The sequence below is a fragment of the Mastigoproctus giganteus genome, chromosome 8 (genome assembly GCF_048544385.1).
Source record: "Mastigoproctus giganteus isolate SK-2022 chromosome 8, ASM4854438v1, whole genome shotgun sequence".
NCBI classification, from domain to species: Eukaryota; Metazoa; Arthropoda; class Arachnida; order Uropygi; family Thelyphonidae; genus Mastigoproctus; species Mastigoproctus giganteus.
Window position 1 is genome coordinate 81,808,933 of NC_143582.1, and position 1,147,376 is coordinate 82,956,308.

Sequence of the window (1,147,376 nt, forward strand, 5' to 3'; positions counted from 1 at the left end):
GTCAGTGTGGTACCACATAGTTGATACATTACGCTGGGATTACTGCTTCCCATATGTAATACTTTACATTTGTCAATGTTAAACTTCATTTTCCACCTCTCAGACCATCTGATCAACTTTTCTAGATCCTATTGCAGCAGTGTACTGTCATTAGTGTCATTAACAACCCTGCCAATCTTCATATCGTCTGCAAAACTTGGACATTAAGCTTGATATACCATCATCAATATCATTTATAAATACAGAAAACAACAATGGACCCAACACTAAACCTTGAGGGACTCCACTAATAACATTAGTCCACGAAGAGCAGTGTCCATTGATTACCACTCTCTGTCTTCTCCCCCTCAACCATCCCTTTATCCATGGCAGGGCGTCTCCGTAGCCAGGTGGGAAGGAGCAGCAGTGCACAGCACACGCTTCTTGATTAGACCGGGGTTCGAGCCCGTCACCACCAAATACGGAGGATGCGGAAAGGTCAAGGAATGACCACCGCATATCCCGGAGCAATATGGCCTTAGTTGCTAATGCTCCTTAAAAAAAAAATCAAACAAACAAACAAACAACAATCCATGGCAGCAATTTCCCTCCAATGCCACACTACTCCAATTTGTTCAGCAGTCTTCCATGTGCAACAGTATCAAAGGTTTTTCTAAGATCCAAATATATGATATCAAAGTTATTCTTTGCATTCAGTTCCTTTGTGACTACATCATAGTATCCGATCAAATTAGTCAGACAAAACTTCCCCTTAACAAACCCATGCTGTGTCAGAGCTATAACTGAAGTCTTATCTAGATGACCCTGCAATGCTTCTTTAACCAGTGCCTCCATTAATTTCCCCTGGGAAAGAAGTTAAACTAACAGGTCTGTAATTACCTGTGTCTCCCTTTGATCCTCCTTTGTGGATTGGGGTTACATTTGCACATCTCCAGTCTATGGGTACCTCCCCTGAGTCCAAAGAAGCTCTCATAATTATGGCTAGGGGTTTGCTTACTTCCTTTGCTGCCTCCTTTAATATAACTGGATAGATCCCATCCACCCCGGGTGCCTTTTTTATGTATATCCTCAACAATTTCTCCTCCACTTTACTGTCGGTTATTACAAGATTATCTAGCTTATTGCCAGAGTTGAATACACCCCTGACATTCCCCTCCCTGAATAACTCCTCATGTGTGAATGTCGATGCAGAATAATCACTTAGTTTGTTAGCTACCTGAGCAGGATCATCAACAGTTGAACCATAAGTAAAGAACTCTTTGCTGTTTGTATCCTTTGCCAAAGATTTCTTGTAATCTGCCTTCGCCTGCCTAACCTCCTTTTAGGAGGCTAGGCAGGCGAAGGATCTGACATCCATTTAGGCCTAAATCTTGAACAATATTTCTTTGTTGGTATGAATAGCCTAGTTGCTTCCAAGAGTAATTCTTTGAATGCTTCCCATTTTGAATTTACTGTTGGTAGCATCATCAGTTGGTTCCACCATATAGAATTTAAATACTTTCTCAGACAACCATAGTCACCTATACAAATGTACAAAAGCAAAAACCCTTCCCTTTACCCTTGATGGTAGTTACCTCTTTGAGTAAATCCCACTTCAGCACACTGTGATCACTTCCACCTAGTGGTTCCTTTATCTGCAGATTCTTAATGCATGAAGAATCGCTACTGATAATCAGATCAAGAGTATTACTCCCTCTAGTTGCCTCCTGAATATGCTGCTGTAGAAAACAATCATCCAATAAATCAACAAAAGCCTTGCTAGTGTGTGAGTGACCAACCCACAAATTCCAGTCAATATCTGGGAAATTGAAATCCTCCATTTTAAGACACTCTAATTTACTGGCCCACTCTATTTCTCTGCACAATTTCGCATTATACTCACAGATTCATTAGGCCTATAACACACACCTACTCTCATTTTTCCTTTCCCAGTGCTTATGTCACACCAAACAGACTCAACATTGCATTGTCCAACCACATCAATTGGATGCAGTTCCTTTTATTTTATGTGTTTCTTAACTAATAGCATAACCCCTCCTCCCTTCCTGTCCTGTCTATCCTTTCTGTACACATTGTACTCCCCAAATTCCAGTTGTGCACTGCTTATGTCTGTGTGACACCATGTCTCTGATTCTGATATCCCAACAGTATCTGCCTTTGATGTCTTGACTAGCACTTCAAGCTCATCGAATTTATTAACTATGCTCCTAGCATTGGTGTACATGCACCTGTTTCTACTCTTAGTTACCCTAACACAGCCCATGTATTTACTTGTTCCACTATGACTCCCAGCAGTCCTGGAAATCCCTATTGCCTTGCTTTCCAGACTGCTGCTCAATTGCATTTCAATAGAAGTAGTGCAAGAATCACTTTTACCTCTGCCAGCAGCTACTGTTAATCTATTATTCCGTGTATCCTCCCAAGCTAGCAGTTTTCCGACCCACCTAACTCTGCCTCGATAGCATCAGCAAATATTCTTGCATCCTTTCTATAGCTCACATGAAAATTGAACTGCTATGTAATAAGGAATGAAGTGAATTGTAAGTGAGGAATCATTGACAGGTAGGTTTATTGTCCAACCTTAGAGTAAAATTATTGTCAAAAATGAAATCAGAATTAAAAAAAAAAAAAAAAAATTGACAAGGAAGGGTGAAAATAATCTAAAAAAAAAAAAGGTAAAAAGTTAAGTTGTAGTTCACAAAAAGGAAACTATATTTAATGTAGTCCCTACTACATTCAACACACTTCCTCTAATGCTGCAGATTCCCAGACAGGAAAATTTTGTGACAAGGTGTGACATCTTCTTAGTGTATCCTTTAGTGGCCAAAAATGGGATAATCATGTGGACTGAATGTAATAAATATGGAAGATGGCATAATCCCTTAAGCTCATCTCCCGAACTCATCGAACTCATTCACTGTAGAACAGGCAGTGTGAGGATAAGCATTATGTTGTAGGCACACACACCTGATGAGAGCAAACCAAAATGTTTTTTTTTTTTTTTTTTTTTTTTTTTTTTATCAAATTTGTGGTTTTAATTGGTTCAGAAGTATATCACAGTATTTTCCACTCATCACTATTTCTCCTCTCGGAGCAATATGGCCTTAGTTGCTTGCTAATGCTCCTAAAAACCAAATAACAAACAAACATTTCTCCTCTTTCTAGATAATGTTCCAGAATATCCTTTACAATTCTAGAATACAATGGCTGTTGCTTTGGTACGGAATTCCTTTGGTACGTAATCAATGGACACTGTTCATCGTGGACTGATGTTATTAGTGGAGTCCCTCAGGGCTCAGTGTTGGGTCCATTATTGTTTTCTGTATTTATAAATGATATTGATGATGGTATATCGGGCTTAATGTCCAAGTTTGCAGACGATACAAAGGTTGGCAGGGTTGTCAAGGACACTACTGACACTATGCTGCTGCAACAGGATCTGGAAAGGTTGAGCAGATGGGCTGAGAGGTGGCAAATGAAGTTTAACATTGACAAATGTAAAGTACTACACATGGGAAACAGCAACCCCAGAGCAACGTATCAACTCTGTGGTACTACACTGACAGTGGTAGAGAATGAAAGGGACTTGGGGGTGGTTGTGCAGGCAGATATGAAGTTCTCTGAGCAGTGCAGACGGGCTGCAAGAGTAGCTCATGGAGTATTGTCAATGATATACAGGAATTTTTCCAGCAGGGATAAGGAGGTGATTATTACATTGTATAAGGCGATGGTCAGGCCACACCTAGAGTACTGTATACAGGTCTGGAGGCCTCATTTCAAAAAGGATGTAGAGCTGCTGGAACGAGTACAGAGAAGGGCAACAAGATTAGTGAATGGAACAAAGGGGTGCTCTTACGAAGAAAGGCTTAAGTTTTGCAAATTACAGTGTCTGGAGACTAGGCACCAGCGAGGTGATCTGATAGAGGTGTATAAAGCCTTGAATGGTTTAAGCATGCTCAATGCTGATGGGATTCTTCCTCTAGCTCAGAAAAATCACCTGAGAGGGCATAAATTCAAATTGAGGAAAGACAGATGTAGGATAGACGTGCGGAAATTTGCCTTTGGCCAGCGGGTGGTTGGTTGGTGGAACAGACTTCCATCCCTTGTGGTGGAGGTTGATAGCCTAAATAAGTTTAAGGCTCAGCTGGACAGGTATTTTGAACGAACAGAGGGGTGAAGTGGAAGTGGGGTTTTTTTTTTGGCTGATGCTGCATAAGCTTGCTTTCTTGCATCAAATGCCTCTACTAATGCTAATATAATGCAGACGTGTCAAAACACATGGCCCACAATTACTCCCTTCAGTCAGAGTGAAGCCTGTATGAGTCCACTCTGAACTTACATGTTTACTGTGTAACAGTGCACGATTCATTCCTGGTCTTGGGGATTTCCTTCTACCTTTGACTCTCTCTTTCCCTGGTTAACTCGGAAATTTTTTTTAGCTGGTGCAGCATAAGCCTCAGACTTCCTTGCACTGTATGGCTAGTAATAATAATAATAATGTATGGGATATCTATGCCTTGTCTTTCCAGTGCCCGAAACATTTTCTTCTGCTGTATGGAGCCAAATGCCTTTTCATAATCTACAAATACCAGACATAATGGTGTTTTATATTCATGTGCTTTCTCCATTAGCTGTGATATTATGTTAAGGTGATCCATGGTTGAGAATCCTGTCCTAAAGCCAGCTTGCTCTTTTATTTGATTCTCATCAAGTATTCTTTCTAATCTGTTAGTGAACAACTTGTGAACAACTTGTAGATGTGGGATGACAAGCTAATTGGTCTATAATTTCCAATTTCTGATTTGTCTCGTTTCATATGCAGCAAAATTATGATTGCATTATTCCACTCCTTAGGGATCACACCTTTCCTAATGAATTTTGTGAAGAGTCTTGCCAGTTTGTGTGTCATGTCTCTTCCTCCCAATTTTAACAACTCTACATTAACATCATCTTTACCTGAGGATTTTCCTTGATTCATGTTCTATCTCATAAGGAAGGATATTGGGTATGTCATATGTGTTGCAAATTTGTGATCAATATTCCCCACTGCTGGCATCATTCCCTTGTTCCTTATATAATACTTTATAGTAGTTTTCTGCTATTTGAAACATGCCTTCTCTGCTAGTTATAAGTACACCATCACTATTCTTCAGGTTCAGTATCATTTGTCTTTCTGTATTATTGCTTATGACTGCTGATTTAAGTTCTTTATTTTCCCTTAATGCTTGTTCTACTTTTCTTGTGTTAAATCATCTTCATATATCCTCTCTAAATCTCTTTCTAATGGCTTTGCATAACTCAGTATACTCAATTTTGTCCTTATCGGTGTTTATCTTGCTCTTCATTTCATCATGACAAGTGTTTCTTGACTAAGTTTTTCTTCTTTGGATTTCTTTTTTACTATAGGTTTCTTGGGCTTTATCACTTTCAGAAATTTATAGTATTCCTCATCAATATCTTGGTCCTGAATAGTCTGCAGAAGCTCAAACTTGTTCTTAAGTTCCAGTACATACTGCTTTTTCTCCTCTTCTGTTTTCTCAAAGACCTTTGTATTATTTACTCGAGTCAGTTTTTTCCTTTCTTTTCTTGCATCTGTATGAAGTGTGCATCTTACCATTCTGTGATTACTTCTGATATTTACATTTTTCAGGATGGTAACATTGTCCACAATATATCTTCTGTTAGTGAGGATGAAGTCAATTTCATTAGTTGTTAATCGAGTTGGGCTTTTCCATGTCCACTTTCTGTTCACCGTTTTCTTGATAAAAGTGTTCATTATTGACATTCCTTGTGATTCTGTAAATTCCACGTCTTTCATTTCTTTCATTAATTCCATTTTTTTTTTTTTTTTTTTTTACCTCTTAGAAATCCTTAGTAGTAATCTTGACATCCTTGGTGATGTACTTTTGAATTCCAAAATATTGTTTTTTATATCTATATGGACCAAAAAGGCCAACTGCACCTTCGCTCCTCTCACTGTTTCCATTAGTGTACAGCAGATTTCCACCTGATAAACTTATAAGAAATTCATTTCACTTATCACTTATAAGTGATTTCACTCAAGGTGTGGCCTGACCATTGCCTTATACAAAGGTATAATCATTTCCATGTCTCTACTAGAAAAATTCCTATATATCATTGACAAAACTCCATGACCTGCTCTGAGCAGTGCAGATGGGCTGCCAGAGCAGGTCATGGAGTTTTGTCAATGATATACAAAGTATAGGAATTTTTCTAGTGGAGACATGGAGGTGATTATACCTTTGTATAAGGCAATGGTCAGGCCACACCTTGAATACTGTGTACTAGTCTAGAGGCCTCATTTTAGGAAGGATGTAGAGTTGTTAGAACAAGTACAGAGAAGGGCAACAAGCTTAGTGAGAGGAATAAAAGGTTTCTCTTACCAAGGAGAGGCTTAAATTCTGTTAGTTGCACCATCTGGAGACTAGGCACCTGCAAGGTGATCTGATTGAGGTGTACAAGGCATAGATTCAAATTGAGGAAAGACAGTTGTAGAATAGATGTGCAGAAGTTTGCTAGAGGGTAGTTGATTGCTGGAAGAGACTTCCATCTGTTGTTGTGGAAGTTCATAGCTTAAATGAATTTAAGGCTGAATTAGACAAACATTTGGTGGTGACCAGATGGGTGAAATGGGAAGGGGTTTTTTTTTTTTTTTTTTGGTTGCTGCTCTATAAGCTTGCTTTCTTGCATAATATGCCTCAACTAATGCTAATGCTAATTTCTTCTTCTTGTTTCAGCCAAACTGATGATATTCCAATTCATATTTTGTAATTCCTTTTCCAGTTCTAATATCCTCTCTTCACCAATGAGCAATCTTACATTGTAACAGGCCAAGTTCAGTTTCCGTGCATGACAGTGGTCGTACCCAGAGATTCTTAGCATCCTCTGATCAACTTGCTTCCGTAAGAGGTAGAGTGAAAGCCGCTGGGGACTGGGCCATTTGTTTTGTCGTGTTGTCATAAAGTGCTGGAGGGTTTGGTCTTTTTCTTTTCCCACTGACCAAGCGTCTTGAGGAGAATCACTCTACACCTTTGTTTCCACCAAATTGACATAAAAGGCTTACCAACGAGAAGGTGTGCGTCAGTGGGTTTTAGGGAGGCAGGCCAACCAGAATTTTAAATCTTCTAAAATAGAAAGAAATTGGATCCATCAGCATTTTCAACTGAGTGTCTGATATCACACACAATACCTGTTCCCCTCTAAGCCCCCGATGAAGGTATATCAGGCTTAATATCTAAGTTTGTAGATGATACGAAGGTTGGCAGGGTTGTTAATGACAGTACTCTACTGCAACAGGATTTAGAAAAGTTGGGCAGATGGGCTGAAAGGTGGTAACTGCAGTTTAACATTGACAAATGCAAAGTTCTGCCTATGGGTAGCAGTGACCCCCAGAGTAATGTACCAACCGTGTGGTACTACACTCAGGGTAGTGGTGAATGTAAAAGACCTGGGGGTAATTGTGCAGTCAGATATGAAATTTTCTGAGCAGTGCAGACAGGCTGCCAAAGCAGCTCATGGGTCTTGTCAATGATATACAGGAATTTTGCTAGCCATGATAAGGAGGTGATTATCCCCTTGTATAAGGCAATGGTCAGACAACACCTTGAGTACTGCATACAGGTCTGGAGGCCTCATTTTAGGAAAAATGCTGAAATGAGTACAGAGAATGGCAATGAGATTGGTGAGGGGAATAAAGGGTTGCCCTTTTTCAAGAAAGGCTTAAGTTCTACAAATTGCAGCATCTGGAGACTAGGCACCTGCCAGGTGAGCTGATTGAAGTGTATAAGGCCTTGAATGATTTGAGCAAGCTTAATGCTAATGGGATTCTTCCTCTTGATGAGAGGACATAAATTCAAATTGCAAAAAGAAAATTTTTAGAATAGATACGTGGAAATTTGCCTTCAGCCAATGGGTGGTTGGTTGATTGCTGGAACAAACTTCCATCGGTCAGTCATTGTGGAAGTTGATAGGTTAAATTAATTCAAGGAAGAACTATGCAGACTTGTGGAGTGAATGGATGGGTGAAATGGGAAGGGTTTTTTTTTTGGCTGATTCTGTATAAGGTTACTTTCTTGCATTTTACACCTCTACTAATTCTAATGCTAATACGACTGTGAGCAAGAGATTCTTGGCAGCTGTGCTAATGTACAACGTGCTAAGGTTTCTTTTGAAATGAAAGAACTGAAGGAAGAGTCTGTGGCGTGTGATCTCAACTGTTTGTTCCGATCCAGTTGCAGAATCATTTCCTGTCAATTGCATGGAGAAATTGTTATTCCAATTTAGCTGTGCAGCTTTCATAATGGAGGAGAAGCAAATAAGACGAATTACAAATGTCAAAAAACTGAAAATTATACAAAAAGCGGACCTGTATTCCTCACATGAAGCATGTGGATATTGTGCAGATGCTGAACATTCCTCTCTCTGCACCACTCAATACAGTAATATCCAAATGGGAGAAAATCGAAACCTTGCTCAAAGATGGAGTCAGTGGCAAAAGAAAATGCATGCAGAGCTTGAGAATGTGTTTCTGAAGTGAATCACAGAGGCATGTGCAGGAACAAACAATTGGATAGAATCATTGTTCAGTCAAAGATCAATGCTTCTATCCAATTTAAGCATTGTTCAGTCAAAGAAAGCTGATTTAGTCCAAAAGCTAGAGCTAGATAATCTTAAGGCATTGAATATCTGGATAGAAAGATTTAAATAAGACTTGATCCTGTGCCATATGTATGTAGTGAAGGTGCTAGCGTGATTATAGAGGTGGTGGATATGTGGAAAAACAAAAGCCATCCATCTTTGAAGAATATCACCCTGAAAGTGTTTCCAGTGCAGACAAAACAGGAAAAAATTGAATAAGGAATGGCTTACCATCCTATTATGCTGAAATAAAAGTGGAATGAGGAAGCTTGCACCATTGGTGATAGGGAAAGCAAAACATCTGCAATGTTTTAAGAATGTGCATCTCCCCCCCCCCCTTTTTTCACTTATCACTCAAACACTATGGCATGACTGATATCACCCATTTTTGAATCTTTTTTTTTTTATGAGCATTAGATGCCAAAATGGGGTCAAAAAATAGAAAATTTTACTCTTTATAGATCAATGTACCAGAGGGATAGGCATCTCATATCTGTGCTACATAAAGGCGGTTTTGCTCCAGCCAATTGTACAAGTAACCTTCAACCCACAATCAAAGCATTATTCAGTATGTGAATCAAAATTTGCTTTTGTACGCATACCATGCAGAATAAAAGTTTGATATTAGATGTGATGCACTTCATAAAATATGCATGAGATTCTGTTAAAACACCATATGGAACTTTCAACAAAGCAGGCTTTTTTCATATGATTCCCATTGACTCTCTAGTATCAGATAAAGAAGTGATAAAATCAGATAAATGGTAGCAAATTTCTGGGCACACTGTTAGTATTGACAATTACGTTGAGTGTGACAACAGCATCATTGTCTCCGAGCTTTCATTGCTATCAAAAATGGAGTGGCACCAAGCAGAAAGATGCACCACCAACGATAACAAGAATGGCAATGCAGAACAAGAGCTTGTACCAGTTTTCCAGTGCTGTCAGAAGGTATAGAAGCAATGGACACTGTGCATTATATTTGCCTTTTTTACCTTGATGACATCATTAATTATTTGTCAAAAAATGGACATGGTTATTTATTATAAGAACAATAATAAGAAGAAACTCTAGATATGTTTTTTAAAAAATGTTTGTTAAATAAATCTTGTCCATGTTTTTTTAACTCTCACAAGAATTTTCATTAGTGCGTTTTGCTGCTTATGATAAAGCTTTTTTTCCAGGCCCCTGAAAAATGCTAACAAGATTCTACTGTACATATGTACATCCATCATACCTAAAACATCTATCATACCTACTTGTGAAAGGAATAACTAGGTTTTCCAAGAGAAAAATGAATCTTCACAAAGGTATCCCATCTTGTTGACTCTTCATTCCTGTTGTGATCATTACTTCCATAAGAAGTGTTGGATCTTAACTTCAAAGTGCATTTATGAGTTAAGAAGATCAAAGGACCAACACGTATATGGACTTTCTTCCATTTACTATCTAGGAATTTAGGATTCATTATCCAATTTGTGCAACTAAACACATTGGTCGAACATTAATGTCATCTTGTGGAATTGATGCTGTAGTGTGAATTATTGCTGTTGTGTGTGTAAGAAGATGGGTGGTGTTCTTAATAAATTGCCTTATTATATGCGCGCGTGCACACACACACACTGAAAGTATCTATCAGAAATATTCTGATTTTTACATTCATTGTTTTGTATTTCAGGGTGCTATTGGAATTGATGGACCTAAAGGAGAACCTGTGAGTTTTCTTTACTAATTTTTTTCATTATCCTTTAAATTAAACTTTGTACAATTTTGCTTTGTAATTTTGAGTGAAATAAACTGACACTATTAATTTTAAAAAAAAAAGTGAATTTTTGGTATTTCATGGAATTTAAAAACTGCACAATCTGAATATATAATTTAGAGTAGTTTGTGTCAGTCTGAAGTGATTCCTTTCTACTTCAGATTCTCTCTCTCTCTCTCTCTCTCTCTCTCTCTCTCTCTCTCTCTCTCAGGGTAACTCAGGAATTTTTTTTTTTTTTTGTTTTTTTTTGGGGTTGCAGCATAAGCCTCAGGTTTCAGTGCACCATATAGCTAATAATAATAATAATAATGGCAGATGAGATATGGCTTCATCATTTAAACCTAGAGAGTAAGCAACAGACCTCTGTTTGGAAGTCTATATCATTGCCAACACTGAAAAAAAAGCAAAAGTTGTGAATTCTGTAAGAAAGGTTATGATCGTCTCTTTTTTAGACATTCAAGGAATGGTTTACCAGCATGTTGTGTCACATCATACGACTTTTACAGGACCTTACCACAGAACTGTACTGCACACTTTGCAGGATCGCAAACGACCACAACTGCATACAGGTGGGTGGATGTTGCATCATGATAACGTGAGACTTCACATTGTTTATACTGTCATCAATTTTTAATAACAACCTGTGCCATCCATTTGCCACCAAGGATTAACAGCCCCCAAACAGACCTTGATGATCTTATTTTGCAGTCGCCTTCTCCCATCTTGCTTACTTCCTGGGGATTTCAATGTACATGAAACTCTGTGGGGGTAGTGATAGCATTAATAGAAAGGGACATATTATTAAAGAGCATATGCTCCCTAACAGTGACCTCCCCCCTTCTAATTGTTGTAATTAACACCTTCTTCCACTTGCCTACCCATATGTTGTCTGTCATTGATCTTTCTATTTGCTCCCCTTCTCTACTTCCTTCAGTTACTTCGGTGGTGGAGGAGAACCTGTATGGATGTGGTCACTTAATGTAATAACTATCCTCCTTAGTGAAGAACTGTGTCTTCCTTTCAGGTTATTTCAGTGGAAGATTTTTCTGTCACCATCAAAGTCAAATTAAATAGGGATCTGTTTTACACAATCTATTACCAAGTCAACCAGCATTAAGGTGGTCTGGAAAATGAAGGGAAAACACACATCCCGCCCTTTATCAGTCCTACTGGGAAGGAGCAACAGTGCGTAGCATGCGCTTCTTGATTAGACCGAGGTTCGAGCTCGTCACCACCAAATACGGAGGATGCGGAAAGGTCAGGGAATGACCACCGCATATCCCGGAGCAATATGGCCTTAGTTGCTAATGCTCCTAAAAACCAAACAACTTATCAGTCCTAGAGTATAATAGATGTACTATCACAGAGTCAACTGCAGTAGCCAATGCACAAAGAGATGCATATCGAAACATCTCTGCAATATCATCTTAATCCCTAGAGTTGCCAGGCGCCTCCGTAGCCAGGTGGGAAGGAGCAGCGGTGCGTAGTACACGCTTCTTGATTAGACCGGGATTCGAGCCCGTCACCACCAAATACGGAGGATGCGGAAAGGTCAAGGAATGACCACCGCATTTCCCGGAGCAATATGGCCTTAGTTGCTAATGCTCCTAAAAACCAAATAAAACAAACAACAACTAGAGTTGCTGGCCCTGAAACAAAAAAATGAAAAGCAGGCACTTATTTTCACATCAAATGGTCTTTATCCTTGCAATGGGCCATTTATTATGTAAGAGCTAAAAAGAGCTTTAACTCATGCTAAAGAAAGTGCAGTTTGGCCAGATGGCATCTGTTATGAAATGATTAAGCAACATTTACCAAAATCTGTGGATTGCCTGCTCTTTCTGTGTAACAGAATTTTTCTCAAAGAGCAGTTTCTGGACCAACCTGCAGAAGGCAATCATTCTTGCCTTTGCTAAGCCAGGAATCAAACCTAAAATTCCTATTAACTGTTTGCCTATTGTCTGTTTGTTCAAAATCCTAGAGAAAATGGTCATTGCTTGTTTTATGTGGTACTTAGCATCAAATGATTTCTTTTCCAGCATGCAATGTGGCTTCCTAAAAAATGGATTCACTGTGAATTGTTTAATTTGACTGGAAATATATGAGATGCTTTCCAAAAACAGGAACACTTGTCCTTATTTTTCCATATTGGAAAAGTGTTTGACACAAATTACAGACTTGTTATTTCAAAAGACCTTAAAAACATCTAAAACCAAGGCTATAGCCTTGGTTTTAGATGACACCCCAATTTTATTAACAACTTTTCATCCTATCAATTTTTCCAAGTTCTTACAGGATCTACTATCTCCCATTACTTTTAATAAGAGGAGGGAGTACCACAAAGATCAGTTTTATATTTTATGCTTTCTTGCCATCAAGGTGATTCCATCACAGAACGACTTCTTCCACATATAAACAGCATCCTCTATGGTGATGATTAGCATATTTTTTCAGTGCAACATGAGAATTATTGAACAACACCTACATATTAATCACCTTAATTCCTGAGCACTGGCTGATGGATTCAGGTTCTCACTGCAAAAGACCGTTTGTACATATTATTTTATTATTATTATTATTAGCCATATGGTGCAAGGAAGCCTGAGGCTTATGCTGCACCAGCCAAAAAAACATTTTTCTGAATTACTCCGAGAGAGAGAGAGAGAGAGAGAGAGAGAGAGAGAGAGAGAGAGAGAGAGAGAGAGAGAGAGAGAGAGAGAGAGAGAAGTAGAAGGGAATCACCAAGAAAAAGAAGAATGATGATATCCAGCTTAGGACCCTAGGTGTGTCAAGCTCATACTCACCAGATGTGAGCCACTGGGGTTAAATTTTTGTCTTAAGCAAAGCATAATGTTCATCATCCAGAACTTGAATTGACACTCAGACAGAATGCTTTTTGAATAGTACCAGACACAAAATTCTTGGTGCTTGTTTTTAATCAAATGCTAACTTTCCTTCAACATGTATGTCAGCTGCTCACAAAGTGTACTGGGGGCTTGAATATCATTCATGCTCTCTATCTCATGGGCTGCAAACCAGTGCATTTTACTAGGTATATGAGGTGCAAGTCAAAATTTTCTGCTCTGGGGTAATAAAAATAATTTATACTTATGTTAGTTAATGTTGGCATTGTTTCCTTCAAAATACTTTCCCATAAGAGTTTATATATCGATCCCAGCAGTTCTCTTTTGAAGTATCTCTAGAACTCCTGTTTCTTGGTGCTGTTTACACTTTCTGCAGTTCAGCTTGAATCTCTGTAATGTCTTTGAACCTTTGTCCATTTAATTGGATTTTCATTTTGGAGAACAGAAAGAAGTCGTAGGGACTGGTTGGGAGAATAGTGCTATGGGGGAATTGCCATTTTGTTCTTGGCTAAAAACTGCTGAAGCCATGTGGACAGGTGCATTGTCTTGATGCAGAAGCTGGCATGAATGCATCATTTGCCTGAATATTTTCTTCTCACATCCTCCCTGAATGATGTTGAACTGATGATTTATGATTTGGCTTGGTGGAAGGAACTCCTAATTAACAATTCCTTCCTTATCAAGGAAAACCATCAATATATTCCTGAAGTTTGATCTGACCTGCTTTGCCTGTTTTTGGACATGGAGATGATGGACTTTTCGAATCAGAGGATTGCTGCTTTGCTTCTGGGTCATAACCATAAACCTAGCTTTCATCCCCTGCTATGACCTTGAAAAGAAAGTTTCTGTACTTTCTGGCTTGTGCTTGCAGGTCCCTGCACCCAGAAAGCCTGGTTATGTTTGGTTCATCGCTTAGTGAATAGGGCACAAATTTTTCAGCAATATGCCTCATGCTTAAATTTTCAGTTAAATGGCATTGACATGTTCTGTTATGATAAGCCTAGAATGTCACAAATATTGTTAATTGTATGCCATCTGCCCTCATGGATGACTTGATGCACTTTTTTAATGTTTTCATCAATCCAATTTGATAATGGGTGACCAAAGCATTCAAAATCCTCAACCAAAGTTTGGCCACCTTGGAAATGCAAAGACCTCAGAAGTAGTTTGTGTTCTACCCATAATGTTATCACCAAATGCTTATTTAAGTATTTGCAATTTTCCAAAGCTGTTTTCCCAAGTTTATAAAAAAATTTGATGTAAATTTGCTGTTCCTTAACGTTTGCCACCTTAACTGGCTACAAAAATTGCAAAACACACTTAGCAGAAACACACTTAAACACCAATTGCACATAAGTACAATATCCTGTTGATATATGATGAAACTCATACTAACTCACAATGAATTAGTTCAGCGATATCTGACGCTTCACTACTATATTATATGTAGTTAGTGCTCCACACAACTATTCTGGAAACTTTTGGCTTGCATCTCATATATCATGCACTTGTGGATCAAGTTAGATTATGGGTTTCCATTATATGTATCTGCCAGAAACAGTATACTACAAGGGCTGGATCCCATCCACCATCAGGCTATCCATATTGGCTACTGAAGCATTTCAAACATCTTCTGTGCAGAGCTACATGGAAGCAAATGGACCATTGTTATTGTTTTGACAAAAACAGTTGTCTCTGCAGTATGCTTTTAAATTGAAATTCTTTCCAGATCATCCTATGTGGATATCCACTTTTGAACCATAATGGGAAAACGATGCTTGTCAGACTGCTAATCATCTTTTCAGTATGTGTCCAAATACTACTCCATGATTTACATATTATAATAGAAAAGATTGCCAAAACACCAAAGCAAACCCTTCCACCTTAGCATTCTCTTGTTCCAGCATCAGCACAGAGAACTGAGCATTCTGACTTTTTACCAGTTTACACAGATGGCACGAAGTTGGAATTATGTATAGGAACCGCTACTCTCTTTCCAGATGCTACTATATCTGAGCAGATTTTCCCTGACTGCAGCATATACACAGCAGACCTACACTACAGATTAGCATTGGGTCAATTAAGAACTTGCCAATCAGTATATATAATTAACCAGTGGTTTATTGTATATTGTTTCTTTGAGCATATTATAGGCTTTATTAGCATTGAGATACAATTCTCATACAGTCTCATACAGTTTTTCTAGCAGGGATAAGGAGGTGATTATTCCCTTGTATAAGGCAATGGTCAGGCCACACCTAGAGTACTGTATACAGATTTGGAGGCCTCATTTCGAGAAGGATGTAGAGCTGCTGGAACGAGTACAGAGAAGGGCAACAAGATTAGTGAATGGAACAAAGGGTTGCTCTTACGAAGAAGGCTTAAGTTTTGCAAATTACAGTGTCTGGAGACTAGGCACCAGCGAGGTGATCTGATAGAGGTGTATAAAGCCTTGAATAGTTTGAGCATGCTCAATGCTGATGGAATTCTTCCTCTCGCTCAGAATAATCACCTGAGAGGGCATAAATTCAAATTGAGGAAAGACAGAGGTAGGATAGATGTGCAGAAATTTGCCTTTAGCCAGCGGGTGGTTGGTTGGTGGAACAGACTTCCATCCCTTGTCATGGAAGTTGATAGCCTAAATAAGTTTAAGGCTCAGCTGGACAGGTATTTCGAACAAACGGAGGGGTGAAGTGGAAGTGTTTTTTTTTTTTTTTTGTTTTTTTTTGGCTGATGCTGCATAAGCTTGCTTTCTTGCATCAAATGCCTCTGCTAATGCTAATGTTATCAGCAGTTCAGCTGATGATTCAAATGTGAATTTGAAGTAGATGATTCTAAATGAGAATTTAATGTCTTCTATTGGATTCTAATCATATTGGAATTAAGATAGATCATTTGGCTGATACTGTAGCAAATCAGCAGCTCTAATGGATAATCTTGGCTTGGAAGGCCCATATACAGATTAAAGACAAATAATACACAACAAGATATGCTCTCAGTGGCAAGATTCAGGGAATGGACAGACAACAAATAAATTATGTCTGATAAAGCCCAGTTCTCCCCAGGACCTATCAAATGGGCACACCACCCGGTGAATTTAACTGATCGCCTGGCTAAAATTTAAGCGATTCTCGCAGTACCGTATGGTACTGTTCACTGATCATGATCAGTATTAATTTGAACATACTATGCAATTGAGGTCACTGTGACAGGAGCATATAATGTTAAATTAGGCAATTAATTTTTGCTCTGGATCATTTATAAATAACAGAAAATTTTATAATATTGCAAAGTATTACACTTCCTCACCCAGTTACTTTATAATGCCATCCAGCTGGCAAAATTTTCTGGAGAGAACACTGAAGCCTGTAATTAAAATGTGCAATCTAGTCTGCACAGGAATTGTAAAGAGGATGTTGTTCTTACCCCCACTCAACATAGGACACAATCACCTTGCATGCTTTTTTTCTGCTGAGGCCCATGTCCCTCCTGCATGCAAGTTGTGGTTTACTGGTGCACAAAATGTATGTTTTACTACTTTTACCCATCTGACCAGGACTTATACATTCAGTCAGATTTTATCAGAAAATAACCCCAAGTCAGATGTTTTTAATTTTTACAGATTATTAATATTTACAAATATATATAAAATTGAACATTTATTTTTAGTCTGTGTGCTGTCATTTACTTTATTTTATAATTGTTTATGATTTTTAATATGGTAAAAATTAAGTCAAAAATGAAGGCCACAGTGTGCCACAACTATGTGGTGCACTATAGCCTCAGTTGCTTTTGTGCCAGCTAAACAAAAATTAATTGACCAACCTGGTAGATGTACTCTGGTTTTATGCCATCTGTCTTACTTACAGAATGTATTCTCTCTCTCTCTCTCTCTCTCTCTCTCTCTCTCTCTCTCTCTCTCTCTCACAAGTGAGTCCCAATTAAAAGGATCTGCTTCCTGTGGAACCAAAGCTTTCTGCACTGGTTGATCTATTGCTGGAGGCTGGATTTAGAAGCATTTCACCTGATGTAACATCAATGACTGAGTCTCTGATGAGGCCCTCAAATAAAATTTGATGTTGGACATGATGATTCTCCACAGCATGATACAAGAACAAAATGGAAATTCCGAAAAGCTAACTGTGTGAAATATACATCTCTGATTGTGTCAGATGAATGGACTGTTATTTCCCAATTCATAGACAGTGCTGTAGCATACACAACAAGTCAAATGCTAATGGCGGCACAAGCTGCAATCCAGCAAAAATTCGTGAGACAATACAAATATTTGGTGGAATTATGAATGCAGCACAGAAAAAAAAAAAAGGAGAGAGAGAGATAAAGCTTGGAACCTTTTTTACACATGCCCACACTCTTATAAACTATAAAAAAAAACAAGCAATATAGCCCACCATATTCAATTTAAAAGCAAAAAAAAAAAAGGATTCTGGAAGCTTTTTTGCCTCCACTCTCAATAGAAATACAGACAGTTACATAATTGGAATAAAATAAAAGTCAAAGGGATATTACACCTGATCTAATGCAAATGCTCTTTGGGAAAACTTTTGGAACGTTATCAGCAACATCCTCTTATGTGCAACATTTGCAACAGAAAAATTTAAACTAAACTTTACTTCTGCTAGCAAAGCCTATTAACAAGCCTTTCACCAAGAATTGTAGAAAGCACTAGCAAAGAAGAAATGAAGTGATGTAGGCCCAGATGGCATATACCCTCAAAATCTCACATCTTATTGGCACTGTAAAACAGCATGTTCATGGAAATTATTATTATCCAATTTCAAGGTCACACCCAATAGTACTTGCCTTTACCAAACCAGGTAAAGATCATACCAATCCAGTGCACTACTGGCTGATTTATCTTAATAGTTGTATATGGTTATGATTGTATATGGTTATGCATATAGTTGTATATGGTTATGCATATTCTGTATGCATATTCTGTATGCATATGCATACAGAATATGCATATGCATATGGTTGAGCTGGAAAGGTTGAGCAGATGGGCTGAGAGGTGGCAAATGAAGTTTAACATTGACAAATGTAAAGTACTACACATGGGAAACAGCAACCCCAGAGCAACGTATCAACTCTGTGGTACTACACTGACAGTGGTAGGGAATGAAAGGGACTTGGGGGTGGTTGTGCAGGCAGATATGAAGTTCCCCGAGCAGTGCAGACGGGCTGCAAGAGTAGTTCATGGAGTATTGTCAATGATATACAGGAATTTTTCCAGCAGGGATAAGGAGGTGATTATTCCCTTGTATAAGGCAATGGTCAGGCCACACCTAGAGTACTGTATACAGGTCTGGAGGCCTCATTTCAAGAAGGATGTAGAGCTGCTGGAACAAGTACAGAGAAGGGCAACAAGATTAGTGAATGGAACAAAGGGGTGCTCTTACGAAGAAAGACTTAAGTTTTGCAAATTACAGTGTCTGGAGACTAGGCACCAGCGAGGTGATCTGATAGAGGTGTATAAAGCCTTGAATGGTTTGAGCATGCTCAATGCTGATGGGATTCTTCCTCTAGCTCAGAATAATCACCTGAGAGGGCATAAATTCAAATTGAGGAAAGACATGTAGGATAGACGTGCGGAAATTTGCCTTTAGCCAGCGGGTGGTTGGTTGGTGGAACAGACTTCCATCCCTTGTAGTGGAGGTTGATAGCCTAAATAAGTTTAAGGCTCAGCTGGACAGGTATTTTGAACGAACAGAGGGGTGAAGTGGGTTTTTTTTTTTTTTTTTTTTTTTGGCTGATGCTGCATAAGCTTGCTTTCTTGCATAAAATGCCTCTACTAATGCTAATAAGCTTGCTTTCTTGCATCAAATGCCTCTACTAATGCTAATATGAAAAACATTGGAAAAAATGGTTAACAACAGACAATTGTCTGTTGTTAACCCTGTGCTTAACAATTGGCACAGCATTTGTTAAGCATACATCAATATGGCTTTTGTAATGTCAGAACATCCTTGGATCTTATGATAAAAGCAAAATGAAAACCTCCATACTGCCTTCCTTTGGAATAACACTTAGTTATGATCTGCCTCAACATTGGACACAAAAGCAGTTATGGCATACTACAAGATCTTTATGGCTGTGCTCTAAGAGCCATCTTCCTTAGTGCAATTTTGTTTGCAATCAAGATCAATTCCATAACTTAAAATATACCAGACACAATTGAAACATATCTGTATGTAGATGACCTTGCCATATCATGCCATTCACAGAATATGCATATCATTGAATGACAGCTGCAAAGAGCAGTAAACAAAATAGAAATATGGATCAAGAACAATGATTACAGAATATCAAAAGGGAAAACAACTACAGTCTTCTTCTGCAGTGCAAAATCCTCTCTGAGCCTGAGATAAGTTAAGAAAACCAGCTTATCTCTCTTACACTTGACTTGCTTTGCCTTAGGACCCTAGAGAACATTACCTATACAGAGCTTATATGCAGAAGCCTGTGGACAACTTCCCCTTCATCTCTGGGGACAAATGCTCTTAATAACTTGTGCTGCAGAACTTAAAAGTCTTCCTAAACACCCTACCTGATAATATCTTTTCAGTCCACAATGGGATAATCTGTATAGAAATAAACCTACGATGAATACACCAGCTGGAATAAGATTACAAAATATGCAAAAGATCTGAATGGAGTTTGGGTCCTGATAGTGAAATTCCAAGAAACCACTGTAAAGGCCACTATGGCAAACATATTCACTGTTCTTTGATAACTACTTCAGCAGTGTGTGTGGGGGGGGGGGGGTAGAAAACAATCTTTCTGACCTAAACAGATGCTTGCAACCTATTCATCATAGTACTCCCATTACTAATGGCTATGCACAGATGGCTGAAAAACAGATACTAGGATGATGCAATAGTCTTTCCTAATATTGCAATCTCTAAAATGCCCCCAATTGAATACAGTTGTTACAATACTGAGTTAACAGCTATACTTATTGCATTGAATGTCATTAAGAAGCTATCTCTCCCAAACTCTGTCTTGTACACTGACTCTCTAAGTAGAATAAAAAATATTCTTAAATGTGAGCTTTCAGTCACTCATCCAATAATAGTGTATCAAATTCAAATACAGCTGATATGACTTACAGAAAGAAAACAAAAAATTATATTTTGTTAGATTCCTGGGCATACATGCACCCCAGGTAATAAAGTAATGACCAAGTTGTGAAAAACTCAACAAATGTAATTTCTTCAACTCATCAAGTTCCAGATACCAATTATAAAACTGTAACAAAGCAAGAATGTAAAAATCAGTGGTAACAAGTTTGGTAGAATCAACCTAATAACAAATTTTTCCCCATAAGACATGAATTTAAGCTATAGAATTAAAGATTTTGAACTAATAGACATGAAATTATTCTCATAGGAATATGCATTGGTCACACCCAATAAACACATCTATGTCTGCTCACAGACAATGGTTCTCTAGTGTGTCTTAATTGTAGCTCTCAGATTATAGTCAAACACTTACTTTTAGACTGCCTCATACATCAGATGGCACAATGAGTACCTTTTCCTTAACACAAATCACAGATGAAAATTGAAACATGGATGAGCTCTTTACATTCCTCAAATTTCTGGTCTCTACAATCACATATAATAAACCCAAAACTTAAAAATAAACCTTATCAGCTTTAAAATCATATGTTAGGTGAAATATGGCCACAGTTGTTGTGCCGATGAATTCTCACACAAACAACAAACCCTTGATCCACTTGAGGATCTTCCATTAATCTCAATGCCCAGCCCGTAGAGTAGCCTCTTGTGGGGAACCGAATCAAATGTTTCCCTGAAATCTAGGGATACAATATGAAAATTGTATCCTGCATCTATATGCTCTATGACTTGATCATAGTAATTATCCAAATTTTTCAGGGAAGACTTTCACATTAGGATTTCATTCTTCTTAAGATGTACTTGTATTTATATGCATCCACAATTATTGATTACATTTTACTGCCCACCACAGAAGTCAAATTATTTTGTTTCTAGTTACTAATCCTACCAGGCACAAACATCTTAGTCCCTTATGGATAGAAGAAATGTTTGCACTGCAAAAGGAAACATGCCAGTGTCTTAGTTTCATTCTTAATGGTTTTCTGCATTCTTTAATATAGCTGGCTGCACCACCCCAGGAGCCTTACCTTCTCTCTCACCCTCAGTTCATTTTTCTGATAAATGCTTCTCAGAGATCATTAATCACTTATTATACAGCAGTCCAGCTCTCCTTCTCTGTTTCGCTAAACCAGTTTAAATGTGGTCTCAATTGTGAAAATGGCTGCAAAGTACCTGTTCAATTCATTTGCAATTCTTGCTGGATTATCTGTGATTTCACCATTTTTTTACCTGTATTTTTGCCCTTTTTTTTCTTTCTTTTTTTTTTTCATTTACATATATGATGAACTTTTTATTCCTTTTCTTAGCTCTTTTTGCTTTCTTATCCTGATTTGTAGCATTTTTACAAATTTGCTTGTAGTTCTCATGTGTGACACTGTTACAGGATAATATGCAACTATCCCATTCTCCTTCTTTAAAAGCATAAGATCTGTCAGCTCTGTTGCCATCTATAGTGACATCCGTTTTTTTATTATACATTACCACTTGAACAAATATCTTTTTGTCTTTCAGGATAAATGTTTCAACATTTCCAAGCAGCATTTATATCTAACGACCTAAAATTGCAACTCCAGTTGATAGATCCTAGTAAGCCCCCTCAACATACTGTAGACCCCTACCCTCATTAAAATTGAAATCCTTTCCCTCGCCTGCCACCAACCAAAATTTCCATGGATGATAGCCATTTAATTATGTTTTCATCATATGCTAATGGCTCTTGCACTGTTATAATACTTAGACCCTCAATGAGAGAAAAGTCAAAGATATTTGTGTGCCATTGTAATTTTATAGAAATTACCAATAATCTAAATCATCAAACTTTGGGAAGTGAAAACTTGTAGTAATTGAGTTACTTGAGCCTGTTGGGTATCCTCCCCTTAGGCCATTGTTAAAAAATTTTCCAGTCAGTTTACAATTTTCTGATTTTAATTGGTGCTGTTTTGGATGTGCTTGCTGCTTGGCATTATGTTAGTGTTGTCACTATGGCAATTCCTACCAACAGCATAAGTTAGGAATATTTACTTTTTATCTTTTGTTCCTCTGTGTGGGAATATCTCTTTTGGTTTTTGTTCAAAAATTTCCAAGTAATATATGGACTTATAATTTTAGCCAGAACTATTTTTCACCCAAAAGTCAGTTGTGCTTTGCATGTTATTAATACAAGTACATTTCACAACAGCAAATTTTAACCATTAGCTCAAGATCACACAAAAATGATTTTTTTCCCTTTTCACTGAAAATGAGTCAAGAAATTGTTCTTTGCCACTAAAATGTGTGAACAGTAAAAACAAAATTCTGACATGTAAAATTGATGGATAGGTCAGAATATAAATGGAAGCCAGAGTAGGTCCACTGACTACTTATCAGGAACCAAAATTGAAATTTTTCCATTTATATTTATTTACTCATTGATCAAATTATGTTAAATTGGGATATATCTTTTTTATAGGTGAATCTGATATAAGCATGCTAAATAAATTGCATATGTTTAATATATATTATACCAACACATCAAAAATTTACATACAAAAATTTAGTGGTTTTGTAATTAATTTAAGATACTTATATTTCTTTGTTTTTTTTCCTAGGGAGAAAAAGGAGATAAAGGAGATAAGGTGTGCTGCATATTATATTTTAATCTGCATATTATATTAAATTTAAAAAAATCCTATAGTAAATGACTAATGAAACTTGTCTTTTGAACTTTCCAAAATGACAAAATTGATTTGGAATATGGTGAAATGAAACAATCAGTATAAAGTTATTATACACTACTTGACAAAATTAACAGAATGAAATATTTTTTCATGAATATTATTGTGAACAGTGTCGCTGAAGGCGAATATTGAGTAGCCAATAGAAATCAACCTACCACCTTACAGAGCCACACAGTATGGAAATTATGGATTTTAACTTCCCAGATATTGACTGGAACTTGTGGGTTGATCACTCACACACTAGTCAGACTTTTGTGGATTTATTGGATGATTGTTTTCTGCAGCAGCATGTTCGAGAGGCAACCAGAGAAAGTAATACTCTTGATCTGGTTATCAGCAGTGATCATTCGTGTATTAAGAATTTGCAGATAAAGGAACCACTAGGTGGCAGTGATCACAGTGTGCTGAAGTGGGATTTACTCAAAGAGGTAACTACCGTCAGGGGTAAAGGAAAGGGTTTTTGCTTCCATAAAGGGGAGTACAGTGGTCTCAGACAGTTTTTAAATTCTGTACAGTGGGATCGACTGACGATGTTACAAACAGTAAATTCTAAGTGGGAAGCATTCAAGGAATTAATCGTGGAAGCTACTAGACTTTTCATACCGATGAAGAAATATTGTTCAAGGTTTAGGCCTAAATGGTTATCAAATGAACTAATGAGACTCGTGACAGAGAAGAAAAATGCATGGGATGCATATAAATTATCAGGCGACGCAGAAGCCTGTAGCAGATATAAGCTAGTCTGTAATCAGGTCACAAAGGAGGTTCGGCAGGCAAAGGCGGATTACGAGAAATCTTTGGCAAAAGATGCTAAGAAAAACAGCAAGGATTTCTTTACTTATATAAACTCTAAAAGGAAGGGGCTGAATATGATTGGTCCACTTGACATCGATGGTTCGACTGTTGATGATCCTGCTCAGATAGCAAACAAACTGAATGAGTATTTTGCATCTACATTCACACGTGAGGAATCATTACAGTTTGAAAATGGAAGAAGGTTATCAAATTGTAGCAGTGTGCTTAATGATTTTGTAATAACTGAGAGCAAAGTGGAGGAGAAATTGTTGAAGTTAAACATAAGAAAGGCACCTGGGGCGGATGGAATCTATCCAGTTATATTAAAGGAGGCGGCAAAGCAACTAAGCAAACCCTTAGCCATAATTATGAGAGCATCCTTGGATTCAGGGGAGGTTCCCACGGACTGGAGATGTGCAAATGTATCCCCAATTCACAAAGGAGGTTCGAAGGGTGACACGAATAATTACAGACCAGTTAGTTTAACTTCTGTTCCGGGTAAAATAATGGAGTCACTGGTTACAGATGCATTGCAGGATCATCTAGACAAGACTGCAGCAATAATTCAGACACAGCATGGGTTTGTTAAGGGAAAGTCTTGTCTGACAAATTTGATTGGTTATTATGATGTAGTCACAAAGGAACTGGATGCAAAAAATAATTTTGATATCATATACTTAGATTTCAGGAAAGCTTTTGACACTGTTGCGCATGGAAGACTACTGTACAAATTGGAGCAGAATGGTATTAAGGGTAAGTTGCTACAATGGATAAAAGGATGGTTAAGTGGGAGAAGACAGAGGGTGGTAATCAATGGGTGCTGCTCTTCGTGGACTAATGTTATTAGTGGAGTCCCGCAGGGTTCGGTGTTGGGTCCACTGTTGTTTTGTATATTCATCAATGATATTGATGAAGGTATATCAGGCTTAATGTCGAAGTTTGCAGATGACACGAAGGTTGGCAGGGTTGTTAATGACAGTAATGGCAGTGTGCTACTGCAACAGGATCTAGATAATTTGGGCAGATAGGCTAAGAAGTGGCAACTGAAGTTTAACCTTGACAAATGCAAAGTACTGCATATGGGTAGAACTAACCCCAGAGAAATATACCAACTGTGTGGTACTACACTTAAGGTGGTAGAAAATGAAAAAGACCTGGGAGTAATTGTGCAGTCAGATATGAAGTTTTCTGAGCAATGTAGACAGGCTGCTAGGGCAGGTCATGGGGTTTTGTCAATGATATATAGGAATTTTGCTAGCAGGGAAAAGGAGGTGATTGTCCCTCTGTATAAGGCAATGGTCAGGCCACGCCTTGAGTACTGCGTACAGGTCTGGAGGCCTCATTTTAGGAAGGATGTAGATTTGCTTGGGCGTGTACAGAGAAGAGCAACACGATTGGTGAGGGGAATGAAGGGATCCTCTTACCAAGAGAGGCTTAAGTTCTGCAAATTGCAGTGGCTGGAGACTAGGCACTGCGCGGTGATCTGATTGAGGTCTATAAGGCCTTGAATGGGTTGAGCACGCTGAATTCTGATGGGATCCTCCCACTTGTTCAGAATACGAACCTACGGGGACATAAGTTCAAATTAAGAAAGGATAGATGTAGAATAGATGTGCGGAAATTTGCCTTTAGCCAGCGGGTGGTTAATTGCTGGAACAAACTTCCATCTGTCGTTGTGGAAGTTGATAGGTTAAATAAATTTAAGGAGGAACTGGACAGGCAATTGGAGGGTATGGTGTGATTTTTTTTTTTTTTTTTTATTGGCTGATGCTGCATAAGCTCCTACACTTGCTTTCTTGCATCAAGTGCCACTACTACTACTACTACTACTACTACTATTCATGGGTTGCGACCACCTCACTTCATTCCTTTTTTTGGCTTGCTCAATCATCAAACTTTGGGAAGTGAAAACTTGTAGTAACTGCATCTCCATTACTGAGGATGGCAAGTCATCATCATTTAGATGATTCTGTAAGATGGTGGGCAGTTGCAGGCAAAGGTGGCATGTTGGCTTAATGTGCCACGCAGTGTCATCTTGGAACTATGGGAGCAGTTTCTGGTGAGAGGAACCATCACAAGAAGAGCTGGAAGGTCACCCGAGGGCTATGTCAACCGGAACAAACTGCTGTCTGGCCCGACAGCAAAGGTAAAACATTTCCAACTGAACCACGTTAAGAAGGTGCCATTCAAGTGGACTCTATGCAAGGAAGCCAGTGGTTTATGTCACATTAACCCCAAACCACCACAGAGATTGTCAAAACTGGTGCCATAAACATGTGACTTGGAGCTATGACAAATGGGTTCTGGTCTCTGATGAGTGCCATTTTAGCCTACAAACAGATTCTAGATGTTATTTCATCTAGAGACAACAAAGAATGTGGTACCATCCCTCCAACATCAGAGAAAGAGATGCTTAAAGTTAAAAATGATCAACGGCCGCACCCCCTCTTCATGTTTTTGATAGGGGTACCATAACTGTGCAGAGGTACTGAGAACAAGAGCCTCAAACCCCATGTGTAACTTTTTAGGTGTGTGGTTGGTCAAGATTTTCTTTTCATGCACAACAACTCCACTGTACATAGAGATCAAGTGGTGGAAGAATATCTTGAAGCTGAAAATATCCGACTGCCATGGCCAGCACGATCACCAGACTTAAATCTGATCGAACATGTGCAGTATTCTCCCCAGAAAATTATACCAGCTGGGTATAATTTTCTGGGGAGAAAATTATACCCAGCATTATGACTTAGCCAGGTGGGGAAGTGTAATACTTTAATACTTCGCAATATTATAAAATTTTCTGTTATTTATAAATGTGACTTAAGCAATCCAGAGCGAAAATTGATTGCATAATTTAACATTATATGCTCCTGTCACATTGACCTTTATTGCATAGTATGTTCAAATTAATATTGATCGAGATCGGTGAGCAGACCAGGTACCATGAGAATTGCTTAAATTTTAGCTGGACAGTCAGTTAAATTCACCGGGCAGTGCGCCCATTCAATAGGTCCTGGGGAGAACACTGATGTGTGGGGTACTCTTGAGTGTCGCATTGCATGCCAGCAGCCAACTCCTTGGTCACTTCATGAAGTAAGGTCTGTGCTGGTGGAAGAATGGGATTTGTTGCCATAAAATTTTATATATCAAGCATAGCTCACTGCCAGACCTGTTTAGCCAATGGAGGGGATCATACTTCGAATATGTGGGTTGCACAGTTTGGAAATTAGGCACCTTAAAGGAGACTTGATTGAGGCATTTAAGGCTCTGAGAGGGAAAAATAAAATGAATGAGGATGAAATTTTCGTGGTTATAAATGATTCTAGATCTAGGGGCCATAAATTCAAGTTATGAGGGAGTTGTTTAGACTGAATTGCTGGAAATTTTATTTTAGCCAGCAAGATATAAATTACTGGAATAAGTTACCTACTTGGATGGTTGAGGCTTGACAGTTTGGGGAAATTCAAATGTCAGCTAGATAGTTACCTACAGGAGGAGGGAAATGCATAGGTTGTCCGTATCCTTTTATTTTATTTATTAATTATTTATTTAATTTAATTTTATTATTATTATTATTATTTAATTATTTTTTTTTTTTAGCTGGTGCAACATAAGCCTTAGGCTTCCCTGCACCATATGGCCATTTCTAATACTAATATGTTATACTGATGTAATGTGATCATATTTTTGAGCATCTTGTATCAACTTCTGTAATGTGACCTTTTGGAAATTCTTATACAACTCCTTTAAATGTCCCTGATAACTGTCCAAAGTTTCTTGCTGTTTTCTCATTTCAGTGGTATTACACTGAAATGGTACACCCCCCATATCAAATTTTGTTCAGCAGTATATGTTATAAACCATGCATCACTTTGCAACAGGAGATAGCCTTATGGTTTATAGTTGTTTTTTTTATTACACTAGTACATGATATTTTCTGACTGAAAGCTATGAGCACATTTTTATTCCCTGATTTATGGAATTACCAAAAACTACTAACAGTAGGTATATATTTTCAAAAGTAGTATTATAACATTTGCCATAGTGCACCCATTTGATATAGAATATATCACAGATTGCATTTTCTCATTTTCTAGTCGTGAAAGAAATGCTGTAGGTCAGTTTATCATTAATATGAGTTATTGTTATTATTAATGTGAAATTGTTTTCAGTCAATCTCATGTTGTCAGTGTGACAATGATCCTGATTCCTTCTGCTACACTTGCAAAAATTTTACATCATGAAACCAGCAACAAAAAACAGACTTTTACAAGAAAGCATATTGTATTTATTTTGGTTTGAATTGGTGATCAAGGAAAATCATGGTCTACTGCAGTGTTTCTCAATCTTTTTACTCTCGAGGCACATTTTCCAAAGAAGAAAAATTTCGCGGCACACCTACGTAGTCATAGAAGAAGAAATTTCTAAATTAAATAAATAGAACAAAAAATAATATTAACATTTTTTTTATTTATACTTATATTATATTTGTGTTATGCAAACAATTCTTACAACCAAAATAAAATATTCAGACAATGATGTTAAAATAAAAACGACGCTAGTTTTTTTTAAAGATTTCGCGGCACACTTGGAAAATTTTGCGGCACACCCTTTGAGAAACACTGGTCTACTGCATTATGTGTGTCATATGTGTTGAAAATATGAAACAGTAGGTTAATGGAAGATAAAAATTCCATGTATTTCCAGCATCTGTAGTTAGGTGTGAACCCAGAGAGACAACATATCACATCATTGTTTTTGTATATGCAGTATTACAGAATACAGCACCAAAAGCAAAGCTGCAATACAATATTCAAATCTTCTGTCAGTTATTTGTCATGTTCCACACAGTTAAGATGTACCATTTCCACCTAAACTTGAGAACTTTGATATTTCCAACACAGACTCTGATTTTGATTGTTCCTCAAGTAAGTATTGTGAATTTGAAAGGTACTGGTGAGATTAGCAGTTTACACAAGTTGAACTGAATGGTCTGATAAAGGACATGGATCTGCCAAAGAATTCAGCACAGCTTTTAAGCTCCAAGTTGAGGAAAAAGAATCTGTTCACACTTGGCATTTGATTTGTTTAGTATATGTACAGAGAAAAATAGTCCACACTCCAAGGAGTGATTTCTGATGCTGTGTCCATCAGTGCAGCTTCTTCACTGGCAGCTTTATGATGAATTTGAAATGGCTATTTTGAGTATTCTTATGGTATATTTGGCACTATGAATGCATTCTGCAAGGTGCAACTGGAAATCGGTAAAAATATGCACAGATATTATGACAGCTGTAATTGGTAATGCAGCAAAATCTTCCAAAATGGTTGACAGCAAAAGATTGGAAGTTAGTGTCTGCATACACCACGCATTTCTTATGCAACAAGAGCTTGCTAAACACAATACTGTTGTTATCACATCCACCTGACTTCTTACCATGTGATTTTATCTTTTTCTAAAAATGAAATGAACACTTATGGAGCTGGCACTACTGCAGCAAACATGAGGTCACTGATGCAACTTGAGGTGATCACTGCACTTTCCAACCCATACAGTTCCAGAACTGACACCTATAATCACTTTGAGAGTGGCTCTGTCTGAGTTTAATTATGTTTAATAGGTAAGTCAAGGAATTTTTTTGGACTGTACTAATGTTTCAGAAAGAAGTGGTGGCATGATTAGCAGTCAAGAGCATTTTAAAAAACTTGTTAGTTATTTATAAATCAAAGATGCACAAGAAGACTGACAATAATATGCTTACTAGTTTCAAAAAGCTAGGTTGTAACTTGAATATTTTCCACAGAAACTGTTTGCATTGAATGAAGAGCAGTTTGAAAGATTTCACCAGTGTATCACAACTATTGGAAAAAAAAAGATGCAACAGTATCATGATTCTAGAAAAAAAGACACCAGGAAATTAAAAGATACCTAAATGGAATAAAGAAAAGGTGACAGAGTAGTGTTGATAATCAAAAAGGGATTCATGCAATGAGCATGTATTGACACATAGCACAAAATTGTTTGAGATAAGTTCGAGTTCATATGCGTGTAAACAAAGCTGTGTTGATCTTTATTTTTTATTTTTTTATTTTTTATTAATAACAAGATACACAACAGGTAACCATTAACAGTGTATCTGAGATCAGAACAATAAACATAATAACAATAATATGAAATCCAACAGGAAGATAAACATTGATATAGATTCAAACATTAAAATCATATGTACAAAAGAGAATTGCATTAAGTTAAGTTACCGGTAAAACAAGTAATAATTAATCAGTTAGAGAATAGAAAATTAATAAAACACATAATACTAATAAACTACAATAATTAGATCAGAGCTAGTCACTTTGCAGTTTAAGAGAAGAGGCAAACTTGCGGATGGAGTTCATCAGTGATTGGAAGTTGTCAAAGAAGTCAATGAGAGAGTCATTTGCTGATTTGCCGATTCTGTTCAGTGGACTGAACTTCATAAAGTCCGTGGTGGCAGAGTCAAGGCGAAACGGTGTAAGGGTCCTGATTTGTCTACAAGGAGCATTGAAGTTGATTTTGCTAAGGATATCAGATGCTTCATAAGGTCCAATGATTGCTTTGGCTAGAAGGGTGATGTCAGCAGTAACTCTTCTGGTGCACAGAGGCCTCAGATGAAAGTAATCACACAGCGATTCATAATATACTGAGTGATAGAATAGAGGATTGCGGTATGTAAGGTAACGGACAAAATGTTTTTGGATTGCTTAAATTTTGTTAGTTAAAGTCTGTGTGAGGATTCCAGATGGGTGAACTGAATTTGAGGATTGGCAGAACAATAGTTTTATAAAGGATAACTGCATATTCGTAGTTTTCAAACTTGTATGTGTTCCGTTTGATGAATCCCAGTGTTTTGAATGCTTTGCTGGTGATTTTAAGGACATGAGCATCGAATTTAGCACTGCTGGAGAAGAGAATCTCCAAGTCGTTAACTTGGTCACACCTTTTGATGATCACAGAGTTAATACTGTACTCCGTATTTATTAGTTGTGGAGATCTGCCAGATGAGAAAGAGATTACTTTGCACTTCAAGGGGTTAGCAGACAAGCCATTCAGAGATAGCCACAGAGAGAATTTATTGAGAGCACATTGAAGCTGTTGAGAATCGGTAATCTTCTTCACTGCTGAGTAGATCTTAAGATCATCTGCATAGAGAGCAACTTGAACATTGGAGGTGTAGATGAAAGAAGGAAGATCATTTACAAAAACAATGAAGAGAAGAGGACCTAAGTGGGAGCCTTGTGGTATTCCACTTAGTGGTATAAAACAGTCTGGGTTCACTTGATTGATGATAACGCTCATCAATCAAGTGTAATATGGCTGCGTAGCAATGAGAGCAAAGGGTCACGGATACCATATAGCTTAAGTTTTTCCAGAAGTTGTTCGTGCAGGACTTTATCAAATGCCTTAGATATGTCTGTGTAGACTGCATCAACTTGAAGGTGGTTATCAAGAGCTTCAGAGGTGTATTGCCAGAAAGGAAGTAAATTTGTGACTACTGACTTGCCACTGCAGAAACCATGTTGATTCTGATCAATGAAAGGCCTGAAGACTTCGAAGAGATGTTTGTGTACTGCGTCGAAGAGTTTAGCCAGGCTGTTTTACAAGGTTATGGGTCTGTAATCAGTTACAGACCCATAACAGGTATATATCAGGCTTAATGTCGAAGTTTGCAGATGATACAAAGGTTGGCAGGGTTGTTATTGACAGTAATGGCAGTGTGCTACTGCAATAGGATCTAGATAATTTGAGCAGATGGGCTAAGAAGTGGCAACTGAAGTTTAACCTTGACAAATGCAAAGTACTGCATATGGGTAGAAGTAACCCCAGAGAAATATACCAACTGTGTGGTACTACACTTAAGGTGGTAGAAAATGAAAAAGACCTAGGAGTAATTGTGCAGTCAGATATGAAGTTTTCTGAGCAATGCAGACAGACTGCCAAAGCAGGTCATAGGGTTTTGTCGATGATATATAGGAATTTTGCTAGCAGGGAGAAGGAGGTGATTGTCCCTCTGTGTAAGGCAATGGTCAGGCCACGCCTTGAGTACTGCGTACAGGTCTGGAGGCCTCATTTTAGGAAGGATGTAGATTTACTTGAGCGTGTACAGAGAAGGGCAACAAGATTGGTGAGGGGAATGAAGGGATCCTCTTACCAAGAGAGGCTTAAGTTCTGCAAATTGCAGTGGCTGGAGACTAGGCACCTGCGCGGTGATCTGATTGAGGTATATAAGGCCTTGAATGGGTTGAGCACGCTGAATTCTGATGGGATCCTTCCACTTGTTCAGATTACGAACCTAAGGGGACATAAATTCAAATTAAGAAAAGACAGATGTAGAATAGATGTGCGGAAATTTGTCTTTAGCCAGCGGGTGGTTAATTGCTGGAACAAACTTCCATCTGTCATTGTGGAAGTTGACAGGTTAAATAAATTTAAGGAGGAACTGGACATGCATTTGGAGGGAATGGTGTGATTTTTTTATTTTATTTATTTATTATTATTATTATGTTTGTTTTTTTTGGCTGATGCTTCATAAGCTCATACAGTTGCTTTCTTGCATCACATGCCACTACTACTACTACTACATCATTTTTATCACCTTTTTTGAAAATAGGAACTATATTGACCTGCTTAAAATGCTTAGGATACTTCCCCAGCCTGAGAGACAAGTTGAAGATCTGCAGTATGAGGGGTTTTAAGGTAGTGACAGTCATTTTCCAAAATAAGCCTGGAATGTCATCTTGGCCTCTAGTATAGTCATTTCTCATGCTTTTTAATGCTGAATTTAAATCTTCATCAGTGATAAAGAGGTTAATGAGGATATCATCTTTAACAGATGTGAAGTCAGGAAATGAGGCAGGTCTCAATGTATCATTTGTTTGAATTCTGGAAAAATGTTTGGCCAACTCTTGAGCAATACTGAATTCTGCTAAATCAAATCAAATATTGAAGTCATTTTCTTAATATTCTGTGTCAATAACTGTCTAGTGAAAGTTTGAAATACTTATATATTTTGGAATAAGTAGCATTATCGTATTACATTTTTTTATTTTTCATTTGGTAAAAGTGGGTAGTTTGAATAAATTTAAGGAAGATCTAGACAGTCTATTAGAATGGATGGACAGGTGATATAGGAAATGTTTTTGTTTTTTTAGCTGATTCTGTATAAGCTTCTTTCTTGCATTATTTATAACTACTAATACTAATATTAATATTTTTTTGTGGTCTGTGGCATCTAACTCAAATATAAAAGTGATCTGTGGTTTCCACTTTAAGAAAAAAGGTTGTGAAGCACTGCTGTATAGAATCTATTCCATGCTGTGGAGTTACTGGAATTTGCTTACTGTCATTGTGAGGGATCAGTCTCATCACTGGATCCAGATTTGGATAAACAACCTTTGCTGAGAATTCATATTACAAATGTAACAACCACAATTGTGGTCTTTTGGCTCCTTCCATGTCACAAGTCAAATGGCATTGACTTTTTTTTTCATTTTGTTCATTTAGTCATATAATCCATTGAAACAAGTGGTACAAATATAATTTGGTGCTCATACTTTATTCTGGTCACCTAGAGGATGTCCAAAGTATAAGTGGTAAATTTTCCAAATATCAATCATGATTGTATGCTGTTGTGATTTAGTTGGAAAAACTGTATAAACATCAGAATTTGTTTTGGTGATTTTTATACTTTCGAAGAGTGACAATTAATGTTTTAGTAATTCATCAGATCTAACTTAAAACAGTGATAATAAGATAATTATGAAATAATGAGGATGTAGATGTATTCAAATATCTACATCTTGTTTTTCAATAATTGAAATAAATAAGGCCTCCGTAGCTGAGTGTTTTGAAGTGGGAGTGCAATAGCACACACTCTTTGATTAGACTGGGGTTTGAGGAGGATGGAGGAGGCCTCCATCCTACAACAGTCGACACTGAAAGAATCCATATTGGTGATCATTGATCAGATGGACAGTTTCTAGATAGTTTAGGAATTGTTGATTAATGGATTTCTCCATTATTTTGAAAGAGTAGAAGTAAGTGCAATGGGATGGTAATTGGATAGGAGGGTGCCTTTTTTAGGAACTGGCTGGATATGAGCAAATTTCCAAGCAGGAAGAAAAACACCAGTGCAAAAAGGTGACACAGAATAGGAGTAAGCTCAGGAGCACAGGTTTTGAAAACAAGTGGAGAAATACCATAAGAACATAGTGATCTCTTGACATCAAAATTGTTAAAAATTCTTCTGACATCATTCCCACCCACCAACAACAGACCAACAAGCCTTGAAACGGTGCCATCTGGGTGGTAGTGCCCACTGAGAATAAGTGACAATAGTCTTCTCTATTAGAGAGACATTTCTTATTCGAGATAGTGCCATACATAATAATTCATTGTGAAGGAGGATCAAAATATAAGATACACTAAAATGATGCCTTTACACTACAAAAGTAGTTTTTGTTTAAGAGCTATCTATGGTGTAGTTACACTAATACTTAATAAACAGCAAAAATATACCCAGCTCTTTGACATAACATGGCCTTGACAATGCCCTCCCGCATACACATTACTTATATGCCCTCCAGTCACTGTCTGGCCCATTAGATGCTGCCAGATTATACACTAGCTGATCCAGAGGCCTCCTAGGAAGTTACCAGTATGTTTGGTCCGGTGGACTATCTATCAGCAGCCAGCCTGCAAACACCATTTTACAGCTGTACCCACAAAATATAAGGAATCTTCAAAATATAAGGAACATTAGTTATGATGGGCATCATGAATACATCATGATGCCCATCATAACCTCAAAAGACACCAATCATACTTCATGATGGAGAGTATGTATGTATGTATGTATGATTGACATTTTGGTGAATGTTAAAAGTGAACTAATACTTGTATACAGTTCACTTTTAACATTCATTTAATAATTCTCCAAGATTTGCAGAAAAATTCTCACATTAACTCAGTGTTTCTTAGTTCTGTTTCACTTGTAAAAGACATGCCAGCTGCCAACTTTGGCATTAATAATAATTACAATGTTGTACTTAAATATTCTTTTAGTGCCATGACAGGTATATCAAGAAATGGAAATTGGTGAAATAATGAGCACTTCAACCTGTGTGGAATGTAATCTGCCTTTAATTTCTTAAAGAATTACAGATTATTCTCAGACTTTTTTTGGTATTTCCTATACTACTTCTTCATTGAATCTCCTTACAATCATTGAAGAAGTGGTAAATTATGGCAACTTCATTTACATAAAGTTGTTAATTTGATTACACATTTTTTATTTGTTAATATTTAGCCTCTAGTTTTCATATGTGTAAAAAGAACATGAATCTGTTAATAAATAGCTATTAGTAAACATCTGCTAAAGACTAATTTTAGCATTTTAAATAATTTTTTAAATCAGTTAATAATTTAGTTAATAAGATTAACATTTAATAAAATTAAACTTACATAAATAGATAGTCATGAACACTTACATTCCTGTAATGCTTTTCTTATGACACCACCAGCTTCACATACCAAGACAATGATGTTTGCAATTAATTATATTGGTAACTCCCGGGGGCTCACATCTGGTGAGTATGGGCTTGGCAAACCCAGGGTCCTGAGCTGGATATCATCATTCTTCTCTTTCTTGGTGATTCCTTTCTACTTCTCTTTCTCTCTCTCAGGGTAACTCGGGGAATTTTTTTTTTTTTTTTGTCTGGTACAGCATAAGCCTCAGGCTTCCTTGTACCATATGGCTAATAATAATAATAATAATAATAATAATAATAACTCTGTAGGATGCTTCCTACTGTTTTACCAGTAGGTTCAGTCAAGTATACTATCTAGTGCCAGCCTGAAAACACTGTTTTAGAGCTGTACCCTCAAAATGTAAGGATGATTGATTCTCATCACGCCGACCGGGCTAGCCGAGTGGGTAAAGTACCTGCCCGGCAACCCAAAGGTCGCGGGTTCGATTCCCGCCTCGGGCTTGGATCAAAGTACTGCAAAAACCTTGGGAGGTGCAATATGGCCACAGAAGCCGATGCGCCAACAACTACCAAATCAAAAAAAAAAAAAAAAAAAGATTCTCATCACAATGCCCATCATAACCTCAAAATACTTCAATCATGCTGCATAACTGAAGAGAAAAGAATTATTTTCTACCTATTGTAGTTCCTATTTCTTCCAGAGCATTTTACAATATCTGTAGAATCATTGTTGTTTTATAATAATATGATGTGTATGTTTACAGTATCTGTGATGTGTGTTAACCATATTGTGGATATTGTAAAACAGTAATATTTGAATATTTATTATATGGAGCTATTCTTGCTGAAAATGGATATTCTATAAATAATAATAAAAAAATTCCATTAGCTTGTGTTTTTTTGTAATTCTCTCAATATTTTACAAATATATTTTAATCTGAAATTGTCTCACTTACAGGGTGAAAGTGGCTTTGATCTCTTCACAACTACAAAGGTACTATTATAATTTTTTTTCTGTTAACTTCTTTTGTCTTAGTTTGCTTTATTTGGTGCGTGTGTGTGTGTGTTTATTATATATTTAGTTATATAAATACATAATGTACATACATATGTGTGTGTGTATGTAAAATACATTGGATCCTTGTATTTTGTTTTTGGTTTCCTGCAGTGAGGATACCAAGTAACTTTTATCTGTAACTCCTACTGTATGGGTGACATCAGATTTCAGTAGTCTGAGGCTGTGGATTAACAGTAGTTGCTTTGTTTTGGAGGCCACTTTGGAGCCCTAGAGCAAGTCAGTCACTGAACCTCAGTAAATCTGGCCAGATGGGATATTTCATGATGGTTGATTAATTATATTCATACTAGTTAAAAAGTGCATAAGTTATGAGAAAAAGCCTAAAGAATGCTGTAGCATAATCAAGATTTGAAATGTGGGTGGAGCATCGAAATCCAAGTGCTGTTAAAACATGTATAAATAATGAGTGCATAAGGAGTTCTGTAGCATAATCAGGATTTGAAAGGCAGGTGGTGTATCAAAATTGGTGACAGCTCCTACAACTTGTGGATTTTCATGCTTTTCTTCCTCACATGAAAAAGTACAGAGGCATTATTTTCATTCAGTTTCATCTAATGTTTTAGACTTTATCTAAAAAATTTGTTGGAAACTATTAAAATATATAAAAAAAAACTTACATTAAAGAATTTTTAACAACTTGCCAGTATATTTAATATAGCAGATTTGGAGGGGGTGGTTAGGGGTTTACTTCCAAAATTATTTTCTCTTGTATTAACTTTGTCATGCTCTTTGTTTATATTAGCATTAGCATTAGCATTAGTAGAGGCATACGATGCAAGAAAGCAAGCTTATTCAGCATCAGCCCAAAAAAAAAAAAAAAAAAAAACCCTCTCCCATTTCACCCCTCCGTTCGTTCGAAATACCTGTCCAGTTGAGCTTTAAATTTGTTTAGGCTATCAACTTCAACAACAAGTGATGGAAGTCGGTTCCACCAACCAACCACCCGCTGGCCAAAGGCAAATTTCCGCACATCTATCCGACATCCGTCCTTCCTCAATTTGAATTTATGCCCTCTGAGGTGATTATTCTGAGAAAGATGAAGAATCCCATTGGCATTGAGCATGCTCAAACCATTCAAGGCCTTATACACCTCTATCAGATCACCTCGCCGGTGCCTAGTCTCCAGACTCTGTAATTTGCAAAACTTAAGCCTTTCTTCGTAAGAGCAACCCTTTGTTCCATTTACTAATCTTGTTGCCCTTCTCTGTACCCGTTCCAGCAGCTCTACATCCTTCTTGAAATGAGGCCTCCAGACCTGTATACAGTACTCAAGATGTGGCCTAACCATTGCCTTATACAAGGGAATAATCACCTCCTTATCCCTGCTAGAAAAATTCCTGTATATCATTGACAAGACACCATGAGCTACTCTTGCAGCTCGTCTGCACTGCTCAGAGAACTTCATATCTCCCTGCACAATTACCCCCAGGTCCTTTTCATTCTCCACCACTGTCAGTGTGGTACCGCAGAGTTGGTACGTTGCTCTGGGGTTACTGTTTCCCATATGCAGTACTTTACATTTGTCAATGTTAAACTTCATTTGCCACCTCTCAGCCCATCTGTTCAACCTTTCCAGATCCTGTTGCAGCAGCATAGCGTCAGTAGTGTCCTTGACGACCCTGCCAACCTTTGTATCATCTGCAAACTTGGACATTAAACTTGATATCCCATCATCAATAGAAAACAACAACGGACCCAACACTGAACCTTGAGGAACTGACCTGAAACTTGAGGAATATAGGCTACATAGCTACAGCTCCCATACCTTTCAACAAAAGTGTTATCTTTGATTTCTCCATTGAAAATTCCAGAAATCTCCATGGATGAGGAATCATGTTATCACTGCTGAGGGAGAGTGCTGCTTTGTCTTTCTCATTTTTATGATTTTATTTTCTTCTGATTCTTAGGATACCTTTGATGTTCAGAATTGCACCTTTATAAGTATATCCCTAATTTTAGCATTAATTTGGTGCATTAGTTTTGTGGTATATTTAGCTATTTAGCATTCCTTTTTCTATAATAGTCTTGGAGGCATTAATAAATTTCTCTTTATGATAAAGTTACTTTTGATATGGACACCATGCTCTGTCACATTTTCCTTTGTACCTACCCTCCCACCCCGATTTGTATGTGTCTTCTTCTGCACTCCTTCCTTATTAGTTTGAATGCCCATTCTTGTTTTCCTCATTGTGCTTTAACTTATTCTGTCTTTTGATTTGCTTTAATTACTTTATTATAATTGCTCTATTTATTTTATGTTAATTGTTTATTAAAATTTAATTTATTCACATGGTAGTGGCCATGGTGAAGGTTATGATTTTAAGTCTAGTTTGTTATTTACTTCTGTATTCAGATTGTATAGGAACGTCTGTTGACATTAGTAGTCAACAACTAAAATACAATCCTTTTTGGAGTTTAAAAGCATTGATGTCCTCTTGAAGAGGTGGTGCTTCCAAATTTCCTGTCTTCCTCTTATTTTATTTATTTATTATGAAAATATGATTCTCCCCCTTGTCTTTCTCTTATTTTTACGATTTATTTTGATTATTAGGGCATCTTGGTACCCAGGGAAGGGAATCACATATTGTTAGGTATAACCCTAATAAAAGCATTAATTTGCTTTATTAGTTTAATGTTATATATATATATATATATATATATATATATATATAGCAGTATTCTCCCCAGAAAATTTTGCCAGCTGGGTGGCATTATGAAGTAGCCAGGTGGGGAAGTGTAATATTTCGCAATATTATAAAATTTTCTGTAATTTATAAATGTGACTTTAGTGATATAATATTTTGCAATATTATAAAATTTTCTGTAATTTATAAATGTGACTTTAGTGATATAATATTTTGCAATATAAAATTTTCTTTTATTTATAAATGTGACTTAAGCGATCCAGAGCAAAAATTAATTGCATAATTTAAAATTATATGCTCTTGTTGCATTGACCTTGATCGCATAATATGTTTGAATTAATATTGATCGAGATCAGCGAGCAGACCATACAGCACCGTGAGAGTCGCTTAAATTTTAGCTGGGCGGTCAGTTAAATTCACCGGGTGGTGCACCCATTCGATAGGTCCTGGGGAGAACACTGTATAGTGTTCCTTTATCTATAAATAGTGTCTCAGTTTAAAGTTTTAAATAAATTAAATAAATAAAACATTTATCTAAAATATAACATTTTAAATTAATGTTTTATTTAAAATGCACAGCATAATGTAATACTTAGTCATCTCCTGTTGAATTGCCTCCAAAATATGAAATTGATGCGTTATCAGGAATGGTATGTATTTTAAAATATATCCGTACTCGCTGTGTGTACTGCAGTACTGGGGAATTTCTTGGAGGAGTATGTTCACAATATGAGATCAGCATGTTCATAGCAAACTTACTCTCTGTTGCAATCAAAATAATGCCAAAGAAAAGCTTATCTTGGCCAATTTTCCACCTGTCTCCTATAATATTCCGACATATTAAAGTAGTCATATTAATAGAATTTAACATTTTATAAATTTGAATCTGCTCTTTTCAATGAAAAAACCTTCCACAAGATGGTGGTGTGGATTTTTATGGACACATGCAGGATGGACTGACAGTTTGTTTTTTTTTTTTTTTCTTTTTTTTTCTCAGGTACAACTTCATAAGGGAAGTGGATGATAAAACTTTAAATTGAATAAAATAAAATCAAAGCATTGATTAGCTGTGATTCCCTTTTATAGTAAAAATTGAAATTAAGTTTGCTTATTCTATAATTGTGTTTAAAATCATTATGTAAGACCAAAAGCTACGCTAATTCCCAATGATGTTTGGGGGACTGATGCCTAGACATAGGGGCCTGGAATGCATTAGCACCTAGCATCCCTGGCCCATTATAAAAAGTTGTAGTTATTTAATATCAGAAAAGCTGTATTTTTAAAAAATTCACCCAAGGGGCATAAGAAACATTAAACAGTTTTTCTATTAATTTGATTCTAGATCTATCCTTATGAAAGAGAATATTATTATAAAGAAAGGGTAAATAGTTTCAGTTTGTAGTGTTTGGCTTTCAGCAATCTGTAATCTGCAATCTTTCAGCAATCTGTTGCAAAATACTTCAGTCTCATATTGTGCAGGCATTCAAACCAACAGTTGCCGAGGTATTGCACTATACATTTAAAATAAAAAGCATCATTCTATAGGAAGAGATATATTGCTATTTATTTGAAAAATAGACCATTATTCAGTAAGGCAATGACATCAGTTTGTAAGTAATGGCTGTGGACAAACCAAGTTTATTGAGAAATGTGTCAATTGTGGAGACTCTTGACCATGATTTGAAGGTAACCCATCGTGAAACAGGTGGGTATATGGGATGTGTTGGGGTAACTAATAATAAAGATCGGTACATGTATACTTGCATGTATACCAATGCTAGAAGTATAGTAAATAAATTTGATGAATTTGAAGTGTTGGTCAAGACATCAAAGGCGGATATTGTTGGAATAGCAGAGACGTGGTGTCACACAGAACTGGAATTTGGGGAGTACAATGTGTACAGAAAGGATAAACAGGATAGGAAGGGAGGAAGTGTTAAAAAAAGAAGGTATACTGCTACCAAAGAAGGTATACTGCTCAACTGGAGCAGTATGCCTTCTTTGTATAGCAGTGCTTTTTTAGGAAAATATGTTTATTTTATTGATTATATAACAGAGCTAAGTATGTAAAACATTTATTAAATTTAAATAAATGTTCAGCATTTCAAAATTATCATCAGATGATTTTTCTCATATGTCTTGAAATAATGCTCCAACAGTGCAAATATTCTACACAGCAGCCCTGAATTGCTCAACACCAAAACCTTGAGGGATTCCACTGCTATGGATAAAGGGATGGTTAAGAGGGAGAAGACAGACAGTTATTATCAAAGGACTCTTCATGCACTAATGTTATCAGTGGAATCCCTCAGGATTTGGTGCTGGGTCCATTGTTGTATTTATTAATGATATTTATTAATGATATTGGTTAAATTCTCTGTATTTATTAATGATATTGGTGAAGGTATAGCAGGCTTAATGTCTAAGTTAGCACAGGATATGAAGGATGGCAAGGTGATTAATGTCAGTACGCTACTGCAATAAGATTATAAAAATTAGGCAGTTGGGTTGAGAAATGGCAGTTGAGGTTTAACGTTGACAAATGCAAAGTATGGGTAGCAGTAATCCCACATTAACATACCAACTATGTGGTACTGAGCGTATTGGAAAATGAAAAAGATCTGGGAGTAATTGTGCAGTCAGATATAAAAATTCTGTGAGCAATGCAGAAAGGCTACCAGGACAGCTCATGGGGTTTTGTCAATGATGCACAGGAATTTTGCAACAGGGATAACAAGGTGATTACTCCATTGTATAAGGTAGTGATCACACCACATCTTGAGTACATAGGTGTACATAAGTCTCGAGTATATAGGTCTGAAGGCCTCATTTTTGGGATGTAGAGTTGCTGGAATAGGTGCAGAGAAGGGCAGTGAGATTGGTGAGAGGAACAAAGGGGTGCTGTTACCTAGAAAGGATTCAATTCTGAAAATTAGCATTAGCATTAGCAAAGGCACATGATGCAAGAAAGCAAGCTTAAATAGCATCAGCCAAAAAAAAAAAAAAAAAAAACCACCTCATTTCACCCATCCACTCCCTCCAAATGTTTGTCTAGTTCTGAATCTATATAAGCTATCAACTTCTACAAAGACAGATGGAAGTTTGTTCCAGCAGTAAACCACCCGCTGGCTAAAGGCAAACTTCTGCATATCTATCCTACAACTGTCTTTCCTCAGTTTGAATTTATGCCCTCTCAAGTGATTATTCTGAGCAATCCCATCAGCATTGAGCATGCTCAAACCATTCAAGGCTTTATACACCTCAATCAGATCAACTTGCAAGTGCCTAGTCTTCAGACACTACTTTGCAAAGCATAAGCCTTTCTTCATAAGAGCAACTCTTTTATTCCATTCACTAAACTTGTTGCCTTCTCTGTACTCGTTCCAGCAGCTCCTACATCCTTCTTAAGATGAGGCATCCAGACCTGAATACAGTACTCAAGGTGTGGCCTGACCACTGCCATATACAAGGGGATAATCAACTCCTTATCCCTACTAGAAAAATTTTTCTATATATCATTGAGAAGACTCTATGAGCTACCCTTGCGGACCATCTTCACTGCACAGAAAACTTCATATCTGCCTGCACAATCACCCCTAGGTCCTTTTCATTCCTACCACTGTCAGTGTAGTACCACACAATTGAATGTTATTCTGGGATTACTGCTTACCATATGCAGTACTTTACATTTGTCAATGTTAAGTAAATTGAAGCCACTGGAGACTATGCGGAGATCTTATTGAGGTTTAACGCTATGAATAGCTTGAGAAGACACATAGGATTCTTCCTCTTGCTCAGACTGCACATGAGGGAACATAAATTCAAATTGAGGAAGGATGGTTGCAGATTACCCCAGGGGCTCATATCTGGTGAGTATGGGCTTGGCACACCCAAGGTCCTGAGTTGGATATCATCATTCTTCTCCTTATTGGAGATTCCTGTCTGCTTCTTGTTCTCTCTCTCTCTCTCTCTCACACACACACACACACACACACACACACACACACACACACACACACACACACACACACACACACACACACACACACACACACACACACACACACACACACACACACACACACACACACACAGGGTAACTCAGAAATTTGTTTTTGGCTGGTGCAGTAAAAACCTCAGGCTTCCTTGCAACATATGGATAATAATAATAGATATGCAGAACTCTGCCTTCAGCCAACAGACATATGATTGCTGGAACAAGCTTTCTTTTGTTCTTGTGGAAGTGGATAGTTTGAATAAATTCAGATAAGAACTAGACAAACCATTAGAGTAGATAGTTAGTGAAATCGAATGTATATATATTTTTTGGCTGATGCATTAGCATTAGTAGTGGCATATGATGCAAGAAAGCAAGCTTATACAGCATCAGCCAAAAAAAAAAAAAAAAACTCGTCCCATTTTATCTATCCATTTGCTCCAAACTTTTGTCCAGTTCTTCCTTGAACCTATTTAAGCTATCAACTTCCACAACGATAGATGGCAGTTTGTTCCAGCAATCAATCACCCGCTGGATAAAAGCAAATTTCTGCACGTCTATTTTGCAACAGTCTTTCATCAATTTGAATTTATGCCCCTCAAGTGGATATTATGAGAAAGAGGAAGAATCCCATCAACATTGAGCTTCTCAAACAATTCAAGGTGCCTAGTCTCCAGAACCGCAATTTACAGAATTTAAGCCTTTCTTGGTAAGAGCTCCCCTTTGTTCCCCTCACTAATCTCTTTGACCTTCTCTGTACTCGTTCCAGCAGCCCTACATCCTTCCTAAAATAAGGCCTCAAGACCTTACGTTAGCATTACTAGAGGCATACGATGCAAGACAGAAAGCGTCTGCAGCATCAGCCAAAAAAAAAAAAAAAAAAACGCTCCCATTTCACCCCTGCGTTCATTCCAAATACCTGTCCAGCTCAGCCTTAAATTTATTTAGGATATCAACTTCCACAACAGAAGATGGAAGTCTGTTCCACCAATCAGCTACCTGCTGGCTAAAGGCAAATTTCCGCACATCTATCCCCTCGACGTGGGCACCTGTACGTGGTGAGGGGACCTCCCAGTGATGCTGCTGGGTTTCCAGATTAGCATCACTGGGATCTAACGCCCATACCTTGGTTCCAGGGTTACATCTTTGGAATCCGGCGTGTGCAGCCGTGCGCCGCGACCCGTGGAATGTGGAAAGGGGGATACTGGTGGTTGAGGGGCCCAGCCTTACACCACTTTGGCTCCTGCTTTGACAAGACGGGTGGTCCCGGACCGGCCCGACTGGGATAAATCGGCGGCTGGTTCTTACTGCTAGGGTCAACTGCGTTCCAATAAGTCTCCCTCCCTTTGGTCCTGGGACGGAATAAAGACTTATTGGTAACGTGGGTATGGTGTTCTATGTGAACTCGGCGTCCCATTCGTGTACGCAGTACCTGCTAGTTCACGAGTGGGCGTCCCCTCGTAGGGCTCCGTGGTGGGTGAGGTACTTAGGCATCAGACACTTTTTCTTTACTCTCATGAGTAATTTAAATCCTTCTTCTTCTTCTGGGGCCCCAACAAGGCCCCTACCTAACCGATCAGATGAGAATGACACCAATTCTGCCAAAAGAGCCAGAACTGAGGATAAACCACATCTATAACACCGCTTTTCCTCATACTCCATTCTACCGGAGATCAGTCAATTGGGAAGATGTCACCCTTCTTCATCCAGAAAGGATTAGAAGGGTTGGCAGGATCACCAAAATCAGTAAAACGGCTGCGTTCTGGCGATCTTTTACTCAAAGCTTTAAATACAAAGCAAGCAGAAAGAATATAAAACGTGACATCCATAGGGGGAATACCAATCAATGTAACACCCCACAAAACTTTGAACTCTTCACGCGGTGTCATTTCAGAGTGGGATCTTCTTCATGTCTCTGAAGAAGAGATCTGCTCTGAACTAAAAGACCAAGGAGTGACAGCTGTCAAGAGAATATCAATGCGGAAGGAAGGGAATCTCGTCCCTACCCGAGTTCTCATCCTAACATTTAACACCCCACGGCCTCCTAGTTCCATCAAGGCAGGGTATTTAAACTGCCCAGTGAGGATCTATATTCCAAACCCACTGAGGTGTTTTAAATGCCAAAAATACGGCCACTCACAAACGACTTGTCGTGGTAACCCTGCCTGTGCTCGATGTGGTGCGAAAGACCACGAGAGCAAGCACTGAGGAAATGAAAATGTGAGTAAGAGTGTGTTACACTGCCCTAATGATTGTTACGAGAATAACAAACAACTATACAGAGAAATAGTGGGCCAGTAAATTAGAATGTTTTATAATGGGTCATTTTAATTTTTCAAATATTGACTAGAACTCATTGGTTGGTTGCTCACAAGCTAGCAAGACTTTTGTGGATTTATTGAATGACTCTTTTCAACAGTTACATGTTAGAGAGGCAACAAGACAGAGCAGTATTCTTATTATCAGCAGTGGTTCTATGCATTAAAAATCTGCAGGTAACAGATCCACTGGATCACAGTGATCATGGTGTACTAATATAGGATTTATATAAAGATTATAAAAAAGACTCACATTGGTAAAAAATAACAGATTTTTCTCTTGTAAGGGTGAATACAGTGGTCTCAGACAGTTTAAATTCTATGCAGTAAGGCCAACTGATGATGTTACTAACAGCAAATTCTAAATTGAAAGAATTTAGATAAGTCCAACATATTTAACTCCAACAGAGAGCTAAATGATTTTGTTATAACTGAGAGCAGAGTTGAAGAGAAATTGTTGAAGTTAAACATAAGAAAGGCACCTGGAATGGATAGGATTTATCCAGTTAAATTAAGAAGGCAGTGAAGAAAGTAAGAAAACCCTTAGCCAGAATTATTTGAGCATCTTGGATTCAGGGAAGGTCTCTGCAGACTGGAGATGTGGAATATATCCCCAATTCACAAAGTGGGGAGGAATCAGAGGGTTACATGAATAATTACAGACCTGTAGTTTAATTTATGTTCCAGGGAAAATAATGGAGTCACTGGTTAAAGAAGCATTGCAGGATCATTTGGACAAGACTGCAGTTATAATTGAGACATAGCATGGGTTTGTTAAGGGGAAGTCTTGTCTGACCAGTAATCAGTGGTCACAAAAGAAATGGATGCAAAAAATAATTTTGGTATTATATACTTGGACATGACGTAGCCGAGTGGTCAGGAGCGAGAGTGCATAGCACGCATTCCTTGAGAAGACCGGGGTTCAAACCCATGGCTGCTAAATATGATTAACATTTGTATTGCTTGATTTATTGTAAACTCCACTGACCTGGTGGTTGTGCCGGAGTATAAACAGAAAATTTATTTATTTATCAGACATCAGGAAAGTTTTTGATGCTGTTGCGAATGGAAGACTACTCCATAAATTTGAGTATTATGGCATCGAGGGCAAGTTACTGCTATGGATAAAGGGATGGTTGGGTGGAGGAAGATGGAAAGTGGTAATGAATGGACACTGCTGTTCATGGACTAATGTTATTATTGGAGTTCCCCAGGGTTTGGTGTTGGGCCCATTGTCGTTTGCTGTATTTATAAATGATATTGATGAAAGCATATCAGGCTTAATGTCAAAGTTTAGAGATGATACAAAGGTTGACAGGGTGGTTAATGATAGCATGCTGCTGCAACAGGTTCTAGAAATGATAATCAGATGGGCTGAGCAATCGCAACTGAAGTTTATCATTGTAAAATGCTAAGTACTTACTTCATACGGGTAGCAGTAACCCCCAGATTAATGTGCCAACTATGTGTTACTGCACTCAGGGTAGTGCAAAATGAGAAAGACCTCAGAGTAATTGTGCAGTCAGATGTGAAGTTCTCTGAGCAGTGCAGACAGGCTGCTTGGACAGCTCATGAGGTTTTATCAGTGATGTACAGGAATTGTGCTAGCTGGGATAAGGTGATGATTATATCATTGTATAAGGCAATGGACAGGCCACATCTTGAATACTGCATACAGGTCTGGAGGCCTCATTTTAGGAAGGATGTAGAGCTGCTGGAATGAGTACAGAGATGGGCACTGAGATTGGTGAGGAGAACCAAGGGGTGCTCTTACCTAGAAAGGTTTCAGTTCTGCAAATTACAGCATCTGGAGGCTAGGCACCAGAAAGTGATTTGATTGAGGTGTTTAATGCTTTGAATAGATTGAGCAAGCTCAATGCTGGTGGGATTCTTCCTCTTGCTCAGATTACATACACGAAGGGGCAAAAATTCAAATTGAGGAAGGATGGTTGCAGAATACATGCGGAAGTTTGCTTTTAGCTTGTGGGTGGTTGTAGTGGTTGATTTATGAAACCAACATCTATCAAGTGTTGTGGAAGTTGATATTTTAAATTCAAAGAACTAGACAAACTATTGGAGAGAATGAATAGGTGAAATGAGAAGTGTTTTTTTTGGCTGATGTTGTCTAAGCTTGCTTTCTTGCATCATAGAAGAAATACTGTTCCAGGCTTACACCTTAGATAAACTAATGGGACTTGTGGTATAGAAAAAAAAATGCATGGGATGCATATAAATTATCAGGTGATATAGAAGCCTGCAGTAGATATAAACTGGTCTGTAATCAAGTCACAAAAGAGGTTGGGCAAGCTCCGGCGGATTACTAGAAGTCTCTGGCAAAGAAGAGCAGCAAAAAAAAAAAAAAAAACCCAGGGGCTCACATTTGGTGAGTGTGGGCTGGCACACCCAGGGTCCTGAGCTGGATATCATCATTTTTCTCTTTGTTGGTGATTTCCTTCTACTTTTGACCCTTTTTTTTTGGCTGGTGCAGCATAAACCTCAGGCTTCCTTGCACCATATAGCTAATAATAATAATAATAAAAAGACTTCTTTACTTACATTATCAGTAATTACATTGGTCCATTTGATTGCAGTGGTTTATCTCTTGATGATCCTGTTCAGTTTGATGACAAACTGAATAGGTATTTTGCATCTACATTCACACATGAGGAAATTTTTATGTCAGGGTATGCCTGACATAAAAATTTGATTGTCAGAAAATTTGATAGAACTCTATCAAACTCTAGCAGAAAGCTATATGATTTTGTGATAACTGAGAGAAAGGTAGAAGAGAAATTAGCATTAGTAGAGGTATATGATGCAAGAAAGCATGCTTATACAGCATCAGCCAAAAAAAGAAAAAAAAAAAAACTTCCCATTTAGCCCATCCATTCACTCCAAATGTTCTGCCTTGAATTTATTGAAGCTGTCAACTTCTATGATGACAGATGGAAGTTTGTTCCAGCAATCAACCACCCCCTGGCTAAAGACAAATTTCCGCACATCTACAACTCTCTTTCCTCAATTGATTTTATGTCCCCTCAGGTGATTAATCTGGGCAAGAGGAAGAAGAAGCCCATCAGCATTGAGCATACTCAAAACCATTCAAGGCCTTATACACCTCGATCAAACCCACCTTGTAGGTGTGTAGTCTCTAGATGTTGTAATTTACAACACTTAAGCCTTTCTTTGTAAGAGCAACCCTTTGTTTCATTGCCTTTCTCTATACTCATTCGAGGAGCTCTGCATCCTTCCTAAAATGAGGCCTCCAGACCTGTACACAGTACTCAAGGAGTGGCCTGACCATTGCCTTAAACAAGGGGATAATCACCTCCTTATCCCTGCTAAAAAACTTTCTGTATGTCATTGACAAGACACCATGAACTACTCTTGCAGACCATCTGCACTGCTCAGAAAACTTCATATCTGACTGCACAATTACCCTCAATTCCTTTTCATTTTCTACCACTCTGAGTGTAGCACTACACAGTTGAAAAAATCGTTGAAAATAAACATAAAAATGGCACTTGGAATGGATGCTAAAAAAAACTTCGTATCTGACTGCACAATTACCGCTGTTTCCTTTTCATTCTCTACCACTCTGAGTGTAGTACCACACAGTTGAAAAAATTGTTGAAAATAAACATAAAAATCCCACCTGGGATGGATGCGATCCATCTAATTATGTTAAGGGAGGCAGCAAATAAGGTAAGTAAACCCTTAGCCATAGTTATGAGAGCATTTGTGGATTTGAATGAGGTTCCTATGAACTGAAGATGTGCAAATGTATCCTCAATTCATAAATGAGGATCAAAAGGTGACGTGTAATTGCAACCTGTTTGCTTAGCTTCTGTTCAAGGGAAAATAATGGAGTCTCAGGTTAAAGAAGGAAGAACCATCTAGACAGGAAAGCAATTATACAGCAGTCACAGCATGAATTTGTTAAGGGGAGATCTTGTTATGTTATGTTATTTGGTTTTTAGGAGCATTAGCAACTAAGACCATATTGCTCCTGGAATATGCGCTGGTCATTCCCTGACCTTTCCGCATCCTCCGTATTTGGTGGTGACGGGCGTGAACCCTGGTCTAATCAAGAAGCGTGTGTTACGCACTGCTGCTCCTTCCCACCTGGCTACGGAGGCGCCCTAGGGGGAGATCTTGTCTGAACAATTTTATTGGATACTGTGATTTAGTAAAAAAGGTAATAGATTTAAAAATATAATCTTGATATTATTGCTGTTACTGCTATGGATAAAGGGATGGATGAGTGGTTATTAATACAAAGAATGGTTATTAATGGACACTGTCCTTTGTGATTTAATGTGATTTCATGTTATTTTTTCTAGAACTTGGGCTTAATGTTTTAGTTTCCAGATGATACAAAGTTTGGCAGGATGGTTAATAATAGTAATCAAGACAAGCTGCTGCAACAAGTTCTAGAAAAAATTAAGCAGATGGGTTGAGAAATGGCAGTTGAAGTTTAACATTGGAAAATGCAAGGTATTGCATATTGTATGTGTAATCCCTGATTATAGTGCCACTAACATGAGTGGTACTATACTCAGTTTAGTGGAAAATGAAAAAGACCTGGGGTAATTGTGCTGTCACATGTGAAAGTTTCTCTGAGCAGTGCAGACAGGCTGCAATGACCGCTCATTGGGTTTTGTCAATGATATACAGGAACTTTTCTAGCAGGGATTATGTGAGGCTGCATCTTTAGTAGTGCATACAGGTATGGAGGCTTCATTTTAGGAAGGATGGAGATATGCTGGAATGGTTTCAGAAAAGAGGAATGAGAGTGTGTAAAGCGAACAACAGTGGCCTTACCAAGAAAGGCTTCATTTATACAAATTTCAGTGTCTGAGGTAATCTGATTAAGCTGTTGAAGACCTTGAATAGATGAGGAATTCCAATGCTGATGGAATTCATCCTCTTGCTCAGATTACTTGCACGCGTAGGCATAAATTCTGATTGAGTATGGTTGGTTGCGGGATAGCATATATAGAGGGGGGGGGGTATTAAAAAAGTTCGTACCCTGACCTAGATAAAACATCAGTAGGAAGATGCCGTTTTTAACACTGTGTCTATGTATTCAGTAACTAACATGTGAAATTTCATTCCCGTAGGTGATGGTACACCAGAGGTGGAACCCAGAATCTGAGGAAGGACACTATGGTTGACAAAGTGGAGTGTCGAGCAATGATCAAGTTTCTGCATTTGCAGGGCAAGAAAGCTCAGGAAATTGATGAAGAAATGAAAACAGTATATGGGCAGAATTGTCCATCCTATGACACTGCAAAAAAAGTGGAAACAGGAGGTCCAGTGCTGTCATGCAAGTGTCTTTGATGAGCCAAGAGAAGGAAGGCCATCAACCAACGTCCACAGACAGTGAGATGGTTGCAAAGGTCGAGCAGCTAGTGCTGAGTTACAGATGTGTGACAATTCATTTCATCGCAAATGCAGTGGGAATTAGTTTTGGGTCTGCCCACAGCATTTTACATGACCATCTGCACATGTCTAAGGTCTCTGCACGATGGGTTCCAAGATTGCTGACACCTTTGCAGAAGCAATGTCAAATGCAGTGTTCTTGTCAACTGTTGGATTTGTGTAATGTGGATGTTGAGAACTTTGTTGATTGTTTGGTGACAAATGACAAATTCTGGGTGTACAATGGAGAAATTATTGCTTGGATGGCGCTTTGATTCATCTCAGGAAGTCATCAATAAAGTGGAATCGTGGTTTCAGGCAAAAAGGGCGGACTTCTATGATCAAGGCATTAAACAAATGATCCACAGATGGGAGAAATGTGTTATATACATGGAGAGTACATCAAAAATGATTAATTTCCTATAAAGTTTCACCTTTCTAGGGCTATTATTTCTAGGTAAGGGTACAAACTTTTTGATACCCCATCCTATATATGTGGAAGATTGACTTCAGCCAGCAGTTAGTTGGTTGATTGTTGAAATGAACTTTCATCTGTTGTTTTGGAAGTGGGCAGCTTGAATAAATTCAGGGAAGAACTTGACAAATTAATTTTTGAACAAAGGAAATCAGTCTCAATCTTCCTTTAACAAAGGGAATCAGTCTTATCCTGTAAAGCAAATGATTAGAGTCCTTAGGGCTGAAATGAACTGAACCTATTCTCAAACTTTAAATGGATGAGAAGTCCAATTTGCTTGATGCGAAATGCAGATGAAAGGATGTGAGTGCCCAGTGGGCCACTTTTGGTAAGCAGAACTGGCTCTTTGGGATGAACCAAAAGCCAGGTTATGGCACCCAATGGGAGATGCTCATGAGACACCCATGAGAGGTGTTGGTTGCTATAGACAGCTGGACAGTGTCCATGGATGTTGGAATCTGCTAAGGAGAGTGTAACAACTCACCTGCTGAAGCAACTAGCCTTGAAAATGGATGGTGTCCAGTGTCAAGCCCGTACCTGTCCACTGCCGCAGATAAGCCTGACTCTTATGTGGCAGTGAGTAGGAGGGTCACAGTGGCACTTTATATATAATAATGCACTTCTCATAATTTCACATATCACTGGTGACTGAGAGCTTCTCAGCCAGTGTCATCCCTAACTTCATATGAACTTCCCTTCCTCCACCATTTCTTCTGGTTGGTAATAAGAAAGCCAATGATAGATATGGACATTCTTGCATTCCAGTGGTTCTAGAGAAATCTGAACTGGCTTCAACATTTAGAGCATAATGAAATGTGATCCTATTTCAGTAATAACTCACTTATATGAAAGAAACACGATGGCAAAAATCTGTACAAGACAAAAATTGGATTTTTTATAGTAATGCAGGATTTGTTATGCAATAAGGAGCACATTTAAGAGAGTAAAACCATCCGAGAAATGTGTCATTCACTAGCTAATTTGAAAACTCCTGAAAAATTACCAGTCAAACCAATTTATTTGATTTGTCACATAATCCAACAGCCTTCCTTCAAAATTAAAAGCTTACTCTCAAAATGATTTTAAAAGATGTAACTTTGAAATTTAAGGAGTGTTGTGGTCTTACCCCATGACCTGATAGACTTTTACTGCAGAGGGTAAGCAGGAAATTTGCTCTTCAGTCCAGATATGGTTTAGCCATTTCAGGACTCCACTAAACAGTATGGGGGCATTGTACCAAGTGAATGAGAATGACCAAATGCCTAGAATTGCTTAATGATGAAAGTTTAGACCATCAACTCAACTTACACACCATTGGAGCTTAGTGGCACTATAATTCAGCAATACCTCACTTAGCACAGCTTCAAACAGCATAGGTTTCACTATAACACGGTTTTCAATTAAGTTTAAGTCAAAAATTTACTGTACATATTAAAACTCATTCAATAGCCTAGACAGGTACTATATGCTGCATTGTCGTAGGTATAGTACCTGGCTACAACAATGCAGCATATATGTATAGTACCTGTCTAGGCTATTGAATAAGTTTTAATATGTACAGTAAATTTTCAACTTAAACTTAATTTCAGTACAGACTGCAATTAAAGCAGTCTGTTGCACATTGCAGTACAGACTTGCATCATGCAACAGTGTTCAGTATTCTTAATTCCATCCCGACGAGTCAATATGATAGTTTTTCAAACTTTTCATTTCAAAATTTATTTTTTACCCCTTTAAATATGATCGAAAATATATCTGCATCTTGTGCTAGAAATCACTGCCAACAACATGCATTCTGTTTGGCAGCATGTTTTGCCCCATTTGGCAAATGATTTCACTGGTTTTGAATCGCAAGTACGGATAATTTCCGAAGACATTGTGAAGGTCGGAAAAGACTTAGAATTCCAAACTTTGGACACTGCCAATGTATGTGACTGCATTGACTCACATGCGACTTAGATGATGCAACTCTCCTTGAAATTGATGAGCAATCTGCATATGCAGAAAAGGAAAACAATTCTGAAGTGGATAACACTGAAGTTCCACCAAAACAATTTTCAACAGAAGAACTAGAGAAAGTTTTTTGGGGGGGTTGACATGGCCTGCGAGGTGATTAAGAATGGAGATCTGAATGTTGAATGTAGCATCAAGATACAGCAAATTTTACAAGATGGGATTCGATGCTACAAAGACTTGTTTGACGAGAAAAAGAAGAGAAGACTTCACCAGACGTCTTATTGAAATACCTAAATAAACAACTGCTTTTTAAAGTTTTTTTCTCATCTCTCATGATGTTACCTTTTCATTAATAAAATTTTTGCATTATTTTTTTAAATTTCAAATCCTTTTAATTGGCTAACACGTGCAAATTGTTTATAGATTTATTATAATTTGTTTGTAGACTGTTTCTCTGGTATGCATTCAATTAAAAACCATTATAATTATATCTCAATCAGCACAGTTTCACATAACATGGAACAGTTTCGGTACCAATTATCTGTGCTATGCGGGGTATTGCTATATACAAAATCTGATAATAATAATTAAAATAAATACAAGAAAAAATATACTAATTTAAAGCATAAATTCTTAAAATTTTAAAATAGAATATAAAATTTGTTTATTTTATATGCTATAAAAGAATTTATGGTAATTTATTTTTAATTTAATTAGTTAATTTTTTTATCACATTTTGCATGGTTTCGTGTTGTGTAAATATGGTTTCATACTGTTCAAGTGAATAATAAAGTTGAAGTTGAATGAGTTCTTGACTGAATTTTAATTTGTTAAAACTCTGTAAAACCTGGAAGGGTACAATCCATAATCTTTAAAATTTGGCACATTTTACATAAAAATAATCTTTTTACAATCCAGAAATATTAAGAAAGCCATCCAGCACATGTGATCGGTGATCACACTTGTTGAAAAAAATCCATAGAGCAAAGATAACATTTCTATCTTTCAGAGCTATTGCTTATTTAGTCAACTTTGTAACTTATATGAACATGCAAATTTTCTGTGGCTTTGTTTACTGCCATTTCAAAATTTATTTTTTACCCCTTTAAATATGATCGAAAATATATCTGCATCTTGTGCTAGAAATCACTGCCAACAACATGCATTCTGTTTGGCAGCATGTTTTGCCCCATTTGGCAAATGATTTCACTGGTTTTGAATCGCAAGTACGGATAATTTCCGAAGACATTGTGAAGGTCGGAAAAGACTTAGAATTCCAAACTTTGGACACTGCCAATGTATGTGACTGCATTGACTCACATGCGACTTAGATGATGCAACTCTCCTTGAAATTGATGAGCAATCTGCATATGCAGAAAAGGAAAACAATTCTGAAGTGGATAACTTGTTTTAAATAAAAGAGAGTTCAGTTTAACAAATTTAGCTGTTATTTATATTTTTAACTGCAAACACTATGTTATTGGTCACACAATGCTTGCGTGACCAATGATCAATTTGGTGTAACTTTGGAACAGCTGAGAGTGTAAAGAGATAGATATTGTCTAGTGTGGTAGAGCTGGAAAAAATGTATGTTTGATTAAATGTTTGGTTACTCTCTTCTGTGAACATTGGCTTACTGAATGCACAAATGATAGATTAATTCCTCACAACCAAGTTTCAGCTGCATGACTAGTTATAATGGAATGCAAAAATGAAACTTAGCATTCCTTGTTATTGTGTGTTAGAAATGAATTTCTCCATAATACATTGTTAAAATCAAAATGTTGTATCAATTTTTAAGCAACAAAATGAAAGGCCTTGCACTTGGGTAATAGCAACTCCAAAATAACATATACTCGTGATAGAGTTGAATTAAAAAAAGGTTGTGTAAGAAAGGGAATTTGAAGTTATGGTATAGACCAGGGGTCCCAAAGTGGTCAATATTGACCCCCCCATGGGTTGGATGGGTGTCTATTAAATGTTTTTACTCTTATTCATAAATTTCAGGCCAAGTCCAGAAGAAGAAATAGCCAAGGTTTTAATACTAAAATACAAATATATAAAATATCTATAGCTTATGTTGAGAAAATTCAGTCATTTCTGTACAACCCAAAATTATTATTTTTTTTTATTTAAATTAATTTTTTTATTTATTTATTTACTGATCTAATATAGTTCCCTCAGAACTTTACCATTACCTTGTTTTCTATTTTATTGTTATGCTGTGAATACTAAATTGAGAGATAATCTTAATCAAACCCAATTACTTTCTTTCAGGGTTTTTACATCTGCACTTACTTTAAATTTAAATTAAGCTACAACTCCTACAAGTACAATGGCTGCCACTGTATCTAAGAAAAAATGGCAACATTATTCACAAGAATATTTGAAATTTGTATTTGTCCTCTCGATTTACAATGAAACAATGCCCATGTGCCTCTTATGTGAAAAGACTTTTAGTAATGATGCTATGAAACCTTCGAAGATGAACGAACACATTGAACGGATTCATCCTGATGAGAAAAATAAAGATCTGAAATTATTTAAGGCCTGAAGGAAAAATTCAGAAATCGGCTAAATTGAAATACATTTTTCAAAGCATCTGCTCATGCTGATAATGAAGGAGGACTGAAGGCATCATTCAATATCTCTCTTATTATAGCAAAGATAGGAAAAGCATATACCATTGGCAAGGAGATTGTAATACCAACAATTAAAGAGGTGATTGAAATGATTATGAATACAAATTCCTATCCTGTTTTAAAATTCCTGCCATTAAGTGTGAATGCAGTGCAACAACACATTGATGAGATGGCCAGTGATGTGGAGAAAGCCTTGGTTTCCTTGTTTTCCGAGCATCAAAATAGCAAATTCTCCATCCAACTTGATGAGTCAACTTTCGGCAGTTCATATATTCTAATGGCTTATGTGAAATATTATAGCCAAAGCCAAAAATGTATTGTTGACGAGTTTTTATTTGCCAGGTATATCAAGTTGATGGAAAGTTGATGGAAAAGGTGTGACAATTTTATAATGTTTGGAAAAGTACTTTAAGAAAAACAATGTTTCCCTCAGCAATATAACTGCAGTGGCTACCGATGGTGCACTGGCAATGGTCTGCCATTACAGAGGATTTGCTACCCTTCTTAAAGAAAAGATTCTGGAAGTACGCACTGTTCATTATGTGTTGAACAGACACCATCTTGTAGCAAAGAAACTCAATGCTAAGCTGCATGATGCTCTTAAAGTATGTATCAGATCAATTAATAAAATCAGAGCGCATCCACTTAATTCACATTAAGTGGATTTGTTTGCCATGTTAAGTGAAAAAAAATTATGAAACTTCGAACCAATTACTTTTGCATACCAAAGTAAGGTGGCTGTCAAGAGGTGATAGTTTGCAAAGACTTGTCGATTTGTATGACTCAACTGTAGAGCTTTTTACGAGCATAGATCCATCACTATGTGATGAGCTTAAAAAGTGTAAGAACTAACTGTTCTAATTGGCTGACTGGATGACATTAATGATGTTCTGAAGTACAGAACCCACTGTAAGGTAAAGATGTTACCATAATTCAAGCGCACACAATTCTATTAGGGTTCCAAGTCAAGATAGGCCTATATAGATCTTCCTTGGCACACAGAGATTTTCGGTATTTCTCAAACTTAAAACAATTGGAAGGAAGAGGTAAAAAACTTTCAGATGATCATTTGGAAATATACATAGAGCATCTTGAAAAATTAAGGAAAGACTTTAAAACATTATTTAAGGACTTGTCGGATTAAGGTAGGGCTAGCAGGCCCCTTGCCTGGTGTACCAAATTTTACAAATCATAAAAAAAAAAAAAAAAAAAACGAAAGAAAATCCTTGGTAAAGGGACACCAAAAAATCTTTCTGCCCTTGGAGTAAAAGTACCTTAGTCTAGCCCTGACCTGGAGAAAATGAATGTACCTGATTGGATCATTATGCCATTTGATATAAATATCAAAAATGGAGTTAAATCAGGTTATTTAAACAATGAATTCATTGATATGTATGTTGACATAGAAGCTAAAGCTTTATTTAATAATAAAAGTATCAGTGTTGATTGGAAGAATATAAACATAACAACAAAATATCCCAAACTTTCTACAGCTGTTGAGCCATTTTTACTTGCATTTCTGAGCACTTACATGGTCGAAGCGGGTTTTAGTCAATAAATGGCGTTTTAACAAAAGAGTGGAACTAACTAAACTTGGACGAGTGTCGATTTAACTCACTTAAATTAAAATTAAAACTCACAAACCTCAAAACCAATATTAAAGAGTTTATTAAAACTCATTACCCACATCCTTCACATTAATGATGTTCAATAAATATATTTATTGTGATATATAAAATTCAATAAAGAATATGTTAATTTATTTTTAATATGTTTAGTCCTATGTGTAAAGTACTACACATGGGAAACAGCAACCCCAGAGCAACGTATCAACTCTGTGGTACTACACTGACAGTGGTAGAGAATGAAAGGGACTTGGGGGTGGTTGTGCAGGCATATATGAAGTTCTCTGAGCAGTGCAGATGGGCTGCAAGAGTAGCTCATGGAGTATTGTCAATGATATACAGGAATTTTTCCAGCAGGGATAAGGAGGTGATTATTCCATTGTATAAGGCAATGGTCAGGCCACACCTAGAGTACTGTATACAGGTCTGGAGGCCTCACTTCAAGAAGGATGTAGAGCTGCTGGAACGAGTACAGAGAAGGGCAACAAGATTAGTGAATGGAACAAAGGGGTGTTCTTACGAAGAAAGGCTTAAGTTTTGCAAATTACAGTGTCTGGAGACTAGGCACCAGCGAGGTGATCTGATAGAGGTGTATAAAGCCTTGAATGGTTTAAGCATGCTCAATGCTGATGGGATTCTTCCTCTAGCTCAGAAAAATCACCTGAGAGGGCATAAATTCAAATTGAGGAAGGACAGATGTAGGATGGACGTGCAGAGGTTTGCCTTTGGCCAGCGGGTGGTTAGTTGGTGGAACGGACTTCCGTCCCTTGTGGTGGAGGTTGATAGCCTAAATAAGTTTAAGGCTCAGCTGGACAGGTATTTTGAACGAACAGAGGGGTGAAGTGGAAGTGGGTTTTTTTTTTTTTTTTTTTTTGGCTGATGCTGCATAAGCTTGCTTTCTTGCATCAAATGCCTCTACTAATGCTAATGTTTTATTTTTAGAGGAATTCAGAAAAAAACTAGATAAATTTCAAAAAAATGAAGTATTCAGAAAAAAAAAACAGACTTCAAAAGTAAATTTTGAAATTAAAATAAGTAAAAAATATTTGAATAATTTTAATTTTAATTTTAAATGATATATAATCAAATCAGACCCCATTTAGAGCTTCATTAAATGTTTCCCACATTTTTCGATAAATTTAAGTTAAATTCAGAAACAGTCCTTAAAATATTGTTGTTATTTTTATAACAAAAGACAGGAAGTTTACTGGAACAAACTTCCATCTGCTGTTGGACAAGTTGATAGCTTAAATAGATTCAAGGCAGAATTAGACAAACATTTGGAGCAAGCGGATGGGTGAAATGAGGATGGTGGTGTTTTTTTGTTTTTTTTTTGTTTTTTTTTGGCTGATGCTGTATAAGCTTTCTTTCTTGCATCATATGCCTTTACTAATGCTAATGTTAATGCTAATTGGAAGGAAGAGGTAAGAAACTTTCAGATGATCATTTGGAGATATATATAGAGCATCTTGAAAAATTAAGGAAACACTTTAAAATATGTTTCAAGGACCTGCCGGATTAAGATATGGGCAAGCAGGCTTCTTACTCAGTGTACTAAATTTTACAAATCATAAAAAAAAAAAAAAAAAAATTCCTTAGTAAAGGGATGGATGGGATCTGTCCAGTTACATTAAAGGAGGCAGCAAAAGAAGTAAGCAAACCCTTAGCCATAATTATAAGAGCTTCCTTGGACTCAGGGAGATACCCATGGACTAGAGATGTGCAAATGTGACCCCAATTCACAGAGGGCGACACAAGTAATTACAGACCTGTTAGTTTAACTTCTCTTCGAGGGAAGTTAATGGAGGCACTGGTTAAAGAAGCACTGCAGGATCATCTAGACAATATTTCAGTTATGGCTTGGACACAGCATGGGTTTGTTAAGGGGAAGTCTTGTCTGACCAATTTGATTGGATACTATGATGTGGTCACAAAGGAACTGGATGCAAAGAATAATTTTGATATCATATATTTGGATCTTAGAAAGTCTTTTGATACTGTTGCACATGGAAGGTTTCCACACAAATTGGAGCAGTGTGGCATTGAAGACAAATTGCTACTGTGGGTAAAGGGATGGTTAAGTGGGAGAAGACAGAGAGTGGTAATCAATGGACACTGCCCTTCATGAATTAATGTTATTAGTGGAGTCCCCCAGGTTTCGGTGTTGGGTCCATTACCCATTTCTGTATTTATTAATGATATTGATGATAGTATATCAGGCTTAATGTCTAAGTTTGCAGACGACGAAGGTTGGCAGGGTAGTTAACGACACTAATGAGACTATGCTGCTGCAGCAGGATATAGAAAAGTTGAGCAGATAGGCTGAGAGCCCACAACTGAAGTTTAACGATGACAAATGTAAAGTACTGCATATGTGAAGCAGTAACCCCAGAGTAACTTATCAACTGTGTGGTACTACACTGACAGTGGTAGAGAATGAAAAGGACCTGGGGATAATTGTGCAGGCAGATATGAAATTTTCTGAGCAGTGCACACGGTCTCATGGTGTCTTGGCAATGGTGTACAGGAAATTTTATAGCAGGGATGAGGAGGTGATTATCCTCTTGTATAAGGCAATGGTGAGGCCACACCTTGAGTACTGTATACAGGTCGAGGCCTTATTTTAAAAAGGATGTAGAGCTACTGGAAAGGGTACAGAGAAGGGTAACTAGATTAGTGAATGGAACAAAGGGTGGCTCTTACGAAGAAAGGCTTAAGTTTTGCAAATTTCAGTGTCTGGAGACCAAGAACCTATGAGATGATCTGATTGAGGTGTATAAAGCTTTAAATGGTTTGAGCATGCTCAATGCTGATGGGATTCGTTGTAGATGTTGATAGCGTAAGTAGATTCAAGGTAGAACTAGACAAACATTTGGATTGAATGGATGGGTGAAATGAGGTGTTCTTTTTTTTTTTTTTTTTTGGCTGGTAATGTATAAGCTTTCTTTCTTAAATCATATGCCTTTACTAAAGCTAATTGAAAGGAAGCGGTCAAAAACTTTTGAAACAGAAAAAAAAAAAAAAAAAACAGAAACCTCTGGCAGATATAAGCTAGTCTGTAATCAAATCACAAAGGAGGTTAGGCAAGTGAAGTCTGATTACGAGAGATCCTTGGCAAAAGATGCAAAGAGTTCTTTACTTATGTAAACTCTAGAAGGAAGGGGATGAATCAGATTGGTCCACTTGATATTGAAGGTTTGACTGTTGATGATCCTGCTCTAGTAGCTAACAAACTGAATGAGTATTTTGCATCTACATTTACACATGAGAAGTTATTCAGGGAGAGGAATGCCAGAGGTGTATTAAACTCTTACAGGGAGCTAAATGATTGTGTAATAACTGAGAGCAAATTGGAGGAGAAATTGTTGAAGATAAACATAAGAAAGGCACCTGTGGGTTCATGGGATCTGTCCAATTATATTGAAGGAGGCAGCGAGGGAAGTAACCAAACCCTTAGCCTTAATTATGAGAGAATTCTTATATTCAGGGAAGGTCCCCATGGATTGGAAATGGGCAAATGTATCCCCAATTCAAGGGGGTTCAAAGGGTAATGCAAATAATTATAGACCTGTTAGTTTAACTTCCGTTCTGGGAAAAATAATTGAGTCACTGGTTAAACAAGTGATGCAGGATCACCTAGACAAGAGTGCAGTAATAGTTCAGACACAGCATGGGTTTGTTAAGGGGAAGTCTTGTCTGACCAATTTGATTGGGTACTATGACATGGTCAAAGAAGAACTGGATGCAAAAAAATAATTTTGATTTCGTATACTTGGATTTCAGGAAAGCTTTTGATACTGTTACACATGGAAGACTGTTGTACAAATTGGAGTGGTATGGCATTAAGACCAAGTTGCTGCAATGGATAAAGGGATGGTTGAGTGGGAGATCACAGAGATGGTAATAAATGGACACTGTTCTATGTGGACTAATGTTATTAGTGGAGTCCTCCGGGGTTTAGCGTTGGGCCAATTGTTGTTTTGTGTATTTATTAATGATATTGATGAAGGTATATCAGGCTTAATGTCCAAGTTTTGCAGATGATATAAAGGTTGGCAGGGTTGTTAATAATAATAAAGACAGTATGCTACTGCAACAGGATCTAGAAAAGTTAAGTAAATGGGCTGAGAAGTGGCAACTGAAGTTTCATATTGACAAACGCTGAGTACTGCATATGGGTACAGTAACCCAAGAGAGACATACCAACTGTGTGGTACTACACTCGGAGGTGGAGAATGAAAAAGACCTGGGGTAATTTTGAAGTTGGATATGAAGTTGTCTGAGCAGTGCAGATGGGCTGCCAGAGCATATCATGAAGTTTTGTCAATGATATATAGGAATTTTGCTAGCAGAGACAAGGAGCTGATTATACCTTTGTAATATGCAATGGTCAGGCCACACCTTAAATACTGTGTACAGGTCTGGAGGCATCATTTTAGGAAGGATGTAGAGTTGCTAGAATGAGCACAGACAACAAGATTGGTGAGAGGAACAAAGGGGTTCTCTTACCAGGAAAGGCTTAAATTCTTAAGTTGCATCATCTGGAGACTAGGCACCTGCAAGGTGATCTGATTGAGATGTACAAGGCCTTGAATGGTTTGAGCAGGCTCAATGCTGATGGGATACTTCCGTTAGGGAATTTGGTAATATCACGCCTGATCTTAACAAACGCCTTCTCAACAATTTGTTGAAATATGAAAAAAAAATAGTTTTCCTTGTTTCAACCCCTGTTTGAAATCCAAATTGAGTATTTCCAATTAGCTTATCCACTTTTGCACAAATTCACTTGTTATTATTTTTATTAGAGTTTTGCTAACACAGTTCATTAAAGCCTATTGTTCTGTGTTTTGCATTTTTTTTGGTAACAAGACTATTGTTTGCAAAAATATTTTTTGAATCTTATTATCCAATATAGTATCAGAATTATGAATTTTTTTTTTAAATATCCCATTTTCCACTACCTCTTGCTTTGTTTTTTGCAAAAAATCTGTACCAGTGCACCCATTGCCTTTTTTTTTTTATTCATTTATTTATTTTTGGGATGTGCTTGCCAGAGAGTTAACTGTATTTATTTAGCTTTTAAATTAGGTATAATTTTGTATTTTTTTTGTTTTTTTTTTGCAGTATTAATTGCTCATCAGTTATATCATGGAATGGGATACTGTGATTATTTAATTAGTATAAGTTATGGTTATGCTTTATATCAACCTTGATCTAAGTAGTATCTTCCTCCTATACGGAGTTGGGCATGCCCTGTTCATGAAGCAAGGAAATCTATATCAGTGCCAGATTGACACTGTATAAAATGATCCACAAATAAATGTTAGTAGATCAATATTTTTATCTTCTGTTGCAGTAAAGGATCTATTATCAGGTAGATACAAGACAAAAATATTAAACTTTTTATAAGGCAAAAGCTAATGTAGTAATAATTGATATGCTAAATTTAAATGATTTCTTAATTAAATTGTGAGCATGAAACATAATTCACTTGAAATAGGTAAAGTCATTTAATAATTGTTGTAAATGCATAACATTTCGGAAATTTCATATCAGAAATGTTATGCAGGAAGTTGCAAAAATTCTTTAATGAATAATTTGTTTTAATTATCTCAAATCTCTTAATATAGAAACTACTTAATAATGTATAATAAAAATGAGTACAAAATTTGTCCTTTTCTTAATTACAACTTTTTAATAATAAGAAACATTTTCAGGGAGTAAAGAGGTCAATTACTAGGCTGCATGGTGGAACTCTAGGGTTTGCTGAAGTCATTGCTATTAAGGTCAGTTTTGGGGTAACGTTTGCTGTGGTACTTCTGTGTGCCTTTCTTGTGAACTGTCAGAACTGACCCTAATGTTATTTGAGTTTTCTCCTGTCTTAGTTTATTTCAGTTATTTTTAGTTTTATTTACATTGTGTACTTTTGTGCTGTCAAAAATGCATGTATGTGAAATAACCATTTGTTTGTTAACAAGTGCATGAATATATTTTGAATGTAAATAACTGTGCATATAGTTTAATTTTCTTTCAAAATTTTCTCAGTTATTCACATAAACCTTCAGCCACTTATTGAATGTAATTTGAGTAATGCAAAATTGGAGTTAAAAAAAAAAATATATATATATATATATATATATATTTTTTTTTTTAACAATAAACACACTAAACACATAAAGTAAAAAAAAAAGTGAGGGAGCTAGAAAGTGATAGAAGGGGGATAAAAGGTAATAAAAAAGTATAATAAGCGATAAATAATTAAAAAATGACGAAATAAATAATTACAAAATTGACAAAATAGGGATATTGCTACCCAACTTACAAACCGGCCTCTCGTCAGGTGTCACTGGCCAGGGTTAGCAAAATAGCAACATGTCTTCATTTCTGATGTAAGCTACAAGGTAAAGGGTAAAAAGCATAAGCATAAATGAAATGAGAATAAGACTTTAATTTTACTGAAATAAATGAAAATAAAATTTTTGTGAGCAAAAAAAAAAAAAAAAAAATTACAAAGGTTAAAAAAGGGGATATTTTGAAAATGACTTGTGAACTTCACTGTTGACACTATGAAAAACTAGAATTGACAACAGAAATTTCTAGAAACGTATAAGTTATTAGTCTAATCTAAGTAAAGGTAAAGAGATTTGAAAACATAGTAAAAAGCAAGTAGTCTTGGCAAAAATAACTTACATTGTAGAGACGTGTGAGGTGACAATATCACTTTGTACAAGACAAAATGAAATCAGAACTGAAAAGCATGTGCCAATGAGATACACATGTGAAGTTATATGAATGTGACACCTATTGATAAATTTTTTTTTAAAACTCTAAATAATTAGAAACTTAAAAAAAAAATGCATACATTGCATAGAGACATCATACTGAATGTAGTCATAAACCATTAAATGTATGCTATATACATTTAATAATGTACAAGCCTAGAGTGAAAATGTGAAATAAGATTATGATAAAGTCAGATCTAAACAAATGAATAGGAAACAAGCTAATTATATTATAATCTTTTAAATCTTTTAGTTCTAATTTATCTCAATCAATGTCAAATAAAATAAAGCCTGATGTCACGTACCTTATTATACTAAACAACAAATTTTAGGTCATATCTTGTTACGGGCATGAAAGTAAGTTTACTTTATAGATTTTGGGGTGCTAAACATGGAAATAGTGCTTAAAATTGCAGATTGGCTCTTGTTTTTAAAAAAAGTAGATTTTTATATTTTTCTTAAAATTATCTAAAATTTTTCTAAAAATCTACTTTTTTAAAATTATTATTTTAAAGTAGATTCTTCTTTAAAAATAAAGAAGGTATTTTTTATTTATATGAAAGTAAGATGTAGCTACGAACATACCTGTATGAAACGTGGGACCATTTCGCCTTTCACTTGTATTCAGCTTCGGGAGCATGCCTTTTCACCATCCAACAATAATCGGCGAACAGCACAGCGGCACTCCATTTGCTTTTTTATCATTGGTCCATCACTCCGAAGTCTTGATGGAGGTGCTTATCGTGTTCACTGCTGACGGTACCACAGTTTGGCAGGAAGAAATCCAGGTGTGAGTGCAAGAAATGCATCTTCAGTGATATGGTGCACCCCAGTTTTTTGTATGAAGTAATGAGATCTTCCACAAGCTGCCTATATTTGCCAGCTTTAACATTTCCTAGAAAACCAGTTGAAACATTTGAAAGGCTTTCCATGCTGATTTCTCGCTGTCACTAAGGATAAATCGAACTGTTTGTCCTTTATGAAATTTTTCATGAGCCCCAGTTTGATGTGAAGTGGTGGAAGCAAAACTTTACTTAGATCTACCAGAGGTTCAAATGCTTCTCTTCTTGTAGCACATATCCTTGGCACTACTAGCCTACTCACAGAAAAAGCAAGAATACTTAGCGTAACCCTTTTGTACTCCTAATACAATGGAGATTACCTTTAAATCATCACATACCTGCCGCATATACTTCTGATGGTGTGCATCTAAGAGGATGTTCTCCATGTTTGTGTATTGTTTTTTTTTTTTTTTTTTTTTGGATGGCATATGAAAGCAGTTAAGGCTAACCTTAGAAGCTTCTATAAAAATATATTCAGAAACATGCCTCATGTTCATTGTTGCCATTAGACCATGAACAGCCTTATAAACAGTGAGTTCACCTTCTGTTTGATAGAATTTATCATAGTCTTTATTGCAAGTATGAAATATTGTCATATCTTTCAGAGAATGATGTAGAAAATTCCACTGTTGTACCATTGAGGCCAAAAGCTCTGCCTGATTCTTTGGCAGTTCGATATCCCTGATAAGGTCATTAAGCTCACTTTCTGTGATCTTCTGTGATTCAGAAGGATAAAGGTTTGTACAAAATGGTGGATTCCTTGACTTAGATTACCGCTGCACTTCGTGTGTATCAAGTTGATGTTCATCAGTATCTTCATCAGAGTGTACACTAAAACAGTCAGGTGGTGCAGGAACAGGGAGTACTTCAATATGAGACATGGGACAAATTGCAGAGGGTATATTTGGGTACGTCACTGTCCACTTTTTCTTCATTGTCATCCCTTTTCTAATAGGAGACACCATACAGAAGTAACAATCTGTGACGTGATTTGTTGACTCCCTCTATATCATCGGCACTGTGAAAGACACAAATTGTCCCTTTCAATTCACCCACATGTTGAGTTTTGATGAACAGGTAGTGTAGCATATGTGTGGAGCCCAGTTCTAGTTCTGGTCACCTACTTTTCAAGCAAAGTACAAGAAGTAGGCGTTTTTTATGGCTCGAGTTAGGGAACTAACTTTCTTGAAGCTAATGGCACTTCTCCCCCTACGAAAAAGAAGTCACCCGGACTATTCACACAGTTACGGGACATATTAATCTTACATGACACAAATACTATGCAAAAAGTAGGAATCTCACAAAGAACAACATTTAACTGAGAACAAATCACCCAGTATCTATTTGAGGATTGTGCAAGGCTCATGTGGTAGAATTTTTTTCAGCATGGCCTGTGCTTGTTAACAGGAGAGAGACTGCTTCTACAATAATGGGATACACTTAAATAGAAAAGGATGCAAGAATATTTGCTGATGCTATCAAGGCAGGGTCAGAAAATTGCTAGCTTTGGGGGGGGGGGGGATACACAGAATAAAAGATTAACAGTGGCTGCAGGCAGAGGGAAAAATGATTCTTGCACTGCTTCTATTAGAATGAGCAGCAGCCTGGAAAGCAGGGTGCTGGGCATTTCCAGGACTGCTAGGAGTCATTGTGAAACAAGTAAATACATGGGCTATGCTAGGATAACTAAGAGTAGGAACAGGTGCATGTGTACTTACATGAACACCAATGCTGGAAGTATAGTTAATAAATTTGATGAGTTTGAAGTGCTTGTCAAGCCATCAAAGGCATTTATATCAGAGACATGGTGTCACACAGATATTAGCAGTGAAGAATAAGAATTTGGGGAGGACAATGTGTATAGAAAGGATAGACAGGACAGGACAGGAAGTGGGGTTATGCTGTTAGTTAAGAAACACATAAAATCTAAGGAAGTGCATCCATGTTGCTGGTGGACAATGCAATGTTGATGCAGATGCTGGTGGAGAATGCAATATTGAGTCAGTGTGGTGTCACATAAGCACTGGGAAAAGTAAAATGAGAATAGGTGTGTGTTATAGGCCTAATAAATCTGATGAGTATAATGAGCAATTGAGCAGAGAAATAGAGTGGGCCAGTAAATCAGAATGTCTTATAATAGGGGATTTAACTTTCCAGATATTGAATGAGATGTGGGTTGGTCACTTGCACACTAGCAAGACTTTTGTGGACTGTTTTCTACAGCAACATGTTCGAGAGGCAACCAGAGGGAGTAATACTCTTGATCTGATTATCAGCAGTGATTATTCATGCAGATAAAGGAACCACTGGGTGACAGCGATCACAGTGTACTGATGTGAAATTTACTTGAAGTTGTAACTACCATCAAGGGTAAAGGGAAATGTTTTTGCTTTCATAATTGTTGTTGTTATTTGGTTTTTAGGATCATTAGCAACTAAGGATATATTGCTATGGGGATATGCGATGGTCATTCCCTGACCTTTCCGCATCCTCGTATTTGGTGGTTATGGGCTCGAAGCGTGTGCTACGCACTGATACTACTGCACATCTGGCTATGGAGGTGCCGCTTTCATAATGGTGACTACAGTGCTCTCAGACAGTTTTTAAATTCTATACAGTGGGATCAACTGATGATGTTACCAATGGTGAATTCTAAATAGGAAGCCCTCAGGGACTTAATCTTGGAGGCTACTAAGCTTTTCATACCAACCAAGAAATACTGTTCCAGATTTAGGCCTAAATGGATGTCAGATGCATTAATGAGGCTTTTGGTAGAGAAATAAAATGCATGGGATGCATATAAATTATCAGGCAACACACAAGCCTATGGCAGATATAAGCTAGTCTGTGATCAAGTTACAAAGGAGGTTAGGCAGGCGAAGGCAGATTACAAGAAATCTTTGGAAAAGGATGCTAAGAAAAACAGCAAGGGGTTCTTTACTTATGTAAACTCTAGAAGGAAAGCGACAAATCAGATTGGTCCATTTAACATGGATGGTTTGACTATTGATGATCATGCTCGGGTAACTGATAAACTGAATGAGTATTCTGCATCTACATTCACAGATGAGGAGTTATTCAAGGAAAGGAATGCCAGAAGTTTATCACACTCTAACAGGGAGCTAAGTGATTTTGTAATAACTGAGAGCAAAGTGGAAGAGATATTATTGAAGTTAAACATAAGAAACAAACCTGGGGTGGATGGGACTATACAGTTATATTAAAGGAGGCAGCAAAATAAATAAGCACACCCTTAGCCATAATTATGAGAACATCCATGGACTCAGGGGAGGTCCTCATTGACTGGAGGTGCACAAATGTATCCCCAATTTACAAAAGGCATTCAAAAGGTGACACAAGTAACTGTAGACCTGTTAGTTTAACTTGTGTTCTGGGGGAAAATAATGAAGTCACTGGTTAAAGAGGTCTGAGCCTGTGCCCACCAAATACAGAGGATGTGGAAAGGTCAGGGAATGACCACCGCATATCCCCGGAGCAATATGGCCTTAGTTGCTAATGCTCCTAATAATAAACAAAACAAACAAACAAACTGGTTAAAGAAGCATTGTAAGACCATCTAGACAAGACTGCAGTAAAGTTAAGACACAGCATGGGTTTGTTAAAGGGAGGTTTTGTGTGACCATTCTGATTGGATACTATGATGTGGTCACAAAGGAACTGAATGCAAAAAATAATTTTGATATCATATACTTGGATTTCAGAAAAGCTTTTGATACTATTGCACATGGAAGACTGCTGTGTAAATTGGAATTAAGGGCAAGTTGCTACGATGGATAAAGGGATGGTTGGGTTGAGATGACAGAGAGTGGTAATCAATGGACACTGCTCTTCGTGGACTAATGTTATTAGTGGATTCCCCCAGGGTTCGGTGCTGGGGCCATTTTTGTTTTGTGTATTCATCAATTATTTTGATGAAGGTATATCAGGCTTAATGTCCAAGTTTGCAGATGATGCTAAGGTTGGCAGGGTTGTTAGTCACAGTAAAGATAGTATGCTACTGCAACAAGATCTAGGAAAGTTAGATAGATTGACTGAGAAGCAGCAACTGAAGTTTAATATTGACAAATGCAAAATACTGCATATGGATAGCAGTAACCCAAGAGAAATGTGCCAACTATGTGGTACTACACTCAGGGATCTGGAGAGTGAAAAAGATCTGTGGGTAATTGTGCAGTCAGATATGTATTTCTCTGAGCAATGTAGATGGGCTGCCAGGGCAGGTCATGGAGTCTTGTCAATGATATATAGGAATTTTGCTAACACAGACAAGGAAGTGATTATCCCGTTGTACATGGCAGTGGTCATACCACACTTGAATACTGTGTACAGGTCTGGACGCCTCATTTTAGGAATGATGTACAGTTGCTATAATGAGTACAAAAGTGGGCAACAAGATTGGTGAGGGGAACAAAGGGGATGCTCTTACCAAGTTAGGCTTAAATTCTGTTAATTGCAGCACCTGGAGAATAGGCACGTGTGAGGTGATCTGATTGAAGTGTATAAGACCTTTAACGGGTTGAGCAAGCTGAATGCTGATATGATTCTTCCTCTTGCTCAGATTAAGAACATGAGGGGGCATAGATTCAAATTGAGGAAAGAGAATTTTAGAATAGATGTGCAGAAATTTGCCTTTATGCTTTAACAAACTTCCATCTCTTGTTGTGGAAGTTGATAGCTTAAATAAATTTAAGGCTATGCTGGACAACCATTTGGAGTGAATACATGGGTGAAATGAGAGGTTTTTTTTTTTTTTTTTTTTTGGCTGATGCTGCATAACCTTGCTTTCTTGCATTGTGTACCTCAACTAATGCTAATTATTGTAACAGAGATGAATATGCATTTGTGGCAGCAATAACTTATGACATGGTGCAGAGCGAGGCGACAGTTGCTGATTACATGATAAGAGCGTGTTGGTACTGAAACTGTGCTGTTGCAATGTGTTTTGCCGAGAGCTGTAGTTGATAATGTAGAGTAACTCGCTAATATGAGACCCCAACTGTAATTCAAAAACAAGGGCCAATCAACAAATTTTAATGTGATTTTCGTGTTCGGCAGCATAAAATTAATGAAGGCTGGGTGTTGACTATTATTATCGGCTGTTGACCTGATTAGACTCTTTACACTGCAGAAATTCAAGTTTCTTATTTGATAACTACGATTTATTATATAAACAGCATGTCGAGATCAGTGTATGAAAATACAGTAGCTCTGTTCAAATAATAATAATAATAAAAAAAAAAAAAAGCTTGCATATAAAACAAACTGCATCTGTAGAAATCAAGTACCTAGATAAACAAACAAGAGAAAGTCATTCTCTGATACAGAGAGAGAGAGAGAGAGAGAGAGAGAGAGAGAGAGAGAGAGAGAGAGAGAGAGAGAGAGAGAGAGAGAGAGAGAGAGAGCCCTAAAGAAAATAACTTCACACCTCAATCCTATATACATAGGACTGTGAGGTATGATAGGACTCTTCTTAATCACTGGAGAAATCCACCTCATTTTTCACATTGTCACTCCCCACTTATATTGAAGCATAGTTTCACAGGCATTTAATATGATTGGCATTCAAATGCTTTGTCTTGGGAACTCTTAATTCTAAAATATGTATTAGGGGAAGGTACTAACCTAATCGAATATTCTTACTCTAGCTAAAGAATAAGGCACTTTTAAATCCATCGAGCATTAAACTTAAGTGCTAGTGCTGAATACACTGAAGAGCAAAGTATGGCAAGCGATCCTTTTTACTAAACTTTCCAAGTAGCACAGTAACAGTATAATATTGCATGTACGTTATACATAAAATACATAAATATTATGATAATAGTATAGTAGTAATAATATTTGCCATATAATGCAAGGAAGCCACAGGCTTTTGCTGCACTGGCAAAAAAAAAAAAAACAATATGTATGATTAATATTAATGCTAAATTTAGATGCTGGATTTTGAAGCTTATATTTGATACTTAATAACATGTAGATGAATATGGCCAAATTAAACATATAAAATTGAAAATATTTCATCCTTATCTATTTTACTTTTCCAAGGTGGCAGTTTGTGGTGGTTCAGAAATTTAGCATAAATTTAAGATGTAATTTTGATGTCAAAAATTCTTATACTCAAGAGTGAAATGGTGTAGATCAGATTTTGATAAATTCAGGAAATTACTACATCCATAAAATGTTGACTAATTTATCTATCCTAGAAATGCTGTATGAACTACAGGCCATTTATATTTTTTAATGTATAATATTTTTTTTCACATGTTATAACCAGATTATGTGTAGTATAATGCCATTTCAATTATTAGTTATTTCAGTATTTACTGAATGAATTGTACCTAATTAGATAAATGCTGTAATGTGCCGGTGAAAACTGTGGGTTTTATTCACAAGCTTTTTATTTTTGAATTCAAAAGCAACATTGGAATATGGTACCATTGCAATTATTGGTACAACATCTTGACTCTGCCTGTATTCAGATTCTTTTCTGCTCATTTTGAGAGATTCCAACAATGAAATCTCAAGGTGTACAACCTGCTGAGAATTATGCTTTTGGATTTTATGTTATGTATGTATATATATTTTTTTTTTGTTTTTAAGTCAGATGAATTTATTTTCTTACATTTTGGACCTTTTTTTGATAAATTTTTTAAATCCACATATTTAAAAACAATTACACACTAACTTAAATTGGTTGATTTATTATCAGTATTGATTTAATATAATGAGCTCAGCACCACTAGACTATAAATTATAACATTTTAGAAATTCAGGAAACCTGAATGACAATTGAGTTTTGATACTCTTCTCATGTGTATACAGCATAGTTTGGGAAATTTTATTTTGTTTTGTTTTATATTTAATGAATTTAGGCATTAGTTTATGTTTATTTTTTAATAATTATTGGGCTGGGTTTTTTTTTTTAAGTGTGACAAGGAATACAAGTATGATAATACTATTTCAGTTATAAATGAATTGCTGATTGTTTAGCATGCTGTCTACATCAGTACATAATAGTAAACCAATTATAGTCCAATAGTAGTAGTAGTAGTACTCCTTTTGCATTATTCAATATATATAACTATATGATTTGGAGATCTGATTATAGAAAAGAAAAACTTTCATCTTAATTGAAAGTTCATTAAATTAATACTGGATGATGTGTGACTGATTTTAATTTTTTTCTTGTGAATTTTTAATTTTTTTTATTGCAACTATTTTTATTTTTGCATGCATGTTTTGCAGAGTCATTTTTATGTGTTTTGTTTCATGTCAAGTCAGTGTTTGTGTAGCAGTCTGTTCCTTGTTTAGGGTCTTGCAAGTTTAGGTGTAACCCTTTCCCCAGGTGACTTACTTCTCTTGAAAGTAAGTGTAAATTAAAATTGGCTAGAAAGTAATTTTGATTGCTATTACAAACCTCCAACTGATCTGCCTGAGATCTCTCAGCTTTTTAATCATTGTTATATTTTTTTTTATATTCTTTGTCAAAGGCAAAGAATATAAAAATATAACAAAACCAAATCATCAAGATAAGATTCTAAAACAGTGTGCCATTGATTGTGAAGGATGAGATGAGTTTACTGCAGAGGTCTCATGTATGTTAGATGGATGTCTAATTTTCTACATATAAATATATATGTATAGATAAATAGATAGATAAAGAAATATACATTTAAAATATATGTATACATAGAAATATATATATACAAAATATTTATATACATTTATATACATGAATAATTTGGTGTGTGTGAGAGAGAGAGACAGAGATGGAGTGCCAGTGAGAGAGAGGTGGGGAAGATCCTAACTGTAAAGGCTATTAAAGCAAAAACTAAGTAAAATAAATATAATGAAGTATAAAAAAAATGGTACTTTATTGCTTTCAAGTAATCTGTTAGCTTGGAAAGTAAAAAATGGGAGTGAAAAAGGAAGTATAAATATAAGCTTTTTTTTTTTTTTGGGGGGGGTAAACCAGGTTCATAATGGTTGGGTAAACCCTGTCACTAGGGCTCTGAAAAGAAAAGAGGATTAAGTCAAATCAAAAAGCATGCCAAACTGGAATGTATGTATGTTATTAAGGGGGCCCAGAAAAATAAAAATACAAATAAAATAATAATAACAAGATAAAAAAATAAAATTTGCATTATGTATGTATGTTATTAAGGGGCCAGGGAAAAATCCTTTAAAAAATAAAAATAGAAATAAAATAATAATAACAAGATAAAAAATAAAATTTACATAAATCAGTAAACCACTATAATTTTAAATATACTTTATACAATATTATCAAAACTAAAGAGGCAACTGAAATGTGGATATGACATACCATAACATTGCCATGTTTCGAACTGTAGAATTTCACTTATCTACATACTGTTGGTAGAATGTGAATGTGGATGCAAATAATAACCATGTATAAAGCAAATTTTATTGTTTAAGTCCAAAACTAAGCAATAATAAATACAATTATAAAGTAGAATATAGGCCATGAGCATAAGACAGCGGCAACAATTCTATGCTATCATCATATTAAAGTAAAAGAGCATGTGTGATTAGATTGAGTTGCTTGATATCTCTACATGATATCTGTATTGAAATATCATGTTTTTATGATTGTTTATCAATAATGATAAAAATATTTATCATTCTTTAAAACATAATAACCAAATGTAGATAGAGCATTTGTGAGACTCTATCCAATCATATATACTGTACTCTTTTTCTGTAATACAGTTATAACACAGTCATTGTCTCATAAAAATTAAATTGAATATGATGCTATCATCATATTAAAGTAAAAGAGCATGTGTGATTAGATTGAGTTGCTTGATATCTCTACATGATATCTGTATTGAAATATCATGTTTTTATGATTGTTTATCAATAATGATAAAAATATTTATCATTCTTTAAAACATAATAACCAAATGTAGATAGAGCATTTGTGAGACTCTATCCAATCATATATACTGTACTCTTTTTCTGTAATACAGTTATAACACAGTCATTGTCTCATAAAAATTAAATTGAATTTTTAATTCTATTTATAATATTAAATTGAATTTATAATTTATTACACAGTTTTGGACTTATACATATTGCATTTCTATAAAAATTTTGCTCAGAGTATGTATAAAAGTGGAACACTACTGTCTGAAATATGGAAACTTTATGATAAGCCATATCCATACCTCAGTAGTTATCCCTTCAGTTTCGATACTGTATAAATTAGATTTAAAATTATAGTGGTTTATCTGATATGTTTAGGTACATTTTATTTTTTATCTTGTTAGAATTATTTTTATTTCTTATTTTATTTATTTTTAATGTAAAAAAAATATCTCAGGTTCCTCTTCTCACAATACATACTTACACATATATATTTTGTTTTACCATACCTTTTTCTTTGACCTAACCCTCTTTCTCTTCTTTGAGAACATTACTAAAGTGACAGGTGTTATAAACCAAGTTATCTAAAGGAAAAAATGATGGTATTTGAAGCTTTTTAATTCTTTTTTCTCCATTTTCCAAACTATTAGTTACTAGGATGAGGAAAGTACTATGTTTAATATTTTACTGTGTTTATTTCTCCTCGTTTTAGCTTTAATAACCTATGAAGGTTATTAAAGCTAAAATTAGGAGAAATAAACACAGTAAAATATAAACCACCACACCAGACCCTACTTACTTGAATACCACTGCCTATTATGTCTTTGCTCTTTCTTTATTATAATATGCAGATAGTATTTCTTCATAACTTTAAATCCCCTATTTGTTATTGTTTTTAATAACTTTATTATTCTTAAATTTTCAGTGACCTCACTTTGATTCATTAATACCTGTATTTGATTTATGAATAAATATATATATGTATAATTATATAATATCGGTGTAGATACACCATAGTTTACCCATAAATTTGAACTACGTATGTAGTGCAAAAGGCATTATTTTAATTGTATCTCATATTGTGGGTGCCTTCACAATGAGATAGTTGGTATTGCTCTACTTCAAATAAATAATGCTTCTTTAGTAGAGATGACTAAGGTTATTTATTTTCAGTGGATACCACCACCTAGATGATCATTTCAAAACTAGCTGGATTCATCATCATCATCAGTGAGTGGGCAGATACCCTGGTAATGCAACATGCCATCACAGTTGCAAAGTTATTTCCACAATATGAGAGATGCCAAATGGTGTATGAATAATAATGTATTAGAAGATGAAATGCACAAGGCATAATTTCTTATGGGTTTAGATAATTAATTATATAATATCGGTGTAGATACACCATAGTTTACATATAAATTTTAACTACGTATGAGTGTAAAAGGCATCGTTTTAATTGTTTCTCATATTGTGGGTGCCTTCACAATGAGATAGCTGGTATTGCACTACCTAAAATAAATAATGCTTCTCTAGTAGAGAAGACTACTGTTATTTATTTTCAGTGGATACCACCACCCAGACGATCGTTTAAAAGCTTGTTGGCTTCATCATCAGTGAGTGGGCAGGTACCCTGGTAATGCAACATGCCATCACAGTTGCAAAGTTATTTCCACAATATGAGAGAGAGAAGTCAACTGTGATGGCATGTTGCATTACCAGGGTACCTGCCCACTCACTGATGATGAAGCCAACAAGCTTCGAAATGTCTAGGTGGTGGTATCCACTGAAAATAAACAACAGTAGTCTTCTCTGCTAGAGAAGCATTATTTATTTGAAGTAGTGCAATATCAGCTATCTCATTGTGAAGGCACCCACAATATGAGATACAATTAAAATGATGCCTTTTACACTACACTGCATATGTAGTTCAAATTTATTGGTAAACTATGGTGTATCTACACTGATATTATATAGTTAATTACCTAAACCCATATGCCTTGTGCATTTTGTCTTCTAATATATATATATATAATATAACTTTTTATAAGAATTTAATGATATAAAATATTATTAATTAATTAATTAATGGTTTATGGACCAGGGACACTACTAAATTTAAGCAGAAATAATCCAATGACCATAATCGATACATAGGTGGAGAGTATAAAGGTAGGTAGATAGTATTTCTTAATACTTAAGAAATAGTTAATTCCATGTTTTAGATGATAATAGTAAGTAATTTCTAATTACTTACTATTATCATCTTTCTCTTCTTTGTTCACTGTAATTACATTTTCAGTTATGTTAGCACTTGGACATTATTTACCTACCTTTATACTCTCCACCTATATATATATATATATATATATATATATATATATATATATAATATTATATAAAAGCTACAAATGAATTATTAGATTTCAGATGAATTTCAGTGAGAAATTGTGTTATATGTGAGAAGACTGGGGTCTCACCGAGCCACTTTTCCACTGTATTTATTTTTATCTACATATGTACTCACTATTTCTAAAGTAACTTCTGAAAATATTATATTAAAAATATTTTAAAATATTTAAAAATATTAAAAACCAACTAAAAATACAATTCCATTGTATTTTTAGTTGGTTTTGTTAGGATGGATGTGACTTTTTTATACATATGAAGCTTACACGGAATCTAATTGCTACCATTTCAGCAATTAGAGAGCTTCTAACTTAGGAGCGGGTCAAGTGTAATCACACTCACATAATAATATTTATGAAAATGTATTGGTGCCCTCTGTTGTTGAAACAAAACAACTTATTAGGCTTAAGACAGCTGGGATCACAGGCAGATTCAGGGTAGGGCACAGGGCACATGCACCCCGCTCTGTCATTTTTTGGAGAATATACACCAATCGTTTAAATTCCCTTTAGCTACAAGAAAAAATAATTTTTTTCATTGTTAACATAGGGTTTTATCTATTTTTGCATTGTGGCTCAGCTATTTTCAACTGACTGCAGTTGGCAACACTTATGCTGATTGATCGCCATTCTAGTTCGAGGCGGCACGCAGTTTGGTTGTGCATAATGTTTACTTCAAAGTAATTCAGAGCCTGTGTCCACTAGTCACATTATGTTTGAGTTTTCTTATTTGTTTTGTTCTGTGCATTATTTTATGCCTTGTTTGTGCCCCTCCTGTCATTTTTTTCTGGATCCGCCACCGGCTGGGATAGTCAAACTTCTAGCATCATAGTACTATATATATTCTGGCATATAAGTCAACCTTTGAAGTCTTAAAAAAATAACATTTAAAATTTTAAGGTTGGCTTTTATGCCAGGTATAAAATCTGAAGCATGAATTAAAGGCATATGCTTAGTGTTAGAAAGACATAAATTAATACAAGTATATTTACAGTTTATTACATATTATACAGTAAATATATTTTTTTACACAAACATACATTGTTCTTCATGTTTTAAGCCCAAATAATTTAGCTGATCTTCAGATGAAAACAATTCTTGGAATTCATCAGTTATGTTTTTGGGCTTACTTTTCAAGGTCTTGAAAAGTAATGTTACTTAACTTTTCAAGACCTTAATTAAAAAAAAAACTGTCAGTTTTTTTTAACAAATGCTCTTCAATGTTGTGGCATTGTTTGCAGAGAAACTATATACCACAGTACTAAACTGATAACAAAGAATTATTCATCTGCATAATCAAAGCTTCCCATTCCACATAAAATATCAGTAAGATCAATGTCACATCATCACTTATGCCTGTAACTTTTACATATGATACGAGCATACCATGTTGTGAGAAGGACATAATATGGTTTTTCACCATGAATTATTTAACCCTTCAGAGGTCACAGTTCCATTAAGAAAGTGGTGGGCCACAATATATCTGTCAGATACATCACCAAATTTTTTATTAGCTTTTGCATTTTTCAAGTAGTTTCACACGGAATTTAAAGTTTTAATTATATTTTACTATTTTATTAATGTCTCTGTTAACATATTTTTAGAAATTGAATAAAAAAAAGAAAAACTTAAAGTAATTTCAGTTAATTTCAAATCTGAGCATACATTTAAACAAAAGAGAAAATCATGTATTATTATAATATAAAAACAAAAAAGAAATTCCAGTTCAAAAACAAAATCTTGTAAATAATATAGGAAAACATTTGCAATAATCACTGTCAATGTTTTGCAGCCTTTGAAATCAGTACAACGTACAATTATTGCATGTTCTAGGCAAAAAAAAAAAAAAAAAACCCACATTACAACACTTACAGGAAAACTTAAAAAAAACAAGTTTTTTTTTGAAGAGTTTGTCTGACAGGTGTAATTGCCTTGTATGAATTCTATGCATTTATTAGTATATACTAATACCAGATTCAATATTTCATCGTCAATAAAACAGTTCTGTGCATAATACTCTGCTTCTTTTTTTCCCTCTTGTCAGCCTTCTTTTCTCACTAATGTCAATTGGGACAATATATATTTTGTGGTTGTCCTCTTACCTTCTTAGAAATAGATCTGACTTTTTCTCTCTTTTCCAACAAAAAAAAATTATCTTTGCGATTGGCAGTATCTTCACTGCTATAAGCAACTTATTCTGTTTCAGAGTTGTCAGAACGTGTTCAAACAAATTCCTCATCATCAAAATCATATGCTTCACTGTCATTATCTGAATCATCTGTCTCTAAAAAAAAAACTAAGAAAATATCGCCCATGTGTCTCACAGATATACTGCAATCTCTAAAGGGTTTATATGTGAATAATGCTAATTAAATTACATATTTAGTTTAAGTGAATTTTGTTGTGTAAAAAGTATTCAATAAAGTATATTAAACTCCACACACTAGAACTACTTAATAATTGGTTACATTCATTACTGAATCCTGTTATCAGGACTTAATCAGGGAAATTTATTGGCTCATCCTAACTTTGCAAGGTAGAAGAAATAACGATTTTTACACAATAAAATTCACTTAAAGTAATCATGTGGTTTAATTAATGTTATTAATATTTAATTAATTCATTAGTGTACTATATTCTCTTACTGCTTTTCCTACAGTTTATTGTGCAGTGTAATAAAATGTCACAATATAAACTTTTAAAAGAAAGAGCAGAAATAATTGAATTAAAAAGTAGATACTGGTTTTTAATGCAAATTTTATGCAATATTGCAGCACACCAGATTTAAAAGATGACTGTTAAAAAAAAAAAAAAAAGAGTCAACTTATGTGACAAATATGATTGTGCAGAAGTTAGAAGTCAACTTATATGTCAAGTTGACTTATGCTCGAATATATAGTAATGTGTATGGTAACAGTTTATAGTGGTTATATACTTAAATTATGTATTATTCTTGAATTCCCTAGAAAGAGAAAATGAGTCTAGCTCTCTCACTAACTTCTATTATGACAGGTTAGCATTAGCATTAGAAGAGGTATATGATGCAAGAGAGCAAGCTTATGCAGCATCGACCAAAAAAAAAAAAAATAAATAACCCTCTCATGTCACCCTTCCATTCTTTCCAAATGCCTGTCCAGCTCAGCCTTAAATTTATTTAGGCTATCAATTTCCACAACAAAAGATGGAAGGAAGTCTGTTCCACCAATCAACAGAGGCGCCTCCATAGCCAGGTGGGAAGGAGCAGCAGTGCGTAGCACACGCTTCTTGATTAGACCGGGGTTCGAGCCCGTCACCACCAAATACGGAGGATGCGGGAAGGTCAAGGAATGACCACCGCATTTCTCGGAGCAATATGGCCTTAGTTGCTAATGCTCCTAAAAAAAAAAAAAAAAAAAAAAAAAAAAAAAAACCAAACCAAAAACCAAACCACCAATCAACTATCCACAGGCTAAAGGCAAATTTCTGCACATCTATTCTACAACTGTCTTTACTCAGTTTGAATCTGTGCCCCCTCAGGTTCTTAATATATAATCAGGTTCTTAAAAAGACTAAGAATCCCTATTAGCATTCAGCTTGCTCAACCCATTCAAGGCCTTAAACACCTCAATCAGATCACCTCGCAGGTGCCTACTCTCCAGGTGCTGCAATTTGCAGACGTAAGCCTTTCTTCGTAAGAGCACTCCTTTGTTCCCCTCACCAATCTTGTTTCCCTTCTTTGTACTCATTCTAGCAACTCTACATCCTTCCTAAAATGAGGCCTCCAGACCTGTACACAGTACTCAAGGTGTGGCCTGACCATTGCCTTATACAATGGGATAATCACCTCCCTGTCCCTGCTAGCAAAATTCCTATATATCATTGACAAGACTCCATGACCTGCCCTGGCACTCCATGACCTGTCTGCACTGCTCAGCGAACTTCATATTTGACTGCACAATTACCCCCAGTCTTTTTCACTTTCCACTTCCATGAATGTAGTACCACACAGTTAGTATGTTTCTCTCCGGTTATTGCCACCCATATGCAGTACAGTAAACCCCCACTATTCGCGGTATCTGTATTCGCGTATTCGCGGTCCCTGATTTAATATAAAATGAAATCTAAAAAAATGTGAATTTTAAAGCACCGTGAACATTTTCCGCCATAAAAAAACACGGGCGTGGCTAAAATTATCTTTCTCGGTTAAAACAGCGCTCAGTGGGTGGGGGAGAGGGGTGACAAAATCGCAAGCGTGGATGTTTCTCGCTAATCCTTGTTCAGTATGTGTTATGTGCTTGTCATGGAAGGTTTCGTCGTTTGCTTTTAATTTATATGCTTATAAATTGAATAAATTTATCAATTTATAAATTGATATGCTTACAAAAGTGATAAATCTACTTTTTGCAGTATAAAACAGACTTTTTCGAGTGTGTTAACGGAAGAAAGTGACTTTATTGTGGACAAGTTCTAACTCGTACAAAAATATGGCTACGAATAACAAGGGAAATGTGAAAAGATCAAAGAAGGTGATGACATTACCGAATAAAACTGAGTTATTTGATAAAATTTCTAATGGTGAAAGTGTCTCCTCAGTGGCAAAACATTATAAAATCAGTGAGTCAACGGTACAATCAAACAAGAAATCGGAAGAAAAAAATTCGCCGTAGTGTCCGTGAAAACGTGCTAATTGCTTCACAAATTTGCTCTGTAACTCGTGATGTTAAATTAGAAAAAATAGAAAAAGCTTTAAATCTGTGGATAGAAGACCGAACTCAAAATAAAATTCCGTAAAGTTCACTCATAATTCCTGAAAAGGCAAAATTTCTTTATCAACACTTTAGCGAAACTGGTGATAGCACTGGCGGGATAAGTTTTTTAGCTTGCAAAGGCGCTGGTTTGAAAGATTTGTTTGAAATTTCTAATAAATATTATATTTAATATTAAATTGTTTCTTATTTTCATTTCGACCATATGCTTGCATTTCACTATGTACTGTCTAGGTACATATAATACATACATAGATAAAATTTTAGACTAGTTTTTCTTATATATTTCATACTTTGGAATGGAACCCCTTTATTACTATGGGAGCCATAACTTAGTATTCGCGGCATTTCTCAGGAACGTAACCCTCGCGAATAGCGGGGGTTTACTGTACTTTGCATTTGTCAATGTTAAACTTCAGTTGTCACTTCTCAGCCCATTTGCCCAACTTATCTAGATCCAGTTGGAGTAGCATACTGTCTTTACTGTCGTTAATAACCCTGCCAACCTTTGTATCATCTGCAAACTTGGACATTAAACCTGATATACCTTCATCAATATCATTGATAAATATACAAAACAACAATGGTGCCAACACCGAACTCTGGGGGAACTCCACTAATAACATTTGTCCACAAAGAGCAGTGTCCATTGATTTCCACTCTCTGTCGTCTCCCACTCAACCACCCCCTTTATCTATTGTAGTGACTTACCCTTAATGCCATACCTCTCCAATTTGTATAGGTTCACTAGAATTGGAGAGGAGGGATGTTCTACAGTTTAGTGGATGAAGTATTGTGATCAGAGTGAGTAAAGCCAGATCAAATAAATTTGGGGGAGTGAAAGGATCAATATTTGTGGCTACATCTTTTGACTACCAATAATGCATTTGGTGTACTATTATGTGGTGTTTCTCGTTCCAGTATTTCAATATTTCTTGAGGTACCATTTATAAAGAAGAAGAAGGCTATTCCATCACAAAAACAAAGTTTAGACAGTGTCAGGAGTCCATTAACTGACAGTAAAAAAGTAACACAAACTTCCTGTTGATTGTTACGGGTTGCAACAGTTTCAATTTGTAATGAAATGGATGGACTTTCCACTAAAACTCTGTGTACCATTTTTTAAATATTCAGCGCATAACTATTGTGATACTAGGTATTAAAAGAAGAACGATGCAAGTATTCAAAGCTTACATAGCATTCTCTCTCAAAAAAAATTATTTATCTAGTTACATATTCTTTTTATCCATAAAAGAGTTAGCAAAAGCTTAAGATGCCAAAGTTCATGACAAGAAATATGCGTTTAGTCAAAGCTTAATAAAGAGATGGCACTCACCTCAATAATCCGTTGTGGTTATATGAATCATAAAACAGTAGTGTGAGAAATCATTGGTTAAACTAAAAATGGTGTTCCGGATCTACAACACATGCCAAGCGTTTGAACACATAAGCCTTATCATATTATCCCGGAGTGATTTACTAGCTTCCTTTGATGTAGTGTCCCTATACACTAATGTAGACCTCGATTTCACTTTACAGGCCCTACGCAACCTTTTAACTTTGGATAATACCTTTGTGAATCGGACTTCTCTCAACATTGACAGCATTAGCATTAGTAGAGGCATTTGATGCAAGAAAGCAAGCTTATGCAGCATTAGCCAAAAAAAAAAATAAAATAAAATAAATAAATAAAATAAAAAAATAAAAAATAAATAAAAAAAAGATAACCACTTCCACTTCACCCCTCTGTTCATTCGAAATACCTGTCCAGCTGAGCCTTAAACTTATTTAGGCTATCAACTTCCACGACAAAGGATGGAAGTCTATTCCACCAACCAACCACCCGCTGGCTAAAGGCAAATTTCCTCACGTCTATCCTACATCTGTCTTTTCTCAATTTGAATTTATGCCCTCTCAGGTGATTATTCTGAGCAAGAGGAAGAATCCCATCAGCATTGAGAATGCTCAAACCATTCAACGCTTTATACACATCTATCAGATCACCTCGCTGGTGCCTAGTCTCCAGACGCTGTAATTTGCAAAACTTAAGCCTTTCTTCGTAAGAGCACCCCTTTGTTCCATTCACTAATCTTGTTGCCCTTCTCTGTACTCGTTCCAGCAGCTCTACATCCTTCTTGAAATGAGGTCTCCAGACCTGTATACAGTACTCTAGGTGTGGCCTGACCATTGCCTTATACAAGGGAATAATCACCTCCTTATCCCTGCTAGAAAAATTCCTATATATCATTGACAATACACCATGAGCTACTCTTGCAGCCCGCCTGCACTGCTCAGAGAACTTCATATCTGCCTGCACAACCACCCCCGGTCCCTTTCATTCTCTACCACTGTCAGTGTAGTACCACAGAGTTGATACGTTGCTCTGGGGTTGCTGTTTCCCATGTGTAGTACTTTACATTTGTCAATGTTAAACTTCATTTGCCACCTCTCAGCCCATCTGCTCAACCTTTCGAGATCCTGTTGCAGCAGCATAGTGTCAGTAGTGTCCTTGACAACCCTGCCTACCTTTGTATCGTCTGCAAACTTCGACATTAAGCTTGATATACCATCATCAATATCATTTATAAATACAGAAAACAATAATGGACCCAACACTGTACCCTGAGGGACTCCACTAATAACATTAGTCCACGACGAGCAGTGCCCATTGATTACCACTCTCTGTCTTCTCCCCCTCAGCCACCCCTTTATCCACAGCAGCAATTTGCCTCCAATGTCACACTGCTCCAATTTGTGCAGCAGTCTTCCATGTGCAACAGTATCAAAAGCCTTTCTAAGATCCAAGTATTTAATATCAAAGTTATTCCCTGCATCTAGTTCCTTTGTGACTGCATAGTATCCAATCAAATTGGTCAGGCAAGACTTCCCCTTAACAAAACCATGCTGTGTCCGAGCTATAACTGAAGTCTTGTCTAAATGATCCTGCAGTGCTTCTTTAAGTAGTGCCTCCATTAATTTTCCTGGAACAGAAGTTAAACTCACAGGTCTATAATTACTTGTGTCAGCCTTTTATCCTCCTTTTATCTTATGCACAAGATAAAGTAGGACAAGTTACTCTATGTTATGATGGAATACCATTTAACATTTTACCTTTTGAAATAGAAAAAAAAAAATTTAATTATACAGTAAAGTTTACCTCATAAGTTTTTGTCACAGAATTAGATGAGCCTAGGAACATTATCAAATTTTGGAACTTCTAGGCATTAATCTACATGATATATACATTTAATTCCCTCATTGTGCTGTTTCTACTGCAAGTACTTTCCAGTTATAATAATTTCTCTTTACTAAATAATTATTGTGTTTATTTAGGTCTTTTTTTTAATGTGTAGATAATACTTGAACTTTACACCAGGTTATATTTCTAGGTGACAAAAGTTGAAACTGATTTTCCCATAGATACAAATGAAGTAATAGGAGATTATATTCCTGACCAAGGGTTCAGTTAATGAAGGTGAACTGACTGGGTGATGTATGTTTTTCAGTATGTTGATGCTGAACTGGGCCAGCATATAATATCTGTGTAATCACCAACCAAACAGAAGGTGGGGAAAAGACCTGATAATATTTGCTCACTGGTTGCCATAGTGTAGAGGCTCTGGTCAGGAAATTGTTTGCTTATTTATTGCTATAGTGTGGGGCTACACCACTCATTTCAGATATTTTTGGGTTGCAGGGTTATCAAAACACTACATTCTTTCCTTGCCCACTGGAGTGCTTTGTAGCTTTCCCTAAAGAGATGAGGCAACGGTGGTTGAATCTCTCCTACATTTTCCCAAGTACATTTTTTGCCATTCTTTCTTTATATATACATTCTGTTTCCACTCAATTATGTTATTTATTTTCTAAATTCACTTCAGTTTCTGAGAGCTTTAGTAGAGACAAAAGTAAAGAATACATTTCATCTCACTGGTTTTCCTGAATTTTTTCACTTTTGAAAATTCTTTTCCAGTCCATTATATAATTTATTTAGGATAAATTTGTGTCTGAAAGGAAACTTACTGTCTCACTAACATTTTTTAGTTTGTCTTCTTTTTTCCATTCACTTCATTCACTTTTTATAAGGGTGGATTTTATTTATCTCCCTAAAATTTTTTTTTAAATTTTTCAGGTTATCCTTTCCATTTGATCTTAACTACAAGAATATTAAACATATCTTATTCCCAACCTGACAAAGAGCTCTTATGGTTTATTATGATGTTATGGTTTATGGTTTATTATGATGTTTATTATGATATTACCCTCAGGGACTCACATCTGGTGAGTATGGGCTTGGCACACCCAGGGTCCTGAGCTGGATATCATCATTCTTCTCCTTCTTGGTGATTCCTTTCTATTCTCTCTCTCTCTCTCTCTCTCTCTCTCTCTCTCTCTCTCTCTCTCTCTCTCTCTCTCTCTCTCTCTCTCAGGGTAATAGGGAAATTTTTTTTTTTGACTGGTGCAGCATAAGCCTCAGACTTCCTTACACCATATGGCTAATAATAATAAAAATAATAATGTAAGGTGGGACAAACTGCTGGAAACGTAAATTTAAACCCTTTTTAAAAATCTTTTTTGTGTATTAACAATCCTGTAGTTTGATTTAGAAAAAAAAAAAAAAAAAAAAGATTTTTATGTTTCATTTTTTTGTTTCTTATTTTCGACTGTACTAGTTTTGTGAAATATAATAAAACGTTGTGTTAAGAAATGTACACATTGTATTACATTTTAGATATATCTTTAGTTATCAAATAATGTACCTCAGGAGTTAAAAACGTCTGTACTGTACTTAAGAAGTGTTTACCAAAACTTTACCACATGATTCCCCCACCCACCTCCATTTGCCAACAAACCATATACTAAAAATTTGATCTCAATCTGAATTTTCCTTCTCAAGCAATATATGAACATTTGGAACTATTATATAGATTGGCTGTGGAATCAGAATTGATCTGGGTTTGGGTATGGAATCTGAATTGATTCTGATTTTGTTTTCTTAGTCCCTTCCCAGGCACTAACAAAACATTATCTGAAAATTTAGTGTTGATCATATTTTTCCTTACTTATGTATGGAGATAAAATCTTGGGATAATTTGACAGTTCTTTCTAAAAGACCCAAATATATAATTTTATGAAAATGCATCTATTAAGCTAGGCAAAGTCTTTGTGCAGGCACTGAAGAGCCACTTCACTCCTCAAGACATGTTCCATTTGATGATATGACTTTTGTGCAAGACATAGTTTCCAAACGGGCGCCTCCGTAGCCAGGTGGGAAGGAGCAGCAGTGCGTAGCACACGCTTCTTGATTAGACCGGGGTTCGAGCCCGTCACCACCAAATACGGAGGATGCGAAAAGGTCATTCAGGGAATGACCACCGCATATCACGGAGCAATATGGCCTTAGTTGCTAATGCTCCTAAAAACCAAATAACAAACAAACAAACAGTTTCCAAACAGTGCCTTTCTGTGTGCAGCTTTCAGTGAAGACCAGTCAGAATTTTATGTATCCGTCAGAATCTTATCAGTCAGAATTTTATGCATCCTTTACCTGCCAGCTCTGATCCAAACCTCATCTTCAAATAAACATTTAATTTTCGACTATAAGGTTATTTGAAGCATCCTGTCTATAGAGATTTCCCTTTCCATATCAGGCACTCTGTCTTGGGATTGTGAGCATTCCAACTGATATGCTCGAGGCAATTGTAAATAACAGTTTCCTAACTAAGTCACTTACTTGAAAATGAGGGAAGACAATAAAAAACTCATTTTTAATACTGTTCCATTACTTTCATATATTGTTATTAAATTATTAATAAATATTGCAGTTTCAATCCCATTTTGCTCTGTTGTTTTGAATTAATTTTTCTTCTCTTAATACAAAAAATTATTCCTTAGTAGCATCTTTTAGGTAAAGATTTTTTAAAGTGATGCTTTCCTCACTTTAAGAATGTAACCAAACTATACAAAAATTCTTTTTATTCTGCTGTATGAATTGTTAATTTATAGCAACGTTATAAATGTCATTATGCTACTAATGTCCTCATTAATTTTAATATATACTTTAGGGTGAGCCAGGTGAACAAGGTCCTCCTGGTCCTCCAGGGCCACCTGGTCCAACTGGACTTCCAGGATTTGATGGACGAGTTGGTCTTCCCGGAGAGCCAGTATGAAAATTTACATATTCTTTTTTTAATTTCTTTAATTCTTAATCTGTCAGAAGACATGTGATTGGCCTATCCAGTTTACCTGTTTACTGTTTGGCCCATCCAGTTTACAAAATGTTTACTAACTAAACATGAAATGAATAACCATGTTGAGACTTTAAGGGGAAAGTGTTACCTTTCATTAGATACTTTTAAATACCATATGGAGAGGGGGAGGATGTTGAGAAGTAAATGATAGAAGTGTTTGAGGCATCATCAGTATTATCATATTGCAAGAAACATTACTATTTATTAAAAGCTGATTTCAGTAAGGCTTGGGATTTCATATTTTCAAATTCTGACCAATTTATGGCTAATATTTGTTTTAATTATTGATTTTGAGCTATTTTTTGTTTCAAGGTAGAAGATAGGGGTTCTTTGGTAATGATATTGCAGCTGTATAGCGATGGAGAATGTGACTGGCATAGCCATAGTCTTTGTTTATTGCACCCTTTTCAAAATAACAGATTTGTGTCTTTGTACCCCCTTCCTTATCTAGAAAGGGTAACCAAAATCTGACCTATTAATAATAGCAACTATTGTGATAAATGAATGTATTCTGAAAATGAATGCTTATGAATGTATTTCTAAATATGACTGTGATTCTAAAGAAAGAAAGTTAGGTTACCCCCTCCACTTCAGGAGGGGTTCAAGCTCCCATGGGATTCAAGTGGAGATAACCTTATCTTTTCTGGTTACCTCCACGTTTTGATATATTGATTGACAGGTCAGGAGGTAACCTGACCTGTCAATCAATATATCGTTCTCGACTTTGCTCCAGACCAATAACACCTACCGTCTGTTTACCGAGTGAGCAGTGCTAGACTGCCATATCGGGAAACTAATTTTCTGCGTAAGTTATCCGACTTTTCTCGTTGTTCTCGTGTTGGCTTTCTTTACCTTCGCCAAAAAAAAAATAATAATAAAAAATATACAAATAAAAACAGATAAGTATATTAAATAAGTTATCAACAACCTTGGTGTCATTAACAAGGGTCAACCATCAAGGTTGCATGAAAAGACAAAAATATAAAGGATTAAAAAAATTAGTGAATTTAGATTGAATTTAATGAATTATGAGGTTAAAGCCAAAAGTGAACATATGTGGGGAGGATACAAATAGTAGGCATGTGATTTACAGTTGGCTCTTACAGCTGATTTACAAGTTGAGAGTCAACTGAAAATCACGTGCACTCTACTTGTATCCTTCCCCATATACATCTCCTTTTGGTTTTAACCTTATAATTGATTAAATTCATTCTAAATTTACTAATTTTTTAATCCTTTGTTTTACCTTTATTTCTTGGCTTTGCATCAGAAACAGAGACTATATTATCATCTTTTTGTGCAATCTTGGTGTTAATTCTTGGTAATGATCCCAAGGTTGTGTGTTATACAACAATATACTATCTGTCTTTATTTGTATACAATGATTTTTTTGCTCTTCTTCTTTGGTGTCTCTTCACCCTATTACTTATATTTCTTGTCTTTTTTATATATATATATATATATATATAGATATATACGTCAAATCCAATATTTGTCACATTTTTTTTCGGCAAAAATATACCCCGATATTCGTCACGAAAAGTCACCCATCACATGGTCGTCTTAGCCTCATGCAATCGCCCACGTAGTTGGCCAGGTCGTGCAATAGCCCAACAGTCTGCCTTGTGTGATCATTCAGTGTGTATCACCTGTTATTTTCTCTTTGAATTTTTTTTTTTTTAATTTTGCAATTTTTTGCAGTTATCTTTGTAAAAAGAAGTGACTATGGCCCCAAAAAAGTGTAGTGAAGAAAAACAAGCAAAAAGGAAAGCTATGAGAATCACAATTGAGTTGAAAAAAGAAATCATTGCTAAGTTTGAAAGTGGAACATGTGTTTCCAACTTAGCATTAGAGTTTAACATGCCGAGAATTACGGTAAGCAGCATAATTAAAAATAAAGAAGCAATTAAAGCAGTTGATGTGGCAAAAAGTGCAAAAATTCTTGCTGCTAAAAGATTACAAATGTATGAAGACATGGAAAATATTTTATTAGTATGGGTTACTGAAAAGCAAATGGCTGGTGACAGTATTTCAGAATCTATCATCGGTGAAAAAGCAAAGCAGTTATATGATGACCTACAACAAAAGAACCCAGGAACCAGTGGTGATTTCATGGAAAGTAGGGGCTGGTTCAAAAAATTTAAAAGGCGAACGGACATTCGTAGTGTAGTTAGGCATGGAGAGGCTTCAAGCACGAATGCAGAAGATGCTAAAAAGTTTGTTGAAGATTTCAAAAACTATGTAGACACTGAGGGATTTATCCCTCAACAAGTTTTTAATTCTGATGAAATGGGCCTATTCTGGAAAAAAATGCCTAGAAGAACCTACATTACAAAAGAGGAAACAAAAACCAAAAACAAAAGAGGAAACTGTAAAAAACAAAAGAGGAAACTGTCTTTCATTGGTTTGCCTGGATACAAACCAGTGAAAGACAGATTAACACTCTTGCTGTGTGGTAACGCTAGTGAGGACTGCAAAATTAAACCATTGCTCGTTTATCATTCAGAAAATCCAAGAGTTTTTCAGAAGAATAATATCATAAAAAGTACACTAAATGTGATGTGGAGGGCTAACAGTAAGGCTTGGGTAACAAGATGGTTTTTCCTAGAGTGGATTCATGAAGTGTTTGCCCCAAGTGTGAAAGCTTATCTAGAAAGTTATAATCTACCTGTAAAGGCCCTCTTAGTTTTGGACAGTGCTCCTGCTCATCCCCCTGGCTTGGAAGACGATTTGGCAGGGGAATACAGCTTTATTCACATTAAATATTTACTACCAAACACAACTCCTCTAATCCAACCCATGGATCAGCAGGTCATATGCCTGTTTTAAAAAAACTTTATACAAAAGCCCTGTTTCAAAGGTGTTTTTAATGTGATGTCAGAGACAGAACTTACATTGAAAGAATTTTGGAAAAATCACTTCAATATCCTCCATTATTTGAGGATAATTGATAAGACATGGGGGGGGGGGAATTGTCTTCCAGGACAATGAACTCGGCCTGTAGGAAATTTTGACCAGAGTGTGTGTCAGAAAGATACTTTGAAGGTTTTGGGTCAGAGCCTGTTGTTGATGAAACTGTGTCTCTGGGTAGGTCCATGGGATTGGAGGATGTAGAGGAATTTGGTGGAAGACCATAGAAGGGAGCTCACCACAGAAGAACTGTTGGACCTTCATAAAGAACATGAAGCTGAAGCAGTGGAGGAAATTTCATCAGAGGAGGAAGGGTCCCAACTGCTGACATTAGGGAAATTCTGTCCAGTTGTGCTAAAACGCAGAGTATGATCGAGAAGTGGCACATGAACATTACTGTAGTTAATCAAAATATAAATTCATTCAATGATAATGTGATTGGCTACTTTTGGAAAATTTAAAAAAAAACAGACAGAAGCAGACAACACTGGACAAGTTTTTTGCTAAATTGAGTGCTAGTGAATCGTCAGGAAAGGGACAAAAAAGACATCGATCACCAGTATTGGAGTTACAGTACCTATTGTTTTAATGGAAGATGACTTCCTTTTAAACAATACATAATTTCTTTCCTCCTCTTCAGCTTCTGCCATCATCGCTCCTTAGTAAAGGTAAAGTTCTGGTTAAATTTTTATTTATTTATGTATCAGATTCGGGGCTGGGAACGGATTATTCCAATTTTAGTTAATTTGTATGGAAAAAATTGATTCTATATTTGTCCGATTCAGTATTCGTCCGTCCCTCAGGAATGGATTAATGATGAATATAGAGGTTCCACTGTGTATATATATATGTGTATATATATATATATATATATATATGTGTGTGTGTGTATGGATGTGTATGTATGTATTATATTATATGTATTCCAGAAAAGGTTAATTGGATGAATGAATCTGCTCCCATGTGGCCAGTCAGTGTAAAACTTTTCATTTTTTTAAAATGATGTTTTATTTTTACAGTACATGTAATATTGTTAATGAAGAAAAAAGTCTTAATAATATCATTAACAATTTCTTTCTTATGTTATGAAAGGCTTCAGTGCTTCAAATTGCAGTGCCTGGAGAGTATGCACCTGCATGGTAGTAGTAGTAATAATGGTAAATGATGCAAGTAAGCAAGCTTATAAAGCATCAGCCAAAAAAAAGCACATTTCAACCAATTCACATCCTCCAGGAATCTGCCCAGCTCCTCCCTAACTGAAGTAATCTGACTGGTGATCTAACTGAGGTATTTTAAGTCTTTGAACGAATTTGAACAAGCACAATGCTTTCTTCTTCCTCTTGCTCAGACTAACATGTGAGGGATATAAACTCATTATTATTATTATCGGCCATATGGTGCAAGGAAGCTGAGGCTTATGCTGCACCAGCCAAAGAAAATTCCCGAGTTAGCTTGAGAGAGAGAGAGAGAGAGAAGTAGAAAGGAATCATCAAGGAAGAGAAGAATGATGATATCCAGCTCAGGACACTGGGTGTGCCAAGTCCATACTCACCAGATGTGAGTCCCTGGGGTGAAACTGAAATTGAGGAAGGACAACTGTAAAACAGATGTGCAGAAGTTTGCTTTTAGCTAGCAAGTGGTTGATTGCTGGAACAAATAAGTTCAAGGAAGAACTAGAAAAACTATTGAAGGGAATGGATAGGTGAAATGGGAAGGGCTTTTTTTTGACTGGTGCTGAATAAGTTTGCTTTCCTGCATAGATATCATTGCCCACTGACAGGTTAAAAATTACTCATTATAAATTAATTTCACAATATATATATATATACAGGGTGATTCACTACCAGTGCAAAAAACTTGCAGGAGGTGTAGGGGGCACGAAGACGAATCAGAATCACATAGCATTGCAGGGTCCGAAATGCCTTCGTCATGCGGTAGAGGACATTGAACGGGAGGTCGCATGAACAGCGATCCCGCTGGAAGTCAGCATTTCCGAACCATTTCTGTTGAAGAAACCAAGTAGCAAAAGTCCTCCGGAGTGGATAATCCGCAGGCTCCAATGATTGGACGTGTTGCAGATGGTATGAACTCATTTGGTTTGTTGACAGTATCCTCCATACAGTGGATTGGGAAATACCCAATCGTTGGCCTATCGCTCGAGTACTCGTACTTGGATTGCCTTCTGCAAGACATAGGGCATCCTCGTCGTTCGCTCTCAATTCATGGTACCTCTCGTGAAACAACCAGTCTCGTGTAACTTTCTGTGCACACGTGCAAAAATCGTATGATGAGGAGCACGCCTGTGTGGGAAACGTTCCTGGTACAAGCGCAGAGCGGCATGCCCATTACAGTCCACAGCTCCATACGCGAGGTGCATGTCGGCCAGTTCAACGTTTGAATACTCGTCCATCCTACTGCCTTGGGAACCGGTTCGCAAATGCTGACTTCCAGCGGGATCGCTGTTCACGCAACCTCCCGTTCAACGTTCTCTACCGCACGACGAAGGCATTTCGGACCCTTCAATGCTATATGATTCCAATTCGTCTTTGTGCCCCCTACACCTCCTGCAAGTTTGTTGCACTGGTAGTGAATCACCCTTTATATATATATATATTTAAAAATGCATTCATAAATATTTATTTTAAAATTTTTATGCTATTTATAAATCTATTTTTAAAATGAGTTGATTATGAAGAGTTATAGCTTAAGCCTTAAGGGCTTCTAGTTATAAAGTTTTTAATAATTATTTAGTAACTTCTTTGAAGATAACTCACTCTTTTATCCAGAGCAGAATAAAGAGGTGTTATCTTTAGAAAAATCCCTAAATAATTATTAATGAGTTTGCTTTAATTATCCGTTATTTAAAAAAAAAGTTTAATGAAAGAAGGATATGTACAAATAAAATTAAAACAAATTTCTGAAAAAAAAATCTATTTCTTTGGTAACAGTTTAGAGCTGGTAGTGTCTATATCCTTAATAATATACAGGGTGTCTCAAAAATATTGGTACAAATGTTTAGGGGAGGTAGGTAACATCTAAAGGAATGTGAATCGCATAGGAACCCATAAACGGAAACGTCACCATAAGTCGGTACACGGCACTGTTCATCAGTTCGCGAGAGGAAAAATTTCTGGTTTACTCATTCAAGCAGTAGTCGCCGCATGAAGAGTATGCATCGATATATGAACTGTGAGCTGGCAGACATGCACCTAGTGTATGGATTAGCAGAGGGCAATAGACGAGCCGCTCAATGAAAGAACGCTTCCCAGACAGACATGTACCGGACCACCATTTGTTTGTACGTGTGCATCAAAATTTGTGCGATTATGGGTCATTTAGAGGTAACAGGAGTAGTGCAGGCAGACAACATTCGATGCGAAATCCCGCCATGGAAGAAAGTGTGTTGAATGCCGTCCAGAATAATCCTACTACCAGCACATGTGTATTGATCCTACTACCAGCACATGAGCAACGGCACACGTGCCGTTGCCTCTGCCTTAGGAGTGTCTCGCTACAGTGTACAGCATGTCTGGCACAACGATTCCTTCACTCCTTTCATCTCCAAAGGGTTCAGTTACTGCTCCCTCAAGATCATCCTGCACATGTGGCTTTTGCGCAGTGGTTTCTCAAAGAAAATGTTCAAGACTTGAATTTTCCAGCCTATGTTTTGTTCACGGATGAGGCTTATTTCACTCGGGAAGGCTTATTCAATCAGCACAATGCTCATGTGTGGGCTCATGACAACCCACACGGTGTGCGCCCCCATGCGGCACAACATTGCTTCGCAATAAATGTGTGGGCAGGTATGGTCGGTGACTGCTTAGTCGGCCCATACCTGTTACTATCCCGGAAGAACTCTGCTAAATATTGGATCTTTCTTGAACAAGTTCTACCAGGGTTACTTGACGATGTTCCAGCAAATGTGAGACGCAGCATTTGGTTTCAACATGATGGGGCGCCTGCCCATTATGGAAAGTGTGTTCATGACCATTTGAACAGGCATTTTGGGCATCGATGGATTGGCCGTGGTGGACCCGTTGCCTGGCCCCCACGCTCTCCTGATTTATCGAGCCTTGATTTCTTTCTGTGGGGGGCCCCTCAAATCTATCGTGTATGAATCACCTGTGGAAACGGAAATGGATCTCGTGGCGAGACTCGTCTGCACTGCTGCTACTGTCAAAGAAACTCCAGGTGTGTTCGACCATGTCCGCCAATCCATGCTGCGTCGGTGTCACGTGTGCATCGCATCTCATGGTGGAACCTTCGCGCATCTGTTGTAATATCATGAAATTCATCCATCTCGTACTCCATTGTTAATATTATGTCAGATAAATATTTGCCACTAATTACTGTCTTGTGTCATTTCTGCTTCTTGTGCCTCTGCTACTACTTTCCCATGACGTTTCCGGTTATGGGTTCCTATGCGATTCACATTCCTTTAGATGTTACCTACCTCCCCTAAACGTTTGTACCAATATTTTTGAGACACCCTGTATAATAAAGTGAGGAAGAGACTTGGTTTTTGTTACAGTTATTTACTAATATAAGATGTTCTACTTAAAACTAGTTCCAAACAAACATTATGGTTTTGAATATGCTCTAAAAATTATTACTTAGTTGCTGTCTAAACTGCAGTTATTATCCAAAAAATATTTAGGGAATGGATCAACAGCTTATACAAAGCCTTTATGGAGCTTTTAGTTAGAGTTCAAATAGGAAGCTCTATTTTCGAAAATGTTAAAGTGCTGTTTTGTTAAATAATTAGATTATTTCTTAATCAGAAAGTATTCATAGGAATTATTAATATTAAAACAGACTTGTTCATTTTGTATAATATGTAATTTAACTATTGCATGCATATTCAATACTGTGCCTCATAAAAAGGCATTGAGCAACTAGATGTGTGGTGAATAAAGGTTCAGTATGCAAGAAATCAGTTTGTCCTTTAGACAAGAGGTTGTCTGTATTTTTTCAGTTTTGTATCAATAAATCAAGAAAGTGCAGAGGTTTATGAACTGCTGTAGCATAGACATGTAAAGCACAAGAGGATTAGGGTTTAAGTTTTAAAATAAATGTTAATAAAAATAAAAAGTTAATTGAAGGTAACTTTTTATTTATGTTGCTTACATATACAATAACTGAAACTTTAATGCAGTGGAGAAGCATGTTTCATTGACATAACTTTGTTGCATTGGTGTAACTTGGTAAATTTTAAGAATAATTCAGGCTAATTTTAAATTTGGTTTCTGTATTTGTTTTTAATGACAAGCATGGCTGAAAATTCAGTTTCACACTAATATGGAGGTTGAGATTCATAGTGGTGTAAGTCAGTCTATTCTGATTTTTGAGAACAAGGTGTTTTGTGTTTGCATTCATAAAAAACTCAAAAAATTTAATTTAATGAATTATGATACACCTGGAGGTTAAAAAACTTTAAAAAATTTACATGAGCTTGACAATTTTTGTTAATATTCAATTTTTTGGTCAGTGGTGTTTATATAATTGACTTACACCATTATGTTTCTAAGTGGTTTACCTATTTCAAAATGTTAAATTACTGTAAGACGATGACTGTGTTATCAAAACTATGATTTCATACAGAAGAGATTATATTTTTTCCCTGTAAAAAGTACACTATAACAAAAATTTTAAAAAAAACCTGAGCAATTGGCATATTGGGAATTTTTTGTCAAAATAGTTAAGATTGTCTTAGTTGTTGCAGAATGATCATAAAAAAGCTAAGATAAACATAATAAATTTAATTATAATGTCAAAGATGGTTGCAAAATTATAGTTGCTTTTTGTTGATGTTCTCATTTTTTTTGAAAAAGCAATTAAAAAATCATCATCACTAATTTGATAATCATAAAAAACTGTCACCACAAACAAACTACTGTTTATACTTCTTCTTCTTCCTCGTAGTTAAATAAGGGTAAATAATAAATAACCTAGATTATCAACTTTTTTTTGAGCTTCTAATACCTTTTAAAGGAGGGATGTATTTGAGAAGGTATAGTATGTCTCTTTTCTTTAGACAGTTCAGCACTCTAGGACCATCATACAACTTTTCTTGTTCAGTACTTTTCAAGCTCTTAGGTCGACCCTCCTTATTGGGTTTGACATTCAGTTCCCTGAAAGGGATGTCTTCATCCAATGTACACTTGTAGAAAATCATGAATGGCTTTTCCTTTTTTATAATGGAGCCACTGTATCTTTTTCACATTTTTTTTACATAACCAGTTTACATTTTCACCTTCGACATTCTTCTTCCATTTTGTTAATGCCTTTTTCAAGAGCTTCTGTTTTCAAAAAGTCATCTTGTTGCATCTTTACAACCTTAAACCTATTGTGTCTTCTGGCAGACTTCATAGTATCATACCATCCATCCGGAACATAGATAATCTTGTTTTTTACAACTTGCTCAATCAGCCCAAAGTCTGAGTCATTTGGAAGGTAAGAGTGGCCAGAAACCACAAATTGCAGTCTATGACTTCAAGTAGTGTCTTGAATCAGTTTCATTAACGATAAGAATACCCTGATGTTCTGATTTTGGCCAGTGAATATGTCGCTGTATATCATCACATGCTTTTTTTTTTTTTTTGTTCAACTTAATATTCTTAGTCAGGCAAGAAGAAATCTCTTGTGAACTTCTGGATGCAATGGTCTCATCCCAAACATACATGTAGCCGAGGTAGGTTATTTGTGACATCATGCAAACCTAAATTATAGCAGTACATATTGTGCCTATAATAGGCCTTAGAAACAGTTAATTTTGGGAATGGCAGGGCTTTTTGTAAATCTATTGTGATTGTATAGATGTCAGAATTTCCTCGGGCCTTTTCGCCTTCAGCCCTTTAGTTGATTTCTTGCTTTCTCTGCTTTTGCCAAATGCAAAATATGTTTCCCCTTCAAATCACTTGTCCTTTCTTTGTCCTTTTCTACATCAGTCAACTGTTTATACTTGCCACCACAGGCCTTGCAAGTGTCCTTTTGAGGAACATGCAAATGTAAATTAAATTCTGTGTTGAAGACATGTCTATAGTAATACTCTTTAAGAGCTTCATTCTCTCTCTGCTCACACCATTCACAATAAAGTACTAATTCAAATCAAAAGGGACTATGAAGCCCAATAAGTTCTATTATTATAATAATCTTAAATTATAGGTGAAAACCTCATACCTTTTTAGTAAGACTGTTAATCTCTCAACACTCAATCGCAAATGATTATAATATGAACTTACCCCCTGTGCATAGTCATAAATAACTTGATTTTAACTTGATTTATTTATGACTATGCACGTTCATATTATAATCATTCGCAATTGAGTGTTGAGAGATTAACAGTCCTACTAAAAAGGTATGAGGTTTTCACCTATAATTTAAGATTACAATAAAGTACATACATTTTTCTTACGTTCAAGTCAGGGCTAAAGAATTTCTAGTTCAGATTATCTTTTCGAGTGTAATGACTGAAATGCTGGGAAAATATTAATGTGATCCTTAAGTAACTGTTTTTGTTTGTTAGTTATCTTTTGTGCTGCTACATGTTTACCCCTTAAATCATTTCCTGCAGACTTCTCCTTCCTTACTTTTTCTAACGCTCTTGTCACCCTTCCATCAGATACAACAAAAGTGGCTAGAAAGATTTTCTTTCTGAATGTAAGACAGATTTGTACATTGCTTTCCTCCCTAACTGCCATTCTAAGGCCTCCTTTGCTTTATAGGTTCATGATGTGTAAGACTGCATAAATATGCATTCTGTTGAGAAAAACCAGCCATGGTTATAAAATTATCACATTGCTTTCTCCTTTCCTCTTCTGTTAAGGATCCTGCACATCTGTTTTTTTACAACCAAAATCTAAGTTTTCAAACTGCTTACACTCAACTTGTGTTCTTTTTGAGTTCACATATGCCTGACCTGAATTGCGAAGTCTTCTGGCTACAGCTCTTTTTGATTCTTCCTTTTACGTTTTCTAGGTCTGAAGGAAATTTCCTGGCATGCTCCTTCTACTTGGTTGGCCTCTTGATGTGCTCCATTTCTCAAGATTTCAACTTAAAAGACAACTTAAAATCCTCCATTTATTGAGATTTCAACTTAAAAGACATCTTGCTACGTGAAAACATGAAATACGAAATATGAAATATGAAAAGACATCTAGGTCTGAAGGAAGTTTCCTGGCATGCTTCTACTTGGTTGGCCCCTTGATTTCTCAAGATTTCAACTTAAAATCCTCCATTTATTGAGATTTCAATTTAAAAGACATTTTGCTACATGAAAACATGAAATACAAAATATGAAATATGAAAAGACATCTCGCAACAACAATACAAACTTGAAACATAACCTCCATCATACAAGCTATTTAGGAACAGAATTGTGTAAGTCAGACTTATTTCACTATGATTCTAAACCTTTGGTTCATATTGTTAACCTATTCAAAATATAAGTTCTGATATCTCTTGGTTAGAACTGCAACTTTGACTTACTTTGCTATGAGACTAAATAATGGACACCTAGAGAAGGTGGGAAATATGAACTTGAAGCTCATATTTATAAAATTACTGATTTACACCACTATGATTCTCAACACCCCATATGATATACTAAAAGGCAATAAAATTTTACAAACTTTTTCTGAAATAAATCAATATTCAATAGTTCTTTTTAATTAAAAAGCACATATGCTTTCTTGAACTTGCTCTGAAGTTTCTCATTGCATGAAAGTTCTATCAAGTTATATCCCTTTGATTTTTGTATATCAACATGTTAGAGTATTATTAAGTCAATTATTAATTATAATTGTCTACCTACATCTGAACTTGTACTATTTGAATCATATTAGAAAAAAAAATAATAAATTTAAAATTATTTAAAATTCAAATTTTTATTCTGTTTCATTTTTATGATTTTAAAAGATTATATATCATAAGTGGTGCATACCACTCTTTGGTAACACCTTCTTTAGACAATATTACTGCAGTTTAGTTGTGTATACATCATAATATTATGAAAAATATCTGGAGATTTCTGCATAGATATTTTCGTCCTTTCTAGAGACCATATTAACAATTTGGATATTACAAATTACAGTGGCATATCAGTTATTACTATTTGATTTGGTAACTTTACCAAATCAAATAGTAATAACTGATATGCCACTGTAATTTGTATAATTTACTATAATTTACTATAATTTAGTGCAAATGGAATTTTATAATGATTTCTTTCCATCCTGGGTTGGATGGTCTGGTGGTTAGTGTCACAAGCCTGTGGGTTTGAGCCCATATGCTGCCACAAAAATGTTCAGCCTATTGCGACTTTGGTGCTATTAATTGAATTATTAATAGCAGCTGAGAATTCATTCAGCACCATTAATAATTCAATATGTATTCAGTTGCAATGAACTGTAAACTCTTTTGGCCTTGGCCACCTAGAGAATAAACAGAAATTTATATTACTTTTATGATAAATGAATTCTGATTTTATCTAAATGGGTATGAGGATCTATGTGGATTATATGCACTGATGAAAAGATTGAGTGTAGCTTGCAGTTTTGGAACGTGACATCATTGAGCCGGCTTTTCCTAGCTATCATAAATCATTAAAATTATATGAATTAACATTTTAATCATTTTATTCAACAGTTTGAAATATGAAATAAATCTAGTTTTGAACTATTAACATTAGCTGTAAGGTAACAGACATGGTTATCAATATATTATCAAAGAGCTTCAATAGCTGATGAGAAAAAATATTAGCTAGGTGGTGAAATTTAGCATTTATTACATAGTAATTCTCTTACCATAAAATAAATTGTACGGTAAGAGAATAAGCAAACCATATCCACAATCAGCATTGAAATAAGATGTGAATTTGTTTGTCTGCATAATAACATTTAAAGAAAGAGAGAAAGATACTGAAAATACAATATAATTTTATAAAATATGTATCCAAAGGATATTCAGGAATTACAGTTGTACATATTATTCTACAATGAGATCTTGGAAATCACTTATAATATACACAAAACTTGCTAAAACTACCTTATCTCCTCTGCAGTTAATATTTTTAACACTTGAGGGTCAGGCTGTGGTTTAGTGAATTGCAAGTGTGGTCATGATGAATTTGTAAACTCTTCTGGCCTCGGCTGTCTGGAGAATAAACAGTTATTTATTGATTTTGAAGGTGTGCAAAACAAAATGTAATAATTATAATTAAACATATTTTATTGCATTGGATGGAATTTAGAATAAGTAACATACACATACACCTATATTAGGAATTTACACAACTATACATATATAAGTTACACACCTATATTAGGGATTCAAGAAAAGGGTGAACAGAAAGTGGACATGGAAGAGCCCAGATGGATTAACAACTAAGGAAATCGACTTCATCCTCACTAACAGAAGATATATCATGAATGATGTTACCGTCCTGAACAAGGTAAATGTTGGAAGTGATCACAGAATGGTAAGATGCACATTTGATATAGATGTAAGAAAAGAAAGGAAAAAACTGACTCGAGTAAATAATATGAAGGTCTTTGAGATAATAGAAGAGGAAAAAAAGCAGTATGTACTGGAACTTAAGAACAGGTTTGAGCTTCTGCAGACGACTCAGTACCAAGATATCGATGAGGAATATTACAACTTTCTGAAAGTGATAAAGCCCAAGAAACCTATAGGTAAAAAAGAAATCCAAAGAAGAAAAAATTAGTCAAGAAACACTGATCATGATGAACTGAAGACGACACGACGGTCATGATGAACTGAAGACGACAAAAGAACAAGAGCAAGATAAACACTAACAAGGAGAAAATTGAGTATAATGAGTTATGCAAAGCCATTAGAAAGAGACTCAGAGAGTACATTGAAGATTTAACACAAGAAAAGTAGAACAAGCATTAAGGGAAAACAATGGTCTTATATCAGCATCCATTAGCAGTAATATAGAAAGACAAATTATTCTGAAACTGAAGAATAGTGATGGTGTACTTATAAATAGCAGAGAAGGCATAATTCAAATAGCAGAAGACTACCATAGAGAATTATACAAGGAGCAAGGGAATGATGCCAGCAGTGGGGAAGATGGATTGCAAATTAGTAACACATACAACATACCCGATATCCTTCGTGATGAGGTAGAACATGCGTTGAAGAAATGAAAAGGTGTGATGCCTAAGGAGTGGAATAATGCAACCATAGTTTTGCTGCATAAGAAAGGAGATAAATCAGACATTGGAAATTATAGACCAATTAGCTTGTTATTCCACATCTACAAGTTGTTCACAAGGGTTATTACTAACAGATTACAAAGAATACTTGATGAGAATCAACCAAAAGAGCAAGCTGGCTTTAGGACAGGATTCTCAACTATGGATCACCTTCACGTAATGTCACAGCTTGTTATTGGATAACAACTATTTTCTTCATTAAGATTTAACGCAATTTCAGTTTCTTTAAATTTGCTTGCCATCTCTTAACTGCTGTAATTTCGAAGATGTTCTCTCCAGAAACCTCTGAAAGGTACAGTTCATACCAACCAGAGATTTATGTTCTCTGAAGGACTGTACTACAAACACACTATTTTTATGTAAACTAGTCACCATCAGCCATTATCAATCCACTACAGAATGAAGGCCTCTCCACAACTTTCCAGTTCCTTCTGTTTTGTGCAATGGTCATCCATTTACTACCCACAAACTCATGAATTTCATCTGTCCATCTCCGTCGTTGTCTTCCAGGTTTTCTTCTAGCTCCTCTTGGGTACCATTCTGTTATCCTCTTAGTCTATCTGTCATCATGTCTTTGAGCTATATGTCCTGACCATTTTAGTTTGGTTTTGATAAGAATGTCCTTTACTTGAGTTTGCTGCCTAATCCATGTGTTTCTCTTCTTATCTAACCGACTTATTCCCAATATAATTTGTTCCATTCTTCACTGTGTCGGTCTCAGCTTCTATTCCATTCTTTTGGTGAGTGCCAAAATTTCACTTCCATAAGTCATGGTGGGTAGTATACATTGGTTCATTATTTTACGTTTCAGACAGATTGGGATATTGCTCCTCAGTATGTGACTATATTTCCTGAATGATGTCTATCCGAAATTTATTCTTCTCTTAACTTCCATCCATTTATCATTATTACAGCTGATGACTTGTCCCAGATAAGTATATGACTCCACCTTTTCAATTACTGCTCCTTCAATCATTATATCCCTTTCTATGGCATACTTGCATACATCGTTACTTTTGTTAATGATGTAATGGCATACATCATTACTTTTGTTTTAGCTATATTCATCTTTAGTCCAAAGCCAGCTTTTGCTGGCTTTGGACTAAAGCCCTGGCAGTTGACAAGGTAAGAATTGCCATCAGAAATAGTCCCCAAGGATTTATTGGCAATTCTGCAGTATAAAAAATAACAAAAGAGCAATTCAGGGGAGCCAACTTTTACCGTTTTCCCTATAAATTAAAACCATTCAAACATTAAGTGACAAAGAAAGACAAATGGGATTTTGTGAAACAATATCTGAAATGTGTTAATGGTACTTTGTTTTTGGATGTTATGATTATAAATGTGGAGCACATCATCCAATGTTTAAATTCTGCAGAGGACAGAGACTATAAGAACACTATGATATGATGCTGCATTTGCCCACATATAAACATTTGGTGGGAAATTTTTCTTATCAAAGATTACTGCACTTCATTGAGAGTATTACTTATCTGAGGTGGGGGGAAAGCTGTTACGGTGAGCTCAAGTATATATTTAAACAAGTTACAAACATTTGTTTGGCCAGAAATTGTATGATAAAACTTCCAAAAAGGAATATAATTTCAACAGGATTATGCTAGAGCACATACACTAACATATGCATGGAATAGTTACGCAGCTTTCCTGGTTGTGTCAATAATTGGTGTGGAGATCTTCCCTGGCCACTCAAATTAATTCCTGTTTTTTTTGCTGTGTGTGTGTGTGTGTGTGTGTGTGTGTGTGTGTGTGTGTGTGTGTGTGTGTGTGTGTGTGTGTGTGTGTGTGTGTGTGTGACCTTTTCTTGTGGGATTTTCTTGAGTTGAAAAGCACTTTTAAAAAAAGGCCCTGCTCACATACTGATCCCAAACATAACCTGAAACATTCAACAAATTTTGTCATACCATGGAAAGTTTAGTTGGTGTGGACACCTTAGAAAAGGCTTTGTAAAACTGTTCTCCATTTTTGAAAGCTTTCAGGAAAAAGTGGTGGTAATTCATTTGACATGACCATCTTAAGAAAAAGATAGTCTGAAATTTGTGCTCCTAGATGACTTCTCTTTTATTTGTATACCTCCAATTGTTGCAAATATATCAAGTAAAAATGTAATACTTTCTGTGCCCCTATTTCCACTGTTTATTTTTCAAATGATCAAATTAAACAGTAATTAAAACTTCGGTTATCAAATACTCTAGGACCAAATTTAATTCTGTATTTAATCATTAAATTTTCTTGTGTCTACTCCAGATTTTGTCCATTTGGAGTAGTCTTTTCTGTTTACTCCATTGACCAACAGTTTTTTATTTATACCTGATTGCCTTAGAATATATATCCTGTCTAAAATTTTAATAATTCTTCAAACACAGTGCTGTCACTTGGTAGTATAGTTTTCATGAAATTAATAAATTTTGTGTCTATAGTGGGCTATTGCTGGAGTTGACTGAGCAAAAATGTCCATGATCAAAGTAAACATGAGCAATGTGTTACTTGCTGTCAGCATACAGTCATCTCTTTGCAGAATCCTCTGAAAAATCTCCCTTCACTTGTCATTTTGGTATGAATTTCCTGTCAGTAATTAAATTTCATTAGATTGGTGCATAAATATGACAGTATAATTCCTTTGAAGGAATGATATTCTAGTGTAATGTGTGCATAAACTGATGTCTAATATAACATCATTATTTTTTTATAAATTTTAGTAAATTCCAATAAAGGAAAAAAAAATTACCATATTACCATGTTTAGTAATGTTATTACCAATTAAATTTATATAACAAAAATTAAATTTTTAGGGTCCACCAGGTGACTCTGGTCCTCCAGGTGCCCCAGGACCTGTAGTAAGTTATTTCATTTTTTGATAACCTCATTATTTAAATAAATTTTGTAGAGTTCTTTATGAAACAAAATATAAAAAGCCTATGAAATATTTTTTTTTTACTGTTCCTCTTTTTAACTAAGCTGTGTAATATTTGAGTGGGATCCCAGAGGTAAAAACAAATGTCTCATTTCCCTGAAAATTTGTATACCTTGAAATATGTTGCAATTGCAACTGCAATTGCAAGATATTTCAAGTTAATATTCTTGAAATTTTTAATATTTTTGAAATACAAATTGAAATTTAATATTTAAATTTCAATTCGTATTTTTTTGGCTTTTTGTTACTCTTTAAATGGAATCAATCTCAAAATCCACATGGGCATTCTTTTTAATTTCTACTACAGTCGATTCCGGTTAATTGGGACACATCGGGACTAGTGCATTTTGGCCCGATTAAGCGGCTGCCCCAATTATCCGAAGTTTCACGTATATAGTTAAAAATACAATGTACCCCCCCCCCCCCCTTTTACAATTGGTTCACTGTACAATCAGATCACGTTACGATGGAGTCACCATAGTAAAGTACCATTCACTACATGATGTGTAGTAAGCGGCGGTCATTGTGATCACGTTTGTGAATTGAATTTTAATTCTATTAAACAGTGATTCTAATTAGCAAAAATGGGAGGAATATTATCCACAGGCTATAAAAGTAAAGATATATTAAGCGCAAATTTGCCCCTTATTACCTTACCAATTAAAAAATTAAATGATACCCTAAAATCGGAAGAATATACTGATAATCGGAATAATTAATACGTACTGTAATATGTACATACTAACTAGTTGACATTTCTGCTCACTGACATTTGTGGGTGGGGGAGTTAAAATTTAAAACAGTAACAAGATAAACAATCAATAACAAAGGACACGGCACACACAAATTGCAAGTAACACGATAAGCGCAAGTCAGAATGGAGTAACGAGTTACAAAGCTTTAAAAAGGAAAGAAGCGAAGATCTGAAAATTAATTTTTTTATATGATTGAAGATTCCATGGAAGTGTAAACACATTTCACCATAATAACCCACAGAATTCCAGCTGTCGGTATTATCGCAAATTCAGTAAGATCGAGTTTACTAACCGTTTATGATATATTTCACTAATAGAAAAGCCCAATAAACAGGTGACCGCTAATTGTTTTTATTGTTTTATGGTTGTGACCTCCAGAAATCGGACCGAACAACATGGTTCGGTCCGATTTCTGGAGGTCACAACCAGATGTGAGACAATCGTAGGGTGATCACCAGTGCTGCGGTCTCCTGCCCCGATTAAACGGCATGTTGTCCCGATTAAGCGAAGTAAACCCTGGCTATTTTCTCGATTGGGTTCTGTTTTTTTAAGATTAGCCCCAAATAAACGGCTGCCCTGATTAACCGGTGACCCAAATAACCGGAATCCTCTGTACTTGAGAAACTGGATGTCACCATTGAAAAACCAATCAGCAAAAGACAAATGATGGCCATCCTAACTGCAATGTAAGAAACACTACCCAAAGAAATTGTTTCCAAATAAACTGCTAAAAGTACGGATAATCTTAACCTCCTATTTGATGCCTGTAAAGTGAATTCAAGTTTACGCCTATTTAAATCGAAATTAAAAAACCTTTTCTGCTGCTGTTTTTTTCATAACAAAACTACATACATCATTAACTTAATGATGTATGTAGTTAATTTAAAAGTTAAAAACTTTTAACTCCACTGACTTATAATAAGCTTCTCAGAAAAAATAACTGGTCACATTATGATTAGTAATCATAATGTAAGATCGAGTTTTATGATTAGTAATCATAATGTGACCAGTTATTCTTTCTGAGAAGCTTATTATAAGTCAGTGGAGTTAAATTTTTTTTACTTTTTTAAATTAAAGTAGGATTAACACTAATTAAACTAATCAAATTTATTTGATTATTGAAATTTTATTGAAAAAAAAAAAAAGAGGTACATTTAACTCTTAGAAAGCCAAAACTCCCATATGATGCAACCATGTAACAATTGGTGACTTTTCTGGATTCTATCTTGAATACTTTCATCAGGCAGGAAAGAAACATTTTGAAAGCTTCTGTATTGAATGCTCTCATCAGGCAGGAAAGAAACATTTTGAAAGCTTCTGTATTGAATGCTCTCATCAGGCAGCCAGGAAAGAATAAAAGCTAGAACTACATGCACAGAACCACTTTTGTGGTTTTAGTTTTCCTGAGCAGCACTCCAAATGGAATCCATAAAACTACACAATAAGTAATTGTATCATTCAGTGTTTTTGGGTGTGTTATTAATAGTAAACTGTAGTTTTAAAAAAATTGTAATAAACTGTAATAGAAAATTATTAATAGTAGGTGTATTAATAGTAAACTGTATCTCCTTTTTCTACAATAAAATGAACTTTTAATAATTTTAATAAAAAAAAGGATCCATTTACATTACACTATGTTAGAATGGAATTTGGAATTTAATATAAACTAAACTGGTATTTATACAGCTAAATTTTGAAGTGCTGTTCACTTCCTCATCAATAACAGATAAATAACAACTGAACTAAAATAGTTACTTATAATGCTGGCTGCACTGTAACTAACAACCAAAATGGTAGAACTAGAATGTATGGTCTTGTGAAGGAGGAGTATAGATTGGCAAAGAGCTTTGGTGTGTGTGTGTGTGTGTGTGTGTGTGTGTGTGTGGGAGGAGAGGGATTTGGTTATAATTGGTTTGTCCAACTGTAAGCTTTTGTAAATAACGCTCTTGTTTATGGCATTTAAGAAATAAGTTAAAAGTTTACACCAATTTAATTAATTTTGAAGGGGCCAAACTAAAAAGCAGTGTTGGGTCCATACTTTTTAAAATTAAATTACTGAAGAATTACAATCAAGATTGCTCCTCCAAAAGAACAAGTTGCCCAGAGGTTCCCAAATTTTATAACTTGTGCCTCCTCCAAAACAAGTGCAAATAAACAGATTTCATATAAAGTTTAGCTGTAAGTATAAACATGTTTATAAATTAATATCTATTTTAATACAATTAATCTTCAAAAATTGAAATAAAACACTCTTCATACCTGTATTAGGGTTGTCCATATTTCATTAAAAAAGTGCATCATGAAAACCAAGTGTTAACACTGTGGGGGGGGCGAAAACCTCTGATATAGCCTATTTAAACAAATTAAGGATTGTAGTTTGGCCCTGAGTACTATCTAGTAATTCAAGCAGTATTGAAATGATAAATAGTACCATCGTATATATTATGGTCAGTTGTTGTTTTTAGTTTTATATACACCGACCGGGCTAGCCGGGTGGGTAAAGTGCCTGCCTGGCAACCCAAAGGTCGCGGGTTCGATTCCCACCTTGGGCTTGGATCAAAGTACTGCAAAAACCGTGGGAGGTGCATTATGGCCACAGAAGCCTATGCGCCAACAACTACCAAAAAAAAAGTTTTATATACAGGGTAAGACAAAAGGAGTAAGTCAGGTCACCGAACAGCTATACGCTGTTCGGTGACCTGCATATCCAGGAATCGTTCCAGCCACTTGGTATGCAGTCTTGCTGTGTAAGTTGTCATATCGGTCTCCAGCTTCGTTATTTCATAGTATGCTTGCATGATGTACGTATTCATTTTGATGCTCCACTTCATGAGTTGTTGTTTTCTTCCTTGGTGGAAAAATTGGGTGGTCACTAGTGCAGTTGCGCAGGAAGCACTTCTAGTTGGTGGGGCTTCTAGTTGGTGGGGCAAGATCACCCACAAGAGAAGGGTGATCTTGCCCTTCTCTTGTGGTAGCTATATGGGGGACAGCACCCCTTGCTCCACTGTCTTCCTTGGGAGACTGTCTCCAACTTTTTGAACCAAACCTTCTGCCTAAGGCCTTAACGCGAGTGACTTTATCCTGCGCCACACTCGATTCAGCATGATTAATTTTTCTCTGCGACATCATCCATCTATGGAGGTGGACCTGTTTAGCTTCGGCTTATGTCAAGTGGTAGTTCTCTATTGAGTGATGCCAGATGGCGCTACAATCTGCCTCAGTCGCCACTCCGACCTTGAGGTAGGTAGGTCCCTTGGAGCAGCTTTCATGATGTTTATCTTATTAATTTTTTTATTACTATTAATTTATTTATTATTATTATTATTCAATTTTATTACTATTATTATACCGGTCTCTCAGCGTGATGGAGCTGCGTTCGGTTCCGCCCAGGCGGTACTAGAACCCAGATCCATCAGGCTGGTAGTCCGGTGTTGTAACCACTGGGCCATCGTGCCCCTAATAATATTATTATTATTATTATTATTGCTCTCTTATATTATTTCTCCCTGATTGGGGGTTCCACCTCATGACGGGTATTGCTACCAAGTACAGGGTGCTTGCTGTTATGTCTGGAGTTACTGTTGGTCGAGGAACTCACTGACTATCCTACAGGTGGTCAGGGTTGCTACTTTCTGGAGTTCCTTGTAGGTGTTCGCTGGGAGACCTATTGCTGCTAGGCTGTTATGTAGGGTCTTTGGCACCACACCCGTGGTTGACAAGGTGATCATCGGGATGGTCGTTGCATAGGCACTGGGTGCCAAACGATAGTGACTGAGCAATTTCTCTTTGTGCTTTCACTGCGACTTTTTGATAGGTGAATTCTATGGTCTCTTTTACGTTCCTCTCATTGAGAAATCCTTTTATTTAGTAGCTCTTGTATGAAAAGTACTGGTAGAGAGCAAGAAAGGAAAGTAACCTTTCTTTATTTTTCATATCTAATAGACTAACTCCTACTAATTTCGCTTGGTCACTCCAGGCACTGCTCTTGTCTCCCCGTGGTGGGACCGGTAACCTTGGGAGGCGCCTCCGTAGCCAGGTGGGAAGGAGCATCAGTGCATAGCACATGCTTCTTGATTAGTCCGGGGTTCGAGCCCGTCACCACCAAATATGGAGGATGCGGAAAGGTCAGGGAATGACCACCGCATATCCCGGAGCAATATGGCCTTAGTTGCTAATGCTCCTAAAAACCAAAAAACAAAAAAAAAAAAAAAACAAACCGGTAACCTTGGGAGAAAAGTTCATCTGCCGGGGCTAAAAGGAGCCAAGATGGGACAAAATATGTTTCCTTCTTTAGAACCGACAAGCAGTCGGCGAGACACAGAACATGAGCATGGCTTTTCACAAGCAAAGAGGTTAAAAACCATTTCCTGCATTTTTAATAATGCATTCATTATCAGAAAAGCCTCTTAGTAAGCTATCCCCCTTTCTAATCTAAAAACACTTGGAAAGTATTGCAGGGTCTCCCAAGACGGTTAAAACACTGCAATCAGGGGACTTACTAGTATAAACTGTCAACCACAGGCATTCTGAAAAAACTCTTAAAAGTGACAAACTTTGCTAAAATTCCAGTAAAGGTAGCTCCCCATGCAACCCTAAATACATCTATGGGTGTTATATCTAGTCGGGACCTTTTGAATGTGACAGAAGAAGAAATTAAAGAAGAGCTTCAGGAACAAAACGTAATTGCTGTCAAAAGAATTATGACTAAAAGGGACAACATACTCACACCCACCAGAAATATCATTCTCACCTTTAACAGTCCAAATATACCCTCATCAGTAAAAGCAGGTTATCTAAATTGTCGCATTCGTTCTTATATTCCTAATCCATTGAGATGCCATAAATCCCAAAAGTATGGCCACTCTCGAACGACATGCAGAGGGAACCCAGCTTGTCCCAACTGTGGATCTTCCGATCACAGTAAAAATGACTGTTCGGTGAAAGAAATGACCTGTCCTAATTGCAAAGGTAACCATTCTGCTTACTCTAAAACATGTGAGAAGTGGAAAATGGAGAAAAAAATTGTAAAATATAAAGTCAAAAACAAAATTAGTTATCAGGAAGCAAGAAAATTAACTGCACCCAGTATACCTAACCGTACCTATGCCAGTATTGCAAAAAAATATCAAACAATAGCCATGCAAATGGATGTTACTGTTCCATCCAACGTATCACTCTCTGACTGGGCTCGAGCTGTCCTTTCTCAGCAGCAGTCCAATATACTGAAGCACTCAGACCAAGCAAGTAATACGCCTCTTACGATTCCAGCAAAATCTCCTCATCCACCAGTGATTGCTACTACTCCAAATAATCCTAGTTCAACTTCAAAACAGATTATTCAGGACACATCGGTGGATCCAGAGTACGCGTCCAAACAGGAAGATCCGATTCTGGAAATATTTGTAGAAGAAGAAGATATGGACACAGGTCGCCCCACCTTTCCAAAAAGAGATAAACCAAAGCCAGAATGCCACAAGACAGCCACGTCAGGTACAGCTTCTTCTAAACTCAAATAATGCCTTATATTTTACAGTGGAATTGTAGAGGCTTTCAAGGCAGCACGACGACATTCAGTACTTAATTAGACACTACTCTCCAGTGGGTTTCTGTCTGCAGGAAACCTATTTAACTGCTCAAATTTCTGTTTCTATAAAAAACTACTCAATCTATCGAAGAGATCGAAAAACATCCGACTGCTCTTGGTGGTGTAGCTATCCCTGCTAGCCAAATCATTCTCCAAACCCAAATTGAAGCCGTTGCTGTGCATCTGATTACTCAGATTGTGTTTGCACTAGTCTCAGTCTATCTCTCACCAAATTATACTCTACTCTCCTACTCTTATAAAGATATCAAAGAACTTTTATTACAGCTACCCTTCCCTATCTGCTTTCTAGGGGATTTCAATGGCCACCACCCTTTATGGGGATCCTCTAAATTAGATAGACAGGGCCGACTGATTGAAACTCTACTAGATAAACAAAACCTTACCATTCTTAATAGTGGTACACACACACCCACATACAGTTACCTACTGGACAGACTTCTGCAATTGACCTCTCAATTTGTTCTTTGATACTGTTTCCAGTCATTCAGTGGTACGCTATGGATGATCCAATGGGCAGTGACCACTTTCCAATTGTCTGTAACCTGCTCACTACACAACCACCATTAGACCAACCCTGCAGGAAATGGAAATTTTCTAAAGCCAAATGGGCCAAATTTCAATCAGCAATCACTCTAAACAAAGAAACTATTCAGCTACAGCCTATAGATAAAGTAACTGATTATATCACATCCCGTCTTTTAGTTGCAGCGAAATACTCAATTCCATTATCAAACCCCCTCAATCTGATTACACTTCAACTACTGGTGGAATGAAGAGTGCACGAAAGCAAAGAAGGAAAAAAAATAAAGCATTCAATTTATTCTGTCGATTTCCAACGACAGCTAATTTAATTAGCTACAAGAAGCTAAGGGAAAAAGCACGGTTCATTCACAGGCAAGCCAAGAAAGATTCTTGGACTCGGTTTGCATGTACTATCAACAGAAATACCGACTCCAGATTAATATGGAAGAAAATTGGACAGCTTTCTGGGAAGTTTCCAATCATCCCTTCCCCAATTCTTTCATACAGTGGGCAAGAACTCTCTGATCCTCTAGATATAGCAAATGCCTTGAGCAAAACCTCTGCCCAAGTCTCAGCTGCATCAAACTACACTCCGAAATTCCAAAAAATTAAGACCACCACCGAACAGAGACCCATCAACTTTAGAACCTCACTATCACTTCCGTATAATCAGCCTCTTGAATATTGTGAACTTTTACAAGCCATCAGAACAACACGAAACAGTGCAGCTGGGCCAGATGGCATATATTATGTCATGCTGCAGCATCTCAGTGAGAAAAACTTACAATTGCTGCTAGTCTTCTTTAACCAGATCTTCCTGGAAAATATTTATCCAACCTCTTGGTACCATGCTACAGTTTTGGCCTTTTTGAAACCTGGAAAAGATCCCTCCAGTCCTAATAGTTACAGGCCAATCTCTCTGTCAAGTTGCCTTGGTAAAATTCTTGAAAAAATGATCCACAGTCGACTAACCTGGATCATTGAAACTCAACATCTACTGAGTAATTGTCAACACGGCTTTTGTAAAAATAGGGCCTCTCTAGATCTGATGGTCAAGGCCGAATCTGAAATTCGCAACTGTAGCCAGGCGGGAAGGAGCAGCAGTGCGTAGCACACGCTTCTTGATTAGACCGGGGTTCGAGCCCGTCACCACCAAATATGGAGGATGCGAAAAGGTCAGGGAATGACCACCGCATATTCTCGGAGCAATATGGCCTTAGTTGCTAATGCTCCTAAAAACCAAATAAAAAACAACAAACAAACATTGATATCGAAAATGCATTTGATACTACCTGGCAGTATGGCATTCTCAGTGACCTACATAATCTTGGTCTATGAGGCAACCTGCCTATATTTATTAGGAACTTCCTCCAGAGCCGCTCTTTCCAGGTTCGATACCAAAACTCCTTTTCTTCTACATTCTCGCAGGAAGAAGGAATACCACAGGGGTCGGTATTGAGTGCAACCCTATTTGCCCTTAGAATTGATTCCATTTCAAAAGAACTTGCAAATACTAGAAGCCTATCTTTATGCTGCCAATCTCTCCATTTCTTGCCGTTCTCAGAGCATGAGATCTATTGAACGGCAGTTGCAAATGTCCCTCAATAAAATTCAAAAATGAGCCGAGTTCAATGGATATTGGCTTTCCCATCAGAAAACAGTTGCGATCCACTTTTGCAATCAATGTAAATTACATATAGACCCCGAACTTCGGATCTCAAATTCCACCATCCCGATTGCCAAAAATATTACATTCTTGGGATTGATACTGGACAGCAAGTTAAACTTCTTTGAGCACATTAAAGTAATACGTATTACCTGTCTGAAAAAGCTGAACATGCTAAGAGCTCTATCTGCGCAGTCTTGGGGAGCAGATCATACAGCTTTGCTGCTCTTATATAGAGCACTGATTAGATCTCGTTTGGATTATGGTGCCCCAGTTTATGATTCTGCCGAAAGAGTGTATTGCGCTGGCTCGATCCTATACAACACAATGCACTGAGGATTGCTCTTGGTGCTTATAGGACATCTCCAACCTATAGTCTATATATTGAAGCCCATGAGCCCCCCTCTGTACCCAGCAGAAAAATGTTACTACTTAAATATGCAGTCAGAATACAAAACTGTTCTCTGCACCCTATTCAATCATATCTTTTTAATCTACCATTTCACAATCTCTATAGAAATAAACCAAATAAAATATGACCAGCAGGCCTATGGCTCCTTGAAATATCACAAAATTGGAATGTTCCTCTCCACAGTAGGCAGCAGATAAAGAATTATTCTCACCCATCATGGACTCCCTTTCCTCAACCAGCCTGCGATAATTATTTTCTCCAATGGGGAAAGAATCGTCTACTGACTCTGAATGTGCAACAACTCCATGCCAGCCATATTCAAAACTATTTTGACTTCTTACTGATATATACTGATGGTACCAAATCTCATTCAACTGTTGAAGCAGCAGCAGTGTTTCCCTCTGCTATTATATCATCTTCTCTTCCACTTGAGTACAGCAGCTTTTCAGCGAAATTATATGCAATACAATTAGCTCTAGAAAATTCGACTCTTCACACATCTGCAAAATATTTGGTTTACACTGACTCTCTCAGCTCAAATAGAGCAATGCAGAATCTCTCTCATAAGGATCATCCTGTTTTAAATCAAATCAAGAATTTGCTGTTGAAAATTGAAGATTGTCAGCAACAAGTGAACTTTTGCTGGATTCCAGCACATTCAGGCATTAAAGGGAACAAGCTGGCTGATATTTCTGCTAAAAATCCATCAACCTTAAACTTAACCTCTGTCTTTATTCCAGTTTCTGATTATAATATAATTCAAACAGCATACCATGCACAGTGGACAGAGCTGTGGCATAAACAAACAAATAACAAACTCTTCCAGTTGAAAACAGGGCCCAAAATTTTGGCACTCATGCTTTCAGATAGTTCGGCAATAAGAAGTGGTACTCGCACGGATTAGAATTGGACATACACATCTAACTCACCTCCATCTACTCACAGGCGATGATCCTCCTCAGTTTTCACAATGCTCTGAGCATCTAATAGTCAAACATATTTTGATTGATTGTCCACATTATCAACAACATCGAACTTCAATATTTCATTCTCTGGCTAATCTCTGAGAATGGATATTATTAAATAATATCATTGGTAAAAATGCAAATATTAATGAACTTTTCTGTTATTCGAAACAAATAGGAATATATGAACGACTATGATTAGTTTCTGACATAAAATGAGATTGAACTGTCTTCACATTAATTATTTATTTATTTTTATTTTTTCAACATTATTATGAATAGGTGCAATTAGTAAATTAATAAGAGGAGTTTACCTCAATATAGTATGTGGAACACTTCCGTATGATACCCTCCAGAAATTAAAACGGAAAAAACGAAAAAATCGACAACTTACCGGTACATTAAAGTAAAATATAAATAATTAAATAATTAAAGTAAAATATAAATAATTAAATAATTAAAGTAAAATATAAATAATTAAATAATCAATTTAACACAATTCAAAAAAATTAAAATTCAAATTAACGCAATTAAAACCATCTAACGAAAATATTCAAAACGATTTTCCTTCCTTAAACTTTCATTAAAGTTTCTAAAGTCATTAAACTTTCTAAATTTCACGCTTACCCGTGACTCGAACAAAATACAATTTAGCATCTATCGAAAACCCACAAACACCGGTATGCTTCTTCATTATAATAGCTACCACCCGTTCACCTACAAAAGGTCGATTATCTTTAATCAATTTCTAAATGCCTATAAATATTCAACGACGGATTCTGCTTTGGACTCAGAAATACAAATATTAACTAGCAGATTCTTGAACAGGGGTTATCCCATTAACACAATAAATCGAATTAGGGTACAAGCTAAGGATAGGATAAAAAATACTACACCAATCAACAATAGTAATATCAAAAAATACTTTATTTCTGTCCCATATGTTGAACAGTGGCACAAACAACTTAACAGATTCTTTAAAGATACCGAATTTAAAATTATAGCTAGGCCTATACGGAAGTTACACACTATACTGAACAATCGCTCGGTTCTTTCCGCGTTCGCAACACAAATTAATGATCTAGTATACAACATTTCTTGCGGTGATTGCGACTCGTCTTACCAGGGTTCGACGCGGTTTTCTCTTAATATTCGTGTAAATCAACACGAAGCCTCAGTTCGTGCTTCTCGTTCAGCAGCGTCAGAATTAGCCTTTCATGCCATTAACGAAAAACATACTTTTTTATTTAACGAGGCCAAAATACTTAACGTTCAACGTAATTATACGTGACTATTAATTGCAGAAACCGTTGAAATTAAATTACACGAGAATTCTGTTAATGTTCGGCGGCCATATTTGATCTCCGATGCGTGGACCTTTACGCGCATGCGCGAAGACATATAATCACTATTTAAGTTGCAGGTTTAGCCTGATCCGGTAATTTTCATTCCTGTGATCACGACAGTCGGTCGAAAAGCATTGTCAGCTTCAAGGAAGGGAGGAAGGAAAATCGTTTTGAATATTTTCGTTAGATGGTTTTAATTGCGTTAATTTGAATTTTAATTTTTTTGAATTGTGTTAAATTGATTATTTAATTATTTATATTTTACTTTAATTATTTAATTATTTATATTTTACTTTAATTATTTAATTATTTATATTTTACTTTAATGTACCGGTAAGTTGTCGATTTTTTCGTTTTTTCCGTTTTAATTTCTGGAGGGTATCATACGGAAGTGTTCCACGTACTATATTGAGGTAAACTCCTCTTATTAATTTACTAATATTATTATCAACATAGAACATATTGAGTATTACAGCTCTGATTCATACTATCGAATAGGTGCAATATAGCCACAGCAGCTTGTGCACCATTAAACACCCATACCACACACACACACTTGTTGCATATGCCACATCTCTCTGATCTCCTGTCTTAGGTTTACGTACTTCCTGATTTTTTTCCCCATGGGTTTCTGCAGGTTGCCAGTGTTGGGTACCGCTATGTCAGTCAGAGAGGTAGTCTTTTATTTCTTGTCCACAAGGGTTATGTTGTGCGGGATTGTCCTATCCATTATTATGACGCGGTCCCATTACAGGGTTGGGGTCTCTAGTACTGACTGGGGTTCGTACTTGTAGTACGGTACACTTTCTTCAACCAACTGGTATTTCCTTGCTAGCTTCTGGTGTATTATCCTGGCTACCTGGTCGTGTGTATGAGTATATTCAGTCTGGGTAATCGTAACACCAGTGTCTTAACCTGATCACCTTGCATCCTGCAGTGATGTGTTGGATCGTTTCGGAGGTCAGGTGGCATCGTCGACATGTGTCATTGAACACTCCAGGCTCCTTGGCGATGTATTTTCTATAGTTCCTGATGTTGATTATCTGGTCTTGGATGGCGAGCATGAATCCTTCAGTCTCAGGGAAGAGTGTCCCGCTCGTGAGCCATGGCGAGTCATAGATTGTCTTCTCTGTCCATCTTTCTATCTTCGTTTGTACCTCCTGGTTGGGGGGGGATTCCTCACAGGTTCAGTGAGGTATACTGTTTGTCTATCTTGCTTATGGCCTGGTGGAGTGCTGCTATGTGTTTCTGGAAGTAATCCTTGAGGTTAACTATCATTTTCTGTTGCTCTATCAGGTCTATTATGCCTCTTCCTCCTTCTTCCTGGGCAATTGTCAGTCTCTCCACGGCAGATTTCGGGTGGTGTTGGCAGCTCTTGGTCATCATTGTCCTTGTCTTTCTCATGATATCCTCAAGCTCGGTGTTAGTCCAATCTATGACCCCGAAGGAGTATGTTAGCACTGGGACTACATAGGTGTTTATGGCTTTAATTGTGTTAAAGTTAACACTGTGTTATTAGTATTATTATTAAATGATTTTAATAATAATTCAACCATTGCATATAAATTCTTGATTGGTATTTCTTATTGGCAGCATCCAGACTATACTTACTTAACCTGTCCATAGATTATCTGTGTGCATAGGTGAAGTCTGTATAACATAGTTTATATAACATCATTATGTAACAGTACTCGATTTTGTATTCTCCTCCTTCCCAATTTGAACAATTCCTAATTTTTTTGTTTCTTAAATGTTAAAAAAAATTTTGTATTATTTCAGGGACCTATGGGAAAAGATGGTCTTCCTGGTCCTAAAGTAAGAAAGTACCAGTTTTATACATCTTGGTTAATGCTATATAATACCCACATATTTAATAATTTAAAATTGTTGACATGTCCTTAATTTGAATTTTTTTATGAAGGTCAAAATTCATTTATCATAAATATCTGAGGACTGATATTTAAGATAAATAAAATGGAGAGACATTAAGGGTAACTGTGATCAATAATTAATTTCAACAACATTGAGGAAATGATTGGTGAAGAAGTTCTATATTACAGTGCAAATGATATTGCGGTCTCTGTATCAAATCTCTTTTTATTACTGTTATTTTGTTCATTAATATTAAGAAATTCAATAAATCTCAAAGAATGGGCATTTATTGGAAGAAACTGTATAATTAATTATTCAGTTTTGTAGTAAGGTTTAAATTATGAAGTCTGCAGACCTTAATTAAAATATTTAAAATTTTTACTACAGTTATTTGATGTCTCATAGAATTAACACATATCACATTCTTTTTGCAGTTGTTTCTATCATATTATTTTAATATAAATTTTTATTTCATCTTAATTTTTATTATTTTTGACACAAACTGCCATATGGTTTTAGTGGGCACACTAAAATTTCCAGCAGTCTTAGCATGGCTGCCAAGGAGTGAGGAGCTATTTTCAGCAAATAACATGGTCGGATAACTGAATCTTGAAACATTTTTATCAATTTTAGCGTAATTTGTGCTTCAGTAGGTTATAACTCATTGGTAGTAGTAGTGGGTAACTTGACAGCTGACCCCCCCCCCACAAAATTAATGTGCCCATATTAACTGTTAATCAATGATTAAAAATCTTTAAAAAATTTTTTCTGCCTTCCTAAATATAGTCACACTTTTACTGCAGTGGTTTCTGAAGTGATGTTTTTTGGTTTTCATACAGAAACCACATACAATAAACTAACAGGCTACCTGCTGCTGTCTTTGCAGCTTTTTGGCATTTTTTTTGCTTTGGGGGTAGCATGAAATCAGACAAGTGTCAACATTTTTTTTTTTTTTAAGTTTCAGGTTATTTGTTTTTTTTCTCCCACTAGTTTAATAAACATCTGCATTTTTATCCTAGTCGTTTTTAAAACATGTGTTATTGTTTTCACAGAGTAAAGATGGCAACACAAAAATTGGTATTTTCTTCACATGCTGTGAAGCACATGAAATTTGAATAAATATTGAAATGAACCTGAAAACAGAAGTAACTAATAGTACCAAATATATATATATATATATATATATATATATATATATGTTTTTTAAATTTTTTAATAATATTTATATCATAATAAGCAGAATCATGAAAAATGAAAGAGAATAAGAGATTCATTTTTCTATTTTATGTCTAAAATTTTTTTTGCAAGTTTCAGCAGAATATATATATATTTTTTAAATAAAAGGCGTAAACATATAGCATGTTTTTAAAATGTACTTTTTTGATTAAAACTTAAAATACAGTAATTACTGAAATCCATTAAGAGATAAAATATTGGTATTTTTTAATCAGAATTCAAAACCCATAATTTTTCAAAAATTAAAAAGAAAGTAAGAAAGTTGAGTATCACTCAGGTGATCCACCACTGTTTTTGCTACATTTTGGGTGCCAATGCTATGGATCATCACTCTTTTTCTCAAATTGTGTGTAATTTTAATAATACAGTATTCTCCACAATTTCAGTCTCTCCTATATGCCAAAATTAATTTTCATCTAGAGTGTTTAGGAAATAGATATTCTCAAGGAATTCACAAAATGAGAGAAAAGTTCATAAATTTAACAATAATGTAAATTTATTTACATACATGCTGTATTCATATTTATAAAAGTACATTGTGTCAGAAAAATTTTCTGAATGCTTACAAGCCAAAATTGGAGAATGTCACTGGAATATGTATCCAGAAGCTGATGAAACTAAATCATATAATGCATATGTAAATGTGAAGGATATATTACTGCAAAGAATAAAATAAATAATGACAAGTTTTTCATTTTGCAATTTCATTTTACGACGTGTTTAAATTTTATTTTTAATAATAATCCTGCTCTAATGTTTGGCTAAAGTCAATATATATATATTAAATTAGTAATAAAGTTAATATTTTAAACATTAATATTTTTTTATGAAAAACATTAATGTTTAAAAGCATTTATGTATATAGCTGAAAGCAAAGATGGAGATGAGGTTTTTGAGAGCATCCTTCTGGATATCAGCACTCTGTTCAACAAAATTCAGCAGTTTCCTTCTAATATTCACTTACATATACAGTAATCATAACAGCTAAATATTCTTAACATAAGCTCAATGGGTTAGTAAGTCATTAAAAAACAAAAGGCCTTGAATTGAACTTTCAATTCAATTTCAGTTTATGTTTTAAAGTCCCAAAGCTATCGAAATTTCTCTATTTCCATATTTTTGGAGTGGTCTAGGGTCTGAAGGAATAGTCTGGTACTTCATGACATATTCCACATAATAAGTCTTGTATGAGTTTATTACAGGTGTAGTAAATTCACCTGTGTCCTGTGATTAAATCTGATATGCTATAATTTTCTGACTATCCATAGTTCATAAATTACAGTTAACTGATGTTGTGGTCCACCCTGCTGACAGATATACAATATGTAAGGATACAGTATTCTCACATTTTATGGTCTAAACAGTATCTTGTGAACCTACCCAGTTTTTAAACCACACACACACACACACACACACACACACACACACACACACACACACACACACACACACACACACACACACACACACACACACACACACACAGAGCCTCATTTCATTTGGTATTGCAAGAATATTAGCATTAGTAGTGGCATCAATTAAAGGCAAATTTGTGCACCTGTTATTTTCTCAATTTGAATTTATACCTCCCTCAAATGCATAATCTGAGCAAGAGGAAGAATCTCATCAGCACCGAGCTTGTTCAAAACTTATGGAATGGAATGTTCTATGTGATTTCTATCAACTGTCAACCAGTATTAGAATTTTAAACAATATTCTAATACTGTTTAAAACAATATTGGAATACTGTTTTTTTGTCTACACTAAACTCACAACAAAACAGTCATAAATCAATCCAAACTTGACTTTGAACAGGCTAAGAGTAGAAAACTTAATTCTTGACTAAATATTAATTGAACATTCTGGTCTTTTGTCATAACTAATGGCCAGAACTTCTGTCCATCTGTACTCCCACTTTTGTTACAACCTGGTTGGTTCTATTGCATCCTCAACTAAACTGTATTGACAATCAAGGTAGACCACCTGCGACTATACGCGTTACACTCCACTCGGTGCTTAAAGTAATTGACCAACAGGTTGGTTACAATATGGAGGATGTAAACAACATGGATGATGTTAGAAAGAATTGTGAACAGTCTTGATGCCAAGAAAGTTCCAAATCCTGATGGCATTTCATCAACTGTCAACTTGTGAATGATCTCAAACCCTTTCATCTGATCAATGATCACCAGTATGAATAACATCAGTTCATTCTACTGGTGATATATTAGCTTATACTGTTCCTCTTGGGAATAATTAAGTGGAAAAGTTTAGTGAAATGAAGCAGTTGCTCTTGGCATTTCTAAGGCCTTTGTGTTTGCTATGAAGGTCTTCTAAAGAAGCTCCCATCTTATAGATTGGCAAATGTTTTTTTGCAAATGAGTTTCCAGTTTTCTATCTGACTATTTACTCCAAGTGATGGTAGACAGTGCTGTACCTTCTTACATCTCGACTCATGCCGGTGTTCACTAAGGTTCAGTTCTTTCTCCCACTCTTTTTCTCTTGTATATTAATGAACTTCTTCTTCCAACTATAAATCCTAACAATAGAAGGTGGAATGTGGTGTGCTGATAATACACAACATTCAGTTTGAGAAACCTTATTCTGGACAAACAGCTTCAACTTCTTGAATATCCCACCAATTCCTTAAACACCAGTCTGTAATAATTCTCATGTGGGGTAAATAAAACTTAACTTCAGTCTTTCTAAAACTCAGTCCTGTCTTATTTCTCACAAAAAATCTTGCTGCTCCTGTGCTCAGCTTCAATTAAGCTCAGATTTTTAGACAAGCTTACATATCTATTGGGGTTTTGGCATAAACACATCATAAATATTCCTTCCTTTGCATCAAAAAACTGGGTTTTCTTTTTTATTCTTGGCATTACTTTTCTTTTAAAAATTTACTCACTGTTACAGATCTCAAGTCCACCCTACCATAGAATATTATTTCCATATCTTGGGTGGTGATCTCCCAAACCTCTCACAAGTTTCTTAACTCCATTCAAAAGAGGGCCATCAGGTTAATTAATGACTTGTATTATCTTACTATGTCTTTTCACTTTCTATTTCATAGATGTTCAGATTTTTCTGCATGCCTTTTTTCAGTAGATACATGGGCACTGTTCTTCTGAATTGGTATCTGTAATTCCCTCACTCTCTTTGAAACAAATATAAACACATTCTGCAGCCAGTCAGCATTGATATCCATCTAGTTCATTGTCCAACTCTGAAATCACAGAACCTACATTTTACTTTTTCTCTTCATTATTTAACCCTTCTCCATGTGTATTTTCCAAACACTACTACAATCTACAGAAGTTCCAGTGTGATGTCAACAGTATTCCTGCATTTCCAGGGGGGGGGGATGAATACAAGCAAAGTTCTGATTTGTCACATTGTGACCATGTGACATAATGTGGCAAATCAGAAGTTTATTATTACATTATAAAAATGTTAATGCACACCTGCATGTAGATGATTATCAAATGAAATTTATTTGGAAACTTTGATCAAGTTCCATGGGGTTTTCATCAGCTATTAATAGTGATGACCATATGGCCCTTATTTTTATCTGCTTGGTTTTTTCCCCCCTTCTGTTTCTTGGTTACTGGTGGTACCACTCTTCTGTGTGGCAGGGCTATAAACTTGGGTGGATGTGTCAGCTACTCTCCCAGGGCTAAAGTAGGTATTATGAAGACTGAGGTATACTCATCATTAAAGCCAGCAGGCTCGAAACTTGATAACTCTTTCACAGAACATAACTCAGAAACACCTCCAAAGGCATTTTCAGCAAATGGGACTTCCTGTCACAGAGGAAGAACTACCCCGAGAGCTTAAAGTGAAGCAAGCACGAAGAATTATGGTTAAAAAAGATGGTAACCTCATTCCAACTTGATCTCTTATTTTGACATTCATTATGCCAATCCTCCCATCCACAGTCAAAGCTGGTTACTTAAACTGCAAGATTACACCTTACATCCCAAATCAGGGATGCAGGTTCGTTTAGGAGTAGTTCATCTGGTAGTGCTCAAAATATGGCCACTCCCAGATGAACAACTGAGGAGATTGTCTACCTTATTTATGGATCAAGGGAATATATTCAAGTTGATTGTATAGCTTCAGTTCCAACTTGCCCTAATTGTAAAGGAAATTGTGCTGTTTTTTCAAAAGAATATGAGTTATGGAAAACAAGAAAAAAAATTCAGAAATATAAAGTTGAGCATAAAGTCACATTTCCAGAAACAAGAAAACAGGAACAGTTTGTCCATTCTGCTGGATTCTATTCTGATGTATCCAGAAATAAAAAGTGGACCTTGCTGCAAAACAATCTCATGACATAACCCCATAATCTTTTCAAGCCTTTTACAGACTACAAAAACTTACTCATGAAGCATGCAGAAACCACTGGTCCAAACTATGGCAAGCTCAGGTTAATAACAAACTTCTAGAGATTAAAAATGAACTGTGAAAAGATTGGAATCAAGCTACAGGTGCAACAGATAAGAAGAGACAGTACTATATATTAGTCATTCCAACCTCTCATCTATGCTTACTTATGGGAGAAATCCCTCCTCAGTGCTCGTACTCTCAGATGCAGCTAACGACTAAACATGTTCTAATTAACTGCATTTGTTATTCCACTGTCCATAAAAATACATTCAGTTCCCTATCTAACTGTCCAGAAACCATTAAATCTGAAATATATTTTTGGAAATTGTGCTAATCTTGATGAATTATTCTGATTCTTGAAATGCATCCATCTATAAAACCATATCTAATTATCTTTTTGAAGAACATCCTTAAAAGAATAATGCACAGGCACAGTTTGGCCCTGGAGGCCCTTATGCCAGTAAACCTCAAACAACAACAACAACAATAACAAAATAATATTGGTGAACTGATCAAAAGTTTCCACTTGTGGGAGGTTGTAATTTTAAAATCTTGTGAGTTGTGTTTTTTTTTTTTTCATTTTCCAATGTGAAAATGAAACAACACAACTGAAAAAAAAAAAAAAAAAAAAAAAACGCAACTACACTATATGTAATTTAAATAATTTAATAAATTAACAAATTTATTTGTTAATTTATTAAACTATTTAACAAATTTAATAAATTAAAAAATTTATTAAAACAATATGTTTTGGAAAACTGTATCTCCTTCTAAAATTAAAAAAAATTATAACGCCTTAATAATAATGTAACAGTGGCATACATCTGTTTCATTATTATCTAGATGGAGAGAGAGAACCTGGGAGACTGCTCTGGTTGTGCTGTGTTGGCTGCTTGGTGAGTAGTCTTGTCTGCTGTTGTTGTTGTTTACTGGTGTCATTCTTGTTCAGGAGGCTTCTTCATATATTCCTGCTAAGGGATCTGGGGTTAGCGTCTATAATAACTGCAGGAGTTCTGGGCTTTCTTCTCTGGAATACGGTTGGTGATGGTCACCCCTATCAATATCCCTGTTGATTGGTTTTATGAAGTTTACCTGAATGTGGGAAACTTCCATAAAGTCCAGTCACGGATAACTCTGTGCTCTTGGTTGTTAAGCCTATGGTTTTCTGTGATGGAGAGGTGGTCTGTGTTGCTTTGTTGCATGTTCTCTCATCTCTTGAGATGATCAGGGGTCAGAAGAATGTGGAGAAGTTGTTTCAGCTTTTTTTTTTTATGAAAACCCAAAACATGAGAGGTATTAGAACCAATAGTACTTAGTACCGTGCTTGGGTATTGGAGGTTGAGAAGATGAAAGAGCATATTTGTTGACATTAGACTTGAACTTCTGTAGACTGCAATTTACAGAAAATACATACGAAGGAAAGTTTGTCCAGAAACGGCAGTGGAATGAATAAACGAGGAAGATGAAAAGTTGGTTCTGTGAGTTTGAAGTTGGATAGTAAATGGGTGTTGGCTGGTGGCGGCATGTGTTCAGACTGTTTTTAAAGAGAGAGCAGGAATAATAGAAGTCAATTCAGAAGAACAGTGCCCATGGAAGTATTTGTAGAAAAGGCATGCAGCAGAAACAGTACGTCTATGAGACAGCAAGTGGAGAGACTGTTAGAGAGGAGTCATTAATTAACCTAACTGCCCTCTTCTGAATGGAATCTTCAAGCCTGAGAGAGAGGTTTTGGGGACACTGCCCCAGATGTGGGAACAATATTCCATGGTAGGGCGGATTTGCAATTAATACAGAATGAGCAGCTGTTTGGAAGAAAAGTAACACCAAGAGTGAAAGAGAAAACCAAGTTTTTTAGATGCAGAGGAAACAATATTTGTAATGTGCCTGTGCCAAGAGAGATTAGAAGTCTGGGTAATCCCCAAAAGACATATGTCATTTTGCCTAGAAATCGGAGTGTCACCAAAGATAAGCATAGGAACAGAAGAATTCTTTTTGCGAGATATAAGGCAACACTGAGTTCAGCCTGTTTTGAGGTCGAGGGTTTCCTGTGCGGACGTGCCTTTCTGCCGCTCTTGGAATAGAGAAGTTTTTTCTGATTTATTTTCTGCTTTATTAGTTTAAATTGACATATTAACTTATTTCTAGAGTAGCTTTATATTCCTATTTACGGTACTTAAAGTTAAAATAACTTAGATAGAGATTTTGTAGGTATTACTTAGTATCGGAAAGGGTATCAAATCCACGTGTTTACCGTTCATAAACGGCCGCCATTGCTACGTGAAAATTAATCAGTAAAATCTATTAATCTTGTCGAACTTAATTGGCAATTAAATTGTAATTTTAACTATACATATAACCACTTAGGTTACGGAACATAAATAATTAGTAAAAATAAATAATTAATACATAACTTGATACAGAAGTTATATAAAGGGATTTCGTAGATAACACTCGTTACTGAAGCGCGATACAGCATATCCGGAATTCGATAGCATTAGCTTTGTATAGTATAGTGCATAATATAATATTGTCAATTAATCAGTACATCTATTAATCTTGTTAAACTTCATTGTCAATTAAATTGTACTTTTAACTATATATATATAACGACTTAGAGTACAAACGTAACAAATAATTAATACATACTTGATACGGAAGTTATATAAAGGGAACTCGTAGATAACACTCGATACCGAAAAATAAATATAGCGTTATAACTGTGTTAAGATACAAGTTTAAGGTTTTAATTTTGTTCTGAAATTGTAATTTTATTGACATTTAAATCGAAATCATGACTCTGACCAGAGCAGCAAAGCAAAAGGCTCAAGCTAATGGGAGTGCTGTGACTCAGGGGAGAACTGAGGGGGGCGGTTGCCCCCTGAATCACGGCCTTTTAAGATGCACTGTTTGCTTGATGTTTGCGGAGCAATCGGGTACGGGACATGATACTGCCATGGGGGATGTCTTTGTGTGTGCACGATGCAAGGAGTGCAAGGAAATTAGGCGACAACTCGGCGTTGTTATGGGCCTATATGAGACCTTGAAGGACAGGGTGGATGCCCTCGAAGGAAATAAATTGAGGGCCCATCAAGCTCTCAGCTGCCCACATCAACACCAGAGCTTGGACTTGGTCATCTTGCAACACAGAGGCAGCCCCCAAGGCAGAATGCGCTGGTCCAACAGGAACTAGTAGTTGTTGGTGACTCAATTGTCAGGGAAACGGGGAACATGCTTTGTAAAAAGGATAGGTGGAACAGGACCAGGGTATGTCTGCCAGGGGCAAAGGTTGATGACGTTGTAGAGCAGATATCATCTTTTAAGGGCACAAAAGGTGATATAGTTGTACACGTTGGCACTAATGATATTAAGAGTAGGAGACCAGCGGAATTACTTAACAAGTACAGGTCACTGTTGAAAAAAAGCCGTGAAGTAGGGTTGAATTTGAAAGTGTCTGCAATTCTGCCCAGACACGATAGGAGGGAGTATATGATGAGAGCCTTGTCGATCAATTCGGCCCTGGAAAGATTGTGCAAGGCTGAAGGGGTAGAATTTTTTTCAGCCTGGACTGTACTTGTTAACAGGAGAGATTGCTTCTACAGGGATGGGATACACTTAAATAGAAAGGGTGCAAGAATATTTGCTGATGCTATCGAGGCAGTGTTAGGTGGGTCGGAAAACTGCTAGCTTGGGGGGAGACAAAGACTAATGGGTTAACAGTAGCCACGGGCAGAGGTGAAAGAGATTCTTGCACTGCTTCTATTGGAATGAGCAGAAGCCTGAAAAACAAGATGCAGGATATTTCAGAGACTGCTGGAAGTCATTGCGGTACAAGTAAACACATGGGTTGTGTTAGGGTAGCTAAGAATAGAAACAGGTGCATGTATACTTGCGTGTACACTAATGCTAGGAGTTTAGTAAATAAATTTGATGAATTTGAGGTATTACTCAAAACATCAAAGGCAGATATTGTTGGGATATCAGAGACGTGGTGTCACACAGATATAAGGAATGCAGAACTGGAATTTGGGGAGTACAACTTCTACAGAAAGGATAGACAGGATAGGAAGGGAGGAGGGGTTATGCTATTAGTTAAAAAACACATAAAATCCAAGGAAGTGAAGCCAGTTGACATCGCTGGACAGTGCAGTGTTGAGTCAGTTTGGTGTGACATAAGCATAGGTAAATCAAAATTGAGAGTAGGAGTGTGCTATAGGCCTAATGACTCTGATGAGTATAATAAGATACTGTACAGGGAAATAGAATGGGCCAGTAAATCAGAGAGTCTTATAATGGGGGATTTTAATTTCCCAGATATTGACTGGAATTTGTGGGTTGGTCACTCACACACTAGCAAGGCTTTTGTGGATTTATTGGATGATTGTTTTCTACACCAGCATGTTCGGGAGGCAACTAGAGGGAGTAATACTCTTGATCTGATTATCAGTAGTGATTCTTCATGCATTAGGAATCTGCAGATAAATGAACCACTGGGTGGCAGTGATCAGTGTGCTGAAGTGGGATTTACTCAAGGAGGTAACTACCATCAGAGGTAAAGGGAAGGGTTTTTGCTTTCGTAAAGGCGACTATGCTGGTCTGAGACAGTATTTAAATTCTATACAGTGGGACCAACTGATGATGTTACCAACAGCAAATTCAAAATGGGAAGCATTCAAGGAACTAATCTTGGAAGCTACCAGGCTTTACATACCAACCAAGAAATATTGTTCAAGGTTCAGGCCTAAATGGTTGTCAGATGAACTAATGAGACATATGGCAGAGAAGAAAAATGCATGGGATACATACAAATTAATGGGTGACGTGGAAGCCTATGATAGATATAAGTTGGTCTGTAACCAAGTCACAAAGGAGATTAGGCAGGCAAAGGCAGATTATGAGAAATCCTTGGCAAAGGATGCAAAGAAAAACAGAAAAGAGTTCTTTACCTATTTAAACTCAAGAAGGAAAGGGATGAATCAGATTGGTCCACTGGATGTTGATGGTTCAACAGTTGAGGATCCAGCTCAGGTGGCTAACAATCTAAACGAGTATTTTGCATCTACATTCACACATGAGGAGTTATTCAGGAAGGGGAATGTTGTAGGTGAAGTAAACATTGGCAGTGAGCTAGATGATTTTCTAATAACTGAGAGGAAAGTGGAGGAGAAATTGTTGAGGATAAACATAAAAAAGGCACCCGGGGTGGATGGGATCTATCCAGTTATATTAAAGGAGGCAGCAAAGGAAGTAAGCAAACCCCTAGCCATAATTATGAGAGCTTCTTTGGACTCAGGGGAGGTACCCATGGACTGGAGATGTGCAAATGTAACCCCAATTCACAAAGGAGGATCAAAGGCTGACACAAGTAATTATAGACCTGTTAGTTTAACTTCGGTTCCAGGAAAATTAATGGAGGCACTGGTTAAAGAAGCACTGCAGGATCATCTGGACAAGAATTCAGTTATAGCTCAGACACAGCATGGGTTTGTTAAGGGCAGGTCTTGTCTGACCAATTTGATTGGATACTATGATGTAATCACAAAAGAACTGGATGCAGGGAATAACTTTGATATTATATATTTGGATCTTAGAAAGGATTTTGATACTGTTGCGCATGGAAGACTGCTGCACAAATTGGAGAAGTGTGGCATTCGAGGCAAATTGCTGCTATGGATAAAGGGATGGTTGAGTGGCAGAAGACAGAGAGTGGTAATCAATGGACACTGCTCAACGTGGACTAATGTTATTAGTGGAGTTCCTCAGGGTTCAGTGTTGGGTCCATTGTTGTTTTCTGTATTTATAAATGATATTGATGATGGTGTATCAGGCTTAATGTCCAAGTTTGCAGACGATACAAAGGTTGGCAGGGTTGTTAAGGACACTACTGATACTATGCTGCTGCAACAGGATCTGGAAAGGTTGAACAGATGGGCTGAGAGGTGGCAAATGAAGTTTAACATTGACAAATGTAAAGTACTACATATGGGAAACAGTAACCCCAGATCAACGTATCAACTCTGTGGTACTACGCTGCCAGTGGTAGAGAATGAAAAGGACCTGGGGGTAATTGTGCAGGCAGATATGAAGTTCTCTGAGCAGTGCAGACGAGCTGCAAGAGTAGCTCATGGTGTCTTGTCAATGATATACAGGAACCTTTCTAGCAGGGACAGGGATGTGATTATTCCCTTGTATAAGGCATTGGTCAGGCCACACCTTGAGTACTGTATACAGGTCTGGAGGCCTCATTTCAAGAAGGATGTAGAGCTGCTGGAACGAGTACAGAGAAGGGCAACAAGATTAGTGAATGGAACAAAGGGTTGCTCTTACGAAGAAAGGCTTAAGTTTTGCAAATTACAGAGCCTGGAGACTAGGCATCGCCGAGGTGATCTGATAGAGGTGTACAAGGCTTTGAATGGCTTGAGCATGCTCAATGCCGATGGGATTCTTCCTCTTGCTCAGAATAATCACCTGAGAGGGCATAAATTCAAATTGAGGAAGGACGGATGTCGGATAGATGTGCGGAAATTCGCCTTTAGCCAGCGGGCAGTTGGTTTGTGGAATAGACTTCCATCGCTTGTTGTTGAAGTTGATAGCCTAAACGAATTTAAGGCTCAGCTGGACAGGTATTTCGAACGAATTGAGGGGTGAAATGGGAGTAGTGGTTGTTTTTTTTTTTTTTTTTTTTTGGCTGATGCTGAATAAGCTTGCTTTCTTGCATCATATGCCTCTACTAATGCTAATGCTGTTCAAAATATAGTTTGGGCTGATTAATAACTGCTTTACAATTGTTGCGAGCTTTGGTATAGGCAGAAAATGAAACTGAAGAATTGGAAACAAGCCAATTACAATATGCAACGTTCTTCTCTTGAACAGCCTTAGCATATATATTGGAAAACCAAGGATTAGATAAAGGAAGAGATTTTAAAGTGGAGTGTGGAATAAAGGATTCCATTCCTACAAGAATAATTCCACTGACATGATCTGAGCTAAACATTGACATCAGAAGTTTTGAAACAGTAATCGGACCAAGGAAAAGAAGAAAAGAAGTCTCGCAGGTCATGTTATTTTGCATTCTTGTAATGCCAAACAGCAAGAGGTTGGGAATAGCCATGAGATAAAGGCTCCATTGGAGAAGAGACAATGACCAAGTTGTGATCTGAGGTGCTTAAAGGACCACTCACTTCAACCTTGTACTTAGAAGGGTTGTTTGTGAGAAAAAGATCAACCGTGTTGGCTGTATGGTTAGGATTGTCCGGTATTCTTGTAGGCAAATGAACAATCTGTACAAGGTCATTAGTAATTGCAAAAGCTTCAGCATCTCGACCAGCTGGGTCGGTGTGACTAGAAAACGGAAGCCAGCTGGAGTTGTGAACATTAAAACCACCAAGAAAAATTACCTCTCTGTTAAGAAAGTTGGACTGGAGAAAGTCAAGTTGCAAAGAGAGGAAGTCAAAGAGCTCCAAGTGATTAGTGGAATTGGGAGAATGGTAGAGACGACAGATGAATTTGACACCATGAGGTAGAGAGATTTTAAGCCAGAGAAGATCGAAGAGAGGAGATTCCAAATTACCAAGTCTCTGACAGGGAATATCAGAATGGACATATGCACAAGTACCACATTTGAGGCAAAAGGAATCATACAGTGAATAATTTGGGCATCTGAGATGGGCAGTAGTTGAATCAACCGATAACTGAGATTCTGTCAGAAAAAGTACATGGGGTTTGGCAGATTGCAAGTGGAAATGGACATCGTTGAGATTAGAATTGAGACCATGTATATTTGTGAAATGAACTAGGAAGTGTTCAGGAGGTATAGATCTTTTTGCAGATAAGCTTATTCTATTAGTTTAACAATTCATGGTGTATTCAATAGTAAGAAAAAGTGTGGGGGGGGACATGCTGTATGAAGTAATGAAATCTTTGGATATGGCGTACACATGGTAAGAATATATCCAGATCCTTGAAATAATACGGCCTCAACAATGCCCCCCCCATACACTCCACTCGGACCCCCTCTAGTCACTATCATGGCAGAGTAGAGGTAGCAAGATTATACACTAGCTGATCTGGAAGCCTCCTAAAGAGTTACCAATAGGTTCGGCCCAGTGTACTAACTAGCGGCCGGCCTGCACACACCATTTTAGAGCTGTACTCTCAAAATGTAAGGAAGATTGGATCTCGCCTTTATGTTTATCATAGCCTCAAAAGTTATCAGTCATACTGCATGATGGAAGAGTTGGGGAAGGGTTGACCAGAACTTAGCTCTGGAGACTAAACATGAGTTCCACCACTTCAAGCCTCCAATAAGCAAAGTGGTGGTATTGCACCAGTTGATGAGAGTCATCCACCACCTAGTATTGCCTAGTAACACAGAGGGGCTGCATTCCTCCATGTGGTGTGGGTGTGACACCTCGACCTCTGCTTATGTTGACACCTGGGTGGTCACCCACAATGTGCTTGTGCATGAAGGTTATACCCAGGATTACTAACAGTGCCACCGTCATGAAGGTGGCACTGTTAGTAATGCAGAGGATTTGGCTGTCACAGACTGTCCGGACTTCGCCGAAATTGGATCCACTTGACTTGAATGTCACCCAAATATCAGTTCCCTCAGCGTTTTAGACTCCCAGGTAGCAATTACAGCTTGTCTGGCCTATCTGGCACAACCTCAAGGACCTTATTGTGCTGTTTAATTATTTTAATAATGGTGTTTCCACTATTAGTGTTGACCAGCTTTTCTGGGTATAAATTATTCTTCAGAATAGACCTTGGTGTATTAAATTCTTTACCCAGAATGTCAGGAGCAGTGGTGTATTTGGGCTGGAATGACGTTCCGGTACTTTTTTCTAAATGTCATAATAGAAAATCATTAAATTTATACACATAATGTTATGAAACAATGACATAATCAAAGGGGAAGGAGAAATAATTTCTATTTTATCCATTGCTACTAAAAATATATATTAATAGTAATCTTTAAAATTAATAGATTTCTTTAAAAATTTATTTTAAAAAAATATATAAATTTCGCAATGAAGCTTGAATGTTCCTTACTAAAAACTACACGGTTCACCATTAGAATTATGGAATCCAAATTTTTATGTCCGAACTTTGTTGTGGTTTCATCGTTTTACTGTTGACCAACAAACAAAAAGGGCAGTCACACAAGAATATGTAATCGATCCTGTATGGGAATTTCTATGATTTTTCTGAACAGTATTTTTTATATTATTTTTCAGTTTTTGTTTGCATTTTTTTCTTTTCTGATTTTTATAATTTTTGTCTTTGTTTTTTACTTTTGAAATTTTTATTTAATAGTTATAAATAAATACTGAACAAATATTCTAATCTTTGACTTATTTATTTTTGCAAATGAAAAAAAGCATAGGTAACTATTTGTAGTTAATCGACGAGTGTTCCGGTCAGGAAAGCATATTCTAAGTGTCCTGAGGATTAATCTTTTAATAATACCTGTATGTACATCTGGTAAATAAAGCACAACCAATTCAGTCAGATCAGCACAGCCAATCTGATTGCACTGACATTATATTTTGTTTTTTGTAAATTAAGATGCTGAATTTGTTGTTACTGATGTTAATTTTGACTTCAAGAAAGGTTTCCTTCATGATGTCCATTTCCATGGAGAATTGAATGTTAATATCAGTGGTATTTATATGATTATAGAAAACAGTGAGAGCCCTTCACTGTGGTCCCACACCACAAAAAATATCATCTACAAACTGGACCCAAAATTTGTAGGAAGGGAGATGAAGCAATTGCTGCCAGTTCAGGATTGGCCTGTAAGTGTTATTTAGTAGGGGAAGGCGGTCTTCCATGGTGAAACTTCTTTTCTGGGTGAATTATTGGTGACCAATTTTAAAATAAGCTTTGCCTGGTGAGTTTCAAGACTTCTTTAATTTCTTCATAATTAAGGTCCATTAGCAGTAACAGATAATTTTTTGTTAATTAGAGTATTTATGGCTTCAGGCAGAAAAATGTTGGGAAACATGGATTTGAATGTGAAAGGTGACTAACATAGCCACGTTGGCCCCAGGTGCCAAGCATTATAGTGATAAAGTGATTTCTCAAAGCTACAATTCTTGTTCAGTTTTAAAAATTTTTATTTTGTTCATATTAACTAAGAATAAACTTAGTCCTATGAACTGTAAGTAACATTCAGAAAGGGAAACCACCATTTATTTTTTAATTTACACTAACACTCTAACTTTTATACTTCTTGGTCATTTATTGGCACTGCTCTTGTCTCTCCCAGGGCTGAAAGGATCAAAGATGGAGAATAACATGTTTTCACCTTTAGAGCCATTGGGCTCAAGACCCAAGACAACTGACATTGAGAATGACTTTTCTCAATCTAAGAGGTTGAAAACAATCCCTGAAGATGAGATTCCAACCTTCCCAGTTTTTCACTCCCTATCAGAGCAGCCTCTGAGTAAATTATCTCCCTTTCTTGTGAAAAAATGAATTAAGTCTGCTGCAGGTTCAACAAAAACAGAAAGGTGACTCCAATTTAGCAGTCAACTAAACTGGAGTCGCCTTTCTGTTAAGTAAAATTGGATTCAGTTTCTGCAAAAGATGGTTATCTTTTGCAGAAACCAAATAAAAATTACTCCCCTTGTTGCCCTCAACTTCTCAAAGGGAGAACAGGATTTATTAACTGTATCAGAGGAAGAGTCATCCAAGCAAAAAGAATCATGACCCAAAAAGATGATAGTCTTTTTCCAAGGAGCATTGTTCTCACATTTAATTCTCCAAACTTGCCAACATCTGTCAAATCGATCACCACTGATTGTCTGACTTTATATCCCAAACCCCAAACCCAAATCTTTTAATAATAAAAGATTACACATTTTATTATTAAAATCCAAATCTTTTAATAATAAAAGATTATGCATTTTAAAATAAGGTTTATTTTTGATGGAAATGTGCTCAGTCTTCTTTAGTGCATGGGTTATCTGATGTCTGGGGCTGGTTGATGTTGGCGTGTTCCGGTGCTTGGAGGGTTCACATATGGGAAGTATGAACATATCGAGGTATTTTAGGTTATTTATTTAATTAAATTTAGTGTTTTTAATTTAATGTAATTTTAATTTATCTGATTTTATCCCAAAAATTGAAAAAAGAAGACCTCCTATTTGGATATTGAGGTAACTCTCATATTTATTATTATTCTGCTTAATTGGAGATTTCAGTGCTCATCGTCCACTTTGGGTATCTGCAACCATTGGCAAGAGAGAGAGAGAGAGAGAGAGAGAGAGAGAGGTAAGGTGATAAAATCCTGCTTGATGCTTTTCGGCTGACACTGTTGACTGGTGAATCTACCTATATACAATTTTTGTACAGGATCCACGACTGCCATAGTCTATTCTCCTATCATATATATTAATGTGGAGTGGTTAGTTCTTGATGAGCCACTAAACAGTGACCACCCACCAATTCTCTGCAAGCTCCAAACACTGATAAACTCACCTCCCATGCAGCACACTACTTGAAAATTTCACAGCAGAATGAATATGCCACTTGTGTTCAGTATGATGATGATATAGTCCAATTTCTGCCCATAGATAATCTCACCAAACATTATTACGAACTAGATTTTACAAGATAATGCCTCTTCAATATCAAAATCTTTGCCAGGAAAAAGAAACAGCAACTATTGATGGCATCACAAATGTATGTACACTAACCATAAAAAAGAAAAAAAAAAAAAAAAGGGTTGTGAAAATCTACCTACAACTAGTGATCTCATCAATTTTAAAAGATTCAACATGAAGTTCTGCCAAATACAAAGGAAAGCAAAATAAGAGCCTGAATCAGTTTTGCTTCAACTATTAATAAGGATGTGGATATCTAGAGAAAAATTCAGGCACACGACATCAAATATGTGCAGTAATAAGCCCTGATACTAAACTGGAATGGGTATGAGCTGTTCTCACTGGCAGAAATAACAAATGCTTTAGCTGCCTCATTTGCCGGTACATCAGCAGTATCTGCTTATATAAGCCAATCTTTAAACAAATTAAGACGTGCCGAAAAATATTAAATCAGTTTCTATAGTGTGGTTATGATTCTGTACATCACATTAACAATGATGCAATTAAAAAACAAGATCTGAGATAGTATCTCAAATGTTTTTGCTTTCATCTGAATGATTGCTATTACAGCTTTTATAAACATTGAAACACATAGAACAAAATAAAAATAAAAAAAAGTCACCCAGAGATCCAATACGTCACATGTTGAGTAATAAAGTAATATGGGCCCTTCAGTCTTTTACAAATGAAATGCTTTTAAAACCTCTGATACTGGCACACTATTGCTTCTACTGAAAAAGTGCCATAAAAAACAACCAAAGTCAGGCAGTATAATCTAACTGGGCTGTTTAATTTGTTAAAGAAGATGTAGTTATATAATATTTTTTGACAAATCTGTTTTCTGCTTGTCTGTGCCTTATTTCATTGACTAAAATGGTAACAGCTATATCTTGGCTATAGCAGCCTCTAATAATGACATTAAATACTTGTCAGACTGCTAGTAGTCATTTCTACTCATTTATACAATTCAATAAAAAAACAAAAAAGTGTTAATAGTAATTCACCTCAAAACTATTACTAAGCAAAGCACAGAATTCTCCAGTAAGCACATTGACTATTGCTGACTGTCTACATTTTGAAAGACATTGGAAAACACACACATGCATGCACACACAAAGGTGCATGTGTGTGTGCATTTCAATGTCTGTCTTTCGAAGTTGGTGAAATATAGTTGTGTGGTTAGTCATTGTTTCAGCGGGCAAAAGTCTGCTTTACAAAAAATTATTTTTAGATAAGTATTTTGGTACCTTTTGTTTGGATGTTTTATAATTGGTGCTAACACAGCTAAGGCCATAAACCAATAGCATATAATGTCTGTAAATTGCATTTATTGCGTTAGTAGTTAGTCTTACTTTCCTGTATAAAAAACTAGTTTTCAGGAAGGAAAACCATGCGACTACTAACTTTGCCATTGTAGAAAAAAAAAATTACATAAAAATACCACTGAATAGGCAGGATATGAACTCAGGCCTTTTCTACATAGTGTGAAAGAGTTATCATAACCACCATAAAAAGATATGCCTCTTGAACATATGCAGTATTCATCTATGAATATATCTCAATGTTCTTAATTTCAATATGATGATGTTAACACTCTTTTATAACACGTTTACCTCCAATTATACTTTCAGTGACATTGTATTAATTTTTTAATGAAGTCCTAAAAAAACTAAACAAACTAAATATAAGAAACCTTTAAGAGTACCTTCCAAAGTTTTTTGCTATTTCCTAATCATTTACACTATATTACACATTGCCATCCCATCACATTTTGAATATAGAAATACAAACTGAATAATACTGATACCCTTCCCTTTCTGTTTGCTGTGGACACAAATGTTTCTTGTTCTTGTACTTTCTCATTTTGTTACTTTCTCTTATTGCAGTAATTATGTCTAGGTCTCTTTCAGTTAATCAGAATATAATAAAACATCAATTAATTAAAAGCATTTAGATTTGGTTTTAAATTATATTTTTGTAGGGAGAGAAGGGTGACAAAGGATTTATAGGAGCACCTGGATTACCTGGTCGGCATGGAGATCAAGGATCACCAGGGCTTCCTGGTCTAACAGGTTTAAGAGGAGAACCTGTGAGCAAATATTTGAATTATAATAATATTTCTTTTCATTATAGGACCTGGTGTTTGAAAGATATGAGGATATTTATTTGCAGTTGAAATAAAGCAGTTATTCTTCAGAGTTGTAAATAACAGAGATAATATAATATAATTGAAGAAATAGAAGCGCTTCTTCCTGTATTGATTAATATGTACCTTTATTTCTTACTGGCAGAGTGATACAAGAATGTGAAATGTCTGAATGTCTGTTTGAAATGTCTGTTTGACTATTCTCGTTGAAGAAATAAAGCTAGGATTTTAGGAGACACTTCAATTTCTTCATTTGTAATTTCAAATTACCTGTGCATCATGCTACTTAAAGAACTAAATGACTGGATATTATTATTATTTATTGTGAAGGCCAAATTATAATATAAACTTTAATCGAGTACAATACTGAAGTCACGTATAGGGTTAAACATATGGTTATTATATGTCATTTATTATTAAAAATGTTAGATTATATTAATGCATTAAAGTTTTTATAGAGTAAACAGGAAAGTGCTGTTAGTGATAAATGGTAGGGGACTTATTAACCTATTAACTATTTACCTATTAACCTATTAACCTATTTGCAATTTTTGTTCAGTGAAAGTGGTGTTTTTTTATTTGTTTCCTTTCTCTTGCTAATTCTTAGAATATAATGATGAGAAGAAAGCCTTCTCTAATTCCTTGTTCATTGTTTTATTTTTTATCACATCTACTTAAAATTTATTTAAATGGATGTTTGTGTGACTCACTCTTTGGTTAAATTCTCAGTGAGTAAACAATGAAATTTCCTAAGATGTTATTTATTTCTTAGTATGAACTTAAGAATTTTTTAGTCTTGATGAGGTTATCTTTATTGTCTGTAATACCTGTATAATGAAGATATGAAAAATAATATAATCCATACATAGATAGATAGGTAGATATGAAGCATCTTTACTGATGTTATTCATGTTAACCTGCTGAAGGGGTTTGAATTTGATTTTGGTTTTATTGGCGCAAAAACAACTAAGGTTATACTGCGCCAGGAAACCTGAAGGGGTTAACATGACCATGTAACACTGGTTATAAGGGGATATGAAGTTGTATTGATTACCTGAGAGAAAGAAAAGGCGATATCAACAGACAAAGATGATCATGTGACTTGGAACAAAAAGAAAATTTTAAATCTCTTAGTTTAAAATTTCTCCTTTTTGTGTAATATTTGCAAAAAAACTGCAAAACTGCAGAAACAAGACTACAAGGATAGACCAAATTGCTGTCATTCATTTAATTTAATTTCCTATCAGTTCGTTTTTTTTCTTCCCTGTGTTGTATAACTCTGGAGGAAACTGCAAACAATATAGAAAAAGATGGATATGCAGCAAAACAGACAGATGAACAATTGCAAAATTTTACTGTTTCATTTATCGAGTGCTTTGTGAAAAAAAAAAAAAAAAAAAACCAATTAAAATGAAAGATATAAAAAATAAACTGATATTTCAGTTTATAAACATTTACCCTTAAACCATATTTTATGTCTCATGTTTGTATGCTTTTTCACGTTTGGTATTTCTTATTTGTTTTGAAGATTGTGTTTATATTGTTTATATTTTTTGGGAGTGGAAATTTGGTTATTTCTTATCACTTTGTATATGGTTAAATATACAAGATGTGACAAAAAAAGTTCTTGGTCTAGTGCTGTTGCAGTCTTGTTCGATAAATTTGAAAATAAATGCAAGTGGTATGTTGTAGTTCAAACTTCTTCCAACAGATGGTGGTACAGAGATTGTCCAGTAGGCTGACAGATTGCAAGTAACAAACAGTTTTGTTAGTAGCAATTATGTTCAATGTCACAATTTGCAATGGAGAAATGAACAAATATCAAATTTTGCTTTAAACTGGGAAAATCAGCAAAAAAATCTATGAAATGTTAAAAACTGTTTATGATGTTGAATGCTAAGTCATACTGGTTGTTTAAATGATTTAATTAGCTCAAAAACAGGTGTGAGGATGTTCATGACAATGACCCAAGAAGTTGGCATCCATCAACCTATCAAAATGAGGAAATAGTTGCAAAACTTCAAGAAATTGTAGTAATAGCTTATTATTTTGCCCTCAGAATGATGGCTGATTAGTTGAATATGAATAAGGTGGTCATCAAATTCTTCATGATGATTTTGGTAAAAGGATGGTCCGAGCAAAATTTGTGCCATACAGCCTCGTGGATGGGCAGACACAGTGAAAGACATCATTGTACAAAGAGTTCATCCAGACAGTCCTAATTAGCTCAACTATATTGTCACTGGAGATGAGTGTTGCATATTTTAGTACGGCTTGCAGACAAAGTTAGTTGAGGTTGACAGTTTGAATAAATTGAAAGGTCAACTGGATAATGTTTACTTAAGAGAGGAAGGGAGCAAATAATTTGTATTTTGTTATCTACTTGTATTTTTTTCTGCCAATTCAGCAAAATACCTGGCTTCCTTGCACTATATGGCTGTTACTACTACTACTCTTACTATAAAGCATCACAGCATGCAGTGAACTTCAAAATCATCACAAAGCCCCAAGATGTTTTCTTTGCAAAGTCCAGAATCAAGATAGTGCTGATCATTTTTTCAAAAAAAAGAGAGTATTGGTAGTAGCAAGATAGCAAGTTATACAGAACCATCCAAAAAGCGAGGAAGAATTCCATCAACATAGAGTTTGCTTAAGCCATTCAGAGAATTAAACACCTCTGTCACATCACCTTGCTGAAACTCTTCTTGGCAAAAACAGCCCTTTTCCCCTCACCAATCTCATTGCCCTTCTCTGTACATTCCAGGAGCTCAGCATCCTTCCTAAAACGATGACTCCAGACCTATATGCAATATTCAAGATGTGGCCTGATCATTGCATTATATAATGGGATAATCCCTTAGCATTAGTTGAGGCATATGATGCAAGAAAGAAAGCTTATACAGCATCAGCCCCCCCCCCCCCCAAAAATCCCTTCTCATTTCACCCATCCGGTAACTCCAAATGTTTGTGTAGTTCAGTCTTAAATTTATTTAAGCTACCAACTTCCACAACAACAGATGGAAGTCTGTTCCAGAAATAAACTACCCGGTGGCTAAAGGCCAACTTCTGTACATCTATTTTACAACTGGCTTTCCTCAATTTGAATCGATGTTGCCTCAGGTTCTTAGTCTGAGCAAATGGAAGTATCCCATCAGCAGTGAGCCTGTTCAAACCATTCAAGGCCTTATACACCTCAATCAGATCACCTCACAGGTGCCTAGTCTCCAAATGCTGCAACTTGCAGCACTTAAGCCTTTCTTTGTAAGCACACCCCTTTGTTCCACTCACCAATCTTGTTGCTCTTCTCTGTACTAGTTCTAGCAACTCAACATCTTTCCTAAAATGAGACTTCCAGACCTGTATACAGTACTCAAGTTGTGCCCTGACCACTGCCCTATACAAAGGGATAATCGCCTCCGTGTCTCTGCTAGCAAAATTCCTATATATCATTGACAAAACTCCATGACCTGCTCTGGCAGCCCATCTGCTCTGCGCAGAGAACTTCATATCTGACTGCACAATTACCCCCTGGTCTTTTTCATTCTCTACCACCCTGAGTGTAGTACCACAAAATTGATACGTTACTCTGGGCTTACTGCTACCAATATACAGTACTTTTCATTTGTTAATGTTAAACTTCAGTTGCCACCTTGCAGCCCATCTGCTCAACTTTTTTAGATCCTGTTGCAGTAGTGTACTTTCCTTAGTGTCATTAAAAACCCTGCCAACCTTCATATTGTCTGCAAACTTGGACATTAAGCCTGATATACCTTCATCAACATCACTCATAAATACAGAAAACCACAATGGGCCCAGTCTCCAGACCCCTTTGGGGAAACCACTAAAACATTAGTCCACGAAGAGCAGTGTCCATTGATAAACATTCTCTGCTTTCTCTCACTCAACCATCCTTTTATCCATAACAGCAACTTTCCCTTACTGAAATCCAAGTATATGATACACAAAATTATTTTTTTGCATCCAGTTCCTTTTTTATATCATTGTAATATCCAATCAAGTTGGTGATACAAGACTTTCCCCTTAACACTCCCATGCTGTGTCTGAACTATAACTGCAGTCTTGTCTAGATGATCCTGTAGTGCTTCTTTAACCAGTGCCTCCATTAATTTCCTCGGGAGAGAAGTTAAACCAATAGGTCTGTAATTACCTATGTAATTTTTTGAGCCCATTTGTGAATTGGGGTCACATTTTCACATTTCCAGTCCATGGGGATCTAGTCTGAGTCCAAGGAGTCCTTATAATTATAGCTAAAGGTTTGCTTACTTCCTTTGCTGCCTCCTTTAATATACCTGGATAGATCCCATCCACCTCAGGTGCCTTTCTTATGTTTAACTTCAGCAATTTCTCCTCTACTTTGCTCTCAGTTATTACAAAATCATTTAGCTCCCTGTCAGAGTTTGATAAACCTCTGGCATTCGCATCCCTGACTAACTCCTCATCTGAGAATGTAGATGCAAAATACTCATTCAGTTTGTCAGCTACCTGAGCTAGGTTCTCAACAGTTGAACCATCGATGTCGAGTAGACCAATCTGATTCATCCCCTTCCTTCTAAAATTTACATAAGTAAAGAATTCTTTGCTGTTTTTCTTTGCATCATTTGACAAAGATTTCTCATAATCTGCCTTCGCCTGCCTAACCTCCTCTCTGACTTGATTACACCCCAGCTTATATCTACCACAGGCGTCTGTGTCTCCTGATAATTTATATGCATCCCATGCATTTTTCTTCTCTACCATGAGTCTGAATAGGTCATCTGACATCCATTTAGGCCTAAACCTTGAACAGTATTTCTTATTGGTATGGAAAGCCTAGTAGCTTCCAAGATAAAAGCAAAAACTCTTTCCTCCACCCCTGACAGTAGTTACATCTTTGAGTAAATCCTATCTCATCAAACTGTGATCACTGCCACCTGGTGGTTCCTTTATCTGCAGATTCTTAATGCATGAAGAACCACTTCTGATAATCAGATCAAGAGTATTATTCCCTCTGGTCGCCTCTTGATATCTGGGAAGTTTAAATCCCCAATTATAAGGCAATCTAATTTACTGGCCCACTATTTCTCTGCACAATTGTACATTGTACCCATCAGAGTCATTAGGCCTATAACACACTCCTACTCTCAATTTCACTTTCCCAGTGCTTATGTCACACTGAACTGACTCAACATTGCACTGTCCACCCATGTCAGCTGGATGCACTTCCCTAGATTTTATGTTTCTTAACTAACAGTATAACCCCCTTCTCCTGTCCTATCCTGTCTATCCTTCATATACAAATTGTATATCCTCAAATTCAAATACTGCATTCCTTATATCTGTGTGATACCACGTTTCTGATATTACAACAATATCCACCTTTGATGTTTTGACCAGCACCTCAAATTCATCAAATTTATTTATTACACACAAGAATACATGCACCTATTGTTATTCTTAGGCGCCTCCTTAGCCAGGTGGGAAGGAGCAGCAGTGCATAGCACACGCTTCTTGATTAGACCGGGGTTCGAGCCCGTCACCACCAAATATGGAGAATGCGGAAAGGTCAGGGAATGACCACCGCATATCCCGGAGCAATATGGCCTTAGTTGCTAATGCTCCTAAAAACAAAAAAAATAACAAATAACAAATATTGTTATTCTTAGCTACTCTAACACAGCCCATGTATTTACTTGTTCCACAATGACTCCCAACAGTCTCTGAAATCCCCAGCAACTTGTTTTCCAAGCTGCTGCTCATTCCAATATATAAGGAGTGCAAGAATCACTTTCACCTCTGCCAGCAGCTACTGTTCAACCTATCACACGATGTATCTCTCCAAGCTAGCAGTTTTCTGACCCACTAAACACTGCCTCGATAAAATCAGCAAATATCCTTGCACCCTTTTTATTTAAGTGTATCTGATACCTGTAGAAGTAGTCTCTCCTGTTAACAAGCACAGACCAAGCTATGAAAAATTCTACCCCATGAACCTTGCACAGTCTCTTCATTTGACAAGACTCTCATTTTATGCTCCCTCTGGGCAGAAATGCAAACACTTTCAAATTCAGCCCTAACTAGCAGTTTTTTTTTTTCAACATTGACTTGTACTTGTTAACTAATCCTGTTAAGTAACTCTTAATGTCATTAGTGCCAGTGTGGACAACAATATCACCTTTTGTACCCTTAAAAGATGATATTTGCTCTGTGTCATCAACTTTTTCTCCTGGCAGACATACCCTGGTCCTGTTCCACCCATCCTTTTTGCGCAATGTATTCTCCATTTACATGACAATAGAGTCACTGACAACATCTAGTTCCTGTGGGACCAGCGCATTCTGCCTCGGGGATTGCCGCTGTGCTGCCTGGTGATCAAGTGCAAGCTCTGACATTGATGAGGGCAGCGGAGAGCTTGATGGGTCCACCCACTTTAAGTCCTTCAATGGCATCCATCCTATTCTTCAAGCTGTCATAAAGGCCAATAACAATGCTGAGTTGGCACTTGATTTCCTCACAATCCTTACATCGAGCACACACAAAGACAATACCTTGCCAAGATATCATGTGCCATTGGCACATGATATCTTGGCAACATCATGTGCCTGATAGCTCCACAAACATCAAAGAAGCAATACATTTTAAAAGACTGTGATTCAGAGTACAACCCCCCCCTCAGTTCTCCCGAGCCACAGCACTCCCACTACCTTGAGCCCTTTGCTTTGCTGCTCAGGTCTGCGGCATGATTTTGATTCAGTTAAAATACAATTAAAAATATTATGCTAAAGCTATGTAAAACTTGATACTGAAATATACAAAGGGTACTAGGAAAGTTTTGCAATATGACGCAACAATGAATCACAGGAAGCTGCTTGTTGCTGCATGTTGAGACATGTTCATACGTGCATAGTAGCCGCCGCGCCAAGTCGATGGGCTCAGTTATTCATTAGTAGTGAGAGGATAAAGTGTTTGCGATGGCATCGTGGTCACGAAATGAGATAAGGACAGTTTTGCGGTATAATTTTGTGCGTGGTTTAACCATAGACCAGTGCTTAGAAGAAATGACTCTTGCACTAGATGATGATTGTCCACATCGTACAACGATATTCAGGTGGTATAGAGAATTCCAAAGGGGAAATTTCACTCTGGAGGATTCTGAGAGGCCGGGAAGGCCACGAACGTCCGTTACGGAGGAAAACGTTACTGCTGTGAGGAAAATGCTTGACAAAAACGCTTGACGAAAACAGGCGAGTGACCTACCAACAGATAGAGGATACTTTGGGCCTAAATGCACCAGCAATTCGTTCGATTCTGCAAGATCATTTGCATGTGAAGAAACTTTGTTCTCTCTGGGTGCCACATCAACTGACTGAAGAGCAGATGACACGACGTGTGACTTGGTGCCGGGAGATGTTAAAAAAGTTTGATAAGGGACAATCTCGGTATGTGAACAACATCGTGACAGGTGACGAGACTTGGCTGTACTATTACGATCTGCCAACCAAGGCTCAAAACAAAGTTTGGGTCTTCGATGATGACAACACACCCGTAATTGTCAGAAAATCCCGATCTGTAAAGAAGAAAATGATAGCTGTATTTTTCAAATCGAGTGGAATTGTGGAACGTGTCGTTTTGGACACGCAGAAGACAGTCACAGCTAAGTGGTATACTGAACAATGCCTGCCTAAAGTCATTGGATCTATGAAGAACCTGCGGCCAAAGTCAAGAATGGACACCTGGTACCTCCATCACGAAAATGCTCCAGCTCACCGCGCCAAAGCCTGCACCGAATATTTGACCACGACAGGACTGAAACTTCTCGAGCACCCTCCCTACAGTCCAGACCTTGCTCCCTGCGACTTTGCACTGTTCCCGCATGTGAAAATGAAGCTAAAAGGGAGGCGGTTTTCCAGTGATGAGGACCTTCTACGGGCTTGGGACAACGAGTGTGCTTTACTCCCTAGTGAAACTTGGCAGAACTGGTTTAAAGATTGGTTTCGGAGGATGGAGAGGTGTATTGAATGTAGAGGAAATTACTTTGAAAAAATTAAATAAACAAAGCTGTATTGCAAAACTTTCCTAGTACCCTTTGTATATATATATATTTCAGTATCAAGTTTTACCTGCTACCTAGTTAAAATTTACGTTTGTAAAATCAAAGCAATTATATTTGTTAAGCTAAAATTTTATGCTTGTAAAATCTAAGTATTTATAATAACAATGAAAATTAATAAGGTTAATAAATGTAATTGATTATACTGCCTGCTATCGAGGCAGTGTTAGGTGGGTCGGAAAACTGCTAGCCTGGGGTGGTATACAAGGACTAAGAGATTAACAGTAGCCACTAGCAAAGGTGAAAGTGATTCTTGCACTGCTTCTATTGGAATGAGCAGCAGCCCTGAAAACAATATGCAGGGTATTTCAGAGACTGCTGGGAGTCATTGTGGTACAAGTAAACACATGGGTTGTGTTAGGGTAGCTAAGAATAGGAACAGGTGCATGTATACTTGCAGTACACCAATGCTAGGAGTTTGGTAAATAAATTTGATGAATTTGAGGTATTGCTCAAAACATCAAAGGCAGATATTGTTGGGATATCAGAGACATAGTGTCACAAAGGTATAAGGAATGCAGAACTGGAATTTGGGGAGTACAATGTGTACAGGAAGGATAGACAGGATAGGAAGGAAGGAGGGGTTATGCTGTTAGTTAAGAAACACATAAAATAAAAGGAAGTGAAGCCAGTCAACATCACTGGACAATGCAGTGTCGAGTCAGTTTGGTGTGACATAAGCATTGGGAGATCAAAATTGAGAGTAGAAGTGTGCTATAGGCGTAATAACTCTGATGAGTATAATAAGAAACTGTACAGGGAAATAGAGTGAGCCAGTAAATCAGAGAGTCTTATAATGGGAGATTTTAATTTCCCAGATATTGACTGGAATTTGGGGGCTGGTCACTCACACACTAGAAAGGCTTTTGTGGATTTATTCGATGATTGTTTTCTACATCAGCATGTTCGGGAGACAACTAGAGGGAGTAATATTCTTGATCTGATTATCAGTAGTAATTCTTCATGCATTAAGAATCTGTAGATAAAGGAACCACTAGGTGGCAGTGATCACAGTGTGCTGAAGTAGGATTTACTCAAAGAGGTAACTACCATCAGGGGTGAAGGGAAGGGTTTTTGTTTTCGTAATGGCAACTACGGTGGTCTGAGACAGTATTTAAATTCTATACGGTGGGACCAACTGATGCTGTTACCAACAGCAAATTCAAAATGGGAAGCATTCAAACAATTTATCTTGGAAGCCACTAGGCTTTACATACCAACTAAGAAATATTGTTCAAGGTTTAGGCCTAAATGGATGTCAGATGAACTAATGAGACATATGGCAGAGAAGAAAAATGCATGGGATACATATATATTAATGGGTGATATGGAAGCCTATGATAGATATAAGCTAGTCTATAACCAAGTCACAAAGGAGATTAGGCAGGCAAAGGCAGATTATGAGAAATCTTTAGCAAAGGATGCAAAGAAAAAATACAATGAGTTCTTTACCTATGTAAACTCTAGAAGGAAAGGGATAAAGCAGATTGGTCCACTGAATATTAATAGTTCAACTGTTGATGATCCTGCTCAGGTGGCTAACAAACTAAATGAGTATTTTGTATCTACATTCACCCATGAGGAGTTATTCAGGGAGGGGAATGCCAGAGGTGAGTTAAACTCTGGCATGAGCTGGATGATTTTGTAATAACTGAGAGGAAAGTGGAGGAGAAATTGTTGAAGATAAACATAAAAAAGGCACCCGGGATGGTAGTAGTAGTAGTGGCATGTGATGCAAGAAAGCAACTGTTATGAGCTTATGCAGGATCAACCAGGAAAAAAAAAAAAAAAAAAAAATTACAAAATAATCTCCACTAAATATTTGTCCAGTTCCTCCTTAAATTTATTTAACCTATCAAATTCCACAACGACAGATGGAAGTTTTTCCCAACAATTAACCACCCACTGGCTAAAGGAAAATTTCCATACATCTATTCTACATCTGTCCTTCCTGAATTTCAGTTTATGCCCCCGTAAGTTCGTAATCTGAGCAAGTGAAGAATCCCATCAGAATTCAGCATTGTCAACCAATTCAAGGCCTTATGCACCTCAATCAGATCACCTCGCAGGTGCCTAGTCTCCAGCTCCTGCAATTTGCAGAACTTAAGCCTCTCCTGGTAAGTGGATCCCTTCATTCCCCTCACCAATCTTGTTGCCTTTCTCTGTACACACTCAAGCAAATCTACATACTTCCTAAAATGAGGACTCCAGACCTGCACGCACTACTCAAGGCATGGCCTGACCATTGCCTTATACAGAGGAACAATCACCTCCTTTTCCCTGCTAACAAAATTCCTGTATATCATTGACAACACCCCATGACCTGCCCCCCTGACAACCTGTCTGCATTGCTTAGAAAACTTCATCAGACTGCACAATTACTCCCAGATCTTTTTCATTTTCTACCTCCTTAAGTATAGTACCACACAGTTGGTACGTTTCTCTGGGGTTACTTCTGCCCATATGCAGTGCTTTGCATTTTTCAATGTTAAACTTCAGTTGCCACTTCTCAGCCCATCTGCCCAAATTTTCTAGATCCTGTCGAAGTAACACACTGCCATTACTGCCATTAACAACCCAGCCAACCTTTGTATCATCTGCAAACTTCGATACTAAGCCTGATATACTTTCATCAATATCATTGATAAATATACAAAACAACAGTGGACCCAACACCGAACCCTGTGGGACTCCACTAATAACATTAGCCCATGAAGAGCAGCACTCATTGATTGCCACCCTCTGTTTTCTCCCACTCAACCATCCTTTTATCCTTTGTAGCAACTTACCCTAATTACCATTCTGCTCCAATTTGTACAGTAGTCTTCCATGTGCAACAGTCTCAAAAGCTTTTCTGAAATCCAAGTATATGATATCAAAATTATTTTTTGCATCCTGTTCCTTTGTCACCACATCATAATAACCAATAAAATTTGTCAGACAAGACTTTCCCTTAACAAACCCATGCTGTGTCCGAATTATTGCTGCAGTCTTGTCTAGATGATCCTGCAATGCATCTTTAACTAGTGATTCCATTATTTTACCCGGAACAGAAGTTTAAACTAACTGGTCTGTAATTACTCGTGTCAACATTCGATCCTCATTTGTGAATTGGGGACACATTTGCACATCTCCAGTCCGTAGGGACCTCCCCTGAGTCTAAGGATGCTCTCATAATTATGGCTACGGGTTTGCTTACTTCCTTTGCCGCCTCCTTTAAAATAACTGGATAGATCCCATCCACCCCAGGTGCCTTTGTTATGTTTAACTTCAACGATTTATCCTCCAATTTGTTCTCAGTTATTACAAAATCATTAAGCACAAGGTTATCATTACAATTTGATAACCTTGTGGCATTTTCAAACCTTAATAACTCCTCATGTGTGAATGTAGATGCAAAATACTCATTCAGTTTGTTTGCTATCTGAGCAGGATCATCAACAACAGTCGAACCATCGATATCAAGTGGACCAATCAGATTTATCCCCTCCCTTTTAGAGTTTGTATAAGTAAAGAAATCCTTGCTGTTTTTCTTAGCATCCTTTGCCAAAGATTTCTCGTAATCTGCCTTCACCTGCCTAACCTCCTTTGTGACTTGATTACAGACTAGCTTATATATATCATAGGCTTCTGTGTCACCTGATAATTTATATGCATCCCATTCATTTTTCTTCTCTGCCACGAGTCTCATTAGTTCATTTTACAACCATTTAGGCCTAAACCTTGAACAATATTTCTTAATAGGTATGAAACGTTTAGTAGCTAACACTATTAATTCCTTGAATACTTCCCACTTAGAATTCGCTGTTGGTAACATCATCCATTGGTCCCACTGAACAGAATTTAAAAACTGTCTGAGACCACTATAGTCACCTTTACAGAAGCAAAAACCCCTTCCTTTACCCCTGATGACAATTATATCTTTAAGTAAATCACACATCAGTACACTATGATCATTGCCACCTAATGGTTCCTTTATCTGCAAATTCTTAACACATGAATGATCACTGCTGATAACCAGATTAAGAGTATTGCCCTCTCTGGTTGCCTCTCGAACGTGCTGCTGCAGAAAACAATCATCCAATAAATCCACAAAAGTCTTACTAGTGTGCGAGTGACGAATCCATAAGTTCCAGTCTATATCTAGGAAGTTAAAACACCCCATTATAAGATATTCTGATTTACTAGCCCACTCTATTTCTCTGTACAATTGTTCATTGTACTCATTCGAGTCATTAGGCCTATAACACACTCCTACTCTTATTTTGGCTTTCACAGTGCTTATGTCACACCAAACTGACTCAACAGTGCACTGTTCATCTATATCAACTGGATGCACTTCTTTTGATTTATGTTTTTTTTAATTAACAGCATTACACCTCCTCCCTTTCTATCCTGTCTATCCTTTCTGTACACATTGTACTCCCCAAATTCCAGTTCTGCATTCCTTATATCTGTGTGACACCACGTCTCTGCTATCCCAAGAATATCCGCCTTTGATGTCTTGACCAACACTTCATGGTTAATGGGATGGGATCTATCCAGTTATATTAAAGGAGGCAGCAAAGGAAGTAAGCAAACCCTTAGCCATAATTATGAGAGCTTCTTTGGACTCAGAGGATGTACCCATGAACTGGAGATGTGCAAATGTGACCCCAATTCACAAAGGATAATCAAAAGGGCGACACAAATAATTATAGACCTGTTAGTTTAACTTCTGCTCCAGGAAAATTAATGGAAGCACTGCAGGATCATCTAGACAAGACTTAAATTATAGCTCAGACACAGCATGGTTTTATTAAGGGAAAGTCTTGCCTGACCAATTTGATTGGATACTATGATATGGTCACAAAGCAACTGGATGCGGAAATAACTTTGATATCATATATTTGGACATTAGAAAGGCTTTTGATACTGTTGCTCATGGAAGACTGCTGAACAAATTGTAGAAGTGTGGCATTGGAGGCAAATTGCTGCTATGGATAAACAAATGGTTGAGTAGGAGAAGACAGAGAGTGGTAATCAATGGACTGCTCATTGTGGACTAATGTTATTAATTGTTATTAATGGAGTCACTCAGGGTTCAGTGTTGGGTCCATTGTTGTTTTCTGTATTTATAAATGATATTGATGATGATATATCAAGCTTAATGTCCAAGTTTGCAGACGATACGAAGGTTGGCAGGGTTGTTAAGGGCACTAATGACAGTACGTTGCTGCAACAGGATCTATAAAAGTTGAGCAGATGGGCTGAGAGGTGGCAAATGAAGTTTAATATTGACAAATGTAAAGTACTACATATGGGAAGCATTAACCCCAGAGTGACGTATCATCTCTGTGGTACTACACTGACAGTGATAGAGAATGAAAATGATCTGGGGGTAATTGTGCAGGCAGATATGAAGTTTTCTGAGCAGTGCAATCGGTCTGCAAGAGTAGCTCATAGCGTCTTTTCAATGATATACAGGAATTTTTCTAGCAGGGAAAAGGAGGTGGTTGTATAAGGCAATGGTCAGGCCACACCCTGAGTACTGTATACAAGTGTTCTGGAGGCCTCATTTTAAGAAGGATGTAGAGCTGTTGGAACAAGTACAGAGAAGGGCAACAAGATTAGTGAATGGAACAAAGGGTTGCTCTTACGAAGAAAGGCTTAAATTTTGCAAATTACAGTGTATGGAGACTAGGCACCTGCGAGGTAATCTGATTGAGGTGTATAAAGCCTTGAATGGTTTGAGCATGCTCAATGCTGATGGGATTTTTCCACTTGCTCAGATTACGAATCTAAGGGGGCATAAATTCAAACTGAGGAAAGACAGATGTAGGATAAATGTGCGGAAGTTTGCCTTTATCCAGCGGGTAGTTGGTTGGTGGAACAGACTTCCATCCTTTGTTGTGGAAGTGGATAGCCTAAATAAATTTAAGGCTGAGCTGGACAGGTATTTGAAACAAACAGAGGGGTGAAATGGGAGTGGTTTTTTTTTTTTTTTTTTTTTGGCTGATGCTGCATAAGCTTGCTTTCTTGTATCATATGCCTCTACTAATGCTAATGCTGTACTGTGTGCTATGCTATACTGTACTGCACTACACTGCACTGCAGCAATAATTCAGACACAAAACGTGTTTGTTAAGGGAAAGTCTTGTCTGCAAAATTTAATTGGATACTATGATGTGGTTACAAAGCAACTGGATGCATAAAAATAATTTCAATATCATATACTTCGATTTCAGGAAAGCTTTTGACACTGTGAATGGAAGGCTACTGTACAAATTGGAGCAGAATTGTATTAAGGGTAAGTAGCTACAATGGATAAAAGAGTGGTTGAGTGGGAGAAAACAGAGGATGGTAATCAGTGGATGCTGCTCTTCATGAACTAATGTTATTAGTGGACTACTACAGGTTTTGTGTTGGACCCAATTTTGTTTTGTATATTTATCAGTGATATTGATGAAAGTGTATCAGGCTTAACGTCAAAGTTTTCAGATGATACAAAGGTTGGCAGGGTTATTATGACGTTATAATGACAGTGTGCTACTGCAACAGAATCTAGAAAATTTGGGCAGATGGGCTGAGAAGTGGCAACTGAAGTTTAACATTGACAAATGCAAAGCACTGCATATGGGTAGTAGTAACCCCAGAGGACCGTACCAACTGTGTGGTACTATACTTAAGGAGGTAGAAAATGAAAAAGAACTGGAAGTAATTGTGCAGTCTGATATGACGTTTTCGGAGCAATGCAGTCAGGCTGCAAGAGGAGGTAATTGAATTTTGTGAATGATATACAGAAATTTTGCTAGCAGGGTAAAGGAGGTGATTGTCCCTTTGTATAAAGCATTGGTCAGGCCACGCCTTGAGTATTGTGTACAGGTCTGGAGGCCTCATTTTAGGAAGGATGTAGATTTGCTTGAGCGTATACAGAGAAAGGCAACAAGATTGGTGAGGGGAATGAAGGGATCCGCTTACCAAGAGATTCTTAAGTTCTGCAAATTGCAGCAGAATTTAAGAATCTCTTGATAAGGCCTTGAATTGGCTGACAATGCTGAATTCTGATGGAATTCTTCCACTTGCTCAGATTACGAACTAAGGGGGCATAAATTCAAAATGAGGAGAGACCGTTGTAGAATATATGTGCAGAAATTTGCCTTTAGCCAGCGGGTGGTTAATTGCTGGAACAAACCTCCATCTGTCATTGTGGAAGTGGGTAGGTTAAATAAATTCAAGGAGGAACTGGATAAACATTTAGAGGGAATGATTGAGTAAACGTGTTCTTTCTTTTTTTTTTTTTTGCTGATGCTACATAAGCTCATACGCTTGCTTTCTTGCATCACATGCCACGATTACCTATTCCGCTATATAGTTTTACATTATGTCTTAGCTATAAGTTACGCTATAACTAACTATAACTAAGGATATAACTAACTTAACATAGTGTTAAGTTAGTTATATCTTAAGCCAAATACAAAAGACATATGCCCAAAAAGTAATTAAAACCTTCAAAATATTTATTTATTATAATTAAAACCCTACACAAAATTCTTCTGCTCTATTGGCTACGCTACAATATTCCCATCAAAACACTGATACGATATGAGTAGAAAGTTGTAACTTACAAAAATCACTAGCTAAATTTAAAGAAAAGCTAATGAATGCGACTAAACCTATTTAATCTATTCGTAAAACACAAATTAATATTTTAACTAATCAAAAATATGAATAAATTTCAAAGAAAACTTATCTGCTTGCAGCAGCTCCAGAAGTGCACGTCTTTGCCATATAGTCTCGTTCCCAGAGACCATATATTTGCTTACTTCCTTTGCTGCCTCCCTTAATGTAATTGGATAGATTCCATCCACCCCAGGTGCCTTTCTTATATTTAACCACAATTTCTCTTCCACTTTCAATGCAAAGATGCTCTCATAATTATGGCTAAGTTTTTGTTTATTTCCTTTGCTGTCTCCCTTAATGTAATTGGATAGATCCCATCCATCCCAGGTGTCTTTCTTATATTTAACCACAACAATTTCTCTTCCACTTTCCTTCCAGTTATTACAAAATAATTTAGTGCTCTGTTTGTTTGATAAAATTCAGTCATCCCCTTTCCTAAAGAATTCTTGATGTGTGAATGTTGATGCAAAATACTCATTCAATTTATCAGCTACTTAAGCAGCATCATAAATAGTTCAACCATTGATATCAAGTGGACCAATATGATTCATCTCCTTCTTTCTAATGTGTAAGAATTTACTGTTTTTCTTTAGCATTAACATTAGCATTAGAATGCTAATTAAAATTGAGAGTAGGAGTGTGCTATAGGCCTAATGACTCTGATGAGTATAATAAGATACTGTACAGGGAAATAGAATGGGCCAGTAAATCAGAGAGTCTTATAATGGGGGATTTTAATTTCCCAGATATTGATTGGAATTTGTGGGTTGGTCACTCACACACTAGCAAGGCTTTTGTGGATTTATTGGATGATTGTTTTCTACACCAGCATGTTCGGGAGGCAACTAGAGGGAGTAATACTCTTGATCTGATTATCAGTAGTGATTCTTCATGCATTAGGAATCTGCAGATAAATGAACCACTGGGTGGCAGTGATCACAGTGTGCTGAAGTGGGATTTACTCAAGGAGGTAACTACCATCAGAGGTAAAGGGAAGGGTTTTTGCTTTCGTAAAGGCGACTATGATGGTCTGAGACAGTATTTAAATTCTATACAGTGGGACCAACTGATGATGTTACCAACAGCAAATTCAAAATGGGAAGCATTCAAGGAACTAATCTTGGAAGCTACCAGGCTTTACATACCAACCAAGAAATATTGTTCAAGGTTCAGGCCTAAATGGTTGTCAGATGAACTAATGAGACATATGGCAGAGAAGAAAAATGCATGCGATACATACAAATTAATGGGTGACGTGGAAGCCTATGATAGATATAAGTTGGTCTGTAACCAAGTCACAAAGGAGATTAGGCAGGCAAAGGCAGATTATGAGAAATCCTTGGCAAAGGATGCAAAGAAAAACAGAAAAGAGTTCTTTACCTATTTAAACTCAAGAAGGAAAGGGATGAATCAGATTGGTCCACTGGATGTTGATGGTTCAACAGTTGAGGATCCAGCTCAGGTGGCTAACAATCTAAACGAGTATTTTGCATCTACATTCACACATGAGGAGTTATTCAGGAAGGGGAATGTCGTAGGTGAAGTAAACATTGGCAGTGAGCTAGATGATTTTCTAATAACTGAGAGGAAAGTGGAGGAGAAATTGTTGAGGATAAACATAAAAAAGGCACCCGGGGTGGATGGGATCTATCCAGTTATATTAAAGGAGGCAGCAAAGGAAGTAAGCAAACCCCTAGCCATAATTATGAGAGCTTCTTTGGACTCAGGGGAGGTACCCATGGACTGGAGATGTGCAAATGTAACCCCAATTCACAAAGGAGGATCAAAGGCTGACACAAGTAATTATAGACCTGTTAGTTTAACTTCGGTTCCAGGAAAATTAATGGAGGCACTGGTTAAAGAAGCACTGCAGGATCATCTGGACAAGAATTCAGTTATAGCTCAGACACAGCATGGGTTTGTTAAGGGCAGGTCTTGTCTGACCAATTTGATTGGATACTATGATGTAATCACAAAAGAACTGGATGCAGGGAATAACTTTGATATTATATATTTGGATCTTAGAAAGGCTTTTGATACTGTTGCGCATGGAAGACTGCTGCACAAATTGGAGAAGTGTGGCATTCGAGGCAAATTGCTGCTATGGATAAAGGGATGGTTGAGTGGCAGAAGACAGAGAGTGGTAATCAATGGACACTGCTCAACGTGGACTAATGTTATTAGTGGAGTTCCTCAGGGTTCAGTGTTGGGTCTATTGTTGTTTTCTGTATTTATAAATGATATTGATGATGGTGTATCAGGCTTAATGTTCAAGTTTGCAGACGATACAAAGGTTGGCAGGGTTGTTAAGGACACTACTGATACTATGCTGCTGCAACAGGATCTGGAAAGGTTGAGCAGATGGGCTGATAGGTGGCAAATGAAGTTTAACATTGACAAATGTAAAGTACTACATATGGGAAACAGTAACCCCAGATCAACGTATCAACTCTGTGGTACTACGCTGACAGTGGTAGAGAATGAAAAGGACCTGGGGGTAATTGTGCGGGCAGATATGAAGTTCTCTGAGCAGTGCAGACGAGCTGCAAGAGTAGCTCATGGTGTCTTGTCAATGATATACAGGAACTTTTCTAGCAGGGACAGGGATGTGATTATTCCCTTGTATAAGGCATTGGTCAGGCCACACCTTGAGTACTGTATACAGGTCTGGAGGCCTCATTTCAAGAAGGCTGCTGGAACGAGTACAGAGAAGGGCAACAAGATTAGTGAATGGAACAAAGGGTTGCTCTTACGAAGAAAGGCTTAAGTTTTGCAAATTACAGAGCCTGGAGACTAGGCATCGCCGAGGTGATCTGATAGAGGTGTACAAGGCTTTGAATGGCTTGAGCATGCTCAATGCCGATGGGATTCTTCCTCTTGCTCAGAATAATCACCTGAGAGGGCATAAATTCAAATTGAGGAAGGACGGATGTCGGATAGATGTGCGGAAATTCGCCTTTAGCCAGCGGGCAGTTGGTTTGTGGAATAGACTTCCATCGCTTGTTGTTGAAGTTGATAGCCTAAACAAATTTAAGGCTCAGCTGGACAGGTATTTCGAACGAATTGAGGGGTGAAATGGGAGTAGTGGTTGTGTTTTTTTTTTTTTTTTTTTTTTTTTTGGCTGATGCTGAATAAGCTTGCTTTCTTGCATCATATGCCTCTACTAATGCTAATGCTAATTAGTTGACGCATATGATGCAAGAAGGCAAGCTTATATAGCATCAGCAAAAAAAAAAAAAAAATCCTTCCCATTTCACCCATCTGTTCACTCTGAATGTTTGTCTACTTCAGCCTTAAATTTATTTAAGCTATCAACTTCTACAACAACAGATGAAAGTTTGTTCCAGCAATCAACTACCCACTGGCTAAAGGCAAACTTCTGCACATTTATTCTACAACTGTCTTTCCTCAATTTGAATTTATGCCGTCAGTTTCTTAATCTGAGCAGGTGGAAGTATCCCATCAGCATTGGCCTGCTTAAATCATTCAATGCCTTATACATCTCAATCAGATCAACTTGCAGGTGCCTAGTCTGCAGATGCTGAAACTTGCAGAACTTAAGCCTCTCTTGGTAAGAGCACCCCTTTGTTCCTCTCACCAATCTTGTTGGCAATCTTCCTTCTCATGCCTGACATCATTTTTGACTTGATTACAGTCTAGTTTATATCTACCATAGGCTTCTGTGTTGCCTGATAGTTTATATCCATCCCATTAATTTTTCTTCACTGCCACAAAGCTCATCAGTTTAACTAGCATCCATTTAGACCTATACCCTTAAGAGTATTTCTTAGTTGGTATGAAAAGACTAGTAGTTTCTATGAGTAATTCCTTGAACGCTTCACATTTAGAATTTGCCAATGGCAATATTAGTTGTTCCAACTGTATAGAATTTAAAAACTATTTGAGACCACTCTAGTCACCTTTTCGAAAGCAAAAGCCCTACCCTTGATAGTAGTTACATCTATAAGTAAATCCCAGATCAGTACACTGTGATCACTGCCACCTAGTGGTCCTTTTATCTGCAAATTCTTAATGCATGGATAATCAATGCTGATCAAGAGTATTACTCCCTCTCGATGCCTCTCTAACATACTGCTGTAGAAAACAGTCATCCAGTAAATCCACAAAAGTCTTGCTAAGCTGTGAGTGGTCAACATACGAGTTCTAGTCAGTATCTGGAAAGTTAAAAGAACCCATTAAAAGACATTCTGATTTACTGACCCACTCTATTTCTTTGAACAGTTGTTTGTTGTACTGATCAGAGACATTAGATCTGTGAGACACTCCATTCTCATTTTTGCTTTCTCAGTGTTTACATCTCACCAAAGTGATGCAACATTGCACTCGCCACTCATGTCAACTAGATGCGCTGCCTTAGATTTTATGTGCATCTTAACTAAGGGCATAAATCACCCCCTTCTATCCTATGGGCTGAGAGGTGGCAACTGAAGTTTGACATTGACAAATGTAAAGTACTGCATATGGGAAGCAGTAACCCCAGATTAATGTATTAACTGCGTGGTACTACACTGACAGCGGTAGAGAATGAAAATGACCTAGGGGTAATTGTGCAGGCAGATATGAAGTATTCTGAGCAGTGCAGACAGTCTGCAAGAGTAACTCATGGTATCTTGTCAATGACATACAGGAATTTTTCTAGCAGGGAAAAGGATGTGATTATCCCCTTGTATAAGGCAATGGTCAGGCCACACCTTGAGTACTATATACAGGTCTGGAGGCCACATTTTAGGAAGGATGTAGAGTTGCTGGAACGAGTACAGAAAAGGGCAACAAGATTAGTGAATGAAACAAATGGTTGCTCTTACAAAGAAAGGCTTAAGTTTTGGAAATTACAGTGTCTGGAGACTAGGCACCTGCAAGGTGATCTGATTGAGGTGTATAAGGCCTTGAATGGTTTGAGCATGCTCAATGCTGATGGGATTCTTCCTCTTGTCCAGATTAATTACTTGAGGAGACAAAAATTGAAATTGAGGAAAGGCAGTTGTAGAATAAATGTGTTAAATTTGCCTTTAGCCAGCGGGTGGTTGATTGCTGGAACAAACTTCCATCTGTCGTTGCAAAAGTTGACAGCTTAAATAAATTCAAGTCAGAACTAGACAAACACTTGAAGTGAATGGAAGGGCAAAATGGGAAGGCTTTTTTTTTTTTTTTTTGGCTGATGCTGTATAAGCTTGCTTTCTTGCATCATATGCCTCTACTAATGCTGATGTTCAAGGAATACTGGTAATCAAACTCCATGATGTATGTATCTTGTTAATTTATTCTAATCATGACTAACAGTTACTACCAAACTGTGCGTGAGATAAACAATTACAAAATGTAAAAGAAGTGTTTTTCTCTAATAATTACAGCTACCTTGAGTCCCAAGTACTGATTATTGGCACATTATAAAGTTGTACCTTATAAGCAGCAATGGATATGGCAAAACCAAACCTTCAGCAAGCTATTTCAAATTAACCAAGTCCTTCCCTAGAAATCAAGTATTCACCAAGTCCTTCCCTAGAAATCAAGTATTCAGTCAAATAAGCCCAAAGATGTAATCCTTTGTTTGACTACAAATTGGACAGACTTACTTGACTCAGTCTCATTTACTCAAATCAGGAAGTTTGCCACGGTATGCCATAGAACTGCTAAATATATCTCAGTCGCTGTCCAGCATATACTCTTGACTGCTCACCTTTCACAAGAGTGCCAAATAATTATATATAATTATATAGCTCTCACGATGCACACCTTACAGTTCATTTTTGGCGATGGACACAATGTAGCTAATATATCCCCTTCCATGATTGATAAACCACAATCCAATATAATGTTAACCATACTGAGAAGAAATTCTTAGTGACTGATTGCACAGATACTGCCAAGAATTTATTTGACTGTAACAGGCATCGATATTTGTACCACACAATTTGTGCAATATAGCCCCAGCATCTCTTGCACCATTAATTTCCTTCCCTACCAGTAAAAGTCCTGTACATCATAGATAAAACACTGTATTGTGTTGTAGCAGCATTCTCTCCTGCAGTATGAACTTCATTTCAGATTCCCATTTACTCCACCTGAGCCTTTTTCGGTGTCAAATGCTTTAAATTTTAATAAAAACAATCAGTATTAAGTAATAAAAAAATAATTTGTAATTACTCCTACCTAACTGTGTAGAACCTTACAATTCCCAGCATTGTATTGTAACTGCCATTTTTCAAGACAGCTAAATAATTTATTGAAGTTTAAGCAGTATACCTTGGTTGTTGTTTCATTGTCATTGAAAAATATAAGAAATAACAAAGGTCTCAGTCCTGAACTCTGTGGAATGTTACATGAGATCCTGGTTCACTCAAAGCAGTAGCTACTTATAATTACCCTTTGTCTCCTGTCACTCAACTAACCTCTTAACCACTGTAGCTCCTTTTCACCAATCACACTTTTTGTTATGATTTATTCAAAAGGCATTTATGTGAGATAGTATCAAAAGACATATTAAAAGACTTTGCTTTCACTTCTTTTCTGATAACCCCATGATTGCTTATCAGATTAATTAAGCATAATTTCTCTTTAAGAAACTCATATTGTAGGTCTTATATAATGCTGATTCTAAAAATTATCCTTACTGTATTCTTAATATTGGATTCCATAATTTTCCTTGCCAAAGAAGTTAAACATATGGGTCTTTAATTATCCATTTCATCTTTTGAACCAACTGTTGATATGAGAGACATTTTCACATCTCCCTTCAAGCTTGAAGGAATGCGGACATGTGAATATTGTTCCAGAAAATGTATTTAGCTGATCAGCTATTTATTTAGAATCACCAGTGATACAACCAAAAATATCTGGTAGGAACTAATATGGTACAGTCCTCTCCTTACACTGTTCACCATTCCAAAAAAAAAAAAAAAAAAATCTTTATTATTACTCTTTGTGAGTACCTCTTCAAAGTCATCTGCATATTATTACTCTTCGCCAGTAACTTTTCACAGTATAAGTTAATCTGTCATAAAATTACTTTTTACATGTCATAGTTTTCAGTGTCTTTTAATAATTTATATTCATTCTCTACAACTATCTTTTCTGTTACTGACTTCATCTGCTCAGTGGGCATCCACTTGGCCTGTTAAATTTTATGATATTTTGTATAGTATGGTTCAAAGCAATACCAGAGTTTTCCATCATATCCATCCCTAGTCCTGAGGGGGCGGGGGGGGTAGACCATTTGTCATTGTGAGAACTCTGCCAGGGTCAACCCAGCCCTTTTCAAGGCAAGGTGGGCTTGCCGAGATTAAATAAACAAAAGTCAGTGCCATTCAATAGATACACACAGTCTTTCCATTTCATTTATTCCCCATCAACCCACATGCTTTTCTTCGTGCCAGAAAGCATTCTACATTTAATGATCTACCATTGACAGGCTGCCCCAGCTTGCCTAGGCTTGACTGGGAGGGCCAGCCCATGAAGGAAAAAAAAGAGGGGGGGGGGAAAGCGTTGTGGAAGAAGGTTCTTGATGGGGGTCAGCCAGCAGCTCTATGGGTTGGTTGCTGGAAGATAAAGGTACAGACTAGAGATAGCTCATAGTTTGGAGAGTGAGGAGTAAAGGATTACCAAAATGTCCACGGAAAAGGAGAAAGGGACACTTGAGAGAGGAGTAAACTGGCAAATAGTTTTCAGGAAACTTGTGTTTCAGGAAAGTTGTTGGAACCTTGTGTTCAAGGTGCTTCAGTTCCAGCAGAATTTCATACTGGTTGCAGAGAACCTCAGTATCAACAGATGTTCCACCCCTTAGGAGGAAGGCAGAAAAAAGGTGTCTCTCTCTCTCTCGGTAATCTCTCACAGAGGCACAAGGCACCCCTGTGACAGCAGAGTGAAGAAGACCCTACCCCAGACTAGAGGATTAGCATAATATTTTGTATATCCAAATCATATATTAAAAAAATATATAATCTTATTAACAGACTTTAATGCACAAGTATATGATTAAACATTACTTTTTCTGAGACTTTGTTTAATGCTTCCATCCATGAGATCTACAATAAAGCATTACAGTTACTATTGTACATTTTTCCATATCACAAACTATTTATTAATATTCAGATCAACTTATCGATAACATTGTGTTTCAAAATTGAGTGAAGTATAAATTCTGTCAATAGAGGGACAGTACTAACTGCAAACAGCAAAAACAGAAAAAAAAACATAATATAGAATTTATTCGTTTTTCTTGTATTGTCCATTGGTATTCTTGCTAAGATATACATTCAGTAACTTGTTTATTATCCTCTAAATAAATTAGCAGGCTTGCATTCAAATGTCAAGTCCTTAACAATATGGTATATCTGCACACCAGTCATGTGATGGTACATACATCATGAGCGAAAACAATTTTGACCCTCCCTGTCTGCATGAGTGGATGCACGCCACAACACCTAGGGGGTGACATCACGAACCAGCATAACATATATAATGACAGCATGGGTAGGGCCTGTCAGTTTGTCAGTACAAAACCCATGAAATGAGGAAAGGGTAGGACATGCTGGAAATTGAATGAGAATGATTTGCAGCACTAGGAGGTAGACCAATATCTCAGAAACTGCAGGCATTGTTGGCTGTTCAAGGGCCGCCTTAGTGAAAGTGTGGTGGCAATGGTGCAAAGAGGGACACATAACCATCCAACAGGCCAGGGGGGGGGCAAGAATTCACGAGAGGCGCCTCCATAGCCAGGTGGGAAGGAGCAGCAGTGCGTAGCACATGTTTCTTGATTAGACCGGGGTTCGAGCCCGTCACCACCAAATATGGAGGATGCGGAAAGGTCAGGAAATGACCACCGCATATCCCGGAGCAATATGGCCTTAGTTGCTAATGCTCCTAAAAACCAAATAACAACAACAACAACAGGCCAGGACAGGGAGACTACTACTGGTTGACAGTTGAAGTGAATGGCAGTTGGCACATGCTGTCTGGGACAACAAATGACTCACGATCTCTCAATTAATGAAAAACTACAACTAGTGTGCACAGAGAAACATTTCTAAGCACACCTTCCAGCAGACACTTTGTGTATAGGCTTACCTGGTAGGAGACCTGTTCATTTGCATCTGTTGACCAACCATCATCAACATCTCTGCCTGCAGTAGGCACAACGGCACTGTTCTTGGACAATGGACAACTGGAAAAGAGTCATCTAGTCTGATGAATCAAGGTTCTAGCTCCATCATACTGATGGACAGATGCATATTTGATGGCAAGCAGGTAAACTGCTGTAACCAGATTGTATGGTTGGATGAAAACAGGCCATCAGTGGTAGTACCATGGTTTGGAGGATGTTTTCTTGTACATCATTTGATCTCCCAACCTCATTTCCAGATCCTACCTCAGCAGACCTTGCCAGATCTTACCTTGTTTTGCCCTACATGGTGACTGTGTAACCAGATGGCACTAGACACAAAAACAACAACAGTGCCCTCATGTCACAAGACCTGCATTGTGTAGGAATGGCCCAAGGATCATGCCCAAGCATTTCGTGTACTCATTGACCACCAAATTCTCCCAACATCAATCACATCAGACATTTTTGGAATGAAGTGGAACACAGCATTCTCCAGTCAATACTAGTGCCTCCCTCCATTGTGAAACTCTGGGACATCCTTTTGTTCAGCTGAGTACACCACTGGTCTCGTGGAGTTGATGCCACAAGCGATGCCTCCAAGCAATTATCGCGGCAAACGACGGCCCAACATGTTATTAGGTAGGTGGTCATAATGTTTTGGCTCATGAGTGTATGTAGTTCATCCCAAAATTTGGGGTCCTCACATTTTTACACACACACACTTGATTTTGACCCCTTAATTATTACTGAACATCAGATATCTCAAGAAAATCTGTTTATTTTGAAAAAAATTTTATACCTAAATTCTGTGTATATGTGACATCCACATACCATACCTGTTGTCCGGAATTCTGGCCAAATTAATAAGAAGTTTCATACTTTACCTTGTATTTCTGCATAAGGTAGATATAATGCTGAATTTAGGAAGCCTGGTGGGACAGTACTGTGTCCTGGGGCACATGACCAAACGTTATTATTGTTCCCGGATCTGCAGCTAATTTTAGGCTCTCAAGACACTGCAACTCAGTACATTCAGTCTTGGGCAGACAGGCACATGTCCACCCACTATAATAGTTGTTTCTGCTGGTAATATAATAGCTTCTTAGCTCATTCCAACTTGACTTATATTTTATAGTTGCTTATATTTACTTAAATATGTATACGTTTATTTAGTATAATTTTCTTTATTTTTCATCCTCTGTTTATTTATTGGTTTATGGTTTGCCCAATATACATGGAAATTGGGTAACTCCTGCAGAAGAATACCAGCAGTCTATTTTGGTAATGTTTCTTCACTTTTGTTGTACAGTTATTTCCACATTTGATGATTTGAAATGCCTCTTATCTTTGTATCATAATTCAATACAAAGGAGTTCTCAGTGAGAGCAAGTGGAAGTTCAAAGGCTTCTGTATATAAGCAATGAACAGGTGATGTCCAGTAAGCTCCTAATGAAATTCTTATGACAGTATGATAAATTGAATCAAACTATCAGAGAAAATTCTGCCTAGTTGAAGTATAAATTAAAGTTTATCTGATTAGATGAAACTGATCTGTTTAGAGCTCAGTACAAATGCAGAAGGGTGTAATGAATCCACCACCATTGACACTAATGACAGTAGTGTACTGTCATTAACTACCCTGCTGATCTTTGTATCATCTGCAGACTTAGACATTAAGCCTGATATACCATCATCGATATCATTAATAAATACAGAAAACGACAATGGACCCAACACTGAATCCCGGGGAACTCCACTAATAACATTAGTCCACGATGAGCAGTGTCTATTGATTACCACTCTCTGTCTTCTCCTACTCAACCATTCCTTTATCCATAGCAGCAATTTGCCTCCAATGCCACACTGCTCCAATTTGTGCAGCATTCTTCCATGTGCAACAGTATCAAAGGCTTTTCTAAGATTCAAATATATGATATCAAAGTTATTCTTTGCATCCAGTTCCTTTGTGACCGTAATATAGTATCCAATCAAATTAGTCAGAAAAGACTTCCCCTTAACAAACCCATGCTGCGTCTGAGCTATAACTGAAGTCTTGTCTAGATGATCCTGCACTGCTTCTTTAACCAGTGCCTCATTAATTTCCCTGGAACCGAAGTTAAACTGAGAGGTCTGTAATTACTCTTCACCATTTGATCCTGCTTTATGAATTGGGGTCACATTTGCAGATCTCCCCTGAGTCCAAGGAAACTCTCATAATTATGGCTAAGGGTTTGCTTACTTCATCTGCTGCTTCCTTTAATAAAACTGGAGAGATCCCAACCACCCGAGGTGCCTTTCTTCTGTTTATCTTCAACAATTTCTCCTCCACTTTGCTCTCAGTTGTTACAAAATCATCTAGCTCACTGCCAGAGTTTTAGGACCCCTCGGCATTCCCCTCCCTGAATATTTCCTCATGTGTAAATGTAGATGCAAAATACTCATTTAGTTTGTTAGCTACCTAAGTAGGATCATCAACAGTTAAACCATCGATATCAAGTGAACCAATCTGATTCATCCCATTCTTTCTAGAGTTTACATAAGTAAAGAACTCTTTGCTGTTTTTCTTTGCATCCTTTGCCAAAGATTTCTCATAATCTGCCTGTGCCTGCCTAACCTGCTTTGTGACTTGGTTACAGACCAGCTTATATCTATCATGGGCTTGCATGTCAAGGAAAGACTTGGCACACCCATCACTAGCAAAGGCAAATCCTCTATACCTTTAAAAATCTGAGACACTGCTAGGACATCTGTTTCACAGCTGTTGACTTCTCCTCAGTTAAACAGATGTCCTATCAGTGTCTCAGATTTTTAAAGGTATAGAGGATTTGCCTTTTCTAGTGATGGTATGTAACTTAAAAGGATGTTAGCAACTGCAGAAAGAACTGTGGATAATGGTATTTGTCTCTAAGTTTGGAGTTTGCTGACGAGGCTAGTGGGAGCCAGACATGTTCAAAGCTGCTAAGTGAACTTTTTTATTTATTGATTTGAAATTATTGTTTTTGTATAACTTTTGATTTAAATTTAGTAGTATAGTTTTTTCGTGATTTGCTGATTAAATTGGTGCATTTATTTTTTACTCTGCCTTGTAATTGCATAGAAAACCACAGTCAATTTCTGCCGGTATTGTATCGATCGTAGCATTCAAATCTGCCGCCATTGTTTTTGTATGTATTCAGCAAATACTGGTAGTTTCTATGTAACTTGTTAACGGATGACCTCTACAATAGAAATACTCTTAACCAACTTGCCATGGATATCAGACTATGTTTTAAAGCATAGTCTGATACCATGGCATTAGACCATAATGTTGTTGTTAAATGAAATTATGGATGATGAAAAAAATCATACATACTGTAACAGAAACAGATAGATCTAAATATGAAGAAGAAGAAATTATTAGCCTTGCCACTGAAATTGAATATCTACAGTATAAATACACAGTATGTAATTCTAAAAGTAGTGAGTAAAAATTCAAAAACCGAATTTAACAAAACAGTGTTGCCAACAACTACAAACTAAATTTTAAAAAGTTTTAAGTGGCAGCCAAAATGCTTATATTTTGGCTTGCCCCTACATTTAAAAAGAAATAAGATAAGCTTAATTTAGGATTCTATTTAGGTTAGATTTATTTTAATTAATTAGCTACTTTTAGTATCATTAATACAGAACTATTTTATATCAACTTTCCACTTGATGTTAATTGACATTTTTCACCATACGTCATAGGGAATTCCTGGTCATAATGGCACAGATGGTCTCCCAGGTAAGGATGGAATACCTGGGGAACAAGGGAGTGCAGGCATTCCTGTAAGTCACAAAAATATTTTGTTTTAAGTGGGGTCTTGTGCATTGTGTCGTATCTTCTGTCCAGGTGTGTGCATTTTGTGTAGATGTTTAATACCTGATTAAAAGTTTATGTATTTCTTTTTCCTTATGTAGAAGTAAATATTTATGTTCAGAAAAAAATATAACAGATAAATATTTTAAAGACTGAAATGGCTTCAATTTTCAAATACTTATTATCTATCTATACATTAAAAGAGTTTTCCTCCTAGTGATATTTATTCAGGCCAATGGGAAAAGAGGGCGGGGCAATTACATCACTTATTTGAGCCAATGGGATAAGAGGGCGGGACAATTACATCACTACAAATGCTCAGGTAAATAATTACATTGGTCATTTCCTGATTAGATTTCGATCAGTGCATTATAATGTTAGTATAATATTATTATACAGATAGCAAAACTATACAAATATTTACAAAAAACTGAACTATTTACAAAATACTAAACTATACAATCATACCTCTACTATATCGGGATGATAGGTGCCTTCATCAGCTGACATTAATATACAAAAAAAGCATTACAATGGAACATCAAATGATGCCAGGCATGGTCATGTTTTAGACAGTGAAGCATGTGCACGAGATTGATGAACGTTAAATGGAAGGAACACACTGAACAAACTACAGCCTTACAGGTAGAAAGCAAAGTCAAGAAAGAAAAGCACCTTTCCTTTTTATTTTATTTTTCCCTAACCCAACTAACCTAACACTCTTTGACCACTTGTGGTATTACTCCTGCCTCCCCATAGTGTAACCAGTAACCTGAGTAGAAAAATCAACCCTCGGGGCTGAAAGGAGTATAAAATTGACTTCACAACTTTTCCACCAGTAGACTAGCATGCTCTAATTTGGAAACGAACAGCAAAGACCATGAAACTTCTCAACCAAAAGCATGAAAAGGACTCTATTTCACAAGATGTTCCATCCTTCTTGATAATTCATTCACTGGAAACTCAACCTCTAAGCAAACTTTCACTATTGCTTGTACTAAGGCAATTGCTGATTATCTGAAAATGGTTAAAGGACTCTAATGTGGGATATCTTCTGATATAAACATCAATAAGCTCATACACCAACCATTAATTGAAATAACTCTTTACTGTGACTAAAATTTACAAATTAAAATAACATATTTACAATAAAATTTAATGTATAAAATAAAATAAAACTGCTATGATACACTATATAAGAATTAAAACTGTGATAAAATAAAATTACCTAAAATAAACTGGATTAAAAGTGATAAAACCTGTAGCTTTCGGAAGCATTAGCTTCCTTCCTCAACAGTAAAAAATCTTCTGGCAACACTTCCTTATATAACAGGCTCACGGTATTTCACCACGTGGTTCCATCGGCGCATGCCGGTGGAACCACGTGGTGAAATACTGGAAGCGGAAATAGCTCGGGAGTGCGGAAAGCAAAACCGTTCATCCGTACTTAGGACAATAGTTTAAAATAGGGGATGCAAACGCATACCCCTGTCCCTATTCATGGTATTGTTGTCGGATGAACAGATTCGCAGGCTCTCGAACCATTTACATCCCAGAATCCATGCGCTCGATCCACAATAACTGCATCCTCTGGGGAGATTTGATGCTGCCTCTCCCAATAATGCTCGGCCACAGCAGACTTATTATAATCAGCGGTTTTTATACCATTTAAATGCTCCCCCAGACGATCCTTTAACTGCCATTTTGTTTCACCCACATAGCATTCCCCACAATCTGGGCATTTTATCCTGTAAACAACTCCACTACTAAAGTCCTTTGCAATTGGATCTTTTATACATATGGATTTGTACCAAATCCATATGTATAAAAACCGCTGATTACAATAAGTCTGCTGTGGCCGAGCATTATTGGGAGAGGCAGCATCAAATCTCCCCAGAGGATGCAGTTATTGTGGATCGAGCGCATGGATTCTGGGACCATAAATGGCTCGAGAGCCTGCGAATCTGTTCATTCGACAACAATACCATGAATAGGGACAGGGGTATGCGTTTGCATCCCCTATTTGGAACTATTGTCCTAAGTACGGATGAACGGGTTTGCTTTCCGCACTCCCGAGCTATTTCTGCTTTCAGTTCTGACCATGCGCCGATAGAACCACGTGGTGAAATATCGTGAGCCTGTTATATATAAGGAAGTGTTGCCAGAAGATTTATTACTGTTGAGGAAGGAAGCTGATGCTTCCGAAAGCTACAGGTTTTATCGCTTTTAATCCAGTTTATTTTAGGTAATTCTATTTTATCACAATGATTTATTACAGTTTTAATTCTTATATAGTGTATCATAGCAGTTTTATTTTATTTCATACATTAAATTTTATCGTAAATATGTTATTTTAATTTGTAAATTTTAGTCACAGTAAAGAGTTATTTCAATTAATGGTTGGTGTATGAGCTTATTTATCATCAAGACGTGAATTTACCTCAGAGGCCTTTTCCAGGAGAAATATCAAATTCAGACAATCAGAACAGTCATTAAAACCGACAAGTTTTTCTGGACTTCCTGTTTACAGTCACTCCTCACACTATCCTAAACACTTCTAAAGTTGCAATGGCAAGTAGGATTTGTTAACCATCTCAGAGGAAGAAATAGTACAAAAGCTGAGAGACAAACAAGTCGTACAGACAAAATGCATTATGACCAAAAAAGATGGCAGCTCTTACATGGAGCATCATACTCACTTTCAGCACTCCAGTTCTATCAAGATAGAACTTGAGGATATTTGTTATGCCAAGTCTGTCCATATGTACCAAATCCAATAAGGTGTTATGAATGTCAAAAATATAGCCATTTGCAAGCAACATGTTGAGGTGATGTAATCTGCCCTTGCTGTGGATCCAAAGAACATAATCAAACAGATTAATTGCTACTTCCCTTGTCTGTCTAAATGGTAAAGGAAATCATTCGGCCTTCTCTAAGATGTGTGAATTATGGAAATTTGGTAAAAGTAAAAAAAATCCAAAAATTCAAAGTGGAAAACAAAGTAACATATCCTGAAGCAAGAAAATAAATCATGTCAACTATTCCTGCACACTCACACTGTCAAATTCTAGAGGTACTGACAACTGCTACAGAACAACTTCTTACTAAACAGATGTCTTAGTTACTCCAAATGTTTCTATTGTTACATGGGCCAGATCAATACTCTCTTCCACCAAGCTAGTGATTTCCTCAAACACAGTTCATGAGAAAACAAACAACCTGATAACTATAGCACCTGAAAAAGAGTCAGCATCACATGAACCAACTAAAATCAAGCACACTGCCACTGACAAGAAACAATCACATTCCACCAATATGGACAAAGATGATCAAACAGATCAAAATATTACAGTACTGATGATCCATACAGAAGATGACATAGATGATGGCTGCCCTCTTCTCAAAAAAACTAAGAACAAACAAACAAAAACAGGACTGATTTATATGGTAACTTCCTCTAAAAACCGTCAGATCAAGCAACAACCATCCAAAACGAAGTAATGCAGAAATTTATACAATGGAATTGTTGAGGATTGCGCAGCATACAGAGACAAACTGGAAGATTTAATAGAACAGTTTGACCCTGTACGAGTATGCCTTCAAGAAACTTAACCAAATCCCTAAATATCTCTTAACCAAACCCCCCAAATAGATACCCCCAAGTAACTATAAATGGTAATTCTCTTCAGAATTACCATTTATAGATATGACAAAAGTATAGAGTTACCATCTAGCGGAGGAATTGCTATTTTGATTTGATATAACATCCCTCCCAGACCTGTACCTCTTCAGACCACCATAAAAGTAGTTGGCAGTATGCATTGTTATTGGGATCACTTTAACCTTGGCTCCTGTATACATTCCACCAAATTTTCAATATCCATGTACTGATCTTGACCATTTAGTAGCTCAACTTAGACCTTATACTTTATATCTTTGGAGATATAAATGGAGATCATCATCCATCATGAGGATCCTTTATATGGATACCAGGAGTTACTTAATAGAGTCTCTTTACTTGATGATTACTAACTTATGCTGATAGACACAGGGTCACACGCCCACATCCATTTCTTAACAGGTACTACCTCTTCTCTGCACATCTCATTGTGCTCCCCCTCTTTCTGTCAGAGTACAGAGTGGTCAGTGCTGAGTGATCCACACAACAGTGATCACTTCCCTATTATCTGTAAAATCGAAAGGCAATTAACCTCTCGTCTCAGGTCACATTATCCAGAACTTTTCTAAAGCAAATTAGAATAATTACAAAAAACTCGTCCAATTTGATAAGCAGATAATTCTATACAAATCTGTTGAAGATATTATGGTGCACATCACTGACCAAATATTAGCAGCTTCTACTGCATCATCATCAGCCATTTTCAATCCACTGCATGATGAAGGCCTCTCCAGCAACTTTCCAGTTCCTTCTGTTTTGTGCAAAGGCCATCCATTTACTACCCACAAACTCATGAATTTCATCTGTCCATCTCCGTCGTTGTCTTCCAAGTTTTCTTCTAGTTCCTCTTGGGTACCATTCTGTTATTCTCTCAGTCCATCTGTCATCATGTCTTTGAGCTATGTATCCTGCCCAAGACCATTTTAATTCTTTAGTTTTGATAAGAATGTCCTTTACTTGAGTTTGCTGCCTAATGCATGCATTTCTCTTCTTATCTAACAGTCTGATTCCGAATATAATTCGTTCCATTCTTTGCTGCGTAGTTCTCAGCTTCTCTTCCATTCTTTTGGTCAGTGCCCAAGTTTCACTTCCATGTCATGGTGGGTAGTGTACATTGGTTCATTATTTTACGTTTCAGACAAATTGGGATATTGCTCCTCACTATGTGACCATATTTCATGAATGCTATCCATCTAAAATTTATTCTTCTCTTGACTTCCAGCCTATTATCATTATTACAGCTAATAACTTGTCCTAGATAAGTATATGACTCCATCTTTTCAATTACTGCTCCTTCAATCATTATATCCCTTTCTATGGCATACTTATTCATTATTACTTTTGTTTTAGCCATATTCATCTTTAGTCCAAAATCCTTACTAACTCTGCATAACTGATTAAGATTTTTCTCTAGTTCTTTGGGATCGTGGCTTATGATCACAATGTTATCTGCAAATCGTAAATGGGTTAGGTACTCTCCATTCACATTGACTCCTTTCTGCGACCAGTCTAATCTTCTGAACACTTCCTCGAGGGCAGCAGTAAACAGCTTCGGAGATATTGTCTCTCCTTGTTGAACTCCTTTCTCAATTTTAAATTTTCTACTGTCTTTATCTAGTCTAATAAAGGAGGACGCATTCTCATATATTTTCTTCAAAATCATAATATATGGGGTATCTAAGCCTTGTCTTTCCAGTATCCGAAACATTGCCTTATGCTGTATGGAGTCAAATGCCTTTTCATAATCCACAAATGCCAGGCATAATGGTGTTTTATATTCATTTGCTTTCTCCATTAGCTGTGATATTACATGAAGGTGATCCATATTTGAGAATCCTGTCCTAAAGTAAGTTTGCTCTTTTGGTTGATTCTCATCAAGTATTCTTTGTAATCTGTTAGTAATGACCCTTGTGAACAACTTGCAGTTGTGGGATAACAAGCTAATTTGTCTATAATTTCCAATTTCTGATTTATTTCCTTTCTTATGCAGCAAAACTGATTCCATTATTCCATTCTTTAGGCATCACACCTTTTCTAATGCATTTTGTGAAGAGTCTTGCCAGTTTTTGTGCTATGTCTCTTCCTCCCAATTTTAACAACTCTACAATAACGTCATCTTCCCCCGGGGCTTTCTGATTCTTCATTTTCTTCAATGCATGTTCTACCTTATCAGGAAGGATATCGGGTATATCGTAGGTGTTACTAATTTGGGATCCATCTTCCCCACTGCTGGCATCATTCCCTCACTCCTTGTATAATTCTCTATAGTAGTCTTCTGCTATTTGAATTATGCCTTCTGTGCTATTTATAAGTACACCATCACTATTCTTCAGTTTCAGTATCATTTGTCTTTCTTTATTACTGCTTAATGGCTGCTGATATAAGACCTTTGTTTTCCCTTAATGCTTGTTCTACTTTTCTTGTGTTAAATCTTCTATGTTCTCTCTGAGTCTCCTTCTAATGTCTTTGCAAAACTCGGTATACTCAATTTTCTCCTTGTTAGTGTTTATCTTGCCCTTCATTTGTCGTCTTCGGTTTATCATGACAAGTGTTTCTTGACAATTTTTTTCTTCTTTGGATTTCTTTTTACCTATAGGTTTCTTGTGCTTTATCACTTTCAGAAAGTTGTAATTATCCTCATCGATATTTGGTTCTGAGCTGTGAGTCAGTTTTTTCCTTTCTTTTCTTACATCTATGTCAAGTTTGCACTTCCCTTTCTGTGATCAGTTCCAACATTTACCTTGTTCAGGATGGTAACATCATTCACAATATATCTTCTGTTAGTGAGGATGAAGTCGATTTCGTTAGTTGTTAATCCATTTGGGCTCTTCCATGTCCACTTTCCGTTCATCCTCTTCTTGAAAAAAGTGTTCATTACTGACAATTCTCGAGATTCTGCAAATTCCACAAGTCTTTCACCTCTTTCATTGCTTTCACCAATTCCAAAATTTCCTATAGTTCCTCTTTCTGCTCTGTTTTGTCTCTTTCCAACCTTAGCATTGAAGTCCCCCATAATGATAGTGTAGTGGGTTTTCTTCTCATCTAGAAGATTCTGAATTTCGGTGTATATTTCTTCAACCTCTTCATCATCATGGCTGGATGTTGTTGCATAAATCATTATAACCTTTAGCTTGTACCTCTTATAAATCCTGAGTCTTGACACCCTTGCAGATATACTTTTGAAAACCAAAATGTTGTTTTTTATATCTTTATGGAGCAGAAAGCCAACTCAACTTTTGTTCCTTTCACTGTTTCCATTGGTGTACAGCAGATTTCCACTTGATAAACTTATAAGTGATTCATTTCTTCTTCTTGTTTCAGCAAAACCAATGATATTCCAATTCACATTTTCTAATTCCTTTTCCAGCTCTAATATCCTGTCTTCACCGATGAGTGATCTTGCGTTGTAACAGGCCAAGTTCAGTTTCCGTGCATGGCAACCTGGTCGTACCCAGAGAGTACTCTGGGTACGACCAGGTTGCTTCCACTCTGGGTACGACCAGAGTGGAAGCAGTACTCTGCTTCCACTCTGATCCTCTCGCTTCCTTAAGAGGGGGAATGAAAGCCACTGAGTACTGAGGGCCATTTGTTTCGTTGTGCTGTCATGTGTGCTGGAGGGTTTGGTCTTTTCCTCTTCACGCTGACCAGGCGTCTTGAAGAGAACCACTCTACACATTTGTTGCCACCTAAGTGACATGACAGGGCTTACCATCAAGAAGGTATACATGAGTGGATTTTAGGGAGGCAAGCCAACCGGACTTCTCCTAAATCTTCTGATATAGAAAGATATTGGATCCATCAGTGTTTTAGACTGTCTGATACACACAGAATGCCTGTTCTCCTCTAAGCCCCTGCAGATGCTACTGCAGTGATACCAAAATCGCAAACTAACGGACGATGAGTCTGCAACCCTTGGTGAAATAGAGATTGCTTCTTTGCCAAATCACAAGGATGCAATCTAAAAAATGTTAAACCTTGGAATCAATTCCGCAAATGCCTCAATACAGATAACCTCATCAATTACAAGGGACTCAAAACTGAAGCATGACAAGTGACTAGGAATGCCAAACAAGATTCTTGAAAAAAATTTGCTTCTACTATTACCAAAGACCCAGATCCATGGCTATTCTAGAAATTAATACAAGCTTTGAATGGCAAATATCAGAGGACTCTGTCACCAATTCTTCATTGGAGAAATAATAATCAATCTTCCCTCTGCTGAAATAGCAGATGCCCTAGCCAATTCTTTCTCTGAAATAACAGCTTCTACTAGATATAACTCATATTTTCAGATTATTAAAACTCATGTGGAATGGCATAAGATCAGTTTTGCTACCACCACTTCTTATCCATATAACAAACCTTTTACAGAAGAACTCAAGGAATTCTTATGTAATTCCTCTAGCAGAGCTGCATGACTAGATGTTACACCTAAATGAAAAAATGCCTATAACTCCATACTGCTTTTAGAATTAGCATTAGCATTAGTAGAGGCATATGATGCAAGAAAGCAAGCTTATGCAGCATCAGCCAAAAAAAAGAAAAAAAAACAAAAAAAAAAACACTTCCACTTCACCCCTCCGTTCGTTCGAAATACCTGTCCAGCTGAGCCTTAAATTTATTTAGGCTATCAACTTCCACAACAAGGAATGGAAGTCTGTTCCACCAACCAACTACCCGCTGGCTAAAGGAAAATTTCCGCACATCTATCCTACATCTGCCTTTCCTCAATTTGAATTTATACCCTCTCAGGTGATTATTCTGAGCGAAAGGAAGAATCCCAGCATTGAGCACGTTCAAACCATTCAAGGCCTTATACACCTCTATCAGATCACCTCGCCGGTGCCTAGTTTCCAGACACTAATTTTCAAAACTTAAGCCTTTCTTCGTAAGAGCAACCCTTTGTTCCATTCACTAATCTTGTTGCCCTTCTCTGTACTCATTCCAGCAGCTTTACATCCTTCTTGAAATGAGGCCTCCAGACTTGTATAAAGTACTCAAGGTGTGGCCTGACCATTGCCTTATACAAGGGAATAATCACCTCCTTTTCCCTGCTAGAAAATTCCTGTATATCATTGACAAGATACCATGAGCTACTCTTGCAGCCTGTCTGCTCTGCTCAGAGAACTTCATATCTGCCTGCACAATTACCCCAGGTCCTTTTCATTCTCTACCACTGTCAGTGTAGTACCACAGAGTTGATATGTTGCTCTGGGGTTGCTGTTTCCCATATGTAGTACTTTACATTTGTCAATGTTGAACTTCATTTGCCACCTCTCAGCCCATCTGCTCAACCTTTCCAGATCTTGTTGCAGCAGCATAGCATCAGTAGAGTCCTTAACAACCCTGCCAACCTTTGTATCATCTGCAAACTTGGACATTAAGCTTGATATACCATCATCAATATTATTTATAAATACAGAAAACAATAATGGATCCACACTGAACCCTGAGGGACTCCACTAATAACATTAGTCCGTGATGAGCAGTGTCCATTGACCTTTTCTACCATTGGATCTTTAGGGAAAATGACTATCCATTGTTTTCATGTTCACTTGTTTTAGCCTTTTCAAAGCCAGGAAAAGACCACTCTTTGCCAATTAACTATATGCTAATCTTGCTTACTAGCTGCTTAGGCAAGACCCTAAAAAAATGGTACATTGGATGTACCAATTGGAGGTTCACATGGATTTTAGACTCACAAAACATCATGTGTGTTCATCAGTGCATTTTCAGAAAGAACAGACCCACTTTAGATGTCCACATCAGAACTGGGGCTAACATTCAAAATGCTTTTGTAAAGAAACAACATCTGATTAAGCTATCTCCAGATATTGTCAAAGGCTTTGATATCACGTGGAGTTATGGCATACTTCAAGACTTGTGCAATATAGTCTTAAGAGGATACTTGCCCCAGCTGGTTCCAAACTTCATCCATTATAGGACTTTTCAGGTTCATTATCAGGGCTCATTTTTCTCTCTGCACTACCTGCAGAAGCGACTTGTTCCAGTAATCAATGACTTGCTGGCTAAAGCAAAACTTCCTACAATCTAGTCTGAATCTTTTCCCCTGTAATTTGAATTTATAGCACATAGTACTAGAGCTCTTTATAACAATGAAAATTCCACCTTCATTCATTTTAACCCCCTTGGAGCCTTATAAACCTCATCAGGTAATCTCTGAAGTGCGTTGCCAACTCTGTAAGCCACATAATCGGAGTCTTTCCTCATACAGTTGCCCTTTTGCCAATCTCACCATGTGAGTTTCCTGTTTTTGGATCCTTTCAAGAAGCTCAGTAAATTTTTACAGATAAGGTCTCCATACTTGGACACTGTATTCCAATTGTGGTCTTACAATTGTTTTATACATTGGAATTATGACCTCCCTATCGCTAGATAATGTTTGCTGAATCATCACTGGGACACCATGTGCTTTAGTGGCTGCCTGTTTACACTGCTCAGAAAACTTCCTATCTGCCTGTATTATAACTCCCAGATCCCTTTCTGCCTCTACTGTTTTTAATTCAACCACACTAGGCACATGATTTAGTCTAGGAGTTGCTATTTCCCAAGTGTAAGACCTTGCATTTTGTTGGATTAAAATTTAGCCCACCATTTTCTGACCATTCTTGAATCCTGTTCAAGTCATCCCGAAAGAGTGCTGCTTGGGTCTACCAATCTTAATCATCTACAAATTCTGACATCAAGCCCCCTATCCCATCGTCAATGTCATTTATGAATATCAGAAACAACCAAGAATCGATACTTGGGCGACTCCACTTCTAAGTTTACACCCAAGTTATTGCCACCCAGCAATCCACTTTGGCATTTTTCCAGTAATCCCAACATGTTCCAGCTTATACAATAACCTCTCATGAGGGACTGAGTCAAATGCTTTGCTAAAATTCAAATAAACAATGTCGAAATTGTTCCCTCCATCCATCTTATGAGTAACTGTGTCAAAACAGCTTAATAAGTTAGTTAAACATGAATTTTCCTTAATAAAACCATATTGTGTGTTGTTATTCATAATGCCATATCCATCGAAATGTACCTGGATTGCACTCTTAATCATTGCTTTTAAGATTTTCCCTAATTCTAAGAGCGAAGGTGGTTCTAAGAGTGAAGTTTACCAACTTCGCTGTTAGAACCACCTTCATGTAATGGATACGTTGGTACTTCTCCAGTCCAAAGAAATCCCTCCCGAGTCCAAAGATGCCCTCATAATTAACTTCAGTAGTTCAGTACACTCCCTGGTAGCCTCCCTTTGGGAGCCTTACTTGCCATCATGCTCAAACTTTTTTTCTAATAAATAGTCATCTGCAATTTTGAAATCCCTAATTTCATATGACACAGCCTCACTTGCATAGCCTCTTCATCATTAAGGGTCTTTCTTTAGTAAAGACAGATGCAAAGTACCTGTACAATTGATCTGCAACATCTCCTGGGTTGTCTAATGTTTCCCACACCCATCAGACTAGGGTCAGATCTGATTTGCTTTTTTCTTTCTTGTATTCTTTTTGGAATTTTTTATGTATGTAAAATACATAAAAAATTCTGTCTCCATGTATTTCTTTGCTCTCTTAGCCAGTGCTTTCTCATATGCAGTCTTGGCCTCTCTAACGTTATATGTAGTACTATTATAAATCAACTTGTAACTGTTATAGGATTCAATACTTTTTCATCTCTTTGTAACTGTCCCATGCTGTTTTTTTCTGCTCTGTTAGACCAGCCAGTCCTGCATTCATCCATTTCGGCACCATCCTCATGCACTATTTTCTTAATGTTATGTTTCATTCATGGCTTCTGTGATTTTTGCTTTAAAGGGATTCCATGATCAAATATATTCTCCCTCACTCTGCAATCTGCCCATTTAATAAATGCCATATAGTGCCTTAAACTATAACAGGTCCCCCTTCTGAAATTAAAACCCATGCTTTTACCTTTAACTACTGCAACACCTTTCTTCATCCTCCAACTAATGACTGCATGATCACTACTTGCCAGTGGTTCCTGTACTTATGATATAAGTCCCATGATATCATCTGGTTTTTGAATATGGTGCAGTCAAAAATATTCTCACCCCCAGTATTTTTTCTAACATGCTGGTACAAATAATAATCATCTAGTTTATTTAAAAAAAATTTTTCCCCATGGTGAGTTTCTCTCCCACATATTCCAATCAATCAATCTAGGGCAGATTGAAGTTACTCATAATAAGACATTCATGCCTTCTTTCCTATTCCATTTGCATGTAGAGAGATTCTTGTCATACTCTTCACAATCTTGTGGTTTATAGTTTATCCACTCTCTTTAAACCTTTGCTTTCAGCTAATTCACGCTACACAGATTGTATGCTTCCAGGTGTAACTTCTGGCTGATCAAAAGCTCTTTTCACACTCAGTCATGCTTTGGACTGAGTGCGTGGTTCCCTGTCTTTCCTAAATAAGTTATATGTATTATATAAATATAGATTACTCCACTCTCTTTATACCTTTGCTTCCAGCTAATTTACACTACACCGATTCTATTCTCTCAGGTGTAACTTCTGACTCATCAAAAGCTCTTTTTGCGCTCAGTCATGCTTTTGACTGAGTGCGTAGTTCTCTGACTTTCTTAAACAAGTTATATGTATCATAGTAGAACTCATCATTTGCAATTTCTGGATGACACCATGTTTCTGTTAGCCCTACTATGTCAGCATTAATTATTCCAATCAGGAGTTCAAACTTTACCATTTTATTACTCACACTCCTTACATTACTGTAGACACAGTTAAGACTAAATATTTTTCAATAATATACTACCCTGATTAATAGATTAACAGTAGCCGCTGGCAGAGATTAAAGTGATTCATGCACTGTTTCTACTGGAATGAGCAGCAGCCTGTAAAACAAGGTGGGGGGTTTCAGAGACTGCTGGGAGTCATCCCAGAACAAGTAAATACATGGGCTGTGTTAGGGTAGCTAAGAATAGTAACAGGTGCATGTATACTTGTGTGTACACCATTGCTAGGAGTTTGGTAAATAAATTTGATGAATTTGAGGTGTTAGTCAAAACATCAAAGGCAGACATTGTTGGAATATCAGAAATGTGGTGTCACACATATATAAGGAATGCAGAATTGGTATTTGGGGAGTACAATGTGTACAGGAAGGATAGACTGGATAGGAAGGGAGGAGGAGAATGCCATTAGTTAAGAAACACATAAAAATCTAAGGAAGTCGATCCAGATGACATGGGTGGACAGTCCAATATCGAGTCAGTTTAGTGGGCCATAAGCACTGGGAAAGCAAAATTGAGAGTAGAAGTGTGTTATAGGCTTAATGACTGTTGAGTATAATGAACAACTGTACAGAGAAATAGAGTGGTCCAGTAAATTAGATTGTCTTATAATGGGAGATTTTAATTTCCCAGATATTGACTGGAACTTGTGGGTTTGTCACTCGCACACTGGCAAGGCTTTTGTGGATTTATTGGATGATTGTTTTCTACAGCAGCAGCATGTTTGGGAGGCAACTAGAGGGAGTAATACTCTTGATCTGATTATCACTAGTTATTCTTCATGCATTAAGAATCTGCGGATAAAGGAACCACTAGGTGGCAGTGATCACAGCGTGCTGATGTGAGATTTACTCAAAGAGATAACTACCATTGGGAGTCATCATTGTCAAACTAATAGAGCAAGCTTATCTGCGAAAAGATCTAAACCTCCCAAACACTTCCCAAATCTTTTCACAAATATACATGGTCTCAATTCTAATCTCAACGATGTCCATTTCCACTTGCAATCTGCCAAACCCCATGTACTTTTTCTGACAGAATCTCAGTTGTCGGTTGATTCAACTACTGCCCATCTCAGATGCCCAAATTATTCGCTGTATGATTCCTTTTGCCTCAAATGTAGTACTTGTGCATATGTCCGTTCTGATATTCCCTGTCAGAGACTTGGTAATTTGGAATCTCCTCTCTTCGATCTTCTCTGGCTTAAAATCTCTCTACCTCATGGTGTCAAATTCATCTGTTATCTCTACCCTTCTCCCAACTCCACTAATCACTTGGAGCTCTTTGACTTCCTCTCTTTGCAACTTGACTTTCTCCAGTCTAACTTTCCTAACAGTGAGGTAATTTTTCTTGGTGATTTTAATGTTCACAACTCCAGCTGGCTTCCGTTTTCTAGTCACACCGACCCAGCTGGTCGAGATGCTGAGGCTTTTGCAATTACTAATGACCTTTGCACAGATTGTTCATTTACCTACAACAATACCGGACAATCGTAATCATACAGCCAACATGCTTGATCTTTTTCTCACAAACAACCCTTCTAAGTACACGGTCGAAGTGAGAGGTCCTTTAGGCACTTCAGATCACAACTTGGTGATTGTCTCTTCTCCAATGGAGCCTTTATCTCACGGCTATTCCCAACTTTGTGTTGTTTGGCATTACAAGAATGCAAAATGGGATGACCCTGTGAGATTTCTTTTCCTTGATCGGGTTACTGTTTCAAAACTTCTGATGTCAATGTTTAGCTCAGATCATGTCAGTGGAATTATTCTTGTAGGAATGGAATCCTTTATTCCCACACTGCACTTTAAAAGCTGATCCTTTAAATAAACCTTGGTTTTCCAATAAATGTGCTAAGGCTTTTCAAGAGAAGAATGTTGCATATCATAATTGGTTTGTTTCTAATTCTCCAGTTTCATTTTCTACCTACACCAAAGATCGCAACAATTTTAAAGCAGTTATTAATCAGTCCGAACTAGATTTTGAACATGCTAAGCATAGAAAACTTGCTTCTTTCCCTAATGGTAGACGAGCAGTCTGGTCTCTTGCCAAAGCTATTGGCCACAACTTTTGCCCATCTCTGCTCCCACCTCTGTCCAAACCAGATGGTTCTGTTGTCACTTCAGCCAACGATAAAGCTGACCTGCTAGCATCCCATTTTTCTTCCAACTCATGTATTAATGATCTTGGTAAAACACCTCCCACCATTCCCAACACGCTCCATTCAATGCCTCCTATGGTTTTCCGTCAAAAGGATGTCAGAAGGATTATGACGAATCTTGATGCTAAGAAAGCTCCAGGTCCTGATGGTACTTTTTCACTTGTCCTCAAAACCTGTGCTCCTGAACGTACTCCTATTCTTTGCCGCCTTTTTTCACTTTCTTATTCCAAAGGTATCTTTCCTTCTGCTTGAAAATTTGCTTATAGCCAGCAGTTCCTAAAAACTGTGAGAAATCCCTCCCATCCAATTATCGTCCCATTACAATTACTTCTACTCTTTCTAAAGCAATGAAGAAATAAATTAACCACCAACTCCTAAACTACCTAGAAATCTTCTATCTGATCAATGATCGCCAGTATGGATTCCGTCAGTGTCAATCCACTGGTGATATTCTGGTTTACGTTACCCATTTATGGACTAATTCAATGGAAAGGTTCGGTGAAACACAAGTAGTTGCTCTTGACATCTCAAAGGCTTTCGATTGTGTTTGGTATACAGGTGTTCTAAACAAACTTCCATCTTATGGTTTGCCAACTGTTTTTGTAATTGGTTATCCAGTTTTCTCTCACTCTCTCTCTCTCTCTCTCTCTCTCTCTCTCTCTCTCTCTCTCTCTCTCTGATCGCTCATTGAGGGTGATGGTAGATGGCTCTCTGTCTTCTAACTTCTCCACTAATGCCTGTGCCCCCCCAAAGTTCTGTTCTTTCCCCCACTCTTTTCCTCTTGTATATTAATGACCTTCTTCCATTGACTGGAAATCCTATCCATAGTTTTGCTGATGATAGCACATTGCATTCCTCTTTCCATTTGAAAAATCTTGCCCTGCTCAATCAGCTTAAACTTCTTGAAAATCTGTTACCAATTCCTTAACTACTGATCTTCAGGTAATTCTCCAGTGGAGCAAAGAAAACTTAGCTGATTTCAATCCTTCTAAAACTCAGTCATGTCTTATCACTCGCAAAAAGGATTGTTTTGCTCCTATGCTTTTCTTTGGTGACACTCTGATTTCTAGGCAAAATGACATATGTCTTTTGGGGATTACCCTGACTTATAATCTCTCTCTTGGCACAAACACATTACAAATATTGCTTCCTCTGCATCTAAAAAACTTGGTTTACTCTTTTGCTCTCGGCATTACTTTTCTTCCAAACAGCTGCTCACTCTGTATAAATTGCAGATCTGCCCTACCATGGAAAATTGTTCCGACAACTGGGGTGGTGCCCCCAAAACCTCTCTTCGGCTTCTTGATTCCATTCAGAAGAGGGCAGTTAGGTTAATCAATGATTCATCTCTAACAGAGTCTCTCCACTCGCTGTCTCATAGATGTACTGTTTCTGCTGCATGCCTCTTCTACAGATATTTCCATGGACACTGTTCTTCTGAATTGGCTTCTTTAATTCCCGCTCTCTCTTTCAAAACAGTCTGAACATGTGCAGCCACCAGCCAACATCCACTTACTGTCCAACTTCAAACTCACAGAACCAACTTTTTATCTTCCTCGTTTATTCATTCAACTGCTGTTTTCTGGAACAACCTTCCTTCATACGTATTTCCTGAAAATTACAGTCTACAGAAGTTCAAGTCCAATATCAACAAATATCTTCTTCCGTATTCTCAACCTCCAACCCAAGCATGGTACTAAGTACTATAGGTTCTAATACCTCTCATGTTTGGGGTTTACATAAAAAAAAAAAAAAAAAAAAAAAAAGAGTAAAGAGAAGGGTTTTTTGCTTTCATAAAGATGACTTCGGTGGTCTGAGAGTTTTAAAATTCTGTACAATGGGACCAACTGATGATGTTACCAACAGCAAATTCTAAATGGGAAGCATTCAAAGAATTAATCTTGGAAGTTATTGGGCTTTTCGTACCAGCTAAGAAATATTGTTCAAGGTTTAGACCGAAATGGATGTCAGATGAAATAATTAGACATGTGGCAGAGAAGAAAAATGCATGGGATATATATAAATTAACCGGCGACAGTGAAGCCTATGGTAGATATAAGCTGGTCTGTTATCAAGTCACAAAGGAGGTTAGGCGGGCAAAGGCAGATTACAAGAAATCTCTGGCAAAGAATGCAAAGAAAAACAGCAAAGAGTTCTTCACTTATGTAAACCCTAGAAGGAAGAGGATGAATCAAATAGGTCCACTTGATATCAAAGGCTCAACTGCTGACGATGCTGCTCAGATAGCTAGCAAACTACGGACACCTGGGATGGATGGGATCTATCCAGTTATATTAAAGGAAGCAGCAAACGAAGTAAGCAAACCCTTAGCCATAATTGTGAGAGCTTCCTTGGACTCAGGGGAGGTACCCATGGACCGGACCCGAGATGTGCAAATATGACCCCGATTCATAAAGCAGGATCAAAGGGTGAAAAGTAATTACAGACCTTGTTAGTTTAACGTCTGTTCTGGAAAAAATAATGGCGGCACTGGTTAAAGAAGCACTGCAGGATCAGCTAGAGAAGACTTCAGTTATAGTTCAGACACAGCATGGGTTTGTTAATGGGAAGTCTTGTCTGACCAACTTGATTGGATACTATGATATGGTCACAAAGGAAATGGATGCAAAGAATAATTTTGATAGCATATACTTAAATCTTCGGAAGGTTTTTGATACTGTTGCACATGGAAGACTGCTGCTCAAATTGGAGTAGTGTGGCTTTGGAGGCAAATTACTGCTATAGATAAAGAGATGATTGAGTGGGAAAAGACAGAGAGTGGTAATCAATGGACACTGCTCTTCATGGATTAATATTATTAGTGGAGTCCTCCAGGGTTCGGTGTTGGGTCCATTGTTGTTTTCTGTATTTATTAATGATATTGATGATGGTATATCAGGCTTAATGTCTAAGTTTGCAGATGATACAAAGGTCATCAGCGTTGTTAATGGTACTAATGACAGTACACTACTGCAACAGGATCTAGAAATGTTGAGATGGGCTGAGAGGTGGCAACTGAAGTTTAACATTGACAAATGTAAATTACTGCATATGGATACCAATAACCCCGGCGTAATGACATATCAACTGTCGTTACCCTCCTCGCAACGTTAATGCTGACCGTTCGCAAAATTACTGCTTCCCTCTCTAGTAAAGTCTCTGCTTCACCTGCTAACAATGTTACTGCTGACCTCGCTTGCAATGTTAATGTTACCTCTGCTAAAAGTGTACTGCTTTCTTATTTTTCTGATCGCTCAGTCACTACTTGGCACTGCTCCTGCCTCCACATGGTGGGGCCTATAACCTGGGAGAAGGAAGTCCCTCTGCCAGGGCTAAAAGGAGCAGCAATGAATTGCAATGAATTCATTGTTGCTCCTAGAGCCACCACTAGAGCCAACAGTTTCTCATCATACTGACACCCGTAAAAGGCAGCACAATATAAGTCTTTCAAAAAAATGAGAATGGATTCTAACAAATCAGAACCATCAGCTTTTCATATAATGCATTCATTATCAACTCAGCTGGTAAGCAGACCCTCACCCTTTGTTATCCAGAGATGTCTCGAAAATTTAACAGGTACACCAAAAATGGTAAAACGATTCCTGTTAGGAGATCTTTTAATTGAAACTACATAAGTAAGGCATCCTGAATTATTATTAAAAATGTTCTCTGTAAGCAGAAGCGCTTCTTGATTAGACTGGAGTTCGAGCCAGTGACCACCAAAAGTCACACCACATAGCACGTTGAACTCCTCAAAAGGAGTGATAAGTGAGTGGGATCTATTGAATGTCACTGAAGAGGAGGTAGTTCTGGAATTACAAGAACAAAAAGTAACACAAGCAAGGCGAATTATGATCTGGAAGGATGATAAACTTGTTACAACATGAAATATCATTTTGACTCTTAGTACACCTAATTTTCCAACTTCAGTTAAGGCAGGGTATTCGCACTGCCGAGTCCATTCATGTATTTTGAATCTCTTAAGATGTTTCAAATGCTAAAAATTCAGTCATTCTAAAACAACATTAAAAAAATCATGCTCAAGCAGAGTGTACAGCAAAGTCTCCAGAGTGTCTGAATTGCATGAGGGACCACCCAGCTAATGACGCCTCCATAGCCAGGTGGGCAGGAGTAGCAGTGCGTAGCACACACTTCTAGATTAGACCCGGGGTTCAAGCCCACCAAATACGGAGGATGCGGAAAGGTCAGGGAATGGCCACCACATATCCCCGGAGCAATATGGCCTTAGTTGCTAATGCTCCTAAAAACCAAATAACAAACAAACAAACAAAACCCAGCTTATTCGAAATCATGTGACCTGTGGAAAATGGAAAAAAAAAAAGTTTACAAAAGTATAAGATGGAAAATAAAGTATCATACCAAGAAGCAAGAAGGTAAGTCAAGGTAACTTTGCCAAAATGCAGCTATGCTCCTGCAACCCAAAATTGTCAGGCTGTCGCAACCCAAATGGAGGTGTCAATCCCGCCTAACATATCCATTGCAGAATGGGCACTATCTGTACTGTTGACAAATCAGCCTACTAAGAAACCTGTTTCAGTTGATAATACAAACAATACCCCAATCTCATTTCCATCTAAAATTAGATCAAGTGATAAAGTACAAAATAAACCGCAAAGGCAACACACCACTGAATCTTTACAATCAAATTCAAGGAACGTAGTCAACAAAGATGTAAATGCACAAGAAGAAACAATCCTTAATCTTCATGCAGAAGAAGACATGGAGACTAGATGTTCAGCTATTGGAACTGATAATGGAGAAGAGAGTATAGATTACAGACACCCTTCTTTTCCCAGAAAAATAAGACCAAATATGATCGTCAAAAGTAAACTGCTCCCTCTCATAAGAAACAGACAGACTCAACTTCCTACTCTAAAGCCAAATAATGCAGCACATTGTACAATGGAATTGCAGAGGTTTATGCAGTAGTACAGATGATATCTACGATTTGATCTCACGATATAATCCTGTAGCCTTTGCTTGCAAGAGACTAACTTAAATCTACAGATAACTTATTTGGTTAAAAATTACACTGCCTACAGAAAGATAGAAATTCGTCAAGTTCCACACACAGAGGTGTTGCAACTTCAGTGGATTGTAAAATACCAGTTAGAAACATTCCACTTCAGACCCACTTAGAAGCTATTGCAGTACTTATAGCAGTGGGACAAACAATAACTCTAGTCTCATTATACCTTCTACCTAACAATATCTACACATTAAAGGAACTAGAAGACCCTATAAAACAAATACCATCACCTTTTTGTCTTCTTGGTGATTTCAATGCAAATCATCCACTATGGGGGGGGGGGTCTGCCCACATGGACAATAGAGGAAACTTGATAGAAAATATACTAGACCAGCTAAGCCTAACATTGCTGAACAATGGTAATAGCACTTACATTCACCTCCCCACGGGATTGATATCAGCAATTAACTTATCTATTTGTTCCCCTCAATTATTTCCCATTATAGATTGGACAGTTTTAAATGATCTGCACAATAGTGATCATTTCCCAATTATATGCAGAATTCAAACAATGCAGACACCTTGCCCTGATCATTGGGTATTATGGAAATCCTCCAAAGCAGATTGGAAAAAGTATTCTGTCTCCATCTCCTTTGATAGCCAATTGATACAACTAGAGTCCATTGACGATGTCACTGCGCACATTACTAAGCAAATACTAGTAGCAGCTTCCAAGGCAATGCCACAGTCTTCTGCTTTCAAAGACAGAAACTTTAAACACTGGTGGAATGATGCTTTTACCATAGCAAAAAAAAGGAAAGAAATAAAGCCTGGAATCTGCTCCATAAGTTTCCAACCACCAACAACCTAATTCAGTTTAAGAGGCTTGAGGAAAAAGCACGACAAATTAGAAGAAAGGCTAAAAAAGATTCATGGATACAGTTCTGCTCCTCTATCACAAAGGATACTAGCAGTAAAATTATTTGGAAAAAAATTTGACAACTAAATATTCACTTGTTTCTGCTCCAGCCTTAACCAAGGATAGACAAGAAATATCTTCACTGCAAGAAATAGCTAACATGCTTGCAGAGACTTTCTCTGAAATGTCTGTCACAACAGCTTATGATGCTTCCTTTCTACAAATCAAAGCCATAGCAGGAAGATACAAGATAAATTTCCAAACCACCCAGTCTCTTGCCTACAATCACCTTTTCACTTATTTGAACTCCAAGCAGCATTAAATAGATCATATAATAACGCTGCTGGAATCTTTTATGTAAAGCTAAAACATCTAAACAGTGCAGCTTTGAATTTACTAATAACATTCTTTAACCAGATCTTTCTTAAGGGTACATATCCCTCTTCCTGGCATCACTGCGTTTTAGCCTTTCCCAAACTAGGAAAGGATCAATCACTTCCACAAAATTACTGACCAGTCTCCCTTACCAGTTGTTTAGGTAAAACTGTAGAAAGGATGATACACCTACCTGGGTTCTTGAAACTGAAAAGCTGCTAAGCAATGGTCAGTTTGTTTTCTGACAAAATAGACCCACTTTGGATCTTGTAGTGAAAGCAGAAACTAATATCCATATTGTTTACGTGACAAATGAACATCTTGTAATGGTAAGTTTGGATATTGAAAAGTCTTTTGACATAACCTGGAGGTATGGCATATTGCAAGAACTTTATTCCCTAGGGTTGCAAGGACATTTACCCAAATTCATTCAAATTTTCTTCAACATAGAGCCTTTCAGGTATCTGTACCCAAGAAGATGGTGTCCCACAAGGGTCAATACTTAGTGCTACTCTTTTTTTACTTAGGCTGAACACCGTAACCCAAAACATTCCCAGTACTGTAGAATTATATATGTATGCCAATGATCTAACTATATCTTTCAGTTCAAAAATATTCATACTATTGAAAGACAGCTGCAACTCTCCATAATATGGATATTGTATGTCAGAACAAAAAACAGTTGCAATTCACTTCTGTAAAAAACACAAGCTGCATCCAGAACTGGATCTTTGGCTAAAGAACCACCTGATCCCTTTCATCAGTAATCTTAGTTTCCTAGGTTTACTGTTGGACACCAAACTTAACTTTGTTTCTCACATAACATACCTCTGAACTTTTTGTTTAAAGAAACTTAATATTCTTTGGTCCATTTCTGCTATGGCATGGGGTGCTAATAGATATACTCTTTTACATTTGTATCGTGCTCTTATCAGGTCTCGTTTAGATTATGGAGCTGTTGTCTATGACAGCTAAGAAAAGTGCACTAACCAGACTGAACATCATCCAACACATTGCCCTTCGTACTGCACTAGGAGCCTTTAGAACATCCCCTATCCAGAGTCTGTATGTAGAGGCATATGAACCTCCACTTCACCTTAGAAGGAAAATTCTGCTCATCAATTATGCTGCAAAAATTCAGTCATCCAACCCATCCTATTTGACCCTTACTTCTCAACCCTGAATGGACCACATTCTACAATAGCAAATGTGGTGAAAACAGATGCACTGGTATTCGGCTAAAATAATTGATTCACACCTGGAACAAAAATTTGACAATATGTTTCAAGAGACTGATGTACCTGATTCATCCTGGTCTCTAAATCTCCTCACTGTGATACCTATTTTCTGCAATGAGGAAATAAATCCATGGCAAATGTAAGTTTTAAACAGCTACATAAAGGCCCTCAACAATGCTCAAAGCTGTCTAATATATATACAGATGGTTCGAAAACAGACTTTGCTGTTGGTGCAGCGGCTGTCTTTTTTTCTTTGACAGTTTCTATATCACTATCAGTTGAATGTAGCAGTTACACTGCAAAATTATACACAATAAAATTAGCCCTAAAGAATATTAACACTTTCCACAATACTAGCAGTGTAATATACACAGATTTTGTGAGTGCAGTGTCTGCACTGGACAATAAATTTTCAATATCGCACCCCATCATAAAACAAATATTTTCCTGTTTAAGCCACCTACGAAGTAAGAATCATGCAGTGGAATTTTGCTGGATCCCAGGGCATTCTAGTATCAGGTAATGAGGGAGCAGACCGGGAAGCCAAACATCCAAACAGTACAATACCATCACCAAGTACCATATATAGATTAATTATTTGAAGCACATAAAAAAAAATCTGTACATTTCAGTGTCTGAAACCTGGAAGTCACAAGTGAACAACAAATTGCTCGAAATCAAAGAGGAACCAACATTATGGAAATCTAGCTTCAGGCAAAACAGACAGGAAGAGGTTGTTCTAGCAAGATTACGCATGGGGCATTCACATCCAAACAATATATATCTTCTCAAGGAGGATGACTCACATCAATGCACGCATTGTACATTACCACTTATAGTCAAGCATATGTACTCTTAGATTGTACACACTATTCCCATTTCAGAAAAAATACTTTCCTTTCACTGTCAAGACTGAAAGAGCCTTTATCGCTCGCCCATATTATTGGAAACAATGTGGTTAATCGGGGCAGCTGTTTATTTGGGGCAAATCTTAAAAAAGAGAACCCTATCGAGAAAATAGCCAGGGTTTACTTTGCTTAATTGGGTCAACATTCCATTTAACTAGTTACCATGGCAGACTAAACCAAATGGGTGATTCTGACTTAGTCATAGGCATCTCCACTGCTAAGATTTGGGCGAGTCTAAAACATGAGGTGAAGATTCTGTTCTCTTGCTCAGTGAGGACACACTCTGTGGCTGTATGTGACCACATGGTGCACAATTCCTGTTGACACTGTAAATTCTGAAGTAGCATATTCAGCAGTGCATAATTTTTCTAAATTTGAAATTTTTCTTGGACTAGTTTAGAGTACTGCTTGATGTTGTTAATGATAAAGAAATAAATGAAGCAATAGATGTTTTGCAGCATCAATTCTGTCAGTTTCAGTGTGAGAACCTGTCAAATGCTATCATGAAAGAAAAATTGATGTAGGGTGGTCCTTGTTTTGGGGAACTGACAAGTGCACCAGAAAGCTTAAAATATAACAAATTATCTCAAGTATTGCTTGAGATAATTTGTTATATTTCAAGTTCCTCATAGCAGATGTGTGAGAGAATATTCAGCCAGGCTAGAAAAAGATAAACAGAGTTTAGATCTTTCCTTTTTGGTGGTATTTTGGAAATTCTCCTGAGAGTCAAGTCTAGAGAATAGAATATTGTCAGAAATAAAATTTTGACTCAACATTTCTGAATAGAGCAAAGTCTGCAGTGGTATCTTTCTCAGAGCAATTAAATTCAGTTGATGTATAATAGTAGTAATAGTAGTGGTATGTGATGCAAGAAAGCAAGCGAATGAGCTTATGCAGCATCAGCCAAAAAAAAAAAAAAAAATTACAAAACAATCCCCTCTAAATATTTGTCCAGTTCCTCCTTAAATTTATTTAACCTATCAACTTCCACAATGACAGATGGAAGTTTGTTCCAACAATTAACCACCTGCTGGCTAAAGGCAAATTTCCACACATATTCTACATCTGTCCTTCCTCAATTTTAATTTATGCCCCCTTAGGTTTGTAATCTGAACAAGTGGAAGAATCCCATCAGAATTCAGCATGCTCAACCCATTCAAAGCCTTATACACCTCAATCAGATCACCTCACAGGTGCCTAGTCTCCAGCTGCTGCAATTTGCAGAATTTAAGCCTCTCCTGGTAAAAGGATCCCTTCATTCCCCTCACCAATCTTGTTGCCCTTCTCTGTACACGCTCAAGCAAATCTACATCCTTCCTAAAATGAGGCCTCCAGACCTGCATGCAGTACTCAAGGCATGGCCTGACCATTGCCTTATGCAGAGGGACAATCACCTCCTTTTCCCTGCTAACAAAATTCCTATATATCATTGACAAAACCCCATGACCTGCCCTGGCAGCCAGCATTGCTCAAAAAAACTTCATATCTGACTGCACAATTACTCCCAGGTCTTTTTCATTTTCTACCACCTTAAGTTGGTACACACAGTTGGTACGTTTCTCTGGGGTTACTTCTACCCATATGCAGTACTTTGCATTTTTCAATGTTAAACTTCAGTTGCCACTTCTCAGCCCATCTGCCCAAATCTAGATCCTGTTGCAGTAACACACTGCCATTACTGTCATTTACAACTCTGACAACTTTTGTATCATCTGCAAACTTCGATACTAAGCCTGATATACCTTCATCAATATCATTGATAAATATACAAAACAACAGTGGACCCAACACAACCCTGTGGGACTCCACTAATAACATTAGTCCACGAAGAACAGCACCCATTGATTATCACGCTTGTCTTCTCCCACTCAACCATCCTTTTATCCATTCTGCTCCAATTTGTACAGTAGTCTTCCATGCGCAACAGTGTCAAAAGCTTTCCTGAAATCCAAGTATATGATATCAGAATTATTTTTTGCATCCAGTTCCTTTGTAACCACATCATAATAACCAATCAAATTTGTCAGACAAGACTTTCCTGTAACAAACCCACGCAGTGTCTGAATTATTGCTGCAGTCTTGTCCAGATGATCCTGCAATGCATCTTTAACCAGTGACTCCATAATTTTACCTGGAACAGAAGTTAAACTAACTGGTCTGTAATTATTCGTGTCGCCCTTCGATCCCTCTTTGTGAATTGGGGACACTTTTGCACATCTCCAGTCTGTGGGGACCTCCCCTGAGTCCAAGGATGCTCTCATAATTATGGCTAAGGGTTTGCTTACTTCCTTTGCCACCTCCTTTAATATAACTGGATAGATCTCATCCACCCCAGGTGACTTTCTTATGTTTAATTTCAACAATTTCTCCTCCACTTTGTTCTCAGTTATTACAAAATCATTAAGCACAAGGTTATCATTACAATTTGATAACCTTGTGGCATTTTCAAACCTTAATAACTCCTCCTGTGTGAATGTAGATGCAAAATACTCATTCAGTTTGTTTGCTATCTGAGCAGGATCATCAGCAGTTGAACCATCGATATCAAGTGGACCAATCAGATTTATCCCCTTCCTTTTAGAGTTTATATATAAGTAAAGAAATCCTTGCTGTTTTTCTTAGCATCCTTTGCCAAAGATTTCTCGTAATCTGCCTTCGCCTGCCTAACCTAATACCCAATCAGAAATCTGCAGACCAAGAAATATTAGTAATCTAATGTTTAAAAGAATGCTATGCTGGTAATAATTCTATGACTAGAAACAGCCAGATTCATCATCCTCTGCTAAAATCAAATAACCATAGTATAATTCAAAAACTGTTGAGGATTCAATTCTGTATTGGTGACTTGTATGATCTCATTAGCTCTTATAGTCATAGAAGAATTTGTTTAAAGGAAAGTTACCTAACTAATTTTCAGTAGATTGAAATTTCTTTTGCTCCATTGGAAAACCATATGGAGATTGACATTTAAACTATTGGTGGTGGATATTTAAGAAGTTGAAGCTGTTTGTGCAGGGAAAGGTTTCTTAAACTCGAAATTGAAATGTATTAGTATTGGTAATATGATGCATAAAGCAAACCTTATATGGCACTAACCAAAAAAAAAAAAACTATTTTTTCCATCCCTTCCAATAATTTGTCCAACCCTTCCTTAAATTTACCCACCATCACAACTCTAGATGGGAGGTTATTCCAACAATGGCTCCTCTTTGCAAAAACATAGTGTGCTATCATCAGCAAAACAATGGTTAGTATTTCAAGAACTGACTCAAAATAATTAATATACAGCAGAAAAAAAAGTGATACAAAGAACCAAAACTCAGAGAATGCCAGTATTCTTGGAGAAGTTGTCTGCCATCACCTACATTTTGCAGTCATAGAGAAAATTGGCAACTCAGTTGCAAAAAACTGACTGAGCCTAAAGTTTGGAACTTTGGAGATTGTTCAGAAGCTCTATGTTCCAAAATATTTTAGGGCAGAATCAGTAATTTCTCTCTCTCTCACACACACACACACACACATACACACCAACTCCCATGTAGTATATAAACTTGATAAAATATCAAATTTGCATTTTTTTTTTTTTTTGTTTATTTGTACCAAACCACTCATTACACAGCAGTCTGTATGTGTTTAGTGATTAAATTATAAACCCTCTTTTCAACCTTAGATATGTAAATATGATTAGGTGCTCTGTAACAATAATTTACTTTGTGTTCATATTATTCAACAGACATCTGTTAATGGTAATTATGCACACTATTTGAATTCTTTAACATTCATCTCACTCTCTCTCTTGCACACACACACACACACACACACACACACACACACACACACACACACACACACACACACACACACACACACACCCCTTTGCATTTTATTTTAAATTTGCTATGAACACATTTCATACTGGTGATTTTGTCCAGATTGCATATACTTAACAAAAGCACTTCTAGTATACCGAAATAATCTGCAATTTGATTTTGCTGCCATTGCAGTCTTGTTACATTCTGTATTCTTTCTTACTCACAAAACTGTTATAATATTTCTCTGATATGGGGAAATCCTAAAATATGTTTCATTTTAGTGCTTGTGTCTGCAATGCTGCACAGAGACATGACAGGAGGGATTTTCAAGGCTTTGGGGGGGAATTTTTCTCAGAGAGGCAGGCCTTAGTTGGTGAATAGAATTTATTTGTAAATATGGTATTCACTTAAACACAAGAAGTGCAAAATTTTTTGCTAATGCCATTGAGCATTCAAGGAAAACTGATAATTTGGGGGGGGGGGTCTGTACAAGATTAGCTCAATTTAGTAGCATGGGACAAAATTATGTTTGCACTTTCTCTGAGAGCACATTATGCAACCATTAATGACCTTGAACACTGAAAATAAAAGTGTAATAGAGGCAGAGCTTTTCAGACCTCAGAGAAACACACTTTTAGGTGTCTATAAGGAGTATATATCAGGGTTGTCAAAAGAAATAAAAAAAACTGAATTTTTCTACAATAATGCTAAAGTACTGTAACCATATTAAATGAACTTGATTGAAATTTTCTGCAGATCAATTTTGTTGATGTGGTTGGGCATATGGAGGTGGTGCCACTCCATGATAACAGATGAATAATTTCATTTTGGTGAATACTGTGTGTTAACGAGAGATAGGGAAGGACAGAAGGGTTCAAGGTGATGCTTCTGGTCAAAAAAATCCTGAAAGTAACAAGAAACTTCCCTGAGTCAGAATTGGGTAATGCAGATGTTGAGTCAGTTTGGTGTTAAATGACTTGCAGTAAAGGGAAGATGATGATATTAGAGATTATAGGCCATATGACTGAGAAGTATGACAGAAATTCATTTAAGCAAATTGAATGGACTAGCAAGTATGAATGTCTCATTATGGATGATTTGAGCTTACCCCTTGTAGACTAGAATTCATGGACCAGAAATACACTGTCTGTATGGTTACAGGTTTTTGAACATGAGTGTAGAAGGGGCTCTAATATTATAGATCTAGTTTTCACTAAGGAGCCTAACTGTATCAAAATATTGACAGCAGTGAAACCAATAGCAAGTAATGACTACAATCCATAAAATGGATTGTATCTAAAGAAACTTATAATCAAGTTAAAGATAAGTTTTTCAAGAGAAAGTACTATAATGGAATGAGATATTTCTTGGAATCAATTAACTGGATTGACCACTGTGTGGTGTCAGATACAAATATGCTATGGGATTTATCAAAAGGTTTATCCACTGGTATGAATGGTACATTTAGCCACAAATGTATTCGTACCATTTGTCTGTCTGTCTGCAAAATAATCACAGTGTTACCGTGCTGCCCACACCATGCTCTAAAGATGACCTGGGGCATGTGCAAATTTAAAATTAGTAAGTTGCCCGTAACACATGGGTTTTCTAAAGACCAGCATAATGGACCAAAATATCTAAAAAAATGGAAGAGTATTATCCACCTCCATTTCCATGGTAAATGAGGTGTATGTAGACAAGGAATTAAGAAATTAGAGGAGCAGCATCTCTAACCTCCGAGGAATAAATGCAAATTCTTTGTCGATCTACCCTCACTAGATTCTGACAGGAACAGGAAAATTCCTAAATATGCCTTCCTCTAAAGCGTCCATAATAATATTAGCTATGGGGGCTACTAACCAGGACACCCATAGCAGTGCTTTGAATTTGTTTGGATAGGGAATCATCCAACGTGATCAAATGTTCGAGATATGGCAAATATCATCAAGGTCCTGTCTCTTGGTGTGGAATCCCTGTCCAACAGCCATCTGGCAAATGCAGTTGCTAGCTGTATTGGAATAGATGTGAACAGGGAAACCACGTTGAAGGAAACCATGACCTCAACTCACCATGACTCACTCCAAAACATTAAAATCTGTAATGATATGCAGGAAATGAGCATTGCTACCAATTGTGTACTCTGTATTACCAATAAGCACTGATAAGAGACCAGCTATATATTTGGAGAGTTCATATGACCAGGTACCACAATAGGCAATTTTATGGCTTACCGAAAGTGCACAAACCAGGTATTCCGTAGCAATAGGTTGCTATGGAATACCTGGTTTGTGCATTTTCGGTAAGCCATAAAATTTTTAGAAGCTAGCAACCCGTTGCATGAAGTCTCCACTATATGGACTTAATTATTTACTTATCTCTATACCAAGAGTATACCAGCTTATTCACTTTGGATTTTATACACGTAAGTATTTTAAGTCTTCAATAGGCTCATAAGCCTGCAGTCACATAACAAGGCCCACTGAACATGGTCTACTCTATTTAGCACAACAGTACAATTTCCTTTATCTGCTGGTAAGGCCACAATATCCTGATCTTTACACAGAGAATTATGGTCACTCTGCTAGTACGATGCAAGTAGAAGCCACTGGTGCCTTCTGACTTCAGTTTTGTAGTATTGGGTTTAGTTCCCACTCTAATGGACAATGCACTCATTTTTACTACTTATATTCCCTATTATTCAGATATTTCTGCACTTATTGCCAGGGTGGTGCACCATTACATACTGATTGTGTGCAACTCCCTGGTAGGAGATTACAGTCAGTGTTGTACAAAGTCAAATTTGCTGTTCCATTGTTACAGCATACAAATGCAGTATATTGCATTACTTGCCCGGATTGTTGGGTTTCTTATAAGGAGAGTCAAAATATAGATTATGTGATCATTTTTCTGAACATGAGGGGGCTATTCGCTGGTCTCATTTTGACGATACATGGGCTCAAATGATCTTATGGTCTGATGAGGCACATTTCACTCTTTGTGGGGCCGTAAATGCACAAAATTGCCGAATATTCTCATCCATCTGCTTTGCATGAAAGACTACTACAAAGTCCATATGTTACAGTATGGTGTGGATTTTTTCCAGCCATTTTTCTTTGAAGAGTGTACACCTCATGCCCCCCTCCCCATAAGGTAACTAGTGCATGGTACCGCACTTAAATCTGTAATGTTCTAAGAGTTCACATTATTTCTGCTCTGCAAGAAAGGCAATGCTTGGAGACCATAGTGTTCATGCAAGATGGTGCCCCTCCCCACAGTGGTCAACAAGTGAAGGAACTGCTCCCTTCAACATTTGGAAATGATCACATCATTTCTAGAGAATTTCTGCAGTTTTGGCCAGCCCGATCAGCTGATCTCGATCCCTATGATTTTTGGCTATGGGGATACTAGAAAGACAGAGTTTACCGTGGTGGCATACAGACGCTTGTCGATTTGAAAGCAAGCATTGAAAACAGCATGCCAACATCCCCAATAAGATGCTACATGAAACTGTGTCGCACGCAGTCCTCTATCTAATCCTAAGTTAAGTATTCCATCTCATGTTTACAGTGCCAATTTCTCCCCTGGTGGCAGAAATTTGAACTAATTTATTTTCTTCTACAAATCGCTACCCCCATACCCTAAATGACATACCCACCGATTTTCATAACCCTGTCTCTAACCGTTTTGACACTAGAGTCTCCTGAATAGGGAAACTTATTTTATTTTTATTTATTCATCTATTGCAGTAAACTCAATTTAACTTTCGTTGGTTGAAGCAATATTTATTTTAATATGATTATCCCTGGTGTTCAAGGCCTCTTTTCTAATTTTGTATCTGCTTGTCTATCCTATCAAAATTGTCTGGCTTCTATCTAACAGAACATCCATATGTAACCTATGGATCACGGTCTTGTCTGCAACTTCAAGGCCTACCATACATCTTTAAATAACTAGTTAAGGCAACTGATAAAGATGATAAGCACATGGTAAAATAATTTTGGAACACTTTTAAATCTTAAATTGCATCAATAATATCAAAGTAATATGAGAGAAAATCACTGGCACATCTATGAACAGTATGTTGCAAAAACTGTGGCCAAAGGTATATGGAGTTTGAAGAGTTAGTCTCGTGCTGGGTTGGCATAATTTAAAATATCCCTATTTAGAGTGTCTGTAGCATATTATAATGGAATAAGTATGGAGTGTAAGGCATAAGATGCTTATAGATGAGGATACAATAACAAGAAGAGCATAATGACTCTCATGCTACCAGAATTTGATTGTGAAAATTCACTGTCAAATGGAAGCAATGCAGCAGGAGAATCTCAGGATTACAGGTGTTGCAGGCAGTATAAAAGAGGTGTGATGAAAGCATGTGGTGCCAGAGGAATGATTGTATCCTTTGTAGAAATTGGAAGTTTGGGAGTGAAGCCATTAAGAGGTTGCAAACTTTTTAATGAAATTGAGAACATTGCTACTGCATTTAGGGAAAGATGAGTGGACAGTTGTGTACTGGTATCAGTACCAGAAGGTAGAACCCGTGCATGTGCAGCAGCAAGATGACTGGATATTCAATGCACAGCAGTATGAAAGGGAGTGCACAAGGTTTTATTTCTACTCATGTAAACTCCACTGAAGCAACAGTTGCAAGTGGGTGAACTCAACTTCTTGGCACAAATGGAGGTAGACACTAAATGGCTAGGAATATCCTTTTGGCAGGGTGGTGGCATTTTTTCATTTGAATGAGGGCGTACCCAAAATTGCAGAATTTGGGCTACAGAGCTTCCGTGTAATATAGGGTGGTTCATGAGACTGTACATAAAGATGTATAGTCAAAGCATAAAGATGGGTGCCTCTGTAGCCAGGTGGGCAGGAGCAGCAGTGACTTAGAGTTTATATGAGTAGAACTAAAACCTTATGCACTCCCTTTCATACTGCTGTGCATCGAATATCCAGTCATCTTGCTGCTGCACGTGCACTGGTTCTACCTTCTGGTACTGATACCAGTACACAACTGTCCACTCATCTTTTCCTAAATGCAGTAGCACTCACTTCTTGCTTAGACCGGGGTTCGAGCCCATGACCACCAAATACGGAGGATGCGGAAAGGTCAGGGAATGACTGGAGCAATATGGCCTTAGTTGCTAATGCTCCAAAAAAAAAATACATAAAGATGATCTGTACAAGGATTGCTGCAACATCAGTTTACCATTTAGAGGATAATCAGCTACCCATTTCCCACGGTGTAGCCATCTCTACTGGCTGACCTTTCTCCTTGTGATTTTGGGCTCTGGGGGCTGCCTGTTCATCATGAACGACATTCCCAACTTAGCAGCCCTGAAAGGTAGCATCACACAGCATATTACCCCCAAGTTTTGCCTGCTGTTGACTATGCCATTACTCAGTGTGAATTTCTGAAAGACCAGAGTGACAACTTTATCACGCTGCATACTGTAAGTGTTGATTCCCTTATTGACACTAGGAATGGAACATACCATACCATTAATATTGTGTTCATGTACTTGACATCATGTTGTTGCTATTGTTGTAAGGTATTAAGTGCATCACAGACTTTTACCAAATTGCATTCTGTCTGTACATGTGCGTGTTCGTTGGTTAATTTGCTTGTTGTTGGCAAACTGTATTCCTTCTGCCTGAGATTAGTTGACTACAGCCCCAATTGGAGAAAACTTTAGAAATTTCCACATTCTATGATGGAACTTAAATTCAGACCTCTCTAAAGAGCAACAAGTGGCAAAACCACTATATTGTCTTGGAAGACTTGATATTACTCATGCCTCATGTTATGTGTTGCTGATAATGCCGTTACATGAAATGTCAAGCAATAAAGTGATAGTGTTTCTGTACTTGTGTTAGGCATATTCTTCATTTGCAGTATGCATATAGATCATGTAAAATCTTAATTGTTAACAGCCGAATTTCTACTGTTGACAGTTTTTGGAATTAATTTTGTTTTTCGTGTAGTTTTTTTATCCACATCTGAAAAAATACCTGCTAAATTTTGTTGGATGTCCTCCATTAGTTCATGCTCCAGACAGCTCTAAATAGGAATATTTTAATTGTGACTATCTAGTATTAGCAGGGGCATCATCCACTAACAGTAATCTGCAACCTGCTTGGCACACTGATGGCATTGAAGTTCAGTGCGTCTTTATCACTACATTTTTAAATGATGCTATCACTAGATTTTCAAGACACTGGAACTCTTTATCTAAGAATTGTGACTGGGACTGCAGCTTGAAGTTAAGAAAGCTGTTCTTAACAATATAATTTGCTATAAATAAATGCTTTGAGAGTGAATGAGAGAGAGAGAGAGAGAGAGAGAGAGAGAGAGAGAGAGAGAGAGAGAGAGAGAGACACTCTAGATACATTGTTTAAGCACCAGCCTAAATACTGATAGCTGTGTATCCTCCTAAAAAGAAGGATGCACAGCTATCAGTATCAACACCACATAATTCACAGCTTGGCATAATTCATCTTTCAAGTGAGGTGTAATAGGTAACCAAGGCTAAATTTCATTTTGTCTGTTTATTTATCAGTTTGTATTGCACTGCAGAGAATTTTTTAGTTTAAGTAAAAGTTGAATTAATTTGATACTGCAGTTAATTAATATATTAATTGCACAGATTGGGGTTTATTCCTTAATTAGTTGCTTATATGTACTTGTAACCAGATTAAGTCTTTGCACAGCACTCATAGATAAGAAATAACTCTTATAACCATCCTTCATACAATTTATGTTTCAGTGGCTCTCTAGAAAGTTGATTTGCTGAAAGCTCTTTCTTCCAGGAACACATCGTAAGCATTCAACAGGGTATCAGCACACTTAGATTTGTATCAACTGCATTGAAAAGTATGATACTAAAAATGTACTAATAATGTGTTCATTTTTCTCCCTAGGTGCAGGTGATATTTATATGGAGTACATAAATAAATATAAATGCAGCTTCCATTCACTTATTTTTAATATTATAAGATTATTTAATTTTGTTGAGTATTCTTATTACTCTATTCATGCATCACATTTAAGACTATGCTTGTGTGTGAGTTTTTATTTTTTGTGTATAGTTTTAATTGAGAAAGAATATAAAAGAAAGAGATAATTAAATGACTCATATTTATTATAGGGTGAAAAGGGAGAAAAGGGTGAACGAGGTTTGACAACTACCTTAGATGGCAATGCTTTTCCAACAGGATTTATTGAAGGGCCTCCCGGACCTCCAGGACCTCCTGGTCCTGCTGGACCCCCTGGTAGAAAAGTGAGATATTAACTGTCTTCTGAAAAAATCTTTTTCTCTCTCTCTCTCTCTCTCTCTCTCTCTCTGTCATTTATTCTAATTTTAGCATTTCGTTTTCATTGTAACTGTTATCGCAACCATTTAAGCTTCATCTGTATATAATCCAAGAGTAAACTTAATTTTAATAAAATGGGTCAGGCTCAGTCTTGCAGTACTTTTAAACAGCATTGTTTCCTACAAAGCATATTGCTGTTTACTTGTATTGGATACCATTACTCTATTGGCTATTTCAGTGATTGTTGTCCCTTAATCGACAGATAACTAGACACCATTGGTGCAGGACTTGACAACTCAGCAGTGACATATTTCTACAATAATTCCCAAACATGCTGTCTGAGTAATGACAAGCATTCAGTTCGCAAAATGTTAGCATGTATTTTGTAGTACAGGTCGGCCATCACTAATCTGGCCACCGATAATCCGGTTCCACCGCTAATTCGGACATAATTTCAAATTTCCTGAGTCAGCATGCCAACCTGCCGCTACTGTTTTGGTGGTGTTGGTTGCAGCATCAGCTGTTGGTGCGAACTCATAAACACTGGCAAGCCATTCCCACTTGTTTTTCTGCATTTATTATTATAACCAGCTCACATTTAGCCCTAGCCATGGTTCCAATGCATAAAGGAAATGCCTCTCGTGGTGTAAACCGCAAACACCGTACATTGTCCATAACAGATAAAGCTGAACTTCTGAAAAAATTTGACAGCAGTGTGTGAGAAGTTTAATTCTGCTTAATTGTAAATTCCAGCAATTTCTCTCAGTTCCTCTATTTTAGTAATTTTCTTATAGCCATTCCTTTTTTTTTTTTTTTTTTTTACAACACACTTGTACAAACTTGCAGAAAAACACAACATAATATGACGGATAAGACAACACGCTAATGAACTCATTTTCACAAAATCTCTAACAATACTGACAAACTTATTGCGATGTTTGAGAGTTTATTTTATTGCAATTAATTTTATTGCAGTGCTTGCTGCACATGCAATAAAGCCGTAAGTATGCCGTAAGCATCACATGTATGTGGCTGACACGGCTTCTCAAAAATAAAGTAATCTACTGGACCACATATATGCGACATAAAAAAAAAAAAAAAAAACTTTTTTTCTTTTTTGATATTTTAAGTGAAAAAACGGCAACACTGACATTACAATGTTTATTTTAGAATTACTAATCAAATTATTTGCTAAATATTTTTTGGCTGCTCTGGAATTTTTTTCTTAAACTAGCTTGGCAGTCAACGTGTTAAAGGTAGGATGAGGTAGTTAGCTGTTGGGTAAACTGTATATGCTAAAATAACCACCAGTGATCCGGCAAACTCACTGCTCTGGCACCCCATGGTTCCCAACTCTGCCGGATTAGTGATGGTCGACCTGTAGCACAATTTAGCTTGCTCTGTCCTGGTTGAGCAAAAATTAGACTTTTCCCACTGTGTGTACCTGTTTGTGTTCTTATGAATGACTAAGGTTTTAATCTAAATTTTCTTAAGCCCCTTATAATAAATTAAAAATAAATATGGGTTGACTATGGTATTACAATAACATTAGTACTGCTGTTAAAATGTCAAAATGATACAAAGAAGTGAAGCTTATGTAGTAATGTCATCCAATAAAAAATTAACCAGTTTTATATTTTAAATATTTATTTAATCCTGCTTGAAATATTTCTGTTCTCTGACATAATAAGACTATGTGATACCTTGTTCCAATAGCAGATTTCTCTTTGACTAAAGGCAAATTTTAGTCAAGCAAGAAAGATAAAATATTATGTCCCCATCATGAAAATTGCTTAAATGTATGTGGTTAACTTTAAAGAAGTAGACAATACTTTGTTTAGTTTTTTCCATCAATTTATTCAAACTGCCCACTTCCACAATAACAAATGGAAGTTTGTTCCTGTAATCAATTGCCCACTGGCTGAAGGAAAACTTCCTCACATCTATCCTGCTACCATTCTTCCTCAATTTGAATTTATGGCATCCCCTCCCCACCAAATGTAGTCTGAGAAAGAGAAAGAATGCCATCAGCATTGAATGCCATCACAATCCATTCAAGCCTTAAACTCCTCAATCAAATCATCTAACAGGTGCCAGGTCTCCAGATGCTCTATTATGCAGAATTGAAGCCTTTCTTGGTAAGACTGCCCTTTTGTTCCCTTCACCAAACTCATTGCCCTTATCTGCACCTGTTCCAGTAGATTTACATTCTTCCTAAAATGAAGCCCTCAGACCTGTATGCAGCATTCAACATGAGCCTAACCATTGCCTCATACAATGGGTTAATCACCTCCTTATCCCTCCTATCAAATTTCCTGAAGATCATTGACAAAACCCCGAGAACTGTTCTGATTCTGCACTGCTCATAGAACATCATATCTGATGGGAAAATCACCCCCTGGTGTTTTACATTTTCCACTACCCTGAATGTAGTACCACACAGTTGGGATTTAATCTGGGAATGCTACTACCCATATGCAGTATCTTGCATTTGTCAATGTTAAACGTCAGCTGCCATTCATCCCATCTTCCTAATTTTTTTTAGATCTTGTTGCATTTGCTTAATTTAATTACTGTCATTAACCACCCTGCCATCCTTTGTATCATCTTCAAACTTAGACATTGTCTGATACACCTTCATCAGTATCATTAATAAATGAAACCACAGTGGGCACAGCACTGAACTCTGGGTGACTCCACTAATGACATTAGTCCACAAAGAGCAGTGTCCATTAATAACCATTCTCTCTCTCTCTCTTCTCCAACTCAACTATCCCTTTATTCATAGCAGTAACTTTTCCTTAATGTGACACTGCTCCAAATTGTACAGCAGTCTTTTATGGGCAAAAGTATCAAAATCTTTTCTGAAATAAAAGTATATGATATCAAAATCTTTTCTGAAATAAAAGTATATGATATCAAAATTACTTTTTGCATCCAGTTCCTTTGTTAGTACATTATTATATCAGTTGTTGTTGTTGTTGTTTGGTTTTTAGGAGCATTAGCAACTAAGGCCATATTGCTCCGGGATATGCGGTGGTCAGTCCCTGACCTTTCCGCATCTTCCGTATTTGGTGGTGACGGACTCGAACCCCGGTCTAATCAAGAAGCGTGTGCTATGCACTGCTGCTCCTTCCCACCTGGCTACGGAGGCGCCATTTTATATCAGGTCAGACAAGGTTGTCCCCTTAACAAATCCATGATGTGACTGCAGTATACTTGCATTCCTGTGTATATGGTCCTACATTACTTCTTTAACCAGAGACTCCATTATTTTCCTTGAAATGGAATCTAAGTTAACAGGTCTGTAATTACTCGTGTCACACTTTTATCCCCCTTTGTGAATTGGTGATACTTTTGCTCATCTCCAGTCCATAGGGACCTCTCCTGCATCAAAAGATGCTCTCATAATTATGGCTAAGGTTTTCTTACCACCTTGCTCCCTCTCTTAATATAATTGAATAGTAGTAGTAGTAGTAGTAGTAGTAGTGGCATGTGATGCAAGAAAGCATGTGTATGAGCTTATGCAGCATCAGCCAAAAAAAAAAAAAAAAAAATCACACCATTCCCTCCAAATGCCTGTCCAGTTCCTCCTTAAATTTATTCACCTATCAACATCCACAACGACAGATGGAAGTTTGTTCCAGCAATTAACCACCCACTGGCTAAAGGCAAATTTCCGCACATCTATTCTACATCTGTCATTTCTTAATTTGAATTTATGCACCCTTAGGTTCGTAATCTGAACAAGTGGAAGGATCCCATCAGAATTCAGCGTGCTCAACCCATTCAAGGCCTTATACACCTCAATCAGATCACCGCGCAGGTGCCTAGTCTCCAGTCACTGCAATTTGTAGAACTTAAGCCTCTCTTGGTAAGAGGATCCCTTCATTCCCCTCACCAATCTTACCTTGCCCTTCTCTGTACACGCTCAAGTAAATCTACATCCTTCCTAAAATGAGGCCTCCAGACCTGTACGCAGTACTCAAGGCATGGCCCTTTTTTTTTTTTTTTTTTTTTTTTTGATTTGGTAGTTGTTGGCGCATCGGCTTCTGTGGCCATATTGCACCTCCCAAGGTTTTTGCAGTACTTTGATCCAAGCCCGAAGCGGGAATCGAACCCGCGACCTTTGGGTTGCCGGGCAGGTACTTTACCCACTCGGCTAAGGCATGGCCTGACCATTGCCTTATACAGAGGGACAATCACCTCCTTCTCCCTGCTAGCAAAATTCCTATATATCATTGACAAAACCCCCATGACCTGCCCTGGCAGCCTGTCTGCATTTCTCAGAAAACTTCATATCTGCCCGCACAATTACTCCCAGGTCGTTTTCATTTTCTACCACCTTAAGTGTAGTACCACACAGTTGGTACGTTTCTCTGGGGTTACTTCTACCCATATGCAGTACTTTGCATTTGTCAAGGTTAAACTTCAGTTGCCACTTCTAGCCCATCTGCCCAAATTATCTAGATCCTGTTGCAGTAGCAAACTGCCATTACTGTCATTAACAACCCTGCCAACCTTTGTATCATCTGCAAACTTTGGGTGGTTGGTTGGTGGAACAGACTTCCATCCCTTGTCGTGGAGGTTGATAGCCTGAATAAGTTTAAGGCTCAGCTGGACAGGTGTTTCGAACGAACAGGGGGTGAAGTGGAAGTAGTTATTTTTTATTTATTTATTATTTTTTTTTTTTTGGCTGATGCTGCATAAGCTTGCTTTCTTGCATCAAATGCCTCTACTAATGCTAATGCTAACTTCGACATTAAGCCTTATATACCTTCATCAATATCTTTGATAAATATACAAAACAACAGTGGACCCAACACTGAACCCTGTGGTACTCCACTAATAACATTAGTCCACGAAGAGCAGCACCCATTGATTACCACCCTCTGTCTTCTCCCACTTAGCCATCCTTTTATCTATTGTAGCAACTTACCCTTAATACCATTCTGCTCCAATTTGTACAATAGTCATCCATGCGCAACAGTGTCAAAAGCTTTTCTGAAATCCAAATATATGATATCAAAATTATTTTTTGCATCCAGTTCCTTTGTAACCACATAACCAATAAAATTTGTCAGACAAGACTTTCCCTTAATAAACCCATGCTGTGTCTGAATTATTGCTGCAGTCTTGTCTAGATGATCCTGCAATGCATCTTTAACCAGTGACTCCATTATTTTACCCAGAACAGAAGTTAAACTAAACTAACTGGTCTGTAATTACTTGTGTCACCCTTCGATCCCCCTTTGTGAATTGGGGATACATTTGCACATCTCCAGTCCGTGGGAACCTCCCCTGAGTCCAAGGATGCTCTCATAATTATGGCTAAGGGTTTTCTTAGTTGCTTTGCTGCCTCCTTTAATATAACTGGATAGATCCCATCCACCCCAGGTGCTTTTCTTATGTTTACCTTCAACAATTTCTCCTCCACCTTCCTCTCAGTTATTACAAAATCATTAAGTATCCTGCTACAATTTGATAACCTTCTGCCATTTTCAAACCTTAATAATTCCTTATGTGTGAATGTAGATGCAAAATACTCATTCAGTTTGTTTGCTATCTGAGCAGGATCATAAGGTCAAACCATCGATGTCAAGTGGACCAATCTGATTCATCCCCTTTCTTCTACAGTTTACATAAGTAAAGTCTTTGCTATTTTTCTTTGCCAAAGATTTCTCACAATCAGCCTTTGCTTGACTGACCTCCTTTGTTATTTGATTCCATCCACCCCCAGAATTGCCTTTTTTATGTTGAACTTTAACAATTCCTCTTCCAATTTTCTATGCAAACTTCTATGACACCATTGGGCGTCATAGAAGTTTGAATTTGTCAATGTTAAACTTCATTTGCCACCTTTCAGCCCATCTGTGCAACTTTTCTAGATCCTGCTGCAATAGCATCTGTCATTGACCTCCATAGCCCAGTTGTCGGCAGTGGGAGTGCAGTAGCACATGCTCTTTGAGTAGACTGGGGTTCAAGCTCCTGAATGCTAAATACTGTCGATCTGCCAACCCACTGGACCAGCATGGCAGATTATGGTTCATTTCCCTCAACATAAATTGTTGAGGGAAATTGTTGAGGCTTCCATCCTGTAGTGAACTGATAATGACTGCTGCTTACCCCTTTTTTACTGTCACTAACAATTCTGCCAACCTTTGTATCATCTGCAAACTTGGGCATTAAGCCTAATATACCTCAATGTCATTGATAAATATAGAAAATAACAATGGGCCCAACACAGAACCCTGGGAAACTCCAATAATAACATTAATCCATGATTACCACTCTCAGTCTTCTCCCACCCAACCATCCCTTTATCCATAGCGGCAACTTGACCTTAAAACTATGCTGCTCCAATTTGTATGGTAGTCTTCCCTGCAGCAGCAGTGCCATACCTAGGTATGGGCGGAGTGGTCAGTCGCCCGGGACCAGGAAATGTAGGGGGCCCAAATTCTGATGATATATATATTTTTTTTTTAATATAAAAAAAATAGTTGTTTCTTAATATAATACTTTTATTATACAAAAAAAATTCCATATTGGCTTATTTATATTGCAGTAATTTTTTTTTTATAATCAGATATTAAAAGAAATAAATTTTTGCCTATTTCTATTATTTAACATGAAAGATAAACGTAATGGCATACAAGCAAGAATTTTATAAGAAAGTAGAAAGCTTTTTATGATCTGTGTGTTGTGCATAATTTAAATTTAGTTGTATCTAATGCAGCACATTCTTCAACAAAAACAGAATATTTTTTGGAACATTACAAAGGTTATAGTAGAGTAGATAGGATATTTTAAAAAGGCACTTCAAAATTACTGTGAAATCTCTATCAGTAACAAGATGAAGGAAAGATAAAAGTTGTTGAAGCAGTATGATATCAGCTACAGGATATTCCAAACTGCATTAAATGAAGTCAAGAAACAGATGCAAAATTACAGTCTAAAATACAAGGTTTATTAACAGAAATTACTTCTTTTAAATTTATTATAAGTGTAGTGGTTTGATGTAAAATATTGAGTATTATAAATAAAGTAAGTAAAGCCATGCAAAGAAGTAAAATTAATATGAACACTGAAATTATATTGATAAAGGTGCTCTTAGTGAACTAAATGAATGTAGAACATCAGGATTTAAATTGTGTATGGATAAACATTGCAACTGATGATATATATATATTTTTTTTAATATAAAAAAAATAGTTGTTTCTTAATATAATACTTTTATTACCATCGGTGTTACCAGACTTGCGAGTTTACCTATGAAACTTCATCAGATGAACACTCTATTGATCCAACCAAAAGGTTTGAAACGGAATTTTTTAATATAATTATCGATATAGCTATTGTTAGCTTACAAGAAAGATTTGATCAGATGAATGAAATATCCTCGGCTTTTCATCTTATTCTAAAATCATGAATTTATTTGAAAGTGCAATAGAAACGAAATGCCAACACTTTGAAGGAATTCTCATTGGTGAAGACAGGAGCAGCGACACCGATGCCAAAGTTTTACGTCAAGAAATCCAATCTTTTCAGCATGTTTTAAAAGAAAAAAAAAAAGTTGGTTTGCTTAGAATTATTTACATTTATTGAAAAACAAAACTTTGTTGAAATATATATATCCCATAAGTCGTTGTGAACCATTTCTCTTTAGATATTATTAACATTGCCAATTACAGTTGCTTCTGGAGAGAGAGAAGTTTTCAAGGCTCAAAATGATTAAAATGTATTCACGAGCAACAATTAGCCAAGAAAGAATTAATGGATTGACCATTATGCCAATAGAACAAGATGTACTAAAAGATGTAAAAACATCAGATGTTATAAACAAATTTATATCAAGTAAATATCATAAGGTAATGATGTGAAAACTTTTAAGTTTATATAAATAATGTATTTAATCATTAAAGTTTATATAAATAATGTATTTAATCATTAAAGTTTAAATAAATAATAATGATTTGAATAATTTTTGGTTGTTTCCTTTATTTCTCAATTTTACGAATTCCACCTTTAATTTTTGTGAGGGGGGGGGGCCCCTACAGGAATATTACGCCCAAGGTCGACAGAAGTACAGGTATGGCACTGTGCAGCAGTAGCAAACGTCCTATTCTGAAGACTGTGGTGTTACGTGTTTAGTAGGGATACCTTGTTTGCATTAGTGTAGTCTCTAAAGTGCCGTTGCACTGCCTTTTTTTCAATTGCACTTTCCTTCTTGTCTCCCTTTTTTGATAATTGTTATTTCTTTATTTTTATTCTTCTTCCTCCTCCTTTTTTCTGTTTCATTTGTTTTTCATCTCACTCTCTGTTTCTTTCGTTTTTCCCCACTCACTTCTGTTATTCTTAATTTTCATCTGCCTTTTCTTCTTACAACACCTCTGTTCTTGTCATGGTTAAAGTTATTACAGGTAAAGGACACAGATGATTGTTGAATGCTCCCTAATTTATGTATCACTTATGTGAGTGCAATTTCCTTCTTTTTTTATTTATTTTTTATTTTTTAGTCTTACTTTATGGTCTGCGTATATTAATTTATTTTTAATAAATAGTTTTAGTCAGTGCACATAGCAATGTTTTTATGATGCTGTATGTGCTTCTGTGTAGTTCACCTTTTTTCAGATTCATCCAAATTGTTTTTGCCTTTTATTCTTGTAATGTGAAAGTTCCATCATGTAAATATTTATTCACATATTTTTTCCCATCCTGATTTTAAAGGTATAAAAATTCTTTATAAAAGGACAAATATGCAGTTGAATAAAGTAAAAGTAACCATAAATTTCTATAAGAAGAATAAGCCTATGAAAGTATTCTTATTTTATGTTTATTAATGGCAGGTTTATCATAACCAATAGTCAGAATATAGGGACAGAATTGGCACACTTCAAATCCACATGATAAAGCAATATATGATAATGTTTAATAAGCTCTGCCTTGTTTTATAGAAACCTTTTTTTTTTTGGTCATCCTGTAGTATAAACAGAAAATTTATTTATTTATTACTCTTATTTATGAAGTTTTACTTTTGATTACTAACATTATATTATAAAGTAACCCCTAAAACATTAAACAGACTAATGTTTTTATAAAATATGCATTTATGTTTAGGGTGATACCGGCATACCAGGACCACCAGGGGATCATGGTGATAAAGGAGATAAAGGAGAGCGAGGAAGGAGAGGCAAGAGGGTAAGAGGAATTTTCAGTGTTTTGCCAGTTAAATTTTGGTGCTACGTATATTAACATTGGTATTTATATACACAAATGATGCAAGGAGGAAAGTTATACAACATCATCCAAAAAAAAAAAAAATACAATAAAATATAAAACTAAATAAAAAAAAATTTCCCACATTACCTGTCCATTCCCTCTAATAATTTTGCTAATTCCTCCTTAAAGTTATTCAAAAAAACCACTTACTTTTACAACACCAGATTTTCACCCTCTGGCTGAAAGCAAATTTATTAATGTTTATCCTGCAACCATCCTTCCTCAACTTAAATTTATGTCCCCCTCTCATGCGTGTTTTCTGAGCGAGAGTAAGGATGCCATCAATATTTAGCTAACTCAGTCCATTCAGATCCTTAAATATCTCAAAAGGATCTCTTAGCAAGTACCTTGCTTCCAACACCATATCCTATAATGAGACTTTTAGACCTGTATAGGGTACCAAAGATGTGACCATACCATTGCCTTATACAGTGGAATAGTTACCTCCTTATACCTGCTGGAAAATTTTTTTTTATATTATTGAAAAATCCACTATGAGCTTTCCTAGCAGCCCATCTACACTGCTCAGAGAACTTCACAAATGATGTATCACTGCATGGTTACCCTCAGGTCTTTTTTCATTTTCACAGTTGGTATGTTAGTCTGGATTTACTGCCACCCATATTCATTTGCATTTGCCAGTGTTAAACTTCAATTGCCACCTCTCAGAAATTGTCATTAACCATCCTACCAGCCTTTGTATTACCTGCAAACTTATGCATTAAGCCTGATATGCCTTCATCAGTAAGGAAACATTCTACCATTAATGGCAGAATGTTTCCTTTACATGGGGTTAGTCATCATTTATTACTGTTACTGTTTGATTACCATATGACTTGCAGTGTGTCTATGAACGTTTTATCTGTGTCTTGGACTTGAAGTTAATAATAAATAAATAAGTACCATTAATAACTATTGAAAGCAACAGTGGGCCTAGCATTGAACCTAAGGGACTTATTCATAATATTAGTCCAAGAAGGGCAGTGCCTCGATAACCACTCTCTGTCCTCTCCCACTCAACCATCCTTTTATCCAAAGAATTATCTCACCTCTCATGCCACACTGCTCGAATTTATGCAGCATTCTTTCATGTGGAACAGTATCAAAAAATTGTCTGAAATCTAAGTATATGATGTCAAACTTATTTTTTGCATCTAGTTCCTTTGTAACTACATTTTATAACCGATCTGATTGGTTAGACAAGATCGTTCATTAACAAATACATACTGTGGTGCTATATTACTATTTTTGTCTTCATGGTTGGGCATTACTTCTTTAACCCTTGATTCCATTATTTTCCCACTAACAATAGTGAAGCTTACAGGTCTGTAATTATTCGCCTTCACCCTTTGATTCTCCCCTTGTGACGGGAGACATTTGTACATCAATACACAGCAACCGCCCCTGAATCTAAGGGGAGTTCCATTATCGTTATCTCATAATATGGGAAATCAAACATCCTTCTCCTGAATAACAGATAACCAAGTAGAATAGAAATTTTGAAATGTTGACTGAAAATACAGCACCTGTTTCTTTTTTGATGACCCTATTAACAGCATTATCAAACAGTCCCAGCTGAAATACTAACAGCTGTAACTGCTGCCATTCTATAATATCAACTAATAAATTGACAGTACATAAATTCTTTGTGAAATGAAAACTGCAACCATTAATGCCCTACTACCATCAATCTTATTAATGACTTACAAATGACTTAAAGTAAAAGCACACTATATCAAGAGGAAAGCTAAATATGACTCCTGGATTTTCCATCCTCAATTAATATTGATGGAAAGCTAAAAAAAGCTCCTGGATTAAATTGTCTTCTTCAATTAATAAAAATATTGATGTCAAAATGATATGAAGAAAAATAAAACAGTTAAATAGTAAAGTTCCTCTTATATTACCTGCCTTTTACCATATACCCTCTTTACATTACCTGAATTGCATGTATCTATAACTACCTCAAAGTGCAATGCAACTGGCCCTGATTGAAGTTTACTTATATAACGCTCCCACATCTCAATCAGAAATCATTATCCTCACTACTAACTGTTTTTAATTTGATCTCCTTAGAACATACATTTTCCATTTCTGTGATTCATTCTTATGTACCAGCAACCCCCAAAAACAAAAAAAGATCATTCTGTTCCTCATATGTATAGACCAATTTCTCTTACCAGATGTCTGAGCAAAAATTAAAAAATGCATATGGTCACTATTCTTCGTGGATTAATATTATCAGTGGGGGCCCACAGGGCTCACACTTAAATTCCTTACTATTTTAATAGCTATAAATGATACTGATGTATGTAGGAATTTCAGATTTATTTTCTACGAGTCCGTTGTCTTTCAAGTTTGCTGATGCTACTGAAAGAAAACAAAAATCAATTATTTGGATCAGGTGAAATATAACAGCTGAGGTATAACACTGGAAAATTCAAGGTACTGCATTTCAGTAGCACTAATCCCAGAATAGTATTGGTATCAGCACATCTATCCTGCAACTATTCTTTTTATAAATTTGTGTCCCCTTGTGGGTTTCTTCTGTTAAAGAGTAAAAGATGCCTGAAAAAAGTGTGGATGGCATCAGAATTTAACTCATTCAACCCATTTAAAGTCTTAAATCAGATCTGCCTGCAGGTGTCTAGTTTCCAAATGCTGCAGTTTACAGAACTCGGGTCTTTTCTCATTAAGAGTACCCTTTTGTCTTCCTAATGTTCTTCTTTCTATTGTTGCTCTTCTCTGCACTCATTCCAACAGATCAACATCCTTCCTAAAATGAGGCTTCTAAACCTATATGCAGTACTCAAGGTATGGCATACCCATTGCCTTCTAGAACAGGACAATCTTCACTTTGTTGTTGCTGGCAAAATTCTTGTATATCATTGACAAAATCCCATGAGCTGCCTTAGAAGCCTGTCTGCACTACTCAGAGAACTCATGTCAGACTGTACAATGCCCCTAGGCAGGGCTTTTTTTTTTTGTAAAATATAAACTTCTGGAATTCCAAGGAAGTCCCCCAAGGAAGGGGTAGGTGGGAAGGGCCCCAGTCAATTTTTTTTGAAAATCATGGTGCCAATGTCCTTAGTAATAATAAATAATGTGCATTTTAAGATAAATACTTTTTTAAATTTGAATATATGATTTTTTTTTCTTTTTTAAACTCATGTGATACCATTCCAGCAGAAAAAAAAGCCCTGCCCTGAGTATTTCTCCATTAACATCCATTTGGTATGCTATTCTGGAATTATTGCTACCAAAGTGTCAATTGCCATTTTTCAGCCAATTTGCCAAATTTATCCCTGATTACTGTCAATAGTCAACCTATTCACTTTGTATTGCCGACCGGGCTAGCCAGGTAGGTAAAGTGCCTACCTGGCAACCCAAAGGTTGCGGGTTCGATTCCCGCCTCGGGCTTGGATCACAGTAAAATGCAAAAACTTGGGGAGGTGCATTATGGCCATAGAAGCTGATGCGCCAACAACTAACAAGGAAAAAAAAAACTTTGTATGTTCAGCAGACATAGACATTAAACTTGATATGCTTTCATTAATATACTTTATGAAAAAGGAAAACATTAAGGAGGCCGATACTGAACCCTTGTGAACTTCCCTAACAGCCTTAATCGATGAAGAGTTGTTAATAATAACTGCTCTTGGTCTTCTGCCACTCATCCATCCCTTTATCCATAGCAGCAATTTGTCCCTAATGGCACACTGTTCCAATTTTTTACAGTTATTTCATGTAGAACAGTATCAAAAAACCATACTGAAATCTACATAATACTTAGCATTTAGGTGGCATCAGACTCAAAGTAGTTGATAATGACAAAGACCAGGGTAATTACACAGTCTGAGATGAAGTTCTCTGAGCAGTGTAAACAAGCTCAGAGGTGCATTCCTAGATTGGTTAAGGGTAAAAAGGAGGACACAAAGTAGTTACATACACCTGCAAAAATGAAGCAAATCCTTAGCATACAGTAGTGACATTCTATTCGAGCTATGTGGATCACAGATTTATACCATTATGATTGAGAAACCCTCATTTTGGTAACTCATATTTATGTGTTATTTTGGATTCTTATTTCTGCATTAAGTTCTTGCTTTCCTAAAGAAATATACTCAGTTTTTAAATACTTGTATACAGGTAACTCTCGTATAACACTGTAGTTTGGTTCCTACAAAATCTCATGTAATGCGAAACCATGTTATACAGAACTAAGAACCAGTACAAAAGTGTGGGGGGGAGGGGGGTTATGTTCCAAAAGCTAACAAAAATACACTATTTTTTTTATAACTATCGTAAACTTAATATTTATTTTTATTTTTTAACTATTATTTTTATAATAGTAGTAACTTAAATAGTAATAACTGAACAAACATCTTACCTTACAAACTGTAATACAAACTCAGATAATGTACGTTCATTTAATTTTCTTCCTCTTCATTGCTGCTAAGCACAATTTCTTCTGCAGCATCTAGATTTCGTGTACCTTCTGCTCGCTTTAAAAATCACGATCTGCATGCTTCGAAGTCACAATTTTTTATTGTTTCAAATAGGCACGAGTTCGATAGCACAGAACCTAACCCAGGGATCTCCCAACAAAATACAGCAGACTCCACTTTAAAGATATAAAGCACAAATTTAACTTTATTACCTTACCAATTAACAAAGTTTCAATTAGCAAAATAAAAATAAATTTACACTTACATACATAGTTTAATTAATATGTACTGTAATATGTACATACTAACTAATTGCTATTTGTATATTTCTGTTCACTGACTTTTTTTTTTTTTGTGGTTTTAAAATTTAAAACAGTAAAAATGATAAGCAATTAATAACAAAGAACCTGACATGTACAAGTTGCAATAAACATGATATGCATTAGTGAGATACAGAGTAATGAGCTTCTGAAAATTTATTTGTTTTTTATATGATTGAATATTTCAAGGAAGGGGAAACACATTTCACCATAATAATGTGAAAACCACAGAATTCCAGCTATTGGTAGTATAGCAAATACAAGAAAATCGAGTTTACTACCCGTTTATAATTGATTACACTAACAGAAAAGACCAATAAACCAGAAACTGCGAATTGTTTTTATTTTTTTATGGTAGTAACCTCCAGAAATGTGCTTTAGAAAAATATCACAAAGGCGATAATGACTAGCGAGTCAACAGCAGGGATTCAAAAAAAGGAATGGAAATGTTGAAAATTACATCTAATATAATAGAAGGATTTCCTGCAATTCTCGAACCGTGTTAGAGTGAAACCGTGTTATATAAGCACCATGTTGTACAAGGATTTCCACAATTTATCTATCGTGTTAGAGCAAAACCGTGTTGTAGAAGTACCATATTATCGGGAGTTGCCTGTGTATACTTCTTTAACCTTTTCAGTAGTATGCAGATTTATGGTTTTCGTGTCTGTGCTCAAAGTATAGACATTGAAACAATGAAGTTACTTACATTTTGAAGGTTATGTCAAACATCATTCCTTTATCGTATGAATTTTCTTGAAATTTTGTTAGTACATGCTGCTGCTGTCTCTTATCTGTATTTCCAACTAATTGTAGACACAGTTTATAATAGGTGGCAGACATTAAAATAGCTTCGGCAGTCGGAAAAAGACTGCTTCTGTTGATTTCATTTATCCAATCTGGGCATGCAAATGCTTAAATTTAAGAATTTTTATGGAATTCTGATTGATAAATATCCGTAATTTGATAAAACCAAATCAAGCAATATGTAAATAGATGTAGAGGATATTGTGGAATCAAAAAAATAATGAGATATTCACAGAATATTTTAAATTCTGATTTGATTTTGAACAATAATTTTGCTGTAGTGTGTGCAGTAATGTCTAAACAAGAACATATTGATGTTTTAAAGCATTAAAACATCAGTATCTTCATATAAGACATTGAAGTCAAGGTCATCACTAGATACTGTCTAATTTAAGAGACAAGAGGTTGATTGGATACTTGGAATTTTATGTTAATTTTAATTTTAAACAAAAGACAATCATATAAATGTATAACAAAATAATGTGTAGAATAGATTCTGATCCCATTTTGATCTTGGTCTATAATATAAATATATTATATGCATTCACCCTCATTTTCCCCCTACTTCATTAATTTGTCTACTTCTTAAATAGATTGTGTATGCCGGTAGCCTTGAGTTCATTTTTATGGTGGTAGGACTATGTAAGGTTTTTATGTTTAAAAAATTTCAAAATTCCACAAAGAAAAATTACCCAAGCACTTCTGGCAAAATCACTGCAAAGGGTTATCTGCTACCACTTGTTTTATGGTTTTGCCAAACCTATTTCACTATGCAAGAGATGGTGTCAGAAAGTATTGTCACATCTTTCATACTAGTAAAGTAGATTTTGCAAAGCATTACAGAGTGGGAGTAGATAAAACACCTGTACTGATTTCAGTAGCAGTTAGAATATGTTGTAGTGTATATTAGAAGCAGTTAGACTTCTGAATATCAGTTAGAATATGTTACAATGTCTCAAAGTGGTTCTTTTATAAGGTGCCATATCAGTCTATTCAAATTGACTGTATGCTACTCCATCCTATATCACATTCCAAAGTTAAGCAAACTCAGGGATGAAATAATGAGGATGATATAACAGTCAAGAATTATCCACTATGATAAAACTACTTCAAAGATTGCCATTCTCTATTGGCAATCTTTGAAGTGATTTATTTCATTTGGTTCTGTGGTAGAGATTCAACTGACATGTTCATTGGCATTTTGTTGGATGTGTCAGTTGCGTCTCTACCACAGAACCAAACATAACAAACCACATCAAGGATTCAGAGTCCATTTCACATTATTCATAGCAAAGAGTTCTATGCCGAACTCTGTTCAGATTAGTAAGTCAAATATCGAATTTAGGAATATTTAAAGAATTCTGCCTATTAACTGTACTATCTTAACACTTGAGTCTAGTTTTTGTTGTGTTGTTGTTATTTGGTTTTTAGGAGCATTAGCAACTAAGGCCATATTGCTCCAGGGATATGCGGTGGTCATTCCCTGACCTTTCTGCATCCTCCGTATTTGGTGGCTTATGGGCTCGAACCCCGGTCTAATCAAGAAGCATGTGCTACACACTGCTGCTCCTGCCCACCTGGCTATGGAGGCACCTACTTGAGTCTAGAGGAAAAGAGATGGAAGAATGTAGGCTGCTTCTTGTTGTTTTGACTAAGAATATTGGTTGTATTGCCTAGAACTGCCATCACCATGGCTTACATTAATATCTAGAACAGTTACATATTACTCACACTCTGACATTTTTATTCAAATGGATCCTGCAAGATATTGCGGAATTACTTAGCAAGTACAGGTCACTGTTGAAAAAAAGCCGTGAATTAGGGTTGAATTTGAAAGTGTCTGCAATTCTGCCCAGACACGATAGGAGGGAGTATATGATGAGAGCCTTGTCGATCAATTCGTCCCTGCAGGGATTGTGCAAGGCTCAAGGGGTAGAATTTTTTTCAGCCTGGACTGTACTTGTTAACAGGAGAGATTGCTTCTACAGGGATGGGATACACTTAAATAGAAAGGGTGCAAGAATTTTTGCTGATGCTGTTGAGGCAGTGTTAGGTGGGTCGGAAAACTGCTAGTTGGGGGGGATACAAGGACTAATAGATTAACAGTAGCCACTGGCAGAGGTGGAAGTGATTCTTGCACTGCTTCTATTGAAATGAGCAGAAGCCTGAAAAACAAGATGCAGGATATTTCAGACACTGCTGGGAGTCATTGCGGTACAAGTAAACACATAGGTTGTGTTAGGGTAGCTAAGAATAGAAACAGGTGTATGTATACCTGCGTGTACACCAATGCTAGGAGTTTGGTAAATAAATTTGATGAATTTGAGGTATTGCTCAAAACATCAAAGGCAGATATTGTTGGGATATCAGAGACGTGGTGTCACACAGATATAAGTAATGCGGAACTGGAATTTGGGGAATACAATGTGTATAGAAAGGATAGACAGGACAGGAGGGGAGGAGGGGTTATGCTATTAATTAAGAAACACATAAAGTCCAAGGAAGTGAAGCCAGTCGACATCGATGGACAGGGCAGTGTCGAGTCAGTTTGGTGTGACATAAGCATAGGGAAATCAAAATTGAGAGTAGGAGTGTGCTATAGGAATATGACTCTGATGAGTATAATAAGATATTGTACAGGGAAATAGAGTGGGCCAGTAAATCAGAGAGTCTTATAATGGGGGATTTTAATTTCCCAGATATTGACTGGTATTTGTGGGTTGGTCACTCGCACACTAGCAAGGCTTTTGTGGATTTATTGGATGATTGTTTTCTACATCAGCATGTTCGTGAGGCAACAAGAGGGAGCAATACTCTTGATCTGATTATCAGTAGTGATTCTTCATGCATTAAGAATCTGCAGATAAATGAACCACTAGGTGGCAGTGAACACAGTGTGTTGAAGTGGGATTTACTCAAGGAGGTAACTACCATCAGAGGTAAAGGGAAGGGTTTTTGTTTTCATAAAGGCGACTATGATGGTCTGAGACAGTATTTAAATTCTATACAGTAGGACCAACTGATGATGTTACCAACAGCAAACTCAAAATGGGAAGCATTCAAGGAACTAATCGTGGAGGCTACCAGGCTTTACATACCAACTAAGAAATATTGTTCAAGGTTTAGGCCTAAATGGTTGTCAGATGAACTAATGAGACATGTGGCAGAGAAGAAAAATGCATGGGATACATACAAATTAATGGGTGACATGGAAGCCTATGATAGATATAAGTTGGTCTGTAACCAAGTCACAAAGGAGATTAGGCAGGCAAAGGCAGACTACGAAAAATCCTTGGCAAAGGATGCAAAGAAAAACAGAAAAGAGTTCTTTACATATTTAAACTCAAGAAGGAAAGGGATGAATCAGATTGGTCCACTGGATATTGATGGTTCAACAGTTGAGGATCCAGCTCAGGTGGCTAACAATCTAAACGAGTATTTTGCATCTACATTCACGCATGAGGAGTTATTCAGGAAGGAGAATGATGTAGGTAAAGTAAACATTGGCAGTGAGCTGGATGATTTTGTAATAACTGAGAGGAAAGTGGAGGAGAAATTGTTGAGGATAAACATAAAAAAGGCACCTGGGGTGGATGGGATCTATCCAGTTATATTAAAGGAGGCAGCAAAGGAAGTAAGCAAACCCCTAGCCATAATTATGAGAGCTTCTTTGGACTCGGGGGAGGTACCCATAGACTGGAGATGTGCAAATGTAACCCCAATTCACAAAGGAGGATCAAAGGCTGACACAAGTAATTATAGACCTGTTAGTTTAACTTCTGTTCCAGGTAAATTAATGGAGGTACTGGTTAAAGAAGCACTGCAGGATCATCTAGACAAGAATTCAGTGATAGCTCAGACGCAGCATGGTTTTGTTAAGGGCAGGTCTTGCCTGACCAATTTGATTGGATACTATGATGTAGTCACAAAAGAACTGGATGCAGGGAAAAACTTTGATATTATATATTTGGATCTTAGAAAGGCTTTTGATACTGTTGCACATGGAAGACTGTTGCACAAATTGGAGCAGTGTGACATTGGAGGCAAATTGCTGCTATGGATAAGGGGATGGTTGAGTGGCAGAAGACAGAGAGTGGTAATCAATGGACACTGCTCAACGTGGACTAATGTTATTAGTGGAGTTGTTCAGGGTTCAGTGTTGGGTCCGTTGTTGTTTTCGGTGTTTATGAATGATATTGATGATGGGATATCAAGTTTAATGTCCAAGTTTGCAGATGATATAAAGGTTGGCAGGGTTGTTAAGGACACTACTGACGCTATGCTGCTGCAACAGGATCTGGAAAGGTTGAACAGATGGGCTGAGAGGTGGCAAATGAAGTTTAACATTGACAAATGTAAAGTACTACATATGGGAAACAGTAACCCCAGAGCAACGTATCAACTCTGCGGTACTACACTGACAGTGGTGGAGAATGAAAAGGACCTGGGGATAATTGTGCAGGCAGATATGAAGTTCTCTGAGCAGTGCAGACGAGCTACAAGAGTAGCTCATGGTGTCTTGTCAATGATATACAGGAATTTTTCTAGCAGGGATAAGGAGGTGATTATGTATAAGGCAATGGTTAGGCCACATCTTGAGTACTGTATACAGGTCTGGAGGCCTCATTTCAAGAAGGATGTAGAGCTGCTGGAACGGGTACAGAGAAGGGCAACAAGATTAGTGAATGGAAGAAAGGCTTAAGTTTTGCAAATTACAGAGTCTGGGGACTAGGCACCGGCGAGGTGATCTGATAGAGGTGTATAAGGCTTTGAATGGTTTGAGCATGCTCAATGCCGATGGGATTCTTCATCTTGCTCAGAATAATCAGCTCAGAGGGCATAAATTCAAATTGAGGAAGGACGGATGTCGGATAGATGTGCAGAAATTTGCCTTTGGCCAGCAGGTGTTTGGTTGGTGGAACCGACTTCCATCACTTGTTGTTGAAGTTGATAGCCTAAACAAATTTAAAGCTCAACTGGACAGGTATTTCGAACGAACGGAGGGGTGAAATGGGAGTGGTGTGTGTTTTGCTGTACAGGTAGTTGTATGCTTATGAATTAACAAAGAAATTGATACAGGGGATCCTCGTTATCCGAGGATAATTGGTTCCAGAAAATTCCACTTGAAACGAATCTACTTAAAATGGGGACCAATTTTTGGAATGTTTATTATTTAAATAAAACTAAATGCAACTAGGCATAATATTTTACGAGTTTAAGATTTGATATCTATATAATATCAGTGTAGATACACCATAGAGAACTCTTAAAGAAAAACTATGATGGTAGTGTGAAAAGCATCATTTCATCTGTATCTCATAATGTGCTCCCTTCACAACGAGTTTTCCAAGTATTGCACTGCCTCAAATAAGTAATGCTTCACTAATAGAGAAGACTATTGTTACTTATTCTTGGTGGGGCCACCACCAAGCACCTTCAAAGTTAGTTGGCTTTTCGTCGGTGGGTGGGCAAGTACCCTGGTATTGCAAGTTAAGCATTACTTATTCTAGGTAGTGCAATACATGGGAAACTCGTGAAGGATGAGTAGATATGGGCATCTACACCAATATTATATAGTAATATTTATTATGTATCATGTCATAGTATTTAGTTATGACTTTAACTTTGCGCTTAACATTTGTTGCATGATCATGAAGAAGAAGATCGTTGTCACAAAAAATATTCAAGTATTTGAAGCTACTAGGCTTTACATACCAACTAAGAAATATTGTTCAAGGTTTAGGCCAAAATGGATGTCAGATGAACTAATGAGGCATATGGCAGAGAAGAAAAATGCATGGGATACTTACAAATTAACACATGACACAGAAGCCTATGATAGATACAAGTTGATATGCAACCAAGTTACAAAGGAGGTTAGGCAGGCGAAGGCAGATTACGAGAAATCCTTGGCAAGGGATGCAAAGAAAAACAGCAAAGAGTTCTTTACTTATGTAAACTCTAGAAGGAAGGGGATGAATCAGATTGGTCCACTTGATATTGATGGGTCAACTGTTGATGATCCTGCTCAGGTAGCTAACAAACTAAATGAATATTTTGCATCGACATTCACACATGAGGAGTTATTCAGCAAGGGGAATGCCAGAGGTGTATTCAACTCTAGCAGTAAGCTACAGAATCTTGAAATAACTGGGAGTAAAGTGGAGGAGAAACTGTTGAAGATAAACACAAGAAAAGCACCCGGGGTGGATGGGATCTATCCAGTTATATTAAAGGAGGCAGCAAAGGAAGTAAGCAAACCCTTAGCCATAATTATGAGAGCTTCCTTGGACTCAGGGGAGGTACCCATAGACTGGAAATGTGCAAATGTGACCCCAATTCACAAAGGAGGATCAAAGGCTGACACAAGTAATTATAGACCTGTGAGCTTAACTTCTGTTCCGGGAAAATTAATGGAGGCACTGGTTAAAGAAGCACTGCTGGATCATTTAGACAAGACTTCAGTTATAGCTCAGACACAGCATGGTTTTGTTAAGGGGAAGTCTTGCCTGACCAACTTGATTGGATACTATGATGCAGTCACAAAAGAACTGGATGCAGGGAATAACTTTGATATTATATACTTGGATCTTAGAAAGGCTTTTGATACTGTTGCACATGGAAGACTGCTACACAAATTGGAGCAGTGTGACATTGGAGGCAAATTGCTGCTATGGATAAAGGGGTGGTTGAGGGGGAGAAGACAGAGAGTGGTAATCAATGGACACTGCTCATCGTGGACTAATGTTATTAGTGGAGTCCCTCAGGGCTCAGTGTTGGGTCCATTATTGTTTTCTGTATTTATAAATGATATTGATGATGGTATATCAAGCTTAATGTCCAAGTTTTCAGATGATACAAAGGTTGGCAGGGTTGTCAAGGACACTACTGACACTATGCTGCTGCAACAGGATCTGGAAAGGTTGAGCAGATGGGCTGAGAGGTGGCAAATGAAGTTTAACATTGACAAATGTAAAGTACTACATATGGGAAAAAGCAACCCCAGAGCAACGTATCAACTCTGTGGTACTACACTGACAGTGGTAGAGAATGAAAGGGACTTGGGGGTGATTGTGCAGGCAGATATGAAGTTCTCTGAGCAGTGCAGATGGGCTGCAAGAGTAGCTCATGGAGTATTGTCAATGATATACAGGAATTTTTCCAGCAGGGATAAGGAGGTGATTATTCCATTGTATAAGGCAATGGTCAGGCCACACCTAGAGTACTGTATACAGGTCTGGAGGCCTCATTTCAAGAAGGATGTAGAGCTGCTGGAACGAGTACAGAGAAGGGCAACAAGATTAGTGAATGGAACAAAGGGGTGCTCTTACGAAGAAAGGCTTAAGTTTTGCAAATTACAGTGTCTGGAGACTAGGCACCAGCGAGGTGATCTGATAGAGGTGTATAAAGCCTTGAATGGTTTAAGCATGCTCAGTGCTGATGGGATTCTTCCTCTAGCTCAGAAAAATCACCTGAGAGGGCATAAATTCAAATTGAGGAAAGACAGATGTAGGATAGACGTGCGGAAATTTGCCTTTAGCCAGCGGGTGGTTGGTTGGTGGAACAGACTGCCATCCCTTGTGGTGGAGGTTGATAGCCTAAATAAGTTTAAGGCTCAGCTGGACAGGTATTTTGAACGAACAGAGGGGTGAAGTGGAAGTGGGTTTTTTTTTTTTGGCTGATGCTGCATAAGCTTGCTTTCTTGCATCAAATGCCTCTACTAATGCTAATGCTAATGCTAAAGTGCTTGGTCAATTTTCTCAAAAAAGAAAAAGCTTTAATTCTTGAATTTTCAAATCTTCATAACTGCTGGGACTTGGATACTGAATACTCAGATACTGAGGACCGCCTGTATATGAAAATAGGATCACTGGATAATTAACAACAGGTAAACTAAAACTAACTACTTATGACACACAACCAGTTGTATCAACAAGCTCAAGCAGATCATTCAGAATATAACAAGAGGTATGAGCATGATAGACTCCATGGCAGTATATCCTCGTTTGTAGTCATCTGCTTTAGCAGAACAGTTTTATAGACCTAACCAGAATCTAAACACCTAACAGTCCTCACAAGATTCTTATGGCACATCTTTGGGGTAAGTGAGAAACACGGAATTGCAAAAACATTCCTATTTGATTATTAGTAGTGGCAAATGATGCAAGAAAGCATGCATATAAAGTATCAGCAAAAAAAAAAAAAAAAAAAACCCCTTCCCACATCACCTGTCTAACCCTCCAATAATTTGTCTAGTTCTTTCTTGAATTTATTCAAATGCCCGCTTCCACAACAGTAGATGGAAGTTTATTCCAAAAATCAACAACCCGCTGGCTGAAGACAAACTTCTGCATGCCTATCTTACAACCATCCGTCCTCAATTTGAATGTATGCCCCCTCACATGAGTACTCTGAGCAAGAGCATTAGCATTAGTAGAGGCATACGATGCAAAAAGTAAGCTTATGCAGCATCAGCCAGGAAAAAAAAAAAAACCCTCCCATTTCACCCCTCCATTCGTTCCAAATGCCTGTCCAGCTCAGCCTTAAATTTATTTAGGCTATTAGCTTCCACAACAAAAGATGGAAGCCTGTTCCACCAATCAACTACCTGCTTGTAGTTGATTGGTGGAATCTATTCTACAACTATCTTTCCTCAGTTTGAAACTGTGTCCCATCAGGTTCTTAGTCTGAGCAAGAGGAAGAATCCCATCCCATCAGCATTCAGTTTGCTTAACCCAATCAAAGCCTTATACATCTCAATCAGGTCACCTCGCAGGTGCCTACTCTCCAGGAACTGCAATTTGCAGAACCAAAGCCTTTCTTGGTAAGAGCACCCCTTTGTTCCCCTCACCAATCTTGTTGCCCTTCTTTGTACTCGTTCTAGCAACTCTACATCCTTCCTAAAATGAGGCCTCCAGACCTGTACATAGAACTCTAGGTGTGGCCTGACCATTGCCTTGTATAATGGGATAATCACCTCCCTGCCCCTGCTAGCAAAATTCCTATATATCATTGACAAAACTCCATGACCTGCCCTGGCAGCCTGTCTGCACTGCTCAGCGAACTTCATATTTGACTGCACAATTACCCCCAGGTCTTTTTCACTTTCCACTTCCCTGAGTGTAGTACCACACAGTTGGTACATTTCTCTTAGGTTATTGCTACCCACATGCAGTAATTTGCATTTGTCAATGTTAAACTTCATTTGCCGCTTCTCAGCCCATTTTCCCAACTTATCTAGATCCAGTTGGAGTATCATGCTGTCTTTACTGTCATTAACAACCCTTCCAACCTTTGTATCATCTGCAGACTTGAACATTAAACCTGATATACCTTCATTAATATCATTGATAAATATACAAAACAACAATGGGGTCAACACCAAACCCTTGGGAACTCCACTAATAACATTTTTCCACAAAGAGCAGTGTCCATTGATTTCCACTCTGTCTCTCCCACTCAACCATCCCTTTATCTATTGTAGTAACTTACCCTTAATGCCATACCTATCCAATTTGCTAGCAGGGAAAAGGAAGTGATTATCCCTCTGTATAAGGCAATGGTCAGGCCACGGCTTGAGTACTGCATACAGGTCTGGAGGCCACATTTTAGGAAGGATGTAGATTTACTTGAGCGTGTACAGAGAAGGGCAACAAGATTGGTGAGGGGAATGAAGGGATCCTCTTACCAAGAGAGGCTTAAGTTCTGCAAATTGCAGTGGCTGGAGACTAGGCACCTGCGTGGTGATCTGATTGAGGTATATAAGGCCTTGAATGGGTTGAGCACGCTGAATTCTGATGGGATCCTTCCACTTGTTCAGATTATGAATCTAAGGGGGCATAAATTCAAATTAAGAAAAGACAGATGTAGAATAGACGTGCGGAAATTTTCCTTTAGCCAGCGGGTGGTTAATTGCTGGAACAAACTTCCATCTGTCATTGTGGAAGTTGATAGGTTGAATAAATTTAAGGAGGAACTGGACAGGCATTTGGAGGGAATGGTGTGATTTTTTTTTTTTTTTTTTTTTTTTTTTTTTTGGCTGATACTGCATAAGCTCATACATTTGCTTTCTTGCTTCACATGCCACTACTACTACTACAGTCTTCCATGTGCAACAGTATCAAAAGCCTTCCTGAAATCCAAGTATATGATATCAAAATTATTTTTGGCATTCAGTTCCTTTGTGATCACATCATAGTATCCGATCAAATTGGTCAGACAAGACTTCCTCCTAACAAACCCATGCTGTGTCTTGACTATTACTGCAGTCGTGTTTAGATGATCCTGCAATGCTTCTTTAACAAGTGATTCCATTATTCTCAGAACATAAGTTAAACTAACAGGTCTGTAGTTACTTTTGTCACCTTTGGAACTCCAGCCCTTCATGAATTGGTGATATATTTGCACACCTCCAGTCCATGGGGACCTCCCCTGAGTGCAAGGAGGTGCTAATAATTATGGCTAAGGGTTTGCTTACTTCCTTTGCTGCCTCCTTTAATATAACTGGACAGATCACGTCCACCCCAGGTGCCTTCCTTAGTCACCTGGGGTGTGCCTTCAACAATTTCTCCTCCACTTTGCTCTCAGTTATTACAAAATCAGTTAGCTCCCTGTTAGCGTTTGATAAACTTCTGGCACTCCCCACATTGAATAACTCCTCATGTGTGAATGTACATGCAAAATACTCATTCAGTTTATCAGCTACCTGAGCTTGATCATCAATAGTCAACCCCTCTATGTTAAGTGGTCCAATCTGATTCATCCCTTTCCTTCTAGAGTTTACATAAGTAAAGAACTCTTTGCTGTTTTTCTTTGCATCCTTTGCCAAAGATTTCTCATAATCTGCCTTCGCCTGCCTAACCACCTTTGTGACTTGATTACAAACTAGTTTATACCTGCTGTAGGCTTTTGTGTCACCTGATACGTTATATGCATCCCATACATTCTTCTTCTCTGCCAAGAGCCTCATTAATTCATCTGACATCCATTTAGGCCTAAACCTTGAACAGTGTTTCTTAGTTGGAATTCTAAAACTAAGTTCCTGAAGGCTTCCCATTTAGAATTCAACATTCGTAACATCATCAGTTAATCCCACTGTACAGAATTTAAAAACTGTCTGAGACCTCTGTTGTCACCTTTACGAAAGCAAAAGCCATTCCCTTTAGCCTTGATGGTAGTTACATCTTTAAGTAATTCCCACATCAGTACATTGTGATCACTGTCTCCTAGTGGTTCCTTTATCTGCAAATTCTGCAAAAAGGAAAAGTGCCTTCAAAATTGAGCTCTTGCTCAATCCATTCAAAGGCTTAAACACCCCGTTCAAATCGCCTCACAGATTCCAAATCTCCAGATGCTGGAATTTGCAGAACTAAATCCTGTCTTGGTAAGACCACCCTTCTGTTCCCTTCACGAATCTCATTGCATTTCTCTGTGCCCGCTCCAGCAGATTTACATCACACACCTAAAATGAGACCTCAAGACTTTTATGCAGTATTCAAGATGTGGCCTAACCATTCCTTGTACAATAAAATAATAACCTCATTATCCCTACTAGTAAATTTCCTTTATACGATTGACAAAACCCCATGAGCTGTCCAGGTAGCTGGCCCATACTGCTCAGAGAACTTCATATCTGATTGCGTAATTATCCCCCAAGTCTTTTTCATTTTCCACCACACTGTATGTGCTTGTTAACAGGAGAGACTGCTTCTACAGGAATGGGATACACTTAAATAGAAAGAATGTAAGAATATTTGCTGATACTATCGAGGAAGGTGTAAGTGGGTCAGAAAACTGCTAGCTGGGGTACACAAACTAATAGATTAAAAATAGCTGCAGTTCTGGGTTTCAGGAACATCGGCGATTAAGGCTATGTTGCACCATGTATATTGTCTGTAAACTGCATGTATTCTGAGATCAATTTTCCGTCTGCTGGACAAAAAATCCAAGTTTCCTGAAGGAAAAACTATGCTACCCTCACCTGAAACCGACTAACTCAGTCACATTGTGAAAAAGACTCATAAAAATTCCTTCTGTCATCAATGGGATTCAAACTCAGGTCTTTTCCACCCAGTGTGGGGAGGATGGCAATCCTACCAACTATGCTACCCACAAGGGCTAATAGCTGCAGACTGAGATGAAAGTGATTCTTGCACTGCTTTTATTGGAAAGCAACAGCCAGGAAAGCAACCTACTGGGAATATCACAGCCTGCCAAGGACATCTTGGAATAAGGAAACACATGGGCTGTGTTAGAGTAACTAAGAGTAAGAACAGGTGCATCTATTCTTGCAGTACACATGCATGTACACCAATCCTAGGAGCATAGTAAATAAATTTGATGAATCTGAAATGCTGATCAATCATCAAATGCAGTTATTGATATACAGATATAAGGGATGCAGAATTTGAATATGGGGAGTACCATGTATATAGAAAGGACAGACAGGACAAGAGTGGGAGTGGGGTTGTGCTCTTAATTAAGAAGCATGTAAAATCTAACACAGTGCATCCAGTTGACATGGGTGGCCAATGCAAGTTGAGTCAACTTGGTGTGTCATAAGCTCTGGAAAAAACAAAAATGATAGTAGGAGTCTGTTATAGGCATAATAGCTGTTATAACTACAACGAACAACCACAGAGAGAAATCGAGTGGGCAAGTAAATCAGAATATCTTAAAATGGGGGAATTTAACTTTCCAGATATTGACTGCAAATTGTGGGTTGGGCACCCAAACACTAGCAAGACTTTTTTTGTTGATTTAATGGATGATTGTTTCTACAACATGTTAGAGAGGCAACAAGAGGGATCAATATTCTTGTTCTGATTATCAGCAGTGATTCTTCATGCATTAATAATCTGCAGATAGAAGTACTACTAAGTGGCAGTAATCACATTGATTGATGTGGGATTTATGTAAAGATGTAACTACTATCAAGGGAAGAATTTTAGCTTTTGTAAAGAAGACTACAGTGGTCTCAGACAGTATTTAAATTCTATACAATGGGATCAACTAGTGATGTTATCAACATCAAATTCTAAATGGAATGCCAGGCGCCTCCGTAGCCAGGTGGGAAGGAGCAGCGGTGCGTAGCACACGCTTCTTGATTAGACCGGGATTCGAGCCCGTCACCACCAAATACGGAGGATGCAGAAAGGTCAGGGAATGACCACCGCATATCCCCGGAGCAATATGGCCTTAGTTGCTAATGCTCCAAAAACCAAGTAACAAACAAACATAACAAACTCAACATTGCACTGGCCACCCATATTGACTGGATGCACTGCCTTAGATTTGATATGCTTACTAACTAAGAGTAACTCTCTCTCCTGTCCTGGTTGTCCTTTCTGTACACATTGTATCCCCTCCCATATTAAAATTCTGAATTCCTGAAGTCTGAGTTATACTATGTCTCTGATATCCCTACAATGTCTGCATTTAATGACTTAATGAATACTTCAGTATTTTATTTCCTGTGCGCCTAGCATTAGCATACATGCAATTATTCATGCATGTGTTCTTACTCTTAGTTATTCTAACACAGACCGTGTATTTACTTGTTCCATGATGCCCCACAGCAGGATCCTCAACACTTTGCTTTCCAGGATGCTGCTCCGACATTTCATGTGATAACTAGATTTAGTGTAGAAGTATAGTGTTAGGCATTTATAGAATGCTGTTCAGAAATTAGATGATATTGCTCTGATTGACTTCCTTTCAGATGTGTATTTTAGAAATTTCCAAATGCGTGTACATTTGAGCAGAATAAGTTCAAGTTGTCATCTGTTTTTTCTTGCGGAGTAAGGGAAGCAATAATTTGAAATTATGGCTGTGCGTGTGGTGAAACAGCAGTGTCTGCAAAATTTTTGTGCATGTCAGTTGTTTAATTGGAAGGAAGGAACAACTTTCAGGATGAAGAACCCCCATGGTTACCCTTGAGCGTGAGTTACTGCTGTTAATGTTGCTTATACTGAATACATTAGTAAAGAGAATCTACAGGCATTGAGAAGTGCCTTAAGATAAATAACCTTGTCTTCTTGAGGATGGAGCCACTATCTGCGGGATAAAACATGACCACACACTATGCAACATTTTGTGGTCATTACACATGTTGGAACAGACTGCTTGGTACATTTTTCTGCATCTTTTACTTAGTCCTGATTTGGCATCTTCTGATGTCCATCTTCTCAACTTAAATAACATTTTGTGAAAATATTTCCTTAAAAATAATTAAGCTACATCAGCAGTGTGACAGTGGTGTTACTAGCGTCACTGCACATATTCCTGGGACAGGATTTGGAAAATCTTTTCAAACAGTAGGATAAATGTTTGAGTGTTCATGTAATTATATGAAAAATACACTTCATGTCTCTTTGTATTTGCACATCATTTCTTTTTATCTTACTAACTTTTGAAAATGAAATATTGGAGACCTTACTTTCCAATTTGCCCTCTATACATTTTATTAAATTTAATTAATAATTTATTATCATTGATATCTCAAAAATAATTATGGTGGAACTTCGATTTTTCAATCCCTGATTTTGTAAGTGATGGTTTTATGTAACCTTCATTGGTCCCAGAGGACATATTTTGATTGGTCTCAATTTTCTTTAAAATTAATATTGTCAGGCAATATTAAATTTTCCTTGAAATTACATATATAATTTACTACCTATATCCTTAATTTTTGCTTTCGGTTGTTGCCATGTTTTATCATCGCTGAAGTAACAATGATGATGGTAAATCACTTTGATTTTCAGCACTAGACAGCTACATGGACAGTTTTCTACCAATGGCATTTTATCAAGAGTCACTGTAATTTAGTGAGAGGTGCTCCACTAAAAATAAGGTAGGAATTGATCCACCATTCTTGAAATTAATTAGATATTGGAACATATTACATTTTGTACTACATTATAGTGCTTTTGAAATAAATAAATTTTCTTTTTATTTTCTGGGACAATCGCACTGGATCAGAGGAGTTTACAACCAGACTAAATTGACTTACAAGAATTTTACCTTATTTTATGGAATCATATTGATTTGAACAAATAATATGTGTAACTCTGAACTTGAACAGTTTCTACTTAGCTATGCTCAAGGCCTTGAATCATTCAAGTAATAAGATAAGTGTGGTATTGACATATCACATTTATAGTAAGTATATGATCAGTGGCTGTTCAAAGAATTTCTGTTTCATCCATATCACCCACAGTTCATACGATGACTGAGGTTAATCATAGTGTTTGCTTTCTCTGTGCAGTCATGCTGATTACCTGGAGTTTCATGGAGTTTGAGTGTTGACTCTTTTCATTATCATAAAGAAAAATTATATTTTCAGTTCATCGCTGCTTCAAATTTAATAAATTTCAATGGTGTAGGTCAACTTTAAAAATAAAAATTATTAATGGCTGCATGGGTTTTTTTTTTTTTTGAAACAGAATTATTATTTCCTGAATTTTATGTCCTGTTATTTTGAGCCCTTCACAAATATAAAATCGAAGTTTCCCATATATCCCATTCCCAAAATGAATGGTGAATTTCAGTATTACAACATGCCACTGTAATGAGTGGAATCCAACCTGTGAAATGATCTTGTGATGCAAAACTCTTGCATACAGTGGTATGATGTCTTTATAATATCGTACCATTTTTTTGCCACAGTTTTTTACCACAAGGTCATTCAAATTCTAGTGACATGATTTCCCTGCTCTATCTCCCTACTTCTAATAAAGTTTATTTCTTTAAATTCTAAATGCTTACTATGCAAACTCAGATTTTATTGAATTGTACATTTTCTCTCATGATATATTTGAAACAGAATTATGAGTAGTGTTTTCAATGTTTTGTTCACATTGTGCATACTACTGTTATTGTGGCAAGTAGTAATCCTGAAACCTTCAGCCATTCTGAGAACAGAAATATATAATTGTTTTCATAGCATCAGTGATAATAGATTATTGGCTAATTTTAATATTATGTATATTGTGCCCTTACCACTTAGTTCCAGTGCAAACATTATTTTCTAGATTGTTTATATTAGGACTGTTTTGTGGAAGTTGAATAAAATATGTGATGCCTGTTACAGTAGCTTTTGTCCAGTAAAATTGGTTTAAAATGTTCTCAGAGGAATCATGACTATCATTAAGGTGAAGGTGAGCTTATGTGATATCAATTTCCTGAAAAATAACCACATAACATTTTATCGAAAATAAAATAGCAAATAACATTTGATTGAAAATAAATAACAAATAACATTTGATTGAAATTTATCAGTATCTAAATAATTTTAAAGATGTAGTGTATGTACATGGAGTGATTTTTAACCTTTTTGTGAGTGTGTACATAATCTACATTTGTCATATGTGGGCTCTTGGTAAGAAAGACACCTCAAACAATTAAATGTATGAATTGTCTTGAAATTTTCCAGTGTGTTCTGCCATCTCTTATGTGTCTCCAAGCAGTTGTAGACAATTCATAAGTAGATGGCAGCACAAAAATAGCTTTGAAATTTCAAGGAAGAAGTCACACCTGTTAGTCTCAGTTGTATGATTTGTGCTTAAAAAAGAGGAGAAATCTGCTGGAATTTGCATTCAGAATTTGTGGAAATTTAATCAAGTAATACATAAACAGATGAGAGAATATTATTGCATCAAAAAATATAATAAATAAATAAATAAGTTTTTTTTAACACATAACCTGGCATTCCAGTGATTTTCTTTTCCTCACATGTGCAATCACTAATGGGGTAAAAAGTTACACCATTTATAACCCTAAAAATTGGCAAGAAATAATTCAAAATTGTTCACTTTTTGATGCTACATTTATTTTCAACCTTTTCTGAACACAGCTGTGAACAGAAAATATTGAAAATAAATGTGAAATATCCATTTTATTATATAAAAAGCAAATATTTTAAATTATATTTTGAAAATAAAATTCTTCTTAGCACTCTGACATGTTTTTTACCCTCTGCAACTTTAATATTATCCCATTATTATCTTTGACTGAGAGCAAGTGAAATGTCAATCAAAGGACCTGTGTATTTCAACAATTTGATGCTAGCCAGATTTTCCATCACACAAATTGAGAAAGCATACTGACTGGATGTGTTGATATTAAGTGTTAAGAGCACGTGCTCCAATAATTGGATGCAAATGGTGCATGCTAACTTTAAATTCATGATTTTTAGCATTTGCATATAACTAGGCTTAATGTAGTTCTGCATTTTTACTTCTGTGATAACTAACAAATATTTCTGGAATTTTTTTGGCATAATCAAAGACAGTGCTTTCATTGGAAGGTATTGAGAATTTCAGCTGTTTAGACTAAGTAGAAGGAGAGTAGGACATTACCTGAAAGTCATGTGTGGTCTTGAAGGCCTATCACATAATGCTCAGGATTAATAATTAAAAGAAAAAAAATTCTGCATGGTTTTTGACACCCTTTTCACTCCTACTTTTAGTATTCAAGTTGAAATAAGAATACATTAATATTTAAATTCTTTATTAGCATTAGCATTAGCAGAGGCATATGATGCAAGAAAGCAAGCTTATTCAGCATCAGCCAAAAAAAAACAAAAAAAAAAAAAAAAAAAACCCACTCCCATTTCACCCCTCCGTTCGTTCGAAATACCTGTCCAGTTGAGCTTTAAATTTGTTTAGGCTATCAACTTCAACAACCAGTGATGGAAGTCGGTTCCACCAACCAACCACCCGCTGGCCAAAGGCAAATTTCCGCACATCTATCCGACATCCGTCCTTCCTCAATTTGAATTTATGCCCTCTGAGGTGATTATTCTGAGAAAGATGAAGAGTCCCATTGGCATTGAGCATGCTCAAACCATTCAAAGCCTTATACACCTCTATCAGATCACCTCGCCGGTGCCTAGTCTCCAGACTCTGTAATTTGCAAAACTTAAGCCTTTCTTCGTAAGAGCAACCCTTTGTTCCATTTACTAATCTTGTTGCCCTTCTCTGTACCCGTTCCAGCAGCTCTACATCCTTCTTGAAATGAGGCCTCCAGACCTGTATACAGTACTCAAGATGTGGCCTTACCATTGCCTTATACAAGGGAATAATCACCTCCTTATCCCTGCTAGAAAAATTCCTGTATATCATTGACAAGACACCATGAGCTACTCTTGCAGCTCGTCTGCACTGCTCAGAGAACTTCATATCTGCCTGCACAATTACCCCCAGGTCCTTTTCATTCTCCACCACTGTCAGTGTAGTACCGCAGAGTTGATACGTTGCTCTGGGGTTACTGTTTCCCATATGCAGCACTTTACATTTGTCGATGTTAAACCTCATTTGCCACCTCTCAGCCCATCTGTTCAACCTGTCCAGATCCTGTTGCAGCAGCATAGCGTCAGTATTGCCCTTAACGACCCTGCCAACCTTTGTATCATCTGCAAACTTGGACATTAAACTTGATATCCCATCATCAATATCATTCATAAACACCGAAAACAACAACGGACCCAACACTGAACCTTGAGGAACTCCACTAATAACATTAGTCCACGTTGAGCAGTGTCCATTGATTACCACTCTCTGTCTTCTGCCACTCAACCATCCCCTTATCCATAGCAGCAATTTGCCTCCAATGCCACACTGCTCCAATTTGTGCAGCAGTCTTCCATGTGCAACAGTATCAAAAGCCTTTCTAAGATCCAAATATATAATATCAAAGTACAGTTTGATATTATGTACAGTTTATTCAAAATTTCAAAATTTCACAAGTAATCTGACCACCATAGGACTCTCATTATCTGAAACATACACATTGGGAAACCAAGTCATGAAAGGGTTTAATGAAATACATTCTTTGGGAATGTATTTGAAGAACAAATCTTAGACAGAATCTAATTAGTATTATGTGTTGGAAACCATCATACAAAGTGAGTTACAGGCAACAGTAGTTACAGGTTGTGACTACTGTTGCCAGTTCTTTTCCCCATCAGAAAGATGTTCCACTCTTAAAAGAAGAAATATTAAAAGAATATGATGATAAGTAACTGACTCTTGGGCTGTGCATGTCAGTCTGGCAGGGAAAAGGGCATGTGTGAAAAAATATATATATAGTTGCAACTACTACACATATTCTGGGAGGTAAGTTGTTGGGAACTCTGTTTTAACTCTGTAATTTTTGGAAGCCAAGATATAAGCAATCATGTATTAAACAGACTGTTTAAAGACAGTCAATTTCTTTTTCTAAATCTGTGTACACTGAAAGATGGAATGCCAAATTTTGAAGGTGATTAGAAATATTTTTGTTTTTCAATCAGTTTTATTTCATTAAAAGTTTTATTATTGAAAAGAATAAAACAAAATGATATTTTAATTTGTGGGTCTGCTATAAAGCTAAGAATCAAAAGGGATTCACGGCTGAAAAAGGTGTATGACATTGGGCTAAAGGAAGGTCAAGAGATCTAACTGGCCAAGAATAAGGACCTCGTAGACCATCCAGTGCTTCAGATAAATGATTCAGCAAATCGGAAGCCTGCCAAAAAATGTGGTGGAGCTTTAATGTGATAGAAATATATACACCATCATGTCAATAAAGGGACATCCTCCAAAAGTCCCAGCAGCTCATTTTCCAAAAAAATTTGCTGGGTTTCTTTCCCCACTGAGGCAATTGTTGAACACATCAGGATTAGCAAGTACTTAACAAGAAAAGTTACTTACTGCTCTTAACCTGTCTCTTCAAGCTGTTATACTTGTTGCAAATGGTGTGGACATAAACACTCTTTACTTGGCACCCACAAAAAATTGTTTTCAGAACTGCAGATTGTATGTATTGATGCTAGCCAGACTTTTTTATATTCATATTATTTTGAACTTTATGATTAAAGTTATATTGTTGCATCCGAATATAACACTAAATTACCCAGTTTTCCACAGATATTGGTGTATATCAATAAACTCTGTGTATTAGGAACAATATGGTTGGGAAATCAGCATTAGTATTTCCTCAGCGGCAGTACCTGTTGCATTTCCATTAAAAACCATAAATGAAGTAGACGTCAGCACACACTCTTCATTTGAAAACTTAGCCAACAACTTTTTGGTAAAGCTACACATGGTCAAACCAATAATACATGACCAAACACTGTTTACAATCTTGAAGAATGTTTGCAAGAATTAGACTGCGTAACTAAAACAACACATGCACAGCTTTATATAGTTCAACTCATAGAAAATACATGACACATGAAATGGCTAATACATAAATTGCAGATGTTAACATTGCTGCAATCAGTGAAATTCATGAGCACATAAAGCCAGATTTACATGGTATGTAGAGTCAATTGCTGTTGTTGAGTTAGACAACAAAATCATTTGTTCATTGCTATAACATTATGGCCTTTGGAAGTAGTGATTCCAGTGGCTCTTCTTCAGCTCTAAGCTTGTAGATTTGAAGTTGAGATTTTCACAGAGCAATACACATTGTTGGCTACCCAAAGAAGATCTTTCGCAGAGTGGTTGACAGTTTGCATGCCAGCAGAGCCTGGCCTGGCAAGGTTTGTCAGCAGAATGCTAGGCTTAGCGCTACCACATAGAGCAAAGCGATTAGGATCAGAGGTTTGAGGATGAGCATTCCTTTATATTCCCAAACATTTCTTACATTATTTCACTGTAAACTTACAGAGATATAAGCAGCATCAGGGCTGCGCACTTCGATATATTTAAATTTTAACAACAATCCTGTAGCCATGTGAAAACTGAAAAAATTAATGCAATGAGACGGCTAATAAAAAAAGGCAGCCATAACAAACTAACACCCTCTGGTATTATCTATAATAGATTAAAAAGTTTAGAAATATCCAAGGATATACTTTCAAAAACTGGTCTTCCCCCCCCCCATCCCTTAACTTCAGAACCATCTTAATCTCCTTCCATAATATATCCCTCTACCCAAAATCCACCAGGTTCCATGCAACAACCTCCCATTGGCTGCACCAATTCAATCGCAACCTATATAAACAGTCAACCCACTCCTTCCACCCAGTCTGCCCCAACTGGACCAAGAGACTCCACACCTATATCATGTTAACAGGTAAGCCCAACTGATTTTGAAAGTAATTCTACGGATTTTTAACTTTATTTATTAATTTATGAGTTAATGAAATTACAAGCAAAGGTGTAATAATTATACAACAATTGAATTGTACATGTAAAGGACTGTGGCATAATTAGAATACACTGTATTAAATAATCAGCAAATAATTCATTGAAAACTTGTAAGATCACCCCCCAAACAATGTTCTATCCTCCATAGGCCTGAAGACGGGAAACATTGAGTTCATGAAACGTAGCTGTAAATAGTTTAAGTGTTAATACCAGATTGGCATTAAGGTGGTTCAGTTCCTTTAAAATTTCGATAATAAATTACTTAATCAACCAAGTGATATAATAGTGTAGTGTCTATCGATTCATTAACATAATAATGAACAATCACAGGGACTGAGTAATATTTCTATTTTTTACCATTCATAACTCTTTTGCCATTTTTTAAAATTCAAGTGCCTATAGCTCTATAACTATTCCAAATTGGATGTCCGTTTATATGAATGTTTATTCTTGTTTTGGCATGCAGAACTGTACTTTGATTTAGAAACATGCACACACTGGCCAAAAAAATATGAACCATCATATTAAGACAATCACAAACAGAAGAAATATGAATAAATGCAAATAGATGCAAAGAAAACTGTAACATAGGGTAATGGCCTTTTGCCTCGTTGAGCATAAAGACTGCACAGTCTGTTTGCAGTCATCTAAAGCCAGAATGGACAAATTGTTTTATCATACTTTGAAAAAAGTCTTTTTGTGGGTGCACATTTAGCAGGAGCCACAATTCAAGAAATGGTTTCTCAAAACATAACTGGTTTCTCAAAAGCATATCCACCTCAAAGGTTTTTAATGAATAGAAAGTAAGTGGTTTTTCCACATCTCAAAGGGATAAATGTGGCAGAAAAACAATACTTCAAGATTGAAGCCATCATTTTCTGGGGACAACTCTACAGAAAAATAGGACATATGGTGTGCAAGAAATAACATCTGAATTCAACCAAGTCGAACTGCCCTATTTCAACCCATACCATATGTAGGGAATTGAAGAAATTGGGTATTAGCAGTTGTCTGCTTATTCCACTTGCAGTGGCACTGAGGACATTGTAATTGGACAGCAGAACAATGGAAGAAAGTCATGTGATCAGACAAATCATGATACACTTTGTTTTGCACTGATGGTAGGCAGAGAGTGTGATGAGCACCTCACAAAGCAATGGGCCCTGCTTGCCTTGTTAAGACAACCCAAGCATCTGGAAGTGGTACATGGTATGGGAAATATTTTAATGGAATGGATTGTTGATACTGGTTAGAAGATTGAATGTCAGGGAGTGCCCAAATTTCATATCAGATCTGCTGCACCCTGCATGTTACACTTTTATCCCACACATGGTGGCCACCTTAATGGATGACAGTGTAACACCACATCATGCCAGAATTGCATAAGAATGGTTCAGAGAACATGACACAACTTTCCACCATCTTCCCTGAAACATTCTCAATAGAATTGAGATCAAGTGAATGTGAGGACATGCTGTGGACAACTATTCAGCAAAGAAGTCATCTTCCTTCAACTTTGACAGCAAGTGTGCAGCACAGCATGGATTCTATAAGATGTTTTAGTGCATTTTGGTCTAATTGTAATCATTCTTCATAGCTGCAACAAAGTTGAAGGAAGATGACTTCCTTTAACTTTGTTGCAGCTATGAAGAATGATTACAATTAGACCAAAATGCACTAAAACATCTTTTAGAATCCATGCTCTGTTGCACACTTGCTGTTATTCAAAACAAAGGTGGCCCAATGTGATTCCAAATAAAGGTTCATATATTTTTTGGCCCATGTGTATATATATGAAGTGCAAGAAAAAAGTTTCTGGACTGGCTGCATGGAGTGCTAACTACATGTGACAAATTTCGTGCCAGTAGGACATTGTGCTTTTGTACAAATGTGCCTTGTGATTTTTGCAACCAAGTAAGATGTTAAAGAACAGTGAATTTGCATCTAATTTTGTCATAAAATACCTTTGAAGACTCACAAAATGCTTAAAAACCTTGAAAAACACCTTTGGAGACACAGAATGCTTAGACAAGCATTTGAGTGATGCTATGGATAGAACACAAACATTTCTATTGTATTCACATTTCTAAGGCAGCCAAACTTCAGTTGAGGATTTTTTCAATGTAGGTTGTGATCCACTGTCAAGTCAGACTGATGAAATGTCAAAAAAAGTGCAAGTTATCCACAAGGACTGAAGTCGTATGATTAATGATATTTGGGACATTCTAGGCCTATAATGTGGTATATGCTGATGCATTTTCACTGAAAATTTAAATATGAGGCAGATTGCTGCAAAATTTGTGCCCCACTGCTGAGTGATGAGCAGAAAAAGAACTGACTTTCTGTGTGCAGGGATCTGCAAGCATAGGCCAGAAAGAAGGCAAAGATAGAGACTTAGTTTCCAAGGTCTCAACAGAAGATGAAAGCTTTGTTTGTGGTTATGACCCAGAAACAAAGAGCAGCAGTACTCCTAGTGGAAAAGCCCATCTCCACATCCAAAAAAAAGCAAGGCAGTTCCAATCAAATATCAAGAGCATATTAATTATTTTCTTTGGTAGTGAGGGAATTGTTTATCAGGAATTCCTTCTGCCAGGCTGTGTAAATGACCAATTCGACATCAGGGCCCTAAGGCATATGAAGGAGTATGTCAAGAGAAAATGCCTAGACAAATAGCCAACTCAGGCTTCTGCATCAGAACAATGTGCCAACCTGAGAATAGGGAGGGTACAAGGATTTTGTTCTTGGCTAAAATTGCCAAGAACAAAATCCCCATACCCTTCCTGTTCTCCTGACTTGGCCACATTTGACTCTGTTCCCCAAGATGAAAATCCAATTAAAGATTTGTAGACATTATGAAGATTCAGGATGAATCAAAAAATGTTGGACAACATCATGAAACAGGAGTTTCGGAGATACTTACACAGTGGGAGAAGTGCTGGGATTGATGTATAAACTCTGGAGGGGATTGCTTTCAAAGCGACAGTGCCAACATGTAATTGTATTGTTTCAGTCCAGAAGCTTTTGTGTGTGTGTGTGTGTGTGTGTGTGTGTGTGTGTGTGTGTGTGTGTGTGTGTGTGTGTGTGTGTGTGTGTGTGTGTGTGTGTGCGTGTGTTTGTTAGTTCTTGGTGCATTGGCTTCTGTGGCCATGATGCACCTCCCAAAGTTTTTGCATTTTACTCTGATCCAAGCGTGAGGCGGAATACGAACCCGTGACCTTTGGGTTGCCAGGCTGGCACTTTACCCACCTGGCTAGCCCGGTGTGTGTGTGATCATATTTTGCTATAAATGGTAAATAGTTAAATCGTATTGCATGTAATTTATGGACTAAAGCTCCTGTTAAAGCAATTAAACCTCATAACCATAAAGAATATACAGTTGTAATATTCACTGAGTTGGCTTTGCATTAGCAAACCATCCCCATTGTGTAGCAATGGGCTGGTCTGTGATGATGGTGAATGCTGGTAAATTTCCAATTATATATTCAGGAATGGCTGATATAAAATTATACTTCACATTTGTGCTGATCGGTTTTTGGGTGTTAGCAAGGAAGAATAGGTCGGCTTCAGTATGATTCTGACTTTGAATGATTGTAGGGAGCACCACAAGCAGATGCTGATATCTTAACAACAGCCAACATGGTTAAGTGTTCCCATTCTGTGGTATCACAAGTTTGCCATGGCTGGCTCAACAGCATTCAAGTCAGTGTTAGGCGGATTGGAAAACTGCTAGTTTGGGGGGAATATACAGACTAATAGATTAACAGTAGCCGCTGGCAGAGGTAAAAGTGATTCTTGCACTGCTTCTATTTGAATGAGCAGCAGCCTGTAGAACAAGGTGCGGGGAATTTCAGAGGCTGCTGGAAGTCATTGTGGAACAAGTAAATACATGGACTGTGTTAGGGTAGCTAAGAATAATAACAACAGGTGCATTGGTGTATACTTCGTGTACACCAATGCTAGGATTTTAGTAAATAAATTTGATGAATTTAAGGTGTTGGTCTAAACATCAAAGGCAGATATTGTTGGGATATCAGAGATGTGGTGCCACACAGATATAAGGAATGAAGAATTGGAATTTAGGGAATACATAAGGTATAAGGTATGTTCGTGTCAGACGGCACCTGGGATTTCTCCCATCGCCGCGTGTGTTTCGCTGTATCGAGGACAGTACACTGTCAAGCTTACAGTACACTGCCCATTGTTTATCCAGCTTATTGGCCACCAGGCCCCTAGTGGGGCCCGACGTTGCCCATACCCTGCCATGTGGAGGCTAGCTGGGTGTATCCAGTATCACAAATTGCTCTGGCAGGTCCTGCCACATAGTTTCCTGGGATTTCAGTGGCTAGGACCTATAAAAAAAAAAAAAAAATTATGCGTTTGACATTAATGCTTGATGGGATTGCTGTTAGGAAATCGCTGGTTGGGGTTGAACACTAAAGAGATGTGTTAAAGGCCAAATAGGTCAGGCAAAATTTTGATGATATTAAATTTAGACATGTGAGGCTATATGCTAGATAAAAGCTAATAGTGTTAGTTGTTTTAGAGATTTACACAAAATAGTAGAATTTAGGCGTTGATTATAATTTGGCAGCATTGTTAAGGTATACTCGGTCAATTTAGTGAGAGAGGGGGGGAGACTGAAGACTGGGGGAAAACAGATAGAAGAATAGGGATGATAGAGTAGGCATCCCTAAAGAGGTCAGTGGAGACGAGCCCCACAAGGCGAAGTATGGGGGGGTGTAGGCAGGGAGGAGAGGAGACAGAGATCCGTCTCCTCCCTCCCTTGCCTGGGGATGGGGTTTTAAAGGGAACCGGGTTAGAGTACCCAGTTCAGATCGCCAATGGCGTGTTGGCAGCAAAGGCGCAGAAAAATGTCTTCGTCGGTGCCATATCCAAGGAGTGTCGAATCCGGTATGAAGGTCTAGCTGCCCATCCCGCTCCGGGGGGGGATATGTTAGCTGGCAGTGGGGAACCCACCAGGCGAGGGGGTGGGAGACACACACATTTACTTCATTCATAATCTGTATTGTCACTCTACTTGCATTTTTTTTTTTAATACTTTTTTCTTATTTTATAATTTTTTTTCCAATATTTTTTAATTTATATATACAGGCATACCTCGAATAACGAATAGGATGCGTTCCACGAAATTACTTCGTTAAGCGAAACTTCGTTTTCAGAGGTAAAAATACTATGGCCGGAATAGGGATACGTTCCTACGTAAAGAAAATGAAAAGCTTTTTTTTCGAACAAAGAAAAGTTTTATTAAATAAACAGTCAACCTACATACAAAGTGAAATCACATTTTAAAATATGAGTCTAAAGTTGATTGCTTATGCTTTTTTTTTCTCTTTCGTTTAACAATTGCCTATAGGAGTTATTGCATTTAACACTGATCGCTTAACAATAAAACTTCTTCCTAAATCAGGATCATTTTCACTAAAAAAATTTAAAACGTTTTCAATGTCATTTAAGCACATTTTTAAATCTTTGGTTAACACTTTTTCGGCAGGAACTTCTTTAACTTCGTCTTCATTATCTTTGTCTTCGTTGCTAACAAGGTTTTCTAAATCTTCCACTGAAAAACCATCATCTTCTGCATTCAATAAATTTCTAACATCCTCTTCATCGACATTTTCGAAACCTATTGATTGAGCCATCTGGATAACTTCATTTCTAATTTCTTGGATGTTATTTTCTTCTTCTAGTACAACTTCTGGCCATATTTTGCGCCAAACTCCATTTAAGCATTTCTTAGCGACTTCTTTCCAAGAACTATCAATGTTTTTATGGTGTAGTTTTTCCAAAAAGTTTTGACTGTCATTTCCTCTTTATCCTCTAGTTCAGTTAAATTGCTTAATGTTCGACGCAGATAATAAGCTTTAAATGATGCTATTATTCCCTGATCCAATGGTTGAATCAGGGAAGTTGTGTTTGCTGGAAGAAACAACTTTGACAGGAATGCATGTGTCTAACGTGTTAAGATCAGTAGGATGTCCCGGAGCATTGTCTAACAACAAAAGAGCTTTTTCTTCAAAGTTGTTTTTTTGACAATACCGTTTGACTTCAGGACAAAAGTGGTTTACAAACCAATCAGTAAATAACTCCTTGGTAACCCACGCTTTTCTATTTGCTTTCCATATTACAGGTAAATTCATTTTTATGTTACCTTTTAACGCCCTCTGATTTTCTGAATGGTAAACTAATAACAATTTTAATTTATAATCGCCAGAGGCATTTGATCCAAAGAGTAACGTTAAACGGTCTTTGGCTGCTTTGAACCCAGCAGCTGATTTTTCTTCAATAGAAATGAAGCTTTTTGTTGGTAGCCGTTTCCAGAACAAACCGCTTTCATCAACACTGAACACCAAATTTGGTGGAAAATTTTCACGTTCAATTATTTCCTTTAGTTTTTCTGGAAACTTATTTGCAGCTTCTGTTAATTTTACACTATGAATCCTGGCCCATTTTTTAAATTTCTCGAACCAACCACGAGAAGCCCCAAAGTTTCCGTAATTTCTTCAGTTTGTTTAGATTTCAGGTGATTAAACTGGAATATTTTTTTATGTTAAATGGGGCTTGAAATTGCGGACTTCGTTATATCGAAGCTTCGTTATCAGAGGTAACGTTAACCGAGGTATACCTGTATATATATTTTTTATTTATTTATTTTTTTTTCTAATACTTTTTTCTTATTTTATAATTTTTTTCCAAGTTTTTTATATATATATATATATATATATATATATATATATATATATTTTTTTTTTTTATTTATTTATTATTATTTTTTTTTTCTCTCAACTCATTCATCTTTTTCTCACACACCAGGAGGGGATGCAATGATGTGTAGTGTAAATTTAAATACTAATTAAAACTAGGGTTAGTGTACTTAACTGTAGCATTTATGGTTTGTGTTCTTTTTCTCACATGCTTACACTTTTATTCATTCTTCTAGTGGCGCTTCCATAGCCAGGTGGGCAGGAGGAGCAGTGCGTAGTACACACTTCTTGATTAGACCGGGGTTCGAACCCGTCACCACCAAATACAGAGGATGTGGAAAGGTCAAGGAATGACCACCGCATATCCCGGAGCAATATTGCCTTAGTTGCTAATGCTCCTAAAAACAAAATAACAAACAATAAACAAACATTCTTTTAGCTCTCATCTCATTTATTCGACTCTTACTTTCTTCCCTGCACTGCATTCTCTGAGCACCTCAACTTACTGTTATTCTTCAGTTGTGGTGCAGACCTAGCCGCAGGTTTTTTTTTTTTTTTTTTTTGCAGGCCAGGGGAGAATGCAGTGATAGTGTTTATTTGGTTAGTAAATGTTTGTTAGTACAGTATATGTAACATAATGTAAGTTATTTTTAACTTTGTATTCTTTCGGCCAATTACATTTGCTCTTCCACTCATTCCCATTCACTCTCTCTCTTTCCCTCATGCTAGGTCACTCTTTCTTTCACCAAAACTGCCATTTATTCCCTTTTACCATAATTCCTAGTTCACTCAGTGCCCAGCCTATTTATTTAATCTTTCATTTTCATTCATTCATTCTATCTTTCATTTTCATTCATTCTTTCTACATTGCATCCCCTTGCTACTAGCTTACTGATATTTTTCAGTTAATATGCTTCCCTGGCTGCCTGTACATCTCCCTCCCCTACATGGTTACTTATTTGGTGGCCCAGGTTCATGTCAGGTTTCTGTCAGGGTAAAGAATACTACTAGCCTAACAGTTTTTAAGTCATGGTGGGAAACTTGGGCAATTTTACTATTGATTATTGTTTAATTTCTGGGGGGGGGGGCTGAATTGCCATTCTTTGGATTGCTCTGTGCATTTCGAATACTTTCTGTGTGAAAGATGTAAAGGCTTTATAATTTTGCTCTTCTATGATGAACATATGTTCTACTCCCCTGGGAAGGGGACCAATCTGTGCTATTAGCTCTGTTCTGGGGATGTCATGTATTATACATTCATATAGAATGTGTGCCCAGTCTTCACTTTTGCCACAGGTGCAGTTTGGGTCATCGGCCTAAGGAGGTTAGTTTCGCCTTTAGGGAGCTGTGACCTGTCAATATAAATGCTGTAAAAAGTCCAGGGGCATACCACTTAGGTGGTTTTGGGCTAACTATTGACACCTGTGGCAGAAACCATTTGGTAACCAGACCTCTGGTTTCCTGCTTCCACTTTGTCTGCCATAGCTCGTGGAGCTTTGTGGCTGCTATTCTTTTTCTTTCATCATTGAAGGTGTTGGTTGTATCAAGGGCTATCCCCCAGAAATTCTCTGGGTATGCCCTTTTTAAATCTATAATGTAAGCCTCTTTTTGGCTACTTCCAGGTAAAGTGGGAGAGTTCCGGCCAGCAACTGTAGTGCAGGTGTGCTTACTGTGCGACATGCTCTGGTAATAGTGAGTAGTATTGTCCTTTGTATTGATTCTAATTTATTCCTATTTCTTACTATGGCTGAGCGGATGAACCACGCACTGGCACCATAGGTGATAACAGGTAGGAACATTGCACGGTATATGACCGCCAGGGTCTTTCTTTTGAGCCCCCAGTCTGCTCGACTGATCCTGGCAATCATACCTGCATAATTTCTCACTTTCTTCGCCATGTAGATCAAATTGGGGTAAAAAGTTAGTTTTGAATCAAAGACCACTCCAAGATATTTTAGTTCTGTTACCATTTTTATAGTAGTTGTGTTAATTTTGATTTGTGAACGTCTTCTTATGTCCAAATTGCCTTTTAGAAGTATTTGTTTGGTTTTTTCAGGCGATATTTTGAGCATGTGCATTTGTGCGCACTCCTGCACCTCCAAGAATTCGGCATTTGCTCTTTGCTCTACAACCACTCGTGAGTTACCTTTTACAAGGAAAATCATGTCATCTGCAAATGCCAGGCTTTCCACGGGGCCCAGATCCAAGGCCAGAAATTCGTCCAGAACAATGTTCCAAAAGAAAGGGCCAAGGATTGAGCCCTACGGACAGCCTTTATTCACAGGGCGTGTCAATTCCTGGAGCATTGTGCGTATTGAGACACTTCTGTCTGTAAGGTAGCTGTTTATTACCTTATAGAGGTTTTGTGTGGCATTTGCCTGGCGAAGTCTCCTAAGGACACTAGGCCACCAGAGTGAGTCAAATGCCCCAGCAAAGTCAATGGAGATTGTGAGCATATATTTCTCCTCGGTGTTTTTAACTGTTGTCAGTAGGTGGTGCATGGCATCCTCCGTGGAATTGCCCTGCTTAAAACCGTACTGATTGTAGGAATGCAGACCTGCTTCTGTGTAATATTGAGTTAATTTGCTATATATTAGTCTTTCATATATTTTCCCTAGTACAGGGAGTAGGGCTATTGGTCTATATGATTTGGGATCAGTAGGGAATTTTTCAGGGTTTTTGAGAATTAATCTTAACATAGCTTGTTTCCATATTTTTGGGAATATACCTTCTGTCATACAGTTATTATATAGTGCTATTAATTTATCTGGTGCTACTTCTGCTAATTTTTTGATAATCTCAACCTCTAAGAGGTCAAAACCTGGGCATTTATTGTTTTTGGTTTTAGATAGTGCTATTTCTAAGTCTTGTATGGTGAACAGAGGTTCAATATTGGCATTGTCATATTCAGTGTTTTCTTTTATAACGTTTAGCTGGGTGGGGGAATGATTCCCAGTTTCAGTCTGAATGATACTGTCTAGGATGTTATTTACAGAATTTAGGGAGTATAATGTGTATCAAAAGGATTGACAGGATAGGAAATGAAGAGGGGTTATGCTATTAGTTAAGAAACACATAAAATCTATGGAAGTGCAGCCAGTGGACAGGGTGGACAGTGCAGTGTTGAGTCAGTTTGGTGTGGCAAGCACTGAGAAAGGAAAATTGAGAGTAGGAGTGTGTTATAGAACTAATGACTCTGTTGAGTATAATGAACAACTGTACAGAGAAATAGAGTGGGCCAGTAAATCAGATTGTCTTATAATGGCGATTTTAATTTCCAAGATATTGACAGGAACGTGTGGGTTGGTCAATCGCACACTAGCAAGTCTTTTGTGGATTTATTAGATGATTGCTTTCTACAGCAACATGTTCAGGAGGCAACCAGAGGGACGAATATTCTTCATTTGATTATCGATAGTGATTCTTCATGCATTAAGAATCTGCAGAAAAAGGAACCACTAGGTGGCAGTGATCACAGTGTGCTGATGAGGGATCTACTCAAAGAGGTAATTACCATCAGAGGTAAAGGGAAGGGTTTTTGCTTTCATAAAGGTGGCTATGGTGGTCTGAGACAGTTTTTAAATTCTATACAGTGGGACAAACTAATGATGTTACCAACAGCAAATTCTAAATGGGAAGCATTCAAATAATTAATCTTGGAAGATATTGTGCTTTTCAAACCAACTAAGAAATATTGTTCAAGATTTAGACCTGAATGGATGTGAGATGAACTTATGAAACATGTGGTAGAGAAGTCAAATGCATGGGATATATATATATTAACATGTGACACAGAAGTCCATGGTAAATATAATCTTGTCTGTAATGAAGTTACAAAGGAGGTTAGGCAGGCAAAGGGAGATTTAGGAGAAATCTTTGGCAAAGGAAAACAGCAAAGAGTTCTTTACTTATGAAACTCTAGAAGGAAGGGAATGAATCTGATTGGTCCACTTGATATTGATGGTTCAAATGTTGATGATCCTGCTCAGGTAGCTATCAAACTGAATGAGTACTTATTCAGGGAGGGAAATGTTGCTAGTGATGTATTAAACTCTGTAGTGAACTAAATGATTTTGAATTAGTGAATGGACAATGGGTTGCTCTTAGGAAGAAAGGCTTAAATTTTGCAAATTACAGTGTATGGAGACTAGGCACCTGTGAGGTGATCTGATTGAAGTGTATAGGGCCATCAATAGTGTGTGAGGAAAGTGGAGGGCAAATTGTTGAAGTTCAACATAAGAAAGGCACCTGGGGTGGATGGGATCTATCTTGTTATAGTAAAGGATGAAGCAGAGGAACTAAGCAAACCCTTAGCCATAATTATGAGAGTATCCTTGGACTCACGGAAGGTTCCCACGGACTGGAGATGTGCAACTGTGACCCTAATTCACAAAGGAGGACAAAGAGTGACACAAGTAATTACAGACCGCTTAGTTTAACTGCTGTTCTGGGAAAAATAATGGAGGCACTGGTTAAAGAAGCGCTGCAGGATCATCAAGACAAGACTTCAGTTATAGTCCGGACACAGCATGTGTTTGTTTAGGGGAAGTCTTGTCTGACCAATTTGATTGGATACTATGATGTGGTCACAAAGGAACTGAATGCAAAAAGTAATTTTGATATCATATACTTGGATCTTAGGAAAGCTTTTGATACTGTTGCACATGGAAGACTGCTGCACAAATTGGAGCAGTGTGGCATTGGAGGAAAATTGCTGCTACGGATAAAGGGATGTTTGAGTGGGGGAAGACAGAGAGTGGTAATCAATGGACACTGCTCTTTGCGAACTAATGTTATTAGGGAGTACCCCAGGGTTCAGCATTGGGACCATTGTTGTTTTTGGTATTTGTCAATGATATTGATGAAGGTATATCAGGCTTAATGTCTAAGTTTGCAGATGATACGAAGTTTGGCAGGGTTGTTAATGACACTGATGATAGTATGCTACTGCAACAGGATCTAGAAAAGTTAAGCAGATGGACTGATAGGTGGCAACTGAAGCTTAACATTCACAAATGTAAAGTACTGCATATGGGTAGCAGTAAACCCAGAGTAACATATAACAGAACAGGGTGATAGAGATTGAAAAGGATCTGGGGGTAATTGTGCAGTCAGATATAAAGTTTTCTGAGCAGTGCAGTTGGTTTGCAAGTGTAGCTCATGGTGTCTTGTCAGTAATATGCAGGAATAAGGAGATGATTATCCCCTTGTATAAGGCAATGGTACTATACAGTATACCTTGAGTACTGTATACCACTCTGGAGGTATCATTTTAGGATGTAGAGCTGCTGGAATGAGTACAGAGAAGGGCAACAAGATTAGTAATTGGAACAAAGGGGTGCTCTTATGAAGAAAGGTTTAAGTTTTGCAAATTACAGTCTCTGGAGACTAGGCTTCCACAAGGTGATCCATTTGAGGTGCATAAGGCCTTGAATGGTTTGACCAAGCTCAATGTTGATGGGATTCTTTCTCTTGCCCAGATTAATTGCCTGAGGGGACATAAATTGAAATTGATGAAAGACAGTTGTAGAATAGATGTGCGGAAATTTGCCTTTCGTCAGCAGGTGGTTGATTGCTGGGAAAAAACTTCCATCTGTCTTTGTAAAATACTGATATATGAGTATTCCACCATATTTGGAATACTCACATATGGTTTACACCTGCAGTGAGAATTGTGTCTCATCTTGTACCACAGCACAGCAGCAACATTGGAATAGTAAGACTAATATCCACATGGACTATGTTCCTGACTTTAACTCTTTTAGGCTATGGGCTCCATGAGACATGAGAAATTGCACTTTGTATGGGCATGTTAGCACCAACACTGGATTGCCAACATATGTTAATCTGTCACCTGGTCTCATGAATTCCGTTTCCAACTCTGTCATGCTAACAAATGTCAGCATTACAGATCAACACATTTACAATGACAAATGTAAAGCACTGCATATGGTTAGCAGTAACCCCAGAGTAACGTATCAACTGTGTGGTATTACACAGAGGGTGGTAGAGAATGAGAAGGACCTGTTGGTAATTGTGCAGTCAGATATGAAGTTTTCTTAGCAGTGCAGACAGTCTGTAAGAGTAGCTCATGGTATATTGTCAATGATGTACAGGAATTTTTCTAGCAGGGAAAAGGATGTGATTATCCCCTTGTATAAGGCAATGGTCAGGCCACACCTTGAGTACTGTATACAGGACTGGAAGCCACACTTTAGGAAGGATGTATAGCTACAGGAACAAGTACAGAGAAGGGTAACAAGATTAGTGAATGGACAAAGAGTTGCTCTTACGAAGAAAGGCTTAAATTTTGCAAATTACAGTGTATAGAGACTAGGCATCTGTGAGGTGATCTGATTGAAGTGTATAAGGCCTTGAATAGTTTGAGCATGCTCAGTGCTGATGGGTTTCTTCCCCTTGCCCAGATTAATTGTCTAAGGGGACATAAATTCAAATTGATGAAAGACAGTTGTAGAATAGATGTGTGGAAATTTGCCTTTCGTCAGCAGGTGGTGGAAATTTGTCTTTAGCCAGCGGGTGGTTGATTGCTGGAACAAACTTCCATCTGTCGTTGCAGAAGTTGACAGCTGAAATAAATTCAAAGCACAACTAGACAAACATTTGAAGAAAATGGGAAGGGTTTTTTTTTTTTTTTTCGTTGGCTGATGCTGTATAAGCTTGCTTCTTGCATCATATGCTTCTACTAATGCTAATTCACTTATCTGTATTTGTAGATTGCAACATGAGTCTATGGCACCTGGATGCACTGTGGGTATTCAGCAAGCTGGAGGAAATTGTGTTATGGTTATGGTTTAGAGAAGGTTTCAGTTGTATAACTTGAGTCCTCTGATTACTGTTGATCACTGGCTTGATGGAAATGCTTGCCTTTCTGTTATCACCGACCAAGTACAACCCTTCATGATGACAGTGTATCCAGACAACTCAGGTGTCTATCAAGAAGACAATGCTACCATGCTACAAAGCCCAGCAGGCTGCTAACTGGTTCCAGAAACATGGCAGTTCATGTTCTCCATCGCTGCCCAACCCACTGATCTCAACCTAATCGACCATGTTTGGGGTCTGTCAAACAAGTACACTTGGTAGTACAACCATCCACCTGACAATGGGCAGGCTTTTCTGGGCATATTTTGCAGTACATGGGTAGTATTACCACAGGACACCCCAGAACACATTATGGAGTTCATTAAAAGATGTGTGTGGACTGTATTATGACAGTGGCCTTATGAGGTACTTATGAGGCCTTATGAGGTACTAGGTAAGTGTTGCTAATGCAAAACCAACTCAAAGTACATAATCCGATAAATATGTATAAAAATTATCTTTCCCGGTCAAAATAGTGTTCAGTGGGTGTGGGGGAGAGAGGGGTGACAAAATTGTGAGCGTGGATGTTTCTCGCTAATCCTTGTTCAGTATGTGTTATGCGCTTGTTATGGAAGGTTTCGTAGTTTGCTTTTAATTTATATGCTTATAAATTGAATAAATTTATCAATTTATAAATTGATATGCTTACAAAAGTGATAAATCTACCGTTTTGCAGTGTAAAACAGACTTTTTCGAGTGTGTTAACGGAAGAAAGTGACTTTATTGTGGACAAGTTCTTTCTAACCCGTACAAAAATATGGCTACGAATAACAAGGGAAATGTGAAAAGATCAAAGAAGGTGATGACATTAGCGAATAAAATTGAATTATTAGATAAAATTTCTAATGGTGAAAGTGTCTCCTCAGTGGAAAAATATTATAAAATCAATTAGTCAACGGTACGATCAATCAAGAAATCGGAAGAAAAAATCCGCCGTAGTGTCCATGAAAACGCACTAATTACTTCAAAAATTTGCTCTGTAACTCATGATGTTAAATTAGAAAAAATGGAAAAGGCTTTAAATCTGTGGATAAAAGACCGAACTCAAAATAAAATTCCCTCTTAAGTTCACTCATCATTCGAGAAAAGGCAAAACTCCTTTAGCGAAACTGGTGATAGCACTGGCGGGATACGTTTTTTAGCCAGCGAAGGCATTGGTTTGAAAGATTTGTCTGAAATTTATAATAAATATTACATTTAATATTAAATTGTTTCTTATTTTCATTTCAATGCCATATGCTTGCATTTCACTATGCACTGTCTATGTACATAGTCATATTGTGAAGGTGCATATAATACATACATAGACAAAATTTTAGACTAGTTTTTCTTATATATTTCATACTTTGGAACGGAACCCCTTTATTACTATGTGAGCCATAACTCAGTATTCGCGTTTTCGGTATTCGCAGCATTTCTCAGGAATGTACCCCCCCTCCCCGCTATTTGCGGGGATTTACTGTACATATCTGTTGAATTAGCATTACCATTAGTAGGGGCATACGATGCAAGAAAACAAGTGTATATAGCATCAGCCAAAAAAAACACTTCCTATTTCACCCATCCATTCACTCCAAATATTTGTCTAGTTCTGCCTTGAATTTATTTAAGTTGCTGACCTCCACTACAACAGATCGAAGTTTGTTCCAACTATCAATAATCCATTGGCTAAAGGCGAATTTCTGCACCTCTGTTCTACAATTGTCTTTCCTCAATTTGACTTTTAGCCCCCTCAGGTGAGTAATCTGAGCAAGAGGAAGAATCCCATTAGCATTCAGCTTGCTCAATCCACTCAGTCCTTGCTCAATTAGATCACCTCACTGGTGCCTAATCTCCACAAGCTGCAATTTGCAGAACTTAATCCTGTCTTCATGAGTGCACCTCTTTGTTCCCTTCACCAGTCTTGTTGCCCTTCTCTGTACTCGTTCTGACAGCTCTACATCTTTCTTAAAATGAGGCCTCCAGACCTGTACAAGGTGTGGCCTTACCATTGCCTTATACAAGAGGACAATCACCTCCTTATCCTTGCTAGCAAAATTCCTGTATATAATTGACAAGACATCATGAGCTACTCTTTTTGCAGCCTTTTTTGCACTGCTCAGAAAACTTCATATATGACTGCACAATTATCCCCTGGTCCTTTTCATTCTCTACCACTGTCAGTGTAGTACCACACACTGACAGTGGTAGAAACAGTTGATAAGTTAGTCTTGGGTTACTGCTTCCCATATGCAGTACTTTACATTTGTAAATATTAAACTTTAGTTGCCACCTCTCAGCCCATCTGCTCAATTTTTCCAGATCCTGTTGTTTGTAGTGTACTATCGTTACTGTCATTAACAACCTTGCCAACCTTCATATCATCTGCAAAATTAGACATTAAGCCTGATACACCTTCATCAATATCATTGGTAAATACTTAAAACAACAATGGGCCCCACACTGAACCCTGGGGGACTCCACTAATAACATTAGTCTATTAAGAGCAGTGTCCATTGATTACCACTCTCTGTCTTCTCCCACTCAGCCATCGTTTTATACATTGTAGCAATTGCCCTTAATGCCATACTGCTCCAATTTGTGCAGTGGTCTTTCATGCGCCACAGTATCGAAAGCTTTCCTAAAATCCAAGTATATGATATCAAAATAATTCTTTGCATCCAATTCCGTTGTGACCACATCATAAAATATCCAATCAAATTTGTCAGACAAGACTTCCCCTTAACAAACCCAAGCTATGTCTGAACTATAACTGCAGTCTTGTCTAGATGATCCTGCCTTGCTTCCTTAACTCACTCCAATATTTTCCCTGAAACAGAAGCTCTACTAACATGTCAGTAATTACTTGTGTCCCCCTTTGACCCCCTTTTGTGAGTTGGGAACACATTTGCACATCTCCAGTCCATGAGGACCTCCCCTGAGTCCAAGGAAGCTTCATAATTATGGCTAAGGATTTGCTTACTTCCTTTGCTGCCTCCTTTAATATAACTGGATAGATCCCATCCGCCCCCAGGTGCTTTCCTGATGTTTAACTTCAACAATATCTCCAACACTTTGCTCTCAGTTATTACAAAATCACTTAGCTTCCTGTTATAGAGTTTGATAAACTTCAGGCATTCACCTCCTTGAATAACTCCTCATGTGTGAATGTAGATGCAATATACTCATTCAGTTTATCAGCTGCCTGAGCTCGAACAGCAGTATTCAAACCATCTATGTTAAGTGGACCAATCTGATTCATCCCCCTTCCTTCTAGAGTTTAGTTATAGTAAAGAACTCTCTGCTGTTTTTCTTTGCATCCTTTTCAAAAGATTTCTCGTAATGCATTTGCCTGCCTAACCTCCTTTGTGACTTGATTACAGATTAGTTTATATCTGCCATAGGCTTCTGTGTTGCCTGATAATTTATATACATTCAATGAATTTTTCTGCTCTGCCACAAACTGCATTAATTCATCTGATATCCATTTAGGCCTAAATCTTGAATAGTATTTCTTAGTTGATATGAAAAGCCTAGTACCCTTCAAGATTAAGTCCCTGAAGGTTTCCCATTTAGAATTCAATGTTGGTAACATCATCAGTTGATCCCACTGTATAGAATATAAAAACTCTCTGAGACCTGTGTAGTCACCTTTACGCTAACAAAAACTCTTACCCCTGCTGGTAGTTACATCTTTAAGTAAATCCCACATCAATACACTGTGATCACTACCACCTAGTTCCTTTATCTTCAGATTCTTAATGCATGAAGAAACCCTGCTGATAATCAGATCAAGATTATTACCCCCTCTGGTTGCCTCTCAAACATGTTGCTGTTGAAAACAGTCATCCAATAGAATTTACAGAGTGTACAAAAAAAAAAAATAATAAATAATGATTATATACATATATACACATGGTATATTGTTGTATACTGCTCAATTTTAGTGACTTTTTTTTTCAGTGACTAATTTAAGGGTCAACCACCAAAATCGATCGAAAGACAACATACAGTTTCTCTCTCTTTCTATATTCATGCAATAATAATAATAATAATAATAATGTATATAAAGATTTTCAATTAATTACCAAATTAAAAACCAAATAAATGTTTCATTATTAATACTCTATTGGCTTGCTGTTGACCCAACAGAGAACCAGATTCAGGAGAAAACAGAAAGATTAAATAAAAATAATCAGAAAGAAGTCACTAAAATCAAGTATTATATAATAATATACTATATGTGAATATGTGTATATAACCATCTTTTTTGTATGTTCTCCGTACACAACACAACGATATACTTATTCAACTATATATACATATCCTGTTATAATAGCATTAGCAGGCCATATGATGCAAGAAAGCAAGCTTATATAGGCATCAGCCAAAAAAAAAATAAAAAATACCCTTCCCATTTCACCCATCCTTTCACTCCAAATGTTTGTCTAGTTCTGCCTTGAACTTATTTAAGTTGCTAACTTCTACTACAAGAGATGGAAGTTTGTTCCAACTATCAACCACCCTCTGGCTAAAGACAAATATCTGCACATCTACTCTACAATTGTCTTTCCTCAATTTGAATTTTTGCCCCCTTTGATCTCATTAGCATTGAGCTTGTTCAACCCATTCAAGGCCTTATACACCTCAATTAGATCACCTCGCAGGTGTCTCCAGAAGCTGCAATTTGCAGAACTTAAGCCTTTCTTGGTAACATTAATCTTTTGTACCAGTCACCAATCTCATTTCCCTTCTCTGTACTTATTACAGCAGCTCAACATACATCCTTCCTAAAATGATGCCTCCAAACCTGTATACAGTACTCAAAGTGCAGCCTGACCGTTATCTTATATAAGGGGACAATCACCCCCTTATACCTGCTAGCAAAGTTCCTGTATATGTATTATGACTGTATGTATGTTTATATTAGTATTAATAGTGGCAAATGATGCACAAAATGCTAGCTTATACAGCATCAGCAAAAAAAAAAACTTCCCATTTCACCTATCCTTCTCCTCTAATAGTTTGTCTACTTCTTTCTTGAATTCATTTAAGCTGTCCACTTCCGCAACAACAGATGGATGTTTGTTCCAATAATCAACCACCTGCTGGCTAAAGGCAGACATCTGCACATTTATTCTGCAACCATCCACTCTTCCTTCCTTCATTTAGGAATTTATGCCTCCTCAGGTGTGTAGTCTGAACAAGAGGAAGAATCCCATCAGCATCAATCTTCTTCAATCCATTCAAAGCCTTAAAACCTCACTCAAGTCACCTTGCAGGTGCCTAGTCTCCAGACACTCAGTTTTCAGAATTGAAGCCTTTCTAGGTAAGAGCCCCCCCTTTGTCCCCTTCACCAATCTCATTGGTCTTCTCTGTACCTGTACCAGCAGCTCTATATCCCTAAAATGAGGCCTTCAGACCTGTATGTAGTACTCAAGACCATTATCTTATATAAGGGGACAATCACCCCCTTATACCTGCTAGCAAAGTTCCTGTATATGTATTATGACTGTATGTATGTTTATATTGTTATTATTATTAGCCATATGGTGCAAGGAAGCCTGAGGCTTATGCGGCACCAGTCAGAAAAAATCCCGAGTTACCCTGAGAGAGAGAGAGAGAGAGAGAGAGAGAGAGAGAGAAGTAGAAGGGAATCACCAAGAAAAAGAAGAATGATGATATCTAGCTCAGGACCCTGGGTGTGCCAAGCCCATACTCACCAGATGTGAGCCTCTGGGGGTTCTCACATCTACCAGTATTAATATTAGTATTAATATATCATTGTATAAGACAACAATTGTCTTATACAATGGGATAATCACCTCCTTATCCCTGATAGCAAAATTCCTGTATATCATTAACAAAACACCATGAGCTGTCCTGCACTGCTCAGAGAACTTTTATATCTGACTGCTCAACCATCTGCAAGTGTTTTCCATTTTCCACTCCCTGAGTGTAGTATCACACAGTTGGTATGTTACTCTGGGATTACTGCTACCCGTGTGTGTGTGTGTGTGTGTGTGTGTGTGTGTGTGTGTGTACCCAAACACACACACACACACACACATTGGTTGTTGTCTACAAACCTCCTTTACAAAATTAAATATTATTTTGTGAATAGGGTACATGATGCTAACTTTAAACCCTTCCAGGTGTTATAGAGGATATTTTCAAGTTTTAAATGTGGGCACCTTTATTTACTCTGCTGATGTCTCAACAGTTTTTTACCAAATTTGACACAACATATTTCTGTCAGTGTGGCCTTTTCTTCATTTATGAAGAAACTGGCCACAAAATTTAAACAGCATATTTATATGCTGTTTAAATGGGAGAACATACACCTGGTCTTTCATAAATCTCCATGGAGTAAAATCTAAAGGGGTCGGACCAGAAGATTGTGGGAGCTACAAAATTGGACCCGTCTCCTCTTCCAGTTCCCTTCCCAGAAACACTGTGTATAAGTTTGCATGAACATTTTTGTGAAAATGTGGCTAAGCTCCATTCTTCTTGGAAAATCAAGTCACCATGCAAGTTAAGGTGTGAGGAAATTCTGTGACAGCAGCTTCTCCAAGAAGATAGATCCATACACTTTGCAATAGCTCATTATGCAAAAGGCTGTACTGTCACTGTTATTCCAAATTTTTCTGTGCCACATTTTCTCACATTTTACTTGCGACATAAGCTGAAATATTTCTGAACAAAACCAAGAGGATTTCTATCCTCTTGGTTTTTTGTTGCAGCTTCTATATGATCTCCAACTTATATGGTTTCATCCTCAGATCATGGTGTGACATTACCTGCTGTTGACCTTGACATGTTAAGCTCACATCTGGCCTGTTATTTAGATTTCCCTAGGTGTCACATAAAACTTCCTCGAACCAGTACCACTGTGCCTCATTACTTTTGTTTAGCTGTCTCCTCGATCAGGATGATTGCACAAACAGGTATCCTTTATGAATTTTACCATACTCTTGCAGATATGTTGGCCTACTCAGTGGCTTATTTTTAAACTATGTTCAGTATTTAGAGATAACGGTGGTTGCAGAGTGAAACTCATTGAACCAAAGTATGCACTGCACTGGTCAGTGAATAAAAAGTGGTTTCAGATTTGTAACCTGTGCCCTATTCACTCACATAATGACATTTTAGTTTGGTAAGGAGGCTTGTGGACACCCTGCGTATGTGTGTGCTTGCAAGCCTGCATGTAGGGAAGCAGGATGTGTAATGAGGAAGTGTGCTAAACATACAGTTACATTTGTAGAGCTAGAAAAAGGATAAACAATGGAAATAATAAGAATTTTCAAAATAATAGAACAAACATTTGCAAAAAATATCTAAACCTCATAAACACTTCCTCTTACATTTCACAAATATATATGGTCTCAGTTCTGATCTCAATGATGTCCATTTCCACTTACAGTCTGCCAAACTCTGTGTACTTTTTCTGACAGAATTCCAGTTATCAATTCATTTAACCACTGCTCATCTCAGTTGTCCAAATTATTCACTTTTCACTTTCACTTTTCACTTTCACATTCTCTTAATCATTCCTTTTGCTTCAAAGGTAGTACTTGTACATCTGTTTGCTCTAATGTTCCTTGTTGAATACTTAGTAATTTTGAATCTGATATTTTCAATCATCTCTGACAAAATTTCACTAACCTATTCTGTAAAATTCCTCTGCTGCCTCTATCATTCTCCAAACTCCAATAATCATTTGGAACACTTCATCTTCTTTCTCTGAAACTTAATTTTCTCTAGTCCAACTTTCATAACTGCTAGGATCAATTTCCTTGGTGATTTTAACATTCTCAACTCCACCTGGGCAGGATACCGAGGCTTTTGCAGTTGCTAATGACCCCACACAAATTATTTATTTACATACCATAATACCAGCCAATCCTAACCATAAACCCCCAAAATCTTGACTTTTTTCTCACAAACTACCCTTCAAAATAAATGGTTGAGGAGAGTGGTCCTCTAGGTACTTCAGATCACAACTTGATGATTGGCTCTTCTCCAGTGGAGCCTTTACCTTGTGGCCAGTCTCATCCCTGTATTATTTGACATTACAAGAATGCAAAATGGGATGATCTGCAAGATTTATATTCTTCTATTCCGTGGTTGGGTTACTCTTAAATCTTCTGATGTCAGTGTTTTCTCAGATTGCATCACTGAAATTATTCTTTTAGGTGGAAGTTAATTTAAACTTCCACCTAAAAATCTTGTTCTTTATTTAAACCTTGGTTTCCAATAAACATTCAAATGCTGTTCAAGATAAGAATGTTGCATATCACTAATAGAGGCTTTAAATGGTGAAACATTTGTATCCAAATTTCCAGTTTCACATTCTGTATACACTTAAGCTTGCAACAATTGTAAAACAGTTATTAATGAATGCAAACTAGATTGCGAACAGGCTAAGAGCAGACGACTTGTTTGTTGTCAAAATGGTAGTCAACATTCTAGTCGACTACCATTAAATATAAAGTTCATTTACTAGCATCCTACTTTTCTTCTAACCCTTGTATTATCAGTCCTGGTAAACCACCTCCTGCTATTCCCAGGCTTCAATCAAAGGGAAGTCAGAAGAATTCTGAGCAATTTCGATGCCAAGAAAAATCTAGGTCCTGATAGCATCTCTCCACTTATTCCAAAAATATATGCTCCTGCTTGCTGCTGTTCTTTGTCACCTTTTCACACTCTCTTATTCCAGTGTTTATCCTTTTGCTTGGAAATTTGGGTGACAAATCCCTCCAATCCAGTTAATCATCCCATTGCACTTATTTCTACTCTTTCCAAAGTAATGGAAAAAATCCATAAACTGCTAACTCCTAAACTGTCTTTAAATATTCTGTATGATCAGCAAACAACAGTATACATGTTGAGAGCCTTATCAATCACAAATTATCAGTCCTCTGGGCTCTACCCAGATTCTAGAAGGATTCTACCCCATGTGCAAGGCTCATGGGGTAGAATTTTTCCCAGCATGGTCTGTGCAGGTTAACAGGAGCAACTGTTTTTACAGAAATGATATACACTTAAATAGAATGGGTGCAACAATATTTGCTGATGCTGTTGAGGCAGTGTTGGATGGGTCAGAAAACTAATAGCTTGTTTTGATACAAAGACTAATAGATTCACTTCTGACTGCAGCTCTAATTAAAGTGATTCTTGCACTGCTTCTATTGGAACATGTAGCAGCCATGAAAGCAAGGTGTCCTGGATATACACTTAAATAGAATGGGTGCAACAATATTTGCTGATGCTGTTGAGGCAGTGTTGGATGGGTCAGAAAACTAATAGCTTGTTTTGATACAAATGTTGCTGTGGGTCATCATGGAACAAATAAATATATATGGACTATGTTAGTGTAACTAAGAGTAATAACAATTGCATGTATACTTCCATGTACACTAATGCTAGGAGCAACATAAATAAATTTTATGAATTTGAACTACTGATTAAGTCATTAAATGCCGACAGTGTAGGGATATCAGCGACATCAGATATAAGGAATACAGAAGAATTTGAATATGGAAAGTGCAATGTGTACAGAAAGAACAAGCAGGACAGGAGGAGGAAGAAGGAAGGAGTTATGGTCTCCTGAATAATTTTTATTGTTTGAGAAGTCTTTTGCTGACAAAATGAATAGGTATATTGCATTTACTTTCACACATGAGGAATTCTCTAGAGTATGCCAGAAATTTAACAAACTCTAATAGGGAGCTAAATGATTTTGCGATAACTGAGAGAAAGTGTAGGAGAAATTCTTGAGGTTAAACATAAGAAAGGTACCTGTGTTGTATGGGATCTATCCAATTATATTAAGGGAGGCAGTGAAGGAAATAAGCAAACCTGATAATTATATGAGCATCTTTTAATTGGAGAAATCTCTATGGATTAGAGATGTGTGAATGTGTCCCCAATTATCAAAAGGTGACATAACTAATTACAGACTGTTTAACCTAACTTCTCTTCCAGTGAAAATTATAGGGTAACTAGTTAAAGAACTAATGTGGGATCATCTTGACAGGAATGCAGTTATACTGCAGTCTCAGATTGGATTTGTTAAGGGGCATTCTTATCTAACCAATCTGACTGAATACTAGGATGCAGTAACAAAGGAATTGGATGCAAAAAATAATTCTGTTATCCTATACGTGGATATCAGGAAAGTTTTTATTGTTGCACATGAAAGACTGCTTTATAAATTGGAGCAGTATGGCATTAAGAGCTAGTTACTGCTCTGGATAAAGGATAGTTGAGTGGGAGAAGACAGAGAGTGGTTATTAATAGACAACACTGCTCTTTGTGGACTAATGTTATTAGTGGAATCCCCCAGAATTTGGTGCCAGGATTTTTTTTTTTTTTCTATATTTATTAATGGTATTGATGAAGGTTATATCAGGTTTAATGTCTAAGTTCGCAGATGATACAAAGGTTGGCAGGATAGTTAGTTTAGGTAAATCATGCGGCTAAGGTAAAGAAAGTCTGCACGAGAAGTATGCAAAAGTTCGATGAAATTTGGCAGTAAAAGTACTTTGCCATAACGACATTTGTATTGTCGCTCGCTCAGTAAACAGATGGTGGATGTTATCGGTCTGGAGTAGAAGTTGAATCCCACGGGAGCTGGAAACCCTCCCAAAGTGGAGGGGGAGTAACCCGACCTTTTTTCTTTAGAATCACTAATCGAATTAACTAACTGAATCATGAACAGAGTCATATTGGAAGTTCTGGCGTCGTAAAAAATGTTCTTACGTAGTTTCACCGGTAAACTTTTTAGAAGTTTGCCATGCTTCTCATATGGGCTTCCTTTGCCTTTTTTTTTTTTTTAATAAACAATTTATCCACTAGTCCACCAGTGATTCTAAAGAAAAAAGGTCAGGTTACCCCCTCCACTTCGGGAGGGTTTCAATCTCCCATGGGATTCAATTTCTACTCCTGACCGATAACACCCACTATATGTTTACTGAGCGAGCAACAATACAAATGCCGTTACAGCAAAGTACTTTTACCGGTAAATTTCATTGAACTTTTGCGTGCTTCTCGTGTAGGCTTTCTTTACCTTCACCGCAACCATATCAAGAAGAATTAAACAGATGAATTGAGAAATGGCAGTTAATGTTTAACATTGAAAAATGCAAAGTACTGAATTTGGTCCCATAATCCCAGATTAAAATGCCTACTGTGTGGTACTCAGAGTAAACAAAAATGAAAAAGACCTGGGGCTAATTGTGCAGTCAGGTATGAAGTATGCTGAGTAGTACAGACAAGGCTGTCAAGGACAGCCCATGGCATTTTGTCAGTGATATACAGAAACTTTGCTAGTAGGGATAACAAGGTGATTATCCCATTGCACAAGGAAATGGTTAGACCACATCTTGAGTACTACATACAGGTCTGGAATCTTCTTTTTGGAAAGATAGAGAAGGATTGAATGGACACAGAGAAAGGCAGTGAGATTGGTAAATGAAACAAAAAAAGTATTCTTACCAAGAAAGGCTTCATTCTGGAAATTGTACTGTCTGGACCCTAGGCACCAACAATGAGATCTGGTGGAGATGTTTACAGCCTTGAATGGATTGAGTAAGCTGAATGCTTGTGGACTTCTTCCTTTTGCTCAGATTATACACACAAGGGAACATAAATTCAAATCGAATAAGAATGGTTTCAGGATCTATTTGCATAAGTTTGATTTCAACTTGCGGGTGGTTGATTGTTGGCACAAACTTCCATCTGACTATAATTTAAAGTAAAATTAAAAATACTGTTGCACCACATGATAGAGTTTTAAATGTTTATTAAGTGAATGATGTCAATTTACACTTAATACTTTTATGACATTTTGAGATTCAACTGAACCTCATCATCAATCCTGAATTCTGGAGAGGGACACTCGAAGTAGACTGCTAGACTGGGATGAGCAGTGTGTACTTCAAGTGCTCTCTCTCTCACATATTAACCCCATTATGTCTCCCTCTTCCCCCTTTAACACAAAACTTCCATGTTGTTGTGGAAGTGGGTAGTTGATTAATTCAAGGAATCAAGGAAGAACTAGACAAATTACTGAATTGGATGGGGGTGATGTGGGAAAGGCACATCCCACATGAAAAATATTATATTTAGAAAAGTGACTATTTCTTTTTGCCTGTGGCCTGAAGAAATAGTTTTATATGCATCATAGCTTGAATGAATGATTCAAGGTAAAATTCTTCCAGTGAAGCTCTTACAAGCATTTAAATGTGTCAGTCATCCAAAGAGAAAGGCTAATCTTCTGACATATCACCCTCATAAATTGTTATTTGTTGAATAATTAAGTGTTTTGAGGATATAGGAAATATTGCTAGTCTCTCTAAAAGCCAATTACAACATTCAGCTTTAGAACAATCCTGATAGGAGAGTTGAATATGGATAGTTTCCACAGATATGCTGATATAGAGAAATTTGTTTTCTGATATATCAATTTTCAAGATCACTGGACATGTTAACTAATATTGTTGTTTTCTGGGTTATTGAAAACCCTAATATCCAAAATGAGAGGGAATTATATTGTTTGGGAGAGAATTTGGTCTGGCAGAATTATCGGACTTTTTTTTTTTTTTTTAAAGAAATGCCATTTCCATATTGCTATTTATCAATGTATCAATTTATCAATTCAGGGAATTAATCTTGGAAGCTACTAGGCTTTTCATACAAACTAAGAAATATTGTTCAAGATTTAGGCCTAAATGGATGTCAAATGAACTAATGAGGCTCGTGGCAGAGAAGAAAAATATGTGGGATGCATATAAATTAGCAGGTAACACAGAAGTATATGGCAGATATAAGCTAGTCTCTAATCAAGTTACAAAGGAGGTTAGGCAAGCAGAGGCTGGTTATGGGAAATCCTTAGCAAAGGATGCAAAGAAAAACAACAAAGACTTCTTTACTTATGTAAACTCTAGAAGGGGATGAATCAGATTGGTCCACTTGATGTTGGTGGTTCGACTGTTGATGATCCTGTTCAGGATCATCATCAGAATCATCCTGCTCAGATTGCTGACAAAACTGATAAGCATTTTGCATCTACAAAGGAAGGAGAGAACAGAAGTCTACTAAACTGTAACAGGGAGCTAAATGATTTTGTAATAACAGAGAGCAGAGTGGAGGAGAAATTGTTAAAGTTAAATATAAAAAAGGCTCCCGGAGCAGATGGAATCTATCCAGGAGGCAGTGAGAGAAGTAAGAAAACCCATAGCCATAATTATGAGAGCATCCTTAGATTCAGGGGAGGTTGCCATGTACTGGAAATGTGCAAATGTATCCCCAATTCAAAAAGGGGGTTCAAAGGGTGACGCAAATAATTATGTTCTGGGTAAAAATAATGAGAGTCACTGGTTAAAGAAGTGATGCAGGATCACCTAGACAAGACTGCAGTAATAGTTCAGACACAGCATGGATTTCTTAAAGGGAAATCTTGTGTGACAAATTTGATTGGATACTACGATGTGGTCAGGCACTTCGGTAGCCAGGTGGAAAGGAGCAGCAGTGCGTAGCACATGCTTCTTGATTAGACCGGGGTCCAAGCCCATCACCACCAGATACGGAAAGGTCAGGGAATGACCACCGCATATTCACGGAGCAATATGGCCTTAGTTGCTAATGCTCCTAAAAACCAAATAACAAACAAACAACTATGATGTGGTCACAAAGGAACTGGATTCACAGAATAATTTTGATATCATATACTTGGATTTCAGGAAAGCTTTTGATACTGTTGCACATGGAAGACTGCTGTATAAATTGGAGCGGTATGGCATTAAGGGCAAGTTGCTGCAATGGATAAAATGATGGTTGAGTGGGAGAAGGCAGAGAGTGATCATCAATGGACACTGCTCTTCGTGGACTAATGTTATTAGTAGAGTCCCCCAGAGTTCGGTGCTGGGCCCATTGTTTTGTGTATTTATTAATGATATCGATGAAGGTATATCAGGCTTAATGTCCAAGTTTTCAGATAATACCAAATTTGGTAGGGTTGTTAATGATAGTAAAGACAGTATACTACTGCAACAGAATCTAGAAAAGTTAGGTAGATGGGCTGAGAAGTGACAACTGAAGTTTAATATTGACAAATGTAAAGTACTGCATATGGGTAGCAGTAACCCAAGATAAATGTACCAACTGTGTGGTACTACATCAGGGAGGTGGAGAAGGAAAAATACCTGGGGATAATTGTGCAGTTGGATATGAAGTTCTCTGAGCAGTGCAGACAGGCTGCCACAGCAGGTCATGGAGTTTTGTCAATGATATATAGGGATTTTGCTAGCAGAGACAAGGAGCTGATTATACGTTTGTATAAAGCAATGGTCAGGCCACACCTTGAGTACTGTGTACAGGTCTGGAGGCCTCGTTTTAGGAAGAATGTAGAGGTGCTGAATGAGTACAGAGAAGGGCAACAAGATTGTTGAGAGGAATAAAGGGGGTTCTCTTACCAGGAGAGGCTTAAATTCTGTAAGTTGTAACATCTGAAGACTAGGCACCTGTGAGGTGATCTGATTGAGGTGTACAAGGCCTTGAATGGTTTGAGTAGACTCTATGCTAGTGGGATACTTCCACTTGCTCAGATTAAGAACCTGAGGGAACATAGATTCAAATTGAGGAAAGGCAGTTTTAGATTTGATGTGTGGAAATTTACAGCTGGTAGCTGATTGCTGGAATAGACTTCCATCTGTTGTTATGGAAATAGATAATTTAAATAAATTTAAGGCTGAACTAGACAAACATTTGGAGTGACCAGATAGTTGAAATGGGAAGGGTTTTTTTTTTTTTTTTTGTTTGGCTGATGCTCTATAAGCTTGTTTTCTTGCATTATATGCCTCCACTAATGCTAATGTTAGAAGGCTTTTATTATCATAAAATTGAATGACATGATCTCTTTTTCATATAGGATAGTGCTCCTGTACACTCTTTATTTAGATCATTTTGTCCATAATTTTTTTTTTCTATATGTTTGACTATTCTTGATGTATTCAGTAGTAAAGAAAAAGGTGGGGGAACACGTTTGAGGTAATGAAAATTTGGATATACACACACACACACAGCAGGAATATATCCAGCTCCTTGAAATAACATGGCCTCAGCAATTTCCCCCACCCCATCACACTACTTAGACTTATATCAATCAATATCTAGCAGAGTAGAGACAGCAAGATTATACACTACCTAATCCAAATACTTCCTAGAGACCTACCAATAGGTTTGATCTGGTGGACTGTCTAGTACCTGCCTGAAAATACCATTTCAGGGCTGTATATATACTCTTGAAATGTAAGGAAGGTTGGAACTTGCTATGATGCCTATTATAACCTCAAAAGACATCAATCATACTGCATGATGGAAGAGAGTCATCAGTTTTAAGCACAGATTTTTTTCTATTGGGATATTTAAAACACCATGACTATCCAGGAAGTCCTTATACTATAAAGAACCTAAAACAATGATAAATTAGCATTAGTAGAGGCATATGATGCAAGAAAACAAGCTTATGCAGCAAGCATCAGCCAAAAAAAAAAAAAAAAAACCGAACCGCTCCCATTTCACCCCTCCATTCGTTCCAAATACCTGTCCATCTCAGCTTTAAATTTATTTAAGCTATCAACTTCCACAACAAAAGATGGAAGACTGTTCAACCTAGCAACTACCCACTGGCAAGGCAAACTTCCGCACATCTATCCTACAACTGTCTTTCCTCAATTTCAATTTATGCCCTCTCAGGTGATTATTCTGAGCAGGAGGAAGAATCCCATCAGCATTGAGCATGCTCAAACCATTCAAGGCTTTATACACCTCAATCAGATCACCTTGCAGGTGCCTAGTCTCCAGACTGTGATCTGCAAAATTTAAGCCATTCTTCAAAAGAGCAACCCTTCATTCCATTCACTAATCTTGTTGCCCTTCTCTGTACTCGTTCCAACAGCTCTACATCCTTCTTAAAATGAGGCCTCCAGACCTGTATACAGTACAGTACTCCAGGTGTGGCCTGACCATTGCCTTATACAAGGGGATAATCACCTCCTTATCCCTGCTAGAAAAATTGCTATATATCATTGACAAGATACCATGAGCTACTCTTGCAGACTGTCTGCACTGCTCAGAAGTCTTCATATCTGCCTGCACAATTACCCTCAAGTCCTTTTCATTCTCTACCACTGTCAGTGTAATACCACAGAGTTGATACATTACTCTGGGGTTAACGCTTCCCACATGTAGTACTTTACATTTGTCAATGTTAAACTTCATTTTCCACCTCTCAGTCCATCTGCTCAACTTTTCTAGATCCTGTTGCAGCAGCGTACTGTCATTAGTGTCCTAAACAACCCTATCAACCTTCGTATCATCTGCAAACTTGGACATTAAGCTTGATATACCATCATCAATATCATTTATAAATACAGAAAACAACAATGGACCCAACACTGAACTCTGAGGGACTCCACTAATAACACTAGTCCAAGATGAGCAGTGTCCATTGATTACCACTCTGTCTTCTCCCACTCAACCATCCCTTTATCCATAGCAGCAATTTGCCTCCAATGCCACACTGCTCCAATTTGTGAAACAGTATCAAAAGCCTTTCTAAGATCCAAATATATGATATCAAAATTATTCCCTGATCCAGTTCCTTTGTGACCACATCATAGTATCCAATCAAATTGGTCAGGCAAGACTTTCCCTTAACAAAAACCTGCAGTGTCCGAGCTATAACTGTTGTTATTTGGGTTTTTAGGAGCATTAGCAACTAAGGCCATATTGCTCCGGGAATATGCGATGGTCATTCCCTGACCTTTTCGTGTCCTCTGTATTTGGTGGTCACGGGCTCGAACCCCGGTCTAATCAAGAAGCGTGTGCTACGCACTGCTGCTTCTGCCCACCTGGCTATGGAGGCACCCAGCTATAACTGAAGTCTTGTCCAGATGGTCCTGCAGTACTTCTTTAACCAGCACTTCCATTAATTTTCCTGGAACAGAAGGTAAACTAATAGGTATATAATTACTTGTGTCGCCCTTTTGCATTTGCACGTCTCCAGTCCATGGGTAGCTTCCCTGAGTCCAAGGAAGCTCTCATAATTATGGGTAGGGGTTTGCTTACTTCCTTTGCTGCCTCCTTTAATATAACTGGATAGATCCAATTCACCCCGGGTGCATTTTTCATGTTTATCTTGAACAATATCTCCTCCACTTTCCTCTGTTATTACAAAATCATCTAGGTCACTGCCAGAGTTTAATTCACCTCTGGCATTCCCCTCCCTGAATAACTCTTCATGTGTGAATGTAGTTGCAAAATACACATTTAGTTTGTTAGCCACCTGAACAGAATCATCAACAGTTGAACCATCAATATCCAGTGGACCAATCTGATTCATCCCTTTCCTTCTAGAGTTTCCATAGATAAAAAACTCTTTGCTGTTTTTCTTTGCATCCTTTGCCAAAGATTTCTCATAATCTGCCTTTGCCTGCCTAATCTACTTTGTGACTTGGTTACAGACCAGCTTATATCTATCATAGGCTTCCATGTCACCCATTAATTTATATGTATCCCATGCATTTTTCTTCTCTGCCATATGTCTCATTAGTTCATCTGACATCCATTTAGGCCTAAACCTTGAACAATATTTCTTTGTTGGTATGTAAAGCCTATTAGATTCCAAGATAAATTCTTTGAATGCCTCCCATTTTGAATTTGCTTTTGGTAACATCATCAGTTGGTCCCACCGTATAGAATTTAAATACTGTCTCAGACCACTGTAATTCCCTTTATGAAAGCAAAAACCCTTCCCTTTATCCCTGATGGTAGTTACCTCTTTGACTAAATCCCACTTCTGCACACTGTGATCACTGCCACCTAGTGGTTCCTTTATTTGCAGATTCTTAATGCTTGAAGAATCACTACTGATAATCAGATCAAGAGTATTACTCCCTCTAGTTCCCAAACATGCTGATCTAGAAAATAATCATCCAATAAATCCACAAAAGCCTTGCTAATGTGTGAGTGACCAACCCACAAATTCCAGTCAGTATCCGGGGAAATTAATATCCCCCATTATAAGACTCTCTGGCCCACTCTGTTTCCCTGTACAGTTTCGTATTATATTCATTAGTCATTAGGCCTATAAAACACTTCTGCTCTCAACGTTGATCTCCCAATGGTTATGTCACACCAAACTGACTCGACACTGCACTGTCCAGCAATGTCGACTGGCTGCACTTCCTTGGATTTTATGTGTTTCTTAACTAATAGCATAACCCCTCCTCCCTTCCTGTCCTTCTGTACACATTGTACTCCACAAATTCCAGTTCTGCATTCCTTATATCTGTGTGACACCACGTCTCTGATATCCCAACAATATCTGCTTTTGATGTTTTGAGCAATACCTCAAATTCATCAAATTTATTTACCGAACTCCTAGCATTGGTGTATGCACAAGTATACATGCACCTGTTCCTATTCTTAGCTACCCTAACACAACCCATGTGTTTACTTGTACTGCAATGATTCCCAGCAGAGTCTGAAATACCCTGCATCTTGTTTTCCAGGCTGCTGCTCATTCCAATAGAATGAGCCCACTGTAAGAATCACTTTGACATATGCCAACGCCTACTGTTAATCTATTAGTCCTTGTATCCCCCCTAAGCTAGCAGTTTTCCGACCCACCTAACACTGCCTCGATAGCATCAGCAAATATTCTTACACCCTTTCTATTAACAGGAGAGACTGTAGAAACAGTCTCTCCTGTTAACAAGTACAAACGAGGCTGAAAAAAATTCTACCCCCTTGAGCCTTGCACAATCTTTCCAGGGCCAAATTGATCGACAAGGCTCTCATCATATACTCGCTCCTATCGTGTCTGGGCCGAATTGCAGATTTTGCCCAGATTGCAGATTCTTCATTTTTGCCAATGAAGAATTTGCAAAAATTAGTTGTGTTATGTTCAAAAGGTTGCAAAAATATGCTGAAAATTCTGCTTTCATACATTGGGCAATAAGGACACCATTTTGAATTTTAACACAACCTCTCTCTATGGACATAAACATATTGTTTGAGTTGTCAAATAATAAAGATTTGTTTTCTATTATAAGGTGGCTATTCTTTTAAAGAGAACTTAATATAAAATTGTACCTTGACTTTTGCCTCGCCCTTTATTCAAGGCAATATACCCAAGGATAGGAATACTACGAGTGCATACCTTGCAACTCCTGCAGTTCAGTCAAAGGTTTTCTGATTATTGTTTGTGTAATCCAGTTGTTGAAAAGTTTAGTTTACTTTTGGTTTTCTGTCAAGTTTATAGGTAGAGCTAAGAGCTAAGGCTTTCATAAATAATTTGTTGCATATAATACAGTGTCTTTTTTCTAATATGATCATGTTATAAAGCAATATATTTTTATAATTACTGTTCATTAAATTTAGCTCAGATTTAATTAAAATTTTCTGAAACTGAAATTGAGTTTGAATATTCCATTTTAAACTTGTAAAAATTTTATATATATGTGTATATATATATACATTTTTTATTTATTTCTCTTGGATTTCTGTATTTTTTATATTGAAAAAATGTCTGACAAATTCCTAGTAAAATTAACATCCTATTCTTTTTTCTTTTCCTTAATAAGGTGATCATGCTATGATTGTGAACATATATTTGTATTTTTATCTGAATAAAAAATTAATACATACTTTAATCCATTCAACAATATAAATATTTGAAACCCCTAAATTTGAGGTCCTGCATAGACATACACAAACATATGTAATTTATGCTCAAGGTTTTTTGTAACTTATTTTAGTCCTAAAGCTTCAGGAGTTTAAAAAGGGAGAGAAGATTGTTTACTTACCGTTTATGAAAAGTAGTGTAAAAACATTACTTGAAAGAAGTTATTTAACATTACTTGAGAAAAGTTATTTACTTTTCCTTTATCTTAAATATCACATGTTTTGGGGGAAAAAAAAATAATAATAAAAATAAAAATACACCCCAGGCATGTTAAATTTAAAAAAAAAAAATTATTAGTTGTTATGTTTCTGTATCTTGTTCTCCTCCTCTTTTCAGATTCATTTCAAAAGAGTCATTATTTATTTGTTGCACTTTTCTGATACACAGGGTGGGCATTAATTACTATTACTATTAATATTACTATTAATACTATTTTTACTTGATATTATTTATTAAATTGACATATGACTCACCCTATATATAAGTAGTAAGTTCTACTTTATTTTACTTATATATAGACTTGAGAATCAATAACAAGTAAATAAAATGACAAAATATGTGTACCAGAAGAGTAAAAATATTTAACAGAGAGAATTATTTGAAAACACATTTTATTTGTAAGAAATATGAATTCACATTCAGAAATATGAGTGGTAGATACTTATTATTATTTTTCACATATTAATAGATCAGTTTTTCTTTTAATGTTTAACTCTTTTCTCCCACATTAATATGGCAATTCAACTTTAGTGCAGTCAGAAATATGTGGGTACTGCAGGGGTGATAAAAAAGCATAGCTATTCAGAAATGTTGAAAATATACTAAAAGAGTGTGATATTGAATTCTTTTGCTCCATTTTTTTTAAACTTCCATTGGAATTTAGATCTCTATAATGACCACTCTTATACCATATGAATATTAAGATAGTTTAGCTATAAACTAAATCACTATACATTAAGGTAACATTTCAGGAACCTTGCCAAAACCCATCCTCAAACCATACATAAGCTGTTGCCAGTCTCCCGCTTGCCAAATGTCTCAATTCTGACTACACATTTTGAGACATTCAGCAAGCAGGAGACTGACAACAGCCTATATATGGTCTGGGGACTGGTTCCTGTAAGATTCCCAAAACAGTACCTTAATGTATAGTGATTTAGTTAATAGCTAAATAGACTATCTAAATATTCACATGGTATAAGAGTGGTCATTATAGAAATCTAGATTCCATGGCGAACCACCACAACATCCTTCTCCAACTATATTAAACTTCCATTTTTTTCCCTTCAAGTAAATGCACAGTTTCATTTATGATCTTCCAATAAAATTTTTCTTTGGTTGTAAACCAGTACATTTTATAATTGAGGACTTTGGAAATTTGGACTTTATTTACACTGAATTTTTTGATGAAGAATTCAGTACAACAAACTACAAAAAGTTAATAATAAGGTACGTCAATCATATTCTACAAATATTTTTGTTACAGTGAAACTTTAATTAATGAAGGCCCACTTGGTGTTATTTATGATTTCTTATAGTGAGAAGTTAGTGAGAGAAGATTAGTATCTTTTTTATTCTTTGTCAGCAGAATGACACCTGGTCATAAAAAAAAAATGAAAAAAGTTGAAAATAAATTGAAAAAAATTTAAAAATTCCTGGAATCAATAACTTGGTATTTCAAAACTGTCATGCAGCATAAAATTGCATTGAAATTAATTTAAAATAATATAATTTAATTTTAAAAAATTTATAAACATAGGAATTCAGTTGGCGAGACATAATAGGTGGGGCTTAATTGTAGTCTTGGTATATAAAGATGTAAGTTTTAAAAAGAAAATTAGTTGTCGACATTTTTCAGTCTGCTTGGGTTAAATTAATGTGAAATTTGTATATATATATTAATTTATTTAAAAATTGTGGCATTTACACATCTCATAAAGATAGCCAGTGATGGATATTTGTATGTATTTGATAAAGTTGCTGCAGATATGATAACTAACTTTTGGTAATGCAAGAAAAAGGATATATTTAAAGCATAGATTCATGTTAGAAATGGTAAAATAGTTAAGTAAATCAATACATTCACATGACACCTCAATATCAAGTGTAGAAACAGAAAGTACAATTAGAAAAATAAAATTGCAGGCTACAGAAACTGTAGAAGGAACATTGCAGATTATCAATTCACATTTAGGTAATTGTTAGAAGCTTGCCAAGGAGCCCCATGCTTAATTGCAGCGCACTGAGAAAATTGGTGAGAAGGAAAAGAAACATACTAGCAAAATATTCTTCTTCTGTTTGGAAGGCAAAAAAAATGCATTTTTACTAAAAAAATTGAAAAAATTATATGTTGATGGAACTTTCAAAATTTCACTGCCTTTGTTATTATGGCAGAAATGCATGGAGGTGGTTGATTTGAGGACAACTACATAGAGACAAGACAGAGACGAGGTAATGGTAGACATTCACCACTATTTCCACATGAAATGCGGAATTTATATTGAAACAATGATAACCGAACTAACAATCATGCAGAAGCGATACACAGAAGACTGTAGTGCGAGCTAGGATTAGAACATCCTAATATCTGGAAGTTTATTTGTGGATTACATAAAGTTCAAAGGGGATGAGACTTTTACTGCAAGCAATAATCGCAATAAGAACCTTGAAATTGACAAAATACAAAGAAGCAGATACAAGAATACAAGCCGTCATTAGAAATTTAAATAATCGAAATTATGTTGAATATTTCAGAGGCATTGCCCATAACTTTGAACTGTTAAAACAAATTTGCGGTGTACCCCTTTTTTAATTTTGTTTTAATGAAATTTTATACAAAAGTTAAAATTAATAAATATTTTGCTACCATTTAAAAACACTACTTTATTTGCTTTTATTTTGACCTTTATCTATGAGTTTCAGAAAATGTACTTGCTGCTGAGTTTATTTAAACCTACATCTTTATATACCTTGACTAAAATTTTTATATAAATAAATCTGCAGCGATTGTTAGTCCACTGCCAGATGGAGGCCTCATCAACAAGTCATGTTGAGGAATGGACCATAATCTGCCACGCTTGGTAAAGTATGGGTTTGCAGATCAACCATATTTAGCAGTCAGGGGCTTGAACCCCTGTCCATTTAAAGAGCATATGTTATTTAAAGCACATGCTCTTTAAATTGCATTGCCACTCCTGACCATTGTACTTAGCATCAAGTTGGGTGGTGCTGAATTGAGTCTACGTTGAGATGGTCATGCCCAAATGGCTGCGCTAAGTGGCCCGTGCCGAGTTGCCCCATTCCAGTTACACTTGCTACTCACAAAAATATTGACCATGATAAAAGACATGATAAGACAAAATTATATCTCTTGATAATTGTACAAAGATATGAGGTGAATGATGAAAACTGAATACTTTGCACTTTATCATATACCATTAAATTCTGTAAAACGTTTTCTCAGACAGCATTTTCTGTAACTTTTCATATGCACAGTCATATAATCTGTAGAAATGGATTCATCTCTACAGATTATAATTGTTGTAATTGTGACACTTATCATTGATATCTGTTTTCTGTGGCTTACTTTTTTAAATTTTATTTTCTATCATCATTAATAAATATAGAACACAATAATTGGTGGGCCCAGCATTGAACCCTGCATGATTCCACTAATAACATTAGTTCATGAAGAGCAGTGTCCATTAATAACCACTCTCTGTCTTATCCCACTCAACCATCCCTTTATCCAGAGTGGTAACTCTGGATAAAGGAATGGTTCAGCGGGAGAAGAGTGGGAGTACTACCTTAATGCCACACTGCTCCAATTTCTACAGCAGTCTTTTATGTGAAACATATCAAAAGCTCTCCTGAAATCCAAGTATGTGATTTCAAAATTATTTTTGCTTTCTTTGTTACTGCATCATAATATCCAATCACATTGGTCAGACAAGATATCCCCTTATCAAATCCGCCTACACAAGAAATGCAGTTATACTGCAGCATAATTGCATTTCCTGTCTAGACATTCCTGCATTACTTGTGTAACCAGAAACTCCATTATTTTCCCTGGAACAGAAGTTAAGCTAAGTTAGAAGTTAAGCTGGTCTGTAATTATTTAAGTCACTGATTCCCCTTAGTGAATTGGGGATACATTTGCACATCTCCATTCTGTAGGAATCTCTCCTGAATCTAAAGATGCTATTATAATTATGACTAATGGTTTGCTTACCTCCTTTGCTTCCTCTCTTAATATAATTGGATGGATCCCATCCAACCCTTTTTTATGTTAGGAGGACACCTATTTTTCAGATTTCTCTGCCACTTTTCTCTGTTATCACAAAATCAATTAGCCACCTATTACATTTTGATGAACTTCTAGCATTCCTCTCTCCAAAGAACTCTTCATGCATGAATAAAATACAAAATACTATTCAGATTTTCAGCAACCAGAGCAGGATCATTAACAGTTAAACCATTGACATCAAGTGGACCAATGAGATTCAACTCCTACCCTCTACTGTTAATATAAGTAAAGAGGTCTTTGCTGCTATTCTTGGCATTCTTTGCCAGACTCTTTTCGTAATCTGTCTTAGGTTGCCTCTCCTCCTTTGCGACTTGTTTACAGACTAGTTTAGTCCATAGTCTTCTCTAATAATTCATATAATTTATATGCATCCTATGCATTTTTCTTCTCTCTCATAAGTCTCATCAGTTCATCTGACATCCATTTAGGTCTAAGCATGCAATGGTATTTCTTAGTCGGTATGAATACCATAGTAGCTTCTATGATTACTTCTCTGAATGCATTTAGAATTTAGAACCCACTTAGAATTTACTGTTGGTAACATCATCAGACACTTCTGCTGTGTAGAATTTAAAAACTGTCTGCAATCACTGTAGTCACCCTTACGATAGCAAAAGCCCTTCCCTTTACTCTTGACATTAGTTATGTCTTTAAGTAATTCCCACACCAGCACACTGTAAACACTGCTTCCTTTACCTGTAGGTTCTTAATGCATGAAGAATTGCTACTGTTAATCAGATCAAGTGTATTCCTTTCTCTTGTTGCTTCACCAGCATGCTGTTGTAAAAAACAGTCATCCAATAAATCCACAAAAGTCTTGCTTGTTTGCGAGTAACCAATCCACAAGTTCCAATCATTATCCAGAAAGTTAAAATCCCCCATTATAAGACATCCTGATGTAATGGCACATTCTATTTCTCTGTTTAGTTATTTGTTATGCTCATCACAGTCCTTATGCCTATGACACACTCCTACTTTCATTTTTGCTTTCTCAGTGATTGCACCAGACTGACTTAACATTGCACTGGCTGCCCATGTAGAATGCATTCACTGCTTAGATTTAATATACTTCTTAACTAAGGGCATAACCCCCCCCCTGCTGTCCTGTCTGTCCATTCTGAGTTGGGCAGTTGTGAGCTTGATAGGCCCACCACATTTTAATTCCTTTGACAGCCTGCATCCTGTTCTTCAAGCTCTCATAAACACCCATCAAAACGCTGAGTTTTTCTAAGTTCCTCGTATTCTTTGCACACCGAATGCAAAAAACCATATCCCCTTACTCTTGGCTCCATCATGTCCCATTCCAGATAATCTGCAAACATTGCACAAGTAGCACATTTCGTTATGCCATGATTCATATGCGAATCACCCTCTTCAGTTCTCCCTGCTACTTTAAGTTAATAAAGTCTCTATTCAGGTGCCTAGTTTTCTGAGATCATAATTTGCAGATTCCCAGTCTTTCTAAGCATATCCTTTTTGTGCCCTCAACTAACCTTGTTACTCTTCCCTACATCCTTAACCAAAGGTCTATGTCCTTCCTAAAATTTATTTTTTGCAGTCCTTTATGCAGTATTCCATATATGACCTAACTAATGGGATAATTACCTCCTTTTTTCTCTTCTGGCAAAGTTCTTGTGTATCATTGACAGAACCCCATGAGTTGTTCCAAGAGTTTGCTTACACCCCTCATGGAATTTCGTTTTAGGTTACACAAATACTCCTAAATATTTTGTGCACTCCACTACTTTGAGATTGGTGTCACCCAAATGATATGTTATCTGGTATATTACTGCTGCCTAAATGCAATATCTTGCATTTATCACTGTTAAACCTCTGTTGCCATTTCCCAGCCAATCAGTTTCGTTTATCTAGGTCCTCTTGGATGAGCATTCTCTGATCATTACCATTGCATCTACCTTTGTATCATCAGCAAACTTAGACATCAAACCTGAAATATCTACATCAGTATTATTAATAAATATTAAAAACAATAAGGCTCAACACCAACACCTGTGGAAACTCATTCATCACATTAATCCATGAAGAGCAGTAAGCATTTATAACCACTCTTGAACTTTTACCATCTTACTTCCTCTTAACGATCCTTTTATCCATTGGAGAAGCTTGCCATATTGCTCCAATTTTTACAACAATGATATATGTGTTACAGTATCAAAGACTTTATTGGAATTGAAGTACAGGTAGAAAATCTGAAATCTGGATATTTTTAAGATTCATGGACTTTTGTGTTTGTGTGCGTGTGAAAAACTGGGCCATTTCTGTTTTATGCAAAACGTGTACTAGACAAGTGTTGACAAATTGGTTCACCAAATAATTAAATTATATTATAATAAATTTAAACAATATTTAACTTAAGTTAAATATTGTTTAACTTTATTATAATATAATTTAACTCTTGTTTATTGTTTTCTATGGTAAGCTGAAAAAGTAAGTCGGTCTTTTAGACCATATTGCACCTATTAGTGTTAGCGTGTTGTGTAAATGAATTAGCCATTTTCTCCTTGCTCATGTATGCAGAATTTTCTCTGTTTTCTCTTTTAGTCCATTATCTCTAAAATGGAAGAAAACGTTCTTTTGATGTTTTAGATGAAGGTGAAGAAGAAGTCATTAATGATATTGACAGTAGTGAAGATGTAGGAGAGTCAGATCGCCAAACTTTGACAGATTATGATACCGATACAAGTGATGATGATGACATTCCGACAACTGTAGAAACTACATACTGGTTTATGGGGAAGGATGGAACAAAGTGGAATAAAGCTGTTCCGGGCATAATATTAGAACAGAGCAGCGTGTGCTATGCACTGCTGCTCCTGTCCAAATGGCTACGGAGGTGCCTGATTGAAGGAGCAGTAATTGAAAAGGTGGATTCATATATATACTTATCTGAGACAAGTCAATAGCTGTAATAATGATGAATGGCTGGAAGTCAAGAGAAGAATAAATTTTGGATGGATACTGTTCAGGAAATATAGTCACATACTGAGAAGCGCAATATCCTAATTTGTCTGAAATGTAAAATAATGAACCAATGTATACTCCCCACCTTGATTTATTAAGTGAAACTTGGGCACTTACCAAAAAAATGGAAGAGAAGCAGAGAACTACACAGCAAAGAATGGAATGAATTATATTAGGAATCAGACTGTCAGATAAGAAGAGAAACACATGGATTAGGCAGCAAACTCAAGTAAAGGACATTCTTATCAAAACTAAAGAACTAAAATGGTCTTGGGTAGGATGCATAGCTCAAAGATATGATGACAGATGAACTAAGAGAATAACAGAATGGTACTCAAGAGGAGCTAGAAGAAAAACTGGAAGACAACGATGGAGATGGACAGATGAAATTCACAAGTTAGTGGGTAGTAAATGGATGGCCATTGCACAAAACAGAAGGAACTGGAAAGTTTCTGGAGAGGCATTCATCCTGCAGTGGTTTGAAAATGGCTGATGATGATTAGCGAGTTACTCTACATTATCAACTACAGCTCTCGGCAAAATGGATGGCAACACCACAGTTTCAGTACCACCATTCTCTTATCATGTGATTGGCAACGGTTGCCAATCACATGATAAGAAAATAGTTGTTGCCTCAAATGCATCTTCAACTCTGTTGCAGTAATCCTCAAATATGGCTTAGTACTGGGTAATTTGTTCTCACTTAATGGTTGTTCTCTTTGAGATTCCTACTTTTTGTGCAGTATATGTGTCATGTAAGATTAATATGCCTGTAATTGCCTGAATAGTCTGGATGACTTCTGTGGCATATGTGGAGTAGTCATGTTAGCTCCAAGAAAATGTCCCTTAACTCAACCCAGATAAAAGGCATATTTCTTGTACTTTGAGTGTAAAGTACACATATACAAAGGACACTGGGCTCCACAGATATCTGCACTACCTCTTGACCAAAACTCAATGCATGGGTGAATCGAAAGGGACATTTTACCCCTTTTGCAGTGCCCATGATATGTAGGGAGCCAAAAAATCAAGTCACAGACTATTACCTCTGTATAATGCCTCCTATTAGAAAAGGGAGAAAAGGGATGACAATGAATAAAAAGTGGATTGGATAGTGACGTACGCAAATATACCATCTGCAATTTGTCTCGTGCCTGACAGTGAAGTAATACCAATTTCTGAACCACCTGACCATTTTTCTGTAAACTCTGTTGAAGATGAAGACACTGATGAACATCAACTTGACATACACAAAGAAGTAGAGTGGCCGTCTACATCAAGGGATCCACCATTTTGTCCAAACCTTTATCCTTCTGAACCACATAAGATCACAGAAGGTGAGCTTAATGATTCAATAAGGCAGAGCTTTTGGCCCCGAGGCTACAACAATTGAATCTTCTAGATCATTCTGTGAAAGTGACAACAAGATGTTGTCACTTTCACAGAATGATCAGAATGAGTTATGTGAAAGTGACAACATCTTGTTGTCACTTTCACATAACTCACCATTTGTAAGGATGTTTTTAGCATTAGCATTAGCATTAGTAGAGGCATTTGATGCAAGAAAGCAAGCTTATGCAGCATCAGCCAAAAAAAAAAAAAAAAAAAGTAACATAAATAAATAAAAATAACCACTTCCACTTCACCCCTCTGTTCGTTCGAAATACCTGTCCAGCTGAGCCTTAAACTTATTTAGGCTATCAACTTCCACGACAAGGGATGGAAGTCTGTTCCACCCACCAACCACCCGCTGGCTAAAGGCAAATTTCCGCACATCTATCCTACATCTGTCTTTCCTCAATTTGAATTTATGCCCTCTCAGGTGATTTTTCTGAGCTAGAGGAAGAATCCCATCAGCATTGAGCATGCTCAAACCATTCAAGGCTTTGTACACCTCTATCAGATCACCCCGCTGGTGCCTAGTTTCCAGACACTGTAATTTGCAAAACTTAAGCCTTTCTTCGTAAGAGAACCCCTTTGTCCCATTCACCAATCTAGTTGCCCTTCTCTGTACTCGTTCCAGCAGCTCTACATCCTTCCTGAAATGAGGCCTCCAGGCCTGTATACAGTACTCTAGGTGTGGCCTGACCATTGCCTTATACAAGGGAATAATCACCTCCTTATCCCTGCTAGAAAAATTCCTATATATCATTGACAATACACCATGAGCTACTCTTGCAGCTCGTCTGCACTGCTCAGAGAACTTCATATCTGCCTGCACCACCACCCCCAGGTCCCTTTCATTCTCTACCACTGTCAGTGTAGTACCACAGAGTTGATACATTGCTCTGGGGTTGCTGTTTCCCATATGTAGTACTTTACATTTGTCAATGTTAAACTTCATTTGCCACCTCGAAGCCCATCTGCTCAACCTTTCCAAATCCTGTTGCAGCAGCATAGTGTCAGTAGTGTCCTTGACAACCCTGCCAACCTTTGTATCGTCTGCAAACTTGGACATTAAGCCTGATATACCATCATCAATATCATTTATAAATACAGAAAACAATAAAGGCCCCAATACTGAACCCTGAGGGACTCCACTAATAACATTAGTCCACGATGAGCAGTGTCCATTGATTACCACTCTCTGTCTTCTCCCCCTCAACCACCCCTTTATCCATAGCAGCAACTTGCCTCTAATGCCACACTGCTCCAATTTGTGCAGCAGTCTTCCATGTGCAACAGTATCAAAAGCCTTTCTAAGATCCAAGTATATAATATCAAAGTTATTCCCTGCATCCAGTTCTTTTGTGACTGCATCATAGTATCCAATCAAATTGGTCAGGCAAGACTTCCCCTTAACAAAACCATGCTGTGTCCTAGTTATAACTGAAGTCTTGTCTAGATGATCCTGCAGTGCTTCTTTCACCAGTGCCTCCATTAATTTTCCGGGAACAGAAGTTAAACTCACAGGTCTATAATTACTTGTGTCAGCCTTTGATCTCCCTTTGTGAATTGGGGTCACATTTGCACATCTCCCGTCAATGGGTACCTCCCCTGAGTCCAAGGAAGCTCTCAAAATTATGGCTAAGGGTTTGCTTACCTCCTTTGCTGCCTCCTTTAATATAACTGGATAGATCCCATCCACCCCAGGTGCCTTTCTTGTGTTTATCTTCAACAATTTCTCCTCCACTTTGCTCTCAGTTATTACAAGATTCTCTAGCTTACTGCTAGAGTTGAATACACCTCTGGCATTCCCCTCGCTGAATAACTCCTCATGTGTGAATGTCGATGCAAAATATTCATTTTGTTTGTTAGCTACCCGAGCAGGGTCATCAACAGTTGACCCATCGATCTCAAGTGGACCAATCTGATTCATCCCCTTCCTTCTAGAGTTTACATAAGTAAAGAACTCTTTGCTGTTTTTCTTCGCATCCCTTGCCAAGGATCTCTCGTAATCTGCCTTCGCCTGCCTAACCTCCTCTGTAACTTGGTTACAGATCAACTTGTATCTATCATAGGCGTCCGTGTCACGTGTTAATTTGTATGTATCCCATGCATTTTTCTTCTCTGCCATATGCCTCATTAGTTCATCTGACAACCATTTAGGCCTAAACCTTGAACAATATTTCTTAGTTGGTATGTAAAACCTAGTAGCTTCCACGATAAGTTCTTTGAATGCTTCCCATTTTGAATTTGCTGTTGGTAACATCATCAGTTGGTCCCACTGTATAGAATTTAAATACTGTCTCAGTCCATTGTAGTCGCCTTTACAAAGCAATACCCCTTCCCTTTACCCCTAATGGTAGTTACCTCTTTGAGTAACTCCCACTTCAGCACACTGTGATCACTGCCACCAAGTGGTTCATTTATCTGCAGATTCTTAATGCATGAAGAATCACTACTGATAATCAAATCAAGAGTATTACTCCCTCTAGTTGCCTCCCGAACATGCTGATGTAGAAAACAATCATCCAATAAATCCACAAAAGCCTTGCTACTGTGTGAGTGACCAGCCCCCAAATTCCAGTCAATATCTGGGAAATTAAAATCCCCCATTATAAGACTCTCTGATTTACTGGCCCACTCTATTTCTCCGAACAGTTTCTTATTATACTCATCAGAGTCATTAGGCCTATAGCACACTCCTACTCTCAATTTTGATCTCCCAATGCTTATGTCACACCAAACTGACTCGACACTGCACTGTCCAGCGATGTCGACTGGCTTCACTTCCTTGGATTTTATGTGTTTTTTAACTAATAGCATAACCCCTCCTCCCTTCCTATCCTGTCTATCCTTTCTGTAGACATTGTACTTCCCAAATTCCAGTTCTGCATTTCTTATATCTGTGTGACACCACGTCTCTGAAATCCCCACAATATCTGCCTTTGATGTTTTGAGCAACACCTCAAATTCATCAAATTTATTTACTAAACTCCTAGCATTGGTGTACACACAAGTATACATGCACCTGTTCTTTTTCTTAGCTACCCTAACACAACCCATGTGTTTACTTGTACCCCAATGATTCCCAGCAGTCTCTGAAATATCCTGCATCTTATTTTCCAGGCTGCGGCTCATTCCAATAGAAGCAGTGCAAGAATCACTTTCACCTCTGCCAGTGGCTACTGTTAATCTATTAGTCCTTGTATCCCCCCAATCTAGCAGTTTTCCGACCCACCTAACATTGCCTCGACAGCATCAGCAAACATTCTTGCACCCTTTCTATTTAAGTGTATCCCATCCCTGTAGAAGCAGTCTCTCCTGTTAACAAGTACAGACCAGGCTGAAAAAAATTCTACCCCTTGAGCCCTGCACAATCTTTCCAGGGCCGAATTGATTGACAGGGCTCTCATCATATACTCCCTCCTATCGTGTCTGGGCAGAATTGCAGACACTTTCAATTTCAACCCTAATTCACGGTTTTTTTTCATCAGTGACCTGTACTTGTCAAGTAATTCCGCCGGTCTCCTACTCTTAATGTCATTAGTGCCAACGTGTACAACTGTATCACCTTTTGTGCCCTTAAAGGATGATATCCGCTCTACAACGTCATCAACTTTTGCCCCTGGCAGACATACCCTGGTCCTATTCCACCTATCCTTTTTACAAAGCATGTTTCCCGTTTCCCTGACAGTAGAGTCACCAACAACTACTAGTTCCTTTGGGACCAGCGCATTCTGCCTTGGGGGTTGCCGCTGTGTTCCGCGATGACCAAGTGCAAGCTCTGGCATTGGTGTGGGCAGCTGAGAGCTTGATGGGCCCCTCACTTGTAATCCTTCGAGGGCATCCACCCTATCCTTCAAGCTCTCATATAGGCCCATAACAATGCTGAGTTGTCGCCTTATCTCCTTACACTCCTTGCATCGCACACACACAAAGACATCCCCCATGGCAGTATCATGTCCCATACTTGACTGCTCCGCAAACATCAAGCAAATAGTGCATCTTACAAGGCTGTGATTCAGAGGACAACTGCCCCCCTCAGTTCTCCCCTGGGCCACAGCATTCCCATTAGCTTGAGCCCTTTGCTTTGCTGCTCTGGTTTGAGTCATGATTTATATTTACTTTCAATAAAATTTCAATTTCTGTACAAAATTAAATCCTAAACTTGTATCCAAACACAGTTATAACGCTATATTTATGTTTCAGTAACGAGTGTTATCTACGGAATATTTACATTTCAGTAACGAGTGTTATCTACGAAATATTTACGTTTCAGTAACGAGTGTTATCTGCGAAATCCCTTTATATAACTTTCGTATCAAGTTATGTATTAATTATTTGTTTTTACTAATTATTTATGTTACGTAACCTAAGTGGTTATATGTATAATTAATTATGTTAAATATAATTAATTATATTACGTTTGTAATCTAAGTCGTTATATGTATTTATTTAAACGTACAATTTAACTGCTAACGAAGTTCAACTAACGCTATCTAGTACGGTATATCGTATCACAAAGGCGGGAAAATTACGAACGGTTAGCGGAGTTGAAACACGTGGAAACCTTTACCGATACTTTTATGCAATTACAAGGCCGAGTAAAGAATAAATACACCAAATTAATCAGAAAATCACAAAATAATGTTATACTACTAAATTTAAATCAAAAGTTTTAGAAAAACAATAATTTCAAATCAATAAATAAGAAAAATCCACTTAGCGGCTTTGAAAACGACCGTCTCTAGTAGCCAATGTTGATGGTCTAATGGCAGTAATGTACATGAGGCACATTCCCAGAGAATAGCTACAGTTTATAGATGCTTATAAGGTTAGTCTTAAGGCTGTTATTACACAATGGAAATATGCTGCCTTCAATACCTGCTGCTTATGCCGTTCACAAAAAAGAAACATGATGAAATACTCGCAGGTGTACACTATCAGAAGTATGAGTGATGGATATGTGGTGCTTTAAAGGTATTCTCCATTTTATTAGGACTGCAAAAGGGTTACACTAAGTATTGTTGATTTCTCTGTGAGTGGGATAGTCGTGCCAAGGATATGCACTAAGAGAAGAGGTGTTGGCCTCATCGAAAATCATTAACACGTGGAATGGAGAACACAGCATTTGAACCTCTGGTAGATCCAAATAAAGTTTTGCTTCCACCACTCCATATAAAACTGGGGCTCATGAAAAATTTCATGAAGGCTTCACATACTTGCAAGAGAAATTCCCAAGACTTAGTACTTTTAATTATTTATTTATTTATTTATTGTACTAGACAGTCCCAGCCAGCTTTCCTGCCACCCCGTCACTATATACATACTGTACAAATAATTGCAGATGGGCTGAGAAGTGGCAATTGAAGTTTAACCTTGACAAATGCAAAGTACTGCATATGGGTAGAAGTAACCCCAGAGAAACATACCAACTGTGTGGTACTACACTTAAGGTGATAGAAAATGAAAAAGACCTGGGAGTAATTGTGCAGTCAGATATGAAGTTTTCTGAGCAATGCAGATAGGCTGCCAGGGCAGGTCATGGGGTTTTGTCAATGATATGTAGGAATTTTGCTAGCAGGGAAAAGGAGATGATTGTCCCTCTGTATAAGGCAATGATCAGGCCACACCTTGAGTACTGTGTACAGGTCTGGAAGCCTCATTTTAGGAAGGATGTAGATTTGCTTGAGTGTGTACCGAGAAGGGCAACAAGATTGGTGAGGGGAACAAAGGGATCCTCTTACAAGAGAGGCTTAAGTTCTGCAAATTGCAGTGCTTGGAGACTAGGCACCTGCGCAGTGATCTGATTGAGGTGTATAAGGCCTTGAATGGGTTGAGCACAATGAATTCTGATGGGATTCTTCCACTTGTTCAAATTATGAACCTAAGGGGGCATAAATTCAAATTAAGGAAAGACAGATATAGAATAGATGTGCAGAAATTTGCCTTTAGCCAGTGGGTGGTTAATTGCTGGAACAAACTTCCATCTGTTGTTGTGATTGATAGGTTAAATAAATTTAAGGACAAACTGGTCAAACATATAGAGGGAACGATTGTGTGAAATTTTTTTTTTTTTTGGTTGGTGCTGCATAAGCTCATACACTTGCTTTCTTGCATCACATGCCACTACTTCAATTTCTCCATTATAACATATTGAAGTTCTGCACTTCATCTGCGTGCTCCATTATAGGGTATCAAAACCCTATTCATATCATGTGAGTTTGTATCTCTGCCAAAAAATAGCTAGTAAGAGTCCTTGCACTAGCCCTCTTCCATTGCGTTTGCTGCAACCGAAGAGACATTCTACATGTATCCATTGCAATCATGAAAAATTGGAATGTGCCATGGAAGTATCCAGTGCAGAGCAGAGAAATGCAGGGATCATCTTATTCCACATTGCTCTCACACGAGAACACCACTTCACTGTGAGAAATAGGTGCATTTGTGTATTTTCACAGGGTAAGCTACCCACCATTAATTGAAATGGTACCCCACATCCTATGCTTACCCTGACTGTAAAAACTCTGTTCCAATGTCCTGTGGACTATTTCATCTATCAACCCAACCACATTTTACACAGGTTGTTTTATCAGGATGTTCCTGCTGCATTTGCAGCAGGACTTGTCATCTCTTGAAAACTTAGTACACAGATGGTTAAGGCAGCCATTTTCATTGGTCCACAAATAAGGCACTTTTCAAAGACAAACAGTTTGAATGTGTCCTTAATGATAGTAAGGAAAGCTTTTCGAAATGTTTCAACTGGTTTTCTACAAAATGTCAAAGCCAGCAACTGCAGGCATCCTGTGGAAGATCTCATTACTTCTTACTAAAAACTGGGGTACAACATATCATTGAAGATGCATTTCTTGCACTCACACTTGGATTTCTTCCCACCAAACCATGTGGTGCCGTCAACGACAAACATGGTGAGTGCTTCCATCAAGACATCAGTGATGGAACAAAGATATAAAAGCAAATGGAGTGCCACCACGTTAACCAATTATTATTGGATGGTGAAAAGGTATGCTCCCGAAGCTGAATACAAGCAAAAAGCGAAAAGATCCTGTGTTTGATATAGGTACGTGTGTAGCTACATCTTATTGCCATATAAATCAAACATACCTTGTATAAATATAAAAAACTACTTTTTTCGAAAACAAGAGCCAATCTGCTATTTTAAGCACTATTTCCATGTTTAGCACTCCAAAATCTATAAAGCAAACTTACTTTCATGTCTGTAACAAGACCCAAAATTTGTTGTTCATTCTAATCTACCAGTTGAGCAATCAGTGCAAAGAAATTCATTGCATCTATTTGAAGGAGTTAGCTCTGAATTGAATGAAAGAACATCAAGTAGAACAATCAAAAATAAAAACACTTTCGACACCATTGGGAAGCAAGATAAAGAAATTATATGGGGAACCAGAAGAAAAACAAAAGCATTCAGCAGATGTACAAGGAAGATGTGCTTATTGTTCAGCAAAAAAAAAAAAAAAAAAAAAAAATCCAAAAAAGAAAACAAATATATGCAAAGTGTTCTGCATATATCTGTAAAGAGCAGTTTCACAATATGCATAGGATGCTCTGGCAAAATTCATAAAATAGAATAAAATTATGATTGTTATCTTTCTTATACTCTCAATATTCAATAATGTCATTACTGTATTATTAGCCTTTGTTTTCTTCTCAGCAAATAAAGTAATCTGAAACAGCAGCTTATGGACTGACATAGCCTGCTGGTGCTACAAATTTAAGCACTTGCAGTCTCTGGTTAAAGGATTAAATCTCTTCAGCAGAAGAAATATGAATTCGTGTTAATGCTAATACAAAAAATTTAGTAGAAAGGAAAGAGCAATGATTAGATCAGAAATGAACATCTGAATTTGGAAACCAAACTGTCAGTCTCATCTTCTTCAGGACTTATTGGTCCCTCAGCAGATGGTGGTCTTTAGTGAACAGCTCAGACAAAACAGTTGTAAAGAAATTGTTTGATGTTATGCTGCCATTTCTGTGTAGCATTGGTATGATTAAGTTTAACTTAAAACAATGTGATCCGTGTGCTTTGGCCATCATTGCTACCTGATGAGGAACCTGAGACTACTAAATCCTGAAACAGGCCCTCATACCATTGTCTTAACATTTAAATAAATGACACATTTTTGGCAGTGCAATTTGCTTGAAATTAGTGTAATGCTATGATAACTCATTATGTAGAGAAAGTTATTCTGCTGTGAGCACTATAACCATTTCATTAACTAGGCAGTTTAAGTTTTGCTGGCCACAAAGTGTACAGTGGATTTTACCTTCATATGTTTTATCATAATAGGTCTCCTAATTTCGGTATCTATTTTAATTTATATTTAATTTCAATAAGGCTAAATACACAACTAGCTCTTTTATAATTTTGAAGTTAAAACTGAAAACTAAAACATCTACTGTACACCATACCATACAATACTGTACTGTGTATATAATAACCATTGTTAATTTACTTTTCAACTAACATTGGTTGAACTGACATTTGTTAAATTTTTTTACTCCAAAAAAAAAAAAAAAAAAAAAATTTTTTTCTTCTCTTATAAACCATTACTTTAGCAGCATTCCCTGCCTGCAGACATTATCAGGATTGTCTGCTAATCAGTGGATTTTGTACCATTATTCTTATAGAGCATTGGCCAACAAAAAACAAAAAAAGTGTATCTATGGAGGAAACGGTGCAGATTCTAAATAAAATTGATCCACTGATTTCCAAATATACCAAAATTATATCTCTATCATGTGTCCATTGAAAGATATTCTGAAATTTTGGTAACTTAATGAAAATCAATTTCAAATATCATACAGTAATACGTATATATTAAAAATGTATTATTTTAGAATACTTTAATCAAACATATAATGGAACTGCTCTTTGTCAGTCTTTAAAACTTTGTCTCTTTCACTCTCTAATACTTTCTCTTTCACTCTCTAATACTTGATGTCTTCAGTAAATTGAATGAATAAGCATTATTTATTTTCTATTAATTCTGAACTTGTGTAAATTTAATAGTTTTCTCACTTTTTGCCAGTATATCAGATTCATATTGTTTATTGTTTTTCAGTTACTCCTCATTTTTAAACCTTTTGTGAGTATACATGTATATATAGTCAACTCATAACACTCCTGCCTTTACTACTTTTTTCATCTGTTCTCATGAACAATCAAGTGAAGTGGGGATCCCACTTATAATGCTTTCCTGCTTATAATGCTCTTTGAAGCCTTTAAAAGTACTGTAATGGGAGTTTACTGTATGCATTTTTTCATGTGCGGGCTCTGTGCATATTACAAACTTATATACATATGATTTTCAACTGTAGGCTTCATATAGAAAGCATATGTGTATACATATAATGTATCTTTATGTCTGAGTTGTCTAGATTTATTGAGATCTTGCCGTATCTTATCTGTGTTTGCAACTAATTGTGGAAAATTCATAGTAGATGGCAGTAAGAAAATTGCTTTGAAGGTTGGAAGAAAAGCTCACACTTGTTAGCTCTAGTAGTCTTATTTGGTCTTACAGAAGCAGAAATTGAATATCTCCTTGGGAATTCTGATCTGGCAGTTGATTAAATTGAATCAAGTAATGTTGAAATAGATGTAGATAATAATACTTCATCAAAAAAATGAGTTTTTTTTTTTTTTTTTGTTTCTTTTGTGATTTTTGCCATGATTTTTTAAAATTCTTATTTGACTTTTGACTATAACTTTTTTTCTAAGTGAAGTCAAATTCATAAAAAATTAATATTTAACAGCATTTATGTACAGTGTTAATTTTTTTTTTATAAAACTTAAAAACTCCCCAAAGAAATACTCTGCAGAACCTGCCACCATTGGAAACCTAGCCGCCACATGTTTGAAAAACTAACTGCTGCAAGTCAGCATTCATTGCAGGAACTCACACCCACTAGCCCATTCTGAGCTGTCATGTGCAAAAGGGTCAGTCACTTTTGTGATTAACACTTTCACAACTAATCTTATAAACCCTGTTTCTGCTTTTCTAATAAAATAGAAAAAGTCCTTCCCATCTCCCTAAGTTAATTTTACTTCTCTTGGCCACAAAAGATTTTCCAGAAATATGGGTAAATTATTATAAAAACTGTCAAACTGTCTATCCTTATTGTATGCTGCCGCTGTGTGATGTTTAGTAACTAACTCATATCATTTGGATCTTATTCATAGCCATGCAGCAATCCAAAGAGTATTTAACACATTAAAATATGCCCAATTGCTCGTTTTAAATATTCTTTTATAGTCAAACAAAATCTCTGTTTAATTTCGATCAAGTTGAATCTGTAATCAAACCATACATAATCAAAAAACTCAAAAAAAAAAAATATATATATATATATATATATATATATAACACCAGAATAAAATGACATCACAATCATAATTTTAGTTCATAGTATTTAGAAAATACTTATTTTACTACTTCTCTATCCCTTGACTTATACATATTTCACCATTAAAACTGATTTTAACTAATTAACACTAATTTTAGCTTTTATAATTTACTGTTTATATATTTTTGTGTTCATTGATGACATTATTCTGTAACATTTTGTAATTATATTTTATTCTTTTAATTGCAATTTTTATTCCTTATGATAACTTTTATTGTTATACTGTGTAATATAAGTTTTAAACTGCACATTGTTATTGGGCAACAGCCATTGTCAAGGCCATGTTATGTCAGGGATGTGGGTATATTCTGTGTACCATATCCAAAAATTTCATTACTTCATACAGCATGTCCCACCCACTTTTTCTTACTATTAAATACACCATGAATTGTCAAACTAAAAGAGCAAGCTTATCTGCGAAAAGATCTAAACCTCCCAAACACTTACTAATCCATTTCACAAATATACATGGTCTCAGTTCTAATCTCACTGATGTCCATTTCCACTTGCAGTCTGCCAAACCCCATGTACTGTTTCTGATAGAATCTCAGTTATCGGTTGATTCAACTACTGCTCATCTCAGAAGCCCAAATTATTCGCTGTATGATTCCTTTCGTCTCAAAGGTGGTACTTGTGCATGTGTCAGTTCTGATATTCCCTGTCAGAGACTTGGCAATTTGGAATCTCCTCTCTTTGATCTTCTCTGGCATAAAATCTCTCAACCTCATCGTGTCAAATTCATCTGTTGTCTCTACCGTTCTCCCAACTCCACTAATCACTTGGAGCTCTTTGACTTCCTCTCTTTGCAACTTGACTTTCTCCAGTCCAACTTTCCTAACTGCAAGGTAATTTTTCTTGGTGATTTTAATGTTCACAACTCCAGCTGGCTTCCGTTTTCTAGTCACACCGACCCAGCTGGTCGAGATGCTGAGGCTTTTGCAATTACTAATGACCTTGCACAGATTGTTCATTTACCTACAAGAATACCAGACAATCCTAATCATACAGCCAACATGCTTGATCTTTTTCTCACAAACAACCCTTCTAAGTACATGGTCTTCAGATCACAACTTGGTGATTATCTCTTCTCCAATGGAGCCTTTATCTCATGCATATTCCCAACCTCGTGTTGTTTAGCATTACAAAAAATGCGATGGCCTGCGAGATTTCTTTTCTTCTTTTCCTTGGTCGGATTACTGTTTCAAAACTTCTGATGTCAACATTTGCTCAGATCGTATCAGTGAAATTATTCTTGCAGGAATGGAATCCTTTATCCCACACTCCACTTTAAAATCTCGTCCTTTATCTAATCCTTGGTTTTCCAATAAATGTGCTAAGGCCATTCAAGAGAAGAACGTGGCATATCGTAATTGGCTTGTTTCTAATTCTTCAGTTTCATTATCTGCCTACACCAAAGCTCGCAACAATTGTAAAGCAGTTATTAATCAGTCCAAACTAGAGTTTGAACAGGCTAAGAGTAGAAAACTTACTTCTTGCCCTAATGGTAGCCGAGCATGCTGGTCTCTTGCCAAAGCTATTGGCCCACAACTTTTGCTCATCTCTGCTCCCACCTCTGTCAAAACCAGTTGATTCTGTTGTCACTTCAGCCAAGGATAAAGCTGACCTGCTAGCATCCCATTTTTCTTCCAACTCATATATTAATGATCTTGGTAAAACACCTCCCACTATTCCCAACACGCTCCATTCAATGATTCCTGTGGTCTTCCGTCAAAAGGATGTCAGAAGGATTTTGACAAATCTTGATGCTAAGAAAGCTCCAGGTTCCGATGGTATTTCTCCACTTGTTCTCAAAACCTGTGCTCCAGAACTTACTCCTATTCTTTTGCCGCCTTTTTTCACTTTATTATTCCAAAGGTGTTTTTCCTTCTGCTTGGAAATTTGCCCATATCTAACCAGTTCCTAAAAAGGGTGACAAATCCCTCCCATCCAATTATCGTCACATTGCAATTACTTCTACTCTTTCTAAAGTAATGGAGAAATCAATTAACCACCAACTCTTAAACTACCTAGAAACCTTCCGTCTGATCAACGATTGCCAGTATGGATTCCGTCAGTGTCGATCCACTGGTGATGTTCTGGCTTATGTTACCCATTTATGGACTTATTCAATGGAAAGGTTCGGTGAAATACAAGTAGTTGCTCTTGACATCTCAAAGGCTTTCGATCGTGTTTGGCATAAAGGTCTTCTAAACAAGCTTCCATCTTATGGTTTGCCAACTGTTTTTAGTAATTGGTTATCCAGTTTTCTCTCTGATCGCTCACTGAGGGTGATGATAGATGGCTCTCTGTCTTCTAACTTCTCCACTAATGCCGGTGTCCCCCAAGGTTCAGTTCTTTCCCCCACTCTTTTCCTCTTGTATATTAATGACCTTCTTCCATTGACTGGAAATCCTATCCATAGTTTTGCCGATGATAGCACATTGCATTCCACTTTCCATTTTGAGAAATGGAAAGTGGAGTGCACGATGCCAAGGGTTATACAAATTATAACCCTTGGCATCGTGCTTGCCCTGTTCAATCAGCTTCAACTTCTTGAAAATCTACTACCAATTCCTTAAATGCCGATCTTCGGGTAATTCTCCAGAGGGGCAAAGACAACTTAGTTGATTTCAATCCTTCTAAAACTCAGTCTTGTCTTATATCTCGCAAAAAGGATTTTTCTGCTCCTATACTTATCTTTAGTGACACTCCGATTTCTAGGCAAAATGATATATCTCTTTTGGGGATTACCCTGACTTCTAATCTCTCTTGGCACAAGCACATTATAAATATTGCTTCCTCTGCATCTAAAAAACTTGGTTTTCTCTTTCGCTCTCAGCATTACTTTTCTTCCAAACAGCTGCTCACTCTGTATAAATCGCAAATCCACCCTGGCATGGAATATTGTTCCCACATCTGTGTTGGTGCCCCCAGAACCTCTCTCAGGCTTCTTGATTCCATTCAGAAGAGGCAGTTAGGTTAATTAATGATTCATCTCCAACAGAGTCTCTCCACTCACTATCTCATAGACGTACTGTTTCTGCTGCATGCCTTTTCTACAGATACTTCCATGAGCACCGTTCTTCTGAATTGGCTTCTATAATTCCCGCTCTCTCTTTCAAAACAGTCCGAACACGTGCCGCCACCAGCCAACATCCATTTACTGTTCAACTTCCAACTCACAGAACCAACCTTTCATCTTCCTCGTTCGTTCATTCAACTACTGTTTTCTGGAACAACCTTCCTTCATACGTATTTCCTGAAAATTACAGTCTACAGAAGTTCAAGTCCAATGTTAACAAATATCTTCTTTCACCTTCTCAACCTCCAACCTAAGCACGGTACTAAGTACTATAGGTTCTTATACCTCTTGGTTTTCATTAAAAAAAAAAAAAAAAAAAACACACATCATCAACCTTTGCCCCTGGCAGACATATCCTGGTCCTGGTTCATCCATCCTTTTTGCACAATATGTTCCCTGTTTCCCTGACAGTAGAGTCACCTACAACAACTAGTTCCTTTGGGACCAGCACATTTTGCCTTGGGGGTTGCCGCTGTGTTGCATGATGTTCAAGTGCATGCTCTGGCAATGATGGGCCCCTCAATTTAAATCCTTCGAGGGGAGCATCCACCCTGTCCTTCAAGCTCTCATATAAGTCCATAACAATGCTGAGTTGGTGCCTGATTTCCTCACACTCCTTACATTGCGCGCACGCGCACACACAAATCAAGCAGTGCATTTCAATAGACTGTGATTCTGAGGACAACCGTTCCCCTCAGTTCTCCCTTGAGTCTCAGCACTTCCACTAGTTTGAGCCTTTTGCTTTGCTGCTCTGGTCTGAGTGTTGATGATTTTTATTGAAGTTCATATAAAATTCCAATACAAAATATAACCCTAAACCTATATCCCAATGCAGTTATAACACTATATATATATATGTATTTTGGTAGTGAATATTATCTCCAAGTTACGTTATATGAATTTCTTATCCCCTGTCAACTTATATGTATTAATTTATGATGTTACGTTTGTAATAACTAGGTCGCTATATTTATTTAGTTAAAAAAGTACAATTCAATTGACAATGAAATTTAATAAGTTTAATAAATTTTACTGATTAATTGATACTACTATACTCGCTATCTAGTTTTCTGTTAAACCTTATGCTATCTAGTTTTCTGTTAAACCTTACGTCAGGACATGTTGTCAGATAACAATGGCTGCAAGTTACGAACAGTTAATCTACGGACACAAGGTATTATTTACTTTCCAAAGCATGCTATCTAAATTCAAAATAAACCACCGAGCTTGACTAGGTCTATAAGCTACTTATAGAAAATGATTTAATCTAACAATTAAGTCAATAAAGCGGCTTAGTATAATTAAAAACTTTGCATTTGCGGGAGCTGCAAAACCTGTCCACACGTGGATTTGATATCCTTATCAATACTGCGTAATAACTTTCAAAATCTCTATCTAAATTCAATTTAAACTAAAGTATTGTTACTAGGAATATAAAGCAACTCAAAAAAATATTAATATGCCAATTTAAGTCAATAAAAAAGCAAAAACTTCTCTATTTGCTGGAGCCTGTTTACATGTACTCTTGCACCCACTCAGTTGTAGATAACTTCTTTTTTATTTGTGTGTTGAATGAGACAAACTACATACACTACTTGATGATCACTTAGTTTAGATACATCTTTCATTTACAGACTAGCATGCATTCTCCATCTGAGGCCATCTCTTGTTTGATGAGAAACTTATATTCTTCAAACAACTGTCGCAGCAGTTCCCCAGTTTTAAGGTGCCTCTGTAGCCAGGTGGGCAGGAGCAGCAGTGCATAGCACACGCTTCTTGATCAGACTGGGGTTCGTGCCCATGACCACCAAATACGGAGGATGCAGAAAGGTCAAGAAATGACCACCGCATATCCCTGGAGCAATATGGCCTTAGTTGCTAATACTCCTAAAAACCAAATAACAACAACAACATTCCCAGTTTTAAACAAATGATCGATTTGCACTTTGGTGATGCCATCTCTTTAAAGATGTCAGCAACTTAGTTAATTCATGGATAATGTCTCTCTCCCCCACAAATTCCAAATGCAAAACTATTACTCATGTCTCTAGCTCAAGGCATATTTCATTTACCCTATTCAAGTTTTCTAAAGAAAGTAGAAAAATACATCCTTTCTTCACTATTCTCACAAAATGAATATTGGACAAATTCCTGTTCTCCATTATGAAAGAACAGAAAGATCAATGAAAATTATCTAATTCATTTTTTTAACAGAATTTCCATGCTTGGCAATGTTACTGTCATATGAATCTTTTTTTATGACATTTCTGGTGCAGTTTATAAGGTCTTTATGTTAGTCTTATCTGGGCCAATGTTATCTTTTTTAAACATATGACAACAAGGTATACTTCTCTGATACATCATTGGGTGGTCTCCAAAATGGCATACTTTCTCCTCTTTTTTTTTACTGCTAGTTTCAATTTTTTTTTTTTTTTTTTTTTTTTTCAAAATCATGGGAGCTTGTCATTTGCAGATGATATTGCTCAACCACAAGAGTGACACAAAGGGTTTTATAGGACAGTAAATTACAAAAAAGGGGAATATTTTCATCAAGAAAAGTATCACAAATAAAACTCTAATAATGAATGAATGGTTTTAGATTATTTCTTCCACAATCTAGTTTGTCCGTGATTAAAAATTTGTAGTAAGTTCAGTTCATTAATGACTCAGCTTGCTTTTCTCTTATTAAAGTATTTGAGAGCATAAATTCAAAACTGAAATGTATGTGACACCTACTACATGGCTGTATTTCATTCATGTAAACCCCTTCTTGCCTTGGCTTATATATTTATGTAACTTTTCATATTTACAAATAAACTAATGTTATTATTATTTCTGGAGTCACTGTGGAATTGCATTCTCATTTGATAGATTTCTGTGTAATGTAAAGATTCTGTTTAATACAGGGGTGTTCATTTTAAAAGTAAACCCTATAACAATCAAAGGAAAATAATTTATTTTCAGAATAATTAACAAATAATAATCTATAAACAAGAATAGAGGAGTCCTCCCTTGTTAAGAATACTATTATTAGCATTGTTAGCAATTCATCCTCTTATTCATGTGGTGAGTGATGTAACAAAGAGTTTGCGTTGATACACTCTTGTATTTTCAACACTCACTTTGAGCTGCTGAATGCTTCATGTATTTCTCTCATAAGTTGTCTGCTTTAATAACCCAATAAAAAGTCTGTAGATGTTAAACTAAGGGACCTAGGTGGCCAAAGTCCTTGTGATATGATTCGATTCCCAAAAAAAATTAAACATTTCAGTGGTTAAACGTGTGGTATGGTAGGTTGCCCCTCCTATTGAAGCCAGATGTCTTTTTCTTTTTTTCTTTTTCCTTTATTAATGTAGTAAATGGCACTACAATTCCTTGTTAAACATGATAGGTGACAATATGTTCAGAAAATATGGGCCGAACTATCCTTCAACAAATTTGAAGGATAGTTGAGTATTTTTCAACAAAGTTTTGTTGATATTTACTGTAAACTTTGTTTCCAAGTAAGATTCCACTAAACAACATATTGCTCAACGGTATGTGGCATGATGTTTATTCGCCAGTGATAACTTATGTGATTTTAAACACGGATTACGACAAATCGAACACTTGAAATGTAAAACTATTACCACCTCCAGTTACATAACATCCTCCATTAGCTTACTCGGTAGTGTTATACTTAATACAATGTGGGTTTACTTTTAAAATAAACACCCTGCATAAGGATCCTACATACTCTTCCATAGCCAAACAATATTAGGTTGTTTTTTTTTTTCTTTCTCCATAATCTTTGTGTCCACTCAGTTTTATCTTAAATTTGAGTTTCAGGTTTGTGATAATCATGATTCCATTTCCTGGGCACAAATAGATTTCTTGCTATTTTTATTTTTTTTAGTTAATGGAACTCTAAGTGCTTTAAAGTTAAAATATCCTCTTCAAGAAAGAAATAGTTACTTTTGTTTTTTTATTCTTTAGAAATCACATATTCCATATTGTTGCTATGAATAGATAAAAAGAAAAAACTACATTCCCTTTTCAAAGGGATGTAGTTTTATTTTCAGTTAGAATATGGAAGAAAGATTCCTTTGCACTATTGTTTAGAAGGATCAATTTATGCTTTAGTTTAAAATGTAAATGATTGGGTGCAGAAATCCAATGGCTGGAATGGTCAGAAGGCTTCAGAAGACAAATACAAACTGTATGTACATCTAAAGCATTTACACGAAAAATTAATTAAAAAAAAATAAATAAAAAAAAAATTCCTAAGTCAAATATCATTAACTAACAAAATCAACTTAAACTCCCACTGCAGCCAACAAAGCATGATGAAGTGAAACATTCTCTCTCTTCAAAACAAATTTGCTTACATATTTTTGGCAAGCCAATCTTCAGAAATTATTTAAATTATAGAACCATTGAAATGGTGGGACTTCTCTGGAGAATAATCAGCTAATTCTAAGTCTGGTTTGTCATACTTAAGTTAAAGGTTTTTTATTATTATTATTATTATTCCTAATTATTCACTGTTCAGTCCTTTCACTTCAAAGGTGATACTTATGCATGTATCTGCTCTGATATTCCCTGTTAGAGTTAGTAATTTGGAATCTTGTCTTTTCAATCTTCTCTGGCTTAAAATTTCACTACCCCATTCAATCTTCCAAACCTGCCAATGCACCATTAAAAACTAAATCAATCAGTCAATCCCATTCAATCAAATTTATCTACTGCCTCTATCCTCCTCCCAACTCCAGTTATCACTTGGAATTCTTTTACTTCCTTTCTCTGATACTCAGTTTTATCCAGTCCAGATTTCCTAACAAGGAGGTCAGTTTCTCTGGTGATTTTAACATTCACAACTCCAGCTGACTTTGGTTTTCTAGTCAAACAACCCAGCTAGTGGGATGCTACTAATGAACTTTCACAGATGGTTCATTTACCTACCAAAATTCCAGACAATCCTGACCAAACTTGACCTGTTTCTTAAACGTAACCCTTTAAAGTGCATGGTTGAGGGGAGTAATCTTCTAAGCACCTCCGATCACAACTTGGTGATGGTTTCTTCTCCAATGGAGATTTTACCTTATAGCCATTCTCAGTGTTCTTTGGCATTACAAGAATGCAAAATGGAATGATCTATAAGATTTTCATTCTTTTCCATGGTTGGATTACTGATGCCAATGTTTGTTCATATTACGTCCATGAAATTATTCTTATAGGGATGAAATTGTTTATTCCACACTCCACCTAAAATCTTATCTTTTATCTCAACCTTGGTTTTTCCAATAAATGGGCTAAGGCTATTCAAGACAAGAATGTTGCATATTGTAATTGGCTCACATTTAAATCTCCATTTTTTGCCTACACTAAAGCTCACAGCAGTTGCAAAGCAATTATTAATCAATCCAGACTAGATTTTTAACAATCTAAGAGTAGAAAACTTGCCTCTATTTTTTATAAAATAATTTAGAAATCCATTAACATAAATTATCTCAAAAGCTTCCATCTGATCAATGATTGACTGTTTGGATTTCAAGAGTGCTGATTCACAGATGATATCTTGGCTTATATTACCCATCTGTGGACAAATTCAATGGAAAATTTGAGTGAAACTCAGGCATTTCCTCTTGACATTTCTAAGGCTTTTAAATGTGTTTGGCATAAAGGTCTTCTAAACAAACTTCCATCTTATCTATTTCTGACTGTTTTTTTGCAATTGGATATCTAGTTTTCTCTCGGACCACTTTCTGCAGGTGCTGATAAATGCCTATGTCTTCTAACTTTTCTACTAATTCTGGTGTTCCCCAAAATTTGGTTCTTTCTCCTGCTCTTTTCTCTACTTCTATATTAATGACTTCCTTCCACTGACTGGAAATCCTAACCATATTTTTGTAGATGATAGCACATTACATTCCACCTTCCTTGACATGTCCAGACAAATCCTAATGTGTGTAGAAGTATGAAATTGCCTCCATCGACTGTGAGTACCATAATGAAAAATGCAGATAAAATAAAACAGTCAGTGCTATATGCTACAACAGTAAGTGTGATACAAGTGAGTTATAGCAGAAGTAAACTTTTAGAAAAAATGGAGAAATTACTGTCATTGTGGGTGGATGACTTAAATCAAAAAACATTCTCTTGACTCAAGCTATTATTACTGATAAGGCAAAGTTAGTTTTTGAAGATCTTAAGAAAAAATGAGGGCAGTGATGACAACATTTTTAGGTAGCAACAGATGGTTCATAAAATTTAAATCTCAAAGTGCCGCTGTGTGAAATTAAGTTCCCAGGCGGCAGATGCTGAGGCAACTGCAGAGTTTCAAGCCATTGTAAAAGAGGGTAATTATCCTCCTCATCTCATTTTTAATGTTGACGAGACTGGACTTTATTAGAAGAAACTGCCATCGTGATCCTTCATTGCCCATGGAGAGTAGTCTGCATCAGGTTTCAAGGCTGCAAAGGACAGGCTAATGCTTCTGCTTGGTTTAAATGTCTCTGACACTGTAAAGATAAAACCAATATTGGTGTACCATTCATAGACATCATGTGCTTTCAAGGGCCTAAACAAAGCCATGTTGCCAATCTACTGGAAATGGAATAGGAGGGCTCGGGTGACACAAGAAATCTTCTTGGATTGGTACACAAACTATTTTTGCCCTACAGTTCTCTATTTTTGTCAGGAGAATGAATTACCACCCAAGACTCTTCTTCTCTTGGACAATACTGCTGGCCATCCTGCAAACCTTACTGAAATCGGAACATCTCCGGACTTCAATGTTGTTTATGTACCACCAAACCACTTCAGTTTTGCAACCAATTGACTAGGGGCTAATAGCAACCTTTTAAAGTCTATTACTTCTGGCAGACTTTCATGGAAAAATGGACAGGTCAGGCAAAACTATCAATGATTATTGATACTCATTCAACATTTTGAAGGGCATTAATAACATTAATGTAGCTTGGGATCAAGCGTCAGTGAACTGTTTGAATGCAGTGTGGTGCAAACTTCTTCCACAATTTATGAATGACTTTACAGAATTAGAGCTAGTGGAGAACATTACTGAAGACATTAGCAGGCTGGGACAAGATGGGATTGGACAAAGTTACAGCTGATAATATAACAGAGCTGTTGGATAGCCATGAACAGCAGCTTTCCAATGAATACGTGGAAGAATTGGCTAAAGAACTAAGCCAACAGAAGGAGGAAGAGAAAGAAAATGATGAAGAGCCTCCTCCAAAATCTATGAATACAAGAAATCTACAGCGCATCCTTTCAGCATTGCAGACCTCACTGATGAACTCTGTGAGATTGACCACAACTAGGAGCAAAGTGCGAAAGTGAAAAGGAGCATAATTGTATCCATTATCCCTTATTCTGAGAATCTCAAAGAAAGAAAGAGTAAATCTCAACAGTCAATTTGAAGAAAGCATGCAATACTGCATGCTTTCTTCAAAAAAAGAGAAGATCCTCAACCAGGGATTTCATCAGAGAAGTAAAGTCCTTACAGTGGCACTTATAAAAACTTTCAGTCTGGGCTTTAAACATATCAAAGTAAATGTAAAATTTTTTTATTTAATTAAATTTCGTTTGGTTATATTATACTGTATTACATTTAATTGATTTATTTTCTTAAAAATACTGTTTTTACATTCATAGCATTCATTTCAGAGCTTTAAATATAATAATATTATATTACTTATGTCAATTTTGAGAGGGGCCTGGAACATAACTCATTGACTTACATAATATAATTCAATTTATTTTACATCTGATTTTTTTGCAACAGTTCCTTTAGGAATGGAACCCTATTGTAAACTGAGAGCTAGCTGTATTCAGTAGAGGGCAGTCACACTCAAAATGTCTCCACTTTCTGCCTCATAGACAGAAAGTGGATAATGTGGTGTTTTCTGTGGGTATTGTTTTTCTGAATCAACTCAGTTAGCATTCTTTTACTGTCCAACTTCAAACTCACAGAAAAAACTCACTTTTCTTCTTCATTTATCCCTTCCATTTCTGTTTTCTGGAGCAACCTTCCTTCATATGTATTTCCTGAAATTATAATTTACAGAAATCCAAATCTGATGTCAGCAAGTACGTTCTGTGTTTTCAGCCTTCAACTCACACATGGTACTAAGTGATATAGGTTCTAATATCTTTTGTGTTTGGTGGTTTCCATTAAAAAAAATAATAATTATGGCTGTGTGTTTACTTACCTCTTTTTCTGCATTCTTTTAATATGATTGGATAGATCCATCAGCTGGATGCCTTATTTACTTTTAGTTTCAGCAATTTCTCTTTTACTTTCTTCTCAGTTACCACAAAATCATATAGCCTCAGTTATATGATTTTGTGGATAACTGCATCCCTACAATTTTCTTTACAGGTAAAATGTAAATACAAAATATTTATTTGATTTTACAGCAACCCGAACAGGATCATCAATAGTTATGTCATTCATCTAGTAGGCCAGTGTAGTTAATTCCTTTCCTTTTATGTTAACATAAGCAGAGAATTCTTTGCTACTTTTCTTTTCATTGTTAACCAAAGACTTCTTTTAATCTGCCTTAGCTTAATCCCCTTAGTGGCTTCATTGCAGATTAGTTCGTGCTTACTCTAGGTTTCTGTGTACCCTGCTAATTTATAAACCGCCCTGCCATTATTCTCTGCCATTACTCTCATCAGTTAACATTAGCATTAGTAGATGCACATGATGCAAGAAAACACACCTATACAGCATCAGCCAAAAAAAAAAAAAAAAAACTACCCATTTCACAAAACCATTCACTCCAAAAGACTGTTTAGTTCTTCCTTGAATCAATCTTCCTTGGATCAACTTCCACAACAAGAGAGGAAGTTTGTTCCAGCAATCAAAGACTTCTTTTAATCTGCCTTAGCTTAATCCCCTTAGTCACTTCATTGCAGATTAGTTCATGCTTACTCTAGGTTTCTGTGTACCCTGCTAATTTATAAACCGCCCTGCCATTATTCTCTGCCATTACTCTCATCAGTTAACATTAGCATTAGTAGACGCATATGATGCAAGAAAACACACCTATACAGCATCAGCCAAAAAAAAAAAAAAAAAACTACCCATTTCACCCAACCATTCACTCCAAAAGACTGTCTAGTTCTTCCTTGAATCAATCTTCCTTGGATCAACTTCCACAACAAGAGAGGAAGTTTGTTCCAGCAATCAACCGCCCACTGGCTAAAAGCACATTTCCGCACATCTCTTTTGCAACTGTCTTTCCTCAGTTTGCATTTATGTTCCCTCAGGTGCATAATCTGAACAAGAGGAAGAAGGCCATCAGCATTGAGCTTGCTCAAGCCATTCAAGGCCTTATATACCTCAATCAGATCTCCTCGTAGGTGCCTAATCTCCAGATGCTGCAATTTACAGAACTTAAGCCTTTCTTGGGGATCTCCCCTGAATAAAGAGATGCTCTCATAACAATGGCTTAGTGTTTGATGCTTCTTTTAATATAAATGGATAGATCCCATCCACCCCAGTGCCTTTCTTATGTTTAACTTCAACAATTTATCCTCCACTTTGCTCTCAGTTATTACAAAATCCTTTAGCTCCCTGTTAGAGATTGATAAATGTCTAGCATACCCCTCCATAAATAACTCCTCATGCGTTAATGTAGATGCAAAATGCTCATTCAGTTTTTCAGCTACCTGAGTAGGATCGTCAACGGTCGAACCATCAGCATCAAGTGGACCAATCTGATTCAATGCCTTCCTTCTTGAGTTGATATAAGTAAAGAAGTCTTTGCTGTTTTTCTTTGATTCATTTGTCAAATATTTCTCGTAATCTGCCTTCACTTACCTAACCTCCTTTGTGACTTTATTACAGACTAGCTGTAATCTACCATAGGTTTCTGTGTCGTCTGACAATTTATATGCATCCAATGCATTTTTCTTCTCTGCCACAAGTCTCATTAGTTCATCTGACATCCATTTAGGCCCAAAGAAGCACTGCAGGATCATCTAGACAGGAAGACAGGACTTCAGTTATAGCTTGGACACAGCATGGTTTTGTTAAGGGAAATTCTTGCCTGCCCAATTTGATTGGATACTATGATGTGGTCACAAAGGAACTGGATGCAGGGAATAACTTTGATATCATATATTTGGATCTTAGAAAGACTTTTGATACCGTTGCACATGGAAGACTGCTGAACAAATTGGAGCATTGTGGTATTGGAAGCAAATTGCTGCTATGGATAAAGGGACGGTTGAATGGGAGAAGACAGAGAGTGGTAATCAATGGACACTACTCTTCTGGACTAATGTTATTAGTGGAGTCCTTCAGGGTTCATGTTGGGTCAGTTGTTGTTTTCTGTATTTATAAATGATATTGATGATGGTATATCAAGCTTAATGTCCAAGTTTGCAGACGATACGAAGGTTGGCATGGTTCTTAAGGACACTAATGACAGTACGCTGCTGCAACAGAATCTAGAAAAGTTGAGCAGATTGGCTGAGAGGTGGCAAATGAAGTTTAACATTGACAAATGTAAAGTACTACATATGGGAAGCAGTAACCCCAGAGTAACGTATCAACTCTGTGGTACTACACTGACAGTGGTAGAGAACGAAAAGGACCTCAGGGTAATTGTGCAGGCAGATATGAAGTTTTCTGAGCAGTGCAGATGGTCTGCAAGAGTAGCTCATGGTGTCTTGTCAATGATATAGAGGAATTTTTCTAGCAGGGATAAGGAGCTGATTATACCCTTGTATAAGGCAAAGGTCAGCCCACACCTTTAGTACTGTATACAGGTCTGTAGGCCTCATTTTAAGAAGGATGTAGAGCTGTTGGAACGAGTACAGAGAAGGGCAATAAGATTAGTGAATGGAACAAAGTGTTGCTCTTACAAAGAAAGGCTTAAATTTTGCAAATTACAGTGTCTGGAGACTAGGCACCTCCAAGGTGATCTAATTGAGGTGTATAAAGCCTTGAATGGTTTGAGCATGCTCAATGCTGATGGGATTCTTCCTCTTGCTCAGAATAATCACCTGAGAGGGCATAAATTCAAATTGAGGAAAGACAGATGTAGGATAGATGCGTGCAAGTTTGCATTTAGCCAGTGGGTAATTGGTTGGTGGAACAGACTTCCATCCTTTGTTGTGGAAATTGACAGCTTAAATAAATTTAAGGCTGAGCTGGACAGGTATTTGGAACTAATGGAGGGGTGAAATGGGAGCATTTTTTTTTTTTTTTTTTTTTGGCTCATGCTGCATAAGCTTGCTTTCTTGCATCATATGCCTCTACTAATGCTAATGCTAAACCTTGAACAATATTTCTTAGTTGGCCTAGTAGCGTCCAAGATTAATTTCTTGAATGCTTCCCATATAGAATTTGTTATTGGTAATGTCATCAGTTGATTCCACTGTATGGAATTTTTCACTGTTTTCCAAAAAACGATATGCAAAATAATATTTCCAACCAAAAAAGGTCATGTGAGAATTTGCATCAAAATCTAAAGATGTCCTATGTTATGTTATATGGCATTTCTTCCTGACCCCCTAACAGAAGCAGCTGTGATGGGTGGTGGGCGGGGGGGAGTTATTTATGCAGACAATAAGGGCTCTTCACTGTTACCTCATGTTTTAGATTTCCAGTGGCTTTGTGCCAGGACACTGCTTCTAAAAATGCAAACATTCTTCAAATAGGCCTTTGGGGTTGGGTATATTCATACTATGATTTTTTAGTGTTTCTCACCAACCATTGAAGTAAAAGACAAAACATTGCCAATTGTCATTGATGATGAGGCCCTTTGATTGGTTCATTTTGCTCAGGGGATTGCAGAAACAATATTACTCTGTTTTAAAATATTGTTGCAGTGGAAATTTCTTCCATAGCCCTTCCCATATATGCACTGCTCGATCTGAGACCACATTACCATGCATTATGTCTATCAGGTGTCTTTTGATATGTTAAACAAGGTTCTAATTGCTCTTATATCCATCTATCAAGCATCTCCAGCATCTGATTTTGTATAACAAGAACTTCCTATGTAGAGAGGTTTATAGTCTATTAAAAGCATCTTTAGTCTATTATCTTGACAGGCATATAGCTATACAGAAATCACAGCATGGATTTGTTAAGGGGAGATCTTTTCTGACAAATCTGATGCTACTAAGGTGCGGTAAAAAAAGAACTAGATGCAAAAAATAATTTTGACATGATATACTTAGATTTCAGTAAGGCTTTTACCACTGTTTCATATGAAAGACTGCTATATAAATTGGAACAGTGTGACATTGGGAGAAAATTACTGCTGTGAACAAAGGGATGGTCAAGTGGTAGAAGACAGAGGGTGATTATAAATGGATATTGCTTCTCTTGGACTAATGTTGTCAATTGAGTTCCTCATACTTCTGTGCCGAGCCCCTTACTGATTTTAATATTTATTAATGATATTGATGAAGGCATATCAAAACTTATTGTCTAAGTTTTGAGATGATACAAAGTTTGTATCATCTCAATTTTGGCAGGGTGGTTAATGACAGGAATCAAAGCATACTAATCCTGTAACCCAGAAAAATTAGGCAGATGGGCTGAGAAGTGGCAATTGAGGTTTAACATTAATAAATACAAGGTACTGCATATGAGCAGCAGTAATCCTAGAATAACATACCAATTGGGCAGTATCACATTCATCATGTGGAGAATGAAAGGGCTCTAGGGACGTATGTCTTACAAGGAGTTCACAGTTCTCAGAGCATTAAAGACAATCTAATAGGAGAGCTCATAGAGCTCTCCTATTAGATTGTCTGTTAGCTTCCTGTCTATGATATACAGAAATTTTGCTAGCAGTGACAAATGTGATTTATCCCACTGTGTACATCAATGGTCCAGCCATATCTTTAGTACTGCATACAGTTCTGTAAGCTTTATTTTTAGAAGGATGTGAATCTGTTGGAACAGGTGTAGAGAAGAGCAACAAGAGTAGCGAAGGACACAAAAAGAATTCTTACCTTGAAAGATTTCGGTTCTGCAAATTGTAGGCACCTGCAAGGATACCTGATTGAAGTGTTTAAAGCTTTAAATGGATTGAGTAAACTAAATGCTGATAGCATTCTGACTCTTTCTCAGACATGTAAATAAGAGTGCATAATGTGATATAAACTTAAATGGAAATTGATGGTTATATAAAAATTGGCTTTGATTCAGACAGTAATTGACTGTTGGAACAAATTTCCATCTGGTATTGTGGAGGAGGTGATAGTCTGAATAAATTTAAAGAGAATAAGAATGGATTTTATTTCTGTTTGTTGATGCTGTATAAGTTTGCCTCCATGCATTGCTTGCCATTACTAATACTAATACTAAAATTTTTTAACCTCTCAATCAGCCTTTCTAAGAAGAACATCTACAGATTGCTTACAAAATTGTTCCTTTTATGCATGATTTCTTCTTGGACCACGTCAGTATTCCCTTTGGTTACTTCATATAAAGATTCTGGAGTTATCTATAATACAATATTGAATATTTCTCAATGCTGCCATCACCTTACAAAAAAATTTACCAAAACCACCAGGTTTTTGGCACACATACCTTTTTATATTTTACGTAAGCCCTTCTTGTCATTAGATTGACTGTATCAGGGCAGGGCAAGTTGCTGTATATATTCTTGGAAATAAACTGATTGATTGATTGATTTACATCCATTATGTATGACATCTTATAATTCGTAATAGAATTTTATATAATGCATTTCATTGCCATGTCCAAATCATGTTTACAAGCAGATGATTTTAGTCGATGGAACAGCAGCTAATTTTTCCAAGTATTTTGATAGCTAACATCACAAAAACTAAATTTGGTTCGAACATGCTACTAAATATGTAGTGGTAATTAATGAAGCTGAATTTTTATTTTCTTGTTATAGAGAATTAGTCTGTTTTTTGTTGTATCTGAACTGCAAGAGGCAGTCTTGGAATTTGCACATGGAACTACTAGTTGATTTCTTTAATTCATTTTGTACCATGTTCGCAAAACCTAGGAATAGTGTAGCATTATTATACTCTTATCTGTTAGTTTGTGTCATAATTTTAAATGAAATTTATGGTAGAATCATGACTTAAACAAAAACAACAAAGCAAAAAAAGCTCAAAGTAGTGGGAATGCTTAGAAGAGGACAGAACTGTTCTGCATATGGTACTGTTCTGCATATGGTACAAAGAATTACATTTGTTGTGCTACTTGTTGCTTTTTTTTTGCACAGTTATTTGTAAGAGCACACCATTTAGAGCTTCTAAATGATGTATTTCTGGGTTCATGATATGAACAGACAGTGTGATGAGATTAAGTGCCAATCAACATTTGGGCAGGCTTATATGGGGCATTGAGGAACAGGGTTGATACTCTCAAAGAAATTTAAAAGAGGGACCCCATCAACCATTCCACCACCCAGCACAATGCTGGAGATTATAGTCATGCATCACACAATACAACAGAATTTCGCACAGCAGAAAATGCTGGTCCCACAGGAAGTAGCTATTGTTGGTGACTCTTGTCAGGAAAATGGGAAATATATTTTGTAAAAATGATTGGTGGAATAAGAAGACCAGGGTGCTACCAGTGACAAAAGTTGATGACATTGTAGAGTAGTTATATTTTAAGGGTACAAAAGTTGATGACATTGCAGTGTAGTTATCTTTTAAGGGAACAATGGTAATATTGTTGTACACATTGGTAATAATGATATTAAGAGTAGAAGGTCAAGGAGTTGCTTAACAATGTTGTAAAAACAATCAAAAGAAAGGATTCAGTTTGAAAGTGTCTGTAATACTGACTGGACATAACAGCAAAGAGAATATGATGACTGTCAGTTCAGCCCCTGAAGAGACTGTGCAAGGCTTATGATAGAATTTTTCTCAGAATAGTCTGTGCCTTGTTGACAAGAGAGACTGTTTTATTCACTTACAGTAAATAGGAGTGCATGAATATTCACTAATACTATTGATACAGTTTTAAATGGGTTTGAAAATTGCTTATGCACAGACTAATAGATTAACAGCAGCTGCAGGTGGAGGTCAAAATTATTCTTGTACCGCTTCTTTCGGGGCATGTAACAATGCTGTACTCACTACCTTGGACTTTTTAATCCTTAACACCTGGAATGCAAGGTGTTGAGGATTACAGGGCCTACCGAAGGTTCTCATGGAACAAGTATATACATGGGCTGTGTTAGGGTTACTTAGTAGCCCTAACACAGCCCATGTTAGAGTAAAAACAGCAAAGTGTATTCTTACATGTATATTAATATTAAGAATATAGCAAACTTCATTAATTTGAAGTACTAGTTAAGTCATCAAATGTGAACATTGTAGAGATATTGGAGATATGGTACCACTCAAATAGGATGCAGAATTTGAATGAGGCGAGTGCACTGTATACAAAAAGGCATTTTTTAAATTTATTTATTATACTAGGCAATCCACCAGTACAAAATGGGTAAACAGGACAGGACAGAAGGGAATGGGGAATTTATGCTCTTGGTTAAGAAGCCCAGCCCATAGGATTTAATGAAGTGCACCTATTTCACATGAGTGGACAGTGGAATGTTGAGAGTAGTAGTAGTGGCATGTGATGCAAGAAAGCAAGTGTATGAGCTTATGCAGTATCAGCCAAAAAAAAAAAAAAAATTTACAAAGCAATTCCCTCTAAATGTTTGTCCAGTTCCTCCTTAAATTTATTTACCCTATCAACTTCTACGACAGATGGAAGTTTGTTGCAGCAATTAACCACCCGCTGGCTAAAGGCAAATTTCCACACATCTATTCTACATCTGTCTTTCCTCAATTTGAATTTATGCCCCCTTAGGTTCATAATTTGAACAAGAGGAAGAATCCCATCAGAATTCAGTGTGCTCAACCCATTCAAGGCCTTATACACAATCAGATCACTGCACAGGTGCCTAGTCTCTAGCCGCTGCAATTTGCAGGACTTAAGCCTCTCTTGGTAAGAGGATCCCTTCATTCCCCTCACCAATCTTGTTGCCTTTCTCTGCACACGCTCAAGCAAATCTACATCCTTCCTAAAATGAGGCCTCCAGACCTGTACGCAGTACTCAAGACATGGCCTAACCATTGCCTTATACAGAAGGACAATCGCCTCCTTTTCCTTGCTAGCAAAATTCCTGTATATCATTGACAAAACCCCATGACCTGCCCTGGCAGCGTGTCTGCATTGCTCAGAAAACTTCATATCTGACTGCACAATTACTCCCAACTCTTTTTCATTTTCTACCACCTTAAGTGTAGTACCACACAGTTGGTACGTTTCTCTGGGGTTACTTCTACCCATATGCAGTACTTTGCATTTGTTAGTGTTAAACTTCAGTTGCCACTTCTCAGCCCAACTGCCCAAATTTTCTAGATCCTGTTGCAGTAGCACACTGCCATTACTGTCAATAACAACCCTGCCAACCTTTGTATCATCTGCAAACTAAGCCTGATATACCTTCATCAATATCATTGATAAATATACAAAACAACAGTGGACCCAACACCGGACCCTGTAGGACTCCGCTAATAACATTAGTCCACAAAGAGCAGCACCCATTGACTCAACCACTCAACCATCCTTTTATCCACTGTGATTGGTATAACAAACAGCTGTAGAACAAATAATGTAATTTGAATGTCTAATTACATTATTTGTCTCAGAATGTCTTATAATGTAAATTATAAGACATTCTGAGGTAAATGGTAAATCAGAATGTCTTATAATGGGAGATTTAATTTTTCAGATTGTACTGATACTTAAAAATGTAACTAGGTAAAGGGAAGGGATTTTTCTTTCATAAAAGGTGATTAAAATTATCTTAGACAGTTTATAAATTCTTTTCAATGGGACCAGTTGATGTTGCTTACCAACTGCATGTATTAAAATTTGCTTTCAGCCAGTGGGTAGTTGATCATTGGAGCAAACTTCCATCCTGTGTTGTGGAAATGGTTAGTTTGAATAAATTTAAGGAAGAATTAGACCAATGCAGAGATGATGTGGGAAGTTTTTCTCTCCCCTCCTGCTTTTGGCTGATGCTATATAAGTTTGCTTCCTTGCATCATTTTCCTCTTCTAATACAACTGTATTTTCATTGTCAAAGCATTTTGAGAATAGTTAGGCATGTAGCAGGAAATAAATTGTAAAGTGCACTCATAACTATTTGTCATTAAGTTATTTTAAATGAGGGCTTTATTCTGGGTTAGATGATTATTCTCAAGCACTGATAGAATGTGTTTGTGAGCTTTTGAATAGAGCAATGAATGGATTAGTGGAACTTTGAATACTTTATGCCAGATGTTTGCCACTTGGTAAAACTGTTCAGCTAATACCACTATGGTTTTTTGCAATTTTTATGTTTAAACAGATGCAGGACACAATGATTGGTTCACTATCAGCTCTGTGGTTGCAAACATTGTTATGGAGGATTTTTAGTGAATTCCTTGTTAGTATTCATGTATGCCTAGTGGATTCTATTTTTGCTGTCTCGCAGTGAAGATGAGTTGTGAATGCTTTTAATTCTTTGTTGTCCTGCATTTATTTTATCCTCTGTGATGGTTGTGGATGATGCCCTACCATTTTTGGATGTGCTGATATAGAAATGGCCTGTGCAATAATATCTGTTTACAGGAAACCAATATACATCAGTTTACATATGATTTTTTGACCTATCTGTCAGCACAAAAGGATAGTACATCTAGGGGATTTTGTGGTACAGGGTGTAGTTCCATTGTCTTGCTTTTGGAGGAGAGGCAAGTTGAAATAACACAAGGACAACAACCCCAAATGTAGCTGCCCTCCAATTTCATTAGATAAATTTAATAGAGAATGGGGAAGTCAGAACCAATAATGGGAATTTTCCCTATTCTTATTCTTATTATTACTAGCCATATAAGGCAAGGAAGCCTGAGGCTTATGCTGCACCAGCTAAAATAAATTTCCGAGTTACCCTGTGTGTGTGTGAGAGAGAGAGAGAGAGAGAGAGAGAGAGAGAGAGAGTCAGAAGTAGAAGGGAATCGCTAAGAAAGGTAAGAATGATGATATCCAGCTCAGGACCCTGGGTGTGCCAAGCCCATACTCACCAGATGTGAGCCCTTCTAGTTACTAAACCATACATTCCCTCAGCATGAATTGTTGAGGAGGCTTCCATCTGCAGTGGGTTGATAATGGCTGCACTTTTTTTTACATTCCTACCTATCCCTGCATTATTGAACAGATTTCTAAAATTTTCAGAAAACTAAATGTATGCTGTATGCAGATTCCACAGTGCTGCCAAAAATTAAAGCTGTTATTTCAGAATTTTTAAGGAGTGGATTTATGTTTATGTGGTTCAGTACCTGTATTTTGAAGCATGTTGTGATGTTGAGACAGAATAGTAGATCACCTTGAAAGGCATTGTACTGCTAAGGATAGGAAGCTAATAATTGGAGAACTGCTCAGAGAGCAAAACATTGACTCTATTCTAAAGATGAAATGATTATAGACAGCGCACATCAATTTTTGCAGCTCTAGATACTGAGCATGCTTTAAATGTGGTACACATTAGCATTAGTAGAGGCATGTGATCCAAGAAAACAAGCTTATATAGCATCAGCGAAAAAAAAACACCTTCCACTTTCACCCATCCATTCACTCCAAATGCTTGTTTTGTTCTGCCTTGAACTTGTTTAAGTTCCTGACCTCCACCACAACAGATGGAAGTTTGTTCAAACTATCAACCACTTGCTGGCTAAAAGCAAAATTCTGTACATCTATTCTACACTAAGCTGTTCTTGGTAACAGAAACCCTTTGTTCCATTCACCAATCTTGTTGACCTTCTCTGTACTCATTCCAACAGCTCTACATCCTTCCTAAAATGAGGTCTGCAGACCTATATGCAGTACTCAAGCTGTGATTTGATCATTGTCATTGTCTTATCCCTGCTAGCAAAATTCCTGTATATCACTTACAAGTCCCCATTAGCTGCTCTGGCAGCCTGTCTGCACTGCTCACATATTTATTCTGATTGTGGTACACATTCATCCATTCTTTAACTTTGTTAGTATTAGAAGCGGCAACACCAGGTGTGAGGTTGTTTCAATAATTAACTGTCTGCTGGCTCAAGACAAATTTCTGCAATAATCTGTCCTCAATTTGAATTTCTGTCCCCTCATGTGCATTATCTGAACAAGAGAAAAACTCCATCCACATAGAGCTTACTCAATCTGTTCAAAACCTTAAACACCTCAATCAAATCTCCTCACAGGTGCATAGTCTCCAGATACTGCAATTTGAAGAGCTGAAGTATTTTTTGGTCAGAGTACCTTTTGTTCCCTTTAATCATCTCATTGTTCTTCTTTGCTTCTATTCCAGTGGATTCACATCCTTCCTGTAATGAGATTTCTAGACTTATATGCACTACTCAAGATTTAGCCTAACCATTGCCTTATACAGTGACGTAATCACCTCCTTATCACTTCTGGCAAAATTCCTGTATATCATTGACCCCAAAACCCCATGAGCTGCCCTAGCAGCCCTTATGAACCACTTAGAGAACTTCATATCTGACTGCACCATTACCCCAAAGTCTTTTTCATTCTCCACTACCCTGAGCTACAACACAATTGATATGTTAATCTGGGATTAGCATTAGTAGAGACATAAAAACCCCTTCCCATTTCACCCATTCATTCGCTCCAAATATTTGTATAGTTCTGCCTTGAACATATTTAAGTTGCTCTCCATTATAACCGATGGAAGTTTGTTTCAACTATCAACCAACGCTTGGCTAAAGGCGAATTTCTGCACATCTATTCTACAATTGTCTTTCCTTAATTTGAATTTATATCCCCTCATGTTTGTAATCTGAGCAAGAGAAAGAATCCCATTAGCATTGATTTTGCTCAATCCATTCAAGGCCTTATAAACCTCAAAAATAGTACCTCGCAGGTGTCAAGTCTCCAGACACTGTAATTTGCAAAATTTAAGCCTTTCTTCGTAAGAACAACCCATTGTTCCTTTCACTAATCTTGTTGCCTTTCTCTGTACTTGTTCGAGCAGCTCTACATCCTTCCTAAAATGAGGCCTCCAGACCTGTATAGAGTACTCAAGGTGTGGCCTGCCCATTACCTTATACAAGGGATATATAATCACCTTATCCCTGCTAAAAAAATTCCTGTGTATCATTGACAAGACACCATGAGCTACTCTTGCTGACCATCTGCACTGCTCAGAAAACTTCATATCTGATTGCACAATTATCCCTGGGTCCTTTTCATTCTCTACCACCCTGAGTGTAGTACCACACGGTTGATACATTACTCTGGGGTTACTGCTACCCATATGCAGTACTTTACATTTGCCAATGTTAAACTTCAGCTGCCACCTCTCAACCCATCTGCTCAACTTTTCCAGATCCTGTTGCAGTAGCGTACTATCATTACTGTCATTAACAACCTGCCAACCTTCATATCATCTGCAAACTTAGACATTAACCCTGATATACCTTCATCAATATCATTGATAAATACCAAAAACAACAATGGGCCTAACACCGAACCCTGGGGAACTCCACTAATAACATTAGTCCTTGAAGAACAGTGTCCATTGATAACTACTCTCTGTCTTCTCCCACTCAACCATCCTTTAATCCATTGCAGCAACTAGCCCTTAATGCCATACTGCTCCAATTTGTACAGTAGTCTGTGGTGTTACTGCTGTCCATGTGCAGTACCTTGCACTTGTCAATGTTAAACTTCAACTGCTATTTCTCAACCCATCGACCCAGTTTTCTTAGATCTTGTTGCTGTAGCTCACACTGATGACTGTTGTTGACCACCCTGCCAATCTTTGTATTATCTGCAAACTTAGACATTAAGCCTGATATGCCTTCAACAGTAACATTGATAAATATTGAAAATCACAATGGGTCCACTACTGAACCCTGGGGAACTCCACTAATAACAATATTCTATAAAGAGCCGAGCCCATTGATAACCACTCTCTGTCTTATTCCACCTAACCATCCCTTTATCCATAGCAGTAACTTGCCCTTAAAGCCACATTGCCCCAGTTTTTTTGTACAGCAATCTTGTATTTGCAACAGTATCAAAAGCCTTCCTGAAATCAAAGTTAAACAATGTCAAAATTATTTTTTGCATCCAGTTCCTTGGTCACTGCATTGTTGTAACCTATCAGATTGGTTAGACAATTATACTAAAATTGTCTAACCAACTAAAATTGGTTAGGCAATTTTAGTATAATTGCATGCCTTTCCAAATGGTCCTGCATTACTTCTTTAAGCAGTGATTCCATTATTTTCCCTGGAACAGACGTTAAATTAACAGGTCTGTAATTGCACATGTCGCCTTTTATTCCCCTCTTTATGAATTTTGTATTATATACTTCTCTGGGCCATAGGGACCCCCCCCCCTTCAAATCCAAGGATGCTCTTGTAATTATGGCTAAGGGTTTGTTTGCCTGCAATGCTTACCCACACAGATGTCTATTTTATGTCTCTCCTTGACAATTTCTCCTCCACTTTCTTTTCAGTTAACACAAAATCATTTAGCTCTCGTCAGAGTTTGATAAACTTCTGGCATCACTTTCCTTAAAGAATTTCTCATTTGTGAATGTAGAGGTGGCATACCTATTCAGTTTGTCCACAACCTGATTAGGGTCATCAACAGTTAACCCATAGACATCAAGTGGCCCAATGTGATTCAACCCCTTCCTTCTACTGTTAATATAAGCATAGAAGTCTTTGCTGTTTTTCTTTGACAGAGACTTTTCTTAATCTGCCTTAGCTTGCCTAACCTCCTTTGTGACTTGATTACTGACTAATTTATATCTACCATAACCTTCTGTATCACTGATAATTTATATGCATCCCATGCACTTTTCTTCTCTGCCACATGTCTCAATAGTTCATATGACATCAATTTAGGTCTAGGCCTTGAACAATTTCTTTGTTGGTCTGAAAAGCCCCCCCATTTAGAATTTGCTGTTGGTAACATCATCAGTGTTCCCACTGTGCACAATTTAAACAGTCTGAGACCTCTGTAATCACCCCAGGCACCTCCTTAGCCAGGTGGGAAGGAGCAGCAGTGCGTAGCACACGCTTCTTGATTAGACCGGGGTTCGAGCCTGTCACCACCAAATATGGAGGATGCGGAAAGGTCAGGGAATGACCACCGCATATCCCGGAGCAATATGGCTTTAGCTGCTAATGCTCCTAAAAACCAAATAACAAACAAACAAACTGTAATCACCCTTATGAAAGCAAAAGCCTTTCCCTTTAACGTTGACAGTAGTTATATCTTTAATTAAATTCCACATTAATACATTGTGATCGCTGACACCCAGTGGGTCTTTTATCAGCAGATTCTTAATGCATCAAAAATCACTGCTGATAAACAAGATCAAGAGTACTGCTTCCTCTTTATGCCCATCTAATATGCTGCTGTAGAAAACAGTCATCCAAGAAATCCACAAAACTCTTGCTAGTATGTGTGACCAACCCATGAATTCCAGTCAACATATGGAAAGTTAAAATCCTCCATTATGACCAATTCTGATTTGCTGGCCCACTCTAATTCCCTGTATAGCTGTTTGGTATACTCATCACAGTCACTAGGCCTGTAACACACACCTACTCAATTTTGTTTCCCCTGTGCTTACATCACACCAAACTGACTCAATGTTGCAGTCTTTACCCAAGTCAACTGGATGCACTGCCTTAGAGTTGATATTCTTCTTAAATAAGAGCATACCCCCAGGGGCTCACATCTGGTGAGTATGGGCTTGGCACACCCAGGGTCCTGAGCTCGATATCACCATTCTTCTCTTTCATGGTGATTCCCTTTTATTTCGCTCTCTCTCTCTCAGGGATAACTCAGAATTTTTTTTTTTTTTTTTTGGCTGGTGCAGCAAAAGCCTCAGGCTTCCTTGCACCATAACCCCTCCACCTCTTCTTCCTGTATATATTGTACACCCCAACTTCTAATTCAGCATCAGTTATGTCTGAATGACATCACATCTTCACTATTCCTACAATGCTTGCATTCAAAGACTTAATCAGTACTTCAAATTCATCAACTTTATTTACAATGCTCCTAGCAGTAGTGTATGTGTATGTATACATGCACATGTTCTTACTTTTAATTTCTTCAACACAGCCCATGTATTCATTTGTTCTATTATGACCCACAGCAGGTCTTGAAATCTCAGACACCTTGCTTTCCAGGCTGCTGCATGTACCGATAGTAGCAATTCAAGTAACACTTTCACCTCTGCCTTCAGGTCTAGTTAAACTATTAGTCTGTGTATTCCCCCTATCTAGCAGTTTTCTGCTAGATAGGGGGAATCTATCACTGTCTCCATAGCAACAAATATTCTTGCACTCCTATTCAAATGTAACCTATTCCTGCAAAAACAGTCTCTCCTGTTAATGCAGATCACATTAAGAAAAATTCTACCTCGTGAGCCTTGTATAATCTTTGCAGTGCCAAATTGATTGATAATGTTCTGAACATATATTCCCTCCTATTTTGTCGTGGCAGAATTGCAGACACTTTCAAATTCAGTCCTAACTTGAAACTTTTTGCCAACATTGCCCTGTACTTGTTAAGCAAGTCCTCAGGTCTCTTACTCTTAATGTTATTAGTGCTAGCATCTATAACAATATCACCTTAAAAGGTCATATCTGCTCTACAATATCATCTATTTTTGCCCCTGGCAGACATACCATGGTCCTATTGCACCTATCCTTTCCATATCCATATGGTACAACATATGTACCATTTCCCTGACAATAGAGTCCCCAACAATAACTAGCTCCTGTGGGACTAGCACATTCTGCCTTGAAGAATGCCGCTGTGTTGTCTGATTCACAAGAGTGATCTCTTACATTGAGTTTGGCATCTGAGAGCTTGATGGGCCCTCCATTTTAATTCCTTTGAGGCCATCTATCCTACTCTTCAAACTCTCATAAATGCCCATCAGAACGCTGAGTTGTTGCCTAAGTATTGCATCTTTAAGTAAATCCCACATCAGTACACACTAATTGCTGCCACTGGGGTCTTTTATCTGCAGATTCTTAATGCATGAAGAATTGCTACTGATAATATGATCGCAAGTTTGCTTTCTCTGGTTTCCTCTCTAACATACTAGCATAGGAAACAGTCATCCAGTAAATCCACAAAATCCTTGCTACTGTGTGAATGGCCAATTCACAAGTTCCAGTCTATATTCCTATTAGAAGGCATTCTGATTTACTGGCCCAATATATATATCTGTATAGTTGCTTGTTATTCTTCATGTGGGATAGACACTGGTACCATTATAGTATTCAACACCTACTAACCAGAAAAAGGCATGCAACTTTGTGGTATACATATGTCATGCCAGTATCAACTTGATATCTAGCTCCAGCAGAGGCAGGTCATCTTGAGGGTGCAAGGGGTGCACTCCACCCGGGTACCAACATTCAATGGGCACTGATGAAAACTTGAAACTTACATGCACATATGAAGAAAAATTTTAAATATGTCATATTTTTCTGAACATGAAACTGAACTTTTGTTGATGTGTGCATAATGCTTGTCCACTCTAAAATTTACTATATAAATTAACCCTTCAATACTTGTGTGAGATCCAGGTGGACTCCAGCTTTTTTACATGGCTGTACTTTGGTCAAAAAATTTCCAGAAACACTGTTCACAGTAACTTTCTAGAAAATTGAGTAGGACTCATTCGTTTATTCTATTTACGAATGGAATTTCGAGGAGGAGCTAATCCACTTAGGAAGATGACGCAGCTTGCTCTTGCCCTGGGTTTATATAAGACAAGCTAAGTTATGAGACTTCTATATAAACATAATTCATATTCTGTATTATGTATAAACATAATTCTGTATGTATAACCTTTACTTCATTGTTTCTTTTCTAATTAATTTTTAATTTATTCTTTTTATTAGTTGTGATTATGTTAATTTTGTTGTCAATAATTATAATTGTATTACTTTTGTTATTAATTATCATTATATGAATAAAAGTACAACAAAATATATAAATATTTTTGAGGGGGCACCAAAATGCAATTGGCACCTGGGTGGCATATTCCCTAGGAATGCCCCTGAGCTCCAGAGTGATTTTTTAAATTCACAGTGATAAAAAAAACTGTTTTATGTTTTTAGTCATTATTGTTATTATTTCTGTTGTGCATTATATAATTTTTGTGGATTCTATTTAATGTTATAATGAGTATTGATTTTTTTCATTAATTTGCCATTTTGGCAAAGAATAAAAAAGATTTTAATGGATTTGATTCTGCAAACAGAACATTTCTCTTGCTATAAAAGGAGTCAGTTATGTTTTCTCAGAATTTAATTTAAAGACCCTGAAGCTACATTCCATGTTTTTTCTGTGTATTTCTTGAAAGTTCTGGTAAAAGTTTTGCTAAATTCCAGAATGTATTTGATGATAATATGTGAATCAGTGGTTTGAGCTTGTTCCTCATTTTGGTGGGAAGGGAGTTCTTGTATTGCCTTGTCTAATATCTGCAAATCATAAGTGATATAAGATATTTTGATTCTGTTTTTTGTCTTATTCCTGTTTTCATTTTATTTATATTTATTTTGATAGCAGTGAAGCTGAGCATGTAGACAGATTCCTCTATTGAGATATTTTTCCTGTTGGAACCAATAAATTCAACTTGGCTCTTCTTTATTTTTTCCTTCATATTTTAAATGTCTAACATTAACTGTTAAATGGTATTAATGGCTATGTCTTTGGAACAACAGCTGTAGTTTAAATAGTGATTCTTGATAAAATATCATTATTAGTAAACTGTGCATGTTGTACCAAAATTAAAAGCACTTTGCATTGCCATTTTTAGTCTAGTGATGAAAAAACATGGAAAATGAATGGTAGATTAAAGACACAGAAAATAATCTCAATGATAAACTTTATATTTTTCTTATTTTATAGTAATTATGTTTTTTAGTAAGTAGTAAATATTATTTATCCAGCATTTTTATTATCTGGCATCTGCATAAAATAATTGACAGTAGCTTCAAGCAGGTCTTTAAACATAATAGAAAATTAGTAAACTATTCCTCAGGGAGCGTTTTTATTTATTTTTTTTTTTAGTGTAATGCTAAAATGTTTTTTTGACTATATTTCTTTCTTTGAAACGTAAATTACAGTAGCTTGTATTTTAATAAAGATGAATGTGTAGGTATATCATTGTTTTATTAATGTTTTTTATTACTGAAAATAAATAATGCTGAATTCTTTTTTTTTTTATTTATTGACATTTTATTTTCTTTGCTTGAGTTACGTGTTCCTCCTTTGTTTGTGTTTTCTAACATGGGTTTCCAGATAACAGAGCCCTGACTTCAATTCTCTTTGTTTGTCCCTTTTAATTTTTTCATGTAAGTATCTTTTTTTTTTGTTTTTGTTTATTTTGTTTATTTGTTTATTAAAGATGTCATAGTATTTTAATCTGTGCTGTTAATTAAACAACTATAGATACTCCATATTAAATATTATACTCAGATTATAAATTTCTAAATATCAATTTAATATAAAATTAATTCCATACAGCTATCAAAATTAGATTTTTTTAACATATCATTGTGTAATATGTTTCTAACAGTAATTATAGAAATTTATTAACAAAAATATAATAATATACAAAGAATTTTAGCAAATAAATTAAGAAATCAGTATAGAATGAATTTTTCATTTTTAACTGTAAGTAATAATAGTCTGAACAGAAAAGAAAAAAAAGGAAATGATTTATTTTAAAAAAATAAAAAATTTGCAAAAATCCTTAAAATATCTGCAATATATATGTTGAAATAAGCATGATTCCACTTTTTATTGCTAACTGAGATGACCAGTAGCTCAGTTGCCACCAGCTTTTTATATAGACAGTTATTAACATAAGTCAGATGCAAATGTCTCGCAGAAAAACGAACAAGTGACTTTATAATTAATTCCTTGTCATGGATTATTCATTTAATTGGCTAAGATATCATTTAAGGTTTCTTGCATATATTTAATGTCTACAATATAAATATATACAGCAGAAATATGATCAACCTCAAATACTTTACTGGGACATAAAAATGTATTCAGCTTACTTGTTATTAAAAGTTGTGCCACAACGTCATTGTAGTGCTTCTGTTTAATTGGATAAATAAGTATACAATAAAGTGATACTCATATAAATTATCTGGTAATATTAAGATATAAATTATCTGATACTCATAAAAATTAAAAAACAAACAAACAACTATAGCAGTGCAGCAGTACATGCATTTGAATTGGTCAAGATTCAGTCCACTAAATATAGTGACTGATAATATTCTTGTCAAATAATTAATCATAAATTCCTTTGATCTATTTATGCCACAATATAAAATGACATCAAATAAAACAACCTCAAAAAAAAAAAAAATAAAACAACCTTATTATGGACCTTAGATAAAATTTTGTCCAATCCCATGCAACTCTGCTGGATAACAGCCCAGAAGGGCTGTTAACCAGCAGAGTAGTGGACAGGTGGGACACTACTAACAGTTACCTCCACTCATTTAGTATTAGTATTTGGCTACATTATGCAAGTAAGCAAAGGTCGTACAACACCAGCCAAAAAAAAGATTTCAAAATGCCCATTTAATTGTCCATTCCTGCCAATAATTTACCCAAAGATACTTTGAATTTAGTCAAACTACTCTCTTCCTCAACACTAGGTGAAAGTTTATTACAACAGTCAAATATTCTTTGGCTAAATGCAAATTTCTGTACCCTGTTCTAAAACCATGTTCTTTTTTCAATTTGGATTTATATCCCACTGTGTGTGCCATCTGAAAAATAGGAAAGGTGCTATCAATTTAGTTTACTGGAGAGCAAGTAATCGGGAAAATATCACCCTTCTTCATCCTGAAAAGATTAGAAAAGTTGGCATGATTAATGAAATCTCTGAAAAGGTTGTGTTCTGGAGACTTTGTAATGGAAACATCATGTCCAAAACATGCCCAGCAAACTCTGAAAGTTACATTGATAGGGGAATACCTGTCATCATAACTCCCCCATAAAACTCAGTAGTCTTTGTGTGGTATAATATCAAAGAGGGGTCTGCTCTGCATTGAAAGAACAAGGTGTTACAACTCTGAAGTGAAAGTCAATGAAAGGACGGGAATCTCATTGAGTTCTCATCTTTACATTCAACACCCCCATTGCCTCCAAGTTCCATCAAGGCAGGTTACTTAAACTGCCTAGTAAGAACTTATATTTGAAATACTCTGAGGTGGTGTTTTAAATGCAAAAAGTACAGCAACTCACAAACAGCCTGTCATGGTAACCCTGACTGTGCTCAATGCAGTGTCCAAGACTAAACGAACAAGGAATGTTCGGCCCCAAAGCCAATTTGTACAGATTGCCAAGGAGAGAACTCTACATACTCTCTAGCATGCCGGTGGTGGAAGGAAAAGAAAGAAACCAAAAGCAATCTAAATGCATCCAAACAGTAAAATAGTGGCAGGCCCTATTTTACTGGAAAATATACTGTAGGGATGCAAATGGAGATCACAGTCATTTACTCACATCATGCATGCTACTTGCTAAGCTCAGAGAAACTCATACAGAAGGACTAATCAGCTGCCACTTCTATATCTTTACTTCCTAATGCTCCACCAGTAACAAAAAGTGATAGAGATAAAATTAAAAAACCTGAAGTACCTGTTATAGCACAGAAAAACATAGAGATTGAGGCAAAGGAGCCACCAGATAATTCATTCTTGGAACTCTTTGCTGAGGAAGAAATGTGTACAGAACAGCATCCATACTTCCCCAAAAAAAGATAAATCGAAGACTGAGAAAAGTAAGCCCTTAGCATTTTGGAAGCCAACCAGTGGATCTGCCAAGTCAAAATAATGGCTAAATTCCTACAGTGGAATTGTCATGGATTCTGGAGAAATACTGATGACATCAGGGCCCTACAAAAGCATGCTCCAGTTTGCTATTGCTTGCAGGAGACATTTGAAGGCAAATAAAAACCCTTCTTTTTATAATACTACTATCATACAAAAGGACAGAACTGGGGATGGAGGCACCTCCATAGCCAGGTGGGCAGGAGCAGCAGTGCGTAGCACACACTTCTTGATTAGACCGGGGTTCGAGCCCGTGACCACAGAGGATGCGGAAAGGTCAGGGAATGACCACTGCATATTCCTGGAACAATATGGCCTTAGTTACTAATGTTCCTAAAAACCAAATAACAACAACTGGGGATGGATCTACCCATGGAGGAGTTGCTATCCTTGTGGGCAGCCAAACCACATTTCAACCTGTTTTGCTTTCCACCAACACTTAGAAGCGGTAGCAGTTCACCTTATGATAAGCATTAAATTAGCAGTCTGTTCGATTTATTTGCCATTTGTATCTGTGGTAAGGTGTTTGACCTACCCATGGAGGAGTTGCTATCCTTGTGGGCAACCAAACCCCATTTTAACCTGTGCTGCTTTCCACCAACCTAGAAGCGTTCGGAATTCACCTTATGATAAGCTTTATATTAACAGTATTTTTGATTTATTTGCTGTCTCCAAGACAGAACTTGATGGTCTCCCTGTACAGCTGCCCATCACAGTCTCACTCCTCAACAATTTCACTTGACATAACACCCTGTGGGGGGGGGGGGGTATGATGGAAACCAATCCATCTCTTTCCATCAAAATTCCACCAATTTTGATGGAAAGAGATGTATCATAGAGCATTTGCTTACTAACAAATGACCTCTCTCATCTAAACATGGAAACTAACACCTTTTTACCATAAGTCTGCCCTTACGTCCTCTGCTATTATCTTTCTGCATGCCCCCCCTGCTCTCCTTCCTTCACTAACTCGGGAGGTGGAGGCGACCCTTTATGGAAGTGATCACTATACTGTAATAACTACCCTTCTTACGGGGAGACAGTGCCTTCCTTTTAGTTGCAGCAGTGGATTGATCAAGCTAACTGGAATGCCATTCGGCATCCATCTGTCAAAGTAAGGAGGCTATCAGTGAGGATTTGTAATTGCAGATGCATGGACAATGCTTCTGTGATGTATCTGCAATTACAAATCCGAAAGCATCTACTTAGCTTATACTAACTGCAGTTAAATACACCAACCCTATATGACCAAAACTTTAAGTTAAATTAAAATAAAATAAAATAAAACAGGTAAAATTTTGATGTAAAAATAAAAATGCTCTGAGTTAAAAGCAATAAAAATATACAGTAGATAATAAATAAAATACATAAGATTAAAAATATACAAGAAATATTAAAAAATTAAAAGTGATAAAATAACACTGTAGCTTTCAAAGGCAGCCACCTCCTTTATCAACAGTGGAACTTTAATGTCATAGCACATCCTTAAATAAAATCAGCAGGATCACGGCTCACAGCACGTGTTGCTGTACGATCAAGGGAATTATCCTTCGCATGTGCAGGGAGACCAGAAATGGCTCTGGAGCATGCTAGGCAGAACCATTCATCCTATCCAAGAATTAGTCCCAAAGAGGAGGTGAATATGGGTTCCCTGTCTCTATCATTGGTATTATGTTCTAAAGAACAGATACACTTGAGCCATTTCCATTGTCAGTAACTATGTGAATGATCAATGATGACAACATTGCCTGGAGAAATTTGATGGTTCTCCTCCCAGAAGTGCCCAGCCACAAGAAATTTCCCATAATCAGTTGTCTCTTTTGCTCTGGTATGTTCCCCCATAAAATCTTTAATCCACTCGCCACAATTCGGACATTTTCTCTTGTACATAATTTCACTTATACTCTCTACAGATACAGAATCTTTTACCTTTGATATGACTGTGTGCAGTTTCTATCCTGGTTGTTGTACACAGTGTGTCTGTAATATTCTCGAGATCTGTTCTTTTAAGCCTAGATAGTAGGGAAAGTATGTGGTAGCAGTTGGCAAGGATGCTGCTTTCCACTATGTTTAACTTCCCAAATCTGTTTGCCAAAATCTTCTGGGAATAGCCACACTTTTGGTGATATGTCTATCCCCAAATATGTCTCCTCCAGTCTATCCTCAGAGGTGCTGCAGTGGGACCCAGCCCTCTCCAGTAGGGAGAGGGCTGGGTCCCACTGCAGCATTACATTACATGATTTTTATGAATGTTCACTTGTGCCATGCTGTAATAATATTGTGCCTGGCACAAATGAGTTTCCTATGCACCTTTTGTTTTTGCTCAAGATCTGCAGATTTACTCATAAAATAAATCAGGTCAATGCTGAAAAAAATTCGTGAGCTAAGATTAAATTTGAAAGTGTTTGCAATTCTGCGCAGACACGATAGGAGGGAGTATATGATGAGAGCCTTGTCAATCAATTCTACCCTGGAGGGATTGTGCAAGGCTCATGGGGTAGGATGTTTTTCAGCATGGTCTGTGCTTGTTAATAGGAGAGACTGCTTATACAGGGATGGGATACAAATGGAAGGGGTGCAAGAGTGTTTGCTGATGCCACTGAGGCATCATTAGGTAGGTCGGAAAACTGCTATCTTGGGGGGGGGATTCACAGGCTAAAAGGTTAATAGTATTATTCTTATATTTTACTATGCAATGCACAGCAGAACAGAAATAAAAATAACAAGATGCAGTTAAAATAGGTTTAATGTCAAAATATGTACAGTAAACAGTAATACAAAAGACCTTTTTGGGCAGTACGTTGTCCTTCATCAGTTTTTTAACAGTTAATCTAAAAGTCTAGAAATACAGAACCTATTGTGCATGCAATGCCAGTGATGTATGGTGAACTGCATGTAGCAGCAGTTAGCTGTTAGAAGGCAAAGCTTGTGGCTGTGACGATGGTAACGTTGTGATTGCCAACATTTGTCAGTCATAAGGATGGTTGCTTTAGTAATAGGATGGACACAACAACCTCTGTTTCTGTTAAAGGAAGTATTAGAGCATGAGATGTGCAGTGATTCCAACTAGGCACGACACCGGTGATGGTGGGACCGATCAATAACCATGACATTGTGGTGTGGGTCAATGTTGTGTTGGGTTGACCAGAAGTGCTCAGTAATGGCCGAGTGTTCTATGGCTCTTTTGTGTTCTGAAACATGATTGCTGAGTCTTCTGCCAGTTTCCCCATGTTTGAGGACAACAGTCTATCACATGCCAATGTGTGCTGGCCAATTTACCAACTACTGGTCAGCACGCTGATGCAACTGATATTCAGGTGACATTCAAGTCAAGTGGACATAATTTCGACGAAGTCCGGACAGTCTATGACAGCCAAATCCTCTGCTTGTACCTTCGCGATGGTGAGACTGTTAGTAATCCTGGGTATAAGCTCCATGCACAAGCACAATGTGGGTGACCACCTAGGTATGAACCAACATAGCAATAGTATTAGTAATGGCCGCATGGTGCAAGAAAGCCTATGGCTTATGCTGCACCAGCCAAAAAATAAATAAATAAATAAAACAATGATAAAATAAAAAAATAAATAAATAATAATAATTAATAAAAGAAAAGGAAATTAAACCTATCATCCTATGCACTTCCCTCACCCAAAGGTACTATCCAGATGACCTTTGAATTTCCCCAAACTGTCAGCCTCTACCACACATGTAGGCAACCTATTCCAGTAATTTACAACTTGTTGGCAAAAATAAAACTTCCTGCAGTCCAATCTAAACATTTCCCCCCCGTAACTTGAATTTATGTCCCCTAGTTCTAGCATCACATCATTTATAATCTTGAAAATTTCGCCCTCATTCATTTTACTGATGTGTCTCAGAGCCTTAAACACCTCAATCAAATCTCCTCTAAGGTGTCTAGTTTCCAAACTCTGCAACCCACATATTCAAAGTCTTTCTTCATAAGGATACCCTTTTGCCGATCTCACCAGGCGAGTTACCCGTCTTTGCACCCTTTCAAGAAGCTCGATGTCTTTCTTTAGGTGCGGTCTCCATGCTTGAACACAGTATTCCAAGTGTGGTCTAACAAAAGCCTTATATAATGGAATTATCACATCCCTATCTCTACTTGCAAAAGTTCAATAGATCATTGATAGGACACCATGGGCCTTCCTTGCAACCTGTTTAAAATGCTCAGAGAATTTCATGCCTGACCATATCGTAACACCAAGTCCCTTTCCTCCAGTACTGGGTTTAGTTGAACTCCACCAAGTGAATAAGTTATTTTGGGATTACTGTTTCCCAGGTGTAATACCTTACACTTTGTTGGATTAAGGCATAGCTGCCATTTTTCTGACCATTCCTGAAGTCTATCTAGGTCTCTCTGAAGAAGCTCAGCTCGACAGTGATCATTAACTACTCTGCAAATTTAGACATCACGCCCTCTATCCCTTCATCAATGTCATTTATGAAAATTAAAAACAACAGTGGTCCTAATACTGATCCTTGGGGAACCCCACTTCTTACATAAATCCAATCTGAGCAATAGCCATTTATCACAACACTCTGCCTCCTACCCTGAAGCCATCCTGCTATCGATCTAAGGATTTTCCCAGTGATTCCAACCCATTCCAGCTTATAAAGCAACCGCTCATGTGGGACTGAGTCAAAAGCTTTGCTGAAATCTAAATAAACAATGTCGAAATTATTCCCTAAATCCAGCTCATGAGTGACCCTTTCAAAATAGCGAACCAGATTTGTTAAACATGATTTTCCCTTTACAAAACTATGCTGAGTATCCTTGAGAATTTCAATTCGATCCAAATGATCCTGAATTTCACCCTTGATCATTTCCTCCATGATTTTCCCTACCACTGAAGTCAGACTGACAGGTTGATAATGACAGGTCAGACTGACATGTTGATAGTCTCACTTCACTCTTAGAGCCACCCTTATGTATGAGAGATAAATTGGCACTTTTCCAATCCAAGGGGATCTCCCCAGAGTCTAGTGATGCTCGCATAATTAGACTCAATGGTTCAATGCACTCACTTGCCCCCTCCCTTAAGATTATAGGGTATATTCCATCAACTCCAGGAGCCTTACTGGCCTGTAGGCTCAAAGGTTTTTTCATTAAATAATCTTGCGAAATTTCAATATCATTAATTACATATTTTTCAACTTCGCTCCCACAATTTCCCATTGCCACAAAAGGTTTTTCATTTGTAAATATCGATGCAAAATAACTGTTGAGTTCATCTGCAACAGCAGCTGGTGTATTTAATACTGTCCCCTTTCCCTTACGTAAAAATCCGATCTGGTTTGTCCTTCTCTTCTTGGCATTTATATATGTGAAGAATTCCTTATCCCCCCTCTTTGCTCCATTTGCTAGTGATTTCTCATGAACTGCCTTTGCCTGTCGAACCTTTTCTGTGGCTCTATTACAGATCATCTTTTAGCTGTTATAGGCTTCAGTACTTTTTATTGCTCTGTAACCTTTTTTCTGCTCAAGTAATGTGGCAACTTCACTATTCATCCAACTTGGAACCCTCCTCGTGGAGTATGTTTTTAATGATAAATACACATTCAAGGCATCTGTGATTAATGTTTTAAAAGCATACCACAGTTCAATTGTATTCATTCTCTGTGCGATATCTACCCAGTTAATAGAGGCCATGTAGTACCTTAAGACATCGTAATTTTCTTTTCTGAAATTAAAACCCATTCCTTTGCCTTTTACTTCTGCTTCCACTCTCATCATCATCCACCGTAGAACTCCGTGATCACTTCCTGCTACTGGTTCCTCTACTGTCAGCCCTGTTATGTCATCTGATTCATGGGTGATGATGAGGTCTAGGATATTCTTTTCTCTAGTACTTTCCCTAACATTCTGATACAAATAACAGTCATCTAGGTGATTTAAAAATTTTGTTCCCCGTGTCGAGTTTCCTTCCCATTTACTCCAATCAATTAGAGGCAAATTGAAATCACCCATAATAAGACATTGACACTTACTTGCCAATTCCATTTGCATGTAGAGGCTTTCGCCATAATCTTCACAATCACCTGGTCTGTAGATTACTCCTGCTCGCATTATACCTTTGTTTCCAACTATCTCACACCATACAGATTCTATACTAGCATGTGAAACATCTGAATCCGGGAAAGCTATCATTGCACTCAGGCTGCTTTTGACAAGAAGCATTACCCCACCACCCCTTCTATCTTGATTCCCTCTGATGAGATATTCTGATGTGCTATAGCCACTCTGTTTGTCTGTATAGTTGTTCATTATATTTATCACATCATTTGGCTTATAACAGACTCCTGCTCTCATCTTTGCTTTTCCAGAGTTCATGTCACACCCAGTTCCAGCTTAACCATTACACAAAACATTCAAGTGTGTGGGCCCGTGGTTGACTGATCCTTGGCACAAAGTTGGTGTTAGTCATGTGTAACATGTGCAGCCACACTAGGTCTAGTACAATCAAATTTGTCCCTGTTATGTAGTGGAAATACAGGCATATAATGAGTTACATACAGACAGCACGGGTTAAATTTGTATTTCATTACAGTACCGTGTTTTGTTTTGTTTTTCTGATCAGAATACAAATGGATGAACGCTTTAGCAATATTGTTTACAATATCGATACCACTGGGTCAGCTTACTGTTCATATAAGAACTGTTGGATTGAGAAACTTTTCATTGCAAACTATCAATGACTTAAAAGTTTCCAACTAGTGAACAGGAAGAGACAGTTCTTTGCTCTTCAGAAAAACTCTATGTTAAATCAATTACAAACATCAAAAATAGATTTCTTTATTGTAAAAAAAGTTTAACGTTTACTTATTTCAAACTGATTGCAGCTTGCTAAGTGATTTTATGGCTCTGAAATAAAATTTTCACTTAGCCAATAAGTAAAGAATAAAATAGCTGTGCATCTGTATTTTCTTCATTATATGATGCAGTAAAAAGCAAAAGCTTAGAGGGAAAATTTAAAGTGATATGAAAAATTAGGAGGAAAAAAAAAAAAGTTGCTGTTTGCTGTGAGTTTCATTTGGCTACATCAGTGGCTCATAATTTGGATTGAATTCATTGGGAAGACATGATAAAAATGAAGGGGAAATCTCCAGTTTTTTTTGGGTTTTTTTGTTTGAATAATTACTGTAAATTACAGAATATTTTTATTAATTTAATTTTTGCAACAAAATTTGCATTGTTGCACATATATTTGTAAATTATGATAATATTTGGATTGCTTCTATGGGAAAAATTTTCCCAAGTGCTGTACAACGGATTTTAACAAACTTCTGTGACAACCCTTCTTACATTGGGGACTTCATATATATTTTTATTTCCATTATATAACACAGTTGCACTTAATGAATTTTTGTGCTTATGGAATTGATAAAATAGGGAACCAAATGGCAAGCCTCCATAGATTGTTTCACATTTGCAAAATTTCAAAAGAGGCAAAAATTCATAAATCTATATGTATATCATTTTCTAGATCTAGATGTATATTTGTCTAAATTATTTTTAAAAAATTCATAACATTGATGTTAATTTCAAAACTGTATTTAAATAAAACTGCACTGTGACCAGGAATATGGGATACCAGATCTGTAGACTGCCAAAAGATCTGAAACAGTTTATTTTTTTAATGCAGCAGAAATGTTACACCTAGAGTTTCCAGGTTTCCCTCCTCAGAAAAACTGGACAGCTATCAGTTGCACATGTCTACAGCTTCTAACTTGGTTTATTCACAACTTTCAGTTTCATGCATCAATTACTTCAGATTAAATTGTGTTGCTAGATAGCTTCCATAAAATTGGCTGACACCCACAAATAAAGTTTGGCACAAAGAAAAGATCTCATTGGAAGCTTAAAACATAATTGAACTAACTTGAAACTTTATTAAAATAATAATCTACAACTTATAATTTAAATTTGATTGTGCAGCATTTATCAAATTTTTTTATATAGAGAAAACATCTTTCACATCCAAATAATTGAGAGCCAGCCGGGCTAGCCAAGTGGGTAAAGTACCTGCCCGGCAACCCAAAGGTCGCGGGTTCGATTCCCGCCTCGGGTTTGGATCAAAGTACTGCAAAAACCTTGGGAGGTGCAATATGGCCACAGAAGCCGATGCGCCAACAACTACCAAATCAAAAAAAAAAAAATCAAAAATCCAAATAATTGAGAGGTATATTAAAAAATTTAGTACATAAAGCAACAATGGTTGCAAAATTTATAGAAACAAATTGAGCAAATAACCAGATTTACATGTCGATTTATTTACCAAACAGTAAGGCAAAATACTGGATTGTCCAGGTTAAAATCAAACATCTGGCAAACCCTAGTTACACCCACATATTAAATCAAAGCAGGTTGCCTTCATGTCTGTACTGGGCATTAGGAAAATCCTTAAAGAAGAGTTAGGAATTATTGGAAGCTGTATTGAATTTACATGGGAATGCTTAGATCCCACCCCCACCCCGGATGTATTTATATAAAAACATTATGAAGTTGTTTATGGAATATAAACAGCTTTATATTATAATCAGTTTTATATTATTTTTTCCCATTCCTCAAAGTGGCAAAAGATCTGTCACTGATTAGAAAAGTTTCTTTTTACTGTTTTCAGATAGAGAGAGACAGAGACTTCAGTTGGATTTAAAGATGAAAAAGTTAAATTCTTATACAACAAAAAACTGTAGAGTATAAAAATAGTACATGTGATGTTTAAAGAGCACATCTGGTTAGCCCTAAGTGCAACCCAAAACCATAAACTTCTTTGGATTCAAATCCCACCAATGAATGATGAGTAACTTTTATGGACTTATTTTTCACACTGTGACTGAATTAGTTGATCTTTTGTGATGGTAGATAGGTTTTGTTTTCTGCACAATCAGGTATTTTCATAAATTCCATGAAACCATTAATTATACCATATACACATGCCATGTTATGGTCCTATATGAGAGCTTGAAGGACAGGGTCGAAGGATCTAAATTGAGGGGCCCATCAAGCTCTCGGCTTCCCACGTCAACACCAGAGCTTGCACTTGATCATTAAGAAACACAGCGGCAAATCCCAAGGCAGAATGTGCTGGTCCTACAGGAACTAGTAGTTGTTGGTGACTCTATTATCAGGGAAACAGGGAACATGATATGTAAAAAGGATAGTTGGAACAGGACCAGGGTATGTCTACCAAGGGCAAAGGTTGATGACGTTGTAGAGCAGATATCATCTTTTAAGGACACAAACGGTGATATTGTGTAAACATTGGCACTAATGATATTAAGAGTAGGAGACCGGCAAAATTACTTAACAAGTACAGGTCACTGTTGAAAAAAAAAGCCATGAATTAGGGTTGAATTTGAAAGTGTCTGCAATTCTGCCCAGACACAATAGAAAGGAGTATATGATGAGCGCCGTGTTGATCAATTCGTCCCTGGATAGATTGTGCAAGGCTCAAGGGGTAGAATTTTTTTCAGCCTGGTCTGTACTTGTTAACAGGAGACACTGCTTCTACAGAGATGGGATAGACTTAAATAGAAAAGGTGCAAGAATATTTGCTGATGCTATCGAGGCAGTGTTAGGTGGGTTGGAAAACTGCTAGCTTGGGGGGTACAAGGACTAATAGATTAACAGTAACCACTGGCAGAGGTGAAAGTGATTCTTGCACTGCTTCTATTGGAATGAGCAGCAGCCTGGAAAACAAGATTTCAGAGACGGCTGGGAGTCATTGCAGTACAAGTAAACACATGGGTTGTGTTAGGGTAGCTAAGAATAGGAACAGGTGCATGTATACTTGCGTGTACACCAATGCTAGGAATTTGGTAAATAATTTTGATGAATTTGAGGTATTGCTCAAAAAATCAAAGGCAAATATTGTTGGGATATCAGAGACATGGTGTCACACAGATATAAGGAATGCAGAACTGGAATTTAGGGAGTACAATGTGTACTAGAAGGATAGACTGGATAGGAAAGGAGGAGAGGTTATGCTATTAGTTAAGAAACAAATAAGTACGAGGAAGTGAAGCCAGTCGACATCACTGGACTGTTCAGTGTCGAGTCAGTTTGGTGTGACATAAGCATTTGGAGTTCAAAATTGAGAGTAGGAGTGTGTTATAGGCCTAATGACTCTGATGAGTATAATAAGAAACTGTACAGGGAAATAGAGTGGGCCAGTAAATCAGAGAGTCTTATAATGGGGGATTTTAATTTCCCAGATATTGACTGGAATTTGTGGGATGGTCACTCACACACTAGCAAGGCGTTTGTGGATTTATTCGATGATTGTTTTCTACATCAGCATGTTCGCGAGGCAACTAGAGGGAGTAATACTCTTGATCTGATTATCAGTAGTCATTCTTCATGCATTAAAAATCTGCAGATAAAGGAACCACAAGGTGGCAGTGATCACAATGTGCTTTACTCAAAGAGGTAACTACCATCAGGAGTAAATGGAAGGGTTTTTGTTTTCGTAAAGGTGACTACGGTGGTCTGAGACAGTATTTAAATTCTATAGGGTGGGACCAACTGATGATGTTACCAACAGCAAATTCAAAATAGGAAGCATTCAAAGAATTTATCTTGGAAGCTACTAGGCTTTACATACCAACTAAGAAATATTGTTCAAGGTTTAGGCCAAAATGGATGTCAGATGAACGAATGAGACATATGGCAGAGAAGAAAAATGCATGGGATACATATAAATTAATGGGTGACATGGAAGCCTCTGATAGATATAAGCTGGTCTGTAAGCAAGTCACAAAGGAGATTAGGCAGGCAAAGGCAGATTATGAGAAATCCTTGCCAAAGGATGCAAAGAAAAACAACAAAGATATAAAATCTAGAAGGAAAGGGATGAATCAGATTGATCCACTGGATATTGATGGTTCAACTGTTGATGATCCTGCTCAGGTGGCTAACAAACTAAATGAGTATTTTGAATCTACATTAACCCATGAGGAACCGACCGGGCCAGCCGGGTGGGTAATGTGCCTGCCTGGCAACCCAAAGGTCAAAGGTTTGAATCCTGCCTCGGGCTTGGATCAGAGTAGAAAATGCAAAAAACCTTGGGAGGTGCAATATTGCCACAGAAGCCGATGTGCCAACAACTAACAAAAAAAAAAAAAAAAAAACCCACAAGGAGTTAGTTATTCAGGGAGGGGAATGCCAGAGGTGAGTTTCACTTTGGCAGTGAGCTAGGTGATTTTGTAATAACTCAAAGGAAAGTGGAGGAGAAATTGTTTAAGATAAACATAAAAAAGGCACATGGGTGGACGGGATCTATCCAGTTATATTAAAGGAGGCAGCAAAGGAAGTAAGCAAACCCTTAGTCATAATTATGAGAGCTTCTTTGGACTCAGGGGAGGTAATCATGGACTGGAGATGTGCAAATGTGACCCCAATTCACAAAGGAGGATCAAAGGGCAATACAAGTAATTATATATGAGGCGCCTCCGTAGCCAGGTGGGAAGGAGCAGCAGTGCATAGCACATGCTTCTTGATTAGACCGGGGTTCGAGCCCGTCGCCACCAAATATGGAGGATGCGGAAAGGTCAGGGAATGACCACCGCATATCCCGGAGCAATATGGCCTTAGTTGCTAATGCTCCTAAAAACCAAAAACAACAACAAGTAATTATAGACCTGTTAGTTTAACATCTGTTCCAGGAAAATTAATGGAAGCACTGGTTAAAGAAGCATTGCAGGATCATCTAGACAAGGCTTCAGTTATAGCTCGGACACAGCATGGTTTTGTTAAGGGAAAGTCTTGCATGACCAATTTGATTGGATACTATTATGTGGTCACAAAGGAACTGGATGCAGGGAATAACTTTGATATCATATATTTGGATCTTAGAAAGACTTTTGATACTGTTGCACTTGGACGACTGCTGAACAAATTGGAGCAGTGTGGCATTGGAGGCAAATTGCTGCTATGGATAAAGGGATAGTTGAAAGAAAGAAGACGGAGAGTGGGAATCAATGGACACTGCTCATTATGGTCTAATGTTATTAGTAGAGTCCCTCAGGGTTCAGTGTTGGGTTAATTGTTGTTTTCTGTATTTATAAATGATATTGATGATGGTATATCAAGCTTAATGTCCAAGTTTGCAGATGATGCAAAGGTTGGCAGGGTTGTCAAGGACACTACTGACACTATGCTGCTGCAGCAGGATCTGGAAAGGTTGGGCAGATGGGCTGAGAGGTGGCAAATGAAGTTTAACTTTGACAAATGTAAAGTACTACATATGGGATGCAGTAACCCCAGAGTGACGTATCAACTCTGTGGTACTACACTGACAGTGGTAGAAAACGAAAAAGACCTGGGGGTAATTGTGGAGGCAGATATGAAGTTTTCTGAGAAGTGCAGGTGGTCTGCAAAAGTAGCTTATAGTGTCTCGGCAATGATATACAGGAATTTTTCTAGCAGGACTAAGGAGGTGATTATCCCCTTGTATAAGGCAATGGTCAGGCCACATCTTGAGTACTGTATACAGGTCTGGAGGCCTCATTTTAAGAAGGATGTAGAGTTGTTAGAAAGAGTACAGAGAAGGGCAACAAGATTAGTGAATGGAACAAAGGGTTGCTCTTATGAAGAAAGGCTTAAATTTTGTAAATTAGTGTCTGGAGACTAGGCACCTGCAAGGTGATCTGATTGAGGTGTATAAAGCCTTGAATGGTTTGAGCATGCTCAATGCTGATGGGACTCTTCTTCTTGCTCAGAATAATCACCTGAGAGGGCATAAATTCAAATTGAGGAAAGACAGATGTGTGGAAGTTTCCCTTTAGCCAGCGGGTAGTTGGTTGGTAGAACAGACTTCCATCCTTTGTTGTGGAAGTTGACAGCCTAAATAAATTCAATGCCGAGCTAGACAGGTATTTGGAACGAACGGAGGGGTGAAATGGGAGGGGTTTTTTTTTTTTTTTTTGGCTGATGCTGCATAAGTTTGCTTACTTGCATCATATGTCTCTACTAATGCTAATATGTGATACCATACATTTCCTAGCAGATAATGACGTTAAGAATAATGCAGAACATCCTGAAACAGAACCAAGTAACCCAAATACATACCCTAAAACAGTGAAATACTCTTTATTCCATTGATTGTATTGTGAATAACTAAATCTTAGAATTTATATTATCACTGGAAAAAACTGCTTCACCAAAATGATGATGGAGATTTCAAAAAAGAAAGCTGAACTCATGCACTTTACTAAACCAAACCATGAGCAAGCAAAAATGAAAATGGCTTATTTATTCCGCAAGTGGTAAAGTATTCCATTTATATTGTAAGCTTTATGGAACTTAAATATTCTTTTAGGTGCATGGTGCACTGGCATATCAAGAACTGTAAATTAGTGAAATTGGTGAAATAATTTTGGTGACGGATTGTAGATTGTACTCCATTCAGGTTTAAGTGTCCATTATTTTTATTTCACTAATTTCCAAGCTTTGGAAAACCAAGAAATCATAGAGATGCTTTGTTTGTAGGATATAATGACTGGAGTAATGCTTAGCATTTTTTAAGACATAAAAGAACTTCTGACCATATTACTGCAGGAACTGTATTCTTCAATTGATGGACAAGTCAATATCAATTGAATAAACATTTAAAGAAAAAACTTGATGATGAGAAAAATTATTTGCAGAGAGCTCTTCTAAAGATAATTTATATCATTAAATTATTAAATTCCTTCCTGAAAATATCTTTCACTTTCACAGAAATGCAGAAAACATTGAAGATGTTTTTAGCCACAATGCATCATCTACTTGGAAAATTTTCAAGAACTTGGAAATTGGAAATGCATCTACTTGGAAAATTTGGAACAGCATGTTAAAATGATGGCAAACTGTGTGAAAAGTAAAGTTTCTTATTTAACAAAAACTGAAGAAATGATATAAATATATTAATATAAAAATATCAGAAAAATATCATGTATAATAAAAAAATAATAAATATTTCTCAATTATTGTTAACTCAATGCCTGATTATTCACATGAAGACTAACTCTGCTTGGTAACCATAATGATATATACTAAACTGAAGCCAGAGAACCAGCATTATCATTTTTAGGATTTATTGCTTCAGAAGAAAGGCACACTATAAAATATTTAGCTGAAACTATTTCAAAAGAACTAAAAGAAAAAGATATTGAATTATCAGACTGTGAGAAAGACCTGTGATGATGCTATGAGTAGAACACAAATTTTTCAATAGTATTAGTGTTTCCAATGAGATTAAACTTCAGTTGAGGACTTGAGTCATCCCTCATCAAGTCAGGCTGAGGAAAATGTTTGAAAAGTGCATCAAATCATCCATGAGGACAAATAACATTTGTATCCACAGCCATTTCTATTTTTAATATTTGTGTAGGAGCTGGGAGGGGTAACCTTCTGAAATCTAAGTTATCTTCATATTAGTGTCATAGATGTGGTTATAAACTTTGAAAAGTTTATTACATATAGTTCAGGTTGTGCCAAGCTGTTTTATGAAAAAAATTTGGCATCAGGAATTATCTGAACAGATTAGTGCATGTAATGAACTTCTAAAAATATTGTGCTTTAAAAAATAGTAGTTATAAAATGTTCACTCTAAAAAATGTTTGTTAGCTTGATTTCATTATTTGATGCATTGTATAGTAACAGAAGAGACAAAATTGTACAGAGACAACATCCTTAACTTTGTATCAACTTAAAACGAGTCATCTGCAGATGACATGTAGTTAGAATGATCCTCTTGAGTTCATTTCTAATTACAGGAATCAAAAGACAGACTACTTGTGAACCAAAGAGAACACGATAGTTCAGAAACTGAAGAACAAAACATACATTAATATAGATTGTCAAGAACAACAATATGCTATACAAAAATTTTATGTAAAGAAGAGGATTCTGCAGATATAAAGCAGGACAAAGTATAAATGTAGCATTACATTGTTAGAAAAAAAAAAAAAAAACAGTTATAACTAAATAAAAAAGATGTAAAATTATAATAGTCCTAACTAGCATAATAAGGTAACAGTGACATAAAATCAGATATTATCTAACGGTCAAGAAAATCTGATCACAAGCTTTGATCTACAATTCCCCTTTTACCATTAAAATGGATGTTAAATTTTATAATATAAGTATTATCATGGGGTGGAAAATCCACCTTATGCTAAAATGTAACATTTTATTTTTATTTTATATGTTTTTTTTTTTTTTTTTTCCTTCTTTAGTTTCTTAATCTAACAAGGTATGAGTGCCCAATATTCGATATGACTGCTTGTGCAGTCATATCAAAATCTCACCCAGAAGTTTACATTAGTGAAACATGATGATATAATTATGATAAAAATTTCAATAGTAGAAGTTATAAGTTGTTAAAAATTTCAAAATTATAAGTTTTAACATATATAAATAACATACACAATGTCAATAGTATGAGAGTTGTAGTGTGTATAAACATCAATAACATGATTCAAAAAATTAAAAATTTTTATAAATTCATGGTTGTAATTATAGAAATTACTTATATATTGAAGACAGAATAGTAAGAGACTTACTATGAAGCAACTGCGGTTGTTTCTTGCTTTCTAGTCCTATTTTGTTGTTTTACCTTTTCTTAGATTACTAAATGTCTTGTCTTTGTTACTTTTTTTTTTTTTTTTGGTCATGTAGTTTGTGTTTTCACTGAAAGTTTATATATATATTATTCAGCATATTCTATTAATATGCATATTTTTCAACAAGATTTTGAAATGACCCTTTGGGTTGTTATCTTATAAGTGGTCAAATATGCTTATTTGCACATCACTTTTTATAAGTCTACTATGCTATCATTTGTCAATATCTCAAAATGAAAATTTTTTTTTTCTGGTTTTTAATGCTATGATTTTCATATATTGCCTGTGTTCGTAGTTGTAGAAATGTTTGTTTTTTATAAACACTTCAAAATTGTATTTTTTTTATTTTCCCTCACTTTTTTAAAACAACACCATCTTAAAGGAAGCAAGCAACACACACACACACACACACACACACACACACACACACACACAAATTTTAATTTTCTCAGTTACCACAGGGTGAAATGGGCATCACTGCTGAAAATATTCAGCTTTATAATCTATCCAGAGGATATTTTCTATGTCTCTGTCTACATTTGAAGAAAATAATAGGGCTTATTGACTGTTGACTCATCTTTTGGAATTTGTACTGAGGAGCACAGCAAAATCATAAAATTTCTTTTTATGTAAAATACACTTTTAGATTGTTTGGTTAGCATGGGGTTGAAGTCAACTGCCCCTGCCAACCCCAGTGGGTTAAAAGGATATGACAATGTTGGGTGTATTCAATTGGAATTATTTACTTGTTGCTTCATGTAGGTAATAGTGATGTGATTTCTTTATCGTAAGATAGTACTAAAGATTTTGTAAGAATTATGATGGGTGGGGGAAAAGATGATGAGAATTCTGTAGCAGGAGCCATTCACTCTGTATTTGCATGCAGGTTAGTACATGAAGAGAAAGTAAGTTACTCTGCAGTGATATTTGATAAATACAGTTTTATTTCCTGGAATATATGTTATGCAAACAATAGTAAGAACTATCAAATGACATGCATGCACAAACAATTCATAGGAGTGAAACATGTGACCCATACATTTCATACACTGTAAAGTTATGAAGTAATGAAAGGTTATAGTAGGTTTCCCCTTGGTATAGACGAAGTTGCAACAGATGGCATTATTTAAGGTGTCTTCAAAATGCTAACACCTGTTGTGTTCGCATTTTATAATTTCATGCAGCTTCCTAGATTAAATAGGCAGGTTCTAGATGTGCCAGTATGTACAAAGATGGAGTAAAGCATAGCAGAGTCAGGATGAAACAAGAAAAAAGGAGCTTGAAAATGTTAGAAGATCAGTGTGTATGCACAGGCAAAACTTGTATTGTACCTATTTTACCTAAATAATTTTGTACTGATATACTACTGGTGAATGAATTTATTACCATTGTTTGATAGACTTTGGTGCTCCCAAGATTTTATGCTAAAGAGGCAATATTGCATTTTTTGTGTCATCTCTGATTATGTGGTTTATCTGTGATCTGTGACTTGAACTTTTTAGGTTAAGATGGAGAAATTAAATAAAATTGCTAGTTGATCCAAACCAATCAAAAAATTTTGGTGGTGGGAAGTGGGGGTTAACATTATCGAATAACCTTACTTGCATACTTCCTTAGGAAAGTTTTGCTAGGTCCATCAAATACAGTAAATGAACATGCTTTACCAAAGTTTGAAATAGAAAAAAATAACCATCTATGGATTTGTTCATCACCACTGGTATACAGTTCTAAGTTCATTATTTAAAGCACTCTTTTTATCACTTTCCTAAAACATTACCTTTAAAATAAAGCAAGCAGCGCAACACACATGGTCATATAGCACCCCTCCCTCATGTACATGCAATCTTCTCTAACAAAATTTAACAGGAAAATTAAACTTTGCTAGTAGAAAAGTTTAATTTTCCCTGTTTCCTGTAGGAAGCAGTGAGCATCACTGATGTAAACAATCTGTTGCACTGCAGGAAGTATAAAAAGTTACGCAAGTAGTAGCATGGGGTGATATCTGTCCAGAGGGAATTCTGACTGTGGCTCTGGCCACATTTATTGAAGTTAAAATTCCAAAAGACAGGTCAATAGTAATAAAATGTAATTTATTACTATTTATTGACCTATCTTTTGGAATTTCATCCATGTTGTACTAAATAATACAGTAGGATTGAATTGGTAAATTTCTTTTTATATGAAATAGTTTTTTAGGTTGTTGAGCTGGCAAAGGATGTTGTTGACTCTACACCAACATGAGTGGATTACAGGATGTAGTGTTTATGAATGCATTTATATTGAAGTTATTTGCTTTCCATATCATTTCGGCAATAGCAGCATGATTTTTTTGTAATAAGATAGTACTGAAAACTTAATAAGAATTAGGTTGGAGGTGGGGGGGATATAGGAATTCTGTTATAGATGAATTCCATGCATGCAGAAATTAATATAGTAAGAGAAGAAACTTTACTCTGCACTGACACTTGGTGAACCCAATTTTACTCCTGTGGAATATGACATAAAACAATAGTAAGAACTACTAATTACAGTTTCTCTGTATTTACATAGGCTGATTCTGGATGTGCCACAAAGGTGAAATAGAGTAGAGCATAGGACAGTCAGGGCAAAAACAATGAGGAAAGCAACTTGAAAATCTGGTTTGAAGGTCTGATGATGCATAAGCAGAATTCATATGTGAGATCATTCCTATGTGATTATTTAAAGAATTACTACTGCTTAATGAATTTATTGTCAATGTTTATAATACCATCATAAACATTGTAAATGAATTGACAAATCTTAGTTTGCCCAAGATTTTACACTAAAAAGTTTATATTACAAATTCTGCATTAATCTGTGATTTTTATGCGGCAAATCTCAAGGTTGAGATGGAGAAATGAAACAGAATGTGCCAGTTAACCCAAACAAATAAAAACTGTTGGAATAGGGTTACAGTATTAAATAATCTTACTTGCATACTTCCTTGTGAAAATGTTGTTAGTCCACCAAATGCAATAATAAACAAAAATGATTTACTAAAAATTTGTCATAGAAAAAAAAACCATTACGGTGGGTTCCCTGAGTTGATATATCGCCCTGAGTTCATTCCTTGAAGTGAAGAGAAAAATAAAAAATTTATTATATATAATTTCTATATTTCACTGACAACTTTACCAAGTTTTTTATGCTAAATTGTACCCCAATATCTTTACAGAGAATATCTCTTTCTCCTTCTTACTCAGTACTTAGTGTTGGAGTGTGTGGAAATCTAGTTATCGATTCTTTTTTAGATTGTTTCTTGATCTTTGCCAGATAATATAAATAAAATCTTAAAAAAAAATTCCTCCTGGAAAGATGAAATCTTGTTCTTGTGAGAAATTAAGAATTTCCTTAATTAAATACACGAAGATACACAATATAAATAGTCTGTCGTGATGCTAATTACTATATGTGTTCTTTTGGAACTCTTCCTTTTCCCCCTTTCCCCACTTTCCTTGGAACCAAGTGAATGGCATGGTCAAATTTAAATTTATGATATAAGTTTTCTTCATTGAATAAAAATAAAAGTTCAGTTTATAGATAACAGTATAGATTTAAAAAATCATATTTGTACACAAGTTTTTAAATGTTGTTCTTAACTTATGAGCTAAATCTTTAGGGTAAACCTGGTAAAACAGCAGCACAGGGATTGCCAGGAGAGCCAGGTACTAAAGGTGACAGGGGGCCACCTGGTGATAAAGGAGAAAAAGGAGAAAAGGGTGATATTGGCTTGCCTGGAGTTCAGGTTAATAAATTTTTCTCAGTACAACTACAGAATTTAATTTTATCAGTCTTTATGTGATATCTTCTACGCAGTCGAGGTACTGGTTTTTCTTGCATATGTTTTTTTCCTTCATTGTTTCGAACTGGCATGGTCTGGTTATTACTTGTATTTATGTATTTAATTTTTTAAATTATTATCATCATTTGAACTGATAAACAGTATCACATCTAACGTGATTAATAAGAACAGAAAATCATGCTTTTCAAGTAATGCATTACTGAAATCCTTCCTTTTAATGTCTGTATATTCTTACCTTCTGTTATTCTGTTCATATTTGTTATTTCAGTATCATATTCTTAGTTTGCCATTTAGCATAAACTACAGTTTCCCATATTATTTCCAAATATTCATCAGTGATTTATGATGCCCAACAATCATTTGTTAGCTCCCCAGCATATATATATATATATATATATCATTTGATGTTTATCATATATATAAATAAATTCAATTTAAAATAGGACTTAAGCCAATTTGCATTAATATAGGATTGCACTTAAGAATGGATTGAATTTCTCAAAATGGGCTTTGATTTATCAGTTTTCAATGCAGTGAGTTGCTCTGATGTTACATTGCAAATAAACACAAAGTTCCTATGAGAAGTTTAATTTTTATTTATTTGTAATGAAGTGCTATCCAGATAACTATTTCTGTGTTGAGTGTTGTCTGATCAATGGTTGTTAAGGCACCTCTTCAAAGCATCATCTGACAGCTCAGTGATTACAAGATAAGAGGTGCCATGTGATTTTAAATATCAGATAAATAAGCAACCTGAGAAATTAAAGTTACTGCAAGAATTTCATTTTCTCTTTTACACTAAATCCTGCATTACTGTGAATGGCTCAAGTATTGCAGCAAACGGCTTAAATAAGCATAAATGCTGCCTTAAATTGGATTTGTCTGTTCTTGCTTTAATTGGAAGTAAATTGGAAATAACATCAGTTATTTGAAGCTTGCATTTCAGATCACTTTATTTCAATTATTATTATCATCACTACTTATCATTACAAACAAACATCACTTTCCACCAGATGGAAGTGCTATTTATTTGAAATGATGAGTGGTTATTTATTTTGTTGTACCTATCAAGAATGACTTGTGATGACAATACAGCAAAGAGCAAAGCCTGCTTCAAGGACTTGGTCCTTTTTTCTCACTTGACTTTGATGTAGATAGCATAAACTGTGCATTAATCTATTTAGTGTCATATTTTTCCTCTCCTGGTGACAGCTGTATGCTAGGTATTTTTTTCTCTGAATGAAGCCTAATTCTTTACACTGCATTTTTAAAAAACTTCAGAGACTGTATTATTTATGAAGTAATAATATTATTTTATCCCAGAGATAGTCATGAAAATAAGAATTTTAAATATATACTAAAGGATAATATTTTGTTAAAAATAAAAAAATAAACAGAAACCAACATCATGATGAATTTTATAATTAGCATTAGAAGAGGCATATGATGCAAGAAAGCAAGCTTATACAGCATCAGCCAAAAATAAAACCTTCCCATTTCACCCATCCACTCACTTCAAAATTGTGTCCAGTTCTTTGAATTTATTTAAGCTGTCAACATCTACAATGACAGGTGGAAGTTTGTTCTAGCAATCAACCACCTGCTGGCTAAAGCGCAAATTTCTGCATATCTATTCTACAACTGTTGTTCCTCAATTTGAATTTATGTACCCTCAGGCAACTAATCTGGAGCAAGAGGAAAAAACCTATCAGCATTGAGCTTGCTCAAATAATTGAAGGCCTTATACACCTCACTCAGATCACCTCACAGGTGCTTAGTCTCCAGACACTGCAATTTGCAGAACTTAAATCTTTCTTTGTAAGAGCAACCCTTTGTTCCATTCACCAATCTCATTGCACTTCTCTGTACTTGTTCGAGCAGCTGTATACAGTACTCAAGGTGTGGCCATAATAATGAATTGCTCTTTCAAGAAGCATAATACTGCTTGACTGTCTGATAAAAATGTCCCAAATCTCTGCTGATGAAGAATCTATACCTGTTCTTTGCTAGATGTCTGTTTCACCCTGCTTTCACCAAGCCATAATATAATTTAATGCCTCTTTTAACAGTCTGGTTATTATTTTGAAATATAGCTTCCATCTACAAATTGTTTGTGAAATTTAAATAAAAAGTGCATGCATCAGTTTTTCTGTCCCATTATTGAGAATAGAAAAAAGATATAATTAGTTTTGCTCAGCAATTGGAATAGGTATTACCATCCATTAGCCAAAAAAAAAAAAAAAAATTACTACTGTTAAAATTAGTGTGGAATCAAACAGCCAGGCTGTTATACCAGTTGTACTCAGGAAAGGCATTGAATGGTTTATAACCACAGAGTAGTTATAAAACAAATTCCACAATCTCAGGAAGCATCACTGGCGTAATGAAAACTGTCTAGATCAAAATTATATTGCAGTTTAGTTTAAATCCTGCTATCGGATGCAATTGGTAGAGATAATCAGTGGGGCCTATAATGCAATCACTTCAGCTACATTGTCTCTGATGGACAACAATTCAGTAAGTTATTGAAGGATTGCTGTGCTCAAAGCTGCAGTTCTCCAGTTTCAGTCATCCAAATTCCCATAATCAATGAAGCCACTCTAATGAGATGGTAAAAAAAAAGTTAGCAAGCATAATTTTTTTGACCCGAAGTGTAATGAGAGCTTTCCAAAATACCATCTTCAAAGGGTAAGAAGAGACATTCCACAGTTTTTATTTATCTCTGTGGAGATTCCATTGCATTATTTAATGGGGAAGGGATGGAGGGTGAAAAAGGAACAGGAAAAGGAAAGTAGGAGATCCCCTTCTCCTCCTGTAAACAAACAAGTGAGAGGCAGAAGTATGTGAGAAAATAATTGAGAAAACATTAGAAGTGAGAAAAGCATATAGTATTAGATGAAAACATTAAAGTTTTTCACTCATAAATCCAAGTGTATGACCACCCATTCCTCTGGTTGAGGAAGGCAAGTGATAATAATTTATTTATACCAGGACCTCAACTGGAGGATGGGCAATTATGTGCCTAGATTTCTGACTGACAAATTTTAACCTTTTCCTCTAATACTATATACTTTCCTTACTTCTAATGTTTTTCAATCCCTAACTTTAGCTTATATTAAGGAGAAGGGGGTCTCTCCTACTTTCCTTTTTCTGTTCCTATTGTGCCTTCCTCTCCCTTATGAAATAATGCAATATAACCTTCCATAGAAATAAATAAAATTGTGAAATGTCTCTGCTTAAGCTCTGAGGATGGTATTCTGAAAAGTTGTCATCAAGCTTAGGATCAGCCTACATCTGCTTTTTTATCATCTCAGTAGAATGGCTTCATTGATTATGGAGGTTTTGAGGATTGAAATTATGAGTTCCTGGTCATGATTTTTGTACATAATATGTTTTAAATCTGTATCAAATGAAATATTTTATGGGTTTCTGTTTTTAAGTGATGGATGTTATTACTAAGTGATGGATGTTAATCTCAAGGATAGAAGTAATTTCCCACATCAAGATTTGGAACTTTTCGCCACTCTGAGGTACAAACTTAGCTGAGATGCATTTCATCTCAGCTAAGTTTGCGCCTCATAGTGGTTAGTTCTTGCATTTCAGGGCTTCTGCTGATGACCCACACTTTGTTCCATCATTACTAGTAATAAATCATGGGTGTATAGCTATGCCCTAGAAACAAAGACCCTGTCCTCTCAGTGGGAGACTTGGTCTTTTCCAAGGCCAAAATAAAAAGCAAGACAATCTCGATTAAATGTGAAAATCAGCCTTATTGTATTTTTTGACTTGCAGGGCATTGTTCATAATAAATTTATCCTAGATAGTCAACTGGAAATACTGTTTTGTAGTATTCTTGTGAGCCAGATATACAACAAAACATTTCTGTGGTAATTTTGCATTACTGTTCAGAGAAAATAGTTGGAAAAGTTGGTTTCACAAAATTTGTGCTTGCATCATGACAATGCCCCTACACATTCAGCACTTTCCACTTGAATTTCTTGTAAAGCACTCCATTACTAAGCACAGCAGATTACTAAGCATTAAGAAGCACTGCAGGATCATATAGACAAGACTTCAGTTATAGCTTGGAAACAGCATGGTTTTGTTAAGGGGAAGTCTTGCCTGACCAACTTGATTGGATATTATGATGTAGTCACAAAAGAACTGGATACAGGGAATAACTCTGATATTATATACTTGGATCTTAGAAAGGCTTTTGATACTGTTGTACATGGAAGACTGCTGCACAAATTGGAGCAGTGTGGCATTGGAGGCAAATTGCTGCTATGGATAAAGGGGTGGTTGAGGGGGTGAAGACAGAGAAGTGGTAATCAATGGACACTGCTCATCGTGGACTAATGTTATTAGTGGAGTCCCCCAGGGTTCAGTGTCGGGTCCATTATTTTTTTCTGTATTTATAATGGTATATCAAGCTTAATGTCCAAGTTTGAAGATGATACAAAGGTTGGCAGGGTTGTCAAGGACACTACTGACACTATGCTGCTGCAACAGGATCTGGAAAGGTTGAGTAGATGGGCTGAGAGGTGGCAAATGAAGTTTAACATTGACAAATGTAAAGTACTACATATGGGAAATAGCAACCCCAGAGCAACGTATCAACTCTGTGGTACTACACTGACAGTGGTAGAGAATGAAAAGGACCTGGGGTAATTGTGCAGGCAGATATGAAGTTCTCTGAGCAGTGCAGATGGGCTGCAAGAGTAGCTCATGGTGTCTTGTCAATGATATACAGGACTTTTTCTAGCAGGGATAAGGAGGTGTTATTCCCTTGTATAAGGCAATGGTCAGGCTACACCTTGAGTATTGTATACAGGTCTGGAGGCCTCATTTCAAGAAGGATGTAGAGCTGCTGGAACGAGTATTGAGAAGGGCAACAAGATTAGTGAATGGAACAAAGGGGTACTCTTACGAAGAAAGGCTTAAGTTTTGCAAATTACAGTGTCTGGAGACTAGGCACCAGCGAGGTGATCTGATAGAGGTGTATAAAGCCTTGAATGGTTTGAGCATGCTCAATGCTGATGGGATTCTTCCTCTTGCTCAGAATAATCACCTGAGAGGGCATAAATTCAAATTGAGGAAAGACAGATGTAGGACAGACGTGCGGAAATTTGCCTTTAGCCTGCGGGTAGTTGGTTGGTGGAATAGACTTCCATCCCTTGTCGTGGAAGTTGATAGCCTAAATAAATTTAAGGCTCAGCTGGACTGGTATTTCGAACGAATGGAGAGGTGAAGTGGAAGTGGGGTGTTTTTTTTTTGGCTGATGCAGCATAAGCTTGCTTTCTTGCATCATATGCCTCTACTAATGCTAATGCCCCTACGCATTCAGCACTTTCCGTTTGAATGTCTTGTAAAGAAATCCATTACTGTGGTCCTTCATCTGTTATACCCCTGGATTTAGCTCTCTGTTTCCCCCCCCCCCACAAAGTTAAAGGTCTTCAGATTTCCAATGACTAAGGAAATTATCAAAAATAATTTTCAACATAGGAACTATTAACAATTTCAGAAGCCTATTGGAAATGCATAAAGAAGTTGTAGAAGCATTGGAATTGGTACATACAATTCAAGGATACTACTTCAAAGGAGATCCATCCAAATAGCTGGTAGGCTTCATCATTTCCCAAATATTAGTTCAGTCCCCAAACTTTTTGATCACACCATGGCAGTCAAAAAACTGCATCACCTTAAAAAAAAAGAGTAACATTTGTAGTGAAATGTATAAGATATTGCTTGATTATGTTCATTGCAAAGCAAAGGTATTGTGTCAGATAATGCTTCTATTGCATCAGACAGTAATTGCAAGGTATTGCATCAGCCATTTCTTTATATACGGCATTGGAAGGGTATATGCTCATTAGTATCCTGTTTTGTGGAGGTGTATGCATGGCTCCATATGTTTAGTTGACACCAATAAAAAAAAGTGTAGCTGTTGCTCTGTCCCAGAAAGTACTGATAAAATAGGCTGCCAACAGTTATCAGTATCCCAGATGCTGAAATTGAAGCAAGAAACCAGTGATGTGAAGCGAAGTCCTGGATCAGGCCGTAAGAGAGTGACTGCGCCTTCCCAAGATTGATATTTGAAATGGCTATGCCTTCGTAATCACCATGTTAGTGACTTTGAGATGGCCTGTGGTGTTAAAAAAAGTGCATGAACTGTCCAAAGACGGCTTTCGGAATGTGGTCTGCATTCCTATCGGCCCAAGGAGAAGCCTTTTTTGACCCAACAGATGAGGAAGAAGCAACTTGCTTGGGCTAAAATGCATGTTTTGTGGACAAAAGAGCAATGGGACACCGTCATCTTTTCTGACAAATCCAAATTCAACCTGCATGGCTCAGATGGGAAGCAATATGTCAGAAGACGAAAATCGAAGGCATACCATCGTTGTTATTTGGTTTTTAGGAGCATTAGCAACTAAGGCCATATTGCTCCGGGGATATGCGGTGGTCATTCCCTGACCTTTCCGCATCCTCCGTATTTGGTGGCTTATGGGCTCGAACCCCGGTCTAATCAAGAAGCATGTGCTACGCACTGCTGCTCCTTCCCACCTGGCAACGGAGGCGCTGGCATACCATCCTGACTCAATAACACTGACTGTAAAGTTCCCCGCCAGTCAGATGGTCTGGGGATGCATAAGCAAAGGAGTGGGGCGAATTAAGTTTATTAATGGAATAGTGAATGCAAAAACCTACACTTCTATATTGGAGGGATGCCTAAAACCCTTTATTAGGGATAACCACACAGATGTCCAAAAACACAGATGTTCAACAGGACTCAGCACCTTGCCACACAGAAAAATTGGTAAGTTTTATGCTATTTTGATTTAATGAAGAGTTTGAATTCTTGCTTCACAAGGCTTAAAACATACTCACACCAATGTTTTCTCCCCTTAAGGTGCAGTAATACCTCAGAAATGCTGACATTACAGTGTTGGACTATCCCAGCAACAGTTCAGGTTTGAACCCTATTGAAAATTTCTGGTACATAATGCTGTTTAAATTGCTCAAAAGAAGCCAACAAGTAAGGTTCGGCTGCAGGAGAGCATTGTAAGGATGTGATACCATGAAATTGGGCAACCGTATATCCAGAAGTTTATTAACTCTATGCCAGATCATTGCAAGGCTGTAATCGGGAAGATATTTTTGGCAATCAGGTATATCAGGTGGTCTTTTTATTGGATTTCATTCATAGATATATATCCCATCTAACAAATGCATTTCGAACATTTCTGCAACCTGCAATGCAGCGCAAAACACATTATTTGCAAAATTCACAAATGATGCAGGTTTTTTATGTCCACCACTGTATATCAGCTGATTTATCAAGATGGAGTAAGATAATTTCACATTGCTACCTGTTCATAACTAGCAAATTTCTGAGATGTTTGAAGTCATGTGATTTTACTGCTCAAGATAACTTGAGTTGGTTAGTAACTAGAGAGATGCTGACACCACTAGGGATACTTAAAACAGTTGAAGGGAATATAGAGTAAATGAAGGAAAATATTAATGTTTTAATACTATCTTTTTTTGTTTAATTTTATCTGTAAATTATACATGATTGGTTATTTTTTATCACATGCCATGTGATTTTAGCTGTATAAGGTTATCACATAATTGATAACCTTGAGAATATAAAAAATGTAAAAGGCGTATGAGCTGAAGCTTTGAGACAAAAGGGATGCCTTGTTAAAATAAGTTAAAACTTGACCAAGAGCATACTACACCTAAAAAGCACAAAAACTTTTATTATTTATAGCTATGATTACTCATATGCAAGACTGTAGTACATACATCTAAAGAAAAAAACATTCTAATACAAATTGCAGTTCTGCATCCTGAACTCTAACATAAATAAAATCATAAAATTAAAGAACAATCTAAAGTAACATCTCTAGCTTTACAAATGAACATCTTCCTGGGGATGTTCATTTGTAAAAATCCACTTCTTCAGGGGAGCATCAGTTCTTGTGAATTGCAAAGGATTGTATTTCAGCTATTGACTGAAACTGTCAGTGGATGTCCTTATGCTAATCAGATACAGAATAAAAAAATAAAGAACAAATTGAACATGGCACTTCCCCCTCTATAGTTTATAATGAACAAACAAAATGCAAATGCCCATATTGGACATTAGCTTTTTGTTTGTTATGTTTGTGTTTGGAAATGTAATTAACCTTATACCAAATGATAATAAATAAGATTAGCATAATTAATTAATCAGTTATAATGAAGTTAATTAAAGTAAACCAAATGATATAATAAATTAAAACATAATGAAGAAAAAGAATATGATCCTTTGGAATTCACAAGTACTGGTGTTCCATTGAAGAAGTGGTACTTATCCTTCGGTGGGTGTGATGGTACATCTCCTTGAGTGAGAAGTGGCATTGCACTGTTAGAGGTGGGCGTAACTTTGGTTCTTTAATTATGTGATTTAATTTAATTTGAATGTTGGGTTCTTTAATTATATATTTTATTTTAATTTAAATGTTATCTTGGACATTGGATAGTAGAATCAGATCTTGCCAAGTATAACTTTTACATTAGTATATTATACTAGATTTGTTTTTTAATAATATTTCTTTCTTTACAGTAATCTTGGAGACCTAACCATGTTTGTTTTTTTTGTTAATCATCTACATTTCTATTGTGAGCATGAGAAGTGTACAGGTCATTATGTCTAGTTGTTAAACAAAAGGATGAATCTCATGTTGTGATTTGAGAGCCTGCCTATTTGTGCTTTTGAGAGAAATGGGGGACAATTCCTTTATATTCTGTGTTAGCATTAGCATCAGTTGAGGCATATGAGGCAAGAAAGCAAGCTTATACAGCATCAGCCAAAAAAAAAAAAAAAAACCCTTCCCATTTCACCCATCCGGTCACTCCAAATGTTTGTCTAGTTCAGCCTTAAATTTATTTAAGCTCTCAACTTCCACAACAGCAAATGGAAATCTGTTCTAGCAATCAACTACCCGCTGGCTAAAGGCAAACTTCAACACATCTATTCTACAACTGTCTTTCCTCAATTTGAATTATGCCCCTCAGGTTCTTAATCTGAGCAAGTGGAAGTATCCCATCAGCATTCAGCCTGCTTAAACCATTCAAGGCCTTATACACTTCAGTCAGATCACCTCGCAGGAACCTAGGCTCCAGTTTCTGCAACTTGCAAAACTTAAGCCTTTCTTTGTAAGTGCACCCCTTTGTTCCTCTCACCAATCTTGTGGCACTTCTCTGTACTCATTGGTTGATCTGCCAACCCACACCGGACCAGCATGGTCCACTACATTCTAGCAATTCTACATCCTTCCTAAAATTAGGCCTCCAGAACTGTATACAGTACTGCACAATTACCCCAGATCTTTTTCATTCTCCCTGAGTGTAGTACCACACAGTTGGTACATTTCTCTTATATTACTACTACCCATATGGAGCACTTTGCATTAGTCAACGTTAAACTTCAGTTGGCACTTCTTAGCCCATGTGCCTAACTTTTCTAGATCCTGTTGCATAGCATACTGTCTTTACTGTCATTAACAACACTGCCAACCTTTGTATCATCTGCAAACTTGGACATTAAGCCTGATATACTCTCATCAATATATACACAAATAACTAATAAATAAATACACAAAACAACAATGGGCCCTGCACTGAACCCTGGAGGACTCCGCTAGTAACATTAGTCCATGTAGAGCAGTGTCCATTTATTACCACTCCCTGCCATCTCCCACTCAACCATCCCTTTATCCATTGCAGCAATTTGCCCTTAATGCCATACTGTTTGTACAATAGTCTTCCATGTGCCACAGTATCAAAAGCTTTCCTGAAATCCAAGTATATAATATCAAAATTATTTTTTACATCCTGTTCTTTGTGACCACATCGTAGTATCCAATGAAATTGGTCAGACGACTTCCCCTTTACAAATCCATGTTTTGTCTGAACTATTATTGTAGTCTTGTCTAGGTGATCCTGTATCACCTCTTTAACCAGTGGCTCCATAATTTTCCCCCAGAAGAAAAGTTAAACTAAACAGGTCTATAATTATTTGTGTCACTCTTTGAGCACCCTTTGTGAACTGGGGATACATTTGCACATTCCAGTCCATGAGGATCTCCCCTGACTCTAAGGATGCTCTCATAATTATGGCTAAGGGTCACTTCCCTTGCAGCCTCCTTAATTATAACTGGATAGATTCCATCTGCTCCAGGTGCCTTTTTTATGTTTAACTTCAACAATTTTTCCTCCACTTTGCTCTCAGTTATTACAAAATCACTTATCTCAATGTTAGAGTTTGAAAAACCTCTGACATTCCCTTCCTTGAATAACTCCTCATGTGTGAATTTAGATGCAAAATACTCATTCAGTTTATCAGATACTTCAGCAGGATCATCAATAGTCGAACTATATATGTTAATTGGATATAGACTTTACATAAGTAAAGAAATCTTTGCTGTTTTTCTTTGCATCCATTGCCAAAGATTTCTCATAATCTGCCTTTGCCTGCCTAACCTCCTTTGTGACTTGATTACAGACTAGCTTTTATCTGCCATAGACTTTTGTGTCGCCTGATAATTTATATGCATCCTATTCATTTTTCTTTTCTGCCACGAGCCTCATTAATTTATCCAATATCCATTTAGGCCTGAACCTTAAATGGTATTTCTTACTTGGAATGAAAAGCCTCATAGCCTCCAAAATTAAGTCCCTGAAGTCTTCCCATTTAGAATTCAATGTTGGTAACATCATCAGTTGAACCCACTGTACAAAATTTAAAAATTGTCTGAGACCCCTGTAGTCACCTTTACAAAAGCAAAAGCCCTTCCCTTTAACTTGATGGTGGTTACATATTTAAATAAATCCCACATCAGTACACTGTGATCACTGTCACCTAGTGGTTCCTTTAGCTGCAAATTCTTAATGCATGAATAATCACTGCTGATAATCAGATCAAGGGCATTACTCCTTCTGGTTGCCTCTCGAACATGTTGCTGTAGAAAACAGTCCTCCAATAAATCCACAAAATTCTTGCTAGTGTGTGACTGACCAACCCGCAAGTTCCAGTCAAAATCTGGAAAGTTAAAATCCCCCATTACAAGACATTCTGATTTACTGGCCCATTCTATTTCTCTGCACAACTATTCATTGTACTCATCAGAGTCATTAGGCCTATAAACACACTACTACTCTCATTTTCACTTTCCCAGTGTTCATGTCACACCAAACAGACTCAACATTTCGCCGTCCACCCGTGTCAACTGGATGCACTTCCTTAGATTTTATGTGATTCTTAACTAACAGCATAACCCTTCTTCCGTTCCTACCCTGTCTGTCCTTTCTGTACAACTTGTACTCCCCAGATTCTAATTCTGCCCTGCTTATATCTGTGTGACACCATGTCTCTGATATCCCAACAATATCTGCCTTTTTTGTCTTGTTCAGCATTTCACATTCATCAATTTTATTTACTATACTTCTAGCATTAGTGTACATGCAAGTATACCTGCACTTGTTCTTACACTTAGTTACCCTAACACAACCCATGTATTTACTTGTTCCATGATGACTCCCAGCAGCTCTTGACGTCCCCAGCAACTTGCTGTCTAGGCTGCTGCTCATTACAATAAAAGCAGTGCAAGAATCACTTTCGCGTCTACCTGCGACTACAGTTAATCTTTTAGTCTGTGTATCCCCCCCCCCCAATCTAGCAGTTTTCCAACCCACCTAACACTGCCTCGATAGCACCAGCAATTATTCTTGCATGCTTTCTATTTAAATGTATCCCATCACTGTAGAAACAGTCTCTCCTGTTAGCAAGCACAGACCATGCTGAAAAAAATTCTACCCCACGAGCCTTGCACAATCTCTCCAGGGGCAAATTGATTTGCAAGGCTCTCATCATATCTCCCTCCTATCGTTGTTGTTGTTATTTGGTTTTTAGGAGCATTAGCAACTAAGGCCATATTGGTCCGGGTATATGTGGTGGTCATTCTCTGACCTTTCCGCATCCTCCGTATTTGATGGTCACCGGCTTGAACCCTGGCCTAATCAAGAAGTGTGCACTATGCACTGATCCTACCCACCTGGCTCGGAGGCATCCCGCTCCTATTGTGTCTGGGCAGAATTGCAGAGACTTTCAAATTTAACCCTAACTCGCGACTTTTTTTTTCAAGCATTGACCTGTACTTAAGTAAATCTGCGGTTATCTTACTCTTAAGATCATTAGTGCCAACATGTACAACAATTCTCTTTTTGTGCCCTTAAAGGAGGATATCTGTCCTCAGCGTTAACTTTTGCCCCTGGCAGATGTACCCTGGTCCTGTTCCACCTATCCTTTTTGCATAATATATTCCCCATCTCCCTGACAATAGAATCGCCGATAATAACTAGTTCTTATGGGACTAGTGCATTCTACCTTGGAGATTGCCTCTGTGTTGCCTGATGCACAGGAGTGAGCTCTGGAATTGAGTTGCGCAGCTGAGATCTAGATTGGCCCCCTCATATTAATTTTTTGGAGGGCATTTACCCTACACCTCAAACTCTCATAGAAGCCCATCAGAACGCTGAGTTGCTGCCTAATTTCTTCCCAGTCTCTGCACCTAGCACTCACAAAGACATCCTCCTTGGCTTGATCATGTGCTATTCTACACAGGTCTGGAAACATTTCACATTTTGCGCATTGTTTTAGACTAATATGCATTGGAGAATCATCCCCCTTTGATTTTCCCTCAAGCCATAGCACTCTAGCTATTCTGTGAATGCTGCTTTATTGCTCTAGCTTGGGTCATGATTCCATTAAGTATAATTTAATTAACAATGAACTTTAATAAGATTACTTAATTTTACTGATTAATTGATAATACTATAGTAATCTGACAGATTTCTAATACAGTGCTACCTTTTTTGCTATCTAGTTTTAGTTAACCTTACGCTATTCCGTAACATATAACAATGGCAGCAAGTTACAAACATAAAATCTACAGACACTAAGTATTAACTTTCAAAATCGCTATCTAGTTTCAAAAATAAACCACAGATTGACAGATTGGCTAGAACTAAAAAGCTACTATATATAGATACAGTAGTGCTTAAAAAAATTGCATCACCTCATTTTTAGGTTGGTTGGCCTTATACTGGCAGCTAATCTTTTATAAATAGCTGAAAAGACATAAGTAAGTACTAACAATACACGCACAAAATTATTAATTGCAGAAAAATTTACTTTTACAAACACTGCTATTGGCTGAGAGGAAGGACAACGTGGTCTGGTCGGAGACAATTTTAATCCCACCCCGCTGTAAAGTGAATAAGTAGGCACCGGTTAACATGATCACTGGTTAGTGGAACCAGCCACTTTAATTTCAAAAAACCAATTCAAATCATTTAAAATGCACTACACTTTCATCGTTATCATATGTTCGGTTATAAGAATCAATTTTGAATGCCTTCATGATATCTTTTGAAAGCACATTTCTGGAGGTCACTACCATAAAACAATTTGCATTTTCCAGTTTATTGGGCTTTTCTGTTAGTGCAATCTATTATAAATGGGTAGTAAACTTGATCTTATTGCATTTGCGATAATACCAGTAGCTGGAATTCTATGGGATTTTATGTGATTATGGTAAAATGTGTTTTCCCTTCTTCTTCAGTCATATAAAAAAATTAAAAAAATTTCAGAATCTTCTCTTCATTCCAGCTTTTTAAGCTTCATAATCTTATTACTCTGTATCTCACTTGTGCATATCATGTTAGCTGCAATTTGTGCATATCATGTTAGCTGCAATTTGTGCATATCATGTTAGCTGCAATTTGTGCATGCCGTGTTCCTTGTTTTTAATCATTGCTTATCTTTTTTACTGTTTTAAATTTTACAATCTAAAAAAAAAAGTCAGTGAACAGACATATCAATTAGTTAGTATGTACATATTACAGTATTAATTAAGCTATTTACGTAAGAATAAATTTATTTTTATTTTGCTAACCTGTAGATAATATTCCTCCTATTTTCACTTATTAGAATTGCCATTCAATAGAATTAAAATTCAATTCGTGGACATGACCCCAATAACTGGCACTTACCACATATAGTATAGTGAATGATATTTTATTATGGGAAATTCATCATAAAGTGATTTGATTGTGTAGTGAACCAATCAAAGTGGGAGTCCACTGTATTTCATTGCCCCATCCTTTGCTTTGATGACTGCCCCACATTGTCGAGGCATCAACTGGATAATGTTCTAAATGTATTCCTGGAAAATCTCATCGTACCAAACATGGATTAATGTCTCTTGCAACTCCCTAAGTGTTTTTGGTTTCTTTTGCATTACTGAAACACCTATTTTGTTCCAACAATTTTCAACTGGATTGAGATAACATGGCTCTTCCCAAGCCATGTTATTGTGCGAATTGATTTATCCTTCAATCATTTTTGCACCAGTGGATAGTAAAGACTGTGAAATAAATTTCATTTATTTAAGGAAGAGTGCAACATTTCATATTTTAAGATTTTTTCTAATTTTATGAAGTAGAATTTATGGTTTTGGCTCCATGACATGGAGCAGAATCGTCCTGAAAAATGAAATGCAGTTGGCCATATCTCTATAGTGTTCCCTACTTGTAGGAAGTAATTTTGTCTCAAGAATGTCCCTGTACACCACAGCATTTTCTGTACCCTTCACAAATTCAAGATGGCAACTCCTCTCCTCTGTATCAGATACAGCCCCATATCATTTGAGATGCAGAATGTTTCACTGTTGAGATGATACAGTCAAGATGAAATTCTTCTCCTCTTCATCGTTTAACAGTCTGCTGGCTGTCCAAATCATCCAAGTTGAATTTTGATTCATCAGAATAAATAACACATTTCCACTGATCCTCAGACCCACTAGCATTATCTTTTGCCCATTTTAGATGCTGGGCTTTCATTTTTGCATTAAAAATGGCTTTTTTTCTTGGGAAACAACATACTAATCACGATGAGAAAAGTCAGTCTACATACTGTAGCAGTTCTTGCCTTTACTCCTGTGCTATGCAAGAAAGCACGCTTATACAGCATCAGCCAAAAAGCAAAAAAAAAACCATTTCACCCATCTATTTGTTCCAAAAGTTTGTTTAGTTCTTTATTGAAGTTATTTAAGCTATCAACTTCCACAATGACAGATGGAAGTTTGTTCCAGCAATAAACCACCCCTGGCTAAAGGCAAATTTTGCACATCTATTTTGAAACTGGCTTTCCTCAATTTGAATTTATGTCCCATCAGGCACGTAATCTGAGCAAGAGGAAGAATCCCATCAGCTTGTTCAAAACCATTCAATCAGATCGCCTCACAGGTGACTAATCTCCAGACACTGTAATTTGCACAACTTAAGCCTTTCTTGGTAAGAGCAACCCTTTGTTCCTCTCACCAATCTCACTGTCCTTCTCTGAACTCGTACCAACAACTCTACATCCTTCCTAAAATCAGGCCTCTGTATCTGTATGCAGCACTCAAATTGTGACCTGAACATCACCTTGTACAAAGGAATCTGTTCTGAGATTTTGCCCTGCCCTTTGAGGTCTGTCCTCTGCTGCAGAAGCTATTTGTGGATATCCACATCCTTTCTTTCTGTTTCGGTTGCTAGTGTCTAATAATTTTCATAATAAATGTGCCACTGTTGACAGATTACAGTGAATCCTTTTAGCTATTTGTCCCTCTGCATTCAACACAGCAGTCGTACTTTTCCTACATGATATTAATTGTGAAAACTTAGCCATTGCAATAGCACAGATTACCGAGATCATGGCATTAGATGCTGTCGTGCTCTGTTCTGTGTGTGCAAATTGTGTATGTATAGAGTGTTCAAAATGTTGCGGGGTTCTGTACAGAGCATGTGTCCCTGGGGTCAAATTTAGACTACTCTGTCCATGTAGTATGTATTCATTGTCTTGTGGCTCCATTTATATAAAATACAAAAATATATCGAAAAACAAATAACAAAGATGAAGTAATGAAGAGTATAGACCATAATTTCAAATGTAGGTAGCGGAATTGTGAAAATATTGAAGAATTTATAGAGAAGAATATATAAGCAGTTCCAGGTGGCATGAGCATGGCCTAGACAATGCTTAGGATAATAATAAAAGAATAATAGTATTAAGAAGCTAAGTAATCATGGAGGGTGGAGTGTAACAGTACAAAAAGGAAGGTAACATTGATTATGGATCAGGGACACTGCATTAGCAAAACGTACCCTACAGCCGTAATGTGTATATATATATCGTATGTAGAAAGTGTGAAGAAGATTTTTGTTTAAACCTATTGAATCTATGGTATACACCAGAAGTGAACTCGACTAAATGGATAAGAAATGTAGCGATATATGGTAGAATGAGGCGACCAGGTAAGATATGAAAAAGAAAGAGACAGATAGTTGGCAAGAAAATAAAAATAAGAAATGAAAAGGCGATCAAAATAAGATTACATTGCAGTGTTTTTCACAATTTCAGCGTCTTCATCAGAGGCTATCCACCGAAATTATGAGAAAGACAGCAATGTTCTTGCTTCTGTTTCCGACACATTCTGTATGCTATGGTGCACTTGTGCTGTAGACACGTGTTGAGAACAAAATTTTAAAATTTTGAAATTTTGTGGCAAGAATAAGGTCTAATAAATTGTGCCAATAAATGTAATTATATTACGTAGGGCATACAGATCATGGATGACCTTACAGAGGTGTTAATACACTGTTAGGCCAATTGATGGATACAGGTTTTCTAAGCTGTAAGGCACCACAGAGGCCTAGTGTATTGTATACACTATTTAAAAACTTGATGTATATGGGATTTTTGTCATCAATTATTGTTGATTATGCTGTCTATGTTGATGTCCCATAGTTTTTTATGCTTCACGATGTTGAGGACTTTACAGAAGTGGTAGCGAAGATATGCTGTAGGAAAAAGGTTGTTTGTCAGTTTTTTGTATAGCATCTTGATGTTATTGATGGTTATTTCCTTATTGCTCCAGATGGTTGCTATTCTGATGATTTGTGCTAGTATAACGTTGGCATGCATTCCTCTAGATATATTGGAATGCCACTGTGGGGATGACTGTATTAAAATTAAATGCATCACATTTGTTGTACGGGTTGATGGTAGCTTTGATGGTAGTTTATTACTGTAATTTCAAGATCCAGAAAATAGGCTGTAGTATCATTGTTGTTTGTTTTTTCCAGTTTGAGTTCGATGGGGTATAAGTGTCCATATTCTTTGATGAAGTCTGGGCAGTTAATAACTATGAGGTCATCTATATAGGCCTCCGTAGCCGAGTGGGCAGGAGCGGGAGTGCAGTAGCACACGCTCTTTGAGTAGACCGGGGTTCAAGCCCCTGCCTGCTGAATACGGTCGATCTGCCAACCCGCACTGGACCAGCGTGGCAGATTATGGTCCATTTCCCTCAGCATGAATTGTTGAGGAGGCTTCCACCCTGCAGTGGGTTGATAATGGCTGCACTTTACTTTTTTTTTTTACATCTATATATCTGTAGAAGTTAAGGTCCTGTGGAAATGAGTTTTCAGACCAATATAGATAATATAGGTTAGCTATTATGCATGAAGCAGGACTTCCCATAGGTGTTCCGTTAGTTTATAGATATACTGTCTTTCCGTCGCATACAAAGTTATTGGAGACACATAAGTTCACTAGGTTGTTCCAGTAATTGGTATTGCAGGTTATATTCTCTCTATATTTTTCATCTATATCTTTGAGTGCTGTTTTTAGCTTGGTTTTGTTAATACTTGTAAATAAGCTTGGAAGTCAAAAGTTTGTATGCTGGAAATATTGTTATTCTGTAAGGATTTTAATACTGGTAGGTTGTTGCCTATAATTCTGCTATTTTGTATAACGTTTAACAAGGGTTGCCGTTCAAGAGTTTTGCCCGGTTTGTGTACATAACTATTCTTGCAGGACGTTATAAATCTGAATCCTATGGGTTTTTTTATGGAATTTTGGAATGAAGCATATATGCGGCAGACTGTAATTGTTAATGTTCAGTTTTAATTTTTTTGTTAAAGGCTATAAGTTTCTTTGTAATAATAATATTGCAGGAACTGGTTATAGGTTTGTATGTGTTGCTGGAGTAAGTTCAGTTCTCAAAGTGTGTGCATAAAATGTTTTGCAAATAAAGGCATAGTTATTTGATGCTTTATCTACTGGTGTATTGATGAAGTCTTTATGTATCTCTAGCAGTTTTAGTTTAGCTAGGTTATAGTAGCTGAATTTGTACTGGCTATATCTATTTGAACTTAGTGATGTAAATTTAGGTTTTAATAGCATGAATGTATTGCTAATCCACATATGGTATGCCTCTATTGGTGTGTTATGTTTATGTGCTAGTCCAGTGGTTTTCAACTGGGGTGCTGCAGCACCTAAGGGTGCCGCAACAACATTCAAGGGGTGCCACGTAATTTGGGTTTAAGTTACTTAAACTTATTATTATTTTTTAATTTATATGTTTATTTCATTATAAAAAGGTGTACAGTTTCTTTTTAATTTTGTGGTGATCTATAATTGTGTTTACTTAGTACCTCTATATAAAGAATAAAATTATATACTGTATATATAAAATTTGTATTATGAAATGTAATTTTTATAATTATATTATTGTAATAACTATCATATAACATATATTTTTTTAATTTTATATATATATATATATATATATATATATATATATATACAGAGAGAGAATCGGATCTAATGGGCAGAAAATTGAGTAGGGTGCAACAAAATAAAATAAATTACTTAGGGGTGCTATTATTAAAAAAAGGTTAAAAACCACTGTGCTAGTCAAAAGCAGTAGTTTAATAAGTCTTGATACAGCTGCTTCTTGAAAGTAGTTAGATTTATTTTGTTACATGGTCTGAATTTAAATCTTTGGGCTAGTATATATCTGAGTGTTGGGTCTGCAACGATACTTAAATTTCCTGTGATGATGTCCCGGTCAGGATCAATATATTGTTGCATATTATTATGTTTGCAGATGCAGTCATTAATGTCTGTGTTATTGGATATTAAATTGATTGCTAAGTATTTGTAGTTGCAGACTAGTATCCCAAATGGTTTCTTATATTTATATCTAACTTTTATGTTGATGTTTTGCCTATTGTTAGGGAGCAAATCATTATGATGATTGCGTCCTAAAAAAAACTATAAAATAAAATAAAAAAACTATGGGACATCAACATAGACAGCATAATAAACTCATAATCAGCACATAAACTTCAAAATTTTGGTCGCCTTTTCATTTCTTATTTTTATTTTTAATTTCTTGTCAACTATCTGTCTTTCTTTTTCATATCTTACATGGTCGCCTCATCCTACCATATATCGCTACATTCCTTATCCATTTAGTCGAGTTCACGTCTGGTGTATACCATAGATTCAATAGGTTTAAACAAAAATCTTCTTCTTCACACTTTCTACATACGATATATATATATATATATATATATATTATATTATTAAACAACAGGGATTACCTTTATTTTAGATATAGGAAGCTTATTTTCCAACCAACTCTCCTGGTCCAATGCACTAATAATTCTTTGGGAAGGTGATATCAATTTTCCCAAAGAATTATTAGCCTTCCCAAAGAATTTTTTGGGAAGGCTAATAATTCTTTTTTAGTAATTTGTTTAACAAAGGATGTTAAACAAATTAGCGAGCTCATTAAGCCATGGGAATTATTTATTTTGGCTCACTAATTTGTGCCTTTATGCACTGGAGATGGTTGGGTGGGGGGGGGGGGAATCCCTCATGCGTGTGGTACCAACTAATGGGTATGTTATTTTGGAAGACTGCAATTTACCAAACTCAAGTCTTCCTTGGTAAGGCTACCCTTTTTGTTGCTCTCCTTTGTACTTGTTACAACAGATCTACACTCTTCCTAAAATCAGGCTTTCAGACTTGTATGTGATATTCAAGATGTGGCACAACCATTACCATTTACAACAGGATAATCATCTTACTGTTGCTGCTGGCAGAATGCTTTTATATTATTGATAAACTTCAAAAGCTGTCCTAGACTGTCCCAGCCTATCTACACTCCTCAGAAAACTTCATGTTGGACTGGACATGAAGTTCGCCGAGACATTTTTTTGTTCTCCAACAAATGGGTGTACTACACCATGAATGTAGTACACCCAATTGATATTATTAAGGTATAAGTGCCGACCGGGCTAGCCGGGTGGGTAAAGCGCCTGCCTGGCAACCCAAAGGTCGCGGGTTCGAATCCCGCCTCGGGCTTGGATCAAAGTACTGCAAAAAACCTTGGGAGGTGCACTATGGCCACAGAAGCCGATGCGCCAATAACTACCAAAAAAAAAAAAAAAAAAAAAAAAAAAAAGGTATAAGTACAATTCTAGTACAATGTTAAATCTCAGTTGCCACTTTTAAGCCCAGATGCCTACTTTTTCTAGAGCTTTTGCCATAGTATACCTTGGTTCCTCTCATTGATCACTTGCCAACCTTTCTATCATTAGAAAACTTCAACATTAAACTTGATATGCTTTCATCAATATCATTAATAAATATCGAAAAGAGTAAAGCTCTCAGCACTAAACTTATAGAATTCCAATAAAAAACATTAGTCCATTAATCGATTGCAGTAACTTGCCCCTAATTCCACACTGCCCTAGTTTGTGCAGCATTCTTTCATGTGGAATACTATCAAAAACTTCACTGAAGGCTAAGTATATGATGTCAGAATTACTTTTTGCAACAGTTCCTTTGAATCTATGTCATAGTAGCTGATCAGGTTGATCAGACACTCTCCCATTGATAAATTCATGCTTTAACTATTGTAGAACTGCACTGCTGTAATCATTATCCTGCATTACTTCTTTAAAGGGCTGTAATTACTTACTCGCCCTTTGATTCCCCTCCATGAATAGGAGAGACATTTACACATCTCCAATCTGTTGGAACCTCCTCTGAATCCAAGTCTGCTCATGGTTATGGCTAAAGGTTTTGCTTACATCCCTTACTGCATAATTGTATAGATTCTATCCGACACTGTGTCGGTTAGGTGAATTATTTACACTTAGTTTCAACAATATCTTTTCACTTTCTTCTCAATTATCACAAAATCATTTAGTTCCCAGTCAGAAATAGGTAGAGTTCTGGTATCTGCATCCCTAAATGTGAATGTAGATGCAAAATATTTATCCAGTTTGTTAGCAACCTGAATTACAGGATTATCAGTAGATATGCCATTCATATCTAGTAGACCGATGTGGTTCATCTCTTTCCTTCTAGTGTTAATATAGGCAATAAATTATTTTCTACTTTTCTTCATATTTTTACTCAAGGACATCTTGTAATAATAAATAAAATTTTCTGTTTATACTCTAGGACAACCACATAAGGTCAGAGGAGTTCAAAAGATAGAGAGCGAATACAGGAGCCTCAGTGTATTTAGTACTCATCGGTACTTGTATTATGGTCACCTCAAACACAAATACTTCTGTGTACTCTCGCTTGACCACTTGGCTGCAACAGCAAGTTAAGCAAGCTAAACTGCCTTAGCTTGCCTCAGTCCACTATTCCCCACCCTTAATGACTTGATAGCAGACAAGTTTATACTTACAGTAGCTGTGTCACCTGATATTTTATAATTGCCCCATCATTTTTCTTCTCTGGCACTGCTCTCCTCAGTTTATCTAACACCATTTAAGTCTAAACCTTGAAAAATATCTCTTAGCTTGTATGAAACGCTTAGTAGTTTGTACAATTACTTCCTTGAACACCTTTCATTTAGAATTTGCAGTTGTTAACAACATCAAGTGACCTACTGAAAATAATTTAAAAATTGTCTAAGACCACTGTATTTGCCTTTACAAAAGTGAAATCCCCTTCCTTTACACTTGACAGTAGTTTTGTCTTTAAATAAATCCAACATCAATACACTATGATCACTGCCACCTAGTGTTTCCTTTACCCAAAGATTCTTAATACAGAAGAGTCACTGCTGACAATCAGGTCAAGAGTATTACAGAAACTGCCCAACTTATGTAAGGGTTGCGTTCCACGGAATGCTATGTAAGTTGAATTTTACTTTGTTAAGTTGGAATTTCTCCCATGCTTGTGTAGCACTCACAACTGTGCTCACTGAATTGATTGAATCAAAAAAGAAATGTTCAACGAACATGTAAACAGAATTATTTACTGTATTTATTCCATTTTTTTATCTCATGCGCAGGAAAAATTACAAAAGCATGCAATTTAAAAAAATTTCAAAATTATAAAATTACAAAAAAAAGAGGAGGCAGGCATCAGTAAGTTTTACCTCTCGACAATCGTTACCAGAATCTTCAGCTGATAAGTCTGCTGCTGAGGAGGTTGAGGGCTGTAGAGATTTCGAAAGGGTCGACCGCTCAACCTTATGAAAGAACATATTAATGGAAGGCTTGAGGGTGGCTTTTTTCTTTTCAATGTAGATTTCTTTGTAGCAAGCAAGCATATCATTCAACCCTCTATTAACTTTTAAGAATTGTTCGCTGTCAGGATTCATCTTCTTAAGCCTTGCCATTGCCATCTCTCTGATGATGAAGCGTTTCAGATCCTCGTTTGGTTCATCTTGTGCTTCGTCAACATTTTCTTCTTTCACTATTGCTGCCTGCAAGTCAATAAGTTCTTCATTAAATAATTCCTTCTGTTCTTCCTCTATTAACTCCTCCATGTCTTTGGCTACAACCACCAACTGAAGTAGCTCTGCAACCTTTACAGTCTTATCTGTAACCTCTTCATATGATTCATCTTTTTCAAATCCTTCGAAGCCTTTTATGTGACATGGGCATATTTTCTTCCATGCACCATTTAAACAACTTTTAATAATTTCTGCCCAGGCTTTTATTAATGTTTAAGATGGCACGGTAAATATTGTAAGATTTCTAAAACTCTCTTAATATAAAATTTTTCTCATTGTCTACAGACAATGCCTGAGCAAATGTGCGTAAATAGTACGCTTTTAAATTCGTAATAACACCCTGATCCATAGGTTGGATGAGTGAAGTCGTGTTTGGCAGTAGAAATATGACTCTCATGTTCCAATTGAAATCATCTAGATGCATAGGGTGTCCAGGACCATTATCTAATAGAAGCAAAATCTTGAAAGGAATGTTGTTCTTTTTACAATATTTTTCAACCTCGCGAATGAAGCAACATTTAAACCAATCCTCAAAGAAAGATATTGTTATCCATGCTCTATGGTTCAATCGGAAATTCACAGGTAGGGTGGCTTTATTGATGTCCTTAAATGCACAAGGATTTCGAGAATGGTACACAAACAGTGGATTTAATCTGCAATCTCCTGCTGCATTAGCCCCAAGCAAGAGTGTGGCCCTATCTTTTGAAGCCTTGAAACCTGGCATTGTCTTTTCCTCTTTGGCAATGTATGTTCAATCCGGCATATTTTTCCAGTACAGAGCAGTTTTGTCAATGTAAAAATTTTCTGTGATGAATAGCCGCCTTCATCAATCATTTTTTCCAACACATCACAAAATTTCTCTGCAACTGCAGAATCGGCACTGGTGACTTTACTGCATAATTTAACATTGTGGCAACCAGCGTGCTGTTTGAACATATTAAACCACCTGTTGCTTGCCACGAACTTGGTTTGGGGTTTGCGTACTTAGCATTAGTAGAGACATACAATGCAAGAAAGCAAGCTTATGCAGCATCAGCCAAAAAAAAAAAAATTCTCCCATTTCACCCCTCCGTTCGTTCCAAATACCTGTCCAGCTCAGCCTTAAATTAATTTAGGCTATCAACTTCCACAACAAAATATGGACGTCTGCTCCACGAATCAACTATCCACTGGCTAAAGGCAAATTTCTGCACATCTGTTCTATAACTGTCTTTCCTAAATTTGAATTTATGCTCCCTCAGTTTCTTAATCTGAGCAAGAAGAAGAATCTCATCAGCATTCAGCTTGCTCAACCCATTCAAGCCTTATACACCTCAATCAAATCACCTTTCAGATGTCTACTCTCCAGGTACTGCAATTTGCAGAACTTAAGCCTTTCTTTGTAAGAGCAATTCTTTGTTCCATTCACTAATCTTGTTGCTCTTCTCTTGTTGCCCCTCGTTCCAGCAGCTATACACTCTTCCTAAAATGAGGCCTCCAGACCTGTACAAAGGTGTACTGGTACAGGTCTGGACCTTTGCCTTGTATAACAGGATAATCACCTCCCTGTCCCTGTTAGCAAAATTCCTATATATCATTGACAAGACTCCATGACCTGCCCTGGCAGCCCGTCTGCACTACTCAGTGAACTTCATATTTGACTTCACAGTTACTCCCAGGTCTTTTTGCTTTCCACTTCCCTCAGTCTAGTACCACACAGTTGGTACATTTCTCCTGGGTTATTGCTACCCATATGCAGTAGCAGTACTTCACATTTGTCATGTTGAACTTCAGTTGCCACTTCTCAGTCCATTTCCTAAATTATATAGATCCAGTTGGAGTAGCATACTGTCTTTACTGTCGTTAACAACCCAGCCAACCTTTGTATCATCTGCAAACTTGGACATTAAACCTGATATACCTTCAACAATATCATTGATAAATATACAAAATAACAATGGGCCAAACACAGAACCCCGGGGAACTCCACTAATAACATTTCTCCACAAAGAGCATGTCCATTGATTACCACCCTCTGTCGTCTCTCACTCAACCATCCCTTAATGCCATACCTCTCCAATTTGTACAGCAGTCTTCCATGTCCAGCAGTATCAAAACCTTTCCTGAAATCTAAGTATATGATATCAAAACTAATTTTGGCATTTAGCTCCTTCGTGACCACATCATAATATCCAATCAAATTGGTCAGACAAGACCTCCCTTTAACAAACTCATGCTGTGTCTTAACTATTACTGCAGTCTTGTCTAGATGATCCTGCAATGCTTCTTTAACCAGTAACTCCGTTATTTTTCCCAGAACACAAGTTAACATGTCATGGCAACTAGAGGGAGTAATACTCTTGATTTGATTATCAGCAGTGATTCTTCATGCATTAAGAATCTGCAGATAAATGAACCACTAGGTGGCAGTGATCACAGTGTGCTGAAGTGGGATTTACTCAAAGAGGTAACTACCATTAGGGGTAAAGGGAAGGGTTATTGCTTCCGTAAAGGCGACTACGATCGACTGAGACAGTATTTAAATTCTATACAGTGGGACCAACTGATGATGTTACCAACAGCAAATTCAAAATGGGAAGCATTCAAAGAACTTATCTTGGAAGCTACTAGGCTTTACATACCAACTAAGAAATATTGTTCAAGGTTTAGGCCAAAATGGATGTCAGATGAACTAATGAGGCATATGGCAGAGAAGAAAAATGCATGGGATACTTACAAATTAACACATGACACAGAAGCCTATGATAGATACAAGTTGATATGGAACCAAGTTACAAAGGAGGTTAGGCAGGCAAAGGCAGATTACGAGAAATCCTTGGCAAGAGATGCAAAGAAAAAACAGCAAAGAGTTCTTTACTTATGTTAACTCTAGAAGTAAGGGGATGAATCAGATTGGTCCACTTGATATTGATGGGTCAACTGTTGCAGATCCTGCTCAGGTAGCTAACAAACTAAATGAATATTTTGCATCGACATTCACACATGAGGAGTTATTCAGCAAGGGGAATGCCAGAGGTGTATTCAAGGCTACAGAACAGTAAGCTACAGAATCTTGAAATAACTGGGAGTAAAGTGGAGGAGAAACTGTTGAAGATAAACACAAGAAAGGCACCCGGGGTGGATGGGATCTATCCAGTTATATTAAAGGAGGCAGCAAAGGAAGTAAGCAAACACTTAGCCAAAATTATGAGAGCTTCCTTGAACTCGGGGAGGTACCCATAGACTGGAAATGTGACCCCAATTCACAAAGGAGGATCAAAGGCTGACACAAGTAATTATAGACCTGTGAGCTTAACTTCTGTTCCAGGAAAATTAATGGAGGCACTGGTTAAAGAAGCACTGCAGGATCATTTAGACAAGACTTCAGTTATAGCTCAGACACAGCATGGTTTTGTTAAGGGGAAGTCTTGCCTGACCAACTTGATTGGATATTATGATGCAGTCACAAAAGAACTGGATGCAGGGAATAACTTTGATATTATATACTTGGATCTTAGAAAGGCTTTTGATACTGTTGCACATGGAAGACTGCTACACAAATTGGAGAGTGTGACATTGGAGGCAAATTGCTGCTATGGATAAAGGGGTGGTTGAGGGGGAGAAGACAGAGAGTGGTAATCAATGGACACTGCTCATCGTGGACTAATGTTATTAGTGGAGTCCCTCAGGGCTCAGTGTTGGGTCCATTATTGTTTTCTGTATTTATAAATGATATTGATGATGGTATATCAAGCTTAATGTCCAAGTTTGCAGATGATACAAAGGTTAGCAGGGTTGTCAAGGACACTACTGACACTATGCTGCTGCAACAGGATCTGGAAAGGTTGAGCAGATGGGCTGAGAGGTGGCAAATGAAGTTTAACATTGACAAATGTAAAGTACTACACATGGGAAACAGCAACCCCAGAGCAACGTATCAACTCTGTGGTACTACACTGACAGTGGTAGAGAATGAAAGGGACTTGGGGGTTTTTGTGCGGGCAGATATGAAGTTCTCTGAGCAGTGCAGACGGGCTGCAAGAGGAGCTCATGGAGTATTGTCAATGATATACAGGAATTTTTCCAGCAGGGATAAGGAGGTGATTATTCCATGGTATAAGACTAGGCACCAGCGAGGTGATCTGATAGAGGTGTATAAAGCCTTGAATGGTTTAAGCATGCTCAATGCTGATGGGATTCTTCCTCTAGCTCAGAAAAATCAACTGAGAGGGCATAAATTCAAATTGAGGAAAGACAGATGTAGGATAGACGTGAGGAAATTTGCCTTTAGCCAGCGGGTGGTTGGTTGGTGGAACAGACTTCCATCCCTTGTGGTGGAGGTTGATAGCCTAAATAAGTTTAAGGCTCAGCTGGACAGGTATTTGGAACGAACAGAGGAGTGAAGTGGAAGTGGGGTTTTTTTTTTTTTTTTGGCTGATGCTGTATAAGCTTGCCTTCTTGCATCAAATGCCTCTACTAATGCTAATGCTAATGTCTATAGTTACTTATGTCACCTATCAACCACCCTTTGTGAATTGGTGATACATTTGCACACCTCCAGTCCATGGGGACCTCCCCTGAGTCCAAGAAAGCTCTCATAATTATGGCTAAGGGTTTGCTTACTTCCTTTGCTGCTTCCTTTAATATGATTCGATAGAATTCGTCCGCCCTGAGTGCCTTCCTTGTGTTTAACTTCAACAATTTCTCCTCCACTTTGCTCTCAGTTAATGCAAAATCACTTAGCTTCATGTTAGAGTTTGATCAACTTCTATTCCCTTCATTGAATAACTCCTCATGCGTGAATGTAGATGCAAAATATTCATTCAGTTTGATCATCAATAGTCAACCCACCTACATTAAGTGGTCCAATCTGATTCATCCCATTCCTTCTAGAGTTTAATAGTTAAAGAACTCGTTTCTGTTTTTCTTTGCTTCCTTTGCCAAAGATCTCTCGTAATCTGCCTTCTTAGTTGGAATGAAAAGCCTCGTAGCCTCCAAAATTAAGTCCCTGAAGGCTTCCCATTTAGAATTTAACGTTGGTAACATAACATCATCAGTTGATCCCACTGTACAAAATTTGTAAACTGTCTGACACCCCTGTAGTCACCTTTATGAATGCAAAAGCCCTTCCCTTTAACCTTGATCATAGTTACATCTTTAAGAAATTCCCACATCAGTACATTATGATCACTGTCACCCAGTGGTTCCTTTATCTGCAAATTCTTAATGCATGAATAATCACTGCTGATCATCAGATCAAGAGTATTACTCCCTCTGGTTGCCCCTCGAACATGAATCTGTAGAAAACAGTCATCCAATAAATCCAAAAAAGTCTTGCTAGTGTGCGAGTGACCAACTCACAAGTTCCAGTCAACATCTGGAAAATTAAAATCCCCCATTATAAGACATTCTGATTTACTGGCCCACTCTTATTTCTTTCCACAATTGCTCATTATATTCATCAAATTCATTAGGCCTATAACACACACCCACTTATCCTTAATATCTTCATTAAGAGTAGGAGACCAGCGGAATTACTTAACAAGTACAGGTCATTGTTGAAAAAAAGCCGTGAAGTAGGGTTGAATTTGAAAGTGTCTGCAATTCTGCCTAGACACGATAGGAGGGAGTATATGATGAGAGCCTTGTCGATCAATTCGGCCCTGGAAAGATTGTACAAGGCTCAAGGGGTAGAATTTTTTTCAGAATGGAATGTACTTGTTAACAGGAGAGATTGCTTCTACAGGGATGGGATACACTTAAATAGAAAGGGTGCAAGAATATTTGCTGATGCTGTCGAGGCAGTGTTAGGTGGGTCGGAAAACTGCTAGCTTGGGGGGAGACCAAGACTAATGGATTAACAGTAGCCACTGTCAGAGGTGAAAGAGATTCTTGCACTGCTTCTATTGGAATGAGCAGAAGCCTGAAAAACAAGATGCAGGATATTTCAGAGACTGCTGGAAGTCATTGCGGTACAAGTAAACACATGGGTTGTGTTAGGGTAGCTAAGAATAGAAACAGGTGCATGTATACTTGCATGTACACCAATGCTAGGAGTTTAGTAAATAAATTTGATGAATTTGAGGTATTGCTCAAAACATCAAAGGCAGATATTGTTGGGATATCAGAGACGTGGGATATCAGAGATTTATAAATGATATTGTCACACAGATATAAGGAATGCAGAACTGGAATTTGGGGAGTACAATGTGTATAGAAAGGATAGACAGGACAGGAGGGGAGGAGGGGTTATGCTATTAGTAAAAAAACACATAAAATCCAAGGAAGTCAAGCCAGTCGACATTGATGGACAGGGCAGTGTCGAGTCAGTTTGGTGTGACATAAGCATAGGTAAATCAAAATTGAGAGTAGGAGTGTGCTATAGGCCTGATGACTCTGATGAGTATAATAAGATACTGTACAGGGAAATAGAATGGGCCAGTAAATCAGAGAGTCTTATAATGGGGGATTTTAATTTCCCAGATATTGACTGGAATTTGTGGGTTGGTCACTCACACACTAGCAAGGCTTTTGTGGATTTATTGGATGATTGTTTTCTACACCAGCATGTTCGGGAGGCAACTAGAGGGAGTAATACTCTTGATCTGATTATCAGTAGTGATTCTTCATGCATTAGGAATCTGCAGATAAAGGAACCACTGGGTGGCAGTGATCACAGTGTGCTGAAGTGGGATTTACTCAAGGAGGTAACTACCATCAGAGGTAAAGGGAAGGGTTTTTGCTTTCGTAAAGGTGACTATGATGGTCTGAGACAGTATTTAAATTCTATACAGTGGGACCAACTGATGATGTTACCAACAGCAAATTCAAAATGGGAAGCATTCAAGGAACTAATCTTGGAAGCTACCAGGCTTTACATACCAACCAAGAAATATTGTTCAAGGTTCAGGCCTAAATGGTTGTCAGATGAACTAATGAGACATATGGCAGAGAAGAAAAATGCATGGGATACATACAAATTAATGGGTGACATGGAAGCCTATGATAGATATAAATTGGTCTGTAACCAAGTCACAAAGGAGATTAGGCAGGCAAAGGCAGATTATGAGAAATACTTGGCAAAGAATGCAAAGAAAAACAGAAAAGAGTTCTTTACCTATTTAAACTCATGAAGGAAAGGGATGAATCAGATTGGTCCACTGGATGTTGATGGTTCAACAGTTGAGGATCCAGCTCAGGTGGCTAACAATCTAAACGAGTATTTTGCATCTACATTCACACATGAGGAGTTATTCAGGAAGGGGAATGTCGTAGGTGAAGTAAACATTTGCAGTGAGCTAGATGATTTTCTAATAACTGAGAGGAAAGTGGAGGAGAAATTGTTGAGGATAAACATAAAAAAGGCACCCGGGGTGGATGGGATCTATCCAGTTATATTAAAGGAGGCAGCAAAGGAAGTAAGCAAACCCCTAGCCATAATTATGAGAGCTTCTTTGGACTCAGGGGAGGTACCCATGGACTGGAGATGTGCAAATGTAACCCCAATTCACAAAGGAGTATCAAAGGCTGACACAAGTAATTATAGACCTGTTAGTTTAACTTCTGTTCCAGGAAAATTAATGGAGGCACTGGTTAAAGAAGCACTGCAGGATCATCTGGACAAGAATTCAGTTATAGCTCAGACACAGCATGGTTTTGTTAAGGGCAGGTCTTGTCTGACCAATTTGATTGGATACTATGATGTAGTCACAAAAGAACTGGATGCAGGGAATAACTTTGATATTATATATTTGGATCTTAGAAAGGCTTTTGATACTGTTGCGCATGGAAGACTGCTGCACAAATTGGAGAAGTGTGGCATTGGAGGCAAATTGCTGCTATGGATAAAGGGATGGTTGAGTGGCAGAAGACAGAGAGTGGTAATCAATGGACACTGCTCAACATGGACTAATGTTATTAGTGGAGTTCCTCAGGGTTCAGTGTTGGGTCCATTGTTGTTTTCTGTATTTATAAATGATATTGATGATGGTGTATCAGGCTTAATGTCCAAGTTTGCAGACGATACCAAGGTTGGCAGGGTTGTTAAGGACACTACTGATACTATGCTGCTGCAACAGGATCTGGAAAGGTTGAGCAGATGGGCTGAGAGGTGGCAAATGAAGTTTAACATTGACAAATGTAAAGTACTACATATGGGAAACAGTAACCCCAGATCAACGTATCAACTCTGTGGTACTACGCTGACAGTGGTAGAGAATGAAAAGGACCTGGGGATAATTGTGCAGGCAGATATGAAGTTCTCAGAGCAGTGCAGACGAGCTGCAAGAGTAGCTCATGGTGTCTTGTCAATGATATACAGGAATTTTTCTAGTAGGGACAGGGATGTGATTATTCCCTTGTATAAGGCATTGGTCAGGCCACACCTTGAGTACTGTATACAGGTCTGGAGGCCTCATTTCAAGAAGGATGTAGAGCTGCTGGAACGAGTACAGAGAAGGGCAACATGATTAGTGAATGGAACAAAGGGTTCCTCTTACGAAGAAAGGCTTAAGTTTTGCAAATTACAGAGCCTGGAGACTAGGCATCGGCGAGGTGATCTGATAGAGGTGTATGAAGCTTTGAATGGCTTGAGCATGCTCAATGCTGATGGGATTCTTCCTCTTGCTCAGAATAATCACCTGAGAGGGCATAAATTCAAATTGAGGAAGGACGGATGTCGGATAGATGTGCGGAAATTTGCCTTTAGCCAGCGGGCAGTTGGTTTGTGGAATAGACTCCCATCGCTTGTTGTTGAAGTTGATAGCCTAAACAAATTTAAGGCTCAGCTGGACAGGTATTTCGAACGAACGGAGGGGTGAAATGGGAGTAGTGGTTGTTTTTTTTTTTTTTTTTTTTTTTTTTTTTTTTTTTTTTTGGCTGATGCTGAATAAGCTTGCTTTCTTGCATCATATGCCTCTACTAATGCTAATGCTAAATACTTCTTGCTTTTGCTTGAATGGTCATTAGACTCAGGGGAACTCACTTCTGAATCTTATTTTCTATCCATATTATTAATAGCTTTCCATCTTAGATATAGCACCTGAACACTGTTTTGTGATCAGTGTTGATTTTAAGTGCATTGATCCTTTGACATGTTCTTTTATATGCACACTGTCCTTTAAAATAGTATGCACTGCTGAAGCAGCGAGATCTAATTCCCTTGCAATAGATAACAAACTTTGTTCTGCTTCGTACTTCTTAATCATTTTCATCTTAATTTCTAAATCAATTTTGTTCTGTTTCCTGGCACTGCCACCATTAGCACTTTCTGTTGTTCGCTTTTCCTTCATCATTGTAATACATAAATAGGAATGAAGAGAAGTTTCTGAAATTTTGTTTTTTATATGATTGAAGATTTCAGTGAAGGGGAACATATTTCACCATAATAAGGGAAAAACCCACACAATTGCAGTTATCACAAATGCAATAAGATTGAGTTTACTACCTGTTTATAATTAGATGCACTAACAGTAAAGCCCAGGCGCCTCTGTAGCCAGGTGGGCAGGAGTAGCAGTGCGTAGCACACGCTCTTTGATTAGACCGGGGTTCGAGCCCGTGACCACCAAATACAGAGGATGCAGAAAGGTCAGGGAATGACCACCGCATATCCCTGGGGCAGTATGTCCTTAGTTGCTAATGCTCCTAAAAAAAAAAAAAAACAAATAACAAATAAACAGAAAAGCCCAATAAACTGGAAAGAGCAAATTGTTTTTATTGTTTTATGGTCATGACCTCCAGATACGTGCTTTAGAAAAATATCGCAAAGGCATTCAAAATTGATTCTTATAATGGGAACATATGATAACGATGAAATGGTAGTGCAATTTCCATTATAAAAATTATCGTTTAGAGAGATAAATAGGTTAGTAATATAGTGATATTTTCAACTTCCAAGGACTTCGAACAAATTACAAAAAAAAAAAAAAAAAACACAATGTGTTATTGTGTTCACATTACAATATTTTCACAATACCTCCATTTATCCCTACAGTTGCAAAATACGTTTCCATATTTTTTTTAGTTTGCACTGGCTGGTAAAATGTACGTACAGTCGAATTTGTAAGTTGAGTATTTCGTAAATTGGGGAGTTTCTCTACTTTCTTTCTATTTGCTCCTCTAACATGCTGATGTAGAAGGTAATCAAAGAGTTAATCCAAAAGAGTCTTGCTGCTGTATGAGTGACCCACCCACAAGTTTCGGTAAAGTTCAGTTAAATTTTCTGCTACAGTGTGAGTTAGCTACCCACAAGTTCCATTCAGTATCTGGAAGGTTAAAATTTATTCCCCCCCATTACAAGAGATGATGCAGAATGGCTTCTTTTTTCCTTGTAAGGGTTACTTCCAATTCCATTCAGTGTTTTCTCAGATTGTGTAAGTGAAATTATTCTTGTAGTGGTGAAATACATATTGTTTTCCATTCTGAACTATTGTCCTTTATTTGAAAACAAGGCTTTCCAATAAATGTGCTAAGGATATTCAAGATCAAAATGATGACTATTGTAATTGTCTTGTAATCAAATCTACAGCTTTATTTTCTGCCTGTGCTTAAGGTTGTAACGATTATAAAACTGTTATTAATTAATCAAAACTCAGTTTTGAATGGGTTAAGAATACAAATCTTGCTTGCACTTTCTTTCTTTCTTTCTATGCAAATGATAGTGAAGCATTCTGGTCTCTTTTCTAAGCTGCAGTGTCTGCTCATCTATCCTTATATTTCTGTTACAACCTAATCGTTCTATTGCATCCGTAGCCAAAGGTAAATTGACTTACTAGCATCCTAACTCTTGTATTGGCAGTCTTGGTAAATCACCCTCTACCACTCCAACCATAAGCCAACCTGGCTAGCCGGGTGGGTAAATAAGAAAGTGCAAAAAAAAAAAAAGCAACACAGAACATGATCAAGCTCAGGAGTACAGATTTTGAGAATGAGGGGAGGTATGTGATCGGGATCAGGAGGTTTCTTGGCATGAAGCCCAAGGCGGGATTCGAACCCATGAGCTTTGGGTTGCCAGAGAGGCACTTATTATTATAATAATAATAATAATAATAAGTGCCTCTCTGGCAACCCAAAGCTCATGGGTTCGAATCCCGCCTTGGGCTTGGATCAGAGTAGAAAATGCAAAAACCTTGGGAGGTGCAATATGGCCACAGAAGCCGATGCGCCAACAAACAAAAAAAAACCCATCCCCATTACACTTCCAACAGAAGAATGTTAGATTCTTGGGCTTCATGCCAAGAAACCTCCTGATCCCGATCACATACCTCCCCTCATTCTCAAAATCTGTACTCCTGAGCTTGATCATGTTCTGTGTTGCTTTTTTTTTTGCACTTTCTTATTCCACTGATATGTTTCTTTCTGCTTTGAAATTTGCCCACATCCAGTCAGTTCCTAAAACTGATGAAAATTCTTACCCACTCCAATTATCTTTCCATTGCATTTACCTGTAATCTTTCCAAAGTAATAGAGAAATCTATTCAGCTGCTAACCCTTAAACTGTCTTGAAATCCTCCATCTGATCAATGTTTGTTAGTATGGATCCTGTCAGTGTCAATCCACTGATATGTTGACTTATGTTTCTCATCTTTGGAGAGATTCAGTGGAAAAGTTTCCCCAGACTTTTCCACTTAAAATTTTTAGTTAACATCTTAACTTAATTATTCAAACTTAAAAGTGCAAAAATCAAATGCTAACTGTAAATAAAAAAAAAAAAAAACTATAATTTCATGTATTTCAATTCCTTTAATAGCATATCTAACTGTAAAATGGAGCTTACTTAGAACCTTTGTACCTCAATGAGATCACCTTGCAGCGGCCTAGTTTTCAGATATTCATGAAACTTTCATGAAAGTAAAGAAATTCAATGACACACCTCAGGGACCCAGCATTCTGTTATAAGCAGAACATTGGTTTGATTTCCAATCTACAGAAAAAAAATATCATTCATATAAAAGGAAAAGAGCAACTACTCCAGCATTTGTTAAGAAGTCTGAAGATAGTGAGCCATCACACATAATGAGCAGTGAAAAGAAAATTTAGCTACCTAAGTGCAAAAATCAAATGTTAACTCTAAATGAAAAAAAGAAAACTATCATTTCACGTATTTCAATTCTTTTAATAGCATATCTAACTATAAATTGGGAGCTTACCTAGAACATATTTGCTCCAAACCTGACAGATATATTTGAAATAGCTCAAACATTGTTTATTTGTTGTTTGTTATTTGGTTTTTTTTTTTGAGCATTAGCAACTAAGGCCATATTGCTCCTGGGATATGTGGTAGTCATTCCCTGACCTTTCCGCATCCTCCATATTTGGTCACGGGCTGGAACCGCGGTCTAATCAAGAAGCACGTGCTCCGCACTACTGCTCCTGCCCACCTGGCTATGGAGGTGCCTCAAACATTGTCCTCAACATGAATGCACCTTGGGAATATTTTAAGAATATTAGGAATCCTGCTGTTCTGGTAGACTGGGATATAAAGGGGTATTGGCAGGGTTAACTAATCCCCCTCTCCTCAGTGGAAAAGGATTCATTGACTCTGAAATCTATTATTTAATTATATAGGTTTAATTTCATGGTATACATTTATTTTATAGAGTTTTATATTTTATTTTGTTAAAATCTTAAATTTTTTCTTTTCTTTTGTGTTGATAAAATTTATGAACATAAATTTGTTATGAGAATACAAATTCTGTAGCATCAAATGAATTTCTTATCCTCATCAATGGAAAGAAGCAAAATTCATGATCATGGCATTTCTTAATTGTATTTAGTTGAAGAAGCAAGAGAATAATCCTTACTTAGGCTTTTAAGACAATATTTCTTAGGCTTTTCATGCCAAATAAGAAATATTGTTCAAGATTTAGGCCTAAATGGATGTCAGATGAACTAATTAGACATGTGACAGAGAAGAAAAATGCATGGGATACATATAAAATAACAGGCAACACAGAAGCCTATAATAGATATAAGCTGGTCTGCAACCACGTCACAAAGGAGATTAGGCAAGCAAAGGCATATTACAAGAAATCTTTGGCAAAGGATGCAAAGAAAAACAGCAAATAGTTCTTTACCTATGTAAACTCTAGAAGGAAGGAGGATGAATCAGATTGGTTCACTTGATATTGATGGTTCAACCGTTGATGATCCTGCTCAGGTAGCTAACAAACTAAATGAATATTTTGCATCTTACACATGAGGAGTTATTCAGGGAGGGGAATACCAGGGTTGTATTAAACTATGGCAGTAAGCTAGATAATCATGTAATAACTGAGAGTCAAGTGGAGGAGAAACTGTTGAAGATAAACGTAAGAAAGGCACCTGGGGTAGATGGAATCTATCCATTTATATTAAAGGAAGCGGCAAAGGAAGTAAGCAAACCCTTAGCCATAATTATGAGAGCTTCCCTGGACTTGGGGGAGGTACCCATGGACTGGAGATATGCAAATGTGACCCCAGTCCACAAAGGAGGATCAAAGGAAGACACAGGTAATTACACACATGTTAGTTTAACTTCTGTTCCAGGGAAATTAATGGAGGCACTGGTTAAAGAAGCATTGCAGGATTATCTAGCAAGACTTCAGTTATAGCTCAGACACAGCATGGATTTGTTAAGGTGAAGTCTTGTCTGACCAATTTGATTGGATACTACGATGTAGTCACAAAGGAGCTGGATGCAAAGAATAATTTTGATATCATATATCTGAATCTTAGAAAGACCTCTGATACTGTTGCACATGGAAGATTGCTGCTACGGATAAAGGGATGGTTGAGTGGGAGAAGACAGAGAGTGGTAATCAATGGACTCTGCTCTTCATGGACTAATGTTATTAGTGGAGTCCCGCAGGGTTCAGTGTTGGGTCCATTGTTGTTTTCTGTATTTATAAATGACATTGATGATGGTATATCAGGCTTAATGTCCAAGTTTGCAGACGATATGAAGGTTGGTTGTTAATGACACTAATGACAGTGTGCTGCTGCAGCAGGATCTAGAAAAGTTGAGCAGATGAGCTGAGAGGTGGCAAATGAAGTTTAACATTGACAAATGTAAAGTACTACATATGGGAAGCGTTAACCCCAGAGTAATGTATCAACTCTGTGGTACTAAAGTGACAGTGGTAGAGAATGAAAAGGACCTGGGTGTAATTGTGCAGGCAGATATGAAGTTTTCTGAGTAGGGCAGACAATCTGCAAGAGTAGCTCATGGCGTCTTGTCATTGATATACAGGAATTTTTCCCTGCTAGAAAAATTCCTGTTAAAAAAAGAGAAGTTCTGAGCTAGTGTTAGTTGGCATTTGGTAGATCTTAGTGGGGTTAAAAATTACGAGAGAGAATATAAAGGTGACAAAAAAAAAAAAAAAAAGAGTACATATTTTGACCAATTTTTCTTTGGATGCTGGTATATCAGTTTATTTTCTTGAAAAAAGTTTTTTGAAGTAGAACAATGAATTTGTAAAGAGGTGAAAGTAAGAATATGCCCTTTACTTCATCGAGGATCATCAGCCATCCATAAGGATGTGCACCGTATTTCAGCCAATAGCTATAGCAAGTGAACACAAATATCATCTACTACTCTGAAAAGAGACAAGTTTTCTATTTTTGGACTTATTAAAATTCATCTTCTGTTTATTAATAACTTGTCTCAACTGTTATGAGCATTAGTACATCACTGTACTAATGTTTGTAACAGAGGCCTTGTCACTTGTTTGGAGAGGGCTGAGTTCATATCCCATTGGAGACTGGAGGAATCTGTCCAGGTCCCTTAAGTCAAGGTAGTTAGCTAGTCTCAGGCAAAGGGGGGAGATTTTGTCTTCTGTGCACACACAGCATCTGAACACACACCTGTAGAATCATTACATATGATAAGCCATAAAATTTGATACATTATGCGCAAAGTAGTCAGTGCACCAGTTTCTAAAGTGCAAGCAATAATGCCAGCCGGGCTAGCCATGTGAGTAAAGTGCCTGCCTGGCAACCCAAAGGTCGCGGGTTCGAATCCTGCCTCGGGCTCGGATCAGAGTAGAAAATGCAAAAACCATGGGAGATGCATTATGGCCACAGAAGCCGATGTGCAAACAACTAACAAAAAAAAAAAAAAAAAAAGGCAAGCAATAACAGCACTCACATAACACTACACTGTGTATAAATAAATGTTTTTTGTAATCACAAAAATTACCCACAAAGCTTGCTGAGAGAACCTTGTCTCATATTGCAACATATGGTTTAGAGTTGCTGGATTGAAGAATTGAAATGCTGAAAGATAAATGACTGAGTATACTTAAAATACGTATGAAAAGAGCAAAGAAGGATGTCATCTGTTGAAGGTTCTCTATCTTGTCAGGAACCAAGAGGTAAAGACATCTGAAACAACCAAGTGAATTAGCATTTGAGTCACCTCTGGATAAAATTTTCTCTTTCCTTCTAGTTTTAACAAAAGCAAGGAATTATTTGTTACTTTTCTTTGCATTTTTAGCCAAAAACTTATCATAATCTACCTTAGCCTGCCATCCCCTTTAGTAACTTGATTGTAGATTGGTTTATATTGATTGTGGCTTCTGTATCCTCCAATGACTGGCTAACATGAATTTTACCTTCAATTTTTATGCATAGGTTTTGAAATAATTCTTATCACACACCATGCCACAATTTCTGCTTATAGAGGTTTTTGTGTTTACTCATAATACATATATCTTACTACAGTTTAAGGAAGTAGACATGGCACTAATCTGTCATATTACCTGAAAATAATAATGTTTGATCTGCTCATAGATGGCAGTATGTTGGGGAGGGTTAACGTGTTCAACTTTGTCTCCACCCACCTCTCTCTTTCAGTAATGGAAAGTCATTTGCAGGGTGAGTACATGTACAGTTTTTCTATTTATCCATTGCATATTTTTTGTTTCTTCTGTGTTTTGCTTAGAATTATATTGTTTAAATGTTTAAGCAGAAGCAAAGGAAGTGTTCCAAGCACCCCGACAATTTCTGCTTCATGTTTAAATGGTTTACAAAAACTCAGAGGAAGAAAATCTATAGTCTTACTAAACATGCATATTCTTTGTACTTTAGTTGGTGATCAGGACAAAGCTTGGGCTCCATATGTACTGTATTACCTACACCACAAATCTGAGGATGTGGCTAACTGGGAAAAATAAAAGTGTGCCTTTTGCCATTCCTATGGTGTGGTGAGAACTGTGCAACTACATTGATGATTACTATTTCTGCATGACAAAAATATCAATGCTGCCCAGAAAAAGCAAGCACAGCATCATATATCCTAACATATCATCTGCAACAATGCCTGTTCCACAGTGAAGACATAGCAGATCCTCTCCAAGGTCATGAGATAAAGGAAAGAGTGATGAATATAGTGAGGTTTCTTTCATTGTAGACTTTGCAGGACTGTCCACTTCAACAGATTTGGGTTACCAACCAGAAATTTATAATGTACCTTATTTAATTAAGAAAAGAAGAGTTGAATGACTTTGTTCATGATTTAAACTTATCAAAAGAGCAAGCAAAACTTCTTGGTACTATGGTACAACAGTGAAAATTACTTGAAGCAGGAAATAAAATTACAGTATAGAGGGAGGCTTATTATAATTCAGTGTTTTCAGAATTTTTCATTATGGAAGCTGGTACATGTTTTTGTAAAGATATTAGTGATCTTCTGAATTAATTGGTCATTGAACACTGTTCTAATGAATGCATATATTTATTGATGCCTCAAAATTAAGTTTAAAAGTAGTTTTTCTGCAAAATAGAAATGCATTCCATCAGTTCCTCTATGTCATGCTGTTGGCTTGAAAGAAACATATGAAACTATGTCCCAGATCCTGAGGAAATAAATTGTCATGACTCTATTTGGAATGTCTGCAGTGACCTTAAGGTAATTGGATTATACACTCATCTACAGTTGTTTCGTAAAATACTTTATATGATTGTGGTGCAGTCTTGTAACAGAAAAACATTACTGTGCAGCAGAAGAGGAAAAAAGAGCAAGAGAGGAGGGGAAGAGGGAGGAATTTCATCATGGAGAAGTAATATATGTTCTGTTGGTTGAACCAAGAAAGGTTATTCTTCCACCTGTGCATATAAAGTTTGGATTAATGAAAAATTTTGCTAAGGCATTTGTTAAGAAAAACTCTGAGTGATGAACATTTCTAAGGAAACAGAATGTATGTAGTATATCTATTATTGTATTGTATTTGAAATGGTCATTCATTAAGTTATTAAAATTTCAATATATCTTTCAATGGAGACATGACAGACATAAATTTGGTATTTTTGGAATCAACTGATTCCAAAAATACCAAATTAAAAAGATCAATTTCCTTTAGAATCTGAACTATTATTATTATTATTATTAATTATTATTTATTTTATTTATTGTTTTATATTTTTTGGTGTGCAGTTTATAATCATCCCATTTATTTTTATTCTCTGCTACTAGTCTCATCAGTTCATCCAACATCCATATAGGTCTAAACCTTGAACATTATCTCTTAATTGATATAAAAATTTAGTAGCTTCTGCAATTACTTTCCTAAATATGCTAAATGGTAACATCCCATTTAGCATTTGCAATTGTTAACATCAATTAGTCCCACTGAAAAGAATTTATGAAACTGTGAAATCAAAATTTCTTCCCTTTTCCCTTGAGTGACAGTCTTTAAATAAATCCCACAATCAGTATACTGCGATCACTGCCACCTTGTGGTCCTTTTGCATGAAGAGTCACTGCTGATAATCAAATAAAGAGTACTGCTTTTTCATGTTGCCTCTAACATATTTATGCAGAAAGCAGTCATCCAGGAAATCGAGAAATGTTTTACTACTGTGAGCTACCAGCTCACAAGTTCCCACTCTAATTTGTCTGTATAGTTATTCATTATACTTATCACAGTTATTTTGCTTATTATATACTCCCAGTCTCATTTTTGTTTTCCCAGTGCTTATGTCATAACAGAGTAACTCAACACTGCATTGTTAAAACTGCAGCCATTATCAATCCGCTGCAGGATGGAATTCTCCTCAATGATTCATATTGAGGGAAATGGACCATAATCTGCCATGCTGGTGCAGTGTGGGTTGGCAGATCAACTGTATTTAGCAGTCAGGGGCTTGAATCCCAGTCTACTCAAAGAGCATGTGCTACTGTACTCCCGCTACTGACCACTCGATTCAGCAGGCCTCCATGTCGATTTGGAGTGCTGCCTTATATGTGCTTCTTAACAAAGAATAACCCCTCTTGCCCTATCTGTCCTTTCTGTTCCATTCTACTCAACATATTCAGTATATTCACTGCATTACAATATCTCATATTTGTAAAATTTACTTACTATGCCCCTAACGTTAGTGTACAAGAAAGTATGTATGTGCCTGTTTTTACTCTTACTTTGTACTATGAAGATCCTGAGTGGCCTTGTAATCCCCTACACTTACTTTTCCAGGCTGCGGCATTTTCTGGTGGAAGTACTGCAAGAATCAGTTTCACCTCTGCTTATGATTGAGGTGAAAATGATCCATTAATCTGTGTATCTCTCCCCCCACTCTAGCAGTTTTCTGACACTGTCTCATTAGCATCAGCAAATATCCTTGTACCCCTTCTATTTATGTTCATATCATCCCTATAAAAGCACTCTCCTGTTAACAAGCACAGGCCACACTGAGAAAAATTCTACCCCAGGAGCTTTGTGCAGTCCCTCCAGGGACAAACTGATTGACAAGGCTCTCAGCATGTACTCCCCTTATCATGCCTGGGCAAAATTCCAGGCATGACCTTCAAATTTAGTACTAACTCACAGGTTTTCTCAACGAGTTCTTTGATTGTCTATGCTTAATATCATTAGCACCAACATGTACACAATATTACCTTTTGTGCTTGCTATCATTAAAATTTTCATCTGCAGACATATCCTGGTCTTATTCCACCTATCTTTTTGTATATCATATATCTCCATTTCCCTGCCAGTATAGTCAACAGTAGCTACTTCTTGTGAGAACAGAATCTATCCTTGTGATACACTGCCTAATATATGAGTGCACACTCTAGTGATGATTTGGGCAGCTGAGTGCTTGTTGAGTTCTCTGTTTTAATTCCTTTGCAGGCATCAATCCTTTTCTTCAGGCTCTCAAATTTGTCCTCTCAAACCAGAATTTTTACTTAATCTTCTCATACTCTGCATCCAAATTACGTAAAGGCGTCTCCTTTGGCTCTGCAAACATCCCATATGCAGTAAAAACAATAGGACCCATATTTGTGAAACAACCATTCCTCCCCAAACCACGACATACTCGCTGTTCTGAGCTGTTTGTTTTGCTGCCCTAGCCTAAAACATGATTTTAGTTTAAATTTATATTAAAAATTAGCAATGTATCTCAATACTCTTGCCATAATTCTGAGAAATATGTTAAGTAAAATAATGAAAAACTATTCCCATTTACTACAGCAGTGTGTACATACTACACTAACGTTTTTTTTGTGTTACTTTCTAAATTTACATTATAAAATTTATAGTTTACAGACTTTGCATCTTGGATAATCATGTTTTAGTCTTAAGCTGTTTGAGAGCTGAGAGCAATATACAGGGTAGGCATATGTCAGTTTATTATTATTATTATTTTATTATTATTACTAGCCATATAGTGCAAGGAAGCCTGAGGCTTATGCTGCACCAGCTAAAAAAAATTTCCGAGTTAATCTGAAAGAGAGAGAGGGAGGGAGGGAGAGTAGAAGGGAATTACCAAGAAAGAGAAGAATGATGATATCCAGCTCAGGACCTTGGATGTGCCAAGCCCATACTCACCAGATGTGAGCCCTGGGGTTAATCAAGAAATAATATGCATGGTTTAAATACTGAAGTAAATTTCATGCCTATATTACTGTATTAATAGTAATATATATATGTAATGTTAATTATGACATTTATATATACTATTCAAATTGTTTTGGGAACTTTTCTCCCTAATAAATTGCGGCCTTTCTCAGTAAACTGATATTTGCCCCACCTTATATATTGCCATGAACTCTGAAAAAAAAACTTGTATAATCATCTGGTGTATGTACACTGAGTTGGTTTTGCATTAGCACTGCCATTTAATACAGTCTGTACATGTCTTGGCATGGACTCCACAAGGTGTTGCTCTGGTAGTGCTACCCATGCATTTCACAATGTGTTCAGTAATGGCTGCACTTTATCAGGTAGATAGTCATAACATCAATGCCCTTTTCCAGTTGTTACCCATGCATTTCACAATGTAATGGCTGCACTTTATCAGGTAGATAGTCATAACATCAATGCCCTTTTCCAGTAGGTCCCAAACATGCTCAATTGGACTAAGTTAAGGTGACTTGGGTGGAGCAGAGGATGGAGAATTTGCTGTCACGTTTCTGACACCAGTTAGCGAATTGGCAGGCTTTATGGCATAGCATGTTTTCTTGTTGATAGATGCCACAGTTGTCTGCACACACCATCATCACAAAGCAGTGTACTTGGTTACTGATGATAGAGAGGTAAGCATTCCCACAGATCCGTTGATTAATGATCAGAAGACCAGTGCATCTCATAAAACTGCCACCTCTAGCCTGCCAATCACCAACATTTCATCCATATGGTGTGGCCCCATTTTGCTTTCTGCAAATGTGAATACATCCATCAGCATAATAGAGTTGCATATGGGATTTGCAAGATTCATTACTCCAGGTGACAGAGTTCCATAATTAAATAGTCCAGTGTTGATACTGAAGTGCCCATTCACAGTGCAGTTCTAGATTCTGTTTCAGTAGCATACTGTTTTTACTGTCATTAACAACCCTGCCAACCTTTGTATCATATGCAAACTTCGACATTAAGCTTGATATAACTTCATCAACCCTAGGGGACTTCACTAATAACATTAGTCCACGTAGATCAGTGTCCATTTAATACCACTCTCTGTCATCTCCCACTCAACCATCCCTTTATTCATTGTAGCAACTTACCCTTAATGCCATACCACTCCAATTTGTACAGCAATCTTCCATGTCCAACAGTATCAAAACCTTTCCTAAAATCTAAGTATATAATATCAAAATTATTATTTGCATCCAGTTCCTTTGTGATCACATTGTAGTATCCAATCAAATTGGTCAGACAATACCTCCCCTTAACAAACCCATGCTGTGTCCGAACTATTACTGCAGTCTTACCTAAATGATTCTTTTTTTTTTTATGTGAACCCCAAACACGAGAGGTATTAGAACCTATAGTACTTAGTACCGTGCTTGGGTTAAATACATCCATCAGCATAGTCGACAGCAAGTGTCGATTCTGCGACACTTCTTTAAACAGTGACTCCATTTTCCCATGAACAGAAGTTAAACTAACAGGTCTGTAATTACTTATCACCATTTTATCCCCCCTTTGTGAAGTGGAGATATATTTGCACATCTCCAGTCTGTGGGGACCTCTCCTGAGTCCAGTGATGATCTCATAATTATGGCTAATGGTTTGCTTACTTCCCTTGCTGTCTCCTTCATATAATTGGATAGATTTCATCCACCCCAGGCGCCTTTCTTATGTTTAACTTCAACAATTTCTCCTCCACTTTGCTCTCAGTTATTACAAAATCATTTAGCTCCCTGTTAAAGTTTAATATACTTCTGTCCTCCTCTTCCTTACAGAATTCCTCATGTGTGAATGTAGATGCAAAATACTCATTCAGCTTGTCAGCCATCTGAGCAGGATCATCAGTAGTTGAACCATCAATATCAAGTGGACCAAACTGATTCATCCCCTTTCTTCTAGAGTTTACATAAGTAAAGAAGTCTTTACATCCTTTACCAAGGATTTCTCGTAATCAACCTTCACTTGTCTAACTTCCTTTGTGACTTGATTACAGACTAGTTTATATCTGCCATAGGCTTCTGTGTCACCTGATAATTTATATGAATTCCATGCATTTTTCTTTTCTGCCACAAGCCTCATTCAATCATCTGACATCCATTTAGGTCTAAATCTGAAACAGTATGAAAAGCCTAGTAGCTTCCAAGTTTAATTCCTTGAAGGTTGTCCATTTAGAATTTGCTGTTTTTAACATTATCAGTTGATCCCACTGTATAGAATTTAAAAACTGTCTGAGACCATTGTAGCCACCTTTACAAAAGCAAAATCCCTTCCCTTTAGCCTTGATAGTAGTTACATCAGTGTTTCCCAACCTTTTTTTTACCATGCCCCACCTAAGTCTTTCTAAAATTCTGATGCCCCCTATGTAACGTTGGGAAACACCGATATACATATTTTTTATATTCAAAAATTGAATTATTTCCTAAATGAAGCCTAATTACAACTTGTTCAGGACACAAAACTTAGGTTTTAGGAAGAAATCATTAGGAAATTATTAAGAAAAAAACAGTAAGTAAATTTTCAAAACATATAATGGACAACTAAAATTCAAGTACAAAATAATTTATATGAAAGATTTTTTTATAATATTTTAATTTTTAGTAATTATTATTTAATTGTTTAATAATTTCAACATTCCATGTGAAGTCACTTCTAGATGAGTGCACTAAATTTAGTGAGACCCTTGTGCTTGATGCTTGCCGCAGAGAGATTTTATATTGGGCTCCAATTTAGTCAGCTTCAGTCTCAAGTCTCCCCGTTTTGTGATATCCAGTCGATTTCTTTTCTTTAGGAACAAATCATTTATGGCACTAAATCCACATTCAGCTAAATATGAAGATGGAAACGGTAACAATAGCTCTCTTGCAAAGTTGGTTGAATTTGGGTATTTAATTTCTGTTTCATCACAAAGCCATGCCATCGCTCCTTTTATATTGAATAAAGTTTTAACTGACTCATCATTTTGCATTTCTGAGAGTTCTTCTTGGTACTGCATTGATACATCAGACAAATCCACTAACATTGGTTGCATCATCCAGGTTGGAAAATCAATTTGTTTTAAATCAGAAAACCTTTCTTTTAAATCAGCGGACAGAATTTTCAGATGATCGACAATAACAAGTACAGCGGTATCAGTCACTTGACATTTTTGCAGCCAACGAAACTGTTCAAAATTTTTGTTACAAATATATTTTTGACATAATTCAATAAATGTAATGAAACCAAATATCTTCGCTTTTGCATCGACGAGAGTTTTATTTGTTCCTTGAAGTTGTTTATTTAATATATTTAGTTTTTCAAAGATATCGGCTAAATAACTCACAAATGCTTTACCATCGACCGTGGCGTCTCCGTAGCCAGGTGGGAAGGAGCAGCAGTGCGTACCACACGCTTCTTGATTAGACCGGGGTTCGAGCCCGTCACCACCAAATATGGAGGATGCGGAAAGGTCAAGGAATGACCACCGCATATTCCGGAGCAATATGGCCTTAGTTGCTAATGCTCCTAAAAAAAAAAAAACCAAAAAAAAAAAAAAAACCATCGACCGTTAACAGATGCTTCATTTCAGGTTTGTCACTTAAAAAGTCACTAATAGTATCAAATAGTTCCATGAATCTTTTCAAGCAGTTCCCTTTCGAGAGCCACCTTACTTCAGTGTGAAGTAAAAGTCTCACATGGTCTCCATTTTGTTCTTCACAAAAAGCTTGAAGAGACGCTCACATTTGGCATTAGCTTTAATAGCATTGACACATTTTATAACTGATTTTAGTACTTCATGAAGAACAGGCGAAATATTTTTAGCTACCAAGTTTTCCCTATGAATAACACAATGCACAAGAAGCATTTCTGGATTCTCATCTTTCATCAATTTTAAGCAGCCATTTTTCTTGCCCATCATATTAGGAGCACCATCTGAAGCGCAAGATGTTATATTTTTCATTGGTATATTATTGTCATCTAAGTAATTTTTTAGCTTATTATATATATCTTTGGAGGTAGTGGTGCTCTCTAATGATTTACAGAATAACATTTCTTCAGCAAAATTACCTTTATCAATATATCTCACATAAGTTATCAGTACGGCTTCACTGTCTCTCAAAGTTGATTCATCCATTTGCACTGAGAATTTTCTTGTTTTCAGCTTTCCAACAAGTTGTATTTCAATATCTTCACTCATTTCATCTATTCTTCTGCTAACAGTATTGTTATTGAGTGGCATAGCTTTCACGTCTTTGTCATCTTTTTCCAGAACTGTTTTAAGAAATGCTGATATTGATGGTTTGATTAAATTCTCTCCTATAGTATGATTTTTCCCAGATTTAGCAATGAGTAAAGAAATTTCATAACTAGCCTCAAGAGTACGATTGACAGTTGCAGTATGAGCAATAAACAGAGACTTTAATGTTGCTCTTTTTTCAAAATTCTTCTTTAAAGTTTGAAAGTAATCTAAATCTGAATTTACATGAGCATTATGTTTCGCCTTCAAATGCGCCTCAAGACGACCTCACTTCATTGATTCGTTGGTCAAGCATTGTTGGCATAAAAGACAAAAAGGTGACCTTTGATCGTGGATAGCGGGTATGAAACCAAATTTTAAGTATTCCTCTGAATACTGACGAACTTTTTTTTTACTTGCACTACTCATTTTACTGCGCAACTGAAAGAAATAAATATAAGATAAATCAAAAACTAAAAATAAACTATGCATTAAAGTTAATTTAATTTTATTTTAATATATCAAAATTAATTATTAGTACGCTTTTTGAATGAATAAATCACACGAATTACTGAATTCGGGCTATTAAATCTGTGGTCTCTGTGAACAAGCAGATAAGTCTAATTTGTCAAAAATGAGATAAGTGCACTATAATAAAGTATTTATTATTTACTATTATGTGACACGCAGCTATCTTCGTTATTGTAGTTTTAGCGTGAGTAATAAATATTTGTATATTCGAATATATGCGTGTTTATATGAGAGTGTGAAGTTTATTTTTCCTCTCCTGCAAATTCGAGTTTTTGGACTTATTTGCTTATTTACTGAGACCACAGAAATACATATATGACAAATACATACCATTGTATATCACGGTTCTTCATTAATAATAATTCTGTGCGTGGACAAAGTAATTTTTATTTTAATCTGAGATCGTCAAACCTATCCAAATGTACAGTCACGATGCCCAAACGAGCGTTTGTATGAAAGGAATTACCTATTTCATATAACATGCTGAGTTTGCGGTAGGCTACAGTAGACAATCACTTTGCTTGCACATTGCATATGCCATAAGCAATCGTCCAATACAGTATGTACTATTCCTTCACTAGGCATAGTAAGCAATACTCTCCGAGCAAACTGTAGTTGATATTACTCCAAACTTTCAAGTGCAACTCTATAGAAAGTACAACATTTAACGAATGCTTATTTAAAATTGAGATACCAACAATTCTTCTTTTGTACAAGTTAAATCATAGTAGGCGGTTGTTTTAAACTCTAGACGAGCAATTTTTGAATTGCCCCCCTGAACAATCAAATTGCCCCCATGTGGGGCGTGGGACCCACGTTGGGAAACACTGAGTTACATCTTTAAGTAAATCCTACATCAGTACACTGTGGTCACTATCACCTAGTGGTTTCATTATCTGCAAATTCTTAATGCATGAATAATCACTGCTGATAATCAGATCAAGAGTATTACTCCCTCTGGTTACCCCTCAAACATATTGCTGTAGAAAACAATCCTCCAATAAATCCACAAAAGTCTTGCTGACGTGCGAGTAACCAATTCACAAGTTCCAGTCAATATCTGGAAAGTTAAAATCCCCCATTACAAGACATTCTGATTTCCTCGCCCACTCTATTTCTCTGCACAATTGTTTATTGTACTCATCAGAGTCATTAGGCCTATAGCACACTCCTACTTTCATTTTTCCCTTTACTAGTGCTTATGTCACACCAAACTGACTCAACATTGCACTGTCCATCAATGTCAACTGGATGCACTTCCTTAGATTTTATGTTTTTCTTAACTGGCAGCATAACCCCTCCTCCCTTTTTATCTTGTCTATCCTTTCTGTACACATTGTACTCCCCAAATTCCAATTCTGCACTGCTTATTTCTATACAGAATACAGAAAGAAGGCAAACCTGAAGATATAAGCTTGTTTAGAAGACATTTATGCCAATGAAAGTCAAGAGCAACTGCTTGAGTTCCACCATATTTTTCCTTTGAATTTGTCCATTGATGAGTAACATAAGACAGGATATCATTAGTGGATTGACACTAATGGAATACATCTTAGCAATCACTGATCATATGGAAAGTTTTGAGGTTGATAGATTGATAGATTTCTCCTGCTTGGAAAAGAGTTGAGGTAAATGCAGTAGAACAATAATTGGAAGGAAGGGGTTTGTCACCCTTTTAAAGAATTTACTGGATATGAACAAATTTCCATACAGAAGGAAACACACCGTTATAATAAGATAACATAAAAAGGCAACACAGAATGGAGAGTAAGCTTGGGATCCATGTTTCAAGAACTATAAGACACAAGTTTTAAGAACTGTAAAAACTGAAGGACATTTGGAGAAATGTTATCAGTTTTGGATGACTTCTCCTGAAGAGTAAAAGTATGATGCTAATATTGGGACACTTCTTCTGCAACACAAGAGGAAAAGTATGATGCTAACATAATAAGTCATCTTTATCTTAAGATAAATATAGTCTAGAACCATCAGAATATATCAGAAAAGGAAGTATTGATTGACAGAATTTGCAGCAAATAGGTTTGGCCAGATATCAGAACACTCAACTGCCATTTGAAAAAGAAACTAACTTCCTATTCTCTGCCTATTCAAAATTGAGTTTGGATTAATTAATAACTATCTTACAACTGTTACCAGTATAATGTAGGCAGAGAATTTATTGGAAATCAAAGATTTAGATAAAGTACAAGTTATGTACAAGGTATGAGGTACAAAATATGAGGAATAAAGGTTTTCATCCCCCAAAAAAATTATTTCACTGTCATGATTTGAGCAAACAATAGGATCAAAAAATTTTATACTAGTAGTATCCAAAGATTTAAAAGTGGTTCAATCATTTCTCATTCTCATGATGCTAAACAACAAATGGCTGAGAATAACGGCCTTTGGAGAGAAGTGCCACTGCAGAAGAGACTGTCAGTAATCTGTGATCTGAGGAGGCATAACCATTTATTTTTACTTTAAAGGGTAACTGGTAAGAAAAAGTTCAAGAATAGTAGGCATATGGTTAGGATTGTCCAATATTTTACTTTGTAAATGAACAAGTTGTGTAAGGTCATTAGTATTAGAAAAAGCCTCTGCACCTCTACGAGATGAATCTGTTCAAATAGAAAATTGAAGTCAGCTGGAGTTCTGGGACATTAAAGAATTCAAGGAAAATTACTTCACTGTTAGGAGGTTAATAATGTTAGGTGGGTCGGAAAACTGCTAGCTTGGGGAGGGATACGCAGACTAAAAGGTTAACAGTGGCCGCAGGCAGAGGCAAAAGTAATTCTTGCACTGCTTCTATTAGAATGAGCAGCAGCCTGGAAAGCAAGGCAATAGAGATTTCCAGGACTGTTGGGAGTCATAGTGGGACAAATAAATACCTGGGCAGTGTTAGGGTAACTAAGATTAGAAACAGGTGAGTGTATACTTGCATGTACACCAATGTTAGGAGTATAGTTAATAAATTTGATGATCGTGAAGTGCTAGTGAGGACATCAAAGACAGATATTGTTGGGATATCAGAGACATGGTGTCTCACAGGCATAAGAAGTGCAGAATTGGAATTTCAGGAGTACAATGTGTACAGAAAGGATAGACAGGACAGGACAGGACAGGACAGGAAGAGAGGAGTGGTTATTCTGTTAGTTAAGAAACACATAAAATCTAAGAAAGTGCATCCAATTAATGTTGGTGGACAATGCAATGTTCAGTCTGTTAGGTGTGACATAAGCACTGGGAAAGGTAAAATGAGAGTACGTGTGTGTGTTATAGGCCTAATGAATCTGATGAGTATAATGAGCAATTCAGAAGAGAAATAGAATGGGCCAGTAAATCAGAATGTCTTATGATGGGGGAATTTAACTTTCCAGATACTGACTGGAACTTGTGGGTTGATCACTTGCACACTAGCAAGGCTTTTTTTGGATTTATTGGATGATTGTTTTCTACAGCTGCATGTTTGAGAGGCAGCCAGAGGGAGTAATACTCTTGATCTGATTATCAACAGTGATTATTCATGCATTAAGAACTTGATCACAATGTACTGATGTGGGAATTACTTAAAGTTATAAATACTATCAAGGCTAAAGGGAAGGGCTTTTGCTTTCGTAAAGATGACTACAGCGGTTCCAGACAGTTTTTAAATTCTGTACAGTGGGATCAACTGATGATGTTACCAACGTTGAATTCTAAATGGGTAGCCTTCAGGGACTTAATTTTGGAGGCTACGAGGCTTTTCATTCCAACTAAGAAATACTGTTCAAGGTTCAGGCCTCAATTGATGATTTATAAATTAATGAGGCTCGTGGTAGAAAAGAAAAATGTATGGAAATCATATAAAGTATCAGGTTACACAGAAGCCTCTGGCAGATATAACCTAGTCTGTAATCAAGTTACAAAGGAGGTTAGGCAGTCGAAGGCAGATTACAAGAAATCCTTGGCAAAGGATACAAAAAAAACAGCAAAGAGTTCTTTACTTTTGTAAACTCTAGAAGGAAAGGGATGAATCAGATTAGGCCCCTTAACATAGATGGGTTCACTATTGATGATCATGCTCAGGTAGCTGAAATGAGGGTAGTGCCAGAAGTTTATCAAACTCTAACATGGAGCTAAGTGATTTTGTAATAACTGAGAGCAAAGTGGAGGAGAAATTGTTGAAGGTAAACATAAAAAAGGCACATGGGGTGGATGGGATCTATCCAGGTATATTAAAGGAGGTAGCAAAGGAAGTAAACAGACCCTTAGCCATAATTATGAGAGCTTCCTTGGACTCAGGGGAGGTCCCCAAGGACTGGAGTTGTGCAAATGTATAACCAATTCACAAAGGGGGTTGAAACGGTGACACAAGTAACTACAGACATATTAGTTTAACTTGTGTTCTGGGGAAAATAATGGAGTAACTGGTTAAAGAGGTGTAACAGAATCACCTAGACAAGACAGCAGTAATAGTTAAAACACAGCATGAGTTTGTTAAGGGGAAGTCTAGTCTGACCAATTTTATTGGATACTACGATGTGGTCACAAAGGAACTAGATGCAAAAAATAATTTTAATATCATATACTTGGATTTCAGGAAAGCTTTTGATACTGTTTCCCATGGAAGACTGCTGTACAAATTCAAGAGGTATGGCATTAAGAATAAGTGGCTACAATGGATAAAGGGATGGTTGAGAGGGAGACGACAGAGAGTGTTAATCAATGGATACGGCTCTTCGTGGAAATATGTTATTTGTAGAGTTCCCCAGGGTTTGGTGTTCGGCCCATTGTTGTTTTGCATATTTATAAATGATATTGATGAAGGTATATCAGGTTTAATGTCCAAGTTTGCAGATGATACAAAGGTTGGCACGGTTGTTAATGACAGTAAAGACAGTAAGCTACTCCAACTGAATCTAGATAAGTTGGGAAATGGGCTGAAAAGTGGCAACTGAAGTTTAACATTGACAAATCCAAATTACTACATATGGGTAGTAATAACCAAAGAGAAACATACCAACTGTGTGGTACTACACTCAGGGAAGTGGAAAGTGAAAAAAACCTGGTGGTAATCGTGCAGTCAAATATAAAGTTCGCTGAGTAGTGCAGAGGAGCTGCCAGGGCAGGTCATGGAGCCTTATCAATGATATATAGGAATTTTGCTAACAGGGACAGATAGGTGATTATCCCGTTATACATGGTTTTGTTAAGGGAAAGTCTTGCCTGACCAATTTGATTAGATGCTATGATGCAGTCACAAAAGAACTGGATGCAGGGAATAACTTTGATGTTATATATTTGGATCTTAGAAAGGCTTTTGATACTGTTGCACATGGAAGACTGCTGCACAAATTGGAGCTGTGTGGCATTGGAGGCAAATTGCTGCTATGAATAAAGGGATGGTTGAGGGGGAGAAGACAGAGAGTGGTAATCGATGGACACTGCTCATCGTGGACTAATGTTATTAGTGGAGTCCCTCAGGGTTCAGAATTGGGTCTATTGTTATTTTCTGTATTTATAAATGATATTGATGATGGTATATCATGCTTAATGTCCAAGTTTGCAGACGATACAAAAGTTGGCAGGGTTGTTAAGGATACTACTGACGCTATGCTGCTGCAACAGGATCTGGAAAGGCTGAGAGGTGGCAAATGAAGTTTAACATTGACAAATTTAAAGTACTACATATGGGAAACAGCAACCCCAGAGCAACGTATCAACTCTGTGGTAGTACACTGACAGTGGTAGAGAATGAAATGGACCTGGGGGTAATTGTGCAGGCAGATATGAAATTCTCTGAGCAGTGCAGACGGGCTGCAAGAGTAGTGGATGGTGTCTTGTTAATGTTATACAGGAATTTTTCTAGCAGGGATATGGAGGTGATTATTCCCTTTTATAAGGCAATTGTCAGACCACACCTTGAGTACTGTATACAGGTCTGGAGGCCTCATTTCAAGAAGGATGTAGAGCTGCTGGAACGAGTACAGAGAAGGGCAATAAGATTAGTGAATGGAACAAGGGTTGTTTTTACGAAGAAAGGCTTATGTTTTGCAAATTACAGTGTCTGGCGACTAGGCACCAGCGAGGTGATCTTATAGAAGTGTATAAAGCCTTGAATGGTTTTGGCATGCTCAATACTGATGGGATTCTTTCTATTGCTCAGAATAATCACCTGAGAGGGCATAAATTCAAATTGAGGAAAGAGAGATGTAGGATAGATGTGCGGAAATTTGCCTTTAGCCAGCGGGTAGTTGGTTTAGTGGATCAGACTTCCATCCCTTGTTGTGGAAGTTGATAGCCCAAATAAATTTAAGTCTCAGCTGGACAGGTATTTTGAACGAATGGAGGAGTGAAATGGGAGTGTTTTTGTGGCTGATGCTGCATAAGCTTGCTTTCTTGCATCATATGCCTCTACTAATGCTAATACTAATACAGGCAATGGTCAGGCCACATCTAGAGTACTGTGTACAGGTCTGGAGGGCTCATTTTAGGAAGAATGTACAGTTGCTAGAACGAGTACAAAAAAGGGCAACAAGATTGGTGAGGGGAACAAATGGGTGCTCTTACCAAGAAAGGCTTAAATTCTACAAATTGCACCTCCTGGAGAGTGGGCATCTGCGACGTGATCTGATTGAGATGTATAAAGCTTTGAATGGGTTGAGCAAGCTGAATGCTGATGGGATTCTTCCTTTTGCTCAGATTAAGAATCTGAGGGGGCACAGATTCAAACTGAGGAAAGACAGTTGTAGAATAGATGTGTGGAAATTTGCCTTTAGCTAGCAGATAGTTGATTGGTGGAACAGATTTCCATCTTTTGTTGTGGAAGTTGATAGCCTAAATACAGTAAACCCCCGCTATTCGCGGGGGTTACATTCCTGAGAAATGTCGCGAATACCGAAAACGCGAATACTGAGTTATGGCTCCCATAGTAATAAAGGGGTTCCGTTCCCAAGTATGTAATATATAAGAAAAACTAGTCTAAAATTTTGTCTATGTATATATTATACGTACCTTCATAATATGACTATGTACATAGACAGTACATAGTGAAATGCAAGCATATGGCATCAAAATGAAAATAAGAAACAATTTAATAATAAATATAATATTCATTAGAAATTTCAAACAAATCTTTCAAACCAGCGCCTTTGCTAGCTAAAAAACTTATCCCGCCAGTGCTATCACCAGTTTCGCTAAAGTGTTGATAAAGGAGTTTTGCTTTTTCACGAATGATGAGTGAAGTTAACGGAATTTTATTTTGAGTTCAGTCTTCTATCCACAGATTTAAAGCCTTTTCCATTTTTTCTAATTTAACATCACGGGTTACAGAGCAAATTTTTGAAGCAATTAGCACGTTTTCACGGACGCTACGGCGGATTTTTTCTTCCAATTTTTTGATTGATCGTACCGTTGACTCATTGATGTTATAATGTTTTGCCACTGAGGAGACACTTTCACCATTAGAATTGTCTAATAACTCAATTTTATTCGCTAATGTCATCACCTTTGATCTTTTCACATTTCCCTTGTTATTCGTAATCATATTTTTGTACGGGTTAGAAAGAACTTGTCCACAATAAAGTCACTTTCTTCCGTTAACACACTCGAAAAAGTCTGTTTTAACTGCAAAACGGTAGATTTATCACTTTTGTAAGCATATCAATTTATAAATTGATAAATTTATTCAATTTATAAGCATATAAATTAAAAGCAATAACGACGAAACCTTCCATGACAAGTGCATAACACATACTGAACAAGGATTAGCGAGAAACATCCACGCTTTTGTCACCCCTCTCCTCCCACCCACTGAGTGCTGTTTTGACCGGGAAAGATAATTTTAGGCAGGCCCATGTTTTTTATGTGGAAAAATATTCACGGCGCTTTAAATTTCACATTTTTGTAGGTTTAATTTTATATTAAATCAGCGATCGCGAATATGCGAAACCGCGAATACAGATACCGCGAATAGCAGGGGTTTACTGTAAATGTAAGGCTGAGCTGGACAGGCATTTGGAACAAATCGAGGGGTGAAATGGGAGGGGACATTTTTTTTTTTTTTTTTTTTTTGTTTTTCTTTCTTGCATTGTATGCCTCGACTAATGCTAATTTCAATGGAGTTAATCTTTAAAGAAAGAAATCAGAAAAGTTCTAAGTTATTTGTAGAGTCTTGAGGACAATAGAGGCAGCAGATGAGTTTGACAGAATTGGGTGGAGAAATTTTATGCCAGGAACAACAAACAGAAGAGAATCCAGACCAAGAAGTTTGTCAAAGAATGTTAGAGCAAATGCATGCACAAATAAATAAATTTCTGCTTATACTCTGAACATCCAAAGCCAGATAAGTTTATGAATTCATTGTAGCTGTTTTTATTGCAGCCAATTAACATGGTGATCCATGTTCTAACAATTGTCCATGCACTCTTTATGGCAGCATACAAGTTCAGTCTTGTAATATGCAATTTATATTCATGAATGTTACCATTGGACTGCAGCAGTACCACCTTTAAACCAAAAGAATCACAGAGCAAATAATTAGGGCAAATGAGATGAATGGTGTTTGAGTATTTTTTTTTTTTTTTTTTTTTGTTAGTTGTTGGCACATCGGCTTCTGTGGCCATAATGCACCTCCCAAGGTTTTTGCACTACTCTGATCCAAGCCCGGGGCGGGATTCGAATCCCGCGACCTTTGGTTTGCCAGACAGGTACCTTTCCCACCCAGCTTGCCCGGTTGGCTGTTAGGTTCTATGTGGAAATGGACATCATTGTGATTTTAACCGATCATATATATTTATGAAATGAATATGGAAGTGTTTTTGGAGATTTAGATTTTTACTGATAACTTTGTTCTTTTATTCCTATTCATTATGCATGAGGAAGATCAAGTAAAAGTTTGGGGGGGGGGTTGATTAATGAATTCACACACACAGCAAGAATATACCCATCTCCTTGACATAACATGGCTTTCGCAGTGACCCCTGCATTCACAGCTGGCAGGGTAGCCAGCACAGCCCCAATGAATTTTCTGGTCCCGTTCAGTGATTTCAAAATGCATATGTAAGGAACGATGGACATTTCAGTGACAAATGCATATACATAACAAACTCCTTGAAATTAAACCTGTACCGCAATTATGGGCCTCCAATTTCGCACAAACAGACAAGAAGAGGTAGTCTTCGCGAAAGCCCGAATAGGCCACACTCATTTGACCGATCTATTCCTGTTATCAGCCTCCACAGCATTCGCACTGCCACGGGCCACTCACAATAAAACACATACTACTGGAAAGCACCTTGTATAACAACTCTCGTCTAATTTTATTCACTTCTCTCTCAAACTTACAGGAATTGTCACTAAGCCGTATCGTAGGCAAAAAATTCAAACCTTACAGAATTTTTCTTCTTTCTGAAATGAATAGTTTTATATAACCGTTTCTAACTGCTTCCATAGAATCCAATAAAACTAGTATTAAATATTATAATAGGTGCAATATGGCCTTAGTAGCTTTTGCACAAGAAAAATACAAACACAACAACAACAAAAACTGGCAGGGTAGCGGCATCAAGATATGTGCTAGCTCAGTGATGACAAACCTTTTCCAGTCTATATGCCAAAAATAAGCCAAAGCAAATATACAACAATTTTTTACTTACCACAGGAAAAAAAAAACTGATTGATAAGTAAAAATAGTCTTTTTATTATAAAATAAAAAGAATATTTTTAGCCTTTTTATTTTACAATACCTGAAAGTTTCTAAACAGAACATTATTGCCGCATAATTTTTTTCACACAATTATATTATGGTTTTTACCTCTAGATACGGTTGACTATAAAAAAAAAAAAAAAACCTATCTTTAAAAAAAATACTATTTTAATAGTATACTAGGGGACTCCGTCCCCTGCTTCCTTTGCTCACCAATCCCCGCATTCATGTTGTCAAACAACAAAGTCTTTAAAGTGTCTGGATAGATATCTGCCAATGGCAAAACATACCTTCCCTCTGTGACAACGTGAATGTGCGGCTCTTCTGAGTTCACCATGAAAAGATAATCCACCGCAATGTTGACATTCATGTACCATATCACTTAAATCGCAATACAGCAGGCCCCCGTTATAATGCGGTTCACTATACGCTGATTCACTATAACGCTGTTATTATATTATAACCCGTGTCTGACTATAACGCTGTCACAGATCACTATAACGCTCTTTTACAGATTACATTTTTGACATATTTAACGAAATCGTTTCATTTGATGGAGTCGATAGCTTGAAAATGAATAGCAAAACAGCATTAAAACGTTTCCCATGCCGACTTGAGAAATTTTCCCACGCTCAGTGAAATTTTCTCGCACGCTAATTTAATTTCAGTACAGTGGCTTGTTACGTAGTTCCTAGATCAACATTTTAAAAAATGACGAAGTATATTGCTTGTAATATTTGCGTTATATGCATTTATCCGAAGTCTAGTCATCACTCAGTACCGTATTAGACAACGTGCGAAACGGACAGTTTACTCGAACATTGTATCATAATTAATGCAACCAACGCAGTTACATTTTCGAAGAATGAAAAACAGAATGAAAAATCAACAACGTCTGAGCACAGTATGAAGACTATAAATGTAAGAAAAAGACTGAATTTGAAAATTAGACGTTTTGAAGCGAATTGATTCCAGTCAACGACAAGCGGATGTGTGCCATAATTTAGGACTTCCAACTTTAACTGTAAGAACAATTATAAAAAAATAAAGAATTAATTTTTGCAGCGGGAAAGGTAGCTGTTCCACTGCAAGCAACTAGAACTAGGCCGGCTATTAGGATTGAAATGGAAAGACTAATTTTAATGAAGATAATGTCCAATGCAGAATTCAGTTAAGTTAAATATTGAGAGAGAGAGAGAGAGAGAGAGAGAGAGAGATCGAGATCGATCTGAAGAAAACTCGCCTAAAAAAAATGTGGAACCATTTAAAACTGGTAAGGGCTGGTAGAATAGATTTAGAATGCAGATCAAGGAGCCGAAACTTTCAAAAAAGAACTTGTTAAAATTATTGAAGAGGGGTATTATGTGTTATACTTCTCAACAAGTTCTTAACATAGATGAAGCAGGACTTTTGTGGAAACGAATGCCTAAAAGAAGTTTCATATTGAAAGAAGAAAAAACATGCCAAGTTTCAAAGCGGCGAAGGATCAGTTGACGTTATTGTTGGGTGGTAACGCTGCGGGCCATTTAAAATTAATACCCCTTTTAGTTTATTTGGAAGAGGGCCAAAGTTCAACTCAAAATCCACACATTTTTCATGATTAAATTCATCCATTAAATTAAATCAATTAAATTCATGATTTTAATTGGAATTTTAAGTTTACTTTTGATACGCAAGTAGTTACCACATAATTATACGTATGTAATGCAGAATATTTTATATGTGCAAATATTTGAATATTAAATATTTTGACCGACATTTGTGCATCTTTTCATTACCGTTTATTATTGATTAGGAAATATCCTATGGCACCGACCGCAGCTCACAAATACATATGTTACCTTATGGGAAAGCGGCGCTCGCTTAGCGCGGATTCACTTAGCGTTCTGTTTTTCCGGAACGAATGATCAGCGTTAAGCGGGGGTCACCTGTATGATACTTCAGTGGTTTCTTCGTTATCAGGATCTTGTGAGGATCTTACGTTAATCTCAGTTGTTTAGCAATTCGCTGAGTTTCGGCCTGTTCTTCGTCCATATTAGCTACCTCATAGGCCTCATTTCAAGAAGGATGTAGAACTGCTGGAACAAGTACAGAGAAGGGCAACAAGATTAGTGAATGGACCAAAGGGTTGCTCTTACGAAGAAAGGCTTAAGTTTTGCAAATTACAGTGTCTGGAGACTAGGCACCGGCGAGGTGATCTGATAGAGGTGTATAAAGCCTTGAATGGTTTGAGTATGCTCAATGCCGATGGGATTCTTCCTCTTTCTTAGAATAATCACCTGAGAGGGCATAAATTCAAATTGAGGAAAGACAGATGTAGGATAGATGTGCGGAAATTTGCTTTAGCCAGCGGGTGGTTGGTGGAACAGACTTCCATCCCTTGTTGTTGAAGTTGATAGCCTAAATAAATTTAAGGCTCAGCTGGACAGGTATTTCAAACGAATGGATGGGTGAAATGGAAGTGGATTTTTTTTTTTTTTTTTTGGCTGATGCTGCATAAGCTTGCTTTCTTGCATCATATGCCAATACTAATGCTAATACCTGCTTCTTGTCGCGTTGATTTTCCACTTGCTCCGTCGTTATTGAATTTATTCTCTGATTAGTTTATAACCTTTTGGCATGTTTCTCTCAATGTTTCTGTGCAGACTCTTGACGGTGTCATTTTCTCACTGAATTGGTGATTGCCAACCTAGGTCACGGCATTGTGTTAATTACTATGTTGACAAATCAAACGTCATGGATTCCAGACACCTGTCAAAATACACTGATCGATATCTAATCAGGAAATTACCTATGTAATTATTTACCTGTGCATTTGTAGTGACGTAATTGCCCACCCGCTTATACCACGTGACCCACATCCCTCTTATCCCATTGGCTACCCCGCCACGCAGCATTCACAAGGTCAAATAAATATCGCCAGAAGGAAAACTTTTTTAATATATAGAAAGAAAGTATTTGCATTCAGTAGTATACCAGTATAGCTTCCTATGCATGCCATTCATTTGGCAACATTGCACTAGCTGATGCCTCCTAAAGCATTACCAATATGTTTGGTCTAGTGTACTGATTAGCAGCTGTGCTGGAAAAAAAAAATAAATAAATAAAAAAAACATTTGAAAGCTATACCATCAAAGGATCTTGTGTCATCAATGTGACCCATATTGCAGGGCAGAAGAGATGAGGAGATGCAAAGCATTATTCTTCTAAACTAAAAGAGATATCATAACCATTCTTTCTTAAAATTTAACTTATAACAGAGTTACAATTCAGCATAGGCTCCAGGTACATGTGCAACAGATTTTCTTAAGATATTGTCTGGTATAATTCTCTCTTCATGTTTGTGAATGATTCTTGGTTTTGATTTGAAACTTATTCTTTGTTCCACAAACATCAAGCAAGCCATCACTTTGGCCCGTGACAACCTATCAACTGTCTGTCCACTATAGCTACGCCAAAGTGGCCTGGCCTGATCAGTAATGCAAAATGTTCTGAAGTCCCACTCTGCATGAAAAAATTCCCAAATTATTCTTGTGCACACATTTTAAGCCACAAAATTTTTGTTCATCTCTTTTTGGACCATGCCTAAACATTGCTCATACACCAGTCACACTGTCTTCTGATTGTGATGATGATTGTTTCCCAGATCACTTGAAATCTTTACAGCATTTAATCGTTTTTAAATATAGAACTGCATTTCTGCCATGCAAAAGTTCTCCACCATCTTTGCACTCGAACAAATTATCATACTTCATATCTTGAAGCTGTTTTGGCTGGTTCTTCTGTGCTTCATTTTCCAGTCATTATTCACTATTATTCCTGAAAACAGAAATGATAATGATTAGACTTACAAGTATTGAAAGAATGGTTCCATTTTCTCTTTTAATTTGGTAGCAAAGATGCTTTAAAAATAGGATATGATCTATCAGACACTCTTTTAGATACAGATGTGTGTGTATACAGGATGTCAGTTTACTAATTTGTACAATTTAAATCTCAAAGTCAATTTCATGCCCATGCTACTTTATTAAATATTATATTTACATGATGTTATTTATGACACTGAAATGAGTTGTTCAAACTTTATCTTTTTGATAAATCGATGTATAGTCCATCCTGCATAATATCCCCTGGCATCTCACTGCGACAAAACTGCCATTGTGAAATGCAAAGGGCTAATGTACAGGAACTTATCTACTAAGTTCTTGTATTCTGTCCTTGTACACAATAAAGATCATTTATATAAACAAGGCATATATTTAGAAATTAATTAGAACTTGAAGGATCAACTGTTTATTTAACTAGAGAAGTTCAAGTTGCTCACATTTTTAATTACATGAAATTGAAATACATTTTTTTCCCCCTATATTTAGATTTCTCTGAGTAATTTGGTACTGTATTGACTGATATTTTCACAAATGGAAATGATGTTTTGAAATGATATTTAAATTAATTAATTAATATTTTGAATGATATTTAAAATTTCATTTCAAAATATCAGAGTTACTAGTGCATAATTTCGGTTTTATATTATATAATTTTGATGTGATATTCAGATTTAAGGTGATAATTTCTTGGACTAGTGGTTTCACTCTGTATTTTTATCACCATTTTTGATATTAACATACTGGAAATTGTTGAAAATTTTTTTATTATACTTTTCTTGACCTTCTGGCATAGGCCTCATTATCTGTCAGTGACAGCTTATAGTATAAGATAGTGGTGATTGTAACTTGCTTTTAATTTTTGAAACTATCTAGTTTAAAAAAAATTTCCTATAACTATATTATTATTATTAAGTAATGATTTTTATAATTATAGGTAATAATGATTATTATTAGAGGTAATGGTTTTTAAATTTAAAAATAAATTATATTCATAATTCTGCACTTGTGTCATCCATGGAAAGCACAAACATGACATATCCAATAAAGTATTCAGTGAACTATAAAGTTGCAAATTCCCTGCAACCAACCAAGCTATATCACCCTGATAACATCCGTGCCTAGACTCCAGCATGTATATGGAAGTACTGTTGAATATAAGTTACCACACTTGCAAACCTGCAATCTGGCCACAATCCATTATTATCTATGTTTATGGTTAGAAGAAATGGGGAAAAAAAAAAAAACTTTTCCCTAAGTTATTCTTAATAAAGTTATTATCCCTGATATAATATACTAACACTTATATAATACTAATATCTCTCTCTCTCTCTCTCTCTCTCTCTCTCTCTCTCTCTCTGTGTGTGAAAAAGACATTACTGTAATGGATTTTTAATGCTGAAATATGAAAAACAGTACATTTTAATGACATCTCTTATACCCTGTATATATATCTGTATTGATCAGAATATCCTTTGCTACATGTAATCATTTTATATTTCCTTTAATTAGCATTCTAAATTTGTGATTCTTTTCCTTATAGGGTGATAAAGGTCCAGAAGGACCATCAGGTCAAGATGGCATTAATGGAGTCTCAGGCCCTCAAGGAGCACCTGGTTTACCAGTATGTTCAGCTTTCTTTCCCATTTCACCCCTCTTATACATTTATTGAATAATTTCATTAAATCTATTTAAAATTATAGCTATTAGTTTAGATTATAATGTTATAATTAGTTTAGATTATAATGTTGTCACTTCAATAAATAATGTGATTAATAGATAAGGCTTAATGGATAATTAATAGATAACACTGGTCTGTATAGATTTTGAAGTTTCCAAAATCCATGGTATTTTGGGGTATAATTTTATTGCTTATTCCAAAGACACGAACCATTTTTATCTATCATATACAAATAGTATGAACTGGATACCTTGATGCACATTCCATGTATATATGATATGCATACTACTTCCTTTGTGACTGACAGGTATAGACATGTCAAGACCAGTCAAGTTCTGCCTAGTACTATCTGCTTCTAATGTTATTTTCATATTCTGTATCTTTGACAATAGCAACTCGTGGCTACTCGAACAATCCAAATATATTTTATTACATTTGTGGTAATTATCTTGTGGTGAAATAAAGGCAAGCTTATAACATCATTTGTGAAAAATGTATATACCTCATATTTTAGAATTACATAACCATGATAACAGTTGGCTCTCCTCATAAAGTGTTTCTTTCATACATGTGTGGAGGGTTATTGTTGAAATGTGGTAAAAATAAAGCCATGACATTTGTCATTTCCATGGTGTGAAGGAGAACCTTGGGATCATATCAATGACTGCTACTTTTGTTTCATAAATGTAGCAGGTTATAATGTGAAGAATGAGGAAAACATTGTGTATGCCAACATTACTTCATCTCCGTGGTGTACTGGCAGCTCCACATTCTGTCAGATCTTGAATGTGACATTAGTGATCCAGAAAATGATATAAACTGTTGTGATGAAGAAATTCACAAATCTGAACCACAGCTGCTTACACAAGGTAAACGGTACAATCTCATGAGAGATTTAAATTTACGAAAAAGGTCTGCTGAGCTTTTAGGGTCAAGACTAAAATCCAAGAATCTGCTGGCTCCAGGAAGTCTCCTCGTGGTATAGACATTGTGAAAAAGAATTTGTTCATCTTTTTCCCAAAGAAGGGTTTAATGATATACTGCAACAGCATTCTTGCAACAGAATGGATGCCATTTATTGACTTATCAAAGCAAAGCACCAAAGAAGTTTTTAATAATGGAAAGAAGTGTGCTTCCATTCCTGTATCCCACTTAGCACATTTAAAAGAAAACTACAAAAATTTTAAGCTTCTTTTGAAAATAATTGATTACAAGGCTCGTGGGTGGCTAATGTGTGGAGATTTTAAATTTATTGGTCTATTACTCAGTGAACAACCTGGCTTCACAAAAATGCCCTGTTTTCTGTGCGAGTGGGGTGTACAAAGATATTAGGAAGGAAAGTACCCATGGAACGAAAAAAGTCTCTAACACCTGCTTCAAAGAACTTAAAGATGAGCCACTAGTAAATCAAAACAAAATACTTTTACCTCTTCTGCATATAAGATAGGTTTAATAAAACAGTTTGTCCAGGCCCTGAATAAAGAAGGAAATTGTTTAAAGTATGTTTGCACTAAATTACCATCACTTACATATGAAAAGATCAAAGCAAGAATTTTTTTTTTCTACCCCAAATCTGCAAGCTGCCTTATTCTGTATTTGAAGAATCCATGAACAAAACTGAAAGAGACACTTGGACTGGTTTCAAAAATACAGTATGCAATTTTCTGATAAAAAATAAACATCCAGATTATGAGAAGATCATGAATGACATTTTGGAGAAATTCAAAAAACTAGACTGCAATATGTATGTTAAGGTACACTCCTTGCACTGTCATCTCTACTATTTCCCAGAAAATTTAGATAGTTTAAGTGACGAACAGGGACAAAGATTCTGCCAAGATATATAAATGAAATGTTAAAAAAAAAGTAAAAAAGGGGGGATATAACCTTAATGTCAATATGATGGCCAAGTACTGCTGGATGCTAAAAGAAAGAACAGCCACCAAAACTAGCTGCCTGTGGAAGTCAAAAAGGTGCAAGCTTAACCCAATATAGTGTGTAAGAAATTCATTTTGTGGTCATTATGCTTGACAGGAGAGCATAACCTCTGATATTTCTGTTTTAATGTGTATTTTTATCAGTATTTTTATATAAATAACCTATTTGTAAAATCTGTAAAAAATACAAAACACATAAGAAGCACTTCCAACAATATTTTCATTTTTTATTTGTAAAAAATTCTGGCATGCTAGAGCAAACTGCAGGTAACTTTTGAAATTTCCATTAAAAATGTAATTTAGATCTTATCAACAGTAAAACATTAATAATTAACTAAATAATTAATAGCTATTAATCAGCTGTTAATAGATAAGCATTAATTAAACATTAATTAAAGTGAATAATATACCTTGTTTTCCTAATTTCATAAATTAGTAAATTGTAGATTGCTTTGCCATTCTAAATATTTTGTGGCCAGCAAGCTTTCAACTTCCCTCAAAAGAAAATAAATAGGATATCAGAATTCTCAGTTTACTAAATTATTTCATAGGCCTATATTTTTTGTTATTTTAAAATAACAAAGTTTATTAAAATAAATTAAAGTTTAATTTATTTTAATAATATCAAAAAAGGCAAAATCTTAATGTTAATCATCCTAGTATAATAATCAAATAGGTTCATACTTTTCTGAAACTGAAAGCATACTAGATGATGCTTTATGGTCTAACATGACACAAAGCCACTTTAACATTAGCTTAAGTAGAGTCATATGATGCAAGAAAGCAAGCTTATGCAAGCCCACTTCACCCCTCCGTTCATTCCAAATACCTGTCCAGCTCAGCTTTAAATTTATTTAGGCTATCAACTTCAACATCAAAGGATGGAAGTCTGTTCCACCAACAAACTACCCGCTGACTAAAGGCAAACTTCCGCACATCTATCCTACATCTGTCTTTCCTCAGTTTCAATTTATGCCCTCTCAGGTGATTATTCTGAGCAAGTAATTCTGTACTTACATACAGCATCAGCTATTTTTCAGTTTAAATCTGTCTCCTTATATAACTGTTGATGACCCTGCTCAGGTAGTTAACAAACTAAATGAATATTTTGCATCTACATTCACACATGAGGAGTTATTCAGGGAGGGGAATGCCAGAGGTGTATTAAACTCTGGCAGTAAATTAGATAATCTTGTAATTACTGAGAGTAGAGTGGAGGAGAAATTGTTGAAGATAAACATAAGAAAGGCACCTGGGGTGGATGGAATCTATCCAGTTATATTAAAGGAAGCAGCAAAGGAAGTAAGCAAACCCTTAACCATAATTATGAGAGCTTCCTTGGACTCAGGGAAGGTACCCATGGACTGGAGATGTGCAAATGTGACTCCAATCCACAAAGGAGGATAAAAAGGGAGACACAGGTAATTACAGACCTGTTAGTTTAACTTCTGTTCCAGGGAAATTAATGGAGGCACTGGTTAAAGAAGCATTGCAGGATCATCTAGACAAGACTTCAGTTATAGCTCGGACACAGCATGGGTTTGTTAAGGGGAAGTCTTGTCTGACCAATTTGATTGGATACTGTGATGTAGTCACAAAGAATAATTTTGATATCATATATTTGGATCTTAGAAAGGCTTTTGATACTGTTGTACATGGAAGACTGCTGCACAAATTGGAGCAGTGTGGCATTGGAGGCAAATTGCTGCTATGGATAAAGGGATGGTTGAGTGGGAGAAGACAGAGAGTGGTAATCAATAGACACTGCTCTTCGTGGACTAAAGTTATTAGTGGAGTCCCCCAGGGTTCAGTGTTGGGTCTATTGTTGTTTTCAGTATTCATTAATGATATTTATGTTGGTATATCAGGCTTAATGTCCAAGTTTGCAGACGATACAAAGGTTGGCATTGTTGTTAATGACACAAATGATGGTACGCTGCTGAAACGGGATCTAGAAAAGTTGAACAGATGGGCTGAGAGGTGGCAACTGAAGTTTAACATTGACAAATGTAAAGTACTGCATATGGGAAGCAGTAACCCCAGAGTAACGTATCAAATTTGTGGTACTACACTGACATAGTGGGCATAGTATTAGGGTCAGGTGCCGCCTGTGGTTCCCACATCTGTGCCATATGTTCTCTGTGAAGGAATACAGTACTACTGTAAATGCCAGAAAAGTATTGCGTGTTGTATATGACATTGCGTTAGGTTCTGTTGCGTGTCCTGGCATTTGGCCGCAGGGCCACTGGTGGGACTCCATGTTGCCTGCACACCACTAGGAGGTAGCCAAGCTGCCCATTATTCTCTGGCTTGTCATCGCCAGAGCTTCCTGAATGGAATAAAAAAAAGGTAGAGTCGGGGAAGTACAGAGTATATGCAAGAAAGGAGCGAATAGCTAGAAATATGGAGGATGTAGGCGAAGGCATCCTCCAGGTTATCAATGGAGCAATAAGCACCATCAGGTGAAAGGGGAACCCAGGAAGGAGGATAAATAAGACACAGCAAGAGAGCTGCGTGTAAGTTGCCACTTAGGAATCAGGTGACCCGTATCCTACCCAGGTTAAGATTAGTTTGCCAGTTAGGTAAGGATTCAGATGTTTGGGTTGTTCCTATTTTGTGTTGGCAATAGGGTGCTCCATCTTGTGAAGAGGGCTTGTGCAAACTTGGTAAAGTCATAGTAGTAGTTCTCTTCTGTGATGAATAAGTGTTCATTTCCTTGAGGGTTATCTTGTATATGAGTAAACAGGATGCTGCGGAGGTCCTCATAGCATTGACAGGTATATACTAGATGGTTCCAGTCTTCTATTTCACCACATGCACATTCGGGGTTGTCAATGATTCCTATGGATGTTAGTTTATGATTTATTGATCTGTTTCCGGTAATGAGGTAGGTGGTATAAAGACCAGGAGAGAACCAATTTGAAGACTTGAGAGATACGGCATTCACATAAGGTATAAATTTCTTAGTGATTAGGCCCTTGTCAGTAGCAGTCCATTTCTCCTGCCAAGTCTGACATAGTAGGATGGCAATTTGTTTCTTTTCCTGAATGATTATTGATGGAGTGTCCAAGGATATTTGCTGATATACCCCTGGATAGACAGTAGTGGAGGCCCCTTCGAATAACCTCCACATCAAGTGGAAGGATGCCCATAAGAACCTGAAGGACTGGGTTGCTAGCTGTGCAGCCTGCCCTTGTAATAGTAAGAAGGATGGTGCGCTGGATGGTTCCCAGTTTACGTTTGTTGTTGTAAAGAGTTGCCCTGCGAAACCAGTCCCAGATCCATACGTTATGAAGGGAAGGAAGATTGATTTGTACAGAACCTTAAGGGTGTGTCAATTCAATCCCCAATCATGACGACTCACCCGTGCAATGAGAGCAGTGTAGTTTCTCACTTTTGCATGGAGGTGTGCAAGATGCGGAGAGAAAGTGAGCCTAGGGTCAAAGTACCTGGGGGTAATTGTGTAGGCAGATATGAAGTTTTCTGAGCAGTGTAGATGGTCTGCAAGAGTAGCTCATGGTGTCTTGCCAATGATATACAGGAATTTTTCTAGCAGGGATAAGGAGATGATTATCCCCTTGTATAAGTCAATTGTCAGGCCACACCTTGAGTACTGTGTACTGGTCTGGAGGCCTTATTTTAAGAAGGATGTAGAACTGTTGGAACGAGTGCAGAGAAGGGCAGCAAGATTAGTGAATGGAAGAAAGGCTTAAGTTTTACAAATTACAGTGTCTGGAGACTAGGCACCTGCGAAGTGATCTGATTGAGGTGTATAATGCTTTGAATGGTTTGAGCATGCTCGATGCTGATGGGATTCTTCCTCTTGCTCAGAATAATCACCTGAGAGGGCATAAATTCAAATTGAGGAAAGACAGTTGTAGGATAGATGTGTTTGCCTTTAGCCAGCAGGTGGTTGATTGCTGGACCAAACTTCCATCTGTCGTTGTAGAAGTTGATAGCTTAAACAGATTCAAGGCAGAACTAGACAAACATTTGGATCAAGTGGATGAGTGAAATGAGAAGGCGTGTGTGTGTGTGTGTTTTTTTTTTTTTGGCTGATGCTATATAAGCTTGCTTTCTTGCATCATGTGCCCTTGCTAATGCTAATATCATCTGAGAAAGAGTCAAGTTGTTGCCAATATTTAGTTTACTTACCCTTTTAATGCCTTATATTTTAATATATATTAAACCAATTAGGTCCCTATGTAGATACCTAGTTTGTTTCAGGAGATTGCAATTTACAGACTTTCTTGGTAATAAAATCTTTTTTAATTACCCTGACCAATGTTTTTGCTTTTTCCTACACCCTATCCAATAATTCCTTATTTCGAAAAGTTGCAGGATATTATTGATCTGATAAGATTTTGTAGTATTAGTATGTGGTGTGTATTTTTTATTCTATGCCCATATCCTTTTGTCAATGTCAATTAAAAAAAAATCAGAAATAGGAGTCATCATGGTCAATTTCACTGAAGGATACCACTTTTAACCCTAACCTATTCTGAACAGTAACCATTAATTATATCCCTTTGTCATCTGTCATATGGCTATTCCATTATCCATATAAGTCTCTTGCTTGTGATTTCCACGTGTTCCAGCTGATGAAGAAATCTCTTATGCGATACCAAGCGAGATGTTTTGCTAAAGTCCAAATAAACAATGTTAGAATTATTTCCTGCATCCATCTCTTGAATGATACTGTCAGTTTATCAGGTTAATTAAGTTTATCTGGTTAGTTAACTTTATTACAAAAATTGTTACCCACTTCCCTGGAAATAAAGGCTCCCAATAAAACAAAATTCATTTGAACAGAGCAGTCTGCACTTGTCTGTTAAAGCTGAAATCTGAGTTGCACAACCTAGCAAGTCACTAAATATTTAAGTCATTGAGGTGTCCTCCTCAGTTTTATTTCAATCTACTAATTTTTTTAACAACTTAGTTTCTTCCAACAGTGTACAAAGTTTTAGCTTAAGATCAGAAAAAATCATCATTTGAACTAAGGTTACCTAAAAGGGTGACCTTGAAATACATGCTGCACTGTATATTAGCAGTGAACTTGTAACTTGGCTACAGTCATTTCCAACTGAGACATGCAATCCTGTGTTGTAGCATTCTAACTCAATATTTAACAATTAACCATCATTAAAGTAAAAAATTATAAAAATACTTTAGCTAAACTTTGCTCTGTAATATTATATTAGCATTAGTAGAGGCATTTGATGCAAGAAAGCAAGCTTATGCAGCATCGGCCAAAAAAAAAAAAACATGATTACTTCTCAACATAATCTCATTTCAGGTACACACCCTTCTGCCAACAGATAGCTTCACAAGTCCTTAGTGCAACTTTGCTTCTTGTTGACTGTGTCACATCTTCACATCATCTCCATCTTCTCCATCATCTGAAAGAAGGGATATCTTCTCAGATAGTCTTTCAGTTTTGGGAAGGAGAGGAAAGTCAAATAGAGCTAAGTCTGGGCTGTATGATAACTGGTCTAAGATTGTGAATTTTTCCATTTGATTTGTGTGCTTGTGTGAGAGATCTTATATTGTCATGTGGAAGGAAAGGTTACTACATATCAGGATAAGCTCTACAGATAGTTGTGTAATTTTTATAACATTCCCATGTAGTGTCCAAGGTTAGTAGTGGCACTAAGAGGCATGAATTTGATAATTTCATCAATGCAATTTCACTAAACGTTGTTGGTTGGTTGGATATAAGCCTTTTGCAGTATATATATACAAGAAACATACCTGACAAATACAATATCTATGACAATAAAACATTATGCCATCTATAGAAAATATAGCAACCTTTCTAATATAGCACACACAGAGGAGAAGCTCTTAGTGAATTCTGTAATTCCCTTTAGACTTATCCCAGTATGAACATCTTTAGAGGCAATTGCAGTTCACATCACCGTTGGTATAACAATGACATTAATTTTGCTGTATCTGTCACCAAACCACACAAACACCCATGCTGATTCAGATGGCATAGTAAGGCAAATACCTACTCCCTTTTGTATCACCTACTGTGGAGTTGTCAACATTTTTACCTCAGAGAACAGATAATGTAAACATTTTGATAAATATTATCTAACAGTTTTAAATTTTGGAATTGGTGAAAGAAATGTAAGAGGTGAAAGACTTGTGAAATTTGCAGAATCTCAAGGATTGTCAGTAATGAACACTTTTTTCAAGAAAAGGGTGAACAGAAAGTGGACATGCAAGAGTCCAAATGGATTAACTACTAATGAAATCGACTTCATCCTCACTAACAGAAGATATATTGTGAATGATGTTACTGTCCTGAATAAGGTAAATGTTGGAAGTGATCACAGAATGGTAAGATGTACACTTGATATAGATGTAGGAAAGGAAAGGAAAAAACTGACCCGAGTAAATAATACAAAGGTCTTTGAGATAACAGAAGAGGAGAAAAAGCAGTATGTACTGGAACTTAAGAACAAGTATGAGCTTCTGCAGACTGCTGAGGACCAAGATATCGACGAGGAATATTACAACTTTTTGAAAGTGATAAAGCCCAAGAAACCTATAGGGAAAAAGAAATCCAAAGAAGAAAAAATTAGTCAAGAAATACTTGTCATGATGAACCGAAGACGACAAATGAAAAGCAAGAAAAACACTGACAGGGAGAAAATTGAGTATACTGAGTTATGCAAAGCCATTAGAAAGAGACTCAGAGAGGACATAAGAAGATTTAACACAAGAAAAGTAGAACAAGCATTAAGGGAAAACAAAGGAATTAAATCAGCAGCCATGAGCAGTAATACAGAAAGACAAATGATACTGAAACTGAAGAATAGCGATGGTGTACTTATAAACAGCAGAGAAGGCATAATTCGAATAGCAGAAGACTACTATAGAGAATTATACAAGGAGCAGGGGAATGATGCCAGCAGTGGGGAAGATGGATTGCAAAGTAACAACACATACGACATACCCAATATTCTTCCTGATGAGGTAGAACATGCATTGAAGAAAATGAAGAATCAGAAAGCCCCGGGGGAAGATGAAGTTACTGTAGAGTTGTTAAAATTGGGAGGAAGAGACATAACACAAAAACTGGCAAGGCTCTTCACAAAGTGCATTAGAAAAGGTGTGACACCTAAGGAGTGGAATAATGCAATCATAGTTTTGCTGCATAAGAAAGGAGATAAATCAGAAATTGGAAATTATAGACCAATTAGCTTGCTATCCCACATCTACAAGTTGTTCACAAGGGTCATTACTAACAGATTAGACAGAATACTTGATGAGAATCAACCGAAAGAGCAAGCTGGCTTTAGGACAGGATTCTCAACTATGGATCACCTTCATGTAATATCACAGCTAATGGAGAAAGCAAATGAATATAAAACACCATTATGCCTGGCATTTGTAGATTATAAAAAGGTATTTGACTCCATACAGCATAAGGCAATGGTTCGGGCACTGGAAAGACAAGGCATTGATACCCCATATATTATGATTTTGAAGAAAATATATGAGAGTGCTACCTCCTTTGTTAGACTAGACAAAGACAGTAGGAAATTTAAAATTGAGAAAGGAGTTCGACAAGGAGACACAATATCTCCGAAGCTGTTTACTGCTGCCCTTGAGGAAGCTTTCAGAAGATTAGACTGGTCGCAGAAAGGAGTCAAGGTGAACGGAGAGTACCTAAACCATTTACGATTTGCAGATGACATTGTGGTCATTAGCCACGATCCCAACGAATTAGAGGAAAATCTTAATCAGTTATGCACAGCTAGTAAGGATTTTGGACTAAAGATGAATATGGCTAAAACAAAAGTAATGATGAACAAGTATGCCACAGAAAGGGAAATAAAGATTGAAGGAGCAGTAATTGAAAAGGTGGAGTCATATACTTATCTGGGACAAGTCATTAGCTGTAATAATGATAAATGGCTGGAAGTCAAGAGAAGAATAAATTTTGGATGGATAGCATTCAGGAAATATAGTCACATACTGAAGAGCAATATCCCAGTTTGTCTGAAACGTAAAATAATGAACCAATGTATACTCCCCACCATGACTTATGGAAGTGAAACTTGGGCACTCACCAAAAGAATGGAAGAGAAGCTGAGAACTACACAGCGAAGAATGGAACGAATTATATTGGGAATCAGACTGTAGATAAGAAGAGAAACACATGGATTAGGCAACAAACTCAAGGACATTCTTATCAAAACTAAAGAACTAAAATGGTCCTGGGCAGGACACATAGCTCGAAGACATGATGACAGATGGACTAAGAAAATAACAGAATGGTATCCAAGAGGAGCTAGAAGAAAACCTGGAAGACAAAGGGGGAGATGGATAGATGAAATTCATGAGTTTGTGGGTAGTAAATGGATGGCCAGTGCTCAAAACAGAAGGAACTGGAAAGTTGCTGGAGAGGCCTTCATCCTGCAGTGGATTGAAAATGGCTGATGATGATGATGATGATGAACAGTTTTAAACACTGTTAATCACACATACATGCATTTACAATATTGATCAAGTTCTGTTATTGAACTTTCAGTATGTTCTCCAACAATATTTCCTCTGATAGACTGGACAGTTACTGACAACCCTTGTAGTAGTGACTACCTCCCAATCAATTGTGTGACATAAGCATTGAGAGTAGGAGTGTATTATAAGCCTAATGACTCTGATGAGTATAATAAGAAACCGTACAAGGAAATAGTGGGCCAGTAAATCTGAGAGTCTTATAATCGGGGATTTTAATTTCCCAGATATTGACTGGAATTTGTGGGTTGGTCATTCACACACTAGCAAGGCTTTTGTGGATTTATTGGAGGATTGTATTCTACATCAGCATGTTCGGGAGGCAACTAGAGGGAGTAATACTCTTGATCTGATTATCAGTAGTGATTCTTCATGCATTAAGAATCTGCAGATAAAGGAACCACTAGGTGGCAGTGATCACAGTGTGCTGAAGTAGGATTTACTCAAAGAGGTAACTACCATCAGGGGTAAAGGGCAGGGTTATTGCTTTCATAAAGGTGACTATGGTGGTCTGAGACAGTATTAAAATTCTATATGGTGGGACCAACTGATGATGTTACCAACAGCAAATTCAAAATGGGAAGCATTCAAAGAATTTATCTTGAAAGCTACTAGGCTTTACATACCAATTAAGAAATATTGTTCAAGGTTTAGGCCTAAATGGATGTCAGATGAACTAATGAGACACATGACAGAGAAAAAAAATGCATGGGATACAAAAAAATTAATGGGCGACACAGAAGCCTATGATAGATATAAGCTGGTCTGTAACCAAGTCACAAAGGAGGTTAGGCAGGCAAAGGCAGATTATGAGAAATCTTTGGCAAAGGCTGCAAAGAAAAACAGCAAAGAGTTCTTTACCTATGTAAACTCTAGAAGGAAAGGGATGAATCAGATTGGTCCACTGGATATTGATGGTTCAACTGTTAATGATTCTGCTCAGTTGGCTAACAAACTAAATGAGTATTTTCCATCTACATTTACACATGAGGAGTTATTCAAGGGGAATGCCAGAGGTGAGTTAAACTCTGGCAGTCAGCTAGATGATTTTGTAATAATTGAGAGGAAAGTAGAGGAGAAATTGTTGAAGATAAACATAAAAAAGGCACCCAGGGCGGATGGGATCTATCCAGTTATATTAAAGGAGGCAGCAAAGGAAGTAAGCAAACCCTTAGCCATAACTTTGAGAGCTTCTTTGGACTTAGGGGAGGTACCCATGGACTGGAGATGTACAAATGTGACCCCAATTCACAAAGGAGGATCAAAGGGCGACACAAGTAATTATAGATCTGTTAGTTTAACTTCTGTTCCAGGAAAATTAATGGAGGCACTGGTTAAAGGAGTACTGCAGGATCATCTAAACTTCAGTTATAGCTCGGACATGGCATGGTTTTGTTAAGGGAAAGTCTTGCCTGACCAATTTGATTGGATACTATGACGTGGTCACAAAGGAACTGGATGCAGGGAATAACTTTAATATCATATATTTGGATCTTAGAAAGGCTTTTGATACTGTTGCACATGGAACACTGCTGAAAAAATTGGAGCAGTGTAGTATTGGAGGCAAATTGCTGCTATGGATAAATGGATGGTTGAGTGGGAAAAGACAGAGAGTGGTAATCAATGGACACTGCTCATCCTGGACTAATGTTATTAGTGGAGTACCTCAGGGTTTAGTGTTGGGTCCATTGTTGTTTTCTGTATATATATAAATGATATTGATGATGGTATATCAAGCTTAATGTCCAAGTTTTCAGGCGATACAAAGTTTGCCATGGATAAGGAGGTGATTATTCCCTTTTGTAAGGCAATGGTTAAGCCACACATTGAGTACTGTATACAGGTCTGGAGGTCTCATTTTAAGAAGGATGTAGAGCTGTTGGAACGAGTACAGAGAAGGGCATCGAGATTAGTGAATGGAATGCTCTTTAAAGAAAGGCTTAAGTTCTGCAAATTACAGTGTCTGGAGACTAGGCACCTGCGATGCGATCTCATTGAGGTGTATAGAGGCTTGGGCATACTAAATGCTGATGGGATTCTTCCTCTTGCTCAGAATAATCACCTGAGAGGGCATAAATTCAAATTGAGGGAAGACAGATGTAGGATATATGTGTGGAAGTTTGCCTTTAGCCAGCGGGTAGTTGGTTGGTGGAACAGACTTTCATCCTCTGTTGTGGAAGTTGATAGCCTAAATAAATTTAAGGCTGAGCTATTTGGAACGAACAGAGGGGTGAAATGGGAGCGGTTTTTTTTTTTTTTTTTTTTTTGGCTGATGCTGCATAAGCTTGCTTTCTTGCATCATATGCCTATTCTAATGCTATTCATCAGTATTTTCTGCAACCTATGTGATCGATTCTGCAGTAAGTTATGTTATGCAAATAATAATGACAGCAGTTGAATCTGCTATCCCAAAATCATCATTTAGATATATTATAATATATCTCAAAAATGTTGATTTTATAATCATCCAACCACAGGTAACTTCCTGCAGTTTAAGAGAGCAAGGACTAAAGCTTGGCATATAAGATGAGCAGAGGCGGATTTAACGGCGGGCGCACCGGGCTTAGCCCTGGGCCCGACTTCTGAAGGGCCCATGCAAAACCCCAACAAATTAGTTTAACATATTAGTTCAACTAATAGTTGAACTAGTTCAACTATTTGTTCAAAACTTTGTGATTATTATTATGCTATTATTAATTATATTATACATATATTATATTAAAATTTTATTGGAAATAAAACATTAATAGTACATAATATTTTTTTATCTATTTAAAAAAATGGTTAACATGTATTTTTATTTTCCCCGTCTCTCTCTTTTTTTTAAGGGTCCCAATATTTTCTTCTGCGCCCGGGGCCTCAACCGACCTTAAACCGCTCCTGAAGATGAGTGAGTTAAAAATAAGTTTGGGTACATAATGCTACCACCATAAAAAGATCCACAGATACTGCTACAATCTGGAAAAAACCAAATGAATTAATAATAAATAAATACTCACTCACAACTTCTCCGATTCTATTTTTGAAAGAGAAGGATATTTCTGATTCTGTTGAAATTGCTAATGCATTAGGCTCTTCATTTGAAACACTTTCAGCTGTTGCCTGAGCCAGATTTGTGCATAAGCTAGACAAGCTACAGCTTAGGGTCTCACATTACAAGGGGTTCCCGTGTCAGAATAGAAAAAATAATAAAAAATAAATAATGAACATCGGTATACAAAAAATGAAAATTATTGTTGTTATTATGGACTTTTTGCTTTTCTTCTTTTACTTGTGAAAAACTATTTATTGCAATATACTTTTGGTTGTATTTACAATGCATACCTATTTTTGGAATCAATAAATTATTAATGTGCCAATGGTAATCGTCACATCGGAGATTGTTTACTTACTTATAGGCGAATGAGAGACACATCTAAACATTTCGGTTTCATGATCCAAAACTGATCATTGCATTGGGAGGAAACCTTCTTGTAATTAGCGTTTATCCCATGGTGTTCAGAGAGTGGAATAAACAATGACCAGGCAGAGTAGGAGACCAAGCATCTACTTTGGTCCCTCCAAAGCATGTAGTTTCATGGTTCAATTTGTGGTTTTAAGGTTCATTTGCCATTTTCACAACAACATTCTACCCTTGTCTATTGCTTTGTTTCTATACAGCCAACAGGAAATGGACTTGGTCGCTGGCCATGTCTAATACATTTTATAACCCTTTTATGTGGATCTGTTCTGTTTTTGTTTGTGGTATGAAAATTTGTTGCAGTTACTTGAAGAACTTGGAAAACTTGGGAAATAGCTTGAGAAAACAAAAAAATTCAGCCAATCACAGAGATCGTCATTTGCTTTATTGGCAGAGAAAAAAAGTTCTCCAGCTGTTATCCAGATTCATGTACTATTCTGTGATTCTAAATTTTCAAGTGTGCTGATTCTACAAGTTTCTCTGAGGATTAAAAAAATTTACCCATTACCACCATTCCTTTCTAACTTGTGATATAAAGGTTGAAGACATAAGTAAATTTATTATTTGTTTTCATTAGTGTACATGATGGACCATTCACAAATTATGAATGATCCATTATGTTGGCAATCACATTGTCCAGTTTTAATACTAATATACGTTACTCATTGCTGTAGATTTATTTACTTTTTTTTTTTTTTTTTTTTTTTTTACTATTCTTTAAATTTTGTCTGTGTGGGCAGCACTGTCCTCCCCATGCCTGGTGGAAAAGGTCTGGGTTTGAATCCTGTCAATCATATGAAGAACTTTTATGGGCTTTTTTTCAATCTGTGGCTGAGTTAGTTGGTCTGAGGCACAGATAGCAAGGTTTTCCCCCCTGGATACTGGGGTTTTTCATACAGAAATGCAGGCAAATCAACCACATGCAATTTACAGACATAATACACGAATAGTTGAATTAATATTCTGGATGACCCTAATAAATAGTTTTTTTATTCTTTGTATTTTGTTACAATTTGACAGAACAATTTTTAATTTTATTACTCTGATGTCAGTAATTTTTTTTCTTGAAAATTTGTCGCTGGATCATTTACAGATCAGAGAAAGATATTATAATATGAATTTCCACCAATCATTGAGAACTACAACTTCCTTTCATTGAAATTCCATTTTCTGCACTCTAACTCTCCTAATATAGAGGGTCATTTTGTGCTGGTTCAATTTTCGAATTACTGGAGTATCCTACCCAAAACGTAGATGCAGTAACTTAAGTCATTTCCACATACAAACCACTGTTCCGAATAGGTTTATTATTATTATTATTATTATTGTTGTTGCTCTTATACTATTTCTCCCTTACTGGGGAATCCAATCCATGACATGTACTGCTACCAAGTACACAGGGTGGTTGTAATGTCTGGTGTTACTGTTGGTTGAGGAATTCTCTGACTGTCCTACAGGTGTTCAAGATTGCAACTTTCTGGAGTTCCTTGTAGGTGTTCTCTGGGAGACCTATTGCTGCTAGGCTACTGTGTAGGGTCTTTGGCACCATACTGGTGGTTGTCATGATGATCGGGATGGTCGTTACTTCTTGCATAATGCCACATCTCCTTGACCTCATGTCTCAGGTTATTATTATTATTATTATTATTAGCCATATAGTGCAAAGAAGCCTGAGGCTTATGCTGCACCAGCCAAAAAAAATTTCTGAGTCACCCTAAGAGAGAGAGAGAGAGAGAGAGAGAGAGAGAAGTAGAAGGGAATCACCAATAAAGAGAAGAATGATGATATCCAGCTCAGGACCCTGGGTGTGCCAAGCCCATACTCACCAGATATGATCCCCTGGAGTTAACAGAGTGTTAACGAAAACTTTTCCTTTTTTGTTTGTGTTGATTCAATTATTTTAAGTAGGTAACTCTTTTTTTTTTTTTTTTGCTTGTGAATTTTCATATTAAACTATAGTGAAATGAGGAAAAAATAGATTCAACACTCTTCTGATCTATGGAGCAAAGATGCTAAATATAAGAACTGGCTCTGCAAATTAATTATTTAAGATGGTGATTATTTAAAACATTTCAGTAAATATTGTAAATGCACACTGACAGCCAAATTAAGTGATACTGAAAGGTATCTCGCACTATGGTGTGAGATGCCTTTCGCACTATAATAAAGGCATCTCACATTATACAAACAAAGCACGAGAAAGCCAAAGAGACCTATAGTTTTCAGCATTAGAATGTATTGCTGTTCAAGAAAAGTGGCAATATAGAAGGTGCAAACGGAGAAAGTAGCATTGCATTTTTCATAGCTGTGCATTAAGGGTAGTTAATCATTTAAGTGAGCTGTCCATTAAGGGTAGTTGATCATTTAAGTGAGTAAAAGTTTTTACTAATTCGTCTGTCGCCTTATAATTTCTGTTTAGAATGGGAGAAAAAAAAAAATGCAGTTCAGAAGTTGTCTTCTTTCTTCACCGGGAGCAACATGAGCTCTTCTATTACTACACCAATGGATACAACAGCATCAAAATGATCATCTTTTATGCCCAGCTACAGATATAGATGTAAAAAACCAAACAAATAAACCTAAAAACCAAACCAAATAATTGATATTATTGTTATTATTACCAATGTCAAAAATTTCTGTTATTTTTTAACAGTTAATAAAAATGTATGTATTATTACTATGTATTAAAAATGTATGTATTTCAACTAAGAAATACTGCTCTAGGTTCAGGCCCAAATGGATGTTAGATGAACTAATGAGACTCATAGCAGAGAAGAAAAATGCATGGAATGCACATAAATTGTCAGGCGACACAGAAGCCTGTGGTAGGTACAAGCAAAGGTTAGGCAAGCAAAGGAGGCAAGCAAAGGAGGTTAGGCAAGCAAAGGAGGTTAGGCAAGCAAAGGTAGATTATGAAAAATAATCTGCCTTTGGATGGCAAAGGATGCAAAGAAAAACAGAAAAGACTTCTTTACTTATATAAACTCTAAAAGGAAAGGGGATGAATCAGATTGGTCCACTTGATATCAGTGGTTTGACTGTAGATGATCATTCTCAGATAGCTGCCAAACTAAATGAGTATTTTCTAATTCTCATATAGTAATACCGTCACTAATCTGGCAGAGTTGGGACCTGTGGGGTGCCAAATTAGTGAGTTTGCGGGATCACTGGTGGTTATTTTAGCACGTACAGTTTACCCAACACCTATAACACATTGACTGCCAAGCTAGTTTAAGAAAAAAATTCCCCAGGGCCCAAAAAATATTTAGCAAATAATTTGATTAGTAATTCTAAAATAAATATTGTAATGTCAGTGTTGTTGTTTTAATATAAAAAAAAAAAAAAAAAAAGTCTTTTTTTTTTTTTTTTTTTATGTCGCATATATGTGGTCGACGTGGCCCAGTAGGTTACTTTATTTCTTGAGAAGTCGTGTTGGCCACATACATGTGACGCTATTACGGCATACATATGAAGGTTGTTTGTGATTAGTTTATTGCATGCGTGGCAAGCGCTGCAATAAAACTAATTGCGATAAAATAAACTCTCAAACGTCGCAATAAGTTTGTCAGTATTGTTAGATTTTGTGAAAACAAGTTCCTTAGCATGCTGTATTATCCATCATATTGTGCTGTGTTTTTCTGCAGGTTTGTACAAGTGTGTTGTAAAAAAAATCTAAAAAGGATTAGCTGAAAGAAATTGCTGGAATTTACAATTAAGCAGAGTTAAACTTCTCAATGACACACCGACATCGAGTTTTTCAGAAGTTCAACTTCATCTGTTATGGACAATGTATGGTGTTTGTGCTTTACACCGAGAGGCACTTCCTTTATGCATTGGAACCATGGCAGGGGCTAAATGTGAGCAGGTTATAATAATAAATGCAGAAAAACAAGTGGGAATGGCTTGTCAGTGTTTACGAGTTCGTGCCAACAGCTGATGCTGAAACCAACACCACCACCAAAACAATAGTGGCAGGTCAGTGCGCCGACCCGGGAAATTTGAAATTATGTCCAAATTGGCGGTGGAACTGGATTAGTGATGGTTAACCTGTACATTCACATGAGGAGTTATTCAAGGAGGAGAGGGCCAGATGTTTATCAAACTCTAACAGGGAGTTAAATGATTTTGTAATAACTGAAAGCAAAGTGGAGGAGAAATTGTTGAAGTTAAACATAAGGCACCTGGGGTGGATGGGATCTATCCAGTTATATTAAAGGAGGCAGCAAAGGAAGCAAGCAAACCATTAGCCTTAATTATGAGCATCCTTGGACTCGGGGGGAAGTCCCCACGGACTGGAGATATGCAAATGTATCTACAATTCACAAAGGAGGATCAAAGGGTGACACAAGTAATTAGAGACCTGTTAGTTCCAGGGGGAGTAATGGAATCACTGGTTAAAGAAGCATTGCAGGATCATTTAGACAAGACTGCTGCAATAATTCGGACACAGCATGGGTTTGTTAAGGGGAGGTATTGTCTGACCAATTTGATTGGATGATGTGGTCACAAAGGAACTGGATGCAAAAAATAATTTTGATATTATATACTTGGATTTCAGGAAAGCTTTTAATACTGTTGCACATGAAGACTACTGTACAAATTTGAGCAGTATGGCATTAAGGGCAAGTTGCTACAGTGGATAAAAGGATGGTTGAGTGGGAGAAGACAGAGAGTGGTGGTGGTCAATGGGTACTGCTCTACATGATATTAGTAGTGTAATATTAGTAGTATTAGTAGACTAATGATATTAGTGGTGTCCCTCAGGTTCAGTGTGGAGCATATTGTTGTTTTGTATATTTATCAGTGATATTGATGAAGGTATATAAAGCTTAATTTCAAAGTTTGCAGATGATACAAAGGTTGGCAGGGTTGTTAATAACAATGACAGTATGTTGACAGTAATAATGACAGTATGTTGTTGCAACAAGATCTGGAAAAGTTGGGTAGATGGGCTGGGAAGTAGCAACTGAAGTTGATAAATGTCAAGTACCGCATATGGGTAGCAGTAACTCCAGAGAAATATACCAATTACATGGTGTTACACTCAGGGTAGAGGAGAATGAAACAGACCTGGGGATAATTGTGTAGGCAGAGTATGTCATGGGGTCTTGTCAATGATATACAGGAATTTTATGAGCAGGGATAAGGAGGTGATTATCCCCTTGTATAAGGCAATGGTCAGAACTCACCTTGAGTACTGTGTACAGGTCCAGAAGCCTCATTTTTGTAAGGATGTAGAGTTGCTAAAATGAGTACAGAGAAGGGCAACAAGACTGGTGAAGGGAACAAAGGGGTGCTCTTATGAAGAAAGGCTTAAGTTCTACAAATTGCAGCTTCTGGAGACTAGGCAACTGCGAGGCGATTTGATTGAGATGTATAAAGCCTTGAATGGATTGAGCATGCTTAATGCTTAGGCGCCTCCGTAGCCAGGTGGGCAGGAGCAGCAGCACGTAGCACACGCTTCTTGATTAGACCGGGGTTCGAGCCCGTGCCCACCAAATACGGAGGATGCAGAAAGGTCAGGAAATGACCACCGCATATCTCGGGAGCAATATGGACTTAGTTGCTAATGCTCCTAAAAACCAAAATAACAACAACAACAGCTTAATGCTGATGGGATTCTTCATCTTGCTCAGATTACAAACCTGAGGGGGCATAGATTCAAACTGAGGAAGGACAGTTGTGGGATAGATGTGCGGAAGTTTGCCTTTACCCGCTGGCTAAAGGCAAACTTCCATCTGTCATTGTGGAAGTTGATAGCTTAAATAAATCCAAGGCAGGACTAGACAAACATTTTGGAATGAATGGATCAGTGAAATGGGAAAGGTTTTTTTTTTTTTTTTTTGGCTAATGCTGTATGAGCGTGCTTTCTTTCATTGTGTGCCTTTACTAATGATAATGCTATGTATGTAGCATTTTATATGCACCCTTTGATGAGCATGGAACGCTATAAAATAAACCTAAAATTTCACAGGGAAATAGACCACAGAACACAAGCAATTCACACACATAACATTTACAGAATAATATGGTCTAAGCTGCTGATGTAACTAAAACCCCACAACAACAACCATCATATTCTTGTGGACTACCTAGCCCATGAATGCACAGGCTGGGCAACTTGTAGTAAACAGAATTCCCTGCACAGGAATGTCTCGGGAATCTCTCACCATTTCATCATTCCTAGATAATAAAACTTAAGCTGCAATATTACTTTCCTTTGTAAAAAGAATTGCCATATACAACCACATATATGAGAGCCATTCATTAAATAATAGTTATATGTTTTTTTTTTTTTCATAACATACATTTATTAATCATCCATATTTTGATTGTCCTTTTCAAAGTAGTTCCCATTTGATGAAATGCACTTAGGCCAGCATTTCTACCATTCTTCAAAAAAAGGTGGTGGAAGCCATTTTTTGACATGCATCTGAGAATCACCTCCGATGTCTTGACAACTTCTTCTGATCACTGGTGGCGCCTCCGTAGCCGGGTGGGAAGGAGCAGCAGTACGTAGCACACGCTTCTTGATTAGACCGGGGTTCTAGCCCGTCACCACCAAATACGGAGGATGCGGAAAGGTCAGGGAATGTCCACCACATATCCCGGAGCAATATGGCCTTAGTTACTAATGCTCCTAAAAACCAACTAACAAACAAACCCTTCTGATCACTGGAAACATTTCCCTTGCAGTTTCTCACTTCACTTTGGAAATAAAATAAAATAAAAAAATTGCAAGGTCATGTCTGTAGGGCAGATGCGGAATGTATTCGACCTATTTGTACTCAATGAGAATACACAATATCCAGACCACCTGCCTGGATATTGTCACCTTGTATGTTGGGTCCATGGACTCATGTCACTTGCACCACACACACAAAGGCATTGTTGGTATTGTGCCAGGTATTTGGACTCATTTACGATCATCCAGTGTCTAACTAGCATGTTTTGACACCAGAGTATTTGCCATTGATAATGATCAGCAATGAAGAGATGTGCCTGGTCATCTGCTTTGGAACCCCATATGTCTAAGTGTGCAGTGCATCATCATGTACAATATTGTTATTGCAATTCCCATATTGTATTGCAATGTCAACTATCGCACAATGACCTGCCAATGAGCCCTTACAACATGCTGCACCCTTCATCCTTCTCTCACCGTGAACACTACTATGCCTGTAAACAATCTACCTGTAAACCCTACTATGCATTTTGAAAAAAATTCGCTGATTTATTTTTCATAAAACTGTGTTTCTGAATCATTTTCTAATTCTGATTTCAAAAATAACTTCTGTTTGTTTGTTTCATCATGGGTTTATTCAAAATCACAAAAGAAGAATGGGGAGTCTGCTGACGAGGCTACTAGAGACGGTCGTGTTCCAAGCCGCTAAGTGGATTTTTCTTATTTATTGATTTGAAATTATTGTTTTTCTAAAACTTTTGATTTAAATTTAGTAGTATAACATTATTTTGTGATTTTCTGATTAACTTGGTGTATTTATTCTTTACTCGGCCTTGTAATTGCATAAAAGTATCGGTAAAGGTTTCCACGTGTTTCAACTCCGCTAGCGTTCGTAATTTTCCCGCCATTGTGATACGATAGTTGTATGCCGCACTAGATAGCGTTAGTTGAACTTCGTTAGCAGTTAAATTGTACGTTTAAATAAATACATATAACGACTAACGACTTAGATTACAAACGTAATATAATTAATTATATTTAACATAATTAATAACATAACATAATTAATTATAATTAATTAATAAATTAATAGAATCATGACTCAGACCAGAGCAGCAAAGCAAAAGGCTCAAGCTAATGGAAGCGCTGTGGCTCAGAGCAGAACTGAGGGGGGCAGTTGTCCTCTGACTCACAGCCTTATAAAATGCACTGTTTGCTTGATGTTTGCAGAGCAATCGGGTACGGGACATGATACTGCCAAGGGGGATGTCTTTGTGTGTGCGCGATGCAAGGAGTGTATCGATATCAGGCAACAACTCGGCGTTCTTGTGGGCCTATATGAGAGCTTGAAGGACAGGGTGGATGCCCTCGAAGAAACTAAATTGAGGGGCCCATCAAGCTCTCAGCTGCCCACATCAACGCCAGAGCTTGCACTTGGGCATCGCGTGACACAGAGACAACCCCCAAGGCAGAATGCGCTGGTCCCGAAGGAACTAGTAGTTGTTGGTGACTCTATTGTCAGGGAAACGGGGAACATGCTTTGTAAAAAAGATAGGTGGAACAGGACCAGGGTATGTCTGCCAGGGGCAAAGGTTGATGACGTTGTAGAGCGAATATCATCTTTTAAGGGCACAAAAGGTGATATAGTTGTACACGTTGGCACTAATAATATTAAGAGTAGGAGACCAGCAGAATTACTTAACAAGTACAGGTCACTGTTGAACAAAAGCCGAGAATTAGGGTTGAATTTGAAAGTGTCTGCAATTCTGCCCAGACACGATAGGAGGGAGTATATGATGAGAGCCTTGTCGATCAATTCGGCCCTGGAAAGATTGTGCAAGGCTCAAGGGGTAGAATTTTTTTCAGCCTGGACTGTACTTGTTAACAGGAGAGATTGCTTCTACAGGGATGGGATACACTTAAATAGAAAGGGTGCAAGAATATTTGCTGATGCTATCGAGGCAGTGTTAGGTGGGTCGGAAAACTGCTAGCTTGGGGGGAGACAAAGACCAATAGATTGACAGTAGCCACTGGCAGAGGTGAAAGAGATTCTTGCACTGCTTCTATTAGAATGAGCAGAAGCCTGAAAAACAAGATGCATGGTATTTCAGAGACTGCTGGGAGCCATTGCGGTACAAATAAACACATGGGTTGTGTTAGGGTAGCTAAGAATAGAAACAGGTGCAGGTATACTTGCGTGTACACCAATGCTAGGAGTTTAGTAAATAAATTTGATGAATTTGAGGTATTGCTCAAAACATCAAAGGCAGATATTGTTGGGATATCAGAGACGTGGTGTCACACAGATATAAGGGATGCAGAACTGCAATTTGGGGAGTACAACGTCTACAGAAAGGATAGACAGGATAGGAAGGGGGGAGGGGTTATGCTATTAGTTAAGAAACACATAAAAACCAAGGAAGTGAAGCCAGTCGACATCTCTGGACAGTGCAGTGTTGAGTCAGTTTGGTGTGACATAAGCATTGGGAGATCAAAATTGAGAGTAGGAGTGTGCTATAGGCCTAATGACTCTGATGAGTATAATAAGGAACTGTACAGGGAAATAGAGTGGGCCAGTAAATCAGAGAGTCTTATAATGGGAGATTTTAATTTCCCAGATATTGACTGGAATTTGGGGGCTGGTTACTCACACACTAGCAGGGCTTTTGTGGATTTATTGGATGATTGTTTTCTACATCAGCATGTTCAGGAGGCAACTAGAGGGAGTAATACTCTTGATTTGATTATCAGCAGTGATTCTTCATGCATTAAGAATCTGCAGATAAATGAACCACTAGGTGGCAGTGATCACAGTGTGCTGAAGTGGGATTTACTGAAAGAGGTAACTACCATTAGGGGTAAAGGGAAGGGTTATTGCTTCCGTAAAGGCGACTACGATGGACTGAGACAGTATTTAAATTCTATACAGTGGGACCAACTGATGATGTTACCAACAGCAAATTCAAAATGGGAAGCATTCAAAGAACATATCTTGGAAGCTACTAGGCTTTACATACCAACTAAGAAATATTGTTCAAGGTTTAGGCCAAAATGGATGTCAGATGAACTAATGAGGCATATGGCAGAGAAGAAAAATGCATGGGATACTTACAAATTAACACATGACACAGAAGCCTATGATAGATACAAGTTGATATGCAACCAAGTTACAAAGGAGGTTAGGAAGGCGAAGGCAGATTACGAGAAATCCTTGGCAAGGGATGCAAAGAAAAACAGCAAAGAGTTCTTTACTTATGTAAACTCTAGAAGGAAGGGGATGAATCAGATTGGTCCACTTGATATTGATGGGTCAACTGTTGGTGATCCTGCTCAGGTAGCTAACAAACTAAATGAATATTTTGCATCGACATTCACACATGAGGAGTTATTCAGCAAGGGGAATGCCAGAGGTGTATTCAACTCTAGCAGTAAGCTAGAGAATCTTGAAATAACTGGGAGTAAAGTGGAGGAGAAACTGTTGAAGATAAACACAAGAAAGGCACCCGGGGTGGATGGGATCTATCCAGTTATATTAAAGGAGGCAGCAAAGGAAGTAAGCAAACCCTTAGCCATAATTATGAGAGCTTCCTTGGACTCAGGGGAGGTACCCATAGACTGGAAATGTGCAAATGTGACCCCAATTCACAAAGGAGGATCAAAGGCTGACACAAGTAACTATAGACCTGTGAGCTTAACTTCTGTTCCAGGAAAATTAATGGAGGCACTGGTTAAAGAAGCACTGCAGGATCATTTAGACAAGACTTCAGTTATAGCTCAGACACAGCATGGTTTTGTTAAGGGGAAGTCTTGCCTGACCAACTTGTTTGGATATTATGATGCAGTCACAAAAGAACTGGATGCAGGGAATAACTTTGATATTATATACTTGGATCTTAGAAAGGCTTTTGATACTGTTGCACATGGAAGACTGCTACACAAATTGGAGCAGTGTGACATTGGAGGCAAATTGCTGCTATGGATAAAGGGGTGGTTGAGGGGGAGAAGACAGAGAGTGGTAATCAATGGACACTGCTCATCGTGGACTAATGTTATTAGTGGAGTCCCTCAGGGCTCAGTGTTGGGTCCATTATTGTTTTCTGTATTTATAAATGATATTGATGATGGTATATCAAGCTTAATGTCCAAGTTTGCAGATGATACAAAGGTTGGCAGGGTTGTCAAGGACACTACTGACACTACACTGCTGCAACAGGATCTGGAAAGGTTGAGCAGATGGGCTGAGAGGTGGCAAATGAAGTTTAACATTGACAAATGTAAAGTACTACACATGGGAAACAGCAACCCCAGGGCAACGTATCAACTCTGTGGTACTACACTGACAGTGGTAGAGAATGAAAGGGACTTGGGGGTGATTGTGCAGGCAGATATGAAGTTCTCTGAGCAGTGCAGACGGGCTGCAAGAGTAGCTCATGGAGTATTGTCAATGATATACAGGAATTTTTCCAGCAGGGATAAGGAGGTGATTATTCCATTGTATAAGGCAATGGTCAGGCCACACCTAGAGTACTGTATACAGGTCTGGAGGCCTCATTTCAAGAAGGATGTAGAGCTGCTGGAACGAGTACAGAGAAGGGCAACAAGATTAGTGAATGGAACAAAGGGGTGCTCTTACGAGGAAAGGCTTAAGTTTTGCAAATTACAGTGTCTGGAGACTAGGCACCAGCGAGGTGATCTGATAGAGGTGTATAAAGCCTTGAATGGTTTAAGCATGCTCAATGCTGATGGGATTCTTCCTCTAGCTCAGAAAAATCACCTGAGAGGGCATAAATTCAAATTGAGGAAAGACAGATGTAGGATAGACGTGAGGAAATTTGCCTTTAGCCAGCGGGTGGTTGGTTGGTGGAACAGACTGCCATCCCTTGTGGTGGAGGTTGATAGCCTAAATAAGTTTAAGGCTCAGCTGGACAGGTATTTTGAACGAACAGAGGTGTGAAGTGGAAGTGGGTTTTTTTTTTTTTTTTTTTGGCTGATGCTGCATAAGCTTGCTTTCTTGCATCAAATGCCTCTACTAATGCTAATGCTAAGAAAATTTGATTCTTCACAAAATGTTTATTAATTTTGGCAGAATTTTGCACTGAAATTATTAAAAATGTTACTTTTACCAATCTTTTATATTTAAATACATGTTTAAAACACTAGTAAAGGGGCAATGTGGTAAAAAGTCTGCTAACCGCTCACCCCTCATTTTAAAAACTGATCTGTGATGGGTCAAATTTTTATTTCTTTGATTTCCTTGCAGATCCTTCTACTTTACAGCCTTAATTCCAGCAATAGCCAGTCATCATGTTGATATTCCACCTCCCCTGTTACCTCATCTCCACATCTTTAATGTCCTGGTGAAACCTCTTGCTCTGTTCTTCACTAATACTTCTTAGATTTTCTGGGAAGTAGTTGATGTGGGAATGTAAAAAATGTACCTTGACACTCATGTTTCAGCCCAGCTTTTTGATGTTTGCCAAAATATTTTCAACTATATTCTTGTAGTCTGGATCCTTGTTTCCTAAGACGTTCCAAAGTTCCAACAACAGACCTGAAGCTAATCCATGCTTGTTTTTCGCTTTTATTCATAGTTCCCTCAAAATCTTGGTCCCTCATCAGTTTGTGAATTTGAGATCCAACAAGAATACCTTGTTTTAACTTCTCTTGGGCGAATGATGGGAATTTAGTACAAAGGCAGTTGGAGCAGCAACCTTCTTGAGGTAAAGCTTTCACAAACTGTTTCTTCAAACCCAGTTTGATGTGCAAGGGTGGAATAAGGACAGTTTTGGGATCTACCAATGGTTTATGAACTATGTTCTTTGATTAGGCAATAAACTATCCCTCTTTGGCCAGACCTTAACATCGCAGTGCTTACTCCTTGCCCGAGTGTCCCACTCACACAAAAAGCAAAGCATTTTTGTGTAGCCAGATTGCTGTCCAAGTAGCCTGCCTATCACTTTAAAGTTAGCACAGACCACCCAACCATGTTCTTCATACTTATATTTGTCAACAACAACTTCAAGTTCTCATATGTTTCAAATACACAGAGTGAGCTACTGACATTGATCCTTATTAATTTCCACTGTAATAGTAATTAATAGTATTAATGGAGGCATGTGATGCAAGAAATCAAGCATATGAGCTTATGTAACATCAGCCAAAAAAAAAGAAAAAAATGCCAATTTCACACATCCATTCCCTCTAAAAATTTGTACAGTTCCACCTTGAATTTATGTAAGCTGTCAACTTCAAATAGCGACAGATGGAAGTTTGTTCCAGCAATTAACCACCTGCTGGCTAAAGGCAAATTTCTGCACATCTATTCTACAACTGTCTTTTCCCAATTTGAATTTATGCCCCCTCAGGTTCGTAATCTGAGAAAGCAGAAGAATCCCATCAGAATTCAGCATGCTCAACCCATTCAAGGCCTTATACACCTCACTCATCTCACCTCACAAGTGCCTAGTCTCCAGCCGCTGACTCTAGAGCAACACACCTTTAAGACTCCTCTTTGATGAGTCAATAAAAAAAGTCTCTGCTGTGTAGAATTGTGAATAATTCCTAAATAGTTCATTCTGCAAAAAGTCATAGAATCATCCTCAGAAAATTAAGGAACTAGTTCTCGTGCTCTGTGTTTGTACCATTAGAAAAATGTCCCATATGCTAGAAGATTGTTTAACTTCAGTCTATAACCAAGGAGTTCTGCAGATTCTTTTGATAAATTTTTAAATGTCTTACCAGACCATTTAGTTCATACTGTGAAAACAGTTCAGAGCTGGACTCAATGTCTCCAGGCATGTAGACTTCAGTTTCATCTTTAGAAGCTTTGCTTTCAGCACTCTTTGCTGCTGCATTCTCCAATATAAGAGGAGGGCATGGAATTGGCAAGTTATCTACTTGCCAATTCCATGCCCTCTGGAATGGGATTGGTCTAATGGCAGATAAATATTAGGATACACAATGCCCTTCTTACTCTTTGTATTGTATCCCTCTACATTAACTAACAAAAGTAATAACAGTGATCACAGTGGTTTGTAGGCTCCTGCCAAATCTTGGAAATTTTAAATGATAGCCTTCTTTTTATAATTTTTCTACAATCTCAATGGTTCAACACAGATTTGACAAACTTTATGTGGAGCTGATTGTTTATTTTGGTCACCGAGTTTCACTCCAAAATAAGCACAATACACATTTTTTACAAAGTCTGTAATATCTTGTCTCTGCTTGAGGACTACATAACTTCCACAAATATAACAAAATAAGTTTGGATTGTTCAAACACTTGTGTGAAGAGATTTCACTCACTTTTCAGCACAAGTTTGACATAATATCCCCAAAAATAAACTGAACTCACACTGATAACATTGCTGTGCGGAGATCTCATGATCAAAAAACAAGTGACTGAAGGGAGGGTTGCCAACATGTGAAGATTTAATGTACAAATTTACTCCTAACTTAATACATTCAATAATACAACTCATGACATCAACTTAAGTGAGTTGTGAAAAAAAGGTACTTGATAGAAAAAAATGAATAGCATTTCTGAATTCAGGGTAAAAAAACTGAGTTAAAAACATCTATTAATTTATAAAAATTGTAAACCATGCAGAGTTCTGTCAGTGGAAGGTTGTTTGACCTGTCCAACACCATTCTTTTTACACCTTAACCACAGTGGGGTGAGCAACCAAGACTTGCCATTTCCAATATGGAAGCACCCAATGCACGAGCTCCCATAATCATGCCCTTTTGAAACTGTGATATCTTCACTACAGCCCATAACTATTACTTTCTCACTCTGACTTGCACAACCAGATCCTAATTACTGTTGTTCAGCGGTAATTAGCATCTGGAAGTTACGAAGCTGTTCAGTTTTTTATGCTGCGAGTTATTGGGCATGGTCTGTTATGGATGGGATGGTCATAATTCAGTGATCACTGAGTGTATAATTGTGAAAAAATGACAGCATTATTGTGCATTATTTATTGACCATATCTTATATATAAAATAAGAAATTATATAAATTGCTCTATTATTCTGAGAAAAATTGCATATAGCTTCTTTTTTTAATGAAAATTATTAATTTGTATTGGAAAGTGTATATTTTCATTATTATATTTTACATTAATATTCATAATTATTGACTACTCTGCCAGTAATTAGATGCAGTTGACTCTTGATTATCCAAGGGTTGATTAACCAAGGTCTCTGTGGGTTGGAGGTCCAAATCAGTTTAAGTCAAATAACAAAAATAAATATGTGGAATCCATTACAGCTGTTGTTTATTATATGTTGTTTTGTTTGTTTGTTTGTTGTTTGTTATTTGGTTTTTAGGAGCATTAGCAACTAAGGCCATATTGCTCCGGGATATGCAGTGGTCATTCCCTGACCTTTCCGCATCTTCCGTATTTGGTGGTGACGGGCTCGAACCTCAGTCTAATCAAGAAGCCTGTGCTACACACTGCTGCTCCTTCCCACCTGGCTGCGGAGGTGCCTTGTGTTTATTATACCAGGTGGTTATAAAATAAGTTTCCCTATTCAGGAGAATCTAGTGTCAAAATGGTTAGGGTTAGCATTGTGAAAATCGGTGGGTATGTCATTTAGGGTATGGGGAAGCAATTTATAAAAGAAAAAAAAAAATTAGTTAAAAGTTCTGCCACCAGGGGGGAAAACAGCACTGCACATATGTAAAAGTTGTCATTTACTTCAAGACGCACTGCTTACACAAATGACATCCTCTTAGATAAAAGCAGAAAGGCCAATGCCACTGTCAATAACCATTATGGCTCTTACAAAAAAGGAATGTGCTCTTTTAGTAAAACTGTTCTACCAGAATAATAGTAACGCTAATGCAGCACTACGTGAATATCGGAAACTTAAAGGTTTGTGTAAAGGACCTTTGATGTTAGTGGGGCTTCAAAAACTAATAAAGAAATTTGAAGCGACCGGGGAATTAGGTATAATTCCAGGCAGGGGACAACCACGTATCAGAATGGAGGTAGTGGATGAAGTGGCAGTTGCAATGGTCAGAATGTGAAACACTACCAGTCAGTAGTGCCAGAGTTCTGTCAAGTGACTTGAACCTTCCTTGGTCTATTGTACGTAAAGTGCTTCAAATAATTTTACCCTGGTTCCTGTACAAGATTCACGTAGTGCAAGAACTAAAGTCTTATAATCAGCAACAATGAATAGACTTTGCTCTACGATTTTTGGCTCGTATGGAACTTGATGATACATGGGCTCGAATGATCTTGTGGTCTGATGAGGCACATTTCACTCTTCATGGGGCTGTAAATGCATAAAACTGCCAAATATGGGGAACTTCTTGTCCATCTGCTGTGCATGAAAGACCGCTACAAAGTCCATACATTACAGTATGGTGTGGATTCGCAGCAGAGTTTATAATTAGACCATTTTACTTTGAAGAGTCTACACCTCATGGCCCCATAAGGTGTACGGTAACTAGTGCACAGTACTGCTCTCTTCTAAGAGATCACATTATTCACACTCTGCAAGAAAGGAAATGCTTGGAGACCATAGTGTTCATGCAAGATGGTACCCCTCTTCACGTTGGTCGACAAGTGAAGGAACTGCTCCATTCAACATTCGGAAATGATCGCATTGTTTCTAGAGACTTTTCACAGTTCTGGCCAGCCTGATCACAGATCTCAATCCCTGTGATTTCTGGCTATGGGGATACCTGAAAGACAGTTTACAGTGTCTATATACAGATGCTTGTCGATTTGAAAGCAAGCATTAAACAACATGTAGCCAACATCCCCAATTAGATGCTACACGAAACTGTGTCGCACGTAGTCCGTTTTCAGGATGTCATCTCAAGTGAAAGAAAGCACATAGAACAATATCTGTAGATTTCTTAAGTACTGATATTAAAATCTAATCCTAAGTTAAGTGTTCCATCGCATGTTTACAGTGCCAGTTTCTCCCCTGATGGCAGAAATTCGAACTAATTGTTTTTTTTCTTCTACAAATCACTTCCCCATACCCTATATGACATACTCACTGATTTTCACAGTGCTATCTCTAACTGTTTTGACGCTAGGATCTCCTGAATAGGGAAACTTATTTTATAACCACCCAGTACATGTAATATTTCTATAGACTTGAATACAGTCTTGAATTTCTCAGAAACATCTATGCTTTCTGCCTAGTAGTCTCAGGGTATTAGCTTTACAACTGCTGTGACTAATTTTATCATTATCCTTAGAGTGGGGTGTTTTTTGCATCTATTTGCATCCATTGCATTAAAAACAAAAATGGTTTTTCTATTTTCTATAACAAAAATTTCAAGTTATGAACAAACATGAAAAAAGTTGGTCAAATGTTATTTTAATGAATCTCTACTTGACCATGTGTAAAAACATGGAGTTGCCACTTTTGCAACTAATTTAGGTAGTACCATTTACAGAAAGGCAAATCAAGTGAAAAAAGTTCTCTTTTTTTCTCATTTTTCAAAAAAAAAAATGTATATATTAAATTTTAGGTTGTTTGTTTGTTATTTGGTTTTTAGGAGCATTAGCAACTAAGGCCATATTGCTCCGGGAAATGCGGTGGTCATTCCTTGACCTTTCCGCATCCTCCGTATTTGGTGGTGACGGGCTCGAACCCCGGTCTAATCAAGAAGCGTGTGCTACGTACTGCTGCTCCTTCCCACCTGGCTACGGAGGTGCCTAAATTTTATGTCAAATCTCACAGTTTTCATAATGAATGTAGTATTTATGTAAATAAATTTATATAGTTGTCATAATTATGAGTTTTTCTCTCATTTTGGGGATTATCCTGGGTTTAATTTATCTGAGCAACTGTATTTTTCAACTGTCTTTGAATAATCGGGAGTTTATTGTAATTATTAACAGAATGATTAGTATATTCAGTAAACATTTTGCTAGACCAATACTCTAATAATTACAATAATACCACTCAAAATGAGTGTCAAAATTGTCTCCTACAAAATGTAAAAATGTAACAGGGTTCATGTTTTTTCATGAACTGTTTGCATACATTCATATTTCTTAATCATACATAGTTTTATGAAACATTATTAAATAGTATGAACCAGGGCTGTGATGCTCAATACGTTCTACGTTGATATCAATATTTGTAAAATAATAAGAAGAGTTTACCTCAATATAGTACACAGAACACTTCCGTATATTAGCATTATAAAACCCTTTAGACAGGCGATACAATTTGGGATTAAGAACTACGATACATTATTTAATAACCTTAAGGACTGTAAACTTGGCGACAATGACAATTTATTCTCACTAGATGTTACCTCATTATATACGAATGTAAACGTTGAATACAGATTAGATATTATTTGGGATATATTAAATAATAACTGATACTGATTAATTATATGAAACTTCCTATTAAGGAAATTTTTCACTTAATTAAGCTGTTAATTGAGGCCAACTATATCACCTTTCGGGACAAAGTGTACAAACAAATTTTTGGTTTGCCAATGGGATTGAGCCTGAGTGGCTTAATATCAGAGATCTGTCTCTCATCGATTGAGCATATACATTTGACACCTTTTCAACCCGTATCACATATTATGGGAGGTATTTAGACGATGTTCTAGTTATTACTGATAGTAGTAGTACTATCCAAGACATTTTACATTCGTTTAATAATATTCATTCTAGACTCAAATTTACAGTGGAAAGGGAGGACGGATACAAAGTCATTAAATTTTCTAAATTTCACGCTTACTCGGGACTCGCATAAAATCCAATTTAATATCTATCGAAAACCTACAAACACCGGTATGCTTCTACATTATAACAGCTATCACCCGTTCACCTACAAAAGATCAATTATCTTTAATCAATTTCTAAATGCCCTATAAATATTCAACAATGGAATCTGCTTTGGACTCAGAAATACAAATATTAATCAGCAGATTCTTAAACAGGGGTTATTCCCTTGCTACAATAAACCAAATTAGGGTACAAGCTAAGGATAGGATACAAAATACTACCCAACCAACAATAGTGATATCAAAAAATACTTTATTTCTGTCCTATATGTTGAACAGTGGCACAAACAGCTTAACAGATTCTTTAAAGATACCGAATTTAAAATTGTGGCGTGGCCAGGCCAATACGGAAATTAAACACTATATGAACAATCGCTCAGTCTTTTCCTCGTTTGCAACACAAATTAATGACCTGGTATACAACATTTCTTGCGGTGATTGCGACTTGTCTTACCAGGGTTCGACTCGTTTTCCTTCGAATATTCATGTTAATCAGCATCGGCCTCAATTAATGAAAAACATACTTTTTTATTTAATGAGGCCAAAATACTTAGTGTTCAATGTAATTATACATGACTATTAATTGCCGAAACCGTAGAAATTAAATTATACGAAAATTCTGTTAATGTTCGTTGGCCATATCTGATCTCTGATTCGTGGGCTTTCGCACGCATGCGCAAAGACGAATAATCCCTATTTAAGTTTCATGCTCAACCATATTCGGTAATTTTCATTCCTGTGATCACGACATATGGTCAAAAAGCATTGTCAGCTTCAGGAAACAAAAATTGTTTTGTAATTTTTTCGTTAAAATTCTTCCTTTAATTAATTTTGTTATTTTAATTGCATTAAATTGATTTTTAATTGTGTTAAATTGAGTTTTATTGGGTTAAATTGATTTTTAATTATTTTTTAATTATTTATTACTCTAATGTAAGTTTTTTTTATTTTTTCGTTTTAATTTCTGGAGAGTAATATATGGAAGTGTTCTACGTGCTATATTGAGGTAAACTTCTCTTATTATTTTACAAATATGAAAGGTTGTTAAATAACGAAACTTATATAATAATAATGCTTTATTAAAAGTAATTATTTCCTATCTGTAGGGACAACCTGGTCCAAAAGGTGACAGAGGTAATCCTGGAGATTTGGGACCTCCTGGTCTTATGGGCCCTCCAGGGCTTCCAGGGCCCCCAGTATGTTTACTTTTTAAATTTATATAAAGAAACTTATAATGTTTAAAAAGACCTTTAATCTGATTATAAATAATAGTGAATATATTTATGCTTTTTGATGAGGTAGGAGAAAAGCAAATGTCTAAAATGTTTAATTTTATAATAATAACAACTCAGAGTTGCCATAGAGACTACATATTGAAGTATGCAATTTGAAGTTTGACATTTATTTTTTACATTCTGATTATTCTTCTCCTATATCAGTATTGGCAAACTTTTTCTGACATATATTCTGAAATGAGCTGAACCAAAAATATAACACTTTTGGTGTGCCATAGGGAAAAAAAAAAATCTGTTTGAAATTAGTAAATAGTCTTTATTGATATTATAAAAAAACCAAAATTGTGTGAAAGTTTCTAATGAGAATTTGACTGCTATATAATTTTGGGCACAATTGTTTCTAATGAGAACTTGGTGTTGCATAGTATTGTGCACAGTTCCACTTGTGGTTTTCACTGTTAAATGTGTCCAATAAACCATAAAACAAACTTATCTTAGCGGGGGAAGAAAATATATATTTTTGGATAAATTTATTTATGACCTACCATGCCAATATCTTTTTTCATATGCATGTCACTCATGACACATGTAGGTTTGCCATCACTGTCCTTTTGGTTCTACATCAAACACAAAACTAAAACACTCAGATAAGAATGCCACATTCAAACTCCTGTACAACCAAAATACCACAGGACTAAAACACCATAGCTGAACTGATACAGAGAAAATGCCGAGCATAATACACCACCATGCAATAAATGTTGTGATGAAAAGGTCAGGATATATAAATTTCTGAAAAGACTAAGGACAGCGTTTACAATCAAAGTATGACAATAGAATTAGGAAAAAAATGAGCAGAAATCATTTTATTTCATTTAGAGGAAATAGACAAAACATTATCTAGGAAACATGTTATAGATTATAAATTAAGAATGATTAAATATTGAATAAAATAAGTCAAAATATATATAAAGTAATCAAGGGTTACAAAACATACATTAAAAATAAATGCAGCTGTGAATTTACAGATATGCTTCTCCCTTATTACTTATCATCTATTTATAGATACACATACTTTGTTTAAAATTTTAACATATATGAGCAAGCAAGTAAAGCCTTTTTAAATTTGATTATTGTGTTTGTCTGAATTAAATGAAAAGTATTTAGAATAGAAAAATGTCATTGATGTTACACAGAAAACAAATCAGAAAGGAAGTAATCTATTCCTCAAGTTTTATTTTTTGAGGAAAACTTGATTAAAAAAAACAGTTCACCCACCATTATGTTTTCAGTTTTTTCCTGTAGTTGGGAACTATGTGCAGTTCCACATAAATACTTGATGTTTCTTTCACTATATTTCTCTAACCTATTCTGACTTATTTGACATGTATCGATGTTTCAGCTCTAGAAACAAGCAGTTTCATCTTCAATTCATTCATACTTTACTCCTTCAAGGGAATGATGATCTTTCAAATAGATGTATGGCGAGAACTTATCAATAAGTTAATGTTCTGTGCTATTCCTTTTCTGGATTATTGCTTCTTAAAGTCCTTCAATGATGTGGTGTGGACATTCCAACAATTAGAATATCTATCAGGAAAGGAGTGACTATTGTTACCCCACTTTAGGTTGACTTTTCAATCAATCTACGTATCTTCAAGTCAGTCAATAATGATTCTCTCTCTCTCTCTCTCTGTATATATATATATATATATAAAATGTGATGTAAAAGTTAGGCAAAAGTAATAAAAATAAATAAATACGGATATGAAGCTATCATTAGAGGCAGCAAATGCACATCCTCCACATGAAGCCTAATTATATCTGATAATTAAAATAAATATGATATTTAAAATAAAAAACATCAGCCAGTAGTACGGCAAAAATGCAGAGCGAAACGAAACACAAAATAATATAAAATAAACAAACAGGGAAGGGAAAGTAGAGATAATAAAACAAAAAGGTAGTCGATAATCCCCTGTATAATTTAGTCATTAAACCCAATTAATAACAACGATGTAAATTTAGAATAATGCCAATTATATATAATTTAGCGGTACCCCCCTCGAAGGTACCAGTTCCAAAAGACGTGAAATATCACCAAAAAGGGGTTAAAGAAACTACAAAAACTAAAATATCAAAATAATAGACTGACCATTATTGGCCTCGTGGTCCTCTGTCGATATGGGGCATAATAGTCAGTCTATTATTTTGATATTTTAGTTTTTGTAGTTTCTTTAACCCCTTTTTGGTGATATTTCACGTCTTTTGGAACTGGTACCTTCGAGGGGGGTACCGCTAAATTATATATAATTGGCATTATTCTAAATTTACATCGTTGTTATTAATTGGGTTTAATGACTAAATTATACAGGGGATTATCGACTACCTTTTTGTTTTATTATTTCTACTTTCCCTTCCCTGTTTGTTTATTTTATATTATTTTGTGTTTCTTTTCGCTCTGCATTTTGCCGTACTACTGGCTGATGTTTTTTATTTTAAATATCATATTTATTTTAATTATCAGATATATATATATATATATATATATGTAGCCAGTAGAGTGGCAGACCAGTGAAAAGAAAAAGATTTTGACAAATAAAACAACAATAAATACAAGATAATGAGGAATAAAGTACTGTTGGAGAAACAATCCTAATAAATTTAGAAAAGAGTTTCAATTAAAACAAATTTAGTGGTGCCCACTTAGCAAGGCACCAGTTTCTGAATTATGTGATATATCACTATATGCAGTCGTAAACTGCCAACAATGCAAACAGATAGGTAGAAAAAACGGAAAATAATATCGAATTGGATAGAAAAGACTGACTATTATGCCCCATCTCTTATATCGATATCAGATATATAAGTATCTGATATAGATATAAGATATATAAGTTTTGCAACGGCAAAACTTATATAGTCAGTCTTATAATAGTTAGTCTTTAAAAAAAAAAACTGAAATTTATAATAGTCAGTCTTTTCTATCCAATTTGATATTATTTTCCGTTTTTTCTACCTATCTGTTTGTGCTGTTGGCAGTTTACGATTGCATATAGTGATATTTCATGTAATTCAGAAACTGGTGCCTTGCTAAGTGGGTGCCACTAAATTGCTTTTAATTGAAACTCTTTTCTAAATTTATTAGGATTGTTTCTCCAACAGTACTCTATTCCTCATTATCTTGTATTTATTGTTGTTTTATTTTTCAAAATCTTTTTCTCTTCACTGGTCTGCCACTCTACAGACTTGCATTGCTTTTACCTTACATTTTATAGTTAAATACACGTGACATGTTGTGGTTTTTGCATGTTTGCTGCCACTGATGTTTACTCTACTATATTCTTTTTATTTTACATATTTGCATTTCATTCTGCTGTCTGTTCTCTGATTCAATTGGATTTAATTTGAATTTTATATATATATATATATATATATATATATATATAGAGAGAGAGAGAGAGAGAGAGAGAATTGTGTGTGTGTGTGTACACAACACAGAGTTTCCAAAGTGCGATAAAGCATGCACTTTTTGGGGGCCCACTGTTTTATTTCATTTTTTTCATCATTTCAATTTTATTTCTGTCTTTGAGATTAAATTTATTGAAGTATATATTAATTCATAAAAAATGTATGCACATTGCTAAAGTTTATGTCAGATCTGCTTATTTGCACTTGTTCTGGAAGGGAAGGATGCAAAATTTATGAAATATTTCAAGGGGAAGCAAAGTATAAAAGTTTCAGAACCTCTGATATATAAAACTCTGTGTCTAATAGCATCTCAAAAGAATAAATAACATATACCTCTGAAACAAAAATCATTGCAGATCCCTTATATGAAGAGAGAAATCAGGCTTCACTAAATTCTCATACCTAGCCTGAATTTCAAGGTTTTCTTGTATCTTTCGGCATATACATTGAGACAAATGGAAGAATCATCCTCTATTAACATTGCCAGGAAATAAATCCTTAAATGCATTAACAGGTGATCTCTCAAAACCTGTCATGATAGACAATAGTGAAAGACCCCAGTTCTATATTTTTGATTGCCTGGAATAGCCTGCTGTAGTTTTCTTGGGTTTTATTCAGCAATAAAATAAATACAAATGGAATCACATTATGATACTTTATACAATGAGTATGGTGTATATTTGGACAGATAGGAATGGAGTGAATTTGAAAGTCCCATCCACATTCTACTTTTCTAAAATTTAAGGTTCTTGTTTAAAAAATAAGTATCACATCTGCAGAAAAAAACAATTATCAAATAGTAAAAAATTGTAATTTTTATACATTTTATTGCATGTAGAAGGAAATTACCATTACTGTTATTATTAATTTCAGTTTATTTCTGTTTGTAAACACACATTTATAGCATTTAACTATAGGAGATTAACATAATAGACAATTATGTATGTGAATAAAAGACATTATTTTATGTACCAGTTAAAATGATTTTATGTGTGATTTCTAAATCCGACAGAATTATAGATTTAAGAAGCTCATTTTGATTTACCCCTATTGCTCTCTGAAAAATCTCCTTGGTGTCATAATTTAAATTTGTGCATCAGGCAACAAAGCAGCAATCCCTAAAGCAGAACGTACTGGTTCCACAGGATGCAGTTATTGTCAAGGCAACAGGAAATATATTGTGTAAAAAGGTTAGGTTGATTAGGACCAAAATATATCTGCCAGAGGCAAAAGTACGTGATGTTATATAGCAGACATCATCTTTTCATGACACAAAAGGTGATATTTTTGCACACGTTTGCACTAATAATATTAAGAGTAGGAGACCTGAGGACTTACTTAACAATTAAAGTACAATATTGGGAAAAGTTTTGGGTTAGGATTAAATATGAAAATACTTGCAATTCTGCCCAGACATAATAGGATGGAATACATGTTGAGAGACTTTTCAATTAATTTGGCTTTGGAGAGACTCAGGGCTCATGAGGTAGAATTTTCTCAGTGTGCTTGTTAACAGGAGAAACTGTTCTTACAAGGATGGGATATGCTTAAATAGAAAGAGTGCAAAAATATTTGCTTATGGTGTCAAGTGTGTCAGAAAACTGATAGCTTGGAGGGATACACAGACTAATAGATTATCTGGAGCTGCAGGCAGTTGCAAAAGTGATATTTCACTGCTTCTGCTAGAACATGAAACAGCCTAAAAAGTAAGGTATTAGGGATTTCAAGCCCTGCTGGGGGCCATCATGGAATAAGTAAATACATAGGCAATGTTAGGGTAACTAAGAGTAAGAACAGGTGCATGTATACTTGCATGTACACTGATGCCAGAAGCATAGTAAATAAATTTGATGAATTTGAAGTACTGATTGTCATCATATGTGGACATTGTAGGGATATTGGATGGTATCACTCAGACATAAGGATGCAGAATTTGAATATGGGGATTATGATATGAACAGACAGGAGAGGGAGTATTCTCTTGGTCAAGAAGCACATTAAATCTAAGGCAGTGCATGCAATTGTTGTGGATGACCAGGGCTCTGTTGAGTCAGTTTGGTATGACATAAGTGCTGGGAAAATGAAATTGTGAGTAGAAATATGTTATTGGCCTAATGGCTTATTAGTATAACTAACAACTATACAGGTCCATTAAATCAGATTGTCTTGTAATGGGGATTTCAACTTTCCAGATGTTGAGTGGAACTTGCAGACTGGTCACTCAAACACTAGCAAGACTTTTTTGGATTTACTGAATGACTGTTTTCTACAGCAGCATGTTCAAGAGGCAATAAGAGGAAGCAATACTCTTGATCTCATTATTAGCAGTGATTCTTTGTGCATTAAAAATCGCGCCTCCGTAGCCAGGTGGGAAGGAGCAGCGGTGCGTAGCACACGCTTCTTGATTAGACCGGGGTTCGAGCCCGTCACCACCAAATACGGAAGATGCGGAAAGGTCAGGAAATGACCACCGCATCTCCCGGAGCAATATGGCCTTAGTTGCTAATGCTCCTAAAAACCAAATAACAAGCATTAAAAATCTGTAGGTAAAAGACCACTGGGTGGCAGTTATAACACTATTGATGTTGGATTTACTTAAGGATGTAACAACTGCCAAAGGCAGGGGAAAGTGCTTTTGCTTTCGTAAAGGTGATTACAGCAGTCTCAGACAGTTTCTAATTCTGTAATGTGTGACAAATTGATGAAGTTACCAACAGCAGATTCTAAATTGGAAGTATTCAGAGATGTTATTATAGAAGCAGCTAAGCTTTTTGTACCAAGTAAGAAATAGAGTTCAAGTCAAGGACTTAAATGGATGTCGGATAAACTGATGAGACTTGTAGCAGTGAACAAAACTGCATAGGATGCATATAAATTATCAGGTGATACAGATGCCTTCAGTAGATATAAACTAGTCTGTAATCAAGTTAAAAAGGAGGTTAGGAAAGCTAAGGCAGATTATTAGAAGTCACTAGCAAAGAATGCAAAAAAAAAGCAACAAAAATTTCTTGTCTCCCATAGTATATTTACAGTAGAAGGAAGGGGTTTGAATCACATTGTCCACTTGATATAGATGGTTTAACTGTTGATGGTTTTCTCAAGTTGCTGACAAACTGAATAGGTATTTTACATCTACATTCACACATGAGAAGTTTTTTAGAGAGTTTAATCCAAGAAGTTCATCAAATTCTAATAGCGAGCTAAATGATTTTGTGATAACTGAAAGGAAAGTAAAAGAGAAATTGTTGAAGCTTCACATAAAAAGGCGCCTGGGGTGGATGGGATCTATCCAATTATATTAAGGGAGGCAGCAAAGAAGTTAAGCAAACCCTTAGCTATAATTCAATCAAGTCATAAAGGAGGTTAGGCAATCGAAGGCAGGTTACAAGAAATCTTTGGCAAAGGATGCAAAGGAAAACAGAAAAGATAATTATATAAACTCTAAAATGAAGGGGATGAATCAGATTGGTTTGCTTGATATTGACAGTTTGACTGTAGATGATCCTGCTGCTCAACTAGCTGCCAAACTGAATGAGTATTTTGCATCTACATTCACACATGAGGTCTGTAGGGAAGTTGATTGGATTGCAGGAGAGATTGATTCTACAGGGATGGGATACACTTAAATAGAAAGGGTGCAAGAATATTTGCTGATGCTATCGAGGCAGTATTAGGTGGGTCGGAAAACTGCTAGCTTGGGGGCAGACAAAGACGAATAGATTAACAGTAGCCACTGGCAGAGGTGAAAGAGATTTTTGCACTGCTTCTATTGGAATGAGCAGAAGCCTGAAAAACAAGATTCAGGATATTTCAGAGACTGCTGGAAGTCATTGCGGTACAAGTAAAGACATGGGTTGTGTAAGGGTAGCTAAGAATAGAAACATGTGCAGGTATACTTGTGTGTACACCAATGCTAGGAGTTTGGTAAATAAATTTGATGAATTTGAGGTATTGCTCAAAACATCAAAGGCAGATATTGTTGGGATATCAGAGACGTGGTGTCGCACAGATATAAGAAATGCAGAACTGGAATTTGGGGAGTACAACGTCTACAGAAAGGATAGACTGGATAGGAAGGGAGGAGGGGTTATGATATTAGTTAAGAAATACATAAAATCCAAGGAAGTGAAGCCAGTGGACATCGCTGGACAGTGCAGTGTCGAGTCAGTTTGGTGTGACATAAGCATTGGGAGATCAAAATTGAGAGTAGGAGTGTGCTATAGGCCTAATGACTCTGATGAGTATAATAAGAAACTGTACAGGGAAATAGAGTGGGCCAGTAAATCAGAGAGTCTTATAATGGGAGATTTTAATTTCCCAGATATTGACTGGAATTTGGGGGGCTGGTCACTCACACACTAGCAAGGCTTTTGTGGATTTATTGGATGATTGTTTTCTACATCAGCATGTTCAGGAGGCAACTAGAGGGAGGAATACTCTTGATTTGATTATCAGCAGTGATTCTTCATGCATTAAGAATCTGCAGATAAATGAACCACTAGGTGACAGTGATCACAGTGTGCTGAAGTGGGATTTACTCAATGAGGTAACTACCATTAGGGGTAAAGGGAAGGGTTATTGCTTTCATAAAGGTGACTACAATGGACTGAGACAGTATTTAAATTCTATACAGTGGGACCAACTGATGATGTTACCAACAGCAAATGCAAAATGGGAAGCATTCAAAGAATTTATCTTGGAAGCTACTAGGCTTTACATACCAATTAAGAAATATTGTTCAAGGTTTAGGCCTAAATGGATGTCAGATGAACTGATGAGGCATATGGCAGAGAAGAAACATGCATGGGATACATACAAATTAACACATGACACAGAAGCCTATGATAGATACAAGTTGATCTGTAATCAAGTTACAAAGGAGGTTAGGCAGGCGAAGGCAGATTACGAGAAATATTGGGCAAGGGATGCAAAGAAAAACAGCAAAGAGTTCTTTACTTATGTAAACTCTAGAAGGAAGGGGATGAATCAGATTGGTCCACTTGAGATCGATGGGTCAACTGTTGATGATCCTGCTCAGGTAGCTAACAAACTAAATGAATATTTTGCATCGACATTCACACATGAGGAGTTATTTAGCGAGGGGAAAGCCAGAGGTGTATTCAACTCTAGCAGTAAGCTAGAGAATCTTGTAATAACTGAGAGTAAAGTGGAGGAGAAATTGTTGAAGATAAACACAAGAAAGGCACCTGGGGTGGATGGGATCTATCCAGTTATATTAAAGGAGGCAGCAAAGGAAGTAAGCAAACCCTTAGCCATAATTATGAGAGCTTCCTTGGACTCAGGGGAGGTACCCACAGACTGGAGATGTGCAAATGTGACCCCAATTCACAAAGGAGGATCAAAGGCTGACACAAGCAATTATAGACCTGTAAGTTTAACTTCTGTTCCAGGAAAATTAATGGAGGCACTAGTTAAAGAAGCACTGCAGGATCATTGAGACAAGACTTCAGTTATAGCTCGGACACAGCATGGTTTTGTTAAGGGGAAGTCTTGTCTGACCAATCTGATTGGATACTATGATGCAGTCACAAAGAAACTGGATGCAGGGAATAACTTTGATATTATATACTTGGATCTTAGAAAGGCTTTTGATACTGTTGGACATGGAAGACTGCTGCACAAATTGGAGCAGTGTGACATTGGAGGCAAATTGCTGCTGTGGATAAAGGGGTGGCTGAGAGGGAGAAGACAGAGAGTGGTAATCAATAGACACTGCTCGTCGTGGACTAATGTTATTAGTGGAGTCCGTCAGGGCTCAGTGTTGGGTCCATTATTGTTTTCTGTATTCATAAATGATATTGATGATGGTATATCAAGCTTAATGTCCAAGTTTGCAGACGATACAAAGGTAGGCAGGGTTGTCAAGGACACTACTGACACTATGCTGCTGCAACAGGATCTGGAAAGGTTGAGCAGATGGGCTGAGAGGTGGCAAATGAAGTTTAACATTGACAAATGTAAAGTAGTATACATGGGAAACAGCAACCCCAGAGCAACGTATCAACTCTATGGTACTACACTGACAGTGGTAGAGAATGAAAGAGACCTGGGGGTGGTTGTGCAGGCAGATATGAAGTTCTCTGAGCAGTGCAGATGGGCTGCAAGAGTAGCTCATGGTGTATTGTCAATGATATATAGGAATTTTTCTAGCAGGGATAAGGAGGTGATTATTCCCTTGTATAAGGCAATGGTCAGGCCACACCTAGAGTACTGTATACAGGTCTGGAGGCCTCATTTCAAGAAGGATGTAGAGCTGCTGGAACGAGTACAGAGAAGGGCAACAAGATTAGTGAATGGAACAAAGGGGTGCTCTTATGAAGAAAGGCTTAAGTTTTGCAAATTACAGTGTCTGGAGACTAGGCACCAGCGAGGTGATCTGATAGAGGTGTATAAAGCATTGAATGGTTTGAGCATGCTCAATGCTGATGGGATTCTTCCTCTCACTCAGAATAATCACCTGAGAGGGCATAAATTCAAATTGAGGAAAGACAGATGTAGGATAGACGTGCGGAAATTTGCCTTTAGCCAGCGAGTGGTTGGTTGGTGGAACAGACTTCCATCCCTTGTCGTGGAAGTTGATAGCCTAAATAAGTTTAAGGCTCAGCTGGACAAGGTATTTTGAACGAACAGAGGGGTGAAGTGGAAGTGTTTTTTTTTTTTTGTTTTTTTTTGGCTGATGTTGCATAAGCTTGCTTTCTTGCATCAAATGCCTCTTCTAATGCTAATGCTAAGTGGAGGCCAGAAGCTTATCAAACTCTGGCAGGCAACTAAATGGTTTTATAATAACTGAGAGCAAAGTGGAGGAGAAAAGTTGAAATTGAACATAAGAAAGATACCTGGGGTGAATGGGATCTATCCAGTTATATTAAAGGAAGAAAGCAAACCCTTAGCCATAATTATGAAAGCATCCTTGGACTCGGGAAGTCCTCATAGACTGGAGATGTGCAAATGTGTCCCCAATTCACAAAGGGGGATCAAAGGGTGACACAGTTAATTATAGACCTGCAAGTCTAACTTCTGTTCCAGGGAAAATAATGGAGTCACTGATTAAGAAAGCGATGCAGAATCACCTAGACAAGGCTGCAGTTAGAGTTCAGACACGGCATGGATTTGTTAAGGAGAAGTCTTGTCTGACAAATCTTATTGGATACTATGATGGGATCACAAAGGAACTGGATGTAAAGAATAATTTTGATATCATATACTTTGATTATAGGAAAGCTTTTGATGCTTCCACATGGAAGACTACTGTACAAATTGGAACAATATGGCATTAAGGGCAAGTTGCTACAATGGATAAAAGGATGGTTGAGTCGAAGAAGACAGAGAATGGTTATCAATGGACACTGCTCTTTGTGGACTAATGTTATTAGTGGAGTCCACCAAGGTTTGGTTTTGGGCCCATTGTTGTTTTCGATATTTATCAGTTATATTGATGAAGGTATATCAGGGTTCATGTCTAAGTTTCCAGATGATACAAAGGTTGGCAGGGTTGTTAATGACAGTAATGATAGTATGCTATTGCAACAGGATATGGGAAAGTTGAGGAGATGGGTTGAGAGGCAATGGTCACCTTGAATACTACATACAGGTCTGGACACCTTCTTTTAGGAAAGATGTTGAATTGCTAGAACGAGTACACAGAAGGGCAACTAACGGTGAGGGGAAAGAAGGGCTGCTCTTACGAAGGAATTCTTAAGTTCTGCAATTTGCAGTGTCTGAAGACTAGGTTAGTTAGTTAGTTAGTTATTTGGTTTTTAGGAGCATTAGCAACTAAGGCCATACTGCTCCGGGATATGCAGTGGTCATTTCCTGACCTTTCCCCATCCTCCGTATTTGGTGGTGACGGGCTCGAACCCCGGTCTAATCAAGAAGCGTGTGCTACGCACTGCTGCTCCTTCCCACCTGGCTACGGAGGCGCCCTTGAAGACTAGGCACCTTTGAGGTGATCTAATTGAGGTGTACAAGGCCTTGAATGGAATTAGCAGGCTCAGTGCTGTTGGGATTCTTCCTCTTGCTCAGATTACAAAACTGGGGGGGGGCATAAACTGAAATTGAGGAAAGCAGTTGTTGAATAGATGTGCAAAAATTTGCCTCTAGCCAGTGGGTAGTTGATTGCTGGTATAAACTTCCATCTGTCGTTGTGGAAGTTGATAGCTTAAATAGATTCAAGGCAGAACTTGACAAACATTTGGAGTGAGTGGATGGGTGAAATAAGGGGGTTTTTTTTTTGTTTTTTTTTTTTGGCTGATACTATATAAGCTTGCTTTCTTGCATCATGTGCCTATGCTAATGCTGAATCTGATGAGCATAATGAGCAGTTGTGCAGAGAAATAGAGTCTGGCAGTAAATTAGAGTGTCTTATAATGGGGGATTTTAATTTCCCTGATATTGACTTGAATTTGTGGGTTGGTCACCTATCGAATGGGCACACCACCTGTGAATTTACCTGATTGCCCAGCTAAAATTTAAGTAATTCTTGCAGTACTGTATGGTACTGCTCACTGATCTCGATCAATATTAATTCGAACATACTATGCGATCGAGGTCATTGCGACAGGAGCATATAATGTTAAATTATGCAATTCATTTTTGCAATGGATCGCTTAAGTCACATTTATATATAACAGAAAATTTTATAATTCTGCAAAGTATTACACTTCCCCACCAGGCTACTTCATAATGCCACCCAGCTGACAAAATTTTCTGGGGAGAACACTGAATATTGACCGTAAAAGTGCTCTCTGATATGAGTTGGGAAAGTAGGATCGACTATAAAAGTATTCAGATATAATTTGGAAGTAACCTGGATGCATTTTATGTTCTAGTTAATGATACATCTAGAAATAGTTATACAAGAAATTTAGCTATATCTTTATTATTAAAAATAAAATCATACAAGTTTATATGTTCCATAGTGATTTGATATAATATTTTGACAAAAAATAATGGTTTTGGACCATCATTTTTAGGTTACAGAAATAAATATTTTTATTTAATATAAAATTTAGTTATTTCAGAATGTTAATTTTTCTTTTATACAATTAAATTATATTATATAGCGTTGCAATTTCAGGAAAGAATTTGATACTGTTGCACATAGGGGCCGCATCGCGGTCCCTATGTTTCAGTAGGGGCTGCAACATGGTCTCTATTCGAAAATTTAGATCTTGATCCTGCTGATGTCACTTCAGCAAAAAGACAAAAAAACCTGAAACCATATCATGTCCAACACCCTGTTTCCTGTTTATGCACTCTACAAGTGAGAAACCTTTATTCTTTATCCAGATGGGTTTGGCGCCTCCGTAGCCAGGTGGGAAGGAGCAGCAGTGCGTAGCATACGCTTCTTGATTTAGACCGGGGTTCGAGCCCGTCACCATCAAATACGGATGATGCGGAAAGGTCAGGGAATGACCACCGCATATCCTCGGAGCAATATGGCCTTAGTTGCTAATGCTCCTAAAAACCAAATAACAAACAAACAAACCAGATGGGTTTGGAAAGGTTGGCAGGCAATCCGAAATCAGTAAAACGATTTCGGTCGGGAGACATTCTTGTAGAGACCAGAAGTGACAGACACTCAGAAAAGCTCCTCCAAGCCACATCTATGTGGGGAATGCCTATCACAGTTAGCCCCCATAAGACACTTAATTCATCCCATGGTGTTATTGCCAATGGGATCTGATGGATGTGACAGAAGAGGAAATCTTTTCTGAATTGCAACCCCAAGGAATGACTGCTGCGAAACAAATATTCATGCGTAGGGATGGGAAACTCATACCTACGAGAAACATCATCCTAACTTTCAATTCACCTACTTCTCCTAATGAGATCAAAGCTGGATATATTAACTGTCCAGTGCATTCATATATACCAAATCCCTTAGAGTGCTTTAAGTGCCAAAAATACAGACACTCACAGATGGCTTGTCATGGTACCTTTGCATGCACTTGATGTGGTGCAAAGGACCATGGCGCCTCCATAGCCAGGTGGGAAGGAGCATCATTGCGTAGCACACGCTTCTTGATTAGAGCGGGGTTTGATCCCGTCACCACCGAATACGGAGGATGCGGAAAGGTCAGGGAATGACCACTGCATATCCCCGGAGCAATATGGCCTTAGTTGCTAATGCTCCTAAAAACCAAATAACAAATAACAAACAGCAAAGGACCACGAAACAACATCATGTTCAGCTGAAAAACCATCATGCATTAACTGCCAAGGAGAGCACCCTGCATACTCATGAGTATGCCAGAGGTGGAAAGAAGAAAAAGAAATTCAATGACTTTCTTTGAATTAGGCAGAGCTGAACATATCTGAACAACGACATCCTTAGGCAGAGCTGAACATATCTTATCAGGAGGCAAGAAAAATGGTGAAACCTATAAATGTTAACAAACCCACCTATGCACAGAAAGTGGCAAGGAGATGTTCCATTGGAACTCAAACAGAAATGACTATACCACCAAAAGAGTTTCATTCACTCACCTGCCACTCCCATATCGGTACCTCTTAATGCTCCACCAGTAAAAAAAAGGAGAGAATAAGAAGCCTGAAGGAGAAAAGAATAAGAAACCTCAGGTATCTCCCAGTGACCAAGAAAACATGGATGTCAAGGAGAAGGAGGTACAAGATGATTCAGTCTTGGAACTCTTTGCACAGGAGGAAATGGACATGGGACAGCATTCATACTTCCCCAAAAAAGAGAAATCCAAAACTGACAAAAGTAAGCCCTCAGCACCTCAGAAGCCACCTGATGCACCCACCAAGCCAAAATAATGGCTAAATTCCTACAATGGAACTGTCGTGGATTCCGGCAAAACAATGATGACATCAAGGCCCTCCTGCAAAAGCCTGAACCAGTTTGCTTTTGCTTGCAGGAGACATACTTGAAGACAAACAAAAACCCTTCCTTTCGTAATACTACCATCATTTGAAGGGACAGAACTGGGGATGGACCTGCTCATGGGGGTGTTGCTATTATTCTGGGCAACCACACCCCATTTCAACATATTCCACTTTCCACCAACATAGAAATGGTAGTAGTTCGCTTTGTGGTAGGGTTTTTACTAACAGTTTGATCGATCTATTTGCCACCTGGAGCTGACATCTCTCAGAAAGACCTTGATGATCTCATTGTGCAGCTGGCTTCTCCTATCTTACTCTTGAGCGATTTTAATGGACATAACACCTTATGGGGTAGTGCTGACATTAATGGAAGGGGACGTGTCATAGAGCATATGCTCAGTGACAGTGACCTTTCCCTTCTTAATGTTGGAACTAATACCTTTTTCCACATGCCTACCGTACGTTCTCTGCCATTGATCTTACTATATGCTGCCCCTCTCTCCTTCCTTCACTCACTTGGGAAGTAGAGGAGAACCTCTACGGAAGCGATCACTTCCCCGTGATAACCAGCCTAATTAATGGAAGACCATGTCTACCTTTTAGGTTACCGCAGTGGAAGGTTGATCAGGCTGAGCGGAATGCCTTTCAACATCTAGTAGAATTTGACATCAGTACAGTCAGCCAGGGGACTATCAATGATGCAGTGGCATGTATCACAGAAAGAATTGTCCATGCAGCTGCAACTACAATTCCGAAAACATCCACCCAGTTTCCACAGTTTCCAAAACCATGTGGAAAAAAAGCAAAAAAGGCACAAAACAAAGCTTGGGGGATATTTCGACGATATCTCACCACAGCCAATCTCTTAGTCTTCAAAAGCTTGCTATATTCGTCGTCAGAGCCAAAAAGCATCATGGATCCACTTTACATCTACTATTACTCAATCAACCAGCACTAAAGCTATCTGGGACAAAATCCAGAAAATGATGGGGAAATATACATCTCACCCTTCATCGGTCCTGGAACATAATCAGCTATTGCAGATCAAACTGCAATAGCTGATGCCCTTGGAAAGACAAGTGCTGCTGAAACTGATCTCATCCATTACAAAATGATCAAACACATACCAACTAAATCCATGGACCATTTGCTCTTTCTATACAATAGGATCTTTTTAGAAGGGCAATTTCTGGATTCTTGACATAGGGCAATCGTGCTTGCCTTTCCTAAGCCAGGAAAAGATCCAAAAATCCCAACAAACTATCGTCCTATCTTTCTGACTAGCTGTCAGTGCAAAATCCTGGAGAAAAAAAACCTTCCAAATACCATCTTATATGGTATTTGGAAGTAAATGGGCTCCTCTCCAGAGTACAGTGTGGCTTCCAAAGGAATAGGTCCAATTTGGACCATTTAATCAGGATCGAAACTTCTATTCGAGATGCCTTCTTAAAACGAGAACATGTGGTGTCAGTGTTCTTCGATATGGAAAAAGTGTATGACACAACTTGGAGATTTGAAATTTTAAAAGACCTCTATAGCATCGGCCTTAGAGGTCATCTCCCAGTTTTTATCAAAAACTTTTTAACCCACCATAAAGTTCATGTAGGATCCACCGTATCTCAGCCTTTCAGCCAAGAAGAGGGAATACCTTAAGGATCTGTATGTTGATGATTTTAGCATATTCTGACAGTCTTGCAACATGAGGGTAATCGAGAGACAACTGCAACATGCCAGTCGACCACCTGAGCTCATGGGCAGTGAATAATGGCTTTAGGTTCCTTTCACAAAAGACCGTTTCTGTGCACTTTTGCCACAAGCGTAATCTTCATTGTGAACCTGAACAGAGACTAAAGCAAAATGCTCTTCCAGTAGTACCCAAGACTAGATTTTTGGGGCTTGAACTTTGACCAATGCACTTTATTACACCTGTATCGCACACTCGTGCAATCCAAGTTAGACTACGGGTCCCAGGTATATGCATCTGCTAGACTCAGCACACTTCGATGGTTGGACCCCATCCACCATCAGGTGATTCATATTGCCACTGGAGCATTTTGCACATCTCCAGTCCAAAGTCTCTATGTCAAAGCATATCAGCCATCACTATCGCTTTGTAGGAAACATTGTCTTTACAGTACGCTTTAAAACTAAAATCCCTGCCGGGCCATCCCACGTGGCCATCCGTTTTTGAGCCATGAGGGAAAATCTCTATAACGCCTGTCAGACTGCAAACCGTCACTTTGGTATTCGTGTACAGGAGCTACTCAGAGAGCTCAGTATAACCATAGAGAATGTTGCCATATCCACAAGGCAACCACCTCCACCGTGACATGCTCGAACACCACTGTGCAATTTCTCTATTAACAAGTGGGGAAAGGCCAACAATTCGAACTCTTTATACCAAAAACTATGTGCTGCCCACCAAGCCAAATACTCCAACTTCTTGCCTGTCTTCACTGATGACTCGAAGTCAGAGTTATCTGTTGGGTCTGCCGCCATCTTCCCAAATAACACTATATCTGAAAAGATACCTGACAAATGTCGCACATACTCAGCAGAGTTGTATGCATTTGAATTAGCCTTGGGCCACATAAAATCCCACAACTACCAAAGGTGTATGGTATACACAGACTCTTTAAGTATACTACAGGCTTTATCAGGGATGAAATATAATCCTCATTCTTTCCTCACTGGGATCAAGGGTAATGAACTGGCTGACGCTGCAGCCAGATCACCACAACTGCAAAATAACTTAGCCTATTAGTCCCCTATACAGACTACAGGCAATTAATATGTAAAATGCCCGGCAACCCAAAGGTCGCGGGTTCGATTCCCGCCTCGGGCTTGGATCAAAGTACTGCAAAAACCTTGGGAGGTGCAATATGGCCACAGAAGCCGATGCGCCAAGAACTACCAAATCAAAAAAAAAAAAAAAAAAAAAAAAAAAAAAAAAAATATGTAAAAGATTACTCTTCCAGTGGCAACAATCGTGGCATAGGCAGCTCAAGAACAAACTCTATCAGATAAAGCCTGTAATAAAACCATGGCAGTCGAGTCAGCATGCTGAGAGGAAGTTGTTCTAGCTCGCCTCCGCATAGGACACAGTCATCTTATTCATTCATTCCTGCTGAGGACAGATGACACTCCTATGGGTGAGCAATGTGACATCTTTTTCTCAGTAAGACATATTTTATCCGAGTACCCACTTTACAGGCACGAACATCATCCATATTTTATTGCTTTTAGCCATCAGACAGAGCCTTATATGCTCAGTCAGATTTTATCTGACAATGCAAGTTCATCAGCTGCTTTTATTTATTTAAAATGTTTAAATATTTTTACATGTATTTAAAAGTTACCGTCTTTATAAACATTTTACATATCTTTATTTCTGTACATCTTGACGTAGTGACCTAATTTTTTAGGTTGTTGAAATAAAAATCTTCTCTTTTATATGACCTGGTTCTGACACATTATAGCCTTTGTCGCTGATGCATTAATAAAACCCAAAACTTCAGTTATAGCTTGGACACAAGCATGGGTTTGTTAAGGGGAAGTCTTATGTGACCAATTGTATATTACGATGTAGTTTGTTTGGATACTACGATGTACTCACAAAAGAACTGGATGCAAAGAATAATTTTGATATCATATATTTGGATCTTAGAAAGGCTTTTGATACTGTTGCACATGGAAGACTGCTGCACAAATTGGAGTAGTTTGGCATTGGAGGCAAATTGCTGCTATGGATAAAGGGACAGTTGAGTGGGAGAAGACACTGCTCTTTGTGGACTAATGTTATTAGTGGAGTCCCTCAAGGTTCAGTGTTGGGTCCATTGTTGTTTTCTGTATTCATTAATGATATTGACGATGGTATATCAGGCTTAATGTCCAAGTTTGCAGATAATACGAAGGTCAGCAGGGTTGTTAATGATACTAATGACAGTATGCTTCTGCAACAGGATCTAGAAAAGTTGAGCAGATGGGCTTAGAGGTGGCAACTGAAGTTTAACGTTGACAAATGTAAAGTACCATATGGGAAGCATTACCCCAGAATAACGTATCAACTGTGTGGTACTACACTGACAGTGGTAGAGAGTGAAAAGGACTTGAGGTAATTGTGCAGGCAGATATGAAGTTATCTGAGCAGTGCAGACGGTCTGCAAGAATAGCTCAAGGTATCTTGTCAATGATATACAGGAATTTTTCCAGCAGAGATAAGGAGGTGATTATCCCCTTGTATAACGCATTGGTCAGGCCAAACCTTGAGTGCTGTATTCAGGTCTGGAGGCCTCATTTTAAGAAGGATGTAGCTCTTCGAACAAGTACAGAGAAGGGCAACAAGATTAGTGAACGGAACAAAGGGTTGCTCTTATGAAGAAAGGCTTAAGTTTTGCAAATTACAGTGTCTGGAGACTAGGCACCTGCGAGGTGATCTCACTGCGGTGTATAACGCCTTGAATGGTTTGAGCATGCTCAGTGCTCATGGGATTCTTCTTCCTCTTGCTCAGAATAATCACCTGAGTGGGCATTAATTCAAATTGAGGAAAGACAGTTGTAGGATAGATGTATGGAAGTTTGCCTTTAGCCAGCGGGTGGTTGATTGCTGGAACAAACTTCCATCTGTCGTAGAAGTTGATAGCTTAAACAGATTCAAGAAGGTAGAACTAGACAAACATTTGGAGTGAGTGGATGGGTGAAATGAGGAGGTGTGTGTGTGTGTGTGTGTGTGTGTGTGTGTGTGTGTGTGTGTGTGTGTGTGTGTGTGTGTGTGTGTGTGTGTGTGTGTGTGTGTGTGTGTGTGTTGGTTGATGCTATATAAGCTTGCTTTCTTGCATCGTTGGTTGTTCTTGCTAATGCTAGAACAACCAACCAACCAAATTGATTACTTCTCTTGCTGCCTCCATCATTATAACTGGATAGATTCCATCTGCCCCAGGTGCTTTTTTATGTTTAACTTCAACAATTTCTCCCCACTTTGCTCTCAGTTATTACAAAATCACTTAGTTCCCTGTTAGAGTTTGATAAACTTCTGGCATTCCCCTCCTTGAATAACTCCTCACGTGTGAATGTAGATGCAAAATACTCTAAAAGGAAGGGGATGAATCTGATTGGTCCACTTGATATCGATGGTTCGACTGTTGATGATCCTGTTCAGATAGCAAACAAACTGAATGAGTCACATGAGGAGTTATTAAGGTTTGAAAATGACAGAAGGTTATCAAATTGTAGGAGGGTGCTTAATGATTTTGTAATAACTGAGAGCAAAGTGGAGGGGAAATTGTTGAAGATAAACATAAGAAAAGCACCTGGAGTGGATGGGATCTATCCAGTTATACAAAGGGTACTAGGAAAGTTTTGCAATATGACGCAACAATGAATCACTGGAAGCTGCTTGTTGCTGCATGTTGAGACATGTTCATACGTGCATAGTAGCCGCCGCGCCAAGTCGATGGGCTCAGTTATTCATTAGTAGTGAGAGTGTAAAGTGCTTGCTATGGCATCGTGGTCACGAAATGAGATAAGGACAGTTTTGCGGTATAATTTCGTGCGTGGTTTAACCATAGACCAGTGCTTAGAAGAAATGACTCTTGCACTAGATGATGATTGTCCACATCGTACAACGATATTCAGATGGTATTGAGAATTCCAAAGGGGAAATTTCACTCTGGAGGATTATGAGAGGCCGGGAAGGCCACGAACGTCAGTTACGGAGGAAAACGTTACTGCTGTGAGGAAAATGCTTGACGAAAACAGGCGAGTGACCTACCAACAGATAGAGGATACTTTGGGCCTAAATGCACCAGCAATTCGTTCGATTCTGCAAGATCATTTGCACGTGAAGAAACTTTGTTCTCTCTGGGTGCCGCATCAACTGACTGAAGAGCAGATGACACAACGTGTGACTTGGTGCCGGGAGATGTTAAAAAAGTTTGATAAGGGACAATCTCGGTATGTGAACAACATCGTGACAGGTGACGAGACTTGGCTGTACTATTACGATCTGCCGACCAAGGCTCAAAACAAAGTTTGGGTCTTTGATGATGACAACACACCCGTAATTGTCAGAAAATCCCGATCTGTAAAGAAGAAAATGATAGCTGTATTTTTCAAATCGAGTGGAATTGTGGAACGTGTCGTTTTGGACACGCAGAAGACAGTCACAGCTAAGTGGTATACTGAACAATGCCTGCCTAAAGTCATTGGATCTATGAAGAACCTGCGGCCAAAGTCAAGAATGGACACCTGGTACCTCCATCACGAAAATGCTCCAGCTCACCGCGCCAAAGCCTGCACCGAATATTTGACCACGACAGGACTGAAACTTCTCGAGCACCCTCCCTACAGTCCAGACCTTGCTCCCTGCGACTTTGCACTGTTCCCGCATGTGAAAATGAAGCTAAAAGGGAGGCGGTTTTCCAGTGATGAGGACCTTCTACGGGCTTGGGACAACGAGTGTGCTTTACTCCCTAGTCAAACTTGGCAGAACTGGTTTAAAGATTGGTTTCGGAGGATGGAGAGGTGTATTGAATGTAGAGGAAATTACTTTGAAAAAATTAAATAAACAAAGCTGTATTGCAAAACTTTCCTAGTACCCTTTGTATTAAAGGAGGCGGCAAAGCAACTAAGCAAACCCTTAGCCATAATTATGAGAGCATCCTTGGATGCAGGTAAGGTTCCCACGGACTGGAGATGTGCAAATGTATCCCCAATTCACAAAAGGGGGATCGAAGGGTGACACGAGTAATTACAGACCAGTTAGTTTAACTTCTGTTCCAGGTAAAATAACGGAGTCACTGGTTAAAGATGCATTGCAGGATCATCTAGACAAGACTGCAGCAATAATTCTGACACAGCATGGGTTTGTTAAGGGAAAGTCTTGTCTGACAAATTTGATACGATATTATGATGTGGTTACAAAGAACTGGATGCAAAAAATATTTTTGATATCATATATTTGGATTTCAGGAAAGCTTTTGACACTGTTGCGCATGGAAGACTATCGTACAAATTGGAGTAGAATGGTATTAAGGGTAAGTTGCTACAATGGATAAAAGGATGGTTGAGTGGGAGAAGACAGAGAGTGGTGGGCAATGGGTACTGCTCTACGTGGACTAATGATATTAGTGGTGTCCCTTGGGTTTGGTGTGGGGCATATTGTTGTTTTGTATATTTATCAATGATATTGATGAAGGCTTAGTGTCAAAGTTTGCAGATGATACAAAGGTTGGCAGGGTTGTTAATGACAGTAATGGCAGTGTGCTACTGCAACAGGATCTAGATAATTTGGGCAGATGGGCAAGAAGAAGTGGCAACTGAAGTTTAACCTTGACAAATGCAAAGTACTGCATATGGGTAGAAGTAACCCCAGAGAAGCGTACCAACTGTGTGGTACTACACTTAAAGTGGTAGAAAATGAAAAAGACCTGGGAGTAATTGTGCAGTCAGATATGAAGTTTTCTGAGCAATGCAGACAGGCTGCCAGGGCAGGTCATGGGGTTTTGTCAATCATATATATAGGAATATTGCTAGCAGGGAAAAGGAGGTGATTGTCTCTCTGTATAAGGCAATGGTCAGGCCACGCGTTGAGTACTGCGTACAGGTCTGGAGGCTTCATTTTAGGAAGGATGTAGATTTGCTTGAGTGTGTTCAGAGAAGGGCAACAAGATTGGTGAGGGGAATGAAGGGATCCTCTTACCAAGAGAGGCTAAAGTTCTGCAAATTGCAGTGGCTTGGGACTAGGCACCTGCGAGGTGATCCGATTGATGTGTATAAGGCCTTGAATGGGTTGAGCATGCTGAATTCTGATGGAATCCTTCCACTTGTTCAGATTACGAATCTAAGGGGGCAGAAATTGAAATTAAGAAAAGACAGATATAGAAAAGATGCGTGTGGAAATTTGCCTTTAGCCAGTGGGTGGTTAATTGCTGGAACAAACTTCCATCTGTCGTTGTGGAAGTTGATAGGTTAAGTAAATTTAAGGAGGAACTAGACAGGTGTTTGGAGAGAATGGTGTTTTTTTTTTTTTTTGGCTGATGCTGCATAAGCTCATACACTTGCTTTCTTGCATCACATGCCACTACTACTACTATATAAAAACCAGCACCGTATTTAGCAGTCACGTAGGCTTGCTTGAATCACAGTCACTCCAAACGCATGTACTTACCCAGGGGCTCACATTTGGTGAGTAGGGGCTTGGCAAAGCCAGGGTCCTAGGCTGGATATAATCATTCTTCTCTTTCTTGGTGATTCCCTCCTACTTCTCTCTCTCTCTCTCTCTCTCTCTCTCTCAGGGTAATGTGGGAATTTTTTTTTTTTTTTTTTTTTTGGCCAGTGCAGCATAAGCCTCGTGCTTCCTTGCACCATATGGCTAATAATAATAATAATACTCATTCAGTTTGTCAGCTACTTGAGCAGGATCATCAATAGTTGAACCATCTATGTTAAGTGGACCGATCTGATTCACCCCTTCTTTCTAGAGTTTACATATATGTAAAGAACCCTTTGCTGTTTTTCTTTGCGTCCTTTGCCAAAGATTTCTCATAATCTGCCTTCGCCTGCCTAACATCTTTTGTGACTTGATTACAGACTAGCTTATATCTTCCATAGGCTTCTGTGTCACCTGATAATTTATATGCATCCCATACATTTTTTTTCTCTGCCAAGAGCCTCATTAATTCATCTGACATCCATTTAGGCCTGAACCTTGAACAGTATTTCTTAGTTGGTATGAAAGCCTGGTAGCTTCCAAGATTAATTCCTTGAAGGTTTCTCATTTAGAATTCGCTGTTTTTAACATCATTAGTTGATTCCACTGTATAGAATTTAAAAACTGTCCGAGACCACTGTAGTCACCTTTACGAAAACAAAAACCCTTCCCTTTAGCCTTGATGGTAGTTACATCTTTAAGAAAATCCCACACTGCGATCACTGTCACCTAGTGGTTCCTTTATCTGCAAATTCTTAATGTATGAATAATTCTGAGTTACTGAATTTTATCTTCATTCCTTTTTATTGTCCCATCCCATTTACAGCCTTTCCTCAATGACCTCCAGTAGCGTACTGCTAGAGATTATGGTGAAGGTTTTTGCCATCATAAATGGTTCACCTTCCACATCTGTTTTATAGTCATGTTTCGTGGCAAATTCTTAAAGCCCATTGCACTGTTCAGTAACAGCAAAGTGTTGTTTCCAATTTTTACCACTTCTGTTACTCTATACAGCATATCATTCCCTTTGGCCATTTAAAAATTTGCAGACCATTACTTTTTAATTAATTTTGATTGGGTCTGTTTTACATAGGAAAAGCCAGCTGTGCTTTTCCCATGATTGATATTATTGCATAATTACTGCATTATTATGGAGAAAAATTTAGACCAACAACCTAAGAGGATACCCAGCTATTAAAAGTAAATAAATAAATAATAAAAATAAACAAAATTAAAGAAAGAGTGAAAAGCAAACAAAAAAAAGATAATTTATTGGATAATCCATGTATCCTTTGATGAATAGTTAATATTATAAAGTCTTTTCTGATGACAATCTACAGTATACTCTTGTGTGGTATATTCTTCCTATCAGACAATTAAATTTTTATAAATAAGACTTATCTCTGAGTAAATGGTATAAGTCTTATTTATAACAGTGTAGATGTTTGTTTTTTCAGTTTTTTACCTATCATGTCTCAATTAGAGAAGCAATAAAAGAACACTACATCACTGCCGTGGTAATTGCATATGGTTAAACTCAGAAAAGTAAACATTTTTTTCATTTTTAAAACAACCACATGACATCCTTTTTTGAAGCTCTGAAATCACATGGAGAATGGCAAAAATCTGCTAAAGGCACAAAGTTACCCTGGAATACATTACTTGCATAATGAAGGGGGAAATAATGTATACTTCTTTCTTTTAAATTTAAAACTTTTATGTTGCTATTGTTGGTCTGAAACCCCTTCCAAAACCCACTTTCTGAGTAATGAAAGGACCTTCAGAAGGCACCACTATCCAACTCTGCTTAGCATGAATATGTTATCAATTTGTTTATTGAAAGAAACTTTTAACACTTATGTCTTTCTAAAAAGAATTGAATGTTAATACGTTTTATTCTGTAATCAAGTTCTGTTACTTTGCGGTATCAAATGGAGATGATAAAGGGAGATAAGCTTCATTTATGTTCACTATATAAAGTTATTTTAACAAAAATAACTTGATATAGCTCAGTAAGAATATCACATTTCATAAAAGAGTTCAGTATGTGTTTTAACATAAAGATATAAAAACACATACTGAACCACCCATTAAACATAAAGATGCACCTGGGAACATATGCTCCTCCATAGAACAATTACCATAGTGTCACAAAGCAGTTACTCTCCCCCACTCACACATACACTGTCATAGAGGGAGAACTTGGAACAACTATGTCAACATGGCAAAGAGATATTTCCTTTCTAACAGGTTAAAAAAAAAAAATTGTTTTGCAGTGAATTCCCCTGTTGTACTGGCTATTGATGGGCTACTATGTATTATGAGGATGACAGGCATGTCATAGGAAAAGCTGACCATTTGCCACGAATATTATCTTTGTTTTGTTTCCATAGCTAACATGAACAGTTATTTTTCTGGCAATAAAGCAATATGGGTATTGCTCCCAGTTAGAAATCCCATTGAGCAAGCAGAAAAGGAGAGAAGAGAAGGAAGGGAGAATAAAGAGAGAAACAGAGTCAGACAGAGGAACTTGAAATATGAAAATTAACCCACACCACAAAATGAAATTGCTTACAATAAAAATGCTTTTTGGGGTCATATTCATATTAAAAATTATAAAAACTATGTTATTTCAGGATATAATGTAGGTGTTAAAAGGTATCTCCAACACTTACATTATCTGCAACAATCACATTATACTGAGGTTGCACTGAATGTATTAATATCTAATTTAAATATTTAATGTTTGTTGTAAAAAGTACTGATATTTGAGAAAGCAAAATTTTAATCCCTGCCATAGTTGAGGTCTGATACATTTTAATCACACATGCACCTTCATTTTATAGGTTCTAGTATACTTATTGCATACTTTTTAAAATAAATCTTAATACTGTATAAGATTTTTAATTATTTATTATTGGCTATGTTCTAATTTCTCTTGCTTAGGACCCAAAATCTGGTAATTCCCAAAATCCAGAAAGTTCCAAGCTTTCTGGATAAGGGGTGCTGGTTCTGTATATTTTGTAAGGCTTCATTACTTTATATATTTTCCACCTATTTTATTCATATATTTAAGAATTTAAATTTAGAAGAAAAAAAAATGTTCTTTATAATGTGATGTGTTTTTTCTATAACCTGTAATGTGTTTTTTATACACACACACACTGGCCAAAAAAATACAAACCTTTGTATTAAGACAATCACAGACAGAAGACAGCAAAATGCAAATAGATGTAAAAAAAACTGTGACATGGGCTGATAACAAGTTAACTTGTTGAATATGAAGACTGCAGTAATTTGAAGTGAGAATGGTAAAATGCTTGTTTTATCATATTTTGAAAAGGATCTTATTGTGGTTGTATGTTTTGCCAGGAGTCACGAATTTTAAAAAAAAAGAAATCTTAATATAAGATTTTTAATTATTTTTGCATATGTTCTAATTTCTCTTGCTTCAAGAAACAAAATACATAACTGGTTTCTCAACCGCATCCATTTTAAAAGTTTTTAATGACAAGAAAGCAAGAGGTTCTTCCACATCTCAAAGGTGTAAAAGTGGCAGAAAAGAAAAATACTTCAAGGGCGAAGCCATCGTACTCTAAGGAGGACTATACAGAAAAAAATATAGTACATCCAGTAGGCAGCAAATAAGATCAGAATTCAACCAAGCCCATAACTGCCTTATTTCAACCCATACCAGCACAAGGAAGAAATTGGGTGTTGGTAGTCACCTGCTTATTTAGAAGCCATTTATTTCAGAGAAATGACAGAAAAATCTGCTTGCAGTGGTGCCGAGAACATCATGATTGGACAGTGGAACAGTCATGTGATCACCCAAATCATGATACACTTTGTTTTGCCCTAATGGTAGACAGGGAGTGTGGTGAGAACCTCATGAAGCAATGGGCCCTGCTTTCCTTGTAAGACAACATCTAGAGGTGGTATCGTGATATGGGGAATGTTGATAGCAGTGGAAGGTCGAATATCATCCAGGGTGTGCCTGAATTTTGCATCAGATTTACTGTACCCTGCAAGGTTACACTTTTATCCCAAAGGTAATGGCCACTTTATGGACGACAACACAACCACACATCAGAATTGTGCAAGAATGGTTCAGAGAACGCAACATGGATTTTCACTATCTTCCCTGGCCCCAACATTCGCCTAATCTCAATCCTGTTGAGAATGTGTGAGATATGCTGGAGAGAGAGAGAGAACTATTTGGCAACAAAATCCTACTTCAACTTTGTAGCAGCTACACAATATTTTATGGGAAGAATGGTTACAATTAGACCAAAATGCACAAAAACACCTTATAGAATCCATTGCCATGCCGCACACTTGCTGTTATTCAAAACGAAGGGGCCCTGATTCAATACTGAATAAAAGTTTGTATTTTTTTGGTGTATATGTGTAAATGAAATAAAAAGAATAATTTAATTTTTTTCTCCAGTTCTTTCAAACATTTTACTGTAAATGTTATCCTTAATCCTCTCAAATTTATATTCTTGAAGTTTTTCATCACTACATATCAGTGTATTAACTCTGGGCATTTTCTCCACAAACTTCTTTCTACAAACGTGAACTAGCATCACAAGAGAGCATTTTTGTGATGAAATAGTGAGAAAATGTTCAAAATGAAATGTACATAATGAATACAGTAACCTTCCAATTTATGAACATAATACATTTCTGAAAAGTATTTTGTAAAGCAAAAGTCCATAAACCGGGAGCAATTTTCCTAATAAATATATTGGTATGATAGCAGTGTAGGATAGGAGGATGTGTTTCAAAATGTTAGATGATTATTTATACAACCATAAGATTTGTGTATGATATATCTCGTCTGATTTATTGACCCAGCTTCAAGACTTCTTGAGTATTGCACTATTTGATCACATTTTTTAAAGATTGGTACCCATTTTTGTTAAAAGTGCTAATAAAAATGGGGTGGGGAAAAATTTTCACAGTTTATTTTAATTATTCATTGTACTAAATACCGTTCGGTAAAACAGAATTTAATAATTTTGAAGAACCTGGTGAGTGCCAATTTGTGTCCTGGTGTTGAGATGGCTTGACATGGTCCTGCTTACAGTAATCAAACTACGTTCCTCCAGGTCTACTGCAATGGAGATGCTCGAAAAGCTGGGAGAAGCAGAATTTGTAGTTTTGCTTTTATAATTTTGTATATGTTTTCTTTATATTAAGTGAGGTTTTATATAATATCCAATATTTGAAAATGTTATGCATTCAACTTTTTCATCAATGAAATATTTTTTGATTAATGTCCATTCCTTCAAATGTTCTTCTTTATAAATTCATTTATGCATAGGCATTTTACTGAATTGAAATAAAATATTCCATGCTTATTTTATCAGTAACTTTAATTATATTTTATCATGGACTATGTGCATGGCCACTGCAATCAGTGCATGAGCAAGCAAGCATACAGTTTGTATCCATGCTTTATTGCAGTGTCCATGCACTTTTACATTGTTAGATGTAAAATGTATTAGTTCTTGTTTAAAGTTAGCATTGCATTAGCAACAATCCCATGTATAGGAATGGACTAGTATGTGATGTTGGCAAAAGCTCAAAGTTGGGAATGGCTGGTATAAAGTTTGTAGTTTGCGCAGTGTTGATGTAGTGATCAGTTTTTGAGTGTCTAAGGAAGAATGGGTTGACATCAAGACTTTTCTGACTTCAAACAATGAATGATTGGGGTGGAAAGCCATGCATATGCCAGTATCTCTAAAACAACCAAAATTGTTAATTGCTCCTGTTTGGTGTCACAAGTCTACCATGACACCATAGAACAAGCCAAAAGTCACACATTGCAGCCACATGTGTTTGACACCCAGTGAGCATCATGTGTCTCATTTCATAACACATCACGGTATGTCCAGTTAAGCCAGTACAACATAGGAATAGCAAGATCAATATCAATATCCACATGGACTATGTGTTGGACACTAGCTTGTATAGGCTGTAACAGTCAGTGGGCATCACAAGTACCCATGCTCACTGCAAGACAGAGGAAACTCTGCTTTGCATGGGCATGTCAGCACCAACACTGACCAATAACATGTGGAAATCTGATGAATCCCGTTTCCAACTCTCTCATACTGATGGGCATATCTGCATTTGAAGAAAGACAGTGAGGCCATATCACCTGGATACACTTTTGGTGTTCAGCAGGATGGAAGCAGTTGTGTTATGGACTAATTTTACGGCATTCTTTAGGTCCTCTGATCACCATTATTCAACAGCTTGATGGAACACCTAACTTTCTATTGTTGCTGATCAAGTAGATGACAGTGTATCTAGACAATTTATCCTAAAGACAATTCACCATGCCACAAGGCCCAGCAGGCCTTGTGCCATGGTGCATTGCTAACTGGTTTCAGGAATATGACACTGAACTCTCTCTCTCTCCTCCCATGGCCACCCAACTCACTTGATCTCACAGTCAGATTGAGCATGTTTGGGAAGTACTGGTAAAGGATATTCAATGCTACTACCATCCGCCTAACAATGTGTGGACATTACTGGACACATTGTGCACCACATGAGTAGCATCAGAGTACACCCTGTAACACTTTGTGGAATCCATGCTAAGACATGTATGGGCTATATTAAGAGCAAAAGGGGGCCACATGAGATATTAAGTAGGTGTTTCTAATGCAAAGCCAACTCCATGTATTATCATAATGATCATTGCCATACTAAATTAACAAAATTATATATTAATAATAATTATATATAAATAATATTTAAAATAATTTAATTATATATAAATAAACTTCATATATTTAGTTCAGAAAAATAACTTTACATGAAAAATGAGAGAAAATAGCAATCCCTAAACTTTTTTGGGAGCACTGAGCATTATGCCCGAAATTGAGAAATCCCATAAAAACAGTCGTCTGCTCACCCTAGGTATAACCATCATGTTGTGGGCAACTTAAACAATGAATACTCACTTTATATAATATTTTTTATCCAATAAAATTCCCTTAAATAAATCACATGGTTTATAGTGTTTTTCACATACATTTAATTAATATGTTATGAATAACTAAATTATTTCCTCCTCTCAACAAATGTAAAAAAATTAGAAAAAAATCAAACAAAATTTGAAAAAAACCTTAAAAAACTTGTTGCTTCTCTTTCAAAGAAATGTGAGATAAAATACTGTCTTCTGCATGTGGATAAACTAAAACCAGAAAATGGGCTGACAGATGACACAAACTCCTCTGATTTTAAAATTTATTTTCATGCTGAAATTCTATACTTAATTCTAGAAAAAACTGTCTAGAAACACTGATTGCTTAGAGATGGCAGTACTTACTGGAAAATTTCAAAATAATTCAGCATTATTTTAAATGACTTTGAAAAACATATGCGTAATATGTGCATACTCCTCAGGACTCACACACGAAAATGTGCATACATACAAGGGGCATTTGAAAAGTTCATGACCTGAGTATGAAGGGTTTATTTGAGTCCCTTTGGACTTACTGCACTTTTGCCACCGATGCTGCAATGCATTGATTCCAGCTGCAAAGGAAGTTTTCTTTTGGATCTCCGGGAATGCATCTACTGCAGTAATTACATCACTGTTGATGTGAAAATGGATGTCAGCCAGGTATTTTTAAAATTTTTTTATTGTTTTGCCACCTCCTGCCAAATTGAGGCAATCCTACCATATATTTACAATACCATACATAGTACCTTACACAGACATTCCTTATCTGAGACTAATGCATGTGAATTACCTGTACATGTTGTTAGTCCACATTTGTTGGTTAGTAGAGCGATTAATTGTCTCTGCAGGAAGATTGATGCAGTGCATAACAATATAATTGAAACGCACGTAGCTGCAACCGATGGTCCTTTACATTATGTGGAGAAGATTGTCTTTCTCTCTGAAATGATTTAGGTGTCACTGCCCGCACAGGGACTGACCACCTATAATTAGAACAGTACTGCACATATTGCACCTGCCCTGTTGAAATATTGAAATCCATTCTAATGATCAGTCAACCTGGTTGTTCTCCAGTCAGCCACTAGACTTCATTACATGATGCAGCAATTAATTTCTTTGCTCCTCTATTTGTAACAAGATTAACCATCTTCGAAATATCTGGACGCAAATTCTTCTAAGGATTTGAAATCTGCCTCTATTCCTACCAGAAGTTGTTCACATCCAGATTCAATGCATGTAGATGGGCAACCCTGCTGTTAATTCCTCCCTAAGATCGGAGTACTCATAACAGTCATATATGTCCCCAAGTTTCATCTTTCCCACAGATGCAAGTGGAACGGTCGACAATCTTAACTCATGTAACTTTGCAAAAATTATCCACATCTTGCATCTTGTCAAGAAGAAGGTGGTGTTTAAATTTGGACTAAACTATCTGGACCAAGATTTACATGTGGAAGGAATTTGTTTGTAATGTGATTCTTAGTACTATCATTCCATCTCTCTCTCTCTCTCTCTCTCTCGCCATTGACCAACAAAGAGAGCCCGGATATGGTTCTTTTCTGCACCAGCACAGTCACTTTCAATTTATAGATGCCTGCATAGTACTCCATGCCCTAAGAAATAGGTGAAGTTCTGATAGTGCTAGATCTGGTGAATATGGAGAATAGTCCAAGATTTCAAAGCTGCACTTAGCAGTGCAGCCATGGCAATGGCACAGTGACAGCCTTATGAGCAGGCACAGTGACAGCCTTGTGAGCAGGCACATTGTCCTGGCGGAACAAGACTCCTTTGCTGAGTTTTCCTCACCATTTATCTTTGATATTTTCATGCAAGACCTGTGTAATATGCTCCTGTGACTGCCTAGCCTTTCTGAAGGTCATCCACTAACAACACTCCATCAGCATTCCAAAAAACCGATGCCACCAGCTTTCCAGCAGAAGCAATCAACTTGGCTTTCTTTGGAGGGGAAAAAGCTGTATTACCATTGTTTGGACTGCTTCTTTGTCTCTGGCTAAAAGTAATGGATCCATATCTCATCCATGGTCACAAACCTTGCAAGGAAATTGCTAGATCTGCTTGAAAACAATGAAACTATTTACTTGCTTTGACAACTCTTGTTCATTTTTCATCTGCCATCAACAATTTTTAGGACCCATTGTTCTGACACCTTTTTTCATAGTGAAAACTTCTGTTATTATGTGGTGCATGCATTCAGATGAGATGCCCAAGACACTGGCAATATACCAGACTGTCATTCGTCAATCAGTCATCACCAGATCATGCACACTGTCAACAACTTCTGGAGTGATGGATGTTGCAGGTCTTCCACCGTATGATTCATCTTCCAGGCTATCCTTCCCTCATTTAAATTCCACTGCCCACTTCTTAACCATGGAATAGGAAGACACATCCTCCCCCAATGTTGTAACTATCCTCACAAATTGCCTTTGTCATTAGTCCCTTTTCTTCCAAAATATTGAATGAAATCACACTGATCGATTTTGTCCATCTTTCCTCATTCACACAACTTTGTTGACTTCAGGACCTGTAATTAAAAAAAGACAATACTGAAGCTGCATGAAACTTGGTGAGTTACTACTTGAAGTGTTATACATTAAGTATAGAAAATTTTTGATACTGTACCATTACCTTTCACAAACTTCTCAAATCTTCCCTTGACACATAAACCTGAAAAAGTTTAATGAAAATATATAGAAATGGGACTAGCAGAGCAGTTTCTAAGGGGAAAAAATGAAACAAATAAAAAAAATAATAAAAATGTGCAATGTTGTACACCTACATATTATAATCACTAACTTATAAGAAATTGGGGGGGGTTAAATAAATCAATAAATGAAGTACAGTAAAATGTCAAATTAATGGAGTATATGGGGAAAGGACTGTCTGTTAAATCTGCTGTCTGATAAACTTGAAAGAATTACATGTAGTTGTCAAAGTTGCAGAATATTATAGAAAAACACTGTACTATGAAAAAAAAAACATTAAACATTGTAATACTGCACTGTATTTTATTGCACTTAGCAACTGTGTAAAGTAAAAGAGATTAAATTTTTAAAGCTTTGAAACCAGTTTATCAGTAATGCTCATGAAAAAAAAAATGCGGTGAAGTTTTCGTTACTGTTCTATAGTTTTCTGATGGAAACTATAAAATAGTACTGTAATGGGAAAACTTTACAATGCAGTTCTTGTTGATGATGCTAAATGAATTATATCACTATAAGCCAAATTCATACAAGTTCAGAACTTTTTATCTTTTGCACAATTTTCAATCCAAATTTGGCTTTTTACCACATATATGAATTTAGACTTTTTATAGTTTCTCTATAACTGAAGGAATTGTAAATACAATTTGTGTACAATGTATTTCAATAAGCTACTTTGATGGTCATAAAAGAGAATAAAAATGGTTCATATAATATATTACTTTTTCTCTCTAATTATTGGATACTGTGTTGATAAATGAAAGCAAGGCCAACCTCCTCAATAGCTGCAAATTAAATTTATTATTTTGTAAATATTTTAACCGATAGTAAATATCATTAGACTAAGGCAGTTATGCACTAGGTTTCATATAAACTAAAAGTTTGGTTTAGTGGACACTGTTATTTCCGCAATTTGTTAAATTGAAAATTTATTGTATAACCTTGAAAATAAATACATGCTTGGAAATTCCAAATGAGAGAGAGAGAGAGAGAGGGAGAGAGAGAGTTGAGGTTCAAACCATTAGCATTGACTGCTAAAGGTATTTCTGACATAGGGTAATTGAACACATTCTAAGGTGACAATTGCTGTTGAGCCAATTTTGACTCTGCTACAGTTATGACAGGATGAAGTGTGAAAACTTCACATACTGACCAGCAAAAAATCCTTTAATCTGTTCCATTATCTATTCATTGATATTTCAGTTCACAAATCCTGCTACTTTTGAAAGCACTAGCTTTCAAAGATAGTGGGATTTGTGAAATCCCGACAGGAAAAGAAATTGAAGCACACTCAGGAAGCTTGAATGTACTTTCTTAAATGCTTCTAAATTAATTTCTGTTAACCTCAGTGCAGTGTAATGTAAACTGTAATTCCTGTATACTTTATATATAGGAATTACAAAACTACCACTTCAACTATATACTTTAACCCTTTATGGTCTGATGTCATATCAGCCATGATAGTCACTGTTGCTAGTTAAGAAATTTGTTTTCATGCTACTTGTGTAATTATACTGCCATCTATTTATATTCATATAAACATTTCACGTTTCTTCATATAAACAATGGGAAAAACAAGACTAATGTTTATATTCAATTGTTAACCATATGCAGTATTTTTTTCCTTCATTTTAGAAGTCACAGAGAATGTTATATTCTGTGTTAGAAATGAAGTATTTAGACATGGCATCAGCATCTCATAACAGCCTTTCTGAAATGAAGAAAGGCTGTTATGAGAAAACTTTCTGATTCAGAATTTGAATAAATTTAATATTACTAAATTACTGTTTAATATTACTAAATTTAAAAAAAAAATGGCAAAGGTAAAGAAAGAGAATACAGAAACCATGGAAAACTCCATTCCCACTACAAGGTTTCCTGTTATGGACTCAGTCAGCAACACTGAACGCATAACAGGAAATCGTGTTGATAGAGTGCTGATTATTCATATTGAATGTACCTAAAACTGGCCACTTTGCAAATTTACCCAACCACATCTAAATAAACTTGTGAACAGCCCATGTTGGCAATTGACGAAGTGACGTGTCTACTTTTTACTAATGGGACAAGATTGTACCTAGCATTTTACTGTTCATTTCTGTGTGTGGGGTCATTCAAAAATTTCTAAAATGACATGACTTTCTTCTTTCCCAATCGGAGTTGTTTTATGTGGGATTCAAGATTCATTTTTGCTATTGGAGCTGGCTTTGCCTCCATATATGTTACAGCCATGTTTCACTGCAAATTTTTGCAGCCCACTGTTAACTGTAAAGCAAACTGAAGTCTAAAATTTTTATCAACAGCAAACTGATTTTCAGGGGCAAATTTATTTTCAGTCACATATGAGGAAACCTAACTTTTATGCCGTTGATAAAAATTTGACACATAAGTTGCCATTGCTGTCGAAACTACAGTAGGCTGCAAAAATTTAGTATGAAACATGGCTGTTGAAGGGAAATCAAACTCCAGTAGCAAGAATGAAGAGCAGCCCTCACTTGCACAGGTAAAACTGCTCTGATCAAAATTGTGGGGAGGGGAGAAAAAACAGTTGGTAGCATGGGGTGGGGGAATGTTGGATAACAGGGAGTTACTTAATATTATATTAAATATTATATTCAATATTATAACAAATATATTTCCATTTTAGCAGCGAGATATGGGAAAGTACTATTTCCCTCCCTTTTTGCCCTTATATTCAATTATGTAGCAAGTCCCTGATACTACTAAGTGAATTACAGTTCCCTACTTTTATACAATTGCAAAAAAGGGAGGAAATAGTACTCCTCCCATATCTTACTATTAAAATCAATATTTTGTGGGAGAGGAGAATAGTATTACCCCCACATGCAGTTGTATAAAAGTCAGGAACTGTGATTCACTTACATGACTAATTGCGTGAAGTACCAAATATAATATCAAGCAAGTCTCTGATACTTGGAATTCTGCTGAATGCAAAGTTAAAAAGCTAGGTATCTTCTATGCCATTTTCATAACATATTGGATGGTGCAAATGTAACTAACTATCAAGCAGGAATGTCAATTAACTGACTGAAGAACTGAAGGAAAGCACTGATGGCAAACCAAACATGGTTTGTTTCAGTAATTTATGCAGCCACAATACACAGGTGGGCTGCATAAAATTAACATTGTATAGCATAATAGTGAATAAGAGTATGCTAACGAGTGATTGAGTGACATGTGCAAGTAACAGACGACAAGCTGATTGCCACATAAGTGTAACAGACTATAACAGCATAGATTTAAGTGATTGATTGATGTAATGATTTGAATCAGTCAAGGCTAAATGAAAATGGTCTGCCAATAGGGTTCCAATAGATTATGGATAGTTTTTCATACTCTTTCTTTACCTTCACCAAAAAACAACTAATATAAAGTAATATTTGTCTGTATGAGAGACAGACAAAATTCTATTTTTCAAGGATTTATATAGCAGCAAAAGATTTCTGCTACTATTTTGATTACATCCCTACCAATAACAAAATAGGAAATAAAAGGAATTCAAAGTGGATCTAAAATAAAAATAAAAAAATAAAAGCCAACAAAATGAATCTTCATGTATTTATGGCTTAGCTAATATTCCATATTTTAGAAAACCTACTTTTTGACTTTCCCCTCAGGGATAATGCTTCATCTGGAAAAAACTGTGAAGCAATTTTTTCCTTTGTTTTTTTTTCTTTTTTCATTTAGTGCTAGACTGCATGGGGAAGACAGTGAAAATAATTCTGGATTGAAAAGGGTTAAATAGATTAGGCTTAATAAGATTACTGTTCATTTACATCATTTCTAGTTTTTTGTTTTGTTTAATTAATTTTTTTATTAAATTTTTTATTAAAATTTTTTTATTAAAATTTTTTTATTAATTTTTCATTGGTCACAAGAATAAAAGCATGTAAATTTTCATTTTTATTGCTTTAATTTAAAATGAAATTTTCATAAATAATAATGATAGACTTATTAGCTCCTTCTTTAGAATAATAAGTAACTGTATAATTATAATGCAGCTACTTATTACTGTGTAAAAGTATTGTTTCTAATTCTGAATCCTGGAAGAGGCATGGATTAGTAGTTACAGGTGCCAGAATTGGTTTTGCATTCATGTAACTTAAAGAATATGAACTCAAAATGAACAAACCATATCTTCCATATCTTATTAGGGCAAAACTGGTAGCAGAGGAGAAAAAGGAGAAAAAGGAGATGTTGTAAGTGAATTTTATTTAATCCTATTGTTTATTATTTTTTAAAAAAATATATTGTCAGTGGTCTTTAATAATGAAAGAACACTGAGTAATACAGTCTGTCCTCGTATAGCACGATAGTTGTGTTCCTAGAAACTCTCGTGCAATGCAAAATCGTGCAATATAAACAACAGGCCCTATGGGAAAAGTGGGGTTAGGTGCCGACCACCCAAGATTGAACACACATTTGGAACCAAAACATTACCAAACACAATAAATAACCGGGTAATTTTAATCGTTATAAAATACTTACGTATTTTATAACGATTAAAATACGTAATAAAAAATATAATATTTTTTTTTATTATAATATAATAAATAATAAAAAAATAAATATTTTTTATTATATTATAATAAAGTATTTTTATATTTTTTAATACTAAAAAAGTATTTTTTACGAATAAAATACGTATTTTATTCGTAAAAAAATTATTTTAAATAAAATATTCGTAATAAAATACGTAAGTATTTTATTACGACTATTACGTAATAAAATATTGCTAATGCTTTTGCTTCTATCGCAAGCAAACTTGTTTTTTGTTTGATTTTCTATCCAAACAGATGACAGCCGTTCCATCCCTTCCAATTCTTGTGTCTTAATCTAATGGATTTTAATTACACTTTGAGTTGTTCCCACTATGAAAGTTGTTTTTATTTTCTCCGCATTCTTTGTAATTCTCGGCGTTGCCTCATTTAGGTCTGCAGCACGTGCAATATCACACGGTCTTTCATTTCGCTCAAAGCGTTTCACAATTTCATATTTTTTTCTCTATCGACAGAGGCGGACTGGCCATAAGCCTTACCCGGGAAATCCCGGTGGGCCGGAGGCCGGTGTGATTTTGGCCATAAACCGTAGTATGAGGCCACTATAAATTTTCCCGGGTAAGAATTTTTGATCCAGTCCGCCTTTGTTTATCGATATTGCTTTTTTTTTTTTTTTTTCCTCTGAATCTGCAGTGTCTTCACCAGGACACTTCCTTTTCACACCTTTTAAGTATTTTATTAATTTTTAGGGAATAAAGCACAATTACAAAATGAGGAGGCACGCTTGATACACATAAACAAAGCTGCGCGCGGGTAGCAACTGAATAAACAACACCGTAAAGGCCGAGATACACTATTAACACCCCACATTTTACTAAAGCACATTTCTGGGGGTTACTACCATAAAACAATAAAAACAATTTCCAGTTTTGTTTCTGCTAGTGGAATCTGTTATAAACTGGTAGTAAACTCCATCTAATTGCATTTGCGATTATACCGATAGCTGGAATTGTGTTGGTTTTTACGTTATTATGGTGAAATGTGTTTCCCCTTCACTGATATAAAACACATAAATACATTTTCAGAATCTTCTTCATTCCTATCGTGTTGCGTTCTGTTGGGGTGATTCCGCATTCGACTGCCATTTCTTGTAAACACAAAGGCGAATCGTGCATAAGCGAATTCGGTTCGTGTTATATAAGATATCGTTCCCCTATTTATAAATCGTGTATGATCGAATTCGTGTAATGTAAACACGTGTTATACGAGGACCGACTGTATTTTTATTGTATTGGCTCTGTTAATCATGAAAAGGCACTAAAAAATTAAATAAAGTTAACCAAATACATGAAAGTAACTTAGGATAACCGCTGATTAAGACTATATGATTTATTTTCCAAAAACTGGAAAAATCAACCTAAGTCGCTATCCAGTGATGAATAAAGTATTTAATTCATATTTACCTATGGCTGTGACAATTCATAATTTACACTTAAAGTAATATATTTGTCATACATTAGTATTCATTGTATAGCTTCAGTTACAAATTTGGAATAATATCGGTATTGACAAAATTTTGCAATCTTACATATGCAGGCTTACATAGGATCAGTCAAAACCCTTAAGTAAGAGAAATTGTAAGGGATGAAAAACAAAGAGGAAAATACATCATTTGCAGACTCTGCAACTAATTAGGCCCAAAAAGTTTGTACATTTTCTGCAGAATGATGGCCACTGCCAAAATGATATTGTGGCAGTGGCCATCATTCTGCAAATTACAATTAATAGAATGCATACCAGATCTTTTGTTGAAGCTCATGTTGGGGCCAAATGCATGTGTATAGCTGATAATTTTGAAATTCCAAGGAATAACATGAGAATAACAAGCTTGTGCCAATAGTGTTTAGATGATATGATGTTAGTAAAGATGCTGGTACAAGTAACACTTTTATGTTTAGAAATGCAGACCACTGGGGCCTAGTGCACAAGATTATATGCCACAAACTCCACACCTATGATATCATGACACAACTACTGATCAAGATGAAATGCCACCTTACTTGGGAAGCCACAGTCCAGTCCTGGGCACTAGTTTTCTACCAGTACCCTTGACGGAAATGCAAACTGACAGCATCAGAACCAGGAATCAAGCCTGCTCCTGAGACCTACAAGAACTTCCATTCTTCAGATATGAACTGTTCACTACACTCAATAAAATCAAGTCAGGAAAAGCTCCAGACCCGATCTCCATGGGGAGGATGTCACAAAGAAATTTGGAAACCTCTATCCATAGCCACTCCTCCAGCTCTTCAACAAATGTCTAGAAACAAGCACTTTTCCTAACACTCAAAACAAACTGTATTTCAGCTACTTCCCAAAGCCCCAGACAAACCCCTTACCAATCTTAAATCCTACAGGTGCACCATCCTTCTGCCAGTATTGGGCACACACACTACCTAAATGCCAATCTTGGCTCAGCCAGTTCGCCTTGAAGCAAAGGCAATGCATATAGGATAGGATCCAATTTTGTATAATATTATGGCAGTAGTCAATGACAATGACTACTCCTAGCCATCTTTGTCAACTTTGAAGATGAATTTGACACTCTTTGGTGGCAGAGTGTCTTGCAATGTTTCTGACACATGAAGGACCTGATAAATCTTTACCACTGCACCCAAAACTACCTTCAGGGCAGGCCTGTTATTATTCAAACCAAGTACAAAGCCCTATCACTCTATCAAAAGATATCATGCTGGGCTGCCTGCAAAGTTCAGTCTTAAGACCTTTCTTCTGGGCCATTGTCTCTGACAGACCTTGGTCTTACTGATAACCTCCACTGTTCCAGCAGAGAGTATGAAGACTGGGTTCACATATTGTATGACTACCCACACTGCGATGTGCACAGAAATGCTCTCAACCAGACTAAGTGGAGTCTCCTACAAAACAAAGAGCATCTCTTCCTCGCTGACCAAGGAAATTACAACCTCTTCTTGGATTTCACACATCAGGCTTTGCAGACCTGGCCCCAACTTTTATCTGTAATAACACAAATAACTTTAAGACCCATATTTTCTAGTCTCTCTACAGTATGTTTTAAAAATTGAAACAATTTTTCTGCCATCATTTTGTATGCTGGTACAATACAAGTTACATCCTTAAAACATGATAAAATGCTTTGTATCAAGAAAACGTGTTGTTGTACTAGCATTAACACCGTCATGTACCCCACCAACAATGTTACCACTCTTATAATCAATGAATGGTGAACATTAAAATCACCAAGGAAAATTACATCATTGTTAGGAAAGTTGGATGGGGAAAAGTCAAGGTAGAACTAGACAAACTAGTGGAGGGATGGATAGCTGAAATGGGATTTTTTTTTTGCTGATGCTGTATAAATTTGCTTTCTTGCATAATTTGCCACTACTAATACTAATATACTGAATTCTGTAAAATGCTACAAAGTTCCAAAAATTTGGTTTTTCACAAAAGGCTTGTCATGGAGATGCAGTCTGCCCAAACCTGTGGGTCAAAAGCAGATACGCAAAAGGAGTACTATGTTGAAATGCTGCACTGTCCAAATTGCAAATGTCAATATTTGACCTACTCGAAATCCTGTGAACTCTGGCAAAAAATTATAAAAGTACAGGGTAGAATGGAAAGTCACGTGTCAAGAGCAAAAGAAACAAATTATGCTTAATGCACCCAAAAATATCAGTCATGGCAACACAAACTGAAGTTTTAGTTCCCTATCGATTGCAGATTGGGCCCAATAAATACTCTGATCATAATCGAAACAGATTCTTGATGAACAGAGGGTAGTAGACAGAGCCTGCAATGGTCCAGTCACAGTTCTACCAACTGCACTTTGCACATCGTCAGATGTTATAAAACTGAAAATTGATTCAGTTCCACCTAAGAACAAAATCTAAGAAATACTGAACCCAGTGAAGATGACAAGGACACTGGATGCCCAATCTTTCCAAGAAGGGAGAAAATGAAGCTCAGTCACTATAAACAGTCTGGGCATTAAAAACAGTCAGAACCAGTGTCATGCACCAAAACCAAATTCTGTCTTGCATAAAAAGCTATGGCTTTTTATGCAAGACAGAACTGTTACAAAGAGTGCTCATGGTGGGATAGCTATATATTGATTACTGGAGTTAAAGTCATTCCAATGTAAACGCATTCCTTTTCAAAACTCATTAGAAGCTGCTGTGCACATATTATGATTGGCATTGCCTTGACATTTGTCTCAATCTCCACACAGCCATCCTTGTACAATGCAGGAACTGGAAGACCTTCTACAATTGCCATCTCCTTTCTGTTTATTAGGAGACATTAATGGTCATCATCCATTATAGGATTCTCTCCTTGCAGACGAAAGTACAACTCATGGATTTTGATTGATTTGATTTGGTAGTTGTTGGCGCATCGGCTTCTGTGGCCATATTGCACCTCCCAAGGTTTTTGCAGTACTTTGATCCAAGCCCGAGGCGGGAATCGAACCCGCGACCTTTGGGTTGCCGGGCAGGTACTTTACCCACTCGGCTAGCCCGGTCGGCTCAACTCATGGAAATGCTACTGGACAGACAGAGACAGAATTTAACAATATTGAACACTGGTTCACCCACATACATCCATTTTCTTACAGGGTCACTTCTGCAATAGATCTCTCAGTTTGCTCTCCAGTACTCTTCCCAAATATTGAATGGAATCGACATTCCTCTCAACAGCAATCACTATCTGTAATATGTAGAATTCGAATCTCCAACTCCATTACAGAAACCCAAATGAAATGTAAATTTTCCAGAGCCGATTGGACAACATATACCAGCCATGGCTCTTTTGATGATCACATTGTTGAGCCCTATCAATACTGTTATCAACCATATTGCTACCCAAATTCTAATAGCTGCAACAGCTGCCATTTCTCTATCTAAAATGAGAAGCCATAAATATATTAATCACTGGTGAAATGAGGAGTGTAACAATGCAAAATATTGTAAAGAATACAGCATGGAACTTATGCAGCAAATACTCCTCCACTATCAATCTTATTAACTATAAGAAGCTTAAAGCTAAAGCCCATTACAGCTGGCAAAAGGCTAAGAAAAAAGAATGCTGGATAAGATTTGCTTCCTCAATTAATAAAGATACTGATTTTAGAATAATCTGGTTAAAAATAAAGTGGTTAAATGATAAATATCTTAGATTGCCTTCTCCTCTTTTTAATTGGAATGGGAAGAAAATTACTACCCCTACAGATATTGCAAATGCTTTGGGAGCTGTGTTTTCTGAATTGTCTTCCTCAGTCACATATAATCTGCCATTCCAAAAATTAACATCCATCATTCCAGTTCATCCACTGCTGAGAAATTGAAGCTGAGCTTTAAAGCTGTCAGCTAGCTTATAACCAGGCACTCACACTATCTGAACTGCAAGAATCCATATCTTCCTCAAAGAGCAATCTGCTGGCCCTGATGGTATTTGTCCTATCATGCTCAAACATCTAAATCAAAAATCACTATCTTCACTGTTGAAGTTTTTCAGTTAGATTTTCCCTGAACATTCATTTACTAGGTAATAGCAATCCCCAAAACAGGAAAAAATCATTCTGTTCTCCATAATTTCAGACTGATTTCACTGACCAACTGCTTTAGTAAAACTCTATAAAAAATAATACACTAACTTCTCAGTATCTTGAATCCTGAAACATGATCAATAAAAATCAGTTTAGCTTTAGGGAAAATAGATCATTCTTAGATCTCGTGATAAAGGCTAAATCAAACATCTGAAATGCATTTTTTAGAAATCAACATCTAGTCATGGATGCCTTGATATAGAGAAAGCCTTTGATACCATATGATGGTATGGCATCCAAAGAGATCTAAATGCTGTTGATTTTAGAAGTCATTTACCACATTTTATTCAAAACTTCCTTCAATATCGGTCCTTCCAAGTTCACTGTTGACAGATTCTCACAAGGCTCTGTTCTCATTTACACATTATTTGCAGTACAAATAAACAACATTACAAGCAGTACCAAACACTGTCAATTCATACCTCTATGCTGCTGATGATCTTACCCTGTCCTTTCACTCCCAGCACATGAACTACATTGTGAGGCATCTGCAAATCTCAGTAAACAACATTGAGCAGTGGATGACACAGAATGGATACAGATTATCTCACCAGAAATCTGCAGCCATACATTTCTAACATAACATTCCATACATAACAGGCAATAAATACATCATGAGCCTGAGCTACAATTAACCATCCTTTGCCAGTGATAAACAACATTTGTCTTCTCTGTCTAATATTCATTTTCAGTACAGCATGGGGAGCACATCATTATACCCTGCTCGACTTATATAGGTCCCTAATTACATATCATCTAAACTATGGAGCACTTGTTTATGGTTCTGCTAGGGTGAGCACCTTGGTATGTCTCTCCTCTATCAAACTTAGGATTGCTCTAGGTGCATTGAGAATATCTCCAGTTCAAAGTCTGTGTGTTGAGTCGCATGAACTTCCACTCAGGATCAGAAGAAAGAAGTTATTGCTTAACTATGCAAATAAAATTAAAAACCTCCCCACTCATCCTAATTAACAATTACTACAAGACTGCAGTGGTCAATCCCAGAAACAAATCTAGAGCCTATCAGCTTCAGATTACAGAACCTAACAGAATGCTGGAATAGTCACTTCTATAAAATCCTTAGAGACCTCACAGACAAAGATCCACCTTGGATTACATTCATACTTCATTGTGACGATTACTTACAGCAATGTGGAAAAGATGCTCTAGAAATGTCAACATCCAAACTGCATGGTGCTCATGCAAAAAATTATTCCCACTTTACTAATATCAACACCAGTGGTTCAAAGTCTAGCAATAAAGTGGGCAAGCTGCTGTCTTCCCTCATACAACTGTTTCTGCATCCCTTACAGCTGAGTGAAGCATTTACGCTGCTGATTTACATGCCAATAAGATTTCCCTAGAAAATATTGCCTATCAATCAACAAAAGGATAATGAGGTTTGTTCAATAAACAGGGATCATAATTATTTTTTTCACAACATATCTTTATGGTCCTTTTCAAAATAGTCCCCACTTGATGAAATGCACTTACTCCATTGTTTCTGCCATTCTTCAAAAATATGGTGGAAGACATTTTTTTACGTGAATTTGAGAATTGCCTCCGATGTCTTTAAACTTTTGATGACTGGAAATGTTTTCCATTCAGCGCCTTCTTTAACTTTAGAAATGAAAAAAAATTCTCAGGGTGCAAGGTCAGGGCCATAGGGTGGATGAGGAACACATTACTAAATGCTGGCTAAGTACTTGATGACAGTACGAGCAATGTGAGGTTTCACATTGCTGTGATGCAGTATCTAATCGCATGTGTGCTGTTGTGTTCATTTGTAACAAATGTAATCCCACAAAGAGTGCAGTACAGTTCTGTAGTAATGTCCCTTAACAGTCATCTGACGTGGCACAACATGCTAGTAAACCATTCCTTGAATGTCAAAAAAAGAGATGACTATAACCTTTCCTGCAGAAGCCATAACTTTTGTTTTTTTTTCAGTGTTAGATGATGTAGACTTCCAAACAGAGCCATGCTGTTTAATCTCTGTGTCAAAATGATGAAGCCAGGCCTCATTATCACCTGAAGAACTTCACCATTTTCAGTAACCATCCATTGAAGCTCCTGACCAACCTCCATCTGAACTTGCTGTTGCTCAGGTGTGAGTAGTCTTGGAATCCAGCATGTACCAACATGTGTCATATACAATTGGTCATGGAGAATTCCGTGCATCCTTCCTACTGACATTCTTAACATCTCTGCCAGTTGCTTTGCTGTTATACAATGATCTTCTCTCACAATTACAGAAACAGTTTTTATGGTTTCTGTGGAGAAAGCAGTGATCAGAGCTCCAGAACTTTTGTGATTTAATCATATCCATCTTTAAACATTCTAAACCATCTGGCAGCTTTAGCATTGGGATTAGCATTAATAGAGGCATATGATGCAAGAAAGCAAGCTTATGCAGCATCAGCCAAAAAAAAAAAAAAAAAAAAAAAAACCACTTCCATTTCACCCCTCCGTTCATTCGAAATACCTGTCCAGCTAAGCATTAAATTTATTTAGGCTATCAACTTCCACAACAAGGGATGGAAGTTTGTTCCACCAACCAACTACCCACTGGGTAAAGGCAAATTTTCGCACACCTACCCTACATCTGTCTTTCCTCAATCTGAATTTATGCCCTCTCAAGTGATTATTCTGAGCAAGAGGAAGAATCCCATCGGCATTGAGCATGCTCAAACCATTCAAGGATTTATACATGACAATCAGATCACCTCGCCGGTGCCTAGTCTCCAGACACTGTAATTTGCAAAACTTAAGCCTTTCTTCGTAAGAGCAACCCTTTGGTCCATTCACTAATCTTATTGCCACTCTCCAGCAGCTCTACATCCTTCTTGAAATGAGGCCTCCAGATTTGTATACAGTACTCAAGGTGTGGCCTGACCATTGCCTTATACAAGGGAATAATCACATCCTTATCCCTGCTAGAAAAATTCCTGTATATCATTGACAAGACACCATGAGCTACTCTTGCAGCAAATCTGCACTGTTCAGAGAACTTCATATCTGCCTGCACAATTACCCCCAGGTCCTTTTCATTCTCTACCACTGTCAGTATAGTAGCACAGAGTTGATACGTGCTCTGGGGTTGCTGTTTCTCATATGTAGTACTTTACATTTGTCAATGTTAAACTTCATTTGCCACCTCTCAGCCCTTCAGCTCAGCCTTTCCAGATCCTGTTAGAGTACGGAGGATGCGGAAAGGTCAGGGAATGACCACCGCATATCCCGGAGCAATATGGCCTTAGTTGCTAATGCTCCTAAAAACCAAATAAACAAACAACAGCAGCATAGAGTCAGTAGTGTTATACTCCCAACCTTTGTATCGTCTGCAAATTGTATATTAAGCTTGATATACCATCATCAGTTTCATTTATAAATACAGAAAACAATTATGGACCCAACACTGAACCCTGAGGGACTCCACTAATAAAATTAGTCCACGATGAGCACCGTCCATTGATTACCACTCTCTCTCTTCTCCCCCTCAATCATCCCTTTATCCATAACAGCAATTTGCCTCCAATGCCACACTGCTCAAATTTGTGCAGCAGTCTTCCATGTGCAACAGTATCAAAAGCCTTTCTAAGATCCAAATATATAATATCAAAGTTATTCTCTGCATCCAGTTCTTTTGTGACTGCATCACAGTATCTGATCAAATTGGTCAGTCCAGACTTTCCCTTAATAAAACCATGCTGTGTCCGAGCTATAACTGAAGTCTTGTCTAGATGATCCTGCAGTGCTTCTTTAACCAGTGCCTCCATTAACAGAAGTTAAACTCACAGGTCTATAATTACTTGTGTCAGCCTTTGATCCTCCTTTGTGAATTGGGGTCACATTTGCACATCTCCAGTCTATGGGTACCTCTGGTGAGTCCAAAGAAGCTCTCATAATTATGCCTGAGGGTTTGCTTATTTCCTTTGCTACCTCCTTTAATATAACTGGATAGATCACATCTACACCAGGTGCCTTTTTTATGTTTATCCTCAACAATTTCTCCTCCACTTTCCTCTCAGTTATTACAAAATCATCTAGCTCACTGCCAGAGTTTACTTCACCTCTGGCATTCCCCTTCCTGAATAACTCCTCATGTGTTAACGTAGATGCAAAATATTCGTTTAGTTTGTTAGCCACCTGAGCAGAATCCTCAACTGTTGAACCATCAATATCCAGTGGACCAATCTGATTCATCCTTTTTCTTCTAGAGTTTACATAGGTAAAGAACTCTTTTCTGTTTTTCTTTGCATCCTTTGCCAAGGATTTCTCATACTCTGCCTTTGCCTGCCTAATCTCCTTTGTGACTTGGTTACAGACCAGCTTATATCTATCATAGGCTTCTGTGTCACATGTTAATTTATATGTATCCCATGCATTTTTCTTCTCTGCCATATGTCTCATTAGTTCATCTGACATCCATTTACGCCTAAACCTTGAACAATATTTCTTAGTTGGTATGTAAAGCCTAGTAGCTTCCAAGATAAGTTCTTTGAATGCTTCCCATTTTGAGTTTGCTGTTGGTAACATCATCAGTTGGTTCTATTGTATAGAATTTAAACACTGTCTCAGACCATTGTAGTCACCTTTACAAAAGCAAAAACCCTTCCCTTTACACCTGATGGTAGTTACCTCTTTGAGTAAATCCCACTTCAGCACACTGTGATCACTGCCACCTAGTGGTTCCTTTATTTGCAGATTCTTAATGCCTACTGATAATCAGATCAAGAGTATTACTCCCTCTAGTTGCCTCCCGAATATGCTGATAAAAAAAATAATCATCCAATAAATCCACAAACACCTTGCTAGTGTGTGAATGACCAACCCACAAATTCCAGTCAATATCTGGGAAATTAAAATCCCCCCATTATAAGACTCTGATTTACTGGCCGACTCTATTTCCCTGTACAGTTTCTTATTATACTCATCAGAGTCATTAGGCCTATAGCACACTCCTACTCTCAATTTTGATCTCCCAATGCTTATGTCACACCAAACTGACTCAACACTGCACTGTCCAGCGATGTCCACTGGCTTCACTTCCTTGGATTTTATGTGTTTCTTAACTAATAGCATAACCTCTCCTCCCTTCCTATCTTGTCTATCCTTCTGCACACATTGTACTCCCCAAATTCCAGTTCTGCATTCCTTATATCTGTGTGACACCACGTCTCTGATATCCCAACAATATCTGCCTTTGATGTTTTGAGCAATACCTCAAATTCATCAAATTTATTTACCAAACTCCTAGCATTGGTGTACACACAAGTATACCTGCACATGTTTCTGTTCTTATCTACCTTAACACAACCCATGTGTTTACTTGTTCCGCAATGACTCCCAGCAGTCTCTGAAATATCCTGCATCTTGTTTTCCAGGCTGCTGCTCATTCCAATAGAAGCAGTGCAAGAATCACTTTCACCTCTACCAGTGGCTACTGTTAATCTATTAGTCCTTGTATTTCCCCCCAAGCTAGCAGTTTTCTGACCCACCTAACACTGCCTCGATAGCATCAGAAAATATTCTTGCACCCTTTGTGGAAGTGTAAATTCGCAGTAAGCCTCTTTTAACATTTTATATGAATCAGCTGATGTTTTCTCAAGTCTCAAACAGAATTTGAGAGCAGCATACTGTTCCTTGCATATCACGCCCATTGTTACATAGGCACACCATGCACGCATGTTAGCTGCACAGTTACTATGTGATGCAGTAACTATGAGGTTTTGGTCTTAAATTCTGCAGCTCAGCTAGAAATAGCAAGCAGTACTTTGTGCAAGAAAAATTATGATCATGCTTCATTGAACAGCTCTTGTATGTACTTATTTACAGAGTGCTATTCTAGCTTTGAAAGATTACTACTCACCTAAAAATTTTTTATTAAAACATATAAGACATTAGCTGATACATCTCAATGAGAATCAGCAAATAGTTGTTTTCTGCTGGATCCTGGGTCACACTGGGATTCTGGGAAATGATTGCACTGATCATGCTGAAAAACATTAGCATTAGTTGAGGCATATGATGCAAGAAAGCAAGTTATACAGCATCAGCCAAAAAAAACCCCTTTCCAATTCATCCATCCGGTCACTCTAAATGTTTGTCTAGTTCAGCCTTAAATTTATTTCAGCTATCTGCCTGCTGGCTAATGGCCAACTTCTGTACATCTATTCTACAACTATCTTTCCTCACAGGTGGCTAGTCTCCAAATGGTGCAGTTTGCAGAACTTAAGCCTTTCTTTGTAAGACCACCCCTTTGTTCCTCTTACCAATCTTGTTGTCCTCTATACTAGTTCTAGCAACTCTACATCCTTCCTAAAATGAGGTCTCCAGACCTGTATGCAGTACTCAAGGTGTGGCCTGACATTTTAGCATTAGCATTAGTAGAGGCATATGATGCAAGAAAGCAAGCTTATTCAGCATCAGCCAAAAAAAAAAAAAAAAAACACAGACCACTCCCATTTCACCCCTCCATTCGTTCGAAATACCTGTCCAGTTGAGCTTTAAATTTGTTTAGGCTATCAACTTCAACAACAAGTGATGGAAGTCGGTTCCACCAACCAACCACCCGCTGGCCAAAGGCAAATTTCCACACATCTATCCGACATCCGTCCTTCCTCAATTTGAATTTATGCCCTCTGAGCTGATTATTCTGAGCAAGATGAAGAATCCCATTGGCATTGAGCATGCTCAAACCATTCAAAGCCTTATACACCTCTATCAGATCACCTCTCCGGTGCCTAGTCTCCAGACTCTGTAATTTGCAAAACTTAAGCCTTTCTTCGTAAGAGCAACCCTTTGTTCCATTCACTAATCTTGTTGCCCTTCTCTGTACCCATTCCAGCAGCTCCACATCCTTCCTGAAATGAGGCCTCCAGACCTGTATACAGTACTCAAGACGTGGCCTAACCATTGCCTTATACAAGGGAATAATCACCTCCTTATCCCTGCTAGAAAAATTCCTCTTTATCATTGACAAGACACCATGAGCTACTCTTGCAGCTCGTCTGCACTGCTCAGAGAACTTCATATCTGCCTGCACAATTATCCCCAGGTCCTTTTCATTCTCCACCACTGTCAGTGTAGTACCGCAGAGTTGATACGTTGCTCTGGGGTTACTGTTTCCCATATGTAGTACTTTACATTTGTCAATGTTAAACTTCATTTGCCACCTCTCAGCCCATCTGTTCAACCTTTCCAGATCCTGTTGCAGCAGCATAGCGTCAGTAGTGTCCTTAACAACCCTGCCAACCTTTGTATCATCTGCAAACTTGGACATTAAACTTGATATCCCATCATCAATATCATTCATAAACACCGAAAACAACAACGGACCCAACACTGAACCCTGAGGAACTCCACTAATAACATTAGTCCACGTTGAGCAGTGTCCATTGATTACCACTCTCTGTCTTCTGCCACTCAACCATCCCCTTATCCATAGCAGCAATTTGCCTCCAATGCCACACTGCTCCAATTTGTGCAGCAGTCTTCCATGTGCAACAGTATCAAAAGCCTTTCTAAGATCCAAATATATAATATCAAAGTTATTCCCTGCATCCAGTTCTTTTGTGACTACATCATAGTATCCAATCAAATTGGTCAGGCAAGACCTGCCCTTAACAAAACCATGCTGCGTCTGAGCTATAACTGAATTCTTGTCTAGATGATCCTGCAGTGCTTCTTTAACCAGTGCCTCCATTAATTTACCTGGAACAGAAGTTAAACTAACAGGTCTATAATTACTTGTGTCAGCCTTTGATCCTCCTTTGTGAATTGGGGTTACATTTGCACATCTCCAGTCTATGGGTACCTCCCCTGAGTCCAAAGAAGCTCTCATAATTATGGCTAGGGGCTTGCTTACTTCCTTTGCTGCCTCCTTTAATATAACTGGATAGATCCCATCCACCCCAGGTGCCTTTTTTTATGTTTATCCTCAACAATCTCTCCTCCACTTTCCTCTCAGTTATTACAAAATCATCCAGCTCACTGCCAATGTTTACTTTACCTACATCATTCTCCTTCCTGAATAACTCCTCATGCGTGAATGTAGATGCAAAATACTCGTTTAAATTGTTAGCCAACTGAGCATGATCCTCAACTGTTGAACCATCAATATCCAGTGGACCAATCTGATTCATCCCTTTCCTTCTTGAGTTTAAATATGTAAAGAACTCTTTTCTGTTTTTCTTTGCATCCTTTGCCAAGGATTTTTCGTAGTCTGCCTTTGCCTGCCTAATCTCCTTTGTGACTTGGTTACAGACCAACTTATATCTATCATAGGCTTCCATGTCACCCATTAATTTGTATGTATCCCATGCATTTTTCTTCTCTGCCACATGTCTCATTAGTTCATCTGACAACCATTTAGGCCTAAACCTTGAACAATATTTCTTAGTTGGTATGTAAAGCCTGGTAGCCTCCAAGATTAGTTCCTTGAATGCCTCCCATTTTAAGTTTGCTGTTGGTAACATCATCAGTTGGTCCCACTGTATAGAATTTAAATACTGTCTCAGACCATCATAGTCGTCTTTACGAAAACAAAAACCCTTCCCTTTACCTCTGATGGTAGTTACCTCCTTGAGTAAATCCCACTTCAACACACTGTGATCACTGCCACCTAGTGGTTCATTTACCTGCAGATTCTTAATGCATGAAGAATCACTACTGATAATCAGATCAAGAGTATTGCTCCCTCTTGTTGCCTCACGAACATGCTGATGTAGAAAACAATCATCCAATAAATCCACAAAAGCCTTGCTAGTGTGCGAGTGACCAACCCACAAATTCCAGTCAATATCTGGGAAATTAAAATCCCCCATTATAAGACTCTCTGATTTACTGGCCCACTCTATTTCCTTGTACAATATCTTATTATACTCATTAGAGTCATTAGGCCTATAGCACACTCCTACTCTCAATTTTGATTTCTCTATGCTTATGTCACACCAAACTGACTCTACACTGCCCTGTCCATCGATGTCAACTGGCTTCACTTCCTTGGACTTTATGTGTTTCTTAATTAATAGCATAACCCCTCCTCCCCTCCTGTCCTGTCTATCCTTTCTATACACATTGTATTCCCCAAATTCCAGTTCCGCATTACTTATATCTGTGTGACACCACGTCTCTGATATCCCAACAATATCTGCCTTTGATGTTTTGAGCAATACCTCAAATTCATCAAATTTATTTACCAAACTCCTAGCATTGGTGTACACGCAGGTATACATGCACCTGTTTCTATTCTTAGCTACCCTAACACAACCCATGTGTTTACTTGTACCGCAATGACTCCCAATATCTGCCTTTGATGTTTTGAGCAATACCTCAAATTCATCAAATTTATTTACCAAACTCCTAGCATTGGTGTACACGCAGGTATACATGCACCTGTTTCTATTCTTAGCTACCCTAACACAACCCATGTGTTTACTTGTACCGCAATGACTCCCAATATCTGCCTTTGATGTTTTGAGCAATACCTCAAATTCATCAAATTTATTTACCAAACTCCTAGCATTGGTGTACATGCAGGTATACATGCACCTGTTTCTATTCTTAGCTACCCTAACACAACCCATGTGTTTACTTGTACCGCAATGACTCCCAGCAGTCTCTGAAATATCCTGCATCTTGTTTTTCAGGCTTCTGCTCATTTCAATAGAAGCAGTGCAAGAATCACTTCCACCTCTGCCAGTGGCTACTGTTAATCTATTAGTCCTTGTATCCCCCCCCCCAACTAGCAGTTTTCCGACCCACCTAACACTGCCTCGACAGCATCAGCAAAAATTCTTGCACCCTTTCTATTTAAGTGTATCCCATCCCTGTAGAAGCAATCTCTCCTGTTAACAAGTACAGTCCAGGCTGAAAAAAATTCTACCCCTTGAGCCTTGCACAATCCCTCCAGGGCCGAATTGATCGACAAGGCTCTCATCATATACTCCCTCCTATCGTGTCTGGGCAGAATTGCAGACACTTTCAAATTCAACCCTAATTCACGGCTTTTTTTCAACAGTGACCTGTACTTGCTAAGTAATTCCGCCGGTCTCCTACTCTTAATATCATTAGTGCCAACGTGTACAACTATATCACCTTTTGTGCCCTTAAAAGATGATATGCGCTCTACAACGTCATCAACCTTTGCCCCTGGCAGACATACCCTGACCATTGCCTTTTACAAGGGGATAATCACCTCTTTATCTCTGCTAGCAAAATTCCTATATATCATTGACAAGACTCCACGGCGTACTCTGGCAGCCCATCTGCATTGCTCAGAAAACTTCATATCTTACTGCACAATTACCGCCAGGTCTTTTTTATTCCTGACTGCACAATTACCCCCAGGTCTTTTTCATTCCTGACTGCACAATTAACGCCAGGTCTTTTTCATTCCCACTTCCCTGAGTGTACAGTTGGTACATTTCTCTTGAGTTACTGCTACCCATATGCAGTACTTTGCATTTGTCAATGTTAAACTTCAGTTGCCACTTCTCAGTCCATCTGCCTAACTTTTCTAGATCACTTTGCAGTAGCATATTGTCTTTACTGTCATTAACAACCCTGCCAACCTTTATGTCATCTGCAAACTTGGACATTCAGCCTGGTGTACTTTCATCGATAACATTGATAAATACAAAAAACAACAATAGGCCCAGCACCAAAGCTTGTGGGACTCCACTAATAAAATTAGTCCACGTAGAGCAGTGTCCATTTATTACCACTCTCTGCCATCTCCCACTCAATCATCCTTTTATTCATTGTAGCATTTTGCCCTTAATGTCATACCACTCCAATTTGTACAGTATCTTCCATGTGCAACAGTATCAAAAACTTTCCTGAAATCCCAGCATATGATATCAAAATTATTTTTTGCATCCAGTTCCTTTGTGACCACATTGTAGTATCCAATTAAATTGGTCAGACAAGATCTCCCCCTTAACAAACCCATGCTGTGTCTGAACTATTACTGCAGTCTTGTTAAGGTTGTATATCCTTTCAGTACAACCTTAAAAAATGTTCTAGTCCCATTTACTGGCTATAGATGTTGCATACAAAGAAGATGCATAGAACAATGGATATTTGTATGGAAAAATCAAACGAACAAGCTTTTTCAATTCAAACCTGAACCACAATTTTGGACTTCTAGATTCCATAAAAATATAAAAGAGTAATTCTAGCAAGAACTCATGTAGGTCATACTCACTTCACTCATATCTTTCTGCTAACAGGAAATGATCCTCCAGAGTGTATGTACTGTTTGACATTACTCGCTAAAAAGTGTATACTTACAGAATGTACCTTGTTCAAGAATGCTCAATGCTGTGCAATCAGCTCTACAAGAACCTTTATCACTCTCCCAAATCATAGGTAATGGCAAAAATCTCTCCGAACTGTTTTCTTTCCTAAAAATAATTCATCGTATGACTGCTTCCTTTGCAGTCATCATCTGTAGTTCCAATTACCCTGAGAGGCACAATATGACCCAAGCAGCCTTTGTGCCAGAAAACCCCCACAACAAAAATATGTATATCAGTCTGTAAACTGGTGCAATATGACTTAAAATGCTGATAAATAAACTACAACTGTCATGAGCACTAAAACTAAACAACAGCTATCATAATACTAAACATCAACCACTTACTTGGATAGTCAAATATTTGCTGGTTGGCAATATATATATATAATTCCTAGTTTACTGAAATTTTTAAGAAAAATAAAACTGACAATTCTGTAGGAGAATTTTCCAAAAATCTGATATTAAATAATATTACCCTATTTTTTTTTTTTTTCTTTTCAGTCACCAGTAAGATATATCAAACAGGTGAGTAATTTGTAACAGCTGTTTGTGTCCACTTTCTTTATATTATTTAAGCAAAGTATTGTATTACAGTTCATTATTTTCTATTTTTAGAATGAAGGAAGATTTGGAGGAGGAAGTGATGTTGTAAGTCTCTTTTGTAATTTAATTATGTAATTTGCCCAAATTTAGGAATACAAACATAGATAAGCAATTTGGATAACTAAACTTTGCTAACTATATAAGTCTACTTTACAGAAAAATTAAATTTGAATTGGAATATTTTTTAAAAGAAATAAAATGGCCATTTCCATAATGAATTGTGTTTTCATGGCCATTTTCATAATGCCTAAATGTATTGTGTTTAAATACAGCAGCTTAAGTTTGAAACATGAAAAATATTTAGGAAGATTAATAATAGTATGACTCACATCCTTTGACTACATAGCGTGTGAAATCACTTACTTCCTATTTTGATGTACATGTAGCTGTTTTCTTTCTTAACCAACTAAACTTTAATCAAACAAAATATGAATTCTGTAACATTTATCGCTATTTTTATTTGCTCACATTTGCATTCCCATTTGTGCTTCTGAAATATTAACACATTTGCTTAAGTAAACATATATGCTTTGCACTGGTGCTCATAACATGCATTTGAGATACATTATTAGAAACACTGTTAAGTTTTTCTCTAAGTTCTTCAGAATCTGTAGATCTGGTATTAGAAATTTATTCTTGAGACCAGCCCAACAGAAAGAAGTCAGATTACAATACCTCTGGATACAAAGAAGCAATCAATGCACCTCTAGTCTCCCAATACTTTCTTTTGAGGAACTGTTGAACAACTGACTCTCTCAGATTAGGTATTTGGTTCTGCATGAAGTAAAGACTATTAATGATATACCATTGGGAAAATTTTGGTTTCATTTGATTTCTTAACTTGGTTATTTTGCTGCATTCATGGTGTCTTCAATGATAAGAGCCCAAAATTATTTGGAGCCATGAACTCTCACCTCACACAGGCTTCTGTTCTTCTGTGGTCCCATCCTAACACTCATGTTAGGATGGGACCTCAGCCATATCTCTGTGAGTATTTAATTTTTAGCAGATCTTTTGTACTCAATCATAACATTTTTTGTTAGATTTGATTTTATTATTTTTATCATATCCTCATGTACCCTCTCTAGTTTGTTTGTACCAGGGTATTATCCCTATCTCATGACTGTGGTGATAAATGATTATATATCACATGCAGGCCAAAATTTTCTGAAATGGCACAATAAAATTAATTTAGACTTATGTTAATTACATGGTTGCATCCATTCCCCATCCAAGTAGCTCATGCTAGAGTTTATACATCAATCCCAGCATTTCTTCAACTGTTTGAAACATCTCTGGAAATCCTTCTCATGATTATTATTATTATTAGCCATATGGTGCAAGGAAGCCTGAGGCTTATGCTGCACCAGCCAAAAAAAAAAAAATTTCTGAATTACCATGAGAGAGAGAACAAGAGTCAGAAGTAGAAGGGAATCACACCAAAAAAGAGAAGAATGATGATATCCAGCTCAGGATCCTGGGTGTGCCAAGCCCATACTCACCAGGTGTGAGCCGCTGGGGTGTTGATGTTGGTATTAATAATAGTATTAACAAATGATTCAAGAAAGCAAGTTATAGAGCATCAACCAATAAAAACCCAACATTTCCCATAAGTATGAAAGATAAAATGAGCATTCAGCTTAATCAAACCATTCAAAGCCTTAAACATCTCAGTCAAATCTCACAGGTACCTAGTCTCCAGATGCTGCAATTTTCAGAATTGAAGCTAAGAGCACTCTTTTCTCCTCTCACTAATCTTCCTCTTCTCTGTACCCATTCCACATCCTTCCTAAATGAGGCCAGGCCTGGGGCAGTAAATTTATGCAGTGCTCAAGATGTGGCCTGACCATTGCCTTATACAATGGGATATAATCACTTCTTATCCCTGTTGGCAAAATTTCTGTATATAAATTGACAAAACGAATGAGCTTTCCTGGCAGCCTGTCACTACTGCTTAGCAGCAGTGGTGACAGGCTGCACAGTTACCCCAAGTTTTCTTCATTCTCCACCACCCTGAATGTGGTACCACACAGCTGGTATGTTATTCTGGGATTACTGCTACCCATATCAAATACCTTGCATTTGTCATGTTAAACTCCAACTGCTATTTCTCAGTCCATCTTATTTTTTCTAAACCTTGTTATAGCAGCTTACCTTCAATACTGTCATTAACCACTCTGCCAACCTTTTTATCATCTGCAAACTTAGACATCAAGCCTGAAATGATTTCAACAATTTCATTAATAAATACAGAAAACAACAATAGCAAGTTTCCTATTGTTATTAGTGGAGTTTCCCAGCACTTGAATGCTCGGAAACTCCACTAATAACATTAGTCAAAGGAGTGCAATGCCCATTGCTAACTTATTTTTAAATTTAGCTAATGATTTTGAAAGTTACAACTTACTATTCTTACAGCTATTGTAACCATATTATGATATTCGCACCAGAACACTGCACATAATGAATATTGGAGTGGAATAGTAGGGTTCTAATTGTGATAAATAAGTAGCTGAAAGGATCTAATCACTTGTTTGGCATATATTTTTTGTGTTTAGCTAAGGAATTTTACTTTTTAGTAAGGTTATAACTAATTTAACACTGCAGTCATAACATAGCATAACGTATTTCTTGACTCAATAGCATAAGATATAACATAGAACTTGATAGCATAATACATGGTATTATGATATCCACTCTACAATGTCGTCAACCTTTGCCCCTGGCAGACATACCCTGGTCCTGTTCCACCTATCCTTTTTACAAAGCATGTTCCCCGTTTCCCTGACAATAGTGTCACCAACAACTACTAGTTCCTGTGGGACCAGCGCATTCTGCCTTGGGGGTTGCTGCTGTGTTGCGTGATGACCAAGTGCAAGCTCTGGCATTGATGTGGGCAGCTGAGAGATTAATGGGCCCCTCAATTTAGATCCTTCGAGGGCATCCACCCTGTCCTTCAAGCTCTCATATAGGCCCATAACAACGCTGAGTTGTCACCTGATTTCGTTACACTCCTTGCATCGCGCACACACAAAGACATCCCCCATGGCAATATCATGTCGCGTACCCGATTGCTCCACAAACATCATGCAAGCAGTGCATTTTAAAGGGCTGTGATTCAGAGGGCAACTGCCCCCCCTCAGTTCTCCCCTGAGCCACAGCACTCCCATTAGCTTGAGCCTTTTGCTTTGCTGCTCTGGTGTGAGTCATGATTTCGATTTAATTTCAATTTCAGTACAAAATTATAACCCTAAACTTGTATCCCAATACAGTTATAATGCTATATATATTTTTCAGTATCGAGTATTATCTACGAGTTCCGTTTATATAACTTCCATATCAAGTTATGTATTAATTAATTATGTTACATTTGTAATCTAAGTCATTATATGTAATTATTTAAAAGTACAATTTAATTGACAACGAAGTTTAACAAAATTAATAGATTTTACTGATTAATTGACAATATTATATTATATACTATACTATACTAAGCTTACGCTATCTAGTTCAGGATATAGCGTTGAGTCGTATAACAATGGCGGCAAGTTACGAATGGTAAATCTACGGACACTTAAGTTTTAATTAACTTCCAAATCTCGCTGTCTCAATTCAGAATAAACTAAGGATCCTGACTAAGTCTATAAGCTAATTATAGAAAATAACTTGATACAACAATTAGTCAATAAAGCGGCTAAATATGGCTAAAAAACTTTTCGTTCAGCAGAGCTGCAACTTTTAACACATGGATTTGATACCCTTACCGATACTTTTATGCAATTACAAGGCGGAGTAAAGAATAAATACACCAGATCAATCAGAAAATAATGCTATACTACTAAATTTAAATCAAAAGTTTTAGAAAAACAATAATTTCAAATCAATAAATAAGGAAATCCACTTAGCGGCTTTGAACACTTCTGACTCCCACTAGTCTCATCAGCAGACTGACTAGAGCAGCAAAGCAATGGTCACGAAAATAGCTGAAGTGCTTCCCAGAGAAGAATAAATTTTGGATGGATAGCATTCAGGAAATATAGTCACGTACTGAGGAGCAATATCCCAATTTGTCTGAAACGTAAAATAGTGAACCAATGTATACTCCCCACCATGACTTATGGAAATGAAATGTGGGCACTCACCAAAAGAATGGAAGAGAAGCTGAGAACTACACTGCAAAGAATGGAACAAATTATATTGGGAATTAGACTTAGATAAGAAGAGAAACACATGGATTAGGCAGCAAACCCAAGTAAAGGACATTCTTATCAAAACTAAAGATCTAAAGTAGTCTTGGGCAGGACATATAGCTCAAAGACATGATGACAGATGGGCTAAGAAAATAACAGAATAGTACCCAAGAGGAGTTAGAAGAAAACCTGGAAAACAACAACGGAGATGAACAGATGAAATTCACGAATTTATGGGTAGTAAATGGATGGCCATTGCACAAAACAGAAGGAACTGGAAAGTTGCTGGTGAGGCCTTCATCACTCAGTGGGTTGAAAATGGCTGATGATGATGATGACTATTGGTACATGAGGCAGCCTGGAAAGCAAAGTGTCTCGGACTTCGGGCTCTGCTGTGGGTCATCATGGAACAAATAAATGTATGGACTGTGTTAGGCTAATTAAGAGTAAGGACATTAGCTTACATTAGTAGAGGCATATGATTCAAGAAAGCAAGCTTATACGGAATCATCCAAAAAAAAAACCTTCCCATTTCACCCGCCAATTCACTCCAAAAGTTTATTATTACACAGGGTGGTTGTAATATCTGGTGTTACTGTTGGTCGAGAACTCTCTGACTATCCTACAAGGTGTTCAGGATTGCGACTTTCTGGAGTTCCTTGTAGGTGTTCTTTGGGGACCTATTGCTGCTATGCTACTATGTATAGGGTCTTTGGCACCATACCGGTGGTTGACACGATGATCGGAATGGTCATTACTTTTTGCATATGCCACATCTTGACCTCATGTCTCAGGTTCATATACTTCCTAATTTTTTCCTCATGGGTTTTCTGGACATTGCTAGTGTTGGGCACCACTATGTCAATCAGGTAGATAGCCTTTTCCATCTTGCCCACAAGGGTTACGTCCGGTGTGTGGGATGGTCTTATCTGTTATTATGGTATGGTCCCAGTACAGCTTGTGGGTTGGAGCTTCTAGGAGTATGTTAGTACTGCCTGGAGTTCGTATTTGTAGTATGATACACTTTCTTTAGTCAACTGGTATTTCCTTGCTAGCTTCTGATGTATTATCCTGGCTACCTGGCCATGTCTATGAGTGTACTCAGTCTGGTTGATCACCTTGCACCCCGCGGTGATGTGTTGGATCATTTCTGAGGCCAGGCGGTATCGTCAACATGTGTCATCTGACATTCCGGGATCCTTTGTGATGTATTTTCTATAGTTTCTGATGTTGACTACCTGGTCTTGGAAGGCCAGCATGAATCCTTCAGTCTCAGGGAAGAGCGTCCCGTTTGTGAGCTATGCATTTGAAGCAGTGTTATCGATGTGATCTTGATAGAGGTCATTGTAGTGTCTGCCGTGGAGTGTCTTTTTTTGCCCATCTTTCTAGCTTCATTTCTTGTGCCGTCTGGGCAGGAGGGGACTTTTCGCCTAGGTTGAGTGGGGTATACCACTTATCTATCTCCCTTATGGCCTGGTGGAGTGGTGCTGGTTTGTACTCAAAGTAATCCTTCAGGTTAACTATTGCTGTTTTCTGTTGCTCTATCAGGCCCCTTCCTCCCTCTTTCCAAGCTATTGTTAGTCTCTCCACTCCTGACTTTGGGTGGTGTTGGCAGCTCTTGGTCCTCATTGTCCTTGTCGTCTTTTGTATGATATCCTCTAGCTGGGTGTTAATTCAATTTATGACCCCAAAGGAGTATGTTGGTACTGGAGCTGCATAGGTGTCTTTAACTGTGTTCCCTCCATTCAATTTTTCTTTCAGCAGGCTTCTGAGTCTCTGATGATAATTTTCGGTGAGGCACATCTCGATTTTCTTTTGCTCTAACTGCTGAACGTGCATCATCCCTAGGTATTTGTAGGTCTCTCCTTTTGTCATAGCTTCGATCCCTTTACCAGTCAGCAGCTGGTAGTTTTGGCCGACAAATTTTCCCTAGTGCAGTGTGTGGATCCTCTTATTATTATTATTATTATTAACTATATTGTGCAAGGAAGCCTGAGGCTTATGCTGCACCAGCCAAAAAAAAATTCCCAAGTTAACCTGAGAGAGAGAGCCAAATTAGAAGGAAATCACCAAGAAAGAGAAGAATGATATTATCCAGCTCAGGACCCTGGGTGTGCCAAGCCCATACTCACCAGATTTCAGCCCCTGGATCTGCCTCGAATTTATTTAGGCTTCAACTTCCACATTGACAGATGGAAGCTTGTTCCATCTGTCATTGTGGAAGTTTACAGCCTTAAATAAAATGGATTAGCAATCAACCACCCATTAAGTAAAGGCAAATTTCTGCAACTGTCTTTCCTCAATTTGAATTTATGTCACCTCAGGTGTTTAATCTGAGCAAAAGGAAGAACCCCATGAGCATTGAGCTTGCTCAAACCATTCAAGGCCTTATACATCCCAATCAGATCACCTCGCAGGTGCCTAGCCTCCAGACACTGCAATTTGCAGAACTTGAACCTTTCTTGGTAAGAGAAACCATTTGTTCCTCTCACCAACCTCATTGCCCTACTTTGTACTAGTTCCAGCAGCTCTACATCCTTCCTACAATGAGGCCTCCAGACCTCTTGAGTACCGCATAGAGGTCTGGGGCCTCCAGACCTCTATGCGGTAATCAAGGTATACCCTGACCATTGCCTTATATAATGGGATAATCACCTCCTTATCCCTGCTAGCAAAATTCCTCTGTATCATTGACAAGATCTGGTGAGCTATTCTTGCAGCCTGTCTGCACTGCTCAGAAAACTTTATATTTGACTGCACAATTACCCCCAGGTCTTTTTCCTTTCCAACTTCCCTGAGTGTAGTACCACGAAATTGGTACGTTACTCTGGGATTATTGCTATCCATATACAGTATTTTGCATTTGTCAATGTTAAACTTCGGTTGCCACCTGTCAGCCCAATTACTCAACTTTTCTAGATCCTGTTGCAGAAGCATATTGTCATTAACAACACTGCCAACATTTGTATCAACTGCAAACTTGGACATTTAGCCTGATATTCCTTCATCAATATGTATTCCCAACACCAAACACTCAGAAACTCCACTAATATAATTAGTCCACAAAGAGCAGTGTCTATTGATTACCACTCTCTGTCTTCTTCCACCCAACCCTCACTTTATCCATAGCAGCAACTTGCCCTTAATGCCATATTGCTCCAATTTGTGCAGCAGTCTTCCATGTGTAACAGTATCAAAAGCTTTCCTAAAATCCAACTATATGATATCAAACTTATTTTGTGCATCCAGTTCCATTAGCATTAGCAGAGGTATTTGATGCAAGAAAGCAAGCTTATGCAGCATCAGCCAAAAAAAAAAAAAAAACCACTTCCACTTCACCCCTCTGTTCATTCAAGATACCTGTCCAGCTGAGCCTTAAACTTATTTAGGCTATCAACTTCCACAACAAGGGATGGAAGTCTGTTCCACCGACCAACCACCCACTGGCTAAAGGCAAATTTCCGCACGTCTATCCTACATCTGTCTTTCCTCAATTTGAATTTATGCCCTCTCAGGTGATTATTCTGAGTGAGAGGAAGAATCCCATCAGCATTGAGCATGCTCAAACCATTCAATGCTTTATACACCTCTATCAGATCACCTCGCTGGTGCCTAGTCTCCAGACACTGTAATTTGCAAAACTTAAGCCTTTCTTCGTAAGAGCACCCCTTTGTTCCATTCACTAATCTTGTTGCCCTTCTCTGTACTTGTTCCAGCAGCTCTACATCCTTCTTGAAATGAGGCCTCCAGACCTGTATACAGTAGTCTAGGTGTGTCCTGACCATTGCCTTATACAAGGGGATAATCACCTCCTTATTCCTGCTAGAAAAATTCCTATATATCATTAACAATACACCATGAGCTACTCTTGCAGCCCGTCTGCACTGCTCAGAGAACTTCATATCTGCCTGCACAACCACCCCCAGGTCCCTTTCATTCTCTACCACTGTCAGTGTAGTACTACAGAGTTGATACGTTGCTCTGGGGTTGCTGTTTCCCATGTGTAGTACTTTATATTTGTCAATGTTAAACTTCGTTTGCCACCTCTCAGCCCATCTGCTCAACCTTTCCAGATCCTGTTGCAGCAGCATAGTGTCAGCAGTGTCCTTGACAAAACTGCCTACCTTTGTATCGTCTGCAAACTTTGACATTAAGCTTGATATACCATCATCAACATCATTTATGAATACAGAAAACAATAATGGACCCAACACTGAGCCCTGAGGGACTCCACTAATAACATTAGTCCACGACGAGCAGTGTCTATTGATTACCACTCTCTGTCTTCTCCCCCTCAGCCACCCCTTTATCCACAGCAGCAATTTGCCTCCAATGTCACACTGCTCCAATTTGTGCAGCAGTCTTCCATGTGCAACAGTATCAAAAGCCTTTCTAAGATCCAAGTATATAATATCAAAGTTATTCCCTGCATCCAGTTCCTTTGTGACTGCATCATAGTATCCAATCAAATTGGTCAGGCAAGACTTCCCCTTAACAAAACCATGCTGTGTCCGAGCTATAACTGAAGTCTTGTCTAAATGATCCTGCAGTGCTTCTTTAACTAGTGCCTCCATTAATTTTCCTGGAACAGAAGTTAAACTCACAGGTCTATAATTACTTGTGTCAGCCTTTGATCCTCCTTTGTGAATTGGGGTCACATTTGCACATCTCCAGTTTGTGGGAACCTCCCCTGAGTCCAAGGAAGCTCTCATAATTATGGCTAAGGGTTTGCTTACTTCCTTTGCTGCCTCCTTTAATATAACTGGATAGATCCCATCCACCCCAGGTGCTTTTCTTGTGTTTATCTTCAACAATTTCTGCTCCACTTTACTCTCAGTTATTACAAGATTCTCTAGCTTACTGCTAGAATTGAATACACCTCTGGCTTTCCCCTCTCTAAATAACTCCTCATGTGTGAATGTCGATGCAAAATATTCATTTAGTTTGTTAGCTACCTGAGCAGGATCATCAACAGTTGACCCATCGATATCAGGTGGACCAATCTGATTCATCCCCTTCCTTCTAGAGTTTACATAAGATATGAACAGTATAATAGAGATCTCTACCGAATAATATCAATAAAGCATTGCTGTCAAGGTCTTGTTAGGTTGTGTTAGCCTACTGTTTTTTTTTTTACCTCATACATCCTTGTTACCATGTTGACCAAGTTTTTTCAGATCTGGCGAATGCTAAGTTTTCATTTATATTTAGTCATTTGATTGACTTAATTGTTATACTAAATTATTTTTTGTAAGTAACTTTATAGTTCTACCCAAGCTCCATAGTTTATTTTTGAAATTAGATAGCGATTTTGAAAGTTAATACTTAGTGTCCATAGATTTTATGTTCATAACTTGCCACCATTGTTACGGCAGCTCGATAGCCAGGTGGGCAGGAGCGGCAGTGCATAGCACACGTTTCTTGATTAGACCATGGTTCGAGCCCGTGACCACCAAATACGGAGGATGCAGACAGTCAGGAAATGACCACCGCATATCCCCGGAGCAATATGGCCTTAGTTGCTAATGCTCCTAAAAACCAAATAACAACAACAACTGCCATTATATGATACAGAATAGCATAAGGTTTAATGTAAAACTAGATAGCGAAAAACGTAGCACTGTATTAAAAATCTGTTAGATTAATATAGTATAGTATTATCAATTAATCAGTAAAATTTATTAATCTTATTAAAGTTCATTGTTAACTAAATTATACTTAACAGAATCATGACCCTTGCTAGAGCATCAAAGCAGCGTTCATATAATAGCCAGAGTGCTGTGGCTTGCTGGAGAACCAAAGGGGGGCCCTTCTCCAATGCATCACAGTCTACAACAGTGCGCAAAATGCAAAATGTTTACAGACCTGTGTAGAACAGGACATGATCTAACCAAGGAGGATGCCTTTGTGTGTGCTAGATGCAGAGACTGTGAAGAAATTAGGCATACATCCTTGTCACAATTCAGCATTGTGATGGGCATGTTTCAGGTGTGAGGTAAATGCCCTTGAAGAAATTAATATGAGGGGGCCCATCAAGCTCTCAGCTGCTCAACTCAACACCAGAGCTCACTCCTGTGCATCAGACAACACAGACAATCTCCAAGACAGAATGCGCTGGTCTCACAGGAACTAGTTATTGTTGGTGACTCTATTGTCAGGGAGATAGGGAATGTATTATGCAGAAAGGATAGGTGGAACAGGACCAGGGTACATCTTCCAGGGGGCAAAAGTTGATGACATTGTAGGGCAGATATCATCTTTTAAGGGCACAAAAGGTGATATTGTTCTACACGTTGGCACTAATGACCTTAAGAGTAAGAGATCTGCAGATTTACTTAAAAAGTACAGTTCAGTGCTTGAAAAAAAAAAGTCGCGAGTTAAGGTTAAATTTGAGTGTCTCCAGTTCTACCCAGACACGATAGCAGGGAGTATATGATGAGAGCCCTGTCAACCAATTCAGCCCTGGAGAGATTGTGCAAGGCTCACCGGCTAGAAATTTTTCAGCGTGGTCTGTGCTTGCTAACAGGGATGGGATACAATTAAATAGAAGGCCTAATGTTTGCTGATACCATCAAGGCAGCATTAGGTCAGAAAATTGCTAGATTGGGGGGATTCACAGACTAAAAGATTAATGGTAGTCACAGGCAGAGGCAGAGGCAAAAGTGATTCTTGCACTGCTTCTATTCATTGAAGTCATCATGGAACAAGTAAATACATATGGGCTGTATTAGGGTATTTAAGAGTGAGAACAAGTGCATATATATTTGCATGTACACTAATGCTAGAAGTATTGTAAATAAAATTAATAAATTTGAAGTCCTGATCAAGACATCAAAGGCAGATACTGTTGGAATATAAGAGACATGGTGTCACACAGATATAAGCAGTGCATAATTGGAATTTAGGGAGTACAATGTGTACAGAAAGGATAGTCAGGGTAGGAAAGGAAGAAGGGATTATGCTGTTTAGTTAAAAAACACAAAATAAAGGACATCCAGTTAACATGGGTGGACAATGCAATGTTGAGTCTGTTTGGTGTGACATAAACACTGGGAAAGGGAAAATCAGAGTAGGAGTATGTTATAGGCCTAATGACTCTGATGAGTACAATGAACAGTTGTGCAGAGAAATAGAATAGGCCAGTAAATCAGAATGTCTTTTAATGGGGGATTTTAACTTTCCAGATATTGATTGGAACTTGTGGGTTGGTCACTCGCATTCTAGCAAGAGTTTTGTGGATTTATTGGAGAATGGTTTTCTACAGCAACATGTTCCAGGGGCAACCAGAGGGAGTAATACCCTTGATCCGATTATCAGCAGTGATTATTCATGCATTAAGAATTTGCAGATAAAGGAACCACTAGGTGACAGTGATCACAGTGTACTGATGTTGGATTTACTTAAAGATGTATCTACCATCAAGGGTAAAGGGAAGGTTTTTGTTTTCGTAAAGGTGACTACACTGGTCTCAGTTTTTAAATTCTATACAGTGGGATTAACAGATGATGTTACCAACGGTGAATTCTAAATGGATGGTCTTCAGGGACTTAATCTTGGAGGCTACTAGGCTTTTCATACCAACTAAGAAATACTGTTTAAGGTTCAGGCCTAAATGGATGTTGGATGAATTAAGGAGGCCTATGGCAGATATCAGCTAGTCTGTAAGGCTGTCTGGTCACGGAAGAGAACAGTCTGTGGATTTTTGGCTGCTGTAAAGGGATAGGTATTTTGATAGTTTTACCGTATTCTTCATTAATTAACATACTACATTGTGTTTTACAAAGATGTTAAATAGGTTTAGTAGCATTCATTAGCTTCTTATTTTGAATTTAACTAGGGATTTTTGAAAGTTATGACTCCCGGCATTGGTGCCAGTATTGTTGAACTAGCTGTCATATTGTAATTGATAAGAAAAAGAGTGTTATTTGGTGGGTTTTTTTAGGAGCATTAGCAACTAAGGCCATATTGCTCTGGGATATGCGGTGGTCATTCCCTGACCTTTCCGCATCCTTCGTATTTGGTGGTCACGGGCTCGAACCCCAGTTTAATCAAGAAGCATGTGCCACGCACTGCTGCTCCTGCCCACCTGGCTAGGGAGGCACCAAGAAATAGAGCAGCGTATATATCTCGAACTGATAGTGTAAAGTATAATGTAAAACTAGATAACATAATACGAAGCACTGTTTTAGGAATCTGTTAGATTAGTATAGTATTATCAATTAATCAAAAATATTTATTAATCTTATTAAATTCCATTGTTAATTAAACTGTAAATAAATAGCAATCATGACCCAGACTAGATCTGCGAAGCGAAGATCACAGACTATCAGGAATGCTGTGACTCAGGGGAGAAATGAAGGGGGCAATTCTTCAACACGTCACAGTCTCCAAAAAATGTGCAAAATGTGAAATGTTTGCTGAACTTTCTAAAATGGGACATGATCTAGCCAAGGAGGATGTCTTTGTGTGTGTGTGTGTGTGTGTGTGTGTGTGTGTGTGTGTGTGTGTGTGTGTGTGTGTGTGTGTGTGTGTGCGTGCGTGCGTGCTAGATGGCTAGAGTTTCAAGAAAGTAGGTGCCAACTCAGCATTGTTATGGGGGGTCTCTGAGAGCTTGAGGTGTAGGGTAAATGCCCTCGAAGAAATTAATATGAAGAGTCCATCAAGCTCCCAGCTTCCCAGCTGAACGGCAGAGCTGACTCCTTTGCATCAGGCAACACAGAGGCAATTTCCAAGGCAGAATGTGCTGGTCCCAAAGGAACTAGTTATTGTTGGTGACTCTATTGTCAGGGAGACAGGATAAATACTATGCAAGAAGGATAGCCTGAACAGAACCAGGGTATGTCTTCCAGGGGCAAAAGTTGATGACGTTGTAAAGTAGATATCATCTTTTAAGGGCACAAAAGGTGATATTGTTGCAAGTTGGAAATAATGACATGAGTAAGAGATCTGCAGATTTACTCAACAAGTACAGGTCAATGTTGAAAAAAAGTCACGAGTTAGGGTTGAATGTGAAAGTGTCTGCAATTCTGCCAAGACCTGATAGGAGAGAGTATATGGCAACAGCCTTGTCGATCAATTCGGCCCTGGAGAGATTGTGCAAGGCTCAAGGGGTAGAATTTTTTTCAGCCTGGTCTGTGCTTGTTCACAGGAGAGACTGCATCTACAGGGATATGGTCCACTTAAATAGAAAGGGAGCAAGAATATTTGCTGATACTATCGCGGCAGTGTTAGGTGGGTTGGAAAACTGCTAGCTTGGGGGGAGATACACAGACAAAGAGGTTAAAGTCTGTGTAAAAGTGTATGGTTCTTGCACTGCTTCTATTGGAATGAGCAGCAGCAGCATGGAAAGCAAGGCAATGGAGATTTCCAGGACTGTTGGGAGTTATAGTGGAATAAATTAATACATGGGCTGTGTTAAGGTAACTAAGAGTAGAAACAGGTGCATGTATACTTGCATGTACACCAATGCTAGGAGTATAGTTAATAAATTTGATGATAGTGAAGTGCTAGTTAAGACATCAAAGGCAGATACTGTTGGGATATTCAGAGACATGGTGTCACACAGATATAAGCAGAGCAGAATTGGAATTTGGGGAATACAATGTGTACAGAAAGGATATGCAGGCCAGGAAGTGAGGAGGGGGTTATGCTGTTAGTTAAGAAACATATAAAATCTAAGGAAATGCATCCGATTGATATAGGTGGAGAATGCAATGTTGAGTCTGTTTAGTGTGACATAAGCACTGGGAAAGGAAAATTGAGAGTAGGTGTGTGTTATAGACCTTATAAATCTGATGAGTGTAATGATCTATTGTGCAGAGAAACAGAGTGGGCCAGTAAATCAGAATATCTTATAATGGGGGATTTTAACTTTCCAAATATTGACTGGAACTTGTGGGTTCCAGTCAAAGACTTTTTTGGATTTATTGGATGACTGTTTTCTACAGCAGCATATTTGAGAGGCAACCAGAGGGAGTAATACTCTTGATCTGATTATCAGCAGTGATTGGACAGATAATTCATGCATTAAGAATTTTCAGATAAAGGAACCACTAAGTGACAGTGATCACAATGTACTGATATGGGAATTACTTAAAGATGTAACTACCATCAAGGCTAAAAGGAAGGGCCTTTGTTTTCATAAAGGTAACTACAGGGGACTCAGACAGTTTTCCACTTCTGTACAGTGGGATCAACTGGTAATATTACCAACGTTGAATTCTAAATAGGAAGCCTTCAAGGACTAAATCATAGAGGCTACTAGGCTTTTCATTCCAACTAAGAAATACTGTTCAAGGTTCAGGCCTAAATGGATGTCAGATGAATTAATGAGGCTCGTGGCAGAGATGAATGTATGGGATGCATATAAATATAAGGTGACACAAAAGCCTATGCCATATATAAGTTTATCTGTAATCACGTCACAAATGAGGTTAAGCAGGCAAAGGCAGATTGCGAGAAATCTTGGGCAAAGGATGCAAAGAAAAACAGCAAAGAGTTCTTTACTTTTGTAAACATTAGAAGGAAAGGGATATATCAGATTGGACCAATTAACTTAGAAGGGTTGACTATTATTGATAGGTAGCTGATAAACTGAATGAGTATTTTGCATCTACATTCACACATGAGGAGTTATTCAAGGAGAGGAATGCCAGAAGTTTCTCACACTCTAACAGGGAGATAAGTGATTTTGTAATAACCGCGAGCAAAGTGGAGGAGAAATTGTTGAAGTTAAACATAAAAAAGGCACCTGTGCCAGATGGAATCTATCCAGTAATCTGTAATGAAGGAGGCAGCAAGAGAAGTAAGCGAACCCTTAGCCATAATTATGAGAGCATCCTTAGAGTCAGGGAAGGTCCCCATGGACTCGAGATGTGCAAATCCCCAATTCACAAAGGGGTTCAAAGGGTGACACAAATAATTATAGACCTGTTGGTTTAACTTCTGTTCGGGGGAAAATAATGGAGTCACTGGTTAAAGAGGTGATACAGAATCACCTAGACAAGACAGCACTAATAGTTAAGACACAAAATGGGTTTGTTTAGGGTAAGTCTTGTCTGACCAATTTGATTGGATACTACGATGTGGTCACAAAGGAACTTGATGCAAAAAATAATTTTGATATCGTATACTTGAATTTCAGGAAAGCTTTTGATACTGTTGCACATGGAAGACTGCTGTACAAATTGGAGAGGTATGGCATTAAGGGTAAGTTGCTACAATGGATAAAGGGATAGTTGAGTGGGAGACGACAGAGAGTGGTAATCAATGGACACTGCTCTTCGTGGACAAATGTTAATATTAGAGTTCCCCAAGGTTCGGTGCTGGGCCCATTATTGTTTTGTCTATTCATCAACAATATTGATGAAGGTATATCAGGATTAATATCCAAGTTTGCAGATTATACAAAGGTTGGCAGGGTTGTTAATGACAGTAAAGACAGTATGCTACTCCAACTGGATATAGACAAGTTGGGCAAATGGGCTGAGAAGTGGCAACTGAAGTTTAACGTTGACAAATGCAAAGTACTGCATATAGGTAGCAATAACCCAAGAGAAACATACCAATGTGTGCTACTACACTCAGTGAAGTGGAAATTGAATCCTGGTATTAATTGTGCAGTCAAATATGAAGTTTGCTGAGCAGTGCAGATGGACTGCGAGGGCAGGTCATCGAGTCTTGTCAACAATATATAGGAATTTTGCTAGCAGGGAAAGCAAGGTGATTATCCCGTTGTAGAAGGCAGTGGTCAGGTCACACCTAGAGTACTGTGTATAGGTCTGGAGGACTCGTTTTAGGAAGGATGTAGAGTTGCTAGAACGAGTAAAAAGAAGGGCAACAAGATTGGTGAAGGGAAGAAAGGGTTTCTCTTACCAACAAAATGGCTTAAATTCTGCAAATTGTAGCGCCTGGAAAGTAGGAACCTGCGAGGTTATCTGATTGAGGTGTATAAGGCCTTGAATGGGTTGAACAAGCTGAATGAGTATTTTGCATCTACATTCACACATGAGGAGTTATTCAAGGAGGAGAATTCCAGAAATTAATCAAACTGTAACAGGGAGATAAGTGATTTTGAAATAACTGAGAGCAAAGTGGAGAAGAAATTTTTGAAGTTAAACATAAAAAAAGTACCTGGGGCAGATGGAATCTATCCAGTAATCTGTAATGAAGGAGGCAACAAGAGAAGTAAGTAAACCCATAGCCATAATTATAAATAATAATAAATTTTCTGTTTGTACTCTGGGACGACCAAATGGTAAGAGGAGTTCGCATGATAGATTGAATACAAGAAACAGCACCATATTCAGTAGTCACGGGTTTGAACCCCGGTCACTCAAGGCACGTGTACTTAGGCAATCACGGGCCTTACCACTAGGCTACAGCAGCCTCTTTATGAGAGCATCCTTAGAGTGAGGGAAGATCCCTATGGACTGGAGATGTGCAAATCCTCAATTCACAAAGGGGGTTCAAAGGATGACACAAATAATTATAAACTTGTTAGTTTAACTTTTAACTTCTGTTCCAGGGAAAATAACGGAGTCACTGGTTAAAGAGGTGATAGAGAATCACCTAGACAAGACAGCAGTAATAGTTAAGACACAGCATGGGTTTGTTAAGGAGAAGCCTTGTCTGACCAATGTGATTGGATCATATGATGTGGTCACAAAGGAACTTGATGCAAAAAATAATTTTGATATCATATTCTTGGATTTCAGGAAAGCTTTTAATACCTTTGCACATGAAAGACTGCTGTACAAATTGGAGCAGTATGGCATTAAGGCAAGTTACTGCAATGCATAAAGGGATGGTTGAGTAGGAGACAGCAGAGAGTGGTAATAAATGGACACTGCTCTATATGGTCTAATTTTAATTAGTGAAGTCCCCCAGGGTTCAGTGCTGGGCCCATTGTTGTTTTTTGTATTTATCAATGATATCGATGAAGGTATATGAGGCTTAATTTCCAAGTTTCCAGGTGATACAAAGGTTGGCAGGGTGTTAATGACAGTAAAGACAGTATGCTACTGCGACAGGATCTAGAAAAGTTAGGCAGATGGGCTGAGAAGTGGAAACTGAAGTTTAATATTGACAAATGAAAAGTACTCCATATGGGTAGCAGTAACCCAAGAAAAACTTACCAACTGTGTGATACTACACTCAAGGAGGTGAAGAAGGAAAAAGACCTTGGGGGTAATTGTGCAGTCAGATATGAAGTTCTCTGAGCAGTGCAGCCAGAGCAGAGCAGATCATGGAGTTTTGTCGATGATATATAGGAATTTTCCTGGCAGAGACAAGGAAGTGATTATCCCTTTGTATAAGGCAATGGTCAGACCACACCTTGAGTACCGTATACAGATTGGAAGGATGTAGAGTTGCTAGAATGAGTACAGAGAAGGGCAACAAGATTGGTGAGAGGAACTAAAGGATGCAATTATGAAGAAAGGCTTAAGTTCTGCAAGTTGCAGCATCTGGACACTAGGTACCTGCAAGGTAATCTGATCAAGGTGTATAAGGCCTTGAATGGTTGAGCAGGCTCAATGCTGACAGGGTACTTCCGCTGCTCAGATTAAGAACCCGAGAGGGCATAGATTCAAATTGAAGAAAGACAGATGTAGAATAGATGTGTGGAAGTTTGCCTTTAGCCAGCAGGTAGTTGATTGCTGGAACAGACTTCCATCTGTTTTTGTGGAAGTTGATAGGTTAAATAAATTTAAGGCTGAGCTAGACAAACATTTGGAGTGACTGGATGGGTGAAATGGGAAGGGGTTTTTTTTTTTGTTTTTTTTATTTGGCTGATGCTGTGTAAGCTTACTTTCTTGCATCATATGCCTCAACTAATGCTAATCCTATTAATAGAACTGAATCTTTGGGATTCATGTAGTATGTCTGAAATAGTTATTAATTAAATCAACTAAAAGAAAATTCTTAACTAAATTTCACTCTCCATTTATTAATGTTCCTTCCCTCCAATTTAGCATATGAATATGTTTGCATTATATCAAAATGAAATAATATGATAAGCTCAGTTTTTCCTTTTAAATATTGTTTATAGTTAAACTATAAACTATTTAAAATTGAGCTGTTTACAGTAAAGCAAATGAAATTCATCTATTGCGTTGCTGATATATATTTTTTATCTTTAAATATAATTTGAGCATCTCTACACAGTTCCTAACAATATGAATAATTCAATATGTATAAAAATGTTTTGCAGGTTATGGGGCCACCAGGAATTCCTGGACCACCAGTAAGTTTAAAATACTACTTCCCATAAAGTGATAAAATTCTCTTCACTAAAATTATATGTAATGTAATTATATGTAAAATTATATACAGGGTGTCTCAAAAATATTGGTACAAACGTTTAGGGGAGGTAGGTAACATGTAAAGGAATGTGAATCGCATAGGAACCCATAACCAGAAACGTTACGGGAAAGTGGTAGTAGAGGCACAAGACAGTAATTAGTGGCAAAATTTATTTGACATAATATTAACAATGGAGTACGAGATGGATGAATTTCATGATGTTACAACAGATGCTCGAAGGTTCCACCATAAGACGCGATGCATGCGTTACAACGATGCAGTATGGATTGGCACACATGGTTGAACACACCTGGAGTTTCTTTGACAGTAGCAGCAGCAGCGCAGACGAGTCTCACCACGAGATCCATTTTTGTCTCCACAGGTGATTCATAAACGATAGATTTGAGGGCCCCCCACAGAAATAAATCAAGGCTCAAAAAATCAGGTGAGCTTGGGGGCCAGGCAAAGGGTCCACCATGGCACCCAAAACGCCTGTTAAAATGGTCACGAACACACCTTCCATAATGGGCAGGCGCCCCATCATGTTGAAACCAAATGTTGCGTCTCACATTTGCTGGAACATCATCAAGTAACCCTGGTAGAACTTGTTCAAGAAAGATCCGATATTTAGCGGAGTTCATGCGGAATGGTAACAGGTATGGGCTGACTAAGCAGTCACCGACCATACCTGCCCACACATTTATTGTGAAGCGATGTTGTGCCGCATGGGGGCACACACCGTGGGTTGTCGTGAGCCCACACATGAGCATTGTGCTAATTGAATAAGCCTTCCCGGGTGAAATAAGCCTCATCCATGAACAAAACATAGGCTGGAAAATTCAAGCCTTGAACACTTTCTTGGAGAAACCACTGCACAAAAGCCACACATGCAGGATGATCTTGTGGGAGCAGTAACTGAACCCTTTGGAGATGAAAGGGGTGTAAGGAATCGTCGTGCCAGACACGCTGTACACTGCAATGAGACACTCCTAAGGCAGAGGCAACGGCACGTGTGCTGGTAGTAGGATTATTCTGGACAGCATTCAACACACTTTCTTCCATGGCGGGAGTTTGCGTCGAACGTGATCTGCCCACACTACTCCTGTTACCTCTAAATGACCCATAATCACACAAATTTTGATGTACACACGCAAAAAAATGGTTGGCCGGTATATGTCTGTCTGTCTGGGAAGCGTTCTCCATAAACATGGGTTCCTATGCAATTCACATTCCTTTAGATGTTACCTACCCCCCCCTAAACGTTTGTACCAATATTTTTGAGACACCCTGTATAATGCATGTGAACATTTGCATACAGATGCCGATTAACATTCAGAAATAATGTTTTATGAATTTCTCCAAAGGTATTTTATAAAAGTTTGAAATTTATAAATGTGCATAACAGTAAATGTTTTATTGCTTAACAGAATGTACTGTTTTGTATTTGTACTAATATAATCTTGATCTTCTGTAGAGTAGTGTAACACTTTTTTAACCTAGACTTTAGCACCTGAATGCGAATAAGGATACATATGAGTATAAACAACACAAGTACAATAATCAATCTCTCTCTCTCACTCTCATTTCCACATGCTCGACACAAGGATAGCACAAATATTATATGTTTTCCCAACTTTGCTTTTGTATATAACAAAGATTTGTCAGTTAATCATTAAAGATCAGTGCCGTACCTCGACTTCTGTTGACCCCTGGTGAAATATTCATCTTAGGGGTCCCTTGCAAAAATTAAAGGTGGAATTCATAAAATTTAAAAAACAAAAAAAAAAGAAAACACCCATTCAAATCATAATTATTTATTTAAACTTGAACGACTAGTACATTTGCTTGACATGAATTTGTCTATAACATCTGATGTTTTTATATATTTTAGTACATCTTGTTCTATTGACATAATGACTAATCCATTCCATTAATTCTTTCTTGGTCAATTGTTGCTCGTGAATATGTTTTAATCATTTTGGGTCTTGATAAACTGCTCTTTCCAGATGCAACTGTAATTGCCAATGTTAATAATATCTTGAGAGTAATGATAATTTTGGGATATAATTCAACTAAGTTTTTCTTGAATAAATGTCAATAATTATACACAACCAAAAATTTTTTTCTTTTTAAAACATGCTGCAAAGATTGGATTTCTTGACGTAACCCTTCGGCATTGATGTTGCTGCTCCCGTCTTCACCACTGAGAACTCCTTCACGGTGTTGACATTTTGTTTCTATTGCACTTTAAAATAAATTCGTGAAGTTTTCTGATTTTATAATAAGATGAAAAGCCGAGAATATTTCATTCATCTGATTAAAACCTTTCTTGTAAGCTAATGATAGCTACATTGATCATTATATTAAAAAATTCTGTTTCAAACCTTTTGGTTGGATCAACAGAGGGTTCATGCAATGAAGTTTCATAGATAAACTCGTGCTTTTTCTAGAAACTCAAGCTTCTGGTAATACTACAGTATTTCCCACTCATTTGCAATTTCTATAGCTTTATCCACACATAATTTATGTCCTGATGTTCTAAATTTGTTTAGCATTAACATTAGTAGAGGCATATGATGCAAGAAAGCAAGCTTATGCAGCATCAGCCACAAAAAAAAAACAACACTTCCATTTCATCCCTCCGTTCGTTCGAAATACCTGTCCAGCTGAGCCTTCAATTTATTTAGGCTATCAACTTCCACAACAAGGGATGGAAGTCTGTCCCACCAACCAACTACCCACTCGCTAAAGGCAAATTTCCGCACATCTATCCAACATCTGTCTTTCCTCAATCTGCATTTATGCCCTCTCAGGTGATTATTCTGAGCAAGAGGTAGAATCCCATTGGCATTGAGCATGCTTAAACCATTCAAGGCTTTATACATCTATCAGATCACCTCGCCGGTGCCTAGTCTCCAGAAACTGTAATTTGCAAAACTTAAGCCTTTCTTCGTAAGAGCAACCCTTTGTTCCATTCACTAATCTTGTTGCCCTTCTCTGTACTCATTCCAGCAGCTCTACATCCTTCTTGAAATGAGGCCTCCAGACCTCTTTTCAATACTCAAGGTGTGGCCTGACCATTGCCTTTTACGTGGGAATAATCGCCACCTTATCCCTGCTAGAAAAATTCCTGTATATCATTGACAAGACACCATGAGCTACTCTTCCAGCCCATCTGCACTGCTCAGAGAACTTCATATCTACCTCCACAATTACCCAGGTCCTTTTCATTCTCTACAACTGTCAGTGTTGATACGTTGCTCTTGGGTTGCTGTTTCCCATATGTAGTACTTTACATTTGTCAATGTTAAACTTCATTTTCCACCTCTCTGCTCAATCTTTCTGGATCCTGTTGCAGCAGCATAGCGTCAGTAGTGTCCTTAACAACCTTGCCAACCTTTATATCGTCTGCAAACTTGGACATTAAGCTGGATATACAATAATCAATATCTTTTATAAATGCAGAAAACAATAATGGACCCAACACTGAACCCATCATGGACTAATAACATTAGTCCACGATGATCAGTGTCCATTGATTACCACTCTCTGTCTTCTCCCCCTCAACCATCCCTTTATCCATAGCAGCAATTTGCCTCCAATGCCACACTGCTCCAATTTGTGTAGCAGTCTTCCATTTGCAACAGTATCAAAAGCCTTTCTAAGAGCCAAATATATAATATCAAAGTTATTCCCTGCATCCAGTTCTTTTGTGACTGCATCATAGTATCCAATGAAATTGGTCAGGCAAGACTTTGCCTTAACAGAACCATGCTATGGCCGAGCTATAACTGAAGTCTTGTCTAGATGATCCTGCAGTGCTTCTTTAACCAGTGTCTCCACTAATTTTCCTGGAACAGAATTTAAACTCAGAGAACTAGCATTAGCATTAGTCGAGGCATATCATGCAAGAAAGCAAGCTTATGCAGCATCAGCCAAAAAAAAAAGAGAAAAAAAAAAAAAAAAAAACACTTCCACTTCACCCCTCTGTTCGTTTGAAATATCTGTCCAGCTGGGCCTTAAATTTATTTAGGCTATCAACTTCCACAACAAGGGATGGAAGTCTGTTCCACCAACCAATTACCCGCTGGCTAAAGGCAAATTTCCGCACATCTATCCTGCATCTGTCTTTCCTCAATATGAATTTATGCCCTCTCAGGTGATTATTCTGAGCAAGATGGAAGAATCCCATCGGCATTGAGCATGCTCAAACCATTCAAGACTTTATACACCTCTATCAGATCACCTCGCCAGTGTCTAGTCTCCAGACACTGTAATTTGCAGAATTTAAGCCTTTCTTTGTAAGAGCAACACTTTGTTCCATTCACTAATCTTGTTGCCCTTCTCTGTACTCATTATAGCAGCTCTACATCCTTTTGGAAATGAGGCCTCCACACCTCTTTTCAGTACTCAAGGTGTGGCCTGACCATTGCCTTATACAAGGGAATAATCACCTCCTTATCCCTGCTAGAAATATTCCTGTATATCATTAAAAAAACACCATGAGCTATTCTTGCACCTCGTCTGAACTGCTCAGAGAATTTCACATCTGCCTGCACAATTACCCCCAGGTCCATTTCATTCTCTACCACAGTCAGTCTAGTACCACAGAGTTGATACGTTGCTCTGGGGATGCTGTTTCCCATATGCAGTACTTTACATTGTCAATGTTAAACTTCATTTGCCACCTCTCAGCCCATCTGCTCAACCTTTCCAGATCCTGTTGCAGCAGCATGGCATCAGTAGTGTCCTTAACAACCCTGCCAACCTTTCTCTCATCTTTAAACTTGGACATTACGCTTGATATACCATCATCAATATTATTTATAAATACAGAAAGCAATAATAACCCAACACTGAACCCTGAGGGAATCCACTAATAACATTAGTCCACGATGAGCAGTGTCCCTTGATTACCACTCTGTCTTCTCGCCCTCAACCACCCCTTTATCCATAGCAGCAATTTGCCTCCAATGCCAAACTGCTCCAATTTGTGCAGCAGTCTTCCATGTGGAACAGTATCAAAAGCCTTTCTAAGATCCAAGTATATAATATCAAAGTTATTCCCTGTATCCAGTTCTTTTGTGACTGCATCATAGTATCCAATCAAGTTGGTCAGGCAAGACTTCCCCTTAACAAAACCATGCTGTGTCTGAGCTATAACTGAAGTCTTGTCTAAATGATCCTGCAGTGCTTCTTTAACCAGTGCCTCCATTAATTTTCCTGGAGCAGAAGTTAAACTCACAGGTCTATAATTACTTATGTCAGCCTTCGATCCTCCTTTGTGTATTGGGGTCACATTTGCACATCTCCAGTCTATAGGTACCTCCCCTGAGTCCAAGGAAGCTCTCATAATTATTCATAAGGGTTTGCTTATTTCCTCTGCTGCCTCCTTTAATATAACTGGATAGATCCCATCCACCCCAGGTGCCTTTCTTGTGTTTATCTTCAATAATTTCTCCTCCACTTTACTCTCAGTTATTACAAGATTATCTAGCTTACTGCCAGAGTTAAATACACCTCTGGCATTCCCCTCACTGAATACCTCCTCATGTTTGAATGTTGATGCAAAATATTCATTTAGTTCTGATTCATTCGCTTCCTTCTAGGGAATCTGAATTTACATATTTTATCTAAATTTACATAAGTAAAGAACTCTTTGCTGTTTTTCTTTGCATCCTTTGCCAAAGATTTCTCGTAATCTGCCTTCGCCTGCCTAACCTCATTTGTAACTTGGTTACAGATCAACTTATATCTGTCATAGGCTTCTGTGTCACATGTTAATTTATATGTATCCCATGCATTTTTCTTCTCTGCCATATGTCTCATTAGTTCATCTGACATCCATTTAAGCCTAAACCTTCAACAATATTTCTTAGTTGGTATGTAAAGCCTAGTAGCTTTCAAGATAAGTTCTTTGAATGCTTCCCATTTTGAATTTGCTGTTGGTAACATCATCAGTTGGTCCCACTGTATAGAATTTAAATACTGTCTCGGACCATCATAGTCGCCTTTACGAAAGCAATAACCCTTCCCTTTAACCCTGATGGTAGTTGCCTCTCTGAGTAAATCCCACTTCAGCACACTGTGATCACTGCCACTTAGTGATTCCTTTATCTGCAGATTCTTAACGCATGAAGAATCACTACTGATAATCAGATCAAGTGTATTACTCCCTCTAGTTGCCTCCCGAACATGCTGATCCTGAAAACAATCATCCAGTAAATCCACAAAAGCCTTGCTAGTGTGTGAGTGACCAACCCACAAATTGCAGTCAATATCTGGGAAATTAAAAGCCCCCCATTATAAGAGTCTCTGATTTACTGGCCCACTATTTCCCTGTACAGTTTCTTATTATACTCATCAGAGTCATTAGGCCTATAGCACACTCCTACTCTCAATTTTGATCTCCCAATGCTTATGTCACACCAAACTAACTCAACACTGCACTGCCCAGCGATGTCGACTGGCTTCACTTCCTTGGATTTTATGTGTTTCTTAACTAATAGCATAACCCCTCCTTTCTATCCCGTCTATCTTTTCTGTACACATTGTACTCCTCAAATCCCAGTTCTGCATTCCTTATATCTGTGTGACACCACGTCTCTGATCCCAATAATATATGCCTTTGATGTTTTGGGCAATACCTCAAATTCATCAAATTTATATACCAAACTCCTAGCATTGGTGTACACGCAAGTATATATGCACTTGTTCCTATTCTTAGCTACCCTAACATAACCCAGGTGACTCGCAGCCGTCTCTGAAATATCCTGCATCTTGTTTTCCAGGCTTCTGCTCATTCCAATAGAAGCAGTGCAAGAATCACTTTTACCTCTGCCAGTGGCTACTGTTAATCTATTAGTACTTTTATCCCCCCAAGCTAGCAGTTTTCCGACCCACCTAACACTGCCTCAATAGCATCAGCAAATATTCTTGCACCCTTTCTATTTAAGTGTATCCCATCCCTGTAGAAGCAATCTCTCCTGTTAACAAGTACATATCAGGTTGAAAAAAATTCTACCCCTTGAGCCTTGCACAATCTTTCCAGGGCCGAATTGATCGACAAGGCTCTCATCATATACTCTCTCCTATCGTGTCTGGGCAGAATTGGAGACACTTTCAAATTCAACCCTAATTCACTGCTTTTTTTCAACAGTGCCTTGTACTTGTTAAATAATTACTTATTACTTGTGCCACCCTTTGATCCTCCTTTGTGAATTGGGGTCACATTTGCACATCTCCAGTCTATGGATACTTCCCGTGAGTCGAAGGAAGCTCTCATAATTATGGCTAAGGGTTTGCTTACTTCCTTTGCTGCCTCCTTTAATATAACTGGATAGATCCCATCCACCCCTGGTGGATGGGATCTATCCAGTTATTTGGATGGGATCTATCCAGCCATTTCTTGTGTTTGTCTTCAACAATTTCTCCTCCATTTTACTCTAAGTTATTGTTCCCAGGGGCTCACATCTGGTGAGTATGGGCTTGGCAAACCCAGGGTCCTGAGCTGGATATCATCATTCTTCTCTTTCTTGCTTTCTTGGTGATTCCCTTCTACTTCTCTCTCTCTCTCTCTCTCTCTCTCTCTCTCTCTCTCTCTCTCTCTCTCTCTCTCTCAGGTTAACGCTGGAATTTTTTTTTTTTTTTTTGGCTGGTGCAGCATAAGCCTCAGGCTTCCTTGCACCATATGGCTAAAAATAATAATAATAATTACTAGATTATCTAACTTACTGCCAGAGGTGAATACACATCTGGCATTCCCCTCAATGAGTAACTTCTCATGTGTGAATGTTGATGCAAAATATTAATTTAGTTTGTTAGCTACCTGAGCAGGATCATCAACAGTTGAACCATCGATATCAAGTGGACCAATTTGATTCATCCCCTTCCTTCTAGAGTTTACATAAATAAAGAACTCTTTTCTTTGCATCCTCTGCCAAAGATTTCTCCTAAATAATTACTTAATTACCTTATTTATTATTTACTTACTTACTTACTTATTTCGCCTGCTTAACCTCCTTTGTAACTTGGTTACAGATCAGCTTATATCTATCATAGGCTTCTGTGTCACCCATTAATTTGTATGTATCCCATGCATTTTTCTTCTCTGCCACATGTCTCATTAGTTCATCTGACAACCATTTAGGCCTAAACCTTGAACAATATTTCTTAGTTGTTATGTAAAGCCTGGTAGCCTCCAAGATTAGTTCCTTGAATGCTTCCCATTTTGAGTTTCCTGTTGGTAACATCATCAGTTGGTCCCACTGTATAGAATTTAAATACTGTCTCAGACCATCATAGTTGCCTTTACGAAAACAAAAACCCTTCCCTTTACCTCTGATGGTAGTTACCTCCTTGAGTAAATCCCACTTTTATTATTATTATTATTAGCCATATGGTGCAAGGAAGCCTGAGGCTTATGCTGCACTAGCCAAAAAAAAAAAAAAAAAAATTGGATTACCCTGAGAGAGAGAGAGAAGTAGAAGGGAATCACCAAGAAAGAGAAGAATGATGATATCCAGCTCAGGACCCTGGGTGTGCCAAGCCCATACTCACCAGATGTGAGCCCCACACTGTGATCACTGCCACCTAGTGGTTCATTTATCTGCAGATTCTTAATGCATGAAGAATCACTACTGATAATCAGATCAAGAGTATTGCTCCCTCTTGTTGCCTCACGAACATGCTGATATAGAAAACAATCATCCAATAAATCCACAAAAGCCTTGCTAGTGTGTGAGTGACCAATGCACAAATTCCAGTCAATATCTGGGAAATTAAAATCCCCCATTATAAGACTCTCTGATTTACTGGCCCACTCTATTTCCCTGTACAATATCTTATTATACTCATCAGAGTCATTAGGCCTATAGCACACTCCTACTCTCAATTTTGATTTCCCTATGCTTATGTCACACCAAACTGACTCGACACTGCCCTGTCCATCGATGTCGACTGGCTTCACTTCCTTGGACTTTATGTGTTTCTTAACTAATAGCATAACCCCTCCTCCCCTCCTGTCCTGTCTATCCCCTCTATACACATTGTATTCCCCAAATTCCAGTTCCGCATTCCTTATATCTGTGTGACACCACGTCTCTGATATCCCAAAAATATCTGCCTTTGATGTTTTGAGCAATACCTCAAATTCATCAAATTTATTTACCAAACTCCTAGCATTGGTGTACACGCAGGTATACATGCACCTGTTTCTATTCTTGGCTACCCTAACACAACCCATGTGTTTACTTGTACCGCAATGACTCCCAGCAGTCTCTGAAATATCCTGCATCTTGTTTTTCAGGCTTCTGCTCATTTCTATAGAATCACAGAAGCAGTGCAAGAATCACTTCCACCTCTGCCAGTGGCTACTGTTAATCTATTAGTCCTTGTATCCCCCCCCAACTATCAGTTTTCCGACCCACCTAACTCTGCCTCGACAGCATCAGCAAAGATTCTTGCACCCTTTCTATTTAAGTGTATCCCATCCCTGTAGAAGCAATCTCTCCTGTTAACCAGTACAGTCCAGGCTGAAAAAAATTCTACCCCTTGAGCCTTGCACAATCCCTGCAGGGCCGAATTGATCGACAAGGCTCTCATCATATACTCCCTCCTATCGTGTCTGGGCAGAATTGCAGACACTTTCAAATTCAACACTAATTCACGGCTTTTTTTCAACAGTGACCTGTACTTGCTAAGTAATTCTGCCGCATGTAGTTTAGTTTGCTAAGAGTCAACCCGAATAAGGGTTGACCCGAATAAACTGATGTAATTTAGTTGACTAAGAGCACTTTATATCAATATAATTGCAGTGTTCATATCAATTGTACTATTTTGCATGGCTCTACAATATTTCATGCCAAACTACACTTATAATAAATTTGAAAGAAGTACTTTCTGTCAACTAACCTTGTATTTCAGACTTCAATTTTGCATATTTTCCTCCGGCCTGTTCCTTGATTTTATTTAATGCAAATGTTACTGATATTAATATTAGTAATGGCCGCATGGTGCAAGAAAGCCTATGGCTTATGCTGCACCAGCCAAAAAAAAAAAAAAAAATCCGAACAAAACAATGATAAAAACAAAAAAAATAAAAATAAATGAAACATAAAATAAATAAATAAATAAATAATAATAATTAATAAAAAAAAAAGGAATTAAACCTATCATCCTATGCGCTTCCCTTACCCGAAAGTACTATCCAGATGACCTTTGAATTTCCCCAAACTGTCGGCCTCTACCACCCATGAAGGCAACTTATTCCAGTAATTTATAACTCGTTGGCAAAAATAAAATGTCCTGCAGTCCAATCTAAACATTTCCCCCCCCCCCCAACTTGAATTTATGTCCCCTAGTTCTAGCATCATTTATAATCTTGAAAATGTCGTCCTCATTCATTTTACTGATGCCTCTGAGAGCCTTAAACACCTCAATCAAATCTCATCTAAGGTGTCTAGTTTCCAAACTCTGTAACCCACATATTCGAAGTCTTTCTTCATAAGGACGCTCTTTTGCCGATCTCAGCAGGCGAGTTACCTGTCTTTGCACCCTTTCAAGAAGCTCGATGTCTTTCTTTAGGTGTGGTCTCCATACATGAACACAGTATTCCAAGTGTGGTCTAACATAAGCCTTATATAATGGGATTATCATGTCCCTATCTCTACTTGTAAAAGTTCGATAGATCATCGATAGGACACCAGGGGCCTTCCTTGGAACCTGTTTACAATGCTCAGAGAATTTCATGTCTGACCGCATCGTAACACCCAAGTCCCTTTCCTCCAGTACTGGGTTTAGTTGAACTCCACTAAGTGAATAAGTTATTTTGGGATTACTGTTTCCCAGGTGTAATACACTTTGTTGGATTAAAGCATAGCTGCCATTTTTCTGATCATTCCTGAAGTCTATCTAGGTCTCTCCGAAAAAACTCATCTTTACAGTGATCATTAACTACTCTACCAATTTTAACATCATCTGCAAATTTAGACATCACACCCTCTATCCCTTCATCAATGTTGTTTATAAAAATTAAAAACAACAGTGGTCCTAACACTGTTCCTTGGGGAACCCCACTTCTTACATCAACCCAATCTGAGGAATAACCATTTATCACAACCCTCTGTCTCCTACCCTGAAGCCATCCTTCTATCCATCTAAGGATTTTCCCTGTGATTCCAGCCTGTTCCAGCTTATAAAGCAACCGCTCATGTGGGACTGAGTCAAAAGCTTTGCTGAAATCTAAATAAACAATGTCGAAATTATTCCCTAAATCCAGCTCATGAGCGAGCGACCCTTTCAAAATAACGAACCAGATTTGTTAAACATGATTTTCCCTTTACAAAACCATGCTGAGTATCCTGGAGAATTTCAATTCGATCCAATGTTCCTGAATTCCACCCTTGATCATTGCTTCCATGATTTTCCCTACTACTGAAGTCAGACTGACAGGTCGATAATTTCTAACTTCACTTTTAGAGTCACCCTTATGTATGGGAGATACATTGCACTTTTCCAATCCAAGGGAATCTCCCCAGAGTCTAGTTATGCTTGCATAATTAGCCTCAATGGTTCAATGCACTCACTTGCTGTCTCCCTTAAGATTATAGGGTATATTCCATCAACTCCAGGAGCCTTACTGGCCTGTAGGCTCGAAAGATTTTTCATTAAATAATCTTGCGAAATTTCAATATCATTAATTATATATTTTTTAACTTCGCTCCCACAATTTCCCATTGCCACAAAAGGTTTTTCATTTGTAAATATCGATGCAAAATAACTGTTGAGTTCATCTGCAACGGCAGCTGGTGTATTTAATACTATCCCCTTTCCCTTACGTAAAGGTCCGATCTGGTTTGTCCTGCTCTTCTTGGCATTTATATATGTGAAGAATTCTTTATCCCCCCCCCCTTTGCTCTGTTTGCTAGTGATTTCTCATAAACTGCCTTTACCTGTTGAACCTTTTCTGTGGCTCTATTACACATCACCTTATAGCTGTTATAGGCTTCAGTACTTTTTATTGTTCTGTAACCTTTCCATGCCACCTTTTTCTGCTCAAATAATGTGGCTACTTCACTATTCGTCCAACTTGGAACCCTCCTCGTGGAGTATTTTTTTAATGGTATATACGCATTAAAGGCATCTGTGATTAATGTTTTAAAAGCGTACCACAGTTCAAATGTATTCATTTTCTGCACGATATCTACCCAGTTAATAGAGGCCATGTAGTACCTTAAGGCATCGTAATTTCCTTTTCTGAAATTAAAACCCATTCCTTTGCCTTTTACCTCTGCTACCTCTCTCGTCATCATCCACCATAGAACTCTGTGATCACTTCCTGCTACTGGTTCCTCTACTGTCAGCCCTGTTATGTCATCTGATTCATGTGTGATGATGATGAGGTTTAGGTTATTCTTTTCTCTAGTACTTTCCCTGACATGTTGATACAAATAACAGTCATCTAGTTGATTTAAAAATTTTGTTCCCCATGTCGGGTTTCCTTCCCATTTACTCCAATCAATTAGAGGCTAATTGAAATCACCCATAATAAGGCATTGACGCTTACTTGCCCATTCCATTTGCATGTAGAGGCTATTGTCATAATCTTCACAATCACCTGGTCTGTATATTACTCCTACTCGCATTATACCTTTCTTTCCAACTATCTCACACCATACAGACTCTATACTAGCATGTGAAATGTCTGAATCCGGGAAAGCTATCGTCGCACTCAGGCTGCTTCTGATAAGAAGCATTACCCCACCACCCCTTCTATCTACCCTATCCTTCCTAAACACATTATACAAGCCATACTTAAACTCATCATCCCCAATTTCCGGGTGGCACCATGTCTCTGTAAGCCCTATTATGTCCGCGTTACTTGTTTTAACCAGTAGTTCGAATTCACTCATTTTATTGACGACACTTCTAACGTTACTGTATAAACAATTATGATTTACTGTTCTTGTATATTTAACAACCCTTGAAGTTTTTTAGGCTCACTTCCCTGATATTAGCTACCCGCTCACGTGAAATATTTCCGCCCCCAGAACATCTAGATAATACGTCCAGTTGTGGTAACAGATAAGAACTCTTAAGGTATGTGCAAGAGTTAATTTGACCAGTATTATCAGATAAACACGTGTCAGTATTACCCCCTCCTACCTAGCAGTTTCCCTGAACCTTTAAGGTATCCTCAATAATACTGGCAAAAACTTTTGCACCACCTTTGTTTAAGTGTATCCCGTCTCTAAAAAACAAATTTCTTCTACCTACAAGTGTGGGCCATGCTGATAGAAATTCCCCCCCCCCCCTAAAGCCTTGCAGATTCCTTGAAGTCTTGAATTAATCCACAAGACTCTTAACATATAATCCCTCTATCGTGTCTGGGCAGAATTGCAGACACATAGACATTATGGCCTAGCTCGCGACATTTCCTCAGCATGGTCAGCATATCATTACATTCAAAGCAAAGCGAACAGTTTTAAATGTGAACCTTCATTATTGTGGGTTTTTTTGCATTAAAACTAGGTTTAAATAATAAAAATAGGTAAAAATTTATTTCAATTAACATCTGATTATAAATAAGTAAATCTACTGCAATATTGAATTTTTTTTTTTGTATAATTAAAGTATTATATTAAGAAACAACCGTTTTTTTTTTTTTTTTTTAATTTAAAAAAATTAAAATATCATCAGAATCCAGGCCCCTTATATTTCCGGGCCCCAGGCAACCACCTGGTCTGCCTGTACCTACGTATAGCACTGTTAAAGATGGATGATTTCAAAACATATATTGATCTTTCTGAATCAGTATATGTGTTTGAGTGTGTGCATGTGTGTGTGAGAGAGAGAGCTATGAACAAATATTGATACACATTGCTGTACCCTCAAAAGTAGTGGATTCCAGTACTTTTGCAGATAATGATACACAGGCCCAGCCTATTAATTTTCTGTTGCACAGTTGAAGAAAGGTGAATGTTGGTCATGCCCTGATTTAGCATTCAGCTCTTCCCAGAAATTTTCTATAGAGTTTAGCTCAAACAACGGAACAGCCAAACTAAACCTATAATGCTATCTGTTCAAGCCATGTACCAATAATATTGGCATGGTAGCTTAGAACACATATTCTGTATTTCTTATGGAATATAACTTTGTGGCTTTGTTGTGTATTTAAGTTATTTTGATTTGTATCTTTTGGTGAAGGTAGTCAGTCAAAAAATTATTCTGAAATATATGGTTTGTTGATTTATCCCTGATCACATATTTGTGATATCAATGTGGTCCCACAGTACCGAATGAATTCTGAATGAATGCATTTCTGCATCAACCTATAAAATTTTTTTTGCCTCACAACTTAGGCAATTGCTACTATTTCATATGTTTCATTAAAAATAGAGTGTTTTTTCTGAACATAAGAGCTTCTGCATTTAGTATAATTGATGAAAATATAAGTATTATTTTAAAACTAGCATGCATAGTGTCAGAACCTTAATAATTATCACTTCTTGGAAGATAGGTAAATCAAATTATTAATGAATTGAAGCTTTTCATTAAAAACATGGAAAATCCTTGGATATATCTGGGAATATAATTATATTATGAGGAACCAAAAATTACCAAGTCATGACAAGACCATGCACTTAAAAACATATTTGTTTTTATCAAATTATATTTTTTATATAATGTCGAGTTTTTTTGTGAGAGAATGTTTTAATGAAATATATTTTATAAAATTTTATACATTTTATATATTCATTTAATATATAAAATGGCTTGGTTAGTATGAGTTGTGAATAATTAAGATGATATTAATTTATCATTAATGTAGGGACCAGCAGGTGTACAAGGGCCACCTGGCATCAAAGGGGATAAAGGAGTAGATGGCCAGAAAGGAGAACCAGTGAGTTTCAGTGTTATTTTCACTTGTGACATTAATTATACTGATGAAATCTAAAAATTCTTAAGAAATCATTAACCTTCATACTTTCTGCCACAAAATGAGAATAAACTTTTATTTGCAGGAGGGAAGCCTAGAAACTTCATTTCCCTTGAAGTTCCTGGATGGGCTGGAATGGATCATCCAGGCTTCGACAAAATCCCTTTTCCTTCTTGGTAGGGATTTATGCTTGGAAGATCCAATAGCAGTTGGTGTTTTCTCATAATTCTGTGAAAAAAACCAGTACATTCTCCAACTTCAGTGATTTAAAAATTTCCAAGTGGTACAGAACTTTCTAATTTCATTCAGAACTCTTTTAAAAGTCAGGCTTGCTTTACACTGGGCAGTATAGTAATAGTATAGTAGTCTTTGCCATATAGTGCAAGGAAGCGTTAGGCTTTCGTTGCATTGGTATAACCAAGTTTTATCCACGTCTCATGGCAGTTTCTACTTACCAATGGTACAAGAGGGTACCTAGCTTTTAATATTTTCCTTTGTTTAAGAATGCATCCCTGGGCTGTTGAACAAAAATTTCCATATGATAAATGAAACTGTAATTCTAATAGAAGCTGCTTTTTGTCCAAAAGTTTGCAAATGGTTTATATGATGATTGTAGCTCAATAAATTCACCGTTTTAGATGCATTCACATATATGTAAATAAGTGATTATTATCTTCACCATGTCGAACTGACTATCCAGCCATTCACATGTAACAGCTCAACTTCTGGTGGACAGATTAAATTAAATCTGATGTTTAGCCACCCCAAGATTCATTAAAATCAGACAAATATAAATAAGGCAATTATCATTTCTTTTTTTTTTTTTTTTTTTCATATATATCACATAGACTATTTTATATACAGTATATTGTAGCACTGGATATTATGTTTGTTGTCATGCAATAATTGGAGGAATGAATGGGTAATATGACATATGAAAAGAAATGAAATGTTCTTGGTTCATGTATAAAAGTTACTCTTTGAGAAGCTCATTATTTTGTTAACAGTTTACTAAACATGCACACACCATGAATTATTTCTATTTGCGACATCACAACAGAAATGTTAAATACATATTATGCTTCAGTTGTTATTAAAGTCCAGAAAGAAATAAAAAACTTGATGAAATTATACTGCCAGCATACTGTGATCTGAGATAGAGTTGCTATTTGTTTAATTTTTTACATCATAAATTCATATGTGTTATTATTATTATTATTGCTATTGCTGCTCTTATATTATTTCTCCCTGATTGGGGGTTCCACCTCGTGATGGGTATTGCTACCAAGTACACAGGGTGGTTGTTGTTATGTCTGATGTTACTGTTGGTCGAGGAACTCTCTGACTATCCTACAGGTGTTCAGGATTGCAACCTTCACAACGAGATAGTTGGTATTGCACAACTTCGAATATATAACACTTCTCTGGAAAAGAAGACTATTGAGTTCCTTGTAGGTGTTTGCTGGGAGACCTATTGCTGCTAGGCTGTTATGTATGGTCTTTGGCACCATACCTGGTGCCAAAGACCATATGCCACATCTCTTTGTTCTCCATATGCCACATCTCTTTGATCTCCTGTCTTAGGTTCGTGTACTTCCTGATTTTTTCCCCAGAGGGTTTTCTGCAGGTTGCCAGTGTTGGGTACTGCTATGTCAATCAGATAGGTAGCCTTTTCCTTCTTGTCCACAATGGTTACGTCCAGTCTGTTGTGCAGGACTGTCCTATCTGTTATTATGGCGCGGTCCCAGTACAGCTTGTGGGTTGGGGTCTCTAGTATTGCCTCGGGTTCGTACTTGTAGTACGGTACACTTTCTTCGATCAACTGGTATTTCCTTGCTAGCTTCTGATGTATTATCCTGGCTACCTGGTCATGTCTATGAGTGTACTCAGTCTGGGTGACCACCTTGCATCCCGTGGTGATGTGTTGGATCATTTCTGAGGCCAGGTGACATTGTTGACATGTGTCATCTGATATTCCAGGCTCCTTGGCAATGCATTCTCTATAGTTCCTGGTGTTGATTACCTGGTCTTGGATGGCGAGCATGAATCCTTCAGTCTCGGGGAAGAGCGTTCTGCTCGTGAGCCATGCATTGGAAGCAATTTTATCTATGTGACCCTGATGGAGATCATCGTAGAGTCTGCCATGGAGTCTTCTCTGCCCATCTTTCTAGCTTCGTTTGTACCTCCTGGTTGAGGGGATTCCTCACTTAGGCTGAGTGGGGTATACCGCTTGTCTATCTTCCTTATGGCCTAGAGGAGTGCTGCTGTGTGTTTCTGGAAGTAATCCTTCAGGTTAACTATCACTGTTTTCTGTTGCTCTATCAGGTCTATCAGGCCTCTTCCTCCTTCTTCCCAGGCAATTATCAGTCTCTCCACGGCAGATTTCGGGTGGTGTTGGCGGCTCTTGGTCATCATTATCCTTGTCTTTCGCATGATATTCTCCATCTCGGTGTTAGTCCAATCTATGACCCCGAAGGAGTATGTTAGCACTGGGATTGCATAGGTGTTTATGGCTTTAACTGTGTTCCCTCCATTCAGCTTTGCTTTCAGCAGGCTTCTAAGTCTCTGATGGTATTTTTCAGTCAGGCAGGTCTTAATTTCCTTGCGCTGTAACTGCTGGATGGCTGTAACTGCTGATCCTGCATCACCCCCAAGTATTTGTAAGCCTCTCCCTCTGCCATGGCTTTGATCTCTTTACCAGTCTGCAGCTGGTAGTTTCGGTTGACTAATTTTCCCTGGCGCAATCCGTAGGTCTTGCACTTGTCTAGACCAAATTCTATCCTAATATCACTGCTGAATGGTGACTCCGTAGCCAGGTGGGAAGGAGCAGCAGTGCGTAGCATATGCTTCTTGATTAGACCGGTGTTCGAGCCCATCACCACCAAATACGGAGGATGCGGAAAGGTCAGGGAATGACCACCGCATATCCCGGAGCAATATGGCCTTAGTTGCTAATGCTCCTAAAAACCAAATAACAAACAAACACTGCTGAATTCTTCAGTGATCTGGAGTAGTTGCTGAAGGTGCTTCTCGGTTCCCACGTGGAGTTTGATGTCATCCATGTACATCAGGTGCGTGAGGATGTAGTTCTTTCTTCCTTCTTTGAGTCAACAGTACTTGCTACTGTTGTGCATGGTAGATAGCAGGTTAAGTGCTAGACAGAACCACAATGGGCACATCTCCCTGAAAGATTCCTCTCCTGATGGGGATTGGCCTGGTTGTGATGTTCGACCTTGATGGTGGTACTCCTTTTCGCCATTGTTTCTCCTAGGAAGTTTGTCACTATCGGATTTACTTTGCAGATGTTCAGCACCTCTATAAGCCATCTATGAGGCATGGAGGCAAAGGCCTTGTGGTAATCGATGTAGGCTGTATACATGTTGCGGCACTTCTTGTAGGTGTGCTCCATAACCGCGGCATCTATGGTTAATTGCTCCTTGCATCCTTTGCTCAGTCACTTGCATCCTTTCTGCTGTTTGGCCATTATGTTCTGGCTCTCCATGTGGTCTGATATCTTCCTGGTTATGCAGTTGGTCAGGATCTTGTACATTGTTGGGAGGCAGTTGATTGGCCTATATTTTGCAGGGTTTCTTGTACCTTCATCTTTAGGCTTCAGATATATGATTCCTTGAGTGAGAAACTTCGGAACTGTCTCTGGGTGCCTTAACATTCAGGTGAACTGCTCTGCCAGGTGCTTGTGTGTGCAAGTGAGCTTCTTGTACCAATAGTTGTGGACGTTATCTATTCCTGGAGTTCGCCAGTTGTGAGAGTTCTTGATCGTCTGTTTTACTACTTCTTCCCGAATATCCCATCCTCTCATTTCTTGTATGTCCTTGGTTTTCTTGCATGTGTTATTATTATTATTATTATTATTAGCCATATGGTGCAAGGAACATCAGTCAAAAAAATTTCCAGGTTACCTTGAGAGAGAGAGAGAGAGAGAGGAGAAAAGTGGAAAGGAATCACTACGAAAGAGAAGAATGATGATATCCAGCTCAGGACCCTGGATGTACCAAGTCCATACTCACCAGATGTGAGCCCCTAGTGTCATTCCATTACATACATTGTGATTAAAGTATTACTTAACTTTCAATGAACGTTAAGTTACAGGGTGTGTGGTGAAGTGAAAAACCATTACTTTATATAAGTTAACCAATTAGTAATTAATTAGTAACAAGATAATTAATTATTTACTTTTAGCTTCTATTAATAAAAGTAAAAAAAAAAATTCAATTAATTTAAGAAAAGAAATGTAACACTTCATATACAGGGTGTATCGTAAATAGTGGTCCAGAGTAAAGGAGTCGGTACACTGTGTTCTTAGATATCACGTACAGGAATTTCAGTTACTTTTAGTCAAGATTCGCAAAGATTAAATTTTTTGCGAAACGACCTCCCTGAGTTATTGAGAGATGTCGACCAAGAAATACGAGACACAATGTGGCTGCAGAATGATGGCTGTCCCGCTCACTTCGCTGTTATTGTACGAGAACATTTAAATCAAACTTTTCCACAAAGATGGATTGGGCGGTTAGGCCCAATTTTATGGCCACCACGTTCACTGGATCTCAACCCCCTAGATTTTTTCTACTGGGGGTGTCTGAAAGAAAAGGTCTACAAAGAGGAAATCACTTCTGTCGAACAATTGCGTCAAAGGATTCAAACAGCGGCTGAAGAAATTAATGCAAACGGATTTGCTCGCAGACTCAAACGATCTTTTATTCGGCGATGCAGAGCATGCATCACCGCTAATGGTGGCCATTTTGAGCATTTCGTTTAGTTGAAATAAATAGTTAATTTGAAAAGAATGTTTTATTTCAAAAAACCCAATCAAAGAACTTAAAATAAAAAAGCTTTGAATCCAAAATATCTTAGGCAATTAAGCTGCTTTTTGTTTTAAATGCCAATAACTTTTTTTTCTGAACTGTTAGCAATTAATGTTGTACCATTTTAGAATCTTGATTTAATAATGATTTTTTTAAATTAATGGGCACTGACAGTGTAGTACATTTTTTTTAGACAATATTTTGGAGATGAGTATCGAAATAGGAAAAAAATGAATTTCTTTAAAAACCTTTGACTTTAAATTAGTCGAATGTATTTGTTTACGATAGTGCACCTATTCAGGAGTAATAATAAAAAAACAGAATTAAAAAATATTGATATTTGTTGAAATTATAGGCAAATTAGTGATGCAAGACACAGAAATTTAAAAAAAAAATGAAATTTATTTTTTTCCGAGAATCTTGACTAAATGTAACTGAAATTCCTGTACGTGATACCTAAGAACACAGTGTACCGACTCCTTTACTCTGGACCACTATTTACGATACACCCTGTATTGCTTAACTTGTTTTACTCATAACTAGTTTTTTATTCTCACTGAAAATTGTCCAACAGTGACAATTTTTTTTGCTGCTAAAATTTACAAACAGCAAAACAAAAAACTCCAACATAAAAGGCAATGGACAAGTTGGCATAATACATTGAAAGTGTCACTCACCAATGAGCACATAATGGAAAAATAAGTTTACAGCACCATGTATTGGCATCACATTTTCAGATTTTACCAAGAATCGTACAGATTTTTCAGTTCTTCCAAATTTTGGTATTCTGAATATGGAAAACTGTATATGTGTTTTAGGTTCTTTCTGTGTAATATCATAAAATTTCATCTATGTGTAGTGTATGTACAAATTCTCTTGAGTCTCTACAGAGACATGCTTCCATCTTTCAACTCTGCCAAATCTTTACAAGTAATAGTAGCCATTTTAATATTTACCATAGTTTCAAAAATTATGGAGAACATATAGGATGCAAGCTTGCCTGAGCCAAAATTGAAGAAATACTCTGGAATTTGGATCCATAAGTTGATCAAATTGAATCAAATAATACATATATAAATATAGAGGTTACTGCTGCAAAGAATAAAGTAAGTGACTAGTTTTTATTTTTTATGATTTTTTAATACAGTCATTTTAAAGCAATTTCTTTTTTTTTTTTTTTAATGCCCCAATCTACACTATTAAGGACTTCCACTTTTTCACACTACACTCTTAGACACTGTAAGGTCACTTGCACAGGAGCTAAAACAAAACCGATTTTGGGACCACTTGTAGCTACCATGTAAACAGAGACTGGTGAAACTTAGTGACAGCATGGATGACTCATTTCTTCGAAACAGCAGTCTTTAACGAACTTACATATAGCGAATTTTTCTGTGTAGTGAGATGTGCAAATGTGTCCCCAATTCACAAAGGTGGATCGAAGGGTGACACGAGTAATTACAGACCAGTTAGTTTAACTTCTGTTCCGGGTAAAATAATGGAGTCGCTGGTTAAAGATGCATTGCAGGATCATCTAGACAAGACTGCAGCAATAATTCAAACACAGCATGGGTTTGTTAAGGGAAAGTCTTGTCTGACAAATTTGATTGGTTATTATGATGTGGTCACAAAGGAACTGGATGCAAAAAATAATTTTGATATCATATACTTGGATTTCAGGAAAGCTTTTGACACTGTTGCGCATGAAAGACTACTGTACAAATTGGAGCAGAATGGTATTAAGGGTAAGTTGCTACAATGGATAAAAGGATGGTTAAGTGGAAGAAGACAGAGGGTGGTAATCAATGGGTGCTGCTCTTCGTGGACTAATGTTATTAGTGGAGTCCCACAGGGTTCGGTGTTGGGTCCAATGTTGTTTTGTGTATTTATCAATGATATTGATGAAGGTATATCAGGCTTAATGTCGAAGTTTGCAGATGACACAAAGGTTGGCAGGGTTGTTAATGACAGTAATGGCAGTGTGCTACTGCAACAGGATCTAGATAATTTGGGCAGATGGGCTAAGAAGTGGCAACTGAAGTTCAACCTTGACAAATGCAAAGTACTGCATATGGGTAGAAGTAACCCCAGAGAAACGTACCAACTGTGTGGTACTACACTTAAGGTGGTAGAAAATGAAAAAGACCTGGGAGTAATTGTGCAGTCAGATATGAAGTTTTCTGAGCAGTGCAGACAGGCTGCTAGGGTGGGTCATGGGGTTTTGTCAATGATATATAGGAATTTTGCTAGCAGGGAAAAGGAGGTGATTGTCCCTCTGTATAAGGCAATGGTCAGGCCACGCCTTGAGTACTGCGTACAGGTCTGAAGGCCTCATTTTAGGAAGGATGTAGATTTGCTTGAGCGTGTACAGAGAAGAGCAACACGATTGGTGAGGGGAATGAAGGGATTCTCTTACCAAGAGAGGCTTAAGTTCTGCAAATTGCAGTGGCTGGAAACTAGGCACCTGCGCGGTGATCTGATTGAGGTCTATAAGGCCTTGAATGGGTTGAGCACGCTGAATTCTGATGGGATCCTTTCACTTGTTCAGATTACCAACCTACGGGGACATAAGTTCAAATTAAGAAAGGACAGATGTAGAATAGATGTGCGGAAATTTGCCTTTAGCCAGCGGGTGGTTAATTGCTGGAACAAACTTCCATCTGTCGTTGTGGAAGTTGATAGGTTAAATAAATTTAAGGAGGAACTGGACAGGCATTTGGAGGGAATGGTGTGATTTTTTTTTTTTTTTTTTGGCTGATGCTGCATAAGCTCCTACACTTGCTTTCTTGCATCATGTGCCACTACTACTACTACTACTTTTTTTTTTTTCATTTCCCCTTGGTCATTACATTGAAAATAGTTTCCGTATAACAAAGAAAATTTCCATATAACAAACTGATTTCGAGACACCCGGGTATGCATTGTTCACACCTCTGGCCTTCAAGAAATAAAACTGATGCTGCAGAAAGCATGGATTAAGAGCTAAAAGGATTAAGAATTAATCCCTTTAGCTTCCACGAATTAAGAGCTAAAGCATTCTACAATTTAGTCGTGCCAGTAAAATCCTGCAAGAGAAAACTGGCCAACCATGAAAAATGGTCATTTCTATGGCCAACCCTAGAAAAAGATGGAAGGTTTAGGGAGAGTCCTTTACCCAGCACTAGGTCAGCAATGGCTAAAAAGAAGAACTAAAACCTATACACTACTGTACCATGAAGTCTCAACTGCTATCTATGTGTCCACAACCATTGGCAAAGGCATATTAAGGTATATTCCCGACTCGGACATTGGCTCTGGTCAAACTGTTTTTACCATAAGCATCTTATTAGAGAATTAGAAGAGAGTTTCCTTTATCCCACAAATTCATCTGTTGTTTCAAAGAAATGAGTCATCCACACCTTCACCAGTCTCTGTTTACATGGTAGCTACAAGTGGTCCCAAAATCAGTTTTGTTTTAGCTGCTGTGCAAGTGATCTTACAGTGTCTAAGAGTGTAGTGTGAAAAAGTGGAAGTGCTTAATAGTGTACATTGGGGCATTAAAAAAAAAACAGAAATTGCTTTAAAATTTGGTATTCCTGCCAGCAGTGTGTTGATCATTTTGCAAAACTGTGTTTCGATTTTCAAGCTGTTTGAGGAAATGGGACCCAGTCGGAAGCGTGCAAAATTATGCCTTTGTGGAGATGTAGATGAAGCAAAATGTGCCAATATCAGGGCCATTAATAAAAGAAAAGGCTATGGAGTATACATCTTTTCTGGGGCATAAAACATTCCAAGCTTTCAAAAATTAGTCCTCCATAATTTTTTTCAAAATTATGGCCTACAAGCCCAAAAACATATTCAGTGTTCATGAAACATGTCTATTTTTTAAATGTTTGCTGAACAAGACACTGACTTTTAAAGGTTATAAATGTTTATGTGGTAAAAATAGTAAGGAGAGAATTACACTCTAATAGTGAGGAGAGAATTTCAGTGCCAGCCATACTGGTGCAAATATGGCTGGTAATGAAAAACTGAAGCTTTTGGTAATAGGCAAAAGTAAACAACCCCGATGTTTCAAAGGAGTAAAGTTGTTAGAGTCAGACTACAACAAAAAATTTAGGATGACAAGTGAAATTTTTGAGCAGTGAATTTTAAATTTTGATAGAACGATGATGTAAGAAAACAGAAAAACTGAAGGTGAAGGTAAAGAAAGCTTACATGAGAACAACGAGAAGTGTCGGATAACTTACAGTGAAAATTAGTTTCCTGATACGGCACTCTAGCGCTGCTTGCTCGGTAAACAGATGGTAGGTGTTATCAGTCTGGAGCAAAGTCTAGAACAGTATATTGATTGGCAGGTAGACGTGGCAAACAATGTGCTGATTGGTGTGCGAACACAACACACGATAACATCGAGTTAGTATCATTTTAGTAGCATTCAGAAGCATTAATGGTAACTTGCTCTAATGAACACTTTCCATAATGGTGAAAAAAAGGTCAGGTTACCTCGACTTGAATTCCATGGGAGGTTGAACCCCTCCCAAAGTGGAGGGGGTAACCTAACCTTTTTTTCCTTTAGAATCAGTCATATTAAAAAATACATTCATAAAAAATAAATTTTTTTATGACTGTATTTTTATTTTCTTGTTCAATTATATGCCCTAATGGTGAAGAAAGGTCAGGTTACCTCCACTTGAATCCCATGGGAGCTTGAACCCCTCCCGAAATGGAGAGGTAACCTAACCTTTTCTCTTTAGAATCATGAGTGGACTAACACACAAATTGTTTATTAACAAAATATCAATTTTTTATTACTGTACTTTTATTTATAAAGACACTCATGTGGATACACACATATCATAACGTCAATCAGCACCTTAATAGCTATTCAGTATATATATATATAAAGAATCTTTCTTTCTTTTTCATTATTTCCCAACCTAACATTTAAGTTTAGATTGCGAAATACCAGGAAACCTTTTCTTTTATTTTCTAATCTACCATTTAAGCTCAGTTTATGAAATACAACGAAAAACAAAGAAACCTTTTGCTTTTTTCATAGCCAAACCTAAATCAATAATACAGTAAAAACACTCATCAACTCCAAAAATCTGCTTTTAATAATGAGAAAAAAAAAAACACAATGAAGAACATAAAAATGAATGGGCGAAACTTTCTCAGAAAAAAAAATTCATGAGTACAAATCATACAGTTGGACCTGAACAGCTATTCACAGTTTGAGTAACAATATTGTGAAAAGTATCTTTATGATTTTTCCCATATATTCATTGATGTGAAACATCAACATATGTTTACAGCTACCATTTACTCTTTTAGTTACACTTTTTAGTTTCTTCTACTGGGCTTCGATATTATTTGTATGTGCTCCTGTATGTGGATCTACAAAATGTTTCTTGTGTTTCTCCATTAAATGTTTGTAATTCTTTTTTTTTTCTAAGGCCGTAAATTTCATGAAGACGAATTTAGATTCTCTTTCGAGCACACCAAACACCCATTTCTTCTTAGCAGTTAAATTTCGTCCTCTGTGATGTTTTGGTTTTACCAATACAGTTTCATCTGCTTCTACAATTTTCCCTGATCCACCCAACTTAATGGGTTTTTTTATCAACTGCAATTCGCAAATATCTCTTAGTTTCTTATAAAACTTAATTGCTGTCACTTTCAAAATCTCCAGATGGAATGCTGTCATAGTTACTGGCGTGCACTTTGATCAAAAGTATATAATGTACATTATCTTTTTCAATGAAAGTTTTGTATTTTCCATAAAACTATGTTTCAATAAAGAAACTCATGAAGAACATTTTTTACAACACCACAACTTTCCACATGACTATGTTCATGATTTCAGTAAGTTGAAAATAATCATTGCACTTAAAACAGTACAATTTTAGTCTTATCAATTTATTTTTCATCAAAAAATCAAGCAACGTTTTATTTTCCTTACAAATTTCTTCCATCTTTAAAAGATTCATTGCTACTATTACCTGTTCCCCATTCATTACAAAACTATTATGCTCCGTTCTTTACTGGTAAATACACATCATAATGCCAACCAATGACTACACAGTAGCTTGTCGTCTGTCTCACCCACCACCAATCATTTCATCGTTTGCCACGCCTACCTGTCAATCAATATATCCTTCTCGATTTCTGCTCCAAACCGATAACACCTACCATCTGTTTACCGAGCGAGCAGCGCTAGAGTCTGGTGTCGGGAAACTAATTTTCCATGTAAGTTATCCAATGTTTCTCATTGTTTTCATGCAGGCTTTCTTTACCTTAGCCAAATCGAGTTGATTGTCAACAATTGCCCTGCCCACTTTCACTCGGAAATTTTGAAATTTACAAGTATGAAGCTTGTTTTCTTCCCTCCGAATGCCTGGTCTAAGCTAACAATAGAAACCAACCAACCTATAGATTCTGTTATTTTGTTGTTGTTATTTGGTTTTTAGGAGCATTAGCAACTAAGGCCATATTGCTCCGGTGGTCATTCCCTGACCTTTCCGCATCCTCCGTATTTGGTGGCTCACAGGCTTGAACCAGATTCTGTTATAGATTTGCGGATGTACATATTGGAGTTGGCTAAAGTGTGTGGAGTCAAGATGTGATGAAAACAACAATTAAGAATTATTTCACAAAAGGAAGGTTTCTCAAAAACTCTAAGGTTAATTAGAGTTTTGCTAAAACTCTAATTAACAGTGATGAGAGGAATGAACTGCTACAAGACATTGAGCAATGTTGGGAACAGTTCCAAGCGAGGTTTGATCAGTGGAGAAATTGTCCTTGAATTTTTAGGAGTTAATAATGATATTATAGCAGCTGAATATCTGAGTGACTTCAACATATTGGAGCATATTTAAAGAACTAGTGACAATATCGATAATGAGGGCAATATTAAACCTTCCATACAAGTAATGTTGACAGCATTTGAAACTTTGCATCAAGGCCTTCAGTAGGAAGAAAATGTAACAGAAGATATATTTGAGTGTTTAAACAAATGCAAACATTTTTATGAATGTTCGCATTTGTTTAAATTCGTGACTAGAATTCAGTGTATAACAAAAAATAACCAAATATTTTACGACATAATTTTTAAAAATGTACTAATACATTGTGTGCATCATGTAAGTAGTCATTTCTTAATATGCATGTATTAATAAATTAATTGTTTAAAAATATTAGAAAATTTATTCATTCCCAATTATTTCTGATTTATTTTCCATCTTTTACTATATTTTTGAACGTTGAATTACAGTAGTTTTCATAGTTGAAAAGGTCATATTTACAACAAAATTTCTGCTTAACAAATTTTTTCAAGAGACCCATTAATTTCATTATATAGAGGTCTGACTTTATTTTAAATATACAAAAAAAATTATGCATTTTGATTCTTTAGGATTTGTCGGATGTTAAAGATCTCATCTTTTAGCCCTCCACTTGTTAAAAGATGAGATCTTTTAACAAGTGGAGAGCTGAATATTCAGAGTTCACAGAAGACCATCCCTATGACAGATTTTTTGCATTTGGGTGTTTGAGCAGAGACTAATTTATCAATAGGAGCAGAAAGCACTTGTCAAGGGCCCCAGGTTCAGTGGGCCTTAAAATGCACAAAAAATATTGGTTAATCATTAAAAAAAGTTCACTTATACATCTGTCTGTATAAATATACATATCATTTAGAATTAGCAGGTGTAAAGAAACCTTTATCCCTTAATTAATTTTAACCTTCTGTTAGTGTGCTGGAAGGAAAAAAATTCAAAACCTTGACTTCAAACCATTTTTTACAAATAAATATTGATTAAATTGTAGTGTAAGGTCTGCTATATAATGCACAGTAGCACACAATTTCAAAATAGTTTCATAGGGCCAAAAATCAGTTCAAAACATTAGAATAGACAGGCAATTTTCAGGAGATCATTATCATCATCAGCCATTTTCAATCCATTGCAGGATGAAGCAACTTTCCAGTTCCTTCTGTTTTGTGAAATAGCCATCCATTTACTACTCACAACTCATGAATTTCATCTGTCCAATAATTATCAGTTAGTTGTTGAATTTTTAGATCACTTGCCAGCATGCTTAAACTGATTGCCACCAGTGAAGAGAATTTTATGGTACAGACAGTAAAATGGTTCAGTGAAAACATTAGGTTGTATATGTTGGGGCCAACAATTCATGAAAAGCTATACACAATGCAGTTGCATAATGTATGTGTAAGAGTTTTAATAGTGATAATCAGTGGCAAATTACTCATTAAGGCAATGAGGCACATGCCTAGGGGGGCCCCAGGCTTTGGGGGCCCCCAAGCCAAGACATTTTCCTATAGTGTTCTAAAATAGATTAATGTTTTCAGTAAACATCATAAAAATCTTGATTAATTTAAGCGAAAATTTAAGCAAAAAATTCAAAATTTATTTGAAATTTATTAGGTGGCAAATAAATTTAAAATAAAAGTTAGGTGGCAAATAAATTTCATTTATTTGCCACCTAACTTTTATTTTTTTTTTATTCTTTTTTTTTATTATTATTTTTTGGGGGGCCCCACAAATATAATTTGCCTAGGGGCCCCAACTATACTTAATCCACCACTGGTGATAATCCTATAAAATTTATAATATTGAAATTGATTCAGGTCCAGATGTTAACTACTCAACATGATATTCCTTTTTGACCAGGTATAATTACCAACCAAGTTATCAAGTATTGCATAATAAATAAGCCAGAAAATACTGGAGGTAAGGCGCCTCTGTAGCCAGGTGGGAAGGAGCAGCAGCAGTGTGTAGCACACGCTTCTTGATTAGACCGGGGTTCGAGCCCATCACCACCAAATACGGAGGATGCGGAAAGGTCAGGGAATGACCACCGCATATTCCGGAGCAATATGGCCTTAGTTGCTAATGCTCCTAAAAACCAAATAACAAACAAATAACAACTGGAGGTAAGAGTTAATTAGAGTGCGAGTAACAAGATCACAACTGAAGTGATTTTAAAAGTTTGCAAGAACAACATTTATATAACCTAAGGTAAAATTGTGACAAAGAAAAACGTGAATATCTTATTTATAGTATCACAAGAAGATGTGAATATTGCTAACTTGCTAGATAAGAGGGCAAGCCATGCATGTAAATTGATTATAAGTTGTTGCAACTGGATGAATAGATGATAAATTCATGATAAAAAAGAATATACTAAACTCATAACTCATAACTGTAGTACATTCTTAACCTTCCCACATTCTCAAATATCTTTCAATAAAGTCAAATTTTCAAAAAAATATTTTGGTACTAAATTAAAGACATAAGTAATGTAAAGGTCAAAAATAAGGTTCCAGTTTAACATTTGGTGGTTAGTTTATTTAATTAGTAAATTCTCTTCCTGGTGACATGATTTTTTTTTTATATTTCTCATTTATATTACTTCAAATTTCTGTAAAAAGAATCAAGGCATAGTTAAAAAAAAAAGGCCTTTGCCAAGGTTCAATTACATATACCTGGAGTAATAAAAACACACACAAAATTATTTTATCCATTATGCTACTGGGATACTTATAACTGTTATTGGGATACTTATAACACCTGTTGCACAAACGCTTAGTCAATTACATAAATTCGTATTTAAAAATTGAATCATTAAATTCTGGTGAATATCATAAACCTGATCCCTGGTTGAGATTTTCAAATGACATATGATTTATCTCTGAAGATGAAAGTTCCCTTTCCCCACCCCCTAAACCCAAGTTGGTGGGGGGGATCAAATTTGGTGTCCAGGGAGGGGGGGATTTGTCTGACTTTACAGATTAGCATTTAGTTAACATTCCCATTTTTCAAAAAATGACTTTTCTGAGATTGAGGGAAGGAGGTCTGGACTTTTGCACCATTTTTTTGTTATGGCCATGACACTAAGTGAATTTAAATTTATTTACTGAATCACTTAATAAACTGTATAAATTATGTAGTGCAAATAGGTGTGTGTGTGTGTGTGTGTGTGTGTGTGTGTGTGTGTGTGTGTGTGTGTGTGTGTGTGTGTGTGTGTGTGTGTGTGTGTGTAGGAGGGATGGGTATCAGCTAACATATTATGATGTATTATAGATGGGAAAGAGGGATTGCATGAAATCATTTTTTCATAAATCAAATTATATAATTTGAATTTGAGTATTTTATTGTATTGTATAAAGAGGAGGAAATCAAAACTGTTATCAAAAGCCATAAGAGGATGGGTGGGATGAAAATTAAAAAAAATTGCTTTGTGTAATTTGTGAATAACCCATACACAGATATATTCTGAAAGTAAAGCTGTGTTATTCTCAATTAACATTTCTATGGATTGATTACAATGGCAATGATTTTCAATTAAAAAATCAAAATAGCATTATATATGAGTAATTTTGTGATTTTAATTTGATTCACCAGATTATGAAATGGTGAAGTGCTTGTGTTAGTGCTACTGTAATATTAGCTAACATACAGAAGCCAAAACATGTGTTAGTATTGGTATAAGCCATATAGTGCATGGAACCATAGGCTTATGCTGCACTGGTCAAAAAAAAAAAATAATAATAATAATAAAAGTAGATAAGGAAATACAATTAAGTGCTTTCTACCTCATATAGGTAACTACATGAGGTAGAAAGCACTTAATTCTTAAAAAATCCAGTGGACTTTTGAATTTTTTTTCAAATTATCAGCCTAAGCTATCTATGGAGGCAAATTGTTTCAGTAATCAACAACTTGCTGGATAAAAAAAAACTTCCTACAATCTAGTGTAACCCTCTTCCCCCATAATTTGAATTTATGGCCTCTACTTCTAAAATTCTTTATAATATTCCACCTTCATTCATTTTACTCAACCCTCTCAGAGCCTTACAAACCTCACTCAGGTCACCTCTTTGATACCTTGTTGCCAAGCTCTATAGCCCGCATAAAGTCTTTCCTCGTACGATTGTCCTTTTGCCAGTCTCACCATGCAAATTGCCCATCTTTGAAGAAGCTATATGATTTCTTTTCAGACAGAATCACCATACTTCAACACAGTATTTCAAATACTGCCTTACAATTGCCTTATACAGTGGGATTATGACCTCCCTGTCTCTACAGGATATTGTTCAATAAATCATTGATAGGGCATCATGGACTTTCCTGGCTACCTGGTTACAGTACTCAGAGAGCTTCATACCTGTCCATACTGTAACTCCTAGATCCCTTTCTTTCTCTGCTGTTTTTAATCCAACACCATCCTGGGTGAAGATGAAGTTACTGTAGAGTTGTTAAAATTAGGAGGAAGAGACAAAACAGAAACTGGCAAGACTCTTCACAAAATACATTAGGAAAGGTGTGACGCCTAAGGAGTGGAATAATGAAATCATAATTTTGCTATATAAGAAAGGAGATAAATCAGAAATTGGAAATTATAGACCAATTATCTTGTTGTTATTAGTGGAGTCTCACAGGATTCAGTGTTGGGCACACTGTTTTGAATATTTATCAATGATATTGATGATGGTATATCAGGCTTAGTGTCAAAGTTTGCAGATGATACATGACAGTGTGCTACTTCAACAGGATCTAGAAAATTTGGGCAGATGGGCTGAGAAGTGGCAACTGAAGTTTAACATTGACAAGTTCAAAGTACTGCATATCAATATAAGTAATCCCAGAGGCATGCACAAACTGTGTGGTACTACACTTAGGATGGTAGAAAATGAAAAAGACCTGGGAGTAATTATGCAGCCAGATATTAAATTTTCTGAACAATGCAGACAGGCTGCAAGAGCAGGTCATGAGGTTTTGTCAATGATATATAGGGATTTTGCTGGAGGCCTCATTTTAGGAAGGATGTAGATTTGCTTGAGTGTTTACAGAGAAGAGCAACAAGACTGGAGAAGGGAATGAAGGGATCCCCTTACCAAGAGAGGCTTAAGTTATGGAAACTTACATCTGTCATTATGAAAGTTGGTAGATTAAATAAATTCAAGAAGGAACTGGACAAACTTTTAGAGGGAATGGTTGTGTGAATTTTTTTATTTGTTTAAGCTATCAACTAATTTTTTTTTTTTTTTTTTTTTGGCTGATGCTACATAAGCTTATATGCTTGCTTTCTTTCGTCACATTCCTCTGTTACTATTACTATTTGTCCCACATCTACAAGTTATTAACAAGGGTTGTTACTAACAGATTAGAAAGAATACTTGATGAGAATCAACCGAAACAGCAAGCTGGCTTTAGGACAGAATTCTCAACTATGGATCACCTTCGTGTAATATCACAGTTAAAGGAGAAAGCAAATGAATATAAAACACCATTATGCCTGGCATTTGTGGATTATGAAAAGGCATTTGACTCCATATAGCATAACGCATTGTTTCCAGTACTGGAAAGACAAGGCCTAGATACCCCATACATTATGATTTTGAAGAATATATATGACAACCCTGCCTGCTTTATTAGACTAGATAAAGACAATAGCAAATTTAAAATTGAGAAAGGAGTTCGACAAGGAGACACAATATCTCCGAAGTTGTTTACTGCTGCCCTTGAAGAAGCTTTCAGAAGATTGGACTGGTCGCAGAAAGGAGTCAATGTGAATGGAGAATACCTAAACCGTTTATGATTTGCAGATGACATTGTGATCATAAGCCTTCTCTTTTCTTCTAATTCCCAAAGAACTAGAGGAAAATTGTAATCAGTTATGCAGAGTTAGTAAGGATTTCGGACTAAAGATGAATATGGCTAAAACAAAAGTAATGATAAACAGTATGCCACAGAAGGGGATATAATCATTGAAAGAGCAGTAATTGAAAAGGTAGACTCATATACTCATCTGGGACAAGTCATTAGCTGTAATAATGATAAATGGCTGGAAGTCAAGAGAAGAATAAATTTCGGATGGACAGCATTCAGGGTAAATATAGTCACATATTAAGGAGAAATATCCCAATTTGTCTGAAATGTAAAATAATGAACCAATGTGTACTCCACACCATGACTTTTGGAAGAGAAACTTAGGCACTCACCAAAAGAATGGAAGAGAAGGTGAAAACCACACAGCAAAGAATGGAATGAATTATATTAGGAATCAGACTGTTAGATAAGAAGAGAAACACTTGGATTAGGCAGAAAACACAAATAATGAAATCATAATTTTGCTACATAAGAAAGGAGATAAATCAGAAATTGGAAATTATAGACCAATTATCTTGTTGTTATTAGTGGAGTCTCACAGGGTTCGGTGTTGGGCCCACTGTTTTGTATATTCATCAATGATATTGATGATGATATATCAGGCTTAGTGTCAAAGTTTTCAGAATGTCCTTTAAATAAAGCTAGTAAATGCTTTAAATAAAGCATTTACTAGCTTTACTTAAAGGACATTCTTATCAAAACTAAAGAACTAAAATGGTCTTGGGCTGGACACAGCTCAAAGACTTGATGAAAGATGCACTAAGAAAATAACAGAATGGTACTCAAGAGGAGCTAAAAGAAAACCCGGAAGACAACAACGGAGATGGACAGATGAAATTCATGAGTTCATGGGTAGTAAATGGATGGCCATTGCACAAAACAGAAGGAACTGGAAAGTTGCTGGAGAGGCCTTCATCCTGCAGTGGATTGAAAATGGCTGATGATGACCACCAAGTGTTTAAGTTATTTTGGGATTGCTATTCCACAAGTGTAAGATCTTGCATTTTGTTGTATTAAAACATAGCTGCCACTTTTATGACCATACTTGAAGCCTGTTCAAGTCATTCTAAAGGAATGCTGCTTGGCACTGATCATTAACGATTCTCCCGATCTTTACATTGTCTGCAAATTTTGACATCATACCCCTGTCCCTTCATTGATATCGTTTAAGAAAATCAGAAACAACCATGGTGCAAGAACAATCTTTGGGGACCTCACTTTCGACAATACATCAATCTGTAGGATACCCATTAATCACAACCTTCTGCTCTGCAGTCTATCTAGAATCTTTCAGGAATCCAAACAGGTTCCAGTTTATACAGTAGCCTCTCACGAAAGACTTAGTGAAATGCCTTGCTAAAATCCAAATAAACTATGTCAAAATTATTCCCTACATCCAGCTCATGAATAACTGTGTCAAAACAGTTTACCAGGTTAGTTAAACATGATTTTCCCTTAACAAAACCATGTTGCACATCCATCAGAATGCCATTTCTATCTAAATGTTCATGGATTGCATGCATGCATGCATACATGCTTAATCATTGTTTCTAAGATTTTCCCTATCACTGAAGTCCAGAAAAACCAGTTTATATCTACTGACATCACACTTAGAATCACCTTTATGTATTAGTGATAGTTGGCACTTCTCCAAACCAAAGGAACTCTCCCAAATCCAATGCCCTTATAAATAAGCTCAGTAGTTCAGTACACTCTCTGGCTGCCTCCTTCAAAATTACTGGATATATGGAATATTTTCTTAATAGTATATATATATATATATATATCACTCACTGGCTGCAATAGTGGCATAACTCAAAAATCGTAATTTTGAGTTAATTGATAAGGAAAATTTGGCTTTTAAAATTAGTTTGTTTACAATTGAAGAAATTATGTGATTGTTGAAATATATTGTGATTCATCTCATCATACCCAGTGGTACTCAAAATTAGACTTTGATCAACATTCCCTTATGGGTAACCAGAATACTCGAAAAGTTAACCCCCCCCCCTTTTGAGTTATGCGCCACTGTTGCACCAACAAACACTCAAAATTGGACTTGAGTCTCCTGAAGATGGATGAAGAACGAAAAAAAAAAAAAAAAAAAAAAAAACATTAAACAAGAGCTTTATTTAAATTCATAAACTCAATAACATGTATGAACTACATTTTAATCTTTGAGAACATAATTGTGGTAAAGCATAAATAAGAACAAGAAGTTAGTGCGTAATTATTGGTGTACAAACAAGCAAAATGGAAGAATTTAAGTAATTCTTAGAAAAATTCCTTCCGTAAATTGACTTTTATAAAAGCCTGCATGACATTTGGGAATTGTGTTATTGTTCAACAAACAGTGGAGATCACTGTGCTTCTTTTTCGAAATTGGAATGGAACTCTTGCAGCCGTTTTACAAATTTGAAATCTACAAATGTCTTCAAAAGTTTTCTTGTTTTACTAGCTTTAACATTAACTGATTTATAATCATCCTGTTTGTATGATGTTTTATAAAATAAAAAGAGTCCAAATGCTGCTTTTCTGCTTTAAAGCTAGCACTTCATCAGTATTTTCATTAAATTTCATTGTGTCTGGCAAAATCTTTCAGGTCGTAAAAATTGACTCACCTCTGTCACCTTGAAAGGGTTTCCTGTCTTTCTGGCAGTTCTAGCTAATGTAACATATTGTGATGGGACAAATACAGGACCAGAATTTAGCGATCTTTTAAAATTTTTCTATAATAATGAGTTGCACAGTCACCTTCGTTTTGCGTACGACTACAACAAGGAATTTGCATTGCATTACACTGCAATACTGGCACAACTCAAAAAGGATCACTATTGCACACAGACCATTCAGTCTCAAGGTTGGGGCACACTGAAGAAGTGCCACTGTTGATGCTTCTCAATGCAGTAAAAACTCAGATGGCATAACGACACTTGTGTCACCTAGCGAGATAATATTGATCTCACACTGTACTGTTATTGCATAAATGTAGAGTCCACTGTCCCAACCTCATCAGTTGTATTAACTCAAAAATTAAGAATTTTGAGTTGTGCCGCTATTGCAGCCAGTGAGCGATATGTTCATGGCTTCTGTGATTATTGCTTTAAAGGTATTCCATAATTCTGAGATATTTGCCCTCCCTTTGCAGTCTGTCCAATTAATAGATGCCACGTAGTGCTGTAACCTGTCATAGTTCCCTTTTCTGAAATTAAAACCCATGTCTTTATCTTTAACTACTGCCATACTCTGTAGATCATATCTTCTGTACTGTTTCTCATAGAGATAATGTTAATGCTCTTTGACATCTACTTACCCTTATTTGCACTTTCTCCAAAAGTTCTGTATCTTTCTTTCTGTGCAGTCTCCAGACCTATCTAATATTCCAAATGCAGTTGCACCACCTTCTTATAGAGAGGGATAATGGCCTCCTTCTTTCTACTTGCAAAATTCTGATAAATCATAGCCCGAACAGAACTCTTCGTGCCACCTGCCCTTTTGTATTATGATTCCCAAATCTTTCCCATCCAGTACACCCATTAATTCCTCTCCGCACTAATCTATAAACTATAGTGGATTTCTGTTGCCAGGGTGGAGTACTTACTTTTCATTTGGTAGCATTAAATTTTAACTGCCATTTTTGAGAGCTGCCATATTTGCATTTAGTCCAAATATATTGGAGGCTTGAAGTGGTGAAACCCATGTTTAGTCTCTAGAGCAAAGTTTCCGGCATCCCCCCCCCCCCAATACTTCTACTTCAACCCATGCACGGTACTAAATACTATAGGTTTTGATACCTTACGTGTTTGGAGATTTCATAAAAAAAAAAAAAAAAAAAATCCTTTTAAAGCAGCATAGCTTGGTTCTGATCATTAACCACCCTCCCAACCTTAAGGCTGTCAGAAAACTTTGAGAGCTTCTCCTGTATTCCCTCATTAATATCACTTAGGAAGATAAGAAATGAGAGAGAGAGAGAGAGAGAGAGAGAGAGAGAGAGAGAGGTCCAAGCATTGATCCCTGAGGGATACCTTATGCTACTCCAATCCACTCTGAAATAAACCTATTTATGACTGACACTACCTTCTGTGTCCTGTCCTTCAACAAACCACTAATCCACTGGTGGATCTTCCCTATTATCCTAACCTGCTCTAATTTATACATTCTCTCATGAGGAACCCTATCAAAAGCCTGACTAAAATCCAGATATAAAATGTCAGTTGTTTCTTGCATCCAATTTCTTTTTAAACTCATCATAGTAATTTGCCATATTTTTCAGGTGATTTTAAATTGAAATCAACCATGAAACCATGCTGAGACCCATTTAGAATACCATTGTAGTCAAGATGGTCCTGTACTGTGTCTTTAACCATACATTCCATAATCATGCCAAGCTCACTGGATTGTAATTGCCCATTTTCTTTAGTTGCTTCCTTATGGACTGCGGAAATATGGCACTTGTCCAGTCCAAGGGAATAATTCCTGACTCTAATGATGATTGCATTAACAATACTAAAGATTGGATGCATTAGCATTAGTAAAGGTATATGATGCAAGAAAGCAAGCTTATGCAGCATCAGCCAGAAAAAAAAAAAAAAAAAAAAACCCTTCCACTTCACCCCTCTGTTTGTTCGAAATACCTGTCCAGCTGAGCCTTAAATTTATTTAGGCTATCAACTTCCACAACAAGGGATGGAAGTCTGTTCCACCAACCAACTACCCGCTGGCCAAAGGCAAATTTCCGCACATCTATTCTACATCTGTCTTTCCTCATGAATTTATGCCCTCTCAGATGATTATTCTGAGCAAGAGACAGAATCCCATCAGCATTGAGCATGCTCAAACCATTCAAGGCTTTATACACATCTATCAGATCACCTCGCTGGTGCCTAGTCTCCAGACACTGTAATTTGCAAAACTTAAGCCTTGCTTCGTAAGAGCAACCCTTTGTTCCCTTCACTAACCTTGTTGCCCTTCTCTGTACTCGTTCCAGCAGCTCTACATCCTTCTTGAAATGAGGCCTCCAGAACTGTATACAGTACCCAAGGTGTGGCCTGACCATTGCCTTATACAAGGGAATAATCACCTCCTTATCCCTGCTAGAAAAATTCCTGTATATCATTGACAAGACACCATGAGCTACTCTTTCAGCCTGACTGTACTGCTCAGAGAACTTCATATTGACTTCATAAATTTCATTTAACATAAATATTGAAATAACATTTAATTTCATTTAACATAAATTGAAATAAATATTCAATTAACTTCATAAAGGACCCCCAGGTCCTTTTCATTCTCTACCACTGTTAGTTTAGTACCACAGGGTTGATACGTTGCTCTGGGGTTGCTATTTCCCATATGTAGTACTTTACATTTATCAATGTTAAACTTCATTTGCCACCTCCAAGCCTTTCCAGATCCTGTTGCAGTAGTGTCCTTAACAACCCTGCCAACTTTTGTATCGTCTGCAAACTTGGACATTAAGCTTGATATACCATCACCAATATTATTTATAAATACAGAAAACAATAATGGACACAACACTGAACCCTGAGGGACTCCACTAATAACATTAGTCCACAATGAGCAGTGTCCATTGATTACCATTCTCTGTCTTCTTCCCCTCAACCACCCCTTTATCCATAGCAGCAATTTGCCTCCAATGCCAAACTGCTCCAATTTGTGCAGCAGTCTTCCATGTGGAACAGTATCAAAAGCCTTTCTAAGATCCAAGTATATAATATCAAAGTTATTCCCTGTATCCAGTTCTTTTGTGACTGCATCATAGTATCCAATCAAGTTGGTCAGGCAAGACTTCCCCTTAACAAAACCATGCTGTGTCTGAGCTATAACTGAAGTCTTGTCTAAATGATCCTGCAGTGCTTCTTTAACCAGTTCCTCCATTAATTTTCTTGGAACAGAAGTTAAACTCACAGGTTTATAATTACTTGTGTCAGCCTTTGATCTTCCTTTGTGAATTGGGGTCACATCTGCACATCTCCAGTCTATGGGTACCTCCCGTGAGTCCAAGGAAGCTCTCATAATTATGGCTAAGGGTTTGCTTTCTTCCTTTGCTGCCTCCTTTAATATAACTGGATAGATCCCATCCACCCCAGGTGCTTTTCTTGTGTTTATCTTCAACAATTTCTCACCCAGTTTACTCTCAGTTATTACAAGATTATCTGGCTTACTGCCAGAGTTGAATACACCTCTGGCATTCCCTTCGCTGAATAACTCCTCATGTGTGAAAGTCGATGCAAAATATTCATTTAGTTTGTTAGCTACCTGAGCAGGATCATCAACAGTTGAACCATCGATATCAAGTGGACCAATCTGATTCATCCCCTTCCTTCTAGAGTTTACATAAGTAAAGAACTCTTTGCATCCCTTGCCAAAGATTTCTCATAATCTGCTTTCGCCTGCCTAACCTCCTTTGTAACTTGGTTACAGATCAACTTGTATCTATCATAGGCTTCTGTGTCACGTGTTAATTTATATATATATATATCCCATGCATTTTGATTCTCTGCCATATGTCTCATTAGTTCATCTGACATCCATTTAGGCCTAAACCTTCAACAATATTTCTTAGTTGGTATGTAAAGCCTAGTAGCTTCCATGATAAGTTCTTTGAATGCTTCCCATTTTGAATTTGCTGTTGGTAACATCATCAGTTGGTCCCACTGTATAGAATTTAAATACTGTCTCAGACCATCATAGTCGCCTTTACAAAAGCAATAACCCTTCCCTTTACCCCTGATGGTAGTTACCTCTTTGAATAAATCCCACTTCAGCACACTGTGATCACTGCTACCTAGTGGTTCCTCTAGTTGCCTTCCTAACATGCTGATGTAGAAAGAAATCATCCAATAAATCCGCAAAAGCCTTGCCAGTGTGTGAGTGACCAACCCACAAATTCCAGTCAATATCTGGGAAATTAAAATCCCCATTATAAGACTCTCTGATTTACTGGCCCACTCTATTTCCCTGTACAGTTTCTTATTATACTCATCAGAGTCATTAGGCTTATAGCACACTCCTACTCTCAATTTTGATCTCCCAATGCTTATGTCACACCAAACTGACTTGACACTGCACTGTCCAGCGTGTCGACTGGCTTCACTTCCTTGGATTTTGTGTTTCTTAACTAATAGCATAACCCCTCCTCCCTTCCTATCCTGTGTATCCTTTCTGTAGACGTTGTACTCCCCAAATTCGAGTTCTGCATTCCTTATACCTGTGTGACACCACATCTCTGATATCCCAACAATATCCGCCTTTGATGCTTTGAGCAATACCTGAAATTCATCAAATTTATTTACCAAACTCCTTGCATTGGTGTACACGCAAGTGTACATGCACCTGTTCTTTTTCTTAGCTACCATAACACAACCCATGTGTTTACTTGTACCGCAATGACTCCCAGCAGTCTCTGAAATATCCTACTCGCCTACCCTTTTTCAGCATAATTAGATGCACACTATAAGCCCCTTGGGCTTTTTCACTCTTTCAGCCTCAGTAGCTTTTCACATAGGCATTTCTTTGATATCATTATGTCACTTGTAAAACATTTAGCTGAGCTTCACTATTCCACTTGGCACTAATGTGGTTTCAGTAGTAAATATAATTGCAAAATACTTCAAGTCAGGGCATATTATTGGACAGGAGCAGGGCATATTAGCATTAGCATTAGCATTAGCATTAGTAGAGGCATTTGATGCAAGAAAGGAAGCTTATGCAGCATCAGCCAAAAAAAACCCCACTTCCACTTCACCCCTCTGTTCGTTCAAAATACCTGTCCAGCTGAGCCTTAAACTTATTTAGGCTATCAACCTCCACCACAAGGGATGGAAGTCTGTTCCACCAACCAACCACCCGCTGGCTAAAGGTAAATTTCCGCACGTCTATCCTACATCTGTCTTTCCTCAATTTGAATTTATGCCCTCTCAGGTGATTTTTCTGAGCTAGAGGAAGAATCCCATCAGCATTGAGCATGCTTAAACCATTCAAGGCTTTATACACCTCTATCAGATCACCTCACAAGTGCCTAGTCTCCAGACACTGTAATTTGCAAAATTTAAGCCTTTCTTCGTAAGAGCACCCCCTTTGTTCCATTCACTAATCTTGTTGCCCTTCTCTGTACTCGTTCCAGCAGCTCTACATCCTTCTTGAAATGAGGCCTCCAGACCTGTATACAGTACTCTAGGTGTGGCCTGACCATTGCCTTATACAATGGAATAATCACCTCCTTATCCCTGCTGGAAAAATTCCTGTATATCATTGACAATACTCCATGAGCTACTCTTGCAGCCCGTCTGCACTGCTCAGAGAACTTCATATCTGCCTGCACAACCACCCCCAAGTCCCTTTCATTCTCTACCACTGTCAGTGTAGTACCACAGAGTTGATACGTTGCTCTGGGGTTGCTGTTTCCCATGTGTAGTACTTTACATTTGTCAATGTTAAACTTCATTTGCCACCTCTCAGCCCATCTGCTCAACCTTTCCAGATCCTGTTGCAGCAGCATAGTGTCAGTAGTGTCCTTGACAACCCTGCCAACCTTTGTATCGTCTGCAAACTTGGACATTAAGCTTGATATACCATCATCAATATCATTTATAAATACAGAAAACAATAATGGACCGAACACTGAGCCCTGAGGGACTCCACTAATAACATTAGTCCACGATGAGCAGTGTCCATTGATTACCACTCTCTGTCTTCTCCCCCTCAGCCACCCCTTTATCCATAGCAGCAATTTGCCTCCAATGTCACACTGCTCCAATTTGTGTAGCAGTCTTCCATATGCAACAGTATCAAAAGCCTTTCTAAGATCCAAGTATATAATATCAAAGTTATTCCCTGCATCCAGTTCTTTTGTGACTGCATCATAGTATCCAATCAAGTTGGTCAGGCAAGACTTCCCCTTAACAAAACCGTGCTGTGTCTGAGCTATAACTGAAGTCTTGTCTAAATGATCCTGCAGTGCTTCTTTAACCAGTGCCTCCATTAATTTTCCTGGAACAGAAGTTAAGCTCACAGGTCTATAATTACTTGTGTCCGCCTTTGATCCTCCTTTGTGAATTGGGGTCACATTTGCACATTTCCAGTCTATGGGACCTCCCCTGAGTCCAAGGAAGCTCTCATAATTATGGCTAAGGGTTTGCTTACTTCCTTTGCTGCCTCCTTTAATATAACTGGATAGATCCCATCCACCCCGGGTGCCTTTCTTGTGTTTATCTTCAACAGTTTCTCCTCCACTTTACTCCCAGTTATTTCAAGATTCTGTAGCTTACTGCTAGAGTTGAATACACCTCTGGCATTCCCCTTGCTGAATAACTCCTCATGTGTGAATGTCGATGCAAAATATTCATTTAGTTTGTTAGCTACCTGAGCAGGATCATCAACAGTTTACCCATCAATATCAAGTGGACCAATCTGATTCATCCCCTTCCTTCTAGAGTTTACATAAGTAAAGAACTCTTTGCTGTTTTTCTTTGCATCCCTTGCCAAGGATTTCTCGTAATCTGCCTTCGCCTGCCTAACCTCCTTTGTAACTTGGTTGCATATCAACTTGTATCTATCATAGGCTTCTGTGTCATGTGTTAAATGTAAGTATCCCATGCATTCTTCTTCTCTGCCATATGCCTCATTAGTTCATCTGACATCCATTTTGGCCTAAACCTTGAACAATATTTCTTAGTTGGTATGTAAAGCCTAGTAGCTTCCAAGATAAGTTCTTTGAATGCTTCCCATTTTGAATTTGCTGTTGGTAACATCATCAGTTGGTCCCACTGTATAGAATTTAAATACTGTCTCAGTCCATCGTAGTCGCCTTTACGGAAGCAATAACCCTTCCCTTTACCCCTAATGGTAGTTACCTCTTTGAGTAAATCCCACTTCAGCACACTGTGATCACTGCCACCTAGTGGTTCATTTATCTGCAGATTCTTAATGCACGAAGAATCACTGCTGATAATCAAATCAAGAGTATTACTCCCTCTAGTTGCCTCGCGAACATGCTGATGTAGAAAACAATCATCCAATAAATCCACAAAAGCCCTGCTAGTGCGTGAGTAACCAGCCCCCAAATTCCAGTCAATATCTGGGAAATTAAAATCTCCCATTATAAGACTCTCTGATTTACTGGCCCACTCTATTTCCCTGTACAGTTCCTTATTATACTCATCAGAGTCATTAGGCCTATAGCACACTCCTACTCTCAATTTTGATCTCCCAATGCTTATGTCACACCAAACTGACTCAACACTGCACTCTCCAGCGATGTCGACTGGCTTCTCTTCCTTGGTTTTTATGTGTTTCTTAACTAATAGCATAACCCCTCCCCCCTTCCTATCCTGTCTATCCTTTCTGTAGACGTTGTACTCCCCAAATTGCAGTTCTGCATCCCTTATATCTGTGTGACACCACGTCTCTGATATCCCAACAATATCTGCCTTTGATGTTTTGAGCAATACCTCAAATTCATCAAATTTATTTACTAAACTCCTAGCATTGGTGTACACGCAAGTATACCTGCACCTGTTTCTATTCTTAGCTACCCTAACACAACCCATGTGTTTACTTGTACCGCAATGGCTCCCAGCAGTCTGAAATACCATGCATCTTGTTTTTCAGGCTTCTGCTCATTCTAATAGAAGCAGTGCAAGAATCTCTTTCACCTCTGCCAGTGGCTACTGTCAATCTATTGGTCTTTGTCTCCCCCCAAGCTAGCAGTTTTCCGACCCACCTAACACTGCCTCGATAGCATCAGCAAATATTCTTGCACCCTTTCTATTTAAGTGTATCCCATCCCTGTAGAAGCAATCTCTCCTGTTAACAAGTACAGTCCAGGCTGAAAAAAATTCTACCCCTTGAGCCTTGCACAATCTTTCCAGGGCCGAATTGATCGACAAGGCTCTCATCATATACTCCCTCCTATCGTGTCTGGGCAGAATTGCAGACACTTTCAAATTCAACCCTAATTCTCGGCTTTTGTTCAACAGTGACCTGTACTTGTTAAGTAATTCTGCCGGTCTCCTACTCTTAATATTATTAGTGCCAACGTGTATAACTATATCACCTTTTGTGCCCTTAAAAGATGATATTCGCTCTGCAACGTCATCAACCTTTGCCCCTGGCAGACATACCCTGGTCCTGTTCCAAGTCAGTTGCCATTTTGGCTGTATCATGATTATACTACCACTTTAGTCTCCAAGGGGCCTATTGAATTTACTTTCTGCTTATTTGCATTTGTATGTAGAACTCCTTTTACTCGTACTTAGCTTACTTTAGCAACATTTTTTCATACTCAGCTTTTGAAAGTCTTGCCCGTCAGTGGATTAATTGGATATTTGCTTATAGTTATCATATGGAGCAGCATCATATGATAGCCGGTAACTGTACCATAATTTTTTCTTTTGCTCAATTAAGTCTCTCAGCTCTCTCTCTCTTGTCATCTTTCATTATGGTACTTCTCAACTGGAATGAATGTGTTTGTTCTCTAAGATAAATCCCTTAAATATTTCCATAATGCATTAATATCAAACAGCATATATATAATAATGTAATAATTATAATAATATAAAAATAATGTAATAATAATGACCCCAGTTAATAGAGAAATATCTGAGTTACTGTAATATTCCTTCCTGTAATTAAAGCGCTGACCTTTTTATACACCTTTCTACTTTTTATACTACCCATTTTTGACATTGTAAACTGCTATATTTTCCACTACTAATCATCTCACACCACATAGATTTTGGAACCATCTGATTGCCTTTCAGATGGCTTGAAGCAGTTGGCACAGAATGAGAATTAACCTTCCTGGTAAGGAGAACCAGTTTTTTTTTTTTCTTTGCTTACACTGTAGCATATTTTGACCTGTGGCCCAAAGGTCTCCACATACAGGTTAATCATGATAAAGAAAACATTTAATTTTTTTTTGCTAAATTCTTGATATTCCTGGGGATTATTAGTCAGAATTTTTCTTAGCTACTTACTCATATTGTTCATTGGCAAGTGCAGTTCACTTTCAGATATGGAACACTCTAGTGGAAATTAGAAGCATGTTTACCCATGGAAATTTTTAACCTACAATGTGGAGGGGGAGGGAATACCTCACATAGAAGAATAAAAGTTAATCCTAGGCTGGGTATTCCCTTGTGTCTTTGGTAAATATTAGAGACCACATGTTGTATCAATTTCCTGTTGTTACAATAAGTGTGATATGAAAATTTCAGAAAAAGTGCTGTTGGGTGATATAACTAAGGCGTGTTATTATGTGGTGTAGCAGAAATGAAAAGACAGCAGTTGAGGAACACTATGTTACACAGTTGCATTATAATTTTATTCAAATAAAAGTTTAAAATCAAACTTTTATTTGAATAAAATAAGATAATGAAAAATCACTGGCAAGCTGACAGAAGTCAAGGTTCTCAGCTTAATTTTATTGAAAAATTTCATAAAAGTAAATGGCGATATAAAAAATAACATTCATTATGCTGATAACAAGGCATTAATAGCCGGCAACAACAAAGAACTGCAAGAAATGTTAGAATGAGTAAATAAAGCATGTGAAGATCAGGGCTTGCACATCAACATACAAAAAACAAAATTAATGATTGTCAGTAAGACTGGAGTCAACAAGAAAAATCTTGTTTTAAATGCAAGAATATTGAAAGAGTAAAAAAGTTCAAATACCTCGGCTGCTGGTAAATAAAAATTTAGACTCTGATGAAGAGATTAAGATCAGAATTGAGATTGCAAGATCCAGATTCATGAAATATAAATCACTGGTTTCAGAAAAAACATTGCACAGGCAACTTGCATGAAGTTTTTAAAGTGCTTCTGTATGGAGTGGAAATTTGAACACTCAGGACTTCAACAGTGAAGATTGTGGAGTCCTTTGAGATGTGGATGCATAGAAGAATGCTGAGGATCCCCTGGATGAAGTGGATGACAAATGAACAAGTGCTACAAATTATAGAACATAATCGGTAAATGATGAGCATCATGAAAAGATGAAAGGTAAAATACCTGAAACATATCATAAGGGGAAAGAAGTACAAGTTGTTGCGGGAGGTCCTGGAGGGGAGGGTGGAGGGGGGGAAGAGTTGGCCAGTGGGAAACCTCATTGATGGATAACATCAAGAGATGGACAGGATGGTTCAAAGAACTTGTCAGACGAGCTGAAGATAGAAAGGAGTTCAAAAAATTGATCAGCAACCTCTGAACTCAGAGATAGCACTTAAAGAAGAAGAGTAATTTTTATTTGTATGTGCAGGATATCCCCCTTGGGTCATTATCAAATTTGCTATGAGTACATTGCTGGCACTCATCATGCAAACCTGGCTGTAACACATACTTAACAAAAGAACCAGCTGCAGTTAAAATTCAGTTTGACCAGCAAAACATGATACTTTTTTTTTTCTTTTTTGGGTAGTTGTTGGCGCATTGGCTTCTGTGGCCATAATGCACTTCCCAAGGTTTTTGCATACTTTGATCCAAGCCCTAGGCGGGATTCGAACCCACAACCTTTGGGTTGCCAGACAGGCACTTTACCCACCTGGCTAGCCCAGTCGGCGATACTTTTAGGTAAAGCCACTACGTGATGACAGGTCATATCTGAATACCTCTAACACAGTTGCATGACAGTAATCCTCTTTTTAGCAGGTCAAGGCATTATAATTTTTTATCATGTTTGCTTCATCATTTGTGGTTGTTAATAACTAGTGAAGCTATAATTTTCAGTGGAATGGGAGAGTGAATTTATGCAATAGCTGGAAATGGACATAGCATTAGTAGTGATAGATGAAGCAAGAAAGCAAGCTTATACAGCATTGGCAAAAAAAAAAAAAAAAAAAAAATAGGACCACCTCCTGTTTCGCCTATTTATTTCCTCCAATAGTTTGTCTAGAAGAAAGAATGAGACAGGGATGGACAATTAGATTGAGTCAACACCTACTGCAGAAGAAAAAGCATAATTTATTTTTCATTAATTTCTTTGCCCTGTGATACTCTACACATAATTTTTTATTGTTTTTTGTGTGGTTGTGCAGACATAAGGTTACCACTGCATTGCTTCAAATACAAACAGCATTGCCAGGTAACAAAAGCAAGACATCCTAATTTTAAGAATGGAAGAGAATGGAATTCATGTCACAAAACTTTTTAACCTATTTTAGCTTTAAAAATGCAGAAAATTGGGGCCTTATACATCAAATTTGCACTTAACAGCAACAGGGGAACAAACACATCTCATATTTTGCATGTTTCAGCAAGTATGCATATTGGATTGTATTCCTTATTAAATTTCTTTTAATGCTTACACCACCATATAATGGACTCTGGTTTATTCAAACCACATTTATGTTGCCAATTGGCACTTTCCATGTATTTGTTTATTGACATGGCAGTATAAATTCTTCCTTGGTTGGGTGCATTTTTTTTTTTTTTTTTTCATTTGACAGTTTGACATCAATTTTTTTTTTTTGTTTGACATCAATTTTTTTTTTTTGTTTGACATCAATTTTTTTTTTTTTTTTTCGTTTTTGTCAATTACTAGTTTGACATAAAAAAGCAATTTATCATTTGCAGTTATAATATGTTATTATATATTTTTATTCATTGTTTTTACAAGAAAAGTGGATGCTGCAAGCTGTCAACATCAAAAACTACGTGGTTTTCAGAAAATACAAGACTCAGCAAGGGAAAACTTGAAGCCTTATATATATGGAAAGACAATAATAATAGATTCTGCTGGATCTATTATTAATTATATTAAATGGCATTAAAAAATATTTCAAGTTGTCACCAGATCTGTCAAAAAGTGACTTAAGAATGTTATTTGGCAACCTCAAATTCTTGGTATCAGTTAGGTTCAGACTGAACTGGGAAGGTACTGAGAAAAATCACAGAGGACCTTGGCCTCCCCTAGAAAAACCACCTGAAGTCAGGTGATTTTGCCTCTGGTGCTTTGCTAAAGTCATCAGTGTGCTTGGTCACAGATGAAAACAAAAATAGTTTTTTTTCTATGGGGCCTTAATTTGATTTTTATTTATTTGTTAGTTTTATTTACATTCAGTTTTTATTTTAGTTTTTTCTTCAATAATTTTCAAAGTTACAATTAGACAATTAAAACAAAATTTCAATTTAGATTCATTGAAACAGTAAAGTTTCTTTTGTTTCAACAAGAATTCAATTTATATGAAAAGATGAACCTAATTGTTTGTGTTCTAAATTTTTATAAAGTAACTCCTTTGATATCACTTTCAATTAAAAATTGTTTGGACAGCCATATGGGTTAAGAAGTAGCAGTGAAGATTAATATTGAAAAATACAAGGCATTGCACATGGGAAGCAGTGATCCCAGAATAATATACCAATTGAGTGGTACCACACTCTAGGTAGTGGAGAAATAAAAAGACCTGGAGGTAATTACAGGCTGTTAGGAGAGCTCATGTGATTTTGTCAGTAACATACAGAAGTTTTCCCAACAGAGACAAGGAGGTGATTGGATACTGCATGTAGGTCTGGAAGCTTTATTTTAAGAAGGATGTATATCTGTTGGAACAGGTGCAGAGAAGAGAAGATTAATTAGAGACACAAAAGGGTACCCTTACCCAGAACAGCTTCAGTTCTGCAAATTGCAGTATCTGGAAACTAAGCACCTGCAAGGAGACCTGATTGAAATGTTTAAGGCCCTAAATGTATTGAGGAAATTAAATGCAGATGGTATCCTAACTCTTGCTCAGATGAGATACGAGGAGACATAAATTGCAAAAGAATGGTTTTAGGATAATGTGCAGAAATTTTCTTTCAGCCAGAGTGTGATTGACTGCAGGTGCAACCTTCTATCTGGTGTCGTGGAGGTCTTGAATAAATTTAAAGAAGAATTAGACAAACTATTAGAGGAGATAGATAGATGGATGGATGGATGTCGATGTTGTGGTCACATGGAAGAGAATATAGTCTCCTAATCCCCAGCTAACAATCAGGACATGCAATTATTATTGATTGTATATAAGATTTTATAAGTAGTAGTTGTTGTTTTATGAGTAGATATCAGATTGTATGCACTTAAAAAACAGGTCAAGTATGCACTAAAATATACCAAAATATTACCAAAATGCACTACAGTTTTTACATTTATTAACGTTTATTACAATTGATTGAACCACAATTTCTTGGAATTCAACATTAAAGTAATAAAACCATTTATGAAAGTTTTAACATCTTTTTTTAAAAGTTTCCCCTTTCAAACTCACACCTGGAATAATTTTTGTTACAATACACAATAATATATTTTTCAAGTGGTCCATTGTAAATTTGTAGCATTTATCATCCAAGATCATTTATATGCAGAGAATGAACTTTCTACTTCTACGGAGGTGACTGGGCTGTATTTAAAAATGTGAGTTTTCCACCCCTGAAATGGAAGTTCATTTCCTTTCCTTTCTTTTCCCATTTTTCCCATTTATAAATTCATGTGTTTTCCTTAAAGTGTGAAATCCTGAGTTCTTTTCAAAAACATTATTGTATTTCCTTCTTATTTTTCCTCCTTTGCCTGAAGGCATGGTTGAAATTTGCAATTGAACTTTTCCCATCTCTCCAATTGCACTGCTCAAAGAAAATCCCCACGTTTCAAGTTCGGTTATACAACTAGTAACCAGCTGAAATGGGTCTGGATGAACAATAAATGATTTCTAGCCAAAGAATCAAAAATCATTACCTAAGCACTACCAATAGCTGCTGAATGTGTACTATCCAAGGAATCAACAAATTCTTTTATAGAATCAAAATTTTTAGCATAAAATGTTGCTGCTTGTAACCATGTGGTGGGAGAGAAAGCATGGGTAGCATATTTCTGCAAGTTGCTATTCTTGAACATGCTTTTGACAAAATCTTTTTATACTAAAAATAAGTTTGTTAATTTCACCAAAATTCTCCTGAATTGCCTCTGCGAACCTATGTAAGCCATAGGCCAAGCAAGTAACATGGATCAGATTTGGATAGAAGAGTTTTAATGCAGAAGTGGCTTTTACCACATTCGAAGCAGCATCACTAACAAAAATTCGGACTCTTTTACTATGGGTCAATTCTGGCCCTAATAACTGCAAAAAATCATTACAAAATCTTGCTTTCATAGAGTAATTCACCTTTTCGAGGGCCTTACAAGCAAGTAAATACAGACACAATGGTTCTGAATCTAATTTTCCACATATAAGATGTGCAATATAGTGGCCACAAATATCTATCAACAGATGCAAATAATATTTTCATGAATAGCATTCAGGTAATTTTTTCAAAAATTGCTTGAAGACTTGATTGTTTAACTTATTGAAAGGGAAACTGCTTCTTACCAGGGCAAGACACAAATCCTTTGAAAATAATTTTTCTATTCTTTTGGTTAAAAGTGACTGCTCTTGAAATTTTTCCTTGATTTTCATTTGGTTGGCCATAATGTGCGATGCTGTTTTCACATGTTGGTCGATCTAGGATTTTTTCCTGAATGGAACATTCCTTTTGCAAACAACACAGAACACAATGCCATCCATAGTAAAATCTTTTCTGTAATTGACAATCCACATACCATACAAAGTTTTGTGACAGATTTAATTTTTGGTATGTTTAACGAAACATTTCATCTGATGTAATCAATAGCATGAGAATGAGAACACATAGCAAAATAGCATTAAAACATTTCCCATGCCAATTTGAGAAATTTTCCCATGCTCAGTGAAATATTATCCCACACTAATTTAATTGCAGTACAGTGACTTATGTATTTTCGAGATAAACATTTGAAAAGATGATCTAGTTAAGGAATATGCAATATTTCTTGCAATATTTTGTTATATGCATTTGCATTCGGTTGCAATATTTTGTTATATGCATTTGCTTACAATCCAAAGTCTATTTATGAGTTATGAGGATAATATATGAATAAGATGAACACATATACATGATATTACAAATGTATGATGAACCAAAATGGCATTCTGGAATCCATTCCAAGTCTTCCTGGTTAACTCTGTTTCCCTTAAAGTTTCTCTTAATGTTTTGTTGGCATTTTTCAGTTGGATTTCTGTCTGGCATGCTGTCCGGGTTTTTTTTTTTTGTAAACTGGAATTGACAAAGCCCATTGCAACCTCCTCACTCACCTTGCCCTAAGACTGGGCTTGCTTGTGAATGTCAAAGAATTTCACTAATGCTAAGGGCATATAATAAATTCTCGTAAATTTAATTAGCTGGGAATATTGATTAAGTCATCACATGCTGACTTAATTGGAATATAAAAAAATATGGTGCCAATCTGATAATGAAGATGTAGAATTTGAGTACAAGTACAGTGTGTACAGAAAGAACAGACAAAATGGTAGGGGAGGGGGGAGGGGGATAGGGAGGGAAAACAGATTCTAAAACAGCATAACCAGTTTAACATGGATATTTCTGTCATATTGAGTCAGCCTAGTGTGACACAAACAGCATGGAAACAAAATGAGAGTTTTGTGACAGGCTAAATAATTATTATGAGCAGGGACAGCTCATCCATAGGTACTGTGGCACCACCAGCTATTTAAATCTAGATATACAGTGAACGGAGTTATATGAAATTTTGTGAAGAACAATGCAACACAATGAATATTTTTATTAATGGGACCCGCATATAGTATGCGCATCCTCTATTTCAAGTAATCATTTCAATAATAAACGAATAAAAATACACAAAATCATTTCCAACTTTGAAATTTAATTAACTGTAGGCCTCACTGTGCATCAGACAGGCACATTTTGCATTCCAGTGGATATCTGATAGTTGGTTGCCATTGGCAACTAGCATTTGACAACTTGCCAATACACATTTTTTATAGGTTAAACGAATCAAAGTCACTTTAAAGTGCGCAGTGCAGATTTCATCGTTGACCATGATGGGTGTGTAGCATAATGTCGGTGTCTTTTTGTTATATGCCCAAATTCCAATTAAGTAACTAAATAATATCAGTGTTAAGTCAATACTCAATGTTCAACAGTGTAATTATGTGATTACAGCTTAATTGCAAATTGAGCTTGAACTTGGTAAGTTGAAGTTATATTATGAAGTGATGTTGTAAGTAAAACATTATTTCTACGACACACGATTTTGTGAAATTTTATTCGATCATGGCCTCCATGCTTCCCCATGAAGTAAATCGTGTGACAGTGAATAAACTTCAGCAACTTAGTTTTTCACAATTATCTCTCCAAGAAAAAAAGGCGATTAAAAAAGAAGGCCGCACCAAACATTCAAATTTCTCAGCGGGGAATAAGTAATAATAAGAAATATATTTGCAGTTTTAAAACTGAATGGTACCAAAGGAAAAGTTGGCTTTGTGGTTGTGAAGTTAAAAATGCATTGTTTTGTTTTCCGTGTTACTGTTCGGAGGTGACTTAATATGGACAAAAAGTGGCTTTACAAACATAAACAGAATGAAAGAAAAAACTCTAAAACATGAGAGTTCGAAGAAACATATTGATAATGTGATTTCACTATCGCTTTTAGGAAGCGTAAATATTAAAGAACAGTTTAGTGAGGCCTACAGACTTTCAATCTGCAATCAAAGCAGAAAAGTTACCAAGAATTGTGAGGTATTATCTAAAATAATAGACAAGTTGGATTATATTAAATTTTGTCGACAGTTTGAAATTCCTTTACGTGGACATGACGAAAAAGACAATTTTTATTAATTCAGAGGATTAACAAATTTCACCTGTACATTAGATTCCAATTTAAAGAACCATTTAGAAAGTAATGCAGCATTTAAAGGCATTTCAAAAACTATTCAGAATGATATTCTTGACTGTTTGCTGCAAATATGCTGGGATGAAATAAAAAGAGAATTTAAAGAAGCTGTCATGGCTGATGACACAACAGATGTTTCAGAACATATACGAATGGTAATTGTTCTGAGTATGAACTGAATGGACACATTTTTGAGTGTTTTCGGGGTTTTTTCACTCTGTAAAACTAAATGGTAAGACGGAATATCAAAGTGCATTCTAGATCAGTTACACATAATCCTCGAAGGAAATACTCAAAAACTGGTTGCTCAGACATTTGATGGTGCAAGTGTGATGAAAGTCAAGAAAGGGGGAGTTTGGGCTAAAATAAAAGAAGTGTACAAAAATGCACATTTTATTCACTGCTATGCACACCAACTGAATCTGATGATGTGAAATGCAGCAAGTAGTACCTGCGATTCAAGAATATTCTTTTCGAACCTCATGTCAATACCAACATTTTTCCTGAGATCACCACAGCATCTCTCTGTTCTCAGAAAGCATATGGACAGCCATGTTGCGTGACCTTCCCCTACAAGATGGAACTTCAATATACACACCGTGAACAGTGTTTATGAAAATTTTGAATCCTTAAAAAAGTGCATGGAGGAACTACAAGCTACAGCAAACGCAGATAAGACAATTTCAGAAGCAACTGGAATTTTGCACATCTTGAGTAATGAAAAATTTCAGTTCTGGTTAGAACTTTTCCATCAGATAATGCCTCATGTGGAAGTTATTTATAATCAAATGCAATCTCAAGAAATTGAGGCAATTAAAATACATCAATATATAGGAAACTTTAAGAATGCCATTCTAAAAATCAGGAATTCAATGTACTGATGTTTTTGTAAATCCTTCAAAAACACTCATGATTGAAGCGAAGGAATTATGCAACTATACAAGTGTTGACATAGGTGAGAGATATTCTTATACAAAGAAATTAATTACTAAATTAACTGCTAAATTGTTTACAAGGAGAACTTTGTTATTTTTCGTACGAAAATGCCAATGGAAGAGGTACAGAAGACTACTGAGGCATATCCCATGATTGAAAGTGAAAAACTTCTTATGGAATTACAAGTTTTCTATAGCAGACATGATCTACACAATTATTGCAAATTAACTGACTTGCTGAAATTTATCTCAGAAAATTATCTAGCTGAAGTTGTTGGTGAACTTACAAACTCATAAAAGTTCTTTTGACCATTCCAATGACTACTTCAGAGCCCAAATGCTGCCATTCGACATTAAAAAGAATAAAAACATTTTTAAGGAACACTATGAATCACTACACTATCATTATGGAGGACTTCACTAAGGTTGGAAAGAGAAAACAGCAAAAAAGACAAAACAGCACAGAAAGGGGAACAATAGGAAATTTTGGATTGGTGAAAGAGGTGAAAGACTTGTGGAATTTGCAGAATCTCGAGAATTGTCAGTAATGAACACTTTTTTCAAGAAAAGGATGAACAGAATGTGGACATGGAAGAGCCCAAATGGATTAACAACTAATGAAATCGACTTCATCCTAACTAACAGAAGATATATCGTGAATGATGTTACTGTCCTGAACAAGGTAAATGTTGGAAGTGATCAGAGAATGGTAAGATGCACACTTGATATAGATATAAGAAAAGAAAGGAAAAAACTGACTCGAGTAAATAATACAAAGGCCTTTGAGATAACAGAAGAGGAGAAAAAGCAGTATGAACTGGAACTTAATAAGTTTGAGCTTCTGCAGACTGTTCAGGACCAAGATATCGTCGAGGAATATTACAACTTTCTGAAAGTGATAAAGCCCAAGAAACCTATAGGTAAAAAGAAATCCAAAGAAGAAAAAATCAGTCATTAAACGCTCGTCATGGTGAACTGAAGACGACAAATGAAGAGCAAGCAAGAAAAACACTGACAGGGAGAAAATTGAGTATACTGAGTTATCCAAAGCCATTAGAAAGAGACTCAGAGAGGACATAAGAAAATTTAACACAAGAAAAGTAGAACAAGTATTAAGGGAAAACAAAGGATTTAAATCAGCAGCCATGAGCAGTAATACAGAAAGACAAATGATACTGAAATTGAAGAATAGCGATGGTGTACTTATGAATAGCAGAGAAGGCATAATTCAAATAGCAGAAGACTACTATAAAGAGTTATACAAGGAACGGGGGAATGATGTGGAGAAGATGGATCGCAAATTAGTAACACATACAACATACCTGATATCCTTCCTGATGAGGTAGAACATGCGTTGAAGAAAATAAAGAATCAGAAAGCTCCGGGGAAAGATGAGGTTACTGTAGAGTTAAAACTGGGAGGAAGAGACATGACACAAAAACTGGCAAAACTCTTCACAAAATGCATTAGAAAAGGTGTGACGCCGAAGCAGTGGAATAATGCAATCATAGTTTTGCTGCATAAGAAAGAAGATAAATCAGAACTTGGAAATTATAGACCAATTAGCTTGTTATCCCACATCTACAAGTTGTTCACAAGGGTCATTACTAATAGATTTGAAAGAATATTTGATGAGAATCAACCGAAAGAGCAAGCTGGCTTTAGGACAGGATTCTCAACTATGGATCACCTTCACATAATGTCACAGCTAATGGAGAAGGCAAATGAATATAAAACACCATTATGCCTGGCATTTGTGGATTATGAAAAGGCATTTGACTCCATACAGCATAAGGCAATGTTTCGGGCACTGGAAAGACAAGGCATAGATACCCCACATATTATAATTTTGAAGAAAATATATGAGAATGCTACCTACTTTATTAGACTAAATAAAGACAGTAGGAAATTTAAAATCGAGGAAGGAGTGTGACAAGGAGACACAATATTTCCGAAGTTGTTTACTGCTGCCCTTGAGGAAGCTTTCAGAAGATTAGACTGGTCGCAGAAAGGAGTCAATGTGAATGGAGAGTATCTAAACCATTTACAATTTACAGATGGCATTGAGGTCATAAGCCACGATCCCAAAGAATTAGAAGAAACTCTGAATCAGTTATGCAGAGTTAGTAAGGATTTTGGACTAAAGATGAATATGGCTAAAACAAAAGTAATGATGAACAAGAATGCCACAGAAAGGGAAACAATGATTGAAGGAGCAGTAATTGAAAAGGTGGAGTCATATACTTATCTGGGACAAGTCATTAGCTGCAATAATGATAAATGGCTGGAAGTCAAGAGAAGAATAAATTTTGGATGGATAGCATTCAGGAAATATGGTCACATACTGAGGAGCATATCCCAATTTGTCTGAAATGTAAAATAATGAACCAATGTGTACTCCCCACCATGACTTATGGAAGTGAAACTTGGGCACTCACCAAAAGAATGGAAGAGAAGCTGAGAACTACACAGAGAAGAATGAACAAATTATATTGGGAATCAGACTGTTAGATAAGAAGAGAAACACATGGATTAGGCAGCAAACTCAAGTAAAGGACATTCTTATCAAAACTAAAGAACTAAAATGGTCTTGGGCAGGACACATAGCTTGAAGACATGATGACAGATGGACTAAGAAAATAACAGAATGGTACCCAAGAGGAGCTAAGAGAAAACCTGGAAGACAAAAACGGAGATGGACAGATGAAATTCATGAGTTTGCGGGTAGTAAATGGATGTCCATTGCACAAAACAGAAGGAACTGGAAAGTTGCTGGAGAGGCCTTCATCCTGCAGTGGATTGAAAATGGCTGATGATGATGATGATGAATCAGAAAAGTCTAAATGCTCAAGCAATGCTTTCAGTAGAGACAAGCTTGGTGAACAGTGCACGAGACTTGAATGAAAAAGTTATTAATCTATTTTCAACAAATAAAAACTGAAGAATGGATTTTGGTTTTAAATAAAAGTTCAGGTCTGTTAATGGTAAATGTCTAGTTAATGTTTTGTAGTATTTTTAACTTGCTTAGTATTATTACTGTGTATGTCTACATGTCTTATAACCAAGGCAATTTAATGTAATTTTAAGATGCAGCACCCCCAAACATCAGAGTCACGAGCCGCCACTGATTATAAGTATATGAACAAATGAAAATAAATATTGAGAAAATAAAGATTCTGAACATGAGAAGAGAAAAAATAGAACTGGTGAGCAAATACAGGTATTTGGGACATCTATTTGTGGAAGACGCACAGAGCAGTTGAGAAATAAGAATAAGAACAGCAATGGGTAAAAAAGCCTTTGAAAGATTAGGAATTGGTTCAAGATAAAGATTGGTACAGTATTTGTGTGGAGTTTGGTACTTGATGGAGCAGAGACCTGGACACTGAGCATGGACGATATTAAAATATTTGAAAATTTTGAGATGTGGGTATGGAGAAGGATGGAAAAGATAAGATGGGTCAATAAATGAGAAATGAAGTGTGGAGATGGGTAGATAAAAAGAGATGAAATTAAATAATCAGAAGGTGGAAGCGAAATTGGATTGGAAATGTTTTATGAAATGAAGAGTTGATAAAGGATGTGATGAAGGGAAGAACTGAGGAGAAGAAGCCCAGAGGGAAGTGGAGGAAAAACTATGATAGATGAATTGAGAAGGAATGGTGGATATGGGGAGATGAAAGGAGGGCTGAGGATAAGGAAATATGTAGAAGTGGTCGTTGAGTATGCCTGGACTTTTCAAACTTTTACTAAATCGTTTTGGAAAAAGGCCAAATTTTAGACTTTGCCAAGGCAAGTTGATAAAAACCTAGGATTTACTGGATTTCAGACTTTTACAGTAAATGCACATATACATAATAAGCAGAAATATTTATCCCTGTGCATGACTGAAATTTTGCATGCTTAAGTCCTTTAAACTGAAAAAGACTAAGAGACCAATGCTTCTGTTTTATGTCTAAAATGTTTTTTTTTTTTGTAATTTTCAGCAAAATTAATATATATTTTTTGAAAATAAAAGGTGTAAAACACAGTATGTTTTAAAAAATTTTTAACTTAAAATTACAGTAAGTTTTGTAGTCCATAAAGAAAAGATGAAATATTGGCGTTATTTCAGCAGAATTAAAAAAAATAATAATAAAAAAATTAAAACATTTTCTTTGTAGTAATTTTCTTTGCCTGTTTGTAGCAAAGTGTTCTGTCAGTGACAGAGCACTTTGCTACAAATAGAGGCATCATCACTGCCATATTAACAGTACCAAAAATGAAGCCATTTCACACAGCATTTCTGAGTTGTCTCAACTCCTGAAGGAAATTAGATTGTTCCTGAAGCAATACTGCTTCAGTCATATTTGCAATATTGATCAATCTGTTAATGATACTGTTCTTTTCCAGATTGGTTTGGAAAGCATGAATCGTGAGGTAAAAGAAATATCAAAGATTCCCTTAATTGCTGCAAAAAAACACAGTTAAGATGTATCTTCTCTGGAAGTCACAGACATTTTCTAAGGTATGACACGCTACAGCTTTGTATCTGGGAGTGTAAAACATTGATGGAACTGATATTATGAGTCAAGTATACTGAATTTTGGTGTAGCCTATTCATTCTGTGACAATAAAATCCTATGCTTGCACCTTCACAAAGGTGGGACTGTGACTGTTAATAACCCACGGTATAAGTCCTGAAATGCTGCGCCTGGTATACTGGAGGTGACCACCCAGGTGTGAATCAACAAACAGGGGTCAAGGTGTGGCATCCACACCACACAAAGGAATGCCACCACTTTGCTTATTGGAGACTCAAAGTGGTAAACTCCATGTTTAGTCTTCAGAGAAAAGCTTCGACCTCACCATCTCTTCCATCATGCAATATGATTGATGTCTTTGAGGTTATGATGGGCATCATGGTGAAATCCAGTCTTCCTTACATATTGAGGGTACAGCTCTCAAAACAGTGTTTGCAGACCAGTTACTAGATACCACCAGACCAAACCTATTAGTAACTCTCTAGAAGGCATCTGGATCATCTAGTATACAATCTCACTGCCTCTACTCTGCCAGACAGCAACTGGAGGGATATGCAGTGGGGAGGGGTCACTGTCAAGGCCAATTTATGTAAAGGAGCTGAGTATACATTATTGCTGTGTGTACCTCATAACCAACAATTTCATTACTTTACTTACTATTGAATATATCACAAGTAGTCAAATTAATAGAACAAACTTAACTGCAAAAAAGATCTAAACCTTCCAAAAATGTCCTCATTCAGTTCACAAATATATGTGGTCTTGGTACCAATCTCAGTGATATCCATTTTCACCCACAGTCATACTTTTTCTGACAGAATATCAGTTGCCTCAAACACTGCTTATCTCTGTTGTCTTAATTATTGACTATATGATTCCTTTTGCTTCAAAGGTGGTACTTGAGCATATGCCCACTCTGATGTTCCCTGTCAGAGACTTAGTAACTTGAAATCTCCTCTTTTCCATCTTCTCTGGCTTAAAATCTGTGTACTGCATTCTAATGAATTCATTTGCTCCCTCTATCCTTCTCCCAACTCTACTAATAACTCAGAACCTTTTCCTTTTGACTTTCTCTCTTTGAAATGCAACTTTCTCCACTCCAACTTTCCTAACAGTGAGATAATTTTCCTTGGTGATTTTAATTTCATAACTCCAGCTGGCTTCAGATTTTTGTTCACACAGACCCAGCTGGTCAAGATGCTGAAGCTTTTGCATTTACTAATGACATTGCACAGATTGTTCATTCCCTACCAGAATACCAGATAATCCTAATCATGCAGCCAACACACTTGATTTGATCTTTTTCTCACAAACAACCCTTCTAAGTACACAGTCAAGATGAGTGGTCCTCTTGGCACTTCAGATCACAACGTGGTGATAATATCTCCTACAGTGGAGTCTTTCTCTTATGACCATTTTCAGCCTCATTATCTGGCATTACAAGGATGGGAAATGGAATGATCTACATGATTTCTATTCTCCTTTTACTCATTTGTATTACTGTTTTAAATCATCTAATAGCAGTGTTTGCTCAGATCATGTCAGTGAAATAATTCTTGTAGCAATGAAATTCTTTATTCCACTGTTCCCCTTAAAATCTAACCCTACATCTAAACCTTTGTTTTCCAATAAACGTGCTCAGGCTGTTCGAGATGAGAACATTGCATATTGCAATTGGCTCACATCCAATTCTCAAGGTTCATTTTCTGTCTACACTAAACCCTCAAATGTTGTAAAGCAGCTATTAATCATTCCAAACTACATTTTGAATGGGCTAAAAGTAGAAAACCTGCTTTTGCCTAAACGGTAGTTGAGAATTCTGGCCTCTTTGCCAAGGCTATTGACAACAACTTTTGTCAATCCCATTTATACTCCCATCTAAGTTAAAACTTGATGGTTTTATTGCCCCCTCAACTAAAGATAAAGCAGACTTACTTGCATTCTACTTTTAACCCTTACCTTGCCAATCTCGGTAAACTACCTTCTTCCAATCCAGTACACTCCACTCACTGCCTCCTGTGATCTTCCATCAAAAATATATCAGAAGAATTTTGAACAAGCCAAGAAAACTCCAGGTCCTGATGATATTTCTCCACTTGTTCTAAATATTTATACCCCTGAGCTGACTCCTGTTCAAAGGTCACATTTTTACACTTTCCTATTCCATTAGTGTTTTTTTCTCTACTTGCAAAAATTTGCTCATATCCAGCCATTTTCTAAAAAAGGTGATAAATCTCTCCCATCCAATTATCATCCCATTTCACTTACTTCTACTCTTTCTAAAGTAATAGAGAAATCTGTTAACAGCCAACTCCTAAACTATCTCGAAACCTTTCATCTGATCAATGATCACCAATATGGATTCCACCAGTGATCCGCTGGTGATATTTTAGCTTATGTTACATATCTGTGGACAAATTTAATGGAAAAGTTTGGTGAAACTCAATTAGTTGGTCTTGACATTTCTAGGGCTTTTGGTCATGTTTGGCATAAAGGTCTTCATAACAAGCTTCCGTCTTATGGTTTGCCAACTGTTTTTTGTAGGGTATCCAGTTTTCTCTCTGATCGCTTGCTGCAGGTGATGGTAGATGGCTCTCTGCCTTCTAACTTCTCCACTAATGCTGGTGTTCCCCAAGGTTTAGTTCTTTGTCTTGCTCTTTTCCTCTTGTATATTAATGACATCTATTGACCGGAAATCTTATCCATAGTTTTGCTGATGGTAGCACATTGCATTCCACCCTCCAGTTTGAGAAACCTTGCCCTGCACAAACAGCTTCAGCTTCTCGAATATCCACTACCAATTCCTTAAATGCCAGTCTTCAGATAATTCTCCATTGAGGCAAAGATAACTTGTTTAATTTCAATTCTTCTAAAACTCAGTTCTGTCTTATGTCTCATAAAAAGGAATCTACTGCTGATGTGCTTAACTTCAGTGACACTCAGATTTCTAGACAAGATCACATATCTTAGCGATTGCTCTGACTTCTAATCTCTTGTCATAAGCATATCACAAATATTGCCTCCTTCATATCTAAAAATCTGAGTTTTCACCTTTTCTCTTGGCTTTACATTTCTTCTAAACAACTACACACTCTGTACAAGTCTCAAATCCACCTCTAGCTCCTCACTCAGACTTCTAGACCCTGTTCAAAAGAGAATAGCCACATTAATTAATGACTTGTCTCTTACAAAGTCTCTCCACTCTCTGTCTCATAAACATTCTGTTTCTGCTGCATGCCTTTTCTGTAGATACTTCTGTGGGCAGTGTTCTTCTGAATTGGCTTCTAAAATTCACTCCTCCCTGTTTTCCAAACAAGTCTAAACACATACCATAGCCAGTCAACATCCATTACTGTACAACTTCACACACACAGAAACAACTTTTCTTCTTTCTCATTTATTCCTTCAACTTCAGCTTTCTGGAACAACCTCCCTTCACATGTATTTCCTGAAAATTAAAATATAATTCAATGTTGACAAGTATCTTATTCTACGTTACCAACCTTCAACATATGCATGGTATTAATTACTATAGATTTTAATATACCTTTCATGTTTCGGTTTTTCATAAAAAAAAAAAAAAAAAGTTCAGATGAGATGTAGTTTCCTGTCAGTATTTGGTAAAGTGCTTTAATATAAGCCTTGTTTCTGTGAGTAATTGGAGGCTGAAGATTAAAGTAGTCCAGCAGTGAGTTGAAGTAAGGACCTCTTATAACACAGTGTATTTCTGTTCGAAATGTTTTGCACACCCTCAATCTGCTTAGCTGTCAAACTGCCTGGGAGGTTATAAATGGGCAATGCATATTCAAGAATGGTCAGTATCATCATTTTGAAAAGCATTGTGGTAAATTTTGGTTTAAGGTATATATATGTTTTTTTTTTTTTTTTTTTCTTTTATAAACCCAAATTACCTAGTAGTTTTTCCAAGTATTGCATTATGTTGACTGATTGTTGCTCACAGGTTCTTTTACAGTTTGAGATCTGCTGACTGACTATAGAATCAGTTATTGTATAGTCATATTTCTTGGATTTCTATCTTTATGGTTTTGTGGTAAATGACTGTTGTACACATAGTTGAACTGATATTATGCTCCAGCTTGAAAATTTATTTTTGGATAGCTGAAGGTTTTCAGCATTTGTTTTGTTATCAGATTGAACAGTTCCACATCATCCATATAAATAAGAAGTTTGGTGTCTATGTGAATAATAACATAAAACAGATCATTCATCAGTATCATGAAGAGTAAAGGCCTTAAAACGGATTCTTTTGGAATTGGATCTCTCTCTCTGTGGAGATCCAATTCCAAAAAGTGTACACCCAATTGCACTTTGTTGTACTTGGTGACATCTGCCTGTGAGGTAATCTGTTAGTTATCCTTGAATGGGATGCAGGTGGCCATAGCTGTAAAGCTTATGTTTTAGTAGATCATGGGGATACCGAGTCAAAGGCCTTTGAGAGGTCTGTGTATACTACACAACCTGATAGCCCAGATAAATGGCTTCAGTCACACGCCTGCAAAAAGGCAATGAGATTTGTCATAACTGACCTTCCCCTGACAAACCCATGTTGCTATCCTGCAATGTAAGCTTAAAAATACTGAGAAAAATATTTATGTATTATTGTGTCAAATATTTTTGCTAGGGAATTCAGGATTGATATAGGTCTACAATAATTACTTGAGATTTTTAGTGCCCTTCTTGTGGTTGGGAATATTATTACTTGTTTCAAATGTTAGGAGATGCTGATTTTTTTTTAATAATCCCATTAATACCTGATGATTAATCATTCTCTAGTTTCCTGAATGTCTGATGTAGGTTTTCTCTTGTGATGCTGTTTGTTAGCTGGAAATTCTGAAGCTATAAATTTTTCAAGCAGTCATTTGCATTCTCTTTGAAATCAAATTGATCAGCAAATAGACTGGCATTTTGTTTTGGGTCAATAATTGCATTACTTTGGTGAGACATGAAGTTGAGGAGTGTTACTTTATGAAATAAGGTCTTAACCATATGAAATATGGTTACGACCTTATTTCATAAAGTAAGCAGCAGCCTCCATATGAAATATGGAGGCTGCTGACGAGGCTACTAGGAGACGGTCGTGTTCAAAGCTGCTAAGTGGATTTTTCTTATTTATTGATTTGAAATTATTGTTTTTCTAAAGCTTTTGATTTAAATTTAGTAGTATAACATTATTTTGTGATTTTCTGATTAATTTGGTGTATTTATTCTTTACTCGGCCTTGTAATTGCATAAAAGTATCGGTAAGGGTATCTACGTGTTTGCATCTCCGCTGAACGTCTTTAGCCATATTTAGCCGCTTGATTGAATATTTTTTACATCGAATTATTTCTGTAAGTAGCTTATAGACCTAGTAAGGATTGTTAGTTTATTCTGAATTGAGACAGCGAGATTTGAAAGTTAATTAATACTTAAGTGTCCGTAGATATAAAGTTCGTAAGTTCCCGCCTTTGTGATACGATAGTTATATACCGTACTAGATAGCGTTAGTTGAACTTCGTTAGCAGTTAAATTGTACTTTTAAATAAATACATATAACGACTTAGATTACAAACGTAACATAATTAATTATATTTAACATAATTAATAACATAACATAATTAATTATAATTAATTAATAAATTAATAGAATCATGACTCAGACCAGAGCAGCAAAGCAAAAGGCTCAAGCTAATGGAAATGCTGTGGCTCAGAGCAGAACTGAGGGGGCCAGTTGTTCTCTGACTCACAGCCTTATAAAATGCACTGTTTGCTTGATGTTTACAGAGCAATCGGGTGCGCGATGCAAGGAGTGTATCGATATCAGGCAACAACTCAGCGTTCTTGTGGGCCTATATGAGAGTTTGAAGGACAGGGTGGATGCCCTCGAAGAAACTAAATTGAGGGGCCCATCAAGCCCTCTGCTGCCCACATCAACACCAGAGCTTGCACTTGGGCATCACGTGACACAGAGGCAACCCCCAAGGCAGAATGCGCTGGTCCCGAAGGAACTAGTAGTTGTTGGTGACTCTATTGTCAGGGAAACGGGGAACATGCTTTGTAAAAAGGATAGGTGGAACAGGACCAGGGTATGTCTGCCAGAGGCAAAGGTTGATGACGCTGTAGAGCGAATATCATCTTTTAAGGGCACAAAAGTTGATATAGTTGTACACGTTGGCACTAATAATATTAAGAGTAGGAGACCGGCAGAATTACTTAACAAGTACAGGTCACTGTTGAACAAAAGCCGAGAATTAGGGTTGAATTTGAAAGTGTCTGCAATTCTGCCCAGACACGATAGGAGGGAGTATATGATGAGAGCCTTGTCGATCAATTCGGCCCTGGAAAGATTATGCAAGGCTCAAGGGGTAGAATTTTTTTCAGCCTGGACTGTACTTGTTAACAGGAGAGATTGCTTCTACAGGGATGGGATACACTTAAATAGAAAGGGTGCAAGAATATTTGCTGATGCTATCGAGGCAGTGTTAGGTGGGTCGGAAAACTGCTAGCTTGGGGGGAGACAAAGACCAATAGATTGACAGTAGCCACTGGCAGAGGTGGAAGTGATTCTTGCATTGCTTCTATAGAAATGAGCAGAAGCCTGAAAAACAAGATGCATGATATTTCAGAGACTGCTGGGAGCCATGGCGCCTACGTAGCCAGGTGGGAAGGAGCAGCAGTGCGTAGCACACGCTTCTTGATTAGACCGGGGTTCGAGCCCGTCACCACCAAATACGGAGGATGCGGAAAGGTCATTCAGGGAATGACCACCGCATATCCCGGAGCAATATGGCCTTAGTTGCTAATGCTCCTAAAAACCAAATAACAACAACAACAGCTGGGAGCCATTGCAGTACAAGTAAACACATGGGTTGTGTTAGGGTAGCTAAGAATAGAAACAGGTGCAGGTATACTTGCGTGTACACCAATGCTAGGAGTTTAGTAAATAAATTTGATGAATTTGAGGTATTGCTCAAAACATCAAAGGCAGATATTGTTGGGATATCAGAGACGTCATGGTGTCACACAGATATAAGGGATGCAGAACTGGAATTTGGGGAGTACAACGTCTATAGAAAGGATAGACAGGATAGCAAGGGGGGAGGGGTTATGCTATTAGTTAAGAAACACATAAAAACCAAGGAAGTGAAGCCAGTCGACATCACTGGACAGTGCAGTGTTGAGTCAGTTTGGTGTGACATAAGCATTGGGAGATCAAAATTGAGAGTAGGAGTGTGCTATAGGCCTAATGACTCTGATGAGTATAATAAGAAACTGTACAGGGAAATAGAGTGGGCCAGTAAATCAGAGAGTCTTATAATGGGAGATTTTAATTTCCCAGATATTGACTGGAATTTGGGGGCTGGTCACTCACACACTAGCAGGGCTTTAGTGGATTTATTGGATGATTGTTTTCTACATCAGCATGTTCGGGAGGCAACTAGAGGGAGTAATACTCTTGATTTGATTATCAGCAGTGATTCTTCATGCATTAAGAATCTGCAGATAAATGAACCACTAGGTGGCAGTGATCACAGTGTGCTGAAGTGGGATTTACTCAAAGAGGTAACTACCATTAGGGGTAAAGGGAAAGGTTTTTCCTTTCGTAAAGGCGACTACGATGGACTGAGACAGTATTTAAATTCTATACAGTGGGACCAACTGATGATGTTACCAACAGCAAATTCAAAATGGGAAGCATTCAAAGAACTTATCTTGGAAGCTACTAGGCTTTACATACCAACTAAGAAATATTGTTCAAGGTTTAGGCCAAAGTGGATGTCAGATGAACTAATGAGGCATATGGCAGAGAAGAAAAATGCATGGGATACTTACAAATTAACACATGACACAGAAGCCTATGATAGATACAAGTTGATATGCAACCAAGTTACAAAGGAGGTTAAGGCAGGGGAAGGCAGATTACGAGAAATCCTTGACAAGGGATGCAAAGAAAAACAGCAATGAGTTCTTTACTTATGTAAACTCTAGAAGGAAGGGGATGAATCAGATTGGTCCACTTGATATTGATGGGTCAACTGTTGATGATCCTGCTCAGGTAGCTAACAAACTAAATGAATATTTTGCATCGACATTCACACATGAGGAGTTATTCAGTGAGGGGAATGCCAGAGGTGTATTCAACTCTAGCAGTAAGCTACAGAATCTTGAAATAACTGTTAGTAAAGTGGAGGAGAAACTGTTGAAGATAAACACAAGAAAAGCACCCGGGGTGGATGGGATCTATCCAGTTATATTAAAGGAGGCAGCAAAGGAAGTAAGCAAACCCTTAGCCATAATTATGAGAGATTCCTTGGACTCAGGGGAGGTACCCATAGACTGGAAATGTGCAAATTTGACCCCCAATTCACAAAGGAGGATCAAAGGCTGACACAAGTAATTATAGACCTGTGAGCTTAACTTCTGTTCCAGGAAAATTAATGGAGGCACTGGTTAAAGAAGCACTGCAGGATCATTTAGACAAGACTTCAGTTATAGCTCAGACACAGCATGGTTTTGTTAAGGGGAAGTCTTGCCTGACCAATTTGATTGGATACTATGATGTAGTCACAAAAGAACTGGATGCAGGGAATAGCTTTGATATTATATACTTGGATCTTAGAAAGGCTTTTGATACTGTTGCACATGGAAGACTGCTACACAAATTGGAGCAGTGTGACATTGGAGGCAAATTGCTGCTATGGATAAAGGGGTGGTTGAGGGGGAGAAGACAGAGAGTGGTAATCAATGGACACTGCTCATCGTGGACTAATGTTATTAGTGGAGTCCCTCAGGGCTCATTGTTGGGTTCATTATTGTTTTCTGTATTTATAAATGATGTTGATGATGGTATATGAAGCTTAATGTCCAAGTTTGCAGACGATACAAAGGTTGGCAGGGTTGTCAAGGACACTACTGACACTATGCTGCTGCAACAGGATCTGGAAAGGTTGAGCAGATGGGCTGAGAGGTGACAAATGAAGTTTAACATTGACAAATGTAAAGTACTACACATGGGAAACAGCAACCCCAGAGCAACGTATCAACTCTGTGGTACTACACTGACAGTGGTAGAGAATGAAAGGGACTTGGGGGTGGTTGTGCAGGCAGATATGAAGTTCTCTGAGCAGTGCAGACGGGCTGCAAGAGTAGCTCATGGAGTATTGTCAATGATATACAGGAATTTTTCCAGCAGGGATAAGGAGGTGATTATTCCCTTGTATAAGGCAATGTTCAGGCCACACCTAGAGTACTGTATACAGGTCTGGAGGCCTCATTTCAAGAAGGATGTAGAGCTGCTGGAACGAGTACAGAGAAGGGCAACAAGATTAGTGAATGGAACAAAGGGGTACTCTTACGAAGAAAGGCTTAAATTTTGCAAATTACAGTGTCTGGAGACTAGGCACCAGCGAGGTGATCTGATAGAGGTGTATAAAGCCTTGAATGGTTTGAGCATGCTCAATGCTGATGGGATTCTTTCACTAGCTCAGAATAATCACCTGAGAGGGCATAAATTCAAATTGAGGAAAGACAGATGTAGGATAGACGTGCGGAAATTTGCCTTTAGCCAGCGGGTGGTTGGTTGGTGGAACAGACTTCCATCCCTTGTCGTGGAGGTTGATAGTCTAAATAAGTTTAAGGCTCAGCTGGACAGGTATTTTGAACGAACAGAGGGGTGAAGTGGAAGTGGGTTTTTTTTTTTTTTTTTTTGGCTGATGCTGCATAAGCTTGCTTTCTTGCATCAAATGCCTCTACTAATGCTAATGCTAAAATTTACTGTGCATTGTAAACAGGTAATGAGGATGGCACATCGTCCTATCTATGATTTATGGGACTTTTACAAACAAGAAAAAGGATGCTGTTGTTCCTCTGTATGAGATGATGGAAAGAACACGTTTGAATACTGTATTTTCTGGAGGCTGCACCTAAAGAAATACATAGTGCTTCTAGACAGAGAATTCAAAGAAGAGTGACCAGATTGGTGAGGAGCACTAGTTGATGTCCATATGAAAGTCAAGAACCAGGGGTTACAAATATATATTATCATAAAAAATAACAAAAAGAAAACTGAATCTCATGAAGTTTACCTTTGGGCAGCATATAGAACATTGGAATAAATTACTTTTCAGCACAGCCAAAGCAGGAAGTTTAAAAAAGTCAGGCAAATTGAATAATCACTTTCTGATAAAATATGATTAATGAGAGTGTGCGTGCATGCATGCATGTGTTTTTCTGACAGATGAAGCTATACTAATTCTTTGTTAAGTAAGCAAAATAAATTTTATTCCCCCTAGCTATAAATACACTGCCCCACCATTAATATCCAGACGCTCTCCATTGGTAGTTGGTCATGTCCTACCCAAGAGCCACATGTTAGACACAATTATAGCCTGCAGCATTCACTGGCCTTCGATGAGAGTGTAGTAGAATTGTGGATGCAAGATGTTGCAATTGATCAAAAGAATTTACAGACTTCCAGCACATAATACTAATAGGGTGCCACATAAGCTGTATGTGACATGTCAATATCACTTAAGATGCTTAGGTCAATGTTTAATGATGTGATCTATAAATGGGAGTGGACTGGTGCTGAAATTGTCATGAAACAACCTGGAAAACCAAACCTCCGAAGATGATAGAATATGACAGTAGAGCCCTGCAGAGACTCATCCACTCATAGGTCAATGTTCCCATAGCATACAAAGGCCCTCAGTGAGATAATTGGGACACATGTCAGCACCATTACAGTGCATAAGACACTGTATATATAGGTTACCATGACTGTACATCCACTCACAAACCATTAGCCAGTAACTAATGCCAGATGCTGTGTAGTTTGGTGTAAAAGCTGCCACTCTTGGATCGTAGATGAATGGAAAGCTATGATTAGTGTGACCAGTCATGGTGCATGGTCTACCAGTCTGACATCATTCCTGAGTGTGGCAGATGCCCACAGAAAGCTACCCACTGGACTATATAATCACAACAAAGAAGCATGATGGAGGCAGTGTGATGGTCTCAGTCTATTCTTTCATGATTTTAAAAATTAGAAGTGGAACTATTGGTTGTTTTGGACAAAACCATGAATGCTGAACTCTGTCTAGATGTCTTGGACAGCAATGCATTACCCATGTTATAACAGGACAACATTCCATGACATACTGTTTGCATTGTGATGGACTGGTTTAAGGACATGAGTGTTCAAATGTTGGACTGGCCAGCCCAGATCCCTGCCCTCAGTTCTCTAGAGCTGTGGTCGCCAACCTTTCGGACCTCACGGACCACTAAACTCAAAATTTTGAATCCCGCAGACCACTACCATGATTTTTTCCATAAAAGTAACATCCTAAATATGAAATGTTTTGCACTCCAAGTTATTTGCAAAAAATTGGATATCATTAATGTTAATATAATTAATAATATAATGGCCTTATAATGATAAAAAAAAGTATAATAAATAAATGCAGATATATTCATCATGAAAAATGCAAAAAAAAAAAAAACATTTTAAATTTCATTTTATTAAAAAAAGGATTAACAGAAACAATTAATATTAACAATTATCAAATATTGAGTGCACCTCGACATAGAGGTGTATAAAGGATTAATTATAGCAAGATAATCAGCGTGACATTTTTTGCTGCTTGTTTGAAATAAGCTGTTGGATTCTTGGCACCAATGACGTTACTGCAACACGGAGAGCCGTTTGTATTTCTAGCCGAACAGCGGTACTTGTTTTTAATTGCCGTAACTGATGAAAATGTCTTTTCACACATATATGTAGTTGCGAGTGGAATTAAAATTTTGATGGCCTTTTCACTCAGCACTCAGTACTCACTTTTTACGGAAAGCCAAAAATGAGATCTTGTTAGGGACGAGTGGAATTTACCTTTGAGACTGTCGTTGGATGATAGATCGATTAGGCTTTCTTTTTCTTTCACGTTGAAATTACTATCCTCGATTTTCGCCAAAAATGGATCTATTATCCATGTATTTCCGTGTCTGGGGTCCTCTTCCTTTGGGTAATAACAACCAAAAGAGTCAGTGAGCGATGTAAATGCAATCAAACAAGAGTTATTACCTGTCGGTTGACATCCTCCTGTTTCATATAATCATAAAAATTTGGAAACATTTGCAGATCTTCTTCAGCCAACCGCGTTTGCCACAACAATATCTTCCTTTGAAATGCATTCATTTTGCCTCGCAGTGTGAACACGTCCGTAAGCTGTCCTTGCAAGGATGTGTTCAGCTCGTTTAACAGAGAAAAAATACCTGCCAGGTATGCAAGCTTGGCTAGCCAATCATTGTCGGACAAGAGATCATGGAACCTCGAATTATTTTGCTGCTGGAAGAATAACTTTACTTCGTGGCGCAATAATCGGGTTAGTACTTTGCCCCTCAACAGCCATCTCACCTCAGCGTGAAGAAGAACATGAGTATGCTGAGAGCCCATTTATTCACAAAGTGCCTCAAATATTCGAGAATTGAGTGCTTTGTGGCGAATTTCGTTTACAATTTTAATTACATCAGAGAGTACTTTGTGCAGTTCTGGCGATAATATTTTCACCACAAGTTGCTCACAATGTATAATACAATAAGTAAACAAGATGTCTGGGTGTCCAACGTCTTTCACTTTTGCAACAACTCCTGAACGATGTCCAATCATGCTTGCGGCACCATCTGTGCATATCCCAACACATTTCTTCCATTCAATACCGAGTTTCAGGAAATAACCATTAAGTGCATTGAAAATCTCAGATCCTGTTGTTCTACCCAACAAGATTAGCGAACAGAAGAGTTCTTCCTTTAATTCTCCTTGGAAATCAAACTTCACAAAACAAAGAAGAACTGCTTTGTTAGTTATGTCTGTTGATTCGTCAAGTTGAATTGATTGAAACATAGAACTTTCACAAGTGCAATCACTTGATTTTCAATATCTTTGGCCATGTCTTCAATTCTGCGCTTCACAGTGTTAGTGGACATAGGAATTCCTTTCAGTTTCTGGACAGCCTGTTTCCCCAAAACCTCTTCACAGGCTTATAACAAGCAAGGCTTAATTAATTCTTCTCCAACTGTATGCGGCTTTTTACATCTCGCGATTTGAAGTGCTATAAAATAAGATTTTACTAAGGACTTATCTTCAACAATCATTGTTGCTAATGAACTTTTTTGCTTTTGCAAATTTTCACGCATCCTTTGGAAGTATTCATCTGGCTTTTTAGCTAAATCTGGGTGTTTTGACTGCAAGTGCCTGCCGAGTTTCGAAGGTTTCATGGCATCATTGGATAAACACTCAGAACATATAATACAAAGCGGCCGTGGATCCAGTTCACTTCCAGGTTCTTGAATAAATCCAAACTTCAAGTAGTCCGCATCGTATTTTCTTGAAACTTTGAACTTTTTCTTCTCTCCACCTCCAGTTCTAATGTCCTTCCTGATGATGCTTTGCGGTGGCTGCGGAGGCTCTGATTCATTAATCAACTCATGACAACGTGATGTATTACCTAAAAGCACAAAATGCTAGCTTGTTTTTTCTCACTCATTGGGGTTATTTTATTTGAATCTAAAACCAAAGAAAAAATAAGATAGTTATCAAGCTCTTTGATGCCATTAAATATCACACTGTGCACAGTTAAAATAAAAATATCACTGGTCACTTACCTAAGAACTGCGAACCACACCGTGCCCAGGCTAGGCCATCAATAAGAAATAGAAATAGCTTTCTATATTTTTTTACAATAAAAGCATCGCTAATACCAGATATTGCACTGGGCCTTTTATAAACATGCAACGTAATAAGGCGAAAATTGCAAAAAAGTTGAATCAGAATATAATGAAACATTTTAATAAACACGAAAATTGCAAATATATTCAGATTACTTTGCGGACCACCAAAATTCTCTCACGGACCACTGGTTGCCGACCACTGCTCTAGAGAACATCTGGGAATAATTGGACCATCAGGTGCATGTGAGAAGAGAGACTGCGCAAAAAACAGAGCTAAACTGGTTGCCACTTTGGAGGCCAAATGACAGAAAATATTGAAACAAATAACTAATGGACTGTGCCAAAGAGACTATGGGTTGTCACAGTGTGATATTAAAGGTAGGATGGTGTATATCCTTAAATACTTAAATATGGTCACCTGCAAATCCAGCAACTCAACGTGTGATATTAAAGGTAGGATGGTGTATATCCTTAAATACTTAAATATGGTCAACTGCAAATCCAGCAACTCAACGTCAGCAAAAAAAAAAAAAAAAAACCCCTTCCCATTTCACCCATCCGGTCACTCCAAACGTTCATCTAATTCAGCCTTAAATTTATTTAAGCTATCAACTTCCACAACAACAGATAGAAGTCTGTTCCAGCAATCAACTACCTGCTGGCTAAAAACAAACTTCCACACATCTATTCTACAACTGTCTTTCCTCAATTTGAATCTATACCCCCTCAGTTATTAATCTGAGCAAGAGGAAGTAGCCCATCAGCATTAAGCTAGTTTAAACCATTCAAAACCTTATACACCTCAATCAGATCACCTCACAGGTGCCTAGTCTCCGGAAGCTGCAATTTGCACAGCATAAGCCTTTCTTCGTAAGCACACCCCTTTGTTCCTGTCAACAATCTTGTTGCCCTTCTCTGTACTTGTTCTAGCAACTCTACATCCTTCCTAAAATGAGGCCTCCAGACCTGTACACAGTACTCAAGGTGTGGCCTGACCATTTCCTTTTACAAAGAGATAATCACCCTCTTTATCCTTGCTAGCAAAATTCCTGTATATCATTGACAAGACTGCATGAACTGCTCTGGCAACCTGTCTGCACTGCTCAGAATGTTTCTATCTGACTGCACAGTTATCCCCAGGTCTTTTTTATTCTCTACTACACTGAGTGTAGTACCACGCAGTTGGTATGTTACTCTGGGATTACTACTCCCCATACATATGCATTAGTTTGCATTTGTCAATGTTAAACTTCAGTTGCCACCTCTCAGCCCACCTGCTCAATTTTTCCAGATCCTGTTGCAGTAGTGTACTGTCATTACCAACCCTGCCGACCTTCATATCGTCTGCAAACTTGGACATTAAGCCTGATATACCTTCATCAGTATCATCGATAAATACAGAAAACAACAATGGGCCCAACACTGAACCCTGGGGATCCTACTAATAAGATTGTTCCATGAAGAGCAGGTGTCCATTGATTACCACTCTGTCTTCTTCCACTCAACCAGCCCTTTATCCATAGCAGCAATTTTCCTCCAATGCCACACTGCTCCAATTTGTGCAGCAGTCTTCCATGTGCAACAGTATCAAAAGCCTTTCTAAGATCCAAATTTTTGACATCAAAATTATTCTTGGCATCCAGTTCCTTTGTGACTACGTCATAGTATCCAGTCAAATTGGTCAGACAAGACTTCCCCTTAACAAACCCATTCCATGTCTGAACTACACTGCAGTCTTGCTTGGATGGTCCTGCAGTGCTTCTTTAGCTAGTGACCCCATTATTTTCTCTGGAAAAGAAGTTAAATTAACAGGTCTATAATTACTCGTATTACCCTTTGATCCAACCTTTATGAATTGGAGATACATTTGCACATCTCCAGTCTGTGGGGATCTTTCCTGAGTCCAAGGATGCTGTCATAATCATGGCTAAGGGTTTACTTACTTTCTTTGCTGCCTCCTTTAATATAACTGGGTAGATCCCGTTCACCCCAGGTGCCTTTCATATGTTTAATTCCAGGCGCCTCCGTAGCCAGGTGGGAAGGAGCAGCAGTGCATAGCACCTGCTTCTTGATTAGACTGGGGTTTGGGTCCGTCATCACCAAATATGGAGGATGTGGAAAGGTCAGGGAATGACCACCGCATATCCTAGAGCAATATTGCCTTAGTTGCTAATGCTCCTAAAAACCAAATAACTAACTAACTAACTAACTATGTTTAATTTCAACAATTTCTCCTCTACTTTGCCCAGTTATTACAAAATTATGTAGCTCCCTGTTAAGAGTTTGATAAGCTTCTGCCCTGCATTTCCCTACAGAATTCTTCATGTGTGAATGTAGATGCAAAATATTCATTCAGTTTGTCAGCTACCTCAGCAGGATCATCAACAATCAAACCATTGATATCAAGTGAACCAATATGATTCATCCCCTTCCTTCTAGAGTTTACATAAGTAAAGAAGTCTTTGCTCTTTTTCTTTGCATCCTTTGCTAAAAATTTTTTAAGACCAAATACACATGCTTTAAAGTTGCTGTGTTGATATTGTTCACAAATCGCAATCTAAAATTTGTTTAATATTCTATGAATAAGTTAATTTAGCCTAATGCTTTCTGTAGGAATTGCACAGAAATGAAACTATCATAGTGCTAAGTCTCCCACCCCTTGGAGGGGGCAAAGAGTCAAGGGGGCCTGAAGGCTGTATGATTTTTAATGAGCTTTAATGAAGTACTGTATGGTTTTTAATAAACAAAGGAGACCCATTCACAAATCTAATGGGAAGGGAAGCATAATTCTTAGTTTTATACTTGGATCATGAAGACCCAGAAGCTTTTTGAGGGATCCATCACTAATATCAGTTTCACTAAACTCATTCATGAATGGAAATATACAACCTTATGGCTTTCTCACAAATTCTGCCTTGTGGTTAGAGTGTGGTGAAAATTAGAGGTGCATGGCCGTGACCTGAACATTGTAAAGTGGAGAGTACTCAGAACATTAGCATCTGGACCTCCTGACGAAGGTAGGCTGGCCCAGTGAGGCTGTTTGTTCCAGGGTCTATATTCATTTTTGACATCCCTGCTTATTAGTGTTTTGATTGTGTTTGGATTGCTGGCACTTTGATCACTGCCTTCACAGTATGCAATTTTGAATACCAAACTTTTCTGCAATCTGCAGTTTTTGGATCCTGTTGCATAACTTGACACAGCCAACCAAACAAGTGGGATAACAAGGGAGCCTAAACTCCAGCAGAAGACCACACAATGAGGCTGGACAGTCTTGAATTATTTGAAAAACAACCAAATTTTTTTGTTGTCAAAAAAAAAAAAAAAAAAAAAAGGTAAATTTTTGTTCTTCTTCAGTTCTGAAAATATGCCTTGCCTTCATCAAAACTAATTTTGCACTCCTGATTCAAGTTTAATCATTATAGATTTCCATTTTTTAATTTCTTGCAACCACCACTTTCTTCTCTGTGACTATAATTTTCTGCTTTAACTTGTTCCTAAAATTTTTTAATTAGAAAATAAAATTTTCATGTTAGTTACAGTTCTTCTATTGATTCTTCAGGAGGATACTTATTTCCACTGCATGTTATGCAGTGGAGAGATATTTCACCTTAACAATAATAACTTTAACAGGCATAATAACTTTACTGTCAACTGGTTCACATTTCTTTTTTGACACTGTGACAGAAGAAACATATCCACATGTGCTTTAGACATCAGACATATTCATATTTGCTGTAGACATTAATACCTAAAATTGATACTAATCTAATCTAAATTTGTGTTTCTCAGCCTTTTTCTATATACAGAACACTTTTCTATTTGAAGTTAAAAACCACAGCCTACAAAAAAATGTTAAACTATACATGAAAATAAATTAATAAATGTGTTTTTAAATATCATGATATGTATTATAACCCTTGGTTTTATACATATACCAGTTGTTCCCATCACTGTTAATAGGATTGTTGTCTACTACAAAAAAAAGTTTTGTTTTTATAGTGTCTTCCACGGACCACAAGTAGTCCGCTGACAGTAGATTGGGAAGGAAGTCATTTAATCTAGATGACTTCCTTTAATACAGTGCTTGAACCTTTTATTCTGGCAAACTAATTACATTATAGAATACTATTACCTTATTAATTAATTTTACATAAAATTGCCCCAAAACAAGCAAAATATGTTTTAAATTCTGATAATCCCTAGTTTTATGATTCTTCACTTTTTTTCTTTTTTTTTTTTTTTGGGCAGGGGGGGAGTGGAATCTTAAGATGGTCATCTAAAAGTACAGAGGAAAAGGTGAAAATCAGATCTGACTGCTGAGACCAGCATTAATGTATTAAAAATATTCAAGAATCATATGTAAATCAAACTGAGAAATATTTCTAAGTTTGTGCTCAACATTTTCAATATTTTCTGTAATTTCCTTATAGTGCAAGATTTACTAGAGTAGAGAAATCTCCCACTCTCTTTCTCCCTTCTCCTCTCCCCCTTCTATCTATCTCTGATGTACTGATATTTACATTTGTGTCAAATAAACAAAAATGAGAAGTGCTGAAAAGTGAAATTTAATTTATATCGTGAATTTTTTCCTTTTTGTAATTGAAACTTTTTTTTTTTTTTTTTTTTTTGTATATGTGTGTACAGGGTGATAAGGGAGAAAAAGGTGATCCTGGTCCTATGGGCTTACCTGTAAGTTTATATTAACCTTATTTTTTGTTTCTCTAAATAAAAATTAACGATCCAACCATTTTATTAAAATATTAATAATTTTTATCATCTAATTTTTCTTGGAGGTATCCTGTATGTTTTATCACAGCTGACTTTGAAAACATTTATTCCTTTCAGAAAGAGGAGTGAATTTAAACTAGTTCATCTGTCATTTGGGTCAATATCAGCTTCTGTTCATTTTGCACCTTAACTCTGACGTTCTGCATAATATTCTCTATATTAGAAATATAGAGAAGTTATGTACCATATTATGCAATTTTGCTTTTTGTTTCATGTCTTTCTGCCTTGTACTTTTCCCTTTCCTATCTCACTTTTTAGACATAGCTTGCCAATTAAATGCCAGTCTAACTGCATAAGAACTAAGATAAACTAATGAAAATCTAAAATCTAAACCTCCACCAACTGAAAAAAAAAGTATCAGTCCATGGCTGACTTTCCTCTACTTCTTAGGTTACATCAGTGGTGGCTCACAGTATAAGAAAAGGTTTTAATTTTGAAACTTACTAGTTTTTTTGCTAATTATGGAATAATAAATAATGAAAAATAAAGCATATTTGTTGAAACTTACTTTGCATAGACAAAAAATTAATCCTCTACTTTCTTTTAGCAAATTTGTGAATAATCATCTGATTAAATATGCCCATAACTAATTCTCATTCTGTTGAGAGTATAGCCAGGATGGACAACATTTACTAGCTGATTGTTTCTGTGATCTGAAAATATATCTCTTATGTTTTATTTTTTTATTACATACTACAATACTCACTAATTGCATTGCTGTATTAACATTGCCAAAATAGTGCTAGGCACAAATGATTTTTGATATGAGTGTTGAAACCTAATGTTTTAACTTAGTGGATATAACCAACGAAGTGATTTATATCCATTATACTTGAATTTGTTAAAGATCATCTCCTCCACTAAATAAACAGGGAAAAACTGTACAGTGTATTTTCAATGGCACAGCCGCACAAGCCTATCATACATTGTTTTTATAAATTCTCTTGTTAAAACTTTTTTGCAAATTTCCTATTTTTCTTTTTATCTGTTAGTATTCAGATGTAAAATATGTTTCCTAAGATTTTTCATTTCTGGCTGTTCTTTTATTGAAAGAGGCTTCAACAATAAACTGACTTGGATTTATCTTTACTTTGGCTAGTTTGGCTAAATCTGAATAAATTGTAGTAATAAGTAATGTTTTTAAATGTAAACTAAAATATATAAAAAAGTACAAAACACAGTGTGGTCAGCAAAGCACTTGCTGAGTTACTGAGTTGCAATCTATTAAGCTGTACAACTCTGATGATAACATGTGCCTGGGCTCCTGCATATGCATGGAAATACCAATGAACACAGGTCTCTGGCCTTTTTTTGTGCATCTGACTGCAATCAGCTACATCAACAAAGTGAGATTACAAATTACTATAGGTGTTACTGAAGTGCAGGACGAACAATTTAGTGCAAAGCATGATTTTAGTTTGTAGTAAATCACCAAAGTAGGTGAAATAGCATCGTTTTTGTTACATTTCATATTGTGAATGCCTTCACAATGAGTTGCCTAGTATTGTGGAGTTAAACTTCATAATTGGCTTGTCACTCATTGTACTACTGAGGTACCTACCCTCCCACCCACCCACCGATGAGAAGCCACAAGCTTTGAAACAGTGCTGTCTGGGTGGTGGTATCCGCTGAGAATAAGTAACATTAGTCTTCTCTACTGGGGAAACGTTGCTTATTCGAGGTAGTGCAATAACAGGCAGCTTGTTGTGAAGCCGTTCACAATAGATGTAAAAAATGCTGCTATTTCACCTACTTTGTTGATTTACTATGAATTGAAATGATGCTTTGCACTAACTTGTTTGTCTAGTAAATTACCGTAGTCTGAGGCTTTCAGCCCTAAATCCTTTTTAGTACTTTGAAGTGTAGGAATAAATAATATTGCTTTATAATAGGTTACCAAACAAACAACCTGGCCATGAGCCACCACTGGAGGCTACATCATCATCATCTTATTTTTATATTTTTAATGAAAATTAACTACTCACTTCATAGAAGAAAAGCTTTCTTATGAAAGCTACACTACCTTACAGTTTTTACTATTTATTTTGTTTTTCAACCAGACATTGAAAACTCTAAATTTTTCTTTATCAAAACCATTGCTTTATTATCAGTTAATTTATTACTGAATTTGTTTATTTAAACCATAGTTTTACCAGTGGTTACATTAAGGCCACGAAGGTAAGAACTTGAACAAAATAAGAACCACCTTGCTTGGAATAATTAAGGCCTTTCACACTTGTGCCATATTAAAGTCAAACTTATTTTCAATTTATCATAACTATTCTGGAATATAAAACAGTGTTCTGTGTAATTTTTTAAGTTTTAAATAACCGTTCACTGTTTTGGAAATAAAACCTGTGTATCCGATTGCTGTCATTGTGGTATCTACTTTGTAATTGATTCTACTTACCATTCTTAGTTATCTCAGCTGTTATTCTTAGCTTATCATTCTGTTGTATGGCAGCTGAGTATTTTCATTACTACTTTTGCCTATAAGAAAATTTTACTTGCCCTTTGGTGTGGAACATTTTCCATTAATATATTAGTAATAGCAAATGATGCAAGAAAGCAAGCTTATACATCAGCTAAAAAAAAAAAACTTCCCCTATCACCTGTCCATCCCCTCCAATAGTTTGTCTACCTCTTCCTTGAATTTATTCAAACTACCCATGTACACAACACCAAATGGAAGTTTGTTCCAACATTCGACTACCTGATGGCAGAAGGAAAATATCTACGCATCTGTCTTGTGAATATCTCTCCTCAAACTGAATTTATGCCCCTCATTTGTTTTGTATGAGCAAAAAGAAGGATTGCAGAACTGAAGTTTTTCTCAGTAAGAGTACCTTGTTTTCTCTTCACTAATCTTTTTTCTCTTTCTGCACCTGTTCCAATGCACCCATATCCTTTCTGAAATAAGGCTAACAGACTAGTATGTAATACTCAAGATGTGGTTATACCAATGTATTATACAACAAAATAATTACTTCTTCACTCCTGCTGGAAAAATTGCTGTATATCTTTGACAAAACCTGGGAAGCTGTATTAGCAACATGTCTGCACTGCTCAGAGAACTTACTGCTGACTGCACAATTACCCTCAGATCTTTTTCATTCCCCACTACTCTCAGTGTGGTCCATGTAGTTGGTATGTTATTCCAGGATCACTGCTACTTATATGCAGTACCTTTCATTTGTCAATTTTAAACTTCATTTGCCACTTCTCAGCCTAACATAATAATTTTTACAGATCTTGATGCAGTAGCAAACCCTTGCTATGTGTGATGTGTTATTCCTGTTTCTTTATTCTATTGCTTAATTTTATTTAAGTAATAGTAATAACAATATTGTGAAAGGAAGACATCACAGGCTTTTGCTGTACTGGCAGAAAAAAAAAACCCCAACCAAGTAGATAAGAAAACAAATTATATGCTTCCCTCTTCACACAGGTAAGTATCCAGTAGACCTTTGAATTTATTCAAACTGTCGGCCTCAACTACTCGCAAGGGCAAAATGTTCCAACTATCAACAACTCACTGGCTAAAAGAAAACTTCCTACAATCTAATCTAAACTTCAAGCTATGTAATTTGAATTTATGACCCCTAGTTCTGAATTGATTAGAACAGTGAGAATTCCACCTTCATTTATTTTCTAATCCCTCTCAGAGCCTTATAAACCTCAATAAAATCACCTCTGAGATGCCTGGTTTCCAATCTCTGTGGCCCACAAAATCAGTCTTTCCTCATATGGTCTTCCTTCTGCCAATCTCACCACTTGAGATGCTTGTCTTTGGACCCTTTCAAGAAGCTCGATGTCTTTTTTCAGAGGAGGTCTTTATACTTGAACACAATATTCCAAATATGGCCTTACAATTGCCTTATACAGTGGGATTATGACGTCCCTATCTCTACAGGATAGTGTTTAATAAATCATTGATAGGACACCATGGGCTTTCCTGGCTGCCTGTTTACACTGTTTAGAAAACTTCATATCTGCACATATTGTAACTCCCAGATCCCTTTCCTCTTCTCCTCCTCGGTTTTTAATTCACCCCCAAGTGTATAATTTATTTGTGGTTTCCTATTCCCTAACACCTTATATTTAGCAGTATTAAAACATAGCTGCCACTTCTGTAACCATCTTTGAAGTCTGTTCAAGTCATCCTGAAGGAGTGCTGCTTGGCACTGACCATTAATGACTCTGCAAATTTTCACATCACCTTCTATCCCTTTGTCAATGTCATTTATGAAAATGAGAAATAACAGTGGTCCAAGAACCGATTGTTGAGGGACCCCACTCCTGACGTTACACCAGTCAGTATGTATGCATTAATCACAGCCTTTTGCCTTCTGCCTGCAGCTACCCAGCAATCCACCTTAGAACCTTACCAGTAATCCAACCTGTCCAAGCTTATATAGCAACTTCTAATGAGGGACCCAGTAAAATTCTTTGCTAAAATTCAAATAAACTTTATCAAAATTATTCCCTGGAGCCAGCATATGAGTAACTGTGTCAAAATGGTCTACTTAGTTAGTTAAGCATGATATACCTTTAACAAAACCATGTTTTTTGTCTTTCAGAATGCCATATCTGTCTGAATATTCCTGGATTGCACCCTTAATCAGTGTTTCTAAGAATTTTCTTACAGATCAGTTTAGTCTGAAGTCAGGCTAACCTGATCTGTAGTTACCAACTTCACTCTTAGAACCACTTTCTGTATTGGCAATACATTGGCACTTCTCCAATCCAAAGGAATCTTCCCTATCCAAAGGTGCCCTCATAATTAACCTCAATGGTTCAATACACTCCCTCGCACTCTCCCTCAAAACTATGCATCAACTGCAGGATGCATTACTTGCCTGTATGCTCAAAAGTTTTTCTAATAAACAATCATCTGTAATTACGGCATCGCAAATTTCATGTGGCTCAGCCTCACTCACACAGCTTCTTCTCAGCATAAAGGATCTTTCATCAGTAAAGACAGATGCAAAGTACCTGTTCAATTCATCCGCAATATCAGCTGGGTTGTTTAAGACAGCAGTCTCCAAAGTGGGGTGTGCGAGATGATGAGCAATAAATCAATATTAATTAATTATGAAAACTTTAGTTTTTTGAAACGTAATTGAAAATAAAAATTATAAATAAATATTTTTTTAATACTTCAGTATGCAGATTTGTTTGATCGCACAGTTTTATTTGATCATGCCATCGATCATACATGTTCAAGTACATGCATTTTGTACTTGAACTTCAATTTAATTTTGTTTAGCATTTTTTTTTTTGTTCTTTTAAAATTATATGCGATTTTATAAATGTTATTTTAGATATAATGCTTTCCATGTAAATCATTTATAAATAAATAAAAATATATTAAACTTATATATTTAATTTTTTATTCCGGGGTACACGCTAGTCCTTTTAAGTAAAATAAGGGTGCGCGACCAAAAAAGTTTGGAGACCACTGGTCTAAGACTTTCCCACACCCTGTGAAAAATTGTTGAATTTGACTCGCTTTTTTCTTCCTTGTTTTCACATACATGAAAAATTCCTTGTTCCCATTCTTTGCTCTCTTAGTATGCTTTCTCATACACAACCTTGGTCTCCTCAACCTTATTTGTGGTAGTAGTATTACAAATCAATTGTAGGCTTCAGTACTTTTCATCGCTCTGTAACTGTCCCATGCTATCTTTTTCTGCTCTATTTGACCAGCCAGCTCTTCAGTCATCCATTTCAGCATTCTCCTCCTGCAATATTTTCTTAAAGATATGTGTTCAAGGCTTCTGTGATTTTTGCTTTAAATGTATTCTTCCATAATTCAAATCTTTTTGCCATCCCTCAGCAATCAGCCCAGCTCACAGATGGCATATAGTGCCTTAAACTGTCAAACTTCCCTCTTCTGAAGTTAAAACCCATGCCTTTAACTACTGCAATATATTTCTTCATCTTCCAGCTGACAATGGTTCCTGTACTTAAAGCCCTGTGGCGTCATCTGAATTGTTAATAATGATGAGGTCAAGAATATTCTCACTCCTAGTACTTTCTCTAACACACTAATACAAATAGTAATCATCTAGTTTATTTAAAAATGTTTTTCCCCATCATAAGTTTCCCTCCCACTTTTTCCTATCAATCTGGGCAGATTAAAGTCACCCATAATAAGACAGTCACTGTTGCTTGCCCATTTAATCTGCATGTAAAAACTCTCGTCATATTCTTCACAATCTTCTGGTTTGTAGATTACTCCCACTCTCATTGTTCCTTTGTTTCCAACTAACTCACACTGCACAGATTCTATGCTGGCAGACGTAACTCAGCAAAAATTCTTTTCACTCTCAGGTTGCTTTTGATAAGAAGCATGACCCCTCCACCCCTTCTATCTTCCCTATCTTTCCTAAATACATTATAGATACTGTAGTGAAACTCATCACCAATTTCTGGGTGGAACCACATTTCTGTTAGTCCTATTATATCAGCATTAGTTGTCCTATCCAGTTGTTCAAATTCAGCCATTTTATTGACAATGCTTCTGACATTACTGTAGATATGGTTGAGACTAAATAATCTTCTATAGTTTACTACTTTGACCCACCCCTTGAAGTTATTTATGTTTGTATCCCAAGATATCTTCCCTCTCATTTGAAACATTGCTACCCACAGAACATCCTCTCAACATTGGGCTGTTGTGGGAATTCTTGAGGTGAGTGCAAGCATTACTTTGACCAGTATAATCAGATAAATGTGGATATAAATTACCCTTCTCCCCCCCCCCAACTAGCAGTTTCCTGAACCCTTAGGGTATCCTTGATGATACTGGCAAAAATCTTTGCACCATCTTTATTCAAATGAATACCATCTCTACAAAATAGATTCCTATTACTTACAAATGCAGGCCATGCTGATAAAAATTTCTCTCAAGAGCCTTACAGATTCCCTCAAGTCAATCCATAAGTCTTAAAGCATATAGTCCCTCCTGTCATGACCAGACAGAATTGCAGACACATATACATTGTGATCTAACTCGCAGCATTTTCTCAGCATACTTCTATATTTCTCCAACAGATGGTCAGGTCATGTACGCTTAATATTGTTAGTCCTCACATGAATAATAATTCTCTCTTTACCTCTCATAAAATCTAACAATCTGTTGGTAACATCATCAACTGTAGCTCCTGGCAAACACCCTGGTTCTGGACCACCTATCTTTATTACAAAAAATGTTACCCGTTTCCCTGACAATAGAGTCACCCCATAAAACTAGATCACCTTCAACTAGAGTGGTATGCACTTGACTATTCTTTTCTGGGTCACGAATTGGGGTTGCATAACTAGGAGCTTATCAGAGACTCAAGTATTTCCTGACCTTGGCAGGTCAGAAAATACTTGAGTCCCTGATGAGCTCCTAGTTCTATTTGTTTCTAGGGCAAGCACTCGTTTTATCAGTGACTCAAATTTTTCTTGTAATGCATCAAGTTGTAATTTGAGATCGGTACACTCCTTACATCAGTTGCAAAGTAAAGAATCGCCAGATGAGCTAGGTCTGTGTACTAGATCAGCCTTAGAATACATGCACCACAGGCTGTGCAAATGAAGTCGCAAATCACACCAGAAATACCCGCAAGCATTTCCATTATCCCTGGAGTTTGTATTGTCAGTAGACCTTGTCCCTGGACTTTGTATTGTAAGTGAATCTTCTACAGCCATAATTTATATAAAATACGAACTTTATATAGATTATGAAATTAAAATTTACATTATATTACAGAATTTATCTTAGCAAAATATCACAGAAATTAAACTGTTCGCAAAAATTTAATCACAAAAGAAGTTAAATTTAAGCTACTGAATGAAAGTTACAAAAATTCCCTCCAAAATATCGATAACATAGGTTATCTGAATTTGGAAGATGTAGCTTTCCATATACTTAACTAAATACAAAAATAAACTAACCTACATGATTATAGAAATTCAAACTATATATCAACTACAGTTTAGTATATTAAAATAAAAATAGAAAACTCAAAATTATTTCAAAAGTAAAGTGCAGCCATTATCAACCCACTGCAGGGTGGAAGCCTCCTCAACAATTCATGTTGAGGGAAATGGACCATAATCTGCCACACTGGTCCAGTGCGGGTTGGCAGATCGACCGTATTCAGCAGTCAGGGGCTTGAACCCCAGTCTACTCAAAGAGCATGTGCTACTGCACTCCTGCTCCTGCCCACTCGGCTACGGAGACCTGCAATTAAAAGCTTTAGATACACTCAGCCCTTTTATCTTATCCTAGATATATTCTCTTCATTCACATAATTCCATAAATTGTACCTTTTCTGCTCATCCCATTTTTATTTTTTTTTCCTTAAAAAAAAATTTAATTGTTTATATCTTTGATTTAATTTGGCCTAAAAGACTTGGTTAATAATTTCTCCTTATTTACAGACTATATGTACTAATTGTTATTTGATTTTGTTGATTATAAAGTCTCATTTCTCATTTTTGTTTTATTGTTGTATTTCCTTTTTGCTTTGGTGATGTATTAATTCGGTGTCTTGGATATTCATTATCTGTATAGCATTTCTCTGATTTTGTTCAGATTGTTCCCTTAGAAATCATAAACCGCAAAATTTAGAAAGTTGAATGACTTTCAGCTAATATAAACTGGAAAGCACAAAAAATTTCATGAAGAATGCAGTGCATTGAATGAGTATTATGATACTTGCTTTAGTGTAAGTTTGGCTTGATCATAAGTTTGTATTAATAATATCTATATGTACTCATGAATGATCATAAATGAATTTATAAAGAATAAATTAATTTACAATCATTGAAATATAGATAATTTCCTACATAGCTGTATAGAGCAATATGCATATATAAAGATCACAAATTATATGCATATATTAAGAAATTTATTAATATTACTACAGCTTATCCAAGCACCAATGGTGGGCACACTACATACATACATGCACTACAAATGTATATCAGTTTAATCCATGTGCATTTGAAAAGCAAGATTTGGGTTAAGTAAAACATTTTTGACCTTGACCGTTTCAGAATTCGAAATTAAAAAAAAAAAAAAAAATATATATATATATATATTAGTTTTGAAATGGGCTAAGGTAAAGAAAGCCAACACGAGAACCACTGGAAACGTCAGCTAACTTACCCGGAAAATTAGTTTCCTGATACCGCACTCTAGCACTGCTAGCTCAGTAAACAGACGGTAGGAGTTATCAGTCTGGTGCAGAAGTCAAGAACAATATGTTGATTGACAGGTAGGCGTGGCAAACAATGAAATGATTGGTGATGGGTGTGACAGATGACAAGCTACTGTGTAGCCATTGGTTGGTATAATGATGATGTGTATTTATGAGTAAAGAACGGTGCATAATTAGTTTTGTAAAGAATAGTAAACAGGTAATAGTAGCAATGAATGTTTTAAAGATGGAAGAAATTTGTAAGGAAAATAAAATGTTGCTTGATTTTTTGATGAAAACTAAATTAATAAGACTGAAATTTTACTGTTTGAGGTGCAGTGATATTTTAAATTAATTGAATCATGAACAGAGTCATGTGGAAAGTTCTGGTATTTTAAAACATGTTCTGTGCGAGTTTCTTTATTAAAACATAGTTTTATGGAAAATGCAAAACTTCCATTAAAAAAGATAATATATATTATATACTTTTGGTCAACGTGCATGCTAGTAACTACAACAGCATTCCATCTGGAGATTTTGAAAGTCACAGCAGTTAAGTTTTATAAGAAACTAAGAGATATTTGCAAATTGCAGTTGTTAAAAAAACCCATTAAGTTGGGTGGATTGCAATCTGATATGCAACGTTCTTCTCTTAAACAACCTTAGCACATTTATTGGAAATCCAAGATTTAGATAAAGGATGAGATTTTAAATTGGAGTGTGGAATAAAGGATTCCATTCCTACAAGAATAATTTCACTGACATGATAAGGTGCCTCCGTAGCCAGGTGGGCAGGAGCAGCAGTGCGTAGCACACGCTTCTTGATTAGACCGGGGTTCGAGCCCGTGACCACCAAATATGGAGGATGCTGAAAGATCAGGGAATGACCACCGCATATCCCCAGAACAATATGGCCTTAGTTGCTAATGCTCCTAAAAACCAAACAACAACAACTGACATGATCTGAGAAAGCACTGATATCAGAAGTTTTAAAACAGTAATCCGACCAAGGAAAAGAAGAAAAGAAGTCACATAGGTCATCCCATTTTGCATTCTTGTAATGCCAAAAAACACGAGTTTGGGAATAGCTATGAGGTAAAGGCTCCATTGGAGAAGAGACAATCACCAAGTTGTGATCAGAAGTGCCTAAAGGACCACTCACTTCACCCGTATACTTAGAAGCGTTGTTTGTGAGAAAAAGATCAAGTGTGTTGGCTGTATGGTTAGGATTGTCCAGTATTCTGGTAGGTAAATGAAAAATCTGTGCCAGATCATTAGTAATTGCAAAAGCCTTAGCATCTCAACCAGCTGGGTCATTGTGACTAGAAAACGGAAGCCAGCTGAAGTTGTGAACATTAAAATCACCAAGGAAAATTACCTCACTATTAGGAAAGTTGGACTGTAGAAAGTCAAGTTGCAAAGAGAGGAAGTCAAAGAGTTCCAAGTGATTAGTGGAGTTGGGAGAACGGTAGAGACAGCAGATGAATTTGACAGAATGAGATAGAGAGATTTTAAGCCAGAGAAGATCGTAAAGAGGAGATTCCAAATTACCAATCTCTGACGGGGTATATCTGCAATACTAATTTATTTATTATTGCACTTAAAAAATCAACATCTCTTATAACTTAGAAAACTAACTCTGGTATCCATTTATTTTTGATAGTACAGTATCTTAGCAGATAGTAATAAAACTTACACTAGGAGTGTTTTTAATAATTTGTAACATCCCCCTTCCCCAATTTTTACTACTGTCGTGAATTTTATTTTCTAGTAATGAAAGAAGTGTGATAAGTTTTTTAATTATTAAATTATCATTAATATGCATGTTATTATTAATGTAACTTTTTTTTTCACATAATGTCTCATTCTCAGTGTTTCAGCAGTCCAGATTCGTTCTTTTCCACCTTGTGTAAATTATATACCACAAAATCAGACACAGATTCACTGACTTTTACAAGAAATTGTACAATGCATGTTTCCATGTTATAATCGGTAACAAAGGTGATGGACACCCACATTATGTTTGACTCCCGTGTGTTGAAAATATCAGACAGGTTAAATGCAAGGCAAAATTTCCTTGTGCTGCACTGTAGTGTGAATCCTGAGACCACACATCACATTGCTATTTTTGCACATGCAGTATTACAGTACACAGAACCAAGAACAAAACTGCAATATGATATCCAAATCTGCTATCGGCTATTCATCCTCCTCACCCAGTGAAGGGGTACTGGTTCCAGCTAAATCTCAGAATGTTCTTGATTCCAGTACAGACTCTGATTGTTCCCAAAGTAAGCATAATGAATTTGAAATCACATCAAAGAGTCCACAACAGTTTACACAAGCTGAACTGAAGGGTCTGTTACAGAACTTGGATTTACTGAAGAATTCAGCAGAACTCTTAGGCTCCAGTTTGAATGAAAGGAATCTGTTAGCACTTGGCAATCATGAGTGCATTTTTGAAATGATTTGAAGGTGTGAAGCAATGCTCTGATTATACAAAATTAGCCTTGCTGTTCTACAAAAGTGGGATAGCAAGGTTGAAGCCAATCACTAGATTTTAAAGACTAAGTTAGAAGGATTAAGCTCACACTTGGAAGAAAAATTATGATCATTGACCAACTGTCTCTCTAAGAAAAGCACTTCTGCCACCACTACATATAAAACTGGGACTAATGAAACAATTTGTTAAGTTAGTAAATAAAGAGGAGGCTCTATGGAAAATAGTGATGCTATATTCCACATTAGTGTTTCAGTGAACTACAAATCAGAGTTTAGCAAGATGATAAATTCACAACGGCTACATCTCGACGAAGTAGAAACTTGGTCAGCACTCATGAGTGTGAAAAACCTTTTTGACCTTTACAAATGAAATCACATGAATTATGAGTAGATTAGCAACAGTATGCTTACTAGTTTCAAAAAACTAGGTTGCATGTTGCAGCATGAGCACCTTGAATACTTTCCACAGAATCTTAGAAGGTTTTATGGAAACTACTCAAAAGTACTGTGAGTGAAGAGCAGGGTAAATGGAATAAAGCAATGATGACAGATGGCCGATTACTGTTTTGTGCTTGAAAAAAAAAAAAAAATATATATATATATATTCAATATTTCAATAAATGGTAATACATTACCATTGTTCTTAATACCTACAAAACATTCTGGATGTTCAAAAATATATATATACACCGATGAGCCAAAACATTATGACCAGCGAGTAGTTATGCAAATCAATGCAGCTGCAGGTGAACTACAGGACATCGTATAAAAAACACCTGATACTGAGCTCCATTAATCAGCTCCTGTTACTGAGCTCTTGTTCTTCAGATGGGAAAGGCAGCAGACTTAAGCGAGTTTGACCATGTAAAGATCAGAATATATCCGAAATGGCACAGCTGGTGGGATGCTCTCGGTCAGCCATGGTTAGTACCTACTGAAAGTTGTCTGAGGAGGGAAAACCCATGAACCGCTGGCGAGGTGTTGGATGAACACAGCTCATTGATGCTTCAGGTGAGCCAAGGCTCCCCAGATGGTACGTTGTGCAACTAGCCAGTAACAGTACATCGAACCCTGCTGAAAATGGGGCTGCATAGCCGCAGGCCACTCCAAGTGCACATGCTAACCATGGTTCACCAGCAACAGCACCTACAATGGGCATGCAAGCATCAAAACTGGACCTTGAGTGATTGGAAGAATGTTGTCTGGTCCGATGAATCACATTTCCTGTTGCACCATGTAGATGGCCGGCTATGTGTGCATCGTTTACCTGGGAAAGTGATGGCACCTGGATGCACCATGGGATGAAAACAAGCTGGTGGGTGGTGTTATTCTTTGGGCGATGTTCTGCTCGGATAGTTCAGTCATCCATGTGCCGGGCACTCTGACATCTACCACCTACTTAAACATCATTGCTGACCAGGTATACCTTTTCATGGCAACAGTCTTCCCCTCTGGCAGTGTAGTCTTTCAGCAGTGTAATGCACCATGCCACACCGCCTAGATTGTTTCAGACTGGTTTCACAGAACATGAGGACGACTTCCAGGTATTGCCCTGGCCTCCAAATTCCCCAGACACCAATCCCATCAAGGATGTATGGTTTGTGTTGGAAAAGCAACTCCGATCTGTGACATCTCAACCACGGACCTTACAGGAGTTAAAGGATCTGCTGGTTATGTGTTGCAGATAGCACAAGACACATTTAGAAATCTTCTTAGCATTCATACCTTGCCGGTATGACCTGTTTTGGCTGCACGTGGAGGACCAACATCATATTAGGTAGGATAGTCATAATGTTTTGGCTCATTGGTGTATATTTTGGGTTCAATGTTGGGTTTAATGCTCCATGTATATTAACACAAGACAACAGCCAGTCCTCTTTGGCAAAGAGTACTATAATTGGTTTCTCTTGATCTTAATTCTTTCTCTTAATTTAGCATTTTTTTTTATAATGTCAATTTTTTACACAAAAAATATGTATACCTACAGTATATATTTTTTTTATTTTTCATTCTGTGCAAAAAGGTTAACTTTTTCATTCTACTTTTTAATAGCTACTTCTGTACTTTATACACACACTTTCTAAGTACTTCTACCCTCTTTACATTATATACAGTTGATGGACCACTGAAAACGTATAGTCCAATGTTAACTTTTTCTTTAACACTTAATGGATCAGTTTTTTAAAGAGTAGAAATTAATGCAGATATGACTGAAATGTATTTCCCTTCTACATGGCACATACCAATTATAACTGATAATGAATTATCAGATTGAACAAATTTAGTTTTATAAAATAATAATATAACTCAGAGTATTACTGATAATCAGATCAAGAGTATTACTCCCTCTAGTTGCCTCCCAAACATGCTGCTGTAGAAAACAATCATCAAATAAATCCACAAAAGCCTTGCTAGTGTGTGAGTGACCAACCACTAAATTCCAGTCATTATCCGAAAAAATTAACTCCCCCATTACTGGCCCACTCTATTTCTCTGCACAACTGCTCATTATAAACATCAAATTCAGCATTAGCAAAGGCACATGATGCAAGAAAGCAAGTTTATATAGCATCAGCCAAAAAAAAAAAAACAAAACCCCTATTTCACCCATCCACTCGCTCCAAATGTTTATCAAGTTCTGCCTTAAATCTATTTAAGCTATCAACTTCTACAAAGATAGATGGAAGTTTGTTCCAGCAATCAACCACCCGCTGGCTAAAGGCAAACTTCCGCACATGTATTCTACAACTGTCTTTCCTCAATTTGAATTTATGCCTTCTCAGGCGATTAGTCTGAGCAAGAGAAAGAATCCCATCAGCATTGAGCATGCTCAAACCATTCAAGGCTTTATATACCTCAATCAGATCTCCATCCAGGCATTGTGATTTGCAAATCTTAAGCCTTTCTTCTTAAGAGCAACCCTTTGTTCCATTCACTAATCTTGTTGCCCTTCTCTGTACTCATTCCAACAGCTCTACATCCTTCTTAAAATGAGGCCTCCAGACCTGTATTCAGTACTCAAGGTGTGGCCTGACCATTGCCTTATACAAGGGGATAATCACCTCCTTTACCCTGCTAGAAAAATTCCTGTATATTATTGACAAGACACCATGAGCTACTCTTGCAGCTCATCTGCACTGCTCAGAAAACTTCATATCTGCCTGCACAATTACCCCAGGTCCTTTTCATTCTCTACCACTGTCAGTGTAGTACCACAGAGTTGATACATTGCAATGGTGCTGTTTCCCATATGTAGTACTTTACATTTGTCAATGTTAAACTTCATTTGCTCCCTCTCAGCCCATCTTCTCAACCTTTACAGATCCTGTTGCAGCAGCATAGCATCAGTAGTGTCCTTAACAACCCTGCCAACTTTTGTATTGTCTGCAAACTTGGACATTAAGCTTGATATACCATCATCAATATTATTTATAAATACAGAAAACAATAATGGACCGAACACTGAACACTGAGGAACTCCACTGATAACATTAGTCCACGATGAACAGTGCCCATTGATTACCACTCTCTGTCTTCTCCCCCTCAACCACCCCTTTATCCATAGCAGCAATTTGCCTCCAATGCCACACTGCTCCAATTTGTGCAGCAGTCTTCCATGTGCAACGGTATCAAAGGTTTTTCTAAGATCCAAATATATGATATCAAAGATATTCTTTGCATCCAGTTCCTTTGTAACTACATCATAGTATCCAATCAAATTAGTCAGAAAAGACTTCCCCTTAAAAAGCCCATGCTGTGTCCGAGCTATAACTGAAGTCTTGTCTAGATGATCCTGCAATGCTTCTTTAACCAGTGCCTCCATTAATTTCCCTGGAACAGAAGGTAAACTAACAGGTCTGTAATTACAGGTAATTACAGACCTGTTGTGGATTGGGGTCACATTTGCACATCTCCAGTCCAGGGTACCTCCCCTGAGTCCAGGGAAGCTCTCATAATTATGGCTAAGAGTTTGCTTACTTCCTTTGCCGCCTCCTTTAATATAACTGGATAGATTCAATCCACCCCAGGTGCGTTTCTTGTGTTTATCTTCAACAATTTCTCCTTCACTTTACTCTCAAATTATATATATTTCAAAAAGTATAATAAAAAATAGAAAACAATATATAAATATAAATATATACAATATATAAGAAAATAATAAATAATAAAAATAGAAAACTGAAGGAAAAAATTAATTTTAGCGTATGGTAAACTATTATTAACTTGAAGTCGAAAAGAAAGAGATTAAATAAAAACACTACAAGTTATCAAAATTATGACTTAAATTTTCCATTAAAATTCATTAAGCCAAATTTTTCATTAAAAATTGCATTAAAAATTGCAAATTTTTCATTAAAAATTGCAGCACATAGACTCTAAAGCAGTAGAACCAGTAGACATCAGTTGCCACTCTAATATTGAGTCGGGCTAGTGTGACAAAACTGAAAAACAAAATGGAGGAATTTGAGTCCATTACACTGGTCAACATGTAAAATGTTATGAAAACAAAAATACCCAATCTTGACTAATTTCATGCTGCTGAACACAAAAATCACATTAAAATTTATTGATTAGCTCTTGTTTTCAAATTATAGTTGGGGTCTCATATTAGTGAGTTACTCTGAATTATCAACTATGGCTCTCGGCAAAATGCATGGCAACACTGCAGTTCCAGTACCACCATTTTCTTATCATCTCGCTCTGCATCATGTGATAAGTTGTAGCCTCAAATGCATCTTCAACTCTGTTGCAGTAATCCTCAAATAGGGCTAGGTATTGGGTGATTTGCTTTCAGTTAACCATTGTTCTCTGTGAGATTCCTACTTTTCCTACAGTATTTGTGTCATGTAAGATTAATATGCCTGTAAATGTGTGAATAGTCCAGATGACTTCTGTTACGTAGGTAGAGAAGTCATGTTAGCTTCAAGAAACTTAACCCTTAACTCGAGCCATAAAAAAGGCCTACTTCGTGTACTTTAAGTGTAAAGTAGGTGACCAGGACTAGAACTGGGCTTCACACATATGCTGCACTACCTGTTCATCAAAATTCAATACATGGGTGAATCAAAAGGGATGTTTTATGCCTTTTGCAGTGCCCATGATATGGAGGGAGCCAACAAATCATGCCACAGACTGTTACTTCTGTGTGGTGCTTCCTATTAGAAAAGGAATAACAATGAAAAAAAAAGTGGACAGTGACGTACCAAAATATACCATCTGCAATTCTTCCCATGCCTCATGGTGAAGTACTTATTCCTGAACCACCCAACCATTTTTCTGTACCCTCTGATGAAGATGAAGAACATCAACTTGATATACACAAAGAAGTACAGCAGCCATCTACATCAAGGTATCCACCATTTTGTCCAAACCTTTATCCTTCTGAACACATAAGATCACAGAAAGTGAGCTTAATGACCTCATCAGGGTTCTCAAACTGTCGAAGAATAAGACAAAGCTTTTGGCCCCGAAGATTATTCTTTTCACAGAATAATCTTCTAGATTATTCTGTGAAAGTGACACCATACATACTCGAAATAAAGACTATGATAAATTCTATCAAACAGAAGGTGAACTTACTGTTTGTAAGGATGTTGATGGTCTAATGGCAGCAATGAACGTGAGGCATGTTCCCGAAAAATGGAGACTATTTACTGATGCTTCTAAGGTTAGCCTTAGGGTTGTGTTATGTGTTATTACACAATGGAAATATGCTGCCTGCATATGCCATCCACAAAAAAAGAAACATACGCAAACATGGAGAATATCCTCTTAGGTATGCCATTATCAGAAGTATGAGTGGCAGATATATGGTGATTTAAAGGTAATCACCATTTTATTAGGACTACAAAAGGGTTACGCTAAGTATTGTTGCTTTTCTGCGAGTGAGATAGCCGTGCTAAGGATATGAACTATAAGAAGAGGAGTTGGCCTCAACGAAAATCATCAACACATGGAATGAAGAACATAGTATTTGAACTTCTGGTAGATCCAAATAAAGTTTTGCTTCCACCACTCCACATCAAACTGGAGCTCATGAAAAATTCATGAAAGCTTTGGAAGTGAATGGTCCTGCATTAACATATTTGCAAGAGAAATTCCAAAGAAGATTAAGGCAGACGTTTTCATTGGTCCACAAATAAGGCAACTTTTCAAAGACAAGCAGTTCGAATGTGTCCTTAGTGATAGTGAGAAATCAGTGTAGAAAGCCTTTTGAAATGTTTTGACTGGTTTTCTAGGAAATGTTAAAGCCGGCAACTACAGACAGCTTGTAGAAGATCTCATTACTTGCTACAAAAAACTGGGGTGCAATATTTTTCATTGAAGATGCATTTCTTGCACTCACACTTGGATTTCTTCTCACCAAACTATAGCGCCATCAGCAACAAACATGATGAGCACTTTCATCAAGACATTGCAGCAATGTCATGATGAGCACTTTCATCAAGACATCACAGCAATGGAACAAAGATACAAAAGCAAATGGAGTGCCACAATGTTAGCCAATTATCATTGGATAGTGAAAAGGGATGCTCCCAAAGCTGAATACCAGTGAAAGGGGAAATGATTCTATGTTTGGTTCAGGTATGTTCATAGCTACATCTTACTCCCATATAAATAAAAAATATCTTGTTAATACCTTAAAATCTGTGTTTAGTACCTTAAAATCTATAAAGTAAACTTACTTTTATGCCCATAAGATATGACCCAAAATTTGTTGTTCAGTATTCTAGGCCAAATGATGAGAATAATGAACTAACTATACAGATAATTAGATTAGGCCAGCAAATTAGATTGTTTTATTATGGGGCATTTTAACTTTTGCAGATATCAATTGGAGCTTGTGGTTTAGCATCTAACTCCATATCAAAACACTGCTAGATGACTGCTTTCTACATCAACATGTTAGAGAGGCAACAAAGGAAAGTAATATTCTTGATCTGGTTATTGGTAATTATTCATCACGTATAAAGAATCTTCAAGTAAAAGAGAATTTAGGTAGCAGTGATCATAGCATATTGTGCAGGATTTATTCAAAGAAATAAATACTGTCAAGGGAAAGGGATTTTGTATTCACACAGGTGATTATAATGGGCTCAAACAATTTTTAAACTCTTTTCAGTGGGATCAACTGACGTCATTAAAAACTGTAGATGCCAAATGGGAAGAATTCAGAGAGGTAATCATAGAAGCCACTACGCTTATCACACCCAGTGCTGTAGTTGTAAAATTAGCAGAAGGTATACTCTGTGAATGGTACATATGAAGAGAGTATACTGTGCTTATTAATGAAATTCCAGATAGTATATCATCATCATCATCAGCCATTTTCAATCCACTGCAGGATGAAGGCCTCTCCAGCAACTTTCCAGTTCCTTCTGTTTTGAGCACTGGCCATCCATTTACTACCCACAAACTCATGAATTTCATCTATCCATCTCTGCCTTTGTCTTCCAGGTTTTCTTCTAGCTCCTCTTGGGTACCATTCTGTTATTTTCTTAGTCCACCTGTCATCATGTCTTCGAGCTATGTGTCCTGCCCAAGACCATTTTAGTTCTTTAGTTCTGATAAAAATGTCCTTTACTTGAGTTTACTGCCTAATCCATGTGTTTCTCTTCTTAAGTCTGATTCCCAATATAATTTGTTCCATTCTTTGCTGTGTAGTTCTCAGCTTCTCTTCCATTCTTTTCGTGAGTGCCCAAGTTTCACTTCCATAAGTCATGGTGGGGAGTATACATTGGTTCATTATTTTACATTTCAGACAAACTGGGATATTTCTCTTCAGTATGTGACTATATTTCCTCAATGCTATCCATCCAAAATTTATTTTTCTCTTGACTTCCAGCCATTTATCATTATTACAGCTAATAACTTGTCCCAGATAAGTATATGACTCCACCTTTTCAATTACTACTCCTTCAATCATTATTTCCCTTCCCTTTCCATGGCATACTTGTTCATCATTACTTTTGTTTTAGCCATATTCATCTTTAGTCCAAAATCCTTACTAACTGTGCATAACTGATTAAGATTTTCTTCTAATTCTTTGGGATTGCGGCTTATGACCTCAATGTCATCTGTAAATTGTAAATAGTTTAGATACTCTCCGTTCACATTGACTCCTTTCTGCGACCAGTCTAATCTTCTGAAAGCTTCCTCAAGGGCAGCAGTAAACAGCTTCGGAGATATTGTGTCTCCTTGTCGAACTCCTTTCTCGATTTTAAATTTCCTACTGTCTTTCTTTGTCTAGTCTAATAAAGGAGGTAGAATTCTCATATATTTTCTTCAAAATCATAATACGTGGGGTATCTATGCCTTGTCTTTCCAGTGCCCGAAACATTGCCTCTGTACAGAGTCAAATGCCTTTTCATAATCCACAAATGCCAGCTATAATGGTGTTTTATATTCATTTGCTTTCTCCATTAGCTGTGATATTACGGGAAGGTGATCCATAGTTGAGAATCCTGTCCTAAAGCCAGCTTGCTCTTTCGGTTGATTCTCATCAAGTATTCTTTCTAATCTGTTAATAATGACCCGTGTGAACAACTTGTAGATGTGGGATAACAATTGGTCTATAATTTCCAATTATAGACCAATTGTTAATTGGTCTATAATTGGAAATTATAGGAAATTGGTCAACTAATTGGTCTATAATTTCCAATTTCTGATTTATCTCCTTTCTTATGCAGCAAAACTATGATTGCATTATTCCACTGCTTCGGCGTCACACCTTTTCTAATGCACTTTTTGAAGAGCCTTGCCAGTTTTTGTGTTATATCTCTTCCTCCCAATTTTAACAACTCTACAGTAACTTCATCTTCCCCTGGGGCTTTCTGATTCTTCATTTTCTTCAATGCATGTTCTACCTCATCAGGAAGAATATCGGGTATGTCGTATGTGTTGCTAATTTGCAATCCATCTTCCCCACTGCTGGCATCATTCCCTCGCTCCTTGTATAATTCTCTATAGTAGTCTTCTGCTATTTGAATTATGCCTTCTCTGCTGTTTATAAGTACACCATCGCTATTCTTCAGTTTCAGTATCATTTGTCTTTCTGTATTACAGCTCATGGCTGCTGATTTAAATCCTTTGTTTCCCCTTAATGCTTGTTCTTCTTTTCTTGTGTTAAATCTTCTTATGTCCTCTCTGAGTCTCTTTCTAATGGCTTTGCATAACTCAGTATACTCAATTTTCTCCTTGTCAGTGTTTATCTTGTTCTTCATTTTTTGCCTTCGGTTCATCATAACAAGTGTTTCTTTACTAATTTTTTCTTCTTTGGATTTCTTTTCCCTATAGGTTTCTTGGGCTTTATCACTTTCAGAAGGTTGTAATATTCCTCATCGATATCTTGGTCTTGAGCAATCTGCATAAGTTCAAACTTGTTCTTAAATTCCAGTACATACTGCTTTTTCTCCTCTTCTGTTGTCTCAAATATCTTGGTAATATTTACTTGAGTCAGTTTTTTCCTTTCCTTTCCTACATCTATATCAAGTGTACATCTTACCATTCTGTGATCACTTCCAACATTTACCTTATTCAGGATGGTAACATCATTCACAATATATCTTCTGTTAGTGAGGATGAAGTTGATTTCATTAATTGTTAACCCATTTGGACTCTTCCATGTCCACTTTCTGTTCACCATTTTCTTGAAAAAAGTGTTCATTATTGACAATCCTTGAGATTCAGCAAATTCCATAAGTCTTTCGCCTCTTTCATTTCTTTCACCAATTCCAAAATTTCCTATAATTCCCCTTTCTGTGCTGTTTTGTCTTTTTCCAACCTTAGCATTGAAGTCCCCCATAATGATAGTGTAGTGGGTTTTCTGCTCATCTAGAAGACTCTTAATTTCGGTGTATATTTCTTCAACCTCTTCATCATCAAGGCTCGATGTTGGTGCATAAATCATTATAACCTTTAGCTTGTACCTCTTAGAAATCTTGAGTATTAGTCTTGACACCCTTGGTGATGTACTTTTGAATTCCAAAATGTTGTTTTTCAAATCTTTACGGACCAGAAACCCAACTCCACCATCACTCCTTTCACTGTTTCCGTTGATGTACAGCAGATTTCCACTTGATAAACTTATAAGTGATTCATTTCTTCTTCTTGTTTCAGCAAACCGATGATATTCCAATTCACATTTTCTAATTCCTTTTCCAGCTCTAATATCCTGTCTTCACCGATGAGTGATCTTACATTGTAACAGGCCAAGTTCAGTTTCCGTGCATGGCAGTCTGGTTGTACCCAGAGATTCTTAGCACCCTCTGTTTCCACTCTGATCCTCTCGCTGCCATAAGAGGTGGAGTGAAAGCCGCTGGGGACTGAGGGCCATTTGTTTTGTCATGCTGTCATATGCTGGAGGTTTGGTCTTTTCCTCTTCACGCTGACCAGGCGTCTTGAAGAGAACCACTCTACACATTCGTTGCCACCTAAGTGACGTAACAGGACTTACCATCGAGAAGGTGTGCATGAGTGGATTTTAGGGAGGCGGGCCAACTGGACTTCTCCTAAATCTTCTGTAATAGAAAGATATTGGATCCATCAGTGTTTTAGACTGAGTGTCTGATAACACACAGGATACCTGTTCCCCTCTACTCAAATACTGGTTGGGAATTAAATGATTTTATTATAACAGAAAGCAAGATGGTATATACAGCATAGTAAATATTTTAAAAATACTTGATTTTTTTGCAAGTTTTTCAAAAACCAGAAGGTATAAACTATTCACCTAAAAAAAATCCAGAGGGTATACTTGTATATACCCTCCATTACAGCCCTGATCACATTTTCCATCTAAGAAATACGTATTGTTCAAGTTTTATGCCAAAATATGTCAGATGAACTGATCATCTTAGTAACATAGACAGACAAAGAATGCAAGGATAGTTATAAATTTTCAGAAGATAGAGTCCTACAGTAAGTATAAACTGACATCTAATCGAAGTACTCAGGGAGATAGTCAGACTAAGGCAAATTACAATGTCTCTTTGGAAAAGCAGCAAGAAATTCTTTACATAATTAACACGAGAAGAAAAGGATGAAATACATTGGTTCACTGAATGTGAACAGCATAACTGTCGATGATTCTGTATAGATTGCTGATGAACTGAATAAATATTTTGTATCTACATTCACACATGAAGCTTTTATGGGTGAGTTTATCAGTAATCTCTCAAATATGGGTTGGGAATTAAATGATTTTATAATAACAGAAAGTAAGATTGTACACAAATGGTAGCTAAAAGTGAGCAAAACAATGAGGCTGATGAAATCTAATCAATTATATTAAAAGAAAGAAGCTGTAAAAGGTTTAAGAAGTACAGGTCGACCATCACTAATCCGGCCACCGGTATTCCGGTTCCACCGCTAATTCGGACATAATTTCTGCGAACGTAATTTCAAATTTCCCAGGTTGGCGCACCGACCTGCTGCTACTGTTTTGGTGGTGTTGGTTACAGCATCAGCTGTTGGTGCGAACTCGTAAACACTGGAAAGCCGTTCCCACTTGTTTTTCTGCATTTATTATTATAATCTGCTCACATTTAGCCCCAGCCATGGTTCCAATGCATAAAGGAAATGGCTCTCGTGGTGTAAAGTGTAAACACTGTACATTGTCCATAACAGATAAAGTTGAACTTCTGAAAAAACTCAACAGTAGTGTGTCTGTGAGAAGTTTAATTCTGCTTAATTGTAAATTAAGCAGAATTAAACTAAACAGTTCCTCTTATTTTAGTAATTTTCTTTTAGCCATTCCTTTTTAGATTTTTTTTTTTTTTTTTTTTTGCAACACACTTGTACAAACTTGCAGAAAAACACAACACAATATGATGGATAAGGCAGCGCACTAACAAACTTGTTTTCACAAAATCTCTAACAATACTGACAAACTTATTGCAATGTTTGAGAGTTTATTTTATCGCAATTAGTTTTATTGCAGTGCTCACCGCACGTGCAATAAACTAATCACAAATAACCTTCATATGTATGCTGTAATAGCGTCACACACATGTGGCTGACACGGCTTCTCAAGAAATAAAGTAACCTACTGGGCCACACCGGCCACAAAAATGCTACATAACAAAAAGACTTTTTTTATATATATATATTAAAATGACAACACTGACATTACAATATTTATTTTAGAATAACTAATCAAATTATTTGCAAAATATTTTTTGGTCCCTGGGGAATTTTTTTTCTTAAACTAGCTTGGTGGTCAACATGTTAAAGGTAGGATGAGGTGGTTAGCTGTTTGGTAAATTGTATGTGCTAAAATAATCACCAGTGATCCGGCAAACTCATTAATCAGGCACCCCACAGGTCCCAATGTTGCCGGATTACTTAAACTTTAAGCCATAATAATGAGAGTGTGCTTAGATTCAAAGAAGTACCTGTAGATTGGCGATGACAAATGTCTATCCACAAGGGTGATGTGGATGACTGCTGTCTGCTCACCTACAAGTTTAACCTGTTCACCCAAAAAATAATGGAGTCAGTAATTAAAGAAGTTATGCATCATCATCTTAGTATTAGTATTAGCAGTGGAAAATGATGCAAGGAAGCAAGTTTATACAGCACTGGCAAAAAAACCTTCTCATTTCACCTATCCATCCCCTGCAACAGTTGTCTAGTTCTTTGAATTTATTAAAAATATCCACAACATCAGATGGAAGTTTGTTCCAGCAATCGACTATCTCATTAGCTAAAGGCAAACTTCTACACATCTGTTCTGAAACCATCCTTCCAAAATTTGAATGTATGCCCCTCATGTGTATAGTCTAAGCAAGAGGAAGAATCCATTGAGCTTTCTCAATCTACTCAAAGCCTTAAACACCTCAATCAGATGGTCTTGCAGGTGCCTCTAGATGCTGCAATTTACTGAACTGAAGCCTTCCTTGTATCCCATTGTTCCCCTCACCAATTTAGTTGCCCCTCTCTGTATTCACTCCAGCAGCTCTACCATCCTTCCTAAAATTAGGCCTCTAGACCTGTATACCTGTATGCAGTACTCAAGGTATGGCCTGACCATTGCCTTATACAAGAGGATAATCACCTCTTAATCCTTGCTAGCAAAAGTATGGTATATCATTAACAAAATTCCATGTGTTTTCCTAGCAGCCTGTCTGCACTGCTCAGAAAACTTCATATATGACTACATAGTTACCCCCAGGTCTTTTTCATTCTTCACTACCCTGAGCATAGTACCACACAGTTGGTATATTAATCTGGAATTACTGCTACCCATTTGCAGTACTTTGTATTTGTTAATGTTAAACCTCAAATCACATTTCTCAGCCCAACTGCCTAATTTTTCTAGATCATGTTGCAGTAGCATACCATCATTACTATCATTAACCACTCTGCCTACCTTTATATCATCTGCAAAATTAAGCCTGATTATACCTTCATCAATATCATTAATATACAGAAAACAACAATGGGCCCAGCACCGAACACTGGGGAACTCCACTGATAACATAGTCGAAGAGCATTGTTCATCCCTTTTCCATAGCAGTAACTTGCCCTTAATGCCATACTGCTCTAATTTGTGCAGAAGTCTATTATGGGCAACAGTATCAAAAGCTTTTCCGAAATCCAAATATATAATATTAAAAATTATTTTTTGCATCCAGTACCTTTGTTATGGCATCATGTATCCAGTCAATTTTATCAGACAAAATTGCAAATTGAGAAACCCATGCTGTGACTGAAGTATAACTGCACTCCTGTGTAGATGGGCCTGCATCACATCTTTAACTAGTGACTCTTATTATTTTCCCTGGAGTATAAGTTAAGCTAACAGGTCTGTAATTACCCGTATCCCCCTATATGAAGTGAGGATACATTCATGCATCTCCTGTTCACACGGGCTTCCCCTGAATTCAGAGATGCTCTGATAATTACGGCTAAGGGTCCCTACCTTCTTTGCTGGCTCCTGTAATATAATTGGATAGATCCCATCCACCCTAGGTGCCTCTTTAACTTCAGCAATTTCTCTTCCACTTTCCTCTTAGTTATTACAAAATCATTTAGTGCCTCTGTTATAGTTTGATAAACCTCTAGCATCCACTTCGCTAAGGAATTCCTCATGTATGAATGTAGATGCAAAATACTCATTCAGTTTGTCAGCAACCTGAGTAGGATCATCAACAGTCAGACCATTGATACCATGTGGACCAATTTGATTCGTTCCCTTCCTTCTAGTGTTTATTCAAGTAAAGAAGTCTTTACTGTTTTTCTTTGCATCCTTTGTCAAAAATTTCTTGTAATTTTTCTTTGCTTGCCTAACCTCCTTTGTGACTTGATTACAGACCAGTTTATAACTACCATAGGCTTCTGTGTTGCCTGATAATTTGTATGCCACCCATGCATTTTTATTCTCTGCCACAAATCTCATCAGTTCATTATACCTTGAAAAGATATAATGAACTGATGAGAAAAGTATTTCTTAGTTAGTATGAAAAGCCTTGTAGCTTCTATGATTAATCTCTTAAATGGTTCTCGTTTACAATTTGCTGATGGTAATATCATCAGTTGGTCCCACTGCATAAAATTTAAAAACTGTCTGAGACCAGTGTAGTCACCTTTACAAAAGCAAAAACCCTTCCTCTTACACTTGATGGTAGTTACATCCTTAAGTAAATCCCAGATCATTACACTGTGATCACTGCCACCTAGTGGTTCTTTTATCTGCAGATTCTTAATGCATGAATAATCACTGCTGATAATAATATCAACGTTGCTTCTCTAACATGCTGCTCTAGAAAACAGTCATCCAATAAATCCTCAAAAGTCTTGGTAGAATGTGAGTGACCAACCCACAAGTTCCAGTCAATATCTGGAAAATTAAAATCCCCTATTATAAGACATTCTTATTTACTGGCCCACCCTATTTCTCCGTACAGTTGTTCGTTATACTCATCACAGTCATTAGGCCTATAACACAATCCTCCTCTCATTTTTTCCTTCTCAGTGCTTACATCACACCAAACTGACTCATCATTGCACTGGCTGCCCATGTCACTGCCTTAGATTTTATGTGCTTCTACGAGTATACCCCCCCCTCCCCCTATCCTGTCAGTCCTTTCTGTATACATTCGTACTCTCCATATTCAAATTCTGCATCTCTTATATCTGAGTGACACCAAGTCTCTGATATTCCTACAATGTCTGCATTTGATGTCTTGACCATCACTTCAAATTCATCAAATTTAATTACTATGCCTCTAACCATTGATTTAAACATTGATTTGATGAGAAAATCATATACATATCTCATTTTTAACAAACTTTTTTTTATTGTTTTGTTATGTGGCTGTTGATAAGCTTTTCTTCCTTGCATCATTTTCCAGTACCAGTACAATTTTTCCATATTGAAAAATGGAGAGAAAATTAGTATCAGCAATCCCACTACAGTATAATGTCAAAAGAAAAATTCGCTTCTCACCTTCATACCATATAATTGATGCATTTTCTTTCTATTTTTTGAAAAAAAAAACTTTTCTTTTGGCTTATTTGTTTTAAAAAAAAAAAAAAAACACTAGCATTACCCAAGGTATGAAACAAAACTTAGGGCTTCTTGTGAATGAATGAATACAAAATAACACCAAAGATATGAACATCTGTACATATGCTAAAACAAATAAAACTCCATAAGATACAATTTCTTAAAGGTATAGCCAAGAAACATCATGGATTAAGGAGCCATCTTTGAATTTTGTGTGTGTGTGTGTGTGTGTGTGTGTGTGTGTGTGTGTGTGAGTGAGTGAGTGAGTGAGTGAATGAGAAAATGGATAATAGTTGCTATACTGACATTGTTTACAAAAATAACAATCTAAAAATTGTTAAATTAAATTAATACATTTTATCAATTCAATGTTTCGTGTAAGGACTTAAATATCTCAGAATTTTTAATCTGTAATTACTAATGTTTTGCTATCCATTGGAGCAATATGTTGATAATTAGTGATGTATCACTAATTATGAACATAATTATCACTTTAGCAACATTTTGATAAAGTGATATGTCACTAATTATCAACATTATTAGTGTTAATTTTGTGAGCAAGGTTTTGCAGTGGTGAGCAAGCTATTTGTGAGCAAGGTGTTACACTGGGCACTAGGTGGCCAGTGCAACACCTTGCTTACAAATAGCAACAGACAACAACAACAATCCCACGATCAATCTAACAAACTTTCCCCTCATAAATTAATTACAGCAATACATGTTTGCATTGTTCTTTCCTTTAGTCTAAAACAGCTGTATCGTATGTTATTGTGTATCGTACATTAAGAACTTTTATGGCTCTGATTGTTATTTGTTAGTTATTTTGGTTTTTAGGAGCATTAGCAACTAAGGCCATATTGCTCCGGGATATACGGTGGTCATTCCATGACCTTTCCGCATTTTCCATATTTGGTGGTGACGGGCTCGAACCCCGGTCTAATCAAGAAGCGTGTGCTACGCACTGCTGCTCCTTCCCACCTGGCTATGGAGGCGTATGGCTCTGAAGTGAAATCTCTACTCTGTGTAATCAGTTAAGAATTTTTAAAACATAAAAAAGCTTTCAGAAAGGGAAAATTACATTGTTTTAGCCAAATTAATTGTTATTTACCTCTCTCTCTGCACCATATATATAAAAAAGAAAAAAAAAAACAGACCAAACTCTCTCTCTCTCATCACCATATTATCGTTAATCAGATATGAATTCAACTAGAACTTTATATTTTCATCATTTAACTACATTCTGTGTTGCAAGAGATGATTTTGACGTATTTATCAATGAAATGTGAACATTTTTGATATACAGTGTATATATTGGTGTGTACTCAGAAAATACCTTTACAGTGTTAAAAGATGATTTCAAAACTATAGAATATTTTCTTTCAGTCGAGTAGAAGAGAAAAATAAATGCTGAAAACTATTCTGATTGAAGTAATGAATTATTTCAGTAATATACTTCTGATATACTCATAAATAATAAAATTCTAGTCAGAACAAAAGTGAATATACTTTTATAGCATAAAGAAACTGACTCAAGATAATAAAGCTTTTGAGTGCTTTATACTTGAAATGTCCACTCTTTTGACCATATTGCATAGTTTGGTAAAAAATAACAAAAAAGGAAACTTGTAAATTACTGAATTAAATGTTCAATATTAGTAATGCAAGTAACTAATTAAAAACTTGAGAGTAACTTTAAGTGGAAATTTCTGTTAAGTAGGTTTAATAAAGACACTTTACCATGTGAATCAAACACAGTGGATAAAATGTCATTATTAAAGCCTGAGTCACGTTTAGGAATATTTAAAAATAAGCTTCTATTGTGTGTGGGGAGGGGAGGGGGGTGAATTAGATGTATCTTAAATAATTTTATGCATAAAATTTTCTACATGTAGAATTTTGATTTATATATATGTAATGAAAATAACTCTATATTGACAAATTTTCTTCTTTTTTTTTTCCTTCTTTTTTTTTATACAGGGGCCAGTTGGTATCCGTGGTGAAGCAGGAAAAGTAGGAACAGATGGGAAACCTGGGTTGATGGTATATAATTAAAATACTGCAAACTTGTTCAATTTCATATTTATATACTTAACAACTGTAAAGGAGAAACTTATACAGGAAACTTTCTGATATATAGCCAAATGAATTTATTTACAAATTAATATAGCCAATTGAGCTTTTTATACAAATTAATTTTTTATCAAGTGAAAAGCCTGGAATGATAGTAACTGATATTCTGATGAAAGAGATTATATTTAATGTACAGTAGAATATTGATTATCCAGAGTTAGTTAACCATACTGTTAATTCCGGTAGCACCACATTCCTATGTGCCACCAGTAAGCAAAATAAAATTTGCCACCCTAAATGTTGAGTACTGATAAGCATTAACCAATCAGAAAGCAATATCAAAAAAAATTTCAGCACCCTCTTGAACTGCTGCCCATAAACGACACTTACCTTGCCTTCCCACTTGCAGCAGCCCTGGTTAATTAACTAGAATTGAAATCTAGTATTTTTTAAGTTTCATGGATCCAAAAAACAAAGGACATATTTTGGCATGAAAAAAATTTCTATATCAGAACTTTTTTTTAAGCAACTTTTTTTTTTTTTTTTTTTTTTTTTATATTTGCTTTTGAAATGAAGCAATAAAACTATGAAATAATTCATAGTTATATACCACTTAATATATTGCTGGTTGTTGTTGTCAGCCACTTACTGTAAATGATAGTCCAAAACCAAATGCTACCAGTACCTACTAATTTTCTATTTTAAGAGATGAGGTAGTTTGGAGTACTTGTTTTTTTTTTTTTTTTTTTTCGAAATTCAGTAATGTGATTTACTCAGTTGAGCAAGCAAAGGCTGTTTGGTGAAAGTTTTGTCATATTGATGATAGCTTCAAAACACAAGCATGCTGTTTTTCGATTCAATGACAAAAATATTCCTGTGTAATACACAATCCTACACAATTCATGAAATAATTAAAAAGTCTGTGGCATAAAAGGCTTAAGTTTTGCAAATTACAGTGTCTGGAAACTAGGCACCAGCGAGGTGATCTGATAGAGGTGTATAAAGCCTTGAATGGTTTAAGCATGCTCAATGCTGATGGGATTCTTCCTTCTAGCTCAGAAAAATCACCTGAGAGGGCATAAATTCAAATTGAGGAAAGAGAGATGTAGGATAGACGTGCGGAAATTTGCCTTTAGCCAGCAGGTGGTTGGTTGGTGGAACAGACTTCCATCCCTTGTGGTGGAGGTTGATAGCCTAAATAAGTTTAAGGCTCAGCTGGACAGATACTTTGAACGAACAGAGGGGTGAAGTGGAAGTGGGGGGTTTTTTTTTTTTTTTTGGCTGATGAAGATGATAAGCTTGCTTTCTTGCATCAAATGCCTCTACTAATGCTAATGCTAATTATCTGCAATTTATGACATGAAGAGGAACACTTCTTTGGTTACAAAATTTGTCTCAGTGCTCAAACTTGAGGCAGGAGTCAGGGGAAACAATGAAGAATGTAACAGATATAAAGCTTGATAATGTATCTTTATGTAGTTCCTACAAAAATTATGTCTAAGTTCAACAATCACAGATTATCTATTGTGTGAAAAGGTCTTATTATTAAATGCACCTGCAGAATTTAAGGCAAGAACTAGGTAGCTTAAAAATTTCAGAATACATCATGACATCTGGCAGTCAGAAATCTAAGAAGAAAAGCTGTAACCTGCTCAGCCAGCATCAGAGCATTTTCAATGTGAATTTCTAGCATTAATTGAAATAGGTTATGAAAAATAAAATTCATATAAATTCCAACAAAATGACTTCTCTGGAAATCTTTGCCTCAAAAGATTTTGGCACCAAAGAAAGAGTCAACCACACCGGAGCACAAAATGAGAAAAGAAAGAATAACAGTCATGACATGTGCTAATGCTTCTAGGACCCATAGATTGTCATTACTGATACTCAGAGAAGTCAAAAACCAAGGTTCTTCAAAGGAGTGGCACTACTTTGAGTGTATGCAAAAATCAGATTGTTATTTATATGTAAAGTTAAATAATGTCAGAAAGAATCTGAAAGGAAAAAGAGTGTTGATGTTAGATAATAGTTCATCTCATCTAGAGTTGGCATGAGGCCCAGTGCAACTATTTTTCAGAAACCCCATCTCTCTCTTGAACTTGCTTGCTTACCAGCTGACTGTCAATCATATATGTGATATATTAATATATCAAGGAAAATATTAGTTTTCAAAAAAAAGCTAAATATTATTTAAAAAAAATTATATATATATATATGCCAAAGAATAGTAATATTAAATTCTAAATATAATTTAGAATTTAATATTACTATATATCATTATTATATTATATATAAGGTGTGATCAAAAGGTTTGTGGACTGACTTTGTATTATGAAATTGTATCATCATAGTGAGTCGCAACTTTTCACAACATGTTCAGTGACTCATCTAGATATAGTAATGTATAAATCACATGTATATGTGCAATCTTCTGAATTAACATGTGTTGAATAAGTGTTTTGTATGTTTTGTCATATTTTAAAATGAGCAACTTTATTAAGCAGCAAATTTGTATCAAATTATTTTGTTTCAAATTAGGGCAAGGCACAACATAAACTAGCAAAATGTTAAGAACAGCTTTCTGAAATGATTCCATGTCAATTTGAAAACTTTTCAATGGTTCAGAAAGTTTAAAGAGGACTACTTCTCCATTTAAGCTGATCCTCATTATGACCACCCCTCAACTTCAAAAACCAGTGATTCAACTGCTCATGTTCATGACCTGACTAGGAGTGGTCAATGTTTAATTATCCATAAAGTTGCTAGTGAAATTGGTATCTTTATGGGGCATGTCATTTAATTTTGACACAAGATTTGGGGATTTGACATGTTTCAACAAAGTTTGGGCTGTACATCTTTGCTAATGATTGCAGAGCTGCAAGTTCTACCATGTCAGACTGTGACACAGAAACCAAGAGCCAGTTCTCTCAGTGGAAGATTCCCTTTTCTCCAAGGCTCAAAAAAAGCAAGACCATCTTGATCAAATGTGAAGATAATGCTTATTGTATTTTATGACTTGTGGGGCATTGTTCATTAGGAATTTCTCCAACGTGGTCAAAGTGTGAACCAGGAATACTACAAATCAGTTGTACAGCGATTGCACAATACTATCTGATAAAAAAAGGCCAGAAAAGTAGACTGCTGGGAATTGACAACACCCCTGCACACTTGGAGTTTTCCATTCAAGAATTTCTCGTGAAGAATTCTATCACTTTGTTTCTCATCTGCCATACTCACCAGATTTAGCTCCCTTTGAGTTTTGTTTTGTTTCTCAAGCTTAAAACTTCCTTGAACAGTAACAGATTTGCAGTGACTAAGGAAATTATTCTTTAGTCGTTGGGGCCTCTATTGCAGCTTGGGCACTGGAAACTGTACGCATTTCATTTAAAAACAGTGTTTCTGTTAGCATCATTATCTGCTGTATTAATAGTCTCCATGGATGACTTATTGGCACATAAGTGGCATATTATGATACAGGTGGAGCAGATGCATTATGGCCCTGAGCTGGGGGGAGAAGACAAAAAAGAAAAGAGAAAAATGAGACTGTCACATTAAAAATATATAAACTATATATGTGTAGTCTTGTGTTTTTATGTCAAGGAAGTGTTCTTATGAATGGCAAGATATATTTAAATGACATAAATCAGACATATTTATACACATTATTAAAGGGAAGGTGCATTTCTGTGGTCAAATTTGGATTTTCTAAATTAAATTTAAGCTTCACCTAACAATTTATTAAAAAAAAAAAATTAAGCAACTCAACATTAAAACAAAAAGCAACAAAAATACCCGCATATGTACAGTACTGTGTACATAAACATTTATTATTTACATACGATATTAGTTATACCAATTTATTTATATTTTAAGAAGTGATGGTTAGAGTTTGAACAGAAATTTGAATTTTCTTCTCTTGATATGGTTTATCATAGCAACACAAATTATCACTCAATAATCAACTGAACTCTCTGCTCCATTCCATGTTTAGGTCATCTTCAACAAGAAATACTATCCCTAAATAATAAATTTTCTGCTTATAATCCAGGACAGCCACATAAGGTCAGGGGAAATGATCACCATATATCCCTGGAGCAATATGGCCTTAGTTGCTAATGCTCCTAAAAACCAAATAACAACAACATAAGGTCAGAGGAGTTAACAAGATGAGGGAATACAAGAAATCACCATATTTAGCAATCATGCAGGCATGAACCATGGTCAATTCAAATGCACGTACTACTGTACCTTCTCATAAAGAAGGCCTTTCTCGTTTTCATGAGCTGTTCATTGCAGTGCTGGTTGCATTTCCTCTTCCTCCTGCACTTTTACCCTTTGTTGCTCTAACTCAATAAAATCCTCACTGACCAACACAACATTGTGCAATTCCAACATCTGTCACATTACTTTTGTCTACCTCATCAAGACTTAATTGCCAATTCCATGGCTTGGAATTGTTGTTCATTTACCAATTCCACAACTTGTCCCTGAACACCATATTGTTCAGAAACAAGTTCCTAAATACCATGAATGCACTCTGGCCATATATTACCCTCAAACACCATTGAGTGACTTCCTACCACAATGCCAGTGTTGTCTCTAGACTTCTTAATATTGTATTCCTCTCTCCCTTCAGATCTCCAAAACTCATGCCTAATCCTCACTGACAACTGATCATCATTTTGGTAGTCAATTGCCACATGGTTCACTGGAAATACTAGGATTTGAATATTGCTATCCCCCCCTCAGTCCATCAGTTACAAGAAATAAGTTGTATATGTTGAAGCTAAAACAATTCATATTTTTTCATGCTAGTCTTCACTGTTAACAAAGTGGCCAGGTGCTTTAAAAAAAAAACAAGCAAGGCCCTGTTTTTTGAAATTTTTCTCCTTATTTGATGAAGGGAGAAAAGAAGTGAAAGTTTTAAATTTAGAATTTAAAATTGACAACAATGTTATATTGAAACAATGTAATTTGTAATGGCTTAAATCAGAGGCTACTTACATATATATATAAATTATGTTGTACCAGGATCCAAGTTTACAGTGATACACCAATGCATAGACAGGCTTGATAAACGTAGTTATGACAGTCTTTTTGTAGAATACCACCCCCCCATCTAAAACACTTATGCTAACCACTCCAGCTACAGTTATGCCCTAGTTTCTTTTTTAATTTAATTGTTTTATATCCCAGGTAGCATTCGGTTTTTTGTTTGTGAAATCAGTTCAAGGTTCCAATGTTTTACTGAAGGTTCCCTAATAATTTTATTACGTTGTATATGGTGTAGAAGGGTGTAAGGTTTTGGGTCATATTGTAATTTTATTTTAAACATAGTTTTGAAAGCATTAATGTTATTATTATATATATTTTAAATTTATATGTAGAGTTACCAATTTCTTACCTCTTTTGCAATTTTTTTATAAATATCAAGCATACTGGGGGGGGGGGGGTTGTTCTCTAATTTATTTCTCAACTTCTGAGCATGAAAATGTATTAAGTGAAACTCTGTTTATACAAAGGAAATAAAATACTTTAAGTCCTGAACTTAAATAAATAAAATGAATAAAATAAGTCATGAATGGGTTGTTTGCAGAAATCATGAATCGCTTATTCAAAACTTGGGATGCATTTTCAAATAAAAACAATACAATCATTATAAAAATTTAATTAATAAAAAAAAAACTCTCACAGTGATCATTCAATCAAAGAAATTGTCAATCTCCCACTGTTTGCATCATGTCCTCCCAGTGAGCTCAACCCTCCAAAATCATATGGACTGCTAAGGTGGCCACATGCAATCACGACAAACAGTGACCTTTAGGGCCATACTTATAAATAGGTACCAGCTTTGGGCCTCACGATAGAAGTGGAGACCTCACGAGGCCTCTGTAATCTCAAATTTTTAAAGCAATTTCTTTTTTTAATGTGCTGATATAAACTAGGGCCCACTTGTACCTACCACATAAACAGAGACAGGTGAAATTTACTGAAAGTGTGGATGACTCATTTCTGCGAAAGAACAGATTAATTTCCAGACTAGTGAACAATCACTCTCTCTCCTAATTCTCTAATAGGGTGTAACAGTAGAACAGGTTGACCACGGCGTATTATCCATCAGGAATATGCCTTAAGTCTTTCCACTTCTATGAACACAAGAAAGCAGTTGACCAGCGCAACTTCTCAATACACTATGTACGAAAGATGGTTGTAAATGTGTTACGAATACCACTTAAATTATGGAATTTTAATCCTTTTAGCTCTAAATTCATGCTTTCTACAGCAGCAGCTCTATTGCCCAAGGCCAGAGGTGCAAACAATGCATACCCAGGTCTCTTGAAATCCGTTCATTATATGGAAATTTTCTTTGTTCGACAGAAACTATTTTAATTGGACCACCCATGAATTTGAGAATCTATATAAGCTGAGACCTGAAATTTGTAACATTTAGTTTAATTGTTGATGTGCCAAGTTAAAGTGTGATACGTAGGCATGCACACACTGAAGTAAATATAGGTATGTATATATCTCTCTGAAAGTAGTGTTGTAGTTTAATAAATTTTGATTCTGTTGTAACACAAAATTTAAATATCATGTCTATGTAATGTTTCATTATCTATTGTGACTGTCAGTGGCAGACTGGGTCTAAAAATATTGGTTGCCAGGAGACAAAGGGAGCCCACGCACAACTATTATATTTTCAAGCTACTAAAAGGTCATTAACATTTTTAACATATTGTCTAATGTTATTGCAAGGGGGGCCCACTTGCCATTGGGCAAACTGACACCCTGACCAGTCCGCCACTGGTGACTGTGGCATACATTTCCCTTATTGAAAGCTTTTTTTTTCTCACTCTTAAAATATGAATTGATTCAAGATCATTATCAGTTATACAGGGTGTTTATAAATGGTGGCAACACTTTCAGTCATTTATTGCACAAAGACTAGGAGAGATATCAGTGTCATATACATACCTTGTGAAAGAGAAAATGTCAAAGTTTTTTTTACATCACATCACATCACAACAATTCAATGTGGGAACCACGTGTGACACGGCAAATGTCCACATGGTAATCGAATTCTTGACATACCCTTGACATACAGCATATCCTGTGTGACTGTGGTGGTAGCTTCTTCAAATTCTCTGCTTTAGTTCCTGGATGTCATGTGGCAAAGGTGGTATATAAATATGATCCTTTATATAGCCCCACAAGAAGAAATCACACCGAGTTAAGTCCAGTGATCTCGGCGGCCATTTCAAGAAACATTCATCCCTTTCTCCAGCAAGTCCGATCCAGTGCTTGTGTACTCAGTGTTAAGGTAGGCCTAAATGTAATTATGGAAGTGGGGAGGGGCCCTGTCTTCTGGTAAATAAAAGCATCACTATCATCCTGAACTTGAGGCATCAACCATTGCTGAAGCATATCAAAGTAGGACAGCCCAGTTACAGTGCCCTCGACAAAGAAGAAGAAAGGTTCTTACAGTTTTCGGTGTGATAAGGTGCAGAAAACATTCACCTTCAGCAAATCATGCTCGTATTCAATTATCTCTTCAGATTTCTGAGTGCCCCATATTCGACAATTGTGTTGGTTGACCTTCCCATTGGTGTGAAATGTGGCCTCATCGCTAAACACTACATGATTAAAGAAGTCGTCATGTTCTTCTATCAGTCATTGCAGTTCACAACAAAATTGGAAATGCTTCTCTTTGTCATCTTCCTTTAACATATGCACCAATTGCAATTTATACACCTTCATAGAAAGTTTTTTACAAAGAACCTTCCATACTGTTGGGGCTGGCATTTGCAGTGCACGTGATGCTCTCGGCACTGATTTATTGGGGCTTTGTGAATGTTTCTCTCACTCATTCCACATAATCAACAGTAACACTAGGCCGGCCACTGCTCTTTCCCAAACACAAGCAACCAGTGTTTACAAATTGCTTATGTCACTTGTAAATAGCCTTCCTGGTTGGTGGCTCTTTACCATAAGGACTTTGAAATTTCTGTTGAACGCCTGTTGTGCACTTGTTCTTATCAAACAGTAGCACACAAAATGCCTTCTCTGGACTGGAAGCCACCATCTTTTAACAAGGCTACGTGTGTGTGTGTGTGTGTGTGTGTGTGTGTGTGTGGTAGAGGTACGACAGGTAATGCCAACTGGCGGTGAATAATGGAAATACAAGCCTCGGCAGTAACAACTGGGAAACTTTCATGTTTTCTCTTTTACATGGTATTAATACGTAAATGGTATCTCTTTTACTTCATGTGCAATAAATTATTGAAAGTGTTCCCACCATTTATAAACACCCTGTATTACTCTTAAGCTATGTTACTATAATCTGATTTGAATTAAAAATCTGAAATTGTTAATAAACAATGAATTAAATGAAGCAGTAATTAAAACAGTTATATATTAATATTTAAAAAGGCATTAATCGTAATAGCAACAACTATGCCAAAGAAGAAAAAGTTTGAAATATTGAGTATATGTACAATATTATTAATGATGGACTTAAATCAACATTTTCGAATGTTGAAACAATTCTGAAAATATTTCTCACAATGCCTGTGACAAACATAAGTGGTAAATGGTCTTTTTCATTTTGGGTCGTATTGACATGGAACTAATGAAACAAATTCAGTCTGAAGAAAATTACTGGCGAGATATTTTGAAAAGAATTATTGCTACTGTTCGGCTTTTGAGCAAACTTGGTTTAGGATTTAGGGGTAGTAACGACAAAATTTATACGGAGCATAGTGATAATTATTTAAGTTGCTTAGAATATTTGAGTAAATTTGATAATTTTTTAAGAAATCACATAGAGATATACGCTAATTGTGGACCCAGAAAAACCAATTACCTTTCACATGAAACCTGTGATGAATTTATAGAATTGAAGGCAGAAAAAGTTGAAAAGGCGATGGTTTCTGAAATTTGAGAAGCAAAATATTTTTTCTATTTTTGTTGATTCAACACCTGACATTAGCCACATTGATCAATTAGTGTTTATTATGCGATACACGTCACAAAATGGTATCATCAAAGAATGATTTTTAGGTTTCCTTCCTATAGAACATCATAATGCTGAATATATAGCAAAAACTAAACTATTTTAAAAAGATTAGGAGATTTACCAATTGATATTACAAACTGCAGAGGACAAAGTTATGGTAATACTTCAGACACAGCAGGAATTTATTCAGGAGTCCAGGCCAAATTGAAGCAACACAGTTCTACTGCATTTTATGTACCGTCTACTAGCCACTCTCCAAATTTAATTGGAACTAACGCAGCTGAATCTTGTTCTACTGCAGCACATTATTTCTACTTTATACAACATTTATATAATATTTTTTCAGCTTCCCCAAGAAGATGTCTTAAACCAATATTTAAGAATAAATTCACTAACACTGAAAAATCTAAGCGATACAAGATGGCCTGCTAGGGCTGATGCTGTCTCAGCTCTTCAAAATGGTTATAAATTAATAAAAGAAGCCTTAATTAATTCAACAAGTGAACATGAAAAATCGGTACTGCATCTAGAATGTACTATATTAATAAAAAAAAAAGTTGTTCAGTATGAAACTGCATTACTTACTGTCCTCTGGGATAAAATATTAAATAGATTAAATAAAACGTTACAAGTTCCTGCAATAAATTTACTGCATGGTACTGATCTTTTGAAATCATTACATGGAAATATTTTGCATATTAGAAACGATTTTAATATTATTGAAAGAGGAGGTAAATTATTAACTAACAAATAGCAATACAAAGATAAAAAAAAGAAAAACTACTGCAACGAAACGAAAGATAATGAAGTAAGTTTAGAAGAGAGAGAAATGTTTATTATCGATACATTAAATGTTGCTTGTGATAGATTAATTGCTGAAATAAATAGACGAACAGAAGTATACACCAATATTTTAGATACTTTTAAAATATATACAGGGTGTTTCAGTTAAACGTTTCAGAACTTCTAAGAGGGATAGGGTACATCCTGACAACTCGAAATCATATAGCAATGTGGGGTCGGAAATGCTTTCCTGAAGCGGTGTTGTACACAGAAGCACCATAAAGAAAAGAGACCGTAAGTGAGAAATCGTTTTAATAATACATGAAAAGAAGCAAAAGGTACATGGATTAAAGTAAATGTTCGAAGTTTCTTCCACGGGCTACAATGCACGCCTCACATCTCCGACGCATGGACATCCGAACATTCTGGAATACTCCAGGCGAATTTAGAATTTCTTCGGCAGCTACTGCGATTCTTGCAACCAGCTCCTCAGCATTGTCAACAGGGGTGTCATAAACTAGCGATTTCATATGACCCCAGAAATAAAAATCAAGACATGATAGGTCGGGTGACCGAGCAGGCCAACGCACGGGACCACCACGTCCGATCCACTGTTGACCAAATGTGACATCCAGGTAGTTACGAACATCTCCGCTATAATGGGCAGGGGCTCCATCGTGTTGGAACCACATTGTCTGTTGCGTCGATGCAGAAATCTGTTCATCTCTCAAAAGTTGTGGCAATACTTGCTGCAGAAAGATCAAGTAGATAGGTCCGGTTAGACGAAACGGTAACAGGTAAGGTCCGATGAGGTGATCTCCCATAATACCGGCCCATACATTGACCGAAAATCGAATCTGTGCTGCACAACGTTGCACAACGACTTCTGTGTACAATACCGCTTCAGGAAAGCATTTCCGACCCCACATTGCTATATGATTTCGAGTTGTCAGGATGTACCCTACCCCTCTTAGAAGTTCTGAAACGTTTAACTGAAACACCTTGTATAAATCTTGATTTAGATGAAACTGAATTCAACACTAATATCGATAAATTAATAAGTATATATAAAAATGAAACTGATTTGGAAAAGTTTAAAGGTTATCCAATTTTTAATGTTTATTAAAGGAGAAAATAGTATGAATGAAATGTATAATATCATTAATAATGGACTAATATCTACATTTCCAAACGTTATATTTTTAATAATGTAAGCGGAGAACAGTCTTTTTTGTTCTCAAACGAGTAAAAAAATATTTGAGGAATAGTTTAATTCAAGATAAATTGAGCACCGTCATAACCATAGCTCAGTTCTGATGAAGCAGACGGCCTGGGTGTGATTCCGGTGGGTGCCGAAATTTATGGTGTTTACCCAGCATTGTGATGTGAAATGAGGGGCTAATTGTGAAAGGGCAGCAGATGCTGGTCATGAAACATGGCGATGGAAGTCAATTAGCCACCACGTGATGACCCACCAAAGCCGTGTGGCTGGTCATCATACCCTCACGGTCTGTCACGACACACAGTTTAGTTCATATTTCTTAGTATTACAATGTTTGTAAAAATAATTGGGTTTTTTTTTCTGATTATATTTATATATGCAATTTTTTTTTTTTTTCTCGACTCTGGTATCTTTAAAAGGGGGCCCACAAGAGACTAGTGCCCCAAGAAGTGTAAGTACGGCCTTGGTGACCTTTTTATTTTTTCAGTTTTGCTATCACTTAAAATTTTTCCTCCATTCATAAACTTGCTTTCATGCCACTCATGCTAACAAAGTAACATCATGTTAATGAATATTCAGCCAGTTTATCCTTTAAATTTAGACAACAGCAACTAGTAATAGTTTGTACAAGTGCAGTGTTAGCTTCAGGCTGAGCCATATAATTACTTATCACACTTCAACCATTTTGAAGTGAACACTCAATAAAAGTACAGTGCACTTGTTTTAGAATTCAGAAATCTATTTTCCAGTTATGATTGAGTTATGGTATGAGAAAAGTGTTTCAGGTCATGCTGTTATCTGTTGTTGCTGGCAAGCTAAATTAGAGACTAATTGATAATTAATAATGGAAAGGTTCTTGAACTTGGATCAGCTTATTACATGAAGCAATAAGCTGATCCAATTTTTATTATTTAGATCAGTGGTGTCCAACCTACAGGCCGAATAAGTCCCACGATTGATTTTTATATGGCCTTCATGGCTATAAAAGTGGCTACTTTGTTCAGATCGATGTAAGCTGGTGAGCAAATTTTTTCAAACATGAAATCAAATAAATATTTAAAAAGAAACAGAATAACAGATGAGTATCTTCATTCCATATTGAGAATTGCAAATTTTCAGCCAAATTTTAAACAGTTATCTTAAAATAACCAGCCTCAATCATCTCATTAAATGTTAAGTTTTGTTCAGTAAATGTTAGTGTATTGTACTTAAAAAAATGTTTGAATATTTTTGATTTTAGGTGTACCATTATATTAGCATTAGTAGAGACATGGTGCAAAAAAACAAGCTTATATAGCATCAGCCATATAATATATTGTGATATTATATGGCTGAAAAAAAAAAAAAACCTTCCTATTTATTTATTCACCTTAATATTGAAAAGAAGTGATGGCTAAGGTAAAAAAAGCCAACACGAAAATGACGAGAAACGTCAGATAACTTACGCGGAAAATTGGTTTCCCGACACCAGACTAGCGCTGCTCACTCGGTAAACAGACAGTGGGTGTTATCGGTCTGGAGCCAAAATCGAGAAGGATATATTGATTGACTGGTAGGCATGGCAAATGATGAAATGATTGGTGGTGGGTGCGACAGACGATAAGCTATTGGTTGGCATTATCATTGTGTATTTATGAGTAAAGAACCATTTTAGTATAAGTAGTACAGGTAATAGTAGTGGTGAATCTTTTAAAGATGGAAGAAATTTGTAAGGAAAATAAAACCTTGTTTGATTTTTTGATGAAAACTAAATCAATAAAAGTTTTGTTCTGTTCATTTTTATGTTCTTCGTTATTTATTTTTTTTTAATGTTTTTTTCTCATTATTAAAAGCAGATTTTTGGAGTTCATGAGTGCTTTTACTATACTGTTGATTTTGGTTTGGTTACGAAAAAAGGAAAAAGTTTTTTTATTTTTCGTTATATTTCATAACCTGATCTTAAAAATAAAAGTACAGTAATAAAAAATTAATATTTCGTTAATAAATAATTTATGCACTAGTCCACCCATGATTCTAAAGAAAAAAGTTTAGGTTACCCCCTCCATTTTGGGAGGGGTTCAAGCTCCCATGGGATTGAAGTGGAGGTAACCTGACCTTTTTTCACCATTATGGAAAGCATTCTTTAGGGCAAGTTACCATTAATGCTACTAAAGTGATACTAAACCGATGTTATCGTGTGTTATGTTCATGCACCAATCAGCACATCATTTGCCACGCTTACCTGTCAATCAATATATCATTCTCAACTTTGCTCCAGACTGTTAATACCTACTCTCTGTTTACCGAGCGAACAGCACTAGAGTACTGTATCAGGAAACTAATTTTACACGTAAGTTAACCGTTTCTCGTCGTTCTCATGTTGGGTTTCTTTACCTTCGCCGAAGTGATCTTTTCAGGTTTTAAATTTTCTAAAGTGAGCATTTAAAAGCAAAAGTAAGGTATTTAAAAAAAAAGTAAAGTATTTTTTTAAAAAACAAAAGTAAGTCATATTTTTATAATTTTAATAAAATCTAAAAAATAAATCACTGACATAGGTTTGTTGTACATATAGTGGCAGACAAAAAAACTGCATCACCTTAAAAAGTAACATTTGTAGTGAAATGTATAAAATATTGTTTGATTACAGTCATTTTGTTTGTCACAAAGCAAAGATATTGGGCAGATAACGCTTCTATTGCATCAGCCGTTTATATAAATACAGCATTGGAAGGATATACATGCTCATTAGTATCCAGTTTTGCAGAGGTGTAAGCATGACTCCATATGTTCAGTTGACACCAAGAAAAAAAAAAGTGTAGCCATTGCTCTGTCCCAGGAAGGGCTTTCTACATGTGATATCTCTGATAAAATAGGCTTCCACCAGTCAACAGTATCCCGAGTGCTGAAATTAAAGCGTGAAACCGGTCATGTGAAGAGAAGACCAGGATCAGGTCGTAAGACAGTGACTACACCTTCCCAAGATCGATATTTGAAATGGCTATACCTTCGTAATCGCCATGCTAGTGATCCCAAACTAAAACTGGACTTTGAAATGGCCTCTGGTGTTGAAACAAGTGCACAAACTATCCAAAGATGCCCCAAGAAGAAGAAGCCTTTGTTGACCCAACAAATGAGGAAGAAGCAACTTGCTTGGGCTAAAACACATTTCGTGGACAAAAGAGCAATGGGACACCATCATCTTTTCTGACGAATCGAAATTCAACCTGCATGGCTCGGATGGGAAGTGATATGTCAGAAGATGAAAATTGGAGGCATACCATCCGGACTGCATAATGCTGACTGTAAAGTTCCCCGCCAGTCAGATGGTCTAGGGATGCATAACAAGCAAAGGGGTGTGGTGAATTAAGTTTATTAACAGAACAGCAAGTGCAGAAACCTACTCTGCTATCTTGGAGGAGTGCCTGAAACCCATTATTAGAGATCACCACACAGACATCCAAAACTGCATTTTTCAACAGGACTCAGCACCTTGGTATGCCTCCAAATTGTCAATGTTAAACTTCATTTTCCACCTCTCAGCCCATCTGCTCAACCTTTCCAGATCTTGTTGCAGCAGCATAGCATCAGTAGTGTCCTTAACAACCCTGCCAACCTTTGTATCGTCTGCAAACTTGGACATTAAGCTTGATATACCATCATCAATATCATTTATAAATACAGAAAACAATAATGGACCCAACACCGAGCCCTGAGGGACTCCACTAATAACATTAGTCCACGATGAGCAGTGTCCATTGATTACCACTCTCTGTCTTCTCCCCCTCAACCACCCCTTTATCCATAGCAGCAATTTGCCTCCAATGTCACACTGCTCCAATTTGTGTAGCAGTCTTCCATGTGCAACAGTATCAAAAGCCTTTCTAAGATCCAAGTATATAATATCAAAGCTATTCCCTGCATCCAGTTCTTTTGTGACTGCATCATAGTATCCAATCAAATTGGTCAGGCAAGACTTCCCCTTAACAAAACCATGCTGTGTCTGAGCTATAACTGAAGTCTTGTCTAAATGATCCTGCAGTGCTTCTTTAACCAGTGCCTCCATTAATTTTCCTGGAACAGAAGTTAAGCTCACAGGTCTATAATTACTTGTGTCAGCCTTTGATCCTCCTTTGTGAATTGGGGTCACATTTGCACATTTCCAGTCTATGGGTACCTCCCCTGAGTCCAAGGAATCTCTCATAATTATGGCTAAGGGTTTTCTTACTTCCTTTGCTGCTTCCTTTAATATAACTGGATAGATCCCATCCACCCCGGGTGCCTTTCTTGTGTTTATCTTCAACAGTTTCTCCTCCACTTTACTCCCAGTTATTTCAAGATTCTGTAGCTTACTGCTAGAGTTGAATACACCTTTGGCATTCCCCTCGCTGAATAACTCCTCATGTATGAATGTCGATGCAAAATATTCATTTAGTTTGTTAGCTACCTGAGCAGGATCATCAACAGTTGACCCATCAATATCAAGTGGACCAATCTGATTCATCCCCTTTCTTCTAGAGTTTACATAAGTAAAGAACTCTTTGCTGTTTTTCTTTGCATCCCTTGCCAAGGATTTCTCGTAATCTGCTCTTGTAATAGTTCAGATACAGCATGGGTTCACTAAAGAGAAATCTTGTCTGGCCAATTTGACTGGATACTACGATGTGGTCCCAAAGGAACTTACTTTGCTTTATCCGCACTGTTTGTCCCAGTTAGGGTTCAGCGGCATGGATCAAACACTTCCACTTAGTACAGTTGGCACAGTCTGCTGGAGTGAGCCCCAGTTCCTGCATATCTTGCTGTACTCTGCTGTCGATTGTCTTCCTCCTCCCTCTCCTCCTGGAACTTGGCAGCTAAGCACATGCTTGATAATGTGGGTAAACTCGTGATGCTGGACGTGCCTCCACCATCTAAGTCTGTTCTCCCTAAACTTCAAGTTGTTGGGTTCAGTTTTCATCTCCTGTCTCACATTTTCATTCTGCCTTCTATCTCTCAGGTTTATTCCCAAACGCCACCTTAGCATTCTCATTTCTGCTGATATTAAAGCTCATTCTTCTGACAACCCAACACTCCAAGCCATATTTTTTTTTTGATTTCAGTTTAGTTGGCATTTTCTTGTCTTTCAAAATACCAGACATTTCCCGCCACTTGGCCCATCCAGATTTTATTCTACTTCGGACATCCTGTTCACAGCTGCCATTTGTGTCTAGTACTGACCCAAGGTACTTGTAGTTGTTAAACCTATTAAGCTGTACATTGCCAATGCTGAGAGAGCCACCTCTGTTTCCAAAGTACTCCATGTATTCTGTCTTGTTTCTGTTGACTTTTAGACCTCCCCGCTCTAGAACTGTTACCCACCTCTCTCTCTCTCTCTCTCTCTCTCTCTCTCTCTCTCTCTCTCTAGCTTCTCCTGTACTCTCTCTCTCTCTCTCTCTCTCTCCTGATTTGCCACTAAGTATGATGTCATCTGCAAAGAGTAAACTGTCAGAGCCATTGCTCTAATTGTGTCTAGTTAGCGTGTCCATTATGATGACAAATAGAAATGGGCTAAGGGCAGAGCCCTGGTTTAAGCCGACATTAACAATGAAAGCATCACTAATTACTCCAGCTGCACTACGTACTCTAGTTCTACTATTCAGGTACATATCCTGGATAAGCTTGACATAGGTCTCAGGAACACACCTCTTCCTCAGAAGACTCCTAGGTACTCTGTCATAAGCTTTTTCTAGGTCTATGAAGGTTGAGTGGAGAGCTTGTTCTTTCTCCCTACACTTGCAGGACCCTTGCAAGGGCTATAAATATTCCATCGGTAGTGCTTCTCCCCTTCATAAAGCCAAGCTGGATTTTGGTAATCTGGTCTTACATTTGAACTCGCAGTCTTCTTTCGATAACCCTCTCTAACCACTTCATTATCTGGCTCATTAGTTTGATAGGTCTATAGTTGTTGCAATCTTGTATGTCTCCTTTCCTTTTATAAATCGGTACTATAAGACTCTCCCTCCAAGCATCTGGTATCTTGGCTGCTCTCATTATTTTATTCATTAGCCTCATCATAAATGGGACTCCTCTCTGTCCTAGCCCCTTGAAAATTTCAGTGGGTATCATATCAGGCCCTGCTGCCTTCCCTGACATCATACTATGCAGTGCTAGCAAAACTTCTTCCTCCTTTATATCACAGGAGCTAGATGTCCTCATCATGGCTGTCTAGCTCCTGTTCTTCTCCAGCAACTGTTTCACTATTTGTGAAACAGTTGCTGGATTCAAAAAACTCTTTGTATCTCCTGTTTACATCTGTTTTCGTAAGAACCTTACAAACCTGATCTTTTGCTACTCTTATCGCTCTTATATCCTGCTGTTTGTTGAACCAGGTTCTGGCAATCTTGAATATCTTCAATTCCCCATCTTTAGTGTTCATACTATTATACCATTCTTCCACAGCTGGCTTAAGCTACTGCCTGTTTAGCTTGTCTTTTCTGTTCCTTATACCTATTCTTGTTTTCACCAGTTCTCTCTCACTACCATCCTTTAAAAGCTGTCTTCTTATCCTTCAATGCCTTCTGAACCTCTTCACTCTACCACCAGGTTTCTCTATACATTTTCTTTTCTCCTTTGGTCTTCCCTAAAAATTCTTCTCCTCCTTCATAATCTCTATCTGGACCTTGTTCCATATTTGGTCCACAGTCATCAGATTTGGATCCTCCTCCTCAATTTATCTAAAAGCCTGTAGGAGTAGCTCCTGCAGTCTCAGTTTAGGCTAATGTTCTTGTAGCCTAAACCATTTGATGTGCTCCTCAGAGTTGTTGTGAAAGCCTTGGCAAGTTCCTTCAATAATGAGATCGCATACCAGGAGTCTGTGTTGATTGAATAAGCTTTCTCCTGGGATGGCTTTGCAGTCTTGGCACCATTTCTTATTTTTGGCTGTCGAAATCATGTAGTCAACCTGAATACTATGCCCACCACTATGGTATGTAATAAGGTGTTGGTCTCTCTTCTTGTACTGGGTATTAGCCATCCACAATGAGCCATGGCCATTGCCAGGATTCTTTCTCCATCTGTATTGCGCTCACCCCATCCAAAACTGCCATGGACTCCATGGTAGCCTTGGGTTATCTGGCCTACATGTCCATTGAGTATTATTCTTTCCTCATCAGGCAAGCTGTTGATCACCTCATTAGTGCTTATGCCCCTGTGGGGCATAAGCACTAATGATATTCAGCACACATTTGTCAGTCAATAACAGTTTAATTTTAATTGATGCACAATACGTTGATTTTACATCAACGTATTGTGTGTCCAAGTCCAACGAAGCTAGTTCCACAAGTTCCAAGAAATGGAACTTGTGGAACTAGCTTCCACAAGTTCCATTCCTTTCCCACTCATTGTTCCTACATTAATCGATTCCACTGACCTTTGTCCTCTTATATTTGGTCCTTCTGTTATCCTTGTATTTTTACCCTTGATTATTTCCCACTACAGCCAGGGTCCGCTGCAGCGCGTCACTTACAGGGTACACCCTAGCCCTTATACTATGCCTTTGTTGTCATTCCTCCATGTTGAATGTCTAGCCGAATTTACAAGCCAGCTGGCCAGGCCTGATGCTCTTGGTTATATTTTAGTGTTTCCTTCACCTAGTGGACTGTCTTCCCAGGTTATTGAACTCCACTGTGGTATGGTGTGATCACAAAGGAACTGGATGCAAAAATAATTTTGATATCATATTCTTGTATTTTAGGAAAGATTTTGATACTGTTGCAAGCAAAAGACTGCTGTACAAATTGGAGCAGTCTTGGCATTAAGTTGCTGCTATGGATAAAGGGATAGTTGAGTGGGAGAAGACTGAGAATGGTAATTGATGGACACTGCTCTTCATGGACTAATGTTATTAGTGGAGCCCGCTAAGGTTCGGTGTTGGGTCCATCGTTGTTATTTATATTGATCAATGATATGGACGAAGATATATCAGGCTTAATGCCCAAGACTGCAAATGATGCAAAGGTTGGCAGGTTTGTTAATGACAGTATGCTACTGCAAGAGGATCTAGAAAAGTTAGGCAGATCGGCTGAGAAGTGGCATGAAAATGAAGTTGAACATTGACAAATGCAAAGTACTGCATATGGGTAGCAGTAGCTCCAGATTACCGTACCAACTGTGTGGTACTACACTCAGGGTAGTGGAGAATAAAAAGACTTGGGGGTAATTATGCAGTTAGATATGAAGTTCCCTAAACAGTTCAGACAGGTTGCCAGGACAGCTCATGGGGTTTTGTCAATGATATAAAGGAATTTTGCTATTAGGGATAAGGAGGTGATTATTCCTTTGTATAAGGCAATGATCAGGCCACACCTTGAGTACTGCATACAGGTCTGGAGGCCTCATTTTAGGAAGGATGTAGAGCTACTGGAACATTTAGAGAGAAGGCCAGTGAGACTGATGAGGGGAACAAGGGGTTACTCTTACCAAGAAAGGCTTAAGTTCTGCAAATTACAGTGTCTCGAGACTTTGCACCTGCAAGGTGACCTGATTGAGGTGTATAAGGCCTTGAATGGTTTGAGAAAACTCAATGCTGATGGGATTCTTCCTTCTGCTCAAATTATCCACTTGAGCTGGCATAAATTCAAATTGAGGAAAGACGGTTATAGATGTGCAGAAATTTGCCTTTAACCAGCGAGTTGTTGATGGCTGGAACAAACTTTCATCTGTCATTGTGGAAGTTGATAGCTTAAATAAATTCAAAGAACTGGACAAAATTTTAGAGCGAATGGATGGGAGAAATGGGAAGGGTTTTTTTTTTTTTTTTTTGGGTGATGCTGTATAAGCTTGCTTTCTTGCATCATATGCCTCTTCTAATGCACTTGTTCTTAGTTACCCTAACACAGCCCATGTGTTTACTTGTTTCATGATGATTTCTTGAAATTCCCAGAATCTTACTTTCAGTGCTACTGGTCATTTCAATAGAAGCAGTGCAAGAATCCCCTATAGCTAAGCTCAAAAGCATATTTATTATGACTGCAAACTAGGGGCCATGTTTTTCATAGCACTGTATGGGCTCTGATAGATTCTCACACTGAAACTGACAGCTGCAAAGAATTTATTGCTTCATCTTACTAAGAAGTATTGGAAACTTGTTCACATAAAATTTCAAATTTGAAAATGATGCACTTCCAGCTGATGAAATCTGTGCTACCTTGGCATCTCTAGCAACTATGTACACAAGTGAAAACTTGTGTGACACAGTCATGCAGCAATAAAATATTTACTAACTGAATAAAAGAACAGGATCTTTTCCTCTCAATTCTCCATCGCTTTGAAAGTAGAAATGCCCATAACTATAAGTTATGGGCATTTCTGACTCCATCTAGTTTGGTAATTTACTTCCAAAATGAAAGTGGAAGATGTAAAAACTGTTGATTATAAGAAATTTATACACCACATTCTTCAACTTGTCTAGGAGTAATGACATCAATACTCCTTTCCTCATATCCAATACCTGGATGTGAGGTATTGGATTGAAGTGCTCTGTTCAGATTTTTCAGATATTAGCAAAATATTTAAAAGAAAGCAGATTGCTTCATTCAAGCCAGAAAAGAGGTCAAATGAACAGACTTCCTGCATGAGTGAGGATAACATATATACAATTATCGGCTTTCCTAGACTGGTTAGGATTGCTTTCACCAGGAGTTTATGATTCACAAGTTCTTTTACTTGAGGAGTTCAATTATTTGCCTATTTTACAATGCATCTTTTTGAGTGAACTGAATTTGGACATGAATCATTGCCATACAGTAGCAATCACTTGTCATGCTTTTCAATTTAGTAACTTTTAGAAGTGCTCATAAGGCTTTTCTCATGGCTTATGACCTCTTCTTTAAACAGACTTGTCGGCAGTTGCCCATTGTTCTGCTAGCCTACTTAAACGTTTACCCAAAAATAGCCACATTTATACACAATTATACACTTTTATTTATACACTTCAGCAAAAAAAAAAAATATTTTTTTTTGCTGAAGTGGCAAGCATTAATTGAAACTGTTAAAGCGATCTTTCATTTAGCATTTCTTTCTAGATAGTAGCAAATGTATACCAAATATTCATCTACTTTCACAGGAAAGTATGTATCCAGCACACAAATTAATGTGATTATAAGGACAATCTTTTCCACCACAGTCTCTTCCATATTGGCATCCGACAGATGTAGCATTTCAAAATTTTTCTGTTTTTTTTTTTTTTTTTTTTTTTAATTCGTAAATGAAATCAAAGTTTCCCATGCACCTTTGCCAACCAGTATTCTCTAACTGGTTATACAGTATTTTCTGTTTTCACTTTTAAATACTATGAATTACGAAACATTAATTTTTGTTTGGTATTTAACAGATGCCAAGTGAAGAAAAGTATGCATCTTTTTTTCTAGACAATTCCCATTGCCACATAGCATCTATGAGACACAAGTGACAAGTTTCTAATCTTACTGTAATACCCTTGCCTGCTACCCCAATTTTAGGCTACTATAGTGACATTATTAACACTAAGTGAAAGACAGTTTTTCAAAGGAAACCCACATGCTTTCAGGTTGTTCAGAATACAGTCACTCTTCCATTGCTATTACTTAGAGCAAGCTGCTATGTCATTTGACAGGTTTTTTTATTATTATATTTTTTTTTTTATTAGGAATGGTCACAACAGTGGAATATAGTTTGAAATCACTTTAATTACTGCCATCTGTAGTAGATGAAAATGGCATGCACATTTTTTTATAGCAATCATAATCTTTTCTCTTAACAATGCCTGCTGTTTTTGTTCATCCAGAACCATATGTCTAGACCAGGCCTGCCAACACATGGGCCACAGGCAGCCTGCTACATTATTTTTTGCAGACTGCCAGATGATTTTTATACTGCTGACTACATCAGTGGGAAATCATTCACTAGCTGCATTAGGCACAATAAATAACGAAATATATAATACTAGACCAGCTGTACTTCCCCAAATCCCAACCACTCCTTCCATTCTTTGAACCATGTTGCATCACAGAAATGCCAGGAAGGGAGGGAGAACTCGGTCCTGAACAGTATTCATATCTTCTCATGTCAGTTGAGTGAGCTACTCGATAGGTACAAGTGGAGAGAAAACTGGACGTCTTGAAAGGAATAAAACGTTTTTTATAAAAGTATTTCTAGCAGAAAAAGTTTAAATAAGTAAGTAGTGTGATGCACTTGTTGTCATTAAATATATCTACAAAATATTAATTAATAGGTTTACTTTTGACCTTTCAGAATGAATTCAAAAAAAAGAAAAGTTTCAGAAGAAAACAGACAATTCAGCAACCACTGGGAAGATGATTACTTCTTCATAGTACAGAACTCCAGATTAACATGTTTGATTTGCAGAGAGACAGTCACTGTATTTAAGGAATACAATGTTGGCGAGTATGTGAAATTCAATAAAGAACTGAAAAAACATAAGTTGCTTAATCTGAATTAAAGGCTCAGCAAACGATGTTTAGTTCATCGTTACAACAATCATCTAACATTGTCAAAGCAAGCTATTCTGTTGCACTGTTAATTGAAAAGAAAGTTAAGCCATTTTCAGATGGGGAATTAGTGAAAGTTTGGAAGCCATTATAAAAGATGTTTTGCCCAATAAAAGTAAAATATTTTCAAGCATAAGTCTGTCGCATCAAACAATATCTCATTGCATCAATGATATTTCAGCTGAACTAGTGGTGACTTTGTGAGATTCAAGAATTCAAAGCTTATTCTTTAGCATTCGACAAAAGTACAAATATTTCAGCCACATCTCAACTTGCAATATTTATTCATGGAGTTAACGATTCTTTCCAAGTGACAGAAGAAATGCTAAACCTTTTAAGCTTGAAAAACACCACTAAACGTGAAGATGTTTTTCAAGCCACAAAAAAAAGTGTTTGTCCAACAATAGTTTGCATTTAGAGGTACTTTCCAGATTAACAACAGATGGAGCACTGGCCATGATAAGGAAAAATAAAGGAGCTGTAAAGTTATTTATGAACGAGTTGGAGGCGAGAACCATTAAAACCAGTGATATATTTGTCAATCACTGTTTGATACATCAGCAAAATTTATGAGTTCAAGTGTTGTCTATGACCCATGTCATGGATGTGGTTATAAAAACAGTAAGCTATATTCAATCGCATGCGCTCTTCAACATCCCAGTTCAAGGAATTCCTGAATTATGTTTCAAATGCAGTGACATCACATATTTTACCAATGTAAGATGGCCAAGTCTTGAAAAATGTTTAAAACGATTTTTTGAGTTACGGGTAGAAATCAAAATTTTTATGAATGAGGAGAAAGTACCAGTTTCTGAATTAAACGATAAAGAGTGGTTGTTGGAGCTATGTTTTTTGGTAGATATAAACGAAAAAATTAATTATCTAAACAAGGAGTTGCAGGGGCAAGATAATTTAATTACCATGCTTGTAATCACATCAAAGCATTCCAAATGAAATTATTGTTGTTTGAGAGGCAACTTAGAAATAACAATGTTCAACATTTTTCATTGTTAAACAGCTTCAAAAACAATCACCATAGAAACTTCTTGAAGTACGCTGATGAAATAAAAAAACTTACAGCAGCATTTGATCGTTGTTTCTCAGTACTTGCAAAATATGATAAAATGTTTGAGATATTTTTTTCTGCATTTCACATTGATTTCCACTGTTCCATTGTAAATCAACTTTTACAATACATATGTGACAGCGAAAAAGTATCCCAAATTAAGATTTTTTGCAAAAAAAATTGTGAGCACCTTCGGATCCGCATACATTTATGAAACTTTCTTTTCAAAAATAAAATTTATTAAAAATCTTAAGCTTTAATAACAGATGAAAATCTGAAAAATCAATTAAGATGTGCAACTACCAATATTAAAGTAGATTTTAAAAAACTGAGTGATCGCAAAGAAAAGCAAATATCTCATTGATGAAAATATATAATAAAATAAAATTTTATGGCATTTGATTTTTTATTTTTAAAAGAATTTTTTATTTTATATGTGGCCCATGGAAAATTGTAGTTCATCAAAGTGGCCCACAGAACAATTTGGGTTAGCCAAGCCTGGTCTAGAAAAACAAAATAATCATTTATAAATCAGACAATATGTCAGATTTGCAGGTCAGATTGAAGTCCCCCCCCTGATTGATTGCAAAGTCACCCAGTCTGATTTATTTTCTTCACATACGTGACAGTCTACTTGTCCTCATTCTTTGCTTTCTTATACTCAGCCTTTGCCAACCTAACCTTTTCTGTGGTCCTATTACAGATCAAGTTGTAGTTTTTACAGGCTTGGGTACTTTTTTTTCATTCCTTACCTTTACCATGCCATCTTTTTCTGCTCTATTAATTTAAAGAGTTATTAAACTGGCTATCTCAGCAACCTCCTCATGCTGTATTTTCTTAATGCTGTCTTTATCACATTTTGCCCATGTCAGCTTTTATGACCACAAACAAAAACTTTTGAGATGGATGCAAGTTTACTGTGACCCATATCATAAGTAAAAAAAAAAACATGTCTATATTACCCTAGTCTTCCCCCCCCAACTAATAGAATTGAATATTTCTTTAAAAATATTCCATAATTGTAATGTATTCACCTTCCCTGTACTAACTGCCTAGTTGGTTGGTTGTTAGTTATACAGCATCTTAAGCTAATCTAGTGTCCTCTCCTGAAATTAAAACCCATGCCTATAAATTATTGCATGATCACTTCCTGCTAATGGTTTATACTGTCAGCCCTATGAAGTCATCTGGTTTATGGTTGTGTTCAAGTACCTTTGTTCAAATGTATTCCACCTCTACACAGTAGATTTCATCTAATAGGTTGAGCTGCTCTGCTAAAATTCCCTCCCTTACACCTCTTGAAGTCTTCAATTAATCCACAAGGCTTTCAGTATGTAGGCCCACCTATAGTGCCTGGACAAAATTGCAGAACATGTACATTTTAATGTAACGTGGCATTTTTTCAACATGGTGTATTATCCAATGAAACATCAGTTCATGTGTGCTTTATAACATTAATCTCCAAAAGAATAACTCTGCTCTCTTTACTCTCTTGAAATCTGACACTGTTGGTAACATCAATTGTTGCTCCTAGCAGACACACTCTGGTTCTAGTCCACCTATCCTTATTACAAAAAATATTACCCATTTCACTGATAATGAAATCCTCCCAGTAAAACTAAATCTTCTTGCACCAGAGCAGTACCTGACAAGTTACTTGATACTGTCACCTGACAAGTTACTTGATACTGTCTCCAGTTTTTATCTATCTCTAGAAAATTGTCAGTTTAGCTAAGATTATCTACTATATTGACCTTGGAACCCATGTCATTGGTATATATGCTGTAAAAGCAATGAACTCATGAATCATGTTGGAATCACCTGTGGCCATTTCTGTCTGCCATGATCAGCACCGTAGGAATGGCTTGGCATTGGAGCAGGTGCCAAGGGTGCCAGTATCAGACATATCATATCATGACTGGACATATCAGTTCTGTGCCAAGCTATTTCATCACCTGAGGCTAGCTGACAAAATAGTACCCCTAGATGATGTCGCATTAGGATCAGAGCAGTCAGCAGGGTAAAAGTTAATGACTCAGTAAACCTGGTGTGTTTACAGTCTGCAATCATCCATAAATCTGAGTACATACTGTATAGCAGCATTTGCCATCCAGAACGTAGCTTTCAAGAGACCATTCAGACGACCGCTTCATCAGCACATGCTCGAATGCATAGCAGTTCACAATTCATGCATTGTGTCTGCATGGTAGCACAGTGGTATCGTCACCATCCTCCCCACACCGGGTGGAAAATGCCTGGGTTTGAATCCCGTCGATGATGTGAGGAACTTTAATGGACTTTTTTCACTCTGGGGTTGAGTTAGTCGGTCTCAGGTGTAAAGAGTAAGGTTTTTCCCCACAGAAACTGGGGTTTTTTTGTCCAGAAAAACTGGCAAATTGACCAGAGAACACAAGCAATTTACAGACACAAATACAGGTTTATGTAAGAAATTACGCATGACCATAATATAATAATTGGAATTTAAATTCACGCATCGTGTACATTCTACGATACTGAAAAAGTTAGAAGTTAAAAATAATGCATGTATAGTGTTTTATGCTTTAAAAACAGTTATCGTGAATGTTGTGATTTATAATTTAAATAAAACAACAAAAGACCAACAAACCAGAGCCTATTGTCCGAATGTGGAATACACCTTGATTTGCCCACTGGCTATGGATACACAGAAAGTAGTTAACCACCTCGACTTCCCAGGGTGTTGGACAGATAGTTGGATAAGTTTTATGGGTACCACTAAGTTGCAGATGGTAATCTCTTTAGCTCTTAATTCTTGCTTAGCAACAGTACTATTACCTAAATTGCTTGGAGGCCAGCGGTGCGTATAATGCTACACAGTTAAGTCTCTTATATTTATTATATGGAAAATTTTCTTCATTATATGGAAACTATTTTAAATGTAATTACCAAGGGGAATTCAAAAAAAATTTGCCAAATACAAAAATTCGCCATAAAGAAGTTCATTAAACAGAGGTCCGACTGTACTTAATTTTCTGACATAATTTTGCCAATTATCGAAAAAAGGCATGTAGCCACAAATTTGCCAAGGGTGCCAAAAATCTAGCTATGCCTCTGCTCATGATATCCTTGGATAAAATATTCAGAGTGGATCTTGTAGCAACCATTATTAAGATAAGAATTAAATTAACACATTATTACACTAAATAAGCAGTTACCAAAACTTCATATACTTAAGAATTTTGAAAATAATGTAACTTAGCAGAAGTAGCTTTACAAAAGGCAAGAATTAAATTTATAAAATTCACCAAAAATACTATACAAAATTACCAAAATTAAAATTTATAAACTCACAGAAATGAAATTTATTAAAAAATTAATTTACTATCTCTTAACTGACACCTCTTGCAATCCTTTAGAGCACAAATAATAGGTTGGGATGGCCAACATAAATGAGATTATTATTACATTATTTCTCCCTGATTGGGGGTTCCACCTCGTAACGGGTATTGCTACCAAGTACACAGGGCTGTTGTTATGTCTGGTGTTACTGTTGGTCGAGGAACTCTCTGACTATCCTACAGGCGTTCAGGATTGCAACCTTCACAACGAGATAGCTGGTATTGCACAACTTCGAATAAATAACGCCTCTCTGGAAAAGAAGACTATTGAGTTCCTTGTAGGTGTTTGCTGGGAGACCTATTGCTGCTAGGCTGTTATGTAGGGTATTTGGCACCATACCTGTGGTTGACACGAAGATCAGGATAGTCGTTACTTGTTGCATATGCCACATAGTGAATGGAACAAAGGGGTGCTCTTACAAAGAAAGGCTTAAGTTTTGCAAATTACAGTGTCTGGGGACTAGGCACCAGCGATGTGATCTGATAGAGGTGTATAAAGCCTTGAATGGTTTGAGCATGCTCAATGCTGATGGTATTCTTCCTTTTGCTCAGAATAATCACCTGAGAGGGCATAAATTCAAATTGAGAAAAGACAGATGTAGGACAGACGTGAGGAAATTTGCCTTTAGCCAGCGGGTGGTTGGTTGGTGGAATAGACTTCCATCCCTTGTCGTGGAAGTTGATAGCCTAAATAAGTTTAAGGCTCAGCTGGACAGGTATTTCGAACGAACAGAGGGGTGAAGTGGATGTGGTTATTTTTTATTTATTTATTTATTATTATTATTATTATTTTTTTTTTTTTTGGTTGATGGTGCATAAGCTTGCTTTCTTGCATCAAATGCCTCTACTAATGCTAATCTCTTTGATCTCCTGTCTTAGGTTTGTCTATATACTTCCTGATTTTTTTCCCCATGGGTTTTCTGCAGGTTGCCAGTGTTGGGTACCATGTCAATCAAATAGGTAGCCTTTTCCTTCTTGTTTACAAGGGTTATGTCCGGACTGTTGTGCGGGATTGTCCTATCCATTATTATGGCACGGTCCCAGTACAGCTTGTGGGTTGGGGTCTCTAGTACTGCCTGGGGTTCGTACTTGTAGTACGGTACACTTTCTTCAGTCAACTGGTATTTCCTTGCTACCTTCTGATGTATTATCCTGGCTAACTTGTTTGTGTCTATGAGTGTACTCAGTCTGGGCGATCACCTTGCATACCGCGGTGATGTGTTGGATTGTTTTTGAGGGTAAGTGGCATCGTTGACATGTGTCATCGGACACTCCAGGCTCCTTGGCTATATATTTTCTATAGTTCCTGGTGTTGATTACCTGGTCTTGGATGGCAAGCATGAATCCTTCAGTTTTGGGGAAGAGCGTCCCACTCATGACCATGCATTAGAAGCAATTTTATCTATGTGATCTTGCTGGAGATCACTGTAGTGTCTACTATGGAGTGTCTTCTCTGCCCATCTTTCTAGCTTCATTTGTGCCTCCTGGTTGGAAGGGGACTCCTCGCTTAGGTTGAATGCGTGTCTATCTTCCTTATGGCCTGCTGGAGTGCTGCTATGCTTCTGGAAGTAATTCTTCGGGTTAACTATTGCTGTCTTCTATTGCTCAATGAGGTCTATCAGGCCCCTTCTTCCTTTCCAGGCAATTGTTCAGCACCTCTATTAGCCAGCTATGAGTCACGGAGTTGAAGGCCTTGTGGTAATCGATGTACATGTTGTGGCGCTTCTTGTAGGCTTCCTCCATAACCGCAGCATCTATGGTTAATTGCTCCTTGCATCCTTTCTGCTGTTCGGCCATTATGTTCTGGCTCTCCAAGTGGTCTGATATCTTCCTGGTTATTCAGCTGGTCAGTATCTTGTATATTGTTGGGAGGCAGGTGATTGGTCTATATTTCGCCGGGTTTCTTGTATCTTCATCTTTAGGCTTGAGATATGTGATTCCTTGAGTGAGAAACTTCGGGATTGTCTCTGGGTGCCTTATCATTTGTGTGAACTGCTCTGCCAGGTGCTTGTATGTGCAAGTAAGCTTCTTGTACCAGTAGTTGTGGATGTTATCTATTCCTGGAGTTCGCCATTTGTGAGAGTTCTTGGTCGTCTGTTTTATTTCTTCTTCCCGAATCTCCCACCCTCTCATATTTCTTGTATGTCCTTGGTTTCCTTGCGTTCTAGTTCTATCCATTAGGCTCAGCTGTTATGTGTTACTTCCCTCCTCCATATGTTTCCCCAGAACTTCTCAATCATCTTCTGCTCAGGTGGTCCATTCCCCATCTTTCCCGTCTTCTCCGAGACTCCTGTAGAAGCCTCTTTGGTCCTCATCGAAGATTCGGTTGTTTATTTTCCTCTGGGAGCTCTCTTTGTGTTGATGTAGTCTCTTGCTGAGTGTAAGGAGGTTCTGCTTCGATGTGTCCAAGTACTCTCCTATTCTCTGATTTTTTTTTGTCTCATTTGTTGTGGACGCTGTCTTTCTTGAGGATGCTCTTCACTTTTAATTAATTTCTTACTCCTATTGACCTGTTGGTACTGGGTCAATTGACCTATCTTGACTCTTAATTCTTCTTCTATCTTCTGCTGAAGTCTTCTTTCCCAAGCTGGCAGTTCCTTCTGTTTTCAGTTCTTCTGCTGCTGGTCTCTCGTTTCTCTTCCATTAATTCTCGTGGCTGCTACCGCAGCACAATTCACAGCTGTGTGGATGGCCTCCAGTGTTGCGCCATTGCTGTCGAGGTTTATTATTATTATTATTAGCCATATGGTGCAAGTAAGCCTCAGGGTTTTGCTGCACCAGCCACAAAAAAAATTGAGTTACAAAAGAGAGAAAACAAGTCAGAAGTAGAAGGGAATCACCAAGAAAGAGAAGAATGATGATATTCACTCAGGACCCTGGGTGTGCCAAGCCCATACTCACTAGATGTGAGCCCCTGGGGTAGTTAAGTTTGCAGGAGTGCATCCTGCAAGAAAGTGGGGACTTGGAAAGAGGGAGATTGTGTAAACATTTCTCCTTATACGCATTTACAACTTTTATGGATACTGGCCATTCAGCTGTGGAGTGCCTAAGATAGTACTGTGTGGATAGGCCCATCCAAAATGAATGAAATAACTAATAATATCTGGCCTTTTCAAAATTATCAAAATATTGAAGACTTCTTTGCCCATTAATGTGTTTAGTGCTGAATTTTCTGTATAGTAAAAGGAATGGGCTTACAGTTCACAGCATCGCAAAAGAAAGAAAAAGAGTTAGTTGTTGCCTATGTTATTCAATTCAGTTCTGCTTTTTATGGTGACAGAATAATGAGAGAACAACCATTCCCACCCAGTAGTTTACTTTATTTCTCAATTTTCTAAATAAGCCTTTTAATGCCCCTCTTAATGTACCCCCAACCCCTCTTCAACTGCAGAGTTAGCAGCAATCAGTACCAGCAATGTACTGGTTTCCTCACACGAAAATTAGTAGTCTAGCTAATCTTCTAAGAATATTAGCTAGACTGCTGTGCCATCATAATAAAATTCACCAATAATGGACAAAACATTGTATCAGTTCAAATTTTGTGCTGGTTATCATAACTGTATGATTCACTCAGACATTTTATTTCATTATTTCCATTTTCTTTTAGATAATGTTCATACCCACTAACAAAGGTCCATAAGGTTGTATTATAAAGTGTGGTTGTGTAGTAATTAAGTAATAAATTTAATTTTGTTCATTGCATAGTGCAGGTGTCGATTTTTATAGTTAGCACTTAATAAGCAGTGATTTACCTATTTTTGATACATCACTACTTATATGATGTTACTTAATAAGCAGTGATCTCCATTTGTCATCTGTCCAGACTTAAACACACACACACACACACACACACAGACACACATATATATACATATACATATATATATATATATATATATATATATATATATACACGTGCACACCAGTTATATATAACAGGTGCACACATCAGTGTAAAAACACAGGTTCTCTATAAAGTCCTGTGTACTTTTAAACCTTAATAACTTTGGATGTACATGATAGCAAACATTCTTCTACAGTTGCCAATGGGTAATATCATTAATTGCATAATTTTCCTGGCCATTAATTTTCCCAAAAATGATATTTCAGTGACTATGCTATATATTTAATGCAGTCCATATAAAAGTTATTCACTGAGGTGAGGTTTGGTCACCTCACCACAGTGGACAACTTTTTCCATTAACAGGTAGTCCATCACTATTAAATCCACCTATCAAGATATCATTTAGTAACCATCCAGGGTTGCCAAACTCTGAAGATGATTTTTAATGGATATGTTGGAAAATTTTATGGACCACCAAAACATCTTATGGATACATTTGTATGTAATATCAAGATGGCTCAAAAAGAAATGTGTCATGTCCATAAAGTTTAACCTTCCACTGCTAGTATGCTTGCAATTAGTCAGAAAAACCAAAGCTCTACAGCACATTTAGAAGCTATCACTGGCATCTCACAGATGCCACATGGGAATTAGAACTGCATAGAAAAAAGATAGACACTTTTGCTCTGTTGTGGCATCTGTTAAATACCAAATGAAAAATTAATATCTCATAATTCTTAGTATTATTGAAATGAAAACAGAAAATACTGTATAACCAGTTAATGAATATTAGTGTGCAAAGGTACATGGGAGAACTTGATATCATTTACAATTTTAAAAAAATAATATAAAAATTTAAGGATGCGGCATTTGTTAGAAAGCATTTGCAAGCATACTAGCAGTGGAAGGCTACAGCTGACAAATGCAAGCATACTAGCAGTGGAAGGTTACAGCTGACAAAAATACAGATGTTTACGCTGCATCTGGCAGACATCACATGAACATCTGGATTTCAATCCAAGAGATCAGTGACCTTGAAAATTCTAAAAAAATATGGTAACTTTTATTATTATTATTGGTTTCATTTACTTTCATTGGATATTTTTAATTGAGTTTAGCAAACCTGATTAATAGGATCAACATTTAAATTTATGAAAGATTTAAATTTATGAAAGAAGCTAAAAATATATATATTTTTAATTAAAACAAAAAGGAGGGTCTCACAGACACCATGTAAGTGTCTTTGTTAATTTTAGGATATAAATGGTTAATGCTAAAAAGTATTAAATTCTAAGCTTCCTGCACTATTGCATGATACTTCTTCCTGCAGTAGTGCAGGAAGCCTTAGAACTATCAGAAAAAAATTCTCTCTCAGAAACAAGAATTTTTAACACCATAGTTTCAATATACAAACTCAAATCTTGATCTGTGTAAATTTTTGCTCAACTTACTGTATACGCACATATATAATACATCTTTTTTTTTTTTCTTTTGTAAAATCATTATTGTTACTGTGGTATTTCCTGTATTTTTTTCTTAATTTCGCATAGGAAATATCTTTACCGTGCTTAATGCATAGTATGTCATGGCAATCAAAGAAGTTTAAAATAAAGAAAGAATACATTTAAAATGAATAATATAGTATATAAACTCTTACAAAAATTTGGAGCCAGACCGTTGCCAAATTTTGCAATGAAACTCTATTCAGAGTTGTACACCTTGTGTGTAATGTACATGGATGTAGTATGCAAATTGCAAAATTGAGTCAATATGTAGCCATAAAAACGTGGCACTGGCATATCAATTGCTAAAGTGAAGTTGTAAACTCCTCTAGAAATGCAGAAGTAGGATTTTTTTTTTTTGTTGTTGTTTGTTTGTTTTTTTACTGTACTCACTTTGTATTTACCACAAATAAGGGTATTTAGAATTTGCACTGAGGCAAAAAAAGGCAGTGGTGCATCAGTGTATTATGTCTTAAAAGGTAGTATTTTTTCTTGATGAAAAACAAGAGTTTAAAGGATGAAAGGTAGTATTTATACAGGAATTTTTCCAGCAGGGATAAGGAGGTGATTATTCCATTGTATAAGGCGATGGTCAGGCCACACCTAGAGTACTGTATACAGGTCTGGAGGCCTCATTTCAAGAAGGATGTAGAGCTGCTGGAACGAGTACAGAGAAGGGCAACAAGATTAGTGAATGGAACAAAGGGGTGCTCTTACGAAGAAAGGCTTAAGTTTTGCAAATTACAGTGTCTGGAGACTAGGCACCAGCGAGGTGATCTGATAGAGGTGTATAAAGCCTTGAATGGTTTAAGCATGCTCAATGCTGATGGGATTCTTCCTCTAGCTCAGAAAAATCACCTGAGAGGGCATAAATTCAAATTGAGGAAAGACAGATGTAGGATAGACGTGCGGAAATTTGCCTTTAGCCAGCGGGTGGTTGGTTGGTGGAACAGACTTCCATCCCTTGTGGTGGAGGTTGATAGCCTAAATAAGTTTAAGGCTCAGCTGGACAGGTATTTTGAACGAACAGAGGGGTGAAGTGGAAGTGAGTTTTTTTTTTTTTTTTGGCTGATGCTGCATAAGCTTGCTTTCTTGCATCAAATGCCTCTACTAATGCTAATGCTAAAGCCCTGAAACCCTCATCTCAGACCAACTAACTTGGCCAGGAATGTAGGAAAACAAAAAAAAAAAGCCCACAAAAGTTCCTCTCCTCCCAAAAGGAAGTATTTCTCAGTTTTGTCTAACATCGTGAATGGAATGCAGGCCTTTTCCATATAATATTAGAAAATATTGATTTTATCCACTCCAGTACTGTGAGTGCACTTTTACTGTTTAGCTGCATTGAATCCATGTGATAGCACAAAATATATAACATTCTTGTTAACTTGTAAATTCTTATGATCTTATGTGGATGTTTATCAAGGAAGTATTGTGTATATTTCTACCTTATAACATTAAAGATCATTTATTTATTTATACATGCTATATTATATATGTAAAATAAAGTATAAAGTGCAATATATGCAGTCAGTGAATAATGTATCAATGATCCTGTAACAATATATTACTGAGAAGATGATATGTGCCAAAATTATTTTTGTGACATGCAACCTTCCATTATATCATTATATATAGGGTGTCTATAAATTATGGGAACACTTTCAATAATTTATTGCACATGGAGTAAGAGAGATACTATTTATTTATTTATATCATGCGAAAGAGAAAACATGGAAGTTTCCCAGTTGTTACTGCTGAAGCATGTAGTTCCATCATTCACCACCAGTTGGCATTACCTGTTATATCTCTACCACACACATAGCCTTGTTGAAAGAGGTGGCTTCTGATCCTGAGAAGGCATTTTGTGTGCTACTGTTTGATAAGAACAAGTGTGCAACAGACATTCAAAGGAAATTTCGAAGTGCATACGGTAAAGAGCCACCAACCAGGAAGGCTATTTATAAGTAGCATAAGCAATTTGTAAACACGGGTTGCTTGTGTTCGGGAAAGAGCAGTGGCCGGCCTAGTGTTACTGTTGATTATGTGGCATGAGTGAGAGAAACATTCACAAGGAGCCCCAATAAATCAGTGCGGAGATCATCACGTGAGCTGCAAATGCCAGACCTGACAGTGTGTAAGGTTCTTCGTAAAAAACTTTCTATGAAGCCGTATAAATTGCAGTTGGTGCATATGTTAAAGGAAGATGACAGAGAGAAGAATATCCAATTTTGTTGTGAACGGCAAGGACTGACAGAAGGACATGACGACTTCTTTAATCGCGTAGTATTTAATTATGAGGCCACATTTCACACCAATGGGAAGGTCAACTGACACAGTTATCGAATCTGGGGCACCCAGAAACCTGAAGAGAGAATTGAACATGAGCGTGATTTGCCGAAGGTGAATGTTTTCTGAGCCTTGTCACACCGAAAACTGTAAGAACCTTTCTTCTTTGCTGAGGACACTGTAACTGGGCTGTCCTACCTCGATATGCTTCAGCAACGGTTGATGCCTCAAGTTCAGGAAGAAGGTGATGACTTTATTTACCAGCAAGATGGGCCCCTCCCCACTTCCTTAAAGACGTTCTGGCTTACCGTAACACCAAGCTACATAAGTGCTGGATTGGACATGCTGGAGAAAGGGAGAAATGTTTCTTGAAATGGCCGCCAAGATCACTGGACTTAACTCTGTGTGATTTCTTCTTGTGGGATTACATAAAGGATCTAAGAGATCACATTATTCCCACTCAGCAAGAAAGGCAATGCTTGGAGACTGTACTGTTCATGCAAGATGGAGCCCCTACCCACAATGGTCGACAAGTGAAGGAACTGCTCCGTTCAACATTCGGAAATGATCGCATCATTTCTAGAGATTTTCCACGGTTCTGGCCAGCCCGATCACCAGATCTTCATCCCTGTGATTTCTGGCTATAGGGATACCTGAAAGACAGAGTTTACGGTGGCAGCATACAGACACTTGTCAATTTGAAAGCAAGCATTAAACAGCATGTAGCCAACATCCCCAATGAGATGCTACACAAAACTGTGTAGCATGCAGTCCTCCGTTTTCAGAATGTCATCTCAAGTGAAGAAAGCACATAGAACAATATCTGTAGATTTCTAAGTTCTGATATTAAAATCTAATCCTAAGTTAAGTATTCCATCTTATGTTTACAGTGCCAATTTCTCCCCTGTGGCAGAAATTTTAACTGATTTTTTTTTTCTTCTACAAATCGCTTCCCCATACGCTAAATGACATACCAATTTTCACAACGATATCTCTAACCATTTTGACACTAGGGTCTGCTGAATAGGGAAACTTATTTTATAACCACCCAGTATATATAAATAAATTAGTATACTAAATAATAATAATATTATTTAGTATAATAACTACACTAAATAAGGCCCACACAGTGCATGCTTATCTCTTTCTTTATATATATATATATATTCAGTTCCATTTCTAGATTTATAACAGTTCTAATCCTTTTGATAATCAAAGTAAAAATGTGTATATAATATTAATATGTGTATATCCTTTAAACCCTAGTACTGTATTTTTACGGATACCTGAATATTTTCACAAACTTCATGGACATGTCCAGTTTTAACTCTTTTTATACAAAATGCCATAAATGTACAAACAGTTGCCAACCTTAGAACTATTGCTCATTCAATGCATAGCATTAGTTAAGGCATATGATGCAAGAAAGCAAGCTTATACAGCATCAGTCAAAAAAAAAAAAAAAAAAAACCCTTCCCATTTCACCCATCCAGTCACTCAGAATGTTTTGTCTAGTTCAGCCTTAAATTTATTTAAACTATCAACTTCCACAACAACAGATGGAAGTCTGTTCCAGCAATCAACTACCCGTTGACTAAAGGCAAACTTCCGCACATCTATTCTACAACTGTCTTTCCTCAATTTGGATCTGTGCCCCCTCAGGTTCTTAATCTGAGCAAGCGGAAGTATCCCATCAGCATTGAGGCTGTTCAAACCATTCAAAGCCTTATACACTTCAGTCAGATACCTCACAGGTGCCTAGTCTCCAGTTGCTGCAACTTGCAGAACTTCAGCCTTTCTTCGTAAATACACCCCTTTGTTGCTCTCACTAATGTTGTTGTCCTTCTCTGTACTCATTATAACAACTCTACATCCTTCCTAAAATGAGGCCTTCTGACCTGTGCACAGTCTCAAGGTGTGGCCTTACCATTTCCTTATACAAAGGAATAACACCTCCTTGTCTCTGCTATCAGAATTCCTATATTATCATTGACATGGCCTGCTCTGGCAGCCCGTCTGCACTGATCAGAGAACTTCATATCTGCCTGCACAATTACCCCCAGGTATTTTTCATTCTCCACTTCCTTGAGTGTAGTACCACACAGTTGGTACATTTCTCTTGAGTTACTGCTACCCATATGCAGTACTTTGCATTTGTCAATATTAAACTTCAGTTGCCACTTCTCAGCCCATCTGCTTAACATTTCTAGATTCTGCTACAGTAGCATACTATCTTTACTGTCACTAACAACATTAGCATGACAGTAAATGTCATTAACATTTACTGTCATGCCAACCTTTGTATCATCTGCAAACTTTGACATTAAGCTTGATATACCTTCATCAATATCACTGATAAATACACACACTAGCAATGGGCCCAGCACTGAACCCTGGGGACCTCCACTAATAACATTAGTCCACATAGAGAGGTGTACATTTATTACCACTCTCTGCTGTCTCCCACTCAACCATTCCTTTATCCATTGCAGAAACTTGCCCTTAATGCTATACTGTTCCAATTCATAAAGCAGTCTTCCATGTGCAACAGTATCAAAAGCTTTCCTGAAATCCAAGTATATGATATTAAAATTATTTTTTGCATCCAGTTCCTCTGTGACCACATTGTACTATCCAATCAAATTGTTCAACTTCCCTGCTGTGTCTGAACTATTATTACAGTCTTGTCTAGGTGATGCTGTATCACCTCTTTAACCAGTAACTCCACTATTTTCCCCAGAACAGAAGTTAAACTAATAGGTCTATAATTATTTGTGTCACCCTTTGTACCCCCTTTATGAATTTGGTATACATTTGCATATCTCCAGTCCATGGGTATCTCCCCTGAGTCTAAGGAAGCACTCATAATTATGGCTAAGGGTTTGCTTACTTCCTTTGCTGCCTCCTTTAATATAACTGGATAAATCCCATCCACCCCAGGTGCCTTTCTTATGTTTATCTTCAACAATTTCTCCTCCACTTTGCTCTCAGTTACTACAAAATTACTTAGCTCACTGTTAGAGTTTGATAAACTTCTGGCATTCCCCTCCTTGAATAACTCCTTATGTGTGAATAGATGCCAAATACTCATTCACTTTATCAGCTACTTGAGCAGGCTCATTAATAGTCGAACCATCTATGTTAAGTGGACCAATTTGATTCATCCCCTTCCTTCTAGAGTTTATATAAGTAAAGAACTCTTTTCTGTTTTTCTTTGCATCCTTTGCCAAAGATTTCTCGTAATCTGCTTTTGCCTGCCTACCTCTTTGTGACTTTATTATAGACTAACTTACATCTGCCATAGGCTTCTGTGTCACCTGATAACTTATATGCATCCAATGCATTTTTTTTCTCTGTGACAAGCTTCATTAATTCATCTGACATCCATTTAGGCCTGAACCTTGAACAGTATTTCTTAGTTGGTATGAAAAGCTAGTAGCTCCCAAGATTAAGTCCCTGAAGACTTTCCATTTAAAATTCACCACTGGTAACATCATCAGTTGATCCCACTGTACAGAATTTAAAAACTGTCCGAGACCACTGTTGCCACCTTTACGAAAACCCTTCCCTTTACCCTTGGTGGTAGCTACATCTTTAATGGCACAGTGAACTCTTTTGCAGGCATAAACATTAGAGGTTTTGGAAATAACAAATCTGCAAATCACTCTAAATTTTAAGGATATAGTTGTATTAATTATTAACAAACTTGGTAGCAGTTTAAAATAATTACGGAACTATTAAAATTAATTAATGATAAATTTTTAAAGTATTTTCCAACTTTACGATGCTATAAATGATTTTAAAAAAATCATAACTAAATATTTCAAGGATTATTTTGTCATTATTATGGATTGCAATAAGCTAATTACCAGCTACTGTCTCGCCATTATTATGGTTTTCAATATGTTAATAATCAGATATCCTAGTTAAATAAACTGAAATAAAAATTAATAAAACAATGAAATCCATTGCAAGGCACTACAACCAAAAGACAAGGAAATATGATTAAAAGTATGGATGATTTTTAAGATCAAAGTTTTCTAGATGTTGATAGTTCTTCCGTAAAAGATATAGTTGGATAATTCTATAATTACCTTCAAAAGGTTAGCAGATAAAGGGAAAAGGCATATATATTTTAACTAAATCTTTTTCACCAGTATAGAGTTTTGTCATTAATAAACAGTTAGAAATCATTAAAATTTAATTCTAAGGTGAATTGAATAGTATAAATATATTATACTTTCCTCTAATATTTACTCACAAAGATATCATCAAATCAGATCAAGTATTTGAATGGCTAAATGAAAAAAAATATATATATTCTTTAGAATGTTTTTGGTTGATTTTAACATTCCAGGAATTAAATATAGTAAACTTAGAAGGCTTAAGAAATCTTCAGGCTATAGAAGTCATATAGCATTAAGACATCTGTAATGTATAAATGCTATATGACTCCTGTAGTCTAATGCAAAAGAAAACTTTATGAGAGAAGCTGAAGGGCAGTTTCTAATGCATGCTTTCAGCCAAATGGGTAATGGTATACATTACAAATAAACAGCAATATATTTCTTCCTAGAGAGAAGTAGTATTTAGTTTGAATGCACATGACTGAGACAACTCACAATAATCTGTTTGACATATTAGACTATATATATATTTGTAGCAAACTTAATATGAACTTCAGATACATACAAAAAATGCTGTCTTTGCACTACGACTACATTAATATTATAGATAATAAAACCTTCTCTGTCCTGAACAGTGGACTTGTAAATTGATAAGTTACTTATAAATTTTGACAACGACAGATGTGCCCCTTCCCAACTGGGAAATAAAATGTAATATTTGGTATAATATTACATTTTAATATTACTTGTATAATTTTAATAATACTTGTATAAGTATTGAAATGTAAATGTAAAAACCATTTGTATCATATCATAAAGCTGTAAGTTTTAAATTAGACATGAATGTCAGCTTAATGTCACATAGAATAATTCTTCTTTAATTGCCTATCAAATCTGTAATGATGACTGGAATGGATTAATAATTTATTAAAAGCAGTCTAATGAGCTGGATGTGTTAAAAACCACTAAAACAGTGGACAAATACACCAATCTTACTCATTACTGAACAACAAATTTTAAAAAAAAGTGGTTTAGTTGATAAATGAAGGGTAGCAATTAAGAACATCTGATTGGCATAAAATTGCATAGAAATTTCTTTGTCCTGGTAATATTTTAGAAATGAAAACATATAAGAATTAGAATAATATCTTGTTGTCCTTCTCTGTACTCATTCCAGCAGCTCTATATCCTTCTTAAAATGAGGCCTCCAGACCGGTATACAGTACTCAAGGTGTGGCCTTACCATTGCCTTATTCAAGGGAATAATCACCCCCTTATCCCAGCCAGAAAAATTCCTGTATATCATTGACAAGACACCATGAGCTACTCTTGCAGCCCGTCTGCACTGCTCAGAGAACTTCATATCTGCCTGCACAAATATCTCCAGGTCCTTTTCATTCTCTACCACTGTCAGTGTAGTAACACAGAGTTGATATGTTGCTCTGGAGTTGCTGCTTCCAGTATGTAGTACTTTACATTTATCAATGTTAAACTTCATTTGCCACCTCTCAGCCCATCTGCTCAACCTTTCCAGATCCTGTTGCAGCAGCATAGCATCAGTAGTGTCCTTAACAACCCTGCAAACCTTTGTATCGTCTTCAAACTTGGACATTAAGCTTGATGTACCATCATCAATATCATTTATAAATACAGAAAACAATAATGGTCCCAACACTGAACCCTGAGGGACTCCACTAATAACATTAGTCCACGATGAGCAGTGTCCAAAGATTACCACTCTCTGTCTTCCTCAACCATCCCTTTATCCATAGCAGCAATTTGCCTCCAATGCCACACTGCTCCAATTTGTGCAGCAGTCTTCCATGTGCAACAGTATCAAAAGCCTTTCTAAGATCCAAATATATAATATCAAAGTTATTCCCTACATCCAGTTCTTTTGTGACTGCATCATAGTATCCAGTGAAATTGGTCAGGCAAGACTTTCCCTTAAGAAAACCATGCTGTGTCCAAGCTATAACTGAAGTCTTGTCTAGATGATCCTGTAAGTGCTTCTTTAACCAGTGCCTCCATTAATTTTCCTGGAACAGAAGTTTAACTCACAGGTCTATAATTACTTGTGTCAGCCTTTGATCCTCCTTTGTGAATTGGGGTCATATTTGCATTTCTCCAGTCTATGGGTATCTCCCCTGAGTCCAAAGAAGCTCTCATAATTATGGCTAAAGGTTTGCTTACTAACTTTGCTGCCTCCTTTAATATAACTGGATAGATCCCATCCACCCCAGGTGCCTTTTTTTTGTTTATCCTCAACAATTTCTCCTCCACTTTCCTCTCAGTTATTACAAAATCATCTAGCTCACTGCCAGAGTTTACTTCACCTCTGGCATTCCCCTTCCTGAATAACACCTCATGTGTGAAAGTAGATGCAAAATACTCGTTTAGTTTGTTAGCCACCTGAGCAGGATCCTCAACTATTGAACCATCAATATCCAGTGGACCAATGTGATTCATCCCTTTCCTTCTAGAGTTTATAATGTTTTTCCTTTGCATCCTTTGCCAAGGATTTCTCATAATCTGGCTTTGCCTGGCTAATCTCCTTTGTGACTTGGTTACAGACCAGGTCACTCATTAATTTATATGTATACCATGCCTTTTTTCTTTTCTGCCATATGTGTCAGTTCATCTGACATCCATTTAGGCCTAAACCTTGAACAGTATTTCTTAATTGTATGTAAAGCCTAATGCTTCCCATTTTGAATTTGCTGTTGGTAAAATCATCAGTTGGTCCCACTGTATAGACTTTAAATACTGTCTCAGACCATCGTAGTTGCCTTTACAAAGGAAAAACCTTTCCCTTTACCCCTGATGGTAGTTACCTCTTTAAGTAAATCCCACTTCAGCACACTGTGATCACTGCCACCTAGTGGTTCCTATATCTGCAGATTCTTAATGCATGAAGGATCACTACTGATAATCAGATCAAGAGTATTACTTCCTCTAGTTGCCTCCCGGACATGCTGATGTAGAAAATAATCATCCAATAAATCCACAAAAGCCTTGCTAGTGTGTGAGTGACCAATCCACAAACTCCAGTCAATATCTGGGAAATTAAAATCTCCCATTATAAGACTTTCTGATTTACTGGCCCACTCTATTTCCCTGTACAGTTTCTTATTATACTCATCAGAGTCATTAGGCGTATAGCACACTCCTACTCTCAATTTTGATCTCCCAATGCTTATGTCACACCAAACTGACTCGACACTGCACTGTCCAGCGATGTCGACTGGCTTCACTTCCTTGGATTTTATGTGTTTCTTAACTAATAGTATAACCCCCTCCTCCCTTCCTATCCTGTCTGTCCTTTCTGTACACATTGTACTCCCCAAATTCCGGTTCTGCATTCCTTATATCTGTGTGACACCACGTCTCTGATATCCCAACAATATCTGCCTTTCATGTTTTTCTTAAACATGAAAGGCATGAAAGAAAGAGCAATTCCTCAAATTCATTTACCAAACTCCTAGCATTAATGTACACACAAGTATACATGCACCTGTTCCTATTCTTAGCTACCGTAACACAACCCATGTGTTTACTTGTAGCTCAATGACTCCCAGCAGTCTCTGAAATATCCTGCATCTTGTTTTCCAGGCTGCTGCTCTTGCCAATAGAAGCAGTGCAAGAATCACTTTCACCTCTGCCAGTGGCTACTGTTAATCTATTAGTCCTTGTATCCCCCCCAAGCTTGCACAGTTTTCTGACCCACCTAGCACTGCCTCGATAGCATCAGCAAATATTCTTGCACCCTTTCTATTTAAGTGTATCCCATCCCTGTAGAAGCAGTCTCTTCTGTTAATTTCATAAGCATTGTGGTAAATTAATTATAATGTCTTGATGTAAACATATTATTATATGCACATTTAGGTATTTTAAACTATTGTTTATTTGGATGATTTCTTAAATCCTGACGCATGTCTCAATCAAATCTAAAAAAGTTATTAAAATCAATGTAATTCAAACAAAGGAGAAAATATTTTGTACTTTATTGTTAAAATAGAATAATATCTTGATATCTAGAATAGAATAGATCAAAAATCTAGGGTAATTTTTGAGTATGATAGTAATTTTAACCTGTCAATGATGTGTAGAATTCAGAAACACAAGTATTGGCATGCAGTTATCCACCCCATTTTAAAATTCTTATAATATGTGGAGTTATGAATACTTTTCTTTTTTTTTTTTAATAATGAATACAATGTCTTTCTCTGTAACTTCAAAATACTATCATAATGGCAGCAGTTCTCCATGAGGGTATAGTGGGTTTAAGACTTATTGCTTGTTTGAAGAAGTCCGAGTTCAGTTTCCATTGACAACTAGAGGAATTTCTAAAGTCCCCTTCAGTTGAGGCTGTAGTTAAACGACCTCAGGTGGATGGAGTGGGGTTTCCCCAGTGAGTTATTCTGGCTTTTTTCAGCTGACATAACATACAAGTTGGCCCATGAACACAAACACACACACACACACACTTATATAGACATAATACATGGTACAATATTTTCAACAAATGAAGAGCAAGATAAACACTGACAAGGAGAAAAATGAGTATGCTGAGTTATGCGAAGCCATTAGAAAGAGACTCAGAGAGGACATAAGAAGATTTAACACAAGAAAAGTAGAACAAGCATTAAGGGAAAACAAAGGACTTGTTTTCCTTTGTTTCAACAAAAATCAACAGCCATAAGCAGTAATACAGAAATACAAATGATATTGAAACTGAAGGATACTGATGGTGTACTTATAAATAGAAGAGAAGGCATAATTCAAATAGCAGAAGACTACTATACAAGGAGTGAGGGAATGATGCCAGCAGTGGGGAAGATGGATCGCAAATTAGTAACACATACAACATATTCAGTATCCTTCCCGATGAGGTAGAACATGCGTTGAAGAAAATGAAGAATCAGAAAGCCCCCCAGGGGAAGATGAAGTTACTGTAGAGTTGTTAAAATTGGGAGGAAGAGACATGACACAAAACGGGCAAAAAGCTTCACAAAATGCATTAGAAAACGTGTGATGCCTAAGGAGTAGAATGAGAATCAACCGAAAGATCAAGCTGCCTGGCTTTAGGACAGGATTCTCAACTATGGATCACCTTCACATAATATTGCAGCTAATGGAGAAAGCAAATGAATATAAAACACCATTATGCCTGGCATTTGTGAATTATGAAAAGGCATTTGACTCCATACAGCATAAGGCAATATTTCGGGCACTAGAAAGACAAGGCATAGATACCCCATATATTATGATTTTGAAGAAAATATACAAGAATGCTACCTCCTTTATTAGACTAGACAAAGACAGTAGGAAATTTAAAATTGAGAAAGAAGTTTGACAAGGAGACAATATCTCCAACGTTGTTTACAGCTGCCCTTGAGGAAGCTTTCAGAAGATTAGACTGGTCGCAGAAAGGAGTCATTGTGAACGGAGAGTACCTAAACCATTTACAATTTGCAGATGACATTGTGGTCATAAGCCACGATCCCAAAGAATTAGAGGAAAATCTTAATCAGTTATGCAGAGTTAAGTAAGGATCTCGGACCAAAGATGAATATGGCTAAAACAAAAGTAATGATGAACAAGTATGCCACAGAAAGGGACATAATGATTGAAGGAGCCGTAATTGAAAAGGTGGAGTCATATACTTATCTGGGCCAAGTTATTAGCTGTAATAATGATAAATGGTTGGAAGTCAAGAGAAGAATAAATTTTGGATGGATAGCATTCAGGAAATATAGTCACATACTGAAGAGCAATATCTCAGTTTGTCTGAAACATAAAATAATGAACCAATGTATACTCCCCACCATGACTTACGGAAGTGAAACTTGGGCACTCACCAAAAGAATGGAAGAGAAGCTGAGAACTACACAGCAAAGAATGGAACGAATTATATTGGGAATAAGACTGTTAGATAAAAAGAGAAACACATGGATTAGGCAGCAAACTCAAGTAAAGGACATTCTTATCAAAACTAAAGAACTAAAATGGTCTTGGGCAGGACACATAGCTCGAAGACATGATGACAGAATGACAGATGGACTTGGAAAATAACAGAAAGGTACCCAAGAGGAGCTCAAAGGAAACCTGGAAGACAACAACGGAGATGGATAGATGAAATTCATGAGTTTGTGGGTAGTAAATGGATGGTCATTTCACAAAACAGAAGGAACTGGAAAGTTGCTGGAGAGGCCTTCATCCTGCAGTGGATTGAAATTGGTTGATGATGATGATGACAATATTGTATAAGTTGCTGCTGTGGCTAAAACTGAGCAACAACAGTAATTGTAGTAGCATTTTTTTCTGTATTTTCAAAATCTAAATAGTTGAAAATGTTGATTTTCATATATCACCCTTCAGAAGCATATAACACAACTCTTAAGTGAATTTTGAATGATTTTTTTTCTGGTTATTAATGTTATGACTACCTTACATATAAATGTTATGCATAGTTACAATAGTTAAATTTTTATAAATAGATTGTCATTTTCCCACTTTTCTGCTCATTTTCAAATAAAATGAGCAGAATATGTATTCAACTTTCTCTAACAAAAAGTGCAATTAGAATTAACTTTGCTGTTTTAGTATTTTTCTGCCTCAAAAATATGAAATTTCCTCAACCCTTCAAGACTATGGGAATTCATTATTGTTATTGGTAGAAACGGTCTGTTGCACTGTGGAATCAAAGCAAACCTTTCCTGAAAATTTACATAGGTGTGAGAATGAGATAGAGGTCTACTTGGAGGGCATTTTGACTATGGCTCTGTCCAAAATTATTAAACTTAAATGAACTTTATTGCTACTGACCCATCATTGGAATTTCCTTGAAAAGTACAACAGAGTACAGCAGGATTAGATTTTTTTAATATATATATATGAAATATATATTTAGAAGGGGCAGGGTGGAAATTACATCCCATGCCATCACTGACATGCTAAAGTTCATATTTATAATCACAGCAAAACAGGGTTGTTGACCTCTGAAAATGATTTCCACAGAAAAAATTATATTTATGAAAAAAATTTCTGTACAATAAACTCTTTTACAGACATATTTTAGGTAATATCAAAAAATGAGTCTCTAAAGTTTAACACCAAAAAAAAATAAAAAAAGTAATATAAAAGCCACCTTGATATTTGGCTATATACACAACTTGAAACGGTTCACATCACCTAATAGATGCTTTTACATTATTACTGCAGAAAACCTTGTTGGGTAGTGGAAAAATAGGTATTTTGCACTCCAGTATGTCTGAATGATCACAGTTAGACAAGTCTATCATAGCACATATTCATCATTCTGTTTTGTTTTTAATTTGCATCCATTAAAAGAATGGTTCTAGTAATTTCAAAAGTGAGTCAAAATGAGGACACTTATGTATAAGATGAATATATATATACACACTGTGTAGACACCGTGAAAATTTCTTAGAGCTGCATTTTTTTGGACACTCAAATATCTTTACAGACTTTACAGCTATTTCCAGTTTGGCTCTTTTTTTACAGAATGTTCATAAATTTATGGATGGTTGCCACCCTCCTACTATGGCACTGTTATTGTACCTACTGTTCTTAATATAATATTATTTTACTAATTGTATTATATTACTTTTATATATATGTATGCAACTTTTATATTACTTTTTTAATCTGGTAATTTAAATCTCACATTACTGTATCTAGTTTCACTGGTATTCTTTGTTTGGGCTCCCAATTCATATCTTTCAAATGCTTATCAACTTGAAATGGTTCAAACCAAATTGATAAATACCTATGTAGTAAAACTCATATAGAATACCAGAAATATACATGATCAACTTTGTAATAGGTTCTACCTTGTGCCTTTGTCTTACAGATGTAATCTTCTGGATGTGAAAATGGAATAAAAATAATGAGAAGTCTGATGGACTGTCCAAAACTTCTCCGAATGATTCAATTTAACTGCCCCATAAAAGGACACATAACACTGACTTTTCTGAAAACAAAGAAAGTCAGAAACAAAATCAGAAAACATTGTTTTCTTAATATATTTACAAACCTTGTAAATAATAAAAAAAATTAATGTCTGAAAAAAAAATTTTAAATTTACTTGTCAGTATTAATTTTGTATAATTTTGCTTTTATTGCCACCATTGGTATTGTGCTATATATTTGTGACACTTACCTACCTACTTGTAATTCACTTTACTGTTAACTTTATTTAAGTTGATTTGTAATTAACTCTAAGGTTTTGTTTATTGTCAAAAATCAAGTGGAGTTAATTATAAACTCCTAGATTTTGTATGCAGTCTTATTGAATACTGAATAAAGATTCGTTCATTCAATAGAAAGAAGGTGCTATGAGAAAGATTTAATCATTGGAGTCCAGAGATATTCAGGGATGAAGAAATTCTGAAAAACTACAAGGCAATATTCGCCACTGACTGACTCTTCTTCTTCTTCAAAAAAAAGAAAGGGTCAATTGTACAACTTCCTGACAGCCAAACAGCACTGATTTTTTGTAAAATTTATTTCATGTTACCAACTTCCTAAGTTTTATTTCCCCCCCCCCTCCAAATGTAGCAGTTAACTTCACCACTAATGTGGAAATTACCTCATCATAAAATGTCATAAAATTCTCCTACAGAAGAATATTAGATTTTTGATCTGAACTACTAACAGAAATCTGATTTAATATGGTAGTCATATTATTGGCACGTGTGTTCCAATTACTTTTGTGGACCCCCTCTGAAGTCTCCTAGATTATCAGTTTCATCACTAATCAAATTTTAAGTGGATTTACTAAATGATCTAGTCGCCAAATGGAGACAAGTTGAGCAACAAGTTTCTCCTCACAGCTGCTATACACTTAAAATCTGCTGACCATTAACACAATTAATATTTCTCCTTTTGTTACCAGTCCTTTTATAGCTAATTATAACAATTTAAAATAGAGAATTAAAAAAAATTAATTTTAATTTTAAAATTATTATTTTTTAAATTTATGAATAAAATCTATTAATTTATGAATAAGAACTATAATTTATAAAGGGAAAAAAAAACTTTATTAATAAAGCTTTTATTTGCTGTTTACAGACTGTTTCTGTGACGTACATCCAAAGTTAAGGTTTAAGAGTCTATAAGCACTTTATAAAGCTTCTGTATACAAAACATGCTTATTAGCTCTTTGTGTGAATCCTCTTACCTAATATCATGTTAAATTGCATGCATTGTATGGTTTGTTTATGAAATCAAAAACCGGCATTTCTTGAGAAATACTGTAACTCCTGATCTAACCTAATTCAGCCACGGTTGGGGAAAAAAACACAACTCATAAAAGTACATCCCATCGTGCTAGGTCTCAGCAATTGCCTCTAAAACTTTTTATTATGTTTCCTGATGTTTTAGGACCATTTTGAGGTATTTTCTACTTGTGCAGAGCAGTGGTCATAGCCGCTGTGCTAACTGCAAGGGCACATCTCATTAAACTTAGCCCATCTCATTAAAGAATTGTATTTTCAGCCATCTGCCACATGGATTAGAAAAACTTGTTGCATATGATCAAAATTGTAAAATTAAGGTCAAGTAGTAGTTAACCTTGGCTATATCTGTTCACATGAATATTGATTACTAATGATTACATTACCCAGTTATCTCCTGCAACTTTAAGAATACTTCAACTGCCTTAGCAGCATTATTATAAAAGACCCCCCTCACCAATAGAGCCTCCCTATTATTTTAATCTAAAAGTCATTCAAATTAAAATCTAAAAAAAGGGAGGGGGAAATAATTAAAGGTGTGCAAAAACCTTAGCATATAATGTTTAACATGCTAAGAACATGAAATTTCATGTTTAAAATAGTTGTTAAATAGATTGTTAGAATCTAATAATAGTAGGATGGCTTTATTATTATCAGGTTTTTCTATTAAAAAACTTGGTGATGTAAAAAAAAATACTTTTTTTTTTTACATCACCAACTAGTATCTTGTTCTTTGTTCTATTTTTCAGAGTAAAGAATCAGACATACATATTTGTAACATCAGTGAACCTAAAATTGGATGACCTATCCTTGTCACAACTGACTTTGGGACATTCACAGCCTATCTTCTCTTTTGAACCAGCATCTGTGAAGATGTGCCATATGTTATTCTAAAAAACAATACTCCTAACTTATCTGAAATTCCACATAATCCAGAACAATGTTAAATATAATACAAAACGAACTCTCAAATCCAGAAACTCTGGAGTCAAACATTTTTTTTTTTTTCTTTTTCCCAAAGATCCAAAGATTTGTTATTCATAATCTTAACAATAGTTGCATTGCTTAGGAATACTACCATTTAAATACCATGTTTTACAGTCCATATTATATTATGGACAAAAAAATGCAGTCAGAAATATTCATAAATACCCATGCTGTAAGCTTTTAAGGTAGTCTGCCAGTTGTTCCCTTCCCTTGCAACCATTAACAACAAAAATATATACAACTGCTAACATAACTCTAAATTAAAGTATTTTAGATGAAGATGCATTGGATTTCAGAAGAGTAAGCAATTATTACTTGATCTCTGATAAAATTTGATTTTAATTACTATGCATAGCTCAGCAAGTATGTCAATTAAAATAAAGTTAAACCAGTCATTGTTTCGGAAGCTTTAAGAAAAATTAAATTTGCCTAACCAATGAAAAGTAAATCAAATAGCTAATTACAATGTCTTTCCAGCAAGAAATGAATCATTCTTTAACCATAAAATGACAATATGGGGTGCTTAATACCCCCAGCATTATAATTTTTTCTAGATTACCATTTTTTTGAAAATTAACTTTAGTTGCTATCTGCATGCCTAAAACGATAATTTTTTATATTCAATTCTTTAGCTGCAACTTTGCGATAATAATTATGTTAGTGCCACAGATAACATGACATATAAAACACTTCAAGTAACCGTTACTATAGGAAAAACATGAAGGCACTCGTAAATAAATAGCTTGAAAAATCTAATATGAATGTAGGAAATAATGAAAAAGAACACTAGTACAAATTATTAAATCTGTTAGAGTTATTAAAGACTGATTAGTTTCTTGTTTTTTTTTTTATTGAGCTTCTTGGTGAATTGGCTGCTTTGATCATGGTGCTCTGATGTTAGATATGATATTTATTATGTATTATACCATAACTATGTGTTCGAAGACTAATTTGTAATGTTTGCAAGGTTAAGAGGATCCACAATGGCCCATAGGTAAAGTTTTGTGACTTGAGGAATCCCCAAAGCTGCTGCCCCTCCATCCTACCCAGGTTGCACCTGGATTGAAGAGCCTTTTGGTCCAAAGGAGTTTTAACCCAGACCTCTCCACACAAATGACAGATAGTGAATCTGATGTAATCATGGGGGACAAGAACAAAGAGAAGAATACTTTGAAAGCAAATCAAGTGAAACAGAAGAAGATGATGTATTTGACAATGATCATAACATGGATGCAGAAGAGGAAAATTACTCTAGCTCTACAGGCAATTTTGAACCTATAATAAACAAAACAAAACAGCTTCATAAAAATATATATTTTCTCACATTTCTTGTGATGAATTTCATTCATAAGAAGAAATAAAATAAAAGAAATTACTTAATGAATTTATTTAAATAAATCAGTTAAATTACAGTGGGTCCTTTTACACCCCAATTGACTGCTATTGTTGCATTTGCAGCCATTCTAGATTAAGGAGCTCACTGTTCATGAGGTACTTATTAGACTAAAATTTTGTTTTTCCTATTTATTAAATTTGTTTATTTTCTTTATCACTTTCCAAGTACATGCAACTCTCTGACTTCCTTTACTTGAATCCTGACTTACTCCAGGACAACTTCCTTAACAGTTATGTAATTTTTCTTGGAAATTTACTCCTCATAACTTTAGTTGGCTTCCCTTTTTTTTTGGTTGTATTGACTAAGCTGGTAGTGAGGATGGGATTCTTGCTGTCATCAATAATAATGTACTAATGTACATTATTAGTGACCAAGAATACACTAACACACTAACATTAATGTACTAACATACTCTGGTGAGCAAATTACACATTTGCCTACTAGAGCATATTTCATTCCTTTAGTGGTGCATATTTCATTCCTTTAGTGGTGCATATTTCACTGGTGCCATGAAATATGCACACTGGTGCATATTTCATGGCACCAGTGTGTGTGTACAACTCTTCCAATCCAACTTTTTTGTTCATCAAACACATTGTGGTTGTGCTACTTAGTATTTTTTAAAAAATTTATTTACCTTTATCTAGCTTTTATAATGTTAGAATATTCTGTACCAAAGCTTATATCCTGTTTTAGATTCCCCTCTGATATTAACAATTCACTATATCTTAGGTTAAGGTCTGGTTGGTGTGGCAAATACAAAAAGAAAAAAAATTTGTCTGGAAAATCGTCTTTTAGTTGACATGATCAACGAGGTTCTCTCCTGCTTTTCAATTAGGCTTCATCTTGTTTTTTCCTTTCATAATACTGAAAGTATTGTAAACAAATTTGTGTCATTAATTGATATTTTATTAACTTAGCAGTTTAATTTTTAATGGTTATTAAGGAAGCTTGGTGTGTGAGTATAATAAGATTACTCTGCTAGCCAGTCAGTTTATTTTAAGTTGTTCAACTACATTGTTTGAAAATGTGAGAGATGATGATATCTTGCTCTGTCTTAAAAGACATTTTCACATACTCAAGGCTTTGTCCTCACATCCTCTCTGCTTTTAATGGCATTGCAGAAAAATGTATTTGTTTATGCACTCGATTGCTTGTAACAGTTATATATTGCCCCTTCCCCTAACCTTCTGCCTTATTTATAATATTTTAAACTAACTTTATTGGTCTTTCAAGACACGATAAATTTTTTGTCTGTAGTTTTCAGCAGCAGCTACAGGTTTTTACTATTAATGAACTTACCCTCCCACATCCCGTTTGACATGGTGTATGTTGGATTTAATTTTTTTCAGTTATCTTTCAAAAGCAATCAGGTAGCAATACATTCTTTATACACTCTTAAGCCAGACCACAATGCTCAGGCAGTGAATTAGTCATCAGTGATACTGCATGGGCATCTCAGTGTGGTTATCAGCGTCAGTTAGTATCAGATTTGCAATACTAACTGAAAATTTCTTTTCAGTTAGTACTGCAAATCTGAGAATGAGTGTCAACTTCAAAAGCAATGGAGACATAAATTTGCCATTAAACTACCATCACAAAGGACAATTTTGAGAATTTATGATAAATTTGAGATACAGTACTCTACAAGATTTATGCAAGAAAAAGTCTGAAGGCTCTGCTCATGAATAGGCAAGGAAAATTCTGATGTAGTGTTGCAGCAATTGCACGATCATAAAATCTCTAAGGAAAGCTACTTATAAAACCGGAATCAGCAAAGCAAGTGCAAATCGCCTTCTCAAAAGAGGTAGTGAAAATCTTATGCATCAAGATTGCTACACAAAATGAATGAAAACTTTCTGATTGATGAGTTTTTTTAAAAGGTTGAAAACAAAGATGGACAAGGATGCAAGATTTTCAGACAGACTGTTTGATTGAATGAGGCACTGTTCAAGCCGAATGGCAAGATGAACTGACATAATTGTGTGCAATTATAGAATCACGTGTATTCCCAATAATCCAAGCAGTCATGTGAAAAGGCAATGAATTTACCGAGAAGGTCTGATGTAGTGTATCATCCAGGAAAGGTGTTGAACAGCATTTTTCTGAAGAGACAGTTCCCAGTGATATGTACCTCCATGGTCATTGTGCCCACTATTTATGACAGTATGAGAGATGATGCAGTTTATTACCAGCAGAACAGGGCAATCCCACATACCTACTGTCTGTGAAATACATACTGGCAAGGAAGTGCCTAGTATCCCCAGGTACACCTGATTTAACCTTATCCAGATTGTGAAATATACCAACATTGACGTGCCAAGGAGGTGCTTTTCAGTCTCTTTGTTTTTTATTAAATTTGCTTCCATTTTTTAATTTGAGTAATTAGCTTTTTTTTTTCATGTACTAATGGTGTTTGTTTTTTATAATTTATAATGCCTGAATCCACTGTGGTTGATTTTGTTGAGAGGAGACCTGATGTAAATCAGGTCTCCTCTCAAAAAAATCTTCTTTTGCAAAGTTTCTTAAGTTGTCTGATTCATTTTGGATATGAAGTGAACAGTGGCAGATCCATCGGGGGTGATCATTCCCTCTCCTAGGGCCTGAGTAAATTGGAGAAAATATGTGTATTTTGATATGTCATTATATGGTACCTATTCAGGTTTTATATATATTGTATAATGACTGGTTAAAAATTTGAAACAAATTCAAGCAAAATGTGAACTTAATTTCCAGATATCTATCAGTCACATCACTGTTATATTGTCCCCTTTAGAAATATATCATCGCCCCCCCCCTTCCCATTAAAGCTGTTTGGATCCACTGGTAGTGAATTCAGTAAAACTGAATACACTAACTTTTCACTAAAATTCCTGAAAGTAACTCTTGATAATAAATTATCTTTTTTATCAGTGTTGCATGCAAGTACTACAGAGTTTATGAGCATCAAGTTTTAACGTGATTTACTTTTGGTGGTAGACAGCTCAATCATATTACCTATTATGACTTATTCCTCAATTGTCTGTTCATCTTCATTGAAGGCAATGCTGCCAATCTTGTCAAATGACTTCATTATTCCCAAATGGCTAAACTATAAAACAAAGGGACCCCCCCTCTTTTCTCCAGGCATCAATTATGTCACACACCCAAATATAGCCTCTTCAGCATAGATTTAGAATCAAGATCGTTAACTGGTTTTCTCATCATCTCACTGATAACTTAGATGGCATCCCATTTTGGGACTTTTGTAAAATTGGAAAATTTTGTCAGCTGGAAAGTTCCCTGATCCAGCTCCAGAAGAGTTGAATCGAGTTGAATCCTTCTCTCTGCAGTATGTGCAAAATTTAGTTTCTTCATTAAATGTGGCCATAATTTATATGAGCCCACATAGCATAGATATTGTTTGGTGGTAATATGAAGCCACATTTTTTGTTACTTTCATTACAACTATAAATTTTTCAGAATGTCCTTGCCAGAATTTTTACAAGTTTTTTTAGAATTGTCAAGTAATGCATATAAATTTCTCCACTGACAACAGTTTCCAAATATTAATGCATCATCAGACCCCTTCAACAGAAACAACTGGGACTGAGCTTCCAATTTTTTGACAATAGGCCACTGTGGAAGGGAAGGGACACTTCTAGCAACATAATTAAAATATCCATGTGTTGATTTCTAAGTGCAGGGTTCCTGCCTGGGCTACTATCACAAATCACAAGTGGAGTCAGCATAATCCCAATACATGTCATTAGACTCACCTGGCAGCAAGGAATGGGGAACCAGGCATTCAATTTTTTGATAGTAGTTCAGAGGGGATGCCCTGTATCTAGCAGCATGATTAAAATATTGGTGTGGTGGTTTCTAACTGTAGGTTATCCTTTCCTTTCTGGGCTCCTGTCAAAAACTGGATGCCAAGTTGGTGGCATCTTCATATGCATAATTAGACTTGGTCAGCTATGAGAAAAAGGGCACTGGCTTCCAAGCTTTTGACAGTAAGCCAGGAGTCACTCCTAATCCAGTGGCAGAACTTAAATATTTGTATATATATTGATTTCTAAATATGGGGTCTCCACCTTCCCAAACTACTGTCAAAAAATATGAAGCTTTGATCCTTGCTGCTGATTAAATCCAGTGGCTTATAACAACTGTCAGCAGTGAAAAGTGTGAATTTCCCATCACTGCTTTTTCTTTCATTAATTTATATTCTGTCTGCATAACATGAAAGAAAGTAAACTTTGCTTAAATTTCACTTTATTAAATTTCTTACTTTTAATGTATTGATTTCAAACTGATTATCATGCAAAGCTGCACTAAATAAATATTGGAAATATGTGGATGATAAAGTCTGAAATGATTGCTAGCAGCAAACAATTTTCATTAAGAGCAACTAAGGAGAGCCATGTGTAATGAAGTTTGATTATCACAAACTGTCCATTAATATCACAGCATGAATTTGGTATCAGCAAATGTGCATCTTTGGAAAGTACAGAAAATGCTTTCCTATTTAGTGTTCTAGATTCATAGCTACCCACATTTCAGTTTTGAAAAGCTAGAGATTTGATGACTGTAAGCAGGAGAAAAAAAGGGAAAATTTTATTGGCCAAAACAAGCAGAAAGCAGGAGCTTTTTCAAAAAAAGGAGGAGGAAAGATTTAAAAATCAGGAGAGTTTTAAAATCCATACTGCACCACAGAAACACTAGAAATTAAATTTGCCAAAAACATACCCATTTTATATTGAAATAAAGCCATAGGATTTTTGACCAATAAATGCTTTGGATTGTCTGTTAGAATCAACTAATTATGATTACTTCAAGAAAGACAATGTTGTCTTTCAAGAAAAACTGTTGCAGATTTTGTCCTCTTACTAGTGCCATAAATGTAAGTTTAATCTCACAATTTTTAAGTTTAATTCTTGATTCAAAGTTAATTTTAAAGCAATGTATAGATGAATTTCATTCCAGACTTTTAAAATCCTTTATTGTTCTTAAATAGGGGCTGAATCTTCTTTCTGAGGTTCATAAAACAATATATTCTTTCTCTCCTCACTTCTATTTTCCATTTTTTTACTATGTCTTATCTGATTCCTATTTTTAGAATACTTGATGTTTTACTGGATAATGAATTCTAGATATCCAAAACAGAAATTTATCAAAATTATCAACAGTTGTAATTTTTTAATTACATTGCTACTTCCTAATTTTGAAGTTCTTAATTCAATTGCTATTAGGGATCACTGATCCAGTTAACATTTTAGATTACTTCTTTATCAGGATTCCACATGCTATAATAAGCCTTATCTAGTTTCTTTTAGTAGATTTAGGAAATCTACTGGGTTATTGACTATATTATCCTTATGGTGGTAAACCTGCCATTACTGGAGTGTATCAGTGTGCTTTACATCTTTGTTTTAATGTCACATCTATGGAAAGAGTCACTTTTGAAACATATCTATTGCAATGTCACACTTTGGAAATTCCCACACTGATCTTAATAATGAAAGCATGTCCTTCCAGGTAAAGTTGCGGCTGTTATGTTCAGTTTTCATAAGCTATTATATTTCGGGCTCAAAATGGACTGGAATGTAACCACTTTTATAAAATTTTCCACTTCAACCCCTAATTACATTTAATAACTTGTAGAGAATAGATTTTTTTTTTTTTAAGTTGAAAAACTGAACAATTCTTAAATACACCATATTTAATGGACCACAAGATGCACTTTTTTTCCCTAGCAAATTTTGCCTAAACTACACCTGTGTTCCAGGTCTAAAGATATACTAGGTTTATGCAGTGATGTCTTTATCTTAGCTATGAATGAAGATAGTATGTCCAAAATGTCAAGGTGGCCTCCCCAAAAAAGCTAGATCTTTTATTGTGCAATAATTCCAGATCACACATAACATGGGCAGCAAAAAAAAAGGACAATTTCTGAATTAAACATAGAGTTAAATATAATTCTGCATGGCTTTAACCAACTACTATTATTGAGCATTTCAATTAACAAACCCTTTTAAAGTGCATGAGGATTGGGCCAAAGGGATGGAGGCATTAAATCATGATTTGATACCAACAGGAGAAAATAATGAAGCAGCCGACTATTTCCCAGGTTTGTGAATGGGAAAAAAATTAGTTGGAGTTAGTGAAGCATGAGACAGTTGTCGTGTCTTTAAAGAAATATGGACTCAGAAATGTCTTAGATAGCCTGAAGATGAAGCATTCTTTAGAGAAAGTGAAAGCTTAGACTATAATATCCATAATGGCATGGTATTGGTATTATACAATGAGAAAGCCTCATTTTCCACTGACATTTTCTTTAGCAAACACTTGTGAATCAGTGTTTCAGATTATATAATATATGCTTTCCCATAATTTTCCATCTAAAATAATCTAGAAAATGCATCTTATCATCTGCAAAATATGGTAATATTTTGGGTTTTCTGATTTTTAAACAAAAATTGAAGGATATACTATCCTCCCCCATAACTTTGCCACTTAAGTGATATGGAATATCACTTAAGTGGCAAAATGACAATCTATGATAAGGATATATAGGGTATGAATACTTATTAACTGTACATATTCCAGTGATACACAATAAACTGTTTAAAATTTACTGCATTTTAATGTCTTTGCATTTCAAATTTGTGGTGAAGTTATTTATTTGCATTTATCTGAATAAGTAAGTGAAATGTTTTTCTTATTTGGGCAAGTATCACAAAATAATGATACTCAAAGCAGGAGAGAATTTGTACCCAATTTTCTTCATTATACTGGGATAAACACAATTCTTTAATGTTCTATATAATTCTGTAAATGCTTCAATAATAAGTGCACATATATATATATATATATATATATATATATATATATTATAAAATCTATATAATAAATTTTATAACATAATACATAAATGTAATTTTATGGTGCAATATGTATACAGTAAAAGCTTTGTTATCTGGCATGTGTGGAGATTAGAGTGTTCCAGACATCTCAGCATCTTCTCAGGCTAGATAAAATCAATGAATAACAGTAGTAAAATTAAATTTTCAATGTGTGCCAGTGTAAACCATATTACCAACAAAGAGTATGTATGGGAGAGCCAAAAAAGTAAAATTTAATCTTATTTTATAAAAACAATTAATTATTGTAGCATCAATTCAAATTAAACAAATGTCTCTACTATTCACAAAGGAGGATCAAAGGGCAAGTGAGCAATTATAGACGTGTAAGATTGGCTGTATTATTTTCCACATAACTGTACCCCAATAGAATTGCATTAAAATGGAATGCAGTTGTACAGAAATCACAGCATGGATTCTCTTAAGGGGTATGTTGTCTGACCAACTTGATTATCTACTATGTATGACATAGTAATAAAAAAGTTGGACACAAAAATAATTTTTCCATTATATATACTTAGATATCAGTAAAGCTTTTGACACGGCTCCACATGAAAAAGTGCTGTTCAAATTACAACAATGTGGCATTAAAGGCTATGGATAATAGCAGGTAAATGGCTGGCTGAGTGGCAGAAGACAGAGGGTGGTTATAAATGGACGATGCTCTTTATGGACTAATGTCATTAGTGGAGTCCCTAAGGTTGCTAGGCAGTATTTATTAATGATATTGATGAAGGCATATCAAGCTTATTATCTAAATTTGAAAATATGAAGATTGGCAAAGGGAATCAAAGCATACTACTGCAACAAGATCTAGAAAAATTAGCAAATGGGCTGAGAAGTGTCAATAAAATTTAAGTGCAGTACCTTGTATTGAAAATGCAATGTATTGCATATGAATAGTAGTAATCCCAGAATAACTTACCAGTTAGGGGGTACCACACTGAAGATAGTGGAGAGCAAAAAACACCTGGGGGTAATTGTAGAGTCAGATGTCAAGTTCTGTGAGCAGTGGAGACAGGCTGATAGGGCAGCTTAAGAAGTTCTCTCAATGATGTTGAGAAATTTTGCCAACAGAAACAAGGTGATTATCCCTTTATATAAAACAATGATTTGGCTACCTCTTAAGTACTTCATACAGGTATGGAAGCTTCATTTTAAGAAGGATGGGCTTTCTCTCTTGGAACTGGTGCAGAGAGGAGCAAAAAGATTAATTAAGGACTCAAAAAGGTACTATTACCATGAAAAAAAACCCTTCAGTTCTGCAAATTGCACTGCTTAGAAACTAGCCACCTGTAACGAGACCTGAGTGAAGTTTTGAGGCTTTAAATAGATTGAGTAAAATAAATGCTGATGGATTCCTTACTCTTCCTTGGACATAGAACATAAGAGAAGATAAACTTAAATTGAAAAAGGATGAATACAGGACAGATGTGTGAAAATTTGCTTTCAGCTAGAGAGTAATTGATTGTTGCAACACTTCTGGTGTTGTGGAAGTGTGTAGTTTGCACAAATTTAAGGAAGAATTAGACAAATTATTAGAGACAATTGATAAATGAGATGAATAGTTTTTTCCCTTTTTGGCTAATACACTGTAAGCTCTTCCTTGCATTATTTGCCATTTTAATACTAATACTAATGCTAAACATTTATTCATTTTCTTGATCTATATTGCTAATATCAATGCTTTTTTTCAATGGCATTTTTCTTGAATGTAAAAACTTTAGGAGATAGAATTCAAATAACTACAATATCCTATTCTAAAAGGCTGACTGGAATAACCAAATTACAAAGGTGAACTTTTTATATAACACCACCAAGTGGTAAGTAATTATTTTAGTGTTTCATTTTTGTAAATTCTCTAATTTTATGTGTGATATTTAAAAAAAATCAATCATACATTATACTGAATGCACCTTTATTCACTTTCTGTAATAATAAGTAACTGTTCTGTAATAAAAGTATTATAAAGAGGAAATAAAAGTATTTTATTACAATATTTACTTGCTGTTTTCATTTTATGCCAAAGAGGGATTGAGATTTTGATGAGTCACATTTCTTCTATGGACAACAAAGAAACTTGTAATTTTTAACTCCTGTTCTAGAATATAAATATGCTGGTTGTGAGAGCTTTCTGGTTATCTGAATGCCAGATAACAAAATTTTTACTATACTACTGTTCTAGTAACTTGAAATAGAACAAGGATTTTGTACTAAGTAAGAGATACTGCCCAACGTTTAGACCTAAATCGATGTTAGATGAACTGTCAGATATTAGAAATTACTAGGACAATAATTATTAATTACCTAATAATTTCCTAAATATTAGGTAATTATTTTACTTATTATTAGACAGAAGCCTAATAATAATATGTAAAAACTAGTTTTCAATCAAGTTACTAAGGGGAAGGTTAGCTATTTTAAGACAAATTACAAGAAAGTCTTTGGCTAAGAATCCAAAGAAAAGTAGTAAAGAATTATTTGTTTATGTTATCACTAGAAGGAAAGGAATGACTAGAAATATAACAAATTGGGAGCTAAATGATTTTGTGATAACTGAGAGGAAAGTGGAAGATAAATAATTGAAGCTAAAAGTAAATAATGTGCCTGAGGCTGACGGAATCTGTTATGTTAAAAAAAGGTATGCAAACCTTTAGCAATAATGATAAGAGGTTTCCTTACAGACTGGAGATATACAAACATCTTTCCTATTCTCAAAGTAGATTCAAAGAGTAAAGTGAGTAATTACAGACCTGTAAGCTTTGACTTCTGTGGCATGGAAAATAATGGAATCAGTAGTTAAAAAAGAATTCTAAGATACAGCATGGAATTTTCATTTGGAAATTTTGTAAGATTAATCTGTTTAACTAATAATATAAAATAGTCACAGAGAAATTAAATACAGAAATAATTTTGATACCATATACTATGATTTCAGTAATGCTTTTTGATTATGTTCCACATGAACAAGGATGCATGTGGCCATGTAAAGTTTCTTGTTGAGTTTGATGATATCGTCAACAAGGTGGTTGATAGTAATCAGGGTATACTACTTCAACAAAGACCTGGTACAGCAGGTCTTGTTGAAGGTTTTAAGCAGATATGCTTAAAATTGTAATTAAGCTTTAAAATTAATAAATTGAAAGTTACCACATTTGGGTAGTAGTAATCCCATTTGTATATACCACTTGGATTGTACCAAACTCAGCATGGAGTATGAAAAAGATCTAGTGGTAACTGCACAGTCCAACATAAAATTTTCTGAGCAATGCAAACAACCTGCTATTGTGGGATTCTATTAAGGATATACAGGAACTTTGCCAGCAGGGATTAAAAAAAGCAATTTATCATTGTAAAAGGCAATATTATGTTGCATCTTGAATACTATATATAGGCTTGGAAGCCTTATTTAGGTAGCATGTAGATCTGTTAGAATGGGTGCTGATAAGAGCAACAAACTGATCAGGGTTCTCTTACCAAGAAAGATTTGGGTTCTTCAAATTGAAATATCTGGAAACTAAGCATTATTTGTGAGATTATCTGATTGAACTTTTTAAGGCCTCAAATGATTTGAGTGAACTAAATTCTGATAGTAGCCTTACTCATTCTTAGACAACACACAAGTGGACATTAATTTAAATTGGAAAAAGGATTGTTGCAGAAGAGATGACTGAAAAAAATGTATTCGAGCCAGAGAGAAATTGATTGTTAGGATAAACTTCCAATTGGTGTGATGGAAGTAGGTTGGCTGAATAAATTTAAAGAAGGATTGGATAAATTATTAGAAGTGGGAAAACAAAGTGGATAACTGTTTTTTATAGTTGATGCTGTATAAGCCTTGCTTCCTTTGCATCATTTTGTGAATACTAATAGAAAACTGTAATTGCAGTCCTATGAAAAATAACAAAATAGATGGCTTATAAGAAATATATTTATTTTAAATATGTCATATCCTTTCATATGTCTTTCTCATTTGCTAACAATGACAAATGGTGGGAAAGTAATGTATACTCTACATGTCCTTTTTATGAATTGAAAAAGTGAAATTGTTTTACTTTAAAATTAATAATTTTTAAATAAGGGAGGGAGAAGCCTATTCCCCTCCCCATCTTACTGTTTTTGAGCCATTTGCATTGCAAATAATTTTAATTGATGTTATTTAAAATTTCATTTGTTATTCTGATACTATTATTGTGTGCAACTGAGTTATATTAATTTTTTTAACAATTAACATAGAAATTTTTCAGAGACATGCAGCAGAATATTTTTGAATCCAACATTTCCAGTTGTTTCACAGCTTGTACTCCACATAAACTCATCAATATATGAAAGTCATCGATTGAAAACCACAAAAGTTTAATAAAAGTTGTATTTCAAACAAGGAAATGCACATCAACCTTCAGTACAGTCACCATTATGTTCAACAAGCTTTACTCCAACATTGCTCTAATACCTAAATCACTAAAGAGAAGTTTTATAGTTGGTATTGAACCCATTCATGCGCTACAATTTAGACCCCTCCATCTGGCCAGAAGTGACATCCTTAGTGCATTTTTTAGTGGGCCAAAAAAGATTATCACATGGAGCTGTATGGCTTGTTTGTTTGTTTGTCTGTTATTTGGTTTTTAGGAGCATTAGCAACTAAGGCCATATTGCTCCGGGATATGCAGTGGTCATTCCCTGACCTTTCCACATCCACCGTATTTGGTGGTGATGGGCTAGAACCCCGGTCTAATCGAGAAGCGTGTGCTACGCACTGCTGCTCCTTCCCACCTGGCTACGGAGGCGCCGCATGAGCTGTATGGCAAATATAGAGGAGAGGACACTACTTCAAACTTCATCTCTTTTATCTGATTCATTGTAGAACAGATGTGTAGATTGGCATTGTAATGTTGCAAGCCCACACATAAGGATAGCAAACTATGATATTTCCTTCAACTTGCTTCAGAAGCATATAACAGTATTTGTCCCTCATGATTGTTTCTCTCTCCATATAATGTTCCAGAATCACTCCTTTATTAGCATTTATATTGATAGTGGCAAATAATGCAAAAAAGCAGGCTGATACAATGTAAAAAAATAAATATATAATGCTAATACTTCCCATATTCACATAAACTCATCAATTAGAAGGAATGTCCATCCCTTCTAACAGTTTATCTAGCTCTTCCATCAATTTATTCAAATAAACCAGCCTCTACAGCACCTACTAATAGCTTGTTTCAACAATCAACCACCCACTGGTTGGGGCCAAATTTCTGCCCATCTATCCTGCAACCATCCATCCTCAGTTCGAATTTATGCCCCCTCTTGTGTGTAGTCAGAGCAAGAGGAATGATTCCATTAGCACTGAGCTTACTTAATCCATTAAAAGCCTTAAACACCTCCCTTGCAGGTGCCTAGTTTCCAGATACTGCAGTTTGTAGAAATAAACCCCTTCCTTCTAAAAGTATCCTTTTGTTCCCCCACACTAATCTCATTACTCTTCCCTGCATCTCTTCCAACAGATTCATGTCCTTCCTAAAATGCAATGGTCAAGATGTGACTTGACCATTGCATTATACAATGGCATAAATACTTCCTTATCCCTGCTGGCAAAATTCCTTTGTATCATTGATGAAACACCACATGAGCTGTACTGGCAGCCTATCTGCACTGCTCAGAGAACTCTATATCTGATTGGACAATTACCCCTAGGTCTCTTTTAATTCTCTTTACCTTGCATTTGACAACATTAAACTTCAATTGCCACTTCTCAGCTCTTCCATCTAATTTGTCTAAATCTTGTTGCAGTAACATACTCTGATTACTGTGACTAACCACCCTGCCAATCTTCTCATCATCTTCATTAGGCCTGATATAAGCCTGATATGCCATTCTTGGTATCATTAATAAATATAGACAACAATGATAGACCCAGTACTGAACCTGGTACTCTGCTAAACATTAGTCCAAGAAACAACAGTGCCCATCAATACCCTCTCTCTCTCTCCTTCTTCTTCCACTCAACCACCCTCTTTATCAATAGCAGCAACTTGCCTCTAATGCCATGCTGCTCCAATTTGTATAAGTCATTTATGAGCAAGTATCAAAAGCTTTTCTGAAATCTAAATATATGATGTCAAAATCATTTTTTGCATCCCATTACTGTTACTGTGCCATAGTATCCAGTAAACTTGGTCAGACATCTGCCCTTTAACAGATCTATGCTGAAATGCAGTATAACTGCATTCCTATCTAGACGGTCTACGTTCTGTAAAGAACAACTCGTTTATTTCCTCTGGAATAAAAGTCGAGCTGTCAGGTCTGTAATTACTCATGTCACCTTTAGATCTCCCTTTATGAATTCAGGATACATTCATACATCTGCAGGATCATCTAGACAAGACTTCAGTTATAGCTCGGACACAGCATGGTTTTGTTAAGGGAAAGTCTTGCCTGACCAATTTGATTGGATACTCTGATGCAGTCACAAAAGAACTGGATGCAGGGAATAACTTTGATATTATATATTTGGACCTTAGAAAGGCTTTTGATACTGTTGTACATGGAAGACTGCTGCACAAATTGGAGCAGTGTGGCATTGGAGGCAAATTGCTGCTATGGATAAAGGGATGGTTGAGAGGGAGAAGACAGAGAGTGGTAATCAATGGACACTGCTCATCGTGGACTAATGTTATTAGTGGAGTCCCCCAGGGTTCAGTATTGGGTCCATTACTGTTTTCTGTATTTATAAATGATATTGATGATGGTATATCAAGCTTAATGTCCAAGTTTGCAGACGATACGAAGGTTGGCAGGGTTGTCAAGGACACTACTGACACTATGCTACTGCAACAGGATCTGGAAAGGTTGAGCAGATGGGCTGAGAGGTGGCAAATGAAGTTTAACATTGACAAATGTAAAGTACTGCATATGGGAAACAGCAACCCCAGAGCAACGTATCAACTCTGTGGTACTACACTGATAGTGGTAAAGAATGAAAAGGACCTGGGGTAATTGTGCAGGCAGATATGAAGTTCTCTGAGCAGTGCAGATGAGCTGCAAGAGTAGCTCATGGTGTCTTGTCAATGATATACAGGAATTTTTCTACCAGGGATAAGGAGGTGATTATTTCCTTGTATAAGGCAATAGTCAGCCACACCTTGAGTACTGTATACAGGTCTGGAGGCCTCATTTCAAGAAGGATGTAGAGCTGTTGGAACAAGTACATAGAAGGGCAACAAGATTAGTGAATGGAACAAAGGGTTGCTCTTACTAAGAAAGGCTTAAGTTTTGCAAATTACAGTGTCCAGAGACTAAGCACGGTGAGGTGATCTGATAGAGGTGTATAAAGCCTTGAATGGTTTGAGCATGCTCAGTGCTGATGGGATTCTTCCTCTTGCGCAGAATAATCACCTGAGAGGGCATAAATTCAAATTGAGGAAAAACAGATGTAGGATAGATGTGCAGAAATTTGGCTTTAGCCAGCGGGTAGTTGTTGGTGGAACAGACTTCCATCCCTTGTTGTGGAAGTTGATAGACTAAATAACTTTAAGGCTCAGCTGGACAGGTATTTTGAATGAACGGAGGGATGAAATGGGGGTGGCTTTTTTTTTGGCTGATACTGCATGAGCTTGCTTTCTTGCATCATATGCCTCTACTAATGCTAATGCTAAAACAAAACTAATTATACATATCTACATATCTAATAAGTAGCATGCAAGTATATTAAGGTGAACAGTTGGTCCAATCATCCGGTACAAGAGAATCGCCATAATTACAAGCAATGCATATTAAATAATGTATTTATTGAATGAAGCTAGTCAACAGTTATATAGGGTTAGTCAAAATGTTGTCAACATCTCTGAGTTTATTTGAAAGTAACAACATATTATTCTGTAAAGAAAGAAGCTATTAAATGAAGGCATAAATATCAAAGTTTTTCACAGTTACTTTAGTCCTTCAATAAGGGCTCCATGTGTTACTGACCCTGCACACGTCAATGCAGTAATCAAATTCATGCCACACTTTCTCCAATATATTGTTGTTGAAGTGAGCGATAGCCTTTCTTCATAAGAGCAACCCTTTGTTCCATTCACTAATCTTGTTGCCCTTCTCTGTACTCGTTCCAGCATCTCTACATCCTTCTTGAAATGAAGCCTCCAGACCTGTATACAGTACTCAAGGTGTGGCCTGACCATTGCTTTATACAATGGAATAATCACCTCCTTATCCCTGGTAGAAAAATTCCTGTATATCATTGACAAGACACCATGAGCTACTCTTGCAGCTCATCTGCACTGCTCAGAAAACTTCATATCTGCCTGCACAATTACCCCCAGGTCCTTTTCATTCTCTACCACTATCAGTGTAGTACCACAGAGTTGATACGTTGCTCTGGGGTTACTGTTTCCCATATGTAGTACTTTACATTTTTCAATGTTAAACTTCATTTGCCACCTCTCAGCCCATCTGCTCAACCTTTCCAGATCCTGTTGCAGGAGCATACTGTCAGTAGTGTCCTTAACAACCCTGCCAACCTTTGTATCGTCTGCAAATTTGGACATTAACCTTGATATACCATCATCAATATCATTTATAAATACAGAATTGTTCATTAAAAATCTGATTACAGTTCCATCCTATACATCATTGTCTCTTACCTAAACCTTATTTTTCCTACTGATATACCAAAGGCATTAAAATGGGAGAAGAATTGATTATATTACAATAGCTTGCTTCATGGAAGGTTTGAAAGCTTGCATCTACACGCTTTCAGATCTTTGATGAGTGTTTCTTTATACTACTTGTTGCTCTCATTTGGAGAGATCTTTGTTCAAATTCCATCACTGGAGAAAATTTTATGCATCTCATGCAGGGCTGTATTCAGTTGATTGCTGGAGGAGGAAGAGAGAATGAAATTTCACCCAAAAAATGCAAATCGTTTTGTAAACAGATCATTAGTATTAGTACTAACAACATGATATAAGGGAGCAAAGCTTATACAACACCAGCCAAAAAAAAAAAAAAATTACCCACTTTGCTTACCCATTCCTTCTAATAATTTGTCCAAACCTCCTTTTTTTTCAAAACTTTTCACTTGCAAAACACTAGTTGGAAATTTATTTTTGGCTGAATGGCTGAATTCCACATATCTATTCTGCCACCATCTTTTCCAATTTATGTCCTTGTGTGTGTGTGTGTGTGTGTGTGTGTGTGTGTGTGTGTGTGTGTGTGTGTGTGTGTGTGTGTGTGTGTGTGTGTGTGTGTGTGTGTGTGTGCACGTGTGTCATCTGATAAATAGAGATGCTATCAGCATTTAGCATACTTAGCTCTCTTACACTTCAATTAGATCATCATACAGATGATGTCCAGAGAATGCAATTTACAGAACCCCAGTCTTTCTTGATAAGGCTATTCTTTTGTGCCTCCAACTAATCAATCTTCTCTTCCCTTTACTCCTTCCAACAGATCAATGTCCTATCTAAAATGAGGTGTCCAGATCTGTATGCAACATTCTAAATGTAACCATTTCTTTATACAGTGGGATAATCATCCCCTTTTTTTCTGATAAACTTCCAGTGTATTATTGAGAGAACCATATGAGCTGTTCTAGCAGTTCATCTGTACTGCTCAGAAAACATATCAAATATAGTTACTCCTTGGTCTTTTTACTTATAAACTACCTTGAGTTTGATGCTGCCCAAACAATATGCTTTAAACCTCAATTGAAATTTTTTGGCCTTTTGCCTAGTTCATCTCTAACTTCTTGAAGTGGTATACCATTATTGATGTAATGTCATTAACCACTCTACCCACCTTTGTATCATTAGCAAACTTAGACATCAAACTTTAATACCTACATCAATATCATTAATAAATAATTAAAACAATATGGATCAAAACACAGTCCTATGGTACCTCCATTCATAACATTAGTTCATGAAGAGCAGTAACCATTTATAATCACTCTTTGTCTCCTACCGCTTAACTCTTCTTTTATTCATATTATTAATCCCTTTATAACCTTGCTTTCTTGCATCATTTGCCACTACTATTACTAATACCACATTCCTCCAATTTATGCAATACTCGTATGGTACAGTACCAAAGGTTTTACTGAAATCAAAGTAACGCCTTTGATACCATGCGGATGATCGTTTTTTAAATTGCAGCAGCTGGCATTAGGGTTAAGTTACTAATATCGTATATAAAAAAGCCTGTCTCCTATTACTATTACAAGAACTAGCATACCATGAGAATTGCAGTCAATGCACTAAGAAGCTCCTAACCAAAGCCCACATTAGTTAAAGGGAACAAAAAAGAAAATGCTATTAATAAATCCAAAGTTGACTTTGAAATTTTTGCAAGAAGAAAAGCTGCCACTTCTCCAAGCAGCCAAGTTTTTTGGTCCCTTATTAAAATCGCTGTTTCCAGCTCTTATTTCTCCTGGATTCCACTTTCCCATTTGCATTGTAATAATTCTTATTCAAGACCTCCATTCTTACAAGACTGCAGTTATTTATTATTAGTGTTATTATCATTACATTAGCCATATTATCATTAGCCATACAGTGTAAGGAAGCCTGAGGCTTTTGCTGCACCAGCCAAAAAAAAAAATTTTCTGAGTTACCCTGAGAGAGAGAGAGAGAGAATCACCAAGAAAGAGAAGAATGATGATATCCAGCTCAGGACCCTGGGTGTGCCAAGGTGTGACCCCCTGGGGTTGTTGGAAACTTGTCGAGGAGGCCTTCATCCTACAATAGATTGATAATGGCTAAAGATGATAAGTTCTTATTCAATGGAAAATCCAGGAATTTGGAGTGGGCAAGGATGTGTAACAGAAAATATTCATGTAAAAAAACTTTATCTCACATTAAACATATTATAATGATTGGATACATTTTTGCTAATATCATTAGCAAAAATATATCCAGTTTTCTTTTTTTGTTTTTTAGGTACATATGTACTCTTGCACCATCCCTGGTTGTGCCACCCTGGCACAACCAGGGATGGTGCAAGGGTACATTTTCATTTGAAGGTCAAAGTTAGCCTAATAGCATTACTTTTTTCCTAATTATTATAATGATAATCCTGAAAAATTTCTTTTCACAATACTGAACAATTCCCACCCACCGCCTCATTTAATAGTTTTTGTGGAGGAGATTAAAAGAATGGCCTATAATTTGTTAGTATAGTAGAATATTGGTTATCTGGAAGTCAGTTATCTGAAATAATTTGAAAGGATGATTTTTCTTCTTCTCTTTTTTTTTTTTTTTAAATTAATGCTAGTATTTGAGACAAGTGTTTATTATGCTACAAGAGTATTTCTTTTTTTTTTTTTTATGTCATATATCTGGTGAAATGTTAGATTAGGACTGATGAGTTTTCTTGGAAATCATGAGTGATAGAGTTTAATCATTCGCTTCCATGAACCCAATTTTCCATGACATATTTTGTTCTCTTCGTTTCATATTATGTTTAGTTTAGCTCCAGATTCAGTAAGAATAATATCGGCCTAAAACCTTGCGATTTATCGTTTTTCTCAGTTTCTTTTTTATAGTAAAATGTTAATGACAAAGAAACAGCACTGAAACAGGCAAAAAACAGGAAGAATGCGATATAATCAAATTGATATTATTAATGAACTTGAGAGATTTAGCAGCAAAAAAACAGGTCTACAAATGAAACAAAAAACCGATCAAACATTATTTTAAAAAAATACTAGACATTTTTTCTACATAAAATTTGCAATAAAATACCTATCCAAATATGCATACTGTACATATGTAAATGTGCAAATTTTTATGTATAAGTTATTATTATTTTTTTTAATTAAATAAATTTGTTTTTTTCATGCTATTTAAAATCTTTTTCTTTTACTTTAGTACATAACAGAATTTATTTAATTTTACCTTATGTTTGATTATCTGGAAAATTTTGCTATCCGGAAGAGGTCTGACATTATTTATTCTGGATAACTGATTGGTTCTGTTGCCAATGCAACAAGTGTCAAATTTCGAATGGTAAACTAATTAATATCAGATTATCCCTTCAAATCAACATATGTAAGTAAGTAAATATATTGTGCTTTAGAGTACAATACACATTACAGTTGTGATACCACTTTTTAAATTAATAAACAGCCTGAAATGAATATTTCAAGCATTATTATTTGAATTGTTTTTATTTTTTTATTATTTATTTATTTTTTTTTTTTTGAATTTGACTATTGCCTTAATACTCATAAAAAATAATTAATACTAATTTTACACTTGAGAATATTATAATTTTATTACACCAATATTAGTTGGCTCAACTTATGAACAACAAAAAAGGTGATACAAACAGTATACCCAATATTGCAAAGTTCTTGCAAAAGACTATTTACTTCTACTTTATCATCAGCATCTAACAGAAAATGTAAACACTTTCAAACTTCCTAAATTATAAACATTAGCAAGCAAGAATGTGAAATGTTGCAAGGCTGGCATTAATATTAGTAGTAGCAATGATGCAAGAAAGTAAGCTTATACAGCATCAGCAAAAAAAAAGAAAAACACTTTCCTCATCACCTGTCCAAACTCTCTAATAATTTGTCTAGTTTTCCTCCTCCAATTTATTCAGATTGCCAACATCTACAGCACAAATGGAAGTTTTATTCCAACAATCAACTACCTGCTGGCTGTAAACCAATTTTGAACTATTCTACAACCATCCTTCCTCAATTTAAATTTATGTCCTCTCTTTAGTGTTGTCTGAGCAAGCTGAAGGGTAGTATCACCATTTATCTTACTCAATCCATTCGAGGCCTTAAATACTTCAGTCAAATCTTGCAGGTGCCTAGTTTCCAAACACTACAATTTGCAAAACCAAGGTCTTTATCAGTTAGTAGACCCTTTTGTTCCTCTCATTGTCATCTCAGTGATCTTCTCTGAATTCATTCCAGCAGATCCTTCCTAAAAATGAAGCTTCCAGACCAGTATGCAGTATTCAAGTAAAGGAGGTAATTATCCCATTGTATAAGGAAGTGCCCTTGCCACTGCCTTATACAATGCCTTATAAAATTCATTCACAAAATCCCCCATGAGCTGTTCTGGCTGCCTGCACTGTTCAGAAAAGTTTATGTATTACTGCACAATTGCCCCATCACTTTTTTTGTTCTGGATGGTAACACAGAATGAAAGTGAGGATTTTAGTATTTCTCCAGTATGATATTTACTTCCAATATCCATCATTAACTATTTTTTTAGCTGGAAAAGATTAACTGTAAAAAAAAAAAAAAAAAAGCACCTGTTTCTTCATATAGGTAGAAGTAATCCAAAAATAACATACTACACAGTTGGTATGTTATTGTTGAATTACTGCTACCCACATTAAGTACCTTACTTTTTCAATGTTAAAACTTCAATTGCCACTTCTCAGCCCATCAGCCTGATATTTCTAGATCTTGTTGCAGTAGCATATACTGATTGCTATCATCATCCTGCCAACCTTTGTATTACCTGCAAACTTAAGTGTTCAACTTGATATTCCTTCATTAATAAATATTGAAAACAACAATGGACCCAGTATTGAACCATGGGGGGGGGGGGCTCCACTAATAACATTAGTCCAAGGAGAGCAATGCCCATTGATAACCTCTGTGTGTTATCCCACTCAACCATCCCTTTATCAATAGAATAACTTTCCCCTAATGCCACACTGCTCTAATTTGTATAGCAGTGCAACAGTATCAAAAGCTTTCCTGAAATCTAAGTATATAATGTCAAAATTATTTTTGCATCCATTTCCTCTGTTACTGCATCTCAGTATGCAATCAAGATTGGTCAGACAAGAATCACCCTCTTAAGAAATCCATGCTGTGACTGCCATATAACTATATTCATGTCTAGATGGTCCTATATTACTTCATGCATGGTTAGGTAGTTCAAATTTCTCCTAAAACGTAAAGTATCTGGAGTTAGTTTCCCTTCCTTTAAAAACATGCTGACACAGTAAAAGCAATAAATTTTGCAGAATACTTCAGACAAATCACATGCAGCACATGTTAAATGAGCAAAACAATAGCAGATTCTCATCCTGTGGCAAAAAAGAAAAAAAAAAAAAGTCCCTATTTTGCAACTTTCCACAGAGATTGGAGGAAGTATTTTTTTTAACATTGCTTATAAACTACCTTATCAGTTTGACATACCTGATAAGATAACAACAGTGTTTTAATTTTATTTATTAAAAACGAATAAAATGGATTTCTGTTTATATTCCAGGCCAGTCATATGGTCAGAGGAGTATTAACAACTTAATTGCAATGCAATCATACAGTGGCTCAGTTAACAAAGAGCTGTGCATTTTTCATGGTAGAATGCAAATTTGAGCATGTAATGTGTATAGATCAAAATAACTACATCCCTCTTCCTAGGCAACTCTGAAATATATTTAATGAGTTTATATATCCACAATCATTTTCTAATTCAGATTCTCACAGCCATACAAAATTCCATGTATCCTACTGTCACTACCACCCAGTTAGTAGATGTCAGTCTAATATTAATTGTTAAGTGCACGTGTAAAAAAATATTTTGTACAACAGTAGGTAGGTCCACTGATGTACAAACCTCACCATTCAGTTATTTCTCAATAAGCTGAATGGTGAAATTTAATAATTAAAAATTGTTCACTTTGCAGTATCACCTATTATTTTAACTATATAATATATTTAACTAAATATAAGTGAATAATATTATGAAAAGCTTGTTTTTATTTATATTTTTATTTTTATATTTTTATTTTTTAATTGCAGCAATGCAGCATAACTGTAAAATTGCCAGACTTCTTTCTTGGATCAATAAAAGTTTGTTACGTGTATGCTGTATGCAGAGCAAGCATGTTTGTGTATGCTTTACGCCATTCATTATATCTTTTTTTTTTTTTCATAAAAAAATAAGTAATTTTAAATAAAGGAGTTTTTGTTCTTCATTATTTTCACACCATTTAAAATTTTATTGTACTTTTTTTTAATTATAAAAATTTAACAAAGTCAATGCCAAAAAAAAAAAAAAAAAATGATGCAAGTGGCAATTTATAGTATTGCAGTACACTAACAATAAAAGACTGGCTTCTTTAACAGCCATACTGCTCAACTTTCAAACAAATAATAATGTGATTTGAAAATTATAATGATAATAAAGAAATATTAAAATTTATGTGATCAACACTTTAATAAAAAAAGAAATTTCCCATTGATGATTTTCACCAATATGCCCAGTTGCCAGTAGTTTGAATCTAAATATATATATATAACTGATTTATTTAACCTGTACTATCCTGAAAGAGTAACCTATTTATTTAATTTTAAATGCCCAAATTCAATTTATGATTCTTCAGCTATAGTCATCATATAAGAAACCTTAACACAGTTTCAGAAATGTAGCCCAATTTACAGATAAGAGAAAAGTACAGTATTTGAAAGTACTGCTCTTTATTTGCAGGTTTCTTTTTTAGTCACTTAAACTAAAGATATATTATCTTTGATTTTTTTTATTACATATGTAAAGAGGATATCAACTTTACTTAGACAAAATTAACTTTATTTATTATACAATGTCACTAATTTGTGAAATATCCTTTTTTATTGGACAGAAATGTCTGAGGGAGCAGGGCAGAAAGATTAATTTGCATATATTTTTAGATCTGATCAGAGAAAGAACATTTGAACAGGCATTGCTGAGCACAAGTTTTTCAAACTAAAGTATTCACAGATTTAACGATTTTTGAGTTAAAGCATAAAAAGTTACTAAACATTAAGAAAAAGGTTTCATTAATTAGTATTTTATATCATTAACACAACTTTGAATTTTTATCTGAACTTGATTGTATAAATCCTATGCAAAAAGTACTATGAGTATTGCACCCATAATTAGAGATGGCTATTCTGCTCACAGTTTACTTTTTGCTACCATGTTTTATTTTTCAGATGTGCAATCATTTAGTATTGTGATGATCAGAGTGCCTGCAGTTACAAGGAGGGCAGTGGTCTGTAACAGTAAATAATACTTCTATAGCAAATACAGAAACTACACTAAAACAATCATATATATATATATAAATTATATATTATCATATATCTTATCACATATATGTATATTAGCATATATTTTATCACATATATATATATGATAATTTTAAAATAGCATTATACAAATGTTCTCATCATGGCTTGATCACCATTCTACAGCCACTCTTCCATATATTCTGTCTTTCTCTTTCACTCTTTCATGTTTAGACATCTTTATTCTATAACAGTGTATTAAATTTGAATAGATTTTTTTCTGAATTATATATTATATATATATTTTTTTCCTAATTTTTTTAGGGCCCCCCAGGTTTGGATGGCATGAAGGTAACATAATTATTTGATAAATTCAGTAAATTCATTTTATAGTATTTCTAACAGAAAGACTAAAAATGTGTGAATAACAGCATTGTCTAAAAATACCATGGAATGTGGATTAATTAAAATTCTTATTGCTCAAACCAATCAAGGAATGTAGTACATAACCATCAATTAGTATGCATGCATTTTGTATTTTGATATTTTAGCATATGATGCAAGAAAGCAAGCTTAAAAAAAAAGGGGGGGGGGGGGAACACTTCCCATTCACCTCTTCATTCGCTCCAAATGTTTGTACAGTTCTTCCTCGAATTTATTTAAGCTATCAACTTCCACAACAACAGATGGAAGTTTGTTCCAGGAATCAACCACTCCCTGCCTAAAGGCAAATTTCTGCACATCTATTCTGTAACTGTCTTTCCTCAATCTGAATTTTTGCCCCCTCAAATGCATAATCTGAGCAATAGGAAGAATCTCATCAGCACTGAGCTTGCTGAGACCATGTAAAGCCAAAAAATAGCAAAGGCTTAATTTTCCAGTACTCACCTTGGTCGATCTGCAATTGTTATGGTTTGAATAATAAGAGATTGGCTAATTTTAAGGTGATTGGTTTTTAAAAATTAAGGGGATGAGTAAGTGGTAATTACAATGAAAACGGGATTAAAATATGTGCAAGGAAGTAGAAGTGCACTAACTCCATCCTTGGTTGTCATGAAGTTGATTGAAGTTGAAATTCTAATAGTGAGTAAGCCAATAGTCGTAACGGTGGACTTTCGTTAAAACATCTTCAGTTGGCAAGTTAAGTGAAAGGGAACGCATACTGTATTTAAGAATAATTTTGTAATCCCGTGATGCACTTTGCCTCTTGCAGGAATCTCAAATTAGTGAGATTCCAAACCGGAGAAAGATTGAAGGGGAGTTTCGCATTTAAAATGTTTAGGTCGAAGTGGTGACGGAACCATTTTATAATGAGGGCTTCGTATTGCAAGATTTTGTAACTGTTTTTTAATTTTATTATGGTAATAGCTGAATCAACTAGGGGGGGATATGGTTGTTGGAGCATGCGTGTAAAGTACGTTCAGTGCTGGATTATCCTGTTTTGAAGCTATTGTAGTGATAATAAGCTCTTGTATTAGATGACTGGTTTGAACCGAATTTGGTTGTAGTACTGCCAATGTAACATGCATTACAATTTTGTTGTAACATTTAATTAAGTAAATAATATTATTCATTTCGCTCGTTGGATATTTATGTGTTTCTTTATATTTATTGAAAAGTGATCCAAGTTTAATATAGGTAGAAAAAATAAGTGTGATGTCTGTGCCTGCACATATTCACCAAAATTGTCCTGAAAGATTACTATGGTAAGGGAGAACAAGACGTGTTTTGTTATTTGTAATGTGTTTTATAGGGTTATTAATTTTATTTTTTATGATGGAAATCGTGTGTTGAATTAAGTGTTTTGGGTGTAGTTTCTGGCTATGAATTTTTTTGTGAGATATTGTAACTCATTGGATAGGTCGTCTTGTGAGGTACTGTATTTAATGGCATTGTAGATTTGATTATAGAGAACTGACTATTTTATGCTAAGAGGGTGGTGCGATGTAAAGTGTAGGAATTTCCCTGTGTGCGTGTGTTTCCTAAAATTCTTAGTTCCTAGTTTAGTACCTGTTTTATATATGGTGAGATTCACACTTATATTTTTTCTACCTATCACATCACACTTATTTTTTCTACCTATAATAAACTTGGATCACTTTTCAATAAATATAAAGAAACACATAAATATCCAACGAGCGAAATGAATAATATTATTTACTTAATTAAATGTTACAACAAAATTGTAATGCCTGTTACATTGGCAGTACTACAACCAAATTCGGTTCAATCCAGTCATCTAATACAAGAGCTTATTATCACTACAATAGCTTCAAAACAGGACAATCCAGCACTGAACTTACTTTACATGTACACTCCAACAACCATACCCCCTAGTTGATTCAGCTATTACCATATTAAAATTAAAAAACAGTTACAAAATCTTGCAATATGAAGCCCTCATTATAGAATGGTTCCGTCACCACTCCGACCTAAACATTTTAAATGCGAAACTCCCCTTCAATCTTTCTCCAGTTTGGAATCTCACCAATTTGAGATTCCCGCAAGAGGCAAAGTGCATCACGGGATTACAAAATTCTTCTTAAATACAGTACATGTTTCCTTTCACTTAACTTGCCAACTGAAGACGTTTTAACAAAAAGTCCACCATTACGACTATTGGCTTATTCACTATTTAGAATTTCAACTTTAATCAACTTCATGACAACCAAGGAGGGAGTTAGTGCACTTCTACTTCCTTGTGCATATTTTAATCCCATTTCCATTGTAATTACCACTTACTCATCCATTTATTTTTAAAAAACCAATCACCTTAAAATTAGCCAATCTCTTATTATTCAAACCATAACAATTGCTTTTTTTTTTTTTTTTTTTTTTAGTTGTTTGCCGCATCAGCTTCTGTGGCCATAATGCACCTCCCAAGGTTTTTGCAGTACTTTGATCCAAGCCCGCGGCGGAGATTCGAACCCGCGACCTTTGATTTGCCAGGCAGGCACTTTACCCACCTGGCTAGCCCGGTCGGCCATAACAATTGCAGATCAACCACGATGAGTACTGGAAAATTAAGCCTTTGCTATTTTTCGAATTTAGTCCAATAAAACAGTATTTTGTTTTAACAATAAAACAGTACTTCTAAACACCATGTAAAGCCCTAAACATCTCAATGAGGCACTTCGCAGGTATCTCATTTCCAGATGCTCAATTTGCAGAACTTAAGCCTTTCTTGGTAAGAGTACCCCTTTGTTCCCCTCACCAATCTCATTGCCCTTTTCTGTACTCGTTCCAGCACTTGTCAGAAAGGATGTAGAGGTCTACATCCTTCTTGAAATGAGGCCTCCAGACCTATATGCAGTATTCAAGATGTGGCCTGACTATTTTTTTTTTTTTTTTTTTATGAAAACCCCAAACACGAAAGGTATCAAAACCTATAGTACTTAATACCGTGCATGGGTTGAAGGAGAAGTATGGGGGAAAGGCGATGCCGGAAACTTTGCTCTAGAGACTAAACATGGGTTTCACCACTTCAAGCCTCCAATAAGCAAAGCGGATAATCACCTCCTTATCCCTGCTAGCAAAGTTCCTGTATATCATTGACAAGACTCCATGAGTTGCTTTGGCAGCCTGTCTGCACTACTCTGAAAACTTAATATCTGGCTACACAATTACCTCCAGCTCTTTTTCATTCTCCACTAACCTGAGTGTAGTATCGCACAGTTGGAACATTAATCTGGGGTTACTGCTACCCACATGCAATACTTTGCATTTGCCAATGTTAAACTTCAGTTGCCACCTCTCAATCCATCTGCTCAACTTTTCTAAATCCTGTTGCAGCTGCAAACAGTCATTACTGTCATTAACAACCCTGCCAACCTTCATATCATCTGTAGAGTTGGACATTAAGCCTGTTATACCTTCATCAATATCATTCATAAATACAGAAAACAGCGATAGTCCCTACACCAAACCAGGGGGGGGGGGTCTACTAAATCCTGAGCTGGGATATCATCATTCTTCTCTTTCTTGGTGATTCCCTTCTTTCTCTCTCTGAGTAACTCGGGAATTTTTTTTGCTGGTGCAGCATAAGCATCAGGTTTCCTTGCGCCATATGGCTAATAATAACCACCTGAAGTCAGCAGTGGAGAGACTAACAATAGCTCGGAAAGAGGGAGGAAGGGGCGCCTGATAGAACAACAGAAAACAACGATAGTTAACCTGAAGAATTACTTCCAGAAACGCACAGCACCACTCCACCAGGCAATAAGGAAGATAGATAAGCAGTATACCCAACTCAACCTAAGCAAGATGGCACAAGAAACAAAGTTAGAAAGATGGGCAAAGAAGACATTCCATGGCAGACACTAAAATTACCTCTATCAAATCACGTTGATAGCATTGCTTCCAATGCATGGCTCACAAGCGGGGACGCTCTTCCCCGAGACTGAAGGATTCATGCTGGCCATCCAAGACTAGGTAATCGACACGAAACTATAGAAAATACATCACAAAGGAGCCCGTAATGTCAGATGACACGTCGACAATGCCACCTGGCCTCGGAAACGATCGAACACATCACCACAGAGTGCAAGGTGATCACCCAGACTGAGTACACTCATAGACACGACCAGGTAGCCAGGATAATACATCAGAAGCTAGCGAGGAAATACCAGTTGACCAAAGGAAGGTGTACCGTACTACAAGCACGAACCCAAGCAGTACTAGAGACCTGAACCCACAAGCTGTACTGGGACCACGCCATAATAACGGGTAAGACAGACCTTCCCACACAACAGACCGGACATAACCCTTGTGGACAAGATGGAAAAGGCTACCTACCTGATTGACATAGCGGTGCCCAACATTAGCAATGTCCAGAAAACCCACGAGGAAAAAATTAGGAAGTACAAGAACCTGAGACATGAGGTCAAGGAGATGTGGCATATGCAAGAAGTATCGATCATCGTGTCAACCACCGGTATGCTACCAAAGACTCTACATAGCAGCCTAGCAGCAATAGGTCTCCCAGAGAACACCTACAAGGAACTCTAGAAAGTCTCAATCCTGAACACCTGTAAGATAGTCAGAGATTTTCTCGACTAACAGAAACACCAGACGTTACAACTTCCCTGTGTATTTGGTAGCAGTACCCATCACAGAGTGGAATCCCCAAATCAGGGAGAAATAATATAAGAGCAACAACAATAATAATAAGAATAACATTAGTCCATGACAAGCAGTGTCCATTGCTCACTACTCTGTCTTCTCACACTCAACCATCCCTGTATCCATAGCAACAACTTGCCCTTGATGCCATACTGCTCCAATCTGTATAGTGGTCTTTTATGTGCAACAGTATCAAAAGCTTTCCTAAAATCCAAGTATATTATATCAAAATTATTTTTTGCATCCAGACAATCCTGCAATGCTTCTTTAGCCAGTGACTCCATTATTTTCCCCGAAACAGAAGTTAAGCTAACAGGTCTGTAACTACTTGTATCACTCTTTGTCCCCCTTTGTGAATTGGTGATACATTTGCACATCTCCAGTCTATGGGGACCTCTCCTCAAACCGGAGATGCTCTCATAACTAAAGGTTTCCTTCCTTTGCTGCCTCCTTTAATATAACTGGGTAGATCTCATCCACCCGACGTACCTTTCTTATGTTTAACTTCAACATTTTCTCCTTCCCTTTGCTCTCAGTTATAACAAAATACTTAAGATATGAAATTCTGATAACACAGTCCTTTCAGTGTTAAAAAATGCAGTCAACATAGCCATCAAATGTAATTTTGACTTCCTAAAGCAGCATTTCAATATATGTGACAAATTAGAAAAACAGATGTTTGCTCAAAGCAGCTTTTCACTAGACTAGCACACACTGCTCATTGTGGACTAATGTTATTAGTGGAGTCCCTCAGGGTTCAGTATTGGGTCCATTATTGTTTTCTGTATTTATAAATGATATTGATGATGGTATATCAAGCTTAATGTCCAAGTTTTCAGATGATACGAAGGTTGGCAGGGTTGTCAAGGACACTACTAACACTATGCTACTGCAAGAGGATTTGGAAAGGTTGAGCACATGGGCTGAGGTGGCAAATGCAAAGTACTGCATATGGGAAACAGCCACCCCAGAGCAACATATCAACTCTGTGGTACTATACTGACAGTGGTAGAGAATGAAAGAGACCTGGGGGTGGTTGTGCAGGCAGATATGAAGTTCTCTGAGCAGTGCAGACAGGCTGCACGAGTAGCTCATGGTGTCTTATCAATGATATACAGCAATGTTTCTAGCAGGGATAGGGAGGTGATTATTCCCTTGTATAAGGCAATGGTCAGGCCACACCTAGAGTACTGTATACAGGTCTGGAGGCCTCATTTCAAGAAGGATGTAGAGCTGCTGGAACGAGTACAGAGAAGGGCAACAAGATTAGTGAATGGAACAAAGGGGTGCTCTTACGAAGAAAGGCTTAAGTTTTGCAAATTACAGTGTTTGGAGACTAGGCACCAGCGAGGTGATTTGATTGAGGTGTATAAAGCCTTGAATGGTTTGAGCATGCTCAATGCTGATGGGATTCTTCCTCTTGCTCAGAATAATCACCTGATAGGGCATAAATTCAAATTGAGGAAAGACAGATGTAGGATAGACGTGCAGAAATTTCCCTTTAGCCAGCGGGTGGTTGGTTGGTGGAACAGACTTCCATCCCTTGTCGTGGAAGTTGATAGCCTAAATAAGTTTAAGGCTCAGCTGGACAGGTATTTCGAACGAACAGAGGGGTGAAGTGGAAGTGGTTATTTTTTATTTATTTATTTATTATTTTTTTTTTTATTGGCTGATGCTGCATAAGCTTGCTTTCTTGCATCAAATGCCTCTACTAATGCTAATGATAATAACAAGTTATTTAAATAAAACCTACTTCCAAACAAATTTAGATCAGATTATTATTATATTTCTGAGCCAATAGATTCTTTCTACAGCATCTTTAACATCTCTGCAGTCTCTTTTACATGTACACACACATGCATGCATGCTTAACATGAATGAGCTCTATGCCCACTCTTGTTAAGCATGTGTTCACTCGTGTGTGTGTGTGTGTGTGTGTGTGTGTGTGTGTGTGTGTGTGTGTGTGTGTGTGAGAGAGAGAGAGAGAGAGAGAGAGCATATTCACAGTTGGTCATGTCCTACCCAAGCACCACCCGCAAAACACAACTAGAAATATGCTCATAGGCCTTTCACTATACAGTAGTGCCCCAATGAATGCAAGATGCCATTACCGACGAAGTTAAGATTTCCAGCACAGAATGATAATGATAATAGGGTGCCACATAAGCACCCTATTATCATTATAGGGTGCCACATAAGCAATCAGTCTGTATATGACATTTCATTAGCACTGAAGATCCCTAGGTGATGTAAAAAAAAAAATTTGCATTAATCAAAAAAAAAAAAAACTTCCCATATTACCAACCCCTCTAACATACTGTCTGGTTCTTCATTGAATTTATTCAACTTACCTACTTCTACAACACCAGATGGAAGTTTGTTCCAACAATGAACTACCTGCTGGCTGAAAGCAAATTGCTTTAAACATCAATTGATGAGAGCAACTTTTGGTGCTCTCATCAATGCACAAAGATTAGTGAAGGTTCCCTTCACTAATCTCGTTGCTCTTCTCTGCATCCGTTCCAACATATCCACATCTTTTCTAAAATGAGGTTTACAGACTTGTACACAGTACTCAAGATGTGGCATAACCATTGCTTATACAACAGAATAATTATCTCCTTATCCCTGTTGGAAAAATTCCTTTATATCACTGACAAAATCAATGAGCTGTCCTAGCAGCCTGTCTGCAGCAGTCAGGGAACTTCATGTGTCACTACACAATTACTCCAGTTCTTTTTTCATTCTCCATTCCCTTGAGTTTACATCAGTATCTTGGTATTTATCAATGTTAAACTTTGGTTGCCACTTCTCAGTTCATCTCCCTAATTTTTCTAGATCTCATTGTAGTAACATACCCTGATTGTTGTCATTAATCACCATTAATCTGGCAGTCTTTGTATCACCTGCAAACTTAGATATCATACCTGATATGTCTTCATCAATATTAATAAACACAGAAATAATCCAACCAGTAATGGGACCAGCACTGAACCCTGTGGAAATTCACAAAGAGCAGTACCCAATGATAACTACTATCTGTCCTCTCCCACTTACCCATCCCTGTATCCATAACAGTAACTTTCCCTTAATGACACACTACTCCAGTTTGTTCAGCAGCACCAGTATCAAAAGCTTTTCTGAAATGGAAGTATACAATGTCAAAAAAATGATATTTTGCATCCAGTTTCTTTGTTACTGTATCACAGAATCCAATCAGATTGGTCAGGCAAGATTGCCCTTTAACAAATCCATGCTGTGACTCCAGTATAACTGCATTCATGTCTAAATGGTCCTCAATTGCTTCTATAATTAGCAACTCAATTATTTTCCCTTCAACAGACATAAAGCTAAAACGTGGGTAATTATTCATATCCTTTGATCCTTCCTTTGTGAATTGGGCATATATTTGCACAACTCCAGTCCACAGGGACCCCTTCTGAATTCATAATTATGGTTAAAAGTTTACATACCTCTGTTTTTTTTTCTGCCTTCATCAATATAATTGGATACATTCAATGTACCCATAGTGTTTTTTTTTTTTTTTTTTACATTTAGCTTCAACACAGTTTCTCTTCCACTTTCCTCTCATTTATCACAAAATCATTTAGCTCCCTAGCTTCCTCATCCCTAAAAGATAGCTCCTATATGAATTTTAGATGCAAAAGACCAGTCTGTCAGCAACATCAGCAGGTCATCAACAGTTAAACCATCACATGAGCAACAGCCTGGAAAATAAGATACAGGATATTTCAGAGACTGCTGGGAGACATTGGGGTACAAGTAAACACATGGGTTGTGTTAGGGTAGCTAAGAAAAAGAACAGGTGCATGTATACTTGCGTGTACACCAATGCTAGGAGTTTAGTAAATAAATTTGAGGAATTTAAGGTATTGCTCAAAGCATCAAAGGCGGATATTGTTGGGATATCAGAGATGTGGTGTCACACAGCTATAAGTAATGCAGAACTGGAATTTGGGGAGTACAACGTCTACAGAAAGGATAGACAGGATAGAATGGAAGAAGAGGGGTTATGCTATTAGTTAAGAAACACATAAAATCCAAGGAAGTGAAGCCAGTCGACATCGCTGGACAGTGCAGTGTTGAGTCAGTTTGGTGTGACATAAGCATTGGGAGATCAAAATTGAGAGTAGGAGTGTGCTATAGGCCTAATGACTCTGATGAGTATAACAAGAAACTATACAGGGAAATAGAGTACAGAGAGTCTTATAATGGGGGATTTTAATTTCCCAGATATTGACTGGAATTTGTGGGTTGGTCACTCACACACTAGTAAGGCTTTTGTGGATTTCTTGGATGATTGTTTTCTAAATCAGCATGTTCGGGAGGCAACTAGAGGGAGCAATACTCTTGATTTGATTATCAGTAGTGATCCTTCATGCATTAAGAATCTGCAGATAAAGGAACCACTAGGAGGCAGTGATCACAGTGTGCTGAAGTGGGATTTACTCAAGGAGGTAACTACCATCAGGGGTAAAGGGAAGGGTTATTGCTTTTGTAAAGGCGACTACAATAGTCTGAGACAGTATTTAAATTCTATACAGTGGGACCAACTGATGATGTTACCAACAGCAAACTCAAAATGGGAAACATTCAAAGAACTCATCTTGGAAGCTACTAGGCTTTACATACCAACTAAGAAATATTGTTCAAGGTTTAGGCCAAAATGGATGTCAGATGAACTAATGAGGCATATGGCAGAGAAGAAAAAAGCATGGGATACTTACAAATTAACACATGACACAGAAGCCTATGATAGATACAAGTTGATATGCAACCAAGTTACAAAGGAGGTTAGGCAGGCGAAGGCAGATTACGAGAAATCCTTGGCAAGGGATGCATTAAAACATAGCTGCAATTTCTCTGTCCTTCTTTGAAGTCTGTTCAAGCTATCCTGATGGAGCACTTCTTGGCACTGATCATTAACAACTCTACCAATCTTTATGTCATTTGCAAGTTTTGACATTCCACCTTCTATCCCTTCCTCGATGTCCTTTATTAAAATGAGAAAAAACGTGGTCCAACACCCAATCCTTGAGGGATCTCACTCCTGATATTAAGCCAATCTGAAGAATATCCATTAATCAAAACCATGTGCCTTCTGCCCTGCAGCCACCCAGAAATCCATCTTAGAATCTTACTAGTAATCCCAACTTGTTCAAGCTTATACAGTAACCTCTCATGAGGGACTGAGTCAAATGCTTTGCTAAAATCGTAATAAACTATGTCAAAATTGTTCCCTACAGCCAGGTCATGAGTAATTGTGTTAAAATAGCCCACTAAATTAGTTAAGCATGATATATCTTTAACAAAGCCATGTTGTTTAAATGTTCCTGGATTAAATTCTTAATCATTGTCTCTAAGCTTTTTCCTACCGACTTCACTCTTACAACTGCCTTTATGTATTAGAAATATGTTGACATTTCTGTAATCTAAAAGAATCTCCACAAATCCAAAGTTGCCCTCATATTTAACCTCAATGATTAAATACACTCCCTGGTGGTTTCCCTCAAAACTACTGGGGATATGTCATCAACTACACGAGCCTTATTTGCCTTTATGCTCAAAAGTTTTTCTAATAAACAGTCATCTGTAATTACAAAATTGCTAATTTCGTATGTCTTAGCCTCACTCGCATGGCCTCTTCTCAGCATGAAGGGTCTTTTTAGCATTAGCATTAGCAGAGGCATTTGATGCAAGAAAGCAGCATCAGCCAAAAAAAAAAAAAAAAAAAAAGTAACATAAATAAATAAAAATAACCACTTCCACTTCACCCCTCTGTTCGTTTGAAATACCTGTCCAGCTGAGCCTTAAACTTATTTAGGCTATCAACTTCCACGACAAGGGATGGAAGTCTGTTCCACCAACCAACCACCCGCTGGCTAAAGGCAAATTTCCGCACATCTATCCTACATCTGTCTTTCCTCAATTTGAATTTATGCCCTCTCAGGTGATTATTCTGAGCAAGAGGAAGAATCCCATCAGCATTGAGCATGCTCAAACCATTCAAGGCTTTGTACACCTCTATCAGATCGCCTCGCTGGTGCCTAGTTTCCAGACACTGTAATTCGCAAAACTTAAGAATTTCTTCGTAAGAGCACCCCTTTGTCCCATTCACCAATCTTGTTGCCCTTCTCTGTACTCGTTCCAGCAGCTCTACATCCTTCTTGAAATGAGGCCTCCAGGCCTGTATACAGTACTCTAGGTGTGGCCTGACCATTGCCTTATACAAGGGAATAATCACCTCCTTATCCCTGCTAGAAAAATTCCTATATATCATTGACAATACACCATGAGCTACTCTTGCAGCCCGTCTGCACTGCTCAGAGAACTTCATATCTGCTTGCACAACCACCCCCAGGTCCCTTTTATTCTCTACCACTGTCAGTGTAGTACCACAGAGTTGATACGTTGCTCTGGGGTTGCTGTTTCCCATATGTAGTACTTTACATTTGTCAATGTTAAACTTCATTTGCCACCTCGAAGCCCATCCGCTCAACCTTTCCAAATCCTGTTGCAGCAGCATAGTGTCAGTAGTGTCCTTGACAACCTTGCCAACCTTCGTATCGTCTGCAAACTTGGACATTAAGCCTGATATACCATCATCAATATCATTTATAAATACAGAAAACAATAAAGGACCCAATACTGAACCCTGAGGGACTCCACTAATAACATTAGTCCACGATGAGCAGTGTCCATTGATTACCACTCTCTGTCTTCTCCCCCTCAACCACCCCTTTATCCATAGCAGCAATTTGCCTCCAATGCCACACTGCTCCAATTTGTGCAGCAGTCTTCCATGTGCAACAGTATCAAAAGCCTTTCTAAGATCCAAGTATATAATATCAAAGTTATTCCCTGCATCCAGTTCTTTTGTGACTGCATCATAGTATCCAATCAAATTGGTCAGGCAAGACTTCCCCTTAACAAAACCATGCTGTGTCCTAGCTATAACTGAAGTCTTGTCTAGATGATCCTGCAGTGCTTCTTTAACCAGTGCCTCCATTAATTTTCCGGGAACAGAAGTTAAACTCACAGGTCTATAATTACTTGTGTCAGCCTTTGATCCCCCTTTGTGAATTGGGGTCACATTTGCACATCTCCAGTCCATGGGTACCTCCCCTGAGTCCAAGGAAGCTCTCATAATTATGGCTAAGGGTTTGCTTACTTCCTTTGCTGCCTCCTTTAATATAACTGGATAGATCCCATCCACCCCAGGTGCCTTTCTTGTGTTTATCTTCAACAGTTTCTCCTCCACTTTACTCCCAGTTATTTCAAGATTCTGTAGCTTACTGCTAGAGTTGAATACACCTCTGGCATTCCCCTCGCTGAATAACTCCTCATGTGTGAATGTCGATGCAAAATATTCATTTAGTTTGTTAGCTACCTGAGCAGGGTCATCAACAGTTGACCCATCGATCTCAAGTGGACCAATCTGATTCATCCCCTTCCTTCTAGAGTTTACATAAGTAAAGAACTCTTTGCTGTTTTTCTTCGCATCCCTTGCCAAGGATCTCTCGTATTCTACCTTCGCCTGCCTAACCTCCTTTGTAACCTGGTTACAGATCAACTTGTATCTATCATAGGCGTCTGTGTCACGTGTTAATTTGTATGTATCCCATGCATTTTTCTTCTCTGCCATATGCCTCATTAGTTCCTCTGACATCCATTTAGGCCTAAACCTTGAACAATATTTCTTAGTTGGTATGTAAAGCCTAGTAGCTTCCAAGATAAGTTCTTTGAATGCTTCCCATTTTGAATTTGCTGTTGGCAATATCATCAGTTGATCCCACTGTATAGAATTTAAATACTGTCTCAGTCCATTGTAGTCGCCTTTACGAAAGCAATACCCCTTCCCTTTACCCCTAATGGTAGTTACCTCTTTGAGTAACTCCCACTTCAGCACACTGTGATCACTGCCACCCAGTGGCTCATCTATCTGCAGATTCTTAATGCATGAAGAATCACTACTGATAATCAAATCAAGAGTATTACTCCCTCTAGTTGCCTCCCGAACATGCTGATGTAGAAAACAATCATCCAATAAATCCACAAAAGCCTTGCTACTGTGTGAGTGACCAGCCCCCAAATTCCAGTCAATATCTGGGAAATTAAAATCCCCCATTATAAGACACTCTGATTTACTGGCCCACTCTATTTCTCCGAACAGTTTCTTATTATACTCATCAGAGTCATTAGGCCTATAGCACACTCCTACTCTCAATTTTGATCTCCCAATGCTTATGTCACACCAAACTGACTCGACACTGCACTGTCCAGCGATGTCGACTGGTTTCACTTCCTTGGATTTTGTGTGTTTTTTAACTAATAGCATAACCCCTCCTCCCTTCCTATCCTGTCTATCCTTTCTGTAGACATTGTACTCCCCAAATTCCAGTTCTGCATTCCTTATATCTGTGTGACACCACGTCTCTGAAATTCCCACAATATCTTCCTTTGATGTTTTGAGCAATACCTCAAATTCATCAAATTTATTTACTAAACTCCTAGCATTGGTGTATACGCAAGTATACATGCACCTGTTCTTTTTCTTAGCTACCCTAACACAACCCATGTGTTTACTTGTACCCCAATGATTCCCAGCAGTCTCTGAAATATCCTGCATCTTATTTTCCAGGCTGCGGCTCATTCCAATAGAAGCAGTGCAAGAATCACTTTCACCTCTGCCAGTCGCTACTGTTAATCTATTAGTCCTTGTATCCCCCCCCAATCTAGCAGTTTTCCGACCCACCTAACACTGCCTCGATAGCATCAGCAAACATTCTTGCACCCTTTCTATTTAAGTGTATCCCATCCCTGTAGAAGCAGTCTCTCCTGTTAACAAGTACAGACCAGGCTGAAAAAAATTCTACCCCTTGAGCCCTGCACAATCTTTCCAGGGCCGAATTGATTGACAGGGTTCTCATCATATACTCCCTCCTATTGTGTCTGGGCAGAATTGCAGACACTTTCAATTTCAACCCTAATTCACGGCTTTTTTTCATCAGTGACCTGTACTTGTCAAGTAATTCCGCCGGTCTCCTACTCTTAATATCATTAGTGCCAACGTGTACAACTATATCATCTTTTGTGCCTTTAAAAGATGATATCCGCTCTACAGCGTCATCAACTTTTGCCCCTGGCAGACATACCCTGGTCCTGTTCCACATATCCTTTTTACAAAGCATGTTTCCCGTTTCCCTGACAATAGAGTCACCAACAACTACTAGTTCCTTTGGGACCAGCGCATTCTGCCTTGGGGGTTGCCGCTGTGTTGCGCGATGACCAAGTGCAAGCTCTGGCATTGGTGTGGGCAGCTGAGAGCTTGATGGGCCCCCTCACTTGTAATCCTTCGAGGGCATCCACCCTGTCCTTCAAGCTCTCATATAGGCCCATAACAACGCTGAGTTGTCGCCTGATCTCTTTACACTCCTTGCATCGCACACATACAAAGACATCCCCCATGGCAGTATCATATCCCATACTTGACTGCTCCGCAAACATCAAGCAAATAGTGCATCTTAAAAAGCTGTGATTCAGAGGACAACTGCCCCCCTCAGTTCTCCCCTGGGCCACAGCATTCCCATTAGCTTGAGCCTTTTGCTTTGCTGCTCTGGTTTGAGTCATGATTTAGATTTACTTTCAATAAAATTTCAATTTCTGTACAAAATTAAATCCTAAACTTGTATCCAAACACAGTTATAACGCTATATTTATGTTTCAGTAACGAGTGTTATCTATGAAATATTTATGTTTCAGTAACGAATATTATCTACGGAATATTTATGTTTCAGTAATGAGTGTTATCTACGAAATATTTACGTTTCAGTAACGAGTGTTATCTACGAAATATTTATGTTTCAGTAATGAGTGTTATCTACGAAATCCCTTTATATAACTTCCGTATCAAGTTATGTATTAATTATTTATTTTTACTAATTATTTATGTTACGTAACCTAAGTGGTTATATGTATAGTTAAAAGTACAATTTAATTGCCAATGAAGTTCGACAAGATTAATAGATTTTACTGATTAATTTTCCCGTAACAATGGCGGATATTTACGAACGGCAAACACGTGTATTTGATACCCTTTCCGATACTAAGTAATACCTATAAAATCTCTAAGTTACTTTAAACTTAAGTACCGTAATAGGAATATAAAGCTACTCTAGAAAATAAGTTAATATGTCAATTTAAACTAATAAAGCAGAAAATAAATCAGAAAAAACTTCTCTGTTCCGAGAGCAGCAGAAAGGCACGTCCGCACCCGTCCGTCCTTTTTCATCAGTAAAGATCAATGCAAAGTACCTATTCAATTCATCTGCAACATCAGCTGGGTTGTCTAAGACTTTCCTGCACCCAATGCACAAAGGTCTGATCTGATTAGCTTTCTTCTTTGTTGTATTTATGTACATGAAAAATTCCTTGTCTCCATTCTTCACTCTCTCTTTGCCAGTGCTTTCTCATATGCAGCCTTGGCCTCCCTAACCTTGTTTGTAGTACTATTACAGATTAACTTTTACCTGTTGTAGGCTTCTGTACTTTTCATTACTCTGTAACTATCCCATGCTGTCTTTTTCTGCTCTATTTGACTGGCCAGCTCTACAGTCATCCATTTCGACATCTTCCTTCTACAATATTTTCTTAATAGTATGTATGCATTCATGGCTTCTGTAATTTTTGCTTTAAATGTATTTTCCCCCCTTGTATTCCCACCCAATTCACACATATAATATAGTGCCTTAAACCATCAAAGTCCCCTCTTCTGAAGTTAAAACCCCATGCTTTTACCTTTAACTACTGCAGCATCTTTCTTCATCTTCCAATTGACGATGGCATGATCACTTCCTGACAATGGTTCCTGTACTTTAAGTCCCCGTGATATCATCTGATTCACAAGTAATGATGAGGTCAAGAATATTTCCATTCTCCCAGTACTTTCTCTAACATGCTGGTACAAATAATAATCATCTAGATTAATTTTTAAAAAATTTCCCCATGGTGATTTTTCCTCCCACTTATTCCTATCAATCTGGAGCAGATTAAAGTTAAAGTTGCCCATAATAAGACATTCATGCTTTCTTGCCCATTCCATCTGCATGTCGAGACTCTTGTGATAATCTTCTGGTCTGTAAATTACCCCCCCCCCCTCCTTAAACATTTGCATCCAACTAACTCGCACTACACAGATTCTATGCTGGCAGATACAACTTCAGGCTCAGCCAAAACTCTTTTTGCGCATAGGCTGCTTTTGATAAGAAGCATGACCCCTCCTAAAGTAAAAAAAGTAAAGTGCAGCCATTATCAACCCACTGCAGGATGGAAGACTCCTCAACAATTCATGCTGAGGGAAATGGACCATAATCTGCCACGCTGGTCCAGTGCGGGTTGGCAGATCAACCGTATTCAGCAGTCAGGGGCTTGAACCCGGGTCTACTCAAAGAGCGTGTGCTACTGCACTTCCGCTCCTGCCCACTCGGCTACGGAGGCCGTTTCTATTTCCACTCCTCCTATCTTTCCTAAATACATTATATGTACCATAGTGATACTCTTCATCCCTAGTTTCTGGGTGGCACTACATTTCTGTTACCCCTATTATATGAGCGTTAGTTGTCCTGGCCATATTGGGATCTTAGAAAATGATTTGGCAGATAATGCAGCAAAATCAGTGATCCTTTTTAACTCTTGCTAGTCTCCTATACAGACTACAGGCAATTAGTACATAAGTACATCTTATGTACTAATTGCCTGTGGTCTGACCAATTTGATTGGATACTATGATGTAGTCACAAAGGAATTGGATGCAAAGAATAATTCTGATGTCATATATTTGGATCTTAGAAAGGCTTTTGATACTGTTCCACAGGCTGTACATATTGGAGCAGTGTGGCATTGGAGGCAAATTGCTGCTATGGATAAAGGGATGGTTGAGTAGGAGAAGACAGAGAGTGGTAATCAATGGACACTGCTCTTCATGGACTAATGTTATTAGTGGAGTCCAGCAGGGTTCAGTGTTGGGTCCATTGTTGTTTTCTGTATTCATTAATGATGGTATATCAGGCTTAATATCCAAGTTTGCAGATGATACGTAGGTCGGCAGGATTGTTGATGACAGTAATGACAGTGCGATGCTGCAAGAGGATCTAGAAAAGTTGAGCAGATGGGCTGAGAGGTGGCAAATGAAGTTTAACATTGACAAATGTAAAGTACTGCATATGGGAAGAAGTAACCCGAGAGTAGCATATCAACTGGGTAGTACTACACTGACAGTAGTATAGAGTGAAAAGGGGAAATTGTGCAGGCAGATATGAAGTTTTCTGAGCAGTGCAGACGGGCTGCAAGAGTAGCTCATGGTGTCTTGTCAGTGATATACAGGAATTTTTCTAGCAGGGATAAGGAGGTGATTATCCCCTTGTATAAGGCAATGGTCAGGCTACACCTTGAGTACTGTATACAGATCTGGAGGACTCATTTTAAGAAAGATGTAGAGCTGTTGGAACAAGTACAGACAAGGGCAACAAGATTAGTGAATGGAACAAAGGGTTGCTCTTACAATTACAAAGAAAGGCTTAATTTTGCAAATTACAGTGTCTGGAGACTAGGCACCTGCAAGGTGATCTGATTGAGGTGTATAAAGCCTTGGGCCGACCGGGCTAGCCGGGTGGGTAAAGTGCCTGCCTGGCAAAATAAATAAATAAAAAAATAAAGCCTTGAATGGTTTGAGCATGCTCAATGCTGATGGGATTCTTCCTCTTGCTCAGAATAATCACCTGAGAGGGCATAAATTCAAATTGAGGAAAGACAGTTGTAGGATAGATGTATGGAAGTTTGCCTTTAGCCAGCGGGTGGTTGATTGCTGGAACAAACTTCCATCTGTTGTTGTAGAAGTTGATAGCTTAAGCAGATTCAAGGCAGAACTAGAGAAACATTTGGAGCGAGTGGATGGGTGAAATGAGAAGGGTGTGTGTGTTTTTTTTTTGGCTGATGCTATATAAGCTTGCTTTCTTGCATCATGTGCCCTTGCTGATGCTAATGCTAATAAGAAACTGATTTCACAGCGGCAGCACTCATGGCGTGGGCAGGCTGCAAACAAGTTATATGAGATTCAGCCTGTAATCGAATATTGGCAGGAACCGTAAAGAGGAAGTTGTTCTATCTCAGCTATGCATAGGCCATTGTCACTTGACAAATGGGCATTTGCTGAGGGCAGATGATCATCCTATGTGTAGAAATTGTGAAACCGTTTTAACACTCTGCCATATTTTAATTGATGTGCATATTTTAATAATGATCGTTGCTTGAATGTGCATATTCAAGCAACGCCATCATGGCATCTGTACACTCAGACAGATATTATTGGACAATGACGACTTGTCAGATATCTTTTAAGTTTTTACAACACATTAATTTATATAATTTATTTTATCTAAAATGCTGTATAGCTGCTTTATCTCATATAATATTTTGTAATAATATTTTAATTAATTTTACCTTATATTTTATACCTTTTTGACTTGATGCATTGTAGCATTAGATGCTGATGCACCATAAAACGCTTATACAACATTGGCCTAACAAGGAGTTCAAATTCAGCCATTTTACCAACAATGCTCCTGATATTACTGTAGACACAGTTAACTCTCATTTGAAACCTCAGAACACTTTATCAACATCGGTTGATGTAGCAATAAATAAGAATTCTTGAGGTGAGTGCAAGCAATACTCTGACCCATATCATCAGATAAATGTGTATCTAAATTACCCTTCTCCCCCTAACTAGCAGTTTTTCTGAACCCTTAAGGTGTCCTCAATGATACTGGCAAAAACCCTTTGTGTCAACAATTCTGGAATGTTTGTGTCTACAATTCTGGACAGAATTGTAGACACAAACATTCTGACCTAACTTGTACCATTTTTTCAGCCTAGTCCTATATTTATCCAACAGAAGTCTAGTTCGTGTTCATTTAATATCGTGAGTGAATAATAATGCTCTCTTTACCTCCCTTAAAATCTGACAATCTGTTGGTAACATAATGAATTGTTGCTCCTGGCAAACACACTATGGTTCTGGACCACCTATCTTTTTACAAAAATGTTACACATTTCCCTGACAATAGGATCTCCCAATAAAACCAGATCACCTTCGATCAGAGCAGTCTGCACTTGACAGTTCTTTTGTTGGACCCAAATTGGGGATGCATCACTTGGCAGGTCATGAGATACCCAAGTCCCTGACAAGCTCCCAGTTACATTTGTTTCAAAGGGAAAGCACTCATTTCTTCAGTGATTCAGATTCTTCTCATAATGCACGAAGTTCTAATTTGAGATCAGTAAACTCCTTACTGGTTACATCGGTTGCAAAGAAAAGATCATCAGTTGACCTCTTTTAAATGACAGTCATTTAAATGCAATTCTGCCCCCTGTGTGCCCATAATGGTAAACACCTATAATATATGGTTGTTCAGTTGTATCTCCTGAAGATATGACTTCTTCATCCTAGAAAAATATGTTTTGAGCACTCCTGGATATTCTGAATTTTAAATTACACATCTGTTATCCAATATGAACTCTCCATATTCCATGAAAAATGAATTGTACAGCCTTTGTACAATTCTATGCATATAAATCATTAAATAGATCCATTTCCTTTACATTTGGATCCACATCAGAAATGACAATTGGGCCATGGGTATGTCAGCAAAAAGTCCCAATTCCTGTAAGTGCAGATTCAATATTCAAACAATTCAACATCCTTAAGAGAATCAACCTCTACTATTATTACACTTTTCTTGTATTCTTTAGCAGATCTAACTTGCAGCTTATGCAGATGTGAGGTAGTCTGACTAATAAATAAAAACTCATTTAATTTCCCCACTGCTTAAAGCACTTCATTAAGCAGTGGCCTGTCCTCACTGACTTAAAAATTCATTTAATTCTACAGCACTATATTGAATACCACACCACTACTAGCATAGTAACACTATGTGACATGCTAGCAATAATAACAGTTTGGTACATTAGCTTAGGCCTACCCCAAGGTGGAGCCCTCTTATCCTTGTTTTTTTCAGCCATACTCTTTCCTTTTCTTTCATGTCACAAAGCGTTCAGCTCTTATGCTAATGACCTTCTCCTGGTCCCTTCCAGCAATGTCAGCCTTCTCAATTCATCATTATGGGTCAACAACTGGTCACCAGTTCCTGGATTATACAGAACATTTTGGTTTGCATCTCAATCCCTTCTAGACCAAATATCTATCGTTTGCTCCATTGACTCTCTCCTCTTTCCTACAAGTTAATTTCCCTGTAAACCAGATTCAACTGTTAGGACTACATCATGTTTCCAAACTTCTCAGTCCATTGCACAAAGTTTCAGTCTACCATTCTAACGTTATTTTGATTTATGATGTGCGAACTCACTCTCATTCATAATCTGAGCACTATACAGAACTATTTTTCCATCTGTGCATCACTGCTCTGGTCATTCATCTCAAAATCCACCCTTCAGCTTATCATGTAAAGTAAATATTTTCTCATCAGATTGTTAAATACCAATCTTGGCTACCAACAAATTGAAATAGTGCTTGTTACTGTTTGCTGGCAATACAAAGAAATTCAACCATGACCTTGATGTCTGAATTCACAAGATGGAAAAGTAAAAGTATTGAAGTACAGAAGTATAGAAGGAAAAGTATTTACATTCACTCATATCAAACTTTTAACTTTTGCAGACGTTACCTCCATTTCATTGGGCTTGTTACAGTTTTATTTTATTTCCTTTTAAAAGCCCCATTTACCTATTTCATATATTATTGTTATCACTTAATTATGTAAACTCCTTCTAGTTTAGCTGAACAGGAGTATTTCCCTTGTTTTATTGTGTGTGTGTGTGTGTGTGTGTGTGTGTGTGTGTGTGTGTGTGTGTGTGTGTGTGTGTGTGTGTGTGTGTGTGTGTGTGTGTGTGTGTGTGTGTACACGTTATGTATATATTTTGTATTAATTTATCTAAATGTATGTTGTTTCCATAAGCAGTCCATCTCTGGCTATACAGCTAATGGAAGGCGAAGTTAGGAAAGTACTTAGATAGCAATAGACAGTATTTTCAAACAAATATTTAAAAAAAAAAAAAAATTGCTTAAACAAATAACCCCTTGAATATATCTATATATATATTACTTAAAATTTATGAAGCACTGCAATATGAATTATACATCCACAGAATCACACAAAAGAAGATATTCAAGAATTATGACTATCCCATTCCTGTTTAAAATTCCTGCTAGTTCTTAAGTACTACTGTGTGATTTTACAATATTCACAATGACAATGGCCGACAGTACATTAACATATAATAAAATTATGATAAATCTGCATAAATAAGACACTTAAAACTATTAGTTAGGCAAAAAAAAAATATCACAAAAAAAGTCCTGAAAGAGCTGTTTAACTTTCCACCACAGGTGCAGGAGAACACTGTATCTGTAGCAATGTGATGAAATCAGAAGATGATTACAATGATTTAGTTAGGTGTGATATATCATTCAGTTTTTTTGTATAAATTACATATATGAATTGAAGCATCAGATTTACTTAAGTTATAGCCTTATTGCAATCACTCATTGCAATATTTCTTCAGGGTGAACGTGGTGAACCAGGAAATAAAGGAGAAAAGGGTGAACCTGGGCTGCCAGTAAGTATTAAATATTGATTAATTATATATTATTTATATAATGTTATAGCAATAAGCTAGTAATAATAATTTCAGCAGTAATAGTGCTTGAACACTTATATTTTCATTATACATATGCAGTGACAGATATCACCCAGTCATTAAGATACATAGTTCTTGACTTTACGAGTTAATTTGTTCCTAGCACGTGCTCATAAAGCAAAAACTCATAAAGTGGGAATTTATTTACCATAGACATAAGGTTAAAAATAGGGGTTACGTTCTCAACAGTGAAATTAGTTAGCTAATTAGTTTATGTTTAAACAATGATTGATTTATCGAAAGAAATGAAAATGTAGCCTGTAAAATCAAGCAAATTATAATAATAGAGAAATTATTTACAACTTACAAATGTTAAAGAATGTTTATTCTTCATCATCGTCGACTAAATGCACATTTTTTGATCACTCATTATTGGCTCGGCACTCGTTGGTTTGTTGCACAAGGAGTCATCTTCTTCAGAAATGCTTCAAGGGGTGTTTATTTCCAAGTTAAAAAATGCATAAGCATTTTTTTAACAGCACACACACAAATTGCAGCTAACAGGATTTGTGTGGAGTAACAAGTTTGCAAAGCTTAAAAAAAAGAATGAAGAGAAGATTCTGAAAATTTATTTATGTTTTTTATACGATTGAATATTTCAGTAAAGGGGAAACACATTTCACCATAATAACATAAAAAAACCACACAATTCCAGTTATCGGTATTTTCGCAAATGCAAATGCAAGTTTACTACCCATTTATAATTGCTTGCAGTAACAGAAAAGCCCAATAAACTGGAAAGTGCAAATTGTTTTTATTGTTTTATGGTAGTGACCTCCAGAAATGCTTTAGAAAAATATCACAAAGGCGTTTAAAATTGATTCTTATAACAGAACATATGCTAATGAAAGTGTAGTGCATTTTAATGATTTGAATTGGTAATTAATACAATTTACAAACCACGCTCACGACCTTTTATATGGCCTTGAGGTCACGTTAAAATGTCATCTCTAAAATGTCATTTTAGACAGCTAAATAGCATAGTTATACAGCGAAAATTTCAACTTCTGAGATCTTGAAGGGAATTACCAAAAACAATGTGTTATTGGGTTCACATTACTGTATTGTATAGCTACACACGTGGTTTGGAATGCGGTATTTATGAATGTTTAACATTAATTTTTTGCAATTAATGTTCATATTTTCGATTTTATTGATACTTGGTACTTGGGGAAAAAAAACTCATAAATCAGAGAACTCGTAAAGTGAGAACTGCCTGTATATTATAATGTACTATTTTATTTATTTTATTATTTTTTTTTGGCTAGTATAGCAAGGCAGTGGTTTTCTATGCATTATGTTTAAAACTATTTTGTGAGACAAATTTTTAGAACAATAAAAATATTCATCTTTTAAAATTAACCATATTTTTGAATGATGAAGTAAAGTCACAAGATTTTGTAAATGATTGAGTTGAACAAGTATAGCTAAATGCAGATAACATAAGTTCTATTTTAGAAGTTTAAATACACATATTCAACACTTTTATTATAAACAAAACTACTCAGTAACTGAGTAGTTTTGTTATAAACAAAAACTGAGTAATTTTTGTTAAAACTACTCAGTTTAAAAGATTTGACCATCAACACCCTTCCTTGCATAAGTGTCAGCAAATTTAGTTATAATCTGTCCTTGATACACCAGATGGGACGTTTTGCCACTATATTAACACTAGCCAACAAATTTAAATTGTTTTTGTTTTTTCTCATAATGAAATATGAGAGATGTTATCAATATACATTTTTTATTCAGATAACATAAATGACCTTAAACTTTTGCTGTTACATTTGGATTTTGAGATATTTTTAACATTTTTGTTTTACTAATTTATTTTAAAAAAATTTAACAAGCGTTTAAAAAAACACAAATTTCTATCAGCTTTAAATATTTTAGTATTTTAGTACTGGCAACATGATACAAGGAAGCATTTTATAACAACAGTAAAAAAAAGCAAAAAACTGCATTTTCTCATCTCTAAAAGTTTAGTGAAGTTTTGTCTAAAACTTCACTAAATTTATTCAAATTACCCATCACAACAACACTAGGTAGAAACTTATTTCAACAATTGATTACTCTTTGACTCAATGCAAATTTCACACCTGTTCTGCAACCATCATTTCTTCACTTTAGATTTGTGTCCCTTTATGTGTTTTGCGGAAAGAACATGAGCATATTTAGTTTACTTAACCCTTTTAAAGTCTTATATATGTCATTACATCGCCATGCGGATGTCTAGTTTCAACAGACTATAATTTACAGAAACCCAGTCTTTCTTGGTAAGAATATGCCAACAACTAATCTTGTTATGCTTCCAAAAGATCCCTTTAACAACCCATGCAGTGATTGCCCTATAACTTCCACCCCTCTCAAGATCTTGCATTACTTCTTTAATTATCAATTCCATTATTTTTCCCCATGTCTGTAATTACCCACTTCATGCTTTGAAACACCCCATGTGAGTAGACGATACATTTTGCTAATCTACAATCTGCAGGTACTTCTCCTGAACTGTGGATACTTTCATTATGATGACTAAAAGTTAAAGGGGCTAAGGTAAAGAAAGCCTGCACGAGAACGACGAGAAACATCAGATAACTTACGCGGAAAATTAGCTTCCCGACACCGGACTGTAGCGCTGCTCGGTCTGGAGCAGAAATTGAGAAGAATATATTGATTGACAAGTAGGCGTGGCAAACAATGAAATGATTTGTAGGAGTGGCAAACAGTGAAATGATTGGTGGTGGGCGCGACAGACAACAAGCTACTGTGTAGTCATTGGTTAGCATTATGATGTGTATTTACTAGTAAAGAACAGTGCATAATAGTTTTTAATGGATGGTGAACAGGTTATAGTAGCGACGAATCTTTTAAAGATGGAAGAAATTTGTAAGGAAAATAAAACGTTGCTTGATTTTTTGATGAAAACTAAATTGATAAGACTGAAATTGTACTGTTTTAAGTGCAATGATTATTTTCAACTAATTGAATCGTGAACAGAGTCATGTGGAAAGTTGTGGTGTTGCAAAAAATGTTCTTCGCGAATTTCTTTATTGAAACAGTTTTATGGAAAATACAAAACTTTCATTGAAAAAGATAATGTACATTATATACTTTTGGTCAACGTGAACGCCAGTAACTACGACAGCATTCCATCTGGAGATTTCGAAAGTGACAGCAGTTAAGTTTTATAAGAAACTAAGAGATATTTGCAAATTGCAGTTGTTACAAAAACCCATTAAGTTGGGTGGATCGGGGAAAATTGTAGAAGCAGATGAAACTGTATTGGTAAAACCAAAACATCACAGAGGACGAAATTTAACTGCTAAGAAGAAATGGGTGTTTGGTGTGTTCAAAAGAGAATCTAAATTCGTCTTCATGAAATTGATAAAAAATCGGAAAGCAAAAACTCTTTTGCACATTATTAGAAAAGTAGTGAAGAAAAATACTACCTTCATAACAGATGAATGGCACGCATATAGCCGTATTACAGCCTTAGAAAAAAAGAAGTACAAACATTTAACGGTGAAACACAAGGAACATTTTGTAGATCCACATACAGGAGCACATATGAATAATATCGAAGCCCAGTGGAAGAAACTAAAAAGTGTAACTAAGGAGTAAATGGCAGCTGTAAACATATGTTGATGGGTCACATTAATGAATATATGTGGTGTCAAATTTATGGGAAAAATCATGAAGTTACTTTTCACAATATTGTTACTCAAATTGCGAATAGCTATTCAGGTCCAACTGTATGATTTGTACTCATGAATTTTTTTTCTGAGAAAGTTCCGTTCCATTCATTTTTATGTTCTTCATTGTGTCTTTTTTTTTTCTCATTATTAAAAGCGGATTTTTGGAGTTGATGAGTGTTTTTACTGTATTATTGATTTAGGTTTGGTTAAAAAAAGGAAAAGGTTTCTTTGTTTTTCATTGTATTTCATAACCTGAGCTTAAATGGTAGGTTGGGAAATAATAGAAAAAGAAAGAAAGATTCTTTATTTATATATACTATCATTGAATTTCCTTTTGGATATGATGGGAAATAAAGATTTAATTTCCCATCTATTTTCCTTTTTTCTTCTATATAAGCTGATTCAGCTTACAGTATGTCAGTGGTGTGGCTCTGCTCTAGAGTGCTGTCTGTTCTATATTTTAACCACCGCCGTGCAAATCCTCTGCATTGGTGGATCGATCGGAGGAGGGAGGGTGAATTGGTACTTCGATCTTTTCACCATGGCGACGATTTGCATAGCGATTGAAATGCAGCGATTCCATGACCATTATTGGCCTCGTGGTCCTCTGTCGATATGGGGCATGATGGTCAGTCTATTTTATTTTAATTTATTTTGATTTTGTTATCGTTTGGTAGTTCCCTTAACCCTCTTTTGGTAATATTTCACGTCTTTTGGAACTGGTACCTCTCGGGGGGGGGGGGGTACCGCAAAATTAATATGTAATTGGCATTATCCTAAATTTTGTATAGTTTTTGTTAATTGGATTTAAAGTTCGAAATTATACAAGGTTTCTGGGCTACTATTTATATCTATTCTTTCTTTTCGTTCGTTTGTTTATTTGGGTTATTTTATGTTAATTTTCGCTCTACAGTTTTTGCCATACTACTGGCTTATGTTTTATTTTATTTTATTTAAAAATTGGATATATATATATATATATATATATATATATATACTAAATAGCTATTAAGGTGCTGATTGACGTTATGATACGTGTGTATCAGCATGAGTGTCTTTAAAAATAAAAGTACAGTAATAAAAAATTAATATTTTATTAATAAACAATTTATGTGCTAGTCCACTCATGATTCTAAAGAAAAAAGGTTAGGTTACCCCCTCCATTTCGGGAGAGGTTCAAGCTCCCATGGATTCAAGTGGAGGTAACCTGACCTTTTTTCACCATTAGGGCATATTATTGAACAAGAAAATAAAAATACAGTCATAAAAAAATTTATTTTTTTATGAATGTATTTTTATTTCCTTAATATGACTGATTCTAAAGAAAAAAGGTTAGGTTACTCCCTCCACTTCGGGAGGGGTTCAAGCTTCCATGAGATTCAAGTCGAGGTAACCTGACCTTTTTTTACCATTACAGTAAATGTTAGGGCATGTGCGATTAGGACAAGTTACCATTAGTGCTGCTACAGTGATTCTAAACTGATGTTATCATGTGTTGTGTTCGTGCACCAATCAGCACGTCGTTTGCCACGCCTACCTGTCAATCAGTATATCATTCTCGACTTTGCTCCAGACCGATAACACCTACCGTCTGTTTACCAAGTGAGCAGTGCTAGAGTGCCATATCGGGAAACTAATTTTCCGTGTAAGTTATCAAACGTTTCTCGTCGTTCTCGTGCAGGCTTTCTTTACCTTTGCCGTTAAAGATTTACCTTCCACTTCTGCTACTTCTTTTAATATAATTGGATAGATCCCATCAGCATACAGGCAATTTGTTCATTTTTAGCTGCAACTATTTCCCTTCCACCTTACTTTCTGTTTTATAAAGTTATTTCACTCCCAATTTGTATTAAACAGACTCAGCCTTGGCTAAACCTGTGTCCAAAAATTACATGTGTGAATGAACATGAAGAATACTATTCAGTTTATCAGCAATCTTTACAGGATCATCAATAGATATGCCACTCATAGCCAGTGGACCAATGAAATTTATCCCTTTCCTTCTAGAGTTAACATAAGCAAAGAATTCTAGCTGCTTTTCATAAAGCCAAAGACTTCTCATAATATTTCTTAGCTGCAATACATTTTGCAGCTAAGAAATCACTTGACTATAGATTAATTTGTGCTTCCTGTAGGACTCTTTATCCCCCAACAATTTATAATCTAACCCCATTATAATCATCTTTGAAAAGACAAAATTTCTTCCCTTTACCTTTGACAGTAGTTATTATTATTATTATATTATTTCTCCATGATTGGGGGTTCCACCTTGTGACAGGTATTGCTACCAAGTACACAGGGTTGTTGTTGTTGTTGTTATGTCTGGTGTTACTATTGGTCAATGAACTCTCGGATTATCCTACAGATGTTCAGGATTGTGACTTTCTGGAGTTCCTTGTAGGTGTTCACCTGGAGACCTATTGCTGCTAGGCTGTTATGTAGGATCTTTGGCACCATACCTGTGGTTGACACATGATAGGGATGGTCGTTACTTGTTGCATATGCCACGTCTATTTGATCTCCTGTCTTAGATTCGCGTACTTCCTGATTTTTTCCCCATTGGTTTTCTGCAGGTTGCCAGTGTTGGGTACCACTATGTCAATCAGATAGATAGTCTTTTCCTTGTCCACAAGGGTTATGTCCGGTCTGTTGTGCGGAATTGTCCTATCTGTTATTAAGCCACGGTCCCAGTACAGCTTATGGGTTGGAGTCTCCACTACTGCCTGGGGTTCGTACTTGTAGTACGATACACTTTCTTTGATCAACTGGTATTTCCTTGCTAGCTTTTGATGTATTATCCTGGCTACCTGGTTGTGTCTATGAGTGTATTCAGTCTGGGTGATCACTTTACATCCCACTCTGATGTGTTGGATCGTTTCTGAGGCCAGGTGGCATTGTCGGCATGTGTCATCGGATACTCCGGACTCCTTTATATATATATATATTTTTTTTTTTTAATTATTATTATTATTTTTTTTTTAAGTAAAACCCCAAACGCAAGAGGTATTAAAACTTATGGTACTTAGTACCATGCATTGGTTGAAGGTTGAGAAGATGAAAGAAGATATTTGTTGACATTAGACTTGAACTTCTGTAGATTGTAATTTTCAGGAAATACATATGAAGGAAGTTTGTTCCAGAGAACTGAAGTTGAATTAATAAATTACGAAGGAGAAAAGTTGGTTCTGTGAGTTTGAAGTTGGACAATAAAATTATGTTGACTGGTTGTGGAACATGTTCGAACTGGTTTGGAAGAAAGAGCAGGAATAATAGAAGCCAATTCAGAAGAACAGTGCCCATGGAAGTATCTATAGAAAAGGCATGCAGCAGAAACAGAACTTCTAGGACACAGAGAGTGGAGAAACTATTGGAGATGAGTCATTAATTAAGCTAACTACTCTCTTTTAATTTTGAATGGAATCTAGAAGCCTGAGAGAGGTTATGGGGACACCGCTCCAGATGTGGAAACAGTATTTCAAGATAGGCTAGATTTGTGATTTGTACAGACTGAACAGCTGTTTGGAAGAAAACTAATGCTGAGAGCAAAAGAGAAAAGCCAGTTTCTTAGTTGCAAAGGAAGCAATATTTGTAATGTGATTATGCCAAGAGAAATCAGAAATCAGGGTAATCCCCAATATAAATATATGATTTTACGAATCCATACTGCTGATATCATTGATCTCTGATCAGTGATTGCCAGTATGGATTCCATCAGTGTCAATCCATTGGTGATAATTCAACGATTCACTGGTGCCATCCGAGTGCCATCGAAAATAATCAGTGTCATCAAAGAAAGATAAGCAAAAAGTCCTTTTTCAGAGATATAAGACAACTGAGTTTTAGAAGGATTGAAATCAACTAAGTTATCTTTGACCCACTGAAGAATTATCTGGAGATCGGCATTTAAGGAACTGGTATTCGAGTGAATATTCAAGAAGTTCAAGCTGTTCGTGCAGGGAACGGTTACTTAAACTAGAAGGTAGAATGCAATGTGTTATCTTTGACAAAACTATGGATAGGATTTCTGGTTAATGGAAGGTCATTATTATACAAGAGGAAAAGACTGGGAGAAAGAACTGAATCTTGAGGAAAATGGGTTGTGAATGGGTTGTGTTAGGGTAGCTAAGAATAGGAACAGGTGCATGTATACTTGTGTATACAACAATGCTAGGAGTTTGGAAAATAAATTTGATGAATTTGAGGTATTGCTCAAAACATGAAAGGCAGATATTGTTGGGATATCAAAGACGTGGTGTCACACAGATATAAGGAATGCAGAACTGGAATTTGGGGAGTACAGTGTGTACAGAAAAAGGATAGGAAGGGAGGAGGGGTTATGCTATTAGTTAAGAAACACGTAAAATCCAAGGAAGTGAAGCCAGTCGACATCGCTGTACAATGCAGTGTCAAGTCAGTTTGGTGTGACATAAGCATTGGGAGATCAAAATTGAGAGTAGGAGTGTGCTATAGGCCTAATGACTCTGATGAGTATAATAAGTCACTGTACAGGGAAATAGAGTGAGCCAGTAAATGAGAGAGTCTTATAATGGGGGATTTTAATTTCCCAGATATTGACTGGAATTTGTGGGTTGGTCACTCACACACTAGCAAGTCTTTTGTGGATTTATTAGATGATTGTTTCCTACATCAGCATGTTCGGGAGGCAACTAGAGGGAGTAATACTCTTGATTTGATTATCAGTAGTGATTCTTCATGCATTAAGAATCTGCAATTAAAGGAACCACTAGATGGCAGTGATCACAGTGTGCTGAAGTGGGATTTACTCAAAGAGATAACTACCATCAGGGGTAAAGGGAAGGGTTTTTTCTTTCGTAAAGGTGACCACGATGGTCTGAGACAGTATTTAAATTCTATACAGTGGGACCAACTGATGATGTTACCAACAGCAAATTCAAAATGGGAAGCATTCAAAGAACTTATCTTGAAAGCTACTAGGCTTTACATACCAACTAAGAAATATTGTTCAAGGTTTAAGCCTAAATGGATGTCAGATGAACTAATGAGACATATGGCAGAGAAGAAAAATGCACCGGATACATATAAATTAACATGTGACACAGAAGCCTATGACAGATATAAGTTCATCTGTAACCAAGTTACAAAGGAGGTTAGGCAGGCGAAGGCAGATTATGAGAAATCTTTGGCAAAGCATGCAAAGAAAAACAGCAAAGAGTTCTTTACTTATGTAAACTCTAGAAGGAAGGGGATGAATCAGATTGGTCCACTTGATATCAATGGTTCAACTGTTGATGATCCTGCTCAGGTAGTTAACAAACTAAATCAATATTTTGCATCTACATTCACACATGAGCAGTTATTCAGGAAGGGGAATGCCATAGATGAATTAAACACTGGCAGTGAGCTAGATGATCTTGTAATAATTGAGAGGAAAGTGGAGGAGAAATTGTTGAAGATAAATACAAGAAAGGCATCTGGGGTGGATGAGATCTATCCAGTTATATTAAAGGAGGCAGCAAAGGAAGTAAGCAAACCCTTAGCCATAATTATGAGAGCTTCCTTGGACTCAGGGGAGGTACCCATAGACTGGAGATGTGCAAATGTGACCCCAATTCACAAAGGACGATCAAAGGCTGACACAAGTAATTATAGACCTGTGAGTTTAACTTCTGTTCCAGGAAAATTAATGGAGGCACTGGTTAAAGAAGCACTGCAGGATCATCTAGACAAGACTTCAGTTATAGCTCGGACACAGCATGGTTTTGTTATAGGGAAAGTCTTGCCTGACCAATTTGAATGGATACTATGATACAGTCACATAAGAACTGGATGCAGGGTCTTACTTGGATCTTAGAAAGGCTTTTGATACTGTTGCATATGGAAGACTGCTGCACTAATTGGAGCAGTGTGGCATTGGAGGTAAATTGCTGCTATTGATAAAGGGTGGTTGAGAGGGGGGGGAAGACAGAGAGTGGTAATCAATGAACACTGCTCATCGTGGACTAATGTTATTAGTAGAGTCCCTCAGGGACTCCACTAATAACATTAGTCCACGATGAGCAGTGTTCAATGAGCACGTGTTGGGTTCATTATTGTTTTCTGTATTTATAAATAATATTGATGATGGTATATCAAGCTTAATGTTCAAGTTTGCAGACGATACAAAGATTGGTAGGTTGTTAAGGACACTACTGACGCTATGCTGCTGCAATAGGCTCTGGAAAGGTTGAGCAGATGGGCTGAGAGGTGGCAAATGAAGTTCAACATTGACAAATGTAAAGTACTACATATGGGAAACAGCAACCCCAGGGCAACGTATCAACTCTGTGGTACTACACTGACAGTGGTAGAGAATGAAAAGGACCTGGGGGTAATTGTGCAGGAAGATATGAAGTTCTCTGAGCAGTGCAGACGAGCTGCTAGAGTAGCTCATGTTGTCTTGTCAATGATATACAGGAATTTTTCTAGCAGGGATAGGGATGTGATTATTCCCTTGTGGTCAGGCCACACCTTGAGTACTGTATACAGGTCTGGGGGCCTCATTTCAAGAAGGATGTAGAGCTGCTGGAACTAGTACAGAGAAGGGCAACAAGATTAGTGAATGGAACAAAGGGTTGCTTTTACGAAGAAAGGCTTAAATTTTGCAAATTACAGTGTCTGGAGACTAGGCACCGGCGAGGTGATCTGATAGAGGTGTATAAAGCATTGAATGGTTTGAGCATGCTGAATACCGATGGGATTCTTCCTCTTGCTCAGAATAATCACCTGAGAGGGCATAAATTTAAATTGAGGAAAGACAGATGTAGGATAGATGTGTGGAAATTTGCCTTTAGCCAGTGGGTAGTTGGTTGGTGGAACAGACTTCCATCCCTTGTTATGGAAGTTGATAGCCTAAATGCTCAGCTGGACAGGTATTTCGAACGAACGGAGGGGTGAAGTGGAAGTGTTTTTTTTTTTGTTTTTTTTTTTAGCCACCACTTGCAGCAAGCAGTCAGAGAGAAAACTAGATACCCAGTTACAAAAAACAGTTGGCAAACCATAAGATGGAAGCTTATTTAGAAGACCTTTATGCCAAACATAATCAAAAGCCTTTCATATGTAAAGAGCAACTGCTCGAGTTTCACCAAATTTTTGCATTGAATTTGTCCATAGATAGGCAACATAAGCTAGAATATCACCAGTAGATTGATACTGATGGAATCCATAATGGTGATTTTTGATCAGAAGGAAGGCAAAACTATGGATAGGATTTCTGATCAATGGAAGGTCATTAATATACAAGAGGAAAAGAATGGGAGAAAGATCTGAACCTTGGGGAACACCAGCATTAGTGGAGAAGTTAGAAGACAAAGTGTCATCTACCATCACCTGCAGTGAGTGGTAAGAGAGAAAACTGGATACCCAATTACAAAAAACAGTTGGAAAACCATAAGATGGAAGCTTATTTAGAAGACCTTTATGCCAAGCACAATCAAAAGCCTTTGAAATGTCAAGAGCAACTGCTTAAGTTTCACCAAACCTTTCCACTGAATTTGTCCATAGATGGGTAACATAATCCAGAATACCACCAGTAGATCGACATTAAGGGAATCCATACTGGTGATCATTGATGAGATGGAAAGTTCCTACATAATTTAAGAGTTAGTTGTTAATTGGTTTCTCCATTACTTTAGAAAGAGTAGTAGTAATTGCAATTGGTTGATAATTGGATGGGAGGGATTTGTCACCATTTTCAGGAACTGTCTGGATATGAGCAAATTTCCAAGAAGAAGAAAAAATACCTCTGGAATAGGAAAGTGAAAAATGGTGACCCAGAAAAAGAGTAAATTCAGGAGCACAGGTTTTGAGAACAAGAGGAGAAATACCATCAGAACTTGGAGCTTTCTTAGTATTAAGATTCTTCAAAATCCTTCTGACATCCTTTCTTGACAGAAGAACACTGGAGGACATTGAACGGATTGAACTGGGAATGGTGGGAGGTGGTTTACCAAGATACATGAGTCACGAGTACATGAATTGGAAGAAAAATAGGATGTTGGCCGGTTAGCTCTAACTTTGGCTGAAGTGGCAATAGAACCATCTAGTTTTGACAGAGGCGAGTACAGAGATGGGCAAAAATTGTGACCCATAGCTTTGGGAACAGAGCAGAATGCTCGGCTACCATTTGGAGTGGCTACCTAAAGGGGTAATATGGCTTTAGGTAGCTGAATGGCCACCTAAAGCCATTTTACCCATTAAAACCATCATTTTGCTTTTGGAGGGAAAAATGCACAACTTCTTTATAACTGTCCAGTCATAATAATTCAGATAGAATACAATCAAATCAGGATGTATTTCTAAGGCTAGTATTAGTATTAGCAATGGCCAATGGCCACACTAGCCAAAAAATAAAATAAAATAAATAATAATAAGAGGAAGTAGAAAATTTTAAAAAATAATAATAATTAACATGAGAAAAGGAAATAGACAACCTATGTGTGTTCCTCCTCTCACAGGTAATTATCTAGTTGACTTTTGAATTTCCCCAAACTGTCAGCATCTACCACCCATATAGATGACTTATTCCAGTAAATTTATAACTTGCTGGCTAAAATAAAACTTCCTGCAATCCAGTCTAAACATCCTCCCCCCATAACTTTAAATCATGGTCCCCTAGTTCTAGAATCATTTATAACCTTGAAAATTTCTTCCTCATTCATTTTACTTATACCTCTCAGAGTCTTAAACACCTCAATCAAGTCTTTTCTAAGGTGCCAAGTTTCCAAGCTCTGAAACCCACTTATTCAAAGTCTTTCCTCATATGAATGCCCTTTTGCCAATCTCACCAGCGAGGTACCCATCTTTGGACCCTTTCAAGTAAATCCATACTTTCGTTAGGTGCGGTCTGCATACCTGAACACAGTATTCCAAGTGTGGTCTAACAATAGCCTTATATAATGGGATTATGATACCCCTATCTCTACTAGCAATTGTTTGATAAATCATTGATAGGACACCATAGGCCTTAATTGCAACCTGTCTACAATGCTAAGAGAACTTCATGTCTGACCGTATTGTAACACCCAACTCTCTTTCCTCCACTACTGGGTTTAGTTCAACTCTACCAAGTGTATAAGTTATTTTGGAGTTACTGTTCCCCAGGTGTAAAATACCTTACACTTTGCTGGATTAAAGCCTAGCTGCTTAACTACTCTACCAATCTATGTAAAGATTGGTAGAGTAGTTAATGATCACTGCCAAGCAGAGCTTCTGCAGAGTGACCTAGATAGATTTCAGGGACATTCTGCAGAAGCTCTGCTTGGCAGTGATCATTAACTACTCCACCAATCTTTACATCATCTGCAAATTTAGATAACATGCCCTCTATTCCTTCATCAATGTAATTTATGAAAATCAAAAACAACAGTGGTCCTAATACTGATCCTTGGGGAACACCACTTCTTACATCAACTCAATCTGAGGAATAACCATTTATCACAACCCTCTGCCTCCTGCCCTGAAGTCATCCAGCTATCCATCTAAGGATTTTCTCTGTGATTCCACCCTGTTCCAGCTTATAAAGTAAACACTCAAGTGGGACTGAGTCAAATGCTTTGCTGAAATCCAAATAAACAATGTCGAAATTATTCCTTAAATCCTAAGCTAACCAGATTAGTTAAACATGATTTTCCCTTTACAAAACTGTGCTGAGTATCCTTCAGAATTCCGTTTCTATGTAAATCATCTTGAATTCCACCCTTGATAATTGTCTCCATGATTTTCCCATCTACTGAAGTTAGACTGACCAGCGAGTAATTTCCCACTTCACTCTTAGAGCCATCCTTATGTATTGGAGATACATTGGCTCTTTTCCAATCCAACGGAATCCCCCCCCCCGAGTCCAGTGATGCTCTCATAATTGGCCTCAATGCACTCACTTGCTACCACTCTTAAGATTATAGGTTACATGCTATCAACTTATTTTTGTTATTTTGGTTTATAGGAGCATTAGCAACTAAGGCCATATTGCTCCAGGATATGCGGTGGTCATTCCCTAACCTTGCCGCATCCTCCATATTTGGTGGTGATGGGCTCGAACCCCGGTCTAATCAAGAAGTGTGTGCTACGCACTGCTGCTCCTTCCCACCTGACTACGGAGGTGCCATGCCATCAACCGCAGAAACCTTACTGTCCTGTAGGAGTGAAAGATTTTTAATTGGCATAATTGACATAATTTCTCATTGACACAAAGGGTTTTTCTTCTGTAAATATCGATGCAAAGTAACTGTTGAGTTCATCTGCAACTTCAGCTGGGGTATTTAATACTATCCCACATCCATTACACAAGGGTCCGATCTGGTTTGTCCTTCTCTTCTTTGCATTTATATATGTGAAGAATTCCTTATTGCCACTGTTTGCCAACAATTTTTCATAATATGCCTTTGCCAGCCTAAACTTTTCTGTGGCACTATAACAGATCTATTTGTAGCTGTTAGAGGCTTTAGTACATAATAAAATATAGTCATCTTCATATGTTATTGTGTGAGTATTTTCAAAATTTTACAGGAACAAGCCAACAGTAAAAAATAATGTTCCAGATGAGGAGCCCTGGTGACATACTGTGGTGAGCAATTTTGTGAAAGACTGATGCTAAGAAATTACCTTTACACTTATATTCTAACTAAGTCTAACTCCTTTTGACTTGAAAAGTGGGGAGCGAGATTACAGAATGACTGGATCTCTATTTTGAGAGCTGCAAAATTATTGGCGTTTATTTTTTATTATTATTTTTTTCAAGTTAGTAGCGCAGTTATTATTTGTGTTTATCTAATAAAGTAGGCAAAATTTTACTTACTTGGCTTTAAAAATGAAAGTTGACATGGGAAAGAAGTGCAGTCACTGATCAGTATATCAATATAAGAAAGATATATAAGTATATAAAACTATAAATTTATAACAATACAAACATGATTTTATAATGTAATATCACACAGTACATAATGTAACTTAAAATAGCAAGCATAATATTATTATGCTTGTAGAACTTAGTTTAGTGTGTGATTGTTAAGCTCAGATCTGGTGAGTATGGGCTTGGAAACCCAGGGTCCTGAGCTGGATATCATCATTCTTCTCTTTCTTTTGGTGATTCCTCTCTCTCTCTCTCTCTCTCTCTCTCTCTCTCTCAGGGTAACTCAGGAAATTTTTTTTTTTTGGCTGGTGCAGCATAAGCCTCAGGCTTCCTTACCATATGGCTAATAATAATAATTTAGACTAATTTCCTGCCTCAGAAATAGAGCTGCAACTGGATATCTGCAAGAATTTAATTAACAAATATATTTTTTAAAAATTACATCTTCCTTTAAGAATTGATTATACACTTGTCAAAAATACAACAGAAAACTGTAATCATAAATTATCTCTGAATAATTAAGGAATGAGAGGAAATTTGGAAACTGTATAATGAATAACATCAAACTTCATGAGGTAAGCTAATTACTTCACATATAAAATAACCTTGAATAACTAACCCAGAACAACTAAGAGTAAATTTATTTTGAGGAAACATTTTCACTCTAATGGGTGTTTCTTTTCCAAGCACTCCCTCCACCTGCTACACCTATTGCATAAATATTCCATTTCATTGATCATGTTCTTGCAATGTCATTCAGTCCCACTTCTGAAGCTCTGATTGCCTGCATATGCGATTCAAATTTCCAGTACTAGAACTGCTCTTTGGGCCAGAAAAATATCCAAAAATGATATCACATGGTGCTGGATCTCAACTATATAGAACTGTATAGATGGAATAGAAATACTTTGTTGTCATAAAAATATATTTGTAGCAGAGGCAGGGTAGACTTTGGCATTATGTATTGCAAAATCGACATGTTCTGAACTACAGGTTACATCTTCCTACATGCTCTTGAAGCTTTACCAGAACTTAATGTACTAAGCATTGATGGTTTATCATATTATTTCAAGACAAACATGCACATAAACAATTCCTTTTGCATCAAAAAATAGAAAAATAAATAAAAAAATTAACAAAACTTTTCCAGCAAATCTTGACTTGTTTCCATTTTGAACTCTCTTGCATTGTTTTGGATTCAAGGACTGTAAATTTTTAAATGATTATTACTTTTACAAACAGCACCTCTGAAAAAGTGCAAGACCACTGGGCATCAGTATTTCTCACAGTTTTTCAGCTCACGAACACATAGTAGGTGAAACTGTGAGAAAATTATCATGCCTGAATATATTAAGGTATGCCTAGACACACCCTAATATATCAGACATTAGCATTAGTAGAGGCATATCATGCAAGAAAGCAAGCTTATGCAGCATCAGCCAAAAAAAAACCCTTCCACTTCACCCCTCCATTTGTTCGAAATACCTGTCCAGCTGAGCCTTAAATTTATTTAGGCTATCAACTTCCACAACAAGGGATGAAAGTCTGTTCCACCAACCAACTACCCTCTGGCTAAAGGCAAATTTCCGCACATCTATCCTACATCTGTCTCTCCTCAATTTGAATTTATGCCCTCTCAGGTGATTATTCTGAACAAGAGGCAGTATCCCATCAGCATTGAGCATGCTTAAACCATTCAAGGCTTTGTATACCTCTATCAGATCACCTTGCCGGTGCCTAGTCTCCAGACACTGTAATTTGCAAAACTTAAGCCTTTCTTCGTAAGAGCAACCCTTCGTTCCGTTCACTAACCTTGTTGCCCTTCTCTGTACTCGTTCCAGCAGCTCTACATCCTTCTTGAAATGAGGCCTCCAGACCTGTATACAGTACTCAAGGTGCGGCCTGATCATTGCTTATACAAGGGAATAATCACCTCCCTATCCCTTCTAGAAAAATTCCTGTATATCATTGATAAGACACCATAAGCTACTCTTGCAGCTCGTCTGCACTGCTCAGAGAACTTCATATCTGCCTGCACAATTACCCCCAGGTCCTTTTCATTCTCTACCACTGTCAGTGTAGTACCACAGAGTTGATACGTTGCTCTGGGGTTGCTGTTTCCCATATGTAGTACTTTACATTTGACATGAAAACAAATTATTTAAATAAATAAAATTATTTGTCCTCTTTGTGTGTGCTATACATTTTATTTTATTAGGGTACAAATGACTTGTGGAGCACTGAAAAGACTTGTCAGTACTGAAACTGAAAGTGGACAAAAACTTCCTATACATTTCTTATATTTTTTAATTTATTATAATTATTTGTGATTCTTTTTTTTAATGTGCATTGATTCCTGTGATTATTTTTATTACTGTTTTATCATTCATTTATTCTGTCAATGTGTTTAAAATAAATAAATAATAGCCACAAAATTTTTGATTCTTGCATACCAGATCTATAGTTTCACTTATGGATCACTCCACCCTCATTTATGCATCTTCTACTTATGCCGTCTCTTACCACTCGTATGAAAATTTTTAAAAAAATTATTTGTATTGTAGCATAATTTTATATTCTGACAAGTATTTTAAATTCTCCCTTCCCTGAGGGAGAATTTACAATCCACTTTGAGAACTATTCAGTTACAGGAATCATAGTTTTAAATTCTGCACAAATTCTTCTCTACTGAGGCAAATGTGGACATGGAAAAAGATTATGTATTTTTGTCTTCTGAAGTTGGTGCCTCCGTAGCCAGGTGAGCGGAGCAGCAGCACGTAGCACACGCTTCTTGATTAGACCAGGGTTCGAGCCCGTGACCACCAAATACGGAGGATGTGGAAAGGTCAGGGAATGACCACCGCATATCCCCGGAGCAATATGGCCTTAGTTGCTAATGCTCCTAAAAAAACCAAATAACAAACAAACAAACAATGTCTTCTGAAGATTATTATCAACTGGTCCAGTATAGTTTCTAATTGAATGTTTCACATGTAAGAAAGAGAATTATAGTACAAGTACATTGATCTGGCAACCACCTCTTTTCATTATATCATTATTTTCAGGAAAAAATTCAGAACTATCCAGTTAGAAACAATTTCCTTGTTATTTCACAGAATTTCTTATTTACTTATAGCCCGCTGTTGGTAGCAAAGCGAGTGCTGATAAATAGTTGCCACTGTAGATACCATGAAAGTTTACTGGCTTGTTGCTTTGTGTTTATTATTGCAAAATATTTTCAACATCCCTTGAAAATATTTCTTAATGCTAATGCATTACATAGTGGAGAGAAAATAAAAAAGGTTGTGTTAATTTTAACATAAAAATTAGAGATCACCAAGCTAAGTCAGTCTAGATGATGAGCCAAAGATCAGTAATTTACATGTTAAAGTTATATGTGGAATTACCTTAATATAGTTGTATACATAAAGTAATTCATGCTTTAGCTACTAAAATAATTTAAGTCTTAATACTGTACGGTATTATACAAATGTCAAACAGCTGGAAGACACTATTCACCAGTTCCAGATAACCAAGTATTTACTGTATTTATTCTGAAACAGTCCTCATGATTTCGTTTACACCACTGCCATTCTATTTAAAGTAAATTCCGTTTCCTTATTTCTCTTCTTAACTTTTTAACCAGTAGGCCACTATCTTAATTTATAAAGTTCACTATTCAACTTTTTTTGGAAAAAAAGACAAGAAACAACTTAAAATCAATCACACTTTGCACACTTATTTTTTAACAATATAAGAGATACAGTTATGAAACAAATCTATTTTTAAATGAAACAATTAAAAAGAGGGCCAACAATGACAGCAATCTTTGTTGGCTCAAAAAATGTTGTTACTCAAGTGAGCACATAATGCACATTGTACAAACAATATATAATTTTTAAAAAAGTTATAGAATTTTTTTTTAATTAAAAAAAAAAGAATAATGTTATTTGAAAAAAAATATGCCCTTGCTTGTTCTGCACTATTTTAATATGATAATAAAAAATTTTTAATAAAGTTCATCATGCCAAAATAAGATATGCCAGCCATACTTCCAGGCATTTAACATAATTAACAAGATGCAGAACTGAAAGACAAAACTATAAGGAAGAATACTAAAATCTGCATTGTCATCACTTCAACAGAAAAAAAAAAAAAAAAAAATATATATATATATATATATATATATATATATATATATATTTATTTATTTATTTATTTATTTTTATATGAATGTTTGGTTGTGCATGATGGTTAAGTTATGAATGGGTGAACTGTAATATCAATTAAAAATAATAAATGCTATTGCAGCTGGAATCATTTACCTCTCAGAATAGGTAGTTTAAAATAAATAAATACCGGGTGGTTATAAAATAAGTTTCCCTATTCAGGAGATCCTAATGTCAAAATGGTTAGGGTTAGCACTGTGAAAATCGGTTGGTATGTCATTTAGGGTGTGGGGAAGCGATTTGTAGTTAGTTCAATTTTCTGCCACCAGGTGAAAAACGGCGCTGCACACATATACATGCTGCTTACGCAAATGATATCCTGTTAGATAAAAGCAGAAAGGCCAACGTCACTGGCAATAACCATTATGGCTCTTACAAAAAAGGAATGTGCTCTTTTAGTAAAACTGTTCTACCAGAATAATAGTAATGCTAATGCAGCACTACATGAATATTGGAAACTGAAAGGTTTACGTAAAGGACCTTTGACATCAGTGCGAAAACTAATAAAGAAATTTGAATTGACTGGTGAGTTAAGTGTAATTCCAGGCAGGGGATAACCATGTTTCGGAACAGAGGTAGTGGATGAAGTGGTGGTTGCAATGGTCTCCAGGTCAGAATGCAAAACACTACTACCAGTCAGTAATGCCAGATGTGTATCAAGAGACTTGAACATTCCTTGGTCTACTGTATGTAAAGTGCTTTGAATAATTTTACACTGGTTCCTGTACAAGATTCACATAGTGCAAGAAGTCTTGTGATCAGCAACAACAAATAGACTTTGCTCTACAATTTCTGGCTCATATGAAACTTGATGATACACGGGTTTGAATGATCTTGTGCTTTGATGAGGTACATTTCACTCTTCATGGGGCTGTAAATGCAAAAAACTGCCAAATATGGGGAACTACTTGCTCATCTGCTGTGCATGAAAGACCACTACAAAGTCCATACGTTACAGTTTGGTGTGGATTCACAACAAAGTCCATACGTTACAGTTTGGTGTGGATTCACAACAAAGTTTATAATTAGACCATTTTTCTTTGAAGAGTCTACACCTCATGGCCCCGTAAGGTGTACGATAACTAGTGCATAGTACTGCTCTCTTCTAAGAGATCACAAGAAAGGCAATGCTTGGAGACTGTAATGTTCATGCAAGATGGTGCCCCTCCCCACATTGGTCGACAAGTCGAATGGAACGTCTCCGTTCAACATTCGGAAATGATCGCATCATTTCTAGAGCCTTTCCACAGTTCTAGCCAGCCTGATCATCAGATTACAATCCCTGTGATTTCTGGCAATGGGGATACCTGAAAGACAGAGTTTACCGTGGTGGCATAGACACTTGTCGATTTGAAAGCAAGCATTAAACAGCATGTAGCCAACATCCCCAATGAGATGCTGTGCGAAAATGTGTCACATTCAGTCCTCCGTTTTCAGAATGTCATCTCAAATGAAGAAAGCATATAGAACAATATCTGTAGATTTCTAAGTTCTGATATTGAAATCTAATCCTAAAATCTAATACGATTTCTCCCCTGGTTGCAGAAATTTGAACTAATTTTTTTTTATACTACGAATTTCTTCCCTGCACCCTATGTAAATGACATACCCACCAATTTTCACAGCACTATCTCTAACCGTTTTTACACTCAGGTCTCCTGAAAAGGGAAACTTATTTTATAACCTCCCAGTATATACCTACATATTTCATTCTGTTTTTATATTTACAAATTCTTTGTTTCATTTTCTTAATTTATTTTTAATCTTAATAATTTATTCTGTTTAATGAACAGGGAACTGATGGCATTCCAGGCTTACCGGTAACTATTTTTTAAACTTTTATTTCCTTTTTTTCATTTTTTTTTTTTTTTTTTTTTTACATTTCTTTTTTTTTTTTACCTTTTTTACTTTACTTTTATATTTTATTTTGTGTAGGATGTTATGCTAGCCATCATGATTATTTTAACATCCATGTTTACTGTGCAAAAATCAAAGAAGGATTTAACTGATAATACAAATAGAGGGAGTGGGAAGCAGCAGACTGAATCAAAAACAAAAATTTAATTTAAATAACAAATCTGGTTATTTTAAGGAACACATGGAAATCTTGTTAATGCAGGAAGATTGCTGACTGACTAACCTTTGAAGATGCCATGTACTGTTCTCCTGTTTGCCAAAATCACCCCAAAATTCACAAGATCATGATGTCTACCGAAATCATGAAAAGATTTTGAATACAACTAAGTCACTATCATGATTTATGATTCCTCATCATGGTGTCTATTGTGGGGTTGAACAATACCTTTTTCCTTTTAAAGAGAGCTTTATCTTTTTACACCCAGGGAGTTGCAGAAAGAAGGTTGCACTATCAAAGTTTGCAACATGATTAATTTATGTAGTTTTTTTAAAAAAATTTTCTTTAATTTACAATAACTCAGTTGAAGAAATAACTACCACATGAGATAATTATCATCCTATTGAGTTTGTGAATCACAAGCATTTACAAATACTTTGTTTAATTTTTATGCAGCTTAAATAATAAGATATTAAGTAGTTGGCAAGACTAGGCATCAAAGTCGGAAAAAATAAATGCTTTATTAACCTCTAACCCAAAATATAAATCTGAGAAACCTAGTTTTTTTTTTATTTTGCAGTATTAGCAACACTGCTTAGCTGATCACCCCAACTGGCTCAGTATCTTATTGAAGAAGGTTGTACAACAAATCAATTTTGTAAAGTTGCTAAGTTTTGTGAAACTTACACTTCTAATTACAAAAAAAATTACAAAAAACTGTTTTGACTATATGTCTCTCAGACCCATACTTTTTATTGCATAATTAATCTCAGTCTTCAGAAACTAAGTTTCTGAGACTGAGATTAAGTGTAGGAGTTATTTTCAAATAAAAGATGTAAATTGTAGCCACTGTTCATATTTTTATGAGATGGTCAATATAGCTACTGTAAAGAGTCATTTTGTACAATGCTCTTGAAGAAATTAAATGCTGCCACAATTTCAATTCAAAAACTTTAGTACTCGAACTTATAATGCCACACTTGAAAAGGCTGTTGGTAATCAAACAATATGTAAGAAGAATTAAAGACTATATCAAAAGTATTATGACTACCATCATCTTTCTACTATAAAAAACAGGAGAAAATAAATTACAAATATATGAACTGTGAAAAATTGACATGCATGGATTCACTGCAGAAAATCTGTGAGAAATTTGAATTCATTAAAAATTCAGACTAGGATCTATTGTTTTTATTTTTAGAAATATCAGTTTGTTTCTTTTTAGGAACAAACTGATACATTTTAGTTTTGCTTTTACCATTCTTTCTTTGAAGCACCAATGGAAGAAAAAATTATTTTAATCTACTTATCATTTGGTCAGGGGCAGTCGTCCCAAGGGTGCAAGCAGTGCACTGCACCTGGGTGGCAATGTTCAAGGGGGCTCCTGAAAACCTGAAACTTACATCACATATAAAGAAATTTTTAAAGGGGGGTCCCAAATTACAATTGGCACCCAGGCACCACATAACCTAGGAACACTCCTGAATTTGGTAATAATGTTTTGAAACCTTTGAAATGCCAAGAGCAACTGCTTGAGTTTCACCAAACTTTTCTATTGAATTTGTCCATTTATGGGTAACATAAGCCAGAATGTCACCAGTGGATCGACACTGACATAATTCATACTGCCGATCATTGATCAGATGGAAATTTTCTAGATAGTTTAAGAGTTGTTGGTTAATTGATTTCTGAAACAGTAGAAGTAAGTGCAATGGGTCAATAATTGGATGGGAGGAATTTGTCACCCTTTTTAGGAACTGGCTGGATATGAGCAAATTTCCAAGCAGAAGGAAAAACACCTTTGGAATAAGAAAGTTTCCACTTTCTTATTCCAAAGACCACTCACACAACAGGATAAGTTCAGGAGCACAGGTTTGGAGAACAAGTGGAGAAATGCCATCAGGACCTGGAGCTTCCTTAGCATAAAGATTTATTAAAATACTTCTTACTTCCTTTTGTGGAGCCTCCATAGCCAGGTGGGAATGAGCAGCAGTGCGTAGCACACGCCTCTTGATTAGACCAGGGTTCGAGCCCGTGACCACTAAATACGGAGGATGCGGAAAGGTCAGGGAATGACCACTGCATATCCCCGGAGCAATATGGCCTTAGTTGCTAATGCTCCTAAAAACCAAACAACAACAACTTCCTTTTCACTGAAGACCACAGGAAGCATTGAATGGAGTATACTGGGAATGGTGGGAGGTGGTTTCCAAGATCATTAATACACAAGTTGGAAGAAAAATAGGAAATTAGCACGTCAGCTTTATCTTTGGCTGAAGTGGCAATACAATTTTGACAGAGGTAGAAACAGAGAGTTTCTACCTCTGTCAAAAGTTGTGGCCAATAGCTTTGGCAGGTGACCAGAATACTCAGCTACAATTTGGACAAGAAGCAAGTTTTATACTCTTAGCCTGTTCGAAATCTAGTTTGTACTGATTAATAACTGCTTTTCAATTGTTGTGAGCTTTGGTGTATGCAGAAAACGAACCTGGAGACTTGGAAACAAGCCAATTACGATATGCAACATTCTTCTCTTGAACAGCCTTAGCACATTTAGTGAAAAACCAAGGTTTAGATAAAGGATGATATTTTAAGGCACAGTGTGGAATAAAGGAGTCCATCTATACAACAATAATTTCAGTGACATGATCTGAGCAAACTTTGACATCAGAAGATCTGAAACATTAATCTGACCAAGGAAAAGAAATCTCGCAGATCATCCCATTTTGCATTCTTGTAATACCAAACAACACAGTTCAGAATGGCCATGAGAGAAAGGCTCCATAGGAGAAGACACCATCACCAAGTTGTTATCTGAAGTGCCTAGAGGACCACTCACCTCAACCTTGTCTTAGAATGGCTGTTTGTGAGAAAAAGATCAAGTGTTTTGGCTCTGTGGGTAGGATTTTCTATATTCTGATAGGTAAATGAACAATCTGGGCGAGGTAATTGCAAAAGCCTCAGCATTTTGACCAGCTGGGTCCATGTAACTAGAAAACAAAAGACAGCTGGAGTTGTGAACATTAAAATAACCAAGGAAAATTACCTCACTGTTAGGAAAGTTAGATTGGATGTTGTTGTTGTTTGGTTTTTAGGAGCATTAGCAACTAAGGCCATATTTCTCTGGGAAGCGGTGGTCATTCCCTTGACCTTTTCCGCATCCTCCGTATTTAGTGGTGACGGGCTCAAACCCCAGTCTAATCAAGAAGCATGTGCTACGCACTGCTGCTCCTTCCCACCTGGCTACGGAGGCACCTGAAAGTTAGATTGGAGAAAGGCGAGTTTGAAAGCGAGGAAACAAAGAGTTCCAAGTGATTAGTGGAGTTGGGAGAATGATAGAGGCAACAGATAAATTAGATAGACTGTGGTAGAGAGATTTTAAGCCACAGAAGATCGAAAAGAGAAGATTTCAAATTACTAAGTCTCTGATAGGGAATATGAGAACGGACATATGTACAAGTACCAGCTTTGAAGCGAAAGGAATCATATAGCGAATAATTCAGACCATGTATATTTGTGAAATGAACAAGGAAGTGTTTGAGAGGTTTATTTCTTTTCTCAGATAAGTTTGTTCTATTAGTTAGACAATTCATGGTGTAGTCAGTAAAGGTGAGGGGGGGGAGGGGGAATATGCTGTATGAAGTATTGAAATTTTTGGATATGATGCATATACATATAATTTGGATATGGTGTACACATTGTAAGAATTAGATAGTATGAATCAGAGCTATACTACTCAATATGTTCTATGTTGATAATAATATTAGTAAAATAATAAGAGGAGTTTACCTCAATATAGTACGTAGAACACTTCCGTGTGATACCCTCCAGAAATTAAAACGGAAAAAACGACAACTTACCGGTACATTAGAGTAAAATATAAATAATTAAATAATCAATTTAAAACAATTAAAAATCAAATTAACGCAATTAAAAGAATCTAACGAAAATATTCAAAACGATTTTCCTTCCTGAAGCTGACAACGCTTTCATTGTCACAGGAATGAAAATTCATTCAATGAATTTTCATTCCTGTGATCACGACATACGGTCGTAAAGTGTTGTCAGCTTCAGGAAGGAAAATAGTTTTGAATATTTTCGTTAGATTCTTTTAATTGCATTAATTTGATTTTTAATTGTTTTAAATTGATTTGAATTGTGTTAAATTGATTATTTAATTATTTATATTTTACTCTAATGTATCAGTAAGTTGTCGATTTTTTCGTTTTTTCCGTTTTAATTTCTGGAGGGTATCATACGGAAGTGTTCTACGTACTATATCAAGGTAAACTCCTTTTATTATTTTACTAACATTGTAAGAATGTACCCAGCTCCTTGACATAACGTTGCCTCAACAATTCCCCCACGTACACACTACTCAGACTCCCTCCAGTCACTATCTTGCAGAGTAGAGGCAGCAAGATTATTATTATTATTATTATTAGCTATATGGTGCAAGGAAGCCTGTGGCTTATGCTGCACCAGCCAAAAAAAAATTCCCGAGTTACCCTACGAGAGAGAGAGAGAGAGAGAGAGAGAGACATAAGTAGAAGGAAATCACCAAGAAAGAGAAGAATGATGATATCCAGCTCAGGACCCTGGGTGTGCCAAGCCCATACTCACCAGATGTGTGCCCCTGAGATTATACAGTAGCTGATCTGGAAGCCTCCTAGAGAGTTACCAATAGGTTCAGTCTGATGGACTATCTAGTGGTGAGCCTTCGAACACCATTTTAGAGCTGTACCCTTGAAATGTAAGGAAGATTTGATCTTTCCATAATGTCCATCATAACCTCAAAAGACATCAATCATAGTGCATGGTGGAAGAGATGGGAGAAGGTTTGCTGGAGCTTTGCCCTAGAGACTAAACATAGGTTTCATCCTTTCAAGCCTCCAGTAAGCAAAGTGGTGGTATTGCACCAGTTGATGAGAGGCATCTACCACCTAGTGTTGCTTGGTAACACAGAGGCTGCATTCCTCCGTGTACACCTCGACCCCTTGCTTACATTAGTTCACACCTGTGTGGCCACCTACAGTGTGCTAGGTACCATATTTCAAGACTTGCACATAGGGGTTATACCCAGGGTTACTAACAGTCCCACTATTTTGAAGGTGCAAGCAGAGGATTTGGCTGTCATAGACCAAGTGCACTTTGCCAAAATTAGGTACACTTAACTTGAATGTCACCCAAATATCAGTTCTATCAGTGTTTTAGACATCCAGGTAGCAAGCACAGCTTGGCGTATCTGAGAGGTAATAAACAATTGTCTCTGCAGTGCTACTTGTTTTGTTTTATGTAAAAAAAAAAACATTTGTTATGGAAAAATGGGGCATTTGTCTACAACCCAACTCAAATCTGACAATTAGACTTTTACATAAATATACACATACAGAATACGTATATATTTATGTAAATGTGCACAGCAAAAACTGAAAAGTATCCAAAAAAAAAAATCTATCTACATAACAACATTCACATTAGTTCTGCAGTCGCCCAGTTTGAGCATGTGTTGGGTATAAAGCATGGTGCCTTTGTCACGTTCTCTTTTTTCTGAATTGATTGGAAATGATGTATCTGGAAAGTTTTTTGCTGAATACTGCCTCCTCAATGTTATTTAGCTGAATGGCTTGTAGATTGGAGGCTGTGACATAACAGAATACAGTACAGGCACCATGAAGTATTATCATTAGACTGGAATTAATTCCAAGACTGAAACTACACGTAGGTAATAAAATTTGAATCCATCCCACATCGATTTTGCCAAATAATGATGGCCACTCTGGCTTTACTGCTCAAGTGGAACTAATGACCAATTGCTACACAACTGCAATGTGAATTTTCTATGGTTCTTGGAAACATTATTTCAGACTATATGAAACTATCTTTATCAAAGAGGTGCCACGTGGGCAGGAGCAGCAGCGTGTAGCACACGCTTCTTGATTTGACCGGGGTTCAAGCCCGTGACCACCAAATACAGAGGATGCAGAAAGGTCAGGGAATGACCACTGCATATCCCCGGAGAAATATGGCCTTAGTTGCAAATGCTCCTAAAAACCAAACAATAACATAATCTTTATCACTATGCTCTGCTGATCATTTATTTGCAGTCCATTGACCCCATGTCATCTTAGGACAATTAAAATCTGGCTGAAGAATATTGTCTTTGGCCCACTAATAGAGCAAACTTATCATGGTCAACAACTTCAGTTTGAAACAAGATTCTCAGAGTCTTCCTCTCATTCAACCTTGCAGCACCTTTCCCTTTTTCAGTAACAATACTACTCGGATGGGGGAGGCCAGCTGATGGTCTGGAGAATAGACATTAGGGCCAATGAGGATCTGCATTATCAGGAATGGGTCACAGGTATAGAGCAGTGGTCTTGAGATCAGTAATCCTTCAGTTTGCAACAACTGGAGAAAGGTTTGTGGATAATCATGTGCCTAACAAGTAAATAGCAAAGTGTTAAGCTTACTGACCAGCCACCTTGCCCTTAACCAGTTTGAGCACGTATTCAGTTAGCACTTTTGAAAAAAACCAATATATCACATTCCATTATATGTTTCATCTTACTCCATTATAAGAAACCTAATATACTGTGTTTAATTTCACTTCCAGTGTCTCTGTACGCTGTAAATAAAAGAAAATGATTGATTCGTTGCAAAATCTTACAATAAGTAGATGTTACCAAAATATGGAATGTGCAAAATCCACCTAGAAGTTGGCAAACTTCACTTCCAAAATAACATTAGCATTAGTAGAGGCATATGATGCAAGAAAGCAAGCTTATGCAGCATCAGCCAAAAAAAAAAACTGCTTCCATTTCACCCCTCCATTCAGTCCAAATAACTGCCCAGCTCAGCCTTAAATTTATTTAGGCTATCAACTTCACAACGAAAGATGGAAGTCTGTTCCACCAATCAACTACCCACTGGCTAAAGGGAAACTTCCACACATCTGTCTTTCCTCAATTTGAATTTATGCCCTCTCAGGTAATCATTCTGAGCAAGAGGAAGAATGCCATCAGCATTGAGCATGCTCAAACCATTCAAGGCTTTATACACCTCAATCAGATCACCTCACAAGTGCCTAGTCTCCAGACACTGTAATCTGCAAAACTTAAGCCTTTCTTCGTAAGAGCAACCCTTCATTCCATTCACTAATCTTGTTGCCCTTCTCTGTACTCATTCCAACAGCTGTACATCCTTCTCAAAATGAGGCCTCCAGACCTGTATACAGTACTCAAGGTGTGGCCTGACCATTGCCTTATACAAGGGGATAATCACCTCCTTTTCCCTGCTACAAAAATTCCTGTATATCATTGACAAGACACCATGAGCTGCTCTTGCAGACCCTGCCACTGCTCAGAAAACTTCATATCTGCCTGCACAATTACACCCATGTCCTTTTCATTCTCTACCACTGTCAGTGTAGTACCACAGAGTTGATACATTACTCTGGGGTTACTGCTTCCCATATGTAGTACTTTACATTTGTCAATGTTAAACTTCATTTGCCACCTCTCAGCCCATCTGCTCAGCTTTTCTAGATCCTGTTGCAGCAGCGTACTGTCATTAGTGTCCTTAACAACCCTGCCAACCTTCGTATCGTCTGAAAACTTGGACATTAAGCTTGATATACCATCATCAATATCATTTATAAATACAGAAAACAACAATGGACCCAGCACTGAACCCTGAGTGACTCCAGTAATAACATCACTCCACGAAGAGCAGTGTCCATTGATTACAACTCTGTCTTCTCCCACTCAACCATTCCTTTTTTCATAGCAGCAATTTGCCTTCAATGCCACACTGCTCCAATTTGTGCAGCAGTCTTCCATGTGCAACAGTATCAAAATTTCACTTCCAGTGTCTCTGTACGCTGTAAATAAAAGAAAATGATTGATTCGTTGCAAAATCTTACAATAAGTAGATGTTACCAAAATATGGAATGTGCAAAATCCACCTAGAAGTTGGCAAACTTCACTTCCAAAATAACATTAGCATTAGTAGAGGCATATGATGCAAGAAAGCAAGCTTATGCAGCATCAGCCAAAAAAAAAAACTGCTTCCATTTCACCCCTCCATTCAGTCCAAATAACTGCCCAGCTCAGCCTTAAATTTATTTAGGCTATCAACTTCACAACGAAAGATGGAAGTCTGTTCCACCAATCAACTACCCACTGGCTAAAGGGAAACTTCCACACATCTGTCTTTCCTCAATTTGAATTTATGCCCTCTCAGGTAATCATTCTGAGCAAGAGGAAGAATGCCATCAGCATTGAGCATGCTCAAACCATTCAAGGCTTTATACACCTCAATCAGATCACCTCACAAGTGCCTAGTCTCCAGACACTGTAATCTGCAAAACTTAAGCCTTTCTTCGTAAGAGCAACCCTTCATTCCATTCACTAATCTTGTTGCCCTTCTCTGTACTCATTCCAACAGCTGTACATCCTTCTCAAAATGAGGCCTCCAGACCTGTATACAGTACTCAAGGTGTGGCCTGACCATTGCCTTATACAAGGGGATAATCACCTCCTTTTCCCTGCTACAAAAATTCCTGTATATCATTGACAAGACACCATGAGCTGCTCTTGCAGACCCTGCCACTGCTCAGAAAACTTCATATCTGCCTGCACAATTACACCCATGTCCTTTTCATTCTCTACCACTGTCAGTGTAGTACCACAGAGTTGATACATTACTCTGGGGTTACTGCTTCCCATATGTAGTACTTTACATTTGTCAATGTTAAACTTCATTTGCCACCTCTCAGCCCATCTGCTCAGCTTTTCTAGATCCTGTTGCAGCAGCGTACTGTCATTAGTGTCCTTAACAACCCTGCCAACCTTCGTATCGTCTGAAAACTTGGACATTAAGCTTGATATACCATCATCAATATCATTTATAAATACAGAAAACAACAATGGACCCAGCACTGAACCCTGAGTGACTCCAGTAATAACATCACTCCACGAAGAGCAGTGTCCATTGATTACAACTCTGTCTTCTCCCACTCAACCATTCCTTTTTTCATAGCAGCAATTTGCCTTCAATGCCACACTGCTCCAATTTGTGCAGCAGTCTTCCATGTGCAACAGTATCAAAAGCCTTTCTAAGATCCAAGTATATAATATCAAAGTTATTCCCTGCATCCAGTTCTTTTGTGACTGCATCATAGTATCCAATCAAATTGGTCAGGCAAGACTTCCCCTTAACAAAACCATGCTGTGTCCTAGCTATAACTGAAGTCTTGTCTAGATGATCCTGCAGTGCTTCTTTAACCAGTGCCTCCATTAATTTTCCGGGAACAGAAGTTAAACTCACAGGTCTATAATTACTTGTGTCAGCCTTTGATCCTCCTTTGTGAATTGTGGTCACATTTACACATCTCCAGTCCATGGGTACCTCCCCTGAGTCCAAGGAAGTTGTGATTATGGCTAGGGGTTTGCTTACTTCCTTTGCTGCCTCTTTTAATATAACTGGATAGATCCCATCCACCCCGGGTGCCTATTTTATGTTTATCTTCAACAATTTCTCCTACACTTTCGTCTCAGATATTACAAAATCATCTAGCTCACTGCCAGAGTTTGATTTACCTGTGGCATTCCTCTCTCTGAGTAACTCCTCATGTGTGAATGTACAAAGGGTACTAGGAAAGTTTTGCAATACAGCTTTGTTTATTTAATTTTTTCAAAGTAATTTCCTCTACATTCAATACACCTCTCCATCCTCCGAAACCAATCTTTAAACCAGTTCTGCGAAGTTTCACTAGGGAGTAAAGCACACTCGTTGTCCCAAGCCTGTAGAAGGTCCTCATCACTGGAAAATCGCCTCCCTTTTAGCTTCATTTTCACATGCGGGAACAGTGCAAAGTCGCAGGGAGCAAGGTCTGGACTGTAGGGAGGATGCTCGAGAAGTTTCAGTCCTGTCGTGGTCAAATATTCGGTGCAGGCTTTGGCGCGGTGAGCTGGAGCATTTTCGTGATGGAGGTACCAGGTGTCCATTCTTGACTTTGGCCGCAGGTTCTTCATAGATCCAATGACTTTAGGCAGGCATTGTTCAGTATACCACTTAGCAGTGACTGTCTTCTGCGTGTCCAAAACGACACGTTCCACAATTCCACTCGATTTGAAAAATACAGCTATCATTTTCTTCTTTACAGATCGGGATTTTCTGACAATTACGGGTGTATCGTCATCATCAAAGACCCAAACTTTGTTTTGAGCCTTGGTCGGCAGATCGTAATAGTACAGCCAAGTCTCGTCACCTGTCACGATGTTGTTCACATACCGAGATTGTCCCTTATCAAACTTTTTTAACATCTCCCAGCACCAAGTCACACGTCGTGTCATCTGCTCTTCAGTCAGTTGATGCGGCACCCAGAGAGAACAAAGTTTCTTCACGTGCAAATGATCTTGCAGAATCGAACGAATTGCTGGTGCATTTAGGCCCAAAGTATCCTCTATCTGTTGGTAGGTCACTCACCTGTTTTCGTCAAGCATTTTCCTCACAGCAGTAACGTTTTCCTCCGTAACTGACATTCGTGGCCTTCCCGGCCTCTCAGAATCCTCCAGAGTGAAATTTCCCCTTTGGAATTCTCTATACCACCTGAATATCGTTGTACGATGTGGACAGTCATCATCTAGTGCAAGAATCATTTCTTCTAAGCACTGGTCTATGGTTAAACCACGCACGAAATTATACCGCAAAACTGTCCTTATCTCATTTCGTGACCACGATGCCATCGCAAGCACTTTACACTCTCACTACTAATGAATAACTGAGCCCATCGACTTGGCGCGGCGGCTACTATGCACGTATGAACATGTCTCAACATGCAGCAACAAGCAGCTTCCTGTGATTCATTGTTGCGTCATATTGCAAAACTTTCCTAGTACCCTTTGTAGATGCAAAATACTAGTTTAGTTTGTTAGCCACCTGAGCAGGATCATCAACAGTTGAACCATCAATATCCAGTGGACCAAACTGATTCATCCCCTTCCTTCTAGAGTTTACATAGGTAACGAACTCTTTGCTGTTTTTTTTTTTTTTTTTGCATCCTTTGCCAAAGATTTCTTATAATCTGCCTTTGACTGCCTAATCCCCTTTGTGACTTGGTTACAGACCAGCTTATATCTATCATAGGCTTCCATGTCACCCATTAATTTATATGTATCTCATGCATTTTTCTTCTCTGCCACATGTCTCATTAGTTCATCTGACATCCATTTAGGCCTAATTTAGTTGGTATGTAAAGCCTAGTAGTTTCCAAGATAAATTCTTTGAATGCTTCCCATTTTGATTTTTCTGTTGGTAACATCATCAGTTGGTCCCACTGTATAGAATTTAAATACTGTCTCAGACCTGCGCAGTCGCCTTTACGAAAGCAAAAACCCTTCCCTTTACCCCTGATGGTAGTTACCTCTTTGAGTAAATCCCACTTCAGCACACTGTGATCACTGCCACCTAGTGGTTCCTTTATCTGCAGATTCTTAATGCATGAAGAATCACTACTGATAATCAGATCAAGAGTATTACTCCCTCTAATTGCCTCCCGAACATGCTGATGTAGAAAACAATCATCCAATAAATCCACAAAAGCCTTGCTAGTGTGTGTGTGACCAACCCACAAATTCCGGTCAATATTCAGGAAATTAAAATCCCCCATTATAAAACTCTCTGATTTACTGGCCCACTCTATTTCCTTGTATAAGCAGGAGATAAATGACACTGTGCCTAACATTCAAGGGGCATGACTGAAAGGGTAAGGAAGTTAATGGTGTTATTTTGAAAAGTAGAAAAGAAATGAAATGACTACAGTTTCAAAATCTTATTTGCAGCTTCTGTTCAAATTGTTGGTTTGTGCAACCGCTATTTTCTAGCCATGTTAGCATATATACATAAAGTGCCTACATCTTCACCACGTCTGTCTATCTGCATGTAACAAACCAACTCCTAGTGAACGGATCTTCATACAATTTTATATTTAGATCTTTAATAATAAAACTTTGTCTTCGTCAAGCCATCCCACTCTAACGCAGTTAGAGAATTGCGGCAAACCTCACATAACGTGGTATTTTTGCACAGGGGGAACCCTGCTATTATGTTGGATGTCATTTTTCAACTTCCATTCTTCTTTGTAAATCCCTGCTGTTGACTCACTAGTCACTATGGAAAAAAAAATTATTGGTAAATTTTGTTAGGAAATCCCTTGTTTTAGATTCTGTGCTATTGAATGCTTGTTTGAGACCTAAAAAAAATTTTGACTTCAAAGCATGCACTTCATGACATTTAAAGCTTTTGTAAGGTTATTTTGGTTTTTATTCAATCGTTTATAAATTTTTCAAAGTATGTTTATTTATTTATATACAGACTTCTCACCCACAGGGCACACAGACCCAAAATAATGGTGAGAACGCTGAGGGTTACAGAATCAATACAAAACGAGAATTAAAATACATACGAAATGTACAGTAAGAAAACAGAGTGAGGAGCAATTTCTTATACATAGATGGATTAAGTGTAAAATCAATGTTGTAATTATTCAATACCTGAAGGAAACAAAACAGGAGACTAGCAAATAAGTGTTGCGTATGAGGAGCAGGCAGTGAGAAATTAGTTTTTTTAACGAGAATTCAAGCTGGGTACAGTGAAAGGTATTTGTTCAAGAAGAGATCGCGAATTGATAACAGAGTTCATGATACTGTAGACAAAAAGAGACCCACAGAGTTGTCGTCTGGAGAAGAGGAAAGATTCTGAAGTGACCACAAAGAGCTCCATAATTTCAACAGTGAAAGGCAAGGCAATTTTATTATTATTATTATTGCCCATATTATTTCTCCCTGATTGAGGATTCCATCTCGTGATGGGTATTGCTACCAAGTACACAGGGTGGTTGTTCTTATGTCTGGTGTTACTGTTGGTCGAGGAACTCTATGACTATCCTACAGGTGTTTAGGATTGCGACTTTCTGGAGTTCCTTGTAGGTGTTTGCTGGGAGACCTATTGCTGCTAGGTTGTTATGTAGGGTCTTTGGCACCATACCAGGGGTTGACACGATGATCGGGATGGTCGTTACTTGTTGCATGTGCCACATCTCTTTGATCTCCTGTCTTAGGTTCGTGTACTTCCTGATTTTTTTCCCCATGGGTTTTCTGCAGGTTGCCAATGTTGGGTACCGCTATGTCAATCAGATAGGTAGCCTTTTCCTTGTTGTCCACAAGGGTTATGTCCAGTCTGTGGGATTGTCCTATCCATTATTATACAGCAACATCTTTATACAGTAAGGTCCCAGTACAGCTTGTGGGTTGGGGTCTCTAGTACTGCCTGGGGTTCGTACTTGTAGTACGGTACACTTTCTTCGACCAACTAGTATTTCCTTGCTAGCTTCTGATGTATTATCCTGGCTACCTGGTCGTGTCTATGAGTGTACTCAGTCTGAGTGATCACCTTGCATTCCTCGGTGATGTGTTGGATCGTTTCTGAGGCCAGGTGGCATTGTCTACATGTGTCATGAAACACTCCGGGCTCCTTGGCGATGTATTTTCTATAATTCCTGGTGTTGGTTACCTGGTCTTGGATGGCGAGCATGAATCCTTCAGTCTCAGGTAAGAGTGTCCCACTCGTGAGCCAGCAGCTAAAGGCAAATTTCCGCATATCTATCCTACATCTGGCTGATGCTACATAAGCTTGCTTTCTTGCATCATATGCCTCTACTAATGCTAATGCTGCGGCACTTCTTGTAGTCTTGCTCCATAACCACGGCATCTATGGTTAATTGCTTTTTGCATCCTTTCTGCTGTTCGGCCATTATGTTCTGGCTCTCCAAGTGGTCTGATATCTTCCTGATTATGCAGCTGGTCAGGATCTTGTACATTGTTGGGAGGCAGGTGATTGGCCTATATTTCACCGGGTTTCTTGTATCTTTGTCTTTAGGCTTCAGATAGGTAATTCCTTGAGTGTTTTGAGTAATTGGAGAAACTTCAGGATTGTCTCTGGGTGCCTTATCATTCGGGTGAACTGCTCAGCTAGGTGCTTGTGTGTGCAAGTGAGCTTCTTGTACCCATAGTCGTGGACATTATCTATTCCTGGAGTTTGTCATTTGTGAGAATTCTTGATCGTCTATTTTACTTCTTCCTGAATCTCCTACCCTCTCATTTCCTGTACGTCCTTGGTTTTCTTGCGTTCTAATTCTATCCAGGTGGCTCGGCTGTTATGTCTTACCTCCCTGCTCCATATGTTTCCCTCAGAACTCCTCAATCGTCTTCTTCTCAGGTGGTCTGTTCCTTTTTTTTTCCCGTCTTCTGCAAGATTCCTGTAGAAGCCTCTTTGGTCCTCATCGAAGATTCGGTTGTTTATTTTCCTCTGGGAGCTCTCATAGTCTCTTGCTGAGTGCAAGGAGGTTCTGCTTCAATGTGTCCAAGTACTCTCCTATTCTCTGATTTTTTATTATTATTAGCTGTATGGTGCAAGGAAGCCTTAGGCTTATGCTGCACCAGCGAAAAAAAAATATTCCCAAGTTACCCTGAGAGAGAGAGAGAGAGAGAGAGAGAGAGAGAGAGAGAATCCAGCTCAGGACCCTGGGTGTGCCAAGTCCATACTCACCAGATGTGAGCCCCTGGGATTTCGATAGCATAAGAATTTAATGAATATAATTTGAATTCTCTCAAATCTGTGAGAAAGATCTTCCTGTTGTGAGGCCCAAATAATATCACAATAATCAAAAATGAGAAGTATAAGCTGCTTGTAGAAGCAGTTTATACTTCTCAATTTTGTCGCTTTTGAAAATAGAGGAAGAACACTTTGATTAATCCAAGAAGTTTGAAAGTCTGAGATATTACGTAATCAACATGGAAAGTGGGATGAAGGTCAGATTGAAATTGGACACCCCAGTCCTCGAACGTATTAGTACTTGCAATAAGAAAGTTTCCAATATAATAATCAGTAAAGACGGAGAGTCTAACTGTGTGATTTGAGTGAAAGCAACATAATTTACATTTTAATGGGTTTAGAAACAAATTATTTTTATTGAGCCAGAGTGAGAGGGAATCAAGGCAGAACTGGAGTTCATTGCTGTTAGTTGAAGAACAAAACTTTGTAAAGTTTAATATCGTCTGCATAGAGTTACCACTCAACATTAACGGACTGAAATAAGGTTGACAGGTCATTACTATAAACAATAAAGAAGAACGGACCCAAGGGTGAGCCTTGAGAACACCTTGCGAAACAGTAAACGGAATTGATGAGGTACCATCAATTATTACGGATAGTTTACGATTTCTAAGCAGTGAATCAAGCAAATCCAGTAAAGGGAATCGTAGACCATAAGATGAAAGCTTGAATAGCAGATGATCGATGAGGACAGAGTCAAACATTAGCAAAGTCATCATGTGCCTTTGCTAATGCTAATGACGGTACGCTGCTGCAACAGGATTTTAGAGAAGTTGAGCAGATGCGCTGAGAGGTGGCAACTGAAGTTTAACATTGACAAATGTAAAGTACTGCATATGAGAAGCAGTAACCCCAGAGTAATGTATCAACTGTGTAGTATTACACTGACAGTGGTAGAGAATGAAAAGGAAATATGAAGATATGAAGAAAGCAGATATGAAGTTTTCTGAGCAGTGCAGACAGTCTGCAAGAGAAGCTCATGGTGTCTTGTCAATGATATACAGGAATGTTTCTAGCCGGGATAAGGAGGTGATTATCCCCTTGTATAAGGGAATAATCACTTCCTTATCCCGGGAATAAGGATCAGGCCACACCTTGAATACTGTATACTTGAGTACTGTACCTTGTCAATGATATACAGGAATTTTTCTAGCAGGGATAAGGAGGTGATTATCCCCTTGTATAAGGCAATGGTCAAGCCACACCTTGAGTATTATGTACAGGTCTGGAAGCCTCATTTTAAGAAGGATGTAGAGCTGCAGGAATGAGTACAGAGAAGGGAAACAAGATTAGTGAATGGAACAAAGGGTTGCTCTTATGAAGAAAGGCTTAAGTTTTGCAAATTACAGTGTCTGGAGACTAGGCACCTGTGAGGTGATCTGGTTGAGGTGTATAAAGTCTTGAATGGTTTGAAAATGCCCAATGCTGACAGGATTCTTCCTCTTGCTCAGAATAATCACCTGAGAGGGCATAAATTCAAATTGAGGAAAGACAGTTGTAGGATAGATGTGCGGAAGTTTGCCTTTGGCCAGCAGGTGGGTGATTGCTGGAACAAACTTCCATGTGTCATTGTAGAAGTTAATAGCTTAAATAGACTCAAGGCAGAACTAGACAAACATTTGGAGCGAGTGGATGAGTGAAATGAGGGTTTTTTTTTTTTTTTTTTTTTGGCTGATGCTAAATAAGCTTGCTTTCTTGCATCATGTGCCTTTACTAATGCTAATGAATGTCAAGGAAAAGCAAATCAATTTGATTTCCTTTGTCTAAATTAGTTTGCAGGAAATGAGGGAACAAGGCCAGATTTCAAACAGTTGATTTCCTGGGAAGAAAAAGCATACTGGTGATTATTGATAAAAGGGTGAAGGTAGAAACTAAGGTATTCATAAAGTAGGTATTCAATGTATTCAATATTTGCAATGTATTACTAAACTTTGTTCTTAAGAATCATATTGGAATAATTTCTTTGTTTTGAATTAAATTCCAGCCCTAAATTTTGCCTAAGGAAAGTAAAAAGGCACTGCCCAAAAGAAACTATTTCTCTAGAATCAAAGATACAAAATTTGGATTATCTTAAAAAAGGGGAAAAGGTATCATACGAAGCATCGCAGGTAAAAAAAAATTGATCCGGAGGATGATAGTGCAGATGAAAATTCTAAAGTTCCAAATTTTACACTAAAAAACATATGGAAAGGCATAAACTTAGCCAAGCATTAGAATTTTATTTTTTGAATGCAGATCCTTTGGCAGAAAAGAGCACAAAGCTCAAAAGGGAGCTTCAAAAATGCTTAGCTCCATACCATGAAATTTACAAAGATCTATCAAGCAAAGCAAACAAACCCAGATTAATAATTTTTTAAAGAGAAGAAAATACACAAAATCTAGATGCTGCAGAAGAAAGCTCAGAAGATGAAGATATTCCGCAACAAGAAAACGTTCTCGTTTGTGCTTGGCAGCGATGAAGAGAAAGAAAATTAAATGAACATACATTACTTGACATATTATGTATCACAGTTTGTAAGACGTTTGTTCAGTTATTACTATTTTTAATAAAAATTAAGTTTCCAATAGCCAAAAAAAATAAAAAAAAAGTGTATTTTTGTTAGCTTTTGGAATATAACTCCCTTTTTGTACTGGTTCTTATGCCTGTATAACAAGGTTTTGCACTACACAAGATTTTGTAGGAACCTAACTACCATGTTATACAAGGGTTACCTGTATTGGCATATACTTGAAGCAGAATTCAAAAAACCCATAAACATTTTTCCAGAAATTCAATGTGTAGCATCACCACGTTTTTAATAATTAGGGGTGCTATGAATACAGCTTTAAAATTAGACTAATAAAAATCCAGTAATTATTATTTTTTGTCCATTCATTCACATATAATAACTTAACTTCCACTGGATAGATTTTCATGAAATTTTATATTTTGCCCTTTTAGAAATATACGTTGAGCCATCTCAAATTTAACTGAAAGTGAAATCTGGCAGTTCTTATTTTTTGTCCATCCATACATAATACCCTTGACTCTCAGTTAATCAATTTTCATGAAATATTATATTTAGCTCTTTTAGATTGGTTTTGGTTGTGGTTTTAATGGTGCATCAGCTTCTGTGAGTGTATTATGCCTGTATCCAGAGTGTTTGGTATTTTTATTATTTTTTTTCTGCCTTTAGTAACTGTATTATATTTGGTGAAACATATTACAGATGCTATAACGGTTTACTGCTTTTAATTGTGAGAAGATATCTGCTGTGTTTTTCCTGTTTCCCAGTATTTTTCTGAACCAAAGTGTGATTGTTTGTTGTGTATTATACACTTTTGAAAAAGAGGATCTGCATTCCATCTCATAAACAGGGCATTCTAAGAGTAAATGCCTAACTAATTGAGAGAAACTGCAGTTTTGCCAATGAGGAGATTCTTCTTCTCTGAGTAAATATGCATGTGTTAAATCTCTGTGTCCAACTCATAGCCTGGCAAAAATAACTTCTTGTTTTTGTTTCCAGAAACTAATTTCTCTGGTTGGACTATCTGGTTTTAATTGGAATAATTTATTGTTAGTCTGCATTTGTCAAGTCACCTGCTGTTTGTCTTACAGGAGTTTCTGATTATTGGCTTATAATCTGTGTATGGAATTATAAAGCTGTTCTCTACTGGGAGACTGGTTTGTTTGGCTGATTATTCACTGCCTTTGATTATTATGTCTGGGGGATATAAGTGAATCATATATATCTCTTTTATTCATCCCTAGTTCCTCTAGTTTATGTTGAATTTGATGTGTTTTCTAGTTTGTGTTGAACAAGACAGTCATAGAGACGACCAGCATAATGTCCATAAGGTAGTGCATGTACTTGATCGTCTCTATGACTGTCTTGTTGCTTGCTTATTACATGGACAGATGGCCTTTTAAACATCTATTGTAGGAGTAAACCATCCCTTTTAAATTGCTAAACGATTGCTAAAATAGTTAAATCTGTGCCTGCAGGCATGACAGAATTGTATACCATACTTTTAGATTATTGATATCAATAAAGATTATTTATTTATTAATTTATAAATTGTTACTTGCACTTGCCAATCATGAGCTCATTTCTTTGAACACTCTGGTTTTCCATATTTCATTATTCTAGACACCTATCACTTCACAAACACAAATCACTTTAACTGGCTGCATTGTTACTATTCTTTAATTAAGAATATCATAATAAATAAGTGAAAGATCAGATAACTGTTTAGAACATTTTCGGTTTATTTTTTGCCAAGTAATCATTTCCTGTGCTGATAATGTAGCATTAATGGTACTCATTTGTTGATTAATATGTTTGACTCTCACTTAGTACAACGTTATATAAAGTTTTTCTTTAATATCGTATTTTTATTTGAATGTTGCACAACAATACTTTTACTCTTTATCTAGTACTAGGGTAAGAATAAATACTTAAATACAGGTCATTCAGTTATTACTGATTTGATTAACTATAAGTTTGTCACCAGTGGTAAATAAATATGTTTACACTGTTCAGCTTTAGAGAATACTCCCTGAACTCTTTCTTCCCCAGCTTTTTTTTTTCTTTTTCCTTAATGTGATGGGAGCTATTTTATGACATGGATAATTAGTCTGTCATGAGAATGTTACATTATAATACTATTACTCTCACCTGTTACTGGGAAAAGTATAATCACTTGTTTACAGATAATTCAATTATTCCTGACTTGACTTACTATTAGTTTATCATCAATAAATATATTTTCATTCGTGAGCTTTAGATCAGTGGTCTCCAAACTTTAGTCGTGCACCCTTATTTTACTTAAAAGGACTAGCACACACACCAGAATAAAAAATTAAATATATAAGCTTAATATTTTTTTTTATTTATAAATCATTTACATGGAAGGCATTATATCTAAAATCACATTTATAAAAGGACATTTATAAAACAATGGACAATTATATATCACATTTATAAAAGATTACAAATAAAAAAATACAAAACAAAATTAAATTGAAGTTCAAGCACAAAATGATATGAAATCATTAATGTAACAAGTGTAGCAAATATAATGTAATACAATTTGTTTTATTTATAAATAATTTACATGGTATGCATTATATCTAGAATCACATATAATTTGAAAAGATCACAATCTAATTTGATGCAAAAGTACAAAACAAAATGAAATTGAAATTAAAGTACAAAGTGGTATAAATGTAAATCGAATCAACAGCATTTTTTAGTGGGAATAATGTGCTTGAATATTTTTCATTGTTGCTATGTATCTTGGTTTCATATTTTGGGACACAGCAACCCAAAGATCTGGTTCCAAGTTAAGTTTATTTCTAAATGTTGTTTTAATAGATTTAATAATCATTGCAAAGAAAGTCACTGATCCACATGGAAGGACTGCATCACTTGCTCTGCTTACCAAATCACCCCATAGATCATCTGTGGATCACCCCATGAATCATCCGTACACCCCATAGATCATCTTGCACACACCTCACTTTGGAGACCACTGCTTTAAATAATACTCCTTTAACTCTTCCCCATCTAGCCTCTCTTTCTCATTCCCTTAACTCTTCCCCATCTAACCTCTAGATAACACTTACCCCATCTAGCCTCTCTTTCTCAATCCTTTTTTTTTTTTTGTTTTGTTTTGTTTTTTCTCCCAGTAACAATCAACAATAACAATGTTGTGACGATTAAGACAAGAAATTTACTGTCTTAACCTTGACAACTTAAATATGTGGTCTCCCCCCTTCTAAATAATCAAAGTTTTCTGAAAATAATGACACATGCCTCTTTTCTGTGGTTGGATCTGGTAAATTTATCTATTTTGATTGTTATTATTTTTTTTAATTATTGTCTTTAGAAAGATAAATTCTATTAAACCCCATTCTAATTTATGTTCAAGTTACTGAAACTCAGTTGTGGTCTTTTGATGAAGCCATTACTCTTATTTGTTATGTGCATTATGTATTTCAGATACCCGTATTAATTTTGTTTGTTTAGTATTTGCCCTTCCTGTGCAAAGCTTTTGCTGTTTTGGAGAAAAAAGAAAAAAAAAAAAAAAAAAACATGGATAAGTGTAGTGGTTTTAGCAATGATTTAACTTTTGGAACTGCCTAAGAGACTTAAAGAGGTTTTTTTTTTTGGTTTTTATGTATTTAAAAAGGATTGGCAAAGATAATTTACTTCCATATAAAATTAAAACTCTATGAAACATATGATTGAACAATTCTCTCTCTCTCTCTCTCTCTCTCTCTCTCTCTCTCTTTTTTTTTTGCTATTTAAGCCAGAACTTAGTTGCTTCCTCAGTAATTTTCTCGGCACTCAGAAATTCAGAAAACTTATTACTTAGAAACATTTTACAAGCTTACAATTTGTAAGGTATTACTTTTTCTTTCATAAAAGTAAAACTTTTAACTACAAATGGGTTCAAGACAAATTAATGATCCCAAACACTGATTAAACCAGCAATGGCAAACCTTTTCCATTTTATGCGCCAAAAATTGAAACAAAAACAATTTTTTTGTGCCATAGGGAGAAAAAATTAGTAAATAGTCTTTATTGATGTTACAAAAAAGGTAAACAATACTTTTTAGGAACTTTGTTGCTGCATAATTTTTTACAAAATTACTCATACCACTCTCACTGCTGACTGTGGCTGGTAGACCAAAAAACTAGTTTATCTACAAATAAGAAATACTTTTTTTTATTAGCATAAACTACTTATGGGTGGCCACATGCTGGTATATTTTTGTGAAATTCACTTGTTGCATGCATGTATGCTATTGGTTCAGCATTGGTGGATTAAGCCGTTATATGCATTACGTGAAATTTTGAATTGCTAAACGACTACTTGTGACATTTATATTTTAAATACATAATTTTCAAAGAGACACTAGAATATTAACTGATCTAAAATACAAACTTCACTGTTTTGCTATTGTTCTATTGATGGATGTTTGTTTATATTATGCATAGATGTCAGACACATATGATCCACAGCTATACATCAGCCCTAATACAATCAGCTCTAACGTGCTTATATTTATATATCAGCTCTGTATGTTATTAGCTATAAAATACAGTAGGGTCTCGAAGTAGGTGAGGGTCATGTTCCTAGTATTCCTGCTTAACATGTTCACTTCTACCTGAACACAAACATTCAGCTTGGGATTTTAATCCACTTGGGGGGGGGGGGGACCACTCTGCATTTAAAACTTTTTCTTACAATTTGGCAGAAGAAAAACTGGATTTTTTGTCAAGCAACCTTCAGCAGAGGCTGATTAATTCAGTCATAGTAAGAAGAAAGCCCAAAAATGTTTGTGCCCTTTCCAATCCAGATTGACTCAATCACAGGCTTTCAATCCCAGGCCTAAACTGTCACCATAAAGGTCAACAGTGAAAGTGTTAAATGAGAATTCACATAAGATGGGATTCCCCCCCCCACAGAAAACTATTGTACTAAGATAAAACCAGGTAAACATAAACATGTATGAATATGTATAAAGTGTACTTTTGTAAACTGAATGTACGTAAACCTTAAATAAAGTACACTCATGATAAGCATCCTCATAAAGAGTGCACCTTTCTGGATGGTCATGATTAGGTTAAAGACACATTATTGTCCTTATTAATCCATAAGGTATTCAAGTACAGAATTCTTACTTGTATGGACAAAGAGCTGATACCATGCATCCACTATGACATCAACTGTACCATTTCCATTCCTTCCCCTCTCACATTCTCTGATTGCCATCATAAAGCGAACAAGCTATAACTATGGATCATGAACATAAGTATGAATCTGGAGGGCAGTTACGTACTCTGAGTTTGCATACTTTATAATTAATATCAGCTATATGGTGTAACAAAAGTCTGAGGCTTTTGCTACACCAGCCAAAAAATAACATTAACGAATATTACCAAGTAAATAATAAAATATAATTCAACAGAATAAAATAAACTACCTAGTCAGCTCCCTCTGAATAGCTGACCTTTGAATTTCCTGAAGCTGTTAGCCTCAATCACCCATGGAGGAAACTTATTTCAGTAATTTACAGCTCTCTGGCTAAAAGAAAACTTCCTGAAATCCAGTCTAAACCTCTTCCCATGTAATTTGTATTTAAGACCTCTAGTTCTGGAATCATTTATATCACCCTCGTTTGTTTTACTTTCTCCTCTCAGAACCTTATACATCTCAATTGGATCTCTTCTAAGGTGTCTAGTTACCAGGCAGCCCACATATTCAAAGTGTTTCCTCATACGGACTTTGAGACCCTACTGTATATCATCTTATTATAGGGAGCCATGGTTTACTGGAGAAAACAACCTGCTATCTGTCCTCATAGGTTACTTTTAGGTGATCTAAATATATTATCTATGCATGCTCACATTACTGTTTCAACTGTTAATACCTTTTAAATTCAGTGCTGCTTATGGATCTCCAGTTGTATTCTACCTTGGCTAATGCAACCATTTTAATATGCCATCTAATAAGAGAATTTAGCCATAATTATGAGATGCTAGCACATGCTTGAAATAATCCAAAATAAAAGCGGTATGTAGTTTTAATATTCAACAGAAAAACTGAAAGAAGAAAGAAGCTGTAACCCTTGAGATATTTATCTACTCATTTCCATATCTCATTACAGACAGAAAATAAACTGTTTACTGTATGTTACTTCATTCTTCTGATTTAAAAATTCTCAATTTTAATTGTGAATATCTATTTTGTAGGGCCCCAAAGGAGAAAAGGGTGATTTGGGTCCACCAGTGAGTTTGATAGTTTTAATTTATTTTTATTTATTTTAAATAATTCAGAAGACATTTATGCAATTAACAATTCATGTACAAAAGACTGCACAGAAGCAGATTAAAACTGCTATATTAAATGTTAGATGATGTGTAACAATTATGATAAAATATTAAAAATTATGTAATATCATATTACATAATTTTGTTTATAAAAATGGCATATGCTGTTGCTTTGTTAATACATCTATTATTAAACAGTATGCAACATGTATTTTGGATCTAAAAAAATTGTATTTAATTTTCAGAACTATATTTAAAAACCTGCAATAAAAATTATTCTTGTTTGTTCTCCAACTCCTTTCCCCTCAACCTTTTCCATGTACAGTTATTTTAAGATAATCATTAGCATTGAATATTCTGTGATATTCGCAGCTTCATAATTAGCCTGCATGACTGACTGAAATTTAACCATCTGGTCAGATAATATTTTATCCTTGAAAATTCTCAGTTGCAATGCATAGCAAATACTGAATTCAAATATCAAGTGAGATATTACCCACAGATTTAAAGAGGAATGTAGGTTTTTCTTACTGAAATTTTTTAATAAAATATTAACAAATATATATATATATTAAAAAATATTGTAAACACTATTAACATACAGTAAATAAGTATATATGTATATATAAGTATGTATGAATAGATATATTAGATAAAGTATGCATAGATGGAGTGAAAATTACACAAAGTGCTAGTGACTAGAAGGGTAAGGGAAAAAGAAGTATAGTAGATATGTAAAAGGTGAAAGAATGTTAATATCCTAAAAGTTATGGTGAATTAAGAAAATTATGGGCTGAATTACAAAGCCAATAGAAAGTGAGTGAACTGTAAAGTAAAATTATTCATAATAAGGAAAATACAATACAAATAAAATAAGAAAAAATAAAATTTAAAAATGGTAATGCTGTCATCAGATATGGGGAGGACATATTTAGATAAAAGTCGAATACAGGTAAGGCAAATATGCAGAATCTGATGTCAGCTGAAGTAAATATTGATACATGGTCAGGTATATATCAATATTTACTTCAGCTGACAACAGATTCTGCATATTTGCCTTACTTGTATTCGACTTTTATCTAAATATGTGATGACAGCTTTACCATTTTTTATTTATTTTATTTGTATTATATTTTACCTTATTATTAATAATTTTACTTGACAGTTCACTCACCTCTTGTTGGCTTTGTAATTCAGCCCATAATTTTCTTAATTCATCATAACTTTTAGGATATTAATATTCTTTCACCTTTTACATAGCTACTACTTCTTTTTCTAATATCCTTACCCTTCTAGTCACTGGCACTTTGTGTAATTTTAACTCCATCTATGCATACTTTATCTAATATATCTATTCATACATACTTATATATACTTTTGCATCCTTTAACACTGCTTTGTGCTTTTAGGTGCATCTATCATACCTGACATTATATATATATATAGTAGTAATATATAACAGTTAAGAAGTAAAATAAGCAGAAAAAGGAAAATAACAAAAGTTATAATATGTCTAATGCTTCAAAACGGCAGTGCAGCAGTGTGTTGTTGGATATGTTGGAATAGACAAGGTTTTCACAGAAAATTTATTTATTCTACAAACCATACATTATTTATATACAGGGTGTCTCAAAAATATTGGTACAAACGTTTAGGGGAGGTAGGTAACATCTAAAGGAATGCAAATCGCACAGGAAACCATAACCGAAACATCACGGGAAAGTAGTAGCATGGGCACAAGAAGCAGAAATGACAGAAGACAGTAATTAGTGGCAAACATTTATTTGACATAATATTAACAATGGAGTATGAGATGGATGCATTTCGTGATGTTACAACAGATGCTCCAAGGTTCCACCATGCATGCGTGACACCGACGCAGTATGGATTGGCAGACACGGTTGAACACACCTGAAGTTTCTTTGACAGTAGCAGCAGTGCAGACGACTCTCGCCACGAGATCCATTTCCGTCTCCACAGGCAATTCATACACAATAGATTTGAGGCCCCCCCCCCCACAGAAAGAAATCAAGGCTCGATAAATCAGGTAAGCGTGGAGGCCAGGCAACGGGTCCACCACGGCCAATCCATCGATGCCCAAAATGCCTGTTCAAATGGTCACGAACACATCTTCCATAATGGGCAGGCGTCCCGTCATGTTGAAACCAAATGTTGCATCTCATTTGCTGGAACATTGTCAAGTAACCTTGGTAGAACTTGTTCAAGAAAGAACCAATATTTAGCAGAGTTATTATTATTATTATTATCATTAGCCATATGGTGCAAGGAAGCCTGAGGCTTTTGCTGCACCAGCCAAAAAAAAAAAAATTTTAATTTACCCTAAGAAAGAGAGAGAAAGAAGTAGAAGGAAATCACCAAGGAAGAGAAGAATGATGATATCCAGCTCAGGACCCTGGGTGTGCCAAGCCCATGCTCACCAGATGTGAGCCCCTGGGTGGAGTTCATGCGGGATGGTAACAGGTATGGGCTGACTAAACAGTTACCGACCATACCTGCCCACACATTTATTCCGAAGTGATGTTGTGCCGCATGGGGACACACACCGTGTGGGTTTTCGTGTGTCCACACATGAGCATTGTTCTGATTGAATAAGCCTTCCCGAGTGAAATAGCCTCATCCATTAACAACAAAAAATAGGCTGGAAAATTCAAGTCTCGAACACTTTCTTGGAGAAACCACTGCGCAAAAGCCACATGCGCAGGATGATCTTGGGGGAACAGTAACTGAACCCTTTGGAGATGATTTTTTGTTATTTTTTTTTTTTTTTTTAGGAGCATTAGCAACTAAGGCCATATTGCTCCGGTGCAGTGGTCATTCCCTGACCTTTCCGCATCCTCCGTATTTGGTGGTGACGGGCTCGAACCCCGGTCTAATCAAGAAGCGTGTGCTACGCACTGCTGCTCCTTCCCACCTGGCTACGGAGGCGCCTTTTGGAGATGAAAGGGGTGTAAGGAATTGCCATGCCAGACACTGTACACTGCAACGAGACACTCCTAAGGCAGAGGCAACAGCACGTGTACTGGTAGTAGGATTATTCTGGACGGCATTCAACACACTTTGTTCCATGGTGGGAGTTCGCGTCGAACGTGGTCTGCCCGCACTACTCCTGTTACCTCTAAATGACCCATAATCGCACAAATTTTGATGCACATGTGCAAACAAACGGTGGTTCAGTACATGTCTGTCTGGGAAGCATTCTCCATAAATTCGTTGAGCGGCTCGTCCATTGCCCTCTGCTAATCCATACACTAGGTGCATGTCTGCCAGCTCACAGTTCGTATATTGAAGCATGGCGACTCTTCGTGGCGACTACTGCTTGAATGAGTAAACCAGAAATTCTCTCTCACGTGAACTGATGAACAGCACCGACTGCTGACTTACGGTGACGTTTCTGGTTATGGGTTCCTGTGTGATTCACATTCCTTTATATGTTACCTACCTCCCCTAAATGTTTGTACCAATATTTTTGAGACACCCTGTGTGTGTGTGTGTGTGTGTGTGTGTGTGTGTGTGTGTGTGTGTGTGTGTGTGTGTGTGTGTGTGTGTGTGTGTGTGTGTGTGTGTGTGTACATATACACACACACACACACAGTAAATACTGTGTATATGTGTGTGTATATATATATATATATACAATATTTCTTACTGAATTTTTTTAATGCAATATTATTATTATTATCAGCCAAATGGTGCAAGGAAGCCTGAGGCTTATGCTGCACCAGCCAAAAAAAAAAAAAAAAAAAAACACATTCCCGGGTTACCCAGTGAGAAAGAAAGAGAGAAGTAGAAAGGAATCACCAAGGATGAGAAGAATGATGATATCCAGCTCAGGCCCCTGGCTGTGCCCCTGGGGATATTAACAAATATTACAGAAAAATATAGCCATTTATTTTTTCTTTCCATTTGCTTTTTCTTTGGAATAATCAGGAGCCTCTCTGATCAATATCCTGCAACAGCCTACCGCCATATTACTTGGAAATTTTCTACACAATAGCAATATCTTGATGAAAATTCATTATATTCATTAATGACAGCACATCCAAATTATCTGGGTAAACGTCTAAATGGGAATGGAGGTAACTGTATTTTTAGGAACTATTGAAACTGAGATTTTTATAGGCTTGCAATAAGTTCTCAAACAAGATTTTATAGTTTTCTGATCTGTTGCTACACAAAAAATGTTCTTCTTTGAATAACTTTTTGATCTGTGGATGACTTGTGATCTGGCCCCGGGTGCCAAGCGATTGTGACTGAGCGATTTATCTGTACTTCCAGTGCGATTTCTAGAAAGCGATTTACAGTTCCTTTTTGTCCTTATCGTTAAAAAATCTATTCATTTTATAACAGCTCTCGTAACAAAAGTCCCTGTACAGAGCAAGGAAGGAAAGCCACCTTTCTTTTTTCTCATAGTATATTACTAATACCTACTAATCTTCGCTTGGTCACACCAGGCACTGCTCCTGCCTCCCCGTGGCGGGGCCGGAAATCTTGGCAGAAAAGTCTCTCTGCCAAGGGCTAAAAGGAGCAAAGATGGACCATACCAACACTGACTCTTGTGGGATCAATGCCCCATCACATTCTAGAGAGCAGGAAGATTACAACCCTTCCTTTGCTAAGAGACAAAAGAAGGATACAGACCAGAATATCTGGCCTCATTTCCTCATTATACATTCTTTGACTGACCAGCCAGTCAGCAAGCTTTCTCCTTTTCTGATTCAGAAAAGTTTAGAGAACGTCGCTGGCTCACCAAAAATGGTTCGCAGACTAAAATCAGGTGACCTGCTTGTTGAAACAACACAATCCAAGCATTCTGACAAGCTACTTAAATTGAAAACACTTGGAGGAACTCCTATAGAAGTGTCACCTCATGCCACCTTAAACTACTCAAAAGGAGTTATAACAGAATGGGATCTTTTACATGTATCCGAGGAAGAAATTAAACAAGAGCTTTCAGAACAAAATGTTATTCAGGTAAAAAGAATACTAATCAAAAAGGATGGTTCACTACTTCCAACCAGAAACATTATACTAACTTTCAACTTGCCAAATCCACCAACATCTGTAAAAGCCGGATACTTGAACTGTCATGTCCGACCATATATACCGAACCCAATCAGATGTTATAAATGTCAAAAATTTGGACATTCACAGACAGTATGTCGAGGGACTGCTGTATGTGCTTCATGTGGATCTAAAGATCATACCCATACCGAATGTTCTGCACAAATCTTACAGTGTCCAAACTGTAGAGGCAATCATTCCGCTTACTCCAAAGACTGTGAAACATGGAAAAAAGAAAAAATGATTCAGAAGTATAAAACCGAGCACAAAGTCACCTACCCTGAGGCAAAGAAACAAATATCACCAACTGCAATAACACGCTCATATGCAGCAACTGTCCAACAGCATAAACAGATAACTGTTGTCACCACCACTACCACTTCAGTTCAAACCAACGTTACAATCCCTCCAAACATCTCTATTTCTGATTGGGCTCGCTCAATCCTAGCTCCATCGGCAAAATCATCTTCAATTTCAACTTCTAATCAAGCCATAAATACACCTGTTACAATTCCTCCAATGCCTTCCACGTCACGGCCAACCATAAATACTAAGAACATAGATATAGATGACAAACTTCCTGTCCATGATCATATGGATACATGTGAAAAAGAAGTCCCGGAAGAACCAATCTTAGAGATACATGCTGAGGAAGAGATGGATGTTCGCCCAATCTTTCCCAGAAAAGAGAAAAAGCCTGAGCGATCCAAGCAAACGCCTACTCGTAAAAAGTCAGAAACAAATACAACTACAAAGCCAATATAATGCGCACAATAATACAGTGGAATTGTCGAGGCTTCCGCAGTAACATTGATGACATTCGCAGCCTAATCGACAAATATCACCCTGTAGGTATATGTCTTCAAGAAACTAACCTAACTCCCCAAGTAAATACAGCAGTGAACCGTTACGGTACCTATATACAAGACCGATGCCTTTCCTGTGGAGCTCATGGTGGAGTGGCAATTCTAATTGACTCCAAAATTCCATGTAAACGCCTCCAACTACAAACATCTTTGGAAGCAGTTGCAGTACGAGTCTCAATCCAGTTTACTTTTTCACTGGTCTCACTCTACCTTTCCCCAAATCAAGAGTATGCATATTCAGACCTAGAAGCATTAGTAACCCAGCTACCACCCCCGGTCTGTATCATGGGAGATTTAAACGGACACCATCCCATGTGGGGATCCCGTCACCAAGACAAACGGGGTAAATTGATTGAGAAATTATTGGAAGAGCAAAATCTCTCTCTCCTTAATACTGGAATTGAGACATACATCCATTTGCCCACTGGAACAGCCTCTGCAATTGACATTTCCATATGTTCACCTGTCCTATATCCACTGATTGAATGGACAATCTTGAAAAATCCTCTTAATAGTGACCATTTTCCAGTGGTCTGCAAAATATTAATAAATGATGTTACACATCACGATGGTGAAAAAAGATGGAGGTTTCATAAAGCTGACTGGACAAAATATAAAACAATCGCAGCAATGGATGAACAAATAATCACCACTCAGCCCATAGACAATGCTACAGCTCATGTCACAAACCAAATCTTAATAGCAGCTGAAGCTACAGTTCCTCGGTCATCTGGAAAATATCATAAACACGACACAGCGTGGTGGAATGAAGAATGCAGGATAGCCAAAAGAGAGAAGAATAAGGCTTGGAATCTCTTCCGAAAGTATCCCATTTCCATCAACCTCATAAATTTTAAGAAAGCTAGAGCCAGAGCTAGATATATCCAGCGTAAAAGTAGAAAGGATTCATGGATACGATTCGCCTCCACAATTAATAAAAATACAGATACCCGTGTCATATGGAACAAAATCAGAAGACTTAATGGGAAATTTCTTTCAGTTCCAACTCCACTAATAATCTGGAATGGACAGGAAATAACTAACTCCAAGGAAATCGCAAACTTACTTGCAACTACTTTTGCAAATATATCAGCAGTATCGGCATATACCCCATCCTTTCAGAAAACGAAAACTGTAGCTGAAAAATACAGACTAAACTTTAATACCAGACAACAACTCCCATATAACCAACCTTTCAACATAGAAGAATTGCAAAAAGCTCTGGCTAAGTCTAGGAAGAGTGCAGCAGGACCTGATGGAGTTCACTATGAAATGATCCAACAACTTAATCAAAAATCCCTAAAGGCTTTGCTTATGCTATACAACAGAATTTACATGGAAAACTACTATCCAAATTCCTGGCTTCACTCCACTGTAATTGCCTTTCCTAAACCTGGCAAAGATCATACGATTCCCACAAGTTATCGTCCAATAGCACTAACAAGTTGCCTTGGGAAAATCCTCGAGAGAATGGTGAACAACAGATTAACCTGGTTTTTAGAAACATATAATGTACTTAACATAAATCAATACGGTTTTCGTAAAAATAGATCTTCTCTAGATCCCATGATAAAAGCAGAAGCAAATATCCGAAATGCTTTTCTAAGGAATGAGCATCTAATAATGATCAGTCTCGACATAGAAAAGGCCTTTGATACTACCTGGCGATACGGCGTTCTTAAAGATCTCCACAGCATTGGTTTGCGAGGCAACTTACCGCTCTTAGTAAAAAATTTCCTGAAAGTCAGAACCTTCCAAGTAAAATATCAAAACAATCTGTCACAAATATATTCTCAGGAAGAAGGAGTTCCTCAGGGCTCAGTACTGAGTGCAACCTTGTTTTCAATCAAAATAAATTCTATTACAAAAGACTTGCCAAAAACAGTGGAAACATTCCTATATGCAGATGATGTTACTATTTCGTGCCATTCACAAAACATGAAAATGATTGAAAGGCAGTTACAAAGCGCAGTAAAAAAAATAGAATTATGGACTAAAAACAATGGCTATAGAATATCACAACAAAAAACAATGGCTATACATTTCTGTAGAAAGCGAAAAATGCACCCAGATCCAGAAATAAGACTAGAAAACCAGCTGATACCGCTAGCAAATAGTATACGTTTCCTTGGCCTCATTCTAGATAAAAAACTTAACTTTTTGGATCACATCAAATGCCTCCGAATAACCTGTCAAAAAAAACTAAATATCCTCAAAGTTCTTTCTGCAATGAAGTGGGGAGCTGATCGGTTCACACTACTTCACCTATACCATGCTATAATCAGATCAAGACTAGACTATGGAGCCCCTGTGTATAGTTCTTGTAGACCAAGTGTCATCAAATGGCTCGATTCTATACATCATAGTGCCTTACGAATCTCCTTAGGGGCATACAGAACATCACCAGTCCAAAGTTTATATGCAGAGGCCCACGAACCCTCACTATATCTCCGGAGGCAAATGCTGCTATTAAACTATGCAATTAAAATCCGAAGTCTTCCTCATCATCCTACTTGGCAGTATCTTTTTAACCCACAGTGGGAAATTCTCTACAACAATAAACCTACAGTAAATAAACCAGCTGGAATACGACTAAAAGAAATAGTTTCAAAATGGGGCCTAAGTTTTGACAACATACATGAGGATAATAGGATAAGTATTCCACCATGGTTCACTTTCACGCCTAACTGTGACACTTATTTCCAACAATGGGGAAAAAGCACTCTTGCAAATGTCAACATAAAACAGATGCATGCAGCCCACTCATCACAGTTCCCTGAATACCTTCATATATATACAGATGGCTCTAAAACAGACACCAAAGTTGGTGCTGCAGTGGTATTTCCACAGACTGTTATCTCACAGCAACTCCCAAACCAATGCAGCAGCTATTCTGCCGAGCTATTCGCCATACTAATGGCCTTAAAATACATAGCAACTTCCCCGCATCTGAAACATCTCATATACACAGATTCATTGAGTGCAATACACACTCTGCAACAAAGGCAGACTCCATCGCATCCCATTCTTCATCAGATACAAACTCATCTTGTGAAACTCAAAAGTAAAATGAGGCAAGTAAAATTCTGTTGGATTCCAGGACATACAGGCATTGAAGGTAATGAAAGAGCCGATAGAGCAGCAAAGAATCCTACAAACACAGACCTAAAGCTTTACAAAGTTCCACATTTCGATTACAGGCCTATTATAAAAAAAATTCTCCATACTCAGTGGTCACAAAAGTGGCAAAATGAATCAAATAATAAACTGTTTCAAATAAAACATGAACTTCAGCCATGGAAATCGAGTCTTCGTAAAAATCGGCACGAAGAAGTCATTTTAACGAGACTGCGCATTGGACATACTCATCTCACGCACTTTCACTTACTCACCAAAGCAAACCCCCCAGAATGTTTTCACTGTTCTTGTCAACTCACTGTAAAACATTTCCTCATAGAATGTCCACAATACCACATGGCGCGACAGTCAGCCTTCCATCTCCCTATAAATTTCCAAGATCCTCTGACCTTATCACAAATCCTAGGCGATAACTCCAACATTGAAAATATATTCACTTATTTAAAATTAATAGGATATTTTGACCAGATATAAATCACATTTAAGAAATATAAACTTCCTTGTCACATAAACATTAATAGATAGGCGCAATATGGCCAAAGTTGCTTTTGCGCCAAAAAACCCAACAACAACAACAACAACAACAACAACGACTTGTGATCTGCCCACCTGCCTAATTTTTCTTGATTTTGTTGCAATAGCCTAACTCTGATTACTGTCACTAACCATTCTCTGATTTTGGCATAATTAATAAATGAAAAAAAAAAAAAAAAAAAACCATCAACCTCTAATTTGTCTAATTTTATTCCAACTACTCACTTTCACAACACCAGATGGAAGTTTGTTTTAACAATCAAATACCAACTGGCTGAAAGCAAATTTCTACGCATACAAGTATATCTATCAACCATTCTTCTCATATTAAATTTATGCCCTTTTATTGGTCTTCCTGGTGCATTATAACCTTTGAACTTTTTGCACCGTAAACAATTAAAAATCGTCATCATCACCACCCTCTTATGGATGTTATCTGAGCAATAGTAAAGAGGCCATAATCATTTAACTTACTCAATCCATTCAAAGCTTTAAATACCTCAATCAGATCTCCTTGCAGGTGCCTAGTTTCCAGATGCTTCAATTTGCAGAACTGAAACCTTTCTTGGTGAGAGCATCCTTTTGTGACCCTCACTAATCTCATTGCTCTTTTCTGCACCTATTCCAACATATTCACATCCTTTCTAAAATGAGGCTTATAGATCCTTACTCAGTACTCAAGATCCTTTCTAAAATGAGGCTTATAGATCCTTACACAGTACTCAAGATCCTTTCTAAAATGAGGCTTATAGATCCTTACACAGTACTCAAGGAATAATCATCTCCTTATCCCTGTTGGTCACATTCCTCTATATTATTGAAAAAAGTTGCATGAGCCGTTCTAGTAGCCTGTCCGCACAGGTCAGAGAACTTTGTGTATGACTGCACAATTACCCCAGTTCTTTTATCATTCTCCACTCCCTGAGTATGGTATTACATAGGGTATATTAGTTGGTATGTTATTACTGCCACTCTATGCAGTACCTTGAACATATCAATGTTAAACTTCAGTTGCCACTTCTCAGTTAGTCTGCCTAATTTTTTAGATCTCATTACACTAATACACTCCTGTCATTAACCATCTTGCCAACCTTTGTATCATATGAAAACTTAGATATTAAGCCTGATATGCATTCATCAATATCATTAATATATACTGAAAACAACAATGGGACTGACACTGAACCTCGGGTACTCCGCTAATAACATTAGTCCAAGAAGAGCAGTCCCTGCTGATAACTGCTCTCCATCTTCTTTCACTCAACCATCCCTTTATCCACAGCAGCAACTTGCCTCCAGTGCCATACTGCTCCAATTTGTATAGCAGTCTTATGTGGAAGAGTATCAAAACAAGCATATTATTACCACTGTTTTACATAAAGTTAGGTCTAATGAAGAATTTCACAGAAGCTGCGGATAGGAGTGGAGATGGTTGTAAGAAATGTGGATTTTCAATAATCAATTTAATAAGTTAACTTAATATTCAAAGTCAGGTCTAATTGAAGGATCATAACAACTAGGATAGAAGTGAAGATGACTTTCAATAAGGATTTTCAATAATGACTTAATAAGTTAACGTAATATTCATAGAGCCTTTGTTATCAGTGATTTTGCTGTGCACATTATATCTCATAATTACAACTTGTAGTGTAGTACGTATTAGTAGTACTTGTAGTGTTTTAAGTTGTAGTAAATAAGTAGCTCAAAGGTCCTAATCATATAGGTTGGCATATTTTTGTATTTAGCTAGAATTTAGGTCAATAGCATGATTGAGAAATTTAACAGTATAGTATGTACTGTGTGTTTCATTGTTATACTTTTATCTCTTAGATTGTGCAGTAAGTTTAAATTAAATTTAGCCAAGAAACATGCCTAAAACAAGAGCACAAAGCAAACACCTCAAAGTAGCAGAAATTTTGTGGCCTGGGAGAAAACTTTCGATGGCAGTTCTCTTGAAAATCACAGATACATTCAGTGTGTTAATTGTTGCCTTTTTGCATAATTATCTGCAGTGAGCACGATACAGCCAAAGAGGATTTCTTTATGTGCTTTCATTAGAGAGAGAGAGAGAGAGAGAGAGAGAGAGAGAGAGAGGAGATTAAGTGCTAATTCAGCATTCTGATGGGTTTGTATGAGAGCTTCAAGAACAAGGTTGATACCCTCCAAGAAATTAAAAAGAGAGATCAGTGAAGCACTCAGCCTAGCACAATGCTGGAGTCTACACTAATGCAATACACGACACAATGAGAATTTCCATGGCAGAAAGGTTGGCTGGTCCCACAGGAAGTAACTATTGTCAGTAACTGTACTGTCAGGAAAACAGGAAATATATTTGGTAAAAAAGTATTTGGTGGAATAACACCAGGGTATGTCTGCCAGGAATAAAACTTGATACTGAAGAGCAGCTATCATCTTTTAAGTGCACAAAAGGTGATTTGTTGTACATGTCGGCACTAATGATATTAAGAGTAGAAGATCTGAGGATTTACTCAACAAATACAAAGCAATGTTGAGAAAAAGTTGTGAATTAGGATTAAATTTGAAACTGCGCAATTCTGCTGAAAGATGATAGGAGGGTGTATATGACAAGAGCCACATCAATTAACTCTGCTTAGGAGAGACCGTGAAGGCTCATGGGGTAGAATTTTTCACAGCATGATCTGAACTTATTAAAAGGAGAGGCTGTTTTTATAAGTACAGGATACACCTCAGTAGAATGGGTGCAAAAATATTTGCTGATGCTGTCGAGGCAGTGTTAGGTGGGTCTGAAACTGCTAGTTTCGAGGAATACACAGAATAATAGATTAATAGCAGCTGCAGATAGAGGTGTAAGTGATTCATGTCCTAATAGATGTGGTCATACAGCAGCCTGTAAAGCAAGGTATCAGCGATTACAAGGCATAATGGGGGGGGGGGGGGCTCACTGAATAAGTAAATATTTGGGCTGTGTTATAGTTATTAAGAATGAAAACAGGTGAATGTACACTTGCATGTAAACTGAATGCTAGAAACACAGCAAAATATTTTTATGGCCAAATGACCGTGATGAGTATACTGAAGTGCTATACTGACAAACAGAGTGAACCAGTAAATCAGAATGCCTTATAATAAGCAACTTTACTTTCCAGATATTGACTGAAACATGGGGCTAATCACTCACACAATAGAAGAACCTTTCTGCTACCATGTGAGTTATTAGCCACGAGGGCCAAGGGCTGTGGTAGGGGTGTACTGAGGGTTTTTTTCTTTCTTAAAGTTGACTACCATGGTCTTAGATAGTTTTTAAATTCTATTCAATGGGTCCAACTGATGACATTACCAAAGCAAATTCTAAATGGAAAGCATTCAGGGAAATAATCATAGAAACTACTAGGCTTTTTATACTAACCAAGAGATGCTGTTCAAGGCTTAGACCTAAATGGGTGTGAGATGAACTGAAGAGACTAGTGGCATGGCAGAAAAATGCATGGGATTCACATAAATTATAAGCGTATACAGAAACCCAGAGTAGGTGAGTAGGTATAAACTAGTCTACAATCAAGTCTAGTATGGAACAAGGCATGATCTAGTGAAGGAGGATTTCTTTGTGTGTGTGCGGTAGGTGCAGACAGCGTCAAGAAATTAGGTGCCAAATCAGCATTCTGCATTTTCCTCTTATGGAGGAAAGTCCAGGTTTATGGAGAAACGGGAATAGGTAGTTTGCCACTGTGACTAACTGATCTAATGGCTTAGTGGAATATTTAGATACTTGTCCCCCCTTCTGTCTTTCCCTTCCTCTCCTTCAATTTGAATTATCAAAAACAGCTGTCATTAACATGATTGGTTGGCTCCCTCTATACTCATGGGAAGAACAAATTGGAGTGGTACTTTATAAGTTTATTTTTTAACCAGCCTCTGAGACACAAAGCACAGTTAATGAGGAGACCACTTCCTGATCACCTAAATCACAGCCAAAATAAAGTTCATATGCTTTCTTTAATAGAGACATTATGGATTTAACTGCAATTTAATTATGTAATGCTGTGCACATAGCAAAAACTGTCTTGTGAATAAACACACTGACAACAGTGAAAAAATTTAAAAAAATTTAAAAAGTGCAGTTAATACCAAAAAGTATAAAAGCTGCATGAGTCCAATAATATGTAACAATGCTAACTAACACACTTGCAACTCTGACTAACTGACCTGTATTAGATGTTTGCTGAATGTCCATTTGACATGCATAAAGCAGGTGGTAAAATAGTTCAGAAACTGCAGAAGACCAGTGCAGCAAGATCAAGGGAAGCCTTGAACTCCATAGCTTCTAAGCCAGCAGTCCAACTAATATAAACAGATAGACCAAAATCTAAGTGTGTGAACTGAGGGCTAAGTAAAAATGTACCACATATTTGAAATCAGCATTAAAAAAAATATACTAAATTCACCATTTCTGCTGAATTTTTTTTTTGTTGTTGTTTACCTTAAAAATAAATGTAATGCTGAGTGGTTTACTTAAAAATAAATGTAAACCACTTACTTGCTATCCTTTTCTGTCAGCAGTTTTGCAAACTAACAATTACAAAAATGAGTTTGCTATCCAACACTTTTTCCATATACAAGACCAGACTGAAAAATATGTAGACTGGCAACACTTTTCTATTCCTATAATTAAGATCAACTTAGAGACTATTCCACATTGTAATTATTCCTTAGTTGGTACACATGTAACCTTCTTTATATCTTGTTTCACTATTGTGAATGAATTGTTTTGTGTACTAATTGCTAAAGCAGCCAAAAACAAGTGGTCAACCAACATGCTAAAACATTGCAAAGTACCAGCCCAAATGCACGTGTATTTAAGAAGGGCTATTTCAGTGAAAAAAAATGAAGAGAAACTGTGATTTCTTCTGCAGGATAATGCAATATTTTATATTGAATTATCCTGCAGAAGAAATCACAAGTTGTGCAAAGCACTCTATTGAGCATGGAACACCTTTAGATCATCCACCCTATAGCCCAGACCTCACTTCCTGTTATTTTTAGACTTTTCCAAACTTGAAAGAAACATTTACAGGAGCAAAAATAGTATGCTTTTTAATAATAAAAAGCAATATGGAAATCAAAAGTACCTCATCCAGCTATTCCATAAATGTTCCCAGAAAATGGCCGGCAGAACATTTTGAAACATTATTCAATTGCTATAAATGATGTATAGATTTTCAATGATGCTATTTTGAAAAAGAAACTAATTCCAAGACTAGGGATACCTCTAACTTTGAATAACAGGTACAGTCCACATGTTTTTAAAATTGCTCTCGTGTATGTTGGGAATCCTCAAACCCAAAAAGGCCAACCAACTATCTTTTATTTGCACACTAAGATACATCAGTAATTCTAAGGCAAAAATCTTCCAGTTCAAGGCTATAACTTGGAGACAGATTTGGAGTGATAATCAAATGAACAGGAAATGATTATAAGAATTTGGTTCATGCCAAATTCTTGAAAATATCCAAAATAAAAGAAACACATGTGAGATTAATGTAGTTATAATATAAAGTTAAGAATTTGCTGGTCTAAGGACAAATGTTACCTGTGTGTGTAAAAGAGAGAGAGAATTACAATGAGGATTCCCTTTCTTTTTAATCCTTTCATTAGTGGGTTTCCAGTGAGTATATTACCCAAAATAAGTTTTTCCCGAGAAATTTGGGAGTCTGTAAAAATTTTTAAAAAATATATTTTTTTGAAATGTTAATTTTTTTTACTATTTTGATTTTATAGCCAAACATTAGTGAGATAATTGTTCAAATGACAGTAAACAAACATTAAAATCAGAATAAATTTTTTTTAAAAAAATTTTTAATTAGAAAAAAATAAAAACTAGTCTACTTTTTTTGATGTAGTAATAGCTTTTACATGTTTATATGCATTATTTAATTCAGTTTCATCAACCTCTGGATCCAAATTCCACAAAAATTTCTTTAATTTTTACTTTTGTAAGCCCATATCATCTTTAACCTTATTGAAAGGTTGTGTCCTCCCCCGTGCCAATTTTCAAAATTATTGCAAATATAAAAATTAGCTACTATTACTTATAAACATAATTAATATATGGCAGTATGTTCCTATAAAACTTAAAGACAATATGTGCATAATACATAATAATTCATTGATACTGCATTGAAACAACCTTGAAACTGAATTGTATATACACTGTTATATGCACTTTCATTTGATTGACTGTGACTTATCTTTTAGACTGCATGATTCCTTTCACCCTCCATTGGTCTCTCAAATCAACAACTGTTTCTAGCAACAGGAGTCTTCACAAAGTATATTTTGATTGATCGCAGTACACAGAAATAAATATATACCTGCACATAAAGAAATGCAAACATTCCTTCAAAAATTAACATCAAAAGCTTTTGTAGGTATCACAAAATTTGTTTGTAAATATTAATTGGCATTTTCCAACATGTATAGAATGTTTTCCAACATTAGAATAAATACAAAACAAAACAAACCTCGTGGATCAAAGTTTAGATAATTATATGGCATTTTACCAATTAAAAACCATACACTGGATCTTCACAACTTTCCAGAGAAAACCACTGCCTGAAATCTCCTTAATTACTCACTTAATTTAGTTTTTAAGTTGCTTCAACTTTTTATATACCTAATTAACTTCAAATTTTATGTACCCAGTTTTTATGCATCCTCTTTTATGTACCCAGTTATGTGCTTTAGTTTTTTATTAAAAAATCAATGTACTTTTTATTATAAAAAATTGTGATAAGTCAATCTTGAGATCTTGTTTATTTTTTTAAGTAGCTAAATTGATAGCCAAAGTGTTGCTGGCCCCTGTTCTTGACACTGTTATATGTATGAACACCCCAGCAGAAAAGCAATGTCTGTGATACTTACACTGGCATGTCTAGTGATAACTATCATGCTCGAAATATTATGTATATTATGCTCACACACACACACACTGCTGTGCATGAAAGACCACTTTGTAGTGGTCTTTCATGCACAGCAGATGAGCAAGTAGTCCCCCATATTCAGCAGTGTTTTGCATTTACAGTGCCATAAAGAGTGTAATGTGGCTCATTAAAGCACAAGATCATTCAAGCCCATGTATCATCAAGTTTCATATGAGCCAGAAATCGTAGAGCAAAGTCTATTTGTTGTTGCTGATCACAAGACTTTAGTTCTTGTGCTATGTGAATCTTGTATGGGAACCAGTGTAAAATCATTCAAAGCACTTTACATACAGTAGACCAAGGAAGGTTCAAGTCTCTTGATACATCTCTGGCACTACTGACTGCTAGTAGTGTTTCGCATTCTGACCTGGAGGCCATTGCAACCTCCACTTCATCCACTACCTCTGTTCCGATACGTGGTCATCCCCTGCCTGAAATTACACCTAACTCACCAGTCGATTCAAATTTCTTTATTAGTTTTCAAAGCCTCACTGATGTCAAAGGACCTTCACGTAAACCTTTAAGTTTCCAATATTCACGTAGTGCTGCATTAGCATTACTATTATTCTGGTAGAACTGTTTTACTAAAAGAGCACATTCCTTTTTTTGTAAGAGCCATAATGGTTACTGCCGGTGACGTTGGCCTTTCTGCTTTTATCTAACAGGATGTCATTTGCATAAGCACCATGTCTTGAAGTAAATGACAACTTTTACATATGTGAAGTGCCGTTTTCCCCTGGTGACAGAAATTAACTAATTTTTTTTATTTTCTTCTACAAATTGCTTCCCCATACCCTAAATGATATACCCACCGATTTTCACAGTGCTAACTGTAACCATTTTGACGCTAGGTTCTCCTGAATAGGAAAACTTATTTTATAACCAGCCGGTGTGTGTATATATATATAGACACACACACACATGGACTAACTAATGGATATGTAATAGACTACATGGACTAACTAAAGGATATGTAATACATATATGGACTACAGCAGAGACATCCAACCTTTTTAGGCTAGGAACCAAAACAGATAAACTGCCAGTTACAGGTTGCATAGGTTGTCTCAGCAAGTGGGATGCAGGCTGCAAGACATGTTCCTTACCACTAATTATGCATTTTTCAAAATAAAATTTCATATTTGTTATCTACATTTGCCCCTATAGGATAAAGTCTTTTTTAGTTTCTGATAACAAAGGTTGGAAGAGTGGATAATCAAAGTATAATATTTAAACAAGCCCTTAGTAATTTATTTGATTAGCCTAAAAAATTGAAACTATACAGTGCTGGTGGTAAATGTAAAGTTCATTGGATAACAGTAATCCAAGCTACTTTTAAAAAAGAGGTTCCAAAATTCACCCCCTCCTTCTCTTTTATATTAGATTCCCTACTTTCCCTTAATTATTTAAATTATGTAATTTGTTAGAAGTTTGAGTTTCATTTTACCAATTTAGCAGTGCGAAAAATGTGTGTTTGCTCAGAGCAGTGAGTTTCTGGGAGCCAGAAACTCACTGTTCTGAGTATTCCATGAAAAATTAACTCTGTGGAGTTAATTTTTCATGGAATACTGAAAATTAAAACTTTGCACATGAACTCTTAAGCATTAAATTTTCTAATTGTACAAGACATTAAAGCAGTATGTACAAGACATTAAAACAATGCATTTTAATATGCATTTCAATACAATGTTTGTTGTTTCCTCTTGAATTCAAGTGCTGTACTATGAAATAAAAATCACATTTAACTGCACTTAACAGTTGTGCGTGATACAAGAATCTGAAATTTTTCCATGTTGCACAGTGGTAGTGGCCCTGACTAAAGCTTATTCAGAGTCTGTAGAGCTTACAAATACCCTCGCTGGAGGTTCAGATGTTTCCCTACTGATGTGTGACATGCTCAAGGCTAAATGGAATGTGATGATAAGGAAAATCTTAGTTCCCTGATAGTGAAAATATTTTTTTACTAATGATAAATGCTATCAGAATGAGGCAGTTACATCAGTCAGCCCCATCCAGATGAAAAGTCTGGTATGAAGCATGCTGGCCATTATTTCTGAAATCCATTTTAAGTTGAGGTCCATTTTAAAGTATGAGCTGACTCTATATAAATAAACCCAGATCATAGCTTTCCTGAAATTTGAAAATAATCCTTTTTGTGGCATGGTGAGAATGACAAATGACAGTAATCAAACATATCGTCATACTAATTCATATTATAAATTATATAATATTTCATTATATTTTAAATATTTTATTTTAATATTTTTAGAAATATTTCTTTAGGAGCTTGGCATGTATGCATAATGTGCCTATTGTCTTCACCATATCCCTCCATCTGCATATACAATTCAACTCCCAGCGGACGAATATTCATGAAATTTTATATTTGGGTCATTTACAAAGATTTGTCATCCCAAATTTCATTAAAATCGAACTAATAAAATCAAGCAATTATTGTTTCTTTGTCGTCTATCCATCTGCTTGTAATAACTCAATTCACAATGGATGGATTTTGATTAAATTTTATATTTCGTCTTTTATAACGGTCTGCCATGCTTTCCCATTCATTAAAATCAGATAAACAGAAATCAGGCAGTTATTATCTATTTGTTTTATACATATCGCATAGGCTATCCATATATTAGCTGAAGTGGATGCACAGAAATAAGATGTTCTTGACTCATGCATAAAAGTTGCTGTTTTTTGCTTTTTTTTTTTTTTTTTTGTTATAAATCATGAATTATTACATTACCATTTGCTAATGCACATTAGTTAGTTAATGTATACATTAACTATACAATACAATACTATACTAAGCAGAATACATAATGCAGTAATGTGTATTCTGCTATATTGTTTTACGTTACATCTCTCAAATTTCATTAAATTTTGCTGGTATATATTATTAATTTCATTATGTCAGCACCATGAATCTGTTTAAAGTTCCACAAGAGCATTTCAGTGCTACACCCCAAAGAAACAGCTGTGACAGTCACCATAGACTCTTATTACTTTTAAAGTAGTTAATAATGAAAAAGACTAAGAAGTAGCTGTACACTCTGATATGATATTCTCTTGACAGCACATACTGTTTTATTTATGATGTACAGGAATTTTACTAATATGTGCCAAAGGTGTCATTCTTTCATTATAGAAAGCATTGGTTAGGTCACATATTCATAATTTATATAGGCTTGGAGATCTCATTTCAGTAAGACAAAATGCGGATCTGCTGAAGATGGTGAGCAAAAATCGACATAGCATTTGTAGAGTGAGTGAGTGAGTGATTTCACTTTTTGTGGTTTGCAAAGTCTCAAGACAAAACATTGTGTGGATATCAAGGTGTTTTAAAGCTTTGAAAGGGCTGGGTAAACTAATATCGAAATATTGTGTTTCCTTTTACAGGTGGCACAAACTAGAAGGCATGTACTTAAATCATTACTTAAGTACATGCCCATCACTCAAAATCCTGAGGTGGATTGAGGGATGAGTGTGAATGACAGTAGGCAGAGGTTGTTATAAATGGTCATTCTTCAGAGTAGACCAAGGTCGTAAGCAGCATCTCTCAAATTTCAGTGCTAGGATCATTCTGCTTTCTGATCTTGAACTATATTAATGAGGGAATGTAGGGTAAAATGACAAATACTCAGATGATATAAAGGTTGTAAGGGTGGGTAATGATATAAGTCTGACTGAGCTTCTCCAAAGTGATTTAGATAGATTTTATTAATGGTTAGAGAAATGGCAGTTACATTGGAATGCTGCCAAATGTAAGGGCGCAAATGTAACTTGATAGCATGTATCTCGAACTTGATACCTAAGGTATAGCCATAACGTAAAACAATATAGCAGAATACGTATTACTGCATTATGTATTCTGCTTAGTATAGTATTGTATTGTATAGTATAGTAAATTAATCAATTAAATTTATTAACCTTATTAATTTTCATTGGCAAATAATATTTCATTGGCATTTCATATTTAAATGGAAATCATGCCGCAAACTAGAGCAGCAAAGCAACTTGCACAAAGTAGCGGGAGTGCTGTGGTTTGGGGAAGAACTGAAGGGGCAACTCTCCAAAGCATCACAGCCTAAAAAAATGGGCAACTTGTGAAATGTTTGCGGAATTTCTGGAACAAGACATGATCTAACTAAGAAGGATGTCTTTGTGTGTGCTAGGTGCAGTGTCAAGAAATTAGGCACCAACTCAGTGTTCTCATGGGCATCTATGAGAGTTTGTAGAATAGGGTAGATGCCCTTGAAGAAATTGAAATGAGAGCCCCCTCAAACTCTCAACAGCCCAACTCAATGGAAGAGCTCACTCTTGTGTATCAGACAACACAGCAGCAACCTTCAGGGCAGTATGTGCTGGTCCCACAGGAGCTAGTTATTGTCGGTGGCTCTATTGTCGGGGGACGGAAAATATATTGTGCAAAAGGATAGCTGGAATACGACCAAGATATGTCTCCCAGGGGCAAAAGTTGATGATGCTGTGGAGCAGATATCTTTTAAGGGCACAAAGGGCGATACTGTTGTACACGTTTAGGGGTAAGAGATCTGCGGACTTACTTAACAAGGACAGATCAGTTTTGAAAAAATGTCATGAGTTAGGGTTAAATATGAAAGTGTCTGAAATTCTGCCCAGACATAATAGGAGGGAGTATATAATAAGAGCCTTATCAATCAATTCAGCCCTGGAAAGATTGTGCAAAACTCATGGGAATTTTTCTCAGCGTGGTCTGTGCTTGTTAACAGGAGGGTGTTTCTACAGGGATGGGATACGCTTAAATAGAAAGGGTGTTAGGTGGGTCAGAAAACTGCTAGCTTGAGGGGATTCACAAACTAATAGATTCACAGTAGCCGCAGGCAGAGGTGATAGTGATTCTTGCACTGCTTCTATTGGAATGAGCAGCAGCATGGAAAGCAAGATACTGAGAATTTCAAGGACTGCTGGGAGTCATCATGGAACAAGTAAATACATGGGTTGTGTTAGGGTAACTAAGAGTAAGAACAGGTGCATGTATACTTACATGTACACCAATGCTAGGAATGAATTTGAGGTACTGGTGAAGACAAAAAAGGCTGGTGTTGTTGGGATATCAGACATGGTGTCACACTAAGGTAAGGAATGCAGAATTGGAATTTGTGAAGTACAATGTGTATAGAAAGAATAGCAGGAGAGGAGAGGTGATGCTGTTAGTTAAGAAACACATCAAATCTAAAGCATATAGTTGACATGGGTAGACAGTACAGTGTTCAGTCAGTTTGGTGTGACATAAGCACTGTGAAATCCAAGTTCAGAGTGACAGTGCGTTATAGGCCTAATGACCCTGATGAGTACAATGAACAACTGTACAGAGAAATCGAGTGGGCCAGTAAATCAGGTTGTCTTATAATGGGGGATTTTAACATCCCATATATAGACTTGAACTTGTGGGTTGGTCAATCGCACACTAGCAAGACTTTTGTGGATTTATTAGATGACTGTTTTCTAATTATCATATATGAAAGGCAACCAGAAGGAGTAATACTCTTCATCTGATTATCAGCAGTGATTATTCATCAAGAATCTTCAGATAAATCAACCACTAGGTGACAGTGATCACAGCGTACTGATGTGGGATTTACTTAAAGATGTAACTACCATTCGGAGTAAAGAGAAGGGTTTTGCTTCTGTAAAGGTAACTATGGTGGTCTCGGACAGTTTTTGATTCTACAAGGTTGGACCAACTGATGATGTTACCAACAGCAAATTCTAAGTGGGAAGCATTCAAGGAATTAATCGTGGAAACTACTAGACTTTTTATACTGACTAAGAAACATTGCTCAAGGTTTAGGCCTAAATGGATGTCAGATGAACTCATGGCAGAGAAACAAAAAATGCATGGGATACATATAAATTATCAAGAGACACAGATACCTATGGTAGATATAAGATAGTCTGTAATCAAATCACAAAGGATGTTAGGCAAGCAAAGGCATATTACAAAAAATCTTTGGCAAAGGATGCAAAGAAAATCATTAAACACTTCTTTACTTGCTGATATTTAAAGGTGTACTGAATAATAGAGAGTACTGCTGAAGAAGAAGGCTGGAGCCTTTGAAAGCTACGGGATTTTATCGCTTTTAACTTAGTATATTTTAATGCATTTTAATCTTGTGTTTTAATACTTTTAATATTGTAATACGTATATTAATTTTGTAAATACAGGTTATTGTAAATATAGTTATCAAGATTTGTTTTGTTTTATTTTATTTTAATTTTATTTTACTCCATGAAAAATTCTTTACTTGTGTAAACTCTAAAAGGTAGGGGATGAATCAGATTGGTCCACTTAACATTAATGGTTCAATTGTTGATGAACCTTCTGAGATAGCTGACAAACGGAATGAGTATTTTGCATCTACATTCACACATGAGAAAGTGTGTAGGGAAGTGGAGGCCAGAAGTTTATCAAACTCTGACAAGGAGCTAAATGATTTTGTAATAACTGAGAGCAAAGTGGGGGAGAAATTATTGAAATTGAACATAAGCAAGGCAAAAGGGGTGGATAGGATCTATTCAGTTATATTAAAGGAAGCAGCAAAGGAAGTAAGCAAACCCTTAGCCATAATTATGAAAGCTTCCTTTCAGGGCAGGGCTGGATTTACCTATAAGCTAAAGCTACAGCTTAGGGCCTCACATTACAAGCGGCCTCACTCCATCTTAACAAATCCTTTTTTAATATTGTCACATGTGAACTGTAAGAGAGAAGGGCCTCGTGCATGTTATAGCTTAGGGCCACAACAAGCGTAAATCTGGATCTGACTCAGGGAAGGTCCCCGTGGACTGGAGATGTCCCCAATTCACAAAGAGAGATCAAAAGTGATCTCTCAAAGGTCTGTAATTACACAAGTAATTACAGACCTGTTAGTTTAAATTTCTGTTCCAGGGAAAATAATGGAGTCACTGGTTAAAGAAGAAATACAGGATCATCTAGACAAGACTGCAATTATAGTTCAGACACAGGATGGGTTTGTTAAGGGGAAGTCTTATCTGACAAATCTGATTGGATACTATGATGTGATCACAAAGGAACTGAATGCAAAAAATAATTTTTATATCATATACTTGAATTTTAGGAAAGGCTTTGATACTGTGGCATATGGAAGACTACTGTACAAATTGGAGCAGTGTGGCATTAAGGGCAAGTTGCTACAATGGATAAAAGGATGGTTGAGTGGGAGAAGACAGAGGGTGGTAATCAATGTGGACTAACTATTAGTGGTGTCCCCCAGGGGTCCACATTGGGCCCAATGTTGCTTTCTATATTTATCAAGGTATATCAGGGTTAATGTTGAAGTTTTCAGATGATACAAATGTTGGCAGGGTTGTTAATGACAGTAATGATAGTACACTACTGCAACAGTATCTGGAAAAATTCAGCAGATAGGCTGAGAGGTGACAACTGAAGTTTAACATTGACAAATGTAAAGTACTGCATATGGGTAGCAGAACCCCAGAGTAACGTACTAACTGGGTGGTACTACCCTCAGGATAGTGGATAATGAAAACGAGTACAGCGAAGAGAAATGAGATTGGCAAGTGGAACAAAGGGTTGCTGGTACCAAGAAAGGCTTAAGTTCTGCAAATTACAGCATCTGGAGACTAGGCACCTGTGAAGTGATCTAATTGGGGTGTATAAGGCATTGAATGGTCTGAGTAAGCTCAGTGCTGATGGGATTCTTTCTCTTGCTCAGATTACTCACCTGAGTAAACATAAATTCAAATTGAGGAAAGACAATTGTAGAATAGATGTGCAGAAATTTCCCTTTAGACAGCGGGTGGTTGATAGTTGAAACAAATTTACAAACTTCCACCTGTTGTAGTGGAGGTCAGGTCAACAACTTAAATAAGTTCAAGGAAGAACTAGACAAACATTTGGAGTGAATGGGTGAAATGGGAGGAAGTTTTTTTTTTTTTTTATAAGTTTGCTTTCTTGCATCATATGCCTCTAATAATGCCTAATGCTAATAACCCAAGAATAACTTATACTACAGGTGGGATAAAGGTGAAGAACAAATGAGCAAAGAGATATGATCCTTTTAATACAATCAGATGTGTAGATTAGCATGCAGTTTAAACAGGGAGGCACAGTGTCTTATGATTTTCTATACATTTTAAAAGTCAGAATGTATGTTAAGTCATATTATTGCATTATACCAATAATACTATTAAGTAATATGATTGTGAAACTCACTCAATAAAAAAACTTACTCATACACTTCCTCATTCATTTTACAAATATACATAAGTCTCAGTTCTAATCTCAATAATGTCCATTTCCATTTGCAGTCTGACAAACCCCATGTACTTCATATGACAGAATCCCAGTTATCTGTTGATTCAACCACTGCTTATCTTAGTTGTCTCAATTATTTGCTATATGATTCCTTTCACTTCAAAGCTGGTACTTGTGCATATGTCCATTGTATTGTTCCCTCTTAGAGACTTAGTAATTTGGAATCTCCTCTTTTTAATCTTCTCTGGCTTAAAATCTCTCTACTACATTCTGTCAAATTTATCTGTTACCTCTATTGTTCTTCAACTCCACTAATCACTTGGAACTCTGACTTTCTCTCTTTCCAACTTGATTTTCTCCAATCCAACTTTCCTAACAGTGAGGTAATTTTCCTTAGTGATTTTAATGTTCTAAACTGCAGTTGGCATTCATTTTCTAGTCATACGGACTCAGCTAGTGGAAATTCTGATGCTTTTGCAATTACTAATGACCTTGCATAGATTGTTCATTAACCTTCCAGAATACCAGATAATCCTAACGACGCAGCCAACATACTTGATTTTTTTTTTTTTTCTCACAAACAACAATTCTAAGTACACAGTCAAGATAAGTAGTCCTCTAGGCACATCAGACCACAAATAGGTGATGGTCTATTCTCCAATGGTGCCTCTCTCTCTCATGGCCATTCTCAACCTTGTATTGTTGGCATTACAAGAATGCAAAATGGGATGATTTGTGAAATTTGTTTTCTTATTTTCCTTGGTCAGATCAAATCTTCTGATGATCATATCATCAGAAGATTTGAAACAGTAAAATTGTTTCACTGACACGATCTGTTTGCTCAGATCGTGTCATTGAAATTATTTTTATAGGGTTGGAATACTTTTTGTACACTCCACTTTAAAATCTCATCCTTTATATAAACTGTGGTTTTCCATCAAATGTGCTATGGCTGTTTAAGAGAAGAATGTTGCATATCATAATTGGCTTGTTTCCATGTCTCTAGGTTCATTTTCTGCATACACCAAACTCACTACAATTGTAAAGCAGTTATTAATCAGTACAAACTAGATTTCGTACAGGCTAAGAATAGAAAACTTGCTTCTTTTCCAAATTGCAGCCACGTATTCTAGTCTCTTGCCAAAGCTATTGGCCACAACTTATGCCATCTCTGTTCCCACCTCATCCTAAACCATATGGTTCTATTGCACTCCAGGCATCCTGTTTTTCTTCTAACTCGTGTATTGATGATCTTGGTAAAGCACCTCCCACCATTTCCTGTACATTCCATTCAATGCCTCCTGTGATCTTCCATCAAAACGATGTTAAAAGGATTTTGATCAACATTGATGCTAAGAAAGCTCCAGGTCCTGATGGTATTTCTCCACTTGTTCTCAAAATCTGTGCTCCTGAACTTACTCCTGTTCTGTGTTGCCTTTTTTTCACTTTTTTTCCAAAGGTGCTTTTCCTTCTCTCCGAATCCAATTATCATCTCTCCCATCCAATTATCATCCCATTGCACTTACCTCTACTCCTTCTAAAGTAATGAAGAAATCAATTAGCCACCAACTCTTAAACTATCTGGAAACCTTCCAACTTATCAACGATTGCCAGTATGGATTCCGTCAGTGTCAATCCACTGGTGATGTTCTGGCTTATGTTACCCATCTATGAGCAAATTGAATCGAAAAGTTTGGTGAAACTCAATTAGTTGCTCTTGAAATTTCAAAGGCTTTCTTAATGTGTTTGGCATAAAGGTCTTCTAAATAAATTTCCATCTTATAGGTTGCCAACTATTTTTTGTAATTGGGTATCCAGCTTTCTTTCTGGCCTCTTGCTGCAGGTGATGGTAGATGGCAGATGACACTCTTAACTTCTCCACTTATTCTGGTGTTCCTCAAGGTTCAGATCTTTCTCCCACTCTTTTCCTGTTGTATATTAATGACCTCCTTCCATTGACCAGAAATCCTACCCATAGTTTTGCTGATGATACCACATTTCATTACGCTTTACAGTTTGAGAAACTGTACACTACACAAACAGCTTCAACTTCTAGAATATTCACTACCAATTCCTTAAATGCTTATCTCTGGGTAATTCTCTAGTGGGGCAGAGATAACTTAGTTGATTTTAATCCTTCTAAAACTCAGTCCTGTTTTATGTCTTGCAAAAGAATTCTTCTACTCCTATGCTTATCTTTGATGACACTGATTTCTAGGCAAGATCATATATCTCTACTGGAGACAGGGTCGGATTTACACATAAGCTAAACAAGCTACAGCTTAGGGCCTTGCACCATCTTAAAAAAAAACTTTTTTTTAATATTGTCACAGGTAAGAGAGAAGGGCTCATACATGTTATAGCTTAGGGCCACAACAAGTTTAAATCTGACCCTTATTGGAGATTACACTGACTTCTAATCTCTCTCTCTCTCTCTCTCTCTCTTGGCATAAGTAAGCACATTACAAATATTGCTTCCTCTGCATCTAAAAAAACTGGGCTTTCTTTTTCACTCTCGGCATTACTTTTCTTCCAAACAGCTGTTCACTCTATACAAATTGCAAATCCACCATACCATAGAATATTGTTCCCAAATCTGGGGTGGTGTCCCCAAAACCTCTCTCAGGCTTCTATATTCTATTAAAAAAAGGACAATCAGGTTAATTAATGACTCATCTCTAAAAGAGCCTCTCCAATCTCTGTCTCATAGACATTCTGTTTCTACTGCATGCCTTTTCTATAGATATTTCCATGAGCACTGTTCTTCTGAACTGGCTTCTATAATTCCTGCTCTCTCTCTTCCAAACCCGGCCGAACATGTGCTGCAACCAGTCAACATCCTTTTATTGTCCAACTTCAATCTCACAGAACCAACTTTCTTCTTCCTCATTTATTCATTCAGCTTCCGTTTTCTGGAACAACCTTTCTTCATATATATTTTCTGAAAATTACAATCTACAGAAATTCAAATCTAATGTCAAGAAGTATCTTCTTTCATCTTCTCAACCTTCAGCTTATGCATAGCACTAAGTACAATAGGTTCTAATATCTCTCATGCTTGGGTTTTCAAAAAAATAAATAAATAAATAAAAGGCAGTGGCGAAACTGCATTCAGAATACTGTATTGAGGGTTACATGGCCACATTTAAAGAAAGACACTGAGCTTCTTGAAAGGATCCAGAGATGGGGAGGGGGGGCTTACTTGGTGAAAATAACAAAGGGGTATCTATATGAGGAAAGACTTCAAGAGTGTAGATTACTGGGCCTGAGAATAAGCCACCTTTGTGGGGAGGGGGAAATCACATAACGATGTTGGAATTTTTATAGTGAAAATGGGATACAAAAACCAGGGGGCCATTAATAAAAACTAGTATATTGGGCCTCAAGAAATTTCCATTTGGTTAGCATGTAGCCAATCAGTGGTATCAACTGCCTTCCTGGGTGGTTGTGATTGATGGTGTGGTGAAATTTAAAAGAGCTGGAACAGCATATTCTGATGGTGAGATGAGTAAGGGTAAGGTGGGAGGGGTATAGGTTGTTTGTATAGACAGAGATTATTTTATTTTCATTATTGCTTTATATATTTTTTCTTTTTTTTGGCTGATGCAGCAAAAAAAAGTAGCTTCCTTATAAGATTATGTTGCCCTTGCGTCTTTTGGCTTTATTAATGGTGACTAATGAAGGATAGTTGTAGACTAAATATAAAAGAAAAAAAAAATTGGCTAAAGGCTATATTTATTGAAGCCACCTAGTCTTTTAGAACTAGAGCTTATGTAAATTTAAAAGGCAGTGAACAGATATCTGGATGAAATCAGTTATCTGTCCAATACTAAATAAGCCTCAGTTTCTTGCATCATTCTACCTTTATTAATACTAATTTTAATACTATCTCTAAATGCTGCCTGTGCTACACATACTGAAGTCCATTTCAAAGGAATGAAAAAAGTGCCCACATATAAAGCATATAACAGATTTTTTTTTTTTTTTTTTTATGAAAAAACATAACAGAACCTATAGTACTTGAACTTTTTTAGATTGTAACAGTTGGGAAATACAATGAAGAAATATTTTTCCAGAAAATAGAAGTTAAGGAATAAATGAAGAAAACGAAAAGTTGGTTCTATGAGTTTGAAGTTGGACAGTAAATGGATGCTGATTGGCTACAGGATGTGTTTGAACTAGTTTCTCTTTCACTTTTGGGGTTGCTTTTCTTCAAAGCAGCTGTTTACTCTATACAAATCACAAATCTGCCCTGCCATGGAAAACTGTTCGCACATCTGGAATGGTGCCCCCAAAACCTGTCTCAGTCTTCTAGATTCCATTCAAAATCAAAATAGGGCAGTTAGGTTAACTAATGACTCTCCTCTAACAGAGTTTCTCCACTCTCTGCCTCATAGATGTTCTGCTTCTCCTCCATGCCTTTTCTATAGATACTTCCATGGGCACTGTTCTTCTGAATTGGCTTCTATAATTCCCACTCTCTCTCTCATACTTTTACTGTCCACCAACTCACAGAACCAACTTTTCTTCTTCCTCAATTATTCATTCAACTTCCATTTACCGGAGCAACCTTCCTTCATACATATTTCCTGAAAATTACAATCAACAGAAGTTCAAGTCTAATGTCAACAAGTATCTTCTTTTATCTTCTCAACCTTCAAACTCATGCACGGTACTACATACTATAGGTTCTAATACCTCGTGTTTAGGATTTTCATAAAAAAAGAAAAACAACATTTGAGAATGTATTATACATCCAAACTTGGAATATTCTGTTTTACAAAAAATTTTAATAAACAGAGCAAGATTTCCCTTGGTCAAAGTTATATATATATATCCCTGATGATTCCATATGCCATGCAGTATTGTAAGCCTTATGATTCCACGATGTGGTGCTCTTTTCTAATGAATGCATTCTGTATATATCGTCAATCTTTGCATACAAGTCTGTTTGTTTGTTTGTTATTTGGTTTTTAGGAGCATTAGCAACTAAGGCCATATTGCTCTGGGGATATGCAGTGGTCATTCCCTGACCTTTCCGCATCCTCTGTATTTGGTGGGCACAGGCTCGAACTCCGGTCTAATCAAGAAGCGTGTGCTACGCACTGCTGCTCCTACCCACCTGGCTATGGAGGCACCTACAAGTCTGTGCTGTGCAATTTTTGCTGAAACTGCATTGAACTGGACAGAAGTTGTTACTTTCTAAGTAACAACCTCATCTGTCCAAAAGAATAGTCAAGTGTAAACTACTCTGGTCAAAGGTAATTAGTTTTATTGGGAGACTATTGTCAGGGAAATGGGTAACATTTTTTGTAATAAAGATAGGTGGTCCATAATCATTGTGTGTTTGCCAGGAGCAACAATTGATGATGTTACCAACAGATTGTGTCAGAGATTTATGGGGGGGGGGTAAAGAGAGCATTTTATTCATGTGAGGACTAACAATATTAAATGTACATGACCTGACCATCTGTTGGATAAATATAGGACTATACTGAAAAATTAACGCAAATTAGGTCAGAACGTGTATGTGTCTGTAATACTGGTCAGACATGATAGGAAAGATTACATGCTGAAAGCTTTGTGGATTAACTCAAGCCTTGAGGGAATCTCCAAGGATCTAAGTGGGGGGGGGAAGAATTTTTATCAGTATGACCTGCATTTGTAGAGATGATATTCATAAAGGTGGTGCTAGGATTTTTGTCAGTATTATTGAGGATACCTTAAGGGTTCAGGGAAACTGCTAGTTAGGGGGAAAGGGTAATTTAGATCAACATTTATCTGATGAATGATATCGATCAAAGTAATGCTTGCACTCGCCTCAATAATTCTTGTTTGTTGGCACAACAACAACAGCCAATGTTCGTAAGATGTTCTGAGGGTAGCAGCATTCCAAATGAGGAGGAAGATAAAGCTTGGGATACAAACCTAAATAACTTCAAGGGGTATGGCAGGGTAGTAAAATATTAGAAGATTACTTAATCTTAACTTTGTCTACAGTAATGTCAGGAGTGTTGTCAATAAAATGGCTGAATCTGAACTCCCGGTTAGGAATACATGCTGATATAATAGGGCAAACAGAAACATGGTGCCACCCTGAAATTGGGGTTGACCAATTCACTACAGTACATATAATGTATTTAGGAAAGATAGAAGGGGTGGAAAGGTCATGCTTCTTATCAAAAGCAGCCTGAGCATGAAAAGAACTTTTGCTGAGTCTGATGTTATATCTGTGTGGCATGAGTTAGTTGGAGGAGGATGATGCTAAAAATGGTTTGTCAAATAGAGCAGAAAAAGATAGCATGAGATAATTAGTGATGAAAAGCACCGAAGGCTACAACAACTACAATTTGATCTGTAATAGTACCAAAAATAAGATTAGGGAAGCCAAAGCTGTGTATGAGAAAGCAATGGCTAAGAGAGCAAAGAATGCAGACAAGGAATTTTTTATGAAATGAATACAATGAAGAAGAAAGCTAATCAGATCGAACCCTTCTTCACTGGGTATGGTCAATTCTTAGATAACCCAGCTGATGTTGTGGATGAATTGAATAGTTACTTTGAATCGGTCTTTACTGATGAAAGACCCTTCATGCTGAGAAGAGGCTGTGTGAGTGAAGCTCAGCCATATAAAATTAGTGATTTTGTAATTACAAATGACTGTTTATTAGAAAAATGTTTGAGCATAAGTAAGGCTTTCAAGAGTTGATGGCATTACCCAGTAGTTTTGATGGAGATAGCCAGGGAGTGTATCGAACCATTGTGATCAATTATGAGGAAATTGTTGGATTCAGGAGTGATTCTTTTGGATTGGAGAAGTGTCAGTGTATCACCAATACATAAAGGCAGTTCTAAGAGTGAAGTTGGTTAACTACAGACTGGTTAGTCTAGTCTGACTTCAGTGGCAGGAAAAATCTTAGAGGCAGTGATTAAGAGTGCAATCCAGGTACAATTAGATAGATATGGCATTCTGAAGGACACACAACATGGTTTTATTAAGGGAAAGTCATGTTTAACTAATTTAGTAGGCTATTTTGACACAGTTACTCGTGAGCTGGATGTAGGGAACAATTTTGACATAATTTATTTGGATTTTAGCAAATCATTTGAATCAGTCCTTCATGAAAGGTTACTGTATAAGCTTAAATAGGTTGGGATTACTGGTAAGATTCTAAGATGGATTGCTGGATAGCTGCAGGGCAGAATACAGAGGGTTGTGATTAACGGATATTCTTCAGATTGGTGTAACGTCAGGAGTGGGATCCCTCAAGGATCAATTCTTGGACCACTATTGTTTCTCATTTTCATAAAGGACATTGATGAAGGAATAGAAAGCGTGATATCAAAATTTGCGGATGACATAAAAATTGGTTGAGTTGTTAATGATCAGTGCCATGCAGTGCTCCTTCGGGATGACTTGAACAGGCTTCAGGAATGGTCAGAAAAGTGGCACCTAAGTTCTAATGCAGCAAAATGCAAGATCTTATATTTGGGGAAGAGCAACCCCAAAATAAATTATACACCTGGTAGAGTTGAATTAAAAAAAAAGGAGTGGAAGAAAGGGATCTAGGAGTTATGATACTGGCAGATATGAAGTTTTCTGAACAGTGTAAACAGGCAGCCAAGAAAGCCCATGGTGTCTTATCAATGATTTATTGAAAACATTATCCTGTAGAGATGACGAGGTCATAATTCCCACTGTATAAGGCAATTTGTAAGACCACATTTAAAATACTGTGTTCAAATATGGAGACTTCATCTAAAAAAAGAAATGGAACTTCTTGAAAGGGTCCAAAGACAAGCAACTTGAATGGTGAGATCAGCAAAAGGACATTCGTAAGAGAAAAGACTGATTATATAGGCTACAGAGCTTGGCAACCAAGCACCTCAGAGGTGACCTGATTGAGGTTTATATGGTACTGAGAGGGATAAGTAAAATGAATGAAAGTGGAATTTTTAGTTATAAAGAATTCCAGAACTCGGAGGCCATAAATTCAAATTACAGGGGTTGAGGTTTATACTAGATTGTAGGAAGTTTTCTTTTAGCCAGCGAGTTGTGATTGCTGGAACAAGCTGCGCTTGCAGGTAGTTGAGGCTGACAGTTTGAATAAATTCAAAGGTCAACTGGATAGTTACCTGTATAAGGAGGGAAGCATGTAATTTGTATGTCCTTATCTACTTGGTGGTTTTTTTTTTTTTTTTTTTTTTTTTTCCTTTTGCCAGTGCAGTAAAACCTCTGGTTTCCTTGCTCTATATGTCAAATATTATTACTAATTACCACATTAATCTTTTTTTTCTTTTTTATCACCTTTTCTAAATTATTAGTTAGTGCCATCGAGCAGTATATCTTGATTCTATGAGGTCTTCTCCTAGTTTTGGGAAAGCTTGAATTGTTGCATAGTTCCATTTTTCAGGAATTCTAAAAATATTATATTGTACAGAAGAAGTAAAAGTGTTCAAGATTGAGCATCTGGACTTGCTGCTTTTTTTGGGTTTTTTTTTTTTTTTTTGTACTTTCAGTATTTTTTGTATAGAATTTCAAGTTGATCTTCTCAGCTCTTTCTTTATATTTTTGAAAATTAGATGCATATATGGGAAATGCAGATATTCTAGCAAAGATTTCCCCTAGAGCATTGACTATTTTTTTAGTATCAATAATAATTGTCCTTTCCAGTTTAGTGTGAGTGGTGAATTATTCTGGTACCACTCATTCATCTTTCTGATTTCATTCCAGACTGTTTGGGTTTTGTGGTCTGAGTTTTGTTTGTCTTCTGCTTAACTCACGCACAGTATTCATTCCACCATTATTTTGTACATATTGGGAACTGTATGAATGTTTTGGTATTGATTGGTCTGCAGCCTGAATTATCCTGTCCATTATTAATTTACTGCTGAGTCCATTGTTTCCCTATTAATAGTTTGTTTGTCTGGTCTTGCTAGTTTTCTGAATGTTTATCTAATCATTCTGTTTTCCACTTGGGACCTCTTTGAAGCTGGTATGTAACTGTTTTGTTTAGTGTGCCTAGCCTTACTGATTTTCTGCATTTTTTTCCAATCTACTTTTTCTATTTTCCATTTGGGATCTCCACGAGGTCAATATGGTAACTGTTTTGTTAAGTAAATGGTTACCAAATAGTGATCACTGTTCAGACGATTGTTATGTACAATAAACAATGGTGACAAAGTTATGTACAATAAATAATGGTGACAAAGTGGGAGAGCACAAAGAAAGATTTATTGCTGTGCTATGTCCAGACAGTAGGTGCACATATGTATTTGACCCATCATTCATCGGTTAAGTTGCTTTGATCAGTCAGTATTTGTTTCCCTATAAATTGTAGTGCTCATTTAGGTCTCCTAGTACACAGAAAAGTGGAGGTATTTGGAAAATTAAATCTTCTGTCTTCATAAAGTTATTTCTTGATTTGATGGTATGTATATGGATACTATTTTTTAGGGTCCATAGTCTAATGAAGGACCCTTATAATGTCACTCGGTTGTCTGTCTGTCCGTCACTGCATTGTATCTCTGGAACCACTCAACCTACTGACTTGAAATTTTGCATGGGTTTGTACATCATGTGGGTCAATATAATGCCATATTGATTGTTGTTGACAAAAATTTGTCTGAGAAATGGGGGGGACAAAAAATGTTGTTGACAACCTATAGCTTATTATACACTGATGGAAAGAGCTCAATGAGTAGGTTTAAAATGTAATTTAAAAATATTTTTAAAATTAAAAATGGTGGCACCAGACAGGAAAATTAGAGTAATTTGTGTCCCCCCCCCTCTATTTCTGTCACTAATGGAGCTAAAAATTTTAAAATCACATTAGCTATGCGTTATTCGATGCCTTTATAGAATTATTAGCTAACTATTTAGCAACCAAAAGTAACTCTCCTTTTGTCACCAAAAGGAGAGTTACTTTTTTGGCTGATGCTGCATAAGCTTACTTTCTTGCATCAAATGCCTCTACTAATGCTAATGCTATCAAGGAAAAACTATTCTAACTGAAATCTATCATTTACTTTTTGTGTTAAAATTAAAAAACCAATTTTTTATTGCACTTCAATAGTGCGCTTCTTTGTACTAAGTAACTCTCCTTTTGGTGACAAAAGGAGAGTTACTTTTGGTTGCTAAATAGTTAGCTAATAATTCTATAAAGGTCATTTATAAATTTTGCGACGAGAAGTATTTTTTAACAATTTTCAAAGCTGGAGTTGTCCTGGCAAGGAGGTACTCAGAGAGCCAGTATTGAGGAGGCAGTGGTGGTGGGAGGCACCTGTGCAGAGCCTTGCACAGCCCTCACCTGCCAGTTGCTTCTTCCCCAAGATTTTAATTGCTTCTCCAGGAAGAAGTCAGAGTCACTTCTCCCACCCTTATCATTCACAACAACTGGAAAGACTCAAATAGACAACGTTTTCGTTAGTTCCTCAGTTTTAGGCCAAGCTGGGGTACTAGAAACTTTTTTCAGTTACCATAAAGCTCTCTATTTGAGATACTACCCTAATGACCATTCACGACAATGGACCCTTCATCCTGAGTGCCCAGCACTCACTAGTTGACTGATTTTTTAAGTAACACGACCACTATACAAACAGTATATGAACCGTACAGCAACTCCTTCATATTTTGTACTCTGTTATTCTATTTTTCTGATATATGGTGTAATTTATTAATAAGTGAAAAGTCATGAAGTTTAAAATACTTTTCTTATAAGCAAAGACATAAAGGAGTGTACTGACTAATGAGATCTTATGCATCCTCTTTGTTGGCATAGAAACTTCTGCAATTCGTATTGTTCAAGGTTTAGGCCTAAATGGATGTCAGATGAACTAATGAGACATAGGGCAGAGAAGAAAAATGCATGGGATACATATAAATTAATGGGTGACACGGAAGCCTATGATAGATATAAGCTGGTCTGTAACCAAGTCACAAAGGAGATTAGGCAGGCGAAGGCAGATTATAAGAAATCCTTGCCAAAGGATGCAAAGAAAAACAGAAAAGAGTTCTTTACCTATGTAAACTCTAGAAGGAAAGGGATGAATCAGATTGGTCCACTGGATATTGATGGTTCAATGGTTGAAGATCCTGCTCAGGTGGCTAACAAATTAAATGAGTATTTTGCATCTACATTCACACATGAGGAGTTATTCAGTGGGTGGAATGCCAGAGGTGTATTCAACTCTGGCAGTAAGCTAGATAATCTTGTAATAACTGAGAGTAAAGTGGAGGAGAAATTGTTGAAGATAAACACAAGAAAGGCACCTGGGTGGATGGGATCATCCAGTTATATTAAGGGAGGCAGCAAAGGAAGTAAGCAAACCCTTAGCCATAATTATGAGAGCTTCCTTGGACTCAGGGGAGGTACCCATAGACTGGAGATGTGCAAATGTTACCCCAATTCACAAAGGAGGAACAAAGGCTGACACAAGTAATTATAGACCTGTGAGTTTAACTTCTGTTGCAGGAAAATTAATGGAGGCACTGGTTAAAGAAGCACTGCAGGATCATCTAGACAACACTTCAGTTATAGCTCGGACACAGCATGGTTTTGTTAAGGGAAAGTCTTGCCTGACCAATTTCATTGGATACTATGATGCAGTCACAAAAGATCTGGATGCAGGGAATAACTTTGATATTATATATTTGGATCTTAGAAAGGCTTCTGATACTGTTGCACATGGAAGACTGCTGCACAAATTGGAGCAGTGTGGCATTGGAAGCAAATTGCCGCTATGGATAAAGGGGTGGTTGAGGGGGAAAAGACAGAGAGTGGTAATCAATGGACACTGCTCATCGTGGACTAATGTTATCAGTGGAGTCCCTCAGGGTTCAGTGTTGGGTCTATTATTGTTTTCTGTATTTATAAATAATATTGATGATGGTATATCAAGCATAATGTCCAAGTTGGCAGGGTTGTTAAGGACACTACTGCTGCCATGCTGCTGCAACAGGATCTGGAAAGGTTGAGCAGATGGGCTGAGAGGTGGAAAATGAAATTTAACATTGACAAATGTAAAGTACTACATATGAGAAACAGCAACCCCAGAGAAACATATCAACTCTGTGGTACTACACTGACAGTGGTAGAGAATGAAAAGGACCTGGGGGTAATTGTGCAGGCAGATATGAAGTTCTCTGAGCAGTGCACATGGGCTGCAAGAGTAGCTCATGGTGTCTTGTCAATGACATACAGGAATTTTTCTAGCAGAAATAAGGAGGTGATTATTCCCTTGTGGTCAGGCCACACCTTGAATACTGTATACAAGTCTGGAGGCCTCATTTCAAAAAGAATGTAGAACTGCTGGAACGAGTACAGAGAAGGGCAACAAGATTAGTGAATGGAACAAAGGGTTGCTCTTACGAAGAAAAGCTTAAGTTTTGCAAATTACAGTGTCTGGAGACTAGGCACTGGCGAGGTGATCTGATAGAGGTGTATAAAGCCTTGAATGGTTTGAGCATGCCGAATGCCGATGCGATTCTTTCTCTTGCTCAGAATAATCACCTGAGAGAACATAAATTCAGATTGAGGAAAGACAGATGTAGGATAGATATGCAAAAATTTGCCTTTAGCCAGCAGGTAGTTGGTTGGTGGAACAGACTTCCATCCCTTGTTGTGGAAGTTGATAGCCTAAATAAATTTAAGGCTCAGCTGGACAGGTATTTCGAACGAACGGAGGGGTGAAATGGAAGTGGGTTTGTTTTTTGTTTTTTTTTTTTTGGCTGATGCTGCATAAGCTTGCTTTCTTGCATCATATGCCTCTACTAATGCTAATGCTAATGGGCATTCAATTAAGCTATCTGATACATATATTAAGGAATAGAAAATAATAAAGGTAAGTAAATATTTATTTTATGTATATATATTTTTTATCAATCTCTTTTAACGTATTTTTATATACTTGAGCTTTTGTGTAGCATAGCATATTTACGATATTAATTGATTTGATGAATTACTGCAGTTGAGGCTCTTTTAACCATGCTGTCAAGTCCAGCCATTAAGTTAATCTTGATTGAAGCAGAAATCATAAAAAGGCTTTTATTTTGAATTATTTTCTTACTTTTTATTATTTTATTTTATTATTTAATTATTTTTTAAAATCACAATTTTCATCTCTTTAGATGAAGAATGCAGTGTTTCACAGCATATTCGCTCCACTCGTTTACAAAAACTGCATTGCTGACTATTGAATAGAGCATCTAGGGCATTTTTAGCTGCTACAGGAGAAATTTTCGGATCTCAATTTAATCCAATTTCTTCATCATGTTTAGCTTAATCTGTTTCTGTCATGCCCTGTATGATTTTTGCACTGTTATAACTTCATTTTCCAACAAATCAATCTCAGAATCCACATGTGGCTTCGTGTTGTACATTTTTGCAATTTGCCTGAATCTGTTAAACTATCAGTGATATTTCACAATACTTTGTAATAGTGAAATACAACAGTAGTATGAGTGGCATCGATTTAATTGTATCTCATATTGTGACTACCATGATGTTACACTACCTCAAATAAGTAATGCTTCAATGGAGAAGACTATTGTTACCTATTCTCAACAGAAACCATCACCCAGATAGTACCATTTCAAGGCTTATTGGCCATCATCAGTGGACGGGTAGGTACCCTGGTATTGAAATCATGCCAACCCAGTTATGAAGTATAACTCCACAATATCAGAGTTGCCAAATGGCATTTATCATTGGTGGATGGACCCGCCTACCAATGATAGGCCAATAACCCTTGAAACGGTTTCATCTGGGTGGTGGTATCTGCCGAGAATAAGTAACAATAGTCTTCTCCATTTCTGGTGAAGTATTACTTATTCAACATAGTGCAATATCAGACTAAATCAGAAAAATTATCCTTATTTAGTCAACGTCGTGAACAGTCTAAAAACAAGACGAGAAATTCTGTTTTTGTTCAGTGAGGAAGTACTTTATTGTTGCATATGACAACATGGTGCATTTCCATTGAAAAATTATTTGAACTAGTTTTCAGTGCTTGCTGGCATTGTTAAAGATAAAAAAAAATAGATGAAGTAATGTTTGCAGCATCAGTTCTGTTAGTTTCAGTGTAATTGCCTGCTAGATGCTGCTATTATGAAAGGAGAACTGATATAAGTATTTCCTTTTTTGGAGAAGTGACAAATGCACAAGGAAGCTTTAAATACAAAAAATTATCCCAAGGCGCTTGGCATTTTCCTCATAGCAGTGCTGAATTTGAAAAAAGTATTCAGCCAGGTGAAAAACACAAAAACTGAATTCAGATCTTATCTTTCTGGTGAAGCATTGGAAATGAGCTCGACAGCCAAGTATAGATAGCAGGACCATTGTTATAAACAATACCTTGGATATTGTTATATCCAAGGTATTGTTATATATAATGTATTGTTATAAACAATATCATTTCTGAAGAGAGCAAAGTCAACAGTATCTTTCTTGAAGCAATCAAAATCAGTTAATGTCAAACAGAAAATCCAAAGTCAAAAAAATCCTAGGTAAGCTAATGTTTGAAAGCATATTGTACAAAACGCATGGGTAGTTTTTTAAAGTCTGGTACTACTATATTTGTATTTAATATATACTGTATATATTTTCAATGAAATTTTATTTGTAGTCAAAGAAATTTCTTTCTAGTCAAATTTATTTATTTTTCTAGAAAGTTATTTCTAGTCAAAGACTTTAAACATAATTTACTGAGATTTTATAAAATAATTTGACAGTCCTAACATAAATGGCTTGTGCATTAGTTGTAGAAGCGAAATTAGGGTAAACTACTACAATAACGACTAAATATTAGTTAACTAATAGAAGACAGTGTTAAAAACACACACACACACTTTTTGCAAAAACTCTTGTTTTCCTCTTATATATTAAAAGAAACAATGAAAGTACAGGATGTGAGACAAAAGGTAACAAATGCACTGTGACTGACCTGGTCAGTAGAAAACCTGATGAGCTACTGGAGAGATGCCAGACACTGTAAAGAAGAATGCTGAAGAATATGTTCCCAAACTATCAGAGAAGAAAACCAAACAAGGTTAACTCTCACAGCAAGCTTTCAAAAATTCCAATGGTGAGATAGAGGGAAAAAGCTATGGGCAGTTTTCAGAAAGTCTGGCAACTAAATGCAGACTTCAACATCAAGGAAGTCTGCATTTAGTCATAATTATTCCTCGTGAATGCGAGGAATAATTATGACATAATTTACTTAGATTTTAGAAAAGATTTTGACAGTCACAACATAAACATCTTGTGCATCAGTTGGAGAAATGAAATTAGGGTAACTTGCTATATTGACTAAGTGTTAGTTAACTAATAGAAGACAGAGTTGTTACAAAGGGGCATTGCGCTGAGTGGATCCCTATTGTAAATGAGGCTCCTTAAGACGCTGTGCTAGGGGCCCTTGTTTATTTACAGATTTGCCTGTTCAGATGATGCTATACAATTTAAAAATAAATCAGCAAATACAATTATTGACAACCAACTTGGAGACGAAAACCACTATTTGTCTCTGCGTTGAACATAAAACCAAACTTTCATACCAAGTTCTCAGCACTGATCTTTTGAGGGAGCAGATGGTTAATGTGATTGATTGATAAATGTGATTGTATATTTAACACAGTAATTAAAGACTAAATGCACAAGGCATAATTCCATATGGGTTTAAATTAACTATATAATATCGGTGTAGATACACTATAGTTAACCCATAAAATTAAACTATGTATGTAGTGTAAAGGCATCATTTTAATTATATCTCATATTGTCGCTACCTTCACAATGAGATACCAGGTACTGTACTACTTCGAATAAGTAATGCTTCTCTAATAGATAAGACTACTGTTACGTATTCTCAGTGGGCACCACCACCACCACCCAGATGACACTGTTTCAAAGCTTGTTGGCTTTTCATTGGTGGATGAGCAGGTATCCTGGTAATGCAAACATGCTATCACAGTTATGAAGTGACTTCCACAATATGAGAAATACCAAATGGTGAACAGAATGATACTGTACTTAAAGACTAAATACATAGTTTAATTTTATGAGTCAGTGGTGTAGATACACCATAGAATTTTATGAATTCTATGGTGTATCTACACCAATATTATATAGTTAACACAGTAATGCACCCCAAATTTGTTGTAATAGCAATATTCTTACAGACAAAATCCATTTCCGTCAGTTGCAAGCTCTAGAAACAGGCATCTACATATTGACCTGTCTGAGCTATTTTAAATGCTGTGGGCATTTTTTCTATTTCCTAATACTGCATAAATATCCATCCTTTGAAAGCTTCCCATCTTAGTTATTTAGTAATAAATAATAAGCCTTCATTCTTCTATAATATGAAATTCAATACCATAATTCTCACATATTGGATGTAATGCCATCCTACTTAAAATCTCTGATAATGTCCAACTTCATCATTCTGACGTAGTATTGTTGAAGAACTATAGTGTAAGAAATGTTTTGTTAATGAATAAAAACAAATTTAATTTGATATATCTTTTTCTCTCCAGGTGCAGACACCTTTCTATACATTTTACTTTATTATACAGAAATTAAGAATTTGATTAAGACATTCTTTTGACAACTAAATGTTATTCTTTTAATTTATATTGTATTGAATGTTAGGATAATTATTTCAGTATACGTGGCAATGTGCCTAGAAATATTGTAATTCAGTTTTCACTGATATACTGGATCAATTGTTACAAAAATATGTGCAAATTGTATTGGTAATGCTGCAGAAAAAAACCCTATTTCAACAGTTTAAAAAACCTTTGGGACTGGTAATTTACATTTTTATACAGTGCACTGCAAAATTTTATGAATAATTTAAACAAGCAATTTATGTTATGGAGAGGTAGCATGGGATTATGTCTGCACCATTATTTTGTACTTTTGCTTGCATGATCACTCATTATTGCATTCATATCTTAATTTTCATAATCACTGTTAATGAATCTTACCTAACATCAAAAGCAGTATTTTTAAAGAAAAAAAAATAAGTTGTTTATATATTAATTGGAAATTAAGAGAAGCACTTCTTTTCCTACTTTTTTTTAAAAAAAGTAAAGGAAACAAACAAGAGTCAGAGCTACTTTCTTGCTCTTATCTAAAACTTGGCATCCCATTTCAGGGACCCCGAGGAAAAATTGGGAAGCGGGGAGAAAAGGGAGACAAGGGTGATCAGGTGCGGTTCCTTAGGTTTATTCCTGACCTGTTTGGCTAAATAAACAAATTCTTTCTTTGGTGATATTACTACTAATAAATGTCTTTAATTTTATTTTTTTAATTTTATACTTATTTTTTGCAAATTTCTTTGCACTAGAACACTCTTCTGCATGTTCTTGAATGCCTTATTGCATGCTCTCAAGTAGCTTGTGTTATAGAGAAAATATTTAATTTGCTGAAATTGTATATCTAGGAAAAATAACTTATAAATAATATGTATTATAAACCAAAACAAACATGATAATAAGCTGCATATTTACTACAAAAAAAGTGAAATTATATTTGCCATGGACTTTCAGATTTCTGTTTATTTAGTTACTGCACTACTCCCAATCATCCCATGCTACCTAAATATATTTCAGCTCTGCTTTCAAGTTGCTGTAACTGCCATTTTATATATAATATTGAATGCAAGGCATTTTCTCCTCAGTAATCTAATGTTACTTGACTGTATTTCATCTCCATATTATATAGTTTTCTTATTTAATGAGTTCTTTTTAATTGTGGTCTCATCATTTAAACATAGTAAGAAAATTGTGCCTTTATCATGTGCCTGTATTATTTATTGATAATGCCCTCACTAATATTATATTCATGATATCCCATAAATCGCAAACCTTACTTTATTGAAATATCTTACCAGTGAAAACATCTTTATAATAACTTTAGCAAAACATCTTCCTGTAATAAATTTTCTGTAAACCCATGTTTTTTTTAAAATATTAACATTTGTTATATATAGTGCAGTTATATATCATAAAACAACAAAATTATAAAATTAATAGTTAATGCAGCTTACAACTTTATTTAACTCCATTTAATAAAATCTTTATGTAATCATATCTCAGTGTTATATCTTTATGTAATCATATCTCAAAATTATAAAAATCAGTTTTACAAATTCAAATTCTGCTGTTGAAAGATTTGATACTGTTTATGGTATCTATTCATTCTTAAAGCAATTGTTTCTGGATTTGCAATTTGAATTTTACTTAAAATTATCATGTGAAGGTGAAAGTAGCAGTTACAACTTTCATTCTGATTTTGAAACTTCTTTGTTTCAAAATTACCAAAAATTGCAGGTAATGTTTTCAAATTTAAAACTAAACTATTTTCACAAAGCTACTATAGTGGCATAATCCTGCAGTTATCTCATCTCCATGCAAAGGCACAAATAAAACAATGTCTGACAAAGCATTCACTCAGTTGGCCAATCACAAATGTTCTTGCAATCCAATTGAAAAATACATTGGGCTCATAGAAATACCACTGAACATACAGAATATGTGTTGGAGGGGGATAATTTTCAGGGGGGGGGAGATTCCAGTAACAGACATGGTCAATGCCATTGAAAATAGACCGAATATTACACTGCCTAGAATATACATATATGTTTATACATACATGTATAGACATGTATATACTACATATATGTCTCTGTGTGTACTTGCACCACTTATATGCATGGATTCCTGTTTTTATATATTGCTGCATTAGTATCATCTTTTCACTTTATTATTAGCTGGTTTTATTCAGGATATTAAATTATGATTCAAATGTAATTTTTCACATTTGCATTCAAATATGTATGTATTTTTCCATAAAATTGCACTAAGCTGGGGCTCCTCTCTTTAGGACTGGGTAGTTATGCTCCCAGCTTGACCAAGTACGTCATTGCCTTTTTCACTTTTTCTATATGCTATCTTAACTTTATTCATCTATTCACTCAGCTGTTAAATTATTGTAGGGCAAAGCTGCTGTTACTTTTTTTTTTTGACTCTTCCATTATTTTCACACTCTTTTTATAAATTGATATACTCTCCATATTCCTTAAGTCTGTTCTCTTACCCATGCCGACCGGGCTAGCCGAGTGGGTAAAGTACCTGCCCGGCAACCCAAAGGTCGCGGGTTCGATTCCCGCCTCGGGCTTGGATCAAAGTACTGCAAAAACCTTGGAGGTGCAATATGGCCACAGAAGCCGATGCGCCAACAACTACCAAATCAAAAAAAAAAAAAAAAATCTCTTACCCATACCAAATACCATTACACCTATGTACTACTAATGACATACTTCTTACTTATAAATTACTACTTCAATGCCAAGGCCCTCTATTAAGAGGTCAGGTCTTACACCCCAGCATGCCCCAACTACTAATCCTTCTTTTGCAGGTTGCCACTGTTCAGTATTGTTCAGCATAGCTTGCAATTACCTTTACATTACACTTATCAACACTACATTATACTATTTGATATTCTCATATAAAACTTTTCAATTATAGAGATATATTATTATTCATTTCGACTCATCATGTTATATTGTATATTCAGGTATTTTAATCATTACTTAATGAAATAAAATCTATTATCATTTACATATCACTATGACTATCATCCTTACCAATGTTGATGATTTGCTAAATTCCTTTACTAGCAAACTGCCGATTAATTTTTAATTTAATTAAATTTAGAAAACATTTAAACCATGAAATAAATCTTGGAGGTGTATTCACTCCTCTGAGGTTAAGTGTTGCTTTGGTCCTTCTCTTTCTTTCTATTCTTATTTTTATATATATTTTTTATTTAATTGTTTTTGTTTTCATATATGGGGATAGTTATGTTCATGGGAGAACAGCACCTTGCCTTACCTATAACCCTATTAACAGCATTAATTTTCTGTATTTGTTTCATGGTTCAAATGTTTTCTAAATATAATTTAAAATGATATAGCCACATTCATTCCCCATAATAAATTGTAGGCTCTTTATTGCCTACATTGGCATGGAAGTAAGAACAGATTGCGATAGTTGTAATCCCCTGAAGATGTCAGCTATTGATAGTCCATCCCTTTTAATTCCTTCTGGTATTAATGTACACTATCATTTTAATACGAGCGGGAATTGGCATGATAGTAATGCCTCCCATTATTTTCGTTAGAAAATTTAATTCCTACAACTATGCCATTTATATCAATTAATCCTCAATCATTAATAAACACATTGTTATTTTTCCACAAAGTCACCAACATTTTCTATGCACTTTTGCCATCTCTGAGTCAGATGCTGTATTCCAATCCTGTAAAACTCCAGAGGGCTTCATAAACATTGTGCTTGAGCTGGTTGTCGTCTGCAAAATTAGTTCCACAAAGTGCATCCTTCAGCGGGCTGAAGAAGTGATAGTTGAAAGGTTATGAGAGGGGTGAGGAAGAACAGTGCACCCGAGTTTTGCAATGGCCTTCATCATGCATTGTTGTGGAGAAGAAGAACCTCATTATGGCTTTTGTCCAATTGAACTCTAAGGATGCGGGGCTTTCAACTTTTTCACGTATCGATCTGAGTTGATTGTGGTGCCACACTCCAAGAAGTCCACAAGCAAGACCCCATGTTTGCCCCAAAACACTGTCGCCATGACTTTTACCAGCAGAAGGCAGTCTTTTGAACTTCTTCTTGCATGGCGAATTTTTATGGTGCCACGCCATCAACTATCTCTTCATTTCAAAGTCATAATGGTGGACCCAGGTTTCATCACCTGTGACTATGCGTGAAAGAAGAACCTCTCTTTCACTCTCGTAGTGCTGGAGAAGTTCCGTAGAGATGACTTTCTGGGCTTCTTTGTGCTCTTGTGTCAGCATTTTCAGGACCCACCAGGTGCAAACCTTGTTGTAGCCTAGTTCCTTCAAGATGATTATCACAGCAGGTTTCCCTACACCTACTGCATCGCACAATTCGCGTGTTGTGATGCAGTGGTCCTCATTGATCAGCACGTCGATCCGATTCTTATCTGTTATCACTGATGTTACTGGCCAGCCGCTTCGGGGCTTGTCAATAGTGTCACTTTCTCCAATCTTAAAGTGTCATACCCAACATCTAACTGTACTCACATCTACAGTATTGTCACCATAAACAATTTTGAGATGCGTATGGGTTTTGATAAGCATCACTTCTTCCTTGGTAAGAAATTCGATCACTACTCTTTGCTTGATATGTATATCTGTAACATCCACCATTTTGAACTATTCGTGTACTGCACTCACAAGACCGATCACAGCACCACTCAAGTATGGTGAAACTGGAGACCACTAGTGATCACTCAGTGACACACAAAATGCTCTACAGCACCATATTTGAAAGCAAAAAATTAGGTGGCTTTACTTTTTGTACCAGTCCTCGTATACCACCATCCTTTTAGACCTTGAAAAATCTTCAGTTTTATACTTTTCTATATTTTGGCTTCTTACATAAACCTTAACCCTCCCTGTGCATTAATTTATGCCCTTTAATTATAATGTATAATTTATTGTAAATTTTTGAATTTGAAATAATTTTCATATTCCTACTCTTTTATTTCCTTCTTTTCTTCCTCCATCCTACTATTTTCATCTTCTATGCTTGGCAACCTGTGCACTGAACATTGCATTCTTTCTCTAATACATTTTCTAAAAGGAACACACACTTCAAACTTTTTTTAAGCTGCATTATACTGGAAGATATAATTTCATGCCCCATACTTCTTACATCCATCCATATTACTTTTTATATTACATTAAATAGAATTTTCCTTTTTATTATTCTCACTTTTTAGTTTATAATATAAAGTGAGAATATAGAGAATGAGAATAAAGTGAACACACTTGTATATTTTTATTTAATTTAAGCTAGAAGACAAATAAAAACCAGTTAAGCTCATAACCAAAGAGCTAAATATATGTACTTGGAATACAGATAAAGTGCAAATGTCCTAGGAGCGACAATTCTTAAAAATTTTATATATACAAATATAAAAAATATATACTACCAGTTATAAATAACATACGTTGCTATTTATAATTAGCAGTATATTTTGTCAATATATCTAAACATAATTAGCAAAACTATCTATTTCTGATTGTGGTTTCCAAATAACAGCTAGGCTAGGAAATTGGTTACATTTTTAGCCACAGATCAATATGTTTACTATATAATTGAACAGCTTACTGGAAAAAATAATAATTGGAATTATTTATATATATATAAAAATTTTTAATAATTGTCTCCTCTAGGGCATATGTGCTATATCTGGATTAAAGACACCTACACTTAGCTGTTTGGTTATGAGCTGAACTAGTTTATTTTTGCCTTCTAGTTTAAATTAAGTGTGTGTGTGTGTGTGTGTGTGTGTATGTGTGTGTGTGTGTGTGTGCGCGCGCGCGCACGCTAAACAAACAAACAAACAAAACATCAGCTTGTTGTCATTATTGTCACACTTGTCATTGTGATCTAATGTTATAGTCTAAACGTTCACATTCTTTAACGAGTAAGCCATCTTCAGTGCCATCCAGGTCATTGCCAATTCCATTTTACTTGAACTGCTCTTGTTTCAATAAATACCACACAATACCACAATAATTTTCCATTCATATATCTGTGAAATTATTGGTCGTTGCATTAGTCATACTGCTTTCAGATTAGGATATGATGCCTTCATTTGCTTGCTTCATTCCTTGCTCATGAATGCTTTAAAGGGTTTAATTATTTGAAATGGGGATTATACCTGTTTTATCATTATTAGAAGTTAATGAAATAAAATACAGTTTGCAACATGTGAATTCATTTGCACTAGAACTGACTATAGCATTCAGTTCCAGTGTAAACAGCCCATAACTATTTAGAGATCTGAAGACAAATTTCAGCAGAAAATTGAAAAGTAGCTAATCTGTTATTAAACATAGACTGATGTGATAAGACTTCAGTAAACATCTTAAAATTTTTATGCCATCATTAGTATAATAGCATTTTATTTCATTTAAGTTTTGAAGGGTTTGTTAAATGAGATGTCTGATAGCTACAGTGGGCTAAGACCTCCTGAATTTTCAGCTCTCTTTAATTCAACAACTTCCCTTTTTTTTCCCCCTCCTTTACTTGTTATATGGACTAAAAGAGCCATTGGACATTTTGTTTCTCTAGCTGTGGATAGAGATAAAAAACATCACTGAGTGAACCTGGTATACCTTTAGACCATAAGACATTGGAATTTTTGGTAACTTTTTCCAGAAAAAAGTGCATCTTATGGTCCAGAAAATGTGATATATATATAAACTACCATTGTAACATTCTCTCTTGCAGTCCCACTTTTAGCACTCCTTTCTCTTGTCCCATGATCAATCCTGTGAAGTAAGGTTCCTGCTTATAGTGCTCTTTTGGGCCAGTCCCTTCAAAAGTGCTATAATGGAAGTTTACTGTACACATACAAAAGGCATTTAAAAATATGTGCAAAAAATTCAGGGACATATTCAATTATCAAAAATAAGAAAAAGTCACATAAACACTTTCTGAATCGTTACTGAATTATAGCTGTTTGAAATTTTAAAAATGACCAGGGTGTTTTGAATAGTAAAAAAAAAATAAAGAAATAAAAAACTAAATAAGAGCAAGTAGACATGTACCTAGTAAAATGCTTATTCATACTAAGTATTCTCTTTTTCTTTTAATTATGTTTATTATTTTTGCCATTCAAAATTCATGGCCATTTTTTAATATTCAAATAGCCATAGTTCTGTAAGTCTGCAGAATCAGTATTTTTCTGGGACCCTAGAATACATCCCGGAATTTCTGAAACACTCCACTGCACACACACACACACACACACACACACACACACACACACACACACACACACACACACACACATAGGACATTTCACAACTTGCTAGCCATACTTTGGTAGGTTATTTCAGAGATGAAATTGAGAAAAATGCTAATATACCATTGATCCTATTTTTGGCCATTGCAGAGTTATGGCTATTTCAGGGTGCACACAAGGAGAAGAACAAGAGCATTAATCAGATGAATTTATTGCTATATTTATTAAATACACTGTGTCCTGAAGTGTCCACCACAGTTTTTCAATGCCCAACCTCAATTGTTACAAACAAAGATACTGCTTGTTACAGAATTTTGGGATGCCTGCATATGTAAGAAACAGAAATGGCAACAACATCCATAATCCAACAAAGATGTTCCTCTCGTATTTACTTTGGTTTTTATTGGCCATCTCTTTCATAAGATTGCAAAAATTATTAAGTGGGATTAGGTCCAGAAATCTCAGCAGTCGATGTATTTACCAGCATAAGCAATTCCCAATCCAAGTAAGCCATCACTTGATAACCGAAATGTGGAATCACTCCTTCATGCTAAAAGAAAAGCCTGCCTTCTTATCTCCAGAGTTACATCATCTGTTTTAGAGGAAATTCGTTTTTAAAGAAGTTCAGATAATTTAGTAACAGTTAAACAGTGTTAAAAACAAATGGTCAAATAAGAACATCATTCACTGAGAAGAGATGTTAAAAGTTTCTTTTAACAGTACAGTCGTGTCAGACCACAATTATCACAACCAGTCTTTGGAGGGTTATTAGGGAGGTAATACTGAGTAAAAAAATTTTAATACAACATTAGCAACTCTATGTAGCATGCTAGTGGACGATTGCTGCTTATTTTACTTCCTCTGTCTTTGCTGTCATTATCAATGTCACGTCTGTTTATGTTGCACAACGATTTGCTTCCTCCAGTTGACTCTTATCTATTTTAGGATTCCTCATTTGTTGCCTAGGCTTGTTATTTGCAGCATTAAGGTATTTGGAATGCTTGATTCTAGTAAGGTTTTTAAGTGCTGTTAATTGCTAAAGACTAATATTTTGCATCCACTTTGTTAGACAGAGGAAGAGTAATTTTGAAAATTAAGCTGCACATCTTGATTGATTTACTTTCCTCAGTAGAATTTCAGGTGGTCACTTGTGTTGAGACATGGTTAAAAGACAGTTGCAATTTATCTCTGTTGTCTAACCTTGATTGTTTTTTCTTTTCTGCTATACATTAATTGAAGATTCACAGGAGTGGTTAGTCATTTTCTTTTAAGTCACTTTTCTTGTGTTAAAACTCTGGCTGTAAGGGTTAACTGTTTATCTTCACTGTTTTGATTGTTTTCATATATATTTTTCCTCCAGTTCATTTGAATAATTTCAATTTTTTTTAGATTGATTGAGCGAAATTAGTAAACCTAGTTATTGCTCCTCAATTTGGGCACTTGTATTTAATAGTGGTGGAGGACCTCCCAGTTTGCATGTGGCATCCAAAGCCCACAGCCAAGGTTCTAGGCTAACACCATAGGAATTTAGCATGTGTGCTGCACACTACAACCCATGGAAATTCAGAAAGGGTGGTCCTAGTGGTTGAAGGATCTAGCTTCAACACATCACTCTGCCCTCTGCTTCGACAAGACAGAAGATCCTGGGATGGCTCACCCAGGATCAAGCAGCTAGTAGTCTTGCCTACAAGAATCAACCATGCTGATGCAATACCCAATGTTCTCATGGTTCAAAGGACAGAATCCAATCTGGTCAAGGAACAGGTATAGTGCTTAGGTAGCTCTGGAATCCACTTCTGAGTGCATTTATCGATTGCTGGATAGCGGGTGTTTCCTTGGGCACGGTGGTGGACGAGCAGCCAGATACCAAACCAAATTAAAACACCTATGAACCCTGATACTGTAAATTCTCCTACTGAGACCCCTAACAAGGTCCCTATCAGAAAACTATGACCTTAAGTCGAACATCACCACAGAAAAGAGAAAAAGGCGCCTCCGTAGCCAGGTGGGAAGGAGCAGCAGTGCGTAGCACACGCTTCTTGATTAGACCGGGGTTCGAGCCCGTCACCACCAAATACGGAGGATGCAGAAAGGTCAAGGGAATGACCACCGCATATTCCTGGAGCAATATGGCCTTAGTTGCTAATGCTCCTAAAAACCAAACAGCAACAACAACAGAAAAGAGACCCAAAACATAAGCAGCATCAGAGCCTATACCTAGATTCCTGATTATTCTAGGCTATCTTTCAAAACAATGTCAAATGTATTGGAGAGATGCCACCCTTCTTTATGCAGGAAGGTTTAGAGAGATTGGCAGGTTCACTTAAATTAGTTAAAAGGCCTCGTTCTGAAGCCTCTTAATATCAATCACTATGTAAAAAATTAATCATGCGGTGTTATTTCAGAGTGGACCTCTTTGATGTTTCACGGGATGAAATTTACCCCCAAACTAAAACCTAAGGGAGTAACAGCTGCCAGAAGGAAGTAAATCGGAGTCTAACCAGAAACTTCATTATTACCTTTAACTCTCAACATCACTTAATTCCATCACAGCCTTACTGTGCAATCTTCATAACACAGTAAAGGCCATACATACCAAACCCAGAACAATAAATTTTTAAATGTCAGCAATATTTACATTTGCATATGGCCCTTCATGAGCTTTTTTCTTCTTCTTTTTTTTTTTTTTGTCTATGCTCAAGTGGTACCAAAGGCTGTACGACTAAAAATTGTTCAACATGAACATGCTTTGGTCTCATTGTGCACCCATCATTTTTTTTTCATATCATTTCATTTAAGTGAGCTGATATTCTTAGTCACATCCCATGCTTTCGTATATATGTGACAATCCCATCTGCTTATAGTATCATAACACAAACAAATCAGTTGGTAATATAAATATAAACAGAGACCCCCACTTCAGGTCAACTTAAATTAAAACTAAAATAAAGATTTGATCAACTGAGATCAACCTTTAGCCTTGCGGTGGGTATAGGGCATCACACCCTCACCACAAATTTCCATCCCCACCACGAGGAGGTAGGTCACTACTGTCAAGGGTCTCAAAAATTTCAAAATTAAACTTAATGAGTTAGAGAAATTTAAACCTATAATGAAGACATCATTATATGATTGTGATCTGATCACTGTTGCACAGGGCTGAGAACCTCTAAACACACATTTATGGGATGACACATTCATAACAGGGTCTTGGGTATGCCGAGCAATGGCCTCTGGGGTACTGTGTCAGCATCAATTAACAAAACTTACTGGCTATGCTGTCACTTACTTTTAGATGGTATGTTGGGTCACCTCAACCCCCAGAAAGCTACACAGTGAATACCTTTATCCATAATCTGTCCTTCGTCTAACCACATCTAGGGCTTGATCGAAATCAGGACAGGATCTGTCAACCATAGCATGCTCTGAGGGGAGCGTCTTCCTCCAGTAGTTCACACATCTAGTAAGATCTCCAGTTTTTGAACAATCCTTAAAAGAATGGTCTTGCCCATCACAGAAGATACACTCTTACAATGTCTTGCCATATGGCCAAAGGCCTTGCAGCAATAGTGTGTAGGGACAAGAGGTCCCACACCCTATGCAAAGACCAGTCCACATATATTCTTGCTAGGCGCCTCCGTAGCCAGGTGGGAAGGAGCAGCAGTGCGTAGCACACGCTTCTTGATTAGACCGGGGTTCGAGCCCGTCACCACCAAATACGGAGGATGCGGAAAGGTCAGGGAATGACCACCGCATATCCCGGAGCAATATGGCCTTAGTTGCTAATGTTCCTAAAAACCAAATAACAAACAAACAAATATTCTTGCTCTGGCTAGCAAGAGATTTGATCAGCATGTCAGTTGTGGAAAGAGGAAAAAGAAATCCACATATATAATACAGAAAGGTGCAATATGGCCCTAGTAGCCCTTGTGCCAGAAATAACAATACAATACAGAATTTAACATTTGTATCAGAAAGTGAGAAAACTAGTAAAGCTAAAGCAAGAATCCTTTAGTATGCTTAGATAGTCGCAGAGAACTATTCTATAGAAGCACAGACTGAAATAACTATGCCATCTGAAAAGTCATTCCATTCCATTGCATGCTACCTTTTGAGTTCTCAGAAGCCAGTAAAAAAATTTGACAGCTATTACTCCCATTTCAGTACCTCCTATAGCACCACCTCTACAAAAACAAAAATAAAAAAAATCTATCAAAGAAATCAGAACCACTTATGAGTCAAGAACAAATAGAATTAGATATTAAAGACATACCTAACAAGCCAATCCTGGAAAATTTTGTTGAGGGAGAAATGGACAAAGGCCAATGCCAGTTCTTCCCAAGAAAGATAATACCAAGTCATCAGAGCTTCGAAAGTTAGATGACAGACCCACCAAACTTAAAATTTAAATGGCAAAATATAATCAGCAGAACTGTCACAGAGTTTGCCAGAACTTTGACGATGTAAAGGCTCTCCTGTTTAAGCATGAAACAATCTGCCTCTATTTACAGGAGATGTATCTAAAGGCAACGTAAAATTCTCAAGAAACGCATACACATTTAGATAGCATTAGTAGAGGCATATCATGCAAGAAAGCAAGCTTATGCAGCATCAGCCAGAAGAAAAAAAAAAAAAAAAAACTTCCACTTCACCCCTCCATTCGTTCGAAATACTTGTCCAGCTGAGCCTTAAATTTATTTAGGCTATCAACTTCCACAACAAGGGTTGGAAGTCTGTTCCACCAACCAACTACCCGCTGGCAAAAGGCAAATTTCCGGACATCTATCCTACATCTGTCTTTCCTCAATTTGAATTTATGCCCTCTCAGGTGATTAATCTGAGCAAGAGGCAGAATCCCATCAGCATTGAGCATGCTCAAACCATTCAAGGCTTTATACACCTCTATCAGATCACCTCACCGGTGCCTAGTCTCCAGACATTGTAATTTGCAAAACTTAAGCCTTTCTTCATAAGAGCAACCCTTTGTTCCATTCACTAACCTTGTTGCCCTTCTCTGTACTCGTTCCAGCAGCTCTACATCCTTCTTGAAATGAGCCCTCCAGACCTGTATAGAGTACTCAAGGTGTGGCCTGACCATTGCCTTATACAAGGGAATAATCACCTCCTTATACCTGCTAGAAAAATTCCTGTATATCATTGATAAGACACCATGAGCTACCCTTGCAGACCATCTACACTGCTCAGAGAACTTCATATCTGCCTGCACAATTACCCCCAGGTCCTTTTCATTCTCTACCACTGTCAGTGTAGTACCACAGAGTTGATACGTTGCTCTGGGATTGCTGTTTCCCATATGTAGTACTTTACATTTGTCAATGTTAAACTTCATTTGCCACCTCTCAGCCCATCTGCTCAACCTTTCCAGATCCTATTGCAGCAGCATAGCGTCAGTAGTGTCCGTAACAACCCTGCCAACTTTTGTATCGTCTACAAACTTGGACATTAAGCTTGATATACTATCATCAATATTATTTATAAATACAGAAAACAATAATGGACCCAACACTGAACACTGAGGGACTCCACTGATAACATTAGTCCACAATGAGCAGTGTCCATTGATTACCACTCTCTGTCTTTTCCCCCTCAACCACCCCTTTATCCATAGCAGCAATTTGCCTCCAATGCCACACTGCTCCAATTTGTGCAGCAGTCTTCCATGTGCAACAGTATCAAAAGCCTTTCTAAGATCCAAATATATAATATCAAAGTTATTCCCTGCATCCAGTTCTTTTGTGACTGCATCATAGTATCCAATCAAATTCGACAGGCAAGACTTCCTCTTAACAAAACCATGCTGTGTCCGAGCTATAACTGAAGTCTTGTCTAGATGATCCTGCAGTACTTCTTTAACCAGTGCCTCCATTAATTTTCCTGGAACAGAAGTTAAACTCACAGGTCTATAATTACTTGTGTCAGCCTTTGATCCTCCTTTGTGAATTGGGGTCGCATTTTCACATCTCCAGTCTATGGGTACCTCCCCTGAGTCCAAGGAAGCTCTCATAATTATGGCTAAGGGTTTGCTTACTTCCTTTGCTGCCTCCTTTAATATAACTGGATAGATCCCATCCACCCCAGGTGCCTTTCTTGTGTTTATCTTCAACAATTTCTCCTCCACTTTACTCTCAGTTATTACAAGATTATCTAGCTTACTGCCAGAGTTGAATACACCTCTGGCATTCCGCTCACTGAATAACTCCTCATGTGTGAATGTCGATGCAAAATATTCATTTAGTTTGTTAGCTACCTGAGCAGGATCATCAACAGTTGAACCATCGATATCAAGTGGACCAATCTGATTCATCCCCTTCCTTCTAGAATTTACATAAGTAAAGAACTCTTTGCTGTTTTTCTTTGCATCCCTTGCCAAAGATTTCTCGTAATCTGCCTTTGCCTGCCTAATCTCCTTTGTAATTTGGTTACAGATCAACTTATATCTATCGTAGTCTTCTGTGTCACGTGTTAATTTATATGTATCCCAAGCATTTTTCTTCTCTGCCATATGTCTCATTAGTTCAAGATATTAAAGACATACCTATACCTAACAAGCCAATCCTGGAAAATTTTGTTGAGGGAGAAATGGACGAAGGCCAATGCCAGTACTTCCCAAGAAAGATAATACCAAGTCATCAGAACTGCAAAAGTTAAATAACAGACACACCAAACTTAAAATTTAAATGGCAAAATATAATCAGCGGAACTGTCACGGAATTTGCGAGAACTTTGACGATGTAAAAGCTCTCCTGTTTAAGCATGAAACAATCTGCTTCTATTTACAGGAGATGTATCTAAAGGCAACGTAAAATTCTCAAGAAATGCATACACATTTAGATAAAATGGAATGACTTCTATTCGTGGAGGAGTCACCATTGTTGTGGGCAATCATACCTCCATTTATCAGATTCCACTTACAGCTACCATAAAAGTGATTTCAATTTATATTGCAGTAAGGCTCACTGCCTAACTGCCTATTCCATCAGGGATTACCCACCAGACATTTCCCAAGAATAACATGTGCCATAAAACTCTAAAATAACCAACCCAAGAATAACTGAACTAATCTGATAGCAGCCACCTCTGTGGCAGCTGAGAGATAAGTTAGTCATTCTGGGCAACTTCAATGGGCACAATACTTCTTGGGATGGTGATGATGATAAAAGGAGTAGATGGATCATTGGGGAATGTGGTTGACTGTAATGACCTCTTCCTTTTGAACACAAGGACCAAAACATACATTCAAGGCCATTAATTTGTCTTCCCCTTCCCTTCTCCCATTGTTTACGTGGGAAGTAGATGAAACCTTCTTTGGAGTGATCACTTTCCAGTTATATTCACCATGGTTGGAATGCTTACAATCAGATGACACACTTTAAAGCACTCAGTCAGCCAGATTAACTACGAGAAGTGAATCATATTGACCAACTACTGCCCTGACATTGCAAAACCCCTTTTTAATGTCACTTTGTATAAATGTATTTTGGAAATATTTTGTTTTTTTCAGTAAGCACCTTCTGAATTCTTTGGATAATATATTCCAAATCCTAATCCAGTTTACCCTTCCATAAGTCAACATGATCCTCATAATGTGAGAACTTCAAATCTACACAGTTATTTTTTGTTATTTTGTTAGTTAGATTTTTTTAGGAGCATTAGCAACTTAGGCCATATTGCTCCAGGGATATGCAGTGGTCATTCCCTGACCTTTCCGCATCCTCCGTATTTGGTGGTCACGGGCTCGAACCCCGGTCTAATCAAGAAGCGTGTGCTACGCACTGCTGCTCCTTGCCCACCTGGCTATGGAGGTGCCATCTACACAGAAAAAGGAACACTAATATACCACTGAACTGGTTCAACAACTAATGCAACAATTAAGACAGCATATTTAGCATATAAGTAGCAGAATTTTACCATGCTAAGTTATACTTGACAAAGTGCAATTCTGCTGCCTGAGTGTCAAGATACCCAACAAGAATAGTAAATAAAATCATAAAAATTAAAGAACAAACTAAAGTGACACCCACCTTCAGCAGTACAAATTCATGACCCCCAGCCCAAGGACACACCCACCAAAGGGAGAGCATAATATCTACAATAAATAAAATAAAGACAGGGAACCCACATGAGCCATTATTTATGGAACATCAGCATTTGTGAATTCTAAAGGGTGCATGTTTCAGATACTGACTACTATTCAGTAATAAAAAACTGAACTAAAAAATATACAAACATAACATATACATGGCCATTGTCCTCTATAGTTTAAAATGAACAAAACAAAATGCAAATTGACCATTAAAAGCAAATCATAATAAACAAGATTAACATAAATGAATTAGTTAATCATTTATAATAAAGGTCATTAAAATAAACCAAATGACAGTATATTTGGGTATATATCCTTCTGCCAGAGGTAGTTTGTTTTTCAATTTTTATGATTTTATTTTATTTTGTAGTATCAGGGTATCTTATTATTTGGGCAGCAAAATCACAGCTTGCCAAGTGTAACCTGTAATTGTTGCATCAGTAGGTGAATTAGTTTGGTAGTATAATAGTGTTCACCACACTGATGTAACAATTAAGGTAATAAATCAGTAACTTTATTGCTACATTAATATGCTGAATAAATTACTTCTGCCAATAGAAGGGATGCAGAGGAATTTTCCATATGTTGTTTTGCATAGTTATCTTTAATTTAATTATCTCTAATTTAGTTGCATTTAGTCATAACTCATCAGTTACACTGCCCTCCAGTTTACTAAATTTATGGTAATGTAATAATATATATAAGTATACATTATTAATCAATGTTTGTTATAGTAATTAGCCTTTTTTAAAAGCCTTCATTATTTTTATACTATTTAACTTAATAATATATATATATATATAGATTTATTGCAACATCTTAGACAATTGCTTAGAAATATCTGCTGCTGTTCAATACCTTTTGATTTCTGTTTTTTTATTTTTCCTCCTAAATTCCATGCCAGTCTAATAGTTTAAAATCTGAAAAATCTTATATGCATAAAACAACTTTATTTTTGCTTTCCCTAGCACAGTTTGTAAACTTTCTCAGATATTTAACTTCCCTAATACTGAAACTGTTATTTTGTTTTGAAATATAAATAAATATGCAAAATAACTTAATAAACAACTACTGTTTTTCTAAACTCAGGGAGTACCAGGTTTAGATGCACCATGTCCTCTTGGTCCTGATGGATTACCGCTCCCAGGATGTGGATGGAGACCACCCAGTGGGGTAAGAGCTTAAAATGAATATGCAAAAACTTTGGAAGGGATTAAGGATGGCTTCTTTACCAGAAAGTTTTAAAGTTATTTTTGTAAATTTTAACAATTTTTAATTTATAATGGATATTCAATAGAAAGTAAAATAATCCCGGTAATGCTATCTTGTTATATGCATCCTAAGAGATAATAATGTAGTTTATTCCCTGTGAATCTTGTTCTTGCCCTTTTTTTGTAAATCTTATCCTTCTGAATATATCCTCCACTAATAAGAATGTTAAAAAAAAAAAAAAAAAAAAAAAAAATTCTGACCTCAAATATATCACAAAAAAGAATACCTCTATAATCAAGAGGAAAAGGAAAAAAAAAATGCACTCTGACCCATTATTATCAATTAACTGTTGACTCTGTTCTGCAAATTTATCAAACTGGCAAAACTGAAACTAAAACAGTCTCTTCTGTTAAGAAGTACAAACCATGATGGTAAAAATTCTTCTCCTCGAGTCTTATACAGTCTTTCCAATGTCAATTTGAATGATAAAGCTCCCCTTTATTGTGCCTTGGCAAAATTTCAAATGCTATTATAAAGCACTGACTGTGCTAGTATCAATAATTAAGATCTGAAGAATGGTATTAATCTTCAGTGTCAAATAATATCATTTTGTAAAAAAAAAAAATTCTTATTCCCATATGACACCCACATTTTCTGAACCGTTATGGTTCAGAAAAGTTGAGTGTTGTAAAGGCATCTGGTTTTTACCACTTTTTGTTTTTTCACTAATATAATATAATTTGTATGTGGCAAAATATTTATTTAAAATGTTCATATTTTTGTGTTCATTTTTTTTTTTTTTTAATAAAATGGACAAACTCAATTTTGCTCTTTTTTCCAAAAATATGTAGAATTTATTCCAGAAAATCTGTAAATATGCATAAACATTTACTTTCGTATTAATATTTTCAATTTTCTTCACTGTAATTGTGATTTGTCTTATACTTATGAACTCCCATAATAACATTTCTACTTATAGTACCATTCTCCTTTTAATGATCTTTTCTTCTGGTCCTGTGGTCAATCTTATAAAGTGCTATGCATATTTTAAGGGCTGTAGCATTTTCTGATTAAACTTTCTCACCTATACAATTTTTTTTAAGATCCCAAGAAGGAATAAATCCTTATATTACCTTTCTCCTTCTTCTTGCTTTGGGAAAGAGATGGTAGAGAGTAAATTCTAGGAATGTTACTTATGCAGTTTTTTTTACATAAATCTTTTTTTTTTTAATAGAGATCTTTCTCTTTGAATGTGTGTGTGTGTGTGTGTGTGTGTGTGTGTGTGTGTGTGTGTGTGTGTGTGTGTGTGTGTGTGTGTGTGTGTGTGTGTGTGTGTGTGTGTGTGTGTGTTCACCATGGCATCAATAAGTTTCATTAATGGCAGCATTTTTTTTCTTGCTCTCAGTGTGGCTTAAACAAATATTTGAAATCCTTCCCCCCCCCTTTATTTTTATATGGAGGTTGCCCATATTTTCTTTGTATTTATTTGAATTACATGTTACAATGACCCAACTTGTTGATAAGATTATGTTATGTTCCAGTTTGATGAATAAAATTGTATTGTATTGTATTATTATTATGTTAATATGTACTACAATTATCACGTTTATACCATAGCACTCAAGATATGTTTTGTTTAATTTAATAAACCTGTTTAAAATTTTTTTTTATTTTTTTCTTCAACCCTTAAAAATAAGCAAAACAAGATTAAAGGTCCCAAAAAAAAAAACAAGCATAGTACAATAAGTGTGCTGGCTTTCAAATTGCATATAACCACTACTTCATAAACACAAAAAAAAGCTAAAAATCAATGTCATCTCTAAAATATTGATATATTTATGAAAAATGTGAAATAGCCTTCAAAATGGGAGGTCCCACCACTTAATAGTGCTCAACATGTATTTTCTTTCGATAATTAAAAGTCTGTTAGTTTTGGGGCTGCTTGCAGCATGAAAACTTCAAACTTCTTAATAAAATTAAATATGCAGGAATTGTATGTATGTTGGAGAGTCAGCAGTCAGGTTATACTAAAATTCCATGATTCATATGTGAGAAGATAGCAAAACATAAAGTCAGCATCAGTCAAGAGAGCAGTGGTGGCTATATACTGGGTTTAAAAAGTATTGGATCTGCAAGTCTGGGGGACCCAACAAATCTATTGCCTTCACTTCATATTGCATTAGGTCAAACATTAGGTTAAAAGTTTTAAACAAGGATAGTAATTGCTTTCTATATGTACATGTATATTTGTAATCAGTTTCCAAGTTTATCTGCAGAAAACCCAAAGAAGGCATTTTTATTGGGCCGCAATTAAGAAAGTAAATTTCATAAAAGCCATTTTGAAGGAACAATGATCACAAATGAAAAAAAATATGTAATAAACTGGCTTCAGAAATGCTCACAGAGGTGAAATGACAAATTCAGACTCCCTCCAGACAGACTGCTGAATGTCCCCACACATTCTTTAACAGCCATACCAAACTATCCTTCGGAGCTACCTGACTCCACACCCACCCATCATCTGCAAGGTTTTGATCTCAGCTTAAACCAGAAAGCCTCAGTGAATGGAAACACCCTAAGGACATAGCATTTCAATAATCTCTAAACCTTAATAGACTTAGCTTGAGCATCAGTTCTATGCTACAACTTTGATCACTACTGATTAACAATTAAGAACCAAAACTAAAGGAAGAAGCCCTTTGAACCAGGACCATGAAATACAGCCTGACAGTGCCCTCTTAATGGAAATTACGAAAAGAATGTTGAAACAAAATTCATCAGAAAGAAACGTGTAAAAAAGTTTTTAAAAGGAATAAACCTAATATAACTAATAAACTAACAGTACCCCACTTCTTTATGCGATTAATGAATTCGGCCTATGCTACCTACAAATAGGAGTTTATTGTTGCATAACAAAAGACGTTTCTATCACAAGTTTTTCTTCCAAACACTGCTTACTGCTCATTTAGATATGATCCATTTATTTACTGAGGCTACCTCAGTAAATAAATTGAGGCTACCTCTTGTCTGATGATGGAGCTAAATAGTTCTGAAATTGGTCACAACAATGCCTTCAAGTTTTTAATGAATAATAGATTCATCTACCGGGTGATATAACTAATGACATTAGTTATTTTAGGTTGACTCTTACAGGAGGGGCAACATTGTTCCCCTGAAGTATATAGAAGATACTAAGATGCTCTTATTGACTACAAATGGAAGCTGGGAATCCTCCAAAACCCACCTAGGTGAAATTTTTATAACTGAAAAAACATCAGATGACAGAGAAGGAGGGACTGTGAAAATTAAATAAGACTGTAATACGGACAAATGGATTTGGATTCCTTTGTAACTAGGTAGATATCACCTCTGTAGCCAGGTAGGCAGGAGCAGCAGTGCGTAGCACACGCTTCTTGATTAGACCGGAGTTTGAACCCATGACCACGAAATATGGAAAGGTCAGGGAATGACCATCACATATCCCCGGAGAAATATGGCCTTAGTTGCTAATGATCCTAAAAACGAAACAACAACAACTAGGTAGATATGAAATTCTGAGAACTCGGGACAGATGTGCACTTTCCAGTTATCGATTAAAATAGTTAAAAACAACTTAAAATTTATGTGTTCCTCACTCTATACTGATGGATGGCCCGACACCCCCAGGATCACAGCCGAAGGCACCAAGCCAACCCCAAACATATCAACCCCCCCCCACGAAACTCAGAGTGACTGAAGACATTATGTTAAATAAACTATACTCTAAAAATAAACTTAAAAGATAAAATTTTGATAAAATTCAGCGACAAAATAAAACCAATTTATGTAACTTGGTTTTATTCTGTCACCACATCTGTAAGAAGTATGATCATTTTGTTTATCACAGCAATCTGAGAAGGAAATTTTTACTTTCCTGGAAAGTCAACAAGAAAAGAAACTTGTGAACTTGAAATATCCTAGCATTCTGTTCAAACAAAAAATTGTGCTTTACTAGATTTGAAAGCATTCCTATACAAGATTATGATGCAGCATTCCTATACAAGATTATGATGCAGCATTCCTATACAAGATTATGATGCAGCATTTTTCTGAAAATAACCAACAGAGATGAGCAGTTTGCCACATGGGCAGAGGGATGAAAAATGTAGTTTTACACAACACCTAGTTTTTAGGTGATGCTTATTTTCATTTGTACAAGACTGTGAGCAAGCAGAACATATAATTTTGGGCAACAGAACTTGCCCACCAGCTTCATGACCTTTTATTGTGGGGTTTCTTGAAAGAGAAGTTGTTCTATAGGAAATCTGTTATACACGTAGACACGAGAGCCATAATTGTTATTTGTGTCTTGAAATTGATTAAAGCACACTGTTGCATCATTACATCAAAAAGAAGCCAAATCAAACATCTGGAAAAATAAAAATTTTCAAAGAATGTGAGCTTGAAAATAAATAATGTTTGTAATAATTAATAAATATATGAATTTTTCAGAAAATATTTAAATGTGTCAGCATTCTGTGTGCCACTAACTAGGCAGGTAAGAGGCTTCCAGATTCCAAACACCTTTTTAGTTTTATATATATTTTATAATTTTTTTCTTTAATTTTTTCCCCACATGCTTCTCTCTAACAAATTTTGTCATCTTTCTGTCTGGACACACGTCAGTTTCATATTGACCTCACTGCACTCACTTCAATAGCATGTTGGTCTTCCTCTTGGTTGTTATGACACATGCACTACCCTCTGGGATAGAATAACTACCAATGAATGATAGACTGCAGCAGGTGTAGCCTTATATTCCTCCTGCAGAGCAGTGACCAGTTAAGATACTGATGTGGGATATGTTGATCTGACCCTCACTTGACATGCAGGTATTTAACATGGTTCAAAAGGCCCCATCCTTGTGATCCATATCACAGCACAGAACCACAGCTACTCAGCCCAAACCTGTGGCAGAGTTTTGAGGTTATTTAAGTACCCACTTGTGGTTTAAATAACCCCTTGAGGTCTTGTGGTTCCTTATGGGATGAGGCTCCAACAGATGAAAGCTTTGCATTGTATTTCCATTCTATTTGATTTCATTTTTTTGGCATTTTTGGTATCAGGTATATAATTTTTTTTATAATGTCATACCACATCATCAGCACTAACTGCAAAGAAGATAATGTCTCAATAAGTCTTTCATACTTTTCTAGGTGTCTTCTAGATATTTTTTCTGATTTCAGTACAGTGAAGTGTAAAGTATTTACATTCATAATTGCTTGATATAATCTTCCTTTGTATAGTAGTAGTAATGGTGGCAAGTGATGCAAAAAAGCAAGCATATGAGCTAATGTAGCATCAGTAATGTATCTAAGGAAAAAAAACAATTTTACACATCCATTCCCTCTAAAAGTTTGTCCAGTTCCTCGTTGAATTTATTTAATCTATCAACCTCTACAATGGCAGATAGAAGTTTGTTCCAACAATTAACTTGGATATGACTTCCATCTGGTATTGCAGAAGTGACTAATTTGAATAAATTTAAGGAAGAATTAAATTAAAGAATTAGACAAATTATCAGAGGGGGATGGGCAGGTGGTGCTGTGTAAGCTTTGCTTCCTTGAATTATTTGCCAACACTAATACCAAACTACTAGTACAGTAATGCAATGTGATATTTTAGTACAGTTGTAATAATCCTACACTATTCCCTGCTACTATAGCAATATATATATTATGTAAAATTTATATAAAGTACACTATTGATTATATGCCCAGAGAACCTCACAAAAATGCCCTCAGGGTAGGATGCCTTGAGGGCATTCCATGCTGCTTTTTTGTGTATGTTGAGGACATCATCAAAAGAATACTTTTAGTGGCTTTCACTGAAATCTTTTGTGGACCAACAGATATGCCCTCTTTTATCTTTGTTTCACTTAAAATCCATGAAATTTTTGTTTTAAGCATTGGAAACCATGCCTTTTGTCAAGTGCTTTTATCATGGTTTTGTTAAGCCTAATTTGATATGAAGGGGGAGTATTAAAATATCTTCCCTATCAGCTGGTGGTGGTGGTGGTGGTGGAGGCATTCTTCTAGCCAGAAATAATACTTTTGGAGGTAGCCACTTCTTGAAAAAATAATGTGAATCCTCTTGCTTTGCTATCCCATTCACATAAGAAACAGCAAGTTTTGCGAAACCAAGTTGCAAATCCAATAAAAGTGTAACTGCTTCAAGATCACATCACATTTTCCAGTTATATCTTGTGTAATTAATTTTTTTTTAATTATAAATTCCATATTAAATGGCCTTTAAACTGCAATTATATAAATCTATATAAAGCTTCCAGGCTTTGGGCTGATGCTTGTGGCCTGCAGCATCTATTAAACCATTAGTATTGCTGCACAAAGGAAAATCTTTTGTCATGGAGAAAAACTGTATTTAATCTTTCTGGTATCTATGATATGTAAATATGGTTGTTGTGTAAGCAAGTTCCATCCCTGTAATTTGGAATCATAGAGTTATATTTGACCCTTGGAAATATTTAAGCCTTGAACAGGCCATTTAGTTCCACCTGAGTAATACAATGAAGTTGACACTCTTAGATTAGTATGTATTCTTGATCCTTGTTAGAAACTTCCATTATTTCAGTCATCTTCACAACACGATATATCTTCATATAAAGTACAAGTTTAAGGAGGCATGTCATCAGGATGAACTATAAACCACATTGCAGAAGGCATATTGGATTACTGGATTATGTACATGCTTCTGTCTAGGCAATTCCCTAGGATCATTCCACAATTTGCTTATGTCATCTGTGTTGTGGCATCTCTGCATGGCCAGTCATGCATGTTGCATAGTTTGTGGTTTTATCTTTGTGTTGTATGACTGACCACTTAGCAACTAGCCAGCAGAAAGTTACCTTTCCAGCCAGTAACTGTTGTCTATTGCTAAGAGGACTGTAGCCAACTGCACCAAACTGGAATACTCAACCATCTCCTTACTTTTAAATGAAAAGCCATCAGTCCTGGTTAAATAAAAAATAGCAATCTTCAAAATGGTTTTTTCTGTTCCTGCCATATTGCTGGTACTGCAAATGGCATGCATATAATTTTTCCATTCAACCATTCTTAAAATGTCACTATACGATGTACCCACCTGATAAGTAGGGACCAAAGTTCATTGGCTCACAAAGAACATCACAGGATCTTTGTGACATGCAGTTATATACTCATCATAAACATAACAGTAACTGTTGAGTTTATTAACTTACTGGATAACAATAAATATTTCATTTTAACATGATTCATCATGTGCAAAAACAGTTGACTTCAATTTCACATGTAGAATGTAATGTAGTACTACACCACTTCACAGTTTAGTAGAATCTAATGTAGTGCTATACTGCTATTTATAGCACTACATTAGTACAAACTGTCATACAGTAATAAAGGTCATCTAGAGTCTTTAATAACTCTTAATGATTTAAATTCAACAGGTGATGCAAGTCTTCAGGAAAATGAAAATTGCAAGTTCAATTTTATATTGTGATTTTTAAATGATTCTTACCAACCACGTATTAAAATAAGACACAGAAACTGAAATTTTAAAAACTATATATTTACTACTATATATTTACAGTTAAAATAACTTTACAACTAAAAATATAAAAATATTTAAAATATATATATACATCAAATAAAATACATTAAAATACCGGGTTAAGAGCGATAAAACCAACCGTAGCTTTCAAAGGCTCCTGCCTTCTTCTTCAGCGGTAGCTTCCTTGTACTGCAGTGCATCCTAAGTACCAGCAGGTTCACGGTCTAAATCGCGTGTTTCATCACCATGTGTTCTATTCTCCTGTGTACTGGGACCGGAAGCAGCTCGGGAGCGCATCATATGAAATCATTCATCCCTTCTGAGGATCATAGCCTCAAAGAGGGGATGAATCCGCAAACCTTTGTCTCTATTAATGTTTTCTGTCGAATTAATCCGCAAACTCTCGAGCCACTTGCTGTCCCAGAACCTATACGCCCGATCAGTGATGATAGCTTCGTCCGGGGAGATATGGTGCTGCTTCTCCCAAAAATGCTCGGCCACGGTGGACTTACCATGGTCTGCATTCCTTATTGCCTTAGTGTGCTTCCCCCAGATGTTCTTTGAGACGACGCTTTGTTTCCCCTACATAACATTCCCCACAATCCGGGCATTTAATACTGTAAACGAACCCACTAGCATTCTCTTTTTGAATGGGGTCTTTTAATTGTGACACGATTGTGTGCAGCTTCCGGCCTGGAATCTGCACACAACGCATCTGATAATTTCTTAGTACCCTAGTTATATGCTCAGTTATGCCCGGATAGTAGGGAATGCATGCAGTAGCTATGGCGTGAAGGGTTCACCTCTCCTCTGATTTTCTTCAATATACTTTTGTATAATCCTCTGGGAGTAGCCACACTTTGTAAGATCCGCCGTGACACGTTCATATTCTTCTTTCCTATCCTCAAAGGTACTACAGTGTGATTTTGCCCTGTCTATTAACACTCTGACCACACTGTTCCTATGATGATTGGTCTGAGCATAACTGTAGTGCAAGTACTGGCTTTTGCACATTGGTTTCCTATAGACATTAGTTTTTAGTTGTTGGCCTTCTCTACAGACCAATAACATCTAGGAATGGCAAAATTCCTTCTTCCTCTACCTCCGAGATAAATTGTATGAATGGGGAGAAGCCATTTAAAAAATTCAACACTTTTTTTCGCTCCCCTTTTGAATGATTGAGAATGTATCATCAACAAATCTCTTCCCTGGACGCATAGGGAGATCTCGACCATTAAATATTCTAGCCTCTAGCTCCTCCATAGCTAGGTTAGCTATAATCGCGCTAATGGGGGAGCCCATGGCTGTACCGTTAACCTGCCTATACATAATATTACCAAAAATCATGGTGGTGCTTGAGAGGCATAGTTCAATACCTTTACAAATATCTTCTAAGCTTAATTGCATTCTACTACTCAAGGTGGTGTCCTTCTGCAAGGCCATGTGTGCACAAAGTACTCCATGGTCGATAGGAATACACGTAAAAAGCAATGTCACATCGAAAGATATCATAGTTTCATTTTCTTCTATGTGCTGACTTCTTATGAAGCGCACATAGTCTTTACTATCTTTGAAGCTGAATTTGGAAGTTCCTACTAATGGAAACAGTATTTTGGCCAGGAAACTAGACAAGGCATACGTGGGACTGCCAATAAATGATACTATAGGTCTAAGTGGTACACCCACTTTGTATTTTTGGTAAGCCATAAAATCTCGGTATCTGGCTCCCTAAAATCTCGGTATAGGCAGCCAGATACCAAGATTTTATGGCTTACCAAAAATATACAAAGTGGGTGTACCACTTAGACCTATAGTGTCATTTATTGGCAGTCCCACGTATGCCTTGTCTAGTTTCCTGGCCAAAATACTGTCTCCATTAGTAGGAACTTCCGAATTCAGCGTCAAAGATAGTAAAGACTATGTGCGCTTCATAAGAAGTCAGCACATAGAAGAAAATGAAACTATGATATCTTTCGATGTGACATTGCTTTTTACGTGTATTCCTATCGACCATGGAGTACTTTGTGCACACATGGCCTTGCAGAAGGACGCCACCTTGAGTAGTAGAATGCAATTAAGCTTAGAAGATATTTGTAAAGGTATTGAACTATGCCTCTCAAGCACCACCATGATTTTTGGTAATATTATGTATAGGCAGGTTAACGGTACAGCCATGGGCTCCCCCATTAGTGCGATTATAGCTAACCTAGCTATGGAGGAGCTAGAGGCTAGAATATTTAATGGTCGAGATCTCCCTATGCATCCAGGGATGAGATTTGTTGATGATACATTCTCAATCATTCAAAAGGGGAGTGAAAATAAAGTGCTGAATTTTTTAAATGGCTTCTCCCCATTCATACAATTTATCTCGGAGGTAGAGGAAGAAGGAATTTTGCCATTCCTAGATGTTATTGGTCTGTAGAGAAGGCCAACAACTAAAAACTAATGTCTATAGGAAACCAATGTGCAAAAGCCAGTACTTGCACTACAGTTCTGCTCAGACCAATCATCATAGGAACAGTGTGGTCAGAGTGTTAATAGACAGGGCAAAATCGCACTGTAGTACCTTTGAGGATAGGAAAGAAGAATATGAATGTGTCACGGTGTTTCTTACAAAGTGTGGCTACTCCCAGAGGATTATACAAAAGTATATTGAAGAAAATCAGAGGAGAGGTGAACCCTTCACGCCAATAGCTACTGCATACATTCCCTACTATCCGGGCATAACTGAGCATATAACTAGGTTACTAAGAAATTATCAGATGCGTTGTGTGCAGATTCCAGGCCGGAAGCTGCACACAATCGTGTCACAAGTAAAAGACCCCATTCAAAAAGAGAATGCTAGTGGGTTCGTTTACAGTATTAAATGCCCGGATTGTGGGGAATGTTATGTAGGGGAAACAAAGCGTCGTCTCAAAGAACATCTGGGGGAAGCACACTAAGGCAATAAGGAATGCAGACCATGGTAAGTCCACCGTGGCCAAGCATTTTTGGGAGAAGCAGCACCAGATCTCCCCGGATGAAGCTATCATCACTGATCGGGCGTATAGGTTCTGGGACAGCAAGTGGCTCGAGAGTTTGCGGATTAATTCGACAGAAAACATTAATAGAGACAAAGGTTTGCGGATTCATCCCCTCTTTGAGGCTATGATCCTCAGAAGGGATGAATGATTTCATATGATGCGCTCCCGAGCCGCTTCCGGTCCCAGTATTTAGATTTAGACCGTGAACCTGCTGGTACGCAGTACAAGGAAGCTACCGCTGAAGAAGAAGGCAGGAGCCTTCGAAAGCTACGGTTGGTTTTATCGCTCTTAACCCGGTATTTTAATATATTTTATTTGATGTATATATATATTTTAAATATTTTTATATTTTTAGTTGTAAAGTTATTTAATTGTAAATATATAGTAGTAAATATATAGTTTTTAAAATTTCAGTTTCCGTGTCTTATTTTAATACGTGGTTGGTGAGAAACATTTAAAAATCACAATATGAATTTACCCAACCCCAGAGGCCTGTTTGAGGCAAGTTAAATTGTAATATACAGCAATACCTCACACAGTGTGGCTTCAACCAGTACGGGATTCACTATAGTGCAGTTTATATATATATAAATAGTCACAGATATATATTTATATATCTGCGACTGATTATGTATTCCCTGTTTACTGCTGATTCAGTCAGTGCAGTAGTTTGTAGTAGTTTTTCCAAATGCATTAACTGCACTGTACGAGGTATTGCTGTACTTCCTATTAAGTGCAATTTTTAATATAAAATAATGAAAAGTTTTAAAAATCTGATGTGATATTTGTAATCTGGGAGAAAAAGTGCATTAAAAGGGTCTTAGTTTAACAGAAAAAAAGTGTTGTTTAATGATGCTGTGAGGAATGTGCATAATTTCTGGATGTGACTTCTGAGATCATTCTGGGTAAAAAAAGATATATTAGCATGCAGTCTGATTCTAAATTGTTGTTCAAAACTTAATTTAACAAATGGAGGAATGCTATGAAGTAAGAATAGCTATCAAAAATTGTAAACAAAGTTCAATAGACCTGCGTGCATGGCCTTTGATTGCACAATTCTGTATATACACTATCTTAAAAAAAAGTATAATTATTTTCATTATCCACTGAACCCTCCCAGATAAACAATTGGCTCATACCAGCATATATATGAGCCAAACAAGGTAGCTTGTTTTTGTTGTGGCATGAAAGAATACTTGATGAGAATCAACCAAAAGAGCAAGCTGGCTTTAGGATAGGATTCTCAACTATGGATCACCTTCACATAATATCGCAGCTAATGGAGAAAGCAAATGAATATAAAACACCATTATGCCTGGCAACTAACATCTCTTAGTTGGTATAAAATGTTATACTATTACTTCTCTAGAATTTGAAGTTAGTAACATCACCAGTTGATCTCACTAAAAGGAATTTAAAAACTGTCTACAACCATTTTAGCTGGTTGCCTTTATGGAAGCAAAATATATTCTATTTACTCTAAGAATAACGACAATATATTTCTCCCACATCAATATATCATAATCAGTGCCACTTATTGACTCCTTTACCTAGATACGAAGAGTCACTTCTGATAATCAGTTCAGAGTATTACTTTCTCTCATTCTCTCTCCAACATGCTGTTGTAGAAAACAGTTATCCAAAAATCCAGAAATAGTAATAATAATCATGGCATGTGATGCAAGAAAGCAAGTGTTGTTTTGTATATTTATCAATGATACTGATGAAGGTATATCAGGCTTAGTGCCAAAAAAAAAAAAAAATTCACACAACCATTCCCTCTAAATTGTTTGTCCAGTTCCTCTTTAAATTTATTTAACCTATCAACTACCACAATGACAGATGGAATTTTGTTTCAGCAATTAACCATCTGCTGGCTAAAGGCAAATTTCCTCACATATATTCTACAGCTGTCTTTTCCTCAATTTGAATTTATGCCCCCTTAGGTTCATAATCTGAACAAGTGGAAGAATCCCATCAGAATTCAGCGTGCTCAACACATTCAAGGCCTTATACACATCAATCAGATCACCTCGCAGGTGCCTAGTCTCCAGCCGCTGTAATTTGCAGAACTTAAGTCTCTCTTGGTAAGAGGATTCCTTCATTTCCCTCACTAATCTTGTTAACCTTCTCTGTACACACTCAAGCAAATCTACATCCTTCCTAAAATGAGGCCTACAGACCTGTACGCAGTCTTAATGTGTGGCCTGACCATTCCCTTATAAAGAGGGACAATCACCTCCTTTTCCCTGCTAGCAAAATTCCTGTATATCATTGACAAAACCCCATGACCTACTCTGGCAGCCTGTCTGCATCACTCAGAAAACTTCATATCTGACTGTACAATTACCCCCAGGTCTTTTTCATTTTCTACCACCCTACGTATTGTACCACACAGTTGGTGTGTTCCTCCGGGGTTGCTTCTACTCATATGCAGTACTTTGCATTTGTCAATGTTAAACTTCATTTGCCGTTTCTCAGCTCATCTTCCCAAATTTTCTAGATCCTGTTGCAGTAGCACACTGCCATTACTGTCATTAACAACCCTGCCAACTTTTGTATCATCTGCAAACTTTGACACTAAGCCTGATACACCTTCATCAGTATCATTGATAAATATACAAAACAACAGTGGACCCAACACCAAACCTTGTGGGACTCCACTAATAACATTAGTCCACAAAGAGCAGCACCCATTGATTACCACCTTCTGTCTTCTCCCGCTCAACCATCCTTTTATCCATTGTAGCAACTTACCCTTAATATACCATTCTGCTCCAATTTGTACGTAGTCTTCGATGTGCAACAGTGTCAAAGGCTTTCCTGAAATCCAAGTATATGATACAAAATTATTTTTTGCATCCAGTTCCTTTGTAACCACATCTTAATATCCAATCAAATTTTTCAAACAAGACTTTCCCTTAACAAACCCATGCTATGTCTGAATTATTGCTGCAGTCTTGTTTAGATGATCCTGCAATGCATCTTTAACCAGTGACTCCATTATTTTACCCGGAACAGAAGTTAAACTAACTGGTCTGTAATTACTCGTGTCACCCTTCAATCCCCCTTTGTGAATTGGGGATACATTTGCTCATCTCCAGTCCATGAGGATCTCCCCACACAGTAGCAAATCTCTTGCTACTGTATGAGTGATCGACCCACAAGTTTCAGTCAATATTTGGAAAGTTAAAATACTCCAGTATAAGGAATTCTAATTTACTGGCCCACTCAATTTGTCTGTATACTTGTTCATTATGCTCATCACAGTTCAGTTTTTTTGCCTATAACACACTCCTATTCCTATTTTTTCTTTCCAGTGCTGAACACGCCAAACCAACTCAACATTTCACTGAAAACCCTTGTCAACTGAGTGCACTTCCTTAGACCAAGAACATAACTTCTCCAAATGTAGCCTTCATTGGGGGAGTTATGTTAGCTTAACATTTGTTCCGGGGAAAATAATGGAATCACTGGTTAAAGAAATAATGCAGGGACCATTTGGACAGCATGCAGTTATACTGAAATCACAACATAATTTGTCAAGGCGCAGTCTTGTCTAACTAATGTGGTAGGTTACTGTGATGCAGTGACCAAGGAACAGGATGCAAAAAATAATTTTGACATCATATACCCGGATTTCAAGAAGGCTTTTGATACATAAAAGACTTGCATATAAAAGACTGCTTTACAAACTGGAGTAATTTGGCATTAAGAACAAGTTACTGCTATGGATAAAGGGATGATTAGTGGAAGACAGAGAGTGGTTACCAATGGGCACTGCTTTTCATGGACTAATGTTATTAGTGCAGTTACCCATGGTTCAGTGCTGGGCCCATTGTTGCTTTCAGAATTTATGAGTGATGTTGATGAAGGTATATCAGGCTTAATATCTAAGTTAGCAGATGATACAAAGGATGGCAGGGTGATTAACAACAATCATCAGGAAAGAGCTACTGAAACAAGATCTGGAAAATTGGGTCAATGGGCTGAGAAATGGCAGTTGAACTTTAACATTGACCAATGCAAGGTAATGCACATGGGTAGCAGTAACCCCCGAGTAACTTATGAACTGTGTGGTACTACACTCAAAGTAGTGGAGAATGAAAATGACCTAGGTGTAATTGTGCAGTTCTCTGAGCAGTGCAGACATGCAGCCAGGACAGCTCATGGTGTTTTGTCAATAATATACAGAAACTTTGCTAGCAGGGATAAGGGAGTGATTATCCCTTTGTATAAGGCAGGCCATAGTTAGGCCATATATTGAGTACTGTATACAGGTCTGGAGGCTTCACTTTAGGAAGGATATAGATCTGCTGGAATGGGTGCAAAGAAGGCAGACAGATTGGTGAAAGGAACAAAAGGGTGCTCTAATGTAGAAAGGCTTCAGTTCTGCAAATTGCATTTCAAGACCAGACACCTGCGAGGGAGATCTGAGAGAGATGTTTAAAGCCTTGAATGGATTGAGTAAGCTGAATGTTAATGGTATTCTTCAGCTTGCTGAGACTACACACATGAGGAGTATAAATTCAAGTTGAAGAAGGATGTTTGCAGGATGGAAGTGCAGAAGTTTTCCTTCAGCCAGCAGGTGGTTGATTGTTGGAACAGGCTTCCATCTGTTGATATGGAAGTGGATGGGTTGAATAAATTCAAGGGAGAACTAGGCAAATTCTTGGATGGTACAAATGGATGAACTTCATTTTTCTTTTTTTTTTTTTTTTTGTTGTTGTTGATGCTATATAAGCTTGCTTTCCTGCATCATTTGCCATTACTACTACCAAAAGACACTTAGCATGAAGGGTGGTAGTTAAGAGTTTTTATTTTGCACCAAACAACTAGAGTCGTGAGGCATCTGTATATAATGCCTATGAATTATGTATATTGTATTGTTGGTTTGCCTTGTTTGCTTATTTAAAAAAACCCAAATTATCAGGTGGTGAAGGGAACCAAGCACTCATGCATAAAAATTCCTCCTTTGTGGTGGGATTCAAACCACCTCATTTTCCACATGGCATGGATCCTAACCACAGTGCTATTCTAGCAGGATGGATTGTTTGAGGTTTGGAAAACCAGAAGTAATTTTCATACACAAAAACCAGGTAAGAGAAAGAGAAATGAATACAAACTGAACACTAAATTGTTGCACATACACCAAACTGTCTCATACACTGAATTTCATACACCAAATTGTCGCAATGTCATGTACTGAACTGATGTGGACCCAGATTTATCATTCTGAATTTAACTAATACAATTCAAATGTTTTCTCAAAAACCAGGAAACCCATCATGTAACTTCAAAGCTATTTATTTAAGACTGAAATTACAACATACTTTTATGAATACCATTGTTGTGTATATTCATACCAGTCCGACTAATGATATCTGTTCAGTATGTTCAGAAAGTTACCTAAGGTATGCAAACAAAAATTGATTATTATTTCTGGAAATTTTAATATACTTGATTCTATTTAAAAAAGTGAATGTTTACATTCTTAATCAGTTTATCTCTGCCACAGAGATAAACTGATTAAGTGGCCTTACAAACCATCATTTTTCTCCTACAAGTGCTACCAACATCCTCAATGCAATTTACACTGATACTATAGATGTTGCTCAGCTATTTCTATCTCTGTGCATTTCAGATGAAACCATTAACCTATCCCTAGATCTCTCTTTTTTTAACAGGTGTATTATTTAAAAATTCCAAAAGTAAAGAATGTGTGTTTAATGTAAAATGTTAAAAACATTCAAATGAAAAATTGTGTGTTACCTTGTTAAATCTATATCACTGGAATGTCCCTTAAATGTTTCGTGTCTGTATGTTTTGCTATGCAGCAACCAGCAAAAGAATAATTTAATACTGGTTACAGCCTATAGTGAAACCTTCTGCATCAAAACTTTCCTTCCCCAACAAACCACTCTAAGGCACAGTGGATCCAACAATTACCTATAGCTTTTAAATTAAAACAAAGATGTTTTAGGGCATACAAACATTCCTCCTCTGAACATAGCATTCAAATTTTTTCTCAGTCTCGAGAAGAATTTAATAAACTTAAGAGATATTTCAAATTATATAAATTCAAAAATTGATGCAGAACATTTTTTCTCTTCTGTCATGGTTTAGCCTAGATAAATGAACTGATCACACTGCAAAGTTTAACCAAAGGTTGATGTTTCTAGTAACTTCAAGGATACTCCCTTTCCAGTCAGTAATCTGAACTCTGTATATCTCTCTCCAAAGACTTATTTGAAAATTGCTATTAATTCCCTACCTCTGAAAGTCACTGCTAGCCTGGATAATATTCCTTTATTCATTATAAATATATTTGATGCTTATACTGTATACTTGATCTTCTTCACTGTTTCAATACATCTCTGTCATCTAAATTCATTACTCCTGAATGAGCCATGTACATGACTGTCAAATTATCTGCATAAGAAAGAAATTGCTTCCACTTCCAAACTGTAAATAGCCACAAAATCCAAAAAGAGATTTGTTTCGTTACTATATCCTCAACCATTCTTAAACTACTTTAATGATGTATTCACCCAGTATTATCTGGACAGTTCTTTCTTATGCATCCTGATGATACCATTATAGGATCTGTGGTCAGTCCATAATCACAAATTTACTTACTAGAAACTTTCTGACTATTAATGCACTGAATTATAGAAAAAAAGTTATCATATACACTGACATCAACTGCTTTTGTTACTATTTACATAATATTGCTCCTAACCTTGTTGAAAGGCTTTTATAACTTATCTGTAGATCTTTTCAAATTTTCTGGGACTCTTGTTACTTCTGACCAGAATGTTAAAGATCCTTCATTATTCAGCTGACTTGCCTCTCCCATAATGATTTCTTCTGTTGAATATTTGTTTTTGTGATGAATATTCTTTGCATCTAATTGTTAACCAATGGGATCCAAAACTGGGGTATGTCTGCAGGGGCAAAAAAGGTGATATTGTTGTACACGTTGGCACTAATAATATTAAGAGTAAAAGACTGGTGGAATTACTTAACAAGTACAGGTCAATGTTGAAAAAGAGCCATGAGTTAGGGTTAAATTTGAAAGTGTCTGCAATTCTGCCCAGACATGATAGGCGGGAGTATATGACAAGACCCTTTTTGATCAATTTGGCTCTGGAGAGATTGTGCAAGGCTTAAAGGGTAGAATTTTCTCAGCCTGGTCTGTGCTTGTTAACAGGAGAGACTGCTTCTACAGGTATGGGATACACTTAAATAGAATGGGTGCAAGAATAGCTGCTGATGCTATCGAGGCAGCGTTAGGTGGGTCGGAAAACTGCTAGCTTGGGGGAAACACGGACTAATAGATTAACAGTAGCCGCTGGCAGAGGTGAAAGTGATTCTTGCACTGCTTCTATTGGAATGAGCAGCAGCCTGGAAAACAAGGTGCAGGGGATTTCAGAGACTGCTAGGCATCATTGCGGAACAAGTAAATACATGGGCTGTGTGTTAGGGCAGCTAAGAATAGGAACAGGTGCATTTATACTTGCATGTACACCAATGCTAGGAGTTTGATAAATGAATTTGAGGTGTTGGTCAAAACATCAAAGGCAGATATTGTGGGGATATCAGTGATGTGGTGTCACATAAGGAATGCAGAAATGGAATTTGGGGAGTACAATATGTATAGGAAGGATAGACAGAATAGGAAGGGAGGAGGGGTTATGCTATTAGTTAAGAAACACATAAAATCCAAGGAGTACAGCCAGTCGACGTGGCTGGACAGTGCAGTATCAGGTCAGTTTGGTGTGCGACATAAGCACTTGGAAAGCAAAATTGAGAGTAGGAGTGTGTTATAGGCCTAATGACTCTGATGAGTATAATAAACAGCTGTACAGAGAAATAGAGTGGGCCAGTAAATCAGAGTGTCTTATAATGGGGGATTTTAATTTCCCAGATATTGACTGGAATTTGTGGGTTGGTCACTCACACACTAGCAAGGCTTTTGTGGATTTACTGGATGATTGTTTTCTACAGCAGCATGTTCGGGAGGCATCTAGAAGGAGTAATCCTCTTGATCTGATTTATTTATTTATCGTATGGCTTGTAGAGAATACATGGAATCAAATTACATGACTCAAGAATGATTGATATAAAATTAAATTAAATAGAACAAGAATCACAAATGAACATTTAACTTATTTAAATAGTCAATTGCCACATCTGTCACCGTCAGGAAGTCCTCTAGGGTTTCCTTCATAGGCTCGCAAGGCACAGTCCGCTATTATGTGTTGGATGGTCTGTCTATCGATTTCGCAGTCACATGTCGGGGAAGAAATTTTGCCCCACTTATAGAGAAGGTTTGCACATCTACCATGGCACATTCGTGTCCTGTTTAATGCTAGCCATATCCTATGAGGCTGGTCAAAACCAGGTGGTGTTTCAGAGATACAAGGCATGGTATCTGAGATCGAGGAGGGGAGTCGTGTGTGTGTGTGTTTAATGGTGCACTAGCTGCTGTGGCTATATTGCGCCTATTAATAGGAATGTTGGAAAAAAAAAATAATAAATAATTTCTATGAAGACAGTTGTTCAAGACTATTAGCATTAGCATTAGTAAAGGCATTTGATGCAAGAAAGCAAGCTTATGCAGCATCAGCCAAAAAAAAAAAAAAAAACCACTTCCACTTCACCCCTCCGTTCGTTCAAAATATCTGTCCAGCTGAGCCTTAAACTTATTTAGGCTATCAACTTCCACGACAAGGGATGGAAGTCTGTTCCACCAACCAACCACCCGCTGGCTAAAGGCAAAATTTCCGCACGTCTATCCTACATCTGTCTTTCCTCAGTTTGAATTTATGCCCTCTCAGGTGATTATTCTGAGCGAGAGGAAGAATCCCATCAGCATTGAGCATTTTCAAACCATTCAAGGCTTTATACACCTTTATCAGATCACCTCGCTGGTGCCTAGTCTCCAGACTAGGCACCAGCGAGGTTTGCAACTTTTTTTTTTTGCAAACTTTTTTTGCAAAAAAAAAAAAGATTGCAACTTTTTTTTTTTGTAAAAACAAAATCAAAAATTTGCAACTTTTCAATCTCATTTCATGTCAGAAACTAATCATAGTCGTTCGTACATTCCTATTTGTTTCAAATAACAGAAAAGTTCATTAATATTTGCATTTTCACCAATGATATCATTTAATGTTATCCATTCTCGGAGATTAGACAGAGAATGAAATATTGAAGTTCGATGTTGTCGATAATGTGGACAATCAATCAAAATAAGTTTGACTGTTAGATGCTCAGAGCACTGTGAACACTGAGGAGGATCATCGCCTGTGAGTAGACGGAGGTGAGTCAAATGAGTATGTCCTATTCTAATCCTTGTGAGTACTACTTCTCGCTGAACTGTCTGAATGCATGAGTGCCAAAATTTAGGGTACTTTTTCAACTGGAAAAGTTTGTTATTTGTTTGTTTATGCCATAGCTCTGTCCACTGTGGATGGTATGCTGTTTGAATTACAATATTATTATCAGAAACTGGAATAAAGACAGTGGTTAAGTCTAAGGATGACGAATTTTTAGCAGAAATATTAGCCAACTCATTCCCTTTAATGCCTGCATGCGATGGAATCCAACAAAAGTTCACTCGTTGCTGACGATCTTCAATTTTCAACAGCAAATTCTTGATTTGATTTAAAACAGGGTGATCCTTATGAGAGGAATTCTGCATTGCTCTAATTGAGCTGAGAGAGTCAGTACAAACTAAATATTTTGCAGATGGGTGAAGAGTCAAATTTTGTAGAGCTAATTGTATTGCATATAATTCCGCTGAAAAGCTGCTGTACTCAGGTGGAAGAGAAGCTGATATGATAGCAGAAGGAAACACTGCTGCTCCACCAATAGTTGAATCAGATTTGGAACCATCAGTATATATCGGTAAGAAGTCAAAATAGTTTTGGATATGGCTAGCATCAGAGTCGGTAGACCAGTCTTTCTCCATTGGAGAAAACAATTATCGCAGGTCGGTTGAGAAAAGGGAGGCCATGGTGGCGAGAATAATTCTTTATCTGCTGCCTACTGTGGAGAGGAACATTCCAATTTTGTGGTTTTTCAAGGAGCCGTAGGCCTGCTGGTTGTATTTTATTTGGTTTATTTCTGTAGAGATTGCAAAATGGTGGATTAAAGAGATATGGCTGAATGGGGTGCAGAGAACAATTTTTTATTCTGACTGCATATTTAAGTAGTAACATTTTTCTGAGGAGATACAGAGGGGGCTCATGGGCTTCAATATATAGACTATAGGTTGGAGATGTCCTATAAGCACTAAGAGCAATCCACAGCGCATTGTGTTGTAAAGGATCGAGCCAGCACAATACACTCTTTCGGGCAGAATCATATAAACTGGGGCACTGTATTCCAAACCGGATCCAATCAGTGCTCTATATAAGAGCAGCAAAGTTGTACAATCTGCTCCCCAAGACAGGGCAGATAGAGCTCTTAGCATTCAGCTTTATCAGACAGGTAGTACGTATTACTTTAATGTGCTCAAAGAAGTTTAACTTGCTGTCCAGTATCAATCCCAAGAATCTAATATTGTTGGCAATCGGGATGGTGGAATTTGATATCCGAAGTTCAGGGTCTATATGTAATTTACGTTGATTGCAGAATTGGATTGCAACTGTTTTCTGATGGGAGAGACGATATCCATTGAACTCAGCCCATTTTTGTTCTTTATTGAGGGACATCTGCAATTGCCATTCAATAGATCTCATGCTCTGAGAATGACAAGAAATAGAGAGATCGTCAGCATAAAGATAGGCTTCCACAGTATTTGGAAGTTCTTTTGTAATGGAATCAATTCTAAGGGCAAATAGGATTGTGCTCAATACCGATCCCTGTGATACTCCTTCCTGTGAGAATATAAAAGAAAAGGAATTTTGGTATCGAATCTGGAAAGAGCGGCTCTGAAGGAAGTTCCTAATAAATATAGGCAGGTTGCCTCGTAGACCAAGATTATGTAGGTCACTGAGAATGCCATACTGCCAGGTAGTATCAAATGCCTTCTCTATATCAATGGATACCATGACAAGGTTTTCGTTTTTCACAAAGGCATTGCGAATTTCAGATTCCGCCTTGATGATCAGATCTAGGGAGGACCTATTTTTGCGAAAGCCTTGCTGACAATTACTCAGTAGATGTTGAGTTTCAATGATCCAGGTTAATCGACTGTGGATAATTTTTTCAAGAATTTTACCAAGGCAACTTGACAGAGAGATTGGTCTGTAACTATTAGGACTGCAAGCAAACAGGAGAGGGTAACTGTTTTAGAAGTTCTTCAAGATCATTATAAGAGTAGGTATAATTTGGTGGGAGATAGACTGAGACTAGTGTAAATGCAATATGAGTAATCAGACGCACAGCAACGGCTTCAATTTGGCTAGCAGGGATCTTTGAGTTAATCAAAATAGCTACACCACCATGAGCAGAATAGGATGTATTCTGATCTCTTCGATAGATTGAGTAGTTTTTTATGTATACAGAAATCCGATTAGTTAAATAGGTTTCCTGCAGACAGAAACCCACTGGAGAATAGCATCTAATTAAATACTGAATGTCATCAATGTTGCCATGAAAGCCTCTACAATTCCACTGTAAAATATATGGCATTATTTTAATTTAGAAGAAGCTGTACCTGACGTAGCTGTCTTATGGCATTCTGGCTTTGATTTGTCTCTTTTTGGAAATGTAGGGCGACCTGTGTCCATATCTTCTTCTACAAATATTTCCAGAATCTGATCTTCCTGTTTGGATGAATACTCTGGATCCATCGGCGTGTCCTGAATAATCTTTTTTGAAGATGACTTAAGATTATTTGAAGTAGTAGTAGCAATCATTGGCGGCGGAGGAGATTTTACTGGAATCGTAAGAGGTGTATTACTTGCTTGGTCTGAGTGCTTCAGGGTATTGGACTCTTGCTGACTCTTGCCATCCTCTCTCAGCAAGAGTCCAATACCCTGTTCTCTCTCAGCAAGAGTTCAGGGTATTGGACTCTTGCTGAGAGAGGACAGCTCGAGCCCAGTCAGAGATTGATATGTTAGATGGAACGGTAACATCAGTTTGCGTGGCTATTGTCTGATTTTTTTTTTGTGATACTGGCATAGGCACAGTTAGGTATAGGGGTGCAATTAATTTTCTTTCTTCCTGGTAACTAACTTTGTTTTCAACTTTATGTTTTACAATTTTTTTTTACCATTTTCCACCTCTCACATGTTTTAGAGTAAGCAGGATGGTTACCTTTGCAGTTGGGACAGGTCATTTCTTTCGCTGAACAATCATTTTGGCTGTGATCGGAGGATCGACAGTTGGAACAAGCTGGGTTCCCTCTGCTTGCCGTTTGAGAGTGGCCATACTTTTGGCATTTATAGCATCTCAACGGATTATGAATATAAGCACGAATGCGACAAAGTAGATATCCTGCTTTTACTGATGAGGGTAGATTTGGACTATTAAAAGTGAGAATGATATTTCTGGTGGGTGTAAGTATATTGTCCCTTTTAGTCATAATTCGTTTGACAGCAATTACGTTTTGTTCCTGAAGCTCATGTTTAATTTCTTCCTCTGTCACATTGAAAAGGTCCCAACTAGATATAACACCCATAGATGTATTTAGGGTTGCGTGGGGAGTTACCTTCACTGGAATTTTAGCAAAGTTTGTCATTTGTAAGAATTTTTCAGAGTGCCTGCGGTTGACAGTTTCTACAAGTAAGTCCCCTGATTGCAGTCTCTTAACTGTCTTGGGAGACCCTGCAATACTTTCCAAGTGTTTTTGGATTAAAAAGGGGGTTAGCTTAACTAAGAGGCTGTTCTGATAATGGGTGCATTATTAAGAATGCAGGAAACTCAGTCTCAGAGGAAATGGTTTTTAACCTCTTTGCTTGAGAAGAGTGATGTTCTGTGTCTGGCCGACTGCTTGTCAGTTCTAAAGAGGGGAAACATATTTTGTTCCATGTTGACTCCTTTTAGTCCCTGGCAGATGAACTTTTCTGCCAAGGTTACCGGCCCGGGCATGGGGAGGCAGGAGCAGTGACCAAGCCAAATTAGTAGAAGTTAGTCTATTAAATATGAAAAATAAAAAAGGTTACTTTCCTTTCTTGCTGTCTACCAGTACTTTTGATACAAGAGCTACTATTAAACAAAAGGATTTTCTAAAGAGAGGAACGTAAAAAGAACTAGATTTCGCCTTTCAGAAAGTCGCAATGAAAGCACAAAGAGAAATCGCTCAGTCACAATCGCTTGGCACCTGGGGCCAAAAATCAGGAGTTTTGTAGCCACTCTTGCATCCAGAAGGTTTAAATTGACTTGTTGCAATGTTTTAGCCATCAGGATTGGTGGATGTCCGAAATAGGGCCTGTTTATCCCTAGGTCTCACGTGTCGGAGTTTGTTGGTAGTTCAGGATTATCTATTATTTTTCTGTATTCTCTGATGAGGGTGCGTTTTCTTCAGAGGTCTATTGGCGGGATGTGGCTCACGACAAGTAACCAAAAGGTAGGGGTGGACCTGACTGTTATGATGCGCAATGTGTTATTTAGCTGTATATCCACCTTTTTTATGTGGTTACTGTTAAGCCAAACTTAACCACGGTACTCAGCAACTGCATAGAAAGACCAGGAGCTGAAGAACTTAAGGTAAAGGCAGAGGAGCCCCATGTGGTACCACATAGCTTTTGCAGAATGTTATTCCTTGTTTTCAGTTTTGCTGCAGTCCTTGTCAAATGTTCGCTGCAAGATAATGTTCTGTCTAGAGTGACACCCAGTATTTTGGATATTTGTTGTGGTTAAGATGGGTGTTCTCAAAGTGTATGTTCAGCTCTCTAGTCGCCATCTTATTATTGAGATGAAAGCAAGATGCCTTCATCCACTAGGTTGGAGCCTCCACTTGTGAAAGAATTTTCCAGGTGATACGTCAGTTGTTAAAATCCCTTTTCTTTTTTCAACTGATCTGTGTCTCATTGCTACTGCCCAATAATCCACGTAGCCAAACTTTCTGAAGCTTGTCTCAGGCATGTCTGCAATGTAAAGGCTGAAAAGTAATGGCCTTGGGGTAAGCCATTGCTGAGTTACTTTTTATTGCTCATTGTGTGTCCCATTATCACCTAGAAAGTAATATTTGTGAGCATGTTATCAATAAGTCTGGCAATTGTTTTGTGGGGTATTGTACAGAGTATTTTATATATTAAGCCATGTCTCCAAACAGTGTCATAAGCTGCAGTTAGATCAAAGAAGACCACTAAGATTTTCAGTTGTCTTTGAAACCCTGCCTTGATGTGTGTTGTTAGGGTGAGGACTAGATCTGATTATCAGTAGTGATTCTTCATGTATTAAGAATCTGCAGATAAAGGAACCACTAGGTGGGAGTGATCACAGTGTGCTCAAGTGGGATTTACTCAAAGAGGTAACTACCATCAGGGGTAAGAGGGAAGGGTTTTTGCTTTCGTAAAGGTGACTATGGTGGTCTGAGACAGTATTTAAATTCTATACAGTGGGACCAGCTGATGATGTTACCAACTGCAAATTCAAAATGGGAAGCATTCAAAAAATTAATCTTGGAATCTCCTAGGCTTTTCATGCCAACTAAGAAATATTGTTCAAGGTTTAGGCCTAAATGGATGTCAGATGAACTAATGAGACATGTGGCAGAGAAGAAAAATGCATGGGATGCAGATAAATTAGCAGGTGACACAGAAGCCTATGATAGACATAAGCTGGTCTGTAACAAAATCACAAAGGAGGTTAGGAAGGCAAAGGCAGATTACGAGAAATCTTTGGCAAGGGAGGCAAATTAAAACAACAAAGAGTTCTTTACTTATGTGAACTCTAGAAGGAAGAGGATGAATCAGATTGGTCCATTTGATATCGATGGTTCTACTCTTGATGATCCTGCTCAGGTAGCTAACAAACTAAATGAGTATTTTGCATCTACATTCACAAATGAGGAGTTATTCAGGGAGGGGAATGCCAGAGGTGAATTAAACTCTGGCAGTGAGCTAGATGATTTTGTAATAACTGAGAGCAAAGTGGAGGAGAAATTGTTGAAGATAAACATAAGAAAGGCACCTGTGGCAGATGGGATCTATCCAGTTACATTAAAGGAGGCAGCAAAGGAAGTAAGCAAATCCTTAGCCATAATTATGAGTGCTTCCTTGGACTCAGGGGAGATACCCATGGGCTGGAGATGTGCAAATGTGACCCCAATTCGCAAAGGAGGATCAAAGGTGACACAAGTAATTACAGACCTGATAGTTTAACTTCTGTTCCAGGGAAATTAATGGAGGCACTTGTTAAAGAAGTGTTGCAGGATCATTTAGACAAGACTTCAGTTATAGCTCGGACACAGCATACGTTTGTTAAGGGGAAGTCTTGTCTGACCAGTTTGATTGGATACTATGATGTGATCACAAAGGAAATGGATGTAAATAATAAATATGATATCATATACAGTGGATTCCGGTTATTTGGGCCACCGGTTAATCGGGGCAGCCGTTTATATGGGGCAAATCTTAAAAAACAAAAACCAATCGAGAAAATAGCCAGGGTTTACTTCGCTTAATTGGGACAAAATGCCGTTTAATCGGGGCAGGAGACCTCGGCACTGGAGATTACCCTACGATTGTCTCCGGCCGTACCACGTAATTCGGTCGGATTTCTGGAGGTCACAACCATAAAACAATAAGCAGTCACCTGTTTATTGGGCTTTTCTGTTAATGCAATCTATCATAAACGGACAGTAAACTCGATCTTATTGAATTTGCGGTAATACCGACAGCTGGAATTCTGTGGGTTATTATGGTAAAATGTGTTTACACTTCCATGGAATCTTCAATCATATAAAAAAAATAATTTTCACAATCTTCTCTTCATTCCTATTTTTAAAGCTTCGTAATTTGTTACTCCGTTCTCACTTGCGCGTGTTGTGTTACTTGCAATTTGTGTGTATGCAGTGTCCTTTGTTATTGATTGCTTATCTTTTTACTGTTTTAAATTTTAACCCCCACCCACAAATGTCAGTGAACAGAAATGTCAACTAGTTAGTATGTACATATTACAGTACGTATTAATTATTCCGATTATCACGTATATTCTTCCGATTTTCACGTATCATTTAATTTTTTAATTAGTAAGGTAATAAAGAGTAAATTTATGCTTAATATATCTTTACTTTTATAGCTTGTGGATAATATTCCTCCTATTTTCGCTAATTAGAATCGCTGTTTAATAGAATTAAAATTCAATTCACAAACGTGATCACAATGACCGGCGCTTACTACACATCGTATAGTGAATGGTACTTTACTGTGGTGAGTTCGTCATAACGTGATTTGATTGTACAGTGAACTAATTGTAAAGGGGGGTGGGATAAATTGTATTTTTAACTATTTACGTGAAACTTCGGATAATTGGGGCAGCCGCTTAATCGGGCCAAAATGCACTAGTCCCGATGTGTCCCAAATAACCGGAATCGACTGTACTTGGATCTTAGAACGGCTTTTGATACTGTTGCATGAAAGACTGCTGCATTGGAGGCAAATTGCTGCTATAGATAAAGGGATGGTTGAGTGGGAGAAGACAGAGTGGTAATCAATGGACACTGCTCATCGTACACAAATGTTACTAGTGGAGTCCCCAGGGTTCAGTGTTGGGTCCATCGTTGGGCAACAAAACTACTTAAGCATTGCTCATATGAAGAAAGGGTTAATTTTTTGCAAATTACAGTGTCTGGAAACTAGGCACCTGTGAGGTGATCTGATTAAGATGGACATCAGGCTTAATGTCCAAGTTTGCAGATGATACGAACATCGGCAGGGTTGTTAATGACACTAATGGCAGTTTGCTGCTGCAACAAGATCTAGAAACTTAAGCAGATGGGCTGAGAGGTAGCAAATTAAGTTTAACATTAACAAATGTAAAGTACTACTTATGGGAAGCAGTAACCCCAGAGTAATGTATCAACTCTGTGATACTACACTGACAGTGGTAGAGCATGAAACGGACTTGGGGGTAATGGTGCAGGCAGATATAAAGTTTTCTGAGCAGTGTAGACAGTCTGCAAGAGTGTCTTGCAGGGATAAGGTGATTATCCCCTTGTATAAAGCAATGGTCAGGCTACACCTTGAGTACTGTATACAGGTCTGGAGGCCTCATTTTAAGAAGGATGTAGAGCTGCTGGAACGAGTACAGAGAAGGGCAACGAGATTAGTGAATGGAACAAAGGGTTGCTCTTACAAAGAACAGCTTAAGTTTTGCAAATTACAGTGTCTGGAAACTAGGCACCTGCGAGGTGATCTGATTGAGGTGTATAAAGCCATGAATGGTTTGAGAATGTCAATGCTGATGGGATTTTTCCTCATGCTCAGAATAATTACCTTAGAGGGCATAAATTCAGATTGAGGAAAGACAGATGTAGGATAGGTGTGCAGAAGTTTGCCTTTAGCCAGCAGGTGGTTGATTGCTGGAACAAACTTCCACTTGTCATAGATGTCGATAGCTTAAGTAGATTCAAAGCAGAATTAGACAAATGTTTGGAGCAAGTGGATGGGTGATATTAGGGGGGGTTTTTTTTGGCTGATGCTATATAAGCTTGCTTTCTTGCATCATATGCCTTTACTAATACTAACGCTAGAACGTTCATAATCAAATACCTGGATTATAATTGATTGGGACTTCATTTTTCCATTATAATGAACAATATGTCCTTCGACTAAGATGCGTTTAAGGCTAAAGCCTCAAGCTGCGAGCAAGTTTAGACTATATATTAAGTGCAATAGCATCATTAATACACAGTCATTTCTGAATTAACAGAATATTTATAAGGCGGCATCGTTTTAAGTTATATCTCATATTGTGAATACCTTCACAACGAGTTGCCATGATATTGCACTACTTCGAATAAGTAGTGCTTCACCTAAGGAGAAGACTAATGTTACTTATTCTCAGATAGGTACCACCACAGATGGCACCGTTTCAGGGCTATTTTGTATATGTGTGTGGGATAATAACTCTACTATCCACTTGTCCCTATTAGACTTAGAAAAGCAAAAAGGTAGAGAGAAAGTAATAGTAGGAGTGGAAGAGGAAAAGAAACGGTGTAGAAGAATGAAAGGGACAGTAACTCCTTCAACTCACACCATTTAAAAACTCAAAGTCCTCGAATAGGCAACGCTTCCCCAGTGGAGAAGGCCGTTGTTACCTATCCTTGGAAACTCCGGACATCATCAGGCTCCCCCTGGTGCCATTTCAGGGCTATTTGGCCCTTCTTCGGTGGGTGGATAGGTACCCGAGTGATGCAATAATGGCAAAAGAGTTAGGAAGTATAACTCCCCAATATGAGAGATGCCTAATGGTGTATGATGTATTTAGACTAAGATGCGTTTAGGGCTAAAGCCTCAAGCTGCAAGCAAGTTTAGACTATGCATATATTAAGTGCAATAGCATCATTAATACACAGCCATTTCTGAATTAACAGAATATTTATAAGGCGGCATCGTTTTAAGTTATATCCCATATTGTGAATACCAATACGTCCTTCTTATCAAACTATATAATTCAGACAGATTATCCAGAGCCATGGACCCTCATAGGATGAAAAATTCTTCCACAGTTCAATTAGAATTAACCCTTCTAATTCCCGTTAATAACAGACTTTGGACAGCAGAACCATTTGATCCTTTAAAAATTATCAAAAATGTAAACATTATCAACATAGACTGATTTAACCAGTCCAATTACTAATAAGAAATTCCTGGAATTCCAGGAGTTTATTTGTAATGAATATACCAAGAAAATCTTTTTACAAAGGCATAAATCACTATCAAATAGACCAGCAAAACCTCCACCTATTCTCTCTTCATATGATCAAGTTATCTGTTTTTAGTTAATTTCAAGTATATATTTGTTATTTATTAGTTGTTTTGCAAATTTAGTTTAATGCTTATTGTGTTTGTCCTCTTTTCACTTTTCATGGCTCTACTGCAAATAGTACACTTGTATATAATTCCACCCTACCAAACTATTTTCGTAACTTTCACTGTAGCTTCTTGGCTGATCCAATAAAAGATATTATTATTATTAGCTATATGGTGCAAGGATATTGATTGATTAATACCATACCTCAGTCTTATGGTTATCTCATCAACCTGAATTTGCGGGAGTGAACGTTTTATTTTTCGCAACACACCTCTCATTATACCATTATATCTATGGGAAAATTCTTCTTGAAATTTTCTTTTCAGGAGGAATGTGTGGTATTCATAAACTGGGACATTATTGTATTTGCCTGTTATTTAAAATAAGATGTAAAACTTATTATTAAAATGGTCCTTCTCTAAGGACATGCTGAGAGTTGTTGTGAGTTGATAAATTGCTAAATGAAATATTTCATTTAGCTAAAAACAGTGATGACAAAGAAGCTGTCAAAATGTAAGGCATTCTACTAGGAAAAGATAAATAAAAAGTTACTAAATGCAGATAAGTAAACCCCATAAAATATTACAATTTAAAACAAGAAATATGCATTAAGTCAAAGCTTAATAAAGAGACGGCACTCACCTCAATAATCTGTTGTGGTTATATGGATCATAAAACAGTAGTGTGAGAAATCATTCGTAAACTAAAAATGGTGTTTAAAAATTGCAGTAAGGAAAGCGTGGTTTAAAAAGAGTAATTGAAAAAACTTAGCCTAGAGGAGGAAGGGTGTACCATATCGTCCTTTATTTGTCTGAAATTAAAATTAAAAAAAGGATTAGGGCCAATAGTCGAGAACGACGGACTTTTGATAGGTTCATCTTCAGTTGGTGATAAAAAGAAGAGCGAAAGGGTTGCTATAGATCTTAAGTACCCGAAATGTTATGCTGGACACGTGGTAATTTTTTTTTTTTTTTTTTCCAATTACTCTTTTTTTCTTCTCGATTACTCTTTTTAAACCACGCTTTCCTTACTGCGATTTTTAAACACCATTTTTAGTTTAACCAATGATTTCTCACACTACTGTTTTATGATCCATATAACCACAACCGATTATTGGGGCGTGTCCATAGCCAGGTGGGAAGGAGCAGCAGTGTGTAGCACACGCTTCTTGATTAGACCGGGGGTTCAAGCCCGTCACCACCAAATACGGAGGATGTGGAAAGGTCAGGGAATGACCACCGCATATACCGGAGCAATATGGCCTTAGTTACTAATGCACCTAAAAACCAAATAACAAACAAACAAACAAACAATGGATTATTGAGGTGAGTGCCATCTCTTTATTAAGCTTTGACTAAATGCATATTTCTTGTCATGAACTTCAGCATCTTAAACTTTTGCTAACTCTTTTATGGTACAATTTAAAACTGAATATGAAAAATCTACCACATATGAGTTCTAAGTATAGTCATTTCCAGGTCTGATGAGCCTTGAATGTAAAGTTACTCTATTTCAATCCATTCATGGGGTCAAATTGGGCCTCTTGAATGGCTTGTAAAGAATTATTTTTCAATAATATCTTGAAATTTTATTAATAGAAGATATACAAAGTAAGAATATAACATCACAAACTAGTTTCTCAATTTGAATAATTACCTATCTATTCTGTCATTAAAAATATAGACTTCACACAGTCAAAAATTCATTATCTGTTTATCTCATTACAAGTTTTAACTTTGTTTTTCTTTCCATTTATAGGGGCCATTACCTCCTCTACCAACTCCAACAGTGGATCCTTGATTTCTAATATAGATCAGATAATAATCACTCACTGCCAGTACAATGGAATAAGTAGGTTTCTCTTATGTTTTAATAACCATCATTAGTGATTATTTAAAATAATACAGTATTATTGTTAATTTCCTGCTATTTCTGTTTTAGTGATCTGTTAATTAATTAACAGCTATATTAATTATAGCTTTAACTAGACATCAGATTATAGCATTTGCATATGTGCACATACAAATCAATGTACATATATGCTGTTTAAAATGCCCACAAAGGCTGTGTTAATCATTAGTGCCTAACACAAATATTATTATTAAGGTCAATCACTGAAAACATCACTCTATTACAGTAATGTTGTGATTTTATTGTAACAGCATGGGAAACATTTCACTTAGCAAAGAGAAATGTGAACCTTGTTTTACTTTAATTCTTGTGACATCGGATGAAAGTACATTCTTTGAATGGGTAACATAGCAGTTCATTTTTTTTTTAAAAAAATTGAATAAGCTGGAGTTTTAAGAGCTTTCATTCAAAATCTAATGTACTGCTAAACTTATAGAATAATGGATCACCAATAATGGGAAACCATTCACTACAGATAGCAGTATTGTCTGTTGTGCTATTCATGAAAAGAGCTTACGATGCAAAAAAAAAAAATCCAAGATTGACTAACATATAAAAGAAACATCGTATTGTAGCCAAAGAAAAAGTAAGGAAAAATTGCCATCCGCTTTTAGCCAAGCCATGTATATCGAGAGAAGACAGGAGTACTTTTGAAAGGATCAATGTCTTGCCATGGTAAGCAGCAATCTCTTTCAATACATTAAGCAATCTTTTCAAGTGATTTTTGAAAAAAAATATTATATAAATCAAACATGCCAGATGGATATACCTTGAGAAATAATTATTGTAATGCTATTAGTATTAGTAGAGGCATATGATACAAGAAAACAAGCTTATGCAGCATCAGCCAAAAAAAAAAAAAAAAAAACACTCCCATTTCACCCCTGTTCATTCCAAATACCTGTCAAGCTCAGCCTTAAATTTATTTAGGCTATCAACTACCACAACAAAAGATGGAAGTCTATTCCACCAATCAACTACCTGCTGGCTAAAGGCAAACTTCCACAGATCTATCTTACAACTGTCTTTCCTCAATTTGAATTTATCCTCTCTCAGGTGATTATTCTGAGCAAGAGGAAGAATTCCATCAGCATTGAGCATGCTCAAGCATTTCAAGGCTTTATCAGGGCTCAAGGCTCAATCAGATCACCTCATGAGTGCCTAGTCTCCAGACACTGTAATCTGCAAAACTTAAGCCTTTCTTCATAAGAGCAACCCTTTGTTCCATTCACTAATCTTGTTGCCCTTCTCTGTACTCATTCAAGCAGTTCTACATCCTTCTTAAAATTAGGCCTCCAGACCTGTATACAGTACTCAAGGTGTGGCCTGACCATTGCCTTATACAAGGGGATAATCACCTCCTTATCCCTGCTAGAAAAATTCCTGTATATCATTGACAAGACACCATGAGCTACTCTTGGACTGTCTGCACTGCTCAGAAAACTTCATATCTGCCTGCACAATTACCCCCAGGTCCTTTTCGTTCTCTACCACTGTCAGTGTAGTACCACAGAGTTGACACGTTACTCTGGAGTTACTGCTTCCCATATGTAGTACTTTACATTTGTCAATGTTAAACTTCATTTGCCACCTCTCAGCCCATCTGCTCAACTTTTCTAGATCCTGTTGCAGCAGCATACTGTCATTAGTGTCCTTAACAACCCTGCCAACCTTCGTATCGTCTGCAAACTTGGACATTAAGCCTAATATACCATCATCAATATCATTTATAAATACAGAAAACAACAATGGACCCAACACTGAACCCTGAGGAACTCGTGGACTAATGTTATTAGTGAAGTCCCTCAGGGTTCAGTGTTGGGTCCATTGTTGTTTTCTGTATTTATAAATTATGATTTATAAATCATCCAGAAATTGGAGATTGTTTGCCAATGAAACAAGAAATGTTTGTGCATTATATTGTGCATTTGGTATATGGGGAACTAGACAGAAAACCTTCTCTTACACATTTGCTTGCTTGTAAGGTAATTAGAAACACTGTTAGACCGATAGTTTCGTATCTCTCAATAATCAGGCAAAATTAATTAATTAATAAATAGCTAATACAGTGTCTTAGGATATTTTAAATTATTAAAACCATGCGTCTTTAAAACTCTTCGGTCTACCCAAAATCAACTATTCTATTGTTAGAATCGTGTCTTGGGAATCTTTAAGATAAAATTATAAAACTCTATTCATTTGGAACTTACGTTTAATACAATAAGGGAGGAGAAACTTATTCTCCAGGGAGAGAGAGTGTATAGACAGATATTGCACAATTCCTCACCGTAGTTCTCTGTCATTGGCCTCTCACCGACAGAGCAGAAAGAGAGGAGAGCATCTCAGTTCCCACACCCACAATGGTACTAAAAAGTTTTTTTTTTGCAGGATGTCCAGTGGTTTTTGTGGGATGATTACCAAAAATGGTAGTGTCACTGTAAATGGGCATTCTTGGATGACTTTGTCTCTGTGACATAGAACGAGATAATGTTAGTATATAAAGGGTTCTGTGAGGCACCGAGGGGAGAGGCCTTCTTAATTTTGTAATAGAGACTGGAACATCTTGTCATCATCGAATGACGAGGCTCTTGGTGATGTGACAGGTTCAGAAGTCAGTGTCGCTCCAGCCTTAAGAACGGCCGAGGAGGAGCTGAGACAAAGCTCAGAAAACCACACCCTAGTTTCCACCAGAGAGAAGGAGGTCTCACAACCTGTCCTGAAGCAAGAGATTTAACTGGTAAGCCATTATCTCATTTTGTGTGAATGTAAATCTCGAAAACAACATCAGCAGAAACCATTTTAATGCTTCCTTCCTGAATATTTAATCTTTGTTAATTTAACAATGAAAGGGAATTTCTCAGAGGGTTGGTGGTACAAAGGAATCTTACAGCAAGGTGCTGTTGGAATGAGAAACAAGAGGGGGTGAGACTGTTCACATTAGCATTAGCAAAGGCAAATGATGCAAGAAACAAGCTTATATAGCATCATCCAAAAAAAAAAATTAAAAAAAACCCTTATGTCACCCATCCACTCACTCCAAATGTTTGTCAAGTTCTGCCTTGAATCTATTTAAGCTATCAACTTCTACAACGGCAGATGGAAGTTTGTTCCAGAACTAAAGAACGCTGGCTATTAGAACCAACGTAAGATAGTCTAAAGTGATGAGAACACCAAAAGCACTTTGCCTACGGTTCTTCTGTTCCATGTTGAAGTGTTTTGTGAACGTTGTAACTTGTTAAAGCACAGCCAAACAATAAGTCTGCTGAAGGGATAGTTCCAGTGATACTAGAATCCAGTATGTTATAAAGATGTTTTTGCCAATACAATATCATAAATCCTAAACAGATTAATGTTGTTGTTATGAACAGAAACCTGGAAGCAATATATATTATATATCTTTACTTTTATACAAACAACTAGACAGAGTGCAAGTCTGTACCCATGTTTTCTTTTGTTATAATAAATGTTGTTATGTGTTACATAATGTCTCATTCTCTCTGCCCATATTCTCATACACCAGTAGAAACAAGTACGAGCCAGTAAAGGTTAGAGCGGAGCTTGAATTGACACTCTGTGGTCGCTCAAATCTTAATCACAACACGATCCAACGCTGCAGCAATTAAGTGCTAGAACAGCCCTTGATTTGCTGAGAGCACAGATTTTGTCCTAGCATGATGATCATCTCATTCTGAATAATTATCATAGTAAAAGTAACACGGCCATAATTCAAGGGGAATAAACAAGAGAACAGAGAGAGAGAGAGAGAGAGAGAGAGAGAGAGAGAGAGAGAGAGAGCGCCCCTGACGACACTCCACAATTTAAAAATCTGTAAATTAATCTTGGCCAGGTCAAGAATCAAATCATGGAAAAAAGAGTCTACATTTTTGACTGATAAACTAATTAGCACATCAATCCTTATGCAGTGAGAAATTAAAATATAGTAGATAAGAGCATGCATAAAGTAATACCAAACTACCAATGGAGCGAGGAGTTAAATAAGGAAAAAAGTATATGGCAGAATTGGCAGTGCATTAGCATCTCAGACTACTGCTACTACCATATAAATTAGTTCATTTTATTTTATTTACAATACTGCTATGTATTATTAGATATACAGGTTTAATTTTTGTATTTTATTACTGTTTACTACCTTATTCATCCTTCATAGCTGCTTAAACAAAACTGTTGCAGTGTTCTATCATTTCTGTTGTATCATTTCAAAATATTTTCTCAGATATTCCTAGAGAAATTAAAAATAGAAATGGACAAGGGAAAAAAAGAGTCAATAAAACAATGAGCCTATTTATATCACTTAGAATATGCATAATAATATAATGATATATATGCTTTATTATTTCTCACTATTTTCTTCCTTGAGGATATTGAAATGTAGGATTAAGATCAAGTGAAAACACAAAATCACAAGTAATGCAGTTTTCCAAACTAATGGGATAAAAAACTAAATTGGGCCAGCAATATCTGAAATGAAATAGCAAACATTAGGAAGAACATAGTGAAAAAGACTCAAATGTGATACTCCTTTTCACTCACTATGAATCTTTAGCATTAGCATTAGTGGTAGTAGTAGTGGCATGTGATGCAAGAAAGGTATGAGCTTATGCAGCATCAACCAAAAAAAAAAAAAAAAAAAATCACACCATTCCCTCCAAATGCCTGTCCAGTTCCTCCTTAAATTTATTCAACCTATCAACTTCCACAACGACAGATGGAAGTTTGTTCCAGCGCAATTAACCACCCGCTGGCTAAAGGCAATTTCCGCACATCTATTCTACATCTGTCTTTTCTTAATTTTAATTTATGCCCCCTTAGGTTCGTAATCTGAACAAGTGGAAGGATCCCATCAGAATTCAGCGTGCTCAACCCTTATCAAGGCCTTATACACCTCAATCAGATCACCGCGCAGGTGCCTAGTCTCCAGCCACTGCAATTTGCAGAACTTAAGCCTCTCTTGGTAAGAGGATCCCTTCATTCCCCTCACCAATCTTGTTGCCCTTCTCTGTACACGCTCAAGTAAATCTACATCCTTCCTAAAATGAGGCCTCCAGACCTGTACACAGTACTCAAGGCATGGCCTGACCATTGCCTTATAGAGGGACAATCACCTCCTTCTCCCTGCTAGCAAAATTCCTATATATCATTGACAAAACCCCATGACCTACCCTGGCAGCCTGTCTGCATTGCTCAGAAAACTTCATATCTGACTGTAGTACCACAAAGTTGGTACATTTCTCTGGGGTTACTTCTACCCATATGCAGTACTTTGCATTTGTCAAGGTTAAACTTCAGTTGCCACTTCTTAGCCCATCTGCCCAAATTATCTAGATCCTGTTACAGTAGCACATTGTGATTACTGTCATTAACAACCCTGCCAACCTTTGTATCATCTGCAAACTTCGACATTAAGCCTGATATACCTTTCATCAATATCACTGATAATTATACAAAACAACAGTAGACCTAACACTGAACCCTGTGGGACACCACTAATAACATTAGTCCACGAAGAGCAGCACCCATTGATTACCACCCTCTGTCTTCTCTCACTTAACCATCCTTTTATCCATTGTAGCAACTTACCCTTAATACCATTCTGCTCCAATTTGTACAATAGTCTTCCATGCACAACAGTGTCAAAAGCTTTCCTGAAATCCAAATATATGATATCAAAATTATTTTTTGCATCCAGTTCCTTTGTAACCACATCATAATATCCTATAAAATTTGTCAGACAAGACTTTCCCTTAACAAACCCATGCTGTGTCTGAATTATTGCTGCAGTCTTGTTTGGATGATCCGGCAATGCATCTTTAACCAGTGACTCCATTATTTTACCCGGAACAGAAGTTAAACTAACTGGTCTGTAATTACTCGTGTCACCCTTCGATCCCCTTTTGTGAATTGGGGATACATTTGCACATCTCCAGTCCATGGGAACCTCCCCTGAGTCCAAGGATGCTCTCATAATTATGGCTAAGGGTTTGCTTAGTTGCTTTGCCACCTCCTTTAATATAACTGGATAGATCCCATCCACCCCAGGTGCCTTTCTTATGTTTAACTTCAACAATTTCTCCTCCACTTTGCTTTCAGTTATTACAAAATCATTAAGTATCCTGCTACAATTTGATAACCTTCTGCCATTTTCAAACCTTAATAATTCCTCCTGTGTGAATGTAGATGCAAAATACTCATTCAGTTTGTTTGCTATCTGAGCAGGATCATCAAAAGCCGATCCATCGATGTCAAGTGGACCAATCAGATTCATCCCCTTCCTTTTAGAGTTTATACAAAGTAAAGAAATCCTTGCTGTTTTTTTAGCATCTTTTGCCAAGGATTTCTCATAATCTGCCTTAGCCTGCCTAACCTCCTTTGTGCCCTGATTACAGATTAGCTTATATCTGCCATAGGCTTCTGAGTCGCTTGATAATTTATATGCATCCCATGCATTTTTCTTCTCTGTTACGAGTCTCATTAGTTCATTAGATAACCATTTAGGCCTAAACCTTGAACAATATTTCTTAATAGGTATGAAACTTTTAGTAGCATCCACGATTAATTCCTTGAATGCTTTCCACTTAGAATTTACTGTTGGTAACATCGTCGGTTTATCCTACTGTACAGAATTTAAAAACTGTCGGAGACCACTGTACTCACCTTTACGGAAGCAAAAACCCTTTCCTTTACCCCTGATGGTAATTAAATCTTTAAGTAAATCCCACATCAGTACACTGTGATCACTGCCACCTAGTTCCTTTATCTGCAAATTCTTAATACACGAATGATCACTGCTGATAAGCAGATCAAGAGTATTACTTTCTCTGGTTGCCTCTTGAACATGCTGCCGCAAAAAAAAATCATCCAATAAATTCACAAAAGTCTGACTAGTGTGTGAGTGACCAACCCACAAGTTCCAGTCAATATCTAGGAAGTTAAAATCCCCCATAAGCATTCCGATTTACTAGCCCACTCTATTTCTCTGTACAATTGTTCATTGTACTCATTCGAGTCATTAGGCCTATAACACACTCCTACTCTTATTTTTGCTTTCACAGTGCTTATGTTACACCAAACTGACTCAACAGTGCACTGTTCATCTATATCAACTGGATGCACTTCTTTTGATTTTATGTTTTTCTTAATTAACAGCATAACACCTCCTCCCTTTCTATTCTGTCTATCCTTTCTGTACACATTGTACTCCCCAAATTCCAGTTCAGCATTCTTTATATCTGTGTGACACCACGTCTCCGATATCCCAACAATATCCGCCTTTGATGTCTTGACCAACACTTCAAATTCATCAAATTTATTTACTATACTTCTAGCATTGGCATACATGCAAGCATACATGCTCCTACTCTTATTCCTAGTTACCCTAACACATCCCATTTACCCACCTATTTCAGGATGACTGCCATCCGTCCCTGAAACCCCAACCACCCCACGCTCCAGGTCACTACTTATTCTAATAGAAGTTGTGCAAGAATCACCTTCACCTCTGCCTGCGGCTACTGTTAAACTATTAGTCCTTGTATCCCCCCAAACTATCAGTTTTCCGACCCACCTAACACTGCCTCGATAGCATCAGCAAATATTCTTGCACCATTTCTATTTAAGTGTATCCCATCCCTACAGAAGCAGTCTCTCCTGTTAACAAGTACAGTCCAGGCTGAAAAAAATTCTACCCCTTGAGCCTTGCACATTCCTTCCAGGGCCAAATTGATCGACAAGGCTCTCATCATATACTCCCTTCTATCGTGTCTGGGCAGAATTGCAGACACTTTCAAATTCAAACCTAATTCTCGGCTTTTGTTCGACAGTGACCTGTACTGGTTAAGTAATTCTGCCGGTCTCCTACTCCTAATATCATTAGTGCCAACGTGTACAACTATATCACTTTTGTGATATAGATGATTAAAAGATGATATCCGCTCTACAATATCATCAACCTTTGCCCCTGGCAGACATACCCTGGTCCTGTTCCACCTATCCTTTTTACAAAGCATGTTTCCCGTTTCCCTGATAATAGAGTCTCCAACAACTACTAGTTCCTGAGGGACCAGAACATTCTACCTTGAGGGTTGCCGCTGTGTTGCGTGATGACCAAGTGCAAGCTCTGACGTAATGATGCAAGAAAGCAAGCTTATGCAGCATCAGCCAAAAACCACACTCCCATTTCACTCCTCCCTTCATTCCAAACACCTGTCCAGCTCAGCCTTAAATTTATTTAGGTTATCAACTTCCACAACAAAGGATGGAAGCCAACCAACCAACCACCCGCTGGCTAAAGGCAAACTTCCGCACATCTATCCTACATCTGTCTTTTCTCAATTTGAATTTATGCCCTCTCAAATGATTATTCTGAGCAAGAGGAACAATTCCATCAGCATTGAGCATGCTCAAACCATCAAGGCTTTATACACCTCAATCAGATCACCTCGCAGGTGCCTAGTCTCCAGACACTGTAATTTGCAAAATTTAAGCCTTTCTTCTTAAGAGCAACCCTTTGTTCCATTCACTAATCTTATTGCCCTTCTCTGTACTCATTCCAACAGCTCTACATCCTTCTTAAAATGAGGCCTCCAGACCTGTATACAGTACTCAAGGTGTGGCCTGACCATTGCCTTATATAAGGGGATAATCACCTCCTTATCACTGCAAGAAACATTTCTGTATATCATTAACAAGACACTATGAGCTACTCTTGCAGACCATCTGCACTGCTCAGAAACCCTCACGTCTGCCTGCACAATTACCCCCAGGTCCTTGTTGCTCTCTACCACTGTCAGTTTAGTACCACAGAGTTGATATGTCATTCTGGGGTTGCTGCTTCCCATATGTAGTACTTTACAATTTGTCAATGTTAAACTTCATTTGCCACCTCTCAGCCCATCTGCTCAACTTTTCTAGTTCCTATTGCGGCAACGTACTGTCATTAGTGCCCTTAACAACACTGCAAACTTAGTCATTAAGTTCATTATCGTCTGCTATCTTAGACATTAAGCTTGATATACCATCATCAATATCATTTATAAATACATAAAACAACAATGGGCCCAATACTGAACCCTGAGGGACTCCACTAATAACATTAGTCCACGATGAGCAATATCCATTGATTACCACTCTCTGTCTTCTCGCACTCAATCATCCCTTTACCCAAAGCAGCAATTTGCCTCCAATGTCACACTGCTCCAATTTGTGCAGCAGTCTTCCATGTGCAACAGTATCAGAAGACTTTCAAAGATCCAAATATATGATATCAAAGTTATTCTCTGCATCCAAGTCCTTTGTGACCACATCATAGTATCCAATCAAATTGGTCAGACAAGACTTCCCCATAACAAACCTATGCTGTGTCCGAGCTATAACTGAAGTCTTGTCTAGATGACCCTGCAACACTTCTTTAACAAGTGCCTCCATTAATTTCCCTGGAACAGAAGTTAAACTAATGGTCTGTAATTTCTTGTGTCACCTTTGATCCTCCTTTGTGAATTGGGGTCACATTTGCACATCTCCAGCCCATGGTTATCTCCCCTGAGTCCAAGGAAGCACTCATAATTATGGCTAAGGATTTGCTTACTTCCTTTGCTGCCTCCTTTAATATAACTGGATAAATCCCATCCACCAGAGGTGCCTTTCTTATGTTTATCTTCAACAATTTCTCCTCCACTTTGCTCTCAGTTATTACAAAATCATCTAGCTCACTGTCAGTTTAATTCACCTCAGGAATTTCCCCCCCTCAGTGTCTCCGTACCCAAGTGGGAAGGAGCAGTAGTGCATATCACATGCTTCTTGATTAGACCAGGGTTCGAGCCTGTCTCCACCAAATAAGGAAGATGCGGAAAGGTCAGGGAATGACCACTGCATATCCCGGAGCAATATGGCCTTAGTTGCTAATGCTTCTAAAAACCAAAAACAACAACAACTGGCATTCCCCTCCCTGAATAACTCCTCGTGTGTGAATCTAGATGCGAAATACTCATTTCGTTTGTTAGCTACCTGAGCAGGATCATCAAGAGTAGAACCATCGATATCAAGTGGACCAGTCTGATTCATCCTCTTCCTTTTAGAGTTAACATAAGTAAAGAACTCTTTGCTGTTTTTCTTTGCCTCCTTTGCTAAAGATTTCTCGTAATCTGCCTTTGCCTGCCTAACCTCCTTTGTGATTTGGTTGCAGACCAGCTTATATCTATCATAGGCTTCCGTGTCACCTGTTAATTTATCTGCATCCCATGCATTTTTCTTCTCTGCCACATGTCTCATTAGTTCATCTGACATCCATTTAGGCCTAAACCTTGAACAATATTTCTTAGTTGGCATGAAAAGCCTAGTAGCTTCCAAGATTAATTCTTTGAATGCTTCCCATTTTGAATTTGCAGTTTGTAACATCATCAGTTGGTCCCACTGTATAGAATTTAAATTATGTCTCAGACCATCGTAGTCGCCTTTACGAAAGGAAAAACCTTTCCCTTTACCCCTGATGGTAGTTACTTCTTTGAGTAAATCCCACTTCAGCACACTGTGATCACTGCCACCTAGTGGTTCCTTTATCTTCAGATTCTTAATGCATGAAGAATCACTACTGATAATCAGATAAAGAGTATTCCTCCCTCTAGTTGCCTCCCGAACATGCTGATGTAGAAAACAATCATCCAATAAATCCACAAAAGCCTTGATAGTGTGCGAGTGGCCAACCCACAAATTCCAGTCATATCTGGAAAATTAAAATCCCCCGTTATAAGACTCTCTGATTTACTGGCCCTGTACAGTTCCTTATTATACTCATCAGAGTCATTAGGCCTATAACACACTCCTACTCTCAATTTTGATCTCCCAGTGCTTATGTCACACCAAATTTACTCGACACTGCACTGTCCAGCGATGTCGACTGGCTTCACTTCCTTGGATTTTATGTGTTTCTTAACTAATAGTATAGCCCCTCCTCCCTTCCTATCTTGTCTATCCTTACTGTACACATTGTACTCCCCAAATTCCAGTTCTGCATTCCTTATATCTGTGTGACACCACGTCTCTGATATCCCAACAATATCTGCCTTTGATGTTCTGAGCAATACCTCAAATTCATCAAATTTATTTATCAAACTCCTAGCATTGGTGTACATGCGCCTGTTCCTATTCTTAGCTACCCTAACACAACCCATGTTTACTAGCAAGAACACTAAGAAATTTGCTGTTAAAACATTTTCGGAGACTGGGACTAGATGCTGTAATGCAAAAGATGGAAATAGGGTACAAAACATATAAACTCTAAACTTATGAATTCAACAGTACGGAAAATAGTTGTAAATGGAATGTACAAGGTTTGCACAGTGAAAAATTATGTAAATTATTATAAAATTATTTACAGAACATAAACTCTCCTCTGATTGCCAGTTTGGATTCAAAAAAGGACGATCCACTGAGGATACAATTGCAGCCTTGCTAACTTACATTCAGGAGGCAAACAGCAAATACGTTCTTGCTGTTTTTATTGACTTTGAGGGCACTTTCAATTCCCTCTGGTGGGAGAGTGTGCTCAGGTCACTGCAACTGGCAAAGTGTGATGACTACCTGTTCAAAGTCCTTAGATCTTACTTTAAGGACTGACAAATTAGAGTATGTGCAAAGCATTTATCATACACGAGTTCCGTTTCAAGTGGATGCCCTCAGGGTTCAGTCTTGGGACCTCTCTTCTGGAATGCAGTGCTAGTGGCTCACAAAGGATAGTGATGAGTTCATCAAAGTTGCACATGCAGATGACCTGGTGGTGGCAGTGCAGGGAGGATCAAGACAAATTCTCGAACAAAAAATTCAGTCAGTTTTGAATAATTTAGTGGCATGGGCGGGTTTAAATAAACTAAAGATTTCTGTCACCAAGACCAATTTCATGGTGTTTAAACACCACTTCGATTATGGAAGGTCGCCAAAGGTAACCCTGTATGGTACTCAAATTCCATATATACAGAACACCAAGTATTTGGGTTTAACTTTAGATGATTGTCTCGTACATGTCACTAAAATCAATGAAAAAATCAAAAAGTTCGTAGCTGCAGTTGTTAGAATTTCCCGCAAGGAATGGGGTTTATCCAAAAAAACTGGTATTGTACTACAAGACGGTATTTCTTCCCATTGTAGTTTATGGTGCTGGTATTTGGTTTGCTGCTGCTACCAAGGTTATAACTAAAGCCAACCTTCTGCCCCTGCATCGTACAATGCTGCTTACAGTTACACGTGCTCCCAGGACAGTATCAACAAATGCCTTACAGGTTATTGCAGGTACTATCCCCTTGAATTTACACATTATTTTCTGAGGTATTGTATATAACTTAAAGAAGGGAGGGGCATTACAAATACTAAATATCACCTCTAATCCAAATAACAACATAAAGGAGGAAAAAGGTAGAATTTGGGGGTGAGCTTGTGAACTGCTGGCAGCAATGTTGGGATTTGAATGAGTATGAAACCATCACAAGAGGGTTCATTCCAGCCGTAAGCTTTGCAATGGACAGGAGAGTGTCTTCTTGGTTTGCTCCCACCATGACCACGAGTTACTTAATCACTGGACGTGACTTAAGGGCCAAACTATTTGAAAGATGATTAGAACTGGACTCCTACTGTTCTTGCGGTGAGATTGAATCTTGGAGACATATCATCCTTGAATGCGGACTGTATACTTCAGACAGACAGGAATTACTAAATAGGTTACCAAACCTCATGGAGAATAATTTACCTCTCTTGGTTCAGAGGTAGGACATCTTTGCTTTGCTTCAGGAATTCTCAGCCAAAGTTTTTAAAAGACAGGAGTTAAGAAATCTATTGCAGGATACCAATTAAGGGAAGTGCTGCACATTTGACGACAGAATGCTTTGTGTACTGTCATCTTTATAGGATGTTTCTGGTGTACAGTGCGAGTTGATCTTCCGCTCCTGGATACCCAAATGTAGGCTTGCATTTGTGGATGGACTCTAAGTGGGGATAATGTTAATCTAAGTGTTAATGTTAATGTTTTCTAAGTGTTATTGTTAAGTTAATGTCATTCTAAGTGTATGTATATATTTGCTATTTACATGTAAATAATTGTATAATGTTGCTTTTGGTTCAATAAGTATACATTGTTCCTAGTTGGAATTTTTTTTATTCTATTTTATTTATTTATTTATTTTTTTTTTTGCTGGCCTCCAAGTTTGGGCAGCCTTGGGAGTGGGATTGCTGGCACCTACCAGTATAACGCAACTTCTGGTAGGTGAGGGATTTGTGCATTACAGCACACACAGAGAATGGTTGATCCGGGTGTTGGTTAGTCCCTGGTGGCAAAATGGCCTGACATAACACTCTTTTTTCAGGCCTGTTTTGCAGAGGTTCTGAGCTTTTACTGGAGTAATAGGTGGAGATGAGCTTATGTCTAGGAGCCACCCTTCATATCAGGACACACACAAGCAAATGTACAGAAAGACTACAGCATATATAAGAGTATGTATATAAAATCTGTATATAAATCTTGTATATAAATAGATTAATATGTATCTTGAGAAAGTATATACAGTTGTGTGTTAATAAATAATAAAAAAAAAAAAAAAAATACCTTGTGATGAAGGAAATCAGCTGCGGGAGATAAGACATTCCGGTTAATAACTCGGGAACCAAGCATTTCTGGAATTATATTGATATAAAATATTTTTATTGTCTATATATGAGGAACTCATTCCTGAAGTTATGCCGTGTATTTTTGAGACACCCTGTATATATTAATAGTAATCTTTAAAATTAATATATTTCTTTAAAAATTTATTTAAAAACAAAAATATAAATTTCGCAATAAAACTTGTACATTTCTTAGTAAAGTACAATGTGTTAGATAAAGAGATCCAATGAATGAATATACTGTGATGCATGCGAACGTTGCATTTTGATTCACCATTAGAACTGGTTGTTCTATGAACCGTGAGTCTGAAATCTGATTCAGTTACTGTACAGTCGATGTGGCGTTATCATATAGTCTTCTGGAGAACGAGCGTTCCGGTACTATTTTTTTTTATGGAAATACACCTCTGCTGCTCAAGAAAAGACCTTCTTCGAGGCCAGCATGGGATAGTGTTTTTTGTGATGTGTAATGTTGTGTTATGTTTCTGTGTTTATTGGCCTCAACACGCAAGGGGTGGGCCAACTTCTACTGTTCTAATGGTTCAATGGATGTGAATCCTACACCCACTGGAAGAGGTGCAATACTAGTTTATTAGCCTCAACACGTAAGTAAGCCAAACTCCCATGCCCTCTTGGACTATGCAACAAAGCAATGCCTCTAGAAAAATTCTCTCAACTACTGTAATTACCCAACCACTTCCTGAACTGTCTCATCATACTTAATCAATTCACTTGCCGCTTTTTTTTAGAATTGCAATTATTTGAACTTGCACTTCCTCATTTGCTATAATTAATTTTTAGTTCTAACTTAATTGTTAGTCTGTAGTTAACTTTTTTTACTCGTGGTTACAGCTTATGCAGCCTTGACCATGGGATTGCTATCACACACACTGGTATTGCACTCCTTCCAGTGAGTGTGGGATTCACATCCATCCTTGGACCATTAGAGCAGTCGATGTTGGCCCACTCCTTGCGTGTTGAAGCTAATAAACACAGAAACATAACACAACATTACACATCACAAAAAATGCATATCACATGCTGGCCTTTTTACTCCTGGTGGAGCTGAACTTTAGTTCCGGGTGCTGCACCACAGTAGATATATACATTATATACATGCCTCCACCATAGTTTTAAAGGAAAAGTTAACCCAGGCATGGAGAGAAATTCCTCATGAAGATATGAGGCACCTTTTTTGGTACATACAGTTTAGATCGCTGGGAATCATACTGATGTATATTGTTTTTCACATTAAAAATAAACAGGACTTCACTATAGAAAAGCATTATTAGTATGTATTTTTAATGAGGTGCCACTTAAATAAAGAAGCACATTTGTAGTTATTTGTGACAGTGCATTATATCAAGGAAACTAATTATTGAAAGTATCATATGTAGGGAGGAGCTTATAAGTTGACCATTCAGATAATTTAATGAGGGCATCAGATTCAGCAGCATTTTATCCCCTCAAAATTCCAGCATTTCTGAATCTCCTTGAGTTTCACTGTCATGTACATCTTGGGAGACCAACTACATTTTCTCTCTTCTCTTCCCTGCAGTTGAACCATCCAGCTAAATGTGGAAGGTAAAGTGTTTACTAGCCACTGCAGCTGTTTCCCAAAGGCTGAAGAGGAATTGAATTTTTTTCTGAATTGGTATTTAGATGACCTCCAGACCACTGTTGCAACTGGCTTGCATGTAAGAGTTAAAAGAATATAACTGTTGTCAGCTTATATAATATAATAAGCTTGGGGGGGGGGGGAAGAAGAAAGAGCACATTTCTGAATGGATGCAAAGGACAAACTTCAGAACAATTAACTCACAAATGAAAAGGATATCAGCTTCATCGACATATTTAGACTTCTAAGTGGCAGCACTAACTGTCATCGCTTAAAGAATATCCAGAACAAGAATCACAGACTAAGTCAATATGTAGTTAGAAGGATCATTTCATCTGTCTATTCTAGCTTACCAAATGATAGATCTTTCTAACCTGGCCTTAGTTTTTTCACTTGATGCTAACTTCATCTTTCAACAAGATGTCACATTAACTACAACCATAGCAAAACTTCATTTAACTTTTTTTGCGGGATGGAATTGTTTCTTTTAATTTACATATAAAAGTTAATATTTTGGTACCCTCCTTCATGGAGGTGAATGAAATTTCATACAACCTTAATGAAGGTTCTGTGAAATCATCTAGTTTTTCTTATGTGGCATTAATACACATTTTTTACCTATTTTATTATATATAAAGATAAAAGAACCAGGAGTATCTTTAAGAAAGGATATAGTGCTAGACTCAGTTTGTGACCAAATTGTTTGGTTGTGCTGGTACACCTGTATTGCCTGTATATGACACATTGTTCCCTTTCTTATCCCTTTCATGTATTTGTTTTTTTTAATGTTTTTGTTTAACACTAATACTACCAGCTGTTATTAAATAACAAGACTGTGTGTGTGTGTGTGTGTGTGTGTGTGTGTGTGTGTGTGTGTGTGTGTGTGTGTGTGTGTGTGTGTGTGTGTGTGTGTGTGTGTGCAGCCACTACACAGTAAGCGCCACCTGTGAAACAAAGATACAGCAGTTAACCATGAACATTTCCGTAGCTTTCTTCCAAGTCATGTTCCAACATGCTCATTCACTTAGCAGTGAGACAGGTTTTCATTATCTTGTGTTTTTGCAGTTTGCCGGAAAAATGACAGACAAATGAATTGAACAATCAATGAATCAACCTCAAATTTTTAACAAAACTAAAGAAAACACAACTGAAAGTTATGAGTTGTTATGTTCAAGTTTATGGGTAAGATACTATGCAAGAGCTCGTGAGTATGGCAGCAAAGATTTTTAGAAAGAAGTGAGAATGTAGAAGACAATGAACAGCCAGACTCTCTCGTATCCACAAAAATAAATGAAAATGTGGATTAGGTAAGGACACTGATTAGAAGTGATTGTTGTTTAAGCATTAGAATGGTTGCATCAGAACTCAATATGAACAAATAAACAGTTAACTGAAAATTTAGGCACAAGAAAAACCATTCAGAAAAAATTGACCAAAGTGTTGAAAGGGCTAACAGAAGATTCCTTCAAGAAATGTTTCAATGCTTATGAGAAATGTATGGAACAGTACGTGCAAACCCAAGGCAATTATTTTGAAGAGGATACTTGTAAGGTATGAAATATTTTATTATATTTATTTTATTGCAACAGTTTCATTATTTAATAGCCACACTTTGTGTGTATATATATATATATATATATATATACACACACACACACACACAAAGTGTGGCTATTAAATAATAGCCACACTTTGTGTGGCTGTTATTTAATATATATATATATATATATATATATATTTCCTTAGAATTCAACAGTAAGTGATCAATATCTGATCTGTTTTATTTCCAGACCACAGTTATTTATATAACTAAATACAAAGAGCGAAAACTAGAATCCATATCTGATGGACTCTAGAAATACTTCAGAATTTATAGCGAGAGAATTATAGCACTTGTGATTGTGAGTCTCAGGCTTTCATCCCGCAAAATATGCAAACCAGCCCTAGAACTACTCATTTCCACTTAAATTAGCATTAGTGTTAGTTGAGGCATATGATGCAAGAAAGCAAGCTTATACAGCATCAGCCAAAAAAAAAAAAAAAAAAAAAACCCCTTCCCATTTCACCCATCCGGTCACTCCAGATTTTGTCTAGTTCAGCCTTAAATTTATTTAAGCTATCAACTTCCACAACAACAGATGGAAGTCTGTTCCAGCAGTCAACTACCCGCTGGCTAAAGGCACACTTCCACACATCTATTCAACTGTCATTCCTCAATTTGAATCTATGCCCCTCAGGTTCTTTGTCTGAGCAAGTGAAAGTATCCCATCAGAATTGAGCCTGCTCAAACAATTCAAGGACTTATACACCTCAGTCAGATCGCCTCACAGGTACTTAGTCTCCAAATGCTGCAACTTTCAGAATTTAAGCCTTTCTTTGTAAGTGCACCCCTTTGTTGCTCCCACCAATCTTGTTGCCATTCTCTGTACTCGTTCTAGCAACTCTACGTCCTTCCTAAAATGTAGCCTCCAGACCTGTATGCAGTACTCAAGGTGTGGCCTGACCATTGCCTTATGCAAAGGGATAATCACCTCTTTGTCTCTGCTAGCAAAATTCCTACATATCATTGACAAAATGCCATGATCTGGCTGCCCATCTCCATTACACTGCTCAGAGAACTTCATATCTGATGGCACAATTACCCCCGAGTCATTTTCATTCTCCACCTCCCTGATTGTAGTACCACACAGTTAGTAAATTTTTCTTGGGTTACTGCTACCCATATGCAGTACTTTGCATTTGTCAATTTCATTTGTTAAACTTCAGTTGCCACTTCTCAGCCCGTCTGCTGAACTTTTCTATATCCTGTTGCAGTAGCATACTGCCATTAGTGTCATTAGCAACACTACCAAACTTTGTATCATCTGCAAACCTGGACATCAAAATCATTGATAAATACACAAAACAGCAATGGGCCCAGCACTGAACCCTGGGGGACTCCATTAATAACATTGGTCCACATCGAGCAGTGTACATTTATTACCACTCTCTGCTGTCTCCCACTCAACCATCCCTTTATCCATTTCAGCAACTTGTCATTAATGCCATACAGCTCCAATTTGTATAGCAGTCATCCATATGCAACAGTATCAAAAGCTTTCCTGAAATCCAAGTTTATGATATCAAAATTATTTTTTGCATCCAGTTCCTTTGTGACCACTTCATAGTAACCCATCAAATTGGTTAGACAAGACTTTCCCTTAACAAACCCATGCTGCGTCTGAACTATTACTACAGTCTTGTCTAGGTGATCCTGTATCATTTCTTTAGCATTAGTAGAGGCACATGATGAAAGAAAGCAAGCCTATACAGCCAAAAAAAAAAAAAGAAACCCTTCCCATTTCATTGATCCAGTCATTCCAAATGTTTGTCTAGTTCTGCTTTGAATTTATTTAGACTATCAACTTCAACAACTACAGATGGAAGTTTGTTCCAGCAATCAACTACCTGCTGGCTAAAGGCAAACTTCGGCACATCTATTCGACAACTGTCTTTCCTCAGTTTGAATCTATATCCTCTCAGGTTTGTAATCTGTGCAAGAGGAAGAATCCGACCTTTATCCAGTGACTCCATTATTTTCACTGGAACAGAAGTTAAACTAACAGGTCTATGATTATTTGTGTCACCCCCTTTGTGAATTGGGGATACATTTGCACATCTCCAGTCCATAGGGACCTCCCTTTAATCTAAGGATGCTCTCACAATTATGGCTAAGGGTTTGCTAACTTCCCTCGCTGCTTCCTTCAATATAACTGGATAGATTCCACCCCCCCCCCAGTGCCTTTTTTATGTTTAACTTCAACAATTTCTCCTCCACTTTGCTCTCAGTTATTACAAAATCACTTAGCTCCATGTTAGAGTTTGATAAACTTCTGGCATTTCCCTCCTTGAATAACTCCTCCTGTGTAAATGTAGATGCAAAATGATGATTCAGCGTATCAGCTACTTGAGCAGAATTATCAATAGTCAAACCATCTATGTTAAGTGGACCAATCTGATTCATCCCCTTCCTTCTAGAGTTAACATAAGTAAAGAACTCTTTGCTGTTTTTCTTTCCATCCATTGCCAAAGATTTCTCGTAATCTGCATTTCCCTGCCTAACCTCCTTTGTGACTTGATTACAGACTAGCTTATATCTGTCATAGGCTTCTGTGTTGCCTGATAATTTATATGCATGCCATGCATTTTTCTTCTCTGCCACATGTCTCATTAGTTCATCTGGTATCCATTTAGGCCTGAACCTTGAACAGTATTTCTTAGTTGGTATGAAAAACTTAACAGCCTCCAAGATTAAATCCCTGAAGCCTTGCCATTTAGAATTCACCGTTGGTAACATCATCAGTTGATCCCACTATATAGAATTTAAAAATTATCTGAGACCACTATAGTCACCTTTATGAAAACAAACCTTCCCTTTACCCTTGATGGTAGTTACATCTTTAAGTAAATCCAAAATCAGTACACTGATCACTGTCATCTAGTGGTTCCTTTATCTGCAAATTCTTAATGCATGAATAATCACTGCTGATAATCAGATCAAGAGCATTACTCCCTCTGGTTGCCCATCGAACATGTTGCTGCAGAAAACAATCCTCCAATAAATCCACAAAAGTCTTGCTAGCATGCGATTCACTGACCCACAAGTTCCAGTCAATATCTGGGAAGTTTAAAATCCCCCATTACAAGATTCTAATTTACTGGCCCACACTATTTCTCTGCACAACTGCTCATTGTACTCATCAGAATCATTAGGCCTATAACACACTCCTACTCTCATTTTCCCTTTCCCAGTGTTAATGTCATACCAAACAGACTCAACATTGCACTGTCCACCCATGTCAACTGGATGTACTTCTTTAAATTTTATTTGTTTCATAACTAACAGCATAACCCCTCCTCCCTTCCTACCCTCTCTATCTTTTCTGTACACATTGTACTCCCCAAATTCCAATTCTGCACTGCTTATATCTGTGTGATACCATGTCTCTGATATCCCAACAATATCTGCCTGTGATGTCTTTATCAGCACTTTGAATTCATCAAATTTATTTACTGTACTTCTAGCATTGGTGTACATGCAAGTATACATGCATGTACACCAATGCTAGAAGTACATGCAAGTATACAAGCACATGTTCTTACTTTTAGACACCCTAACAAAGCCCATGTATTTATTTGTTCTGTGACTACTCCAAGCAACTCTTGAAATCCCCAGCAACTTGCTTTCTAGGCTGCTGCTCATTAAAATAGGAGCAGTGCAAGAATCACTTTCGCCTCTGCTTGTGGCTACTGTTAATTTTTTAGTCTGTGAATCCCCCCAAGCTAGCAGTTTTCCAACCCACCTAACGCTGCCTTGATAGCATCAGCAAATATTCTTGCACTCTTTCTATTTAAGCATATCCCATCCCTGTATAACAGTCTCTCCTGTTAGCAAGCACAGACTATGCTGAAAAAAATTCTACTCTGTGAGCCTTGCACGATCTGTTGAAGGCTGAATTGATTGACAAGGCTCTCATCATATACTCACTCCTATTGTGTCCGGGCAGAATTGGATGCACTTTCAAATTTAACCTAACTCGCAACTTTTTTTCAGCATTGACTTGTACTTATTAAGTAAATCTGCAGATCTCTTACTCTTAAAGTCATTAGTGCCAATGTGCACAACAATATCATCTTTTGTGCCCTTAAATGATGATATCTGCTCTACAACGTCATCAACTTTCACCCCTGACAGACATACCCTGGTCCTGTAATAATATATCTCACTTATATTCTGTTTGGTTGTTGTAATAATAATAATAATAATAATAATTGGTCATTAAAAAGCCTCATTAACTAATCTGACTGTTATGGTTGTAGCACAATCTAGTGTCATTTTTTGAAGCTACTAACAACATACTTATAAAAAGTATCAGGAAAAAACTGATTCACAGCGCCATAAAGTTACATTCAATTTATTAAGAAAAATTATCCTCAAGCTATAAAATTACAAAGCTACAAGGTTTCAAACAGAGTAATATGAAATGGCAATGAGTATAGATATACATAATCCTCACTGCCATTCCAGTCACAGTACAGATCTAGACAGTAACTGTTTCAATTCACATCACTGTTACCATGCTGGATTTTATTAGTCACTTTGATATTAAATACCAGACATATGGAAATAAGACCACCCCTCGACTCTGCAATAAATTATACTTCCATAACCTTAACATACATCCTTACCCATTAAACACCTAATTTATAAAACTTTTCTTCCATATAATGAATCAGCCACAGCAGACTTTGATTAGCAACTGATGTATGAAATCATTTTTACTTATTTTTAAATTTATCCCTAACCACAACCAATTTGCAATCTATATGCAATTTGAGCCTGAGAGAAGGAAAAGGCTGATGTTAATGTATTAATCTGTTTTAGTAAATATATTAAATTTTGTTTTAATAAAAGCAGATTATTAATTTATATATAATGCAGTATATCAATATTTTACTGTATTATCTTGAACTGTTCTGTAAAATTGGATTTAATATATAATAAAAATTATCTTTAATTTGGGTTCAATAAATTTATTATTACTTTATTTTATTTTTTGGTTTCTAGTGCCAGATGAAAGACTTCTTAATGGCCTACTACTTGTTTAGAGGACAGTGTGTATTGTGTGTATATAGATCTCTAAATTATGTGCCCAAGTACTGGTCTCATTTCTTGTTACTGTTGTCTTCTGGATATTCAGATCTATCTTGAAGAGAATACTGCAATTTCCTATAAAACTGTGTGAAGCAAGAGTCTTTACCAGGATTTGACAGAAGTTAAGTTTGAAATAAAACTAGCAAGCACATTTACAACTTATTTAAAGATTTCATCCTCTTTCCAAATGATCCATTTTGTTATCAGGGTGAAATAGCAAAACAATTGAAAACTCTATCTAAAAGCGCACTGACCTTAATTTGATATGAAAGACACATTTTAAAAGTGAACATCTGAACAGTTTTAGGAATAATATATGATCATATTATTCCTGTTAAAGTAACATGGATTAGAAAGGAAAAAAAAACACTAACCAGTGCATTGCTTTGTTTATACATTTATCATTACATTGCATCAGTGTCACCAATTTTCATTTCTCATATAATTTTTTTTTCCTGAAACAATGTACTCCATGAACATATAAACTATTTGAAGTTCCAGTGAGTAGCCATTTGGGTTACAAAGCAACATTGTCAGACTTATTTTTATCATGATCTTGTTGTGGACGTCTGTATCTGTGAAACTGTATAGTGTTAGTGATTGTTTTTCTCATCAAAATCATCTGTGATGTGTTAGTATCATTGCCCACAGTCCATCAATAATGAAAATCATTATCACAAATATTACATCATAGTGGACAACTCATGCCAATTTACATCACCAAAGCATATTGCGTTTTGCAGTGGTGAAAGTAATGCATAAGAGGTTTCTTTTTTCTTCTTCTTTCTTTGGACATTTTGGGTTAGGTAAGGAAGAAATTTATTTTTTAAAAAGATAATTTTCCAAATGGGATGAGGGGAAATGGATTTTTCTGCACAAGCATGTAAATAAATGGGTGATTTTTCTCAAAATACTCTGAAACTATTCAGAGTTTTAATGAATTTCCTAAATTGCTGTATCTCTTAAATACATTCCTGTATAATGGTTTGATTAAAGATATGCATTTCTTTGACACTCACAATAAAGTACTTCAAATGACATAATAAATGCCAAATGACATTCAAATGACATTAATTTATTTATTAAGCTTAGTATAGTATGATATTCAAATGTCTTCTCTTGTTTTAACACAGAACTTATGCTCTATAATTTATAAGTATGAGATCAAATAATGCTTATGAAATCGAACAGTACTATGTCTGGAAAAAAGCAATGTGCTCTATTTTCACTACTAACAGAATACTACTTTTTGATTGAGTCACCTATTCTCTCATTGAAAAATAAATCATCTGATTTATTAATAGCAATTTTTTTTCTGATTATTTGTTACATATGATGTCATCAGTGTAACTCTTGTTCACCTTTTCAAAGAAATAGAATATATAACTTTGAAGTTATTAATTAATAAGCAAAAATTAAAGGAATCTGAGTTATTTTAAATTTTAAAGAAATTTGCTTATATTAGTAATTCTTTTGTTTTTTGAAAAACTGTCAATATTAAACTGATTTTGTTATGAATGATTTTGTTTTTCTAATGAAACTATTCAGTTTTACGTAATCTACTTTTAACTCAGTACATTTACAATCAAAAGACAGTGTGATTAGTGTTCCTGGTGATTTCCAGTGTGATTAATAGAGAGAGAGAGAGAGAGAGAGAGAGAGAGAGAGGGAGGGAGGGAGGGAGGGAGGGAGGGGTCTCTGTAAGATAGTATTCTATATACTCTTGAAAAGAATTTAAAATCAAATATTTTTAATAGAAGTCTAAAGAAAAATTAACCACAGGCACAGAGGGAAAGTCACCGTCTGTATAATTTTTCTTTGATAACAAGACAACTCCCCCCCCCCACCCAAACTGCATGGTCACCAAGTGGTGCCACTTCTGCCTCCATTTAGTGGAGTCAAAGACATGGAAGAAAAGTCTTCTCTCCAAGGATTAAAGAGGCAACCAAGGACAACCTAACATCTCAATCATATGGGTCTGTAAACCCAAGCCAAACCAGTAAATAACATGGTGACCTAATCTGTCAAATGTCTTCTTACGTTTAACAGGTCACTGTACAAAACTACAGCTTGCTGTTTCTTATATTACACTCTCAGTGATCAACATGTAAGCAAATTCTCTATTCCTCATTGACAAAACTTTTGAAAAATACAGCAGGCTCTCCTAAAATGGTATGACTGAAATCATGTGATCTGCTTTCAGAAATGGCCAACACACATTACTCCAAAAAACTACTTAAGATACTTTTTGTAGTTAATGCAATGGTTAGACACATGTGCTACACTGAACATCCCAGAAGACAGTAATAGCAGAGTGGGACTTACTTAACACATCAGATGAGGAAACAAAACTGGAATTGAATGACCACTGTGTGATATAGGCATTTCAAATAATATGGATTGCTTGTTCTTACTTGTAATGCGATACTTACCTTCAACTCACCTAGTCTACCATTAACTATAAAAAGTGGTTACCTAAACTACAAAACATAGTTTTGTAGTTTAGGTTACAAACCTGAGAAGCCATAAATTCAGACCATATATTTAACCATTAAAATGTTTTAAATGTCAAAAATATAGCCACCCCAGATGAGAGAGTAAGCTATCTGTGCTCCCTGCAGCTGTGAGGAATACACCTATACTCACTGCATTTTTCTATCTATGTTCAACTTTATACAACAGATCGTCACCTTGCCATTCCCATTTTCCAAAGTCGCCAGACTTGGACATCTTCAGCTTTAAAATTTCTCTCTATCACAGCTGGTATTGGAGCCTCCTTCCATGATTTTCTAGGGCATCCTCATCTTCTCTTCCTATGTGGTATCCAATCATATAAAATTTTAGGCCACCTCTCTTCATTCATGCATAGAAGGTGTCCAAACCATCTCAGCCTCATATTTTCAATTTGGTCTATAATATCTTCGTCTGAGTGCAAATGCCTTCTAATTTCCCTGGTCTAATCAAGAAGCACATGCTTCTTGATTAGACCGGGGTTCAAGCCCATGAGCCACCAAATACGGAGGATGCGGAAAGGTCAGGGAATGACCATCGCATATCCCCGGAGCAATATGACCTTAGTTGCTAATGCTCCTAAAAACCAAATAACAACAACAACTTTCAGTGTCCACACCTCACATCCATAACATAGTACCGATTCCACTAACAACTGTCCAATATGTTTTTTTTTTCATTCTAAGGCAGATATTGTTGTTCCACCGGATAGTATTGAGGACACAAAGGATCTTCCTACATTGATGAATTTGTGTGCTAACTTTCTCTTTTCCCAGTCCTTCCATAGTTATAATACAGCCAAGATACTTGAAGAAGTCAACAGGTTTTAGATATATAGATTGTGTAACTTCCAATTTGTGTAGATGCTCCGTTGCATCTGTTTTTGTGAAATTGATATTGAGGCCCCATTGGTTATATGTAAGATGCAGTTTTCTTAACATGTATTCCAAATCATAAGCTTCTTGTGCTATGATGACCTGATCTTTGACAAAATTGAGATTCCATAAAGATGGTCATTAATTGGCACTCCCATTCCACAACAGCTTCTTTTCCATTCTTGCAAGGTACATTCCATGAAAACGTTAAACAATAAAGGTGATAAGCTACATCCTTGCCTTAGTCCCCTTGTTGGATAGATTGGGTTAGATAGAGACTTTTCACCTTTAATAAATGCCATGTTGTTATCGTATAATTCCATAATCAGTTCAACAAGTTCTGGATCAAATGACATCTGTTGTAGGGATTTCCGTAATTACTTTCTTGGAAGAGAGTCATAAGCTTTTTCTAGATCAATCAAGTCAAAGTAGGTATCGTTATTACCTACTCTTCTTTTCTCCACTAGTTGCTGCAGAATAAATAAATTGTCTGCACATGAGCGACCAAACCTAAATCCATTCTGTACTTCGCTAATAATGTTCCTCTCATAATTTTAACTGAAGCACCTTAGAGTACAATCTGGACATGAAATTCACACTTAGGCCTCTATAATTCCCAGGATCCTGCCTATTTCCTTTTTTATAAATGGATAATATATAGCTAACTTTCCATTCCTTTGGTGTTTTTCTTAGCTGTACACATCTGTTGAATAGCTGTGCAATCAGATCAATCCATATTTAATAAGTTCAATCACTATGTTCCCAAGGCCTGGAGATTTTTTGTTCTTCATTAACTTTGTGCAGTCCAGTACTTGATGTTTTGTAATTTCTGTCTTCCCTTTATTCTTTGGTAGAGGGGTAATTATGTTCCGATATATTGAGGTCTTCTTCTTCTTTAAGGAGGTTATTATAATGATTTTCCCATGTTGGCATATCAATAAAATTTTTATTCGATTGAGATTCATTTGTTTTCAGTGTTCTTAAGCTCTGCCAAGCTTCGGATGATTGTGATCTATTACACCTTTTGCATTCTTCTCTATTTTCCTGGTTTCTATTCGTTAACTATTTGTTTTAGGCTCTGTTCTTCTACCAAACCCGGCTACTTCCTCATTCCACCAATACTGTTGTTTATATTTGTTATCCATTTAGTAATTCGTCAACAATTTCTCTTCCACTTTCCTCTTGATTATCACAAAATCATTCTGCTCCCTGTTAGAGTCAGAATGATAAACTTCTGACATCCCTTCCCTAAGGCAATGGTCAGGCAACCACGTCACACAAGAAGGAGTCCACTCACCAAGAAAGGCTTAAGTTCTGTAAACTGCAGTGTCTGCAGACTTGGCACTTGTGAGGTGATCTGATTGAGGTGTATAAGCCCTTGAATGGTTTGAATAGACACCTCGCAGGAGCCTAGTCTCCAGCTGCTGCAACTTGCAGAACTTAAGCCTTTTTTCATAAGCGCACCCCTTTGTTCCTCCCACCAATCTTGTTGCCCTTCTCTGTACTTGTTCTAGCAACTCTAGATCCTTCTTAAAATGAAGCCTCCAGACCTGTATACAGTACTCAAGGTGTGGCCTGACCATTGCCTTATACAAAGGGATAATCACCTCCTTGTCTCTCTGCTAGCAAAATTCCGATATATCATTGACAAAACTGCATGACCTGCTCTGGCAGCCCATCTGCACTCTCAGAGAACTTCATATCTGGCTGCACAGTTACCCCCAGGTCTTTTTCATTCTCCAACTTGCTGAGTGTAGTGCCACAGAGTTGGTACATTTCTCTTGGGTTACTACTACCCATATGCAGTACTTTGCATTTGTCAATGTTAAACTTCATTTGGCACTTCTCAGCCCATCTGCCTAACTTTTCTAGATCCTGTTGCAGTAGCATACTGTTTTTAGTGTCATTAACAACCATGCCAATCTTAGTATCATCTACAAACTTGGACATTAAGCCTGATATACTTTCATCGATATCATTGATAAATACACAAAACAACAATGGGTCTAGCACTGAACCCTGGGGAACTCTACTAATTAAAATTAGACCACGAAGACCAGTGGCCATTTATTACCACTCTCTGCTGTCTCCCACTCAACCATGCCTTTAATGCCATACAGCTCCAATTTGTACAGCAATCTTCCATGTGCAACAGTAGCAAAAGCTTTCCTGAAATCCAAGTATATGATATCAAAATTACTTTTTCATCCAGTTCCTTTGTGACCACATCATAGTATCCAGCCAAACTGGTCAGACAAGACTTCCCCTTAACAAACCCATGCTGTGTCTGAACTATTGCTGCTGTCTTGTCTAGGTGATCCTGTATCACCTCTTTAGCCGACCGGGCTAGCCGAGTGGGTAAAGTACCTGCACGGCAACCCAAAGGTCGCGGGTTCGATTCCCGCCTCGGGCTTGGATCAAAGTACTGCAAAAACCTTGGGAGGTGCAATATGGCCACAGAAGCCGATGCGCCAACAACTACCAAAAAAAAAAAAAAAAAAAAAAAAAAAAAAAATCACCTCTTTAACCATTATTTTCCCTGGAACAGAAGTTAAACTAACAGATCTATAATTATTTGTGTCACCCTTTAAACCCTCTTTGTGAATTGGGGATACATTTGAACATCTCCAGTCCATGGGGACCTTACCTGACTCTAAGGATGCTCTCATAATTATGGCTAAGGGTTTGCATACTTCCCTTGCTGCCTCCTTCAATATAACTGGATAGGTTCCATCTGCCCCAGTTGCCTTTTTTATGTTTAATTTCAACAATTTCTCCTCCACTTTTCTCTCAGTTATCACAAAATCACTTAGCTCTCTGTTAGAGTTTGATAAATTCTAACATTGAATAACTCCTCATGTGTGAATGTAGATGCAAAATGCTAATTCAGTTTAACAGCTACTTGGGAAGGATCATCAATAGTTGAACCATCTCTGTTAAGTGGACCAATCTGATTCATCCCCTACCTTCTAGAGTTTACATAAGTAAAGAACTCTTTGCTGTTTTTCCTTGCGTCCTTTGCCAAAGATTTCTCATAATCTGCCTTTGCCTGCCTAACCTCCTTTGTGATTTGATTACAGACTAGCTTATATCTGTCATAGGCTTCTGTGTTGCCTGATAATTTTTATACATCCCATGCATTTTTCTTCTCTGCCACGAGCCTTATTAATTCATCCAACATCCATTTAGATCTGAACCTTGAACAGTATTTCTTAGTTGGGATGAAAAGTCTAGTAGCCTCCAAGATTAAGTCCCTGCAGGCTTCCCATTTAGAATTCACAGTTAGTAACATCCTCAGTTTATCCCACTCTGCAGAATTTAAAAACTGTCTGAAACTTCTGTAGTCACATTTACGAAAACAAAAACTCTTCCCTTTAACCTTGATCATAGTTACATCTTTAAGTAAATCCCACATCAGTACACTGTGATCACTGTCACCTAGTAGGTGCTTTATCTGCAAATTTCTAATGCATGCATCATCACTGCTGATAATCAGATCAAGGATATTACTGCCTCTGGTTGCCCCTCGAACATATTGCTATAGAAAAAAATCCTCCAATAAATTCACAAAAGTCTTTCTAGCGTGCGAGTGACCAACCCATTATTAACAGGTATCATCTCAAAAATGTATTTAGGTAACATCAATTTTGTAGTAAAAAATATATAACAGGGCATAATATTCTTCAAGAAAACTGTAATGGGGAAAATTATGTAATATGTTATTAATAAGATATATTCAATTTGTGTATTTGCTATTTAAAAATGTAAAAAAAAAAAATAAATAAATAAATTTTGTCTAACAGTTTCTGCATTATAATGAGGCAGCATATAATGGTCTCGTCTAAGCAGCCTATTATTGTCCTAGTTTTTTGTGATTATTGATGTATATTAATTCCAAACAATTTAACATATGCACACTATGGAGGTCCCCAATAAGTTGAAATGTCTGGAAATAACGGTATCACGGCTGTAACGAGCAAAAAGCCATAATGATTTTAAATTACGCGTATTCCCATACAAATGCTCACTGTTATAACGAGCATACTACACGGATATACCATACAAATTTTAGTAACTATGAAAAATTCTTAATTGCTTGGGTAGTCGAAAAAAGCCAATTCTTGGAATAGACAAAAATGAAAAGGGCGACTTAGCTTTTATGACGACCTGCATTGGATTAGCGGCCGGTTTATGACCTTGCCCTTTTGGGAATGGGGTCTTTACAATAGTGCATTGACATTCCATTTATCGCATTACCCTATTTACAGATAGTTGTGTATTCACTGAACAATAAATTTATTTCGGAACTTCTAAGAACTTTGTATACATTTCTGGACTTCTAAGAATTTTTGAAATGGGACTTCTAAGTACTTTGTATGGATTTTGGGACTTCTAAGAACATTGTATGCAGAACACTTTACTGTCATTTTAAAGTAAAATCAGTTAGAAATGAACCCTTCCTTCAGAAACATATCTACTAACAAAAGAAAGTGCCTCTTGATTTGCAAAAAATGTTGAAGTGTCTAAAAAGTTTTCTTTGTCCTCTTCAACAGTATCTACATTGAGGAAGAATAAAGATGTTTACATATTGGGACTGGAAAAGAACATAACCGAAAAAAAAAAAATAAATAAATTTAGAAAGTTCAAGATTACAAACGTCGATGAAGTATTGCTTCAATGGTTCGCTACACAAAGTAGTGCTGGATTTTCAATAGATGGTCCCATCTTGAAGGCTTAAGCGGAAAAATTACCTAAACAGTTTGAACACGACGGTTTTGTAAGTAACAACATTTGGCTGGATCAATTTAAAAACCGAATAGAAGCATATTAATACAAATAGTATGTATTAATATTATTTTTTTCTCTCTAATGTTTCTTTTGTTTTTTGAATCTATTTTTTTATAAAGTTATTGAGAATTAAAAAAAAAATTAGGAGATAGATTCAACTCATCACTAATATAGTGAGTAATAGTTATAAAACAAGGAAATTTTGTTGGTCCCTTCATGCTTGTTATAACCATGTTCAACTGTGTATGCTTCTGGGCCTACCTGCTCGTACTCCATGTGCACCTATGTTCTCTAAGGCATTGATATACCCTGATGAATGTGTGCCTGTTGGGCTGCCTTTGGCGGGGAAATGCTTCTTGGTACAAACGTGCAACCTCGAGTGCACTGCCTTTGGCTTTACCATACATGAAGTGCATGTCTGTATACTCTTCTTTGCTGTAACCTCTTTCCATGTTGACTATCCTTTGACAAGTACTAGTATGCCTGCTACGTCTCAGAGCATTGAGCGAGGGGAACGGGAGAGAATGAGCATAACCTAAACTAAACAAACAAGTCAGTGGTGGATCCCAACTAGAAATCTGCAGGTGAACTGTACAGACTACAATATGCAAAAAAAGCCTAGTAACCATGGGTCTTTAAGTGAATGTGCAATATGCTATATCTCGTTTTCGAGATATTGCACATTTCTAGTTGGGATCCACCACTGACTTGTTTGTTTAGGTTATGTTATGCTCATTCTCTCCCGTTCCCTCCTCAATGCTCTGAGATGTAGCAGGCATACTAGTACTTGTCAAAGGATAGTCAACATGGAAAGAGGTTACAGCAAAGAAGAGTATTCAGACATGCACTTCATGTATGGTAAAGCCAACGGCAGTGCACTCAAGGCTGCACGTTTGTACCAAGAAGCATTTCCCCGCCGAAGGCAGCCCATCAGGCACACATTCATCAGGGTACATCAACGCCTTAGAGAACATGGGCACTTCATACATGGAGTACGAGCAGGTAGGCCAAGAAGCATAACATCTGATGTTGAGGAAAGGGTGTTAGAAACAACATCCTGTAACATATAACATCTGTAAAATCCTGTGGTGTTGAAACCAAAAATTAAAAATGTATTATTTTATGTTTAATAAAACCACCCTTAGCAAAGGATTCACAGCTTTTTTGATAAACTAGTGCTCCCATTGTCAGAAAATAACAGAAAATGTGCATTATCTCGAAAACAGTTCATTTGCGGCCCGATGTTCACTGGGACTTTTTTGCTTATTTTAGTTTGTATTTTCACATTTAAATTATTGAAATTTTTGAAACACCCTGTATATATAAAATGCAATAAAATGTCTTCCTTTCTCAATAAATAGATATTTCTTTTGTTATTGTTGTGGTGTTTTGGTCATATCAGTAATAATACCTTATTGAACCCGTGTGTATTATGTCTGTACTAGTGTGTTCTGTGGCTGAAAAACCTGGAATAACTCATGGTGGAGCCCATGGGCTATTCTACATGAGTTAGCATTAGCATTAGTAGAGGCACATGATGCAAGAAAGCAAGCTTACACAGCATCAGCCAAAAAAAAAAAAAAAAAAAAAAAAACATTCCCATTTCACTGATCCATTCATTCCAAATGTTTCTCTAGTTTTGCTTTGAATTTATTTTTTGAGCTATCAACTTCCACAACAACAAATGGAAGTTTGTTCCAGAATTAAACTACCATCTGGCTAAAGGCATACTTCTGCACATCTATTCTACAACTGTCTTTCCTCAGTTTGAATCTATGCCCCTCATGTTTGTAATCTGAGCAAGAGGAAGAATCCCATCAGCATTGAGCCTGCTCGATCCATTCAATTCAAGGCCTTATATAACTCAATCAGATCACCTCACAGGTGCCTAGTCTCCAGAAGCTGCAATTTGCAGAACTTAAGCCTTTCTTCATAAGAGCACCCCTTTGTTCCTCTCACCAACATTGTTGCCCTTCTCTGTACTCGTTCTATAAACTCTACATCCTTCCTAAAATGAGGCCTCCAGACCTGTATACAGTACTCTACATGTGGCCTGAACATTGCCTTATACAAAGGGATAATCACCTCCTTGTCTCTGCTAGCAAAATTCCTATGTTGGCAAAACTCAATGACCTGCTCTGGCAGCCCATCTGCATTGCTCAGAAACCTTCAAATCTGACTGCACAATAACCCCCAGGTTTCTTTCATTCTCCACTACCCTGAGTGTAACACCATATAGTTGGTACATTTGCCTGGGGTTACTGCTACCCATATGCAGTACTTGGCATTTGTCAATGTTAAACTTCAGTTGCCACTTCTCAGCCCATCTACCCAACTTTTTCAGATCCTGTTGCAGCAGCATACTCTCATTACTGTTATTAACAACCCTGCCAACCTTTGTATCATCTGCAAACTTTGACATTAAGCTTGATATGCCTTCATTAATATCATTGATAAATATATAAAACAACAATGGGCCCAATGCTGAACCCAGAGGGACACCACTACTAACATTAGCTCACGTAGAGCAGTACCTATTCATCACCACTCTCTTGTCTTCTCCTACCCAATCAGCCTTTTATCGATTGTAGCAACTTGTCCTTAATGCCATACTGCTCCAATCTGTACAGTAGTCTTCCATGTGCAACAGTATCAAAAGCTTTCCTGAAATCCAAGTATATGATATCAAAATTATTTTTTGCATCCAGTTGCTTTGTGATCACATCATAGTATCCAATCAAATTGGTCACACAAGACTTCCCCTTGACAAACCCATGCTGTGTCTGAATTATTACTGCTGTCTTGTCTAGATGACCCTGCAATGCTTCTTTAACCAGTCACTCCATTATGTTCCTTGGTGCAGATTTGTTTGTTTGTTTGTTTGTTTTATGGCGCATTAGCATCTAAGGCTATAATGCGCCAAGTCAAAAAGATGTACAATATAAAATTTAAATTATTTGTATATTATTTTAAGAGAATATACGATTTAAAACGTTCATGTAGTATAAAACGATAAAAATATTTTAGATTGAATTATTTAGATTAATAAGTTGTAAAAACTTAAAAATAGCTGACATATTGTCATTGTCGTTTAAAACCTGTCTGAGTGTATAAGGTTCAGACAGATGGCTAAAACATAAACAGCGGTCATTATAAAAGGGCGGACATTCAATTAAAATATGACAGACTGTTAAAATGGTGTCACAATTTCTACACATAGGACGATCATCTGCCCTCAGCGGATGGCAATGTGTCAAGTGACAATGTCCTATGCAGAGCCGAGATAGAACAACTTCCTCTTTTCGGTTCCTGCGCAGACTAGACTGCCAATGTTCAATTACAGGCTTAATCTCATATAACTTGTTTGTAGTCTGTCCATGCCAAGAGTGTTGCCATTGGGATATCAGTTTCTTTCGAATTACTTGCCTGTAGTCTGTATAGGGGACTGACAGGCAAGAGTTAAATAGGTTCGCTGATTTGGCTGCAGAGTCTGCCAAATCATTTCCTGAGATCCCAATGTGGCCTGGGATCCAGCAGAAACGAACATCAAATTTGAATTCTGCTAGGGAATGCAGCTTCTGCTGTATCCGGGTCAGGACAGGATGAGGGTTGAACCTCATCGATGATAAAGCCTGCAATGAACTCAGAGAATCGGTATATATAATATATTTTTTGTGGTGGGTGGTTTGTATACGATCTAAGGCTAGCTCAACCGCATGCAGCTCTGCAGTGAACACACTGCATTCGTTCGAGATCTGCTCTGATACCGTGGTATCTGGGAAAACAGCTGCAGATCCAACAGACATATCTGACCTCGAGCCATCTGTGTAGATGGGCAAGAAGTCAGCATGTTCCGAGCGCTCAGCTAAAAAGAGCTGCAGGTAGATGTTGGATGATGTATTACCCTTTCTCCAGTTGTTAAGGGAGAAGTTGCAGTTTGGGACATGAGCATGCCAGGGTGGAAAAGGTTGCCCTGGTGATGGGGCAACATTGTCTAATGTGATGTTCAAATCATTGAGTAGCCTTTGGATACGAATACCGAATGGTTGATTGGCAGTCTGGCGAATGTTGTACAGATTTTCCCAACGTGGCTCAAAAACGGGTGTCCACGTCGGATGGTCTGGCAGGGATTTCAGTTTCAAAGCATACTGTAGAGACAACTGTTTCCTGCAAAGCGATAACGAGGGCTCATTCGCTTCGACATAGAGGCTACGGACAGGAGAAGTTCGAAATGCTCCAGTGGCAATAGGGATCGCCTGATGGTGGATGGGATCCGGCCATCGGAGTACGCTGAGTCTAGAGGATGCGTATACCTGGCACCCGTAATCTATCTTAGATCATATGAGTGCACAATAGAGGCACATGAGGGTACATCGGTCAGCGCCCCAAGAATGTGAGGAGATTGCACGTAGGATATTCAAACCTCTCGTGCACTTCGCACGTAGTTGACGGATGTGTTCTAGAAAGGTCAGCTTTTTATCGAAGATAAGCCCCAAAAATCTAGTCTCAGGTACTACTGGGATGGCATTTTGTCCAAGCCTTAGTTCAGGTTCAGGGTGAAGATTGCGTTTCTGCAAAAATGCATACAAACAGTCTTTTGTGGAGAGAACCTGAACCCCTTATTCGTTGCCCATGAGTTCAAATGGTCAATGGCACGTTGCCAGTTACCTCTCAATTACCCTCATATTGCAGGAATGACAAAATATGCTAAAATCGTCAACATAGAGGGCACAGTTTACAGTTAGAGGAAGTTGTTCTGTGATGGAATTCACTTTAATGGCAAAAAGCGTAACACTTAAAACGGATCCTTGAGGTACTCCCTCCTCTTGGCTAAAAGAGCGAGAGAGAGTAGATCCTACATGGACTTGGAAAGAACGGTGACATAAAAAGTTCTTAATAAAATTGGGGAGATTACCTCTAAGGCCGATGCTGTAGAGGTCTTTTAAAATTCCAAATCTCCAAGTTGTGTCATACGCTTTTTCCATATCGAAGAACACTGACACCAGGTGTTCTCGTTTTAAGAAGGCATCTCGAATGGAAGTTTCGAGCCTGATTAAATGGTCCAAAGTTGACCTATTCCTACGGAAGCCGCACTGAAATCTGGAGAGAAACCCATTAGCCTCCAAATACCAGATAAGGCGGGCATTGACCATTCTCTCCAGAATTTTGCACAGACAGCTAGTCAGAGCAATAGGACAATAGTTCGTTGGGATTTTAGGATCCTTTCCTGGCTTAGGAAAGGCAAGCACGATTGCCTTATGCCAGGAATCCGGAAACTACTCTTCTTGAAATATTCTGTTATATAGAAAAAGCAGTTGGTCCGTGGATTTTGCAGACAGATGTTTGACCATATCATAATGGATAAGATCTGGTCCGGCAGCACTTGCCTTGGTAAGAGTTAGAGCTGTTTCTAACTCTTCTGTGGTAAAGGGCCCGTTATAGGGTTAAAGACTTTTTTGAGTTAAAGTTAATTGGCTGCTTTTCACATTTATCTTTCCAGACCAGAAATTCTGGGGAGTAAGCAGATGTTGACGAGATGACAGAGAAGGTCTCCCCAAGTACATTGGCTATTGCAGTTAGGTCTGCAATAACGTGTCCATTATACTCCAGGACCGATGAAGGGTGTGAAGTATATTTACCCTTCATTTTCCGGATTTTGTCCCAGATAGCTTTACTGCTGGTTGACTGGGCAACGGTGGATGTAAAGCGGACCCATGATTCCTTTTGGCTCTGGCGACGAATATATCGCGCTTTTGCGCGTGCACGTTTGAAGGCTAAGAGATTGGCTGTGGTAGGATATCGTCGGAATATCCCCCAAGCTTTATTTTGTGCCTTTTTTGCTGCTGTGCATTCAGTATTCCACCAAGGTTTTGGAAATGGCGGAAACCGGGTAGATGTTTTTGGAATTGTAGCTGCAGCTGCATGGACAATTCTTTCTGTGATGTACGCCACTGCATCATTGATAGGCTCCCGACTGACTGTACTGATGTTAAAGTCTACCAGGTGTTGAAAGGTGTTCCAGTCAGCCTGATCAATCTTCCATCGCGGTAACCTAAAAGGTGAGCATGGCATCCCTTTAAGTAGACTGGTTATCACAGGGAAGTGATCACTTCCATAAAGATTCTCCTCTACCTCCCAGTTGATTGAAGGAAGGAGAGAGGGGGAGCATATATAGAGGTCGATAGCAGAGAACGTACGGGTAGGCATGTGGAAAAAGGTGTTAGTTCCCACATTTAGGAGGGATAGGTCATTGTCATTGAGCGTATGCTCTATGACACATACCCTTCTGTTAACATTTGCACTATCCCACAGGGTGTTATGTCCATTAAAATCGCCCAGGAGTCGTACAGGAGTAGGCAGCTGCACAATGAGATCATCAAGGTCTGTCTGGGAGATATCAGCCCCAGGTGGTAAATAAACTGAGCAGACTGTTATTAAAAAACCTACCGTAAGGCAAACCGCTACCGCTTCGATGTTGGTGGTGAGCGCAATAGTTTGATATGGGGTATGGTTGCCCAGAATTATAGCAACACCCCCCATGAGCAGGTCCATTCTCAGTTCTGTCCTTTCGAATGATAGTGGTGTTATGAAGCGAAGCGTTTTCATTTGCCTTCAGGTATGTCTCTTGCAAGCAAAAGCAGACTGGCTCATGCTTTTGCAGAAGGGCCTTGATGTCATCATTGTTTCGCCGGAATCCACGACAGTTCCACTGTAGGAATTTAGCCATTATTTTGGCTTGGTGGGTCCATCAGGCGGCTTCCGAGGTGCTGAGGGCTTACCTTTTTCAGTTTTGGCTTTATCCTCCCTGGGGAAGTACGGACGCTGACCAGTGTCCATTTCCTCCCCAGCAAAGAGCTCCAAAACTGAATCTTCGGGTACCTCCTTCTGCTCGACATCCATGTTTTCTTGGGTACTACGGGGTACTTCACCTTTCTTATTCTTTTCTTTCGCAATTGCTTTTGTTACTTGTGGAGCATTGGGAGGTACCGATATAGGAGTGGCAGCTGATTGGTCTTTCTGTGCAGGTTTTTGGGAGCTTAAAAGATAACGTGCGATGGGAGTAAATGATTCTTTTGGAGGGATGGACATGTCCGTCTGAGTTCCAATGGAGCATCTCCCTGCTACCTTCTGGGCATAGGTAGGTTTGTTGATGTTGAGAGGTTTAACCGCTTTCCTTGCCTCCTGGTATACGATACGTTTAGCTCTGCCTTCAGCCGTTGAATTTCTTTTTCTTCTTTCCACCTCTGGCATGCTCGTGAGTAGGCTGGATGTTCTCCCCCACAATTAATGCAGGTGGGTTTTGCGGCTGAACATGCTGTTGTTTCGTGGTCCTTTGCACCACATCGAGCGCATGCAAGGACTCCACGGCAGGCCATTTGAGAATGTCCATATTTCTGGCATTTAAAACACCATAAAGGATTTGGAACATATGGACGTACTGGACAGTTGATGTAGCTAGCTTTAATCTCATCAGGAGGTTTGGGCGAGTTAAAAGTCAGGATAATGCTCCTGGTTTTAACAAGTTTCCCATCCCTACGCGCACTAATTCTTTTTACGGCAATAGTTAGTTAGTTAGTTAATTAGTTTTTAGGAGCATTAGCAACTAAGGCCATATTGCTCCGGGGATATGCGGTGGTCATTCCTTGACCTTTCCGCATCCTCCGTATTTGGTGGTGACGGGCTTAAACCCCGGTCTAATCAAGAAGCGTGTGCTACGCACTGCTGCTCCTTCCCACCTGGCTACGGAGGCGCCTTTTTCGGCAATAACTCACTGTGGTTTCACTCTTTGCCATAGTTTTAGACCACTTATCTTTTAGAGAGTTATGGATACCCTAATTAATTTCATATCAGCTGCTACTGATTTTAGTGAAATTGTGTTGATTGCTGTGATTTGAGGAATATATTGTTTTGGCGCGAATAATTTCGTCCTTTCTTCTTCGGCCACTTTGTTTGAAATAACAAATCACGAGACCTCCAGGGCGATCGGCTATTGGTTCTCCTGAAGCCAGGAACTTAAGTTAGAACTTCTAATTAGGAACATTTATTTATTAATTATGATGTCAGTAGTAATTAATACTGACTGTCTATTTAGTTAATTAATGTGGTTATTCATTTTGGAACATACTATTTACATAGCTTTTGAAGGGGACTCTCTTTTATTGTGCATTGATACATCTGAATACTGCTCCTCGGGTGACGTCAGCAATCCTCTGTCGCCCAAGAATACAATATGCAAATTTTTTCCCATCTCTTTCAGCGCCCCCTACCGACAAGAGTTGGAAACTCTTCTTTTCAGTTAATTATTTAAATTCTTCACTAGCCATTTCTGGATTTTTGACTAAAATTCAGTAGAACCATTCACCCCCTGAATTTAAATATTTCATCCCAGCAGAGCAAGATGGTTGAAAATAATGAAAATACTGAAAGTTCACAGGATGAGGTTAGCACGTCTGAGAGAGACGAATCGGAGACTTCTAATTCACTGCTTCTTAGAGTATCTGGCAAATCCTCCTCCAAGAGAAAGAAGTCCAAGGGAAGGTCCAGAGCTTGTCCTCTGCGCTCCTCTTGCTCTCCACTTCCTGCACAGATGAATAATATTTGTATATCACCTTACATAGACCATAATTACTCAGCTTCCACCTTGGACCAAAGAATCTCTACACCAGTAGCTGCCTCCATCCTCGAATCGATGGCAAACTCCACCTCAACCGCAACCTTACCTGCAGCTCCAAACACTCCTGTAGCTGCTGCTTCTGAGACGCAAAACTCCTCAGGTGCTCACCAAACTCCATCAGCTCTGCCACTTCAAACTGCCCCAGCAGATTTCTTGGCTACACAACTACCGTCTGCTCTGGACCAAGTGGTCTCATCTGGGATCCCACCATCCAGTATGCTTACCATTCCTGCACCACCTGTTCTGGCTGGCCTCTTTAATGAGGGAGACACCACCTCCTTCCATCAGATCATTTCAGTCTTGCACAGGAACTTGGTGGCACTCCTCAACCAAGACTCCATAAGATTCACCAAAGCCACTGGAAACTATGGACAAGCCTAGAAACAATCACAACAGCTCTTCTAATCGAGAATGAGAAGCTAAAAGCTGTCAATGAAGAAATCAAGACAAGGTCTACAATACTGGAAAAGGCCTTAGACATCTGCGCTAAGCTTCCGCAGTCTTCACTCGAGCGGGAACTGGGCCTAACCAAAGAACCTGAATCAACTACAGTGCCCTCTTATGCCGGTGCTGTATTTAAGAACCTTCCAACCTCTAAACTGGGTGCCTCCATCCAAGGGCATCCACCAGAGACCAGTCAACAAAACCCCCAGCATATAAGAAAGAGAACCCTGATAAAACAGCAGAATCTGGTCGTTATCAGACCCATTAACTCCAAAGAATCACATACAAGTGAACAAATCAAGACCAAAATAATGACAGAGTTGAAAGATGATCTCAAAACTACGAAAATAAAAGCAATAAGAAAAACTAGAAATACAGGCATAGTGATCGAAACGGAAACTAAAAAAGAAGCTAACAAAATTATGACCAATGCAAAAATAATGACAATGGGTCTAAAGGCAGAGCCGCCAAAAAAGTTGGGGCCCCTCTATCATCATTTTTGACCTCAGTGACAACCTGACCCCACAACAACTCACTGAGGAACTATACTGTAGGAACTTGCAGGAGTACTTCCCAGACTTAGAGGCAGATGCCTTAATCACACCTAAATACTCAAAAAAAGTCAAAGGAGGAGGAGGCAAAAACTGGATTGTTCAAATCAACCCAATCGCCTGGAAGGTCCTTAACAATCAAGCAAGGGTCTACATAAACTGGGGCAGCCACCGCTTTCGCGAACATGTGGCTGTGCCTAAATGCTTCAAGTGTTGTAGGTTCGGCCACACCTCACACACTTGTATCCAGACAGTGCCAACGTGCGGCCATTGTGCTGAAAAAGGCCACGAATTTAGCAGCTGTCCTAACAAAACCAAAGATCCTATTTGTGTGAACTGTAAAAGTTTCAAAATCGACTCAGCACATTCCATCAGAGACAGAATATGTCCAACATATATAAAAGCCAAGGGTCAGCACCAACAACGGATCGATTATGGGGAGACATCTTAAAAAATTTAACTTCGAAGAGGTAAAAATAATGCAAATTAACGCACAGCGGGCCCGGGCTGTGGTCGGCCAAATCAGGATTCGGGCAGAAGAGGACAACACGGATGTAATTATCCTGCAAGAGCCATACACCCATAAGAACCAGGTCAGAGGCTATCCCTTGACCTACAAAGTCATCCAGGTGGAAGGGGAAACCCCCTGGGCAGCAATAGCTGTAAGAAACCCTGACATCACAGCCACAAAGATAACACAACTTTGCACAGCCTGGGCCGTATGTGCCCACATTATTACAGCGCTTGGAAACTTTTACGTCGTTGCCCTATACTGCCGTCCAGGAGAAGATATTATCAGGGCTATAAGATACCTTCAAAGTGTACTAAATACTCTTCCTGAAGGGAGAATTATCGTTGGGGCAGATGTAAACTGCAGGTCTCCCGCGTGGTACAGCACAACACCAGACCGTCGAGGAGCAACAAACGGCCAAAGACTGGAGAACTACCTGGGTAACTCCCCTTTCGGAATCCTCAATCAGCCAAACAACCTCCACACTTTCAGCAGCACCCTTTGGGAAGCCACCATTGACATTTCTCTTGCTACAAGAAACACAGCCAGCTATATCTCCGACTGGAAGGTCCAAGATGATTGGACGACCTCGGACCACCAAGCCATTACATTCAGGATCACAAAAAACTGTAACAGACAACCAATTTCCAGAGTAATGCAACATAGATATGCAATAGAAAAAACAAACTGGGACACGTTCAGGAGTGCCCTGCTGGAAATGGTGGGAAAACAGCAGCAGAAACTCAGGCAAACTCAAAATCCAAACCTTCTTCAAAAAGAGATTACCACCCTATTAACACAAGTCTGCAATGCCACAATTAAAAGGAAAAAACCTTCTCCGGGAGCGGTGCCCTGGTGGAATGAGGAGCTTCGAAGGATGAGAAAGGAGGTACAAGCCAAACGAAAAGCGTTCCAAAGGGCGAGAAGATCTTGGCCTGATGTGGAGGTCGAAGAACTTAAACAAGTATATCGAACAGCAAGAAACGTGTATACGGAAAGAATAAAGAAATCAAAGCAGCAATCCTGGGAGCAACTTGTCTCTTACACGGGAAATTCTGATCCCTGGGGGGTGGTGTACAAAATCACCACAAACAAACTCCCCAGGGGGGAAGTGAACACCGCTACAGAAACCCCGCAGGGAAACCTAACCACCACCTGGAGGGACTCAGTCTCAAACATCTTAAACACCGTTTTTCCTCCAAACATTAATCCAACAACAACTGAGCAGCATGAGATCTGCAGAGAAAATGAAACCTATTGGACTGGACAAGTTGAACCGCAGTTCACACATGAAGAACTCCTAGCCGCAGCAGCTCTTATCAAAGGGAAAAAATGTCCAGGGCCTGATTTTTTCGAGCCTGAGATTGTGAAGAAGGTTGTGGAGCTTTCCCCGGAGCTATTGCTGCACCTATTCAATCTCTGCCTACACACTGGCACCTTCCCTGATGACTGGAAAGTTGCAAATATGAAACTTATCCTTAAAAATCCGACAAAACCACCACATCTACCAAGTTCGTACAGGCCCATAGCCCTATTGTCCGTATGCAGCAAGCTCCTAGAGCGTCTCCTCCATGTACGGATCCAAAGCCACTATGAGAAAGCAAACCTAATATCTCCAAACCAATATGGTTTCAGACCAGGGCGTTCCACGGTTGATGCTCTACAGGCACTGCTCACTGAGGCCCACCAAGCAGACAGAAAATACTTCCTGATGATTACAATTGATTTCGCGGGAGCGTTCAACACCCTTTGGTGGCCGAGCGTCCTCCGCAGACTCAGGCAAGCAAATGTACCGGACAATTTGTTCAATATCATGAAAAGCTACCTCTCAAATAGGGTAATCACAGTAAATGCACCTTATCAGAAATTCACAAGACGGATACACCGTGGCTGCACCCAGGGCTCGGTCCTAGGGCCGACCTTATGGAACATGGTGATGGACGAATTTCTATGCCTTGACCTCGGGGAGGTTCGTTCACAAGCCTTTGCTGATGATCTCATCCTGATGGTGACTGCAAATTCCAGGGCCCAGCTTGAGACATTGGTAAACCATGCACTCCAAATCCTCCAGGACTGGGCAAAAACACACTGCTTGACCATATCACCATCAAAAACAAACTCTCTGCTTCTTAAAGGAACTCTCTGTATTACAAGACCACCACAGATTAAAATTGGAAACAAGACCATAAAGTTGTCAGAGCAACTGAAATATCTTGGCATAGTACTAGATAGAAAACTCTCCTTCCAAGCTCATCTCAAATACATCAGAACCAAAGTGAGAAACTATACTGCCATGGTTGCTAGGATATCCCGTCGGGACTGGGGTCTCAGCAAGCGAACCCTCTCGTTGTACTACAAGGCTATCTTCATCCCTGTGATTACGTATGCAGCCGGAATTTGGTTTGGCAAGGCTACGACTGCAGTAAACAGACGAATCCTGGATTCCACTCAACGCACGGTCCTGCTCTCCATCTCTCGTGCCTGCTGCACTGTGAGTACTCACGCCCTCCAGGTCCTGGTGGGGGCCCTCCCCCTCGACCTGGAGGTGGTGAGAAATGGAATGTTGTATCATCTGTCTAAGGGCGTGTCTCAGACCTGCTTGGGATTCGAGCTGAATCTTACCAACAACCAAAAATTTGAGAAGAGGAGACTTCAAGCACACATGCAGTGGGTGTGGCAGGACCGCTGGACAAATTCAACCAAGGGGGAAATCACCAGGAGATTCATCCCAGATGTTAGCAGAATCTATCCAAAATCCCCATTATGGTTTTCTCCAGGCTTGTATGCCACGTATTTGCTTACTGGCCATGGTTCAATAAAGGCAAAACTAACAACCTTTGGCCTAGAAGAGGACTCAACATGCGCCTGTGGAGGAATTGAGGACTGGGATCACCTCATGCACGAGTGCCCCCTCTACGATGACCTCCGCTGCCAGCTTATCACAAAGTTGACTTATATACCAAAAGGCAAAGAAAACCACTTACTGGATACTAAGGAAGAGTATCAAGCTCTCACCAACTATGCACAGCAGCTTTTCTTGAGGAGAAGACAACTAATTGCAGCAACATGATAACCCTCTACTAAATGAACCCAGGGACCCTGATGGTACTGGAACCAGGCAGCTAAACTTAACCAGCATTACCATCATTGGTGTGAACTACTATACATTCTCCAAAATGTCACCCATCAAAGATAACTACCAAATAACTACCTTTGAATAGAGACAACCCACAAATTAAGACAATCTAAGAAAGACAAAAGGTTCTTATTCTTCTGGACTTGTCTCTCATGGATGTGACCAATAAGACAATCTCCTAGATAAAGACTGACAATGCCACCGGCATGCCATTGGATGTCAACTTCTTTTCTTGGCCAACTAGCATTCCGAACCATGTACCCTAACTTGGTTCACTTTAATACCCCCTCCCCTGGTAGGGAGAGGGAGGGGACGGGTTTCTGTCTCCTCCCCCTCCCTGCTACACCCTTTTTTTTTTTTTTCTCCTGGTGGGGCCAATCTCCACTGACCTTTCTGGGGTTGCCTTCCCTATCATCCCCATATTTCTATCTGTCCCCCCCCTTCCTCAGTCTTCACCCCTACTCTAACTAAATATGCATTTTATTCTATTTTATTTTTATTTTATTATAATTTTTTTATTTATTTATTATTATTATTATTACTTTTTTTTTTTTATTTATTTATTTATTTTATTTTTTTTTATTTATTATTATTATTTTTTTATTTATTGATTTTTTTTTATTATTATTATTTTTATTTATTTTTTTTTTATTTATTTATTTATTTTATTTTTTTTTATTTATTATTATTATTTTTTTATTTATTGATTTTTTTTATTATTATTATTATTTTTATTTATTTTTTTTTTATTTATTTATTTATTATTATTTTTTTTTTTTTTTTTTATTTATTTTTTTTTTTTTATTTATTTATTTATTTTTTTTTTTTTTTTTTTTTTTTTTAGGCCCTTGCCACTGAAATCTTAGGAAATTAGGTGGCAGGGCCTGCCAGAGTAATTACTTCTAATGCGATCCCTCTATGCCTGACCTGCCTCCTCGGGGTTAAGTGTGGGCAACGGGGGGTCCCACTAGGGGCCCAACGGCTAAAAGGTCAGAGGAACAACACAACATGACACTACATAACATAAACATGTACCTTACACTTTTTAAAATCTCTGGCCTTCACAGTGTTCTGTGTTTCACAAACAGAGTACACAACACGGAGATGGGGGAAACCCCTTGGGCCGTTAGACAATGAACACTTTACACTTTACACTTTTGTGGTTTCAATTCTAAGCAGATTTCTAAGCAGAAATTCTAAGCAGAAACAAGTGCAGGTATACTTGCGTGTACACCAATGCTAGGAGTTTAGTAAATAAATTTGATGAATTTGAGGTATTGCTCAAAACATCAAAGGCAGATATTGTTGGGATATCAGAGACGTGGTGTCACACAGATATAAGTAATGCGGAACTGGAATTTGGGGAATACAATGTGTATAGAAAGGATAGACAGGGGAGGAGGGGTTATGCTATTAGTTAAAAAACACATAAAATCCAAGGAAGTGAAGCCAGTCGACATTGATGGACAGGGCAGTGTCGAGTCAGTTTGGTGTGACATAAGCATAGGTAAATCAAAATTGAGAGTAGGAGTGTGCTATAGGCCTAATGACTCTGATGAGTATAATAAGATACTGTACAGGGAAATAGAATGGGCCAGTAAATCAGAGAGTCTTATAATGGGGGATTTTAATTTCCCAGATATTGACTGGAATTTGTGGGTTGGTCACTCACACACTAGCAGGGCTTTTGTGGATTTATTGGATGATTGTTTTCTACACCAGCATGTTCGGGAGGCAACTAGAGGGAGTAATACTCTTGATCTGATTATCAGTAGTGATTCTTCATGCATTAGGAATCTGCAGATAAAGGAACCACTGGGTGGCAGTGATCACAGTGTGCTGAAGTGGGATTTACTCAAGGAGGCAACTACCATCAGAGGCAAAGGGAAGGGTTTTTGCTTTCGTAAAGGCGACTATGATGGTCTGAGACAGTATTTAAATTCTATACAGTGGGACCAACTGATGATGTTACCAACAGCAAATTCAAAATGGGAAGCATTCAAGGAACTAATCTTGGAAGCTACCAGGCTTTACATACCAACCAAGAAATATTGTTCAAGGTTCAGGCCTAAATGGTTGTCAGATGAACCAATGAGACATATGGCAGAGAAGAAAAATGCATGGGATACATACAAATTAATGGGTGACATGGAAGCCTATGATAGATATAAGTTGGTCTGTAACCAAGTCACAAAGGAGATTAGGCAGGCAAAGGCTGATTATGAGAAATCCTTGGCAAAGGACGCAAAGAAAAACAGAAAAGAGTTCTTTACCTATTTAAACTCAAGAAGGAAAGGGATGAATCAGATTGGTCCACTGTATGTTGATGGTTCAACAGTTGAGGATCCTGCTCAGGTGGCTAACAATCTAAATGAGTATTTTGCATCTACATTCACACATGAGGAGTTATTCAGGAAGGGGAATGTCGTAGGTGAAGTAAACATTGGCAGTGAGCTAGATTATTTTCTAATAACTGAGAGGAAAGTGGAGGAGAAATTCCTGAGGATAAACATAAAAAAGGCACCAGGGATGGATGGGATCTATCCAGTTATATTAAAGGAGGCAGCAAAGGAAGTAAGCAAACCCCTAGCCATAATTATGAGAGCTTCTTTGAACTCAGGGGAGGTACCCATGGACTGGAGATGTGCAAAGGTAACCCCAATTCACAAAGGAGGATCAAAGGCTGACACAAGTAATTATAGACCTGTTAGTTTAACTTCGGTTCCAGGAAAATTAATGGAGGCACTGGTTAAAGAAGCACTGCAGGATCATCTGGACAAGAATTCAGTTATAGCTCAGACACAGCATGGTTTTGTTAAGGGCAGGTCTTGTCTGACCAATTTGATTGGATACTATGATGTAGTCACAAAAGAACTGGATGCAGGGAATAACTTTGATATTATATATTTGGATCTTAGAAAGGCTTTTGATACTGTTGCGCATGGAAGACTGCTGCACAAATTGGAGAAGTGTGGCATTGGAGGCAAATTGCTGCTATGGATAAAGGGATGGTTGAGTGGCAGAAGACAGAGAGTGGTAATCAATGGACACTGCTCAACGTGGACTAATGTTATTAGTGGAGTTCCTCAGGGTTCAGTGTTGGGTCCATTGTTGTTTTCTGTATTTATAAATGATATTGATGATGGTGTATCAGGCTTAATGTCCAAGTTTGCAGACGATACCAAGGTTGGCAGGGTTGTTAAGGACACTACTGATACTATGCTGCTGCAACAGGATCTGGAAAGGTTGAGCAGATGGGCTGAGAGGTGGCAAATGAAGTTTAACATTGACAAATGTAAAGTACTACGTATGGGAAACAGTAACCCCAGATCAACGTATCAACTCTGTGGTACTACGCTGACAGTGGTAGAGAATGAAAAGGACCTGGGGGTAATTGTGCAGGCAGATATAAAGTTCTCTGAGCAGTGCAGACGAGCTGCAAGAGTAGCTCATGGTGTCTTGTCAATGATATACAGGAATTTTTCTAGCAGGGATAAGGATGTGATTATTCCCTTGTATAAGGCATTGGTCAGGCCACACCTTGAGTACTGTATACAGGTCTGGAGGCCTCATTTCAAGAAGGATGTAGAGCTGCTCGAACGAGTACAGAGAAGGGCAACAAGATTAGTGAATGGAACAAAGGGTTGCTCTAACATAACGAAACAGGCCTACGTGCTCTGGATTCATTAAGAATTTATTACAGTATACACAGAGCGTACAAATAAAGGAAGAAATATATGAGCTTTCGGCTATATGGTTGCCTTCATCAGAATTAAAAATACATGAATGGCAGTTGGAATGAAGATGTGCACTGCCAGGTGCGTGAGACGCGAGGTTTAATTGTTTGTTGACGTCTGTGGCTGTGACGCATGATGACGTGGCCAGCGCTTGTCCAATGATAGAACTACTGACTCTGTGATCGGGTTGACTTGGCAACCACTGTTCCTGTTCAAGGATTTATCCGAAGATTTTATATTTAACGATTCCAACCAGGTACGTTTTAGGTAATGGTGGGATCTGTCTACCACCACGACATCGCGGTGTGGGTCGATGTCGTGGTGGGTTGTCCAGACATGTTCGGCGATAGCTGAGTGTTCTATATCCGCTAAACGGATCGCTCTTTTGTGCTCCGAGAGACGTTTCTCGAGTCGACGTCCAGTCTCTCCAAAGTAGCAGCTAGTGCAGTCACGGCAAGAGATGCGGTAGACCAAACCGCTCTGCAGAAGGGTGGGGACAGGTGTTTTCACGTTGGAAATGAAAGAACGCAGTTTCTTGCCTGGGAGTTGGATGCACTTTATTCCGTGCGTTCTCAGGATTCTACCGATCTGTTGTGACAGGTTGGGGTAGTATGGGATGAATGCCCTCGTGGATGGCTCGTCACTGTTGGTGTTGTAGCTGGTCGTCACGATGTCACGTGTCTGTAGATCACACCTGTCGAGGACGTCAATGGGGTAGCCACACCTCGTAAGGTCTACTTTGACCCTAGTGACCTCTTTGCGTCTTTCATCAGCGGAGCTGGAGTGTGTCCAGGCGCGAGTAAGCAAGGTTCGGGCAGTGGAGAGGAGGTGGCCTCGCCGTGTGCTGACCGGAAGTTGGTGAACTGGCCAGCACACATGGGCTTACGATAAACTGTAGTCCTCAGGTATGTGCCTTCACGTCGGACAAGTGTGTCTAAATATGGTAAGGAGTTGTTCGACTCCAGCTCAATCGTGAATTTTATGAAGGGCGATAGTGAGTTGAGGTATGATAGAAGTCGCTGACCTGAGTCTCTAGGGATGACCACGAACACATCGTCAACATAGCGACACCAATCCATCTCGCAGGATCAAGTTATGGCATCGTTCGACGTCATATCGCTCTTTACCTCCATCCCTGTGGAACTTGCCATTTCTTGTGCAAAACAACTCTTGGACAATGATAGAACCCTCAACGAAAGAACTGGTCTCACACCCGATGACATTTCCGCCGCCCTCAGACTGTGCTTAACAGGGGGTGCGATCATATTTAATGACTCAGTCTACCAGCAGATACATGGCACGGCCATGGGTTCCCCTGTCAGCTCGGTCACAGCAAACATCGTGATGGAGGAGTTAGAGGGACGTGCGTTTGCACACGCACCAGATCACATCGCCTTTTGGTGTCGCTATGTTGACGATGTGTTCGTGGTCATCCCTAGAGACTCAGGTCAGCGACTTCTATCATACCTCAACTCACTATCGCCCTTCATAAATATGATCGCACCCCCTGTTAAGCACAGTCTGAGGGCGGCGGAAATGTCATCGGGTGTGAGACCAGTTCTTTCGTTGAGGGTTCTATCATTGTCCAAGAGTTGTTTTGCACAAGAAATGGCAAGTTCCACAGGGATGGAGGTAAAGAGCGATATGACGTCGAACGATGCCATAACTTGATCCTGCGAGATGGATTGGTGTCGCTATGTTGACGATGTGTTCGTGGTCATCCCTAGAGACTCAGGTCAGCGACTTCTATCATACCTCAACTCACTATCGCCCTTCATAAAATTCACGATTGAGCTGGAGTCGAACAACTCCTTACCATATTTAGACACACTTGTCCGACGTGAAGGCACATACCTGAGGACTACAGTTTATCGTAAGCCCATGTGTGCTGGCCAGTTCACCAACTTCCGGTCAGCACACGCGCGAGGCCACCTCCTCTCCACTGCCCGAACCTTGCTTACTCGCGCCTGGACACACTCCAGCTCCGCTGATGAAAGACGCAAAGAGGTCACTAGGGTCAAAGTAGACCTTACGAGGTGTGGCTACCCCATTGACGTCCTCGACAGGTGTGATCTACAGACACGTGACATCGTGACGACCAGCTACAACACCAACAGTGACGAGCCATCCACGAGGGCATTCATCCCATACTACCCCAACCTGTCACAACAGATCGGTAGAATCCTGAGAACGCACGGAATAAAGTGCATCCAACTCCCAGGCAAGAAACTGCGTTCTTTCATTTCCAACGTGAAAACACCTGTCCCCACCCTTCTGCAGAGCGGTTTGGTCTACCGCATCTCTTGCCGTGACTGCACTAGCTGCTACTTTGGAGAGACTGGACGTCGACTCGAGAAACGTCTCTCGGAGCACAAAAGAGCGATCCGTTTAGCGGATATAGAACACTCAGCTATCGCCGAACATGTCTGGACAACCCACCACGACATCGACCCACACCGCGATGTCGTGGTGGTAGACAGATCCCACCATTACCTAAAACGTACCTGGTTGGAATCGTTAAATATAAAATCTTCGGATAAATCCTTGAACAGGAACAGTGGTTGCCAAGTCAACCCGATCACAGAGTCAGTAGTTCTATCATTGGACAAGCGCTGGCCACGTCATCATGCGTCACAGCCACAGACGTCAACAAACAATTAAACCTCGCGTCTCACGCACCTGGCAGTGCACATCTTCATTCCAACTGCCATTCATGTATTTTTAATTCTGATGAAGGCTACCATATAGCCGAAAGCTCATATATTTCTTCCTTTATTTGTACGCTCTGTGTATACTGTAATAAATTCTTAAAGGGTTGCTCTTACGAAGAAAGGCTTAAGTTTTGCAAATTACAGAGCCTGGAGACTAGGCATCGGCGAGGTGATCTGATAGAGGTGTATAAGGCTTTGAATGGCTTGAGCATGCTCAATGCCGATGGGATTCTTCCTCTTGCTCAGAATAATCACCTGAGAGAGCATAAATTCAAATTGAGGAAGGACGGATGTCGGATAGATGTGCGGAAATTTGCCTTTAGCCAGCGGGCAGTTGGTTTGTGGAATAGACTCCCATCGCTTGTTGTTGAAGTTGATAGCCTAAATAAATTTAAGGCTCAGCTGGACAGGTATTTCGAACGAACGGAGGGGTGAAATGGGAGTAGTGGTTGTTTTTTTTTTTTTTTTTTTTTTTTTGGCTGATGCTGAATAAGCTTGCTTTCTTGCATCATATGCCTCTACTAATGCTAATGCTAATTTCCTCCTCGGTTACGTCGAGAAGGTCACATTCCGAAATGACACCTCTCGATGAATTGAGTGTTCTATATGGTGTCACTGTTATGGGTACTCCTCCGATTGATGTTGCACGGAGTAGCTGCTCAGACTACCTCTCAGTTTTGGTTTCAATTAAGAGGTCTCCAGAACGGAGCCTCTTAACTGATTTGGGTGACCCTGCTAACCCATCTAACCCTTTCTGTATGAAGAAGGGCGACATTTTGCCAATCGGTTTTTCAGTGGTGGAATGAATAATCAAAAATTTTGGAACAGGCCCTGATGATATTTCTGTTCGCTGCCTCTTTGTAGCAATACTGCTATCAGTATCGTTTTCTATAGTTTCAGATAGGGACCGGGTTGGGGCCCCTGAAGAAATGAGTTTATCAGTATTCATGGAGTTTTTTTAATTGTTCAGTGCCCGGGCTCCCCACCCACCACGGAGCCCAAAGGGACGCCCACTACCCGGCATGCAATAAATGCGCTCGGGAGTGGGACGCCAGGGCTACCCAGACACTATACCCGCACCGCCGCCAGCCTGAATCCTGTCCCTCGGACCATGAGGGTAGGGGCGTGGCATTGACACGGTTGACCCTCGCAGGCGAGCCTACTAGCCGATTGATCCTAGCCGGGCCTTCCAGGACCACCCGTCTTGTCGAAGCAGGAGCCAAAGTGGTGTATTGAAACTGGACCACTCAACCACCAGGATCCCCCTTTCCGAATTTCCACGGGTCGCAGCGCACGGCAAACACGCCGGATTCCATTGATGTAAGCCTGGAACCTGGGCTGTGGGCGTTGGATCCCAGTGATGCTAGTCTGGAAGTCCAGCAGCGTCACTGGGAGGTCCCCTCACCACGTACAGGTGCCCACGTCGAAGGACCTTGGTGCAGAAGTCGAACTAACAGATCTGTAATTACTCGTGTCACTCTTTTATCCCCCTTTGTGAATTGGATATATATATTTGCACATCTCCAGTCTGTGGGGACTTCCCCTGAATCCAAGGAGGCTCTCATAATTAGGGCTAAGGGTTTTGCTTACTTCCTTTGCTGCCTCCTTTAATAACTGGATAGATTTATACAACTGGATAAATCCCATCCACACCAGGTGCCTCTCTTATGTTTAACTTCAACAATTTCTCCTGCACTTTGCTCTGTTTGTTTGTTATTTGGTTTTTTAGAAGCATTAGAAACTAAGGCCATATTGCTCCGGGGATATGCGGTGGTCATTCCCTGACCTTTCAGCATCCTCCGTATTTGGTGGGCATGGGCTCGAACCCAGGTCTAATGAAGAAGCGTATGCTACACACTACTGCTCCTGCCCACCTGGTTACGGAGGTGCCGCACTTTGCTCTCAGTTATTACAAAATCATTTAACTTCCTGTTAAAGTTTGATAAACATCTGGCATTCTCTTCCTTGAATAACTCATTTGTGAATCTAGATGCAAAACACTCATTTAGTTCAGCAGGTATCTGAAAATGATCATCTACAGTCAAACCATTGATATCAAGTGGACCAATCTGATTCATCCCCTTACTTTTAGAGTTTATATAAGTAAAGAAGTCATTGCTGTTTTTCTTTGCACCCTTTGCCAAAGATTTTTCATAATATCCCCTTGCTTGCCTAACCTCCTTTGTGACTTGATTACTGACCAGATTATATCTTCCACAGGCTTCTGTGTCGCCTAACAATTTATGTGCATCCCATGCATTTTTCTTTTCTACCATGAGTCTCATTAGTCCATCTGACCTCCATTTGGGCCTGAACCTATTTCAGTATTTCTTAGTTGGAACAAAAAGCCTAGTAGCTTCCAAAATTACTTCCTTGAATGCTTCCCACTTAAAATTTGCTGTTGATAACATGATCAGTTGGTCCCACTGTAGAGAACCTAAAAAATCTCTGAGACCACTGTAGTCACCTTTACGAATGCAAAAACCCTTCCCTTTACCCCTGATGGTCGTTAAATCTTTAAGTAAATCCCACATCTGTACACTGTGATCACTGCCACTTAGTGGTTCCTTTATCTGTAAATTGTAAATGCATGAATAATTATTACTGATTATCAGATCAAGGATTACTCTCTCTGGGTGCCTCCCTAACATGCTGCTGTAGAAAACAATCATCCAATAAATCCACAAAAGCCTTGCTAGTGTGCAAGTGACCAACCCAAAGTTCCAATCTATATCTGGGAAGTTAAAATCTCCCTTTATAAGACACTCTGATTTACTGGCCTTCTCTATTTCTCTGTATAATTGTTCATTGTACTCATCAGAGTCATTAGGCCTATAACAAACTCCTACTCTCATGTGTGCTTTCCCAGCGCTTATGTCACACCAAACTGACTCAACATTGTACTGTCCATCTATATTGGATGCACTTCCTTAGATTTTATGTGTTTCTTAACTAACAGCATAACCCCTCCTCCCTTCCTACCCTCTCTTTACTTTCTGTACACATTGTACTCCCCAAATTCCAATTCTGCATTTCTTATATCTGAGTCGCACCACGTCTCTGATATCCCAATAATATCCACTTTGGATGTCTTAACCTGCACTTCAAATTAATCAAATTTATTTTATCAGCTAACTACAGCCTCGACTGAAGGGGCTTCAGAAATTCTTTCAGTCACAGACAGGAAGCAAGCCCAGACCTCTTCAAACCAGTGAGATGTAGCAAAGCCTCCATACAGTCACATAGGACATTTTTAATGCATTATGAAACTTAAGAAAACATGTCTTCATGAGTTGTATGCCCAATCATATAGAAGACACCACCACAAAATTAGTCTTACTGCTCTATGGCTTTACCTTGTATATAACAGTTTTGAAATTACATTAGCATATATATTTATAGGTGTGATCATTTAATTCACAGAATGGTGCAAGATATTATGTTTACCGAGCAAACTTTCCATAACTACTGCTAGAGGCGCTCTCCCTGATTTCTACTGAGCAGACTCTGTGCGCACACACACACCAGTACTTGTCGAGCTAGGGTTGCATGAAGAGAGTTTTTTTAGCTAGGTGTCACTGACGATTGTTTTGAAGCAAGTATCATGTTGGACATATACATTGAACAGTGATATGTGATTCGTTATTGTGTCAGATATGGCTTAAATGCATCGGAAACAGTTAAAGAGATTAATGAAGTGTGTGGTAATGAGTGTCTTGATAAAACGGCCATATTCCAGTGTTATTTGTCATTTGAGAGAGCACCCCAAATTGCCACCTCGGCTTTTGCCCATATGTGACTTGGAATGACATTTGTGTTAAAAAATCTCTACTCATCCAGTAGGTTAATATTTAGCCCAAAGACCAACTGGTCAACTCAAATAACAAAAAAATTAATCTTCAACCATTTGGCCGCATGGTAGGGATGGGCCAACACACCCCACACCAAAACAACTCCTCCAAAATTGGGAATGAGAGATCAAGCATCCCGCACTCCAACCTCACTCTGTCTATATAAAGCAGACACTGTAACACAGTTTGGAGGCCAGTCTCCAGCACTCTACAACCACATAAATCTGAAAATGTCAAACCCAGCCAGAACAGCATCAACTTCAGGCCACATCTGGTGATGATACAGCAAGTTGCCAACCCAAACTAGAGCCAGGAGCATCATCCCCAGTTCACAGTTTGAATAAAGGGCAAATGTGGACCTTTCTCAGAATTGGTCCATTTACTCTGCCATATAGCCTCCATTTCATCATTGATAGGCTTCCATTCAAATGTCAAATTGGGAGACAGACCAGCCTACCCCACCGGGCACAATCAGATGCCAAAAATCTGTCAGGAGACTCCTCTCTTAGCAGCATATCTCAGAGAGGACTGTGCCACCATCAAATCTTCTGGGATCTTGCCTGATAGTACATAAAGAACTTCAGTGGCATTGGTTCTACATGCCCTGGTGATGCCTAGGAGAGTAAAATGCCGAGCTGACAAGAGGGTCCTGCAGACATGTGAATGTTCCACTCGCCCTCCCTCCATAAGACCCAGCCATCAGGATTGGGACAAATACATTGTCATAAAGGAGGTGGAGAGCTCCCCCTTGATGCCCCAATCCACACAGATGACCCACTGCAGCTTGGCATACATCCACTTCACCTTGTCTCTTAAATAATTGGCAATGAGCCTCAAAGTTCAGACATACACCAAGGCAAATCATCCTTCTGACAATTCGAAGAGAGAAGTCTCCATACCTACAAAAAAGCAGGTGCAACCAACTGAGGCATCCCCTAAGAAGTACAGCAATGGATTTCTGCTCAGAGACTTGCAACTTAAGCATAGTTATCCAAGATATCGATTGGGCTAAAACAGCATTCCTCCAACTCTCTGTGGGAACTGTCGCCCACCAAGATCACAAAGTCATCAGCATAAGGCACCACTTCTGTGCCATCCACAGAGTGCAACTGTAAATATTCATCAAGTATCCATTTCCAAAGTGTTGGCCCCAGGATTGAATTTTGAGGAGGTTGTCCTGGGGCAATGTATTTAAGTCCTGGTTCAGATGGGGCTTAAATGCATCGGATACAGTTTAAGAGATGAGTGAAGCACATGGTAATGAGTATCTTGGTAGGACGGCCATATTCTGGTGTGATCAAACTTTCCAGTGTGCAATGATTTCTCCATCAAGTTAATGCTAGGCCCCATATGGCTAATATTGTGCAGACAGTGATCACTGCCACATGTTCTGAGTTTCTGCCACATACCCCTTATTCACCAACTTAGTCCTGTGTGATTTCTTCCTGTTTCCATGCGTCAAGAGAGCTCTGAAAGGCAAGCATTTCATATCCAACACAATGATGCTCTCAGAGCCACAACAGAAGCACTTCACAGTCTTTCTAAAAATGGCTTGCAAGAAGCATTTAATACGCGAGTACGACAGTGGCGAAAGTGTGTAAAGTTCAAAGGAGAGTAGAAATCGACAGAAGATTCAGATGTTGACAATTAAGATAAGATCTTGCATCAGACCGCAAATTAAATTATCACCCCTCGTACATATAAATTTGTGGATTTCTTCATATGAAGCTGAACATATTCCTTGCTTTTATGTCAGCTCTTCTTTCTTGTGGTCACAACTCATTCATTCATTCAGAAATAAAGAACCAGCAAACAGGAAAAGAGAAAATTGCCTTTCAGCAAAAATACATATATTATCCAATGATGTGTATGAATAAGCCTTGATAAATATGTTCAAAATCTAGCTGCCACCTGCAAAAAGTTACTTCAAATTCCTGTGCCACTGCTGACACCTCATAATTTTTATTAGTTTGGAGCAAATTTTTAAAATAGTTGCTTGTAATAATGGCTCTCAAATTCAAATTATTTTATTAGTCATCCAGAATTTCTTCTATATACCCATTTTTTATGTTATGTGTCATAAATTGTGCGTTCTCTGGTCGATTTGCCTGATGAAAAAGCCGCAGTTTCTAAGGGTAAAACTTGCTATCTACACCTGAGACCAACTAACTCAGCCACGGAGTGAAAAAAGCCCATTAATGTTAAATACGTCATTGACAGGATTCAATCCCTGGCTTTTTCCACCTAGTGTCAGGAGCAGTGTTGAATCCAGGGTGGTAACCGGGGATGAGTTATACCCCCCAGTAAAATTAAAATTCCTCCAAGAAAAACAGTAATGTTTATTTTAATATTCGTTCCAAGACCTTGGACGTTGAAATTTTCGCCATATTTTTTGTTTAATTTTAATTGAAAGTTTCTTCTTACTGTGCTTTTTAAAGGTCCTAAAGAGTGCAGTAAGAAGGAAATTTCAATTAAAATTTTAAAAAAAAATCAGTTTACACAGAGTTTAAATTATACATTACGAATTCAATAAATTTATTATTATTACTCTTATATTAATTCTCCCTGATTGGGGGTTCCACCAGGTGACGGGTATTGCAACCAAGTACCCATGGTGGTGGTTGTTATGTCTGGTGTTACTGTTGGTTGAGGAACTCTGATTATCATACAGGTGTTCAGGACTGCAACTTTCTGGAGTTCCTTGTAGGTGTTCGCTGGGAGACCTATTGCTGCTAGGTTGTTATGTAGGGTCTTTGACACCATACCTGTGGTTGACACAATAATCGTTACTTGTTGCATATGCCACATCTCTTTGAACTCCTGTCTTAGGTTTGTGCACTTCCTGATTTTTCCCCATGGGTTATCTGCAGGTTGCCAGTGTTGAGTACCGCTACGTCAATCAGATAGATAGCCTTTTCCTTCTTGTCCACAAGGGTTATGTCCAGTCTGTTGTGTGGGATTGTCCTATCCGTTATTATGGCACGGTCCCAGTGCAGCTTGTGAGTTGGTGTCTTTAGTACTGCCTGGGGTTCGTACTTGTAGTATGGCACACTCTTCGATGAACTGGTATTTCCTTATTGAATTCTGATGTATTATTCTGGCCACCTGGACGTGTCTATGACTGTACTCAGTCTGGGCGATAACCTTGCACCCTGCGGTGATGTGTTGGATCATTTCTGAGGCATCGTCGACATGTATCATCGGACACTCTGTGCTCCTTAGTGATGTATTTTCAATAGTTTCTGGTGTTGATTACCTGGTCTTGGATGGCAAGCTTGAATCCTTCAGTCTTGGGGAAGTGTGTCCCGCTCTGCCATGGAGTGACTTCTCTGCCTATTTTTGGTAGCTTTATTTGTGTCTTCTGGTTGGTGGGGAGCTACTCACTTAGGTGGAGTGCTGCTGTGTTTGGTTTGGTTTTTTGGGTTTTTTTTTTTTTTTTTTAGGAGCATTAGCAACTAAGGCCATATTGCTCCGGGATATGCAGTGGTCATTCCCTGACCTTTCCGCATCCTCTGTATTTGGTGGTCATGGGCTTGAACCCCTGTCTAATCAAGAAGCGTGTGCTACGCACTGCTGCTCCTGTCGACTGGCTACAGAGGCGCCTGTTGCTGTGCGTTTCTGAAAGTAATCCTTCAGGTTAACTATCGCTGTCTTCTGTTGCTCATTGAGGTCTATCAGGCCACTTCCTCCTTCTTTCCGGACAATTGTCAGTCTCTCCACGGTAGATTTCGGATGGTGTTGGTGGCTCTTGGTCATCATCGTCCTTGTCTTTCTCATGATATCCTCCATGATATCCTGATGGTGCAACACTGGAGGCCATCCACCCACCCAGCCATGTATTGTGCTGCAGAACCAGCCATGAGGATTAATGGATGAGAAACGAGAGCCCAGCAGCAGAAGAACCAAAAACAGAAGGAACCACCAGCTTGGGAAAGAAGATTTCAGCAGAAAATAGAAGAATTAAGAGTCAAGATAGGCCAATTGATCAATACCAACGGGGCAACAGAAGTAAGAAATTAATTGGAAAAGTGAAGATGATCCTCTAGAGAGATGGCGTCCACAGCAAACATGAGACAAAAAATCAGAGAATAGCAGAGTACTTGACACATTGAAGCAGAACCTCCTTCCACTCAGCAAGAGACTAAGCTGATACAAAGAGAGCTCCCAGAGAAAAATAAACAACCGAATCTTTGATGAGGACCAAAGAGGCTTCTATAGGAGTCTCATTGAAGATGGGAAAAGAGGGGAACGGACCACCAGCAGAAGATGATTGAGGAGTTCTGTGCAAACATATGGAGCAGCAAAGTAAGACATAATAGCCAAGCCCCCTGGATAGAACTAAAATGCAAGAAAACCAAGGACGTACAAGAAATGAGTGGGTGGGAGATTCGGAAAGAAGTAAAACAGACGATCAAGAACTCTCACAACTGGTGAACTCCAGGAATAGATAACGTGCACAACTACTGGTACACACAAGCACCTGGCAGAGCAGTTCACACAAATGATTAGGCACCCAGAGATAATCCCGAAGTTTTTCACTCAAGGAATCACATATTTGAAGCCTAAAGATCAAGATACAAGATACCCTGCGAAATATAGGCCAGTCACCTGCCTCCCAACAATGTACAAGATCCTGACCAGCTGCATAACCAGGAAGATATCAGACCACATGGAGAGCCAGAACATAATGGCCGGAATAGGAATCCACTACACTGCAGCCAGCCTCCAGTCACCCCGACAATATGGATTTAGAAAGGGATGCTCAACCCTGGATGTCCTGGAAAATATTACTGATGCAGCAACTACTTCAGATCAGAAATACTTTGCCACAATAGACTTTTTTTACAATAGACTTTGCCAGGGCATTTGGCACTTTATGGTGGACAAGCGTCCTGCCCTGACTCCGAAAGACCAACATACCATCAAATCATAAAATCCTACATGTCGAATAGGTTTGTGACAGTCAGAGTACCATATTCTTCACTAACAAGAGAAGTATTCAGAGGATGCCCACAGGGCTCAATCCAGGGTCCACTCCTATTGAACCTGGTTTTTGACTGCTTTCTGAACCTGGAACTCAGCAATGTCTTCCCCCTAGCCTATGCAGATGATTTGGTTCTGATGTTGCCTGGGGGGGGGGTCTAGGGCACAACTGGAGAACACCGCCAATAAAAACTCTAGAGGGGCTAACAGCAATAACCTGAAGATCTCATCCTCGAAAACAAGATCTATATTATTAAACAGAACCCTAGATACCAGACGACCCCCTCAAATCAAGATAACACAGTTATGCTTACCACCGAATTAAAGCACCTTGGAGTCGTACTAGACAAAAACCCTCAGCCTCTATTATAAAGCGATTTTCCTGCCAGCAATTACATATGCTGCTGGAATATGGTATCGCAAGGCCACCACTGCAGTGAACTGGAAAACCTGGAGACTACGCAGCAACACATACTCATAACTATCTCAAGAGCATGTAACACTAAGAACCCACGCACTCTAGCCCTAACGGGATCCCTCCCACTGGACCTGGAGATTGTTAAGCATGGGCTATCTATCAACTGACCAAAGGCAGAACGGCAACATGCCTCGACTACACCATAGATCTGTCAAATGATGCCAAAGTAGAAAGGAACCATCTCTCCGCTTACTTCCAACAAACTTGGCAGGCCCGCTGGGAGACCTCCAGCAAACGTGCAATTACTAGAAAAATTTTCCCTAACATGAGGCTGGTACATCCAGATTATCCACCATGGCTCTCACCGGGACTCTACACCACCTACCTGCTGACGGGACATGGCCATTAGAGAGAAACTATAACGATTTGGACTGAGTGGTACACCATTTTGCCTCTGTGGTGAACGTGAAATGTGGGAGCACCTAATGTACAGTTGCCCACTATATGAGAACCTCTTTTGCCAGTTCATCACTAGAACACATCTTAACCTCAGTAATCAAGAAGACTTCTCAATAACTGAAGTCAAAACATACAAGGAGTTTGCGCATAGGCGCCTCCGTAGCCAGGTGGGAAGGAGCAGCAGTGCGTTGCACACGCTTCTTGATTAGACCGGGATTCGAGCCAGTCACCACCAAATACGGAGGATGCGGAAAGGTCAGGGAATGACCACCGCATATCCCGGAGCAGTATGGCCTTAATTGCTAATGCTCCTAAAAACCAAATAACAACAAACAAGCGTTCGCGCATCTGGCCCAGGACCTCTTCACAAGAAGAAGGACGCTCCCACAGCCTCAGTCACTGCAGTAAACAACCATGCCGTGCAGACCAGCAGAAAGTCTACACAACCACAGAAACCTACCCAGATGATGAACTGGACATGACCAGGGTGAAACAACCAAGGAATTAAACATCACAACTGAGTCTGCCTGAATAGACAATCTTTATAACAACCCACAGCTGTATCCACCTGATGTGACAATCTCATTCAACACATGAACATGACATGGATAAGATAATTGGACCTGAGCGGAACGTGACCAACTAAAAAAAAACACACACTGTGACAACCCGATTAGACAACCTCATCCAGCACGAGCATTTGACAACCTGATCAAGACAAGACTCCCATGCAATTCCTCAGACTGCAGCACATTGCTGCCACCTAGCCATCTGGACTGGTAACCTTAACCAGCCTGCTTTCACTCCTGTTCCTTGGTGGGAGTGGGGTGCCTCCATGGGCAGGAGCAGTAGTGCGTAGCACACGCTTCTTGATTACACCGGTGTTCGAGCCTATGACCAACACATATCCCCCGAGCAATATGGCCTTAGTAGTTGTTAATGCTCCTAAAAACCAAATAACAAACAACTTGGCGGGGGAAGAGATGGCTCGCTGTCTTCTCCTCCTCCTGTCACCCCATCTTTCCTTCTGGTGGGGCATAGGTATGCCCCACCGACTGCAGGGGTCATCTATCCTATCGGCCCCTTACTTCTCTTTCTTCTCCCAGCCTTCAGTCTGGCTACCCTGCTCTTGACTATACACTGCAAAAGCTCCACACATCCAAATTTAAATTAACACCAAAATTATTGTCCGCCCCATTAGGTATCTAGAACTTGTCATCTTTACATTTCAGTAAATCCCACATGCTGTCTCTTAATAGCGATCTTGCAATAATACCACCGAGATTATCGTTTTTTTTTTGTTTTTTTTTAAGACCCAGCTGCTGAAATCCCAGGAAATTAGGCGGCGGGACCTGCCAGAGTATAATATATTACAAGGTACACCTGGCCAGTTTCCTCGTTGGCATAGTACGGACAACGTCGGGTCCCGACGGCCAATAGGCCAGAATAACACTGGGCACAACATACTACACAACACATGATCCACACACTTTTAAATCTCTGGTCTTGACAGAGTACTATCCCTCGATACGTCAACACTCCCGGAGATGGGGGGAAATTTCTGGTGCCGTTGAACCCTCAACACAATTTGTACATAAACATCATTGCTGACCAGGTACACCCTTTCGTGGCAACGGTCATTCCCTCTGGCGGTGCCATCTTTCAGCAGGATAATGCGCCGTGAAAAAGCAAAGAATAAGTTTATTATATTTGTATTTTTTTTTTTTTTTTTTTTTGCGAATTTGAATCTCTGATTTTCTTATTATAAAACTGCGATTATTGTCATTAATGTGGTTTTTGTGAACTGACTATTAGTACAGTATTTAGAACTTTAATAAATATTTCCTTTTGTTTCCTTTTTTGTTTTCTCATATTCTCTTATTACAACATTCATAAATATACAGATTTGTTTGTAATATATACATATGTCGCAAATATTAAATAATAATATGCATATTTACTGCGTGTCCCTCTAAGTTTACATTCTCCCCCCCCTCCCCCGTGCAAACACTGGATTCAACACTGGTAGGGAAGCCGGTGACGATACCACTGTGCTACACACAGACTAAAAATGGCCCTACCTGAATATTTTTTAACAAACGTGATTCTCCAAGACACTAGAACGGAAAGCGCTACCAACTGCAAGTGCTTTGAGTGGCAACCACAGCGAACACAGCAGTAGCGAATCCAGCAGGAGGAAATTTCTATCGTCCTCAGAGCAAAATAAATTAAGAAAAAAAAAAAAGCTGTGTTTTAAGATATTAATTCAATTACACCGGCAAGAATACGATCTCACAACAATACAGGTTTTTTAAGATAAGCAACTTTTCGAGATTTTTGTTCGACTACAGGAGTTTGAGGACAGTTTTCTAATACCTATGCGAATTTTATTTATACTTATGAGAATATACTTCCCTATCCCTCTCACTCCGGATTAACCACGAGTTAAATAGTTTCGCTAGGAGAACAACTTTTACGATAATCTAATTAAAGTGTAAGTGCAGTGTCTGATTTAGTTAATGCGTCTGTCTGGAAGCTTATCTTGACTCTTCTGACGTAGATTTATCACACAGGTCAGAGGTGGCTTTCTCTGAACTAAATTTGTTCAAAGTGTCACGTAACGCGCAAATAATGTGTAGTATATGCACGGCGAACACGTGGCAAAGTAGTGATAAGTGTTTTAAAATAACTGCTCAATAATAATAAAAAAAAACTAGTTTGAAGAATTTCATAGTTATCACTTGCAATCCATCTCACCCTTGTATTACCTGAAAGGTGAGAAATGTAAAGGGACATTCCTAATGACGAAACTTTAAAATGTGAACACCTGAAACGCTAATGTTTGGCACCAAACACAAAATTAAATATATTTATTTACTTTTGTTAAACGTTTATGCAAATTATAAACACATTATACTCCGGTCTCATTGGTTCAAACTTTTGGAATTAACCAAAAAAGGTTAACTGAACTTACTGTTATTTTTATTATTATTATTGCTCATATTATCTCTCCCTGATTGGGGTTTCCACCTCGTGACGGGTATCATTGTGTCAACCACATACCTGTGGTTGACACAATGATTGGGATGGTCGTTACTTGTTGCACATGCCACATGTCTTTGATCTCCTATCTTAGGTTCATATACTTCCTGATTTTTTCCCCATGGGTTTTCTGCAGGTTGCCAGTGTTAGTACTGCTATGTCAATCAGAAGTAATCATTCAGGATAACTATTACTGTCTTCTGTTGCTCAGTGAGGTCTATCAGGTCCCTTCCTCCTTTTCCCGGGCATTTGTCAGTCTCTCCATGGCAGGTCTCGGGTGGTGTTGGCGGCTCTTGGTCATCATCGTCCTTGTCTTTCTCATAATATCCTCCAACCCGGTGTTATTCCAATCAATGAGCACGAAGGAGTATGTTTGCACTGGGACTGCATAGGCATTTATGGCCTTAACTGTGTTCCCTCCATTCAGCTTTGCTTTCAGCAGGTTTCTGAGTCTCTCATGATATTTTTCGATCAGAGAGGCCTTAACTGCCAAGTGCTGTAACTGTTGGGCCTGCATCATCCCCAAATATTTGTAGGCCTCTCCCTCTGCTATGTCTTCGATCACTTTACCAGTCTACAGCTGATAGTTTCGGTTGACTAATTTTCCCTGGTGCAATCCGTGGGTCTTGCATTTGTCTAGACCAAATTCCATCCTAATATCATTGCTGAATTCTTCGGTGATCTGGAGTAGTTCCTGGAGGTTCTTTTCGTTTCCCGCGTAGAGCTTGATGTCATCCATGTACATCAGGTGGGTGGGTGAGGGAATACAGGTTCTTCCTTGATGTTATATCCGTACTTGTATTTGTTGAGCATGGTGGATAGCATATTATTATTATTATTACTGTTGTTGTTCGTATGTTATTTCTGCCTAATTGTGGGTTCCACCTCGTGACGGGTATTGCTACCAAGTACAGAGGGTGGTTGTTATGTCTAGTGTTACTGTTGGACGAGGAACTCGCTGACTATCCTACAGATGTTCGGGATTACGACTTTCTGGAGTTTCTGGTAGGAGTTTTCTGGGAGACCTATTGCTGCTAAGTAGAGTCTTTGGCATTGCTGCTATGCTACTAAGTGGAGTCTTCTGCTAAGTAGAGTCTTCGGTGGTTGACACGATGATCGGTATGGTCCTTACTTGTTGCATATGCCACATCTCTTTGATCTCCTGTCTTAGGACGAACCTCCTGATTTTTTCCTCATGGGTTTTCTGAAGGTTGCCAGTGTTGGGCACTGCTATATCATAGATAGGTAGCCTTTTCCTTCTTGTCCACAATGGTTATGTCCGGTATGTTGTGGAGGATTGTCTTATCCGTTATTATGGCGCGGTCCCAGTACAGCCTGTGTGTTGGAGTCTTTAGTGGTATGGTCCTTACTTGTTGCATATGCCACATCTCTTTGATCTCCTGTCTTAGAACGAACCTCCTGATTTTTTCCTCATGGGTTTTCTGAAGGTTGCCAGTGTTGGGCACTGATATATCATAGATAGGTAGCCTTTTCCTTCTTGTCCACAATGGTGATGTCCGGTATGTTGTGGAGAATTGTCTTATCCGTTATTATGGCGCGGTCCCAGTACAGCCTGTGTGTTGGAGTCTTTAGTACTGCCTGGGGTTCATACTTCTAGTATGGTACATGTTCTTCTTTGATGAACTAGTATTTGCTCGCTAGCTTCTGATGTATTATCCTGGCTACCTTGTCGTGTGTATGAGTGTACTCAGTCTGAATACACTGAGATCACCTTGCATCCGGCGGTGATGTGTTGGATCGTTTCTGAGGCCAGGTGACATCGTTGAATTATGTTATTTGACAATTCGTGCTCCTTGGCGATATATTTTCTATAGTTTCTGGTGTGATTATTGGAAGGCGAGCATGAATCCTTCAGTCCCGTGGAACAGCGCCCGCTCGTCAGCCATGCATTGGAATTACTATTATTATTGTTGTTCTTATATTATTTCTCTCTGATTGAGGGATTCTACTCCGTGACGACTACTGTACCAAGTACACAGGGTGGTTGTAATGTGTCGTGTTACTGTCGGTTGAGGAAATCGCTGACTATCCTACAGGTGTTCAGGATTGCGACTTTCAGGAGTTCCTTGTAGGTGTTCTCTGGGAGAACTATTGTTCCTAGGCTGCTATGTAGAGTCTTTGGTACCATACCGGTGGTTGACACGATGATTGGGATGGTTGATACTTCTTGCATTAGCATTAGCATTAGTTAGCATTAGTAGAGGCATTTGATGCAAGAAAGCAAGCTTATGCAGCATCAGCCAAAAAAAAAAAAAAAAAACTCACTTCCACTTCACCCCTCTGTTCGTTCAAAATACCTGTCCGGCTGAGCCCTTAAACTTATTTAGGCTATCAACCTCCACCACAAGGGATGGCAGTCTGTTCCACCAACCAACCACCCGCTGGCTAAAGGCAAATTTCCGCACGTCTATCCTACATCTGTCTTTCCTCAATTTGAATTTATGCCCTCTCAGGTGATTTTCTGAGCTAGAGGAAGAATCCCATCAGCATTGAGCATGCTTAAACCATTCAAGGCTTTATACACCTCTATCAGATCACCTCGCTGGTGCCTCGTCTCCAGACACTGTAATTTGCAAAACTTAAGCCTTTCTTCGTAAGAGCACCCCTTTGTTCCATTCAGTAATCTTGTTGCCCTTCTCTGTACTCGTTCCAGCAGCTCTACATCCTTCTTGAAATGAGGCCTCCAGACCTGTATACAGTACTCTAGGTGTGGCCTGACCATTGCCTTATACAATGGAATAATCACCTCCTTATCCCTGCTGGAAAAATTCCAGTATATCATTGACAATACTCCATGAGCTACTCTTGCAGCCCGTCTGCAGTGCTCAGAGAACTTCATATCTGCCTGCACAATCACCCCCAAGTCCCTTTCATTCTCTACCACTGTCAGTGTAGTACCACAGAGTTGATACGTTGCTCTGGGGTTGCTGTTTCCCATGTGTAGTACTTTACATTTGTCAATGTTAAACTTCATTTGCCACCTCTCAGCCCATCTGCTCAACCTTTCCAGATCCTGTTGCAGCAGCATAGTATCAGTAGTGTCCTTGACAACCCTGCCAACCTTTGTATCATCTGCAAACTTGGACATTAAGCTTGATATACCATCATCAATATCATTTATAAATACAGAAAACAATAATGGACCCAACACTGAGCCCTGAGGGACTCCACTAATAACATTAGTCCACGATGAGCAGTGTCCATTGATTACCACTCTCTGTCTTCTCCCCCTCAACCACCCCTTTATCCATAGCAGCAATTTGCCTCCAATGTCACACTGCTCCAATTTGTGTAGCAGTCTTCCATGTGCAACAGTATCAAAAGCCTTTCTAAGATCCAAGTATATAATATCAAAGTTATTCCCTGCATCCAGTTCTTTTGTGACTGCATCATAGTATCCAATCAAGTTGGTCAGGCAAGACTTCCCCTTAACAAAACCATGCCGTGTCTGAGCTATAACTGAAGTCTTGTCTAAATGATCCTGCAGTGCTTCTTTAACCAGTGCCTCCATTAATTTTCCTGGAACAGAAGTTAAGCTCACAGGTCTATAGTTACTTGTGTCAGCCTTTGATCCTCCTTTGTGAATTGGGGTCATATTTGCACATTTCCAGTCTATGGGTACCTCCCCTGAGTCCAAGGAAGCTCTCATAATTATGGCTAAGGGTTTGCTTACTTCCTTTGCTGCCTCCTTTAATATAACTGGATAGATCCCATCCAACCCAGGTGCCTTTCTTGTGCTTCAACAGTTTCTCCTCCACTTTACTCCCAGTTATTTCAAGATTCTGTAGCTTACTGCTAGAGTTGAATACACCTCTGGCATTCCCCTTGCTGAATAACTCCTCATGTGTGAATGTCGATGCAAAATATTCATTTAGTTTGTTAGCTACCTGAGCAGGATCATCAACAGTTGACCCATCAATATCAAGTGGACCAATCTGATTCATCCCCTTCCTTCTAGAGTTTACATAAGTAAAGAACTCTTTGCTGTTTTTCTTTGCATCCCTTGCCAAGGATTTCTCGTAATCTGCCTTCGCCTGCCTAACCTCCTTTGTAACTTGGTTGCATATCAACTTGTATCTATCATAGGCTTCTGTGTCATGTGTTAATTTGTATGTATCCCATGCATTTTTCTTCTCTGCCATATGCCTCATTAGTTCATCTGACATCCATTTTGGCCTAAACCTTGAACAATATTTCTTAGTTTGTATGTAAAGCCTAGTAGCTTCCAAGATACGTTCTTTGAATGCTTCCCATTTTGAATTTGCTGTTGGTAACATCATCAGTTGGTCCCACTGTATAGAATTTAAATACTGTCTCAGTCCATCGTAGTCGCCTTTACGGAAGCAATAACCCTTCCCTTTACCCCTAATGGTAGTTACCTCTTTCAGTAAATCCCACTTCAGCACACTGTGATCACTGCCACCTAGTGGTTCATTTATCTGCAGATTCTTAATGCATGAAGAATCACTGCTGATAATCAAATCAAGAGTATTACTCCCTCTAGTTGCCTCCTGAACATGCTGATGTAGAAAACAATCATCCAATAAATCCACAAAAGCCCTGCTAGTGTGTGAGTAACCAGCCCCCAAATTCCAGTCAATATCTGGGAAATTAAAATCTCCCATTATAAGACTCTCTTATTTACTGGCCCACTCTATTTCCCTGTACAGTTCCTTATTATACTCATCAGAGTCATTAGGCCTATAGCACACTCCTACTCTCAATTTTGATCTTCCAATGCTTATGTCACACCAAACTGACTCAACACTGCACTGTCCAGCGATGTCGACTGGCTTCACTTCCTTGGTTTTTATGTGTTTCTTAACTAATAGCATAACCCCTCCCCCCCCTTCCTATCCTGTCTATCCTTTCTGTAGACGTTGTACTCCCCAAATTGCAGTTCTGCATCCCTTATATCTGTGTGACACCACGTCTCTGATATCCCAACAATATCTGCCTTTGATGTTTTGAGCAATACCTCAAATTCATCAAATTTATTTACTAAACTCCTAGCATTGGTGTACACGCAAGTATACCTGCACCTGTTTCTATTCTTAGCTAACCTAACACAACCCATGTGTTTATTTGTACCGCAATGGCTCCCAGCAGTCTCTGAAATACCATGCATCTTGTTTTTCAGGCTTCTGCTCATTCTAATAGAAGCAGTGCAAGAATCTCTTTCACCTCTACCAGTGGCTACTGTCAATCTATTGGTCTTTGTCTCCCCCCAATCTAGCAGTTTTCCGACCCACCTAACACTGCCTCGATAGCATCAGCAAATATTCTTGCACCCTTTCTATTTAAGTGTATCCCATCCCTGTAGAAGCAATCTCTCCTGTTAACAAGTACAGTCCAGGCTGAAAAAAATTCTACCCCTTGAGCCTTGCACAATCTCTCCAGGGCCGAATTGATCGACAAGGCTCTCATCATATACTCCCTCCTATCGTGTCTGGGCAGAATTGCAGACACTTTCAAATTCAACCCTAATTCTCGGCTTTTGTTCAACAGTGACCTGTACTTGTTAAGTAATTCTGCCGGTCTCCTACTCTTAATATTATTAGTGCCAACGTGTACAACTATATCACCTTTTGTGCCCTTAAAAGATGATATTCGCTCTACAACGTCATCAACCTTTGCCCCTGGCAGACATACCCTGGTCCTGTTCCACCTATCTTTTTTACAAAGCATGTCCCCGTTTCCCTGACAATAGAGTCACCAACAACTACTAGTTCTTTCGGGACCAGCGCATTCTGCCTTGGGGGTTGTCTCTGTGTCACGCGATGCCTAAGTGCAAGCTCTGGCGTTGATGTGGGCAGCTGAGAGCTTGATGGGCCCCTCAATTTAGTTTCTTCGAGGGCATCCACCCTGTCCTTCAAGCTCTCATATAGGCCCACAAGAACGCCGAGTTGTTGCCTGATATTGATACACTCCTTGCATCGCGCGCACACAAAGACATCCCCCATGGCAGTATCATGTCCCGTACCCGATTGCTCTGCAAACATCAAGCAAGCAGTGCATTTTATAAGGCTGTGAGTCAGAGGACAACTGCCCCCCTCAGTTCTGCTCTGAGCCACAGCGCTTCCATTAGCTTGAGCCTTTTGCTTTGCTGCTCTGGTCTGAGTCATGATTCTATTAATTTATTAATTAATTATAATTAATTATGTTATGTTATTAATTATGTTAAATATAATTAATTATCTTACGTTTGTAATCTAAGTCGTTATATGTATTTATTTAAACGTACAATTTAACTGCTAACGAAGTTCAACTAACGCTATCTAGTACGGCATACAACTATCGTATCACAATGGCGGCAAAATTACGAACGCTAGCGGAGTTGAAACACGTGGAAACCCTTACCGATACTTTTATGCAATTACAAGGCCGAGTAAAGAATAAATACACCAAGTTAATCAGAAATCACAAAATAATGTTATACTACTAAATTTAAATCAAAAGTTTTAGAAAAACAATAATTTCAAATCAATAAATAAGAAAAATCCACTTAGCGGCTTGGAACACGACCGTCTCTAGTGGCCTCGTCAGCAGACTCTGCATATGCCACATCTCCTTGATCTCAGGTTAGTGTAATTCCTAATTTTTTCCTCATGGGTTTTCTGGACATAGCTAGTGTTGGGCACGGCTATGTCAATCTGATAGGTAGTCTTTTCCATCTTGTCCACAAGAGTTATGTCCGTTCTGTTGTGCAGGATAGTCTTAACCGTTATTATGGCGTGGTTCCAGTACATCTTGTGGGTTCATGTCTCTAGTACTGCCTGGGGTTCGTACTTGTAGTATGGTACACTTTCTCTGGTCAACTGTTATTTCCTCGCTAGCTTCTGATGTATTATCCTAGCTGCCTGGTCGTGTCTATGATTGTACTCAGTCTGGGTGATCACCTTGCACCCCACGGTGATGTGTTGGATCGTTTCTGAGGCCAGCTGGCAACGTCGACGTGTCATCTGACATTCCGTGCTCCTTTGCGATTTATTTTCTATAGTTTCTGGTGTTTATTACCTGGTCTTGGATAGCCAGCATGAATTCTTCAGTCTCGGGGAAGAGCGTCCCGCTTGTGAGCCATGCATTGGAAGCAATGTTATCGATGTAATCTTGATGGAGGTCATTGTATGTCTGCCATGGAATGTCTTCTTTGCCCATATTTCTAACTTCGTTTCTTGTACCGTGTGGGCGGGAGGGGTTTCCTCGCTTAGGTTGAGTGGGGTATACCACTCATCTAATCGTCCTTATGGCCTGGTGGAGTGGTACTGTGTTGTTCTCGAAGTAATCCTTCAGGTTAACTATCACTGTTTTCTGTTGTTGTATAAGGTCTATCAGGCCCTTCCTCCCTCTTTCCGAGGTATTGTAATTCTCTCCACTGCTGACTTCGGGTACCGTTGACGACTCTTGGTCATTATTGTCCTTGTCTTTCGCATGATATCTTCTAGCTCGGTGTTAGTCCAATCTATGACCCCGAATGTGTATGTTAGTACTAGAGCTGCATAGGTGTTTATGGCTTTAACTGTGTTCCCTCTGTTCAATTTTGCTTTCAGCAGTCTTCTGAGTCTCTGATCATATTTTTCGGTCAGGCACTCCATGATTTCTTTGTGTTCTAACTGCTCAGCCTGCATCGTCCCTAGGTATTTGTAGGTCTCCCCTTCTGTCATAGCTTCCATCTCTTTGCCCGTCAGCAGCTGATAGTTTCGGCCAACTAATTTTCCCTGGTGCATTGTGTGGGTCTTGCATTTTTCTACACCAAATTCCATCCTGTTGTCCTTGCTAAATTATTCGGTGATCCGGAGTAGTTTCTGGAGTTGCTTCTCAATTGCCACGTACAGCTTGATGTCATCCATGTACATCAGCTGGGTGAAGGTGTACAGGTTTTTTCTTACTTCTTTGAGGTTATTTCCATACTTGCTGCCGTTGAGCATGGTGGACAGTGGGTTCAGTGTTAGACTTTGTAGATCTATTAGCCAGCTATGAGGTACGGAGTCGAAGGCCTTGCGGTAATCGATGTAGGCCGTGTAAAGGTTGCGGTGCTTATTATTAACGGTGCAAGGAAGCGTGAGGTTTATACAGCATCAGCCAAAAAAAAAGAGAGATATCCCAGCTCAGGATCCTGGGTGTGCCAAGCCCATATTCACCAGATGTGAGTCCCTAGGGTAATCGGAGTATTATATCGGTCTCCCATCGTGATGGAGCCGCGCCCGCCTCCGCCCAGGTGAGACTAGAAACCGGATCCATCAGACTGGTAGTCCAGTGTCCTAACAACTGGGCCATCGTGCCCAATTATTATTATTATTCATATGGTGCAAGGAAGCCTGAGGCTTATACAGCACCAGCCGAAAAAAAAAAAAAAAGGAGCGAGAGAGAGAGAGTTATCCCAGCTCAGGATCCTAGGTGTGCCAAGCCCATACACATCCACAAAACTTAAGATTTTATACTCTGTCAATAATCAATAGATTGGAAACCCTACACTAGGATTTAGAATCTATTTATTAGCGAAATAAAATTAGAATCTATTTATTACCGGTGTAAAATGCGTTCCGAAATGATTTTACATAGTGGTTAAGTAGCATTAGCATTAACAAGGGCACATGATGCAAGCAAGCAAGCATCAGCAAAAAAAAAAAACACATCCCCTTCTCATTTCACCCATCCACTAGCTCCAAATGTTTGTCTAGTTCTGCCTTGAATCTGTTTAAGCTATCAACTTCTACAACGACAGATGAAAGTTTGTTCCAGCAATCAACCAACCGCAGGCACACTTCCGCACATTTATCCTGCAACTGTCTTTCCTCAATTTGAATTTATGCCCTCTAAGGCGATTATTCTGAGCAAGAGGAAGAATCCATCAGCATTGATCACGCTCAAACCTTTCAAGGCTTTGTACACCTCAATCAGAGGTGTATAAAGTAAAAGAAACCTAGGTTAGTAATGCACTGGCATGCAACAAAATTTTTCATATACCTATCAGCAATTTGGCACATGCTCTCAAAAAGATTTGTTGTCCCTTCCCTACACAGAGAAAAGTACATTACAGTGACGTCACACAATTTTGTTTATCGGCATAGTAGCATAGTATTTAGGTTCAGGCGCCACCGGTGATTTCCCACATCTGCGCCATATGTACTCTGTGATGAAATGCAGAACTACGGCACAGCCAGAAAAAAAGTGTAATGTCTGGTTAATGTAGCATTGTTCTTTGTTCTGTTGTTGTGTCTGGCTGCTTGACCGCGGGGCCCCCCACCGGGACCCTACGTTGCCCGCCACAACCACTGGGAGGTGAGCCAGGTTGCCCATTATACTCTAGCTGCCTCTGCCAGGGTTGCCTGAGCTTCCTGACAGAGGCCATAAAAAAAAAAAAAGAAAAGAAAAGATAAGAGAGAAGAGGAAAAAAAAAAAAGAAAAGAGAGGGAAAAAAATGAGAAAAAAAAGTTGAGGCGATTTTTTTTCCCCTTTCTGAAGAGAGCATATGGGGGGGTAAGAGAAGAAGAAGAGGTCAAAATGTGGGTAACAGTAGTTGGAGTGGACCAAAAGGGAAGGCAGTCCACTCTAAGGTAGAGGATGGAGAAGGGAGTTGAAAAACACAGGAGCAAGTGCTCCTGTGTATCCTGCACCAGGGTAAATTGCATTATCCTACCCCAGTCGGGGATCGCAGGGGTGGCACGTTATTCTGTTCTGCCCTGAGTTCCGCAAGTCTTGCTCTTCTAGAATTGAAAACAGCCTTGGCGTAGCGTGTTAAGGCTAGGTAAGCGGCCTCTTCTTGAAGTAAAGTTGACTCCTGATTGCGGGGGTTTCCTTGAATCTCTGTGAGGAATTGAAGTCTGGTGTTGTCGTAAGTGAGACACTCGTACATAACGTGTTCCCAGGACTCTTCTTCACCACAGTGGCAATATGGGTTATTTTCTATTCCCATGGCTGTTAATTTTTGCTGTAACGGTCCATGGCCTGTAAGAAGGAAGGTGACTTGCAATTCAGGCGAGTACCAGGGAGGGGGCTTTGGGGAAGTCCGACTTATTGAGGGAATAAACCTTTTAGTGATTGCTCCTTTCGGTGTTGTGTCCCATATTTCTTGCCAGAGGTTTTGTAGGTAGTCTACAATTTTTCTTCTTTCCTTCTTAGGGTCATTTGCATGGTTCAACTGCAGATTTAACAATTGCGTTGGGATTCCCTTCTTCAGGTGCTGGAAGAGACCCCTCTTGACAACTTCCAGTTTAAGTAACCTGCAATGACTTGTAATGCAGGAGTGCTGACAGTACAGCACGCCCTGGTAACCAATAGTAACATAAATCTTTGAATGGAATCAAGCTTGCGCTTGTTCCTTTCCAGGATTGCCTTTTCACACCAGATGGAGGCACCATAGCACACAATCGGGACATATACTGCCTTATATATTAATGATAGAGCTTTATCCTTTAGGCCCCAATCCGCTCTACAAATCTGCCTTATCATTGCAGTATATTTTCGGATTTTAGCTGACTGGTATTTTAAGTGGGGGTGGAAGGATAAGTTTACATCTAGATACAGGCCCAGAAACTTGATTTCTGTGTAGAAACGGATTAGGGTGTTGTTAATTTTCATCACTGGCGGCCGTCGGATTTGGAGCTTTCGTTTTAGAAGGATTGACTTTGTTTTTTAACTGGAGATTGTTAATTTGTGCATGGCAGCCCAGTCTTGGAGTTTTCCCAGTGCAAAGTTGGCTTGAACTTCCAATGTGGCTCTTGTACCAGCATGAACAACCAATACGAGATCATCAGCAAAGGCCAGGGACTCGTCCAAGACAATGGATCAGAGAAATGGCCCAAGAACAGAGCCCTGAGGACAGCCTCGCAGTATATTCCTGGTGACTGTTTGGTATTTGTTGGTTACCTGCACTGTTCTATTGCTGAGGTAGGACTTTATACTATTATATAGACTGCTGGACGTCTTGGCCTGCCAAAGTCTTTGAAGTATGCTTGGCCACCATAGTCGATCGAAGGCTCCCGCAAAGTCCACCATTATGGCTAGAGAGTATTTAGATTCTGTCTGGTTAGCTAGAGATATTAATCTGTGGATTGCATCCTCTGTACTGCACCTGTTTTAAAACCAAATTGATGCGGAGATGGTAATTGTTGCTCTGTGTAGTAGTCGGTGAGACGGGGGACAGCAAAAGACGTTCTTGGAGTTTCGCCAAAACAGAAAGCAGGGCTATTGGTCTGTAAGAAGTCGATACTTGAGGTGGTTTTTTCGGGTGTTTTAGGATTAACTTGAGTATTCAAATTTTCCAGAAGTCAAGAAATGTTCCTTCAGCAAGGCATTAAATAAACTTAAGAGAGTTACAGGATAGTGTTCTGCAAACTTTTTTACTACGTCGACTTCCAGCAAGTCCAAGCCTGGGGTTTTACCCTCCTTAGTTTTGGCCAGGGCTAAATTCATTTCCAGGGACGTGAAGAGCGGTTTACTAGTATCTGATATGTATGCCCTGTTCCTGTCAATGATTTCTTGTTGCTTCAGTGTCGGTGCCAAGTCATCAGTTGGGTAGATATTGTCCAGCATGTTGTTGAGAGAATCAGACCAAGAGTATGTCGAGGTTCCATCCGGCCTGAATGTGGTTTCCAAAACTTCACCTCTGGGTAGCCTGTTTGTAATGATCCGAAATACAATGCCCCATGGATCGCCATTTCCCACTGTGGAAACTAGAGTTTGCCATGACTCCTTACTTTTGTTATTTGGTTTTTAGGAGCATTAGCAACTAAGGCCATATTGCTCCGGGATATGCGGTGGTCATTCCCTGACCTTTCCGCACCCTCCGTATTTGGTGGTGACGGGCTCGAACCCCAGTCTAATCAAGAAGCGTGTGCTACGCACTGCTGCTCCTTCCCACCTGGCTACGGAGGCGCCCCATGACTCCTTACATCTGCGTATTTCTTTGGAATATGCATTTCTTATCACACGGTAAGCTTCCCGTGCAGCAGCTACTTCTCTGGGGGGGGTGGGGGGAAGGTGTACACGGGCTCGTTGAAATGTCTTCCTGGCTAGGTGGACTCTTATTCTCAGATCTCGCAAATTGGTATTAAACCAGGGGACCACGTGCCTGTATTGGCTTCTACGCGGGATGGAAGCATCACAGGCACTCCTGATGGCATTTGTTACCTTGATAACACTTTCTTCAGGTGTGAGTGTAATAGGTAGTGGAATGTCTTCCGGGAGAAACTTGACCAATTCCTCTTGGAATCGGCCCCAATCTGCTTTTTTGGTGTTGTATCTCACTATGTCTCTAGGAATTGGTGGTGCACGTTCCACAGAACGAACGAGAGAGAAGGTAATCGCTCTGTGGTGTTTCTATAGTGACATCAATTGTGCTCTCCCAGAGGGAACTACTGAAAGTGGAGAGGTGACCTGGACGATTCAGGATCCGCAGACCAGACGAAAGAAATTATGTAATCTTCAAGTCTTGTACCATTTCTAGTTGGCGTTCTGTCTGGAGTTAGGCTGTGCCAGAGTGCTGAGCGACAGTCAGCATCAATGCAACCGCCCACCTGGGAGGAGATGGAGTGCTTCCTGGATGTCGGAAATTGCAGTAGTAATATCCTCACCCGGGTGAGAATATAGTGAGAGAAGATATAGGGACACGAGAGATGTCATAATCTGCGCACAGGTGCTGATGAAGGTGCATAATGGCGCGATTTTAGTCACCGTTATTTCTGGACTCCTCACAACAACAGCTGCCCATGGATGGTCTTCAGTGCAGTAAATGATTTTATATGAAGTGGGATATCCCACGACGTTCCCAGAGTGGACGTAGGGTTCCTGCAACATCATGGCATCAATTTGAATTTCCTCAGCTTTGATCTTTAGCTGGTCTGCGACTACTCTCACTCTCTGCGCATTTAGTTACAGTAACTTGATCTCTTGTCGTCTGTTTCTTGTGGGACATCTATCCATAATTTACTCACATTTGGTAAAGGCTCTTCACTTTTTTGTATACTGGGCAGTTTGTGTAACGAATCGAATAATCGTGTGGTGCACTAGCAGCCTTACAGTTTGCGCAGGTTAGTGACTGTTCCTTGTTGGGACAGTTCTTAAAAACATGGCCCTTTTGAACACAGTGGTCGCAGGTGGTCTCAACTCAGAGTTGGTGGTATCCGCTGAGTATAAGTAACATTTGTCTTTTCAGTGGTGAAGCGTTGCTTATTGGAGGTAGTGCAATATCAGGCAATTCTTCGTGAAGGTATCCACAATATGAGATGCCATTTCACCTACTTCGGTGGTTTACTTACGAACTAAAATGATGCTTGGCAATAACTTGTTCGATTAGTCAATTTTCAGTAGTCTGATGGTTTTAGCCTTACTTTTAAGTATAACAATTTGGATATAATAGAAGTCACATATTGCAATTGTTTTCATCGGTATCCATAATACCGATGAAAACAATTAACTGTGCTTGACGTGGACAGCTTCGACCACGTCAAGTACAGTGAAGCATTTGGTGTTAAGTTCCGATTTTTCTGAACAGTTCGGAATTACTTAGTGGATTGTTCCCCATCTTGTTGTAATTGTGACCTTTTAAGGTATGTTGAAACTCCAAAGGAGCTCATCCTTCCAGCTTGTTAATGAGTTTAATGAACAGAATGTTAAGCAATTAGAAACACTCAGTTTAAAAATATTTCCTATAGAGACAGTAAAATTTTTATAAATTCTGAAATAGTACTTAAAAATCATCTTGGATTAGCATTACCATTAGTAGAGGCATACGATGCAAGAAAGCAAGCTTATGCAGCATCAGCAAAAAAAAAAAAAAAAAAAACCATTTTACCCGTCCATTTGTTCCGTATGCCTGTCCAGCTCAGCCTTAAATTTATTTAGGCTATAAATTTCCACAACAAAAGATGGAAGTCTGTTCCAACAATCAACTACCCTCTAGCTAAAGAAATTTCCGCACATCTATTCTACAACTGTCTTTCTTCAATTTGAAACTATGCCCCCTCAGATTCTTAATATGAGCAAGAGAAAGAATCCCATTAGCATTCAGCTTGCTAAACCCATTCAAAGCCTTATACACCTCAATCAGATTACCTCGCAGGTGCCTACTCTCCAGGCGCTGCAATTTGCAGAACTTAAGCCTCTCTTGGTAAGAACACCCCTTTGTTCGCTTCACCAATCTTGTTGCCCTTCTTTATACTCGTTCTAGAAACTCTACATCCTTCCTAAAATGAGGCCTCCAACCCAGTACTCAGTGATCTGGCCATTGCCTTGTATAACGGGATAATCACCTCCCTGTCCCTGCTAGCAAAATTCCTATATATCATTGACAAGACTCCATGACCTGCACTGGTCAGCGAACTTCATATTTGACTGCACAATTATCCCCAGGTCTTTTTAACTTTTCACTTCCCTAAGTGTAGTACCACACAGTTGGTACGTTTCTCTTCGGTTATTGCTACCCATATGCAGTACTTTGCATTTGTCAATGTTAAACTTCAGTTGCCACTTCTCAGCCCATTTGCCCAACTTGTGTAGATCCAGTTGAAGTAGCATACTGTCTTTACTGTCGTTAACAACCCTGCCAACCTTTGTATCATCTACAAACTTGGACATTAAACCTGATATACCTTCATCAATATCATTCATAAATATACAAAACAACAATGGGCCCAACACCGAACCCTGGGGAACTCTACTAATAACATTTGTCCATGAAGAGCAGTGTCCATTGATTACCACTCTCTGTTGTTTCCCCACTCAACCATCCCTTTAACCATTGTAGCAACTTACCCTTAATGCCATACCTCCCATTTGTACAGTAGTCTTCCATATGCAACATTATCAAAAGCTTTCCTGAAATCCAAGCATATATCAAAATTATTTTTGGCATTCAGTTCCCTTGTGACCACATCATAGTATCCAATCAAACAGGTCAGACAAGACCTCCCTTTAACAAACCCATGCTGTGTCTTAACTATTACTGCAGTCTTGTCTAGATGATCCTGCAATGCTTCTTTAGCCAGTGATTCCATTATTTTCCCAAGTTAAACTAACAGATCTATAGTTACTTGCGTCACCTTTTAAACCCCATTTGTGAATTGGTGATACATTTGCACACCCCAGGTCCCGGAGTCCAAGGAAGCTCTCATAATTATGGCTAAGGGTTCGCTTACTTCCTTTGCTGCCTGCTTTAATATAACTGGATAGATCCTGTCCACCCCAGGTGCCTTTTTTATGTTTAACTTCAACAATTTCTCTTCCACTTTGCTCTCACTTATCTCCCTATTAGAGTTTGATAAACTTCGGGCACTCCTCTCATTGAATAACTTCTTATGTGTGAATGTAGATGCAGAATACTCATTCAGTTTATCAGCTACCTGAGCATGATCATCAATAGTCAACCCATCTATGTTAAGTGGTCCAATCTGATTCATCTTTCCTTCTACAGTTTACATAAGTAAAGAACTCTTTGCTGTTTTTCTTTGCATCCTTTGCCAAAGGTTTCTCGTAATCTGCCTTCGCCTGCCTAACCTCCTTTGTAACTTGATTACAGACTAGTTTATATCTGCCATAGGCTTCTGTGTCATCTGATATTTTTTATATACATCACATACATTTTTCTTCTCTGCCACGGCCGACCGGGCTAGCCGAGTGGGTAAAGTACCTGCCCGGCAACCCAAATGTCGCGGGTTCGATTCCCGCCTTGGGCTTGGATCAAAGTACGGCAAAAACCTTGGGAGGTGCAATATGGCCACAGAAGCCGATGCGCCAACAACTACCAAATCAAATCAATCTCTGCCACGAGCCTCATTAATTTATCTGTCATCCATTTAGGCCTAAACCTTGAACAGTATTTCTTAGTTGGAATGAAAAGCCTAGTAGCCTCCAAAATTAAGTTCCTGAAGGCTTCCCATTTTGATTTCAACGTTGGTAACATCATCAGTTGATGTCACTGTACAGAATTTAAAAATTGGCTGAGAACCCTGTAGTAATCTTTACGAAAGAAAAAGCTCTTTCCTTTAGCCTTGATGGTAGTTACGTTGTTGTTATTTTGGTTTTTAGGAGTATTAGCAACTAAGGCCATATTGCTCCTGGGATATGCGGTGATCATTCCCTGACCTTTCCGCATCCTCCGTATTTGGTGGGCACGGGCTCGAACTCCGGGCTAATCAAGAAGCGTGTCCTACGCACTGCTGCTCCTGCCCACCTGGCTACGGAGGCGCCGATGGTAGTTACATCTTTAAGTAATTCCCACATCAGTACCTTGTGATCAATGTCACCCAGTGGTTCCTTTATCTGCAAATTCTTAATGCATTAATAATCACTGCTGATAATCAGATGAAGAGTATTACTCCCTCTGGTTGCTTCTCGAACATGTTGCTGTAAAAAACAGTCATCCATTAAATCCACAAAAGTCTTGCTAGTGTGCGAGTGACCAACCCACACGTTTTAGTTAATATCTGGAAAGTTAAAATCCCCCCCCCCCATTATAAGACATTCTGATTTACTGGACCACTCTATTTCTCTGCATAATTGCTCATTATACTCATCAGAGTCATTAGGCCTAAAACACACACACCTACTCTCCTTTTTCCTTTCCCAGTTCTTATGTCATACCAAACAGACTCAAATTGCGTTGTATGTGTATCTTATCATTTTCATTTGTGTAGTTAATATTTCATACCCTTAGGTTATTTTCCTTCTAAGAAGTTTTTCCGCGTAAGAAGTTCCACACCTCCAGTCCCTTGGAAAACTTCTTATCCGGGTTCTACTGTATTTTTTATTTAATAAATGAAAACTTTCGTGGGTTATAAAAATTCTGCTACACAGGGGAGTTCCTAGGGAATGTAGCGCCTGGGTGCAAACGTTTCTTTGTAAGTTTCAAGTTTTCAGGTGCCTCTTGAACGTTGATGCCTGGGTGCAGTGCACCACTGGCAACCTCCGGACGCCCCACCCCACCCCTGTTCTGGGGTCTCTATTTGCATTCCCTTGAGCCGCTCGTGTGTTCTAAACACCATTTTTAGTGGCTCTGTTTAAATGTACTTAATAATGGGTTAATGTTTTTTCAATGCTTTCTGTGAATGAATGAATACGAAACATAATCTCTTATTCGTAATTTGCAAAAAGAATCTTAATTTGTATTAGCAGTTATAATTACCAATAACTTGTATTATTGGTAACTGTAATATCCTAAAATATTCAAATTTGTAGCCCTTTCTGTTCTCCCCACAGCATGATCTGGTGATGGGTATCGATAATATACCCGAAACGTCACCTCATTAAACTGTATTATAACTGAAATATGTTAAGGGCTTGTCTAAATCTATTGTCTTGTTGTCTAAATATGTTGTCTAAATCTCTCGTAGCCTCAGGCTGCGAGAGATTTAGACAATATACAAGTTAGTGCAAACATATCATATTAGTACGCAGCTAAACTCTGAATTAGCAAAATATGCAAAGGCGGCCTCGTTAAACTGAGATGTAACTTAAACGATGCCACCTTTGCATATATTGCTAATTCAGAGTTTAGCTGCGTACTAATATGATGCGTTTGCACTAACTTGTACTGTATTATAATTAATAATATGCTGTAGTTTTATATTAGAAACTAAAACTATAAGTTTTATATTATAATAATATAGTTTAATTGGCAAACAGCCTAATAAACTGTATTATTAATTTCACGTGAATATAATAATAACCTTTATGTTAAAATTTTCATAAAATTTTAAAACACGTCAGTGTTTACTTCAATATTCACGAGGATGTTTTTTTTTTTTTTTTTTTATTCCAGTGACCCCCATAAAAATCATGTCGAAAAAAATAAAAGTTGATGCTGAGTATCGCGTTTTTAATGAGCGGTGGCCAATTAATTACTTTTTTTGCATTGCTCAATGATACTTGCACGTGTCTTATTTGCATGAAGCCTTATTGGTGTTCAAGGAATATAATGTGAAACGTCACTACACCACAAAACATGCCTCAAATTACGATAAAAATTTCAAGGAGCTTTGCGGCAGAAAAAAACTTCTAGAACTAACCCAAACTTTTCAGTCTGCAACAGAAGATTAGAACTTTTACTCATCAAAATTTATTTGCAGTTTTTTGTTTTTTTATCGTATGATGTGAGCAATACACGAAGGAACCAGTTTTTTCCCTGCTTCGTTCGTGTATCGTGGCCGTGAGATCCAACCGAATAGTACGACACCATCTTAATATCCAAGCCCAAGACGGGATTCCAACCCGCGACCTTTGGGTTGCCAGGCTGGTGCTTTAACCACCCGGCTAGCCCGGTCGGCTATTTGCAGTTATAACTAGTTTTCGAGCCTCCCATACCATTGCCGAAGAAGGAAGAGCCTTTACGGATGTAGAATTTGTAAAATTAATTTGTTTGGCAATTGCAGAAGAAGTATGTCCTGACAAATAAAGAATTTTGCGTCTGTAAGTTTATCTTCATCAACTGTAACGAGAATTGGAAGATTTAGAAGCCGATGTTCAAAATCAACTCGTAGAAAACGTTCGTGAATTCACACATTTTTCAATAGCAATTGATGAGAGTGAAGATACAAGCCATACAGTTTATTACTAATTTATATCCGAGGTGTAAATCAAAATTTTTACAATAACTGAAGAGCTAGTTGCATTAAAAAGCTTGAAAGATACAACAGGTGAATATATTTTTTTGAGTGTGTCAGAAGCAATTAACGGCCTCAAATTGAATTGGGATTTGCTAACAGCGATTACGACGGATGCCGCTAAAACTATGATCGGTACTAAAATCGGGTTCATGGGTCAGCTTCATAAATACCTTGAGAGTAAAAATATTAAAAAACCAATGCAATATCATTGTATAATTCACCAGCAGTCTTTATGTGGATTATTTTTGGGCGTAGATTCAGTTATGTCAACTGTTAATATCAACAATAAATTTAATTTGCAAGACTGGTCTGAATCATCGGCAATTCAAAAATGGTCCTGAAACTATTAAGGCTGAATACGGTGATTTGTTGTAAAGTACGATGGTTGAGTCGCGGTAACGTGTTGAAGCGATTTTTTGAACTTAGGATCGAAATAAACCTATTTATGAACGAAAAATGGAAATCTGTTCCGGATCTGTCTGATCTCAAATGGTTGCCTTTATGTGAACACCTGAATTTTCTTAATATGAAACTACAAGGACGAGACAAACTTTTTGACGTACCCGTCAACGATGTTGATAAGAATTTACAATTGGAGTTGGTAGATCTTCAATCTAATGGTGTACTTCATACATTATTTAAAAATGAAAATCTAATTCAATTTTATTAAATCGTATGTATAGCTTAGCTTAAACTTCAGCACTAACCTCATGAGGTGAGTGCTGAAAATTAGGCTAAGCAATACATACGATCTAGTTATTACATTACAGCACATAAGGACTCCTTAAAAATCAAGAGTCAATTCAATTTTATTCAACGTTATCTGAGTCAGATTATCCAAAAATTAAAAATTTTGCCAGAAAGGTTACATCAATTTTCGGAAGTAGATATATACGTATATATGTGAGCAGACCTTTTCAAAAATGAAATGTGTAAAATCAAAAATACGATCACGTCCAACTGATCCGCATTTACATGACTTTTTAAGAATTGGAACAAGTACTTTAAAACCTGATATTACGGAACTTAGTCGCACTCTACAACCACATTCATCGCATTAATTATAATTTTGTTGTATTACTGACTATTTTTGTGATTAGTACAATAAATAAGTAATAATTAAAATTTGATATAAATAAGCTAGTATATTTTATATTACATAATCCATCGATTTATTTTTGAATCTGTAGATACTGTATTAAAATTATTATATTAGGGTTATCCGTAATTGATTACATTAACACGTGTTTGTGTCTGTAAATTGCGTGTGTTCTCTGGTTGATTTGCCTGTTTCAAAAAAAGCCCATTAAAATTCCTTGTGTCATCGACGGGATTCGAACCTGAGCCACATCCACTCTGTGTGGGGAGGACGGAGACGATACCACTGTACTACACGCGCAGTATATGTAGATAAAAGTAGGTATAACATTTGTTTCTCTGCATAACATTAAAGTTATGCGGAGAATGTGGTTTTCAGCAATTAGTCATTTCCCTCCCCCCCCAAAAAAAATATTCCAAAACTTGGTATGTGGCCCGCTTCTCTAAACGTTAGGGGACTCCTGCTCTACCGCATATATATGCTCGTTAAGATATTATATGAATCAACGTTACCTTAAGACAATTCTTAAGATGGCGCTGTACGAATTAAGCGCCGTTAAAAAGCTTTGCCTCAGGCGCCAAAAACACTAGCGCCAGCCCTGACCGCCGGAGATGTTCCGCTGCCGATAAACAAAGGGCTTCCGACGTAGGGGCGGCTTGTTGAAAGTTCAGTGTTTCTTAGCTCCGTCCTCTAATGAAATTTTAGTGTTCATAATGAAAAAACAGTTGTTATATTTTATATCATCAAGACGGTCAAGATCTTATCTCTATGAGGGTTAAATCAGCTTGCTAAAAAGTAAAAGGTAATTTACTTTTATTCAAATTTTGATTGATCATACGTTAACTCTTTTTAACTCTCTGTGCTGTGTTTATTCTGCACATGCCTGCAGAAGGACAAAGACCATAGCTTGTCAGTTAAACCTCCCGCCAAGGTCTACCACACGATTTACCTTCTGTTTTCCCCTCGGTTTGTGGTGAGCCCTGAAGCAAAAGGTTAAATTTAGATTGTGCTCACGGGGTTGGAAAAAGAATACACTGTTTATTGCTATACAGCTTAGATTATCAGAACAGTTTTCTTCAGTTTCATAAATCACACTTGTGATTGAATTCTCATTTTCGTAAAAAACTGACTGCTTCTCCCCAAAATTATCCGGGTAACTATCGAAATCAATATGAGTGAGAAAGAAGTTCAAAAGCTTGAAAATGAACGCGTAAGCTACTCTACACGATCCAGGAGCGAAGTTCCCTCTGCTGCGGTAGAGATAAACAAGTCCATCAAGGATAATTTCAAGAAAAAGGAGAGAAGTAGAATGATATCGGCTACAGATCTCCAACACCTAAAGACACACTTGTAGAGGGCGGAAATGAGTCCTGCAGCGATTCAGAATGCGAAGAACCTAAAAGTCAAGTGTCTAAGAGTCAAGATCCCCCCACTAACGGGTTCTCCGATTGATCAGATCAGGACAATCAGAGTGTCCTTAGAGAAATATATGGCAAAGGAATCGAGCAGGATCACTGCTGCCATCAGGTCTGATTTAATTGGTATCTTCAGCAAAATGGAGACAGTGGTTTTAAACCTCCATATAGAACACAAAAGATTTGAAGCCAAAATTGACGTCCTTACACAGGAGCGAAGAAATCAAATACAACAACGCCCCCGCTCCTTCGCAGAAGCGTTGAGGAATAGTGCAACACAATCAACCACCAGTTTACCTGAAAAAGTACAAGATAAAAAAAAGGATAGCCAAGAAGCCTGAGTCGCATGTAATCATAATTAAACCAGCTGAAGATGCACAACTGGAAACTAGCGATGCAGTTAAAGACGCCCTTAACAAAAAATATGATGAACCAGATGAAAACCGTCAGAATTAAGAGCATCAGGAAAACCAGACACCCGGAGTCATAATTGAAACTGGTACCAGGGAGGAGCATTAACCATCTTAAATAACACAGAAATGACCAACTATGGATTAAGAGCCGAAACCCCCCCCCCCCAAAAAAAAACGGGCCGTCGATTGTACTTTTCGATATAGACCAGATTTTTAACCCCAGAGGAACTCAAAGAAGAGATCTACCATAAAAACTTGAGTATGTATCTACTGGACGAGACTGCGGTAGAAGACATCTGTAAGGACCCGTCCTTACATTAATTAATAAAAATGGTTAAATATTATGAGAATTTAACTGTAATACGAATAGTGGTTTTCTGGTAAAAACAACATGAGTTAAGTAGCACTGGAATTCAAAAATACCTTCCAGTCACTCCCTGTTTAGTTGTAGCTTGTTTGTATGGAAGTTCTTTGACGAGTCAGTGAAAGTAATATACCATGACAAATCCCCATTAAGACAGAAGCAGATGCACCATAGTAAGGGCCAAGAGTGCTTAAGCTGGCCCTCTTAAAGATTTCACGGTGAAACGCTATTAGAGGTAGGCGACGTCACCAGGTGTGCGCGCGTGAGGTCACGGGAGGAGCTGTGACGCTTCTCAGTTGACCTGAACTTCCGCTTCTCTTTCTGGATTGTTCTCGTATGTTCGAGGTCCACGGAAGTTGGGACACAAAGAGTAAAGAAGACCCGCCCACGGAAGAGGAGAGGAGACAAATGAGAACACAGGAAAAAGGATGTGCAGATCTCCTATTGGCCAGGAAGAAAATAGAGGGAATTTTGAGAGGGAGATTCTGAAAAGGTTTTCGGGGCATTCTGGAAAAGTTTTCGTGGCATTCGGGAGAGGTTTTCGGAGGAGTCGGAAGAAGTTCACGGAGCGGTCTGGAGAATGAATTGAAGGAGTTGGAGAACGATACTAAGCAGAGCAGTAGTCTAATTTGGGTGATAGCTGCAGACCTGAGATAGATGGAAGCAGTGATAGAAATTCTGCATATCCCGACAGCCCGTAGGAATGTTCACCTGTAAACATGGAAGCCGTAGTGAGGAAGAAGGAAGAATCACACCCTGAGAATTATATAGGCAAAGCCAGTCGAATGAGTGGTCGAACCATTGACCTACTCGAAAACCCCTCTATCCACGGAAGAAGAAATGCTGACCGGTAAAGAGTACGCGACACTGATTGATTCCAGCCGTACAGTACCCGGTAGGGAAACACCATAATCACCGAGATCCCCAAATGAGCGCCCCCGCATTCCAGTACCTGAATGACCGATATGAAAGGAAGCCGAGCAGGGAGGGAAGTTCCAGGCCAAACACGTAAGTGCTAGAGAGTTTACCGAAATAGGTGTACTTAGTTTATTAAGGAGAGGACTTTAGAAGAAAAATGTGTATATTTAAGTAATGAATATATGAATAAAGGAGTAATGTATTTAAGACGGACTTAGCCTATAATTTGGAGTGAAGCTCCTCATATAAATGCTTGCTGGAAGGAGAGGGTATAATAGATAACTGAGAATTGTTTAAGGTTGGGAAAGGTTTTTATAATATGTATGAAATTAAAGGTTGAAATTTCAATTTATTATGAGTTGATTTGTGGAGAGTATTTCTGATTTGAGTAGGGGCTAATTAATAAGTGATATATAAAGGTATAGAGGATTAACTGTTCTGAAAGGTAATGTTAAATTGAATTGATTGATATTTCCTGTTGACCTGATTACAGAAAGGGTGTCTGATTGAATAAATGAAATTTTCTTACAAATTGAGACACGAACTCTGAAGGTTTTTGTGAGCCAGTTCATTGGCGGGTAGTTGTTGGTTTATTATACAGACTGTTCAGAAGAAGAGTGGGAAGAATCTATGTAAAGTGTATGACACGACCTATTGAAGTCCCTGTAAAGAACATGAAGAGACACCATGACATAATGAATAATAATGTGTATTAGAGTAGAATATCTGATGATGAACCAATTGAGTTTGAACAAGATATTTACACATATAAAGGTTAATGAAATAACAAGTCACCAGCTAAATATAGTTTGAATAATTGCTATTGCTAGTTTCTGTATGATAGGTTAATAAACATTGTTTTATTTTACATTCATGTGTTGGAGTCTGTCATTCCGAAACTCAGCCAATCCGGTGGAAAAATACCTAAAATAATTGGGGTCCCCTTTGGGTCTGGTAATCTTCTGAGAACAAACAAGTCAGATGCTAAGTGGGAGGATTGGACTACGGGGATATACATATAAAAAAGGGGATAAATTATAATAATTAAAATATAAAGAAAATTAGGGCAACCAAGAAAAACAATAATACCCCCAGCCCCACAATTGGCAAGCCCCACCCCCACACATCAAACCAAAATACAGAGCTAAAACGAAATCACCGACAAGGGTTAATTGGATAATTGAACTATCCCCAAGAGTGTGGCAGCTTGTTGAAACCCAAAATAGAATTTATATTGGTGAAGCGTTGCTTATTGGAGGTAGTACAATATCAGGAAATTCTTCGTGAAGGTATCCACAATATGAGATGTGAAAAACGATGCCATTTCACCTTCTTCGGCGGTTTACTTACAAACTAAAATGATGTTTGGCAATAACTTGTTCGATTACCAAATGTTTATATTGTTGAATATTTTTTAATATTAAATATAAAGAATTTCTATATTTAAAAAACGTATTAAGGGCAAAAACATCAGTATAATAATAAACTGTGTATTCTTTATTTTATCACCAACTTTTAATGCGGTAAAATTTTTTACCCGGAGAAGCTTCTTACTCCGGAAAATAATACATTACAGTATAGAGAGGTGAAATTGGGACTTACGAAACCAAACCTAGTATATGGGAAAACTTCTTATGCGGGAATTTCTTATCCGGGTTCTACTGTACTAAAGACTTTTTTTTTTTATTTTAGATTGATTACATAAAAAACAGGCTTAAAACACTGCTACTGGATCCCGACTGGTAGCAATTATATTGAATTTATTAATATTTCATTGTATTCATTTAATAGCTCTGTACAGCGATCTACAAACTAATCCCAAAAATCTTTGCTAGGACAGAAGGTACAGAAGCAGCATCCTTCTCAATATCTTCTCATTAGTCGAATTCTAATGATATAAAAAGTGTAATCTTATTATATATGTTAATTATTTATATTTTAACTGTAATTTGTAAACTGTTAGATTGTAATTGTTTTCTAATGCTGTTGTATTGTAAATTATTTTTTATTTTTTAATCTCATACAAATCCCTCTAGCTCACTGTGCAATCTTGGTGCGAGGCCCATGTCTCAAGCTGAATAAATAAATAAAAATATTTATCTTTTTTCTTTTCCCAGAATTAGTTATCACCCACTGTATTATGCAGTTACACTACTCTACAATTATCATCGTCCTCCTATCTATTTTCGAGGTAATCCCTGCTATATATATGCATAAAGGGACTATTGCCTTCACAATGTCCGTCAATCTGTCCGTCCTCATATATATTCATCTGTTGTCTCTACCTTTCTCCCAACTCCCCTAATCACTTGGAGCTCTTTGACTTCCTCTCTTTGCAGTTTGACTTTCTCCAGTCCAACTTTCCTAACAGTGAGGTAACTTTCCTTGGCGATTTTAATGTTCACAACTCCAGCTGGCTTCCGTTTTCTAGTCACACTGACCCAGCTGGTCGAGATGCTGAGGCTTTTGCAATTACTAATGACTTAGCACAGATTGTTCATTTACCTACCAGAATACCGGACAATTATAACCATACAGCCAACACGCTTGATCTTTTTCTCACAAACAACCATTCTAAGTACACGGTCGAAGTGAGAGGTCCTTTACGCACCTCAGATCACAACTTGGTGATTGTCTCTTCTCCAATGGAGCCTTTATTTCTTGGCTATTCCCAACCTCATGTTGTTTGGCCTTACAAGAATGCAAAATGGGATGACCTGCGAGATTTATTTTTTTTTGTTTTCCTTGGTTGAATTACTGTTTCAACACTTCTGATGTCACCGTTTGCTCAGATCGTGTCAGTGAAATTATTCTTGTAGGCCCTAGGGGGGGGTGCTCTCCCCTGGACCTGGAGGTAGTGCGGTCTGGCATCCTAACCAACCTGACCTGAGGAAAGGCATGACAACCTTCAAACACAGCAACAACCACAAGATGGAAACCCGACGTTTGACCGAATACTTACATGACTTCTGGCAGCAATGCTGTAATGACAGCACAAAGGGCGCCATTACCAAAAAATTCATTCCAGACCGACCTCACAAAAAATCATCCAGAAATGCCGGTCTGGTTTTCCCCCAGGCCTACTGTCCTCATACCTACTCACTGGGCATGGGGCCATCAGAGGAAGGTTAATAACAATGGGATTAACAGACAACCTCCTATGCTTCTGCAGCCTCCCAGAGACATGGGATCACCTAATGTATACTTGCACAATCTACGAAGACCTAACATGTGTGTATTAATTACCAAAATACACTTTAATCCAAAACACCAAGAGCATTACCTCTTGAAATCCAGCGAGACCTATAATGCCTTTACCAACTTTGTACAGGAACTCTTTTACAGCGAAGGACCCTCCCACCGCCATAATCTTGGCTTATATTACCACTGTACATCAGAACTAAGGACAGAGCACAATCGCAACAGCGAATACCAACACAAAGGACTCTCCATATACGAGGACCGTCACATCAGAACAGACAAACGTCTACTGGTGTTTAATGTCAAACATGCAGGGATGGGCTCCCTCTGGTCCCTCCTCCAAAGACTAAAAAATAAACCGTTTTAAAAAACACAATACAAAACCAAAGGTGGGACATTGTCCCAAAGGAAGGCACAGACAGGATCTCTACTCCTGAAGGAACAAATGACCCACTCCACCACCGAAAACTCCAGCAATGGACCCAAGTACAGAATCTTGTTTTTCTCACGGAATACTGGACCATCTCCGAACCTAACCTCACTACTATTGACTCTCGAACGGGACTCCCCTGTTCCCCCCCCCAAATGGACAAAACCTGGACATGGATTACTATGGTGGCCTTGATATAGAGACGGCCTCTTAGCGACTCTTAATCAGCTCTCCCTTGAGCGGATCTTTTCTTCCAACTCCCCCGGATGGGAGGAGAGGTTACCCTCTTCTCGCTTCCCCAAATTTTCACTCTGGTGGGGCATGGGTACGGGCAAGAAAAAAAAAAAAAAAAAAACGGAGTCACCTTCACTATAGACTCCCCTTCTAACCTCCCAATCTTCAGTCTCCCCTCCCAATACTTTCTCTTACACAGTGTTCGTCCCACACGTTCAAACTTAAATTAAAACAAAATTTTGCCCAACCTTTTAGGCTCCTAAAACTCATCCTTTCAGCGTACAACCCCTCGCGGCGCTCTTTAACAAAATCTTACCTAAATCAACCGCGATCACCTCAACCTTTTTTTTTTTTTTTCTAACTTCTTGCCACTGAAATTCCAGGAAAGTAGGTGGCAGGACTTGCCAGAGTATCACTTACTTGTAACATCTGGCTAGCCTCCACGTGGCGGGATATGGGCAATGTTGGTACCCAATAGGGGCCCGGCGGCCAATAAGCCAGAGGAACAATGGGCACAACATCGTACACAACCCACACACTTTTAAATCTCTGGCTTGACAGTGTTCTGTTTCCGATAAATTGTGCATACGTGGAGATGGGAGAAACCCCAGGTGCCGTTTGACCCGAATATACCTTATACACCTTATTCTTGTAGGAATGAAATCCTTTATTGCACACTCCACTTTAAAATCTCGTCCTTGGTTTTCCAATAAATGTGCTAAGGCTGTTCAAAGAGTAGGACGTTGCATATCGTAATTGGCTTGTTCCCAATTCTTCAGTTTCATTTTCTGCCTACACCAAAGCTCGCAACAATTGTAAAGCAGCTACTAATCAGTCCAAACTAGATTTTGAACAGGCTAAAAGTGGAAAACTTGCTTCTTGCCCTAATGGTAGTCGAGCATTCTGGTCTCTTGCCAAAGCTATTCGCCACAACTTTGCCCTTCTCTGCTCCCAACTCTGTCAAAAACCAGATGGTTCTGTTGTCACTTCGGCCAAGGATAAAGCTGACCTGCTAGCATCCCATTTTTCTTCCAACTCACGTATTAATGATAATGGTAAAACACCTCCCACCATTTCTAGCATGCTCCATTCAATGCCTTCTGTGATCTTCCGTGAAAAGTATGTTAGAAGGATTTTGATGAATCTTGATGCAAAGAAAGCTCCAGGTCCTCATGGTATTTCGCCACTTGTTCTCAAAACCTGTGCTCCTGAACTTACTCTTGTTCTTTGCCGCCTTTTTTCACTTTCTTATTCCAAAGGTGTTTTTCCTTCTGCTTTGAAATTTGCAAATATCAACCCAGTTCCCAAAAAGGGTGACAAATCCCTCCCATCCAACTATCGTCCCATTGCAATTATTTCTACTCTTTCTAAAGTAATGGAGATATCAATTAACCGCCAACTCTTAAACTACCTAGAAACCTTTCGTCTGATCAACGATCGCCAGTATGGATTCCGTCAGTGTCAATCCACTGGTGATATTCTGGCTTATCTTACCCATTTATGGCCAAATTCAGTGGAAAAGTTCGGTGAAACACAAGCAGTTGCTCTTGACATCTCAAAGGCTTTCGATCGTGTTTGGCATAAAGGTCTTCTAAACAAGCTTCCATCTTATGGTTTGCCAACTGTTTTTTTGTAATTGGTTATCCAGTTTTCTCTCTGATCGCTCACTGAGGGTAATGGTAGATGGCTCTCTGTCTTCCAACTTCTCCACTAATGCTGGTGTCCCCCAAGGTTCAGTTCTTTCTCCCACTATTTTCCTCTTGTATATTAACGACCTTCTTCCATTGACTGGAAATCCTATCCATAGTTCTGCCGATGATAGCAAATTACATCTACTTTCCATTTTGAGAAACCTTGTCCTGCTCAATCAGCTTCAACTTCTAGAAAATCTGCTACCAATTCCTTACATGCCGATCTCCAGGTAATTCTCCAGTGGGGCAAAGACAACTTAGTTGATTTCAATCCTTCTACAACTCAGCCTCTCTTATAATCTCGCAAAAAGGATTCTTCTGCTCCTATGCTTATCTTTGGTGACACTCCGATTTCTAGGCAAAATGATATATCTCTTTTGGGGATTACCCTAACTTCTAATCTCTCTTGGCACAGGAACATTACAAATATTGCTTCCTCTGCTTCAAAAAACTTGGTTTTCTCTTTCGCTCTCGGCGTTACTTTTCTTCTAAACAGCTTCTCACTCGGTACCCAATAGGGGCCCGGCGGCCAATAAGCCAGAGGAACAATGGGCACAACATCGTACACAACCCGTACACAACAAATCGCAAATCCGCCCTGCCATGGAATATTGTTCCCACATCTGGGGCTGTGCTCCCAAAAAGCTCTCTCAAGCTTCTAGATTCCATTCAGAAGAAGGCAGTTAAGTTAATTATTGACTCATCTCTAACAGAGTCTCTCCACTCGCTGTCTCACAGACGTACTGCTTCTGTTGTATGCCTTTTCTACAGATACTTCCATGGGCACTGTTCTTCTGAATTGGCTTCTATAATTCCCGCTCTCTTTCAAAAGATTCCAAACACGTGCCGCCACCAGCCAACATCAATTTACTGTTCAAATTCACAGAACCAACTTTTCATCTTCCTTGTTTATTCATTCAACTGCAATTTCCTGGAACAACCTTCCTTCATACGTATTTTCTGAAAATTATAGTCTACAGAAGTTCAAGTCCAATGTCAACAAATGTCTTCTCAACTTCCAACCCAAACATGGTACCAAGTACTATAGATTCTAATACCTCAAGTGTTTGTGGTTTTCATAAAAAAAAAATCGACTCCCACTGAATGTACTGTTATTAAAATCGAGCCTTCCCAAGCTTTGTCGAGCACTCCCCAATTTAATTAAAATCGGTCGAGTAGTAATCACGCATTTCTTTATATATATATATATATATATATATATATATATATATATCTGATAATTAAAATAAATATGATATTTAAAATAAAAACATCAGCCAGTAGTACGGCAATAATGCAGAGCGAAACAAAACGTAAAATAATATAAAATAAACAAACAGGGAAGGGAAAGTAGCGGTAGTAGGACAAAAGGTAGTCGATAATCCCCTGTATAATTTAGTCAATTAAGTCATTAAACCCAATTAATAAAACATGATGTAAATTTAAAATAATGCCAATCATACATAATTTAGCGGAACCCCCTCGAAGGTACCATTTCCAAAAGACGTGAAATATCACCAAAAAAGGGTTAAAGAAACTACCAAAAAACTTAAATATCAAAATAATAGACTGACCATCATGCCCCATATCGACAGAGGACCACGAGGCCAATAATGGTCATGGAAATATTTATTTATTTATTTAGCCATATTTACATAGCCATATTTATACATATACATATAATAATAAATACATAGCCATATTTATTTATTTTTATCGCTTTTGCCTAACTTTTACCTCACATAATATAAATTAATGGTAGTAGTGGGTTGATATGCTAAATAAGCAGCGCCTGTGCCGCCATCTATTTCTATTTCTTTCCTTTCTATTATATAAGCTGGTTAAGCTTGCATTATGTCAGTGGTGTGGCTCTGATCTAGAGTGCTGTCTGTTCTATAGATTATTTTTCGCTGCATAAGGACCACCGCCATGCAAATCCTTTGCATTGGTTGATCTATCGGAGAATGGAGGTGTGGTTTGGTTCTTCGATATTTCCGCCTTTGCGATGATTTGTATGACGATTGAAATGCAGCGATTCCATGACCATTATTGGCCTCGTGGTCCTCTGTCGATATGGGGCATGATGGTCAGTCTATTATTTTGATATTTTAGTTTTTTGGTAGTTTCTTTAACCCTTTTTTGGTGATATTTCACGTCTTTTGGAAATGGTACCTTCGAGGGGGTTCCGCTAAATTATGTATGATTGGCATTATTTTAAATTTACATCGTTTTATTAATTGGGTTTAATGACTTAATTGACTAAATTATACAGGGGATTATCGACTACCTTTTGTCCTACTACCGCTACTTTCCCTTCCCTGTTTGTTTATTTTATATTATTTTACGTTTTGTTTCGCTCTGCATTATTGCCGTACTACTGGCTGATGTTTTTATTTTAAATATCATATTTATTTTAATTATCAGATATAATTAGGCATCATGTGGAGGATGTGCATTTGCTGCCTCTAATGATAGCTACATAGCCATATTTATTTATTTTTATCGCTTTTGCCTAACTTTTACCTCACATAATATATATATATACAGTATACAGGGTGTCTCAAAAATATTAATACAAACGTTTACGGGAGGTAGGTAACCTAAAGGAATGTGAATCGCACAGGAACCCATAACCGGAAACGTCACGGGAAAGTAGTAGCAGAGGCACATGAAGCAGAATTGACACAAGACAGAAATTAGTGGCAAACATTTATTTGACATAATATTAACAATGGATGCATTTCATGATGTTAAAACAGATGCTCCAAGGTTTCACCATGAGACGCGATGCATGCGTGACACCGACGCAGCATGCATTGGCAGACACGGTCAAACTCACCTGGAGTTTCTTTGACAGTAGCAGCAGCGCAGATGAGTGTTGCCACGAGATTCATTTCCATCTCCAAAGGCGATTCATACACGATAGATTTGAGGGCCCCCCACAGAAATAAATCAAGGCTCGATAAATCAGGTGAGCGTGGGGGACAGGCAACGGATCCACCACGGCCAATCCACGACGCCCAAAATGCCTGTTCAAATGGTCACGAACACACCTTCCATAATGGGCAGGAGCCCCGTCATGTTGAAACCAAATGTTGCGTCTCACATTTGCTGGAACAGCGTCAAGTAACCCTGGTAGAACTTGTTCAAGAAAGATCCGATATTTAGCGGAGTTCATGCGGGATGGTAACAGGTATGGGCCGACTAAGCAGTCACCGACCATACCTGCCCACACATTTATTGCGAAGCGATGTTGTGCCCCATGGGGGCGCACACCGTGTGGGTTGTCGTGAGCCCACACATGAGCATTGTGCTGATTGAATAAGCCTTCCCGAGTGAAATAAGCCTCATCCGTGAACAAAACATAGGCTGGAAAATTTAAGTCTTGTTGAACACTTTCTTGGAGAAACCACTGCGCAAAAGCACGTGCAGGATGATCTTGGGGGAGCAGTAACTGAACCCTTTGGAGATGAAAGGGGTGTAAGGAATCGTCGTGCCAGACACACTGTACACTGCAACGAGACACTCTTAAGGCAGAGGCATGTGTGCTGGTAGTAGGATTATTCTGGACGGCATTCAACACACTTTCTTCCATGGCGGGAGTTCGGGTCGAACGTGGTCTGCCCGCACTACTCCTGTTACCTCTAAATGACCCATAATCGCACAAATTTTGATGCACACGTGCAAACAAACTTGGTTCTGTACATGTCTGTCTGGGAAGCGTTCTCCATAAATTCGTTGAGCGGCTCGTCCATTGCCCTCTGCTAATCCATACACTAGGTGCATGTCTGCCAGCTGACAGTTCGTATATCGATACATGCTCTTCTTGCGGTGACTACTGTTTGAATGAGTACACCAGAAATTTTCCCTCTCGCGAACTGATGAACAGCACCGTGTACCAACTTATGGTGACGTTTCCGGTTATGGGTTCCTATGTGATTCACATTCCTTTAGATGTTACTTAGCTCCCCTAAACGTTTGCACCAATATTTTTGAGACACCCTGTATATTAGATAGGCAGATTGTGCACTGATCGGAGGAATGAATGGACAGTATGCCATATGTGCAGAGATAAAGTGTTCTCGGTTCGTCCATAAGTCGTCGCTTTTTTCTCGTACGTAGCCGAGTGGTCAGATGCGAAAGAACAAAAGTACAAGCACTTTAAATGGACAGTGGTTCCAGCTTGTGTGACTTCTAAATACTGTACGGTAAATGGTTCTATTCATTGTCAACATACAACCAACATTATTACTACCTCGGGTTACCAATACAGACTGGAGTCCCAAGGAAAAAGTTCTACGATAGCTTTTTTCGCAGAGTAAATAAAGCAGTAATTGCAGACAAACTTGGTCAGATCCAGAAACTCATTCTCCTTTATAATGACTAGGGCCTGACATACAACCTCCACCGCAGCCTTACAAATTATCACCGATATACTCCCCCTAGAACCTGTATCTCGCTTTCCTGGGTCGGCGACACAGCTTTTGTAAACATTAACCAGTGGAATTGTAAGATACCTATCTTAAAGGTTTGTTTTTTATTATTTTCTGAATGGAATTTAAATAATTTTTTTGTGAATAAATTCTATAAAACTACGTTTGAGCGAGTATAGAGCATATCAAAAGATACTCGCCGAATTTTCGTTTGATGTGGGCTTTGTACAGCTTTGCTAATGCTAAAAACGGTCCAGGTGGGATATAAACAATAGAAGGGTAACTGCGGGAGACAGGAGGGGTTTACCCGAAATCGAGCGGCCGCTGTGCTCAGTTTAAAATCAGTAAGTGGTTGACTTGGATAAATCGTGGTATGGTAAAAAAACGGTCAGTACTTTAGAGGAGAAAATGAGCCGTGACTTTTGTAATGGCAGACTACTTAAGTTTTGGGTAGATATAAAGACACAGACCCTGAGTGCATTTTAAAACTGAAGGAAGGCTAAGTCTGGCGAAGAGCATAGCGGAAGGGGATTAAGAGAGTTGCCATTAAGTAAAGTAGCCGATGGAAGCAGTTTCGAAAACAACACGCGTACTTCTGGGGAAGGATGACTTGCACATACAGGACTCGACAAGGACAAAGGAAGAGGACATGAGCGAATTAAGATGTTGGAAGAGAAAAGAGGATGGATTGGTCGAGAAAAAGGAGGGACAGTGGGAACAAAAAGAAGAAAAACGAGGAGAGAGTGAGGTGAAAAAGAATTTTGAGTGGAGTTGGAAGAAAGTCCTGGTAAAGTCTGGAGGGTCAGAGGTGAAGGTATGGAAAGGGTGAAGAGATAAAAGTTATGTAAAGTGCAGTAGTTTTGGAAAATGAGTGTGGGGATTGGAATTAGTTAGTGGGAGACTGAAGAAAGTTTTGGAGGGTAAATGATGGGCGATGTGAAGGCTTCAGGAATCATCTAAGTTACAAGAAGCAGAAGCTACACATAGCATCGAGCCTCTTTGTGATTGCCGCGTTATGAAGATGAAGACCCAGCAAGTGTTATGCGGAGACCAGTAAGGCAGATGACCGTTGAGTGAGACCAAGAGGCAGGAACCCTATTGAAGCAGTGAAAAGAAAAAGTAAGGTCTATGGAATTTTGGTTCTGTTAAACCGATAGGCAATAAATAGGACTGATAGCTGTATGCGTTATTATAGAAAAGAAACAGAGTAGATAAAGAGAGTGAGTTCTGTCTGCAATGTAAAAGCATATGTGGAGTAAGGAATCAGATGATATTGTCTTTAAAAAGGAAAGTAGGCGCCCGATTTTGGAGCCATAATTTGTTTATAAACCACAGAGAGACGTGTGTGCGTGCGGCGCGCACTAAGAGAAGGTTATATGCCAAATTTGATGTCCATGTGTGTCCCAGCGGCTAAATGACACTACGCATGTACAAAATCACGGTACACGACACTACGCATTTACAAAATCCATACATTTTAAACCTCTGGCATTCACAAGTGTTCTGTTTCACACCCACAATGCATAGCACGCAGAGATGGGGGAAACCCATGGTGCCGTATGACACTAAACACTCTACATTCTGTCCATGTGTATCACGAGAGAGAGGAAGTATAATGTAATTATGTATTTGTAAAAATAATAAGAGAAGTTTACCTCAATATAGTACGTAGAACACTTCCATATGATACTCTCCAAAAATTAAAACGAAAAAATCGAAAATCTTACATTACAGTAACAAATAATTAAAAATCCATTGAACACAATTAATAATCAATTTAACGCAATTAAAAATTAAGAAAATTAATTAAAAGAATTTAACGGAAAAATTGCAACACGATTTTCCTTCCTGAAGCTGACAACGCTTTTCGACCGTATGTCGTGGTCACAGGAATGAAAATTACCGAATAGGGGTGAGCATGGAACTTAATTGGGATTATTTGTCTTCGCGAATGCGCGTAAAAGCCCACGAATGTGAGATCAGATATGGCCGGCGAACATTAACAGAATTCTCCTGTAATTTAATTTCTACAATTAATAGTCGCGTATAATTACGTTGGACATTAAATATTTTGGCCTCGTTAAATAAAAAAGTATGTTTTTCGTTAATGGCAGGAAAGGCTAATTCTGACGCTGCTGAACGAGAAGCACGAGCTGAGGCCTCATGTTGATTAACACAAATATTCAAAGGAAAACGCGTCGAACCCTGATAAGCGAGTCGCAATCACCGCAAGAAATGTTGTATAACAGTAACTTGTGTTGCGAGCTGAGGAAAGGACTGAGCGATTGTTCAGTGTAGTGTGTAATTTCCGTATTGGCCTGGCCACAATTTTAAATTCGGTATCTTTAAAGAATCTATTAAGCTGTTTGTGCCACTGTTCAACATATGGGACAAAAATAAAGTATTTTTTGATATTACTATTGGTGGTTGGTGTAGTATTTTGTATCCTATCCTTAGCTTGTACCCTAATTCGGTTTATTGTAGCAAAGGGATAACTCCTGTTTAAGAATCTGCTAGTTAATATTTGTATTTCTGAGCCCAAAGCAGATTGCGTCGTTGAATATTTATAGGCATTTAGAAATTGATTAAAGATAATCGATCTTTTGTAGGTGAACGGGTGGTAGCTATTATAATGTAGAAGCGTACCAGTGTTTGTAGGTTTTCAGTAGATGTTAAATTGGATTTTATTCGAGTCCCGAGTAAGCGTGAAATTTAGAAAATTTAATGACTTAGTATCCGTATCTTTCCAATGTAAATTTGAGTCTAGAATGAATATTATTAAAAGAATGCAAAATGTCATGGATAGTACTAATAGTAAGTGATACGGAGTCGAAAAGGCGTCAAATGTATACACTCAATCGTTGAGAGATAAATCTCCGATATTAAGCCGCTCAGGCTCAATCCCATCTGGAGAGTATCATACGGAAGTGTTCTACGTACTATATTGAGGTAAACTTCTCTTATTATTTTTACAAATATTGATATCAAAGTAGAAGGTATTGAGCATTACAGCTCTGGTTCATACTATCTAATGTAATTATATATATAAATATATATATATATATGTTTAGGTTGTGAAGCACTTTTAAGAGGTTGGTAAAAAGGGGATAACAATATACCCTTAGTCGTGTGTATGTGGGTAAAGGGAAAGAAAAATATATAAGATAATTATATTTGTATAGGAAAGTAGAGAATATATGAGGTTATAAATATATACACTGGTGTACAAAATTTAAGGACCAGTCAGGCTTTCACCTGTATCTTCTCATAGGAGTGGCCTGGATATGGAAAAAGCGTACCAAAGGAACCTCGTGAGGTACAGAAATGAAGGAAACAACACCGACACAACAACGGAAACAAAACAGTACAGACGGACTTTATTCAAAAATGGCAACATAGCACTGGCTGCCATAATACAGATGCATCACTGCCAAAGGTGGAACAAAGGGAAGAGGTGGTCCTCAGTAGGAGATATGGCCACCCCTAATGTCGATGCAGGCTTCACACCGCCTGTCCATCCTTAGAACAATGTTGTTGATAAGTTCTTGGGTAACGTCGTCCATTCCTCTGTCACCGCCATCTTCAGCTGGTGAACATTTTCTGGTGGGTGTGGACGTGCCGCTAGGCGTCTCCCCAGAGCGTCCCATATGTGTTCGATGGGATTTATATCTGTGGAACGGGAAGGCCAATCCATACGAACAATGTCCTCACTTTCCAAAAGCATATCACAGCTGCAGTGCGATGGGGTGTGGCGTTATCATTCATAAACACGAACTAGGGACCAATGGCACCTCGGAACAGACGCACATGGGGAAGGATTACCTCAGTACAGTAGCGTGCACCGGTTAAGTATCTGGAGTTGTGTACGTTCATCGATGATAATGCCTCCCCAGATAAGAATATCTCGACCGCCATATCGATCCTTTTCAGTGATGTTTGCGGGGTGATACCGTGTGCCAACCTCTCGCCAGATTAGCTGACGTCCAGAATCGCTTCTGAGACTGAATCTACTCTCATCAGTAAAGAATATATTAAGTAAAGATTTTGTGGTTGTAACCTTTAGAAATAGTGTTGGTTCTTAAGTTTTGCACACTAGTATATTACTGTGGAGGAGCAAGAATTGAATGGTTGTATATGCAAGTTAATTTAGTATTTTGTATTGGTCATATATTTTAGATAGTTATAATTGTATGGGAAGAAATGAAATATATGAGAGAATTATAATTATATAGAGTAGAAAAAAGAAGTGAGTGATTGTATATTTATGATTAATTTAGTGCTTGTATTTTTCATATGATTCTAACAGTGCAATAAACTTTGTTATGTTGATAATGAAAACGTCTGATCATTCAAAATAATAATAATAATAAATAAATAAAAAATACACACAGCCCTATAGAAAACCACTGAAGCTTATCCTGGAAAGGGAAATAAGAAAATTCTCATTGCCTAGAATCTTCTGAGAAAGGATATTATTTCAATCAGATAGCTTCTGGGCCTTCGAGTAGGTGACGATTCCAGTTGTTTGAATTTAAATTTAATAACAACTACCATATTGGTTCCAGGGTAAACAGGGGGAGTAGAAAGATATATTTATATAGTTAAATAAATAAATAAGATCAAGAAAGAAAGAAAGACCCAATTCCCATAGAATTCATAGGGCTCACTACCGTGCGTGATCAGGAAATCAAGACAGAAAAGAAGTGGCTATGGGTCGAAGTACACAAACTTTGGCAAACTCGGTGGACTCTTGGTAAAAGGGGAGATTACCCGGAACGTTATTCCCGAAATAAGCTTCCTCGATCCTAGCACAATGACCTGGCTGACCCCTAACTAGGAAACTACCTACATGATAACTGGCCACAGTTCAGTTAGGACTAAGTTAAAGTGCCTGGGACTGGACTATGATGATAAGCGTTTTTGTGGCTAGTCGGAGGATTCGATCGATCTCATGCAAAACTGTACTATTTATCTTGAACTCAGAAGCCAACTTCTAATGTCTCCTTATCTTATTTCACATCAGCCTTACCACAACCTGATCAAAACTAAAGAGGTGTTCACTCCCCCTCCTTCAGTTCAGCTCAAATCTATTAAGAGGAGAAGATAGCTGCTGCCACTACTCATCAATAAACCTCACCTACTAGGACTGTACACTAGACTATGCTACTGACGCTGGGTTTTCCCAGCGTGGGATTACCGGGTCTTTGACTTAGCCCTTGATAACTCCTTTCTGGGGTAGTGGAGTCAACATGATGAATTCCCTCATTTTTTAAGCTGTTTAACTGCCCTGTTAAACAGCTTAAAAAAGTGGGGAACTGAGTATGCCCTACAGAGTAGGGCATACTCTGTTCCCCACTTTTAACTATCAATCAGCCCTTTTATAGAGCTCTCTACCCACCAGTGATTTTGCACTCCTGCCTGCATGGGGACATTCCCTGTCTTTTCAATCCTTTACATCCAACGCTCTTCCTCCCTCGTTTATTTTTCCTGAGTTGTCTCTTTCCTTACTTTGCTGGAGGAAAGGCTCCATCAGATATCTCAGGCCCGGCTCCTCGTGCTGTTGTCGGATGCTAGGAAGTGCCTTCTTTGGTAATAGTGCTCCTCAGTAACTAAGTGGCCAGATGAACAATACAAACAACAAACCAACACCTAACTCACAGTACCCAAGACGACTCACCCTCATCTGCATTTTCACAGCAACCAAGTTCGGCTTTGTGGGGAAACCACTGGTACAGTCCAACAAACACACTATGCCAACGTAATTATTTTAAACTCCTCTGATCTGGTGGTCGTATCGGGGTATAAACAAGAACATTTATTTATGTTATCAGTTTACTAAATGCATAGATCATAGAATATTAATTTTTGTTTATTACACAGATTTTTATCTTATATTTAGATCGTTCTGTTATCATCTCAAGCACGCATTGCTGATGGAATTTGTTGGTATTACTGGAATCTCTTTAAATTATATAAAGCAGAAAAAACGTCGTATCTGGTCGGAACTTATCAACATCTGGCAAGATCGTTGGACCACGTCAGTCAAGAGTAGAATCACATACAAGTTTATCGATAATGTGCTGTTTGTTTCTGATCGGAAAATTTCATCTTGGTGCTCTCCGAATATCTGCACGTCTTTTCTCATCACCGGGCACTGTTCCATCAAATCGAAACTTGTTCCGTTGGTTTTAGAAAATAATGACACTTGCCTTTGTCAGCAGCAAGAAGACTGGGCGCATGTTGTCATCCACTGCCCTAATTATTGTGACTTTAGAAATTCCCTAATGAAGAAGATCCGCAGTTCTCGCCTGACAATATAAAAGCTTTGATTGAAACTGTCTTCAATTTCAACTGTCTCCATTTTCAACAGTTTTCTGTTGACGTTTTCAACAGAAAAAGCAGTTACTGACAACTTCCACAACGACGCATCATGTTAATTTTAAATTCCTCTGACCTGGTGAGTGATGAATGGATGCCTTCTTCTCGCATCCTGCTTGCCTTAGTAGTACTGAAATTCACGAAGCCTTCAGTGACTTCTTTCTTTCTTTTTGATAAGTAAACATCTTTGGAGGCACATACTAAATTTTGGACGGTAGTAAAATCGTGATAAAATCGATCTTGAATGTGCTCAGATCTGGCATAAACCACCTGGTTGCAAAAAAGTGTTTACGATTCGGGGCATACCACTTAGGTGGCCTTGGACTATCACCCCTGGCATAAACCTTTTGGTAACCAGAGAAATGGATATCTTGAGGGCGGTGATCTTGGATGTGCTCAGAAGCTGGCATAAATCAGCTCTGAGCACATCCAAGTAGCGGGCGTGAGCATAAATTACATCGTTCATGATTTCGGTTTTAGCTGTTCGAATTTAGTAGGTGTCGTCAAAGATGTTTACACATAAAACATCTTTCATGCGTTCAGGGTACATACGCGATTTTCTCTCTCTCTCTCTCTCTCTAGTATGGGCAACTAGAGAAATCTGCAGACACACACACACCGATTTAGCACTGCCTTCGGTGGATGAGGGATCTGCAGTTTTTGGGCAATTAAGTTAATACAGGCCCAACTCCTCGCGCTGAAGATGGGTATCGCTTTGCTGCTGCCCGGTTAAGGTGGCATATACAAACCACGTGATTTACATTTGGTCAAATTACAACATTCTGTAAACAATACGATGATAACTGGCGGAGTTAAACTCTCCAGGTGCCGTCGCTACACTGAATAGTTGCATGTACACACGCATACATATTTTTCTTTAGAGTCTGAGTATTTTATTGTTATTTATGAATTTGTACGAGATGATCTATAATCAGAAGGAACCGGATAATTGTATAAGAAGTGTTTGTATATATGTTAATAAAAAAAAAATACATTAATCACAGAAGAAACATTAAATACGTGTTATATTTCAATTATTATTAAAATCAAGAAGAAATAAGTAAATGCATTACAAAAGCGCTGACAGTACTACGCTTGGTTAATTTATTAAATCACAGCACGAAATACTCATTGCATTTCTCGCGCTATTTATTACAAAGTACAGTATTACAACACGTGGAGTGAATGGAGGTAAGTGCATTAAAGCGAAAAAAAACACTTTTATATATTATAGTTAATCAATTAGTAATTAACTGGTAACAAAATAATTAGCTATTTATATTTCATTTTTGTTAATAAAAGAAAGGGCTCAACATCTTGTATGGGCTTGGAACACCCAGGGTCCTGAGCTAGATATCATCATTCTTCCCTTTCTTGATGATTCCCTTCTGACTCTTGTTTCTTTCTCTCTCTCTCTCTCTCTCTCTCTCTCTCTCTCTCTCTCTCTCTCTCTCTCTCTCTCTCATACTGTTATCAGTCAGCCTTCCCGCTGACTGATAACATATGCCATGTTCAGGTGCAGTCAGTTTTCCAGAGAAATGAAAGCTGTAGTGTGACGACAGGGTAAAATAAATAAACTTAAAACGTTGCTAGTCATAGTAGTGTGTGACTCATGTGTAGTGTGCAACGTTAATGACGTGGCTGTCATTATGACACATGCCAATTACTGTTATTTTCTTTTCCAGTACTGAAAAGGAAAAAAAATATATTCAATAATAGAAAACTGGGCAGCTTGCACAGCCCATAAAACATTTGGGCTGAACATAACGACAGATATGTAGATTTTAGGGAAAATTCGGGACAATTTTGATATTATTACTGTTCGTTCTTACTGGAATTAAAAAAACAAAAAAAGAAATAAAACTGAGTGTAACAGGGATGTATTTTGCAGAGTGTGTAAAGAAACAGCAAGAGTTAACGAGCAGTACAAACAGCTCATATTAATGGCACACTTCCCGATGTTAAAAAATAAATAAATAAAATAAAATAAAATAAAATAAACACATGTTTTAAATTCCACGTTTATATTTAGAAGTTTTTACCCGGATTTCAACATGACGGGAACCTATGGTGTTGATAATTGCATTTATTGATACTTGGATTGATATTTGGATTGTATTGTGTTGTGTTGTATTTTATATTTGTATTGATATTAATATTTGCATTTACTTCCTTTTAGCGTTAATTTAACGCAGGTATGTGGAATCATCAATGAGCTCCTTATGACATCGATACCGGACGAGAAAACATTTATTTGTTAACCTATATTAAATTTATTTTATATACTTAAATTATTTTATTTTTTTTATTAGAAATACTTAACATGAAATTTCCTTAGTTAGGAAAAAGTTTGGTGGTGCCAGGATATCTGTAAGGAGGAAAGGAGGGGGCTATTGATCTCAGCAGCTTCTGGATCCAGCCCCAGAGATGGAAAACGATGCATTCCCATCATATTTTAAGGGCACAAAAGGTGATATAGTTGTACACGTTGGCACTAATGATATTAAGAGTAGGAGACCGGCGGAATTACTTAGCAAGTACAGGTCACTGTTGAAAAAAAGCCGTGAATTAGGGTTGAACTTGAAAGGGTCTGCAATTCTGCCCAGACACGATAGGAGGGAGTATATGATGAGAGCCTTGTCGATCAATTCGGCCCTGGAGGGATTGTGCAAGGCTCAAGGGGTAGAATTTTTTTCAGCCTGGACTGTACTTGTTAACAGGAGAGATTGCTTCTACAGGGATGGGATACACTTAAATAGAAAGGGTGCAAGAATTTTTGCTGATGCTGTCGAGGCAGTGTTAGGTGGGTCGGAAAACTGCTAGTTGGGGGGGATACAAGGACTAATAGATTAACAGTAGCCAGTGGCAGAGGTGGAAGTGATTCTTGCACTGCTTCTATTGAAATGAGCAGAAGTCTGAAAAACAGGATGCAGGATATTTCAGAGACTGCTGGTAGTCATTGCGGTACAAGTAAACACATGGGTTGTGTTAGGGTAGCTAAGAATAGAAACAGGTGCATGTATACCTGCGTGTACACCAATGCTAGGAGTTTGGTAAATAAATTTGATGAATTTGAGGTATTGCTCAAAACATCAAAGGCAGATATTGTTGGGATATCAGAGACGTGGTGTCACACAGATATAAGTAATGCGGAACTGGAATTTGGGGAATACAATGTGTATAGAAAGGATAGACAGGACAGGAGGGGAGGAGGGGTTATGCTATTAATTAAGAAATACATAAAGTCCAAGGAAGTGAAGCCAGTCGACATCGATGGACAGGGCAGCGTCGAGTCAGTTTGGTGTGACATAAGCATAGGGAAATCAAAATTGAGAGTAGGAGTATGCTATAGGCCTAATGACTCTGATGAGTATAATAAGATATTGTACAGGGAAATAGAGTGGGCCAGTAAATCAGAGATTCTTATAATGGGGGACTTTGATTTCCCAGATATTGACTGGAATTTGTGGGTTGGTCACTCGCACACTAGCAAGGCTTTTGGGGATTTATTGGATGATTGTTTTCTACATCAGCATGTTCGTGAGGCAACAAGAGGGAGCAATACTCTTGATCTGATTATCAGTAGTGATTCCTCATGCATTAAGAACCTGCAGATAAATGAACCACTAGGTGGCAGTGATCACAGTGTGTTGAAGTGGGATTTACTCAAGGAGGTAACTACCATCAGAGGTAAAGGGAAGGGTTTTTGTTTTCGTAAAGGCGACTATGATGGTCTGAGACAGTATTTAAATTCTATACAGTGGGACCAACTGATGATGTTACCAACAGCAAACTCAAAATGGGAAGCATTCAAGGAACTAATCTTGGAGGCTACCAGGCTTTACATACCAACTAAGAAATATTGTTCAAGGTTTAGGCCTAAATGGTTGTCAGATGAACTAATGAGACATGTGGCAGAGAAGAAAAATGCATGGGATACATACAAATTAATGGGTGACATGGAAGCCTATGATAGATATAAGTTGGTCTGTAACCAAGTCACAAAGGAGATTAGGCAGGCAAAGGCCGACTATGAAAAATCCTTGGCAAAGGATGCAAAGAAAAACAGAAAAGAGTTCTTTACATACTTGAACTCGAAAAGGAAAGGGATGAATCAGATTGGTCCACTGGATATTGATGGTTCAACAGTTGAGGATCCTGCTCAGGTGGCTAACAATCTAAACGAGTATTTTGCATCTACATTCACGCATGAGGAGTTATTCAGGAAGGAGAATGATGTAGGTAAAGTAAACATTGGCAGTGAGCTGGATGATTTTGTAATAACTGAGAGGAAAGTGGAGGAGAGATTGTTGGGGATAAACATAAAAAAGGCACCTGGGGTGGATGGGATCTATCCAGTTATATTAAAGGAGGCAGCAAAGGAAGTAAGCAAACCCTTAGCCATAATTATGAGAGCTTCCTTGGACTCAGGGGAGGTACCTATGGACTGGAGATGTGCAAATGTGACCCCAATTCACAAAGGAGGTTCAAAGGCTGACACAAGTAATTATAGACCTGTTAGTTTAACTTCTGTTCCAGGTAAATTAATGGAGGCACTGGTTAAAGAAGCACTGCAGGATCATCTAGACAAGAATTCAGTTATAGCTCAGACGCAGCATGGTTTTGTTAAGGGCAGGTCTTGCCTGACCAATTTGATTGGATACTATGATGTAGTCACAAAAGAACTGGATGCAGGGAATAACTTTGATATTATATATTTGGATCTTAGAAAGGCTTTTGATACTGTTGCACATGGAAGACTGCTGCACAAATTGGAGCAGTGTGGCATTGGAGGCAAATTGCTGCTATGGATAAGGGGATGGTTGAGTGGCAGAAGACAGAGAGTGGTAATCAATGGACACTGCTCAACGTGGACTAATGTTATTAGTGGAGTTTCTCAAGGTTCAGTGTTGGGTCCGTTGTTTTCGGTGTTTATGAATGATATTGATGATGGGATATCAAGTTTAATGTCCAAGTTTGCAGATGATACAAAGGTTGGCAGGGTCGTTAAGGACAATACTGACGCTATGCTGCTGCAACAGGATCTGGACAGGTTGAACAGATGGGCTGAGAGGTGGCAAATGAGGTTTAACATCGACAAATGTAAAGTGCTGCATATGGGAAACAGTAACCCCAGAGCAACGTATCAACTCTGCGGTACTACACTGACAGTGGTGGAGAATGAAAAGGACCTGGGGGTAATTGTGCAGGCAGATATGAAGTTCTCTGAGCAGTGCAGACGAGCTGCAAGAGTAGCTCATGGTGTCTTGTCAATGATAAAGAGGAATTTTTCTAGCAGGGATAAGGAGGTGATTATTCCCTTGTATAAGGCAATGGTAAGGCCACATCTTGAGTACTGTATACAGGTCTGGAGGCCTCATTTCAAGAAGGATGTAGAGCTGCTGGAACGGGTACAGAGAAGGGCAACAAGATTAGTAAATGGAACAAAGGGTTGCTCTTACGAAGAAAGGCTTAAGTTTTGCAAATTACAGAGTCTGGAGACTAGGCACCGGCGAGGTGATCTGATAGAGGTGTATAAGGCTTTGAATGGTTTGAGCATGCTCAATGCCAATGGGATTCTTCATCTTTCTCAGAATAATCACCTCAGAGGGCATAAATTCAAATTGAGGAAGGACGGATGTCGGATAGATGTGCGGAAATTTGCCTTTGGCCAGCGGGTGGTTGGTTGGTGGAACCGACTTCCATCACTGGTTGTTGAAGTTGATAGCCTAAACAAATTTAAAGCTCAACTGGACAGGTATTTCGAACGAACGGAGGGGTGAAATGGGAGTGGGTTTTTTTTTTTTTGTTTTTTTTTTGGCTGATGCTGAATAAGCTTGCTTTCTTGCATCATATGCCTCTGCTAATGCTAATGCTAATATTTGGCACAGGAGACATCACAGGATTTTATGAAGAGGCACTGCCAAAGCAGTGTTCCAGGGAATCATTAAGCCTTAATTCATCATGTAACAGTAAAAAAAATCCACATTATTTTGACCATAAGGGAGGCCTGTAGCTCACCTTGGCCCTTGCCTAGAAATAGGGTGGCCAACCGTCCCGGTTTACCCGGGACAGTCCCGCAATCCGCGTCCTTTGTCCCGCGTCCCGGAAAATGTCTACCCAGGACGCCATAAGTCCCGGATTTCATGAAAGAGGCATTAAAATTAAAAAAATAATAATTATAAAAAAAATGAATTTTGTAAACTAGGACCTGTAATAAAGTTCTGAATAAATTATTAATTTCTAGTTTGAGCCATTGCTGCGACTCTGCTTTTAGTTGTTCCGTTTCAATAATGGGCATATGGTTCTTATGAATGTTAGAGCGAATTCATTTTAGGTTCCACAGTTTCGTAGAGCGATCGAGTGAGTCACAATAACACGTTCTTAGTTTTATATTGTAAATATTACTTTTCAGAGATAAAAAAAAAATTTAAATAAGCAATTCATGTCGGATGAAGAACCAAGCTGTAGCATATCAACTCCGCCAAACAAGATGAAAAACTGTGTTCAACGAAAAATTAAAAGCATCGTTTCAGTGGATGCGAGGTGTGCAAAACTCAAAACATCAGGCTTTCTGTGCTGTTTGCAAAAAGGAATTTTGTGAGGTCCATGGCGATGTGAAATCTCACATGAACTCTGAAACACATAAGGTAGGTCTTCACTAGGGTAACATGTGACCATGCGTCCCTATTTTCCCGGACATGTCCTCATTTTTTAAATATCATGGACTGTCCGGGAGGGCTTTCTAAAAGTTTCAAAATATCCCGAATTTTGGCTCTTAAAATTTGAAAATCTCCTGATCCTTATCATTGGTAAAATTTGTAAGCCGTACACCAATCAGCTTTGGAAGTAATCCCAAGAATCTCCACTTCCGACTGTAAACGACGCAGATCAGACATCATGCGTTCGGGGTTATTGACATTTTGTTTGTGCAGTTTGACTTTTTCACTTTATTTTATTTTTCTTTTCTTTTTTTTTTATTCTCTTTTACATTCTTGGTTACCTGCAATTGAAAGGATTATAAGTATTTATCCAACCCTAAGGTCTTTCTTTTTGTCTCAAGAAAATCCCCCCCCCCCCCCAAGATTAAAAGATTTATTTGAAAATGGGTTTAGTAAACCTTATCTTGTTCATTGCCAAACTGTAATGTCAGTCTTCAATTCACATATAATGAGCATTAAAAGGAATGACAATTCTTTGATAGAAATTATTGAAGCTCTTGCTTCAGTAAGGGATATTCTGTCAGAAAAAAAGTAAATGTCAGTTCATTTCCCCCAAAGCGAAGGAAATGTTGGAGAAGAGACAAAAAGAGAAATATACAGAGAGATGTGGAGTTTTCCGAAGAAATATCCAGAACTTATATTCATCATGCACTGAATATTTGGACATGTGGTTGAAACCACTGGAAAAAGTTGGGATAGTGTGGTTTCAACAATTGGGTACTTTCATACAAAAGGAGTGTGTGTGGATGATGTGAAGGGTTTTGATCAGTTTTGTAATTTAAAAAAATTTATAGCGAAAATTAAGGATACTAATGTTCCTTGTAAAGTAAGTGGGCTAATTATTTTAGCCACTGTAAGAATGAAGGGTTTTCCTCAGAGCTGTTAATAATTGCTCAATTTTTCTTTTCCATGCCACCACATAATGCATTTATTGAAAGAATGTTTTCAATGATGGAGATGCAGTGGTCTAAGGATAGAAACTCGTTTGCTGTGATTCTGTTAAGATACTAATGCTTACAAAATTCAATTTCAGTGACATGCTGTGTAAAGATTTCCATTCATATTTATCCAAAAACAGATTTACAGAGAAAAATTCATCAGTGGAAAAATATAAAAGAAATGAAGGGAAAAGCAAATAAATTACGTTGAGAAAAATAAGTTTTTTCTTTTATTCATACCATAAGTAAATTCTTTGTGTATCATTTTTTACAAGTTAAGCATTTCGCATAAGAATGGTAAGTGAGAATTCTGTTAATTTAAGGGATTTGAGATATTCAATTAAAATATTTAACATGTTATTACTTTTTTCAGTGACTGTGTTATTACCCTATTATCATAATAAACTGTCATTAAAGGCTTACGCCTTTAATGTTACACCATTTTTGAAAAGAATGTAAGAGAATGTAGGGCGTGTTTTGGTACAATAGGGAAAGGCGTCCTCAAAAGTCCAGATATTTCTGTCCAGATGTCCTAATTTTTAAGGTTAGAGAGGTGGCAGCCCTAAGCATGCCGCAAAAATTAAATTATTATATTAGGATTACCCGTAATTGATCACATAAACCCGTATTTGTATCTGTAAATTGCACGTGTTCTTTGGTCGATTTGTCTGCTTTGCTGGACGAAAAAACCCAGTTTCTGGAGAAAAAAACCTATCTACGCCTGAGACCGACTAATTCAGCAACGGAGTGAAAAAAGCCCATTAAAGTTTCTCTCGTCATCGACGGGATTCGAACCCGGGCCTTTTCCACCCGGTGTGGGGAGGACGATGACGATACCACTGTGCTACACATGCAGACCAGGTAGCATGTCACAGTCTATTAAAACGTTTTCCTTCCATGAAAGGATTCAAATGCCAAATCAAAAATAGCAGCTGCTGAATTAGCTTGAGTAGACCGGGGTTCAAGCCCCTGACTGCTGAATACGGTCGATCTGCCAACCCGCACTGGACCAGCGTGGCAGATTATGGTCCATTTCCCTCAGCATGAATTGTTGAGGAGGCTTCCATCCTGCAGTGGGTTGATAATGGCTGCACTTTACTTTACTTTACTTTACCACGCCAATGAGTATGCGATTTCTTACATTAAGTTGTATAGCTCAATTTTCTGTGAGTCTGAGACAGACTAGCAACCATAACTTAAGTAAAATTTGAACTTTACAAAGATTACGAAATTAAAATGTATACTATATTACAGAATTTATGTTAACAAAATATCGCAGAAATTAAAATGAACATAGAAATAGACTGTTGACAGAAATTAAATCACTAATGACAATAATCAATTTACTGTTGGAACAAGATGTGGAGAAATGGCAGTTGAAGTAGACAAATAACATGAGGGTTGTGAACAGTGATGAATACCGGAGAGTTGAAGTGCCAGTATTTGTTTTATGGGGTTTCTCCGTTCATTTTTCAGATGAAGCGCAGCCGTTCCTGCTGAGGGAACCGTTGTGTAGGACAGACCCACTAACATCAAGCTTGGCCGTCGTAACAATATCTAACGATGGCGACGGCTTGGCGCCTCACCTAAGAAACCTGAGTCTGTCAGATGAGGCGCCACTGTACGTGTCTGAGTCTGCGCGGTAGCACAGTGGTATCGTCACCATCTTTCCCACACCGGGTGGAAAAGGCCCAGGTTCGAACCTCTTCGATGGCGAGAGGAACTTTAATGGGGATTTTTTCACTCCGTGGTTGAGTTAGTCTGATTTGATTCGTTTTTTTATTGCGCAAAGGAAAATTAGGCCATGATGCGCCAAGTCCAGGCTGAGTTAGTCGGTCTCAGGCATAGATAGCAAGGTTTTTTTCCCCAGAACCTGGGGGTTTTTTCGTCCAGCAAAACAGGCAAATAGACCAGAGAACACACGCAATTAACAGAAAAAAATACCGGTTTATGAATTATATTACAGGTAACCCTAATATAATAATTTAATTGTACGTGTCTGACGGTCTGTGCGTACACGGTGGTATCGTCATCATCCAGGCCTTTTCCACACTGGGTGGAAAAGGCGCGGGTTCGAATCCCGTCGAACAAGAACTTTAATGGGCTTTTTTCACTCCGTGGCCGACTTAGTCGGTCTCAGGCCCTGAAGGACTCTAAGGCTTTTGGGAGAAAATTTTTATCACTTTTTTCTCAGACACTTGGGTATTTTTCATCCAGCAAAACAGGCAAATCGATCAGAGAACACGCAATTTAGAGACAAAATAAATATGGGTAGATGTAATCATTTCTGGTGATCCAAATATTATTTGTTGTACGTGTTTGACGGCTCACGAGACCAAATAGAAAGGCCGGGTGCCCAGCAACTATTGTTCTAAGTAAAATGATATAAATTGTGAATTTGCTTTAATAAATTAAGCTGTGTTTACGGAAACTTTTGCGTAGCCCAGGACTAAACCAGGAGGCCTTCACTTCCACGTAGTTCGGGGTAAGCGGCCACGTTTGTCCAGGCTGACTAAGAAAGGCCCAGGCTATTCGAGTAATAGCCTACTCGTGAAGTGGAGGTGAGGAGTTATTCTTAGTTGTTTAATATGCTCTGCTTAGGTTTTGGGACTCGTTTATTTAGAGTTTCATTGTGATTTTGTGTTATTAATTGTGTTCAAATGTATATTGAAGAGTTATTAATTGTGAGTTAAATTATGTAGAATTGTGAGTTAAAAATTTATTTTGAAATTATAGTTTGGTTGAAGTCTGCCTGACTATGACTGCACAACCAAAGAGGGAACAGTGTGTGAAGGAGGTTGATTTGATTCTGATTTTACTGCAGCAAAAACGACTGTGGTTATACTGCGCCAGGAAAAAGTTAAAATACGATAAAAGATAGGTTCTGGTAACCTTTTTAAAGGTTACCAGAACATTAAAATCATGTTCAAATCATTAAAAAAAATAAATTATCTAATTTAGATACATGTGTATATATTAATGGCTTGTAAAAACTTTAAAACTGTTGACACATGGTCGATGTCTGATAAAATGTGACTGAGTGTATATGGCCCAGTCGGATGTGTAAAAGCGGTAAAATATATATTGCGAATACGTGTAAAATTAAACCAATCGATTAAAATATGCTTTATAGATAAAATCGCGTTACAAGTCTCGCACATAGGAAGGTCATCTGTCATCAACAGGAACGAATGTGTTATATGACTGTGTCCTATGTGGAGTCGAGCAAGAACAACTTCCTCGACACGATTCCTGCGCAGACTGGACTGCCATGTTTGTATTACAGGCTTTATCTCGTATAATTTATTTGTTCGTTCTCTCTCTCTCTCTCTCTCTCTCTCTATGCCATAGTTCTTGCCATTTGGAGCATATCTTGTTGTGTGTTATTTGCTCGTAGTCTGTATAGGGGACTGACAGGCAAAGATTATTAGTGGGAGTTGCTGATGTGTCGGCCAATTCATTTCCCCTAATCCCAATGTGGTTAGGAATCCAGCAGAAGCGAATATGAAACTTGTGTTCATAAGGAGAATGTATCTTCTGCTGAATCCGAGAGAGAACTCGACTGGAATTGTGTCTCAAACATAATAAAGCGTAATAGGCTCAAAGAATCGGAATATATTATTGACCTTTGATATTGACTGCTGAGATATGATAGTGTCTGGAAAGACAGCTGCAGATCCTGCACAAGATTCTGACTTCGAGCCGTCTGTGTAAACTGGCAGGAAATCGGGGTGTTCAGCTCGGTGTGCTGAATAGAGCTGCAGGTAGACAGATGATAGAGTCGCAGACTTTACCCAGTTCTTAATGACGCCAATAACTAAACCCTTCTTCCCTTGTTAGTTCGTAGAATTCAAGGTTGTATAGTATATAATTATGAGGGGAGGAGGGTTGAATTGTCAGCAAAAACGACATAACATTTACCCAAGCATATCTTCGATTGTTGTTATGTATTCTATTGAAAAACGATAAAACTCAACCTTCGTAATATGTTTTTAATCATTATTATAGAACCCTACAGTACAATATTGGCGGTATAGCATGAACTGGCTAAAACCTCTTTCTTTCTCTCCTTGATTAGATTACAGAGTAGTAAGTTATTTCCCACAGCATGCGAGGAAAGGCCTATTCAACAATTATATAGACTTTTTTTTCACAGAGTGGCTAAGAAACTGACCATAGAATTCAACCAATTTATACACACGACATATGATTAGCCGAGCACCTGCGCGGCTAATTCTAAAAAAAGTAATCAACCAACCTCAGAATAAATACAGATTTTAAGTATGGATGCCAGGGTCTGATAAACAAATCAACAAAACACCGATATTTGCATGTCGGGTACTTTCTAATTAGGTAAATTTTATTATCGCATTGTAAGTTTGTTAGTTTAATTTCAGTCGCACTCAGTTTTCAGTATACCGTGGTTGTTTTTCTCGAGTTTTAATAAATTTTTGCAACCATTGCTACCATTTAGGTACAACTGTATTTTTCAGTTTTCCTATTCTCACATAAGGATAAAGTTTCAATTGTTTCAATAAAATTTAAATTTCCATGGACAGATGAACGTAACAGTCTGTGCTTCGAATCTGGGCAAACTGTTCAACGAAATTTAAATCGTAGGTTATAGATCATTATTTTCAGTAAAGTTTCAATTTAGTTCCATTACACATTATATTTTAAATTAGTACTGCTTACTATAATCCACCCCGTTCCAATGGTAAAATAATGCATTACAATATAAAGAGTTGAAATTGGGACTTAAGAAACCAAACTTAGTACAGGGGAAAACTTCTTATGAGGGAATTTCTTATCCGGATTCTAATTATTTATATATAGATACTTATCTTATCTATATATATATAAGCACTAATCATTTTCATCTGCACCTCCGATGCTCAAGTTCCTCTCTATGCAGATGACCTTGAGATCTACTCAGCAGTGAAGGAGATAACCGATTCTCAACGGCTTCAATGCGCCCTCAATAAATTCTCTCAGTGGCTATCTCTGAATGGCTTGTCCGCTAACCCCTTGAAGTGCAAAGTAATCTCTTTCTCATTCTTCAGATCTCCACAAATAATAAATACGGAGTACATCATCTCTGTAATCATCGAAAGGTGTGACCAAGTTAAAGATTTAGGGGTTTTCTTCTCCAGCAGTGCTAAATTTGATGCCCATGTCCTTAAAATCACAAAAGCAAAGCATTCAAAATTCAGGGATGTATCAAAAGGAATACCTAGAATTTCAAAAACTACAGATTTGTTATCCTATATAAAACCATTCTCCCAATCCTTGGATTCAGCTCACCCAACAATACTTTTGAAAAGACTAAAAATTGAAGCAGTCCAAAAAAAATTTGTCCAGTAGCTTACGTTCCATAACCCTCTATTTTATTACTCGGTCTACTTTGAATCGCTGTGTGATTACTTTCATCTGAGGACTCTGTGCACTAGAAGAGTTATTGTTGGCATCACCCTTCTAGCCAAAGTAATCACTGGAAACTATGAAGCATCTGATATCCCTAGTAAAATCAACTTCCATGCTCCTTGTAGACAAGTCAGGAATCTCACTGTTTCGCCTTGACTCTCCCACCACGGATTTCATGAAGTTCAGTCCACTAAACAGAATCAGCAAATCACTTTCTCATTGACTTTTCTGACAATTTCCAATCACTGATGAACTCCATCCACAAGTATGCCTCTTCTCTCATTTAATTATTGTAGTCTATTATTATTTTTTTCTTCTTTAATTAATTAATTTATTATTTGTTTTATCGGCAAATTAATTTAATGCATACTTCTTTTGTACATATGATTTTAATGTTTGAATAAGGTTTAGCTTTTATTATTATTGTTATCAACTCTGTTCATTGTTCTGCTCACAGATGCACTATCAATGGTTACCTGTTGTGTATCTTGTTATTAATAAAAATAAAATAAAATAAAATTTCGCGCATATATATATTACCACTAATGGTGAGTGGGCCACTATCTGATGATATGATTCCACAAAATATCTTACCGAACAGCAGGAAATCGAGTACGTAACAATAAATAGCTGCACTAGCTAAACCAGTTACAGTGCATGAAGTTCTCAAAAAATCAGGGTGTGGGGGGAAGTGGGAATTGAACTGCAGTAAGCTTACCATTCACAACGAAAAAACACCAGTCAGTAGAAAATCTTTTCATTAGCACAGGTCAGTAACAACGCTTGCTTTCCTGACACAACTCAGTGGATTCGTCTTAGTTTTCTTTCCTGTAACCCGCAAGTGTGTGGTGAAGTGAAACAAAATCAGTTTTTGTACGAGCAGGCCACTGTCCTTTGGAACAATTTTTGCATTATATGCAAAACTGGTTTCTTAGGTTAACGAAATTAGAAGGCTCAGTAGTGCCTACTTACTCCTCTTAAGTATCGCCTGTTATGATCTTGTTCTCGCGTAATGAGAAACTATAATTCTTTCAGAAAACAAAATTAGAATCGTTTTTATAAAGTATAGCACACAGTATTTCAACCAATAAAGAAATAACAGTGGCGTATTCAGGTTTGATTGATTGAGTTTTTAATGGCGCATTGGCAGGCGTATTCAGGGGAGGATATATCCCTCCTAACCATGCGTATAAGTGTTCTCAGGTCTATCTAAAAACCACTCAAAAATCTGGTTGTCATGACCCACTTACGATGATACCAGGATACGATAGAGTCTACATGTACGAGAGATATTCAATAAATAATTTTTCACGAACAACCGCACTGCCTGCTATTTATAGCTGAGCAGCAGAATTTAAGGCCAAACTAAGCTGCATCACATAGCAACTGTGCATAAACTTGACCGACCGTCAGCTAACCTTAGAGATCGATCAAGTTTATGCCTGTTCAGTTTCGCCCAAACAACAATGGATGTAAGAGGCGAGGAACGGTAAGCTGCTCTCAAATTTTGTTTTCATCTCAAGAAAACATCAGCTAAAGCGTATGAAATGTTAAGAGTCTTATAGTCAATCTATGTTTCTAGGGAAAGTCTTGTCTGACCAATTTGACTGGACACTATGATGTGGTCAAAAAGGAACTGGAAGCAGGGAATAACTTTGATATCATATATTTGTATCTTAGAAAGGCTTTTGATACTTCTTCAAACAGGCCTCTGAGGTTGGGTATATTCATACTGTAGATTTTAGTGTTTTGCACCAACCTTACGTAAAAATAAAAACACAAAGGAAACTGGACTTTTAATAACTGTGTTTATAATAAATTATAATAACCTGTATTTACAATAAATTTAACTTTACGATAAACTATACATATAAAATATTAAAATCTGCTACATTAAGAACAATAAAATGCATTAAAATATACTAAGTTAAAAGCGATAAAAAACCATAGCTTTCAAAGGCTCCAGCCTTCTTCTTCAGCGGTATTTTCTTATTCTGCAGTACATCTTTAAATATCAGCAGGTTCATGGTACTCATCACGTGTTTCATTCTCACGCGTTCCGTTCTCTTGCGTTGTGGAACCGGAAGTGGCTCGAGCGGGAGTCATACGGAACCGTTCATCCCTTCTGAGGATAGTGGCCTCAAAGAGGGGATGAATCCGCGTACCTCTATCTCTATTAATGTTGACTGTAGAACAGATCCGCAAACTCTCGAGCCACTTACGGTCCCAGAACTTATGCGCCCGATCGGTGATGATAGCATCGTCCGGGGAGATCTGGTGCTGCTTCTCCCAAAAATGTTCGGCCACGGCGGATTTGCCATACTCCGCATTTCTTATTGCCTTAGTGTGTTCCCCCAGACACACACTAAGGCAATAAGAAATGCGGAGTATGGCAAATCCGCCGTGGCCGAACATTTTTGGGAGAAGCAGCACCAGATCTCCCCGGACGATGCTATCATCACCGATCGGGCGCATAAGTTCTGGGACCGTAAGTGGCTCGAGAGTTTGCGGATCTGTTCTACAGTCAACATTAATAGAGATAGAGGTACGCGGATTCATCCCCTCTTTGAGGCCACTATCCTCAGAAGGGATGAACGGTTCCGTATGACTCCCGCTCGAGCCACTTCCGGTTCCACAACGCAAGAGAACGGAACGCGTGAGAATGAAACACGTGATGAGTACCATGAACCTGCTGATATTTAAAGATGTACTGCAGAATAAGAAAATACCGCTGAAGAAGAAGGCTGGAGCCTTTGAAAGCTATGGTTTTTTATCGCTTTTAACTTAGTATATTTTAATGCATTTTATTGTTCTTAATGTAGCAGATTTTAATATTTTATATGTATAGTTTATCGTAAAGTTAAATTTATTGTAAATACAGGTTATTATAATTTATTATAAACACAGTTATTAAAAGTCCAGTTTCCTTTGTGTTTTTATTTTTACGTAAGGTTGGTGCAAAACACTAAAATCTACAGTAGGCTTTTGATACTGTTGCACATGGAAGACTGCTGCACAAATTGGAGCAGTGTGGCATTGGAGGCAAATTGCTGCTATGGATAAAGGGATGGTTGAGTGCGAGAAGACAGAGAGTGGTAATCAATATACCCTGCTCTTCGTGGACTAATGTTATTAGTGGAGTCCCCCAGGGGGACTGTGTTGGGTCTATGTCGTTTTCTGTATTTATTAATGATATTGATGATGGTATATCAGGCTTAATGTCCAAGTTTGCAGACGATACGAAGGTCGGTAGGGTTGTTAATGACGGTACGCTGCTGCTGCAACAGAATCTAGAAAAGCTAAGCAGGTGGGGCTGAGAGGTGGCAACTGAAGGTTAACATTGACAAATGTAAAGTACTGCATATGGGAACCACCTACTTTCATGGCTGGCTTTACATCTTGACCTAGAATTACCCTAATCAATTTAACTGTGGAGAGGAACACCTATCCACCTGGCCTCCATGCCTGGAACATCATCCTGACCTCGAATCACGATGGACAAATCACAATACCTAGCCAACCGGCCACCACACTATCTCTTTCTGAAATCAAATACCCAGCAATCTGGCTCTCTACCTGGGCCTAACCTACACTTGAATCGCTGAAGAAAACTGCAACTGCCGAAGCTAAGCCACTGCATTCCATCTGCCCCTAGGATGGTATTACCGCAACTGCGAGACACTGGCCTGGACGCTCTCCGAATTCCTGAAGGTCCTCTTCCTGAACGTGACCTCACCTGGAGCGTCCATCAGAATATTTATGAAGGGGGCAGTCACATGGCCCCCATCCTCCATGCTCCCTTGCATGGAGCTTTACATCCATTTCCCAGGGAGGGGAGGAGGAGGCTATGCCTGCCTCCTCTCCTCCTTACCACCCTTCTTTTTTAGTAGTGAAGCATGGGCATGTCCCACTGATTACAAAGGGCTATTCTCCCTGTCTACACATTATTTCTATCCCCAGTCTTCAGTCTCCCCCCCCCCTTACTTTTATCTTTCACAGTGCGCAGTCCCACACGTCAAAATTTTTAAACATCAAAATCTAGCCCGCCCTTTCAGGCACTAATCTTATCCTTTCAGCGTACAAACCCAAATAGCGTTCTTAAAATGAACGTAGGCAAAACTGAACCGCGATATACAGCATACATTTTTTTTTTTTTTTTAGGTCCTAGCCACCGAAATCTCTGGAAAGTAGGTGGCAGGATCTAATTTCTATGCGTATTGGTGTTCCACAGACAAGAGTATGACGAACATTACGTGAGCACGACTTATATCCGTTTCACATACAGCGGGTGCAACACCTTCAACCAGGAGATGACGCCCAGCGATTGAAATTTGCGGTGGGTAAATGCTAATCGCCGATTAATTCCATTAATACTGTTCAATGATGAAGCTATTTTCACCCGTGACAGTATCAACAACACCTGTAACTCTCATAGGTGGTCAGACGAAAATCCACATGCCACTGTAGAAACAAATTTTCAACATTGCTTCTCTGTAAACGTGTGATGCGGTATCATCGATAACCAGTTGATTGGACCCTTCGTGTTACAAAATCGTCTTACTGGGCCTATTTACCTAGAATTTCTGCAAAACGAACTTCCACTACTACTGGAGGATGTTCCCTTGGCTACAAGGATTAGCTCCTGCACATTATACCCGTCTGGTGATACGGGATCTAAATCGAATTTTCCCTGAACGATGGATCGACTGCAGTGGTCGCGTTCATTGGCCACCAGTCTTCAGACCTCACTCCGTTAGATTTTTGTTTGTGGTGTGGATGAAAAGCGCAGTATACAAAGAAAAGGTGAATACAGCAGACGAATTGCTCGTTCGCATTTTGGATACTGCCGCCCTCATAAAGGAACGCCAAAACGACCTCAGAAGAACAACACAAGAGTTGCAAAGTGCATTGAGATTGACAGTGAGGTTTTCGAACATTTATTGTCAACTGTAGAAAATTTGTCAATTATTTGTGTTTGGTAGCGTTCAAAAAGTCAATAAATACAAACAAATAAGTCATTTATCGTTCTTTAATACCTCTCATAATGGCTTTGTGCGCACCAGTTTCAAACAGTTGTATCTCCTTATCCAATGAGAATTGGACACATGTTTATATGAACATTTTTACTCAGAATAATCGATATTATAACCTCCCACAATATTTACTGTTCCTCCTAAATCACCTGTATACATGGTACAATAACCGAATATTAACAATATCTTATATACATGAAACATTGTACATCATTAATTAATTCGATTAGCACATGACGAACAGCTAAACTGTGCAATGGGCATCCTGAACTTAGCTACAGCACAACGAGCTGGACAAGCAGGCTATAATTGTCCACAGATGAGTATCACATCCTAGAGACTAATCATCGCCAGTAATCTCCAAAAAATAAACAGTTCAAGGATGAACTGTTTATTTTTTGGTCCACGAGCAGTCAGACAACTCAACAGAAGTTTGTCATATTAACCAGCACATTCAAGAAAAACAACTAAGGCTTCTTGCCAACTGCGTTGGCAGGAGCAGAAGTGGACACCCACCCATGAAGGAAACAGAGTACCAACATCCTGTCCACTTCTACAAAGAAATTTCTGTTCCTATATAAAGAATAGCATATTCCGTGTAAATAAAAGGGTACAGTCCACCGATGCATCCATTATTCAATCTTAACTCCTCCATTTGCAAAAGAATATTCCTTCTCATGAAAACTGAATTTGCAAAATTTTGAAAGGCAATAAAATTTTCCTTTGTTTTAATAAGTAATGGCTCAATCCCATCCACCAGACGAGTTACATTAACATTATTCAGTAAATCAGCATATTCCAAACAATTAAAAACATGTTCCCAGGTTTCTAGATCACTACACATCCAGTTGCATCTTGCTACGATTCCAAGACTATTCTGTTTAGCAAAAAATTATTAAAACAGTTAATCGAGACCTCACATTGCTCATACTGAAAAGGTTATGATCATCTCTTTTTCTGATATTCAAGGAATGTTGTTTGTTATTTGGTTCTTAGGACATTAGCGACTAAGGCCATATTGCTCTGGGAATATGCAGTGGTCATTCCCTGACCTTTCCGCATCCTCCGTATTTGGTGGTGACGGGCTCGAACCCCGGTCTAATCAAGAAGCATGTGCTACGCGCTGCTGCTCCTTCCCACCTGGCTACGGAGGCGCCATTCAAGGAATGGTCTACCCGTTCGTCTCAAACGACCACAACTGCACGCAGGTGGGTGGGTGCTGCATTACGACAATGCGAGAACTCACAATGCTCGTACTGTCATCGACTATTTAGCATTAATGTTAATTAAGAGATGATCATAACTGGAACCACTAATACCTTGCACCCTACGAAAACGCCTCCAGTCGTTAGAAGAAGTTGTAAAGACATCGAAGACGATTCTCAAGCGAATGCCAAAAAATTTCTTCCACCATGTTTTTGAAGAATGGTAGACACGTTGGAGTAAGTGCATTTAGTCAAATCGGGATATTTTGAAGACCCATTAAGCGCACTTAAAAGAAAGCTACAAAAATGTTAAGCTTCTTTTGGAAAAAAAAAAAAAAAATCAGTACAAGGATCTTGGTTGGCTAGTGTGTAGAGTTTTCAGGTTATTAGTCTGCTTACTCAGCCAATAACATGGTTATACAAAAGTACCTTGCTTTCTTGAAAGTGGGACAGTCAAGCAACAAGTGAACATTAGGAAAGGAAAGTGTGGCCATCAAGACAGCAGGTTCAAAGTAGATCTAAACAAAATTCTGTTAGGTTCGCCCAAACCCTAAATAAACACGGGAACTGTTTCAAGTATGTTTTCACTAAATTTCCATCGCTTACATACGAAAAAAAAAAAAAAATCAAGGCAGGAATTATTGTTAAAACTCAAATCCACAAGCTGCTATCAGACTCTGCATTTGAAGAGCACTGTACATGAACCAAACCGATATAGACGCTTAGACTGATTTTAAAAATGTAGTATGAAATTTTTTGGAAAACAGTGAACATCCAAATTATGAGAAAATCGTAAACTTCTCAATCTCATCTCAACTATTTCCCAACTTTATGTAGCTTAATTGAACAGGAGGAGGATAGATTCCATCAGGATATACAATAAATGGGGGGAAAGTACCAAGGGGATGCAACGTGAATATAATGGCCGATTACTGTTGACTGCTAATAAAGAGGATCATCTACAGAAACTACCTGCCTGAGAAAGTCAATCAAAAAGTCACAAGTTTAACCCAGTCTAGTTTATAAGAAATCTATTTTGGGGCCATCTGTGCTTGACAGGAGGACGAAACTCTGATGTCTGTTTTTGCGTATATTTACACGCTTTGATATGTCTGTTTTTGCGTATTTAGCTCGGATATGTCTGTTTTTGCGTATATTTATAGGTATTTTTTATAAAAAAAATTTGTAAAATCCGTAAAGCTACAAAATAAATCAAAAGAACCACCACGAATAATTTCATCTTACTCATCTTACTAATTCCATCATGCCAAGCCCATACTCACCAGCTATGAGCCCCTGGGGTTATATAGGGCAGTTCTGGACTTCGTTAATTTCTGCAGACTGGATGTGCTATTTTTTTCTGTACAGTCCTCCTTAGAGTACCAAGGCTTCGCTCTTGAAGTATTGTTTTTCTGCCTGATTTATGCCTTTGAGATGTGAAACAACCACTTGATTTCTAGTCATTAAAAACTTTGAGATGGATGCTTTTGAGAAATCAGTCATCTCATTCGTTTCTTGAATCGTGGCTTCTGCTAAATGTGTACCCACGATAAAACCTTTTTCAAAGTCTGAAATATAATTTGAAAAAGTCTTTCTCCAGACTTCAGTCTTTTTTCAGTCTGAAGACTTCTGGCTTCAGATTACGACAATCAAAGCACCTGTGCAGTCTTCATACTGAACGAGGCAACACGTTCCAGACCTGACCTGAGAAGTTTATCCTTGACGTGGGGCAACGTGTTGCCCCACGTCACAGTTTAGTCACTTAAGAAATCCATGATGTGAGTTCCGTATAACTCTAATTTTGTCAAGATGATCTTACTACATTTCCAGACATTTTCCAGCACAATGTGGGAGGCCACAATAGATATTACGCTGGCCACCAGATCTATTGCGGACCACATTACCACTTAGACCGTTACTAAAGATTGGACAACTTCCGATAGTAGAGTAATCACCATCCACCTAAACCGATCCATAACCAGGACAATAATACCCAGGCAAAAACAGTTCAGATACGCCATCGGAAAGGCTGACTGGCCTTTATTCCAGGAAAAGGCTACGGACATCTGCCCATGCACTTGAAACGGAAAGGTTAAATCCGGACCAACACCAAACTGCAAATACAAGAAGCGGTTGACAGCAATCAAAAGGAAAAGATAGACCCTGGGAGCTGTCCCCTGGTGGTCTCCAGAACTCTAACAACTCAGACAGGAGGTAAACACCTATAGGAAAACCTTCCAGCACGCCAGGCGTAGCTAGCCTGCAGCTGAAGTCGAGGCACTGCGGGAACAATATGGGGCAACCAGAAACCGATACACAGCTAAGATCCGGGAGCGAAAACAGCGCACATGGGAACATTTGGTCTCCACGAGAGGAAATGATGATCCATGGGGAGTGGTTTTTCAAATAACCACGAACAAGCTCCCAAGAGGTGAAGTCATCCCAGCAACTAGGAAGCCACAAGGAGAATTTATCAAGACATGGAGGGATTCCATTAATAAAATCTTGGACGTCATGTTTCTGGAAAACCAGAACCCAACTACCCCAGAACAACTGCTGCTCTGCCACCTAAACAGCACAAGAAGAGGAGTCCTTCACCAGGACTGAGCTGGAAAATGCAGCCTCCAAACTATGGAACAATAAATCCCCAGGCGCGGACCTCCTAGAGCCGGAGATTGTAAAAAAGACAGTGGGGGTCATTCTCGACCAAATACTAAATCTATAATAAATACCTAAAAGAGATACTTCCCCCTTGCTTGGAGGATGGCGGCGCTCTGCCTAGTCTTAAAAAATCCAAATAAGCAACAAGACATCCCGGGTTCCTATAGACCCATAGCACTCCTCACAGTCCTCAGGAAACGTCTGGAACACCTCCTGAGGAGCAGGATTGAAAACTACTACACCAACTCTGGATTACAATCGCCAAACCAGTTCGGCTTCCAGAAGGGACACAACTGCAGGTGCCCTGGAGAATATCGTCAAAGAGGCTACAACAGCAAACAAAAAATACTTTCTTGTAATCGCAGTGGATTTTTCCGGGAAGTTTGACACCATCTGGTAGCCAAACGTCTTCGACAGGCTACGGGAGGCTAACTTGCCAACCAATCTTTATAAGTGCATCACCACCTACCTCTCAAATAGATGCATCACTGTCACAGCCCCGTACTGCTCAGTCTCAAGATCAGTCCATAGAGGATGCCCACAGGTCTCCGTCCTAGGCCCAATTCTCTGGAATGGGGTCCTGCACGGTTTCCTGAACCTAAATCTCGGAAATACCAAGACACAAGCCTACGCAGATGACTTTGTCCTGATGCTCGCTGAGGACAGCAGAGCTCAATTAGAAAACACTGCAAACCGGACGCTTGCTGCCTTACAATGGGACAGTCAAAACAATCTGCCAATATCCTCAACAAAGACAAGTTCCATACTACTTCGCGGGACCCTGTACATCAGGTGGCCTCCCCAAATAAAAGTTCTGGGGACCACAGTCAAACTAACAACAGAGTTAAAGTATCTCGGTGTCATCTTAGACAAGAATTTATCCTTCACCCCCCTCCCCGCATTAACTATATTCGGAACAAAATTAGAAAATAATCCTCTCTCTTCACAAGAATTATTTGCAAGGAAGGCCTGAGAAAGAAGACCCTCGCCTTTTACCATAAAACGATCTTCTTGGCAGTGATCCTATATGCATCGGGAGTCTAGTATCCAAAAGCAACAATCGGAACTAATAGAAGAAAGCTAGAAACAACGCGATACATCCTGCTCACTATATCTAGAGTCTGCAATACAGTCAGCACCCACGCACTCCAGGTCCTCATGGGTGCCGTTCCCCTGGACTTGTAAGTCGTTCGATGTGGACTCCTCTACCATGTCTCCAAAGGCCAAACTACTATCTGCCAGACCTTTAAGATAGATCTAACAAATGACACCAAAACAGAAAGAAGAGACTTACCCTGCACCTCCAACAAACCTGGCAAACACGCTATGAAAATTCACCAAAGAGTTCAATTACCTGAAAATTCGTGCCAAAAGTATACTCTGTATTCTCAACATACCCGCAATGGCTTTCACCAGGACTACTAACCACGTACTTGCTCACCAGCCATGGTGCCATCAGACAGAAGCTATCAGATTTTGAACTAAGTGACACACCTCTCTGCCACTGTGGATAGACAGAAACGTGGGAGAACCTGATGCACCACAATCAATTATGCGACGACTTACGCCACTCTCTAATTACAGAGACTCAATATGTATTACTAAATCAGGAGGACCGTGTACTGGAAGAGGAATACAGCTACAAAGCTTTAACCAAATACGTGCAAGACCTCTTCAGCAGAAGGGCCTTCCCTGTGCCACAACCACGGCAACCGCAAACACCGTAATCTCCGCTCCTCACCAGATGCAGAGAGAAGCTTGCTCACACGGATACCCACCTATTAAGACCAAACTACCTGGAAGAGACCCCGCCCCAGGAATGGCTAAAACATAGAATAAGCAAAACTTTGAGACTTTCTTTCCCGAACTTGAAATCCACAGACCGGACAACTGGCAAAGACACTGGCGATATGGACATTTCGATATGACAACTACCCAAGACGGAGCTGCTTTCTAGAAATCGCTAAAACGCTGTACTGACAGAGTGGGACTGTAAGTGAAAATCTCCACCTGACAGACAACTATCGAGCACTGAGCTCAGCTGGAAACCTAGCTAACCAAAATTACTCTCGATGAGACCCCATTCTGGGAATAACATATGCATTGAATGGATAGCCAGCCCTGGCGCAGGAACCTGCTGGACATTTCTATCCATGATATAACAAATAGCAAAAATGCTACTGCAGAGCCATACTGGCGATCTGAATCAGCTCCCTTGCCTGGCTCACTGTCTCTCCCCCCGTCCCTGGAAGGAAGGGGGACGATGGCCCCTGTCTCCCCCCCCTCTGGTGTGGCATGGGCATGGCCTACTGACATCTGACTGGAGTCACCTTCACTATCGACCCAATACTTCTGTCTTTCTCCACCCCCAGCCTTCAGTCTTCTCACCTCTATCTGCAAGCTAGCGTACGCCCACAAGTCAAAATCGAACTACTGTATATCCAAATCACTTTCGTCCACTTTTTTGGCCTCTCATACTTCAAGCGCTCTCCCTTCACAATCGAACGTTTTTTTTTTTTTTTACTGTATCACCTGACAATGCACACTACGCGGAGATGGGGAAACCCGTGGTGCCGCTTGACCCTAAACATACTTTACACTTTACTTAAACATCATTCACCGGCCGGTATTGCACTACATCCGGCGGGTGCGGGATTTTAGTGCGCTGAGCACTGACAGTGAATAATGGACCATGGCCTGGTTCCTCAAGGTTGGGACGGGCATTGGACGGCAACTGCCCTAGTACGAAGAGGCCTGACACTTTTTTCAGGCCGTTTCACAGACGTTTGGCGCTGTCGCAGGTGATCAAGGTGGAGATGGGCATTTGCCTAGATACCACCCTGACTCAAGAACATAGAAAAAAAACCTAAACATCATTGCTGACCAGGTACACCCTTTGCTGGCAACGGTCTTCCTCTGCCGGTGCCGTCTTTCAGCAGGATGCCCCCCCCCCGGGGTTGTTCGAGACTGGTTCGCGGAACATGAGGAAGACTTCCAGGTATTGCCGGCTCCAAATTCCCCAGCCATCAATCCTATCGAGCATCTGTAGTTTGTGTTGTTGGAACATCAACTCCTATCTGCGGCGTTTCAACAACGGACCTTACAGGAGTTAAAGGATCTGCTGGTTACGTGTTGGTACCAGATACCACAAGACACATTTAGAAATTTTGTAGCGTCCATGCCTTGCCGGGTACGAGCTGTTTTGGCTGCACGTGGAGGACCAACGTCATATTAGGTAGGTGGTCATAATGTTTTGGTTCATCAGTGTATAACAAAACATGGAAATCCAGGAAGTAGAAATGTTTCTTACCGTTCTTCAACCACATATGTAAAATTCGTTAATTTATTAGGGTCAAAAGTATTGACCATAATAAACTGAAATTAAAGAATCCAAATATTACCGCATCATCAGCTTTGCTGTTAGCTGCTGCCCTGGAACCTTTTCTAGAGCAGAAGCAGAATTTTATCTCTTACGCCGACGATATAAAATATTTTGTTGTCTCTAATGAAAGAGCTTTTGTGTTCGACGTCAATTTCCACGCCAACGCTAAGCTTTATGAACTGGAGACATACCTAGGTGAAATCGGTTTATGGCTAAACGCTGATAACAACAAATAAGAAGATAAAGGATCGAATCAAATTATCTATTAATGGAGAATAGGTTAAAAAGACAGCTCATACACCGACCTAGGAGTGACGTGGGACGAGGGCCTCACCTTCCAAAGGCACTTTCAGAACACCAGATCAGAAACTCTTGCTGCTATATCGGCTGTAAGACAGGAGAAAACTGGGATTCGAAACCACCAACTAGTGTGACCCAATACATCCAAAGATGCATCGTTCCTGTATCCCTATATGCTTCAGTAATTTGGTCCTCTGCTCCAAATACTTATATTAGCAAGTTTCTCAGCCTTAAATACTGGGTGCTCCGGTGGTTGAACAGTATTTCCGGAAGCCCTTTACAATATCAAAAGCCATAATGTAAAGTGCAGCCATTATCAACCCACTGCAGGGTGGAAGCCTCCTCAACAATTCATGCTGAGGGAAATGGACCTTAGTCTGCCACGCTGGTCCAGTGCGGGTTGGCAGATCGACCGTATTCAGCAGTCAGGGGCTTGAACCCCGGTCTACTCAAAGAGCGTGTGCTACTGCACTGCCGCTCATACCACTCGGCTACAGAGGCCACTGTCAAAAGCCATACTGCATACAAAACTGAACACAGCTCCGCAGATTCGGGTGGTCACATTATGTAACATCTGCACTCTAGCACAACTTCTGACTGGGAGTTTAGATGCCCCTAAAATTGAAAATCTTGTGATCTGAACCCGCCCTGCAGCCCGCTTCCAGAACCCTCAGAGTCTCCGAAGCGCTCTCAATAACACTGATGGATTAAGGCGGCTATTTCCTGCCAGTACTCTGGAGCTCTTTAGAGACTTCAAAATAGACTCGAACTGGTACTGTCATGAGTCATGAGAAAACTTACAGGAAGCTCATTGCAGCGGATTTGTATACAAAACTACAAATATAACGAAGAACGTAATTCAAGAACGACTTCAAGTGCCCTTGAACTCATAAAAATCTGAAATGAGCGATTTATAGTGTCTTCAAAAGACACTTACAGGACTAAGGATATTCCTTTTTGTTCAACAGAATGACGATCACAATCAATTCATAGTGTAAATGACTATGTAATTTTTCTATGTATGTATGTATGATTTCTGTATCTATGTAATTTTTCCTCTATATTTATTTATTTTATGTATTTTCTGATATTTTATTCTATGTTACTCTATAATACGTTTTGTCGGATGTATGTATAAGCCACCCTCCTAGATAATTTCTGTACGGGTGTTTGTTAAATAGACTGATGATAATAACAGATTCAACCCCTGATGCAAGTCGCACCGATCAATTGTCGATCATTATTCACATCGATAAAGGTAGAATCACCTATAAGTTTCTACCCGCGGTCAACTTCACCTTCCCCAGGCCATCTCCCTGACTACAGGTCACCTTCTTACTAACTGGTCACGGACCATTTCAGCAGAAAATTCTCTGGATCGAAAACGACCCGTGGTGCAATTGCGGCGAAGACGAAACCTGGGAACACATGTTATACCATACCCATCCTATGAAGACCCACGAATAAGACAAATTACTGAAATATAGCGATACCCACAAAACCAGGAACACATCCCATTAGTGGATGAACAGTCATATGCGGAATCTGCAAGCTTTGTACAAGCAGTGCTTACAATCAGAAGTACCAACCATCCCAACAACAGGACAGGACGAGCTCCACGCTAACCCTGTATCAGGGTAGGATCATACAAATCCTAAATGAGGTAGGATCGTGTTAGTACTTAAGTGCAGGATTTGCGGAGCATCATGCTTCTGCTACGTAAACCCTAGACCAGGGTAGAATCAATGCAAGCATTCTCCTGAGTGTGGTATCACATTTCAGAGCGCATGGCCGATGGTGATCACACAGTTGCATCTGCGGCTTTATTTCCCCCTTGCCCTCCCCTAAGTAATATTGGTGGATATTTTTTATTCTCCTCTGTCCTCCACCATCCCGTCACTGAAAGCTCAGGCAATTAGGTGGCAAGACCTGCCAGAGAATAATAGCCAATCTAGTTACCTCCTAGCGGTGTGTACGGACAACGTGGGGTCCCGCGGCCAAAAGTCATACCACAACAATAGAAACCAGTATAATACTTCTCACATACCACATACAATACTTTTGTCTGGCTTTTACAGAGTACTGTATATTTCACAAGAATACTTATGGAGCATTTGTGGAAACCACTGGTGGCACCCCATCCCCAAACACTATGTATGTCCTCCACCAACACTTTATCCCTGCAATCAGACCTACTCTTCTCTGTACTCCTTTCTAACAAAAACACTTTTTCCTGTATTATTTTTTTAACTTGGTCTTCAGGAAGCTCAGGCAACCCTGGCAGAGGCCAGCTAGAGTATGATGGGCAGCCTGGCTCACCTCCCAATGGTGTTGGGGGGGGGGGATTCAGGGTCCCAACAGGGGTCCTGCGGCCAAGCATCCAAAGACACAACAGAACATAATACTGCTTACACATCCTAAATACCACCTTCTAACCACTAAACGGAAATTATACTCCTGAAGAACTACTTTGTCTGGCCAACGAAACTTACCAAAACCACCATGAATTACAAACAGCCATAAGCAAATTAAAAAGCAAAAGAACTCCAGGTACGAACATGCTGGAGCCGGAAATAGTAAAGAAAGTTGCCGAAAATACCCCTGACTTCCTCCTAGACCTGTACAACCACTGCCTCAGCTCTGGCTGGTTCCGCTCAGACTGGAAGGTGGCCAGCATGAAACTTATACTTTAAAAACCCATCCAAACAGCCACAGATACCAGAATCATATCGACCAATAGCCCTGCTTTCGGTGCTAAGCAAAGTATTTGAACAACTGCTCAAACAGAGGATAGTAGAACACTACACCACAGCAAATTTAACTGCCAACAACCAATTCGGCTTTAAACCTGGAAGATCTACCCTTGACGCTCTGGAACGTATCCTGGACTTAGCAGAGTTGTGACCTAAAATATTTCCTCCTCATCTCGATTGATTTTGCGGGGGCGTTCGATGCTCTATGGTGGCCAAGCGTCCTTGCAAGACTCAGAGCAGCCCAATTACCAATGAATCTCTATGGCTGTATCCAGAGCTACTTAAGTAACAGAAGGATCTTAGTAGATGCTCCATACTGTAGGATGGAGCGCCGGGTCTGTCAGGGATGCCCCCAGGGCTCGGTACTGGGCCCTCTCCTATGGAACTGTGTACTTGACGAGTTCCTCTGCAAGGATCTAGGGAACATCAAATCACTGGCGTTTGCTGATGATCTCTCCTTGGTACTGGCCACTAATTCTAGGGCTCAGATGGAAATCAGACGCAAACGAAGCACTAACCATCCTCCGAGACTGGGACTAACCATCCTCCGAGGGACATCACCTGACCATTTCCTCAACCAAGACGAAATCCATACTCCTAAAAGGCTTCCTGACCCCAACCAGACCGCCCCAAATTAGAATCAATGATAGAACCGTTTACACTGAAATTAAATACCTTGGAATTATACTAGACAGAAACCGATCGTTTACCCCCACCTAAACTATATACAGACAAAGATTAAAAATTACATAGCCATGCTTGCCAGGGTCACCCGCTGAGACTGGGGGGGCTGAAGAGGCGCACCCTCGCGCTTCCCTACAAGGCAGCCATCATCCTAGCAATTACATATGCCTCCGGCACCTGGTATCACAAGGCGTCAACAGTGGTGAATCATCAACGATTGGACCTAATACACAGACCGATCCTCCTAACCATCACCCGAGCATGCAATACAGTATCGACACATGCATTGCAAGTTATCACGGGAAACTTACCTCTCGACTTGGAAGTAATCCGCACAGGAATGCAGCAGAAACTCAGGCGTGGAAAAACCAAAACGTATCTAGACCATACCACAGATCCGATAAATAACAGACAGGCAGAGAAGAAAAGACTGGAAACATCTGGCAGCAACGTTGGACTGACTCAACAAAAGGCGAAATAACTTGAAAGTTTCTACCTAATCTCCAACAGGTCTACCCACAATATCCGCAATGGTTCAACCCCGGATTCTACACTACTTACCTCCTCAAAGGACATGGAGTGATCCACAACAAACTGAACCTCCTTGGCATTACAGATAATCCCATGTGCACATGTGGCCCCCTGGAGACATGGGACCACATAATGCATGAATGTGAGCACTATGAAGATCTACGTGGACACCCGATCACATGGATACAATTCAACCCCAAAAACGAGGAGCATTATCTACTGGATAATGAAGCAAATTACAAACTATTCTCTAAATTTGCCCAGAGCCTCTACGGCAGATGGCAAACCCTCCCACCACCAGCAAACCCTGAGCAACCAGAACCAACACTGTTTGTACGGCCACACCAAGCCGTACTGACCTGCGGAATAACCAGCACAACAAAAACAGGAGTCTCGAATCCCTATTTCTCCATTGTGACTGAATCCAAACATCCCGACTTTCACTCCCTGACAGGCCATAGGGCCCACGGAGAAACCACGACTATCAAAGATAAGTCCAACCTATAGCGTGGAAATGACTCCACACACACCCAGGATGGGACCAAAGTACAGAAATGAACATGTAAAGACCACCACTATGCCGAGAACACATCCTACAAACAGTGATCGTAAAGATCTGACTCTTTTAATACACAGCTGGGGCGTTGCCCAATCTATAAAGACCAACGACCAAGCAGCTGTTGCAGTGCACAGACACCAAATGGACATAACTGGACCTTCAATCCTGATGGAAATCCTTCCCAACTGACGGGACTCAGTCCCATGAGCAACTCTCACCAAAAGATGAAGAACCTGCACAGTCATTGTAGGGACCTGACAAGAAAGTCTGAACGAATTCCATTAGCCCTGGATGGGCTAATGAAGAAGAGAAGGAGACAGGGGGAGCCGTCTCCCTCCCCCCACCACCCTTCTCTTCTTTCTGCAAGCTGGAGCTACCTTCCCTGTTGGCTCCTTATTTCTGACTATACCCCCCAATCTTCAATCTCCCTCCCCCACTAACTATACACAAGCGAAAGTCCCACACAATCCAAATTTAGTCATCAAAATAAATTTCGCCCAAAACTCTCGGCTTCTCATTCTAGCACCTTCACCACGCGAACTAACCCATACCAATTGATGTGTATGTATATGCATTTTTTTGTATGTATGTATATGTGCACTTTTTTTTTTTTTTTTTTTTTTTATAGGTCCAAGCCACTGAAATCTCAGGAAATTAGGTGGCAGAACCTGCCAGAGTAAATAATTATAATACTGGTGTACCTGGCCTGCCTCCACGGGGTGAAAGCGGAGCAACGTTGGGCCTCAGTAGGGGTCCATACAATATCCATACACTTTTAAATCTCTGGCATTTCCAGCAAACTGGCACACCCATCACGATGTAAACAACGTGGAGATGGGGGAAACCTCTGGTGCCGTATGGCCCTAAATACACTTTACTGCTTACACAAACCAGACATTACACTTTTCTGGCTTTTACTCAGATTCTGTATTTCTTAACAAAGTACTATGGCGCAGACGTGAGAAACCACCGGTGGCGCCTTCCACAAAACACTATGACGGTCATTACTCGTTCTGTATCAAAAGATGAAGAAGTACACGAGCGCTTCTTAAAGTCTGTTCCCATTGAAAAGCACGATACAAAATATCTTTTTGACACGGTGGCATCTTTTCTTGACAAACATGGAATAGATGTAGCAAATTGCAGATCTCAATCATATGAAGTGGTGAAACCCATATTTAGTCTCTAGAGCAAAGTTTCCGGTATCCCCCATACTTCTCCTTCAATCCATGCACGGCACTAAGTACTATAGGTTTTGATACCTTTCGTGTTTGGGGGTTTCATAAAACAAAAAAAAAAAAAAAAAAAAAAAAAAAATACGACAACGCTGTTAATGTGAATGGGATTCATTCTGGAGTCCTAGTCCGATTTAAGGAAATCAACAAACTGGCAGTATGGGTTCCATGTGCTGCACACAGCCTTAATTTAGTAAGAACCACGTCCGTAGAAAACTGATTGGCTGCCGTTAATTTTTTCGGCGTTTTACAATCGCTTCATGCATTCTTTGCAGCCTCACCACAAAGGTGGGCTAAACTGAGTATGATAGAAATACCTCGATGAAAAGTCTATCAGACACAAGGTGGCCATCACGTTAAGATGCTGCGAGATCACTGAAAAGAAATTACAATGAAATCCGTGCAGGACTGGTAGATATCTCATAATGTGAAGAACAGAAACTAACAGTGGTTCATTAAACAAAACCTTTGATAAAAAAAAAAAAAAAAAAACAGCTAAATAGCTTAAAATTTTCATTAATGACAGTCATGGGCGCCGGCAGGATATTTTACAATGTGGTGCATGTGGGAATAAAATTTCGAATATATGCAATATTTTAATTAAGTCAGTTTCACTGATTTACGTGTACAGTCGAGCAACGTTTCGTGATTGGTGGGAGAAAGTACTTCCATTTTGAAAGAAAGAATGTATTATTTTAATGTTTCAATGAATTAATGAAAAAATTAAAATTTGTGTATTACACAAATTTTAATTTTTTCATTACTTGCACCATACTTCCAGCGCCCACAAATTTTAATTTTTTCATTACGACCTCGTATTACTTGCACCATACTTCCAGCGCCCATGACGACAGTCATTTGGGAAGATCTTCTGAAAAACATCGATATAGTAAATAAAGCATTCCAAAGAACCTGGAACTGAGTTGTGCGAAATTATATTTTATTTTAATTTTTATTAATAACAAGATACACAACAGGTAACCATTAACAGTGTATCTAACAGTGTATCCAACAGGAAGATAAACATTGATATAGATTTAAACATTAAAATCATATGTACAAAAGAGGTATGCTTTAAGTTAAATTACAGGCAAAACAAATAATAATTAATTAATTAGAGAATATAAAAATCATAAAACAAATAATATCTTTTGATGTTCGAGTCGAAGACAAATTTGATAATTTTGAAGGAAAAAAAAAAAAAAAAGCAAAACAACTTAGTTCCAAAATCTGATTACAGACAATGCAAAGACCGAAAGCCGAAAAGGCAGAGCTCGTTTGGTGAAACACAAGATGAATTGGTACCAGAACTAAGTGCAAAAGATGCATTTGAATTCAGTTTTTTTTTAATCATATTGTAGACGTACTAGTCTATCAATCTCTATCAAAAGATAAAGTTCAATCTAAAGTCAGAAAGTTACTTAACATCAATTCGTCAGACTGATGTTTTCTGCGTTGTACAAGGGCAAAATGTCTGTAGCGGAACTGATAAAATCCAAAATAAAATATAAAAACTTGTTACAAGTTTTCTAAAAGTGCATATTGCATTGAAGATTTCTCTATCGATAACTGGGTCAAATGCAGAAGGAGAAAGATCATTTTCTGAACTTAAGCAAATCAAGAACTGAATGTGCTCAACTATGAGCGAAGGTAGCCTATCGTCTTTGGCTCTTCTGTGCATTGAGAGCAATATTATTCATAATATGGACTTTGAGGATGTGAAAAATTTTGCTGCAACGAGAAGCCCAAAAAATAAAAATTTTCTTAGGAAATGTTATAGGTAGCCTAGACATTGTAGAATTATTTTTTTTAATATAATTTTTGAAGTTTTTGTTGCTTTGTTTTATTTATTATTTATTTTTTAAAAATTTTCCCTACTTTCATAAGTCCTAGGCACTGCACAATTAATTTTAATGGTTCAATGCAAATTCTCGCCACTTTCCTCGAAATTACTGGTTAGATATCAACTCCAGAAGCTTTACTTATCTTTGGTCTTGAAGGCTTTTCTAAAAGATCATATGCAATTTCAATATAGCTGAAATCCACTCACTAACCTCTCATTATTATTGGGCATTTTTAGTCGATACAGAGCACCTGTTCAATTTATCAACATCAGCCAAGTTATCTAAGACTTTTCCACACTCATTATGTAAGGATCTTATCCGATTCGTTTTCTTCTTATTATTGTTTATTTATTTATTATTATTAGCCATATGCTGCACCAGCCAAAAAAAAAAAAAAAAAAAAAAAAAAACCGAGTTACCCTGAGAGAGAGACAGAGAAGTAGAAAGGAATCACCAAGAAAGAGAAGAATGATGATATCCAGTTCAGGACCCTGGGTTTGCCAAGCCTATACTCACCAGATGTGAGCCCCATTCACATCCATGAAAAACTTCTCTCGTTCTTTGCTCCCTTAGAGCATGACATTTCTCATACCTTTGCCATCCTAGCGATTTCTGTGATACCATTACAGATTAACTTGTAGCTGCATTACTTTTCATTGCTCTGTAGCTTCCCAATGCCATCTTTCTCTGCAGTAATAAACTTGTCAACTTATTATTAATCTATCTCACTTCCTCCTCGTGCTATAATTTCTGAAAAGCACACATGTATTTCGTGGCTTCTGTAAATACTGCTTTATAATTCCAATATATCGTCCAGCCTGTGCAGTCTGACCAATTGATAAAAACCACGTAGCATTTTGCTGTCATAATCCTCTTTACCCCTTAACTAAAGGGGTTTCTTTACCCCTTAACTAAAGGTCAATTGTCTAAAGGTAAAGAATTTTAATCTGTAAACTCTTAGAATACCGATTATTCACTCATCATCAGTTATTAAAAAAAAAAAAAAACCGCTTGTGACTTTTGTAGTAATTTACTAGATAACAGCATTGTTGTATTTTTAAAATAAATTAATTTATTCTGATGCTTTCTTTAATTTGGCGCTCATGGTAAACTGGTTTGAGAACAATATGGCTAAGGCCACATTTGCAAAACCATAATAACGTCTGCAGTATGCAGTACTGTATACTGATGATTTTTCCAAAAAAATCAAAAAAAAAAAAAAAAAAAAAACGCACAACCTCTGTGAAAAACCGCGATTCACAACAATGCGATTTGACAACATATCAGGATATTTTGCAAGTTGGTGCAAGTGGGAATAATTTTTTTTCTACACCAAATTTTCGAATACATGCAATAATATCTTATGTTTCAATAAATTAATTAAAATATTAAAAATTGTGTATTACTTCGAAATCCACTTGCACAACCCTGCCGGCGCCCATATCTGACAATGTTAGAAAAAGATATATTATAAATTATTTTTCTATCAGGCAGCCCATTTCTTCACTTTACGAAACGTACTATGAAAACGCCAATCTTTTAACATAACTCACACTCTACTTCCTTTCTGACACAAATGACTACGCAATAATTGCTACCAGTTGCTATGCCTCAATCCAGAATATCGATTGGCTAAAGCATTTCAACGTTTGGTTTTATTGGACAACAGCTGTACCAATGCCTCCTGGCTTTTTCAATCAGCTGTTGGTCATTTTATTTTCAGCCTCTTTGCGGGAAGAATTTCATTATGACGGCAGACAGGAAGAGGAGTGAATGCTGTTAGCGGTTTCATTTCGAGCTACAAAAATTTCTTTTGTGAAAAGATAAATGCAAGGTGGCTCTGAAACAAGTATCACTCGATTGGTGAAACTAAGTAAGATATCTAAGTCTGTTTAGTTCAGCTTTATAAACTTTTCTGAAATAAGAGTTGTGTGATTAGAGCTTTGTACAAAATAAAGCCATGAGAACGAATTCAAAGCTACAGAATTTGGATACTATGCACACGGAATGGGATTCGGAAAGTGCTGACTGTAGCTTGGAATGGTCGGAATCAACAGGTAGGCTGCCGCCTTTTTATGTATGTTTATTGATAGATAAATAAGGTACGCGGTTCAATTAAAACACTGTAGAGAAAATTATGAGCAAGTTCAGTCACGAGAATAGTTAATTAATGGAAAATTCCACGAGAACATCAGATTCATATACACCGACATACCAAAAGTACCGGCGAACCACGCACTGTGTAGTGTTTTCGGGTTTTAACGGCACTATGGGTTTCCTCCCATCTCCGCGTTTTGTATTGTTATATGTCACAGTTCACTGTTAAGGCCAGAGATTTAAAAGTGTGTGGGGTATGTATATGTGTAATGTTGTGTACTGTTGTGTACCGTTGTTCTACTGGCCATTTAGCCGTTGGGACTCACCGTTTCCACACTTAGCTCTGGGGAATCAGACCAGGTACCCAATAAATTTATATTTACTATGGCAGACCCTGCCACCTAGTTTCCTGAGATTTCAGTGGCTAGGGACTTAAAAAAAAAAAAATAGGGTAGGCGCTAGGCTTATTAATAAGCTGAAAGGTATTTAAGCTATTAATAAGCCGAAAACTATATGAATAAGTTAGATTTAAGTGTTGGAATTTCACAGCTTGTTTTAGGTGCATACTCGGTTGGTTCAGGTAGAGTATGGGGGTCTGAAGGCTGGAGGTGTAAGAATGAAGTATAGGGATAATAGTGAAGACAACGCACTGTGTGGGGGAAGAGAATATGAGCAGTGGTGGGATCCCCAGAATAGTTTTGTAACTATCAATTTTGAGGGTCTCCACTCTTTGCCACACCACTATTCACATGTTAGTCACATTAGACACCTTATGTAAAGTAGCAATAAGGTATTAATTTACTAACTGGTTTTTTAATCTCATTTTCATGTGCGCATTATGATGCACACATTAAAAAAAAAAATATATATATATATATATATATATATATGCATGAATATTTTGTTTTAATTATCACTTTTCTGTTTTAATAATTTTTATAAATTAAAATATTTTATTAATATATTTTTATCAATAACTTTATTATATTCATCTTTTATATTATCTACACTTAAATTTTTTTTATACTTTTTAAACTATTTTAATTCCACTTGTATGTTTTTTTTTTTTTTTTTTTTGTTCAGTGTATAATATATGTTCCTTCTGTGTTAAATGCCTTTACTGTTTAGGAGGAATAATAATAACAACAAAATATGTGATAATTTGCTATCATTTGCATCTAGGGTTACTATCTTTTACAGAATATTAATCTGTTACCTTCCTGCTCCCAAATGGATGCATTTCTACTTGGGGTGCAAAGATGGGGGAGGAAATTGTAGAAGATATATGAACTGTGTGACACTGGTATTGGATTAGCTAGGCACAGACCTAACTAAGAACTCATTATTGTTACTCTTACAATATTGAAGCAATTAAATTAAATATCCATTATTTTTTCTAATGAATAAAAATAAAATAAGGAATATTATCTATCCATTATTTGGAGGTGTTAAGAAGTTCATTTATATACAGACAACTAAGATATCTTAGTTTTATTCTCTCGATACTTATCCTTCTGACAGGTTTCTTGTAGCAGTTTTATTTTGGGTTTTTAGAGTTTTGTTGCACTACAGCAATAAAGTAAAGTTGTTTTTCAATTTTTTTTTATACTTCCTTTATACACACTAGTATGTGTGCTAATGCACTAGTGCAATTCTTATGAGTTTAGAAATTCTTACATTAAAATATACCATATTCATTCCTTTAGAAATCCTGGAATTATGTGCCACTTAATTGGGATAATTTCCCACAATGTGCCGGGCAGGTTTTTCTACACTATGCTCATTACGTATTATTTAACAGCAAGGAAATCAGTTTTTACCTCAACTTTCTTGGCATCTAGAGATTTAAACAAGTGCCAAAAACACTATTAGAGCAGTAGGATGTAGCTTGTAAAATATATAATATTGACAATTTTAATATTAATATTTGATTGATAATATTTTAATGTCCTTTTCTTAGAAATGGTACTCTCTGAACTTGCATTTGAAGAAACTGCTGAAATTACAACAGCTAAAGTGCTGGCTCATATGATTGAAAATTCCTTGCGTGAAGCAAAAGGCAAACAGCTTCAGTTTAAAGAAGTGTTACTTCCCTCTGATCTTACACTCCATATTGCTCAAGATATAATAAGAATGTCAGAAAATGAACCGTGTGGCCTACGAGGATGTACAATGTTTGTAAACCTTGAAGAGAAAACTGTATGTCACAGAATAGCAAAAATGGCATGTGACCCAAATACAGTATCTACATTTGAAATATCAGTAACTCTGCTCCAGGATTCAGGCAAGTGGCAAAATTTAAAGAGATTCATTCCAACAAATATATTTAAAAGCTTCAATAGGAAACCAACTCTAGTCATTGGACAAGGCTACAAGCTGTGTAAGAAGAAACTTTATCGTTCCAGTTTAGGCTGCTGACACTTGACATACTGCTGTAAATACGGAACGGCTGTGTTAAAAAGACATTTTTTGTTTTTCAAAAGTAGTTTACTGTAGTATGTACAAAAGTAAAATATTTTAGAAAATTACATAGGAAATGCCTGTTTATACTGTAAGATCCTCAAGTCTTTGAATATGAATGTACAATTGTCTTATTTGATATGAGTATGGATCAATCAGGATTAAAATTCAACATATTCAAAGGTATATAACATACAAGATAATAACAAATTGTATTTTTGTAAAATACAACAGGTTTTTTTGTTTGTTTTTAGACTATAATCAAGCCCGATTAAACACAGGCAAAACTATATATTTTGAATCCTTCCTACCAGGTTCCTAAATTACCCTCTCCAAACATGTCAACACCCCTCCAAGCACGGACCTGGCACCATTGGTAGTTTTGTCACTGATGTTAAACAACTAATGTGTAGCTTTCATTTAAATTGAGTGTCTTTCATCTTTTTTTTTTTTTTCAAATGAGGGCTGCATTAATAAAATGCATACTTTTTAATAAGAGGTACAAGCAAATAGAATGTGGTTTAAGTCCCAAACACCAGCACAATCAAAAAGTTAAATTAAAAAGGCTGTAGGGGATTATATTTCAGTGCAGCAATGTAGATATTTAAACAGAGAACTGCATTCAATTTTTAAATTAAATTAAAACTACATTCATGTGTAGTTAAAATTAAAGTCATGTTTATAATTATGGATAATATATTTTACAGACATAACCACACAGTCAACCTGACAAGCCCCAGATTTTAACTTTAATATTTCAAAAAAAATATATCAAATTTCTTAAATTGTGCTCAGAGTGCTGGACTTTTTACCAATAGATTACAATGCTTAGTAATTTTATTTCATCATGTTTCTGATAATAATTTCAAATTTCACAAACATTGTTTTTTGGCCACTAAAAATACTCATTAGTTTTAATTTAAAAAAAAATTATTAATGATATTTAAATTTTCAGAAGAGCATTCGTATCATAAAATGTAAACATGAAACAATTATTTTTGACAAATTTAAGTTTATGGAGGCATTACTCCAACAACAACAAATTAAGCTAATATTTGCAAAAAAAAAAAAAAAAAAAAAAAACACTTTGAAATCAATGTATTTCAATAAAAAAATAATAAATTTTTATTAATGGTGCCTGTGTATGAACAAATATAAACATAAAATAATTTATATCCTTCCCCAAGGTTCTTTTTATTATGTAAAAATTCAGAGTTGATTTACTGTTTGTATCCACAAACTTTACCTGAATTTCTCGTATTTTCCCACATAGGCCAAGTGGTGAACTTTTGAATAGCAAAAAACATGCCACTGTAGTGAAAAGAAGTGTTTCACTACATGACAAAATATTTAACCAGACACAACTGGAGTAATGATATCACCTCACAGGCCCACTCAACTTACACAAAATAAACAACATAAATGAACAAAAAAAAGCAGCACATACCAGACCAAAGAATACTATTAAGGAGGTAAAAAAAGTAACAATTGCTAATACCCAACCAGTGTGTCACCAGAATTAAATATTTCTGCTGGCCCTTTCAGGCTACATATTACTACCACCGGATTAATGTGAATCTAGCACACTGTTTTTACTTTACTTGCATATCTGGCGTGACATGATTCAGGGCAATTCTATGGCTACTTTCCAGCTGTTCTTATGTTTTTACACTACATGCATTGTTTTGAAAAACACTTAACCTTACCACTGTAAGTGAAGGTGACATCCATAATTTAACATATAGTGTACGTGTGTGTGTTTTTCCCTCCTTTGTTTTGCTGATATTTTGCAAACACAGTGGGACCAGTTGTTATATAGTTGCAAATCACTAAATGTCATTTTGGCTAACATTGTGCTGTTGTATTAGTATCACCTATATTGCATAAGAAAGCCCCAGGCTGACCAGTAAGAGGTTTACTCAGTAACATATTTGTTTGTCAAAATTAGAGAACAGTATGGTATACTAATACATTTGTTGATGTTGTTTTTATGTTGTCATAAGGCAAACCCAAAAATAGGTTAAAAAGTTAGGAAATGATGTATGAAAATTAAAAGTCATAAGTATACTGTTCTATTTCATTAACAAACTTAAATTTCCGGTGAATATAGTTTTAAAAAATTTAATTCTTTGTATTAAAAAACAACCCAGTTATATTTATATACACTTGCCATGAAATGGAACAAAATGCATGTTGTCTTTGTGATGGTCCCTATAATACTTGTTTATTCTCAATGATGTCTTTGTAACCTTATTTGCACAACTTGATTTTATTTAATTTAAAAGTAAAATATTTGCAACTAGTCAATATGGCAGCCATGGCCTCTGTAGTTATCACATGTGATGAGAAGATTTATTTATAAACAAAAAATTGTATTTGAAACTGTTAATTCATTTTATTAATTTTTCTTTAACTATTTGAGAATTTCAGCTTGAGGCAATAAAATTTTTTATCTTTTTTATATAAAAAAAGCAGCAGTTTATTTCAGTCTGAACAACTGTTATACAACAGATTACAAAATTGTAACCAAAACACAGATTTCAATTATGTGAAGAATTTCTATAGAGATTTGTATTAAATAAGTTACAAACAGCAACCTAGCTCTCCACAATACAACTACAAATGGCGCAGTGCTTTCATGCTGTAAAACTAAGAACAACTGATGCTAGAAATTAACTGAATTTTAGGTTTCATCCTCTGTGTCTGTCTGTCTGTAGGCACATTCAGTGCCGTTGTCATAAAATTAGCAGAAAGTATACTCTGTGAACATTACATATGCAGAAAGTATACTGTGCTTAATTAACTGAATTCCAGAGGGTATATGACATACACCCATGTGTGTGTGTGTACATACATGGCATATTTACTTATATATACAGCATATATATTAAAAATAATAAAACTATACGTATTGCCTAAGAATCAAATTCTAATAAATTATTTTTTAATTTTTAGTAAATATTTTAATAATATTTGTTTTTTAAAGTCTTTCAAAAACCAGAAGGTATACACTATTCACCTAAAAATATCCAGAGGGTATACAGCATATACCCTCCACTACAGCCCTGGGCACATTAGTTTAGCAGCTCTATTGTAGAGAGTTGACTTTTTATAAAATACATGTATGCAAAGTTGATACACCAATTTTAATCTCTTTAGCACAACAAAATTGTTATAAAAATTATACAAATTTCTTTACCCTTTTCATAATGAACAATTGCATATTGTCCTCCAATCATATTTTAGCAAACTTCTTAATTTAAAGTTGTTTGTTAAAATAAAAAATAAATAAGTGATCTAAATGAGGCAGTGTTTGATTGGATGTGTGAATCTTGTCAATCACTTAGTGCTGCCAATACAAAAATTGTGATTATTATAATACAAGCAGTAGAAATTACTGAAATTGAAGGGAGGTGCAAAATTAATATGAACAGACCATACTGTCAGTTTATTATGTATGGTTTTGATGTATGGATCAGTTTAACAGCTCCTCTGTCATGCTATCTTTATTATAATAAGCCTAACCTAAGCACTGACCATCACAATAGTACAGTAATACCTATATTTCAGTTGACTGTGGTTTGAATCTACATGACCACAAATGTAGTTAATGTATGCATAAATTATTGTGGTTGTTAATTGAATGACAGTCTTGTCTTCTGAAGGTTCTTTACTGTGACTAGGACCAAGCAGGGAAGGAGAATTTCCTGATAAGATAAGCTTGATAGAATAAATATTCCTTGAAAGGCAAACCTAGCAAAACCTTTTACGTAGCACCTGAACACGGGTTTGTACTTGGGCCCAGACTGACCATTACGTGGAAGTAAAGTTTGAGTTGATTGTGGTTCCAATCCTCATGACTACAAAGTACCAGGTGGTTTTTAAATAAGTTTCCCTATTCAAGAGACCCTAATGTCAAAACATTTAGAGATAGCGCTGTGAAAATCGGTGGGTATATCATTTAGGATTTGGGGAAGCAATTTGTAGAAGAAAAAAAATTAGTTTAAATTTCTGCAATCAGGAGAGAAATTGGCACTGTAAACATGAGATGGAATACTTAGGATTAGATTTTAATATCAGAACTTAGAAATCTACAGATATTGTTCTATGCGCTTTCCTTCACAACATTCTGAAAATGGAGGACTGCATGTGACACAGTTTCGTATAGCATCTCATTGGGGATGTTGGCTACATGCTCTTTAATGCTTGCTTTCAAATTGACAAGTGTCTGTATGCTGCCATGGTAAACTATCTTTCAGGTAACCCCATAGCCAGAAATCACAGGGATTGAGATCTGTGATCTAGGCTGGTCAGAACTGCGGAAAGTCATTTCTGAATGTTGAAAGGAGCAGTTCCTTCATTTGTCGACCAATGTGGGGAATGGCACCTTCTTGCATAAACACTATGGTCTCTAGGCATTTCCTTTGTTGCAGAGTGACAATAATGTGATTTCTTAGAATACTGCAGTACTGTGCACTAGTTACCTTACAGGGCCAGGAGGTGTAGACTTGTAGACTTCTTCAAAGAAGGATGGTCCGATTATAAACTCTGCTATGAATCCACACCATACAGTAACACAGTGGTTTTCAACCAGGGTGCCGCAACAACATTCCAGGGATGCCATGTGATTTGGGTTTAAGTGACTTAAACTTATTATTATTTTTTTTATTTGTCTATTTCATTATAAAATGGTGTACGGTATCTTTTTAATTTTGTGGTGATTTATAATTGATGTTTACTTAGTACCTCTATATAAAGAATAAAATTATTATATACTATATATATAGTACACACACATGCACACAGAGAATCAGATCTAACAGGCAGAAAATTGAGTAGGGTGCAGCACAATAAAACAAATTACTTAGGGGCCGTTATTAAAAAAAGGTTGAAAACCACTGCTATAACGTATGGAGTTTGTAGTGACCTTTCGTGCACAGCAGATGGACGAGAAATTCCCCATATTTGGCAGTTTTGTGCATTTACAGCCCCATGAAAAGTGAGATGTGCTCATCAGACCACGAGGTCATTCAAGCCCATGTATCGTCAAGTTTCATACGAGCCGGAAATCTTAGAGCAAAGTCTATTCATTGTTGCTGATCACAAGAAGTTCTTCCACTACGTTAATCTTGTACGGGGAACCAGTGTAAAATTATTCGAAGCACTTTATGTACAGTAGACCAGGGAAGGTTCAAATCTCTTGACACACCTCTGGCACTACTGGTTGGTAGTGTTTCTGACCATTGCAACTGCCACTTCGTCCACTACCTTCATTCCGATATGTGGTTGTGACTTGCCTGGAATTACATCTAACTCCCCGATTACTTCATATTTCTTTATTAGTTTTCGAAGCCCCACTGACGGTCAAAGGTCCTTTATGCAAACCTTTAAGTTTCCGACATTCACGTAATGCTGCATTAGCATTACTATTATTCTGGTAGATCAGTTTTACTAAAAGAGCACATTCCTTTTTTGTAAGAGCCATAATGGCTGTTGACCTTTCTGCTTTTATCTAACAGGATGTTATTTGCGTAAGCAGCATGTCTTGAAGTAAATGACAACTTTTACATATGTGCAGCGCCGTTTTCCACCTGGTGGTGGAAATCTGAACTATTTTTTATTTATTTATTTTTTTTTTTTTCTTCCACAAATCGCTTCCCCATACCTTATAAGACATACCCACCGATTTTCACAGTGCTAACTCTAACCGTTTTGACACCAGGGTCTCCTGAATAGGGAAACTTATTTTATAACCACCCAGGACGAGTTCATACCAGGCCAATGTAATGTAAAATATATTCCCTTAGTGCAATCAAACAAGATTTTACATTTAATGATTATTTTTGTCAAATGTTGCAAACTGCTCTGATCTACATGGTTACATCAGAATATAAACAGAAAATCTTTTTACATTTTTAATTAATACTCTAATGCAGTAGTTTTCAACCATGGTGCCACAACAATATTCCAGGGGTGCCACATAATTTGGGTTTAAGTTACTTAAACTTTTTTTTTTTTATTTATGTTTACTTAGTATCTATATATAAAGAATAAAATTATTATATACTGTATATATATATATAATTTGTATTATGAAATGTAATTTTTACAACTATATTATTGTAATAACTATCATATAACATATATTTTTAATATTATACACACACACACACACACACACAGGGAGAGAATCGGATCTAACAGGCAGAAAATTGAGTAGGGGTGCCGCAAAATAAAATAAATTACTTAGGGCTGCCGTTATTAAAAAAAAAAATGTTGAAAACCACTCTAAAGCAATCTTAACTTAATATAAAATATTCAATATAATACTTTATTAAATTATATTTAATATAATATAATATTGTATATATTAACATTTTTAAAATCAAAGGATTTAGGAGGATTTAAAAACACATTACTCATAACGCTTTAAAAAATACAATAGAAATTAGTGATTTTTGTATTGTTTAAATTAGGTTGAACTTTGCTGCATGCATGTAATTTAGGCCTAAATTACATGCATAGTATCAGATTGATTCGCTTTGTTCAAGGGGGGAAACCGGAAATAATCGTAATTTATCAAAATGCTTGCAGGTCTATTTGATTAATGTCTTCTTAAGTTGGGAATGAAAATGTGAAACAATCTATTGCCATACCCCACTTCCATTGCTAGAATTGTAATCTGTGGACTCAGTGTACCTGTGCAGGGATAGTACAGGTATACTAGAGATAGTATACCTGTACTATCCCTGTACAGGTATACTAAGTATGTGTAGCTGCTCCACATACCTAGTATACCTGATAGTATACTAATAATGGAGCAGCTACACATACCTCATCAAAAGTGTATCTTTGTGTAGAAGAGCACAGGAGGCATTGAGCAGTGCGTTGTGTTTGGTATGGTCGGAGATGGTCAAAGGTCATTGAAAAATGAAAGAACTATGATGCTCGATGAGTATAATATTTGTGCACTAATACATAGAAATTACGAGAAATTTACCTCAATGCTTTTTGTAAAATACTTCAGCACGACGCATTCCCCTGAATTCAATCAAATATAAAACTATTTCATGGTCTGGGGGGACCGATCGCCGATACGTCGGACCATTCATGTCTTTGGGGGAGAGAAGCCATTAAAAAAATAGTTTTCTGTTCAAATGAATTCAGGAGTGTGTCGTGCTGAAGTATTCCAAAAAAAAAAAAAAGCATTGAGGTAAATTTCTATATCTAAAAGGTCATTGATCTTAGAGTTTAGAACAGTAGAATGCCAATGAGTCAGTTTTTTTTTTTCTCTAACTGAGGATGCAATATATCATCAGGTTTTAACAGAGATGGAAGTGTAAATGGACAGAAGTTTCCGCCAATAGCATTCGCCAGAGCCAAGAAGCAAGTGTTCTATTCTACTTTTAGCCTGTTATTGACTTAGATCGATTAATAACTATTTTAAAACTCAAAACTACTTAACGTTTATACGTTTAATAAAGCACATCTCCAAAAACTATTAGTAAACGTCAGTAGCGTAGCTACCCTTGTTCGGGCCCGGAGGCAAAGAACATGTTCTGGCCCCTACATAATTAATGAAAATTGCAAAAACAGGAGACAGCCAAAGACCCTCGGAGGCAATTGCCTTACCTGCCTACATGCTAGCTATGCCACTGGTAAACGTGTTTCTGAAGCTGTTTTACCAAGCTTGAAACTACAGAGCAACAGCACTTTGTATAATTCCTCGCTAAAAAAACGACTCCGTAAGCATGACTGATGCAGCATACAAGGTGCAGTTAAAAAGAAACAAGAAATATTTTTTAAACAATTTATTATTTTAAATACAATTTCAATGTCCCCTTCAAAGTACTCTAGAGCTGCGCCTATGCAGTGCTCCATTGCTATTTCCAGTATCTAAAACAACAGCGGAAGTCCTCGGATGTTGTTGTTATTTGGTTTTTAGGAGCATTAGCAACTAAGGCCATATTGCTCCGGGGATATGCGGTGGTCATTTCCTGACCTTTCCGTATTTGGTGGTCACGGGCTCGAACCCCGGTCTAATCAAGAAGCGTGTGCTACGCACTGCTGCTCCTGTCCACCTGGCTACGGAGGCGCCGAAGTCCTCGGAAGAACCACCATTAACTGCTGCATTGTGTTCTTCTGAATGTCTGCTAAATCCTCAAATCGTTTTCCTTTGAGTTGGATTTTAATTTTCGGTAACAGAAAAAAAGTCGCATGTCCTCAGAGCTAACAAATAAGGCGGGTGCTCCTACGTTGTGATATTGTTTTTCATTAAAAACTCTCTCACTGACAGGAATGTCAGTGAGAGAGTTTCCGGCCATAAATGGACCGTTTCTTTCAAATTGTTTCACGAAGTCTTCCTAAAATCTGATTTGGCGGGACAAATTCATAATGAACAACAGCACAACAATAAGAAAAAACGAAAAGCATTGACTTGATCTCTACCGAGACATTCTTGCTTTCTTTAAATGGGAAGAAGAGGGAGTTTATACTGCATGCTTTGACGCTTGGTTTGTGGATGATACATTTCTGCACCATTTTTACTTACTCTAAATTACGATTACGATTACTCGTTTTGTTACCGAATGGTTAAAATACATTCACGTAAAGAAGCACAGTTCAATGAAAACTTTACCGATTGTAATGAAACAAAAAACTGATCGGTACAGGAAAAAACAAGTTACAGCAGGATATGAATGTTGTTGACATGCCCAGTAGTGTGATTCTCGTTTCATTTTAGCTGTGCCTTGTATAATCGCATATGAATGATGCAGACCAGTGTTGAATCCAGGGCATGCGTGGTCAGGGGAGTTTCACCCCCGTGGAATAAAATCCCCCGGCGAAAAATAATTTTTTTTTTTTTTTTAATATTCATTCAAAGACCTCGGATGGTGAAATTTTCGTCACATTTTGACGTTAAAAACGTTTTTACTGGCGCTTTTCTAAAAAGTTTGTAACGAAAAAACTGTCATTCAAAAAGCGTTACGGAAATTACGCAATGACGTCACTTCCTAAATGAAGCTAACTTCATATTCACTACTCATTAGGATTAGTAAAGGCACATGATGCAAGAAAGCAAGCTTATAAAGCAAAAGCCAAAAAAAAAATCTCATTTCACCCGGATGGCTGAAATGAGATTTTTTTTTGGCTTTTGTAATGTAAACTCACTCCAAATGTAATGTTTGTCTAGTTCTGCCTTGAATCTATTTAAGCTATCAACTTCTACAACGACAGATGGAAATTTGTTCTAGCAATCAATCACCTGCTGGCTAAAGGTAAACTTCCGCACATTTTTCCTACAACTGTATTTCCTCAATTTGAATTTATCCCCTCTCAGGAGATTATTCTGAGCAATAGAAAGAATCTGACCAGCATTGAGCATGCTCAAACCATTCAAGGCTTTATTAGCATTAGCAGAGGCATATGATGCAAGAAAGCAAGCTTATACAGCATCAGCCAAAAAAAAAAAAAAAAAAAACCCTTCTCTTTTCGCTCAATTTTTGGTCTAGTTCACAGCCTTAAATCTATCGACTTATTAAGACTATCAACTTCAACAATAACAGATGGAAGTCTGTTCCAACAATCAACTACCCGCTGGCTAAAGCCAAACTTCCACACATCTATTCTACAACTGCCTTCCTCAATTTGAATCTATTCCCCCTCAGGTTCTTAATCTGAGCAAGGTGAAGTATCCCGTCAGCATTGAGCGTGCTCAAACCATTCAAAACCTTATACACCTCGATCAGATCACCTCGCAGGTGCCTAGTCTCCAGATGCTGCAACTTGCAGAACTTAAGCCTTCCTTCGTAAGCACACCACTTTCCTTCTCTCACCAATCTCGTTGCCTTTCTCTGTACTCGTTCTAACAACTCTACATCCTTCCTAAAATGAGGCCCCCAGCCAGACCTGTACACAGTACTCAAGGTGTGGTCTGACCATTACCTTATACAAAGGGATAATCACCCCCTTGTCTCTGTTAACAAAATTCCTATAAATCATTGACCTGCTCTGGCAGCCCGTCTGCACTGATCAGAGAACTTCATATTTGACTGCACAAAATCCCCCAGGTCTTTTTCATTCTCCACCTCCCCGAGTGTAATACCACATAGTTGGTACATTTCTCTTGGGTTACTGCTACCCACATGGAGTACTTTGCATTTGTTAATGTTAAACTCAATTGCCACTTCTCAGCCCATCTGCCTAACTTTTCTAGATACTGTTGCAGTAGCATACTGTCATTAACAACCATGCCAACCTTTGTATCATCTGCAAACTTCAACATTAAGCCTGATATACCTTCATTGATATTATTGATAAATACACAAAACAACAATGGGTCCAGCAACGAACCCTGGGGGACTCCGCTAATAATATTTAATTAATAATTAATTAAATATTATTATGGAAGAAGTCATTAATTAATTAATGACTTCTACAACCAGCTCCAACATACGCTGGATTCAATTCCGCAGACAGAAGTGATCATCCTCGCAGGGGACTTTAATGCCCATATTGGCGTGGACAGATCTGGTTGGGAAACAACAATGGGCAAGTTTGGCCATGGGAAGATCAATGACAACGGCTTACGTTTGTTGTCCTTTGCCGCATCTAACAACCTGATCATTGGAAACAGCCATTTCCAGCACCCTCAAAAACATCAACTTACATGGCGAAATCCATCTGGCAAGGACTCAGCAATCCTGGACTACATTTTGATCAATGCCAGATTTCGCTCATCACTCATGGACGTTCGTGCCATGAGGGGACCTGATTGCGGAACTGATCACTACCTCATCCGGGCTAAGGTGCAGCTCAAATTACGGCATGCAAAAAGATCATCTCGGTCAGCCAAGCTGGACTGGAGGCAGCTAATGAATGCTGCCAACAAACAGGCATATCAAATCGCCCTATCCAACCGCTTCGAGATGCTGGCTGTGCCCGAGGATATAAATGAAGAAGAAAAGCAGATCTCTGATGCCATCCTGGAATGTGCCAAGCCCCTATGTCCACCTGCCCGACGTCGAACACAACCATGGATATCAGACGAGTGCCTCGACCTCGTGGACAAACGGAAACAGGCAAAGTTGGTCGACTTTGAACGGTACCGGCAGCTAAACCGAGAAGTCCGACAAAGAATGACAGCAGAAAGAGAAGCATACTGGAACCAAGTGGCAGACGATCTTGAAGTGGCGGCATCCAAAAACGAGTACCGCACTCTCTACCGCACCCTCAGATGTCTGAGTGGAAAGACCAAATTGACTAGTGACAACATCAAGAATGCTGATGGGACCTTCGTGCGATCACCATCCGAACGCCTGCAACGGTGGAGTGAATTCTTCAATGCTTTGTATAATCACGACCCACCTCAGGGACCGCCACCAACAGCACTCTCGATCGACCCCCCTGAGGTCTCCATGGTCGATGTTGAGCCTACAGTAGAAGAAGTGAAAGCAGCCATACAATCCCTGAAGAATGGCAGGGCACCAGGAGTGGACCAAGTCACCGCAGAAGCGATCAAAGCCGGGGGAGATGTACTGCTTCGCCGACTACACTCACTCCTCAAAACCATCTGGTGCACTGAACAAATTCCGTTAACATGGAGGAAAGCCATTATCGTACCGATCCACAAGAAAGGTGATAACCGGGACTGCAAGAACTACCGTGGCATCAGCCTCCTTTCCATCATCGGAAAGGTCTTTATGAAGATCATCCAGTCAAGACTGCAAAAACATCGCGAGCAAACCAGTCGAGAAGAACAGGCAGGATTTAGACCCGGGCGAGGATGCTGTGATCAAATCTTTGCCATTCGTCAGCTGATGGAGGAGAGGATCCGGTGTGGACAGCGAACCGTCATTGTTTTCATTGACTTTAAGTCTGCTTTCGACTGTGTTCACCGGCCTGCCTTATGGAAACTACTAGAGGTTGAACATGTACCTCGAAAAGTCATCACACTCCTCCAAACTGCATACAACGGTTTAACCAGCCAGGTGCGCATCCAGAACGATTTATCTGAGGAATTTACCATCCAAACTGGAGTCCGCCAAGGGGATGTAGCCTCCCCGTTGCTTTTCAACATCGTGGTCGACGCCATTATGAGGCAAGCATTCAGAAACAGACAGGGCATACAATATGACAAGGATCACTATGTGACTGACCTGATGTTTGCTGATGATAGTGCTATCCTTGCCGGTAACGACGCTGAAGCCACGGACATCCTCTACGACATTGCGCGCATTGCCCGGCCATACGGTTTGAAGATCAATGCTGGTAAGACAAAGGCCCTGACAACAGATGGGTCGCAAGCCACCATCTATCTCGAAGGCGTCCAGATCGAGCAAGTGCAGGACTTTAAATACCTTGGGTCGCTGGTCCAGGAGAAGAAAGTTGCATCCACCATGGAAATCCACAGCAGAATTGGACAGGCGGCCACTGCGTTCGCCTCGCTCAAATGGTGTCTGTGGAAGAGGACCAACATTTCCACAAAGACTAAAATCCGACTCTTCCGGACTTTGATCCTGCCCATTCTTCTTTACGGATCGGAAACATGGATTTGTCTCAAGTTAGATTTGAACAAACTTGAGGTATTCCAAATGCGATGCCTGCGGCAGATCTTGGGCATCTCTCTTCGCGACCGCATCACTAATGATACCATCCGCGCCAGATGCCAACAGCAACCAACCATTGCCGACCAAATCCAGAAGCGAAGGCTCAGATGGTTTGGCCACGTATGTAGAATGGGCACGAACAGAATACCATCCACACTCCTTTGGAGACAACGACCCACCCAATGGAGCATCCAACGGACCGCGCCTAGGAAAACGTGGGCCAAGCAAGTGGAAGATGACTTGAAGAGCCGACGTCTCGACCTTAACCAGGCCAGGACTGAAGCCATGGATCGTAAGGTATGGAAGAACATCACAGAGCAAGTCCGAAACCCTGCGGCACCTACAGCAGCATACTGGTTGCGTGGCCAACCGCCTCCCCCAGCTGCCAGCTAAGGACCAAAGAAGAAGAAGAAGAAGAAGAAGAATTAATAATTAGTCTATGTAGAGCAGTGTCCGTTTTTTACCACTCTCTGACGTCTCCCACACAACCAAGTATCAAAAGCTTTCCTGAAATCCAAGTACAGGCAGTTCTCGCTTTACGAGTTCCCAGGTTTACGATTTTTTCCCCCCGAACTATCAACAAAATCGAAAATATGAACATTAATTGCAAAAAATTAAAGTTAAACATTCATAAATACCGCATTTCAAACCATGCACGTAGCTATACAATACAGTGTACCACGCTTTACGATATTAATCCGTTCCAGAGACACCGTCGTATTGTAAAAATATCGTAATGTGAACCCAATAATGCATTGTTTTTTGGTAATTCGTTCTACGACCTCGGAAGTTGAAATTTTCGCTATATAGCTGTCTGAAAAGTCGTTTTTATAGTGCAAATTGTCTTAGTTGCCAATTCAAATCACTAAAATGTACTACACTTTCATCGTTATCATATGTTCTGTTATAAGAACCAATTTTGAAGGCCTTTGTGACATTTTTCTAAAGCACATTTCTGGAGGACACGACCATAAAACAATAAAAACAATTTGCACTTTCCGGTTTATTGGGCTTTTCTGTTAGTACAAGCAATAACAAACGGTCAGTAAACTCGATGTTACTGTATTTGCGAAAATACCGATAGCTGGAATTGTGTGGTTTTTTGCGTTATTATGGTGAAATGTGTTTCCCCTTTACTGAAATCTTCAATCGTATAAAAAACAAATAAATTTTCAGAATCTTCTGTTCGTTCTTTTTTTTTTTTTAAGCTTCGTAAACTTGATACTCCGCGCAAATTGTGTTAGTTCCAATTTGTGCGTTCCGTTAAAAAATGCTTATGTATCTATTGAAATTTATAAAAAAAATACAGGATTATCTTGGAAACAAACGCCTCTTGAAGCATTTCTCAAGCAGACGACTCCTTGTGCAACAAACCAACCAGTGCTGAGCCAATAATAAGTGACAAAGAGTGTGCATTTATTATTATTAGCTATATGGTGCAAAGAAGCCTTAGGCTTATGCTACACCAACAAAAAAAAAAAAAAAAAAAATTCCGAGTTACCCTGAGTGTGTGTGTGAGAGAGAGAGAGAGAGAGAGAGAGAGAGAGAGAGAGAGAGAGAGAGAGAGAGAGAGAGAGAGAAGTAGAAAGGAATCACCAAGAAAGAGAACATTGATGATATCCAGCTCAGGACCCTGGGTGTGCCAAGCCAATAATTACCAGATGTTAACTCCCGGGTTCTTTTAGTCAATGATGAATAACCATTCTTTAAAATTTGTACGTCATAAATAATTTCTTTATTATTATAATTTGCTTGATTTTACAGGCTACGTTTTAATTTCTTTGAATAAATCAATCATTGTTTAAACAAACTAATTTCATTGTTGAAAACGTAACCCATATTTTTATCATCATTATGTCTATGGGATTTAATTCCCGCTTTACGAGCGCGCGCCAGAAACAAATTAGCTCGTTAAGTCCAGAACTACCTGTACATAATATCAAAATAGTTTTTTTTTTTTTTTTTTTTTTCGCCCTCCCTGGGAAGCTCAGGCTAACCCCAGGGTCGGCCAGCCAGAGTTCTCTTCCCACTTACCTGGTCAGGCTCCCAGTGCCAAACGGTAACTAGCAGTCTGTGGTGTTCCACAGACCCTAGGCTAAGCGGCCAGATGAACAACATAACCCGCACTAAGCAAACATGAACATACACTAACATATGCTATCTGGCCTTGACAGTACTGTCTTACTTCACAAGAGATTCAAATGCGGAGTTGTGCGAAAGCACCGGCGCCGCCTGTCAAAAAACGCTGTCCCTATGTCACATCGTAGTATCCAATCAAATTGGTCAAACAAGACTTCCCCTTTACAAACCCATGCTGTGTCTGAACTATTACTGTGTCTTGTCTAGGTGATCCTGTATCACCTCCTTAACAAGTGACTCCATTATTTTCCCCGGAACAGAAGTTAAACTAACAGGTCTATAATTATTTGTGTCACCCTTTGAACCCCTTTGTGAATTGGGAATACACTTGCACATCTCCAGTATATGGGGACCTCCCCTGACTCCAAGGATGCTCTCATAATTATGGCTTAGGGTCTGCTTACTTCCCTCACTGCCTCCATTACAACTGGATAGATTCCATCTGTTCCAGGCGCCTCTTTTATGTTTAACTTCAACGATTTCTACTCCACTTTGCTCTCGGTTATTACAAAATCACTTATCTCCCTCTTAGAGTTTGATAAACTTCTGCCATTCCCTTCCTTGAATAACTCCTCATGTGTGAATGTAGATGGAAAATACTCATTCAGTTTATCAGCTATTTGAGCAGGATCATCAATAGTCGAACCATCTATGTTAAGTGGACCATTGTGATTCTTCCTTCTAGAATTTACGTAAGTAAAGAACTCTTTGCTGTTTTTCTTTGCGTCCTTTGCCAAAGATTTCTCGTAATCTGCTTTCGCCTGCCTAACCTCCTTTGTGACTTGATTACAGACTAGCTTATATCTTCAGTAGGCTTCTGTGTCGCCTGAAAATTTACATGCAACTCATGCATTTTTCTTTTCTGCCACCAACCTCATTAATTCATCCTACATCCATTTAGGCCTAAACCTTGAACAGTATATCTTAGTTGGTATGAAAAGCCTAGTAGCCTCAAAAATTAAGTCCCTGAAGGCTTCCCATTTAGAATTCCCCGTTGGTTACATCATCAGTTGATCCCACTGTATAGAATTTAAAAACTGTCCCAGATCACTGTAATCACCTTTACAAAAACCCTTCCCTTTACCCTTGATGGTAGTTAAATCTTTAAGTAAATCCCATATCAGTACACTCTGATCACTGTCATCCAGTTGTTCCTTTATCTGCAAATTCTTAATGCATGAATAATCACTGCTGATAATCAGATCAAGAGTATTTACTCCCTTTGGTTGCCTCTCGAACATGCTGCTGCAGAAAACAATCCTCCAAGAAATCCACAAAAGTCTTGCTAACGTCCAAGTGACCAACCCATAAATTTCAGTCAATATCTGGAAAGTTAAAATCCCTCATAACAAGACATTCTGATTTACTGGCCCAATCTATTTCTTTGCATAACTGTTCATTGTATTCATCAAAGTCATTAGGCCTATAACATACTTCTACTCTCATTTTCCCTTTCCCAGTGTTTATGTCACACTAAACAGACTCAACATTGCACTGTCCACCTGTGTCAACTGGATGTACTCCCTTAGATTTTGTGTTTCTTAACTAACAGCATAACCCTCCTCCCTTCCAATCCTGCATGTCCTTTCTGTATACACTGTACTCTCCAAATTCTAATTTTGCACTGCTTATATCTGTGTGACATGTCAGATACGTGGTGTTGGGTTATCTGACACCATGCCTCTGATATCCCAACAATATCTGCCTTTGATGTCTTGATCAGTATTTCAAATTCATCAATTTTATTTACTATACTTCTAGCATTAGTGAACATGCAGGTATATATGCACTTGTTCTTACTCTTAGTTACCCTAACACAGCCCATATATTTACTTGTTTCAAGATGACTCCCAGTAGCTCTTGAAGCCCCCAGTAACTTGCTGTCTAGGCTGCTGCTCATTACAAAAGAAGCAGTGCAAGAATCAATTTCGCCTCTGCCTGCAGCTACTGTTAACCTTTTAGTCTGAATCCCCCCCCCCCTCAAATCTAGCAGTTTCCGATCCACTTAACACTGCCTCGATAGGATCAGCAAATATTATTGCACCCTTTCTATTTAAGGGTATCCCCACCCTGTAGAAGCAACCTCTCCTGTTAGCAAGCGCAGACCACGCTGAAAAAAAAAAAAAAAAAAATTCTACCCTGTGAACCTTGCACAATCTCTCCAGGGCCAAATTGATTGACAAGGCCGTCATCATATAATGTCTCCTATCGTGTCTGGGCAGAATTGCAGACACTTTCAAATCTAACCCTAACTCGCTACTTTTTTCCAGCTTAGACCTGTACTTGTTAAGTAAATATACAGATCTCTTACTCTTAAGGTCATTAGTGCCAATGTGTACAACAACACCTTCTGTGCCCTTAAAAGATGATATCTGCACTACAACGTCATCAACGTTTGCCGCTGGCAGACATACCCTAATCCTGTTCCACCTATCCTTTTTACATAATATTTCCCGTCTCCCTGACAAAAGAGTCAACGACAATAATTAGTTCCTGTAGGAAAATACACGTCAATCAGATCAACTCGCAGGTGCCTTGTCTCCAGACACTGTAATTTGCAAAACTCAAGCCTTTCTTCGTAGGAGCAACCATTTGTTCCATTCACTAATCTTGTTGCCTTCTGTGTACTCGTTCTATCAGCTCTACATCCTTATTAAAAGGAGGCCTCCAGACCTGTATCCAGTACTCAAGGTGTGGCCTGACCATTGCCTTATACAAGGTGATAATCACCTCCTTATAAATGCTAGAAAAACTCCTGTATATCACTGACAAGACACCATGGGCTACTCTTGCAGACCGTCTGCACTGCTCAGAAAAACTTTACATCTGCCTGCACAATTACCCCATTTCCTTTTCACTCTATCACTGTCAGTGTAGTACCACACAGTTGATACGTTAATTTGGGGTTACTGCATCCCATATGCAGCACTTTACATTTGTCAATGTTTACTTCAGTTGCTACCCCTCAGCCCATCTGCTCAGCTTTTCTTGATCCCATTGCAGCAGTGTACTGTCATTAGTGTCCTTAACAACCCTGCCAACCTTTGTATCGTCTGCAAACTTGGACATTAAGCTTGATATACCATCATCAATATCGTTTATAAACACATAAAACAACAATGGACACAACACTAAACCCTGGGGGACTCCACTAATAACATTATTCCACGAAGAGCAGTGTCCATTGATTACCACTCTGTCTTCTCGCACTCAACCATCCCTTTATCCATAGCAGCAATTTGCCTCCAATGCCACACTGCCCCAATTTGTTGCAGCAGTTTCCATGTGCCACAGTATAAAACGCCTTTCTAAGATACAAATATATGATATGAAAATTATTCTTTGCATCCAGTTCCTTTGTGACCACATCATAGTATCCAATCAAATTGGTCAGACAAGACTTCTCCTTAACAAACTCATGCTGTGTCCGAGCTATAACTGATAGATGATCCTGCAATGCTTCTTTAACCCGTGTCTCCATTAATTTCTGGAACAGAAGTTAAACTAACAGGTCTGTAATTACTTGTGTCGCCCTTTGATCCGCCTTTGTGAATTGGGGTCACATTTGCACATCTCCAGTCCATGGGTGCCTCCTCTGAATCCAAGGAAGCTCTCATAATTATGACTAAAGGTTTGCTTACTTCCTTTGCTGCCTCTTTTAATATAACTGGATAGATCCCGTCCACCCCCCAGGTGCCTTTCTTATGTTTATCTTCAACAATTTCTCCTCCACTTTGCTCTCAGTTATTACAAAATCATCTAGCTCCCTGCCAGAGTTTAATTCACCTCTGGCATTCCCGTCCCTGAATAACTCCTCACGTGTGAATGTCGATGCAAAATATTCATTTAGTTTGTTAGCCACCTGAGCAGGATCATCAACAGTAGAATCATCTATGTTAAGTGGGCCAATCTGATTCATCCCCTTCCTTCTAGAGTTTACATAAGGAAAGAACTCTTTGCTATTTTTCTTTGCATCCTTTGCCAAAGAGTTTTCGTAATCTGCCTTTGCCTGCCTAACCTCCTTTGTGACTTGGATACAGACCAGCTTATGTCTATCATAGGCTTCCGTGTCATCTGTTAATTTATACAGGGTGTTTCAGTTAAACGTTTCAGAACTTCTAAGAGGGGTAGGGTACATCCTGACAACTCGAAATCATATAGCAATGTGGGGTCGGAAATGCTTTCCTGAAGCGGTGTTGTACACAGAAGCACCATAAAAAGAAAAGAGACCGTAAGTGAGAAATCGTTTTAATAATACATGAAAAGAAGCAAAAGGTACATGGATTAAAGTAAGTGTTCGAAGTTTCTTCCACGGGCTACAATGCACGCCTCACATCTCCGACGCATGGACATCCGAACATTCTGGAATACTCCAGGCGAATTTCGAATTTCTTCGGCAGCTACTGCGATTCTTGCAACCAGCTCCTCAGCATTGTCAACAGGGGTGTCATAAACTAGCGATTTTATATGACCGTGAAAATTCCTTCACAAGGGAAGGAATTTTCAACACGCATAACGACCATATCTGGGCGGTCGAGAACCCGCATGCAATACGACGTCGTGCAGCACAGATTCGATTTTCGGTCAATGAATGGGCCGGTATTATGGGAGATCACCTCATCGGACCTTACCTGTTACCGTGTCGTCTAACCGGACCTATCTACTTGATCTTTCTGCAGCAAGTATTGCCACAACTTTTGAGAGATGAACAGATTTCTGCATCGACGCAACAGACAATGTGGTTCCAACACGATGGAGCCCCTGCCCATTATAGCGGAGATGTTCGTAACTACCTGGATGTCACATTTGGTCAACAGTGGATCGGACGTGGTGGTCCCGTGCGTTGGCCTGCTCGGTCACCCGACCTATCATGTCTTGATTTTTATTTCTGGGGTCATATGAAATCGCTAGTTTATGACACCCCTGTTGACAATGCTGAGGAGCTGGTTGCAAGAATCGCAGTAGCTGCCGAAGAAATTCGAAATTCGCCTGGAGTATTCCAGAATGTTCGGATGTCCATGCGTCGGAGATGTGAGGCGTGCATTGTAGCCCGTGGAAGAAACTTCGAACACTTACTTTAATCCATGTACCTTTTGCTTCTTTTCATGTATTATTAAAACGATTTCTCACTTACGGTCTCTTTTCTTTATGGTGCTTCTGTGTACAACACCGCTTCAGGAAAGCATTTCCGACCCCACATTGCTATATGATTTCGAGTTGTCAGGATGTACCCTACCCCTCTTAGAAGTTCTGAAACGTTTAACTGAAACACCCTGTATGTATCCCATGCATTTTTCTTCTCTGCCACGCGTCTCATTAGTTCATGACATCCATTTAGGCCTAAACCTTGAACAATATTTCTTGTTGTTGTTAAATTTGTTGGTGCATCAGCAACTTAGGCTATAATTCACCACAATATTTCTTAGTTGGCATGAAAAGCCTAGTAGCTTCCAAGATTAATTCTTTGAATGCTTCCCATTTTGAAATTGCTGCTGGTAACATCATCAGTTGGTCCCCCCGTATAAATTTAAATACTGTCTCAGACCACCGTAGTCGCCTTTACGAAAGCAAAAACCCTTCCCTTTACCCCTGACGGTAGTTACCTCTTTGAGTAAATCCCACTTCAGCACACTGATCACTGCCACCTAGTGGTTCCTTTATCTACAGATCCTTAATGAAGAATTACTACTGATAATCAGATCAAGAGTATTACTCCCTCTATTTGCCTCCCGAACATGCTGATGTAGAAAACAATCATCCAATAAATCCACAAAAGCCTTTCTAGTATGTGAGTGACCAACCCACAAATTCCAGTCAATATCTGGAAATTAAAATCTCCCATTATAAGACTCTCTGATTCACTGGCTCACTCCATTTCTCTGTACAGTTGTTTTTTATACTCATCTGAGTCATTAGGCCAATAACACCCTCCTACTCTCAATTTTTATCTCCAAATGCTTATGTCACACCAAACAATCATCCAAGAAATCCACAAACGCCTTGCTAGTGTGTGAGTGACCAGCTCCCAAATTCCAGTCAATATCTGGGAAATTAAAATCCCCCATTATAAGACTCTGATGTACTGGCCCACTATTTCCCTGTACAATTTCTTATTATACTCATCAGGGTCATTAGGCCTATAGCACACTCCTACTCTCAATTTTGCTTTCCCAGTGCTTATGTCACACCGAACTGACTCGAAAATGCACTGTCCAGCCCTGTCGACTGGCTGTACTTCCTTGCATTTTATGTTTAACTAACAGCATAACCCCTCCTGTACTCACCAAATTCCAGTTCTGCATTTCTTATATCAGTGTGACACCACGTGTCTGATATACCGACGATATCTGCCTTTGATGTTTTGACCAACACCTCAAATTTATTTACCCAACTCCTAACATTGGTGTACATGCACCTCTTCCTATTCTTAGCTACTCTAACACAGCCCATGTATTTACTTGTTCTACAATGACTACCAGCTCTGAAATCTCTCTGAAATCCCCTGCGCCTTGTTTTCCAGGCTGCTGCTCATTCCAATAGAAGCATTAAAAGAGTCACTTTCACCTCTGCCAGCGACTACTGTTAATCTTTTAGTTCGTGTATCCCCCTCTCAAGATAACAGTGTTCCGACCCATCTAACAGTTCCTCGATTGCATCAGCAAATATTCTTGCACCCTTTCTATTTAAGTGTATCCCATCCCTGTAGAAGCAGTGTCTCCTGTTAAGGATATGAGATCCTCATATCGAACACAAGTAGAAAAATTAAAAACTTGACTGCTTCAATTGTTAGAATTACCAGAAAGGAATGGGGATAGGCAAAAGAGTGATTAACTTATGTTATAAGATAATATTGTTACCAATTGTGAGCTGCGCAGCATCTGTCTGGTTCAAACTTACTACTACTGTTATATTTTAAAATAAAATCAATTCACTGCAAAGATCTATGTTACTTACTATTCTGAGAGTGTTTAAAACGGTATCTACGAACAACTGCAAGTTTTCTGTTTATACTCTGGCAAGACAACTAAGTCAGTAGAGTTTACAATAAATCGTCAATAAAAATATTTTATCGTATTTAGTAGTCACGTTCTTGAACCCAGGTCCACTCAAGGAACGCGTGCTATGCACTCTTGCCCTGACCACTCGGCTACGTCATGCGAGAGTTCTCCCTCTTTGTATGTATGTTCCTTACAGAGCTTTTAGTTATTTTACTATAAAAGGTATGCAGATTTCATTTTTGGGTTTAACTAATGATGTGACTATTGATAGGAAATTGGAAAATAAACAAATTATGTGTAAATTAGTTGAAAATTGGCAAGAACGCTGGAACTGCAGTTATACTGGTGCTGTGACTAGGTTATTTATACCTAGTGTTCAGTTCAATTTCAATAATAAATTGAATAAATGGTTTCATATTAATATGGAAATATCTTTCTTGATAACAGGACATGGATCTTTGAGAGCCAAGTTATGTTAATTAGGTTTAGAATCAGATCCCGATTTTTCTTGTCATGCATTGGAAATATGGGAACATGTGTTGTGAATGTTCAATTTATGAGCAGTTTAGAACAGCTCTCAGAAATGTGCCTGAGCTTTATAGAGGAACAGAAACATTATTGCTGTCAAATCTTACACATTTTATATTTCAAGATTTTGCTAGAAGGGTTTTCTAGAAAAGAAGACAGTTAGCTGTCTTGGTTGCACAGATTTATTTTAATAGCAGTAATGAATAGGTATATGTTAGTTACAGTGTGCTCCTGTTCATCCTCCCCCGGACTTGCCGTTACGGGGAAGAAGTGTTACATAAATTTATTACAGTTTAATTTATCTTCTACTGGAACAAATTTAGTGACGTTTTGCAAGGAGCTTCATCTAAGCTCTATACTAGAGGAAAAACTTTCAAACCTCTGAAAATTGCAGTAGTTTTTCCAGGATAGTGGAAAATATGAACATGTGATCAAGGAAATTTATGTCACGTAATAAACAGGATAATGTGGACGTATAGCATTATCGTTGGAAAGCTTTCCAGCGATATATCGTTGGAAAGCTAAGAAATTTAGAAACAGAAATATTAAGGTTTTAAGAAAAGAAAAAAAACTTCCATTTGTTTAAGTTTGGCAAATTGCAGCGTCTGGAGACTAAGCACCTTCGAGGTGATCTGATTGAGATGTATAAGGCCTTGAATGGATTGAGCAGGCTCAATGCTCATGGGATTCTTCCTCTTGCTCAAACCTGAGGGGGCATAAACTGAAATTGAGGAAAGACAGCTGTGAAATAGATGTGCCGAAATTTACCTTTAGTCTGTAGTTGATTGCAGGAACAAACTTCCATCTGTCGTTGTGGAAGTGGATAGCTTAAATATATTCAAGGAAGAAGGGGACAAACTTCTGGAGCAAATGGATGGGTGAAATGGGAAAGGGTTTTTTTTTTTTTCTTTCCGGCTGATGCTGTGTAAACTTGATTTCTTGTATAATATGCCCCTACTAATGTTAACTTATTTTTTGCATTCAGTTACTTGAATACAGACTGCCCCTTAAAAAATCCAAGCTGTAGTTGCAGTATAATTGGGTGCCGGTCCAGATGGTCCTGCTTTACTTCTTTTACCAGTGGTTTCATAATTTTTCTTGAAACAGGCGTTAAGCTAACAGAGCCGTAATTATTCACGTCACCTTTTTCATCCCCTTTTTATGAATTAGAGATACATTCGCACATCTTCAGTCCATATGGACCTTCCTTGAATCCAAGGATGCTCTTAAAAGTATAGCTAAGGGTTTTTAGCTCCTTTGCTGCCTCCATTAATATAATTGGATAGATTCCATCCACAGCTTCTCGTTCAGGTTTCGCAAAGTCATTTCGCTCCTCGTTAGAATTTCGTAAACTTCTGACATCCCCTCCCTAAAGAATTCCTCATATGTGAATATATATATTAAAAATACCTATTCAATTCCTCCGCAACCTGGGCAGGGTCACCAGCTAATCTGACTTCCATTTAGGTCTGAAAAACCCTAGTAGCTTCTTTTGATTATATCCCTGAATACTTCCCATTTAGAATTTGCTGTTGGTTAAATCATCAATTGGTCTCATTGCACATAATTAAAAAAAAAAAAAAAAAAAAAAAAACTGTCTGAGACCACTGTAGTCACCCTTACGAAAACAAAAACCTTTCCCTTTACCCTTGACAGTAGCTATGTCTTTAATTTAATTCCATTAGTACACTGTGATCACTGCCACCAAGTCTTTTACCTGCAGTTAATTAATTCATGAAGAATCACTACTGTTAATCACATTAAGAGAATTGCTTCCTCTTGTTGCCTGTCTAACATGATGCTGTAGAAAACATTCATCCAAAAAATCCACAAAAGTCTTGCTTGTGTGTGAGTAACCAACTTATAAATTCCAGTCAACATTTGGAAAGTTAAAATCTCCATTATGATTTTCTGACCCACTATTTCTCTGTATACATGTTTGGCATACTTATTACAGTCATTATACTTAAAATCCACTTCTGTCAATTTTGCTTTACCAGTGCTTATACAGCACAAAACTGACTCAACATTGCACTCATCACCCATGTCGACCGGATGCACTGCCTTCGATTTAACATTTCTTAACTAAGAGCATAATCACTTCACCTCTCCTGTCCTGTCTGTCCTTCCTGTACACATTGTACTCCCCATATTCAAATTCCGCATCACTTATGTCTGAGTGATACCACGTTTCCACTATTTCTACAATGTTTGCATTTGATGATTTAATCAGTACTTCAAATTCATCAAATTTATTTACAATGCCCCTAGCATTGGTGTACATGCAAGTATACAAGCACATATTCTTACTCTTAGTTACCCTAACACAGCCCATGTATTTTTTTGTTCCATGATGACTCACAGCAGTGTCTGAAGTCCCAGACACCTTGCTTTCCATGCTGCTGCATTTACCAATAGTAACAGTACAAGAATCACTCTCACCTTTGCCTGCGACTCTAGCTAAATTATTAGTCTGTGTATTACACCAAGATAGCAGTATTCTAACCAACCTATCACTGCCCCGATAGCATCAGCAAATATTCTCTATTCAAGTACATCCTCTCCCTATAAAAACTGTCTCTCCTGTTAAAAAGCACAGACCATTCTGAGAAAAATTCTACCCCATGAGCCGTGCACATTCTCTCGGCCGAATTGACTGACAAAGCTCTCAAACGTATAGTCCCTCCTATTTTGTCTGGACAGAATTGCTGACATTTACATTTCAATCCTAACTCTCGACTTTTTTCCAACATTGCCCTGTACTTGTTAAGCTAGTCCTCAGAGCTCTACTGTTAATATCATTAGTGTAGACGTGTACAATATTACCTTTTCTTGCCGTTAAAAGACATCTGCTCTTAACGTCATTTAACTTTTACTCTTGGCAGATATACCTTGGTTCTATTCCTCCCGTCCTTCTTGCCCAACATATTTTCCGTTTCCCTAACAATAGAATCACTGACAATAACTAGTTCCTCTGCAACCAGTACATTCTGCCTTGGAGAGTGCCGCTGTGTTGTCTGATACACAAGTGCGAGCTCTGGCATTGAGTTGGGCAGCTGAGAGCTTGATGAGGGCCCCATTTTAATTCCTTCGATGGCATCTACCCTACTCTTCAAATTCTCATAAATGCCCATCAGAATCTGAATTACCACCTAATTTCTTCACACTCTCTACACCTAGCACACACAAAGACATTTCCCCCTTGCTGGATCATGTCCTGTTCCAGAAATCTGCAAACATTTTTCAAGTTGCACATTTTATTAGGCTGTCATACGTTGCAGAATTACCCCATTCGGCTCACCCCGAGCAACAGTGTGGCTCGGGGAGAACTTTGTGCCCGTTGCTTACTGCTCTAGTCTGGGTTATGGTTACCGTTTTAATACATTTAATTGATTATCAATAAAAATTAATATAATTAATAAATTTAATTGATTAATTGACAATACTACACTAAGCTAATAGATTCCTAACCGCAGTGATACGATTACCTTATAAAGTTTTACGTTATACATTAAGCTATCCCGTTATGGTCACAGATTATTTATAGCCTTACTACAAAGTAAAGGGTTAAATTATTTATATCCTTACTAAAAAGTAAAATTCCTTGGCTATACACAAAAAAAGATATATTCCCAAGAAGTGATTCGAACCTTCGATCTACTTATTTATCACAATTAAAACCGTACTGTTCCACCGAACTACTAGTCACGAGCTGCGATATTCGCGCCAGAACACCGATATAATAGCAGTACGAACAGTAAGTCAACTTACAAAATCACTTGTTATATATAGATAAATAAATAAGTTATCGAACGTGACTATTTAAAAACTATTTGTAAAACTCAATTTAATATGTTAATTAATCAAAAAGACGGTAAAAATTCCAAACACTTATCGTTCCCTCGAGCTCAATGTTGCATTCTGGCACTGACAACGTCAATTTGGGTCTAGTACGTCACTTCAAGACTGTAGCCAGCCCCATGAAACGTATTGAAACTTATAAATTGATCTGTAACAGTACATGTACCGGCCAAGACCGATTATGAGAAACCGCTGGCTAAGAAGTTAAAGAACAGGCACAAAGCGTTTGAGGTATGTGAATACAAACGTGAAAAACAACGAATCAGATCGAACTCTTGCATAATGGGTGCAAAAAATCTTAGACAATGGACATTGTTGTGGATGAATTGAACATGTACTTGCCATTGACTCTTCACGGTGGGACAATGTAAAATTAGTGATATGATATAGAAATACAGAAAACTGATTTGAAAAACTTTCGAGCCTAAAGGAGTAAGGTACCTGGAGTGGATGCAATATACTCAGTAATTTTGAAAGAAGTGGCAACAGAGTGCGCCGAACCATCAAGTTTAATTGTGACGGCGTCATTGGATTTGAGACAGATTCTTTTGGTCTGGAGAAGCTCCGACGTTCTGCCAATACATTAAATCAATAATCTTTAATATAGATTTGCCCGCCACAACAGACAAGGCCAGGAGCATTACATAAAAGATTGTATATAGAATAATGTACGTATTCAGAAAAAAAATAACAAAAAGAAAATAAAAATGTAAGATATATAAATAAAACGACGTATAAATAACGATTACAATAGTTCACATCAAATCGCTGGGCATGATCAGTCACAATTTCATATGAAGTATTCAGTATCCTCAGTTCCATACATGTGTGGCCTATGAGAAACAAAACAGAAGTCGAGGTGGTTGGCGCAGAGATATAGGTGAAGCGTATAAGGTTAGCGTTGAACGAGGAGGAAAGGATCAGTGTTGAATCCCGAGTGTTTACCCCAGTCACAACCCCTCCCCCCAGATTCAACACTGAGAGGGATCCAGTCGAGAAGCTAGTAACAATACGCTGGACGCGCAGCAAATATCTCCAAGTCAATTCCATTTTCTCAATCACCAGGATAATTAGAAGCATCTCTGATCTTGAAACGATTCTTAATGAGATGAAGCATTGGTTCCATCCTGAGGGCAGGGAGTTGACAGTGCCATTTGCATATGACCCAGAGATTTGGGGAGATTATTTGACCTGAGAAAATCTTGACAGTGATTGTTATCCATCTAAATTTGATTACATCGGATAGGGGTAGAATGGCCAGCTGATCAGCCATAACTGTGGTTCGCAATTATGGAGGGAATCGTTGTTTGTGGGTTGTCTCCACTTCAGCAACTAGAACTGGCAAGCCCAAATTGGAGAGCAGAGGGAGTTTTGTGGAGATTTTGCAGTGTGCTGGGTAGCCCATTATTCAACAGCATCTTAAAATTCAAATTAAAGCTTATTTTTTGGTTGAATTGCAAGGTCTTTGTAGGCTATGATGTTGTGTCATTGTTTCTGAGGGGGTTGGGCTGGATGACAGATGGAAATTGGTTGAGAGAGAGAGAGAAGACCATGGATGCAGATTAACCTGGGTTCAAGTTTAGCTCAAGGAATTGCAGGCACTCTGCTGGGGCATGAAGCTTTTATGGTAGTACCGATAACATCTGAAGGTGTTGCAAGCGGTGAAACTAGAAAAAGTGGGCCCAAATGCAAAGTTTAGTGTGGGGCCCTGAAAATATTTGTTTTGGTAAAAATAAAAAATTAACAAAGACATCGGTAAACGAGATACTCAGTAATACTCAGAAATATTATAGGTGCAATAGTAATACTGTACTCAATAATAATGACCCCCAATAAATGGGCCCCTACCCCTAATAGGTGAGCCCCTATTTGACTTTGGCCCCAGCAATCACAAATCCTTAAAATTTCTCTGGAAGCAGCAGCAGCTATGCTAATACCGTTTCACCTCTATTCACTGAAGTTTCGCTTGTGTTTCAGCTTACAAAAAACATGCTTCTTGTTAAAAAAATTGTTCATAGACATCGTAAATTTTATCATAAACATAACTAAAAAAAAAAAAAAAAAACTTACATTTTCACTCAATTAAATTTTTTTTCTGTTTCGGGCAAAACGGCAGTGGATCTCCATTCGGTCGTGGGCTCCAATGCACCGCATTGGCTGTGTTTGCGTAGTTAGGCCCTAGGTGTTGCTGAATTTATGAGAATTAGAAACTTAATACCATCTGCATAGACTACGATGTCCTCCCAAGAACGGATGAAAGGTGAGAGCAGCAGTCAATACAGTCTTTCCAAATTATGGACCATGATAGCTGTATTTGCATACTTCTAAATATGAGTCTCTGTTCACAAGACATTTTTGTCGTTATTGGCTTTATGGCACACCAGCAACTTGGGCCGTATTGCACAAATGTATTACGTCTATACAGACATGTAAATCGCTCCTCTCAACATGCAAATCGGTCGATCTGCATGTTGTGCAGCTGAAAAATCCAGAATTACTCATGAGGTAACCCTACTCCCTCCACCTGAAATCAGCTAACTACATCCCTAATTCGAGGGTTTAGCGTCAGACAACATTAACTACAAAATCATTTTGTAGTAAACATTTTTGTAATTAACCAAGAAAAATTAATTTGACATTTTCTTGGTTTACTGGGGGCATAGCCCAAGCTAACTTGTAAACTACTAGAGATGGTTTTCTGTGACACGATACGCGTTATTATTTGTATAAAGTTAAACTAAAGTTGTCTCAAAACAAAAATGCAATTGCGTAGTTAACGTTGTCTGACACTAAGCCTTCGAATTGAAAAAGCTTTTCAGAATTCCACCAGTCTCAAACAAAATTCGAACCTATACTTCACCACACGTGCAAGTCGCGAAGCCACTATCCTGTCACGGAGGACCACTTTAGCTTTTTAAAACATTTAAGAATCTATCTACTTCGGCTTCAAAGAATTTTTGCCAAGCCAACTAAAAAATTGAATTGCCAAAAATGTACTTAAACTATTATATATACACCGATGAGCCAAAACACTGACCACCTACCTAATATTATGTTGGTCCCCATCCCCCCACGTGCAGCCAAAACAGCTCGTACCCAGCGTGACATGGACGCTACAAGTTTCTAAATGTGTCTTGTGGTATCTGGTACCAACACGTAACCAGCAAATCCTTTAGCTCCTGTAAGGTACGTGGTTGAGACGCCGCAGATCGCAGTTACTGTTCCAGCACAAACCATAGATGCTCGATGGGATTGATGTCTGTGGAATTTGGAGGCCAGGGCAATGCCTGGAAGTCTTCCTCATGTTCTGCCAACCAGTCTCGAACAATCCGGGTGGTGTGGCATGGCGCATTATCCTGCACCGCCAGAGGGGAAGGTCATTGCCATGAAAGGGTGTCCCTGGTCAGCAATGATGTTTAGCTATTTATTTATTTTTTTAGGCAACCCGAATAATTAAATTCATCTGCCATGCAGTGTGTCTTATGTCTGTTAATTGCGTGTGTTCTATGGTCGATTTCTTTGTTTTGCTGGACGAAAAACCCAAGTTCCTGAGGGGGAAACCTTGCTATCTACACCTGAGACCGACTAACTCAGCCACGGAGTGAAAAAACCCATTAAAGTTCCTCGCGTGATCGACGTGACTCGAACCCGAGCCTTTTCCACTCGGTGTGGGGAGGACACTGACGATACCACTGGGCTATCCGCACAGTCTGATGTTTAGGTAGGTGGTAGGCATCAGAGTGCCCGGCATATGGATGACTGGACCAAGCGTATCACAGCAGAACATCGCCCAAAGCATGACCCCGGCGCCACTGGCTTGTTTTCGTCCCACAGTGAATCCAGACGCCATCACTTCCCCAGGTAAACGCCGGCCATCCACATAGTGCAACAGGAAACGTGATTCATCGGACCAGACGACCTTCTTCCAATCACTCAAGGTCCAGTTTCGATGCTCGCGTGCCCATTGTAGGCGCTGTCGCCGGTGACCCGTGGTTAGCAAGGGCAATCGGAGCAGCCTACGTCTATGCAGCCCCATTTTCAGCAGGGTTCGATGTACTGTGTGTTGTGACACATTACTCCTGTCACCAGCATTCCAATTACTGGCGAGTTGCGCCATAGTCGCCCTTTTGTTGCCGCCCTTCCGGAAGAGCCTTCGCTCACCTGGAGCATCGATGAGCCGTGATCGTCCAACACCTCGCCGGCGGTTCGTGGATTTTCCCTCCTCGGTCCACTTTCGGTAGGTACTAACCACGGCTGACCGTGAGCATCCCACCAGTCGTGCCGTTTCGGATATACTCTGACCCAGTCATCTGGCCATTACAATTTGGCCTTTGTCAAACTCGCTTAAGTCCACTTCCTTTCCCGTCTGAAGAACAAGAGTAAAATGATAAAGGAGCTCAATATCAGGTGTTTTTTATACCGTGTGCCGATCCGCGCACGCGCCGTAGTTCACTTGCAGTTGCTTCGATTTGCATAACGACTCACTGGTCATAATATTTTTGCTCATCGATGTGCATACTTGTATATCAGTTTATGGCTTAATTTTTGTGTTCGTTTTGCCAGCAAGTTCAGATGTATAGCCTCCTTTTTATAGTTATAGTTAGAAAATAGTGAGGCTTATTTCCGTGATTTATAGATTACGATATCCTTCTTTGTTTTCTATTTGTTTTAAAAAAGTGAGAAATAAATTTCACATTTGAATTTCTTCCCGATACTGCTAAATGAAAAAACGTTACATTGGCTAGAATCTAGGCGGCCCTAATAGGAGAAGAGGGAGGAGGAGTGGGATCACTATAAATGCAAGAAAGGGAGACTCCTCCTCCTTGTTGTCCTTCCTTTTTTGCAACATTAATTCTTGTGCCAGAGCCCCTGAAATCTAGGACCGGCCTTGATTTAGTACTACAAGACTTTAATGTCCCTGTGACGCTCTCAGAATGTCACTGCCGGACACATTATTATCACTTTATATATTTATCCAACCTCGTCAATCGGCTGCGAGCAAATATAAATACACGCGGTATTATTTCTTTCATGTAATAATTCATTATACATGTATTTGAAGTAATAAGTTAAGCTGGAAACCAGATGTACGACATACACGCAGCGCTTTGCGTTTATCTACTTTGTTTTCTATCCACGTACTTCACTGAAAGATAACCTTGACGATTATGCAGTCCCGTGACTGCTAAAACTAGATTCATCTGGCTCTAGCAAGAAAGTATTATCATCGCACAGCACTTTCAAAATATAAATATCAACAGCTTTACCATGTGCGGTGGGTAGAAGGAAGCAAAACACATTATAAAATAATGGCATTTGTTTAAATCATTTCTATTAAAAAAAAAAAAAAAAGCTACGTTAACCTTTCTCAGGTGTTAGCTATAACAAATGTAGGAATTTCTTTCTTGGGGGGGGGATATTAAAAATGGCGCAACCATGATAAGCCATGGCTCGTTCTAGAGGCTCCACTATTTCTTTTAGTGAGGATAAAAAGTAATAATTACATATTTTGAACCCTCTTCACATGCACTGGAGTAGTGCCTCGTCATGTTTATATCCGAACCAGCCCTGAGTGAAATGAAAGCATGAAGCTCTTTTTGTTGTCTGTCAACAACTTATCTGCTTCACGCAGACAATTGATAAAATCAGAAACCGCGATGTTGTAGACTCAGGTCCCAATAACCAAAAAAATAAAAATTGGATTCCGTGTCATAAACTAACTACCTCCACTCCAAATTCCTGAGTACACAATTAGGTGCGATACATAAAAAATAAAATAATTTTAACCACTACCCATTAAGAACACAAATACAGTACATTCTATGTAAACTGTACAATCAGCACGACGTTTCGAAACTTCTTTCAGTTTCTAGATAATATGCGAATTATCTTAACTAAGCAGACGGATTTGGCAAAAATATGACAAATTCTACGTTCTAACTGTGGGTATCGAGTGCCTAAAAATAAATAAATGCTGGTTCTCGTTCGTTTCTGCACTAACAAAGATAACGCACAACCACAACTGAGATTTATTATTATTATTAAATTATACTGTACTAGATTGGAGTTCTCTAAATCGCAATATCTGGAAAATAGATATCTGTGTGGTGACCTAATTGAAATTATAAAGATTTAAAAGAATTCAGTAAACTAAACGCTGATAGCATCGCTACTCTTCCTCAAATGACACACATAAGGGGACAGAAATTTAAATTGAAACAGAATAGTTTGATGTAATTGAAATGAAATTAGCATTCTGCCAAAGACAAATTTCATAAAACTTCTTTGCAAAGATAACTCACTTTTTAATTTTACTTATTTAAATTTTAAAAGGCGAGTTCTCATTGTAAACAGGTTTTTATCTAATTTGTGATTGTTATTTGGATAACTTTTTTTTTTTTTTAATGATTGTATAAGCTTGCTTTCTTGCATCATTTGCCACTACTACTAATACTAACTGGACGCCTTTTAGGCTATAATTTTCTAAAGTACTTAACCAAAGAGTCAGGGCCGTGCAAAGGTACTTGGGGACCCGGTAAAGGGGTCTCGTTTATTTATGTTGAGATTTTGATGGCTCCCTCGATTGAGAACCTATAGATCGGCGACCCTGGTGCGGCGCATCCAATGCATCCCCCCATTTGCACGGCCCTGCAAAGAGTAACTGATTGTCGGAATAAATGTCCATCTATTTTTGTAGAAGTGGGTAGTTTTAGCAAATTTAAAAAAGGTTTAGTCAAATTATTAGCAGGAATGGAAAAATTAAGATTTCTGCTGGTATTGGTAGTTTTTTTTTTTTTTTTTTTGCTGGTAAACTTTCTTCCTCGTTATGTTTCAAATACTAATAGTAGTACTGATGTACTGAAATAAGAATATGATGTTAAATAATTTCAGGTGCAGATGCGAGGTTATTTATTATAAGCTGGGAGGCTGAATTATTTATTATACACAACTTATAGTCAGGAACGCAACTTATAATACTAAAAAAGTACTTAAGAATAAAATACTAAATAGTAAATATAAAAATAGAGAATAAACAGTAATTTAAACGTACTTAAAAATCCATTTCTTCACTAAAAAAAAAAAAAAGCTAAACGCAATTTTCTAGTCTGCTGCAGAACGCTAAAGGAACGTTGGGCAACCCCCGAAAGTACGTATTCTAAGAGGATTTTCCTGATGATGAACAACAGTAAAAAACTAGGAGACCTTTCGTCCATGACTAACTTGATCATGGAATTAAAATAGCCCATAATTGCTCCTGTCCTCGATGGGCTATGTCCCCAACTTCTGTCAGCAACAAAAATCGAACCCTGGCATTTTCACTTGGTGTGAGAAGCAGTGAGGCCTCCGCTCCTCTTCTTTTTGTTCACTACAATTCCAGAGCATAACACTGTCCAGTCAAAACATTATGATCACCTATCTAACAGTGGGTACGTCCTCCTCTTACAGCCAGTATCACCGCCACACGGTTAGACATGGAGTCTATAAGGCCTCTATAAGAAACGTTGCAGGAGGTATGTCGTACCATGTCGTCAGGATACCATCCCGTACTTCTGCGATAGTAAGTGATAGAGGATGCGAACGCCGGATCTGTGGATCCACGTAATCCCAGAGATGTTCAATTGGCTCCATGTCCGGCGAATTCGACAGGCAAGGTAGCAGTTGGAAGTCACTTTAACGTTCATCGAACAAGTGGCATGTGTGACAGATTCGAGTAACGCAAGTTTTCGGAACTGACAACAGGCTCTGGTCAACTGCTTTTTTGTGCATCCATAGCCAGTGAGCAGATTAACTCATGTTCTCGACGCGGATAATAGTATTAGAATTAGTAGGGACAAATAATACAAGTGAGCAAGCAAAATGAGTGGACAGAAATCATGGGATACCTACCTAGTAACGGGTAGGCTCACCTTCCGCCCGGATAAGGGTAGTCACACAGCGAGGCATCGAGTCCACTAATCACGAAAATATTCCACAGGTATTTCCATCCATGCTTGCTGCAGAGCTGTCCATGACTCCATAGCATTCCTGGGTGGAGGATCCAAAGCTCGAACGGACCTTTCCACAGCATCCCAAAGATGCTCCACAGGGTTCATGTCCGGCGAATGGGGAGGCCATTCCATGGTGGTAAATTCTGCGAAATGCTCTTTGAACCATGTTCTAGTCACCACGATTCTGTGGGGAGACGCATTGTTTTGCTGGAAGAGTCCATTTCCCCGTGGGTGAACATGAAGGGATGCAGATGGTCTGCAAGGATGGACATGTAACCTGGACCGTTCAGAGATGCGTCTAGATGTATCAGAGGTCCCAACGTGTGCCAGTTGAACACGCCACAGACCATTGTGGACCGTCCACCTGCCTGAACAGTTCCTTCTTGACATGACGGGTGCATAGCTTTGTGCGGTTTTCGCCAGATATGCACCCTTCTGTCCGCTCGAAATAACTGGAAACTGGACTCATCGGACCAGCAGACCCGTCTGCACTCATCCAGGTCCTGTGCCGATGCTCTTTCGCCCAGTTGAGGCGAAGAGTCCTGTGTCATGGTGTTAGCAATGGGACTCTGGTGGGTCGGCAGCTCCCATAACCTACTGCATTTAATGATCGCCTAATGATCTTGGTGGAGACGTTTCTGGCACTTCCCTCGTTGAAGTCGGCAATGATTTGTGTCGCTGTCTCTCTCCGGTTGGCTGAAACAATGTGATACAGATGTCGATGGCCACGTTCATCCACCACCTTTCTCCGCCCACAGCGCTGACCACGATGAGATGTATTCCGGAAATGGCGTATTCCCAGTACACTCTTGATACTGTCGAAAGGGGATAGTGCAATTTCGGTACCACCTCCGCGATACAGTGACCGATCCATGCGTCGGGCACCCACTATCATCCCTCTTTCAATGTCGGTTAACTCACGACGTTTATCCATACTGACATCGAATTACCGTCTACGTGAATGCAATGTATCTATATACCTGCCAAGCAGTGGATTCGTGCATTAGCGAGAGGGGTGCACTTTGCGTTGCCCAGGAACCCCATGAATTCTGTACATCAACAATGTACAGTTTACATATACAGTACTTAAATATCAAGGCCATCTCAATACAACAATTAATATAAATTGTTTCAGCATTATTCAGGAAACCAAACACATATAAGGCTTAACAGAAATGTTGAAAGGTATATAAAATGTGTCGTGCATACATTTACAATTCATAGCTATTTATGGCTATATTCATTTACATAATCTTATCTATACAATATACATACACTTTAAACTGTTGACATAATACTTTATTTACATTATGCACTAATCAATCCGATTAAATAAAATTCTTTCAATTTTAGAGAGCTCAACCATTATCCTAAATACATTTCCTTCGTTTAAAAAAAAACTGTCTACAAAGATTATTATTAAAATTAATACCACTCATCTACCACGTGAAATTAGTAATAATCGCCAATGTGACGTTTCAGGTATCTTACCGATACCCATCATCACACCTTGCTGTTGGGGGTCAGCGAAATAAAGAGTTACAAATTTGAATATTACAATTACAATTTATATTACAATTACATACATTAGATAGTATGAATCAGAGCTGTATTACTCAATATGTTCTACGTTGGTAATAGTATTAGTAAATTGATAAGAGGAGTTTACCTCAATATAGTACGTGGAACACTTCCGTATGATACCCTCCAGAAATTAAAACGAAAAAATCGACAACTTACCGGTACATTAAAGTAAAATATAAATAATTAAAGTGAAATATAAATAATTAAATAATCAATTTAACACAATTCAAAATCAATTCAAAACAATTAAAATTCAAATTAACGCAATTAAAAGAATCTAACGAAAATATTCAAAACGATTTTCCTTCCTGAAGCTGACAATGCTTTTCGACCGACTGTCGTGATCACAGGAATGAAAATTATCGAATCAGGCTAAACCTGCAACTTAAATAGTGATTATGTGTCTTCGCGCATGCGCGTAAAGGTCCACGCATCGGAGATCAAATATGGCCGCCGAACATTAACAGAATTCTCGTGTAATTTAATTTCAACGGTTTCTGCAATTAATAGTCGCGTATAATTACGTTGAACGTTAAGTATTTTGGCCTCGTTAAATAAAAAAGTATGTTTTTCGTTAATGGCATGAAAGGCTAATTCTGACGCTGCTGAACGAGAAGCACGAACAGAGGCTTCGTGTTGATTTACACGGATATTAAGAGAAAACCGCGTGGAACCCTGATAAGACGAGTCGCAATCACCGCAAGAAATGTTGTATACTAGATCATTAATTTGTGTTGCGAACGCCGAAAGAACCGAGCGATTGTTCAGTATAGTGTGTAACTTCCGTATAGGCCTAGCTATAATTTTAAATTCGGTATCTTTAAAGAATCTGTTAAGCTGTTTGTGCCACTGTTCAACATATGGGACAGAAATAAAGTATTTTTTGATATTACTATTGTTGATTGGTGCAGTATTTTGTATCCTATCCTTAGCTTGTACCCTAATTCGATTTATTGTGTTAATGGGATAACCCCTGTTCAAGAATCTGCTAGTTAATATTTGTATTTCTGAGTCTAAAGCAGAATCCGTCGTTGAATATTTATAGGCATTTAGAAATTGATTAAAGATAATCGATCTTTTGTAGGTGAACGGGTGGTAGCTATTATAATGTAGAAGCATACCGGTGTTTGTGGGTTTTCGATAGATGCTAAATTGTATTTTGTTCGAGTCCCGGGTAAGCGTGAAATTTAGAAAGTTTAATGACTTAGTATCCGTATCTTCCCTTTCCAATGTAAATTTGAGTCTAGAATGAATATTGTTAAACGAATGTAAAATATCTTGGATAGTACTACTATCGGTAATAACTAGAACATCGTCTAAATACCTCCCATAGTATGTGATACGGGGACGAAAAGGTGTCAAATGTATCTGCTCAATCGTTGAGAGATAGATCTCTGACATTAAGCCACTCAGGCTCAAACCCATTGGTAATCCAAAAATTTGTTTGTACACCTTGTCTCGAAAGGTGATGTAGTTAGCCTCAACTAATAGTTTAATTAAGTGAAAAATCTCCTTTATAGGCAGCTTCGTATAATTAATCGGTGTCGAGTTTTTATTTAACATATCCCAAATAATATCTAATGTGTATTCAACGTTTACATTCGTATATAATGATGTAACATCTAATGAGAATAAATTGTCATTGTCGCCGAGTTTACAGTCCTTAAGATTATTAAATAATGTATCGTAATTCTTAATCCCAAATTGTATAACCTGTCTAAAAGGTTTTATAATGTTATATACATGTGTGGCTAAGGCTGAAAATGCCGAGTTCCTGTAGGAAACAATAGGTCGAATCGGAAATCCAGGCTTGTGTAATTTTACCTGACCAAAAAGTGCAGGAATATTGTATGTTCTGGACTTCAATTCCTTCAACTGAACCATAGTAATGTAGTCGTTTTTACGATATGTGGTTAACGTTTTATTGTATTGATTTACCAAATTGGTAAACAGTGTCGGGTCCACTTCACAATAAGTGGAGCTATCAGATACAACTGAATCTAACTTATTAATATAATCATGTTTATCTAGTATTACCACTGTATCTCCTTTATCTGCCCTCTGTATAATAATGTCCTTATTTTCTCGAAGTTCTCGTAAAGCTGAACTGTCATGTGTATTCAATTTAGGAAGTCGTGTTTCTTTTATGTTATTCACTACTTGGTTAACTTGTTGAATAAATACATCTTTTTGTGGAACACTACGAAGTCCAAATTCAAAATCAATTACGCATTGTTTTTTTGGCAGCTTTCGAGGTGGTAAATTATAATTTAATCCTTTGGATAAAAGTGAAATCTGGTCCTGCGATAGTGTACACGAGGAAAGATTTGTAACCTGTTGATATGTCGGTTCGTTGGATACTGGGTGAGGGGGTGTTCGTGAACTAGCCGACATATTCTGTGGTAGTGCGTTATGTGTCTGTGGGGGGGATGTCACCCAACTCGTGTGAACTTGGTCGCAAGCTCGCGACAATGTGTTAGAATTCGTATGAACGTGTCTTGAACTATTCGATAATGTTTGCAACTTATTAACGTGTCTGTTTTTTATTTCTGAGGCTTGTGCTTCCCGTCGCAAATCTATGGAGGTCTTCAATACAGACCAATCGTTCGGATGTAGATAATTTTTTAATTTATCGCGAAGCTTCCTAACCTGGGAAAGGTATTTTTGTTTATCCGAATATCGAGATTTTAAGGCAAGCTTAACAATATTACGTGATGTCGCCAGTGATAGTTGTTTTATGCCTGAAATTTTTTGATTTAAATTCACCCTGGCAAACTTCGGAACGATGTTGTTTTGAAGGCAATATTTTAGGAAAGAAATATGGTAACTTTGGGCCGAGTACCTTAGTGTTCGGCGGCCATATTTGATCTCCGATGCGTGGACCTTTACGCGCATGCGCGAAGACACAATCACTATTTAAGTTGCAGGTTTAGCCTGATTCGATAATTTTCATTCCTGTGATCACGACAGTCGGTCGAAAAGCATTGTCAGCTTCAGGAAGGAAAATCGTTTTGAATATTTTCGTTAGATTCTTTTAATTGCGTTAATTTGAATTTTAATTGTTTTGAATTGATTTTGAATTGTGTTAAATTGATTATTTAATTATTTATATTTCACTTTAATTATTTATATTTTACTTTAATGTACCGGTAAGTTGTCGATTTTTTCGTTTTAATTTCTGGAGGGTATCATACGGAAGTGTTCCACGTACTATATTGAGGTAAACTCCTCTTATCAATTTACTAATACTATTACCAACGTAGAACATATTGAGTAATACAGCTCTGATTCATACTATCTAATTAATTTTCATACTCTTATTGACTATTTCATTCACTTCCTGTCTCTCCAGTAGTATACAATCGATACACACAATTATGGGAGATTTTTTGAATGGCTTGGTACAAAATTACATTAAATCTACACTAAGGTACTCGGCCCAAAGTTACCATATTTCTTTCCTAAAATATTGCCTTCAAAACAACATCGTTCCGAAGTTTGCCAGGGTGAATTTAAATCAAAAAATTTCAGGCATAAAACAACTATCACTGGCGACATCACGTAATATTGTTAAGCTTGCCTTAAAATCTCGATATTCGGATAAACAAAAATACCTTTCCCAGGTTAGGAAGCTTCGCGATAAATTAAAAAATTATCTACATCCGAACGATTGGTCTGTATTGAAGACCTCCATAGATTTGCGACGGGAAGCACAAGCCTCAGAAATAAAAAACAGACACGTTAATAAGTTGCAAACATTATCGAATAGTTCAAGACACGTTCATACGAATTCTAACACATTGTCGCGAGCTTGCGACCAAGTTCACACGAGTTGGGTGACATCCCCCCCACAGACACATAACGCACTACCACAGAATATGTCGGCTAGTTCACGAACACCCCCTCACCCAGTATCCAACGAACCGACATATCAACAGGTTACAAATCTTTCCTCGTGTACACTATCGCAGGACCAGATTTCACTTTTATCCAAAGGATTAAATTATAATTTACCACCTCGAAAGCTGCCAAAAAAACAATGCGTAATTGATTTTGAATTTGGACTTCGTAGTGTTCCACAAAAAGATGTATTTATTCAACAAGTTAACCAAGTAGTGAATAACATAAAAGAAACACGACTTCCTAAATTGAATACACATGACAGTTCAGCTTTACGAGAACTTCGAGAAAATAAGGACATTATTATACAGAGGGCAGATAAAGGAGATACAGTGGTAATACTAGATAAACATGATTATATTAATAAGTTAGATTCAGTTGTATCTGATAGCTCCACTTATTGTGAAGTGGACCCGACACTGTTTACCAATTTGGTAAATCAATACAATAAAACGTTAACCACATATCGTAAAAACGACTACATTACTATGGTTCAGTTGAAGGAATTGAAGTCCAGAACATACAATATTCCTGCACTTTTTGGTCAGGTAAAATTACACAAGCCTGGATTTCCGATTCGACCTATTGTTTCCTACAGGAACTCGGCATTTTCAGCCTTAGCCACACATGTATATAACATTATAAAACCTTTTAGACAGGTTATACAATTTGGGATTAAGAATTACGATACATTATTTAATAATCTTAAGGACTGTAAACTCGGCGACAATGACAATTTATTCTCATTAGATGTTACATCATTATATACGAATGTAAACGTTGAATACACATTAGATATTATTTGGGATATGTTAAATAAAAACTCGACACCGATTAATTATACGAAGCTGCCTATAAAGGAGATTTTTCACTTAATTAAACTATTAGTTGAGGCTAACTACATCACCTTTCGAGACAAGGTGTACAAACAAATTTTTGGATTACCAATGGGTTTGAGCCTGAGTGGCTTAATGTCAGAGATCTATCTCTCAACGATTGAGCAGATACATTTGACACCTTTTCGTCCCCGTATCACATACTATGGGAGGTATTTAGACGATGTTCTAGTTATTACCGATAGTAGTACTATCCAAGATATTTTACATTCGTTTAACAATATTCATTCTAGACTCAAATTTACATTGGAAAGGGAAGATACGGATACTAAGTCATTAAACTTTCTAAATTTCACGCTTACCCGGGACTCGAACAAAATACAATTTAGCATCTATCGAAAACCCACAAACACCGGTATGCTTCTACATTATAATAGCTACCACCCGTTCACCTACAAAAGATCGATTATCTTTAATCAATTTCTAAATGCCTATAAATATTCAACGACGGATTCTGCTTTAGACTCAGAAATACAAATATTAACTAGCAGATTCTTGAACAGGGGTTATCCCATTAACACAATAAATCGAATTAGGGTACAAGCTAAGGATAGGATACAAAATACTGCACCAATCAACAATAGTAATATCAAAAAATACTTTATTTCTGTCCCATATGTTGAACAGTGGCACAAACAGCTTAACAGATTCTTTAAAGATACCGAATTTAAAATTATAGCTAGGCCTATACGGAAGTTACACACTATACTGAACAATCGCTCGGTTCTTTCGGCGTTCGCAACACAAATTAATGATCTAGTATACAACATTTCTTGCGGTGATTGCGACTCGTCTTATCAGGGTTCCACGCGGTTTTCTCTTAATATCCGTGTAAATCAACACGAAGCCTCTGTTCGTGCTTCTCGTTCAGCAGCGTCAGAATTAGCCTTTCATGCCATTAACGAAAAACATACTTTTTTATTTAACGAGGCCAAAATACTTAACGTTCAACGTAATTATACGCGACTATTAATTGCAGAAACCGTTGAAATTAAATTACACGAGAATTCTGTTAATGTTCGGCGGCCATATTTGATCTCCGATGCGTGGACCTTTACGCGCATGCGCGAAGACACATAATCACTATTTAAGTTGCAGGTTTAGCCTGATTCGATAATTTTCATTCCTGTGATCACGACAGTCGGTCGAAAAGCATTGTCAGCTTCAGGAAGGAAAATCGTTTTGAATATTTTCGTTAGATTCTTTTAATTGCGTTAATTTGAATTTTAATTGTTTTGAATTGATTTTGAATTGTGTTAAATTGATTATTTAATTATTTATATTTCACTTTAATTATTTATATTTTACTTTAATGTACCGGTAAGTTGTCGATTTTTTCGTTTTAATTTCTGGAGGGTATCATACGGAAGTGTTCCACGTACTATATTGAGGTAAACTCCTCTTATCAATTTACTAATACAATTACATACATACAGTTTTAATAAGTTAAATATTTTTGGATAATAAGTCTAAAGTATTAAGTTTGAATTACCGTTACAATAGAAAACAGATGACAAAAGGAACAAATGACTGGAAATATATTCGTAAAAAAATGATCAAAACATGAGAACTCACGATCACATAGTTTCCATTTGTACATTCATTGCAAGATCTAAGATTGGAGGGCGTATGGATACCGAGCTGGAAAAGCAAATAATAAATGAAAAGAAATATTGGAGAGAAGTCCTCAAACTATAGCGACAATTAAATATCTTGTATCCTATTCTCTTGCCTTTCGCAGTAAAAATGAAGTTTTTTGTCATGAAGGTAAATGTAACTATATAGGCGCCTTGGAATATTTATCTGAATTTGACCCGTTTTTGTTCGAACATATGAAAAAATATGCTAATTCCGGCACAGGAACTGTTAACTACTTATCATCTACAATATGTGATGAATTTATTGACATAATTTCTAAAAATTTACGAAATGTAATAATAAATGAAATAAAAGAAGCCAAATACTACGCTCTAATTGTTGATTCAACACCTGATGTATCTCACGTCAATCAGCTGACTGTTGTAATTCGCTACGTTCTTCAAAGTGGCATGAAAGAAAGATTTTTTAGGTTTCCTACCAATAACTTCACATACAGGAGAAAATCTTTAAAAAAGTAGTTTTAGCATACGATTTAGATACTGGCATCGCGGAGAGTTACGATAATGCGTCAAATGTCGGGGAAATATAAGGGACTTCAGAGCAGAATAAGAAAACATGTTTCGTCTGCCGATTTTATACCATGTGCGAGCCACCCACTAAATCTGATTGGAAATGCGGCTGCCGAGAGTTCTATAGGTGTGACAATTTTTTTTTAATATAATAAAGGAATTATACGTATTTTTTTCAAGTTCAACACATAGATGAAATGTCTTAGAAAATTTGTGTAAAAGTAAGCATCTGACAATTAAGCGTATATATATATGCCACTAGATGGTCGGCTCGTGCTGATGCGGTAAAATAATTACAGCAAAATTATGACGAAATTAAAAAATGCTTACTTCAGTTATCTTCAAACAAAAATGAAAAACCTATAGTACGATCTGAAGCTGCTAGTCTATTTTAAAAGATGGATATACTTTATTTGAATACGTATTATTATTATTAACTGTATGGGGAAAGATTTTAGAGAGAATATATGCTTCAAGCAAGTCGCTGCAAAAATGTGATGAATCTCTAAATACGCCAATATTATTGTACAATGCTTTAGTAGATTTCATGCAAAATATTCGGCACGATTTTGAAACTTTAGAAAAAGAAGCAGGAAAAATTAAAGAAATCACTTATACAAATGATAAGAAACGGCAAAGGACACGGAAACTATTTTACAACGAAAGTCCAGGGAATGATGCAAATAACAATCTCAGCGGAGGAGAAAGTTTTATAATTAATGTGTTATCTGTAATTCGTTAATTAGTAATATTATTATTAGCCATATGGTAGAAGGAAGCCTCAGGCTTATGCTGCACCAGTCAAAAAAAAAAAAAAAAAAAAAAATTTCTGAATTACCCTGAGAGAGAGAGAACAAGAGTCAGAAGTAGAAAGGAATCACCAAGAAAGAGAAGAATGATGAAATCCAGCTCAAGACCCTGGGTGTGCCAAGCCCATACTCACCAGTGTGAGCCCATTTGTGATTCGTTAATTAGTAATATTAAAAGGAGATCCGAAGTTTATACAAGTATTAACAATAAATTTAAAACAATTTTAAACTATGATATGAATATTACGAACGCATCATTTGAAGAATTCAAAATTTATGAAACCAACTTAAATATAATGGAACTAAAAAAATAAACTGGTATAATCTAGGGCCTGTATTAAACAAGAAAATATTAAATCCCCAGAATCCATGTATTCTTTTATTTAAGATAATAATATTGTTGCAACGTTTCCAAATTTAAATACAATTTTAAGAATATATTTGACACTGCCTATTTCGGTACTTGCCAGAGTAAAAAAATTTTTAAGAAGCATTTTAGGTCAAGAAAAATTAAATTCTTTTTCTATAATGTACATTGAAAAGGAGCTATTAAATAATTCCATTGACTATAAAAGAGTTAGAAAAAGCTTAAGATGCCGAAGTTCATGACAAGAAATATGCACTTAGTCAAAGCTTAATAAAGAGACGGCACTCACCTCAATAATCCGTTGTGGTTATATGAATCATGAAACAGTAGTGTGAGAAATCATGGTTAAACTAAAAGATCGGGGTAAGGAAATGGTAATTTAAAAAGGGTAATTGAAAAACTTAGCCTAGAGGAGGAGGGGTGCACCATATCATCCTCTAGTCGTCGAATTACAAAGCTGTGGAAATAAAATAAAATTATCTGAAATTAAAATTAAAAAAGATATCCTTCTTTGTTTACACGGACTTTCGATAGTTTCATCTTCAGTTGGCAATAAAAGGAGAGCGAAAGGGTTGCTGTAGATCTTTAAGTACCCGAAATGATTATACCGTGCTCGAAGAGTAAGTCGGAATACTCTCTGGATAATTTAAAATAACAAGTTTTTTTTTCAAAGATGAATTCTTCCAATTACTGGCCCTTTTCATACAATTCGTTACTACCTCACAATGGAGATCGAGCATTGACATCCATCCCACTCAACAGTCGTTTAGATTTCAACTAATCAAATACCTTATCCAGATAACTTAGGCATACAATGTTTCCTCACTACACTGAAAATACAGAGTAACGCAATATGCTTGCCCATAAAGATTTTATTATGAATCATAATCGCAGCCATCATATTCCCACTATGTTGAGCGATACTCCACCATGAACGAAAATCTCCTTTAAAAACACATGGTTCTTGAAGAAGAATATCTATATTCCTTTCTTCGATAATTCTTAGCCAGTTGCAGAGATACGGATACGGATCTTTGTCCGTTCACTTCAACAAAACTCACTCTTGCAGTTCTTACATTATTTGGGCCGCGGTCAGGGGTAATCAACGCAATGCCGGGCTACCATCCAACGAACTGGCTGTCACCCCTCGTTGGATGGTAGCCAGTGTGGTTGTAGGTGCGTTGCAAACCTTTTCACGGACAGGAAGTTCCTCCCGTTCTGTTGGTCTCCGTCGTCTTCAACAATCCATTCACGGGCAGTTGTACCTTTCCGCAGCCACTGGTGTCAACAGCGGTATTTTTAAGGGCTACATGTTAATCTACACGACGAAGGGACTATTAAAGAGACCACTCGAAGGCCGATAATCTGCCCTCTGTCGAAGTAGATGAGTTTCTGATATGGGAATGTGAATTCTCTACAATCCACATGCACTCTGAAGTCAGTTCGAGACAGAAGCCTATTAACTGAATCACAAGCGCATTCCTTTGAACTCCACGATCTCTACATTCATTTTCATATCAGCCGAAGATTACGCCCGACTGGTCCCGTATTTTATATCTATATTATGTCTTATAATAGGGGATTTTAAATTTCCAGATATGGACTGCAATTTGTAGGTGGTTTATTCACACACTAGAAAGACTTTTTGTAGATTGCTTGGAGGACTGATTTCTACACCAGTAAATTAGAGAGGCAACAAGAGGGAGTAATAATCTTGATCTGATTATCAGTAGTAATTATTCAAGCATTAAGAATCTACAGATAAAAGAACTAAAAGGTGGCAGCGATAACAGTGTATTCATGTTGGATTTACTTAAAGATACAACTACCATGAAGAGTGAAAGAGAAGGTTTTTGCTTCCATAAATGTGACTACAGCGGCCCGAGACACTTTTTATATTCTATTCAATGGCACCAATCGTTCATGTTACCATCAGCAAATTTTAAATAGGAAACATTCAAGGAATTAATCAGACACCGCTCGAAAACATTAACAGAACACACAGAAAAAGGGGTGAAACCAACTTGCGATGAAGTGAGACACTAAACTTGGTAGGGTGTTACAACCCCCTACCAAGTTTAGTGTCCCACTAAATAATTCCCACTATGGTGTACCACAGCATTACGATGAAATCAGGAGACAGTAAGAAACATTGGACAGTTATAAAAGGTACATTTATAGGGTTTGTATAAGAATTAGCAAAAACAGTGCAGAAGTCGATACAAGATGCTCGAAAATATGGTTACATGATATCGTACGATCTCCATTAGCAGTTAAACAAGCCTGACAGTGACAAATCACGCGTGATATAAGGGTGTATATAATAATCTTCTGCAGCAATAAATCCCAGCCTTCCACCAATGCAGACCTCAGCCCACCAAAGTCATAGAAGACTTGGCCGTCGGCGTGCAATATGAAACCCAAGGGCGTCCCACATATATTCGATCCGATCTAAGCCTGCTGATCGTGCTGGCCATGGCAGCGGTTGGATATGTGCAGTTTCAATATATTCCTCCACTACTTGAGTTTTCTGTGCAGTGGCGTTGTCATGGATGAAAAGAAAATCTCGGCCAACCGCAACCCTAAATATTCGAACATAGGGTTCGAGGATCTGTTTTTGGTACATCTGCGCATTTACGGTACCCCTATCAAAAACATGAACATGAGTGCGGCCATTGATCATTATTCTGCCCCACACGAGAACACTGCCTCCACCATAAGTGTCCCTTTCTCTGATGATGGAGGCATGGTACTGTATTCCTCATTATCTCCAGAAGTGTTGCACTGCTTCTATAGAATGAGCAGAAGCCAGAAAAACAAGTTGCTAGGGATTTCAGAGACTGCTGGGAATCATCGCGGAACAAATAAATACATGGGCTGTGTTAGGGTAGCTAGGAACAAGAACAGGTGCATGTATACTTGCGTGCACACCAATGCTGGAAGTTTAGTAAATACATTTGATGAATTTGAGGTGCTGGTCAAAACATCAAAGGCAGATATTGTTGGGATATCAGACACGTGGTGTCACACAGATATGCAGTGCGGAATTGGAATTTGGGAAGTACAATGTGTACAGAAAGATAAAGAAGGTAGGAAGGGAGGAGGGGTTAACACATAAAATCTAAGGAAATGCATCCAGTTGACATGTGTGGACAGTGCAATGTTGAGTCAGTTTGGTGTGACTTAAGTACCGGGAAAGATAAAGTGAGAGTAGGAGTGTGTTATAGGCCTAATGACTCTGATGAGTGTAATGAACAACTGTACAGAGAAATAGTGGTCCAATAAATCAGACTGTCTTATAATGGGGGATTTTAACTTCCGAGATACTGACTGAGGCATCTGGGCTGGTCACTCGCACACTAGCAAGGCTTTTTTGGAGAGCTTTGATATTTGGAGAGCATGTTCGAGAGGCAACCAGAGGGAAGAATACTCTTGATCTGATTATCTGTAGTAATTCTTAATGCATTAAGAATCTGCAGATAAAGGAACCACTAGGTGGAAATGATCACAGTGTGCTGATGTGAGACTTACTGAAAGATGCAACTACTGTCAGGGGTAAAGGAAAGGGTTTTTGATTTCGCAACTACGGAAGGTGACTTTCGTAGTTACTGAAGTTGACTACGATGGTCTGAGACAGTTTTTAAAGTCTATACAGTGGGACCAACTGATGATGTTATCAACAGCAAATTCTAAATGGGGAGCATTCAAGGAAGTAATCTTACTGTACTCTTACTATTCAAGTTTTAGGCCTAAATGGACTTCAGATGAACTAATGAGACTCGTGGCAGAGAAGAAAAATGCATGTGATACATATAAATCATCAGGTGACACAGAATGGTAGATATAAGCTGGTGCGTAATTAAGTCACATAGGAGGTTAGGCAGGCGAAGGCAGATTAAGAGAAACCTTTGGCAAAGGTGCAAAGAAAAACAGCAAAGAGTTTATTTACTTATGTAAACTCTAGGGGATGATCAGATTGGTCCACTTGATATCGATGTTTCGACTGTTGAGGAACCTGCTCAGGTAGCTGACAAACTGAATGAGTATTTTGCATCTACATTCACACATGAGGAGATTCAGGGAGGTGAATGGCAGAAGTTTATCAAATTCTGGCAAGGAGCTAAATGATTTTGTAATAATTGAGAGGAAAGTGAAATTGTTGAAGTTAAACATAAAAAAGGGAAAAACATAAAAGAGATAACAGAACAAAAAGGATCTATCCAATTATATTAAGGAAGGCAGCAAATGAAGTAGGCAAATACTTAGCCATACTTATGAGATCATTTCTGGATTCAGAGGGTGCTCGCGGCCTGGAGTTGTGCGAAAGTATCCCCAGTTCACAAAGGGGATCAAAGGGTGACAAGTAATTAGAGACCTGTTAGTTTAACTTCTGTTCCAGGGAAAATAATGCAGTCACTGGTTAAAGAAGTAATGCAGGACCATCTAGACAAGACTGCAGTTATAATTCAGACACGGCATGGGTTTGTTAAGGGGACTACATGTCTGACCAATTTCATTAGTTACTACGATGCAGTCACAAAAGAACTGTTTGGAAAAAAATAATTTTAATATTGTACACTTGGGTTTCAGGAAAGCTTTTGTTAGTGTTGCACATAAGACTGTTGTGCAAATTTGAGCAATGTGGCATTAAGGGCAAGTTGCTGCTATAAATAAAGGGAGGATCCTCCTGCTCTGTTGTCCTCCGTCGTCTTCAACAATCCACTCAACGGAGATTGGGAGAAGACAGAGTGTTAATGAATGGACATTGCTGTTCGTGCTCTAATGTTTTTAGTGGAGTTCCCAGGTTCAGTTCACTGTTCTTTTTTATGTTTATCAATGATATCGATGAAGGCATTTCAGGCTTAATGTTCACGTTCGTAGATGACAAAATTAGACAACATGGTTAATGACAGTACGCTGCAATAGGATCTAGAAATGTTAGGCAGATGAGAAAGGGGAATTGAAGTTCAACATTGATAAATGCAGCAAAGTTCTGCATACGGGTAGCAATAACCTCAGAGCTGTACCAACTGAGTTATACTACAATCGGGGTAGTGAAAAATGAAAAAACCTTGGGGTAATTGTGCAGTTAGTTGCGACATTTCACTGAGCAGTGCAGAGAGGCAGCAAGAACAGCTTATGAAATTTTGTCAATGATATACTGGAACTCTGTTAAAAGGATAAGGAGGTGATTACCCATTGTACAAGGCAACAGTCGGGCAACGTGTTGAGTATTCCGTTTGTGCAACAAAGAGAAGACATAATCTGCTATACTGACGATATTAAGCTATATACACAGATTAACCTTGGCGAACATAAACTGAGTGATCACTGAATTATGACCACCCCCATGAAAACTGAATGCGACCCGTTGACTACGTGAAGTACGAGACTGAGGAGTTTGTCGACCTATGTAGCATAGATAAAGTGTCAGTGGTTCAATAGGTAGTAAAATTCCGAGCATGATCGGTAAAAGGAAGAAGGATTTATCGGACTTTGATAAAGGCTAAATTATTGGTGCTCGACGAGCTGGTGCCTCGATTTCTTAAACGGCTGAATTGGTGGAGTGTTCGAGAGCTGCAGTAGTTAAAATGTACCAGGACTGGCGTCGAAATGGTCAAACAACGACCCGACAGCAAAACTGCAAAGTTCAGTGAAAGGTTGATATTAGAGGTGAGCACCCGGTCCGACGACTCGTACAGGTGAAAGGGCGCAGCACTGTTGAAGAGTTGACTACTCAATACAACATGAGCCAACCTGGAACAATATCTGGCATGACCGTGCGTCGCACGCATGGTCTATACCAGCAGACGACCCCTACGGCATCCTCTCCTAACCAAGGTTCAGCGGCGTAAAACACTCGCCTGGTGCAGAGAGCATGCAAGTTGGACGTTAGAAGAATGGAAGGTGTGCTGGTCGGATGAGTCACGTTATTTACTCCACACCGTGGATGGTCGTGTACGGATTTGGCGTCAACAACATGAGGCTCTTGATCCATTATGCATGGTGTCAAAAGTGCAGGCCAGTGGAGGTGGTTGTATGGTGTGGGGCATGTTTCACTGTCAGGAACTTGGACCCCTGGTGCGTGTGGAACAACATATCAGTGGTCTCCACTATCGTCAACTGCTTGCTGACTGTGTGCACCCCGCTATGTTACACTTTTTCCCGAATAGCGACAGTGTCTTCCAAGATGAAAATGCGCTGAGCCATCGGGCACTTGTGTAGGAACGGTTTGAGGAACACAGTTCTGACTTCCTGCATATCGATCGACCTCCGAACTCCCTCGATATCAATCCTATAAAGCACTTGTGGGACACTATGGAAAGGCATATCAGGCGTCTGGATACACCAATCACCTGCATAGCTGACTGCATTACACACAGCTTGGTTGGCCACACCTCCCAAACGGTTCCGACATCTTGTGAATCAGTGCCACGTCGGATATGTGCTGTACTGAGGGCAAAAGGAGGACTTACCAAGTATTAGGTAGGTGGTCATAATTCAGTGATCACTCAGTGTATCTCAACCATCAATGAAAAGATCAATCGAAAGTTAAACGACTTAGGATCCTATCTTCATCAATTTCGACTACTTATTAATCCTGCGAAATCAGCCCAAATTTTCTTTTCTTTGAAGCAACAACCCACTGAAGTCCAAGCTTCTCTAGATAGCATTCTCCTCCCAGTGGCAATATACATCCGGACTTGGAGGTCTTCTTCGAGTGCAAACTGACACTGAACCCCTCAATATTGACAAGCTCATAGCAAAATTCTGCAAAATGCACTGAACTACCAAACAACTACTCCACGTTAAGGATCTGGGTGTGACTCGGCGGTACGTATACACCTCTATATACTCCGTCGTGTTATATGCCTCAGAAATATGAGTATCTGCTGTCCCCACGAATATCAAGCGCGTATACTCCTCTGAATACTGGCTCCTTCGTTGGATCACGCATAAACATCATCGTCCACCACAGCAAAGAACAACTGCGATGACAACAGTACTAAACTTTGCTCGACTGCCAAATCTTATAATGGAAAGACGCCTCACCCTAACTGCCAAAATGACCACTGGAATAATCTTGGAGCAAAACATATGGGAACTGTTCAGCTAGAGAATCCTTCAACCCGGACTGAGATCAGCTCCCACATTTATAGCCAAGCCCAATGGACTAGTCCTTAGCGACCGTTTTACCCATGCAGAGGCTTATCAGTCCAAGCAATCGACGGCGATCTCTACAAATTTGCCAAGGATTGCTAATACCGGAGAAAGATCCTTGATGGCCTAAACTCAACCAGGTAAACTGCACAGTAGTGTGGGCAGTATAATAAATTTAAAAAGTATGTCTGCATAATGTTGTATATAATGTGAAAAATACTGTATAATATCTTTATGAATATATTGTGAATAATATTACTGAAACTTATTAATTTGTTGGCCCTGGGGGTTGAACACGATTTTCGATGTGGGGGCCCCGTCTTCAAGGCCTTTGTCCACCAGCCAATGTGAAGCCCCTGGCCTGGCATTCCTGCTGTGAAGGATACATTGTATACATCCTTTTGCACAATAAAGATTATATATACAGGGTGTCTCAAAAATATTGGTACAAACATTTAGGGGAGGTAGGTAACATCTAAAGGAATGTGAATCGCATAGGAACCCATAACCGGAAACGTCACGGGAAAGTAGTAGCAGAGGCACAAGAAGCAGAAATGACACAAGACAGTAATTAGTGGCAAACATATATTTGACATAATATTAACAATGGAGTACGAGATGGATGCATTTCATGATGTTACAACAGATGCTCCAAGGTTCCACCATGAGACGTGATGCATGCGTCACACCGACGCAGCATGGATTTGGGGTCCCGGTCGAACACACCTGGAGTTTCTTTGACAGTAGCAGCGCAGACGAGTCTCGCTACGAGATCCATTCATACACGATAGATTTTAGGGCCCCCCCACAGAAAGAAATCAAGGCTCGATAAATCAGCTGAGCATGGGGGCCAGGCAACAGGTTCACCACGACCAATCCATCGACGCCCAAAACCCCTGTTCAAATGGTCACGACACACCTTCAATAATGGGCAAGCGCCCCGTCATGTTGAAACCAATTGTTGCGTCTCACATTTGCTGGAACATCGTCAAGTAACCTTGTACAACTTGTTCAAAAAAGATCCGATATTTAGGGGAGTTCATGTGGGACAGTAACAGGTATGGGCAGACTAAGCAGTCAACGACCATACCTGCCCACACATTTATTGCGAAGCGATGTTGTGATGAATGGGGGCGCACACCGTGTGGGTTGTCGTGAGCCCACAAGTGAGCATTGTGCTGATTGAATAAACCTTCCCGAGTGAAATAAGCCTCATCCGTGAACAAAATACAGGCTGGAAAATTCAAGTCTTGAACACTTTCTTGGAGAAACCACTGCGCAAAAGCCACACGTGCAGGATGATCTTGGGGGAGCAGTAACTGAACCCTTTGAAGATGAAAGGGTTGTAAGGAATCGTCGTGCCAGACACGCTGTACACCGCAAGGAGACACTTCTAAGGCAGAGGCAACGGCACGTGTGCTGGTAGTAGGATAATTCTGGACGGCATTCAACACACTTTCTTCCATGGCGGGAGTTCGCGTCGAACGTGGTCTGCCCGCACTACCCCTGTTACCTCTAAATGACCCATAATCGCACAAATTTTGATGCACATGCGCAAACAAACGGTGGTCCGATACATGTCTGTCTGTCTGGGAAGCGTTCTCCATAAATTCGTTGAGCGGCTCGTCCATTGCCCTCTGCTAATTCATACACTAGGTGCATGTCTGCCAGCTCACAGTTCGTATATTGATGCATGCTCTTCGTGCAGCCACTACTGCTTGAATGAGTAAACCAGAAATTTTCCCTCTCGCGAACTGATTAACAGCGCCGTGTACCGACTTACGGTGATGATTCCAGTTATGGGTTCTCATACGATTCACATTCCTTTAGATGTTACCTACCTCCCCTAAACGTTTGTACCAATATTTTTGAGACACCCTGTATATTGTGTACAGGTCTGTACTCATTACAGGAAAGATGTAGAGCTGGTGGAAAGAGTACAGAGAAGGGCAAAAAAGCAGTATCTTAGCAATAAAAGCTTCAGTCCTGAAAAGTAAGCGTCTGGAGACTAGGCACCTGCGAGATAAACTGATTGAGGTATTTAAGGTGTTGAATGGATTGAGTACGCTCAGTACTGGTGGCATATTCTTTCCCTTGCTCAGGCTACGCACATAAGGGTGCATAAATTGAAAATCACGGTTGTAGAATAGTTGTGCAGAAGTTTGCCTTTAGCCAACGGGGGTGGTTAATTGCTGGAACAAACTTCCATCTGTCATTGTGGAAATTGATAGGTTAAATAAATTTAAGGTGGAACTGGACAAACATTAAGGGGATTGTTTTGTAATTTTTTTTTTTTTTTTTGGCCTGTGCTGCATAAGCTCATACACTTGTTTTCTTGCATCACATGCCATTACTACTACTACTATCCCCGACGCGCATGGCTTTTTTTTTTTTTTTTTCCGGACATCAAAAGCTAATTCTGCATAATAGGTTGTATCAAAAAATGTAATATTCATTTTCATTTCACAATTAAATTATAATTTAATATTAATATAATTATCACTGAATTTTTATTATGTTATTTTTATGTTACATTTATTTAATTAAATGTAAATTAAATTTATATTTAATTAAATAAATGTAAATAAATTATTCATATTTATTTTATTTAATTATTAAATCTTAATCAAATTAAAAATAATAATAATGCAAAGCAAAAAAACACTACTGAAGTTTTGAAAAAAACTCTGCTTCCCATAGAGTATAAATAAGAATAAATTTATTTATGTATGAAAAGCCGGCCAAATCCAGCCAGTAACAGATGTTTTTAATTTCTAAACTACTCTTTTCATTTGAAAAAATAAACATGCGTAATAAAACATAAAAAACTCTTATCAACAATTTTATTTTAAAATTGTTGATAAGAGTACTAAATTGTTGATAAGATAATAAAAATACGATTAAAAATCAAGTTGTCTCTTGATGTTTGGCGTTACTTGTGTTTCACTTTGCACATAGTAACAAACGCCAAAGTTTAAAAGGATAGTGACATCTTGTGGCAATTGGGGACATTTTGATGGTAATAAAAATATCTTTCTAGGCGAATAATAATAACAAAAATCTTAATATCAAACAGTATCATACATTGATACTGTTAATCTTACTATGTGTAATTAATTAGCACACTAATCTATATGTGTAAATTAATCCAATATCAATTTTGTAGTATAATATAATCCAACATTTTGTTATGCGTTTTGAGTTACTGATGGCCAAATCAATTTTCCATGCTGTTCTTATTATGGAGTACTGTACGTATATTCTATAATATATTTGAACGTATATTAAACACGTATATTCGAACTTGATAAATTATGGCGAAATTTTCAGGTAAATTACAACTAATCTACAGTTAATTTTTGAAGAGTTATTCTGAAGTGTATTAATTGAATTTGTTTACTACACTACTTTCCCCCCATGCACGCACTTCCATTATTTAAATTTTAATTCCTGAAGTACACTACATACTTGGATTACATATATGTACAACACTTATTCCAGAGCTATTCAACTATTGAGGGGCTGCATTGATTTTTTTTCCTCTCCCAGTGTACCTCTACAAATATCTTCCCTATGATAGATCAGTGAAGCACAGGCAGACGAATAACTTTACATGACAATAATAGAAAAAATTTAATTTTCTTCACACAAGCTACCATACATATATAAATACTTGCAGACACTGATCAACTTAAAAGGAAGTTTATTATTAAAAAATATACAATCATCATTGTAATTTGTATATTTATTAACTGTAGGTAAAATAAATTGTGACATATAAAATCAGTTTAAATGATTTGGTTAAAAATATATCCAATACAAATGAATTCAATAAAATATAAATATAGTACAAGTTTAAGAAGCCTTTCTGAACTGTAAAAAAACATATTAGCATTGAAGCGATATACTTTACACTGGTAGCCTGGAGATGACATACATTGCTGTCATGGGGGGAGAGCAATATGGTCTATGGATAAGTACAGAAGTGAATGGGGTAATTGACTATATGATGGTGTGGGAAAGGTGAACTTCATAGAGATATTTTTGTGGATATGTACAGAACTTAATGGGGTAATTAGCATTAGTAGAGGCATACAAGAAAGCAAGCTTATACAGCATCAGCCAAAAAAAAAAAACACATCCTATTTCACCTATCCATTCACTCCAAATGTTTGTTGATTTCTGCTTTGAATTTATTTAAGCTGTCTACTTCCACAACAACAGATGGAAGTTTGTTCCAACAATCAACCACCTGCTGGCTAAAGGCAATTTCCGCACATCTATTCTACAACTGTCTTTTATCCATTTTTTAAGGGCACAAAAGGTGATATAGTTGTACACGTTGGCACTAATGATATCAAGAGCAGGAGACCGGCAGAATTGCTTAACAAGTACAGGTCACTGTTGAAAAAAAGTCGTGAAATAGGGTTGAATTTGAAAGTGTCTGCAATTCTGCCCAGACACGATAGGAGGGAGTATATGATGAGAGCCTTGTCGATCAATTCGGCCCTGGAAAGATTGTGCAAGGCTGTGAAGGGGTAGAATTTTTTTTCAGCCTGGACTGTACTTGTTAACAGGAGAGATTGCTTCTACAGGGATGGGATACACTTAAATAGAAAGGGTGCAAGAATATTTGCTGATGCTATCGAGGCAGTGTCGATAGTAGTCACTGGCAGAGGTGAAAGAGATTCTTGCACTGCTTCTATTGGAATGAGCAGAAGCCTGGGAGTCATTGCGGTACAAGTAAACACATGGGTTGTGTTAGGGTAGCTAAGAATAGAAATAGGTGCATGTATACTTGCGTGTACACCAATGCTAGGAGTTTAGTAAATAAATTTGATGAATTTGAGGTATTGCTCAAAACATCAAAGGCAGATATTGTTGGGATATCAGAGACGTGGTGTCACACAGATATAAGGAATGCAGAACTGGAATTTGGGGAGTACAACGTCTACAGAAAGGATAGACTGGATAAGAAGGGAGGAGGGGTTATGCTATTAGTTAAGAAATACATAAAATCCAAGGGAGTGAAGCAAGTGGACATCGCTGGACAGTGCAGTGTCGAGTCAGTTTGGTGTGACATAAGCACTGGGAGATCAAAATTGAGAGTAGGAGTGTGCTATAGGCCTAATGATTCTGATGAGTACAATAAGAAACTACAGGGAAATAGAGTGGGCCAGTAAATCAGAGAGTCTTATAATGGGAGATTTTAATTTCCCAGATATTGACTGGAATTTGGAGGCTGGTCACTCACACACTAGCAAGGCTTTTGTGGATTTATTGGATGATTGTTTTCTACATCAGGATGTTCGGGAGGCAACTAGAGGGAGGAATACTCTTGATTTGATTATCAGCAGTGATTCTTCATGCGTTAAGAATCTGCAGATAAATGAACCACTAGGTGGCAGTGATCACAGTGTGCTGAAGTGGGATTTACTCAAAGAGGTAACTACCATTAGGGGTAAAGGGAAGGGTTATTGCTTTCGTAAAGGCGACTACGATGGACTGAGACAGTATTTAAATTCTATACAGTGGGACCAACTGATGATGTTACCAACAGCAAATGCAAAATGGGAAGCATTCAAAGAACTTATCTTGGAAGCTACTAGGCTTTACATACCAACTAAGAAATATTGTTCAAGGTTTAGGCCTAAATGGATGTCAGATGAACTGATGAGGCATATGGCAGAGAAGAAACATGCATGGGATACATACAAATTAACACATGACACAGAAGCCTATGATAGATACAAGTTGATCTGTAACCAAGTTACAAAGGAGGTTAGGCAGGCGAAGGCAGATTACGAGAAATCTTTGGCAAGGGATGTAAAGAAAAACAGCAAAGAGTTCTTTACTTATGTAAACTCTAGAAGGAAGGGCATGAATCAGATTGGTCCACTTGATATCGATGGGTCAACTGTTGATGATCCTGCTCGGGTAGCTAACAAACTAAATGAATATTTTGCATCGACATTCACTCATGAGGAGTTATTTAGCGAGGGGAAAGCCAGATGTGTATTCAACTCTAGCAGCAAGCTAGAGAATCTTGCAATAACTGAGAGTAAAGTGGAGGAGAAATTGTTGAAGATAAACACAAGAAAGGCACCTGGGGTGGATGGGATCTATCCAGTTATATTAAAGGAAGCAGCAGAGGAAGTAAGCAAACCCTTAGCCATAATTATGAGAGCTTCCTTGGACTCAGGGGAGGTACCCACAGACTGGAGATGTGCAAATGTGACCCCAATTCACAAAGGAGGATCAAAGGCTGACACAAGTAATTATAGACCTGTGAGTTTAACTTCTGTTCCCAGAAAATTAATGGAGGCACTAGTTAAAGAAGCACTGCAGGATCATTTAGACAAGACTTCAGTTATAGCTCGGACACAGCAAGGTTTTGTTAAGGGGAAGTCTTGCCTGACCAATTTGATTGGATACTATGATGCAGTCACAAAGGAACTGGATGCAGGGAATAACTTTGATATTATATACTTGGATCTTAGAAAGGCTTTTGATACTGTTGCACATGGAAGACTGCTGCACAAATTGGAGCAGTGTGACATTGGAGGCAAATTGCTGCTGTGGATAAAGGGGTAGCTGAGGGGGAGAAGACAGAGAGTGGTAATCAATGGACACTGCTCGTCGTGGACTAATGTCCCTCAGGGCTCAGTGTTGGGTCCATTATTGTTTTCTGTATTCATAAATGATATTGATGATGGTATATCAAGCTTAATGTCGAAGTTTGCAGACGATACGAAGGTTGGCAGGGTTGTCAAGGACACTACTGACACTATGCTGCTGCAACAGGATCTGGAAAGGTTGAGCAGATGGGCTGAGGTGGCAAATGAAGTTTAACATTGACAAATGTAAAGTACTACACATGGGAAACAGCAACCCCAGAGCAACGTATCAACTCTGTGGTACTAAACTGACAGTGGTAGAGAATGAAAGGGACCTGGGGGTGGTTGTGAAGGCAGATATGAAGTTCTCTGAGCAGTGCAGACGGGCTGCAAGAGTAGCTCATGGTGTATTGTCAATGATATATAGGAATTTTTCTAGCAGGGATAAGGAGGTGATTATTCCCTTGTATAAGGCAATGGTCAGGCCACACCTCGAGTACTGTATACAGGTCTGGAGGCCTCATTTCAAGAAGGATGTAGAGCTGCTGGAACGAGTACAGAGAAGAGCAACAAGATTAGTGAATGGAACAAAGGGGTGCTCTTACGAAGAAAGGCTTAAGTTTTGCAAATTACAGTGTCTGGAGACTAGGCACCAGCGAGGTGATCTGATAGAGGTGTATAAAGCCTTGAATGGTTTGAGCATGCTCAATGCTAATGGGATTCTTCCTCTCGCTCAGAATAATCACCTGAGAGGGCATAAATTCAAATTGAGGAAAGACAGATGTAGGATAGACGTGCGGAAATTTGCCTTTAGTCAGCGGGTAGTTGGTTGGTGGAACAGACTTCCATCCCTTGTCGTGGAAGTTGATAGCCTAAATAAGTTTAAGGCTCAGCTGGACAGGTATTTTGAACTAACAGAGGGGTGAAGTAGTGGGTTTTTTTTTTTTTTTTTTTTTTGGCTGATGCTGCATAAGCTTGCTTTCTTGCATCAAATGCCTCTACTAATGCTAATTTATGCCCTCCCCTCAGGTATGTAATCTGAATCAGAGGAAGAATGCCATCAGCATTGAGCTTGCTCAATCGTTACAAGTTGCAGAACTTAAGCCTTTCTCAGTAAGAGCAACCCTTTGTTCCACTAACCAATCTCGTTGCCGCTTCTCCATACTCATTTCAGCATCTCTACATTCTTCCTAAAATGAGGCCTCCACACCTGTATGCAGTACTCAAGGTGTGGCCTGACCATCACACCTTATACAAAGGGATAATCATCTCCTTATCCTTGCTAGCAAAATTAATGTATAATTAACTATGATGGTGAGGGAAAGGTTGAAAGATATATATGCCATGGTGTTAATGGGGAAGAGATAAAGGGAAAGGAAGTAGGCAGGGGCTTGTTTTCTTCTGATTAAGATGGGGATGGAAAGAAAGGGTAAATGAAAGAGGAGAGAAAAGGGGAGGATATGATGGAATAATTATAGGTTAATGGCTAGGTGGAGTGTTGGTAATTGGGGGATAGTTTGGGAGGGATGCCTACCCATCTCATGCAATATCAGTGATCCAAAAATTGGGTGTATATGCATACTGCTAGTCTTATTAATTTTAATTTCATAGAAAGTTATATCCTTCCTGCCAGCAATGCATGTTCATCACTTTGTAGGTGATATAGCTGTCTCAGTAACACTGCAATGTTTTCAGTCAGTCCTCCAGGTTGAAATGGCCTCACTGGGAAAGGGGGAAGTATATGATCTGAAAACAAATGCAAGTCACAATAGTGAGGTGATACATTTTCTTGTCTAAGAGATGCTGCATTTCCAGTAATCAGGGATTTGCTTAATCATCTAACTTTACTGATTTGTTTATCTTTATCTGAATCATTTGAGCACTGTGACCACGACCTGCTCATTATTGCTTGAACAATATATATTATGGACACACAATATATATATATGAAATATGAAAACGAAGAAGTGGAAAGGAAAAGAAAACAAAAAGAAGAGGAAAAAAAAAAAAAAACAGTAAGTGTACCTGAATGCACCCAGCAGCAAAACAGGATACAGGTATATAAATAAGTGTTACAAATGAAAGTAAAATGAAATTAAAGTAAATATAGATGGAGAAGTTATTAATCACAAAATGCCAGGCCTAGTTGAAAAAAAAATAATAAGAGAGAAAGAATGTTAAGAACCTAAAAAAAAAAAAAAAATCATTAAGTAGAATTAAGGTTGAATTAATGCCGAATTAACAGGCTAATCATATGTACAAAAGCTGAAATAATAGAGATAAAAATTATAAAATTTTTATCTCTTATTTGATCAGATATCATTATCAGATATCATTTTATCTGAGTATGTAAAAAGAAAATAGGATTGTTAATTTATATCTATTTTATAATATTATTTCTAATCTGTAATATTATTTTGTCACAGATCTGATTATATATATATATATATATATATACTCCCAAAAAATACAGTAGATATCACGTAAGAACTGCCATATACGCAAATGTTAGAAAACACCATCCCAATGTAGACCCATATACTTTTATCAAAAGCCAACTAAAAATATAATAGTAATTACTCAGAAGAGTAACCCCTTATTTACTAGGTTTATTGCACCCAGGCGAGGCTCGTCGCCTGACTGCACTACGACCTATTGCCAAAATTAACCCCCCCCCCTCCCATAGTAAGAGGCTGTATATATGTATATAGTTTTACCTCAGGACAAACAAGTGCTTTTACGCCTTGGAAAAGCGGTACCGGCACTGTCCGAGGTAAGGCATAAAATAAATGTAAAAATAATGTAAATACACAACTAAGTTAAGTAAAGTAAATTCATTGAACCAACCACCAAAACACAATAATAGACCTTGGCCTTAATATCGGGGAATTCGGCCAACACACCATCTGCACATATGTGAAACGTTAACGCGACAGGGCCATAAAAACAGCGCCATAGGGATGGCCATCCATAAAACCAGTTAAAAGTGGGAAATTTTTCCTTATTTCGACTCTACGACCTCCACAGAAACACATCAAGTAGGATGGGAAACTTTCCTTTTTCGACACTACGACCTCCACTTAAACACATCAAGTGAGTAAAGTTATTGCAATATTTTTATTAAAAAACTTACCCGTTGGGCTTTGTGTATTCTATCACAGTTGCTGGGTAGATGATGGGAAATTAATTTGGTTAATTATAAAAAAAGAATATAACTAATAACAATTAGGAATAATATAAACAAGGGTTCAAAAATTAGAATTTAGTACTGAAAAAATAGCAAAGCTGTGATAGATACAAACAGAAACGGGTAAGTAAGAAATGCATTACATCGAATGGACTGTCAATCCTCTCAAAGCCCCCGATGAAGTAGGGGATTGACGTACATGTGATGTAATACTGAAATGTATAAGAATGTTTAATATAATATTATAAAGTAGTATTGATAATTTGCTTATTGCTATAGTTTTTCATTAATAATTGTATGACAATTTCTTTAGCAATACGTAACAAGTTGAAAAATCCTAAATGTATAGGCCATGGTAAATTAAGATAACCGAGATTAGGCTATCGTAAAGAACAGTTATGTATTTACTAAAATACCTATGTGTAAAAAACACCTGTAATTAACAAAATTAATACAAAAGAATAACAAACCACAAAGATAAGACAAAAGAATAATAATATGTACTCTGTTTGTACCCATGCATTGCTAAAACAGCTACTGGGACAACAGAAAAAGCTAGTAAGAAATTAAATTAAATAAAACCACTATAATTATAAATAAAATACGGCATGAACTATCATATTACAAAAGAATAATATATATATATATATATATATATATATATATATATATATATATATATATATACACACACACACACACACAGATATCACAATAAAAAGGACAGGCCCATACCTATTAACATCAATATATCATAAACCAATGTTTGTGGACCAGTAAACTTTAATTCATTTCATGCTCCCTCACATCAGGCACTAAATGAGCAAGGCATGGTCACATTTTTGAAGTGACTCAGATAAAAATAAAGAAATATATATATATATATATATATACCAAGGACACATGAAATGAATTATAATTAGTATACTGGCCTGCACACATTGATTTACTGTGTACTGATGTTAATAGATGAGTCTTTTTATCATAATGTCCAGGAAGGGCTGAACATGGGCCTTTTCAGTCTCGTTTGTAAATTTCAGGAAGTTAGAACTGCTATTGAGATAAGAAAATATGTAATTTCACTCCCCTGATGAAGAATGGTGAAAATGTCATGTATATACCTTTTACATAATATACTGGAGAAAGGAGAATTCGGGAGAGAGTATGATTCGAAATCCCCCATGATGAGGTTTTCCACTGAGATTAAAAAAAGACCATGCCCTTCCAGGATATCACAATAAAAAGGACAGGCCCATACCTATTAACATCAATATCATAAACCAATGTTTGTGAACCAGTAAACTTTAATTCATTTCATGCTCCCTCACATCAACATTGCATATCCAGACACTAAATGAGCAAGGCATGGTCACATTGTTGAAGTGACTCAGATAAAAATAAATAAATTGTAAAGTTAGCACTTACCTTGAGAAATGAAATTATCCTAAGCAAGTCCTAGATTACTGGAAATTGATTTTGGCTTAAAAACATGCCAATGAGGGTACATCACATGCAGCATGTCTCAAACATGAAAACACTTGCCACTGTAGCTCACATTCCTTTCTATGTGGGAGTATCAAAGAGTACATTATCATCAGCATCATTAGCCATATGGTGCAAGGTAGCCTGAGGCTTTTGCTGCACCAGTCAAAAAAATCAATTTCTGAGTTACCCTGAGAGAGAGAGAGAGAAAACAGTCAGAAGTAGAAGGGAATCGCCAAGAAAGAGAAAAATGATGATGATATCCAGCTCAGGACCCTGGGTGTGCCAAGCCTCACCAGATGTCAGCCCCTGGGATCCTACTAAGTTATGACCAGAGGCGGATTTAACGGCAGGCGCACCGGGCGTGCGCCCTGGGCCCCGACTTCTGAAGGGCCCCTCAAAACCCCAACTTTACACTTTTTTTCTAACGACACCAAGTTTGGTTTCATATGTGCAATTTTAATTACGTACAAGTTTACAATCGGCGGTAAAACCTGATAGTAGTATGTTTATATTCGCTTATTTTCATTATTTCATTACTACGCTGCATACTATACACATACTACGCTGCATAGGCCCCGCGCGGCTGCGCTACCGCTCATCAGAGGAATAGAATCGTATTTGCTCCTTAAGTGCAGACTTACGATATACGCGTATTTGCCTATATCGTTAATTTATTGCACTACAACGAAAAATCTCTTCTCTAGTATTCTAATCATCAGACTATTAAATTTTATATTTTTCTTTTCATTGATATTTGTTTCATTTTTATAGCTACCAATGGTAGCTATAAAAATGAAACAACATTTATCAGGGGCTGAAAAAAGACAAAAAAAGACGAATATAATATAATAATATTAAATATAACATATATTATAACATATATAATACGAATATAACATATATTAAATTTTTATTGGAAATAAAACATTAATAGTACATAATATTTTTTATTTATTTAAAAAAATGGTTAACATGTATTTTTATTTTCCCTTTCTCTCTTTTTTTTTAAGGGGCCAAATATTTTCTTCTGCGCCCGGGGCCTCAGCCAACCTTAATCCGCTTCTGGTTATGACATCCACATCATACAAATACCTTGAAGGAAATTGCAGGCTATAAGCATCTATGTTACCACACACTATAAGCATATATATTACCAGTGAAAAAAGGGTGTGGTTATTTAACATATTAATTGCAGGGACTGTAATGCAAGCTACATCAGTGAGGCCATTTGGAAGCCTCACTTAAACATTACCACAGTGCTGGTGAGACAGATAATTTCACCTAATCAGTGTGGTCATCCATTACTGATAGAAAGGCCAATGATGCATACATAATAGATTATGCACAAAATTTTAAAATCTACTGCTGGTGGAATCTGCTCACATCTGAATAGGTTTAAAATAGGGACAATGGTATGCATGTACTCCCTATTTTTGAATCACTGTTGTATGAGATGGGCAGACTTCCACCAATTACTAATGTGCTGCTCAGCCATTATTCTCTAATTGCCTACCGTCATCTCCACACCTTTCTTTTCCCCTCTCTCACATACCCCTTTCTTCCATTCCCACCTTAATCAGAAGAGAACAAATATTCCAGGGGCTCACATCTGGTGAGTATGAGCTTGGCACACCCAGGATCCTGAGATGGATATCATCATTATTCCCTTTCTTGGCAATCCCCCCCCCCCCTCTCTCTCTCTCTCTCTCTCTCTCTCTCTCTCTCTCTCTCTCTCTCTCTCTCTCTCAGTGGTTCAGAAATTTTTTTTTTGGCTGGCGCAGCATAAGCCTCAGGCTTCCTTGCACCATATGGCCAATAATAATAATCCCATATCCACCCCTCTACATGCACTTTTTTTCCCTTTCTCTTCTTCATTAACATTCACAGCATATATACCTTCCCTTCCTCCCCTTTCCTCACCATTATTTAGTTAATTCACACCCTTTTGCTTATGCACTTAGCCACAGACAGTATTGTTTCCCCCAGGCTATCAGTATACAATATATAGCTTTTCTAGTCTATTTTTTCTACTTGAAAAGACTTCTTAACAATGCTGAAAGCTCCTAACATGTGTTCTGAATCTTATATATTTTTATTTCTTTTAAATAGTTTATTTTATTGATTTGTATGCCATCAAAATAATTTTACCCACACTTATTTTCATTTGCAAATTTCATAATAATAAACTTTCTTTGAAGTTAGTGGATTTTCTCAAGAATACGTACAGGCACTCTCGGCTTATGTAATACTCTACTTACGGAAATTGGACTGTACGTAAGTTTTTGCCGGCCGGTGCAAACTTAAAAAAAAAAAAAATCATGGAAATGTATTTTGCATCCCATAGGAATAAATGGAGGTCTGTGAAATATCATAATATGAACCCAATAACTTGTTTTTTTTTTTGATAATTCGTTCCAAGACCTTGGAAGTTGAAATTTTCGCAATATAACTAAGCTATTTATCTCTCTAATCTAAAAGGTCATTTTTATAATGGAAATTGCACTTTTATCGTTATCATATGTTCCATTATAAGAATCAATTTTGAATGCCTTTGTGATATTTTTCTAAAACACATTTCTGGAGGTCAAAACCATAAAACAATACGCACTTTCCAGTTTATTGGGCATTTCTGTTAGCACAAAATATTATAAACGAGTAGTAAACTATCTTATTGCATTTGCGATAATACCGATAACTGGAATTGTGTGGGTTTTTACGCCGTTGTGGTAAAATGTGTTCCCCTTCACTGAAATCTTCAATTATATAAAAAACAAATTTTCAGAATCTTCTCTTCATTCCTATTTACTTATTACAATGGTGAAGGGAAAGAGACCAACGGAAAATGCTAGGAAATGAAACACAATTGAGTTAGAAATGAAGATGATTAATTAAGAAGTACAAACCAAGACAAAGTTTGTCATCTATTGCACGGAATTAGGTCTCGCTGGTTCAGCAGTGAGTACTATTTTAAAGGACACTGCGTGTATAAAAGAACATGTTAAAGGATTAGCGCATTTAAGATCAACAGTGATCACAAAACAGCGTTCAGGTGCTATATCGAAGATGGAAAAGCAATTAATAATATGGATGGAAAATCAGATTTAGAAGCGAGTCCCCCTGAGTCCATTGGCCATTCAAGCAAAAGCAAGAAGTATTTATGAAGATATTATGGATAAGTACGGCGAACCCCAAGCCAAGTTCGTGGCAAGCAACGGGTGGTTTAATAGGTTCAAGCATTGCTCTGGTTTCCAAAACAAAGTATGTGGTGAAGTCACCAGTGCCAATTCTGCAGCTGCAGAGAAATTTTTTCTTTTGTTAGAAAAAACTCCTAAATCTCCACAGCTCTCAACTTCCGCAGCAGCGTGCTTATCAGCTGGAGAGTTAATTCTGGCAATGATACTCGAAAGTTAAAACTTGCTGATGTTATGCCTATCTCCTCTCTCTTTTTGTAATTTTATAATTTTGAAATTTTTGTAATTTTTCCTGCACATCAGATAAAAAAAATATTTGAATAAATAATTCTATTTACATGTTCGTCAAACATTTCTTTTTTGCTTCAATCAAATTCAGTACACATAGTTGCGAGTGCTGCATAAGCATTTGGGGAAATTCTAACTTATGTAGAGTTCTGCAGAACGCAACCCTTACGTAAGTCGGGAAGTGGCTGTATATTATTCCCAACCTTTGGGGGTTCTTTATTCATTATTTACTAAATGTTATGTGAAATCAGTTGAAAAAGTTACACGAAATATTAGTGGACACTTTTTGTATGTTGTTTGTGACAAGATTCACTGCATATTTCAACTGAGGAACACATATGTTGTGGTAAAAATTACTCAGTGAAGCCTGAAAACAATGCAACTTCTAAACAGTTTCACACAGCTTTCCCCATTCTCACTCTTTGGTACCTTTTCAAGAACATTTCTGTCTGTGACATATTGTGGTGGTTTCTTGAGTTGCTCAAAACAACTTCCATGTAAACATGTTTATTTTGTGCCTATTTTTATTTTGGACCTAGGAATACATCCCAGATTTGTTTGCACACGATTTTGAAACAAACACCATATATATATATATTGCTTAGATTTATGTAATTTTTTATTTTTCAGCAAATAAAACTGGTGGAGTTAGACATGCATGCTGAATCTTTTTCTGTCAGGATGAGGAAAACAAATATTCATATTATGATTTTTCAAGTGGGGTTATATTTTTGTATATGGAGTTTATTATGGACTGCTGAAAATGCACATGCTCTTGAAGGTAAATATCATTATTTTTAATTTTTTTAGTGTAAATCTTGGAAAATAAGTGTAATTGGAATTCTTTTTTTTTTACCTGAAATTAATTGAAGATTGTTTTTGGTTGGTCATGAAACAGTGATTCATTTTGAATAATTTTATTCAGCATATTCAAATTTTTTTAATCAACCTAATAACTCTAGAGTGTCTTTACTGCAAGAGATTCGATAGAGTACCATTATCAAATGAATCCAATAGCATTTATAAAAAATAATGCCTGATAAGCAGAAAAGTTGTTCTCCATAGGACATGCTTGCTCGAAAAAGACAAGCTCTTAGCCAAAAGATTTTCCAACCATTTTTTTTTTTTTTTTTTTTTTTTTTTTTGGCACATCGGCTTCTGTGGCCATAATGCACCTCCCAAGGTTTTTTTTTTTTTTTTTTTGCAGTACTTTGATCCAAGCCCGAGGCGGGATTCGAACCCGCGACCTTTGGGTTCCGAGGCAGGCACTTTACCCACCCGGCTAGCTGGTCGGCTTTCCAACCATTATAATACATGAAATGCATCTCTGCTGGAATTTACATTTGACTATTTTCTGGGCTGCAATTCTCATCACAGACTAGAGCAGAAGCACATAAAAATAAGAAAATATAATTTTCTGTTTTCTAATACCAATGCTAGAAATCTTGTTAAGTTTAGTTTTAAGTTTACTTCAGATTTATGTACCTACATAATGTTTTTTTTTTTTTTTTTGTTGAAAACAAAAACAGTTTCTACAGTCAATGTGTTCATCATAAAGGAACTGTTAAATTAAATAAACATAACAGTTCCTTTACATCTCAGCCGATTTGGTTTCATAGGCCTTGAGATTTGCCTTCTGTGTCACATGCTGTTTGTTTATTTGTTTGAGCTCAGTGAGAGGATAGATACTCTCATTACTTCTCAAATATAATAAAGCATAGTATTTTGAATTGATAAGAAAACACTCATATAACAAGAGTTTTAATATGAAAAACAATTTTTAATATAAAAAAATATACTCTAATTATGGTTGTATTCTTGTAAACTTTTAAAGTTGGGGGGGGGAAAGGAGTATTTTCCTCTGAGTGTTCATACAAACCTTTATCTACATATTTATATATTTTTTTGGTTTATAGTCCAAGTTTGCAGATGATACGAAGGTTGGTAGGGTTGTTAATGACACTAATGACAGTACACTGCTGCAACAGGATCTAGAAAAGTTGAGCAGATGGGCTGAGAGGTGGCAAATGTAAAGTACTACATATGGTAAGCAGTAATCCCAGAGTAACATATCAACTCTGTGGTACCACACTGACAGTGGTAGAGAATGAAAAGGATCTGGGAGTAATTGTGCAGGCAGATATGAAGTTTTCTGAGCAGTGCAGACGTTCTGCAAGAGTAGCTCATGGTGTCTTGTCAGTGATATACAGGAGTTTTTCTAGCATTTATAAGGAGGTGATTATGACCTTGTATAAGGTAATGGTCAGGCCACACCTTGAGTACTGTATACAGGTCTGGAGGCCTCATTTTAAAAAGGATGTAGAGCTGTTGGAACAAGTACAGAGAAGGGCAACAAGATTAGTGAACAGAACCAAGGGTTGCTCTTATGAAGAAAGGCTTAAGTTTTGCAAATTACAGTGTCTGGAGACTAGGCACCTGCGAGGTGATCTGATTGAGGTGTATAAAGCCTTGGATGGTTTGAGCATGCTCAATGCTGATGGGATTCTTCCTCTTGCTCAGAATAATCACCTGAGAGGGCATAAATTCAAATTGAGGAAAGACTGTTGTAGAATAGATGTGCGGAAGTTTGCCTTTAGCCAGCGGGTGGTTGATTGCTGGAACGAACTTCCATCTGTCGTTGTAGAAGTTGATAACTTAAATATATTCAAAGCAAAACTTGACAAACATTTGGAGCGAAGGGATGGGTGAAATAAGGGGTGGTTTTTTTTTTTTTTTTTTTTTTGGCTGATGCTATATAAGCTTGCTTTCTTGCATCATGTGCCCTTGCTAATGCTAAAGAAAAACTGTCAAACTAAAATTGTATTTGCTGTTTGTCTGTATTCAGAGACAGGCTTGCAACTCTTTCTTGCCATTTTATCTTATGGACATTTCAAGTAGGTGGACTAGGGAGCTTCAGTACAGTCAGTTCTGATTTAACGTGGTGCATGTGTTACTAAAAATCTCCGCGTTATGGTATTTTGCACATTAAAAACAACAGGGCTTATGGGAAAAATGGGGATAGAGGCAGAGCACTGAAAAAAAAAAAAAAAAAAAAGTTCAGTTTGGTAAGTTTGTTTGTTTGGAGATTTATTAGGTGCATCAGCAGCTATGGGCATAGTGTGCCAAGTTTGGTAAGTAAAATAGTTAGAAACCCAATAAAATTGCTAGCGCAGGTTTAAACATTTTTAATTTCTAATAAATAAATAAATATTACAGTAAATATAGCACTCTATCTTGACAAGATACCTTGTATTGGTTGGAGACTATGTACACTGTCATACATAGCTTAATTAATACTGTAATATATGCATACTAATTGGCATTTCTGTTTAATGATTTTTTTTTACTATAAAATTTAAAACAGTAAAAAAGATAAGCAATCAATAACGACAAACACGGCACACACAAATTGCATGGGTGAGATACGGAGTAACAAGTTTATGAAGCTTACAAAATAGAAATGAAGAGAAGATTCTGAAATTTTATTTATGTTTTTTATATGATTGAAGATTTCATGGAGGGCGAAACACATTTCACCATAATAATGTGAAAACCCACAGAATTCTAGCTATCGGTATTATCGCAAATGGAATAAGATGGAGTTTGCTACCCATTTATAATTAGATTGCACTAACAGAAAAGCCCAATAAACTGGGAACTGCTAATTGTTTTTACTGTTTTATGGTAGTGACCTCCAGAAATGTGCTCCTCTGCTCACACTGTCCCAACTCACGAAATTTCTGTTTGAACAGAAAAATGTGAGCTCCTTAAAACATGAGTCGGCCTACAATATCACTTGTAATCTTGTGAATACAGAGCCAATACAAAAATCGTGTTATACTCGCATTGTTCCCTAATACATCAGTCGCACTGGAGGACATTCATGTTGTTAAAATGCATGTTATAGCAGAACTGACTGTATTATCTCACACTGCAAGTGTGTTTTTGTTTAAGTTAAAATTATTATTTATATTGGAACTTTACAAACTCATATCAAATGGAGAAATAAATGGCATAAATGTAAACAAGTGGTACTTGAAAGAAAAAAAATGAGACAATTTACATGTCAGATGGCCAGAAGAAAATTTTTTACAATTGAGCTTCATGATATGTAATACCCCCTGCAAACAAAATGACAATACTGGGTTTTTCCACTTTTGTCCTATGAGTGGATAAGTGGGCTCACATAATTCTTTAATACTGCCGTGTTTAATATTTTAAGATAGAGATACACTTGTAAGAAAAAAAAAAAAAAAGTAGTAAGTTGAACTTGTGTCCTTGTTAATTTTTAAAGTAGCTTGATATGATGGAAAAGGCTACCAACTCCTGGACCAGAGGAATTTCTGCTTTTCATTCAAGGCTGTGGTTTAGCTTCTGGCAGAAGTATTGGAAGGTTTTTCAGTCCAAGAAGTGTTTCCCTCCTCTGAATATGAATGGTTGATGTACTGGCTGATGTTTCTGTTTCCTTTTGGACTTATTCCATATGTTTTCCACAGATGACATGTAAGACATGAAGATTTTATGCTTAATCTCTGAATATGAGAGGCTGTCCAGATTTCCCCCTTCTCAGAGGTGTATTGCTAAAAAAAAAAAAAAAAAATAGTACCAGAACGCTCGTTCTCCAGAAGACTATATAATAACGCCACATCAACCGTACAGTAACTGAATCAGACTCACGGTTCATAGAACAATAAGTTCTTACATTCAGCTCATGGCAAATCAAAATACAGCATTCGCATGCATCACAGTATATCTCATTCGTTGGATCTCTTTATCTAACACATTGTACTGTAGTAGGACACGTTCAAGTTTCATTGTGAAATTTATATTTTTGTTTTTAATAAATTTTCAAAGAAATCCATTTTAAAGATTACTATTAATACAGGAACTCAGACTTATGGAAATTCTTCTTTACATAAGTTTTTGCTGGCCGGTGCAAACTTAAATTCGTGGAAACATATCTGCATCCCGTAGGAATAAATGGGGGTATCATGAAAATATGGTAATGTGAACCCAATAACACTGGTTTTTTTTTTTTTTTTTTTTTTTTTGTAATTCATTCCAAGTCCTTGGAAGTCGAAAATTTTGCTATAATACTAAGCTATTTATCTCTCTAAAAGGTCATATTTATAATAGAAATTGCACTACCCTTTCATCGTTATCATATGTTCCCGTTATAAGAATCAATTTTGAATGCCTTTGTGATATTTTTCAAAAGCACATTTCTGGAGGTCACGACCGAAAAACAATTTGCACTTTCCAGTTTATTGGGATTTTCTGTTCGTGCATCTAATTATAAACGGATAGTAAACTCTATCTTATTGCATTTGCGATAATACCAATAACTGAAATTGTGTGGGTTTTTACACTGTTATGCTGAAATGTGTTCCCCTTCACTGAAATCTTCAGTCATATAAAAAACAAATTTTCAGAAAGAAACTTCCCTTCATTCCTATTTATGTATTACGATGATGAAGCAAAAGTGACCAACAAAAAGTGCAAGTGGTGGTAGCGCCAGGAAACAAAACAAAATTGATTTAGAAATGAAGATAAAAAAGATTAAGAAGTACGAAGGAAGACAAAGTTTGTCATCTATTGCAAGGGAATTAAGTCTTGCTGCTTCAACAGTGAATACTATTTTAAAGGACAGTGCGCATATAAAAGAACATGTCAAAGGATCAATGCACTTAAGATCAACAGTGATCACAAAACAGCTTTCAGGTGTTTTGTGAAGAAGATGGAACTATATCGAAGATGGAACAGCTGTTAATATGGATGGAAAATCAGATTCAGAAGCAAGTGCCCCTGAGTCTAATAACCATTCAAGAAAAAGCAACAAATATTTATAAAGATATTAAGGATAAGTACGGCGAACCCCAAGCCAAGTTTGTGACAAGCAACGGGTGGTTTAATAGATTCAAGCATCGCGCTGGTTTCTACAAAGTTAAAGTATGCAGTGAAGTCGCCAGAGCCAATTCTGCAGTTGCAGAGAAATTTTGTGATGTGTTGAAAAAAAAAATTATTGATGAAGGCGGCTATTCAACACAGCAAAGTTTTAACGTTGACAAGACCGCTCTGTATTGGAAAAAAATGCCAGATCAAACATACATTGCCAAAGAGGAAAATACAATGCCAGGTTTTAAGGCATCAAAAGACTCTTGCTTGGAGCTAATGAAGCGGGATATTATAGATTAAAACCACTGCTTGTGTACCATTCTGGAAATCCTCGCGCATTTAAGGGCATCAATAAAGCAACCCTACCTGTGCATTTCCAGTCGAATCATAGAGCATGGATAACAATATCAGTCTTTGAGGATTGGTTTTAATGCTGCTTCATTCCCAAGGTTGAAAAATATTTTAAAGACAACGATGTTCCTTTCACAATTTTACTTCTATCAGATAATGTTCCTGGACATCCTACGCATCTAGATGATTTCAATTGGAATGTGAGAGTCGTATTTCTACCGCCAAACATGACTTCACTCATCCAACCTATGGATCAGGGTAATATTTCGAATTTAAAAGCATACTATTTATGCACAACATTTGCTCAGGCATTTTCTGCAGTAGATGATGAGAAAAATTTTACGTTGAGAGACTTTTGGAAATCTTACATTACTTACCATGCCATCTTAAACATTAATAAGGCCTCGGTGGAAATTACCAAAATGTATGTTTAAATGGCATATGAAAGAAAATATGTCCACAGCATGTAAGAGGCTATAAAGGATTTGAAAAAGATGAATCATATGAAGAGGTTACAGATAAGATTGTAAAGGTTGCAGAGCTACTTCAGTTAATGCCAAAGACATGGAGGACTTAATAGAGGAAGAAAAGAAGGAATTATCTAATGAAGAACTTATTGACTTGGGCAACAATAGTGAAAAAGAAATGCTTGACGAAGCTCAAGATGAACTAAATGAGGGGCCGGGACACTTCATCGCCAGAGAGATGGCAGTGGCATTTCGTGAAATTGCATCGGCAATGGCAAGGTTTGAGAAGATGAATTCTGACAGCAAACGATTCTTAAAAGTTAACAGAGGGGTGAATAATAAGCTTGCTTGCTAGAAAGAAATCTATGATGAAAAGAAAAAAAAGCCACCGTCCAGTCATCCAATAACATGTTCTTTCATAAGGTTGAGCGGCCGACCCCTTCTAAATCGCCCCAGCCCTCAACCTCCAACAGCAGCGTACTTATCAGCTGCAGACGTCAATTCTGGCAACGATGCTCAAGAGGTAAAACTTACTGACGTTATGCCTGTCTTCTCTCTTTTTTTTGTAATTTTATAATTTTTTATAATTTTTCCTGTGCATGAGATAAAAAATTGAATAAATACAATAAAGGTTGATGATAAAAGATAAATAGAATAAAAATTCTATTTACATGTTCGACGAAAATTCTTTTTTGATTCAATCAATTCTGCAAGCACAGTTGCGAGTGCTGCACAAGCATGGAGGAAAATTCCCCGACTTATGCAGTAGTAGTAGTAATCGTGGCATGTGATGCAAGAAAGCAAGCGTATGAGCTTATGTAGCATCAGCCAAAAAAAAAAAAAAAAAAAAAATTACACAACCATTCCCTCTAAATGTTTGTCTAGTTCCTCCTTATTTTTATTCAACCTATCAACTTCCACAACGACAGTTGGAAGTTTGTTCCAGCAATTAACCACCCGCTGGCTAAAGGCAAATTTCCGCACATCTATTCTACATCTGTCTTTTCTTAATTTGAATTTATGCCCCCTTAGGTTCGTAATCTGAACAAGTGGAAGGATCCCATCAGAATTCAGCATGCTCAACCCATTCAAGGCCTTATATACCTCAATCAGATCACCGCGCAGGTGCCTAGTCTCCAGCCACTGCAATTTGCAGAACTTAAGCCTCTCTTGGTAAGAGGATCCCTTCATTCCCCCTCACCAATCTTGTTGCCCTTCTCTGTACACGCTCAAGTAAATCTACATCCTTCCTAAAATGAGGCCTCCAGACCTCAAGGCGTGGCCTGACCATTGCCTTATACAGAGGCAATGGTCAGGCCACGGGGGATAATCACCTCCTTTTCCCTGCTAGCAAAATTCCTATATATCATTAACAAAACCCCATGACCTGCCCTGGCAGCCTGTCTGCATTGCTCAGAAAACTTCATATAAGTGCAGATCAAGGAGCCAAAATTTCAAAAAAAGAGCTTGTTAAAATTATCAAAGAGGGGTATTATGCGTTATACTTCTCAACAAGTTTTTAACATAAATGAATCAGGACTTTTATGGAAACGAATGCCTAAAATAAGTTTCATATTGAAAAAAAGAAAAAAAAAACATGCCAGGTTTCAAAGTGGCGAAGGATCGGTTGACTTTATTGTTAGATGGTAACGCTGTGGGAGATTTAAAATTAATACCCCTTTTAGTTTATTTGGAAGAGGGCCAAAGTTCAACTCAAAATCGACACTTTTTTTATGATTAAATTCAATTTAGATCAATTAAATTCATGATTTTAATTGGAATTTTAAGTTTAATTTTGATATGTAAGTAGTTACCACATAATGATATACATATGTAATGCAGAATATTTATATGTACAAATATTTGAACATTAAATATTTTGACCGACATTTGTGTATCTTTTCACTACCGTTTATTATTGATTAGGAAATATCCCATGGCACCGACCGCAACTCACAAATACATATGTTATCTTATGGGAATGCGGCACTCTCATTCACTTAGCACTGTTTTTCCAGAACGAATTATCAGCTTTAACCAGGGGTCACCTGTATATGATATCAAAATTATTTTTTTGCATCCGGTTCCTTTGTAACCACATCATAATATCCAATCAAATTTGTCACACAAAACTTTATCTTAACAAACCCATGCTGTGTCTGAATTATTGCTGCAGTCTTGTCTAGATGATCCTACAATGCATCTTTAACCAGTGACTCCATTATTTTACCCGGAACAGAAGTTAAACTAACTGGTCTGTAATTACTCGTGTCAGCCTTCAATCCCCCCTTCGTGAATTGGGGATACATTTGCACATACATCTCCAGTCCGTGGGGACTGGGTGTCTCCGTAACCAGGTGGGCAGGAGCAGCAGTGCGTAGCACACGCTTCTTGATTAAACCGGGGTTCGAGCCCGTGACCACCAAATACAGAGGATGTGGAAAGGTCAGGGAATGATCACAGCATATCCCAGGAGCAATATGGCCTTATTTGCTAATGCTCCTAAAAAAAACCCAAATAATAATAATAATAACCGTGGGGACCTCCCCTGAGTTCAAGGATGCTCTCATAATTATGGCTAACAGTTTGCTTATTTCCTTTGCCTCCTCCTTTAATATAACTGGAGATCCCATCCACCCCAAGTGCTTTTCTTATGTTTAACTTCAACAAGTTCTCCTCCACTTTGCTCTCAGTTATTACAAACTCATTAAGCACTCTGCTACAATTGGATAACCTTCTGGCATTTTCAATCCTTAATAACTCCTCACGTGTGAATGTAGATGCAAAATACTCATTCAGTTTGTTTGCTATCTGCAAACAAACTGAATGAGTGAGCAGGATCATCAACAGTCAAACCATTGATATCAAGTGGACCAATCTGATTCATCCCCTTCCTTTTAGAGTTTATATAAGGAAAGAAATCCTTGCTGTTTTTCTTAGCATCCTTTGCCAAAGATTTCTTGTAATCTGCCTTTGCCTGCCTAACCTCCTTTGTGACTTGATTACAGACTAGCTTATATTTGTCATAGGCTTTTGTGTCACCTGATAATTTATATGCATTCCATGCATTTTTCTTTTCTGCCACGAGTCTCATTAGTTCATTTGACAACCATTTAGGCCTAAATCTTGAACAGTATTTCTTAATAGGTATGAAACGTTTAGTAGCTTCTACGATTAATTCCTTCAATGCTTCCCACTTAGAATTTGCTGTTGGTAACATCATCAGTTGATCTCACTGTACAGAATTTAAAAACTGTCTGAGACCACTGTAGTCATGTTTACGGAAGCAAAAACCCTTTCCTTAACCCCTGATGGTAATTATATCTTTAAGTAAATCCCACATCAGTACACTGTGATCACTGCCACCTAGTGATTCCTTTATCTGCAAATTCTCAATACACGAATGCTCACTGCTGATAGCCAGATCAAGAGCATTACCCTCTCTGATTGCTTCTCGAACTTGCTGCTGCAAAAAACAATCATCCAATAAATCTACAAAAGTCTTACTAGTGTGTGAGTGACCAACCCAAAGTTCCAGTCAATATCTGGGAAGTTAAAATCCCCCATTATTAGACATTCTGATTTACTAGCCCCCTATTTCTCTGTACAATTGTTCATTGTACTCATTAGGGCTATAACACACTCCTACTGTTATTTTTAGTTTCGCAGTGCTTATGTCACACCAAGCTGACTCAACAGTGCATTGTCCATCTGTATCAACTTCTTTTGATTTTATGTTTTTATTAATTAACAGCATAACCCCTCTTCCCTTCCTATCCTGTCTATCCTTTCTGTACAGACTGGACTCCCCAAATTCCAATTCTGCATTCCTAATATCTGTGTGACACCACGTCTCTGATATCCCCAACAATATCTACCTTTGATGTCTTGACCAACACTTCAAATATCTCCAAGGCATTCTTCCTTGGAGATTGCCGCTATGTTGCCTTGATGCACAGGAGTGAACTCTGGTATTGAGTTAGGCAGCTGAGAGCTTGGTAGGCGGCCCTCATTAATTTCTTTGAGGGCATCTACCCTACACCTCAAGCTCTCATAGACGCCCATTATGTAAAATCCGACTCATGTAGCGTTCCTTACATAATTCGGGGAGTTCCTGTATATATTTTTAGTAGCAATGGGTAAAATAGATATTTCTCCCTCCCATTTGATTATGCCATTGGTTCATAATATTAGGTATATAAATTTAATGATTTTCTATTATGACATTTAGAAAAAACGTACAAAAACATCATTCTGGTGCATTCCAGCCCATAAATACACCACTGCCCCTTCCCCCAATAGGGTTTCACATGCAATTTGTAATCTTTGAATAGCATCTGCCACAACTGATTTTGGGAGGGTCAGAGAAGTTGTAGTTGTGTGATAGAAAGATTATTAATTATCATTTCACATTAAAAGTCTAGTGTGAAAATGCAACCATTTTCACTTATGACGGGACGTTTTTGAAGAGAACAAGCGCCCCATACTTTTGTGACTATGCTGTATATTTAGAGCAACACCTGCTCGCGGGGAGAAGGCGGAAATATTTCTGGTCCCCGCACGTGCAGTGAAAGTCACCCCGTGGAGCGTCAGCCCTCCGCCGGTCGCCTGTTATCTAACAGCCGGAGGTCATTTGTCCGAGCGGAGTGGACAGGCGTCCGGGCGCATTTGTTGACAAAACAGCAAAGGAATGTGATTCTCGTGTGGAGATGCGAGGCTACATCTTCCAAATGACACTTTTGGGATAAACAGAATAAGACATCCACTGGAGGTTTGTGTTTTTGAAAGTCTGGTGTGAGGAAGTGAACGAATTTGTGGCCATCAGGCCTTTGTCCAGTCTGAAGGCACAAACCCTACCAAAATAAAGTCTCCTCCACACCACCTCCATAAATCCAATATTTTATGGGAGCAGAGCTCCAAAATCAACAGTCCAAAAGTTGTTGTTGAACCGTTGAAATTAACCAGAACAAATACGCAAGGGAAAGCAAAAGATAAGGGGGAGATATATATACGAACCTAGGGAAAAGCACAGGGAGTTCAGGTCGTGAGGAGTTTAGAGTTGGCAGTTCGGAGTTAACAGTTCGGAGTTCTGAGTTTGGTTTGGTTGAAGCGAAGTCTGAAAGTAGGAGAGAAGGTGTCTGCGCTCCTGAGAAAATACAGAATCCTGTTCGAGAGAAAGCAGATCCAACCACGGATAAAAGAGTAGCAGAAATGACCGAGATTGACGATCTTCCCAGAGTATCAACTCCTGAGGATATGCAGATTGAATCTGGTAAGTCAACTTTCCATGTCCCATTAAACAACTGAACTAGATAGTGTAAAAGGCGATCCTATTTACCCTTACATAGACTTCTCTCCTCATAATAACTTATCTTGTTAAGTATAGAGAAAAAGTGATAGTTTGAACTTAAGGAATACACATCACATTATAAGTTTAATATTATGATCGCTTTACAGTTGTTTTGTTACAAACGTCATTAGTGTCTTACATGAACCACTAAAATGTTATTACCTCGACGGGATGTACTTGGAGTTTTTCTATAACAGATAGCAAGCACGAAACTACACGAAGAACAACACTACCACTACCTTTCAGCTAGTCAATTTACATTAAGAGGCTAATTATATATTAACGTAAAGAGGAGTAAGCCAAATGTTACATGCCCTATTCTAAAAAACTGTACTTGTTTACTGAGTGTACATCTTATTTGTCTTGTGTAATAAACCATGTTTTGTTTAACAACCTTTGCCTATTGATTACTCTCTGATGACACATGATTTCTTTGAATGATTACTGATAAAGAACTGTTAAGGCGGCACTTTTGATTCTGATCAAATAGAAAGGAGTCAAAGGTGAATAATCACAACGCGATCTTGATGTTGCAGATTTGCTCAATGTCCATCTGAGTAAGTTTTTAGAACACGGGATTTGTCCTAACTAACTACTAGACGATTACATGAAAGCCAGGTTTCTCCGGATATAAATATTAGTGTAACTCTTGCAAAGAACATTTGATACCTAACTGACACATCACACCATAACTGAGAATTGCTGGAACCCTAGCAAGTTATACTACAACGGAGAAAAGTCCTGCGCAACACTAGTTCTGCTTTACAACTCATGCTGTCGCTACATAGGCAGATCCATAAGATTTATATTGTTGTTGGGGGGGGGGAGATTAATGTTCATGGCTGAAATCTGTAGTGATCCAAACACACTTAAATACACTGTGGCCTCAATATAACATGCCTCTTTATAATACTGCAGAGTTTTTTGATATACCGCAGGTATCATCAAGTCCCCCCAAAACGAAGTATGAAAAGAAAGTAGCACGCTCAGAGAACTATCAATTTCGTATTGGAAACTGGAAAAATTTAATACTGTATATCCTACAACTGTATTTCTAAGAGGGGAAATTAGCTAAAAATTGGCTGCGTATTCACTTCAGTATATTCGATATTAAGCTGTAGAGTAAATTTTGTAAACAAGACTTGTCAGAGACTAATTACTGTAGACACCAGTTTCTCCCCTCAGCTAGAGATGTAATAAGAGTACATCAGTGGAATGCTAATTACAAACAGCTACCTCTGGTGGTAGCTGTTTGTAATTAGCGTTACAAAGTAAATTTTTTTTAAGCAACAGCACATGACATCCTTTCTTCAACTAGAAGTTACACTTTAGGATAGCAGAAACTGCTAAACTAAACAAAAACAATCATGAATTGACAAGCGATTTATGGAGAAATTATGTGACTTTTCAAGCACTATGATAGGCTGGACATTTCATTTTGATTTAGTTTTCTCAAAACATGGTAAATTCTAGGGCATCAAAAATAAATACATGGCAAAATTAGCAAATCAGTAGGATCAAAGTAATGGCCACTAACGGAAAAAATTATACAGTTAAAAAAGTGAAAGATTATCAATAGAGTTAAGAGTAGCAAAACGAAATGCAGTATACTTTTCAGGTGTGGAATTCCAGAAGGAATGATCCATGGTTGGATGAAAGGGGAAGAAAAATTGCATTCATTTGTAGACTCCGCGGAAGATAAAGTTTGCCTCCAAAGAAAGAAAGAAAACTAGACTTTTTGAAAACAGTGATGTGGACCATGCTTATACAAGCAATTTCTGTAGGAGTGTAGTGAAAGAGTACTGATAAATGGGATGATTTTGAAAACACAGACACTTAAATTTAATAAGCTACTTGGTGGAGATGACATATTTAAAGCTTCTGAAGGGTGGCTCTGGAGATGGAAGGTTCATCGTGGGATGTCCCAGGTTAGGCTTGTAGGTGAATCTGCATTTGGTGATATTATAGCAGCAGAAGCATTTCCTGAATTTTCTGCATGTGATTCAAGATGGTGAATTCACAGATGAACAGGTGTTGTTTGTTTGTTTGTTATTTAGGAGCATTAGCAACTAAGGCCATATTGCTCCGGGATATGCGGTGGTCATTCCCTGACCTTTCCGCATTCTCCGTATTTGGTGGTGATGGGCTCAAACCCCGGTCTAATCAAGAAGCGTGTGCTACGCACTGCTGCTCCTTCCCACCTGGCTACGGAGGCGCCTATGAACAGGTGTACAACTGTGATAAAACAGCACTGTATTGTAAACTTCTACCCGACATGTCAATATATTATAAAAGAACCAATAAAGCAGGCATTAAAACTAACAAAGAGAGAATTACTGTGCACAATCAAGACTAGGAATCACAAGCTAAAGCTATTAAGCACAAATCTCTACCTGTGGTTTATAAAAATAGCTCCAATGTTTGGATGAATGATATTTTTGCTTCATAGTTGAAAATGAGTTTGTACCATCAGTGAGATGCTTTCCAAAAAAAAAAAAAGAAAGAAAAAAAAGGAAAAACTTTAAGAAAAGGCTCTGTTACTGCTGGATAACTGTCCAGCTCATCCTTCGGCTAATTTCCTGAAATCCTTCAATCACATTTCACACAATCAAAAGATCACATTTCAATTGCTTATTGGGAAATCTTTCAATCATGATCCTGATATCATGTTTCTGCCAAGGAACACAACTGCACTAATTCAACCCGTGGATCAGGGTATTATTCAAGCCTTCAAAAGCTTACTATACGAGTTCATAACCCTTGCTGGGGTTATGAACTCAGAAATTCAAAGTTCTAGAAATACAATTTACTATAACTGTTCTTGTGGAATTAAGTTTTTCTGGCCCTGATTAACTGCCTTGAACAATCTTTTCCACCTTTCAGATGGCTTCCTTTAACTCCAGACATTCCTTTTTTCTTTTTTTTGTGCATGTAGATTTTTCACAAACCTTTTCATCTGTGCTACGTGGAATGGTTTCAAACTGGAATGCACTCCTTTCTTTAGGGTTTCTGCACTTCATCATTGTTATTATAACTTGTGACCTTCCAATTTGGGATCCAAGATGTAACCTGATGGCTACTATAATCACAAAAGGAGTTTAATTTTATCTGCTGCAGATGTTAACATTTCTCAGATCCCAAGTTACTGACTTCTGTTATTTAATATATACAAATAGACTAATCATATTGGCACCCAAAATCTCTGCAAGCAGCCACCCACTCCTTCTGTGTTTTAAACTAGACTTGACAGAATTCTGTCTCAAATTTGCCCAGCCTGCTCTATGGTGGTGAGCAAAATTAGGCCAATCACTGAACTCTACTGTTTGTGACGTGTGGTGGTCCAAACACAAATATTTCTTTACCATATTATAACAAATAAAATGTTCCATGTTATCTGAGGTCATCACTGTTTTCATTCATCAGCATATCACTATATTCCTACCATATTCATCACGTGCTTTCTTATGTTACACCATGCTTTGCTACTGCTGTATACTGTATGGACAAAAATACTGTAACAACGCACCTGCCTGTGTGACAGTTTTCATAGCAGAAAGGGTTACAAGTAAATGCATAAATAGTATTTTCTTTGTCTGCATATATAAATTTAATATTTTATTATTTTTTGTGATTTGTTTTCTTACCATCCCAAGAATCAAAGAAAAAAGAATTTTACTTAAATTATGAACCAGAGCTTCACTGTTGTCAATAGGCCAATCTAAGGAGGCAGAACATGACACATAAAAGAAATTCAATTGATATGGCAATTGATATGGCATCTCTGTCTGTCTGTTCCCTGTATGTATGTCATTGTTTTTCCAACCTATGGTCAGGTCAGCCATGTTACCAGGATTTATATATTTCTACATTTTTTTTTACAGCCACCACTGTCTTGCCAACCTGTCGTAACTTCATGTATCTTATGTGTGTACAGGAGTGGGAGTGTCTCAAACTAATCTGCATGTTGTGCAGGCTGGGGAGGGGGGAAGAATACCTTGAAATATCTCATAGAGGAAAATTCTCTCTCCCCTCCATTTACACTTGGTTTTCCTTTAAAAATTTCTCCAGCCATGGGTAGAATCAAATCCACACTTCTTTATATGAGTAGCAGAACACCGTCCAGTCAATGGCCATGGAGGACTGTAATTAATACATTACCAGATACGGACATTTTTATAAACACTTATTATTGTTAACTTTTATTGTATCTGCATTCGCGGACCTTTCACTGTCATTTGTACACTTTTTTTTAGATACAGAAGATGTTGCTGTCGCTTTACTTGTTGATGATGAAGTTTCTGATTCACCACCTGAAATTTCTGAAAATATTGAAATTTTTGATGATATAAATAAAGAATTGTCTGATACTTCAGATTCACTTTCAACTGAAATAAAAGACAGTCTTCAGAATGGTGAATTAATCTCAGAAGAGCTTTACAGTGTGGAAAACACGTCAACGTTAGTGGATTCAGTGAATAGTTCTGATACAAATCAAAATCAGTCATCTGCAGTAAATAACACAACAGAATCTAAGGTTGACTGTGTGTTGAGAATCCTCATGGATGGAGAGGTGAGTTTTGTTTAATTGGCTGTGTGGTTTGTAGTTCAAAACTTTCTTTTAAAATAGATAAAAGTAGTGTTATATGTTCCGTATATATATATATATAACATTTCAGATACTTTTGAGAAAAATAATGATTCACAATAGATTCAAGACTCCTTTAAAAAAAAAAAAAAAAAAAAAAAAGTGCCATTTACTTATATACAGTGGACCTCTGCTTTACAATCGGTTCACTATACAATCAAATCACTTTACAATGGACTCTCCATAATAAAATACCTTTCACTATACAATATGTAGTAAGCGCAGGATATTATCATCACGTTTGCGAATTGAATTTTAATTCTATTTTAATTAATTAATTGTATTAAAAGGAGCTTAAAAAATAGGAATGAAGAGAAGATTCTGAAAATTTATTTGTTTTTTATATAATTTCAGTGAAGGGGAAACACATTTCACCATAATACTATAAGGTAAATACCCACAGAATTCCAGTTATCGGTATTATCGCAAATGCAATAAGATCGAGTTTACTACCCGTTTATAATAGCTTGCGTTAACGGAAAAGCCCAATAAACTGGAAAGTGCAAATTGTTTTATGGTAGTGACCTCCAGCAACATGCTTTAGAAAAATATAACAAATGCACTCAAAATTCATTCTTATAAAGAAACATAGCAATAAATGGTGAAAGTGCAGTGTACTTTAATGATTTGAGCCACTGATTCTACTAACCAGTGATCACTGGTGCCTACTTATTTCGCTCTACAATGGCTTACGATTGTCTCTGACCAGACCACGTGGTCCTTTGTCTCAGACAATAGCAGCATTTGTAAACATGTTGGGCACTTGTTTTGATTTCTATCCTTTAGTTCAAGTGATTTTTTTTTGTGCTTACTGTATTGAATTCTTGAACATACAACATTGCACTATGGCCCCTAAAGAGCACAGTAAGAAGAAAATTAAAATTAAACAAGAAATAGTGAAAAAAACATAATGACGGTGCTAAAATTAGTTCATTGGTGTACGAATATGGATTTTAACAGTCAACCATTTCTACCATAGTGAAACAAAAAGAAAACCTTAAAAAAGTTAAAGTGATGAATCTAACACAGTCCAAAAAGGCAGAGAACTGATTGTAGAAATGGAAAGGCTTTTGTTTCTGTGAATAAAAGAAAAACAAATGAAGTGTAATACAGTTCCTGGACAATACATTTGTGAATGTGCCAAGCAGATTTTTGAGGACTTAAAAGATTAAAACACCTTCAGCTAGTGATATGTGGACTTTAAAGCCAGCAAAGGTTGGTTCAACGGTTTTAGAAAAAGGTCTGATATTAAAAGTGTCTTAAGGCATGGAGAGGCTTGCAGTGCTGATCAGGAAGCAGCTGAAAATTTTAAGGTGGAGTTTCAAGAGCTTGTTGAGAAGGAGGCTTACCCTGCTCAACAAGTCTTTAATACAGACGAAACGGGCCTCTTTTGGAAAAGGATGCCTAGGCGAACATACATCACAAAAGAAGCGGCCTCGTTGCCTGGTCATAATAAGCCTACGAAGGATAGGCTTACTCTGCTATTAGGGTCCAATGCCTGTGGTGATTTTAAACTTAAGCCAATGTTGGTTTACCAATCAGAAACTCCCAGAATGTTTCAAAAGCAGGTTGGGTGTCTTTTGGCAGTGTAACAAGAAGGCCTGGGTGACAAGACACCTCTTCGATGAATGGGTATTTGAAGTGTTTTGTCCTTCAGTCAAAGGTTATTTAGAAAACTACTGTGTAGTCATTGGTTGGCATTTTGATGTGTATTTATGAGTAAAGAACAGTGCATAATAGTTTTGTAATGAACGGTAAATAGGTAATAGTAGCGATGAATCTTTTAAATATGAAAGAAATTTGTAAGGAAAATAAAATTGGTTGATTTTTTGATGAAAACTAAATTAATAAAAGTTTCGTTCTGTTAATTTTTATGTTCTTCATTGTTTTTTTCTCATTATTAAAAGCAAATTTTTGGAGTTCACAAGTGTTTTTACTGTACTGTTGATTTAGTTTTGGTTACGAAAAAAGGGAAATGTTTCTTTATTTTTCATTATATTTCATAACCTGATCTTAAATGGTAGGTTAGGAAATAATAGAAATGGTTTCCTTATATTTAGTGACCTAACGTTAAACATTAGGTTAGAAAATAATATAAGGAAAGAAAGATTCTATATATATAGTGAATAGCTGTTGAGGTTTTGATTGACTTTATGATATGTGTGTATCCCCGCACGAGTGTCTTTAAAAATAAAAGTACAGTAATAAAAAAATAATATTTTGTTAATAAACAATTTAGTCCACATGATTCTAAAGTAAATAAGAATAGGTTACCCTCTCCATTTCGGGAGGGGTTCAAGCTCCCATGGGATTCAAGTGGAGGTAACCTGACCCTTTTTCACCATTAGGGCATATTATTGAACAAGAAAATAAAAATACAGTCATAAAAAAAAATTAATTTTTTTATGAATGTATTTCTAAATATGACTGTGATTCTAAAGAAAAAAAGTTATGTTACCCCTTCCACTTCGGGAGGACTTCAGACTCCCATGGGATTTAAGTGGAGGTAACCTGACCTTTTTTCACCATTATGGAAAGCATTCATTAGAGCAAGTTACCATTAGTGCTTCTGAATACTGCAAAAATGATACTAACTCGATGTTATCGCATGTTGTGTTTGGCCACCAATTAGCACATCGTTTGCCACGCCTACCTCAGTATATTGTTCTAGACTTTGCTCCCGACTGATAACACCTACCGTCTGTTTACCGAGCGAGCAGCGCTAGAGTGCCGTATCGGGAAACTAATTTTATGTGTAAGTTATCCAACATTTCTCATTGTTCTCGTGTTGGCTTTCTTTACCTTCGCCCATTTTTTATCTTTTTTCTTTAAATTTGTATCATGCTCTACTGTTTATTCCGGGTGTATAAGATGCACCACAATTTTAGGGCGAGTTATTTTTAGATAAAAGGTGCCTGGTATACACTGGAAAATATGGTATTCTATATAAAACTAATACAATTTCTGTTATAAAAATCACCTTTTACAGAGATAAATAGCTTAGTTATATAGCGAAAATTTCAACTTCGAGGACTTGGAACGAATTATCAAAAAACTGTTACTGGGTTCACATTACGATATTTTCACAATACGATGGTGTCTCCGGAATGAATTAATATCGTAAAGCAGAAGTCCACTGTATTTACCTCATGATATTTTTAAGAGAACAATGCGAATTCTTTTAAGACAGATCATCTACTATACATTTATAAAAAATTCAGTTAATCTTGTGTGTACCATACAAGTACTGATATTATCTCAGGACAATGTGCACTGTTGCCACAGGCATTTCATCGAGGTTGTTTGGCTTCTGATCTTTCCATGGGGCTGCACTGCAGCTTAGTATACATGGTCTGGAGACTAAATGTGTCCATGATTTCTTCTGTGCCCTATGCTTTTCTTATCACCCATAAAAAATAAATAAATAAAAAAATAATGACTACCCAATTCTGCTTTGAACTTTATCGAACATTCTGTTTCAGCCACTTTGGGAGGTCTGGTAGTTTCTTCCAGTAATCTATAACACCCTGTCTGGAAATAAACTTGAGATCCAGCTTCCATTAAGATTTTAAATTTGTGTCCCCTGATTCTTGTCTTCCCTACGATTGAGAATATACCTGCTTTGTTCATTTTACTGATCCCCTTCAAGGCTTTACACACACACAACACACCTCAAAATTAAGCCACCTTCAAGATGTCTAGTTATCAAGCTTTGCACTTTCATACTTTCTAATCCATTCTTCAGATGGCTATCAATTAGTACTCCTCAACAATACGATATCTCTTCTTAAAGCCCTATCTAGATGGCATATGTCTTTTTTTCAGGTGTGGCCACCTGAATGCAGTGTTCCAGGTGTGGCATCACTGCCTTATAAAGGAGGCACAGTGGCATCCTTCTTGCTAACAGGGTCCCACAGATCATGAGCTGGACACTATATGCTTTCTTACCACTGCATGGTGAATTTCATGTCTGATTGTGTAATAGCCTAGGCAAGTTTCATCCTGAATCATGTCCTTTCAACTCCTCTTCCCTTAGCTTATAAGTAACTGCTGGATTTCTCCCCAGGTGCAAAGCCCTAAATTTAAAAAACATTGTATTTATTTAACTTCAGTTGCATTTTTCAGCCTACCTGCACTAATCAAGGCATTTTGAAACAACATGGCATGGTTCTGGTCATTGACTACCCTTCCTAACTTCAAATAATCAACAAACTTTTACAACTTCTGTTTGGATACAGGAGAGGTTCTCTACCCCCAGAACTGATTAGTTCTGGGTGGGCCTTCCTGTATCTGACTGTCTGCTTTCTCCTATCTTTTAGGCAATCCCTGATCCAGCAAGGAATCATACCAGTAATCCCAATTTGCTCCAGCTGATATGACTTTTCATGTGGAGCCATGTCAAAAGCTTTATCAAGTTTAGGGTAAAGTGGAGCAAGTGGATGGGTGAAATGAGAAGGGGTTATTTTTTTTTTTTTTTTTTTTGTTTTTGGCTGATACTGTATAAGCTTGCTTTCTTGCATCATGTGCCTTTACTAATGCTAATGTAAAGAATTTAAGTTGTTTCTTGCATCTGAATGTTTTATGATTTTGTTACAGCAAATAACCAAATATTGGTGAAGTGGGATTTCCCTTCATGAACCCTTTGCTGTGATTTATTAAGGATACCATTCTTATTGAGATTATTCTGTATTGTATCCTAATTCACAAAACTCCAAAGTCAAACTCACTAGGCTATAGTTGTCCATTACCTGTTTACACTTCCTTTGTTAATTGGAAAAACATTAGCACTTCTCCAATCTTGGGGGGATAATATCATACTGGAATCCAATGATTACCTTATTAACACTTCCAATGGGCTGATGTACTCATATGCAGGTGTGAGAGAGAGAGAGAGAGAGAGAGAGAGACTGTCCACCTGTGGAGCCTTATGTTCAGTAACTTTTCTAATAGTCTCTTCTCTGAGATTGCTATACAGCAGTCTGACTCTGTCACTGTTTCCACAAGGTTTGAACAGCCTTTCTACTATAAATATATACAGTATATATATATATATATATATATATATACACTCCCACCCAAAAGTTTAGAATCACAGCATATGATCTGTTTCATTAATTTTTTTTAAATTAGTGATGACAATAACGTGACATCTTAATATAAAAAAACATGCTACAAGATATTTTAAGATTTTTTTTTAAACATTGAAAAATTTACAGCAAAAAATTATTGAAATGATTAATATTAACAACTATACTGATTTTTCATCAAAATTTCTTCCACAAGATTTTATCCATGCCGTACACAGACATGGCATTCTGACAATTAATTTTATAATAGTGTCTTGACTAACACATTATTCCAAGCAATCTGCATGATTCCCATTAAATTTTGTAAAGATAGGTAGACTTCATGGACTTGACAGTCTAAACATCCCATAAAAGCTCTATTGGATTTAAGTCAGGCAGTTGGGGCAGCCACACCATAATTTGCAATAACCCTTCATGTTGTTTAGTTTCTAGAAAGTCCCTGTATAGCTTAGAGCTGTGCTTCAGGTCATTGTCTTGTTGTAATATAAAATTCCTTCCACAAAGCTAACAGTCGAGAGAATGTTGCAGGATTATGTTCAAGAATGTTTTTATAGCCTTCTTTTCTTAAAATTCCTTCATTCTTTCAGATATCACCCACTCCAAAAAAAACAGAAGTAACCCCAGATCATAATGGAACCTCTACTATGCTTGACTATAGCCATTGAATGATGTGGTACCATTTTTACTTCAGTTGATCGTCTCACAAACACTATGCTTGGATCCAAAAATTTAAATTCAGTCATCCACTGCACATTTCAGTTATCCAATATTGATGGTTCTTAGCCCAAGCCAACTATTTCTTTTGAATTTTTTGATTTTAATAAGAGTTTTCAGACCACTACATGATTATAAAGTCCTGCTTGTTTAAAACAAAGTTTTACTGTGGATGTAAACACAGGAGTTTCTCTTTCCTGTGGTACTCAGCTTGAATTTCAGTTGCAGTAAGTTGTTGATTATGTTTATAAATCAGTGTTATGGTCTTACCTTGTGCCCTCTGTTGTTAAGCATGGTCATCGTGATTTGTCCTTTAAACTGCCCGGCTCCTTGAATCATCAAATGGTAGTTTGTACTAACAAAACACCTAGTTTTCTTCCCAATACTGCTCAATGGAATGACTTTCTTTATACAGAGTTATAATAGGATTTCTTTTTGGAACATAGTTCCTTATTTCTTACCATTTTTATCACGAAACACATAAAACTAACACCAAACACCCTTTCTGAATGACTGGTGTTCAATTTTATAAGCTACAGCTCTTACTCCTCAATTTATATTATTGCAAAACACTCCAGAATCATCTATGATCTTCTATAATATTGAAACAATACTTCTGCTTTCTAGAAAGTTCTAAAATCATCCACAATGTTCTACCACATTCAGGAGTCTTCTACACATTCCTGGAATATTCTTGAATATTTTAGAAATTTCTTAAATATTATGTTTGTTTGTTTTTTTTATATATATATATATATATATAGCAGAAAATATTTTTATAAAAATCGATGAGCATGTTGGTCCTATTTTAAGGGAGAAAAATAATAAAAAAAAAAAAAAATATATATATATATATATATATATATATATATATATATATACATACACACACACACACACATACACTGGGTGGTTATAAAATAAGTTTCCCTATTCAGGAGACCCTAGTGTCAAAATGTTAGAGTTAGCACTGTGAAAATCAATGGGTATGTCGTTTAGGGTATGGGGAAGTGATTTGTAGAAGGGAAAAAATTAGTTCAAATCTCCCCCATTAGGGGGAAAATGGCGCTGCACATATGTAAACGTTGTCATATACTTCAAGACACGCTGCTTACGCAAATGGTATAATGTGTAAATAGAATTTAATGGTATGGTAATTTAATTAACCTCCATATGTATACAAAAGAACAGTATTGTGAAGATAAGAGTAATAGCTTCAGGTTTGTATATGCAGTAGACTTTCAAAATAATGGCACCACCTTTGGTGATTCAAGGTGCTGTTATTTTGATTTTTCCATTATCTGGAAAGTTTTATTTTTAATGTATTTAATGCAGAAATAATGAGGCCAAATAAGAAAGAGAGAGATTAAGAATGCAATTTTATTAGCTGCGCATAAAAAAACAAACATGTTGACGATCCAATGTTATATTCTGCCATTAATACACTTCTGCTTATGCCCTAGATAGCATGGCTTTTTTCCCCAGAAACTGCAGTTTTTTGTCCAGCAAAACAGGCAAATCGAGCAGAGAATACACAATTTACAGATACAATACACATGGTTATATGAATTAATTAACATTCCGGATGATCCTAATGTAATAGTTTGGATAATATCAAGTTTGTCACTAAGCTTTAATGTTGTTCTTATTTTCTTCTCTTTATGAAGCTTATTAACTTTAGGAGCCATAGTGAGGGATTTTTAATTTAAAATAAATGTAAAATAGTGATATAATCCATGATATCAGTACAGAATTCACTTTAAAAATGGCGAAGGTAAACAAATACAGTAATCACGTGACTTGCCATTTTCTTTTTTCAGCACTGCAAGATATCTGCACTGATGTCTACATCCGATCTCAATGTGCCATTATTTCGACAGTCTACTGTAGTATCTGTGAGCAAACCAAATTTGCTAGGAAATGCAAATTCAAATAAAAGTGGAGCGATGCTTTTATTTGAAGTGCCTAATATGCGATGTCAAGGCAATTCATGAAGTGCCTCCACAATATGAAATTGATGCTCTCTTAGGCAATTGCTCCTACTTGTGCAATAGTTATATTTCTGGGGGAAAAAAAATTTTATTCTACTGTTTTTATAACACTAATATATTTATTAAATTTCAGTAATAGCTGTATTTCATAATTTGAATCATATAATTTTTCTGGTCTGTCTTGAAATAATGTCCTTGCAGCAGGCACTAAACATTCTATGTGGCTGGCAGGTGATAGTCCTCTAATTGAAACCTAAAGATGAAGATTTCATAATTGGGGAGATGTTTTGAGGTGAGAAGAGTTCGATTTGGGTAGCCTGGGGACCTGGTGCTCATGTGTTTTGGAAGCCCTTTTTATAGTATTTGCACTATGCCAAGTTCCCTGAGTATTTTAATATGCATGGGAGATGAATGCAATAAATGAAAAGAGCAATAATTACATTAAACAAAATGTGGTTAAACTTTTTCAGAAGATGATTTAAAATATAAATTTTTTCCTTGTTTTGACTTGGCCGCCCAATAGAGTAAAATTATTTCAAAAATGAAATCAGAATAAAAAAAAATTAAAAAAAAAATAAAATAAATCATCTTTAAAAAACTTGAAGCAGGGGGGAAAGGAATAACAGTAATGGATCTGCTTTTCAAGTAAAGGAAACCAAAATTCTGTACAGACTATTCCAAAATTAAGCACACTAAATTCTTGTTCATACTCCAACCCAAATCAAACAGTGAGGCTGGTGTATTTTATTCACTAATCAATTTTTTGGAAAAAGGCAAGAAATTGTTTGATGCAGAATACTCTAAAATTTTATTATACAGGGATAATATGAACAAGTAATATCCTTACTAAGATTAGTGGTTTTTTTTTTTTTTTTTGGTTTAAAAAAAATATATGGTTTTCCAACTATGTTATGGTCAAATTTCAGAACAGTGTTGCAGGCGAAATTGAAACTGAAAACAAAACTATATCAAAAATAAGAGGTGGATGTTCACGTTTTGCACAAACAGAGCAGTAAAGAATTTTTTTTACTACTATACTTTTTCATTAAAAAAAATAATTAGTAATGAATACTAAAATTCACTGATGTAATTCTAATAAATATTTAAATTGCTGAAGGGTTTTTTTTCTGTTTTTGGGTACAAAATACATCAGGATAACAGTTAGATGGTTAAAGAGAGCATCTGTAGAATCATTTGCTGAAGTTATAACTACAATTAAGAACTGCATAACCCTTAAAGGACTAACCACAATTTTCTTGGCAATAATGACAAAAAAAAAAATAGGGAGGGGAGAAACAGAATTTTAGCACATATAAAGATTTGAATTGCATAATTTCAACTTGCTGGATTTCCTCCCAAAAACGTAGGAGCTATGAGATAAGCACAGAGAGACTTTTCACCGGGCTATTTTAGATGTGGTGAAAGGATATAAGGATAAACGGATACTTGTAGTGCTGGCAGATCACAAGGAAAAATCCATAACACAAACTTTTAATTTTATTGTTGACATAAGGCTTCTGTACATCATAAAACTTAACATGTTACACACTATATTCTGCTTAGTTATATAAATGGTGTATATTTATATGCTAGGATGTGTAGTATGTTATTAAAGATTAACAGAAATTTATCACTTTTATTATTTACATTGTATTAAGTGAAACATAGATAGTCTAACACTGCAATTTAAAATCATTCAAAATTATGTCACTTTTGCTCGAATACCATATGCCATAGAGCATTTCAAATTACTGTTTCAACTACACCAGGGGTGGCCAACTTAATTTGTGATGCTATCTACTTTTTTCCTTCAAAATGTGCCACGATCTACCAACTCAAAAATTTCATTGCACAAGGTTAAAAAAGTTAATCAACACATATTGAAAAATGTTGTTTATAAATTTTAAAATTCAATACAATTCAGAATTCTTATTTTAAATTCATACGTATTTAAAATTTTGATTTATGCGAAGTTTGTGTTTTCATGTCATCTGCCAAGCTTTCAAAATCGGGGATATACACTGATAAAGCCAACCGTAAAGAATCTTCTGTATGCAAGTCCGTAAGAGCACAGTGATTCTTTGGCTTTGTTTGTTTCAAATACGAAAAGGCTGATTTACATAGATATGTGGAACCAAAATAGGAATTTAAAAGTTCACTGCATTTTTTTACATTTGGGTACTTTTCTCAGCAAACATATTTCCAAAATTCATTTTCTGATGATCTGGCTTTTAGGAAGATATCGTTTCACATTGTAATAATTTTATTTTCAAGTAATATTTTCTCCATGTGAAAAATCACAGCACTTTTTTCTGCAATTTGTTTCGTATCTAAGTCGACATTAAATAGATAAGAAATGTATTGAATAGTGTCTTCAATTGTTTCAAAATCATCCACAACATTCTCAATTTCAGAAACATATTTCTCACTATTAAATTCAAAAACAGGATATTTTTGCAAATGATCTTGCATATTTGCAAAATGGTCGAATTTTTTTTCTTTGAGATCCTTAGCCATTGTCAAAAATTGATATTTATATGCAGAAATACTACTAATCATATCGCCCACATTTTTATTTTTTCCTTGTAATTCCAAATTCAGATCACTTAATTTACTGGTAAAATCTGCCAAAAAAAAAGCCAGATCACACAATCACTCCGTATCTTGTAGCTGCTGATAGTCATCCCCCACTTTGATCAACAAATTTTTAAATTTCATTCAGCAAATTTCGAAATCTCTGTAGAAACTTACTCTGACTCAGCCACCTCACATCTGTGTTTAATATCAGATCTGGTTATTTTTCATCAAGTTGCATTTTGAAAAGCCTCCTTGAAGAGATTGTCCTCTGATGGAATTCACGATTTTGAAAGCGATGTCCATAACACTTTTAGTATTTAATCTTTTGCTGACTAACACTTGTTGGTGGATGATACAGTGGTAACTCAAAAAATCTGGGAATTCATCATCCTTTTGACACAATGCGATGAATCCGTTAAGATGCCTCATCATTGCTTTAGCTCCATCTGTTATTACTGATACGAGCTTAAATAGTGGTAATTTAATTTTTTAAATAAAATGTTTGAATAAGTTAAAGATATCAAGACCTCTAGTTCTTTCTTCTAGTTCGTTCTCTCTAGTGGCAGAATCATTGAAAACCATACGAATAAAAACGAGCAACTGAGCTGTATCACTGACATCTGCAGATTCATCCAGTTGTAAAGAAAAGGACACATGATTAGCAATATGAGCACGCAATTGTTCGCTCACATTTTTACTCATTTTTTCGATGCATTGCATTACAGTATTTCAAGATAATTGCAATCTTGAAGAGCACTTTTAATTTCATTTTTGTTCTTAAAATTTTCAAAGAGAATCTGTTATTTCTAAAAATGCGTCTTTGATGAATTGGCCATCAGAAAATGATTTGCATTATTTTGCAAGAAGCTGACTTAATGCTACAGTTACTGCTTTGGATTGTAATTAGGTGTCACAAAGAAATTTTGTTGCACGAATAATCTGGATTTAAGTTCTTCTAATTCGGCGAAAAATCCAATTGGTATTTACCATGGAGTGCGTTGAAGTGCCTTTCTAAATTTCCTTTTTTGGGTATAGCCACAGAAGCATTGCAAATCAAACAGCTACATTTTTCTTTCACCATTACAAAAAAGTATTCTAGTTCCCACTCTTGATGAAAATGATACGTTTTACTCTTTTTCATAGTATTCATTTTAAATCAAAAGGTATTAAACTAACATATAAGTACTGTCCAGTTATTAAATCAGCAAAAGCAATGCTTACTGATTAAAACACTTTGCATTGCGCGAACCGGAAAAATATTCTGTCTGAACAGCTAACGTAGGATAATTGATGAGGATTCCTGAATGAGGAAGTTGTTTCCAAAATAACCGGACAAACACGCCACCATTTATTGCTCTGTTTGGTTATATCCTTGTAAGAATCAGTTTTGAATGCCTTTGTGATATTTCTCTAATGCTATTTCTGGAGGTTACAACCATAAAACAATTTGCACTTTCCAGTATATTGGGCTTTTCTGTTAGTGCAATCTAATTATAAATGGGTAGTAAACTCAATCTTATTGCATTTGCAATAATACCAACAGCTGGAATTCTGTGGTATTTAAGTTATTATGGTGAAATGTGTTTCTCCTTCACTGAAATCTTCAATCATGCAAAAAAATAAATAAATAAATTTTCAAAATCTGCTCTTCATTCCTATTTTTGAAGCTTCGTAAAAAAAAATAATAAATAAATAAATAAAATAATGCACTGGTAGCGAAACCAGCTGCACAATATAAAATTTTGGTAGTATACCTGACTGCACAAATACGGGATATGACCGTATATTTAAAATTCGTTGTGATAGACCGAAATTAAAGCCATGATCGACTGGTAGATCGCAATCGACTCGTTGGCCACCCCTGAACTACACCATTGAGAAATCCATGGGAAGCACTTACTTTTGTGCTTGTGTCAGAAAACAGTTAAAGTTTGTCGCACAATGTAATTAGAAGTATATTTGAAGGAACTTAAACTGGTTTAGAATACCCAGGCCTTTTATTATTAATGATTATTGTATTTTGGTCACTATAACCAAAAACAAAAAATTGCATCTTAAATAAATTATTTTATTCCATGACCATCATATTTTTATTTTAAGGTTCCTGAAGTAAAGCTTGTCAATACTTCTTCACTTTTAGAAGCCCTTACACCTGTGCCCAATATCACAAGTGGAGAATGCACAGTTATAATGTTTTATTCTCCTTGGTGTGTTTTTTCTGCTAGAGCTGCACCTCACTTTAATGCACTAGCTAGGGTATTTCCCAACATTTACTTTTATGCTATAGATGCAGTAACAAATAGCAAGTAGGTGAAATTTTGCTAATAAATTTTAAACTTTATATTTGATATTTATTTTGTTTGCACTTTATCTAATTAATCTTCATAATCTCAGAATTTTTTTCTTAATGTTTATTTGCTGTTTTATGAAAATGATTATAATACAAATGTTTCTCTTTGATGAGATATTTTAGAGAGAAGAAAATGAAAGTATTTTAATTTTTGAGGGCAAGTTAAAAAATTAGCATTACCATCTGCTGAATGGAAAAAGTCTAGGTCAGTGATGGGATTTTATTGGTATTGGTAAATAAGGCCTATTTTTATAATTAAAACATTCTGTTCAGAGTAATGGATGGTGAGATGCAAGAATTTATTCAATATGAATACTGTCTATGTGTGTGTGGCTTTAAAAACAACTGGTTCTAAACCAACAATTAAAGAATTACTTAAAATATATAGCAGCAAAAGTCTGTGTACTATAAGATAAAAAAAAAAAATGCTTTGATGCAGTACTTAAAAACAAAGGTGTTTGACTCTTTTTAGCATGGTGTAATAAATGCATTCAGTCCATTGGTGATTACTTTAAATAAAAATTAACCATTTTTGAGTGCCTTCGCTTTCGCTTTGTGTTCTTTTTATTGTACCAGTCTGGGAACTTTATTGTCGCACCTCATATCTAATTACTGGTTATTTGGTTTTTTTTAGGAGCATTAGCAACTAAGGCCATATTGCTCCGGGAAATGCGGTGGCCATTCCCTGACCTTTCCGCATCTTCCGTATTTGGTGGTGACGGGCTCGAACCCCGGTCTAATCAAGAAGCGTGTGCTACGCACTGCTGCTCCTTCCCACCTGGCTACGGAAGCGCCTAATTACTGGTGACATAAGCCTAAATACAGGTGGTTCCCGACTTTACAAGTTAATTTGTTCCTAGCGTGCGCTTTTAAAGCAAAAACTCAAAGTGGGAATTTATTAACAGGAATGTTAAAAACAGGGGTTACATTCTCAACAATGAAATTAGTTAGCTAATTAGTTTGTTTAAACAATGAATGATTTAGCCAAAGAAATGAAAACATAGCCTGTAAAATCAAGCAAATTATAATTTAAAGAAATTATTTGCGACTTACAATTGTTTATTTTTCATTATCATCGATTAAATGCACATTCGTTGATCACTCATTGTTGGTTTGTTGCCCAAGGAGTCGTCTTCAGAAATGCTTCTAGAGGTGTTTGTTTCTAAGATAATCTCTTCTCTTTTCTTTATAAATTTCACAATAGCATGCATATACATTTTTTAACTGCGCGCACAAATTGCAACTAACTAACACGATTCCTGTGGAGTAACAAGTTTATGAAGCTTAAAAAAAAAAAAAAAAAAGGAGAAGATTATGAAAATTTTTTTTATGTGATTGAAGATTTCAGTGAAGGCAAAACACTATTATTATTATTGTTAATAGCTATATGGTGCAAGCAAGCCTGAGGCTTATGCTGCACCAGCCAAAAAAAAATTTCCCAAGTTAACCTGAGAGAGAGAGAGACAGAGAGAGAGAAGGGAATCACCAAGAAAGAGAAGAATGATGATATTCAGCTCAGGTCCCTGGGTGTGCCAAGCCCATACTCACCAGATGTAAGCCCCTGGGGTTAATTCATTGTAATAACTTAAAACACAATTCCAGTTATCAGTATAATCAAAAATGGAATAAGATTGAGTTTACCACCCATTTATAATAGATTGCACTTGCATAAAAGCCCAGTAAACCAGAAAGTGCAAATTGCTTTATGGTCCATGACCTACAGAAATATGCCTTAGAAAAATATCACAAAGGCATTAAAAATTGATTCTTATAACAGAACATATAATAACGATGAAAGTATAGTGCATTTTAATGATTTGAATTGGTGACTAATACAATTTACATTATAAAAATGACCTTTTAGAGAGAGAAAAATAGCTTAGTTATATAGCAAAAATTTCAATTTCCGAGGTCTTGGAACTAATAACTAAAAAACAATGTGTTATTGGGTTCACATTACGATATTTTCATGATATGATGTTGTCTCTGGAATGGATTAATATCGTAAAGCAGGGTGCACTGTATTATATAGCTACGTGTGTGGTTTGAAATGCAGTATTTACGAATGTTTGACATTCATTTTTTGCAATTAATTTTCATATTTTCGATTTTGTTGATGCTTGACACTTGGAAAAAAAAAAAAAAAAAAACCTCATAAACAAGGAACTCGTAAAGCAGGAACTGCCTGTATACAGTGTTTCAATTAACTCTGTATTGTCCACACACAAATCCTCTGTGGCCATAAAAATTTGAAAACTCAGCAAACAATAATTCAGAAACATTCATTTTTTTGATGGCACCTATAATTTCAATTTTTTTCTGAATCCAACTGCGAAAAATCCATGTTCTATATTAAAAACAATTTAATTTTTAAAAATTAAAACTCACTTTAGACTTAACTGAGAGTGAATGCAAATTTAAAACTGCAATCTTCAAGCTATGCTTTGATTCAAGGATAATGTGTCACTAACAGCAGCACATGCTCCATGAAATGTGAGATGCACATGTAAACTGATTCCAGATGATGCATCAATGTCAAAAAGTTAGAGAGCATTACCGATTTCAGGAAAGTGCACAGCAGTAAAGCTAAATTACTGTCGGTATCTCTTCACGACATGTGTCAACCAACATGAGCATATAATTAAATTTAACTTAATCATCAATTCTATTATGCAATAATTAAGTCATTTGTAGAATTTTCTGGGAGGACCAATTCAAAGAAAACAACAGAAAATTTTGCCTAATCAACTGCTTTTTTCTTAATGGGAAAGGCATTTCCCATTATTTGTTTAGTCTAAAAATATTAGTGTGTTTCTGAAAGTAATGTAAGATGATTTTACTTGTACCAAAAAAAAAAAAAAAAAAAAAAATGATTCCATACCATTCAAACATATGACTGAATAGGATGTTTGCTCTTCAGTATACAATTGAAGAGCAATTATACAATATACAATATGATTGCAGTTGCACTGTGTCTCCTCATGCTACAACCATTGTATTATTATTTTCTTTACATAAAAATCAGTTTATTTACATTTGTTTCAGAAGTACACTAATGAAGCTTTTAGACTAAACTGAGGATTAGGAACAAACTTTCCTGTTAAGAAACAAGTGGTTGATTATGCAAAATATAAATTTAAAAATCATAAAACCAAAATGTAATAGTAAAACCTAGCTTAAATTCAATATCAAATTCAAAAATTTCAGCTCAAATATGATTAAAAAAAAAAAAAAGGTGCAGAAACAAACAGATTAATCTAAAAATAAGCGTGATAAGTTCTGATGCCTTTTAATTGGAATAACCTGTATTTTGTTTATTGTATAGTTAATTGTGTTGTGCTATATTTAATGGTTGATTTTTTTTAATGTTTACTTCAAAACGTTGAGTATACTGAGAAAGAAGGAGGACAAATTTCTGGGATGGCCACACCACAAGAAGAATGTTAACTTGTAGCACTTGGTTACTAACATACCTATACAGGGTTTCTCAAAAATATTGGTACAAACGTTTTGGGGAGGTAAGTAACATCTAACGGAATGTGAATCGCATAGGAACCCATAACCGGAAGCATCACCGTAAGTCGGTACACGGCGCTGTTCATCAGTTCGCGAGGGGGAAAATTTCTGGTTTACTCATTCAAGCAGTAGTCGCCGCACGAAGAGCATGCATCGATATACGAACTGTGAGCTGGCAGACATGCACCTAGTGTATGAATTAACAGAGGGAAATGGACGAGCCGTTCAACGAATTTATGTAGAACGCTTGCCAGACAAACATGTACCAGACTACCGTTTGTTTGCACATGTGCATCAAAATTTGTGCAATTATGGGTTATTTAGAGGTAACAGGAGTAGTGCGGGCAGACCACGTTCAACGCGAACTCCCGCCATGGAAGAAAGTGTGTTGAATGCCGTCCAGAATAATCGTACTATCAGCACATGTGCCATTGCCTCTGCCTTAGGAGTGTCTCGTTGCAGTGTACAGCGTGTCTGGCACAACGATTCCTTACACCTTTCATCTCCAAAGGGTTCAGATACTGCTCCCCCAAAATCATCACGCACGTGTGGCTTTTGCGCAGTGGTTTCTCAAAGAAAGTGTTCAAGACTTGAATTTTCCAGCCTATGTTTTGGTCACAGATGAGGCTTATTTCACTCGGGAAGGCTTATTCAATCAGCACAATGCTCATGTGTGGGCTCACAACAACCCATACAGTGTGTGCCCCCATGCGGCACAACATCGCTTTGCAATAAATGTGCGGGCAGGTATGGTCGATGACTGCTTAGTCGGTCCATACTTGTTACCATCCTGCATGAACTCCGCTAAATATCGGATCTTTCTCGAACAAGTTCTACCAGGGTTACTTGACAATGTTCCAGCAAATGTGAGATGCACCATTTGGTTTCAACATGACGGGGCACCTGCCCATTATGGAAGGTGTATTTGTGACCATTTGAACAAGTGTTTTGGGCGTCGATGGATTGGCCATGGTGAACCTGTTGCCTGGCCCCCACGCTCACCTGATTTATCGAGCCTTGATTTCTTTCTGTGGGGCCCTCAAATCTATCGTGTGTGAATTGCCTGTGGAGACAGAAATGGATCTCATGTCGAGACTCATCTGCGCTGCTGCTACTGTCAAAGAAACTCCAGGTGTGTTCGACCGTGTCCGCCAATCCATGCTGCATTGGTGTCACGCATGCATAGTGTCTCATGGTGGAACCTTCGAGTATTTGTTGTAACATCATGAAATGCATCCATCTCATACTCCATTGTTAATATTATTTCAAATAAATGTTTGCCACTAATTAATGTCTTGTGTCATTTCTGCTTCTTGTGCCTCTGCTACTACTTTCCTGTGACGTTATTGGTTCCTATGCGATTCACATTCCTTTAGATGTTACCTACCTCCCCTAAACGTTTGTACCAATATTTTTGAGACACCCTGTATAGTATTGTATATTAATATTTTCATTCTTCTATTGTTGCCAATTTGTTGTACTCCTCTGGTGACAGTTTTTGCCTGAGAGCACATTTGAAATGGGCTAATTATACATCAGAAAATTAGGTTTTGATTAACAAAAACTTTAAGGAACATTGTTAACCAAAGGTACCTGTAATAATAAGTAACTGCTACTGATGAATACTGATATCATTGAGATATTTGATTTATGTCGTTATGCATTATATAAATGATAATGTCACTATTAATGATAATATGGATGGGGTATTTGCTGATGCTACGAGGCAGTGTTAGGTGGGTTGGAAAACTGCTAGCTTGGGGGATACACAGACTAAAAGGTTAACAGTGGTCACAGGCAGAGGCAAAAGTGATTCTTGCACTACTTCTATTAGAATGAGCAGCAACTTGGAAAACAAGGTAATGGAGATTTCCAGGATTGCTGTGAGTCATAGTGGAACAAGTAAATACATGGGCTGTGTTAGGGTAACTAAGAATAGGAAAAGGTGCATGTATACTTGCATGTACACCAATGCTATGATTATAGTTAATAAATTTGATGAGCTTGAAGTACTACTCAAGACATCAAAGGCAGATATTGTTGGGATATCAGAGACGTGGTGTCCCACAGATAAGCAGTGCAGAATTGGAATTTGGGGAGTACAATGTGTACAAGAAGGATAGACAGGATAGGAAGGGAGGAGGGGTTATGCTGTTAGTTAAGAAACACAAAATCTAAGGAAGTGCATCCAATTGATGTTGGTGGACAGTGCAGTGTTGAGTCTGTTTGGTGTGAAATAAGCACTAGGAAAGTAAAAATGAGTAGGTGTGCGTTATAGGACTAATTAATCTGATAAATACAATGAACAATTGTGCAGAGAAATAGTGGACCAGTAAATCAGAATGTCCCTTATAATGGGGGATTTTAACTTTCCACATATTGACTAGAACTTGTGGGTTGGTCACTCGCACACTAGCAAGACTTTTGTGGATTTATTGGTGAATTTTTTCTACAGCAACATGTTCGAGAGGCAACCAAAGGGAGTAAATACTGTTGATCTGATTATCAGCAGTGATTATTCATGCATTAAGAATTTGCAGATAAAGGAACCACTGGGTGACATTGATCACAATGTACTGATGTGGGAATTACTTAAAGATGTAACTACCATCAAGGCTAAAGGGAAGGGCTTTTGCTTTCGTAAACGTGACTACTTAGGTCTCAGACAGTTTTTAAATTCTGTACAGTGGGATCAACTGATGATGTCACCAATGTTGAATTCTAAATGGGAAGCCTTCAGGGACTTAATTTTGGAGGATACTAGGCTTTTCATTCCAACTAAGAAATACTCTTCAAGGTTTAGGCCTAAATGAATGTCAGATGAATTAATGAGGCTCGAGGCAAAGAAGAAGAATGTATGGGATGCATATAAAGTATCAGGTGACACAGAAGCCTATGGCAAGTATAAACTAGTCTGTAATGAAGTCACAAAGGAGGTTAGGCAGGCGAAGGCAGATTACGAGAATTCTTTGGCAAAGAATGCAAAGAAAAACAGCAAAGAGTTTTTTACTTATTTAAACTCTAGAAGGAAAGGGATGAATCAGATTGGGCCACTTAACATAGATGGGTTGACTATTGATGATCAAGCTCAGGTAGCTGATAAACTGAATGTGTATTTTGCATCTAAATTCACACATGGGGAGTGCCAGAAGTTTATCAAACGCTAATAAAAGCTAAGTGGTAGAAAATCTAGGTGGTAGATGACTCTCATCAACCGGTGAAATACCACCACTTTGCTTATTGGAGGCTTGAAGTGGTGGAACCCATGTTTAGTCTCTAGAGCTAAGTTCCGGCCAACCCTTCCCTATCTCTTCCATCATGCAATATGATTGATGATTTTTGAGGTTATGATGAATGTCGTGGCGAGATCCAATATTCCTTACATTTCGAGGGTACAGCTCTAAAACGGTGTTCGCAGGCCGGCCGCTAGTTAGTACACCGGACTGAACCTATTGGTAACTCTCTAGGAAGCTTCCGGATCAGCTAGTGTATAATCTTGCTACCTCTACTCTGCCAGATAGTGACTGGAGGGAGTCCGAGTAGTGTGTATGCGGGGAGCATTGTCGAGGCCACGTTATGTCAAGGATCTGGGTATATTCTTACCACATGTACGCCATATCCAAAAATTTCATTACTTCATACAGCATGTCCCACCCACTTTTTCTTACTATTGAATACACCATGAATTGTCAAAATAATAGAGCAAGCTTATCTGCGAAAAGATCTAAACCTCCCAAGGACTTCCTAATTCATTTCACAAATATACGTGGTCTCAATTCTAATCTCAACGATGTCCATTTCCACTTGCAGTCTTCCAAACCCCATGTACTTTTTCTGACTGAATCTCAGTTATCAGTTGATTCAACTACTGCTCATCTCAGATGTCCAAATTATTTGCTGTATGATTCCTTTCGCCTCAAAGGTGGTACTTGTGCATATGTCCGTTCTGATATTCCCTGTCAGAGACTTGGCAATTTGGAATCTCCTCTCTTTGATCTTCTCTGGCTTAAACTCTCTCTACCTCATTGTGTAAAATTCATCTGTTGTCTCTACCGTTCTCCCAACTCCACTAATCACTTGGAGCTCTTTGACTTCCTCTCTTTGCAACTTGACTTTCTCCAGTCCAACTTTCCTAACAGTGAGGTAATTTTCCTTGGTGATTTTAACGTTCACAACTCCAGCTGGCTTCCGTTTTCTAGTCACACCGATCCAGCAGGTCGAGATGCTGAGGCTTTTGCAATTACTAATGACCTAGCACAGATTGTTCATTTACCTACAAGAATACCGGACAATCCTAATCATACAGCCAATACGCTTGATCTTTTTCTCACAAACAACAATTCTAAGTACATGGTTGAAGTGAGAGGTCCTTTAGGCACTTCAGATCACAACTTGGTGATTGTCTCTTCTCCAATGGAACCTTTATCTCATGGCTATTCCCAGCCTCGTATTGTTTGGCATTACAAGAATGCAAAATGGGATGACCTGCGAGACTTCTTTTCTTCTTTTCCTTGGTCTGATTACTGTTTCAAAACTTCTGATGTCAACGTTTGCTCAGATCGTGTCAATGAAATTATTCTTGCAGGAATGGAATACTTTATCCCACACTCCACTTTAAAATCTCGTCCTTTATCTAAACCTTGGTTTTCCAATAAATGTGCTAAGGCTGTCCAAGAGAAGAACGTTGCATATCGTAATTGGCTTGTTTCTAATTCTTCAGTTTCATTTTCTGCCTACACCAAAGCTCGCAACAATTGTAAAGCAGTTATTAATCAGTCCAAACTAGAGTTTGAACAGGCTAAGAGTAGAAAACTTGCTTCTTGCCCTAATGGTAGCCGAGCATTCTGGTCTCTTGCCAAAGCTATTGGCCGCAACTTTTGCCCATCTCTGCTCCCACCTCTGTCCAAACCAGATGGTTCTGTTGTCACTTCAGCCAAGGATAAAGCTGACCTGCTAGCATCCCATTTTTCTTCGAGCTCATGTATTAATGATCTTGGTAAAACACCTCCCACCATTCCTAACACGCTCCATTCAATGCCTCCTGTGGTCTTCCGTCAAAAGGATATCAGAAGGATTTTGATGAATCTTGATGCTAAGAAAGCTCCAGGTCCTGATGGTATTTCTCCACTTGTTCTCAAAACCTGTGCTCCTGAACTTACTCCTATTCTTTGCCGCCTTTTTTCACTTTCTTATTCCAAAGGTGTTTTTCCTTCTGCTTGGAAATTTGCTCATATCCAGCCAGTCCCTAAAAAGGGTGACAAATCCCTCCCATCCAATTATCGTCCCATTGCAATTACTTCTACTCTTTCTAAAGTAATGGAGAAATCAATTAACCGCCAACTCAAACTACCTAGAAACCTTCCGTCTGATCAACGATCGCCAGTATGGATTCCGTCAGTGTCGATCCACTGGTGATATTCTGGCTTATGTTACCCATTTATGGACTAATTCAATGGAAAGGTTCGGTGAAACACAAGTAGTTGCTCTTGACATCTCAAAGGCTTTTGATCGTGTTTGGCATAAAGGTCTTCTAAACAAGCTTCCATCTTATGGTTTGCCAACTGTTTTTAGTAATTGGTTATCCAGTTTTCTCTCTGATCGCTCACTGAGGGTGATGGTAGATGGCTCTCTGTCTTCTAACTTCTCCACTAATGCCGGTGTCCCCCAAGGTTCAGTTCTTTCCCCCACTCTTTTCCTCTTGTATATCAATGACCTTCTTCCATTGACTGGAAATCCTATCCATAGTTTTGCCGATGATAGCACATTGCATTCAACTTTCCATTTTGAGAAACCTTGTCCAGCTCAATCAGCTTCAAGTTCTCGAAAATCTGCTGCCAATTCCTTAAATGCCGATCTTCAGGTAATTCTCCAGTGGGGCAAAGACAACTTAGTTGATTTCAACCCTTCTAAAACTCAATCTTGTCTTATATCTCGCAAAAAGGATTCTTCTGCTCCTATGCTTATCTTTAGTGACACTCCGATTTCTAGGCAAAATGATATATCTCTTTTGGGGATTACCCTGACTTCTAATCTCTCTTGGCACAAGCACATTACAAATATTGCTTCCTCTGCATCTAAAAAACTTGGTTTTCTCTTTCGCTCTCGGCGTTACTTTTCTCCCAAACAGCTGCTCACTCTGTATAAATCGCAAATCCGCCCTGCCATGGAATATTGTTCCCACATCTGGGGTGGTGCCCCCAAAACCTCTCTCAGGCTTCTTGATTCCATTCAGAAGAGGGCAGTTAGGTTAATTAATGATTCATCTCTAACAGAGTCTCTCCACTCGCTTTCTCATAGACGCACTGTTTCTGCTGCATGCCTCTTCTACAGATACTTCCATGGGCACTGTTCTTCTGAATTGGCTTCTATAATTCCCGCTCTCTCTTTCAAAACAGTCCGAACACGTGCCGCCACAAGCCAACATCCATTTACTGTCCAACTTCAAACCCACAGAACCAACTTTTCATCTTCCTCATTTATTCATTCAACTGCCATTTTCTGGAACAACCTTCCTTCATACATATTTCCTGAAAATTACAATCTACAGAAGTTCAAGTCCAATATCAACAAATATCTTCTTTCGTCTTCTCAACCTCCAACCCAAGCACGGTACTAAGTACTATAGGTTATAATACCTCTCGTGTTTGGGGTTCTCATGAAAAAAAAAAAAAAAAAAAAAAGTGATTTTGTAATAACTGAGAGGAAAATTGTTTTAGTTAAACATAAGGAATGCACCTGGGGTGGACGGGATCTATCCAGTTATATTAAAGGAGGCAGGCAAAGGAAGTAAGCAAACCCTTAGCCATAATTATGAGAGTTTCCTTGGACTCAGGGGAGGTCCCCATGGACTAGATGTGTGCAAATGTATTACCAATTCACAAAGGGGGTTCAAAAGGTGACACAAGTAACTACTAGTAACTTTTCCCTGGAATACAAGTTAGTTTAACTTGTATTCCAGGGAAAATAATGGAATCACTTGTTAAAGAAGCATTGCAGGATCATCCAGACATGACATCCAGAAAGGGTGCAAGAATATTTGCTGATGCTATCGAGGCAGTGTTAGGTGGGTCGGAAAACTGCTAGCTTGGGGGGAGACAAAGACCAATAGATGGACAGTAGCCACTGGCAGAGGTGAAAGAGATTCTTGCACTGCTTCTATTAGAATGAGCAGAAGCCTGAAAAACAAGATGCATGGTATTTCAGAGACTGCTGGGAGCCATTGCGGTACAAGTAAACACATGGGTTGTGTTAGGGTAGCTAAGAATAGAAACAGGTGCAGGTATACTTGCATGTACACCAATGCTAGGAGTTTAGTAAATAAATTTGATGAATTTGAGGTATCAGAGACGTGGTGTCACACAGATATAAGGGATGCGGAATTACAATTTGGGGAGTACAACGTCTACAGAAAGGATAGACAGGATAGGAAGGGGGGGAGGTGTTATGCTATTAGTTAAGAAACACATAAAAACCAAGGAAGTGAAGCCAGTCGACATCGCTGGACAGTGCAGTGTGGAGTCAGTTTGGTGTGACATAAACATTGGGAGATCAAAGAGAGTAGGAGTGTGCTATAGGCCTAATGACTCTGATGAGTATAATAAGGAACTGTACAGGGAAATAGAGTGGGCCAGTAAATCAGAGTGTCTTATAATGGGAGATTTTAATTTCCCAGATATTGACTGGATTTTGGGGGCTGGTTACTTACACATTAGCAGGGCTTTTGTGGATTTATTGGATGATTGTTTTCTACATCAGCATGTTCGGGAGGCAACTAGAGGGAGTAATACTCTTGATTTGATTATCAGCAGTGATTCTTCATGCATTAAGAATCTGCAGATAAATGAACCACTAGGTGGCAGTGATCACAGTGTGCTGAAGTGGGATTTACTGAAAGAGGTAACTACCATTAGGGGTAAAGGGAAGGGTTATTGCTTCTGTAAAGGCGACTACGATGGACTGAGACAGTATTTAAATTCTATACAGTGGGACCAACTGATGATGTTACCAACAGCAAATTCAAAATGGGAAGCATTCAAAGAACTTATCTTGGAAGCTACTAGGCTTTACATACCAACTAAGAAATATTGTTCAAGGTTTAGGCCAAAATGGATGTCAGATGAACTAATGAGGCATATGGCAGAGAAGAAAAATGCATGGGATACATACAAATTAACACATGACACAGAAGCCTATGATAGATACAAGTTGATATGCAACCAAGTTACAAAGGAGGTTAGGCAGGCGAAGGCAGATTACGAGAAATCCTTGGCAAGGGATGCAAAGAAAAACAGCAAAGAGTTCTTTACTTATGTAAACTCTAGAAGGAAGGGGATGAATCAGATTGGTCCACTTGATATTGATGGGTCGAGTGTTGATGATCCTGCTCAGGTAGCTAATAAACTAAATGAATATTTTGCATCGACATTCACACATGAGGAGTTATTCAGCGAGGGGAATGCCAGAGGTGTATTCAACTCTAGCAGTAAGCTACAGAATCTTGAAATAACTGGGAGTAAAGTCGAGGAGAAACTGTTGAAGATAAACACAAGAAAGGCACCCGGGGTGGATGGGATCTATCCAGTTATATTAAAGGAGGCAGCAAAGGAAGTAAGCAAACCCTTAGCCATAATTATGAGAGCTTCCTTGGACTCAGGGGAGGTACCCATAGACTGGAAATGTGCAAATGTGACCCCAATTCACAAAGGAGGATCAAAGGCTGACACAAGTAATTATAGACCTGTGAGCTTAACTTCTGTTCCAGGAAAATTAATGGAGGCACTGGTTAAAGAAGCACTGCAGGATCATTTAGACAAGACTTCAGTTATAGCTCAGACACAGCATGGTTTTGTTAAGGGTAAGTCTTGCCTGACCAACTTGATTGGATACTATGATGCAGTCACAAAAGAACTGGATGCAGGGAATAACTTTGATATTATATACTTGGATCTTAGAAAGGCTTTTGATACTGTTGCACATGGAAGACTGCTACACAAATTGGAGCAGTGTGACATTGGAGGCAAATTGCTGCTGTGGATAAAGGGGTGGTTGAGGGGGAGAAGACAGAGAGTGGTAATCAATGGACACTGCTCATCGTGGACTGATGTTATTAGTGGAGTCCCTCAGGGCTCAGTGTTGGATCCATTATTGTTTTCTGTATTTATAAATGATATTGATGATGGTATATCGGGCTTAATGTCCAAGTTTGCAGACGATACAAAGGTTGGCAGGGTTGTCAAGGACACTACTGACACTATGCTGCTGCAACAGGATCTGGAAAGGTTGAGCAGATGGGCTGAGAGGTGGCAAATGAACTTTAACATTGACAAATGTAAAGTACTACACATGGGAAACAGCAACCCCAGAGCAACGTATCAACTCTGTGGTACAACACTGACAGTGGTAGAGAATGAAAGGGACTTGGGGGTGGTTGTGCAGGCAGATATGAAGTTCTCTGAGCAGTGCAGACGGGCTGCAAGATTAGCTCATGGAGTATTGTCAATGATATACAGGAATTTTTCCAGCAGGGATAAGGAGGTGATTATTCCATTGTATATGGCGATGGTCAGGCCACACCTAGAGTACTGTATACAGGTCTGGAGGCCTCATTTCAAGAAGGATGTAGAGCTGCTGGAACGAGTACAGAGAAGGGCAACAAGATTAGTGAATAGAACAAAGGGGTGCTCTTACGAAGAAAGGCTTAAGTTTTGCAAAATACAGTGTCTGGAGACTAGGCACCAGCGAGGTGATCTGATAGAGGTGTATAAAGCCTTGAATGGTTTAAGCATGCTCAATGCTGATGGGATTCTTCCTCTAGCTCAGAAAAATCACCTGAGAGGGCATAAATTCAAATTGAGGAAAGACAGATGTAGGATAGACGTGCGGAAATTTGCCTTTAGCCAGCGGGTGGTTGGTTGGTGGAACAGACTTCCATCCCTTGTGGTGGAGGTTGATAGCCTAAATAAGTTTAAGGCTCAGCTGGACAGGTATTTTGAACGAACAGAGGGGTGAAGTGGAAGTGGTTTTTTTTTTTTTTTTTTATGGCTGATGCTGCATAAGCTTGCTTTCTTGCATCAAATGCCTCTACTAATGCTAAAAAGACTGCAGTAATAGTTAAGACACAGCTTAGGATGATCCATTTCTTTCAACATGAAACATTGAGGAGGATTCCATCCTGCAGTGGATTGATAATGGCTGCACTTTACATTTTTTTTATGGGTTTCTTAAAGGAAGATCTTGTCTGACCAATTTGATTGGATACTATGATGTGGTCACAAAGGAACTGAATGCCAAAAATAATTTTGATATCATATACTTGGATTTCAGGAAAGCTTTTGATACTGTTGCACATGGAAGACTGCTGTACAAATTGGAGAGGTATAGTATTAAGTGTAAGTTGCTACAATGGATAAAGGGATGGTTGAGTGGGAGAGAACAGAGAGTGGTAAATAATGGACACTGCTCTTTGTGGACAAATGTTATTAGTGGAGTTCCCCAGGGTTTGGTGTTGGGCCCATTGTTGTTTTCAGTATTTATCAATGATATTGATGAAGGTATATCAAGTTTAATGTCCAAATTTGCAGATACAAAGTTTGGCAGGATTGTTAACGAGAGTATGCTACTCCAGCTGGACCTAGATAAGTTGGGAAAATGGTCTGAGAAATGGCAACTGAAGTTTAACATTAACATTAGTCAAACTTCAAAGTACTGTATATGGGTAGCAATAACTGAAGATAAATGTACCAACTGTGTGGTACACTCAGTTGGTACGTCTATCTTCAGTACACTCAGGGAAGTGGAAAAGACCTGGGGATAATTGTGCAGACAAATATGAAGTTCACTGAACAGTGCAGATGGGCTGCCAGGGCAGGTTATGGAGTCTTGTCAATGATATATACAGGAATTTTGCTAGCAGGGACAGGGAGATGATTATCCCATTATACAAGGCAATGGTCAGGCCACACCTAGAGTATTGTGTACAGGTCTGGAGGCCTCATTTTAGGAAGGATATAGAGTTGCTAGAATGAGTACAAAGAAGGGCAACAAGATTGGTGAGGGGAACAAAGGGTGCTCTTACCAAGAAAGGCTTAAGTTCTGCAAATTGCAGTTCCTGGAGAGTAGGCACCTGCGAGGTGATATGATTGAGGTGTATAATGCCTCGAATGGGTTGAGCAAGATGAATGCTAATGGGATTCTTCTAAGAACCTGAGGGGGCACATTTTCAAATTGAGGAATGATAGTTGTAGAATAGATGTGTGGAAATTTGCCTTTAGCCAGTGGGTAGTTGATTGGTGGCACAGGCTTCCATCTTTTGTTGTGGAAGTTTTTAGCCTAAATAAATTTAAGGCTGAGCTGGACAGGCATTCGGAATGAATGGATGGGTGAAATGGGGTTTTTTTTTTTTTTTTTTGGCTGATGTTGCATAAGCTTGCTTTCTTACATCGTATGCCTCTACTAATGCTAAATGTTTTTCCTTCTGCTTGGAAATTTGCTCATATCCAGCCAGTTCCTAAAAAGAATGACAAATCCCTCCCATCCAATTATTGTCCCATTGCAATTACTTCTACTCTTTCTAAGGTAATGGAGAAATCAATTAACTGCCAACTCTTAAACTATCTAGAAATCGTACATCTGCTCAACAATCACCAGTATGGATTCCATCAGTGTCAATCCTCTGGTGAAACACAAGCAGTTGCTCTTGACATCTCAAAGGCTTTCGATCGTGTTTGGCATAAAGGTCTTCTAAACGAGCTTCCATCGTATGGTTTGTCAACAGTTTTTTGTAATTGGTTATCCAGTTTTCTCTCTGACCGCTCACTGAGGGTGATGGTAGATGGCTCTATGTCTTCTAACTTCTCCACTAATGCTTCTGTCCCACAAGGTTCAGTTCTTTCCCCCACTCTTTTCCTCTTGTATATTAATGACCTTCTTCCATTAACCAAAAATCCTATCCATGGTTTTGCTGATGATAGCATTCCAGTTTGAGAAACCTCGTCCTGCTCAATCAGCTTCTACTTCTCGAATATTCGCAACCAATTCCTTAAATGCCGATCTCCAGTAGAGCAAAGACAACTCAGTTGATTTCAATCCTTCCAAAGCTCAGTCCTGTCTTATATCTTGTAAAAAGGATTCTTCTGCTCCTATGCTTATCTTTGGTGATACTCCAATTTCTAGGCAAGATGATATATCTCTTTTGGGGATTACCCCGCCTTCTAATCTATCTTGGCACAAGCAAATTTCAAATATTGCTTCCTCTGCATCTAAAAAAACTTGGTTTTCTCTTTCGCTCTCGGTGTTATTTTTCTTCCAAACAGCTGTTCACTCTGTACAAATCGTAAATCCGCCCTACCATGGAATATTGTTCCTACATCTGGGGCTATCCCCCAAAACCTCTCTCAGGCTTCTGAATTCCATTCAGAAGAGGGCAGTTAGGTTAATTAATAACTCATCTCTAACAGACTCTTCACTCTCTGTCTCATAGATGTTCCGGATAGATGTTACAGATGCTTCCAGGGGCACTGTTCTTCTGAATTGGCTTCTATAACTCCCGCTCTCTCTTTCAAAACAGTCCAAACACGTGCCACCACCAGTCAACATCCATTTACTGTCCAACTTTAAACTCACAGAACCAACATTTCATCTTCCTTGTTTATTCATTCAACTGCTGTTTTGTGGAACAACCTTCCTTCATACGTATTTCCTGAAAATTGCAGTCTACAAGTTCAAGTGTAATGTCAACAAATATCCTCTTTTGTCTTCCAAACCTCCAATCTATGCAAGGTACTAAGTACTATAGGTTCTAATAGCTCTCGTTTTTGGGATTTTCATTAAAAATATATATATATATATGAAGCTGTTTGTATTTCTTTTCACATGGCTGTTGTAGAGTAAAAATGGAGAGGGGTTTTTTTTTTTTTTTTTTGTTAATTTCTTATTTTGGACTGCCAGATATTGAAGAGGAAGACATGAGTACCAGTAATAATCTTTGTATCACTGATGAGTTTTGTTTCAATTTTTCTTATATTATCAAGCCATGTTAATGTAATCCAATTCTAGTCTGTTACGTGAATAGCTGTATACCATATAACTGCTTAACTTGTGAACTGCTGTTTGTTGTTTTATTATATTAACCATACTAGCATGCAGTTCATTAAGTTTTAAGTCATTGGAATGTTTTATTTTACTTAAAATAATATGTATGGCATCTGCAAAGTCTGATTGAGGTGTTTAAGACTTTGAATGGATTTAGTAAGCTCAGTGCTGATGGGATTCTTCTTCTTGCTCAGATCACACACACATGGGGGGAACACAAATTCATGTTAAGGAAGGACAGTTGCAGAATAGATGTGTGGAAGTTTGCCTTTAGCCAATGGATATTGTTTGTTTTAAAAATTCTGTTTTTGTAGTTGATAGTTTAAATAAATTGGAGTAAGAACTAGACAAGCTATTGGGGGGAATGAATGGGTGAAATGGGAGGTGTTATTTTTAATTTTTATTATTTATTTATTTTTGGCTGATGCTGTATAAGCGTACCTTCTTGCATCATTTGCCACTGCTAATGTTATTAGATAGAATCTACATTTCTATAATGACCATTCTTATACTACATGAATATTAACATAGTTTATTTAGCTATTAACTAAATCACTAAACATTAAGGTAACGTTTCGGAACTTTGCTGGAACCCATCCTCAGATCATACATAGGCCGTTGCCTACCTCCTGCTTTTCAAATGTCTCAACAGCCTCTATATGGTCGAGGATGGATTCTGGTATGGTTCCCCAAAACATTACCTTACTGTATAGTGATTTAGTTAATAGCTAAATAAACTATCTTAATATTTATGTGGTATAAGAGTGGTATAGAAATCTAGATTCCACAGAAAACTGCCATGTAACAACCTTCTCCAACTATGTATTAGAATGTTCTTTGAAAGTTACTTTTAAATGGAAAACTGTTTTAATAGGGTTTGCTCTATTAGGGAGAATATATCTTTCCAGATTATTTATTTCCAGTAGGAATCCAAAATATTTTGAATTCTTACTGGAAACAAAGTCTTGAACATTTAGTTTAAGGTAAAAGAACATGTGTATTTATTTTTGCCACAAGATTTTTATTTTAAGCTTAATTTTTATTTTCAGCCTTCACATGAGATATGGTCTTGTTTCTGTACCCACAGTATTATTGTTCCACAATGGTCGAGCTGTAGCAAAGTTTAATGACACTCATCCAACTTTAGATAGGTTTGTGAAATTTGTGAGCAGATATACAGGTACCTGTCTTTTGTTATACTATTGCTTAAGTTTTTTTGTTCAGAAATAAGTGTATACAAAATTTATATAAGGTAGGATGTATAATTAATACACACATTACAGAAGTAATACTCCTTAAATATGATCATGCAGATAGGTAAAGACTAGGAGGAAGGATTAAAAAAAGGCTTTAATACTAGTGCTGCACATGGAGTATAACTTACTGTTAAACTGAAATACAGGCAAATATCAAGTAAAAAGCACACTAATGTTTCTAAGAGAAACACTCAGTCATGAGATAATGAATTATAATAAATTAAAGAATCAACATGACTTGCACATAAAACTGCTAAGTTGTGAATGAATCATAGACAAACCAAAGAACCCAACAAAAAACTTTCTACTTCAAAAATACTGAGGGCAGAGGGCAAGGTTCAGAAATGTTAGCATGCTTTATATGTGTGTTTAGTTAATACTTTAATATTGCTGATAACTTTAAATTATATACTCATTTAAATTATATATTGTCTCCAAATAGTGGGGGGGGGAGAGAGAGAATTATTTAATGGTACTTGGGTTTTTACTTGGTGTTTATTTGGGAGAGTTATATTAAAGCTCTACTCAAACACACATTTTAGTGTTATTTATCTCTTCCTTCTGCTAGCATACCAGAAGTTCTGTGCATATTTTTTTTACTTTATCAGGAATGAATGCTTTTATGTAATGGATATGTTTATTGAAATTAATAATTGACACTAAGTAAATTTAGTACAATAGCCTCAGTTTTGTAAATAGTTACGAGCAAACAGGGTTTGATATGAAATAGATCAAACTCTTATTACGAAGAGAATAAAGGCACCATAACTTGCCTCAGTATTTCACCAGCATTTAAATAAAAAGTACTGCTTAAATGGAGAAGTATATTTCTATTTATTTGAAATATACTTCTCCAAAAATACATGCCATTAGCCGTACAGCTCCATTTTGACTTTTGTTAGCACCTCAATCTTACAGTTAGTGAAAGACCTGCCAAGCAGTGATGAAATATATTCGTAACAATGTGAGAGAAAATCTTGCATATATGTTCCTTAGTCTATGGATACGTTCTCAGCATTTAATAAATAAATTTTCTGTTTATGCTTCAGCACGACCACACAGCAATTCACAAGAGAGAGAGAGAGAATATAAAAGAAACAACACAGCTTGAACCTTGCACCATTGTGTTAAAAGAATAATTTTGTTATCTTGTACTGCTTAACTAATTCAGTAAAGCCTTTCATACAGTACTATACGAACAACTGTTGGAATAACATGGAATTAAAGGCAAGTTACAACTATGAATAAAGGGATACTTAATAATAGTAATAGACAGTAGTTAATAAACGATTACTACTCTTCGTGGACTAAAATCATTACCACATTAATGTGGTAATGATTTTACCACATTAATGTGGTAATGTGGTATTAAAATCAATACCACAGAAATCATTGTTGAGTCCCTTACTGCTTTTAATATTTATTAACAATAGTGATATGGGCACTGTCAAGTTCTATGTCTAATGTTGCTGGGATACAAAAATATGGGAGTTAATGACAGTAATCAGGGATTTACTTCAAGAGGATCTAGATAAACCAAGCAAATGGGCTGAAAAATGGACAATTGAAATTTAATATCTTTAATGAAAGGTACTGCATTTGTCTAACAGTAATCCTACATGAACATACCACTTGAATAGTACCAAACTCAAGGTATTTAGTAAATAAAAAGACATAGGGGTAATTATATAATCTGACATGATGTTCTCTGAGCAATCAGACAGGTTGCTTGATCAGTTCCTGGAATTCTTGCACTACTTCTATTAGAATAAGCAGCGGCCTGGAACAAGGGGTGCTGGGGGTTTCACAGACTGATGGCAGTCATCATGAAACAGGTGGGTGTATGGGATGTGTTAGGGTAAATAAGAATAGGTGCATGTATGCCAATGCTAGAAGTATAGTAAATAAATTTGATGAATTTGAAGTGTTGGTCAAGACATCAAAGGCGGATATTGTTGGGATATCAGAGATATGGTGTCACACAGATATGCAGAATTGGAATTTGGGGAGTGTAATGTGTACAGAAAGATAGACAAGATAGGAAGAGAGGAGGGGTTATGCTGTTAATTAAGAAAAACAAAATCAAAAGAAGCGCATCCAGTTGATATAGATGGACAGTGCACTGTTGAGTCAGTTTGGTGGGACATAAGCACTGCGAAAGCAAAAATAACAGTAGGAGTGTGTTATAGGCCTAATGAGTACAGTTGTACAGAGAAATAAGAGTGGGCTAGTAAATCAGAATGTCTTATATTGGGGATTTTAACTTCCCACATATATGTGTCAGACAGTTTTTAAATTCTGTACAGTGGGATCAACTGATGATGATGATCCCACTGTGTATGGAAATTTTCCTTTAGCCAGCCAGGGGGCGGTTAATTGCTGGAACAAACTTTCATCTGTCATTGTCGAAGTTGATAGGTTAAATAAATTTAAGGGGGAACTGGACAGACATTTAGAGGGAATCATTGTGTAATTTTTTTTGGCTGATGCTACATAAGCTCATATGCTTGATTTCTTGCATCACATGCCATGATTACTATTCCTATTCTACCATATTATTATTAGCCATATGGTACAAGGAAGCCTGAGGCTTATGCTGCACCAGCCGAAAACAAAAAATATATCATTGTTATACAGAAACTTTGCTAGTTATAAGGGGATGAATCAGATTGGTCCGCTTGATATCGATGGTTTCGACTGTTGATGATCCTGCTCAGATAGCTGATAATCTGAATAAGTATTTTGCATCTACATTCACACATGAGGAGTTATTAAGGGAGGAAAATTCCGGAAGTTTATCAAACTGTAGCAAGGTCCTTAATGGTTTTGTAATAACTGAGAGGAAAGTGGAGGAGAAATTGATGAAGTTAAACATAAGAAAGGCACCTGGGATGGATGGGATCGATCCAGCTATATTAAAGGAGGAGGCAAAGGAAGTAATAAAACCTTCAGCCAGTGTCTTTGTACAAGCATACAACGTATGCTATATGCAAACAAGCAAAATGAGTATATACACATACATATTATGAAGGGTTTTTTTTTTTTTTTTTAAAGTCCTAGCTGCTGAAATCTCAGGAAACTAAGCGGCAGGACCTGCCAGAGTAACTAAATCTATTGGGTTCCTGGTCTGCCTCCACGGGGTGAAGGTGGGGCAACATTGGGGTCTAGCAGCTAAATGACCAGATGAACAACAGTACACGACATTACACATGTACAATACCCACACACTTTTAAACCTCTGGCATTCCCAGCAAACTGGTACACCTACAATGAAAGCAATGCGGAGATGGGGGGAAACCCCTGGTGCCGCTTGACATCAATGGACGCTGCTCTTCATGGACTAATGTTATTAGTGGAGTCCCCCAGAGTTCGGTGTTGGGCCCACTGTTATTTTGTATATTTATCAATGATATTGATGAAGATATATTAGGCTTAATGTTGAAGTTTGCAGATGATACAAAGGTTGGAAGGGTTGTTAATGACAGTAATGGCGGTGTGCTACTGCAACAGGATCTATAAAATTTGGGCAGATGGGTTTAGAAGTGGCATCTGAAGTTTAAAATTGACAAATACTTCTACCCATACTGCATATGGGTAGAAGTAACCAGCAAAGTGGAGGAGAAATTGTGTGGTACTACACTTAGGGTGGTAGAAAATGAAGACCTGGGAGTAATTGTACAGTCAGATATGAAGTTTTCTGAGCAGTGCAGACAAGAGCAGGCCATGGGGTATTGTCAGTAATATACAAGGATTTTTCTATTGGGAAAAGGAGGTGATTATCCCTTTTTATAAGGCAATGGCCAAGCCACGCCTTGAGTACTCCGTACAGTTCTGGAGGCCTTATTTTAGGAAGGATGTAGAGTTGCTTGAGCTTGTACAGAGAAGGGCAACAAGAATGGTCACCTGCAAGGTGATCTGATTGAGGTGTATAAGGCTTTGAATGGGTTGAGCATGCTGAATTCAGATGGTATTCTTCCGCTCAGATTAAGAACCTGAGGGGGCATAAATTTGAATTGAGGAAAGGCAGTTGTAGAATAAATTTGTGCACATCTAACTTTAGCGAGCGGGTGGTTAATTGCTAGAACAAACTTCCATCTGTGGTTGTGGAAGTTGATAGCTTAAATAAATTCAAGGAGGGAATGGATGTGTGAAAATTTTTTTTTTTTTTTTTTTTTTTTTTTAATTCTGATTCTACATAAGCTCATATACTTGCTTTCTTGCATCACATGCCTCCATTACTACTACTATCCATTTTGTATTAGGCCACATCTGGAATACTGCATACAGGTTTGGAAGCACCATTTTAGGAAGAACATGTCTGTTCGAAAGGTAAAAGAGAAGAACTTAAAAAGACCACTTCAAACCAAGCAGGACAGACTACTGTATATTAAGTGATATAGCTGTTAGTTAGTTAGTTATTTGGTTTTTAGGAGCATTAACAACTAAGGCCATATTGCTCCAGGATATGCGGTGGTCATTCCTTGACCTTTCCGCATCCTCCGTATTTGGTGTTGACGGGCTCGAACCCCGGTCTAATCAAGAAGCGTGTGCTACGCACTGCTGCTCCTTCCCACCTGGCTACGGAGGCGCCAGTGATATAGCAATTTGGTAAGGAGTCTTCTGGAAAAACTTGAGTCTAAGGGAAGGTAAGTTTCCAGAAGTGGCAGCAGAAGAAGGCTGCATGTGAGTGCATCTATCTGGTGAGAATGTTAATGAGATCTCCATTCGATTCTAGGATGGTCTCCTTGGACTGGAGAAGTGCTAACATTTTTCCAGTCGACAAATGATTTGCGAAAGAACTGATCTGCAGCTATAGAGTGGCAAGTTCATTGTATTGGGCAAGATCATGATGTCTGCAACTAACCTTTACAAGTTATAATCACTGTGAAAAGGGAACAAGAACACATATTTTAATGGGATTTGCTTTATTGGGAAGAACACATCCTACAGTTTCTTACCTACTGTCATCAATAGTCCACTTTGATATGAGCTGCTTTTTTCATCAGAGAATATTAATGCAATTCTGTTCACATTATATTCACCATATTCAAATTCCACATCCCCAATAACAGAATGACAGTTTCTGTTAATCCTATAATATATGCACATGTGATAACTTAATAAATATATCAGATTCATGAAATTTATTTACTGTATAAGCAAGAAAATGTATGCCTATTTGTGTTTTTACTAACTCTAATACTGACCATATAATTGCTAGTCCCATGTGGACTCTCAGTATGCCTTTGCAAACCCCCCAACTGTCTCCCCTGTTAATAAATGCAGGTCCTGTTGTGAAAAATTCTACCTCATGAACTTTGCATGATCTATAGGACCCAAATGATTGACAAGGCTCTCATTGTTTTCTCTCAATATTGCCTCAAGTCTGTGAAATAAATCGTCAGGTTATCTATGTGTAATATGAATAGTATTAAGAGCTTAATAGCAACAGTACAACATCACCTTTTATGCCTTTAAAGGATTACAATTGTTTTTAATATCACTAACTTTTACCCTGGTTCTATTTACAACTATCCTTAGAACATGAAATACTTCTCTCTTCTCTGACAGTAGTTACCAAGAATAACTGCTTCCATGTAGGATCAGTGCCTTCTGCTTATGAAGATTTCACCATGGAAAAAATGCCACAAGTTAGGTCAGTTTGTGTATGTGTCTGCAATTCTGACCAAAGACAACAGGAGAGATTATATGCTGATAGACTTGAGGATATCTGCAAGACTCTATTGGGGGAATTTTTCTTTTATCAGCATAGCCTGCATCTGTAGGTAGAAGTAATCTATCTTGTAGAGTTAGCATTCATTTAAACAAAGGTGATGCAAGGATTTTTGCCAGTATCATTGAGGATACCCTAAAGGTTCAGGGAAACTGCTAGTCAGGGGAGGAAGAGTAATTTTGATCCATGTTTACCTGATAATATGGGTCAAAGTAATACTTGCACTCATCTCATGAATTCTTGTTTGTTGCCACAACAGCCAATGTTGATAAGATGTTCTGAGGGGGAAGATAAAGCTTGGAATACAAACCTAAATAACTTCAAGGGGGGGTGTGTCAGGGTTTGTTGTTATTTGGTTTTTAGGAGCATTAGCAACTAAGGCCATATTGCTCCGGGATATACGGTGGTCATTCCATGACCTTTCCGCATTCTCCATATTTGGTGGTGACGGGCTCGAACCCCGGTCTAATCAAGAAGCGTGTGCTACACACTGCTGCTCCTTCCCACCTGGCTACGGAGGCGCGTGTGTCAGGGTAGTAAACTATAGAAGATTACATAGTCTCAACTGTGTCTACAGGAGTGTTTTCAATAAAATGGCTGAATTTGAACTCCTGATTAGGAAAACTATTGTTGATATAATAGTGCTAACAGAAACATATTTAGGAAAGAAAAGGAAGATAGAAGGGGTGGAGGGGATCATGCTTCTTATCAAAAGCAGCCGGAGTGCAAAAAGGACTTTTGCCAAGTCTGAAGTTACATCTGCCAAAATAGAATCTGTGTGGTGCATGAGTTAGTTTGAAGCAAAGGAACAATGAGAGTGGAAGTTATCTACATACCAGAAGATTACGAAGAATATGGTGAGTCTTTACAGGCTGATGGAATGGGCAGGCAGGCGTGAATGTCTTATTATGGGTGACTTTAATCTGACCTAGACTGAATTGGAATGTGTGTGAGGGAAATTAACCATGGGGAAAATCTTTTTTAAATAAACTAGATGATTATTATTTGTACCGCCATGTTAGAGAAAGTACTAGGGGTGAGAATATTTCTGAACTCATCATTACTAATGAATCAGATGACATCACACGGCTTAAAGTACAGGAACCATTGTCAGAAATTGATCATGCAATCGTCAGTTGGAAAATGAAGAAAGATGTTGCAGTTGCAGGTAAAGGCACGGGTTTTAAGTTCAGAAGAGAGGACTTTGCCATTTTAAGGTGCTACATGGCATTTGTGAATTGGGAGGATTGCCAAGGGACAGTGAATACATTTGAATTATGGAATACTTTTAAAGCAAAAAAATCACAGAAGCCATGAACGCATACATACCTTTAAGAAAATACTGCAGGAGGAGAACGTCGAAATAGATAACTGTGCAGCGGGCTGATCAAATAGAAAAAGGTAGCATGAGACAATTACAGAGCAATGAAAAGTCCTGAAGCTTACAACAGGTACAATTTGATCTGTAAGAGTACCAAAAATAAGGTCAGGGAGGTCAAGGATGTATGAGAAAGTATTGGCTAAGAGAACAAAGAATGGCGACAAGGAATTTGTGTTTTTTTTTTTTAATGTAAACCCCAAACACAAGGTATTAGAACCTATAGTACTTAGTACCGTGCTTGGGATGGAGGTTGAGAAGACGAAAGAAGATATTTGTTGACACTGGACTTGAACTTCTGTAGACTGTAATTTTCAGGAAATACGTATGAAGGAAGGTTGTTCCAAAAAACAGCAGTTGATTGAATAAACGAGGAAGATGAAAAGTTGGTTCTGTGAGTTTGAAGTTGGACAGTAAATGGATGTTAGCTGGTGGCGGCACATGTTCAGACTGTTTTGAAAGAGAGAGCGGGAATTATAGAAGCCAATTCAGAAGAACAGTGCCCATGGAACAGTGCACATCGGCAAAACTATGGACAGGATTTCCAGTCAATGGAAGTATCTGTAGAAGAGGCATGCAGCAGAAACAGTACATCTATGAGACAGCGAGTGGAGAGGCTCTGGTAGAGATGAATCATTAATTAATCTAACTGCCCTCTTCTGAATGGAATCAAGAAGCCTGAGAGAGGTTTTGGGGGCACCATCACAGATGTGGGAACAATATTCCATGGCAGGGCAGATTTGTGATTTATACAGAGTGAGCAGCTGTTTGGAAGAAAAGTAACGCCAAGAGCAAAAGAGAAAACAGAGTTTTTTTGATGCAGAGGAAGCAATATTTGTAATGTGCTTGTGCCAAGAGAGATTAGAAGTCAGGGTAATCCCCAAGAGAGATATATCATTTTGCCTTCTTGAAATGCCAAACAACACGAGGTTGGGAATAGCCATGAGATAAAGGCTACATTGGAGAAGAGACAATCACCAAGTTGTGATCTGAAGTGCCTAAAGGACCTCTCACTTCAACCATGTACTTAGAATTGTTGTTTGTGAGAAAAATATCAAGCGTGTTGGCTGTAAGATTAGGATTGTCCGGGTATTCTTGTAGGTAAATGAACAATCTGTGCAGGGTCATTAGTTATTGCAAAAGCCTCAGCATCTCGACCAGCTGGGTCAGTGTGACTAGAAAACGGAAGCCAGCTGGAGTTGTGAACATTAAAATCACCAAGGAAAATTCTATGTGAATATAATAAAGAGGAAAGCTAATCAGATCAAACCCTTGTACACTGGGTGTGGGAAAGTCTTAGATAATCCAGATGATATTGTGGATGAATTGAATAGTTACTTTGTATTGGTTTTTACTGATGAAAGACACTTCATCCTGAGAAGAGGCTGAGCCATATGAAATTAGTGATGTTGTAGTTATAGATGATTGTTTATTAGAAAAACTTTTGAGTATAAAGGCAAATAAGGCTCCGGCATTGATGGCATATACCCTATAGTTTTGATGGAGAGCATGAAGGAGTGTGTTGGACCATTAAGGTTAATTATGAGGACTCTTTGGACTCAGGGTTGGAGAAGTTCTAAGAGTGAAGTTGGTTAACTACTGACTGGTTGGTCTGACTTTAGCAGTAGAGGCAATCTTAAGAGTGCAATCCAGCGACATTTAGATAGATATGGCATTCTGAAAGACACACAACATGGCTTTGTTAAGGGAAAATCATGTTGAAATAACTTAGTAAGCTATTTTGATACAGTTACTCATGAGCTGGATTTAGGGAACAATTTCGACTTAGTTTATTTCAATTTTATCAAAGCATTTGACTCAGTCTTTCATGAGAAGTTACTGTGTAAGCTTGAACAGGATGGAATTACTGGTAAGATTATAAGATGGAATGCTGGGTGGCTGCAGGGCAGAAGAAATGGATTGTGATTAATGGATATTCTTCGGATTGGTGTTGTTTGGTTTTTAGGAGCATTAGCAACTAAGGCCATATTGCTCCGGGAATATGTGGTGGTCATTCCCTGCCCTTTCCACAACCTCCGTATTTGGTGGTGACGGGCTTGAACCCCAGTCTAATCAAGAAGCGTATGCTACGCATTGCTGCTCCTTCCCACATGGCTACGGAGGTGCCCTCGGATTGGTGTAATCTCAGGAGTGGGATCCCTCAAGGATCAGTTCTTGGACCACTATTTCTCATTTTCATGAATGACATCAACGAACGGATAGAAGGCATGATGTCAAAATTTGCAGATGACGTAAAGATTGGCAGAATGGAGTGCCCAGCAGTGCTCCTTCAGGGTGACTTGATTTCAAAGATGGTCAAAGAAGTGACAGCTATGTTTTAATGCTGTTAAATGCAAGGTCTTACACTTGGGGAATAGCAACCCACAAATAAATTATATACTTGGTGGAGTTGATTTAAAAACAGTGGAGGGGGAAAGGGATCTGGGAGTAACAATATGGGCAGATATGAAGTTTTCTGAACAGCGTGGCGCCTCCATAACCAGGTGGGCAGGAGCAGCAGTGCGTAGCACACGCTTCTTGATTAGACCGGGGTTCGAGCCCATGACCACCAAATACGGAGGATGCGGAAAGGTCAGGGAATGACCACCGCATATCCCCGGAGCAATATGGCCTTAGTTGCTAATGCTCCTAAAAACCAAATAACAACATAACATTCTGAACAGTGTAAACAGGCAGCCAGGAAAGCCCATTATGTCCTATGGATTTGATATATGGATATATATATATATATATATATATATATCAAACATTATCCTATAGATATAGGGAGATCATAATCCCACTATATAAGGCAATTGTAAGACCACATTTGGAATACTGCGTTCAAGCATGGAGACCTCATCAGAAAAAAGATTGAGCTTCTTGAAAGGGTCCAAAGACAGGCAACTTGTCTGGTTAGATCAGCAGAAGGACAACTGTAAAAGGAAAGGCTCCAATTGTGTGGACTACAGAGCTTGGCAACCAGGCACTTCAGAGGGGTGACCTGATTGAGGTTTATAAGACTCTGAGAGGGATTAGTAAAATGAATGGAGATGGAATTCACTGTTATAAAGAATTCCAGAACTAGAGGTCATAAATTCAAATTACAAGAGTTGAGGTTTAGATTAGATCATAGGAAGTTTTGTTTTAGCCACTGAGTCATTGATTGCTGGAACAAGTTGCCCTCATAGGTAGTTGAGGTTGACACTTTGAATAAATTCGAAGTGTCAACTAACTGGATAGTTGACCATGTGAGGAGGGAAGCATATAATTTGTATGTTCTTATCTACTTTACTTGGGGTGGGTTTTTTTTTTTTTTTTTTTTTTATGAAAACCCCAAACACGAAAGGTATCAAAACCTTTAGTACTTAGTACCGTGCATGGATTGAAGGAGAAGTATGGGGGGAGGGAGATGCCGGAAACTTTACTCTAGAGACTAAACATGGGTTTCACCACTTCAAGCCTCCAATAAGCAAAGTGGTGGTATTTCACCGGTTGATGAAAGTCATCTACCACCTATGCAAGAGGTGGTAGATGACTTTCATCTACCACCTACCCAAGTTAAGCAAAAACCTGTGGCATCCTTGCAGTATATGACAAATACTATTACTATGTAGCCAGATGCATGAGGCTAGGTTCTAGCATTAAGTTAGTCCAGGGCTGTGCAAAGGTACTTGTGTGGCCCGGATGCAAAAGGGGTTAAGGAGCCTCATTTATTTATGTTGGGACTTTGAACGCTCCCCAGATTTGGGGCCCAATGCACCCCTCTACCCATTTGCACGGCCCTGAGTTAGGCAGCTGAATGTTGATGTTATTCCTTTGAGTGCAATAACCCTTTTATTCAATCACTCAAATTCTTCAATCAATATAAATTTCCACTTTATTTCCTCATTCTTTTTTACACCTGGTACACTAAAAGGCATTTTCTGTGGCATTATATCCAGCTAGTTAGGTCTATATATGCCAACACACAGTACAAGCAATAAGACCCTGATTTATAGAACTATATTTAGCAAATCCACAGGGTATCCTCACTGCTCTGGGACATATGCTTTGCATCTCTAGGTCAACAGCACTATACCCCACTATATATCACAATGTGGTACCCAAGTACAGTAATAATAATAATACACTCGTGCATGTGTGTGTGTGTGTGAGAGAGATAAAATTTGAACTGTTATACTTAAAAGCTTTCTCCAATATTAGCAATATCAACAGCTGAATTTATATTAAATGCAATATATAGGGAGCAATGGTTTATAAGAAAGTTAAAACCCTCCTCAAAAAAAAAAAAAAAAACAAGCAAACTATGCTAGTGTGTGTGGGTTTTTTTTTTTTTTTTTTTGCCTTCAAACTTTTTGCATGCAATTAAAAAGAATGAAAAAATTTAATAAAATCTGAAAAACAATTTTATTAAATTTAACTAAACTATCTTGAGTATTATAAACATAATAAATACAGTATTAACATAATGCTATCATTAAGTCAAATGTATTTAATGCTAAAGTCTTAAGCTATGTAAGCTATATAACTCATTGTACATAACTCTTTCTGTACATAACAATGACAAAACTAAGTTTTCTACTTAGTGCATCAATCTCATATTAGTATGTCACAAGTTGCCTTGGTATTGTGCTTAGTAAAGCTCTTCATGTACAATGACATAATATAGCTCATAGCATAAGGCTCTAGCTATAAACCCATTTGACTTCATTTTATTTACTGCACTATCTTACAGTAAATAAAAAAATTTATAAAGACAAGACTTCATATAAGCAACCAAAATTTAGTAATAATTTATCTTGAAATTACAGGTCTTCATTCTGAAGTTATTGTGAATGTGACCTCAGCTGACATGACTGGGCCTGTTCCAGCTACACTTTCTCAAAAGACAGACTATGTTCTTACACTGGCTTGGATATTCACTGTTAGTTCCATGCTGTGGTATTTTGTTAAGTCATCACTATGCCATCATATAATTGAGAGTATTAAAAATACATGGAGAGAAGCTGAGGCCCAACATGAGCATGAAGATTGATGTAATATTTAAATTGATGAAGTTTAAGAATTATTACTGTACATTTATGTAATTATAAAATATCTGTAAATAAAAGGATTTTGTTTGTTTTTGTATTTGATTAGTATTTTGATTCAAAATTTTTATTGGAAACTTCTCAGATTCATTGATGATGCTGTGTAAACACAGCAGGATTATAATGAGAAGGAATGTAACATTGTTAATACTACTAATATATAATTTTCTTCAAAATATAGGAATACCCTGTGGCCTTTAACATAAGGGATACTTTCAAACATATAGTCTGCAACTTAAAAGGAGAGTTGCATTATTATGAAAATTATGAATAATGTCAATGCCTTTCTAAATGGTACTATTTCTAAGTCTAATTAAGTAAATACAATACGATGTAATGGCTCTCATATTAATCATACAATATCTCATACAGTAGACTGCCACTAACAACAGTATTAAGTTTTTCAGTTTCAGATTATCATCATGTGGATCAAAATAATCACTCATTTTGTTTTACTGATTATAATTATAGTCTAATGGCTGCTAGTTAGTGTCCATAGCCGAGTGGTCAGGAGAAGGAGTGCAGTAGCACACGCCCTTTGAGTAGACTGGGGTTAAACCCCTGACTGCTAAATATGGTTGATCTGCCAACCCACACTGGACCAGTGTGGCAGATTATGGTCCATTTCCCTCAACATAAATTGAGGAGGCTTCCATTCTGCAGTGGGTTGATAATGGCTGCAGATTTATTTTTTATTTTATTTAATTTAACATTAATAATTCTTTTGTCTCTATTTTTATGATCATTTAGCATAACAGTGAGATGAGTTACTTAAAAAGAGGAGGCTCTTGTTCTTCTTCTTCAAGAGGAGTGTTTCCATTTACTCAGGGTTTCCTCAGCCTACAAGTTATTTTTTGGTAGGAATTTTTTCCCGCCATAAAGTGCTGTTCAAGGTGTCTTGGTCAGTTAAACCTCGGGCGGTCATGCACTCCCGTACTTCACCCATCCATATCCTCCTATGTCTTCCTCTTCTCCCAGGAGGTATCCACTCCAGGATAGCCTTTGGATATCTGGTTTCTTGCATCCGTTTTACATGTCCATACCATGTTAAATGCTTTTCTTTGATAGTGTAAATAATATTCTTTTTCGCTTCCATTTTCTCTCTTACATCTTCATTTCATTTTCTGTCTCTTCTAGAAATTCTTTCGGAGCGTCTCCAAAAATCTATTTCTGTGGAGAGCAATTTGTTTTGTACTTGCCTATTCAACATCCAGGTTTCTGCTCCATACAATAGAAGACTTTGTACAATCGTTTGAAGTTTATTTGTTTGAGGCTCTTGTTAATTTTAATATTAAAATGAAGTCAGATTGTTATAAAACAGGTAACAATGGCAAGGGAGAAATCAAAGAGGATTTGTTGTAGAATAGAACTTTTTTTTTTTTTTTAGCATGTATATTATTACAGTAGGTTCAAGAAGGAAGATACAAATTTAATAGGTTCTAACCTAAAATAGATGAGTGGCTATTCATCATTTTCCAGATTATTTTTCAGGTGTTGATATTCTTGACTGTTTGGTTTTCATTTTGTTAAGTGCCAAAACCTTGTTTTCTCACTTTTGTCTCAGATTCATTGATGATGCTGTATAAACACAGCAGGATTACAATGAGAAGGAATGTAACATTTTTAATACTACTAATATATAATTTTCTTCAAAATATAGGAATAACCTGTGTAAACAGGTTTATAGAGTATATGCCATCAATCCAGGAGCCTTACTACCCTGTAGGCTCAAAAGTTTTTTTTTTTTTATTAAATAAATGTAAAATTTCAACATTACTAATTACGTTTTTTTCGAACTTCGCTCCCATAATTTCTCATTGACGTGAAGAGTTTTTCTTCTGTAAATACCGATGCAAAGTAACTGTTGAGTTAACATTAGCAGAGGCATATGATGCAAGAAAGCAAGCTTATGCAGCATCAGCCAAAAAAAAAAAAAACACACCCATTTCACCCCTCCGTTCGTTCGAAATACCTGTCCAGCTGAGCCTTAAATTTATTTAGGCTATCAACTTCCACAACAAAGGATGGAAGTCTGTTCCACCAACCAACTACCCGCTGGCTAAAGGCAAATTTCCGCACATCTATCCTACATCTGTCTTTCCTCAATCTGAATTTATGCCCTCTCAAGTGATTATTCTGAGCAAGAGGAAGAATCCATCGGCATTGAGCATGCTCAAACCATTCAAGGCTTTATACACCTCTATCAGATCACCTCGCCGGTGCCTAGTCTCCAGACACTGTAATTTGCAAAACTTAAGCCTTTCTTCATAAGAGCAACCCTTTGTTCCATTCACTAATCTTGTTGCCCTTCTCTGGACTCGTTCCAGCAGCTGTACATCCTTCTTGAAATGAGGCCTCCAGACCTGTACACATACTCAAGGTGTGGCCTGACCATTGCCTTATACAAGGGAATAATCACCTTCTCCCTGCTAGAAAAATTCCTGTATATCATTGACAAGACACCATGAGCTACTCTTGCAGCCCGTCCACACTGCTCAGAGAACTTCATATCTGCCTGCACAATTACCCCCAGGTCCTTTTCATTCTCTACTACTGTCAGTGTAGTACCACAGAGTTGATACGTTGCTCTGGGGTTGCTGTTTCCCATATGTAGTACTTTACATTTGTCAATGTTAAACTTCATTTGCCACCTCTCAGCCCATCTTCTCAACCTTTCCAGATCCTGTTGCAGCAGCATAGCGTCAGTAGTGTCCTTAACAACCCTGCCAACCTTTGTATCATCTGCAAATTTGGACATTAAGCTTGATATACCATCATCAATATCATTTATAAATACAGAAAACAATAATGGACCCAACACTGAACCCTGAGGGACTCCACTAATAACATTAGTCCACGATGAGCAGTGTCCATTGTTCATTTGCAACTTCAGCTAGTGATATCTAATACTATCTCCTGTCCATTACATAAGGTTCAATCTGGTTTGTTCTTCTCCTCTTTGCATTTATATATGTGAAGAATTCCTTATTCACCCCCCACTCTTTGCCAGTGATTTCTCATAATCTGCCTTTGCCAGCCTAACCTTTTCTGTGGCACTATTACAGATCAATTTCTAGCTGTTATACGCTCCTGTACTTTTTATTGCTCTAACTTTTCCATACTGTCTTTTTCTGCTCAAGTAATCTGGCAACTTCATTATTTATCCGACTTGGAATCCTTCTTGTGGAGAATTTTTTAGTAGTATATATTTGTAAAATAATAAGAGGAGTGTACCTCAGTATAGTACATAGAACACTTCCGTATGATACTCTCCAGAAATTAAAACAAAAAAATCGAAAAAGGGCAAGTAAGCGTGAATGTCTTATTATGGTGATTTTAATTTGCCTCTAATTGATTGGAGCAAATGGGAGGAAAACTCCACAGGGGGAACAAAATTTTTAAATCAACTAGGTGATTGCTATTTGTATCAACATGCCAGGGAAAGTACTACAGAAAACAATACTCTAGACCTCATCATCACCCATGAACCAGATGACATAATAGGGCTGACAGTACAGGAACCAGTAGCAGAAAGTGATCATGGAGGTCTATGGAGAGAGAGAGAGAGAGAGAGAGAGAGAGAGAGAGAGAGAGAGCGAGCAGTAGTTAAAGGCAAAGGAATGGGCTATAATTTCAGAAAAGGAAATTACAATGCCTTAAGGTGCTACATGGCCTTTATTAACTGGGTAGATAATCGCACAGAAAGTGAATACAATTGAATTATGGTATACCTTTAAAACATTAATCACAGAAGCCTTGAATGTGTATATACCATTAAAAAAAAAATATTCCACAAGGAAGTTTCCAAGTTGGGATGAATAATGAAATTGCCATATTACTTGGGCAGAAAAAGATGGCATGGAAAAGTTAGAGCAATAAAAAGTACTGAAGCCTATAACAGCTACAAAGTGATCTGTAATAGTGGCACAGGAAAGGTTAGGCTGGTCATGAAAAAGCAGATTATGAGAAATTGCTGGCAAAGAGTGGGGATAAGGTTCTTCACATATATAAATGCAAAAAAGAGGACAAGCCAGATCGGACCCTTATGAAGCGGATTTGGGACAGTATTGCATACTCCAGCTGATGTTGCAGATGAACTCAACAGTTACTTTCATCGGTATTTACAGAAGAAAAACCCTTTATGTCAGAGAAATTATGGGAGTGACGTCGAAAAATATCAAATTAATGATATTGAAATTTCACATGATTATTTAATGAAAACATTTTCAAGCCTACAGGCCAGTAAGGCTCCTGGGATTGATGGCATATACCCCATAATCTTAAGGGAGGCAACAAGTGAGTGCATTAAACCACTGGGGCTAATTATGAGAGCATCACTGGACTCGGGAGTGATTCCGTTGGATTGGAAAAGTGCCAATGTATCTCCATTACATAAGGGTGATTCTAAGTGTGAAGTTGTGAAAACGGCCCATAACCTTCCTCAAGTCATCAATGGGACTCGAATTCAGGTCTTTTCTACCCAGTGTGGGGAGGTCGACGATTTTACCAACTGTACTACCCAGAATAAAACGATGTAAAAAGTTTTTCGTCTAATTACAATTTCGTATGACTTAGTAGAAATTATACATCTTTTCAATTTAATTTAATATGCTCTTAAATTTATTTTAGCCAACATTTGACACAGCATAGAAACTTTTTTTCTCCCTAACTGTTTATTCTAACTTGCCTGTTACATATCAGACAACAAACGCGGATACAAATAACAGCCACACGTACGTTATGCGCTGCTTTGATAAGGGAAGTTTTACAGATTAACAAAGCAGCTCTTAATCCAATATCTGTTCATCTAAAAAGATACAATCAAGTTAATATAAGTATTTTTATGTTAAAATATACGAGGGATGGTCAATAACTATTTATCCTTGCCTAGAAATATTTTAGTTAGGGATTTGAAACTTGGCTGAAAATTTCATCCTCTATATGTTGGTTTGGTTGGGTTTTTTTTTTTTTTTTTTAGGAGCAACTAAAATTAGCAACTAAGGCCATATTGCTCCAGGGATATGCAGTGGTCATTCCCTGACCTTTCCGCATCCTCCGTATTTGGTGGGCACTGGCTCGAACCCCGGTCTAATCAAGGAGCGTGTGCTATACACTGCTGATCCTGCCCACCTGGCTACAGAGGCGCCACCTTCTAGAGCAGGGGTGGGCAACAGTCGGCCCGCGGGCCACATCCGGCCCACGACGATGTTGAATCCGGCCCCCTCGGTAAATGCATAAATATAGAAAATCCATACCTGACTACACTCGCCGTAAACGTTCGGCTTAATTCGGTTCAATCGGGAATCACGGCCAGTACAACAGTAACCAAGTGATTCTACGCAGCGTCAAAGAGTTATTTCCTAATTATTATTGTAGCACCGATCGAACCAAGTTCCTTTGGGTTTGACTTCTTATTGAAAAAAATAATATTGGTGCGAGATATTTTATGCCTTTTTAATTATTACAATTTTTAATTTAATATAATTTATAGCCCATAAAATGAGCCAATTAAAAAAAATTGAAAAATTGATGCCGAATGCCGCATTTTCAATGATAATTGGACATTCAGATATTTTTTTAAAAAAATACGTTAATAATTTGGTAATTCAAGTAATATAACATTTTTTAGGTTCTGATTTTTTTTATTAAATCGTTCAATCTATTCCGGCCTGCATCATGATGCGAAAATTTCATTCGGCCCGCTGACGAAAAAAGTTGCCCACCCCTGTTCTAGAGGTACATACATTTTTCCATCTCTGAATAAGTTCTGTCGAGCCTTTTGAATAGAATTCCACTCTTAGCAGAAAACCAGGTTTCCATTTTATTAATTACCTCAGTGAAAAATCACCATAATGGTTTCTTAATTTTAGGGAAAAAGACTACGTCTGAAGGCGGAAGGTCAGAAGAATAAGGTGACTACTCTAAAATTTCAAAGCCACACCTGACTGTAGAGGCCTCTGTGAGAGCTGCCTTGTGAGTAGCAGCATTGTCGGCTAAGAAGCAGACATCTTTGAATAACTTCCCGCATGTCTAACTTTCCCGGGAGATTTCTGTTGTACTCCCCCAGTGATGCAGTTGCCTTTTGGGAGATAATCTATAAAAATGATACCTTTAGCGTCCCAGAGGCCTGACAATATGATCTTGTCGGCAAAAAATTGAACCTTGGCTTTTTTGGGCTTGGTGAAGATGAACGTTTCTATTGTTTGCTCGTCTATTTTGTTTCTGGGTCATAATGGCGTACCCAGCATTCATCCATCATCACAATTCAGTCAAAAAAAATATATATATCAGTATTTCCCTCTACAAAGCTCCATTGTGCGGAACACTCTTTCCTGTGGAGCTTTTGAGACATCAACAATTTCGAAACCCGTCCTGCTGCCACCTTACATTATGGTTAATGCTCATCTCAATGCTAATGCTCACCTCATTTGCCATAAAATTTATAGTCATACTGCTGTCTTCAAGGACTAACTGTCTATATCTGCAAATTGCATCACAGCCACGATGGTAGAATCTGACCTGACTGAGACGGGTCTTCATTCTCTTGGATCATTGTGCCTACTGCTTTACTCACACTTCAACTGTCTTTTCCAATTTTTCAAAGTCTCATATGATAAATAATCCTCCCCATATACATTAGAATGTAAATGGTGAGGATTACGGCACATTAGGACACAAAGTATATGGGAAGGTAATCCTCCCCATACAAATTGTATATAATAAAGTACATTAGGGTATGTAATGTGATGTTTGTGATGGTTCAACGTCACAGAAATTCAATATATGCATCATTTGTAGAACGGACTAAGTCCCAACGGTACTTAAATTCCCTCCACACACTGTACAGCATATCAGAGAATACAGAGGCCACTGTTGATGTGATGCATTCTTTCTGCTGAACAATGTCCTATACTTCTGTGAAGTTCAATTTACCTTTCATACAAACCCACAGAAAAAAATCGAGCGGGTTAGGGTCAGGTGATCAGGATGGTCAAGGAAATCGTACAGCTCTACCCATCTGGCGGTCTGGCATTAAGGAAGTAGCAGACATCACGAAACCACTGAGCAGGAGCTTCACCCTGCTGGAATATAAAAGCTGGTTGGCAGTCCTAATTGTGGTGCCACAAACAGCTGAAACGTATCTAAGTATGTATGCACTGTCATTGATGACTTTAATTCAGTCATCAATAGGATACATTTCGATTTCTCTTTTGGGGTCATCATCTTGCAATGCGAAAGATGTCATATAAAATAAACATATAATCGGAAAAAACATTTTTATACAAAAAATTAAGGCTTCAAAAGTTGTTTCATTTCTGTGTAGACACCCTACGTATACGCTGCCCTCTCATTAATATCCAGAAACTTGCATATCTACAAATAACCTTTATTTACAGGAAAACTAATAATGTGTACTGAAACCTTTAACCTTTATGACAGCTTCTAGTCTCCACAGTACACAGTCCACCACTACTTTTTTTGTCAATGTCCTCTGAAATTTTCCGCTATTCACCCTTCAAAGTGGCGTACAGTTCAGCTCTGTGTTTTTGGGCAGTCTCTCTTCTGATGCATTGGACGACCCAATTCATCCCCGAGGTTCTTTATAGGATTGAGGTCAGGCTCTGAATCCAGACCAACTTTTCGATGCTCACGTCCTAAAACCAGTATGACATGGAACGTTGGTCTGTTGATACACTGGTATGTGCCTCCCTGATGTGCTGCCCTACAATAGAGGTAACTCCTCAGCATTCACGGTTTTGTCCAAAACAACCAATGGGCCCAGGCCAAAACATGAAAAACAGCCCCAGTCCTCACTGCTTCTGCCAAATTTCATTGCTGAGACGATACAGTCCGGCAGGTGCTTTTCTTCATGCATCCGCCATGTTTGTGATGTTTCTACTAGTCTGACAATACAACCGCTAGACTGTGCACCTTGGCTCGTTACTCCAAAGCACAGCTTTGCATTAGTCTACAGTCCAAGAACGACCGCGGCCTTACACCAAGCCAGATGGCATCTGGCTTGTGGACAGCTTACTGCCGTGGCAACCCATATCACGAAGAGTCCCGAGTACTATCTGGTGCTGACATGTTCAATCATCTCACTGAGGACCTCTGTGTGTAATGCGACAACGTCAGCTTAAGTTCAGAGTGGTGGGGTTTTTGCAGGGCTTTCCTGTCACGTTTAATCAGCTTCGGGGGGTTTCTGACGGTTTCAGCACCAGTCCGCTGCCATTTGCATGTCGCATCACCAACTGTCGACCTAGAGAACTTCAGTGCAGTTTAAATCGCACGTACAGACCGATTGCTTATGTGGCATCCTATTATCATTCCGCGTTGGAAGTCTTAACTATGTCGATCGCGGCATCTAACATCCACAGTCGTACTACTGTCTCCTCAAAGGCCTGCGAGCATATTTATAGTTGTGTTTGACGTCGTGGTTGGTAACTATCAACTGAGTTATGTCCGGATATTAACTGCAGGGCAGTGTATATTGTATTTATTTGCTTGGTACATCGTATTGACTTTTCTGGTGGCTTGAATGAAACTTCCTCCTCAGAAAGCAATACAGTTATTTTCCATTTATCTTTATTTTTCTCTTATTTTTATTACCTTTATCATTATTCATTTGCAACCAATGCTTTATGCTGTATAATTTTTACATGTGTATCTATAGACTGATTACTAAAAGGAATTTCCCAAAATGAAAAGGGTTTCCACTGATTGGTGTTAGTGTAAATACGTGCAAATCATATCTTATATGATGACCTAATATGATTTGGAGAAATCATTAAAAACGTTCCTGTTTATACTCTCTCACAACCACCAAGTCAGAGGAGTTGACAGTTAATTATTTTGACAATGAATGCAATGCTTAACCGTATTTAGCAGTCACGCGAGCTTGAACTACGGTTCACTCAAAACGCTTACTTGCCCTAATCAGAGGTACTGTATTATCACAATGCAAGCGCAAAACCCTAAATTTAATTTTAAGGTCGTTTTCTCCAAACAGCATCGCTGAAGAACTGTTCTATAGTACATATTCTTGATTAACTGTTTGTGGGGCAAATTCATAATGAACAATACCGCAGATCAAACAAAAATGCGATAAACATGATCTTTACATTTGAGCGAGGTAGACTGATTTGCTGGGGGGGGGGGCGTTTCGGGTCATAGCCACAAAAGTTCAATAATGATGGAAGAAACACAAAGTCCTGATGCTGCTGACTTTGCCAGCAGCATCAGGACTTTACAGATAATTAAACAATCACTCCTGATCAGATCACAACACGAGCGACTGAATCATTGGTTTTTGAAGATGGTGGTAGCCAGAGAGAGAGAGAGAGAGAGAGAGAGAGAGAGAGGATAATCTTCGATAGACAAACGGCTCTCTTTAAACTTTGCGAACTACTAAAAAAGTCCTCGTATGACACATAGCATCTTCTCCGAAAGCTATTTGTACTTCTCCCTAATTTCAAACAAAATTTTATACAAATGGGATGTTCAATAAAATCACTCATTTTAAAATACGACGAAACACATTCATAACGACTACAGATAAACAGGCGATTCATGGTTTGTTTGTTGTTTGGTTTTTAGGAGCATTAGCAACTAAAGCCATACTGCTCCGGGGATATGCGACCTTTCCGCATCCTCCGCATTTAGTGGTCACGGGCTCGAACCCCGGTTTAATCAAGAAGCGTGTGCTACGCACTGCTGCTCCTGGCTACGGAGGAGGCGATACATGGTTTGGCTAGATTAGTAGCCAAACATGTTGCAACAGGTCAACTCACTACTACGTCGCAATATCACCCCCCCCCCATATAAGTCGTTCATCACACATATTTGACCTTGCACCTTTAAGAAATCCTCAAATAGTTAGGAAGCAAGGAAATTAGTACTGTATTTCCGTAATCACGCAACCCGCGTGTATACAAAAGTAGTTTACCCCTTGAAGCTAGTAGTTGGTTTTTTAAGCATCCCCGGATAACCTGCTCTCTATCAAGCGCAGTGTATTGTTATTACTGCTGGACGAGGCCTCACACCCTTCCTCTTCTCGTACACGAGGGTGGCGGCACGACGTTAGAGGTCAGTACGCCCGAGGAAAACACCACGATAGCAGTTGCTATGCCAGTACTATAAAGCTCCCCATTTGAAGTTTTTTTTATTTATTTATTATTATTTTTATTCTTTTTTTATTTTATTTTTTTTTTTTTTTGCTGCACCATTCTTATTTAGATAGCTTTAGGGTACGCGTTTTAAAACCAGGCCGATGCTGTCCGTGGTTAACATCCGTAGTTGAACTGCGGAAAATAATCTTTTAAAGATTACTTGGAAAATTGAGGACACGATCAAGAAAAAATTATTTCATAAATATTATGCATAATAATTGCTGGTTTCATCATCGCTTACTATCCTGCGCAACGTTAAACGAAATCGGAATCACCAAGCCAGATGCACCTATAATTCCTAAATTTTATGCAGAGTAACAACTTACCCTTTGCACCCACTCAACCAAATAAATAAATATGTACAACACTTAAATAAAAGGAATTGTCAATTCCATTACGTAGGCAGTCCTGAACGACTACAGGCTTGTCCATAACAGATCATATTCATCAATACATTTACGAAGAAACTGGACAAAAACATTTTTTTTTTAATAATAAAACGTATTTATTGTTTTATAAGACATAATTGAACAATTATAAACATAAAACCCTCAAAAGAAGGGTGACAAGACTTTCCGAGATGAAAATCTGGACAAAACGAATCGTAAAGATGAAAAAATCTGGACAAATACACCCTGAAGAAGAAAGTCGGAACTTCTCCAGAGACCAAACTATAAAAAGCCAGCCAACGTAATTCTTATTGCCCTGGCTTTCTAGAGCATCCTAATATTATCCACGCTAATATCATTTCATAAAACAGTAAACAAATAGCTATGTAATTGTAATTTTTTATTTTCTTCAAGTGACATTATCAATCAATTAAACACAAAAATCAAAACATATTTTTCAAGGGAGGGTTAGGAAGTTACAAAGGGGAGGGGGAGAGAAGCAAGCAGGAAACTGACCTGAACATTGCATTATTTTTAAACATAATCAACATTTAAATTGTCTCATCGTTCTATTAAATTTTGGAAAAAAGCTGCTAAAAAAAAACACATCAGGGTTTCATGACCAGTGATGCATGTCAATTTCTTTTTTTCTTTCTTTTCTCCTCGCGTTTTCCCATTATTATATGGGGACAGCGTTTTTTATTTTATTTTATTTTTATTTTATTGTTTTGGCAGACAATTTTTACGGCCGGATGCCTTTCCTGATGCCAATCCTCACCCTTTATCCGGGATGGGGATATGCGGTGGTCATTCCCTGATCTTCCGTATTTGGTGGTCCCGGGCTCGAACCCCAGTCTAATCAAGAAGTGTGTGCTACACACACTACTGCTCCTGCTCACCTGGCTACGGAGGAGCCTGATGTATATCATTTTCTACTTCCACATAATTAGAAAAACACATGCCACCAAGCTGTAGTTTAAATTAAGTGAGCCAAAAAAATGGAAATAGCAAGGGCCAAGATCCATTCATCTGCCTAATTTTTCTAGGTCAAGGATGTACGCAGGATGATTAAGAAATTCCCATTGTCTCTTGGGTTGTCATGCCGTACTCGAGGCCTCCGTAGCCGGAGTGCAGTAACACGCTCTATAAATAGACCGGGGTTCAAGCCCCTGACTGCTAAATACGGTCGATCTGCCAACCCGCACTGGACCAGCGTGGCAGATTATGGTCCATTTCCCTCAGCATGAATTGTTGGGGTGGCTTCCATCCTGCAGTGAGTTGACAATGGCTGCAGGTTTTTTTTTTTTTTTTTTTTTTTTAACAGTACTCGACGTCTCAATAGTCCAGTCGGTTTTCTGAAAATTGAGTCCTTAATTCTTTCAAAAATATATCACGGTATCTTCAGGCTCTTGGAAATGAAAAAGAACATGACAATCCCAGAAAACAGTCTATTAAATTACAGTAATTGTTAATAGCTCAACCCCCAGGGGTTCACATCTGGTGAGTATGGGCTTGGCACACCCAGGGTCCTGAGCTGGATATCATCATCATCATTCTTCTCTCTCTCTCTCTCTCTCTCTCTCTCTCTCTCTCTCTCTCTCTCTCTCTCTCTCTCTCTCTCTCTCTCTCTCTCTCTCTCTCAGGGTAACTCGGGAATTTTTTGGCTGGTGCAGCATAAGCGTCAGGCTTCCTTGCACCATATGGCTAATTATAACCTTAAATTTCACTACTGGGATGAACCACAAAATGCATCCAATTGCACTGTTGATGTATTTCCAATATGGTTGAAAGTGGAGCCGCGATTCCATTTCTAACTATGCAAAGTTTGAAAATTCAGTCATGTTTTTCAATAGATTAAACCCCCCCCCTCCGTTTATAACCAAGTTAGAAAATGAGCAATATGCAACACAGTGCATACAATATACAACAAACTAATGTACAATACATATAATTCTTTTCACTGTACCTTAGCTTTCTCTCGATGAAGCATATGCTTGTACAGGACTGTGGTTCCCTGGTCAGCCTGCGCGGCAAAATTAGGACGATATTGGTTAGAGCCCGCACGGCCCACTGTGTACTGTAGCATCAGAAAGTCCTAGTGGCCTTTAATTCCCTACGCATATACAGTCACAACTACGCAAATTCTTTTAATTCTTCTGGTCTCTGTCACGTTTTAAAACCACGTTGATGCCGTCCGCAGTGTAGAAGTTGACCATCGCAAAATAATCTTTCACATAGTAATAAATAAATTTTTGTTTATCCCAGAGAATAACCAACAAGTTATTTATTGCTATGTGAAATAAGTTTCAGTATAGAAATACAGTATTTATTTATTTTTATATTTTCGGAATGACTATAATATGACCATCCAAAATCAGGAAAATTCCAAGATGTCACGAGGATCAGGTTCCAAGATTGCCGGATTGGACGTTCAACTGCACACGGTTTTAATGTTAGTGAACTTCTACATACCTCAGCTTGGTGATGGTCTACAGACCCGTTCCCTAATGGAACCCCCCCCTCCTCCCTCTTGGACATTTCCCAGCCTCGTTTCTTACAGGTGTGAAATTGGATGACCTGCGCAATTTCTGTTCCTCTCCTACTTGTCTGGATCACTATTTTAAACCTTCCAATGCAGGACCGCAGCATAACCGAATGCCGTTCCGGTTCGTCACATCGGTAATGTCATGTACATACTTCATTATTAAACCAATTCGTCACAACGGTAATTGATTTTAAAAAGCTAAAAATAGCAGACACATTGTCATCTTCGGATAAAATCTGAGTGTATACGGCTCAGTCAGATGTTAAAAGCGGTAAAACGTATATTGCTAAAAACTGGACAGTCAATTAAAATGTGTCTGATTGATTGATAATATTGTGTCACAGGACTCACACATAGGAGGATTATCAGCCCTCAGCAAATACGAATGAGTCAAATGACTGTCTTATGCGGGTCCGAGCAAGAACAACTTCCTCCTTACGATTCCTGCGCAGACTAGATTGTCACGGTTCAATTACAGGCTTTATACGATATAATTTGTTCGAAGTCTGTCTATTCCATGAATCCTGCCATTGGGTGTGTATATTTTGATGTATTATTTAGTCTATACAGAGGACTGACAAGGCAACAATTATTAGGGAGAATTGCTATTTGGCTGCGGTGTCAGCCAAATCATTTCCCCTAATCCCAATGTGGCTGGGAATCCAGCAGAAGCAGATATCGTATTCACGTTCATGGAGAGAGTGGATCTTCTGCTGAACTTGAGACAGAACTGGATGAGGATTATACCTCACAGTTATTAAAGCCTGTAAGACGCTGAGAGAGTCGGAATATAAAATGAACCGTTGGTTTTGGCATTTACTAATGTGATCCAAGGCTAACTCTATAGCGTGCAGCTCTGCAGTAAATATGCTGCATTCAGAGAGAATCTGCTCCGATGTAGTGGTGTCTGTAAAGACAGCAGCAGATCCTACACACGATTCCGACTTCGAGCCGTCTGTGTAAACTGGCGCGAAGTCAGAATGTTCAGCTCGGTGTGCTGAATAAAGCTGCAGGTAGACAGATGATGGAGTGTCCGACTTTCCCCAATTTCTAAGGGACAAGTCACAAGTTGGTACATGAGCGTGCCAGGGTGGAAGGGGTTGCTTTGGTATTTGGGCAGCCTTGTCTACCTTGATCTTACGTTCTTTGAGTAGCTCTTGGAGACGAATACCAAAAGGACGATTGGCAGTCTTACAAGTGTTGTACAAATTTCCCCATCGTGGCTCAAAAACGAAAAACGAAGAAACGAACAGCAGACGGTCTGGCAGGGATTTCAGTTTTAAAGCATACTTTAGAGACAACTGCTTGCGTCGGAGCGATAACGGTGGTTCGTTTGCTTCGACGTATAAGCTCTGGACAGGAGATGTTCGATATGCTCCAACAGCGATGGGAGAGCCTGATGATGGACAGGATCCAGCCATCGAAGTACACTGTCTCTGGCCGAATTGTATACCAGGGACCCGAAATCTAGTCTGGATCGTACAAGCGCACGGTAAAGCCGTAGAAGGGTGCACTGGTCCGCACCCCAAGATGTAGAGGAGAGAGAGCGGAGAATATTCAAGCCTCTTGTGCATTTTGCACGGAGAGACGGATGTGATCCAGAAAGGTCAGCTTTTTATCAAATACGATCCCAAGAATTTTGTGTCCGCCGCTACTGTAATAGCATTTTGTTCAAGCCTTAATTCAGGTTCAGGATGAAGATTACGCTTGCGACAAAAGTGTACGCAAACGGTCTTCTGCGGCGAGAACCTGAATCCATTAGACAGGCCCACGAATTTAGGCGATCAATGGCTTTTTGCAGTTGTCTTTCAATAACCCTTATGTTGCATGACTGACAAAATATGCTAAAGTCATCAACATAGAGGTCACTGTTTACAGCTGGAGGGAGTTGTTCTGTGATTGAATTTACTTTGATGGCGAAAAGTACCACAAGGATCACTTAATACTGATCCTTGTGGTACTCCCTCCTCTTGGCTGAAGGAACGAGAGAGTGAGGATCCCACACGAACTTAGAAAGATCGATTGGCTAAAAAGTTTTTAATAAAATGGGGAGATGACCTCTAAGACCAAGGCTATGCAAATCTTTTAAGATGCCAAATCTCCAAGTTGTGTCATACGCTTTCTCCATGTCAAAGAATACAGACACCAAATGTTAACGTTTCAGGAAAGTATACCGGATCGATGTTTTCAGTCTAATAAGATGGTCCAGAGTGGACCGGTTCCTTCGGAAGCCGCACTAGATGTTGGAGAGAAGGTCATTTGATTCTAAATACCATATTAAACGAAAATTAACCATTCTCTCCAGGATTTTACACAGACAGCTAGTCAGAGCAACAGGACGATAATTAGTAGTGACTCTTGGATCCTTTCCTGGCTTAGCAAAGGCAAGAACGATTGCCTTGAGTCAGGAATCCGGAAACTGTCCTTCAATAAAGATTCTGTTATATAGAAGGAGCAGATGATCCATAGATTTTGGTGAAAGTTGCTTAATCATTTCAAAATGGATGCTATTTGGTCCAACAGCACTTGCCTTGGAAAGAATGAGAGCTCTTTTCAATTCTTGTATAGTGAATGACCTGTTGTAGAGATAAACGCTCTCAGACTTAAAATTAAGTGCCTGTTTTTCGATTTTATGTTTCAGGACCAGGAACTCTGGGGAATACGAAGATGTTGCAGAGATGTTAGAGAATGTTTCCCCAAGAGAATTGGCTATTGCAGTTGGATCTGCAATAGTGCATCTACAATAGTATCTGCAATAGTATAATCTAGGATTGAAGTAGTGTGGGATGTATATTTTCCCTTCATTTTCCGGATTTTATCCCAGACCAACTTAGTACTAGTGGACTGAGTAATTGATGAAGTAAAACGGATCCACGATTCCTTTTGACTCTGACGGCGGATGTAGCGTGCTTTGGCTGGTGCGCGTTTAAAGGTTATAAGGTTGGTCGTGGTAGGATATCGGCGGAATGTCCCCCACGCTTTGTTTTGAGCCTTTTTTGCTGTTGTGCATTGTAAATTCCACCATGGTTTGGGAAATGGTGGAAACCGGGCAGATATTTTTGCGATGGCATTTGCTTGGACGATATTTTCTGTGATGTACATTACTGCATCATTGATAGGCTCCTGACTGACGGTACTGAGGTCCAAATTTGCCTGATATTGGAAGGCAGTTCAGTCAGCCTGATCAGTCTTCCACTGTGGTAAGCTGAAAGGAAGACACGGTCTCCCACTGTGTAATGAGGTTATCACTAGGAAGTGATCACTTCCGTATGGGTTCTCCTCCCAAGTGAGTGAAGGGAGTAGAGAAGGGGAGCAGATAGAGAGATCAATGGCAGAAAACGTACGGGTACGCATGTGGAAGAAGGTGTTTGTGCCAATATTTAGAAGGGAAAGGTCATTGTCATTTAGCATACGCTCTATGACTCGTCCCCTCTATTGATGCTAGCCCCACAGGGTGTTATGTCCATTAAAATCCGCGAGAAGTAAGAAAGGGGGAGGCAACTGCGTTACAAGATCATCAAGGTCTTCCTCGGAGATGTCAGTCCCAGGTGGCATATCAATAGAGCAGACGGTTAATAAAAATCCCACTGTAAGGCGAATTGCAAGAGCCTCGATGCTGGTTGTAACTAGCAAGCGCTGAACTGGGGTCTGGTTGCCCACAAGGACAGCCACTCCTCCATGAGCAGGACCATCCGCAATTCTGTCCTTACAAAAAATTGTGATGTTATGCATGGTGGGATCATCATTTGCCTTTAGATAAGTCTCCTGCAAGAAAAAGCAAACTGGCTCATGCTTTTGCAGGAGGGCCTTGATGTGATCAGTATTTCGCTGGAATCCACGAAAATCCATTGTAGGAATTTAGCTATTATTTTGGCTTGGTGGGTCCCATCAGGCAGCTTCCGAGGTGCTGAGGGCTTACTTTTGTCAATCTTGGATTTATCTTTTTTGGGGAAGAATGGACGCTGTCCCGTGTCCATTTCTTCCTCCGCAAAGAGTTCCAAGACTGATTCATCCGGTACCTCCTTGTCCTCTACATCCATTGTTTCTGTTATTACTGGTGGCTCTTTACCACTTGGTTTTGGTAGTGGTGGAGCACTAGGAGGTACGGGTATAGGTGTGGCAGCTGACTTTTTTTTTTTTTTTTTTTGGTGGGCTTTTGTGAATTAAATAAACAGAGTGCAATCGGAGTGAATGACTCTCTTGGTGGTACAATCATCTCAGTTTGCGTACCGATAGTGCACTTCGCAGAAACCTTCTGGGCATATGAAGGCTTCCCGCTATTTATTGGTTGTATGCGTTTTCTAGCCTCTGGGTAGGAGATATTCAGCTCTGTTTTTAGTTTTTGGATCTATTTTTCATCCTTCCACCGCTGGCATGCTGTGGAGTAGGCAGGGTGCTCTCCTTGGCAATTTATACAGATCGGTTTGGAAGCTGGACATTCCTTGCTCTCGTGGTCTTTCGCACCACATCGAGCACAGGCAGGGTTACCACGACAAGCCGTTTGTGAGTGGCCGTATTTTTGGCATTTAAAACACCTCAGTGGGTTTGGAACATAAATCCTCACTGGGCAGTTTAAGTACCCCTGCCTTGATGGAACTTGGAGGCCGTGGGGTGTTAAATGTTAGGATGAGAACTCCGGTAGGGACGAGATTCCCATCCTTCCGCATTGATATTCTTTTGACAGCCGTTCTTTCAATTCAGAGCAGATCTCTTCTTCAGAGACATGAAGGTCCCACTCTGAAATGACACCTCGTAAAGAGTTCAAAGTTTTGTGGGGGGGTTACAGTGATAGGTATTCCTCCTATTGATGTGGCTTTCAGGATTTTTTCCGCCTGTTTCATAGTTGTAGCTTCGACCAAAAGGTCGCCAGAACGCAGTCGTTTTACAGATTTAGGTGATCCTGCCAACCCTTCTAATCCTTTTTGGATAAAGAAGGGTGACATCTTTCCAATTGACTGCTCTCCGGTGGAATGGAGAATGAGGAAAAGCGGTGTTACTGATGGTGTTTTATCCTCAGTTCTGGCTCTTTTGACAGAGGTGTTGTCTGTGTTATCGTCTCGATTAGGTAGGGGCCTTGTTATGGCCCCAGAAGAAATAGAATTTAAATTACTGATATGAGTAAGATAAAAATTTCCGATGCCCTAAGTACCTCATCCACCACGGAGCCCTACAAGGGGACTCGTGAACTAGCAGGTACTGCGTACACGAATGGGACGCCAAGTTCGCTTAGGAGCACCATACCCACGTTTCCAATAAGCCTTGATCCCGTCCCAGGACCAAAGGGAGGGAGACTTATTGGAACGCAGCTGATCCTAGCAGTAAGAACCACCCGCCGATTGATCCCAGTCGGGCCGGTCAGGGACCATCCGTCTTGTCGAAGCAGGGGCCAAAGTGGTGTATTAAGGCTGGGCCCCTCAACCACCAGGATCCCCCTTTCCGAATTCCACGGGTCGCGGCGCACGGCTGCACACGCCGGATTCCAACGATGTAACCCTGGAACCAAGGTATCAACCAAGGCAAGGCGTTAGATCTCAGTGATGCTAATCTGGAAAACCAGCAGCATCACTGGGAGGTCCCCCTCACCACGTACAGGTGCCCACGTCGAGGGGGCCGTTACAGAGGATTTGCTACCCTTCTCAAAGAAAAGGTTCCGGACGTACGCACTGTTCATTGTGTTTCACACAGACACCATCTTGTAGCAAAGAAACTCAGTGGTAAACTGCATGAATGATGCTATAAAAGTGTGTATCAGGTCAATTAATAAGATCAAAGCACATCCACTTAATTCATGTATGTTTGCCACGTTATGTAAAAAAAAAAAAATAAATAAAAAATAATAATGAAACGTTCAACCAATTATTTTTGCATACCGAAGTAAGGTGGCTGTCAAGAGGTGATGTTTGCAAAGACTTGTCGATTTGTATGACTCAACTGTGGATCTTCTTACAAGCATAGATCCATCACTATGTGACGAGTTGAAAAAGTGTAAGAACCATCTGTTCCATTTGGCAGATCTGTATTCAAAATTTAATGAAATACAGAACCAACTTCAAGGTAAAGATATTACCATCATTTAAGCCCGCACAATTCTATTAGGGTTCCAAGTCAAGATAGGCCTATATAGATCTTCATTGGCACGCAGAGATTTTCAGTATTTCTCAAACTTAAAACAATTGGAAGGAAGAGATAAAATAATTTTCAGATAATCATTTGGAGATATACATAGAGCATCTTGAAAAATTAAGTGAAGACTTTAAATACTTTTCAAGGACCTGGAGGAAATGAATGTACCTGATTGGATGATTACGCCATTTGATATAAATATAGAAAATGGAGTTGAACAAGGTTACTTAAACACGAATTCATTGATATGTATGTTGATATAGATGCTAAATCTTTATTTAATAATAAAAGTATCAGCGATTATTGGAAAAATATAAACGTTACAACAAAATATCCCAAACTTTCTGCAGCCGTTGAACCATTTTTACTTGTGTTTCGGAGCACTTACATGGTCGAAGCCGGTTTTAGTCACATAAATGGCATTTCAACAAAAGAGAGGAACCGACTAAACTTGGAAGAGCGTGGTCAGTTAAAATTAACCCTCAAACCCAATATTAAAGAGCTTATTAAACCATCAACCACATCCTTCGCATTAATGAAGTTCAATAAATATATTTAATATGATATATAAAATTCAATAAAGAATATGTTAATTTATCTTTAATGTTATGTTTTTACAGAGGAATTCAGAAAAAAAGGAATAATTTTTTTAAAAAATAAAGAGTTAAAAAAAAACTGCAAAAGTAAATATTTAAATTAAAATAAGTAAAAAATATTTGAAATATTTTAATTTTAAATGATATGTACATCACATCAGACACCATCTAGAGCTTCAATATATGTTTCCCACACTTTTCGATATAAATTAAGAAACATATACTCTTCACTGCGATTAAACTTAGAAACAGACCTTAAAACAGACCTCGACTATAGTCATTAGGTAAAATCTATTCTACATAAACTGTCCTTAATATGTTAGTTCATGATATTGCCTCAAGTTTTGCATCTATAAAGTTATATATCATTCGAAAAGTCTCAAGCAGGAATCTGTTGTATGATATTAACCAGAATTTAATTAATTAATTTTTAAACACGAAATTAAGAAATTGATGGCTTTGCCTATATGACTAAGTTATTGTAAATCAGGATATAATAATGATAACCCCAAGGGCTCACATTTTGTGAGTACACGTGTATAGGCTTGGCACAACCAGGGCCGCCGCAAGTGGGTAGGCGAGATAAGCGTCGCTTACGGACGGCAGTTCAGGAGGGCGCCAAAAAAAAATTGACATATACAAGTGGGACCTCTGTTTAACGAACTTCTTTATATAGAAATTTTCTATTTAGCGATTCTTTTTAAATTCCCCTGGGAAATTACATTTATAATAGTTTCAGTAGAACGAAGAAAATTTCCATATAACGATGGATTACGAGAGACTACTGGGAATCAATTGTTCGCACCTCTGGCCTTCAAGGCAATTGAGTCAATGGTGTTTTACTAGGAAACACTCGTTGTTTTCTAGAAATACTCAAAACTAATAAATATGTGCGATAGTGTAACTGTGTCCCATAGTAAAGAATGGGAAACTGTTGACCTATTGAATATTAATTTCTAGAAATATCTCGATGAAGTGCTGCTAAGCACGAATAAAGAGCCAAAGGGATTACCATTCTGCAACTTAGTGTTACTCTTAAAACTTAACCAAACGCCTGTATTCTACAGGCGTTTGGTTACAGTTCCTGTTTGATTCCTGTGTCACAGTAGCTAATCAAATTGGTCAGAGAGGATCTCCCACTTAACAAACCCATGCTGTTATTCGGTATAATATTCTTTTCAAGTTGATCCTGCAATGCTTCTTTGGCCCCTGACTCCATTATTTTCTCTGGAACAGAAGCCAAGCTTACAAGTCTATAAGTGCTCACTTCGCCCTTTGATCACTTAGTTATTAGCGCCCTACATTCTAACTCTTGCATCGATAATCTTGGTATATCACCTCCTATCGTTCCAAACACATTCCGCGAAATCCATCCCATGGTCCTCCAACACAAGGACTTTAAAATAATTCTAAAAAATATTAATACACTGAAGACTCCGGGTCCTGAACTATATTTCTTCAATTCTCAAAACCAGAGTTTGTTTCTTTGACAGTGATAAACATGAAATGAGCTTTCTCCTATTTTAGGTTGCCTTTTTCACTTATTTATTCCATTGGTGTTTTTGCTTCTCGCATGGAAACTTGCTCACATCAAACGAGTTCTTAAAGAGGATGTCAAATCCCTCCTTTCAGTTATTGTCCCACTGCATTTACCTCTACTCTTTCCAAAGTAATTGAGAAATCCACAACTAGCTTTTATACTACAGTATCTTGAAACTGATCGATGAAAGCTAAAAAGTATTCAATCAATCTCGATCCACTGGTGGTAAAATTTGATTATGTTACTCATTTTTGAACAAAATCGATGGAAAACTTCTGTAAACTCAAACGATTAGTCTTAATTTCATTTCCATGCCTTTTGATAATGTTTGACAGAATAGATTAAGAGCAGCTGCAGGCAGAGATTCTGCACCGCTATTGGAATTTGAGCAGCCTGGAAAGAAATGTATCGGAGATTACAAGGACTGTCAAGGGTCATCGTGGAACAAGCAAATACATGGGCTGTCTATGTCTTAGAATTACTAAGAATAAAAAAACAGGTGCATAGAAATTTGGGAAGATTCACCAAATCATTCTGAAAAAAGCCAAATTAACATCTCCATGAATGGATTATCGTGAAAATTCATTGATATTTTAATGTTGAGAACCTTAAAGGGATTGTGCAATTATTCCGGTCTGAGAGGTCACAACGGTTGGGATTCAGGTTCACTATATTCGCCATTGAGTCAGCTTTCGATGATTGTGCCCTACCTCTGCAGGCGGTGTGAAGTTGAGATCCTGTCCGAGTGGGTCGCTATACAACACTTGAATACGGCTTCTTACGTTGAAATATCCAGCAAGACTAGAAAAGTTTTGCTTCAAAGAATTCAAGCATCTGCCCTGCCTAACAGCCAATTCTCGGATCTCAATCACGACACGCACCTGTCGGATGAACAGGAAAGGCATGTTCATCGGCACAACAGTCTGCCGCATCACTCCAGAAACTGAGGGCATTTTTTTTTCAATTCTCCCCCCCCCCCGTGTCTGTCACTTTTAAACATGTTGTTTATCAATGTCACGTCGTTTCGAAGCAGTGATGGAGCTTACCAAGGAACAATGCGCCATTAGTCACGGTCCTAATACAGTGGTCAAGCAGTGCATATTTATTGTTGAAAATACACCAATCAATCACGACAATTCTATGAACAGACCAGGGGCTGATTGGCGAATTTAGCCCTGGTTTACTGTAGGCGTCGAAGAATTAAAGACAAGACTCAGAATAAGAGAATTGTGCTTTATTTTAAAAAATTACTACAAATGTTATTATTTAAATGAATTATTAAAATCGTTCAGTTTTAAATACAAAAAAGCTGCAGACTTCTGAATAATAATTTAACAACAATTTTATTTTTTATAATACATTATTACAATTAATATATTTTAAAATTAATAATCAATAATTTAATTTAAAAAATAATGAAAAACAAACGGCAGTCGTGATATTTCAATATAGGCGCCAAAAGAAGTTATATTAATGCTGCAGACATGTCCTTATGCTGGAGTCTCCCCCACGGTTCTCTTCTTTCATCTACTGTTTTCCTCCTGTACGAGTATGTTAATGATCTTCCTCCATTATCTGGAAATCCTATCGATAGTTTTGCTGATGACAGTACATTAAATTCCACACTTTTCAGTTCAACAAATCCAACTCCGCACAAACGGCTACAACCACTAGAATAACCACCACCAGCTTCCAAAATGCTGACCTCCAGATAATGCTCCAAAAAAAAAAAAAAATGTCCACCTCAATCCTTCTAAAACCTAATCCTTATTTCTCGCAAAAGAAGAGTCTGCTGCTCCCATGCTCATCTCTTCAGGAATGCTCAGATTCCTGGACAAGATCACATTTTTATTGGGGATAAACCCTGACTTTTCAACCTTTCTTAGCATAAGCATATCACTTATTGCATCGAAAAAAAACTAGGCTCTCTTTCGCACTGGGAGTTACGTTTCTGCTGAACTTTGGCTTGGAATGGACAAGAACGTCGTCCGGTTATTATTATTTTATTATTAGCCGTATGGAGCAAGGAAACCTGAGGCTTTTGCTGCCCCAGCCAAAAAGAGAATTTCGGAGTTACCCTGAGAGAGAAAGAGAGAGAGAGAGAGAGAGAGAGAGAGAGAGAGAGAGAGAGAATCACCAAAAAAGAGAATGATGATATCCAGCTCAGGACCCTGGGTGTGCCAAGCCCATACTCGCCTGATGTGAGTCCCTGGGATTCATCACACTCATCGATAATATTAAAGCACCTACATGTATTTCGATTATTAAAAATAAGGATATTTTATTAACGAGCGGTTTTTTTTTCCGTAAAATTTTCCTATTCCAAGAAGCTGTTTTCAACATGTTGACTCTACAATTAGTCCTACTATGGAATATTGTCCCCGAAACCTAACTATTCAAAAGGGATTTAGGTGCATTACCGATCCTTCACTCATTACCACACTGTTAATCCCAAACTCAGTCCATTCCCTATCATACAGACGTTTATTACACAGTTTCTGATTAATGTCTTTTCCAGCTAATTCGATTTCTACCAGCACCGTTCTTCTCAATTAGCATCTTTAATTCCGCCTCTTTCTGCCGAAACAGTCCGAACACGTGCATCAATTAGTCAACATCCATTCACAGTTCAGCTGCAAACTCACCAAACTAACTTATCCCTCTTCCTCATTTATCCTTTCTACTTTTGTTGATTGGAACAGCCTTCCTTCTTTAATATTTCCTGTGAATTACTACAGTCTTCAGAAACTCATATCGAACGCCAATAAATATCGTCTTAACCCAATACAGGGAAAAGCATTTATGATTATTTAAAAATTTTGTTTAAAAAAAAAATAATGATTCGTAGAATACAGCCGTTGGGGATGCAGAATAATACTGAATTTCCTACATGGAACCATTAATATGCATAGTGATTCAGATCATAATGCAGATCCATTAATATTAATGGAGAGAGTCGGAGAGATTAAAAATGCCCTATATTTTAATACAATAATTAGTTTCCCAGCGCCATTTTAATTTTTTATCCTAAATATTTGGCCTAATTAATGATATCCGATCTACCCTCATCTAGACCCTTTTAAGTAGGATTCAAAAGATATCGTCCCCTCGGAAATGTCAGTAGATCATTTAATCGGAAAAAAAAAAAAAAGAAATGCAACGAACTTCGGATGCTTCATTATATGTATGGTTTATCCTTCTTAAAAACTATGCTAATAACTTGGATTTAGATCGAGCAATATCAGCAATCGAAAAACAACCTCCTTATATCAGAGAAACTATGTTTGTTCACTTCCTTTATCTTGACCTAGATTAGAACAGAGATTCAGTGTCAACACTGCATGTTGTTATGCCACTTACCATAATTGTTTTCCTCCAAGGGTTGCGATGTGTATTAGTTTTGATGACCTATACTGAAACGAGCAGGTTTCAGAAGTGCATTAATCCCGTCTTCAACTGCATATCTTTTGTTTCTAAGGAACCAGATCAGACAACTGTAGGCAATCTAGTCCTTTCATCAACATGCCTCCGAGGAAGGGTGGAATCCTTTGTATCGATTACATTTCAAGGTCATCTTTTTATTTCTGGATATTAGAGGCTGTGTAGTGACTCGCACAACTGTAATCAAGAATAATCAGCAACAATCTCGACACATATTACATCTGTAGTGTGAACAGGGTTCAAAATGGACCGAATGCATCTGAAAGACATTCCTATTCATCACATGCATTTGTAATACGGCATTTACGTACTTGATTATTAAAAGTAAGATATGTTATTAACAAGCGTTTCATTTCTTAGTGTTCCATATCTACCTCTGTGAATATACGTTTCTTTTTAGCGTAAATAACAGGAGCTAACATTTTTTTGCCACTAGTTGTGGTTTCGTTGGTCATGATACCTATAAATTTAAAGCTTCCTCTTCACCACATCACAGGTGGTTCCGAATAAATATCTATTGAGAAAATGTCGATATTCGTCATCTCCGATACTTCCTAACCAAAGTCAAACGTCCATTTCATCGGTCGAAACCAGGTCCTAGTGATGCCAGTGGAAAATATTTTTAGAGAACAGAACTATTCCGAGAAAATGCGTGAAAAAAAACTCTCAAAGATACAGTCGAGCCTTCGAAATCTGGAATTCATTATCGAGCACCAAACATTTCCCGGTTACGTTTAGAAAAAATAGGCGAATCCGGGAAACCATCCGAAAATCGTTCGTCAGAGCTGATTGTGCAGGGTGCAGATTTCACCGATTATCCGGGGTAAGTGGGAAATAAATTTGCCTGGATAGTCGAAACTCCAAATAATCAGAAAATGAGAAAAATAATCTCGTAAATATGACAAAAACCATATTTATACACTAGTCTGCAAAACTTAAGGACCAACACTATTACTAAAGGTTACAACACAAAATCTTTACTTAAGGTACTCTTTACTGATGAGAGTAGATTAAGTCTCAGCAGTGATTCTGGACGTCAGCTAATCTAGCGAGAGGTTGGCACACGGTATCACCTCGCAAACATCACTGAAAGGGATCGATATGGCTGTCGAGGTGTTCTCGTCTGGGGAGGCATTATCTTGGATGAACGTACACAACTCCAGATACTGTAAGGCGTACCGTAACCGGTGCACTCTACTGTACTGAGATAATCCTTCCCCATGCGCGTCTGTTCCGAGGTACCATTGGCCCCAAGTTCCTGTTTATGGATAACGCCACACCCCCATCGCACTGCAGCTGTTGATATGCTTTTGGAAAGTGAGGACGTTGTTCGTATGGATTGGCCTGCCCGTTACACGATCTAAATCCCATCGAACACATATGGGACGCTTTGGGGAGACGCCTAGCGGCACATTCACACTCACCAGAAAATGTTCACCAGCTGAAGATGGCTGGTGAACATTTTCACCTGACAGAGGAATGGACGATGTTACTGCAAGAACTTAACAACATTGTTCTAAGTATGGACAGGCGGTGCAAAGCCTGCATCGACACTAGGGCTGAGCATATCTCCTACTAAGGACCACCTCTTCCCTTTGTTCCATCTTTGGCAGTGATGCATCTGGTATCACGGCAGCCATTTTTGAATAAAGTCCCTCTGTACCGTCTTGTTTCCGTTGTTGTTTCCTTCATCATTTCTGTACCTCACGAAGTTCCTTTGGTATGCTTTTCCCATATCCAGGCCACTCCTTTGAGAAGCTACAGGTGAAAACCTGACTGGTCCTTAAATTTTGCACACCAGTATAAAAGTAAAAGTGGTAGTGATCGTTGTTCTGCAGCATGGGCCGGTTTGACATAAAATTTAATAGAAAATTTTTTTTTTTTTAAAGAAAAACATGGTTTGGTTTCTTTTTCCTTGGTTGGCCTTCCTGCCAACGATAATTTATTTGTATATCTGAAACGTGGATGAATCAGACTGAGGAAGTCCTAGCGGTGGCAACTGCTGTAGGTTGGTTCCATGTTTTCTTCTAGGGTCCCACGAAGTGGTAGTGGTGCCATCTTCTGTAGGCCCTTGCTCTTCTTCTCTGTCAGCCACGGGTGCAGCTATGTTTCCTCTTTTGAGGGGATTATCACTGATGCGGGTAATCTGTATATCATATCCCTCCCATCCCTAGTTCATGAGATCATTGATGAAATCTCAAAATGGCTTACAAACCAACTCCATGCATCGGCCACGATAGGTGTCTGTGGAGACTAATCTTTCTTCACAACTGAATCATCTGAAAATTTGCCTCATACGTAAACTAGTGAGTTTTAGGAGCCCATCTGGCCACATCTCAACCGAGAAGAGGACAGAACGAACTTTACCTCGTTTTCTATTCAGCAATTATATCTGTACTATCTCAGTCATCTGCGCATATAGCACAGTGGTTATAACCACAGTCCTCCCCCACCGGGTAGAAAACGCTCGAGTTCGAATCCCGTCAATAACCCGAGGAACTTATATGGGCTTCTTTTTATTTATTTATTTTTTTTTTTTTTCGCTCCATGGCTGACTTAGTCGATCTCAGGCGTGGACAGTAAGATTTATCCCCCCCCCCCTTCACCTTCGGAAATATGAATTATTCATCCAGCAAAACAGACAAACATGGTGGCCCTAAAATGACATTTTTTGTACTATTCCAGCCCATTATGTCCTACTCACCACATTATGATCCTATTGTTTTCCTAGTTTACAGATGCTGGCGTGCAATTTAATTCAGCAGTGGCAAAACAAAACAAAAAAAAAAAACTGTTTGTAGGCCTACATACCTTAAAATCAGATGTTATGTTGCTGAATCAATAATCCCCTGGTATGTGTTGGAACACACTGATGCAGGACTTTCACTGTCTCCTTACAACGTGTTTTAACTTTGCAGCACATACTGTTGCTTCGAAGTCCGTAACCATCTTGGAGAGACCAAAGGCATGGTGGTTATCCGAACTTACCAGTATGTTTAAGCGTCAGCAAACACTACTCTAAAAATGGAAATCGTCCGACAATATTCTAGACAGGATTGCTTTACTAACGACCAGAGCAATCTTCAACAAAGCAAAATCTCAATAAATAAGATGTTAGCTCCATGCCACCCTTGACAAAGCTATCTTTCACTGAGGCAAATCAGGAATTCCCACGAATCACTAAATCGTGAAGACTGGCTTCGACACATTTCAAGCTTCGGGGCAAAATTAAATCATACGCTTCGACTGCTGGAAACTTTTATCACCAAGGCATCCATCCTGTTATCTATGCAAGTGACACAGCAACAGCTGATTGTAGCAATCAATTTGTTCTCGCTGTCAGCAACTGTTGGTTCAGATAATATACCGGAGTTGACTCTAAAATGTGAGTCCATATATACTTAATATACTGGTTCACATCTATAATGAAATACTAGCTCAACACTATTTCTCTCCAGAATAGAATGTTAATCTATCTTTTCTCGAAATTTCTGCAGTAACCCTGTTAACTCACTTTAGAGCAATATCAAAAGGCATCCTGTCTTCTCAAACTATTAGGAAAAAACCTTGCTACCGATCTTAACTTCTGTTTTTTGTTTTGTTTTTTTTTTTGTATCATATCATATCAGAAACACATTACTCCATAAAAAATAAATCATCTGGTTGACCTGCTATCTACAGCATCAAAAATTCTTTTTGAGCCCAACGATGAAATGGCTATTACATATCTAGACTTTTACGCTGCATTTGATAGTGTTAACGTCGATGGTTACATGGTTTAAGGCAACATGTTACATTTCCTCAAGGCCTCCTCAAAGTTAGGATCCTACAGTTTAACATAAGTGGTCCATCGTTCACCGATCTGTTGACATGGCGTTCCACGGGGTCATCTCTGGGCTGTTGTTTTCAGCACTTTTACATTCCTTTGTCCGATGTAGTCGTCAACTGTTATGCTATTCTGATAATTTAAAAATAATTATCCAGAATAAATCTACTGACTGTAAGTAACCCGCTACAGCACGTCTCAATGACACCCTGGGCTTCGACGCTGAAAAAACCAGGCCAGTTTGCCATCAAGATAAACCCTGATTTGTCTGGAATGTTTAGTTATCTTTTCCCGAAATTTCTGCAATAAATCTGCACGGATAATCCTCTTCTTAAAGCCAACACCATCACAGATTGTGCCAATGATCAGCGGAACGCAAATTCCAATAGTGAACACGCATACGGAGTGTGAATACCCTTTTACAGAAAACTCAGGTTCCACCGTCACATTGAACCAATGCAACTGAAAATGCTCGCGATATTCTCCTATATTGTCAGTTGACTGTTCTAATAACGATGGAAACTCCACTTTTATTAGGTACTGTCAATGTGTACCACTGTGCTATTGTCAAAACTACATAAATATCTTTTTATGTATTTATGCGTATTATGTATTTTATGTTCTTTATAATGTATTGTTTTTTCTTCTAGTTATAGTTAATATATTAAATATTCTGAGAAAAAAAAAATCATGAAAATACAGTTATTCTGAAAACAAAAAAAACATTGTTACTGCAAAATTTAGTTATGTTTAAGCATCCACACTACCTGTCCGAATAAAGTGAGCTCTTAAGAAACATAAGCAATCAATGGCATGATCGTTTAAAATGGATCTAATTTTGGTACATACAGTATTTGATTAGCGGCAGGAAACGCCCTTTCGGATTCTATTCTGGTACTGAGATAATCGTAGACGATCTCAGTCCATATTTTCTAGGCTTCGAACTTTTTTAGCAAAAATAGTTAAAAGTATTTCATTAATTTCCGTCTCAAGTTCATCTTTTAAAATCTCATTGGAGTCAGGCAATTTCTTATTTAGGAAAGAATTTGCGGAACACTGATGTTCTGTTCCATGTTGGTCTTCCATCGTTGAATTATGTTCATCATTTTCTGAAGGAAAAAGATGTTTTATTAAGCGAAGTACAATTTTCACTATAGTGTCTTGACTGAGTCTGGGAGAGAGCAAAGAGTGGGGATAAGGAATAAAGAAGAGAGCAAAGAGTGCAGTTAAGGAATTCTTCACATATAAAATGCAAAGAACAGAAGGACAAATCAGATTGGACCCTTATGTAATGGACTTGGTATAGTATTAGATACCATAGCTGAAGTTGCAGATGAACTCAACAGTTACTTTGCATCGATATTTACATAAAAAGGAACCCTTTGTGTCAATAGGATATTACGGAAGTGAAGTTGAAAAAAATGTAATTAATGATGTTGAAATTTCAAATGATTATTTAATGAGAACTTTCGCGCCTACAGACGAGTAAGGCTCCTGTGGTTGATGGCATATACCCTATAATCTTAAACGAGGCGGAAAATTAGTGCATTGAACCATTAAGGCTATTTATAAGATCATCACTGGACTCGGGAGAGATTCCGTTGGATTTGTGTAAATTGGAACATAAAGGCGGTTCTAGGAGTGTAACGGGAAATTACCGACCGGCCAGTCTAACTTCAGTAGTAGGGAAAATCATGGAGGCAATGATCAAGAGTGGAATTCAGGATCACTTAGATGGAAATGGAATTCTGTGGGATACAGCATGGTTTTGTAAAGGGAAAATCATGTTTAATTAATCTGGTTAGCTATTTTGACAGGATCACTCAAGAGCTGGACTTTGGGAATAATTTCGACATTGTTTATGTGGATTTCAGCAAAGCATTTGACTCAGTCTCACATGACTGGTTATTTTATAAGTTGGAGCAGGCTGGAATCATAGGGAAAATCCGTAGATGGACAGCACGATGGCTTGAGGGCACCAGGCAGAAGGTTGTAATAAATGGTTATTCCTCAGATTGGGTTAATGTAAGTAGTGGGGTTCCCCAAGGTATTGGGGAACCCCATCAGTATTGGGACCACTATTGTTTTTGATTATCTTAAATGACATCTATGAAGGAATGGAGGGCGTGAGGTCTAAACTTGCAGGTGATGTAAAGATCAGTAGAGTAGTTAATGATCGCCGCGAAGCAGCGCTTCTTCAGAGTGACCTAGATGGTTGGAAAAGTGGCAGCTACGCTTTAATTCAGCAAAATGCAAGGTCTTAACACCTGGGGAACAGCAACCTCAAAAAGCAACCTCAGCAACCTGGGGAACAGCAACCTCAGCAACCTCATTTGGAGTTGAACTAAAGTCAGTAGTGGAGGAACGGGACTTGGGAATTACGATACGATCAGACATGAAGTTGTCCGAGAATTGTGGACAGGTTGCAATGTTGCATGGTGTCCTATCGATGATTTATCGAACATTTGCTAGTAGAGATAACGTCGTCATAATCACATAAAGGTGATTTTATAACCTTTATGTGATTAAATTATAAACAATTATTTTTTTTAAATTAGTACGGAAAAACCGGTATTTTTTTTGTATCAATACCGGAAAAAAATGACCGGTATCCCGGTATTGTAAGCCCTAGAAGCAAGTTAGAGACAATCCTTCTTACGGAGCATTTGGATCAGGAAAAAAAACCAAGGCAAAACTTGATGCCTTACTAGAAGAGAGAGAAACAAATGCCACGGCGTTCTCTCTCCTATTCCGACGCGTTGAGGATCCCAGCATCATCAACAACAGCAGCAGCAAAGAAACCAATCACAAAGAAACCGCTTCTACCAACGCCAAACATAGTGATATTCCGCCCAAAGAATACAGAAGAAACCTGTACTTGTGAAGACATAAAAAACAAGATAATGACCAACATGAGAGGACTTAAAGCAAACAAGAATTAAGGGAATTAGAAAGATGAGAAATGTGGGAGTGGTAATTGAAACAGAGTGAAAAAGAAGTGCAAAGCATCATTGAGATTCCCAAGACTGCAACCCTTGGACTAAAAGCCGAGCCATGTCCATAGTCATTTTTGACGTCAGCAAAGCAATCTCACCACAACACCTAGCAGAAGAAATATATCAGAGGAATTTGCGAAACATACTCCCTGACGCGGAGCCGCGCAATCCAGTAATGCCAAGATACTCCACTAAACCAGGGATGGCGCCAGTACAAACTGGATCGTGGAGCTCTCTCCGGCGGCATGGCAGGTGATAAAGAATCAAGCCAGGATCTACACAGAATGGGGAAGCCACCGCTTCCGGAAGCATGTGGCCGTGCCCAAATGCTTTAGGTGCTGATCTGCACGGTAGCACAGTGGTATCGTCACCGTTCTCCCCGCACAGGGTGGAAAAGGCCCTGGTTCGAATCCCGTCGATGACGCGAGTAATTTTAATGGGCTTTTTTTCACTCCGTGGCCGAGTTAGTCGGTCTCAGGCGTAGATAGCAAGTTTTTTCCCCTAAAATCTGGGATTTTTAGTCCAGCAAAACAGACAAATCGACCATAGAACTCACAATTAACAGACATAAGACACACAGCACGGCATATGAATATAATTATGCGGGTGGCCTAATACAATAGTTTTTTTTTTTTTTTTCCCCTTTAGGTGCTCCAAATACGGCCACACCTCCTACACATGCATGCAAATCACCCCACCTGCGGTCACTGCTCTGAGAAAGGGCATGATTACAATGCTTTCCCCAACAAAGCCAAGGAGCCAGATTGCATAAACTTCAAGTCGCTGAGAATAGATCACAACCATTCAATAAGGGATCCCAAGTGTCCAACCTAACTAAAAGCCAGAAGTTCACACCGAGGACCAATCAATTATGGGGACACATATTAAAAAGTTTAACATTACTATGATTAAGATCTTTCAACTAAATGCATAGAGGGCCAGAACAGTGGCCGACCAGATCCGTGTCAAAGCAGACGAAGAAAATGCTCTTATTATCATACTCCCGGAGCCGTATGTGCACGCAAAAAGTGTTAAGAGATATCCCCTAACCAACAAGATAATTCAGACGGATGTGGACACCCCCTGGACGGCTATCCTAATTAGGAACCAACATATCACTGCCACCAAAATTACACAACTTTGTATGGCTTTGGGTTGCCTGTGCCCACGTTATTACAGCCGTGGGCGCTTTTTACATTGTCGCACTATATGTTAGCCCGGAGAAAAGATCACTTTTGCAATTAATTACAACACCTCCTTGATGTACTACCGAATCAAAATATAATAATTGGTGCTGATGTAAACTGTCGCTCACCAGCCTGGTTTAGCACAACATCGGACAGGCGGGGTACCGGGAACCGCCAACTTCTTGAGGCGTTCCTCATTGGCTCTCAGATCTCCATCCTTAATCAGCCATACCAGCACCCGACCTTTTGCAGCACCCTTTGGGAGTCCACGATTGACGTCTCGCTTGCTACAGGAAGCATCGCACCGTTCGTGACCAACTGGAAGGTGCAAGACACATGGACAACATCAGATCACCGTGTTATAACCTTTCAAATTACCAGAACTCTAACAAGAACACCACCAATCAAGCAACTCCATAACAGATTTACCATAACTAAAGCAGACTGGGAGCTCTTCGGAAACTCGTTGACTGCAATGGTAGAAAAAAACCAACAGCTGCTGGACCAATGGAGTGATCTTGACTCATGCCAACGCAAGGTAACAGAAATTATTACAAGTGCCAGTGCAACCGCAATAAAAAGAAAAAAAAAACGCACTGCCTGGTGCAATTCCCTGGTAGACCCCTGAGATTCAGTAACTAAGGAGAAAAGTAATTAAAAGAAGGAAAGACTTCCAAAGAGCACGGAGGACCTGGCCGGCTGCAGAAGTTGAGGTGCTTAGGCAGCACTACAGAGATGCCAGGAATCGTTATACAGAGACTATCAAGAAAAGTAAAAAGAGATTATGGGAGGGCTTGGTCTCCACAACAGAAAACGCTGACCCCTGGGGGGTCAGCGTTTACAAAGTCACCATCAACAAACCCCCAGGGGCGAAGTTTTAACATCCACTTGGACACTGCAGGGTGTGCTCGCCACAACTTGGGAGCAATCCAGGAAAAATATTCTTGGCATTATTTTCAAAGATCCAGCTATACCGATCCAATAATAACAGCACCAATTGTGCCAAGAAAACCAGAATTATGACACATCGCAGATGGATACCCCTTTCTCACGGGAGGAGCTCCTTGTAGCCGACGGACAGATCAAAACCAAGAAATGTCCAGGCTTAGATTTGATCGAGCCGGAAATTGTTAAAAAGGTAGCTGAGTATGCACCGAACCATCTGCTGGAAGCAGGAAAATACCCCACTGAATGGAAGACAGCAAATATTAAGTTAATTTTGAAGAACCCAACCAAACAGCCAGAGAATCCAGACTCGTATAGACCCATTGCACTTCTGTCAGTGTTGAGTAAACTGTACGAAAGATTACTGCATAAAAGAATTTTCCAGCACTATGAAGCAGCAGGACTACCAGCGGCGAATCAATACGGGTTCAAACCACATTCCTCCACGATAGACGCACTGAAAATTTTGCTCATTGCAGCGAAGGAATGCAGCAGGAAATACTTCCTCCTGATCTCCATCGACTTCGCCGGGGTGTTTGACTCACTTTGGTGGCCGACGTCCTCGACAGGCTGAGGGGGGCCAGGGTGCCAACGGCTCTCCCCCGGAGATGGAATCACTACTATGTGACGCCGGTGCCAAAAAAAAGAACAACTCTAAAGACCCTTCAGACTTTCGGCCCATATCGATTAGTTGTTCGCTTTTAGAACTCTTTGAAAAAGCCATCCTCCTTTAATTCAACAGTGTTTTGCACACAGGCCACCCCCACCTCCATACCGCAGTACAAAGAAGATCCACTATTACTAATTTGTTGGAGACTCTCTTCAGAGTACAAGCTTTAAATGAAAAGGCCCAAATTGATATCATATTCCTTGATATTAAGGCAGTTTTGATAATGTTTCCTTATCTGCCCTTGAAAATATTTTGTCAGTTTACTTCCGCATTGAAGGTAACCTATTACAGATTATCAAGTCCATTTTGAAGCCAAGAAACCAAATTGTACAACATCAAGAATTCCGTGCAGAATACACCCTCACTTGGGGAATTCCTCAGGGAGGTGTTTTATCAGCTTTGCTTTTCGCGGCCGCTCTGGAACCTTTTCTATCGCGAATTATAGTTTTATTTCATATGCCGATGATATTAAGTATTTTGTTGTCTCTAGCGAACTCGCCCTTGTGTCCGACGTCAATTCCCATGCCAACGCTCAACTTCATGATCTGCATTTATACTTAGGTAAAATAGGTTTATGGCTAAACTCTGAAAAGTCAGCACAACTGACAATAACAAATAAGAAGATAAAGAATAGAATTGAGTTATCTATAAATGGAGCCCAAATTAAGAAAGTCTGCACTTACACTGACCTTGGATTGATTCACGTGGGATGAGGGCCTTACCTTTAAAAGGCACTTTCAGAACACCAGAACAAAAACTCTCGCTGCCATTTGGGCTGTAAGACAGGAGATAACTGGGATTCGGAATCAACAACTAGTGACCCAATACATCCAAAGATGTATTGTTCCTGTTTCCCTCTATGCCTCAATTATTTGGTCTTCTGCTCCAAATACCTATATTAGGAAGTTTCTCAGCGTGGAATACTGGGTGCTCCGGTGGTTGAATAGGATTGCCGGGAAGCCCTTTACGATTTCAAAATCCATACTGTATACAAACTTAAACGTAGCTCCATGGATACAGATGGTCACCATGCGTAACATCAGCACTGTTGCACAACTTATGACTGGAAGTTCAGATGCACACAAATTGATAACCTTGTGGTCAGGCCACGCCCTGGGACCCGGATCTGCTACCCTCAATGTCTCCAAAGCGTTCTGCATCACACAGAGGGATTAAGGCGGATGTTTCCTGCCAATACTCTGAAGCTCTTTAGAGACTTCAATATCGACCCAAACAGGGTACTGCCATGACAAAGCCTACAGGAAGCTGATAGCTGCAGATGAAGAGAGTGTACATTTCTGTGGAATTTGAACTCTTGATCATCTGTAATGAACGATTTTTGTGTCAAGTGACTGTTGTTGTATTTATTGATATGATTAGATAATGTCTGTACAGGGGTGTTACATAAATAAACTGATAATAAGTGGTGCTAATATTCCGTGTTGGGTACATGAGTTTCGTTCACGCTAGGGTTTGTTGGTATACACAATCAAACCCAATGTAGGCGTTGATTTTTTTCTTAAATCACTATTTTTAAAAATGTAAAGGTTAGATATAAGTTAATAATCTTTTCAAAAAAATTTCCGTTTATACTGTACTCTATTACAGCCCCAAGGGACCAGATGAGTTACCAACTTCATCGTAATTGCTTTACTGCAGCCGATAAATCTACACAACATTTAACGATGGAGCACGCATTTTTTATAACAGCATACGGGTTTGATCTGTGAATTAATGTGTGATCAAGGGCGGTTCAAAGGGCTTTTTATTTTTTAAGGGAGGGAAGGAAGGGGACCAACGCATAAAAATTATGTTTACAGATAATGCGGAAGCATAACATGCAAGAACATTCTTTTGAAATAATCTTGTGAGAGGTACTACACTAATTACCCCAGCCCCTCGATCGGCCCTTATGATATTCAAGTACCTTTTATCACTGATCACTAATAATTACTCATCTCTTTAATTTGATAATAAAATATTTTCGGAAAGTCTGCCGTATTTCAAAGGTACATTAGAATGTTAACGTTAAGAATCATCAGTGCTACTCGAAGATCACAAGTTCAGAATCATTTTATTATACTAGACACGCAAAGCAGAAATTTTACTTTACACGGCGTACCGCAGGGTAAAAATTAAAGTACTGTCATAATAAATAACTACATAAAATATATAAAATCCTCAAGAACAAAATCTGAACGCATAAAACCTAAGCAGTTCATATGAAACCTATTTTGGAATGTTAGGTGATCGATACATGTTGTGGGACCTCGTTTCTGGTATGTGGTTGCAGGTCAACGTTAGACAGATGGTTTCGTGGTAATCGTATGTGCAGACCTTTCGCTATATCTCTAATATAGAGAGAGCTCACCAACCATCATGATAACTACTACTTTTGTATACGAATACATCAAAATTAAAAACGTCTGCTGACCGAAAAGCTGTTGTATATCCCAACAAAACAACTTCTATTGCTTTGATATCATGCAATGAAGACTTGTAACAGAACTACTGGGTTCTTCCATCATCAGACAGCAAGTAACCTGTATTAGCGTCCTTGTGTCGAGCGGTGAACGGATCACAGCAGCCCCTTCCAAATAATTTTTAATGGATAAAGGATTCGCCTATTAGGTGATGTTATCCGATTAAAAACGATTTTAATTACTTTAGTTGACTACGTTAACAAATGTAGTCATTTTTCTAAAGAGCCGAAACCCAAGCGTTGTCACCGTCAGTAGAGAAACAAAAGCATCCCCAGACGATCGACGGTAAAACCTAACACTGAGCATCGTCGTTTTACAGAACTTTATTTCAATTTATACATTTACCTTGATATTATATATATATACACACAGCAAGTTGTAAAATCCAAGTTGGAGGGTATGTATTGTGGCGCTACATTCAGCAAGGACTGTTATGATTGTTCACTTCCGTCTCTAGACAAAAATGGGAGAAGCACAACGTACAATCTTCTAAGTGCCATCCGTTGTGGGTCCTCTCACGATCGACCATTCTGCTATGCCCATGTAGGACCATTCTGCTATGCCCATGTAGGAGCTCGGCAATGCCTGGGTAAGACATTGCTCGGCAATGTCTTACCCAGGCTAACAGTACATAGAGATGTGTAAAGAACTAACGGGCCCAGTGATTTGGGCAAAAACTCCCAGGGGGACTGAATCTTAGTTATAGAAATGGCCGGGCTTCTGGCCATCGTCCAGGGCGTGTCTTCGTCGGTTTGGATAATCCTACAAGTCAGAGGGAAACCCCCCCCCCGGCTTGCTTGTCGTGCGATTATGGTTCCTGATTGAGGATAATATCAAGATTTCTTTGGTCTTCCTCGAGTCTTATTCGTTCCACAACCCCTGGCGTGCTATGCATTGATTTGCAAGAATCGAATGCCGCTGGTATTATAGGGTCTATGATGTGGGGGCATAATCAGGCTCGAGTTGTTGAGCTCTCTTTACCTTTAAATATATGGGTCATTTAGTGTCCCTTAGGGAATGTTTGTAGTCCATCCTCGCAGCCATACAGTTTTCACAGGCTGGTTAAACTGATTTATTGGGGCAATTGTTATAGTCGTGTCCAGCTGAGCACAGTGGCCACACGTTCGTTCCGTTTGTGAACTTGTATGTGTGGTGTGTGCTGCTCAAAACGACAGCACCGAAAAACTTGGGGACCACAACATATTCGCAGGAAATTTTTACCTGATTTTCTAATCCTCTGAATGAGAATAGCAGGTAAAAATAAAGTAATTTTACGAACAAAGAAAGAACAATTCAGAAATATTTCAGTTAGTGAGAGTGGGCCTGTCCGTACATCACAAAGTATAGATGTAAACATCGATATGGTAGGATTTGGGAGAAGATCAAAATTAAAAGCATCAAAACAACAGACAAAGCAAAGAAGTAAAGTAGAAAGACGGTAAAGTTAAAAGGTGTTCAAGGAGGTAGTCAACATTAATTTAATCCCATACTTACCATATGTATGGCGCACTATCGCCATAGATGCTGATGCGCCAAATAAATCCCCAATCAACCAACCAATCAATCAATCAATCAACATTAATTTAATCTCCCTATCGTACCTCCACTTAAAGACTCGGCGAATTTAGTCATTTTTGGGAGAGGCCTTGTTCTAAAGTATTGTCAGTAGTGGGTCAACCGTAGAAGATGAAAAAGTTCCGTTGTGATGAAAAACGAAGTTGTGGTTTAGTAACGTTTGGCCTCTGTAGCCGAGTGGTCAGGAGTGGGAATGCAATAGCACACGCTCTTTGAGTAGATCGGGATTCCAGTCCCTGACTGGACCATCGTGACAGATTATGTCCATTTCTCCCAAGACGAATCGTTGAGGAGGCTTCCATCCTGCAGTGGATTGATAATGGCTGCAGTTTATCTAACGTTTGAGAATAACAA

General features: G+C 37.5%; 3 protein-coding genes across 5 annotated transcripts; all 3 read left to right on the top strand.

The window, feature by feature from the left end:
- Positions 1-9,513: 9,513 nt before the first annotated feature.
- LOC150081680 (uncharacterized) lies at positions 9,514-843,473 on the top strand. Its single transcript, XM_090380284.1, has 28 exons — positions 9,514-9,609; positions 10,337-10,372; positions 23,033-23,059; positions 36,441-36,476; positions 72,596-72,649; positions 87,392-87,490; positions 104,538-104,582; positions 117,710-117,745; positions 137,018-137,125; positions 165,799-165,879; positions 199,925-200,056; positions 209,208-209,288; positions 402,438-402,518; positions 436,077-436,166; positions 472,638-472,682; positions 490,433-490,456; positions 490,547-490,579; positions 508,937-508,969; positions 523,859-523,930; positions 585,080-585,124; positions 614,411-614,473; positions 688,124-688,150; positions 709,580-709,633; positions 730,299-730,325; positions 754,000-754,035; positions 796,098-796,151; positions 812,001-812,084; positions 843,425-843,473. The coding sequence occupies exons 1-28, from the start codon at positions 9,514-9,516 to the stop codon at positions 843,464-843,466; spliced, it is 1,641 nt and encodes a 546-aa protein (XP_090236410.1). The 3' UTR covers positions 843,467-843,473.
- Positions 843,474-980,459: 136,986 nt separating this feature from the next.
- On the top strand, positions 980,460-984,295 carry LOC150081681 (DNA damage-inducible transcript 4-like protein). The gene is made up of 2 exons (XM_090379545.1): positions 980,460-980,769; positions 982,770-984,295. The coding sequence occupies exons 1-2, from the start codon at positions 980,673-980,675 to the stop codon at positions 983,225-983,227; spliced, it is 555 nt and encodes a 184-aa protein (XP_090235671.1). The 5' UTR covers positions 980,460-980,672; the 3' UTR covers positions 983,228-984,295.
- A 52,911-nt stretch (positions 984,296-1,037,206) lies between these two features.
- bug (thioredoxin domain-containing protein bug) lies at positions 1,037,207-1,108,571 on the top strand. Of its 3 annotated transcripts, none has more exons than XM_090379548.1 (6): positions 1,037,207-1,037,295; positions 1,049,675-1,049,825; positions 1,065,361-1,065,677; positions 1,078,222-1,078,427; positions 1,096,126-1,096,256; positions 1,108,259-1,108,571. In XM_090379548.1, exons 1-6 carry the CDS (start codon positions 1,037,293-1,037,295, stop codon positions 1,108,480-1,108,482), a joined length of 1,032 nt encoding a protein of 343 aa, XP_090235674.1. In that variant the 5' UTR covers positions 1,037,207-1,037,292; the 3' UTR covers positions 1,108,483-1,108,571. The 3 variants fall into 3 exon arrangements, with proteins under 3 accessions (XP_090235674.1, XP_090235673.1, XP_090235675.1); XM_090379547.1 differs by lacking the exon at positions 1,037,207-1,037,295 and adding an exon at positions 1,037,465-1,037,527; XM_090379549.1 differs by lacking the exon at positions 1,037,207-1,037,295 and adding an exon at positions 1,037,473-1,037,606.
- The last annotated feature ends 38,805 nt before the right edge of the window (positions 1,108,572-1,147,376 follow it).

Excerpts from the sequence above, each read along its gene's own strand:
- LOC150081680 (XM_090380284.1), top strand. The coding sequence starts at position 9,514 with ATGGAGTGGCACCAAGCAGAAAGATGCACCACCAACGATAACAAGAAT. Across the intron at positions 200,057-209,207 it reads CTGGACCCCCTGGTAGAAAA|GGTGATACCGGCATACCAGG; the intron begins GTGAGATATTAA and ends ATTTATGTTTAG. Across the intron at positions 796,152-812,000 it reads AGGGAGACAAGGGTGATCAG|GGAGTACCAGGTTTAGATGC; the intron begins GTGCGGTTCCTT and ends TTCTAAACTCAG.
- LOC150081681 (XM_090379545.1), top strand. The coding sequence starts at position 980,673 with ATGAGAACGAATTCAAAGCTACAGAATTTGGATACTATGCACACGGAA. Across the intron at positions 980,770-982,769 it reads GGAATGGTCGGAATCAACAG|AAATGGTACTCTCTGAACTT; the intron begins GTAGGCTGCCGC and ends TCCTTTTCTTAG.
- bug (XM_090379547.1), top strand. The coding sequence starts at position 1,037,504 with ATGCTGTTCTTATTATGGAGTACT. Across the intron at positions 1,037,528-1,049,674 it reads TGTTCTTATTATGGAGTACT|CAAATAAAACTGGTGGAGTT; the intron begins GTACGTATATTC and ends TTTATTTTTCAG. Across the intron at positions 1,065,678-1,078,221 it reads GAATCCTCATGGATGGAGAG|GTTCCTGAAGTAAAGCTTGT; the intron begins GTGAGTTTTGTT and ends TTTTATTTTAAG.